The sequence below is a fragment of the Phocoena sinus genome, chromosome 13, assembly GCF_008692025.1.
Source record: "Phocoena sinus isolate mPhoSin1 chromosome 13, mPhoSin1.pri, whole genome shotgun sequence".
Taxonomy (NCBI): domain Eukaryota; kingdom Metazoa; phylum Chordata; class Mammalia; order Artiodactyla; family Phocoenidae; genus Phocoena; species Phocoena sinus.
The window spans coordinates 22,737,605-23,891,037 of NC_045775.1; the positions used below are offsets into that span (position 1 = coordinate 22,737,605).

A 1,153,433-nucleotide genomic window follows, 5' to 3' on the forward strand; every position below is an offset into this window, starting at 1 on the left:
ACACGTCCCCAGAACAAGTTAGTACTGAGCCCACTGGGCCACCGTCCACAGGTAGGCCGTCCAACGCTCGCTTGCGTCGCGAAGAGCCACTCCCTCTGCTCCTTGCACTCCCTCCGCCCCACTTCCCCCTCCAGGCCCCGCCCCGTGCCGGTGCGCCTGCGCACGGGCGAACACGTGGCTGCCGCGGAGCCAGAGCAGCAATGGCGGCGGGTGGCGGAGGTGTTGCGGACCCCTTCTCCCCGCGGGGATCCCCTGCGCCTTCTCCCCGCAAAGCCAGGCCTATTTCGCTTTAGCGTCTACAGACGGTCACCTGAGAGTGTGGGAGACAGCCAGCAACCGGCTGCACCAGGAGTACGTGCCTTCCGCCCACCTCAGCGGTACCTGCACCTGCCTGGCCTGGGCGCCAGCGCGGCTGCAGGCCAAGGTAAAGCGAGCTGGATGGCGCGGGGCGGGTGGCCGCTCAGGCTCAGCCTCAGCGCTTCGCGGCCCGGCGGCGCGCGATCCGGCATTGCGCGTGGCCCTCCGAGGCCCGAGGCGAGGAGGCACAGAGCGCGGTGGAGGCGCGCTGGGCCCACACCGTCAGCCCCGTGCGTGGCCTGTCCTGAGGGCAACGAGAGAGGGCGCGGCCAGATCCGACGGGTAGCGGACCGGAGCCCTCCTGGCGGGCTCCATGTGGTCTGGGCCCAGCCGTCGCGGGGGCCGCCATGTTCTCCGAGGCCCCGGGTCCCCCAGGAGCGGCTACCAGGCCTGGCTCTCCTGCTTGCGCTTTTCAGAGCTCTGGCTTTTGACAGAACCCCACGTTGGGGCTGTATTGTTGTTCTCCGACCCCTACCCAGCTCATCGGCCTTCCGCTGGGCAGTTAGAATGAACAAGTCTATTTCCTTGCTTCCGGACACCCCCCTCCACCCCCCACTCTTGGGGGCCGGCTCACCACGTGTTCTCTTCCACGTCTAGGATGTGACTATTTGAAAGTGTTGACTTTTCCCAGACTCGTTTTCACTGTAAGCCATCTGAAGTTTTTTTAGCCATTTTAAAGTTTTAACATCTGCTCGGCTCCCCCTTTGTACATTCCCTTTTCCCCAAGTCTGAAGTCTGCATTAGGATATGGAGGTAAAGTGAAGTTGTAGTTTAACTTAACGAACGTGAGTCCAGGTGGAGTTTCTCTTACACGGGGCACTGCTGAGTTAGGGAAGGCTTCTCACTCTTAGGGATTCAATGAAAGATGTCATTCACTGTGGAGTCACTTGGCTACATCAGCACTATTTCACACGCACGTGGGAACTGCGTGTATAAGGTAGCCAACCCGAATCAGTGCAGTGTGATTTGGAAGCATCAGGTATTGAGTTGTGTGGTATTTAGCTGACACTGTGTGTAAACCTTAAAAAGTTAGTATTTAAGCATATACACACAAAAAAAGAAAAAAAACAGTGTTTAGTATAGATCTTAACTCCACCTGACTATCCTAGGAAACTTTCTGCTAACTTTTTAGGTTGAAAGTAGGGATACATCTAACTTGTTATACTTTGGATGAGTATGTTTAGGTGTTTTTCGGATCTTAAGCTTGATTTTCATAGTTTTTGGATGAAGTGACTCCTGTTGATCATTAAAGAGACCTTATCAGGGCCCTTAAGTCAAACACAAAACTAGGACTTTAAAAAAAATCAGTTGTCATTAAGATGACAGCACTCTGCATATTTCTCCTTTTCAAATTCCTGTGTTTGTATTTTAACGGTCTTGTAAAGTGTTAATAATTCTAATGGTGAGAGGAAATGTGGAGCAGTGGTTAGATGCATGGACCCAAACTATACTTCCTCGCTTTGAACCCAGGCTTGGCTTCATCGTAGGAATTGTGCCTCTAAATGGGAATAATAGTACTCACCTCATAGAGTGGTTGTGAAGGTGAACATACTTAATGATGCATAAAGCATTGAGAGTAGTTCTTGGTATGTAAATGCTGCAAGTGTTAATTGTTGTTATTACCTCTCATTTGCATGGTTAGTCCTGCAAGGTAGATAAAGACTAACTTTTTGCTTTGTTCGCGAAGAAGAAACTGAGGCTTTGGAAAGTTAAGCAACTTGCGAAAAACCAAAAATGGAACCAGGACTAGAATGCAGGTATTTAGAGCCCAACTCTCTATTATCTGGAACAAATCATTCATATTAGGCTGGCAGATATTTGTCACCCACTTGATATTCTCTTGACTTTCAATCATATTGTATGTGTCAGGAGTAAAACTTTTGCCTGGTCTTAAATTTCCTGTTAAAAGTCAGTTTTGGATTATTTATAGCAGTCTGATACAATAGAAAAATACCTAGATTTGGTTTCATACCCAGGACTCAAACTTGTTTTGTCACCTTGAGCAAGTCACTTTACTTTTGGAGGCCTCCTTGAAAAAGAGTTGGACTACATTAAAAAAAGTTCTTACAGGTTTCAGTGTCCTTTTACTTGTATGCTCTCACTTTAGTCACCTGACTCTGTGAAATGCCCTGTAATTGTTACATTTTTAAAAACTGAGAATCAGAACTAAGAAAGTTTAAATGACTTCTCCAAAGCCTTATTAACCAATGAAGTAGCTGTAGCCACTAGAGTCAAAGTACTTTGACTCCTGGTCCAGTGCTCTTACTGTAACCTTAGATCTTGAGTCACAGAATTGAGAGGATGTGATTTTTAAAGATAGCGGTTGCTACAAATCACTCTTCATTTTCTACCTTTGCTCCCAGGTCCCTGGGTTATGATCCTTGCCACTGAAGTTTTAAGATGCTCTCTTAAGCCCTTATTTTACATGTAAATCAGTTTGTAGGAGTATTCTGCATCTGGTTCAGTAACTGGCAGTTTGCCACCCAAGGACAGAGTTTGGTGACATTACTCTTATCAGTGGAGAAAAATGAGTTGGTGCTGGGTTTCTTGGGTAACAGGAGCTAAAGCAGTGGTTCATAAATTTTTATAAAAATTAGATTGCTTCTTGGTCACAAAATGATTATAATTCTTTGCATTTATGTCACAGTAGTTTTTAGAAGATTTTTGTGTATATCATATAGCTGAGCATTTTATTTGGGTGATGGAGCCTGGGGGGAAGAGGACCTCAGATGATGATGAGAAAAGTGCAAGGAGATGGATTGATGGACTATGCATGGATGCTGTTTTTAGAGTTCCTCAGGTTTATGTGTGTAAACTGAGGCTGAGATGGTAAATGATATGCCAGAGGCACACAGTAAGTGGCTGAGCTACCCAGGAACTGACCCTGCTATTCATTGTTCCTTTAAGATCCAAACTTTTCAATTTTTCCTTCTCTAACTGCTGTAGAGCCCTGAAGAAACAGACTGGCTACCACAATAAATGCATTTATGTTACTTTGCTGTCACTGTAGTTAAAATGACCCCATATGGCTTAGTGCTTATTAAGGAGGCACATGGCATTTCAGGCATTAGACAGGCAAGCACAGCAGCATTAAGGATGGTTCTAGGAAAAATCTGAGCATCCCCAGTCCTAACCCTTAGGGATGCAGCACAATCCAGTTGTGTTCCTGTATAATGCTCTGTCTTAAGGTCTCTCCAGTGTTTAAACTTCAAAAGCCTATGGTTTGCCTAATAAATCTTATTGGCAGAAATAGAAGTTCCTGTGTATTAGAATTTGTTTTTGATGTACATACTGTATGTAATTACATGTAATATGCACACATTTTGTTCATTGTTACCTATGAAACTTAGACATTTGCCAGAGTAAGTGACATTTAAGATAGGCCAAGAAATGGCATAGGAGACTAATTGCAGAGTGAAACTTGAAACTTTGCCATAATTTTCAGTGACTAGAGGTCAGTATTTTTCAAAATAGGTTTTGAACCATTAGTGGATTGTGAAATAGATTTAGTGGGTTGTGACAGCATTACAATGATGAAGTAGACAATATTAGAGTGTATTTTGCATGGTAAAGGATAAGTTTTTTGGTGAAACTTGTTTCAGCTATATACATGTTTTTATGAGTGTGTGTATTGGCTTTCCATGTAAACTCTTCTTACTCTGGGTTCTTAGTCTAAAAAGTCAGGGCTTAATTGATCAAAATCAGACTTCTCATCACCTGGATGTGCTTTTTCCTCTGTCTTCACTTCATTGTACCATGCCTTGCTTTTATAAATCATGCACATTTAGACTCACTCAGCCTTCTGATTGCTTTCTAGATCAAATACTGCTTTCTTGAGACTGCTGTTGGTATTTATTGCTTAGCTCGGTCAGCCCTTCACACTGGAAAAGACTATTTAGTCTAAGTAATAGACCGAATCCTTTTGGTCTTCGTTCCTGGTACTTTCTGGAACTCAGATTTTCTTTTTTTTGTTTGTTTTTGTTCTTTTTTTCGGTCACGCCACGAGGCTTGTGGGGTCTTTGTTCCCTGACCAGGGATCGAACCTGGGGCCCTGCAGTGAAAGCGCCAGAGTCCTAACCACTTGACCTCCAGGGAATTCCCTGGAACTCAGATTTTCTGATTACAGATATATGAACTAAATTTTTAGCCTACCCTATCCATTCACTTTATATGTTTACACATGTAATTAATGTGCACATGACATGAAACAAAGCAGTATGACTAAGTCATTAAAGAAGAAATACAGACAATTCAGATATACTGTGTCTGAAAGAAGAGGTTTTTGTGGAGAGATCATATTTTGAGGTGGACCTTGAAGCAAGGATCGATTTTAACCAAATTGATAATTGAGGCGGATAGAAAAAGGCCCCTCCCAAAGAGGAAAAGCAAATGGGAAAAGTGTATTCGTGATTAGGGAGTACCAATGTAAGGATGGAATTGGAATAAGACTGGAAAAGGTGGTTTGGAGGCAAATTGTGGATGCTTTGAATGCCAAACAGTTTTGTTTTTGTTTTTGTTTTTTTGGGGTTACGCGGGTCTCCCACTGCTGTGGCCTCTCCCGTGGCGGAGCACAGGCTCCAGACACGCAGGCTCAGTGGCCATGGCTCATGGGCCCAGCCGCTCCGCAGAATGTGGGATCCTCCCGGACCGGGGCACGAACTCGCGTCCCCTGCATCGGCAGGTGGACTCTCAACCACTGCGCCACCAGGGAAGCCCTACCAAACAGTTGTTTTGATTTACTCTTCTCTGGGGAGTCATTGAAATTTTTGATCACAGAAATAACAGGTTCTGACAGAAAATGCCAACAAAAGTCTGTCATAATCTATAATCATCAGTACCACTAAACTCTTGGTTTCAGAAATATTTAGTAATGGGGTAATAGTTAAAATATTAGATTTCACTAAAATGCACATTGGTTATATAAACTTCTTATCTGGTTGATGCACATCCTGCTGAATGGGAAGTTATTTTTAAAAAGATCATCCAACTCGGAGAAAACATACATGAGTCATTAGTTCTTTGAGGTTAATTAATTGGATTATTATTTAGATTTAGACCAGTGATCCTCAAAATTGAGCATAGATTCTGTGATACTCCTACCACTAGCCTCTGCTTCTCCTAAAAATAGAGATTTTGCTGATAGGGAAATCAGGTTTTTGAATATGTTAACATTTAATTTCTAAAATTTCTTTGTGCTTTTTAATGCAAATTCACATCTGCAGAAAAACATATACATATTTGGACCAGCCTATGTTTCATACGTTAGAAACCTCATTGTAGATAATTTTAATTTGATTTGGGGAAAACCAAGAATAGAAGAAATGCTTTCTAGAATCTTTCAGAGGAGAGGTTTCTGATGAGGTAGTAGTATATATTCCTCTATATAATTTCCTCTATTGTCCTTGCCTGAAATAGGTGTTTATGTCCATAACCTTATGCAGAAACCACATTTGCCCTCTGGAATCATTCAGAGGTGGCTTTAGAAATTCACGTAACTGAAGGTGGGGCCTAGGACATTTCCTGACGAAGAATGTTACTGAGGGGACCATCAGACGTTTTTATACTTTGGCTATTAATTGTGACCTCCCTTTTGAGTTTATTAATGTGGATACATTTCTCAGGACTTGCAAAATGTTCATTATTTTTTCTGTATTTAAAGTTACCTTATTTTTTGTTAAATCTTTTAACTTTTTGTTGACTTAGAGCGTCCAATGAATCAAATTCTTCAAATGTAACATCTCTAGAGGATAACTAAGAGAAAAAAAATGGAAAATGCCTTACAAATTTGCTCCTTGATTTTCTTTATGCACTGGTAACATCGTAGTTTTCATTGGTGGTTTTCTGGGTTGGGCAGATTTTATGTATCCTGGGCTGCTTTTTTGTGCTGTGGAGCAAAGATCTTCCACTATGGAGAAAATGTTCTCTTTTCTGTAATATTGGTCTCTTTTACACTAAAAGAATGGATTTCTCAGAACTTCTTTATGCTAAAACATAGGCTAGCAAGCTTTAATTTTAAAAAATTAAAAACATGTGGAAGAAAAATTTCAAAATTATAAATTATTATTCAGCATTATAAACTCTAAAGTAGTACTCTAAAGTTGTGATCAATTGGTTGTCTTTCTGATGGATAGATGAGCTGTTCATTTTTTGAATTAAATCAAAGAAGTCTTGGGCTGTTTGACACTAGATTGAAACTTGTGCCTCTTAAGTCATTAGAATCACAAAGACAACATGGAACTTTCATACTGACCCTTAAAGAGTCACTGGAACAACTTCTTTAGTGTGTGCTTTGCACTGCTATACGAGTTACAACCATTTTTTGACTCTTAAGTGAGGTAATTGTATGTTTATAAATATAAAAGCATTTGAGTCCCTTTTCCTGAAAATGAATCCACAATGCAAGGAAAGATTTTGGGGGAGGTGGGGAGGGGGAAAGCATTGGTTGCTTGTGTATGGATCTGTAATCTCTTTGCTTCGGAGTGGAGGCTTCACTTGTGTTGGGAATGGTTGGTTTCCGAGAAGTGGAAGCAGCATTGAGGCTGTTCGGACTTGTTAAGAGTAGAATACTACCAAGAGCATACTCAGTTATCCTGTTTGCCTTCCTTTCAGAGAGGTAGGAGATGGGGACAGAGTATTATGAGTTCTTTCCATTGGAGTAATTATTTTCTAAGTAGTGAGAAAGAAATCATCTGAGAGCAAATCACATCTCCACTTTAAAAAAAAATTTCTTAGAAGCAGTCACATTCATTTGTGGGCTAGTGGGCATTTGCATTTTTGCATTAATGATGTTTCAGTGTTTGAAATAATAAAGTAAAAATTGTTTTTTCTTTTTTTTCCAGGAAGGTCCACAGAGGAAAAAAAGGAAATCAGAAGCTATAGGGACAAGTAACCAGGTTGACTTGTTGGCTCTTGGTACAGCAGTTGGTAGTATTTTATTATACAGTACAGTAAAAGGAGAATTACACAGTAAATTGATAGTAAGTATGTGTGTGTGTGTGTGTGTGTGTGTATTATATATAAGAGCGATGACAGGAAACTGATTATTAGAGACTTATTAAAAACAAAGCAGCTCAGGATATGCTATAGGATCTGCAGTATGGGGGCATTTTTCTGCCCTTTCCATATTTAAAATTTTGAACAGTAATATTTGTTAAAGCTGTGATAGGTAACTTAGTCATTATTATAGGTCAGGATATGAAGAGTGTGAAGAACTATTGACTAGGCTTAAAATAAGAAAGGGTAGAAAGAATTCTGAGTATCACAGACAGCAGCTGCAGAAGGAGCGCACCACCTCCAGGGCTAGGGAACGAGGGAGGTGGTGGAATTATTGCTGAAACTCAGACCTTTGAGAAGCAGGTATTGCTCTCTGTGCTGATGTCTCTTGAGGGAGAGTGGCCCCATAGACTTAGGGTCCAGACCTCTGAGGAGGGGGTTTTAGCTGACTGCTGGTGTCTCTGGTTCTCCAGGTGTTGAAAAAACTGCATATTGGGTTCAGCTGCTGCCAAAAGGATTGCCCCTGCTGGGGTGAAGAAATGTTGGGATGATGCAAACTGGGAGACAGGAAGGAACACCTCCGTTGTTCCTCCTCCAGCCTTGTCTCCCTTCTGCACTCTTATTGGGGGAGCCTACTAACGATCCAGCTGGCAAAGCAGAAATGGGGTTTGCAGAGTCCCAGCCCCAGCGTCCAGAGCAGAGAAGTGAGGGCTTGGTGCTGCTAGACAGTAACTTAACTGGCATAATGTATTTCAGACAGTGTCTACTACAGTATGTTTTTGGTGTTCACTTAACTCCTGTCTGTATATAGGAATGCTTTCTGTATATATGAATAAAAGAATGTTTTCTCTTTAAAGTAACATCTATCCATAGACAATTTGGAACTACCTGAAGTTGAAAAGGGAAAACAATTATACCTAAGTTTATCACCGAGAGAACCTCTTTTGATAGATTGCATATTTCTTTGCTTTATGCATATGTTTAAAAAATACAGTTGGGTTCTGTCTATCTATTTTGTATTCTGATATTTTCTTTTAAATTACAACATGAGTAATTTTCATACTTGTCGAGAACTAGTTATAAACATTTTCAGTGACTGCATAAAATCCTGTAAATGGGGTGGTCCATTGGTGGTTTAACTCTTACTGACCATTTAGGTAGTTTCCGATTTTTTTGTTACAAAACTCTTTTCTTATTATACGGGTTCTCAGAATTACTAACCTGTAATTAATGGGTCAAAGGTGTGAGTGTTAAGCCTTTTTATACATAGTATAACAATTTTCTGAAAGCTTTTCTAATTTGTACTGTATCAGCAGTGGAAGGACGGTACGTGTATTTCAGTAGTGTTTTTGCCATCGTTGATTATTCCATTAAAACAGCAGTAAGGCTAACAAAAAAAAACCCAGCTAATTTGATAGGTGAAAATTTTTATCTGATTTTATATCTGCATTTAAAAATATATCACTTGTTGGGACTTACCTGGTGGTGCAGTGGTTAAGAATCCGCCTGCCAATGCAGGGGACACGGCTTCGAGCCCTGGTCCGGGAAGATCCCACATGCCGTGGAGCAACTAAGCCTGTGCACCACAACTACTGAGCCTGCCCTCTGGAGCCCGTGAGCCACAACTACTGAGCCCACATGCCACAACTACTGAAGCCCACGTGCCTAGAGCCCATGCTCTGCAACAAGAGAAGCCACCGCAGTGAGAAGCCCGCGCACAGCAACGAAGAGTAGCCCCCGCTCGCCGGAACTAGAGAAAGCCCGCGCACAGCAATGAAGACCTAACGCAGCCAAAAAAAAATAAAGAAATTTATTTAAAAAATAAAAATATATCACTTGTTTTTATATTAAAGATTATAAAAATAATATACAACTGAAAAAAATTTAAAGCATTCAGAGGTATATGTAAAGGAAATCTCCCTTTATTCCTCCTTCCTCCAAGTTGAATGTAGTCCTCGTGGGCTTTTACCCCACTATAGTTTGGGTCTCATCCTTTGATTTGGTCAGTTTTCTGTGGTCAGTAGGTACCTAGTATCTGGTGCACTGTGATAGCTGCTTTACTCAGTTACTGTGGCTGCAGACATGATGCTGATGGAGCCTAGAACTCCTTTTTAGATCAATTTGATACCTCCCAGGATTATATATAAATCTTTAACAGGGAATGAGTTTATTAGAAAGGAACCAAGAGGGTCAGGGCAAGGAGTGTTGGGATGACGTGGTGAGGTAGAAAGGGCCCAGGCTTTGGAACTAGTCTATCCTGAGGTTGAATCCTGCTAGTTATATGATCAAGGATAAGTAATATAACTTCTCATCTCTTCAGTATTATATAACCTACGTTGCATGACTTTGAGATTTAGACATAATTATATATTGAAAGTGCCTAGTGTAGTGCCTGGCATGTAATTGGTATTGAGTAAATGTTTGTTGAATGAGTAACTAATGAATGAGTGGACACTTGCTAGATTGCTTTCCAAAAAGGTACGCTAGCACCTAGCAACGTATGATAGTGCCCTGTAATCTTACCAGGGTGGATATTATAATGCTAAACAAATTGGTAGATGAACAGACTAAAAATGTCACTTTGTTTTGCTTTGTATCTCTTGAATTACTATTAAAAATTTTCTTACTGAATTCTTTCTATGGAATTTATCTGTTCATATCCTTTGTTCAGTTCTTTGTGTGTGTGGCTATAATGTAGGACTTAGTTCTTTGAGTAGATAGCTCGTAGGAAGGAAGGGAAGTAACTGAACTTAGCATTTAAAAATATTTTTCTTTTGGATTTCCCTGGTGGTGCAGTGGTTAAGAATCCGCCTGCCAATGCAGGGGACACGGGTTCGAGCGCTAGTCCGGGAAGATCCCACGTGCCACGGAGCAGCTAAGCCCGTGTGCCACAACTACGGAACCTGTGTTCTAGAGCTTGCGAGCCACAACTACTGAGCCGTGCACCACAACTACTGAAAGCCTACACTCCTAGATCCCATGCTCCGCAACAAGAGAAGCTGCTGCAATGAGAAGCCCGCGTGCCGCAACGGAGAGTAGACCCTGCTCACCACAACTAGAGAAAGCCCACGCACAGCAACAAAGACCCAACGCAGCCAAAAAATAAATATTTTTGAAAAATATTTTTCTTTTGAGATGGGACTAATCTGTATGATGGAAGTAGTGATTTTGAGTTTTAACTTTTATGCTTAGATGTGTACACAGTGGTGACTGATTGTATGTATATTTAATGTGAATTCAGATGGAAAGAATGAAAACAATAATTGCTCACAGTGTAGGTGATTTAGTACCTTAATTCTGCTGGATGAGCTTGTCCTGGAATGTGTGGGAGACTTGAATTTGCTCTTTCCCAGTTGATTTCTCCATTCCTGTGTGCCTCTGAGTGAGCCAGCATGTTGCTGTGCCGAGTGTGTTTAAAGTTTCATATGGTATGAGCTGCAACACACGGAAACATTTAGTGTTTCCCTGAAGGAACATTGATTTCTAAAGTTGAGAGATAGTTTTGGTATAAAGGGATTTTCAAGGATAGTTTTAACTAGACATGCTTTTAAACCCTTTAAGATTTGACTTTATTAGTTCACTCAAGTGTCCCAAACTTTTTGCCACTGTACATGAAGCATTTTATCATGCTTAGTGCTGGCATTCCTGTCAAAAGCAGGTGGCATTTAGGACTAGTGTCCTTTGACTTATGATGTGGAAGTATGTTTTTCCAGCAGAGGAGAAGGGAAAGTTAACATTTGATAAAGTTATAGAAGATTTATCTCATTTTTGATATTGGAAATGGATAGATGCATTTTAGTTAGGTTAATGGGTAGGCTGTTTTAGTTAGGTTAAGGCCTAACATTTTAGTTAAGTGTTTAGTAATGATTCTAGGGTGCATATTGTCGTAACAGATGAGCTTTATTTTTTTTTTCTTTTAATTTTTTAAAAAATCTGCAGAGTGGTGGACATGACAACAAAGTCAACTGCATACAGTGGCATCAAGACAATGGCTGTTTGTATAGTTGTTCAGATGACAAACATATTGTGGAATGGAACACACAGACGTGCAAAGTAAAGTGGTGAGTAACATTGATGGTTCTGGGGTAACTTGGTTCCTGTTTGGGAATGCATTAGAGTTTGACAAATCAAGGCTATATTCCTGATGTAAGTAAAGTTTGATATTGGACACAGTGGGGAATGTAGACACTAGTAAGGTTACACAGACTGTTCTCAAGGAACATTTAATCAAATTGGACACGGAAGATTTTAACAGAAAAGTTAAATAATGGTACAAGAGTAAAATAACTGCACAAGGGGTGCCATAAGGTAGCAAGTAATTATTGGTCAAATGATTAGGATAGTGTTGGGAAGGCCTGGTGGAAGAGAAGGGTTTTCAACTGGGTCTTCTAGGAGAGGTAAGATTTGGAAAGAAGAGGGTGGGAGGATCCTTTTGAGGGTGGGGATGTGGCAGGAACAAAGGCTAGGCGAAAGGGAAGTTAAAGATTTACTTGGAACCCAGTAGAGGCATTTAGAGGAGGCCCATATTAGGGAATAATGGTTGGTGGAGGATATGAGCCAAAGTAGCTTATAAGAGAGTCTGGCCTTAAGTGTCATAGATAAAAATCTCAGACAGCTCTTCTAGTTCAAGCACCTAATCCTGTGATTGACTGCATAGTAGATGCTCAGTGAATGTGGACAGTTGAATGTGGTTGAACTTATGTGGATGAGGACCCTAAGGAGGATAATGTTGCCCATGGTCTTACAGCTAATAAGTGGCAGGGGAGTTCTAATCTTGCTGTCTTGAATTCTGGCACAGTGTTTTTCTACTGTAGTCAAACTTCTTTTGTGGAGTTTTAGATTCTGTTTGGCAAGCATGAGACACTGAAGGTCAATGTCTTGGGAACAGAGTAACCAAAATAATGCTCTAGGAAGAAAATTTGCTAGCACTGTGTAAAATATATGGGAAGGAGCTAGTGCACAGGCAGAGAAGCTAGATCCTGGGTGGTGGTTGTAATAGTCCGGGTGTAGGATGGTAAGAGTGGGAAGAAAGAATGGAAAAGGTACCAACCAAGAAGAATCTTGGGTAGGATTGGGGGAGGGGGTGCTATTGAGTGAAGAAAGGGGTTAAATAAAATGTAACTAAGTTTACAGCTTTCTGAACTTACTAGGTGTCTAGTGGTGCAGTTAATAGAAACTCAGAAGAGGGAAGTGGTTTTAGTTTTTAAGCAAATTGAATTTGAAGTAATACATGAAAGGCAAGACCCAGCAGAAGGGGTGGTGATAGAGGCTTAGAATTTTAAGGAGGGTTTGGGGCTGGAGGGGCAGAGAATAATCATTTGCCTAGAGGTTCAGTAAGTTCATTCCATTTACCTGCGGTGGTAGTTTCCATACTCATAGTTGTAAAGAGACGCCTCCGTGGCATGTGGGATCCTCCCGGACTGGGGCACAAACCCCTGTCCCCTGCATCGGCAGGTGGATTCTCAACCACTGTGCCACCAGGGAAGCCCGCAGCTGTACTTTTTAAATGCTGTCTGGATGAGAGTTCACCAAGTCACATTCTTCACATAGGGACTAATAATGTTCAAGGCACCGTTCAACATATTATACACAGTATTGTATTTGTAACACTGCGAGGTGGTCTCCATCCCTGTTTTACAGTTAAGAAATAGGTTGAATCACAGCCTGAGCTTTCATCCAAACTGTGCTGTCTCATACAATATTTTGTTTCCAGTTTCATTCTTGGCATTCTTAGGCTATAGGTAACTGAGTTTATTTTCCATTTTAGGTATTATCTGTTGATTTCCTACTATAGAAGATGAGGATTTAGTTCTTAGCCTCTACCTTTTTCTGTTCCCATTTTCTCGATATTGTAATGTCACACTTTGATTAAGCAGTATTCATTGTTCACATTATGCCTAATTAAATATTGTTACAGATGAGACTTGGACTGTACTGTTTATATTCTGGCACAAAATTTTGCTTTTCTTGGGGTTTATAATTGCTTTATTGTTCATTTGCTTAGTTTTGTATATACCTGTCGTTAGTTCAGTCTCATTCCTGCAACAGTGTAAATCTCATTTATTTTCAGACACATCAGTTAATCAATCAGTTATTTAATCTTTGGAGGCTTCCCTCCAGTTTCATTTATTTCTTGGAGGACTTCTCTGCCTTCTTCCAGTGATTATCCTGAGATTTCCTTTCATCATCTTGAAAATTCTCTTGCCAGATGGAGCCTCTGTTTCCTGGATCCCATTTTTCTCTTTGTTGGTTTATTCCTTCTTTTTGGTGACACACACAAATTGGTAGCTTCCTGGAAGACAAGCAAAATCTCAATAATTTGCCATCCATGTCTACCAGTGTCTTTATTCTATCCTCACAGCTGATTGATAATTTGAAGATACAGACTTTTGGGTTGGAACTAATTCCCCTCAGGATTTTTTTTTTAATTAATTAATTATTTATTTATTTTTGGCTGCGTTGGGTCTTTGTTGCTGCGCGCGGGCTTTCTCTAGTTGGCGGCGAGCAGGTGGTTACTCTTCGTTGCGGTGCGCGGGCTTCTCATTGCAGTGCCTTCTCTTGTTGCGGAGCATGGGCTCTAGGCGCTTGGGCTTCAGTAGTTGTGGCTCACGGGCTCTAGAGCGCAGGCTCAGTAGTTGTGGTGCATGGGCTTAGTTGTCCTCTGCATGTGTGATCTTCCCAGACCAGAGCTCGAACCCGTGTCCCCTGCATCGGCAGGTGGATTCTTAACCACTGCGCCACCAGGGAAGCCCTCCCCTCAGGATTTTGAAGCATTGGTTCGTTGGCTTTTTGGCTTTCATTGTTCATTATTTTTATATTTTAAAATATCCTGTGCTTTTTTTTCTTCAGTCAGTGAATTATGTTGGCACTTGAGGGACCTTTTAGCCTGGGAATTCATGTCCTGCGTTCTTCTCATACTGTGTATTTGATAATTTCATTCCTTCTCTTTTCTTTGATCTTTCTCTTATACTACATACTGTTATTTAGGTGTTATATCTCCTGGACTAATCCTTTTGGTCTCTTACCTTATTTTCATTTTCTCTTTTGTCTTTTTCTTCTGTTACCTGGGAAATTGCTTCAATTTTACCTTCTAAATCTTGTATTGAATTTTTAAGTTTCTCTAAATTTTTAACTTCTGGGAGCTGTTTTTCGTTCTTTGAGTATTTCTTTTTTGTTGTGTCATGTTTCTGTCATGTGTATAATATTTTCTAACTCTCTGAAGATATTATAGGATTTAAACTTTTTTACTTTTCGTCATCTCCCTCTTGAGAATGTGTTTTGATTTTTGTTTGATTTTGGTTTCTTTCATGTTAAAGGCATTCTTCAAGTGACTGGAGATCTCGGCTGCCTGTTGGTTTTCGAAAATGAAACATTGAAAAGCTGATTGGAAAGCCATTGTGGGTGTGTGGCTCAGTTGCTGGGCTTCATTTGTAGAGTGATTGGGAGGCCTTCAGTATCAGGATGTGTAGGTCATTCCTCTGGAACCTGTCACATTTCCCAGAGACGAATCTTCTGATCTAGTGCTTTTCAAGCTTTAATGTGCACATATGTTGTGTGTGCTTACAGATCTGATTTAGTAGGTCTAGGTTGGGGCTTGGGAATTCTAACAAGTTCCGTTTCTGCTGATGGAGGAAGGTTGCACAAGTAACAGGGGACAGGGATGTGGTGGTGTTGGCTCTGTGCTGGCCTTTTCAGTGCTCAGTGGCGAAATAGATTCAGGAAGCTTGTCAGGATGGTGATCATGTCTTTTTTTTAAAAGTGTGTCAATTCAGTGAGTAGATGTTGAATAAGGAGTACAGGTGAGTGTTGAAGCTCTGGGAATTGGTGAGAAATTGTCAAGAATGTTAGGGACCAATGAGGGTAAAGGAAAAGTTTTCATACATTATTGCATTTCCTTGATTATTGGTGAGGTTGGGTGTTTTCATGTTTATTGACAGTTGTGTTTCTTCTATGAATTGCTTGTTTATATATCCTTTGTCTATTTTTATTTTGAGTTTTTTTTTAAACTCAAGGAGTTTTTTCTAGAATACAAAGAGCTATTTATGTATTCTGAGTATTCTTTGCCTATATATATTTTCCTCTTTTTTAATAGGTCTTTATTGGAGTATAATTACTTCACAATACTGTGTTAGTTTCTGTTGCACAACAAAGCGAATCAGCCATATACATACACATGGCCCCATATCCCCTCCCTCTTGAGCCTCCCTCCCATCCTCCCTATCCCACCCCTCTAGGTCATCACAAAGCACCAAGCCGATCTCCCTGTGCTATACTGCTGCTTCCCACCAGCCAACTATTTTACATTCGGTAGTGTATGTATGTTGATGCTACTCTCACTTCGCCCCAGCTTCACCCTCCTACCCCATGTCCTGAAGTCCATTTTCTATGTCTCATCTCTTTATTCCTTCCCTGCAACTAGGTTCATCAGTACAACTTTTTTTTAGATTCCATATATATGTGTTAGCATACGGTATTTGTTTTTCTCTTTCTGACTTACTTCACTCTGTATGAGAGACTCTAGGTCCATCCACCTCACTACAAATAACTCAATTTCGTTTCTTTTTATGGCTGAGTCTTTACCCATTCATCTGTCGATGGACATTTAGGTTGGTTCTATGTCCTAGCTATGGTAAATAGTGCTGCAGTGAACATTGTGGTACATGTCTCTTTTTGAGTTATGGTTTTCTCAGGGTATATGCCCAGTAGTGGGATTGCTGGATCATATGGTAGTTCTATTTTTAGTTTTTTTTTTTTTTTTTTAATTTTTTATTTTTAACATCAAGTTTATTAATTATAAACGTAATACATGCACATGGTAAAAAACAAGTAAAACAGAAGGCTATAGATGAAAACTATTTTTAGTTTTTTAAGAAACCTCCATAGTGTTTTCCATAGTGGTTGTATCAGTTTACATCCCCACCAACAGTGCAGGAGGGTTCCCTTTTCACCACACCCTTTCCAGCATTTATTGTTTCTAGATTTTTTGATAATGGCCATTCTGGCCAGCACGAGGTGATACCTCACTGTAGTTTTGATTTGCATTTCTCTAATAATTAGTGATGTTGAGAATCTTTTCATGCACCTCTTGGCCATCTGTATGTCTTCCTTGGTGAAATGTCTATTTAGGTCTTCTGTCCATTTTTTAACTGGATTGTTTGTGTTTTTGATATTGAGCTCCATGAGCTGTTTGTATATATTGGATATTAATCCCTTGTCCGTTGTTTCATTTGCATATATTTTCTCCATTCTGAGGGTTGTCTTTTTGTCTTGTTCATGGTTTCTGTTACTGTGCAAAAGCTTTAATTAAGTCCCATTTGTTTATTTTTGTTTTTATTTCCATTACTCTAGGAGGTTGGTCAAAAAAGAACTTGCTGTGGTTCACGTCAGAGTGTTTTTCCTATGTTTTCCTCTAAGAGTTTTATAGTGTCTGGTCTTACATTTAAGTCTTTAATCCATTTGGAGTTTATTTTTGTGTATTGTGTTAGGTAGTGTTCTGATTTCATTCTTTTACATGTAGCTGTCTAGTTTTCCCAGCACCGCTTATTGAAGAGGCTGTCTTTTCTCCATTGTGTGTTCTTACCTCCTTCGTTGTAAATTAGGTGCCCATATGTGCATGGTTTTATCTCTAGGCATTTTGTCTTGTACCATTGACCTATATTTCTGTTTTTGTGCCAGTACCATACTGTTTTGATTACTGTAGCTTTGTGGTGTAGTTTGAAGTTGGGGAGGCTCATTCCTCCAACTCCATTTTTCTTTCTCAAGATTGCTTTGGCTATTCAGGGTCTTTTGTGTTTCCATACAAATTGTAAAATTTTTTGTTCTAATTCTGTGAAGAATGCCATTGGTAGTTTGATAGGGATTGCACTGAATATGTAGATTGCTTTGGGTAGTATAGTCATTTTCACAATATTGATTCTTCTAGTCCAAGGACACAGTATATTTCTCCATCTGTTTATGTCATCTTTGATTTCTTTCGTCAGTGTTTTATAGTTTTCGGAGTACAAGTTTTTCGCCTCCTTAGGCAGGTTTATTCCTAGGTATTTTATTCTTTTCGTTGCAGTGGTAAATGGGAGTGTTTCCTTACTTTCTCTTTCTGGTATTTTGTTGTTGGTTTTTAGGAATGCAAGAGATTTCTGCATTTATTTTGTATCCTGCAACCTTACCAAATTCATTGATTACTTCTAGTAGTTTTCTGGTGCCATCTTTAGGATTTTCTATGTATAGTATCATGTCATCGGCAAACAGTGACAGTTTTACTTCTTTTCCAATTTATATTCCTTTTATTTCTTTTTCTTCTCTGATTTCTGTGGCTAGGACTTCCAAAACTATGTTGAATAAGAGCAGCGAGAGTGGACATCCTTGTCTTGTTCCTGATCTTAGTGGTCACTTTCAGTTTTTCACCATTGACTGATGCTTTCTGTGGGTTTGTCTTATGTGGCCTTTATTATATTGAGGTAGGTTCCTCTATGCCCATTTTCTGGAGAGTTTATCATAAATCAGTGTTGAATTTTGTCAAAAGCTTTTTCTGCATCTATTGAGATGATCATATGGTTTTTATTCCTTAATTTGTTAATGTGGTGTATCACATTGATTGATTTGCGTGTATTGACGAATCCTTTCATCCCTGGGATAAATCCCACTTGATCATGGTGTATGATCCTTTTTTAATGTGCTGTTGGATTCTCTTTGCTAGTAGTTTGTTCAGGATTTTTGCATCTATGTTCATCAGTGATATTGGTCTATAGTTTTCTTTTTTTGTAGTATCTTTGTCTGGTTTTGGTATCAGGGTGATGGTGGCCTCATAGAATGAGTTTGGGAGTGTTCCTTCCTCTGCAATTTTTTGGAAGAGTTTGGGAAGGATGTGTGTTAGCTCTTCTGTAAATGTTTGGTAGAATTCACCTGTGAAGCCATCTGGTCCTGGACTTTTGTTTGTTGGACGATTTTTAATTACGCTTTCAATTTCATTACTTGTGATAAGTCTGTGTAGATTTTCTAATTCTTCCTGGTTCAGTCTTGGAAAATTGTACCTTTCCAAGAATTTGTCCATTTCTTCGTGGTTGTCCGTTTTATTGGCATATAGTTGTTTGTAGTAGTCTCTTATAATCCTTTGTATTTCTGCAGTGTCAGTTGTGATTTCTCCTTTTTCATTTCTAATTTTATTGATTTGCGTCCTCTCCCTTTTTTTCTTGATGAGTCTGGCTAAGGGTTTATCAATTTTGTTTATCTTCTCAAAGAACCAGGTTTTAGTTTTATTGATCTTTGCTATTGTTTTCTTTGATTCTATCTGCTCTGATCTTTATGATTTCTTTCCTTCTACTGACTTTGGGTTTTCTTTGTTCTTCTTTCTCTAGTTGTTTTAAGTGTGGGGTTAGATTGTTTATTTGAGATTTTTCTTGTTTCTTGAGGTGAGATTGTATTGCTATAACCTTCCCTCTTAGAACTGCTTTTGCTGCGCCCCATAGGTTTTGGGTCATCGTGTTTTCATTGTCATTTGTTTCCATGGTTTTTTTCTTGTTTTTTTTTTTTTTTGCAGTACGCGGGCCTCTCACTGTTGTGGCCTCTCCTGTTGCGGAGCACAGGCTCTGGACACACAGGCTCAGCGGCCATGGCTTACGGGCCCAGCTGCTCCGCGGCATGTGAGATCTTCCCAGACTGGGGCACAAACCCATGTCCCCTGCATTGGCAGGCAGACTCTCAACCACTGCGCCACCAGGGAAGCCCTGTTTCCATTTTTTTTTTTTTTATATCTTCTTTGATTTCTTCAGTGATCTCTTGGTTGTTTAGTAGCCCACTGTTTAGCCTCCATGTATTTGTGTTTTTTACAGTTATTTTCCTGTAATTGATTTCTAGTCTCATAGCATTGTGGTCAGAAAAGATACTGTATACGATTTCAGTTTTCTTAAATTTTCTGAGGCTTGATTTGTGACCCAAGATGTGATCTGTCCTGGAGAATGTTCCATGTGCACATGAGAAGAAAGTGTATTCTGCCACTTTTGGGTGGAATGTTATATAAATATCAATTAGATCTATCTGGTTTATTGTGTCATTTAAAGCATGTGTTTCCTTATATCTTTTCTGTTTGGATGATCTGTCCATTGGTGTAAGTGGGGTGTTAAAGTCCCCTCCTGTTGTTTGTTACTGTCAGTTTCTCCTTTCATGGTTGTTAGCATTTGCCTTATATATTGAGGTGCTCCTATATGTTGGGTGCATAAACATTTATAATTGTTATATCTTCTTCTTGGATTGATCCTTTGATCATTATGTAGTGTCCCTTCTTATCTTTTTAACAGTCTTTATTTTAGAGTCTATTTTATCTGATATGAGTATTGCTACTCCACCTTTCTTTTGATTTCCATTTTTGTGGAATATCTTTTTTCATCCCTTCACTTTCAGTCTGTATGTGTCCCTAGATCTGAAGTGGGTCTCTTGTAGACAGCATATATATGGGTCTTGTTTTGTATCCATTCAGCCAGTCTGTGTCTTTTGGTTGGGGCATTTAATCCATTTACATTCAAGGTGGTTATTGATATGTATGTTCCTATTACCATTTTCTTAATTGTTTTGGGTTTGCTTTTGTGGGTCTTCTTCTCCTGTGTTTCCCCCTTAGAGAAGTTTCTTTAGCATTTGTTGTAAAGCTGCTTTGGTGGTGCTGAATTCTTTTACCTTTTGCTTGTCTGAAAAGCTCTTGACGTCTCCATCGAATCTGAATGAGATCCTTGCTGGGTAGAGTAATCTTAGCTGTAGGATTTTCTCTTTCATCACTTTAAGTATATCCTGCCACTCCCTTGTGGCCTGCAGCGTTTCCACTGAAAAATCAGCTGATAACCTTATGGGGATTCCTTTGTATGTTATTTTTTGTTTTTCCCTTAGTGTTTTTAATATTTTTTCTTTGAATTTAATATTTGTTACTTTGATTACTGTGTGTCTTGGTGTGTTTTTCCTAGGGTTTATCCTGTATGGGACTCCCTGTGCTTCCTGGACTTGGGTGACTATTTCCTTTCCCATGCTAGGGAAGTTTTCCACTATAATCTCTTCAAATAATTTCTTACCCTTTCTTTTTGTCTTCTTCTTCTGGGACCCCTATAATTCGAATGTTGGTACGTTTAATGTTGTCCCAGCGGTCTCTGAAATTGTCTTCAGTTCTTTTATTCTCTTTATTCTGCTCCTCAACAGTTATTTCTACCATTTTGTCTTCCAGCTCACTTATTTGTTCTTCTGCCTCAGTTATTCTGTTATTGATTCCTTCTAGTGTATTTTTCATTTCAGCTATTATGTTGTTCATCTCTGTTTGTTTTTTAGTTTTCTAGATCTTTGTTATAAACAATTCTTGTATTTTCTCAATCTGTGCCTCCATTCTATTTCTGAGATTCAAGGTCATCTTTACTATCATTACTCTGAATGTTTTTTCAGTAGATTGCTTATTTCCTCTTCATTTATTTGGTCTTGTAGGCTTTTACTTGCTCCTTCATCTGTGACTTTTTTTTTTTTTTTTTTTTTTTATGAGTGGGATTGTGTTCCTGTCTTACTGGTTGTTTGGCCTGAGGTTTCCAACTCGGGGGTTTGTAGGCTATTGGGTAGAGCTGGGTCTTGGTGCTGAGATGAGGACCTCTGTGAGACTTCACTCCAATGAATGTTCCCTGGGGTCCCAGGTTCTCTGTTAGTCCAGTGGTTAAGATTAAGATTCGGAGCTCCCACCGCAGGAGCTTCGGCCTGACCCCAGGCTCGTGAACCAAGATTCTGCAAGCCGCCTGGGGCAGGAAAAAGAAAAAAAAGGGAACAATAACAAAGTTAAAAAGAAAATTAAACTAGGAAACTAACAGTTATGTTAGAAAGAATATAAAAGATGAATCAAAAACCGGAAGGGACATCAATACCACAGTAGTAAAAAGAAGGAGGACGGAAAAAGAAAGGGGTGGGGGGAAGGCCTTGGCTGTAGAGGGTGGGACCTAAGCAAGGGCAGGGTTTGGGTGCTGGGCGGGGCCAATGCTCAGGTCCCACAGGGCTGGAAAAGGCCCTGGGGGCTATGGGGGTTGGGGCTTGGTCTCAGAGGGCAGAGGACCTCATCTGGGAGCCCAGCAGGCCTCCTGGGCTCAAGTGGGCAGGACACACGCCCTCCTCTCCTGCTCTTCCGGTCTGGGAAGGCCCCTCCCGCCTGCCTCTCCTGTTCTCCCCTCAGCCTCCTTCCTATGCCCTCAAGGACCCAGGAGACCTAGAGGGGGCTTTGGAGGTGGGGGTACCAGCCTGGGAGCTCAGCAGACTCCTCTGCCCGAGTGGGCCAGGCGATCGCCCTCTGCTTCTCTCTGGCTCTTCCCCGAGAGTCCCTCCCGCCTGCCTGTTGATCCCCCCGGCCTCAGGGGTGCCGATCCTGTCTGGCCTCCACTTCTCCCCCACCCAGTTCCACTGCGTCCTACCGGTTCACCTTGGGGTTCCTCCCTTCCCCTTGGGTGTCAGAGTCCCCCACCAGCGGCCATTAGGCGCCCTAGTTGTGGGGAGAAGCTAACTCCATGTCTTCCCACACCGCCATCTTGACTCTGCCTCCACACTCTTCGCCTGTATATTTTTGATATTTTTCTCCTAGCCTTTTGCTTTTAATTTTATGACTTATTTTGTAGTACAGAGTTTTATTTAATTAAACTTGATTATTTTTTTCCTTTGTGATTCTTTGTTTGTAATTGCTTTGGAAGGCTTTTCCTAACCCCATGATTATAAAAACTTTCTCGTAAGTTTTTTTTTTTTTTTTTTCCCCCGGAACGCGGGCCTCTCACTGTTGTGGCCTCTCCCATTGTGGAGCACAGGCTCCGAACACGCAGGCCCAGCGACCATGGCTCACTGGCCCAGCCGCTCCGCGGCATGTGGGATCCTCCCGGACTGGGGCACGAACCCGTGTCCCCTGCGTCGGCAGGCGGGCTCTGAACCACTGCGCCACCAGGGAAGCCCCAGTATTTTTTTAATACTTTTAATCAGTTAGTTTTGGTTTAATTTTATTAAGTTTAGTGTGTATGTAATATAAGACAGGAATCTAATTTTGTTTTTCCAAATGAGTAATTTGACATATTCCAGTGTGACTGGCAGAGCAATATGTTTTCTTCCACTTTAGAACTAACCTTTATTCGTAAGAAGATTGCTCCTGTTACTTCTGTTTTTTGTTTTTAAATTAATTTATTTTTGGCTGCACTGGTTCTTTGTTGCTGCACATGGGCTTTCTCTAGTTGCAGCGAGCAGGGGCTAGTCTTCGTTGCGGTGTGTGGCTTCTCACTGCGGTGGCTTCTCGTTGTGTAGCATGGGCTCTAGGCACATGCGCTTCAGTAGTTGTGGCTCACAGACTCTAGAGCGCAGTCTCAGTAGTTGTGGTGCACAGGCTTAGTTGCTCCATGCCATGTGGGATCTTCCTGGACCAGGGCTTGAACCCGTGTCCCCTGCATTGGTAGGCGGATTCTTAACCTCTGTGCCACCAGGGAAGCCGTGCTACTGTTACTTCTTGATTTTATAAGTGAATAGCCAAGCCAGGCTCCTTGTTGCTTATAAATAGCATTAACGTATGCAACCGTCAACAAAGACTCTTGCTGTTAATCATATTTGTGGTATTAGAAAGGGATCATTTTACCTAATTTATTCTATTTTATCAACTAGGGACATATATTTGTGGATTTGGGGTAGAAATAATCTTTTTGTACTGTAGGTTGAGAGATCATTTGTGTTACTAAGTAAATTAAGTTCTCAACCTTCCAGAGAATGCAGGAACTATGGAGGGGATAGGCTGGGTTCTACGTAGAGGTCCAGCCAGCATGGTAGTTTCCTGGGCATTAACAGGATCACCATGGATCACAGGAGACACAGCTACCCATTTTACATTCTTATAGCTCTTATTAACCCATTTCCTGGTACCTCTTAAGATTGATTCTCTGTCCTATTGGGGAAGCATTACCTTGGTGATATGTCCAAGGTTGGTTACCTGAGTCAGGATTTTAGGGAATGCAGTTTGGCATAGAACCTTGAGTGGTTTTTTTTTTTTTTCTCTCTAGTTGCGGAAAGCTGGGGCTACTCTTTGTTGTGGTGCATGGGCTTCTCATTGCGGTGGTTTCTCTTGTTGCGGAGCATGGGCTCTAGGCGTGCGGGCTTCAGTAGTTGTGGCGCACGGGCTTAGTTGCCCCATGGCATGTGGGATCTTCCTGGACCAGGGCTCGAACCCGTGTCCCCCGCATTGGCAGGCGGATTCTTAACCACTGCGCCACCAGGGAAGCCCCTTGAGTGGTATTTTTAATGCCTAGTTTGCCTTTTGTTTTCTTTTTGCTTTAAGTTTCCTGCCCATTCATTGAGATGTTTTTATTTCTCTTCACAATACAGCAAATGGAAAGGTGATAATAGCAGCGTCAGTTCCCTGTGTATCAGCCCAGATGGAAAGATGTTGCTTTCAGCTGGTCGAACAATCAAACTATGGGTTTTGGAGACCAAAGAAGTCTACAGAGTGAGTGAATCGAATTACTTGTAAGCATAACAGTTGTGTAGAGTAAGTATGGAGAAAGGCAGAAGTCTGAGCCAAAGAATATTGATTTAAGAATACAGATGTGTTATTTTCAAGCATATGAAATAGTACAATTAATAGACAAAAGTAGTCCTCCAAATCTGTTAAATAGATGAGACATGTCCTTTTTGCATGCATTGGAAGAATGAATGTAAATGGGAAATGAAATGAGTAGAATTTGAATTAAGTATCTTACTCTCTTCAATAATAATATAATTATATAATAATGCTAGTAATTTTTTATTTCTAGCTTGCATCCAGCATTTGGTATATTACTGTATTTAGCTGTGGAGATTTAGAATTACATTTTGAGTGTGCTCAGGGGTTACTGAACTTTTGGTGCTGTGATGATGCCTCAAAATTGTGGTTTCAACTCGCTGAGAGTAACATGAAGACCTACAATTCCTTGGCTGTGTCTGAGCACCCAGGCACCCCTTTTAAAATGGATAGAATGAAGTGAATCTTTAACACAAATATGGAAGAAGTAAAGATTGTGGGGTAGGCTCACGGGAGTTGGAAGGGACGGCTTTAATGTTGAGATTTTTTTGGATGGAGTTTTTTAAAGTGAGAGGAATATAGCACAAATAACCTTAGTAGTCTGGAGCTCTGATTTCAGATGTGTATCATGTATATTGTTTATGATACATATGAACTCCTAATTTTTGTTACTGCTTTACACCCTCTCCTAAATGAGATTTAACTTTCTCTAGCACTTCACGGGACATGCAACGCCGGTTTCATCACTTATGTTCACAACTATCAGACCTCCTAATGAGAGCCAGCCCTTTGATGGAATTACAGGTCTTTATTTCTTATCTGGAGCAGTACATGACCGGTTACTTAATGTCTGGTATGTAGTCTTTTGGATTTTGGGAGGTAACATTGCCTTGAAAGAATCGGTCATAGCTTATATGGTTAATGTAAATGATGAATATGAGATTTGCTTTATTGTATTTAATGTTAGATTTATTTTATATTGACTTGTAATGAGGAATTGAGCCTGCCTAAAAATCAGATCTTTATGAGAAAAATTTAAGAGCATTACATAATAGAACTTCCTCCATGCTTGTTTAGAGATAGAGTGGGCTGAATATTTTTGTGACTGGGCAATTTAAAAACCTTTATAAAAAATTTTTTTAGGAAAATCTCTGATTTTGTTGAAAGAGATGACTGTCAGGGTTAGTGCAATAATGCCTATTTGATGGTTTACTGAGGACATTAAATTCCTTGGTTGTGTCTGAGAATTCCCAGTAGCCTTTCCTTGCAGTGGTTGCTGTCACTAATTCCCTTTGAAGCTACTTTTTTTTTTTTTTTTTTTTTGCGGTACGCGGGCCTCTCACCGTTGTGGCCTCTCCTGCCGCGGAGCACAGGCTCTGGACACGCAGGCTCAGCGGCCATGGCTCACGGGCCCAGCCACTCTGCGGCATGTGGGATCTTCCCGGACCGGGGCACGAACCTGCGTCCCCTGCATCAGCAGGCGGACTCTCAACCACTGTGCCACCAGGGAAGCCCTGAAGCTACTTTTGAAAGTAAAAATCAATTTGGTATTGAAGAGCCATCAAAAAGTTTTTAAATTTAAGAAATAATAAGAAATTTCTTGGATTTTATAACATCATCTATTGGTGAAATTAACTTTTTTTCTTTTACCTGATGTTCATGGACAGAATATGTAGAGATTTTAAAAATAGAAGTAGTTTCTTATCCTAATGATCAGTTAGTTGAGCATGCTCTTGACCATATAAAGTTACTGTAAATTTATACCAAATAATACTCAGAAATGATACTCATCAAATATGTATTTCTTAAAGTAGTAGTGTGGGGAAAGGTTCATGTCAGTCTGGAGGTGGACCTCTGTTCACCTCCAGACCATCAGCTTAGTTCCTAATTTTGCCTCTTATAATCAAATTGTGTTGGTTTTCTGTCCTGTGTTTCATTTTTGAGGAGTGCCTATTGGAATATCTTATTTTGGTTCTAGAGGGTTTATCCCTAACATAAGAAATTAGTAATGCCAAAAAAGTTAAAATCGGCCACCCCAATCTCCTGACATTACTGAGGTGCTTCAGTCTTTAATGCCTCACCTCTTTGGCTCCTGAGACTAGGGGTCTCCAGCTCTATAATTTTTTGTATAGCAGAAAAGTTGATTTCTGCTGTCTTAAGATCCTGAAGATAGTTTGTGTATACCTGGGGCTTCCTAGTAACAGAGGAGTAAACCATAAAAAACAAACAGATTAAAATGGATATTGAAAGGCTGCCCCCAAAGGCCATTCATGAAAACTTAATGTTTTATTAGGTAGAGCAAGCCGAGGGTTCCCTTATAATTACCTTTGAAAGACACATTTCTGAAAGAAAATAACATTTGAAGGCTTCTTGCCACTGAATGAAGATTAAAATTAAAAAAAAAAAACAACTGAAAAACCCTTTCATATTACTGCAAGGAAGAAGTACTGTCTCCTATTGATGTGCTAAAATAGCAGCTTCTGCTGTGTATAGTCGTGCGATAGCAGTGATTTTGAGTATGTATATAGTATGAGTAACTTCATTTTAGAATGAACCTTGTTTTATTACGAAGTTATTATGCATGAAATATTTAGAATTTATCAAATCAACTCTTAATTTTCTTCTAGACACAAAAATACTGAAAGACTGTTTACTGGTAAATGTATAAAGTCTCAGTAGTTAATAAAAAGAAACTGATCTTGAATCATGTTTGTAAGCCACGCTTGTTACTCTGTTACTCAGTCTTTATTTTTAAAATTTGTGACCAGATTTTTAAAATAGCTTCACTGAGGTATAATTGACATAATAAATTGTATGTACTTAAAGCAAAAGCATAATTAAGTTTTTACATATGTATACAAATGTGAGATTATTACCACAATCAAGACGGTGGCCACCTGCATTGCTCCCAAGAGTTTCCTTGTATCCCTTTGTAATCCCCCTCCCCACCTCAGTCTACAGGCTTGTTGACATGTTTGGCATATTACAGATAAAGTTGTTAAGGACACTTGTGTACAAGTCTTTTTACAGACATATGATTCATTTTTCTTGGGCAACTACCTAGGAGTATAATGGCTGCATCTTACGATAGGTGTATATTTAACTTTTTAAAAAACTGCCAGATTTTTTCCAGAGTGTTTGTACCATTTTACATTCCCACCAGCTGTGCGTAAGAGTGCTAATTCCTTCACATCTTCACCAACACTTTATATGGTCATTTACTTTCAGCCATTCTGATAAGTGTGTAGTGGTATCTCAGTGTGGTTTTAAGTTGCATTTTCCTAATTACTATTGATGTTGAGAATCTTTTAAGTACTTATTTGCTATCTGGATATGTTCCTTGACAAAGTGTGTGTTCAAATATTTTGGCCTATTTTCTGCTGGGTTGTTTGTATTCTCACTGAGTTTTGCGAGTTCTCTGTATATTCTGAATATAAATAAATTATTAGGTATATGCTTTACAAATATTTTCTCCTAGTCTGTGGCTTGTGTTTTTTTTTTGAAACGAAGCAGTTTTTAATTTTGATGAAGTACAGATCATGTTTTGAAGTCTTTGTTTAACCCAAGGTCACAAACGTGTTCTCCTGGAAGTTTTTTAGTTTTAGGTCTTGTGTTTATTTGGTTCTGTGATCTGTTTTGAGTTAATTTGTGTATATGGTTCAAGGAACGGATTGGGGTTCATGGGTTTGTTTTTTTGTTTCTTGGATATCCAGTGGTCCCAGTACTCCCAGTACTATCTCCAGTGAATTGGTGCTGCATATATACACGTTGAGTCAATTGCCTGCTACTTGGAGTAGTCATGTTGTATGAAGTCCTCAGGAGCACTGATTCAGTGATACTAAACTCTTACTCCTTGAGGAAACACCAGGGTTTGGTTTCTGCAAGCCTCTGGTTACAACATTTTTGTCATCTAATTAATACATAACCTTGTTTTATGTGTATTTCTGTTTAAAGATACCTTAGTTTATTTGTATACATACACACACACACATAGCTGATTAACTTACGTCAGAACAGAGTTTATCGAACTTAAACATTTTCTCCATAAGCATCTCACAGCCTTTTTACTCTTAGGGACACTAGACCGCACTTCAGCGTTATACTTGGGGGCCATTTTAAATAGTGAAATCACCAACCAAAAGCATAAAAGCAAAAAGTGTGGCGCTAAATAGGCTGGAAAAAGAATACTTAGTATGAAAGCTGAAGTAAAAAGGCAGAGCATAGCCTTGTTAAACCTCACGAGCATTGGGCTGCTCATATGCCTCGCTGCTCTATGTAGACCTGTTAAAGACCATGAAATCACCACAAATAGTGATTGCGGGGTCTACAGATCCATTTTAGCAAGTAGGCAGATTCCCAAAGAATCAGCCAATAGTGAGGATCATTTATCTATCTATCTATCTATTTCTGGACTCTGTTTTCTCAGTATTGCTGTGATAATCCTCCTCAAATTAATCTATAGATTCAAAGTGAATCCAGTCAAAATCCCAGCAATCTGATTTTAAAATTCAAGTGGAAACACAAAGCACATAGAATAGCCAAATGACTTTGAAAAAGAAGTTGGAAAACTCACTTCAAAACTTGCAAAGCTGCAGTGATCCAGACAGTTGGCATTGCCATCAAGATAGACAAATAGGTTAATGGAAAAGAACGTTGCTCATTGTTTAAGTCTGCCACAAATGCATTAATGCTTTCTCTTTTCCCATATAACCATGTCACATGGTAGTGACACAAATGCTTCCCTTATTTTGATCTTTAATTACCTTACTTAGCTTTCAAAAGATGAAAATGCTGTTGGGAGCCGATTGCTGTAACTCCCTTTAGGTGTTTGCCTTTTTTTTTTTTTAAATGTCTCATTATCTAATCATCGGTTTTGTTATCTAGGCAGGTCCGTTCAGAAAACAAAGAGAAGAATGCAGTGATGTCTTTTACAGTTACAGACGAACCTGTCTATATTGACTTGACTTTGTCAGAAAATAAAGAAGAGGTAAATGGCTTGTTTCTTAGAGACTTTGTTTTTGGACTTCACAAATACTATTTTTTAAAATCAGGGTTTTGATGATTTGATGATTCAGGAAAGAGAGAGAACAAAATAAAAATCTTAGACTATTCGAAGTAATCATTGGATTCTGTATTGAGTGCTCATGAGGGGAGAGGACAGGGCGCAGTGGCGTTTTCAGTAATCCTGACACGTGGGCCTGCGGTTGGTTCCCTGTTGTCAGCCAGTGCGCTTGGTTGTTGACTTAGCTCCTCTAACTTCCATGCTGCGTTCTCATGGACTGTGCTGTCTTCTTAGCCTAAACTTTTATTTATAGGCTTGACAACAACTACTTGAATTGTTATTTTGGTGGCAGTGATTATTTTTAAATTCAAGAGTTGAACATCCTTACTGTTTTGATTTATCTCTTGTTATTTGAAGGGTGGAGAGGGTAGTTGGATTTTCATAAGTAATTATTAGAGTAGACCGAAGTATATTACCTATTAATGTTACATTTTTCTTTTAGCCTGTCAAGTTAGCTGTTGTTTGCAGAGATGGTCAAGTTCATCTTTTTGAACACATATTAAATGGGTAAGTAAGAAGTTTCTCAAGTCAGAAATTTATTTTCCTTCCCTGACTTGCTACTTATTTATACTCCCACCTCAATATTCTTTGCTTTATGTTACTTTTCATTTAGATTGTTCTGAAAGCCTTCTTAATTCTTTGTCTGTATGACTACATACATTGCCAGTGAGAACTCAAGTTTTATTTTAAAAGAAATTGGTTCAGTAGGAAAGCTTTGCTTGTGAACTTTGGTGAAGCCTTAATTTCTAACTTTGATAGTGTCACACATTTGTCACACATTTGTGGATCAGTGAATGCTTGTGTTTTGATGGACACAGGGGAGTTGCTGATAGGATGTGTAGTAGTCATAGACCAGGGGTCAGTAAATTATGGCCTGCAGGCCACATCCAGTAGAGACCACATGTGCCCCACCCCGCCCCCCAAACAAAAATATTTACTACCTGGCCCTTTTTAGAAAGGTTTGCCAACTCTTGCATGTGCTATAAACATGGTCTGAGACTCAGTCATGTGCAGAATTATGTTAAACTTTAAAATGGTTTCAACTTTTTATTGTCAGTTGGTGCCCTTCCTTTTACAATTCTATATAGGGATTATGAAAGTAATATACACTTATTTTAAAACATTCAGGATGCATAGACAATTGATTATAAAACTCAAGTCTCCCTCCATTGAGTCCCACTCCCTAGAGGTAACTTAACATTTTGATGTGTAGCACTTGAGGCCTTTATTTATATAGTCATTTGTATGCATGGAATGTATAGTTGAGGGCCCAGAAGTGGTGGACCATGGTAAGGGCTTGGGCATTTCTCTTTGGGCAGTAGTAAGCTGTTGAAGGATTTTAAACTGAGGATTGATGAGGTTTGACCTAAGTTTTAAGACATTAAGTTTTAAGTCGTTCTATCTGATATGAAGAGAATAGACCACAGAAGGGTAAAGCCCAAAGCAGAGGCCAAAAATCCTGGATAGAGATGGATGTGGAGTTGGGAAACTAGGAAGAGTGAGTTGGAAAGATAGCGGGGTGCTTACAGTTGGGGTTATGGAGGGTGTGTACTTAGTGGTGATAAGATGTCTGTGGTGTGAGGAGCGTGTGGCTAAGGTACAGGGAAGGACAAGGTTGCTAGCGGTAGAAGGCTAAAGGAACTGAGAGGGCAGGGTGTCAGAAGGATCGTCAGACTGCATGCTGTATACGGAAATCACTAAGAAAGGGACTTCTCAGCGGAATTGTTGGACAGAGTGACAGCCACTCACATCTTTAAGAAATGCTGAGTGACCCAGAGGCCATTGGATGACGGCAGGAGGGGAATGTAGCTGGTAGCTGGTGACGGCAATTTCAAAGGTTTTGGAGGTGGTGGAGGGAGAGACTACTTGTCTTGAAGTGTTAGTGAAGAACAAGAAACGTACTTGAATCATTGCCAAGGGTCTTGGCACTAAGGGTGTGGGGGAGGCTGCCGAGGCAAGCAAGGTGAGGAGAGCTCTCAGAGAAGTTGAGGATCTAATTTTGTTTATATTTTGCTGATCATCTTGCTCCTGGAACTCTGATGCAGAGGTCATGGTGAGGATTCAGGGGTTGGAGGCAATTAGAGATGGGGCTGATTAGAGTAGGGCAAGAACAGAGCCATTTGGGGCTGAAGCTCAGGGTGGTGAGAGAGAGCACTTGGGAGCTTGGGGCCTTTTGTAAGTGTTGATAGAGTGGGATAGAAGAGCAGGTGTGCCTCAAGGCAGGTTTTGGTGGTGAGGTCTTGAATGTTGGCAGGGTGGGGATAGATGAAGTCTTGACAGGAACACTAGTGCTCTGGGACACTGGTCACTCCTGATGATGCGGAGGCCGGGGAAGGGTCACATTTCATGACACCAACTTCAGAGAATTAGTGTGAGATGCTATTTCACATTTTCTAATCTCATTTTTTTCCATTCCCAGATACTGCAAAAAGCCTTTGACTTCAAACTGCACAATTCAGATAGCAATGCCTGGGAAAGGCAAGAAATCAACACCAAAACCCGTCCCTATTCTAGCAGCTGGTTTTTGCTCCGACAAAATGTCATTGTTGCTTGTATATGGCAATTGGTTTCAGCCCACCATTGAGCGAGTGGTACGTAGCTGCTCCTCTGGAGTAAAGCAGTGCAACGTCAACATGTCTGTGGAAGAGAATGATTTTAAAATGATATGTTGGTCTGTTTATTGGAATACTTAAGAAGATGTCATATGTTTCCCCTTAACTGAAGGACTTTTCAGTGGATGGTTCATTTTAACTTGTGAGAACTCTGTATATAGTTGGTCCTTGAACAACACAGTTTTGAACTGTGTGGGTCCACTTACGCGTGGATTTTTTCCAGTAGTAGATACTACAGTACTTCACCATCCAAGGTTGTTGAATCCACAGATGCGGAACTATGGATACGTTATAACTATGAACAAGTTGTAAGTGGATTTTTGACTGCACAGAGGGTCGGCGCCCCTAACCCCTGCATCGTTCAAGGGTCAACTATGTAATTTTACTTAACCCAGTATATCCAAAATATCGTTTAGTATAAAACATTATTTGAGATACTCTGCCCCCCTTCTTCCTTTATTTGGTATTATGTCTTTAAAATCTGGTGTATATTTTTCACTTACAAGCCCATCTCAGTTTGGACTAGCCACATTTCAGGTGCTTAGTAGCCACAGGTAAATCTTAATAAGAGATCCCGTAGTAATAGCACACATTGAGTATTCTAAGTGGAAACGTAATGGGTGGGGCAGTGGTTTAGGTTTTTTGATTACAGAAGTTTCTTTGGAGACTTTTGGTGAGTTACTATGAGCATGTCCAATAGGTGAGAGACTGTGAGAGGAATATCTCTTGCTTAAGCAATCTCTTGTTGAGTCTATTTAAAAATACTTCTTACTTTAAAAAAATGTAATACACGGTTATGGTGTGACAAAAAAGGGAGAGAAGTGTTAAACTGTAAACATACGTCTCCTTGCCATACGTGGATCTCATAACCTCACTCTCCAGATGCAGCCTGTTTCCTGTGTGCTTTGTGTCTTTCCAGATATTGATTAGGTGGATATAGAGAATTACCTATAACTTTAAGCCTTATAGGTACATATGTACTTTGCTGCATCTCACTTCCCCTCCTGTTTAATACCATATCAGGACATAGAGATTCACCTTAGAGCATTTTATTAATCAGCATTGCTTGTCTTTGACTAGCTTGTGGAAGGATAGCAGTAGGAAATTTAGGGTAGGATCAGTCTTTTTTAAGATAGATTATAAGGTGATGAGCTAATAATGTTTTCTTTAAAATCTGTTACGTTTTAAATGTCAGTCTTTTAAAACTGCGTATGTGAAAGATTTGAGCAGTACATAACTGAAGAAAGTAAACATTATGCCTGGTATCTTCAGAGTTTACCCATTTTCCTCATGTGGCATCAATCTGAATGGTGATCAGTCTGAGTGACCAGGAGTTTTCTGTGGAAGCCTTCTATACTTTTTTGTATTTTTATAAAAATGCATTTCTTTTTCACTTTATTCTTACTCCCAATTACTTTGTTTGACGCTTTTTTTTTTTTACCTTCCACCCCCTTTCCCTCTTTAAAATTCTATTCCCAGGCTTTAAATTCCAAAGAACCTCATATGTGTTTAGTAAGAGATATTTCAATCTGCTGGGCCCCAAAAGTAGAAACAGCTATAACAAAGGTGAGTGCATTTCATATTAGAAGTTAAGAAAAAAGATATTTGAGTGAATTGAATTGTTATGTAATACTATGTTTAAACTCTTAATATCCTCTTTATGATCTTGTCTTAACAAATTTTGTGGGATTAGGTTTTAGATATTAAGACTGTAAAACTTTTTTCATTTCTGTGCTCTTGATTTGTTGAACGAATGAGTGAATAGGTGACTAGAAGTTGAAGACCTTGGATTTATTTAGTTCTTCCTCCTCCACCCCACCCCCAGTGCAGGATCACTGAGTAAATATCAGTATCAAATTTATCGAATTATTTCATCAATTTATATACTTAAAGGGACAAAACTTTGTTGAGAGGAATGCTGTATTTCAGGGTGGAATAAAACCTAAATCCATGATGGGGCTGGAATTAAATACCAGATATAAGAACATTATTGTCATGCTTTATTTTGAATATAATGTGGCATCTACATGGAGACATCATGTGTTTGGCAGTCTAATGAAAAAAAGGAAAGCCAAGACATGCTATGATGACATTCAAATGGTTTCGCTTCTGGCTGAGTTTCAGAGATGACACCTTTCTCTTGGCTGTCTGAGCATTTCTGGCAAAGATCAATTATTGGAGGTAGTCATAAAATGTACAGCTTCACTCTTTAACGTTTTTTTAAAATTATTTATTTATTTTTGGTTGCTTTGGGTTTTTGTTGCTGCGCGTGGGCTTTCTCTAGTTGCGTCGAGCGGGGGCTACTCTTCATTGCAGTGCGCGGGCTTCTCATTGTGGTGGCTTCCCTTGTTGCGGAGCACGGGCTTCAGTAGTTGTGGCACGTGGGCTCAGTAGTTGTGGCTTGTGGGCTCTAGAGCTCAGGCTCAGTAGTTGTGGCACATGGGCTTAGTTTCTCTGCAGCATGTGGGATCTTCCCGGACTAGGGATCGAACCCCTGTCCCCTGAATTTTTAAGTCAGTGTGTCATTGTGTGATCTGTAGATTTTGTTTTTCTTGGTTCTTACTCTTACATGTTGCAGGCTTTAAAACAGTGAATGTTCAGATTGTACTTAAATGCCAGTATTCAATTAAAATATATCTTTAATTCATATCCTATTGAGTTAGTTACATTAAGTTTTTCAGTAGGAAAACCTTTTAAAAGCTGTTAGTTTTCTCATTGGGGATAAATCTTGCAAAGAGTAAGACAGTTTCTTTTGTCACACCCCTGCTATTCCTGTTTAACAGGTGAGGACACCAGTGATGAATTCTGAAGCAAAAGTTCTGGTGCCTGGGATACCTGGTCATCATGCAGCTATCAAGCCTGCTCCTCCACAGACTGAGGAAATAGAGAGCAAGAGGAAATTAGGGGAAAAGGAGGTAATACACTCATTCTGACCATTTTTGAGTTTGAAATTTAAGATTACTTGGGAGATTCTAAGAATTATATTGGATGGAGCCAAAGCTGAAACTTCAGAAAATGGAGAGGACAAAACTCTTATTAACTAAAGAGGGTACTCTTCTGGCCATTTGGTCATTGTTAGCTGGATAAGGTAATTGTAGATTAAGCCAGGACTTGCTGTGATGATTTTCATTGGGTTTCGCATGTTGCTGAGTTCCAGTGATGCCTTGTCTCTTGGCTGTCTGAGCATTCCTGGCTGGTTTAATGCTAGTTAGCCTTTAAAAGTGATCGTCATTATAACCTCTTAAAGTGCTTATAAATTTCATTTTTCCTCAACTCTTAAAAAACCTCTTGTGATTACTTGTCTGTGAAAAATCCTTTTTTGTCTTCCATTCACTTGTCACTCTTGTCTAAGTAATCTAGAATTTTAACTGTTTAATCATTAGAGAAAGAGTGTTTCTTTACCTGATTTTAAATGTCTTGCTTTATTGGGGGTGGGGGGTTGGGGAATAACATTGCTGTTCTTAAAAATTGTTTCTCAATAACATGATATCTGATTTAAAAATACGGTGTCAACTTCCTCTAGTTTGGCCTAGATCCTACCCTTTAATTTTTTCCTACCTTTTTAGTGTTTTTCATAAAACATAACCCAAACAGGAGGCTTTACCAAAGCCTCTCTGTTTGCTTTGGTAGTAGTAGAACGTTCATATTTTGATTGAGCTTCCGAGGGGCTGGCAGAACACAGTTGTTAGATTTGCTTTCATAAGGGATTAGTTATGTACAAGTGAGTTTTTGTATAGCAAACAAAGAGAAAAATAGGAAGACATCTTATAAATTTTGGGGGAACATAACTGTCTTTATGCTCTTTTGATAATATTTGTTAGCAAAAGATCCGAGGTTGATGGCAAGGGATAATTACAGAAGGGGAAGCTTTTGTGATTATAGGTCTTTTCTTGTGCTTTAGTCATCAGTTGCCTGATCCTTGTCTTTTTGGAATCTTCATATAGGGGGGATTTTATGAATTACATTTTCAAATCATGGTTTTCAGTTTTTTTCACTGGAGTCTGGAAACTTGGACTGCAGGTATTACCCTTGTCTACGACATTGGCCTTTTGGTGATGAGATTCTGTTGGAATGAGGAAGAGCGTATTTGTGTTTTTCATTGTTGAGGTGTGAATCAGTCAGTGGTTTTTGTCTTCTGAGACATAAGCACAAAGTAATTTGACCAAACTGCTTTAGGTGTTGTCTCATATAACATTAACTGGTCATTTCTGTTCTGTAGGTTAGCATTGAAGAACGCCTGGGAGCACTGGATATAGATGCGAAAAAAGAAAAGGACACCCTTCCACAGACAAACAGTTTTCCAGTTCTCCTCACACAGGGTTTAGAAAGTAATGATTTTGAAATGCTAAATGTAAGTATTATAGCAGTTTTTAAATGAATTAAGATGGTTAATTTTTCTTAGAAAGTGATTGACAGCACATTTACAGAGTGAATAGTCATGTTATGTAGCTGTCTTGAATTTAATGTTTTGTGAGTTTAGTCAAATATATATCACTTGGTGGCACTATACGGACAGTCACCAACCTACAAAGGGATTGTATTAAATTATTTTGAACCTGGAATGCATTTTCTCATAGAAATATTGTTGTGAATTGTTACTAGGCTCTTAGGCTTTAGTTCACAAAAGCCTTTATAAACATTGTGTAGCTGAATTATAATACTCAGCATTCTAGATCACAATTTATATTTTTTTCTGTAGGAAAATGCGTTCCTGAGTTTTTACTCTGGATTCCAGAAACTTAATTCCCCCTGGCCGTGAGAGGGGGCGGTGAGGTGGAACCTTGGCAATGGATAGGAGGTTTGGGGGAAAAATTCGAGAGGGTTGGGGGTATATAAAAGGGAGGCACTTATGATTTCTGTGTTTGTAAGTTGGTGACTGCTTGTATGATGTTGCTTAATTTAGTCCTCTTAAATTCCAAAATTTGAAAGTGGTCTGTAGAGAAAATTTAAGTGTAAAAAATTGGACTTAAGCACTGCCTGATCAGATTAAAGCAGTTTATATTTGCTAAGTGCATTTATTCCTAGTGACTCGTAGTGATATTATGGTGCCACTTAGTATAGATGTGACTTTAATATGCAGCCTATGAATAAGGTCTCTCTGACTTGTATTTTGATCTAAATGGGAATATCTTATATTTGTGTTTAAGGGGATTTTGCAAAACAGGACGGGGGAAGCCAGGCATATCTAAAAACCTAAACTTACCTTTAAAATAGTTTGTGAGTGTATGTATTTTGGGAGGTCAATTTTAGTTTAACATGGCATGCAAACCTAGATGAGGATTTGGTGAGAAATAAGCTATAGAAAACAATTGACAGTGTTTTTAAAATATAACTTATCTGCCGTCATTGCTTACTTAACTGTGCTTTGAAAACTTCTTCAGTAGTACAAGTGAATCAGTTATTGTTTTGTTTTGTTTCTAAGAAACATTTCAAAACATTTAACACTACAGTGGGCCACCATGAACCCATCACTCAGTTTCAAAAATTATTAGCACTAGCCAGTCTGTCTATTATTGTTCTGTTTGCTCACCCCCTACCCAGGTTACAGTGAAGCAAATTTCAGATCTATTATTTATTTCATCCACAAATATATCCCTGTTCAACTGTAACAATAGAAATTCCTTTAAAAAACATAACCACAATTCATTATCACATATAAAAAGGTGAACAGTGATTCTTTAAAATCATCAAATATCCAGTTAGTATTTATCTTTTCGCTGATTGTCTTGTAAAGTTTTTTTCTTTGCTTTCTTCAAAACTGGATCCCAACGAAGTCCACACTATTTGGTGGATTTGCCTTTTCTGTCTTTTGCAATTTGGGGAAGCTAGGTTATTTGATCTAAAGAGATTTCACATTCTGGATTTTGCCTCCTGCAAATCCATTTTACTGGGTCATTTAACCCAACAAGTATCATTTAATATAATTCTTGTCCATCATATTCCTGTACAATGGTAGTTGGATCTAGAAGCTTGAAGAGATTCAGATTAGAATCATCTGGCACTTCGGATGTGACAGTGTGTACTTTTGTCAGGTGTCAGAGTTGTTGGGAGAGTAAAGGAAATGATGATTGTGAAAGCACTTCTTAAATTGTAAAGAATTGTACGTGTAAGATCTTTTCATTATTAAGGACTTTGAGGTGATACGTCGTATTGTTTAAGTAGAAGTCAATAACCTTTAAAAAAAAAAAAACAAGAAAGAAAAACCAGAATATAGGAGTATTCCCATACTGTATTACCTGGGATATCATGCATTCTAAAGAGAAAGAGGCAAGTAAAAAAAAAATCAAATATTTTTTCCCCTGGAAAGTGTGTTCCTCATTTCCAAAGATAACCTTCTGAGGATATGTGAAATATAATAGGAGGTCATTAAAAATAGGAATGAAAAGGGACTACCCTGGTGGTCCAGTGGGTAAGACTCCGCACTCCCAATACAGGGGACCCGGATTCGATCTTTGGTCAGGGAACTAGATCCCACGTGCATGCTACAACTAAGGAGTCCACATGCCGCAACTAAAAGATGCCACAACTAAAAGATCCCGCAACTAAGACCCAGCGCAGCCAAAATAAATATTAAAAAAAAAAAGAAAGAAAGAAGAAAGTGAGCAGTGTCAGGTATGCAACATAGGACCAAAGGTGAGGTTAAAAGTCCCTGCTGTAGAACACTTGACATTAAAGTTCATGGCTTTTTAGGAAAGTGGCAATTTGACCTAAAGAAATAGTCTATAGCTTATGCAAAAAAGATGTGCTTAGTCATTTATATAATTCATGGTACCCATAGGAGTTATATATTTTAAAATATTTGAAAAATTTTATTTAAATTAAGTATTTCTTAGAAGTTCCCATTTACAGTAGTACCAAAAAATGCCTAGGATAAATCTACAAAAGGTGTTTCTACCTCTACATTGAAAGTTACAAAAATTGGGAGAAATTAACCAAGGCCTATGTTCATGGTTGGAAGATTCAATGTTGTTAAGATGAGCAATTCCCCCCAAATTATTCTGTGTATCCAATACATTCCCAATTAAATTCCAGCACAGCTACCTTTTAGAAATTCAAAGGACATGAAGTAACCAAAGTAATTATAAAATGAAGAGCAAAACTGGGGAGCTTACCCTACCTGATTTCAAGAAAAAGCTGTCGTAATCAAGATAGTTTGGTATTAGTGAAAACATAAATATAGATTAAGGAACCAAAATGGTCCAGAAATAGACCACATGCAATTGGTTTTCAGTAAAGGTGCTTCTCAGTTGAGTCAGTTGGGAAAGCGAAGTCTTTTCAACAGTTGCAGTTGAATCAATTGAATATCCATATAGAAAAAATGCATCTCAGCTCTTTCCTCACATCTTACACAAAAGTCTACACAAAAATAGGTCACAGACATAAATGTATAAACCAACCCTCAAAACTTCTAGAAGAAAATTGGAGAAAATGTTACGCAGATTTGCATGGAAAAAGCCTTCTTAGGTTCATCACAAAAAGCATGAAACACTTAAGGAAAAATTGGTCATTTGGATTTAATAAAAATTAAAAACTTTTCTCTTGAAATGACACTGTTAGGAGAATGAAAAGGCAGGCCACAGGCTGGGGAAAAAAACCCAACTTATATATCAAAGGATTTATATCCAGAATTGATAAAGAACTCTTAACTCAGTAGTGAGACTCAACTCAAATAAAAAACAATTGGTAAATGCGTGAACACATATTTCATAAAAGAATTCCAGTGGCCAGTGAGTGCATGTAAAGGTATTATACATCATTAATCATCACAAATGCAAATTAAAACCACAGTGAGATAACACTACATACCCATTATAGACTGATTAAAATTTAAAAGACCAGTACCATCTATTGGGGAGGATGTGGAGTACCTGGAACTCTCATATCTTGCTGAGGGGAATGTAAAATGGTATGCCTCCTTTGGGGGACAGTTGGGCCATTTCTTAAAAGTGAAGGACACATCTACCATAAGATCCTGCCGTTCTACTCTTAGGTGTTTACCAAGAGAATTGAAAACAAATGTTCATACAAAGGCTTGTACACGAATGGTCATGGCAGCCTTATTTTTAATAGCCCCAAACTGGAAAGAATCCTGAACACATGAAGGGATAAATTGTTATCTAGCAATGTAAAGAATGTATATTGCTTCATCAACAGCATGAATGAATCTCAAACTTATGCTGTGAGAAAGAAGCCAGACAAAAAAGTACATACAGTACATACAGTTTGATTTCATTTATAGAACAATTCTAGAAAATGCAAACCAACATGTAGTTCAGCGGTTGCCTGAGGACGGTGGGGTGGAAGGGAAGGATAGAATGTAAAGGGTGCAAGGACACTTGAGGGTGATGGAATGTATTACAGTGTTTGTTTCATGGGTAAATATGTATGTCAAACTGATCAAATAGTACACTTTAAATGTGCACTGTTATGTTTCAGTTATAATACAGTAAAGTTTAAAAAAAAATCCCATCTTCAGTATCATCTCCTTGCTACTTGTAGCTGTGGTTTATAGTCTTGGCAGAAGTTAATAATGCTAACTCCTCTATTCATTATCATTTTGCTTGGTTTGGGATAACTTACTTTTTGTGTGTATTTTTAATTTGAAAATTGTTATCATAGAACCTCTGTCTTTAGTGAGCATAAGGATTATCTGAGAGCTTGTTACATTTTTCTGTCCTGCAGTTTGGAATAACTTCTAAATAGCTAGGCCATACATACCATTATTTGCCTGTGACAGTTTTGGTTTACACCTCTTAACTTGGTGTAATTACTAATAGTGACTCCTTTCATTCACAGAAGTGTCCCAGTTTGGACAACAAATTATCTGATCACTTATACATATAGCTGATTCACTTCCTTGTACAGCAGAAACTAACACAACACTGTAAAGCAACTGTACTTCATTTTAAAAAAAAAAGTATTTGTAGACTAGTTCAGACAATATTCCCTATAACTTGTACATGATTGGAACTTTGTGATAACTGATCTATAACAAAGACTTGATTTGAGGGATGTTTAGTATCATCAGACACCTTGTGAATTATTGTTTAACTTAGCATACTTTGAACCCTGTGTTCTCATTATTTCAAAATGACAATATTAGGACAGTCCATCCGTCAGTTCCCCAGTGATTATGTATAAAAATACATAATCTTTCTTTTGCATAATAAACTTTGTAATTATGTCAGTGATAGTTTTTAAATAGTACTTAATAGATTTAAGAAGGGTTTGGTGTAAAGACACTTTTACAAGCAAATAAAATCCATAGGGAATTTTGAAAGGGTATGTTAAGACCATTAAAGTAGGTTGAAAATGAACTTTCCGTGTTTTTGCCCTGTAATACCTCTACTGTTCATATCCTGAACGTGATCTTTATAGCAACAACAGCCAAAACATAGCATGCACCAACCATTAGGGAAGTTCCTCTAGTTGTAAACCCTTTTGAAAGGTAAATATTTGAAAGTATTAAAGAGGAAGGGGGTATCTGGACTTTGAAACCTGAAAGGACTCATTTCCCACCCTCTCCTCTAGATGAAGCATCTGGGTGGGGTTTGGAGAAATAGAAAGGCCTGCCAGAATTTGGACTAATCTGCTCTATCTCCTTTTCTATCCATACAACGTGGGTGGAGACTGCGTTTCACCCTTAAAGTTTTTGACTCAAGCACTCATTATATGATCTTTTGATTGGCTTAAAATTTTATCAGAAACATTTAAAAGGTATGTTTGTTTCCTTGTAATGTGATTTTAGTGTGTTTTGCTCACTCTTGTGTTGATACGGCAAGATATGTTTCATAAAACAAAGGTTTGAGAACTTCTCTAAAGTGGTGTATATACCTGTATTTAAATGTCGAGAGGTGTTCTTTTCTGTTTTATATCAAAAATTAGCTTATAAGAATTTAGAATTTGTGGAGCAGAAACTTGTTTAATGGAGTAAATGTCCTGATACTTGAAGCCTGTACTTGTCTGATAGCCATAAGACATAATATAACATTCTCCATTTATTCCTAATCTTTATTTGCTACAGTTGAGTATTGCTTGGTTTTTAAGATAATTTTTAGTGACAGTATTCCCTGTAGTGTCCTTAGTTTCTGAGTATGCTTATTTACATTTTTTTTTTTCTCACAGAAAGTACTTCAAACTAGGAACTTAAACCTAATAAAGAGAACTGTACTAAGGATGCCCCTGCATACTGTCATTCCGTTGTTGCAAGAGGTAACTGAGTACGCTTCTCATTTTAAGGTCCTAATGCTATGACTCAAAGACAAAATCCAGTATTCAGAGAAATGGATTTGCAGTATGTAAGCAAGCAGGGTATTTAGAGTTGATGGTAGATGATCACTAGATCTACTCAGACAAAATTTGCCTAACCTAGATTTTTTTCTATGTATTTTAAAAATTGAGATATAATTTACATACCTTTAAGGTGTGCAGTTCAGTGTTTTATAATATATTACAGATTGTGTAATTGCCACATCAAAAAGAAATCCTGTACCCACTAATCACTCCCCGTTTGTCCTTACCCCCAGTTTCTGGCAACCACTAATCTATTTTCTGTCTTTGTGTGTGTTCTGGACATTCATTCATATAAATCCTAGCCTAGATTTTTATCAGATAATTATTTTTATTTTGGGAATGTATTCCCAGATTATGTTAAATTGGTTGAACATTTAGGAGTTAGGAAATTTAAGAATAATGATTTCCTAATACAGTCATTCTTTTCCTTTGTTCTTATGGATGTGTTATCATGGGAATTCATAGAGATTGGCTGCCTCTGAAGTACTGTTGCTAATACTGTTTTTCTCCTCCTCAGCTTACAAAGAGATTACAAGGACATCCTAATAGGTAAGATGTTTAGGCGACTTAAATTGCTTTGATTTTATAAATATTTTAAATGTGATTGTTTAAAAACAGCAGTGTCTGGCTGCATGAGATTACATAGTAGGTAGCCTCAAATTCTAACTAATAAAACTCAAAGTGTCAGATATTGCTCTCTGCACTTACTTTAAATTGAATGATTCTTATTTCTCAGATTGTATTATAGTTTTTCCCTTCCTTTAGAAAATTTGAGGTTTTTCAGCTTTATTATATCAGGTCATTTAATGGATTAGTCTTACTTAATAATTCAGGACTAATCACGATGTGTAAAACTGGACATTTGTAGAACATGCTCAGCCTCTGGTAGTTGCTTAAGACACTACAAGGAAAGATTTTATATAACTAAATTTTGTGGGTCTTTTTTGCTAATTTGATGATTAAATATTTATATAAGGTGTTGATATCTCAAAGATCTCAGCTTGTACTATAGTATTATCAGAGTCTATAATACAGTTTTTCTTTTCTAAATTTTTTTTCATGATAGGCTCCATTAGCCTTTGGAGCTCACAGGGGAAATCTAAAGATTTCATTAATTAGGCCCGGCTCACATTTTTGGTCTATATTTGTCTTAATGTTGGTGTGGAAATCTTTTGCTGTTTGTACCTGATGATGCGTAGATGATGGGCTCAGATAGGAGCATAAAATGCAGAGTCAGCTGAGCTCAGTTTACTGCCTTGGTATCAGCTAATTACGAAGTGAAGCATAGGTTTTATATCTGGAATTGAATGATTTTAGAGGAAGGGATTTTTGTCCTGTTATCTAGTCCCTCCCTTCCTCAAAAGATGAGTATATTACACAGACCTCAAATAGACCCAGTGAAAGAATGAACGACTGTCATATTCACAGTGGTTTATTTATTAGAGTCATCTTCTAGATCTTTATAACTCCATTGTATTTAATTTTGAATTTGTGAATATTAGTTGATTTGTGTTTTTTTTTTCAGTGCTGTTATAATGGTTCAGTGGCTAAAATGCGTGTTAACGATCCATGCCTCCTACTTATCCACAGTAAGTCTTTTCACCTGTAGTTGCTGAACAGTTTGGCTTTGATAAGGATTATCAACTGATGGCTTAACAAAACCATTTTCTCTCCATCTACCCTTTAACCATCAGCTGCTGCTTTTAAAGAATTTGTTTTTTCCCCAGGTGCAATGTCATGTTGTCATCATTGTTACCTTTTATAAACTGGCCCTTTTTTGGCCCAGATTTTAAAAGTAATATATATTCTGTAGAGAAGCTTGAAAAATACAGAAAGGAGAAAAGTTACATACTAGTCTTCAGGTGTTTTTCTATATACATACCTGTTTAGCAAACTTATCTTTACATTGTATGTATCTCTCCCATCCTCTTCTAAAAGCTTAGTAGCTTTTTAAAGTTTATATCTATGCTAACATATCTATATTACCTTGTGATAAAAATGAAATGAATATCTTAATACCTGACGTTTTGCTGGGGCTACTGTCAGCTCTTGATTACCTATACAGATGGAAGGGAGGGAGCATAAAATCATAAAGCAGCACCAAAAAAAAAAAACCAGTTTTATATGTCACAGTATGAGCTGGGTTATTGCCACATCATCAATTTAATTATAGTTTAAGCTAGAAATAAAATTATGCAGTTGACTCATTCTTCTTTTATTTGGTTATCTAGAACCTTACAATAGGTTTTCTTGAAAGATTTTAGTGGATAGTTGAAAATTTTTAATTACTCCTTAAACTATAGCTCTTCCCTTCTTAACAGTTTCACCCAGTTCTTGCCTGATCACTGTCCCTTGTTCTCTGTCTCAGGATCCTTTTCCTTCAGTAGTCTGAGATAGGAAAAACCATTGGTTAACCTGTTTTGAGTTCGGCAGTTCGTTCTTTGTGTGTCTGTGGAGATCTCTGTCAGGATGTTAAAATGCGGGGAAGAGATAGGAAACAGTAAGAATGCATATTGGGTTTCCCTGCTTACAGAAATCTTGGGAGTTGGATTGCGGGCAGTGTCTGAGTGGCGTGGTGATGGGCACGGAAAGATTACCACAAGCATAGGACGACACTCATTTTGTGACTTCATTGAATTGCTTAGAAGCAAAAAGAGCCCTAGGTGGACTTGTAGTGAAATCCCTTCTGGAATCAACCCCTAAGTTATAACTACTGGAGTAGTAGTCGTATAACATTCTAGGTCAGGGCAAAATAGACCATGGAAGTATGGTACAGGATGGACTCCAGCCCAAAACAGTTTTCTCTCCTCAGAAAACAGTGCTCTTCCCCCACCTTTCCTTCATTTCTTCCTTCCTTATCAGATATCTTTAAGTACCTTCTCTAAGTCAAGGACTGTGCTAGGCATGGGGGCTTTAGTAATGTACAGACACTCTCATTTTTACTGTTTAAAGTTTAACATTTGAATGAAACACTCTTATTTACTCTCGTGTCAGAGATAGGAGGGCAAGTAAAGGCTAATTAAAGGGTAAAGAGTGGGGTCCCTTTTTCTGAAGCTCTGGAGGGACAAAGAAAATAATTTCCTGCTTTAATTTCTGAAGTATAACTCAGAGGGTTAATTAACAGGAAGTATGTTTGAAATACCATAAGGTCAGCTTTGTATTCTGTCACTTTGTCCTGCTGGTCTCTGGAAGCTGTGAAAGCTTCCTCTAGCTGCTGGGACCTAATGGAGGTAGATAGTGTGATATCATCAGAGAGGAAGTTTCAGAGTGAAGCCCTTTTTAGCCCAGAGGTATGTGCTTGGGGTTACTCTTTAGTTAGTGTCTCCTTAATATTGATCTTCTCTGAAATAATAAGATCAACACAAAGAAGTCCCACCCTGCAGTTTGTCTCTTCTTGCAGTTTCTCCTTCGGACCTTGCATCATTATTTTTTTAATGTATTATTTTTTTGCTGTTAGGACAGTAAAGACCTCTGAAAATTTGAGACGTTGCTAGGCTGTGTGACAAGCAGCCACTGCCACTGGAAGTGCAAGCATTTGCTGGGGGCTGAGTACTCAGGCATATCCGAACATGATTTATGTATTTGTTATCCATGTTTTATTATAATAGTATCGAAGTATCATTTTTTTGTTGCTGTTGTTCCTTAGTTGCCTGACCTGGTACCCCAGCTGGGGACACTGTACCAGTTAATGGAAAGCAGAGTAAAAACTTTTCAGAAACTCTCTCACCTTCACGGAAAGCTCATCCTTCTAATCACGCAAGTGAGTAAATCAGATTGTTTTGTGCTACACTTTTGAATGTGATGGGAATGGAGAGAGGAATAAGGATTGTTTACCTGAATGTTGAAAGCACCCTGTTTCAGCAAAAAATTGGTAAATCAGGACCTAGTTTTTGACTAGGAAATGTTATATATTTGACAGTAAGTTAACTTAGTTCTGCCTGTGTCAGCTTTAACTCGGAGGTTCTCACCGTCATATTTCAGTTGTTAATACAGTTAGAGTGGTTGTGGTGCTATGAACAACGAGTCAGGGTATTTCTACAGCTTTTTGTCGCAGAAAGAAATTGGATTACCTTAAAAGTATTTTCAGCCTTTACGGAGTAATTCTTTCTTGTATTTGATGAATATGCCTTTTGCCCTGTATTTGATCTACATCGTATTAAGGTCATCTGTTATAGTGGTTGAGGATGAGTTTACTGTTGGGGAACGTTGTGATGCTTGAGATAAACTTACACTCTACTTCACAATAGCACTTGATTATCTTTCAGGTTACAGCATCAGAAAAAACGAAGGGACCGACTTGTCCTGCACAGAAGGCAAAGTTGGTGTATGAAGAAGGTAAAGCTTGGGGCATAGGCTGAACATTTAGCTTTTCACATTGACTCAGTTCTGTGACTTTGTAAAAACATCAGTGTGAGATCATGCTTTGACACACACCTTCCCTAATAAAACGGGCAAGCTTGTGGCAAAACTGGCAAAAATGTGATCAAATAAAAAAAAGCGAAGGCACAAATATAATACAGAAACAAAAAAGGGCATTAGGTATGGAAGAGATTTGAAGAACACTATGAACAAACTATGTCAATACAAAAAACCTAGATGGTGTAGGTAATTTCTTGGGAAACTTTAATGACCAAAATTGACTTAAAAATAAAAAGAAATAGAAACCTAGAACAAGCTAATAGCTTTAAATTGATTTAGTCAAAACCTTTCCCTGTAGGGTACCAGACACAGGTTTTATAAGTGACTTTTACCAGTCTTTAAGGAACAAGTCATTTTTGTCACGTACAAACAATTTAGACATTTTATGAGTCAAAATCGGACAAGTATAGTCAAGAAAATAACATCTCAGGCCATCCTCAAATATCCGGAGTAGCAGGTTGATTACAGAAGTGCTTAAGTAAAATAATATGTCATTACCAAGTAGAGTTTATTTAAAGATTGTAAGATGATTTAGCATCAAGAAATCTGTTAATGTAGTTATTACCATGTTAACAGGTTATGAGCACTGTCTATTATTTTAATAGATATAGAAAAATAATTCAATGAAATTCCGTCTTTGTACATCTCATTATTTGATAATCTAGTCACACCATTGAAATATTCAGATAAGCAAGTTTACTGGATACCAAGATCTAGCAAAAAGGAATCAGTAGCATTATTATGTCCCAATAATGTATTGTATGTCCATAATGTCCTGGTTAGAAATGTCCTAGGAAAAAAGATCTTATTCACAGCAGCAACCAAAACTATGAAGTACCTAGAAATACCTCTAAAAAATGAAACAAAACCTTTATAGAGAAAACTATAAAATATAACTGAAGGACATAAAAGCATACCTGAATTAATTAATTATACTTTTTGTGATTTCCCCCCCCCCCCCCCGGTTTTATTGAGATATAATTGACATTTAACACTGTGCTCGTTTTAGGGGGGTACAACATAATGATCCTATATGTATATATTGTGAAATGATCATCACAATGTTTAGTTAACATCCATCACCACACGGTTATAAATCTTTTGTTCCTGTGATGAGAGCTTTTAAGGTTGACTCTCTTAGCAGCTCTCAAATAAACGTTACAGTATTGCTAACTGTGGTCCCCGTGGTGTACATTATCTACCCAGGACTGACTTATCTTATAATTGGAAGTTTGTGTCTTTTGACCTTCACCCATTTCCTCCACCCCTATCTGACACCTCTGGCAACCACCAATCTGTTCCCTGTATCATTGAATCTAGTTTTTGTAGATTCTATATGTGAGTGAGATCATACAGTATTTACCTTTTTCTATCTGACTTATTTCACTTAGCACAAAGCCCTCAAGGTCCATCCATGTTGTTGCAAAGGGCAGGAGTTCCTATTATTGCATGGCTGAATAATAATCTATTTTGTGTGTGTGTGTGTGTATGTATCACATTTTCTTTATCCATTCTTCCATCAATGGACATTTGGGTTGTTTCCCTTTCTTGACTATTGTAAATAATGCTGCAGCGAACATGGGAGTGCAGTTATATCTGAGATCCTGATTTCGTTTCCTTTGGTATATATTTAGAAGTGGACTTGGTGGATCATATGGTAATTCTATTTTTAATTTCTTGGGGAGTCTTCATACTGTTTTCCATGGTGGCTGAACCAGTGGAAAACATTCCCATCAGCAGTGCACAGGGATTCCTTTTCTCCACATCCTCGGCTTAGTTTTTTTGTTTTAATTATTTTCTTAATTGAAGTATAGTTAATGTACAATGACTTAGTGTTTTAGATGGGATTTTGTTAGGGTTTTGGTACTTTGTCCTGATCAATGAGATCTTGATGGAATAGTATAATACATGTACTTTTATGCAGATAAGAATATAAACAATGTTCCTTCTTGGATGATAGCTGAATATATTTCTAAAAATAAATTCAGGAATCTGATTCTTTTTAGCTTTCTGGGCTATGTCCTCTGCTTTGATCACAAAGTTAAAGCTTGTTTCCCCCTTCTTGCAGAATCTTCTGAAGACGAGTCTGATGATGAACTAGGAGATAAGGATTCTGATGTGAGTAATTTGTTTCCTGGTACATGAATCTGCCTCATATCTTTGTACCCTGTAAGAACGAGGCCTTCAATCATGCTTTCCTTGCTTAATATCTCTACCAGGATAATTGGGATGAAGATGAGGAAGAGAAAGGAGGTGAAAAAGATGAGGATGTTGATGAAGAGGAAGAAGAGGATGCTGAAGAAAAAGATGAAGAAAATGGTGAGGACAGAGACGTGGCAAGTGAAAAGGAATTAAATGGAGATTCTGATTTAGATCCTGAAAATGAAAGTGAAGAAGAATGAACAGAGGAACAAGTCAAATGAACTATGGAAACTGGCTCACCTTCCCCACTGCTGCCGAGTTCTCCTATGGAGGGTTGTCTCTGTGACAGATGCCAAGGACCGCTGCACATTTCCAAATTCCTAATGGTGACTCCCTTGCCACTTTGCTGTCTTGAGCACCCCAGACTTAACTGTGTAAATAAGAGAGTTTCATTCAAATGTTAATAAACTTTACACAGCAAATAGATACATTTTCTGCAGTGTACTGACATGAGTGTCCAATATATGGTATATTTTTATAATGTAATATCCCGGTATGATTGGTTATGCCAAGAATTGATGTAAGTGAAGATAAAGACATTTCCCATGTAAGGGTCAAGAACTGGACTTTGGTGAAGGAGTCAGCTCTTATCTCAGGTTGGTATCTTTCATCACATCCTGGTATGAAGCAGCACTAGTGAAAAAATTTTAATTTGGTACATTTTCATAAAATATGAAGGGATAAACTAAAGACGGGGGTAAAAATGATTGTGACTAAAAAAAATAGAATCACCAGTATCCCTAGCTTCTCTATTGACTGGTAATCTGATTTGAGTCAGATTGAATATTTGGAGTGCTTCCCCAAAACAGCCACTTATTTTTTAAGCTGTCATGTGAAGTATTTTTTTAAAACACAGAAAAATTATGATAATTTAAAAACTAAAGAATTAGCCATATTGAGGATTTTTCTTGACTGCAAGTTGCCTGTAAAGAATCATCAGTGTATAGATTTAGAAGTGCTCGTTACCTGCAACTTTTTAAAAGATTCAGTTACAGCTGCTTTTGAAGAGGTTTTCATTTTTATTTAAATTACTAATGGATCAAAGAACAGTTGTTTATTTTTTCTCTTTGGTTTTAGATATTAATGATAACCTTGTTGGAATTTTTTTCCAAAGAAAATATTTTTATAATTCCATAATTTAATGTGTTCCTTTTCATTACCCACTCTTGGCAGTGTTAGGGTATGTTTACCTTAAAATAAATCCGACTCAAGATTTTTTATGTATGTATAAAGAAATATTTTGGTGTGCTACAAAAGCCTTCTCAAATTATCAGTAATTTTTTTTTGTTTGTTTGTTTTGTTAAAAGAATGAGCCAGTATTTGCTTAGTGCTCTCTAGGGAACATGCAGATGGAAGCTCAACTCTAAGAAAGGGCTGGGGAGATGGGTTTATTTTTCCCACGTGTGAATATGTAAAACATAAAACCATTATCTGAGGGACTTCTGATATCGGTGGCAGACAGATTTCTGTGCTCAACTAATAGAGCTGGAGCCATATAGAGCATCTTGGGAAAGTTAAGAGTCAGCTACTGGTGTAATGTATAGTTATATTTGTCTATAAATGGAGCTGTTTATGGCAATTTAATACCATTCTCTTTGTAAAGTGAATAAATATTCATCTTTACCCAGTGCTTGTCTTGTGGTATATGTAGGGGAACATAGCCACAGGTTTGTGCTTGTGGTGTGAAGGTTTTAAAAAAATCATCTTACTCCACTAGCATTAATAGGTAAATGCTTTCAAGGCTTTTTGGATAATCTAGCATTTGTAACAAAGTGAAGGAACCAAGAACTTTGTTAGGAGCTAGTGGTTATTTCTTGCCCCACCTGGCAGGGCCGCGCTCCCACCACCCGAGGTTGCGGTGGCAGTCACAAGGGTGCACGTGCCCATGGCTCAGGCCGTGTCCTGTGGCCTGGGTCAGATTTCCCCCGCACCTGGCTCTACCTAGAGAACGGTAGTAATTGCTTACTGTTTCTTGTTTTAGACAAATCCAGAGTTAAAATTACAAACTTCTTGCAAAGACTTTTCTAGTTTCAGGGTATTCCACTCCTAATCCAGACAACAAAGTTTTCAGTATGTGGTGTTGTCTTTTTTGATGTTAATTTTTCTTCCTAACTTTTAAATTTTTAATAATTAACCCTCTCTTCATGATCAAATCAAGGATCACATATTATATTTGGCTGTCATTGCTTTGTTAATCCAGAATATTCCCCATTCCCCCTTGCGTGTGTTTCATGATTTTGATATTTAAGTAAGTCCACATAAATTAAGCTGTGTTACAGAATGTCCTACAGTCCAGGTTTGTCGGATTGCTTCCTTATGATTAGATTCTCATTTAAATGTTTTTTGGCAAGAATACTAAATAGGTGGCGATATTTGAGGTTAATTTGTAAAAGTAAATTCTTTTTGGGCATAGATGAGTATATTAGTATGTTTTGATGTAAGTAGATGTTGAGGCTTCAGGTTTGGGATTTTTGAAGCCTTAGTGCAGAGGGATGTTTGAGGGTCAGAAATGGGATCTAGGGACTTCCCTGGTGGTACAGTGGTAAAGAATCCACCTTCCAATGCAGAGGACGCAAGTTTGATCCCTGGTCGGGGAACTAGGTTCCCATATGCTGTGGGGCCGCTGAGCCCATATGCCACAACTACTGAGCTTGTGCACCTCAACTAGAGAGCCTGCATGCTGCAAACTACAGAGCCCACGCACCCTGGAGCCTGTGCGCCACAACTAGAAAAGAGAAAACCTGCACACAGCAATGAAGAGCTTGCATGCCTCAACGAAGATCCCGCATGCTGCAACCAAGACCCCATGTAGCCAAAATAAATAAATAAAAAGAAATAATAAAAAGAAATGAAAAGGGATCTAGGTAGTGAGATAATTTGGGTACATTGATGCTATATATATGTAAGGCTGTTAAAATTTTTGTGGAGGTAAATTCTCAACAATGTACATTCATTCATGTAACATATTTATTGATTGCCTACTCTCGGATTAGTCCGTTGCTTGGTACATATACATCACTGAGTAACAGTGAATGACAGTGAATAACTAATAAGGAGCTGACATTCTATCAGAAGTATGCAATAAACTAACTGTACAAGGTATAGGAGTAAATGAATTCTATGTAGTATGTTAGAAGATGGTGACTTCCGGGAGGAAAAGAGTAAGGGTGTTGGGATTAGGGAGTGCAGATGCAGAATTAAATATGTGATCAGGGTAGGGCTTATTGAGAAGAGATTTGAACATAGACTAGGCGGAGGCGAGGAAGTTAGCTAAGTGGGTATCTGTGGAAGAGTGTTCTAGGTGGAGGAAATGGCATGAGCAGAGGCCAGCACATGTGTGATGTGTTGAAACCACGAGAGGAGACCAGTGTGACTGCAATGGAGTGAGAGGTGATGGGGACTCAGGCCAGGGTAGTAGTAATGGACTTGGTGATAGTTGGTTAGTTTCAGGGATTGTTTCTAGTTTAGAGCAAGCTGGGTTTCCGAGAGGTGTGAGGAAAAGGGGGGGGAGTCGGGTATGATTTGCTGCAGCACCAGGATGAAGCTGTGGGTGGAGCAGCTTTGGGGAGGAGATCAGGAATTGGACTGCGGACATACTAAGTTACAGGTATCTGTTAGGAATGCAAGTCCATACCCAGTTGATTTGAGGGGCGAGTTTGGTTGGAGGGTCAGTAAAGCCACAAGACTGGGTTTGATTCTCCAGGGAGTGAATGTGCATAGGAAGAGCACCCAGCGTCGGAGGAGAGGAGAAACCGCAAGGGACACAAAGGGGGAAGGTGAGGTAGGGGAAATTGAGGTTTACTTACTCTACCATTTTCTTTTAATTCTCGACACCCTTCAGCTGTAGTTTCTTTGAGCTGTAATTGATATTACTGGTGGATCCTTCCCGACCGCAATGGCTTTTGTGATGCCCTTCATGTGACTGCTTGTTGATCCTTTCTTGGAAGGCTACTCGGGCATAAAATTTGTTCTCTTAATGCAGTAGTGTTGTGGTGCCTTTGTGGCACCTAGGCACTGTCCCTCGTCACGTGTCCAAGCCCCTCGTCACGTGTCCAAGCTGTACACTGGATCACAAAACCGGCGCAACGAGAGACTGCAGCGGTGAAAACGGACTAGCAGGCATCATTCGAACAGGAACACAGTAAGGAGAAAGCATAGGGTAGGTGGCGCTCTCTCTTCTGTACAGTGCTGGCTGACTTGGTGTGAGAAAATGGAATTGTACTTGTCAGCACTATAATGGATATTCATATATGTGTGGGTAATTTTTAAAATATGAAAATAGTTCTGAGAACAGGGTGATTATAAGTCGCACTTTAGCAGGTGACGGATGTCAAATGGAAAATCCAAAAGTTGAAAGTTACCACTTAAAAAATTACCTATCTGGCATATTCTTTCCGGGTAATAGTGGCTTAAAGACCAAGGGAATATTATTCTTTTTGGACGCTAAAGTTTAAAAAGGATTTCCTAATGGAAATAAGTATGTAGGAAAACATGTTGTTACAGCCTTGCCTTTGGCCTTGTACTTTCTTTTGTTCTAGTTTGAAAGAGGGGAAGGGATGTGGTTGTCTGGCAGTGCAGTCGCTGAAGTCCGAGACAACTTGGCTGCCTCAGCTGACCCTGTGCGGGCATGATGGTCCAGAACTGGGCCACTACTTCCACAGGTTCAGAAACGTAATTTTGTCCTTGTCCCTAGACTTGATGTATCAATAGTTTCATACAGTCAGAACATCAGCCAGGCTTCCAAGAGAAATTGGTATTTAAATGGTGTATTTATTAATAGAAATACACTACACCTCTCCAGTGGAGCAGTGTTCATGTTGGGTGGTGATATGTCTTCTTTTGCACAGGAAAGTCACACAGTAAAAACCAGTTTTATAACTGGAAGATTATCTTTGCACCAGAGTGGGGAATTGGAATAGAGATATGAATTGGATGGTTAGTGGACAGTGTGTAGTCGGTACTAAAGGGGGTGGAATTCTTGGCTTCCTTGCGTGTTGCTCTGACCCTTCTCCTTTTAATTTATTTTAATTTATTTATATTCATTTTTTGCGGCACGTGGAATCATTTAGTTGCGGCACACATGTGGGATCTAGTTCCCTGACCAGGGATAGAACCCGGGCCCCCTGCATTGGGAGTGCGGAGTCTTACCCACTGGACCACCAAGGAAGTCCCCTGACCCTTCTTTTAACAGGACCGTTACTGTGGGTGGAATGTTGGTGTTTGGGTCTCCTCAGGCACCCACTTAGGACTGCCTGTTAGGGTTCATTCTAATGATTCAGGGACCATGAGTAGCACCAAATATGGTTACACCTAAGAAACAAACTTGCTATTTTCTGCCAAACTTTGACTTCGTTAATTATCCCCAACCTGGCAAAGTCTGCACTCCCCCACCCCCCCAATTTTTTTTTATTATTATGGTAAAATATACATATCACTTTAACCATTTTTAAGTGTGTAGTTCTGTGGCATTAAGTACATTTCCATGGTGGTTCAACTGGCAAAATCTCTTAATTGGTGATTTTGGTGGAAGGATCAGGTTCAGGAAATGAAAGAGCAAACATGAATACAATGAGTCTGTTGTGGAGACCCCAGAGTTAGGGCCGACAGCTCCAATTCTGGGTCCGAACTACAACATGGCAGTGATAAATCTGCTTTATTTCTTTTTTCGGTCTGTGACAGGAGAGTAACGACAATGCTGTTTGTGACAAGGATGCTGTGAGAACCGAATGGAGCAGTGTCTGGGACACTGAACACGAAAGCTCAGTCCGTGTTAGGCATTTTCCAGTATGGGAGAGGGGGAGGGGCGCAAGTTTTAAGGGAAACTCCTTTCTGTCTGATATTTTTTAGAAATTCAGACAGAGCCTTATGGGTAAGCACAGTCCCCCTTTTCCACAGGTGAAAAAGTGAACTTAAGTCTTTTTTCTGTAACGCATTTAAAAGATCTGTTGTTTTACAAGCAATGACATTCATTGAGTATATTTTGGAACATATCAAAAAGCATAAAGAAGCAAAATAAAATGTTAAGAGAGGTTAACCATTTGTAACGTTATGGTGTATCTCCTTTTAATATTTTTTTCTTTGCATGTGTGCATACACATTTTTCTTATGAAATTGGAATCACATATTAATATTATTCTTTGTCACAAAATACTGTTAATTATCCCTTGAAATAAGGATGCTTGTGGTTCTTCGTATTCTACCTTGTTAAACTTGAACTTACTCTCCTATTATAATTTGTTATAAGTAGTGCTACGGTGAAGTTCTTACCTTTTGTATTTTTCTTTAAATGTATCCTTATGAGATATTCCCATGAGTAGTGTTACTTAATTAAATACATGAATATTCTCTTCAGACTAAAGAAATTTGCCAAAACCCTTTTCCAGAAAGGTTGTGTTGATTTTCAACCCCACAAAATAGTGTGTTTCCACCTCATCATGAACCTCAGGTCACCTGCAATTTTGTTGCCACTTGTATTTCCTAAGAGTATTGTGGGTTCAGGTTCTTGTCCATGCTTAAAGGGATTGTCTTATTTACCTGTAAGGGCTTTTTATATATTAAAGATACCTCTTGCCAAACAGATGGCACCAATATTTTTTCCCAATTTGCCTTTTATCATACTATTTTCCTTTATAGTTTTCTTATTTTTAAGCTTAAAAAATTTCCCCCTAGGAAGATAATTCTTGTATAATATTTTGTTCTAGTCATTTTATGTTGTTATTTTTCTTATATTTACCTCTATAGTAACTGGTTGTGATGTATCAGTGCATTGTGAAATAAAGTAGGTTGCAACCACCATTTTTCAAAGTAGAAAAGGTAATTATAGAAAAGATGGGTGCATTGCATGTAGTTAAGGTAACTGTTTTAGAGGTTGCAACGTAACGTGTTTCTGTGGGTAAGACATTTGAAAGCTGCTGCTCTCATCCATATGGAATTATTTTTGGTATAGCTGTGAGATGAGGCTCTAACCTAGGATTCCCCTGCACACACCAGTATTTTCCACACTGTTGAATACTGTTTACTGTGGACTGAATTTGTGTCTCCCTAAAATTCGTATGTTGAAACCCTAATCCCCGATGTGATGTTATTGGAGATGGCGCTTTCGGGAAGTAATTAAGTCATGAGAGGGGAGCCGTCATGATGGGATTGATGCCCTCATAAGAAGAGGAACAAGAGAGCTTGCTTCCTTTCTGCCGTATGAGGATATGGTGAGAAGACTGCCATCCGCAAACAGGAAGCAGGTTCTCACCAGGTACCAGATCTGCCGGCACCTTGGTCTTGGACTTCTCAGCCTTCAGAACTGAGAAATGAACGTTTGTTGTCTAAGCCACCCAGCCCATGGTAGTTTGTTACAGCAGCCTGAACAGACTAAGACCCTCCTTTCCTATCCCATAGACTTGTGCTTTCTTTGCCAGATGGTAGGTCCGTTTCAGTGCTGTCCATTCTATTCTATTGATCTCTCTTCTTGTGCTTTGTAAGTCATTTTTTTGTTGTTGGTACCTTTTTATACCTCTTTGAAATATTTTCCTAAATATTTTTGCCTTTTCATTCTTCCATATTATTAAAATAGTAAAGATTCTTTGGTTGTAGGAAACAAAAACTTACTAGATGCAGCTTAAGCAAAACAAACGTAGTATTGCAGTTTCAGAGAATCCGTGTACACAAGCGGAAAGAGCTGGGGAAGAACCCTAGGGCCTTTGTGGGGTCCCTTATTTGCTGCCCTCTGCTGCCCTCTATTGCCTCCAAGTTCTCTCTGTCTGCCTTACAGTCCAAGTCTACGATGTTATAATCCAGCCGCTTCCTGATTCTCAGGAGAGCTGGATATTCTCTGCCTCTCCAGATCCCCTCTCCACCTTTCTCCGTCTGCTCTTCGCCCTCGGTGGTTGAGTTTTACAAACTGCATCAGCCCAGCTCCCTTTCGTGTCTTCTGGGAGGGTCAGCCAAGTGGGTGGTACTGGCAAGTAATGGGAGGGTGGGAGGAGAGGAGGTCTGAGTATTCATTCCCCCGGGTGAACCCTTTGCCCACCACCTCTGAACCCCTTCTCTCCCCACTTGCAATGGTTTATGTGCAGAGGTAACCACTGTTATTTTAGATTCTGGATCTCTCCAAACCTTTCTCTATGCATTTGCATACCTACAGATGTGCTCTTAGGAAATAAGTAGTTTCTTTCTTCCCACATAAATGGTGTCATACTGTATGTAGCATTCCGCAACTTGAATTTTGCTTTTTATTACTCAATATATCTTGGAGGGCTTTCCAAGTTAGTAAGAGCTATTTCATTCTTTTAAACTGCATCAGGATCAGCTGGCGGGCTGGTGAAAGCAGATTACTGGGTCCCACCCTGGAGTTTTTAAGTCAGTGGGGTGGGGAGGGGCAGGGAATGTGCATTTCTAACAAATTCCCAGGTGGCATTGATGCTGCTGTTCTGTGAACCTGCTCCCTTTTGAGAACCGCTGCAGTGGTTTTAGGCTGTTGAGCCATCCCCTAATAGACACTGAGGTTGTTTCCAATTTCTCAGAAAAATAAAGAAGGTGGCAGTGACCTTGTCTGTACTGGTGCACGTGTACCGGGATCTTCCTAGGGTGGATATCGAGAAGGGGAATTCTAGGTCACAGGGTATGTATACTTTAAATTTTAGTAATTACTGTCAAATTGCCTATCAGTGGGCTATAGCAGGTTACAGATGAACTTTCAAATAATTTTCTCCCAAGTTAAAAATAAATCTGATGGGAATTTTGACTGGGCTTGAGATAAACCAACAGATTAAGAGAATTGGTTTCATCATGGAGTACTGTAACATTAAAATTTGCTTTTCTCATTAGAAAAGTAAAAAATTTACTTTTCTCATTGGATAGGCATATAATATGATTATTATTTTTTAAGAATTGGGAAATGGTGGCTCCTGCTTCGACCTCCTTAGGTTGGGATGATTACATTGGGAGTAATGATCTAGTTGCTCCTCTAAGAGTCTGTGAGCATCCCAGCCTTGGCAAAGTACTAAAGATTCTTATACATCATATTTACCAGGCTGTTACCTCATGAATGAATGGTTTTGTGTGTTAATTCAGCAGGATAGGGGAAGCACTGGGGTCTGTATAGGTGGGAATCTTTTCATGGGGAAGGAATTTTTTCGCCTCTCTTCTCCCACACCTAGATTCTCAGTGTTTCACATACAGTTGATTGCATTTGACACACAGCATTGGAATGTCCCTGGGATTAGGGCTGTGACAAGCATAATGCAGGAATGGGGATGAGTAGGAGGATACAGTTAAGCAACGAATTAGAATACAAGGTAGAGTGAAGTAAGTTCGAAGGTGAAGTGCCGTGGAAGCCAGGAAAAAGGAGATTGATCTACGCCTAGCCAGGGATCAGAATTGAACACTTGAGTACAGTGACCCAGGCCTTGAGGGAGGGCCTTCTAGGAAGCAAGAACGATTACAGTGAGAGGCAAAGAGATGCTTAACAGGCGCGTTCTAAAAACCCGTAACTCAAACACTTACAGGGGAGGTCCTTGATTCAGTTAAGTGGCAAGTTTTTCTCAGGTGTCCCCAGACGGCCCTTTCTCTCTCACTAGACATGCTGTGTCTGGAGTTCAGAGCACATGTGTGTTGCTTCTTGTTCTCGCTTGAATTTGCTGAGTTTCGCGAGTGCACTTAACACCTGGTCACTGTCATCACGTTTTTCTCCTATCCTCACCAGATTGCCTTGGTTACTTTCTCAGGTTAGAAGGACGACGTCAATGTAAAAAACGACCATTAGATGTCAGCCTTGCTTTGTGCAAATTTTTTCTTATCGCTGACGAGGCATTTTGAGGAAAAGCTGCTAGTTGTGACCTCTTCCTGTGTAAACTCCCATGATGGGTGGGGGAGCTTGTTTTCTGAACCCCACCCCTGGGCTTGGCCCAGAGAAACCTTGAGATGCTTCCAGCTCTCTTTCTTTTCTGGTGACCAGGTCCCAAAAGAGAACCTTGAATGTCTCTAGCCCAGCAACATGCATCATGAGAGGGACCGAAAATGAATCCCAGTTTAGAGGAGATCGGGTCTCTAGGCAGTAGGCTGGCACCTCCAGATACACTGATTTGGGCAGTACCCATGGAGCAGGCAACTGGTCTACCTCCATCCCTCCTGGACCCACCACACCCTGCAGCGGACTACAAACACCAGTCTGACCAAATGCCTGGCCGACAGGGAAGCAGCAGCAGCTCTTAGTCTCTTAAGAGTCCCTGAGCATAGGAAGCTAGAACCCACGTTTCCCTGCATTTCAAAAGTGAAGTAAATAACAGTAAGGCCAGAATCAGAGGAAAAGAACAATACTGTCCACCAACTACATTAATTTTCCCAGTAGACTTTGTCCCTGAAAACCATGGTTTTACATTATGTCAATGACTGTGTGGAGGCAGAATTTTTTTTTCACTTAACTTCTTTTCCCACCTTATGAAGATTTCCAATACACAGAAGTTAAAAGTAGTGTGATGCTCTCTATGCACACCACTTAGGTTAAGACGTTGTTAATATTTTGCTTCATCTACATTTGTGTGCATCTTTTTTTCCCTGATCTTTTAGACAGTAAATTGGAGATGCCATGACAACTTTACTCCTAAATACTTCACTGTGAATTTTCTAAAAATTATGACCTCTAACACAATCGCGATACCATATTACACCAAAAAATTCAAACAGTAATTCCCTAATATCATCTACTATCTAGTTCATATTCAATTTTTCCCAAATATCTTATTTTAAAAATTAATTAATTAATTAATTTTGGGCTGCATTGGGTCTTCGTTGCTGCTCGCGGGCTTTCTCTACTTGCGGTGAACAGGGGCTACTCTTCACTGCGGTGCACGGGCTTCTCATTGTGGTGGCTTCTCTTGTTGCGGAGCACGGGCTCTAGGCGCATGGGCTTCAGTAGTTGTGGCATGCGGGCTCAGTAGTTGTGGCTCGCAGGCTCTAGAGCGCAGGCTCAGTAGTTGTGGTGCACAGGCTTAGTTGCTCCACAGCATGTGGGATCTTCCCGGACCAGGTATTGAACCTGTGTCCCCTGCATTGGCAGGCGGATTGTTAACCACTGCGTCACCAGAGAAGTCTCTCCCCAAGTGTATTTTATAGTTGGCTTTTCTCAAACCAGTATACAGTCAAGGTGCACCCATTGGATTTTGTTGTTGAGTCTTCTTTAGTTATTCTTGCTCTAAGACCCCCTCTTCCCCTCCCCCACCCTTAGTTTTTTCTATGGCATTGTCATTGAAGAGACCAGGCTAGTTGTCTTGTAGAATGAGCCACGTGTTGGATTTGATTGTTTCCCTGTTGTGGGTTTAACTCATTTCTTTCTCCCTGTATTTTCTATAATCTGGATGTTAAATCTCAGTGTTATCCAATAGAACTTTCTGTGATGATGGACTGTAATGTCCAGTATGGTAGTCACTAGCCACATGTGGTCACTGAGCACTTGAAATGTAGCCAGTGTGTCTGAGTAACTGAATTTTACATTTTATTTAATTTTCATTCATTAACTTATATATATATATATATTTTACATCTTTATTGGGGTATAATTGCTTTACAATGGTGTGTTAGTTTCTGCTTTATAACAAAGTGAATCAGTTATACATATACATATGTTCCCATATCTCTTCCCTCTTGCGTCTCCCTCCCTCCCACCCTCCCTATCCCACCCCTCCAGGCGGTCACAAAGCACCGAGCTGATCTCCCTGTGCTATGCGGCTGCTTCCCACTAGCTATCTGCCTTATGTTTGTTAGTGTATATCACACTCTTCTTGTCTCTCTCCAGGATTCGTTTCACAACCTCCTGCCCTGTCCACCCAAACATGTTCTCCACCTGCAGCTGCTGTGAGCTTCATTCATTGCAGTAACACTAACGCCATGGGGTATTGATTGCTTGCTAGGGGCCAGACTCAGTACTGAGTGATTTTTGTATTTTATTGAATATATTATTGAAGTAGGGTAGGCAATATCTCCATTTTTGCAATTAAAGAAACTGGGGCTCAGAGAAGTTTGGTAACATGTCTGTGGTCACACAGCTCTCAGGTGTCAGAATTTAGTCTCATTTACCTTTGTATCTTAGTTCCTCACATATGACTGAATGAGTGAGTGGATCTCAGACTTTCAGTGATAGACTGAACCCAGGAGGTCAAATCCAATAGATTCACCTGAGAACACCCAGAGTTTTCCCTGGAGGTCTATGGGGTGGGCTACCTCCTGCGTGGGGAGGGGAACAGGTGTGTGTGAGGAATGGAGGTGTGGATGGGTGACTATTTTCAAGGAGACACCTGGGGTACAGGAAGGGGTGTTCTGCCCAGTCTAAACTCTGGCAATAACTAGTGGCAAATCTTGGTTAATTCACATATATTTTCTGTGCTTAGTCCAGAGGCTGGGCTTGCGTCTCTGTTTCGGTCCTAAAATTTTGTCAAAAACTTCCTTCTCTAGGAAAGTCTGTCCCGGGTTCCTCTTGAGGGGTCTGCACGAAAACGCAGGTCAGATGATGTCATTCCTCTGCTCAAAATCGTTAGAGATCCCCTCGCCTGCAGAACAAGCCCAGACCTGACAGAGCACTGCAGGTACCGGCCCTGGTCCGCCTGCCTAGACTTGGGCCCTCCTGCCAAATCCTAAACTCGCAGGCCCGTTCGATCCTCTGTGCCTTTGCTCAGAGCATGCCTTTCCCCCTTCCTTGCCCATCTTTTTTTTTTTTTGTGGTACGCGGGCCTCTCACTGTTGTGGTCTCTCCCGCCGCGGAGCACAGGCTCCGGACACACAGGCTCAGCGGCCATGGCTTATGGGCCCAGCCGCTCTGCGGCATGTGGGATCTTCCTGGACTGGGGCACGAACCCGTGTCCCCTGCATCGGCAGGCGGACTCTCAACCACTGCGCCACCAGGGAAGCCCTTCCTTGCCCATCTTGATCCTTTTTCTTTCCCGGCCCTGCGAGGATGCAGCTTTTCCACGGAGGGTCTCCAGGTACCTAGTGAGACAGCACTGCAGAACACAGACTGTGTTCTCTGGGCATTGCAGCGAGCATTCCCTGCATGGCATAGAATTGCCATGAGGACAGCTGGAGACCCATCTAGCCTGAGCCTCTTAACTCTATAGACACATCTGTCTCCTCCTCGTGAGGGGCGCCTGCGTCACCTGGGTCTGTATTGTAGGACTGGAGGACTGGCCCCTGTAACTTTAAAGGTAGTGTGGGTTTGCACGTTTGTACATGGGTGTGAATGTGTGCGAATGTGTGCGCGTGTGTGTTCATGTAGGGTGGGGGAGGAGGGGGAAGAACTCAGACCTGACATTCGTGATTGATTATCTACCAGCAATGGTACTGAATTATTTTTGTACATGACTTCATTTAATCCTAACAAAGCCCTTTGTTAGGACGCTTTTTCAGATTAAGAAACCAAAGCTCAGAGGAATTAAATAAACTTCCCAAGTTAATTCAAGAGGGGCAGGGCAGGGGACTTCCCTGGTGGTGCAGTCATTAAGACTCCGTGCTCCCAATGCAGGGAACTAGATCCCACCTGCATGCCGCAACTAAGAGTTCACATGCCACAACTAAGGAGCCCACCTGCCGCAACTAAGACCCAGTACCACCAGATAAATAAATAAATATTAAAAGAAAAAAAAAAAAGAGGGGCAGGGCAGGGTTCCAACCTAGCTGTGTCAACCTCAAAGCAGAGTTCCAGGTGTCCCGAGGTGGGCGTTCAGGGGCAGGCTGGGGCAAGGCTGTGGGGTGGGAGGGCTGCCTACACCCGGGGCCCCTCTTCAGAGAGTATTTAAGGGGGGCACATATTTTGGGTTCAAACACTAAGTGTGGTAACTCGGCCGTTTTGCCTTCCTCTCTCTCTCTCCTCGCCTGGACACGGCACTATTGTTCCCACCAAACACATCCGAGCAGATGAGCTCTCTGACTTAATGGAACCCACATTCCAGGATTGGGAGCTGACCCCCTCCCCAGTCCCCCTGCTCTGGTCTCTCCTCCCTACTCAGATGCTGGCCCTCCTGCCGAGGGCTGTTCATGTGAGGACCAGACTCTGCCCAGCTCCCTTGGGAGCAAGGTGGACCCGGAGTGGGGCACTGGCTCCCTGTGGGCTGTGCAAGGCACAGGGCGGTTGGGATTTTGTCTTTGGGGCCGACATTCTTTCCTGGGAGACTCCATGTTTGTTTCCTTTCCACCTGAAACCTGAGTCCCTTCTGTCGCCTTTCTTCATTCCTGTGGTGTTGGTCACCATGGCACCTCTTTAGCCATTGCTTTAGTGGAAGGAGTAGACAACGTCAGTTACCTCGGGCCACCCCTCTCCCTGAGTGCGGACACCGAGGCCGAGGGTGGAGGAGCCAGCCATCTTGGGCGATCCAGAACTTCAGGGGTGAGGACGGAACCCTGGTCCCCAGAACCCCCTGGCTATTAGCCCTTTAGGTCAGGGGTTGGCTCTTCCAACAGGGGACACACTCCTTGGTGCCCAGGACAGTGCCAGGTCAAATGGGGGTTCAGTGAATTGTGCCTCAGGGGTCAGCACTAAGTACTGTCCATGCCAAACCCGAAAGCTTTGTCCACATTTGGAATGGAATTTCTGATCCTGGTTTTTATAGTTTGGACATAGATCTTTAAGTTGCCACCAGGTCCTGGGGAGGTGGCACCCACTGCTCTCACATAAGACATGGTTGTCTGTCCACAGGTGTGGGCACCTCCACGTGGGCAGGCACTGAGGAGGCCCTGCATGTAGACCCTGAGGGCTCAAAGGTGTGGATGCAAGTGGTGGGCAGGCCTAAAACGGGCTCTGCCTACTGGGTTGCCTGGGCAAGCTATGGAGTGGGCCCAGGTGTCTGCCAGGGAGTTTGTGGCGAGTCGGGTGGAGGACAGCCTTGCTCAGAAGGTGCCGCTGGACCTCGCGTATCTGTGCTCTAAGGCAGCTTCAGATCTTCTCTTTAGCCTCCTAGATGTGACGCTCTGGGCAGACTGAGTAGCCATATCCACTTTGCCGCCTAAGGTCAGAAACAGGGCTGGTCCTCTTAATATAAGGGAATCTGAACTATAGCCCAGTGGTTCTCAATCCTGTCTGAACATCAGAGTCCCTCAGAAGTTAAGAAAAACACAAAACAAAAAACCCCAAACAGATCCCTGTGGCTGCTCCCTAGAAAACTCTACCTCACTTGGGGCCTGGGGTGAGGCCTTGGAATCTGTCATTTTAATCAGTTCCAGGAGACTCTGATCTGCGGCTGAGGTTGAGAACAAGGGCTGTAGCTCGATATCGCTTTTCCACATGGAATTCACACAGAAAGTCTGCGCTCTGGTTAGGAATGGGTAGCAGGTGTCTGTGTGGCCTGCAACCCTCAACTGCCCCCAAAGCCTGGACCTCCAGCTCGTTTGCTTTAATTCAGCCGTGGAAGGTCTGTCCCCCCAGGAATGTTCCTTCTGGGCTTTGCCAAAGCAGCCACCTTGCCAGTGTCTTGGGTCTCTCGCTCAGTGGGGGCGCGGAGTGGGGTGTTGGGAGCCGTGGAGCAGAATCTCCCTCCACGTTGCTCGAGAGAAGTGCCGTGTCCCTCTGCTATTCCTGACAGCTTGTCGCTACCATGTGGCCAAAGCCCTATCCCAGCTGTCAGCAGACAGGGGGTTGCCTTCTCCTCTGATCGTGAGGAAAATTCTCCTCAGACAGAGAACCCGAGTGGCTTGGAGGCTGTAATCATAGAGACCAGGCAAAGGCTGGGCTGGGCTGGAGCCACTGTTTGTCCAGGAGGGTTGCTAGGAGCCGCTCGGCCTTCTGGGGCCTGGGTGGGGACGCGGCGGGCTGGCTTCCAGATGGAAGGCAGGTTTTCTCAGTCCCTGGGTTGGGATTTGTTGCTCAGCAAAAGGAAGTTGCACTGCATCCTGCCCTGTCCCCAGATGATATCTCGAGGGACCCTACTCTCGAGTAAGAAATTGGGAGATTTGGAGATGTGGCCTTTGCCCTTGATTTTATCACTGATCAGCTCTGGCCGTTCACCTCCCTGCCTGTCAGGGTGAAAATGGGTCACTGTTATCTCAGCAGAGAACTTAGAAAATTGTGTGAAGTCACAGCATCTGCGGGGAGACCCTTATCACATGGAAAAAGAATGAACTCAGGTCAAGGGCGGGAGCAGATGACTGACCCCAGAGGGTTAAGGGAGGCTGGGAAGGGCTTGGCGTGCTCAAGCGGTCGGCACAGGACACTGAAATGGCTGAGAGGCTCTGAGGTTGGCTTGGTCAGCAAAGTGAGAACAAGGGCCAGGAGCTTGGTACATGATGGAGGACTGGTGCACCTGAAAGAAAACTGGAGAGCTGGCCTCCGGGGAGGCCCTGCCGCGTACCCTGCGTGATAAGAGGGGTCACAAAGCTTGACACTCCGCGTGAGCTTCCAGGGCAGCTGGCAGAGTGATGAGGAAAGTAGGCAACTGATGGGGAAACAAAGTGTCAGACTCCCCCTTGATAAACTCCACCTTCCCCAAGACCCTGAGTTGTCCAGAGCAAAGGCGGCTTCATGGGTTTCACGGACACTCTTCACAATGAGCTCGGCCTACAGTCATGCAGCCCGGGGACTTGGTAATTTTGAAGCATCCAAGAGAGTCCAAATGTTATAAAAGAAGCGTCCTTGGTTTAGTGGCAGATTTCTTCACTGTAAGAATGCTTTAGCTCCGGGCGGGCTTCCCGCGAAGTGGTATAAAAAGTGTTTGTGACTGACTTCTTTCTGCCTCTCCCCATCATAGGTCCCTGGATGTTACAGGTTGGGGCCCTCTGGATACCTGAGGATCGTACTCACGCCCAGAAAGTAGCTGCTCCCTGCAGACCACCTCCCAGGTGCCTTCTCCACCCAGGGCACGGGCACCCGTGACGCTGTCCCCCAGGTAAGGGGCACCTAGGGAAGTCATGAGGGGGTGGGGATCTTCCTTGGGTACTCCCAGGGGCTCCGCCTGGGGGGATGTAGCTGGGCTGCCGGGCTTTTCCATCCGGGCCAGGCTGTCTGTGGGCCCTCCCTGCTCAGCCGTCCGTCAGGGGGCTCCCTGGCCTGAGACTATGGCCTCCTCAGCCTGAGCTTTGCCTCCACTCTCGAGCTGGTGGGCTGGCCGAGGGGCTGAGCGTGGTCTTCTGTGGTGGGAAGATGGAGATGGGCAGAGGATACTGGAGTGGGGCCTCCAGGAGCACCGGCTGGCCCCGTTTCCTCAGCTGACAGGGCAGGAGAGTGGGAACAGTGTGGCCAGCTCCGTGGCGGGAGACTGGGTCCCAGGCCTGGCGCTGCCACTGGGAGCCAGCTGTGTGGGCCTCAGTCTCCTCTGCAGAGTGAGGGGATCAGAGGTCCTGCCCTGGAGATAATGGGTGCTTGTGAGGTGGAGGGCCACTTCTCCCTGGAGGGCTTGGAGCAGGGGCCTGGCGACCCCTTGGGAGGGGTGTGGAGAGTCGGGAATGCCTGAGCAGTTCAGGAAACAGGCCATGGTGCTCAGGGCAGAGCACCTGGGGAGCCCGTGAAGGAGGCTGAGAAGGTGTAAGTGGGGGAGGGGTTTGGAGCCAAGCTGGGGGTAGAAGTCAGGCCGAGAGGGCAGGGAAGACTGGGCTCTGGTGGGGATCATGGTGCCCTGGCTGGCTGGAATTGGGATGGCAAGCCCCCACCTGAGGGCCAGGCTCTGCTTTGGGGGACGGGCTGCAGAGAGCCCGGGGCAGTCTGTCCTCAGTCCTGGCCTCAGTGGACTCTAAGATGCCGCTCTCCCTGTGATTCTGTCCCCCGGCAAGGTTCTGGCTCCGGTGGCCGTGTACTGTGGGAGCATCCCTTGGACCAGTGCTGGGCCCCGTACACTCCTGGGGGGAAGCAGTGACTCCAGCCCAAAGACTTTTGGAAAAGGTGAGACTGGGGGACTGGGCCTAGTGACTTGGTCACATCAAATGGCCTTCGAGTGCCCAGGGCAGCCTCTCTGGGGCCTTTGGGCAGAGATGGGGGATTCCACCTGACAGCTGCCCAGTCAGGGCCGGTGACCATGGAGCAGGGCTTGGGCCTCGTCCTGGAGGGAGGAGATGGGTGTGTTTAGATGCCCAGCTGTGTCCTCAAGCTACCGGCAGGTATTATTTTTACTTTGGTCCCTACTGAAAATGCCCTTTGGTTTTAGGTGGGTCCTTTCAATCCTGTGCCTCAGGGGATGGAGTTGTACGGAGGGGACCCGCAGGAACAGGGAAGTGGGGCTCTTCTAGGAACCCCGGGAAGGCAGGGCTGTGGTCCCTGGCTTCAGGACCTGGGCTCCTCTAGCACCGCAGCTCTGGTCTCTGCTTCCCTCAGCCTCCCTCTGGCCAGTGCTAAGCGTCCTGTTAGAGAAGCCGTCGCAGCTCTTGAGTGGATGTGGGGACCCTGACAGCCTCAAGCTGGATACTTCCCTGAAGGGCTGGCAGGACAGGAATGGCCATCCCAGGAAGCTCGGGGCCCTGTCGCTGGGCCCCCAGCCCCTGGTGCCACTTCCTTCGCTGGAGTTGGAGGCCAACCGTGTGGCCTGGGACACCACTCAGATTAAGGACAAGCTCAAGACAAGGAGACTCTTGGAGGACTTGGCAGCATCTCCCCGAGGTGAGCCCTGGGCCTGTCCACCTGCCACCTGGGCTGTGAGGACCAGCAGGTGTCCAGCTGGCAGCTGGGCTAGTCAGGGGGCACCCGCCAAGCACCCTCTCTCTACACCCTCCACCTCTTCCCTGGAACGCCGTCTCCCACCGAGGCCTCTGCAGTAGCTCCCAACCTGCCTCCCCATTCTCACCCTCGCTGCAGAGGAATTCTAGTCTTCTAGTCTTCACTGCAGAGGAATTCTTTTTGAACACAAACCTGACTATATTCTTCTTCCCACTCCCACCGGCTGTGCTTAATGCCACCCAGTGATTTTCAGATGGACGCAAGGACTAGAACCTGCTGTCCTCACTCCTAACTCAGTACTGATTTTGTTTCCCTTTCTACCCAACCTGCCTCCGAATTGTAAATAGGTAACTTTGATTGACACTTTCCACCAAATTTTACAGGTGTGGGAAAGGACACTCAGCAGAGTCTAGTGGTGCGGGTAGAGCTGGGGGGGCGGATCTGCGCCCTCATCTCTCCGTCTCAGTTGCCCCAGGACATAAAGCCCTGTTGCCAGCATCTCAATTAACCCCATTCCCCGCACTCCTGGGACTAACCTACTCCCCGTGCCCACCCCATACAGCCTCTCTGGATCCTGGGGGAGCCCCCAAAGGAGTTCCCCTGAGGACCGCCATCCCCCGGGCTGCCTCTCAGAGGCTGCTGAGGGTGCCCAGGCCGATGCCTCCCATCCAGAGCCTCCCCACCACCCCGGAGGCCAGCGGAACCAAGGACAAAGGCCTGGACCCACCCAGGAGCCATCAGGGACCCCAGGAACTGAGACCCAGTGCCCAGGAGGTAAGGCGGTTGGACTGCTCTGAGTCTTGCTTCCCTGCCCTTCTGTTTTTCTTTCTATCCTTTACCAACCCCTGTTCCCAAGCCCTGAGCTTCTCTGGAGGTGTCTTCTCTGGCTTGGGAGTTGCCCCAGAGGTACCGAGCCCAGTCCTCCTGAGTAGAGGCTGTGTGACCACCTGTCTTACACTTGGTGGTTCCCAAGCCATCTCTGATCTAAATGTTCCAGAATTCCTCATGCTTCTGGCCCTCCCCATTTTTGGTAAGGAAATGTGGCAGAGGGGAAAGAATGCTGGGCTGGGACTCCGGGGATCTAGGTTCTGGTTTTCACTCTGCCCCTCATTGGTTGTGTGACCTTGGGCAAGTCACTCCCCTCCCTGGGCCCCAGTTTGCACTAAAAAGAGGGAATTGGACCAGATGTTTTTGAGGATCCCTTTCAGCCCTGACGTTCTAGGATTTTCTGAAATGAGAACAGAAAAACAAATAATAATAATAACAAAAGGGGTTGGAGTAGGAATGAGGGGGTTCCCTTCTTGCCTAAAATGGTAAGGAAACAATGAACCTGGGGGTCCCAGGGTTGTGTGGCTGGAAAGAGAAACAGAGGATAGTTGCCAGCACTTCTGCCCAGGTGGCTGCTGTTAGAAGGGACTGCTCTGTGTGAGGTGCCTGCGAGGTGAGCATCCAGAGTGGAATGTTTCATGGACCACACCCCTCCTCCACCTCCGCTCCCAGGCGCAGGTGTCCCAGCAGTACCTGCACCGCAGTGACAAGAAGATGCACGAGTCCCTGGGGGGCATTGTGATCCCGTCCATCCCAAAGGACAGGGTGCCCGCCGGGACCTCCTCCTGCCCGCCTGGCTCCCTTCCCAGCCTCTTGCCTCCAGGCCAGGACATCCTCATGGGCCTGAGGCCTGCCACCACACGGTAAGCAGCGCTAAGTCAAAAGTACCTTGCAGTCCTCTCTCCTCTACCCGCCAAGATCCGTTTGGGCTCCCTATGGCTAAGCCTCCATGCCAGGGCAGAACTCTAGGGGCTGGGCGTGTGAGGGGCAAGGTCCTCCACGGTGAACCTCAGACCTGGGGTGGTCACAGCTCTGACCCTTGACTCCAGCAGGAGGGGTGTATGGGCTTAATTAACAATGTCTCGGCCTCTGTCTTCTACAGTGTGCTGATGTGTGTGGTTGCTGCAGTGTTGAATAAAATACAAATTATTTTAAAGCTCTCTTGAATTCATGGTAGCTCTTTGTGACGACGTATCGATATTTTCTTAATTAATGGACACTAAAAATACAAATATTATCGTGTCTGTGTATATGGGGGGGAGTCCACAAAACTTTTGGACGTAGAAAGGGGTCTTCATACCCCCAAAAGGCCGGGAATCAGCGGGTAGAGGATCTCTGTGTTGTAATGAATCTGGACTTACGGCTGGTAAGTGGGACAGAGGGTGCTCTCCACATGGCCAAAAACGTCCCTGTGGTCAGGCCAGACTGCTGGAGTGACTGTGTGTGTATGTGAGAGAGAGAGAGGGGGGCGAGAGCGTGCGCTTTATCTGGGGTCTGCTGTACCTATTTCTCTCAAGCTTCTTCTCTCCCTCTGTCTCCCATGCTGTCTTCCCTTCTGACTGTAGGTGTGTCCACATCTTTCCCACCCCTGGTGCAGTGTGGGAACCCACTGCGGACCTGCTCCTGGGTTTGAGTTCTCTACCTGATTTTGCAGTTGACCTCCCTCCTCCTTTCCTGCTCAGACACCCTCCTCTCCCTCCCCTCTGAGAGTTCTTGGTGGCTCTCATGACTCTCTGGCCCCAGGTAAGTGACCCTCCCTCCCATCCCACTGCTCTTGACTTTTTTGCACCACCTGAGCTGTTGAGGCCCTTGGACTCTTCTTCCTCACCTTCCTGACTTTAAACCTGCTTCTCGACCTTCCAGGCAGCCTCCTGTGCACCTTCTTTCATCATTTCTTAAATTTGTTCCAGAGCCCTTTGCCCCCCACCTCCTTGTCCTCCCCTGGGATCTTATCTGTGCGGTGGCTTCCAAGATCATGGGGGATGGGTGACTTCCGTGTCCCCTGCTCTTACCCTGAGGTCTCCCCAGAGTCAGGCTCTGTGCTTCCATCTTCCTGTTGAGCACCCTCAGGGTCCTCATGGCTGATGCAGATCCAGCATCAGAGGCAGCGAGGGAGGATGTGTCACCGTCATGGCATCACGGACAGAGCACCTCATGTTTCCCCAAACTGCCTCCCTCCTCCAACCTCCCGATTTCCACCAAGGTGCAGGTGTTCCCTTTGATCTTCCAATTTCAGCATCATCTTTGACTTTTGCTCCTATTGCCTCCTGTTCCCAACAGATTGCCACATCCCGTTAGATCTTTCTTGAACAGTAAGAGAAAATACAAAAGCTACCACCCCCGTCTTGCCCCTGCCTTTCCTCTCAGTTTGCACTTACTGGCTCCCTTTTGACCTCCCCCCATAGCTCCCACCCGGTCTCCTTGCAGCCCTGGGCTCTCCATCCTAATCTCGTGTTTTCATCTACCCCCTGAATACACCTCTTCCATGCATCTCACCTTTATGGACTTCCTGGTGCCAGCAGCTTAAAGATGAGTCTCCCTGGCCAGACATTCAGCGTGTCCCAGCCCACCACTCCACACTTCCTCCTGTGCTGCTCTACAGGCTCTGACCCACCTTTCCCAATGCCTGTGCTGAGCCCTGGATGGCACCTCTGTGCAGCCCCAACATGAGCCTTTCCCCCTTGGCCCGCCGATCAGTCCCTACGTTTTTCAAGCCCCAGCTCCACATCTGCCCCCGCTCTCAGGTCTTCCCTGGCCTCCTCAGGGGAGTGGGGAAGGGAAGTGCCTTCTCAGCACTGTCCACAGGCATCCAGCCTGTGCACTGCCTGACTACCTCCCGCCCACTGATTTGCTCCACGTTTATTTAAACCTCATTTCTATTCTTAACTTGGAGCACTACAAGGCAGGGGCCATATCTGGAAATCTCTGTGGCTCCCATGGTGGCAAGCTTGGTCCTGGCCATGGATAAGTATCTGCCCATTTGCTGTCTGGTTGTGACATGGATTTCTCTCCGTTGCCTCTGTGAGGCTAACAAATGGCTGGGAGGGAGCCTCCATTTCCATTTCATCCATCCTCCCGTCCAGCCATGCATCCATGCATCCGTGTACTCACTTAAAAGCTATGGGGCACCACTCTGTGTCAGGCATTGTGCCAGGTGAAAGCAAAGCCCAGCAAGACAGCCAGGGGCAACCACAGGGATTTCCCAGCTCCACCTCTGCCCCTCAAACCTGTTAGTGCTCCTGGGCAGTGGTGGGTTCCGTGGTGAAGACGCAGCGGAGGGGCTCCCTAGGCTGGGTGCCCTGGGGTGTTTGCCTACTGGCTGCAAAACACACAACCCCTCCATGTAGGTCCTGACCCGAGAGGCTATGCGAATTCCAGGGAGCAACTCTGAGTCTTGACTGGTCCAGGCCCACCCTGAAGCTCTGCCCCTCCTGTAGACCTCGGGTCCCCTGACCTCCACAGACCCCTCGGATAGGGGCCCCTGGATCTGGGCAGGCACTGAAATGGGCTCTCCTACTGCCTGTCTTCTAGCCACCCCGGCCTGGGTCATTCCACTGAGTGAATCCTCTGAGGCCAGAGCACAGGATGTTGCGTTCCAGTCCTTGCGTTGTGGCTTGTGACCCTGTCAGCCCCCCAGGGGGTTCTGCTGTCTATGCATTTCCCCGTGAGAAGAGAAAAATCCATGTTGGATGATGTGTAGCTGGTCTTCACATCATGAAGGCAGGGATTGCCATCTGTCTTAGTGATGCTGTATTCCCGCTAAAACCAGTGCCGGGAATGCCCCATCTTCCTTTCCTGTGCTTAGTTTGGGACCGAACCTCTGTTACAAAACAGTGGTGATTTCCCATCAGCAGCAAAGGGGGTCAATCCCTCGAGACCCTGAGGGACAAGGGTGGGGGGATCACCGAGCTCCCATGGAGTGGAGGCTGTTTGGAGGACTTGAGCTCAGTCTGCTCTGAGCTGGAAGGAGATTTATCCTCAACTGCGGCAGCCGCTCTCCTGCAGACAGAGCAGGGCACGGGGCTCCCTTTTGGACTGAGCAGTTTTATGTCGAGGCTGGCTTCCTGGGGAGTGGATGGGCTGTGCCTCTGGAAAATGGGGCTCAGAGCTGTGTCTGGACACTGAGGCTGGCCTGGCCTGGGCTGCCGGTCAGCCTGCCCTCAAGTTTGCGGAAGGGACTGCATCTCCTGCGGCTTTGAAGCCCTGGCCAGGAGCCTCTTTACAGGGCCACCCATGGCTCCCTCGGCCCTTGCCCCCTCCTGGAGCTAGCCTGGGTTCCTCACAGCAGGAGCTCTTGCTTGCCATCTCTCATGGGTGTTTTTTTTCTCCCCCATTCTTTTAAGATTGGTTCGGGAGAGTGGGCCTTGGGAGAAGACCCCAGATCACTGGGTATGTACTCGCCGTGCACACCCCCATGTGTTTTTTGACTCTCTGGTTCCTGGGCTGGATCATGGGATCAGAATTAGGGCCAGAGGAGACCTGGGTGCTGTCAGACTCAAGCCTCTCATTTCACAGACGGGAAAGCAGAAGCCACCCTGGTGCCACGGACGGTGGCCCCTGCTCTGTGCCGCCCTCCACCAGCGCAAGTCGCTTCATGAACACCCAGCTGAGACGGCGCTGTCCCCATTTGACAGAGGAAGGGGTTGAACTGAAGCTGGACCTTCTCCCTGGCCTCAGGACACAGAAAGCAGCCTTGATGCATTTGCACGCAGGTCCTCAACGGCTCCAAAGCTGGCGCTTCTGACCCATCGTGTGTCCTGCTGCCTCTGCGCGGTTCTAAGTGAATAGAGGATTCCTCTCCAGACAGAGTGAGAAATTAAACCACATCCCACAATGCCTTAGTCAGGCCCATCCCGGAAGGTTTCAGCATCAGGGGAATAGAGCGAACCCGGGCTGGCAGCGAGGCAGGTGGCCGAGGCCCAGGGAGGCTCTCCAGCCTGATGACCTAGTTTGTGGAGAGGATGGAAGGCTGGGGGAGCGGACCTGGGCGGAGCACCCTGAGCCTGGGCCGCAGGCGATGGGGGGCTAGAGGCGGCTGCTGTGCTGACGGGCAGGAGGGAGTGGACTCTTGTGTAGCTTCCCAGCAGCTTACTCTGTAATCAGCTCAGCAGGTGGGTCAGTTGCCCAGGGGGAGGCTGCTGCCCAAGAGGCCTCAGGGTTAAGATGCTCAGCTGGGCCCGAGAGGCAGGCCTGGCACAGAAACCTCTGTGGTGGCTGCATCTCCCCCTCTCCCTGGCTGGGCTGCCGCGGGGTAGCTGGGGCAGTCTGGTGTGGCGCACACTGGCATCCAGTGTCCCTTAAGAGCTACCCTGAGAGCACTGGGATGGGGCTTTGGGCCGGGGGACACGAGCCTGTAGCTTCTCCCTTGTCTGCCTCACCAGCTTGTTGCTTGAGAACCAGGTCCCCTGGGGGCAGGGGCCAGGCTGCTTGGACAAGGCTTTCTAGGGTGCCTCTTGGAGGCATAGGTGAGAAGGGGCTACAAAGTGGCAAAGTCCTTAAGGGGCTCTCTGACCCTCCGGCTGTCGGCTGGGAACAACATTGCCCAATTTGGGGACCACGTCTGGCACGTAGTAGGGGCTCACGTGGTATTGTCTGAAGCTGAGGGCTTCCCCCAATCTTGTGGCTTTTCCGCAGTCCCTGCCCTTGTCAGCTGGCACCTGGACACCTGTACCCTCGGTCCTACCTTACTTCTGGGCAGATGGCGGCTTCGCCCCTCCTCCCCCTCGGCCCTGGATCCTTCTCCCAGGAGGGATCTTTGGCAGAAGGTGTGGGCCAGGCAGAGATCTGGGGTGACCCAGGAGCCCTGCCGACCCCCAGACTCAACACCACCCTTTCTGGGACTTCCCTGGGTGGTCCCGTGGTTAAGAATCCGCCTTCCAATGCAGGGGACACGGGCTTGATCCCTGGTCAGGGAACTAAGATCCCACATGTCACGGGGCAACTAAGCCCACGTGCCACAACTACTGAGCCCATGTGCTCTGGAGCCCACGTGCCACAACTAGAGAGCCCTTGTGTCGCAACTACTGAGCCCGCGCACCACAACTAGAGAGAAGCCCGCGTGCCACAAGGAAGATCCTGCATGCCGCAACTAAGACCAGATGGGGCCAAATAAATAAATAAATATTAAAAAAGAAAAGACAAAAACAAAAACAAAACATACCTTTTCAGCCTCAGGCAGCCCCAGATGGTGACCCCCATTCCAGAGGACCTCTGATTTGCAAGTTCACTCAAGGACAGTGAACTCCAAACTTTGTGAGGCAGGAGAACCTGGTTTAACATTTCTTTCATTAAAAGAAAACGAATGGGGGCTTCCCTGGTGGCACAGTGGTTGAGAGTCCACTGCCAGTGCAGGGGATACGGGTTCAAGTCCTGGGCCGGGAAGATACCACATGCCGTGGAGCAACTAAGCCCGTGTGCCATGACTACTGAGCCTGCGCTCTAGAGCCCGTGAGCCACAACTACTGACCCTGCGCGTCTGGAGCCTGTGCTCCACAGTGGGAGAGGCCGCGACAGTGAGAGGCCTGCGCACCGCGATGAAGCGTGGCCCCCGCTTGCCCGCCGCAACTGGAGAAAGCCCTCGCACAGAAACGAAGACCCAACACAGCCAAAAATAAATAAATAAATAAAGAGAAAACGAATGAACCTACCCGCAGACTGCCTCTATTACCAGAAATGTGCTCTTTGAAGCCATCAATTGGGAAAATATAGAATGACAAAGAGATACTATGGATTTGATGTCCTTTGGAAATGAATTTGTATTTTATCAATCGTAAGAGCACCTGAAGGTCACTGGGTCTCATCTTTCCTGTCTGTAAAATGAGAGCCCGGGGCTGGCATTAGTTCTCTGGGCCCTTCATGCTGTGTCATAGTCTCAGATAGGAGCATGGTGGTATATAACAGTCAGTGGGCTCATTTTATTTTTCCTTTTTCTGAAGTACACACCTCCCAGTTAAAACAGACTTACGTTCTCAGGAAATATCTTAAAACTCTTAGATAACGGATCTGCCCCTATTTCCTGCCCAGCATCCTCCCTCCTCCCTCCCCGCATCCCCCCACCCCCAGTCTTAGAATAAGGTGTGCAGTACCAGTTGAATGAATGGATAGAGGGATGAAAGGAGGAGGGTGTTGCTCCTTGGGCAGCCTGTTCTATACGTGCCAGTGCCGCCCTGTAGAGTAAATTTAACCTGTGTCTTTCTCCAGCAAGGAAGCATTGGGCAGAAGAACTGAGGGTGAGGGGCTCAGGCAGGAAAATGTCACACCAACCACAGGGTCATAGAGTCTCAGCCCCAAAGGGATGGCTGCTGCTCCTGGGTGCTGGGCGTCCTCAGCTCCATTCTTGTTCTCTACTCCTCAGAGCAAAAACCTTTGGTCCTGCCCGTTTCGAGACAGGTCTGCTGCCCCTGAGAAGCCTGCCCTGCCTTCCTCCTCAGTCTGCTCTATTCCGACAGCCTTCTCCTTCAGCCACGCCAAAGAACCCAGCCTTGCTAGAAGAAGAGGACCAGAAGGAGAGTGGCACCAAGGTACCTGGAAAGCGAGGGAAAGAGGAAGCTGGGGTCAGAGTGGACCACTGGCTGAACACACACATGTTTCTGAAATATGTAAGTGTGGGACCAGCTTGAGGAAAGCAAGGAAGAGCCCCGAGGCAGCTGCCCCTAGTACTTGAGGCCAGAAACCTAATAGATGGGTTTGGGGTGAAGGCTGGAGAAAAGAAGAGAAAGAAGAGAGGAGAAGGATGGAGGTAAGGGAGACTAGGTGAAGGGAAGAGTACAGTGGGGAAACTGAGGGGTGGGGATGAGGGAAGAAGGGAGGGCAGAAGGAGGTCACACATGGTTCAGAAGCAAGTAGGATGTGGGGGAGAGTGCAGAGGGGCTTAGGTGACCAAGCCTAGTAATTTGAACCAACACCCAAGATAGCAACCCAGAGGCAGCTGACTCAGAGGCAGATCAGCCAAAGGCCTGTGCCTGACGGGCTGACAAATACCTTGGACTTCTAAGGTGACCTTGATCCAGATGATTCATCCAGATTCTTGTCCGGATGAATTTAGTGAAACGTGGAGAGTCACTGTCATGGTCATTATTTGAAACAGAGATATAAGAGTGCAATAAACATATCTTCAAAGCCTGCTATATGCATATACTAGGGGACCCAGTGATGCTAATAAGGTCCAGGCACCACATCCTCCCACTCCAGCGAGGGTGACAGACCATGAGACAAGGAAGAGAAATTCAGGGCCATGAATTGATCTCATCCTCCACCACACCTTAGCCACTCACTCCCATGGTCATACTGTAGACGTTGGCACTGCAAACAACTTCACCACCGTCACTTCTCAACCTCAAACACCCCATTCACTCACCACCTTCTCCTACTGTTCTAGCTCAATCCATCTAATATTCCAGCTCTAGCACTTGTCCTTCTCCTGCATCAACAATGTTCTCCTTGAAACGGGATCATTCCCACCAGCATCGTAGCTCTCTGTTTCCTCTCTCATCTTAAAACCAAACCAAACCAAAGAAAATATTGCCTTGTGTCTCTACTCATCCTCTTCTGAGTACAGGCCAGTGGGGCTTAGTCCCCGCCAGCCCCGCTGAAACTGCCCCCATTGAGACATCAGTGAGGCCACCTTCCCACGTGCAACACATCTCAGTGCTCTTCCAGCTTGACCCATTGCCAGCTTTTGTGGCTCATCCTTCTTGAATTCCCCACTGAGGGACGGAGACGAGGGATAACTTCTTTCTTGCTTGTCTGACTACATCAAAATTAGCTCCTTCCTGGTCCTTCTTTGCTGGTGCCTTCTTGTCTTCCTGACCTCTACGTACTGGAGCCCCCAGGGCTCAGACCTCTAGCGTCTTATCTATTTATACAGACCCCTGTGATTTGATCCAGACCATGGCATTAGGTACCACCTCTATGCTGAGGGCTCCCAAATCTCCCTCTCCAGCCCAGGACTTTCCCCAATCTCCAGTAGCTGTTAATTTATATGACTATGTTTATATAGAACTGATACTCAACGTCTCCATTTAGGTCTCTAATTATATCTCAAACTTACCTCATCCAAGGCTTAACTGTTGAACTCTTACCCCCGCAAAACCTCCTTTTCCCCACGTCCCCTTCCCATGAATGGCAGTAAAAGGCAACTCCAGCCTTCCAGCTGCTCCGGCCCCAAATCTCAGGCCCATCCCTGCCTCCTGTCTTTCTCTCTCATCCCACACCTCATATATCAGCCAAAGCTGTGGGCTCTGCTTTTGAAACATGTCCAGAGTCTAGCCATTCTACCATCTTCATTCCTGCTATCCCAGTCCAAGTCCCCACCTCATGGGAACCCTTGTTCTATTTTTGCAACTTCTCGTGAGTCTTAAATTATTTCAAAATAAAAAGTTATTAAAAACAACACTTAGAAAATATCCCCCATCCAGTCAAAAAAAAAAAAAAAAAGAACAAAAAAGAATCAGATCACATCACTCTTCTGCTCAAAACCTCCAGTGGCTTGCTGTGTCCTCCGGAGGAAAAGCCCAAGCCCCCACCATGGACCACAGGGCCCAGTGCGCTGTGGCTCTGGCCCCATCCCTGCCACCTGCGACCTGTGTCCTGCCCCTCCTCTGACTCAGAGTGCTCCTGCCTGTGTCCTCCTCAGGACTCCCAGCCACGCCCAGCACACCTCAGCCTCAGGGCCTGCTCCCCCGCTTCATTTCATTTATGTCTCTGCTTCAATTTCACCGCCTCTGGGAGTCCCCCTGGGTCTCCCTACCCGAAACAGAAGCCCCGTCACCCTGTGTCCCTTACTTGCCTTCCGGTGCATGTCGCCTGATACTTAGAGGCTGTCTGTTTGCTGTCATCTCCCCACTCCATGTGGCTCATGGGGAGCAAGGCCTTTGACCTTTTGTTCATTCTCGGAACAGCAATCAGCACACAGGAGCCACTCACATTCCTGATTGATGGAATGAAGAAGGTACAGAAAGCACACTTGGGTCCCCAAGGTGATGGAGTTTGCCTTGATCTTGTACTGGATCCAGGTCACCGTAGCCAGGTCTGCCCAGGAGAAGATGTGGCTGTAGCAGATTAAGGAGATGGAGTTGGTCCGGAGAGTGAAGGAGCCGGAGAGGGAGAGGGGGAGGGAGCTCGCTTCCCAGAGCCTGGGCTCCCGGAGGACCTTGATGAAGGAAGGTACTGGGTGCTTGGGAAGGCCTCCTCAGGCTGGGGAGACTTCTTGGCCAACACCTGGGCCAAAAGAGAAGCTGTCCACGCCTCCCACTCTCTCCGTCCTGAGACAGGACAGGGAGCCGCGTCTGCTGTCTTGTAGCTCACTGATGGGCGCATTTCCAAAGGGGGACTCTGGGGCCGGGAGACAGGCAGGACCAGCTCTGTCCTCGGATTTTCTCTGCCTCCACAGGCCTCCTTACCCTCCGGGGCAGTGGGACCCTCTCTGTGCCCGCTGGGCTGAGCAGCCCCTGCAGAAACAACACTGACGTCATCCTGAAGAAGCGGGCCGACAGGGCCTCACTGCCCAGCATCCCTGTCAGAAGCAGGAACTCAGCTTTGCCCGCCGTGCTTCAGGCGGGACCTAGACCAACTGGCTGTGGGGGCACGTGTCCCCCTCGCTATGCTGTCTTGGGGTGCTTTGGGGTGTGGCAAGGGTGACTTCTGCTGCTCTGCTTCTGCCAGTTGCCCATGTCGGAGGAGGGGGCAACCTGGGGTGGTCACCTTGCCAGAGACAGGAACAGTGTCTGGAAGTCAGAAGTATCTGGGGGCCAGGCTGGGGACCCAGGGCATTGTAACGGGAATTGTGGATGGCTGGACAGGTGTGCCCAGCCTGCGTGACATGTCCTAGAGGACTCACCAGTGCACCAGGACCACAGATGCTGGAAGCAGCCTCCATGGGGGTAGCTAGAAACACCAGGAAGAGGAAAAAAGGGTTCTGGGAAGACCCTGGGTTCTTGCTTGTTGCCTTATAAAATGTCAGGGCTGGAATCTGAGGACCTGAAGGTCCTATGGGACACTCAGGAAGGTGCCAAGGGACAAGGGGAGGCCCTGTCCCCATTCTACCAGAGGAGTGTCTATTTTGTCTCCCCTTTTTGAATACTGGGGCTCCACGTGGGATTTCATTTGAAAAGATTTTGCTAGTAAAGAACATTTGAAAACAACCAACCTGGTTCAGAGTTTCTTTAAATGTGGACATTGTTGGTAGAATAGAGCATCAGTTTTGTGCTAGAAATAATATTGACTGACCTCCCTTTTCTATTCTCTTTCTATCCTTTTGATTCCATCAAGTAGAAAGTCTTAATCTGGTGCTAGTTTTTAGCACCTCTCTAAGACTTGTGAACTCCTTTATAAACAAAGAGATCCTTCTCCCAGCTTGAGACATCAGAAGCTGACTGTCCCTTTTGTAGCTTGAGTTTATAATGTTCTTTTACTGTACCTATTTATCGTATACCATGACAACTAATCATTTACCAATTATGGTAGTGACATAAATTTCCCTTTAAAATAACTTATTTAGGATTTGAAAGTGGGTTGATTTGAAGAAAAGTACCATATAAATAAAGTAAAAGTAATTTAGAGTTATAGCAAAAAAAATCATGAAATTGGTAACTGAATGGTTGACACTTGGGAAATATTGAGCTATCTAACCTAAGCCACTCATTTTATAGACAACAGAGACTCAAGGTCACCCAAGGTCTCTTAAGGTGATGGTGGCCCATATGGACTATGGCTAATGAATCTTTGGCTAATGAATCTTGATCCAATGGCAAAGCTGAGAGGAGAATCCAGGAATGAGTTCTTTTTTTTCTTGGTTTTAAATAAAGGACTGCCCCAATTCAGATTTACCCAGGACCTCCTAGATAGGCCATAGTGAAAGTCATGTAAAGATGAACCTCTGAAGGAAAACTAGGCAGGAAGTGAGAGCTCTGGATTCCAGTTCAGGCTCTGTTGATGGAGGAACTGAGGCACTGTGGGCGTCCTAGCCTCTGTGGGCTTCTGGTGCCTCAGCTCTGTGATTGGAGCATTGGACCAGATGGAAACCTCCAAATGTCCTTCCTGTTCTAGAATTTTATGATTCTGGCATCTGTCCCCAAGGAAGGACAGCCTAGAAAACGTGATCTGATTTTTAAACAACATCCCTGCTTATTGTCAGTCCCTGCAAGTGTGGCCACATCTTGACCACTCAAGTGTCAGCTAATCGTCTCGTCGGTGCCTTCACTGTCTCCTGCTTCCTCCCGCTGGCTGCCTTTGGGCCGCTTCCCTGTCTTGGGTGGCTTCACAAAAGGATGGAGAGTCGGAGAGAAGGAGGAGGAGAAGCCGTAACATGGGCTCCTGGGTGGGGATGAGGTGAGAGCAGGGGAGTCATTCCTTGACAGACTTGCTGGCCTCACCTCGAGCCACAGACAGGGCGGGATTCTGGGTGGCGTCACCAGCGCGGTGGGCTTGGTCACATGACATCAAGAGCCTATCACAGGCCAGCTTGTTTATAATAATCAGATGGGCGATGGTAGGTGGTAGAAACTGTCAACCAGGGGTAGGAGTTCGGTGGTCTCTGTGGCTCCCCAGGGAGTGCAGCCCAGGCCCTGGCTTCTCACCCTCGCGGCTCCCTTCACCCTGCGTGCCCCCCTAAGGTGGGCTCGGCGCTGTGCGGGTCACCCGCCTGCTCCTTTCCTTCTCTGTGAGTGCAGCTCACTCCTTACCTGCGGTGCTTACTTTGGGTCTCCTGAGTGGGAAGAAGAGGAGGAGACGGACCCTTCGGGCTTTTAAGGAGCTAAGGCCTTTCTCGAACACGGAGCTGGGGCTGGTGGATGCCCTGCAGTGCCTGGAACGCAGCGGACTGGTGAGGAAACACTCCCTGTGCTCCGGCCGCCGCACCCCCCGCCTCCCCCACTGCAGGCCCTCGTGGCTCTCCTCGTGGCCAGATTTCATCAGAAGGAAGCATTGTCCCCAGGAGGAGGCGTGAGGGGGAGTGCCTGTGGGTCTGGCCGCCTGCGCCTGCCCCGTGCACTGCTCTATGGCTCACCAGAGCCAGCCCTAGAAAGTACGATCTGACTCCGTGGCGCTTTCGTGGGGGCCTGAGGAAGGTCACAGCCCTTCATTTTTCTAAGTCAAGTTCATTCTGCTCCCGTGTTCCTCCCACACACAGTCTTAGTTGCGAGCAGAGCGATGACTTGGGGTCCAGAACCTTTGCAGGAAGGCCTCCTCGTCTTCAGTCCTCACGTGCAAGTGCCCTCTCTCGAAGGTGCTGGCTTTGTGTCTGGCGTAGGCCCGGGCTCTGGGGTGGGCTTCCATCCTGGGTGGGGATGGGCCACGGGCCCCGTAGAATGGCTTGCACGGGACGGTTAGGATTTCAGCCTGGGTGTTACACCAGGACACCCTGCCGCCGAGGCCATTGAATCCCTCCACGCTGCGGTGGAGGTGCTGGTGATGGGCACGCCCTGGTCTGCAGAGGGAGGGGGCTCCTCCCATGCCACTGCCTGTGGACAGGGCCTGGACTTGCTTCTCAGGCAGATGAAGGAGAAGGGCCTAGTGAGCATCCAGCGCCTGGCGGCCTGTCACTCGGAGGTCCTCGCCGGGAGGCTGCACGACGTGTCCTTGGCCGTGACTGGAGAGGCGAGGCCTCCTGTGTCCTGTCCTCCGCTTGACTCCCAGCCAGTCCCCCTCCCTGGTGGTGTTGCTCAGTGTGGGTCACACAGCAGCCACGGAGGGGCCCACGGCTCCCTGCAACATGGGCATCCCTGCCTATTTCTCAGCCCTCAGCCCACTGAAGCAGGAGCTAGCCACCCATTTCTCAGATTGGAAAGCCTGAGGCCCGGGGTTCCCTTACTTCTAATCTCTGGGTATTGAAACAATCAGAATCTCATGTGCCAATTTGTCACAGCCCTGCATTGTCCTCTGTACTTAGGATGCCTCAGGAGTGTTCTGGGCCAGATCTCTGGGCCAGATCTCTAACTTCTGGGCAGTTGTAACATTTCCCAAATTCTTTCTCCTGTGGGGCTAGAGCTTGGCCCTAGGCTGGGCTCAGAGGGGCAGTAAGATGTATCGTATCACAAGTGGAGGCCATGACCCATGCCCTTGGGAATAGGACTGTTCCAGTGGGGGGCCTGTGAAGGTCCAATAAATAATTGTGTTTTCAAGACTAAGTGTTGCACAAATTTCAGATGATAATGATAATAATAGAATTGATAATTATGATGATAGCAACAGTAACAGTGTTTCTTTAAAACGGGACTGTTTTGCCCAGAACAGCTGTAGGGTTTCCATTTCTAGCCTGGCGAGGCCTAGGCCGGGGTGAGGGTGAAGTCTGCGGGGAGGGTGGTGCAGGGTTCCTTCTTCTTAGGTGCTGGAGCCCTTGGCAGGGCCCAGCAACCTGGCAGGGTCCCCCTCCATCTCTCTCCAAGGTCACCAACCTCCGCTCCAAGGTGTCCCACCTGGCCATCAGCACCCTGGGAGAACTCTCCGGGCCTTGAAGAAGAATATGGACCGGGAGGCTGAAGAGATTGCCCGCTGCCTGCTCCAGAAGATGGGGAACACCAGCAAGTTCATCCAGAGGGCGGCCAGCCGGTCCCTGGGGGCCATGGTGCAGCGCGTGAACCCCACTCGCTCCTGGTGGCCCTCACCTTGGCGGGCATCTAGTATGCGGGGGCCTGTTGTCTGGGCGGGGCGGTGGCCTGGGAAGGTGACGCAAAGGGGAGAGGCGCTGGGGTGGGGGAGGAGCAGGGAGATGGCACAGGCACCTCACGTATTTTCCTGGGTGAGGAAGACCCCTGTTCATTGGTGGCTTCTCTCCCACTCTCCTGGACCAGCCTAGTGGGTAACGAGGGGAGCTCAGTGCAGCCCCGGGTCCCAGCTGGGAAGGGACAGGTGCTATCTTTCTGCTCAACACTGGGGAGCCGTAGTGGCTGTGGTAATGTCTCCAGAGACGGGGCGGCAAGAGACAGCCTTTGGCCCTGTGCCCGAGGAGCCCCTGCCACTGTCTCAGGGGAGGAGTGCTTCCTTCTGATTGAAATCTGGGCCACGAGGAGAACAAGGCACAAGACCCTCCTCCAGCTGGTGCCACTTGGCCTTCTGGGGTGGAGGAGGGGGCTGGCAGCCATTGGAGCCTTTCCGCAGCCAGATCTGCTTTCTCTTTATGTAAAAACCAAACACAGCAGCAAAACCAGAAGCATTTCCCAAGCCCCTTTCTCCCACAGGGTGAAACAGCTCTCAACCCCAGCAAGCCAGTTACGACACCAACCCTTAAGCAGGGTGGCCTATCGGGTTAGAACCCAGGGCATGTTGGAGCAGCCAAGAGGCCTTTGCCTACAGGCCCCCGAGCCGTGTTGCCTGGGTTCACATCCTGGATTGTTACTAAACTTCCCCATGCCTTGGTTTCCTCATCTGTAAAAGGGGGATAATATTGGGTTGGCCAAAAAGTTCGTTCGGGTGTTGCTGTAACATCGTAGACGAAACCTGAACGAACTTTTGGGCCAGCCCGCTGCTAATACTGTTGTGAGGAGTAAAGGAATTGATTCAGGAAAGAGCGCTTCGAGCAGCGGCTGCCTCCACCTCACATTTATCGAATGCCCTCTGTGGCTACTATTAACTCAGGAGAAATGAATTGTACTTATCTCTGGATTCCTCCCCATGCCGCCGCTTCCTCCCCTGCGAAGATGATGACAGGAGTACGCTTACAGAGTTGAGGTGACGCTGGTTTGAAGGTGCTCAGTATGGTGCCTGGCAGGGAGGCTGTGCTCGCAGCAAACTGAGACAGTTGACGGCTGTGCGCAAGGACCGGGGGAGCCCGGTACAGGGCTGTGCGTTTGAATTCCCGGGGGTCTGGCGAAAATGCTGATTCTGATTCAGGTGCTAATGGTGCTGGTCCCTGGACCAGACTGAGTAGGGAGAGCCCAGAAGCCTCCCTTTGTGTTCCACTGGGGCCAGTGTCACCTCATGGACTGTGGGCACATTGAATCCACATTGAATAGGGTGAGAAATAAAGAGGTGACATCCTGATGGGCTCCTCCTGTAAGATTTCAGGTTCTCCCTGAAATCATCCATCAATCTCCTATCCCCCCAGGCCCCGCCTCAATTCAGCTCAGTGAATGTGCAGGAAGCTCCCACGAAGTGCTGAAGGGTCGGCATGTGCCTGGCACCTGTGGGGCATGGGGGATTCGACTGAGAGGAAGACTTGGTGCCCCCTGGAAGCCATGCGGGTACCCCTGTACTTCCCAGGGAACAAGGACACTGCCACTCCCAGGGAGCACCACTTCTGCCTGGAGGCCTCAGAAGACAGAAGTAGGTTATTCTAAGTGGAGAAAATGTGGGGAAGTGTATCATTTAGGCAAAGGCAGGACAGGAGCTCAGGAAGGAACGGGGATGACAGGCACACAGTGCGTCTGGTGACGTCACGTGTCTTCACGTGCTCAGTCCACCCTGTCATCATCCTTAGTTCCAGTGTCGGGAAGGTCTGCTCTTTCTCTGAAGATTCCCTTTAGTCTGCTCGGGACCAAATTCGGAGCCCACTGAGGCATGAAACATGGATGCACACCTGTAGGTCATGTGTGCCAGGCTGGGGACCCACACACCGCATTCCTTGGCTGAGCCTTTGTCCGTGATTGTGTTTCCTTTCAGCCACCGAAACCCCTTAGTCTGGAAGTGCACTGCCGAGCACCTCTCGGTCGTCCTGGAGCAGATAGGCGCCGAGAGGCTTCTCTCAGGCACCAGAGAGAGCACAGACATGCTGGTGCACAACCTGGTGAGGCTGGCCCAGGACTCCAACCAGGACACCAGGTAATGCAGGGCCAGGGTCCTGGGGACGGCTGACCTGGCCAGCCCAGGGCAGACAAGGCAACCAGCCAGCCTCGAGGGCTCAGGCCCAAGTAGCTCAGCTTCCCCGGGGCCACTCGGAAGGACAGTCGGTGGACGAAGCTGTGTCCTTTCCCTGCAGCTTTCGTCCCACCTCTCCACACCGCCACAGCCGGGCCCCGCTCAGGGAATGGCCACTACCCCCCGCCCCTGGCTCTCCTTTCTCACCTTCCACTCCCTCTCTAGCCATTGCAATCTTGCTCTAGTTCCTGTCCCAGCCCAGCTCCATTCTCTATGAGGCCATCCATTCATTCAATTTTCCAAGAGATGTTTGATAAGCATTCTTTTCATTACTATGAATATGACTGTGAATAAGAAAAATTAGGCCCCTGCTGTCTTGGAGATTACCTCCTAGTTGGGTAATAAGCAAGTAAATAATTACGACAATTTTAGACACAGATAAGGGGTAAAACAAGATGTAGTAGAGAACTGGGTCAGGACTACTTTAGATTGAGAGTCAGGGGAAATCTTTCTAAGGAGTGACATTTGAGTGGAGAACTGATTGGGTAGTAGGACCCAGCTCTTTGAGGGTCTGGGGTACAAGAGTCACAGCCAAGGAAGATAGTACAGAGGCTCCCGGGTGGGATAAGCTTGCTGTTTAATGAAGAGAAAGGCGAGCCTTTGTGGAGCACCGTGAGTGAGGGGAGTGGCAGGCGATGAGACGGAGAGGGCAAGGCCAGGCCCGGGGTGGGGGCCTCGCAGGCCCTGGTCAGGAGCTGGGATTCCAGTTTGGGTGTGACCGGAAGCACTGGAGGATGTTTTCAGTAGGAGTGTGAGGCAGTGTTAGATGGTTTTAAGCAGGAGAGTGATAGGATCTGATTAACTGTCTTTAAAACCTGGTGTTGGGGTGCAGTTAATCACACTCCCCGGTTCATGGCGTGTTATCACCACGTCTAGGGCCCCCAGCACGCTCGGTTACAGCTCCAGAGGGCACGTCCACACTGCGTTCTGTGTTGTGTCTGAGGCAGTGCCTTCGTGTGGTGTGTCCGTGCAGTGCAGCCCTGGAGGGATGCAATGCACGGGATGCCTCCCACCCTGCCCAGTGCACTCCCACGGTGCTGTACCTCCGTCCTTGTAAGTGGCCCCTGACAGAGCCCAGGAGGATCTCTTTGGGAATTTGCCCAGATGCGCGAGTGAGGTCAGGGCCGTGTTCACTCAGGCCGCCCAGGCATCGCCGGAGCCCTCACGCACGCGGGGGCCCCTCCGCCTCCCTCCTGAGTGCCGAGGCGAATACATCCTTACAACATTGCAGTTTCTGGATTTCACATTTTTTATCCATCTGATGGGGAAAAGTTCTAGCTCATGGCTGTTTCCGAATACTCTTTTTCCCCTCCCTGATTACTAACAAGTTTGAGTGCTTCTTTATATGTTTGCTAGCCTTTTGATTCAAAAAAAACATCTCTTTATTCTGTTCCTCCTACAACATAATGTTAGGCTTTGGGAAATTCGATGGAGAGGAAGAAGGCCTAGACAAAACAGAACTTTTTTATACTTGGAACTTGCTGTCTCTGTAGGACCCTGTTTGGGGATTTTCTGCCTCTCCATTCTACCTCTCCAGGAATCAGCCATGAAGATAGCACAGAGATTCTCTTTATCGGACCCACTACTGTTGAACTATCCTCTATCTGTCCTCTTTCTTAGAGGGGGCAGCAAGACAATTTTGGTCTTACTACAGTATTCTCCAAAATAATTTGTATATGCCTCAAACCCTTCCTATATCATTAAGGATCCAGGCTTTTGAAAACCAGGTCAGGAAGAGACAACCCCTCAACCCTAGTATCTATTGTTAAATCCCTTCCTTGACTCACTGACCAGTGAAGGGGCTGGATGACTAAAGTTAAAAAAAAAAAGATTGGACATTTCAGGGGAGACTAATCATGAAAATATTGCCCTGTGCACCAGATTTAATGATCCCCAAGCTTTCCTCCTGGCTTTCAAGCTGATGGGTGATCTGATCTGGGAAAGAGCGATTAACAATTTTGGCAGCTTTCTCATTTTTTTAGAAAATACTCCCCTTTGGTTACCTCATAAACAAAAATTATTTATAAAAAAAAACAACAAACAAAAAACATCTCTGACTACTTACTGGAGGGTTGATGGTGGGGGAGGGGGCCAGGATGGAGAAGGGATGCCAGGCAGATGGCTACCCGGAGTCTCGGCAAGAGGTGCTGGAGGCTGCAGCAGGGGGAGGAGGGGTGGAGTGGGGTATAGTTTGAAGGCATAGCTGAGAGCAGTTGGGTGCTGAGGATTTCAAAGAGGAATCAAAGATGATGCTTAGGTTTTTTAAACTGAACAACTGGGTGAATGATAGTGCCATTTACTGGCAGGAAGACTATTGTCAGGGAAGTAGAAGGTTTTGGTTGGCTGGTTCTTCATTGTTGGTGGGGGGATGGGTGTTAAGATCCAACATCTCTCCAGATCTAAACCCTCTCCATTCCGACCCTCTCTCTCACACTGGATGGCGTTGACGGCACTTCATTTTCCTTCTTGAACCTTATGCTTCCGGCTTGCGTGGTACCACATTCCCTGGTTTTCCTCGTTCCTCTGTGCCTTTCTCCCCCGCCTGCCTGCACCCCGATGCCCGTGGCTGCAGGAGTGTCTTCATCCTCGTACCCCTCTTGCAGCCTTCTCTGAGTGGTGCCATCACTTCCAGTGGCTCCAACCACAGCAAACTCTGATGCTTCCCCGTGTCTCCCTCCAGGCCAGCCCTTCTCTGAGCATCTGTCCCATCTCTCTGATGCCCCCACAGGACCCATCACCGGGATGTCCCACTGTCATCGTCAGTGCAAACTGTCCCTAAATGCGCTCATTGCCTTCTCTTAAAGCCTGCTTTCTCTGGCTATGTTCCCTCTCTTATGAAGTCACTATTATTTTACCAAGTCATCTAGATGCAGAATGGGGAATTTCATACTTCATTTTCCCCCTCCCACATTTTAATATCTTAGAATCCGAGGCATCTCACAGCTGCTGGTGGCCAGGCAGCAGTTATGACTTGGGCTTTACTATCTATACAGTTGCAAAACTTGATCGTTGTTGCTCATTGTATAAATGTTTGAATTACAGTTTGCATTGTAGGAACTACATTATGAGCCTTTCTTTGCTGCTTAGCCTTTTATATTTATTTAAGGAGTCACTGTGGAGAATTGTTGGGTTTAATCGCGTTTAAAATGTCTTAGAAATATTACATTATTATTTGGCATTGAAATGAAGCGTTATCCTATATGAGAAAAGGCATGGAAATAGAGCGATGGGACATAAATTCGATATTAACGCAAATATTCATCACTGAAAGAATGACCCAAATTCCACAGTTTCTTACAAGGCAACCAACAAGTACTTTATCCAACCTAAGGAAGGAAGGACACTTCCCACAAAAGTGTCACTTCTGTTTCTGAGATAGCATGCAAAAGGATGGCTTTCACACACGGGGCTGTGTCACTGAAGGCAGTGGAAATCACCAGTGTCTTCTTTTTCTGTTTTTCCTTAGTGGAAAATAAATTAATGGTGCATTTTACAACCAGTGGAGGTTTAGGTTGAGTGAAGTATGGTAATTCTAGATGCTTTGGGCTTCCCCTCCAATCACCCACCAAGTCCTACAATTTCATCTTCTTTAGCAGCTCTTGAATCTGATCGTCCCTACTTACCCCCACCCTCCTGCCTATGTCAGGCCTTCGTCATCTTTTGCCTGGACTATTATAATGGCCTCCTAACGGGTCTCCCGGCCCCGACCCTTGTCCCCAAAGATCCATCCTCCACAGTGCTGCTTGAGACATTTTGACTTCAGTGCAAATCTGATCATTTCTCAGCTTCCCATTGCCTGCAGCCTAAAGCCCAACTCCTTCACATCTCCCTAAATTGAGTCCTATCTTCTTCTCTAGCCTATTCTCTCCTGACACCAGTCCCTGCCGACTGTTCTCCAACCACACACCTGTAGACCTATCAGACTGTCTTTTGGACGCTGGGATGTCTCCCCTCCTCCACTTACTCCTTAATCCCATCCCACTTGTGAACTCCTACTCATCTTTTGAGTCCCAACCCAAGGTCACCTCTTCAGTGAAGCCCTCCTTGATGCCCCCACCTTGCCCACCACTGTTTATCAGATAGAGTTGACCACTCCCCCGCTATACTGCCCCATTGCACACTTCCTCAGACTTCTAAATGTCTCATGCTAGAAAAATGTTAATACACTTTGGTATAGTCATCTAACAGAATATATTTAGCCATTGAAGAGGATGATGTGGGAAGATGATTAATGGTAAAGTGAAAAAAGCTGGGTAAATATTGTTTATATATTCTGATATCAATGAAAATGTATATATGCTTGGAAAAAAGACTATAAGAAATATGTACAAATTTAAGTGGTTTTCTCTTGGTAATGAGATTATGGTTGTTTATTCTTTCATGAATCTAGTTCTTAACTGGGTGGGGATTACTGTCATAATGAGAAAAGTATTAAAATTCTCTTACTGCAATTAGAAGAATTATGTAAAGCAAATTTATATTGCATTTCTGTGGTTGTTTTCCATCCTGCTCTTTCTCCAACGGCAGGTTTTATGGCCGGAAGATGGTGAATATCTTAATGTCAAACACAAGGTTTGATGCATTTCCAAAGCAGTCCCTCCCATCCCACGACTTGCAGAAGGTCATGACAGCTATTAAACAGTGGGTGAGTCAGCAGTCAGCGAGGTGTGAGCTGGTCTGGGGCGGGAATCAGAGCTGAGCCCGGCAGCTCGCAGCCCTCACGCTGGTCAGCGAGAGGGGGGCGTGCACTCCAGAGGCTTTGATTTCATCCACGACTCCTGACGGTGGGAATTTTCTTCCTGGTGCTCAGACCTGCTTCTGCCTCTCACTGCCTGTGTCTCTTGAGGCCTCCCTGGGCCTCTTTGCCTCCATCTTTTAAGTGGGGATCTTGATCTGTGACCCGATTATCAGTGCTCTGGAAGACTCCCCTGTGCCCTCGCAGGTGGAACAGGTTATTCCTCTTGTTTCGGTCTAGACTGGAGTGTCTGGCCGTTCCCCATAGGGCCACCCCTTTTGGTTCATGTTCTGTGTGTATTTTTCAAGGGAATAGAAGATGGTGATGAACTTCCATCTGCCAAGGCCGCAAGGTGTCGAGGAGTCTGTGGTGTGTGAGAATGGGCTGCCCGGCAAGGATGGGTACAGTAGCTCTTGTCTCCCTGGGGCTCCCCATCCAAGACTGCTGATGGAGATGTTCTGCTTGGCCCGGGCCCCGCCGTGGTGGCCCTGGGGGGAGGGGTGTGCATCTGGGCTGTGACTGAGACCTAGTTGGGTCAGCAGGACTCATGGGTAAATTTATGGGAAGGGTTCCCTCACCCAGATCTGGGGAGAGCAAATGCTGGGTTTCAGGAGCATCTGCTGGTAGAGATGGGCTCCTGCAGTCTTGGCCGTGTAGGTGCAGTTTAAGTGGGATGGATTGTTGGTCAGCCTTTTTGTGTGCGCTCAGAGTTTCTCCATTCACTTAGAGGCAGCAGGGGCCTTCCTCATCGGAGTGGCCGGCCTGGGACTAATTTAGAGGCAGAGGTGGAATCAAGGCGGATGAGAAGGAATGGGCCAAGGGGCTAGAGGGTGGGCATTAGTAGGGGTTAGAAATCCAACAGGAATCTGACAGTCACTCCTGTGCCCAAAACTTAAGACCCTTCTGCGATGTCCCAGGAGGAAACATGTGTAGACTCCTAAGCTGGGCCCCCAGGGAAGCCCCCTGCCCACCTCTTCTAGAGTATTTCCTGCTCTCTCTCCTAAGCATGCTCTCTCAGCTCACGTTCCCTGCGTTCTCTCTCACACCTGTGCCTTTCCCTATGCTGTGCCATCTGTACCGGAACATGCCTATTTACACTACAAGATGTGGCTCACCTGTCACCTTCTCCCAGAAGCTCTCTCTGACTCTCTGCCCTCATGTCCTCCGGTTGGGCCGGTTGCCCCCCTCCTTCAGTCCTCTGTCTCCCATTGGTCTGTGAGCTCCTGAGGGCAAAGTCCACATCTCTCATCTCATTATTCTCAGTGTCTGGCACTTCTCTTGGAACTCAGTAGGCAAAGAGCGTGGAATGTAGGGATGAATGTCAGAATGATGTGGGGCTCTATTGGGTGGGACCCGGGTGTAGGGCATGAGCTCAGAGACCCAGGTCTGAGTTGGCAGTGGGCGGTTGGAGTTCTGTGTGAAGCAGCTCCCATGCTGGCTGAAACAGGCCAGGGGAAATGATGGGCATGTGATCCCAGTGTAAGACAACAGAGCTTCTTAACATTTCCCTAGTTCTGGAGGAGTGTAAGCAGAGCCTAGGCAGCCAGGGCTCGGGATACAGGCTCCTGGTAAGACCTTCCCCCACTCTTAGGTTAAATTGTGCCAGTCATCCTTCCATGAATTTCCACCCCCTCAGTCCAAGCTCCCTCACCCCATTCTTTTTTTCTTTTTTAAAAAAATTTATTTATTTATTAATTTATTTAATTTTTGCTGCATTGGGTCTTCGCTGCTGCACGCGGGCTTTCTTTAGTTGCAGTGAGCGGGGCTACTCTTCATTGCGGGGCGCAGGCTTCTCATTGTGGTGGCTCCTCTTGTTTCAGAGCACAGGCTCTAGGCGTACAGGCTTCAGTAGTTTTGGCTCACGGGATCTAGAGCGCAGGCTCAGTAGTTGTGGTGCACGGGCTTGGTTGCTCCCCGGCATGTGGGATCTTCCCGGACCAGGGCTCGAACCCGTGTCCCCTGCATTGGCAGGTGGATTCTTAACCACTGTGCCACCAGGGAAGTCCCCCTCACCCGATTCTTAACATAGCTTCTGAAAAGAGGAAAAAAAGGTAGAAAGAGAGAGCCCTGCCGCCTGATAAGGGGATAGAGCTCTAGGCAACCGAACTGTTGCTCCCTGAGGAAAAAGCATTTCCAGAGTTCCCAAGGCCTGAGTCCCCAAGCGGCAGGTAGAGGGGAAGCTGGGGTGGACTACGTTGCAAGTGAAACTCTTGTTTCAGCCCCACCTGTCTTTGGGGCTTGTGCATGGGACAGGAGATGTGTCCATCCCCTGGGGCTGCCCAGATCAGACGCTCCTTCCACGTAGGCTCAGCTCCAGTGGCCCGCGCTGGCAGGGCTGTGCTCCTCCACGCGGGGTGGCTTGGAGATGGGGAGCAGCTGCGGGAGCTGACACGGCTGCTGGAGGCCGAGGAGTACCAGTCTCGGATGGAAGGCGTGGAGCGGCTCCTTGAGCACTGCAAGGCCAAGTCAGAGCTCATCACCGCCAACTCGGGACAGGGTTGGACATTGCGCCAGACATCGCTTCAGGGTAAAGGGAGCCTGACAAGCACTTGCTATCCAATTGCCACGGTAATGCCATAAGACTATCTGGAAGTGGCCAATTGGGCAAGGGCATCGCCTCCTGCTGGGTGCGCTGGGACCACTCAGAGATGTCCTGGGTGTCTTTCATCTTCCCAGCAGTTTTACAGGGAGGAGGGCAGAGGTGCAGGATGCTGCAGCTAAGGGCGACTCCTGATCCAGCTACGCACGTGAGGTTTTGGGGGCAGAACATGTGGCTCGGAGTAAGCACAGGCTTTCACAGGCTGGAAATGAGGGCAGATGCCTGCTCCTTCCGGAAGTGAGGCTGCTGACACTCTACATAGAAGAGTAGTTAAGACACAAGCTTCAAGTTTCTTACTAGCTGTGTGATCTGGGCAAGTCATTTAACCTTTGTCAGACTCAGTTTTTGTTTTGGTGTTTTTTTTTTTTTTTTTGCGGTACGCGGGCCTCTCACTGTTGCGGCCTCTCCCGTTGCAGAGCACAGGCTCCGGACGCGCAGGCTCAGCGGCCGTGGCTCACGGGCCGAGCCGCTCCGCGGCACGTGGGATCCTCCCAGACCAGGGCACGAACCTGTGTCCCCTGCATCGGCAGGTGGACTCTCAACCACTCCACCACCACGGAAGCCCTTTTATTTTTAAAAATGGTAAACTGAGGACGAGAACACGTGCCTCATGGGTCGTTAAGATCACTCCATGAGCGAGTGCAGAGTACCCAACAAGATGCTCTACACTGTACACCCTTTGCACTCGAGTACTCAGTGTACAGTCATTTCCCCTCTTGTTCCTCCTCCCCTTTCAGAGGTGAGCTCTTCTTCGTCACTGGGAATGTTCTGGCACAGGCTGGATGGCCCCTGCCAGGGATGCAGGAGGAGTACCCTCCAAGGGCAGTTAGTTGGGCTGTGGGACTCCTGCCCAGACTGGGTTCCCATGGGCTCTTGGTTTCTGTTCCCTCAACAGGTCTTTGATGCTTTCACCCCAAGGCTTCAGGATTCCAACAAGAAAGTGAACCAGTGGGCGCTGGAGTCCCTCTCCAGGATGATACCCCTCCTGAGAGAGAGCTTACAGCCCGTGCTGCTCTCCATCATCATTGCTGTAGCAGATAACCTCAACTCCAAGAACGCAGGAATTTACACTGCTGCGGCGACGGCGCTGGATGGAATGATTGAGAGTCTGGGTGACCTGCCCACAGCCCCTGCTTGGCTCTGGTAGGCAGCTGGCTTCCTCCTTTGTCCCTCCGTAGGGTTAGGGTTGGACATTCCCACCTTCCCTGCTTGGGAATCAGCAGAGCAGTGAAAGGCACTGATTGGCTCTCAGGCCAAATATTTCCCCAGAGGTTGTGTAGGGCAGGGGTGGGCAGCCCAGGGCCTCCCAGGTTCTTGGTTGGCAGGCTTTTCCACGGGACGTCCACCTGTTAGAAGTGGAGGAGATGTGGAGAATATCTAGTCTTGCCTCCTCGTGGTACAGGTGATGGAAATGACTCACCCCAGGTCACACAGCACCACAGTGAGTGGGCCAACAGGGCACTTATGGGAAAACAGATCACGATTGCCAAGAAGGACCTAGGAGGAGTTGTCAAATTTTTTCAGTTGTAGAGATGGTAGCAGGGGATGTGGCTTGTATGGGGACCAGGCAGGATGCTGGTGAGACAGTAGGGCAAGCCTGTTGGAGAGGACAAAGGTGGCTACCTTTGTTGTCTGACATGGGAGTCAAGCTGGGACCCATTGGCTTTTTGAGCATGGAATGAATGAGGGTTGCCTTTTAGGAAGACTGGGGCCAGGGCTTTGGGTGGGAGGGATTTGGGGTGAGGGGTGGAGAGTGAGGGTGGAGTGGAGGCTTGGGGGAGAAATGAAAAGAACAAAAAGGCGGGAGCTATGGGAGAGACATCAGGAAAGGCAGGAGCTCCTCTGTTCCTTATGTGCTTTGCAGTAGCACATCTTGGTTCTTGAACATTAGGTGGAAATCTTGGTGCATCTACTGATACTTCTGTTATCCATTCCTTTCGTAGATGATTAGATGGTGATCTAATTTGGTGTATCTAGTACACAGACTGAAGTGCAAGTTTGAAACCTCCGGTGTGTGAGAACGTAGTACATGATAGACGTAGTTCAGACCAGTAGAACCACGAGTTTTTCACAACCTAATCTTGCCTTGCTGTGAGGAAATGTATGATCTGAGAACCGCTGTTGGCCCTTGTTGCCATATGTCCCGATGAACACAGAGCAATGTCCTGCCTCTAGGACGCGCCGAGCATCCCCGTGGTGCGGCTGGAAACACTGCCTGGCACACCCACCCCTCCTCCCCATACTGCACCCTGGCCTTAGTGCAGCTCCCTGGGGCTGGGACAGCAGCTGTGTCCTTGGCTGGAGCCTCCAGGAGACGTTTCAGTTACAAATCAAAGGTCTGGTCAGGCCCTTCTCCGCCTCTCGAGATCATAAATATTGTCAATTTCCTCTCTTCATCTCAGAGGGAATTGTGATTTGCTGAGTGTGTTGCTGTAGAACAAACAAAATAAATCCAGCTCTAAATCACGGCTTGTTCTCGGCGCTGCTCTGGGTAAGTGAGATTGCTGTTGCCAACAACCAAGGCTCTTGGTAAATCACCGCGGGCCCTATATTTATTGGGAAAACCTCGCATCAAACAAAATAGGCTTTTAGCTATTTGAAGAAGCTAAGCACCCTTGTCTGGCGAGAGGAGCTTTTAACTCTTCCCCCTCCAGGTGTTTTAGTTTCCCCTTTTTGCCTTTGAGTCGGCCTCCTTCTGCACGCTAGAGCCTTGGAACTTTGGGCTGCAGAATCTGGTTTCTCACACTGTCGCAAGACTCAGATCCCCTCTACGTGGGGCCCTGCTGTTTCCGTTTGGGCTGGACACCCTGGAAAGGGGGCCTGGGGATGGCCTGTTTCTGTGATTTGGCCACACCTCAAGGCAGGTTGCAGCAACCAGGAAGATGCCTATACCTCTCCTTTCCTCCTGGGACAGGGTCTCCTTGGGATGGCTGACGATGCTCCTTCTGCCCATCAGCGGAGGATTTGGTGCGGGGAGAATGGAGGCAGGTGAGAGGGGCAACTGCCCTTCTCTCTAATCCTTAGGTCAGTGCTAGGCTGGAATGGAATGGGGTCAAAGGGATGGATGGAGCCCACTAACCCCTGGCACAAGGCTCCAGAGTGTCACGTCCAGGGTGTTGGCTCCAAGTAATTTGAGCAGGCGTGGTCAAGGGCTTTGCTGTGAGCCATACTCTCTCAACCCAATCAGCTACGTTGCTTTTGGAAGTGTTCTTAACTGTGACGTTAATGAGCCAGCTTCTAAATCCGTGAAGGTCAGAACTGAGGGATTAGGTTGCCAATGAGAATTCATCACTGTCAGGGAGTACCAGGGGTGGAATCAAGCTCTCCCAGGGAATGGTTCTCTTCTGCCTGGAATGGTCTAGGCCTGGCCTGCAGAGGGAAAAACAGATGCAAGTAATGAAATTTCCCACTGTCCCAGGGGACTAGGTGGTGGACACAGAGGCTGGGGCGGGTGTGACAGGAGAGAAGGGTGTACATCTTCCTTCCCATATCACCCAGGCTGAGCCCGGGCAGCTCTAGTCGACCTTTAGCACCCAGAGGCCCCTCCTGGAAGTGGCGTGGAGCCCTTCGAGCAGCGGGAGCTTTCTCCCAAGCCGGATTCTTCGTGCCCCAGGAGGGATTCTGGGCTCCAGGCTGGAGAGGAGCTGTGAAGTGCTGTGATATAAATGTGTGGAAAGTCACAGCTTGTTACTGTTTGTTTCCTGCTCAACGGGGGCCAAGGAGGTCAAGAACACAGGTGAGGCAGGCCGTTTTCTGGCACAAGGTCCAGATCGCACAGCCAAACTGGGAGGTTGGTCTTCTTAGGTGACCTCTTGATTCTGGAATTGGGTGACAAAATCCACGCATCAGCCACCACATCTCTCCCAGTCCCTTCTTTTTCCCTAGGGTGAGTGGGGCGGTGATGTGCTGGTTGACAGAACAGGTGGGATTTCTGCCCATGTCCCCTTTTGGGGGACAGTAAAAAAGGAGACGTTGGGAGCCTTGTTCCCTGACCTCTGCCCTCTGTCACTGCCTGCCTTAAGGCCTCTCTGGGGCTGAGTCTGGAGGGGCACCCTTTCTACTCCTCACCAAGACCCTCTGATTTCAGGGGAGTTGTTCCAGGGGTCAAGGCAGTTCCTCAGCAGACTGGCTGGTTCTGTCTTTGGGCTCTGTTACCTGGTTAGTTACAGAAGAAACTTCACTAATTAAAGCATCAGGCTGCTGACAGCTCACCGCACTCCTGGTTAGACTGAATGCCGGAAAGAGTTCTCTCAATGTGGTGCAGCCCCTGGCCGGGTGCTGGAGGGAGCAGATAAACTCAGAAATGGGCAGCTTCAGATCTACAATACTTCTGCTCTTTTGCTCTGACTTTATTTAGTTTTTTATTATTATTTTTTAAAAATAAATTTACTTATTTATTTATTTTTGGCTGCGTTGGGTCTTCGTTGCTGCACGTGGGCTTCCTCTAGTTGCTGTGAGGAGAGGGCTACCCTTCGTTGCGGTGAGCGGGGCTTCTCATTGCGGTGGCTTCTCTTGTTGCGGAGCATGGGCTCTAGGTGTGTGGGCTTCAGTAGTTGTGGCACGTGGGCTCAGTAGTTGCGGCACACGGGCTTAGTTGCTCCGCAGCATGTGGGATCTTCTGGACCAGGGCTCGAACCCATGTCCCCTGCATTGGCAGGTGGATTCTTAACCAACTGCGCCACCAGGGAAGCCCCTGTAAATACAATTTTGACTTTGCTCCTTTCATTTAATACCACCCAGTTTCCCATGCTGTTACATAGTCTTTCTAGTTAACTTAAAATATATTAATATAAACTTTATTTTCCTCCACTGTAAAAGTCGTACTTATTAATTATTGAGAAAGTGAAAAATAGGAAGCCTTCGGAAGGAAAAAAAAACTTACAGTCCCAACTCCACAAAGAAAACCATTATTAACATTTAGCATGTTTTATGTTAGGTATTTTTTTCTGTGCGTCTTTGTGTATAGTGTCATGATAATATTACACATTTAAATTTGCATCCTTCTTAGAAAAAGCAGGGTGTGAGCATTGTATATAATTACAAACTTGAGTCACTTTTAACAGTTCCGTCATGCGCTATGGCACAGCCTGTACTTTTCTGTTTCAGGGGATCTTTCCCAGTTTTCCTGCAATGAGCAGACCCAGTTTTCCCGGCCACGGAGAATGTGTCTGTGACATGTTATAACTCACTGTGTCTTGTGCTTATTGTTGGGGGCCCGGTTTGACTGCAGTGTCTTCGCTGCCACTGTCCGTGTAGCACGCTTCTTATGTTTTCTTAAAAGCTCTTCTCTGGCTTCCCGGTAGCCTGGGGATGACGTGGCTCAGTGACCTTGGGCTTTGGCTGAATAGAACAGGTGAGAGGCCCGCTAGACCTCAGCCCCACTGTGGGGAGGGGAGGCTAGGTCCAGGGAGGCCAAGGTGTCTGGCTTGCCAGCCCGTGGCTATTTTCTCTATATTGAAGGGCTTTGCTTGCCCCTTTGCGTGGGCAGCACCAAAGCCAGTGTGGCTTTCCTTGTGTGTGGAAGAGAAGCCTATGAAAACCCTGGGCTAGGTTAACAGAGCAGGATTTTAAGTTTTTGAAAGTTAGATTCCAGCCTCTGAATTGGACGCCCTACCGTGAAGGCTGCTGGGCTTTCAGAGTATTTTAGGTAATAATAGTAATAGTAGCCACAATAACTGATACTTGCATAGTAATTGTCTGCCCAAGGCGCTATCCTAAGCAGTTCTATGAGGAAGGTACTAGTATTATCCCTGTTTTACAGACGGGTAGACTGTGGTTTAGAGAGGGTAAGTGACTTGTCCAACGTCACACAGTAAAACACGGAAGATCCAGGCGATCTGGACCAGAGTCCACCCCCTTAGCTGCTGTCTCATTAAACGTGGGTGTGACCTGAAAGGTGAGCCATCACTATGGAAGTAGTCAGAGGCAGACAGGCAGCTCCTCGGGGTGGTGTCTGGGGTTTATAGACCAGTTTGGGCCAACTTAGTGTCTCTGCTTCAACATTGCCTTGTTCGCCATAAGCATTTATTGGGCACCTGTTGTGTGCCTGGGAGCATGGCCTGGCACAGATGTCTGCTGGATGTGCATTTTCAAGTATTCCCCCAGGTTCTTCACTTCTCTCAGGCTCTGGGAGGCCATGCCAGTGGCCAGGATGAGGGGAGGTCTAGCGGCGCCCAGAGAGTGTCCTGGACTGAGTGTTGATGGGGGAGAGCAAGGAGGGAGAAGTCCTTGTTCTCAGAGGTGAGCTCATGGCTGATGATGGGGGTGGGACAAACAGAAGCACCTGGAAACAATAATGCAGGTGATGCTGATATAGAAATCTCTTCTTACACATTTACAGGTTTACCAGGACACCCTGAGACCACTTCTTGCTAACTGAAATATTCTAGAGTCTGGCCTCTATTTTATCTCCCAGAACAAATTATTTTAAAGACTCTGGACTTATGGATGGAGCTTTTGCAAGCTGCAGAGATGTACATGTGTACATTTTCTGCTCTATACTCTGACGGGTCTCAGCAGGAGAGCAAGGGAAGTAGGAGTTAGCTCTTAACTAGAATGGTTTCCTGATGGAAAAACAAAGCTTTGCTTGTACATCTCTGGGGATGCTGGGGCTCTGTGCTGAGGTATGGAAGGTCTCAGAGAAGGTGGAACTGCCTGGAAAGACTTTCCTTAGGCAGGTTGCTAATCTCTGTCCGCTGCACAAGAGAAATCTGGCCTTGAGTATGGTCAGCGGCTGGAAGTCCAGGACACACTTGCTGGGGCTGCTGTGGTAACGCGCCTCGCCTCCCAGACAGGCGCAGGAAGGCCACAGCCGCATCCCCTGAGGAATGCATTTTTGCTGTTTGCCCACTCCCATGGAATTCTGCTTGCGCCTGCTGTGGTGCAGATGTGGGAGCTGGGGATGCTGGGTGCCTCCAGGGGTCATGGAGAGGAAATCCAGGGGTAAAAGGAGATGGGTCTGCCCTTGTTGATTTTCTAGGCTAGCATCCCTTTCTTAGGTGAAAGAGTCACTTTCCTCACCTTGCTCGTCCATCTTTTGTGAGGGATGCAGGACTTCAAGCTTAATAGTTTGGGAAACCAGGAGACGTCAGCTGGAACGGGGAAGAAGGAGCAGCTTCTAAATTCGGTAGCTACGGGATCCGGCTGGAGTTGACTTTAGAAATAACAAAGAACATCAGAGAGCCTCTTTATCCCCACACGTCCCCCAGCCCATTTGCTGGGGTTTCACCATTAGTGGTTCATCTCTAATAAACACTCCTTTAAGATCCCAGTGGAGAAGAGCTCGGGGCCACAGCCTTCACCCATGGGTGTGGCTGGGTAGCAGGAGAGCTGGGCTCCTGGGGCAGTGTGGCTGGAGTGCTCGCTGTAGGGGTGCTGGGAGGTTATAAATAAACTATTGAGAGATCATATGCGCTCCCCCACCCCTAACCTGCACATTCCCTCCTCTGACCCTACCAGAGCCAGCCAGGGGCTTCTGCTCCTGACAGGGTGACCAGCCATCCGGGTTTACCAGGGTTGTGGGGCTTTCGGTGCTAAAATGGGGAAGGTCCTGGGCAGACTGAGATGTGTTGGTCACCCTAGCTCCAGAACCCCAGGCCCTTGCTTACGTGAGCATGGAGCCTCCCACCGTGTTAGAGTTCACGTTCAAGCGTCTGTCTCCTCCGCCAAGGAGTCTCTTGAGGGGGACGAGGAGCAGAAAGACCAGGTCTTATTTAGTTCTCAGCTCCATGCTTATTATTTAGAGGGTATCAGTAAATGTTCAGCGTGGAGATAACCGGCCATCTGGTAGTGGGTACGTTCTATTGGTTAGTGCCCAAGTTCGGGCTTTGAGGAGAGCCGTGATTTCTGAATTCCAATCCTAGCCCTTTACTGACCTTTGGTATAATTGTGTCTCAGTGCCTCAGTTTCCCCTAAAACTGTATCTCTATATCCACATCTACATCAATTCATCCATCTATCTCTATATATCATTCACCTATCTGTTATCTATCATCTACAGCTTTCGTATATAATACTTCATCTATCATCTACCTATTATCTATATCTATCACCTACTTGTCTGTCTACCTACCTCTCGATTATTTAGCTATTTCTATCTCATCTATCAATCGTGCACCTGTCATCAATCATCTATATCTACCTATTGATCGGTCTATCGATCTACCTACCTCCTTTGCCCCAAAGCTCACAGCAGTTTTGAGGAAGCACAGACAATATCTATGGATCTATGGGAGTAAATGGGGCCTGTGATAGTGTAACTATCACTGTTCCCCAAACACCCCGTGTACATTCACTTTTTAAAGTGGCCCCATTATAACCTGGAAAAATTAATTCAGCTTCCCAAAGCGGCTCTTCCTTATGTAGGTGCTGCGTGTACCTAGCCCTGAACAGTTGGTGCCTTCGTTCCGGCCACAGCATCATGGCCACTGACATTCTCCGTCTCTTCCAGACAACCTTGGCCTCGTACAAGCGTTTGCTGGGCGGGTGCGTTTCCTGAGTGGCCGCACGGTGCTTGATGTCACAGAACGTCTGTCCGGTGAGCATCCAGCCTCCCAGCCCATCTCTGTTCTTCTCTCCTGGCATGTAGTTGAACCACGTACAAAACTCAGCAAATGATCCCCACAGACCATTTAAAAATTTTGATAATCTGCTTTAAAAAATAATTCCCACATTGCCAGAGACAATCTTTGTTTTTGGTCAAAATGAGGCAGGTCTGTACACAGCCAAAATAGTTTTAAAGAAACTATTATGGGAGGACTGCGGGAGGCAGAGGGGGGAGTTTCGGGACCGCGGAGTAGTGCACAGCGACGGGTGCGGAGGGCAAAGCGGGGAGATTCCTGCACAGACGATCGGTGCCGACCGGCACTCACCAACCCGAGAGGCTTGTCTGCTCACCCGCCGGGGTGGGCGGGGCTGCGAGCTGAGGCTCGGGTTTTGGTTTTGGACGGAGCTCAGGGAGAGGACTGGGGTTGGCGGCTTGAACATAGCCTGAAGGGGTTAGTGCACCACGACTAGCCGGGAGGGAGTTCGGGGAAAAGCCTGCACCGGCCGAAGAGGCAAGAGACTTTTTCTTCCCTCTTTGTTTCCTGGTGCGCGAGGAGAGGGGTTTAAGAGCGCTGCTTAAAGGAACTCCAGAGACGGGCGCGAGCCGCGGCTAAAAGCGCGAACCCCAGAGACGGGCGCGAGCCGCGGCTGAGGGCGCGAGCCCCCGAGACGGGCGCGAGCCGCGGCTGAAAGCACAAACCCCAGAGACGGGCGCGAGCCGTGGCTGAGGGCGCAAGCCCCCGAGACGGGCGCAAGCCGCGGCTGAAGGCGCAAACCCCAGAGACGGGCGCGAGCCGCGGCTGAAAGCGCGAACCCCAGAGACGGGCGCGAGCCGCGGCTGAGGGCGCAAGCCCCCGAGACGGGCGCAAGCCGCGGCTGAAAGCGCAAACCCCAGAGACGGGCGCGAGCCGCGGCTAAAACCGCGGACCCCAAGAGACGGGCGGGAGACGCTAAGGCTGCTGCTGCCGCCACCAAGGGGCCTGTGTGCGAGCACAGGTCACTCTCCACACCCCTCTTCCGCGGAGCCTGTGCAGCCCGCGACTGCCAGGTTCCCGGGATCCAGGGACAACTTCCCCGGGACAGCGCACGGCGGGCCTCAGGCTGGTGCAACGTCACGCCGGCCTCTGCCGCAACGTCACGCTGCCTCTGCCGCCGCAGGCCGGCCCCGCACGCAGTGCCCCTCCTTCCCCCATCCCCCAACCCCCGGCCTGAGTGAGCCGGAGGCCCCGAATCAGCGGCTCCTTTAACCCCGTCCTGTCTGAGCGAAAAAACAGACGCCCTCCAGCGACCTACACGCAGAGGCAGGGCCAAATCCAAAGCTGAGCTCCTGTGAGCTGTGAGAACAAAGAAGAGAAAGGGAAATCTCTCCCAGCAGCCACAGAAGCAGCGGATTAAAGCTCCACAATCAACTTGATATACCCTGCATCTGTGGAATACCTGAATAGACAAGGAATGATCCCAAATTGAAGAGGTGGAATTTAGGAGCGAAATCTATGATTTTTTTCCCTTTTCCTCTTTTTGTGAAGGTGTACGTGTATGCTCCTGTGTGACATCTAGTCTGTATACTCTAGCTTCCACCATTTGTCCTAGGGCTCTATCCGTCCATGACTTTTTTTAAAAAATTCTTTTTCTTAATAATTAAGTTTAATTGTAATAACTTTATTATACTTTACCTTCGTTCTTTCTTTCTTTCCTTCCTTCCCTCCCTCCTTTAGACAACGAATCACCCCAAATTGAGGAGGTGGTCTCAGGGAGCAGGATTTATGATTTTTCCCCCTTTACCTCTTTTTGTGAAGGTGTATGTGTATGCTTCTGTGTAAGATTTTCTCTGTATAGCTTTGCTTCCAACATTTGTCCTAAGGTTCTATCCGTCCCTTTTTTTTTTCTAAATATTTTTTAATTCAATAACTATATTATACTTTATTTTATTTTTACTGTATCATCTTTCTTTCTGTCTTTTTTTCCTTCTTTCCCTCCTTCCTTCCTTCCTCCCTCCCTCCCTCCCTCCCTCCTTTCTTTCCTTCTTTGCTTCTTTCTTCCTTCCTTCCTTTCCTCCTTTCCTTCTTTCTTTCCTCATACTTCTACTAATTCTCTCTACTTTTTCTCCCTTTTATTCTGAGCCGTGTGGATGAAAGGCTCTTGGTGCTCCAGCCAGGAGTCAGGGCTCTGCCTCTGAGGTAGGAGAGCCAACTTCAGGTCACTGGTCAACAAGAGACCTCCCAGCTCCACATAATATTAAACAGCGGAAATCTCCCAGAGACCTCCATCTTAACACCAGCACCCAGCTTCACTCAACGACCAGCAAGCCACAGTGCTGGACAACCTATGCCAAACAACTAGCAAAACAGGAACACAACCCCACCCATTAGCAGAGAGGCTGCCTAAAATCATAATAAGGCCACAGACACCCCAAAACACACCACCAGACGTGAACCTGCCCACTAGAGAGACAAGATCCAGCCTCATCCAGCACAACACAGGCACTAGTCCCCTCCACCAGGAAGCCTACACAACCCACTGAAACAACCTTAGCCACTGGAGACAGACATCAAAAACAACGGGAACTACGAACCTGCAGCCTGCAAAAAGGAGACCCCAAACACAGTAAGATAAGCAAAATGAGAAGACAGAAAAACACACAGCAGATGAAGGAGCAAGATAAAAACCCACCAGACCTAACAAATGAAGAGGAAATAGGCAATCTACCTGAAAAAGAATTCAGAATAATGATAGTAAGGATGATCCGAAATCTTGGAAGTAGAATGGACAAAATGCAAGAAACAGTTAACAAGGACCTACAAGAACTAAAGATGAAACAAGCAACGATGAACAATGCAATAAATGAAATTAAAATCACTCTAGATAGGATCAATAGCAGAATAACTGAGGCAGAAGAACGGATAAGTGACCTGGAAGATAAAGTAGTGGAAATAACTACTGCAGAGCAGAATAAAGAAAAAAGAATGAAAAGAACTGAGGACAGTCTCAGAGACCTCTGGGACAACATGAAACGCACCAACATTCGAATTATAGGGGTTCCAGAAGAAGAAGAAAGAAAGAAAGGGACTGAGAAAATATTTGAAGAGATTATAGTTGAAAACTTCCCTAATATGGGAAAGGAAATAGTTAATCAAGTCCAGGAAGCACAGAGGGTCCCATACAGGATAAATACAAGGAGAAACACGCCAAGACACATATTAATCAAACTGTCAAAAATTAAATACAAAGAAAGCATATTAAAAGCAGCAAGGGAAAAACAACAAATAACACACAAGGGAATCCCCATAAGGTTAACAGCGGATCTCTCAGCAGAAACCCTACAAGCTAGAAGGGAGTGGCAGGACATACTGAAAGTGATGAAGGAGAATAGCCTGAAACCAAGACTACTCTACCCAGCAAGGATCTCATTCACATTTGATGGAGAAATTAAAACCTTTACAGACAAGCAAAAGCTGAGAGAGTTCAGCACCACCAAACCAGCTTTACAACAAATGCTAAAGGAACTTCTCTAGACACGAAACACAAGAGAAGGAAATGACCTATAGTAGCGAACCCAAAACAATATATAAAATGGAAATAGGAACATACATATCAATAATTACCTTAAATGTAAATGGACTAAATGCTCCCACCAAAAGACACAGATTGGCTGAATGGATACAAAAACAAGACCCTTATATATGCTGTCTACAAGAGACCCACTTCAGAACTAGAGACACATACAGACTGAAAGTAAGGGGATGGAAAAAGATATTCCATGCAAATGGAAACCAAAAGAAAGCTGGAGTAGCAATTCTCATATCAGACAAAATAGACTTTAAAATAAGGACTATTAAAAGGGACAAAGAAGGACACTACATAATGATCAAGGGATCGATCCAAGAAGAAGATATAACAATTGTAAATATTTATGCACCCAACATAGGAGCACCTCAATACATAAGGCAAATACTAACAACCATAAAAGGGGAGATCAACAGTAACACATTCATAGTAGGGGACTTTAACACCCCACTTTCACCCATGGACAGATCATCCAAAATGAAAATAAATAAGGAAACACAAGCTTTAAATGATACATTAAACAAGATGGACTTAATTGATATTTATAGGACACTCCATCCAAAAACAACAGAATACACATTTTTCTCAAGTGCTCATGGAACATTCTCCAGGATAGATCATATCTTGGGTCACAAATCAAGCCTTGGTAAATTTAAGAAAACTGAAATTGTATCAAGTATCTTTTCCGACCACAACGCCATGAGACTAGATATCAATTACAGGAAAAGATCTGTAAGAAATACAAACACATGGAGGCTAAACAATACACTACTTAATAATGAAGTGATCACTGAAGAAATCAAAGAGGAAATAAAAAATACCTAGAAACAAATGACAATGGAGACACAACGACCCAAAACGTATGGGATGCAGCAAAAGCAGTTCTAAGGGGAAGTTTATAGCAATACAAGCCCACCTTAAGAAGCAGGAAACATCTCGAATAAACAACCTAACCTTGCACCTCAAGCAATTAGAGAAAGAAGAACAAAAAAACCCCAAAGCTAGCAGAAGGAAAGAAATCATAAAAATCAGATCAGAAATAAATGAAAAAGAAATGAAGGAAACAATAGCAAAGATCAATAAAACTAAAAGCTGGTTCTTTGAGAAGATAAACAAAATAGATAAACCACTAGCCAGACTCATCAAGAAAAAAAGGGAGAAGACTCAAATCAATAGAATTAGAAATGAAAAAGGAGAAGTAACAACTGACACTGCAGAAATAAAAAAAATCATGAGAGATTACTACAAGCAACTCTATGCCAATAAAATGGACAATCTGGAAGAAATGGACAAATTCTTAGAAATGCACAACCTGCCAAGACTGAATCAGGAAGAAATAGAAAATATGAACAGACCAATCACAAGCACTGAAATTGAAACTGTGATTAAAAACCTTCCAACAAACAAAAGCCCAGGACCAGATGGCTTCACAGGTGAATTCTATCAAACGTTTAGAGAAGAGCTAACACCTATCCTTCTCAAACTCTTCCAAAATATAGCAGAGGGAGGAACACTCCCAAATTCCTTCTACGAAGCCACCATCACCTTGATACCAAAACCAGACAAGGATGTCACAAAGAAAGAAAACTACAGGCCAATATCACTGATGAACATAGATGCAAAAATCCTCAACAAAGTACTAGCAAACAGAATCCAACAGCACATTAAAAGGATCATACACCATGATCAAGTGGGGTTTATTCCAGGAATGCAAGGATTCTTCAATATACGCAAATCTATCAATGTGATAAACTATATTAACAAATTGAAGGAGAAAAACCATATGATCATCTCAATAGATGCAGAGAAAGCTTTCGACAAAATTCAACACCCATTTATGATAAAAACCCTCCAGAAAGTAGGCATAGAGGGAACTTTCCTAAACATAATAAAAGCCATATATGACAAGCCCACAGCAAACATCATCCTCAATGGTGAAAAACTGAAAGCATTTCCACTAAAATCAGGAACAAGACAAGGTTGCCCACTCTCACCACTCTTATTCAACATAGTTTTGGAAGTTTTAGCCACAGCAATCAGAGAAGAAAAGGAAATAAAAGGAATCCAAATCGGAAAAGAAGAAGTAAAGCTGTCACTGTTTGCAGATGACATGATACTATACATAGAGAATCCTAAAGATGCTACCAGAAAACTACTAGAGCTAATCAATGAATTTGGTAAAGTAGCAGGATACAAAATTAATGCACAGAAATCTCTGGCATTCCTATATACTAATGATGAAAAATCTGAAAGTGAAATCAAGAAAACACTCCCATTTACCATTGCAACAAAAAGAATAAAATATCTAGGAATAAACCTACCTAAGGATACGAAAGACCTGTATGCAGAAAATTATAAGACACTGATGAAAGAAATTAAAGATGATACAAATAGATGGAGAGATATACCATGTTCTTGGATGGGAAGAATCAACATTGTGAAAATGACTCTACTACCCAAAGCAATCTACAGATTCAATGCAATCCCTATCAAACTACCACTGGCATTTTTCACAGAACTAGAACAAAAAATTTCGCAATTTGTATGGAAACACAAAAGACCCCGAATAGCCAAAGCAATCTTGAGAACGAAAAAAGGAGCTGGAGGAATAAGGCTCCCTGACTTCAGACTATATTACAAAGCAACAGTAATCAAGACAGTATGGTACTGGCACAAAAACAGAAAGATAGATCAGTGGAACAGGATAGAAAGCCCAGAGATAAACCCACGCACATATGGACACCTTATCTTTGATAAAGGAGGCAGGAATGTACAGTGGAGAAAGGACAGCCTCTTCAATAAATGGTGCTGGGAAAACTGGACAGGTACATGTAAAAGTATGAGATTAGATCACTCCCTAACACCATACACAAAAATAAGCTCAAAATGGATTAAAGACCTAAATGTAAGGCCAGAAACTATCAAACTCTTAGAAGAAAACATAGGAAGAACACTCTATGACATAAATCACAGCAAGATCCTTTCTGACCCACCTCCTAGAGTAATGGAAATAAAAACAAAAATAAACAAATGGGACCTAATGAAACTTCAAAGCTTTTGCACAGCAAAGGAAACCATAACCAAGACCAAAAGACAACCCTCAGAATGGGAGAAAACATTTGCAAATGAAGCAACTGACAAAGGATTAATCTCCAAAATTTACAAGCAGCTCATGCAGCTCAATAACAAAAATACAAACAACCCCATCCAAAAATGGGCAGAAGACCTAAATAGACATTTCTCCAAAGAAGATATACAGAATGCCAACAAACACATGAAAGAATGCTCAACATCATTAATCATTAGAGAAATGCAAATCAAAACTACAATGAGATATCATCTCACACCAGTCAGAATGGCCATCATCAAAAAATCAAGAAACAATAAATGCTGGAGAGGGTGTGGAGAAAAGGGGACACTCTTGCACTGCTGGTGGGAATGTGAATTGGTTCAGCCACTGTGGAGAACAGTATGGAGGTTCCTTAAAAAACTACAAATAGAATTACCATATGACCCAGCAATCCCACTACTTGGCATATACCCTGAGAAAACCAAAATTCAAAGAGAGTCATGTACCAAAATGTTCATTGCAGCTCTATTTGCAATAGCCAGGACATGGAAACAACCTAAGCGCCCATCATCGGATGAATGGATAAAGAAGATGTGGCACATATACACAATGGAATATTACTCAGCCTTAAAAAGAAATGAAATTGAGCTATTTGTAATGAGATGGATAGACCTAGAGTCTGTCATACAGAGTGAAGTAAGTCAGAAAGAAAAAGACAAATACCGTATGCTAACACATATATATGGAATTTAAGGGAAAAAAATGTCATGAAGAACCTAGGGGTAAGATAGGAATAAAGACGCAGACCTACTGGAGAACGGACTTAAGGATATGGGGAGGGGGAAGGGTGAGTTTTGACAGGGCGAGAGAGAGTCATGGACATATACACACTAACAAACGTAGTAAGGTAGATAGCTGGGGGGAAGCAGCCGCAAGGCACAGGGATATTAGCTCGGTGCTTTGTGACAGCCTGGAAGGGTGGGATGGGGAGAGTGGGAGGGAGGGAGACGCAAGAGGGAAGACATATGGGAACATATGTATATGTATAGCTGATTCACTTTGTTGTAAAGCAGAAACTAACACACCATTGTAAAGCAATTATACCCCAATAAAGATGTTTTAAAAAAAAAAAAAAAAAAAAAAAAAAAGAAACTATTATGCATTTCTTCCTCTTTGCAGATGGCGCTTCCACTAGCCCCACAGGGTACCTTTGTGTGAATCAGAAAAATCCACCTCTCTGGGTCAACACCACCTCATGGGTGCCTGGCTGGGTCAGCAGCAGCTCTGTCGCTCTGACCTTGGGCAGGTTACTTAACAGGTTACTGAACTTGCCAAAAGCCTCCTCCCCCATACTAGGAGGGTCCCACCTAGGAAGGAGGCAGGAGGACCCAATCTGTTCTCTACACTCCCAAGGGCCCCCCTAAGATCCACAGGGATCATGCCACCCCCAGCTTACATCCTTGCATGGCTCCCAAGCAGTCTCCAGGATGGTGTCCAGGATCCCCGGAGTGGCCCACAGGTCACTGCCTGGCCTTCTAGGCTCTGCCCCTTTTATTCACCCCCGATGATATGCACTGGGTCATTTACTCCTCATAACAACCCCACAGGAGGGTGTGGGTTCCGTGGTTGTCCCTTTTGTAGAAATAAGAAACACGGAGCTAAGGAAGGTTAAGTGCCTAAGGTCCCTGACTAGTAATCCAGGCTTTGTCTCCGGGAGCTGCGCTGCAGAGCCAAGCCTCAACGTCTGCACAGTGCTGCCCTTCCTTGGGTGGCCCCTGCCTTGGCCTCCTGGGCGCCAGCACGTTGCAGGGGCAGACCTCCCATCCTCTCCCCGTTGCCTGCCCACGGGCAAAGCCCTTCTCACGCTCCTTCCTCCACCGGGGCGGTGCCCACTTGGTCTGGCATCGCCTCCTCTGTCTCCCTTCTCCCTGGCCCTCTGGCCTGAGTTTCGCGTGCCAGCCACAGTCGCTGGCCCAGTCAGGGCCTCCCAGCATTGAGCTCTCTGGGGGTGCTCGGTGCGTGTCGCCTACCCAAGGGCATCATTCCCGCTCCTCCGCCGCCCCATCTCTTGCTCCTGGCCTTGCCTCTGCGCCCTGGTTCAGTCCTCCCCGTGTCCCTGGAGTGGCCCCTTACTTCCGGTCCAGGTGCCAGATCTGCTCCAAGCAGATGGCGCGAGTGAGGCCAGGATGGGGGCTACGATGCAGCTGCAGTGCCAGGCTGTGGGTGCCTTGGGGTGAGAATGGGGTCACGTAACTGAGACCACCTTGGGTATCAGACAAGGAACTCTTTCCTGTTACTCAAAATCAGCATTCGTTGACTACCTGTCCTCGTACAGGTAATTTATGGGCCCCAGGGGCGAGTGGGTATCCATTTATTCTAAATATTACCCTTCTATTTCCAAGAGACCTCAAAAACAAGAGTTTCTACATAGTTCTGTTGACTCTGTGTCAGCCAGGAACAGGGAAGAAAACTTCAATTGACGCAAGGCGTGGACTCATAATAGCACAGCTTAACGCAGGAGTAAATCTTTTGCTAATTACTTCAGCTGCCTTTTAAGCTCGATTTTAATGGGTTTTTCCTCGTGATGCCCCCCTACCAGCTCCTGGGCCACCCGCTCCCCGCAGGCAGGTGAATGTGGTCTAAGGGTGGACGTGAGCTTCCTGGGGCCGGGGTGTAGATGCCTCACTGCGGGAGGAGAGAGTCCAGGGGTGAGGCGCCAGGAAGGAGGAGTGGCAGGTTAGGGGCAGGTGGACCCCTCACCATTTGGTGGGGTCAGGGGAGCCCTGCCTGGGCCTGGCTCCTGCGATACTTTTCACCTCCGGTTGCCGCAGAGATTCAGTGGAGGTTTAGGAAACCTTTGATTTAGAGTTGTTCAGTACAGGTGGCTAATCGGATGATTAGTTTTCTTTCTGTTCCCTCTGGCTGCCCCCCTTCCACCTCCCCTTGCCCCTCCCACCCTCCCACCACCCTTGGGGCTGACCAGGTGGCTTTAGGGTTAACTGGGCCCTCCCTTCTTAGCCTTTTTCCAGCACAGGTAACATAACTCTCACCTCTTGGCCCCATTTTATGAAGTTGGCGCAGCTGGCGTGGCTCACTGGGTGCAGTCCCGTCTTCCCAGGAATGAGGACCACCTTGACTTTGGAGGGCTCTGTGTCACCGGGAGCCCCCGGGAAGGCCCCCAGTGTGGGGTACAGGAATCTTGAGGGTATGGCCAGAGAGTCAAGGTACACATTTCATGGGAGATGGCACAGTGAGAGAGTCAGGCTGAGCTGAGGGGGTCCCGGGCCATCCTCTCCGGTTCCCCACTGTCCCAGGCTGGTTCTGAAATCAGAGGGACCCTACAGAGCTCCCGCTGCAAAATATCCTGGCGGGTTGGATGAAGTTAAGATGATGAAGGAAGAACAAATTGGGGGTTTCTCTAAAAATAAAACAAAACTCCAGACCAGCCTCTAAAACGTGGAACTCCAAGAGGTTTGGGGTAGCAAGAGGTGGGAAGAGCGTGGGCTTTAGAGTCAAGGAAGGCTTGGCCTCTGTCCTCTGCTCTTGTTAGCTGTGGGATCTGGGGCCAGCTCCTCGACCCCTGAGTGTTGGTTTCCTCCGCTGTGAAACAGACGAGTGTCCTGCCTCTTGGGTGAGAGTGAAATGGGGTCACAGATGCATAGCTCTGAGCCCTGGACTCAGGCTCCGGCAGTGTTAGTTTCCCGGGTGTGTCTCAGCTCAGGGAACTTTCCAATTTCTTTGTTCCGTAAATAAATCAAGTGCTTCTCTAAGCGTTGTTTGCCTTCACCAGGACTTATCCTTTGGCAGGATGACAGGCTGACTGTCAAGCAAGTATTTGCACGAATGCACGTAGGGTGACGCGGCCAAGGCTGCGGGCCAGAGCAGCCCCTCCGAAGCGGCTTGGGGTTCCCCTCGATGAGGCCTTGACGTTGGAGGGAGCCCTGCAATTACTGTGTGATGAAGAGCCTGCTGGCAGGTTTTAGCCTGTCTCTGGGCTTTCTGGGGTCTAGAGAAGGCAGGGGGCCTGGGGTAACCAGATTTGGGGCGCTCTTCACTGGAATGAAGGGTCTGTGCAGAGCCTGATGGTTTCCAAAGCACGTTCATGCCTCCTGCATCACTGCTGGGCTTATCGTGAGGTGTGGCATCGAAACTGGGGAGGCCGTGCTGGTTTTATCTCCCACTGGCTGTTCTATCTTCCAGAATGCTTCATTTGAGAGTCTCGACCTTTCTTCCTAGTACAAGTTTTCGCTGTGTGAACTCTCCTAGGTGGTAATGCAGATTAAAGCACTACTAGGACCAAGCTACTCTTTGTCACATGCCTACTTGCATAGGCACTTCGCCTACATGTATTATCTAACCTCTAACAGTCTTAAGAGTTTGGTTCAGAATTATTATCCTTACTTTACAGATCGGGCAACAGGCTCAGAAAGGTTGGGTGGCTTTCTCTAGCTCACACAGCTAGTAAATAACAGAGGCAGGATAGCAATCCAGATGCGTCTGCCTCTTTCCTTCGCCCTGGGCCTCAGGGACCAGTTATACTGTCATATGCCCTGAGCCCTCTCACCTTCGCATACCCCTTCCTCTGTAAAAAAAAATGTTTAAAAGTGTACTTTATGACTGGTTGGTAGGAACACAAATAGAAATCAGGTTGGAGAGCTTCAGACTTTTTTCTTCTGATTTTAAAAGAATTTAAAACATTTCCATGGGCCGCTAAGTGTGTTATGAGCCCTAGGTAGTGCGTCTAATGGATTAGTGGGCCCTGCTGGGTTGCCTGCCTTTTGGGGGACAGAGTTGGTGTCCCCAGAGAAGGCAGTGGGAGAGAGAGAGAGTGCTTGACTCAAGTAACGCTCCCTCTTTTCTGCCTGACAGTGTTGGTGGCCTCAGTTTACCCCCGAAAGCCCCAGGCCGTGGAGCGCCACGTACTTCCGGTCCTCTGGTACTTCCTGAACAACATGATCGGGAACGGCATCCTGCCCGGGCGCGGCGGGAACGTCCGCACGGCCGTCTGCCGGCTGTGCAGGAGCCTCCAGGGGCAGATGGGCTCCCGGCTGCAGGACTTGGCCGCCAGCCAACCAAAGCAAGTCCTCAAAACGCTCCAGGAGCTCTTAGACCCGGAACCCCTGTGAGACAGCCCCAAGGTCACTGACGGGCGGAGGGCACCTGACAGCAAGACAACTGGCAGCTCACGCCCCTTTCATCTGGATTAAAGACAGATCTAGACTGAGCAATCGTTATTTTTATCTTGTTTTATTTTTATGATGGAATAATCTCCTGGTCTACTTTCCCATAGAGTTCCAGATGTACATAGTATATTTTGAGGTAGAAATAAAATAATTACTTATTTTTCTAAGGTTTTATTATCTTGTACTTTTTTAACCCCACAGAATTTTCTAGTAGCTAGGTTTGCGACAAAGAAAACAAAACATGATATGGAAACAACAACCCATGTGCCCATTTTTGGATGAATGGATAAAGATGATGCAGTACACGCATGCACGCGCGTGTGCGCGCGCACACACACACACACACACACACACACACACACAGGAATACGATAAGCCATAAAAAAGATGAAATCTTGTGACAACACGGATGAAACTTGAGGGTATTACGCTAAGTGAAATAAATCAAATGGAGAAAGACAAATACCATAAGATTTCACTCATATGTGGAATATAAAAGAACAAAAGCAAAAAAACAAAAAGAACAAACCAAACAGATGCAAACAAATACAGAGAACAGAGTAGCAGCTACCACAGAGGAAGGGGCACGGTGGGGGGAGAGCAAATAGGGTAAAGGGAATTAACTGTATGGTGATGAATAGAAACTAAACCTTTGGCGGTAAGCTCACTGCAATGTATACAGAAGTCAAAATATAATATTGTACACATAAAAAAAATTTAAAAAGAAAACAAAACACAACAACAGCAAAACCAGTTGCTGATGCTACTGAGACGAAGAATGAGGGAGAAAAGTATAGCACAGATCCCCATGTTGCAGACCATTTTGGGGCATAGCTCCTATCTGTGCGCGGCTGGAAAAGCCCTCCTGAACCCAGAGACCCTGAGTTGGCCGTTCAAATCCAGCCCATTTGTCATAAGCCTGATTTGGGGTGAACATAAACATCTCTGGGGGACATCCTGCTTCTGTTTTACAGAATCTTCAGTGCAGCATCCTATGTCCTATGTCCTATGGAAACATTCTAACAGGATCTAAAGGCAAGGAGAGTTTGACATTGGCATTACTGACAGCCTTCTCTGGAAGGTGGCTTCCTGGCTAGTTCTGAAGAGGACTGGATGATGATTCACATTTGAAATACCGTAAACAAAAGGACTGGGTGAAGCACAAAGCACCATGGTGGGCAGATGTCACGTGGGAGCTCTGAAACCACACAGGTTACTCCAGCTGGGCCGGATGCGATCGTGGACCTGGAGAGGTGTGTTGGACGCAGGCTAGACCAGAACACGAAGAAGGTGGAGCCACTGATGGAGCAACGAGAGGAATGGCAAATGGGGTCCTGGCAGTGAGAGGGGGATGGATGCCAAGGGCTGGGGCTCTAGACACAGTAGGAGTGTCTCTGCCTTGCCTGGGGGCAGTGGCCGGCTGACAAGTGTGACCAGAAAGAACTAGAGCTCAGATCGTGACCTCAAACACATGGGTAAGGTGAAGGCTGAAGGGGCAGCATCCCAGTCCCAACCCAGGAGCCAGACCCACAGCAGCAGTCTGGGGCAGATCCAGTTGGCCAGGCCCTGAGGCCCAGCTTCATGCCAGCAAGTTTTCTGCCAGGCCCACCAGTGGACTCCTCTCCTCTCTCACTCACCCCGAGGTACAACATCGGTCCACTTCTCTGTTCTGAGCCCCTCCTGAGAGTGTGGGGCAGAGCAGGCTGGGAATCTTCTGATCAGCTCACGCAATGTTGCCAGGTGTAACTAGGCTGCCCCCCCTCGCCCCCCTTGCCGCGAATGCCCTGGGGTGAGCCTGGGCGTGGCACAGTTATCCTGGGACTTGGGCTTTTAATAGGCAGCTTAAGTGTGCTGGGTAATTTCAGCCACAGCCTTAGCGGCTTCTCACCTCTTTGTGACCTTAGCAGGGACTTCCCCGGCACCACCATGCCCTTTGTTGATTCTGACTGACCGGGCAAACGTCAAAGATGCCCAAGAGGCTGAATTTAAACTTTTACACAATTTAATTAATTGAGTTTGCTTGGAGTCTGAGCAGACTTCTTCAGTTTGAGACCAACATTTTCTGCTGGTCAAGATCCTAGAGCCTATCAGAATATTTCAGGATTTTTTAGAACTGTAGGATCCCAAGGATTTTGAAGGCAGAAATTAAGCTCAAAGACGTTGCCCTGTCTTCCTGCATTCGGGTCCTGCCTTCTGTCTTCAAACCGGAAGCTTCCCATCTCCTGTGCTCTGTACCCATCCTCACAGGTGGGTGTTTAAAATAACTGAAAACAGCTGAAAAGCAAAGAATAAATCTTTGCATGGTTCTTTTCCCTTCACTATTTCAGGTTTTAATCTAGTCTCTGGGCAGCTGGGCTCTGAGGGTGACACCCCTGGCACAATCTCAGTGGGGAGGCTGGGTGGAAATTTTGTCTCAAAAGTTTCCCACATCATTACTTTTAAAACAAAGGGAAGACAGCTTATTAGTAACCTGGGCCTTTTGGGAGTGCCTGCAGGACTGAGATCTAATGGGAAATGAAGATTGTCCTGAGAGCCACGGCGGGTTTGAGCAGAGCCCACCTCATTCTTTGCTTGGCTGGCTGTGCGTGTAGCCAGGAGCTCTACTTACTCAAGGTGGTCTTGGGGTGAGAATATAGCATCGAGCTGTGGAAGAGCTTTTCTCTCTCTCTCTCTCTCTTTCTCTCTCTCCATTGTGAGAATCAAGAACCAAAGTCTTGTCTGAGAGCATGTAACTGCTTAGGAATTCCTTGCTTGGGATCCTTGAGATTTTAGGAAAATTGTTTTACAGGCCCCACTTCTTATCTTATTCTCTCTTCCCTGCTTCATTTCTTGCCTCCTGAGTGGAGAAATGTTTCTCCATTCTCATTGGACTTCGGAATCGTCCAATGAGATTTAAAAAAATGCTGACACCTGGGCCCATCCCCGGGGATTTTTGTTCCATGGGTATGGGGTAGGGCCCAGACGGCTGTCTTTTCTTCTTTTCTTTTCTTTCTTTTCTTCTTCTCTTTTCTTTCTTTCCTTTCCTTTTCTTTTTTTCCTTCAGGCTTTATTGAGGTATAAGTGACATATAAATAACACTGTGTAAGTTTAAGGTGTGCAGTTGTTACCAAACCAGATTCATTTGCTTGACGCACAGCAAGCTAAACGCTGAGATCCTGAGGTCTGCAGCAGAGAAAGGGTTTATAAGGCAGCCAAGCGAGGAGCTGGAAGAACGTTTCAGATCTGCTTCCCCAGAAGGTGAGGGGCTGGGATATTTGTAGGATAAAGAAGCAGGGGGGTTCTGAGGCGTGGGGAGGGTGGGGAAAGGTGATTGGAGATAGGAAAAAAGGTGAGGTAAGAAAAAGGTTGCATTCTGTACAGGTGCAACTAAGCTACATGCTTCTTCGTGGGACACATGTTCAGAAAATGGTGGCCTTAGCATGTTCTGAGGGTGAAGTTTTTGGCCCTCTGACTTCAAAAGGTCATGACGCTTAACACATACACAGTTGGAGGGTCAGTTGTCCCAACCAGTCTTAACTGGCTTGAGCTGGGCAACAGCTGACTCCAGGCTCCTGGAAAACAACTTGGGCAAACATGTTATTGTTTAGGCTACGTAATGCTAGGAGGACGTGCAAGTTTTTGTGAAAACAATTAAAGCGAGCTTGATCAGTGTAGGCAGCTTATAGTTATTATTTATTAAGCAAGTTATAGTTTAATGGATCTAACTGATGACTAGCCTCGGCTTCACAATCTATTGTTTTATACAATTACGTATTGCAAAACGATGGTCACCACAGCCTTAGCTCAAGCCTCCATCCGGTCACGTAATTGAGATTTCTTTTCTGTGTTGAGAATAGCTCAGATTTACTCTCTTGGCCACATTCACGTGTATAATACAAAACTGTTAGCTATAATCACCCTGCTGTACAGTAGATTCCCAGAATTTATCAGCCTTTTGACTGGAAGTTTGTACACTTTGATCCATGTGCCCCCATAGTCCCCACCCCTGGCCCCCACCTCCCCAGCCCCTGGTAACCACCACTCTGCTGTCTGTTTCTCCGAATTCAGCTTTTTTAGATTCCACGTATAAGTGAAATCATACAGTATTTGTCTCTCTCTGTCTGACTTATTTCACTTTGCAAAATGACCTCGTTTCATCCTAGTTGTTACAAATGGCAGGGTTTCCTTCTTTCTTATGACTAAATAGTATTCTGGGGTGTGTGTGTGTGTGTGTGTGTGTGTGTGTGTGTGTGTGTGTGTATCTCACATCTTCTTGATCCATTTCTTTTCTCTCTTCTCTTTTTTCTTTTCTCTACAAGTGATTCTAATGGGTGGCCAAATTCTGATACCACAGTAAATCAAAGGTATAGAAAGTGGCAGTGGCTTTGGCCCTGTGGGTGCCTGGGCTGCCAGCTCTTCCCAGCTGGCAGCCCTGGGGTGTCCTGGGTTGGGGACAGAGACTGACTGAGGCCAGGCACTGGAGTCAGAGAGGCTGGACTCGAGTCCAGGCACTGTTGCTCCTGGTGTGTGGCCTTGGAGACACTTGTCAACCTCTCTGATCTTCCCTTATCGATCCAGTGTGTGTGTGTGTGTGTGTGTGTGTGTGTGTGTGTGTGTGTGTGTTGTATATGTGGTAAGTGGGTGGGAGGAGGATGACAATATTGCCCACCTTAACTGGGCTATTGTTACGATTAATGAGATAATTCTTGTAAATACTTAACACGAGGCCATGAGCACAGGAAACGCTTGACGAATATTGGCCATTACGTTTCAGGAGACATTGCTTTAGGATCCGGGTCTAGGATCCGCTAGGACCAGGGTCTTGCGGGCTCTGCAGCCCTTGGAGTTGGAGGAGTGGATGTTACCTTGGAGATCTGCGGAGGCTGAGACCCACCGTTAACTTGTGCTGGGCTTGTTTCAGAGGATGGAGCATGGTCTGCCCTCTCTGCTGGGAAGCTAGGGCTGCTCTTGCCTGTCACCTCTCCAGTTGCCTTCCCCCTTCTCCTTACTTGACACGTCCCTCACAGCTACCCTCAGCATCCCCACCCCCTACCCCAGGAGAAATCTGGAAGCTCTTCTCCCTGCAGGCTTGTTCCCTCCCCTCCAAGCCTCTTCTGACTCTCAGCTGGGGGCAGAATGGCTGGGAGGATCTCCCAGCACTTTCTTGTTGAAAGCATTTTCCTTATATTATAATTTGATCCTGCCAATAGGAAAAGAAAGGAGAAATACTGATGGAAAGGGGGATCGTCTTCCTTCTCCTGGTAATGGAGGGAGGAAAAGGCGCCCCGAGGAGGGAAGACCGGAGGAGGGGTCAGCCTCTCAACAAAGTGTCTGCCGTGTTCCTGGTCCGTCATTCTTCTCAACATCTCGTAAGAAAGATATTATTTCTCCCATTTCCTGGTGAGGAAACTGAGCCTCAGAGATGCTTAATAAGCTACCTCAGCAACACCTGGGAATCTCTGGGACTCTTGTTCAAGTGCAGACTCTGATTCAGATGGTCTGGGTGGGGCCCGAGATCCTTTGTTTCCAATAAGCCCCCAGGGGATGTCCATGCCACTGGTCTGGCAGGGACCACAATTTGGGGGCCAGGCCTTGGGACACAGCTAAGGAGTGGCTGAGCATGGATCTGCACTCAGGGCTGTTTGACTCCAAAGCGCCTGGCATGGCTCCCGGATACTGACCTCCCCTTGGGTCAGTCTGAGCCCCTTGAGAAGACCAGTTAAAATCCCATGGTCTCTTGGAGTTAGTCTGGCCCCAGAGTTCTGCCCTAAAACCTTCGGGGCAGAGAGGGTCTGCTGCATCTGCTCTTATCACCAGGGCTTGCTGCAGACACCTGGCCATCCATCCGTGGCCTTTGGTGGGATAGGATTTGTGCAAATAAATGAAGACCAACCAAATGAGAAATGCAAAGACTCTCTATTCTTTATATAGCTTGCTATAGCCAGGGAGTCAGCCACAATCACTCGTGTTCTGGCAGAGACTCAAGGGCAGGTAGAGGAACAGAAAAAGGGGGAGGTTTCAGCTATGCCATGATTAGTGGAGCTGTTGGCCTGGAGAAAGGTGTAGACGCAGTGTGGAGCGTGGCCTGCTGGCAACAGCAGCACCTGTGGTGCTTGTTAAAGTGCAGACCCCTAGGTCGTACTCCAGACCTACTGAATGAGAACCCTCAGCCATCCTTACACACCCTCAAGGTCAAGAGCCTGGGGCATCGTCCCAGTGCTCTTAGCGGCTGTTAGGGTTCCAGGCTAGCCCACACTTGAGAGTCAGCATCCCTAAGCCAGTATTTCCCAAATGTGTTTGATGGAAACATTTGCTTGGGGAGGAGGGATGGAGACTGGAGGAGGGAGGGAGACAGGCAATGGGGTCCTTGGGGCCTGGGAATCTGATCTGCTGGAGATCAGGCCGGTTGCAGAAGCAGTGTCCTAACTGCCTGTTCCCAGCTGGGCTTCAGGAGTCGCCTGGGCAGGCAGGCAGGGCAGCGTCACTGTGCATACAGGTTGCTCACCAGGTGGGTGTTTGAGTCAGGGACCATTCAGGGGGTCCAGTTTTGTCCCTGTCTGGACAAAACTTACTGGGGCTTACTCAGGGAGGCATTATGGCGTCTCTGTATCCTACTACCTGGTGTTTCAGTGAAGAAGGCTCTAACATTTGAAGGTTTTGTTTTGTTTTAATCACAGCTTTATAATTACCTCTCTGTGGGTTGACAGCTGTTAATTAGCATCACTTTGGGCTCTCCTTGAGAATTTTTACATCCAGAAAGTGATCCAGCACCTCTGTGGCTGATGTCAGAAGCTGTTATCTAAACAAAAGCTTTAGAATGTCACGAGGTTTTGTAAACACAGCCAATCCTGTCCCCTTCCAAAGGAGAAAGAAAAGCTAGATAAGTAATTTTCACGAAGGCAATCTGTTTCCCAGGGTCTGTATTTCCTTTCTGTCTCATCCACTGGTTTTTACCACTTTGGGACACTGACAATAAAGCCTAAGAGGTGTCTCCAGAATGAGGCTTTGTCTGCTCCTGCCAGAAGGTTTCACCTGGAAGCCCACTTCCGGGGGGTCATGGCAATGAGGGACAAATAGTTTTTTGACAAGACTTTTTCTTAATGCCAGGGGCAGTTTTATCTGTGTGTGTGTGGGGGAGGCGGTGGATGAGGAGTGGTTAAGGTGTGTTGAGGGGATTATTATTTTTTTTAATTCTTTTGGAAATTTTGAGCTTCCATCCAAGCTAGTTTAAGAGGAATGGCTAAAACTATAGCTAGACTTCGGCCGGATATGAAAAATTTCCTTTTTGTAAAAACTGGAGAAGACTGAGAATGTCTTCCAGAGAAGTTTGTTGTATCTTTTTCTAGGCTTCCCCCTGGAATAATCTAAATATTGTTGCAGTAGGTGTTAGAACCAAGGCTGGCCAGGGGCTAGGCGACTTGTTCTGCCACTAGCTGGCAATGTGTCTTTGGAGGAAAACATCTGACATCTCTCAGCCTCCCTTTTTTTTTTTCATCTGTAAAAGGCACTGAAAAAATACTTGCTTTGCTCATCTCCTAGGATTTTTTCCCCCAAAGATCTAATGAAACAATGTAGATAATTCTATTTTGAAAAAGTAGAGTGTTAAACACAGAGAAAAAATATAATTATGATTAACTCCAGTCTTATCCCAGTAAAACCTGCTATTCTGAAGACATGCCAGTCATTCCTACCAGCTGACTGACAGATCACTTACGACTCAACGTGGGAATAACTAGGAGATTCAGAAACTTAATCTGCTTTTTTTCCGGTTTGGTATGTTTGACATATGTAGTTGTGATTGCCAGCTAAATGTTTTAGTCTTTTCACTTCGAAAGACATGGAATCCTTCAAAGAAGGAAGTCAATTCTAGCTGAGTTTGACAGCTGTTTTTAACTTTCTCCAAGGATCAAAGCTCAGATCTAGAAGAAGGGGGAAATGGTCCTGAGTTCTTTTCTTAGTCAGAAACTTAGCGTGCAGAGATGGCAGAGATGAACATTAAAAGCAAAGATGGCAGAGGGATTATGAATTCAGTCCCCCCAAATGGCTCTATAAGATGGTTTAGAAAAGGCAGGTTTGCTCACGTCTTACAGAGGGTAGGATAGGTAGATTGGCATTGCTGTCACTGCTGGGTAGATGAAGAAACAAGCCCATATAAGCCAGGTCACAGGGCGGGTTGATGGAAGTGTCAAGCCTCCGGCCCAGCCATCAGGAGTGGGAGAAAGTCTGGCTCGCAGGGTGATGATCACATGTACCACACCATTCCTTCTTCCTCCTTCTGCTTCTGTTTCGTTCTTCCTTCAGTTCAGGCCTATCAGGTTTGTCTAGGGGCATTAGCTCAGTCCTCAGTGCCACCATTCCAGCCAGGTTGTTGCCTTGGGTGCTTGACTTCAAGGGTGTCTGAAATTACAGCATTCGGAACCCAGGCTACCAGGTCGGTTGAATTCTATAGTCACCTGATGCAGGGCCTTCAGACTATCATAAAGTTACTTTCTGAAGTCCATGAGTGTAATCAAGCCAGCAGCATCCAGGGTCCTCCGTAAAACTGAATTAGAGTCCTGAGTGAATTAACTGTTTGCTCCCCTGCTTGTGCAATGCATCTTTAATTACATTTCATAAAACCACCTGGATGGATTGATGGAACTTTATTTAAACTTCAGGGAGGTACAGGGAGGAAACCATAGTGCAGTATAACATGCTCTGTTAATATAGGCTCAGAACACATTTACTTTATGGCAGTTCAACAGACTTTGATGTGGGGCTACTTAAAAATATATTACCTTTGAAAAGCTTTGCTTTGGCAGATAGAGTGGGTGTTGGCAGCCTGTACGCAGTCAACCAGACGATCAATTGACAAACATGTTGACACAATAATTCATGGCACCAGCTCCTCTGATACATGCAAAACACTGGTTTATTTCAGAAAAATAGAATATATTTCTCAAAATCCCTTTCATTCATGTTGCAGGGTTTATGAGGCAAGTCTTGCCAAACGTAAGCACTTCACAATGAAGGAAAAGTCTCTGGTTTGTCTGCCCTTCATTTTCCATCAACGTGGATTATTTTAGGTTCTGAACTGGGTATATGACGTGAGGAAGGAAAATAGAGGCTGCTTAGGGTAAACGACCGCACAAAACCAAGCTGCGGAAGGAAGATCTATTTCATCTTGAAGACTGTATTTATATTTGCAAAAAGCTATCACTGTTCCACTAGAATATTATATTTGCTTTTTTACTCCATGAATCCTTTTGATGGAACTAGAAAATTGTGTTTTTCCCCTGGGGCAGCACTCTTTGCTATGTTACTAATGTGTTGGATATAGAAGGGGCTGGACACCTCCCTCTCCACGGCTCTGGGGTCCCCGTGTGCATGGAGGATGGCTGTAAACCCCCAGAAAGGAGTCGGCCCCAATAAGAATATGGGTATAATATGGACTTCTTAAATGAATCTCCTGTGTGAACTCCCTTTTGTCTTTATACCCAACATTCCTTCTTGGTTTCTAACTGTGAAGAAAAAGAACAGACACATGAGTCTTTAATGGGTTGGGGCCATTGGCTTAATTAAACAAGACAAAACAAAACAAAAACACCCTGCTCTCCTTTCTCCCTTGAGCACCGGAAGTGGATTGGGCCCAGCAAGCACGAGGTTCTTGGGTGGAGGGGGAGGGTGGGTAAGAGTGACCCATCTGAGAAGCTGTGGAGTGGGGCTTGCCCCTCATGGCCACCGGGAGTGTGCTCTCCCAGGCAGAGACAAAGACACAGATTTGAGGAAAGGCCTGATCTCAGGAGGGGTGAGACCATGGATGCCACACAAATGGTCTATTGGGGTGGAGTTAATTTATTTTATACAAAGCCTAATTCACACGTAATATGGGCTGAGTGTGGTAGTTGGGATTGTAGCCCCAAAAACATATCTTTGACTCATCTGTTCCGGGGTCAGCTTGGCACTGCTTCGTCTTAGACCTTTGCTGCCTTCCAGCCCCTTGGCCTTAGCAACCCCTCCCCTTTCCCCTCTGGGAAGATGACTTGGGATTCTTGAAGCCTCTGGGTCCTTGGGCATCGCGATGGCTACAGCAGCTCATCGTCCCTGCTGCCTGGGCCTAGAGGTTCTGGGTCTCTCATTACATCACATATGAGGATATATGGCAGCACCCTGGCCCTGTCCTGGCACAAGTAGGTGCTCAGTGACAGGAATCCGGTGCACCCTGGATCCCTCCGCGGCTGCCTGCAGGACAGGAGGGGTGGGTGCTGGCTGCTCTTTACCAGCCTAGCTTGGGCTGGTGGTCGGGGGAGCCTCTCCTCTCAGAGAACCTCCTGCCAGGCACCCTCATGAAAGCAGCAGTGGTTCATTCCAGATCCTTCCAGGGCATTTGCTCTGATGCCGACCCCCTCCGCGACGTAATATGCTGTCTGGCTCCCAGCTGCCCACTTCTACCTCATGTCACCGCAGCTGGGTACCCTCAGCCACACCCACACACTCAAACCAGCCCCAAACCTCTAAGACCCTGTAAGGGGGGGACCTGGGCTGGAGACCCAGAACTTCCCGTTCTTGTGGATCTGGCCCCCACTTCTTATCCAGTCACGTAGACTTTTGATCATCCCTGGGGTTACATCCCCACGTTGCATCCCAGTTTCATCACCTGGGTCCCTGTCCAGTCTCCCGGCAGCTGGGGTTCTGCTTTGTTTCTTCAGACCTCCAGGAAGCCGGCCTCAAAACCCTAGCATGGGGCAGGTCCCCTTTCTGACCAATTCTCTTACCTCTGAGCTGGATTGCTCCACACTGCTTGCTTCCTGAAAGCCAGCCTACAGGGCTCAGCCCTCGTTACCCACGCTGCCAGCCTAACCATGCAGGGGGACAGTCCAGCTCTCTCTCAAGCAAGTTTCCTGAAGCTGGCTGTTCTCACACACTCACCTGGGCCTGGGTGGCTGAATTTCCTCCTGTGTCCTGCAGCCCAGGCAGTTCCCAGGGGCCAGCCTCCAGCCCCTGGGTGTGGCTCTGCACACCCCCGCCCCTGCCCCGCCCGCCGTGGCCTGAGCTCTGCTCTGAGGATTAGTACACATTAACTGGGTGTGTACAGACATTTCCCAATAGAGGGGTGGGTTGTGGTCCCTCTTGGTAGTTTAATCAACTGTTCCTTGAGTGCCTTGGAAGAGATTGTCCCTGTCACCCCTGTCTGAATAACTGGACAAGTCATGGAGCCACAGCCTATCCCTGGGGGAGGGAGCTTAGTCCTCAGGACCCAGTTTAACATGTTCTTGAGTCATGATCTACTTCAACAAGAAAGGACTCGAAGTCTATAATTTTTCCAAACTTAAAAATTCAGCTTTGAAGCAGATGTGGAGGATTGGCCCTTAGCTGTACCCTGTGGGTGAGAATTCTCGTCTTTTGACAACCCACTGAGCTGGCATTGAATCACCCAATTACTGCAAATTCTTTTCTAAGTAGAAAGCACTCCACAGCCTCCAGTGGAAAAATTCCAAATTCTGCAGCGAATATCTAGCTCATTGGCGGAAACAGGTTTTGGGCATGAACAATGGTTCTTCACTTCAGTTTCAACTCCAGCAGAAGTTCTGCAGATGACCTGGGAATAAAGTTGGCAGAGAAGCCCCTGGGGGAGACTAGGGGGTGTGTGTGTGTGTGTGTGTGTGTGTGTGTGCCTGCCTTACCCACACGTCCTTCTGAGCTTCAGCCCCCACGGGGTTCAGAGAATAGGTTGCTTTGTTTGCGAGGCTTGGTTGTACCCACTCAGTCTGAGAGGCATGTGGGTGCATGGGGTAGAGCATCTGAGATATGCCTCTGAGACAGGCTTAGCCGGAGAGGCAGCAGGGCTGCACTGATGGGCTGGAAGCTTTGCTTTTAGGGCTTTGGAGCTGAGCTTGGGAAGGAGGGTGGGCGGAGCTGAGTGTCTTAATGCCGCCCCAGGCTTCTTATCTCTGGAGCAGTCAGCTTCTAAACAGAGCTCATAATAGGCACATAAAAGCTGTGCCACTATTTAACCTTAAAAAAAAAGAAGAAGCTTTCCACCTGTACAAGTACATACGTATGCTTGCAAGTGGAGTGATGGAACAGTCAAGGGTAATGAAATGTTCAAAAAAATACAAGGAATGAAAGACAGATTTCATTCTAGAGCCAGGCACACCTGTTCACGTTTTACTCTGTTCTCTTCCTAGCTGTGTAACCTCAGGCAAGGCACTGGGCTGGGGTGGGGGTGGGGGGCAGTGAATGGACGAGAGGTGCTTTGGTTTTCTCATCTGCAAAAACCAGGAGAATTCTCTCTGCTTCATTCATTGTTGAATGAATTAAATGGTTTCACAGAGCTAACCCAAGTAAACCTGGCTCATGAAACACGTGGTAAATATCGTTTCCTGCTAAATTAAGACCAGCACTTGAAGGGTTAAAGAGTGTCGTTGTGGGGTCCAAAGTTATAGTTACTCGTTGAACCCCAAGGCAAACCAGGATCTAGGACTGCAAACAGCGATTGTTTAGAATTTAGGAGAGCCTCTGGGCAGTGCCCTCTCCAGGCCTTTCCTACCTCTCAGGAGGAGTTTGGTTGGCTCACCCTCTCTGGGGTTGTCTGACGCTTGGCTGTCCCCCTTGCCTTCTGGGGTGACTGGCATCAGTGTGACTCAGTCGGCCAGCCCGTCAGGCCACCTCCTTCTGCTGGCGCTTGTCCTGGGCATGGCTGGCGCTGGCCTCCCGCTGCAGCCCGTGGCCCAGCACACAGAGCTCTGGGGGCGGTTCTGGGGCACAGGGACTGTTCCATGGCTCTGTGTCCTTGGGGCTCTCCTCGCTGCTGCTGCAGAGAGAAAGCACAGGTGCCAATCAAACCCTCCTCATTCCTCTGGCCCCGCCCCATCTCCATTCTGTCTCTCTCAAGCTCTCCCGTCTGTGTCACCCACAGACCTGGTGGACTATTGGTGCCAGGCCTCTGCCTTTCCATATCAGCTTTGCCTGACGGTGCTGTCCTTGTGGGTGTCCGCTGTGGCTGGGCACCGTGAGAACAAAGCTCCTGGCGTTTCAGAGGACAGGCTGAGTCCTGTTCTCTCTTGGGATGCCCAGGTCCTGCTGCTGTGAACAAAGCATCTCCCTCAGGAACTCGGGAGCCAGGCCTTTATTTTGTTTTTGTTTTAAAAGCACTTCTTATTTAATAAAGAGCTAGGCTTAGCTAGCTGAATCAAAAATAACACCAACAATAACAGCAAAAAAAACCCTGCTTTGCTCAGCTGCCACCCTTTTCCTGAATGGAATAAAATGAAAACTGCTTGGCTCAGACCTGGCATTTGGCTAGAATAGAGCTTCCCAGCTGCTGAGTGCCACAGTGAGAGGGGCTCTGAACAGAGAGGGACACCCAATGTGCTCTGGGAGCACAGAATGGAGGGTGGTCACAAGCACGGATCAAGCCTAGGCCAGATGGGGGACCAGCTCGGAAAGCCACACTGGCTACGGGCAGCCAGGCTAGCCTCACAAAGACCGCGTGGAGGGTGGAGTCGGCTGTCTGGGTTCGAGTCCTGGCCCTTCCACTTACTAGCTGTGTGACCTATAGCATGTTGATTGATCTCTCTGATTCTCAGTTTCCTGCTTTGTGAAAGGGAGATAGTAATAATACCCATCTCATAGGACAATCAAAGTTATCAATATTGGATGACGCCTGGAAAACTCTCCACACACTAACCAGCGTATGACAGGTGCTCACTAAATTGTCGGCTGTCACTGGTGCTGTTTTGTAGTAGGACTAGGAAGTCGCACCTGCAAGGGACCTGAGGGACCACCCTGTCATATGACAGGTGGGCACCTGAGGCTCGGAGCCTCTCCATCAGTCACCTGAGGACCAGGACTGGCCCCAGCTCCACACATGCACAGACCAGAAGCCCTTCTCTCTGCCCGTGACGGCACCTTCTTGACTGTATTATGAGTGTGCTCGACTCTGCGTGGTTACGCTTACGTGGGACGTCCAACCAGTGGAGGACAAGTTTGAGTTTGGATCCTAACAAGATCAGGGTGGCAGGAATGGTGGGGGGAGGTGGGGTGGGCACTGACACTGGCCGTCATACGTGATTTTCAGGCAGTGAGGAACCCACCCTGTTCCTTAGAGCCAGTCTCATCTATGTCAGCCTCTGGCCCCATCAGAAGTCCCTGCAGGACCCAGTGATTTGTGGGCCACAGCTCCCACCTTATTTTTTCCTCTTCCTGTGCCCCTTTTGAGCACAAAAGGGGCACAGGAAGGGGGTTGGGGGCATGACACTTTGCTGCTCCCCGACTGGAGCAGAGGACAGGCCGTGGCACGCAGTGTCAGTGGAGGCCGACGCCGAAGTGTGACGCAGGATTTGGTTCTTGAACTGTGTCTTCCCCACCCCCAACCAGGTCCCACATATGTGTGAGGCTCAGGCCAGGAGGTCGACTGTTTTGGTTGCCATATGGCCGTGTTTCCACCTGTTCCCAGACCTGCTGGGGAGCCAGGCAGCCCAGGTCTCCAGGAAACGGGGTCAGGGGGCTGCAGAGAGACCCCGACTGGCTGGTCCAGTCCTGGCAAAATTAAAAGCACCGCATTTAGCGGAGCAAGTCTGGGCACACTGGGACCTGGATAGAGACGGGTGCCTTCACCTGGGCATTCAACACGTAAATAACAGTTGAAGCTCAGTAACAGAGCTTCCTGGGGAAGCCTCCAAGGACTGTGCCCAATCCCTGGGCCCCAAAATGGGGAAGATATCAACACCATCAGTTTTTCTAAAAAAGGGGCACGGGATGACCTGCAGGGCATCAACACCAGACACAGGCCAGTGCATCCTGCAAGCCTGCCTCGGCTGCGAGATACAATGGGTAGGGCCGTCCCTGCAAGTCCCTGCTTGGGGAAACAGCCTGTAGGAGTTTCTGGCTCTCGGGCACTGGCTTGTTGTCTTGTTGCATGATATTGGGGGAATCATGCTCAGTTCCCTGGCATTGTTTCCCATACGCAGGAGGGCAGAAAAACAGGCTTGTCATCTCCAGAGCCGCAAAAGCCCTCCTCTCACAGCGGGTGCACTTCTGCTCCCAGACGCCAATTTTACAGGGCTGAGTGGGGAGTGGGGTGTGTGTCTGGGGAATAGGCATTTTCCCATCACATTCAGCACGTGCTCACATTTTCACAGTCTGGAACAGCTTAGACTTGTGGTCTGACCGGGAGATACGGGAATGGCTGAGTCATTCTGTGACCTTCCACGTGACCTTGGGAAGGCCCCTCCTTATGAATCCTCCTCCCTCTTTAAAGCTACAGTTACTCCCCATCCCACCTCATCTCTCTGAATACTGAGATCCAGGACATAAAACAACCTTTAAGGCCGTCCTATTCTGAGGAGAAACCTGAAAGAATGGCAATATTTTCTCCTTGAACAATTTTATGTTGCTTTATTATTGCTCCTGCTGTTTTAAAATGTTAGTGTTTTTAATTAATGCCATTTTATTGTCCTTGTTCTCTCAAGCTCTTCTCCTGAAGGGCACAGTTTTAGAAATCTGATAACTGAATAACTGGCTAGTGTGAGGAATAATGCAATAACATTTATAGAGGTTCTCAGACGAAAGGCACTGTGCTGTAGGAAGTTCATTTTAGATTTAAGAAAAGAGCAACGTTACATTAAGATTCTTGCAAAAATAATCAATATTTCATTTCTTTCAAGTGGCTGGGGAAGTTTCTACAACCATAATCATGTACAACTTTCCCGAGATAATATCTTTATTTAAAATTGACTGCCTAGTACTTTGTGAAAAACTACCATTTATGCCAGGACAGACTGTGAAGTCTGTAACACATATCGCTCTGGCAGAAACTAACTTCTCATTTACACAACTGTGGGCAATGCAAAGATAGCAAGGACTGCTGTGGGTTGAGCTTTGTTTGATATGATATCAAGACACATTGATAAGAGTTCCTCTTTAATCGACCTCAGATTTACATTTTTCTCCCCGTGCTACAATTTGGGAAAAGATAAGTGTCCCCATAAACTCTGTAAAATAATCACACCACCATTCAAGTCCTTTCAACTCCCAAGGCAATGGCTATACTTTGAGTCATGCCCCCGTGTAGCTGCATGCCCAGACCTGTCTGCGGGGCTGGGCCAAGGACATGCAAGTCAGCTGCCCCTCATGAGAAAGGCACGCTTAGACCTCAGCCGGCCCAGGGCAGGCATGGCAGCCCTTCCGCCTGGGTTCTGGTGCTCGGTGCTCGTGGAGAGTCTTGTTCTTTTTTATTTTTTGTGGTACGCGAGCCTCTCACTGTTGTGGCCTCTCCCGCTGCGGAGCACAGGCTCCGGATGCGCAGGCTCAGCGGCCATGGCTCACAGGCCCAGCCGCTCCGCGGCATGTGGGATCTTCCCGTACCGGGGCACGAACCCGCGTCCCCTGCATCAGCAGACGGACTCTCAACCACTGCGCCACCAGGGGAGCCTGAGAGTCTTGTTCTTGCTCTACACTCTTCTGAAAGGGGAGATGGAGATGAGGCTGCATTGCAGAAGTGGGGGCAGGTCCTCAGGAGTATGGGGAAGCCAGACTTTTATATTCAATACCTCCAGGACCCGCTCTTTGTTAAGGTGTGTCCCCTGGGTGCCTCCCAGATCCTTTCAGGGGCGGGGGGCGGGGGTGTGTGTCCACGTGGTCAAAACTATTTTCATAATAATACTAAGATGTTATGTGCCCTTTTCACTTATTCTTTCAGGAATGTAGAGTGGAGTTTTCCAGATTACATGATGTGTGATATCACAACAGATTGACTGTGGACATAGGTCTGAGAATCCAACTGTCTGTCTGTGAAGTCCACACCCTAAAGAGGTTTGTAAAACTATAAGACAGTGCCACTCCTTTCGCTCAATTTTTTTGTTGTTGTGGAAAATATCGTTACTTTTCATTAGGATATAGTTTATGTTAACATAGAATGGGGTCGTTTTTGTTTTTTCAATTAATAAATATTTTAAACATCTCTCAATTTTAATTTGTAACGCAGTAAAAAGCGATAGATGCAATGCACATATGCAAAGGCTCCTTGGGGGTCTCGATTTTGAAGAGCTTCAAGAAGTCCTGGGACCAAAAACTTTGAGCACCTCCCACTGAGATGCTGGTCTATTGCCGTAAATCAGGAAAGACAGAAATCAGGCTGCTGGCTCCAGACGGGTGACAATGACTCAACTTTGGGGGTCAAGTCACTTCACCTCAGTTTTCCCAAGTGTAAAATAAGGGGCACATGTGGTTGCACCAACCTGATTGTTTTAAACTTTTTTTTTTTAATTTTTTTTTAAACTTTATCTTTAGTACAGCAGAGCCCCTTGCAAGTAAATCTTTCTCGGGAACCTGAAGTGTGTAACAGATGAAAGACGGTTGCTTAAGCATGGGGGACTGGGAGACAGGACATTCCTAGACCCCTCTCCCAGCTGCTCTTCTCTGGGAGCACAGTTTGAAAACTACTGACCCAGATGAGCCTAAGGGCACATCAGCTCTATCCCAATAACTGCAGGGCTGTGGCCCGAGGACTCTCCTTACCTGCTCTGGCCAAGCCGGGATTCACAAGCGTCGCTGGTGGTGCCCGGGACAGGCAGGCGAAGGCGGATGCCCGGCTGGCAGTCAGAAGCTGTCCTTCTGATGAAAGGCTGAGGGTTGAGGGCACACAGGGCTGTCCCTCGCTGTGAGTCCGCCCTCAGTCGTGGCCCTGCGCTGCTCCTCCAGCATCCTGTCGGGTTCCCACAAGGACCTCCAGCTTCAGGTGGCAGCGATGGTGGGGTGAGCTGGGGTACTGTTGAGAATGGTGACTTAGCTTCGAACAGAGAGGAGGTGGCTGGACAGAAAATGGAACATGTGTTCCCAGGTGCTTTGGCCGTGGCTGCCCGACTGTCTTCAGAATCTCTTGTTTCCTTGGGCCCCTGACTGGGAGACGCTGGGGGAGATGGGGAGGGGCCAGAGGCAGGGGAACTGGCTTCTGTGCACTGGGCAGGGGGGCTGGAGACCTTGTGCTGAGCGGGTGGGCTTGCCGAGGGAGGGGTGGACAGTTTGTGCTGGGGGGGAGGGGAGGCTCGTTTCTTCACTGTTGGGGGGCTTAGCGTCCTGGGGCTCACTGGAGGGCTGAGCGGTGGGCTGGGGGACCTGTGCACACAGGGCACACTTGGCTGGGCAGGTCTGTGAGTGGAGGGCACGCTTGAGTGCCTCTTGTCCACTCTGGGTGTCCAGTGTGCCCTTGTGGGAGAGGCCTTCCTGACCAGCACGGGGCTTCTGTCTTGGTTCTGCCTCGGGGCCTCGGGAGAATGTGGGCCTCGCATTGGCCTGGCCAGGCTGGGTTCCGAGGTCCTGTCCTGCCCGGACGTGTGGCTGGAGTGGTGCCAGTGGATGACCTTCCGGGGATGCTTGGAGAGGCCTGTGGCCCTGTCCGCTCGTGCCTGACTCTGAGCCCTGCTGCCCTGCACCTCTGGGTTCCCGCTGGCTGCTGGTGGGTGACTGAGGTCCAAGGCGAGCTTTCCGGGATTGCAGCCGCTCTTGCTTCTCCCTGGTTCTGTGCTGCGGGCCCTGGCGAGGGTGGCCGTGCTTTTGCTGGGCAGCAGGTCAGAGGGGCTCATGGTGGCTCTTAGCTTTGCGGAAGCCCACGTTCTCCGGGCGGGGCCAGCCCCTCCCAGCCCTGGCACGTGGGTCCCTTCAAGGGAGCTCTCTGCTAGATTGCTGTTTTCTGGGGGCTCCAGGGAAGTGAATGATTTGTCCATCAGGATTTCCAGAGGCGGTGGAGGGAGATGCTCTGGGTTCTCCTCTGTTTCACAGTTGAGGTCCTCACTCTTGGACGCTTCTGCTGTGAGCAGAGGGGGAAAGGTGGGAGCAAGGGGCCTCCAGCCTGGGCCCATCCTGAGAGATTCTCCACCTGCTGCTGGAGAAATTCGAGGCTTTGGATACAAAGGGGCAAGTCCCCTGTAAATGGGGAATCTGGGAGGCATGGTGGGGACCCCCCACTTCCTGGGGCAGGGGCTCGGCCCAGAGTCCTTGGAATCCCCCAGTGTCCTTAGACCCTCGGTGGGACTGAAAGTTTCAATGAGTTTCTTGACCGATGTTCTGGTAGGACAGCTCTTGATGTTCCAGTCCCGGGCCCTGGGAGCCTCACTGGCCCTCTCACCTGATGGCATGACATTTGGAAGCCCCTCAGCTTTTCCCTGCCAGGGCTGTTCTCCCTCAGGGTGGGGACAGCATTTCTGCAAGGTGCTCTGACTTGGCAAAATGCTGAAGTTCTTGGTGAGGGACGCCTTCAACTTGCTGATGGTGCTGCTTGGGGTGACCTTGCAGTAGTGGTCAGGCCTCAGCGCTGTTGCCCTGGGTTGCAGAACCTGCTTCTGGCTGTGCCCCTGCCGTCGGGTGTCCCGGGTGCAAAGCGCCTCCAGCCTCTGGCTGAGGTCTCTCTGGACCCTCCGCAGCTCCTGGAGGGTGGGGTCCTCCACGTGGCTCTTCAGACACCCCTCAGATTGGGACCTCCTTTGCCTTGAGGGGGCCTTCCTGCTGTCGCTGGCCGTGTTCGGTCTTGGGGGCACCATGGTTCTCTCCTCTTCCTCAATCCATTCCTGGTGCTCAGAGGGCACGGGGACAAACTTGATCCTTTCACTGATTGCTTCCTTCATCTTCAGAATCATTTCCTCGTCCTGGGGGCTCCTAAGCCTCCGGGGGTGTGGCTGAAATAGGCTTTCGGCACCGGCAGGCGAAGACCGAGGCCTTGCATGGGAAGCGCTTCCCTGCCCCGCACGCGGACTCAGGCAGCTCTCTTTGTCTTCCACCGCCTCTGGGCTGCTGTCCTCACCTCCACTGAGGGTCGGAGTGTCCATCAACCTGGAGCCTTTAGGAAAGTGTGCTTCCCTGGAGATCCCGATCCCAGGGGAATCACACGGAGCGCTTTGGCCCAGCCCCCAAGGCCTGGAGGCAGTATTTTCTGGGCCTGTGCTGGAGGGCCAGGGGCTCCCCCATCCACCCTGCACTGCTGGCTGAACCTTTGCTGTAAGAGGCCTTGAGAGCGGGCAGTCCTGGGGTCTGGCTGAACCCATCCAGAGTGGGCTTTGCTGCCAGGTATGTCTGGACAGCTTGGCCTCCACTGTGGGTGGAATTGCTGGCCTCCACTCTGCAGGCTCCAGCACGAAGTCCCAGCTGGCTCGCTTGCCCAGTTTGTCTGCCAGCTGCACATACTCATTGTCAGCACCGATGCCACTGTCCTCAGAGCACAAGGGTAGGCCCTGCACTTCAGGGTCACCGTGGCCACTCGCTAAGCTCTCCAGGTGCCCCAGAACCCTGAGGAGGTGCTCATCCGCACCCTTCTTCTTGCACAGCTTGTTTCCCAGGTGGCCCGCGGCGCCGTGGAAGTAGCGGCCGGAGCCCTCCAGGAGGCTGTCAGAGAGCGAGGCCACCGTGCCGCTGAGCGCCTGCAGCTTGCTAACTGTGTACTGCAGAAGCTGCTGCAAGAGATCTGGCTGCTCCCGGGGCTCTCTTTTCTTCAAAGGCCAAGCCAGATCCTCCTTAACTTCCTGGAGGAGCTCTTCTCCATCCTTGGAGATCTCCCCTAAGAGCTGATTGACCTCATCAAAACACAGCAACAGGAAGCCGACCATGGGCTGCAGCAGCTCCTGGGTCTGCGTGGCGCAATGGGTGATGCTCATAACTGCTTCGTATTTGGAGAGGCAGGTGTGCAGATAGGTGTAAGCACGCTGGTGGGCCTTCACCAGGGGCTCAGGGAAGTCTACTTTGTCTTCAGACTCGGGGGCAGGAAGGATGGTTTGGCAGTCATGGCCCTGTTTGCTCGACCTGTGACATTTTGGCCTCTTTTCCCATTTGGAAGTCTCCTGGGTATTACTTTCCTCACTCTCTTCCCCAGAAAAGGCCGCCCCTTGTGATCCATGGGAACTCTGTCCTTTGAATGGAATGTCTGTAGCCACGTAGCTTTGTGATTTGTTCGGCTGGGATGGGGAGGTTTTGGTTTCTGGGATCAGTCCTTCCATATCTTTCCTTTTGCCCGAAGTGGGATCTCTGGTGAGCTGACAAAGACTTTCAGCCACGGATTGGATCCACCTGGGACTTTGCTGCTCTTCTGGCCTCTGTCCCTGGGACGAGCCCCCTCCAGAGTCATAGCAGGTGGAGTTTTGAACCAGCAAAGGGATGGAGCATCTTTCACTGGGCCCCTGACATCCTGGCAGAGTTGCTTTGGGCTTTTTAAAAAACTGGATGCCACTCTTAGCAACGCTGTTAACAATATCACTGTGGGAAGGTGTACATCCCATGATGTCAGCCTGTAGTCATCTCCCATCTGCAACCCTCACAATTTTCAGAGAATTGTATTCAAAACAGGAACAAAAGGCAGTCTTACTAGTCCATCCAGGCAGTTTCCAAGCCAGAATCCTTTGAAGTCCAAGGTGCAATGTCCTAAACTTGGAACCGGCTTTCTTTACTTCCTTGGCCCCATCGTGTAGAGGTAGTGATGCTGCCGCCGTTCTGGTGTTGTTCTAAGTTTTGAACCCTCTGCTGCTGGTGAGCAACAGGGCAGTTCTCGAGGACTTCAGTCCCGTGGATTACCGGACTGCATTTTGCTCGTGTCCTGACAGATGTGCATGGCAAGTGGAACTTTAAGCCTATTAGGTTAATCATGCCCTAGCCAGTCAGCACTCACAGCGTGTTCTAATATAGAACTCAGCATTTACTATCTTGGGAAGCGGATTATTTTTGCACGTCCTTATGTTTTTAATTCTGTTCAGATGCCTGCCATATGAAACCTAGGGAAATGAGCCATAATTGCAAAAGGCTCTGGAAGAGACACATTTGTGGAGGGGAAGCGAGGGCTCACCGTTTATGAATCCTGGCAGAGAAGTGACCTTCACGGTTTAATAAGGGCAAACTAGCCGAGTGTGCTCCAACCTGCTGCCATCCAGAAGACCCCAAAACTGCACGGTAGCTGGGAATTGAGGTGATGCATTGTTGTTTGTGTGGCTTATAAAAATGCTACGACTTTCTAATGCTGGAGGACATCACTAAATAGACAGGGAATAAAGAAGGCTTTCCTCTACACTCGAAAAGGGAGGTAGATTGCAGGGAGACTTGGAGGGGAAAGCAGGAAAAACTCTCCATCATATAAAGCTTAAGGCTGGTCCCTGTGGACTATAGGGGCTCGGGGAGACAATGCTCTCACAAGAAAAGGCTTTTAACTAAACCTTCCTCATAGGAAAATAAGCTAAACCTGGGCAGTGGAGAGCCATTAGGAGGAGAACTTAAGGGAAAAATGTATTTTCCTTTTCAAGCCCAGCCTCTATACTCAGTCTGAGCCTGGTGCTCTTGCCCATGGCTAAGGTCGCAGCTGCCCATTTAAAACCTCCTTTAGGGCTTCCCTGGTGGCACAGTGGTTGAGAGTCCGCCTGCCAGTGCAGGGAACACGGGTTCGTGCCCCAGTCCAGGAAGATCCCACATGCCGCGGAGCGGCTGGGCCCGTGAGCCATGGCCGCTGAGCCTGCACGTCCGGAGTCTGTGTTCCATAACGGGAGAGGCCACAACAGTGAGAGGCACGCATACCGCAAAAAAAACCAAACAAAAAAACCTCCTTTAAAACTTTCTTTGCTGTCAGTAAAGTCTAGAGCAGGGGTTTGAAGTTGGAAGACTTGAGTTTAAATACTGAGCTCTTCTCCTTTTAGTTGGGGGAATTTCCACAAGTGATTTAACTTCCCTGGGGCAGAGCTCATCTTTGAAATTGGGATAGTGATATCTACTTTGCGGAGTTTTTGGGGGGATTAAGTCAATTGTCAGCTAATGCTAGGCAAGTGCTTGGTATGGTGCTTGGTAAGAGGTAGGTACTCAAGAAAAAAAAAAGGTATTCCTTATTCCTTTCCCCCTGGCATCTAAGTCACTTGTAATAAAAGTCATGAGAAAATTCATTAGTTTGTCCAGGACCAAGCCCCAGTCCTTTCCTGAACTGTCTGGGAATAACTGCGTACTGATGGCTTAGAGCCCCAGATCGGGTTTTTGCCATTCTGCGTCTGTGCAGATGGCTCTCTGCTTGGCACACGGATGCCTCAGGACTTTTCTAAGGCCTCATTGTGTCGTTTCTCTGTTCTTAAACACAGAATAATTCCCACCAACTGCAGGAGGAAGAGAGGCTTTGATTTAACCATTTCATATTTTTGGTTATTTAGCTCGTTGACAATGTTTAATTTTCCTAATAGAAAAAAGTTTGCATCGAGCCTCTCCTGAAGTTGCTGAGCACGGACTTATATTCTGGCTTTACAGTTTTCATTTTCTCTCACTGAGACCCATACAACCAACGAAAATAACACTGTGGGTTTTAGGACTTGGGGATCCCTCTTCTGCCGGGAGCAAGCTGCAGACCGGCTACCAGCCTGTGTGCAGAGCCTGGGGCCTATCACAGTCCTGTGCTCCAGAGTGCTTAATTAATCAAGTTCTCCTATCTGGTTATTTGAAGCAGGACTCCTGGGAAACACAAAGCTGACTTAGTGCCTGGGGGCGAACTGCATTAGGCATCAAAAAGTTGTTTCATTTGTCACAGCCTGGGCTGGCCCAGTAAACAAGCACACCATGTGGGAAGATTCTTCTCTCTTCCATTTAACACAGTGCAAAGCTCATCTGCAGGGTTCTTTATGTAAGTTCTTCTCCTCTTGGGATTTGGGCCCCTGCTTGAATCATCTTTGTGAAAACTTTTGATCTAAGTGACTAAAATTATTTCCAACCCAATAATCAAAATAAAAGTATTTGCTGGGAGGATCAGCTGTCAGATAGCTCTGTGCCTTATAGACTGGTTTTCTTGACTATTCCAAATAATTTAGGAAGCTCTTTATTCACTGCCTCTCATTTTTCATTAAGACTCGCTTTTGTTTTTCTTTCTTTACAAACTGGTGTGGCTTCAAATTAAAAAAAAAGAAGTATTACTTTCAGTGGGAATGTAAAAGTGACCAATTACTTCGGAAAACTGTTTAACAGTTAAACAGACACCCACCTTCTGACCCATCAATTCTACTCCTAAGGATTTACCCAAGACTATTGAATGCCTAGGTCCACAAAAGGGACTGGTACAAGAATATTCATATTAGCTTTATTTAAAAAATTTTTTTATTTTTAATTTTTTCTGTATGCGGGCCTCTCACTGTTGGGGCCTCTCGTGTTGCAGAGCACAGGCTCCGGACGCACAGGCTCAGCCGGCCACGGCTCACAGGCCCAGCCGCTCCGCGGCATGCGGGATCTTCCCGGACCGGGGCACGAACCCGTGTCCCCTGCATCGGCAGGCGGACTCTCAACCACTGCGCCACCAGGGAAGCTCTAGCTTTATTCATAATAGCCTCAAATTGGAAACAATCCAAACGTTTGTCAATAGGGAAATAAATAAATTTGGCAGTGGAATAATTCCTAGCAATAAAAGGAACAAACTATTGAAATACGTAACAACATAAACTTAAAATTTATTATACTGAATGAAAGAAACCAGACATAAAAGAGTATACACGGAATAATTCCATTTATAGGAAGTTCAAGAATATACAAAACTAATCTATAGTTACAGAACTCAGAGAAGTGGCTACCTCTGGTAAAAGTTATTAACTGGATATAGGCATGAGGGAATTTCTTAGACTAATGGAAATGTTCTATCTCTTGACCTGGGTAGTGGTTACACGGGTATATGCATAGGTAAAAAGTCCTTGGGTGTACACTTAAGTTTTACCTTTTATGTGTGTTAAAACACACACACACACACACACGCACGCCCCTAACTAAAATGCAATATTGTATACTTTACTTTGCGCCTAAGAGAGTCCCAGCTATAATATTCTTGGTCTTGGAAAAGGGTCCCTATATTAGTTGTCTATTGTTGCATAACAAATAACCCCCAAATTTAGCAGCTTAAAACAGCAAACATTATCTCATTATGAAACGTTATGTTTCTGTGGGTCAGGAATGTGGGAGCAGCTCCCTGGATTGTCCTGACTAAGGGTCTCTCATGAGGTTGCAGTCAAGGCATCAGCCCGGTTTGCAGTTATTTGAAGGGTAGAGACTGGCACTGGTTGATTTGCTTCCAAGGTAGCTTGTTCACATAACTGTTGACAGAAGGTCTCAGTTCCTTGCTGGATGTTTGCAGGAGGCCTCAGGGCCTCATCATGGGGACCTCTCCATAGGGCTGTCTGAGTGTCTTACAACATGGCAGCTGGCTTCCGCCAGAGTGAAAAGTCCAAGAGAGAGCAAGGAGGAGGCCACTCTGTCCTGATTTCAGAAGCCAAAAACACCTTTACTTGCTTCACATTCTGTTCTTTAGAAGTCAATCCAGGGACTTCCCTGGCGGTCCAGTGGTTAAGACTCCGGGTTTGCACTGCAGGGGGCGCGGGTTCAATCCCTGGTCGGGGAACTAAGATCGTACATGTCGTGTGGTGCGACCAAAAAAATAAGAAGTCAATCAATAAGTACAGTTCACACTCAAGGAGGGAAAAACTAGGCTCCACATTCAAAAGGTCACTAAATTTTTTTTTTAAGGTCTGGACATATTATAGGTCAAACCATGACATCCAAAACATAACTATGTACAGTAAACCTTTGTTTACTAAGGATTCGTCATTGCCCTTCAACATGTCAAATAAGTTCCACCCCATTTTTTTTCATGTGGCCCTGAACTAATTGGTCAGCAAAAGGTGGTTCTCATGTGGCACTGATTCTGAGCCAACACTGAAGTTCATTTAAGCAACCTAAAAAAATGCCTTATTTCTCAAATTCTGTCAGCATCACCAGTGAGCTCTCCTGAGCCTTCAAAACTAAGAAAAATTTTCCACTAGACAAGCCTAGGGATCTGAAGGAATGTTCTTTGCAACACAATTTCCTGCTCCAGATGTGAGATGAGGCAATAAACAAGCAACGACTGTGGTGAGCTAGCAGGAGAAGGGAGCTAGCGGTTGGTTGCAGACACTGTGTTAGGCACTTTACGTATATCATTTCACTAGCTTGCCTCCCCTGCTTTGCTGAGGAGAACCAGTAACCATCATTAAAAAATTAATCTGGCTACTGTTACACACCCTAGAGTAATCCACCCAGAGTTGCTCATGTGATAGGCAATTCTGTGGAAACCAGCACGTGACATCAGGTGTCTGCTCTAAGTGGCTTCTAAGTTGGTGATCATATCAGGAACCCCTGTGTCTTTTCACCAGTTCTTATTCTGTATGTCTTATTGTCTGCATCAGGAGTTACACAGGCCTCTCATTGTACTTCTGGGGGTTGACTGTTTAACTCTTTGAGTTGCCGCTGAGAAGCCACGAAAATAAGTGTCATCTGTACTATGTAGCCTATATTTGGCATCAAAGTACCTTAAATGTACTCTCCAAATTTGGCAAGAATTTATCCAGTTTTGTTTTGTGTGTGTTTGGTTTTTTTTTTTGGGTTTTTTTTTTTTTTGGTATGATAAGGTAACTTGTTTTATTGAAATAGATTAAATTCTTCCCTAAAAATTAGATATTTACCGTAGGGTATGCTAACTCCTGGAACGAGCAACCCCCAAATCTCAGTGACTTAACACATGAAGACTTATTATTGTTTACCCAACGCCAAGGTAGAAGTTCTTAGTTGGGTTGCTGTCTTAAACAGCTCTCCTCCAAGTGGCGATTTGAGGATCTAGGCCCTTCCATTTTGAAACACTGACAGCTTTAATACATGACTTCCAAGGCAGAAGGGGAAGAGAGTATGGGGAAGTCATACTGGATTCTCAGCTTCTTTGACACACCCATAATTTCTGCCCACATTTTCATGTCCAGGCCTCGTAACATAGCCCCACTTAGATGGAAATGTCCTGGGAAATGAAATCAGTCCCTGGCAGGATAGCTACTTTCCAACAACATCTCTATACCATGGAAGGGAGCCCCAATTTTAGAGGCCCAGTAGTCTCCTCTGCCACACCCGTGTTTCCAGATGAGGAAACTGAGGCTGGAAAGTTTAGATAATTTGCTCAAATCACATAACTAGCATGTAGCTGATCTGGGATTTGAACCCTTGTCTCTCTGACTCCAAAGCCTGTGTTGTACTTGCTACATTTCGGGGGATAAGACAGCTGTTATTTCAATCTTCTTTTGGGCTTAGCAGTTCAACACATGTTGGACTTTTCAGTCACCTGCTCAGATCCAGCCCCACCAGAGAGAGGACTGTAGGAATCTGTGAGAAGTAACTTTGGATTTGCTCTGCAGCCCAAAGAAGTCCTCTAGGTTGCCCTTCCAAACTGTCTCTGTCTCTGACAAGGACCTTTGGATTGATGACTTGGCCGGATGGTCATTGGTTTAAAGTATGTCTCTAGGTGGTGACTTTCAGACAGCCCTTAGCCCTGAATTCTGGATCCCACAGGAAGTCCCAAACTTTGACACCCCTGCGCTCAGCCCAGGCTCCTGGGTCTCTGGCCTTCAGCTGGCTTGCAGCCAGAGTGGTGATTGGGACCAGGGAACTGAATACATTAAATGGCTTTATGTTAACTACCAATTAATTCAAGTCTCTACTTGGTAAAGTAGACTTCTATTTCCAGCGATATTTTAAAGTAAGAGATGTGGATTTCAGCAAAAATGTTTGCATTTCATAAACATGTTTGCATTTTACATACATTGTAATTTTTATTATTACTTTCCACTCTTTTCTTCTATTTGTACATATATTTTGCATAGCTGCTAATCATCCTGCCACTGTATTATCCTCATTAACTTAAACATATTAGAGACGTTTTCCATGTTACAGCGTTCACCACACTTTTTTTAAAAATTTAATTGAATTTTTTTTTTATATAGAAGGTTCTTATTAGTTATCCATTTTATACATATTAGTGTATGTATGTCAATCCCAATCCGTTCACCACACTTAAGGAGAAAAAACAGCGATGTGTATAATCGAGGCAACAACCTCTTACTTTAACAAAAAGATAAATAGCAACGAGTCTATACATATAAAGCAAAGCACAGTTCGTGAATTTGCTAACTCTTCTTTCCTGAGACAGATGTTTCTCAGGATACAGTCCTTCACAGAAATGCATATAGGCATAACCCCACACAGCCACCCCATGGCGTAGATGGATGGAGAAATACAGGATTTATTTGAGAAGCCAGTGTCTGTGTCAGAGACAAACATCTTAATGAAGTGGCGAGGCTGGACTTAAACCTCAGGTCTGGCTGACTCTCAGGCTCCCGATCTTTCCACTGTCTCAGGCTGTCTGCTGTGATGGGTCAAAATGAGGGGGTTGAAGTGTGTCGATGATTTTAAAACTCTGCTCTCAAGAGCCTGTGAGGGGTCTGAGGGACACCTCAGCTTTAACTGAACACTTCCATTTTTCTCTGTTTAATACACTGGGCTTTCCTGTAAAATACCTTGTGAAGGGATTTAGTAGAGATCTGTTGGGACTTCGCCAGTGCCCAACTCCGGGCTGTCACAATCCCTGTGCCACATCATAGATGGTTTCCAGGGTCCCTTCTGACTCTTAACACCCTTGTCGTTAGGACTGTGGTTCTGTAAGAGTCCGGCCTTGACAGCAAACAAGGTATTTTCCTTCAGAGCAATAATGTAGAAGTCCGATCGCCGTCCCTTCCTTACGAGTGATCATTAGGGGAACCCAAATCTCAAACCCCGTACCATGGAATTCTCCCACTGCCACTGGTCCAGATATATTGATCTGATTTCAGTTCAAATAGTACAGACATCAATCAGATTATACAATACCTTCATGCCCTTCCAACTTTCTTAATGCAGTAGTTATAGTATTTTTAAAACCGAAAAAAAGATTTTACTGTTTCTTCTTAATGTGAAGGCAATTCATGCACATAAATAAAACTAAACTGAAATGTGAATAACCCTACTGACTTAGGGATGGTGATGATGATGGTGGTGGTGATGTTTATCGTCGTGAGGGTGCTAGGCGCTGCAAACACTTTACATACCTTCATTAATTACGTCACATGCAGCTCATGCCGCCGGAGGAGCAGGTTGTGAAGCTGAACATGTACAAATGGAATTTAATGTCATTATTAGACAAGACCCCACACCAGGAAGACGGGAAAGATTAAGTTAAGCCTAGTTTTTCTGGGAGCTTGTCACGAGGTGCTTGTAAAGAAGGCTGTGCCCTGAAAAGTTCTTGATTCACTGGCTGAATGGAGTCCCTCCTTTCTTCACTGCTGCCCTTTCTTCCACTCCCCAAGCCCAAGAAAAATCCTTAGCTCGTTGCCGTTGACCTCCAGGTCTCAGTCTCTGCACCCTTAACATGGGGAAGATAAGATGGTGCAGGGGAAGGGCTCCTGGCCTTGGAGTCAGAACACAGCACACAGGGGAGGAATTAATTAAGAATTCTTCCCCAGCTGTTAGATCACTGCTCACATGTTATCAGAAAGACCCATGGAAAAATTGTTTTAACATCCATATAAACTGAGGGACCACTTGCTAATTCCCAGTAGGGAAATAACAGCAGAATCTAATTTCTTGACTTCTGTATATTTACTTTTAAACAGATGTACCCTGGGCTTTGGAAATATCTTGGTTGTTAGTTGTGCGAACTTCTCAAAATAGACTCTTTACTCTTGTTGTTATTTTTGGTTTCGCGTATGTGTCACATTTGGGGAAAGACTTCGGGTGATGATGTGAATTCATGGTGGAATGCGGGTGAGAATTGAGCCTCAGGATTTCCCAGGGTTTGCAAAGCAAGAAGAGAGAGACTAGCTAAAGAGCCTTTGTAACGTCATAGCCAACACTGTGCATTTTTCCTTATATTTAAATACTATAACATTTTCTGAGCGTTCCGCAAAATTGCCCTTGGATTGAAGGGTAGATAGCAGATTCAGTTCTTCTGTTAACATTTACATCCATAAGAATGGCTTTTCTGGGCTGACTAGGGGATGGAACACCAACCCCCGCTTATAACCTTACCTGGGAAATTTCATTCCTGCTCACTCCCAACTTTTTTGAATGCATTCCTTGTATAAATGTGGGATTACTAAGACAAAAATAGCCTTCCCCTAAACTGCTAAGTATTTATAATAATGTTTAAGAGAGATTAATTATCCAAGGCTGACCCTGAAGAACAACTAAGGCAGGTGATGATTAAAATACTTGAACTCAATCAGCTGGAACTTTGATCTTCTAGTCTCCAGAACTGTGAGAAAATAAATTTCTGTCGTTAAAGCCACCCAAGTCTATGGTATATTGTTACGGCAGCCTGACAAGACTAAAAGAGATATTATTTTTTTAAGAATGGCATATTTTTATTTATTATAGAAGCAATATGTTTAAACAGAAGCTTGTGTATGAATGTTCATAGCAGCACTATTCACTGCTCACTATAGCACTATATCACTATAGATAAAGGTGGAAGCAACTCAAATGTCCATCAACTGATGAAGGGATAGACAAAATGTGATATATCCATACAGTGGAATATTAGCCATAAAAAGAGTGAAGTATTGATAATGCTATAACATGGTTGAACCTTAAAAACATGCTAAGTGAAAGAAGCTAGATACAAAAGGTCATATATGACTCCATTTATATGAAATATCCAAAATAGGCAGAAACAGAAAACAAATTAATGGTTGTCAGGGGCTGAGGAGTTGGGAGAATGGGAGTGACTGTCTTTCTTATGGTTAGATCGGGGCTGTGGGGTTTTGAGAGGAAGATCGCAGAGGTAATATACCATTTTTATTACATCATATCAAGAATATGTACTGTCAACATGATTTACGACTGTTGATGTAGACCTTGATGTCGATGATTATGATGTTGGTGTTGACCTGGCTGACGCAGTGTGTGTCAGGTTACTCAACTGTAAAGTTATTCCCCCCAACTTTCCCTACCCTTTGGAAGTACTCTGGGCAGCCACGCAGGGAGAAGAGAGTTATGCTCCCCCTCGATATAAATATTGTTAAGGCTTTTGGTACAAATTGTGAAATTATTCTCCAGAAATATTTTACCAGTTTACACTCTCAGCAGCAGTGTGAATACGTGTCTACTTTACTGCAAATTTGCCAACATTGGTGTTACCCTTTAAAAAAAAAATCTGCTGATCTTAAAGAGGAAAAATGGCATCTCATTTTAATTTGCATTTATGAGTTTATTAGAAAGTTGGTATATTTTAAAAATTATATACTTTGCTGGTCATTTGTATATTTTCTTTCAGGGATTACTTGTACATCCTTTGTTCATTTTTAAAAAATGAGGTGTTTACCTTTTATTAATTTTTAAGATATTAACATTTTGACTGGTCTTATAAGTTGTCATAATGTCATTGGTTTTTTTTTTTTTAAGTTTTCTTTTTGCCTTTTAATTTTGTTTATGGTATTTTGGGGGGTACAGAAGTTTTCATTTTACATGATCAACTCTATCAGCCTTTCTCTTTGTAATTTCTATCTGTGTCGTCATGTTTAGAAATGCTAAATTTATACTTTGTAAAATACCTGGACAAATTTATATTCAGGAAGTTATTATTATTGCTGTTATTATTATTAGGAAGTTATTATTTTTAAAGTTGAGACCCCGTGAAATGGGAGGACATGGCTTGACTAGATTGAACTTTGTCTCAGAAACAGCTAACAGTGGACACATTTCAAGATGGATGACTGTAACTTATAGCCTCTTGTAGGGATTTCTGGGACTGGTTTTAATGTTTTAAAGAACTCTCAAAATGGAAGTGAACTGGCTGACGTATTCTACTGAGTTCTTTGGGGTCACAAAATGACAAACCAGTGGGATGACTTGAAAATGTGTATGTAAGCACTTAGTGAGAGATGAGCTTTGAAGTTTATGAGGATAACAAGTGTGATTATTGAGTAAGGAGACTAATTTGATCACCATCCTTCAGTAATTTACATATCTAAGTAAGGTGTCAGAAGTGGGGGAATGGGGGACTTGGGGTCCTATAGTGCTGGGGTAGCCATAAACATATATTCTAACAAGTAGCTATTTCCCCAAAATATTTTTGAAACTATCTTGTTTAGAAATTTCTTCTGGTCAATTTCAGTTATGAAATAAAATTAATCTAATGACCGTTAGTATTACTTTACAAGGTAAAATAGTAAATGGAAATAAACCAGAGAATACTGCGGCAGACTGGGATGTGACAGGTCAATGGATGTGCTTTTCTCTTTACTTATATGCATCAGATTTCTTCAGTGCATCTCAAGGCCTTATCTGGAGGGTCCTGACAGAAGAGGTACTTGTGCCCCCTCCCTGGACCACAGCCTGAGGCTGGGGAGAGAGCAAGCCAGCAAGCCTTGGGGAGGAGTGCCTCAGGTCACGATGTGGCGAGTAGGAATGGTGGTGTGGCATGTCTAGGTACAAGAGGATAGAAGACTGGCCAGACCCAGTGTCCCACAGGTCAGAGTGGCATAAGAGGACACCCACAATGTCCTGAAGGTTTCTGTGTAGAGAAAATTTAGCTGAGAAAGAGAGAGAGCCAGGGGGTTGGCCCAGGATGAAGTATGAAAACCAGGTGAGGACGGAGCTGCCCTCTTAATGGAGAGAATTAATGGGAACCCCCTTGTGTCCTGCAGACACCCCAAGGGAGCATGTGTCATCTGCTACACCCAGAACCAGACAGCACAGATTAAGACCAAGAAGTGGGCTCCTAGGATAAGCCCTTGAGAGCTGAGATCACTTCCAGGGAAGAGGAGAGGGCAGGGAGGATAAAAGAGAGGACGTTTTCAACCTAATTGTGACTGAATTATAAACTTGAATTGACTAAGAAATGACTGAATTCAAATGAATTTCTCTGAGAGTGACTAGATTAAATTTTCTCAATTATAAATTGAAATTACACTCAATTATAGGAGAATAGAGAAAATTACGTTTTTGCACACATGAGTCAGTAACTGTGAAATCTGTACTGGCTCCAATACTTACAGGCAGCCAGGTATCAGTAAATTCTCAAGAACAGACCATGGGATCATTACGGGATGCTCTTCCGTGTTATTGCTTATCTGTGGCTGCAGTGCAAAAAGTCAACACAATGTCTTATCATCAGAAATCATGACAAAATATATTCAAATTTCTGTTCAAAATGTTCTCTTTATATTAGAAAGCAGAGCTAATGCTTGTTGGTGGAACAAGAACATGTGTTGAAGTTCTGAGGCGGTTCAGTCCAGATGATAAGCCTATGATTCTAAAAGGGGGAAGTATGAAATTGCAGGTTCTTCTGAATATCTTCTGTTTGCCCCTTCTAGGCCCACTGCCAAGCCTTGGTACCCTGGGGGATGGGCAGGGCCCTAGGGCTCCCACCTTTGAGAGGCATTGGCAGGAACTTGGAGGGAGGGAGAAGAATGAGTCGGGGTATTGGTTCCCCCATCTCTCTTTGGGAGAGTATCTTCAGCTTCCCAGGCTTCTTCCTTGCCATGAAGTGAAGGGCCAGGCCCCATTAACGATTCCTCCTCCTCTGCCATTGCTGCTGGAGCATAAGAGGTAGGTTAAGGGTCATAGCTAATGGCCTCTGGCCCTTTAAATCTGGTATCCATAGCACCACAGGCAATGTCATTATTGTGTATTTGCTGCCTGTAGAGAAGCAGGCTAGTACACTTAAAGGAGGACTCCACCCCAGGGAGGCAAGACAAAGCCTGCCACCACCACCCAGAATTTCTCTAGCTGGAATCTGCATATGGGTCCAAGGGAGCCCATTATGAATACACCTATTTCCATACACTCCCAGCCAACACTCTAAACAATTTGTGCTCTTGCTGAGGAAGACCCATGAGAAATTGAAAAAAATTTTTTCTGGATGACATTAAGAAGACCGTGACATGATTTGGGTAAGTTTCATCATAAAATGAATCTTGTGCCCGCCTAGGCCTCTGGTGAAGTCTCATTTCTGCTAAGGCACAGGTGAGCGTGCTGGACAAAGCATACTATTATTTTGGACAAGTTAACATGGGTTTCAGTAACTGGACATAGACTGTGAGGCAATTTAGGTATGTTTTACATAAATGCATCCTTTCCTACCCAATAGCATCAAAAAGTCAGAAAGTCAGTTCAGCGCTTAAAAACCTGAATAGAGCATTAAAAATGCTTCACAATCCACCTTTTATTTTTTTCCTTTTTACAATTGATAAGCCAGTATTGATACATTATTTTTAACTAAAGTCCATAGTTGATGTTAGAGTTCATTCTTCGTGTTGTACAGTCTATGAGTTTTGACAAGTGCATAATGTTGTGTATTCATCATTATAATATCATAAAAAATAATTCCACTGCCCTTAAAAATCCCCATGCTGCATATATTTGTCCTTTCCTCCCTCCCTCCCCAGCCCCTGGCAACCAATGATCTTTTTACTGTCTCCAGTTTTGCCTTTTCCAGAATGTCATATGGTTGGAATCATATAGTATTGTAGATTTTTCAGACTGGCTTCTTTCACTTAACAATATATATTTAAGATTCCCCCAAGTCTTTTCATGGCTTGATAGCTCATTACATTTTATTGCTGAATAATATTCCATTGTATAGACGTACCACAATTTGTTTATCCATTCGCTTATTGAAGGATGTCTTAGTTGTGTCCAGTTTTTTTGTAATTATGAATAAAGCTGCTATACACATTTATGTGCATGTTTTGTATGGACATAATGTTTTCAGATCACTTGGGTAAGCACCTAGGAATGAGATTGCTGGATCATGTGGTAAGACTATACTTAACTTTGTAAGAAACTGCTAAACTGTGTTTCAAAGTGGCTGTACCATTTTTCAATCCTACCGGCAATGAATGAATGAGAGTTCCGGTTGTTCCAAATTCTTGTTTAGGGTTTTAGCATTCTAATGGGTTTGTAGTGATATCTCATTTTAATTTACACTTCCCTAATAGATTACAATGTTGAGCATCTTTTCATGTGCTTGCTTGCCATCTGTATATATATTTTCTGTGGTCAAGGCTATTCAGATATTTTGCCCATTTTTCTAGTTGGGTTGATTTCTTATTGGTGTGTTTTAGGAGTTCTTGTATATTTTGGGTACAAGTCCTTCATCAGATATGTGTTTTGCAAAAATTTTCTCCCTGTTTATGGATGCCTTTTCATTCTCTTAACAGGGTCTTTTGCATAGCAGAAGGTTTTAATTCAAATAAGGTCCAATTTGTTAATTTCTTCTTCCATGAATTGTGTATTTGATGTTGTATGTAAAAAGTTATGACCAAATGCAAGTTACCTAGATTTTCTCCTATGTTATTATCTTCTAGAAGTTTTACAGTTTTGCATTTTACATTTATGTCTATGATCTATATGGAGTTAATTTTTGTTTAAGATTTGTGTCTAGATTTATTTTTTTGCATGTGGATGTCCAGTTGTTCCAGCACAATTTGTTGAAAACACTATCCTTTTTACATTGAATTGCCTTTGTTCCTTTTTCAATGATTGGTTGACTCTATTTGTGTGGGTACATTTTTGGGCTTTCTATTCTGTTTCATTTATCTATTTGTCTTTTCTTTTGCCAATACCACATTGTCTTGATTACTATAGTGTTATGGTTAAGTCTTTACATTGAGTCTTGTCAGTCCTGTGACTTTGTTCTTCTTCAATACTGGGTTGATTATTCTGGGCCTTTTGCCTTTCGATATAAGCTTTAGAATCAGTTTGTTCTTATCCACAAGATAATACTGGGATTTTGATTGGAAATGCATTGAATGTATAGATCAAGTTGGGAAGAACTGACATCTTAATAATATTGAGTCTTCCTATCCGTGAACATGGAATACCTCTATATGTATTTAGATCTTCTTTCTTTGATCAGAATTTTCTAGTTTTCCTCATATAGATTTTTTTTTTGGTACTAGTGTTTATGGTGTTGTGTTTCTAATTTTGATTCCATTTGTTCATTGTTAATATATAGGAAAGCAATTGACTTTTATATGTAGGTCTATCTTTTAAATGTCTTCTTTGCCCCTTTCTCTCTTTGCTTCTTTCTGTTTCTTGAAAGAGAGGATGGAACTCAGGATTTGGAAAAAGATATTCAATTAAACATTTCTAAATTAGTAGACTTCAATTTTGAAGAGCAGCTTTAAGTTCATAGAAAATTGAGCATACAGTATAGAGAATTCCTATAAGCCTTTCAAGCCCCTCACAGTTTCTGCTCACATCTTGCATTAGTGTGATACATTTGTTATGACTTTAATTTTTAAAATTTAATACAGAAAGTAGGTATTTGTGCTTTTAGGCAAAAAGAAATAATTCCTGCCCTCATGGAATCTACAGACCTCACTGGGAAGGCTGAACAAAGTGCCTCCATATAAGCAACTAATACAAAATAGTTTACAGTTTTTTTTTTTTTTTTTTTTGCGGTACACGGGCCTCCCACTGTTGTGGCCTCTCCCCTTGCGGAGCACAGGCTCCGGATGCGCAGGCTCAGCGGCCATGGCTCACGGGCCCAGCCGCTCCGCGGCATGTGGGATCCTCCCAGACCGGGGCACGAACCCGTGTCCCCTGCACCAGCAGGCGGACTCTCAACCACTGCACCACCAGGGAAGCCCACAGTTGGGTTTTAATATGTGTCCTTCCTTAAGTGAAAGGGAGAAATTAGGAGTAGTAGTTTGGAGTAGATAGGGAGCCAGCTCTCCACGGAAGAGGTGAGATGTAGGAAGGCTCTGGAAAGGTAGCAGGATTTGGAAAGATAGAGATTGACTGGATGCAAAGTGTAAGCTGAAGAAATGGCATGCACAAGGATGCAGAGGGCAGTCTGGAAGGGGTGGGCTTTATCACGCTTGGCAGAGGTGGGAAATGACCTTGAAGAATGTCAGTGTGTATGGACACCAAGGGGGGAAAGTGGTGGTGGTGGTGGTGGTGGTGGGATGAACTGGGAGATTGGGATTGACATATATACACTAATATGTATAAAATAGATAACTAATAAGAACGTGCTGTATAAAAAATAAATAAAATAAAATTCAAAAATTCAAAAAATGAAAAGAATGTCAGTGTGAGCAATCAGAAGCTGATAAAATGCTTAAAGCTGAGTTTCTAAGCAGATCTTTGAGGTCTGGTTCTTTTAGGATCATTGGGTTTTGGTTTCACACATACCTCAAGGCAGATATTCTGAACCCTTTGCTTCTTTGAATCAGAGTTACAGGCTCATGCCAGGGAGTGTTTCTAAGGAGAAGCACTGCCCTTCTGGGGAAAAGCTACCAAATGGGTCTGTACCTTTTTCATTTGCTACAAGAGTAGAATTTCATGTACACATATCAGGAAAAAGTAACTTGCTTGGGAGGTCCAAAATAGTAACACAGACCCCAAGGGAAGTTGCCCTGAGTTTCCCAGTCCCTTCACTGCCTGGCTGCATTGAACTCACTCTCTTTGAAGGGCTCTGTCATTTCTGGCGGGCAGGAGGACCCTGTGGAGTCTCCGAGGAGGGGGGAAAGCAAGGAGGGAAATGTATGAATCCCATAGCTTTAATCTCCTCTTACTACTAAGGGAAGAGCAAAGAGGGCATTAAATGCCCTATTTTTTTTTTTTTCTTGGTCTGAATTAACTTATCTCAAGATGCCTCTCTAGAGTTATACGTAATTGTTTATTTAGGTCACCAATAATGATCCTGCAGGGATTCAAAAAAGTTTTTATAGCGAAAGTACACATTCACATTAGAATTTTAATTACTGCCTTCTCCATATAGTCTTCCTTCATAATATCTCTCTGCATCCAACTCATTTCTTCCCCCCATTCCTGCTGCCACCAGGAGTGAGGTGGCTGAATTCAGGCCACTTACCTAACTATAATGATAGCCGCATACTTGATCTCCTTGGCTACAAAGTCCCTCTCAAGGTGGCTTGGTTTCAAAATATGGAATCCACTCTTTTCCTTCATAATGTCTCATTCATTCTTTCTGTGAAGCATCTCTTCCTTTTGATTCTCACCTTATCCCAGGACCCTGCACCTTACCTCTAACTCTCCCATATATTCTGCATTAAATCTAGGCTCTTTAGCCTGTATCTCAAAGTGTTTGCTCTAAAAACTTACAAGGCATCCCATGCATTGCTCCTGTCTTTGGTCCACTGCAGCTCATGTGTATCCCTCTGCCTGGCATTTCTTTCTTCCCTCTTCCTCTAAAGGACGAATTAAGTTCTACCTCCTCTATGTAGGGTTGCCATTTTAAGCAAATAAAATACCTAGACAGTTAAATTTGAATGTCAGATAAATCACAAATAACTTTTAAAAGTACAGTACATACTTATACTTAAAAAATTACTTGCTGTTTATCTCACATTCAAATTGAATTGGGCAATCTATATTTTTTCTGTTGATTCTATCACTATGGAACTTTTTCTTAATGATCCAATTATCTCATCTCATTGTTTTTAGTTCCACAAACATCTAATTCAGTCTTTCATTATTGCTATCTTGTATTATTGATTGTATATACAGAATTAACACTTATTGATCAACTATTCAGTAGTAGGCACTGTGCTTAGTTCTCTTTATACAATAGCTTATTGAATTCTTAGAAGAAATATGTGGTATGGTAGTACTACTCTGATACCCATTTTATAAATGAGGAATCCGAGTCTTTGAGAAGTTATTTTATTTGTTAAGGTCCCAAAGGTAATTAAACTTGAACTTTCATCTGTCTGTAGGGTGACAAACTTATTGTGGTATCCCTGGCACTCTTCTTGTTTTAAAACTGAAAGTGCCATAACCCGGGAACACTCTCGGTTCCAGGCAAACCCTATATGTCTGACTTCAAAGCCTGGGATTCTATCCTGCTTCCCATTTTTTGGAGAATTTTATTTTTTTTCCTCTCAGTTAGGCTATAAGCTCCCTGAGGACAGGGCAGTATCTAATGGCATTTATGATACTTAGAATTATGTAGTACATGCTTGACAAAGGAGGACCAGGAGCTCCCCTCACAGGTCACACCTCTTTTCTTGGGCCTCTTTGGATGGCAGGAGCTGAGGACCGTGTGGACCAGTGTGCTAGGAGGTGCCGGATCTCAGATGCATCAGAGATCTGAGCGTGGCCAGTAGTCTTTGCAACAGAGACACACAGTGTCCATGATGTCTCTGGCCATTGCTTGCAAAGATGCTAGGCTATTGTTACTAGCAACGATTCCTCTAAATTGGTGAAATGCAGCTCCTTAGCAGGCGTGTGCTGCCTCACTCGACAAGCTGAACCTTGAGAGACTCCCTGCTTTGAATTCTGAGTTAGGGCATGGGTGAAGCTGAAGAAACATCAGCACCTTGTTGGATGGACAGCACCCAAGAAAGCTGAGTGGCTGGGTTTTTTTTTTTTTTGCTGGCACTGTGCTTTTGTGCAATGGGCACATATCCAAAAAATTAATAAATTCTTACATTACTACGTAATAGCCAAGTGGTTGCCGTGTTACCGTTATGCGGCAAAGTGGTTGATGAAGTGTGATGTGAAACGCAGAAAGAGTAGGTTTCCATCCCCTAAGGGCATCTGTAAAACTTGCCTCAGCTCCATTCTGAATGCAGGTCATTATTGAGCACATATTAAACATAAAACCTAAGCTGTCTGTGGAGAAATCATTTATAAAAATCATTTGCTATTTTAAAAAATCTATAGAAATTTAATTGATAAAGGCTAAGACTCAAGGTAACTATTCTTAGGTGCTTAGTTTCACTTTAAAATGCTCGAATTTTAAAATATGCTTTTGTTTCAGGCTTTTCTTAAGAGAGTATATCAGATATGGGACATAAAGGTTAGGCGGGGTTTCCGTTTTGAAGAGTGCTGACAGATTCCTTCGTTTTTCCCTCGTTAGAATCTCAGGTGGCTTTTCCTCAGTAGTGCATTAGGGTTGTGATTACCTTGATGATGATAAAGATATTGCCTGATATATTTTGATGGGCCTTGAAAAGATAGACTATAACTTCTTCTTGGGTTGAACCCTGTGTAAATCTAAAAAAGCAATTCACACTTATTTTTACTTTCACTGTTCCCTGCTGTTGCAAATATGGTTAGGTATGGAATGTCAGAACCGATCTTATTATCAATGCTGTTTTTGTCACAAAGGAGACTTTCTCATGACTCAGTACCAGCTAATTGGTCTGTCAATGGCTTTCTTTGTTAGGTGAGTCATTTGATCCATTGTTGACAAGGTGCAAGCTGCTCTCTACCCACTCTCAGGAAGTTCCAGTGGGTCTGACATTCTCTCAACCCCTAATCAAGATGTTATTATAGCAGCTGATGATTTCCAGTGAACAGAGATGAAGCTGTATTGGTTTTGTAAACAGCTGCTGGAAAGATAACTTGATGTAGCTTTAGTGATGTATGAATGCCTCCCACTTTAGAGTGTGTGCATGCATGTGATACAAAGACAACTTCTGTGATTTCTAAATTCCTTGGACATAATAATCTACCTTTACTGAGACTGAAATCTTAAAGAACCAGGCCCATTCAATCAACAAATATTTATTAAATTTTTACTATGGGCCCGATACTAGATATGTTCTAGTTACCGAGGATATAGCAGTGACAGAAATAGACGAAAACTTCTGTCCTCCTGGAGCTTCTTTTAAAACTTTTAATTGGGAAAAAATTTTCAAATTGACACAGAAGGAGAAAATAGTTTTCCTATTATTCAGCTGTAATAATTATCAATATTTTGTCATTCTCTTTTCATTTATCCCTCCCACCACATACTTTTTAAAATAATGGAGCATATTAAAGCAAATTCCAGATATTAAACATTTTATCATAAATTCTTTAGTATGAATCTCTAACAGATAAGGATTTTTAAAAATAAAAACAAAATCATGTCATTATCATATATAACAAAATCAACAAAAAATTCTTGGTGTCATTTGGTATCCAATTTGGACTAAACTTCCCCCAGTTGTCTCAAGAGGATTTTTTACATTTCTTTGTTTGAATCCAGGTCCAAACAAGGTATGCATATTACAGGTTGTGGAGATACAGCTCTTATGTCTCTTGATTTATACCCGTTCCCCTTAGCTATTTTTTGGAATTGGCTCTTTGCCCTGTAGAAGTTCCCACATTTTGGATTTGGCAGATGGCATCCTCCTGGTGTTGTCTGTGATATTCCTTTATGACTCACAATTTCTATAGAATGATAGTTATATCTAGAGGCTTGATTAGAGTCAGTTTCAATGCGGGGGGCGGGCAGTACTGGAATGAACATCCTAGTGGAAACTGGCCTGATGCTGTCTTTATGTGCTAGAGATGTTTCTGGAGTTGTCTTGGTGGCCCAAAACTGGAGTGACCAGTATGAAAAACTGAGCTCTTGTACAACAGTGGCAGTTTTGATCCTGATGCCATGAAAAGTTCCCTTTGCTCCTTCTTCTTTTATGTCGGACTGTAAAGAAGACTCTTAAAAGTGGTTATGTCACGAGATGTTTGTGAGTGGCGCCAACTGGAGGGCCCCGCACAGGAACAGGTGGTTCTGAAAAATTCATTTGTTATTGTCTTCTTTGGAAGCAGGCTAATGAAAGAGAGGATAAACTTATAGAATAGGCTGGATCTAAATGAGATCAGTTGAATTAGAATACCTGAGGGAGTCTTTAGGGTTTACGTATTTGGTGAAAGATATCCAGATGATGTGAATGTGCAACAAGGAGTGAGAACCACAGATTCAGATGATAAGGCTTGTGAGGTCTTCAGTTTGCAGTCCGTTTCAGCAGGCAGTCCCTATTTGAAGCCCTGAGACAGAAAAGGAGATAGGTCAGGGGAAGGCAAGCCCGAGTAGCATCAGTAGGAAGTTCCTGGGATCTCTGGTGACTATTGATTTGTAAGGATTTCAGTGGTATTGATGAAATTTCTTCATTAATAAATTATGTCATGAACTTTTTTTTTTTTTTAAGAATGAGTAAGGGACTTCAGTTTGTGGAATTCAGAAATATGAAAGAAGGAAAGGATGATTCTATGAGCCAACGGAAGAGTAGAGTTGCCATTTATTGATATGGGAAGGTTATGGGTAAGGGTTCTATTTTGAACATGTTATATTTGAGATGCCTATTAACAGATGTCTATTAATCTAGAGCATACTCTAGATTAGATGTTGAGTAGACAAATGAATATATGTCTGAAGTTCAGGGCTGGAGACAGACATTTTGGAATCATGAAAATAGAGATGGTATTTAAAGCCAGGGACTGGAAGAGATCACCTAGTAAATGAGAAACTGGCTTCCTGGAAGCTCCTATAGGACCCTTGTAATGGTTCCTTTGAGGCATATCTATGAAGGCGATTGCTGAGTTATAAAGAATGCTGATAATTTTTTTTTGTTTGTTTTACTAAATGTTACCAAATTGCTCTACAGAATGTATTTAGCAGTTTAACTTCTCATCAGCAGTGCATGAGGATTCCCATTTCCCCAAATCTTTGCCAGTACTGGGGATTATCTTTTCTGACTTTTGCCAGGTTGATGGGTAAATAGTGGTGTGTTGGAGTTGACTCATGAGAGCTGACTGATCACATTTCTTCCCAATTTCTTGTTCAGTGACTTCACACTGGTAGCTTGAAATCAGCAGGGGTGAGAGTATCTGTACCATGGAAACTGACAAACACTACAAATTAGGACTCTCCCTCAACTCCCAGCTGTTTTTAAGATATATACCAGCAAACCAGTGGCTATCAGCAGTATCACACTGTCTGTCTTTCCTTTCTCTCATTACTAGTGAGTTTGAGCATCTCTTCTGTGTGCTTGCTATCCTGGCTTTCCCTTCTGTGAATCACCTATTCCTATCCTTTTCTCACTTTTATATTGGATTCTCTGACTTCTTTTTGTTGATTTGCAAAAGTTACTTACATATTTTAGATATGAATCCCTAGCTGCTTTTGAATATCTATCTTCTTCCAATTTGTCGGCTGCCTGTTGATTTTTTCCATGGTATTTTTCATTGAAGAGAAACCTTCACTGTGATATAGTCAAATCACCTAATCTTTTGTTTTAAGGTTTGCACTTTTGCCGTCTTGTTTTATGAAGTAAATCCCTACCCCTTATTCATACAGATTTTCTCCTACATTCTACCTACTTTTCAAATGTAGATCTTTAATCAATCTGGAGTTCACTTTGAATATGATAGACATGGGGCATCCAACTCTATTTTTTCTTCTTAAACTAATCTAGTTTCCCCCAAACCATCTTCTAAATAATTTATATTTTTCTCATTGATTTGCAGCCCCACATTTACATATATTGAGGTCCCAGGGGTCTGCTTCTGAGTGTTCTATTCTGTGTGGCTGTTCCATTTGTTTCTGTACTAGTAGCATACTATTTTTATCACTATGTAGTAATGACGTAATATCTGGCAGGGTAGGTTTCCTCTCTCTGCTCTTGTTTTTCAAAATTGATTTAACTATTTAAAATTTTATTTTTCCTTATCTATTTTGTAACTTTATTGAAGTTCCTTAAAATTTGAGTTCCTGATGGAATTTTGGTTGGTATAACATTAAATTTAGAGATTAAATGGATATTTTTACACTGTAAAGTCATCCTATCCATTGTATATCTTCTTTTTATTCAATCTTCTTTTATGTCCTTAAATAGAACTTTAAAATTTTCTCCATAAAGTTCTTGCAAGTTGCTAGGTTAATTCTTGACTATTGTGCTTTAGAGTTTTATTGATATTGTGAATGGTCTCTTACAATCTATTATATTTCCTGGGTGCTTACTGATGAAGTAGAGGAAATGATTGATTTTTAGAAATTGATCTTGTATTTGGCAACCTTGTTGTACTCACATATAATGTCTAATAGTTGATTCTGTTGCGTTTTTTATGGTGATGATTATATCATCTGCAAACATGATAGGAAGATTTTAGGGGTTCTACCCAGTGCTCTGATAGTCTATATTTAACTACCTCTGCTAGTTGGTCTCCAATCTGGCACCCCAATTCTAACAGCTGGATGTCTCCTGTACACTCACATTCTGGAAACAAGCCCTTGTCTTCCTCCCCCGTGAATCATATCCTGCCCAATACCTCAGTCCATGTACCAGCAGTGACACTGTCTTCTTTTGATTTTTTTCCCCTAACCATTTTCTCATGGACTGTGGTCCTGTTAGCCCCTGACAGACCTTCCTGATGCTGACATTCTGATTGGCTATCTGAATTTCTCAATGATCCCTGCTGCTCAACGCAGCATTTCTGTGTCCTGAATGCCCCAAAGTACACCCTGTGTAGATAATACAAAATTGTGGATCAACACAGGCCTTCATGATAGACAGACTAGGGTTTGAATCCTATTTCTGTCCCAGGGTACAGTGAGCAAGTTCCACAGCCTCCTGGAGTCTGATTCTTCATTGGTAAAGTGAAGGCAAGTAAGATCCCATAGGTAGGAATCAAACTGTGGTCAGTCAGTAATGTCCCCTTCTCCACATGGATGCTGACCACTGAGGCTGGTCACCTCCTGGGACTGTGGTTTATTGCTACATTGTCCAGGAACCTTGTTGTGCCTTCAGATATAACTGAATCTCAGCAGCTGCAGCTGGACCATTTCCCCCTGTGCCTTCCCATCCCAGTGGACGTTTCATGTTCCAAGTTCTGGCCCCATATCATTACCCAGTCCAACTCCTGGTCTGAGGATTGTATAACCCATGGAGTGTTCCAAGAAGCATGACTCCAATCAGTGCTTGCCTTCTTGATGATGGTCTAGGGAGTAACTTCAGTTTTTTCAGTAAATGTAAGCAGGTGAGTGGGAGATTCTCTCTCTAATGGCTTGGTATCCTGGGAATTTGCCAAGGCACTGTATAGTGTTTGGGTGTAGCAGAAAAAGCTAGTGGCCTGGCTGGTTCTCACGGAGACTTTCATTATAGTGAAAAGCAACTCAGCCAGCCACAGCCTGTCAACCACTAACAGTGGTTTCTCAGAGGGATAATTTAAATCAGCAATAAAGTGAACTGTATATGTGGAAAGTTTGCCAACAGCACCTTCTGTTACACATAGATCTTTATGAATTTCTGTGGCTTACTGACAATAGGGCTTATTTACAGTTGCTTCAAGCCAACCAAGGGCAGATTATTTTCCTTCTTTTAACCAGTTAAAGAGGTGGGTGGGGTCAGACGAGAACTGGGCGTGACGAGAGCAGAGAGAGGGAGGCGGAACCCCCGAAGGGAGGAGGAAGCATCTGTGTCACATCATCATCCCTGAGAACGCATAAGGTGCTGAACCTGCAGGGACAGAGAAACTGGCAGCTGACCAGGGACTGTGGGATGGTCGTGGTGTTTAAACGTTGCATAAGCGCTATGAATTTTAGTTGACAGTATGTTCCACCCGATTCCACAACGGGATGTGACTGTCGCAAATGAGTATTTCGATACTGTGAGCTATGCTAATAGAAGCATAGGGCCAAGAAACAGGTGGCAGTCTCTCTCCTCTCTGCACTCAACAGGACACCCCATTCGTTCCTGAGCGTCACATTTAAGAGAGCTCTAGACAAGCCGGGATGCACCATAAAGAGACCCTTAAAATGCTGGTGAGTGGAATCTTAAGCATGTCTTATAAGGAGCAGCCTAAAGGACTGAGAATGCTTTCCCTGGATTCCTTGGAGTTGGACATGATCTGGAGTCTTCAGGGTAGAAATAGAACCCAATAAGGAGGAGATGCAGGGAACTGTATTTTAGCTTCCAAGGTAGGAAGAACTTTTCAACAAGGCTGGTCAAAGATAAAATGGCTGCTTTCAAAGGAAGTGAATTCCTGGTTACTGGAGGTGCTCAACTATGGCAACTTGGTGGGAGGATATCGTAAGGAGGACTCAAGCAAATGGAGGGGGGTCTTTTCCAGGGTCTGGAATCAATTATTCTAACAGGAAAAGATGCTCTAGAGTGCCCGAGCACTTATCTCTGTGCTTGAAGAGTCGTGGTAGACATTAATTTGTTCAACATTTGCTCTTGCCAGGCACTGCATTTGGTGAACGTGGAAGTACTGTGTAGTAGTTGGTATATCAGAGCCAGAACAAAAAGGCCTCAGAGAAAGTTGTTAGAGGGGAACACTACTGGCTCCGTGTTACAAACTTCAGTCATGGGGAAACAATGGACTCAGTAAGTGTCAAGTAACACCTTTCCTTCCACAGACCAGGATGTCAGCATTCATCACCACTTTCTGATTCTTGGGGGATGGAGAAGGGGACCAGGAGAGAAGGGGGTGAGAAGGGAGCAAAGCATCAGGGGAAATAAACTTCTGGGACGACTACTCATGCATCCTTTTCTGCCTCTACACTGACACCCTTGGGTGTAATCATTCAACTTGGCTATAGCCTTGACTAGGCTTTTTACAGCAAGACCTGCAAACAGGTAATTGACTGATGGCCCTATTCTGCGCCATGCACGGGGCTAGATACTGGGGAGCCTAAAAAGGGTAAGACGTAGTGCCTGCCCCTAAGAAGGTGTTGGAGTGCTTCCAGCCCAGGGATGTGAGACTGGGAGGCCAGTCAGACTGGTCTAGCTAAGGGCTTTGACGGAGGAGCGTCTGTTCAGCGTGCCATGGGCTGTTTCCCCAAGCATGGCCTAAGGCCAGGCGGGGTTCCGCCGAGAGCCTGCCTCGGCTGCGGTGGAAATACCACAGTGGCGCCCCATCCTCGCAGGGTTGACGCCCGAAGCCCACCAGACCTTTCTAACCTCGAGCCTCAACCGTCGCTCTGCGGAGGGGGCTCCGGGGTCGAAGGCAGGAGGCGGCGAGCTCAAGCGCGCGCTCCCCGCCTGTCTCCTCTCCCCGGCGCGTGCGCGGGCCTGGGCCGAAGCCTGCGCGCCGCCGGGACGCCTGCACTGCGCGCGCGCGCGCGCCGCGACCCCGCGTGGGGCCCGGCTTCGGCGCGCGCGGCGCGGAGGCGGCAGGCGGGAGGGGCCGGACGAGGTCGCGGAGCTGCGCTGCGCAGCGTGGCGCGGCGGGAGGCCTCGCGGCCGGCTACCGGAGACCGGTGCGGGGAGGAGAAGCGCGCCTCTTAGCCTTCTCTCCGCGCCCCTGCGTTCCCCGTCGGCCGCCCGGAGAGGACCGGAGGAGGCAGGTGGGGCGGGACGGCGCGGAGGTGCGGGTGCTCGAGGGCCGGTTGACGGTTCGGGGAGGGCAGCGCGGAGGCGCTGGGAGCCCCGCGGTCGCCTGCAGTGGGCGCCGGAGTCGCCGGCTTCTGGAGGCCTCCCTGGGGCGAGGGCGGGGTTGGAACGGCCCACAGGCGGGGAGCCGGGTTTCTGGTTTCTGTTCCGCACCGCCTGTTTAACTTCAGGATGAGATGCTGCCAGGTGTGTGGGACGGGCTGGACCCCACGGCGGAACTGAGTTCCGGCCCCCGCTCCGCAGCTCCAGCTTTGACCGCCCCGACGCCCTTGGGAGAGCCTCTCGCGCGCAGCGATGGGCAGCGTGCTGTACCCAGCCCTTCGTGGTTTTCCTGAAAGGGGCCTCTTCACATCTCTCATTACTCCCCTTGCTTATTAAGCTGTTTGAGAAACCTTTTGCCGGTGAGAATTCAAAGCTAAGACAAATGACTCTGCTTCCGGTCGTTTGCTACCCCGAGATTCCTTAATTCTAAATCATGGGAAGGGAAGTTAGGGAAAACACTTGCGCTGAGACTGCTAAACAGAGACGCCTCATCCTTGTGGGTTAAATTGGTGGGTTTATAATGTCAGCTTTCTTTTGTATTAGATGTCAGCTTGTTCATTAATCTAGAGACTATGTAGGCAATTTGGATTTAAACTCTGAGACAATGTTTTGATATGTAGCAGAGGATATTCTCATGGGATGATAACTTGCTGTATGTTCCCAGCTAGACTGTGCTTCACATTGTAGCAACGTCATAGTATAAATTGGTGCCCTTTAAATATTTCGATGAAGAAACACCCTCCTTTGAAACATCCGCCAAATACTTTAATTGTACTTCACTTTCACATTGACATTTGTCATTTATGTTATCTACTGCACGAATTAAAGTCATTTAAATGGCAGAAGATCACGTGGTGCGGGACATGTAGCAACTGTGCAGAGAAAGCAGATAATTGAAATTGGCAGAAGTCTAGCTTTCTGCATTTTTATGAGGCAAAGCCATCCTGGTTTCCATCCTATTTTGCTAACATAAATATGCATTTTGAAATACTCTCGTTTGATATGGACTACTTGGGCTGTAAGATTGAATCTTGAAATAGAATGAATATGTTTATTTGTTTTATAGAAGATTTGGCACATGGTATAGTATTTTGCAGGATTTATTTCGGACGTTTCAGATTTACCAGAAACAGCCCCTATCAGCAAGGCTTTTAGAAAAATATTTATATGATGTCTTTTATGGCTTATAACAACTCCAATTTTGAAACATACTAGTGATCTTCACGTTACAGAATCAACTTTACACTTTATCCCAGTGTAAATCTGCGAACATCTGGTTACTTTTAGGCTTACTGTTCTCTTGTTAATTATGTATAATTAAGTATGCCACCATGGGCTTGCTTAGGTTGTTAGCCTTTGTTCCTTGTTGTTTCAGGCATTTGTATATTGTTTTCTTGTCTAGAGTTTGATTCAGTAGAACTTCCTGAGATGAGGGGAGTGTTCTTTCTTCAGTGTTCAATATGGTAGCCACTAGACACATGTGGGTTTTGAGCACTTATGTTAGCACTTATGTTTTTAGCACTTATGTTAATGTTAGGGCATTGACCAGGTATCTCTGAAAAAAAAACAAAATATTAGCGCCATGTTACAAGTTGCATTTACTCAGAGCTGATTCGGGGTAATGGGATTCATATGTAAATCAAACTTTGGGGAAGTTGATTCTTGTTATTGCATCTGTTATGTACACAGTTAATTGGGGCCAATTTTAAATCTTGGATATCTTTACATAATCCATTCTCACCAAGTACCCATAGTAGGATTTGAAATGAAAGTATATACTCAGTCCAGCTAAGCACATCTCTAGGTTTAACCAAGATTCCCAGATCCTTAGATCCAGAAATCGCTTTTAGGAAAGGATTCTAAACTAAAACTATACAGAAGTTTGTGGAGGTGTATAGCTTTCTTAAGTGGGACAAAAGGTAGAATGTTGGGCTTTTCGTGTGAAAGAAAGGGAATGGGACCAGGGGAAAATGCAATGCAGACACAAAATATGAAGAATATTCACTGCATTGTTCAGGTAATATAGTAGCTTCTGTGGGTTTGAAATATCTGATATGTAAAGTGAAGTTGATTACATCTTGTTGAATGAATCATCTTTCCACGTCAAATCTAGGATTTGAATATTTATTAAATGTGTATAAAACATTAATGTAGCTCCTGTGGCAAGTGATAGTTGTGTAAGATACAGTTCCTATCTTTAAGGATCTCAAGTCTACAAAAAAATGAAAGGTACACTCTGAAGATCACTTTAGAAAATAGTTTTGAATGGGAAACCCCACTCTTTGAAAGGGAGGTTTTGAAAGGTGGCTTCCTCTTAACCAGCTCAGAAAGAAAACCACTTAGTCATTTTGCTGGAGCATTAAAAACATGGCTGAGTCCCAAAGTGTGATTGTAGTCAGATTAACCTTCCTAAGACAGCTTGAATCGGATAGTCTCCTTTCAAAAAATCAGCTGTTTCCAGTGCTCATGGAATTAAGTGGTTTGGTGTTTGATCAGGTATATAAAGCATTACTGAGGAGAGTCCTAAAAAACCACAACAGCCTTACCTCTTACTAGATGTGCCTAAGTTCCAGCCTGCTATTCCTTTAATGGGCTCCCCTTTTAAATTTATGCCCTTATTTCTGCCTACTCATCTTTCAAGACTCATCTCGGTGATGCTTGTTTCACTGCACCATTTCTGATTCTCAGGAACTCGCATAACAAATGTTCCTTGTACTTAGGTTATGGAACATATTTCACTCAGTTTTATCGTCTATAGTTATTAGTACTATTTTATTCACCCTAGTAGATTGTAAGCTACCTAACAAGCATGGACCATCTGTTACTCATTTTTGTATTCTCTGAAACATCTAGAATAGTGTAGTGCCTTGTACATATTAATATTTATTAAATTTTATTTCTGGTCCTTGACTTTAAAGGATGCTTCATACCCGGCATAGACTATTTTGCTCAAATTTACTGCCAGGTAGGTAATTTGTAGAAGCCAACAAGTAGAAATCCTGACTGACTTTGAATACTGAGAAGCTATAGTATTGAAGGAGGACTGTCTTTGTGGTAGGCGCTACTTTTTGAAATTGTTAGTATTTGAGGAAGTTCACCATGCTGTATGGCAACAACTTTTCCTATTTATGTGGCCAGGGTAATGTCAAAATGATTCAAAGTATTGGGTGGCGAGTAATTTTAGCATCCAAGAAACCTTGAATACCTTTAACATAGTAACACTGTGTTAAGTTATTTGATATGTAATATCCATGTCCATGTAAACATGTACCTTATGAGAAAAAAGAAATTGCCTTACTCTTTACCAGTTTCTGCTGGTATTCAGAAAACATATGAATCTAATTGGAAACAAACCTCTTAGCTCAGAAAGGTGACTGTTTCTTTGGAGCGGGGTGGTGATGGTAGGTAAGCATGATAGGTAAAGGTGATAGACATAGAGTTGGTTTACAAGTATAATAGAGCACACATTGAGTAATATCTAGCATGGCATTATCTGCTAGAGTAAGCTATCTCTTAACCATCTTTACTTATTCTATTCTTTCTACTGAAATAATCTAAAATCACCTTTATTTAGTTTTGTAATATAGTTTTCTGCTTATATTTTGAACAGATACAGAGATTCGTAATATTTCAGACTGCAAAGATTTGGTGCACAAGAAACTGGAAGTTTTTAAGCTTCATAGTTCAGTTTTACTAACATTTTCTCAGCATTCTGTGTCATCTCTGATATGTGTGCTGGGGTGCAGCAGCTGTCTAATTTAGACATATTTATTCTGAGTGCTCATGTTTCCTGGAAAAGAGAGGTAGTATAAGTGATGTGGTTTAAAAGGCATGGCCTTCCATCTTCTGCTGGGATGAACTAAACAGATCCTCTGCATTGTTAAGTGAAATCGTGTCGATAAGCTCCTAGATTTAGATTTGTACAAGTGATACGGTCAATTTTCAGTGAAGTTTTCTGGGATGTTGGAAAATAATGAGCACATTTTAAACTAGATCTTTTTCTTGTGATGAGCACGTGGCATGAGCTACTGGATGACAGATGATAGAACCTGTGTCAGATCCTATGAGAAGTTAGAGATGCACCTACAAGGGATAGCATCTCGTTTGTTACTGCGAGTAAAGAGAACATCGCCCATTTAGAGTAGCTCAGTGTTTAAAAAATGTTTTCACCTATTATTAGGAAATATATAGTAGTAGTTTTCTATTACTCCCGAGCTTTGCCTAAAAAGATTACATATGCTGTTGACCCTGAGAGACAGTGTTAAGCAATGTATATTCTTTAACAACAGTTCGCTAAAAGGAAATATTTTCCCCTTTTTCTCTAAAATAGATTTTTGACGGTTGAAGTTAAAAATGTCAATAGATTAGATATTTTTAAAAAATAGGCTTTTTGTGACTGAAGGCAGTTATTCTAAGTTGCATACAAATATAATAGATATGCTTTTCCCCCCCTTTCATTAAAGGTGGCTTTCTAGAAGATGACCATAGAGGACCTTCCGGATTTTCCATTAGAAGGAAGTTCGTTGATTGGAAGATACCCATTTTTATTTCAAGGTTCTGATACACCAGTTATCTTTTCCATTTCTGCAGCACCAATGCCTTCAGACTGTGGTACGTTAAGTTGCTGTGTTTATTTTCTGTGAACTGGTGACTTGACTTCTGTCTTACACCCTTTTATTTTTTTATTTTATATTTTTTTTGCGGTACGTGGGCCTCTCACTGCTGTGGCCTCTCCCGTTGTGGGGCACAGGCTCCGGACGCGCAGGCTCAGTGGCCATGGCTCACGGGCCCAGCCGCTCCGCGGCCTGTGGGATCTTCCCGGACCGGGGCACGAACCCGTGTCCCCTGCATCGGCAGGCGGACTCTCAACCACTGAGCCACCAGGGAAGCCCTGTCTTACACCCTTTTTGTACTCCTAATTTTTCCTGAAACCATTTGTTGTGGTTTTCATAAAACTGCTAAATTTTCCTTTTTCAAAAATAACAATTGCTTATTGCTTTTTCTGCCTCTTAAGCTAAACGCTTTATTTCTGCTGTCAGCATTTTTATTATGTAAAAATGTTCATTTTAAGCACCACGGTGGATTCAGAGGATTTTATTTTTATAATACAGTGGTGCTTAGACATCTAGCATTCTTCTGCTATTGATGTATTTATTTTGGTTAAATATATTGACTTGCTTAAAAAGCCATGTACTGAAAAAGAAAAAAAAGACATAAAAGCACAGTGCGCTAGGCATCTTTAAGGGCCCTGTTGTCTCTGCAATACTGGGATTCTAATTAACAAACCAAATAATCACTGCTGAAATGATCCAAACTTGGGTGACAATGTAACAACAAGTGATGTGTTTTAATACACAAGCAAGCCTAATTTGGATCCTGTTTCAGTTGTCTCCCATTGTAATTATCAGTGTATACACAAATAAAGTATAGTAAAACAAAACAATAAAAGCCCTGTACTTGACAGAGAGGGTGAGACCTTTCCCTGGAATGTGGTGTGAGATTGATTCATATTTAAATTGGTTCATTTAAATGTTCTTTGTAAAATGTAAATTTAGGAGTATTCTAGTTTTTAATCTATTTAGACTTATTTCCCCAGGACCCTATTTTATCAGGTAGTTGATAAAGGAATAAAAGAAAACCAGGAGGTAAGCTTGATGGATGTGTTACCTTTCTAATTTAGTTAGAGTTTTTCAACTAAAATATTGGGCCACCATTTCAAATTGTCTTTGGAGGTAGAGATAATGCAATTTTTAAATATTAGTGAATATAAAATGATTGGATTGTGAATTTGTCTTTTTAGTCATATCCATTCTAATAACTACTCATCTCCAGGTATGCTATTTTATGTGTTCAGATTCTGTAGCAGCTTGCCTTGCAGTCAATCAAAGGTGTTACATAAAACCTGTGCCTACTAGATCTTGGGAGTTATTTGCAGTTTTTACAAAAATTGACTGGATATTGATTTTCAGATATAACAAAATCAATTATGCGGGAAAAACCTTGAAAAGCACTTTGTACCTTGCTAATGGCACTTACCTCATTCTGTCTTGAGTCATAACTGTCTTATTTCCTTTCCCAGAGTGTAGCTCTTTGGATGGAGTAGAATCATGTTTTGTTTTTGTTTATCTCATTGGGCTAATGTAGTCATTTGTTGCTATTAGTTGTGCAGTGTTTGTTGAATAAATACATTGAATGAAAGGTGATAATGGATATTGTTCCCTTTGTATAAGTGAAATTAAAAATTGCCTGTATTCTTAGAACGATAGATTCTTAGAATCTGAATGGACCTGTAGTTCAGCTTTCCCTACTCATTTCCCGGTATAGAAATTATGTTTTCAGGTTCTCTGATAGATAACCATTCAGCTGCTTGGATATTGTCAATAGTGGGAAACTAATGAAATAGTCCATTTCATTGTTAAAGTTTTAGTTGTGATAAAATTGTTTTTGTATATGGACTCAAAGTATGTCTCCTTGAAACTTTGGCTAACTGGTTTGATATGTAGAACAAACACTTCTTTATATGATGACCTTCAAATATTTAAAGATAATTTGGATAAATTAGTCTGTACTTCTTTAGACTACACATTTCTGGTTCCTTCACCAGTCTCTCATTGTCAGGATTTCTAGACCCTTTTCACTCTAGTTGTTTTCTTCTTAGTATGCTGTAGTCAGTCAGTGTCCCCTTAAAATGTGGCATCCAGGGTTGTATTTATTGAGTAAGTATTTGTTGAGGGCCTGTTATATGCTAGGTACTGTCGTAGATGCTGGGGATAGCACGGTGACCAAGACCGACATTCTAGGAGGGAAAACAGACAATAAACAAACAAATGAAGAAACAAATCATAAAGATTATAATGAATTCTGTGGAGAAAAGCAACAGGGTGCTGTGGTAGAGGATAATGGATCAGAAAGGCTGTTTTAGATGGGCTGGTCATCTGGAGGATCAGAAGCAGCTGGTTGAGAGAAGAGCCTGGAGAGAAGTGTTCCAGGCAGAAGGATAGGAAATCAACGGCACAGAGTTGGGGAAAAAACTTTGGTGTTTCCTAAGAAATAATGGAAGGCCTTTGAGGCTGAGAAGCAAAGTGGTTGAAGGGCAGAATGGCAGGAGATGAAGTTGCAGAGGAAAAGGCAGGGGCCAGACCAGGCAGGATCATTTAGGCCTTGGTAGGGAATTTGTATTTTATCCTAAATGTAATGGGAGCCATTGAATGTGAGACTGAGACTGAGATTAAAATCAAGAAACGAAGAAAAAGAAACCAACCCACACAAACCAGAGCTTAGACGTTCAGCTCAGTGTCGACCCTCAAGGTGGTTACCCTGCAAGACTACAAAGCTTTTTGGACTCTTTTGCTTTGAATGCCTTCAGAGTCAGTCACAGAACACACATTACATGTATAAAAAATCCCCAAGTGTATTGTTATTAGTTTTGCATAAACAGTGAAGTTATCTCTTAAAGAGATTTAAGCAATAATAATAACAAAAAATCTTACTTACCCACATAGTTACCATTTCTAGTGTTATTCATTCCTTTGTGCAGACCAGATTTTCATCTGATACCACATTCCTTCTGCCTGAAGGGCTTCCTTTAACGTTCATTTCTTGCAGTGCATATCTGCTGGTGAGGAATCCTTTCAGCTTTTATATGTCTGAAAACATCTTTATGTCATCGTCTCTTTTGAAAACTATATTTGTTAGGTATAGAATTCTGGGTTGATAGTTTTTTCTTTCAGTGCTTAAAGATGTTGCTTCACTGTGTTCCCCCTTGTCTTGATGGGAAATGTGCTGTCATTTTTGTTTCTCTGTATGTAATGATCTTTTTTTCCTGGCTGCTTTTAAGATTTTCTGTTTATCATAATTTTACTGTGATGTGCCCTGGTGTAATTTTCTTTATGTTCTTATGCTTGGGGACTGTTAAGCTTCTTGGGTCTGTAGGTTTCAATTTTCATCAAGTTTGGATAATCATTATTTCTTCAAATACTTTTTCTGCCCCTCCTCCTTTTCAGGCACTCCAGTTACACAAATATTAGACCACTTGAAGTTTTCCCACAGCTCACTGATGCCTTTTTTTCATATTTCAAGAACTCTTTTTCTCTTTGGTTTCATTTTGGGTAGTTTCTATTGCTCTGTCTTCAGGTCCATTAATCACTTCTTCTGCAATGTCTAATCAGCTGATGATCTCATCCAGTGTAGTTTTCATCTCAGATGTAGTTTTCATCACTAAAGTTTGATTTGGGTCTGTTTAACCTTTTGAACATTTGGAATACAGTTATAATATAATGGCTGTTTTAATGGCCTTTTCTGTTAATTATAATATTTGTGTCAACTCTAGATCTGTTTTGATCGACTAGTCCCCTGATTATGGGTCATGTTTTTCCCTTTGCAGGCCTGGTAATCTTTGATTGGATGCCAGACGTTGTGAATTTTACCTGTTGGGTGCTGGATATTTTTCTGTTTCTTGAGCTTTGAATATTCTTGAGCTTTGTTCTGGGATGCAGTTAAATTACTTGGAAAGTGTTTGACCTTTTCAGATCTTGCCTTTATGATTTGTTAGGTGGTTCTGGAGCAGTGCTAATCTGGGGCTAATTACTCCTCACTACTGAGTACTCTACCCAAAGCCTGATGAATTTTTTTCTCACTCTTTTTAGCGGGAACAAGCACAGTTCTAGGCTCCGTATGATCACTGGGCACTAATCCCTCTAATTCTTTTGGATGGTTCTTTCCCTTACCTCAGGTTTTTCCTCACAAGCATATATTAAGTACTCAAGGGGGACTCTCTTCAGACCTTTGGGGTTCTCTTGCTTTGCATCTCTCTCCTGTCTGATACACTGCCCTGTGAACTCTAGCTGCCTTATTTCTTTGAGCTCTCAGCTTTGTCTCCACAACTCAAGGAGCCTGATGGGCTTTTTCTTGGTTTCCCTCTCTCCCTGCTGAAATCTGGAAAGTCCCAGGGTGGAGACATGGGGGCAGTTGTAAGACTCACTTGTTTGTATCCTGTCTCTTAGGGATTGTGTCTTTCATTAACTGATGTCCAGTGTCTTGGAAACCTCATTTCATCTCTTTCCTTTGTTGTTTTTTGGTTGTTTCAGAAATAAGAACACATATGGTCCCTGTTATTCCATCTTGACTTGGTGGGGTATCTTCCCCATCTACCCTTCACCTCCTTTCTTTTGATTAAAACTTTTTTTTTTTTTTTTTTCTGTGTGGAAGCTTAAAATTTGGGTGTAGTTAGATTCGTTAATATGTAGTATAGCATAGAGTTTAAAATTATAGGTGAGTTTGGATTATAGGTCAATCCTGACTCAACAGGATCACACACTTAACAGTTGTGTGATCTTGGGCAAAAGGCTTACTTTCTCTATTCCTTTGTTTCTTCTTTGATAAAATGAGAACAATAATAGTACCTACATCAAAAAAAAAAAAAAGTACCTACCTCATATGGCTGTCATGAAGATTAAATTAGGTAATATATGTAAAGTGCATAGAACAGTTCCTGGCACCTATTAGACACTTTATAACATATTATCATTAGTATTTAAATGAGCTGTCTGCTGTTTGTCATTATCTCAGTATATAATTACAGAAGCATTATTATATGCTTTAGTATTTATTAGGCTAGTGTCCCCTACCCCCTACTCTGATCATTATTCTTCTTAGTTAAAATGTTCTTGCTTATTTCTCTTACATTTACTGTCTAGATATTTGCTTCTCATCACGTGGTACTTAGTCTAGTAGCATTGGCATCACTGGGAGCTTGTTAGAATGCAGTCCCTGCCCCCACCTGAGACTTACTGGATTGGAATCTACATCATAACAAGATCCCTAGGTGATTCCTATCTACGTTAATGTTTAAGAAGCTCTGGCACAGATGAGCAGTAGAATAATTTTGTCTGTCTCCTCCCACAAATAAATCTAGGTGAAATTTTGATTGATTAAAATTGAAATTATTTAAAATAATTGTTGTTGGGAAAATTGACAGCCTTAAATATTTTATCTTCCAGTTCAGGAACATGATGTGTCTCTCCATTTAAGTCACCCACCACTTCAGTTTTCTTTAAATAAGCCTTACACATTTATTGGCACTTTTATTGTTATTATGTTCTTTTTCCATTGTGTTTCATTTTTTAAAAATGGGAAGTCATTTAAAAATGCAGAAAATATAGTGATAGCAAACATGTGTCACATGTATCCACCATCAGAAAGAATAATTATTAGCATAGTATCTTATTTCCTTTAGCTCCTGTTTTTCAATTATAAGAATTAAAACCTTAAAGTTGAAATTCCCTCCATTTTCCTTTCTGGATCCATTTTCCTTGCTCCCCAGAGGCAACCACCATCTTATATTTAGTGTGAAGATTGCAGACCATTTAATTATACATTTACTACATATATGAGCATCCATAAACAGTATATAGGATTGTTTTGTGTATTTGTAATTTTATGGAAATGATAGATGTTGTATATTATTCTTCAACTTATTTTATTTATCAGTATGTTTTTTTGAGACCTATCCTTATCAATTCATAATGTAGATATCAAATTCATTTATTTAGTTGTAAGAAAGCATCGAATCCATCCTATGGATATACCACTTTCTATACATCCTCTATGGAGAGATGTTTCAGTTTCCCAGTTATTTTGCTATGATAACCAGTGCTAGAATAAGCATTCCTGTACATGTCTCCTGTAGACACACGCAGAAGAGTCTGTTTAGGTATATATTTAGGAATTTCTCTACTAGAAATGCCCAATGCCTAGAAAAGTCACTGATGCATAAATATTTATTGAATGGCTGAATTAATTAGACCAAAAAAAAATTCCAGTAAACTGCTATTTATAGGAAACACACCCAAATCTTTGAGAAATTGGTATCTGTGTTACATACTGATTCTCTTCTGACTCTTCTGTTTGTAGAGGACCATTTTGTTCTCTGAGATTTTGAATAGGATATGCTTTTAGTTTTAGTCTTTCTGATTCTCTTCTGCTGGACTGCTCTACTTTTTTTTTTTTTTTTTGCTGTACGTGGGCCTCTCACTGTTGTGGCCTCTCCCGTTGCGGAGCACGGGCTCCGGACGCGCAGGCTCAGTGGCCATGGCTCACGGGCCCAGCCGCTCCGCGGCATGTGGGATCTTCCCGGACCGGGGCATGAACCTGTGTCCCCTGCATCAGCAGGCGGACTCTCAACCACTGCGCCACCAGGGAAGTCCGGACTGCTCTACTTTTATATACGTCCTTGGTTTTGTGCTTCTCCTTTCATCGTTCAGTTACCCTGATTCTAAAAGTAAGAGCTTTGTGTACATAGTATAATTTTGGAAAATAAATAAAAACACAGAGAAGAAAATTAAAAAGCCACACAAATCCTGCTACTCACGTATGCTGTTAAAATCTGAGCTCAATAGTGAATTCTCTTGGGGAGACAGCATAATAGAGGAAAGAAGATAGACTTTGGAGGCAAACCTGATTTTCTGCCCCAAATCTGCCACTTACTAGCTGTGTGAGTTTGAGCAAGTATTATTTAGTCTGAGCTTTGGTTTCCTTATCTGCAAAATGAGAATAATAATACCTGTCAGGTAAGGTGTCTGGGAAGATTTGTAAGGTGTTTGGTAAATTGTAAGCACTCAGCAAATATTGCTTCTCTAATGCTTCTCTTCTTTAGATGCTTCTGGTTTTTTAGATTCCCTACCTTCTTACAGAGTGTTCAAGATAGTAGAATCTGATTTTCTTCTATTCTCTTTTATTCTCTAGCCATAGGATGATCTGTTCTCTCTGAACCTTAAGGAAGTTTTAAAAGATTTAAAAATCATGTTCAATTGTGTCTAGTATTCCATGTCTTTACTAATATATACTCCAAAATAACCCAATCACTCTGTCCCAAGGCTTCAAAGTAATGCCTGTTTATTATAGAAAATAAGGAAAACATAGAAGTAAAAAGAATACTTAAGATTACACATTGTTCTAGTACACTGTTGAGATTTTGGCGTATTTCTTTCTATTATGTATGTTTTAATCATGGATGTGGATCTACTGTTCATGACATGTTTATGTTTTGAGAGGTGAAAATACCTATAAAATTTGACAGATTTTCTGTGCTTTAGAAGAAGTTCTTGGAAACTTCAGCGTTTAAGATCAGTACGCTCAGATTTTTGTTTCATTTGTGATAAGATGTAGTGTGATGCATGGAAATCTCATTCTCTAGCAGTTCAGAAATGCCTCATAATTTTTGGTGATCCTGACTTTGGTTTTGAGAATTGCTTACGGTAAATCTACTTTTTCTGCACCTAAAAATATTTGTGTTATTTGAGTCCTGGTCTTGTTTATTATTTTCAATATACGTATTTTGAAATTTTAATAAATTTAACTTACACCTTTTAAATTTCAAACAGAGTTTTCTTTCTTTGATCCTAATGATACATCATGCCAGGAAATTCTCTTCGATCCCAAAACTTCTGTATCAGAATTATTTGCCATTTTAAGACAGTGGGTTCCTCAGGTCCAGCAAAATATTGACGTTATTGGAAATGAGGTAAGGCATTCTTACGTTGTTAAGTCTTGTATTGTTAGGGTTGTTAATTGTATAGATGTTTTTCCCCATCTGAATGGGAAGGGAGTGATAAAGGGGAAACCTTTTAAAGATGCTGATGCTCGTTCTTCATAGGTTTTCGTGGAGCAGTGAGTTAGTACGTTCTTTCCATTACTCCCTCATGCTCCTCACTCCCTTGCGTCTGGAGTTCTGACATCTGACTCTTGGTGGGAGCAGAGGGAGCCTTCTTTCTTTGTACAAGTTGATTTTGTAAATTTAAAAATATACTTTCATGAGGAGATTTGATTACTGTCACATTTATCTATACTTTGGGGTGGCTTGGTAAAGATCTAGGCTTAAATATAATTTTAAAAAATATTTGGTTTTTTGGAAGAGGGATAAAAGAATAATGCTGTGTTCCTTGACCAGCATACTGTCATGTTGTAAGAAGAGGGAGCTTATACTTTTTAAAATACCATTACTCCCATTAGAAAGGAAATTTGCTTGTCCTTTGAGAGGTTAAGGAATATATTTGGGGTGCCAAATTACTTTGGAATACTCTTTAAGAATTTCCTTCCGTCTGGTGACAAGTTCAGTTTTCATTATTGTTGTAGGGTACAGACTTAAAATTTATCCTTAAGAGAAGCCAGTTCTGTCTACGCGTTTTACTGAGAACTAATTTAATAAGATAGACTAACTTGGTTTCCCAGCATTGGTTTGAAATCAGTAGACTTTATGTTGTAATAATATCTTCCTTGGTTTCCTCAGATTCTTAAGAGAGGTTGCAACGTGAATGACAGAGATGGATTGACAGATATGACTCTTTTACATTATACTTGCAAATCTGGAGCTCATGGTATTGGTAAGTGTGTGGTGAATCTGTTAATGGCTTAAGACATCTGTATAACTTGTTTATGCCAACCAGAGTCCCTGGGAGGGCACCTGGCTGATGATAATAATATTCCCTGAATAGGCGAGGATTCAGTTAGGTCTTCCACACACCTTGTTGCCTTTCCTCCCTTTTCTCAAGGGAGTCTTTTTAATCTCCTGTTACCTCCCAACTTTTCTGGAACAGGCTTCATGCTAGCCTGTTTGCTAGGTGAGAGTAACTGGTAACACCTGGAACCTTCTTGAGAGTTTATGGCAAGGTTTGACAATCCATGCTCCGTTTTCCAGGCAGTCCCAATCCTACAGTCCTGGTCTTTAGGTCTGTTCCTACATACATAACATATGTGCATAGTTTCCAAATTGGCATTCGCCTGTTCTTTACTATTTTTTACACCTGCCTTTTACTTAATTATATGCTGTGAACACCTCTCCCTGTTTCAGTAGTCCGATACAATGCTTCTTAAACTTGATAGTGAAGGACTCTTTTTTTTTTTCTTTCCGCAATCCATCATGGACTGATACTTTTGTAAAATAAAATAAAAATGAGTTTGTAATAGAAAAATGAGATAAAGACATAAAATACAAGCCCAAGTATTTTTCAAAAGCATAAAATTATATTTCAGTTAATTTATTCAGAAGAAATGATTACATAGGGAAAAAGAAAAGAGTTATAAAAAGTATGAATTACAGTTTGGGACCGGCAGTGGTCCACAGAGTACACTCTGTGTAGCCCTGGTTTTAATGGCTCTGTAGTATTGCATTATATGGATGTCTCATAATTTATGTAACCAGTGTCTTATTATTGTACTTTTAGGTTGTTTCAAAATTTTATTCATAATAAAAAGTGCTGTGATGAACATCTTTACAGCCAAGTGTTTATCTACCCTTGGGTTTGATTATTTTCCTAGAATAAATCCCTTGTTACATCTTTTGAGTTGTAAGTGTATATTCAGTACGCTGTTTGCATTGGCTTTTTAGATGAGGTAGTAGATGGCCATCCACTGGAATTTGTACTGAAGAAAAATAATTTAGAAAACCTTCTCTAGGTGATGTTGATACAGCTGTAAAATTTGCAATTCAACTTATCGATCTGGGAGCAGATGTTAGTTTGCGGAGTCGCTGGACAAATATGAATGCTTTGCATTATGCTGCTTATTTTGATGTCCCTGAACTTATAAGAGTGATTTTGAAGACATCTAAACCAAAAGGCAAGTACTGTAAGATCACCATTAGATGTTATTACTTGAATACTTTATTAGTGGCATAAAAATTATAATTCAAAGATACTTCTACTTCTAATCCATCTTGTTCCATGTGACCTCCAATCCCATTTTATTTTTCAGAAACAGTTTAACTTTTCTTTATTGAAGATTAGTTACTATCCTTTCACAGAAGACTTAATACAAAGAGAAACAAAATAAAGTGTTTTCTGGCCTTTTATATCTCTTCAAGTCCCCCAGTATAACATGGATTTTATAAAGTGTAATTGAATCTATGTATACTTCTTTTGTCTTACCTGTGTAGCCAGAAATAGAGCAATAAAACCTTCAGAGCTAAACATTGAAATCATGAAGAATATTTATTTTAGGTGGCATTCAGTTCTGAAATTCTGTGATTCCATTAAGGGATAGATTTTCATTTTTTTTTTTCTTCCTGTCTTGATGATGCTATCCTAAAATTGAACATCATAATGTCTAAATCACAGTCCTGTATTTAGACATTCTCTCTGGGTCCTCTCAGGGGGGCAGTTTCCTTTTGAGAAAAAAATGAGGGCAAGTGCAGTAGTATTACTTTAAAAGTTGTATACAGTGTTTTCTCCATTTGTAGAAGACTTGTTTTAGAGATGGCATAGATAACTTTCCCAGAGTGTCTGTTTCTAACCTCTGCTTTGTATAATTGTCCATCTCCTCTTTACCTTTTTACTTTTTCACTTTTTGAATGATGTTAGGAGGAAAGCCTCTCTTGATAGTACAGTGTCTTTAATAGCTCAGGAGAGTGTCCTGAACATGTCTTAGTTTGTTTACAATTGTAGGTAGGGTGTGGGATGGTGGAACTGTAGTTAGATTAAGGTCGGATTGGCAGAACCAGAGGTATATTAAACCCATATTCTAAAAAACAGTCAAAATGGGATCCCCAAATCTGGAGTATTTGCTGTATAGCATCGTGATGATTTGTTGAAAGTTATTAAAATGTTTTTAGAATTGCAAGATTCCCATTCTTATTGTGAAGTCCAAATTCATTTGTTGAATATTGTGAATGCAGTATGTACGCATGATACATATGTTTAATTAATCGTTAATTTATTCCTGTCTTGAGAATTCTCCATTGTTTTACCTACTATTTTTTCCCTGAAGAGGCAGATAGTAAATATTTTAGGTTTTGTGGACCACATGGTCTCTGTTGCAGCTACTTGATTCTGCAGTTGTGGTGTGAAAGTAGCCACAGAGACTATGTGGCTGTGTTCTAATAAAACTTTATTTACAAAAACAGATGGTGAGTTGGTTTTGGCCATGGCCATAGTTTGCTAGTCCCTGACCTAAACCCTACTACATTATAGTTGTCATGGCAAATATGCAAGAGGTTTAATGAGAGAGTGTGTTAAGATAGTTACTTTTACAAGTATGAATTATTGCCATTAATTGCTTTAAAATATAGTTTAGTTTGTGATGGTTGGAAAACCCATCATAATATCAGTCCATTTGATAGTGAAATTTTATCGTACTAAGAAAAGAATTAGTTAAGTAGGTTGTAATATGAAGAGTTTGTTCCATTGTGAGAATCGTCCTTTTAGTGGGTTGGTTTAAGTCTCCTAAATAGCTAATACCCCTCCTCCCCCAAATAAACCCAACCTGTCTCCTTTTACATTATACTCGCTTAATTTGAAAATTTTGTCAATACGCTTGCGATGTTTAATTGCAGATGTGGATGCCACCTGCAGTGACTTTAATTTTGGAACAGCTCTGCATATTGCTGCATATAACCTGTGTGCAGGTACTGTGAAATGCTTATTGGAGCATGGAGCAAACCCTGCATTTAGGGTAAGAGGTTAAATTAAAAGTGAAAAATATTAAAAGAATAAAAACATCTAACATTATCTCCCAGGAAAGAGGTGAATCTGGATGTTGTTGTAGAACTCTTATATAGGTAAATAATTTATGTTTTTGCGCTGCATGTAAAGAGTAATGGTGATAAGCTTTTATCTCAAATAAATTTAAGGCATAGCAGTGAATTTCAGTCCTTTTATATTGATAAGCTCTATAAACCTTACTTTCCTTCAGATAAGTAAAATACTCTTTAAAGTATCATCTTTGAGTTTAAAAGGATCTTTCATTTAAGCTTTTGGTATATTTATAAAACCTTAGCTGTTAAATAGAAGCGCATATATTAAAGTTATATTTCTGTATTAAATCATATTTTAAATTCTTTTGGAAAGAAGTTTTATTTCAGACAATTTAAAAAATGCATATTTAACAGTGCAGTAAATCTTCAAATCATTTGGTATTTTGTTGTCTTCCCAAAAGTGGCTCTCAATGTTCTTTTTTGTTATATTGATAGCAGTGACTTGCTCTGGCAGGGATTCTTAATTGGGTCTGTGCCTTCTCTTGAAGGGGCAGGGGTGGGCAATGTTAGAAAAAGCCTCTTCCCTTCCTCATTTCCTCGCTCCCTCTCTGCTTTCCTGTTTTCCCTTCCCTCCCTACTTATTTGCCCCTTTTCTTTCTGTTTAACCCCATTAATTATTTAACCAACCCCTTTCTTCCTCCTTCCCTCCCTCCTTCGTTCAGGTCCTCTTGTTTATTGGGCACTGGGAGAATACAACAACAAATACGTCTCTGTCCTCAAAGAGAATATTGTCTAGAGGGGAGGACAGACAAGAGAGCAGTCAGTTTTACTGTAGTGTGTCCTGGCAAAAGTGATGTTGAGTGCTTAAACGTAGTTAAGAATTAACCAGGTACAGGAGGAAGCTGAGAAAGGCATGTTAGGCAGAGAGAGTAGCGTGCACAAAGGCTGGGAGATGGTAATTCAGTTTGGCTGGAGTGTGAAGGTGATACGTGTTTGCTTTTGCTAGTACAACGGTTGACAAGACCCTATTAGTGGAGAGAATATTTTGAACCCAGTAAGTTGCAGTGAAGTGTGTCATTGAGGTAAATTACCAATTCAGGCCCTAAAGAATTAATAGATTACCGAATTTTGGAGGTTAATACTTAAAAAAAAAAGCAGTCAATATGTGGGTCAGCAGTTGCCCTTGGATCAGACCCTGACAGCCACTACTTTAGAAGAAAATGGAATTCTATAGCCAATCATGAACAAGCCGCCTTATGTTAACATGATATCATTGTTACTTTATTATTATTTAGTATTTTTTAAACAGAAGTTTTATTTTATATAGGAATTGATGGAAGTGTGTGACTTACTCTAGAAAGGTGAGGACTTAAAAATCTGAAGTAAATATTCATTGTAAATATAGCTTATTTACAACTTATCATGACAGGTTTGTTGATTAAAAAAAGTTTTTTTCCCTCTGTCTTTTTCTCAAGAGTACGATTAGCGCTATAGGTATTTTCATTACATTTTGTACTTTTTCTTTGAAAAAAAAAAATCGGGGATCAAAATAGTTCATCACTGTCCCAGAAATTTGATAATATGTCTTCCTACCATGTTTTTACTTAGGACGAAACTGACTTGAATTTTAAAATAAAAAATGTGAGGCACTTGCAAACTAAATGTGTTCTAAAAGCCTCATACTTTTATCCATATGGATCATTTGAAGATAATTATTAGAGGAGAAGGAAAGGGAAAAAGTTTTCTGAGCAAAAGAATCTTGGTTCATCTTATTAAGAAAAGATTACAGTCTGGAATCTTTCTGATGAAGCCTGAGTTTTTGGTTAGGGAACGTAGAAGAAAGAGAACTTGTTTGAGGGTAGGACAGCACAGAGCAGCAGAAGGGCTGAGAGTCCAGTGGGTGCTGGACATGGACTGCAGTGTCATCCCTGCAGTAATTATGGAGATGATGCTGAGCGAGTCGTTCATCTCTCCTTGCCTAATTTTCCTAATTGGCAAACTGGAAATGGTAGTGATATCTTACTTGTTTAGTTGGTGTCTTCTGCTACAGTCCAGACTCTTAACAGGTAAAAATTTTTATCTGTTTTATTCACAAGCTTTTTCTTGCTGTGATAACCAAATGAGATAATTTATATGATAGGATTTTGCTTATATAAACACTGTGCAAATGTTAGTGGGCCTGTGACTGCCCATTTTTGCTTGCTGCAGGATAAATCCCAGCCCAGATTTTAGAAGTATCAAACCTATAGATTCTGTTCTTAAAATCTGAGTCACTCCATGAGTGGGCAGGATGGGTCGAGGTCACAGAGCCAAGGTGGCAGCTCTGGGGGAGGGGAGGGAGTCTCGGGTCTGGGGTTGGGAAGCCAGGCAGTCCTGTGACTTCTGTCTCCAGCCTGTGAAGCCAGGCTCGCTTCCCACTGACTGCCTTCCTGCTCTTCCCCGAGCCTGGACCTCGGTCCCCACCAGCTGAGCTGCCGTGTGTTCCCTCACCTCCCTGGACCTCTGCGCCAGTGCCTCTCAGCAGCGAGGCCCTCCCTGACCCCTGTGTGTGAATAGCCATCTCTGTGCCCGTGTTCCCTGTCCCCCTTAACCTGCTTTGTTCTCTCTGCCACTTTTTACCCTTTGATACACCATACGTTTTATGTGTGTGATTATATTCTGCCTCTCACCAGGCTGTGTGCTTTTTGAGGGCGGGGCTTTTGTTTTCTTCACTGTGTGCCTTTAGCACTTAGAATGGTGTCTGGCAGGTGGTAGAAGTTTAGTAAATATTTTTGAATAAATAAATGATAGATGAATTTAACTTACTTTTTCCAAAAATACTTTTATATGACCGTGTAGAGCTCTGAGCAGATATGAACTGAAAAATTTCTCTTCTCTTTATTTGTAGAATGACAAAGGACAGATCCCCGCTGACGTTGTCCCAGACCCGGTCGAAATGCCCTTAGAAATGGCCGATGCCGCGGCAACTGCTAAAGAAATCAAGCAGATGCTGCTCGATGCGGTGCCTCTGTCATGTGATCTCTCAAAGCCATCGCTTCCAAGTTACGATCCTGTTACTAGCAAGGTGATGCTGACGTCACTTGGCCTGAAGCTGGGGGATCGTGTCGTTATTGCAAGACAGAAGGTATAGTCAGTAGCTGCAGTCTCTAAAGCGATGTCCAAGGTCATTATGTGGCCTGTGTGCCAAGGGTGCAGTGTGGTTTTGTGTTGTTTTTTTTTTTTAAGTTCCATATGTAGGTAGAAGGATACTTAATGGAAAACCTGAAACTTAGATGCACGGTTACTATAAAGCATAATTTAAGAATATAAGCTATTCAGACTGAATAACGAAGACATCTTTATTTGAGTGGGAGAAAAGTGGAGCATAGTGGAGCTGCCGACTGAATTTAGAGGCCTCAGCCTGCAGGTCTTCCCTTGCAGCTCCCCGCTCACACCCCTCCTCAGTCCAGCCTGCAGGTCTTCCCTTGCAGCTCCCCGCTCACACCCCTCCTCAGTCCAGCCTGCAGGTCTTCCCTTGCAGCTCCCCGCTCACACCCCTCCTCAGTCCAGCCTGCAGGTCTTCCCTTGCAGCTCCCCGCTCACACCCCTCCTCAGTCCAGCCTGCAGGTCTTCCCTTGCAGCTCCCCGCTCACACCCCTCCTCAGTCCAGCCTGCAGGTCTTCCCTTGCAGCTCCCCGCTCACACCCCTCCTCAGTCCAGCCTGCAGGTCTTCCCTTGCAGCTCCCCGCTCACACCCCTCCTCAGTCCAGCCTGCAGGTCTTCCCTTGCAGCTCCCCGCTCACACCCCTCCTCAGTCCAGCCTGCAGGTCTTCCCTTGCAGCTCCCCGCTCACACCCCTCCTCAGTCCAGCCTGCAGGTCTTCCCTTGCAGCTCCCCGCTCACACCCCTCCTCAGTCCAGCCTGCAGGTCTTCCCTTGCAGCTCCCCGCTCACACCCCTCCTCAGTCCAGCCTGCAGGTTTTCCCTTGCAGCTCCCCGCTCACACCCCTCCTCAGTAGTGATTCTCCCACAGCTACTACTGCACAGAAACGGAGCAAAGGTGACCCTCACTGTTCCTGGGTGTTTGGCTTCTTGATCCCACAAACAGGGAAATCTTAGATATGATTTCAACCTGGTAATGAAAATGTATGTGGGAAAGAGGACTCCCAACTCCACCCGACTGAAGATTCTCTGGACACCTCTTTCTCCAGAGCCTCCGTTTCCAGGTGGCTTTCACTTGTTGCCCTTCTCTCTTTATAAAAACCTCACATGGATGGGAGAGCTGTTTTTCTCTTTTTAGGGCCAATTGGGAGCTTGGTATGGAGAATGGGACAGGGAATTTGCGCTTGCATGTGGAATTTCTAAAATAGCTACGGCTAAATATCTGGGTGGGTTTGTGGGGAGTGTTATGCACTTTTCTCAGAAAACACTGAAATTTGAACATTTGAGTTACTAAGAAAGTTGCTTCAAAAAGGAAGGTAAGCTACAAACTATTACACTGAGAATGACATTTACCAACTTCCACAAGAATACATTCATGGACATTTGTTAGTTTTCCGTTGTCCTATCTGTGGAGCTAAAATACCAAGAAATTATGAACGCATAGCATTTTCTCCCCTTTGGATTAATATTCAGCTTCTTTAGTATTCCTGTCCTACGTCTGAGAATGGACTTTTAGAAGAGTTATTCTGTGTTTTATTTTACTACTTTTTATTTTGAGTAATTTAAAGCTATACAAAAGTAGAAACATATAACGAACATGCGTATATCAGTCGGCAGTGTTTACCTTTGTCACCTCACAGCCAGTCTTGTTTCATTTATATTTACCCTCAGTCTATTGCTTGTCTTTTCATTCTCTTAGGACTGTCTTTCAAAGAGCAGGCGTTTTAAATTCTCATGAAGTTCATTTTATCAAAATTCTATTTTATGGATTGTGTGTTTAGAATATCTGAGAAATTTTCTACTATGTTTTCTTTTAGATGGTTACAGTTTTAGGTTTTATATTTAGTTTTACATTTAATTCTGAGTTAATTTTTGGATAGAGTGCTAGGTATAGATAGGGTTTGTGTGTTTAGTTCTCTGTGTTTCTCTTTTTTTTAAAAATAAATTTATTTATTTTATTTATTTATTTTTGGCTGCATTGGGTCTTCGTTGCTGTGCATGGGCTTTCTCTAGTTGCGGCGAGCGGGGGCTACTCTTTGTTGCGGTGCGTGGCCTTCACATCGCAGTGGCTTCTCTTGTTGCGGAGCACAGGCTCTGGGCGCGTGAGCTTCAGTAGTTGTGGCACACGGGCTCAGTAGTTGTGGTTCGTGGGCTCTAGAGCGCAGGCTCAGTAGTTGTGGTGCACGGGCTTAGTTGCTCTGCAAGATGTGGGATCTTCCCGGACCAGGGCTTGAACCCATGTCCCCTGCATTGGCAGGCGGATTCTCAACCACTGCGCCACCAGGGAAGTCCTGTATTGCTGTTTTGGATGGAATATTTTATAAATGTCAGGTCAAACTGGTTTATAGCTGGTTTCAGGTTTCAGTTTTTCTGTATCCTTACTGGTTTTCTGCCTTCTTGGCCTGTTGATTATGGAGAGAGGTGTGTTGAAGTCTCACTGTGATTGTAGATTTGTCTCTCTTTTTAGTTCTATCAGTTTTCACTTCATATGTCTTGGAGCTCAGTTGTTAGGTACATATAGATTTAGGATTCTTATGCCTTCTTGGTCCGTTGACTCTTTTATCATTATTTAATGTCTCTTTTTATCCCTGGTAATATTTTCCTTCTTCTGAAGTCTACTTTGAGAGAATGTTTTTTTTTTTTTTTTTTTTTTGCGGTACGCGGGCCTCTCACTGTTGTGGCCTCTCCCGTTGCGGAGCACAGGCTCCGGACGCGCAGGCTCAGTGGCCATGGCTCACGGGCCCAGCTGCTCCGCAGCATGTGAGATCCTCCCAGACCGGGGCACGAACCCGTGTCCCCTGCATCGGCAGGCGGACTCTCAACCACTGCGCCACCAGGGAAACCCTGAGAGAATGTTTTTGAAAGACTTCCATGATAAAGTTGCAAGAGTGGGAAACTTAGAATTACTGGTAGTACTCAAAAGTTACTCTGATTTATATTTTCTTTAGGTTGGAACATTAAGATTTTGTGGAACAACTGAATTTGCAAGTGGGCAGTGGGCTGGCATTGAGTTGGATGAACCAGAAGGAAAAAACAATGGAAGTGTTGGGAAAGTCCAGTACTTTAAATGTGCCCCCAAATATGGTAAGTTAGATACTATCTAATTTAATGAGAATTAATTTAAAATAATAAAATTTTACTCTTTTATTATTTTTAAAATAAAACCTTCTCCCCGGTTACTTATGTAATAAATGAAGTGACTGCCCTTTTCTTACTGTGAGCAATATTGTGCTTGGGAGAGGGTGTCTTACTAGGAGGGCACCTAGCTCGGGAGACCCTCCTAAATCCTGCTCATGGTGGTGTCATGACTGAAGGAGGGATTTTATTCTTTATTACCAAGGAAATACAGAGCTCTAGAGGTTGAAAAACTTGAAAAATTGAAAAGCAAGTGAGGCCAACTTAATTACTGTGCTCCTGAGCTGGGATGATTTTCTTTTTCAGACAAATGTTTGCTTTATTTTACATTCTCTGTTTCTCTCGTATACACACACACACACCTTGACACATTGATTTCAGTTTGCTTTTGTCACTTACTATGTTGTGAATATTTTTCCTTGTTGTGAAGTACTTTCCCAGAACATTAATTTCCCTGGTTGCGCAGTATTTGATCTTGTAGCTCGACAGGGAAGGCAGTATATGGTACAGTGTTGAAGAGTATGGGCTTTGGAGCCTGACTGCTTGGGTGTGAATCAGCTGCTCTACCTACCAGCTGTGGGACCTTCTTTCTCTTCTTGTGCCTCAGTTTTCTTCTGTAAAATGAGGATAGCAATACCGCAAGAGTTCATGTGGGAATTAAATGTGTTGATAAATATATAAAGCACCTAGAATAGTGCTTGGTTCCCAGTAAGCACCCCCCAAAATGTTAACTATTTGCTAGCTGTTATGAATTTATCAAAATCACCAGTTTCCTTTTGTCATACACTTAAGATGGAGCCTCATTTTGGGGTATATTATTAAAATTTTTGTTTATAAAAAGTGTCCGTTACGTTAGATTTAAAAAACATAAAAAAGGAGAAAAAAAAATCACCTGTATATATTTTCTGTTTACTTTTTCCACAAAATTTGGATTATATATAGTTAAATAGTCTGCATTTTTATCTGACATCCTATTATAATTTCCTCAAATCTTTAAATATTGTTTGAAAATGTGATTTTCTATGGCTCAATTTCCTTTAATTTTTCCAATTTGATGGGTGAAAATTTCTGTTTAAATTCATGTTATTCTGACTGTGGTGAAATAAAATACCTAAAATGTTCTATTGTAGCACATGTATTTTTTGTGTTATCTTGGCAATTGCCAAGAAATAATTATTCATATTATTTGCCAATTGAAAATTGGGATGTTAGCTTTTTAAAAAACTGATGAGTTTTTAAAAAATAAATGCATCTTTAGGATATGAAGCCTTTATATTTATTACAGATTTTTTGCCCAGTTTGTCATTTGCCTTTGAACTTCATTTGCAGTGTTTTTGGGCATGTAGTTTTATGCAGTTAAAAGACTTTTCCTTTATAATTTCTTATAACTGCTTTTATGCTAAAGTAGATAGTTCTTCCTAATCCAGAATTCATTATAGGTTATATATTTTATTCTTTTGAATGTTTTAATTTTTAAATACCACATTACTTAATTTGGAGTTTATTTGGTTAGTTGTATAAGGATAAGAATTTAAGTTTAGTTTTACTCTATTAGCTAATTTTGGCAACTGTCAAGCAGACTAAGGGCAAGATCAAGACCATTAGCAACACAGAGCAGATGTAAATCAGAGCCATGAGAAATGCTTAGATTGTAACAGAATGCACGTGGCCTCCTAAATCCCATCATTCCAAGGAGAGGCATGCTTGATTAGGACAAAGATGGGTACGCAAGGACCCTGTCTCCATCCCCTTTTACATACTTTACGGCAAGTTGGGGGGCAGGGGTCATGTGTTGGATTATATAAAAATGGGAATAGCCCTTCCTGCTGAGCCAGCTCAGTAGTCTGAGCCAGATCTTTGCTAAACTGTCAGTACTTGAGGTGTGGGGAGCAGGAGAGGCAGAGAACCCCCTGACTAAGCAGAAGCCAAAGCATTTGTCTCTTTTCAGCAACAGTTTTTTGGGTTTTTTTCCTCTCTCTAAATCTGTCACTTTCGCTTTGGCTTGTTGTACTTCCTTTAATATAAATTAAGTTCTTATAAATGCTGTAGTCTGTTTTGGGATTGTTTTGTCCCATTGATCTATTAATTGTAGCACATATTAGATTGTTTTGATTGTAAAAATTTTATAATAATTTTTTAAAGATCTTTTTAAAAGCAGCTTTTGGTTCATAGCAAAATTGAGAGGAAGGTACAGAGATTTCCTGTATACCTCCTGCCCACACATGCACAGTTTCCCCTTTTATCAACATCCCTTCACCAGAGTGTACATTTCTTACAGTGGATGCACCTACATGGACACATCATAATCACTCAGAGTCCATAGTTTGCCTTAGGGGTCACTCTTTGTGTTGTATATTCTGTGGGTTTGGACAAGTGTATAAGGGCATGTATCCATCATTGCCATATTATAGAGTGTTTTCACTGCCCTGAAAATCCTCTGTGCTCCACCTGTTCATCCCTTCCCACCTCAGCCCCTGGCAACCATTGACCATATTACTGTCTCCATAGTTTTGCCTTTTCTAGAATGTCAGATAGCTGGAATCATAGAGTATATAGCCTTTTAATAATGCCTTCTTTCACTTAGTAATTTGCATTTAAGTTTCTTCATGTCTTTTCATGGCTTGATAGCTCATGTCTCTTTAGCACTGAATAATACTCCATTGTCTGGAGGTATCACAGTCCTCCATTATTTCTCCATTCACCTACTAAAGGATATCTTGGTTGCTTCTAAGTTTTGGCAGTTATGAAATTTTTAAAATAATTTTTAATATTTGGTAATACTATTTTTATGTCTTTTAATAATCACCAAAGTGAACACATATACCTAGTTTAATAAGTTGTATTATAAGGTTTACTAAAACAACAGCTAAACCCTCTCCTGGCTTGCCCTTCCTTACTCTGAGACCTGTTCTTTAGAGGCAAGAACTTTTTTGACTTCTTTAGATGTATCTTCTGATGTTCATATTCATATTTTAAATAATATATGAATCTTTCCAATTTTAGACATCTATTGACTTCATACTATGAAGAGAAAGATTTGGTGTTCGTACTAAGTCATTTTTTTTTCTTGGTTTACTTACTTGTTTTGGTGGAGCACATCCTTCAGTAGCTTTTTGACAGAGGACTCATGGGGAGTGAATTTTTTGAGACTTTACATTCCAGAAATATGTTTATTTCTACCCTTACACTTCATATGACAGTTTAGTGGGATAAGGAGTGTTAGGTTGAAATTCACATTTTTTCAGTATTTTGAAGGTGATACTCTGTTGTCTAATGCAGTTTAGCAAACTTTTTCTGTAAAGGGCCAGGTAGTAAATATTCTGGTTTTATGGGCCATACAGTCCCTTGTTGCAGCTATTCAGCTCTCCTGTTGTAGTGAATAAGCAGTCGTAGACAATATGTAAACAAATGGGTGTGGCTGCGTTCCCACAGGATGGTACAAAAATAGGCGGTGGGAGGCTGTGGCTCTCAGGCCATAGTTTGCCAGCTATCATCTTGAGCTTCCACTGCTGCTATTTAGAAGTTCCAGAGTCATCCTTTCTTCTGTTTTTGTCCTTTTCCCTGTTTTTGGAAGCTTCTTTGGAAGCTTTAGCTTTTTTTCTCTTTTTTTTATCATTTTCTTTTTTCTTTAGAGTTTATACCATTTTTATTTCTTACTAAAATTTTAGTGGAGTTTTGGGAGGAATTGTGGTTGAACAAAATGGATCATGTTTATCCAGAAATTCATTACTCTTCTGTTTAAAAGTAATTCTTCCTTATGTGTTTATTTTTAGTTAAGCCTTATCATTGTATGTCAAGATCTGAGGAGAGTCCCATCAGTACTTTGAGTAGCATGAGATTCTGAACAGGAAGGTTAACCCATACACAGTGCACACTTTGGGCTTTGATTATATCCAGTCAGTCATTGCTTTAAATTTAGTTTTGCTTTTCCCAAATGATTTAGTTAATTAAAAAAAAAAAAACAAGGAGAAAGAGCTATGTAGTTCATTCATTGAATGATATTATTGTGACATTAATGACACAGGTTTGAAAAATAATTTATGGTCTGCACTCAAATATGTTTTGGTTTTCTATTTTTTACAGTCCTTCCTATACCCACACATACAACTTTTCACAGATATAATCATAATGTAATCAAACATACAACTCAATTTTTGTTCTCTTGATTTACTTTTCATATATTTCTATATTTCTACATAATCTTTATTGTTTTACTTATTAACAGTGATGTCATAGTTCGTAAACATAGTGGATTCATTTATTCTATTGCCAAATAATTGTTTTCTCCTACTTATAGTATTGCAGTGATGATATACTCAGGTATGCAGTCTTTTCCTCCTATTTGGATTATTTTCTCGTAAATTAATTTCCAAAAGTATGATTGGGTTATAATAGTAAACTAGAAATTGCTTTGGCTCTTGAAGTCTATCTTCTCCTTATAATATGCAAACGTAAGTTTGTAACCTTGTTCATACTTCTTAAGTATAAGTATTTCCTTATAATTAATGCCATAAAGTAAATTAGGTCAGAATTTTTGTCTTCAAGTAAGATTTTACAAATTTACATCCCACAGTATAAAATAATTTATTTCTTCAAACCCTTGGCAACACTGGATGTAATCATCATCAAGCTTGAGTGCGTGTGTGTGTGTGTGTGTGTGCATGTGTGTGTATTTGGCAAGGAAAATAATTTAGAGAAAAAAATAGGCGGGGGACAGAAGAGAGAAAACATTGTGGAGAAGTCAAAAGAGCTAGGAAAATCAGGAGGAAGGATTGTAGAATCTGATGGAGGAAAGAATTTCGAGATTAGCAGAAAAGTAGTATAGTTTGCACTTGTTAGCTATAAACAAAGAACTCACTTTTTGTAATCTTGAGCATTTCATCAAACCTATTTTAAAACAGGTTGTTTTAATGTATTACATTTTAGTCATAATGTGTCTTTGTTAGATTAGGCGTAAACACTGAATGGTAGTGTATAATGTACATATTATGTCTTTAGTTTTTCTTCTTAAATGTCTTAGCCAAATAATCTTGGTATTTATAGTCCATATTCACTATTTCTAATGTCTGTGCATATTTATATATACTGTAATTTTATGCCTGGATAAATTTCTTTTTTAGTGGAATTTTATACTCCTAGCTGCAGCAAACAGGCAGCCCCCTCCCCCTGTCCCCACATACCTTCCCACACAACACACACTGTATTGTTTCTGTTGTCAGTTGTCAGAAGCTGAGGACTAAGCCTCTTGGGAAATTATATTTTGTACTCAGAAAGATTTTTTATATCCCTACTATGTGTAAGGCACTATAGTTAGGTACATTGGGGGAATGCAGAGATGAGTATTGGATTTTGTCTTCTAAAGTCTGGAAGATAGATAAAACATGAACATAAAAAGCTATAATATGGGAAAAAATATGTTCTAAGGAGCTATAGATAAAGGGACATGAGGAATAGTTGTTGTACTATATAGTGCACTGTTATTTGCCAGTACTTAGAAATAATTATAATTCTTTTTTCCCTGAGTTTCACTTAGTGCCTCATTATGTTATGTGCTTCTTGAATTATTGTGTATGTTGTTAGTCTTGACAGCTAGATTTTAAACTCTCTGAGGGCAAGTACTGAGTGAGACGTACTTTTTCTCTGTCTCTCACTACAGGGCACCTAGTAGACACTAAAAAAGAACGTAAAGATTTATATTACTGAATGGCTGTACTTGTCCTTTTATTTGAAGTGCTTTTAATTGCTTAACACTAAAATTCTGCATTCTCTCTTAGGTATTTTTGCACCCCTTGCAAAGATAAGTAAAGCAAAAGATCGAAGGAAGAATACAGCACACACTCCTCCTACAAAAGCTGTACCTCTCGTCAGGTCCCAGAAGATTGATGTAGCGCATGTAACGTCAAAAGTACATACTGGTAGGTCAAACCAGAAAATTTGATATCTTGTTCGTGTTTTGCTTTTATCTGTGGAATGCCTTATATTTAAATTGCTTCACACTTTTTGGTTAGCTGCCTGTGAAACCTGCATTTAATAAAACCTGCAAAGTTCTTGGTTTATGATTTTAATCCCTGACAAGCGTTTTTCAGATTTGTTCCTTCCTTTTTTTCCCTTCTATTTCCATACTTTTATCACCTCCAATCTAACCTCAAAGCTAGACTTCTGTACCTCTGATAAGTATTTATGCAACACAACTAGCTTTATGTTTCTCACCTATTCAAGAATTTTAGTGACTTTTTTTTATCAGAAAAAGTCTTGACTCTTGAAACTGGCCGTCAGAGACCTTTCTCCACACTTACTGCTTCGCAGTTGAGCTGTGGTTTGTCACGTCTCACTGTCCTTTGTGTACATGGTTCTCACTCTTCCCGTCATACTTTCCCTATCTCTCTGGGCAATATTTGACTTCTGCCTGAGGTTTGAGTCATTCTTTACCTCCTTACTCACACTCACATCCTGTTTCTCCATGAAAACCTCCCTGATGACCCAGCTCACTTCGATCTCCTCATTCTCTAATTTCGTATACACTCTAATCCGTACCAGCCTGTTGCTATTTGTTATCTTGGGTTTTGTCCTCTGATTGCTTTATTTGGGTAGATCTTCTATTCTGTTAGAAAAATCTTCAACTTTAAATGGACTGTGAGAGCATTTTGTACTTTCGTATTCACCGCAGCACATAGCACAGAATAGGTGCTTAATAAATGCTTGCTAACTCATCAATAACTGAAGCAGAAAGGCACGCTCCCACGACTAAAGGATTTTGTCTACAAATTTGGTTGGCCTTTCTGCTCTGTTCCACTGGCCTATTTGAATATCCCTGTGTTAGTACTGCACTTCATAATTACTATAGTTATTATTTTTTTCTTTTCTTTTTATTTTTTTTGCGGTATGCGGGCCTCTCACTGTTGTGGCCTCTCCCATTGCGGAGCACAGGCTCCGGACCCACAGGCTCAGCGGCCATGGCTCACGGGCCCAGCCGCTCCACGGCATGTGGGATCTTCCCGGGCCGGGGCACGAACCTGTGTCCCCCGCATCGGCAGGCGGACTCTCAATGACTGCACCACCAGGGAAGCCCTATAGTTTTTTTTAAAAAATAAATCTTGATATCTAGTAGAGGAAAGCCTCCTATCTTTTTCTTGAACAGTGTCCTGCCTGTTTGGCCCTTATACATCAAACTTCCTTATAAATTTTAAGTTGTTAAGTTTCTTTAAAAAAAATCTGTTGAGAGAGGGATGGGGGGCTGGGCGAAGTAGGTGAAGGGGATTAAGAGGCACAAACTTGCAGTTAAGAAAATAAGTCACGGGGATGGAAACCTACAGCATAGGGAACATGGTCGGTAATGTAATAACTTTGTAGTGACAGAGGTAACTAGACTTATTGTGGTGATCAATTCATAATGTATATAAATGTCGAATCACTATGTTGTACATAGTACAGCTGAAGCTAATATTTATGTCAACTACACTTCAATTAGAAAAATAAAAAGGAAAATAAATAAGGTGATAAATATATCTCCAGGGCAAGAAACTATTATTTTGCAAGTACAAACTGGAATTATATCTCAAAAAAAGTGCTTGTCATAAAATTAAAAGTTTTTTTTTTGCTCCTTAATAGAAAGTTAACTTCTAGACAGGTAAATTAACAAATTATGTTAATGTTATTTTTAGTGTCAAAGAATAAAAAATATCCATTGAAGTTTTAGTTGGTGTTACATTTAAACCTTAAATCAGTTTGGGAACTGACATCTTCACAGTATTCAATCTTTTAATCGTAAGCTTGGGATATTGCTTTATTTAATTGGGTCCTTTAAAAATATCTCAATAAAATTTTATGATTTTCTCTACAGATATTTTGTACTTGTTTTGTTAGGTCTATTCCTAGGTACTTTAGACTTTTTGATGCTCTTGTAAATGGTATCCTTTTAACTTGAAACCCAGAAGTACACAGCAGATACGGAAAGAAGCTCAAAGAGAAGCCCTCTATTTCTGGTCTGAGGAGCAGGAAAGGGGTCTCCTGCTAGACAGAAAGTGGAGGAAGTCCCTGTTTTCTTTTTTGATTGCTCTTTTTACGTCTTTGGTTCTTTCCCACCGCAGTCCCTAGGCAGTCCTGCATGTTGTAATAGCAGCAGGGGATGGCCACACACCTAAAACCCCAAGGGAGGGGAACCCTTGTTTCTGGCCAGAGAAACTGTGGTCCCAGGAACAGGGATGGAATCCCCATTAGTTTTTCTTCTTTTTTCTTACTGCTTAGCCCCATAGGCAGAGTCAATCTCAAAAGGTTATATGACAGGGGCTCCCCTGGTGGCACAGTGGTTAAGAATCCGCCTGCCGATGCAGGAGACACGGGTTTGAGCCCTGGTTGGGGAAGATCCCACATGCCACGGAGCAACTAAGCAACAAAGCCACAACTACTGAGCCCGCATGCCACAACTACTGAAGCCTGTGTGCCTAGAGCCCGTGCTCCACAACAAGAGAAGCCACAACAGTGAGAAGCCTGCACACCGCAACAAAGAGTAGCCCCTGCTCGCCGCAACTAGAGAAAGCCCACGTGCAGCAACAAAGACCCAACGCAGCCAAAAATAAAATAATAAAAACAAATAAACAAACAAAAAGGGTATATGACAGAGCAGGGAAATTAAAGCCTAGGCATTCTACCCAGAGTATCAGGAAGGAGTGCCTCTGGGAGCAGGAAGGTGTCAAGGAGACCGTGGTGAGGAAGGAGCTCAAGAAAGTGATCTCAGAATGGCGGTCTTACTGCCAGGATGTGTGTGCATGCGTCTGACCACGGGCCTCGGTCTGCACAGACCACTGCCCAGGTCTCAGACTGACTACTGGGTGGCACAGCACACGAGACAGATCCCAAATAGGCTGTGGCAACTGAACTGACATTGGAGCCACAGTCACAGAAGATGGGTAGGAACTGCCATCCTGAAACTAACCGCCTGCTAGCTGTCGAACGCCTGCTAAAACAGAACAGAGCAAAACAGTCAGCACTCTCCATAGAAGTTAAGCAAGACCCAAGTCCTGTAAAATAGTGTTCATACTGTACAGGATACAGTCCAGAATTGCTCCAAATATGAAAAACCAGGAAAATCTCACCAACTCTCAAGGAAAAAGACGATCAAAAGATGCCAACCCTGAGATTATACAGACGTTTATCAGATAAAGATTTTAAAGAATATATTATAACCCTCTAAGTATTAAGGGTGAACCCTCTTGAGACAAATGGAATAATTCAGCAGAGACATGAAGGTATAAAAAAAGAACCAATAATTCATATACACACGTACACACACACGAGTACAAGTAAAACTGAGGTAATCTAAGATTGGTGGATTGTAGCAATGTCGGTATCCTGGTTGTGCTTTTATGCTATAGTTTTGTAAAATGTCACCTTTGGGGGAAACTGGGTAAAGTGTACACGAGATCTCCCGATACTGTTTTTTACAACTGCATATGAATTTCCAGTTATCTCAAAATTTTCAAATAAAAGGAAAGACTCAAATGGACACTTTAGGACTGAAAAATATAACTGAAAATAAGAAATTACTCTGTGGGTTGACTTCACAGAGTCTCTCTCCCCCACCCCCCAACCCAGTTTCTGCTGTCGTGGTTCTGGCCCTCACTCCTGGCCTCTGCTTCCAGTCTCTCCTCCTCTGGTTCCTTCTAAACTTTGGTGTCGGGGTAATGTTATTCACCTGTGACTGTTCATGCCAGTCCTCCTTTCCAAAGCCCATCAGAGGCTCATTCCTTACTGAAGAGCTCCGGTTCCTTTGCCGGCACCGTTACCCTCTAAGATTTTACTGTGGCCCAGCTATCCAGGTTACTTCTCCTGTGTCCCCCCAAAATCCATTTTATTCCAGCCAAGCTACTCATCCTTCTCTGACCCTGTCTTTCTTTAAGTTTTTTTTTTTTTCTTTTTGTCCATCCGTAATGCAGCCTTCAGTTCTTTCTGGTCATACCTCCAGTATTCGCTGGAAGAAATCTGACGTATCTCTCAAGACCCATATTGGAATGTGATCTTCTTGATGAGGCATTAATTTATCTTTATTACCATGATTATTGTCTCCTCCTTCTATGCTAGGGCTTATATCAAACATGTCCTCATATTATCGTTATTCATGTCTTTCTGCCACACCAAATTGAAAAGGTCTTCCTTTAGGGCTGGGACCATGGCTTGTTTTGTTTGCGACGCTCAGAGTGCCAAGCTCATTTCTTCACCCAGAACGCTTTGTAAGTGAGTAGAATTGGAATGGATGCTTGATGGAATTCGAAACCGAGTAGAATTGGAATGGATGCTTGATGGAATTCGAAACCGGGTGGAGTCCATTAGGTTTCTTATTTACATAGTTTGGTTCTGTAGAATTGAAACAGAAGTCTTAATATTAAGTAGAGTATTATTCATGAGCTCTCTTTTAAAGTCAGTTTTTTGGGGGAGTTGGGTGTAGTGAGAGTCGGGTAGTCATTCAGAGAGTACAGGGTTTCTTACTATCTGACTCTGACTTAAATGAATAATTGCTATAATGATTTGCAGAAATTTTTACCGCAAATTTACTATCTAAATAGACAGTCTGCTACAATGAACTTGCCTGCACACACCAGTGAAATCATGAGTTGTTTGCAGGCCTTAGTAAGCGTGCAGCCGTCATAGCTGTATCAGGTTTGCTTACACGCTAGCACTGTGCAGACACACTAAGGAGTGGCATTAAGTATCAGACACTTAGATAGCTGTGTTTAAATGCTCTATATTATTTAGAATTCCTTAGTGGATTTTTAAATAGGTGGAAAAGATACTTTAGTGATATTTGGGGAAATTGATTGGGGTTTTCAGATGGGCTTTCCCCTTTAAATAATGAAACATTGCCCTCTGCCGTCTGTGAATTTATCATCCAGCGTGTTCTCAGAAGAGGATAAGGTTTAGATAATGAGGGATGTCTGTACTTTAAAAAGCCAACACAGGGCTTCCGTGGTGGCGCAGTGGTTAAGAATCTGCCTGCCAATGCAGGGGACACGGGTTCGAGCCCTGGTCCAGGAAGATCCCACATGCTGCGGAGCAACTAAGACCGTGCACCACAACTACTGAGCTCATGTAAACCACAACTACTGAAGCCGGTGCGCCTAGAACCCATGCTCCGCAACATGAGAAGCCCGCGCGCTGCACCGAAGGGTAGCTCCCGCTCGCCACAACTAGAGAAAGCCTGCGCGCAGCAACAAAGACCCAGTGCAGCCCCAAATAAATAAATAAAATTTAGAAAAGAAAGCAAATACATATTTTTGTTTAACGTTAAAGAAAATTCTTTCTTGCTGAAAGTGTGTGTTTGTGTTCTAGGATTAATGACATCAAAAAAAGATAGTGCTTCAGAATCAACACTTTCATTGCCTCCTGGTGAAGAATTGAAAACTGGAGCAGAGAAAGATGGTAATATAATTTATAACTTCTATTTTCAAAATTTAATTTACTGATTGAACTTTAAAATGATATAGTGATATAGCTTATATGAGGCTAAAGTTTAAAGTTTGTAAGGGAAGAATCATTACAGTAAATACTTATCCTTAAAAATCCCCTAAGCAGCTGATAATAAAGTGTATGTATATATATATATATACACACACACACACATTTTTTTTGTATAAAATCCTGTGTTGTGATTCTTATGTACACTTAAATTAGAGAATTACTGGACTAGATTAAGAGAATAAAAGGAAATTCCATAGTGTAGATGTCTTGATAAAAGCATTTAAAGTTGCCTTTAGCTGTCAAATCATTGGGTGAATAGAGCACAAATAGAAAATTCAAAAGTATTCCTGCTTGCCTTCAGGTTAGCTCAGAACATTTTAATATTAAGCTTTTGTTACCTTAAAAACACATTAGTATGTTTTTTATATAAATAAGATGTGATTCTACTAACTCATCTTAAGTGAGAGGTGAGAGACAGTGGTGGTTAGGATAGGTAGTTGGTCTAAGTCAGTGACATGACAGCGCTCTCCTGTATGAGATCGCCATCATATAGTGTGGATCCTTTGAATCCTTAAAACTGCTTGGGCTATAAAATCTTGTATGTATGAACTACAGTATATTTTGATGAAATCAGGCATTTAATTCAACACTAGTTAATCCACACTGAGGAAGCTAAGTGGAGAGTTTCAGAAGGATTTACCTGGAAAAGCATCTCATTCGTTCACTTCTTATTTCCCACCCTCTGATGTGTTCTTTTCCTGTACTGTTTTAGTTACCCTGCTTGCATCTGTCAGCAGCTCCTCCTCTACATCTTCTTTGGAGCACAAACAGAGTCACTCCAAGACACTGAATGCAAGTGGCAATAACAAGAAGACAATGAGCAAAAGCCCTTCTGTCTCATCTAGAGCCAGTGCCGGTATCTATGGCTTTTTCAACCAGGCTTTCTTGGTGTTTTTTATCTTGGTTTGTTTGTAAGTAGATTTGCTCTTTTTAAATGTGTAGAAGGAACCCTTTACTTCAGTCAGGTTGAACTACTTGTTCCTTCCCTGTCTCCCCCCAGCCCGCCATCTCCCTCCCCTTCGTCAGCATACTCTGGATCTCTCTGCCTTTCCCTCATGTTCCTACCATTTTTCCTAGTCTGGATTGATTTCTTCTCTTCCTCTTGTATCTATGGACTCTAGCCCCTGTAAGGTTCATATTAGAACTTTATGATAGATCTTCAGATACTTGGAAACTATACGGTCTGTTCTCTTTCTTTACTTACCTCTTTTCTAATCTAAACCTAATAATAATAACTAACATGTCAATACATGTTATTTACTATTTCAGGTACTATTAAAGGAATTTTACATACCTTAGTTCATTTAATTCTCAAACCTATGGAGTAGGTACTATTATGATCATCTTCAATTTATGAATGAGGAAACCGAGGCTTAGGGAGGTTAGGCATTGGTGCACAGGGGCAGTTTCTAAGTGCACACCTGGGCTTCACCCGCAGGTCTATCTGATGCTTCGCTGCTGCCAGAGTCCGCCTCTGTCTCAAGTACCTTCAGCTCTTCTTCATGCTGTAGGGTCCCCAGACCCTTTCCAGCCTGCTGGTAGAGAGCTGAACCACTGCCTCTCGGTACAAGTCCAGTCTGAGGCTACTCATGCAGTTTTGATGACCACACTATGTCATTGGCTCAAACAGAGCCTTACGCTAAGTCTCTTCGTTTTATGGCTTGACATAGGACTTTACATTTATTTTCATTTAATTTAATGTTTGAATTTTTATCCCTCTGAATTTTGTTTTTTACATCTTGTGTATAGCTTTTTCACACACTTTTGTGTTATCTTCTTATTTAAAAAGCATGCTTTCTCTATTTTTAGCCAAGTCATTGTTTAAAACTGTGAGAGGTTGACAGTGATAACCTTTTTAACTTGCTGTGAAGCCTGCATGGTCCCATTCAGTCCACATTTCTTCAGTTATGTGTAAGGATATATAAAACACGTTTTCTTGTTGAAATCAACATATATATTGAATTTACTGCAGTTCAGTTATTTACCTGCATAGAAAGAAAATGAAGGCACTTTGGCATAACTTATATTTTATTTATTTATTTTTAAAAAATTGTTTTATTTATTTATTTTTGGCTGCGTTGGGTCTTCGTTGCTGCGCACGGGCTTTCTCTAGTTGCGGCGAGCGGGGGCTGCTCTTCATTGTGGTATGCGGGCTTCTCATTGCAGTGGCTTCTTGTTGCGGAGCATGGGCTCTAGGTGCGGGGGCTTCAGTAGTTGTGGCACGCGGGCTCAGTAGTTGTGGCTCGCAGGCTCAGTAGCTGTGGCACACGGGCTTAGCTTCTCTACCGCATGTGGGATCCTCCCCGACCGGGACTCGAACCCGTGTCCCCTGCATTGGCAGACGGACTCTTAACCACTGCACCACCAGGGAAGCCCATAACTTATTTTTAATGAGCCTTATAGTAATTACTAGATTCTTTTTCTAATACTTTTAATACTTGAACCAATATTTTATTGTAGAAAATGTTCATGACAGGATTTCTTTTTCTCTTTAAGATACTTTATTGTATGGGGGGAAAAAAACCCAAACAAACCCTCAGTAGTAACACTGATGTAATAAAGTTAAAAGTTGAGGCCCTGAAAGTGGAGAACCTGGAAACTTCGCTTGAATATTTATTTTCTGAGTAGATTCCTCTTCCCTTGAAACCAGTTTCTCTTTAATGCTGTGAGGAACAGAGGTGAAAAGATGCAGTGATGTAGCAATCCCGTTTGTCCTCATTTTATTTACATTTTAAGGCCCTCTTCATTTGGAATTTGGGCTTTTGACATTGACTTGATTTTAAAATTTATGTGTGGGTATGGAATTATCTTTTTTACCCTTTATATAAGGGTATAGTTCTAGTGTGCTTACATACTTAACCTTTTTTTCATTTGTGGACCTAAATGATAGTAGAGAAGAAGAGAGTTGTCAATTAGAGTGAGAAGGAGGTCCTTTTAAAAGGGGAGGGAGATGTGTGAGAGAAAGTTCCGAACCCCAGAGATGTTTTCTTAAGAAAGTATTGCTGGAGTGAGTAGATATTCCGCTTTCTCTGTTCGTTTGCATTTGGGGTAGATGTGGACTGCAGAGGGTGGACATTTAGGGGAAGCTAAGGACAGAGGATTAAGGAGAAAGAGGAGCAGAGAGAAGAGATTGGGGGATGGGAGAGGTTGGGGAGGACGTCTGTGAGCTCAGCCCCACTGTAGTCCACGTTGAACTCTCTGTCCTTGGTCCATCGTCTGCAGGCAGCGTGGGGACAGACGTGAGAGTTTCTGGTCACAGGGTCAGGGTTTTAAAGTCAGGTGTGCCACCGACTCCTATGAACACCATGTCTTCATTAATTCCTGAGTTTGTTTCTTACCTATGATTATAATTCTCATGAAAAGCGCTTTGTAAACCGTGAAGTGCTTGGGAAATGTTAGTTATTTTGAGGGCCAAGGACTTTTTAATGTACACTTGATCCAGACCTTCCTTCTCCCTGAGTTTGTGTTCCTCATTTGTTACCATGTTTTTAGTTTCTCCCTGTTAACAGTCTGACTTACCCTCTATCCCGCACCCTCATGCAGGGTTACCCAGGCCTTCTCAGATGGCAGCCACTCAAATCTGTTCATGGACTGATGGGAGAAGCCTCAGGGGCCCACCTCTTCTCTGTTATAGTTGAACAGCTTTCAAGGCGGTGTTTCTCCAGGTCTTCTGATGTTCAGTAGCGGGAGTTGCAGGCTTTAGGTTTGAATCAAGGTCTGGGCAGGGAGTGCTTTTGTTTCTAATAAGGAAATCAATTTGGGGTAATTGGAATCTTATAGCAATTTCACTTTTAAATTACATTTATGTATGTATCATTTACACTGAGTCCCACCGCACTACTGTGATTGTAGCATTTTACTAGAATAGGGATTGGTGGACTATCGCCCATGGGGCAAATCCAACCTACCACCTATTTTTGTAAATAAAGTTGTATTGGAACATGTTGTGCCCATTTAGTCTGTCTGCTTTTGTGCTGTGACAGCAGAGTTGCATAGTTGTGCAGAGTAGTATGGCTTGCAAAGCCTAAATTATTTACCATGTAGCCCTTTAGTTAGAACAGGTGTGCTGACCTCTGTTCTAGTAGAGAGTGTCACCAGGAAGTCAGGTAAAGTTGATACTTCACCAGGAATCAAGTGTAAGTTCCTGTGGCAATGATTGTCTCAGGAAACCCTTCAGATTTCTTTTGAGTAGCTTTACTTCACATGTGAGAAACACAACTTAGATGCTGTGTATAAGGAAAGGTAGCATGTATTGAAATCTCCAACTAACTAGACTGGTTAGAATAAATAGTCGTTTTTTGGCTTATGTGCTTTTTGAGTTTCCCTTTGTTTTTTCTCTTTTCCTGCCCCATCCCCTTCCCCAACCAACCCCAAAACAGGTTTGAATTCCTCAGCAACATCTGTAGCAAATAATGCACGCTGTGAAGGAGAACTCCGCCTTGGAGATAGGGTGTTGGTGGTAGGCCAGAGAATTGGTACCGTTAAGTTCTTTGGGACAACAAACTTCGCTCCAGGTAACTCATCTGTATAGTCTTTGCTCAACTTGAATTCTTTAGATAACAAAAGGTTTAAAAGTTTACATGTAAATAAAACTTACAGAGAATTCTTGATTAATAGTTCCTGTGGGTGGTGGCTGTGGCACAGAGAATGGAAAACATTGATTCAGATGCAGACTGTTTTTACTCAGGTTGATGGTTACTAATGAATTTTTCTTGCCATTTGTGTTTTAAATTGTCTGAAGTTAAAGTTAGTTGTTGCTCTCCAGTTTTACTCTCACTGATTGCCAAGTGTGCTAAATAACAGAAAACATTTTAGGGTTAGATCTGTGCTCTAAGCGTGATCTTGAAGATGAGTGGATAACGAGTTTGCTGCGCACAGCTCTTAACGAGTGGCTTGGAGAGAAAAGCAAATGAAGCGGTTCAAAGGAAAATGAAAGACGTTTGCGCACTGTGGGATCTTAAAAATGCATGTTTGTGTATTTATATACTCACTCCAATCTAGACTTAACATTGTGTTTCCAAAAGTAAAGATTATCTTTCTTTTATATTTTCAGTAATTTCTGATTGTAATTTCAGACAGAAGCCAGTTGAATAAAACCATGTTTGTATTTTTAAATAGTAATATGCTGTTTTGACACATGGTGGCATTGCAGCATTTTAGGAAATGGTTGCCTAGAACATTGATTTTTTTAAAAAAGTTTGTAGCCTTCTGTCAAGAACTCTGAAGGATCTGAGATTTTACCCTATTTGCAGGTTAACAAGTTGGATTGCCATGGTTTCATAGATGCTGGCGGAAGATGGTAGGCCCCTGGGTCAGCGATAGAGGACCTCAGTGCTCTCTGCAATAGTGGTAGCCAAAGTGGCAGCATTTTCTTCTGTTTCCTGAGCCCCAGTTCCCAGGGGGTGAGATAGGGAGGGCCAGGTGACACCTGTACACCCAGTGGTTTATGCTATAGGAGAGGAGCCCCGAGCTTAAGGAATCTGAACCTTTGTACTAGACAATAAGCATGCCTGTCTTTTGTGCTGGGAGAGACTCTGTCTCCATCCCCCAAGGCCATCTTCTCTACACACATCCATGAAAAGACAGTCAGTGCCTCTGTCCATAAGGCCTGTAGAAACATGGAGAATTGTCTCCCAACACATGCTTGTTTCATTAGTACCATTTATAATTGCAGTCCAGCTGCTAATGGATTGGAGATGGGCTATATGTTTTATAATTCATGTCTCTCTTAGGGCACCAGGTAGTAATTGAGATTAGTTAGAATGTTCTTAATATGGTTCTCAAATAAAAACCTAGGAATCCCAAAGGTAGGTTATTTTTCCACAATCACCATGTCTTCTGAGCTTCCTTTCTCTGGTTTTATTAAACGAGGCTCGAACGGTTTGTTTTGTTGGGAAGCAGTTGTTTTAGGTTGGCTTTTAATTTTTAAACTCCTAGTGTAGAACATTTAGAAATTTGAGTAGTAATAAGCAAATATAAAAGTTGGAAATTTTTCATTGAGGTCCTTCTGCTCTTTCAGAAAGAAGTAGCGTGTATTTCTTGTGGCATCAAAATTTAGATCAATCAGTTCTATAGGACAGTGGTAATATCTAGGCTTTTTATAGATGATAAGATCTAGACCTGACAGAGGGCATGTTTAGCCCCTTCAGCATGTTTAGCAGTGCCACCTCTGAAAGAAAGTATCCAGACAGTATGCAGTCACTATTGTTAACACTTGCCATAATGCCTTCCTGCTGTGTGCTACACACTTTCAGGAGTTACACGGTAAACATGTAGCAGTGATATGGTGTATTAAAATGGGAAAATGCAAAAATTATATAGGAAAGCATCAAAGGCAGAAGGAAGTAAAACTTGGAAAATTACAACCGTGGCACTCAGAAATAACAGTGGCAACCAGAGTAACCCAGTTAGCGACATTCAGAAATGTGATGACTGAGCATTAGTATGGCTGAGCAGTGGGTTTGTATACCTCACTCTGTGCCTGTGCAGGGTAGGACTGTTTAAGTATAAAAGACAGTTACACGCATTACGTTAGTCTTTTCAACTCAAACTCCAATATCGGGAATGGACTCAGGTATCATCTTTTTGAACGTAAGAGGAAGAAAATTAAGAACTTGTAGATTGTCATTTTAGAGGTTATACAATTGACTCTTTGAACTATTAATCTGAAGGGAACAATATTTTTGTATTTTGTCATTTGTCATAAGTTTCTCAATATCTGTATCCTTATTTTTTTAATTTGTTACTGATTCTAAGAGACCACATACAATTACTATTGTATTCTACTTTTAAATACAAAAATGAGTGGACTGTCAAGTACTTTTAACTGAACTGGAGGTACCCTCATCCAGAGCCATTACTCTAGGAGTATATGTCCATTTATCTAATATTTGCCACACTAAAAGCAACCTCACTATTTTTTTTTTTTTTTTGAGGCCTCTCACTGCTGTGGCCTCTCCCGTTGCGGAGCACAGGCTCCGGACGCACAGGTTCAGCGGCCATGGCTCACGGGCCCAGCTGCTCTGCGGCATGTGGGATCCTCCCGGACCGGGACATGAACCCGTGTCCCCTGCATCGGCAGGTGGACTCTCAACCACTGCGCCACCAGGGAAGCCCAACCTCACTATTTTAATTTTATGCTCTCTAGAAAAGGAAATCCTATTACTCTCCTCAGAGTGGGCCCTTTTAAATACTTAAAAGCCTTTTAGAAAATCATTCCTATTAACTAACCTAAATCTTTTCATTTAGGTTAAAAATGATTTTTTTTTTTCCTTCCTGGGTAGGGAAAAAATGAAAGAAAAAGAAGAGTCACCATGAAGTCTAGTCATATTTTCCATATTATTTTTGTCCCCCTTTAATTATTTCAGAACTGTTTGTGGTATTCTAATACTGGAAGAGTAAAATGAAAAGATTGCATATTCATTTTATGATTTATACATCTCAGTATCATGCTACACTGCTCTCAACTTAAACAGACCATACTACTGAGTTAAGGACAGTTTCTTATTGTAGCTTTTAGGTATATTTTGGTCATACACTACTTGTATAATAGCTAATCCTTGCCAAATTCGTGTTTGTACATTTTATCTTTCTCCCCTAATGTATAACTCTGCAATTATGCTTGTAAAATGTTTTTCTAGTTGAAAATTTTCCAAATTTTGTTGTATAATTGTATCATTTGAAGGCTTAATGGTCATGAGGATTTTGGTCATTTGTGACCACGTTAAACCGTGTAGACTTCGGGTCTGTATAACAGCATAACAATTCTGGATGAAGTGCGGATGCTTTTAAAATCCCATGTTCTTCTTCTAGGATATTGGTACGGGATAGAGCTTGATAAACCCCATGGCAAGAATGATGGTTCAGTTGGAGGTGTGCAGTATTTTAGTTGTTCCCCAAGATATGGAATATTTGCTCCCCCATCCAGGGTACAAAGGTGAGAAACAATGAAATTTACACCATTCACAAGAACTTCTTGTAACGTGCAGTGGGTTATAGTTAGAGTCCTTAATTTGATATTAAAGACATGCCCTGACTGTAGCCCATGTCTTCTTTCAAGGGGTTAACCAACCACCTTCTTCAGAGGGAAGGCTCATGGAAAGCTAAATTTGCTTTGCTGAGGGTTTGCAATTTTAAAAACCTCCTTTATTCCTCATTTGCAAACCCTGTGAGTATGTGTAGGCTAGTAGGAGTGGTGTTTGCCGCTCTGAACAGTGAGAGCAGCAAGCTTAATCTGTCATGCAAACAAAAGTAAAAATGCTCTCTGATTGCCTCAGTCACATCCTAACTGCATTAAATTTCCTGCCAGCAGGCACCCCATTCATTCTCCTAAAAACCTAATGGAACCAAAATGGCTTTTTCCTCTGATTTCCTTAGTTTTCAAAAATAGATAAGCAGTAGATCTTTGGGGGAAGTGAAGCTTCAAGGATTTATATATAATATACCTCCCCGGTGTTTCTTCTTAAGATAGTACACTTTTGTACCAGCTCACTCTGGTTTTTATTAAAAAAGTCGAGCAGAAGTGAGTCCTCATGAAATTCCAGGTACTATTGTGTGAAATGACTTACTGTGCTGAAAGGAGTTGGCTTGGTATGCTTTTCAGTGGATGGGAAATGGGATACTCATCTTTAAATAGGAAATACCATGTATGGTATAGTCACATTCATGAGAATAGATCTATGATCTCAACCTCGGAGTCCCATCTTGTTCCCTTCCAACTAGACTGTGTGACTGCCTCCTGGCAGATTTAACAGGTTTTATATCCATTTTCTTTCTCACTTTGTTTTTCTTATTGAATAATTACATGTAATTTCTGTATTCTTTTCCTTCTTCTATGATGTACTTAGTATAATTCTTTTCTTATTATTTATGATTTTATAACATTTAACGTATAACGCTTTTCAGTTTACAAAGTACCTTCGATTAAATGTTGTTTCATTTGATCCTAATAAGTATTTGGTCAGGTGAGCTGGAAAAGAATAACTACAGGTGGTCCCTGACTTACAATGGTTCAGCTTACGAGTTTTTGACTTTATGGTGGGGCAAAAGTGATAAGAGTTCAGTAGAAACTGTATTTCACATTTTGAATTTTGATCATTCCCTGAGCTAGCGATGTGCAGTACAACATTCCCTCGAGATGGCTGAGCAGGGCAGCAGCAACTCCCAGTCAGCCACGTGGTCACGAGGTGAACAGCCAGTACATTTACGACACTTCTGTACCAATACAAGCATTCTGTTTTTCACTTGAAGTACAGCATTCAATAAATTACATGAGACATTCAACACTTTATTGTAAAATAGGCTTTGTGTTAGATGACTTTGCCCAACTGCAGACTCATGAAAGTGTTCTGAGCACATTTAAGGTAGGCGAGGCTAAGTGATGCTGTTCAGTAGGTTAGGTGTATTAAATGCATTTTCAACTTAAGATGGGTTTATCGGGACGTAGCCCCGTTGTAAGTTGAGGAGGATCTGTACAAATAGTTATTGAGCATTTAGTAAGTGGTGGGCTCTGTACCATGTTACTTCATTAAATCTCCCCCAGGCCCAGTGAGGTATAAGGTAATATGATTATTCCTATTTCTGCAGGTGAAGAAAAGTTACAAGAGACACAGTAGCTTTGCTAAAGTCCTATAGCTACTGTAGGGGCTGAAAAACTTGTCCTGTCTATGAATTAAACTGGCAACAGATAGCTGAACAGGAGAAAAATCATGCATACTTATTAAATGTTAATTTTACATGCATGGGGGCATCGCAGAAAGCAGTGAATGCCCAAAGTAGTGGTGAGATTGGAGAGTTTATAGACCATCTCGAGAGGGGAAAGGGAGGGGGAGAACGGCCACTTGTGGGGGAGCAGATGATGTTAGGAAAGATTAGTGGGCCCTTAGGAAAACGGATGGGGATATGATAGTCTGTGACAGCGTCTGTCTGGGGTGTGGTGTTAACTCCTCATGTTCTCTCCTGTGATGAGTCAGTCTTCTCTGCTTGATGAGACTCCCGGGAAGGGGCTTTATGACAATCCCGTTCTTTTTTGGGAAGATCTGTTTTAGGCACATCAGGGGAGTTCAGAGAAAGCCTCTTCCTGCATTTGTTGATTCTCAGATGTCTTTAGCTCAAAATAATCTTTGCACCAGAGTGGCATGTTTTGGGTGGGATATTTTGATGTCGCACAGTAGTTAATGGTGGAGCTGGACTCAGCCCAGGTTTGTTATTTTGCTGTTGTTTTTTTCCTAAGCCCTTGCTTTTAGGCAGTTTGCTGGGGTTTTTCTTGGTAGTCATTTTATAATGAAGAAAAAGGGGTAGTAGCCAGTGGCACTTACACGTGCTGGCACTGTTTTAAGTACTCTGTATGTATTGTTTGCTGCTCTGCAGCAACCCTGTGTGTCAGGTACTGCAGTTATCCCTATTTCACAGGTGGGGAAAGTAAGGCACAGAGAGGTTAAGTGAGTTGTGCAGTTGTACACAGCTCCCAAGTGGAGATTTGAGCTCAGGTAGTGTAGTATCAGAATGTGTACTCTTAACCATTACCCTGTAATGGTTAAAAGAGGCCCAGTGACTTTCTTTAGGACCTGTACCTTATAAATGATTGATTTGGGAATAAAATGCGTACCGAGCCACCAGTCAGTCTTCTGGCTTCTCATATTACTTTGAACAAATCTTCATTAACACGTTGCTTCATTAACGCATTTTTTGACTTTATGGTGGTGCAACAGTGATAAGAGTTCGGTAGAAACTGTATTTCACATTTTGAATTTTGATCATTGCTACAGTCTCTCATACGTTTTATTTGTCTCCTAGTCATGAGGACTGGGGTTCTCCGTTTCATGTTTGATTACCCAAGGAACACATTCTGGCATGTTGTATGCACAGTAAATATTGATCAAATTTTGTTCAGTGTTTTTTATGCTGTAACGGCTTTCTTCTCTGTTATATCGTGAAGCCTCTTTCTCTCTCCTGGTTTTATCTTCTTTTTCTTGCTTTGTTTATGGAACACACATTTTTTACTTTTTTTTGCCATCTATTTGGTCTTCCTTAAGGTGATTCATTTAAAAGCAGCCCCCTCATCTTAGAAGAAGCAGGGCTCTCTCTCTAAATGAACTGCTCTCTCTATCCAGCTGTCTTCCTATCATCTTCTGATTGTCTCATTCATCATCATCAAATACTATTAAGTGTCTTTTAGCACTTTGTGCTGTGCTAGGCGTTCTATAAGTAAATAAAACAGACATGGTGCCTGATTTTGAGGAGTTTCTAATTTAAACCAGCTTTGGAGCTCTTTAAAGATAACACTGATCTTCAACAAGGAAGAATTTTAAACCAGGGACTCCTGAGAGAACAGTCAATCACATAGTGACCAATCACAACCTCACCTTGCATTGCGCTCCTCCCCAGATTGTAGCTGGCCTTTTAAAATTTTTTTATTTTAATAGTTCCATTAAAAAATGTGCCTCCTGTCCCAGAATGCACATGGTACTTTCCTCTGCTTGAATGGTTTTCTACTATCACCCAAGTATCATCTAGTTAATGCTTTTTCTTCTGTTAACTTATATATTAACCAATATTACTTTAGAGAAATTCTAAGACACTGACTGGATCTAATCTCTCTCTCTCTCTCTCTCTCTCTCTCTCTCTCTCTCTCTCTCTCTGTCTATTTTTTACTCAAGTAGTTTTTATCAGCATAGCATTAATTTTCTTATTCTCAGTTCATACCATTACATGCTTATTACTAATGAACTGATCACTTTTAGAATTAAGTTCTCAACTCTCCATCACAGCTTAATTCAAGTATCCGTCCTCTTCATCAAGTCATATTCTCTGCATTCATTAGTCTCTCATTGATTGCTGTATGTTATGTATCTTGTGAAAATGATGCATGTGAATTGCAAGATGAAATTGCAAATATTGTAAGAGTTGCAGGATTTCTTTATGGTAACAAAGTGTGCTGATGCAAGTGATTGATAGAATGAAGACTGCAGATTTAGGTCAGTAAACAATTGGAAGAAAATGAGACTGTTACAGGATTGGCTTTTTAAAAATAAAGAATGAGTTGAGTATCAAAGAAATAGACCTATCGTGAACGTGACCTTTATGATTGTGCTTAGGGTCAAGTATAAAATAAAACATGCTGAATCGTATTAGCCAGTTTTATCAGAAAAATCACATATATACACAGACTCAGCTGATGTTTTTTCAATGTAGAAATGTGGTGTTTTTACAGTTATAACCTAACATTTGTTAAATTTCACATAAAATAAAATTTGCACATTTTTTAGTTTCATCTTCGAAAATAAAGCTCCAAAGAAGCAAAGTCAGGCCCCTATTTGAAATGAATTCACCTGAAGTTGACTTTCTCTGTACTTACTATGCTTATATTGCCTGTCTGTGGTGCTCGATTGAAGTTCATCCCTGGCTCATGATAGATGCTTAGTAAATGCTTGTCGAACGAGTGAAATAAGAAAGAACCACTGGTGTGAAATCCTCAGTTAAGCACCAGTCTTAAATCTGAAGACCAGCTACTTCTAATGAGGTTTGCATTACTTGTTTTATTCACAGAGTAACAGATTCCCTGGATACTCTTTCAGAAATTTCTTCAAATAAACAGAATCATTCGTATCCTGGTAAGATTACGCAGTTTTATGTTCCTAATAATTATTTCTCTGCTTTTATTCATTGAACAATTTTTATTGTCAAGTATATATGTATACAAAAGAGTATATGAAAGATATTTGTATAGTTTGTGTAATCATAAACAACATCTGTTACCCACCCCATAGCCAAAGATGATGATTACCTGCATGTCCTATGGAAACCCCTGAGTATCCCCTGAGTCTCATCTGCCTCCCTTTTCGTATACTCTGTCTTCAGGTTGTGCATCTTGAATTTTATGTTAATTATTCCCTTGATTTTCTTTATGTCTATCCCCCATAGATATGTCAATAAATAATACATGTTTAGTTTTTTTTAACATCTTTATTGGAGTATAACTGCTTTACAATGATGTGGGTGTTTCTGCTGTATAACAAAGTGAATCAGCTATACATATACATATATCCCCATATCCCCTCCCTCTTGTGTCTCCCTCCCACCCTCCCTATCCCACCCCTCCAGATGGTCACAAAGCACCGAGCTGATCTCCCTGTGCTATGTGGCTGCTTCCCACTAGCTATCTATTTTACATTTGGTAGTGTATATATGTCAATGCCACTCTCTCACTTCGTCCTAGCTTACTCTTCCCCGCCCGTGTCCTCAAGTTTAGTTTTGATTGTTGTTTGCTATGTTATTTAGTGTTCCATTAAAATACATTATTCATTCTATATTTGATGGATTTTTGGGTTATATCCTGTTTTTAACTATTAGAAACTATGCCATTGTGCACATTTGCAAAAGTTTCTCCAGGATTGCCAGGCATGGGATATCCATATCTTCAATCTTCCTGGGTGTGCCAGACTGTTCACATGGGCAGTGGATGAGAGTCTCTGTCACTCCTCACCTCACCACCAGTAGTCTTGTTTGCCCATCTGATGGGTGTAAATGGTATCTCCTTGTGGTTTTAATTTGCAGTTTTCAGATTACAGATGAGGTTGGGCCTGTTTCCATGTTTATGGACCACATACATTTCCTCTTCTACGATGTGCCTGTTCACGTCTACTGCCCATTTTTCTTTTGGTTGGTTTGTTTTTTTCTTATTAATTTGTAGGTTTCTTTATGTATTTTGGACACTAATATTTTGTCAGTTTTGTTTGTTGCAAATATCTTTCCCAGTTTTTGACTTGTCTTTTGCCACCCCCTCCCCTTCCTTTTTTGGCATCTTTTGATGAGCAGGAGTTTTTAATTTTTAAGTCATCAAAATAGCAAACCATTATGCTTTTGCATGTTTTGTGACTTGTCTTTTCATTGTCTTAACAGTGTCTGTCACAGGGTGGAAGTGTTTAATTCTAATGAAGTCCAAGTTATCAATTTTTTCTTTCATGACTAGTGCTTTTGGTGTTGTATCAAAAATGTCACCACCAAACCCAAGGGTACCGTGATTTTCTCCTATGTTATCTCCTAGAAGTTCTGTAGTTTTGTGTTTTACATTTATATCTATGATTCATTGAGTTTTTTCTTGTGAAAGGTGTAAGTCGATGTCTAGATTCATTATTTTGCATGTGAATGTTTAGTTGTTCCACCATATTTGTTGAAAAGGCTATCCTTTCTCCATTGAATTGCCTTTGCTCTTTTGTCAAAGATCGGTTGACTGTGTTAGTGTGGGTCTATTTCTGGGTTATCTATTCTGTTCTGTTGATCTATTTGTCTTTTTCTTTTGCTAATACCACACTGTCTTGATTACTGCAGCCGTATAGAAATTCTTCAAGTTTAGTAGTGGACTTTGATCTTCTCCCTCAATATAGTGCTGGTTTATCTGGGCCTTTTGCCTTTCTATATAAACTTTACAATGTGTTTATTGATGTCTGCAAAATAATTTGCTGTATTTTGATTGGGATTACATTGAATGTATAGATGAAATTGGGAAGAACTGATGTCTTAACGGTATTGAATTTTCCTATCCATGAACATGGAGTGCTTGCCCATTTATTTAGATCTTTGATTTCTTTCATCAGAGGTTTATAATTTTCCTAATATAGATTCTACACATGTTTTATTAGATTTATACCTACCTGTTTCTTTTTTTTTTTTTTTTTTGGTGTTAATGTAAGTGGTATTGCTGTATAATAATTCTTTTTACCTTGTATCAGCCTTCTTGTGGTTAAGTACTTGCCTAAAAAGTCTTTTTCTAGCCATTGCCTTAATCTTTCTATGTTCTCATGTCTTTGGAATATCTTCTATTATTAATTTCTTTTTTTTGCGGTACGCGGGCCTCTCACTGTTGTGGCCTCTCCCGTTGCGGAGCACAGGCTCCAGACGCGCAGGCTCAGCGGCCATGGCTCATGGGCCTAGCCGCTCCGTGGCATGTGGGGTCTCCCCGGACCAGGGCACAAACCTGTGTCCCCTGCATCGGCAGGCGGACTCTCAACCACTGCGCCACCAGGGAAGCCCCTGGAATATCTTGTAAATAGAATATAACTGGATTTTACTTTTTTTAGAAAAAGACAACCTTTGTTTTTTAATCTGAGTTTCACCTATTTACATTCATTGTAGTTAGTAATATATTTGGATTTATTTGTTATTTATTTGTTTTCTAATTTTTCAACTTTTTTGTACTTAAATGTTTTTCTTTCTTGACTTAATTCTGGTTATATTGCTACCCCCTCTTTTTTCCATTTAATTTTCTACTTGTATAAAAATTACATTCTATGAATATGCTTCTTAGTAATTAGGTACTTTGACATACATACTTAGCAAAGGCTAAAGTTAATCATTATGTTTACTCTTTCTCAAATAATAGGAAATCCTTAGAAACTGAGTTTCTATTTTGTTTCCCTCACAAATTTCACATTATTATAATAGTTTTTATATAATTGATATTTATTTAATTTGCTCATACATGTCAATATTTACCGATATCTTTAGTCATTAATCCTTAGAACTTACACTTGAAATCGTTTTGTTTCTACCTCATCGATATTCTTAAATACTTTTTTAGAAAGGTCTATTGGTAGGAAACTCAGTTTTTGTCTGTCTTTTTTTTAATGATAGTTTTACTGAGTAAAAGTAAAAATTGGTGCAATTTTTATTATAGTTTGAGAGCTGTCTTCTCCCTGCACATTGACAATATAATTCTTCTGCTTTCTGTCTTCTGTCAGATTTTTGAGAAATCACCTATCAGTCTGCCTAATCCATACCATTGTAGGTGGTTTATCTTTGCTTTTTGACTGCTTTTAAAGATCTTCTCTATTTCCTTTGTGTTGTACAGTTTTGCTATGATTATGTCTAGGTGGAGATTTCCCTTTGTTTATTCTGTTTGGCATCTTGGGTCTTCCTGGATCTCGGAATTAGTACCTTTGACTAATTCTGTAAAATTCTTGCCCATATACTGAAAATATTTCTTCCTTCATGCTCTTTATTATCTCCTTCCAAAATTCTGACGAGTAGTATAGTCCACATTTTCACTTTCCCGTGCCTCGTTCATATTTTTCACAACTTTGTCTCTCTGGACTGCGTTCTGGATATCTTCAGAGTTATCTTTCTGTTTCTTGATTCTTTCTTCTGCTATGTTTATTCTACTGCCTAATTCAGCCGCAAAGTTTTTTAATTACAAATTTTTCATTTTTTTTCTTTTTGCAAGTCTGTTTGGTTGTTACTTATTGTCACTTATTCTTTCCCCACATTTTCAAGTTTTTCTTTTATGCTATTAAACATTTTACATATTGTTACTTTTTATGTTTAATAATTCAATACCTGAAGTCTTTGTGAGTCTGATTCTGCTGTCTGTTTCTGTTGAGCCTAACTTGTGGCACCTTCTTTCCTTGTGAATTTTGTAATTTATTGTTGTGAAATGCTTATTTTACTTAGAATTTAATGTATGGGAATTCTTTTAAGCCTGGGTTGATGCCTCTTGAGAAGATTATACAGGCATATCTTGTTTCATTGTGCTTTGCTTTTTTTTGCTTCTCAGATACTACATTTTTTACAAATTGAAGGTTTGTGGCAACCCTTCATTGAGCAAGTCTGTTGGCGCCATTTTCCCAACAGCATTTGCTCACTTTATGTCTCTGGGTCACAGTTCGGTAATTCTCACAATATTTCAAACTTCTCCGTTATTATTATATTTGTTATGATGTATCTGTGATCGGTAGTCTTTGATGTTAGTAGTATTGTAATTGTTTTGGGGCGCTATGAACCGCATCCATATAAAATGACAGACTTAATGGATAAATGTCTTATGTTCTTACTGCTCCACCAACTGGCTATTACCCCATCTCTTTCCCTCTCCTCGGGCCTCCCTATTCCCTGAAACTCAAAAATATTGAAAGTAGGCCAATTAGTAACCCTACAATGGCCTCTGAGTGAAAGGAAAAGTTGCATGTCTCTCATTTTAAATCAAAAGCTAGAAATGATTACGCTTAGTGAGGAAGCCATGTCAAAAGCAGAGACAAGTCAAAAGCTAGGCCTCTTGTACCAAACAGTTAGCCATGTGTGACTGCAAAGGAAAAGTTGTTGAAGGAAATCAAAAGTGCCACTCTGGCAAATGCACAAATGGTAAGAAACAGCCTTATTGCTGATCCAGAGAGAGTTTTAATGGTCTGGACAGAAGATCAAACCAGCCACAGAATTCCCTGAAGCCAAAGCCTAATCCAGAGCAAGGCCCTAACTTTCTTCAATGCTATGAAGGCTGAGAGAGGTGAGAAAGCTGCAGAAGAAAAGTCTGAAGCTAGCAGAGGTTTGTTTATGATATATAAGGAAAGAAGCCATCTCCATAACCTCAAAGTGCAGGGTGAAGTAGCAAGTGCCGATGTAGAAGCTGCAGCAAGTTATCCAGAAGATCTAGCCAAGGTCATTAATGAAGGTGGCACCACTACACAATGGGTTTTCAGTGTCGATGATACAGCCTTCCACTACAAGAAGATGCCTTCTAGGACTCTCATTGCTAGAGAACAGAAGTCAGTGTGAGGCTTCAAAGGAGAAGCTGACTATCTTGTTAGTGGCTAATGCAGCTGGTAACTTTAAGTTGAAGCCAGTGCTCATTTACCATTCTGAAAATCCTAGGGCCCTTAAGAATTATGTTACATTGGGACTTCTCTGGTGGCGCAGTGGTTGAGAATCCGCCTGCCAATGCAGGGGACATGGGTTCTAGCCCCGGTCCGGGAAGATCCCACGTGCCGCAGAGCTACTAAGCCCATGGGCCACAACTACTGAGCCTGCGCTCTAGAGCCCGGGAGCCACAAGTACTGAGTCCACGTGCCACAACTACTGAAGCCCATGTGCCTAGAGCCCGTGCTGCGCAAAAAGAGAAGCCACCGCAACGAGAAGCTCGCACGCCGCAACTAGAGAAAAACCGCATGCAGCAACAAAGACCCAACACAGCCAAAAGCAAATTTAAAAAATAATAAATTTATTAATAAAAAAGAACTATGTTATATCTACTATGCCAGTGCTCTGTAAATAGAACAGTAAAGCCTAGAGGACGGCACATATATTTACAACATGGCTTCCCGGATATTTTAAGCTCACTGTTGAGACCTACTGCTCAGGAAAAAAAAAAGATTCCTTTCCAAATATTACCATTGACAATGCACCTGGTCACCCAAGATCTCTGATGGAGATGTACAGTGAGATTAATGTTGTTTACGTGCCTGCTAACACAACATCCATTCTGCAGCCTGTGGGTCAAGGAGTAATTTTGAGACCTCCAGCTCTTAGTATTTAAGGAATACGTTTCGTCAGGCTATGGCTGCTATAGACAGTGACTCTTCTGATGGATCTGGGCAAAGTTCATGGAAAACCTGAAAAGGATTCACCATTCTAGGTGCCATTAAGAATATTCGTGATTCATGGGAAGAGGTCAAAATATCAACGTTAACGGGAGTTTGGAAGATGTTGATTCCAACCCTCATGGGCGACTCTGAGGGGTTCACAACTTCGGTGGAGGAAGTACCTGCAGATGTGGTAGAAATAGCAAGAGAGCTAGAATTAGAAGTGGAGCCTGAAGGTGTGACTGAATTGCTGCAATCTCATCGTAAAACTTGAACAGATGAGGCATTGCTTCTCACGGATGAACGAGGAAAGTGGTTTCTTGAGATGAAATCTACTCCTGGTGAAGATGCTGTGAAGATTGTTGAAATGACGATAAAGGATTTAGAGCATTACATAAACTTGGTTGATACAGCAGCGGCGGGCTTTGAGAGGACTGACTCCAATTTTGAAAGAAGTTCTGCCGTGGGTAAAATGCTATCAAACAGCATCGCCTGCTACATCGAGGAATCATTTGTGAAAGAAAGAGTCAGTCGATGTGGCACACTTCACTGCTGTCATGTTTTAAGAAATTGCCACAGACACCCCAGTTTTTAGCAAGCACCACCCTGATCAGTCAGGACCCTCCACCAGCAAAAAGATTGTGACACTGAAAGCTCAGATGATGGCTAGCAGTTTTTAGCAATAAGGTATTTTTAAATTAAGGTATGTGTATGTTTTTTCTTTTGTACGTAATGCCACCGCACACTTAATAGACTACAGTATAGTGTAAACAACTTCTAGATGCCCTGGGAAACCAAAAAATTTGTGACTCGTTTTGTTGAGATATTTGCTTCATTATTGTGGTCTGGAACCGACCCTGCAATCTCTCTGAGGTATGCCTGTGCTTACTTCTGCCAGTTGCCTAGGGGCACTGCCAACTTTAGTGTACGTTCTCTGCAATGTTGTTGTTGTCGTCTTTATATTACACAGATAAAATGAATTTGGCTAACGATCACAGATCTGGAGGGGAGAACATTTTGCTTTCTGCACAGTGGGGTTGACACAAGCTGCTTTCCTTTGTGTTCATCTGAGTGGTGCTTCATTTTGTTTCTCATTTAACTTGACACTGAGGATGAGCTGCCCGGGACCCTCACCTTTGTTAGGACCCCATCTTGGCAGGCCCCAGCTTCTCTGGAGGGCAGTGTAGTCCTGGGGTACGAGGTGGTTAGATTGCTTTGGGGGAAACCTTCCATGGTTTCTCTTTTTGGTTTATGGCCTCTTTGGAATTGTGCCACTTGTATGAGGTCAACAGTATTTTTTTTAAAAAAATTATAGTTGTTTTAACTTATACTTGCTTCATTCAAGAGGTTCACTCAGTACATCTGGTGTGCCATAACTGCCAGAACTGGAAGTCCCATTCTTTTTTAAAAGCATCTTTTAAAAACTTTACCTTTTGTGAAGTCTTTTTCTTTTTCTTTTTTTTTAATAACTCTGTCATCTGGGGATGCCAACAATCATAAGCTCTGAAATTCATTGTTCAGAATTTTATAAATGGGGTATATTTAGTGATAGTGTTTTTTTAAACCATTTTTATCCTTTTATTTTTTAAATACGATTTATCAAGACTATAATATTGGAGAGTAAAAAGATTAAGCTTTATCAATGTATAATTCAATTTCATTTGGTTTTCAGGAAAGTTTATAATAAAAACCTGCAAAAGTAGTGTCGTGATCTTATTCATGTAGTGCATAGTTTGATGAGAAAGGTGAGGTAACAATCGTCAAGAAGTCTAAACTGTTACAATCTACATGCACTTATTTTCTTTGCTTTCTGTTTCCAAAGAAACGCTTGGTAGAATAGAACGTCTGTAGAAGAAATGATAAAAGATAACTTTTAACAAGGACTGTGAATTTGTGATTTATTTTTCTTCATCTGACCTTAACTTTCATATTTAGGTTTTAGGAGAAGTTTCAGTACAACTTCTGCTTCTTCCCAGAAAGAGATTAACAGAAGAAATGCTTTTGCCAAGTGAGTATTAAGAAGATTTAGAAAAAAACGCCTTTCAAGATGAACATGACAGGATTCTGTGAAGAAATAAAAGTGGGATTTTGTATCTTTTACATTGCGTGGTAGAATTTTAACACTTAGGAGGAAAGGTGTGATGAGTGTGTCAGTGAGAAGAGTTCTTCCTCCCTCCTTTGCAAGCTCAATTAAAAATGTCACCAGTGACTAAAAGTAGTATACGGAATATATTTTCAAAGAGGTTTAGTGCTGTTAATAAAAGTTGGAGGAATTTACATTCTGTGTTATCATTGAATAGGGTGGACTGATTTTAAACTCTGTTTACTTGATTAGTCAGAGAATTGATTTAATATTTTGGGAAGTCCATAAAAGGAATGTCAGGCCTATTTGCATCAGGTAATCTTATTATTATTTTAAAAAATACTCCTACTTCCTCTTGTAGAATATACTGCTCCCTTTTTCGTTGTTGTTGTTTCTTTGTAGAGAGAATCTCCTTTTCTCTTTTTCATTTATATTGCTATTTATAGACCTCAGACTCAGTTTACTGCCCCTAATAGTTTTCTGAGACGTTTAGGAACTTCTTAACTTTTTGAGGAATTTGAGGCTCTTCTAGGCTGATTAGGTTAAGGAGGTGTTTTTTTTGTTTGTTTGTTTTTGAATTTTAAATCCTTCCAGTTAATCTATGAACAATGCCCTGGGGGAAAAACGTCTAGCTCAGTAGGTAAGTGCACTAGTTGTGGGGCCCTAGAAGCCACTAGGAATCATAGCCCACACGAGAGGACTTGCCGATCACATGAGCAACAGGCAGGTAGTTTATATAATAATCTGGCATGAAGTTATTGGAAGGCCTCGCAAAGATCTGAGGTTTCACTTGAGAACCCTGACGGGTCCTGAGGCACTGTTAGGTACTGTTTCGCGGAGTTGGGTGGATTTTGTTTTTTTCCCTTCCTCAAAACCTCTACCAATTCTGAGATTTTAAAATTGGTCTCCTCACTTGAGTAGCTGAAAGAGCTTAAGGGCAATAACTTTATGCTCCAGAGTATTGAAGATATTCAAGAGTTCTTAGGCAGAATGGAAGAAATTACTAAGAAGAGGCAAGCAGGATATAAAGGATTTTTGAAGGGGGAAAGGTATCAAAATCAGTGTCAAGATGTTGGTGAGGGGAAGAACATGATACAGAGAAGCAAGGGAAGGAGAGAGAAATCTGAACCGTGGGAATTATACAGCAGGTGTGGATATGTACAAGATGATCTGTTGACATGAGAAGAAAATATCAGTACTTCTGTTGGTTTTCTTTGAAAATAAAAATAAATGAAGCTTTACTGATACTTCTACAGATTGACTCTAGTACCTGTTTTAAAAAAATAAACATATTCTTATTGAGGATATATAATCAATTTAAAACTTATTTAGTTTTTACTTAAACAATATGTGACCAGATGTTTGGTGATCAGTGTTACACGAAACAAAAGAAAGACATTAGGTGTTTAGACTTTAGGTCCTAGGAAACCTGTCCCTGATCTCAGGGGTAAGAAACATTGTAGTGATTGGATGACCTTCTGCTGGAGCGACAGAGTTGATTGTATATTGTGCTGTTTTTAATCTGGAAGCATGATGTATTCTGAAGAATGTGGGTTGAAGAAATGAGTTTATTGACATTTATCAAACCCTGTGCCATTTTCTTGTCTATTCGTATGGAAATAAAAGATACTTCCAGAAGAAACATGGAAAATATAGTCAGAGATAATGAAAATCCCTGCGTAAGAAACTGGAAGGAATTGGGGCAAAGGGCATGTTTGCAAAAGAGGGCTGAGGAAAGGGAAGCAGCAGCCGGCCGCGCCGTTTTTGAGAAAGAGCAGATGTGCTTCTCCAGTTGGCTTATTGAGGTGGTGGTGATGAACACCTTCATTCAGAGGAAAAAATGATGGAAGCAATTCTTCTGTCTTCAGAATTCTTAGTATATCTAATACCAAGCATGGGGGTAATAAACACAGGGAGCTTGAGATGTTAGCATAGGTGTCACTGCCACCTGGTAGGCACAGGCATCCTCTCTCCCGCCGTCTGCATCCAGCCTGGGATCTGCAGCTCACCTGTCGCTACATCTCATCTCCATCATTACCAACTTAGCTTCTCCCCGTGTTTTCAGAGTGCATCTCCTGAGAGTCTCCACTGGGTCCTCTCTGTGGGACCCAGCCTGTCCACATGATGTATTTGGCCAGCTCAAATCTGAATGTCTTTGGGTAGAACTCATATAACCCAGTTGGCTGCAGGTTCCATCATTTCACGTCACACGTTCTCATTTTCTGCCTGTTCCGTGAAGCTTTTGAATTCTCAAATGCGGAATGAAGTCCAGATTCATTGGCATAGCGTGTACAGGCCTGCCTGTTTCTCTGGACTTAGTTCTCGAGGTAAAATCCTCACAAGTGACAATTTGCTAAACTCTCTGCGCTGCTCAAAAAAAATTTTTTTAAGTTACACGTAATATATTTTGCTCCCATGACTACGTCTGCTTCCCTTTTCTGTCTGCTCATCTGTCAGATTTGTTCAAGTGTCACTTCCTCACTGAAGTGTCTTCCCTGGGACCTTGAGTGAGGATAGATTTCTCCCTCTTTCGTGCGCCTTCTGCTTTGTACCCGTCTTTATTGCAGGATCTGTAACGTTTTACAGATTACTATGCACAAGTTCCTGGAACCTAGCTCTGGACCTGCCATTTCCTAGGTGATCCATTAATGTTTTTGAAGGAGTAAGCAACGCTCTCAAGTGTAGCGTAATTTATAAATTTCTCACTTCCCTGGGCTTTTAGAGCTTTGACATAACTTGAATCAAATCATTCTTATTGGAATGTTAAATCTTTACCCAAACTACTAAGTTTTGGCTTGGATATCGAGTTCATTTATTACTTATTTCTTTCTTTAAAATATTTCTGATTATGAAAGTAGATTGGACAAAATTTGAAAAAATTACAGTAAATTAAATGCAGATAAAGATCGTCTGTAATTTTATCACCTAGATGAGATTATCACTGTTAGCATTTTGTCATATACTTCTCCAACTTTTTTCTAAAGCATGTATCTGAATTTTTAAGCAAAGTTGGACAAATCATACTCTATATACTCTTTGAAAGCTTTTCCCCTTAACATATCCCATAATAATAATAATTTTATTATTCTTCTTTAATAATTTTACTCAGTGTGACTTTTGCAGTGTTTTTAAAGACTGTGCTGTGCTGTGATATGAAACATTTTTATGGCACGATAATATGTGAAAAAAAACATTAATAGTAGGTGCCGTACTTTTTAAACGCATGTCCGTCTCCCCCCTCCCCACCCATGTATGTATGTCTGTGTGTGTTCAGATGAATAGCTTTATGTTTTCCTAGTTCTTTCTTTTTTTTAAATTTATGCATTTAACTCTTTAATCTCTTGGGGATTTTTAAAATATGTAGTGTGTGGTGAGAATCATATTCTTTTTCAAATAAATGACCAGGTTTTACAGCATTCCTAATTAGAATGTTCACTCCTTTCCCACTGATTTGAAGTTTTACTTCTTATCACATATGAAATAATTGCATGTATTTTTCTAAAATATCTTCTCTGTGTCATTTAAAAGTACATTCTTATGCCAGGGCCACATTGTTTTTTTTCTTTTTAATTTATTTCTTGGCTGCGTTGGGTCTTTGCTGCTGCATGTAGGCTTTCTCTAGTTGTGGCGAGCGGGGGCTACTCTTTGTTGCGGTGCACGGGCTTCTCTTTGTGGTGGCTTCTCTTGTTGAGGAGCATGGGCTCTAGGCACGCGGGCTTCAGTAGTTGTGGCACGCGGGTTCAGTAGTTGTGGCTCATGGGCTCTAGAGCGCAGGCTCAGTAGTTGTGGTGCACGGGCTTAGTTGCTCCGTGGCATGTGGGATCTTCCCGGACCGGGGATCAAATCTGTGTCCCCTGCATTGACAGGCAGATTCTTAACCACTGTGCCACCAGGGAAGTCCCCACATTGTTTTAATTATTGTAATTTTATAATTTAACATAATGGCAATGTAAATTTTGCCATATTATTATTTTTCAACCTTTTCTTAATACCCATTGTGGTTGTGAGCAAGAGCCTGGCCTTTGTGCTTGATGACCTTGGATCTGAACCCCGGGTCTCCTCTTTACCATCTCTCTGACCTTAGGCAAATAGCTTGATTTTTCTTAGCCTCAAATTCCTCTCTGGTTTGGGCGAGGTTGGATGAGATAATGTATGTGAAGTGTTTGGCACATAGTAAGTGCTCAGGAAATGATAGATACTGTCATTATGTGAAATTCGAGTAATTTCATCAGGTTGCAAAAAAATATATCATTTTGGGGAGGATTCATATATATAGATATATGTTTCTATCCAGGAACAAAGCTTTTTCATTTTTCTTTTGTATATTCTTCGGTAAAGATTTATAATTTTCTTACAGCTCTTACGTATTTCTTTGTTAACTTTGTATTTGTGCATTTGACGTGGTAAATAATATTTTTTCATTACATTTTATAAATAGGATTTATCAGATGTGGCATAGGACAGGCTTTGGCCTCAGTTTTCCTACCCATAAAATTAGAGTGCTCTTCCCTTCTCGGGGTCGTTAATAGGAAGAAATGAGACGTGGTGTGTGAGAGTGTATTTAAAAATACAGAGAGTGGAATAAAGTAGAAACCAAGCAGGACCCAGACTCTGCTCGCAGTCAGGCTCCGTGCAGTTTTGGTAACAGGTTCCGAGTTGTCTCTACTGTGGGGCTGGGAGAAGGGTTTCTCCTGGAGGAGAGGTGGCATGGACGGCGGGTTGAAGGCTCCACTGGTGGTGGTTTCTGGATGACTGTTTTGGGAGGTCTCAGGTCATAGGACAAGCTCCTGGGCATGTTTCTGTTTTGGGCAGAGTTGGCTACTTCCCAGGGACAGTGGACTGCCCTGGGCAGTATTGGCATGAGGCCTTGGATGGGTTCCACGTGTGGGTGCCCGGTAGTTGTGTCATCAGGTCAGGCTGGTGGCGGGTGCTAGGAGGCAGTGCCTTGTAAGTAATGTTTTGTTGTAGAGAAAAGAGGAGGGATCCTGATCCAGACAACTAAGGTCCTTCCTAATGTTAGTGACAGGGAGAGCGGCAAACCCTTAAATGTAACTGGAGTTCATTCATAGAAGGTGTGTGTGCGTGTGTGCGTGTGTGTGTAGTTTCTAAAGTTGTGGATTAACAGTTTTTAAAAATGGTTTTCATGTAAAGGAATATTTGAAAGGTGAGCAAAATGTCATTTTATTTACCGCAGCCAAAATACTAGGTTCTTTTCTTTTTGCTTTGTTAAACAGGTATAGGTGTCTTTTTTCTAATTGCTATTTTACCGAGGGCATGCGCATGTATAAATTGCTAGTGAAATCTTAAATCCAGATTAGGGTAGTATTAAAATAGCCAGAAGAGGAAAACGTTTTAATGTTACAGAAAAGTATATCCTAATATTGCTATTTAGAATAAAAAAGATCGAGTTGTGAACATAAAGTATGCCCTTTTGTGAATGACTTGTGAACCTGGCTGTGGAAACGAATACGGTGAATTGCATCACGTGGCTTTCGTGCTTCAGAGTTTCTCTCGCGTTCCCTCCGCACAGGTCAAAGCCCGCTCTGCGCCGCAGCTGGAGCAGCAGCACCACGGCCGGCGGCCTGGAGGGGCGCGTGAGGCTGCACGAGGGCTCCCAGGTCCTCCTCACCAGCTCCAACGAGATGGGCACCGTTAGGTACCTGGGCCCCACTGACTTTGCCTCAGGGATCTGGCTTGGACTGGAGCTTCGAAGTGCCAAGGGAAAGAATGATGGGGCAGTGGGGGACAAGCGCTACTTCACCTGCAGGCCAAACCACGGGGTCCTAGTGAGGCCCAGCAGAGTGACCTACCGGGGAATAAACGGGTCAAAGCTTGTGGATGAGAATTGTTGAGCTAAACTTCTACAGTATTAAATGAGCTCACACACACACACACACACACACACACGTAAAATAAAGAGTCCATGGGAAATGGTTTACTTTATTTAGCTTTTAGCCGTTATTTAAAATCTGAAAATAGATCTATCTTCATTGAAAAGCATTATAACAATTCAGAGAGACTCCTTTAAAAAGCTAGAAATACGAACTGTGGGAATCATGGTTCTCTTAAAACAATCTCAAAATCAGCCTTTTTTCTTTTTCTTTTTTTTTTTTTAAGATTTAAAGCTTTAGACCCAAGAGAATTCTGAGACTTGGGAAAAAATGTGCCATTAAGTGACTGACTGATGTTGCTTACTCTGTCTCATTTTTGCACAGAATAGTGGATTTTCCATATGCCATAACGGTGAAGGTTTTCACTAGCTTTGGTTAACATAAGACCTTCACATGACCTTTTTCTGTCAAGTATTTTCGGAGTTTTTATTTATTTCTGTACTAATAAGGACAGTAAGAGAATAATAGCTGTGTGACTAGGTATTTTTCATGTCTTTGGGTCAAGTTATGTGCCCTTCCAGGAATGCCTCACCTACAGGTACATTAGGACTGCAGGTAAGGCATTCCTGGAAGGGACTCTGGAGCTCAGCCTCTTGCCCACTGCCAGGTTCTAAAGCCGCTCTTCCTCACGCGGGGTCACAAGCTAGCTGGTTACCAGAGCTACAACTAGAACGTGGGTCTCCTGACCTGTGGCTCGGGCTCTTTCCGCTGTACAAAGCGTGTCATCTCATATCTTTCTTCTGTGTTAGTGACTGCCTCATCTGGAGGAACCACAAAAACCCATGATTAGGTTTATAAATTCAAGTCACAATTAGAATTTTTTGCACGTGCTTAATTAACTTCCTTATGGGACATATCTATAAAACATACATATATGAAGCACTTTTAAAATAAAGCATGATGCACTTTCCTCTTTGTGGAGAATTGGCCATCATTTCCTCCAGGGGTATGAAAAACATTTAAAAAATTATATTTATGACAAGAGAGCAAATTAACAGACGTGTTAAGAAGAATGTAGTAGCTATTCACTTAAATGTTTATGGTTTCTTGATGTTTTGTGTTATTATTCATAAAGCCGGTGTTGCGTTTGCTGTTGTTGCTCTTTTTATATTTTCAGTTGTTGCAGAATTCAGCCTGTTATAAAGCTGCAGAACCGTATCATGGTTTTATTTTCCTTTTGAGCACGTTAACAAACCAAGCTTCATAATAATGCATAATAATGTAATAATGCAGAACATTTGTGTTGTGGATACGTATTGAAGTTTGTCCTGTATGTATAAAGATATATCTTTTATTGTAGCTATTTAGACTCTAAACTACCACGGAAATATTGGAATAGTTTGCTTTATAAGATAAAAAGCATCCTTCAAAATGGAGCTTGCTTTGTGCTTTAGAAATAATACATTGAACTATTTTGCAATATACTATTTAAAATCTAAATTCTCTTGCTTTGCTGCCTTTTTAAAAAGGTGTGAAATTTCAAATATTGCTAGAGCTATTTTCCTGAAATACATTTGCAAAATAAGGCTGCTTTGTAATCAAGGAATATTTTTGATTGAAGAAAGTGACTGTACTGTGTCAAAAGTAAACTTATTTTATTATATAGTTTATTTCTTAAAAACTCTATTTATACCTTACCGTGAAGTCCATGACTACACTGAACTTGGTTGTCCATAATTCTTCCTGTTAAATATAAAGCCCTGTAAGTTAGTAACAGTAATGCCAACACTGAATTTACTTTGAGGTCAGAGAACCAATTGTTCTCATATTTAGATTAGGATTATTAAATCCATGTAATGTGTATGTTTACGTATACTATACATAAAAATTAGGCATTTTCATTTGTGTTTTGCTTATGTCATTCAAAGTTCACGTCTTGAGCATTAATAAAAAGGGAAGCTGTTTTGGTTTGGAGTGGCATCTTGTCACTGACCCTGCCTGCAACTCTCCTCTTCTCAGGTACTCAGAGTATATATGCTTTGTAGTTCACTTTTTTTCTTCTTACAGTAATGACTTGGATTTGTCCCATCCTTACCCTATAGCAGTGGTCGCCAACCTTTTTGGCACCAGGGACCGGTTTCGTGGAAGACAGTTTTTCTACGGACCGGCGTTGGGGGATGGTTTCGGGGTGATTCAAGCACATTACATTTATCGTGCACTTTATTTCTATTATTACTACATTGTAATATGTAGTGAAATAATTATACAACTCACTGTAATGTACAATCAGTGGGAGCCCTGAGCTTGTTTTCACTTGCCACTCACTGATAGGGTTTCGATATGAGTCTGCAAGCAATTGATTTATTACGGTCTCTGTGCAGTCAAACCTCTCTGCTAATGATAATCTGTATTTGCAGCCGCTCCCGAGCACTTGCATCACAGCCTCAGCTCCACCTCAGATCATCAGGCATTAGATTCGCATAAGGAGCACGCAACCTAGATCCCTCGCATGTGCTGTTGTTCACAGTAGGGTTCGCGCTCCTGTGAGACTCTGATGCCACCGCTGATCTGACAGGAGGCTGAGCTCAGGCAGTAATGTGAGCGATGGGGAGCGGCTGTAAATACAGATGAAGCTTTGCTCGCTGGCCTGCCGCTCACCTCCTGCTGTGTGGCCCAGGGGTTGGGGACCCTTGTCCTATAGAGAGTCTTAAAAAGTACCATGCTTCTACTCAGCAAATGAAGTTATGTTTTTAGCTACTCTCCGATTATATTGTTTTGATGGACAGAGAGCCATTTAAGAAAAGAATGTATTTCTGTGGTTTTCTAAAATTGCTTAATTATCTTTTATACCAGTGGGATTTCATTTGTTTATTTAGGGTTGGATAGAAAACCTTGAGTTTATAGATTTCAAAATATATATAAATAAGTATCTACATTCTACTAAAAGGCTTTGTTTCTATATTTCCAGGTAATCTGATGGGAGTATTTTTTAAGTGCTTAAAAGTGTTGAGATACAGACATTTGTGGAATCTGAGCTGAGGCATTGTAATCTTGGTGAGGCCCTTGCACTGTCCTCTCCCGAACTCCTTACCCCTCTCGTGTGTTATTTTTCTCCTTAGCGTTTACCACCCTTGGTCATGCTACAACTTTTTGCTCATTACTTGTCCTGTTCCTCACTGGACTGAGGGATGGGTTTTGACTGTTTTGTTCATCATTTCATCCCTAACACCTGGAATAACACTTGGCACCTACTGCGTGCTCGGGAAGCATTTGTTAAATGAACAGGGGCAGTGGAGGCTGTTGATGGTTTAAAGTAGAGGTGTTGTCTCGCCAGCTTCAGCCAGTGGGCTTGAGAGACCGGGCCGTGGGACGGGTAAATTTTGCTGGGTAGGGGAGGACAAAGGACAAGAAAGGTTTGAGTCATGGTAGCCCAACTTTACCCCAAAATAGTGCCATGAAGGAGATAGAAGGATGTTGGGTGTCAGGGGTAGAAAAGGGGGCAGGAAAGACACAGTGGGGTCACCTAACTGCCTATCTATTGTCCCTGGGGCTGGTTTTGAATTTCTGTTGTGATATGATGGTAATTTAGGGAAAACAGTAACACGTGTGGTCTAACACAGAGAGGATGAACTGGATCTCACCCAGGTGTGCACAGCATTGGTTTCCGGTGCCAAGCATTTTTGTTTCAGAGTTTTATTTTGGACCTGCCTATTTAGGCTATATGATAATATTATTTAAGCCAAGTTGACTGAGGCTAGAGACCTAATGTGTTAGGAATCATGCTTAGTTAAGAAAGAGATCTAGTAATTTTAACCGTTCACTGGATATTTGTTATCTAAATGATTGACTCAGAGACATATAATATGTATCACCACATGGCAAGCAAGTAGGAGAATTTATTTTTTATTTTTCTTCATGCCCTTTGCTTCACTACACTTATTTGTAATACAAACACAGTAGGTAATGCAAAACTCACATCACATATATTTTTAGTAATTGTTTAGTAATATCCCTTGGTACATAGGCTCTTATTTACAAACAATGTCACATAAGCTGCTTGAATATACAACAGACATTCTCAGTGGAGCTTGTGTGTGGGCTGAACAAGTTAAGTAGATCATGTTAAGATTTTCTTACCAGCAGAATATGCCTTTGCGTAGGCAAAAAGAATTTTTTCTAGCAAAATTTTTGCCAACGCTCCTTTTTACAGAAGGGAAAACGAAGTTTATGGGGAGGAATTAGAGTAGATGGGCACTTGTTACTGACAGCAATATATTTTCATTATGCGTGGTAGAAATTAAACTTCTTTTCTGCTTGTAGCCTTTTCCCTTGACGAGAAAGGCACCAAGCGGCGTGGGACCCTTTTTTCCTCGCGTCCCTGTAGAATATCTTATAACGAATAGAATTTTTCACGGTGTGAAGCAGCCGCAGGTCTCACCACTTTTCGGTTCAAATAGGGAAGTGTGGTCGTGGTGCTGCAGCAGGGCAGTAAGTTCTGATCTACGTTAGGAAAGATACTCCAGGTGTTTAAAGTGAGCCTATTAGCTTAAAACATAACCTGTCCCTAGTGATCACTGCTGTCATTTGACAAATGATCATAAACATGGTTTTAATTTCAGCTCTAAAACCCTAAATGAACCCAGATGTCAAGTTGGTTGCTCCTGTAGATACGCAGGTCCTTACAGTCAGGCACACCTTGTATGCCTCTGTCCTCGAAGGAACTGCTCTTAGGATTGGATGTTTAGTCGGAGTTGTTTGAATTGGATAGATGAAATTAAATAGGGAGTATCAGGAAGCTACTTGCGCTGAACTGAATTTGAATTTTAAGCATTCCTAAAGTTTAGGAAGTTTAAATATCCAGATGCTGTGTTCTCCTTGACCTGTGTTGATCTCATAGAGGTTAAGTTCTTTCACCACCAGCCTGATAGAGGTGTTACTCAAAGTACCCTTACCCTCTTGAAGACTGGACTATTTTTCACATAACAAATCAAATCAGACTGACATGGAAATGAATCATGTTAAAATTACGTGCACAGCTTCAAGCCATTCTTTTTATTCTTTCTCTAATATGACTTCCGAGATTCAGCTTAAATCTCAGTCAACAGTGTTGTTAATGACATTGGCTGTCCCTGACAGTTCTTGTTATGAAGGATAGGTGTTACTACGCAATATCTTTGGGAAAAATCCTAAAATCGATTTTAAAATGAATTTTAATAGTCATAAAAGTCCCAATTGATGACAGGGGAAAGTAGATGTTGTATTATACACAATAGAGAAGAGGATTAAAGTGAAAATTTTCAGTCTCCTTTATTGAACCTGCCAGTAAAAATGGATTTCTAATAAGAATTCCAGTAGATTATATGTATCCGTTTAAAATGTTGTGATTTTTCTCAAGCGATCTTTTCTCTTTCTTGAAGGGACTAGGGCTTAGGGAAGTAAGAAATAGCATGAGATTTCTTGAGGTCTCACTTCACCCATCCTTGGGGTGTGACAGAGGAAAATTCAGTGTCATGTTCTGCTTTAGTTTCTTTTATAAAACATCACCGGCTGCTAACTGGTACATACATGAGGAAAAAGAATTTGCCTTTAATCTACTTTACTTCTTACTGAGAACTGTGAACTACACCATAAATATAATTTCGAAATAATGCAAAAATATTTAAAACTGGTTTTTCTCCCCTCAACTGTTTAGATGCACTAAAATGTAGACAGTGCCTGCAGTTGTTACAATCTTCTCTTTTGGTCTTTTTGGTGGGGCATTTGAGTTGGCTATCTTTTGGGGATTCCCCACTACTAGATCCACTATAATGCTATATAATTCGGAACAGGTTTCCAAAAATTGCCCTCCAGTGGCAGTGGGTGTCTCCACAAACCCGAAAAGAGGGGTTCTCTCCAATCCAATGGTGACTGGGAGAGAAGACTCCTGTCATTAGTGAATTCCTCATCATAATGGTTCCATGATGCTTGTTCAGAGATGCCTGACTCCACAGACACTGCCTGGTCTCGAACGTGTGGCTTGTCCTGGGCTTTGTTACTCTGGGAATGAGCACTGACAGCAAGTGCGTCAGATCTGTCATCGAGTATTAGGTGTGGTGAAAGATAACGGTTCAAGCGATAAGTTGCGTGATTTTACTTTGCTAATAAGGTTGCCACTGTAGCAGATGTAATAAAAGAGAAGTGGTGCCGTGGTGAGTGTGAAGGTCGTTAAACAGACATGATTCTCATAGTCCTGTGTCAGCTTTGCTTCTTTCAGGAAACCACCCCAGATAGCAACTTCATTTTGCTATGTTAATGATTTTGTGATTTGTTACAGAGATCTTTGAATAGAACAATAAACAGAGAACTGATGCTGAACTTCTTTCTGGTCTGCTTTGTATAAAGGTTAAATATAATCTGGCTCACGGGGATTGTGCACTGAATTAATTGGCTTTGCCTCGGAATGAATTAAGGGTCTCACACACACACACACGCACGTGTGAACGCACACACCGGTCATGTCCTACCAACTGTGGGCCAGGCGTTGGGATTTACCTTACACAGAGGTGAAGTCTTACAGAATCATAGACTTCAGGATCAAAGGAAGGGGGCCTCTGAGACCAAACTGCTCATGTTTTTAAATGAGAAAGTGAGAGTTTAACTTGCGCGGGTCATGTAGGTAGGTAATTGCTGTCTAACGCCTACGCCCTTAGCTCCTGCTCAGTCTGCCTGCTGTTTCTCAAATAATTGATGAGTGCTAAACCACGCAACATATTATAACCATCTGAGGTTTTAACAGCCTGATAGTCATCTATACTGGCAGATAACCTCTCAAGATGTAAACGCTCTAGGGAGCGTTAATATACTAGTTGCTAAGGCTTAGTGAGTTCCTTGAGTAAGACTGCCTTTCAGCTAACATCGGCTGAAAAGCACCTACCCGACGAGCCTTTTAGTGATGGCGGGATAACTAATCGTGCGCAATTGCTTTCAAGGAGGCAGTAGGTCTTAGCAGATGAATGGAGTGGGGCAACCGCTGGAGCACGCGTCAAGCAGAAGGATCTGAGGAATGGACAGCGGACGGCGCTGCAGGCAGACCCGGTACCTGCGGTTCTCCTACCCCGGTGGTGACGTCTTTACGTGGAAGGGTTACACGCGTGTTTACATTTACTGAGCAGCCGAAGAGGGGAGAGTCGTCGCTCTGGTGCTGTGGTTAGAGTCCGTGTTCCTCCCCGCCCCCCAACTCCAGGCCGTATTCTTTTGTTGCACTGAGCTTTTCAAATGTTTTAAAGCTGTTAAGCTAGGGCTAAAAATAGCTTTGTGCTTGAGTGGTGCATTAAAACTTAAACACACTCAGGATACCAAATCAAAACGGAATCTTAATAGAAGCCTTGCCAGTTGTTCTTGATAGTTATCTTTTATTTTAGGGCATCTTGTGGAGGATTATGGGAATGCTGGTTTTCGTTTTGTGTGTTCACACAACAGCATAGGGAACCATCTGCTGCAATGAAATTAGCAAAGTCAAGTCGTATGTTCTTGGGGGACCCATTTAAAAAGTCATTAGCTAAAGACAGATTGACAACACACTGCATACATTTTATGAATCTTGTCATAGGAAGTCTGTTATTCAGAGTGGTCTAAATTCATAAGCGTCATGTTTTAGGTCTACAAAGCTCACGTGAATTTTAATCCTATTACTGGAGAAAAATCTAGCAAAATAGCCTGATCCCTTAGAATTTCTTAGTGGTGTGCCATGTGAATTTGGATGTAAAAGCCTCACATTTTATGGACTAAAGTTAATCTGTGGTTACATAATATCTTACAGCTGTAGAGCTCACCAAGCCCTATATGGAGAGGCCAGAAATTTTTTAAAAAGAATTCATCAAATGAGTTCAATATCTTCCTTTGATGCTTATTTTTTAACACTTAAGTGTGGTAGAGAGTCTTCACATTCTTCTTTTGCCCTGAAAGGACTTGGTTCTGGTAGGGTTCTTGCTACCGTCATTAAACAAGTGACAGGCAAAGCCAACATGGCACAGAAGGGGAGCCGGGAGGGCCAGACGGGAGTGGTGCGGAGGGCAGGTGTGTAGAGACACACGCTGACTGTTGAAATTCTCCCCACACCCAACCCAAATCACTTGGGAATTCAAGAGGTATGAGAGGGAGTGCTTGTGCTTTCACACAATTTATAATCTTCCTGAGGGGCAGTGAGAAAGGGAAGTTATTATCCTTATTTTGTACAATATATGGAGACGTTGAGGTATTGACAGGTCTGATAACCCATGGAGAGCCAGGACTCACATCCTAACGGGCTAGAGAATCTGGTCTTTCAACTAGTAAGTATACCTTACTCTTTCTAAAACATAAAGTTCATTCCTGCTGTGTTGGTTTGCTGTAATTTTGAGCTGCCACATATTGATAAGCTGGTCATTCCTCACAAATCGCTGATTTCCCAATGGAACGATTGTGAACTTCTGATGAGCTTCTTTATAGACATGGAATAAGAATAATTACAATAGCTTACGGTTTAATTAACATAACATCTGCAGACTTTTAATTGTGCCTGTTCATGTTCTAGGTGGGACTTTGCATCATAATTAATAAATATGTGAGTCCACAGCATCTGTACAAATTGCTGGAGCCATGTGGCTGGAGCAATATTGAGTGTACAACAGTCCAGATTAATACCGTGCCAATACATGGGCTTACAGCGAGTTAAATAAAACATCTTGAGGACGTTATATCTCAGTGTGGAGTTGTTTATTTTCCACGTATACAAGCTTTTAAGATTGGACTATCATTTACACGAAAATTGATACCAATAAAGATGATTAGAGAGAATCAACAAATCAATCTCAGTGGTAGTAAGGCACAACCTGAAAATGTAATGGATCTGTAGTTTTTAAGAAGAGAAAGAGCTAAGATTTTTTTCCTTGTTAATGAAAGAGTTGGCTATTTAACCACGTAACATGCTCCCTGTTTCACTGGCTACTGGTGTTACAAATATAAAATGAAATTGTTCTTCTCAGTTTTGACAGCTCTCTGTCATCCTTTGAGGAGAGTGTTTTTCAAAGTGTGATTCTTGCACTCCTTCAGGTGGTTTACAAATTAGACTAATGTTTATATAATTAGACTTTACTTTGCACCAGGCATGAGCTAAAACTTTATTGATAACAAGTATTTAGAGATGAGTTCATTGATGTTTCATCTTCATGTGTGTCTGATGAAAATATTTTTGGCGGTTAAAGGAAAAGTGGTGTCCAGGGTATCAGTGCCTCTAGAGATGTGCAGAACTACTGACGAGGGCAAGGCTCTGCCATAGGAGGAATCAACACTCACTGGTCTAGTGTTGGCTTAGAACAGAATGGCTTTCCCACAACCAGAGTGAGACTTTTTGTTTTCTTTTTTTTTTTTTTGCAGTACGCGGGCCTCTCACTGTTGTGGCCTCTCCAGCCGTGGAGCACAGGCTCCGGACGCGCAGGCTCACGGGCCCAGCCGCTCCGCGGCACGCGGGATCCTCCCAGACCGGGGCACGAACCTGCATTCCCTGCATCGGCAGGCGGACTCTCAACCACTGCGCCACCAGGGAAGCCCCAGAGTGAGACTTTTGATGTATGTGAAATTAAGAAGGTAGGAGAAAAGGTAGATAAACACTGTCCTTTCGCTTGGGAATGCTTAGTGCCTAACAAGCGATAAAAGTTGCTTTCCTCCCAAAGTGATGTTTTGGCACAGCTACCACCAGAAAAGAAACTGGGCAAGAGAACGAAGGGGAGCAGAAAGAAAGAATGAGATAAAGCATCACTGCATATGTACATGTGTAAGGTTTAACAGATTCCCAACTCCTTTGCATGGAGATAAATTTCATCTGTGAAAACCAAGTTCAGAACTCCCATCCTAATATGTCACTGCCAACCTCAGCACTCCAAGTATTCCTTAGTTCCTTTACTCATTGCCACCCAGAGAAGAAATTCTGTTTTAGCCTGTATTTGACAGGTATACAGATTATGCTATGTGTATTTCAGCAAATTTGTGTTTCCATGTATGCTAGGATCACATGATTAAGGGAGCAAAAACTCGGGTGAAGCCCAAGGAAGGAAGGATAGATACTGCATTCGTACCTCTTCTTAGGACCGTCGGAGGGCCAATGATCCACCACTAGTAGTAGAAACTTCAACTTGGGAAGCTTCATGATTGAAACTGTTGAAAGGTTTGACACTAATGCCCATGAATGGATATGTTTCTATGCTTCCATGTATCACTGCTGCTTAAATTTTTTCTTTTTAAATCATCAGAGTTTATTTTAGTGGAAAGTCGTAAAATAAGTAATTAATAATTTAAATCTTGAGTTTTCAACCCAGTGGGAAACCTCACACACTCAGTTGTTCACTTTTAGTAGGAGGGTTCTCTTAAGGCATGAGGTATATTAATTGGATGTTGGAATCTCTCGATCTGTACCCGTGTTTTGTCATCTCAAAGCACTTTGAGTACTTGCATTTCATTTAGATGAGTGTATACACATTTTCTCTCTACTACCATAACTATTTACCACATTTTTACGATCGTCGATGAATCACCACAACTGAAAACATCCAAACGTCATCCACAGTGACGTTTCAGCGAGTTGTCTATGATTTTTCTTTTCCAAGTAAAGAATGTCTTTCCCCGCGCTGACTCACTGCAGAGAACTCCCTTATTTCTGTTCCCTCTGTCCTCAAGTGGTCCATGCCCACATCAACAAGGTAAGGGAACATCTATGACTCCAACTAGGAAACACATGAGCGCTAGTTCTGCGTGCGTGGAGGCGGAGCGCACAGGATTGGAAAGAAACGGGGAGGTGGACACCAGCCGTGCGTCAAAACCCTGCGCAGCCCCATTCGGGCCTCGTGTTTATCACTCGTCTTTATGAGATTTTCTCCTCTTGAAAGAATAGGATGAACCCGTGCTCAAAACCTCTTGAAGCAATTTGAAAATACAGCTTTTGATGTGGCACTTCAAAACAAGTTGGCACAGAATGAAAAGTGACGTTTGGTCTGGGGCTTGCGGAGGGCCCGTTACCTGGCGCGCGCCGCCCTCGGGCTGCGGCTCGGGCTCAGGGCGCAGGCTGGCTCTTGGCCGCGGGGTCCTCGTAGCGGCCCGGGCCCGGGGCGGCGGCCTCCGGGGGGAAGCCCTGCTGCTGGTAGCCGTAGTGGACGGTGCCGCACGGGAAGTGGCGCAGCCTGAACAGGGGCACGTCCCTCAGGCTGGCGGTCAGCGAGGACGGCTCGAGGAGCAGAGAGGTGCCTGGACGGTGGCCGGCAGCCGCGGGGGGCGGGATGGCACGGCCGCCGTCGCCGCCCGGGTTCCCCCTCTCGCGCTGCTCCTTCTTCGCCGGAGGATTGCTCTTTTTGGTGGGTTTCTCTGTAAACCAGGAGCCGTAAGTTGGGTTCCATAGGCTGGTGGGCTTGTTTCTGGACCCCTGGACTTGGTGCAGCTCCGAGGGCGGGTTGGACTGAGAGAATGCCATGTTAACGTGTCCCCCCTTCACGGCCAGCGCCCTGGCGCCTCGGGCAGAGGCCTCTGCGGCCACGGGCTTCTTGCCGGCTTTGCCCGAGGAGGCGGAAGGCAGAGCCGTGCGGGCGGCTGGCTCGCGGCCCTCCTCCCGCTTGGCCTGGGGAGCGGAGACCAGCAGAGGAGGGATTCCCTCAGGGTCCTTGGGCCTCATGGGCACCTTCTCTTCCTCTTCCACGAGGGGCCCGTATTCTATGGGCAAAGCAGTGTTGATCACATCTGGGTCCTACAGGTGGGAGAAATGGACGGACGGAAACTTTGAACCACAGGCCAAACATGTTGGATCTGGAAGCTCCCTTAGCACGGATGTCATCCGAACTTATTTTACAGATGAAGAGACTATTCAGTGTTTATTGGGAATCTGTTCATTTATAAGCACGGGGGAATAAGAAACGGGAAATCATCCTCATCTTTGGAGAGCTTGGTGGATAAGTACTATTACGGAAGTGCCTGCAGGGTGCTGGGAGAGGGTGCCGGGAAGTGGCCCACTGCCAGGGCAGGGGAGAGGGGTCAGGAAAGACTTTGCAGAGACCACCTTTGGGCAAATCTTACAGATTAATGGATTTAAAAGATTGTAAATTACTTTAAAAAATGATTCCTTTCAACTAAAAGGTCTATGTGTTTGACTTCAAGTTTGTGTGTGCTTGTGTGTGTGTTGGGGGCAAGGGGAGGGTAGGAGAGGAGAGACACACTATGTGGGCTTAACAGGTTAACCTCTAGTTCTCGTCTTTCCATTTCCATCATGTTTGGATGGGCTACACTTGATTATAACATTTCTGGGTGTTGTCATCGTATCATTACACGTGCCAATATCACAATGCAGTGGTTCTTTAACTAGTTTATATCTGATGAAACCCAGGAAATACTGAAGTGCTAAGAGGAAAACCGTTTACAAAATCAGCTCTGTGCTAGATCATTTTTACAGCAACAGACTAATACAGAAAAGCAGAAGGCAGTTGCCAGAGATTTGAGGAAAATTTGTGGTAGAAAGCTTAAAGTTGCAGAAACTTGATTCTGTAATATTTTATGCAAATTGGAAAAACCATTACTTCAGTTTAACAGAAAAACAGATAGGTCCAGTATCCATCAGTAAAAGTTTAAGAATAAAAAACAACTACCTTCTAATTCTCTCTGCTTTAGTCTTAATTCCTTCCCTATTAATCATTAATCTCTATAGTGAGTCATTCAAAATATGCTTGTACAGAGTTTCTTGCTCTTGAGAGGGATCTTATGTACTTTGGAGAAGAAAATTACTCCAAAGTATATATACTTAAGTGGATGTATTCCATTAATATTACAACATAATAACCTAAAAGCCACTGAACGTAAAGTTCTCTGAAAGAACCCCGAATAACTTGAAGTCTGTGCAGATAAATGCCTTCCGAGCCCAAAGGACCCGAAAAGATGGAATCAGGACAGGAAATGACTACAGTGTGAAAATGGGTACGTCTGTTGTCACAGCTAAGATGAGAGGGAGTTTAGAGAGGTAGTGGCTTATTGTCTGACTTCTAAAATGTTCTCCAGAATTAGATATCCTGACGGAATGAGAGGCAAGAGAGGGAAAGGAAGCACACACAGCGGAGAGGAGGTAAGTGTTGGCCTGAAAGTGGTGCGAATGGTGCAGAAGGAGGGGCCGCCCCGAAGGAGAGGAGGACACGGCACCACTGAGGACGGCGCAGATGCAGAGACGAAGGAAACGGAGGGGGCGGGGGTTCTCACTTGGCCTCCACTCTTGAAGAGGTAGGAGGCATAGTCGTCTGCGGAAATGGTATCCCGTTTCTATCAAAAGAGGAAAAACTTAGTCCTTACTGACGGAAATGGGAGCGGGATTTGCGTAGGGACCAGCGGGATGGCGGGGAAGCTGTGTGGCTTGGACAAAACCTCTCCAAGCCTCAACTCCTCTTAAGTGGCAGCGACTAGTATTTGTCTACAAAACAGGCAAACTGAGATACTACTCATTTTACTTTATAGATAATTAACATTCGTCCTCATGATCATAACTCATATTTCCTGGCTGGTGTAACTGTTATTTCCCATTTTGGTATTTGCCGTCTTCAAGACTTTTCCATATAAATGCTGGCCAAGGGGGGGCGGAAATGTTTATACCTGGGTGCAGTATTCAATCCTCTCCAAAATTATGGCAAAGTTGGGCCTGTCTTCAGGCTGATGCTGCCAGCACTGGGTCATTATCCGGTATCTAAAATAAGAACAAAGCACATTAATTAAATCAAGAGAAACAGGATGAAAAATACGTTTTCCCCCCAACACTGTTCTAGATGGGACTGGAATGGCACTGTCTTCGAGGGTGGGGACTCATCTTGTCCCGTGTTGGTACATGTTGCCCTCTGCTGATGGGCAGAGCGTGAGGGTGTATATAACATAGGGCTCGTGAACGTGGACATCCTGGTGTTTACGTTACATATGGCTCCTCTCGTTCCATTCCCGAATTAAAGTCACCTCTGGGACAGAATATTCTATTTCCCATCTGCCTTGTTTGTGGGAAGGAGGGATGCCAGACAGGACAGCAGAAAACGCAGGGAATAAATAGAAACACTTAAAGGAGACTCAAGACCCATGGTGCAGGGCAGCAGGGGCGGAGTCTGGGACACAGATTCCTAGGAGGTGCTTGAGGCGTGTGAGCCTGGTGAGTCCACAGCCTCCATCCAGACGATGGATACCTTTTCAGGTGTGACATTATTGCTTTCAAGGGGCTGGAAGACTAACCCATTGAAGCCACAGACATATTCCTCTCTTGGGGCATATTAAATGAGGTCAGCCATCCGGTTCCTTCATTTTAAAACAAAAAAGCATATGTGGCTGCAGATATTCTTTGAAAAGGAAAACTGTGCTTAGTAACTTGTAGAAATTCCTAAAAGAGTCGTACACAGGCCCGGGGCAGTTCTTAGGTGGGTCCATCCGTCCTCCACTGGTGACAAACTCCAGAACCTCCTGGTTGCTTTTGCTAGGGTACGGCATGTATCCAAGAGAGAAGATTTCCCACAGAAGCACTCCGAAGGACCTGCGCACAGGATGGAAGATGTGGATACGGGTACACACACAGACACAGGCACTGACACACACGTGTACACATACACACTCGGACACACACATAAATACACAGACGCACATACATATCATATACACAGGGTCATAAACACACAGACACACATACATAGACACACACAGACATACACAATGTAAAATTTTAATTTTTTAAATTTCACATTTTTTCCACCATAAAGAACTCTTCATATGGAGAAAAAGAAAAGAATGAGAAAGTAGTCACATGTGAAGCTCCATAAAAACATAACCAGCATGTTATTTTTTTTTGTTCACGTTTCTGTGCTTAGATTTTTTTAAATGTAATTGCTGTGATTTTTTTTGCAAATTCCATTATAGCATAAACATCTTGCATGCTAATACTAACATTTTTATAAATAGAATTTGACATGGCTGTAAAGTGTTCCACTGAGTAGTTGTGCCATAATTTGATGTATCATTTCCATACTGTTTTAAATTTTTTAAATATTTAAAAATACTGCACTGAACATCTTTATACATTTTTAAAAGGATAATTTCCTTAGGATAAATTTCCTGAATTTAGAATTAGGATAATCTAGTAAAATCTAGGATAATTTTAAAGGAATTACTAGGTGAAAATAATATGAACACTGAAACATTCTTTACCCATATTGTCCATTTGACTTCCCAGGGGGTCACTCTGATCATCAACCAGCATTGTGCATCAGGCACTCCCACCAACACTGAGAACTTTTGCTGATTTTTAAGGTAAAAAATGGTAGAATATTTTAAATTATGTTTATTGACTTGATAATTAACATGGTTGAGTGTGTGTGTTAATTCATTTTTTTCTCCTATGAATGGTTCATATTTAACCACATATTGTCCATTTTAAACCACATATTGTTTTGGTATCAGTTTTTTGATTTATAGACAAGCTTGATATATCAAAGATGTTAACCTTTTATCCACAATTCAAATAACTTCTATTAGTTGCTTTCTAATTCTCCTTTTTAGCATGCCAAAGATTTTTATTTTTAGGTAGTCAAATCTATTTAAAATTTTTTTGTGTGATTTCCTCCATCTGTTTTATAGATTCTACAGTCCTCTCTTTACCAGCAATTAGATGAATATATTTTATTTTCTTCCAGTTGTATTTGTTTTTTTCTCTCTTCCCAAACCCAGTCGGAATTGAGTTTGGTGTATAGTGTGAGGTAAGGATGTCACTTTATTAGCTCTTCTAAAACCACTTTTCGAACAATACATATTCCTAAAATAATTTTCTCTTCAACTATTGACTTGTGAGTAAAACAGGTCTGTTCCAGGCTATCTGTTCACTTCACTGATTTGTCTGCTTCTTGCACTGATACTACTCTCTTTTACTTTTTGTGTATTTATGTTTTAATATCTGGTAGGGCATTTTCCCCTTATTTCTCTCTTTCTAAAGAAATGTATTTGATTTCTCATTTATTGGCTTTAAATGAACATTATAATGATTTTTATCATGTTCCAAAATCATCTGCTTTGATATTTTGACTAAAACTTTTATTTTAAAACTTTAATTTCATAATTAGCTTTTTGACAAAAAAAAAGAGCCAATTTAAATTTTGTGTCTGGTTGTAGTTTTCTGATGTTAATAAATATTACCTCAAAAATTGTAAAGAGGCTTCCCTGGTGGCACAGTGGTTGAGAGTCCGCCTGCTGATGCAGGGGACACGGGTTCGTGCCCCGGTCAGTGAAGATCCCACATGCTGTGGAGCGGCTGGGCCCATAAGCCATGGCCGCTGAGCCTGTGCGTCCAGAGCCTGTGCTCCGCAACGGGAGAGGACACAACAGTGAGAGGCCCGCGTACCGCAAAAAAAAAAAAATTGTAAAGAACTATAGTTCCTCCGTCTCCTAAGGAACACAAAGTACTTTTTATTGACATAATTTAGGTGAAACTTCAAAGGTTCTTGTGAGGAGAATTGGGCAAAGATCTTTTCCATATATTTTAGGTGCAAAGGCTGAAGCAGAGGTTATTATACAGCTAATTCAAGACAGACTGGAATACATTATTAGATCTCTTAATTCTACTCCCTACAGATTGCCTGGTGCATATATTATTCCTCTCTGTTTGGTGGTCTGCCCCCAAGGCAAAACAAAATAAGCAAAATCATGGATGGAACTGGCAGCAGGGCTTAAAGAATTCCAGCGATATGTTTTCTGCTTGTCTAGATAGACAGCTAGGGAGATAGATTGCAGTATCCTTTGAGAGAACCACTATATAGACTGAAAATCGGTGTTTATTTTCTTACAAGGGAGCAAGAAATCATGCTGATTATAGAACGTGGATAATTTCAGGTAAGTAGTGTTGTCAGATTTAGCAGATAACCAGACAGGACACTCAGTAACATCTGAATTCCAGTTAAACAAGAAATACTTTATAGTATTAGTGTATCCCAAACACTGCATGGGACATACTTATACCAAAACATTATTCACTGTTCATCTGAAATTCCATTTTAACTGGCCATTTTGTATTTTATCTAGCAATCCTACAGATAAGGTAAATCTATATTTTGTATGCCAAATGGTTCTTTAATCACCTATAAGCGGAACCTGTGCTAAATAGGAACTACACTTAAAGAAAGCTTTGCACCAAAGCATTCAAAATCAAACAGAAACAAATATAAGAACAAAATCCCACTGTTTCTCCTGCTATTGAACTTGCTTTGCCTGAAATTATAGAAGTAGCTTAAGTGATTGCTGATGAAATTATTTTAAAAATTTGAATCAATGAATATAATCTGATGAAAAAGTTTTAAAGTCACAACTGTGCTATGTTTATCACCTTTTAAAGCTAAATTTTATTTTCCTTTATTCATAACTTGAAGTTGGAAGATTGTCTCCAATTATGTCTCCGTGTTCACACTTTGCCTGCCCCTTCCATCTGAACCACCACTGGCCCCAATTATGGTAGAGGGTGGGGCGCACTTTTAGGAAAAATGGGAACCCCAAAGTTACTGTATCGTATTTAAATCTCCAGCTGATCCCATCCACAGTTCGCTGCAGTTCTCTGAGCTTCAAATTCATGTACCGCCATCTCCACCAGCCTATTTTAATAGACAACTCAGACTTGACATGTTCCAACGAGCTCTTTCTGCACCCAAACCCTCTCCTCCTCCAGTCTTTCCAGCTCAGCAGTACCACTGTCCAGCTGTCTGCTCAAGCAGCAAACCTAGGAATCGTCCTTGATCTCACTCTTCCCCACACCTCCCACTCCACATCCAACTTAGCACAGTCTTGTTGACTACTCTCAAGACAGAGCTTGAAACTGACCACGGCCAATGGCTTCCACTGCTGCCACTAGGTCTAGCCCCTCTCATCTCTTATCTAGAAATGAGCAGTGTTCTCCTAACTGGCTTCTCATCTTCACTTGCCCCACTCCAGTCTATTTTCAATGGAAGCCAGAGTGATATACACACACACACACATATATATATATATATATATATATATATTTTGTGTGTGTGTGTGTGTGTGTGTGTGTGTGCGTGTTACGCGGGCCTCTCACTGTTGTGGCCTCTCCCGTTGCGGAGCACAGGCTACGGACGCGCAGGTTCAGCGGCCATGGCTTACGGGCCCAACCGCTCCGCGGCATGTGGGATCTTCCCGGACCGGGGCATGAGCCCGTGTCCCCTGCAGGTGGACTCTCGACCACTGTGCCATTCATCTCTGAGCTGTTTTTTTTTTTTTTTTGCTACACCGGGTCTCAGTTGTGGCACATGGACTCCGTTGCTGTATGTGGGATCTGTTTAGTTGTGGCATAGGGGCTTCTTAGTTGTGGCACGCATGTGGAATCTAGTTCCCTGACCAGGGATCAAACCCGGGCCCCCTGCATTGGGAGCATGGAGTCTTACCCACTGGACCACCAGGGAAGTCCCTTCTGATCATTTTTTACTATGATTTTGTCTCCTTGGAAGCTTGCAGCATCTTGATCACCACTGGTCTGAAATTTCATGATGATGTGCTCTTGCGTTACTCTTTTTATTCAGTGCTTGGCACTTGCTAGATGCTTTCATTCTGGAAACGTATGTCCTTCTGGGAAATCTCCTTGAATTATTTCTTTGATATTTTTATTCCTTTCATTTCCTCTATTCATTCTTTCTGGGACTCCTAGTTGTCAGCTAACTGGGTCTAATGGTCTAATCCCTTTAATTTTCTTTTCTTTCCTATCTATTCCATCTATTTATAGTTGTTTTATTTTCTAGAAGATTTATTCAACTCTGTCTTCCAACCTTTCCATTACTTTCACACATCTATCATCATCTTTTAAAAAACAAAACCTTTATTTTCTTAAGAACAGTTTTAGGTTGTAAAGAAATTATGAAGATAATACAGAAAGTTCCCACATACCTCACACTCAGTTCCCTCTATTTTTAGCATCTTACATCAATGTTATACATTCCTTACAATTAACGAGCCAATATTAAGGCATTATTATTAACTAAAGCCCATAGTTTATTGAGATTTCCTTAATTTTTGCTGAATTTCCTTTATCTATTCCAGAACCCCATTAGAACATCATGTTATATTTAGTTGTCATGTTTCCTTAGGCTACTCTTGACTTTGGCAACTTCTCAGATTTTCCTCGTTTTTGATGACCTTGACAGTTTCGAGGAGTACCAGTCAGGAATTTTCTAGAATGTCAAATTAGGATTTGTCTGTTTTTCTTAGGATTAGACTGGAGTTATTGGGTTTTGGGAGAAAGGCCACAGAGGTTAATTGCCATTTCATCATATCAGGTGAAGGTACTTGCTATCAACATGATCTATCACTGTTCATGTTGACCTTGATCGCCTGGCTGAGGCAGTGTTTGCCAAGTTTCTTTCTTCTCCCTGCTTTTCCCCCCCTGTGCTCTTTGAAAGGATGCTGCCGTGTGCTGCCCACATGGGCTCCGGGGAACTAATGCTCCATCTCGTTGGAGGGCTCTCTCATCATATTTTTATATCCAGGAATTTTTTTTCCCTAAAAACATTGTTTAAAATAATCTTTTATCTTTAGATTATGGTTGCAATAATATAATTTTCGAGGATATTGTTTTTAAAAGTTTTCCTAAGCTTTCTGCATTCTTCTTCCTCCAAGTTCCTTTTTATATGTTTGTTTCCTTCAGATTAGAATCTTTTCTCAAGCGCTTGTTGATTCTTGGCTGTCTGTTCATGTATTAAGACTGGGACATGACAAAGCTGATGGGCAGCTCTATGTAGATGAGGCTTGTCAACTGGTGGGCAAACTGGCTCGCTTGTTTCACGAGGTGCATTAGTTTCCTGGCTGCTGTAACAAAGTACCACAAACTTGGTGGCTTAAAGCAACACAAGTTTATTCTCTCACAGTTCCAAAGGGTGGATGTCTGAAACCAGTCGCGTGGGCTGAAAGCAAGGTGACTGCGGGGCCACGCTCCCTCCAGAGGCTCTAGAGTAGAACTGTTCCTTGCCTCTTCTGGCTTCTGGTGGATGCTGGAATTCCTTGGCTTGTGGCCACATCTCTTCAACCTCTGCCTCTGTCCTGTGTGTATGAAACTTCCCTCTGACTCTCATGCCACTTGTGATGGCATTTAGGGCCCACTGGATAATCCAGGATAACTGTCTCACTTCAAGGTCCTCAACTTAATCACATCTGCAGACTCCTTTTTTCTTATAAGGGAACAACGGCAGGTTTCTGGAATGAGGGCCTGATACCTTTGGATGGCCATTATTCAGCCCACTAGCACTTGTGGTGTCTGAAATTTTTCACTTCATTGGTCAGTCCCTCCTTCAAGAATCTCCTCATCTCCTTCTGCCTAGCTGCCGTGTTCTTGGCACTGAGGGGATGGAGGGGGCATTACACCTTTAAGTAGGTAGACTTAAAAATATATATATATGCATGCTTATAGGAGAGAATTGCTGATGTCTGATGTCCCTAAGGCCGGAAAGACTTTAGTTCAACCTCTTCAGAGAGGGAACCCCAGCCCTGTGTGTTGGTAGAGGAGGGATGGGGTGAGGGAATGATCTAGTTACTTTTTAAACAGATCTGTAACTCATTTTCCTCTCTGCTGCACCTCTACTTTCAGAGGTGCTGGCACCTTCCATTCCTGGGCCTTTCTGGGGCTCCTGATCAGGCAGAGTGAACCAGGCTGCTTCTGGATGGCCCTAGATATCAACTTCCTAGTTTTCTAAGTAAGAGACCACTTGTCTGTAAACTTTCCAGTTTCCCAAATTTTGTCATTGTCTTTGACCTTGTGGATTTTTATGCAACTAAAAAGACTCCCTTGTAGTGTGTGTGTATGTGTGTTTTGTGTGTGTGTGTATGTGTGTGTGTGTGTGTATGTGTGTGTGTGTGTGTGTGTGTATTTTGGGAGGGAGCACAGGTTCAATTTGCCATTTAAAAAATTATGTGTTGCTCTTACAGGAATTATGTAAAACAGTATGGAGAGTCCTCAAGAAATTAAAAATAGAACTAAAGATCTAGCAATCCCACTTCTGGGTGGGTATACATCCAAAAGAAATAAAATCAGTATCTTGAAGAGGTGTCTGCACTCCCACGTTCGCTGAAGCATTATTCACAATAGCCAAGATATGGAAACAACCTAAGTGTTCATCAAAGGATGAATGGATAAAGAAAATGTGGCATGTATATAAACCATAGAATATTATTCAGCCATAAACAAGAAGGAAATTGCCGTTTGCAACAACATGGATGAACCTGGAGGACAGTATGCTAAGTGAAATAAGTCAGACACAGAAAGACAAACACTCATAAGTGGAACCATGGAAGCAGAGAGTAGAATGGTGGTTGCCAGGGGCTGAGGGGAGGGGAAGGGGAAGATGTTGGTCAAGGAGCACAAGGTCTCAGTTATGCGGGATGAATAAGTTCTGGAGATCTAATGTGCAGTGTTTTCCAAACTGATTTTTAGCTGTAGAAGGGGTCTCACCACCACCATCACCTGCAGCACTTTTGTGCTGATAATTATTTCCTTTTCTCCATGATTCTGTCAATGTGGAGAATTTCATTGATCAATTTTTCTAGTCTTAACTCAATGTTGCATTCCTGGAATAAATCTAACTTCGTTATTATGTGTGGCTCTCAGTGTGTGGTCCCCCAGCCTGCAGCATCAGCATTGCCTGGGAACTTGTTAGAAATGCAACTTCTCAGCCACCTCAGACCTTCTGAATCCTAAGCTCTCAGGGTGGGGTCCAGTGTTTACCTGTGTTTTACCAAAGCCTTTCCGGTGGTTCCGATGCTCGATGTATGCCAACCTCTGAGAGCTCCCGTAGGAGAGGTATGTTGATTCTTCTTACCCTTCCCCACGAGAGTGTGGGATCATTTGGCTCACGAGCTCTACCTTAAGGCCCACGGTGGGACCTGGAGGAGGGCAGCAGAAAGACTCACCACGTGTCTGTTTTAGAAGTAAATATTCCTTCCATGAAGGCCTCCGGGGGCATCCATTTGACTGGCAGCATCGCACAGCCTCCCTTTCGGTAGTAGCTCGCTCTGCAGGGAGAAGAGAAAAGCGGACTTGGTTCTGGAAATGGCTCTGAGCCAGGTACCTTGAGAGAGTGGCAACAACATCTACCGGTTGACGGACTGAAATTAACAAGGGGCGCTTGTGGTTCAGGAGGGGAGCAGGGGACACAGATCACCTAGTTAACAACCTTAGTGTCACCTCACAGGAGACAGAACAGCCCACTGCAGGTGTGAAAGGAAAGAGCTACGCAATGACTAAAAATACCCACTGGCAGGTAGTTAGAGTTCCCTGATGGGTTTTGTTTATTACAATTCACAATGCATAACATTACTCCAACCTTATAAGTGCTGTTCTTGATGATCCATGGTAATGCGAGATCCCAGATGGGAGAATTGAGGGCAGGGCTGGTGTCCTACTCTGGATCCTCCTCGGCACTCACACAGCATCTAATTCAATACAGGTGCTCGACATGGAACCCTCTAGGCAGCGGGCGGGAAGCTGCGTGCCATAGCAGAGCCCCCAGGAGAGCACCTGCCTTCCATGGTTTTGTCACTGATGTCGTTAATGCAACTGACTGATAAAAACTAGTAACTGAATTCATACCACTGTGCTCCCGTGCCTGGTGTGCTATGGGAGGTGGCTCCCCACCAGCTGCCTAGATTAATTAATTACTCCAATAAACATGAACTGAGTACTTAGTGTGTGTCAGGTGTTCTGCCACGTGCTGAGGACACAAATAAGTCATAGACTCTCTCTTCCAAGGTATGGTTTAGTGGTAGAATCAACTGCAGTAAGAACAACACATGTGATGATGTAGGTATGTACGAAGCTCAGTGACCAATGAAGAATGCATTTGTTCTATCCAAAGCGGGGGTAGAGTATAGGAGAAGTTTCTTGGGGGCGCTGTTGGAGCTGGAACGGCAAAGCGGCTCTCGAGGAAGATTATTCCTGACATGTGGCGTCGTGCGGTGCCTGTGGGAAGCCGGAACTGTAGGGAAGTTGGGCGGTGAAGCCTAGAGCTGGGGAACTGTCGGTGCTGAGGATGGAGAGGAAGGGCCAGATCATGTGACTCACTAAGTCCCACTGCAACATTTGTGTCTTAGCGCACAGGCTCTCCCAGGGTGCTCTGAGACAGGAGGGGAAGGAACGCTGAGACTCTGGGTGATAGAAGAGGGTGACGTGGAGCATTAGCAGGGTATATGGTGGATACCAGTGGTAGATGACCGTAGCTGAAAACATTGCTAACTCCTAATTTCCTAGGTACTGCTGTCCTGTGGTAACAGGATGCCATCGGCATTCTTACCCCACGGAGATTGTTTACCAGTTCCGTGCGAGGCCTTCAACGTCTCCCTTATTCTCCAAAGACTGAAAGGTCTACATGACCATCCCTCCTCACTCTACCTCCGGATTAGGGAAGGTGTAATTAGTGACCATGCAAGGGAGTCACTTGCTCAGCTAATGGAGTGAGTCACTGTTGTAAATAATTAGACAAAGAAGAAATGGGAATTCCCTGGCAGTTCAGTGGTTAGGACTCTGCGCTTCCACTTCAGGGCAGGGGGCACGGGTTCAATCCCTGGCTGGGGAATTAAGACCCCCCATGCAGTGCGGCACAGACCAAAAAAAAAAAAAAAAAGAAGAAACTAGGGGTTGGGAAGAGAAGAGTGGGATAAAGTATAATAGAGTATTTTTTTAATTAAAATTTACTTTGTTTTTTAATGTAGCCTTAAGAATATGACAGGGGAAAAGAAATGAAGCTGAGCTAAGTACCTATGGGCTTTGAATACACTCCTGTGTCTCCTGGTGTGAGAAAAGAAGAGCAATGAGCTGGGCCCAGTTTCCTGTCAGTTCTAAGGTGCTCTTGCCTGGGGTGATGGAAGCTAAGCCTGTTTAGAATTCCTGAGTATTGAGGAAAGGGGTTAAGTAACTTAAAGTTTACCTAGAAACGTTTTCCATATCAAGTATCCAGGTTATTCTGTGTCTCAGAACATGTTAGGACTATAGAGTTGGAAGGAGAAAGACAATCTAATTAACAGCTTAGTATCAATTATCGCAGGCAGTGTGATCCTTGAATTAGCCCTTCAGGCATGAGCAATGATTAAGGCTTCCCATGTCCTGAAAAGGAACTTAATGACATTTTAGGTGGCAAGTTGACAAGGCACCAGAGATGCTTTAGGGCACAAGCAGCCTTGTCACACTCTCTTGAGGGGGTTAAGCTGAGGAGGTGAGCTCTGATGGGCGATGGCAGTCTGTACTCACCTGTAGATGTCTCGAGCCATTCCGAAGTCTCCAATCTTGGCCACCCTTCCAGGGCCCGGACAGGTCAAGAGGCAGTTCCTGGCAGCAATGTCCCTGGGAAGAAAAAAAATGAGAAAATGCATTTCCTGATTTTATTCTTGAAAAGATAAATGTATAATACTCAGCACAAGGATCTTCACCTCCAATCTGAAGGTTCTCTTTTCTTCCCTATAGTTCCTTTCAAGGATCTTCACCTTCAATCTGAAGGTTCTCTTTTCTTCCCTATAGTTCCTTTCTACATTATACTTCAGTATGAAAGAAATAGCTAAGCAATTCTAGGTCTCAGAACCAACAGGGAAATGGAAAAGGATTTGGGGAGATGATTGAAATGTTTAATGGGATAATAATAATGAAAATAACTATAATAGGAACTAGAAAAGTGATTGGCCTTTTACTGTGTACTTAAGCATTGTTCTATGTGCTTCATATCTAATTCTCACAACTCTGTAAGACACAAGGTGCTATTATTATCCTTATTTTATCAAAAACACTTAAGCTAAGAGAAGATAACAGAGGGACATAAGAAATGCGTTTGGCTGTAGGCTATTGTTCTGTACAGATTGCTGGTTGGTTTTTGCCGGTTGGATGAAGGAGTATTCTGGAACAGCATAATTTCCATGACCAGATGCAAGTAGGTCAAAGTATTCCCAAATATTTCTAGTTTTATTTTTTAATAAGCCATTATGGTTTTTACATCTGTGATTTTATCTAAAGCCTTTGCTAAGCTGTATGCATCATAGCTATGTGGCTGAAGAATCGCTTCTTTCAAGTTAGAAAGTTATCTTGTCTTCTTAGTTGTTATTCTCCAGATGGCCTATTCTCCCATAGCACACCTGTAAGCCTTGATCAGAAGCTTTCCAAGATTCATCAACTTCTACTCACTAACCCATTCTTTTTTTTTTTTTTTTTTTTAACGGTACGTGGGCCTCTCACTGTTGTGGCCTCTCCCGTTGCAGAGCACAGGCTCCAGACGCGCAGGCTCAGCGGCCATGACTCACGGGCCCAGCCGCTCCGCGGCATGTGGGATTTTCCCGGACCGGGGCACAAACCCGTGTCCCCTGCATCGGCAGGCGGACTCTCAACCACTGCACCACCAGGGAAGCCCCGCTAACCCATTCTTGACATGCATGTGGGGATTAAGGATGCAGCCAGAAGAAGTCTGGAATGGGTTTCTAATAACATTAAAGTCCTGGACGGGGAAAAAATAAAAAGTACTCCTTGGGGGGAACAGGTGGTGTTTTCACATTTTCAGTTGGTTTCATGAAGGTTCTGACCTTTGGCTGAGAGAGAAGGACATGGAGAATAAACAACTGGATAGTATTAAAAATAGGGTCTGGATAGGGCCTCATGGCTTAGGAGATCAGAACAATGGGTCAGGGTGGGAGATGGATGTCATTAATGCCACTGCCCTGATCCAGAAGGTTTAAGTTGAATTTCGAGGAGCAATGGTCCATAAAATGCCCTAAGGCAACCATAAAAGCATAACATATATGACATCAAAAAGAAGAAAAAAATAATAAGAGATATAGCCACTGCTTCTCAAGAGAAATATAGTGAAATAGACCAGGAACAATATTTATGGATCCAGAAAGGTCTTTCCATTGATGTGCAGGGAATGGTTGCTTAAAAAATTGATCTTGAATCTAATGGCAGGAAAGTAAATGTAACATCATAGAACACACCAAGAATTGGTAGAATGACACATTATTTATTGAAATGGCAATAAAGCATGTCCAAAGGAAAGAGATCTAATAGAAAAATGGAAGCATGTGGATCTGGTGAGGGAGTTCCACTCTGAATTCAGCAGGTATGGTTGCATGGGAGTCTGCGAATCTTAAGGCAGACACTGGGTGGAGGAAAGAGAATTAAAGTAAAGCTATTGGGGGAGTGTGCCACAGACCTCAAGCCAGTTAGAAGATGTAAAAGATGCTTTCTTCAAACCAATTACCTCAGAAGACAGCTTTGATCGAGATGGATAATTTCTGCTAATAGTCACCCTTTGCTTATAAAGCAGATCATCTGATACATTATTGATTCAATCTTTGACAATTTCATTTCTCAAAAAAGATAAAAGGAGCAACAAACTGTTACTCTGGGACCTAATTCTGACCTTCAGTAGTTATTTACAGATATGAAAGCCATAAGAATCTTAAGAGAATATGATCCTGTTATCTTATTATCTGTAATAACAGCACTGGATATAGTCAACATGTTATCATGCCTCTAGGAAAGCAGATTTCCAAACGTCAGAGGAAAGATGGATATGATCCCTCAGTCAGAGAATCTGGATGCTTGGTGACTAATGTGGGAGTGGAGATAAAAAGGCAGAAATGGGGACTTCCCTGGTGGTCCAGTGGTAAAGAATCCACCTTCCAATGCAGGGGATGCAGGTTTGATCCCTGGTCAGGGAACTAAGATCCCACATGCCGCGGGGCAACTGAACCTGTGCACCACAACTACTGAGCTCGCATGCCTCAACTAGAGAACCTGTATGCCACAAACTACAGAGCCCACGTGCTCTGGAACCCGTGCGACACAACTAGAGAGAGAAAAAACCTGCACGCCACAACTAGAGAGAAGCCTGTGTGCAGCAACGAAGAGCCCGCATGCCTCAATGAGGATCCCACGTGCCGCAACTAAGACCCGAAGCAGCCAAAAATAAATAAAATAACAAATAAATCTTTTTTGTTTGTTTGTTTGTTTTAAAGGCAGAAACGACCTCAGGGAGAAGTGAAGGGAGAGATCTGAAGTCACCAAGGTGACAGCACATGCTGCTCTCAGATGAGCCCAGATTTAGAGGACGTGGACAAAAGATGGCAAGATGGCTCTAGCCAAGGACTAATTCCAAAAGGAGTACAACCTTGTCATGTCTGAACAACAATAAAGGCCAGAGCTGAGATTTATGGAAAGTTGTGTACACATTAAAAAGGGCAAGAGTAACAATGGCAGGGTTGGAGGAGAACAGAAAGAACGGAGCCTGGCTTCCCTTTTACTTCTGTTATTTCTATCAAACACAATGATCTGCAAGTTGGAAAGGCTGAAAATCAACAGGAAGATCTGAAGATCAAAGTGATGACGTGACAGTCAAAGGATGAGCCGATGTGAGCGTCTCGCCTTGTTTCAGGAATGGGTCTGGGAAGCTAGGCCAGTGTATTTCTTGACCTTCAACTTCCCCATTTTTATTAGGGAAGGAAGCATAGCTCGTTATCTACCTACACGCTTTTCTATTTCTAAACTCATACATATTCTCTCATTTTCTACGTTGTATTACATATTCCAATTATTAGGAACATGTCTTATACTCTTGGATGGGTTAATGAATGTTTATTAGTTCACCAGGTTGTTATTTACTAAATTAGAAGCAAATGGTTAGGAAGAGCTTTGCAAAGAGCCTAACAATCTATTTGACTTTTCAGGTTTCAGAATCAAGCTGCCTGCTGAGAAAGCCATCAATGGCCACATGGAAAGAAATACGCGTCATCTCTCATGTCTATAGCATTACACATGGACTTGATGTGCCAATGCAAACACCATTTAAACACAAGGAGTAGAGTAGAAGAAATGAAGTACAGAGGTGGAGAAAATAATCATTATTTTTCATTTCAGAGTATTTTAGAAAAAAATAATTTATCCAATAAACATTTATTGTGCCCCACTATGTGCCAGTGATATGAAGATGAATCAAACAGGGTCCTTGCCTTCGAGTTACTCATAGTCAGATATGTGAAAATATAAACTCCTTAAACTTCCCTTAAGGAGCCCAGTTTTCTAGATATGGAAACGTTCACATGATCTAGGACTCGACACAGGCAGGAGGCCCTGCAGGGGGTCAGGTATAGCTCATCTGGGTCTCCAGTGCTGGTATGGATGTCTTATGATCCCACTTTACATATGGGCCAGATGAAGCCCTGGTAGAGTGATAACCATCTTAAAGACAAAGCTGAGCCATCCAAACAGCTTTGGAGAGAGACCTATTGTTCTGCTCTGAAGGCGCGATCTGGGCCCCTGAGACATGTAGGGAAGCATACAGAAGGTGGGGGTAGAGCAAGGCCACTTAGACTCACCGGTGGATGAAGTGATTTTCCTCTAGATACTGGCAGCCACAGGCGATGTCCCGAGCCACGTGCAGGAGGTCCAGCATGGCCAGGGAGGAGGGCTGATTCTGCGGCAGACAGAAGTGACCAGCTGATGAGAAGCTCTTGGGGGAGAGAAGATCTGAAACGCTCACTTCCATGCTTTGCTAGGAGGCCACACAGGTGCGCCACCCCCAGGGTCTCAGCCCTGGCTGCACATTCGAAATCACCTGGCGGCTTAAAAAAATGCAGATGCCTGGGCCTCAGCCTAGACCAAAGACTCCATCTCTACAGGTGGGCGCAACATTTACAGGGTCGCAGCTCCCAGGTGAGTGGGGTTGGAGCCCTAAACCACAGGAACCGGGACTGGCAGACGTCCTGCCCCTTTGCATTTTTTCTGCCCATTCTTCCACCTCAATCTTCATAAACATTTGAATCCCCCAAACGTACAAACAGGCCTGTGGGGAAATAAAGGGGGCTAATATTGTTTTAGAAATGCTCTAGTTAAATGCTTAAAAATATTAAAAAAAAATTAATTTTCTTCCTGAAGACCTAGACCTGAAGTGGATTGAAAAAGGAAAGCTTCCAGAAAATGATGGGCAGCTGAAGAGCCATCTCCGGCTTTTCTGCATGATTCTCTTTTGTGCAAAAGCTGCTGCTGTCCCCTCACCCCCGCTGCCCCCGAGATGCACCCCGCCTTTGCCTCCTTGCAGCCTGGTGGAGCCCCGGGAAGTCTTTTCTGAGGGCTGTGCCCTCCTTGGTGTCTTTTAAATTCCTAAACCTCCGAGTCTGCAGCCACACGTCGTCATGCAGTGTCACATTCACTGCGCTCTTCTGTGCCTATCTTACCATGTCCCCAAGGAAACTTCGAGGCACCCGAGGCAGGGCCTTCAGCGTCCCCTTCCATGGTCTCCAACATGACCCTTAGCTCGCTGCTGTGGTTCAGTGAACAAGGGGGTTCGTTGGTTGATTACAGCGGAACTAGGGTTTACCCAGATGCCGGCCGCAGACCAGGGCCTCCCCGGGACTCCTTGGAGAGACAGCAGGGGTCTGGAGGCAGAGAGGCGTTTGTCTAGGGCATATGCTTCAATTCTGGGGGGGACGACTCAGGGAGGGGCATAGTCTCTGCCCATGGACCATTGGGCAGTGCCTTACATGAAACAGAGCAAGTCCCAGGACATGATCTCCTTTGATGCAACATCCCGTGTGGTCGGTAGGGAAGAGAGGTTACCTCTGTATTAAAGATGCGAGGGCTGAGGGCTCAGAGAGGTTCAGGTCACACAGTCAACAGGGTGGAGCCGAAACTGCCCTGAACTGGGCTTTAAGGATCTGGGTTGGGGGAAGTAGGATCCTAGGAGTTAAAACTGAGTTTCTCGGGAGAGCGTGTCCAAGAAGGGCCGGAGTAGCCATGGGCGCAGCGCACGGTACCCAAGTGAATACGGATGCAGCACACAGATGCCGTGAGGGCACATTTCGGTGCTCGGTTGAGCTGAGCTGGGCTTCATCCTGCTCGTCCCTTATTGGCTGTGTGAGCTGGGGCTGACCGCTTTACCTCTGTCCAAGCCACCGTGTCCTGGTCTGTGAAATCAGCATGACACTCTAGGCCTCACTGGATTGTTAAGAGCACCTACAGTCAGAGGCACATAGTGAGTGCTTCATAGAGGGCTCTGCAGTTATGGAGGGGGCTGCTCCTGGGGGGTGCTGTGGGGTCTTGGGAAATGGCTCTTGTGTTGGGCTTCTCCCGGGACCTTGTCAGGCTGAGAAGTACTGGGCACTGTGAGAGACAGTTCCCTTTTCCTGGGGAAAAGGAAAGTAATATATTTCCAAGGGGAATATGCATCCATCTTGCTATAGTATTAGAACAATCTTTTCTCTCTCTTTCTTTCAAATTGCTTTCTGTTCCTGCCAAAGAGGACCCAGTCCTAGCTCCCCCCGGGTCTCTTTGTGTCTTAGCCCCCATCACTCAGGATGCAAGGACCACTGACGTCTCAAATGCTCCATGAGTCTGGTGTGCTACAGGGACTAAATCTTCCCATGCATTCACCCACGGGCTGGGATTATCTGGGCTCCCTGTCTTTGGCTGCTCAGAGCAAATTAACTGCGCCACTAATCAGTCTGAACAGAGCAGACAGTCGGTAACCCATGGGTGTGTGTGTGTGTGTGTGTGTGTGTGTGTGTGTGTGCGCACGTGGTGGGGGAGGTGTGGATGCTGTGGCAAAACCTATACTTAAAACTAGCAGTGCAGAGTGTAGCCAGTGTGCTCAGTGTCATTTCTATCCATCCTGGGCAAAGAAGGACTTGGAACCAGGGTTTCTTCCCCCTATTTGCCACTGAATGCGGCACTTCCTTTGGCAACTCGGGCAGTCATGGTTATGGGTGTAGCCTGCCCAGTACTCAGAGAGAATTTTGTCCAGTATTTCCCAAAGCAGGCTGTGGGATGGAATTCAATCAAACAGGCATGGGAATTCCTGGGTTAAATAGGCTTCTTTATCACAGAAATTATCAGAGTCTTTGCTATACGTTAATGTGTGTTGAGAATCAGTAAGAGAGGAGTCTGCGTGGCTCTGATATTTGCTTGACCAAGGAATTCTTTTGAGCATGTGTGTGAGTGTGTAGCACCTCAGGGTACCAGAGTTCCCTTCAGGGACACTGTTTTGACCAACATCCTACTTTTACATGGGAGAAAAGTCGCCCACTGAAGTGGAATAATTTCTTTGCTCGCAGTTTCTGAGGGGCTATTTCCAAAGGATAATGTATATACTAATAAAAGACAGAATAATATTGATATCTGTTCCTTCCCTAAGTAGCTGCTGCACTTAGAGATGAAGGGTCACAGGACATGGGGGAGGAACTGTTTCACCAAGTGAAAAACAGACTAGGGTTATATTTTAAAATTGACACATATGAGGGTAAGAGGGAAAGATGAAAGGAAGAAGCAAAGAATGCAGACAGGGGACACAAAATATTAAACGTGGCAAAAATCCATTTTGAAAAGTGATGAGATGTGAATGGTGCTGGGCCCTCATATTCCTGGCTCCTGACATGGCCGAGAAAATACCCCTCCACACATTTTGGAGGCGGCATTGGTATTTGGCAATGTTGAAGCCAAAGATGAAAACCTAAGCATTAGTTGCAATCAGAGGTTCTCACCTCTGTGCTGTTCACCTCTGACATCCAAGAAGCCAACTTGTACTGAGCCTCTTCTCTAGAGCCATTACCTACAGGATTACCATGTTCCAAACAGCTATAGACACTATAGCGGTCAATGACCGCCACCTTGAATAAAGAGATTACTGACTCCTTAATGGTCTTTGTCATTATTGATTGAATCAACTGATATTAAAAGACAGCTACTAGCCTACATCTGGCATATATTAAACCCTCAATAAAAATTTGTTCAATAAAGAGAGCATCTGCAAAGTTATTTTGACATTAAAAGGGTCCTTCCTTCTTGAGGAGGTGGGGTCCTGGGACCAAACGATGTTTTCCTCTGTACCCATGAATTTCATTTCCATGACAGACATGGTTGGCCCAGGTACCCATTCTGTCTTCTGAGTCTGTATATCCATCATTACTTCATGTCCTTCTATCCTGATGGTCCATGGAGCCACTGAGCCCCGGGGATGGCAGGAAGTGAGTACAGAGTGCTCGTGTGACTCTGAGTGCCCAGCCGGGTGCCTGCACACATCAGGTCATCATCAGGTAAGCCCGGAGACTCAAGGACTTCAAACAAATGAATCAGGTGGACTTCAGGCCTTTGAATCCAGTGAGCTCCACAGGCTGGAGGCACGACTCTGCCCACCCTCTCCTCAGGGCGTGTATCTCTCCCGGCCCTGATGTCCATCAGCCAGCCCCTCCCTTCTTCGTCATATGTAGGATTTGCTGATATTAGCCCCCTCGGTCCACTTCTAAATCGCGCTCCTTTCTCACAGTCAACCTGACCCCCACTCCACTAAGCTGGACTTGGTGGTTCTGAGAATCATGCAGGACACCTAGCAACCTCCTCCCCACCTCCCCACCCCTTCCACCCACGGCCGGAAGTTGCTGCTACAAACACATTTACACGGGGTCACTCTGGAGGCTGCGATCCGACGTTTTAAATCACCCATCGTGGGCAGTACCTCAGGAACGACCAGCTCACCTGAGACGAGTGGGTGTGTAAAGGGGTAAGGAGGAGGACTGGGGTGCTACCAAGACCTGGGGGCACGGTTGGCAGGGAGAGCCACACAGAAGAGCAGGGTCAAGGGTTAACGGGCAGATTTGGTGGGGGGGATCCCGACCCTTAGAAGCGGCTCTCCCGAGCGGAGTCGACCTTCTGCTGGCTGTGGGCATCCCTCGGGTGGTGCCTGCAGCTAGAGGTCGGAACTCGGCAACAGGCTCCCGCTCTGAGCCTCCTTGGGGTGGCACTGGGGCTGGAGGTGGTGGGAGATATCAGTGACCTGCTTTTCCTTGCTGGTGCTTCGTTCTTTGAGACAACATTCAAATCCTCTTTCATCGTCAAGGGAGAGAGATACCTTTGCCTGCAAGTCCTCGGACTTGCCAAGTGAAGGGTTCCCAGATTCCCTTTACAAGGAGGTCACAATACTTTCTTGTCCTCAAGCCCCAGGAATCTCCAGTGGGAAAGCCAGAGCTATGCCTCTGCCCAAAGTGTGATACCATGTGTTCCCTGTTTGACGTCTGCCAGAGGCACTGCTTCCCAGCACCGCTCGGCCTTGCTGGGTGCTGGTGGGAAAGCCAAGGCTGGTGCCCAGACCTGGCAGAGATGCCTGCATAGCTGGCGGCATTTGCTCTGAACGACCCACCCTCACCTTGGCACTCAGGGCTTCTCGAAGGGGACCATCTGGATAAACAGCACGGCAGGCTGGAGAGAGCATGGAATCAGGATCCACCAGACCTGAGCTCTGGCCCCAGCTCTTTCACTTCCTGTGCACCTCGGCAAGTCACATGACCACCCTGAGCCACTGTTTTCCCGTCTCCAGAATGGGGTGAGATCTGTACCATCTACTTCATAGGGTGATTGTGAGAAACGTGAGAAGTCCGGGGAGGAGGGTGATAATGCAGACGAGGATTACCGTGAGGTGGGCTAGTTCTCTCTGCCCCTCCCCCAGCCCCCTTCCTCCTGCCAGGTGTGCTTAGGTGCATATACACTCATCTTCTCAAGGCGTTAGAGCGGATTCCTCTTAGATGCCGAGAGAGGCCACCCAGAGGCCTGCGGGAACGGTGTGGAGGCTCCTGAGGATGCAGTTTCTAAACTGAGCCTGAGTGAAGGCGTGGACTGGAGTAGGCGTGACCTTCCGAGGTTTCCGCAACCACTTGGGGTCCCCGTGAGGAGAGTGTTCCGTTCTGGTCTTGCTGTGGCAGAGCGGCTGTCGGTCTTTCTCTGCTGTCCTGGGGGTGGGGAGGGTACAAGTCTTCCCCGTGGTTCTCATAGTCCAGTGGCAACCAGAGGAAGTCAGGTCCTAACTCAGGGGTCTGCTCTGCTCCAGTTTCCAGGGTCCGGGCCTCTTGAAGACCCCGGCAGTGACAGGAGTGGACAGCTGGACTCCGGGCTCGCCCAGTGTGCTGTATTTTATAAATGATCTCTGTCCGAGATGTTCTAGCCTAGCCCGAGGAGTTCACGTTGCAGATGCTGAGGTTAGAGGGGGCTGGCTGCCCTAAGCAGGTTGTCTAATGGCCAAGCAGGGCTGGGCGTGGGTGGGTCACTTAGGTTTCTTCACTCCCCCAAGCTCTAGCCCTTTAACCATAACATGTATGCAGCACCTTCCTAAATACCCCAGCACTCTACTTTGATAGTAAAACTACAAGGTCAGGATGTCCACATTTGAGAGATGAGGACAGTGGGGTTCAGAACGGGTGGATGCAGAGTGACCTGCCCCAAGTCAGTTGGTTGAGTGAGTGACACAGCCGGCATGAAAGTCCCCCCACTGTGCTTGTCCCTAGTTTTGGTTTTCCACGATCAGCAGGCCATAAAAATAGATACAGCCTGGAGAAGCTGTTGCACAAGCCTTGCACAAGCTCCCTGGGGCTGGGCTCAGCCATCAGCCACCTTCTGTCCCCTCTCTCCCGCCTTTCCCCCAGATCCGAGCCCACGGACCGACTCCCTCCGTCCCACTGAGTATGTTGCTTCCCAGGCTGCCCACCCTGGCTCCTTCCTCCCCCTGCTCCGTCTCCTGGCACAGCTACTGGGAAAGGCTGGTTCTCACTCACCGGGCGAGGGCGCGTCTCTCGGAGGAAGGACTTGAGGTCTCCTCCCGCCATGAGCTCCAGCAGGATAAATCGGGGCAGGGCTTGCAGACTCACCCCGATACAGCGCACGATGTTCTGGTGGTTGAACTTGCTGCAGAGCAGAGGGGAGTAACCGAATTTAACTGAGCTGAGTCTGGGAAAACCTTAAGTGGGCAAAGCCGGGTACAGCTTTATGCTTTCAGAAGCCACATTTTGTAAACGCTTTCTGTAAATGTGGGAAGCAGGGCTCCCAGGCTGGGCCTAAGCAGAGGATAACCCGGCTGCTGAGCAGCTGGGAGAACCAGAGGGCAGGTCTGGCGGGAGCTCAGCCTGCTTGAAAGAACTTGCTTGGGGGCGAGGGGGTGAGGAGGAACTTGGGTGAGCAGGTGGGGCGGGGGTGGGGAGAGGAGGGCTTCGAGGCTGGGGCGCGGACTGCTGGCCGGGATTCACGTTTGGGGTTTGGGTTTTCAGAGGAAGGCCTCAGGCGGAAGCTGCAGGAACTGCTTTCCCGAGGGACTGCGTGAGACCTGCCAGGTGACCGTGTGTGGAAGAGAACAAGGAAGTGGGCCACGGATCCCACTGTGGACTCCTCATGGGGGCTCTGAGATTCGGGTTTTCTTGCTAACGTGATCCTATTGGGACACGTGAGGCAGCGGGGCCAGGGAACTCCACGTGGGCGCACGCGTGCAGAGGTGACACACCGGGTGGCTGTACACCCAAATATAATGCTGCTTAGTTACTGCCAAGTACGGAGATGGAGCGAGTCGGGTCTCCTTCCATCTACTCTCCTACTTTCCAGGTTTTACTCAATAATCACACACTACATGCTCAGTCAGAAAGTACGTCATTTTTAAAGCGGGAGCTGAGCCTGCTGTTATCCTCCTATGGACCCAGGGCACCACACATGCTGCTCTGGACTCGTTCCACTTCTGTCAAGGGGAGACCTCGGGCTGCCCCAGCCTTCGGGATGTTTGAGGTTCCCCAGTGCACCAGGAGGCCATGAGCCTGGCCAGATCTCAAGGTCCAACATCTGCTGTCAGAGCCCCGGCCACTGAGACTCCCAGTGGGGGGCCCCAGATCCACCAATTGAAGGGTCAGGCCAGCTGGGTGGACCAGGGTGGGCGCCTTCTATCACTTGGAGGCCCATCTCCTTTACATGAGAGCTGAGAGCTGGGGTTGGCGAAGCACCTGGTGGAAGAGATACCTGGAGGAGGATTGTATCTTCTACTGTCAACAACCAGCATGCCCCTTTCTTAAGAAAAGGGGGAAAAGAACCAGTTGGTGACACAGGGATGCGGATTGAAGGTGGAGCGCTATCGATTGGATTCTTTTTCTAAGACAGCCATCTGGGGGCTGGTTCCACTCTGGTAAGCCGTGCTGAGAATTTACAGAGTCTCCTGTTGGAGAGGGAGGGGTATGCTGCAGGGCGATCCTGTCTCCCTCAGAGATGTGCCTGTTAGAAACATCTCGTGTCCCTCACAGGCTTGGGGCAGTGGTGTGGGGTGTCTCCCTGTATCGTTACCTGATGATCAGGGCTTCCATGAGGAAATCCAGTTCGTCCTGTTCGGAACACACCTCAGGCAGCGTCTGGGCACAGAAGGGAGGGTGGGAAGGAGAAGGAGGCTGTGAGCCGCAGAGGTCAGAGGCTTTCAGCAGAGAGCCACACTTACAGAGACCCCTGGCCAAGGTCAGGCCCACAAGGGAGCCGCCTCTTACCTTTACAGCCACTTGTAGGGGGCTCGGGTCGTTGGGCATTCCAGACACCTGACCTTCATACACCTCCCCAAACGCGCCGTGGCCCAGACCCCTGTTCAAAGAGAAGGCGAGATGAGACAGGGGCACATTTAGTGGACGCACATGGGAGCCAGGGGGGTCACGCACACCCTCGAGGGTAATGCCCTCAGTCTGGCTTTGCTCGTCGGTCCTGGGCCTCCATTGCTTTACCCGGCAAGAAAGCTTCCAGGATTCAGGACACTGGCTGGACATTCCTTCTGTGAACACTTACCGAGCCTCTAATATTTGCCAGGGACCTAGAGGGGACTAAGGCTAAGCCTGCCAGGGAGGCTTGTGCTCCCTGGGGCCGGGGGTGAGGGGCATAGACAGCTGGTGGACACCCCCTGGAGTGTGCTTGATGAGTGACAGACACGTGCACAGGGTGCTCTGGGAGCTGGGAGTGGGGAGGGGAGCAAGGCCTGGGGAGGGGCACTTGGGTGGATTTTGAGGAGAGCCCCATTCCTCCCATCTAATCCTCCTCTCATTGTACCAACTCCATGCGTATATGGGGTGTTGAACAAGCAAACACCCCCCCAATGGCCCTGAACACTGAACCTTCTCTCCCTGGGGGGGCTAGGGGGGCTCCGAGTGGTGGTTCTACTGGCTTATTGCTGCCGGAGGAATTCGTGGTGCAGGGATGACATCCGGCCCCCTGGAGCTCTCCCTTCCCTGCCTCCCCCACACCCCACCCTGCCCCCCAGGACAGTGATGGGCACTCACCGGATGAGGGTGATGTTTTTCCTGGGCACCTCCTTCAGGTCACTGATGGAGGAGGTTTTGCCGGCAAAACAGTAGTTGGGGTTGTAGTCGGTCATGATGGTGGAGGTGCGGAGCTTGCTCAGCTTGTACTCGGGGCTCTGCAGCTCCATCTGCATGGCCTGCAGCTCCTGGTGCTTCCGGCGGTACACTGCAGACACATGGAGGTCAGCGCAAGGTGGCCCGGGCCAGGCAGCCAGGCCACCTCCTCCAGGAAGCCTTCCTGGATCTCCAGCTCCTCCACAGGGATCTAAATCTTTCCATCACACTTAGTCATACGAACAAAATGATTACAGATGTGAAAGCGTACCTTTAATCGAAAGATGAAAGTAAATGTAAAGCTTAAAATCACATGAATGGAAAACATTTATTGTATCATGCGGGGCAGAGGCACATTAGTTTGGGTCCTCTGAGAAGCAGACCCAAGACAGGATTCAACAGGCAAGGATTTTATTAGGGGAAATGCCTGTGAGACATAATTGGGAGGGAACCCAGGAAGGCTGGGAAGCCACCATACTGTGTTGAAAGTCTGACCCCATGTGAAGGACAGGGTGAGGGAAGGTGGAGCAAAGACCCTAGATGGCCATTCAGTCTAAAGAAGTTCCAGCAAGGCTCTTGCTAGGTTCTGGATCCAAAGTCGGCCGTCAGAGGAGTCCCATGTCTCCAGGAGGCGGCCTGCCTTAGCAGCTCTGCTCTGCCCAGGCGCTGGGTGAGGGAAGCATGGCAATGGATTTGAGAGTACAGCTGGGGTTCTTGGTCACCTGTGTTTCCTACAGTTGAAGAACCGCCAAGCCACATAGCTGGAGACCGTCACAGAGTGAAAGGTCTCTAAACTGGGTCTAAGCTGGTGCCTGAGTTCTAATTCTGCCTTTGTTACTTACAAGCTGTGACACTGACAAGTGACAAGTGACCTCTTTGGATCTCAGTCTCCTTCTCTGTAAGCAGGGACAATAACTCCTGCCCTGTCTCTTAAAGCCCCACTCCCCGTCCCCTAGGTTTGTGATAATGAAATGAATTCACCAACATAAAATGGTTTTGGAGGGAATTCCCTGGCGGTCCAGTGGTTAGGACATGGTGCTCTCACTGCCGGGGTGTGGGTTCAATCCCTGATCAGGAAACTAAGATCCCACAAGCTGTGCAGTGCCACGAAAATAAACAAATAAAGGAAGGAAGGAAGGAAGAAAGAAAGGAGGAAAGAAAGGAAAGAAATGGTTTTGGAAAGTTCTAAACAGCTTTCCCAGTACAAGTGACCACTATCACTGTTACTACTATGTGTGAGAACATTCTATATATAAGGCAGACTCCATGGCAGGTGATTCACAGGGCGGGGCCGGGGCAAGTGAGTCAACTCCTGTGCGCTCAGTTCCTCCGCTGTGAAATATGCCAACCGTGATCATAGGGTTCTTTGAGGGTCTGGTGAACTAAAATGTGTCAGTCACCCACCGTGTGGTAAGCGTGCAACCAGTTAGCTCCCGTCATCCTGCCCTTTGCAGGATGGCATCGTGGGGATCACATTAGCTGCCACCTCCCTGTCCCCGCCAGATTCCCTGCCCTCGAGCGGCTGGCCTGAAAGTGCTGTCCGGAGCTGAGCCTTTCCTTCTGCTTCCCCTCAGGTCCCTGCCCACCTGTCCCGGGCATTTCCAGCAGGAAGAGCCTGGCTGGACCATGCAGGGCCCTCTGCGACCTGCAGGTCAGCACCCCTTGGCTCACTGGCCTAATTGGAAACACTCAGAAACCAGCTCTGCATTCTCTGCATGGAGTGGGGAAGGGCGGGCTGGAGGCGTGACACAGGAAGTTAGCCAGACTAGAAGAAGCCCAGGTCTGATGAGAGCTGAAAGGGAGGCCTGGGGTGGGGCTGACCTTTAGCGCTCTGAAGAGTGCCCCCTCCTTGAGCAACCAGGAGGCTATGCACAGGGCTGAGGTTCAGAATCATGGGCTCCTAGGAACCAGGGATGTGCAGGGGGGTGGAGTGAGGGGGCCTTCTGTTTTGGCTTGATGCGGGCTGCCCTCATCACTACCCACCCAGAGTGAAACCTCAGCATCCATGGCACAGCCTGAGATGCTATCCCGTTCTGCCAGATCTGCCTTCCCTGCCCCGCTTTGGAAGTGCTGGGGCTCTGGGACACTCACCGATCATGATGCCGGAGAAAGCCAGGACGAGGGCGGCCACGAGGGCAGAGGTCACGACGGACAGGATCAGCGAGAGTGGCAGGTGGGGCTCCGGGGTGGGCGACACTGTAAGACAGGTCCCCACGGGGCACCAATGACCACACGGATTCTCCTCTGAGCTGGCCCCAAGTCAGAAAGACCCTCCCCGGCCTTGGACACCTGGACCACCATCCTTTTCAGAGGACCAGGGCATGAAGCAGGTTTGTCCTGGTTTTACAACTTTCAACAGTAGCTTTCGTGGGGAGGGAATATGTGAAAGGGATAAATATCAAAATCTGGACATTGATCCAAAACATCAAATGTGCATGACAGGATGAGGATGAAAGGTGAGCCAGCAGCGGCTGTAGAAGAGATTCAGGCGCCTTAGATGACTACAAGCTCAGTACGACCCAGCGACAGAGTGTCCCGGTCAGTTAGACTGTAGAGGCTGAATTGATTCTCTGTCCACGAGCGCACCGGGCCCAGCGCATGGGAGGGAGGGCCCGGGTGCATGCTGGCATCGACCACACCGAGGCACCGTGCCTGGGCCTGGACACTGCATTTCAAAAGGGACGTTGACAACTGGAACACCAGGATGGGAAGGAGGCATAAACCTGTGTCCCACATGAATGGATGGAAATAAACGGGTTATTTAATGTGGAGAAGACTTGAGGGGGAGGACGGCAGCGCTGTATTCAGATGCCATGCCTGAAGGGCCACTGTGAGCAGGGAGCCCAGGAGTGGAAGCTGGAAGGAATGGGTCTGGCGCTGTGACTCCCCGATGGGACGCTGTGCCTTAAGAGTACTGAGGTCCCTGGCGCTGGGGTGTCCAGTGGAGATGGGCCGGTCCCCTGGTGGGGATGTGGGGGTCACATCCGGGATTAGGGGTGGGACTAGGTGACTTGCGACTCCTTCCTGGGCCGTGACCCACCTTTCACACACAGGTCCCTCTACCCATCAGCAGAGCACTGATGCTGGAGGCAGACAGGGGTGTCAGGAAGTTTACAAAACTGCATCTGAGGTGTCCCAGAACCAAAGAAACCAGCTGTGGCTCAAGCTCTGGGCTCCCTCCCCCACCCCCTTACCTATGCAGGAGACGCCGTCCTCGGCCAGCACTGTCCCGTGGTCACAGAAGCAGATGACCCTGTGGCTCTCGGGGTCCAGGTGGCACTCATCTACCTCACAGTGGCTGCAGTTCAGGTAATGCTTAATATTCACTTCCCCGTGGCCCTCCATCACTGGTGAGAAGGAGGGAGGGTCAGCCTCGGGCGGAAGCTGCCCTGCACCCCACCCCCAGGCTCTGCGCTCAGTCTCTAGCTGGTCAGGGTGGGTTTTCTGGTTCCTGCTCCTACGTCCCATTGCCGCTGGGAGTGCTGCCTGTGCAGGAAAGTCCACAGCACATCTGGTGAGGGGAACTCAGACAGAGGACAGGCAGGCAAGTGGGAGGGTCCACACGAGGGTCACTTAGGTTGGTACAGGTACCGGGCCTATTACTGTTGCATTTTCTAGGGCTGGCCAGTCTTCTCCTTCTGTGTCCAAATCAGACCACGCATCCTGATTTCCAGGAAACTTGGTGAGATGACCACTAAGTAGACTTGCCTGCAAGGGACCCACGATCACACCTTTGTGTCCTGGACTCACATCAGTAGCCCTGGAATTTTAGCTGGGAGGGAGAACTGGCTTAAGGAAGCTGGTTCCGCCACCTGGCAGAGGGGGTACCTTTTAAAGCCGGGGTGTACAGGATGCCCAGTGGATTGATGAAGGAAACCCCATCCTCCCCGTCCATCTCGGGGTCATTGTTTGAGGCTGCATTGCCACCTGTGGCAAACCAGAGGAGAGTTTAACGCAGAGAGGTGGGTGCCCAAGTCTGGACACACGTGCGCATCAGCAGGGCAAGCAGCGGGGTCAGGGAGGGGCCTCGAGGGAGGGGCCTCGAGGGCAGGGCGGTGGGGAGGGAAAGGAGGCTCAGGGCACAGGGGCTGCACTTGGGACTCGGCTCAGTAGAAGCCTGGTGTGTGGGCCACTTTCTCCTCCAGGTCCTGGCCAGCTCCCGCTGGGGGGTCTCCACCACTCTGCTGGGCCCCCCCCAGGAAGCAGTCCGTGTTAGCAAGAGTCGGAAGAGTTCTAGTCTCCCCGGGCTGGGTTGGCCCCTTGGCCCCTCTTCCAGGACTGGCCGGGCAGTAGCACCGAGGAGCGGCTGTCCTGTCCCATCCGGTCAGGGTTGGGGCAGCGGGGATGGGCCCCTGTGCCTCTAGGCTCCTGTCCCTCCTTTCAGTGGGGGTTGGGTTATCTTTGGGCTCCTCCCCTTGGGCTCCTCCCACCCACCCTCGGCTTGGAAAAGAAGAGCATCTGGTCAACACAAGCATCTCACACACAGCGTAAAGCAAAACACAGACAGCACATCACAGCGCGTGCATGCATTGTGTCCTAGTCTGTGGGGATGCTTCTCAGCTTCAGAAGGCTCTTCTGCTCTGCTCTGAAACCCAGAGGAGAGAAGGGGCCAGGGGCCTGCTGCTTGCTGAAAGGCTGGGCTGGAACTGCCCGCAGCTGCCCTCAGGACAAGCACCCATCAGCAGGGGGAATGGCGCCCTTCTGGAAGCTGGCGGGCTGGGGCAGGAAAGGGAGTGTGGGGAGTCCGTGAGGCCAGAAGCTGCACACCAGGCCCTCAGGGAGCGGGCTTGGCAAGGACTCGGGCCTGGCCATCCGAAGGGAGGCACGGGGTAGAGGAGTCTGGCCTCCAAGGCTCTCAGGCCAGTGCGTCCTTGGGGGAGGCCCAGAGAAGAGGCTGGGAAGCCAAAGCCCCTTTATCATTGGCTTTGGGGGAGATCAAGAATCATACGGGATCTTGATGCTGTCCTATCGAAACCTCGAGGCAGGATGCTGGCTCGGAAGCCAACACCCTGCCTCTGGCTCGTGTGGTGGGGCTGGGAGGAAGGCGTGCACGGTCACATTACTGTCCACACTGGGGGTGGGCCGGGGGCGTGCAGGCAGGGGCCAGGGGGCGGACAGGGAGGTGAGGTGCCTAGGACTAAGTGGGGAGGGCAGTGACACCTTGAACGCGAATCATCTTTACCTATATATCCTCCGCCTCCTCCACCTGAGGAGCACCCCCCTCCACCCCCTCCGAAACCCCCTCTGGTCTCCCACCCCCACTTCTTCACGGCCTGGGGGCAGGAATGTCCTCCGGTGGCACCTTCCAGCAAAGACTTTCCAGACCAGAGCAAGGAAGTGTTATCATTCCAGCCACCTCCGCCACCTGTGGGAAGAGACGGAGAAACGCCTAGGTGAGGGTGCTGGCTGGGTTCGGGCAGCTGCTGGGCCTGGCAAAGGAAGCGGGGCTCTGTGTCTTCGAGGGGTGCTTGCCCCTGTCCAGTGCCCAGGGGCCCTGTCCTCAGTGGGGCCTGGGGCCTTCAGAGTCCACGGCCGAGCGTGCCCTTTGCCCGAGGGAGAGCTGCTCTGGCCACAGTCGGGCATGTCCCGATGGGAGCCCCTCGTGCCCCAGCTTCTTGTCAGGCCTCTGGCTCAAGAGCCCTGCAGTGTGCTCGGTGAGGGACGGGGGAGGTGGAGGGGACAGGCTGCACGACTGCTAAACTCTGCCTCTGCCTTCCCTCTATGCCTGCCAACTCCTGAAGCGCCCGGCCTGCGTTTCATTAACTGCTTCCCATCTCAAAGAACCGGGACCAACTGTCAAAACCCTGCCGAGGTCACGGCAGTGAAATTCCTAGCAGGAGCCCTGGATTAAGGCACCAAATAACCCAAAGTGCTTTAATTGTCTGCTAGGCAAGAACTTCCCCGGTCTGAGACTTGGTTTCCTCACCTGTCACTTGGAGATAATGAGACACCTCATGGGGTGGATGTTAGGATCAAAGAAGACAGGGTGTGTATGAAATATTTTACAAACCGCCAAGTGGAGGGATCGTTGGTCGTTTGTGAGTCAGGACACACACGGGCAGAAGGCCTCACGCTCTGAAGCTCAGGCAGTGTCTTGCCTGCCTGCTTCTAAGGAGCTGCTCCGAGGTCAAGAGCAAAGAGAGCTGTGGGCGGAGGTGGTGATGCTCTGGCTACAGTGGCGGCAGCTGGAGCTGTGCTTCCCAACGCCTGGGCCTGCTCTGAACTCTTGCAAACGAAATGCTCTTTACAGAGCTAGGTTGAATGTAACTGTATCTTAAAGCCACAGGCAGACCACAGTACATCTCTCCTGAGGCCCTGGAAATTCCAGGACGCCCACCTTGTCTCCCCATATCGTTTTGTGTGGCATTTCAAGAGGCAGTTTACTCCAGAAGACCCCAAAGCCCTTTCTGCTCCAGCAGACGCTGGCAGGTGGGAACCAGGAGAAACAGCTGTGCGTGTGTCTGCTGGAACCGTAAGGGTTAACCTGCCCGGAAGGGTCCTCTGGGAGAACTTGTGGCCAAGGTTCTTCTGGACCCAGAAGGGGCAGCAGAGGGACGTCTAGGTGGGGAAAGCTGCAGACAGGGATGACTATGGTGCTAGAAAGAGGGAGACAGGTTTTAGGAAATGAGGCTGAGGTCAGGAAGAAGCTTGGGTCTGGAACAGAGACAAGCAGAGCTGAAATGAGGTCCTGGACAAGTCGTGAGGACCTTCTGTCAGCTTCGGAAGCTACAGGACTCCAAGTGTTTGGCCTCCCTTTGCCAGCCAGAGGGTGGGTATGGGGCCAGTCAAGGTGGTTGATGTCACGTGGTGGAGCGAAGGCCCCTCAGCACCGTTAGCCGGAAGTGGGCTCTGCTGGCTATTCGGGGCCGCGAGCTTAGTGAGTAAGTTAGGATGAGATGGGCCTGATACCAGGTCTGCCCTCCTGCCCGGAGCACCCTACCCTTGCGTCCTGCACAGTCCCCAGCTAAGTTGGTTTCCGACCCCCACTCTATCTTGCAGCCTTCAAGCAAATGTGTGGAAAAGAAAACGATGGGCGTAAAAATAAAAACAGCAACAACAGTGTTTTAAAAAACGGATTAAGTATGAAACAGTTTGGCCATCTTGAGAAAATAAATCCACCAACTTTCAATGAGCTCGTTGACTCTTCTGTAAAATGAAATGATATGTTTGGAAAACCCTACAGGACTGTTTTGAAAAGCACATGTATAATAGATGTGGAAGTGCTTTGTAATTTATTACATGCTGGACGGATGTAAGGGGCACTGTGTCACTGCGGTAATTCCTCGCTGTGACCGCTTCTCCTCTTTCTTCTAGCTCTCTCTCAATTGAAGAGAAAGTCTGAGTGTTTATTTTAATTAATCTCAAATCTTAAATGCCTTCAAAAATCCTCCCTCGATCTGACTGTGGAAAAAAGAAAATACAAAGAGGAATGGCTGACTTCGGAGGAATCAGAGAATTCACATCCCCTTTGGTGTCTGCCCTCGATTTCTGCGTTGCCGGCTCTCATTAAGGAGACAGAGAGCCCAACCATGGAGATTCCAGAAAGAGATTTTCCAGCAAGGAGATGTGTGCACTGGCAGCCCGGGGCCCGGAAGCACAGAAAAGCCACAGGGGCCCGGGGGCCTGACTCTGCCCAGATTCCTTTCACCTGCTCTCATCCAGTTGCATTTGGTAAAACCCGGGGACGGTTGGGTTGGCGGCCAGACTGCTGCCGCCTGCCTCATTTTCTCAGTGACCTTCTGCAAATCCAAACCCCTTGCTGGCAAGGGGGCCTCTGGGTCCCCAGCGTGTGGCCTGCCCTTCCTCTCTTGATCCCGGTACCAGTATCCAGAGCTCCCAGCATCTCAAGGGCCAGCGACTAAGGTGCCCACAGGTGTGTGATGGCGCCCGGCCGAGCTGAAGCTCACACAGTCCCGGGAGAATGTTCTGGGAGAGGGTGGGCTTGCAGCGGTTTACCTGCGGCTCCGGAATTGCCATTCAGCCCTAGAACTGAAGAGTTATTCTCCAGTCTCTCTGGGTGGAACGTGTCTGTCTTGGCTCCGTAGGCCCTGCCGCCACCGCCGGCCGCAATGATCAGGGGCACTGGCACTCCATCCTTCATCTGCCCAGGGGAGACATTCAGAGATTGAGAAGCCGAGTGGGGTTCCCACTCTGGAGACCCCTGAGCAATTTAAAGGTGGCCGAGTGTTTGCTGGGCAGTGGGTGACATCTCAGGGGTCTGAGGGCCCTGATCTCATGTTACAACAACCCATCAGCTCTTCCATCCCCTCCAGCCCCGGGCTCGTGTATTAGTCCAGGTTCAGTACGTGAAGCAAAAGCACTAGGAGATAGAAATGTTTCTGAATACGAGGAGGCTGTTTCTACAGCCCCTTTCCTGAAGTTCCTCTCTAGCCTCAGGGGTCTGGCAGCTGGTGTGCAGAAGCAGGTCTCTCTCCTCTCCTTCCTCTCTCCTTCCTCTGCACACTCAGGGGTCTCTGCTCTGATCCCCACAACTTCAAGATTAAGCCCTCAGCATCACCGTCCCTGCAGGAAGACCCAGCAGGAAACCTTTGCCTATTTTCGATGACATCAGAAAAGTCCACCTTAGGACAGAGGAGGGCACAGTGGGACCCTCTGGGACTCTGAAGCAGGATGGCAAAGGTCTGCGTGGTGAAATCCAGCTGGCATATCAACATGAGAAGGGCCTGTCCTTTCCTGGACGGACAGGGAACCTTATATTCCCTCTGGGCCTCGGTTTCCTCAACTTTAAATGGGGCTAAGAGCACCCGAGGTGCTTCATTCCCAGGTCTGTCCTGAGGATCCAACACCAGGACACAGAGAAGGCGCTGCCCTGGGGAAGCTGGCACCCAGACCTCACCTTAAATACGTAGGTGGCTCCGCCCCCTCCGCCGCCCCCTCCTGCCCACTCGTGCACACTTTTGTTCACGTGGATTTCTTCTTCTATCACGTTGTTCTCTCCAATGCAAACTTTCTGGATTAGTTGGTTTGTCTGGAGAAACAAAAAGCACTATGTTTAAAGATAGGGTCTGACGATCTCTCAAATAGTTTGCCGTTGAATTGAGGAGACAAAAACTACACACAGATAACCGTCACTCTGGGCAGTATTGGAGAAGGACCACAGGGACCACAGGGACAGCTTAGAAGAAAATGCATGGGAAGTTGAGGAGGGACGGTGAGGCTTTGTTGCTGGACTGGTGATCAGGGAGGACTGCCTGGGGGAGGTGGCATTCACTTGGGCCTTGAAGGATAGGGAGATTTTTAAACACTGAGAATGGGAGAAAATTAGGACATTACAGGGGAGGAGATCGGCATGAGCCCAGAGGGAAGGAGGTGAGCGTGGTATTCGGGGGGAAAAGTATAAGGAGTCTCTCTGGCTCAGAAAAGTCCATCTGAGGACAGAGAGGTGGTCCAGGAGGACCTGTTAGGATCCTTTGGATTCTGAAGAGGGGGTGATAAAGGCCCCATGGGGTAAGACAGTGCTGGCGGGAGTGTAAATGGGAGTGGGTAGAGGGAACCTAACTGGACAGTCAGATCCTGGACAGAGGCCTTGAATACAAACAGAGAAGGAGCTGGACTTCATTCTCTAAGCAGCGAGGAGCCACTGAGGTTTTTTGAGAAGTTGCAGTTTGAAGTATCTTGTAAAGAGAAGAAAACAGTGGGAGGCCAAACTCGGATTTTATTCCACCTGGTGTGGGCCCAGGCATCTGGGAGTCTCTGGGGACATGCTGGAAATTCCTGTGACCCAGAAGCCTGGAATCCCTGAATAAAGAGGGCAGCATTTCAAGAACAGCCACCTGCTTGTCGGTCACAGCAGCTGAGACGAACTCTCCACGCGTTGGCCTGACCTTGGAGGAAAATGACTGCTTTCGCTTAACAGAAAAAAGGCCAACAAAACATCAAACTTTCATCGAATGTTGCTGTGTAACCAGCCAGTGGACATGGCAATTCATCTTGAGCCACTCCTTATGCTAAAGCACTCAGGGGTGCCGGGAATGAGCACTAGAGAAATTTCCAGATAAATAGCTGAGATGCAATTTGTTTTATGGCATTTTGGATTTAATGATGGAGATAATTTGATATGTTTTAGAGAGGATTTAGTGTGGGTGGAAGGGTCTGAACTGCTACTGTGGACAGCTGACATTTCTCCTGTGTATGTGCAGTGCCATCCAGGGCTGGGGCGGGGGCCGAGTGGCATGGAGTCTGCTGGAAGGAAACCCTGCCATCCGCTGTCTGGGGAGGGCCTGAGATGCAAGGGGCATGCTCTGAGGGCAGAGCCTGGGACGGGGCATGGAAACGTGTGCTGCCAGCTAGGCAGAGCAGGGCACAGAAGACAGTGTCCAGTCTCACTTCCTGACTGGAGCTTTGCTGGGCCATCTGTCTGGATCTGTCCTCCTCTATTAACTGGAGAGCTGTGGGACAGCCCCAGTGGCCCAGTGGTTAAGAATCGGCCTTCCAATGCAGGGGACGCGGGTTCGAGCCCTGGTCGGGGAACTAAGATCCCACATGGCACAGGGCAACTAAGCCCGCGCGCCACAACTAGAGAGAAGCCCACGCGTCGCCACGAAAGATCCCACGTGCCGCAACTAAGACCCGATGCAGCCAAAAAGTCTAAATAAATAACTAAAAAAAATTGGGGAGCTGCCCAGTGCGAACCAGTGGTGCTAAGAAGGTCCATCCCCTCCGACCACGCTCCCTTTCCTCCTCTCCTCTGCCTGGCAGCAGTGGGGCCCCCACCCCTTGGGGATGCCCTCTTCCCTTGAACGGAACTTGCCGATGGCTGGAGATTGCTGGAGGGAGCAGTTGGGCTGCAGGATGGCCTTTGTCTAACTAGAGCCCAGCGTCAGCGCATTCCCCGCTGCCCCGGCGGCTCAGGTGTCTCCTTTGAATGGGGCGGGGGGAGGGGAACAGTTGATTCGCTTCTCAGTCTGCATCTTGCTGGGTCCACAGCTGCATTTGGAGGAGCTGATCACTTTTTCACGATTCGCTTTCTTGACCTGACTTCTGGAGTCTCCTCCTACATCCCTGGCTCCCCCCTCCCCGCCTCCTTTGTTGGTTCCTCTTTCCTCCATTTCTAAATGTTGGGGGTCTGCAGGGTTCAGCCCGTGGTCCTCTCCATCTACACCACTCCCTAGACAATCTCAACCTGTCTCAGTTTATGCTGACCTCTCCTGGATTTGCAACTCCTTTCCAGACCTCTCTCCTGAACTCTAGTGGCCTGTCTTCCTTGTCCACAAGCAGCCTCCACTTGGCCATCTACCAGATCAGTTGAGCTCAGTGAACCTGCTCCTTCCGCAGCGGGCCCCAGCTCTCGTGAAGGCAGCTCCCTCCTTCCAGTGGCTCGGGCACAATTCTTGGATTTTATATTCTAAATACACCCAGAATTCAGCCGCTTTTCACCACCTTCACTGTTACTGTCTTTATCCAAGCCACCATCATCTTGCCTGGATTAATGCAATAGCCATTAGATTCATTGCCCCCGACTCCTCCCTTGGGCCCAAGTGGTCTGCTCTCCACATTGTAGCCAGAGGAGCTAATATGCAAATCGCTTCAGGTCACTATTCTGCTCAAAACCGTCCTATGGCTTCAGTATGTTCTTCTGATGGCCTGACCCGGTCCCCATCACCCCTCCCTCATCTCTCACCTACTCTCCCTCCTGTTCCACCCACTCATCCTGGCTGTTCCTTGAGCACACCAGGCACTCTCCCGCCTGGGGACTCAGCCTCTGCTCTGCCGGAGTCCCCACTTATTTTCCTGGTTCAGTCCCTCAGCTCTTTCAGGACTCTGCTCAGCTGTCTTTTTCTCGGTAGGCTTCCCTTCACCACTCTACGATTGCAACCTGCCTTTGAACTCCAGCACACCTGACTCCCGTTCACCCTACTTCTATGCACCCTAACCCTGTCTCTTTTGGGTGTCCTGAGGAACTTACGTTTACTGGTTATTGTCTGTTTGTCCCTCTTCCCCTGGAGTCAATGTAAGCTCCATGAGAGCAAAGGATCTTCCTTTTGTTCACGAATATCTCCCCAGTTTCTAGAACAGTGACTGGCGTGTGGTAGGTACTCAATACATATTTGCTGAATACATTTGAAAGACTTGGGAACTGGGTGGGTGTGGGCTGGCCCTTCACAATACTTGCCTTGTGAGTGATGGTTGTGGTGGAAGCTAACATTTAGACCCATGGTTTTGCTCACCTGGGGATGTTTGGAAATGTCTGGAGGCATTTTTATTGTCATTTCTGAGGGATGCTACTGGCATCTTGTGGGTAGAGGCCAGGGATGCTGCTAAACAGCCTACAGTGTACAGGACGGAGAGCAATTCTTTTCCCCATGCCCATGCTATGCCCGACCCGACCAGCAGAGGGGGGGCTGCTCTCTGTCCCTGGCTTCTTTGGAACTTCCCTGGCACATCCAAGGTTTGAGAGCAAGTAGGTTGATTAATAAAATGATAAAATGCAGCAGTCCAGAGGAAGTAGATTACAATTGAATTAAAAAAGAAGGACTCAGTCCTGTGAAAAGACGTAATTGATGACAATCCAATCAAGTAAAAGTTCCTTCCGGAAGTCAATGCAATCTTTCTGCTTAGATGGAAGAATTACATTAGCACTCAATAAATTCCTGTGAAAATTACAGCGGCTTGTAATGTAATGACTTAACACTTAACAATCAGGTTGGAAAGTCCTGATTATAGTTGCTACATAAAAGAGTCCAGACATTTCTCACGCACAAAGTTGCACGTGCGCAGCTTACTCCTGTTGCTTGGTTTTCAGCCTCTAAGGTGGGGTTGGGGGTAGGGCACATACTTTACTCCTGGCTCCCAGCCTGGGGCCTGGCTCTTAGGAGCCTTGAGGTTATTCTGTGGAATTGAACTGCTTTCTCATAGCTCTTGTTCCCACACCTGTCTTCCAACTCTGCTCTTGAATAAGTTTCTGGGGAAGGAGCCCTGGGTCCTGAGACCTAGAACCCAAATCCCTGCCCCGGTCCCACCTAGTGCAGAACCTCACCCTCAAGTGAGGGCATGGCCTGGCCCAATGCGGAGAACCCCCTGCAGAGTGCTGAGTTCCCATCAAGACAGCCAGCACCACCAGGGTCCTGCGTCCCCCAGCACAGGCAAGAGGCATGGCTGCTGCTTTATTAGTCCCCACTGTCTCCCCTTCCTGGTCATTTTAGACCACTACTGGCTTTCTTAAGTACTGCTGTTGGAGCGCTCCCTGTTTGACAGCTGGACACCCCCAGTGGGGTCAGGAACCAGAATGAAGGGTTGTCTCTGGGGCTGCAGAGGGTGACAGTCTGGCTTGTCAAGTGATGTGTTATAAGTGGAAAAGGGAAAAAGGCTGTAGAAACTGAGCCCCAAGCAAGTTTGGGGCAGCAAAGATAGGAGCCAGAGTCTCTGTGCTGCATTATGAGTGACTCTGGACAAGTCCCTTCACTTCTGTGGTCTCCATGTTCTCATCTGTGAAATGGGGGTAGTGGATTACATGGTCTTTCAGCTCTGAGTCTGTGTTTAAAACACTTAAAAAATTTAATCACACAAATAATAAATAATATGTGACTGCATTATTTTTGTAACAATATCAGACATTAATGACAAAGCACCCTCAACTCCAGTCCCCTCTCCAGAATCAACCAGTGTTATCTGTATCTTTCAGAATTTTTTCTATGGTTTTATATGCATATATGTGGCTATGAGTCTGTGATTTTGAGCTGAACAAGACATGTTTAGTCTGGTATTTTCCTGTTTATGATAATATGGCTAAAGACAATGGTGCCCTTGCAAGAAAGCTTAGGCAGTGGGCTTCAACTCGCACTTGTGCTAAGAGGAACCACCATTTGCCCATTTTAGCAGAATTCAGCTCTTCAGTTTTAAAGATTGCTCATAAAACCCATGCCTCAGCCTCGGTGCCTGTAGGGATGTGCGACCCCCAAAGCCACACCACCCACCTTCTCATGCACCCAAATGGCCCTGGAAAGGGAGGAGCGTTTGCAGGCAGAACAAAGGGTGAGTCCCGCCATCTTTGAACGTGAGGTCTCCAAAGGCGTGTGTGCAGTGTTTGTGTCCTCTGAGGGACCTGCCTGGGTCCTGGTGAGTGTGGAGGAGAAACCCCCGCTCTGGGCACTTACACTGGGGCAGGCATCTTCCCCCTGCTGCCCGACCAGGATGTACAGCACGTCGTCCTTCTCCAGGTTGAAGATGCCCAGCACAGACACGCCGTGGGATCGCATCATCGTGTTTTTCCCGCCTTTCCCGCCAGCGGCTCCGTAGCCTGATATGCTGTAACAGGACAGAGCGCATGGGCTCCTGCCACGGTATGAAGACTGACTCCCCTCCTGCCAACCCAGCGGCTCCTAACAGGCCGAGTGCACCACCCTCGTGCTGGAGGTCTCTCCCCTGCATCAGCCCATGAGGTCAGCAAGGAGGGTCCTCTCTCCGCTGTCAGGAGAGGGAGGTCAAGTTCAGAGAGGGGCAGGGAGATGCCTCATTCACAGAGCTAGGAAGGTAAAGAACTAGTAAGGGGTAGAAGAGAGGAAGAGACGGAGAAGCGGGGCAGGGAGAGAGAGAGAGAGAAGAGATGAAGACAGGGGGAGTCTGTATTAATGTGGGCTGTTGGGGTGATGGTGTCCTGAATACCTGGGGTTTCCTGTTATGGACTTCTCTCCCTGTCCAAGAGCAAAGGACTCATGTGGTCAACCTTAGACAAGTAATTGAACTTTCCAGTTCCTCATCTGTAAAATGGGGATAAGAAAAACCTACCTTCTAGCCCATGTGTGTGGCGAAGATTAAAGAAATGAAGTGTTGCAAGTCTCAGAATTGTGGCTGGCACGTAAGAAGCACCCGCTAAGTATTTATTATTATTCTTACTGGTTGAAGGAGCAGTAACTGACTTGGTACAATGTTTTAAAGTCTCCCCACGGGGTCCAGACACAAGGAGTCCCACATGGAATGATTGAGGAGAGCGGTGTTTACGAGCACAGACTGTTTATTCGCATCCCGCCAGCAACTCCTTCTGGAGCAATGTGTGTGCGGACAAAAAACAACCAATCATGACGAAAATAAAACCAGCAAGTGGGGATGCGGGAGTATTTCTGCTGCCTCTTAGGTTGTTGAGATGAAGTCAAGCAGGGATGGGGGAGAAAGGACCCAACTGATGAACCGTATCAGAAGAGCGGTGTGCCCTGAAGACAGCTCGCGTGCCGGATATACACGCCTCCCCATAGACCGGCTGCCAGGGAGAGGAACTTGGGGGGCTTTCAAGTCCCTGCATATTCAATCCAAGGTCCTTGAAGAAAAGCTTCCGGGGAGAGCTGTAAGACGGTTTTGCACACGTGTGCACATGGCGGCTTCTCCACCTATACTTCTAGGAAATGTCCTGTGTTCCAAGCATGGGAGGGGCCTCCTGGAGGCCTTCCTAAGGCTGATCCCGGGCCTGTTCTGCAGAGACAAGCCTGGAGGGCCAGCTGATGGCTAACGTGGCAGGTGAGGACCTGAGGTCTCTGTAGAGAGCGAAGAATTGAGCCCACTGTCCTGTCTCCGGGGCCCGGCACCGATGGGAGATCATTGCAAACTGGTGTAAGGCCACGTGCCTAAGACGAGGTGGGAGACGGGCTCCAGGCCCTCGGGGGGCTTCCAAAGAAATTGGGGAGACAGAGTTACGACATCTCCCTGTGGGGGTGGTTATATCAGGGAGGCAAAGCGGAGGCACCAAAGGGCTCTGGGGTTCCATCTGAGGAGTGGACCTCTCAGAGTCCCAGATCCTTCCCTCGTCAAAGAGGGACCATTCTTTCCTTTCCGAACTCACAGGGCCATGGGAAGGTTCAACATCTGAAGGAGATAATGGGTGAAAGCCCCGAGAAAGTGGCAGGTCTCGGCACAAATCAGGGCCATCAGGTACTCGGGGCCCGGGAAAGAGGCGGAGGACTGCGACAGACATTGAGGCAGTGGTGCTGGAGGCCTTGGCTGGTTTGGGGAATGTGGGGTGTGGGTCTGAAGTCGGCTTCATGGTGGAGATGATGGTTGGGTAGGACCCAGACAAGCAGAAAGAGGTGGAAGGTACGAGTCAGGCTTGTGTGAACGTGAATGAAGAGGCAGGAAACCTAGGCGCTGGGGTGGGGGAGTGGGGCGTTGTAGCTCTGCAGAGGGAAGTAGGGCCAATTCCTGAGCATCTTACAATGTGCCAGGCGTGAGTGCATATGGCATCCCCCCAGTAGCCGTAAACAGTAGCTGTTAGCAACCTCATTTGGCAGATGAGGAAACCGAGGCCCAGAGGGGTTCATTTGGACCGGGCAAACCCTGGTCCAGAGCTCTACATTTCCACTCATGGAGCCCATTCCCCCTCCGACAGGATGCTGCCAGGTTATATGATGCACAAGAGTGGTCTGAGAAGCTACTGGCCCATGCTAATTCACTCAGACCCTCAGCCAAACCCTCGCTCCTGACCCATTGGAAAAGGAGGGGTGATAAGGACAATTAAAAGGCTGAAGAAGAAGGAAGGCTCATTGGTGAAAGGAAAGCAGCAGAATTATTTAGCTCAGAGAAGGCAAGCCTGGGGCCGGGGTGGTGCTGGGCATTCCAGAGACTCTGTGGAGTGTAGAGACAGCAATGTGGGCGTAGACGGGCCACATCTGTCCTGCTGGCCCCTCCAAGGTTCCGGGGCTTTGGCAGGTTACCTAAGAAAGTCATTCCAATCTGAAGGTGTTGTGGGCTTGGAAAACTGCGGCCCAAGAGGGAGTCCTCACCCTGCCCACTCCTGCTATGTCTGAGAGGTAAGCTGTACCCGGCTCATCCTTTCTGCATCATTCGCCTGCATTATGAATCATTCTGAACTCTTTCACATGTTTAAATTTAGCCAAAGCATTATATTTTAGAAGTTGCTTGTTCCTGACATGTTTTCCCCTCTCTAAGCCTTCTTTCCTATTTCTCCTGCCCCCAACCAAGTCTGAAATCCAGCCCCATTTGGGTCTTGACCTAGCCCTTGGCAGTGAAGTGGATGGAAAGAGCCCTGAGTTCTGAGTCATACCCTGGGCGCTCTGCTGGCTGTGTGACTTGGGGCAACTTGCTTAACCTCTCAGAGCCTCAGCTTCCCCTACCAAGGAAAAAAATAAGGACCCCCGCCCTCATGAGGGTAAGTAGTGGGTTTGAAAAGATTACAAACTGCTTCCAAGTGCAAGGGGGACTCTGGGCTGGGGTCAGCTCTACAGACCTCAAAGGAGACAGTAGAGATCGGCACCCAGGTGCTGGAGTTTGCTTTCCTGTGTGATGGCCTCAGCCCCACGTTTCCACCTAGACTATTACTGGCTTAAAGACACGGGACTGGCAGCTGCCCACCTGGGCTACTGGTAGGAGGCAGTGCCTCCCTCATCAGCCCTGTGAGGCCTGAAATCCCACCACAGAGCTTCACTCCTTTGGAAACTTCTAGCTGCTACTAGAAGGCCCATCTCCTCCTGGGTGGCCTGTGCCACAGTGAAAAAAGCACAGGCTGGATGCAGACAGACCTGGATCCAAATCCAACTCTGTCACTCAGGGCCAGGAACTGGGTTAGACATCTGCCCAGGTGTTGGCCTTGCACTTGGTCAACCTTGAGAGCCAGAGCCTCCTGAACTTTTGTGTCCAAGGCACCTTGCTTACCTCTCCTGGTTCTGGCCCTGTTACTCGCCAGCTGTGTGACCTTGGGTAGTTTATGTACCCTCTCTGAGCTCCAGTTTCCTCATCTATAAAAGGGGGATAAGAATATTTACCTTAAAAGGTTGTTATGAGAGTTATATGAGATAATACCCCTTATAAGGGGCCTAGTTTAGCTCCTGGAGGGTAGCTAGTGAGTAACTACTGTGCTAATGTACCCCTGGGGGAGCCTGTCCACTCCTCTCCTGGGGTGGCTTCTGAGAAGCAGAAGGGGGAGAGTGAATAAGGCCCCGGATTCTAGAGAGCAGGGCAATAGGGGGAGCAGGGTGTGGCCGAGGAGCCAGGGTCAAGGGTGTTCAGTTTCACCCAGGACCTACTTCCACAGGGAGCCTGTGGGAGCACAAGGCCAGCCCTGGCGCTTCTGAGGACCCCCGAACTGTACGAGTCATGTTACACCTCAGCCTGAGTCTTTGAAGCCTTTTCCCATCCCTCGTAAACAACCTATTTTGATGGTTGACAAATGACAACAAATTAAAATACTTGCCACTCAAGTGGGGAAAACGCCTCGCAGTGATTCCAGTTTACTGGAAGTTACAGGATACTGTTCTCAACGAGCCGAGGCTGTCATTTTTTTGTTTGTCTTCATCTAAATCCACGTCCCCTAGTCAGAATGGATGTTTATGGGGTTTGCGTTTTGTATTATTGACTGTGAGCTATTGTTACCTGATGTAATTGAGTTGTGAATCTTCTTAAAATAAAGAATTAGCCGCAAATCAAAGTGGCTGCCTGCTGGATCCTGAAAGGAGAGCACAGCTGGTGGGCGCCGTGATGGTGGTGTCGGCGGCACACTTGGTGGGGCTGCTGGGGGCGGTGGAGGGGGGGAAGGAGTGAAAGCACCCCACCTGGGGAAGCAGGAATTTCTCTTCCACACCTGCTCTGGGCTCTGCCTCTAACACCCAGTGGGACCTTGAGTGAGTCCCTCCCATCCTCTGTGTCTTGGTTTCCCCCTCTGTGAAATCAGAATAGTTAGGTCTGCCCTGCGTATCCATCCTGCCTCCAGGGCTGCTGTGAGAGCACAGGAGACGTTGGGTATGTGCAGGGCTTGGTCAGGGAGAGAGCTCTGTGCAGGTACATAGTCCTATGATCCAGATGGGTCACGCGAGCCATCAGGCGACACCCCCAGGGGTCAGCGGTGGAGGCATGTGCTCCTTGCTGCCCCAGTTCCATTCCAGTTTTGCACCAATGAGTAAGACTCATGGTCCACTGGTTCCCTACCACCTTCCTGACCCAGGAATATCAGAGCTGGAAGAGATGTCAGTGACCTCTCTCTCCAACCCCTCCATCGACAGATGAAGCCCTTGTAGAGGAGGGGCAGCACACTTTCAAGGTCACACAGTGTGTCAGAAGTTGAACCCAAACTTCATTCTGCCTGCGGCTCATGGATGTTTGCTCAATGCTGCCCCCCTCCATCCACTTTCCCTGCTCTGTGCTCTTCGTGGCTATGGCTATCTGCACAATTACTCTGGCAATGAATCATGACTTGTGACTCTCTTCTACAATTGTTTAGAACTTTATCGGCATTGTGGACTGTTATTGAACTCTTCTGCCCTGTGGCCTTTGCAAAGACTGCAAGGCTCCAGAGGCTCAGTCCTCTCTACAAGTTCTGCAGCATCTATTCAGTGCCTGGCAGACAACCGGAGGCCCCTTGCACCGCACCACCCCGGCTCAGAGCCGGGCAGGCAGTAGGTACTCCATGGCTCCTTGTGGATTTGAACGATGGTGTCATCCAGCTGCACGTGCTGGTCTGTGGAGCCAGGTGAGGCAACTAGTGTCAGTGATGGAGGCCGTCAGGAACAGCTGTGGCCCAGGTTGGCTGGTGGGCTTTGCTGGCTCCAGCTGGGATCTGAGACCTCTTGTACGTGATGTCTGAGGAGCACGTGAACCATGTGAGAACTGTCATCAGGAGCTGTGGGCTGTGCTTGACCAAAGTTTTTATAGACGATCTGTGTGCACGTGGGCACGTGCGCCTGCGTGTGCGTGTGTGTATTTGTGTGTGTACGTGGGAAGCTGGGGGAGGAGGGGGACAGGGAAGGATATGGAACCCTGGAGAGGCAGGAGAACAGGCAGGTGGGCTGGGCGGAGGGAGGGAAGGATGAAGAGGGGAAGAAGTCAGGACAGCGAGAGGCTGGCTGGCTGACATCTGCATGCGACTGGCCCTGCGCGGGGTGTCACACACTAAATCCCCCCGGGCCTTGGAGCCGAACTCAGTCAGTGTGTGTCTCCATTTTAGGCGGAGGCTGAGGCTCCTGCCCCAGCACACACCCCACAATCCACGCTCCTGCTCTGATCCACCTTAGCTGCCCTCCTCCATGGGCGCTCAGAACCAAGACTTGAAAATCTCCCAGATCAGGTGTCCCTCCCGCTCCCATCCCACCCACCCAGTCCTCCAGTCATGCCGATTCTACCTCCCAAACATTTCGGCCTCTCCCGCCATGTTTCCCCTGCCCTGGTTTAGCCCCATGTGACTCTTGCCTGCATGACCTCACCAGCCTTCCCTCTGTTTTCCCTGCCTCCCCACTTGCTTCTCTCACCACCACCATCACGCTGGCACCAGAAGGAGCTGAACGTGTTCGGCAGGTGAGGCTCCAGCCTCAGGGCCAGGTCCTGCTTCAGCTCCTGCAGGCCCTGGCTGGCCCCAGGGGCTCCTTCCATCGGGAAGGCCCTCCCCTCGTCTTCGTAGACAACTCTATCACCTTCAAGACTTAACTTAGGCTTCTGTCTCCCTGTGGAAGCCATCCATGAACTCAGGCCCTTCCCCTGGCCTCTGACACAGGGCTGTGTGTAAGCCACCACTGCAGTACTTTCTACATCACACTGAAATGCTTTGTTCCTACATCTACCGCTGACTGGGGCTCCTCTTGGGCAGAAACTGGATCTTGCACCTCTTTATGTAGGCATAGTGTCCTAATAGGTGCTTAATATGGTCCGCTGAGATGTGCAAAGCAGGAGGGGAGCAGGTATGGACACCTGTCCTGTTCTGACAGAGGAAGTGGCAAATCCAGGGGAAGGGGAAGCCCAGGGCAGGAAAGCAGTGTGCGCGTGTGTGGGGAGGAGATGGAGATTTAGGTTTTGCCCCTAAAGCCCCACCTTAGCCTGGCACATCCCACCTGTCTCCTTCCTGGCCTGTCCTTCCTCTCCCTCTTCGTGGTAGTAGACAAAGGTGTAGAAGATGGGAGAGGAACACCGGGTAAATGACCAGTTAATTAAGAGTGGAGGTGTTTTCATTACTATATATAAAATAGATAACTAATAAGAACTTACTGTATAGCACAGGGAACTCTACTCAGTAGTCCGTAATGACCTATATGGGAAAAGAATCTAACAAAGAGCGGATATATGTGTACGTATAACGGATTCACTTTGCTGTACAGCAGAAACTAACACAACATTGTAAATCAACTATACTCCAATAAAAATTAATTTAAAAAAAGATTTTTTTTCTTTCTTTTTTTTTTTTTTTTTTACCTGTATGCATCCCAGAGCAAGCCCCAGGCAATGACGTCTCACTGTGGCACACGGTGGGTGCTTGGTAAGTATAGCTCGCTTTCCCTCACCTCTCTGATCAGTAGGTAGAGACCTTGACTGTAGCAATAATCGTGCCAGGCCTCAAGCTGCAGCCAGGCAGAACTAGCTGAGCGCCACACTCTTCCAGGAATAGATGGACTCCCTAAGGAATGATTCCAACCTTTCTGTCCTCAAGAACCTTTTACATCCATCCTCCTGTGTGTCCTACGTTTGTCTCACTAGACGAACTGCACTTACTAAATAAGAATTAGTTAATATGGAGAAAATATCTTCCAGAAAAAGGGCACCTGACTTCTCAACCTGGATATTCTGACTTGGGGACATTTCGATGTGGTCTGTATAGCAAATCATTAAATGGTCTGCTTCTTTGATGCGATGTTATGTGACCAGTAGACATTATTGTCCAAGTCTCAAGCCTCATCCAGGGTCAAGGATGAGGTGAGGGTCAGGAATATCTGTAAGTCTTTGTTGGGTTAAAAAACAAGGAGTCAAAAGCAACAACAAAAACCCAAAGGCAACATGTTTTGGTTTTGATTCTTCCATTTTGATATGGTGCTTCTCAGGCCAGTTCAAAAAAGTCCTGATCAGAAGTCCCCTTTACAAATGTGGGCACTTCGAAGTGTCCTGCTTCAACAGAAAAACGGCTCTTGCGCGCGTTTCTGAGTGTTCAGCGGGCAGTGCTGGGGGCTGGGAGCTAGTCTCAATATTCCAAAGAGAGAAACGGAAACAGTTTTCTGATTTGGACCGGGCTTGTAGCAACACGGATGGTTATACCGTGGCAATTTACACAGATCAGAAACCTGGCTAGACTTAGATGTGGCTGTGATTAATAGAAAATAGGAAAATGAATTATTACTTAATACGTGTAGTTTGGCAGGCAAAACCTTTCAAAAGGCAGGACCTATCTGAAGAAGTCAGAAAAAAGTCCTTGGAAGCAGAGAAGTCAGGAACTACGGCTGTTCCTGGAAATGCTGTCTGGCCATTGCCTGACACCACTCCAGGGGATTTCGCTGCCGTCACCTGGGCTGGGGAGCACCTGCCACGTGCAGGGCATGTGCGAGGCACTTGTACGTGATCTTTGCAACCAACTGGGCAGGTGTTAGCAACCCCCAACCTTCGCCTTTTACAGGTGGGGAAACAGAGTCTCAAGAGATTAAATAACCCGCCCGAGTTTGGAAGTGGGTCTGATTCACACTATCTCAGGAGGAACGCAGCTCAAGAGGACCTCCATAAGTCGCAGAGGACTTCGAGCCAGTCTAGCCTGGGAGTCGCCCTGGGCAGGGACGGGACAATGGGTTTTGCTGGGGTAGGTGTTGAGGTCTCTGTCTGCCTTACAGCTCCTCTGCTTTCTTCTTCACGTTGCTTTTTGTATGTGGGGATCTGCACCAAGGGCTGGGCTGGCCACTATCCCTTCAGGCGGTGGGGCCTCCCCTCCCAGGCTCTCATTTCTGGAGGCTTCCTGGAGGTGGGTGCTGCATGATTCCTATGCCCCCTTCCATTTCCTGTTTCCTCAGTGGGAGTTTTAATGGAAAGAACCAACAGACTTTGAGACTGAGGGTCCTGGGTTCAAATTCCAGCTTTGTCACTGACTGAGTGGCCTTAGATCTATTGCTAAGCTTTCTGACTCGTTTCTTCATACGGAAACAAGGGAATATGGATAAAAACAATAGTAATAACATCTACCTCATTGTGAAAAGGAGGAGGAATACCTAGTGGGTCCTCAACAGACATGCATCCCCTTCTCTCTAGGACAGTGGATGACCCCTGGAAATTCAGCCAGGTCGGAAGGGGAGGCCCAGCCTGCTCAGTATGGCGTGGCCAAGGGTAGCCGGAGGTCTTTGGCCATTTACTAGGGATGCGTGGGACCTGGAGCAGCTAATCTGATTGCAGTCAAGCCTTGTTATTGCATTCCTGCCCAGAATGTCATTTAAAAAGCACTCAGGGCTTTCCCCGGAACGCATTTACACTGAAGTCCCAGGGGTGGGAATGTGCGGAAAACAGGGCAACCTGAGCAGCCCCTTTCCTTCCCAGGGGGCTGAGGATGTGCCGGGGGTTGGGGGCCGCGGGAGGGGAAGCAGCTCACTTCCCGCTGTGTTCAGCCTCTAGGGGGCATCTGCACAAACGACAGCAAAATTACGATGCTTCCTGTCTACACAGCCCAGCCCTGTGCGGTGGGAGGAACCTCCGCAGAGCCGCGCCTCCGAAGTCTGGGCTTGGAAGCCGCTTCTTGACCACGCGGCCGTGGGAAGCTCCTGACGCTTTGAGCCTCCGTTTTCTCAACTGTAGAATGAGGACTGCCGCACTGGCCTTGCCCACAGCATCGAGCTGAGCGAGGATGACAGCACGAGCTGCATTGGGGTCATCTGGGAACTTGCTAGAAATTCAGATTCTCGGCGAATGACTGAATGTGGATGGATACCATGGGTACAGTGAGTACCACTGGCGTCTCCCTCCTCAACCTGCATCCGATAAATGTCAGTGTTTTGTCATATTTGCTTCATTAATGTAAAAATGTTTAGCATGAAAAAAAAATTCACATTCTTGGACCCCACTCCAGACCTATAAAATCATATACTCTGCAAGTGGAACCAGCAACCTCTGTTTTAACTGGCCTTCCTGTCATTCCGATGCCCGCTCAAGGTTAGGAGCCACTGGTCTAGGCCTTGCCATTAGCTTCGCTTAGCTGAGTGCCCGTTGGAGTCGGGCCTCCCTCCAGCCTGGCCTGGCTCTGGTGGAACACTGTGGGGTTGGGCCTGGGATAAGAGTTCCAGAATAGTTGCTTCACTTGCAAACAATGAAGGCCCAGGAAAGGAGGCTCAAGCATAAGAAATCATCTTGCAAGTGTATCATACTTTTGTCTCCCAAACATTCTGACATTCATCGCTTCATTTAAACAGCATGAAGTTCAAAGAACAGCTCACTATAATTATAGTTATTAATAAAGCTAAAGAATGTTCTGAAGCTGGTGCATGCAGGCATATCATCTCCACAAATGAGTCTGGGCTCCTTGAGGACAGAGGACACAGCTTCTTTTCTTGCCATACTCCATTATCCCAAATCTCCCCATCTCCAGCCCTTACACCCCAATGTGGGCCAGAGTCTGTGGCCTCGGAGCCTTGGCCTGCCCGGGCACCCCAGGAGAGCAGGCATGCACCCAACGGCAGGACCCCAGTCCTCTTCAGGAGGGTGGATCTGCCCCTTGCCCTCCCCCTCCCCCATACCCACCTGTAGGTGTCGGTGGCTGGCACCTTCCAGGTCTGGATGCCCTTCAGGGGGCCCTCGCTCCCCACCACCACGCTCAGGTTGGAGTTCCGGTAGGCATTGTTGCACTGGGCCTGCGTCGGGCCGTGGGGCCCACTGGCCCCGCATGTGGTGAACAGCCAGTGAACTGCACGCAAGAGGAAAGGCGATCACTCACTTGGCCTGGCCCTCCCTCCTCCGTGGGCCTCCCTCTGCTGCCTCTGAGCTGTCTGCTCCATGAGGCCAAACCCACGTTCCAAGATGGCACCCACGTCGGGGCAAGGAACAGTAATCAGTCATTTGAACTGGAAACTTCTGTTGAAGATCTACTGTGTGCCAGGCCCTGGACCAGACAGATACTGAGGGAGAGACACAAATGGAGCAGACTTGGAGCCTGGCCTGAAGAAGCTTACAGCCTACTAATGGGAGACCCAAAGGGATGCAACAAGACAGGACAGTAACAGAAAAAGAGCCTCAAGAGGGTCTGGCTAACACTGCACTGTGAAGGTTCTGAGGAGGGAGAGACGACCCCTCTCAGGTGAGACGGGTGGGCAGTGGCCAGGTCCTCTCCTGGTTTCTCATTGAGTCCAGCACGGTGCTGGGCAAAGAACGGGTGCTCAGTCTGTGCTATTGTGACTGGATCTAACCCGCTTCCGAAAGCTTGATATCTGCATATAGGATCTTCTTAGCTTGGAGAAGATCAGAAGAGTAAAGTGGACACAGAGTCAGCTCCATGCCCTCCTCCCCCACATGGGTTGTGTTTGGAAATGCATTAGAAGCAGCTCTCAGGCTATGTAACAGAGAGTGTAAAAAATGGGAAACAGGTCACATCTGCCTTTGGTGCACGTCCTTTTCCAAGCCCCTCACCGCTTCCTGGTGCTCTGTCCTCACCCGGAGCACCCAATGCTCTTAGGTGGCCTTCTGGGGTTGCCTCAGGAACACCCAGCACATCCCCACCCCTCCACTGCCACTGGGCCATTCCTTCCAAACTTTCTATCTTTGAGCCTGGCTGGACCTTGGGGAATTGTCAGATTTCATCCTGGCAGGAATTTTAACATGTTTACAACCTATAAAAACTTCCAAAAAAATGTGCTCTTGATAAATCACTTTTACTTAAAATACAAAAATCTCATTATAAGATTGAAGAAATTATTTCCCTTTAAAGTGATTAAGTCGAACTCTACCTACATAAAATTATGAAAAAATTAATTTGGGTGTATATAGTTTTGTTTGCTGAAGCATAAAAATCTTTTGATGACTTTCAGCTAACTTGATGCAAAAATGAAAGGTTAATTTGGGTTGCTAATTATTAGCAATCAGATTGAGATTACACTGGGCAGTCTTGATAATCTGAAAACCAGGCTGGCTGTGGTGGGCTTTTGTGACACTGCCCCAGAGCTGAGGTCGGGAGACCGAAGCTCTAGTTGGGGTTCTCATGCATACAGCTACTCAATACTGAGCACTCAATACCTTTCTTGGCTTCATTTTTTCGAATGAAGATGTTGGTTTCTATTTGGTTTCTGAAGGTTGTTTCAAGGGCAAGAAGGTGACGAATCCATTCATCTCTGGTGTGAATGGCTGATGGTTAATTTTCTCATCTATTTGTATTATAAGGGGTAACCTGTTAATTCAAAGGACTAACTCTTTACTGGAGGCATTTCAGCAGAGCTGTCTTGGCCAGATGTCCTTTCACCCTCTCCAGTGTTCAAATCACATGTGTGAGCTGTGCCAGAGGGGAGAGGCGGAAAGGATTCAGGCTTCGAAATCACCACGAACATCTGAGTTTGGGAGCAGCTTCATCATTGTTGATTATGGGACCTTGATCGTGTTCCATTGTCTGCGAAAGGGGCTGGGTTGCCATGAGGATTAAAGAAAGCGAGGGGTATGAAAGGTCACTGTAAAGTCCAAAACTCTAAAAATGTGAGCTGTGCCGCTGACACCTGCCTGCACCCAAGGCTGGTGCTGTTCCTGACAATGGGAAATGCGGACAGGGTTTCTGTGTATATGGATCCCTCCGCCAACAGCACCTAGGAATTTAAACTCGGTGAGTTGGGGATGACGACAGGAGCAGGGAAAAAAGAACAGCTCAGAAAAGAAGTTAAAAAGTACACTCCTCCCCGTGCTCTCTAGCTCCTTGAAGCCTGTTCTGCAGGTTCAGTCTGTGCCTATAGCGAGCAGCCTGGGTTTGGGGGCAGCCTTATCAATCTGGGGCAGAAGCATGATGGTTCACTGAGTTAGTTCAGTCCTGGAAATTAAAGAATTTAGCCATAAATATAAATATGTATTTTTTTTCCCCTGAAGAGTGTGCTGAGGAAGACAGTTCTACCGGAGCATGTCCTTCAGCAGGACCCTCTTCTAACTTCAGCCTCGCCTAACATTGCTCTGAAGGCTCTGAGATGTTCCCAGAGAGGGTGGGCTTCTACTTCTTGGCCAAGCTGGGCATCTGACGGGGTAGGAAGAGGGGAATGGGCTTTGGATCCAGATGGGCCAAATTTTCTCATTGGATTTTACCTCTGATGAGGTATGAGAACTGGGGTAGACTCTACATCCTCTCTGAGCCTCAATTTCTTAATCTGAACAAGTGGAGGTAATAACACCTAGTACTTAGACATGCTGTGGAGTATTAAATGATGACCTAAGCAAGGCGCTTAGGACAACATTCTGCATTAGAGACGCGTAGTGAATATAGTTTAAAAAGTGTGTAACTTCCTGCTCAGTTTTTGACTGTAAGGAAGCAGAGACACCCAATCTCAAGATTTATGTTCCCCAGTCCATAAAGAAGGGACTCTAGGGGTTGTTTCTCAATAAAGGGACCAATATTTTCCCAACCCAATGGACATATATTAGTCTCAGGTGGTTTCTATGCACAAAATTCTGTTTTCATTTTCAGCAACTGCTGATGGAGAGGTCCAGAGCGGGAATTCTTTCTAAAGTAGATTCCATGGGAATAGAGGATTTGCCATCCCAGGTCAAACCCATGATTCACCCAGCTGGAATTCTGTTGCCCCCACAGTCTTCGAGGCATGGTGGTCCTCCCTGCTCCCTTGGATGGCTCTGTCTCTCATAAATCTGCCCAAAGTTGTTTGGAATTAATTTCTGTGTCCCACCAGCAGCACTTCTTGGGGGTATGGATTCTCTGAGTTTATTGCCCATTGTGAAGGGCTGTCCTGCTTCTGATGTGTGGGGGCTTGTCTTACTAAAGCTTCATCCTGTCGGTTCTCTTTGCTCATTCTGTTTGGAATCTCATAGACATCACAGAATGCCACAGTAAGATGGGACCTTGGAGATATCTGAATTCAGTGGTTCCCAAACCACCTAAGGACCTTTAAAAATACAGATTCCGGGGCCCTGAAGATTCAGATTAGTAGATACTAGGTTGGGGCCACGGTGGAGGGAGGACAATATTTGCATTATGTGACAACTTTTCCAGGAGAGCCAGCCTGCTGTAAACAGAGTGGATAATCAGTCAAGCTAGGAGTTAAACACAGATCTTCTGAGTTTAAGTTCAAGACTTGAAAAGGTGCTACAGTCACCATGAAATCCTCATGGAACCTTTCTGCAAGTCTGGTTTTTTTTTTTTCCCCCCTTTTTAAATCTATGAGCCCAGAGCTCAGTTAAACCCGACCAAGTTTTCTCAGGACCAGAGAGTAGGCAGGCCACCACGAGGGGAAAGGAGTCTGGTCAGGGTATGTGGTAGGTAGACCCTCAGCCTCAGAAAGTCCCACAGTAGCTTAGCCTAGCAGAGGGTGCACTTTAGGGGGTCATGGGTGCAAACCAGGGAAAACAGGTGCTCAGTGTCAGGACTCTGGCCCCCCGAGAGGCCACGGGGAGCCAGGGGGTGTCAAAAGGGAATCTGGTAACTGGAATGTTTACAAGATCAGCAAGCAGACATATGAGAGGGACTGGGTAATAAGCAACAAGGGAAAATCTTGGTTTTTAAAGAGAAGATCAAGGTCACAGTGAGACCAGCAGTGAGGTGAGCTTGACGCCAAGTTGCCAATCTGAGAGTTCAAGGGTCCTCACATTTCCCCAGCTGAGAGTCTACACTGATCCCTGAGGCTCTGTGGAGCTGTAGGAGGATTAAATGGCCCCCAAGGAGGAGCCTGGATTGGGAGCAGGTGAGGGAGGAAACCCAGCTCTTTCCTCTTCTCTTACTTAAAAAACAAACAAAAAAACAACTATTGTATTAAAACTCATTTATGAGAGAGAAAAGACAAGAACTGCTTTATCTTGTTCTTAATTATACCACCCACTGGAAACCTAGTTTAATACTCACAGCTATATTGTATAAAGAACCTACAAACATCAAAATACTGATTGGTTACAGACAGCTGAGGAAAGAAAAATCCATTAAGCACTGGGTTTCATTTTAAGTATATTGCAGCCCCCTCCAAGAAGAAACAAATCAATTAGTAATACACAGCACAATGTTAAAAAAATAGGCTAGGTAGTGACCGTGCTGGTTTACTTACTGTTGCTAAGCCATCTTATCTGCTCAACTGAATGCAAAGAAATAAAACATGATACAAAGGAAAATAAGTTCTCAACTACCATTATTAATCACAATAAGGGTCTGCCTCTCATCAAAGGCCTCCCTGGTTGTGCCACAGAAGAGTGCTCAATGGCTCTCGTGGATCTTACATACCATTTTTATTCTGATCCATGGAGCTCAATTTTATCCATATCTGTTGACTGAGCTGAACTTCGTGGGAGCTGTGGCATATTGAACCATTTTGATGGCCACTGTAGATCTTGTTAAGCAAAATAATGACCAAAAATCCAAGTAAATATAATCATTTGCCATCCATAAATGTATATGACACTATTCTTTATTATAAATTGGAGAAAGTAGCCCTTCTTGTGAGTACATGGTGAAAATTAATAAGTTGTTCTCCTTATTAGGGCAAAATGAAAGCAATATACATATCGTTGCCATTGTGAGGTTAAAATATTTCAACTCTTTAAACAATGGAGTAGCATCCCCTTCTAGATACAAGATCAAGGTCTGATTATTGCTGTCTTTTTTTGATGTTAACAGTTGTTGAAGCTTAATGCCTAGGTTCGTTTATTTATTGGGAGTTGCAAAATAATGATATTCAAATTATATACTTTTCCCCTTATTTATTAGTTGACATATATTTATAAAGAGATGCTTCCTCTCACCTACTATGTTGTTACCCAGTGGTATAGTTCATATAGGAAAGGCAGGATAAATGCTCAATTCCTTCTCCTTATTTGCAGTGTTCAAGGTAATGAATTGGTCCTGTGTCATCCTCTGAAGTTGACTAATTAGTTGTTTGCATATCATTATGAATACATGAATTTAAACATATTTTGAGTTTTAATTAATCATAATTATTATTCCTTAGAAGCTCAAATTGTCACATTTTTGGTCAGTGGTAGCTTCCTGAGTTCTTTTGCTTCCTTGCTATCTGGTATGATGAAATGTTCCTTCCGCAGACCTGGACTCAGCCATTTTTTCAAAAGCTTTGGTTTCTTGTAGTGAAAAAAGGTTTTTTAAGTATAAAATCTGGGTGCTATAGACACTTATTGCTACTGGGTTGGTGATAGTTTCTAGGCTTCTTTAGTGGACAGAGCTAGGAAATATACATGTTGTATGCATATGTATATCAGTATAAATACGCACACACACACACACACACACACATTTATATGACAAAACACCCATGAGTTCACACTGACAGTTCCAAATCAAATTCAGGACGACAGGGTTTTTAATTTATCCTCTTCTATATTACATCTGTATTTCTTTTTCCACACTGAGAGTCTTGGTCTTCAAGAACAAAGGTGATAATGGAATTAGAATATTCTATAATTACTCATTCACTTTATCCTCCATTATACACACAATAGTATCAGAGTAACAATACCACAATCAATAGAAAAACTGAGATCTGTAAAAACATTTTTTTGGGTATATGTGCTCTCTATTCTCCTAAAATTTCTTGAAGTTGAACATTATCTACATTGTTTGAGCACATTGCCATTACATATACTACTCTTTCCTCTTTAACCTTTAGTTAGTCTGTAAGTAGTGTATGCTTAATGCCCATATCAATCACGTGGATATATCTCTAGTCACTTTGGTTGTTTGAAGTTTGTTTTCAAGTAGATTCCTTAGGAGGGGCTCATAGGAGCAATATTCCTTGAGTTCCTGAATGTTGATAATATTTTTTCCTTTTGAGTATATTAAAGGTATTACTCCATTTTCTTCTGGTATAAAGTATTGCTGTCAAAAACTCTGATGATAACCCAGATTTCATTCTCTAATAAATCATTAGCTGTTTTTGCTTAGGCGCCCACAGTATTTTTTTTTTCCTTAAGGTACAGCAATTCTACTATAATATACTGATACTTTGGTATTGCTCAATATGAGTCAGTATTCTCAGATATACAGATACGCTCTTTTAATAAGTAGTTTCAATAAGAACATTTTTCTTGAATTATAGCTTTAAACATTTGCTTTGTCTCCCTTCTTTGGTTTTCTTTTTTCAGGCACTCTTGTTATCTGTGTGTTCGATCTTCTTTGCCTCTCTTTGATGTGTATCATCTTTTTGATTTTAAAAAAGTTTCTCTTTTCACCTTCTATTTCTCATAAGGCATTAACTGTTGTTTATTTGCTTTTGCATACCTTCTAATTTAGTCTTCATTTCTGAAATTATTTTTTCCTTTTATTTCAAATTCTTTAGAGAGCTCTACCATCTAGCTTCTGATTTTTATAATAATGATTTATGTTATTTTCATTGCTTTCTTGTCTGTTAACTCATTTTGAAATAGCTTACAATTGTCATCTCCTCTGCGGGCCTGTCTTTCTGGTATGCTCTCATTTTTCTGTAGGGAGGTTATTCTGTCCTCTCTGCTCTTTTAAAATTCTTATTGTAATTTGGATGGGGTTCGATCTTGATACTTATGCATTTTAACATAAAATTAATTTGCTACAACTTTTAGGATTCAGGAGCTTTTCTAACTTTACACAGCTCCCTTTACTCTTTTTTAATTTTCATATAGTGTTAAAAACTATGGCAGTTTGCTTTCCGACGTTTCTGGCTCTATTTCTTTCCCCCACTTGAATCTGGATATTTTCTCTTTTTGTGGTCTCTATTATCCCTATCCTAGTCAATATTGATACCAGTCCTAGAAAGTTCTTCTCAGTGTGGGTCATTTCCCGGAAAGGATGCTCAGTGGCCAGACTCTTCTAGCTCCTTCAGATCTTACCAAAGGCCCCTTGCTCTCACACACCACTGGGCTGGGGAAGAACTCTCCTAGTTTCAGTAGCTATTTTCAGATTGTCTGTCATTTCTAGCAAATACCTGTCAGCTATTTGGGGGTTCTCCTGTTCTCAGGTTTGTAAGATAGCCTTTCTTCTCTTTCCCTTGTTCAGATGTTGATACTATGCAGGTCTTATGGTTGTTGGTGCTCTGTCTTCACTCACTTGTATTTTGGGGTTGGAGGGGAATATATTTGCAAAAAATTTTTTGTTGTAAATATACATGGGTTTTCAGTTTTGATACACGTTTCCTTGATTTTTGCATAGGGATTCAGAGAGATAAAAAAACAAAAAAACTACACTGTTACTGGCGTCACTGCCATCTTTCCAGAATCCTTAACATTTTTTAAAATTTAGGAATCACTTGACATCATCTGCTATGATTAGCTCCTTTATACCACCTCTGTGGTCAGGCTCCTCACCTGTATTTCTACGCCTGAGACTGCAGGGTTTTTCAGACTTCACCTCAGGGATATCCCCACTGACCATGGCCTAGAACTTGCTGTTACACCATATTCTGCCCTTTTTTTGGATACAGCCCACTAAGTACAATTTAACTTCCTCTTGATAGTGCCACTTGGACTTAAGTTGTTTAGGGCTATCTGACCCTTTACTAAATGGCTGCAGATATAAATATTTTATATTAACTCACTGTCCTCTCTCTCTACTGTCGGATATGCTTTCTCAGTGGTTCAGCATGCTCTCTGATTAACCTTATTTGGTACCTAATGTTGGGTGAGGGCACGAGAAGGGCCCTATACCTCTCTGTGCATCAGACTGAGGGGCAGCTAGCTACAAAAAACCTTTATTTCTGAGTTTTGGAATGTATTTATATTTTGGTACTTATATTTGGTGGATGGTGGAAGGTACTAGAAGTATCTTCTATCCTCAGATAAAAGGATGCTGCTGTGATTCTGAACCAACAAGACTGGGAATCTTTAGTCCCTCAATTTCAATGTACTTAATTACAGTACATGGATGGTGCACCTCCATCCTCCAGTTAGTTTAGTTTCTTAAAACCATGTTAGGTCAGTAGATAGGGAAGGGGGGAGAACTGTCACGTTTATCTCATAAGATAGGCAACCATGTAGAAAAGTTAAAGAAATGGCCTGTGGTTACAGAGACTAAGTGAGAAGGGGAACATCACATTTACTCTTTCTACAACAGTTTTCAGTTGATGAATTTTCCTTGTTGTTCTACTTTGTTTCTCAGACTGAATTTGTTTGCATCTACACACACACACACACACACACACACACACACACACACCTCGTTTACTCGTGCGTAGCTTTCTGGTCATTTCTCTCTTGTTCTATTTTGATGATGAGAAGTTAGGAGGGGGTAACAATAATAATTATAATACCAGCTCTGTCTTTTGTACCAGACGTGCTCACACATATAATCTCTTCTTCACTTTTACATCTTTGTCTCCCTAGACCCTCACGCAGTTCCTCTAGATGGGCAGGATGCCTGTAAAAGCTGAGGTCTCCTGGGGAACAAAGACCAGAGGCCCACATCCCTCTCTGCTGGGAGGCAGACATCCCTTCGCGAAGAGGAACCTCTGAGCAAGCCGGCTCCCCATCAATAGGGCAGCAAATCTGGGCTGTTGAGATAAAAGCTGCTTTCAGGACTGAATTACCCTAAACAGCTCCGACGCCTGGCAATCTGAGGCAGTTTTTAATGGCTCCTGTGATGGCGTCTGTGTTGTGTTCTCAGCCACCCCCTGCTCCCTGAGGGAGAGTGAGTAACACGTGAGAGCGCAAAGGTCACAGGAAAGACACTATCCTGAAAGCAGAGCTGTAAAAATTAAGTTAAGGGAGGCCTCAGGGCTAATTTGTTTATTCCCAAGTTGGCTTCAGGCCAGAGTTGTGTTAATAAAGTATTTGACATTGAGACGGGTGCTGCAGACTCACCCATCTGGGGGTCACACGTAATGGATTTGGTTCTGAGGCTTAAGTGGCAAGTAGCAGTGGTTCAAATACCAGCCTTGCCACACTCAGGCCTGAAGGGTCATTGATTTCTGCCCTCATCTGCTCTTGTCCACAGACCTGGCAGAGAAAACCCTGGTCTGGTACCTCCTGTTGTAAGGTCCACTGGCTCCTGGGAGAGAGGCAACAGTGTGGGAGGCCAGCACCCCTCACTGCTTTATTCTTACTAGTTCTTGCTTATTGTTTGGTTCTAAATCATGAAGGGTGAAATCCTTACAAGGCCTTGGGACTGTAACACCTCTGACAGATGGGCAGATGGAGGTGCAGGCAGCCCAAGTGGCCAAGTGCTTAGGAGCTAGAAGAACAAATGTCCTGACTCCTGGGTCAGGGTCCTGGACCTTCTAAGATGAATTGGAGAACAGGGACACGTGAAAAGGGGGGAATCCAAATGTCCAGGGCAGAAAGGGAAGTAGTGGGGGAGCAAGTAGGACCAAATGGTGGACCAAAGACAGAAGACAAACTATGTTATACTAGAGAAGAGAAGGGAAGAGGCAAGTCTCTCTTATTCCTGCTTGAGGGCAGTCATGGTGCCTGGAGATGCAGTGGCCATGAGGCAACAAGCATGAGGAAAAGGCCAAAAAGATCACAGAGAGGGGCTTCCCTGGTGGCGCAGTGGTTGAGAGTCTGCCTGCCGATGCAGGGGACATGGGTTCGTGCCCCGGTCCAGGAAGATCCCACGTGCCGCAGAGCGGCTGGGCCCGTGAGCCATGGCCGCTGAGCCTGCGCGTACGGAGCCTGTGCTCTGCAACGGAAGAGGCCACAACAGTGAGAGGCCCGTGTACCGCCAAAAAAAAAAAGATCACAGAGATGTGAGTCTTGACATCAACAGGCATTGAACTAATGAGACTAGTCATGTATAGGGCCACCGAACCAACATCAGCAGTCATCTATATAGTAATTTTTGTTATTGGACTGGACACTTCCTTGGGCTGCTGGACATTGGCTGCATCAGACGTAATGTGGATGGAGCCTTCCTAGAATACAGATCTCCCCCCAACTGGCAAAGAAAATACCACTGACCAGAGAGTCCTGCTGTTCTCGCTCCAACAGCAATGCCAGACTGGATTGGGACCGGGTTTCCAATGCTTCTTTAGAAACTGTGTGTGGCCTTCAGCCTGCCTTCCTTGGAGGAGAGCAGGTGTCTGGGACACTCCCTCGGCCCAGCCTGCTCAGCCCAGGTGTGCTCCCTCTTCTCTACCACGCTCTGTTCTGTGTCCACACACTTCATGGTCAAGGCCTCTAGAGTTTATGAGAGCAGTAGTTACGTTGTAGAGGGGCCTCAGAGGTTCCCCAGGCCACGCCAGCCCAGGAGTAAAAAGTGGGGTCTTGACGATAGTAACAAATAGTATTATCCCGGTTCTGCTCTGAGGCACACCTGACGAAACCTTGAGTTTTCTCCCTTAACACCCATTGTTATAGCACACATGCTCTGCCACTGTCATCTCTGTCCCCTTAACTTGCTTTATTTTCTTCATAACACATCACTATCTGAAACTATATCATCTGTACACTTGTTTCCTGTTTTTCCCTCTAGTGTGCAAACTTTACAAGAGTGAAGCTTAGCCAATTTTGTTCACTGTTTGTCTCCAGGACCTAAAACAGTGCCAGTCACACAGAAAATAGTTAATAAACCTTTGTTAAATGAAAAACAAAACAAAAAAAAAACCAAGAAAAAAAAATAGAAAAAAGAGAGTAGGCCAAACGCCAGCCGCCAAACCCACCTGAGGGGTTAGAAGAGGGAGCTCACACATGCTGCGGGTACTGTGCATGCTTCAGAGGAAGCACCTTTGACCCTTTGGAGTTCTTGTATTAGGGTTAGAACATCACAGGATGGGGTGGACCAGAGGCGTTCTGGTGGTACAAATGGATGTGTCGAAAGGCAAATTTTGTCTTACTCGTGACTGCACAGCAGAGAGGGGGTAGGCTCCCAAGGAGCCGGCACACACCTTCACACACTCACACACACACCAGCACACACTCACGCTCGCACACCCACACCCACATAACTGAGAGGCAGGGAGCCCTGCAGTGTCTCTAAGGAAACACACTGCTCCTTAGCAGTGTGGACACGCCACTGGCCCCATGGTTGAGGGAGCCGATCAGCTGATAGACTGTATGGACTAGCTAGTAGGCTCCAAGTCATAAATCTGGGTGAAGGAAAAGAAATACTCCTCTTTTTCAGGGAGCTCTTCTGAGGCCCAGGAGTTTTTCTGACTTTCAGCTGGGTTGCTGAAGAAGCCCAAGCTGTACCTTGTTCTCCTTACTTGTGAACATTAATCCCAGAACTGGATCATTGAGTCTGTCAGTCACTCAATAAAAAATAACAATGAAAAGAATAAAATATACTCTCACATTATCATGAAGTAATGTCAATACTCACTATAAAAACCAAATCAGGCCTCTCAGATCCAACCACCTGGGACTTGTTTGAAAAGCTGTCCCCGGAGAAAGTCCTGAAGTCCCCATTATTTCTGAGATCTTGACAAGCTTTAAAAGACTAGAAACACTCTTTCAATTTATACTGATGGGTGGGCCTTTCGGGGGGCAATCTTCTATGTCCTTACTCAAGTCACATATGTCCCCCAAGTGGAGTTTGCGGGTTTAACCTACAAATTGATGATCAGCTGGGTTGGGGGAATTGATTGAACAAAAGGACCCAACATGCAAAATACTGCCCCCTTTTTTCTTAAGACAGTTAGCTTTAAGAGGGCAAAAACTAGAATGTGCTTGAAACTTTCGCAAAAAAATTAAGGAGTGCCCAGAACACATACTTATATACAAATAAAAGAGTGCACAGCTCATAGGTGGAGGAGGAGGACTATAAATACACTGAAAGTGTATAGAAGGCAACATATGAGGGACAAGTGAACTGGCTTAGTCTTTTCTGTTATGTAGTTTAATAATGTTAATAATAATATCACACATTTTATATTAGCATATTCTTTTGTACCTTTCAAAGCAAATGATCTCATTTGCTCACTACAATAGCCAGCTCTGAAAAAGAACTGTGGCAGGTAATTATTATCACTACTTTATGAATAAAGAAAAAACTGGGGCTCAGAATGTTTGGCTCTCCTGAAGTCCCGCAGCTGGAACCACGGTCTCTAGAATTCTTTGTTGATCCATTTTCCATTCTGCTATGGACTGGCACTCAGTAGGTACTTAGTGAATATTTAAGTGTCTGTGGAATATTGAACAGAGAGGCTTGAGATTGCTGCCAGGAATTCTGCCCATCAGAATCCACAATGAGCTCTCAAAGCTTCCCGGTGATTGGTTGACACACAAAAGCCACTGCAGGTAGGCTGTCAGGTGGCCCCAGTGATCTCTACCTCCTGGTAGCCACACCCTTGCATAATCCCTTCCCTTTGAGTGTGGGCGAGACCTGTGAGTTGCTTCTAACCGACAGAATGTGACAAAGGTGACAGGATGTTATATTCATGACTATGTTACATAAGATTGTAACTTCCATCTTGCTAGTAGACTCCCTATTTCTCTGTCTCTGTCTCTCTTTCTCTTTCTCATCATTAGCTTCTCCAGGAATTGCCAACAACCATGTGAGCTTGGGAGTAATTCATTCCCCAATTGAGCTTTCAGATGAGACCCAGCCCTGGCTAACGTCTTATGCAAGCTTATGAGAAACTATGAAGCAGAGGACCCAGCTAAGCTGTGCCTGGTTTCTTGACCCACAGAAACTGATATAACAAATGTGTGTTGTTTTAAGCCACTATATTTTTATGGTAGTTCATTACAAAGCAATAGATACCTATCTGTATACCCCAAAGCCCTCCTCAGAAGCCAATGCTTTCTTTGGCCTCATCTTCTTGGTAAGCACCCAGCGTGGAGGTCGCTGGTGGGCCCATTTATTCCCTGTGCCCTCTCTCTTCTCCCTGGCTCAGTGATGGCTAAGGTGATTCCACCTCTTGTTCCTTTTCCTCTTGGCAATGTAGGGGCAAGCAGGGAGGAACCGCCTTTTGGGATCTAGAGTTAGCATTTCAGCCTTTCTCCCCCTAGTTCCACTGTCCAGCTCTGGATCCAGATAAATTTTAAAACACCTCTCTGTCCAGGATCACTGAAGCTTTGCTGTAACAAGCAAAGAGCTGAGTAGGCTCCAAGGGGATGCAGGGTTATTTTGCAGGCAGAACAAGCAAGTCTGAGAGAAGGACGATAATTAAAAGCAGACTTCCCAAATAACAAGTGCTTAACGCACCTGCACTGATGGAGGGGCCTTTGCGTCCTGTTAGTCTTGGAGCTAAATGATCTTAATCAAGGCGTGCTGAGCTCAGAGATCCCAGGTCATTTATTGTCTCTCACTTATGTAATCTTTCACTAAAACAAATGGGAAAAACAACATGTTTTCTCAGGCCAGCCAGGAGAGAGAAAGGCAATGGGTCCTCTCTGCTACTGAGAGGAACCACGGCATGGTGTGAAGGCATTTTGTCTGCAGCTTCGCCATAATGCCAACCAGCACGTCGTATTAGACTGGAGGTTCGTGAAGCGTTTTTGAGTCTGCCAGAGCTGGATGCTGCTGCGCTATTTTTCCAGTGGGGCCCAGGCTCGGGCAGTTATGAAGTACACTGCTGATTCCTTGCTTTCTCAAAGGACACTGGATTTCTTTTCAAAAATGATGATCAGTTCAGCATAATTTGCAATGCGCCAGTCTTGGATGGAGACCCTTTCACCATCCAGGGCAGGATAAAGGCAGAGCCGGGGAGTGGGGGCCCCTGTCCTAATTCCAGCTGTGATCAGAATTGGACACCTGAAAAGGGATGCAGAGACTCCCTTGTACTGGGGTAACAGTGGCTTCATGTCAGGCTTATGTGGGCCCCGCTCTGGGTGGTACATTTTCCACGAGGGGCACTTTGGCTTGTTCCCAGCTGCAGGCCCCAGGGCACCCAGCACAGGACAGGGCACGGAGCAGGCTCCAGCACAGGCCTGTTAAATTAAACTCGGCTCGATGTGATTTTTTTTTTTTTTCTAGGAGAGAGATTCAGGGAATTGTGAACACATTAACTAGAAAGCAATGAGGTTTTCTGTGTTGAATGCTGAGCTGAATCTCCTCGTGGAAGGAGAAGATGGATGTAGCCAGTCTGGATGTAGCAAGAGCTTCTCCCTAACCGCGGTCAGCAGCTGGGTGGTATCTGGGATTGTTCCTAGCGGGCGTGGGGCTAGAGCGGGAAGACTTTGGGGTGAGCCGGCTTGAGTGGGAACCCTGGCTCTGCAGCTGATTGGTGAGGTAAGCCGCATAACCTTTCTGATTCTGTCTCCCCAATTCTAAAATGGGGAAAATAACGACAGCTCATGTAGCTCACGTTGGGTCAAGCACCTCTCTAAGCCCTTGACACCGATTCACTTATGTGATCCTTTCCTCAAACCTATGAGATGGAAGCCCTAACAATATAAGCGCCATTTTTCTGGATGTGAGGAAACAAAGGCACAGAAAGGAGAAGTGAGTGGCTTTAAGTAGGTGGCCGGGCTGGGAGCTGGACCGTGATGTCTCTCCTGGGGGACTGGTGGGGAGAGTCTGTAAGGATCACATAAGAGACGCCGAGTGTGCTTAATAGCTGGAGACGGGCGTGCAGAGGGAAGGGGGCCGTCTGCGAACCCATGAAGCTCTGCTGCCAGTGGGTGCTCTGCTCAGGGAGCGTGGCTTCTTATCCAGCCTTCAGTTCCTCCCTGTCACCATCACCGGGTCCCTGCAGAAGTGCTGTCTCTCCCTCGGCCACCAAGCAGCCCCTGGGCCTTGGTGTCGGCCACCTCCTGGGAATGCTGACTGGCTCCCCAGCTTGCAAAGCCTCTTGCTCTGGGAGGGACTTGTTAACATGAGTAACGGGGATTGTGAGTCACGAATTAGTTCCAAGCTACTTCTCTCCCTGGAGCACAGCCGCGCTAGCTCCTGGGGAAGGGAGCGGCACCCAAACGAAGAGTGACGTCCTAATTGGAGGGCGCCGAGCCTGCCGCAGTGACTGGGGGCCCACGAGCCTTGTTAGAGCTGGTGCTTCATGCGTTATCACTAGTACTCTGGCTATAAATAGGTGATAATCTAAAATCAGTGGATAAGAGAGAACGCGCAGCACATGGTTAAACAGCAGGCCAGCTGAGCAGGGAAACGGCCAGTGCCCGAACGGGTGCCAAGGATTATATCTACAGCTCCGTGCCGGCGCAGCTCTCAAAGAGGGGCTCCCCGCAGTTGAACGGGTGCCGACAGAAGTGCCTTTCACGTGCACCCACGAAGGCTGGGGTGCACGGAGAGACGCAAATTAGCTGCAATAATCAGCTTTCTTACATGTGCGGAGGTGCATTGTATGCCTGGCGTGCTGTTTTGAATGTTAGTGAAGATGCCTATGTGCTCTGTTTAAGCAAAAACTGACATTTTCAGTTCAGGGTTTTTCAAAGAGAGATTCCTCTAGAAGACCCATTCAACAGTGGGATTCCTTTAAGGTTTCTTGAAGGAAACTTTGCCCTTCCAAATGTTATTTGACTTAGAAAACCTTACTTTGCATGTGATTTTAACCTTTTACACAACTTGTATAACTTAGAGCAAGTTACTTCCTCTCTGTGGGCCTCAAGTTCCTCATCTGTAAATGGAGGGTAATATTATAGTACGAGCAAATGAGATAATGCATGTGAAAGAGCCCAGCACATGGCGGTGCTCAGTGATAGTGGTTATTATTGTTGTGTAAAGAGGAGACGCATGAGGCGAGGCCTTTACTGTCTGAGAGCTGAACCCTTGGAGGGTGCTGTGTGGCCTCGAGCCTGCCTCCTCTCCATCCCAAGGTCCACGCCCATCTGCATCGAGGAGGTCGGGCTGCAGCCTGGGGTTCCTAAACTCTGTTTCAAACCAGGTTTTCCTTGTGAGTTTGTTAAAAAGGCAGAGCTTGACCTCTCATTCTCAGACATTAAGATTACACAGGTCCGTGGGGCCCAGGAATCAGCATTTTAACCAGGAGCGCTTGTGGGTCCTCCCTCCCCCAGCCAGGTAACCAGAAGCAGATGACGTGATGACACAGAGAAACCCTGGGCCAGATCTAGGTCCCCAACAGCCGACCTGCTCGCTGCTGCATTCATGCAGTCCCAGTTCGTCACTGGTTATTTCTGGAAGAAGCTGTTAATGATACAATGAACTTAGGAGTCTATTCTGAGGTCCCCCTGGAGTGACTGGGGCTTCTACCTTTACTTGTTGCCTGTCCTCCCAATGCTTTGGGGGCCTCCTGCCTTCAAAACTGGCACACAGTAAAGAGCCACGGCTAAAGCAGGGATGCCAGCCGCCTCTGTACCTCCAACCTGGCATGAGGTTGTCTGCAATGCCAACAACTGAAAAGACGACAGGATTTTCTGGAACTGGATGAGACACATGTATTTCTTTAGGAACTGGGTACATCTTCACTAATGGGGTATGCCGCTGAAATGAGCTTGGCTGGGCCTGCAGGTGCGAAAGGCTCTGATGGAAACAAAGACCCCCAGTGAGTGAGAAGACAGTTCTGAGTGAGCGAGGCCAGGCCCTGTGAAGCCTGCCTTCCAATAATGCTGTCATCCCCAGAACGGTGTGCTTGGAGCATAATGGCTCTAGCTACAAATTCTATTAACTCTAATAGTTGTTCTGTGGTGAATGGATAATGCGTTTAGCAGAGATAGACCCAATCAATTTATGTGAAACACATAAAGCTTTCTCATTGGAATTGGCATCTGTTCTCGAACTGTAGGAGTGTGTGTGGAAATGGACAGTGTGTCACCCTCACTTCTGGGCACATTAGCAGTGGGCCAAGGAGAGCTCTGGCTCCCTTATGCCATATCCCCTCAGCTCTTAGAACCATGGAGCTGGGGATGGCGAGGGACCTGGAGACTGTCTACTTCAACCTTGATTTTCAAAAGTAGCAGTTTTCTCTCCTTTGTCTGTGTTTGCGTTATTCCCTCAAACACGAACTGTTACCTGAGGGTTTGCTGACATGCCCCAGCCATCAGACGAGGGGATGGAAGGCCGGACAGAGGTGAGACCTGTCTTAGGACCACAGCTTGCTAGTGTGGGTCAGCCGGGAGTTCTGACTCCTGGTCCAGTGCTCTTTTCCACACATTTTTAATTGTCTCCCCACCAACCTTTGGCAAAGACGTGTATTCAGAATACAGTAAACAAACTGTCACCAACCAACTCAAAGGCAAGACTGTGGCTCGATGCCAGGGTTCTGCAAGTTATGGAAACCTGTGGGTTGGGCTTGTTTGCATGTAAACTGAGGTGATTCCATCCTGCCCTCCTACACAATATGTAAGCTCGAAAGAGAAGGAGAGATGGGTTAGGAAGCCGAGGCAGAGTCATCTGGCCCAGGGTCGGGGGAGGGTCCTGCCTGTCCTTACCTGGGCTTTTAGAGAGAGAGAAGGTGACAGAGCCTGCATTCACCTCCTCACCCCTAGTGGTCATTACTGCTGGGGGGCGGGGCGGGGGAGGGAGAGAGAGAGAGAGAGAGAGAGAGAGAGAGAGAGAGAGAGAGAGAGCGCGCGCGTGAGCTCTGCAGCCTGTGATTGCTGTCCATATGGTTAGTGTGACTGTATGTGCAAAGCGGACAAACGTAATTTCTCAGCCTTAATACTTGCCCCATTTCTATCTCAGTTTCTTCATCTGATTAGGTGAAGTGACTCAGAGGCTTCCGAGCATGTTCCGTGAAGCACCTGGACAGGCTATTCCCTGCCTGGATGCTACAGCGGCTCAGCTCTGCCCCGGGGGCTGGGCGCAAGGAAATCCCCAGACCCAGAGGGTCAGGCCCTCGTCAGAGGGAAGGGCTGGCTTGGGGGACGTGAGGAGTGTTTAGAAATTTGGAAGCTTTGTGAGTGACGGTTTTCAGAAGACCCAACTGGCATTTGCATTTCTAGGAGTTGCTCGAAAGCCTGCCGGGAGGAGAGTGGAAATGCCACCAGCCACCCTTGTTCCAAGCCCAGCAGAAACTGACAGTGCTGAACTTTGGGGAGAAAATCTTATTATCCAGCCTCCTCTGTCCTTTGTCGGGATGGCTGGGAGCAGATCTGTTTACTGATCATGCAGGGGCTCTCGTCTGGGCCACTCTCCCAGCTCTTTTCCGTTTGTAGCGTTGATCTCTGATAGGAGAATTAGATACTCGAAGTAGCTCAGCTGGCTGAAGAGTGCAGACTTCAGGGCTATGTCCGGGCCCCGTTTCCTACCAGCTGTGGGATGTTTACATTCTTCCCCATCATCGCTCTCCTCCCTGCAGTTCTAATAACAGCAGCGGGCCCTGGGCCAGAGTGAGGACTAGAGGAGTAGATGTGTGAGATGCCCCAGCCCAGGGTCAGGTGTGCTCACTGACTATGCTTTCCTTCCCCTTCCCTCTGCCCCCAGCCCTCCCTTCCTCTCCAGGGACCTCTCCCGGGTAGAAGCTCTGAGTTAGGTTAAGCTTGTCAACTACAAATTGGCACTTGGCATCTACCTCTACAAGGATCAAATCATAAGCTGCTGTGACCACTGACCTTCAGCAGCCACCCTGAAAGGAGTTCAGGGGGTAGATCAGGAATGAGACACTCTGTGCTCTGAAACACTGGCAGAACAGGCCTTAAAATAGATACTTTCAGGAGAATGTTTTTTTTTTTTCTTTTTGCGGTACGCGGGCCTCTCACTGTTGTGGCCTCTCCCGTTGCGGAGCACAGGCTCCGTACGTGCAGGCTCAGCGGCCATGGCTCACGGGCCCAGCCGCTCCGCGGCATGTGGGACCCTCCCGGACCAGGGCACGAACCCGTGTCCCCTGCATCGGCAGGCGGACTCCCAACCACTGCGCCACCAGGGAAGCCACAGGAGAATATTTTATGAGCCCAATCCTTGCATCTCCTTATATGTAGAGAAAGCACTAAAATATTTTGTGCTGATGTCTGCTCCTTGTGGCTAGCTGTAACCTTCATGAGACTAGCAGCAACCTTCTGCAAAAATGTGTGCTGCACTGAACGTGCTCCCCCTTCACCAAAATCACATATACACTGACTGTCCCCCCTGCCTCTTCAGAGCAGTCTCTCAGAGCTACGTGAAATGCTGTCTCCTGGGCTATCGTCCTCATATTGCCCTAAATAAAACTTAACGAGAAGTCACACCCACAGTTTAGGGCCAGAGGCTGAAGAGGCCTGTGTTTGAAGCAGCAAGGGCCCCACGAGAAGTCCTTCAGCACAGGGGATGCTGAATTAAACAGCTTCAGAAGGGAGCCAAGCTTTGGGGAAGTGCGGTGAACCTGAAGCTTTGGGGGGTTGTACCACTAATGAGCTAGTCTGCCTTTGAGCAACAGATAACCTTGGCCTTGGGCCCAGCCCTCTTTATGAGGAGAAGAGATCGATGGAAGGTTTGCTTTGTTCAGTAAATGGGGAGTGGTTTCGAAGGACTGAGTTGAGAGAAGGGTACCAGCTTGGTTCCCCCGTTTGTGCCGGGGCCTGGGTACTTCCCAGCCGTGGAGGACAGTTACTCCTTTGCACAACTTTCAGAAGCTCCGTTTCCCCAGGGAATAGGACGACCGAACAGCTTCCTCTTGGAGCCCAGCAGCCAGGGTGTAGGTGATGTTCTTTCTAAAGGTCGACTATTTTATTCTATAAACACCTCTCCCCACCCCAATCACAGCACGTATCTTTCTTCTACCTTTTGCAACGTGAGATCACTTTGCTCAGATATGTGAGTTGAACCCTTACCTGTAGGGTCAAAGATGGGGCTCTCTTTTGGTGTGTTTTCCCAGGGTTTTGCCTCCTTGTCTGGGTTTCCCTCAAACAGATTTCTTGACTTGGGTGCCGTAGTCTGCGGCATCTTGTCCTCCCCACCAACTAGAACAGAGAAGACCCCACGGGCTGAGTTAAGTGAGGTTCGGTTTAAGGGAGGGAGATGAGCGCGCCCCGGGGAAGGTGGCAGAGACCATGGGCTTGGGTCTAGGAGGGATTGTGAGGCCCAGGATAGCCCGGGTTGGGGGCAAGTGCTGGGGACAGGGTGCACTCACTGGTGAGGTAGCAGTCCAGGCTGATGGAGATATTGTTGAAAGCCACGGTGGCTCTGGATCCTTGTTCCCACCAGGCAACGATCTGCAACCAGAACCTGTAAGCGTGTGAAGAGGAGTGGGTGTGAGAAACTACGCGGGTGGGTCATGTCCTGGATTCAACGTCCAGCACGATCCCAATGGGCACTGATGACCCGGCTCGCAACTGTAGCTGTTATCAGCCTCATCTAATCTCAGGGAGGCGGCGAGGGGGGAGCAGTCAACATCTCCCTGCTTCTCCAGCACAGGGCACTTCCCTTTCTGAGGGACTGCTCTGTAGGTTAATGGAATTTGGAGCTTGGGGCCTGAGACCAGGACTCCCAGTTACTCTGAGGAGACCTCTTGTGCGTTCTGGTTGTGCAGGGTGGGCAGAAGGGCTAGGCTTCGTATCAGCTGGTGCTCACAGGCGGGGCTGAAGACATTATTAAACTATTGAGATGCTTCTGTGCCAGCTGATAAAGCGTCTCTGTCCCCCGTGTGTCCTCTGCTTGTCGATTGCCTCAGGCAGCATGGCTCTGTCCCTGGAGCCCCCTGGATTCCTCATTATCCAGCAACTGAAAGGTTAGCTCCTCACACAGAGGGGGATCTCGAGGAACCCGTGTCTCGTTCAGTATCAGTTCTGACTGGGGTTGGTCTCTGCAGTGCCCGACTGATAGTTAAATATTAAATGATTTGAGTGTGATCCCTGGGAGTGTTTGTAAGCAACACAGAGGGGGCCGTAAGTGTTAACAGAAAACCCATGACGTACTGTTTCCTTCTATCTCTTTCACAGCCTTGGAGGATCAGGTCCTGGGACTGTGGCCAGGGAAGGCTTTAGAGTGGGATAAATAGAAAATACCTTTGGTTCATCTGTTTCCTGGGAAGTCATCCTCCTGGAAGACTTCAGATAGCCAGCCCTGTCCTGCTGTAAAGTGAGTTTCCTGAGAACTTAACAACCCTCTCCCACTTTTCAGAAAGTCAATCCAGCATGACCTTGGATTGCACAGAAGTCTCTGGTGTGGATGTTAAAATATCAAGAGAGCCAACCCATGCCCACCAGCTGGTGACTGGATAAGCCACGTATGCGGTGGCCATACAATGGAATGCTACTCCCCAATGTAAAAGAGTGGGCACGGTTATAGGCTATAAAATGGATAGACCTCAAAAACATTCGCTAAGTTAAAGAAGCCAGACAGTAATTAAAGGCCTCACGACACTATTCATCTACATTTTCCCATTTATATGAAACGTATAGAAGAGGCAAATCTATAGAGATTGAAAGCAGATTAGCGGTTGCCTGGGAAGGAGAACAGTATTGACTGTAAACCAACACAAGGGTTGTTTTGGGGGGGACGAAATTATAGTTCAAAAATGCTGGTGAAACAAAAGGGGAGAGGGAACTCAGACAGTGGAGTTGGCGGTGTGGGGTAGCAAGAGAACACAGAAGTGCTGGCAGGAGTGGGAGATTAACAGCACGCAGAAGGCGGGGCAAAGAGAGCAGAGCAAACACAGGAAACAGCCTTAGCAGAGGGAGGAAAGGCACAAAGGAAAGAAACCTGAGGAGAAAGGATGTCTGCTTATGATTTGCAGTGAGGGCAGCAAAGCTTTATAGTCAGTGCATGAACTGCCACAGAGGCCGGAAGCCCCCATCGTGCCCGTAGGCGGATGACCTCTGATCCACACGTAGAAGGGCTCAACGCTGGGACCAGAGAAGAATTACTGCCTCTTGCGGGGGAAAGACTTGAAAACAAAATCAAACTTTTATCTAAATAGTGTGTTTGTGATCAATTATTCTTAACCAAGCTACTCCGTAAATCCGTCTATGCCTTTACCTGTCTTATGAAATCTGATCGATCACAAATAATCCTTCTTATTTGAAAGTCACGATTAGGGGGCCCAAACCTGGTTTGATTCTGAAGAGGAAATGCCTGAACCTGCTGTACTCACGCCAACCGCACTGGCGCCTTCAGGCCATATTCCCCATGATGGGGCCCACGTGCCTCCATTAGGATAGACCGGTACAGAGGGCTGGTGGTTGGTTGGGCTTGGAAAGAAGAGTACCCAGTGGAGAATCCCCAAATCCTGTTCTGGGCTGGATGACTGTGCATGAGGGGTCGAACCCACCCAACTTGTCCAGCCAGCTGTTGGCACCTGGCACATGCCTCTGAGAGGCATCTTTCATGATGACCTTGATAAGCACCCCCTGAAAGGATTTTCGTTTCACGTACACCTCTCCTGTATGTGTATCGGGTCCTACTTCAGACCTATAAGGGATTCTAAAAGAAATCAGACAAGATGCTGCATTCAAGTTGCTTGCTGACCAGTGGAGAGACAAAGGGTGTCTATGTCGGTGTAGAATCAGTTAGAAGGAGGTGGATACCACGTGAGAGGTGCCAGTAAGATGCTCTGAGAGCTCAGAGGAAGGAAGAATTCCACCAGGCTGCAGAGATGGGGAGTACACCTGCACTGGGTTTCTCCATGAGTCTTGGCGAGGTCAGAGGTGTGGTTTTCCTGGATCTCCACAGGGGACATGGTCTACAGATGAACTCCTAGCTGGGGCCTGTGTAACCCCCAGGCACAGCCAGACCTGGGATTCTCAAGGGGCAAACAAGCGCCCTAATATTGCTGTCTCGTCCTCTCTACAGCAGTTGCCAGGGTTAGGGAGAGACTGCTCCCAGGCAGCAAGAAGACAGGTACTTAGAGCTACTTGGAGAGGGTGACTAGAAAGAATCACGTTCCCCGGTGGAACATCAGGGAGGCGAATCTGCCCGACGCCCCTGCACAGCAGCGGGTAAGGGGCCCTCCGTCCACCTTTCCAATTCTCCACTCGGGCTCGTCATCTCTAGACTGTCCTCCACAGGCCAAGGGGCAGGCCAGGCACCGAGTTTGGTGCTGAGCTGCATCATGGGAGTACTTTCCGGGAGGGCCTGGGGAACATGAGAAAGTAAGTTACACCTGTGTGCCTATCGAGCATGGGGGAGAGGGCCGAAACCCGTTTCCCCCTAACTGATCTCTTCCCCTAAATGGATGTCTCCCCTTCCCTCTCTGCTCCCCCTGCCCCTCTCTTGCCTTCCTTCTTATTACTGAGAGATTAGAGCTGCAAAGTTCTCAACCAGCCACTGGGCCTCTTAGCATGGATGGCATGATGCAAGCTGGTGCTAGAATGGTTTCTAAATAGAAGAGTTTCTAAAGTGCTCTGCAAGGCAATGGCAGTGGCAGCTGCTGTTTCAAAGAGTTTGATTGACACTGGGAATTGCACATATTTTGAGTCAGGAACACTCGTAACAATCAGGGAAGACTCAGTCAGATGCCGAATCAGATGTAAACATGTGTCCGCCCAGGAGGCCACGCTGCCAACCCTCCCCCAAATGCTCCAGACTCTGGAGGATGCAGGGAGGGGACAGGTGGGACAAAGGTGGGTCAGGCTGGGAAGTGGGGGGGGGGCAGGGGTGAAGCAGAGGCAGTTGGGGAGTGGGGTCTGGGGATGGTGGGGCAGGGAGGGAACAGAAGACCCAACCTAGCAGCTTCTTTTCTGTGGGACCACTAGCCAAGAGACCAGGTGGCAATCAGGGCCACCCAGATCCAGCCTTCTCTACTTTGGATGGTACCTCGCAGAGTATCTTTGCCTGAACCTCAGGTGAAGAAGAGTTTGTTCCTGGCTCTGCTTGCCCTCTCCTAGCTGGAGATGGGTGGACTTCCTCAAGGCTCTCAGAGTTTTTCCGATCTAAGTGCAGACACCAAGTCACGCTCCAGAGTCAGCCGCGGCTTCAGGCTTGGGTCTTAGCACATACCAGGAGGACTGCTCTGGGTCTGAGAGAAAACAAGGTCCATGCCACATTACTGCCAGGATGGCAGGGGCCAGGTGGTTCTAACAAGTGCACAGGTTACTCTGCTGCCCCAAAGCCTCAGCTCTGTGTGGGGAAAGGAAGCAGAGCCTCAGGGGTGGCACAGCCTCCCTCTCCCTCTCTGTGGGCAGCCTGGTCAGGGACAAGGAAAAGCCAGCTCTCTGGGGCTTGTCCAGCTCCCTTACTGAGCTGTGTCACTTCAGAGCGTGACAGCTGAGATCCCTCCGTCTGGCCCTCAGCCGTGGGGATTTCACTCCCTGCCCCTCCACAGTTCACACCTCCTCAGGGCTTTCTCTTTCTCCAAAGAAGACACTTTTGATTGCCTGGGTGGTCGTTGCTTTTTCCCTCTTTTCCAGCCAGTGGGGTTTGGAGCTTGTTGCTAACACAGACTTGGCTGGAGATCTTGGCTGGAGCCCGGCTTTGCATGAAGAACAGCCCCCCGACTCTGTCTCGTTTAGCTTTACAGAGAGGCCTGTTGACAGCTGACCCAGGGGGCTTCTGTGAGCTGGCCATTGGGGCAGAGGGCCAGGGTAGAGGGGCGGCCTTGGCATCAGGTGCCGCCCAGACCCACGGGGCAGATGTCTGCATGGGAGGTGCGGAGGCAGCTCACGCAGAGCTCAGAAACGCACAACCTCGTTCAGGCCACAGATTGTTAATGGATGGTGGATATAATGCCTTACTTGCCACCTTGCCAGCCTTAGGGATTGACAAACCTAATTAAGTTCACTTAATGACTTTAAATAGCTGACAAAAAGGTGTGCGTCTGAATGTGGACTGAGGGAATAGGAAGGCTTTGGAGAGAGAGAATAAAGAATGGCCGGGCTGGGTAACAGGCATTCGATGGCTAGGCACCACGTCTTGGATTACTCTGTGGACCATTCAGCGGGCTTGGGAGGTGGGAGTGTCCCGCATCCCTTTCTGCAGCTGGGGCTCTCCGGGCTCTGGCTGTTTAGGATCGGGCTGGCAATTATGCTGAGGAGACATGCTTTCTTCCAGTTCTCACCGTGCAGTTGATTTGCTCCGCAAAAGGCTTCTAAAATGGACTGTTGCAAAGCTCGGGTCGCTGTATGCATTTCTATTAGAACGATGTATGTGATGACAAAGCCCTGCTGCATCCATCCTATTATCTGTGTAACTGACTTCAGTTACCAGTGGAAGAAGAAGGGCTGATGGCCAGCCTTGGGTGCCTGGGACCAGCCTTGGCTGGGATCAACGTGGCCAGGGCCGGGCACGTGTGCCCTGATGCTAGGAGTCTTTGGCTCCAGCACGGTACAGTAGCGGTGGGCTGGACATTCTAGGCCACACTCAGCAGTTGGGAGCCCCCTGCTTCCCCGGCAGTCCCACTTGCAGAGTAATTTACCATCTCCTGACGTGGTCTCCCCTCTGGGCATAATGACATCAAGAACAGAGAGGGGAAAAGTCATTACAGAGCGATTCCAGGGCTGCCAAGGGCTACAGAGATCTTTCACAGTGCATCTGGCTTCTGTGAGGGAGTGCTTTGGGGTGAAATAGGGGAGAAAATGTATCTTATGTCCGGTTGAGCAAGCATGGAGAACTCTCCAACCTTCCCAGTCCCAGCCTTCCAGGCACTGGCTGTCTCTGCTCATTTTGGAGGCTGACTCTTAAGGATCTGGTGCCCACATTTGCTCTGGCTTGCCTCCTATCGGAAAGGCCCACCACAAGGATGTTCTGCCAGACTGCAGAGCGGGGAGAAACCCTTCTCCAGAAAGTTCCCATTTTGCTCTTTCATTCTCTCATTCTGTGTCCCATATATTGAGCTATCCCTGGGCCCCAGGCTTTCAGGGGAAAGGTGAAAGGGAAATCTTGCTTCCTGGAGCCCTGGCCCATCGGGAGGTATCTGTGCACTAAAAAAACCTGCCCCACAGGCTCGAGTGTGTCAAGTGCCCCAAGGGAGGAGAATTAATGTACTTTCCCCAGGGAGAGGTGGAGAGGGGGAGAGAGAGAGCATGAGAGCGAGCTTCTTGGGCTTGATGTCCCCTTCTGAGTTACTGAGGCTAGATTATCTCTGGGGGCACCAGCATAAGAAGAGAGCTGAAGAAGGAAGGGCAGGGACCTCCTGGGAGCATCATCTGACTTGCCAGGTCACACAGGGAGACAGTAGCAGAGGGAAGATGGGAACCCGGGCCTCTGGCTTCCCCAGCCACTTTTTTTGCCATCCCTTGCAGAACCACCCAAACTCTTTTTTTTTTTTTTGCGGTATGTGGGCCTCTCCCTGTTGTGGCCTCTCCCGTTGCGGAGCACAGGCTCCGGACACACAGGCCCAGCAGCCATGGCTCATGGGCTCAGCTGCTCAGCATGTGGGATCTTCCCGGACCGGGGCGCGAACCCGTGTCCCCTGCATCAGCAGGCGGACTCCCAACCACTGCGCCACCAGGGAAGCCCCCAAACTCTTTTAATCTCGCTTAGCCTCTCATGTCCTCCATACTACTGGTGTAGTACAATCAGCCCTCAGAGCCAGAAAGCGCCTATAGCCACTCGTCTCAGAAAGACTGGGACACCTGCTCCACCTTTCTCAGGACACACAGACATTTCCAACACTAGCCTCATCCTCTACCCACTGCTGCTGTGCTAGCCTGTGGCTTGGAGGGCTCAGATGGTGCCAGAGATGGCAGCCCTCCCCACGGAGAGGAGATCCAGGGAAAGGGTGGTTGCTGGTTCCCTTCTCCCTGACACAAATATCTTTATGAGGGTGAAGTAGCAGCCTTCTCTGCGTGGTGGAAGCAGAGTCTCAAAAGGTAAAGTGGGGTGAAGAATGGGCTGTATACTTGGTGGGACTCTGGGCAAGTCACTGAAACTTGTCAGGTGCACCTATGGTTTTTTAAAATCTATGTAATATGAGTATTTTCATATTGGAAGCCCTTCTTCAGTATGGGAGATTCTAGTTTGTTGTTCCTGTTTTATATTATTTTTTATTAGAAATCTGTACTTCCTCGGGCAGTATTATAAGTTACATATCTCCTCCTCTGCCTTCAAGCAAAGATTATTTGAGCACCTTCTATGAGTCAGGCACTGTGTCTGTAGCTGGGAGTATAGAGATGTATAAGACATGGAACTTCAACTTGAGGAATACGGACAGACTTGTAATTCATATTATTCTCTGACCATGAGATTTCTAAAGTCCCTATTGGTTCTGCCCCCATAGAGCTAGAGTCTACACAACTTGAGAAAACACTGAATCTGGGCAGTGAGAGAAGTCAAGGAAGACTTTGAAGAACTGAATGCCTAGAAAAGAATGGTAGTGCTGTGGACAGGAGAATCACTCAGGAGTGAGGTGTGGGGTTCGGAGCCAGGTTGAAGGTGTGGGTGGGAAGTCAATCAGGCGGCTGGAAATCCAGCTGCTTTGCTTCAAATAGCAACAGCCCTGGTGTCTCCTCAATTCCAGACCTTGTGCCTGGGAAGAGAAGGGGCTGAGAACACAGGGCTGCATTTTCAGAGGCACTAAGAGTTAAGAGAAATGTATGCCTTTTTCTTGTAAACTGAGCTGTGGATATGACCAAGCAAATCTCGAGCAGATCTGAACATCCTGTTATTCTAAAGGGCTTCACTTATTGCTGTTTCGAGCAACTACTTCTTAAACCAGCCTCACAGGCCAGATCTATCTCACTGTTTTGCACTCTTGATTGTGGAAATGTAGCAATCAAAAGCAACAACTTGTTCCAAACGTCACAGTAAATCAGTGTTAGAAATAGGATTTAAAGCTCAGAGTTGCTAATCTACTCCTTGCTCCAATGATCTGGGATGTTTTCTGAGAAAGAAACAAGGCCAGATCCTTCCAGAGTTATAAATGTATGATTTGTATATGTCAATGCCTGGTTGCACACTGCATTGCTAGGACCCCAGCCACTCTCTCTCTTCTCGGAGGCCTGACCCAAGCCTGTCCCAGGCTGATGGTGCCACTTGGTAGGCAGCGCCTCCTGCAGCTTCTCGCTTTCTGAGCTCCACTCTGAGGCTCAGATAATGTTTGGTCCCTCACAAGAGCCTCCAACAGTCTTCAATCTCAGTTTCCCATCCTCCATCCCATCGCTTTGCTCATGGCTCTCTATTCCCCACAGCCCAGAGTCCAAGAATCTTGACCTAATATCCACAGCCACCCTCTCCAAGGAGACGGCTCAGGATCCTCTGACACAGCCTACTTGGCTATTCTTGAACGCACATAAAACATCCCTGTCTCGGGGCTTCCCTGGTGGCACAGTGGTTGAGAGTCCACCTGCCGATGCAGGGGACGCGGGTTCGTGCCCCGGTCTGGGAAGATCCCACATGCCGCGGAGCAGCTGGGCCTGTGAGCCATGGCCGCTCCGTGAGCCTGCGCATCCGGAGCCTGTGCTCTGCAACGGGAGAGGCCACAACAGTGAGAGGCCCGCGTACCACAAAAAAAACCAAACCAAACCAAACAAAAAAACCCCATTCCTGTCTCGAAGCCTCTGCTTAACTGATGGTGTTCTCTGGAAGGCCCTTGTCCCTTTCCCATTTCCCTAAGACCTAAACATTCCTCGAGGCCCAGCTTATAATAAGCCCATTTTCTCCACACAGGCCGCCCTGACACATGGAGGTCACAGCACCGTCTGAACACTGGCCAAGCTCTATCGCACCCAGCACAACGCTCTGTGTGTTGCTGCTTGCCTTTCAGTGTGGGTGCTCTGTGTCTCCCACAGCGTGCAGGTCCTGTGACCCGGCAAGAAGCTGACTCACACACCCCTTTCCACCCTCTGTGCTCGATGGGGGCTTAATATAGGTTCGCTGACAATGTGACAGCAGATGACACTTCTCCAGGCACTTGATTCCCTGTCTTGTCCACAAGACATCTGGATCTGATACTTTGTGCCAGTGACTTCCAAATGTGGTCGACCCTCACAGTCACTTAGGAAACTTAAAAAAAAATTTATTCTTCGGCCCAGTATGTGATGTACTAAGTTGGAATCTCTGTGTATCTCTGTGTAATGCAGGGCCTAGGACTCTGCATTAAAGCAAGTTTTCTAGGTGATCATAACGTTCAGCCAGTTTTGTAAACCATCGTCCTATGCTGTCCTGCTAGTCTAAAGTCTTTTCAAAATACCTTTTCCTGTTTATTTGTTTATTTTTTTGTTTGTTTTTAGAAAGGAAAAATTTAGTGAGAGAAATTCTCACTAAAAGTGAGAAAGTGAGGTTTCGCTCTATCATAAAATTTGGGGACTGAAACATTCATACCTTAGAATAGATCCTGGAATTGATTTCAGCCTTGAATTATGAAGGTTCTTGGAGAAGACTGATCAATGCTCAGAGTAGCTACATAAGGAATCAGTATTCTCAAGTGACACCCTAATAGATGCCAGAGATGGGGGCCATATTCCTTGGCTTATCCCATCACACAACACGTGTATATATATATTTTCATCAAACCTATTTCCCTTTCTTCTGGGCACAGAGCTAGGCTACATTCCCGCAGTTAGTTATGGCTAGGTGACTGAGCTGTAGCCGATGGAAAGTGAGCTGAAGTGACGACTCATAAAAATCTTCCTATGCAAGAATCCTCCAGTGCTCTTTCCTCATTGGTTGTCTGAAGGCAAAGGATTTCAAAACTGGAGAAAAGGGTGAAGCCACAGAGAGAAGGAGCCAGGATCTCTGAATGACCACATGGAAGGCTACTTGCCAACTGGCAGATTCATTTTGGATTTCACGTGAGTAAGAAATACATTTCTTTTTGTACAGCCTGAGGATTGGAGGTTTAATGTTACTCTGGGTAGTGTTACCACAACTACCGTATCATGTAGCACAAGCCTAGTTACTCAGGTGTGTTCAATGCACCTGGCGTGGTTGGGTTGACAACTAACCCACTCCTGGAGGTGGAGTGATGGGTAAAGTCAGCCCTTGGCTGGCTGCAGGTCTCTGAGCACAGCTTCTCTCACAGCTGCAGGACCAGGGACAGGCCTGGGGGAGGCAGGATGGGTCTTAAGGAGGGAGGTCTAGAGCGCTGGGACAGTAGTTCCTGCCTCCCCCTGGGAAGGTAAGGACAACAAGGCCAAGTTGCTTGTGAAAATCCTTGAACTTGATGGGTTTTGTCAGTGCAATTCACCCTGCCTGGCATAACATTGCGCTGGAGCCAGTCATTCATCTTCTCTCAGTTCAGCCCGATGTTAATAAGCATGTTGAGGTCCTCAGCCCCTGTGGCTTCAGGAAGGGACACATGTGCTACCACAGCTGGCTAGGGGCGGGGAGCACCTTTTGTTTTCTCCACTGCCTGTGAGGAGGGCCCTCGAAGGGCTGGGTTTTCCCTGTGGATATGGACTCAGGGCAGCCAGACTCACGTCGTTGAGAAGGGCCACTGCCGTTCTGGGCAAGCAGAGTCTTGAGATCTTCCCCACCCTTCTGCCCCCACCTCTGGTTTTGGAGCCTGTGGGGCTGCTCCTGAGTCTCTATTGTTAGGAATGAACGAACAAATGCAGGCCCACACCTGGCAACAGTCATCGCTCTGCTTCATTTGGCAACGGCTTATGTGGCAGAGGGAGAACCCCAGCTGGCCACCAGAGAAGAGCCTGTTTGGAAGCGAGGAGCCCCAACAGTTGTGGCTCACACTGTTCTTGCTTTTGGTACCTCCCCATCCCCAGCCCTTACTGCCCTGTGATGCAACAGACTGGTTTTCCTGAAGGCCTCTCCTAATAGACAACACTCCTAGAGGGCTGGGCTGTATTGTTGTCTAGGTAAGCCCATCACCTGGCATTCTAACTGGGTAGGCAGTAAGTGTTGGCTTGATAAATAGATACATAATACCTGGATGACTTTGGCGGTTAGTACCATTTCACACCAGAGCTTCTTCACAGGGTGCTCTCTGGTGAAGTGGAAGGAGGTGGAAGCAGGAGCTCTAAGGAGGAGACTCTAGTTTAACTGCCTGTAGGCCCTTGATTTAACCCCTTAGTTACTGAGAGGTGTGGGACAGAGTGGGCACCTCACGTTGTGAAGGAGTAAAGCACTGGGGAAGGGAGGTACATGGCTGCTGTGGGTGCAGAGAGAATGTCAGGGTAGGTTCAGCAGCTGCTATGACAGTCTGAGCAGCCTGCCCAGCAGAAGGGCAGCAGGTACTGGTTGAATTGGGGGGGGGGTGTTCCAGGGTGTGACATTCTCCCATAGGCATCTTCCTCCCTGGAGAAGGAGGGGTGGAGGCAAAGCAGTTACAAATGGAAATTTTTGGAGAAGGGGAGGCAGGCAGTGGTGAAGAAAGCATGCAGGGCCTGACCCTCTGCTGGTTTCTCATGGGGACTGGGTGGCCTGAGTTTTCTGTGTCAGTCCTTACGGAAGTGAACTTTATTCTCTGTTAAAGGTGATTCGTTATATGTATAACCAAATGTATTTATTTTTTATGCTTTTGTTAGACATGGAACATTAATACATCTGCAAATAAAAGATGCCTATTGGAATGTATGCTCTAGTTTTGGAGTAGGGATAGTCAAAGGCATACTAGAGTGGTGACTTGAAAAGGCACATGGGGAGGGGGCACAATGGCCTGGAAGGAAGAGTGGAGAATCTCCCTGGGCTTGTGATGCTGCCCTGCTGGAGGTGTGAGAGAAGGAAGGCAGGCAGGGTGGGGCTGGGTCGGGGGAGGTCTCTAGCAGGAGCTGGTGGTGGGGAATTAAGACAATGGACCTCAGGGGGTGGATGAAGCAAAGGAAACTAACTCAAAATGAGTAAGAGGTGTGGCCTAAAAAAATCCCCAAACCAAAATATTTTGTTAATTGTAATGGCTACTATATACCAAGTTTTCAACTATATGCCAAGCACTGTGCTTTCATTTCTTCACACATGTACATAGGAAGCGGACTAGCCTCAGGATCAAGGGGAAATTATTTCACCTCTTTAGACCTCAGTTTCCTCTTATATAAAAGGGATTAATTATAGTATCTACTCTCAAGGGACTGTTTTAAGGATGAAATGAGATAATGCATTTTAAGTACTTGTTATAGTGACTGCCATGCAGTGAGGACTCAACAAATGCTAGCTCTAATCATAATCATTTATAACTTCCATGGCTCTATGAGGAAGCTGTGATTCAACTTACAAAAATAGGAATCAAACACAACTCTTTCAGGGGCGTAACTAGACCTGCAAACTAGGTTCATTGGAAATCTCTGGATCTCCACTTTGGATTTTCACTCACTGAGTAGAATACTTCTCTACTCAGGTAAGAATAAGTAATGAAAATGTCCCTCTAATGCCCTTCTCAACACAGAAGATGCTACACAAAGAGAAAGTATTGTGTATATAAAACAGGGATTCTGTGAATGAGAAACAAGAATGGACTAGGAGAAAAATCTTGACTCTGAGGAGTTTTTGGTCTAAGTACATGAAGCCATAACTCTCAGTCTAATTAATCCCATTTGAAAGATGCCTTTGTGAAACACACCACTTGTCATTAGGACCAAGGATGCAAAGGGAACAGAAATCTAAATATCTCCAGAGGGAACATTTCCTTCTTGTTAAACTGTGTGGCTAAAAGCCTCTACAGTGATAATCCTGGGGAATAGAGCCTACATACATGTGATAAGTTATGTACGTTCTATTTGGCTGTACGATTGCAGTGATTTGTAGGGCATGGCTTGATTCACAGTGTTTCCAAATCCATCTCGTAATGAGTTGAACCTAGCATCTGCTTCTGCACTGTCAGCATGTCAAAGCTTAGGATGGTGTGGGAGGATTGCGCTTAATTTATTAGGATATAGAATTATAAAGAAGAAAACTAGGGTATGTCCCTGCAAGAGACTGACGATTAGAATAAAGGGAGAGAACTTGCGTTTCTTCCATTTTGAGAAAAGGTAGAATTAATTCCAGCAGAAGGAGTGGCAGTTGAATGGCAGGGGGAAGGGGGAAGCTGATGAAGTGGGGAGAGAATGGCGAAAACCAGTTATACGAGGGAGATATAAAGTAATGAGATAACTTTTAAGTACCCATCAAGCCAGTATTTGAATTGGTGCTGTCCTTCAAAATCACCTTGAGAGACCATAATCCTGCAGCCTGTGGAACAAAAACCACGTTCACAGAAAGATAGACAACATGAAAAGGCAGTGGGCTATGTACCAGATGAAGGAACAAGATAAAACCCCAGAAAAACAACTAAATGAAGTGGAGATAGGCAACCTTCTAGAAAAAGAATTCAGAATAATGATAGTGAAGATGATCCAGGACCTCGGAAAAAGAATGGAGGCAAAGATCGAGAAGATGCAAGAAATGTTTAACAAAGACCTAGAAGAATTAAAGAACAAACAAACAGAGATGAACAATACAATAACTGAAATGAAAACTACACTAGAAGGAATCAGTAGCAGAATAACTGAGGCAGAAGAACAGATAAGTGACCTGGAAGACAGAATGGTGGAATTCACTGCTGTGGAACAGAATAAAGAAAAAAGAGTGAAAAGAAATGAAGACAGCCTAAGAGACCTCTGGGACAACATTAAACACAACAACATTCATATTATAGGGGTCCCAGAAGGAGAAGAGAGAGAGAAAGGACCCGAGAAAATATTTGAAGAGATTACAGTCAAAAACTTCCCTAACATGGGATAGGAAATAGCCACCCAAGTCCAGGAAGCACAGAGAGTCCCATACAGGATAAGCCCAAGGAGAAAACACAGAGACACATAGTAATGAAATTGGCAAAAATTAAAGACAAAGAAAAATTACTGAAAGCAGCAAGGGAAAAACGACAAATAACATACAAGGGAATTCCCATAAGGTTAACAGAGCTGATTTCTCAGCAGAAACTCTACAAGCCAGAAGGGAGTGGCATGATATACTTAAGGTGATGAAAGGGAAGGACCTACAACCAAGATTACTCTACCCAGCAAGGATCTCATTCATATTTGATGGAGAAATCAAATGCTTCACAGACAAGCAAAAGCTAAGATAATTCAGCACCACCAAACCAGCTCTACAACAAATGCTAAAGGAACTTTTCTAAGTGGGAAACACAAGAGAAGAAAAGGACCTACAAAAACAAAACCAGGGCTTCCCTGGTGGTGCAGTGGTTGAGAGTCCACCTGTCGATGCAGGGGAAACAGGTTCGTGCCCCAGTCCGGGAAGATCCCACATGCCACGGAGTGGCTGGGCCCATGAGCCATGGCCACTGAGCCTGCGCATCCGGAGCCTGTGCTCCGCAATGGGAGAGGTCGCGACAGTGAGAGGCCTGCATACTGCAAAAACAAAACAAGACAAAACAAAATCCCCAAACAATTAAGAAAATGGTAATAGGAACATACATATCGATAATTACCTAAAACATGAATGGATTAAATGCTCCAACCAAAAGACACAGGCTCACTGAATGGATACAAAAACAAGACCCATATATATGCTGTCTACAAGAGACCCACTTCAGACCTAGGGACACATACAGACTGAAAGTGAGGGGCTGGAAAAAGATATTCCACGCAAGTGGAAATCAAAAGAAAGCTGGAGTAGCAATACTCATAGCAGATAAAATAGACTTTAAAATAAAGAATATTACAAGAAATAAGGAAGGACACTACATAATGATCAAGGGATCAATCCAAGAAGAAGATATAACAAATATAAATACATATGCACCCAACATAGGAGCACCCCAATACATAAGGCAACTGCTAACAGCTATAAAAGAGGAAATTGACAGTAACACAATAATAGTGGGGGACTTTAACACCTCACTTAACACCAATGGACAGACCATCCAAACAGAAAATTAATAAGGAAACACAAGCTTTAAATGACACAATAGGCCAGATAGATTTAATTGATATTTATAGAACATTCCATCCGAAAACAGCAGATTACACTTTCTTCTCAAGTGCACACGGAACATTCTCCAGGATAGATCACATCTTGGGTCACAAAACAAGCCTCAGTAAATTTAAGAAAACATCTTTTCTGACCACAATGCTATAAGATTAGAAATCAATTACAGGGAAAAAAATGTAAAAAACACAAACACATGGAGGCTAAACAATATGTTACTAAATAACCAAGAGATCACTGAAGAAATCAAAGAGGAAATCAAAAAATACCTAGAGACAAATGACAATGAAAACACGACAATGCAAAATCTATGGGATGCAGCAAAAGCAGTTCTAAGAGGGAAGTTTATAGCTATACAAGCCTACCTTAAGAAACAAGAAAAATCTCAAATAAAGAATCTAACCTTACACCTAAAGGAACTAGAGAAAAAAGAACAAAGAAAATCCAAAGTTAGCAGAAGGAAAGAAATCATAAAGATCAGAGCAGAAATAAATGAAATAGAAATAAAGAAAACTATAGCAAAGATCAATAAAACTAAAGCTGGTTCTTTGAGAAGATAAACAAAATTGATAAACCATTAGCCAGACTCATCAAAAAAAGAGAGAGGACTCAAGTCAATAAAATTAGAAATGAAAATGAAGTTACAACAGACACCAACAGAAATACAAAGCATCCTAAGAGACTACTACAAGCAACTCTATGCCAATAAAATGGACAACCTGGAAGAAATGGGCAAACTCTTAGAAAGGTATAACCTTCCAAGACTGAACCAGGAAGAAATAGAAAATATGAACAGACCAATCACAAGGAATGAAATTGAAACTGTGATTAAAAATCTTCCAACAAACAAAAGTCCAGGACCAGATGGCTTCACAGGTGAATTCTATCAAACGTTTAGAGAAGAGCTAACACCTATCCTTCTGAAACACTTCCAAAACAGTTCAGAGGAAGGAACACTCCCAAACTCATTCTATGAGGCCATAATCACCCTGATACCAAAGCCAGACAAAGATACTACAAAAAAAGAAAATTACGAACCAATATCACTGATGAATATATATGCAAGAATCCTCAACAAAACACTAGAAAACAGAATCCAACAACATATTAAAAGGATCATACACCATGATCAAGTGGGATTTATCCCAGGGATGCAAGGATTCTTCAGTGTACGCAAATCAATCAATGTGATACACCATATTAACAAATTGAAGAATAAAAACCATATGATCATCTCAATAGATGCAGAAAAAGCTTTTGACAAAATTCAACATCCATTTATGATAAAAAATTTTCCAGAAAGTGGGCATAGAGGGAATCTACCTCAACATAATAAAGGCCATATATGACAAACCCACAGCAAACATCATTCTCAATGGTGAAAAACTAAAACCATTTCCACGAAGATCAGGAACAAGACAAGTATGTCCACTCTCACCACTTTTATTCAACATAGTTTTGGAAGTCCTAGCCACAGCAATCAGAGAAGAAAAAGAAATAAAAGGAATACAATTTGGAAAAGAAGAAGTAAAACTGTCACTGTTTGCAGATGACATGATATTATACATAGAGAATACTAAAGATGCCCCCAGAAAACTACTAGAGCTAATCACTGAATCTGGCAAAGTTGGAGGATACAAAATTAATGCACAGAAATCTCTTGCATTCCTATATACTAATGATGAAAAATCTGAAAGAGAAATTAAGGAAACACTCCCATTTATCATTGCAACAAAAAGAATAAAATACCTAGGAATAAACCTACCTAGGGAGACAAAAGACCTGTATGCAGAAAACTATAGGACACTGATGAAAGAAATTAAAGATGATACCAACAGATGGAGAGATATACCATGTTCTTGGATTGGAAGAATCAGTATTGTGAAAATGACTATACTACCCAAAGCAATCTACAGATTCAATGCAATCCCTCTCAAGTTACCAGTGGCATTTTTTACAGAACTAGAACAAAAAATCTTAAAATTTGTATGGAGACACAAAAGACCCCGAATAGCCAAAGTAGTCTTGAGGGAAAAAAACAGAGCTGGAGGAATCAGACTCCCTGACTTCAGACTATACTACAAAGCTACAGTCATCAAGATAACACGGTACTGGCACAAAAACAGAAATATAGATCAATGGAACAAGACAGAAAGTCCAGGGATAAACCCATGCACCTATGGTCAACTAGGCTATGGCAAAGGAGGCAAGGATATACAATGGAGAAAAGACAGTCTCTTCAATAAGTCATGCTGGACAGCTACATGTAAAAGAATGAAATTAGAACACTCCCTAACACCATACGCAAAAATAAACTCGAAATGGATTAGAGACCTAAATGTAAGATGGGACACTGTAAAACTCTTAGAGGAAAACATAGGAAGAAAACTCTTTGATATAAATCACAGCAAGATCGTTTTTGATCCACCTCCTAGAGTAATGGAAATAAAAACAAAAATAAACAAATGGGACCTAATGTTGCACAGCAAAGGAAACCATAAACAAGATGAAAAGAAGACCCTCAGAATGGGAGAAAATATTTGCAAACAAATCAACAGACAAAGGCTTAATCTCCAAAATACATAAACAGCTCATGCAGCTCAATATTAAAAAAAAAACAACCCAATCCAAAAATGGGCAGAAGACCTAAATAGACATTTCTCCAAAGAAGACATACAGATGGCCAAGAAGCACATGAAAAGCCGCTCACCATCACTAATTATTAGGGAAATGCAAATCAAAACTACAGTGAGATATCACCTCACACCAGTTAGAATGGGCATCATCAGAAAATCTGATGGTGTGTGGAGAAAAGGGAACCCTCTTGCACTGTTGGTGGGAATGTAAATTGATACAGCTACTATGGAGAACAGTATGGAGGTTCCTTAAAAAACTAAAAATAGAACTACCATATGACCCAGCAATCCCACTAGTGGGCATATACCCAGAGAGAACCATAATTCAGAAAGACACATGCAGGGCTTCCCTGGTGGCGCAGTGGTTGAGAGTCCGCCTGCCGATGCAGGGAACACGGGTTTGTGCTCCGGTCCGGGAAGATTCCACATGCCGCGGAGCGCCTGGGCCCATGAGCCATGGCTGCTGAGCCTGTGCGTCCGGAGCCTGTGCTCGGCAACGGGAGAGGCCACAACAGTGAGAGGAACGCGTACAGCAAAAAAAAAAAAAAAAAAAAAAAAAAAAAAAAAAAGACACATGCACCCCAATGTTCATTGCAGCACTATTTACGATAGCCAAGTCATGGAAGCAACCTAAATGCCCATTGACAGACGCCTGGATAAAGAAGATGTGGTACATATATACAATGGAATATTACTCAGCCATACAAGGAACGAAATTGGGTCATCTGTAGAGACGTGGATGGATCTAGAGACTGTCATACAGAGTGAAGTAAGTCAGAAAGAGAAAAACAAATATCGTATATTAACACATATATGTGGAACCTAGAAAAACGGTACAGATGAACCGGTTTCCAGGGCAGAAATAGAGACACAGATGTAGAGAACAAACATATGGACACCAAGGGGGGAAAGCAGCGGGGGGTGGGAGGGGTGGGATGAATTGGGAGATTGGGATTGACATGTATACACTGATGTGTATAAAATGGATGAGTAATAAGAACCTGTTGTATAAAAAAGTAAATAAAATTAAATTAAAAAAAAAAGAAAGGTTAAAAAAAATAGAAAAAAAATTACCTTGAGAGCACATGTCTCTACTCCAGGGACATTGCCACTGCTCAAAGCATCTTGGGCACGGCTTTTGGAGCTTTTTCTTGCTACTATTTATAGTAGGTTGTAAAGTTCCTATCACTTCATGATGAAGACAGACTATGGCATTGTTTCTATCACTTTGCTGGTTTGTAAGCGGACAGAAGAAATATCCTTCCATGGATCAATGCCTCCCTGTCAGCAGCCTGTATACACCTATGGCACATTCTCTGAGTCTTGACAGAAGGACTACTGTGAGGTGGGAGCAATTTGAACACAGCTCTTTACTCTCAAGTGCCCAGTTCTGGGTCTCCCTACTCACAAGGACCAGGGCACACAATTAAGACCAAAGTCTTTCTTACAAAGTGATTGTGGCAGGACAGTACCCAGTGATTGTGGCAGGTACCAGGCAAGTCTCTAAAGAGAACTCCCTGTCACAAGAGTAACAAATGCTGTTTGGGTTCATCTGATGGGACACAGGTATTGTTCTGATATACAGAACACCGTGTAGTAGTATTTCTTAAAATGTGATTCTATCTGTTTTGTTAGACGCAGTTTGAACAGAGGAAGAATATTAGATGGATTCCAGTAAGTGAAATTCTCAGTTAATTCAGCTGGAATTTGAAAATACATGCAATTTCCCTCAATACTTTATTGTGTCAGCACGCATTTATTGGGCATATGTGTTAGGCATGGTACTACACAATCAGGAAACCGCAATATAAGAGAGGTCTGATTCCTGCCTTGTTGGCGTGTATATTTAGATAATAAAAAACAGAGAGCAAAGAGTGATAAGTCATTATAAGGGTGTTTTAAGAGTCATGAGACTGTACTGTATGTATACTATACAGTCTAGGGGTCTGGGACGCTTCTTTAAAAAGTTAAGGCAGGGTAGTAATCAGGGAGATGGAAGGTAGAATAACATTGCGTGTGGAGAGAATGGCAGGTGCAAAAGCCTGGAAGTAAGAACTTATCATGATGCAACTGAGCTGAAAGAAGTTTAGTGAGGTTACCAGGTAGAGTAATAGAAGAGTGTATAAAAAGGGGCTGGTGAGGTTATGGTTGGATAGAGCACATGTGGGCCTACACGAAGGTCTCTTTAAAGGAAATTGAAAGGCACTCTAAAAACCACAGAAGCCATGGAAGGATGTAAAAAATGAGAAATAATTAGATTTACATTTCAGAAAGTTTATTCCAGCTTCCTTGTGTAGACTGGATTGGGTGGGGATAAAAAATGGAGGCAAGGAGACAAGACAGGAGGTCACTGCCGTATCTAGGTGGAGGCTAGTTTCATGTAATGTCTAGGGGCTATGACGAGTTTCTAGAGCCTGGGAGCTCTTTAGGGCTAATCCATAAGCCCTAATAAAGTTGCTTTTAAAACTTTGTAATGTCTGGAGGTTGGGGAACCTGGGAGCAGAGGTGATTTGGGACAGCATAGGGAATGAAGTCCTTGCCCTCTCAGGGTCCATGGCCGGAGAGCTGTCCAAGAGGCAGGTGCTGAATAGCTGAAGCCAGGACCTGCCTAATGACACTTCACGGCATGTGGGCAGATGGTAAGGTGCCAATGTCGATCTCAGGGTCGGGAGGAAGGGAGTTGGTCTTTGCCTTTTATCCATTTTCTTTGTCTCTTTCCCTTATGTATTTTCTTCCTCTACCTTCTCCATCCTCTCATTTTCATTTTCTGGCAATCTGGGCAGCTATAGCTCACTCTCCCTGAAAGTAAGAGGGAGTATGTGCTTCCCCTTTATAAGAAGTCTACAGAGCATTGACGACCACAAATTCACATGAACACGTACCCCCATCTTAGGGTTGCATGACTGGTTATTATTGCTAAACTGGCCATCTTAGCCTTTTCTGAGGCATTAGATGGGGAGATATTATTATATCATAGTTATTGTTAGTAGTTACTACTGACTAAGCATTTGCTGTGAGCCAGGCAGTTCACCAAGCACTTTACTTCTCCAAGCCTAAGAGGTAGACTTTATTATCTTTGTTTAATAGTATATGGCTTGGGACTTCCCTGGTGGTACAGTGGTTAAGAATCTGCCTGCTGATGCAGAGGACATGGGTTCAATCCCTGGTCCTGGAAGATCCCACAAGCCACGGAGCAACTAAGCCCGTGAGCCACAACTACTGAGCCTGCATGCCACAACTACTGAAGCCCGCACATCTAGAGCCTGTGCTCCGCAACAACAGAAGCCACTGCAGTAAGTCCCCGCACCGCAAAGAAGACCCAATGCAGCCAAAAATAAATAAATAAAATAAATACATTTAAAAAATAATAGAATATGACTTGACTTGGAAGATCAGTGGTTGTGATTTGTGCCACTTATTCAATAAATTATCTGAGGCCACAAAACTAAGGGATGATGATGCAGGGTGTGGGAAATAAACTTCACTAACATGTACTACACATAGATGCTTTTGACAGTTACTTTATTTAGTTTTGTAATAATCCTGTAAAATTGTACTGATGTTATACTCATTTTGCAGATGTAGGTGCCAAGGCCCAGAGAGGTTCAGTAATTGGCCGAGGTCACACAACTAGTTAGTGGCTGAGCCAGTGTTTAAACTTGGGACTCTCTGACTCTAAAGCCTATGCTCTGTCATCCACAGGTGTGCTTTAGTTTTATGGGGCAGTCACATCTACAGCCTAGTTGGATTTTAGCAAGTGAAAGCTGCTCTGCCTCATTCTCTTGCAGTTCCATTTGCCTCTGGGTCTTGATGCCTCCTATATCATCTCTAGTTCCAGGGAGTGGGGAGGGCAGCATCCCACATCAGAGCATGTCAGTGGTGGGCAGGCGCCCGGTGAATGGGGCCACTTGTGTAATTGCACGTTTATTAGGTCACGAGGCATCATTCAACCAAGATGGCCTTTGTCTGAATCCCCACAGGATGGTTTGGTCTCAATATCAGTATTGGAAATGTCAGTCTGGTAAACAGCCTTTAACAGGAAGGAGGGAGGCTGAGAACAAAGTCTCCTGCAAACAAAACTCTAGCCGACGGGAGTGAACAGAGTCAACATCTTACTTGCCTTAAATCCCCTGGAGTGGCTATGAAAGAGAGAGGACTTGTTGGATCGAAGAGAAAAAAACCTTTTGATTCATCTGAATTAATTTAGCATTTCCCAGGAGGGAGGACTCTGGCATTACCCGCCTGTTCCCCATGCCCTGCACACGAGCCCCTGCAATCCTGAAGGACAAAAGACTAGTCTATGGTGAGGGCGCCCACACTGCCCCTTTTAATTAAATCCATTTGTCCTGGGGGCAGCACTGAGCCCTGGGATGTCCAAGTGCTTTGATCTTTAACCCACACACGTCTGAAGGAGCGGGAAGCTGCTGCTCAGAGGTTGATGGCATCTTCTTATGACAGCACAGCTTGAGTTATGAGCTCTTGGAAATAGCAGACTCTGAAATCTGGGTGAAGAGTTTGGGACCCAGCTATATATTTACAAAGCTGTGTGTCAACGGGCATCACCCTCCACTTTGCCTTAAGCTCTTTGCCCTCATTTTTCGAAGGATCCACTAGAACAGCAATTTGAATGTACTGGGGAGTCAAAAGCAGAGGCTGCTCTGGATTGTAGGGTTTGACATTTAGCCTATTAAAGAAGGCTTCAAGATCCCTTCCAGATCCAGTGTTCTGTCCCATTTATATAAATGAGTCCCTCTCTCCCCGTCACTTTTTGGTCTGGAACAGACCAGCACCAACTGTCGAGAGTTCAGTGTGACACAGCGGAGCATCTCATTAGCAACTGCGCTGGCCAGGCACTGCTGGCTCCAGGCTGACTGCAGGTGGCAGACTGGTGCCATCCTGGGGAGACAAGTGGCAGCTGAGCAGAGAAGTTACTGCTCCATTTCTGAGCCACGCGGAGTTAATGACCCTCTAGTCCGACCCTCTCAGTTTAAAGATGAGGAAACTGAGGTCCAGAGAAGTTCAAGGTTACAAAGGGCATTAGTCCTAGAATCTAACTAGGAATCAGGGCCTTTGGTAGAAGCACTCCCCTGTTTACTGAAGAATTTCTCATCCACCTGCTTTGGGGACCAGGCTCCACAGAGCACGGACTGGGATTGGTCAGAGCACCAGTCCTCACTCCAATGCCGACTTGCTGTTGCTTCACCTCTTTGGTTCTCAGTGAAGGAGAACCCTGTAAAAGGGCAGGAATGAGGATCCATAAGGTCTGTCCTACCTATGTCACAGGTTTTCTTATTGTTAATAAGGAATAAATAGAACGTCAGATGGAAAAGTAAGGCAAAATCCATTAATTAAGAGAAAATGCCATATACATATAAAGCCTGATTATTCTTTGGGGGTCATATGAGTTGTTCGGTTTTACTTTTTCCTACAGATACTGGAGGCAGCCAATCAGGCCAGGCCAGAGGTGTGAGAGATACTCATCTCATTAGCATGGAAACCCCTCAGAGAAACTCAGTGCTTCCTGTAAGTCTGCAGGAAGAATGTGTGTGCACATTTGTGTGTGCACGTGTCTGTGCATATCTGGATGTGTGTCTTGGGTAGAAGGAATAGGGGGAGGGAAGACAAGGGCCCCTCTGCATTTTGGCTGATACAGGAAAAGGGATTGATGGGGCTGGGTAAAGGCCCACCTGTCAGCCACATCAAGGAGAGGCAGCGCCGTCCACTGCCACAGGCTCAAGCCTTCCGTGGTGGCAACATGCCAGATCATTCTGCTTTGTTCCTTCCCGGTTTTGTTCTCCACCAGCACCAAGGAGACATTTCCCTGCAGCACTCCACGGATGAGCCAGGACATTCGGAGCTGCAAGGGAGAGAAGAGCCAGAAGGACTAGGTGTTACTTACCTTCCTGGAATTCTCAAGGATTTTGCTGGAGACTCAGCCAAGGTCTTCCCTGTGAGGAGAGCTGGTTACCCACAGCCTGATCTCACTCGCTGTCTCCCAAAGTGGCTTTCACCAAGGTTCAAGGAGGTGAGAGGGGGAAACTGATGGGCAATTTTGGAACTTTGTTCAGGTTGATATCATCATCTTAAATTTCACAAGATTCTGCCTCTAAGGGTATATCGAGATCAATAGGGTATTAAATGAACTTCCTAAATAGGACCCAAAGATTATTGTCTGTGGCCCCAATTCACTTTGTGACCTTGGGCAAGTGATTTTGTGATTCAATTTCTTTTAGCGATTTAGGTATCACTGATTTTTATTCCTTCCCCAAAGAGTGTAATAATCTTATTTGAATGGTACCATGTCATGTCTTAGCTAACTGGAGACCCTATGACTTGATACCTGTGGTCACTGGTGGGCAAAAGTGAGATAAGAATCTACCTATAAAGATCTTTTAATGTGGTATCTTTCAGAATGAGGGGGCACACTTTGCCTAAAGCAAGATATAATTATATGTTTTCATTGTGTCTTTATTATAGGTTTCTATGGCATTGTACCCTAAGACACGTGAAAGGGAACTGTAACTAATCTATCTCAGAAAGTTTAAGTACAGTCATGCCCAGAGGCAGTATATACTATAAACAAGGTCTCTGGTCTTTGTGTTTAAAATAATAGAGGTTGTATGTTTGATAGACAATCTATAAACAACATTTAAAACTTAGGACAACTACAGCATATCATTGTCCTAAATATTCCTGTTCAGATCCTGTAATAAAAATGGCTATTATAGAAAGGAAGATAAATTATGTCCTATGGCAACCTGGAGTTTTCATCAGCTATGATCCCTCCTTTTCTCTGATTCTCATTGTTTGAAGACATGCTTCTCTGTAAACCACTACTGCTTTTCTCCTAGACTCTAAACTCATGGTTGACTCACAATTTGATCGAGGAGGTTACGTACCATGAGGCACTGAAGCAGAAGACTCCCGGCTCTGTTGCATATCAACCCTTCACTAAGAAGGCCACCCCTGAGCCTGGTAAGCCTGGTCTATATAACCATATAACCTCTTCGCTTATACCTTTCCCATTTTCCCAAATCCAGTGTAGCAAATACTTGTCTCCACTGCATGTCCCAGGATAATCTCACAAATCTGTTAAATTTTTTCACTGGTCCCAGTTGGCTTTCTTGAGCAGTCTGGATGCCATGACTGGAAATCTTAATCCTACTCTTGCTAACTAAACCCTCTCAGCCCTCAGCTCATTATCCTGCAGCGACCAGCTTGGGACAATGCTTGCTACGTGCTTTTTCTCCTTTTGCTCCTTGGCCACAGAATATTGCTGATTTGGACTGTTGAACCGTAATGTCCTGGATGGTTCATGTTCATGGTACTTATTCATCCACTGGTGATTTCCACAGTTGATTTCTTAACACACATAGCACAATGGGTGTTTCAAACTCTTCCTCAATCACTGATGCTGTCACCTCTTGGTCCCCAATTCCCGATCCATTATTTTGATTCCTACTTTACCGATAAAGATTTACTGTACCAGGTGCAATCTCCTTCAACCTCTTTTTTTTCCCCACAGCATAATTACCTATTTATCTACCTTCTCTCTTCCTTCCCTGTCTTATAGGAAGATGTGTCCTTCACTTTCTTCTAACCCCTTTTCTTTCCACCCTGCTACCCTCGTCCTTGCTCTCAATAACAGCTCTTCCTTTCTTCAGCACCTTCAGAGTCTCTCTACTTTCTGGCTCCTCTATTTACAAACAAGATCAGGTTTCACCTATCCTGGAAAAATATTTTTTATTTGATCCTGCTAGCTCCTGTGGCTTGCACCCTATTTCTGTACCTCCATTCAGATGTCAACATTTTGGGTAACTGGTACGTAACCACTGCTTCTATTTCCTTGTTGCCCATTCTCTCTCTAAATTCCTTCAATCTGGCTTCTATCCTCATGACTCTAAAGTAACATTCACCACGTCCTCTATAACTTTCTCCTTGTACTCTTTCCATAGCCTCCCAAAGTGCCTCTCCCTATCCGTTCTTTCTCCCTTCTAAATTCTTCAGTATATCTCTGTCACATTTTCCTGTTTATCACTGCCATCTGTGACTCTGCAATGGTTTCTCACTCCCTAGCAATTAATATCAAGCCATTCACATTCCTCTATAATCTAGGCAAATCAACTTTCTAATCATTCAATGGACATTTATCAAGTACTTTTGCTGAGCCACACGTATCCTCCTAGGATGGTCTAAGAGCTCTAGAGTCTGAGAGATCTCGATTCAAAACTTGTTCTTGCCACTTTGGTCAATTTGAAGCCCAGTTCTCTATTCTCTAAGAAGGGAATTGTTTTATCTACCTTACAAGGTTATAGGGCCAATTAGATGAGATAATACACAGTGCAACAAAATATTAAAAAGGAATTTGGCTCAAGCCCTGAGGCAATAGATATTACATTTCAATGGGAAGTCTGACAGCATAGCGAGATACAGGGCTTTCAAGAGACGTGGATGAAAATAGGGTACACATTTCTTAATCCCTCAACCAGACTTTGGATATAAAAAAGTTGGTGGTTGACTCCAAAGAGAGAGTCTTGGGAAGGTGCTTCTGGTGTACCATGAGTTTCACCTCACTTCACCTTCCTGTGAAGAAGGCTCCCTTTTCATCCCAGCTCAGCAGAGAGTGGTTTTAGTGCTACCCTAACAAGTACTCAATATTTACCCCCTGCAATTTGGGAGCACAGTGGATTAGTGTCAATCTCTCACCTGGAAAATCTAAAGTATGAACAAGAGGGTGGTTAGCTGCTTTGATGGCAGAACAAGGGAGAAGTGACAGTTTTGGGTGGCCTGCGCTCCCAGGGTTTGCTGGGGCAAAAAAAAAATGCATGAGGGCTGCACATAAACTACACTAGAGGGGGCCCGTGTACAAAGGAGCCCATGTCAGTCGTTTTAGATCTTGCCTGCAAGGGCTGCTTGGAGGGGTAAATAGAACTCAGCAGAAGGAAGCTGCAGGTATCCTGAGATGCCCAAAGGCAGAGTAAGCAGTAAGTGACCAACTGGATGGGAGACACCTATGCCCTAGTCAAGGCAAAAGATTCCCAGCCGTAGTGGAGGGACTGGGGAAAAAGGTAGACCTCCAAACAAACTGCAAAAGTGCCCCCTGTGAGAAATAGTAAGTCTTAAATACTTGTCACATCTGGAGAATACCAACGCAGGTCACTACAACAGTCTGGGCCAAGTAAGAGCTTCCCTATTCTCCTTACCTCTTCTCCTTCCCTGCACTTAAGATCTTGAAGGGTCAGAAGTTAGCAAGAAGAGGAGGAGAGCTGGATGAAGAAGAAAGAGGCCGATGATCACCGTCTCCCAGATTCCAGGCTTTTAATCTGCAACAGGGCCGAGAGTGGTAGGGGGAGGGGAAAGGAAGAAGCCCTGACTCTAAGCAAGACAGAAGTTTTGACGGGATGGGAATTTTGATTTCTCAATACGCCTGTGTTTTGGGTTTTGAAGAGACTTTAGGTGTGTATTACCTTAGAGTGACCAGATAAGTCGTGGGAACTGCCAGAGTTTTCACCCAGGAGTCCATAGGTTGGGGCTAAAGGAGTGTGGGTTCCTAGATTCCCCCCACAGGTCTACATGCCAGATTTGCACCTGCCGTGCGTTTTTCTGCTTCTGTGCTTTTGATCCTTCCATTTCTTCTACCTCCTCTTTCCTTCTTGCCACTTAAAAAATAAATCTTTTTTTTTTTTTTTTTTTTTTGTTCATGGAGCCATTTCTTCTAATCTTAGAAATGACATCCCCCTTGTCTGAACTTTTATAACGGAGGCTGGTGGGTCCGTCACGGGGTGTAGCTCTGCTGCCTTGTCTTCCCTCCTACCCTCATCCCCCTTGGGCCACAAGTTGCTTCAAGGCAGAGACTGTCTTATTCACCTTGAATTCACAGTGGTTGTCAAGTGTAGGCACATGGTAGGAGCTGATCAATGTAAGAAGGAATAAAAATGTATACATACACAAGAAGACCCTCCTCTTTACCAGGTTCCCCTCTCAGGGACAGAAACCAGCTCTGCATCCTGTGAAGCTCCTTAGCATTTGCCTGCATTCCAGGGGTCAGGTTCCCGGAAAGCGGGGAGGGTCTACCCACTTCGCAGCCAACTGGCTGTAGGCAAACTGTACAGTTCTCAGTTGCTCTTAGGAAGCTACATTTGAAGTAGATTCTGCTAGTGGCATGAACATGTCGGTGAGATAGAGTCCTGTCTTCTACGATAGACACGGGGCCATAGACCAGTGACTGCTGAGTTTCTCCATCTTCCTGCGCTGTATTTTATGACAATAAGCCTGGGCAAGAGAGAACCGGGCTGGCTGCCAAGGGATGGTGCTTAGGATGGCATCCTTAGCTCCTTAAGAGGTCTACCGGGCTCCCTCTGGGTATCAGTCCTTGAGAGAGATGACCATCCATTCATTCAACAAATATTGATTGCATACCTACTCTGTGCTGTACATTATGCATGTCTTCCCTGCCCTCAAGGAGCTTATCGTCTAGTCAGGAAGTCTGAATTTAAATGAGTCATTGCAACTGTGCTGAGTACAGCAAAAGGGAAAGTAATCAGAGCCACTTGACAGTGAGGACATAGGACAGTTACGTCAAGACACTTGACATAAGATAGTCAGGATTTGGGTCAAGATGGCCACTTAATCCAGTTTAGTGCTATGAATAAATAGAAGAATTAAAAATTAACTTTCACCTTACAATATTACCACCTATTTAGGAAACATATATCTATAGCCAAGCTCAAGCCAAGGTGTGCACTGTCTGAGTTTCAGCAAAGTCTAGCTCTGGAAATGGATGCAAAAGGTTTGGAATAAGATTGCCTGCTGGCAGCCAGTGAGCAGCTAGCAAAGCATGCTTTTTGGCCATTTATGTTTTTCATCCACTGAGTCTTTGGTAAGATGTGAGGTAACCAGGCAGATGCTGTTCTTTCTCAAGATATAGGCAGTGCAGAACCTAAAGCCTTTCACTTAACCATTTCTCACCTGTACTTAAACCCAGTGATTCCAGATTCTGCCTCTAAGAGTCAGTCAGTGCTTTGCTACTCAAGGAGGGCTCTTCAGGCTGGTGTCACCCATGTTGCCTGGGAACTCGTTAGAGATTCAGAATCTCTGGCCCGACCCCAGACCTACTGCATCAAAATCTGCAGAGAAGCATGGAACTAGAGAGCAGCCTCTAGGGCCTTGCCCCTCTGCTTCTATCACTCGTCCCACTGCCTTTCCAGAACATGCCGGAAGCAACTGTTCTTTGTATCAACATTCATTCTCAGGTGGCTTGTCAGACTATCCTTGTTTCCTTGCCTGTTGATAATGGGATAACTTGGTGTTTGTTCTCCAAGGCCAGAAAGAATTAACTGTATGAGTTTAAGCCAACCACTTACCCCTTCTGAACCTCTATTTTCTTATAGACAAACTTGTGATAATAACCATACCATCCCTGCTGGCCTTAAAAGTGCTTATAAAGATTGAGTTGGGCTTCCCTGGTGGTGCAGTGGTTGAGAGTCTGCCTGCCGATGCAGGGGACACGGGTTCGGGCCCCAGTCCGGGAAGGTCCCACATGCCGCGGAGCGGCTGGACCCGTGAGCCATGGCCGCTGAGCCTGCGCATACGAAGCCTGTGCTCCGCAATGGGAGAGGCCACAACAGTGAGAAGTCCGCGTACCGCCAAAAAAAAAAAAAAAAAAAAAAAAAAGATTGAGTGAACTAAAGAATGTGAAAGTAGAGCTCACATATAGTAAATGAAATGGTTAAACCTGTGGTTTTCAACATGCCTTGCAGATTAGGATCACCTGGGGAGCTTTCAGGACGACCCACATCTGGGCTTCACCCCCAGAGATTCTGATTTAATTGGCCTTGGGTAGGTCCTGGGCACTGACAGTTTTTCAAATCTCTCCAGGTGATTCTAAAGTGCAGCCTGGGCTGAGACCACTGGGAAGATGGGGCCACTTAGTGCAGGAAGCAGCCTGGCCTTCTCGATGAGGGGTCCATTTTCATCTTGGACTTTGAGTAAAAGGCAATCATTAAATAGCTAAAAAATGGCTTATGCTGTGCTCACCACCACCAAGGTATAGAAGGAGTGTTTTTCCTGCAGTGGGGGAGGACACAGTCCTCAGCAGAGGGTCTTCATGTGGCTGCCACACAATCCTTGGGCAAAGCCTGAGAATGACCTTGAGAGTGAGAGATCCGTGGGCTGAGGGTGAGCAGGGATGATCTGAGGATGCAAACAGGACCAGAACTATCATCTTGGACCTACAGGATAAGGTCCTCAACAATTTCTTCAATAGAAGAACTGGAGGACGGATATCAATTCTTACAGAATATCCCCTTATTAATTACTTGTATCTAAGTGTATAGAGCAACTATATGTGATTCCCAGAACAGATTGAAGGCTGAAGTCCTTTTTGAAGTCTTCCATTTTCTTTATATAGCCCTAGGTTAAATAACCCTTTTGATGTCATTATATATGGATACTCAGATCAGGTAGACCTGGTTTGATCTTGACAGTCAAGTTCAGGTACCCAGAGTAGGCAAAAAACTCTCTTGGAATTTGATCTTAATGAGACCAATTTCTATCTGGGTGGCCTACAGGATAAAGCACTTCATTAATTGACTTTCTTTTTTTTAACATCTTTATTGGAGTATAATTGCTTTACAATGGTGTGTTAGTTTCTGTTGTATAACAAAGTCAATCAGCTATATGTATACATATATCCCCATATCCACTCCCTCTTGTGTCTCCCTCCCACCCTCCTTATCCCACCCCTCTAGGTGGTCAGAAAGCACTGAGCTGATCTCCCCGTGTGATACAGCTGCTTCCCACTAGCTATCTATTTTACATTTGGTAGTGTATATACGTCCATGCTACTCTCTCACTTCGTCCCAGCTTACCCTTCCCCTCCCCGTGTCCTCAAATCCATTCTCTACGTCTGTGTCTTTATTCCTGCATTAACTGACTTTTTATTGAATGTTAGAGAGCTATACTAGGCACTCGTACATGCTGTCTCATTTTACATTCACAACATCCCTTCCTGTACATACTATCATACCCATTTTTCGGATGTGGAATCTAAGGCTTAGAGAGGTTAAGTATGTCATGCATGGTCACTAAGCCCATATGCTGCAGACCTGGATTCCATACTAGGTTCTATGTTCCTTCTACCGTATCTATAGAGCTATACACATGTAACATATTATGGTAATACATAAATCTTTTGGGTGTGTCTTGTGAAGGTTTTCTAGATACTCGTTGCTCAGAGTGTGGTCTGTGGACCAGCAGTGTTGGCATGACTGGGAGTTTGTTAGAAATGTAGGGTCTCAGGCCTTACCCTTGACCTGCTGAATCAGAATTTATATTTTAATAAGATCTTATCATAGAAGCATCTTCATATTGGGGGAATTACCGAGATAGTGCATTTTAAACCATTTACAACCTTTGTTTCTGCCTCTGCCAGACAATTAATAGTCACAAATGTGTGTGTGTGTGTGTGTGTGTGTGTGTGTGTGTGTGGTGTACCTCAAATGTATTCACACAAATATGGGAAATCTTATACAAATCCTACATAACTTTTATGGGAAGTAACACTTGTCGGAACCTGTAACGATAAAATTTTTGATCCTTTCTAGACCCATTCTAATAGATATAGATCATAAGTGACAGCTTTTGACTAATAAACCCTTTTACATGCAGACAACAAATGAGACAACTGAAAAGAGACAACGCCAGGAGCACGCCACCAGCAATTGTATTTTCTGGCCCCAGCCCGCCCTTTCTGGGCCATTTTCCCCTCCCTCTTGGTGGGGCCCAATAGACTTTCCAATTATGTGCTACCAGTGTTTGTCATTTTATTAATTAAAGTTCTGTATGCAAAGCAGGAGCAGCCTCGTGGCCAGGCCTAATGCTATTATTTCTCTCACGGCCCTTTCCTCCTCCAGAGGTAATGACTGCAATTTTATGTCTAGAATATGCCCCCTGTTTGCTATGCATATCTTGTGGCAACTTCACAAGTTTCTCTTGAACCAATTAAAAAAAAATCAGTATGGAATTTAGGCTGAAGTTGGACAAAAGAGACTCAATGGTATCAAATAATGTCTACTAGCAGGCAGCACCCTCAAATATAGGAAATGCTATGAAGGGGAGGTGCTATGTTTCTTTGAATTTCTGAAGGGCTACATGTATTCTAGCAGTAGAGACAAAACCAAGAATGGATGTTCTAGTGCGTATTTCACTTAAACAGAAGAAAACACATTTTAACAGACTTGAGATGCTCAGAAATGAGCTTGTTTGTGGCGGTGGGGTGGGTACTCCTTCGATATTCCCCACACTATGCGTCACCCAGCACTCACTGGATGGCCAGGATTGGGGATGTCGTCAAGGACATCCAAGCTTTGAATGGAGGTTAAAGCTTCTTCCCAATCTAAGATGCAACAGGGCTGTTAATTCTGGGTGTGAACTTGTAATTTTATTTAAATTAATTTTTATCGGAGTATAGCTGCTTTACAATGTTGTGTTAGTTTCTACTGTACAGCAAAATGAATCAGCTATACATATATGTATATCCCCTCTTTTTCCTTCCCATTTAGGTCACCACAGTGCATTAAGTAGAGTTCCCTGTGCTATACAGTATGTTCTCATTAGTTATCTATTTTATACATAGTATCAATAGTGTGTATATGTCAATCCCAATCTCCCAATTGCTCCCACCACCCCCCTTTCTCCCTTGGTTGAATTTGTAATTTTAAGAGGTCCTTGGTTTCAATGTGGTCTTATTAATTTTAACTGAGAGTACTGTTTCACTGCAAAACCCAGTGTTTTGTACACCATCGTCTAATTCACCCAGAAAAAATAAACACCAACTCTCTAGCTATAAATAGCCTAATGAAAAATCAACCCGACTCAGCAAGAAGCAGGCCAGATGTGGATTTCTGATAACAAGCAAATAAAATATGCTGGGAAATACTTGCAATTACGGAGGCTTAAGGATTCCTGGCCATGTAAGAGACTTAAAAGATTGAGATCCTTTCTGAAAACAGCACCCCATGTCTTTCCTGCTTTCTCAGGCATCACATTGAAGCCACAGAACACCCAGCCAGGGACATCCACATGCCCCCTTTGCAAAAACACAGCAAGAAAAGCAATGAAGATTATATATTTGTTGGACCCTGGCTGATGAAGTTACGAAGTTACGGGTATTTTTTCCCTTCTTTGGTATTTTCTTTCTTTTCTAAATTTTTTACAATGAACATCCATTACTTTTGGTAACTAGAACAAAATGAATAAATTTAGGGTAAAATCATATTTATGAAGAATGATATTGATCTAGGAAAATACAATAGTAAGTAATGAAGAAGACACAGAATGCTTATACGGTATGATACCAAATTTGTATAAACCCTTTATCTATCTATCCCTCTGCTCAAATCTACATTTATCTGCCTGGAAAGAAATTTACAAACACGGTAACAGGGGTTATCTTTGGAGGGTAAGACTGTGGGCAATTTCAATTTTCTTCTTTAGTTTTTCCTAATGTTCTACAATGAATGCAGAGCATTTCTGTAATCAGAAAAAACAATAAACGCTGCCTTAGAAAAGGCATCAAGGGAGGATTCTGATATCACTGGAAAGTGGGAGAAGAGAGTGCTGTCTTTTCACCGCTTTGGGGAGGATCAGGTTCTCTGGCCTGAACTGTGGGCTTTGCAAGGAAGACCAAGGGAAGGTGGGAGCTTCCGGGGGAACGAAGTGGGGTCATGCTGTGGCTCTGGAATCAGAAAGAACATTTCTGTCTTTATTTATGACATAATATCTCAGGGCCTCAGTCTTCATCTGTGAAATGGGGCCAACCGTACTCTCCTTATAGAGTCACTAGGAGACTTTAATAGGATTGTGTGATCCCAGTGCCCAGCTTACCAGATACATTTATCAATGTTAGTTCCTCTTCCTGTATTGGAAAAAGCAGGTAGGGAACAACGACAGAGATAAACAGCTCACAAAAAGCAGAATAGGACAGGATGAAGGATGCTGTATTAAAAATTTCAGTCCAGTGTTTTATATTCCAGGTTCCCTATAGAATTATCTTTCCAGTCTTGTGGGAGGAAAACAATATTTTCTTTTGAGTTACATTGTAATGAGGTGATCTTGGGCAAACAATCTCCTCTGTGCCTCAGTTTCTCTGTAGGTGATAGAGATGATGCTGAGAAACAGCTTCGAAATCCTTTAGCTGGGGAACAGGATTGACTCTGTGAAATGAAATTCCTACAACCTTCATGAACAGCCATCAGAAAGAGAATGGACTCCAGGCACGAGAGTATCTGCAAGTCGCAAAGCCGCCTGGGGAGTGTTTATGCCCTGACAGCTGGGGAGAGTGTGCTTTCGACAGGTTGGCCCGTGCATGTGGACCACACGAACGTGTTATAATGGTCACCACTAGTGGGAGCCACAAGGGGACGTATGATGAACAGGTGGACTTGGAATCGGACCCAAATCTCTGCCAAGTGCCCAGGAGGACTTTATTTGCACCCACGAGCCTCGACAGTAATTCTTCTATGCCTCAGTTTCATCATGTAATGGCTGAGGTATTAAGTTTGAATGACTCAAAGGTATTAAATTAATTATGTCTGACTGTAATTACAATGGCTGTTGATTACTTTAGCCCATTAGCATGTGTTCTGGCAGCATCAACCACATTACAGTAAGTGGTGACAGAATGCTAGGTTCCAGTGGCTTCCCAGCTCTAGGTACTGAGGTAAGAATTATTTTGACTCCAAATCTCAGTAGGGCTATATTTGTTGGACCCTCGAGAACCGATGAGGAGTCTCCTAGTTTGCGCTTATCCTGGATCAAGGTTATGCTCACGATTGAGAAGCTGTACAATTAATTAATTAATTATGACGCAGCAGCTTCATTGGGCACATCCCCCTGGTGCTAATACGAGGAACTGTGCAAAGTAATGCTCCCAAGCCGTCTGCATGTTGCTAATTGACCCAGAGGAGAAATCAGAACGTCTGAATTTATGCCAGCAGTGGCTTGTTCACGCCTATGCAGAGTAAGAAGAGGGATAATAATAATTTCTGCCGCTCATAAAATATTGTAGAGATTGCAAAGAGCTTTCCTATTTTCATCTGATCCTCGAGCAAGTAACACAGGCAGTTTTATTCCCAATTAGGGAGACTGACTGACTCGAGTGACCTAAGTCTAGTCCAGTGACCTTAGAGTGTTTGCAGGATTGGCTTTGCAGTTGGACAGACCTGTTTTGAATCCTGGCTCTGCCTTTCACTAGCAAGGGTGACTAGTAAGTTACTCAAGCTTTTGAAGCCCCAGATTCTGCATCAGTAAATGGGGGTAACAACTCCTCACAAGTCTGCTTTGTTAATAAGATAATGCAAGTGAGACGCTTAGCACAGTGCCAGACACACGGGCGGGGATCACTATTTAAAAAATATAGCAGTCCCCTTAATCAGCGGTTTCCCTTTCTGTAGTTTCAGTTACCTAAGGTCAACTGCAGTCCAAAAATACCAAACGGAAAATTCCAGAAATAAACAATTCATAAGTTTTAAATTCTGCACCGTTCTGAGTAGCAGAACAAAATGATGAAATCTCCTGCTGACCCGCTCTGTCGCGCCTGGGACATGAATCATCCTTTTGGCCAGTGTATCCATGCTGTATACACTACCCACCTGTCAGTACAGGATAAAACACAGTATACATGGGGTTTGGTACTATCTGTGGTTTCAGGCATCGACTGGGGGTCTTGGAACGTATCCTCCATTGATAAGGGGGGGCTATCGTACTCCTTTAGTTACTTTACAGTTATTAAGTGTCCCTCCCTTAGTCCCAGACTAAGGGAAGGTTTCTTTCTCCTACGAGTACAAAGATTTAGGGTGTTTGAGGGCTCTAGTTAAGAATTTTGGCTTGCTTTTTAATGTAACATAGCCAAGTGGTTCATAAGTAACTTGGAGACCAGGACCTGTCGTACTGAAAGTAAGTGTTCTTAACTTTTCTGCTGAATAAACACTAAAAAGATCCCAGATTCCTGCGGTCTGTCTCCTGCACGGCCGGTCACATGGTGTGTTTGAAATGAATACTCGCTGGCTCCCTGCCTGAGTGAGGACCCTCTGTGCCCCTCCCTTCCTCAGTCCTCCCACCAGGCATCTGTGCGCCCATCCAACCCAGCCAAGTTCCACGCTGCCTTTCTGGTCCCATCCTGGCAGCTGCCATGTATCTCGTCCTGAGGGTGCAGCCCCTGACCAAGTTCTCCAGATTCAGGATAGGGCAGGCTCTGGCCTTTGATCTTAGACTCATCACAAAAGTAATAATAGTAGGGTTTCACTGGTGGCGCAGTGGTTGAGAGTCCGCCTGCCGATGCAGGGGACACGGGTTCGTGCACGGGTCAGGGAGGATCCCACATGCCGCGGAGCGGCTGGGCCCGTGAGCCATGGACGCTGGGCCTGCGCGTCCGGAGCCTGTGCTCCTCAACGGGAGAGGCCACAAAAGTGAGAGGCCCGCGTACCACACACACACACAAAAAAAGTAATAATAGTAATAGCAGCAGTGGAGGAGTAGAAACCACACTTATTAAGCATCTACCATGTGTCCAGATCCGGGCCGGGCACTCTTCTATCTTGGCTACTTGTTTCTCCCAACAGCCCTGCAGAGGATACTGAAGCTGAGAAGAGTGAGGTATTTGCACAAGGTCACCCTGCTAGAAAGTGGCAGGATTCCACCAAGGTCTGAATGACCTCAAGGTGCTGCTTCTCCTATCATGTCACACTGCCTTGGTGATGCTCCTTTCGTCCTGACCCCGAATGACCAGCTGGGTTCCTCTGGACATGGGAGATGTCACAACTCTTGGGCCATGGGGCAGGGGGGAGGCAGCTGCCTGGGGCCACCGCGCTGCTCTGACTCGCTTGAGATGTCAGCATCACCACATGGGAGCCAGAGGGGCCCTGTGCTTCCTGCTGGGCCCACCATGACGTCCTGGACAGAGATGGACAGCCCAGCTGGATGCCGCACAGGAAGCATGGAGTTCTATCCCTGCTTCTTCAAGGCTCCTCGAAGCCGAAGAGGAGGGGTGCAGAGAGTAGAGGGTGCACAAACAAGCCCTGGCAAGTCTAGCTGGATTCGCTCTTGATTTAAGCAAACACTGAAGCCTGGAGCTGTCCGAAGACGAGCGGGACTTGCCCGTGAGTCGGTGAGCGTTCTGTCACTGCAGTGGATGTCACAGCATTAGATGAGACGGGAGTTGGATATCCAGACCTCAAACACGGTGCAAAGGTGCTCAGGCTCGTGGGAGGGGAGCTAGGGATGGTGTTGCCCCAGAATCCCCCCTAGCTTGGCACTGAGCCCTAACTGTTTACAAAGAGGGTTTCTGCAGCCACCACAAAGTGTTTGTGCAGCATTGCTTGGCCACACAAGGCAGAGGCTGTCCTAGATGGACTCTGGAAGAAACTGCTTGCTCTTCCACCAGTCAGCACTCAGCTGAGACACAGGGGAGGACAGTAAGTAGGGAGAAGGGAAGGCTGAAGTTTGCTTCTCCCCAGGTGGGCCCATGTTCTAGGCAGAATGGGGAATGAATCCAGGAAATGACAGCCTTACTCAGGATCCAGCTCGTGAAGCCTCTTGGGGTAGCTTCTCCTTCCTGATTTGCTAAAATAAGTGAGAGCACCTGGGGCTGAGAACAAGGCACATACAAGGTGAGTGGCAGTGTCACCTTGGTTGCTCAGGAATTAGACCCAGCAACTAGTCCCAGCTTGAGGAGAGGCAAAGCGGGTAACTAGTCCGCTACAAAATGGTATGAATTCCCTTCCTGCCTCTGGAGATGAGGAATCTATGGTGAGGTAGGGTGAGGCCTCTGGGTTAGGTGAGAGCCATGCTAGTCCTCAGGGATGCTTCTGAGGCCCACATCAACTCCCCAGAAACTGAGAAGGTACACCCACCATTGCCATTGGGGGCAGGGCAATGTGACAGAAAGAGCACGAGGCTTGAAGTCATAAGACCTGAGTTTGATCCTGATTTTGTATGGACTGGCTGTGCATCTCTGGGTACATTTCTCTCCTGTCCTGAACAGATGGAATGCTCCATTCAGCCCTGCATGAACCCTGACCCAGATCACGGGCGGGGCAGCCCCTGACACCTAGGATCTACTCCAGAAAGTGAGCTGCACAGAATATTCTTAGCGTCTTTAGCTCCTGCTTGTTGAGGGTTTGGTGGGGTTGACAAAGGAAGAGCCATTCAGGTTTTGCATTTTTTTCTACCTCAAGCCATCCTAGAGGAATTATTGTTACTCTTATTCTCCTTGTTTTGCCTTTCCAAGGGGGATTTTGCTATTGAATTTAATAAACTCTTAAAACACAGGAGTCATGAAGTTCCTGTCTTCTTCCATCTGGAAGTCCTGTTTGTCTGCCCGTGGGGAGGGAGTGAGGCCAGCTTGACCAAGCCCCATCAACACAGCCAGGACACTCACTGTGGGTTACACCGAGATGCTGGAGAATGCCCCGCCAGCCAAATCCCTGGGAAAGGATGGGCCCTGTGTCCAGGAATGGTCATCAGCAGCCCGGAAAGCCTTACAAAATCAACCAGAGTGCAATTCGCTGAACAACTCCCTCGCCTCCAGCCTTGGGGGCCCTGCCTGCATAGCGGGCTCCTCCTCAGCGGGCCTTTGAGCAGAACTTAACAGGTGGCAGAAGGCAATTCCAGATGCCAGCCTCCTCTCCCACGTTCCTCTGGCCACATTTGCTGGTTTTAATGACACGGAGCTGAGGTCTCCTTCCCTGCAAGCCAGATAGCCTATGCCGACATGGAGGAGGCCCTCTGGTCGCCTTCTGCTCCCATCTCAGCAGCTCCTAGCCGCTAATGAAAGCTTTTATCACCACAGGGCTGATGCCAGGAGTAGAAAGGACCGGCTGTGCGCCAGCCCTAGCGTGTGTGTGCCTGCGTGTTCGCACGCGTGTGCAGGGAGAGCTCAGAGGCGGCTGCAGCTTTGGCAAGATCAGAAGACCAGTAGCCAGGAACTGGCCTGCCCTAGGCTGTCATCACAAATTAAGTGGCTCACGTGCCGCTTCCTGTGTCCCTTTCATTCCTGCAGCTCATAGATGAAAAACTACTTCCATGTTTTGGAGCGGGGAGGAGATTGAGGGAAGCCCATTTCCCCGCCCGCCTCCCCAGCCTTGTTCTGTCCTGAGAACATGGCATAAACTATTCTAGTCACAGGCAGGCTATTCAAATAAAATAGAACTTCAAGCCACACCGGGCTTGTTGAGACATTCAGGCTTCTAAGATGTGTGAAAGGCAGGGGAGGGGTGGAGATGGCCCCTGCCACTCTCCCGTCCTTTTTAGTACTAGCAGCTGCAATGCTAAACACATCCCAGTGTGTCTCCCAGCCACAGCGGAGGCCAGCAGTTCTGACAGCAAGCGAGCGCAGGAAAGCCACCATGAGGCTCTCCTCCCCAGAGGCAACTTTAATTATTTGAACTGGAGCTCAGCAAAATAAAAATAAAATAAAATCCGAATATATCATAAGTGGTGCCTCACTTTCCCGCAGGGAATAGCTGGTGGTAGGTGGGCGGGGCAGGGCTGGGCGAAAATCTTTAAATATTCAAGCCCCTCGTGCAAGCGTGCAGGCCGGGGTGGATGCAGCGTGTGCACCGAGAGCAGACGGTGGAGAGAGGCGGCTGGCTGCAGGGGTCTGGAGGGAGGAGGCCGGAGCTGGAAGGCTTCTGAGTGCTCTGTAAGCTGGCTGGCACAAAGACACACCCTGGCTCTGTCTCCATCGTCGGTGGGCACCTGACCCGGCTCCACGCGGGCTCTGAGAGGTGCTCTCCCAGCCCCTTCTGTCTCTACCACGTCTGTCCCCCACCCTGTCATTTCTGCCCCCTTCTGTGACTCATCTTTCTAAAAGGCAAAGCACACCACATTCTTTGGAGTCCCAGGTAATGGAGGACAGCTCTCAGCATGGGCTCAGAATGAATTTCGGTCACAACTGGCAAGGACGCCTATGGCCAGTCACTCTTAAGTCTCAGTGTGCATCCAAATCACCAAGTGTGGGGTTTGAAAATGCAGATCCCCGGGCCCCTGTCAGTTACATTATTCAGGATGTCTGGGGTGGGTCCCAAGAATCTGCATTTGTCATGTTTTCCAAGTGACCGCAGCTGGAGAAACCTAGGCCTACTAGTTCGCTTACAGCGAGATTTTCAAGGAAAGGCATTGAAGGCGACACCAATTCCCCTATGGAACCCACTGACGACTGTGGGGTTTCTTGGGGTATTTTGAGCTATTCTGCAATTACTTCAGCTCCCTGGAGGCCATGGACCAGGACTGTTAGGGTTTAGAGAAGATGCTCAGTGGTGGGTGTCAGCCTGGAGTTCAGCTCAGCCAGCCGCCTGCTCCCGTGGGCCCGCCCCTCATCAGAGACCTTCACCCCTGGCTCTATCCGGTGTCCGCCTTCCTGCACTAGGGCCCCACAGCCATCGGAGGCCTCTTTAGGGCTGGGGGGTTAACCTCACACAGTCTCACATAGCAATGCAACATCCGTTTCCCCGTCGCTGACAGTCAGCCAGCCGGAGAGATGGAAATCAACTTCCTGCCTTCGGCATTTAGGATTCGAGTGAAATAGATGGCAGGGCTTACGAACCTGGAAATGCATATTTCTATCTTGGTCATTTATTTTTCTGATGAAAACGTTTCCCCCAACGCTGGAAATTCAAAGACCCATCAGCCTGAGATGAATAGTCTGAAACCTGAATGCGAAATAACTGAGCTGATTGCGGACTGGACTCATTGCTTTCCCTTCACTCCTTGTGCTGAGCCAAGTTCTGGAAAAGGGCAGGAAATAACGGAAACTGCCCAGAGCAAATGTGACTGGAGGAATCATAGAACAGGCCAGTAAAACAAAACACCTGTTTAAGCTATTGATCAACCAAAGGTTATCAGAGAAATGATGAAGTATTAGAAAAATACCAGTTTTACCTTGACATTTCTTCTTCTGAAATCAGCCTCATATTAAATCCAGTGAAGAATAAATTCAAAGATGAAATGCTTTTAAGGATCCCCCTCACCTCTCAGATGGGCCAACCAACTCTCCTCATTTAGATTTCCTCTTAAGAAGCCTCCCTTTCTAGGTGCTGCTCTGTGGCACCCGAGAAATATCAATGAGGACTGAGTAAGTCCATCATCTGCACCGGAAAGCGTGGTTTCTCAAATACGATTTAACATAATGACTCTATTTATTTGTGCCCTGACTTCTTCAAGAAAGGATTTAAGGTGGCTCAAAAATACACAAAACCTAGTCAGATAACATAAACTAGGAGAGGGTAAGGAAGATGGGGCAAACGTAGAGTTATAAAATTGAACCAGGAGTAAGGCTGCTACAAACTACACATAATGAACCCCTATTTGCCTACTGGGTAAAGCCTCAGATTTAATCTGACCATTCTTCTGATTAAAGAAAAAATCATTGATACATCTTTTCCATTCTTTTTTTTTTATGTTTGTGGGTTTTTATTTCACAAAAAGCCTGGAGGGCTTGAATTTGCCTGTACCCCTAAGCAGGGGGAGGCTCTTTCCTGCATCTCTGCTGGTCAAAGCCCCACCTGCCTGGGATTGCTGGGATTGCTGGCAGCCCCTCAGAAGGGAAGTGAATCTAGTCAGTTTCACAATGACCACTATTTCAAAGGGAACAAATTGCTCCAAGGGCACAGAGCTTTTCCTGAAATGAAGCCAGAAAGGTGTTTCACCTATGAGTTTCCAGACGAATCTAAACTCTGCTGGCTTTCTACTGTGTGCAAGGTGTTGACGCAGTGCTTGGTGGGAGTGCAAAGAAGCACAGGCACGGCACGGCTCTCCAAGAGCATGGAGGCAGGTTTTTGGCTAAGTCCTCTTCCTCTCCCCCTTTCTCCTTTGCATAATTATACAGGGTACCAGAGACTGTTGGTTAACTATTGTAGTACCTACGTTGTGCCAGACCTTGTGATAAGCCCTTTACATATATTAACCTATTTAAGCCTCACCTCCTTGGGGTAGGCACTCTTATTGTCTCTACTTTCCAGGTGGGGAAACTGTGGTCCTGAGAGGTTATTAGCTGATCAAACAAATTGTACAGCCAGTCAGTGATGGAAACTGGCTTGGACTTAGGTAGTTGATTCCAGAGTCCACGAGCTTAATCACTGGGCCCTGTTGGGGTCTAGCACATCTCCTGGTCCCTAGAGAATGTGACCTTGTGTTAAGAATCATGACACCTTCAGTCTTCACATTAAAGAGGTAACAGCTACACGAACCATTTGGTTAAGTGGCTCTGGAGGTACTTCACTGAATGCCATTGATGCCTTAGAGAAATTTATGTAAGTCAAAGTTTTGATGTTCTATAATATTTAAAATGTATTATAAGAGATTGACATTTTTAAAAAGGATTCTGTAGCAAGTCGCTGTTATCCTCCCCTGCTGTGCCTTGGAAATACTTTTTGGTTTTGTTTAAATCAAGGTCCTACTGCAAATAGTTCAGTGAAGCTGAGTATGGTGTTTAAGGTAAGATTCTCTGCAGATGGGACTTTACCACGTTGGCGGGTACTGTCTGCCTAGAAGTTGGCTCAAATGGCCCTCTCATCCTCCTGCAAGAGAACAAGCAGCCCAACCATCAGGCTACTTTGCTCATCTGTGTGGGTTCATCTGGAAGTGCCCAGAGGTGGGAGGAGAAGGCAGAGAACTAGAGGAACAGTGAGACTTGCCTCGCACGGAGAGTTCTTCATCGGTGCAGGAAACGTAGCGCTGGTCACCGTAGCACTTTCAGAGGTGGGGGCATCGGTGGTGCTGAGCAACAGGGCATGGCCTGGGCAGAGAGGAAAAGAGTCAAAGACGCACCATCCTCGCACACTGAAGGGCCTCGGGGTGCAGGGTTAATGGGCCCTGCACCATGCTTCTCTAGCCTCAGGACATCTCTAAGGATACAGGTTTTCTGCGGCCTCTAATGGAGAAGACCTGCTGACCACTGTCTACAAAACTTGGCTCATGCAAAGGTCTTCATTCCAAATGGCCTGCAATGTCCCAGCACCATACATCTGGGTTACTGCATCCTTGATCTCCCAAGGTCACCAGCTTTAGCTCCTAGCCTGGGAGCAGCCTGAAGTATGCTGGACTCCCCCAGGCCCACCCCTGCCCCCCGTATCCAGTCATGCCAGCGCTTTGCCCTCCAATGGTCTCTAAACCTTCACTGTCTTCTCCCCTCTCTGGAGCCCAGGTCATCCTGTGCCCCGTGCCCTGACCAGGAAGACTCATTTATTGTTTTCTAAGCACTGACCTGCCTGAAAACCTGGCAGAACATGAGCCCCAGCCCCACGTGGTGGTGGGAAGAAGCATTTGCCAACCTCCAGGAGTATTTTGTAGCTGGTAGGTGCTATGGAGATGGGGCCAGAGTGAGCTCACGCCTTTTTAGGGGCCTCAGAGAACCCCAAGTAGGAATTCAGTCCTTCATTTCTATCTTTCTCTCTTAGCAAAGTATTTATAGAGTTACTACCAAGTAACAAATTCAGGTGGGTCCAGAGCTGAGTAACTAGGCCAGGCCAGAAATCTTAGAAAGCACCCTGCCCATCCTTGAGGAGACATCAAGTGGCTGGGGTTATGTGACCCTGGAGAGAAAAGGCCTTTCGTGGTCGGTAGGTCATAATGGTTATCTTCAAATATCTGAAGGGCTGCCTCTGTGGGAGAGGGGTTCTGTGGGGTTCCAGGAGACAGAAATCAGGGCCAATGAGTAGAATTTACAGAGGGGTGGGGCTTGACGAAGAAAAGCGGTGTTTGATTCTGACCTGTTAAACAATGGAAAGGGCTACTTTTGGAGGCAGTGACAGCCCTGTCACTAGAGGTATTCAACAGAGCGGTGAGGAGGCCGGGAGGAGAAGCAGGCGCTCTTGGCCTCCACGTCTGGGGAGGGCCCTGCAGCGCTCCCCCGTGGTGCCATGACTCAGCCTCCGTTTTAAGGGGGCCCAAAGCCAGCTCACTAGATGCAGCCAGCTCCGGGGACCGAGGACAGGACTGCACGGGCTCTGAGATCCTCAGTGGTTGATCTGGACATTGTCTTCTCTCACATTTATCATTATTATGAATCCTTAAAGGAATCTGTAGGATGTATGATCGTTGCTTGGAAAGAGAGAAATTTTGGTACAAGGGACTCTAGCTTCACAAAGAGCAGGTAAATACAGGGGAGGGGAAGGGAGAGAGACCCCCCTGCCCGCCATCCTGCAGAGAAGTGGGCCCCAGGGCCTGCTCAGGCCTAGCCGTTGTGTACAGACCTAGGATAGGCCCATGGCTGGGTGGTCTGGCCTCTCCAGTAGCCCAGCTCTTGGAGATATGCTGGCCTCACGGACCTCCTCTGATCCCGAGGCCAGTTCCTCTGGGCGTGGAGTCAGCCCAGCCCAGCATGGGTGGCATCTCTTGGGTGTGTGGAGGCCCTCTGCCCCTCTGGCAGTCAAGCAGGGACTCTAATGGGGGGAGGGTGGGAGTTGCCAGCTGCAGCTGGATGCGGGGTTGGGGGGGTATGACTGAGGAAGGCGGGCCACAGGCAATGGTCTAGATATGGGGCAAGGTTCCCAGGGCACAGTTCTGGGGCAAATGACGCAACGGCCTACCTGAGCCTTAGCCTCCCCGAGCCTTAGCCTCCCCAGTCATAAAGAAGGCTACAGGTTTCCTTATCTCTCAAGGATTTCTGTTCCTGATGCATAATAGGTTTCAACAAACACTTGTTAAATGAATGGATTATTATTATTGTTGCTTTTATTCTTATCTTTCAGCTAATCCTTGATCAAAGTTCTCATTTTAAGGATCAAAAGGTGACATTAGCCTTGGCTTGACTCAATCATTCTAATGCTCAAGAGAGTGTGAAGAGGGAATTGTGTAGGTGTACCCCAGGGCAGGTCCTTGGGGGAGGTCCAGTGCCTCTGGGGTGGTGCCCCAAGTCTATCGTCTGGCCAGGTGGGCACCAGGGGAAGGGAAGAGAGGGTGGTACCTTGGTGGTCCTGGAACCGGGCATCCTTTAAGGTCCTGACTTGCCACTGGGGCGTGTGGGGTGACAGTGAGCTTTGGGTCCAGCCACAGAATCCATCCTCGAAGTTGCAGTAAAAACCAGCAGGGAGTTTACCTTCAGGGAGAGCACAGGGGTACAGTCATTTCCAGGACTGCTAAAGGCAAAATATGCCAACAGCAAGTAAAGTTAGCCAGGCATGACCATGCTCGTTAATGATAGCTCCCCAGCCAGACCCTCAATGTCTAATCATGCTCATAGTGAAGAGAAGCCCAATCCCTAACTTGTACGTGTGCTGGTTTATACTTTTCTGATCTTCAGAAAATAATAATATGGGGTATTGCTAACCCAGTTTTATATATGAGAAAGCAGAGGCTCAGAGATGTTAAGCAACCTGACCAAGGTCACACAGCCGACAGGTAACCCAGCTGGGATTTGAACCCAGCTCTTCTGCTTTTAAATTCTGTGCTCTTTATACAGATCCACCACGAACATGATCCTAGAAAAGCCAGTGTATAACTCACTGAAATGCATTTCTAATGGCACAATGATAAGAGTATGGTGGTGGCAGTGGTAGTGTTGGCTGGGGGTTGGTTGGTTTGGTTCCCTCAAATCACCCCTGCGTGCAGAGACACATATTGCTCAAAACTATCTATTTGGTCCCCTTTATTTCCCAACCCCTTGCAGTTAAGTGAAGCCACATGGCTAGTTCTGGCCAATGACATGTGAGTGGAAGTGTTGTGTGCATCTCCTGTGGATTGAGGCTGTGAAAAGGCCTGGTGTAATTTTCACACTCTTCTGCTAAAGCAGCCAAGGAGAGTTCTCGTTCCTGGGGGTGCTGTTGCATGATGGTGGCACTTCTGCCAGCAGGTGAGATCCCAAGGAGTAGAGGCCTCTCCTACCCCAACCCTTAGAGGACAGGTACCGTAAATGTTATGTTAAGCCACGGAAATCTGGGGATGGTTTATTACTGCCGCATAACCTAGCCTATCCTGACTAAGCAATCCCAGTCCCTGGGGCCTCCTTATATCATCTGTTGGCTCAGCATAAAGGGCCCTGTTAACGCTTTTCTCTACATCAGCCCGACCTCGGGTCCCATTAAAGAGGTCACAGTCAGTTCTATACACCATATATTTCCCCACTGCCCACAGAAGGAGGAGGACAGGAGGAGAGGGGTAGAGAGAGCTCCCTTGCTCCGGTTTACTTGGAGAATGGCTGCAGGGAAGGCTCTCAGCCCCGAGGAGCTAGTGGGCCATTCCAGGTGGCTACCCGGATAGTACCCAACAGCCCCGGCCAGGCCTGTCTCCACACAGCAGCTCTCGAGCCGGACCCACCCACCGCTCTCAGTGTCCTTCCTCTGTCTCAGCCTTCTTGGCAGCAGCAGGCTGACAAAGATGGCCCTACCGCTTCCTGGCTGCGACAGCACCTTAGTGAATTATTACTCATTTCTCCCTGATTCTCTGTGCATTTCACACAGAGGCAGAATTATAAATTAAAACAGGCTGTCACTGACTTTGAGCATCTCTTCCCATTTATACCCCCCTGAAGAAATCATCCCCCCTGCAAGCACCACATGTTCCCCTGATTAAAAATCCAAAAACTAAGGAGATCTTTCTATTTTATTTTTTATATCCCCCTCAAGGGATCTCACATTCACTTCTTTAGCAAAAACTAACTGGTAGCTGGAAGTGACCTTCCACAAAGCGTCCTTCACACATGTGCTTTAAACTGAACACTGTGATGGAAGATTCTAGCAGGCAACGGGCCCCTGGTAGAAGGAAGAGGCAGGGCTGAGCTGGGTTCTGCACAGTGTATCATTCCCTCCTTACTCTTTTAGGAGGTAGAGGCAGAGAACTTAGCCTGACTTATGGGTGTTGGTACCTCATCAGAACCGGACACCTGGGCTCTGGTCCTGGCCTCACTGCTTTCCGCTCTGTGACCTCAGGTAAGTCACTTCCTTCCTCAGAGCCTCAGCTCCCTCATCTATACAGTGGGGTAAGATTATTGTATGTTTTGCAGGGCTGTTTTGAGGACAAAGTAAGGGAGAGAGTGTGGAAACATTCTGCAAACAGAGTTGAGCAAACATAGAGCGGCGGTGGCATTATCAATGATCATTCATACCCGGGACAGGGAAACGTATCAGCAGGGGAGAGGCTGAAACTGCCAACACTGCCCTAGAGGGCAGAGACAGGTCCCTCAGCTGCCTCTCCGGAAATGCCTATGCCTCCCGCTGGGACAGGAATGAGGAAAGTCACCGGCACTCTCCACCTTCTGGAGGCCCGTCCTTGTCCCAGCTTGACAAAGCGTCCAGGGTGAGCTGGGAGTGGAAGCCCCTTTCTTTTTGGCTGACTGAATAAAAGGAGATGAGGCAGGCAAAAATAGTTAGGTCAACAGGCAATTTACGTGCCAATTAAAACCTTGAAGGGTGGGCAGGAGTGCCGAGAGGATTTCCAACACTGCAAGCACATCAGGGCATGTGCTGAGCAAGACCAGTCCTGAGGACGATGGTGGGGTGGGTACCAGCACCGAGCCCTTGGCAGATCAGGCCAGGTTGGGGAAATTGCTGTGAAGTCCACTGCTGAGCAGTGTTGGCGCCCAGTGTCGCGTCTAAGGTGTCACCCCCTTTGATCACCTGCTCAGTGCTTGGCACATTGTAGGACCTAAATACTTATTTGCTGAATGACATGGGAGTGGGTTCAGTCTCCTAACCCTTTGCCACTCAAAATGTGGTCCAGGGACCAGTCACATCTGCATCACCTGTGAGACCGTTAGACCTGCAGAATCTCAGGTCTCTCCTCCCTACCTCCCGACCTACTGAATCAGAATCTGCATTTTTAATGCTCTCCAGGTGACTCCTTTGCACCTTAATGTCTGAGAAGCGCTGCTCTAACCCACCCCCTTCTTGGGCTGCAGCCAGTTATTTTGTTGGCTGGATGGCCAAATCGGCTGTGTGTGGGTCAATCAATCCCAGAACATTTGGCACTTATGACGCCTGATTCCACTCTAAGAGACACAAATTGATAGAGTCATAGAGATGTGACCTTAGCAGCAGCTGCCAGGAGCTGCCAAGTATAAACTCCAGGCCAAATGACACTACTTCTTTTCCTTCCTGTGTGACAACGTTGTTAACAATTTTTTTTTTTTTTTTGCGGTATGCGGGCCTCTCACTGCTGTTGCCTCTCCCGTTGCGGAGCACAGGCTCCGGACGCGCAGGCTCAGCGGCCATGGCTCACGGGCCCAGCCGCTCCGCGGCATGTGGAGTCTTCCCGGACCGGGGCACGAACCCATGTCCCCTGCGTCGGCAGGCGGACTCTCAACCACTGCGCCACCAGGGAAGCCCTGCTGTTAACATTTTTGATAAATATGTGTTATACATTTCCTTGAAAATATAGAGTCATGGGAAAAGTGCTAGAAGAAATACATCAAAATATTATGGTTATCTCTGAATGTCTGAGAGGGAGGCTTATGGGCAATAATTATTTTCTCCTGTGTACTTTTTTGATTTTCCAAATGTTTTACAACCAACATGTTTTACTTTACAATAAAGAAATAAACTTAAAAAAAAACACCCATTTTTGCCTGATAGGAAGCGTATGCCCACCAAACCGAAGAGATTATTGAGTATGTGGAGGGGGACTGAGCTGCCTGCAATACTGAGAGAGTCAATGACCCATCCAAGGGATGAAGGGGGGCCACCTGACCCTTTTCTGGGGCACTGCATGCCGTCGAGGCCATTGCTCAGGACACACAGGGAAACTTGAAGACACCCTTCAGTGGGTTACAGCATCCTGGAATGTAAACATGGATCGGCAATGTTTAATTAGAAAGAGAAGGTGTGCCGTGTATGGTGTGTGGGCTTGGAGGACGGGGTGTGAACGGATCGGATGGAGCAGGGCAAGGGCAGTACCACCTCCATTTCAGGTCCCCTACTTATCCCAGCCAGAAATGTCCCACAAGGTTGCGTCTGATAATCTGAATGAAGCGCTAGTGTGTGCATGTAATTCCTTCTAGAGAAAATGTGGGGAGCTGAGGCTGGGAGTTGACAGGATACAACCTAAGTTTCCCCTCCGAATTCTAGCCGTGGCAGTTTTTGGTTGAAAACTCTCGCTCAAGATTACTGACCCTCATGGGGGTTCCTTAGAAGACCTGGACATCCCCAACAGGCTTAAAGTGACCACTGCTCAGAGAAGATGTTCTAACAGGTTCCAGACCACCTGGGAAGGACCACGTGAGGCCAAGAGCATTGTCCTTAATGCATCATGGGCATCAGCACGTCAGCGGGCATCATGTCCCTGGACCTCCCCTGCCTTTTCCTCGTCCCTTCATCCTGGGTAGATATGTAGTGAAGGCTGTGCTAGGAACTGCTGGAAACTCACGAAACAAGTGAAACTGGCTTGCAGTGATTAAGAGCATGGGCTTTGGAATCAGACTGGGTCTGAATCACTGCTCAGCCACTGGCCAACAGTCTGCTCATGGACTAATCTGGTTCCTCATCTGTAAGATGGGCATAATAGCATCACATAGGATTGCTGTGAGGGTGAAATAAGTTGACGCATGAAGAGTGTTTGGAGCAGCTCCTGGAATATAGAATAAACTCAATAATGTTAGCTGTTACTATTATTATTGTTGTTGCTATTTTCATGGGGATGGTTTCCAGAATCAACATCAGCCAGTGTGGTAGGGAAAACAACAAAAATGCCAGAGAGAGTGGGGTGCCCAAAAAGGAAAAGGATACTTACTGAGTACTGCCAAGATCAGAGTGGCCAAAAGATTGGAATAATCCTCCTTCTAATTGAACTCCCCTTCCCTTCTAGCAACCGATTTCTGTAGCAAAGAGCTCCATGGGGGTGTTCTTCAGGGCGGAGTGGTCATTCTGACAGCTGGTCAGAACAGCTTTGCAAGTGTGGCTGAAAAGCCTTCTGGGCTCCAGGCGCCTGCCTTCCTTACTGGGACCAGGCTGCCCTCAAGCTTGGAGTTGGCTCTGAAAACACATTAATGGCAAGCCCCCAAACGGTGGGAAAGTGCCCTAAGTCCACAATAATGGGCTGGATCCTGCAGGCTCCAAGCTCTAATCATGGCTCTGTTCCTGACATGCTGTGTGACCCTGAACAAATCAATTACCTTCTCTGTGCTTTCATTTCCCCAGTTGTAAATCAGGACATGGACTCCCTGACCTATGTCTCAGCTGGGAAGTGGGTATCAAAAACTTTAAAAAGGCCAAAGCAAAGTCACACAGCTCAGAGGCACTGCTGGAAATAATACAGAGACAAATAACTAGAGAGACACACAGACAGGTCCCTGTCCAGGGCAACATGGGCAGGCCTAGCTTCCTCTTGGTCCATGTGTGTAGTGAGAGCTCTGAGAGGAAGCCAGGAGCAGAACAGTGTGGAATAAGCAAAGGGCTTTACCTGCAACTCTTTACTGAGCTTTATCTGAACAACCACTATTCCATGATTATTGGAAAACTTCATTGGAAAGTTTTGTATAAAAAGGACGATTTTCAAATTGAAAAATGGATTTCTTTATAGTTTCATTTAAAAGGGAATAAATAAAACCTTTCTTTCCCTAAGGGAAGATCTGTCCTCCAAATGACCTGGGGGACACTGTTACCTTCTTAAAAGCTATTTGGCAGGTCACAGCATCTTGGGGCTGGTGTATCTGAGGGGAGGGGCATTTGTTGGGTGTCCGAGCTCCATAGCACCCCAGGCTGCTGCATCCTTTCCCAACCACAACACCTTTGTTTCACTCCCTGCCCCTGTGTTGGGTTTACAGCACTACAAGGACAGATGCCGTGTTACTTGTCCCTGCTCCAGGATCTAGTTTACTTTTTAGCTCATTATATGTGTGTGCTAGAAGTGTCCATGGTTTCCCTAGAAAAAACTTCTAGAGTGTTTACTCCTTGCCAGGGAGCAGCTGAGAACACTGTCTTCAAGTGGAGGGAGCACTGTGCTGGGAGTCTAACTCTGCCCCTAACTACCAGTGTGACCTCAGCAACCGGCTTCCTCTAGGGAACCCAGGTTTCCCAACCCATTTATTCATTTTGATCAACAAAGAGTCAATGAGCACCTATGCTGTGCCAGAAATCGTTTGAGATTTTGGTATGGGGAAGAGTACCAGGCCCACTCTGTCCACAGTGAGGGAGAGAGACATGGAAGCCGCCTCCATGAAATGTGATGGATGCACACCCACTAGGATAGCTAACATAAAAAGGCAGATAGGGCTTCCCTGGTGGCACAGTGGTTGGGAGTCCGCTTGCCGATGCAGGGGACACGGGTTCGCGCCCCGGTCCGGGAAGATCCCACATGATCCCCGGGAAAAGCCCTCTCACGGCTGGGCCCGTGAGCCATGGCCGCTGAGCCTGCACGTCCGGAGCCTGTGCTCCGCGACGGGAGAGGCCACAACAGTGAGAGGCCCACGTACCGCAAAAAAAAAAAAAAAAGGCAGATAAAGAGTAAGTTTTGCTGAGGATATGGAGAAATGGGAATCCTTACACAATACTGGTGGGACTGTCAGATGGTATAGCCATTCTAGAAAGCAGCTTGGAAGTTCCTCCAAATGTTAAATATAGAGTCACCATCCGACCCAGCAATTCTACTCCTAGGTAGGAAATTTCATTTCCAAGAGAAATGAAAACATCTGTCTACACAAAAACTCATACATGAATGCTCACAGCAGCATTTTCCATAATAGCCAAAAAGTGGAAACAACCCAAATGCCCATCCACTGATGAATGGATAAACAAAATGTGGTACAGCCATACAATGAAATATTTTTTGGCGATAAAAAGGAATGAAGTACTGATATATTCTACAGCACGGATGGGGCTCAAAACATTGTGCTAAGTGAAAGAAGTTAATCATGAAAGACCTCATATTATATGATTCCATTTACATGAAATGCCCATCTGTAGAAACAGTAAGTAGATGAGTGGTTACTTAGGGCTAGGCAGTGGGTGAGGGGGTCGGTGGGGGGGAGGGATTGGAGGTACATGAGGAGAGATTGCGAGGGGTTTCTTTTTGGAGTGATAAAAATATTCGAAAATTAGATTGTGGTGATGGTTGCTCAGTTGTGACTACACTAAATCGTACACTTTAAATGAGTGAATTGTATGGTATGTAAATTATATCTTTAAAAAGCTGTTAAAAAGTAATGAATGTTACGGTGCATGGATTCCAGGGGGCGGGTTCCAGAGGGAGAAGAAACAACTATACTTGTGGGAAATGGTCAGAAGAGGCTTCCCAGAAGGATTGACTCTTGAGGTGAATCTTGAAGGAGCAGATATGACTTAAGATGGGAAAGGGCATTCTGGGGAAGGGATAGGACACAAACAAAGCCAGGGAGGTGTGAGGGAGCTGAGAGGTGGTTTGATATGGCTGGAGCTGGGGTACATGGAAGGTTGCGGGGAGGAGGGAGGCAGGTGGGTGATGAAAGAAAGGCTTAAAATGTGACGGAGGTCCTGGTGTAGAGGGCTTCTCATGTCACGTTAGAGATGGGCTTTAGTCTGCACTTTTTCTCTATACATGAGGCTGTTGAGAGCAAAACTTATAAGATCTTGCTTGGTTCTTAATTATATGCTGTTTCTAAACCATGGGTCTTAGCCCTGTCTTTTGAAGACTGTGTAGCTTTTGAAAGTTGCCACCAGAAGGACACAAGTGGCCCTGGTCATAAGGGAGGTCATTCAAGCCTCTGATGGTGGGGGAAGGAGGGCATGTGGGCATGGGTGGGGCAGGGTGGGCGAAGAAGCCCCATCTACTCACTGCACAGCTGGCCCTCATCTTCTCCCTGGGCACAGTCGCGGTGGAAGTCGCAGGCCTGCCCGAGCTGGAGGACTGTTCCGTTCCAGCAAGTGAAGGAACTCTGCAAGGCCATCTTGGAGCCTGGGGATGTTCCTGGAGAGCACACAGAGACACATGACACTGGTCAGCTTGGGTGGCCCCGTGGGAAGGCTGCGGGGAGAGCATCCCTCCCACGCCGTTCACATCTCAAGGTCTGAGACTACCCCATTTTAATCTGGCCGAAACCAGGGTCAACACCAGGAGGCTAAGAGGAAGTCAAAGCCCTAACCCCCCGGCCCCCTGGCTGTGATGTGAGTAGTAGAGTGGCCCGAGGTTTGAGCCATGTTCCCCAACACTTTGGGGTCCTCCAACCCACGGCTTTAGTGTGCCAGGTGGACAGCTACAGGTGGAGTCTCATCTGCACACAGACAGCTTTCCCCTGAAGGTCAAATTTGGGGTACCAACAGGCATATCTGGTCCAGTATATCGTCCCCATGCTCTTGACCCCAGATTCCACCACTGGAGTGACTAAAACACACAGCACTTCCTGTTTTGAAATGAAAAGAATGCCGTCGTAAGAGCAGGGCTCTGGGCCCTGGATTGGCTCCTCCATGAATGGCTGTGTGATGCTGACCCTGTTCCTTCTCTTTCTGGCCCCCTGTCTCCCCATCTACAAAAGGAGGGGTTTGATGGTATTTCCAAGGTCTTGTCCAATTCTGAAATTCTTAGATAAGTCATATTATCCAGTGGAGGAAGGGAGAGGGGGCAGTTTATAGCAAACATATTAGCAGGTATTTGCTTTTGTATCAAGAATGATGAGTTATGATAATTTATTAACCTGGGACCTCAGAGAGCCAAGCTTCAGCTGGCCTGGCCCAGCCTGCCTACTGAATGGGTCCCTTGCCTGGGGACCGCCTAGCAAGGGCCTGGCTGGTGTTTCTGACTGTGCCTCCTGATACCCAGCCTCGGTTGGTATGGGATGGGGGAGCCTCTAGCCCCTGTGGAGATGAGAGGGCAAGGCCCACCTGGGTTGACCTCCTATCCCCACCCCCCAGGTCTGGCTGCCTTGCTCTCTGTCCTATTTCCTAGCTCTATCCCGATGGTAGCTAGTGCCTCAACAGTCCTTCCACCCCCATACTACCTACCTCAATGCTCAGCTGGGTGGTGGAGAGGATGAACCAGGACCCTCACCTGGCCAAGCCCCACAGCTTCTCTGGGCCTCACATGAGGGGCAGGCTTCTTTAACCCTGGCTGTGAAATTAGACTCTTCTTTACTAAATTTGATTTTAATAAAACCTTACAGCTGATTGTGATGTGGGACTCTCCAGGTTAGATCTTTAAAATTCCATGATTTTCTGGTTCCCAACAGCACTGAAACTAACATCAAGTCCAGCCTCTTTACTTCTAGAATCTCTCTGTATACCTCAGCCCATCTGGTTCTGTAAAGAAGCCAGGCAAGTCTTAATAGTGTCCATTTCCTAAGTGGGGAAATGGAGTCAGAGTGGTTAAGTGACTTGCCTAAGGTCACACAGCTGATAAGTGGGATTTAGACCCAGCTTGTCAGACTGCAAAGCTGGCCTCTCCATTTCATGGAAGAGGGTGTTGGAGGTGGCCCTGGGCCCTCATTCACAGGCTAGTCCAGATAAGGCTCAATTTGTCAGCTGATGGCGGATGGCTACCTGGCATTGTCAGACCAGCCTCCAGCCTGGCTGGATGTTCTCAGTAGTTCCTGGGCATGGGAAACACAGGCCCTTCTTCCTTCAGGGAATCACATGCAAACCCTTTAACCTGTTCTTAAAGGTCCTTTGTGATGTGGGCCCAAATTTCCTTTCCTGTCTCACCTCTCTCTGTCTCTCCCCATGAACGCTGTGCTCTAGATGCATCTGGCATTGGTTCGTTGCAACCTGGCACTAGAACACACGTGTATGCTCCCATCTTCTCCACTAAGCTGCTTGAGTCTCTGTGTGTTCCCAGCCCTAGCCAGTGCCTGGCCCCTGGGAGGCACAAAAACCCTGCACATTAGGTTATGCTTCTGTGGCTGGCTGAATAATGCTGTGTCCCCCCACCCTGCCCCAATACCCATATCCTAATCCCCCAAACCTGTGAATATGTTACTTTATGTGGTGAAAGAGACTACTGGTGAGATCAAGACAAGGATCACGAGGTGGGAGATTATCCTGCTTATCCAGGCGGGCCCAATATAATCACAGGGTTCTGACAGGAGGGTGACAAGAAGGTCAAAGTACGAAGTAGACCTGGTGATAGCAGCAAGAGTTTGGAGTAATGTGAGGAAGACGTCAGTGTATTTAGGATAATAAGAAAAATTCTCCTTCACTTTTGCTTGGTGATTTCTAGTTTCCAAAGTATTTTTTCTTATGCCTTGTACATGATCACGAAATACAGTTAGGACCTTATGGCCCTCATTCCCAGCCCAACCGAAGAAAACATGAGCCACAGAAAACGCCTGTAAAGCCTTCCTCAACTTGGAAACAAATGTAAGCTGTGTCCTGTTTTATTCACACCTTATGATTAGGCCTTGTTTCTCATCGTGTGTTTTCACGAACACATGCAGGTTTCATATACCAATTACTTGTCATTCCCCAAAGAGCTTTTACTTTTACAGTTTCTTTTACTTTCCTTCACTTGAAAAATATATGCCTATTGTTTAAAGTTCAAAACCAGGGTAAAAATCAACAAAACAATGCCCAGAATCCCACTATCCAGAAGCCGTCATTTTTTACATCTCGGTAGATTTCTCTTTCGTTTTTTTTTGGCCTGTGCTTTAAAGGTGTGTATAGTTGTTTCATATATGTATGTTGCTTAAATTAATTAAAATTATATCACAAGCTTTTCCAAGGGCTTACAAAGTCCTCATAAGAATACTTTTTAATGGCTATAATACTACGTGATATGTACCATAATTTATTTCAACATCAGTCAATGACTGGATTGTTAGATTGTTTATAATAACACTTTGAAGAGTATCTTTGAGCATAAACTTTCACCCGCTTTTCAGATTATTTTCATAGGACAGATTCCCAGAAGTGGAATTACTGAATCAAAGGGTATAAACATTTTAAAGACCCTTGACACATATTGCCAAATTGCTTTCTAGAAATTAATCCAATTTACACTCTCACCAGCTGTGTTCATACATGCATGTTCCTCTTACTACATCCTGGCCAACCCTGAATATTATCATTATTTTTAACTAAAAGTATCTCCCTGCTGTTTTCTTTGTATTTCTTTGATTGCGAGGGTGAATATTTTTTTGCACGTGTTATTAGCTTTATTTTACTCTGATTTTTAGGGAATTGCCCATTTCCTTTTGCCAGTTTATCTGTTAGGGTATTCATGTTTCCCTATTGAATTGTACGACATTATTAATAAGGATGTGAAACTATTTATTACATGCTTCACATTTTCCCCCAGTATTTTCATTGTTTATAATGATATCTAGGAGCTTAAAATTTGTATGTAATCTAAACCTATCCATATTTTCCTTGGTGATTTCTTCTTCTTCTTTTGCACCTTAGAGAATTTGTTCCATGTGGGGTTGGTAGGTAATGTGTGGGTCGCCTTTCATAGTCCTTGGTTTGCTCTCTTATTGCTAAGGTTGCCCTCTCATCAGAGAACGTCTTCCACCAACTCCTCCTCTTTCAGCAATGGGGATACAGATCTCACCCCCTCATCTGTGACATTTTCATGGATTCTCCCATTCTCTCCCCATCCATGGACTGTCCTTTCCCCTGGGATACCATAGCACATTACTTCTTCTGGCATTTAACTTGGCAGACATTCTGCTGTTACATTATAACCAGCCGTTTGCATGCCTGTCTTCCTCACCAAGCTCTAAGTGACTTGAAGGAAGGGATCAAGTCTTATCTCCATGAATCTATAACAGTACCTTGTATAGAGGTCTCCCCACCCCAATATTTGGGACTTGAACTTATCCATTGAAGCTATCATCATGCCCATTTTATAGTTGAGAATACAAAGGCTCTGAGTGGTTACATGGATTGCTGGAGAGATTGGTGGAAACCCACATTTTCACATCTTGTTCTCTATCCTCTGTACCGTGTCCGTCTATGGGGTCCCCCCTCCCCAGGTGATGAGTGTCCTCAGGAGTGGTGATAATGGGTATGAAAGGGCAGGGAGTCAGTATCCCTGCCCTTTACTCCCAAACCTGGACAAAGAAGGGGTCCAGTCGTGGAGGGGTGCGCCGCTTCCACTCTCTGGATGCCCCAGTGTTTATCCCCAGGACCTCTCTGTTGCACAGCCACAGCCCAGAGAAGCCAGCCCCTTAGGCCCTGCTTCTACCTGCCCCTCCCTACCTCCTCTCCCTGGCTGGAGACGTACAGCCTCCTCCATGCCACAGGGAACTTTATGCTTGTGAGAGATTCAATTAGATGGATGCCTAGTACTCTGATCTCTTCTACCAGCCCAAACTCAAAACTAATGAAGCACAACAAAAAAAAACTGCTCTGTCTTCCCCAGTTCTTTTTTTTATGGCCCCATAAATTCCAAGGAGGAAAGTACCCTTGGTGAATGGTTTTAATCAAGGGCCTGAGTTTCTGAAACAGCATCCTTTCTGTGGTTGTGAAATGATCGTTCTGGCTTGTGGAACAGGGTAACCTGAGGCCCTGGATGGTCACAACCTGCTCCAATGCAGCAAGGAAGGGGAGGGGCTTAGACAAGAAGATCCAGCACCCACTTTCTGCTGGCACATCTTGACGCCTTCCAGCCACGAGTGCCCGTGATTCCTGGAAACCACTGAAACACCAAACGCCCTAATCACAGCAAGATTAGCGAGAGCTAAGATCAAGCCACTCTGGGGAGAACTCTTGCCTGGGGATCTTTTGTTAGCAAGGGTCTTCTGTATGGAAATTTATTTATTACCTTTGAAAAGGTAGTTCTTCCCAGAATAACAATATAAGTCACTGGGGGTAGTAAACTGTCACCATTCCTTACCTCTGTATAGCATTGTAAGAGCTTACAATGTGCTTTCCTAATCCTTCTCTCTTTGAACCTCATAAAAAACTGGTAGAATAGTTATTATTATTCCCATTTGATTAATCAGAAGACTGAGGACTCAAGAGATTAAATAATGGATAGAGAAATGCTTTCGAAACAGTAAGGCACTACAAAATGCAACCAATTACTTGCTAGGTGCTTTGCCTGAGGTCTCACAGCTAGTAAACCACAGGGAAGGCCCAGAACCTGGTCAGATGATCCCGGGTGGGGTTCTTCTCCCATCACTTGGATTAGATCGCCTTCTGGAGCAGCACCCTGACGGCCCAGCGAGTCACTTGGGAAGTCAGAAATACTGTTGATGTTCAGGGCCCACCTGGACCAACGAAACCAGTATCTTTGGAGGACGGGCCCTTGGCACCGGTGGTTTTAAAAGCTCTGGGCATGATTTTCATGAGCATAGCGTTGAGAACCACTTCCTTGGAGGGCTGGCGGATTTGCCCCTGAGCACCTATGTGTCTTAGGTGGGTCTTTTACCTCTTGGGTTCTCCACTGCCCCCGGTACAATGAGGGGGGTGGCCTCGAACCCAACCTCCAAGACCCCTTCCATCTTCGACATCCTGATTCTGGGGTTCTGAGCAATGGTTGTTGGTGGCTCTCTGATATAATGTGTGTCGTCTCTATTAATGCTGACCATCTAATGACTTCCTTGGAGCCTGCTGCCAAGTCACTCACCCACCGAGCTTCCCCTGGTTTCCTCATGTTGGCTTTTCCTGTCTCAGTCATCTGTCATTTGCATCCTGGAACATCTCTCCTGAAACAGCATGCCACTTGCTTGCCCATTTATCTCCTCTGGGTGCGGCAGAAATCAGTTCAGATTTGCACCTGAGACACGTGTGGCCTGGGTGAGGTTACACGAACCTCTGCTTGACACCATGGGTGACTCATTGGGTTCACTCGCTGGGAGTGATTCCTTCTCCTTAATTGTGCATTCAAAACAGAAACCCACACATACTCCCGTCCTTCAATCATGTCTTGGAGATTTGATGCTACAAAATCTACACAACTCTCCTAACTCAAATTTTTTCTTAAACAAATGTCAAATTTTAGGGCACTTAATTTATTTTTAATTATGGTGATTTATGTAGCATTAAAAAAGGCACATTTGTATCAGCTTTCAGGCCATCTCCCACCTGCTTGCTCTTGCCTAACTAATGACACTCATTAAAGGGGGAAAGATTGAGTGCTGCACCAGTGAGAAGGGGGTCTTGCTCTTAATTAAAGAGAAAGGGAGATGACGTGTGGGAGGAGGCTGACTTCTACAGCATGGGGAGGTCAGGAGTGGGGCTGGAGCCCAGAGGCTGGGCCAGGCTCCCAGTGGAAACTTACTGCTTCACGGGACGAGGAGAATCAGGTGCTCAAGGGTAAAGAAGCCCAGAGACGTGAAAACGGATGGTGACATGATGAGGACGTAGCCACAGTGCTCACAGGCTAACAGCCGCCGCCTCTGCGCTGACGTTAATGGGGATGTTGGAAGGTCTGAGAACTGTGTAAATTAAGCCTGGCAGAGAGCAGTCCTGCTGAGGGCTTTGGCCTCATAAACTGTAGTGTGGACAACCTCATTAAAGAACTGGCATCTTGGGTTCCTACTCAAAATATAAATCGGTGAGGAGAGGGCCTGGCTACAGAGGGCCCAGCAGGCTGGGTGAGGAAGTGCTGTGCTGCAAGTCTGGAGGGCTGGTTCGAGGCCTCGCCTTTTGCCACGAGGCCTCTGGGGCCATGAGCAGTCACTCCTCTGGGCCTCAGTTGCCTTGTTTGTAGACTCTCCGCAGCCAGCCACTCACATTGACCACGGGCTTAGGCTACTGCCTTGATGGTGCATCTGTAGACCCTCTGCATCCGTCACGTGGAGCTTGGAAATCAGGCTGCTTCCGGGGCCCCACTGCAGACCTACAGGGTCAGAACATCTCGGGGGGACTCTGGATCCAGCATGTTCCACAAGCTCCCTGGGTGAAAACTGGGTGTACCACAATCTGAGGACCTCTAGTGTTAGGGAAATTAACGGATCTTCAGTTCCTTCTCCCCTTGGAAGAATCCCAAGCCCTCCAGCACCACCCTCTCTCTCACCGTGACAATTCCTTCCTTGGTCCAGAGTTGTCAGAGCTCCTTTCATGCCTAGATTCCATTTCTGTTATGACTCCAGCAGGCCCAAGGCACCACTTCCTTAGTTTGTGTTGAAGAGACCCCTAAGGTACAGAGACTAACACTAGCTTCCAGTCTTCTCTTCTGCTAGCTAGTGGTGTGAACCCTGACACAGCTCACAGGCTTCTCTCTTCTGCAAGTTGGAAAGGCTATCTAATTTACAGGATTTCTGTGAGGATCAAATGACATTGGGTACATAAAACAGTATGTGGGGTTCTTATGAGCTGATTTTAGAGAGTGTCCCAAGGAGTTTGGGAGAATTGGCCATGGAGGTTGGGTGGGAAGTGGTCAATGGAGGGGTTGGACAGGCCAAATTTGGGGGACAGAGAGCACCTTTGGGGATCCCTCACATCGCACAGTAGAGGCAACGATCTACAGGGCCAGACCTTTTCAGCAAAGCAGTGGCAGAAACAAACGCAATGGTAATTTGCGACATAAGTAATAGCTATGAACAGTAATTGCAATGATGAATTTTCAAGATTATTTGTCTCTGGAGTCACCCCTACCACCAGTTAGCTTTCTGAGCCCAGCTCCTTTCGGGTCCGAATCCAAACCTTTGCTGGTTTCCACGGGATTCAGTCCAAATTGAGGCTTAGCATACCCGGAACAGCCCACTTTCCCAGATCACTGTGTTCCTTTGCACCTTCAGCTCAAGACCATGACTTGCAGTGTTTTGAACATGCAGCCACGGCTTCAGCCTTTGTGTAAGCCGATTGGGTGGGCTAGAATCATCTTCTCCATCTGAGCAACTCCTCCTAACTCAGGTGTAACCTTCCCCAGCTGCTTGTTCTCCTCTCTTGAAGGAAGACATGTGCCTCCCTCTGGGGCGCTCTGGCAATCGCTGTACACCTGTAACTGTGAACTTGTCTCTCGCATTGGGCAATTATGTCTGCATTGCTAGCTTCTCCCACTAAATTCTAAATTCTTTGAGGCAGGGGGTCTGTCGTACTTATTTTATCTCCTGGAGAGTGCCTGGCACATGGCAAGCGCTAATGAATGTATGTTGAAGTACAAGATAGATGACCAGGTTTAAGCAGAAGAACAGGGTGAGGTAGGATTTCCTTGCATTCTGGAAACCGCTAATTCCTTTAGGTTATACTGTAGCAATTCCACACACACATCCCCCCACAGCCAAATCCCATTCAAGCTTACAATTATTGAACGACTATGTTCAGAGCTTCTATTAAGAGCCTGGGGTTAGAATAGTGAACAGAGGGTGACATGGGTGACCTAGTTTGATAGGTGGGCCAAGGGAGCCCTCTCTGGGGAGGAGATATTTGAGCTGATACTGAAGAATAAGAGAAGTCAGCCGTGTGAAAAGGCTGTGGAGGAGTAGGGAGTGCATTGTCGGCGGTGGGAAATGACGCTAATGATCTAGTAACAGAGCAAAGGCCAGGGTGGCTCAAAAAGTCACAAAGGGTTGGGTCATGAAGGGTCACTGGGGAGGAAGGCCGAGGCCAGGTTGGGCAGGATCTTGCAGGCTGTGAGGAGGCATGTGAATTTTGCTTAAGGGGTTTAGGCAAGAGACTGAAAATAATGTCATTGATTTTTTTTTTTTTTTTTTGCGGTACGCGGGCCTCTCACTGTTGTGGCCTCTCCCGTTGTGGAGCACAGGCTCCGGACGCGCAGGCTCAGCGGCCATGGCTCACGGGCCCAGCCGCTCCGCGGCATGTGGGATCTTCCCGGACTGGGGCACAAACCCGTCTCTCCTGCATCGGCAGGCGGAATCTCAACCACTGCGCCACCACGGAAGCCCTGTCATTGATTTTTAAAGAGGTCATTCTGAGCGATTTAGGGAGAGTGGATTAGAGAGGGCAATAGAAGTGGGAAAACCAGCTCATACACCATTGTAAGCGACCAAGCAGGTGATGGAAGCAACTTGCCTGAGCCTGCTGGTGGTGGAGCTGGTAAGAAGTGAGTGATGTGAGCTTTGTGCTGGAGGTGACCCTGACAGGACAGGCTGATGGCCTGGAGGTGAGGCTGAGGGAGAGGGGACATCAAGGATGGTACTAGGGTGAAAGCATGGCTGCCAGCTGACATGACAGAGCTGGTTTCAAAATCCCAGTTCCTCAGGGTTGGTCTCCATATAAACTTATGAAGAACCACAAGGATTCCTGCAGGCCATCAGTAGGAAAGCAGTATGTGTTTCATTTCTGCAGTTGAGCTCTCCTAAAAAATTAAAAATTTTCTCTCTATAGTCTCAACACCCCTTGATTTTGTTGCATGGTCCTTTTCATAAGGTTTCTCTATGTGACATTATCTTCATTGCTTTGCTGAAAAGACAAAGCAATAATTTTATTTTTAATGTTATAAATGACCTCGGTGCACATTTACCATTGATCTCCCTAAAAAGCGATGACATTTCACCATTCTGCACCACAGCTCCCCATACACTATGTCATTTTCTCCTCTTGTTTGTTCAGTAAACAATGAACAATTCCAGTTGCACCTTGGAGAATTAATACTAATCACAAACAAATTACATCTACAACTGAGACCACTGGAGGGACTCTGCAGATTACACAGTGGAGAAGGCTGCTTGGGATGGAGAGCGAGGGGGAGTAGAGATCATTCAGACTGGAGGAGTAGAGACAGGAACGCTGATTAGGGGGAGTGGTCCCATGAGGCACCTCCACAGAAGGGAGTCGGGGAGATTCGACTTCTTGAAGACAGATGGGAGGTCATCTTGCCTCCATTCCATCCATGGAAGCCATGGTGGAAGGAACGGCTGCTTGATGAAGAGACAAGATGCCGTTGGGTGCTGATACAGATATCAATCACCATGAGAATAACTACCACCCTCACCATTCGCGAGTGCTCATCATCTTCTAGGGACTGTATTAAAGGCTTTCTACGCATTATTTTATTTAGACCTCCAGCAACTCTATGAAGTAGTTATTATCTCCAATTTACTGAGACGGAAACTGGGACCCAAGGTCATAGAGACAGATTTTATGTCTACCTGACTCTGAAGCCCATGATCTTAATCAATATGCTAGACCTACCAGGTGGGAAAGGCCATGTTAGTAGCCCCAGAAATAAACAAGAGGGAGGCTGGCGGACTGCAAGCAAGTGGAGTGACAGAGAGAAGACGAGCTGGAGACAGAGGCCCCATAGTCTTGGGAATGTGGAGGGGTGGAGGGTGAGGCTGGCTCAGGTTCTGGACTGGCTTCTGGCCCCTCAAGTGCTGGTCAAATGTTTTTAGGGGAGCGGTGTACCAGGTAGGTGCTAAGACACAGTCCAGGCATAGGGGAATAAGATAGGACTTGAATATCAGAATTCATAGTTTATCCCCTGGACTGGACAAAAATCTCATCTCTATCAGAGGCTTTTGGGGTCAAAGGAGACAGCTATGGAAAAGTACCCTGTAAACCAGTGAGTGTAGCAAATGATTAAGATTTTATTTTTATTATTAACTACCTGACATTCCCATAGGATCTCACCGAAGCCACAACGGCTCACTCCTCACCTCCTTTGTCTTTACTGAAATGTTTCCTTCTCAGTGAGGCTTTCCCTGGTGACCTGATCTAAAGTCTCTCCCCTGACCCCACCCTAGACACTTCCTGACTCCCTTCCCTGCTGTATTATTTCTCCTTGCGACTTACAGTTGGGCAAATATACAATGTCCTTATTCGTTTCGTTGGTAGTCTTTCTCCTCCACTAGCATTAAGAGGATGGATGGAGAGCTTAGTCTGTGTTTTCACTGCTGAATTCCCAGTTCCTAGAACAGTGCCTGGCATATAGTGGGCTCTCAATAAAAGTTTGTTAAAAGAATAGGTTATAGGGCTTCCCTGGTGGCACAGTGGTTGAGAGTCCGCCTGCCGATGCCGGGGACGTGGATTCGAGCCCCAGTCCGGGAAGATCCCACATGCCGCGGAGCGGCTGGGCCCGTGAGCCATGGCCGCTGAGCCTGTGCGTCCGGAGCCCGTGCTCCGCAACGGGAGAGGCCACAACAGTGAGAGGCCCGCGTACCGCAAACAAACAAACAAACAAAAAGAATAGGTTATATACACTCTTCAGTAAATAACTTTGGGCAGTGGTTGCAGAAGCAGGACTTATGTTTTACTCACAATTTAGAATTTGTATTTTTGAGAAAAGGCATTTCACTGAGGAGGACTTCATGTAGTCCCAACCCCTATGGCTCCATGTGTACATAGCTGGGATTTGTCTATATAAAGACCAAGGCATGTAAGAGGCTCACTGCAGTGATTGTGGCCTGCTCTAAAGACCTCACTCAGTGCTGCCAACCCCGTTCAGGACGATGGCTGCGCATTCACACGGACAGTGAAGCACTAAGTGGGGAAGGTGGGCTGTTGAGGAAGCTGCAGCAGGCATGGGCTGCTGGGACCTTGCCACACGGGGTGGGAGGAAAGATGTGATGGCCGATTCACAGGAGGTAGCGAGAGGCTGAGACACTGTCAGAAAGTACTTTCCATTCCAGGCTCAAAACTAAGAGGGAGGCTGGGACCAGGCCCCAAGCTATGAATGTTCAGTGTTGCAGTCAGAGTCAAGATGAAGCAAAGTTTTCCTTGGAGGAAATGTGAAGAGCTTCTGTGTTATTCATTTAGATAGGCAAAGAAATCTGGAAAGGGGGTAGAGTCTCCTATGAAAAGATCAAGGTCACTTGCTTTGTCTAGGAGTCAAGAATCTCTCTACATTTTTTGGTTTTTAGTTCTCTTCTAAGACTCTCATGTTGGGGTCTGACCTTCTCAGAACCACAAAATTGGGAGAAATCTAATGAAGAAGGAAAGCTGGATGACAGGCAGGGAAGAAGGTTAAAATAATAATAAGAAGAAGAAATAATATTCAATGGGTACCTACTATGTACCAGCCATTTTTTGTGTGTATTATCTTTCACTTGATTCTTTGAATGGACATAACTGAGATACATAAGAAGATGCGTGATTTAGAATGGTTACCATAAAAATGTGGAAAATAGCAAGTGTTGGCAGCACGTGGAGAAGAAGTTGGAGCCCTGTACACCGTTGGTAGGAATGTAAAATGCACAGTCAATGTGAAAAACCGTATGGTGGTTCCCCAAAAAGTTAAAAATATAATTACCATGTGATTCAGGTATTCACTTCTGGGTATATATCCAAAATAACTGAAAGCAAGGTTTAGAAGAGATATTTGTACATCCATGTTCGTAGCAGCATTATTCACAATAGCCAAAAGATGAAAGCAACCCAAATGTCCATCAACAGATGAATGGATAAATAAAATGTGGTATACACATGCAATAGAATATCATTCAACCTGAAAAAGGAAGGCAATTCTGACACATGCTACAACATGGATGAACCCTAAGGACACTATGCTCGGTGAAACAAGCCAGCCACAAAAAGATGAATACTGTGTGGTTCCACTTAGTGACGTACCTAGAGCAGCCAAACTCATAGAAATTCAACTTCCACAAATAGTGGAATGCTGGTTTCCAGGGAGTGGGGAGAGGGGAGAATGGGGAATTGTCGTTTCATGGGTACAGAGTTTCAGTTTTGCAAGATGAAAAAGTTCTGGTAATTGGTTGCATAACATGAATATTTTTAACACTACTGAACTGTACACTTAAGAAGGGTTTCATGTTATATGTATTTTACCACAATTTTAAAAAACCCAAGAAGATGATTATGCTGGCTTTCTTAAATATGATTGTCAGCCTATTGATTTATGCTGGCCTTGAAAATAAGCCCTAATTAAGACGGCAGGGCGAGAAGACATCAATACGGCCTAATGAGAAAAGCCCGTTGCAGTGGCTCTCCGAGAAGTTCAGGTTCTTCTTCTTCTTTCCTCTTCTTTTAAATCCCCCTTCTGTTTGGCTTCCAGTGGAATATGCTGGTGTGTGAGGCACTGGATGCGGCAAGAACACACTGGCCTGGCGGTGAGGAGGCCTCAGATCTGCCCTGACACTGCCACGCACCAGCCGAGTGATGTTGGACCAGGCCTGCGCCCTCTTGGCCTCGGTCTGCTTATCTGTGAAGTGATGGGGTTGGACCAGATGAGCTGTAAGGGGCTCCCTCCCCACCGCCGTGGGTCAAAGACTCAGCCAACCACAGGGAATAGTGGAGAAGAGTTCCATTTGTAGGAGGAGGGTGCCAGGTGGGCTGAGGGGAGTAATGGTGATAAATGTGAATGACAATTTGGAAAGCCTATGGGGAGGCTCCCAGCTCAGCTAGAGTCCTCTCAGCCTCTACTCTTGCTATTAAATGTAGGGCACATCACGCTGAGGGCTGCTTCAGGCCCAGCAGATCCCCAGGCACACAGGGCTCCACTTCCACTTCTATGAGTATTTCCTGAACACCCAGGGGGTTTCCTGCCTGGTACTCTATGCTTGAGAGTAAAGAGCTACTGAACAGAGTTTACAATTTCTTTTAGAGAAAATAGGTGAGAAAAGAGACAAGATTTGATGGAACAGATATTTGAGGACACCTACAGGACTGTTCATGCCCACAGGTCTTAGGCAGACCTACAAAGTCACAGGGGCACGGACACGTGTCCTCTCTCAGTTCAGGGAGGGTCCAGAGAGGAGAGCGGTTCTGCTAGGGAACTTCTGGAGTACGAGGACGACCCATTTTAGATGGACCTGATGGGAAGTTTTTTAATTGTGTTGCTGTCCCAGATCTCCACTGGTCTTTGTAATCTGCCAAACTGTGCAGAGGCTAAGCAAAGAGGACTGGTTTTGGAGGAAGATGGACCAAATCTGAATTCTGACTTTACCACTTGGTCTTGTACAAAGCACTCAATTGCCTTGAGCTTCAACATCCATCTTGCAGGGTTGTTTTAAGGTTTAGATATATTACAGATCAACCTCAGTGCCCGGTACATAATAGGTGTTCAATACATGGCAGATGATGAAGAAGACACAGTCTACCCTCTTGAGGCCATCCTGTATGTTGGGGCAAATATGTGGACAAATAGTTTTCATCATGGTACTCATCATCTGATAAGTGTTAAAATAGGTAACAGAGCTGTACTGTGACAGTTTTAAAACTGATCTATACATTCTTTAATAATCCTCTTGAGAGCATTATTGGGAGGTAGAGATCTTTGTCTCTGTCTCTTGAATCCAGGACTGCTTGGACTAATTGCATATGGTAGAAGCCACCACGTGACTTTTGAGGCTAGAGCACTTGTCCATGGATATATTTGGCCCTGGAGCCTGGAGCTTCTATGTAAGAAGACTGACTCCTCCAAGGCTACCATGCTGGAGAGGTCATGTGTAGGCATCCAGGGGACAGTCCCAGCAGAGCCCAGCCGCCCTGCCATCTTTGCTAATGCAGCAGACATGCAGAAAAGCCATCCTGGACCCTGCCCATCAGTCGGTCTGCCAGCTGAACACCATTGTGTGACCTCTATCAGTGCCACGTGGTACCAAAAAAATTACCTAGCTGAGGCCTGCCTGAATTCTTGTCCCACAAAACTGTGAGGTAGCATAGTTGTTTTAAGCAGCTGCACTCTGGAGTATTTGCTACTCAGAAATAAGAAACTGGAACGTATGAATGACAGGCACACAGAGGAGAGGTGTCTGATTATGGGGTAAAGGAAGACTCTAGAAAAAGAGGCAACACTTGAGTTGTGCTCAGAGAATGGGCAGGAGTTCACCAAATAAGGAGAAAGGACAAGGGAGCCCCAGGAAGAGGACAGCATGCTCAAGGAACAGCAGGTTGTCTGGGTGACCCCAAGTATGAGCTGGGGGGTCGGGGCAAGCTGGAAAAAGAAGCCGGAAGCAGTTCGTGAAAAGCCAACATGCGTTATCTTATTCAGACCATATAGCATCTACACGAAGTTGTTGTCATTGTCTACATTTTACTGAGAAGGAAACTGGGATCCAACGATTTGTAGAGCCCTTTGCAAGGTCACAGAGGACTGGCAGAGCCAGAATTCTAACAGGCCCGCCTGACTCTGAAGTCCATGCTCTTAACCAATATGGTAGACCCACCAGGATGGAAAAGGCCATTTTAGAAATCTCAGGAATAGACAAGAGGGAATGCAAGCCCACAGATGACAAAGAATATCTAAAATACTTTCAGAAGGGACAGGACCAGAGCAGGACACAGGACTAGGACCATGTCCTAGAGGGTGTGGAGAAAGGTGTGGGGTAGGGTGGAGCTGCGGGACAGAGATGCCGGTGGCCAGAGGGCCATCGCAGGAATCTAGGCAGATCTAGGCCAGGATAGGACTGTGGGGTGGAGAGAAGGGGGCTGGTGAGAGCTCTTTCAAAAATAGAGTCATCAGGATAGGACTATGGCATGATGGAGGAAGACGTACAAGACGGCATTGAGGCTTAAGCATTGGGCACTCGTGGACCTTTAGCTGCAAAGGCAGACGAGAGAAGCAGGCTACTGCTGGCTGGGATGGCGCCGAGGGGCAGTGAGCTGGACCACCCACACCCCTTCTTCTTGCGGGGCCTCCCAGGGCGGCTGCCGTGGTGTTAGGGCCCAGGGATAGGGTTACATCAGGGAGCTCGGGGAGTGCCAGGAGGACTCCGACTGTGGCTCAGGGTAGCACGTGCAGGATGGTCCGGAGGTGAGGGAGCATTCTGGGAAGGCATGGCTCTAGAAGGTGCCGGCACAGGGGTCTTGTGTGTGGACACACCCACTGGCTGCAGAAGGGTGAGGTGTGGGCAGAGAGCCTTGGGATCCAGCTGGCCCCAGTCCCTGTTAACTCGGCTTCCCCATCACAAGCTCCTGTCTGCTGTCCTCCCCCAGCTTGTCACGAGGGGTGGTCCTTGAAGCTCCGAGAGCGGAGGGCTCCACAGCCCCTCCCTACCCTGCAGTCACCGCAATGGTTTACGGGTCATGGAGTCTTAGTGAAGCCAAGACTGGCCTGAAGATGTAGGGGTGCCTTCTCCCCTCTCCTCCTCTGCTCCAGGGGTCTATTTCTTCCTCCTCACCACCCGTACCGCGTGCCAGCAGCGTGTGGAGCCCGGCCCTGGCATGGCCGTGTCATGGTGTCTGGGGAGGGGCGGGCAGATGCGTCACAGCTTTGGCCTTGCTCCCTGTGATGGAGATCGCACAGGGCTTCTCCCCGTGGGTCCCAGCCTTCCCAGCCACAGCCCCTGCCGCCTGCCTCTGAGCACAGTGAGTGGAGGGACCGAAGGCTCTGCAGGTAGCAGACCACATTCAAGCCCAGCTCAGCCGCTTAATATTTGTGGGACCCTGGATGTGTCCAACCTCTCTGAGCCTCAGCTTCCTCTTCTTGAAGATGAGAAAAATGTCTTTTTCTTTTGCAAGGTAATTGTAAGGGTTAAGCAGCATTTAGGAGAGCAGTCAGAGAGAGGCTGGCCCATAACACTTCCCTCTCCAGTCTTCACACCTGGGATTCCACCTTACCGATGAGGAGACTGGACAGGTGGCTCTGCTCTGAGCTTGGACTGGCAGTCACTGGCCCACCTTGTCAGCTGAGCAGTTCTGGGTGGACGAGCCCCCCCTTGCTGCTTGGCGCACACCTGCCTCTTGGTGGACGATGGCAGGCCCTGGCTTCAGAGGGGGCTGCTCTGTGCTGGATTCCCCTCGCGGCTCTTGGTTGAAGTGCTCAGCACCGCCGAGGGGAGAGGGCAGGTGCCAGGTGGGAGGAGGATGCTGGCTCAGACCCCAGGTTTGGGCAGCTCTGCAGTCTGATCCTGGCATTCGGAGGAGCAGCAGAGCCACTTCCGGACCTCCTTGCAGCATCACCAGCGTGCTGGCAGGGCAGCCTCTTTGCCTATTGCAGACTCCGGGCCAAGGACCAGCACCAGCAATGTTGACGACTGGGACTCATCCAAGTTATCGACGGGGCCAGATCTGCTGGTTTGGGATGTCTTATGTCTAAAGTAGGCTCAAGCAAAGAAAAGACTCTCAGGAAGATGCCTGAGCACAGACATCTCTGAGCTAAGCAGCCTACTTCCTGCAACGGTCATGTCAAACTTCGGAGGCCTCCCGCCAATGGAAGGTAGAAGGCGGGGAGGGGATGGGAAGGGGTAGGTGTGGTGGGGTGGAACTTGCAGCACATTTAAATTGTACCAAGACTCTGGTGCTGGAGGCCTCTGTGTGCATCACTCTGAGTTTAAGTTTCAGAAAGGGAATGAAGGTGAGGACCACTAGTCAGAACTTCTTATAAAGTACACCTTACTGAAAGCAAAGTTACACTCTTCAGTGAGAATAAACAAGCTCAAGTCCTTGAAGATAACGGATGAAAAACTCAACTGTTTCTATGTTGTTCAAAAAAGGATTTGAGGGGCTTCCCTGGTGGCGCAGTGGTTGAGAGTCTGCCTGCCAATGCAGGGGACACGGGTTCGAGCCCTGGTCTGGGAAGATCCCACGTGCCACGGAGCAGCTGGGCCCGTGAGCTACAAATACTGAGCTCTGCGCGTCTGGAGCCTGTGCTCCGCAGCAAGAGAGGCCGCGACAGTGAGAGCCCTGCGCGTCTGGAGCCTGTGCTCCGCAGCAAGAGAGGCCGCGACGGTGAGAGGCCCGCGCACCGCGATGAAGAGTGGCCCCCGCTTGCCACAACTGGAGAAGGCCCTCGCACAGAAACGAAGACCCAACACAGCCAAAAATAAATAAATGAATAAATAAATTAAAAAAAAAAAAAAAAAAAAAACCTAAACATATTTTAAAAAAAAAAAAAAAAAAAAAAAAAAAAGGATTTGAGGTTACCTGCAATTACATGTAATGAAAGATATAAATAAATAAATCAAGGTGATCTAAGGGTAATATTTTAGTACAAACGTGCCGTAGAATTTCTACATGATAACTAAAATTTGGCTAAAGTACATTTCTGTGCTTCCTAGTAGCCAAAGCGAAAAAGGAAACAGGATCCATTATAAGGTTCAAAGTGTTCTTAGGAGAATGCTTTTTCTGACATTGAGCTCTAAGAGAAATGGTTTCCCAGGTCCCCATCAGTGCTACAGTTAACACCTTCACCTGCATCTGTAAAGCCAATACAACAGCAAGTTCACTTAGCCATTTTTTATAGTGCTATCTCTGAAGCACATAAGTCAACTGAGGGTTAGATTTTAGAAAGCTGGGCTGCATTAAATTAGCAAAGATTTTAAAATAATATTCATTACTAGCAAGGATGTAGTGGGTTAGGGACATTTACATACTGCTGGTGAGGATATGAACTGATAGAACTTTTCTAGAAATGTTTGGAAATTGGTTACAAGAAGCTTTACAATTTTGCTCAGACTCTAAAACCCCAAAGTTCCCCTTCTAGGAAACATCCTTGAGGAGATAGAGAGTTATACAGATAATTTAGACCCAAAGACATTCATAGCAGATTATAATATCATAAAAGTAAAAACAAAGAAGGAAGAAATACAGTTGGCACAGCTGTGTCACACAAAGAGATGTTTCTAAACACTTTTACTAACATGAGAACATTTTCACGGTAAATTAACTTAAAAAAAAAAAAAGACAAACCCTCCTGTTTCTAAGAATGCTGGAACAGCATGGCAAAACCCATGAGAAAAAAGAAAGAGAAAAACTAGAAGGAATATATCAAATTGTTAGCCAAAGTTACCTCTGAGCTGGAGGATTTTGAATGCTTTGAGTTTTCTTTATTCTACCTTTTCTGAATTTATGTGATCTATAATGGGCATATATAACTTTTATAATCAGAAAAAAGGAAGTAAAGTTACCCTAAAAGAAGCAAGAGTCAATCCTCCCCCTCTTCCTAGACCTAGGCTTACATTCTAAGGAGACCAATTCGTCCTGTGTTTCTATTCGTGAAACCCTTCGAACACTTTCACTTCCATTATCTCATTAGTTTTTCACAGTCACTCCAGGAGGCAGGCAGAGCAGGGATTCCACACATTTTTAGAGAGGAAAACATCATGCTTAGCAAGGTACCATTTGAATGGAGTCTCTGCTTTATTTTCAGGAATCCATATCTCAACCACACCCCTGACCCACACCCGAGAACCTCCTGCTGGTACAGCGAGCCCTGTGGTAGGTAGGGATGGGGAGACGGACCTTACCCACGCTGGACCACCAAGCTGCTGGCACTTCTCAGGGCTACTGCATCCCCGAGATGTCCACAGTGCTCTGGAAAGGCTTCTAAGTCACGGTTTAGACCCACACTTCTGACAGAGGCACAAATTGCTACTTTGCACTGCTGATCTCGACATCTGATTTCCTTTGACAGCTAAGTTAACAAATCAACTAAACTCTGATACATTTTCTGTTCTGTCTTATGTCAGATTGAATGTGTTCCAGGCCCAACACAGTGCAGAGGAGTTTGGATTTACTGGCTCAGGGGTAAACTGTAAACTATTCACTGCATCCATTTCACTCACTGAACTAGGAAGCAATTCCTGCGTCCATCTGTCAGTCTCTCAACTGGGAGGAGATGAATGAATCAGAGGCAGCTGACCTGGCCAGGCAGTCCCTAAGAGCTGGTCGTTCACTCTGCCACACGCTTCCATTACAATCAGTGTGATAATTCCACTCCTAATTTCTGCCCTGATGGTCAGACTCGGTCTACACCTGCTCCACTGACCTCACTTGTCTCTCTTGTAGAGCAGTGACTCAGAATAATAAAGGCCTTCATTTGCACAGCACTCTTCATTTTTTGAAGTTCAATAACATAAATTATTTCATTTGATCTTGCCTATAATTCTACGACATATTATTGTCCACCTCCGTTTTACAGATGAGAAAGCTGGTTCAAGGTCAGATGGGTAGTAAGGGGTAGAGCAAGACTAGAGTCATGGTCTCCTTGTTGCCAGTCCAGTACACCTTCTAGAACATCCTAGAGCCTTCTAAGAGTGAGATCTCTTACCCTGCCTGAACAAAAGGGCCCTGACCATTCCTCTGAAGCTCTGGTACTCTGCCTCTGCTGGAATCTGATTTTCCAGGTGGGCTGCCGCGCTGGTAGAGGGCACACTGACCAGGCAGCATGACTACTAGCCAGCCAGCTGGTGTCCCCTCCCTTTTTCATATTTAAAATTTTAAAAAATAGTGGTAAAATACACATAAAATTTACCGTCTTAACCAATTTTAAGTGTACGGTTCGGTGGCATTATGTACATTCACATAGTTGTGTCACCATCACCACCATCCACCTCCAGAACGCTTTTTGTCTTGCGAAACTGAAATTCTGTATCCATTAAACACTGACTCCCCATTGCCCCCTCCCTAAGCCTCTGGAAACTGCTCTTCTACTTTCTGTCTTGACGAGTTTGACTACTCTGTGTGCTCCATATAAGTGGAATCACAATTGTCCTTTTGTGACTGGCTTATTTCACACAGCATAATGTCCTCAGGGTTCATCCATGTTGCAGCACGGGTCAGAATTTCATTCCTTTTTAAGGTACAAATAATTCATTGTATGCATATACAATTTGTTTATCTACTGATGGACACAGATTGCTTCTATATTTTCGGCTGTTATGAATAACGCTGCTATGAACACTGGTGTATGAATACCTGTTCAAGTCCTGACTGTTCTTTTATACAACGGCAGAATAAGCATGTAACCTCCATTTGCTGAATCATCCACACAATAATTTTCAGGAACTGAGACATCTTCCCTTCCTTTTTTTTTTTCTGTCAACTTTATTGACGAATATTTTATGTATAATAAGCCACATTCATTTGAAGTGTACAAATTGATGAAGTATGACAGTGATATACACCCGTGATGCCACTACCATAATTAAAATAGAGTATCTCTCCATCACCCCCCGAGAAATTCCTCGTGCTCCTTTTCCGTTCATCCTTTCCCTCTAGCCCTGGGTCCTGGTACTGGTCTGCATTTCGTCACTCTAGATTCGGTTGCATTTCAAATAAACGGAATCATGTGATATGGAGTCTTTCTCCTCCATTCTTGATAATGCCACCCACTGAGCTCAGAGCCTAGACCCTGGAGGGTGGCGGGGGGGCACTGCAATGGGGAGGCTTCTGTTTGGGGTTAGTGTCTACGTGTGGAGGGGCCCATGACAAGCTTCTGAGAAACCACTCCAATCAGCCAGGGGCCAACACCGACTCCAAGTATTGGTGTGGCCAGACCATTCCATTATTTCACATTGCAAGCCATTATGCAACTAATTTGGAATCTGTTATACTCAAATTTTAGGAAATTTGAGTAAAATCCTATATCCTTACCTCAAAGTATTGAGTTCCCAGAGGGGCTGGGGAGAAGAGAAAGTGACCCTATGTGATAAGGTGCTTTTGTATATGATAGCTCACTTGATTCTCACAGCAACCCTGAAACATATGTTTTGCTCTCTCCCTAATCCAGATGGTAAAGAATTTTCAGGGGTCTAGTAACTTGCCAAAGACCACTCAATTGTTTAGTTTTCATTTTTCAGGCTCCGAAACCTAAGCCTTCCCCTTGCCCCCTGCCTCTTCATGGGTGGAGAGGTCCCTGATGATGCAGACAGGGGATAGCAATGGGTTCTCTGCCACGGTCAGTGCCAACATCTTTGGTAGCAATTCCTGCCTGCCTCAGGCCAGTCTCAAGCTTCCCCTGACCTGCATCGTGAGTCAGATCCATATCCTTGCAGGCACTGACCTCGGCAAACCCCAAGCCTCCCGGGACTGCTGCCCGCCGGCTACAGGGCTGCAGCTCGGCACTGAACTCTGTGTTCCTTCAATCCAGGCTCTGCTGATAACACTCTGGTGAACCCAGGGCAGATTCCCCCCAATCAAAACAGCTGCAGAGCAGCCTCTACATGCCATGTGGGACTGCAGAGATAAATGACACAGCATGGCCTTTGGCCCTGAGGTTCCCAAGTCAGATAAGACAATGTTGCTGGGGGATGCCAGGCTAAACAGAGTGTGCCTACTTGCTTCTGATCACATCCTGGTTATTAATTAACCTGGGGCTACCTGTCAGAGCAGATGTCCCTGCTTAGCGATGAGAGGTGGGAGCAGTTCCATTAACGCTTGGAAGAAATACCAAACAAGACCACTAAAGCTAATCATTTGGTTTGGTTGGGGTGGGGTGGCTGGGGAAGGAGTGACACGGCTGATCCTCTGAGCTGCTGGGGTCTGCCTGCAGCTAAGACCTTGGCGCCTTTCTTAGAAGGCACAGAGGAGATTTAGGTCCACATTCTGGGCTCCTAAGCAAAAGAATTTGGGAAGCCTGTCTCCTCTTACATCTAATAAGTTTATAAAAGAATTAATTATAAAAGAACTGGATTACTGTCCCATCCACTCCTAAGATGCAGGGGCTACTTGGGCAACAAGGGGGAAGGAAGGGGCAGTAACGGGGTTGTGAGGGGGAGACTTTAACTTCCATCGCCTTTCCGGCTCCAGCCCAGAGAATAACGACTGCTCAGGAACTGGGCTGCCTTCGAGCTAACCCTTCACATCTGCGTCACGCCTCCCATGAGTCACAGAGGAGCTCTGCACCTGAAACTGCGAATTACTCCAAGAAAGTGGTTCTCAAACTTTGGCACACATCACAGTCTGTCTTCTCAAAACCCCCAGAACCTTTCATTCAGTAGGTCTAGGACAGAGCCTGACATCTGCATTTCTAACTATGACAGTGCTGTGGTCCTGTAAACACATCTTGAGAACCTCTGCCGTAAGGGTTTGGCTATAAGGAACAGCTATGGGGCTTTGCTGTGTCACCTTGATGGCCTGCCTATTAACATGACAAACTGGTCCCTAAGGACTGGGGAAATTTGGGAGCGAGGGAGTCTACTCCCTTCTCTCAGAGACAACACAGTCCGTGCCAGGTTGGCCGTGAGTTATGGGATTCTGCCCCCACCCCAGTGAGGCAGTCTCCTCATCTCTCCCAGGCTGACTTGGCATATCTACCCAGCCAGATGGTCCCCCAGGATGGTCCATATGGGTCTGCTTAGGAGAATGAATGAACTGTGTCTGTAAAGAGCTGGCAGCTCTCTGGAGAGGGCACCTCAGCCCAATCACCATCATAATAAATGCTTTTCATTCATATGGTGCACTGTGGGTCCTCAGGGCACCCATGGGCCTCAGTTCGCTGGGGCTTTACGACAACTTGGACAATCAGGTTGGTAGGAAACAAGGTGAGAAGATGGCCATGTACCAATAGTATCATTCTATGGTTGAAAAGCTGAAGTTCAGAGGCCCCAATTCACAAGGCCAGTTAGTAACAGGACCAGAGTTCTTCACACACTGGTTCTTCATACAACAGCAAGTGTAAGTCACTCATCTGGTCAACGTCATGGTTTCTGAAGCACTTTGACACATATTATGCGATTTCACCTTTGTTATAATTCTATGAAGTCGTTATAAAGCCACTGAGAGGTTTGGTTCTTGTCCAGACCACATGGAAGGAATGAGGCAGAACGGGTCCTGACCTGGGCTCTGAATTCGGCTGCTGAGTTTGACTCTTGTCTAACATTGCACGTTAGCTAGCAAATCAAAGGCTCTGAGAAGCCCAATACTAGAGAAATCTGGGCAACATTTTAAAACTCAACATTCATTACATGTATTTGAACAGGGGGCACTTTTTCACCCCAACAGTGGTAGGAGATACTGTGTTATATCATGGCTTTTTTCTTGGAATTAATATATAGAATTATTAAAGATAGATGAAACATACTTTTATTCTTTGGGGACCTCATATTCTTCTGGGGGTTAAGACATATGGGAAAACTGAGGAGAGATGTATTAGAGTTTAGAGGTAGGACTGACTCATACTCACTGAAGGCTTCTCAAAGGAGACAACACTTGGGTTGGGCCATGGCAGATCAGTAGGGACCACCTGACAAGGACAGACGGGAGGGTGTCCCAGGCAAAGGCCGGGGCACAAATAACATGCCCGCACGGGATGTGTCAGTCTTGCTGCCTGCACTGCCCCGAGTTCCTGTATCCTCATCTCCACCTCATCTGACTGAGCCAGGGACAACCAATCCCTAGGCTGGCCATAATCTGTGACATATGTGGTCCAGCTCAAAGAAGTAAGCTAGAGCAATCAGATTCTCAACTTGGGAAATCTGAGCAAATACATGGAAAGACTCAATGATCTGTGGCAACTACTGCCGCTGAAAATTCTTAAGGTGGAGTCAGGCTGGAGAGAACCGGATGGGCCAGGTGCTGTTCAGTTACCCCAGCGGGGGACCGGGGGCGCCGCGGGGAAGGCGCGTGCTTATTCCTTAAGCAGAGGGCTCTGGCTGGAAGAAGATGAGAGGAACCGACACTCGGTTGGGGCTGATCCACGTGAAGAGCAGATGTTGGCTGTAAAAGCCAAGAACTCTCCCGCTGGGGACCCCGCAGCCCTGGGAATTCAGAACCTCCTGAGGCCTGGCCCCAGCGAAGCCAGCCCTGCCATCACCCCAAAGTTCGCAGCCCCCATCTCTTCTTCTAGCCTCTACAGGTGGAAGGAGTTGGATGACGACCTTCTAAGAGCAAGGCGGTGCAGTATTATGGAGAGGGCAGGGGGCTAGAAGTCAGCCGTCTGTGTTCCAGTGTGCCGACCGGTACCCATTCCATTTCACGTCTATCTGCGCCCTCACCTCCTCTACTGGTATCCCAGACACAATAAGGAGTGTGGGGAAGAGCAAAGGCGGTGCCGTGTGTGAAAGCCCTTGGTCAGCCTCGCGAGGAGCATAGGTTTATTACCGTTATCAGTTGTGGAATGTAGGTAAGGAGGAAAGGCGGAGATGCTTTAAAAGCCACGTGGGGGCCGGCGATGCCTGGGGGAACGCCGCGAACCAGTCTCCAGCTGTAGTGGACCACGAGGTCCTGAGGGGGGTACAGCGTGAGGGCCGCACCCCAGCCCTCCTCTCCCATATCACCCCCCAAAGTCACATGTGTGCCCAGTGGCGATCATGAACGTGCTCAAGCGAAGGCACAGGAAACAGCAGGTCAACTGGGGAAACTGAGGCCCAGAAGGGTTATGTGAGATCGTGATGCTGACGAATTAATCAGCGATGAGCAAGTCGGGCACTTCAGATCCATCTGTAGAGCAGTGACCCCAAGGCACCGGGACGGTGATGGGTAAGAGGAGGGAGAGGAGAGGTCAGAAGGTGTTGTCTGGGGGACAGTGAGGAATAGGGGGTGTGGGGAGGGGGCAGAGCTCAACGGTGCCTGAGGGAGGGGGTCTCTGGGAAGGGAGAAAGGTGAGAGGGGTCAAGGGAGTGGGAGTGAATGGGCAGGGACCACTCATTCAGCATCACAGTTGGCACAGGGCTCACCTGGCTGCCCCTCTCATTCCAGGGTATCTGACCATGGGCACCCCTGTCTCAGACATCACTGATGCTGAACTGGAGTGAGAGTACACCTGACTGACTGATCATCTTGCAGATGAGGAATCTGAGGGGAGGGGCTAGTCCTGAGTCCCCTGACGTTAGGGGTTGACTTGGCCCCCAGGCCGGCATCTTCCAGGTTCTGCCTCAGCAACCTCCCATTCCTCCGTGGCCCACCTCCTTCACCAGGCCCGGCTGGGCCACAGGAGCTGAGAAGGGCTACTGGGCTGGCAGAGGGCTGCTCCAAGGGAGGGTAACGAGTTGGGGGCATTGTTCTTCCCTATCAGTCAACCGTCAATTTTTCACCTTTTTCTGTATTTACATTTGCAATTACTCCAATTTCCAGGAAAGAGAGGAGAAAGAAAACAAAACGTGATTGAAGACTCATCTCTGGAACTTTCCAACCTGAGAGAGCACAGAGCTCTTGTTGTGCTGCCGAGTCTGGGTCTGGCACCACGCACAGCCAGGCCCCATCTCTAGAGGGCAGAGCGCAGGGGATTTACAAGACGCTGTCTGAGCTGAAGCCGCCCGTCTGCACACCAGGGAGACGTGTTGTGCTCACACTTGTGTTGAGCTGTAAGGGACCCGAGGGCAGAGTGCTGAGGTTTCCGTATTTTCGGGTGGAGGAGGTCATGGTGAAGTGAGGGGCTCAAGGGAAAACATTTATTGAAAGCTTCCTATTAGGTTGAAATTGCCTACAATGGACCATTTTGGACCCACGAACACCACAATTTCATATGATTCAACCTAATGCATACAGACGCTGTGGAATCCTTCATAAACACTCGTCAAGGAAAACATCTTCACTGCATTTTGCCTGATTAGGATAGTAGACTCAAAGCGAGGGAGAGAAATGGACAAATGCTGAAACTTGGAACAAAGGACAACCGTTTGGTCCCTATTTGCAGGAGAGCCTTAACTCTGAGACAGAGCCACTTCCTTCACTTTCAGCTCAAACGTCCCACATTATCCTCCCACTGACACCTGCGCCTTTTGTGTGAACTTCCGGTGGTCTCATGTGCCAGCCACAAGGTCTTTCAGAATTTTATCTGAGTAGGTAGGGGCCACAAAAAACTGGTAACGTGTCCAAGGAAGGCAGGAGGTTGCAGAGAGGCTGCTACCGGCACTGGCTCTAAAGGAGTCTGTCGTGCCTTAAGTGGCTGCGTTCTCTCCATGCTGTGTGACCCCTTCATGGCCAAAACTGAAGGGCAGCCCCACCACGGGCTAGCTGAGCACCCATTGTTTAGTTGCCCTTGCTTGAAAGGCCTATCTGGGCCAGTCAGATGCCTTTCTTCAGAATTTGAGACTGAGGCAGTGCTGGTTGCCTGTGAGGGCTCAGCTGAAGGGTCCTGGGGTGGATTTGGGGCCGAGGCAGCCATTCTGGGCCACGTTCCAGCTGAGGTTAAGCGGCAGCTCTTTAGCAGAGCAAGGATTTGAATTCAGGTGGTTAAGAATCCACCTGCCAGTGCAGGGGACACAGGTTCGTGCCCTGGTCTGGGAAGATCCCACATGTCGCGGAGTAACTAAGCCCGTGCGCCACAACTACGGAGCCTGCGCTCTAGAGCCCGCGAGCCACAACTACTGAGCCTGCGTGCCACAACTACTGAAGCCCATGAGCTTAAAGCCCGTGCTCTGCAACGAGAAGCCACCCAATGAGAAGCCTGCAAACCGCAACGAAGAGTAGCCCCCGCTCGCCGCAACTAGAGAAAGCCCGTGTGCAGCAACAAAGACCTAAGGCAGTCAAAAATAAAAATAAATAAATTAAAAAAATATATATTGGGATAATGAGCTACCATGTGGGTTAGGGTGAGGATAATAAGATGACCCATCTAAAGGCCTAGCACAAGGTTTGGTACCTGGCCAGGACTAAATATGGGTCGGCTCTGATTAATGGTGACGAGGTGGATGATAGTTCTTTGCCCTCATTCCCTCCTCAACACTGTTCTCACTGTCCCCTCACCTGGATCAACCTCCACATCTCCCTGTCCAAGTTCTACCCCCTGGCAAGGCCCAGCTCAGATGGTTCTTCTCTGAAGACTTGGGTGGCTCTTCCAGGGGGAAGAGGTCACTGCTTTTAGCTTCCAGAAAGATCAGTTATATTATTTCTGAAGTCTCAGCAATCTTGGCAAACTTTCATGGCAGGTGCCTTTGCTATTTAGGGTCATACCATAGCCAGATTCAAAACTCATCCTGTCCTCCTGGTCATAGGTGAGTGCTGTGCCAACCCCCAGTTCTCCCTGTCCTCTGGAATATTCAAGGTACCCCATGTGTTCTAGCAAACATTTAGAGAAGAGCTAACACCCATCCTTCTCAAACTCTTCCAAAAAAATTGCAGAGGAAGGAACACTCCCAAACACATTCTACAAGGCCACCATCACCCTGATACCAAAACCAGACAAAGATACTACAAAAAAAGAAAACTACAGACCAATATCACTGATGTATATAGATGCAAAATCATCAACAAAATACTAGCAAACCAAATCCAACAGCACGTTAAAAGGATCATACACCATGATCAAGTGGGATTTATTGCAGGCATTCACGGATTTTTCAATATATGCAAATCCATCAATGTGACACACCATAATAACAAATTGAAGAATAAAAACCATATGATCGGGCTTCCCTGGTGGTGTAGTGGTTGAGAGTCCGCCTACCGATGCAGGGGACACGGGTTCATGCCACGGTCTGGGAAGATCCCATGTGCCGCGGAGCGGCTGGGCCCGTGAGCCATGGCTGCTGAGCCTGCGTGTCTGCAGCCTGCGCTCCGCAACAGTAGAGGCCACAACGGTGAGAGGCCTGCGTAATGCAAAGAAAAAAAAAAACAAAAACAAACAAAAAAACCCCATATGATCATCTCAATACATGCAGAAAAAGCTTTTGACAAAATTCAACACCCATTTATGATAAAAACTCTCCAGAAAGTGGGCATAGAGGGAACCTACCTCAACATAATAAAGGCCATATACAACAAACCCACAGCAAACATCATTCTCAATGGTGAAAAACTGAAACCATTTCTTCTAAGATCAGGAACAAGACAAAGATGTCCACTCTCACCACTATTATTCAACATAGTTTTGGAACTCCTAGCCACAGCAATCACAGAAGAAAAAGAAATAAAAGGAATCCAAATTGGAAAAGAAGAAGTAAAACTGTCACTGTTTGCAGATGACATGATAATCTACATGGAGAATCCTAAAGGTGCTACCAGAAAACTACTAGAGCTAATCAATGAATCTGGTAAAGTTGCAGGATGCAATATCGAGGCATAGACATCTCCTGCATTCCTATACACTAACAACAAAAGACCAGAAAGAGAAATTAAGGAAACACTCCCATTCACCAGTGCAACAAAAAGAATAAAATACCTAGGAATAAACCTGCCTAAGGAGGTAAAAGACCTGTACTCAGAAAACTATAAGACACTGATGAAAGAAATCAAAGATGAAACAAACAGATGGAGAGATATACCATGTTCTTGGATTGGAAGAATCAATATTGTGAAAATGACTATGCTACCCAAAGCAATCTATAGATTCAATGCAATCCTTATCAAATTACCAATGGTATTTTTTACAGAACTAGAACAAAAGATCTTAAAATTTGTGTGGAGACACAAAAGACCCCGAATAGCCAAAGCAATCCTGAGGGAACAAATGGAGCTGGAGGAATCAGACTCCCTGACTTCGGACTATATTACAAAGCTACAGTAATCAAGAAAATATGGTACTGGCACAAAAACAGAAATATAGATCAATGGAACATGACAGGAAGTCCAGAGATAAACCCATGCACCCATGGTCAACTAATCTATGATAAAGGAGGCAAGGATATACAATGGAGAAACGATAATCTCTTCAATAAGTGGTGCTGGGAAAACTGGACAGCTACATGTAAAACAATGAAATTAGAACACTCCCTAACACCATACACAGAAATAAACTCAAAATGGTTTAAAGACCCAAATGTAAGACCAGATACTATAAAACTCTTAGAGGAAAACATAGGAAGAACACTCTTTGACATAAATCACAGCAAGATCCTTTTTGACCCACCTCCTAGAGTAATCAAAATAAAAACAAAAATAAACAAATGGGACCTAATGAAACTTAAAAGCTTTTGCACAGCAAAGGAAACTATAAATAAGATGAAAAGACAACCCTCAGAACAGGAGAAAATATTTGCAAATGAATCAATGGACAAAAGCTTAATCTCCAAAATATATAAACAGCTCATGCAGCTCAATATTAAAAAAACAAACAACCCAATCCAAAAATGGGCAGAAGACCTAAATAGACATATCTCCAGAGAAGACATACAGATGGCCAAGAGGCACATGAAAAGCTGCTTAACATCACTAATTATTAGAGAAATGCAAATCAAAACTACAATGAGGTATCACCTCACGCCAGTTAGAATGGGCATCCCTCAGAAGATCTACAAACAACAAATGCTGGAGAGGGTGTGGAGAAAAGGGAACCCTCTTGCACTGTTGGCGGGAATGTAAATTGATACAGCCACTATGGAGAACAGTATGGAGGTTCCTTAAAAAACTAAAAATAGAATTACCATATGACCCAGCAATCCCACTACTGGGCATATACCCAGAGAAAACCACAATTCAAAAAGACACATGCACCCCAATGTTCATTGCAGCACTATTTACGATAGCCAGGACATGGAAGCAACTTAAATGCCCATCAACAGACGAATGGATAAAGAAGATGTGGTATGTGTATACAGTGGAATATTACTCAGTCACAGAAAGGAATGAAATTGGGTGCCCACGAGTAGCGTAAATCTACATTCAAATAGAACTGGTGAACAGTCCACTTTCCCGATGCTTGAGAAATGGAGCATTGACGTGGATGGACCTAGAGACTGTCATACAGAGTGAAGTAAGTCAGAAAGAGAAAAACAAGTATCATATATTAATACATATATGTGGAATCTAGAAAAATGGTACAGATGAACCGGTTTGCAAGGTAGAAATAGAGACACAGATGTAGAGAACAAACGTATGGACACCAAGGGGGGAAAGTGGGGGGGAGGGGGGGTGGTAGTGGAATGAATGGAGAGATTGGGACTGACATATGTACACCAATACGTATGAAATGGATAACTCATAAGAGCCTGCTGTATAAAAAATAAATTAATTAAATTAAATTAAAAAAATTAAAAAGTACGCCGTGTGAAGTGCCAAGCTCTGGCTGGGATTCTACCTGGCATGTTCTTTTTTGTTAACAATTCCCCTTTGCAGAATCTGCAGGCTGACTTAGCAGGGTCTCCTGGAAGGGTGGGCAGAAAGAGTGCTCTTCTTACATGTGGCGGTCGATGGTATATCTCAGGAACTATCCCCTTGATTTCTGAGATGCTTAATGATATCTCATTGGCTTGGTCATTTCCTGGGTCTTTATAATCCAATAATTACTAGTTATCGAACCTCCTCATGTACTAATCACTGTGCTAAAGCCAGAATATACAATTCCTTATTTACTCCACTCAGCATCTCTATGAGATAAGTACTATTATTATCAGTATTTTACAGATGGATAAGTTGAGACTAAGAGAAGAAAAGGAACTGACCAAGTTCACACTGCCAGTAAATAGCAGGATGGAGACTTGAGCCCAGAATGTCAGACTGCAGAGCCAGAGTTCTTAACCGATATGATACTGAGTTTGTCAAGGTATCTCTGAAGTTGTGTGTGTGTGTGTGTGTGTGTGTGTGTGTGTGTGTGTGTGTGTCATGAACAACTTACAGAAATGTAGGAAAAAATCCAACGATAGGCTTTGTTCTTTGAATTAAGCAATGTTGTATTCAGAAGATATTTTATCTTATTTATTTGGAACTTTAATTCTCTGAATGATGACTGATAGGACTAACCAAATTCTATAATTTTTAATAAATGTTTTAGTCTAAGGTGAAAAGTAAAGATGAAGATCCCTTACTCAGATAAATATTTGAGCCTCAGGAGGAACGTCAGGGAATCAGCCTGCCGTGTAGGGCTCTCCATCTTGTTTGTCTCCAGATAAGAACAAAAGTCTCCCTGCATTTGGCCCCCAGGAAGCAGTCCGGCTGAAAGCAAATTCTTCTAAGGGCTCCGGAGGAACCATTTCAATCTTAATTTTGCTCAAGCATCGGGAAAGTCGATTGTTCACCAGTTCTACCTGAATGCGGATCTACTCTACTCGTGGGTGCCCACCTCTCTGCACAGCTTCTCATCTGCATCTCCATAAAATAAATGGTGTGTGGTCTCAGAGAGAGGCAGGCACTGATGCCACCTCTCCCGTTTGGAGTCACCTGCTCTTCTCTGTTTCCACAGCTTCCCCCACGGTGGCATTTCATTCTGTTATAACTGGTTGTCATATATCCTTCTTCTTGACGATGGCACAAGCTCTGTGAGGATCAGAGATTCCCTACTATGCACATTCCTAGGTGATTAATATGTATTTGGGGAATTAATAAACAAATGGTTCCAGCAGAGGATTTTTTCAACTAAGGGATGAACAATTAGAAATATTCTAAGTATATCTAGAAGGATGGCCCAAAGCAGAATTTAAAAGGAGCCTTTCAACTTGCACTGTAGTATCGGCAGTCATGCAAACTGGGACCGGTGTCTTCCCTGGATCATCAAATCAGGGTTTGCACTGCAGACAGTCCCCCATGCCTTGACAGAGGGGTTATTTAGGCTGACCCATTGCTCCTCTGCACCGAGATCCTAACCTCCATCCCCTTCAAGCTCCACTGAAGCTGTGCTATGTGGCTTTCAGACTGTCCCCACCCCCCTACTCCCCCCACCCCCACCCCACAGCAGAGTTCCTGGCAGGGCTGGTGTCCTAGCCTTCTCAGCGGGGAGCTTAGTCAATTAGTCTAGAAATCCTGTTCCCTCTTCATTGGGTGTTTTCTTGGGGTTGGGCCAAGTCATGGTATTTCATTAGGATAATCAAAGGGAGAAAGGCAAACTCTCAGGATGTGAAAGTCCCTCACATAATAAAAGCTGACGGGTAGTTTATGGCTGTTCCACCTGAGGGTGACTTTGGGATCAATACACTCTCTAGTTGGACTTCCAGAGACTCAGTTGATACAGGCTCTCGGTATCATTAGTGGGCTGCACCGGCCAGCTCACGTCCCAGAAGGGGGCCAGCGCCACCCAGCTCATCCCCAGACTGCACATCTCCCGAGCAGGCGGCCTGGTTGGGTGGTCTCACCACCGTCTCCCCTCCTCTCTCCATCTTGTATTCTACCTGATACAGAGTTAATGCAGCTTGGCCCTTTGGTGGTGCCTACGTCTTTGCAGACTTTGTCCAAATGTTTCCACATTGCTGTGGGGAAGAAGATGTGCATTTCAATTCCCTTCTCATGTCCAGGGCAATGGGTGTCCACAGTCCGAAAGCCTGATCAGATTTACAAGCCATGAGTTGTGGCTTTTCCGCCTTATCTCAAGTGTCCCTGGCCTTCTGCCGTCCACTGACTCTGCTCGGGAAGGCAGAGGCACACAGCCATGAGGGAGCCTTCTGAGTCTCAGTCTCCATTTGAGCCTGAGTGGGTTCCGTTTCCTTTCTTTCTGCATAGCGAGCTGCTGCAGAGTCTGTACGCTGTCCTGAGCTGGCCAGACAACCCTCCCCCATCTCAGGTCTAGCCTCTGGGAGGCCTTCTGGCCTCTGCAGAGTAGGAAGTACAAAGGACACACATTATCCAGAGCTTCCTACACAAGGCTCACCCCTGCACACAGTGGGTTCTTTGCTCTAAAGCCATGTATTGAACCTGTTTTTGTTAGTGACTTCATGTTAAGGTTTTGTTCATTGGGCATCTTCCATGTGTACGGCTCTGTGGTAGGTGTCTGGTGCTGCGGAAATACAGAGATGATTCATGGACTCTTATCCTCTAAGAGTAGCAATGATAGGGCAGATATGATAGGAGCACAAATAACAAGGAATTGTGGTAAAACATAAGTACCATAATGGTGGTAAAAATAAAGCCTGCAGACATTTAGAGGAGGAGAAGTTATTTCTAGGTTGACGAGATGAATTAGTTATGCTTAATTTTTGTGCTTTATAGTTGAGATGCTTGTGTATGAGGTTTGTTGAAAGAGGGGTGGTAGGAAGCCCACTTGTTCTCGGTTCTTCCAAGGATAGAGTGTTTCTCTGAATCCCCACTCTACTCATCCTGTCACTGGGGCCTGGAACCAAAGAGGCTGCCAGGGGCTCAGTGAGAGGCCAGGAGAAGTGGAGAAGAACGGCCACATCTGAGGGAGGTTCCCGGAGGCTGCGCCGTCAGAAGCTGAGCAGCAAAGTTGCCCGGATCCTCCTGTTGGAAAGACTCTCTCAGGAGCCCTCAGGAAACTGATGCACCTCAAACCCACACCCCGGATTGGCAAAACAGGTCCCCGTGCTGTTAGCAGTGGTGACAGCTTTCAGACGGGGCATACCCTGAGAAAACCATAATTCAAAAAGAGTCATGTACCAAAATGTTCATTGCAGCTCTATTTACAATAGCCTGGAGATGGAAACAACCTAAGTGCCCATCATCGGATGAATGGATAAAGAAGATGTGGCACATATATACAATGGAATATTACTCAGCCATAAAAAGAAACAAAATTGAGCTATTTGTAATGAGGTGGATAGACCTAGAGTCTGTCATACAGAGTGAAGTAAGTCAGAAAGAGAAAGACAAATACCGTATGCTAACACATATATATGGAATCTAAGAAAAAAAAATGTCATGAAGAACCTAGGGGTAAGACAGGAATAAAGACACAGACTTACTAGAGAATGGACTTGAGGATATGGGGAGGGGGAAGGGTGAGCTGTGACAAAGCGACAGAGAGGCATGGATATATGTACACTACCAAACGTAAGGTAGATAGCTCGTGGGAAGCAGCCGCATAGCACAGGGAGATCAGCTCGGTGCTTTGTGACCGCCTGTGGGGGTGGGATAGGGAGGGTGGGAGGGAGGGAGACGCAAGAGGGAAGAGATATGGGAACATATGTATATGTATAACTGATTCACTTTGTTATAAAGCAGAAACTAACACATCATTGTAAAGCAATTATACCCCAATAAAGATGTTAAAAAAAAAAAAGACCCGTCAGCGTTATTCACCAGGGCAGGAGAATTGGTTTTGGTATCTGGGAAAAAGAGCCGTTTGGGTTATTACATTCTGTTTCCCCGAGTCTCCTCTAACGTATTAGTGGGAGATAAGATTCCACGTTCTAAGTCCAGAACCATCCCGCAGAGCTGCTATCAAACAGCTGTCACTTTCCTCCCCATAACTGGATGCATTTCTCTGCAGGAAGAATGACCCCTGGGGTGTGTGTGCGTGTGTGTGTGTGTGTGTGCGTGTGTGCGTGTGCGTGTGTGCGTGTGCGCGTGTGTGTGTGTGTGTGAGATGCATCAATCCTGGCATGCAGGAAATGTATGCCACAGGCAGAGGCAATGCACTGTAGTGGGAAAAACACTGCACTAGTTGTCTGGAGACCAGATTCTGGTTTTGGCTCAGTCGTGACTTGCTGTGAGACCCTGAGTCAGTCACTTGATTTCTCTGGTGCCTGGGTTTCCTAAGCTGTGGAGTGAGGAGGCCGGGATGGGTGATTCCCGTGAGATCTACAGTTTGGGCTCACTGGGTGGGCTCTTTTTCAGCAGAGCAGGGGCTCTGCATGACTCTTGCTTTGGGCTGGAAACTTTCAAAATGGATTTGCCACGTGATCCTTGGATACTGTGGTCTACCCACTGCCAGCAACCCAGAGAGTGAAGGCTGTGGAGGCACTGGGCCAGGGTCCTTCTTTGCTCCTCACTGACCTAAGGAGTAAGAAGACTGGAAACAAATTACACTGGGCTCATCCTTTCCCTCACTTCATTGCTTTTCATGATCCGTATCAGACCTCTGACCCCATTAAAGTAATGGGAAATTAGGGAGAGAAGGATGGGGAAAGGACACAAAGGCTTTGGGGGTAAGACGGGAAGTGGGAAGGGGCTGGAAAAGGAGGAGAAACAGAGAAAGGGAGAGTGTGGATGGATGCGGGGAGTGCAGGCGTGGATGGGGGGCGAGAATTAGCAGTGTGTGTGGGAAAGAGGGACAATCGTGGAGACAATCATAGAGAAGGCGGTACTGGAAGTAGACCAAATACAGGAGATGGCAGCGGTTCTGGAGGTAAGTGCTGGAAGTTTAAGAAGTTCAGTTCCTCTTTCCCTCCCTCCCTCCTTCCCTCCTTCCTTCCTTCTTTCCTTCCAACAAACACTTATTAGCAATCCATGACCTGACACACAATATTCTACATCAATGGCCTAGGTGCTAAAGGTGCAAACGTGAGCACAACATGGTCCTTGCATGCAAAGGAGCTCACAGTATATTAGGAGGAGGCAGAGTGTTTACTGTGTGACAAGGTGCGGAAAGACTCTCACAGGAGAGGTGTATATGCAGCAAGGGGAGTGGATCAATCATACGGGATGGGGGAGGGAAGGGGGGTCAGGGAGCCTTCATGGAGCTGGATGGATCTCTCTAGAGGAAGAGAAGAATTTCTGTGCTTTTCTATATGCAGCTTCCCCTCTAAAGCTTTGTTGAATCATCTTCACACAAGCCCCGAGTTAGTCACTCCATTCTCCCTATTTCCACAGCGCTGTGAAACCATTTTATCTGCTTTCACCTCACCGTATGGTAATCACTTCCTTCAGTGCCTGCCTTACTCACTAGGCTGAGCTCTTTAAGGCCAGGAAACTTGGTTTAATTGCTTTTATATTTATATTGTCCAGGATCTAGCACGGAGCCAGCAAACAGCAGATGCCAAAAGAAACCACAACCCCCCAAACTCCAGCACCCCCAGAACAATAACAAAAACCACATTGAATGAAAGTGTTAGGCATATGTAATTTCCTTTCTACTGGTTCCCATCTACATGGGCTACAACCACAACTAACTTTCTAGCCAGCATTTCCATCACATTGCTGATATTTTGGGTGGAAAAGGGAAAGATGTTCCTCTGAATGCTTTTATCAACATCCATGCCTTGCCTTCCCTCTTTTCCCCGCCTCTCCTTCCCTTCCCTTCCCTTTCTTTTGCACCTGCCTCTTCCCCTCTGCAGGGATCCTGAGTGAAAGGGGGTGAGCCCCAGTTTCCCTTTCATCCTGGCTGTCTAGAGCCTTTTCCTACCAGGGATCTCTTCTCAGGCACAGCCTGGGGTGTGGACTAACATAATGAATCAATGGCTTTGGCAATGTCTGTTTCCTGGGCACAGACCCCACTTTGGTTTCCTTATCCCTGGGGCCTTCATCCATTGCTGTTGGGCTATTTTCTGGAAAACAGCAAAGCCAGGGAATTGGAGGCAGGACCTTTTCCATGGAGTGGTGCCTCTCTGAGCTCACAGCACTCAGCCCCAAAGAGGTTGGTCTCTTGACTGGGAAGTCAAGTGTAGGTGGAAGTCAGCTGTCCTCCTCCCTCATACCCTCATGAAAGCTTCACTTCTACTGGGACATGTCCACTAGGTCTATGAGCTCCCTCGACCACTGTCACCTCTGGATCTAAGGGGTAGGTTTGATGATTGTCTAGACTGTAGTTGGCTTGGCCTACATATAGGTTACTCAGTATATTTTTCTGAGGGAATTGTGTCTTTTAATCTTTGTACACAAGCCCAGGGACCTCAGTGATGGACACATTTTAAAAACAGAAATAAATAACTCTTCAATTCATCATTCCCACTGTGAAAGCAGGATACTTGGAAAGCTGTAGAATTTGTCAACAATTCAGACTCAGTTATCTCTTCAGAAAAGTTATTAAAAAGTGTATAGAAGAAACCAGATTGCAATCTGTTTGTGAAAAGCATTGGGAGAATACAATACCGTAGCTGGAAACTGGGGTACCACTGCTGCGGACTGACACAGCTTTCCCTCCGAGACCTCCTTCTTCCTCCCATCTTGGGACTGAGATTAAGAAACTCTAATGGTCTCTCTGAAATACATCTAAGCCCTTAAAAATGTCACCCAACCTCACAGTCCCTCATTATTATGGGCCATAAACACATATTCAAAATGGGAAAAAACTAAATATGACTGAGTTAATGTTCTACGTTGAATTGCAGTCTTTCATGATGAGAGATTAATTAAAAGGAGGCTTTTCATCCAGATTCCTATGTCTAAGACAGCTACCCCACCTCCACGGCAAGACATCTGGTGTTCTCAGACCAGGAACAGAAGTGCCCAGCTTAGGTAATGATCACATTGCCTCATGGCTCCTGGAAAGGGGAACGGAACAGCGTGAGGAGATGTGGTGATTTCTCTGAGACACAGGGCAGGTGTTGACCTGGGGAAGGTTCCAGCTAATGAGGCTGGCTTGCCGTGGGCCTCGTGTTACTGCTTAGGAAAGCTGGAAGTCCCTAGTACGCTTGTGCTAAGATGGAATCAGTTCTGATAGAAATCCTGCCAGTTGTTTCTGAAGGACACATTGCCCTTGAGGAAAGAGCCAACTATCATTCCTCGCAAGTGCCCTGGTTCTCACTGTCCAGGAAACCGAAGCCTGCTCAGGGATCCTTGTCAAGCTCTTCCTTAGCAAAACGAATGAAGGAGAGCTGGAGCTCAGGGCAGTGGTCAGGAGGCCTCCCAGAGGCTGGGTGAAGCTGTCCTGGTGGAGACTGAATGTGGAATATAGAGAGCCAGTGTGGGAATGGAGTGATCCTAACATGCTGTTTGTTCTCATTAATTCATCCATCTATTTATCTTTCATCCATCAAGCACATCTTTATTGAGGACTTATTATGTTTCAGGCATTGGACCATTGTGTGAGCTGGTAGGACCCATTTTGGTGAGTGGGGGCAGGAAGGAGGAAGAAATATAGAACTCTAAAGAGAAAGAAGGAAGAGAAGTTTTTGAAAATTTCCTGTGCCAATTTGTTACACAGGTTGTCTCACTGAGTCTAAGCCCATTGCTCCAAAGTTGGCATTATAATGACTCTCATTTTACAGTGAGAACTAGCCAATGCTTAGAGAGGCTGAGTTAGGTGATTTTGGGGTGTGGCTCCACAATCTGTTTCACTGTGGTGCATGGTCCTCAGAGAGTGTACCATCTAGACGGGCAGGGACACATTCTCATGGGTGTTGGATGAATCAAGAGTTGGTAGACTACACAACACATAGGCCAGTACTAAAAGTGAAATCACTTTCTATGAGAAGCAGTGAGCAGTGGATGCCTTAAGGCTAGTTGGTGCCAAATGAGTGGTTTAAACGACAATACTGTGGGATGTGCTCACGGATGTCACTGGGGGATGAGTTGAGAGTTGTGATGGTCCCTGATGAACAGAGGGGGCTGGGACCAGTGGAATGACCATCTCTGGCCTGTTCAGAGGACAGGTTGTTGATTTGGTGGGTTGGAGTGTGGGATTTAGTCAGAGGCCAAGATGGAGAAGTCTGGGCTGGCAGGTTGGGGCAGAGAAGGGAGGATTCAAGGTCTTTGAACGTGACTCCACAGGTTATAGGGATCTTGAGGAGGAAACAGATGAAGAGGCGCTTTCAAAACATGAATCTGGCCATCACAGAGCCCAGGCTGGGTTTGCCTTAGGTCATGATCTTTTGCCAGGGAAGACCATGGGGTGAACCACAGAGATGCACACACAGATCTGTGGGGCTCTGAGCTTGACTCAGGATAACAATCCGCACCCAGAAGGAGTGGGTGTTGGCTGAAACATCTTAGAATTCTAAAATATTTAGAGTCCTTTGTCTCCCATCAAAATTGTTGTGGGAATGCGTTCCATGAAGGTCATTAAAAAGGGGCACTGAAAACCCTCTCTGGGGATTGTTTAGCTGGAGGCACAGCTGACAACTGGAGTCAGGGGGTGTGATAATGTGATGATATTTATGATTCAAAATATGATAATATTTTGGAGCATCATCTGAGGTTTCTTTTTCCTAAGTTTTGTAGACCCACTCCCTCATTCGCCTCCATTTAGAGAGTTGCTGTTGCTTTCTCCAGACACTGCCTTGGATGGGGGAGGGCAGATACATTTGAAAAACAGATTTTCAACGGTAAGATCTGGACTTTTGGAGAGTGAACCAGATCCTGGAGTTAAAAAAATTGAGTCTGGTGTATCTGGCACGAAGAGTTGATAAAGCCCCAAAACATAGGCCTGAAACTGCCTAGATAGAAAACATAGAGTGGGGCAGAACCTACAATGGTGTGGGATAGACCCCACAGACAATTAGAAAAGGGGAGCAAATGAGTGGCCCTGCTAGGGCAACGAGATCTGTGCATTTCCTACCTGGGACATGGCCTGGCGAGGGTGTGGGAAAGAGACAAAGACCAGAGGTTGAGGGTAGTTGCAAGTAAGAAGACCTGTGTGCCCTGGGTTAGCACTGGGCTGTTTCAGTAGGGTCAGGAGAGTGGAATGGGGCAGCCGGGAGGCTGAGGGTAGAAAGTGCCCCTGAACCCAGAGCAGCATGGGAGGGTGTCAAGGGCCTCAGAGTCTCCCCAAGAGGAGCCCAGAGGTGGCTAAGTGGGTGTGGGCAGAGTTGTAGAGGCTTGTGGACGGAGCTGGAGCGATCCATGTGGACCCGCAAGCAAGACTCCCTCCTTCAGTCACACTCACGGGCCTGGTCCGATGACCAAAGACCAACAGAGATTGAATGAATGTCTTAAGGGAGCCCAGAGTGCATGGCTCTTTCATTACCACATGGCACAGAAACCTTCCCATTTTTACTTGCTCCCCAGAGGAATGGGAAGGGCAAAGGGGAGAATTCTGAACTACTCAAAAGGGACAAAGAAAATTCCCGTTCAGAGTTGACTTTGGATTAACTGTTTGCCATCCATGGAAATGGGGGGTTCTCCGAAGAGCCAACTTAAGTTTAATTTCTTTAAAAAATAAATTTATTTTATTTTTGGCTGCGTTGGGTCTGTTGCTGCACGTGGGCTTTCTCTAGTTGCTGCGAGCGGGGGCTACTCTTCGCGGCAGTGTGTGGGCTTCTCATTGCAGTGGCTTCTCTTGTTGCGGAGCACGGGCTCTAGGTGCGTGGGCTTCAGTAGCTGTGGCACGCGGGCTCAGTAGTTGTGGCTCATGGTCTCTAGAGCGCAGGCTCAGTAGTTGTGGCACACAGGCTTACTTGCTCTGCGGCATGTGGGATCTTCCCGAACCAGGGCTCGAACCCGTGTCCCCTGCATTGGCAGGCGGATTCTTAACCACTGTGCCACGAGGGAAATCCTAATAATAATAATTATTATTCTTATTTTGGCAGGGGAGAATCTGGGATTTAAGCTTATGCTATAGGGTGCGTTTGTCTTTGCCTATACTTACAAAGTAGAATGTCCACCTAAATGATTAAGTGAATATCTGAAATCATCTGAAACATTGATACATTTGCCTTGTTTACAATTTCCAGCTGCTGATCTCAATTTTCCACTCCGCTTGGCATTCACAGACACTTTCCACACCGTTCCCTCTTTTTTTTTTTTTTTTTTCGGTACGCGGGCCTCTCACTGCTGTGGCCTCTCCCGCCGTGGAGCACAGGCTCTGGACGCGCAGACCCAGCGGCCGTGGCTCACGGGCCCAGCCGTTCCGCGGCATGTGGGATCCTCCTGGACCGGGGCATGAACCCGTGTCCCCTGCATCGGCAGGCGGACTCCCAACCACTGCGCCACCAGGGAAGCCCCACACCGTTCCCTCTTAACTCATTTTTTCGTTCACTCATTCAACACTCTATAGAAACTCATAGAGCCCCTATCATGTGCCAGGCTTTGAGCCAAGAGCTAGGGATACAGAGATGAGGTGGAAGGCTTGCAACTTAGCAGGAGGGGAAAATAACAGAAGCAGAAGTCAAGCAGGCTTTGGTACTTGGATGACCCACCCGAGTCCTGTAAAGCCTTGCTGGAGCTCTGCGCACAGAGCCCTGGGCTACCTCTCCTACCACACTTACTGGAGTTGTCTGCGTGGGAACCAAGGGCTGGGGTGGAGGTGCTGTCGAGGAGTTCTGCACCTGACAAAAAAGCCCATTCGTAGTGACTGTGTGACTCCTTTTCTAGTTTTTGTCTCTGAAAAGCAACAACCAACAATTAGAGACGGGGGAACCTCATATGTCAGTGGGGCCTCTGATGAAGTTGCACCAGATTATATAATAACATGGAAGTGCAAATAAAGATTTTTAAATCTAGAAAAGTCTCAAGAGATTGGATTCTTTAGTAAGGTCTCCAGCCTTGGTTCTGGAAGCCTGGATTTCTGTTGTGGAGTCTAGTTAGTAGATGGTGGGAAAATGGGAAGCCCAATTTATACATCTGGACATATACCAGGTAGGGAGATTCCACCTTCCTTAATCAATGCAAGATCAGAATCTCCAAGTGGTCCAGAAGGAGAACTTCATGGTGGAGTTCTAGACTTGGAGGGGCTAGACTTCAAGCTTTTGCTCCCTCTCTTCTGCTTTTCTTCCCTCCCTTCCTCCTTCTTTTTCTAAGGTTTGTCATTTCCTTGGAGAATCCTATGGATTACTACTGCCATCTTCAATCTGGTCTCAGGAGTGACATTTAAATCCTTTAAGACCCTGGACAGTATCCAGACAAAACTCTTGGAGTACAAGCAAGGTAAGCTGGAACGTTCAACACGACTCTACTAAAGACTGGGAAAGCCAAGGGAGAAAATTTCAGGTGTGCACCACGAGCTTAGACTCTGTGCTTTGCTCACCCCAGAAGAGAAGAAAGTTTTCCAAAGCCCAGCTAGTTTTCCTACCTAGCTTCTAGTGTCTTCCCATGCAGTGAGCGCAACCTCAGCTCCAGTACCCAAGAGCTCACTCCAATTCCATTTCTTGACCCCCAAGAGGAAAACAACAGACCCTCTTATCTACCCAGATCCTTGCCTTTGCCATGTGATTGACACCAGGAAAGATTTCCATCTTAGGTGAGACCTCACTCTCAACTAAAGACGGTGGTCTTGCCCCTAAGGCCCTCCTCAGGGTCACCGTATCCAAATGTCCCTCAAATTCCTCACTGTTCATGAGTATGTATGTGCTTCTCTCTCTCTCTCTCTCTCGCTCTGTGTGTGTGTGTGTGTGTGTGTGTGTATGTGTGAGAGAGAGAGAGAGAGAGAGAGAGAGAGAGAGAGAGAGCGGGAGCGTGTGTGTTTTGGGGCAGTGGCGAGGTTGCTGAATGAGAGAGTGACAGGTACATGAAGGGAAAGGAGGAAACATGGGGGAAGGGAAAAAGGAGGAGAGGAGAAAATCTCTGCTTAGAATCAGGAAGAAAAGAGGAAGACTCCATGTGCACACCCCCCAGATCCACTCCAGTGTAGCCAACCTGCCTGTCTCAGCTGTTGTCTGCGGGTGTAGAGCCTCAGGCCTGTGCCTGGCGTGAAAGCAGAGCAGGGCTCACTGATGATGGAGGCAGCCACAGCCAGCCCAAGGCTATTCCACGGCCCACTTTTCTTTTCCTCACAAGGAGAAGAAGAAAGATGAGAAGAGAATGAGTTAACAGACAAACAAAAAGACAAAGATATCCAGAGTCTGGGAGAGATAGAGGGAAGAGAGGCTGAGGGCAGGGAGATGTAGCGAGAGGCTGTCGACGGGATGCCCAAAGAAACAACTGAGAAGGAAAATGATCTGTCTGCCTTTACTTATTTATTATCACAGAGTAAACACATGACAGGACTGTGAATGGAGTAGAAGCTTCGGCATTACACATAGCCACAGGTAAGAGATGAGAGAAAGGAATGGGGAAAAGGGCCACACCAGGGGAAGAATGGCAGAGAATGGCCGAGATGACAGGCCTGTAACATTAGTGTACACACATGCTCTGTAGATAAAATAAGAGAGAGAGAGAGAGAGAGAGAGAGAGAGAGAGAGAGCACGTGATAGCCAGTGAGCAAGCGTCCGTGTCTGTGCACTAACGAGAGAAAGATATCATTCCTGAGACGGTAAGATAGGAAGGAAAACAGACACCATCTTTCCTTCTAATTTTCTGCTTTCTGTTCTAACCCACATAATGTAATTCTGGGCATTTCTCACTCCAGCTATATACACTCATGGGCCCAAGTCCATAGGACTGAGGCTTTGGGCTACTCACAGGCTCTCCTCAGCCTCTGGGGACTGGGGTGCAGGGAGCTTGCTCCATTCCTGACCCTCCTAGAGACCCAGGTGACCTCCTCCAGGGTCCCTTCTGCTGCTGTTCCCAGCTGTGACAGCCCGTTCACCTGCACTGCTGTGTTCCTGAGCCATAAACCTACAGATAGGCTGCCTCCTGACCCTGGACTTGGGCTGCCTGTCCCCGTAGCACTGGGGAGCTCATCAGAGCCAATGTTCTCATTATATTTACGTTTCACAAATGAGTGAAAGGATCAGCTTATAAAAGCAAAAGAAAGTTGAGGCATTTAATCTCCTTGGGCCTTTTAAGACAACAGACTTATTATGTTCATGTGAATTTCCAGGAAGAAGCCTCTAATTAAAGCTTATTGCCTCTCAGCTGCCATTGGCTGGCGCTGCGGCTTGTCCTTCCTGTTCATTAGAGCGGAAGGGCATCCTAGTGTGGCTGTAGCCTCACAGAGCCTGTGCCCACCTTCTGGCCCCCCCTCCACCGAGCTCTGGAGGATCCCGGTGCTGCCATGATGACCCCACCGCCCCCCTGAGTGTGACCTGGGATCCAGACAGGATATTACACCCGTGTTCTTGAAGGAAATGATAAGACCCTGGTCTACCAGTTGCAAGAATGATTAATAAGGAGTAATTACTCAATATTTGTTAAGTGTTTTATAGACACAAAATGCTGGCTAAGAGCTAAATGAAGAAGCAAAAGCGGCCAAAGCCGAAAGACTTTACATCCACCCATAAGCTTCTCAGAGAATCCCAGAATGTCGGAGCTGAGGGAAGCAGGGATCCCAGAGACCATTTGCCCTGCGGTTTGCAAGCTGTGCGTTGTGGGGCTTTCCAGGCAGCTGCGGAGCAATTCCCAGTGTTTCTTTCCCAAAACAAATCCCAACTTTAGGCAAACTAAAGTTCCGCAAAAGCTATGCTCACAGCATAACTTGAAGACAGAGAGGGCCCCAAATGGCAAAATAACCATGAGTGAAGAGAGAAGCAGTGCAGGCTCCTGAGCTCCCAAGTCTACGCCCATGAGCGAGCAGAGCAGGCGGCACCCTCACTGTCCTCCACCCTGGACATTCCCAGACCCCTGATGTGAGGCGCTCTGTCCAGGGGTCCAGCAAGAGAGGAAATAAAGTGTCTCCCGGATCTTCAAAGGTTTGGTACCCCTCCCTGTGTCCCCCTTCAAACAAAAACCAAACCAAACCAACTCTGAGATCAATTCTGTCCTTGGAGAAATTTAAGAAGCTTCAGGCCAATGCACAGGGGACTTTGCAATCTCATATTTGTTAGTCCGTCCCTGATCTGGTACCTAAACTTTAGGAACTGAGCCCTTCTCTGCTTCATTTGGTAGATGAGGGCCCCACTGCTGATTTCTGGTGTCACCTGGGTTCTGCCCGCCATTCTGCCCATCCATGGCTTGCATTGAGAGGATACCTTCCCTTTGGCACCAGCTTTCCAGTGGGTGACCCCAGGCCTGGCTGCACCTCCTCTTACCCGTGTCCCTCTGTCCCCCTGGAGTGGTGCTTCACCAACATACCCTCTGATGTTCCCCCAATGGCAGAGAAGGGTGAAGTCACCTCCCAGAATCTGGGGAATTACTACGAGCAGAAAAGGCCTTTTACCTTAAATTCGAGCCCAATACATATCCCTGAAAATTTTAATAGAAAATGTCCTTCCACTCCAGTCTGGAAAGATGTACCATGTTGATTCTGTGGGTTTGGAAACTCCCAGAACATCACTATATATTCTTGAGGTACACGCATCCCAGTGTGAGAAGCACTGGCCACACTTCACCTCAAGCCACTTGGTGGATCCTGCCCCCTCCCCATTTGCCCACAACCAAATGCCTTTAGCCATCCCCTGTGTGGATGAGCCTCTGGAGGCAGTGCAGTGAGCCTGATCTCAGACCTATGGGGCAGAGCACTGAGAGCGGCGTTATCCCACCCCTCCTCCAGGGGACGTCCTGTCCTTAGACTTCACCGAGTCCCTGAGTTGTACAACTCACTGTTGGCCCGGTTTTCCCTGATGACTCATACCAACTGTTTGTACCAGGTTAATTAAGAGTTGTCAAGGCCATTGGATCAATACCACCATGACACACTCTTTGGACTTAGAAAAGAGTAGAACTAACGCTGTTTGATTTCCCACTAGGTTCCAGGCATGTAGGCACACAGACTAACATATTTAATCCCCACACGGACCCTGGGGCAGGTACCATTGTCTTCATTTCACACACGAATTATCCAGTACTGCAGGATGTAATGGATGTACAGCACCCAAACAACTCGGGACCCAAATCCATGTTTTCCTCATCCAAATCCTATCCTCCTTCCACTATTCATTATGTGGTGTCCCTTGTTGTTCTTTCTGTTGCATCTTTTTGCCCGTTTCACCTGTTATGGCCTCTATCAAAGAATGAAAGAAACAGAAGGGGTGAGGTTGGAATATACGAATTTTTCTCTCAGCTGTTCCAGGAAGATGAAACGAGGCTGGGAGAGGTGGTGGATTGAAAGAGAAGTGTCAGTTTAGACACGGGTTATCATCTCCGGAATTAAATTATCTGGGTCCGCCCTGTTTGCCTCACAGCCCCAGGTTTTAAGGAATGGCTACAGAAGGGCCTTAGAGACCCGAAGAGGGAACACAGCTTCACTAAGCCCCTCATTCATCACCAGCTGGAGCGATAGTCTCATTAATAACCAGGGCTTAATCCTCTGCATTCAGAGACTCCCATTACCCAAAATAATAATTTTTTTAATTACCCAGGCAGAGTGGTAATCGCATATTGAACACTAAGAATGATTTAAAGCTAATAAATACTTTTGGAAATTTCTTGAACATTTTAATGAATTAAAAGTTATGAAATATTTATAAGCAGTAACAACACCATTTAGTACCATTAATAAAATAAATACATTAGTCAGAGAATGAAATTCATTACTATTTTACTACTAGACATTGATGTCAATGACTGAATATTGCTCCAAATTACTTGTCAGATAGCCCAATTATTTTAGTGTGATTAATCTTTTCAATTATTTCTTTTATGTAGTTGTAATTTGGAAGTAATTTTCTTTTGGGAGTACAATGACCTCAGCACACTCGTTCCTTATCTATTTATATTTTAAGACCTTTTGTGTCTGCCCCCATTTCCAGGTGATTTTCAATGGTCGAATATTTAAAATAGTCGCCCAAGCGGTCATTATTGTTCCTAAGCACTTCGTGGGGCATTTCTAGTTGGTTTTATTAGTGATTATGAATAAGCCATTCATAAGCCAACAGCAGCTATGCATCAGTAGGGAAAGGAGGGGCGGACAAAGTTCTTTTCTGGTTCCACAAGCTGAGGGCCTGGTTGTTTTAGACCCCATGTTTAGTCTGCTTGAGGAGACAGTGTGATAAGCAGGTCAAAGGACTTTTAGGCTCTTCCTTTGTCTCTAAGCATCTCCACAGGATTAAACGGTCTTTCTCCTTTGGGGACAGAGTGGATTCTGTGCACTGAGTCACAAAGGAACAAATGACTGTATTAGAGATAAAAGCATACAGAAGCAGCTTCCTTCAAAATCAGAATGTAGATCTGGGCTGTCAGGGTCTTTGTTGGACATGGGATAACCTCTCCCTCGGCCCAATGGTTCAGACAATGCCCAGAGTGAGAGTGAAAGGTAGATTCAATTCACATGCCAATTAGAGAACTATTAGGGAATATTAAGGAATTATTATTAAAATTGTTATGTGTGATAATGATATTATGGTTCTTTCTTTTTTCTCTTAAAGAGTCTTTATCTTTTAGAGGTGTATGCTGAAATGTTTATGAATAAGATGATATAATGTCTGGGGTTTAGAAAAAGCAGTCTTGGAAGGAAAGAGTGCAGTGGTGGGTTACAGCCAGCGCATACTCATTGGCAAGAGCTGATTATTAAATTTTCAGAAATTTTGTGAGCTAGCTGATAAACAATTACTATTGAAAATTAAATTCTATAAATTAACAATTAAATAAAATATATTATTAAAAAGGTAATATATTAAAGAAAAAACAATAAAAATTAAAGTGAAAGGTGGGTGTGACCCTGCAAATATATAACATACCCTGGGCTAGTCGTGCAGGATTATTCAGCCCTGGTTCCAGAATGAGGACATTTAGCTCAGTCAGGGGACATGGGAGAGAGAGGAAGATGGTATTTACTGTGCCAAGCACTGTCCTAGGGGCTCTTCACACAATATCAGTTTTAATTTCCCAGCAAACCCATAATTATATATTATTAGCTCCATTTACTTATGAGAAAACCCAAACTCATAGATAAAAACAAACTAACAAACAAACAAAAAACCTCTTCTGAGCTCAAAAGGGTGGTAAGTGATGGAGCTGGAATTCTACACTCATTCTGTCTGATCCCAAAGCCTGTAATCTCTCTCCTACATTGTAACAGCAAAACCTTTATTCACTGCTTACCATGGGAAAAACACTGTTAGTTGCTAACTGGGATATAGGAGATTTAAAAAAAAAAGACACGGTCTTTTTAAAACTAGAATCTAGCATCCATCTATTGAGCAAGACATAAATAACTCTGGAAGGAAGTAGACTGTTCTAAAACAGAAATATATGGAAACACAATTCTGGGCTGAGACTTCTTGGAGGAGACAGTATTTGAGCTGAGATTTTAAAAGACATGTAGGACTGGGACAGGCAGATATTGGTAATGGGGGAGGGGGGCAGAGCTGGAGCGAAAGCTTGAGGTGGGGAGGCATTTGGGGAAATGTGAGTAGATCTCAGTGGCTAGATGAAATCATCATTTTAAACAGTATAGTCCACAGATAAATTATGGGCAAGAAGTTTTAGAAATTGGAAATTAAGAAGGGGAGTGTTTGGTAAACGGGGTTCACCCTCCACCTGGAAGACACAGTGAGAACTGAGTGAGGACACCAGGCTGTGGCTCCGATTTTTCCTTGGCTTTCACTTCCAAGCAATAGCTCCCACCACCGCACAGTTGATTCAGTCCCTTAAAGAGACCAACCCAGGTGGTGGCAACCTGGGTGCCAGCGTCAGGTTGGCAATGCTGCAGCTCCCATTGCCCACTTGGCATTTGGTTATCATTAACATGAAACGTTTACAGGAGGCGTCAGAAGAGCCAATTTATTTCTGTGAATAGTAGTTTCTCCATGAGAAACCGAGCAGCAGAAAGGGAGCAGCTTCATTTTTAAAGGCCTCAGGCCAGGTGAGGGCAGAGAAGTCAGGTAGCTTAGGGCAATACCTACAAACACACCTCCACAGCCATCTTCTCTTTTGACCCTCATGATTAAGGTCAATTTCAGGACACCAATTGACATATTGTTATTTTAAACTAAAAAACGATCAGTGTGCCAATTCTGGGGGACACCTTTAATGTCCCTTCTGATCCACAGAGTTGGCTAGTCTATGGCAAATAAGAGGTGGAAAGGGGACTTAAATCCCCTGTTTGCTGATTCAGCGCACGTTCTGTGGTCTGAGAAAGGCGCATTGCAACTAGTTTGGAGGAAGACATCTCTACAAATGGAGCACACATTCAATACCTCTGGTGCACACTAAAAATAAGCCAGGGAGGTCTTTTGGAAACAGTGTTTGTGCCGAGTAGAATGGAGATCTTAAAGCCACCACACCAAAACTCAGTCCTAAGACAGAAACAAGTTTATATCAGTGTCACCATATACATATTGTGTTTAGTTTAGTACTGCTCAGTGAATATCTGTCGAATGAGTGAGTGAATGCATGGATGGATAGAGGGATAGATGAGTCTGTTACATAGAGAGTTTTCCGCTAGCAGCCCCAAGACAGTGTGTCATAGTAATCTTCATTTTACAAGCACAGACTGAGGATCCTGCAGGGCATTGCTTGCTTTTGGAACAGAAAATGCCCAGTTTGGGCCAAGCTGCCAGGAGCCCATGAGGTACTCCTTCATTTTACCCAGCTGGATTTTGGAGCTTACTCTAGAGGCTAATTGGTTCCACACGGCTGGCCAAAGATTAGAATCTGTTTGTTTGGCTTCTCTCATTTCCTCTTGTCAACTCTTGGTCTAAGGAGGACATCCTCCACTGCCCATCACTGTCTTTGGTGAAGTAAGAAGAGAGAGGAGACAAGGCCAGGAGATGCCACGCATGTTTTACTGGAAACGTTCATACCAGCTCCATACCTAGCATCTCAAAGCCAGGACCCACAGTGACAAAAATTTGTCTTGTGGAAATGGCCCATATTCAAAGTACAATAGCCTTGGGCTTAGTCTTAATCATTTAAAGAAGGTATGGTTGATGTAACTACTTTTGTCTATCACATTTTAAATAAGTACAATATGATAGGATCAAAAAGCTGGAGTTAATATGAGAGTTGAAAATCAGACTGTCCAGGGGTTCTCAAACCGTACTTCATGAAAACCCATTTGGAGGGTGTGTCAAGGGCTGTGGAATGGGTGGGTTTCCCACCCTCACTTCCTCAAGGGCAGCTCTGCTTGTGTAATTTTATATACTGGACTTCTATATAAGATTTTATTTGAATTAAGAGTTCAGCCTCTAAAAAATGTTTAAGGACTGTGGATCTAGTTCAAATGCGCTCATTTTAGGCCCAGAGAGGTTAAGATATCTGTGCATCTCCAACTCTTCTGGGACACGTGTTTTAAGGTATCCACGGTGGTTGGACTGCATTTGACCCCTTGGATTTCTTCCCTTTCCTGAACTACAGAAGTTAGCGAAATACCCACCCTGTCCCCCACCACGGGTAATGTGAAGATTCTGACACCCTCTCTGAATGGATCAGAAGAGGTAATGTGTATGGAGATGTCTTGATAGGGTAAGGGGTCAAGAGCACTCCTTGGTGAGAAATCTGTGAGTGAGCTGAATGTGGGAGACCTCAGCTGTGAGATTCTTGCAGGTTCATTAGAGAGAAGTGGAACTATGGTGACCTGCAGTAAAATATGCTTAAGCTTACACTGGAGCCATTTTTAGTTCCTTGATTTGCCCACTGTTGATCGGGGTGGGGGGGTGGTCCTCCTAAACTGCCTTTGACCCATCTGAGCAGGGAGAGGGAAATTCTGAATTGGTTTCTTAGAAAAAGTGAGAACTTGACAACCATGAGATGGAGGCAGAAAGCACATTGGGCTAATCAGTAATTTAGTGTGTCAAAGTTCAAGGTAAATCTTTGGGTGTTTGTGCATTCAATTTCCACATGGTGGAGGGAGGCAGATTAGATGCTTTCTGAGGTCCTGTCCAGCAGGGACCTTCTGTGGTAGATAAGAGTATGGATGCTGGAGCCAGTTGGAGCCAAAGCTGTGAGACTTTGGGTAAATTACTTAGGTCTCTGTGCCTCGATCTCCCCATCCATATAATGGGAGTGATGATAATAATAATGTATACCTCACAGCAATAAGGATTTAATGAGTTAATATAAGCAATGTGCTTAGAACAGGACCTGGCACATAGAAGGTGCTAGATGGGTGTTTGCAATATGTATTTTTATGAGCTGGTCAGAGGCACACTGATAGTTTTCAAATCCTTTTCAGTATGCTAATCCTGCCATTCTGACTTATGTCTTTCTGTAGCTTTCTCTGAACATGAGGGGTCCCGATGAGTGTCCTTCACAATCCTATTGCTCTGGGTTGTCTGCTGAAGAAAGGTCGTTTGAAAGGGTTAAGGGTTCCCTGGGAGCCAGGGCATGAGTGTCTCTAGGAGCTGACATCCCTCCCCTCAGTGCTGAATATACACACTGCTCTTTCAAGATGAGGGGAAAACCTCTTCCAAGTAATTTCCACTCACTGCTACTTTCTTTTGGGAGTAGCAGCCCAAAGCTATAAAAGCAGGAGTAGCATTTATCAATTGATTGATTAGCCAATCAGTCAACAAGTATTCACATTGTGTTTCTTATGTATTTAGCATGGTGTTAACTGCCCCCTGGAGAAATAAAAGAAATAGAAGACAAGGTTCTGAACCTCAAGTTAGGGTCCTAAAATGACTAGTTGAGAAATAATTATAAAACAGCTACTAAATTTAGATGCAGAAAGCAAAGTCTTCCGAGAAGAATTTCTTTAGCTGAGAATGATGTTCTGGAGGGTTTGGGCTCCAAGCTAGATCATAAACGGTCAATCAGTGTTCAAAATGAAATGCCTGGGACCAAGTAGGGCACTCCTGGCATAGTGTACAGAACACCAGTCTGACTAGAGGACAGAAGGTGTAGAGAACAGCGGGCATAATGTTGAACAGATACAGGGGGGCCAGATTGTAAGAACCTTGGAAATCAGGCAGAGACACTGGGGCTTTCCAGGCAAGACTGAGCAGTGGTGAAAATACCAAGGTCAGACCCCCAGCCCATCATTTTCCTGGCCCCAGGAAATGAGTGAGGTGGTCCATTCTAGCCCTCATATTTCTGACATGGTAGACAATAAGAAGTTACTGAAATTCTTATGAAAGTGCCACAAGAAAAAGGAATTTGGGGGAGATTTTCCTGGTAATGTGCGAAGGATGAATAATGATATCAGAGAGACCAGCTGGTTATTGCCAAAGTCCCAGTATGCATATGTGAAGGCCTGGATAAGGCACATGGCTGAGGAAATGAAGTCAGAAGGATAAACTTGAGAAGCAGTAACAGTAGCATCTAGATAGCAACAGATAGAATGTGAGGCAGCCACAAGCTTAGAGCTCAAGACTTGACCATCTGGATGTAGGGATAAGAGGAAGAGTCAAGGATAATTTTAAGGTTTCCAGTAACCTATAAAACTCCAGCGTTTACACATTCCATTAAGGCCGCAGAATGTCATGGACAGAAATACTGGCTTGGTGATCCAGTTGACCTGGGATTGAGTTCGGCTCTACTTTTCCCTAACTGAATGACGATGGCAACTTTAGAAACTTCTGTGAACTTCAGTTTCCCTATACGTAAAATGAGGATAATAGTACCTATTTTTTAGTATTATTGTAAAGCTCGCAGGAGATAACTAACACACGTAAAGGGATCAGCACTTTGCCTGTGCACATGGTAAGTGCTCCACAGATGTGAGCTTTTATTGCTTATTAACTGAGCGGCTATTAACTGTTACATACTGTGATAGGTGTTAGGATTCAGAGAGGAAAGAGGCATGACCTCTGCCCTGATGACACCCACAGATAGATATCATCTCCTATGCGAGAAAAATTGTCCAACTTCCCCTTTCTCCAGTTTAATTAAAATGGCACCTCTTGGGGGCTTCCCTGGTGGCACAGTGGTTGAGAATCTGCCTGCTAATGCAGGGGACACGGGTTCGAGCCCTGGTCTGGGAGGATCCCACATGCCGCGGAGCAACTGGGCCCGTGAGCCACAACTACTGAGCCTGCGCGTCTGGAGCCTGTGCTCTGCAACGAGAGGCCGCGATAGTGAGAGGCCCGCGCACCGCGATGAAGAGTGGCCCCCGCTTGCCGCAACCAGAGAAAGCCCTCACGCAGAAACGAAGACCCAACACAGCAAAAATAAATTAATTAGTTAATAAACTCCTACCCCCAACATCTTCTTAAAAAAAAAAAATGGCACCTCTTTTCACGTGGGACAAGGAAGGGTTGTAGAGTTCTATAGAAAGTAGACCAGACAACCTGCAAACCTATTAACAACCTGGCTAGCATGTCATCAGCATCATCCCCTCAAAGATATTACTTCTCTCCTCTTAGCTCCTCCTCTTCATGACCTAACTAAAGCAATGACCTAAGAAAACGCAGACATTTGTCTATACCAAACAGGCCTTGAGTATGCCTCCAAAACAACTCTTTCCCTTTAAATATATGAGGGTAGCTTTAGGGTGCTTCTTATGTTTGCAACTTGTCCACATCAACTGATATGCACCTGAATTTGTTCTGTAACAGGAGGAAGAGTTAGAAGTTCTCAGGACACAATGGGATCACTTTGTTCTTCTCTGCCTTACACAGATCCACAGTGATCCCTTCACACCCCTTGGTGGTCACAGGATTCTAAGCCTGAGAAGGAGCGTAAAGGACACCTGGTCCCTATGGAAGCCATCTGTTCTTGGACTTGGAGCCTCTGAAGGAAGGTAGCTGGGCCATGAGAACCTCCCTAGGTCTCTTGGCCAATCTACTTCCCCTAGGGAATCAGATGAAGACTTCTTTTCTCCCTCCTTAAGAGAGTGTCCTGCCAGAAGAAACACTTTCTGTATCATTAGAGAAAGTTAGAGAGGTCATCTCTCTTGGCTTCATAAGGGTAGAGAAGCAGAAAAGAAACACGTCTTTTAAACTGTGCAACAGGTCGCTGCAAATGCAACATAAGCTACAGAGGAAAACTTTTGTAGCTGAAAGGAAGTTCTAAGGGACGAAAATTGTGCACAACTAGCTGATATCCTTCAAAGGTAGAAGGAATTTTTGCAGGACTATTTGTGCCGGGCCTGATACCTGGAGTTTTGTAGTCACTTATTCCCATCTCCTGATGTTGTTCAAATGCAATTAGGCCAGTTCTGGGAACTAATGCCTTCTCTCGACACATTCTTGTTAACCGGCTCCATTTCAACACATGGCCTCTTTTGGACAGTGCGTAGGTAGACCCTTGACATTTGTGAACACAGAGAGGTTCACAAATCCCTAGGCTCGTGAGTGTGGAACATTTGTGCAAGTTCCTGGCTTTCTCCCAAACCACATGTTTCTTGTACAGTGCCTCACATCACAGGCTAAGCAACTTTTCAACTTGAACTGAAGTTCAATCTATCATGTTATGGTGACTTCTCTTTTTCCCACACATAAATCAGTTTTGATTAAAGAAGAAAAGAAACAAATACGCCTTTTCAAAGTTCTTGAAAGGCCAGCAATGAATGAAGAGCTACAGCAACGTAAGGAACTGGGTGGTCAGTGGGCTCCCTACCAAAGGGAGTCCGCTTTGTATACCAGCTCCAGATTCAAAACGGGGCCTCTACCTGCAACAGATGGCTGTGTGTTATGGGCCTTCATGGTTGTTCATGAACAGTCTAAATGGAGAGGTTAGGTCTGGGAGTGCCACAGGCTTCCTTCCTGTCAACACTTCATTCTTGGGCCTCCAGCCCACAGGTTCCATGGCACAGGTGAGAGCTCCCTTCCCAGTGAGCCACTGGGAAGAGGCAGGCACAGCAGGAGAACAGTGGCAACGAAAGCAACTCTTTTCCTGAAGATTTGTATAATTCAAGCCCATCTTGTATACCCTCTACATGTGGGAAATAATAAAGGATGTTTATAATTATGACCCTAGGTCTTCTGAAGAACCAAGGAAAGATGGACCTCATATATGTATTGATGGTCAATCTTATCCTGCATACCAGTCAGACTTGAGGCAACGTCTAATGAAAGATACATATAAAACATGATCTTGAAAATAAGAATAGAAGATCAAAAACTCTGTAGAGGGAGGGGGAAATAAGCTCAACAAAAAACTACACAGATATAATTATTGTGATTAAGTACTGCATTTAGTTCAGAGTTGCCTGGCAACAAAGGCAAAAAGAAAAAAAATCAACAAATTATTCTTCAGGAGAGAGATGTCCTCTCTTGGTAATAAATCTTGAAATAAATTCACAATATAGGGCTTATGCAAAAGAAATTCAATGACACAGTGGACCATGCCCTAATGATTTTTACAAAATAAGCAAAAATATTCACATATAACCATTTCCCACATTGTCCCTTAATGACAGCTTAAATCAAATCATTAAAAATACGTAGTTGTAAATTTTACCTCAGGAAGAAAAGTAAAATACTAATTATCAAGTCAGCGGGGTGGAGATATAGGCGAAACAAAAATGGCAGAATGTTGATAATTGTTGAAACTGGGTTGAGGGTACATGGTGGTTCACTGCACTATTCTATTCAATTGCGAACATTTGAAAATTTCCACGAAACAAAACAAAACCATAGCTGAAAGTATTTGACAGCCAGGGGAGTTAAGCTAATGTGTTATCTAACAAGGACTATATTCTATTTGATAAAGTTTTAAGTTAAGCAGATATAATACTATACTCGATCTTTGAAAATTGATCAGCTGAGCTATGGAGCACTTGACAATACTCACAACCAGACCCAAAGCACTGTAGACATTTCTATGTAAGTGTGCACATTCCCAGCTAATCACGGCGGCAGGAAATTGACCCACTTAAGACAACAAGCTACCAAGGAGTGGAGGGGAAAGCCAGATTCAGATACCTTCGCTGCAGTTTTTCAGGGCGAAGAAGTCCACTGCAGACAAGCTTCGGTTTCCACTCGAGATGTATTCCAGGGCCACTCGGAACGGGTTCTCTGGGCGCCCAATTCTTCCCTGCAGCACAGTCCAACTGGTTGCATTGGAAAGCAGAGGGGGAAAGCATAGAAAAACGGTGATGAGAAGCAGACCTAACCCGCAGAGAGGTCCTACCCTTGCACTGGCCCACGTTCTTCATGCCGCACCAAGAGGTGGAACCCTTTTTCCTCTTTCTGACTGTGCTGAGGCTAACCCTGTGTGCTTATGTAAATACTGCCTTAGGACAAATTCTTAGAACCTGGGTCAAAGCGTATGTACATTTAAAACTCTGAGGATGGTGACTCTGACGGCAACACACACACATTTGTTTCTTTCTTGTCTAGCTAACTCAGAGACCCAATTCTTAAACCCACTGTAGCCATTGGTGTTCCTTTTGTCATACTTTTTAGGCAACTGCAGACCTTTGGACTACTTCAGTAGCTAGTCTTACAGGAAAAGAATATATATGTCTGAGAAAATCTGCCAGCAGAGTGAAGGAATTGTCTTCAAAGCATTTATCAGTGTATTCATTATTATCTCTGGAAAGAATGCTTGGTTTTTGTAATTTTATCGGATCCCAAAGTCTCAGAACCCTCAGGTTTGCTATATAGCTACTTAAGGGAAGCTAGCAAGTGCTATTTATTTACTGAAGGAAAATTAAAGTGCACTGAAGCATGTGCTTTGGGGTAAAAGTTACCTAAGATTGACGTGGACTCCGCAAAAAGGTTCAAACAGAAGAAGACGGAAGCTGGTCAAACACTGAGCACTGCATCTATCTATAATCAAGGACACTGACACCGCTGGAGAACGGAGAATAAGCTAAATGAACATTTTTACACCTCACTCAGGCTATTAACCTCTTGGAGTAGCCTCCTGTCACTGATTGGAACATCAAATTTACTTTCCAAAATTGATTCAGGGTTTTTTTTTATGTATATAGTTATTTTGACAATTTTGTGTAGAGAATGGAAATTACCTGGACTATTTTGTATTTTCTTTCCTCTTAAAGAGAAACAATTTTATTGAGGTGTAATTGACGTACAATAAATAAATCACATGTACAAAAGTGTACAATTTGATGATTTTTCACATTTGGATACACCCATGAACTCATCACAATGTTTCATAGTGTTTTGCCACTAGGTTGGGCTTAGGTATGGCAGTACAAGTACGAAGGAACTTAGGGAAAGACTAGCTTTCTGTTTAAAAAAATTTTAAAGCACCCTCCCAAACCCCAAATATAAAAAATATTAAAAATCCAGAAAAGTTGGTCAAGGAAAGTAAAAGTCACCCAGAAGGTCATCCAGAGACTACCATGGTGAACTCCTCTGTGAACAGCCTTTTAGCTACAGTTTTACACAGATAAGCTCATACACACATAAGCTTGCTGTGACTGCACTTTGCCACTCAGCAGTATGTCACAAGACAATAAATATAAATTACATGATCAGTTCAATGATTGCATTTTTAACGATTTGTGCATTGTTCCTGAGTTTTCCTCTCATGCTGAGGCTAACCTTGTGTGCTTATGTAAATACTAACTTAGAACAAATTCTCAGAACCTGGGTCAAAGTGTACATACATTTAAAACTCTGAGGATATTGTCAGTCCTCCAACAGTGAATCAGAAGGCCCATTTCTCCATTTGCTTATTTGCTTGTTAACACTGGATCCCATCAAATCTTTTTTTTTTTTGGTCGCACTGCACAGCTTGCGGGATCTTAGTTCCCCCACCAGGGATTGAACTGGGCCCTCGGCAGTGAAAGCGCAGAGTCCTAGCCACTGGACAGCAAGAGAATTCCCAAGATCCCATTAAATCTTTTCCATCTGTTAACTTTTGGTAATGAAGGCGTCGCCTAAGGCAATCTATGGTCTTTCAGGTGGGTGTTCCTGGATGGGAGTTTTTGTCTCTGGTCCCTGCCATGTTGTTGGGCATGCAGTGCGCTCTGCTGAAGGCAGAAGGCATTTCTGTTCCCTTTCTGTGCTTTTCTGTGGTTAATTCGGATCACTGGAGCCAGTGCCTCAGCCATTTAATAAAAGTGTATTAAATGTATAGCTGATTCACTTTGTTGTACAGCAGAAACTAACATGCCATTGTAAAGCAATTATACTCCAATAAAGATGTTAAAAAAAAAAAAGTGTATTAAGTTTCCCAACAATAGATGTTGTAGAAGGGATTATTGCTGTTGTAGTTTGTTCTCTGTTACTGTACCCAACAGGATTTCTATCCAAAATGAAACCAGTGCAATTGAATAAGGAAAAGGAGGCCTTCTGTTTAAATGTGTGACTGTCAAAGAAAAAAAATTTGAAAAGAAAATGTAAATGAGGGGTCCTTAAGGAAAAACACAGAGAGAGCAGAATTTTTCTTGTTCTTTTGAAAAATAAAGGACTCTTATTTTCGAGGAAATATGGTGATAAAAGGCATGACTATTCATATTCTTCTAAAATCGTAGCTCTCTGCTCTGAGGAATGATGGATTTTAATTCCAGGTACACAGTGGCCCTTGACAATGATTTCCATTTCTGTATTGGCACTAGCCCTCTGGAAAAATGTGTCAATTGTTTTAGGGATTAGTTTCTGAGTTACTGATGCAATAACTTTTGTCTGAAATTCTCTGGCCTCCCATCGTTTCCTGCTGCAACTTTAATAACTTTCAGAGTAGTTGCCAAACATGATTTTATAACCAGGGAAGTTGGGACTGAAAAAGGGCACGCTTAGACCTAGGCTCAGATTTGTGTAAGAGACAGCAAAAACCCTGTGAAAAAAAACCCAAGCTCTCTTTTCTCTCTGCCTCCATTTTCTTTGTTGACATCCCAGTGGTCATGAAACTTGCTCATTAGGGTCCTGTTTTCCTCTTTGGCTGGTGGCAACTCTACTTCTGCTTGCAAAGGGGAAGGTTATGTTCTAACCTAAAGCCTCCTAGAGACAAAAGTGCAGCTGTACCCATGTGCTGGGGATTTGTGGCCATCTCAGCATTGGTGCTTTAGTCAATCAGTATGACAGTGAGGGGAGGCCATCTGGACTTTGGGAAGCCAAAGGCACAGTGTGGATGGCCTGTCACCATCCTTTATCTTCCAGTTGTCTCTCTAGAGCTCTCCACTTCCAGTTCTGGCTCTGCTCACCATTTGCCTGATGACTTTGAACAAGGTAGTTTACTCTGAATGCCTGAAACTTGGGCTGTTTTCTGATCGGATTGTATTCTCAACCAGAGAAAGTGTTTCCCCAATGTTTCATTATTTAAAGGGGAAAGAAAAGAATGTATTCCTAAGCCCATCTGAAAACCCCAATCAATTTCCCCAAATATCACTAAAGTATCTTTTCCACCTATTTAAAAATCCACTAAGGAATTCTAAATAATATAGAGCATTTAAACACAGCTATCTAAGTGTCTGATACTTAATGCACTCCTTAGTGTGTCTGCACAGTGCTAGCGTGTAAAGCAAACCTGATACAGCTATGACGGCTGCACGCTTACTAAGGCCTGCAAACAACTCATGATTTCACTGGTGTGTGCAGGCAAGTTCATTGTAGCAGACTGTCTATTTAGATAGTAAATTTGCGGTAAAAATTTCTGCAAATCATTATAGCAATTATTCATTTAAGTCAGATAGTAAGAAACCCTGTACTCCCTGAATGACTACCCGACTCTCACTACACCCAACTCCCCCAAAAAACTGACTTTAAAAGAGAGCTCATGAATAATACTCTACTTAATATTAAGACTTCTGTTTCAATTCTACAGAACCAAACTATTTAAATAAGAAACCTAATGGACTCCACCCAGTTTCAAATTCCATCAAGCATCCATTCCAATTCTACTCACTTACAAAGCGTTCTGGGTGAAGAAATGAGCTTGGCACTCTGAGCGTCGCAAACAAAACAAGCCATGGTCCCAGCCCTAAAGGAAGACCTTTTCAATTTGGTGTGGCAGAAAGACATGAATAACGATAATATGAGGACATGTTTGATATAAGCCCTAGCATAGAAGGAGGAGACAATAATCATGGTAATAAAGATAAATTAATGCCTCATCAAGAAGATCACATTCCAAATGCTGGAGAGGGTGTGGAGAAAAGGGAACCCTCTTGCACTGTTGGTGGGAATGTGAATTGGTACAGCCCCTGTGGAGAACAGTATGGAGGTTCCTTAAAAAACTACAAATAGAACTACCATAGGACCCAGCAATCCCACTACTGGGCATATACCCTGAGAAAACCATAATTCAAAAAGAGTCATGTACCAAAATGTTCATTGCAGCTCTATTTACAATAGCCTGGAGATGGAAACAACCTAAGTGCCCATCATCAGATGAATGGATAAAGAAGATGTGGCACACATATACAATGGAATATTACTCAGCCATAAAAAGAAACGAAATTGAGCTATTTGTAATGAGGTGGATAGACCTAGAGTCTGTCATACAGAGTGAAGTAAGTCAGAAACAGAGAGACAAATACCGTATGCTAACACATATATATGGAATTTAAGAAAAAAAATGTCATGAAGAACCTAGGGGTAAAACAGGAATAAAGACACAGACTTACTAGAGAATGGACTTGAGGATATGGGGACAGGGAAGGGTAAGCTGTGACAAAGCGAAAGAGAGGCGTGGACATATATACATTACCAAATGTAAGGTAAATAGCTAGTGGGAAGCAGCCGCATGGCACAGGGAGATCAGCTCGGTGCTTTGTGACCGCCTGGAGTGGTGGGATAGGGAGGGTGGGAGGGAGGGAGATGCAAGCAGGAAGAGATATGGGAACATATGTATATATGTAACTGATTCATTTTGTTGTGAACCAGAAACTAACACACCATTGTAAAGCAATTATACTCCAATAAAAAAAAAAAAAAGAAGATCACATTCCAATATGGGTCTTGAGAGATACGTCAGGTTTCTTCCAGCGAATACTGGAGGTATGATCAGAAAGAACTGAAGGCTGCATTACGGATGGACAAAAAGAAAAAAAAAAAAACTTAAAGAAAGACAGGGTCAGAGAAGGATGAGTAGCTTGGCTGGAATAAAATGGATTTTGGGGGGACACAGGAGAAGTAACCTGGATAGCTGGGCCACAGTAAAATCTTAGAGGGTAACGGTGCCGGCAAAGGAACCGGAGCTCTTCAGTAAGGAATGAGCCTCTGATGGGCTTTGGAAAGGAGGACTGGCATGAACAGTCACAGGTGAATAACATTACCCCGACACCAAAGTTTAGAAGGAACCAGAGGAGGAGAGACTGGAAGCAGAGGCCAGGAGTGAGGGCCAGAACCACGACAGCAGAAACTGGGTTGGGGGGTGGGGGAGAGAGACTCTGTGAAGTCAACCCACAGAGTAATTTCTTATTTTCAGTTATATTTTTCAGTCCTAAAGTATCCGTTTGAGTCTTTCCTTTTATTTGAAAATTTTGAGATAACTGGAAATTCATATGCAGTTGTAAAAAACAGTATCGGGAGATCTCTTGTACACTTCACCCAGTTTTCCCCAAAGGTGACATTTTACAAAACTATAGAATAAAGGCACAACCAGGATACCGACATTGCTACAATCCACCAATCTTAGATTACCTCAGTTTTACTTGTACTCGTGTGTGTGTACGTGTGTATATGAATTATTGGTTCTTTTTTTATACCTTCATGTCTCTGCTGAAATTTTCCATTTGTCTCAAGAGGGTTCACCCTTAATACTTAGAGGGTTATAATATATTCTTTAAAATCTTTATCTGATAAACGTCTGTATAATCTCAGGGTTGGCATCTTTTGATCGTCTTTTTCCTTGAGAGTTGGTGAGATTTTCCTGGTTTTTCATATTTGGAGCAATTCTGGACTGTATCCTGTACAGTATGAACACTATTTTACAGGACTTGGGTCTTGCTTAACTTCTATGGAGAGTGCTGACCGTTTTGCTCTGTTCTGTTTTAGCAGGCGTTCGACAGCTAGCAGGCGGTTAGTTTCAGGATGGCAGTTCCTACCCATCTTCTGTGACTGTGGCTCCAATGTCAGTTCAGTTGCCACAGCCTATTTGGGATCTGTCTCGTGTGCTGTGCCACCCAGTAGTCAGTCTGAGACCTGGGCAGTGGTCTGTGCAGACCGAGGCCCGTGGTCAGACGCATGCACACACATCCTGGCAGTAAGACCGCCATTCTGAGATCACTTTCTTGAGCTCCTTCCTCACCACGGTCTCCTTGACACCTTCCTGCTCCCAGAGGCACTCCTTCCTGATACTCTGGGTAGAATGCCTAGGCTTTAATTTCCCTGCTCTGTCATATACCCTTTTTGTTTGTTTATTTGTTTTATTTATTTTTATTTTTGGCTGCGTTGGGTCTTTGTTGCTGCACGTGGGCTTTCTCTAGTTGCGGCGAGTGGGGGCTACTCTTCGTTGCAGTGTGCAGGCTTCTCACTGTTGTGGCTTCTCTTGTTGTGCAGCACGGGCTCTAGGCACATGGGCTTCAGTAGTTGTGGCATGCGGGCTCAGTAGCTGTGGCTTAGTTGCTTAGTTGCTCCGTGGCATGTGGGATCTCCCCCAACCAGGGCTCAAACCCGTGTCTCCTGCATCGGCAGGCGGATTCTTAACCACTGTGCCACCAGGGGAGCCCCTGTCATATAACCTTTTGAGATTGACTCTGCCTATGGGGCCAAACAGTAAGAAAAAAGAAGAAAAACTAATGGGGATTCCATCCCTGTTCCTGGGACCACAGTTTCTCTGGCCAGAAACAAGGGTTCCCTTCCCTTGGGGTTTTAGGTGTGTGGCCATCCCCTGCTGCTATTACAACAGGCAGGACTGCCTAGGGACTGCGGTGGGAAAGAACCAAAGACGTAAAAAAGAGCAATCAAAAAAGAAAACAGGGACTTCCTCCACTTTCTGTCTAGCAGGAGACCCCTTTCCTGCTCCTCAGACCACAAACAGAGGGCTTCTCTTTGAGCTGTCTTTCCGTATCTGCTGTGTACTTCTGGGTTTCAAGTTAAAAGGATACCATTTACAAGAGCATCAAAAAGTCTAAAGTACCTAGGAATAGACCTAACAAAACAAGTACAAAATATCTGTAGAGAAAATCATAAAATTTTATTGAGATATTTTTAAAGGACCCAATTAAATAAAGCAATATCCCAAGCTTACGATTAAAAGATTGAATATTGTAAAGATGTAAGTTCCCAAACTGATTTAAGGTTTAAATGTAACACCAACTAAAACTTCAATGGATATTTTTTATTCTTTGACACTAAAAATAACATTAACATAATTTGTTAATTTACCTGTCTAGAAGTTAACTTTCTATTAAGGAGCAAAAAAAACTTTAATTTTGTGACAAGCACTTTTTTTGAGATATAATTCCAGTTTGTACTTGCAAAATAATAGTTTCTTGCCCTGGAGATATATTTATCACCTTATTTATTTATTTTCCTTTTTATTTTTCTAATTGAAGTGTAGTTGACATAAATATTATATTAGCTTCAGCTGTACAACATAGTGATTCGACATTTATATACATTATGAATTGATCACCACAATAAGTCTAGTTACCTCTGTCACTACAAAGTTATTACAACATTACCGACCATGTTCCCTATGCTGTAGGTTCCATCCCCGTGACTTATTTCTTAACTGCAAGTTTGTGCCTCTTAATCCCCTTCACCTACTTCGCCCAGCCCCCCATCCCTCTCTCAACAGATTTTTTTTTAAAGAAACTTAACAACTTATTCTAAAATTTATAAGGAAGTTTGATGTATAAGGGCCAAACAGGACACTGTTCAAGAAAAAGATAGGAGGCTTTCCTCTAGATATCAGGATTTATTTTTTATAAAAACTATAGGGCTTCCCTGGTGGCGCAGTGGTTGAGAGTCCGCCTGCCGATGCAGGGGACACAGGTTTTTGCCCCAGTCTGGGAAGATCCCACATGCCGCGGAGCGGCTGGGCCTGTGAGCCATGGCCGTTGAGCCTGCGCGTCCGGAGCCTGTGCTCCGCAACGGGAGAGGCCACAGCAGTGAGAGGCCCACGTACCACAAAAAAAAAAGAAAAGGAAAAAATAAATTAAAAAACTATAGTAATTATGAAGTTCAGTACTAACACAGGGATATTCAAATAGGCCAGTGGAACAGAGCAGAAAGGCCAACCAAATTTGTAGACAAAATCCTTTAGTCGTGGGAGCGTGCCTTTCTGCTTCAGTTATTGATGAGTCAGCAAGTATTTATTAAGCACCTATTCTGTGCTATGTGCTACAGTGAATACGAAAGTACAGAATGCTCTCACAATCCATTTAAAGTTGAAGGTTTTTCTAACAGAATAGACGATCTGCCCAAATAAAGCAATCAGAGGACAAAACCCAAGATAACAAATAGCAACAGGCTGGTACGGATTAGAGTGTATACGAAATTAGAGAATGAGGAGATGGAAGTGAGCTGGGTCATCACGGAGGTTTTCATGGAGAAACAGGATGTGAGTAAGGAGGTAAAGAACGCCTCAAACCTCAGGCAGAAGTCAAATACTGCCCAGAGAGATAGGGAAATTATGATGGGAAGAGTGAGAACCATGTACACAAAAGACAGTGAGACGTGACAAACCACAGCTCAACTGCGAAGCAGTAAGACTCCATCAGAGAAAGGTCTCTGACGGCCCCCTCCTGCCTGCCTCTCCTGTTCTCCCCTCAGCCTCCTTCCTATGCCCGCAAAGACCCACGTGGCCTGGAGGGGGTTTGTAGGACAGGGTACTGGCCGGGGAGTTCAGCAGGCTCCCAGGGCCCCAGTGGGCCAGGCGATCGCCCTCCGCTCCTCTCCCGCTCTTCCCGGGGAGTCCCTCCCGCCTGCCTCTCCTGATCTCTCCAGCCTCAGGGGCGCTGATCCTGTCTGGCCTCCACTTCTCCACCCCCCTCAGTCCCCCTACATCCTACTGGTTCACTCTGGGGTTCCTCCCATCTCCTTGGGTGTCAGGGTTCCTGACCAGCGGCCGCAGGCGCCCTAGTTTTGGGGAGACGCTAACTCCACATATTCCCACGCTGCCATCTTTAGCAATATGAATATTAACAAGAGCAACAATTCCAGTGATAATAATAACAGCACTAATAATGGGATCAACAGCAACAGTTAACATTGACGGCCTACTGTATGCTCTGCTCTTCTTGCTGAATTTTAAACCCAGCATCATGTGACTCCATAGTCCCTATGAACAACCCCTTAAACTGTCTCTTTTAAGCTTCTTAAGGTTAGAAACCATGTCCTCCTGAGCCTTTGTTTCAACTTCTGGCCCTGGTGAACACGGTTGGGGACCTGAAGCTAAGAGATGTGGTCACTCTCACGTTCTGTAGTGGCTACAACAGCCAAGTCATTCGGGTGGCGACTAACCCCGTGCTGGGAGAGCCAAGCTCATGGGTTAAGTTGAGGATGATGGAAACCACACGAATTAGACAGCCAGCAACGTCTTTTTCACATGGAGCTCAGTCGTGATTATTATTACTACCGAGCATAACACCGTCAAGACTCAGGCCTCACAGCTGACATTACTCCACATGTCCCTTTGCTAAGACTCTCTCTTGACAAGTGGCCGGACGTCCGTGTGAAGATTCATTAGAAATAAGGAATTGGGCCTGTGGGAGCTTGTCTAGATCAATTAAAAAAAAAACAAAAGTCAATTGCACTTCTCTCCCTGATCTTATCCTCAAGGGAAAAAACACACATAACTTTCAAGGTTTTTTAAAAATAGACCTTGTAGTAATTCTGCAGCAAATATAAACCTTTCAGCACTACTTTTTATTGTCTCCATTAAATCAGCCTGCTTTTAAAGCATTTTTATGGGAGAGAGCAGGAGTAAAAACTGCCAGATCAATGTAAATTTTACTGTAGAGTCCTTTGTTGCTAGTGAAGTTTCTGTAATAATAATAACACTTGGCATGTGGTGTGGGGTCTTTTACCCAAGTAGCCCTGGCTTTGTTATTCCTTGTCCTTCAAAATTTCCCAGAAGTTAGATGCATGTGTCCTGGAGAGGATTGGATGTGGATGGAAGCTAGGTTTCAGGTTGATTCAGGATGTGGTTCCCACGAGCCTGTGGTGGAAAAGAGCTGCCCTGAGGCTGAGGGTGGCCTCTGGCTCTGCTGGAGGGGAGCTGTGGGAGCAGAGGGGTGCTGAGACAGGGTTGGGCTCCCTGGGGCCACAGGGGACTCTACTGCGACCTTAGCACTGGCAGCTGGAAAGCAGTTTTGATTTCTAGCAGAGATACCGTATGGGTGACAGGCATCCAGAAGGTGGCCCAGCTTTCCTGAGGCGGGGGCCAAGACAATGTTCCCAGACTGCGTTTCCCCTAATTCTTCTGTCATGCTTTTGAGCAAAGAACAAAATTGAATGGTTTTGGGCTCTTTTTCCTGGCCTCTCTTTAGCTTCTTCTAATTTTACCTCCTCCCTCCCTCCCTCCTTCCCTCCATCTTTCCTTCCTTCTTTCCCTCCTTCTTTCCTTCCCTCCTTCCCTCCCTCCTTTCTTCCTTCCTTCCTTCCTTCCTCCCTTCCTCCTTCACTCCCTGCCTTCCCTTTTTCTTTCCTTCCTTCAGGAGAAATATATTAATTAAGAGCGGAAACTTTGGAGGCAGACTTCCAGTTTTATAATCTCAATTCTGCCTCTTACTGGCTGTGACCTCTGGCCAGCTACCTACCTAACCTCTCTGTGCCCAGTTCCATCATTAAGAAGTGGGGATAATAATAGAGCCTTGTAGGGGTGTGGTGAAGACCGTGTGGGTTAAGACATGTACAGTGCTTAGCTGACACTCAGTAAGCATCAGCTAATACTGTCATTATTATGCTAGTGTTTCTTTTCTCTCCTACACCCACTACGGCGGATGACCTTACAAGGAATGACTTTACAAGAAGGTGAAACAGGAGACTGACCACGTGTGACAGGATTTCAGGGATTTGGGGAGAGCCTCCCACCCCAGGACACCAAAACTTTTGGGATTCCTTCCAGTCTCCCATGTGGAGCTGAAGAGACAAATGCACAAATGCAGATACCCCAGGGAACATTGTGCCCGGCACTCGATATACATTTCATTTATTTGTGTGTGTGTGTTTATTCATTCCAGAAAGGATTTAAGGCAGCTATCTTACTTTATCTCATTTAATTTTCACAATAAATGCATGAAACAGATATTGTCATCCCTATTTTACAAGAGAGAAAATTGAGGCTCAGAGAACTTATAAACTTGCCCGTGTAGTAAATGGCAAGAGGCTATATGAACCGAAGACGATTTATCTTCAAAACTGCTGCACTTTCTACTGTATTGCACATGGGTGTAAATTTATGTTAAATGTAAATAGCTAGTTTTACAGAAGAGCTTTCTAGTGCGTTGGGGGCGGCTAGTATTTGAAGAGTAGCAGTGCTCAGAAAAGGCCTTCTCCAAGAAATATTTTGGCTTCTCCCAGTGAGGCCCCAGGCTGCCTTATTCCTTCTCTCCTCTAGTTCCACATCGTCATAACCAGGTTGGAATACATGGGTTTGTGGGAGGGAGGCAGATATCCACCCTGGTCCCTGGCTGAGAGTTTTTTCCTACATTCTCTATACCAGGCCACGAAGAGGAGACTGAGAGTCGACCTCTGCAGACCTCGCCCCTAAACCACTGGGGGTGGGGTGGAGGGGAGTAGACTGATGATAGCCACGGTTACAAGAAAAAATGTTAGTAGAAGAAATGTTCTTAAATGACCTCCTGGTGACCAATTTGCTTGCTGGATTAGCATAATCTCTACATTGTATTTTCAGTGGAACACACTTGCTCTGAATGTTTAAGGTTACTGAATGTTCAAGGTTACTCTCTAGTGCTCCTATACTTTCCACCCCTATCACTTGAGCTAATTTAGCTATTCCCAATTCTGTTTATACCAATTGTACTCATTAAGTTGATACAACGTGAGCAAGAAAAATTGGAATTACTTTGTGAAGACTAGTAGAGGTAAGTCACTAAAAATAATTGCTGTTTAACTAGATGTGAATGGGGCAACAGAAAAGATCAAGGGAAAAAAAACCTTAAAAATCCCAAAACCTTCAGATTGGTTCACGAGTGTTCTAAAATTATTTCCATCTTAGAGAAATTGAAACTGAAAATCGTGGCTGTGGTGTCATGGTGTCATGAATGTGACTTACATGGAAAGACAATGCAAAACTCCCAATCAACAGGGCCACACTGCAAGCAAAGGCCTTGGCCCTAAGGCAAGAGACTGGTGAATTAGCATACGCTTAGAAATTGCAAATTAAAATAAAATGTTTAAGGGTGTAAGTTGATTCTCAAGCAACTATTGGTTTTAAGCTTATTGTCCAAGAACATTTCTTTGCTCTAGTTTGTATTTAAAAATACCTAGAGGGCTTCCCTGGTGGCTCAGTGGTTAACAATCCGCCTGCCAATGCAGGGGACACGGGTTCGAGCCCTGGTCTGGAAAGATCCCACATGCCGTGGAGCAACTAAGCCCGTGCGCCCCAACTACTGAACCTGCGCTCTAGAGCCCGCGAGCCACAACTACTGAGCCCGAGTGCCACAACTACTGAAGCCTGCGCGCCTAGAGCCTGTGCACTGCAATAAGAGAAGCCACCGCAGTGAGAAGCCCGCACACTGCAACGAGGAGTAGCCCCCGCTCACCGCAACTAGAGAAAACCCACGTGCAGCAACAAAGACCCAATGCAGCTAAAATAAATAAATAAATAAGATTAAAAAAAAATACACAGAGGACTCACCAGCGGTTTTCTTTTTTTTAAAGGAGGGAACACTGATTACTTAGGCAAAAAATCAAGTGAGAGAAAACTTCTTTAAGTCAGAAGTAGTGAGCCTGAGAGCCCTGAGGCCCCCTTCGATTTCTCTGAATTTTGGATTAGGTCCCATGCCAGTCACTACCTCCTCCAGCAGCCCATGAGCCTCCCCCGTCGGGGGCTGTGTGGAGGCACCAGCGGGATTCTGGGCCAGGGAAGTGAGAAGGGAGAGAATTTGGTTGGTACCAGCATTCCAGGAATCATTTAAAATTACAGAAGAGAGCACAGGAGGGGATCCCAGAGGGGTTCCCCATTTCACAGACTTTTCAGACAGTCTCTCTGGCAGGGTGGGTGGTGGATTTTCTCTGAGTAGAGGCTCAGGGGATCATTTTGCCCATGGACCTTTTTCTGTATGGAGATTTGGGCACATCACCCACCAGCAGCCAGTGGGAGTCTGGAATCTGTTTTCCTAACTTTCTCTTCCTTCCAATAAAATTTTAGCACCACCTGTTCTTTTCAAATACAATCATTTTTTTCAAGCCAACTCGATGCAGTTAGTTCTTTTGTTTTTGTTTTTTTAAAATACATCCTCCGCAGAGCCAGATAAAGAAAACATTGAAACCTGAAATGTGGCCATTTTCTGGAGGATCCCTCCTTTGGCCCAGTCTGCCTCCAGCTTGAGCCCTGAGTCCTGAGTGGGGCAGGGGTTGGAGCTTTAAACCTGTGTCCCCGCCTCAAGGCCCAGGAATTGAGCCCAGGCAAGCTGTCCTCCTTGCCTGGGCTCAAATGAGAGCCAGTGTCCCATCTCGCTCCCTAGAGAACCAGCCTAAATGCCATTTAATGCGTTAATGTATTGATTCATTCAGTGTGAACTCAAGCCTCTGTGCCAAGCAAAATGCTGATGCCCAAGCCCAGAGGAGGCTCCATTTCAGTCATAAATCTCTGGCCAAGTCAGGCCACGCTGCTGAAACCGTATACGGTAGGGTAGACCTGGCCATAAACTGTGACCCTGTAAGCAAATTCTGGGGCTGGGATAGTGGTCAGCTGGAAGAGGATGGAGGGTCCTGGCCGGGTGGGGTTGGGATAGCCCACAGGTTTGTCACCACTAAAGACGATCCCCCATTTCACACTCTGCTCCTGTATTGCCCCTTTGCTGGGTGGCCATCCAGGGGCATGGGGACAACTGCCAGAGGCACTGATGGACCATATCCCGAGCCCCTGGAACAGAGGGGCTCAGTGGCCCTGCTAGAGCCTAAACTGTACTGTGGCAGGTATAGTAGATGACGTTATTGTGGGGTTGAAAGATGTAAATCTGGCATGAATCTTGGAAATCACCATGTTCAATCCTGTCACGTGGCAGAGAAGGACTGAGGCCTGAACTATTCTCCTCTACTCTGTAGACACAGAAGGCTTCTATTCTATGCATTGTGTCTGGAATAATTTCTTTAAAACTCAAGCATGACCATGCTCTCCATTGCCCCCAAGACCCGCCTCTGGTTCCCCGTATATGGCAGGGCTCTTTCCTGCCCTGTGCATGTGCTCAGCGGGTTCCCTGTACCCAGCATCCCTTTTCTATGTTTTCTCCACTGGGCTGTTTTTCATTGATCAGGGAATCCATCTTCCAGGTTGGACCGAATGACTGGTACAGGGGAGCAAGGGCAAGACGTGCCTGACTCTCCCTGAGACATTTGTAGAAAAGCTTCTTGAAGGAAGTGACATTTGTTATTTTGGGCTGGTCTACTCTGGTCCTAGAAGGGATGTTTAGAAATGGTGGTGTTTTGTGTTGAATTGTGTCGCTCTAAAAAGCTATGTTGAAGTCCTAACTCCCGGTGCCTCCGAATGTGACCTTATTTGGAAATAGAGTCTTTAGAAAGGTAATCAATTTCAAATGAGGTCATCAGGGTGGGCCCTAATCCAATACGACCATGTTCTTATAATAAGGGGATTATAATAAGGGGAAATTTGGACACAGAGACAGGCACACACACGGAGAATGCCACATGAAGATGAAGGCAGAGGTTTGGGGTAATGCATCTACAAGTCAAGGAATTCCAAAGATTGCCAACCAACCACCAGAAACTAGGAGAGAGGTGTGGAGCAGATTCTCCCTCACAGCCCTCAGAAGGAAGCAACCCTGGTGCCACCCTGAGCTTGGACTTCCGGAACTGTGAGACAATTAAGGTTTGTTGTTTAAGCCACCCAGTTTGTTATAGTTTGTTCTTTCTTATGGTAGCCCTGGCAAGCCAATATAGGTGGATAGTTCAAAATCATCCCCACCAGAATGTAAGTTGATACAGCCACTATGGAAAACGGTATGGAGGTTCCTCAAAAAACTAAGAATAGGGGTTTCCCTGGTGGCACAGTGGTTGAGAGTCTGCCTGCCGATGCAGGGGACACGGGTTTGTGCCCCAGTCCGGGAAGATCCCACATGCCGCGGAGCGGCTAGGCCGGTGAGCCACTGCCACTGAGCCTGCACGTCCGGAGCCTGTGCTCCGCAACGGGAGAGGTCACAACAGTGAGAGGCCGGCATGCCGCAAAAAAAAAAACAACCCCAAAAAACTAAGAATAGAATTATCATATGATCCAGCAATCCCACTCCTGGGCATATATCCAGACAAAATTCTAATCCAAAATGATATATGCAACCCTGTGTTCATAGCAGCACTACTGACAATAGTCAAGACATGGAAGCAACTTAAATGTCCATCAACAGATGAATGGATAAAGAAGATGTGGTACGTATAGACAATGGAATATTACTCAGTCATAAAAAAGAAATAATGCCATTTGCAGCAATACAGATGGACCTAGAGATTATCCTACTAAGTGAGGTAAGTCAGAAAGAGAAAGACAAATACCATAGGATATCACTTATATGTGGAATCTAGAGTATGACACAAATGAACCTATCTACGAAACAGAAACAGACTCAGGGACATAGAGGACAGACTTGTGGTTGCCAAGGGGGAGGGGGTTGGGGGAGGGATGGACTGGGAGGCTGGGGTTAGCGGATGTAAGCTTTTATATACAGTATGGATAAACAACAAGGACCTACTGTATAGCACAGGGAACTATACTCAGTATTTTATGATAAACGATAACGGAAAAGAAAAAAATATCCCCCCCTGCAAGTGGAGAAACAAACTTTACAATATTTTTACTGACGGTAGATGATGCGTGGCATCACCCCTCTATGTGACAACCCCTGCCACGGGCAGGCAGCCCACAGGCTGCTGGGAAAAGAGTTCATTTCTCGCAGAGGAGCCCCATTTTCCTTGGGGCCAGAAAGAGCGCTGGGCACTTTCCTACACATTTACCTCAGGCTCCCAGATGAGCAATATCACCTTCGCCTCGGGGAGGCCCCACTTTAGAATGATACTAGAAAGTGCTGGCTACTAACCCAGGAGCCACGGGCCCATTAGGTTCGCCTGGGTGATGCTCATACCTTTAAGCCATGCTTGAAGAAACTAATGCAATTTGAACTTCAGGATTCTACTGTGTCAGCCATGTGGGAGCTCTCTAGAACGTAGCAGATGGAACCACTTGAGGGGCCCTGAGGTTGTGCCCATGGTATGTTTAGCCTGGAGCCAATTTCTGGGCTGAAATTTCCACCACCAGTCCTCACACGACAGGAAAGGGTCAGCTCAAAAGAGTGACCTGGAACTTCGCAAGGATGTGCTAGAAGCAGAGCACTTGCGAAGCAGAGCCAGAAAGATGTGGCTGGGGTTAGGGGTGGGCAGGAATCCCTAGGCGTGGGTTAAGCTTTCCTCCCCCCTCTCAATTCATCTTGGACTGTGAATATTTATAATAAGAAAGCCTTGAACACTCAGAATCTTTTGACATTGGCCCTGGCTCTATATACTGGGAACTGCAATTTTCTGGAAAGGGCAGGCTCCCTGTTCCCCCTTCAGGGTTCTATTTAATCAACAAGGGCTTGGGGAACATTCACCTATAAGACAGGAATAGCCCATCTTCCTTTACCTGCCTCCCAAGGGATGTATGCCTCTCAGAGTGCCTTAGAAAGGGCTGCCTGAGTGTCTACTGTATTACAAAGGTCACCATAGCCACCAGTAAGGCTGAAATGCAGTTTTGTTAAAACCAAGGCAAGCAGAGACCTCTAAAGAGTCAAAACAACTGACTCCTGGGGATGAGGTTTTAAGACCCACCCTTTTTGCTCAGGCCTTGTACTGATAGATCATGGAAGCTGGAGCCTATCCAATGGTTTGCATGTTTCTCGTGGAGCCCAGAGGGCAAGCAGAGTCCTCTTCCCCTCCTCAGTCTAAGGCATCCTCAAAGGACAGAGGACTGCACGAGTAGACGGTGACAAAGGCTGGGCAAAGTCCAGCAAAGGAGCTCCTGGCTAGTGTGAGCACTGTGGGTGTTTCCAAAGCTCTGCTGACAGCTTGCAGCAGGTTCAGAGACATCATTCAAAACAGCCCTGAGCCTTTGATTCAAGGGGCTGGTTGCCTCTGCACCGAGCAGGTGGCAGACACGCATCTCTGGCTCTTTATGCTCACAGAGCAGGGGCTGCGTAGCAGGCGCTGCTGTCGGTGGACCCTGAAGGATGTGGAAGAGAATCTGTGTTCTGCTAGCATCTCTGCCTTTGGAAACCTGCCAGTGGTGACATCCAGCAATGATGATAATACTTGCTATATTGTTATTAGATTATTATAACTGTTATAATACTGACTACTCTTGGATAAAAAGGAACTCTACACAGCCATCTCATTTAATCCTCTTAGGGGCTGTGAGAGGTAGGAGTTGGTGCCCCATTGTACAGATGAGGAAACTGAGATTCCAGCAGGCGAATTATCTTGCTCTCGATTTAGTAAGCAACATTTCATAAGCTGAGATTCAAACTCTGGCCTGTCAAACTTGAAGTCCGTGGATGTCTCTCTATGCCTTGGCTTCCCACAGAAACAGGATATAGCCTGGGCTGCTGTAGGAGATGGGGAGGCTGGCCTCAGACACTCAGAGATCCCACATCTTCAGAGCTGAGAGGTATCCCAGAGACGGCTGAGATAGTTTCTTGAGGGCCCACTGCGTGCAGAGCACAGAACTTACTGCATGTATCAGGAGATCTAGACCAGAGATGGGCTCAGGGTGAAGATGGACCCCCAGGCCAGAATTCTCAGGTTCACAGGGTGAGTGCTTCTTGGGACAGCCATGGGACCACTGCCTCAGCACACTGGCTCCCATCTGAGTGGCTCCATGTTTCTACACACACCCTCTCACCTGATTCTTACAGCCCCCCTGGGGGACAAGAACACAGGTGCTCTTATCCTCTGTCCCACAGCCAGGTAGAGTGGAATAGAGGGTTACAGGGCTTGCTCAGAGGACTAGATAGGAAGTGCCAGGGCTTGGTCTCGTGATTCCCAGGCTGGTGCTCTCTTCTCCATCCCCTGAAGACTCCAGAAACAGGAAGGGCCTCGGCATGTGGGGATTGGCTGCCATGATGTCTGCCTGACATTGGTACATGTGGAGCCTCGCTAATGATGTCTGTTTCTAGAGCCATCCCTTGGCGGGGGCATGAAAAACGTGTGTAGGGAGGGGCCTGGGAAAAATCTGAGTTGGGAGCCTCCTCTTTCCCTGGCATTTTTACATGGATGAAAATAAATATCAGTTCTTATGGGACAGGGATAATACATAACTCTTCCCATTTTACAGATGAGAAAATTGAGGCATGAAAAGCAGAAGGAAATGGAACTCAGTTTTTTAAATAGAAAAAGATCACAGACGCTAGAAACTTAGGGTCAGTATCTGACACCTAATCCTCATTGCCTCTTACTGAACTGAGTAAAGGTAACTGGGGCCCTTTAGTCCTCACCTATGACTTGGCTCTGTTTGTGTTTTGTGGGCAGGTGCCTTGGGTGGACCAGGGGCTAAAGTCCCGTATTGAATTAAATTATATGTCACTGTATCCTTTAGTATCAAGTACATCATCTAATTTAAAAGATCTTATTACTTATTTTCCTTTATTATAAAAGTCTTTAGAGCATGCACACATACTCCTGTCAATCTGATATCAAATATTAGTAGAATTTAATATCTTATTTTTAGATGAGTAATACATATAAGTTGCTATGTTAATAGCACCCCCAATGAATCATTTTGCCCATGGGGTGACTACACTCTGTTTGGAGATGCCCCTTAGTCCACTGCCTTGTTAGATCAACACTCTTGAGTGATGAAGGCTCTTCGTGCTTTGGTCCAGTCCACTAATTGTCTTCTCACAGGTTGTGTTAGCCAGTGCAGAAAATCCCTCTGTAGCCTGTAAAGGGCTGCTGACAGAGGGCCTGGGGTACCTCCTCGCCAAGGTCGGGGAATCTCATTCCCTCATGGCTGCCTTCACTCAAGGTCAGGACTTGGAGCATCAGTGTATGAGGCCCTGAGTCCTGGGTTTTCTCTTTTCCTCCCAAGCCTCTTTGGTGAATTCCCCTTCTCCCAGTCTGAGCTCTGTCCCCCACCCAGCCCACTGTCAAACAGAAGCAAATGTTTTTGGCCCCACAATTAAATCTTCTTGCAGCAACTGTTGACTCTGGATACAGAGCGGTGCATTTCTCCCATACAAATTGCTGTCACCAGATATAAAGCACTAGTGACACCTCAGAGGTAGCTCCTTTAGCTACTCCTGCCCCCAGCATTCTGTCTTAGCCCCTTCAGTACACCCCGGTCCAGCTGGATGTTTGGGAAGAGGGTAAGAGCTTGCTGTCACTCCAGCTCTTCTCTCTTCTCTGTGACATGGCTGACCTTCACAGGCTGTTGCTGCTCCTGTATCCTCTTTCTGTCCTTGGTGATGGGGGTCCCTTTCTGATACTGTACAACCCCTCAGATAACACCTGCTTTCACTCTCCCCCAAATATCACAGGGCTCCCTAGGGCTCAGTTAAAGGATCTCTCCCCTCCCTGACCCTCCCACCTGAATCCTCAAATCATATTCCTTTAAGCTATTTCCCATGGAAAAATTCCCAATATCATTTGCATGTTTCCAGAATTGTACAGCTTTCACAACAAGCATGGTGGAACATGCACATCCTAACGCATTAATTTCTTGCTTCCTACTGGGGAGTGGAGGGGGAGGGGTAGATGGAGGTATGATCCCTGAACTTCCAACTCCCTGTGAGGGGAGATTCCTAAGAACCCTCCCAGGTTCCTTGGTGGGACTGTTCGTTAGACCTGGTATCTTCAAACTGGGCCCATGGCTAAAGCCTCATATGCAAGATTCCAAAAGAGGGTGACACAAATTGAGTATCCAGATTGGCCCAATCCCGGGGGCCACTGTGTGGAAATAACTGAAGTCTTTTAACAGAGGTGTCTAGGAGAGCGATTAAAAGGGAATTGCAATTATTGAGCCCAGAGGTAACATTTCAGAACTGGCCCATAAATTCTGATTTGACATGAAATTTAAAACTCCCCAGTGGTCTCCAATGCCATATTAAAAGAGCTTTAATACTAAGAAGTAGAAATAATGAATGATAATCAGGGTATTGTTTCTAGGAGTAGGGGCAGCTCTGAGGGCCAGGCTGGCAGGGAACCACAGGTTTGCATTTGGTTGTGTTTTACATCCCTCACTTCACAAAAGAGCAGTGCAGGCAGGGAGGGTGGGCTTGGCAGAAGGGTGTTGAGTGAAAAGCTGGCAGAGCCATTGCCCAGGGCACTCCAGCTCCAGCTCTGCTGAAAGCCACGGGTGCAGTTGTCTGTTGTCTGTTATGCAGCTGCTCTGCGCCAGGCCCTGCAGGGAGCAGCTGCTGGGTGAGGGCTGGCCCCGGAGCCGACTTGGACAGGCAGCATGGCTCCTAGGAAGAGCGCTGGGCGGAGAGTCCAGAGATCCTGGCTTGAGATCTGGCTTTTTCACTGGCTGGGGGTTTGGCCAAGTCACCTCACCTCTCTGCTCACGGCTCCTCTATTTCACTGACTTCCTCACAGGACTGTTGGAAGGACTACATGGTAGAATGAATAGGAGAGTGCTTTGAAAATATACGTTATAATAGATTTCTATTGTTTTGATATCTGGTACCTGCCTTGATGTGGTCGTTCTCCTCTGGACGTCTTTTAAGTATGTTCCTTTACAATTCGTCGACAAAAATACAGCTAGATGACTCCTGAAGCTGCTTTCAGCTCCTGGATACTAGGGCGCTGGCAGTGCCCTGCACTGGATTGGCTGATGCAGGGAATGCTGGTCAACCCTCCCTAGGATTTGGTTCTGCACCTGCTGCCCCTTAGGGCGTTGTCTTCTCAAGCAGCTGCAGGACACCAGGGCTTTACATTAACTTGTAATCAATCGGAATCTCTCCACCTTCCCACCCCTCTCTAATCCTCTTCCCACAAACTGTTTCCAAGCCAGGTTTTCCAGATCTTATAGGTTGTGGCTCAAAGCAGCAGATTGTTTAGAACCTGAGTGCAGGACCATCACATTTCCTGCAGCAAATTTTAACTGGTTTGGTTTCCAGAATTTAGAATCTGTAGTATTAGCCTTCCTACCAAGCTTGGTGTCATCAGTAGATCAGCCCCCCTATGAGATGAGATCATGAACACGTGGCTTCTAGAATGTCACAGGTCTGAACAAATGTTGATCCCCTCTCCGCCACCATTTCGGTCATGCATTAAAAACATGGAAGAGTCGTCAAAGGTCAAGGCAAAGCCCTTTCTCATTTCTCTTAGAGACACCTTTCAGATGGACCGAGCTCACTCAGTATGCCTCTTCAGATACGAGCGTTCAGTTTGCCGCAGACTCATCTACCAGAATATCAAGGGAAACACTGTCAAGTGGGTGCTTAAATCAAGATGCTCTGACTCTCACTTTCCCTTATCCTCCTAATCTCACACCCCTTCCGAAGAAAGTGTTTTCCAGGACGGGCTTTAGGTGAGCCTGTGTTGACTCTTGGAATCGCCGCATTCTTTTCTAAAAGTTCCAAAACTACTTCTTCAGCAACTTGTTTAGAATTTAACTGGGGTTAATATTTTTAAATTCAAAACATTTTCTGACTGACTCCTGATGTGAATAGAATCCTAAAAATACAGAATTGAGATCCTTGCATTTAAACCTAAAAATAAAATTGTCTATAAAAGGAAATCTAGTCAGATTAGCCTGGTTTCCTCTTATATAGAGAGCACATAACTATGCACTCCAACAGGACACTTCATAGTTTACGCTGGGTTGGTATAAAAATCTGACTTTGAACAACAATTAATGTGGCCACACAACATGTGGAGGTCCTGTTACATTAATCTGTAGCAAGTGTTTTAGCGGCAGGGCAAAGGGAGAATAACACAGGAATCCTACCCTCAAGGAATGTTTTAATTGTGAAGGCTAAAGAGGTGGCATGGAATAAGAAATAGAGAAGCCCAAGGTGCATACAAGCAATTTCACTGAATTCAATAAACACTTACTGAGCATATTGTGTACCAGGCACGTGGTAGATCCTGGATATAGATGAGACATAGATCCTGCCCTAAAGGGACTTATATTCACATGCTGAGACTGCTTAAGAAAACTCAAAGTCAGGGAGAGCCTAGCTCGGCATGGGACAAGATTAATTAGGAGGAAATCTGAAGGAAACAGAGGCAGGGAAAAGACAGTCCAAGTAGGCATCATGACACAAGGAAAAGCACGTCAGTCCTTCAGTTTCTGTCACCTGACTGCTCCAGAGTTTTAAAGTTCAAATCCCCAAGACGGAGACAATGGTAAAAGTGTCGAGAGAGAAGCGCAATTCAAGTTTAACAAGAAATAGATAACGTTACAGGTCAGGGAATCCGTTTCCAAATAAGACTTTCTTTTTGACAGTGTCCCTTTAAATGGTGTGACTCTGGGGACTCTTCCTCTCTCAGCATCTGCCACCCTACATAATAATTAGCCAGCGACACATTTTTCTTTGTTGTTCATTAAAGATTAATGAGGGGCAGAGCTTCAGGCCTGGTTAGATGGAGAAACCCTGAAGAGTTCATTTGAACCTTTCATATCTGTTCCTTTTGGAAATTCTGATGAACAGGTTTTCAGTACAACAATGCCGTCTGCCTTCTAACATCTAATAGGTCTTTGGTGGAAACTCAGACATTTCTGGCAGGTTGTCTCCCACCATCAGCTTAAAAGCACATGCATGAAAGGAGGCAGAACAGATGTTTGGAGCTCTGTAGTGGGTTGAGCACATTTCATGCCAAGGTGATGGGCATTTTCAGCAAAGTGTGTCTCCTCACTGTGCTAAGTTCCTAAAGAAACCTCAGGTAGAAATGCCAGGTAGCAAGGCACCACTGTGCAAACACAGCACGCCCTGGCTCATTTGGAGGCAAGTCCTCCTTTACCTATTTATCCTGTTCTAACTGTTGGATTTCTGCTTAGTTCTCCTGCAGACAGCCTCACCGGGAGAGACTGTGAGGTGATAAAGGAAAGTTTATTTAACAAAAGGGATAAAAGAAAACTAATAGAAGTTTAAACACTTCTAGTTAAAAGTAAGCAGTTGAAAATAATGGAGAGAGGAATGATACAGAAGACTCTGGAATAATTAATGCCTTTCTGAAATTTAGAAGGCCCTGGCCCTTTAAGATTAGCACACACGAAAGGATTCAGGCCGATTTAAATCTTGCTACACAGAATGATGCCTGATTTGGTCCACTTTCTGCTCTTTTCTGTCTTTCACTTTCTGAATTTGGCACTGTTTAGCATCTTGTACAACGCCCTGTACCCAGAGCAGCTCAAAATCCATTAATAGATGATGTTGATGATGCCAATAATCAGAGCTGAGGGCTGTGATTGTATTATAAGCAAAGCATTTGACTAATTGCAGAGCCAGCAAGGCCCAGAGTGACATTTCTCCATCCCTATCACTGATGAGCATGACCTTGGGACAAGTCACCCTCTACTGTTCCCTGGGGATGCAATTCAGGGAAGGCCATGGCACCTTCTACAGAAAAGGTCAAAGGAACGAACACCTCATTCCACCAAATATGCCTGTGCCTTCCCTAGGCTTCTCTGGGACTCTGACCTCCTGAAGCCCCTCTCCCACACCTCTTCACTCTCCATTCCTTCTGCCCAGAACCCCTTTGTACTGAGACTCCTTAGAATTTGAGGTGGAATGAAAATCTATGAGGCTATGAGCTGAACTGTTCCCAGCCCATTCTCAAGATTGCCTTCAGTAAATATGAGGTCCCTCTTAGGCTCAGGGGCCTCAGTCTGACAGATGACTTAACACTTCTGAAGTCAGGTCCAACCATCACTGATGGTTTCTCTACTCGTCTGCAGAGTCTGCGCAGAGCTGAGATGGCTGCCCAATTCATGGACCTTCTGTATTATGAAATTAAAACAGAATTTTCAGGAGAGAACAGGCCTGAATATTGATGGGGAGGCAGAACTTCCTGCTCCCCCATCCGTGGCAGACTCTGATCTTGTCCATGCGTCAGCCGTCCCAATTAGCAGCACATCTGATTCTGTGCCTGGAGTCCACATGCATCACCTGTGCTCCTTGCTCAAGCCTGGGCAGGCAGAACTGTCCCTCAGCTCTCTAGGCAACACTTCCAGCTGCCTAGAATTCATAACTTTCTGATCTGAGGCAGTTCTTTATCTTCTTAGCAGACCATATTTTCCACCCAGGCTCAACCGTAAGTAAACCTATGAATTTGTCTCCTACGGGTGAGATGTGCAACATCCCAGATAAGGGCTTCAGGAAACCTGGCTTCTAATTCCACCTTTGCTGCTGTTCATAGTCATCATTTACTTGGTTCTAATTAGGATGTTGTGTTAAGCACTTCTACCAATTTTTTTCATTCAACCTTCACCATATGAGGTAGGTCTATCATGATGAGGAAACAGAAATTGAAGAAAGTTAGGTGATTTGCTCAAGGTCACCCAGCTAGTAACAGATGTAGAGTGTGAACCGAGGACTCAGGTCTGCTCAACTTCAAAACTACTGCTCTTAACCACTACCTGTACTGCCTCCTGATCCATGTGGGACCAGGCAAGCTCCTTTGGGTCTCTGGGACTTGGTTTCTTCTTTATCTGCAAAATAGGAGCGTAGGTCTAGGCCTTCCCGAGGGACCTCCAGTTCCCACATGCTATAGATCAAGTCCTCACAACACCCTCTTTGACCAGCAGCCTTTTCTACCCACATTCCATTCAGAGCTTCCTGGGCTTGTGCCCTCTTCCTATGGGGCCGCTGACTTTTCTCTCCCCCACGTGCCATGTCATGGCGGCCCAGCCATCACATCGCCTGGCATCTCCTCCATCTTCCTCTGCCTCACCTTGGATGAGTGTAGATTTTAGAGAGCAGGTGAGCCAAACAAAGGCCAATACCTCATGGTGTGCCTTGGAAACCAAACAGTGACAGAGACCCTTAGGACTGGAGGCACAGAAACATGTATCACCATAGTCAAAGGAGGAAGAGCGAGCGGGCTCCGGGGTGGGGTCCGGGAAGATTCCTAGAAGAAAAGTATTCAGGAAAAGACCTTGTTTATAGAACGTGCCAGGAGCTCCGGATGGGCGTGAGCCATACAGGGCAATGAGCCAACTGGAGCTCAGGGTGCTGCTGGGAGGAGCACACAAAACGTCTTAGCCTGGCCCTTTGGGAGACAAGTCCCTACCACCAGTCACCCTGAACTAATCTCTGCACTCTTAACCTGGAGTGTGGGGTTCCCTGGAGGAATAAGCGTGTGTTACAGGGACCCATAAAGTATCCTTTTTTTTTACTTTAGAAAGGGCTCATACAATACTCTGATTTGAGAAATATTATCTAACCATTATATGTACTAATGACCTTGAGTGAGCCATTTCATCTCTCCTGGACTGGTTCTTCATGTTAAAAAAAAAAAAAAAAGGAGGATGAGTGGATGAGATAATTTTTAGTTCTAGGGATTTCAGGCTGAGAAGACAAGCATTTAGGAGGCAGGCAGACCTTTCTGAGATCGCTATCCCAGACAACTGGCTCAAGGTCACCAGTTTTGAGCAGGAAGATGCTCAGTTAGAAGACTGCTATTTTCTCTGGAATAGAATTGCCCAGGGAGAAGGAAACACACAAACAACCACATGGAGAGGCTGGTTTATTTCTGTGTCTTCCCCATCTCAACCCATCTTCTCTAAAGGAAAAGAAAATCAGGGACTCATTTAGTCGTTGTTTGCATTCTGGAGACAATGGAGATGCCATCTCATCGGTGAACAGTAATGCAAGTGGAGGAGAGGCACATACAGGTGGACCTGATAACATGCAACTCAAGGAAGAAAGCCCATATTTATTCTTGTGTCCTCTAAAATGTCACTTGTCTTTTCTCCACTTGTCCTCAATACATACTTCACCAGCAGCTTCAAGTAAGGTAAGAGGATAGGTCGCCTTTCAATTTGTTTATCCGCCAGAATGAAGTGCTCTCTGAGGCCGTCGTTGACCTTTTTCTTTCTCTCTCTGCAGAGAGCTTGCCAATTCTCACAGGTTCAGTGCTGCTTTCTGTGCAGATGACTTTCAGATCTTCAGCTCCAGCTCTGATCCGATGGGTCACCTGGGCCACCAGCGCTGCACTTCCTGCTGCTTTGAACCATTTCTTCCCGGCTGTCCCCCACTACATGGTGCTCCCTTCAATCAGCCAGTCCTCCCATCCATTATTCTACATGTCTCCAGAGGGTAGGAAACAATTCACAAACCCAGGGCTTCCTTGAATTGCTTTAATCAGAGAAGAGACCTTTGGACCTCCAGCCTTGTAATTATCACGATTGGCAGGGCCAATGGCTCTCCATCAGGCCTCATCCTCTTCTTTGGTACTTTGGGGCTGTGGCCTTATATTTTTGCTGACTTTTGCTTTTCATTGCTAAGGCTCTTCTCTGGGTTCTTGATTCCTAAGGGGTTTCCCACCTGCCTGCCTGTTCTGTCGGTGACCTATTTTGCTTGTTGAACCCTAGATCCTCCTGCCCACTTCTCTACCCCATTGCCCCTTTCTGGCTTCTCTGGCTGCCCATTCTCCAGGTGCCCTGTTGGCTGCTCATCTGTTCTCTGCTTGGAACTTGATTCAAGTCAAGTTCTTCGAGCCCCACCCTCTTGCCTGAGCCTTTATCTCAGTCACATGTATCATTAAACATATATTCAACCTTCAAAATCTGCAGCTCAGGAACCTTCAGAGTATGAGAAGAACACAAGGAAATCAAGGGGTTGAATCAGATGATCTCTAGGACCTCTTCCAGCCCTGAAATGCTATGATTTAACAGCACTGAGAAACCATTGGGTAAACTCACTCACTTGAGAGATGAGAAACTGAGACCCAGAGTGATAAAGTAACTTGACCGCTTGGGGACTGAGCTGGGATTAGCATTTAGGTTTTTTGAGTCTTAACTCTTGCCAAAACTCTCCAGCTTTGCTGTTGTTGTCTCCCTCTCTCCCTGTAAATAGCCCTAGTTCAATCCCCTTGGCCGTCTGTTAGGTTGTTGTTTACTTGGAAATAAGAAGGAAAATAAAAGACCCTTGCTCCCAGGTCACCCCTTACACTAGCAGCTTCAAGATGGCAGTGGGAATGTGCAACCCACTTACGAGAACAAAGCGTTTTTAAGGACTAAGCACATTGATTGTTTGTGTGTGAGTGGCACCACTAATTACAAACAAGTCCTGTCTATTTATTAAAGCAAGCCCCTTTCAGACATTTCCCGCATGAAAACAATCCTTCCCCACAATTAGGGTAAATTAGTAAGGTTTCACTGAACTAATGAGACAATGTTTGTGAGGCTTGTCTTTATTTTTTCTAGGCTGTTTTGAGACAAGAGTCTATAATTGGGATTCTCAAACTGCCACATTCAAGGCAGGTTGCATGAAAAGGGAGGTTATCAAAACCCCCAGTCACTTCAAAGAATGCCACTTGGAGGTGTGGCTCCAGGCCCAGGGACACGCATACACCTGCATGTCTGCACAGGATATGGGCACACTCACACGTGCACATATATGCACCTCACACATATATACATACTTGTACAACAAAATCACATGTTTCTGTTCACAGTTAAGCTTCCCCTTCCCTCACTAACAAGTGACTATCCAGAATGCTATGGTGCTGACATGCTGGGTCTGAAATCCTACCTGATTCATGAAGGATAATACAATACAAATACAGCAAAATAATAGCAGGAAACTTTTATTGCAAACTCGACTTTTGTTAGCAACTATCTTCACAGCCTTCCACAGGATGTGTTATCTCCATTCAACTGGCACAGACATTGATGCCTAGTAACCCAAAGTGCATGGTTAGTACGCTGAGCTGGCATTCAAACCCATAACCTTTCCACTCTGCCCCCAAAGCACATCCTTTATCCCTAGTCTAGTTCCTTCTGCTAAAGCTCTTTTTGGTCACCTAACCTGGCATGCTTTTCTCAAAAACTCTTTTTATCCTTTTGGCATAAGATGGAGTCTAAACTCAGGTCATTACCCTTTCCCCAGCCCCATCCTGATCCCTTAGAGCCTTCAGATCTCTACCCTGCATCTCTACAAGAGACTGTGAGCAAGGAGTGACCTTAGGGTGGTGAATTACTTCTTCAATCCATTGGTTTGTAATGAGCAGGCTCCCCAGTCAGATTCACTGTTTTGAGACCCGAAGGCTGCAGGTCAGAAGTGGGAGGGTGGGATGGGTACAGAACCCGCTCTTCACAATCTCTGCCAGGTGCCTGAATGCCTATATGCCAATCCAACAAGAAGCCAGGGGCTTTGGGGAATGGGATTAGGGAATGGAACTCCAATTTGCAGGAGAGCCATCTTTTTAGCTCTTTCTTCCTGTACCTGATTTGTGATGTGAAATAGGACTAAGTCCCCTTTTAGCTTCTAGAAATATCAAATATGGCACCCAAGGGCCAGGCTTCAGAAGTTTAGTTTTGAGTTTTCCAGAAGCAGTTTTCCAAGGGATTAGCATGAGTTAACAGAAGATGGTTCAACAATAATCATTACGGGAGACAAGGGATTTTCAGAGGCTATCAGACTTTGGGGATAGTGTCAGGAAGCATGAATAACTCACTTCCGTGGAGCCACGAGGAAGAATATCAAGACTTCAGATCCAGTCTCAGGCTCCTTTTGGTCCTTTTGTCTCGATTCCCAGGATGCAATGTGATATACTACAGCAGTCAGAGGGATGAGGGTTCAAATTCAGATTTCATCCACCAATAGCTACCTGACCTTGTGCCAATTACTTAACCCCTCTAAAAGTCAGCTTTTCCACGTGTAAAATGGCATTAGACTATAAGCTCCACGTTGCACCTCCAATACCTGACTCAACACCTGCCTTGTAGTATGCAGTCAATAAATATTTGTTCATAAGACAAGAATTACTCCTGTTATAGATTCTCTCAGGTCAGGCAATGTTAGCATCCTTCCTTTGCTTTGTGAATCAACCTCTGAAACCCATTCTCCTTCCTTTCCTCAAAATTCCTGAATCTGTTCAAGAGGCAAACTTATACTTCAAAGTGATAGTCCTATAGATGCTACAAAGAACAAATATTCACAGACACATAGAATTTCATCCACAAAAGAGAGCCCTAGGGTTGAAAGGAGAGACCCTCTGTTCTAATCCCTTAGTTCACCAGACGAAGAGACTGATGGGGAAGGACCTGATTTGCCCAAGACCACACAGCTAGTGACAGAGTATATTAATTCCAAGGCAAGGCTCTTTCTTCTGATTAAGCAGCCTCTAGCCTACATCCCGTGATCACCAACTAGACAATTTCCAAGCCAGATAAAAAGCCCAGATATGACACCAGGAAGAGACTCTTCCCCAATGCTGTCCCATCCCTTGTGCTTTACATGCATAAGGAATGGAACTGCTGTGTTCTAGTCTTGCAGCTGCTAAGAATCATGGTCCCATGTACTGGAATTCAGCCAAATACCATGCTTAACATTGAGAGTTCACTAACCCTAGTGGCTGGGCTTTTAATTAGTATGCTTCAGGACATGTTTATTTTATGTATTTATTTGCCACAAGTTCAGTTGTAATTCTATTTGCGAAAATTAACAGAAGAGACCTCTAAGCTTCACAATCCTGGGGCACAGAACCCCTATAAGTTCTTGCTTCCTGGTTTTCTTCTCTTACCCTATACTCACAACCCACAAGAAGTGCTTTGCTTTTACTGGCTGGATTCGATTAGTCCTTAATTTGAGTAAAACCACAGAGAGCTAGATTTCCCAGTTCATGACCTTTGAGGCCTGAATCAACTCTGCAATTAAAAAATATTCACCTAGACCAGAAAGCAGTCAGCCTCTATGTGCTCTGGTTGGTCTAATTCCTGATGTTTTCCAACCTCTCTACACCTCAGTGCTCCTTGGGGATTCCTGGGACCAGAAAACCCAGCCTTTAGTTCCAAGCTTTTATACTCTACTCCCTTATAGTATTTTTTCAACCAAGGAGTTCAGAGAAAAAAAAAAAAGCATAATTACTAACAGATATTTTATTACCTTGCTTTTCAAATCATATTACTAAGAAGTGAGTTTCTCTGCTTTGGGTGGCATAGGAAAATAGAGATTAGCGGTTAAGGGGAAGTTTGTCTAGTATTAACTGATTTGTTGATCACTCATTCGTTTGTTTGTTTGTTTGCTTTTTTGCGGTTCGCGGGCCTCTCATTGCTGTGGCCTCTCCCGTTGCGGAGCACAGGCTCCGGACGCGCAGGCTCAGCGGCCATGGCCCACGGGCCCAGCCGCTCCGCGGCATGTGGGATCTTCCCGGACCTGGGAAGCCCCATGTTGCATACTCTTAATAAATAATTTTTAAAATGATGAATGAATATAAAATGAATGAGTGATCGGGCTTCCCTGGTGGCGCAGTGGTTGAGAGTCCGCCTGCCGATGCAGGGGACGCGGGTTCGTGCCCCGGTCCGGGAGGATCCCACGTGCCGCGGAGCGGCTGGGCCCGTGGGCCATGGCCGCTGAGCCTGCGCGTCCGGAGCCTGTGCTCCGCAACGGGAGAGGCCACAGCAATGAGAGGCCCGTGAACCGCAAAAAAACAAAAACAACCCCCCAAAACAAGAGTGAGGTCCGCGACTCCTCTGTTCGGATGGATAACCAGGTGGAGTGAGTCGCCAGCAGAGGAGACTGCGGGTGACTCCCTTTCTGCTTTGTCACCCTTTATGACCCGCTTATGGTCTCAGCACCCTTCACGGGAATGTCTTGCTTTGCAAAAAGAAACAGATAATAACTACAGAAGGGAGAAATGCTAGCCCTGCAGCCTGTTATTAAAAAAGTATGCGGAAATGGAATGCTGGCGAGAACCTACTTTTACACCGACAAACTTGCCCCCTCTGCTTTGCAATTACACGCCCAGAACGGCAGCAGAAGCAATCCGGAGGCTGCATGCCCTCCTCCATCACGGAACTTGTCAGGGAAAACAATGGCCAAGGGGGCTGCTGATGGCTCAGGACCCCTTTTGTCTCCACACTGTTTGTCCGTGTTCAGCCCAGGATGGCTCTGGTGGAACAGTGCTGTTGGTTCCATTCAGCCTGGTATCCGAAGGGGAAACTGGCTCCAATCCATTCCCTGAGTCAATGAATATCCTCTGCTGGTACTGCAAGCTGCAGCCCCTCAATCCAGAAGTCAACTGAGCAATGAGAGGAAACGCTGTCCAGATTGAGTGCAAGCAGGAGACCAACTTCTGTGAGTCTGCCTTTGGCTCCAAATGACTGTGCTTGAACGTGCTGATTAAGTAGTGTTAAGTGTTGACTTAATGAGTGATGGGGTAGGAAAGAGAGTTTTGTGTGCTAATATCAGCTCTGCCACTGAGTCACCACCACAGTGTACATTCGTTCATTCAACATTCGTTGAGCAGATGTCATATGTCTGCAGGCGGCTGAGAATATTAAGATAAATGAGATTTTTGAGGGGCATTCTGGGAGAGGAGGCATTTGGAAGGCTATTTGATGTCTCCGGGCCTGTTTCCTTTAAACGCAAAGGTGTTGGACATTATTTCTAAGGCCTCTTCCTACTCCAGCAGTATGTGAGCGGGAGACTGGGCTCTCTGACCCCACCAGGGATGAGCAATGGGTTACAGATGTGGTTCCTGACTCCGAGTTCACTGTTTCACGCTCAGCTTGGCTGCCGCGTATGTCTCAGAAAGCCAGAGCATCTGAGTCAGGCAGGAGAACCCGAAGTGCCAGGCTTTGGTCAGGCATCTTGAGCCACCTCTGCCCAGATCACAGCCACAGTGGGGGTAAAGAAGAGCCCTTACCTTTGAACTTCCCTGCAAAGCCCCATTCTGCAAATCGTAAACTCTATGGGACACCTCACTGTCAAGAAGAGCCTCTGTTTGCTAGAAATCCTAGAAAAGCAACTCATTTTATAGTCAACTTCTTTTCTTCTTAACTTCTAAGAATGATTAGGATCAGCTGTTAGAGGAACCCCATTCTGGAATTTCCCTGGACAACTTCATTCCACACTGAGGCTCCTTGGGCTTTGTCTATGAGGAGAGGCCAAGGGCTATGAGTCTGAGACTGAAACCAGGTGGTCTCTTAAGAGCCTGGAGGTAAGGTAGGTGTGGCTCAGTCCCTTTAGGCCGGGATCACAGAAGTAAAGGGCTGACTTTAATGATAGTCCAGTCCTTTCAGAAGAACCTAAAGGTACCCAGCAAAATTGGGTGAGATCCAGGAGGGTTACTTTCTCACTAACAGAAAACACAGTCCCCCTTTGCACCGGGACAGCCTTAGGAATGACTAACTGCAGGCCGCACATTGGTGGGATCTACTCACTCAGAAAAACCTCATCCCTGCTCCTATGGGAGGCCTCTCTGGTCCCAGGCTTCTTACCACCTAGAGCAGCACCTCGGCCTTAGTAGGTCTGAGTGTTTCCTGAGGTGCCAGTTGAACGTGACACTCCCCTTTCTCTCTTCCAGCTGCCCTAACGCTTACTTTCTGAGGAAATGTTTGATGAAAGCAACAGGCTGCTCAAGAAGCTTTTATTTAGTTTGTTTTCTTTTTGAGACTTGTTGGATATCCTTTACACCAAGCTTATCAAATGGAAATAAGAAATGCCAGTGACATCTCCTGCCAGCTGCTGTTTCTTCATGAGAGTCCCCATATAAAGGATGGAAGCACTCAGCATGGCCTGGGGTTATTGTTCCTCAAGGATCCCAAGTCTTACTCTTTCTATGGATAGTGGAAGTCTTTCATCTTAAAAGTTGTTTCAAGAACTGCTTCGGAAGTGGTGCCTGGGTCTATGACAACTCCAAACCTCAATCAGAACAGCATTTGGTACTTTATTTTTTTTCTGCATCAAATCTCTGTTTAGTCTAAGGGATCTTGCCTGTAAGTATGTCACCAACAATGCCAGGGGAGATGGGCACGGGTGAGGCCACTCCTTGTATTTTTAGGAGGAGAAATGGAGGGCACGTTAGTGTGAGAAGGAGAAAGAGAAGAGGTTTCTTTGTTTGTTTTTTTGTCTTAGCCCAGGGAAACAAATCTGGCGGTCGATCACAGACTATCTCTATGTGCCCCAGCGTTCATGAAACTACATTCTTTCGCATGTCATTTCACTTAATTCTAAAAGGAGGAGGAGAATGAAGAGGAGGAAGGGGAGGAAAGAAACTAAAACTGACTTAAAAAAGACTGTTACTTGCCTATGAGCCCTTCAGCTAGTGGTGAAACTAGGATTTGTATCAGGATCAAAACCCTAAAGTCCTGGCTCCCCCACAACGTTGCATCGACCTAACCAACAATCTGCATCCTTTTGTGACTAACTACATGGCATCAATTAGCATCAATTGGGAAGATGGTCAGAGTCAATGCCTAGGTTATGCTACATCTCAATCTGTCTTCTCCAGGCTGCCTCAGCCTGAAGATGCAAGTAAGTCAGCGGCTTGCTACCGGTAACAGAATATGCCTTTAGAAGTACGTCTTCAATTCTCCCTGCTTCTTCATGATCAAGCTGGTGTTTACAGGCAAATGATCTAATCAATAAAACTGCCATCAACTGCAGCAGAACAAGCTAACAGAAAATGTACATTGTAGATGAAAAAGGCACAGGCAAGAATAATGATGCCCCAATTCTCCGACTCAATAGAGAACAATTAAGAGGGGGTGAATGATTCCTCTGGCCACTGGGGAGGCTCACTCGGCGGTTCTGGCTGAACCTACCTCGTGTACAGGTAGGGACTTACACATTCTCACATGTTTGCACTAAGAATGACAGAGAACAAAGGGAACAAAGAAGAAGAGGAAACATTCTCCTTGTAAAATATTAAAACATTACAGATCAGCCTAGTGTCCTCTTTCACCAGCAGGCTCGCTTCTTCCCCTTCCCACTCCCTTCCCTAGAGGTAATCACTATATTAAGTTTGGATATGTATCTTCTTGTGTCTTACAAATGCACACACAAATATGTATCCATAGAAATTTCCACAAGAAGAATAAATTCATGTGTTACTTGGGTAATGAAAATTTAATTCAAAAAAAGAAAGGAGAAGAGAAAGAAAAAGTGAAACTTAGAAAAAATAAAGCTCACTTTAGGAATGAAGCTACTGATTCAACTTTTGGAGTGTCCAACAGATCACTGTATTTGTCAGAAATAGACTCAGGTACAATCATACTGTTAATGACATACCTGATCTGAGTTTCTGAACAATACAGCATTAAAGATCACTAACCTAAAAGGTGCCAAACTGACGAATTATGCAAAAATCAGATAGCACAAAACACTACTACTATGATCTGTTGCTGAAATAAACTCAAAGGAAGACCTTCTGCAAATTCCGGAGAGCTTAGTACTATACTTCCTGAACATTGTGACTATATAGTACCCACTGATTTAATTTAACAAATTTAGGATTAAAGTTGTTCTTACATATTATGATTGCCATTAAGGCAAAGGAACTAATTAGCAAAGTCAGAGAAGTTGCTGTGAAGATGCACTAATCAGCCTGAAAGCAAAACGTGAAAGGAGAGAGAAGAGCTGTGTGCTGATAGATATTCTTGGGCTTGTTATGCCTGAGAGTTCAATTATTTATCCATTCATTTGTAATTGTTTTTCATTCATTCAGCCAGTACCTGTATTCCAAGCACTATGCCAGACACTAGAGCACAATGGCAGTATGGTGAAGTGGGAAGACCACAGACTTTAGAGAGAGTGACTTGGTTTGGGCTCTTGGCTCCAATACTTACTAATAGCGAGATTTCAGGCAAGTCACTTGCTGTCTTTAGCTTCAGTTTCCTCACCTATGGAGGGATGATAATAACCAACTTGCTATTGAGGGGATTAGAAATAATATTCACAGAGCACCAGGCATAGTTCAGAGTAAATGTAGGCAGAAATTATTATTTGGATACAGCCCCTATTCCAAAGGAGCTCCCCATCTGGTCTGAGAGAGAGAGAAAGATAAAGAATTGCAGAGGGGCTCCACTTTTGGAATGGTGACATGAGGAGCTCTGAAGACCTGTTCCCCAGTGAAAGACGCATAACTGGTGAAAATTGTTTTAAAAAACCTAATGCCTCTGGAAATTGTCTGAGGACATACAGCAAATGAAAAAACATTTATTCAATAAAATCTACTAAAACTCGGTAAGAACCTGAGCATCTGTGACATCTGAACCCTCCTTCCCTCTCCCTGCTCAACATGATGGAGACTCCACTCCAGGCAGTTTCAGCGAAGAACACAGGGCTCCCTCTGGCCCCAGCTCCTGATCTAGGGTTCTGGAACCTCTCCAGGAGGGGCAGGCCAATAACAGTTCTCATCTTCCCCAGCCATGTGCAGTAGAGGCTAAACTCCAGGCAAGTGTGGCCAAGAGGTCAAGGCTCTCTTACCACACCCAACCCCACTCATAGAGCAGAGGCTCTACTTGAAACATGGGACATTGAGAATGTTGGGGGTCTTGATTACCCTGACCACAGCTCATGTGTAGGATGGAGGTGCCAAGCTGGAATAGGCAAGTTGAGAAGAAGAGAAGCTACTAACCCTGCCCAGCACCCTGCCCATAAAGCAGGGTGTCACTCCAAGAGAAGCAGGCCACTATATCCTGTCCCCAGCCCCAGGGAGAGGCAGGCTATAGGAACAGATATCTCCAAAGTTCTCTTGAAAGGAACTGACTTTATTTCAAACAGTGTGGAAGAGTTCAGGCCTAAAGATGCTCTTGAAAACAATGGTGATTTTGGTGGTAAATAATTGAGAGACTGGTAGGTTCATGAGAGCAGAAGGTAAACAGTAGGACAGCTATTTTACCAGAGAGAACCAGGGAAAGAGACAGCTAGGAAGAGCCCAGCTGAGTTCAAAAGAAACTTCAAAGAATGCAAAGGGACCCACATTTAATTGGATCAGACTGGAGAAATATATGTCCCCAGAACTTTGCCAAAAACAATAGAGCTATCAGATAATAATTTGTGGCAGCCAACAGCTGGATGTGATGCTAGAAGCAGACAATGTAACAGAGTCAGGGAAAGAGACAGTTCAAGAGAGCCCTGTTAATACCACTGACATTGCAGGATGTCATCCTAGCATAACCAAGACTGAAGAGTGACTTCAGATGCTTCACCCTGCAAGGGAAATAGACCTCACTGAAGCCAGATAAAGTTACATCACAGGCACTGGGGGTTAGGACTTCAACATATCTTTTTTGGGGACACAATTCAACCCATAATATCCATACACAGACTTATTGCAGTAAAAATGCTCAATGTCAAAGACAAAGAGAAAAATTTTAAAGCAGCAAGAGAAAAGTGACTTGTTACTTACAAAGGAACCCCAATAAGATCAACAGCTGTCTTCTCATCAGAAACAATAGAGGCCAGAAGACAGTGGGATGATATATACAAAGTACTGAAAGGTTAGGGGGTAACCTAAATCCATCTACATGCTGTCTTTAGGAGATACACGTTATTTTAAAAATACGAACAGGCTGCAAGTGAAAAGCTGGAAAAATATATGTCATGTAAACAGCAATCATAAGAAAGCTGGAGTGGGTATGCTAATATCAGACAAAAGTGATATTAAAACAAAAATGTTATTATATATAGAAAGGATATTTCATAATTATGAGGATCAATATATTAGGAAGATATAAAAATTATAAACATAAACATATGTAACAATAGAGTCCTAAAATACATGAAACAAAAACTGATAGAACTGGAGGGAGAAATAGACAATTCACAATAATAGAAACTTCAGTATCCTCTTTCAACAATGGATAGTAATTAGGCAGAAGATTAACAAGGAAATAGAAGAATAGAATAGCATTATAAACCAGCTAGACCTAATAGAAGGATATAGAACATCTAATCCAACAATAGCATAATATAAATGCTTCTCAAGTGTACATGGAACATTCTCTGGGATAGACCACATACTAGGCCATAAAACAAGCCTCATTAAATTTAAAAGGATTGAAATCACACAAATTATTTTCTCTGAACATGATAGAATAAAATTAGAAAACAACAGCAGAAACATATTTGGTAAATTCATGGAAATTAAACAACACACTTCTAAATAGCAGAGGGTCAAAGAAGAATTAGGTGAACTAAAATGAAGAAATAATATGCCAAAACTTGTGGCATGCAGCTAATGCAGTGCTTAGATGGACATTTATAGCTGTAAATGCCTGCATTAAAAAAGAAGAAAGGTCTCAAATCAATAACCTAACCACCCACCTTAAGACCCTAGAAAAGAAGGGCAGACTAAGCCTAAATCAATCAGAGGAAGGAAATAATAAAGATTAGAGCAGAAATTAATGAAATAGAGAACCGGAAAAATAGGGAAAATCAAAGCTGGTTGTTCGCAAACATCACTAAAATTGGTAAATCTTTAGCTAGGTTGACCAAGAATAAAAGAGAGGAGACGAAAATCACTAAAATCAGGAATGAAAGAAGGCACATTACTATAATACCAACCTTAGAAAATAAAAAGGATTGTAATGGAATACTATTTTTTAAGTGTGCCAGTAAATTAGATGACTTAGATGAAGTAGACAAAGTCCTAGGTAGACACCAACTAGGTTATATGTGAGAGTTTACTAAATCAGTAATAAAGAAAAAAACCTGTCCACAAAGAAAATCTCAGGTCCAGATGACTTCACTGCTTAATTCTACCAAACATTTAAAGAAATAATACAAATTCTTCACAAACTCTTCCAAAAAATAGAAGAGGAGGGAACCCTTCAATTTATTCTATGAGGCCAGTATTACCTTGATACCAAAAACAAGGACGTGATGAGAAAAGAAAACTACAGAGCAGTATCTCTCATGGATATAGACAAATATCCTCAACAAAATGCTAGCAAGGTGAATCCAGCAACATATGAAAGGGATTTTACACCATGACAAAGTGGGATGTATGTAAGATTGGTTTAATATTTCAAAATCAATTAATGTTATATACCATATCAGTAGAATACAAAACAAAACCACAGGATCATCTCAATAGATACAGAAAAAACATTTGACAAAATCCAACACCCTTTCATGATAAAATAATCAACAACTAGGAATATAAGGCAACTAATAAAGAGCATCTATCAAAAAATCCACAGCTAACATCATACTTAATTACAGAAGACTGAATGGTTTCCTCTAAGATCAGGAAGAAGAGAAAGATATCAGGTCATGCCACTTCCATTCAACACTGGGGGTACTAGCCAAGGCATTAGGCACAAAAAATAAGGAAAGGAAGGATTGGAAAGGAAGAAGTAAAACTATCTCTATTTGCAAATGACATGATCTTGTATACAGAAAATCCTAAGGAATTCACTAACAAATATTAGAATTAGTAAACAAGTTCAGCAAGTTTGCAGGATACAAAAATCAATTGTATTTCAATACACTTGCAATGTACCATCCAAAAAAGGAAATTAGAAAACAATCCCATTATAATAGTATCAAAAATATATTTAGAAATAAATTTAATAAAAGAAGTACAATACTTATACTCTTAAAAACTACAAAATATTGTTGAAAGAAATAAAAAATATCTAAATAAATTTTAAAAATCCGTGTTCATCATCACTGTTGATATGATGCCAATAGTTCCCAAATTGATCTACAGATTAAGTGTAATTCTATCAGAATCTCAGGTGACTTTTTGGTAGAAATTGAGAAGCTGATCCTGAAATTCATATAAAAGTTTAAGTGACCCAGATAGCCAAAACAGTTTTTAATAAGAACAAAATAGGATGATTTATACTTCCTGATTTCAAACTTACTATAATGTGACAGTATTCAAGACAATGTGATACTGGCATAAGTATAAATACATAAATCAATGGAATAGAATTGAAATAAACTCTCACATTTATGGCTAATTGATTTTTGAGAGGATACCCAGACAATTTAATGGGGGAAAAATAGTCTTTTCAAAAAATGTTGCTGAGACAACTGGATATTGAATGCAAAAGAATAAAGTTAGAGCCCTACCTCATACCATAGAAAAGTTAACTCAAGAGAGTCAAAAGCTTAAATTAAGTGCTAAAACTATAAAATTCTTAGAAGGAAACATAGGAGTAAATCTTCATGACCTTATATTTGGCAATGGAATCTTAGATATAACACAAAAAATATAAGCAACAAAAGAAAAAAATGGAGAAATTGGAATTCACCCGAATTAAAAACTTTTGCATTTTAAAGGGTATCATCAGGAAAGTGTAAAGATAACTCACAGAATGAGAGAAAATATTTGCAAATTATATATCTGATAAGGGACGTGTTATCTAGAATATACAAAAAACTCTTAGAATTCATTAACAAAAAAACATATAAACCAATTTTAAAATGTGCAAAGTATGCTGTAAACCAACTGTAGGGGAACTTTTTCTGTGAAAGGCCATATGGTAAATATATTAGGTTTTGAGGGTCACACAGTCTTTATTACAACTACTCAACTTTGCTATTGTAGCACAAAAGCAGCAACAGAACATGTATAACAGATAAACATGGCTGTATTCTAATAAAGTTTTATTTATAAAAACAGGTAGCTGCCCTGAGGGTCACAGTTTGCCAATCCCTGCACAACAGAAACTCCTAGAAAATAAAAAAAGCAAAGAGGTAAAGCTAATAAGTCAACTGTGGAGATACAATGGACCCTATGGGCATACCCAGACTGTGACAGATGCTCATTGCCTGACGTAAAGAGAACAACTAACGAATAGTGTTTAATGAATGAACAAAGAAATGAATGTGCAAGGCATAGGCCACATATTGTATATGATCTCCCATGTATTCTGATGCTAGATTCCACACAAATCTCCTATGTTCAGGGGCATCTTGATTGAGAGCCCAGTCAGGGCAGTGATGGTACACTCTGTCAGCATTCCAGATGAAGTGCAGCTGGGCTGCAATGCAAGGTGAGGTCAAGGAGCTACACCGCAAAGGGATGGCTTTTTTCTACAACTAGGGGGTAAAAGTAAGAGTTCTTGGAAACATAATCACTTCCACAAAAAATAAATTTGGAGATGCCAGAGACAAGAGAACTATTATAAGGAACAAACCAGAAAGGACAACACTAAAATAGCTGAAGACACAGAGGGACCTAGGAGTTTGGAAAATCAAACCAAATGAGACATATGAGAAGATAACATGCTCTCAGGTTGTGTCCCCCAAGAGTCATTACTTTGTATTCAAGTCTATGTCTACAAGACAGAAAACAACAGGGTGAAAAGCGGAACATTCAGGCTAATGGATTAACTAGGAGGTGAGAGTCAATCCTCTTGACTCCTGTAAGCAACTAACTCTGAATTTTAGCCAAAACTAAATCACAAATAAAAACCACTGAAGTGATTTGTCTTCTCCATTCATAATGGTCTATTCTAGGCACGTGAGGACTGACTAATGAATCTGGTTAAACCTTTCTTCTTGCTCAGGATTACGTGCAAATTGTCTACTTGCCCCTTGACTCAGCTGACTGACAGGTGTGTGTACTGCACCAACTGCAAGCAAGAACAGCAACAGGGACTTTGGGGTTGTTCAGGTAGGTCTGTGCCTCTGGTGATGGCTGCCAGCAGATTTGAGGCTCCCCGAAGTCGCTGCAGTGATTCTTGCTATAGAAGCTGAATCGACCTGTGATTTACAAGAGAGCACCCCTCTAAAAGTTCCACCAACCAAATAGGGATTGAGAGCCTACTAAGTACTAGATGTTTTGGGAAGCAGATATGAATCAGATGTGCATTCTGTCTTTAGGAGCTCCCAGGTCAGTATAGGAGCAAGTGTTCTGCCCCATTTCATCTCATTCCATTCTCATTCCCATTCCCATTCGCTGAGTGCAGAGGCAGCATTTTACGGGCCCTTGAAGGATGGAACTTGAGGGCGGACATTTAGCATAAAAGGAACTTTGGGGAGACCCCCTCAATCCCTGAAGCCTAGGTTACAGGTACGTAGGCCTCTCTCTGACACAGTTATTTCCTGGGTTTGTACTGGGACAAATAACTTTAGATTTTATGATAACTAGGTCATTTATTTGATGAAACTTGGTCAGTATCAATTTTGGCCTTACTCATGCCATGGCATTAATTACAGTACAAATGACTGTGTTATTATGATTCCATTTTTTCCCCTTGAGAATTCGACTCTAGGCAGTGGATTACCTAATGGTAAATTAGATGTCATTTTTTGCTGATCTGATCCATCGACCAGCAGTTGATTTGTAAGTGATTCATCCAGACATGCCCTTGGGCCTCTGTCCTCATTTCTCAGTGAAGTGGAGGTGGATAAGCGCTAGACAGTGAGTTCAGAAACCTCAGTTCTGGCCCCAGCTCCCCCACTTACTAGCCATGAGCCGTTGATCGTTTCCCTGCTCTGGGCTTCCTTATCTCTACCAGGAGGGAATCTGTAGTCAGTAAGATCCTACCCAGCTGGACCATCTATGATTTCACATAATCAACAAAAATGTCCTCTTTATCAGACTTGTAGAGAAAATCTCTGTCTCCCAAGTGACCAGGCAATGTTTAACAACTACTGATATAAAAGTCTGTTATGACAATATTGGATGCATGGTGGGGACGTCAGGACGCCCCCCTGTAAGTACCCTTTGCTTAGCTAAGTGACAGTTTCTCAGACTCCTCTGGTCTCAGCAGTGCTCCTTAAACTTTAACGTGCATGTAAATCACAGGAGGACTTTGTTAAAATGTAGATTCTGATTCAGTAGGTCTAGAGTGGGGCTAAAGATTCTGTATTTGTAACAAGCTCCCAGGTAATGCTGATGTGCACTACACTTTGAGTAGCAAGGTTCTGGAGGGTTTTGATGAGAGGACAAGAGACCAGTATTAGGAGGCCTGATACTGTATCTGAGAGAATACCACATTTCTGCTAACTTGTACTCTCCCCACGTGCTTACCCCAAGGCCTAGTAAGTGCTTGCTCACTGACTGATGGATTTTACTCTTTTGTTAAAAGTTACAAGAAGATGTGTCTCTTTCCTTCTTCACTACCTTGGCCAATTTAGCCTAAATGGCTTCTCCTACCTGGTGTACACACCCTGTCCTGCTGGTAATTCCTATCAAGGCTTTCTGGATCTCTTGGGCCAAATTTAATGGAATATCTACAAGATGTTTCAAAACTCAGAGCCTCTTTGACCCCAAACTCCCAATATCTGGATCAGTCACTGGGTGTTTGTAAAGTAAAGGAAAGTGTGAAGAAGTAGTGGGCATAGGGGTGCATACTTTTGCCTGCAGTTTTATAAAGGATGCTTTCCATATCACGTCACCACTTGTTCCTGTACAAGAATCCCTAATGTGTTATCCTTGGTTACATTTCCAAAGGGAATGCATGCAGTTTTTAACTGAATATTTTCAAAAACTCCTGTATCAATCTTATATAGCTATCTATATGATACACTGTAAGTAGGCACATTGTCCTTTAAAAAAGAGGATGGAGGGGCATAATGGACTAATGAAAATAGGGTTGGGGCTACAATGGGATATTGGGGATAGCTTATTCCTTTTCTGAAAGGTGACAAGCAGAATCAGTCCCAAGGCTCACTCTCACCCCGGCTTTGCCTCCTAGGAATATCAAATTCACATGGATTGCTCTCTGATGAACAATTTGCAGGCTAAAATGGAAACATGTTCATCAATTTAAGGCCTGGATTGCCACAATTTTTTTTTTTCCTGAATATGGTGTGCATTACTTGGAAGCAACGCTAGTTGCATCATAAATATTTCAGCTGTTAATGTTTGGGACTTGTTTTTTTGACCTGGTTCTAAATCAGTCAATGAGTAATAACAATAGTTTGGTATTTAGAGTTTGAGGAGTGCTGACAATCCACATGATTAAAATTCATAAGATAGGCGTTTATCAAAATAACACCTCGCTCACAAAGGAAAGGCATTGATCACTCCCCAACACATATAATATCCACTTACAATGGAGAGTCGCCTTCTAATTCTAATGGACATTGCTGGGCTCATGGTTGGGAGATAAGGCAATTGTATGTTTCCCATATAATACAATGTTTCCCATTAAGTCAGTAGGAAATCCATTTGCAGTGAAACAAGTTCGGATCACAGATCATTAGAACTGGAAGGAATAGTGGAAATCTTCCAGCCCGAAGCTATCATTTAGTAGATAAGGAAACTAAGACTACAGAACTGAACTGATTTGCCCAAGGTCGTACAACTATTTAAAGAACCCAGTACAGTTCAAGAAAGTACTTGCTTTGTATTAAGCTCCCAATTTAGTGGGCCATTACCATTTCTACCAATAGATTTTTGTGGCTTTGACCCAAAACACAGGGGAAATGAACTAATCAATTAAAGGAAATAGAGTTTCTACCACTTGACATTCATTCATTACACACAATATATATTGAGCCTACTATATGCCTGGCACTCAAATGATTAAATGCCAAATAGTCATCAAACTCTTTCACCTGGAATGTCAAAGCTCATTTCTCAACATGAAGACTCATAGCAGTGTTCAGCCCACCAGAACCACTCTGCTGGATCTACTTCAAGAGTAATCCCTTTATACATCTGTCAGAGGTGGCCCTGCCGGGTGCTGTAAACAAGAAGATAACTGAGAACAACATAACATCTCAAAGTTTTTGAACCTCCAAGTGCGATGCCAGGTGCTTTTATATCCATGATCTCACCTGGTTCTGGCAATTACACAGTGAAGTATTGCCCTCTCCCCCACATGTATACATATATATATATAAACATAAGAATAGCGAAGTTTGTACAAGTTTTATGAAGTCTATCCAAGGTCACAGAGGTAATAAAATCTGAAGCTAAGATTTGAATACAGGTAAAGTGGACTCCAAAGGCAATACAAGTTTCACCCTTTTGCCAATTTTACTGAGGAACTGTGTCAAGAGCAGTCAGCTAGACAGATTTTGGCAACTTTAACCCTTCAAGTAGTGCTATAGACTGTTTGTGTCCACTCTTCCCCCCAAATTAATAATTTGAAGACTAAATCCCCAATGTGATGGGAGGCAGGGCCTTTGGGAGGTGATTAGGCCATAAGAGTGGAGCTGTCGTGATGGAATTAGTGGTCTTATAAGGGGATGAAGAGACCAGAGCTTCCTCTCTTCACCGTGTCAAGATATAGCAAGAAAGTGGCTGTCTGCAAACCAGGAAGTGGGTTCTCTCTAGATGCCGAGTCTCCTGGTGCCTTGATCTTGGCTTTCCCAATCTCCAGAACTTTGAGAAAACGTTTGTTATTTAGGCTACCTAGTCTGTAGTATTCTTATTATAGCAGCCTGAGCATACTACCACAAGTAGCAAAGGTAGGATCCATTTGGTCATTAAGATTCTTTCCTCCCACTTGTTGACCATTTAATTTTCCACCTTTGCCTTTGGTATTTTTATTTTTCTGTATAAGACACGGCCTTAATAATGCTAAGATTTGACTTTGAGTATAACTTTGGTCCACAAAAAAAAAAAAAAAAAAAAAAAAAGAGATAGCTAGAGGCCAAGAAGGCATAGCAGGTACAGCCAGAGAACATTTTTAGTAATGCAAGAAAAGTGTAAGATCCATTTATTACAAAACCATCAGTAAGACTTGAACTCCTTATAAATCTGATAGTCATTTAAAAAATTTACTGGTAGATGTCAACCAATTTTGCCACATCTTCCTGAGAAGACATGGTGAACTGACAGAAATGAGGCCGGGACCCTTTGCTCCCTTCTAACTTCTATCACTTGTACCTATTCCCAAGGGGACTGGTTTCATAATGGTTTCATAGTCTTTCAGCTGATATTGCCACATCAAATTATAACCTCCAAACTCTTCTCTTACATCATTTTCATTAGTCCCTTTAAATTAATCTGATTCAACTGATGCTATTAACTGAGACATAGCAGGTATCAAGAGTTCATCTTCTCCTGGGTATCGTGAGGTCTTTGAGAAGAGCCCCTTTCAACAGAGGCCAGTTTTGTTGCTATCATACTGATTTTGCTCATCAGCTGATAACTCTCTATTAGCCCATCAAGTTGAGCTTTTAACGGACAAACTGTATCTGTGATGGCAATTCAATTTCCACTCAGCACTTGTGATTCCTTGATACCTTGAAATTTTTTAACCTGCTTGATCAGCCACCTGAGGTAAATGGCTTAGTCATTTTAAGTTTTATGAAACATCTGTGCAATTTGATCATAGACCAGAGGAGAAAATGGCTCTGAAATCCCCCTCAAACCATTAGCAAGCACAGACCCCAAGGGCTATGTGACATAGAATTCAGGGGGAGTGGGAGAGGTAACAGTTAGGGCCAAATCCATAGGATTTGGTTAAACTGGAGCCACTTAAGGGAATTGAATAGCATTGGTGTTTTCTACGCTGACCTTTTGATGCTGCCTCCAATGGTGACCAATTATGAAGTGGAATCAACTCAATTTATTTGAGCTTTTCCTCTCTTCCTAGGGCCTCTTGGGGTGGATATGCAGACACACGACAGCCTCATAACTTCTTTTCCCTCTAAGTGTCTCATTCCCTCCTCCTTATTCTTTTCCCTCCCTTCTTCCTTCTCTCTCTTCCCTACTCTAGGTGCATCTATTTTTGAAACTACATTTAGGCCCATGGTTCTACAGGGAAACTGTTGGTTTGAATACGTGTGATGTAAGAAAGAAGAGCGGCCCCTGACATGCAGAAGCTGGCCTGGCTCTCACAGCTCAGCCACGTTATTCTCCTATCAGAAACGAACACAGAATACTAAGCTTGGACAGGGTTACTCTGAGATCATGATAAAATGAGACAAAGCATGGGCACTTCTAAGCACAGATGAAAATAGGATCACTGTGCTGCATACAAAATACCAGACACCTCCCTCTTGCAACAAAGATGAGTTACTACTTCTTCTTTACCAATTACAATTGCAGCGTGATCCTCATTCTAGTCTTTCCTCTCTGAGAAGATCTACTGAGATACCCAATCATAGAATTGTCCCTACTTTTGTACAGAATCCAATTTAGAGCAGCCCCCTTCTTCCCTAAACCTCCCTCAAATCATCCAACCAAAGCCCAAATCCTATGGTAGGTTCCTTCTAACACCCTCTTACTGAGACACCCCATGTTTCCCATGGTGTCTTTTCTGTACTGCAACTAGTAATAAACCCAGCTTGTGTAGCTACAGGTGTGTCACTGGTGGCCTTTGCCTGAAGGACATTGACAAGTGATAAAAATAGCTCACATTTAAGTAGAAATTTACCTTTTAAAAAACTTTCACAAGCATTATTTTATTCAATCTTCGTGACTATGAGGAAGATGAGAGGTATTATTGTACCCATTTTCCAGATTAGGGAATTGAGGCCCAATGTAGTTAAATGGGTTATGTAAATTCAAATATCTACTAAGTATTGGAATCAGCGATTGAGCCAAGTCTGCTTGTTCCATACTCAGTGTTTTCTCCCCTTGGCTGGTCCTAGAAGAAAGAAGTCCCTCAACTATTTGTTAATTAATGCTTCACCAACTGGAGATTGCAGGTGAGAAGGGAATGAAGTTGGTGGTAGGCACAGTGTTATGGAATAAATCTGAAATATCTTTTAGAAGCATTGATTTTAATATAAGATTTTTGAGGAAATAAGTTAGTTTATTATTTTTTAAAAGAATGAGGTTTAAATGTTTTGGAAAACTCAAGAAAAAGTTAAAGATAAAAAGAGAGCAAAGAAATTTGTTATTTGCTGCAAGTGACTTAAGGCTACTCTCCCAGATACCGTCCCCACCCTCCAGGGGTCTGCATTTAGGGGTACTTAAGTGGAGCTGAGAATTCCATCTAATGTCCATCAATCCATCTCTGGATCAAAAAGCATGAAGCAAACACCTTGGACTGGCTCTCTTGTTTCACTGCTGAGGGCAAATTTGTCCTCGGGGCCATTAGGGTCAATGGAGTGGGGTTTCGTGTACCCTGGGGCTCCTATTGATTCTGGGGGAGGGGAGCTGTGGACTTGTCCTGGACGCCAGGTCTTCTTTAGAATTCTAGGGTTCAGCCAGCTTTCTGGAGCTTGGCAATCTCCAGGCCAGACCTCCCTGTGGGGCTCAAGCCAGAATCTGGCCCCTCTTTGGACCAGATAGTACTGCTGAGAAGCATGGGTGCTGTGGGAGAGGACTCTAAGGGAACTGGCCTTGGCTCCAGGCCATGTCAAAGCCCAACATTTACCCTAGGGCATACGCTGGTCCTAAGAGGTACACAAGCCTGCAGGGAGTTTGAAATCTGACCACGTGCCCAGGCAAGCTGCTTTTAACAGATTTACTCACACATGCAAGGTTTAGAAAGCCACCACCTCCTCTCACATCTGGCATTCATCTAGACCCCAGGGGCTACAGTACTGAAACAACGTGCAGGTACTTTAAATAGAACAAATGAATATTGTCAAGGACTACCTGAACTGACAAATTGTTCGTATTATAATGTTATTCTAAAATATATAACGTAAAAGTGGGTATAAACTCCTTATGCTTATAACCTTTGCATGACTATTAAAACCAAACAAAATAATTCAATAATTATTTGTGAAGTAAATACAAACAAATGTACAAAACCATGGAATTCAAATTAACAGACAATTCAGTGTGATGCAGGTGCTGTTTACTGAAACACGTTCCTGCTCACAGGACACACAGGGCACAGACTGCTTCTACTCAGGTTCTATTTTGCGTTGAATTGTACCCTCCAAAAAGATACGTTGAAGTCCTAGCCCTGGGTAGCCGTGAATGTGACCTTATACGAAGTCTCTGTAGATGTAATCAAGTTAAGATGAGGTCATTAGGGTTAGTCCTAATCCAATATGACTGATGTCCTAACAAGGAGAAAAAGGGAAAGCCACACAGAGGGAAGGGCCTGTGATGATAGAGGCAGAGATTGGAGTGATGCCGCTGCAAGCCAAGGAATGCCAAGCATCAATGGCCACCACCATTGGCTAGGAAGAGGCAAAGAAGTATTCTACTCAGGCTCTCAGAGGGAGCAAGGCCCAGCTGACACCTTGATCGCAGGCTTCTGGCCATCAGTATGGTGAGAGAATAAGCCATCCAGTCTGTAGTCCTTCATTACAGCAGCCCCAGAAAACTAATCCAAGTCTTTTCAGGTTGGCATGCCCTTACTCCCAACTCTGTGTGAGTTGTGTGATGAATCAATTCTACCAAGAGTTTTGCTGTGCCAGCTGCTGCAAACCCTTCTTTTATCTGGATCCTCTGTGGTCTTTCGGCCATCAGGGACCTGAACCCACACCATGTTTGCCTCACTTCCTTTTTCATGTGTCATGACAATGAAATCACCACTCTTTGGTACCAAAGTGACTGAAACACAAGATTAGTAGGTGCCAGGGCAGCTCCTTATTGGTGCTCACCTGGGCTCCTGACTCTGGAGCAGCTGGAGAAGTGATGGGAAACTTGTAGGGCTCAGAGAACTGGCTATTTTCCAGCTGATCTGGAAATATGTCAATGTTTTTATAACCAGCGTAATCATATTGGTGTGTACCACCTGAACATCAGTACTGGCTTAAGAACCACAGAAGAGCCAACTACATGCTTCCATGAGGTGCTTTGGAAGGGGCTGGATGCTCTCTCAAGACCTTGATTTGGGTATTATGATTATACTGAGATTAAGGTGTAACAATGTCTTTTCAAACATTGGCAGGAACAGGAATATACACCGTTCCTCTGAAGCCCAGCAAGTCCCCTCTGCTGCGTCCATCTGGCCCATTGTGAGAAAAGTAAAAATTATGGTCATAGGAAAGAAAACAACTTTCGGTTATGCTGTCTTGTAGAGGCACAAATCATTTCCAGACAAGCTAAATTAGCCCTAATTTAGAAGCAGATGTCCAACTCCTTCTCTGGTCTTGCTGGTTTCATCATTCAAATCTTTGCAGGAAGCAGGCTCATAGGTACACCAAAGTATACCTAAGATCACTAATGACAAACCCAGATCACGCCTACCCTCCACTCTCCTCCGGCAGGCATCTTTCCCCTCCTTTATAATCCTCATGATAATGCCACTTGACCAGTAAAAAGAGCATCTGTGGAGAAAATGCACTGAATCAAAAAACCTTATAGTACAGGGAGCTTTGGGGCATTAATTGCACAAATTACCCATCAACTCCATTGTTACTCTTTCCTCTGATAAATTAAAAAAATGTTGAGGCTTCTAAGCATGAATGCAGTTGAGCCAAAAGTTTTCCTATAAATATGGATGGGAATCCTGGCTCCTTCATAACAGCCATAGCCAAGAGCTCTGGACAGCTGGCTCGGAGGCAGTGTGGGGCGGTGGGAAGTGTGCTATCTTGGGGTCAGGAGACTGGGTTTTATACCAGCTTTCCTACAACCTGGGTGATCTTGAATACTCTCCTTTAGCCTGTTTGAGATTCAGATTCTTCACTGGTAAAAATGGGGCTATATTACTTATTTTCCAGGCCTGGTTGCTGTAATTATGAATAAAATAATGAAAGCACACCTAGACTCCCAAGCATGTGGAAATGTGTGTGTGGGTGTATGTATGTGTGCGTATGTGTGTATCCACACACATACACCCACATACCTAAAAACCCTATGCACTACAGTGAAATGGACACTGGACTGGACATCAGAACACTGGGTTTTGGTCCTGGCTTCTTTGCTATGTGAACTTGGACAAGTACCTTAGGCTTCTGGGCTTCAATTTCCTCATCTGTAAAAGGACAATTTTGGACAAATGATTCCCAGTGTCCTTCCCGGGTCAAAGGCCTCTGATCCTAACTCAGAATTTGACAGGGCAAAGTCACAACTCGACAAGGATGCAGGGGTCAGGGAGCACTTCCTGAGTGTTCTGCTCAAAGGATGACTGTGGGATGGAGAACGAGGGCCCAGGCCTGGAGTGACATGCTGGCAGCTGAGGGTGGCCTTTCCCTTCCCTATGACCTCCCCCTCTTCATTTTCTCTTCTCGCTCTCCCCTTCTTGCTGTTGTTTCCTCACACTTCGACCTCAGCTCTGCCAGGAGATGGTCCAAGGATTTCAGAAGTGGTTGAGAAGGGGCACTGCTAAGTCTCTAAGCTGAACAAACTGCTGGTTCACTCAGCCCCTTTCACAGGTCATGGGGGTGGACTGAAAGTAATATAAAAATCAGGGCCCTTTCACTAGTGATGAAATTAATGGATGGCAATTCAGGAAAGAAGTGGAGGAGACTGTTTAGTCCTATAAACACAGTAAGTCCTTATGCCTGGGCAACTCTGAGAGGCTTGAGCTCACTGATAATCAGGCTAATAATAACTCCCAGTTCAGGCAGAATGTTTCTTCTGAAGGTTCTGCACCTTTCTAGCTATAATTTCCTTCCCTTTTCCAGTGCTCCTACAAAGCTGCTCTTATTATCCCCAATTTGCATATGGAGAAACTGAGGCACAGAAAGGAGAAAGTCACATCATGATTGGCATTGGTTCTCCTATGTCCACAGAAGTTTATATCAAACTACAATAAAGAACAATGTAATTGCTAATGGACTATTTATTTATCCTGTTTGAGCAATCCCTGAATGAAGAGGACAGAGGACAGAAGGTGTGCCATGGGACAGGAGGCCAGGAGCTGCCAGTTCTGCACTCTCTCCTTTCTCTGTCCTCTGTCCCTTCTCTTGCTTGGCTTGAGGCAGCTGGAGGGCTGTGGGCAGGAACATGAGGAAAACTGAGGAGTGTGGAAAAACACTGGCTGGGGCTTCCCTGGTGGCGCAGTGGTTGAGAGTCCACCTGCCGATGCAGGGGACACGGGTTCGTGCCCCGGTCCGGGAGGATCCCACAAGCCGCGGAGCGGCTGGGCCCGTGAGCCATGGCCGCTGAGCCTGCGCGTCCGGAGCCTGTGCTCCGCAACGGGAGAGGCCACAGCAGTGAGAGGCCCGCGTACCGCAAAAAAACACTGGCTGATGCAAGCCACAGGGCAAGCAAGTAGCCAAGTCTGGACAAACCAACGGTGATTTTGATATAAATGACCTTCTCAGAAAGGTCAGTTCTCACTGGGCATCTTGAAATGTTGGGGGCTAGGTAACCAAAGGTCCACAGTTTGGATGCTCTTTTGTAAATGAAAAGGTGGAGATTGAATAGATGAAGACTGGGTGCCCAGGGGACAACAGAGGGCCAGGCTGTAGCATCCAGGGCTGCATTATGACTTCCAAGGGCCTGGGCACTTTTGCCATCATGGGACCCTTCCTCCACAAAACAGATTAAAAATTCGATTTTACAATTGCGTTGGTGTACAAATATTGGCTTGGCCAAAAAGTTCGTTCGGGTTTTTCATGCTACGGCAAAACCTGAACGAACTTTTCAGCCAAACCAATATATTAATATTATATGTTAAAACATTTTATTCCACCTAAAAGCTCATTTTCCTCCCTCTGATTTTCAAAGAAATTAAAATGTTTTCATGGGGCCTTAAAAGTATTTGTGAGCCATAGGCACTGTGTGGGCTGTGCCTCAGGGATTAGTCAGCCAGCGTGGGAACATTCCTTGACTCCTAGGATGGCCCTTCAGGTCTGCTCAAGCCCGTCCAGTCCAGGCTCACCCAAATGCATAGGATCAGCCTCAAAGCATCAGTCTGAGCTTCTAGGAGGTGCAGATGCCCCATTGCCTTTACAGATGAAGATACTGAAGCTCAAAGAGGCCAAGGTCAAGTTATCCAAGATGGAGGGGCCAGGTTTTGAACTTCGTTCTGTCTGGCCCCAAAGCCCGTGATTTGACTCCCACTTCCCATTATGTGTATCTGTGTGTATCTGGTGCTCCTGAACACTACACACTACTCCCTAGACCAGAGGTCTTCCTGTCTGGGACCTACATCAGAAACATCTATCTATCTATCTATCTGATAGATGTTTCTATATAACTATATCTATATCTTAGCAAATATGGAAATGAGTAATTAAGCAAGGGTGGATAAGTGATAGTATGTCATAAGAAGAAAAGTCTAAAAATAAATTCTACCTAATGCAGTGGAAAAGGTCCCACAGAGATGCTCAGAGGGAAAAAGAAATCAGAGGGAAAAAAGAAAGGATTAATGTTCTGGTAACCTGTAAGCTGCTTATAGTTTCACCCCATTACCATAACTTTCAGATAACTGCCTCAAACAATAAAAAGGCAATTACTTAGGGCCACATGCATCACAGGCTAGGCGACACTGTCTTTGAGCCATCAGGGGTTCCCTTGTACAGTTTCCCAATGGCAGTGTGGAGGGTGAAGAGGAGACACTGGATTAGCAGTAAATGGGGACATTCTGCCTCTTCTCAACGGAACTCTGGATCAATTCTCAGAGCATAAAGTCTCCAAGGACCAAGAGGCCTAGATTTAGAATAAAGTCTAGGCATGACCATTTACTATCGTGACACGAGCAAGTCACTTCACCTCTGTAACCTCCTTGCTAATGAAAAGTTCATAGCAACCCTAGCCTCACCAAGCACACAGGTTTTGGTGAGGCTTAAATGAATTGAGGGATGCACATTGGGTTTGTGAACCACAGAGCGCTGTCCAGATGCTTGAAACTTGACCCTGCCCGAGAGTCCCCTGTTCTCAGACTTCACCGTGTCTGTTTCCCCTGGATACACTGAGCCAGGGGTGGTCACAGCTTCCTAAAATCTGGCCCCATCACCACCAGGATCCCCAAGCTGGGCCGACATACAATGGCAGTAGATTACACTAATTTGTTTTATTTTATTTGACATACTTGGAATTAAGACTTTTTGAAAGCACTATGCAAATATATGTAAATGACTACATTTCATGCAAAATTATGTGCAAATAGTGTCCCTGTGTTGGCTTAGAAAGATCTGGTGGCCAAAGGCTGTTTATATCCTCGGAAGAATCAGGAAGAATATTTTAAACGTCAGTCACCCTTCCAGGTGTTTAAGAAAATATGGATGTTAGGGAACCTAGAGTTTACTGCGTGGCTTACCAGCTGGTCATGATCCCTTTTCAGTACTCATCAGGATATCGGACATCAGTTAAGCAGTCTTTCGTTCATTAATCATTGAACAATGATGGTGCCAGGCACTTAGTGATGGAAGAAGAGTAAGGTCCGAGTCCTCCCTTAAGGACTCCCTGGCAATGTGGATGCCAGAGTTGGCTGTTACAACACAGCTGGGCATCAGTTTCCTGACATACATGCATGGTTGGTGCCCGATTCTGTTCTGAATAAAGTCCAAATACTTGATCAAGGCACTCAAGACTGTTCACAACCTAGACCCAACTGACCTTTCCACCAGAATCTCTCCCCCTACCCCTCTGCTTTCCCCATGTGTTTAGTATGTAATATTAAGTATTCTTCCAAACATGTTAACCCCTCCCTGGATCTGTGCCTCTGATATTGCTTATTTTCCAAATACCAAAGAGCATTATTAAATCACTGCTCCTAGCCTGAGTCTCCTGTTAGTAGACAAACAGGAGTGCTTTGCTAACTTATGCTTCTAAAGCCAAAGACAGAGCAGGTGAGTCTTTAGTGATCAAATAATCCAACACCCTTGTTCCACAAATGGGTAAATTGAGGCTAAGAGAAGGGAAGGGACTTGATCAAGGTGGTAGAGCTTGAACAAGAACCCATGTGTCCTGACCCAACTCCAGGATGCTTCAAAACAATTGCATCATGGTCATAGCTCACAGCTATAAGCACAAAAAAAATCAAGTTGAACTGCTTCCTAGGGGTCACCTTAACAAATCAGGCTATGTTTACTGAACATCTCCCCGGGTGGAAACTAGTGAGCAGACACTAATTCTGGGACAAGGTCAGCCCCTCCAGGGGATTACAATCCAGATGCTCCTAGGATGTGCAACCAGCCTTTGGCTTAACAATAACAGCGTTAACGAGAATAGCTCACATGTGCTGTCCATTAACCCTGCGTCGGGTGCTCTGCAACCTCTGCTCCTCCGAAGTCTGGACAAGAGGTTTTCAACCCTGGCTGCACACTAACATCACCTGGGGAGATGTGAAACCTGTCAGTGCTCAGCCTCCTTCCTGAACAATTAAACGGAATCTCAGCAGTGAGGCCCAGGTGTCAATACCTTTAATATACCTAGAGGAGCCAGGCTGCAGAGAGAGGAAATGATGCGGCTCCCTCCCTGTGCCTAGAGACCCTCTCTATGTCCTCATTCTGTCACCCACTTGGTTCATTACCCACGGCGATGGTACAGCTGCATTAACCCTGATATGTCATCCGGCCTCCTCCTGCTTCCATCCATCCTGAGATGACGGAGGAAGCAGGGAACAGACCTCCCTTAACCCTGACCCTCTAGGGGCCAAGCCCTGTTACTTGTCCAGAGGTCATTTTCTGTTGTTTTTTTAAGAGCAGTCCGCTATGATTTCTTGCAGAAACCACTCTAGTAGGTACACTCGCCTCTGGGCTGGAGGCATTCAGATTAAGCCACCACAACATCTGGGTAGCATGGGGACCGAGAGTACACACAGAACAGGTCTGCTGACATGCGGTGCTTTTGTCAGATTGGGAAATCATTTTGAGCAGCACAGCAAGCAGTGGTTTCAGGAGGGGGAAAAATCCTATGTGTTCATCATAATGCAGTCCAAGATGATTGCCCTGAATGAATGAAATAGAATAGAATTGGTCCTGGTTTGCTGAGCACACATTAAAGAAGGGAAAATGGAGTCAGGCCCCGTCCTTCTCTTCAGTCTGTTTCTATTAGGAGATGACACGATTCAATGGCAACTTTGGTAAAAAAAAGAGGGTGGCTGGGGGAGAAATGCAGGGATTTCACCTTGAACACAGATGTCACTTTACATCTCAGGGTCAATGGCACTGGTCTTCCGGGTAAGTTCCTGCCTTTGCTTCCTAATCAAAAACGCACCCACACCTCTCGTCTTTGGGGCGGAGGGCCTTACCACTCTCAACTTTTCCCCGTCTCTCTGCTGCGTGAATTGTTGTGGATTTTTCCTCACAAGTGTATTGTCTAAGGGAGGTGGGGAGAAAGCGATGTTGCTTTTGATGCAGTTCAACAATTGGTGAAGGAAAAGGGTGAACAAAAAGTGATGAAGAGTCGGAATCTATTTTTTTTAAATGACAAAGGAGAGTAACATTTTTAGTTTCCGGTATTATTGTTTTCTTTGTAAATTTAGGGCCAGATGCAGCAATTTATAGTTCATTATTCTTTCCCGTGGCGCTTGCTAAAAATTTCAAAGTTATACCGTACTGACTTTCTTTCCCTTTGTATTTCACTGCTAGCAGACACAGTTTGAATCAAATCTCTAACAAAGAGAGAAGGCTCAGAGTCTGCTTGTTTGCTGAAACTGCTGGAAACCTTTTTGATTTTCCAAGAAGCCACAGAGGACGCAGGGGTTTCTGCAGTCCACAGACTTAATATACAAAGTAATTTAGGGGAGAGGCTGGCTTGGTTTTGCTGGTAATGTGAGTTCATTTGCAATTCTCTTCCCTTCTCACCCGGCTTGAAAATGAGTACTGAAATTCAGAAGAGGGTGTGTGTGCCTCTTGGGCGCGTTAAGCCCGAGGGTGTGTGCTCTCTGTCTACGCTCTAGGGAAGGGATGGCTGGCCATGCATCATTTTTTTACAGCTGTATTTGCACAGGTGGGAAATAACAGTGTCATCTTGGAACAGCAGACACAATGATATACGTGTTTGGGGGCATCTACAGAGCACAGTGAATCATGCAACATGCAAGTCAGCCCCACTACAAGTCAATCCATGCTGCCCACCAAAAGCTTCTTAGGTGAGTGGAGAGGCTGCCTTCGGATTACTCTGGAAGATGAAAAATATCCCCATATATATTCAGGCCAATAAAGTAGCCATGCAGGTAAATAAAAACAAATCCTGAAATCAGAGTCTCAAGGTTGGAAGACACTTTAAAGATGACTAGACCAGCCGCCCATCCAGACACCCATGCTTGTGTCCCCTTAACATCTTTGCATATCCTCCCCCAGTTACTGGTTTGAACCCCTATGATGGGGCTCTCACTGCCTGCTCCACAGCAGTTAACCCATCTCCACTTCCCATTGTCCAGGCGGTTAGAAAGCAAAATGAAACAAACCCCTCTACTTTACGTTGTTAAAATCGTCGCGTCTACTGCCTGATCCTAGTTCTATCCACTAGTGCACAAAGGGCAGAAATAATCCCTCTTGGCATGACAGTCTTCCAAGAGTGGCAGACAGCTGTCACGCCCTGTAATTTATTTATTTGTTCATTCGTTAGCTGAACCTGTATTGAGCATCTACTACATGCCAGAAAGCAGGGTCCAGGGCTAGGAGTCGGAGAACATGGAACCTTCTCTCACAGTACCGTAGGGAACTATATACCTTATCAACTAAGTTGAATTTTTTGTGGTAAGTGAAGGTCTGAACAATGTCCACGGGGGCCTACAGGAAAGCGTATTTATTTGCCTGGTGGGAGGGAGGTGAGTGGAAGCAGAGAAGGCCTCCCAAGGCGGTGGCTGTGGTCTTGCACTCTGAGGGCTACATGTTTCCCACCTTCTCTTCAAGCTGCCGGGCAAATTTCTCAAGAGGATATTTGCACATCGGGGTCTGGCCAGTCACTGTGTTGGGGTCTCCGTTAATGCAGCTTCTGACAGTCTGGACTCTTAGGTATGTTTCTGCTCACAGTCCAGACCCAGCTTGCTTCACCTGCGTTTGTACCTGGAGGCACGGCACCTGGAGCAGGGAAGTCCTCCGAGGGGACAATGGCCCTGAGGATCTGGCTGAAGAACCCGAGGGCTCCTGGATGCTAGTTCCCTCCCCAGTCACTTCCCTACAGGAACGGTCTGTGCATATGAGGCTCTTGTGTCAAAACCCCCACCTGTTTCACAGAGGCATGGATTGCCAAGGGAAATCTTGAAGCTCCTTTCGCAAGCAGTTTGTCTGCAATGTGACGTATTTGGAAGAAAGGGGCCATGTTAAATATGAAAGCTCCTGGGGCTTCCCTGGTGGCGCAGTGGTTGGGAGTCTGCCTGCCGATGCAGGGGACACGGGTTCGTGCCCCGGTCCGGGAAGATCCCACATGCTGCGTGCGGAGCGGCTGGGCCCGTGAGCCATGGCCGCTGAGCCTGCGCGTCCGGAGCCTGTGCTCCGCAACGGGAGAGGCCACAACAGTGAGAGGCCCGTGTACTGCCAAAAAAAAACAGACAAAAAAAAAAAACAAACAAAAAAACCAAAAACCTATATGGGACGCTGGGTTCAGAGACCTATGTTCAAAATCACTCAGATAATTACTGTGTGCCCCTAAGGATGCCAGTTAAGCCGGCTGAGATTGGGTAATCTCATCTGTGAAATGGCTTTGGTAGCAAATCTAGCTCTGCAGGATTATTAGAACACTCATGGTACCAGTTGGACCAGAGCTCTGAGGGTCCTACAAGTGCTAGATGTGGTAATCCCAGGGCACTGGCAGAGCCCTGAAAGGTCCGTGGAAGTGACTGCAACAAGGTCGTTGTGCTCGCAGGAGCTTTAGCTGTGCAGGGTGGACGGGGCAATGCAAAACTAATGTCTCTATAAGGGAAGCATGGGAGAAGGGTGGACAGATCAAGCTCTGGAAATCAGCACTTGGGGGAAAAAGAGGAAAATGAAGGGATACTTCTTTAAGCCTATTTAAAGTGGATAAAAGAAATTGTAAGTGGAAGAATATGTTACAGGCCTCTTAAGCCTACTACTTCGTGGAGGTGGGAGAAAAAGGCATAATGAAAGGGGAACATTTCTTTTTTTATATCTGCAGGGCTACAGCCTATGACTAATGAAGAGGGGAATCTGTTAACTTGAAGACAGAGAGCTCATAAGGCACTAGGACCGGGCAGTGTCTCTTGGGTGACTTTCCTCAGATTACTGCTTCTTTTGCTAAAATCCATGTCGCCAGGCCCCATCCCATACCTGAAAAATCAGAACCCCTGGGGTGGGACCCAGCGCTCTGCGCTGCTGCATGTTGCCCGGGTCATTTTTATGAAGCCTAATGTCTAAAAACCCCTGATTTTGGTGAATAAACATTCACAAAGAACACCTGTTTATACCCAAATCAGATCCTGTGGGCTTTATATGTTAATATCAACTTCATGGTTTCAGTATTTATACTATAGTTATGTAACATATCTGTTTGTTATACGGAGTAAACAGTATATTTTCAAGTTTCAAAGTTTATTTCAAAATGTTACATTTCAAGCAGCCTAACTTTATGTGCTTGAGAATGCTTTTAGGTTTTAGAAAAATATATGGTGGAATAGGAATGACCTCACGCTTGCTCTACTGCACATGGATTTCCAACCTTCTCCCTGCAGTCTGTCTCTCTCCCCAACCATAGTCCACCTCATATACCATGGTTCTGTAAGGTTACTCCTTTCGCCAAAAACCCCACCAGTGGCTCCCCACCGCCTATGGGATAAAGATAAAACTCCTTGGCCTGGCTTCCAGGCCTTTCACACGATATGGCCCACCTGGCAGCTAATCTTCCCCTTACATTCTCACACACACACCCCCAAACGCCAGCCAATCTAGACTACTCATCAACCTCATCTGGAACTTTACATCTCCAGAACTTCAGCTCACACCAAACTTCTTCATCTCAACCCATCAGAATCTTACCATCCTTCTAGATCTTTCCAGACATCTAAGCACTGCTTCTTCAGAAGCCTCTTCTGGCCAACCAGTTACAAGTGCTTCGTCCAGACCCTACAGTATTTTTTCTGCGCTGTGCCATGGTCTTAATACATGCTACCTAGTATTATGCTTATTTGCATATTTGTCTACTAGCCTTAAAGTTACTGGAGAGCCGGGCCCGTAACTCACTCAACTCTGTATCACCCATAGAAACACACCTAATAAATGACCTCCAGAAGGCAGACGTAAGTGGGCTATCCAATAGAGCTTTCTGCCATGATGGAAATTTACATATCTGCGTCATCCAATGGGGTAGTCATTAGCCACAGTGGAACTCTTGAGCACTTAAAATGTGGCTAGTGTGACTGAGGAAGTAACTTTTCAATTTTATTTTAGTTTAGCAAATCGAAATGTAAATTTAAGCTGCGGATGTGGCTAACGAATATACAATGGGGCAGCACAGAGAGAACATACTTAATGGAGGAAGATGCGCTGCACTTAGAAAACTTGTGGGGCAGCACAGAGAGAACATACTTAATGGAGGAAGATGCGCTGCACTTAGAAAACTTGTAAGCTTGCTGCCCTACCTTCAAGGTTCGCCGGATCTGGTTCTCCCTACTCCTGCATCCTTAGCTCCCGCCACTTTACCCCGTACTCACCCCACGCCAGCCAGGCCGGGCTTGTTTCCTTTTCTGAAGCAGGCCTTGCTCATGCTGGTCTCCAGGCTCTTGCTCTTGCCCTGGGCTTTGCCTCGAGTGCTTTTCTCTCAGATCCATTCAGCTGGGATTTTGTTACTCAGGTCTCAGCTCAAATGTCACCTACATAGAGAGGATGTCCCTGATGTGCCATCTAAAATAGACCTCTCTTTCTGTCACCCCACCTTCTTATATTTTCTTTACAACCCTTTCACTGTCTAAAATCATCTAATTTATTTCACTTCTTCTTTATTGTCTAACTCTTCCTAATAAAAGATGGGCTTCTTAAGGAAGCACTCAAATACCAATGTGTAATAAAATCCGCGGGTGAAAGCATGATGAGAACGAAGATATTTGCATAGTTTCAAACTATCTCCCAAGATACTAATTAATTATAAAGGAGAAAAGGGTAACTTTATTACAGAGAAAACTATCAGAAACCACCCTTACCAAGTGTTAACTTTCCAAATGTAACCCAGGGTTAACAGCACCAGTGACAAAACATTTTGACATCAAGTACATCACTTCTGTGGTATCCTCCCAATAATGCAGAACCACAATCTAAGCATGAGACATTAGACAATCTCAAATTGAGTGACATTCCACAGAATATCTGACCAGTTCTACTCAAAAGTGTCAAGGTCATGACTGAAGGATTGTCAGACTGGAGAAGAATAAGGAGACGTGATGACTAAACATGATACGGGAACCTATACTGGTTCCTGAACCAGAAAAAGGAGTAGGAAAACTGGAAAAAAATCCTAATAATATCTGTAGGACTGTTAATTTCCTGGTTTCAGTATTTATACTATGGTTATATAAGATGTTGGTGGAAGGGGAAGTTAGGTGAAGGGTATATAGGAACTCTGTACTATTTTTATAACTTTTACATAAGTCTAAAATTATCTTAAAATAAAAGATTTTTCTAAAAAAATATAAGCTTTTGAGAGCAAGGGCTTATCTGTCTTGTTCTAGAACAGTACCTTTCACATAGTAGGAATTAGCTAATGATTTGTGAATGGGAGGAAGGTGAGAAGGAAGAAAGAAGGATGGAATACAGTAAGGGAGAAAATGGTTGAGGGAAAGAGGGAGGGAAGGGAGGAAGAAGAATTGGAGGAAGTGTGGGAAGAAGGGAGTGCACGCCTTTGGGAAGACTCAGAAGATGTGAAACATAACAGCCCTGTTAAGGTCCTCAAGGAAAAGGCTCACCCACAGCATCTGTCACATGGCCTAGATACACAAGGGCTTGGGGATATGCCCCAAGCAGGGGCTATGGCTATTTATCTTTGTGTTCCCAGAACCCAGCGCCCATGCCACATTCTAGGTGTTCGATACACATTTATTGAATTCGATTTAAAGTAGTTAATGACTTGGCTTAAATGCAGTGGTTGGATTAACACATGCAATGCCTTCCTAAGAGAATTCTCCAGCTTTCGGTGGGTAGGTTAATAACTTTGGCTGCTGAACTGAACCGGCACAGTCTAAGGCCTGGGTCCTGAGGGCTTGGGTAAGTGAGTCTCTATAGACTGTTGGACATTGGAGCAAAATTAATTCAGTGAAACAGCCCATCCTGGGATGGCCTACAGAGCTGAATTTATTTTCAAGTGCAGGATGTAAAAACTCGTGTGCTGCGCTGTCCTCCAAATTTAAGGACATAAGAAGGGCTCAAAATTTGAGATGTCTTTCCAGTACAAGGAATGAAATTTCACTGATGGACATTATTTCAATTCTATCTATAAATGACTAAGTGTGTGCCTAGCATCTAGTTATACACTTCCTTAGCTGTTCACAGTAAAAACCCTTTGAAATTACGTTAATATTTCTGCTTCACAGATGAGGAAAATAAAGCTCAGAGAGTGAGATGACCGATCCTAATTTACACAGCACTAAAGTCATGAAGCCAGAACTCAAGCCCAGCTCCCGCTCATCCAAAGCTCTTGAAAGGGTCTTAGACATCATCTGTTCTGACTCCACAGTGCTCTGCCCCATCTTTCACCTGCTAATAGTAGGCATTAGCAGGCGGGATAGACTAGACTTTAACAGAAAGGGGCCCTTGGTCAACCTCTTTCACAAAGTGTTGAAGCAGGAGGCCAGTGGAACAGTGCAGAAGCCCAGGGGAACTGTCAGCAGACTGGGGGCCTTTCTTGCCTCTCATATTATTAGCTGTGGGCTCTCAGTCAAGGCATTTGCCCTGTTCAAGCGTTGGCTGGTGCCATCTGTCAGATGACAAAGATATGGAAGCCTCTCCTATCCCAGGAAAGCTGCAAGGTGGGGCCTTATGTCTGGTCTCCAGTTGGAGACTCCTGTTGTCCTGTATGCCAACGACAGACACGGAAGTTGTTTAACTTGCTGAAATGCTGTGCCATGCTAATTACACCAACCTCAGAATCTACTATCTTTTTCTCTCCCTCACTGCTTCTATTTCATTGTCTTTCTGTCTCTCTCTCTCTCACTCTGAGTTTTCAAGCAAGAACTGTTTGTTAGCTCCACAATCAGAACAATCTAATTGGCTGCAGAAAGGAACATGCATGATATCCTCAGCGGGAACCTTAGTTGGAACAAGGTCAAAAACCACTTGACTGCCCAAGAGAAGTGAGAGAAACGGGAATTCAAAAGCCTCTATTTATAACTGTGGAAACTGAAATTTTGAGCTGTGCTCTTGACCAGGTAATTACATCATGGAAACAGTCTGTCCATCCTTGGGTGGCTTTTCAAGATAAAAACAGACTCAATGGAGCTCTTCTCTTAAGCAGACTCTCTCCTCTATGGTTTTCCCAAGGGCCCTGAGTTCTGAGCATTGTGCTGGTACAAGGAATACAGCAAAAAGTTTGAAGCCCAGGGGCTCTAGATTAGAACTGAGCCTCTTTTGCTTACTAATAGCCTGCTGTTGAATAAGTTACCCTAGATTTTTGACCCTCAGCTTCCTCACCTATAATATGGGAATGCCACTTCACATCCATTAGGATGGCTATAATCAAACAACAAGAACAACCAGAAAATAACAAGTGTTGGTGAGGATATAGAGAAATTGGAACCCTCTTGCATCGTTGGTAGGAATAGAAAATGACGTAGACACTGTGGAAACATTTTAGCAGTTCCCCAAAAAGTTAATCATGGAATTACCACATGATCCAGCAATTCTACTCCTAGGTATATACCCAAGAAAACTGAAAGCAGGGACTCAGATACTTGTACACCGATGTTCATAGCAACATTTTCACAATAATCCAAAAGTGGAAACAACCCAAGTGCCCTTTGACAGGTGAATGGATAAACAAAATATGGTATGTACATATAGTGGAATATTTTTAACCTTAAGAAGGAAGGAAATTGTGACATACACTACAACATAGATGAACACTGAAGACATTATACTAAGTGAAATGAGCCAGACACAAGAGAACAAATGCTCTATGATTGCATTTACATGAGGCACCTAGAGTAGTGAAATTCATAGAGACGGAAAATAGAATGTGCTTGCCAGGGGCTGGGAGGAGAGGGAAATGGGGAGTTTGTGTTTAATGGGTACAGAATTTCAATTTGCGAAGATGCAAAAGGTTCTGGAGATGAATGGTGGTGATAGTTGCAGAAAAATGTGAGTGCCATCTGAACTTTACATTTAAAATGGTCAATTTCATTTTATGTATACTTTACCATAGTAAAAAAATGGAATATCACCATCTAACTTACTGTGTTATTTTAAAGATTAAAGTAGATATCATACGTGAAATATCTAGAATGATGCCTGTCACACTGTAGTTGTTCAACACATACTGGTTTCCTTCCCCACAGAGCATATTTAATTTTCACGAAGCCTCTCCTTGCCTTACAAGATTATAACTGAAAAGTGGCCACACAGATGGAGATGGCACAGAATAACATTTCTGCACAAAGATGATCATACTCAAAGAAGGGACACAATTATAAGTGAGTCTGGAGAACTTGCTTCCTTCTATTTTATGCCTTAAGAATAATTTATTCCTTAAAGCAAAGTGAAGGCAGAAAGGTGCACCTGAGGAACCATTGCAAATCTCTCTTGAGTATAAAACAAGAAGAGAGAAATACCTTTCTAGGTCTCAAAAGTGAAGGAAAGCATCCTAACCTACCTAGTTCATTGGGCCGACAAACATTTTAGCACCAGCTTAATTCAGGCTTGGGAACCAGAATCTCATCCACCTTGCTGAATGGTGCTTCTGGATGGGGATCACCACACCTGCCCACCTATGCTCAGGTGACCTTCAGAAACAGGATGAGGAGGTAAACTGGAGGGCAGTCCCTGCTTGAGGCAGGAGTGGGGAGGGGTTCCGCAGCTGGCTGGACCTGGACTTCTAAAGGATGATGCTAAAGAGTGTTTCTCTAAGCCTTCTTCCAAATCCAACTTTTGGTACATCTGTGGCTCCCTGTTGGAGAGCAGGTTGCAGCCTGCAGGTTTCAGGGAGAACTCTTCCAACAGGAGCCCAGGCCAGGCCCTGAGCCCCCAGCATACCTGGCCAGGTCAGGCTGGGACTGTCCCTCTTTTTCTCAGGTGGTACCTTTGAACACTATGAATCAGGGAGCTTAGGCTCAAATCACTTCTTCAAACCTATCACATCTAAGTATAGAGGGTATAAAAGTAAAAATAACAGTGGTTTATCAAGGGCTTACTATGTACTGGCGACTGTACTAGGTGCTTTACACATTATTCCATTTGATCCCTAGAACAGCTGTGTTGTCAGTATTATTATTCCCATCTCATGAGTGCAAAAATGGAAGTTGAGAGAGCCTAGGTGTCTTGTCCAAGGTAAAAAAAAAAAAAAATCCTCCTTATTTCCATATACTTCTCCCCCTGCTCTTCCTAACTTTTCAGCACCTTGAAGGTACCGTTAACATGTTAGAAAGTTTAGGAAGTTCTCAGGTGCTATGCTCACAAATAGCCTTTGTGCAAGCTCTAGAGGTGTGCTTAGCTTGTAGGAAAAAGGCTCAAAGAATGACAAATGAACATTTGCAATCTGCTTTTTTTAAACCAATAACCATATTGACCATGTGACTCTCACAGTATTTTTACAACGTGTGTATCTATATAAATGTAAACATATATGTATATATGTGTATATGTGCCTCCACACACACACACGCACATCTATCTATATCTATATCTATATCTATATATACACAAATATTTTTCAGCTCCAGTTATACGACTTGGGACACACAGCCTAGAATGATCACCTATAACTTGATTAATCTGTTTCAAAATCAACCAGGAAAGGATCTGCTTAATCATACCCAGATACTTAGCTTCAGACATGCTATGTCGTTATATTATGTAGACCTTTTCAGTATTTCTGTCAAGGATTTTGTAGTAATTTATCACCTGCCCTTCCCAACACCCTGGGCTAAGGAGATGCCACTAATCATTACAGCTTGAATTTGTTTTACACTCTCTTTTGAGGGAGTCTATACCCTTTAAAGATACTACATAAGTCTTGCAAATAACTTCGAAACAGTCTTGAGTCTTGAGATTTCTTATTGACCTATGGAATGCATTGGAAAAATTCCTATTGTTCCCTGTGGATTGAATTAGGAGACTTCCATGGTGTCTACTGCTAGCAAGCTTGGGCGATAGCGAGTTCATTTCACAGACGGTGACTGAACAACTGACCCATAGCTGAAGTTTCCATTAAGATCTAGGTCTCCTGGTGCTGGAGAAAATTGTCAATAATAATAAAAGTTGCCAACATTACTGAGTGCTTACAGTGTGTTTCAGGCTTAAGAGAAGGTATGGTTGCTATTCAGCAGTCTGCTCCTTTGTTTGGTGTTCCCCTCCGTCGTTCCTCAAAAAACCCACTGCATGTGCACATCTATGCAAGAACACCTGGCTCTACCTCACTGGGTTGTCCCCAGTCATGCAGGGCCATGGTTCTCCATTTTAAGGGGCATAAGGATTACTTGGGAAATGTATTAAAATATAGGTTTCTGGGACTCACCTAACATTTTAGTAGGTCTGAACTTATATTTTTAATTATCAATCTTCCTGATGCCTTCTAATATAGGCATCGGGGGGTATACTTTGATAATCACTGATTCCGGACTTGCAATGTCATTCTTATTCTCTACTGAAATTTTCACCTTCATTCACTTCTCAAACATTCACCAAGAAGTTAATATAATAAAGAATCCCATGTGGATGGTGCTTTTACAGTTTGAAAATCACTTTCATGTATGCCCTCATTTGAAGCTCACAGCAGCCATCTAAACTCCATCAGGTAGGTGTGGGGGCAGACATGGCAGATACCAGAGAGCTCTCTCCTTCTCTGCCAGCAGCATCCTGATGCATTTATCTCTTGGGCTGGAGATCCCATGAAACCTGGAAACATGGGTCCCATATCCTAACCAGGGAAATTTTTTTGACGTCCAAACAAACTACTTTAGGCAACTGATTGGCAAAAAATGGGCATGTTCTAGCTAATGAGATATAAAAAGAAGTATACTGGGGAGAATTCCCCTTCTTGAACTAAAAAACAACTTCCTGAGGTGAATGCCTGCCCCTTCTTTCTTTCAGAAACTCATAAATGAATAGTCATCTCGTGACTGTAAAGCAACAAGCATAAGGCTGAAAGCCCAGATGCTAAATATGGTGGAGCAGAAAGATAAAATGATCTGGGGGTCTTCAACAATATCACTTAAATTGTGAAAAAAAACCCTCAGCAACTGAATACATCTGAACTTGTTCTTAATTACAAAAAAGGAACCTCTGGGTTTTTTTTGTTTTTTTTTTTGAGGGTGCACTCTAAATTAGATTTTCTCTGTCACCTTTAGGTAAAAGCATCCCTAACTGATCCAGAGGTGTTATAATTATTAAAATCCTTCTTTTATAGAAAACAGCCACAGAGAAGGTTAAGTTACTTGCTTAAAATCTCTTAGCAAGTAAATAGTGGGTCCTGGACTTGAACTCAGATGGACTGACTCTAAATCCTGAACCACCTACCCTGGAGCCTCACTGTACAATAAAGGTGTTCCAGTGACTACCTTGCAATAGAAGTGAGTGGGGGTCTGGGCTCCTTATCCCACTTCAACTAGAATAATTCTTACTAATCTATTTTATAAATTGGACTGTCAAATATAAAACATAATTTGAAGAAAGGGTTCTGCTGATTTAAAATATAGCTTAAAATAAAGTAGCATTATGCCTTGCTGTTTTCCCCTTATATGTAAGGAATTGTAGATACAAAAGACTACAATACTTGATCTTTGTTTTTAGCACATTGTTACCTAGTTCAGGAGATAAGACATACACACATACTGTGTTGAGGAGCAATGTAGGAGTTAAACTAAAGCTGTTTAAAGCAAAGGCTACTTTTGCCACGCTGTGTCCCTGGAAACAGTGTTATAAAGCAAATAATTATAAAATGATTCTTATTTCCCCCATAGGAATTATGCCATAAAAAGGGTTGTGCTCCTAACCAAAGATGTAGGATCCAATTAATAATAAATATAGCCAATAACAAGGTTCGAGAGCAAAATGTAACATCATTTGAAATAATAGAATTATGTTCCGGCTCCTATAAAACGGGAATGAATATACCGAACATATTATATAGCACATTTGGGATTACTGTATAATCAAAGTAGTCATATAATATAAACATAAAAATCTATACCATAAATCTGACCTAAAACTAACATGCTATCAATAATAAACCAAAAACATGTGAGTGATAATTTTATTTGCTTCTTTGAGACTTCAGATGGAATTTTACAGGACAATTTAGATGCTCACTTCTCTTATAAATGTGAAATAGCCAAGGAAATTAGTACTTGCACTCCCTTGTTTTGGACTGACTCCTGCAGCAAGCAGATATATTCCAAATATTCATTTGAAATACCACGGAAAATGATGACCGTTGTTCAGAGTTCCACAATGGCAGGTTAAACACTGAAAAAATGTTTTAAATGTAAAAGTCTGCTGTTGCTTTGGTTTATTCAAAGCTCCTTACGGGACTTCCGCTTCTGCCCATGTACATTAACTGCTATAGGGATTGGTCTCCTGTCATAAACATTGGTCTCCTGTCAAGTTCATATAAAGTGGTGGGTTTCAGGTATTGAACAACAGGCAGCACGAGACTGAGGTACATGAGAGAAGGGAAAGAAATGAGATGAGCCTTATAATTTCCCCAGGTTATTGCCTGGAAGAAGCTGCCAGGTTGCAATTAAGGGCCAGCAAACCCAAACAGAGCGTGTTGACTTTGCTGGGTTGAGGCCGAGATGGAAGTTTGGAAAGGAAACCAAAGTAGCTATCTATGGTTTCCAGGCAAGATACCAGAGAGGAAGCTGGAGAGAGAGAGGGAGAGAGAGAGAGAGAGAGAGAACATGAACACCCTGGAAATCTGCAGAGGAATCCCCTTTGGCTGAGTATGAATTCATGGATGTATGTGAGAAAATCACCACAGGACAAGAAAAGAAGCACCAGAAAGCAATAGGCTAAACAATTCCTGGAGCCAAGGCTATGAATAGTCTGTGTCCCAACCAGCCAGACTGGACAGATCTAGTAATACCATTCAGTAAAGTACTCAGAAGAATCACACTTTAGTAGTAATAGGGTTAAGTTATATTCAATGTTCAATGAACCCCAACCTGAAAAAAACAAAAAGTCATATCAAGACCTATCATAATCAAATTGCTTAAAAACAGTGATTAAAAAAATGTTTAAAGCATCCAGAGAAGAAGCATACATTATGTACAGGGGAGCAAACATAAGAATGGCAGCCAACTCATTGTTAGAAGTCATGCCAGAAGACAACAGAGCAACATCTGTAAAGTGCTGAAAGAAAAAACTGTCAACTTTGACATTTTTTTAAGCAAAAACATTTTTTAAAAATGAAAGCAAAGTAAAAGTTTTGCAAAAAAAAGCTGATAGAAACTTTCACTATAAGACATGTTAAAGGAAGTTCTTCAGGCAGAAGGAAAATACCAGATGGAAATTTGGATCTACACAAAGGAATGAAGAATGCCAGAAATAGTAAATATGTAGGTAAACATAAGAGACACTTTGTCTCATTTTTCAATTCCTTTAAAGGACTTGACAGCGTAAAACAAAAATAATAAGGTATTGTGGGATTTATAACATATGTAGAATTAAAATGTATAACAACAACAATACAAAGGCTGGGGGGTGGGGACTGGACATACACCAATATACCTTATACTACACATGAAGTAATATTATTTAAAGGTAGGTTTTGATAACTTTAAGATGAGTACTAAAAACTCTAAAAAACCCACTAAGATATAAAAACAAAGAAATACAGCTAATAAATGGAGCTAAAATTGATTTTTAAAAATTCAACTAATTATTCAACTTTTCATGGTCCCAGGGCACCACATGGGTTGTTTCTTCCATGAAAATATTAGTAAAGACCTTAGAAAAGAATCTCAAAATCTCTCTAACGTGTTGATATCTTAGTTCTCAGTATCTGTTGTCATTCTATGTCCACAGAGTCATGGAAACCTCACACACACACATGCACACACACACACACACACACACACACACACACACAGACACATACACACATCAAACTTTATTTGGAGACTGACTGTCAAATATGCCACACAAAATATGCATAACAATATTCAATTACATGTTGATGCTCTAATGGTGCAAATTTTAAAGAGTTATTAAATTGATAAGACTATCATTTTTTTAATCAATTAATGTTTATGACTAAACAACTTCTACTACATGGGAGTCATTAAAAGGGCTCCTCGGGTTTCCCTGGTGGCGCAGTGGTTGAGAGTCCGCCTGCCAATGCAGGGGACATGGGTTCGTGCCCCGATCCAGGAAGATCCCACATGCCGCGGAGCGGCTGGGCCCGTGAGCCATGGCCTCTGAGCCTGCACGTCCGGAGCCTGTGCTCCGCAACGGGAGAGGCCGCAGCAGTGAGAGCCCCGCGTACCGCAAAAAAAAGAAAATTAAAAAAAAAAAAAAAAAAAGGGCTCCTCCATTTTGAAAAGGCCAGGAACCATGGAACCACTGTGTTGGGTGAAAGGACTTGGCCTTGAGAGTTTGAGATTCTTTCTTATATGTAACAAGCAATCACTGATGGTTTCTAAATGGTGTGACACAGGACAGCAATGCCCTCACGTATTTTAGATTTGATGAAGTGAGGTAGAAAAAAGTCAAATAGTTTGTTCTGAAGCTCAGTGACTAAAACTAAATTGAATAACCACAAATCAATCACCCAGTTGTTAACTTGGGTGGCATCCAGTTTTCTGGATCACTGAGTGACCAGACCACATATTATACATCTGATCATTTGAGTTATGTGATTAGATATTTGTTGACAGGTTATTACCTATGATATCTTTGGTGAACATCTGTAATTTTGTGTGATGTATGCTTAGTGTTCCTTCATTTGGGGAACTGCCGCATTTTCACTTGATTTGATTCTGGTGGGGTTGTTAATAATCCCCTCCCTTCCTCCTTCTAAGCTGGGGATACCCATTCCCCTCACATACAATAATTGATCCAGCTTGGGCACATGGCCCAAGAAAGGGCAATGATTTTCCTTTCTTGGGAATTATATGGATGCTGTGTGAAGGAAACAATGATGTCTTCTCTAGGATTCTGAGCACTGAGAACCAAGTTTGACTAGAGCTTCTAGGGAAACTTGATAATAGAAATAAGAGGCAAGCAGAGTTGAGGAATGGAAACAGAGTCCTGCTAACAGTACTTAATCTATTGTTTAATTAATTAGCAAGCCTATATAGAGTACTTATTATGTGTTTAGCACTGTTCTTGGCCTTGAGGGTGTGGCAGTGAACAAGTCCTCTAAATGCCTACATTCTAGGGAATTCTTGAGCCCCTTGACAGGGTGGAATCTGAAGCCCAGTCCTAGTATTTTAGACTTTCCAGTTACATGAGCCAATTAATCTTGCTTTTTCACTTAGTTTACCTTTAATCTACGTCACTTGAAAGAGTTCAAACACACTCTTAAATCTGATTTTAAAAGCTGAGAGGATCATTTGAAAAGAAGAGCTTGACTGAAGACCAGAACTTGGAATCCTCTCACTCTTTCTAGTATAAAAGCTAATCAGCTAGACCGGTGCTTCTCCAAGTGTGGCTCAGAGAACCCTGGGGGTTCCTGAGTGTTTTTCAGGGGATCCATAAGGGCAAAACTATTTTCATAATCATATTTAGATGTTATTTGCCTTTTCTGCTCTCATTCTCTCATGAGAATATGGTAGAGTTTTCCAGAAACTACATGATTTCTACTAAGGCAGACATGAAAGAGATTTGCAAAAAAAATGTGTAACAATGCCACTCTTCTCACTAAATTTGTTTTAGTTTTGGTAAAAATGTTTTATTTTTCTTAAAATATGTTATGTTTCTGTGTAATGGATTTACTATTATTTGCAAATGTATTAATAGATAAATATTTTTTAAATTTCTGAGGTTAATAATAATATAAAATCAATATATTTAACCCACACAAACAAAAATTTGGGGGGCCCTCAATAATCTGTAAGACTGTCAAGTGATTCTGGGACAAAAAAGTTTGAGTCCTGCTAATCTAGACCAGTGCTGAACAGTCGGTGAGCCAATAGATATATTTTGTGGTGAAACTGAGGAGCCATGGACATAACAGACTAGAAGAATGTCAGCTTACTGGAGGTGTGGGTGCAATATAAGTTCACGAGCGTACATTTCTCCCTTCTATCCTCATAGATGAAAAGGTCAGGTTCAAACTGAACTGGCACAAAACAAACTACAGTAACTGCCTCACCATTAATGGTACAGACTGGTGTGTCTTGGGAGTAGCCAGCCCTAGTGAGGCCTGAGAAGGTAAAGATGGTGCTAAGAAGCTTTCCTAAGGAAGCTATTCTCACCACCAATCTGAATGAAGGAGCAGGCATCCTGTCAACAAGATAATGAAAAGATAAATGTTCAATCTATTCACATCTGTGGATATGTTGGACCAACATAAGGAATTACCCAAATCACTGAACATTAGCCATTATCTTGTGGCAAATTGACTTCTCCATACCAGAACCTTTGATTTGACAGGGACTGAGAAGAGCCAGTGATGTCAGCAAGAATATCAAATAAGAAAGCAGCAGGTGGCCTTTGGATGTTGCAGCTTTTATTAGCCTAAGTATTTTGATAAGGTCCCTCTGACTCTAAGTTTTAACTTGTATTTCAAGGGCGTCTCTCCAAAAAGCTGAAATCACTGTGTCTATTCAGCCCCAACATCCTTTCACAGGCATGCTCCAACTCCATGGCAATCAAATCCCTCCCTATTCTTTCCCAATTTTGATCCTCCTTGCAGCTCTCCTAATGGCATCATTCTCCTTGTCACTGAGGTTCTCAGCTTAGAGTGTTTGACTTCTCTTTCTCTCTTGCCAATACTAATCTACCTCCTTTCCTCAGGCCGGCCCCTTCACTGTCTTTCACTAAGTTGCTGATTTCTGCCAATTCTACCCAGTCTTTCACTGAGACTCCACAGCCCTGAATCATCTACTCCTTGATTGAATCAACGTGACCTGCCTGCCAAAGAAAATGAAACTTTTCTGAAGAAGAAGAACATCACCTAAAGCTTCTGGAATTCAATAAAATGTTATCAGGAATGACAGGAAACAGAGCCAAATGACCCAAAGCCAAGATAAAAAACAAAGAGAAAAACAGACCTTGAAGTCTGGTACTGGAGTTATCAAATATATACTTTAAAATAATTATCTGAAAAATATGCTCAAGGAAATCAGTGAAATATAAAGAATTTCATCAGAGAACATGAATCTATGAAATAAGGATCAACTGGAAATTCTAGAAGTGAAAAATACAATAATTGAAATCAGTAATTCAACAGATGGGCTTAATAGCAGATTGGACACAGCAGAAGAGAGAATTAGTAAACTAAAAGAGAGGTCAGTAGAAAATAGCCAGATTGAATCACAGGGAGAAAAAAAAAAAGAATGGAAAACACAGAAAAGAGTCAGAGAGACATATGAGACACAACGAAAAGGTGTAAAATAGATGTAATCTGAAGTCCTAGAAAGAGAGGAGAAAGAGGAAAGGACAGAGGCAATATCTGAAGAAAAAAAAAAAATTTTTTTTTTTGAAATTAACAAAACATTGTTTCTTTATAAGCCCCAAACAGAATAAACATAAATAGTCATATCATAATAGAGCTGCTTAAAATCAGAGACAAAAAGAAAATCTTTAAAATAGCTAGAGGGGAAAAACATATTACCTCTAAGGAAGCATCAATAAACCTGAACACTGACTTTTCAACAGAAGAGAACAGAGTGATATACGTAAAGCACAGAAAGAAAATGACTGTCAGCCAAGAATTATTTACTCAGTGAAAACTGTCTTCAAAGATGAAGGTAAAATAAAGACATTTTCAGTCAAAATAGCTGAGCAGTTTTTCCCCAGCAGACCTTCATTAAAAGGAATATTAAGAAGAGTTCTTGAGGCAATAGGAAAATGGTTCCAGATAGAAGCACAGTAATGTAAGGAATTCAAGAGCACTGGAAAGGAAAAATATGGGAGAATACTTAAATAAATTTTGACTATTTATTTTGACACAGTAATACTGCCTTGAGAGGTTTAAAATACATGTATCAATAAAATATATAACAACAAAAGGACAAAAGATAGGGTGGGGGTAAATGGAATTTAAGTAATCTAAGGTCCTTGCCTTGTGCAGGAATGGAAAGCATACTAATTTAATATATACTTTAGTGATCTCTAGGGTAACAATTAACGGCATAGTAATATGGTACATAATTAAGTACTTTTCCATAAAGGTTATTCTAGGCTTTACCAGTGAATTCTTCCAAATATTTAAAGATGCAGTACAACCAATTTCATACAAACTCAGCAGCAAATAAAAAAAATAAGGGAGACTTCCCATTTTGTTTCACAAGGTTACCATACCTTTGATAACAAAAGCCAAGAAGGCTTACTAGGAGGAAAAATTACAGGCCAATCTCTCTCACAAACGCAGATGCAAAAGTTCTAAACAAAATATGAGCAAATCAATATGAGTTACGTGTAAAGTAGATAATCCATCACCACAAGTTGGGCTTTACTCTGAGATATAAGGTTGGTTTCATTCTCAAGATTCAGTCAGTGTAATTCACTGCTTTAACAGAGAAAAGAATAAATATTATATAAATGAGTTGATAGATATGGAAAAAGAATTGGACACAATTCGTCACCCATTAATGATTAAAACCCTCAGCCCATTAGCTATAGAAGTTGTGGCAGACTATATTTTCCAAAAATGGCCACAGCAACATGCTGTCCCCCCCACGCTCTGCCAGAGCTTGCAGGACTCAACAGAATGCAATAAGTATTGCCGTGTGACTTTTGAGGCTAGACCATAAAAGGTAATGCAGCTTCCACCCGGACCTCTTGCAGGATACTTGCTATTGGAACCTATTCCCCATGCTATGAGAAAGCTCAAATTAGCCTGTATGGAGAGACTGTATGTAGAAGCCCAAGTAGAGAGGCCCCCAGCCAACAGCCAGCATCAACCACCAGATGTGAATGAACAAGATTTCAAATGATTCCATCCCCTCAACTTCAAGTCTTCCAACTGAGACCCCAGATATTGTGAGGCAGAGGTAAGCCTTCCTTACTAGCCTCTGTATAAATTCTTGACTCTCAGAATCTTCAAGCATAATAATAAATGGTCATTTTTTGCCGCTAAGTTTTGTGATGCAACCATAGGAACTGGAACAGAAGGAAACTTCCTCAACCTGATAAAGACATCTTTGAAAACTCTACAGCTAACATCATATATAATGATGAGATATTGAAAGCTTTCCTCTGAGTTAAGGAATGAAACAATGATATCCATTATCACCACTTTTAATATACATTTTACTGGCTCTCTTAGCCAATACAACAAGGCAAGAAAAAGAAATAAAAGGAATAATATTTAGGAAAAAATAAAACTGTCAACTTTGGCAGATAACAGGATAGAAAATCCAAAATAATCTATAAACTTTTAGAATCAATATGTAAATTTAGCAGTCTTTGGATACAGCATCAATATACAACAAAAATTATATTTAAAAAAACCTAGTCATAAAAGAAAAATAAAATTTTTAAAACAACTTTTACAAAAGCACTTAAAGATCACAAAGGAATGAATCTAAAGAAATACTGGCAAGAACACAAGGAAACCTACAAAATATTACTAAGAGAAATTAAGGAAGACCTAAGTAAATGGAAGGCTCTATTACGCTAATGGATTGGAAGACTCAGTACTGTGAGAATACCAACTCTCCTCAAGTTAATCTAGAGATTCAATGCAATCCCAATCAGATTTGTGTGTGTGTGTGTGTGTGTGTGTGTGTGTGTGTGTGTGTGTGTGGTGATTCTAAAATGTATATGGAAATGTAAAGGGCTAAGCATGGCAAAGACAATCTTGAAGAAGAACAAAGGTGGAGCATTTAGAGTACCAGATATCAAGATAAATCATAAAGCTACATTAATGAAAACAGAGTGGTAGTGACACAAAGACAGACACATAGAGACCAACTGAATAGAGTTCAGAAACAAACTTATAATCACCTGATTTATAACAAAGATGCCATTGAAATGCAATGGGAAAAAGATAATCTTTTCAACAAATAGTGCTGGATTAATGGGCTACCTATTTGAAAAAGTGAGTCTGCATCTCCACTTCATGCCATATATAAAAATCCACATTAAAAAAATTATAATCCTAAATATGAAAGGCAAAATAATACAGCTTCTAGAAGATAGCATAGGAGCATATATTTATGACATTGGTGTAGGTAAATATTTCCTAAACAGGACATAAACAGGACTAACCATAACCCCAAATTAGTAAATAGGAGTTCATAAAAATTTTAAAGTTCTTCTCATTAGAAGATACTGTTAAGTAATTGGAAAGACAGACCACGAACTGGTGAAAAAGATGTGCAATATTCATAATGCATATATCTGATAAAGGACTTTTGTTCAAAATACATAAGGGACTCCTAAAATAAATAGTAAAAAAAATATAGTACAATAACATCAAAAAAGAGCAAAAGATTTGCACAGATCCAATAAGCATATGAAAAGATGTTCAACATCATTATTCATCAAAGAAATAAAAAGTTAAACAACAATGAAATACCACTTCACACCCTGTAGAATGGCTAAACACAAACAGAATAGAACAAAATAAACAAAAACCCGACCCTACCAAGTTGAGAATATGGAGCAGCTAGAAGTCTCATATATTGCTGGAGGGAGTGTAAATTGGTACAACCACTTTGGCAAAATGCTTAGCAATATCTTCTAAGGCTGAACAAACACACAATTTTTTTTTTTTTTCGGTACGCGGGCCTCTCACTGTTGTGGCCTCTCCCGTTGGGGAGCACAGGCTCTGGACGCGCAGTCTCAGAGGCCATGGCTCACGGGCCCAGCCGCTCCGCGGCATGTGGGATCCTCCCAGACCAGGGCCCGAACCCGCGTCCCCTGCATCGGCAGGTGGACTCTCAACCACTGCGCCACCAGGGAAGCCCAACACACACTTTTGACCCTCCTAAGTAAATATCTGAAAGGAATGCACACATATGTGCACTGAAAGACATGTACACGAACAACCTAATTCACTGGATAAACTGAGGTACATCTATAAAATGGCATATTGCACAATGAAAATGGAATTGCCAGTACATACAACTAAATGGAAATAGCTCACAGACAAAAAACAGTTAATATTATTCATATGCTCATTCACATAAAATTATATACATTTTAAAAGCAGGAAAGCCTAGTCTATAGGGAAAGAAGTCCAAATAATGAATATTTTTAAGGAATCTGTAATGACCGGAAGGGGCATAGGGAGGCTTCTCGTGCGCTGGGAAATGTTTCATGTCTCAGTCTCTGCGGTAGTTTTATGAATAATTTCATTTTGTAAGAATTTATGCACTGATGTGTGGTTTTTAGTGTATGTATTATATTTCATTTAAAATATTCAAAGAAGAAAAGACATGAGTGGTGGCTGGGGATGCTGACGGCAGCAGTGATGATTTTCTGTTCCTCAGCAGAACTGTGTTTCTTTTCCCAAACGCCAAGGAGTGGGCTCCGTGTAACTGTCACGAACAGAGTTCCAGTTACCACTGTGTAACTAACTCTGGAGCAATACTACCTGACTATTTTGCCTCTGGGAAAAAATTTTGAATTCAGGAATTAGCTCTTTCACAAGATGGCACTGCAGTATAGAAACTTACTCCTGAATTCATTTCTTATTCTGATGGACTGGGGGAAGTTTAGTTCAGGTAGGTCTTCTAGTCTTCTAGAGGAATAAAAGTCAGTCGGGGCCAGAAGAGAAAGATGGCTGTGGGGAAGGTTGATTCGTCAGATCAAGTTGAAAGGCAAACACAGAGGAGCACAAAAACCTGAACTATCTATCTACTCAAAGTGCTTTGCCTGTCGGGCCTGTCTGCCACTCCTGCCACTTGTCAAGGCCCAGGCTTTGGCGTCACTTTGAAGGCAGACCTTAGAGGACCCTTGAAGTTTCTGCAGAAGAAGCTGCCTCGGGGCTCCTCTGTCTAATCTGAGGTCCTTTCCTATCTCCCCCACTCAGCGTCACCTCCTGGTGCAGCAGTGAGGGAGGGGAGTGGAGAGGAGACAGTGAGTAAGGCAGCAGGCAGGTCAGCAGGCAGCCCTGGAGATCCGCCCCCCAGCGCCCGGCGCACCGCTGAACCAGAGGCGCATCTCAGTGCCACGGGGCACAGGGAGCCCAAAGGCAACATTCAAACAGGAGGGCTTTCCTTATTTTTTTCCTTATTTTTTCCTGTCTCTTATTAGTGTTCCACATTATCTCAGCTCACACCATTGCCATTTGGCTAATGAGGAAATAGGCTCAGGGAGGGGAAATGCCCTGCCCAAGGCCGCATACTTTGTAGGTGGCAGAATCTCCTTCAGTCTTATCCCCTAGGCCCTCCCTACCCTGCGGGGCTTCCTCCCTTCTCCAAGCCCTCACACTGGTGAACACTCTGGGCCACTTGGGTTAGCTGCATGAGATGACATCTCCAGGCCTTTCCAGAGGGCACCAGAGGGAGGCACGTGTCACCGTCCTCACTCCCTCCCCTTGAGTGTGTGGCCGAATCCCTGCTCCTCCGTGGAGATATCGGCAAACCCCTGGGGCCAGTCTCCATTTGGCCCTGGCCTCTCAGTCAAAGGTTTGAAAATTCTGGCTGAAAAGTTAAGACGGCTGAGAGCACAGCTGGCTCCCACTGAGTAAAGAGCACTGAGGTCCCGATAAAGGCTCATTCATCTCCAGGAGCCTCATGCTTGAAAGGCTCTGAGCTCCTGAAGAGAAACTGTGCAAACTGACATCACGATAAACAGAGAAAGCATGTCTATAAAATCCCAGACAGGCAGCAATGCGACTGGTGACATCGAGTTCCACAACTGCAATGAAAGGAGAGTCTCAGTTGTGCCATGTAGGGCTAACTTCAGACAGATAGCGTGGACAGTGGGCCAGAGATCCCAGGGAGCTGCAAGCCCCACCAGCACTTGCTATGGGAGGGAATGGTCACGAGACTCCCTGGGAATGATCTATTAATTTGTGATGCTGAGACCAATAGGATTTGTTATTCACTTTCCTGATGATAAACTGAGGCTCAGGTTCATGTCTTTAGTTGTCAACTCAACTGCTGCCCTCTTCTCCCCATTCGTCCATCCATCCATCCATCCATCCATCCGTCCATCTGACATACAATGAGCACACAGTAGATTCTAAGTTTGAAGATGAAACAAAAAAGACCGTGTTTCTGGCCTTGATGTTCCCAGAGTATTGCGGAAGTGACAGACATACAATACCCACAATCTTTTTTAAACACCAGCAGTTTTTCCCTCCATTTATAAAGATAATTGTAGGAAAGATACATTGTAGAAAAAAAAGGAAATTTTCTGAAAGTATCCAGAAGGAAATAAAAACCACACATAATCCCACTATACAGAAACAACTACTGTATGTATTTAGGGATATGGATATAGCTCATGACCAGGGTCATGGTGGAAGAGGCAGAGAGTGGGCAGGAGCACAGAAGAGAGAGGGAGTTGGCAGCCCAGGCAGTCAGGAGGGCTTTCCGGGTGGAGGAGGGTGGTGCTTCCAGGTGGGAGGGAACACAGGAAAGGGCAGGAAAGCATGGCGTGTGGGCTGGGACTCAGGGTATGTGAGGGCACCCAGGGAAAAGAGATGAGAGGAGGGAAAAGACAGGTCAGGCAGGTTGCAAAGCAACCCCTTGGGCAGAAGGAACTAGGATTCCATCCTGTAGCCTCTCTCGCTGTAATGTCACATGCAGAAATTTGTTGTGAGATGCATTGCTAGTAATTTGTTAACAATGATTCTTCAGGTACTGATTGACTTGCCTTTTTATAGTTGTTTTTCTTTAGAGCAGTCACTGTGCACCTCACTCTCACTCACTTGCATTCTAGTCAGTTTCAAGAGTGGATGGGAAAGGGGCAGAGCAGAGCAAGGATGGTGCCCCCCACCCCCTTCCCCTGGAAATCTGCATCAGCATCATTACCCCTGCCCCATTGATAACTGTCTGCTTTGCCTCCCCTTTCTGTCCTGATTAAGTTCTGTGAGGGTGGACTCCATATCGTCTTATTGTTAGCTATATCTCCAGTCCCTAGCACATTTTGTTCATTCATTTAAGAAGTATTTATTGAATATCTACTATGCGTTGGACAACCAACTCATTCACTATGTCGAACAAACCTCCCAGCCTCGTGGAGTTTACGGCTTAGTTCGGGTGTGAGGGGCAGACTTTAAGCGAATAAAGACACCAATAAATGTTTCATTACAAAGGGTGACAAATACTATGGAAGAATAGCACAGGGGTTCTGCATGGGAGGACTAAGCAGACTGGGAGCAATGAAGAAATCACTGAGGAAATTACATTTCACTTGGTTCCTAAAGGGGCTGAAACATATTAGGCACTAAATAATTATGTACTGAATGGAAGGAAAGTCAGAATCTGCATATGCTAATGGGTGTGTGTCCTGCATGAGGTTTGTCTCCATCTAAGCCTGGCTGCTGTGGCCAACAGTTGAATAGCTTGTAGTGTGGGACTGGCACAGTCAGATGCGTGTTTTAAAAAAGATTGACGGCTACCTCTGTTGAACCTTAGCTTCTTTTTTTGTAATTTCTGCGAACAGGCCTAGATGATCCCTAAGAATTCTTCTACTTCTCCCTTCCAGAATCCTTGACCGATCAGTCAACACCTATCTGGCCCTTAGGCAAAGTCAGCATGCAGGTGAGGTCAACCTTGTCCTCTGTCACCCCTCTCCCACTCAATCTTCTTCTCAACTGCTATTCTTCTTTGAATTGTCCTTGAGCAACTCCAATAGACTTCCTACTAGTCTTGTTCTTATCAAAACTGCTTTCATAAAGTGAAATCAAAGAATGATGTAAATGCCCACTAAGGCTTAGTGCATTATTACCTTCCCTATTAGCAAAGGCAAATCCTTGAACCAAATAATGGAATGCTAACAATGGCATTCCAGCCACATGGAGGGCCACAGATGGCTGTCCTGAGCCCTGCACTATGCCTTCAGGGATGTGACTGGGTGATGCGGAGGCGGGATTCCCATTTACCACTTGGTGGGCGGAGGATCAGTAGAGTGGGGACGCCAGACTAGAAAGGCTGTGGATCTACAGGAAGAGGTGATCCATCAGAGAGAGCCGAGCTGAGCAGTGCAGGTTGGGTTAGGTTTGGGTAAGCGAAGAGGAATAGGGAGATGATGCCTGGCACAGAAGGTCTGAGTGGGTCATAGAGACTGGAATGAGCCAGGGGCCTGCTAATTATAAACCCATATCAACATGCTTAGTACCACCTTATCCCACAGGCCAGAGGCGTAGCACGCAACACAGAAAGCTGCTCTATCACTTACCAGCTGTGTGGTCTGAGATACAATGCTTACCTTTCTGAGATTCCATATCATAAAATACACTACAACACTTGTCTCTCTAGTTGTGGTGAGGCTTTAGGAAGATGGAAACTATGAAATTGCCTAGGAGAGGTCCTGGCGCACAATGTGTGTTCAATTGATGTTTGATTTTCTTTCCTTCCCAGCTAAGCAAGTCAGTTACGTCCCCACCCTCAGGTTCAGGCTGCTTCATCAGAGACATTACGTGGTTCTGAACAACCTGCAGTGGTTCCCAGATTTTGAAGGTCATAGACTAAAGGGGTAACATTTCAAAATTTCCAGCTCTTCTGCTCTGGGAGACAGCAGTTCTGAGGGTGATAGAGCCTAACCAGCTGCCAGTTTTAGAGGTGCAGGGATGGCAAGCATCGGGCATGTGGAAAGGTGCAAAGGAAAGTGGGGTCTCAGTGTGGTAAGGGGCAATGAGAAAGGTGGGGACTTCAGATGGGCCTGGACAGCTTAGGGCAAATTACTTACCCGGACAGCGCGAGGCCGGCAGTCAGGAAGTGGGAGCTGCCGCTGAAGGTGATTTAGAATCACGACAGCTCAGGTTCTACATGGAGGTGCTGTGCGGGAGCATACAGGCAAGGCAAGTCAAGATCTTTTACCAGCAGATAACACACTGATTTTAAACAACAAAGAAAAAAGACTATTATCCCAAGTCTGAGTTCAATATTGATAAGCTGTGCAAAGCACTGCCCCACTTGGTGTATGCTTCTCCATCCATAAGAATTGAAGAGACTGCCTCACTTTCAGCCTCTCAGAGCTCTCTAGGTTGCCTGCTTTTGGCTCCAGACCGAATAGATAGAAATATGAATATCAATATAATCACAAATATGAATATGAATACAAACAAACACACAGGTGAACATAAACATGTTCATACATATAAAACATAAACCTATAAATGAATGTGGTATACGTCTCCCTCCTGTAATCTCTTTTTAGAGTCAATCAACAAACCATTTTGTACTGTGCACGTGACTATAATGATCCTTATCTTGTATAAAGTGCATTGCAGCCTCAAGACAGCCCTCACATCCATTGTCTGCCATGAGTCACTCAAGCTCCTTCCAAGAAAGGTAGGACAGGTGCTGTCATCCGTGTGTGCATGCGGAAACAGCCATGGGCAGGTGGAGGACTTGTCTCCCTGGTGGCCACTGCTTTCTCTTCACTACTCCCTTACTCTGTGCTTTTTCAGGAGAGCTTTGAAGTAGAGGACTTATTTTGTGCTCTCCAGGCTCCTGCGGACCAACTAGGAACGAGTCATTTGCATATGCAAATCAAGTCACATCACCAGGTTACTTAGGGGAAAGGTTCCACCCTGAGCTTTCTAGGCTCCAGGCCTGCATGAGAGAGCTGTAGGATTTGAGCTCTTAAGCACAGGTTTCTCAGAGCACAGCTCTGTCAACAAGACCTAGGAGGGAGCTAATAAGCAGGCCAGGGGATGCTTGAACACATGGGTCTGAAACTCACTTTTCATCCACATGGTGATTTTGGAATTAATTAAATATCCCATTTTACCAAAGCTTTAGGGTGTTTTTGCTCTAGATAGCTTCTTTCCTCTTAACTAAATTGAGGCCCATAAATGAGAAATACAGTGCATGAAATCTCTGGATGTCACACCATAAATCTCAGGCATGCGGCTTTGCAAATCTCCTTTAGGATAAATTGTAGCGTTAAAGTATTTGCATTTTCTCCCTGTATTGTTGGATGCAGGGAGTTGAGCCTTTTCCAATCATGGACACTTTGATTGCAGACTATGGGGTAAGACAGGGGACCATGAGGCAGCTTTACTGAAGGCCCTAAGGGTTGCTGGTCCTCTGCCTTTCTGCCACCACCGAGAGACATGAGTGCTTCCATTCTGGCAGTGACCTTGGGAGAAGTTAGTAAAATGCGGAGGAGAGCATTCATCTCAGGGGTGGAAGCCACAGGTTTAGACCAGGAAAAGGGGCATGGGATTCTTGGAATCTGGTACAGAAATCTTTGAGCTAAAATATACTAGACAAAGAACTAAAATTTGTTAGTCTTTTTTTCATTCCCTTCAACCTGTGACTCACTGTTGTATTCATTCAGTTAAATGACAAAAAGCCATTTAAAAAGAATGGATAAACTATATATCAACACAGAAAAATCCCCCAATGTGGAGTGAAGAAATACAAGTTCTAAAAGACATATATAGTCTGATCAAAACAAGAATATGCATTGACTGTGGACACATTCATATGTAGGAAAAGTACCAAGTCTCACATGGAATAATACCCAGCAACTTCAGGAGAGTGATGGGGGAGATGAAGGGGGAATGGAGCCAAGCCTTAGCCTCATCAACTGAAAAAGGGGTAAAAGAAAAAAAGCAAATAGGGCAAAATGTTAACATCTATTCTAAGCAGTGGGTACATGGGTGTTTGTTATATTATTTTCTGTATGTCTGCAATATTTCACAATTAAAAGTAAAATATTATTTTAAAAAAGAATAAAAGATACATTTTTTGCCATTTGGAGGGATGTTGAAATGGTTATCTCGTTGCTTTAATTTTAATTCCCTGAGGTTGAACATCTTTTCATGGATTTATTGACCATTCTACTTCTCTTTTGTGAACTGCCTGTTTATATTCTTATTTTTCTTTTATTTATTTGTCTTTTTGTTTTTTACTCTCGACCTAGAAAAACTTGTCTAATGACTCCTTAAATAGACATAACATATTGTAAGTATTTTCAGAGCTGATTGAGTTGTATGGGACTTTATCTCTGAACTGATTCCAGGTTGTCTGTTTATATGTCTCGTCTCTGCTTTTTTGTTGTCCCCCTGACCCAGGGACATGTTTACCTTTCTTGATCTTGTCTGCCAACCTACGCAATTACTTTACACACCAGCCGAGAGGAGAGGTCAGTCAGACACAGGAAGGGAAGCAGAACTGGGGCTGGCTGGGTCAGCTAGAGCCTGACAGGCACTATCAACACACAGGTGGATGCGAAAACGGGCAGCGAGGAAGCTCCAAGAAAAGCTATCTATCATCTGGGAAGCTGGACAAGGTGTCCTAAGCCAATGCTTCTCAATGCGCATATGAATCCCCTAGAGACCTTGCTAAAATGCAGATTTGGCAATTTGGCAGGTCTGGGTGAGGCCTGAGATTCCGCTTCTAATGAGCTCCCAGGTGACAATGCTGCTGATGAGCAAGGACCACACTCTGAGCGAGGTCCTAAACAAGGAAAAAGAGATTGAGTGCGGCCCTTGGAGCCACTGCATATAGCACCTGAGTGTATTCCTCTACTGGGGGCCTATGTTCCTGTGTCTGAGGATCAGTAACAGATTTAGGGAAGGGGAGGCCTTAGAGATTATTCTAAAACAGCTGGTGAGGAAATAGCTGCCTATGGAGGTTCAGGGACTCATCCAAGCCCACGGAACTGGTTAGTGGCATTGTAGATCTGAACTAGAACTTGGATTCCTGACCTGGAGTTTATTGCTTTAACTATTTTACCATTTCATCATTTTCATCTTAGTAAGAAAACAAACTCAGCAGTAAGAAAGAACTCATTAACTTGCCGACATATTTGGCTCCAAGCAACTCCCCGTGGACAAATCCAGATTAGGCAATGGGGAAGGGAAATTTGTTTTTCAGTCTTTATCATAGGATTCCTGTAAACTGCAAGCTCCTATAATAGACTTCACTTATAATTTGATTTTACCAAAAATCAATTTATGTGTACTATTTTATCGGCACACATTGCATAAATAAAGGCCCACCTTAACTGATTATTCTGTGCCTGCCAGACCCTAGGTCCCTGTCTTTCTTTAGCTTTCTAGAGTCTCTGACTTTGGCAAAGCTACTTCTTTAGGCCTCAATTTCTTCAATGGTGTTAGACTTGTCTCTAAGTTCTTTTCATTTCTGATGATTTTTGAGTCTTAAGTTTTCTTCTTTGTATACCTTAAATATGATTTTCTGGGACTCCTCTGCAGCTGTCATTTTTCTCTTTACATGGTTCACAGCTTTCCTGCCCTGAAAAATGATAAGTAAAAAGGAAGGACTATTGATACAGTAGTTACTTTGTATTCAGGAAAGAGGGTCAAGGTACTATTTAAAACCCAGCAACAGAATGACCTGTGGATTGATTTTCTTAAACCTCAGTTCTTCTTACAAAAAAAGGGAAGTAATTAATTGCCCCACATCCTACCTGCCTTAGAAGAAAGAATACGGCCCGAAGAATACAGCCCGTTCAGTGGGCTTGTTAGAAATCCTAATTAAGCCAATTGTGCCTTTCCCTTTTTGCCTGTGACCACAGATCCCAAATGGACAAAGTATAAACCTTTAGTGTAACCCCTGGGTGAATCCTAACCAGTCATTGCCTATTTCCCCTGAGACAGTCCTGGTATGAGACCAGTATTAGAAATGAAAACCCCACTAGTGTTTGAACCATAAAGACTCTCTCTGGGCTTGGAAAGGTATTGCTAGGGGTAGGATTCAGCTGGTCAGTATGAGATATACCACTGGAAAACATGCCATGAGTAGAAGTAGGTTATGCCACCGCTGTGGTTTTACAAAAGGGAAGGTTGATTTGCGAGATTTTCTAGTCTCTAAACTCTTAAAGTCTGTAGTTCCAGAATTCTGTATCTGAAGGTGGACTTGAAGTTCAGACATAAATCCTACTTGTTCAAGGTCAAGGAGAACTAAGGGTGAAAGACGTCTATGCCTACATCTGAGGGAGGATTATCAAATCAGTGTGGATTAGTAAGGAAAAACAGAGATCAAGGCTAGAAGAATGAAAGCTGGGAACACCTGGGAAAAGTTTACCTAATGTTTTAAACCTGTGTCAAGTTAATGGCGTGACAAGAGGTCACGTACTAAGGCTTTCTTCGGCATGAGATACATGTGTGGTTCTCACGGGTCCTTTGCACATAAATGAGTGTTGTTAGTGCAATGGAATGACTGCAGTGTTGTATATTTCAGCTGATGAGAGAGCAGGAGAGTGCTGTGCAAGAGAAAACAAAGCAAAACAAAACAGAACAAAACCCTGAAGAACTTTGGAGAAGAAAGTTCTTTATTCCTCCGTGATGTCATTTATTCAAATCCATGGCAAGAACTTCCACAAGAGGGTTTCCGTTTGTGCCTGGAGGGGCAATGGATGGGAAGGGAGGTGGCTGAAGAGTGCCAGTGGCAGCCTGACTCGATTTACAATCATGCTTTGGATCTGCCCGATCCTATTTCACTCGGCTATGACTACACAGTTATCGGGCTAAGCGTGAATGAGCAACAGACACCCTAAAACTGGAAACCTGAAGGGCAGGAACTTGGAAGGGATTGCAGTAAAAATATTGTGCCTAGAAAGACAACTGGAAAAGGAATTGCAAGAGTAGGTTCTAGTGACCAGCAAGCTGCACAGCCCGAACACGGATCTGCCTCTCCTGAGCCTTAGTTTCCTTAGCTATAAAATGAGTTGCACTCAATGGTTTTAAATCACATCTGTATGCTAGCATCACTTGAGGAGCTTTCCAAAAGGACCAGTGTGTAGGCACCACCCCAGACCAACTGAATCAGAATCTCTGGGGCAGGGGCACAGGCATCAGGTTCTCTTTAAAGCTCCCCAACCAACTCTAATGTATGTCCAGGTTTGAGAACTACTCTTGCGTGGTGGTCCATGCGCCAGTAGCATCAGTATCACCTGGGAACTTTTCAGAAGTACAGAATCTCAGGCCCCAGCCCAGAGACCTACCCAACGGGCATCTGCATTTTAGTAAGATTCTCATATGATTTACATGTACATCCAAGGATGAGAAGTCCCAAGACAGATGATCCCTAAGTAACATTTTACTTTAAATTGTGAAATGCTTTTAACACGTAGAAACACTTAGAGAATAATTTAAATAACACCTGTGTGCCCAACCCAGCTTTATCAAATCATTATATTTTTACCATTTTGATTTAGGTTTTGTTTAATGTAATAATATATATTTTAAGTTGAAGCCACTCTATCTAATCTCCTGAATCCTATTTTTTTCCGTCTCTTCATAGATGTAGTCACTATCTTGACTTCAGTCTTTTTCTATTTCATGAATGTTTTTATATTATTATTATACAGGTAGGTAATTAGATAGATAGATAGACAGATAGATAGTTAGATAGATAGACAGATAAAATGGCTTTGTCTATTTAATAGGTTTTCCGTTACTGATCCATCCCTGCATTCCTGGGACAAATCATAATGGGTTATGCTATATATACTTTTAAAATACACTGATGTATTTGGTTGCTTGTATTTTATTTAGGACTTATGGTATTAAATGAGATTGGTCTAAAGTGTTACTTTATTGTCAGTTTTGTTATCAAGAGTATGCTGGCCATATTAAATGAGTTAGGTAGTTTTACCTTTTTTTCTATTCTTTGAAATAGTTTGTAAAATATAAGGTTTATTTATCTGTTTCTGGGGGGTTAGAAAGGATCTTGCACCTTTTACGGGGTGTTGAAGAGGTTGATTATTGATTCACTTTCATTAATCATTATCAGTTTATTTGGCATTTCTGTTTCTTTTTGGGTCAATGTTTGCAATTTATCTGTTTCCGGAAAATTGTGTTCATCTAAGCTTTCAAATTTATTGACACTGAATTTATTTTTAAAAAGTTCTACTGTAGCTGTAGTTATTGCCTGATTTTCCTTTGTCTCTTTTGTTTGACTTATTAGTTTTTTCCAAAGAACCAGCTTTGCTAACCACTCTTTATTACCCTTTTAAAAAAATATTTTCTGGCCTTCCCTGGTGGCGCAGTGGTTGAGAATCTGCCTGCTAATGCAGGGGACATGGGTTCGAGCCCTGGTCTGGGAGGATCCCACATGCCGCGCAGCAACTAGGCCCATGAGCCACAACTACAGAGCCTGCGCGTCTGGAGCCTGTGCTCCGTAACAAGAGAGGCCCGCGCACCGCGATGAAGAGTGGCCCCCACTTGGCACAACTAGAGAAAGCCCTCGCACAGAAACGAAGACCCAACACAGCAAAAATAAATTAAATTTAAAAAAAAAAAGAAAAAAAAACTTAAAAAATTTTTTTTTCTTTGAGTTTTATTAGGTTTTAAATTTGTACCTTGTTGAGTTAAATCATAATTTTTTTTTTTTTTTTGGCGGTATGCGGGCCTCTCACTGCTGTGGCCTCTCCCATTGAGGAGCACAGGCTCTGGACGCGCAGGCTCAGCGGCCATGGCTCACGGACCCAGCCGCTCCGCGGCATGTGGGATCTCCCGGACCGGGGCACGAACCCGTTTCCCCTGCATCGGCAGGCAGACTCTCAACCACTGTGCCACCAGGGAAGCCCCTAAATCATAAATTTTTTTGGAAACTGTATATAAGGCTATAAATTTGATCTCAAAATTCACTGTAGTTGCATTTCACAAATTTTTATTAGCACTTCTATTGTATATCAGTTCTAAATACTTAGTAATTTCCACTGTGGTTGTCTTTTAATACATGAGTCATTTAGGACATCTTTATGTTTTCAAACATATGTTGGTATTATTTTTATTTTAAATTTAATTGCACTGTGATCAGAGAATATGATTTCTATGGCATCAGTCCTGGGAAATGTAAGACTTCTGAATATAGAATGTGGTACATTTTTATAACTGTTTTATGTGTCTGTGGAAAGAATGCCAACTCTATACTTACTGGGTTCATAATAAGATGCTACATGTTAATTTCTTTAAAATTTTCTGTATCCTTACTAATTATTTTTCTGTTTTTCAAATTTCTGATAGAGTGGCTTTTTCAGTTCCTCTTTGTTTTTGCTCAGTTTTCTTTTACTTTATATATAACTAGGCCACATCATTAAGTACATGAACATTTACTGCTGCTACGTCTTCTTGCTAGAGTCTTCTTTTATTATTTTTGTTGTGTCCCTTATCCATATTACAAGCTTTTGCTCAGAGTTCCATTTTGTCTGATATTAATCATTTCTTCTGGTCACATGGTATGTCTTTTTTCATATCCTTATTTTCGATCTTTCTGTGTGGTTTTGTTTAGGTGTGCTTCTTGTAAGGAGTAGGTAGCTAGATTATGTTTATCTTTTTAATTCATTGTGAAAATCTGTCTTCTAAATAGGTGACTTCAGTTAATTTACCTTTTTGTGTGATTACTGATATATTTAACCTATTTCAACCAAAAACCATCATTATCTCTTTGATATTTTACAATTTTCTTGCTTTTATTTTTCCCCTTACCTTCTATTAGATAGATACTATATTGTATCATATATAGTATAGATACCATATATACTATAGCATATATAGTATATGCTATGCATATTATATTAACTTTATCCTCACCTCAATTAGAAGCTATAGATTATCTTTCTATTCTTTGAAACAGTCTTAACATTTTACATACATACTTAACTATAATTTATTTTTAAGAAAAACTAAATTGAATTTTTTTCTGTTTCTATCCTTCTTCCCAAAACAACATGGAACTTATAATCCTTAAAGTACATATTGAACACTACTTCCAATCTTGTTTTACTTTTTTTTAGAGTTTTAGTTTTACCTTTTAAAATATCCTAAATTATTTCTTATAATCAATGATTAGTTATAATATCTTAAAATTTACCAACATATTTTAATCATTTCTGTGCTACTCTTTCTTCTATCCCATACCTTGCCTCCAGATTTATTTTCCTTTTTGATGAAATACATTCTTTAATATTCTTTTCATGAGATTTTACGGATTGTAAAGTCTCTTAGTCCTAATAATTCTGAAAATGTCTTAGTTTTGACCCTATTCCTTAATGATACTTTAGATGACTTTAAAGTTCTAGGTTGACTGAATATCCAACACAATCCTGAGAAAGAAGAACAGAGAGTTGGAGGAATCACTCTCCCTGATTTCAGACTACAAAGCTAAAGTCATCAAAACAGTACGGTACTGCCACAAAAACAGACACATAGATCAATGGAACAGGATAGAGAGCCCAGAAATAAACCCATGCACTTGTGATCAATTGATCTATGACAAAGAAGGCAAGAATATACAATGGAGAAACGATTAGTGCTGGGAAAACTGGACAGTTGCATGTAAAAGAAAGAAATTTGAACATTCTTCTAAACCCATATACGAAAATGAATTAAAGACCTAAATGTAAGGCCAGACACTATAAAACTCTTAGAGGAAAACAGAGGCAGAACACTCTATGACATAAATCACAGCAAGATCCTTTTTGACCCACCTCCTAGAGAAATGGAAGTAAAAACAAAAATAAATAAATGGGACCTAATGAAACTTAAAAGCTTTTGCACAGCAAGGGAAACCATAAACAATACGAAAAGACAACCCTCAGAGTGGAAGAAAATATTTGCAAATGAAGCAACTGACAAAGGATTAATCTCTAAAATTTACAAGCAGCTCATGCATCTCAATATCAAAAAACCAAACAACCCTATCCAAAAATGCGCAGAAGACCTAAATAGACATTTCTGCAAAGAAGATTTACAGATTGCCAACAAACACATGACAGGATGCTCAGCATCATTAATCATTAGAGAAATGCAAATCAAAACTACAATGAGGTATCACCTCACACTGGTCAGAATGGCCATTATCAAAAAATCTACAAACAATAAATGTTGGAGAGGGTGTGGAGAAAAGGGAACCCTCTTGCACTGTTGGTGCGAATGTAAATTGATACAGCCACTATGGAGAACAGTATGGAGATTCCTTAAAAAACTACAAATAGAACTACCATATGACCCCGCAATCCCACTACTGGGCATATACCCTGAGAAAACCATAATTCAAAACAGTCATGTACAACAATGTTCATTGCAGCTCTATTTACAATAGCCAGGACATGGAAGCAACCTAAGTGTCCATCGACAGATGAATGGATAAAGAAGATGTGGCACATATATACAATGGAATATTACTCAGCCATAAAAAGGAACGAAACTGAGTTATTTGTAGTGAGGTGGATGGACCTAGAGTCTGTCATACAGAGTGAAGTAAGTCAGAAAGAGAAAAACAAATACCATATGCTAACACATATATATGGAATCTAAAAAAGAAACCCAAAATGTTTCTGAAGAACCTAGGGGCAGGACAGGAATAAAGACTCAGATGTAGAGAATGGACTTGAGGACACGGGAAGGGGGAAGGGTGAGCTGGGACAAAGTGAGAGAGTGGCATGGACTTACATACACTACCAAATGTAAAATAGCTAATGGGAAGCAGCCACATAGCACAGGGAGATCAGCTTGGTGCTTTGTGACCACCTAGAGGGGTGGGATAGGGAGGGTGGGAGGGAGATGCATGAGGGAGGAGATATGGGGATATATGTATATGTATATCTGATTCACTTTGTTATAAAGCAGAAACTAACACACCATTGTAAAGCAATTATACTCCAATAAAGATGTTAAAAAAAAAAACCCAAATTGGATTCAAGACCTAAATGTAAGACCAGATACTATAAAACTCCTAGAGGAAAACGTAGGCAGAACACTCTTTGACATAAATCGCAGGAATATTTTTTTGGATCCATCTCCTAAAGTAAAAGAAACAAAAGCAAAAATAAACAAATGGAACCTAATTAAACTTAAAAGCTTTTGTACAGCAAAGGAAACCATCAACAAAACAAAAAGACAACCTACTCAATGGGAGAAAATATTTAGAAATGATATGACTATAAGTAGAAACTACAATTGCTTTCAAGCTTATTGCAATTCGTTAAAAAAAAAAAAAAAGAAATGGGGTTTCCCTGGTGGCGCAGTGGTTGAGAGTCCGCCTGCCGATGCAGGGGACACGGGTCCGTGCCCCGGTCTGGGAAGATCCCACATGCCTCGGAGCAGCTGGGCCCGTGAGCTATGGCCGCTGGGCCTGCGCGTCTGGAGCCTGTGCTCAGCAACGAGAGAGGCCATGACAGTGAGAGGCCCATGTACCGCAAAAAAAAAAAAAAAAAAAAAAAAAGAAATGATATGACTGATAAGAGATTAATATCCAACATATCTAAACATCTTATACAACTCAACATCAAAGAAACAAACAGCCCAATTAAAAAATGGACAGAAGAACTAAATAGACATTTTTCAAAAGAGGAAATGCACATGGCCAACAGGCACATGAAAAGATGCTCGACATTGCTATTCATCAGGGAAATTCAATTCACAATCACAGTGAGATATCACCTCACACCTGTCAAAATGGTTATCATCAAAAAACACAAATAACAAATGTTAGAGAGGATGTGGAGAAAAGGAAACCCTCACACACCATTGGTACGAATGTAAGTTGGTGCAGCCACTATGGAAAATAGTATGGAGGTTTCTCAAAAAAGAAAAAAAACAATAGAACTACCATATGATCCAGCAATTCCACTCCCAGGCATATATCTGAAGAAAACAAAAACACTATTTCAAAAAGATACATGCACCCCAATGTTCCTAGCAGCATTATTTACAATTGCCAATATATAGAAGCAACCTAAGTGTCCATCAACAGATGAATAGATAAAGAAGATGTAGTATGTACACACAATGGAATACTACTCAGCCATAAAAAAGAACAAAATTTTGCCATTTGCAGCAATGTGGATGGACCTGGAGGGCATTATGCTAAGTGAAATAAGTCAGACAGACAAAGACAAATACTGTATGATATCACTTATATGTAGAATCTAAAAAATACAACAAACTAGCAAATATAACAAAAAAGAAGCATATTCACAGATAAGAGAGAACAAACTAGTGGTTACCAGTTTCGGGGGAGGGGCAATATCAGGGTGGGGAAGTAGAAGGCACAACCTATTGGGTATAAGATAGGCTCAAGGATGTACTGTACAACACAGGGAATATAGCCAACATTTTGTAATAACTGTAAATGGAAAGTAACCTTTTAAACTTGTATAAAAAATTTTTTTAAATGTTTTAAAGAAAAAAATTCTAGGTTGACAGCTTTCCTTCAGCAATTTCAAGATATTATCAGACTACTGTTTTCTGGTATCTTTTGTTGCTAATGAGAAGTTTGACATTCTGATTATAGCTAATCCCTTTAAAAAATATTCTACTTGGGCAATGTACACAAATACCAAATCATTATGTTATATACCCAAAACTAATATATCAATTATACCTCAAATAAAAATATTCTACTAGTTTTTTAAGGATTTTCTCTTTATTATCCTTGATATATACGTATAATTAAGGAATATATGTATATATATTCCTTAATTCTGCTGCATACTTGGAGTGAACTTTTTATCTAAATAATTCTGCCTTTCTTCACATCTGGAAAATTCTCACATTATTTCCCCAAGTATTGATTCTCCTCTATCCCTTCTACTCTCTCCTGACACCTGACTATGTAAGACCCTCTCTATCTTCCACGTCTTCAACGGCTTTTTTAAAAACTGAGAAAGTCTCTTTGTCTCTCTCTGCTGCATTCTGGGTGAATCCTTGAGTATAATCATAAACTCCACTAATTTTCCATTTGAACAAGACCATTCCAGAGTTCATCTCATCTAGTAAGCTGCTAAATTTTACTTAAAATTTTATTTTTAATGACTATCTTTTTATTTCTAATATTTATAATTGGTTCCTTTTCATATCTCCCTGTTCTGATTTCATGTCAGCCTGCTTTTGTTTCATAACTTTTGTTTCCTAACTTTTTAAACAGAAGTTTCCTTTATGTATCTATTTGAGTATATACTAAATGTACTTGTTTTAAAACCAATTCAGACTGGTACATAAGTTTCTTTTAATCTGAAGAGCATTCATATCCTGATCATTGATTTTAGCCTTTCTTCTTGACATGTTTTTACATTTTTGGATTTTGTACTTGAAGGCTAGGCTCATTTTGAGTGATTTGTTTGTTTACATGTCCTCCTCTTCCCAGCCAGGCTTACCCCTCCTTGTGTAGTTGTCTGCGTGGCACTTGCAACTCTCTCAAGGCCAAAATCAGATCCAATCACTGGCAATTTGCTTCAGTTCCAGGTCACACGACATTCCCCATAGGACTACGCCTTGCTAAAAACACTGGTCTAGGCTCCCTGGATGACTGGGGGAGCTTATCCCATTGTCAACCCTGGCTAAAGCACTGACCACTGAGCTCTCATCTTGGTGGTGACCCTTAGAACTACTTACAAGTAGGGGCCAAATTCCTAGCTGAATGGACTGCTTCTCTACCCAGAGCCCTGGAGGCCTGCAGCTTGATCTACTCATTATTTTCCACTTCTGTTCTGGATTGGAGAGATGGTGTCTGTACTTTTGAGCTCAGTTATGTTGTTCCACACCTATCATTCTGATATATTTAGAGGAAGGGAGTGCAAAATACATGATCTTCCTCAAAGTCTAGACTTGTAGAGGAAGGCCCAGGCATTGCCAGCAGGTTAATGGGAGTCTTGTTTTCTTGGAGGGTTGGAGTCAGTATATATTAGGTTATCTCCCAGCATTTAGAATACAAGTACCAGAAGGACAAGGTCCATGGTCCACTATCATTCCATGCATTTCCAGAACCCAGGAGACTGGCATGAAACGAGTGCTTCACAAATGCTATAGGAAAAAACTAAATAAGCCTCTCTGGACATTTTTCTGAAGCTTTCTGATAATGTTGTTAGACCGAAATTCAAACATCTACCCCCTGGACCACACCTTCAGTGTTGCACATAAAGTCAGCACATTTTTAAGATCAATGACGTCTTGAAGTCATCCATTAACTACAAAAGTCAGAGCTGCTTAAGAGAGCTATGAGCATGCCCTGTTTTATCACAAAGGAACAACATGGAAAAATATTCCCTGATAAATATTCTACTAGTAAATTAAAAACAATAAGCAAATACCTTCAAATTGCTTTCACAGTGTGTTCTGTATGTTTTTCTCTTTGAATATTATTTATGTGAGATAATTTACTGATATTGTTGTTACCCCAAATTATATACCAAACAAAATTAAAAGTACTACATGGGAGGAAATAATGAATAGTAGCATTTAACTAAAAACAAAGAGAGTACAATCAATGCCTGCTGAATACAATAATGAGCTTAATTTAATTTTCATTTAATGGAAAAAAATGAAGCTTAAATCAACTGCCTATGGAATTAAAGGACAGCAATTTCAAAAATGCATGTTTTTCTAAAGTAGAGTCTTAAGAGAAAAATAATGACCCAAAACAATGCCAACTAACAGGTCCATACACATTTTCCAGAAGAGTTAGAGGGGACCACTGTTAGCAGGACTACGCATTTCCAGCTTCTGGAAGGTAGAAATAATTAAAAAGCAACTCTAACTTTCTGAACTCTGGACTCATCAAAAAAGTAGACAAAAATTGGATTTCTAAGGATTGCCAGTTTGGGATCATGGCCCAAAAGGGACTGAAATAAACAGAGTAGCATGTGGGGGAGCTTGAATGGGGGTTTCCCATCGGCTCTCTGCTGCATTTGGAACAGCAGCCGGGCATGAGGTGGGAGAGCTGTGTGGGAGGGAACTGCTGAGCCCCCAGACAGTTGTCTGTGGCTCTGACTGAATCTGAAGCTGAGGGAATAGGATTCAGGTTAGATGATAAGGTGGCACTGTTCTTCCAAGTCCCAGCGTGGATTTTGAGGAAAGGTGGTTGCATCTGATTAGAACTGTGCTACTTATGAACTCCAACATCAGCTGAAGAAAGGACTCTACTTGAGATGGTTAATCCATGAAAATGTGAAATGGGAGGCAACATGGTACATTGTTCAGAGCACCAGATGCAAGGTTGGAAGTCCTGTCTCTGTAGTTAACAGTCCTGTTACCTTGGGCAGCTCACTTAACCTCTCTGAAGCTGTTTCCTAATCTGTAAAATGGGGTTAATGGTAGATGATTCAGGAGATGGGGAGATATTTACTCCATGCATACTATGTACCAGTCACCTTACTAGGTATTAAACATTATTTCATTGAATTTCCTGCTCATTTACTGATCTGTCATTTTATGAGACAGAATCAGAGTCATAGACAGAGCCAGACCCAGCACTGACAGCTTGTGTGTCTGACCCCCTCCCCGCAGGCCTCACGTTATCCTGTGCTTATTCTTGGATCTCAGTCCTCCACATTCAAAGGCAAGAGGGACCCAGTGTGGCTGGAGTTGTTTTGGTCTTCTCTGCTCAGCAAATTTTCTTAGATTGTTTTTTTTGTTTCTGTTGGACTCTTCCATAATAGTTATGCACACATGCATGCATACAGAGACATACCAACAGCCTTCGACATTCTGCCTGCCCTACTTATACCCTGGCTTCATAGCAGCAGGGATCAACTCATACGCAGGTCTAGGTAATCCTAGGACCGTTCTCTGCACAAAACAGGTGCTGTTAATATACGCCTATGTAAATGATTAAATTTTTTGCATTCTTTTAGTTTCGTAAGCTGCTTTTTTGGGCAACTGACAAGTTCCTGTTATTTACTCCTTGATAATCTGTCACCATGCTCTACCAGGTGCCTACTTGCTATTATATAAGTTGTGTTTCATCGCGCTGTTATATTCAGCAGAATGCTGGGGTCACTTCCTAAACTGATGCTCAAACACGGGTGACTCCCCATCTCTCCTAAACATCTAATTAATCTCAGCAGCTCTGGAGCAGAGCAGCACTAGTTCAGGGGATGTCAAGCAGCTCCCCCAGCATGACTGATTGCATTGGAGCTGTAGGGTTGGTTTAGGTTGAATAACATTGCTAAGAATCCAGATAGCCTTCACGGTCATGTTTCATAAATTACACTGTGGTTGGTTGAAAAAGCAAAGAATGGAAAAAAAAATGGCATCTAACATTCTTTTCCTTATAATTTACTCATGATCTCTACCTCTCACTTAGTAATGACGGTCTGTGGGGAGAACATCGGATCCAGTGGAGACCTAGTGGAGCCCCGGAACCATGGTATATCTTTAAAGGGAGATGAGAGCATTAGAGGTGTGAATATCAGGTAGACTTAGCAGGAAAGTGAAGTTAGTTGAGCACTTGTGATCAAGCCTGGTCCTCCTCCGCCTGGGAAAGCTGTGGTCTTTGTCCAAGCCCATGACTTTGGTTTCATGGAGCAAAGGAGAGGGATATCACTTTATTAGCACCAGCTCAACACCCATGATCACTGGGATCACTGGAGTAGTGAGTGGGGCTACAAGCTCTGAGAAGAAAGCAAAGGACTAAAAGCTTGCCAAAGGAGAATTCACAACCAGTCATCTTCAGGATAAAAAGAAAAACAAAAACTCCACTTAAAGAAGAATTAGAGATGAACTATGAACTAGAGCAGAACTACGCAAATGAATATGCAAAGGAGAGGAAAAGAGACCACAATTATTTATTTATATGTTTACATCTCATATTAGTCTGTACATTTCTCAAAACAAGGTCTGAATCTTAGTTTTTTCCCTTTTATATCCCTGAGGCTTGGCATAATACATAGCACTTAACAGATGCTCAATAAATGATTAATTGAGCTAAATATTCCACAAGCATAAGTACTTCCAAAGATGTTATATTAATCTTTGGGGCTTGATCCTGCCCCAAATCACAAAGCATGACAAATGTGTTATCTGGGGCATAATAGGGTGTGTGAACTCCAGAAGGATGGGTTAACTGAAGCAGGCAGAACCTGGGCCCTAGAAGCTTATTCCAAAATGAGGAATTGTCTCAGGTGCTGAGCCTGGCAAAGGCCCAGGATCTGGAATCTGAAGGACATGGCAATAGGTATTGCTGGTTATGCAGGTGTTCTGAAGAGGACGTGGCCCCATAGAAGGGAGAAACATGTTAAAAAGAAGACCAATAGCAGGCAATGCTCATAAAATGTGGTTTTCTTTGCTTCTCCCCTATGCCCAGAATGGGGTGGGTCCACAGTATGTGCTCAGTAAGTATTCACCGAATGAATGAATGAACGAACGAATGAACTGAATTGGACTGACTGAAAGCCAAGCCTGCCTACCTCAAAAGTCCATGCTCTTTCTACTCCCCATCCACCCTATGCTATGCATCCACTATTAAAAGGGGACATTTCTTCATATTTACCCAGGAGGCAGGAAAAGGTAACTTCAGTTCTCTAATCTGCTAGACCCAACAGCTGAGCTTTGATTCTAAAATTCATGTTAAATACACAGTTCGTGCACGAGCAACATTACACCATCAAAACTGGAATACAGTCAACAAGTTGAGTCGGAAGCAGCTGAGCTTTTTATGAAACAGGTTGTTACTTTTACTCAACATGTGTCCTTTTTTTTTTTTTTTTGTGGTGCGCGGGCCTCTCACTGTTGCGGCCTCTCCCGTTGCGGAGCACAGGCTCCGGACGCGCAGGCTCAGCGGCCATGGCTCCCGGGCCCAGCCGCTCCGCGGCATGTGGGATCTTCCCGGACCGGGGTACGAACCCGCGTCCCCTGCATCGGCAGGCGGACTCTCAACCACTGCGCCACCAGGGAAGCCCCATGTGTCCTTTTTTAACTGACAAATTAGTTGGAGCCAGCAGGAGAGGAGGCTGGGTGGGGATGTGGAGGACCCAGGACCTGGGAGAAACAGGAACGAAGGAAAAGAAGCAGAGAAGGCCACCGTCTCATCTGAGCAAACGAAATTTTTCTCAGGCACTTTTCATAGATGCCTAATGTCCTTAACTAACCACACTTAATTTAATTACCTTAAAGGTGAACTGGATGCTGAAAATTCATTTACATAACAGCAACTAAACCCTTAAGAACAAATGTATAGGCTGTAGGATTAATCTAGCAGGATTAATCGAAAGCTAATAATGAAAAAGATCACCCTTGGCTTGACTGGAAGACTATGTCATGGTTTCCATTCCAAATTACAGCATTGCAGGACCTGTTTTAATACTCAATCATATTAGTCGGCAACACTACAGTTAATGTGTTTTGGAATCCCTTCCTTCTAAATCAGAAACTAATTTATCTTTAGGCTGCGTCTTCTTTCCCCAACCCATCAGCAACACTGTTACCCTTGCTACATGTGTGTACTGAGTGTTTTTTCCATGGAAGACATGGGGCTCTCTACTGGGCAGGCATGGAGAAATAAAACAGTCCCTGCCCTTGAGAAGAGAAGAGACAACGGTGTGAGTCCTTGGTGGCTCAGGTCAGAGTGGCTTAAAAAGAGTGGGAGAAGGCATTAGGGATGGGAAGAAAGAATCAGGACCTTAGGGTGAGACTCTGAATTGGCCTGGACTGGGCCCTATTCAGTTCTGGCTTCTCCAGGGCCTGGCTCAGTGTCTGGTACAAAGTGGGGCTTAGCAAAAACTTGTTGACTTCATTTTGGTCCAGTGGTTCTACTAACAAGAATGAAACTGAGAGAAATGTCTTGTGTTCATAAAAGTTCTTAAAGGTGAGTTCTGAGGCTGGATGTGATATCAAGGGTGTGGTTGTCTAAGTCATGCAGGTAACTCAAGGCTGTCTTGGTTACACAGATGCCTGTTGCAGATTAGATGTAGGTAAGTGTTCTGAATTTAAAAAATCAATTTCATAGTGGGAATACTGGCCTAGATCCTTGGCCCAATTTTAATCTAACCAGATGGTTTGGGAGCATTTAGAAAAGAATGCAGGGAAAAGCTACTACAGGTAAATTCAGAATCAGGCATGCAAACCAATGTCGTTTTCTCTCTGTTAGGCCTGGCACAGGTCGGGGAGTAATGCAGCAGAGAACATGCATCTCATTTCAGCTTTCGATGAAATCTCCCCTGCTATTTTTTCAAGTAATAAGATAGATGTGGATTAGGTGATAACAGTATTAAGTGGATTTACAGTTACTTGAGCTTCAACAGCAAAGGAGTGTGGATTAATGTCTCTCTGCCCTCTGCCCTGTCCTATTAGAGGTTTTTATCCAACACTGGGATGAAGACTGGAAGACTGGCTGATCATATTTTCATATGGTTCCACCTGGGTAGCTCACTCCTGTGATTCTGGCATTTCCAGTTGCCTCAGAGAGTCCTCTGGTCCAGGCCCTGGTCTCCCCTCATTCTTAAATTCTGTCCCCCAACCCAGCCAAGGCCAAAGTCATATTATATCAGAGAATGTTTTCTCCAGTCGTCCCATAACGGAATGAGTTGTCCTTCTAGGAGGTCCCTGCATCAGTGACAGGTTGACCAAGATGATCTCTGAAGCTTTCCTGTCTTCCCTTTTTTCTTTCATTATCTGAGAGAGCAGTGTATAGTGAAAAGAATATTTGCTTTCAAAACAGAACTGACTTCACTTTTTACTCTTTTGGCAAATCTCAGTTTCCTTATCTGTACAACGGGAATTATAATTCCGACTTTACAAGGTTGTGGGAGGATTAAGTCACATGGACTCTCTGAAGCACAAAGCACAGAGTAGGCCCTCGATAATGTTAGCTACCCCCTGTCTTCCAGCACCCAGGTCTAGGACTTGCATGCGGTGAAGAGGCTGAACAAGGCTCCCTGAGAAGTGCCCTGCAGAGCCCTTGGGGCTTGGTTAGTGATACAGTCCACAGAATCCCTCTTTGCAAGGTCATCCCTACCAGGATAACAAGTCCCCAAACACGGTGAAGTAGCAGGTTCTTCCTACCTGTGAAGGTCTTTGCAGAGCACAGGGGAGACATCGGGGTGAGTGCAGAGAAATACGCCGAGTCTCCCGCTAACTTGGCAGGCAGGCAGGCTGCTCAGTGTCTGGGGCAATTGCCCCAGAGTCCTCAAATGAGCAACAAGAAGCAGAATCCCCAACTCGATGGGTCTGGGGAGGGTTAGTTGAGATAAGGAATGTGAGATTGTCCGGATCAGAGCCTTACATCCAGAAAGTGCTGAATAAATGGCAGGTTTTATAATTATTTGTAGTATTAGTATCAAGGACAGCCCAAGCCTTTAGGTCTTCAGACCTGGTATTAGTCCACTTCAGGGGCTCTGTTAATGGTGAAGGACAGTGCAGTTAAGACAACTTGGGCAGAAGCTGTGGGAAAATCGTGATGAGAGGTGAATGCTAGGATTGCAGAAAGCTTGCTGAAACAAAGGATATTTAGAAGGCCCACGAAGTTTGGGGCTCTGAGATCTTTTAAGATCTGAAAGTTTTTAAACCAGCAACCTTTCCCACACTCACGAGAACTGCCACACTGGAGTGAGGCATTGAGTCCTAAAGGGGGCTGGTGGGGAAGCAGGAGTTGGGTATGGCTCCCACACAGGCTCTGCCCCGTTCAGGTGGGTATCTGACAGGCCCTTCTGCAGCTCATGGAACCCACCCTGCAACAGAAAGGGGCAGGGTGAACTAGCTGCTTCCTCAAGTCCTTCCCAGACTTAAAATCATGGGATTCCAGGTCTGCCCAGCCTTGTGACACAGCATAACAATGGACCTTTTGGGTGCCTCAGTGATTCTGCCTCAAGGCTGGAATCTCAGAATTGCCTCACTGCCTAGTAAATTCCATGTTACTGTGAGAAGCTTAAAGTTTACTTTAGAGATGGTCTGTGCGTGTGCATGTGTGTGTGTATGTGTAGCGAGTCATAGTTCTTTGCTGTTAGACCTCAGTTGGGGCTATTTCCTTTCTTTCATGTATTTGTTCATTCTGTAAATGTATTCTGCTCACCTACCATGGCAGACTCCATGCTTTATGCTATGTTCCCCGAAGTTGCCAGCATATTCTCTACTCAAAAAAAGAAAAAAATTCTAACATGTTTCCATTTGGCATGCTTTAAGAGGATAGGGTGTTTGATGTACACTGAGTATGTTCATATTGGATGAACTCAGGGAGTGTGCTGAGCATCTCCTGCCCACCCCCCGATTCCCTCTCTGCCCTTCTCCTCCCTGCTTTTTGCTGCAGGAGGCTGAGCTGCATGGAGTACATCCCCAGCTCCTTTGCTTTCTGTCTTCTAGTTGGGTTTGGCCAATGGGGAGCATCACTGTAGACTAGAGGGAGGAAGGAGAGTAGCATTGGGGAATCTACTTCTCTATTTCCTTTGCTGTGGCATGCCAGTCTGTCCCTCAGTAAAGGTCACTGCCCTTCTCAAGGCAGCCTTCTCTCCACAGCTCTCTCCCTCTGGATTCTGGTAATTGCTCTCCACTTTCCCTTCAGGACTGGGGCAGTAACGGCCTGTGGTTACTGGCCCTGGGCTACTGCTCTATCCCTGGTGGTTCCCTTACCCTGTCCACACTTTTATAAAGAATCTTCTCTCTTAAATGCACCTCAAATTATCTAATTGAATATATCATCTCTTTCCCTTCGGCCACCTTGAATGATAATCTATTCCCACCTTCTCATTTTTATTAGGGGAGGAAACTCAGGAGGTGACTTGCTCAAGGTCACTCAATCACAGAAAGCCAGAACTCAAATGGCAGAAGCCCAGGATGAATATATAGAAAGTTGACCCAGATTTTCCTGTTTTCTTATGTTTAGTCTTTTTTCTTTTCCCCCCCTCAGTCCCTGGGAAATGCTATCAGGAGGATTCACAGTGTAATTAATTATTCTGGCACATCCCGTGATTGGAGCTATGATTTAGCGAGTCTACTCGAGATGCTGATGAATCAAATAATGAAATGCACATTTCAGTTTCAGTTAAGAGAATTCAAACCTAGTTGAGGAAAGGAGTACAACCTCGCATGCCTTTTTTAAAAGAGAGAAGCTTTATATAACTTCTGCTCTGAGATTCATGCCCCAGTTCCCCCACAACTGATGATGATTCCTTGTTCAGGAATCTACTGTAGTTTCACATGTAGGGATCAAACGAAATAACCTATCTGAAGTGTTTTAAAAAGTGTAATGGGCTTCCCTGGTGGCACAGTGGTTGAGAGTCGGCCTGCTGATGCAGGGGACACGGGTTCGTGCTGTGGTCCGGGAAGATCCCACATGCCCCGGAGCGGCTGCGCCCGTGAGCCATGGCCACCGAGCCTGCGCGTCCGGAGCCTGTGCTCCGCAACGGGAGAGGCCACAACAGTGAGAGGCCCGCGTACCGCAGAAAACAAACAAAACAAAACAAAAAAAAGTAACATGCTTCGCAAAATGCGAAACTTTATAGGTACTCAACCTATAAACATCTGATTTAAGGAGAGCATATGCATATAAACAGCCCTTTTCACCTTACCTATTACATCAGATCCAAGCTCTTTAGGCAAAATTTTAAGGCCCTCTAAAACCTTACTGCCTTTCCTCTACAACTGCCTCACTTTTTCATTAAGGCAGTGTGGGGTAGTGGAACCACTGTAGATCATCTCGTTTCAAATCCTGGTTCAGGGTCATCAATGTATAGCTGTGCAGGCTGTGTCCTGCACAAGGATGCCACATCTAAGGCATTCACATCACAGATACTATAGATCTTTATTTCTTTTTAAGGACAACTTTCCAGGAGGTGGTAGTAGAGTGGCTTGCTCTGTTAAAGTTGTTATATTATGACAATTTTACAACAGATGAAAGGAAAATGTCTTGAAAAAGGGATTCATTTTCCTAATATTACCCTTCCCTAGCTTCACAAAAAGCAACTATATGAGTTTATGAACGTTCTTTAACTTAACCCTGGTTTCCTAATCTACTCAGTGGGCATCTCTTAGAATAGAGATGGCAAATACGTTTGTGGGTACCACATCACTCTCTGCCCATGGCAGATCCCACAGCCCATCAGGACTCCCTTTCTCACCAAGCCTGGATGCCACCCACATGATGCCCCAAGCAACTACTAACAGCCAATTGGGGTTGGTGTGTTGGCTGATGCCCATTTGCTGTCATGCGTGAGAGGGTAGTTGTAAGGATCTCAGGATGATGAACCTACAGGGCCTGGAATATAATGATGACTGTTGTTAGAGGAGAACACAGAACTTCTACCAGAGCTCTGGGGATGTTGTCTACAGCTTGGCATACCATTCCCTCTATTGGCAATACCTGGTGCCCGCCTCTCCACCAACATACGCTCTGCCTCAAACGTTGACTGAATATGAACAAAGCCTTGGTCTGTGTCAAACACTGTGCTTGTAATTGTAACCCAGAGTGACCTGGTCTCCCAGCTCTATGCATGTCCTCACCAACCTCAGATCATTCAGGGCCCTCTTCTCCTCTGTCAGCTCCACACAGACCCACGCTCTGTTGCTCACTACCAGTCAGCACTTGGCGGTGACTTGCAAGCCTTTGTAAAACTGATTATAACTCTCTTATGTGTCTAGGCCCTATATTCCCACTGAGAAGGCAAATCCCTTGAAGACAGAATCTTTGTCTTCCATTTAGGTTCAATACTCTGCTCTCATGGGAACTCCATAAACCATATTGTTTTGGTCATGTAGGGTGCCCTGACGAATAAAGCATGAACACTTGTTATAACTAGTCCCTGGTCACCTTTTTCATCTGCGGCTAAGAAAATGAATATACATAGTCATGAAATGATTACCACTCTCCTGGTCCAGAAAGTAAGTTTAATTTTTTCCTCTCTTCTTAAGTCCAAGAAACACAGAACTAACTGAAAGCGCCTGAGATCTTTATAATAGTATCACTTATAATAAGTAATAATAGTATAAGTCAAAATACAATTTCTTTATGCCATTGCTATTAATTTCGTTAGCATTCATTTCTCTTTCCCCCCCTTCTCATTTGGCCAAATGCATTTCAGTAAGTGCATACAGGAGCTAAGAGGATGACAAAATGTTATGGGTTTCAGAATTTATTCTCTGCTCTCCTAATATTGCAACTGTATTCCTTCCAGATAAGATGGTATTTTGACTGTGGGTGATGGGATTAATGTCCAAATATGGTTTGGAAAGTGGAATGGGAGGCATGGTGACTGGGTGGAGGGGGTTGTGGAGGAGGAGGCGTCCATGAAGTGTTAAGCTATTTAGGCAAGGAAATACTCATTGATATAAAATACACAAGAATACAGAGGAGCTTTGAAACACTTTTCGGGAATCCAAAGCAGGATCCAAAGAATTGGAGTGTGTGTGTGGAGGGCGTACAAGATGCGGGGGAAGTTACTGCAGCTTTCTGGTTTCTGGTTTCCTCGTCTGTAAAATGGGAGTGCTCACGTGCCCTCAATGACACTCTGTTGTCACAAGAATCAAAATCAGTCGGAGTTGTGCAGCTTGGGGCCTGTGCTGAAGCGTCCTGCTGCGGGGAGGAGGGGTCCCCGATCCAGCCTGGCTCCACGCGCCAAGCCTCAGCCTTTTGCTCATTTGTCTCCCGAGAGCTGGAGGGCTGTATCTAATTTGGAAGAAGGAGACGTTTGTGCTCGCAGCTGCCCGGATTAAGTATGTAATGACATTCTTCCTCAGCCAAGGGCTTCTACTTTTTTCTAATGCGCGTCTATCCTTCCCACCAATGGAGACAGGGTGGACTTGGATCATCATAATTGAACACGGGCAGAAGTGGTGGCATGAAGACACCAAGGAACAGATTCACAGCATCACAGCATTTTGAAGCTGAAAGATCACCTATTCTAAACACTCCCATTTTGCAGAAAAGGAGTCCAAGACTCAGAGTAGCTCCCCTCACCCTCAAAAAAAAGAAAAAGAAAAGGCTTATTACTTAGGTTCATAAAGCTGGTGGCAGCTGGAATGAGAACCCTGGTGTCCTGGCTGGCACGCTTGCACATAGGACTCCTCCAGTCCCAAGATGCATGCTTGTCAGCCCAGCTTTGTGGCACTTGAGAATCCACCCACTGAGTACCGCCCTTGACCTCCTTCCCAGGGGTCCTCTCCATCAGGCTGAGGGCTCATTGGTTTCACGGACGCTTGGAGTGTGAACGCTTTCTCACCACATCTCCCTGAGGCCTCCGTCTGGAACCCCCTCCCGTCCCTCTAGTCTCTCTAGCCTGACTCCTCATCCAGCTTGTTCACAGTTATTGTTCAAGCTATAAATTCCAAACTCCAGCACCTTCTCCTTCCAGCCCTCCTTTCTTCATGGGTGGCCTCCGCTTCTCCCACAGTGAACCTTCTTCAGTGGAAGTTGATTCCTGCCCCCAGCCCGTTTCTTCCTGACTGACTGGGTCTTGTGGTGCCCTCAGCTCCCACCCCCCCACAGTGGTGCCTCTGTCTTTCGACAAGCTCTTCCCCTTCTTGTCCTAGCCAGCCAAGTAAACTTTCTTCTTCACACCATCTTCCCTCCCTGGTGGTTGGTTTTCTCATTCATCTAACATTTGTTCCCACCTCATCACCCTGTCACCATCTCTGGGGACATTTCAACATCCCACAAATATGTGGACCTCACAGTTCCTGTACCTGGATGGTGTCCACTCCCTGTCAGCACCACTCACCTGGACGCTGCCATCCCACACAGCTGCTCGACCAGGACTTCAGGCTCCAAAGTTCCTTCTCTTTCTTCCGGAACCATCTCCTCACCCTCATCATGAACCCTAGTCCCTGACTTCACACCCTCCTAGCTCCTTTGGATCCTGATTTCCTTGCCATCCAGCCCAGGCCTCGTGGAGGTGGGATTTACCCGTGCCTCTCTTCCTTCAGGCCACCAGCAGCTGAGCATCGTTGGGCTCCCCACACGCACAGGGGCTCTGATCTCAGCTGAATCCATGCCGCTCCACATTCCCTACAACACCGTCTCCAAACTCTCAACTCTTCTCTGGCACATTCGCGTCTTCTCACTGTCAGCACTCGGTCTTGCTTCCCACTTCCCTGAGGAGACAGGAGCCCTTCAGCTCCCTGTTCTCTGCCTTATTTCTTCCTGATACCTCCTCCACCTCCTTATCCTGCCTTCTTGTTTCAAAGGGAGAAGGAATCCCCCAAAGCATCCTTCCCAACCATTCCAGATCCTTCTAGAACATCTCTCCTTTTCTTTCAATCCCTGTGTCCCTTGCTAAATCTTTCTTCTCCCCTGTCCACTGATTCCTTCAAGTTTCTGCCATCATTCTCCTTCCTTTACTATCAAACTTCAATGTCTTAATTCTCCATTCACTTGGTATTTAACCTTTTGCAGCCTCACTGCCAACACAATTCTCTGAAGAAGCTCTCCTAGGGGTTGCCTGTTACCTCTTACTTGTCAAATGCAAAGGCTTTGGTCAACGTCTGTCATGCTCTAAAACGATCTCCTTGGAACTCTCTGATCCTTCATTTCCATGTCCCTAACTGGCCCACTGCTCCTGCAAGTTCTGACCACACTTCCCTTCCTTGACCCGCTGGAGTGTGGCCTTGGCACAATTCTACGCCCTCTTCTTCCTACCTCCCTGGGAAAGCCCATATCCTCCCAGTGATCCCTTCTCTGTGGAACACTCCATTGCATCTCTGGCCTCAAGCTCTCTCTAGACATCCTGATAGACCTTTAAAATTTGTTGTGGTGGTGGTTAAACTATACACAACATAAAATTTAGCATCTTAACCATTTTTTAGTGTACAGTTCACTGGCATTAAGTACATTCACTCTGGTCTACAACCATCACCACCATCTGTCTCCAGAACATTTTTCATCTTGCAAAACCAAAACTCTGCACCCGTTAAACAATAACTCGCCATTCCCTCCTACCTCCAGCCTCTGACAACCATCATTCTGCTTTCTCTCTCCATGAACCTTACCTCCCTAGGGTTCTCATATAAGTGGACTCATATAGTATTTGTGCTTTTGTGACTGGCTTATTTCACTGAGCATAATGTCCTCAAGGTTTGTCTAGGTTGTAGCATGTGTCAGAATTTCCTTCCTTTTTAAGGCTGAATAATATTCCGTTGCATGTATGTACCACATTTTATCCATTCATCTGTTGATGGGCACTTGTCATTAACAGATTTTTAATGAGCTTTTCCGTGCCAGGCTCCGTGCCAGGCACTGGTGTACACCGGAGCTTGCAGTCCATGTGGCGCCCTCATTATTGTGTATGAGTTGCATATCCCCAAATGCGGGTCCCTCCAGGGTACAGACCATATCTGGTTTCTTTGGCAGCTTCAAACCCCTAACAGAGCCTCTTGCAAGAGTCAGTGCCCAGTAGAAATTTGTTCATTGAGTGAATGAATGAACCCAATAGGCACTTGTGAATAGATCAGTTTTATAAATACCGACCTTGAAATCCTTCTCTTGAAGTTTCACCCCAGAGAGTGTTTGCAGTAGGTTACCTCCAAACACAGCACGGATCACTCAAGTTTTTATCACTGAGAGGTTCTTGTTACTCCATAAACCTTGTGCTCCCCCAATGTAAATTGCCATTGAGCAAGCAGAACAACGGCATGGGCATTCTTTTTATCAAGGGCCTAGTATTAAGACAGATTAACTTGAAGGGAATAGCACCAGCCTGGGTATCTGCCCCATCCCTCATTCTTATTGTGATTAATGAGATGAGGCACATATTTTTTCTATTCTGCCTGAAAACATATTGAGTTTATGCCTCATCTCCCAATGTAAAATATTGTCTTAGAATTGCATTATCTCTTACACAGATGGATGGGCCCGGTGCTGTGTGTACTGCTGACAGTTTTCCTGAAGTGGAACCAGGATTGGTAAGGGAATTTTTCAGCCATGATTATAGCTGAAAAGCACGCAGAGACCTTCAGTAAAACTAGACTATACAGGTATGTAGTGAATCCAGAACCAAAGGGTTCACGCAAAGATGCAGCAGACCAAGAGCCAAGTCAGTAGGAGGTAGACGTGTCTTAATGGTGGGTGGCTAATGCCATCTTGAAGAAGTAAAACCCTTTAAAAGATCATGTCTCCATATTTGTGACTTGAGTGCCTTAGCACTAAGGAAGGACTCAAGTATTTTTGAAATGAATGAGTTTATATTTTTCAAACGGTTTTTGTACTTACTATTTTATTTTATTCTTAAACTAACCTTAGATAGGTAATGATTTATTATTCCCAATTTACAGGTGAAGAAACTGAGGCACAAAGTGGCATTATGAGTTACCCAATTACCAGAGGGCTGAGATTAGTAACCTGGCCTGTTGAATTTACATGCAGGGACTGCTCTTCCACATCATTCAGTCATCTTTTCAACAAATGTTTGTTGAGCAACTAATATGTTCCAGGTTCTGGACTTGATTGTGCATGAAGGTTGGGGAGATGGAGACCTGCTCTATTTCCTCAGGGATATCAGAGTTTACAGAGGACAGAGAGGAAAATGAATCATTATAACCAAGTTGCCAAGAGCAAGAATAGAGCCACGGGCACCCTACTGTGGCCATGGAGGTCTGGGGACTAACTTTGCTTTGTGAGGCTGGAAAGGCTGTGGAGAAGAGATATTTCAATCAGAGGAGTTTTCTAGTTAGACATAGTAGATCAAGAATCCCAGCCCAGGGGCACGTGCAAAGGCACAGAGATGGAAAGCAGTGTGCATCTTCAGGGAATTCCAATCAGCATGGCTGGAATGTGGGTGTCATGGTGAGGAGTGGCAGAGAAGAAAGATTGAAGAAGCAGCAGGGGCTGGATTCATTTAGCATCCAGTGGACAAAATTTATAGAGGACCTACCACATGGTATGAACTGCGTTTGATGTGGTTAATCCAGTGGATATAATGAAAGAGAGAGGTCCTTGCCTCCATGGACCTTTCTTTCTATTGAGCGAGTTAGACAATAAACAAGGAGTCAAGTACACTAATTAGTTACAGATTGTGAGTAGTGCTAAAATGAACTAAACAAGGTGGTGTAATAGAGAAAAACAGGTCACAGCAAGCATTCCACAGGTGGTGATGTTTCAGCTGAGACCTAAAGGATGAGCAGCAGATTATAGAGCCACGGAAAGGGTGTTCCATGCTGGCGGAGCAGGAAGCGCAAAGGGCCTGTGGTTGGTAGAGACAGATGCACAATGACTGTAGAGAATAGTATGAGAGGTGGTCAGATATGTGGGCAAAGCAAGGTCATACAGGGCTTTGGTCCAGATTTTATTCTAAGACCAATAAGAAGCCATTCAAATGTCTACAGTGAAATGACATAATTTGAATTATACTTTTAAAGTTTATTTTCACTGCTATGTAGAGAATGAATTAGAAGGGAGCAAAAGTGGAAGTAGGAAGGCCAGTTAGGAGACTACTGTTGTCACCCAGGTGAGAGATGATGGTGGCTTGGACCAGGGAGGTGGGAGAGTGGGGGTAAGTGGCTAAATATATATTTTGTAGGTAGAATGGGTGGGACTTGCTCTCAGAGTGGATATGGGTGAGGGGTGAAGGAGGAGATGAGGAAGAATCACAGCCTTGGGTAATGCTGGGACGGTGGGGTCCTTCCTGAGATGGAGTCGGGGAAGCAGCCAGGGGTGGACTAACCTGGAGAACCAGAGAGACCCCGAGGCTCGGCAGTAAGACTGGGCTTGATTTCACAGAAGATGGACGTCCTGATGCTGAGCATAATACCATTGTCAGATTGGCATTTTAGAAGGTTGTTTTGACAACTGCATGGAGAGAGGAGGCAAGGAGTCTAGAGACAGAGAGGTGAGTCCAGGGTGACTGTAATGGTCAAGACAAGGGGTGATGAGGGCTTGAAGTAGGGCAGAGACCCTGGGCTGCTTATGGTCTGCTGACACCCCAGGTGTCCAGCTGTTAGGATTATGAGGGAAACGTGGTTCCCACTGGGGAGGGGAGTGGGTAGTAATTGGACCACGGTAAGGGTAGCCAGCTGGGTACAGAGTAACTCCAAAACCTTTGGGGCCTCTTGATGAGGCATAACTTGGGAACAGATGGGATGCTCTGTTGTTCTCAGGGCAGGAAGGCGAATTCTTACCCCAGAGCCAGTGAGGGGGCTTCTCCCTACGTATATGCCAGTTCCTTCTCAGTAGACTGGGGCATCAACAGCTCCAGAACAAAAGTGCTGTCTAGAGATGACTGAAGTGCCTTGAAGGCAGTGAGTTCCCTGTCACAGAAGTTCAAATAGGCCGACAACCACTTGGCAGGCCTTCAAATACCAGCTGGAAGTTGTTTTAAATATCCTAAAAGTCTCCTTCCTGCCAGAGCTTCTAGTTCCCCTTGGGTTCTGATGAGCCTGGGAGATCTGTGTTGGGTCAGACACTCCTGACATGATTGAAATTCCGTTCTGGGTGGAAGAGCTCGAAGGGACATTGGAACTGAGCCCTCTGCTGCCTATGCCATTAGTGGTGGCTGGGGCTTCAGGGAGTTGCTTCATGCTGATAAATGGGTGCAGGGCAAGCCACGGAGAGCAGAGGCCATGTCACACATCAGAGCATTCATGTGATGGCAGAGAAATCATCATTCCAAGAGGCCAACGCCAGCACTGATAGGCTCTTTCTATAACACAAGACAGCCAAGGGTTTCTATAGCATCCCTAAAGAGAACACAATGAAGGGTCGGGAAGAGTTCAAACTCAAAAGGGGACAGATTAATTGGGAAAAAATCACGTTTGTTTGGTTTGGTAGCCAGCAGCAGCCCCACTGGGATTATTTGCTGGCATCCACCATGGGGTGAATGGATATGGAAGAAAACCTGGCCCTCGTGTAATGTAAATGGCTGCAGACGTTGTAATAAAACTCATACAGACTTCTGCAGCAGTCCCCTGAACTAATGAATTCTGGGTTGCTACAATTTGTGGTTAGCACTCCCAGAGCCAGTTCTCCTCTGAGAAGCATCTCTCCTCAGCTGATGATGTTTACGGTCAGTGCTCTCCAGGGTGACTGTGGCTGGGGGAAGGACGTCCGACCAGACGGTGCAGAGGCTCTTAGTAAGCCCCCACCAGAGACAGTGTTCTGGGGCAATAGGACTCGGTCTCTTTTCTCCATGTACAGAGTTCTTAGATCAGGAATCAAGCTTTGGGCATTTGATCCCTTTTTGTCTGCACACTTCTTGCTTTTCTTATTCTATCAAGAACGTTACAATAAATACCAATTGCTTTCGCTGCTGGGTAAAAACCAATGAGCATAGAACATGACTTGGAGTAACAGGAGGTGATTAGAGAATGAGATACTCATCATCAAGGGAAAACAGGAGTGGTCTCAGATAAAGATGAGGTGAGTTCATCATTGGCTAATGACCTTGGACTTTTAGAAAACATGGGACTTAGCTTTAGAGATTGAGCAGAATTTGGAGGGGGCAGGGAAGATTGAGAGAGTATATTTTGGGTGGGACATTGGGGCAACGGCCCAGATTATAACTAAGGAAGTTGCTTGAAGTAAGAGGCAGAAGTATTGGCAAGGATATTGGAATCCTTGCGCACTGTTGATGGGAATGTAAAATGATGCGACCACCATGGCAATAGAATGGTGGTTCCTCAAAAAATTAAAAATAGAATTACCACATGTTCCAACAGTTCCACTTCTGGGTATATATCTAAAAGAATTGAAAGCAGGCCTCAAAGATATATGTACATACGTGTTCATAGCAGCATTATTCACAAGCCAAAATGTAGAAGCAACTTAAATGTCCATTGAAAGTTGAATGGATTAATAAAACGTGGTATAAAGATGGAATGGAATATTATTCAGCCTTTAAAATGAAGGAAATTCTGAAGCATACTACATCATGGATGAATCTCAAGGACATTACGCTAAGTGAAATAAGTCAGTCACCAAAGTACAAATACTGTATGATTCCACTTATACAGGAGTACCTAGGGTAGTAAAATTTATAGAGACAGAAAGTAGAATAGTGGTTGCCAGGGACTGGGGGTAAGGGGAATAGGGAGTTGTTGTTAAATGGATACAGAGTTTCAGTTTGGGGATGAAAAATTCTGGAAATGCATAGTTAGTAATGGTTGTACAACACCTTAAATGTACTTAACACAATTGAACTGTACACTTAAAAATGCTTAAGATGGCAGATACTTCCTTGGTCATCCAGTGGGTAAGACTCCGTGCTCCCAATGCAGGGGGCCCAGGTTCAATCCCTGGTTGGGGAACTAGATCCCACATGCATGCTTCAACTAAGAGTCTGCATGCCGCAACTAAAAGATCAACTAAGACTCGGCACAGCCAAATAATTAAATAAATAAATATTTTAAAAAATGCTTAAGATGGTAAATTTTATGTGTATTTTACCATTATTAAAATTTTAAATTAAAAATTATTTTTTAACAAGTAAGAGATAGAGTAGCTTCCAGATGCAAATCAGGAAGAGTAGGGCTCAATTTTCACTAACATTTCTGTGACCCAGTGCCCAGCCCAGTGCCTGGGGCTTAGAAGTGTTTGAGCGACAAAAGGAATGAGTGGAACTTAAACGCTTCAGGAGAAGCAAGAATAGGAGCAGGGAAGGCAGGCCAGGCTGACTGAGACATGACTTAAGGTGTGTCCCCACGGCAGCGTGAGAGGCCACTGAAATCACTCAGCTGACGCTTCTGAAGGTCTGCTCACCAAGCCACCTGCTGACTGTGATCTGAGTTTTAGCTGCCCATATGGATCTGCTTGTAGGCAGAGAACACATATGTTGGCCAAAGAGAGGATTCTAACTTATCGGGCATTTAAAAATTAGCATATATGACTTACATATGTTCTTTGGGAGTGTGGTTTGCCTGAGTCTTGAGTATGACTGGCCCTGCAAAACTGAAGGTCTGGTCTAGAACTCGGTGAGTCTACTGAGGAATTACCACCCTGGAGGGCCTTGCTGGCTTTCTCAAGAATCGAGAATCGTTTCTACCATCACTCATCAGATGAGCAAGGAGAACAGAAAGTCTGCTCGGTCCCTCTCTAATTATTCTCGCCTCTAGCCCCAATCAACACCTGCTTGTGGACATTCACTACCTTTCCTTTAGACCCTTGCTAAGCAAAGTGGTTGGAGTAGCATCAGCATCACCTGGGGAGTTTGTTACAAATGCAGATTTCAGCTCCATCCCGGACCCACTTAAACGGAATCTGGATTTAACTAGATCTCTGGGTGGTTCATAAGCACAATAAACCACCTAATTCCTGTTCCCCATGCTCACCCAGTCATGGGAGTCATCTGGCATGCATTATTAAAGAGAGTCCCAGGCTCCTCCTCCCTTGGAGATTCTGATTCAGTACTGGAAATGGCATGTGAGTAGTGTGTGCAGGTACCACAACGTGCGAAGAGTCAGGACAGAGGGATATTTAAGCCATGCTATAAAAGGATGCTTGTTTCTGGGACACACACACACACACACAGCCTAAGGTGCTAATGTCACGTGCAGGAGGCTTCCTTATAACGAAAGCTTCTAGAGGAAATGGACACTGACTTCTGTGAATGTTCATAAGCAACTTGTAGCAAATTTGGGGTATTCAGTATTTAAATAACAATTCTGGCTCTGACCTTTTCCAGCATTACTGATTTCAGCCTCCTCTCTCACTGAAGCACCTCCATCACATCCCTGGTTTCCCCCGATACATTAAAAGAAGCTTTTTTTTAAAAAAAAAAAATGTAGCCAAGATACAAAGGCTCTAAAGAGAACAGGGAATCCTTCAAACATGGAGAAGGCTGTTTTAAGAGTAAATTAGGGGGCGGAGTCAAGATGGCGGTGTGGTAAGACTCCGAGTTACCGTCTCCCCACAACTAGGGTGCCTGACCACTGGTCGTGGGGGACCCTGCCGCCCAAGGAGACGGGAGGAACCCCCAAGTGAACTGGTACGATGTGGGGGGACTGAGGCGGGAGGGGAAGTGGAGCCCAGACAGGATCCTCGCCCCTGAGGCCGAGGAGATCAGGAAAGGCAGGTGGGAGGGGCCCTCCGGGAGGAGCGGGAGAGGAGCGGAGGGCGATTACGCCACCCACTCAGGCCCAGGGAGCCTGCTGAGCTCCCAGGCCTGTCCCCTGCCCTCCCAGGGTGCCCCTCCCCCCAGCCACATTGGTCCTGAGGGCATAGGAGGGACGCCGGGGAGATGAGGAGTGGCAGCTGGGATTGGCTCTCCGGTCCTGGAGGAGCAGGAGAGGAGAGGAGGGCGTTTGTCCCGCCCACTCGAGCCCAGGAAGCCTGCTGAGCTCCCAGGTGAGGTCCCCTGCCCGCTGAGACCAGGGGTGGGGGGCACGCCTGGGCCCCTTCTGTTCCTTGAGCCTAAGTCCCACCCCCCACAGCTCCCAGGGCCTTTTCCAGCCCTGTGGGTCCTGAGCATTGGCCCTGCCCACCGCCCAAACCTCTCCCTTGCTTAGGCCCCACCCTCCACAGCTAAGGCCTCCCCCCGTTTTTTTTTTTTCTTTCATTTCCCTCCTCTTCTTTTTAACTATTGTGGTACTGATGTACCTTCCAATTGTTGATTTATCTATATATTTATTTTTATATTCTTTCTAACATATTTGTTAGTTTCCTAGTCTAAATTTTATTTTTTACTTTGTTATTCTTTTTTTTTTTTTTGCCACCCCATATCGCGGGATCTTGGTTCACAAGCCGGGGGTGGAGCCAAAGCTCCTGTGGTGGGAGCTCCGAGTCTGAACCATTGGACTAACAGAGAACCTCAGACCCCAGGGAATATTCATCCGAGTGAGGTCTCACAGAGCTCCTCATCTCAGCACCAAGACCCAGCTCCACCCAATAGCCTACAAACTCCAGTGTTGGAAGCCTCAGGCCAAACAACCAGTAAGATAGGAACACAACCCCACTCATAAAAAAAAAAAAAAAAAATGAGACAGCAAAAAAATATATCACAGATGAAGGAGCAAGGTAAAAACCTACAAGACCAAATAAATGAAGAGGAAATAGGAAATCTACCTGAAAAAGAATTCAGAGTAATGATAGTAAAGATGATCCAGAATCTCGGAAATAGAATGGAGGTATGGATTGAGAAAATACAAGAAATGTTTAACAAACATCTGGAAGAACTAAAGAACAAACAAACAGAGATGAACAACACAATAATTGAAATGAAAAATACACTAGAAGGGATCAATAACAATAACTGAGGCAGAAGGATGAATAAGTGAGCTGGAAGACAAAATGGTGGAAATAACTGCCTAGGAGCAGAATAAAGAAAAAAGCAAAGAATTGAAGACAATCTCAGAGACCTCTGGGACAACACTAAATGCACCAACATTCGAATTATAGGGATCCCAGAAGAAGAAGAGAAAAAGAAAGGGTCTGAGAAATTATTTGAAGAGATTGTAGTGGAAAACTTCCCTAACACGGGAAAGGAAATAGTCACCCAAGTCCAGGAAGAACAGAGAGTCCCATACAGAATCAACCCTGGGAAAAACACACCAAGGCACATATTAATCAAACTAACAAAAATTAAATTCAAAGAAAAAATATTAAAAGCTGTGAGGGAAATACAAAAAATAACATACAAAGGAATCCCCATAAGGTTATCAGCTGATATTTCAGCAGAAACTCTGCAGGCCAGAAGGGAGTGGCAGGATATACTTAAAGTGATGAAAGAGAAAAACCTACAATGAAGATTACTCTACCCAGCAAGGATCTCATTCAGATTCGATGTAGAAATCAAAAGCTTTTCAGACAAGCAAAAGCTAAGAGAATTCAGCACCACCAAATCAGCTTTACAACAAATGCTATAGAAACTTCTCTAGGCGGGAAACACAAGAGAAGAAAAAGACTCACAAAAACAAACCCAAAACAATTAAGAAAATGGTATTAGGAACATACATATCGATAACAACCTTGAATGTAAATGGATTAAATGCCGCAACCAAAAGAGAGACTGGCTGAATGGATACAAAAACAAGACCCATATATATGCTGTCTACAAGAGACCCACTTCAGACCTAGGGACACATACAGACTGAAAGGGAAGGGATGGAGAGAGATATTCCATGCAAATGGAAATAAAAAAAAAAGCTGGAGTAGCAGTACTCATATCAGATAAAAAAGACTTTAAAATAAAGACTGTTACAAGAGATAAGGAGGGACACTACATAATGATCAAAGGATCAATCCAAGAAGAATATGTAACAATTATAAATGTTTATGCACCCAACATGGAAGCACCTCAACACATAAGGCAAATGTTAACAACCATGAAAGGAGAAATCAACAGTAACACAATCATAGTAGGGGACTTTAACACCCCACCTACACCAATGGACAGATAATCCAAACAGAAAATGAATAAGGAAACACAAGCTTTAAATGACACAATAGACCAGATAGATTTAATTGATATTTATAGAACATTCCACCCAAAAGTGGCAGAATACACTTTCTTCTCAAGTGCACGTGGAACATTCTCCAGGATAGATCACATCTTGGGTCACAAATTGAGCCTCGGAAAATTGAAGAAAATTGAAATCATATAAAGTATCTTTTCTAACCACAGCACTATGAGATTGGAAATCAATTACAGGAAAAAAACTGTAAAAAACACAAATACATGGAGGCTAAACAGTGCGCTACTAAATAACCAAGAAATCAAAGAAGAAATAAAATAATACATAGAAACAAATGACAATGAAAACACGATGACCCTAAACCTATGGGACTCAGCAAAAGCAGTTCTAAGAGGGAAGTTTATAGCAATTCAGTCTCACCTCAAGAAACAAGAAAAATCTCAAATAAACAATCTAACCCTACACCTAAAACAACTAGAGAAAGAAGAACAAAGAAAACCCAAAGTCAGTAGAAGGAAAGAAATGATAAAGATCAGAGCAGAAATAAACAGAAATGAAGAAAAAAATAGCAAAAGTCAGTAAAACTAAAAGCTGGTTCTTTGAGAAGATAAACAAAATTGATAAACCATTAGCCAGACTCATCAAGAAAAAAGGGAGAGGACACAAATCAATAAAATTAGAAATGAAAAAGGAGAACTCACAGCTGACACTGCAAAAATACAAAGGATTGTAAGAGACAACTACAAACAAATGTATGCCAGTAAAATGGACAACCACGAAGAAATGGACAAATTCTTGGAAAGGTACAATTTTCCAAGACAGAACCAGGAAGAATTAGAAAATATAAACAGACCTATCACAAGTAATGAAATTGAAACCGTAATTAAAATTATTCCAATAAACAAAAGTCCAGGACCAGATGGTGAATTCTATGAATTTAGAGAAGAGCTAACACCGATCCTTCTCAAATGCATCCAAAAAATTGCAGAGGGAGAAACACTCCCAAATTCACTGTACAAAGCCACCATCACCCTGCTACCAAAACTGAAAAAGATACCATAAAAAAAGAAAATTATACACCAATATAACTGATGAACATAGATACAAAAATCCTGAACAAAATACTAGCAAACAGAATCCAACAGCACATTAAAAGGATCGTATACCATGATCAAGTGGGATTTATCCCAGGGATGCAAGGATTCTTCAATATATGCAAGTCAATCAGTGTGATACACCACATTAACAAATTAAGGAATAAAAATCATATGGTCATCTCAATAGATGCAGAAAATGCTTTTGACAAAATTCAACACCCATTTATGATAAAAACTCTCCAGAAAGTGGGTATAGAGGGAACCTACCTCAACATAATAAAGGCCATATATGACAGACCCACAGCAAGCATCATTCTCAATGGTGAAAAACTGAAAGCATTTCCTCTAAGATCAGGAACAAGACAAGGATGTCAACTCTCACCACTATTATTCACCATAGTTTTGGAGGTCCTAGCTACAGCAATTAGAGAAGAAAAAGAAATAAAAGGAATCCTAATTGGTAAAGAAGAAGTAAAAGTGTCACTCTTTGCAGATGACATGATACTGTACATAGAGAATCCTAAAGATGCCACCAGAAAACTAGAGCTCAACAATGAATTTGGTAAAGTTGCAGGGTACAAAATTAATACACAGAAATCTTTTGCATTCCTATACACTAACAACAAAAGATCAGAAAGAGAAATTAAGGAAACACTCCCATTTACCACTGTAACAAAAAGAATAAAATACCTAGGAATAAACCTGCCTAAGGAGGAGAAAGACTTGTACTCAGAAAACTATGAAACACTGATGAAAGAAATCAAAGATGACATAAACAGATGGAGAAATATACCATGTCCATGGATTGGAAGAATCAAAATTGTGAAAATGACTATACTACCCAAAGCAATCTACAGATTCAGTGCAATTCCTATCAAACTACCAATGGCATTCTTCAGAGAATTAGAACACAAAATCTTACAATTTGTATGGAAACACAAAAGACCCTGAATAGCCAAAGCAATCTTGAGAAAGAAAAATGGAGTTGGAGGAATCAGGCTCCCTGACTTCAAACTATACCATAAAGCTACAGTAATGAAGACAGTATGGTACTGGCACAAAAACAGAAATATAGATCAATGGTACAGGATACAATACCTAGAGATAAACCCACGCACATATGGGGACCTAATTTACGACAAAGGAGGCAAGAACATACAATGGAGGAAAGACAGCCTCTTCAATAAGTGGTGTGGGGAAAACTGGACAGCTACATGTAAAAGAATGAAATTAGAACATTACCTAACACCATATACAAAAATAAACTCCAAATTGATTAAATATTAAATGTAAGACCGGACACTATAAAACTTTTAGGGTAAAATATAGGAAAAACACTCTTTGACATAAACCACAGCAAGACCTTTTTTGACCCACCTCCTAGAATAAGGGAAATAAAAACAAAAATAAACAAATGGGACTTAATTAAGCTTAAAAGCCTTTGCACAGAAAAGGAAACCATAAAGAAGACAAAAAGACAACCCTCAGAATGGGAGAATATATTTACAAATGAAACAACAAAGGATTAATCTCCAAAATATACAAACAGCTCATGGAGCTCAATATCAAAAAAACAAACAATCCAGTTAAAAAAATGGGTGGAAGACCTAAATAGACATTTCAACAAGGAAGACATACAGATGGCCAAGTGGCACATAAAAAGATGCTCAACATCACTAATTATTAGAGAAATGCAAATCAAAACTACAGTGAGGTATCACCTCATGCCGGTCAGAATGGCCATTATCAAAAAAGCTAGAAACAATAAATGCTGGAAAGGGTGTGGTGAAAAGGGAACCCTCCTACACTGTTGGTGGGAATGTAAATTGATACAGCCACTATGGAAAACAGTATGGAGGTTCCTTAAAAAACTAAATATAGAACTACCATATGACCCAGCAATCCCACTACTGGACATATACCCTGAGAAAACCATAATTCAACAAGAGATATGCACCACAGTGTTCACCGCAGCACTATTTACAGTAGCCAGGACATGGAACCAACCTAAATGTGCATCGACAGATGAATAGATAAAGAAGATGTGGCACATAGATACAATGGAATATTACTCAGCCATAAAAAGAAATGAAATTGAGTTATTTGTAGTGAGGTGGACAGACGTAGAGTCTGTCATACAGAGTGTAGTAAGTCAGAGAGAGAAAAACAAATAGCATATGCTAACGCATATATATGGAATCTAAAAAAAAAAAAGAAAAAATGGTACTGATGAACCTAGTTGCAGGGCAGGAGTAAAGAGGTAGACATAGAGAATGGGCTTGATGACATGGGGTGGGAGGGTGAAACTGGGGTGAAGTGAGAGTAGCATCGACATATATACACTACCGAATGTAAAATAAATAGCTAGTGGGAAGCAGCAGCATAGCACAGGGAGATCAGCTCAGTGCTTTGCGATGACCTAGAGGGGTGGGATAGGGAGGTGGGAAGCAGGCTGAAGAGGGAGGGGATATGGGGACATGAGTATGCATATGGCTGATTCACTTTGTTGTACAACAGAAACTAACACAGTATTGTGAAGCAATTATACTCCAATAAAGATCTATTAAAAACAATAAATAAAATAAAATATAAAAACAAATTAAGGAACAGGAAACATTCAGTGGCTCTAAAACTTAAATGCCCCTAAGTGTCTGAATTTTACAATATCTTAAATATATTCAAAAATACACTATTTGTATCTAATACATAAAATGTTTTCACACGCACACACACAAAAAAGAGTAAATTAGATCAGCAAAAGCTTTCTGTACTCACTTGTACAATCCCTTTGGTCCCGCCTACTCTTGTGCTTTTCGCTGAATATAAAGTCTGAAATATGGAAGAAAAGAGCCTTTCTACCTTCTAGGCAAGTGTCTCACTCTGGGTCCTCATGAATCCTTGGAAACCTTAATTCATGAATGAATTCTTATCCCTGAACTGACTCATCAAAGAACAGTGACTCACCCTAAATTATGCAAAAATCAAGGCTACATAACTGGAATCTATTCCAGTATATTTCCGATAGAATGCCTTTTACAACAGCTAAGAAAACCTTTTAGGTAAGCAATTGTAATGGAGACTTGCTTGGCCTTTAGAGTGCCAGGAAGAAAGAAAGAAGGTAGCATTAGAGAGAGAGAGACAGAGAGATAGAGAGAGAGAGACAGAGAGAGAGAGAGGGAGGGAGAGAGAGAGATTAGGTGATTACGTGTGAGGGAGGTTTATTTGCAAGATACTTGTTATCTGTTTGTGTTCACATTTGGGATTTGTCACTTTGCAATCAGAAGAAGAAAGACCAAGCAGTGGCTTTAGTCACCATTCCCTGCTCTAGAATTCCATATGGGGATCATGGGTGTAACACAAATTACTACACTGGATCTGGGTCAAGGTGACCAGTCGATCTCCTGACATTCCTGTGGCTTCTCTGGAAGAAGGAAAGAGAAGTCTCAGAAGAGGTGGAAAGGCAGCTGGGATGAGCAGAGAGTAGGAAGCTGCTCTGCCTTTCTCTTCTCAAACCAAGGCGGTGAGAAAATGTCTGGAGCTCCTTTAGTTAATTTCTTCATCTGCTCTGGCAATGATGACGTGTGCCCAATAATTGACATTCTTAAAGCCCCTTAAGAGTCCCTCATGGCAGGTGGTTGCTATTTCAAAGCATAAAAGTATTAGTTGAGGGAATCAGTGAACAAATCAATATTTGTTTAGCGTGTGCCATGTGCTTAGCACCATGCCAATCACAAAGTTGTGCAAAATAAGTATAAAACATGGCCCCAAGTGGAAGGAGACCATGTCTCCAGTGCTTACGAGCAGGCTTTAGAACTCAGAAAGAACTAAGAACTCAGAACCCACAAAAACCAAAGTTCAAATCCTGTTCTAATGCTTTGGGAAGTTATTTGATTTCCCTTAGCCTTAGTGTCTTCCCTGTAAACTGAAGTTAGTAATATTTACTTCATAGGCTTTTACAAGTATTCAATACCTACAATATTTGTAAAGTGCCTAACTTATACAAAAAAATTCAATAACTAATAGCAAAAGAACAGTAAGAACAGTCCCGTTGGGGAAACCAGAAACATCTATACAAAACAATTTGTGAACAAAGAGAGCACTGGATGTTGACAGACTAAGTAAACAAAGAATTTAGTATAGCAACCTACAGGCATTCTCTGATGGGATGGGAAACCGGAGTGTCATTTAGTTTAGATAGTTATATGGAATTGAGAAATAAAGAGAACAGAGTGTGCTGAAGTCTCCCAGGAAGCCTTCATGAGGGAGGTGATTGATGAATCAGGGGCTTCATTCTGACTAGCTGTATTCTAGCCATGTAAGTCCAACCAAGGGACAAGTGGGGCACAAATAAGTGACCTTGATTCCTCTGCCCCTCCAGCTGCCATCTCTCACCAGTTCCAAGCTAACCACCTGCACACCCACTTCCACACCTCTTAATGGCATTTCTATATCTTCTTTTGTGTAGTGTCCATTAAAGTCTTTTGACCATTTCTTAATTGGGTGGGTGCAAGCCGTTTGTCAGATATATAGGTATAGATATAGGCATAGATAAAATCTCAATTATTTTCTCCTATTCTGTTTTCAAATGGAATCCTTTGAAGAGCAAAAGTATTTAATTTTGATATATTCCAATTGATCAATATTTTGTTGTATAGTTTATACATTTCGTGTGCTAAGAAACCTTTGCTTACACAACTTTGCTGAAATTTTCTCTATCTTTTCTTCCAGAAATGTCATAGTTTTAGATTTTACATTTAGGTCGATGATCTATTACCAGTTAATTTCCTAAGCATTTTAATACGTTCCCATTGGCTTCAAAGTCATGCCAACATGCTAACAACTCCCAAATTTATTTTTATTCAGCCCACATCTTTTCTCTGAGCTCCAGAGCCCCATGTCCACCTGCATATCCACTTGGATGTTTATAAGATTCTAAAAACTCCATCTCCAAACTAAAATTTCTACTTTCCTCTCCACACGTGTGCCTCCTTCACTTTTGCCTGTTTTAATGAATCGCTCCATCTACCCAATTGGTCAAGGCAAAAATACCTTCCTTTCTCTCTCACCTGTATCCAATCCAGCACTAATCTTGTCCATTGTACCTTGTACATAGATATGTACAAGCCTGTTCACAACTCTCTATACCTCACTTTCTGACTACAGGACTACCCTCCCCATCCTCTGGACCACTGAAAAGGTCTGGAGTCTCCAGCCACTTTTACTCTACCTCCAATTCACTCACGGTTCTATCCTTAAAACTCTACATCAGCTTTCCTTGGCTCTTAAGATAAAGGTTGTGATCCTAAATGTGTCTGATCCCTCCTCTGCCTTTCTCCCCATCCTCTTCCCCAGTAAGCCCTCTCTTTACTTTCAGACCCAGATGCATCAGTTTTCCTTTATTTCCTCAAAAATATCTCACCTTCAGGGCCTTCGTATGCTGTTCTACTCCCAGAAAGAATCTTCCCACTAGTCATAATACTACTCTTTCTTCAGACTTCAGTTCAAAGGCCACTTCCTCTGGAAGGCTCATCTGATCCCCTGGCCGGGGTCAGGTTCCCTCTTTTAAGAGCTCATAGAAGCCTATACTCCTTCGTCATGTATCATTATGGCAACTGCATGATTATACATGTAATTAGTAACGTAATATTCATTTCATCCTCTAGAATGCAAGCTTCCTGAGGACAGCAATTTTTTCTGCTTGTTCTCAGCTTTTTCCCCACCATCCCGTACACTTCCCTGCATGTAGCAGAGGAATACTCATTGAGATAAGTATTTAGTGAATGAACGAATGAAGAGTGAATGAATGAAGGCAAAGAGAAAGGCAACCCTGGACAGAAAGAGAGGGGGAGGTGGGCCACGGTGGAAGATCTCACCAAGATGGGGGTCAGAATGGAATTACGTGGTTGTGGGAAACACGCTTGTGGATTTTCTTTTTGAAGTGAGAATCAATAAATAATTTTCTCTCCGCAGTCATGTAAGCAGGCAACTAATTACAGCAAGATCGGTGCGACCTACATTGCTCTCATCAAAGTCAACCTGTAACCAGCTTTAAAAGCGTATGGTAAAATAGTTTCAGCACAAAAGATGCAGATGTAACTCTGAATTCTCTGATCACAGCAGCTTCCTGTTTAAAAGCAATTAAATGCAGGCATCAAAAGGCATTAGCAAGAGGGGAAGGTTCAAGTAGAGGAAGATATTTTCAGAGCCAATTGGAAAAGAGAAAGATTTTTTGCACTTTTCCTCTAGAGCTTTTGGAAATCCTATTCACACAGATGTGAACGGTCAGTTCAAGCCTGACTGAGCAGGGCTGAGGAGGGCAGGGTCCAGCGATTTGAGGGGAGCTCGGGCAGCGGGAGAGCAGGAGTCTGGGTCCCAGCTCAGCGGGGGTTCCCACACAGCAGCAGAATGCATGCAGACTTCCTTATCTCCATCCTGCCTCAGCTTATCCAGCAAAATGTTATGTTTGTGTCCCTCCCCTTAGTGGCTTGTTATTCAATTTTGCCTATAAATAAAAGGAAATAAGTGCACTACTGGGGACTTGGTTGGAGTGCAGATCTGATCCTCCCCCCGCCTCCCCTTCCCTGGGCTCTGGAGTGAGACCATGTGGGTTCAAATCCCAGCTCTGATCAGTACTAATGGGACTGTGGGCAAGCTCAGTGCCTTCATCCATAAAATGGGGATAATAACAGTGATACCTCACAGAACTATGGTGAAGAGTAAATAGGTAAATATAGGTAAAGGCTCTTAGAACGATGCCCACCATATAGTAAGTGCTATGCAAGTGGCAGCAGTGGTCTTTATGCATTGTGTTCTATCTCTGGTCAGAAATTCTGCAGCTTTCTGCCTGTCTAGCACAGAGGCAGATACCCTTACCTATCATCTACTTCAACTCAGAAATTAGCATGACAGTATTTTTGAGTTCTATTTGGAAATATTTCTCAGTCAACAAATATTTATTGAATATGTATTGTGTGCCAGGCACTGTTTTGGACTCTGTAGACACCAAAATGAAAGCCTGCATGAAGTTGGGGCTCCACTGAGAGAAATGGGCAGAAATGCACATAGTTGGTGACCTTCCATGAGATTGGAGCTATTACTCACAAAGAGCCTTAGGGGCTGAGAAGGGACACACAGGGACGGAGATGTCTGGCAGATCTCCCTGAGAAGGTGCCATCCTTACAATCCTCATGGCTGTACATCTCAGGCTTTGAGATCTTAATTATGGCATCATACAACTGATGTTTTATTTCTCTTGTGTAATCTAATGCACCATCGTATCTCTGAACATAAAATTAAAATAGACTGAATGGATTCAAACCCCTTTTACTGAGGAACTGCGCTAAGGGCTTTCACACACATTATATCATTTAGCCAGTTCTCTACGAGGACGTCCAGATTTCTTCAGAAACTAGGATGCCAGATGGGATAATTTTTTGATGGATGGAGTCCATTACCAGTTTAGGCCATGAGCTCAGGTGATTGAGAAAGCATAAATCAGACAATTGTCCTGGTGTTGCCACTCTCTCCAATTTTTAAACCTTCTGCTACTAATGGAGATATTACCTGACTTTCCTGATGGTAAAAGAATTAGCTCATTGAATCACCACCTGATCATCCGGATGGCAGCTTTTCTTTTTCACTGGTTTCCAGAGCATTGTTTAATTTTTACACTAGAGAGGGTGGCTGGCGTGTTTTGTTTCTTTGTGTGTGCTATGTTTTACTGCCAAGGACTCTGGCTGTCTGGTTTGCGCTTAAACCTAGATGTCATGTGTGTGTCTGATGGATGACGGGAGAGGAAGAGATGCTCCCCCCCACTCCCACCCCGTCGGCTCCTACTTCCAGCTGTGTTTCACTTAGAGATCACCAAGTCAAGCTCAGTTTGTCAATCAAGTTCCCAAATCTGAGCTCTTAAAAGATCTCACCTAGTTCAGTGTTCCCTAGAGGGATGGAGAATTAAACAGGGCTGGTGATGGGTTACAGGGTTCCCCAGTTCCCTTCTGTGAAGTTCAGCCACAGAGAGTGAGTCAGAACAGTCATGAGGCTGTCTCCCTGGCACTAACCCCAGACCTGTTTTGAATAACACATCTAAATGTTAATGCACACTTACGACAACAGTGCAGCTCATACGCTTTCCAAATTGGTTCATTTCGCAGTGAGCCTGATGCAATTTACTCAGTATAAAAATGTCTCCGGCAATTAGGGGAACAAAGGGGCAAAGCTGGCAGACCACAAGGATGACAGACAAAGAAGATGACGTGAAAGCTGGGGCCAGAATTAATTTTCTTTTTGAATCAGACATTTTGGGGAATGCCAGTAGTAAACAAAAGCATTCTCCACAAGAGAAACGTGAGGATTCTCCATCGGTAAAAACCGATGGGAACAGTCTGACATGTGACTTTGATGGAATGCTCTGGCAGCCTCCCTGGTTCCTAATGGTGTCAATTTTCAAACAGTAGATACAGCTAGTGGAAGAAAGAGTCAAGTTTACCCTACATTGGTGGGTGGGGAAGAAAGGGTCAAGTTTACCCTACATTGGTGGGTGGGGTTTTCCAGATCACTGAAGAATAAGTCCTTTACCCCTTCACTAGTAAGATCACATTGGAAGAACGTGGCTCTGGAAAATATGCTAGAGAAGAAATAAAATTGTTTAGCCTGGGGAAGAAAGTTAAGAAGAGACATGAAAACTATCCTCAAATGAAAAACTGCTTTGTTAGGAGAAAGCAGGCTTGTTCTATGTGACTTCAGAGGAGAAACAGAGGATCAAGATAATGGTGAAATGGGAACGGGACTAACATATATTGTCTACTCCAATGATCCTAGGTGCCTTGTATACATTATCATAGTACTGCTTCATAGGGAAATGGCGGTATTAAATGCCATCATATGCTTTGGTGCTATGACCATGGTAAGCACTCAATATATATTAGCTATCATTGTTCAAAGCAATAATCCTCACAAAGATCCTACAAGGTAGGTATTACAGTTCCCATTTTATGGATGAGACACCAGAGGCTTGAAGAAATTAAATAACTTTTTAGAGACATTCAATAACTTTCCAAGGGAACAAAGCCAATGAGGGAGCCATTAGCAAGTTTTTCCTAGCAGCTTTAGCTGCCCCGTGATGGGGTGGTCTGCTGTGCAAGATGGTGAGTGTTCTACTGGTTGGAGCCAGGTGAACTAAAGTCAGAGGAGCTTAGGAAGAGGGTCTTGCATTGGTTAGGGGTGGCAAAGGGGTTGAATTCAATAACTTTTTTTATTTTTAACATCTTTATTGGAGTATAATTGCTTTACGATGGTGTGTTAGTTTCTGCTGTATAACAAAGTGAATCAGCTATACATATACATATATCCCCATATCTCCTCCCTCTTGCGTCTCCCTCCCTCCCACCCTCCCTATCCCATCACTCTAGGTGATCACAAAGCACCAAGCTGATCTCCCTGTGCTATGCGGCTGGTTCCCGCTATCTATTTTACATTTGGTAGTGTATATATGTCCATACCACTCTCTCACTTCGTCCCAGCTTATCCTTCCCCCTCCTTGTGTCCTCAAGTCCATTCTCTACGTCTTCATCTTTATTCCTGTCCTGCCCCTAGGTTCTTCAGAACCTTTTTTTTTTTTTTTTTAGATTCCATATGTATGTGTTAGCCTACGGTATTTGTTTTTCTCTTTCTGACTTACTTTAGTTTGTATGACAGACTCTAGGTCCATGCACCTCACTACAGATAACTCAATTTCATTTCTTTTTATGGCTGAGTAATATTCCATTGTATACATGTGCCACATCTTCTTTATCCATTCATCTGTCGGTGGACACTTAGGTTGCTTCCATGTCCTGGCTATTGTAAATGGAGCTGCAGTGAACATTGTGGTACATGACTCTTTTTGAATTATGGTTTTCTCAGGGTATATGCCCAGTAGTGGGATTGCTGGGTCGTATGGTAGTTCTACTTTTAGTTATTTAAGGAACCTCCATTGTTCTCCGTACTGGCTGTATCATGAATTCAATAACTTTTAAGCTTCTTTAATGCTTGATAATTCTATGACTGAAATATTTTCCAAGTTCTGCTAGCTAGACCATGCCTTTAACCCATCTTAGCATAAATGGTTAAGTGGGAATGTGAACTTGGAGAGGCAGCCACAGAATAAGGCCAAGGACCCAAGGACCATGGACATACAGTGAAATGCAGGAGTTTTTATTTTTATCTGAATTCTGGCTTTGTCAACCACCAAATTCATCTGGCTCACATTCCGTACACAATGAATCTGCTGTCGCTGGCTCCCCACACCCCAGAGGCCAGTTAGACAACTTAGACAAGGTGACAGAAGGTTAATCAAGAAAGATGACAGACAAATGGGGATTTTTAGAAATGGAAATCATCTAGGTCTATTGAGAGGATGACCCAATGGCCACCAAGAGGCTCCCTATGGAGAGTGACCAGGCTCCGAAACTCCAGACAGAGGAGTCTCTCTCAGGCCTGCAGGTAAACATCCGATAGAGATAGAATAATGAATAAAATTCCATGCAGTCCGGGAGGAATGGTAGTCCTGGGAGAGAAAAACAAGATAATGGAGGGGATATTCAAGGAACAGTGGAGAGAATGCAACTGGAATTCATCCTAGCTTGTGTGAAATGATAAAAAACTCAATGGGAGCCAGTGTGCTTAAAGTGGGGATGTAAAGACTAGCAGTAACCTAAGGAAAGGGAGAAACTGGGGGAAAAGTACCAAGTAGAAGTCTCTTGTGGAAGATTAGGAAACATAGAAAAAATATATAAGAAATTACTTAGAAAATTGGAAGGGATAAAAGGATCACAGTGGGGTAATCAGAAAACACTGGAACCACTTATTTCTGAGGCTAACGTATGTCGGCATTTGCTTAGCAGTGTGGGACGGTTAGGCTACAAATGATGACACAGGCTGAGGACAGTCAATATATTTGGGGTTGGGTAGAAGAAAGTAAGTTGTTGTGGGAGATGGAGGTAAAATTTTGGTCAAGAGCTTTCTAGGTGCATTTTTTCCCCCTTAAAACTATATCTTAAGTTCTTGAAGAGTTCTTGGCCCCTTTCTTTTCTTCTTTTTTTCTGGCTGTGCCATGCGGCATCCTAGTTCCCCAACCAGGGATTGAACCTGCGTCCCCCTGCAGTGGAAGCGTGGAGTATTCACCCCTGGACTGCCAGGGAAGTCCCTAGATAGCATTTCTTGAACATACACTGTGAGTCAGGCACTGTGCTAAGCCCTGGAGATAAATGATAAATAATGCCCATCCCTATTCTTAGGGAGCCTACTTGGTGAGAAAGACATGTAAAGAAACAGATGTGGTACAGTGCTGAGAGCTCTAATAGAGATGTGGAACAGGCAACAAAAGTTGGTGCAAAGGACAGTGTACTTAACACGGCTTGGGGTGGGTGTAGAGTCTCAGGAAAGGCTTGATGGAAGAGGAACTAAGAGATTCATTCTTGAAAGAGGAGAAAGACTGTATGTGGTGGTCAGGGAGGTGTGTGTGTGTGTGTGTGTGTGTGTGTGTGTGTGTGTGTGTGTGTGTGTGGAGGGGGACAAGAGGGCTTGAAACAACTTGCTTTACTTGGGGGCAACTGTAAGTAGTTGATGTAAATGAAGTATGGGTCTAAGGGAATGGGGTGAGGCAGGCTCAAGAGAGGCGGGGCCAGGTCAGGGTTGGTGCCATGCCAGTGACCTCAGACTTGAGCCTGGGTTGGACAGGGTTTTACTGAAGGGTTTGAAGCAAAGGATTAACAACAGCCTGCAATATTCACCTGCCAGTTCTCTCCTTCAGGTCTTGATTTGCTCCATTTTGGGACTTCCTAATACCCAGGAAGAGTCACTGAGGTTATCATCCTCAAAGGCTTCAAGGAACGTTCCACAGAATTAACAGTACAACACAGAATAACAATTCGGCTTTGGCTTCTCCCTCACACTCCTTCAAATGGACTGAAAATCTGAGTCAAGCAGCAGGGCCATGGAGGAAACAGACTCTCTCCTCAGAGGCCCATTGCTCACCAGTCATTTCAGCAAAGTTACCCCGTGGGTGGAGGAAGGCCCCAGACACTCAGGTAACCTAGTGTCTTTGGATGAATGGCCTCAAGAAATACCCAAGCCACTGGCAATGGTAGTTCGCACGCCTGGGCTCAGCCTGCTTTATTCGAAAGCTGTGGCCTTCCTTTCAAGCCCTCCCCTTTCTTGCCACCACAAGGCTTACCCACTGGCAGAGGGAAAGCTACCAGTAATCTGAAAGCAGTGGGAACTCTCCTCTTGGAGTTTAGTGATGTAAGATTCTCTCAGGAAGAGACATTGCACCAAATCCGTGTGTAGATTTTTGTAAAGCCTTTTAAATGTGAAATCCCTTGGTTGATCAGCTCTTAACATAGGCTTTGAACCATAAAAGAATGCATCTCTCTTCTAACAGCAAGGAGTTTAGCTAGACATGTGAGTGTGGCACTACAAACAAAACAAAAAGGAAAAAAGAAAACTTAGAAGCGGGCCAGGTAATGAAAAACAGGGAGCTTTACTTTGAGGCCTAGAGTGAGTACAAGGCTGACCTGGGTGATTATGCAGGTTGTGGTGTTTCTTTACTCCTGTGCCGTCAGCACCGGTTACCTAAACTTTCTCCACTACAGCTAAAAGAGCTGATGATTCCATCACCTGTTTTTGCCTCCTTACCACAGACAGAGACCTGATACCTGCAGGCAGGGGGCAGGATTGGAACAGAGCTTCAGGAAATAGGAATCCGAGGCCACATTCTCTGGATGGACTTTCTATGACCTTCTGCAGGGCCAGGCATAATGCTCTCTAGTTCCTGTTCTCAGGGCTGCCTGCTCTCCAAAATGTGTTTCTTCTGTGGGCTGAGGCCTTAGAATTTTGCCCTTAATTTTGGATGGGAAGGATTATATATATATATATATATATATATATATATATATATATATATATATATATATATCATAGAAAATATGCAGCTGGGCATTTATTAAGAATAATCAAAGGTTAATCGTCACACATAAATGATAATGTATTCCTAATTATTGGTGATAGGGAAGCCCGTAGCATAGTGATTGAGAGCATGGACTCTGGAGCTGGACTACTTGGGTTCAAATCCGGTCTGCTGTACTAGCTGTGTGACTCTGGGGGAGTTACTTAACCACACTGAGCTTCAGCTTCCTCCCCACTATAAAATGCAGGTAATAAAAGTGCCTCCCTGGTTGAGTGGTGGTAAGCATAATGTTAAGTGAGATGACACATGGAAGACACTTAGAACAACGCCCAGCACCACACAGGAAGCACAGTTATCTCCTGGCTATGGTCTGAGCCCGAAATTCACATGTGGAAATCTAAGCCCCAATGTGGTAGCATTAGGAGGTGGGGCCTTTGGGACGTGATTAGGTCATGAGGGTGAAGCCCTCATGAATGGGATTAGTGCTCTTATAAAAGAGGCTCCAGAGAGCTTCCTTGCCCCTTCCACCATGTGAGGACACAGAGAGATGGCACTAACTATGAACCAGGAAGAGGGCCCTCTTCCTGCTGGCACCCTGATCTTGGACCTCCAGACCCCAGAACCGTAAGAAATAAACTTCTGTTGTTTATTAGCCACCCAATCAGTGGCATTTTGCTATAGCAGCCCAAACAAGGACTAAAACTTTCCATCTCATCCTCATTATTATTGTTATTATTATTTTACAAATTAAGAGGAATGAAGGAAGGGAGGCAAGCCCCTACTCAGGCTGCCAGGGTGCCGGCTCATCCCCTGCCAGCAGTCTCACTCCTTCTCTGTTCTCTATGTGTTGGCACTTAGGAAGAAGCCAGCCATGAGAGAGCACTGGATCCCTGTCGACTAGTGGGAGAGCCAGGACTGCAGCTGGATCATCACAGGCCGCAGGGCCAATGCCATTCCAGGAACCCTAAAAGAGCTTCTCAGAGGAGGAGATATTGAACTGGGGGCTGAAGAATGAATAAGGATCTCTGGCAGAGAACGAGGTGGAGGGCAATCCATGAGGAATAACGTGCCTTAGCTACTCTTCCTGCAAAGGAGAAGGAGGGGAGGAAGGAAAGATGACAGGAGAGTCCTGGGGTCTGAGCCAACAGTAGCCAAAAAGCATAAAGAGCTTGTACTCTGAAATCCACTTGTGCTGGAGCAGAAAATAGTTGCATACATGGACTGTCTCCAGGGAGGTAGATCCTACCAGAGGGAAAGAGAAAGTATGAAAAGTGCCTGGACCCAGGGTGAAATCTTTCAAGCACTTGTAGCAGGATGTTTGCTACAAGAAGAGGTGGGCTAGGGGTGGGGGCCTAGAGACGTTTCTGTCTGGAGACTGCCTCGGTGGGAAGTGGATGGGTTCTGTTGCCACACAAGCCAGTGGGACATACACCTGAGAGTCTGGGCACGCTGAGAGACTGGATGGGGCAGGGTGGCGGAGCGATCACGCGGCCCCAGCACACCACCTCCTTTCTCAGGCTGCCAGGCCTTGGCGTATGTGCCCCCTTTGTATGGGGTGCCTTCCTCTCACTGTCCGCCTGACCACTCCCCTTCTCCCATCAGAGCCAGCTCAGTTGTCTTCTCTGTGCCAGCTTGTCACTAGCACCTCCACGGCACCTGCGCACACACCCATCACAGCACTGCAACTGTCCCTGATGTCGTCCAACACCAAACCTCATTCCGAGCCCCTTGAAGGCAGGATGAACCATCAGAGTCCAACCACTGCCTGGGACAGAGTAAGACTCATAAACGTTTGTTGACAGAACGCATGATAGAATGATGGGTGAATTCCTTGACACCAGTGGTGTATCGCCTAATTCCTCCACCTGTTCTTAATATCTCCCTCCCCACTGGGAAACGGTGAAGCTCAGTAAGCACTCCTGAGATGAGAAGTGATTGCTTTTATGCATTTTGACTTCTCTTTGCATATAACATATATTTATCATTATGGGATTTGCCAGAATGCCATTTTGACAAGCCAAGGGGTTTACAGGTATTCACAGTTCTCTCATCTTCCTAGTGTTCAATCCATCAAATATCCAGGGTACAGTGGGAAAATGAAAGCAATCAGCTCAAAAGAGCCCCACTACAAGCCTTGGGCTGTCAAATCTCGAAGGTCAAAACTGTCAGAAGCCGATGGTCTTTTCATTTATTTTTCTTGACGCCCATCAATGAAAGCAATCGTGAGTAAAAGTTGTACCTGCCAGGAAAGGAATTGTCCTTTGTACTTAGTGGCAACCTTCACAGTTGAGGTATACTCTGACAGCTGCTTCCTGAGCCCCAGGGAGAATCACACATCTATCCCTGGGGGTGGGCAGAAGGTGGGGAGAAGTACTTTTTATCTTTTGACTGATTGGAGACTCTTCTCTGATCTCAGACTGAACTTTTAATTTTCAGAGCTTAGGTTTAAGAAGACTTGCATCACAGAACTATTGTAAACTGATCTGGTGTCCGTTCACCTAACACAGAACACCTTCTATGTGCTAGATGCCGTGCCAGGCACTGTGAAGAATGAGAAGATGTACAAACCAAGGACTCTAGCTTCAAGGCGTGTGGCCCAGAACTAGATGACCAAATATCAGATGAGCTTTTCCTGATTGGTTGAGAACAGGTCTTAATTTCCTCAGAGCCAGGTGTGCTACAAGGGTTCGACTACAAGGCTTCCTCGGGGAAATAACATGAGATTTTAAAAAGACACAGAAGATCTGTGTTCCCCTGTGTGTTACCCATGACTATGGACAAATCACTGAACCTCTTTTCAGTGATTCGGTTTACTCATCACTCAGATTCAGTTTACTCATCTGTAAAATGAGGATAATAATATATACGACACAGATTGCAGTGAAGATGAAATGAGTCGATGGATGTTGATGTATCTGGTACCCTGAACATGCACTGTGCAGATATTTACCGTGAATATTGACAACATAGTGTCTACCTCCTAAGAACAAAAAAGAGTGCCATGGCCCTGCTGTTAACCTGGGAACTAGATGAGCGACAATATATGGCATTCTGAAGAACAAGATGCATGGTAGATGGTGGGTGAATAGTGGATGGATGGATGGATAAGTGCATGGATGGATAGATGGGATGGAGACTCCCTCTGACTCTAAAAGGTCAGGCTCCCTCTAGTCCACTATGTATTCTTCTCAGTCTCCATGGCCCTGAAAGCCACAGTCCTTTTGAAGAAAGAATAACAGATGTGTTCTGAGAAGACCAACCAGTGGAGACCAGTCCCATCCATGACCTGGGAAACACCCAGCTACCCCAGCTTGGGAGCTGCACAGCAGGCAGGATCAGGCCAGGCTTGGATAGCCTTGTCACTAGGATGTCTACCCATAAGGGAGAGAGAAATGACTCTCCACCCTGCACACAAGTCCATCTCTCCTCTCCAAGCTTTCTTTTTAACTTTCCTCCTTCGTGTTTAGTAAATAGTTACAGAAAGCTACCCGCTTATGTGATCAAGCAAGTCAAACGGAGATATTAGCCGTCATTCTTAATTTTTGATGCACATCAGAATCCCAGTGGCACTTTCTAAAAATTCTTATGCTCATGCCCCTTCCCAAGACTAACAAAATCAGAATCAACTGGGGGGGGGAATTCAGCTGTATGAATTTTGTAAACTGTGTGGTTCTTATTTGTACCCCCAAATCTTGAGACCTACCATTTTGATGGCTTAAAGTCCACGTGCTAGAGAAGACTAGCATTTAATCACTGTTTCAATATTACTACTTAAAGGGGTGAGAAATAGGATACATCCAGGCACAGTCAGTGGGACTGGTACTTTGGGGTGCAACCTAGATCTTTCCAAGGGGCATGAAATTGCTAACCTTGGCCCTTCTTACACCCACTCCCCTACAACCCTGAGCAGCCTGGAGGAAGACTGGCCCAGGAGCCCTGAGAGGGGCAGCTGGGAGGGGTGAGGGGAACACCCACCCTGCATTATCTAATTTAACTTCACAACCGCCCTATGAGGTGGTTCGGTTATTACCATTATACAGATAGGAAAGCTGAGGCTCCCAGAGACTCAGAGACTTGCCCAAGCCCACACTGTGTGTGGGGCCTACCTCTTCACACACTTAGGACTGGAATCTCACGACCGCCTCTGCTCAGAGAGCTCCCGGCTGCACGACTGTTCCCGTGACGGGGTGTCCGGGAAATATGTCCCTGACAAGCCTAGGTGTGAGTTCTAAGGCTTTTAAAAATCATCTTTAAAGCCTTTGAATGGCTCTCTCTTTTTAGGGTAAATCACCTGGACATTAAAGCCCTTATTGTACATTTATTAGTGTGTTATTCAGACCAAGGGGAAAAGGGAGAAGCTGACACTGCGAATGACTTTGAAAGTGAGAAGAAGCTGGGCCTGAAATTAAAGCATTGTGACACTGCCCCTCAAGGGTAGCAATTTCGATAAATGATCACCTTTTTTTTATTCCTGATCGCGTTTATCCTGTTATCAGTATGTGAGGAGAACTTTGGCTGGGGATGCAGAATGCCACAGGCCTCTGATTTCCCCACGCTGGCCGGACCTGCCACAGTGCCCTGGGCTGACTGAAGTTAAACCTAGCACAGCCTGGCAAAGGCAGTCAGTCATCTTTTCAGAAGCAAATGCCCTGCATCATCTTTCCACATTACCCTACCCTGAGTCTGTCCCTCACTCAGCCTGCTGAGACCAACCGGTCTGTTTATAGGAAAATCCAGGGTTCTGTACATTAGCGGTGGAAGGCCTCTGTGGGTCAGTAGTGGGTAACTGTCCTGTGTGCCAGACTGGGGGGCCCATACATGGAGCAGAGTCTAGCACTTCCTGCTCTTCCATCCTGAATGGCAACCTGAGGCGGCGTGTTGGCCTTGCAGGATGGAGGAAGGGGCGGGGGCACTGGAATCTCCACTTCAGGAGGTGAGAAGCTGAGGTGGGGAAGAGCTGTGGTTGTCCTGTTACCACACTGCAAATCAGCGGTGGAGCCCCGACTGACAGCACACTTCCTGACGCCCACGAATCAATATCGCTTTGGGTTAAATTCCTTCGGCAGGTCTCCGATTAGGATTGTTCCTGGTTTTAAAGCTGGACTCTTTGGTCAGAACTGACTGGTTTAAATAAACATGGCAGCTGTGTGGGTACACAGCACGGACATGGGTTTTTCTTCACCTGGGCAGGGGGCTGCAGTTTTTAATCTAAGGGCATTGAATCTGAGAATTTCTTGATGCAACTATTCAGCTGGGAGACAGACAAACGAGAGCACAGGAGGACTGGGCTCTGGGGTCCGACACGGGCGTGAGTCCTGGCTTTGTCAGGAGCCTGCACTTTGACCTTCATCACACCTCATCAGGCCTCTAGGCCTGGCTTCCCACATCAGGAAATCAACGGGACAGATGGAACTCAAGTCTCCTTTGAGTGTAGGGGTTAAGCTCCCACAGAAAGGTGAAGCTTCATGCCATGAAGAATCTTGTTTCTCTGCTACCCACTGGAATGAGCCTTGTTTGTGCTGTGAAAAGGCCCGGACCGCTTATCTTGGCTCAAGCCCGGGTATCACCAAATCCTTTAGGTTTAAAACATCTTTTCAAGAATTAGTAATTCAGGGCTTCCCTGGTGGAGCAGTGGTTGAGAGTCTGCCTGCCGATGCAGGGGACACAGGTTTGTGCCCCAGTCCGGGAAGATCCCACATGCCGCGGTGCGGCTGGGCCCGTGAGCCATGGCCGCTGAGCCTGCGCATCCGGAGCCTGTGCTCCGCAACGGGAGAGGCCACAACAGGGAGAGGCCCGCGTGCCGCCAAAAAAAAAAGAATTAGTAATTCAAAAGACTGGCAACTTCTATCTCCTCAGTGTCCAATTCTTCCCTCCACACACTGTGTAGTTCTGGTCACACATAATAAAGTCCCCAGACACCCGAGGCTGCAGGAGAAACTGTGCACGTGAAGAGGAAGGAAGACTTGGGACGATGTCCTGGAAGGAGGCCTGGAGAGTCGCTCTTACAGCCTGAGACACCGCCAGCCCTTGTGCTTGTGCTCCCGGGTCCAGGAAGGCGCCGACTGCCAATTGCTGCCAACTGCTCTTTCCGCAACAGCTTTCAGCTGAAAGGCAGGGACGTGCTGGAGGCAGAAGCAGGAGCTGGGCTGCCTGTGCTGGCTTTGCTGGCCAGTGATCTTGGCTCAGCCTCTTAAAATTTCTGGGCCCTAATTTTAAAACATCTGCATAAGCAGATGTTTTTACTTGCTTCTCCCTTACTGGACTGGATGCTCCTTGAAAGCCGTGCCTGTGTCATCTCCAGCTGTGTATTCCTAGCACCTATTACACGGTGGCGCTCCATCCATGGGAGTTAAATGAATTATGAGTGAGAAGGATCTAGCATGTATTAAGTATCTACTACAGCTGGGCACAATGTGAGCCATCTTCCTCATGCCGTTTCACGACTCAGCATATTAAATAGGTATTATTATATTCATTCAATTCATGGAACTTCGTGGCCTCTAATTCAGAGTTAAGATGTCCTCTGCCTGCTGGATTCTGTGGCCAGCGGGGCTGGCTGTCTGACAGCCCATTTCTCTGCTTCCTTGCTTCTGTGGCCGCTCTGGCTGGGCGGATGAGCAGGCCAGGCACGCGTCGTCGGCTGTCCCCTGGGAGGCCCCGGGCCGAGCCAGGCCGCCTTGGCAGACTCAGGCGCTCGCGCTCTGAATCATTCAGATGTCACGCACGCAGCTGCGGCCTTCCAGGCAACGAGGAGGGGGATCCCCAGCAGCCTCCCCCAGCCTCCCGTGCCTCCACACGGGCTGCTGCACCGAGTGCTCACGACTTAGTGGTTTCCTGGGGACTTGGTGGCCTCTGACTTGTCTTTCCTCTGAGTCAGGCTCTCCCCAGCCGACTTTGCTGGGACAACTTCCTCCCTCGTCACTACGAATGCCGAGTGTTGTTCTCCCAGTAGCGGTCCCCGAACCACCATGTTCTGCTCTGAGAGGAAGCCATCTGTAGTCATCACTCTTATCACCGCCAAGATTTCACCACGTCCCCCTCACTACAGTGACCACTGGGCTGCTGGGGTCATCTCTGATATTAAAGAGAATGAGCTTCCAGCGGGGCAAACTGCCAAGGACCTCACAACCAACAGATTCTTGAGTCTGACACTGACTCATAATCAGAGAGCAGACGAGTCTCAATCCTTTGTGATCCCCAATTGTAAGCAGAGCAGAGCAGAGCAGATGAGGGTATTAAGTAATGGCCTCTTACGTTTGCATCCTGCTCAGAGTGTGCAAAGCCCTTCACGTCCTTAATTGCACTGACCCCACATGACCCCACGTGACCATGTGAGCTGGGCCAGCGTCATCATCCCCACTTTACAGATGGGGAAACCAAGGCTTAGGTGGGGATGGAATTTGCCTCAGGTCATAGAGCTCATTCATGGAATATCCTTTCATGAACCATCAAAGGCTGGCCTTCTGTATCCCTATCACCTCTATGGTCCTAACAAATACAAAATACCCAATAAATGATTGTTCATTGAACTGACGATTGAATAGTGAATTAGGACTTAAATTTAGGGCTTTGATTCAAGGGCATAATAATTTTTCTGCTGCACTACTGTGGTCCAGTTGAGCTCTTCCAGCAATGGGTAAAAACAGTCTGAAGTCAGGCTGGTTGGGTTCAAACCCCCTCCTCCCTGTCTAGCCAGTGACCTTGGGCAAGTTATTTGGCTTCACTGAATTTCTTCATCTGTGAAATGGAAGATAATAACAGTACCTGCTTCATTGTGTTGTTGAGTATTAAATAAGAAAAGGCGTGTGAAGTGCACAGCAGTGATTGGCTGGCACATCTAGGAAGTGTGTAATTAGTGTTAACAATAGTTATTACTATTGTAGGAGTAATAACAATTACTATTGTTATAGGGTATTATTGTTATAGGGTAGGGATGGGCCTTATGTGTCTGTGAAACCTAGTACCTGGTACGGTGGCTGGCACATACACATGAGTGTAGGGCTCAAGACACTTGCCTCCCAACACTGACACTCATCACCTGACAGGGAGCAAGTCCCTGACCTCTCCTGGCCTTAGTTCCCACACCTGTGAACTGACACGGTTGAACCGGGTAAATCCCAGGGCTCCTCCCCGCTCTAAAATGCCCTATTTATTTCAGTGGTCTCAGTGGGGCAATTTTGCTCCCCAGGAAACATCTGGCAATGTCTGGAAACATTTCTGTTGTCACAACCAGGGGAGGTGCTACTGGCGTCTAGTGGGTAGAGGCCTGGGAAGCCTGAGGACCATGCTCAGTGCAGTGCCCACAGAAAGAATTGTCCGGCCCTAGACGTCAATAGTACCGAGGCTGAGCAACTCGGATCCAGGCCGACATGAATAGCCAGAGCTCTCTGAGTTGCTGGACAAGTGCCTGTGACCTGCAGCTTGCCAGGCCCAGCAGCAGGGCTCCTCCACACAGCAAAGCAGTCTACGGGTCACCCCTTCAGCTGCGCCCCTGCGCCCTCAGCACGCTGATCTTGTTAGTGGGGAGGCTACAGCTCAGGCATCTTTAACTTAAACTGGAATCACTCTTGCTCATCACCAAACTCCACGATGGCCCTGCCAGGGAGAGGGGAGAACATCTCGGCACAAGACGCACGGACCCTGGCCTGAGGCAAAGCCCCTGAAGATGTAGGGACAGCCCTAGCAAAGCCATCAGGTCAATGGGCTTGCCCAGCACCCCTGCTCCCTTCCTCCTGGCTCAGCTCCCACCCTCCAGGGCGCAGACTGATCACCTGGTGACGGAAGAGTCAGGCTGGGAAGAAAATGCATTGGCCAGCAGGGTGGACACGGAGACTGGCGGCCAGGGCAGCCTCAGGGGACGCTCACGGCCTCCTGCACCGTGCAGTCTTGGTCTCCTTGTTCTCAACACATGAGGAGGAAAGGCTGCCATCACATGCTCCCCGGCTCTTCAAAGAATCTAGATCAGCTCTTTTTGCAAGGTTCCTTCATCTTCCATTTCCTCTTTCCCAACCCCATTCTTTACCCCCTGAATTCCTGCTGAGAGGCTATGGGCTTCCCAAAAACAGCCCGAATGAGGAAAGGGGAGACCTGGGGTCCAGTTAAGGCAACTATAAATAGGCTGCCCACCTCCGCTCTCTGCCTCAGTTTTCCTGTTTGTTAATGGGAGCTCAGCTGGTAGTTATGAGCACGGGAAGATAAAGAGGGGAGAGCTCTTAGCAAGCCCCCGGGGCCCATCACACCGAGGCGCTATCGTCTTCCTGAGGACGCCGCTTAGGAAGTGCTGAGATCCTACAGCACTTGTCCTCTCACACACGTGCTCCTTCTCAGCCTGCACTTCAGGGCGACCCCAAACTCCACGTCCCCCTGCAACATCAATGTCTCCCTACCCGCTACCTAGCACCTCAACAGATTGATTGCCTGAAGTCCCAGCAGCCCCAGGAAGAACTCTCCGGTCTCTGCCAGGCTTGGTGGGGCAGGAATGTTGAGCAGAAGTCAAAACAAACAGCTCATGGGGCTGGGCAAACACACACAGGATGGCACTGCAGCCGAGGCCACCACCATCCCCACCCATGGGTGGGAGACCTTGCCATCTGGGGCTTCTCACAAGAAAAGGAGGCTATGCTGGAGGAAGCCCTGGCCATCAGAAGACGGCTCATCCCTAATAGTGGGCAGCTCACACACCTGACATTCCTGATTTCCGGTGAACAGACACAACCGGTGGCTGGGCCCCTCCCAGCCAGTCCAACGAGACATTTCAGAGGCAAGAAGATAGATATGAGTTTAGGTATGAGGAGAACACCTTTTCTGAAGCCAAGATTTCATTCCTGCTGGGATTGTAGCAGCTTGTAGTTCTTTGAAACACAAATAAATACAGATGGGCCAGTAGCAGGGGAGTGGGGTGGAGACTTTCAAGAAATGAGCAAGGAGGCCATATAGCTTTATGGGAATTGCAGTAGGCAGGATCTCCCCACTGACCCAGCACACCATGGAGATGGGGAACGTCATTGCTCAGATGGAACCTTTCTGAAACGTATTTTCTCAGAAGGAAAAATTTGAGGTCTTTCTCTAGCAAACGCGCCACAAAGAAGGATCTCGCACTCTTGTTGATTATCGGAGCAGGGACCCCTCAAAACTGAAGTCTTATGGAATGAGAAAAAAGGCAGGCACAGAGGTTCCCTTGTTCAGGTTTGCTTTCCAGAGTCACTACTTCTAGAGGCCTGATGGGTCACTGAGGAAGCATGTGAGTGTGTCCAGGAGGCTTAAGTTCACTGACATGGGTATTGGGTATGACTTCAATGTTGTGCAAGCCTTAGAGGTTCTAGAACAGATCATGTTCCTCTCCTGAACTGATATCGTGTGGCATCCCTGGCCTATTCTGCTGTGGTGTCCACACTGCTGTAGGACCTGCTTGGGCAGCCACAATTGTTTGCTCTTTCCCTTCCTGCCAAATTTCTTCTGGTAAAACCCAGTTTCCAGCATATTCAATTACTTTCATATTGGCCTTTCAACACTCCCCTTGGCTGTTTTCTTCTTGGCTCCATCTGGACTTTGGGAAACGAATATCTTTAATACCCACTCATTAAACGTCCACTCTGCCAGCTGGTCCTCTGGCCTCTGGAAGGACCGTCAGCCTGGGCAGCCAGAGGACCCCACAGATCAGTGCCCAAGACACCATGCAGGGAATATTAGCAGTAATGGCTCCATCTGGACCGTACTACCCATTAAAGGACGACTGTGAGTTTTAAATAGATGTCAATTAAGTAGATGTCAAATTTCCAGGGTGTTCTGGAAATTTGTAGCCCAAAGCCAAATCTCCATTTACATAATGGGTTTTGGACACGGGGAAGGACTTACCCATGCTTTCCTGGAGTGGGTACCAGGGGGATCTCTCTTCCAGCCTCACTGTGGGGCAGCAGCCGGGCGACGTACCTCCCGGAGGGCTGCAGGTGCCTGTGTACCGAGACGGCCAGCCTGCAGTGCTCGCTGCTGCTTCTCACCCATGGACTCAAGATGCTGTGCCTGGAGTTCATCGAGGTGTTGAGGAGGAGGAAGGCACCTGCCAAGAGACAGGGAAGGTGACTATGCAGCATGTCCAGAAGGGAGGACCAGCATAAGCTCTGTGGCGGGATTTAGAGACCGACGGCGTCAGAGCCAGCGATGCTGGAGGCCTTTCTCGCCTTCCTTACACACACCTGGTCCTCTTCCCCCTCTCTTAGGTTGTCTCTGTAAAAAGCAAAGCCTGAGGCAAGAGGATGGTGACCTGGGACTTGGGCTTTATCATCAGGCAGATCAAGGTTCTCACCTTAGCTCCCCTACTTACTAGCTCTATGTTCTTGAGACTCAGGTCCCTCCTCTGTAAAATGGGAATGAAAACATCTACTTCAGTGGTTGTGAGGATTATGTGAGGTAAGCATGGAGAGCACATTACACAGTTTTAGGTAGAGAGGAAGCACCCTTATAAAATAATCAATTATTTGATTTCCACTGTCTTCTAAGTTAGAGATGACACTCACAGATTCTTTCCCAGCCAGTAGGCACAATTAACAAAGTCCCATAAGAAGCAGAAGACTAGGACAGATTATTTAATCCCCAAAGAGTGATGAGAGTCAGAAGCTCAACCCAAGTGCTAACATGTTCTTGGTGGAGGAGGGCAGCCTAAAGAGAGTCCCTCCCTCTGTACACGTTCCCAGAGTGGAGGCAGGACATCAGTTCCATCTTATAAACATCCACGTAGCGTATCTCCACACCTCACAAACCAGGACACTCTGGGGTATCTCAGGCCATGCTATGGGTCACAGTTTAAATCAGAGCTGACCTGAGTTCTCCATATCACACTCAAGCCAACTTTGGACTCAACTGACATCTGTTGGACAATTCAGAGTTTCCCAGGAATGTATGGGTTGGCTCTAGGCTTCCCAAATAGTTATGACCAGTTCAAGGTTTTCTCTGAGAGGTGGGTGGCTTATTTGGGTCACTTATTATGTAGCTAAGATCATGGCTCCCACTCCTTTGCTTTCTAGCTAAGTGATCTTGGGCAAAGCATTAACGTTCTCTGGTTTCAGTTTCCTCATTTATAAAATGGGGTGAGAAGGGTTGGCTGAAGTCAATCATCTCTTAAGATTCATTTCAGCTCCTGAGTCTATGAATCATATGCATTTGCAACTGGTCTCCACAAAGAGAGCCCTACAGATCCCTCCTGGTGCCATGCCTGTAGAGTTTCCCTCTGGGGCAAGCCAACCCTAACTCCAGTAGCGCAGTCCAAGAGACCTACAAGAACCTTGTATTCATGGGGATTACTGTCAGCATAAAAGCATGGTGCCATTTTATTGTTCCCGGTATTCCTTCTGGTGCATTAATTTTACTTGCTACACTCTGCATTGAAGTTTTGGACCTTTAGATGCTGCTCCTTTTGCAGTGAAAGCCTAGTCCCACAAGATCCCCAACTCCTGTAGAAACCAGCTAACAAGTGCTCAGCCTTCTTTAATCACCTCCCAGTGCTCTGAATTAGTCTCCTTCTGCAGATAACCCAATTTACGGAGTAGGCAAAGGGAACTAGCAGCCTACAATAAAGAATGATGCAGATGAAGGAAGGGGATTCTTACCAGAAGCAAAGCATTTCCAAGCACGCATATTGTGTCAGGAATTTGGAGAGGTGCAATGTTCTAGAAGTAGATAAATGTGACTTCTAGTTACAATCAGGATGAGGTCAGCAAAAGACTGTTTCTGAGTTGAATCAGGGACTTGGGTCAGTACTGGAAACTGAACCCTCTGTAATTACTGGGAAGTTTCAGAATGGCCTATGGGCCTTTGAAAAGTGCTCTACAACCCTCAGTAAATAGTCTATATTATTATCCTGTTTTACCGTGGGGGAGACATTCTTGTCACAGGCACAGAGGTAAAAGAAAAGAATTAGAGTTAAAGACTCAGAATTAGAAAGGACTTTAAATAGTGAAAGCTATGTGGGATTATTAATAGATGAAAATAGGAAATGGGACCAGAAGGAATTGGAGGTACTTTTAAATGTTTTCCTCCTCCTCTATCCCAGTTTTGCCTTGAAAACATAGAAGTTATATAAACATATTCAAACAAAGTAAATTAAACAAATGCATATTAACAAATTCAGTGTTTTAGGTAGGAATATGACTCATTTAAACTTATGGGCCTTTCCAAAATTTGTCTCTAATAAGGTAAACTATTGCTTCTGATACTGTTTAGATTGGGGTTGCCTTTAGTTCCTTTTTAAAAAGTGCTCCCTTGGGCTTCCCTGGTGGCGCGGTGGTTGGGAGTCCGCCTGCCGATGCAGGGGACACGGGTTCGTGCCCCGGTCTGGGAGGATCCCGCGTGCTGCGGGGCGGCTGGGCCTGTGAGCCATGGCCGCTGGGCCTGCGCGTCCGGAGCCTGTGCTCCGCAATGGGAGAGGCCACAACGGTGAGAGGCCCGCGTACCGCAAAAAAAAAAAAAAAAAAAAAAAAAAAAAAAGTGCTCCCAAATAATTCTATCCTCACAGGGATCATCCTTTGATATGAAACTGTTTTTATAAATAATAAGAGGCTACACCAATGATGTTGATGTTCTTGGCTATCTACTCCTCATCCAATTCACTACTCTTTCTTGCCAACTGGGGTACTGTAAGTCTGATTAAATGTTCATGTCTCAAGCCTTCATTTCAGTTAGGAGTGAACTTGGCTTTGAACAAGGAGTTCTGTAAGCAGAGATCCACTGGCCGTGTCTTGGGAAGAGTTTCCTTTCTTTACAGAAGGGATGGTGTCACTCCCACCACTATTTCCTTCTTGCTGCCTTGAATGAGGTTGTGACAGCTAGTATGTAGCAACCACCTTGTGACTATATGGAAAAAGTTAATACATTTACAAACCCTGACAATGTACAACTGCTGAGCCCGTGCTAGAAACTGTCTTTTTCTATGATTTATTACAAACTAAAATAGCAACTTTCTACTTGTTTCAACTATCACGTCAAGTCTTATTGCTATCAGCCAATTCTAACTACTTTATATGAGTTTATATAAAGTTCTCATTTGTGGATATTAAAGTTATAATTTTGAAAAAAAAAAAGGACTTTAAGATGATCTAATGTAATGTCTTCTTTTTTCTAGAGAAGCAGACTGGAGATCAGAATGAGGAAATGACTTGCGAGTCTTAATTTGAAAGTCCAGAGACCGACCAGACTCCAGGTCTCTGGACTCCTAACCAGTGTTCTTTCCCTTGTATCTTTCTCATTGTCCCACTGTATTCTTTATCGTAAAATATGACCAGGGTACCTTGCGGGCAAGTTGTGTATCTCAGGAGCCCAGATGGATGGGAAGGGAGAAAGGCGGGCAGGTGGGTACTGGACCAATCCATTTGTTCACTGGCTTCCTTACTCCTTTCTGCCCTCAAATTTCATTTATTGGATGCCTGCTTTGAGCAAACATCCAACCACTGGCTCTGCCCTGGGGACACAGACTTGAGCCAGACAGTTCTGGCTTTCAAGGAGCTCGAGGTCCCATAGGGGTGATGACATGTCTGCACTAATTTTAATCAAAAGTAGAGGTTATAGAGTCATAAGACACATAAGAGATAAAGCACTTGGGGAGGCTCCATGAAAGAGACATCAGGTTCAGTTGGGAAGACTCATAAAGAAGATGACCTTTGCCCTAGGCCTTAAAGGGAGAGAAGAACAAGGATATTGGCAGAAACAGCTGTGCAGGAGTTGAGAGGAAGAGGCGTGAAGGCAGAAATGTAGAAAATGTGTAGTGGTGTTTGGCTGCAGAGTGGCACATGTGACGAGAAGGCTGAGAAATAAGGAGGGGCAGTGAGTGTGGACCAGACCACAGAGAACATTTCACTCCCAGCTAAAGATGCCCAACTTTACTTTGTGGATAACAGGGAGGAGGACAGGGACATCATCAGGGTGGTGCTTCTGGAAGATTAATTTGGTATGCTGGGGGGCAGGAGGGATCAAAACTGGCCCAACCTCGTCCTCTACCACCAGTTCACACTAGGCAAGGACGAGACTAAATGCAAATGTGATGTGTTTAGTATGTTACCTTTGTAAGCAAAGGTGCTATGTTAAGGACAGACTTTGGGACTCTACCGGGGCTTCTAACACTAGGCTAGTGTATATCTTTTCAGAGCAAGTGAGAGCCCTGGAAGCATCTCTGGGGCCACAGTCTTGCTGCAGACACACTGGGGGTGCATTCTGGGGTTAGGATGAAGCCACACATGCCACATGTTAGGGAGCAACAGTTGTGTCTTGGTCTGAGACCCTACTCTGGTATTTTTAGTTGGTGGAAAGTTGGATTGAAACCAGTTTTCCGAGCTACTAAAAGAAAGAATGTGGGCAAAATAAAGGAGGTGCTTCCCTTTTTCTCAGAAAGATAACATGCAAGTGTGCGCGTGTGTGCGTGTGTGCACACACGCGCACACACACACGCACCCCTGCGAAACTCAAGTTCCCAGCAGGAGCAAATCAGGCTGAAGTTGCTGGGGCTTTGGGGCTCATCCTGTACCACCGTTCCTCCCTCCTGGGTGTGGAAACACATTTAAATTCTTTCCTGTGATTCAGTACCTCAATAATGAGACTCTTTCAAAGTTGACTGGAAGATGGATTACTTTTCCAGTTCTAATATGTGAGATAATGTTTATATGAATTTTATTTTGTGCAACTGGACTATCAATAAGGGACTGAGCTTAAAGTATTTTCACTCTCAATGAAACTCCATAGTTGAGAGCTCTCTCTTCATCAGCAGCTTTCCTCTACCTCCAAAAAATAAAACAAAAGGAAAAAATACATTTTGTAAGCTCCTTGGGATATTGTCAGTATAAATCTTTTAAAGTCAGTGAGAATTTCTCTCTCCTCTTTCCCTGTTTCCTGTTTAGTTCGCTCAGAATAGCTTGGGGCTATGGGAAGGCTCCTGGGGTCCCTTCTAACTAAGAAGGATGGCCCGGCATCTCACAGATCTTCCCCCAGTGTGGGCCATGGAGGGGTGGAGAGGCAGATCAAAGAGCCCTGCTTACACTGTGCCACGATCATAGTTTCCTTATTATTGGATTGTGTTGATGTGTTCAATAATTAAATATGAAGTGGTTATTATTTTTATCTCTGGTCACCGGCATAGGGATGTGTTGCTCTTATCCCAGCCAGCAGGGCTCAAATTATGAGCCAGAAACCAAGGGGCATGAATGTTGAGATCAGACAGACTTTTTCATATTCAGGCTCTATCTCTATCCAGTTCTAGGCTTCAGACAAATTATTTAAACTCTTTAAGCCTTAGTTTGCTCAGATTTAGCATGGGTATAGCCTCCCTCATATGGCTGTTGTGGAGATTAAATTAAACTACATGCATGGAGTGGCCAGTTCAGTGCCTGGCCCTTAGTAGGTATGTGAGGAATGTTGATTTTCAGCTTTGAGGGGTGTCTCAGTCTGGAGCTCCTTTTATCTATCACTAAACTTGGAATCAGAAGGACTGAATTTGAGCCCTGGCTCTGCCACTACCAAGGTTCCTTTGTTTGTAAAATGAAAAGGTTGGATAGAGTCTCTCTGAGGACGCTTAGAGCTCCAAATTGTCAGTAACTCTATCTGCCTGCCTAGAATATTATTAATCTAAAGGAAACATGTCAAATCTCCAAGCTCCTAAGTCCTAAAGACCTCTTCTCCTAATTCACCTCTCTGAGGCTTCTATGCCAACAGTTTCAATCAGTTGGCCAAATATTCTGTAAACTGTGATTCCCTGCCCTGCCTCCTCTCTTCCAATTCACATGAATGCATCCCTGGGAAGGGCTCCTGTCCTAGCATCATTTGTTTCTGTAGATGCTGATGCTATAAGGCTGGTACCACCTCTAAATGTCTCGTATTTAACACAATGCTTGCCATATGGCAGGCACTCAATGACTTTAAAAATGAAAGTAATTTATACATATGGTGAGGAGTTAAACAGTTCAGAGTAGCTCACAATAATAATTAAAAAAAAAAAAACTATCCCCAAATTCTGCTCCTCTCACCAAGTCCCAAAAATATTTTTAAGGATTTCTAATTTCTTTTGGCAGCTGCCTTCATGATTCTAGATATTATGATCACAGAGTTATTTGTTGGTGCAACAATTTTGGCTCCTTAACATTGATGGTACAGTAAAAAAAAATGATACTATCCCCCTTCTAATTCTTTATTTTTTTAATCCCGTTTTACTTTTTTTATTACTTTCCTTTTTAACTCTTCATGGCAAATGTATCACTTGTTCCATCAGCTTTAGACAGCATCACCTGACTCTCCTCCCTGGAAGATGATGCTATTAGTCTTCCTGCTCTTCTGCATTTTTCCACGTCCACCTCCCAAGGCAGCTATGTTTTCCTCTATATTGTCAAGGTTGTGTAAGAACGATTAATTCTTGTGTTTTGTTTATAGGTTGATGCTAAATGTTGAAAATCAATAAACAGAGCTTTTATACTGAAAACTATATATATATTTTTTTCACTACAGTGACCAATGGTTATATTTATAAACGTCTTTATAGGTCCAGTAATGCATCTCACTCCACAGAGAATGTTTCTAACATCAAGAGTAAATGAATATTCATTCTCTCTCTCTCTGTCTTACATTGTCACTTGTCAAAATTGTGGCACATTATAATTTGCCTTATATTTATTTGAATCAGGAGTCTCTTGTGCACTTTGTTTTCTCAGAAATTTCTAATTGTTTTTCTCTTTTATTTATTTTCTCTTTGCCTTTTGCACCATATCGCTAGCACTTCTACACATTCCTTGAAAAATCTCTCCCTTCTTCTTGAAGACGTTGACACCCTGTTTTTAATTTGTACCAGCTGCTTTCTGGGCCTCCAGTACAGCTATTATTCTGGAATTCATTTTCACTAGAGCTCTTCCATTAGTCCCACCATCCTCAGGAAATTTCCTCAAGGGAAAGCTTCTTGGCGAATCTTTGAATATCAGCAATATTTTTACTTTGTTTTCATACTTGGTTAATAGATTTTCTGGCTATAGTTTATAGATCAGAAATTTTGCTTCAGAAATTTGAAGGCCTGGCTTTAGTGTTGTCTAGCATCTATGTGACTGAGGTGAAGTCTGAGGCTGGTTTCACTGTTAATTTCTTTGTAGTCAACCTGCTTTCTCCCCACCCCCTTTGGAAGCCTTCAGGATCTTTCTTTAGGAGGTGCTGAAATTTCAATACAATGGATCTAGGAATGGATCTCTATAAAAATTCTGCGGTAGCATTTGGTGGGCTCTTTCAATCTGAAAACACATTTCTTTCATCTCTCATAAATTTGTTTTATTATTTCTCTGATATTTTCATTTCCCTCTTCTCAGTCTTAAATCTTTCTGAAGAGATTTATCTCTCAAGTTAACTTCTATTACCTAATTTATCTTTGTTTTCTCTGGAGTCAATTTTTTTTTGTTGCTATTTCTTTTTCATGTTTCTGGGCTATCATATGTAGGGGGGTCCTGGATCAGCCCCTCACATAGAAACAGGAGAAACTAGGAGCACGGATAGAAACTTCTCTGCACATAGTCAGTGCTTGCTCTCCATGTCACAATTGGCCTGATGGCTGGTGGGGAGCCGGCCACCCCGCAGTGCCCGGTCCCCAACTCCAGCATCATGGACTAGTCACGCTCTGCATGAACCATGAACACACCCACTAGCAGCCCTAGTTCTCCCAAGTCCACTTGAATGTTTAGAGAAGAGCCCCCTGTTTCTCTCCCTCATGGTTAAGCACCCTGCTATGTTTTCATCTGGGAAAATGGGGTTAAAAGGCGGCAGAGACAATATGGGTTAACCACACCACAGAGGAATCTCATTTTTCCTCCTGACTCTCATCTTTACTTCAGAGGATCCCTTATCAGTACTCGTGGTGCCTCCCAGCAGATGGGCTCCCTCCTCTGCTCTAAAGGGAGCATTTTCTCAGCTTTGGTCACTTTATTTCCTCCATCAACAGCTTCCATCTCCTCTTTGTGCTCTAGAATTCACTCATGGTTTCCTTCCTGCTCTGTTTGCTATTCAGGATTTATTCCTCTGTTGAATCCCTTATTCAACTGCAGGGGGACTGCAGGGGAGAAGAAGACAAGTGTGTGCTCAGTCCACCATCCTGAACCATAAGGCTCTTAATCATATTCTTTGCATGAGAACACAAATAAACAAATGCATGAATGGACAGATTTCCATCTCAATAAATCACACACAGTTCTGGCACCTCTGGCTACTTGTCTATATTGCAATTAAACTATTAAATCATTATTACAAGCTATTGATTGATAATGATGCCATTCATATCATGTGGGGCTTAAAGAACAACAGAAGTTTATTGGGCTGGAATATGGACAGAAGTGCAATGTGCAGACACATGCCACTAGGTGCAGCGTCAGGGAATAATGCCATGCCATCCCCCAGAGTATGTTCCACAGAACACCAGCCCCACAAGGTGTTAATAGGTAGTATGAGAAAGCTCTGGGATCAAGTAAGTTTGAGGATTACAGAGTTAAACAAAAGTAAACAGGTTCTTTCCTTGCAGGACATCTTAGAACCTTAATATGCCATTAAGATTTGTGACTCTTCAAGAGTAAACCATAAAATGAAATTTCCCAAACTCCTTTGGGCACAGAACTCTTTTGCTATTGCGTATCATGTACCATGGAATATGCTTTGAAAACTCTATTCTATTTCTGCTCTAGAGACCATTTGCAGAAAGTGAGGAAGGAAAAAACCATCATGATAAGAATGAAGGTAGTGTAGAAGTGAATAATATATCTATATCTACATCTACGTCATCTCTTAAATCTTAAATCTTCTCTCTTTGTATGACTTTCAAACTGTCCTCTCATCAAAAACTAAGATTCTTATAGCAGAATCATGCTTTTGGAAAGCCTCCTCTGGGTTACTACGTCCGTCTCTCTACCTGAGGATATTTAAAGATGCTACATTCCACATCTGACTTTCAGGATGTCAGAGCTAGAAACAAACATGGTGGTCACATAGCTTAATCCCTTGCTGTACTGGGGAGAAAACCAAGAAGCAAATAAGTTAAACACTTGCCCAAGGTCACGCTGCAGATAAGTGGTAGATCTGGAACCAGGAGCAAGGTTTTCAGACACCCCGTCCAGTGGAACACCCAGTATCTGCCTGCCCATAATACAGTTTTATGATGATATTTTTGGTCAAATGTTCTATGGCTTGGTCTCCAGTTGCCCCAGACATCACCTTCTTTTTTTGCACTTTCACAGCTCTAAGGATCGGGCTCCAGTAGATTGCATCAAGCCCATCTATCTGACTGCCCCATATCTAAAGTCACAGACTAAACCCTGAGCAGGTGGGAACCAGATGGATGAGTTATCCTCTGGAAATCACTCATAGGGGCTTAGGGTAGTCTCCCCAGTCTGGGAAGTATTTGAGGGTCTCCTCTGTTCACGTGGTCTTATGAAGTGCCAAACCAGACTGGGACCACTGAAAGAGTTCCTTTATTGTTTATTTTTCAAATTCGAATTCTGCTACCCCATGTAATCTCAACTCAGGTTTTAGGTTTTAGTTCAAAGTTTTGAAATTTACAGGAAGGAATAGGTGGGATTGTCCTCATTGCCATGCCTTGCCTAAAAGTGGGATAACTTAGGAATCCAGACTTAGAGCCCTTGGGAGTTATTTAGTCCAAGCCTTTTCACCTGGCAGGTGAGACGTTCAGTCCAGGGGGTTGAAGGGATATGCCTGGGTTCCACAGCAGGCAGCTGAGCTGTGTTAGGACCCAGCTCCTCCAGTCCCAGCCCTGGGCACTTTCACTGTCTCACTCTGCTATGATGTCACATACTTGGAATTAGCTCTGCTACCCTCCACCACCAGAACTTAAAGGTATTGCTTTACTGCACCTTCATCATGAAGTACTTTGAAGAGAAATGGTATTGGTCTTTGAGATCTAATGATTAGAAAAACCAAGTGTATTCATTAAGGGAGGACAGGGAGGTAGGAGTTGATTTTTATTAACAGTATTTTTTTTTTTTTTTTTTTTTTTTTTTTGCAGTACGTGGGCCTCTCACTGTTGTGGCCTCTCCCGTTGCGGAGCACAGGCTCCGGACGCGCAGGCTCAGCGGCCATGGCTCACGGGCCCAGCCGTTCCGCGGCATGTGGGATCTTCCCGGACCGGGGCACGAACCCATGTCCCCTGCATCAGCAGGCGGACTCTCAACCACTGCGCCACCAGGGAAGCCCTTAACAGTATTATTAATCTGAACACTATGAGCGCAGTTGTAGCGTAAAGTGGTAGTACATTTGCCTATTTGGTGGATTTCTGTAAACTATCTCTCAGGTCCAAGTTAACTGAGGCAAAAAGCTCCCTGGAAATGGTAACATATATTTACGCTTGTGTGTGTATACAGTGAATATATGTATATTTGTGTGTGTAGACATACTCTATATGTGTGTGTGTATATAGATAGATAGATACATACATACATACATATGTTTACGTGCATATATCCGTGCGTATGTGTGTATGTTTATGTAGATCTCATTTTAGATCTCTGACCCTGTTAAAAAGGACAAACCTTTTTGGGGGAGACATATTTTTTTGTTTATGTTTTTTTTAACCAACAGGTTTCATTTAGGAAAAAAGGAAAAGGCCAAAAATCTCTACATACTCTGTGTGTCTCTGTGTCCTGGGGACTCAGCAAAAAAAAGATAATAAAAGGCAAAGCAAATAACTAGAAGGAAACAAGCTGAAGTGCTGAGAAACCTCTTTTCCCTAAGAGCTTATTGCGATAATCCTCAAGCAAAATGGAACAGCACTTGATTTGATGAGACAGAGAAAGCAGAAGCCAAAGGAAAACTAAACATTTGATTTAATTCAAAGAGAAGGAGGAAGGAGAGATAAAAGTATTTGCTGTAGGCGGGGTAGGGAAGGGAGGAGTTAGGGGACTAAAGTGCCTTTGGTGTAACAAAATCCACTTTGGAAGGAGAGAAGCATGAAATGAAGTTTTCCTTATTTTTTTTTTAACATCTTTATTGGAGTATAATTGCTTTACAATGTTGTGTTAGTTTCTGCTGTATAACAGAGTGAATCGGCTATATGTATACATATATCCCCTTATCTCCTCCCTCTTGCATCTCCCTCCCACCTTCCCTATACCACCCCTCTAGGTGGTCACAAAGCACCGAGCTGATCTCCCTGTTCTATGGGGCTGCTTCCCACTAGCTATCTATTTTACATTTGGTAGTGTATATATGTCCATGCCACTCTCTCACATCGTCCCAGCTTACCCTTCCCCCTCCCTCCCCGTGTCCTCAAGTCCATTTTCTACATCTGCATCTTTATTCCGGTCCTGCCCCTAGGTTCTTCAGAACCATTTTTTTTCGGTTTTTTTTAGATTCCATATATATGTTTTAGCATACGGTATTTGTTTTTCTCTTTCTGACTTACTTCACTCTGTATGACAGACTCTAGGTCCATCCACCTCACTACAAATAACTCAGTTTCATTTCTTTTTATGGCCTAGTAATATTCCATTGTATATATGTGCCACATCTTCCTCATCCATTCATCTGTCGATGGACACTTAGGTTGCTTCCATGTCCTGGCTATTGTAAAGGGAGTTGCAATGAACATTGTGGTACATGACTCCTTTTGAAATATGGTTTTCTCATGGTATATGCCCAGTAGTGGGATTGCTGGGTCGTATGGTAGTTCTATTTTCAGTTTTTTAAGGAACCTCCATACTATTCTCCATAATGGCTGTATCAATTTACATTCCCACCAACAGTGCAGGAGGGTTCCCTTTTCTCCACACCCTCTCCAGCATCGATTGTTTGTAGATTTTGTGATGATGGCCATTCTGACTGGTGTGACGTGATACTTCACTGTAGTTTTGATTTGCATTTCTCTAATGATTAATGATGTTGAGCATTCTTTCATGTGTTTGTTGGCAATCTGTGTATCTCCTTTGGAGAAATATATATTTAGGTCTTCTGCCCATTTTTGGATTGGGTTGTTTGTTATTTTGATATTGAGCTGCATGAGCTGCTTGTAAATTTTGGAGATTAATCCTTTGTCAGTTGCTTCGTTTGCAAATATTTTCTCCCATTCTGAGGGTTGTCTTTTCAACTTGTTTATGGTTTCCTTTGCTGTGCAAAAGCTTTTAAGTTACATTAGGTCTCATTTGTTTACTTTTTTTTAAATTTCCATTCCTCTAGGAGGTGGATCAAAAAAGATCTTGCTGTGATCTGTGTCAAAGAGTGTTCTGCCTCTGTTTCTTCTAAGAGTTTTATAGTGTCTGGCCTTATATTTAGGTCTCATTTTTTTGTGTGTGGTATGCGGGCCTCTCACTGTTGTGGCCTCTCCCGTTGCAGAGCACAGGCTCCAGACGCACAGGCTCAGCGGCCATGGTTCACGGGCCTAGCTGCTCTGCGGCATGTGGGATCTTCCCGGACCAGGGCACGAACCCGTGTCCCCTGCATCGGCAGGTGGAGTCTCAACCACTGCGCCACCAAGGAAGCCCACATTTAGGTCTTTAATCCATTTTCAGTTTATTTTTTTTGTATGATGTTAGAGAGTGTTCTAATTTCATTCTTTTACATGTAGCTGTCCAGTTTTCCCAGCACCACTTATTAAACAGGCTGTCCTTTCTCCATTGTATATTCTTGCCTCCTTTATCAAAAATAAGGTGAACATATGTCCATGGGTTTATCTCTGGACTTTCTATCCTGTTCCATTGATCTATATTTCTGTTTCTGTGCTAGTACCATACTGTCTTGATTACTGTAGCTTTGCATTATAGTCTGAAGTCTGGGAGCCTGATTCCTCCAAGTCTGTTTTTCTTTCTCAAGATTGCTTTGGCTATTCGGGGTCTTTTGTGTTTCCATACAAATTGTGAATTTTTTTTTCTAGGTCTGTGAAAAATGCCATTGGTAGTTTGATAGTGATTGCACTGAATTTGTAGATTGCTTTGGGTAGTACAGTCATTTTCACAATGTTGATTCTTCCAATCCAAGAATATGCTATGTTTCTCCATCTGTTTGTATCATCTTTAATTTCTTTCATCAGTGTCATAGTTTTCTGCATACAAGTCTTTGGTCTCCTTAGGTAAGTTTATTCTTAGGTATTTTATTCTTTTTGTTGCAATGGTAAGTGGGAGTGTTTCCTTAATTTCTCTTTCAGATTTTGCATCAATAGTGTATAGGAATGCAAGAGATTTCTGTGCATTAATTTTGTACACTGCTACTTTACCAAATTCATTGATTAGCTCTAGTAGTTTTCTGGTAGCATCTTTAGGATTCTCTATGTATAGTATCATGTCATCTGCAAACAGTGACTGCTTTACTTCTTCTTTTCTGATTTGGATTCCTTTTATTTCTTTTTCTTCTCTGATTGCTGTGGCTAAAACTTCCAAAACTATGTTGAATAATAGTGGTGAGAGTGGGTATCCTTGTCTTTTTCCTGATCCTAGAGGAAATGGTTTCAGTTTTTCACCGTTGAGGATGATGTTGGCTGTGGGTTTGTCATATATGGCCTTTATTATGTTGAGGTAAGTTCCCTCTATGCCTACTTTCTGGAGGGTTTTTCTCATAAATCGGTGCTGAATTTTGTCAAAAGCTTTTTCTTCATCTATTGAGATGGTCATATGGTTTTTACCTTTCAATTTTTTAATATGGTGTATCACATTGATTGATATGCGTATACTGAAGAATCCTTGCATTCCTGGAATAAACCCCACTTGATCATGGTGTATCATCCTTCTAATGTGCTGTTGGATTCTGTTTGCTAGTATTTTGTTCAGGATGTTTGCATCTATGTTCATCAGTGATATTGGCCTGTAGTTTTCTTTCTGTGTGACGTATTTGTCTGGTTTTGGTATCAGTGTGATGGTGGCCTCATAGAATGAGTTTGGGAGTGTTCCTCCCTCTGCTATATTTTGGAAGACTTTGAGAAGGATAGGTGTTAGCTCTTCTCTAAATGTTTGATAGAATTCGCCTGTGAAAACATCTGGTCCTGGGCTTTTGTTTGTTGGAAGATTTTTAATCACAGTCTCAATTTCAGTGCTTGTGATAGGTCTGTTTATATTTTCTATTTCTTCCTGGTTCAGTCTCGGAAGGTTGTACTTTTCTAAGAATGTGTCCATTTCTTCCAGGTTGTCCATTGTATTGGCATATAGTTGCTTGTAGTAATCTCTCATGATCCTTTGTATTTCTGCAGTGTCAGTTGTTACTTCTCCTTTTTCATTTCTAATTCTACTGATTTGAATCTTCTCCCTTTTTTTCTTGATGAGTCTGGCTAATGGTTTATCAATTTTGTTTATCTTCTGAAAGAACCAGCTTTTGGTTTTATTGATGTTTGCTATTGTTTCCTTTATTTCTTTTTCATGTATTTATGATGTGATCTTTATGATTTCTTTCCTTCTGCTAACTTTGGTGTTTTTTTGTCCTTCTTTGCCCAATTGCTTTAGGTGTAAGGTTAGGTTGTTTATTTGAGATGTTTCTTATTTATGGAGATAGGATTCTATTGCTGTAAATTTCCCTCTTAGAACTGCTTTTGCTGCATCCCATAGGTTTTGGGTCGTCGTGTTTGCATTGTCATTTGTTTCTAGGTATTTTTCTGATTTCTTTTTTGATTTCTTCAGTGATCTCTTGGTTATTTAGTAGTGTATTGTTTAGCCTCCATGTGTTTGTATATTTTGCATATTTTTTTCCTGTAACTGATACCTAGTCTCATAGCCTTGTGGTCAGAAAATATACGTGACATGATTTCAATTTTCTGAAATTTACCAAGGCTTGATTGGTGACCCAAGGTATGATCTATCTTAGAGAATGTTCCATGAGCACTTGAGAAGAAAGTGTGTTCTATTGTTTTTGGATGGAATGTCCTATAAATAACAAGAACATCTTGTTTAATGTATCATTTAAGGCTTGTGTTTCCTTATTTATTTTCATTTTGGATGATATGTCCATTGGTGAAAGTGGGGTGTTAAAGTCCCCTACTATGATTGTGTTACTGTCGATTTCCCCTTTTATGGCTGCTAGCATTTGCCTTATGTACTGAGGTGTAACTATGTTGGGTGCATAAATATTTACAATTGTTATATCGTTGTCTTAGATTGATCCCTTGATCATTATGTAGTGTCCTTCTTTGTCTCTTGTAATAGTGTTTATCTTAAAGTCAATTTTGTCTGATATGAGAATTGCTACTCCAGCTTTCTTTTGATTTCCATTTGCATGGAATATCTTTTTCCATTCCCTCACTTTCAGTCTGTATGTGTCCCTAGGTCTGAAGTGGGTCTCTTGGAGACAGCATATATATGGGTCTTGTTTTTGTATCCATTCAGCCATTTCATCCATTTACATTTAAGGTAATTATTGCTATGTATGTTCCTATTACCATTTTCTTAATTGTTTGGGGTTTGTTTTTGTAGGTCTTTTCCTTCTCTTGTGTTTCCTGCCTAGAGAAGTTCCTTTAGCATTTGTTCTAAAGCTGCTTTGGTGGTGCTGAATTCTCTTAGCTTTTGCTTGTCAAATTTAGATTAATTTCTCCATCGAATCTGAATGACATCCTTGCTGGGTAGCATAATCTTGGTTGTAGGTTTTTCCCTTTCATCACTTTAAGTATGTCCTGACACTCCCTTTTGGCTTGCAGAGTTTCTGCTGAAAGATCAGCGGTTAACTTTATGGGGATTCCCTTGTACGTTATTTGTTGTTTTTTCCTTGCTGCTTTTAATATTTTTTCTTTGTATTTAATTTTTGATAGCTTGATTAATATGTGTCTTGGGGTGTTTCTCCTTGGATTTATCCTGTATGGGACTCTCTGTGCTTCCTGCACTTCATTGACTATTTCCCATATTAGGGAAGTTTTCCACTATAATTTATTCAAATATTTTCTCAGTCCGTTTCTTTTTCTCTTCTTCTTCTGGGACCCCTATAATTTGAATATTGGTGCGTTTAAGATTGTCCCAGAGGTCTCTGAAACTGTCCTCAATTCTTTTCATCCTTTTTTCTTTATTCTTCTCTGTGGTAGCTATTTCCGCTATTTTATCTTCCAGGTCACTTATCTGTTCTTTTGCCTCAGTTATTCTGCTGTTGTTTCCTTCTACAGACTTTTTAATTTCAGTTATTGTGTTGTTCATCACTGTTTGTTTGCTCTTTAGTTCTTCTAGGTCCTTGTTAAACATTTCTTGTATTTTCTCCATTCTATTTCCAAGATTTTGGATCATCTTTAATATCATTACTCTGAATTCTTTTTCAGGTAGACTGCCTACTTCCTCTTCATTTGTTTGGTCTGGTGGGTTTTTACCTTGCTCCTTCATCTGTTGTGTGTTTCTCTGTCTTCTCATTTTGCTTAACTTACAATGTTTGGGGTCTCCTTTTCACAGGCTGCAAGTTCGTAGTTCCTGTTTTTTTGGTGGCTGCCCACAGTGGCTAAGGTTTGTTCAGTGTGTTGTGTTGGCTTCCTGGTGGTTGGGAGTAGTGCCTGTATTCTGGTGGATGAGGCTGGATCTTGTCTTTCTGGTGGGCAGGACCATGTCCTGTGGTGTGCTTTGGGGTGTCTGTGACCTTTTTACGATTTTAGGCAGTCTCTCTGCTAATGGGTGGGGTTGTGTTCCTGTCTTCCCAGTTGTTTTGCATAGGGTGTCCTGCACTGTAGCTTGCTAGTCGTTGAGTGGAGCTGGGTCTTAGCGTTGAGATGGTGATCTGCGGGAGAGCTTTCGCTGTTTGATATTACATGGAGCCGGGAGGTCCCTGGTGGACCAATGTCCTGAACTCGGCTCTGCCACCTCAGAGGCACAGGCCTGACACTCGTCTGGAGCACCAAGACCCTGGCAGCCACATGGCTCAGAAGAAAAGGGAGAAAAAATATAAAGAAATAAAGAAAAAAGGAAAAGAAAAGAAAGTGATTAAAATAAAAAAAATTTTAATTTATCAAAAATTAAAAAAAAATTTTAAGTAATAAAAAGAAAGAAAGAAAGAAGAGTGCAACCTAACCAAAAAACAACTCCACCAATGATAACAAGCACTAAAATCTATACTTAAAAAAAGAAGAAAATAAAGGACAGACAGAACCCTAGGACAAATGGTAGAAGCAAAGCTATAGAGACAAAATTACACAAGGAAGCATACACATACACACTCAGAAAAAAAGGAAATATATATATATATATATATATATATATATATATATCTTTTGGGAAGTCTGAGGTCTTCTGTCAGCGTTCAGTAGGTGTTCTGTAGGAGTTGCTCCACATATAGTGTATTTCTGATGTATTTGTGGGGAGAAAGGTGATTTCTACGTCTTACTCCTCCAGCATCTTGAAGGTCTCCCTCAAGTTTTCCCTTTTCTATGTAGGTTCTTAGCTCTGGAATCATACTGTTCAATTTTTTTTTTTTTTTTGTGGTACGCAGGACTCTCACTGTTGTGGCCTTTCCCATTGCAGAGCACAGGCTCCGGACACGCAGGCTCAGTGGCCATGGCTCACAGGCCTAGCCTCTCTGTGGCATGTGGGATCTTCCCGGACCGGGGCATGAACCGTGTCCCCTGCATCAGCAGGCGGACTCTCAATCACTGCGCCACCAGGGAAGCCCAAATTGTTCAATTTTTGCTTTAAGTCCCAGATGTCAGGGTATAAGAATCTTCCATTTTACTTTTGAAATTGTGCTGAGAGGTAGCCGATTGTATTACTTTATTTGTGCTGTTCTTTGCATTTTTTTAAATTAAAAATTTGAAAAAGCAATTTTTGACCCATATCCTTGTGGAAGTCTCACAGTATCTCAGCCTCATAGTAATAAGCTCTGACATTCCATCTGCTGTGGCTTTCAGTCACCCCACTGTTGAAGAAGGAGCACAAAGCCTGGACAAACATTGACAACCATACCACAAAGCCACAAAGCAGGGGAAGGCTACCATGTCACCACATGCTACTATGGAAATGATCCATGGAGCACCAAGAGACCTACCCCCCCAACTCTTTGTTCTTCAGAAGAGGAAACTCATGTGCAGGAAGATAATGGACCTGCCTGAGGAGGGTTGGGCAGAGAAAAAGGTCTAGGCTGAGCTCTCAAATGTTCTAGAATGATCCAGCTTCTTCTAACTGGTCTTCCCACGTCCCACTCACCCTCCCCCCATACCTTCTGCAGACAGCAGCCATAGCCATCTTCTTAAATATAATTTAGTCAGTCACACTCCCTTGTTTTAAAGTCTTCAACGGTTTCTTACTGACAATAGATTAAAATCCAAATTCCTTACTATGATCTACAAGGAAGGCCAGAAGGGAACAGACTGGTAGCAGATACCTCAGGTTGGCTCACTCAACACCCAGACCAACTTCCTTCTCTCTTGCCTTTCTCTTTTATTGAGACTGGAAGTTTCAAAATGACTTGATTTAACAGGTCTTCCTTACAGATGGTGACACGGTTCTGGCCAACGCAATGTAAGCAGAAGTGTGTTCACAGAGTGCCCAGAGTTAGCAAATATAAACACAGGACACTCAGTTAAATGTGAATTTCAGATAAATAATGAATAATTATTTCAGGGTAAATATGTCCCAAATATTGCATGGGGCATACTTATATTAAAAACATTATTTATTGTTTATCTGAAAATCACAATTAACTGGACAGCCTATGTTTTATCTGGCAAGCCCATGTTCTGGAGAATTTTGGGAACCCCTCTCTGCTTCTTTCTTTTTCTTCTTGCTTGGAACGTGGACATAATGTCTGGAGGTGTGGTAGCTGTCTTGCAACCATGAAGTGACAAGCATGAGCACACAGAATGGAAAGGTAATAAGGGTTGTCACTAATGGTGTTTTTGGACATCTGCACCATTGCCTGTCCAAGATCCTTATTTGGCTAAGCCACTGTAGTGAGGGCTTCTGTTGTTTATAGCTGATGCTCTGTGATCAGGGGTCTTGCCTGTCTTGGGCCAGCTGTCTAGTGCCTAACACAATGACAGGGACAGTGCTCCCTCAACAAACATTTTCTAAATGGATAAAGACATTATACTCAACACAAAAGCGGGTAATTCACTTATTTGCTCGTATCTTATCTAAAATAGTGTCATTCTTCTTGTCTATATTGAGGAGAACATTTTTCTCTTTTCAACTGCCTAGTGGCTATAGAAGGAGTATTATTTGCAACACAAAACAAATAATTTTTTAAATGCCTGGAAGTTTGGACTCTTTAAGATCAGTGTTTTTCAAATAGTCGTTTGTAACCCATTAGTGGGCCATGAAATCAACTTAGTGGGTCATGACCAGCATTAAATAAAAAGGATGAGAAGGAAGAAGAGAAGGAGATCAGGAAGAGGAAAAAAATGAAATTTAAAAATATCCATATTGCAATTTTCCCTTGGGAAATAATGGCTGCTGATCTATATGTATACACACACACACACACACACACACACACACACTCACACGTTTCTGTGTACCATGTTGTTAGGTAAAATATATTTCTTACTGTGGGTCATGGTTTAAAAAAATGGAAAAGCTCAAGACGAGTATTGTTCACATTTCAAATGTTCATACATGGAAATTATACTGGCTGGGCTCTGTTCCCTGGGCCACCTCTCATTAGGTGGGTGATTTGGGGAGGAGAAGAAATCTATTTGGACAGAATTTTATGATTTATAAAACTCTCCCATACAAACAATCCTATAACAACTCAGTGAAATAGATGCTTTCCCCAGTTGTACCTGTGTCTACCACGGCAGCCGCTAGCCACACGTGGATACTGAGTACTTGAAATGAAGCTGATGAAACTAAGAAACTGAATTCTTCATTTTATTTAATTTAAAAAGTGATACTTGATTTAGTTAATAGAAAAATATGTTTGGAACAACTTGGGTATGCAAATCTAATTTTTCAACCTTAAATTTTACGAAATACAGATCAACTATTTCAGATGAAAATTTAGCCTCAAATTGACATGTACTGTAGGTATAAAAGGTATAATGGATTTCAAAGATTTAGTACAGAAAAAAGAAATTACAATATTTCATGAATAATTTTTATATTGATAACATGTTGAAATGATAATATTGGATATATTGAGTTAAATATATTATTAAAATTAAGTTCACCTGTTTCTTTTTACCTTTTGTAATGTGGTTTCTAGAAAATCTAAAATTACATTTTTGGCTCGTATTATATTTCTATTGGGCAGCCTTGCTCTGAGGATCAAGTGTCTTGCCCTAGGCCACTGGATGAGTACGCGCTTCAAGCACTGTCACAGTCCAGATCATGTGACTCCAAATTCATGGCTCTTTCTGCTAAACTACAAGTCACATCTCCCTAGGCCTCACTGTTATCTGTAAAAACAGCAAGTGAACTATAGGATGATAATAATATAATGATAATGATGTCTAACATTTAATGAGTGCCTAACATGTCCTGGGCACTAGGTGAACATTTTACAAGGTTTACTGCATTTGATTTTAAACAGCTTAGTAAGGTAGGTATGTGATTATTATACCCACTTTTTAGATGAGGTAACTAAGGTTCAGAGATATCAGTTAACCTGCCTATCAGCTCAAGGTGGTGCAGATGGAGGGGCCCAGAGCCTAGGAGGTCCATACAAATGACTGAACACTTACAGCCTTTCCCTGGATGATGGCCCTTGCAAAAGCAGCTGGGCTGTGTCTGGGTAATATAGCTGTATCTCCCAAAATCCTGTTAGCTTAGTTTCCTTTGGGAATGATGTCTGCTGATCTTGCTGCTGATTCCAATACCATACAGTAGAAATCTCCAAGAGCCACAGTCTTTGAAAATATAGATAAGGCTCAAGAAGGTGACTTTGTATCTGAAATATTTTCAACCAGAAAATTGAAATATGGGCTTCATTACCATGGGTGCTTATTTAAAGATCTACTTGCAATTTGAAACTAAATATAACAGCCTTCAAATATAGGGACAAACCATACTTTCCCAGTGAAATTATTTTTCTTTTCTGTATGCTCATTAAAAACAATTTAGGAAAAAAAAAAAAGGAAGAGAAAAAATTTATCTCTAGTTCTACTACTTGAACTTTCTATTTTGTTTTTTTGTTCCTCCATATGCATAGAATTTTTAAAATTTATAATCTCACTAAGTATACTTTTCCCCTTGTTCTTTCACTTAACATTATGTCATAAGCATTTTCTATGCTCTTATGTGGGCTTTACAAACATATTTATAAATACTTGTATAATATTCCAAGTAAGTGGACATAACATTCAAGCTACTTCCTTAGTTTAGACAATTAGGTTGTTTCCAATTTTTTGTGATTATAGAAAAAGTTGTTCTCTTGCTCCCCGGAATAGTACAGTCTTTCTGGAGGGGTAGTCCACAAACATGTATCACAAACCTTAAACTGTGCACATTCTTTGACCCAACAGTTTCCTTTCTAGGAATTTGCTTTGAAAAAAAAATAGAGTTATACAAAAATACTTTTTTGGAAAGTTGCTCTGCACTATTTATATGAGCAAAATATTTAGAAACGGTCAATGATGGACATAGGAGATTAGTTAAGTAATGTATGGTGTATCCATGTGATGAAGTACTTCATGAAGCCACTAAAAATACCATCTTAAAAATAAGTGAGGGGCTTCCCTGGTGGCACAGTGGTTGGGAATCTGCCTGCCAATGCAGGGGACACAGGTTCGAGCCCTGGTCTGGGAAGATCCCACATGCCGCGGAGCAACTAGGCCCGTGAGCCACAACTACTGAGCCTGTGCGTCTGGAGCCTGTGCTCCGCAACAAGAGAGGCCGCGATAGTGAGAGGCCCGCGCACCGCGATGAAGAGTGGTCCCCGCTTGCCACAACTGGAGAAAGCCCTCGCACAGAAACGAAGACCCAACACAGCCATAAATAAATAAATAATTTTTAAAAAAGTGAGGATTATTAAATACTGCTACTACTACTACTAACAGCTTTCCTTTATTGACTACCAAGCACTGTGCTTATACATATTTAGGATCTAATTTAATCTCAACAACCATGTGTTTGGTACTATTATTATCATCTTCTTTGTAAAGATGCAGAAACAAGCTTAGAGGGTTTGGTGACCTCTCAGAGCCACACAGCTGGTAGCCAAGTAACCAACGGAATCAAGACACAGAACTGTTGGTCTGTCTCCAGGGCCTACTACCCCCTTAACCGCCACACTGTATAAACACCTAGGATGTTCACCCTTGATCATTAGATGGAAAAGGCAGTTACAAAATAGCATGGATAGCAATGACCTGATATGGTAAGATACTTATAATAAATACATGAATATATATATGGAAAAAGAAAACACCTGAGATTATTCACCAAAAAGTTAAATGGGTAACTCTGGATGGTAGAATATTTTTCTTTATACTTTTTTGAATTTTCCAAAACACCTGTTACTTTTCCAGTACTTTTTATTATAGTAAAATGTACACAACATGAAATTTACCATTTTAACCATTTTAAGTGTACAGATCAGTGGCATGAAGTACACTCACAACGCTGTTCAATGATCACAACTACCCACTTCCAGAACTCTTTTATCATCCCACACAGAAGCTCCCAGTCACCCACTTCCTGCAGCCCCTGGTAGCCTCTATTCTGCTTTCTGTCTCTGTGAATTTCACTACTCTGGGTACCTCACATAAGTGCAATCATACAGTATTTGCTTTTTTTATGAATGCCCTTTTTAATTTAGCATAATTTCTTCAAGGTTTAGCCATGTTGTACCATTTGTCAGAATTTCATTTCTTTTTACAGCTAAATAATATACATAGTGTATATATACCCTATTTTGTTTATCTATTCTTCTGTTGCTGGACATTTGGGCTGCTGTAAATAATGTTGCCTATTGTAAATAATGTTGCTATAAACACTGGTGTACACGTGTCTTTCTGAGTCCCTGCTTTCAATTCTTTTGGGTATATACCTAGGAATGGAATTGCTGGGTCATATGGTAATTCTATGTTTAAGGAATACCACTTTTTGAGGAACTGCCAAACTGTTTATATGCCCATCAGCATCGTGCAACAATTTCAATTTCTCTACATTCTCACCATTTTTATTTTTTTTACTTAAAAAAAAAATAGCCATCCTAATGGGTATGAAATGGTATCCACTGTGGTTTTGATTTGCATTTCCTTAATGGCTACGGATGTTGAACATCTTTTCACGTGCTTATTAGTCATTTGTATACCTTCTTTGGAGAAATGTCTATTTAAGTCTTTTGCCCAATTTCTAATCGGGTTGTTTGTTTTCATCTGTTACTTTTTAAATTAGAAAAGTAAACCACAGTCACTTTTATGAGGGACTGTAAAAATGCATATCTAATTGTGTCCTTTCCCTGCTTGTGCTGCCTTTGGTTTGAAGTTCATGCTACCAAAGCATGGGCCACCTGGGCTCCCTCTGCAGCCTCCTGCTTCACACTGGATGCTGCAGCAGTTCCAAACTTCCTGCAGACACCAGGTCTCTTTGCCCATGCTCTATCTTTTGCAGAGGTTGCCTCCCATTCTTTTTTTTCCTTCTCATTGCCCTTCTTCATCCAGCTACATTCTAATCACCCTTTAAGACTCAGCTCAGGGTCATTTCTTCAATCATCCTTCCGAACTCTCCAGGTTGAGTGATGGTCTTACTCCTGCATTTCTCACATGCTGTGGATGCCTCTGCCATTTACCTCTTAATGATGGAGTTACCTGTGTCTATCTCTCATACAGAACACACTCACTCATTGAGAATAAGGGTAGGCCTTTGTCATCTGCATACATCAATGCCTAGCACACAGAAGGAGCTCAATACTTACTTAACAGAACTGAACTCTTGGTTTATAGTAACTAATTGCTTGTCGACAAGGCTTTCTATTTTGTCCATCAGCAATGCATAGAGGTACCTGTTTCATTGCACTCTTGCCTGCAATTATGATGTACGTTGTTTCAATTTGCATTTTTTAAATTACTAGTGAGGTTGAATCATTTCCCCATATGTTCTTTAATTAGTTATTTCTCCTCTTTTGTGAATTGTCTGTTCATTTCTTTTGTTCAGTTATCTATAGGAAATTTAGTGTTTTCCTCATTGATTTTGTAAGAATTCTTTAAAGCATGGCTATTAACCCTTTGTCTATTATATTTGCTAAAAGAAATCATTCCCATTTTTTCTTTGTCATTTAATTTTGTTTTTAATGTAAACAATGTGAACAATTTTACACTATCAAATCTTACGTATAAAGTTTACCAATTTGCCATTTTGTATTGATGAACTTGAGTGTTCTATAATGGCTTTCCTTAGTATTAACTTCAATAATATTTGATAAGAATAATTACTATATTTAAAGGTATACCAATTGCTTTATGGGTATCGGATGGAACTTCTAAGCGTAATTATATTCATAGAAATCATTAAGTGAAAAAAAAAGAAAATCTAAGTGAAGTCACTGAATTTATATTGTAAACTAAGCTTTCTTTAGGACTTCCTTAGCTATTACAGCTAGGGAGAGGGAAAAGCCCTAAATTTCAAGTGACATCTAAATTGTGAAACAATAGTCAGGCCTGGAGAAGAAGGTTTAGGAAAGAGTTGGCAAATCATCAGTCCTCAGAAGCCATTGTCCATGGGTGGACTTTCCTTTGTCCCAAGTCTTGGTCAGCACTGGCTTTTAAATTTGGATTGGTAGTCAATGTTTAAAAGTCAGGAAACATCAATCACATTAATACCTGCATATCCAGCTGCTCTGGGGGGAAAAAAAGAAGGTCTGGCAAGAATGGGCCTGGTTTTTTGGTGGCAGTAATTGGCCAGAGTTGAATATCTGCTACCCACTCAGTGGTCTCAATGTGCTCTTACTTCTCCATAGTCCCCACCACTCCCTAGTGTCCCATCACTGAGGATGAGGGTTAGTGGCCATTTATCATCATACTCTTGGCCCACTTCATTAATTACTTGGTCTGACAGGCTGCTGTAGGCATTTGAGTTTTAGTTTATGACATCAAATCAGACTCTTGGAATCTGTGTGGTAATCTCAACCTTGGAGCTACGAGGATTCATTTTAAATCCAGCGCTCCTGAACTGGGAAGAGTCAATCTGAGTATTTGATCTGCCCATTTCTATAAGTGGAATTTGCTGCCTACCTCCTACCCCTACCCAACACTTCGCTCTCCTCTTTGTTCCCTTGGTTTGGACCTAATGAATATAATTTATGTTGCCTTCAATTCAGAAATTCTATAACTAAAGCCCAGCTAAAGAAGCAGATGGTTAAATGACACTCATTGTGAGAGTCTGAAGATGCAGTTGGTATATTGTATCTTACATCCTAATACAGGTAATCATGGTAAATAAATAAGGGCAGACTCTCAATTTCTTTGGAAAATAATAATGCTTTGAGTTTCAAAAATCAGAAAAAAAAAGATCAGTCAGTTGTTTAGGACTAAATAAAAAGAAAAGGATAATTGTCAAATATTTACACAAACAGTTTAGAAAAAACACTTGGTTATGGAAGAAATAATAGCTTTTCAGGCTATTTTAAGTGTAAGTTTGTGCAGAAGGAAACTGCCTTAAGAGCCAAGCTAAAGGATCATAACGTAGGAGAAAAGGATTGAAATCCTGAGCAGCTGCAACCCTACCGAGTGAGGAGATGGGCAAAATTGGCCCCAAGGGGAACTTGGAATCAGAGCTCTGTACCTGTAACGGCCCAACTGGTATCTGGGAGCCTACCTGAGAGATGCTGCAGCCTGGAGTGGTCATGGCCCCAGCACTTGGAGCTTTGGTCCCAGCACTTGAGGCTTTGACCACCTGGGCCAAATCCTGGCTCTATTATATGAGGTGTGATCTTACTGTACAATGAGGTAATAGCCTCTCTAAGGCATTTGTAAGATAGGTACAGTGATAAGACCCTCTTACAGTGTTGTGGTGAGGATTCATCGAGGCAAGCCACGTAAAAGCACTTAGTATCCTCTCTGGTGTTCATCAAAGGCCCAGTAACTATTCATTCTCATTATTACTGTCATCACAATCATTACTATCATAAATAAGATTGTCCTGAGCACTTAAGTTGTTGTTGACAACTTTCAGTGATGAAGGATACAAGAAATGAAGCAGGGACACATTCTCAGGGTCACAGTCACTGTATAGTGACCTGAAGGGCAGTGGGCCAGGGAGGGACATAAGAAAGGCAGCCATTGTGATTTCATGGGTTCATACTCCTTTAAATAAAAGTTATTATAAAGACATCTTAGGTTTTCCTAGTAATTTTAGTGGGGCCTATGAGAACTATCCAGGTTTCATTTAAACCTGGAAGTGACATCCAGCTTAGGGTTTTCTGATCAATATTCTACCTGCACAGGTTTATACTCATGATATTTCCTAGGTTTCTGGAAGTTTGTTACTAGGCCTCAACGGACCAGAGCTAGCCTGCATTCGTAGTGTATATACTTACAAGGTTTAGCCTGTTACACATTATAAATATCTCTCTTCCAGCGAACTTGTATTAAATTACGTTTCTATATTTTGATTTCTTCCTTCTTTTAATACTATCTGGTTAAATCAGAAATATCTTTACAAATGTTTCAGTTTTATTATCTGACTCCAGTCTACAATATTTCGTACAGCATGTGGTCTATTCCATGGATTAGAACATTTATCCTACAAAGGTATAAAAAAAATCACATATACTTTGTTCTCTAAGTACTGTGCAAGTCTTAGACAGCTAGATATTCACTGACTGATTGATGAATGAAAAAAAGAAAACACAACCTTTTTTAATGGAAAAAAAGAAAAGAATAAGGGCACTAAGCATAACCTTGAAATTGAGACATATCCTCTAAATTCTGCTTATAAGTAGCCTAGAGCAGGTCATCAAATAGCCTATTTGGAAACACTAAGACATATTGAAAGTGCTTGGTTTTCAGGAACCAAATGGTCTTGAGAAATGTAGGTATTTCCTATCCAGCCAAGGATACTGACACTCTCTTAGGGACCTACTTTTGAAATAATTCCAATCAGACCCTCAGGGCTCAGGCCTCAGAGCTCCCTGGTCTCAGAATCTGGGGCATTTGGCAAGAGGGATGTTTCAGCAGGTTGGCAGACTGGGAACAGGTAGTAGAGACAGGTCAGCATCCTTTACTTTAACCCTTTAACTAACAGATGGGTGCTAGACAAAACTGACCAAGGGCCCCTGAATGAAAGCATTCTCCTTCATCTGAAACACCCACTGATAGGTTACAAAACAGATTTTAGATCTACTACATAGAGCATTATATTGAGTGGGGTGGGGGAAGACTCTAAAGGGGTATATGTACCCTCCTTGTCCTCAAGCAACATATAATGGAAAGAAAAGTAAGAGCAAAACAAAAGGCACAGGTAGGCCATGGGTGCCAAAGAGCTGTAAAATAATGGATGCTGGGATTTTAGGTTGTGAGTTAAGATGGACATTTGCATATGTGCCGTCTCCTGTGCCCTCTCCTCCAAGCTGACTCAGGGAGTCTGGGCTTGCATGCATGTGCTCTTCTGAAGCCCTGGCAAAGGGGTCCTCTGGGCTAAGAGTCCATTGTGCCTTTAAAGACATGAAAGGCTGTCTCTTTCCTCCTTCCATGTCTGGCTAATGATGTCTGCACTGCATTCCTCGTTTGAGTCCTTGTGTTTCAAAAATTCTCTGGTTGGTAGAAAACACTGATGTCAACAAAATCCGATCTGAAAAGTTCTTCCTTCTTTCTGGCTTCTATAAGTACTATATGATCATTCTTAATCAAAGGCCTATCTCTTCTTCATTTTCAACCATGTTTATCTGTTTACGGCATGTGTTATAATGCTTTAGGTCATTCACAGAATCAGAGAACTCTAGACTTGGAAGGACTCCTAGATTTGAAAATTTTTGATTCCACACTGACACACTTTTGCTCATCTCAGAGTTAATCCTTGGCTAAATGGATTCTGCCTCTCCCAGGAGTCCTTTTGTACTGTTAGTTTTGCCTATAGAATGAAGCCCAAACTCCTTAGCTTGACTCAACATCACCTTTACATCTCCCTGCCCCCAGGTCCTTCTGTTCACTCTGTGACCCAGCCCCCAATCCACAGAGCTTGTCACTGCTATCCTGGGCTGTCCTCCTCCATGCCACCAAGCCTTTGCACAGACCATCCCCTCTGCCCTTCCTCCCCTTCTCCACCTAGAAATCTCCTACTCACCCTTTAAGGCATAGTCAAAGGTTGCCCTTCTGATATGCCTTTTCCAACTTCCTCAAGCAAAGTTAGTCTTATTTTCCTTTCCTACATCCATAACATTGTGTATAACATTTTCCAAAACTTAGTGCCTTATTATGACTCGTGCCCATGTTTCCAGCTAGTCTATGTTCTCCCCAAGGGTGCACATCGTGATTCATTCATTCAGAATTCATCTATTCATTTATTCATTCTCCCCAGCATTTCTCCCAGTCCCTGCAGATAGGAGATACCCATAAGTGACTCCTGAATTAAACTGACAGGGATTTTAGGTTTAGAAATGTGAAATAATCCATTAATTGCTATAACAGATCAAACTTGAAAAGTTTAAGAGGGTAGCCTACAATTTTCTGTTCATAAACACTACCATAAACATGCACAGGTGGGAAAGCTACCTTTCTAGTCAATATACATCCAGTATCTGATACACTCTGAAAGATTCTGATAGGTCTACCCAGATCTGAAAGCAAAGAGAGTTCCTGAAAAGCTGGATGGATGTTAGCTTAGCTGCCTTAAGTGGTATAGATAACCCTAAACGGAACTTCAACAGCCTTTCCAGGAATTTGTGTATTGAAGGGGGGCCCATCGGATGGTCTGGAGACCCTTACTCTGTAGGTGGTTTTGAAGACTCAGAATTACATCCGAGGCTATTTGGTAGGGATCCAGAGAGCCAAGAGACCAAACATCTCGGGATCTTTGATAACTGGGTCAGAGTGATGGAGTAAGAGGTGTAGCCCCAGACTCCTGCCAGAAGAAGCACTGGCTAATCACTTGTCGCCACTGACAAGAAATAGAGATTTCCAGAACTATGACATAATTTTTATCATGTTCAGCTTTCTAATCTTCGTTGTCTGGCCATATTCTGAATATTTGCCATCAACCCTTAATGAGGTTCTATATCTTCATTTAGGGGGATATACTTCTGTTAATTTATCACCTTTGGTTCCGTGAGAAATGTATGTCAGCAAGCCACGGATAAATTATTGTAAAGCATATTTATTTAGTACAATCTAATTATTGCGACATTCAGTAAAGGCAAACAAATAAGTCATAAAAGAAGAGTAATAAGAGTGGAACTGCTGTGTATGAGTTTATGGTGAGCATACATGTGTGTGTTTAGAGATGCATGGACGTGTGTGTGTTTTTGTGTGTGTTCTTCTGACCTGGCTTGGGATTCGAATAGGATGTCTGTCAGGGCAGAGACACTTTTGATCTGTACTGTCCAATACAGTAGCCCCAAGCCCCATGTGGCTATTGAGCTTTTGAAATGTGTCTAGTCCAAACTGAATGTGTTATAAAGTATAAAACACACAGCAGATTTTGAATACATTTTTTAGAATGTAAAATATCTCATTATTTGGAAAGCAGTTTTGAAGATTCTTAAAATGTTAAACATAAAGTTAACGTATACCTAGCAATTCCGTTCTTAGGTACCTACCCGAGAGAAATGAAAACATTTCTGTATTTGTCTACACAAAATTTGTATGTGAATGTTCACAGCATTTTATTCATATGTAACAGCCAAAGACTTGAAACAACTCAAGTGTCCATTAACTGGTGAGTGGATAAACAAATTGTGGCATATCCTTAAAATGGAATATTATTCAGCAATAAAAAGGAACAAAGTACTGATACACGCTACAACACGAATGGATGTCAAAAACATTATGTTAAATGAAAGAAGCTAAACACAGAAGACACATATTTTACAATTACCTTTAAAGCTACAGAGACAGGAACTAGATTAGTGGTTGCCTGGGGCTCGGGATGGGAACTGAGAATGATTACAAATAGGCTGAACGCTTTCTGGGGGCATGATGGACCTGTTTTAAAATTAGATTGTAGTGGTAGCTGCACACCACAGTCTAACTCTATAAAATTACTAAAAATCATTGACTCTTATACCTAAAATGAGAAAATTTTGTACTATGTAAATTATACTCAATATCTTATTAATATATAATAACTTCAAATGTGATTTTTAATGTAATAATTTTTATATCATTTACATATTGAAATTATAATGATTTGGCTATACTGGGTTAAATAAAATGTATTCAGATTAGTTTCACCTGTTTATTTTTACTTTTTTAATGTGGCTACTAGAAAATTTCAAGTTGCCTATGTTGCTTGTATTACATTTCTATTGGACAGCACAACTTTAGAAGGTCCCATGATACCAGCTAAGCATAGCTCCACAGCTCCTTACAATTTCAGAGAATGGCTTCCCTTCTTTCTGGTTCACAACAAGCCCCATAAGAGAAAAGAATGCTTGCACCCTTCAAAAGACTTTAAAATAAGGCGGCACTGCCCGGATTACAGTTATTAGGTGACTGACTGTACAACAGCAGCCTGGTGACTGGAAGAGGAGTGTTGGGCTGGGCATGGAGGAAGGTATGGCCCTTTGCTGGGTGAGGCACAGAAGCTTAAGAGGAAACAAAGTTCAGTGTCAGTAGAGCATCCACCGTGTCTGAAAATGGATCATGTTCATTTATATCCACATGTCCACACACCCTTTATCTCTCTCAATGCCAGTGTTACCTGCTAAGGTAATATAAGAATATAAGCTACTAAAACCACTTATGAGGATCTAAACTTAAATGCTACTAATATATTGAGACAAAACTAAACTTTATTTAAAAAAAATAATATCATACAGCATGTTAAACAGGTAAATGTCAGTGGCCTGAGGTAGGCAGGGGGTGGAGCAGGGTTATTATCACATTCTCTCCTTGTCTGGGCCAGTGGTTCCCAGCTCAGGTTTCCCATTAAAATTACCTGCGGGACTATAAACATATGTGGATGCCTGGGTTTCATCCCCAGATATTTTTATTTAACTAGTCTGGGGCGGCGTCTTGGTGATGCTATTTGAAAGGTTTGCAAAGGGACTCTGGTGTAGGCCAGCATGAGCATCACCGATCCCCGGCCTTGCTCAGCATAATGGATTTAGGATTAAGAGAAAGAGGAAGAGATGGACAAGGAGGAAGCACAGACTCCCACCGGCCACACAAACCTTGCAATCCTCTGACCAGCCAGGGCAGGAATCCCCCTCTGCTCTCCCTGGCAGCCATCCAACTTCTGCTGGAGCACCTTGAGGAGGGTGCTGCCTGCAGCTTATGGGATAGCGCCTTCTGTATTGGACGAGCTTTCATCGTGAGCTGTGTCTGACCTAGTCCAAGCTCAAACCTGCTGCTCTCTAATGTCCATTCACGGGTCCTATCCTGCCATCTGGACAGGACTGAGGAAGTCTATCCTCTCCCCACACAATGCTCTTTCCACTATTTGAAAACAGTTATCAGGACCTCTAGGTTCTCTCTTTTCTACACTGTATACCCCCAGTTCTTTGATCAGGCGTGCCCCCTCTCTAGGCCTATAACCTTCTCTCAGCATGTATTTGTCAATTTCCTCTTTAAAATGTGGAGACTCCAAATGTTCATTCTCCTGATGGTGTCTGCTCAGGGCCAAGTACAGCAGGACAATTTCATTCCTTGATAAGGCCATTACACTCCTTGTAATTGGCTCAATAGCAGAACAACTGGCAAGGGGAGAGGGAAGAAGAAAATAAAGGGAAAGCTAGATTCCCGAAATTTTTCATCTGCAAAATTTTAACATTTGCATATGGCACTTCACAAAATACTCACTGGAGTGAATGTGGACCCAATTTACAAGAATGGAGGGCTTGGGGGCAGAGAAAAGATTTCTCTTTGTTCTAACATTTCTTAACTGTTAGCCTTCTATCAAGTGCTCCAGTGACCAGAGGTTGGGATCCTTGGCAAAATGACATTACTCAGCAAAGGGCTTAGAAGATCTGAAAGGGCTAGTCCATCCTGGGTAGGGTACCTTCTATTTGGAGACGTGACTTGGTTCCCAAGAGTAAGATCAAATGAAGATTACATCCCCTGCCTAGACAGGCCATTTAAACTGCTGTGAATTGAAGCTGGTCCTTATATTGCTTTGCTCACAAAAACATGGCCTCCCAAAGCAGCGGCCAGTTTGACTCCTCTGTGCTGGCGTAGGGCCTAGAACATGGTAGAAGGTATTAGCTGTTTAACAATTAATTACCCATATCTCTCTCCAAGGACAATTCATTTCAAATTCAGTTTACTTACATGGAACACTCACTCTGTGCTAGATACCCTGGCAGGATGCTTTTATATATTTTTATTATATAAATATTTTCAATTTTTGCAAGGGGGTAACTTGGATTGAAGAATGAAAGGGAGACACTGATTACCATTCAGAAAAGATTACTCGACTCCAGGGGGAGGGAGGGTTGATGTTAGAGTTGGGAGAAGATCCAGGGAAGCAACAGAAAAACTCAGGAATATCTAGTCTTCCTGCCTGATCTTGAGACTATCCGTAGACTAGGATGATTTTCAAAGCCTAACGCATCCTCATCCACAGTGATGCTGCTCACATGGATCATGGATCCTTCCCCCCTGAAATTAGCAAAATTCTACAGACAGACATGGCAGAGGCTGAATGACATACCAGGGGGAGGTAGGGCAATTGATGATTTTGTAACATACAAACCAATAGTCTGAGGATCCCTGAGGATAATATACCCTCCTCTCAGGGGATAATCCTTCTGAAACTTGGGAACAGACCATTCTAACTTGGACTCTCAAAGGCCAGTTTTAAGCGGGTGACAGACATTTTCTCTTACCTGTGTTATCTTTTTAACTATCAAAATTGAAACAAAATCAAATCAACAGAGGAGCAGACACTGTCAAATGGGTGTTCACAGAACACCTAGTCCTGTGCCTGGCATGGAGGATCTCCTCTACCACTTCCCATCCTTATAGAAGGAAAGATCACTGTTTCCTACCTCTTTTGAGACCATGTGGCAAAATGCCCATCTCCTCCAAGATTTCTTGTCACTACCATGGTCATCTGTAGGGATGCCTCACCCTGGGTTGCTCAGTCTATCCTTCCATTTATTTCTTTTTTTTCCTCCATTTCCCTCCTAAGAAATAAATGATAATAATAAAAAGCACTCATATTTACAGAGTCCTGGAATGGAAGAGCTCAGTTTACCCACTGAGATCATCATGAGTGAGGAATCAGAGGCCTTAAGAAGGGTGGTGACATCTAACGCTCTGCTCTGAGTCAGAGACAAGTTGTTATCTTTGGGTTGTTGCTTTACGTTTTGGTGTGTTTGTGCTGCAATAACTTGGTTTTCCCATGGTTCTTCCAGGGTTTGATCTGAGAGGACCCCTGGGCCTCTTGCTTTATTACAGAGAGACTAGGGAATGGGGTCCTGCCTGCTGAGGGCAAAGTGATTGAAAACTTCTACTCTGGTTTACTTTCCCTTAAGGCTCTCACTATGGTATTTGCAAAGCCTCCTCTGAGTTCTTCCCAGGAAAATAGAGATTAGATGCTATGCCTCGGACGCATGTGGCAAGGAGGCCTTAGAAAGAGACATAACAGCATCACAATCAATGGAACAGAACACGGCCCATAGCAAATCTCCCAGCAACCTTCCTGGGGGCAGGCAGTGCTACGGTGGACCAGATAATGGCAGGCACGGACCATGCTGGGCTCTGAGTCACTGCACCGTCTTCACCTTCTTTCCACCTTAGGCTAAATCAAGTGCTTCTCAAACTGGTCTGCCATGGGAATCACCTGGTGCCTTGAAAAAAACACTGGTATCTGTGTCTCACCCCCAAGATTGTGACTAACTGGTCTGAGTGGGACCTGGGCTTTGACAATTTTTAAAAATTTCCGGGAAATTCTAATGTGCACATAAATTTGAGAACCACCAGGATGAACTGATGGAAAGCATTGTTTCTAGAAGAGATCCAGGAATTGCATAGTTTGATAGATCAGTTGCAAACTCTCACCAGGTGCATGTCAGCAGTCTGCTGGGGATTTTAGGGCAGCTCAGGTAAGGCAACCAGTTTCATTCTCATAGGTATGGATGACATACCTATGAGACTGCTCTGCCTAGACAATGGATATGTGATGTGCCCTCCTAGGCACTCTGCTTCCTTCCTTGGGAAGGAGAAGACTTTGTCTGCTTTCAGACCCACCATTCATAGACCTTTCCAGAGAGTCAGGACAGCTGACCTCTCACTGGGACCCCAGACTTGCAGCCCATGTACCACTGGGGATAACAGTACAGCCTGCTGACCTGAGGCTGTTTCCAGAAGGAAGTAGAAAGGCAGCAGCAGCTGCTTCCATTTACCGATCACCTCGCTGTGCCAAGCATGGCGCTGGGGAAAATGACCGCACTGCACAACTCCAGCTGACAATGTGAACTGTGGGGCTGTTGTGGCTCTGCATGGCAGGATGATTTAATGTAGTCTCATTCCATCCTTACATAAATCCCTGGGAGGGAGGATTAGTATACCTATTTTTGCAGATGACAAAACTGAGGCAAAGAAGCTTCAAATCTAAGAATAAAAAAGACCCCAAACAGTGAAACGGAGATTTAAACTTAGGTTTTGCTAGCATGTAGCTTCCTAATGGTGAGCATGAAGGGCACTGAAGTGCAGGAAGATTAGATAGATAGATAGATGATAGATAGATATAGACAGATATCCCAGGACCCTGTTTGGCAAGCCTAAGAGAAGCTTACAATTAGTGAGGGAAGGGTAGCAAGAGCAAAGGGAGGAGAAAACCAATCAAGTGTTAGAAACCAGGCATCAAGCAAGTGGATTATGGAAAAATAATATTTGTTAGCTCTTGAATAAACAACAACAGAGCCCAAACAAATGAGAGGAACCCTAGGGATCTCCTTCTCAGTCAGATTATTCAGTGGAGGATCCCCAAGGCAGTGGCCCAGCTCTCTTAATTGCCAGCAGCCACCTCTCCCCGGGATTGGTTTATCACATGGCAAAGCAGAGCGGCAAGACAAAGGCAGCCAGCCTCCCCTCACCCAGTCCCTACTGCACAGCAGCAACTTCACAGCATCTTGCAAAATACAGAGATTGTTATTCTGAACATAAACTCTATTTTTCTCATAGAAGGATTTTATTACCTTTTGCATATGAGTTCAATACTTGGTGGGATTAAATTAGAGCAGTTAAAAGAGAAAAAGAAGAAGAAGAGGAACAGGAAGAGGAAGGAAGAGAAAGGGAAAGGGAAGAGGAAAGGAAGAAGAAAAAAGGAAGGAAAAAGAAGAGAAAAGAAAGAGAAAAATCTATGGGCATGTGTGGGGACCACTACTAACACTCAGAATTTTGCGTATCAGCACCGAATTAGCTTTTACTGCCTTGAGAGACTTTTCCAGTGTGGCTAGTTATACAGGGTCTACTGGAGCTGCCCTTTATGGCAAGTTGAACCTAGTGTCCCATGCTTGAGCTACAAGCTTGCAGGGAGGAAAGCAAGGTCAGGAAAACAGGCTAAGGCCCAGCCAGAGCCACCCTGCCTGGATCACTTTATGAGCTGTTCAATTTATCCTGGCCTATTGATGATGGCACTCACCAAGGCTGAATCTTCATCAGTTATTAGGCTCCCGGGGATTCAAGTGGCCACATCATGCTTGGTCGGGACATCTTGGGTTTACACAGAACTCACTAGAGCATAGAGGAAGCACCACTAGCTTGTCTCATTATATTTAAGAAACCAGTAATAGCAGCCGAATTGACTTGCTGTCTCCCAATACAAGAAATAAGATGTTCTGGGTGTATCTGCAAAGCACTCATGTGTTGTTAAGAAGTTAACCCTTGTAAGAAACCAAGGCAAGAATGCTGAGAAAGAAGTTGTCACACATGTTGCTGGCAGGAACGTAAATTGGTTGAAGATTTCTGGTGGAAAATTTGGCAATAGGGCTTCCCTGGTGGCGCAGTGGTTGAGAGTCCGCCTGTCGATGCAGGGGACGCGGGTTCGTGCCCCGGTCTGGGAAGATCCCACATGCTGTGGAGCGGCTGGGCCCGTGAGCCATGGCAGCTGAGCCTGCGCATCCGGAGCCTGTGCTCCGCAACGGGAGAGGCCACAACAGTGAGAGGCCCGCGTACCGCAAAAAATAAAAAAATTAAAAAAAAAAAAAATTGGCAATAACCTTAAAATGTGGCAAAAACCTTAGCCTCGGCAATTCAAAACTGAAAATTTGTTTAATAGGAATGATATGGAGGTGAGTAAAAGTTAGTTTCCACAACATTATGACATATTGATAATAGTAAGAAAAGAAAGAAACAGCCTAAAAAGGAGAATGGTTAAGTGAAGTAATTCATGCATACAATGTGAAGAGGAGATAAAGCTGGAGGAGAACTGACCTGGAAGATGATTATGATATATTTCTATGTAATAAAAAAGTCACAAAACAGAACTGTAGTATGATCTATGAACTATGTAACATAGATACATGCATAGAAAGAAACTGGGGGGATATGCAACAAAATGTTAAATGTGGTCATCTTGAAGTCATACAGTTATGAGTAATTTTTCTGCCTTTTTGGCTTTGGTTTCTCAAATTTTCACAATGAATATGATATTTTAATAAAAATAAATTATAAAAGTTTTTTTTTTTTAAGATGTAAGGAACTCTGGGTGGTGATTTCTGTAAATGAAGAAATCCTAGTGAGGAGGGGCCTTTAAGGAAAGCCAGCTGCTCTGTGACCAAAGGCTACAGAAGCTAGATCACACTATTTGGTTGTCTCACTGCCTTCGGTATTCTCAGACATTAAAAACTCACTACATACTCAAGGCATCCCAGCTGACAAACTGATTACCTATGGCTTAGGTAACTGATTCCCTACAGATACTGTGGGATCATGTGACCAGGGCCCAGAAATACTGGCCTTGCTAAGAGCCAACAGGCAGGCCCTGCTGACATTTTTCACTGTTCATTCGCTCATAAGCTCATGGGGACCAAGCGCACATTCTTCTCCACACGCCCAGAACCTGTCCTGAGCTTGGTACATAGTAGCCACTCAGGTGTCTTGGAATCGACAAAGCTTTTATCTGCTCTCTGTTTTGGCAGAATGACATTTCAAAGACTCTGATCCCAAAAGATGTCTTCAGACAGAAATGTCACAATCACACAATATCATCCATTCATTGCTACGCTTGAAAACGTTCTGAAAACTTTGCACGCCTCTACCTCATGGAGAGCCGCCGCACGGACTCCCTGAAAGAAGTCACTCGCTGTTCCCTAGGCAAGTCTCGCCAGGTTTCCACTTTCTGAGCGAAGTGGAAAAGAGGAAGCAATTATCTGGAGAGTTCAGGTAAAACGTCAGCTTTCTTCCGAATCCCCTTTCTAGTCTCAATCTCATTCCATCTCCAAGAAAGCATTTTCCTGATTCATTCCGCTACATTTTCTCAATTCCTAGTTTAGCTTCAGAGAGAAAGCTCAGCCTATTAGTGTTAAATACCAGACTCGGGGATGTGTGCACCTTGTGTCATCTCTTGGAGGGACATTTTACCGTGATAAATGGGCTTTAATAACGGAACGTTGAGAAAGATGACACAGAGGTGATTTACCCACGTATATATTATGACATACTAACAGTTTGGGTGAGACTCTGAGTCTTAAATGAAGCAACTAATATCTGCACCAGCACACAGCCAAAGAAACTGCAGAAAACAAAAACATCCATATGTCACTGGGAGCATTAGGGCCAAAGCCAAGTTCCTCCCAGCCCCCTTCCAAAATGGCTCTGCCATGGGTTTTTGCCTAGCTGCGGAGCACTGAACTGAAAAAGTGGTTAATTAATGAAAAACTTGAAATTCAGCAATGAAATTACCTTTTCCAGTGACTGATAAAGGCAGCATAAATAATTCTGTCTCTCCTACAGTTGACTGAACAGAGTGCCTTTTCTCTTTTGTCAACCGCACAGAGACATATTCCCCCCCCCCCCAACAGCTACATTTTATAGCAGCGACAAGTGTCAATGCTTAAGTTTAGGCAGGAAAATGAGAAGGGGCAGAGAAAATCGAGTTGGGAATCGGTTTCAGTCAGTAACTCTGAATGAGTGTGTGCTTTCCAGGTGGGTGACTCAAACACTTCAAGTCCAGGTTCCTAGTGGTCTCTGGGCGCAGCAAAGCCTCGGGAACCTGGGTGCCAAGGGGTCCCCCTTCCCTCCCCAGCTCCACCTGCACACTGATACCACAGCCTCTGAAGTGAAGAAAGAAAGAGGAAATGTGAGCTGGGCCCCTGGTCGGCGGAGATGGTAAAAACAGGGGAAAGGACGAACTTGAATTGGGGAGAAAACGCTTCTTTCCTCTGGATCCTGCTTTCTTGTTTGTAAAATTGGTGTGTGTTGCCAGTGTATTCTCAGTGGGGCTGGGTGGGAAAAGCAGTTGCTTGGCACTGGAGTGGTCATGGGCGATGCCATTTCATCAGCCTGACTCCTGGGTGCAGTCTGCAGGAGGGACTCACAGAACACGCTCCAAAATTATGCTGGGTCTCTCCACTTCTTGCCCTGGGAAAAATTAGTCTTTTTTTTTTAAGACTGTAGCCTGGGCCCTCTGTAGTAGCCTTCTTTCCACCCAAGGAAGGAGGCTGGACTGGAAGAAGGAGGCCAGAGACCCAAGGAGGGAGGCTTCCACCTGTACAGCCCCACTGGCAAACCCTTTCCACATTGGCTGTTAACTTGTAATTTACATGTGATGTAAACTACTTGAATTTCACCCCATGTACAAGGCTCTTCATCCTACCTCAGTGAATTCTGCATGTTTCCTCTCATTCACCCTTACAGCATGGGCTTGGAAATCCAATAGCTTGGTTTTGTGACTACGGCAGTGATAGTAACAGTGATCAACACCTACTGACCCCTTACCACCGCTATTCTAGGTCCTTACCCAGAAGTCACTTAGTCCCATTTCTAACACTTAACTGCATTACTTGGTAAATCACTTAGCCTTACTGAGCCTGAGTTCCTACTAAAATGTGCCTCATAGAAGTCAGGGGTAAGAGCAGATGGGAGAGCACAGGATGTCACTCATGCTCAATGAATGGGACTTTCTTTCCCTTTTCTTCCCCTAAATGAGGTCCAGAGAGAGTGTCACCTTTTACACATGAGGACATGAAGGCAAGAAGAAAACTGACAGAGTTCCTTAACCATTGCTTAAACAATCCGAGGGCACAGAAGCACTCCTGGGGACAGTCTGGAATCCTTCCTCTGCCTGGGCCCTGTGTTAAGGACTTAAGGGAACAGCCTCAGAGGATAAGAAATGATTCCAGCCCTGAGGGAATCTCCTACCTAATTGGGGAGTAGCCTATCACTGTAGAAACAATTAGCAAATCTCCTTAACAAGAGCCTCTGGGTGAAGAGTATATTCCTCATCCCTAAGGGAGGCTGCTCGGGATTATTTATTCCTCATTAGACTCTCTAGGGCATGCTAAGAGCTGCACAATTCAACTCCTTATATCAAGGATGCAACTATTAAAACCTAGGATTCTAATGAATTTCTAAAAAGAAAGAGAAGATAAACACAACTAAGATCGATTCTCAAGATATTACAGGGACACTAGACCTGGAAGATGATTTAAGGAAAAGAGTTGCTATATGCATATGTAGTTGTCTCAGTATGTGAAACTGGCTTATTTTCAGGACCTCTTCCCTAAGGGAGCTTGGCAAGTTTGCCCAGGTAGGTGGTCAAGAATGTGAAAATTCTGGGAGTGCTGTGTGTGAAGAGGGAAGCGTTTGAACAGAAGAAAGTGTGTCTGTGAGAGTGCTCTGGGTCGGAAGGGCCCATAGGGTCCTACCATCCAGTCCAGACCACAGGGTCTCACACAGAGATGCAAACAGTCTCAGGCGGAGCGGGATCTAAGGCTGAGCCCGTGGAGAAAGTTCTTCCTCAGAACTTGGGTGACTTCAGCTCCAGAGGAGGGCTCCCTGGAGCTTATCTCTCTTAGAGTTTTCACTCTCCCCACAGTAAAGCTGGCTGCTCTAGCAAGAGTGATTTTGATGAGAACGGAGTTCCCCGGCATAGGGCACCCTTGTGTAGAAAGCAGATGGAGAACGCTGTAGCCAGGGAGGGCTCATCCACAAAGAAAACCTTTTATTTACCGGTTTCTGAGAGAGGAATATAATACTGTTCTCTCATCAGCCTTTTAAATGAAAAGCAGGAAACATAAAATCTTTTCAAATAATTATAACAAAATAATACAATCTTCTGTCTATATTATGGATAATTATGGAGCAGAGAGGCAGGAAGAGGGGAAGGGGGACAAAAGAGGGGAAAGAGAAAGTTGGAGGAGAGAAAAATGGAAACAGAGGACCACAGAAGGAGCCTACAGGCCCAGAGGGCATGGGGGAGGCATGCCACCACAGGTTTCCTTTCCCCCGTCAGGGTGAAAGATGAAAACGAATAGTCCGCAGAGGGACCAAGGAGATCTATGCTGAGCCACACAGAGTCACATACTCAGAGGCATCCAGAGACCCACAGGAGCTCAGCCATGCAAAGGGGTGGTTTACAAACAAGAGCACCTGCAAACACAAAGAAAACCCAGCTGAAGAATGTGTCAGAATGAGTGACAAAAGGTTAAGAACCGATGTGAGGGAAATCATCTTATCCTCGCTTTCACTGGAGACAACTCTGAACTTTTCATCCTGCAAAATGGGTAGAATCATACCCCATTTTAAAGAAAAACAGGTCTGTGTTCAGAGTGTCATTTCCAAATTGTGATACTTTGTTTAGAATATCTCGGCTGACATCACAGAGCTGTCTGGGGTTTGTTCAACCCTAAGTATAGATGGCAATTTCTTTTCTTGGAAATTCTCCTGTGAGGCAGATTTGATGACAGGTCTTAAGCCCTTGATGGAGAACTCAAGATTTTAGACCATCCAGAGACATGGTTGGCCACCATTCAAATGAAAAATTTCAGACTTTACGATTGAACCCAAACTCCTCAGCACCATACACAAGACCTTGGGGTAGCTGGGCACCCCCTCAGGGAGAGTCCTTACTCCCTCTCCCCAGCACACATCTCACACTGCAGCCATACTGATGGTTCCTTCGTGCCACTGAGCCTTTGCACAGGCCTGGCACGCCCCTTCCCACTTTGTCTGCCAGACAAACCCATACCCTCCTTGGCACCTAGCCTGGGTGCCTATTATATTCTCATGACACCTTCTATTTCTTCTCCATAGCACCTACCACCAATTTAATGAAATAATAGTTAACTATGAACCTCTATCAATTGTTGAGTTCTTCAAAGCAAAGCCCATGCCTGTCTTTATCTTCAGCTCCTACCCCAGTGCCTCTCAACACTTGGTAGTTGAATGTATGAATGAAGGTTTCTCTCAGCTATTTCCTCTGAGAAATGCCTCTGATCCACCTTGCTTCTCCAGCCTGTGGGAGGGGACTCTTCCCCTGCTGTCCCACAGTGTCCAGTACATTCCTTCCCCAGTCCCAGACTCACAGCACTGTAGTTGTCTGTGTGTCTCTAGGGACAAGCGTTCTGCAGTGTTTCTTTAGAGAATCAGGCCTCCAAGACAACACTGCCCCCCTCAGGCTGGGGCTACTGAGCTCTTTTTTTTTAAAAATATTTTATTATTTATTTATTTATTGAAGTATAGTTGATTTACAATATTACGTTAGTTTCAGGTGTACAGCATAATGATTTAGTATTTTTACAGATTATATTCCACTAAAAGTTATTACAAGATAATGGCTGTAATTCCCTATGCTATACAATATATCTTTGTTGCGTATCTATTTTATACATAGTAGTTTGTACCTCTTGATCTCATACCCCTAATTTGCCTCTCCCCCTTCCCTCTCCCCTTTGGTAATCACTAGTTTGATCTCTATATCTGTGAGTCTGTTCCATCATCCTGTCCATCCATAGGTCCAAAGAGGTTTTTATTAAGGGAACCAGTCTGTGGGTAAGTTTCAGGGAAGATGGGATAATTCCCTGGCTTCCCCTTGTTTTGATGAAAAGCTCCTACAGCTCCTGCCTTGCCTTCCTCCCCTCCTTGCCCTCCCTCCCCTTACATGCACAACAAGACTGAGGGCTCCCTGCACACAGGGCCAAGTCTGACTTCCAGAGCCCCCTTCATGGCACCTGCCTCTTAAACAACACTGGATGGCTGATTACCTGTTGCTTGATGCAACTGCATATGGTTAAGGCAAGTATTTGTTTAGTCATTCATTCGATGATTATTTACAGTATGCCTATTCTGTGCCAGCCACTGATCTAGACGAGGAGGTCAGCAATCTATGGCCTGACGGCAAATTGAGCCCAACATGTCTTGTATGGCCCATACAAAAGGTAAGAATGTTTTTTATCTTTTGAAATGGCTGGGTGGGGGGGGGGGGGCGGAGAATATTTTATGACATAAAAATTATATAAAATTCAAATTTCAGTGTCCATAAATAAAGTTTTACTGGGACACAGTCATGCCCATTCATATATGCATTGTCTATGGCTGCTTTCACGCTACAGTGACAGAGCTGAATGGTGGCAACAGAGAATGTACAGCTCCCAAAGCCTAAACTATTTACTATGTGACCCTTTACAGAAACAGCCAACTCCTAATCTAGACACAGGGATAGAGCAACAAGGATGACAAAGTCTCAGCTCTCACGGCTGGACTCAGAGGAAGGAGACAGGTCACTGACAAAAAGTGAGAATGCTATGGAGAAAACTTTAAGAAGCTAAGGAGGATAACTTTGATGGGCATGGGTAGGTAGCAAGAAGAGACCCCCCTGGCGAGCTGGCATTTGAGCAGAGACCTGAGGGGCGTACAGGAGGGGACCTGGATGAGAGGGGGAGAGGATTTCAGGCAGTGAGAACCCCAGGTATTAAGGCTTCAAGTGAGGAGAGTCCTTGGCCAGAACCTTCCATCTGAAGACTTCCCTTGCAGTCATCATTGACACTGGAGCAGAGGCAGCAAGCTCCTCTGCTTCTAACCTGTGTGGAGAGGGAGTGTGGTGCAGTGGTCAGAGTGTGGCCGCACATCGGGAGAGCTGTGTCTGGGTCCCAGCTGTGCTCCGAGATTTGTTCTTGACGTTCCATCTCCCTGAGCCTCGCCCTGCCTCCTTACCTGTAAAGCAGGGCCATGACACCTCTGACCCCAGGATGTTGAATAAGATGAATTTGAAGGCTCTTTCTAAACTGAAACACACATGAGGGGGTTAAGTATCATTACGATGGGCTTCTACCTGCCTGCCTTTTTGGTGGCCCCTGCTTTTGACTGTCAGCCCCCATCGGTTGGCTACCATTTATCTTGAATTTTCTGGGACAGCTTTGACTTCATGTGTTTGGTCCCACTGGCTCTATAAACCATTGAACTGTCCCAGAAAGTCACATATCTTATCCTCCGAACTACCTCTCCTGACTACTTCTCACATGAAGTGCCTGCCCCTTTGCAGACCCTCGTTCATGAAGATTTGGTGCGAAAAGCCTGACCTCTGGGCGGGAACAGGGAAAAGTTCCCTAGAATTGCTTTGAGGTCAGTGCTTCCACCATTTTGCAGGCGAGGAGTGGGGCGGCACTGCATTCCTCTCTCGGGTACTGCTCAGGTACTCAGGAGGATTTTAGGGGCCTGTGTTTTCTGCTCTGGAAAATGGGATGACTCACACTCCCTTTCCTAAAAGGATGCCTTACGGACAAAAGTGAGCTGCTGCAGTGCCCTTTGACGCCTGGGAGATACCAGTGAGAAAAGGATCATGCGTAAGCAATGTATTAAATTATTAATACCTGTTCTTTGGCAACTTCAGAGAATTCAGGCGGGCACAACCAGTGGCATTCCAGCTGCAAACTCAATTCCATTTCCTACTGCTATTCTCCTCTCAGAGCCTCTTGAAATCAAACTCTAATTCTCATCGTGTGAACTTTGTTTGCTCATGAACTTTGATTCACCAAGTGGCCACTCTAGGTGAAAATTTTTATAGGACTGAATTAAGCCAAATTGATTGTGGTTGGTTATAAGAGTGAATGCGGGGGTGGGGGGGAATCCACAACAGAATACCAGTAACGTAAAAATAACTTAAGAAAACTGACAAAACAAGAGATTCTTGCTTCTCGCAAGGTTCCATCGACACTGCCTTCTACAGACTCTCATCTTATGGCAAGTGGTGAGTGTTTAACCAGGTTTTGATCAGTGTTCATTCTTCGTTATCTAAGTGAGGGCTGAGGTGGGAAAGCAGATGATAGTCTCCCGCCTCCACTGCACCACTCCCATCTGACCGGGTCTCCTAAATAATCCTGGAACTTTGTGACATTTTAATTTGCTGGAATGAGACATAAGCAGGAAGGCTCAGGTCTGTGCATTTATCTTGCTCTTGGGGGAAATTAGTGCTGGCGCTAGAGCACACCCACTGTATACACGAATGAAAAAATACAATTCAATTTGTGTTGGAAGCTTAGGAGAGCAGGGCAACCATTTGTTAAGTGTGGGGTAATTCAGCGCCTGTTTTGCAGAGAAGCAGCGCTGAATCCCCCAGTTGGCAATTTCGCCAGCAGATAAGCGAGTTCCCAGCCTTCTGCAAAGTTTCTGGGCAGAAGATTGCTCTTCTGCAGTGCTGTGGCCCTGGAGCGGTGTTTCTGTTGGCCAAGTCTGCATAGCGCCAGGCTCACCCAGCACACGGCCAGAATGGAGGGCAGGGGGGCTTCGCGTCAGGGACACGTTGATAGGCTCCTGAAAGGCGTATCCTGAGAGGTATAGAGTGTCGCAGGGGAAACGTTTTTATTTGAGAACACACTGTTCCCTTATCAACCTCCCCACTCAAGACTGCCTGCAGGTTCCTGCCGGTCTCACTGCTGAAGAAACAACGAGGAGGCGCTCCAGGGCAGAGCCTGCGGTGACCCCTTTTCAGTGAAATGGCAGATGCACAGGGGTGTGGCTGACGGATTCGCCAAAGTACATTTTGGAGAAAGTAATGAATTTCATTTCATTTGAAATGAATGAAACAGAGAAATATGTTGTATTGAAAAAAGCAGGGGTTGCCTATATATTCCAAATGGCCCGGTTTACACATGTGCTTTGCCCCAAACTCACCTGATCTTTAAGCTCTCAGAGACCAGGAGCAAAACTCCGAGTCCCCCTTTCCTGCCTGTCTAGGGCCATGGCTGCAGGTCCCAGCCTGGGTGGTGCTCTTCATTTTCCTGCATCGGTTTCCTTCTTAGCACCCTGCATGCTCCCCTGGGACCGCAGGCTAGCTTGGCAGCCCCCCGCCCTCAACGGCCACTGCCAACGTGGTGAGGGAGCGGCTCGCATCCTCAGCAGGTGCTCTGTCAGGTTTGCTCAGGAAATGAGCACGGCCCTTGCTCCCTCCTGGTTCGATCTCTTTTCTGTCTACCCAGTACCCTCAGGAAATCTACCTGCTGATTGCAGATGCCCCTGGCAGTCCCTTCTCGGGTCCTTAGCATAATTTCCTAGCTACCTGTCAGCCCCCTCATGCTCCTCGGGAGCCCAAGACTTCATGTCCTTGCGTGAAGTGGCACTGGAGTTCATAAAATACCCTCTGGTGTGTTTGGGTTCAAATAGTGGGCCTGCTCTTTATTCTTTTTGAGTCATTTTCTCTCTCTGAGCCTCAGTTTCCTCACTTGAAAATAAAGATATACACTTCAGATGAGCTTAAAACAGATAACTTTTTGTGACAGTCTGCATACGACCTGTGCTGGCACCCAGCAGTCACTGAATAAATCGCACTTCCTTGCCTGAGGTGTGAAAAATGCAAGAAGGGATTTGGTGAGCAGTCCAGTGCTCACAGTGCGTCTAATTGCCGTATATAACACAGATAATAATATATGGGTGCAGGGGGTGGGCTGGTTAAGTCCACACGGAGGGGATTTGGGGCTGAGACAGTGAAGGATTAGTAAAGGCAGAGAGAGGAGATGAGGGTCCTATCTGAGGGGATGCTGCAGCTCTGTGCATCACTGCCCATCACGGGACCATCATTTTAGCACATGTAATCCACCCCCAGCTTTGCAAAATACAGGAACATGTCTCACAACTTCCTTGTTTCCCAGATGGCTTAAGACACTGACCCAGGACTTCCCTGGTGGTCCAGTAGCTAGACTCCACGCTCCAGGACAGCGGACCCAGGTTCCATCCCTGGTCAGGGAACTAGATCCCACATACCTCAACTAAGAGTTCACATGACGCAACTAAACATCCCTCATGCCACAACTAAGGATCCCATGTGCTGCCACAAAGATCCCACGTGTCACAACTAAGACCGGGCACAGCCAAATAAATAAATCAACAACAACAAAAAACCCCACTGATCTGAGAGCGATGCATGTGCTTGGTGAATCTCTGCCCCAGTTCTCATGTGAGTTGGCAGGTGATGAGTCTTTTCCAGCAACCTAAACGGACAGCCTAATCCAATTCTCAAGACACCTAAGGTCTTTCTTCTTGCAGGATAGGGTATTCAATCCTTGAGGCTATGCTGCTTCCTAGATCAGGGGAAAGCAGAGAGAGGCACTGGGTACCAGGGAGGTGGGCAGGCCCAGGGCAGCACCCCCTGGTTGCACTGGGCTCTCTCCCCTGGTCAAAGAAGAGCAGGAGAGGATCTTGATCTGCAATAGCTCCGGGAGGGGTCACAGGGTACAGTGCCCTGAATTAATATGGTCTCTGTTCAGACACCTGAGTCCGGGCTATTAACAGAATCATAAAATGCTGAAGCTGAAAGGGCCTTTGAGACAGCTTATTCCAGTGCTTTTCTAACCATGCTCTGCAGTCCTGAGCTTGAGAGGCGATCTCAGGGTCTGCTAGGAGTGTGCAGCGGAGAGAAAGAAGGCACATGTTCCTCTCCACCTTCGACCAGAACCACTCCACTCCATCTCTTTCTTAATGCTGGAGGGTGCGGCCAATGAAGGGTTCACCTGGTATAAAAGGGTTCCACTGCAGCAAAATAAAAACTGCCACGAAAGCCCCAGAGTTGTTTATCCCATGTCCACATTTGAGAGTCAAAGGAGCCTGACTTCTCCAAGGTCTCCCAGCTGGTTAGTACAAATCCCGGCTGGTTAGTCAAGCTCTTCCCCCACAGCCTGCCCTTCAAGCAATCTGATTGCTATCTCCATGCTGTCCCGGCTGGTGATGCCAGGAGCTGTAGTCACGGGCAGTGGAATGTGGGAAGTGGAAGGGGATCTAAGCAACGTCGACAGGGGAGTGCAGAGTCTGGATGAAGCAGCAGCTATCTGCTGTGAGATATTTCGAGGAGTTCCTGGTTTGCCAGGCCCTTTCTACAGCATCTGTAGGTAGCCCTGCTGAATGGGTCTGGGACTCCATAGGACATGGAGCGGCACCAAAGACCCCCAGAGCCTGGGGTTCTAGCCCTGCCTCTGCAGCCAATTTGTTGTGTGACCTTGGGCAAGTAATTATGTCTTTAAGCCTCCTCATCTACAGATGGATTATTTCTAAGATCATTCCAGCTTTAGAATTCTAGGCTTTCTCTGATCTTTAATGATGACGTCATCCTCGTACAAATGTCTATATTTAAAATCAACTTGCCATGAAAAATAAGTCTCTGCTCCCCCTTTGTATCCTTACAAGCTTCAGGTGCCTTAAAGATGCCCATGGCTTATTTAATCTGACCTTCAAAGAGGTGACATTCTGGTCCACTTGGGGGGGGTGACATGACAGAAAATGTTCAGCCCAGCTTTGATGATTAACCTGTATTGTTATATGCAAAGAAACTCCAGTGGCCTCCTGCACACCCTCATCGATGTCCTCAGTGCTCTTTGCTGAAATTTTGCCCTTTTCCTCTATGCCCTGCAAACTGACTCAGCATACATGAGCCATCCCAAGGCTTGTCCAAGAGCACCTGTTACGTGCCAGACTTGAAAAACTGTGCATACAGCCAACTAGTTGGACTATGAAACAGCTGCTCCGAGGCATGGAGGGGGGTGCCCTGTGGAGCTCTTAGGACAGCGGAGATGGTGCGCGTGGCAGACTGAAGGCTCTGGGTGAGTAGCCACAGCATCCATGTGCTCTGGACACTGGGCATATAGAGGAAAGGTGAACAGACCCCTTAGCGAAGACTCCAGTCTTGACCGAGCAAGGCACGTGGGTATACGGCCTCCAAAGAGGGCATAATTCTAGGAGTCAACAGCCTCAAGTTCTTCACCCACCAGAGCCCAGCCTCATTGTAGGAAAAGCACTGATTCACTCCGAGGCTTCAGGATGCTATTAAATTACTTTTCCATTATTATGTGATTTATGCTGGGATCAGGCTGAGAGGTCCCTGCATTGCTTTCCCCTCCTCACCTCACCCACCCCCGTCTCAACCACTGCCCAAACATGCACAGAATTTATAACACTGAAATTGGCTCTGAGACCCGGCGCTGTGGCATTTTTCTTTCTGTGAGGGGTTTTTGCTACTGTGTGGGTTTTATGCATATGTCCAGATGATTCTTATATTAAGTTGCAGAAAAAAAATTCAATTTGTTTTTTATTAAAGTCCAACCGCTGCCCTACCAGTCAATCCCATTTATTTCACTGAGCGTGGATTGCTCATGTCAACCCATGATTACCATGCGCTACCTCGATAACAGCCTGCTGATTAGCCCAACATCTGAAAAGCTGCCTTTCGTAAATTACATTCCAACTAACGAAGCCCAGATGCACTTGCTTCCGTGTACTCTCTCACTCTCCCTCTCTCTGTCACGCACAGGAGCCAACCGCAAGGCCAGCGCTGGCATCTGAACGTCATTATAACCTAAGCCTGGGATTTCAGGCCCAGCCACAGTGGAGGTCTCCTTTGCTGTGGCCCTCGGAAATCAGGTTTACATAACTCCCCTCCGCTTCAATGTGCCGTCTCCCAAAGTTTGACTGGGAGTCAGATTAGAGCTCCATTATTACGGTCAATGCAGAGAATCCAGACACCAGGCAGTGCTTTAATTTAGGATAATAAGGAAGATGAACCACATGTGGTGCTGGTAGTGTAGGTGCAAGGGCTGTGATTTTTAAATTATGCTAAACAGATGTGGAGGGGAAAGTTGCCATCCATAGGACAGTTTAATTCAGCTTGAACAGAGACAGGCCCTGATGTGGTTTGGGGCTGTTTATGCCATCCTGCTGCCCAGAGGCGGCAATTCAAAGAGGCTGAACGGCAGCTCGCCCACGGGTTTCCGCAGTGGTCAGCCCTGTCGGGTTCTGCTGAGTGACAGCTTAAAGGCCTTTTCTATCTGAGTTCCCTCATGTCTCAGGCAGAGAGAAAGAGAAGGCCAGGACTCAGGGGTGAATTAGTAATGGTGAATATATGGTGCCTCTTTTCCCAAGGTTGAGGTTTTCTACGCAGCTCTAAGTCCTTACCAAGAACTGCTTGGGATAGAGCCTGTGTGCAGCAACAGCTCAGAAGAAGGGCCTTCCCTGGCGGAATTCACCCAGAGCCCCAGAGCCCAGGGAACACCCACAAGGACCACTCTGCTGTGCCCACTTCCCACCAGGCTCTGCTCACCACTCCCTGCAGTCAGAGCACTAGAGGAGGAGACGCTGGGAAGGTGGGGCATCTTGAGGTCTAGAGATTGCAGGTCAAGGCTAGAGGTGGGAGGCACTTGGACCAATAGCCAGAGCTGCAGGAAATGCTGACCATCAGAGATGACCAGGGAAGTGCAGGTAAAGCAGGGATCCCAGCTCCTGGACTCACGAATCAGGAAGGAGTCTCTTTATTCTCTCTTCCTACTTCTTTTCAAGTGAGAGAATAATTTTTGAGACGATTGGCATCTGGTTCTAAGTTTTTGCCCAGTGATCGCTTATATGCTCAACCTGCCACATTACCTCATCTCTTAAGCAGAGAGAAACGTGAGAAAAGCCAGGATAAGGGTAGCGTGGGCCTGGGTGAATACGTGGCACCTCTGCAGAGTGGGCTGCAAGGTGATGGTCATGGTGCAATTCTCTCTCCCCTGTCCTTGAGTGTAGACTCAAGCCGAACATTGACTCAACAAGCATTTATTAGGCCCTGTCTGTTTGAAAGGCCTGACTTCGTGTTGTTTGCACTGTTTATATAGGAGAAGATCTGCATGGACAAAAATGTATCTGGAGAAGAGAACGAGACTAGAGCCTAAAAGTGTTAGAAACAAAACACCATGCAGGTGCAGCAGAGGGGAATGGCCTTCTAGCTGAGGCAATCCTGAAGGGCTCAAGGAGGAGGGAGATTTGAGTGGAGCTTATAAACTCCATCCCAAATCCTGGAAGAATGGGAATCTCACTCACTTTCCTTCTATGTGTTTTTATTTTGTTTTTTTTTAAATGCAGAATGGACTTTTTCCTGTATTCTAGCAATAAGGCCCAGAGAGGGAATTTGAGGCAGGAGCTCATGGGACCAGTCTGATAATTAGGACCTAAAATTGAGGCCTTGGGTTTGGGGAGGAACCATGAACATGTCAGATTGTTCAGAAACCCCATCCTAGACATTCTCACCTGTCCTGTAACTGCCAGCTTTTCCAGGGCTAGAGAGGCTCATGAATTAAAGGGACACTGCAATGCCATCTCATTTTGTTAGTTCCTATGTCCATGCTCGAAAGAATGTTCACCTGCACGGTAATTCTAGGGAACAGGATTCTCCGAAGTCTGGCATCAAGATTCCCTTCCAAGAAGTGATCATGTTTGTTTCATAGACAGAACTAGAGAAATAAAGAGTACAAGAATGGATACACAGAAAGACAGACAGGCTGAATCAGAGACAGGCAGAAGTTTTTCCAGTGTCGTCTTCACACAGGGAAAAGAATGAAAAGTCAGAATTCAAGGCCAGCACTCTTCTTAATCCAGAGAAATTGTTTTTTCTACTACACTTTGCTTCCTACTGTTATTTACATAATGTTACAATAAAACAAAACATTTGCATCATGCCTTACAATTTGTAAAGAGTTCCAAATCTCACAAACATTTGGTGATCCTTCCACCATTATTAGTCTCTATTTAGAGATGAAGAAATTAAGTCACACAGACATGGAGTGATCTGCTTAAGGCCACCTCACTGGCCAGCAGGAAATCCCACAGCCTGCCTCTCTAATTCAAGGAAGCTTCTCCCATGCAACCAAATGTCCTGGCTCTCTGCTAGACCTCTAGTCACAGCAGAGCCCTGAGCAGAGAACATGTCTTGATTCTAATTCTCTTGACCTCAGTTTCCTGATTTTTAACACTGAGATAAAAATGCTCCATCTGTTCTGTTCCTTGACCATGACAAACCTGCTTCCTTCTTCCCTAAAAAGAAAACCCTTTCTTGGGTGCTATTCTCTGATTTCTTCTGTGGCCATAAATGGAAGGACAGACTCCTGTATGTACCAGCATGTATCTTGCCTGCTGTCACTTGTCCCTTCTCCTACAGACACAACCACTTGATGAGCCAGATAAGCCCTTTACAGAAAACGTGGAATGTTAACAGGGTGATAGCTGGCATATGCCTCTGGGGCATTGTACTGGCCTCTAGTAGAAATCTCATTATCTGCCTAAATTTGTTTACCAAATAAATGAGACAACCTATTTATTTATCATGTAAATTTAATTAGAGGCCTGATTTATTTACTCTGTGTCTATCAAGGTCTCACCACCTTCTCCAGCTCTGCATTCTGGCCACTCTAGCCATGGCACGTAACAAGGAAAATGAGCTCTGTCTTTCCTGGATCTTGGCTCTGGAGCAGCAGGAAGCAGAGTGCTAAAGGCAAGGCCGAGATGTGGTGAGGGGGGGTGGAAACTCAAAAGACAGAGGCCACTCCCCCCAAAACCTCCAAAGTCACCAAATCTGAATGGGGTTTCTGTGAGAATGAGTCCCTAGGAAGCATCCTGGAGTCAAATCTAGTAGGATTTAATGTAAGGTCAAGGAGGTAGTAAATCCATAAAATACCACACTTACAGTCACTCCATCATACAGGGAGCTTCCGCTTTTATTATTTGTTAAATGTTGTTCCTCTACTTTTAAAAGCAATAAATGTTCCTTGGGAATTTTTCCAAAGCAAAATCTGAGGACTAATGGCTGGTTCATCAGGATCTCAACAGGAATTTTGCAAAGATATTAGTCAAATAAATTTGGGCAAACTTGAATTTAACAAAGTTTGATATAGTAATCATGCATTGGGACTCTCGGAAAGGCACACAGAGTACACATGTGACTTTATACTCCTGTGATCGTGGAAATGATTCCTTTTCTCACAGAGAAACTTGGTAATTAAGGATCTGCAGAAATCCATAAACAGTATATCTTTTCATCTGTTTGTGTCTTCTTCAATTTCTTTCATAGTGTCTTATCCTTTTCTAAGTACAAATCTTTTACCTCCTTAGGTCGGTTTATTCCTAGGTATTTTATTCATTTTGATATGTTTATAAATGGGTTGTTTCCTTAATTTCTCTTTCTGAAAGTTTGCAGTTAGTGTATAGAAATGTAACAGATTTCTATACATTAATTTTGTATCCTGCAACTTTATCTAATTCATTGATGACTTTAGTGGTTTTCTGGTGACATCTATAGGATTTTCTATGTTTAGTATCATGTTATCTGCAAACAGTGATAATTTTACTTCTTCCCTCCCAAATCAGATTCCTCTTATTTCTTTTTCTTGTCCAATTGCTATGTCTAAGACTTCCAATACTATGTTGAATAGAAGTGGTGGGAGTAGGCATCCTTGTCTTATTCCTGATCTCAGAGGAAATGTTTTCAGCTTTTCACCATTGAGTATGTTAGCTGTGGACTTATCATATATGGTCTTCATTATGTTGAGGTATGTTCCCTCCAAGGGCACTTTGTTGAGAGTTTTTATCATAAATGGATGTTGAATTTTGTCAAAAGGTTTTTCTGCAACTATTGAGATGATCATAAAAACCATACAGTTTTTATTCTTCAATTTGTTACTGTGGTGTGTCACATTGATAGATTTGTGGATTTTGAACCATCCTTACATCCCTAGGGTAAATCCCATTTGATCATGCCATATGATCATCTTAATGTATTGTTGGATTCGGTTTGCTAATATTTTGTTGAGGATTTTTGCAACTATGTTCATCAGTGATATTGGCCTGTAATTTTCTTTTCTTGGATATCTTTGTCTGGTTTTGGTATCAAGGTGATGCTGGTCACAGAGAATGAGTTTGGAAGAGTTCCTTCATCTGTAATTTCTTGGAATAGTTTGAGAAAGATAGGTGTTAAGTCTTCTCTAAGTGTTTGGAAGAATTCACCTGTGAAACTATCTGGTTCTGGATTTTTGTTTGTTGGGAGTTTTTTTGTTTTATTTTTTAAATTACTGATTCAATTTCATTGCTGGTAATTGGTCTGTTCACATTTTCCATTTCTTCCTGGTTTAGTCTTGGAAGATTGAACATTTCTATGGATTTATCCATTTCTTCTAGATTTTCCACTATATTGGCATATAGTTGTTCTTAGTAATCTCTTATGATCCTTTGGATTTCTGTGGTGTTGGTTTTAACTTCTTCATTTTCATTTCTGATTTTATTAATTTGGGCCCTCTCTCTTTTTTTCTTGATGAGTCTGGCTAAAGGTTTATCAATTCTGTTTAGCTTTTTAAAGAAGCAGCTTTCAGTTTCATTGATCTTTTCAATTTTTTTTTTGAGTCCCTATTTCACTTATTTCTGCTCTGATCTTTATGATTTCTTTCCTTTTACTAACTGTGGGTTTTGTTGGTTCTTATTTTTCTAGTTCCTTTAGGTATAAGGTTAGGAAGAATTAATATTGTTAAAACGACCTTACTACCCAAAGCAATATACAGATTCAATGCAATCCCTATCAAAATACCAATGGCATTTTTCACAGAACTAGAACAAATAATTTCAAAATTTGTATGGAAACACTAAAGACCCCAAATACCCAAAACAACCTTGAGAAAGAAGAACAGAGCTGGAGGTATCATGCTCCCTGACTTCAGACTATACTACAAAGCTACAGTCATCAAAACAGTATGGTACCGGCACAAAAATCGACACACAGATCAATGGAACAGAATAGAGAGCCCAGAAACAAACCCACACTTAATGGGCAATTAATCTACAACAAAGGAGGCAAGAATATACAATGGAGAAAGATAGTTTCTTCAAGTGGTGCTGGGAAAGTTGGACAGTTACATGTAAAAGAATGAAATTACAACATTTTCTCATACCATATACAAAAATAAACTCAAAATGGATTAAAGACCTAAATGTAAAACTGAAAACCATAAAACTCTAAGAGAACATAGGCAGACACTCTTTGACATAAATTGTAACAATATTTTATTTTTGGATCTGTCTTCTAAGGCAAAGGAAATGAAAGCAAAAATAAACAAATGGGACCTAATTATACAAACACTTTTGTACAGCAAAGGAAACCATCAACAAGACAACCTACTGAGTGGGAGAAAATATTTACAAATAATATGAATGATAAGGAGTTAATAGCCAAAACATAGCTCATCAACTCAATGTCAAAACAGGTCATACAACTCAATATCAAAAGAAACCAAACAACCCAATTAAAAAATGGGCAGAAAACCTGAATAGACATTTTCCCAAAGACATACAGATGGCCAATAGGCATATGAAAATATACTCAACATTGCTAATCATCAGAGAAATGCAAATCACAACCACAGTAAGATATCACCTCACAACTATCATAATGGCTATCATCAAAAAGATGACAAATAACAAATGTTAGAAAGGTTGTGGAAAAAAGGGAAACATTGTACACTGTTGGTGGGAATGTAAATTTGTGCAGTCACTGTGGGTACATTATGGAAGCTCCTCATAAAACTAAAAATAGAACTACCATATGATCCATCCAGCAATTCCACTCCTGAGTATAATCTGAAGAAAATAAAAACACCAATTTGAAAAGATACATGCACCCACATGTTCATAGTACCATTATTTATAATACCTGAGATATGAAAGCAACCTAAGTGTCCATAAATAGATGAATGGATAAAGAAGATGTGGTAGATATAGGTAGGTAGGCAAGTAGATAGATAGATAGAGAGAGAGCTAGATAGATAGTGGAATACTACTCAGCCATAAAAAAGAATGAAATTTTGCCATTTGCAACAACATGGATGGACCTGGAGGGTATTATGCTTAGTGAAATAAGTCAGGCAGAGAAAGACAAATACTGTATGTTATCACTTATATGTGGAATCTAAAACATAAAACAAACTAGTGAATATAACAAAAAAGAAACATTCACAGGTATAGAGAACAAACTAGTAGATACCAGTGCGGGTAGGGAGTGGGCAAGGGGTAAGATAGGGGTAAGAGATTAAGAGGTACAAACTACTATGTATAAAATAAATAAGCTACAAAGATATATCGTATAGCACAGGCTCAGTAGTTGTGGTGCATGGGCTTAGTTGCTCCATGGCATGTGGGATCTCCTGGAACCAGGGCTCGAATCCGTGTCCCCTGCATTGGCAGGCAGATTTTTAACCACTGTGCCACCAGGGAAGCCCTCTGTTACTTTAAATATTCTCTATGTATTTAATGCTTTCCTATTTGTGGGCATTTAGCATGTTTTCAGGGTTTTATTTTGTTTTTTGATGTTATAAATGTAACTGTGTAAAGATCTTCCTAGAATATACTTTTGTTCAAGTTTTAAATTATTATTTTAGGATAAATTCCTAAGAGAATTAGGAGTTTAAAAAATACAAACTTTTTATATTGATGTAAAGTTGATTTATAATATTATGTTAGTTTGAGGTGTACAACATAGTGATTCAAAATTTTTATAGATTATACTCCATTTAAAGTTATTATAAAATATTGGCTATATTCCCTGTGCTGTACAATAAATCCTTGTAGCTTATTTATTTTATACGTAGTGGTTTGAGTCGCTTAATCTCCTGCCTGTATCTTGCCGCTTCCCGCCTTCCCTCTCCCAGCTGGTAACCACTAGTTTGTCCTCTATAAGGACGTAAACATTTTTAATGTTTTTGGTAAATATTGTATAACTACTTTCCAAAAATATTGCATCAGTCTACATTCCTGCTAGCAGCATAGGAAGCATGCCTATTTCATACTGACTTCACTGGCAGTATTATGTTTTTATCATTTAAATAAGTTGCTAATTTTGTAGTTGAAAACAATTTATTTTTTAATTTATATTTTTTCATTGTTTAACATCCATCATCATACATTGTTACAAAATTTAAGTTGCATTTTTGATTACCAGAATCTCAATCATTTTTCATCTCTTTATTAATCTTTTCCACATATTTTTCTTTGAATTGTTGCTTCATATGTTGCCCATGTTTCTTTTTAGGGTATTAATGCTTTTCATTTATATGAGGCTTTTTACACATATTTAATACATCAACTATCTTCCTATTTTTTTTTTTTTTTTTTTTTTGTGGTATGTGGGCCTCTCACTGCCACGGCCTCTCCTGTTGTGGAGCACAGGCTCCGGACGCACAGGCTCAGCGGCCATGGCTCACGGGCCCAGCCGCTCCGCAGTACGCGGGATCCTCCAGGACCGGGGCACAAACCCACGTCCCCTTCATTGGCAGGCGGACTCTCAACCATTGCGCCACCAGGGAAGCCCCTTCCTATGTATTTTTGAAAAATATGTTTGTGTTTCCATTTTGTTTATATTTTTTTTAATTAGTTAATTTTATTTATTTATTTTTGGCTGTATTGGGTCTTCGTTGCTGTGCGCAGGCTTTTTCCAGTTGCGGCGAGCGGGGGCTACTCTGTTGCATATGCAGGCTTCTCATTGCGGTGGCTTCTCTTGTTGCGGAATATGGGCTCTAAGCACGCGGGCTTCAGTAGTTGTGGCTCGTGGGCTCAGTATTTGTGGCTCACAGGCTCTAGAGCACAGGCTCGGTAGTTGTGGCACACAGACTTAGTTGCTCTGCGGCATGTGGGATCTTCCCGGACCAGGGCTCGAACCCATGTCCCCAGCATTGGGAGGTGGATTCTTAACCACTGTGCCACCAGGGAAGCCCTGTTTATAATTTTTTTGATTGCTGTTTTTTATTTCTTATATAATTATCTCAACATATTTGTTCAATTTATTTTAATTCTTATCTACATTTGAGGACAAAGTAACTGTCCACACATCTTTTCTTTTAAGTTTCAAAAAATGCTTTGCTCTTTTAAATTTAACTAAATTTAGCTGAAATCCAGAATTTATTTTGGTATATTTTGGGCTTCTGTTGAAGACTCAAGCCCTGAGCCCATGGCAATGCATCAGTCATCGCTAAGATCCTTTTAGCTAGTGGTTTTGCTATCTAACTGGGACATAGGAACACTTTTAGTGTTCATTTAACCTGGCCTCTTTGAAGAAAGTAACGCAGGTAACAACTTAGGCACTGTGATTAGAAGTGAATCAGGAGGATTCCCCCACCCCAACCCACTGCCACATACCAAAAAATATATAGTACATTTAGCATCCAGGGGCAAGACCCCAAATTTTCCATTATACACATATTCCTTTTCTTTCTACTAGGTTACAACAAACAAACAAAAACACAAGCCAGGGAAGTAAAATCCTTGAGATGGATCCCAGAGTTAGGGGTGATTATTTTCCGGGACTTTTTAGCTAAGAGTCCCAGATTCAACAGGACAAAACCCAAGATGAAGGAACATTGGGATGGGGGATCCATAAGGCTGAGGTGGGCATGGCCTTACCTGCCTGTGAGGGCGGGGCCTAAAGCACAGCTTTGCACCTGCATCCTCCTGCTCCCCCCTCCCCTTAGCCTGAGAGTTAGCTCTGCTCCCACAGTGGGCCTTCCTCCACTGATGAGTTAGGAGACACCCCAGGGCAATTGGAGGGAGAGTAATCTAATTCCCCTGCATGTGGAAGAGGGACAGTATATTCCCAAGTTTCAGACCCAGGCACAGACACAAAGTCCCTGGTCTCCTGTACAGCAGACACATGATCCCTGGCTGTTACTTGATGTGTTATATCTGTCTTTCATAACTGGCTTAGGCTGCGAGCTTATTTTTAAGCACAACTCAAAGCATCGATTTCACAATGAAATATAAAGCCCAAGGTGATACGGCCCTGACTCTTTTGAGAGATCACTTCTCCTTCTGCCTCTACCAGAGTCAGTCAGGTTTCTTTTTTTCCCTGAGATGAACCAGTTGGAGGAACCAAAGGTCTCAGCACCTGAAAACCGCTTCCCTTTTCAGTTCAGCCACATGCTACTGTCTGTTCTCTGGCCTGGGGCAAATACTTAGCATTTTGCTTTTGGTTTTCCTGAAAATGCCTGTCAGCAGCTTCACATTTCTTTCTTTAGCCTCTTTCATTCCAGATCTCCCAAACAAATAACTAGAGGTTGGGTGACATCTTTTAGTAAATTTCAAAAAAAAAAAACGAATAAAGGTGAGAGACTGTGTTTATGTTGTGTTCAATATTCTCTTATGTACTAAAAAAAAATGTAAGTAGCTCTTATCCCTCCAAAAGCAAGAATGTATAGGAATATTGAAATATTACCTAAACAATGAGGGTGTGGGACAGGACAGAGGTGGGCAGGCAGAGTGAGGGGAGGTCAACCCTCCCAGATCCAGTCCTCCTCTCCAATCTTGTGCAGAGATGCTTCTTCTAGTTGAAGAAGCCAGAGAACGAATCCCTTAGAGTTTGGGTCAACAGGGCCTTCTGTCCCCCTACCTCTCCGCCCCACACCCCCACCAGGACAAACTTACTCTAGTTTGTTCACACCAAAGATTTTAAGTAGGGTGACCATGTGTCCCAGCTTTCCCAGTTCTGTCTCAGTTTACACCATTGTCCATTTCACTCTCTGCTGTGGTCTGAATGTGTGTTGAAATTCTAATGCCCCCTGTAATGGTATTAGGAGGTGGCCCTTTGGGAGGTGCTTAAATCATGAGGGTGGAGCCCTCACCTGACCATACTGGTATCCTGATCTCAGACTTCCAGCCTCTAGAACTGTGAGAAATAAATTTCTGTTGTTTATAAGCTACCCAGTCTGTGGTATTTTGTTACAGCAGCCTGAATAGACTAAGGCACTCTCACAAAGGTCTCAGTTTGGATGATAAATTATACAGTTACCCTAATTATTTGTAGAGAAAGAGATGAAGTAGAAATTAAACTCTCATTTTCTCTCTAGATTTGGGGATTGAGGTAAGATGAGTCACACGCTATTCCAGGAGTTGGCGAACATTTTCTGTAAAGGATCAGATAGTAAATATTTTTGGCCTTGTGGGCCAGACAGTTTCTATTATAATTAACTCAACTTGGCTGGTGCAGAGAAAGTGGTAATAGATAATATGTAAACAAATGTGCTTGGTTTTGTTCCAAAAAACTTTATCTATGGACACAGAGATTTTAATTTCACATAATTTTCATGTGTTACAAAATAGTTTTCTTCTTTTGATATATTTTTTAACCATCTGAAATATAAAAGCCATTCTTAACTCAAGGGCCAGATTTGGCCTGCAGGTCATAGCTGACCCCCATGCTATTCTCTCACCTGTGTGAACACACTTGGGTACTTGTGGACGAGCCCCTTGTTCTCTTCTGGGAGGTGCTCCGTTGGTTCTGTTCTCTGTATACATTTGGTATCATCGTAGTCAACAATTATATTTATACAGCCTGAACACATGGCTGAGGTTTGAGATTTCGAGAGGTGGAAGAAATCTTATTATCTCTGCAGTTTTCAACCATGGAGCGGTGACAGGTGAGATGTATCATAAATAATTTGCTACCAATAATAAACTACCAAAGCTTGCGAGGGATTAATGCCTATTCAAAAATTAGAGTAGATTTGACGTTTTCATTATAAGAGTGCTGTTCTCTCTCACTTCATTCTGATCTGCTCTCTTAGGGTAGTAAGAGGGGGTCTCCCAAGACATGAATGACAGTTGAAGTTCACAGGCAAGACCAACTGTCAGGGATGCCCCAGAGCTGTGTGACAGGTGAAGGTGGAGAAGCTCTGACCTGGTCCAAGCTCATTCTTTTTCAGATGGGTAAAGGTCTTCATAACAGCCCTGCATAAGGAAGGGCCCAGGAAGAATGTGGTGGGCCCAAGTCCGCACACAGCGCAAACTGAGGGGCAGAGGCCAAGCAACGTGCTCAAGGTCACACAGCTTATAAGCAGTAGAGTTGGAGCTCTAATGCAGGTCTCTAGGGTCCTGAACTTGGTGGGCTTTGCTATACCACACAGCGTTCAGTATCACAAGGGCCAGAGAAACCTCAGAAACTCACAGTCTGCTGTTTTCAGGCCGTGACTACGACAATAACCTAAAGCATTGGGTCACTCCGCCATTATTGTACAGTCGGGGCCTTCTCATCCATGGTGCTAGCATGGGAAGTTGCACTATCCCTATTTTATGGATGAGTAAACATTCAGCTAACGACCTAGAGGATCCAATCAATATTCACAGAACGGGCATAAAGTGCTTCTATAAAGACAGAATCGGTGACCAAAGAGTGGTTATCTCTGTATGAGGTGGAAGCTCTTTGGCAGAATGGGAAGTAAACAGTAAAGTACCCTGTAGCAGGCTTGTCTAATTGCCAGTGTGGAAGGCCTTTGGGGTCATCAAGTCAAATTCTCTACGTGCCAGGGAATAGGACATTGTTGAGCACATTGGGAAACAGTCTCCCCCAAATGCCATCCAGCCAAAGCTGGCTTGTCTGGCTTGTCATCAGAAGGACTTCTTGTTAGCCAACCTGTGCCCAGGTCTACAGGGCAGTGATGACCGTGTGCATAACTATGACTCGGGGCACGCTAAGGACAATGCACCCTCAACCATGAAACAATTTAATTCTTCTAAACATAATGCTATTGGTAATTTTATTATGTTTTAGTTCCTTGAAAACTGGTCACTAATTTGTATTGCATTAATCAGTCTACAGTGAAATACCCAAATCATGTGCATGCATGGTTCCAGAGTTTGTTTTCAGTTGGTTACTTTTAAAGGTTGATTTTTTTTTTTTTTTTTTTTTTTTGCGGTACGCAGGCCTCTCCCCGCTGTGGCCTCTCCCGTTGTGGAGCACAGGCTCCGGACGCGCAGGCTCGGCGGCCATGGTTCACGGGGCCCAGCCGCTCCGCAGCATGTGGGATCTTCCCGGACCGGGGCACGAACCCCTGTCCCCTACATCGGCAGGCGGACTCTCAACCACTGTGCCACCAGGGAAGCCCCTAAAGGTTGAATTTTTTACATCCAAACTCCTGTTCATGTTCAGTAGCCCCCATATTAAAACAAAACACTCATGATGCCACCTAAACCAGTTTCACTTCTCAGGTCCTTTAGAGTGCCTCATTCTGACACGAAATGCTCCTCTCATTCCTTTTAGTCACTAGAAAGAAGTTCAAAGAGTTAAAGCTCCTCTTAAACTTGGGACCTCCAGCAATATCAGGCTTACCAAAGCATCCAGCCAGCCACAGCTAGGACAGTAAACAAAGGGAAGCATAGAAAACAAGACAGAGAAGCACGCAGGAGGGCTGGACTCAGGTGAGTGGGAATGGCTGCCTCTTTCATTACACCACAAAGCCCTGAGACATTAATGTTGATGGCTAGAAAGACAGGGGAGTATAAAACACTGGAGGAGCACAGGCAGAGGCTAGACTCTGCCAGAATTTAAAGAGACAGAAATAAACGCAGAGCGCTAAAGCAACCCCTTGGAGACTGTGCTTTGGATTTTTCTTACCGAAGGTCAGATAGAAAAGGGAGGCAAGGAAGGAAAGCAGCAAAGACAGAGAGAGAAATGGGAGGAGAGGAAGGAGGGGGGCTGGTAGGAGAAGGGAGAAAAAAAGGCAGCGTTTTTCAAAACTAATCAATGCCCAGAACCTTAGTTACGTATATTACTTTGTCTCCCCACCCCCCCCCCCCCGGCTGTGGCCTGTGCCCTCTCTTTATCACTGTTATCAGAGCTAAAACAAACCTTTGGGGCTGTCACTAGCATTTTCAGGGCCTGAATTCTTTCTGGGTTTTAGTCTTTCTGCTGCCTTTCTCACGGGTCCATCTTTAGCCTTTTTGGCTTAAGATCTCTTTTTGCCAGTGTTTCATCTTTCCGACACCTGGAGAGAGGGATCGCCGGCGTTGGCGACTTCCTTCTCCTCACTTCCTGGCTAGGTTCAGTGTTCGGTGAAGCAGGAGAAACGACCCTCATTCCCAGTTCCCCTGCAGTGGGTTGAATAGTGTCCCTCAAAAAGATGTGTCCTAGTCCTCGAGTCCAGCACCTGTGAAGGTGACCTTATTTGGAAATAGGGTCTTTGCAGATGATTTTAGTTCAGAAGGAGCCTGAATCCAATGTCTGGCATCTTTATAAGAGACAGGAGAGGGAAATTTGAGACACAGAGGCACAGGGAAGAAAGACGTGTGAAGACGGAGGCAGAGATTAGAGTACTAACGTAGGCCAAGGAATACCAGGAGCCGCCAGAAGCCGGAAGAGACAAGGAAGTATCCTCCCCTAGAGACTTCGGAAGGAACTTGGCCCTATCGACACCTTGACTTCAGACTTTAAAACCAACAGACTTATAAGAGAATAAATTCCTGTTGTCTTAAGCCACCTGGTGTGTGGTAATTTGCTGTGGCAGCCCTTGGAAACTAATATATCCCACTAAGCAAACTCTACCAATATTGGAACATTTCTTTGACACAGAAAGGACAGTGGGTTAAAATTTGGTTCTCACAAGTTGGGACAAATTAACCCACAGGTTATGCTCCCCCTGTGCCTGGTTGGCATGTGCAGTAGAAGCTTTGGGTGAAGCCAAAGGTAACTTTGGTCTGTGAAGGGCCATTGGGCATTTGGTTAGAGCAAAAGGTGAGGGCATCAGGAGGTCAGGAAAGGCCCAGAAAGGGAGATGGTTGGAAATGACCTCAAATAGCTACAAAGACTAACCTTATTGCCTATGGATGAGACAGGTAGGGCCTCCCAACCCCATGGCTTGGCAGAACTCTCAGTTCACATTTTCACATTCCAGCTCCCCTTCCCCTGGAGTGGAAAGATGGGGACAGACTAGAATTTCTTATTCCAGGACATAGTCTCTCCCAAGACTGGGATAGTTGGCCCTTCTTCACCTAGATCACTGCCTATCACTGACTTAGCAGCCCCTTCTCCCTTCATTTTCGGCCTGCTTCTCACCTCCCACTCCAAAGCTGGCTTCCTTGTAAAGCACATAAGGATCTGGGAGAGATTCTTAAGTCTGGCTGAGCAGAAAATCACATTCACTTAGAAGGAACTTTAGGGCTGTGCACAAAGTAAAGTCCACTTTGGAAGAAAGTTAGGCAGTCGGCCAAGACACTCTTTAATTCATAGAAATGAAAAATGTTGCAATGCTTATTGGGAGGGGACAAACCCAGTGGTTAACTGCAGAAACCGAAAAGGTCAGACGGTGAACACTCCTCTTTTTGTTTTCTCTGATACACTATGTGACCATGGCAAAGCAGTATATTCTCTGGACAAGCTTCTCTATGGGAGATACAGTGGTGAGCGAGCAAGAGCTGACTGGTAAATTTTCAGGAATTTTGAGAGAAGGTTGTTAAGTACAGCTATTATTAAAGTTAAAGTATACAAACTTACAATTAAAATCAGTGCTTGGGGCTTCCCTGGTGGCGCAGTGGTTGAGAGTCCGCCTGCCGATGCAGGGGACATGGGTTCGTGCCCCGGTCCGGGAAGATCCCACATGCCGCGGAGCGGCTGGGCCCGTGAGCCATGGCCGCTGAGCCTGCACGTCCGGAGCCTGTGCTCCGCAACAGGAGAGGCCACAACAGTGAGAGGCCCGCGTACCGCAGAAAAAAAATCAGTGCTTGTCACCAGGGAGTGATTTTGCACCCCAGGAGACATTGGCAATGTCTGGAGAGGTTTTTGGTTGTCACAACTTAGGAGTGCTACTGGTCTCTTGTGGGTGGAGGCTAAGGGATGCTGCTAAACGTCCTATAATCACAGGCCAGACCCCTAACAAAAAATTACCCAGCCCCAAATGTCAACAGTACCAAGGGTGAGAAATCCTGAATTACAAAAATTAAATTAGAAACAAAGGTAATCAATACATCAAATTCATCACTTCCTAATTATTTACTAGTGTCTATGTTTTTGAGGTTATAGATTTCTGCACATATTGTATCTGCATGGTGGAAATACTATATAATGGTGTGACCTGTGCATCTCTTCCCAACACCACATTCAGTAAAATCATGTCAGTAACTTCAAACTAGCCATGATGGGCAGATTTATACCATGGAAATAGGCAAACACTACATATAAGGTCTCCCCTCTTTTTTGGAGATCTAATTGTTAAATATTCAATAGCACACCACTTCAGGTACACATAGGTATAGGGTATCTGAAGGGCAGTGGGATTTTCTCTTTCATTTTTTACTTCTCTCAGAAGAACACAGTGAAATGGAGATCTCCATTTTTTCTAAACAAAAACTGGGAGGGGGGGACAAAGGAGGCTAGAGAAATAAAGTCCCATATAAAAATGCAAAAGGAAGAAATGGAAAAATTGGGTGTTTACAAGAAATAATTCTAAATGGAAAGGAAGTCATGCATCCAAATCTATCTTTTTACACTATTAAAACATCTGGATGAAAACTGAACAATCAGTCTTTCACTCAGATGTCTGAGTGATGCCAAGTAGATGAATACTCAAACATTTAGATTACATGAAGCGTAATATCTCAATATTAGGAAATATTAAGATGATTTTCCACTTTTTTCTTGCTGTTCAGATATGTGAAAGCAATTTCAATTTTGCTAAAGTAGAACTTGGTTTCAGAATGATCCACATTGGAAACCAGGGTGGGCACTAGAGAGTGGCTGCCTCGCCCAGATTTGCCTACTTGCTGTGTGTATAACTGAGATTACTCTGTGTGGTAATGGATTTAAAACAGCCTCCCTCAATAAGAAAATGTGGTGGGGGGTGGCGAGGGGAAAACAAAGAGAAAAAACAGAACATTTTCAAGTAAAGGAAAATTTTATGAATTTTAGAACCAAGTACGCGAATGAAAGAAGTCTGATGAGATAAAGTGGTGGCTTTGAGAGCAAAGCCCGGGGAGAGGTTCTCTGAAGCTGAGAGAATTCTGAACTGAGGGGAGAGCACAGGAGAGCCCCGGACAATGACAGGAGTGAACTGTGGCCGGAGACGAGGCATCTTGCGCTTCAGGAGATGCAAGCTGGCTGGACAATGAGGAAACGGGGCTAGAACTGTGTTTGAGGAGTTGTGGGTAAAGGACAGTGTCCACTCAGACCCTGGGAACCCAGACAACTGAGCCCCGTCCTCACTCTCCAGAAGGTGGAGGTGGGCGTGGAGAGCGCATCAGTTAACTGCTGGGCCTCCCAAATGTCCGTCTACCAATGGCTAGGTTAACCTCAGCTTGAGGGGCTACATGAAAAATTAGTATCCTAGAAAAAAGACAGGAGGGAGCATTCCAAATATAAAACAGGGCATCACTACTAGCTAGGGTTATGGGTCATTTCTATTTTCTTCTTTCTACAGTTCCGCATTTCCAAAATGTTCTGTCATAAACAGGGGCTAATTTATAACCAGAAAAAAAAAAGTTGGTTCTCAAAAGAGAAGATGAACACAGTAAGTATATTTAAAAGGTCCGTGTCCTCCCAGGTTATAGTATAATCCACATGGTCAGCCCAAAACGCAGCACTGAATTGTCCTTGTTGCAGTGTGGGTTTGTTTTCCGCAATTTCATGAACACCGTCTGAATAATATTTCGGCTATATAGTAAAGACTCGGATTGACTTACATCTTTCTGATTTTAATAGCTCAAAGGCAGAGCAATTTAGACCAGTGATTCTCGAACTTCTTGGCCCATCTCTCAATTTCAACTCTAATTCCCACTATTTTCTAACTAGAAAGAAAATATATGTGAATATTCACTTTATTTCAGAACGATCAGTAATTTCTACCTGTTATTCTTGAAGTTTGAATTTTAATATACTGTCCTAACTATCCAAGTTCTGCATGTGACAATGCCTATTTTTTCTTTAGAGTAATAAAAGATATATATAACTGAGAAATATTTACTGTCTATTATGTTCCAGGTACTGTTTTAGGTTCTGTGGACACAATAGTGAAAAAAGTAGGCAATGTTTCTGCCTCACAGAGCAGTACGTTGGATATGTACATTTCCTGAAAAATTCACTTGGTTAGGATTATGGATTCCAGAAAGAGCTGGAGGACCAAATCCTTTAGTAATATATCCCATTTCACAGTTGTGGAAAACAAAGTCAAATGCATTGGTGACTTAGTTAATTGAAGAGTTAGGAATAGATCCTCTGCATTTCTAGTCCAGTGCTTCTTTTATTATACCCCAAAGATGATAAATACTAATAAAAACTACACCTCATTTCAACAGTGTCTCATCTGTTGTTAATTATCAATGATTTCCTTAGCTTGATTTAATGATTGTTCTCAACCTTCATCCTACTGATCTCTGTAATATTTGTCACTGGAATCATCTTTGGGGTGAACCTAAACTTTACGTTTGAGTTTCAGCTACATGTGTATAAATTACCCAATACAGAGTTGGCACTGACTAGACACTCAACAAGCGTTAGCTCTCCTCTCTTACTTCCAATAACACACTATTATTTTCTTCTTACCTCTGATCTCCCCAGTTGAACCTGTTTCTACCTCACCCTTTTGCTAGATTTTTCTTTCCCCAAACCCCACTAGAAGCTCTGTTCTGGGACCTATGCACTTCTCACTTCTCCTTTTATTCCCACTGATGGGAATCACCCTCTCTCTGAAAATGACTCTTAGATCTACGGCTTGAGTCTCAGTCTCTTGCATTCTCCATGTCCTATATTTTTAGTAGCCTACAGGTATTCAGAATATTTTGCTGTCAGCTTCACTCGACATGTCCTGAACAACTCATCTTCTCTTTCCCAAGCCATCTTCCCCTACCTGAAAGTGTTCTAGGCAAAGGGAGAAGTATGTCTGAAGACTGAAGTCAAGAGAAGAGTATGGACCCCTAAAGAAATGACAGAAATTCAGGATGACTGGGAGATGGGGAGGGGAAAGCAGAGCCTGGAGGAGTGATCAGGGCCAGATTTTGAGAGCCTTGAGCCATGTTAAGGATTTATGAGTTGCTCATGAAACCCAGTGGGGAGCTCTAACAGTAAGGGGCTGGCTGTAGACAAAACAGTCCATAGGGAAAATAGACTCCAGAAGAGTGTTGACATGGTGGCAAGGACTCCAGCCACCTGAGAATTTCCCGGGCACACTGGGGCAGGTCTGACTCCTAATAAGGAGCATTGAGAGCAGGTGTGGATTTTCCCAGGAGTATTTCTGGAGTGCATACTGACTTCTACACCTTGAATGAGGTCAGACCTCATCAAGTGGTCCATGAGGTCTTTCATCATGACTCTTTGTGGTGAGGGTCAAAGGGGCCTTTCTGGTACTGAATTCCTCCCCAGAGGGAGCATTCCAGTCTGGGCCATTGGGTTTTTAGTTTGTGTAACTATGGGCCAGTCAGTACCTATATCTCTTAGCACCTCCAGACTTCAAAATGGACATGAAGATACCGCTCACTCCAACACTGGGAGTAAGATAAAATCAATGAAATTCTTTAAGGTCACAGAAAAGTACCTGGGAAATATGAGACTATTAATAAAAGTTAGCTGAAGGAACTTGGAAGAAAATAGACAGTCTTTTGGAAATCCAATCCCCTGACTGGCGGTGACAGAGGAAGTGGACAGTGAGCCTGGCCAGCCTCACAAATCAGACTCTACTCAAGTAGCTACTGTCAAGACGGTGTTGAGGGAGAGGAGATTTAGTGCTCATTCCCAGAGCCATCATATCTGCTGTGCTTCAGAGCATGTGAAAGCTGATAAATCTTATAGGAATATGAATTGATGCTGCTAATTTGGTGCCGAGTCCTTCCATTTGCCATGGAGTCGTCAGAAATTCCTCAACAAAGCCAGGTGCCCTTTTCTTAAAATTACATAACCAATGAAATAATAAATTTATTAATACCTAACATGAGAGTGACTCATACAGATTTTTGCATTAGGGAAAACAAGTCTGACAGCTGAGAGGTCTCACTGGTTCTAATGATCTAATCAGTAATTCTGTCCATTAAGGGAAGATGTGGCTTCCTGATTAACGTGGAACCTTAGCAGTGTTTTTAATAAAAGTTTTAATACGTACTGCTACCCAGCTGATGTCATGTTTAATTAAAACCTTGAAAGCTCCTAGAGAGCTCTCTTTTCGTTTCACCAGATGAGGAGACGCAGAATGCCTCTGGCGTAGGAAGAGGACAGCAGGGCAGGTCGGGCATGCAGGGCCGAGGAGGACTGAGAGGAGAGGGGCTAAGCACTGCTCACACGGGGATTATGCTGATGCCAATGCCAGTTTCCGCCAAAGGACGCTGGGCCAAAATTTGACCACCTACTCTATCTCCTCACTTTAAGGGAGGAAAACACTGAGGATCAGAGAGTACTTTTAAAAAACACACACTGTGTTTTTTTGTTTTCTTTGCACATGGACTAGTGTAATAGGACTCAGTATAGAAAAACAGGGGTGACACTAAGGCAGTGCATGACCCTAAAGCAAACTGCTCTCATCCTAATACCTTTTATTAGGGACACCATGAAAGTGCATGGCTTCATAACTTTATAAAGAAGGAAGGGAGCTGCAACAGATATAGAAAGCAAAGGGCAGCTGGCTCTCGATTTAAAATTACATGATACTAAGTGAAAATAGTGGGCTATAAAAATTATATATATATATGCATAGTATATATATATATATATATACATGTACTGATTTCAATTATGGAATATATAATATATATGTACACTCACATACTTTGAAAAAAGACTGGAAGGAAATGCTCCCAAATATTAATAGTGATTAAAAGGCTCTTGTTGATAGGAGTATGAATAATTTTTATTTTCTTATTTTATACATTTGTATACTTAATGAATATTCTACAACGGGCATGAATTGCTTTTATAATAGAAAAACTTATAAACATATCATTCATATTATTCAAATAAGTATTATGTTTTAAATTATAAGGCACCTTAAACCATACTTCTGTTCCCTATTATAAAATATATGAACAGCTAAAACTACAAGTAAAAGGACACATAGAAAATCACAAACCAAAAAAAAGAAAAAAAAAATCTCTACTTTAAAATAACAATGTCCAGGCACTTAAGTTGTATGGTGTGGAACACTGTAAAAAGATATAGATGTGTCATCAACAGATAAGTTACCTGCAAAGGTAACTTAAGAAACCGTGTCTGCATCAAAAAATCTAGAAACAATAAATGCTGGAGAGGGTGTGGAGAAAAGGGGACACTCTTGCACTGCTGGTGGGAATGTGAATTGGTTCAGCCACTATGGAGAACAGTATGGAGGTTCCTTAAAAAACTACAAATAGAATTACCATATGACCCAGCAATCCCACTACTGGGCATATACCCCGAGAAAACCATAATTCAAAAAGAGTCATGGGGCTTCCCTGGTGGCACAGTGGTTGAGAGTCCGCCTGCCGATGCAGGGGACACGGGTTCGTGCCCCGGTCTGGGAGGATCCCACATGCCGCGGAGCGGCTGGGCCCGTGAGCCATGGCCGCTGAGCCTGCGCGTCCGGAGCCTGTCCTCCGCAACGGGAGAGGCCACAACAGTGAGAGGCCCGCGTAACGCATTAAAAAAAAAAAAAAAAAAAAAAAAAAAAAAAAAAAAAAAAGAGTCATGTACCAAAATGTTCATTGCAGCTCTATTTACAATAGCCTGGAGATGGAAACAACCTAAGCGCCCATCATCGGATGAATGGATAAAGAAGATGTGGCACATATACACAATGGAATATTACTCAGCCTTAAAAAGAAATGAAATTGAGCTATTTGTAATGAGATGGATAGACCTAGAGTCTGTCATACAGAGTGAAGTAAGTCAGAAAGAAAAAGACAAATACCGTATGCTAACACATATATATGGAATTTAAGGGAAAAAAATGTCATGAAGAACGTAGGGGTAAGACAGGAATAAAGACGCAGACCTACTGGAGAACGGACTTGAGGATATGGGGAGGGGGAAGGGTGAGTTTTGACAAGGCGAGAGAGAGTCATGGACATATACACACTAACAAACGTAGTAAGGTAGATAGCTAGGGGGAAGCAGCCGCAAGGCACAGGGATATTAGCTCGGGGCTTTGGGACAGCCTGGAGGGGTGGGATAGGGAGAGTGGGAGGGAGGGAGACGCAAGAAGGAAGATATATGGGAACATATGTATATGTATAGCTGATTCACTTTGTTATAAAGCAGAAACTAACACACCATTGTAAAGCAATTATACCCCAATAAAGATGTTTAAAAAAAAAAAAAAAAAGAAACCGTGTCTGGCTTTAAAATGACTACAAAGAAAATCTGACAATAAAATTCACTTAAATATCTGACTCTGCAAAAAAATATTATACTCTGTCCTAGAGGAGTGCTATGTAATTGAAAAGCCTATGGTGTAACAAGAACATCCTTAGAATAAGGGAGAATCCCAAATGCGATAAAATACAAGTGTGAGCTCTTAAGTATTTTTTAATGTTTGAAAGTCAATGAGGGACTGACCGCCAGGAATAGGATGGTGGCTCTTTTACTTGATAACACGTTTTTAAGCTGAAAAATCCCTTAGCAGGGGATGAGAAGTTGCCATTAAGAAAGCTGGGGGCTCGAATCATGGGGGCTTTTAGGTTAAGCTGTTGAATCAGCCTGCTCTTGGGGTATAAGAATGTGACCAGGGCTTTGGTGGCAGGGCCTGCAAGAAAATGCAGGCTCTCAGGGATCTGCCTGGATCAGGAGGGTAGTATTTGAACTTGTATTTTCTGTTCAAGGTGGGAAAATGAGCATAAGCTATACCTCACTTTTGCACACCAAACACAGGAAAGGATAGAACAATATTTGAATAATAAGAGTTAATATGTATCTCATACTGAAAAGCAAGAAAGAGACTTCTCACTAGACAAATAGTGATTCCTTAAACCTCAAAAGAGATAAAGAAAAAAGGGAACCTTTAATGGGCAACAGGGCCGATGCTTTTTGCCTACAGTGAAGCCAAGACCACCCTCAGGAGGGCGGGAGCTGGGTCATGACGCTCACTGGTGTTGCAGAACTAAGCTATGTCATCTCCCACTCCTGCCATCATACCAAGGCTGGGGTGCAAGCAGTGTTGAGCTGCTCACCTGTGTCTAGGTTAGGAAAGCTCCAGTCATATGAGACCAGGACCCAGAGCTGCCTTGCACCAGTGAGGATGGGCTGGGAACCACACCACCCATCCAGGAAGGGGTCAAACCAGTGACCAGCACAGGCCTGATCGGCAGCCACTTCCCTTCAAGCCTGGAGCTGAGGCCCTGCAAGATTGTTTCTCTGAGGTAGCACCTAGAATATTCAGAGGTAAAACCTCTAGTAGAAGATGAGCTCACAAACCAGAAATCCTCCAGCCTGTGTGGGAGAATAACACCTTGAAAGGCAGGTGACAAACAGAAGAACCTACCTGAGGTGAACAAAGATACTAGAATAACCTTAAGTGAGCTTCTGAGTGAGTATCTTTAAGAAACTCAAAGAGATAAAGGAGGCAATAGCATTCATGGAAAAGAATATAAGATATGGAATAACAAGAGGGGGTTCCAAGAAAGAAAATCCATAGAAATTTTGGAAATGAAGGCCGTAAAAGAAGAAATTAAATCATTGTTTATGTGGAAAACGAAATGTTGAGGCTGAAGACATAGCTCCTGGCATCAGAGGAGAAGCAAACCAGAAGACAGGGATGAGGGAAGCAGACTCTGAAAGGTGCTGGGAGACAAGGCAAGGTGTCCCACCGAGACCATGTTGCTGCCTGGGTGCAAGGCACTGCTTGTACGCCATGTTGGTTGCACAGTGTGGTGGGCCTGGGAGCTTAGAGGATTCAGGTAGGGCTGAACTTTTTGGGAGCTAGATGGTAGGATGAGATGACTCAAAGGGAGGGGCTGGGCACTTCAACAGCTGGGCTAGTGAATAAGCTATAAAATAGAAATTAGAGCACAGAGGCATGGTGGTGGGTTGGTGGGGGGTTAGGAAGGAACTCAGGTCATATATTTGGAAATAGGCAGCTTAGCTTGGAGAATTAAGAGAGGGCTAAGTGTCTCTACTGAAGCTTAATGGCAAATTCCTTAACAGGCAAGCCCAGGGGATATCCATCTACGTGGAAATGGAGAGGGCTGTTTGGGTCACCGACTATACTTGGTTAATGGTTTCAGAATAGGGTTTGTAACCTATCTACAACTCCTCAGAAATCACTCAGTTCTGGAGCTCAAATTCACTGTGAAATAGTTAAAAATAACCAAAATTGCATTTGCACACAGCTCTGCCTATATGCAGAGAAATTTCTTCTGTCTGATGCCCCTTCTAAAAGTAGTTTCAAACTAGCCAATTCAGAGCTTGGCAAGTGGTCTCTGTGAACAGTACAGAAATATCAGAGGGGACCAGGGAGTGGGAGCTTGGTGTTGAAACAAGCCCCGCAGACTGGTTCTGAGTACTTTACAAATATTAATTTCATACTTAATCAAGATCTTGGGTACCAGTTATAGCTCCATCCTGATTTAATGACTTGATCCTGGGGCCTCAGCTTCCCCATGTGTCCCAGTGGATAATCGTAACTCCTCCACCTTCCTGTGAGGATATCTGGAGTATCCATTGCAAGGATATGAATGAAAAGACTTTATTAACTGTGATGTGAAATCAGGGTAGTGACTTAGGGGGATATTCCCAGGGGAAGTAGGTACAACCCAAGGCCTGGATTCTAAAGACTCCATTCTTCCCAGTGGGAGTGTCAAGAGTAACTGTGGGTTTGTGTGATGACTGCACAAAGAGAACAGGACAGAATTACGGTGCTCACTCAGCTTCTCTGAGTGTTCTGTAGAGTCAAGAGAGCCGTGGGAAGACATTCCCAGGAGAGGAAAAAAAAAAAGGCAGGCAGGAACCTCATACAAATAGGTCTGAAGAACACGTCCAGGGGAGCAGTGCTGGGTTCAGGTGACTCAGAACACAGTTTGGGCAGATTTCAATAAAACGGGTCCAGAACCTTGTCATGCCATTTGTGGTCTGGATGCCTCTTAGCAGACTCAGATGCAAAGCTTACTGGATCATCAGACCTGAGGGGGAGATAGAAGCTCTGAGGCAAGCAGCTTCAAGGTGGACAGAAGGAAGCTAGATAGAGCTGGCCAGAAGCCCTGAGGCTGCCTCCTATGACACCTCAAGGTGTGAGGGGACAGGAACTTGGCCTGGCTCAGAATTCTCTGGGGTGTGAGTCTCTCATGGTAGGATGCTGATTTAATGGGAAGTTAAATGCCTGCTACCTAGTTTATGTCACTAATTACCTGTGCTGCCACTGAAGTAATAGAAATCTGAACAACCTTGATATGAATCATATATTTTTGTTTTTTCCTCATAGTTTGCCAACAGGATAGAAGTTATCATTTTCCTGAAGAAAGTGGCTTGATTTTTCCCTGATTCTTGTTGCACAGGGCTTGGACAGGTACTACCACATTCCATTGACCCAGGGAGTAGCCAGACCTGGGTTCCCTCCTAGCTCGGGATCCAACATGGACAGGCTTGTAGAAAAGACTCTTTTCACAGAATCACAGAGAGCCAGGCCTGGGGAGGACCCAGCAGTCACCAAGTCCAATGGCCTTTCATGGAACTCTATTTTTGAATGAACTCCTGCTCTGAAGGTTCCTGGAGTCCCTCCACTCGGTCATTCTTAGGTCACCTGCCTGGAGACTCTTGATGTATAAAAGTCCTTTATTTTTCAGTTTAGGGAAGGGTAAGCAATGTGCCCAGGACCACATGACAAGGGATGGCAGTACTGAATCCAGAACACAGCACACCTGACTCTCAGTTGCAGGGTTCCTGTCACTACCTCTCACCTGCCTCCCAGGCGAGGAAAAAAGAGCAGGATGAAGAGGCCAGAACCTCTGGGAAAACACAGGAAGACAGTAAGGAAGGCACAGGGAACTCCCTCTCCTGTGTCACATTTGGAGACAAGGTCATTCCCTCACACTGCCCCCAGCACACTGGGGTACCACATTCTCTCTGAAAACTTCCTGGAGCATTTACTTACCTGATAAGACTGTGAAGGATTAAAACTCACCAGTCAGTTTATCAGTTTGACCTTATAATTCCTCTCTGCCTAGAAGACTTCCTTTTTTTTTTTTTTTTTGCAGTACGCGGGCCTCCCACTGCAAGGGAGCACAGGCTCCGGACGCGCAGGCTCAACAGCCATGGCTCAAGGGCCTAGCCGCTCCGCGGCATGTGGGATCCTCGCGGACCGGGGCACGAACCCACGTCCCCTGTATTGGCAGGCGGACTCTCAACCACTGTGCCACCAGGGAAGCCCAAGAATTCCTTTTTTAGCCACTCTTTCCTGGCTAGGTATCACTCACCTTTAGGTCTCTGTTCTCATTTCATTTTCTGATTCCCCAATTTAAATGATATTTCAGTGTTATAATTCCTAATTAACTCTTTATTTTCCTTCCTATGACATTAGTAATTACATAAAAACTATTCAAATTATTTGTTCAATATCCATCTCTCCCATCAACAATAAGTGCCATGAGGCTAGGATCACATCTGTCATTGTATACCCAAGGTCAAACACAGAGGTTGGCAAAATACTGCTTGTGGGCCAAATCTGGCCTGCTGCCTGCTTTTGTATGAACCAAGAACTGAGAATAATTTTTCCACTTTTAAATAGTTGGGGAAAAATCAAAAGTTTAATATTCTGTGACATGTGAAAATTATTTGAAATTCAAATTTCAATGTTCATAAATAAAGTTTTATTGGAACACAGCCATGCTCCTTCATTTAAATATCGACTCTGGCTGCTTTTGTATTACAATGGCAGAGCTGAGTAGCTACAACAGAGAAGAAAAGCAGAGAAGGGCCATGCTGAAGTTCAGACATGTGTCGGGGATTAAACTCAGACCTTTCAAACTCCTGCAGCATTTCCACTTATTGAATTTCTCCAAACTGACAACCAGGACTGCAAAAACCACGGGCCCAGAATCTAACCTGGCCCTCACAGCCGGTTTTCTAGATATCCGTGATAGGTAAATATCCCCAAGGACCTGGGATAAAAGGTGCTTTGTTAAAAGCCACTTTGAACACCTCCCTGAGAAAAGACACTTACAGGGATAAAGCATTTCTGGTGCAAAGGGGCCTGATGTGTTCTGTTTGTGCTGAAGTTGAGGTTTCTTTCCATTCTACTACAATATGCAACAACCGCAGGAGTTCCATGTTCTGAAGCAGTCACATCGCTCTGCTTTATCTTGCTTTTGTTCCTGCTCACATTTCTGACATGGGAACAAAGCCACAGGCCTGTGCGAACAAATGTCCCTGGATTAGAGTGCTCTGCTCAAACCAGCTGTATTAAGGTGGCAATACTGGTGTTAATTCAAGTCTCTCGAAGAGTCAGTGAATCCTCCCTTCAATCATTGCCATTGGAATATTCAAGCATATTTCATGCCAACTAATAAAAATAGGTGATGTTTAATGACACTGGGGGCTAGGGAAGCTGCTGGAGGAAGCTATGGGGAAGGCAATAATCTAAAGCTCAGAGGAAACCATGTTTGAGTTGATAGCTTCAATCTCATAAACTCTCAGGATTGGAAGAGGTCTTAAAAGGTCATCTAGCTGTTGAAGACTGAATATGTCCTTCTAAAATTCATGTGTTGCAGCCCTAAACTCCAATGTGATGATAAAGGTGGGGCCTTTGGGAGGTAATTAGGTTTAGATGAGGTCGTGAGGGTGGGACCCCCATGATGGGATTAGTGTCCTTATAAGAAGAGGAATAGAGACCAGAGTGCTCTCTCTGTCTCCAACATGTGATGACATAGCTAGACAGCAGCTATGCAGGATTAGGCATCTGCAGGTCAGGAGAGCTCTCACCGGGAGCTGAATCTGCCAGGACCTTGATCTTGGACTTCTCAGCCTCCAGACTGAGAGCAATAAATATTTACTGTTAAAGCCTCCCAGGCTCGATATTTTGTTATAGGAACCCAAGGTGACTAAAAAGCCAGCCCATCCACACACCTGAATTTCGAGTGTCCTCTCCATAGTTTCTGCTTGAATTCTTATGTGATGCTGCCTCCCCACCCCTCTAACAGAATCAAAATGACTAATGATCATCAATGGAAATTTGCTCCCTATAAGTCTGACCTTATATTCTTGGTTCCATCCTTTGGATTCCATTTCCCTTCCATGAAAGAGGCCCATGACTATGCCATGTGTCCCCACCTCTCACCCCCGTTGCCACACCCCCATAACCTTACTAGCCATCTTTTTCTAGGCCCAACAAGCTAACATTTCCTAACCATTCTTTATACGATATGCTTCCAAGTCTCATATTTCCAATAAAGTTTTCAATAGAGAAAATAAGCAGCCAATGTGTTAGATGCTCACTTCATTTCCCTTCCCTGACTCCCTCCCAGGAATGAGGAAATGAGTGGCAAGTAAGTGAAGGCCTTACTGGATAAGCCACAATGTGGATCGTTAAGAGTTGCTTTCAGTTTGGACCCAAACAGGTGTCTTGTGAAAATGGCATAAAGAGTATATATTCCTGGTATCAATCATAGAGAAAAGGGGCAGGACCCCAGGAAGGAAATGGGAATCTAAATGGGCCATTACAGGTCTTGGGCCTCTGTGTTGAACTTCAAAGAATTTAAGTGTATTTGAGAGTTCTCCTAAGTGTAAGGGAAAGAAACAACAGCCCCTGCCACATAGAAGTAGCTAGAAACTGGGCATCCCTGTGGGCAGTTGCACTGAAGAAGAATGAGTTCACCTCTTGATGCAGATTATCTGGTTCAATGGTTGGCCAAATCTAGCTTGTTGCCTGTTTTTGTAAATAAAGTTTTATCAAAACTGAGCCACACCTACGATTTACCTATTAACTATGGTTGCCTTTGTGCTATAATAGCAGAGTTGAGTAGTTTGTGACAGAGACTGAGCCTCAGTAGGCCTAAAACATTTACTAGGCCTTTACAGAAAAAGTCTGCCACCCCCAACCTAGTTCACCATTTCTGGTATTATATCCTTACAATAAGGGCTGTGGTATTCCCCCTTAGGCCAGAGTGGTACAGGGAGCAGTGCCTCTCTCCTCGAGGAGGTGGCAGCATTAGAAACTGGGGAGAACCCTCAGTGGGCCGGAGGATTCCCTCTCCAATATCATCATATTTTCCCTCTTTATTGGATTATTCCTGAGCAAAGAACATATCTTTCATCTCAAAAAGCAAACCAACACTCTCTTGAACCCCATCCCCATTCCTCTGCTGACATTTATAACAGACCTTCCCTAAAACATTGTCTATACTCATCTCCCCCAATTCCCTCTTCCTACTCTCTCTCGAACCCACTCTACTGAGGCTTTTTCCCCTACCACTCCCCTGAAATGGCTCTTGTCAAGGTCACCACAACCTCCGTGTGGCTAAACCCAAGGTCAAGTTTCAGTCATTGTACTCAGAATATCTACAGTATTCTACAGATAATGAGCCTTCTCCCCAAACACTTCCCTCTCTTGGCTTCTGGGATCCTACTCTCCTTTGGCTCTCCTCCTACCTCACCAGCCCCTCCTTCTTAGTATTTCATGGGTCGCCATAATCCCCCTGACCTCCAAATGCTGGAATTCCCTAAGGCACCTCACTAGAATGCCTCTCTCCACCTACATGTTCTCTAGGTGATCTCATCCTGTCTCATGGCTTTAAATGCCAGTGACTCCCACATTTCTATCTCTATCCTCAGTCTGGAATGTTCTTTTCCCAGAAATTTGCTTGGCTCACTTCTTTCCATGTTTTTGCTAAAATACCACATTATCAGTAAGGTCCTCCCTGATCACTCTCTGTAAATATATGTATAAATATCACCCTCACCCCTCACTCCTGCCTACCAGTGCTCCCTTAGCATGCTTTTTTTTTTTCTTCTTAGCACTTATTACCATCTGAAATCCTTTCTAAATATATTTAGTTATTTCTCGGTTGTTTTCCCTCATTAGAACATAAGCTTTATGAATGCAGGTACTTTTTTGTTCTCTGATATAATCCAAGGGCCTAAAACCCTGGAAGACGCATAGTAGGCCCTCAGTAAATGTTTCAGGGTGGATGAATAAAGGTGTAAGTTGCCTGCCTTGGGATTCTAGGAGTCAACATGATTTCATAGCTGAGGAAGCTAAGTTTAGGTCTTTTTGCCTCAAATCACATGGCTCGTAAGTGGCAAAACTGATATATGAATCCTGGTCATGTGATTGATGGGGGGGGTGTGGACACAGGTTCCATTTCTGCTCTCATGTAGCTTTTTTTTTTTTTTTTTTGCGGTACGCGGGCTTCTCACTGTTGTGGCCTCTCCCGCCGCAGAGCACAGGCTCCGGACGCTCACGCTCAACAGCCATGGCTCACGGGCCCAGCCGCTCCGCGGCATGTGGGATCTTCCCGGACGGAGGCACGAACCCGTGTCCCCTGCATCGGCAGGCGGACTCTCAACCACTGTGCCACCAGGGAAGCCCTCTCATGTAATTTTTCAGTGAAGGCCGACTTTGAACAGATAATGGCAACTTAACCCTTGACCTCTAGGCCAGGTTCTTCCCGAGGCTCCTTGTTACCACCAAAATGACCCTTTGAGACCAAGGTTTTTGTCCTTAAACAGCCATTTCTCCTTCTTGCGGCATAAATCTTAGAGGATTCTGGAGCGTGAAATGAATTTTTACCTCACATTTAAGATAACCTTTTCAGCTTTCTAAACTATGACTATTATTAAGTAGTGAGTATCTTGTGTGGTTTGTCACGTGTCCCTGTATCTCCTGGTTGGTCTCCCATATTTGCACTTCTAGTTTTTAATGCCCATACCTTAGCAAGGTGAATGGTTTTAATTTTGTTACCCTCACCAGAGTCTAGTCCAAAGCACTGAGTCTGCCCTTTCATTTTGAGAAGATTCTGCTATACAGTGGCAAGTGGGGAGTGCCAGGGGTTCTGTGAGATCTTTAGCCCGTCCTGGTGGCCCACGTAAGGAAAATGTTAAGAACCATTGTTACAGAGGTCTTCCCTCACTCATCTCTCCATTCAAAGTGAATAACATCTTAGAACCCAGAATCTTATATTTGGATGGAATCACCAATGTCATATTGTCCCACCACTTTGCATCAGTCCAGTGACCCCTGAAACATCTGTGACATGAGGGTCACCTCCACTTGAGCCTCTTTATCAACAAAATATTTTTACTCTCATGTAACTCTCCTTAGGTTGAGTCAAAAACAGCCTCACCTAAAGCCTCTGCACATTGGTCTTGGTTTTGTTCTTGAGACCTAGTCTCATGTAAATCTCACCTTTCACTTTATTGCCAGGTCTTCAAATAGTCCTGTGAGCATAGAAAAAAGCACTAGATCCATTCGTGCTGGACCTAGATACCAATATAACTCTTTTGGCTATTAAAACGAATATTGGCTAATAAATCTTTCTATTTACCCCCAGGCAGCAATGGAGTTAAAAGTACTGCCACTACCATGGTGTGGATGGAGAAACCAAGGCATATGGATGGCAGATGACTGACTGTTGGCGCAGTGGACAAAAGATTCGGGACGACTTGCCCTTTGCTCTGACTTGGATTCCCTAATGTAGTACATACTCCAGAGAAAGCTATTATAATAACGACTCTAAGAACTTTAGAATTGCTATTATTGAGAAAGATGCAGCTTCATTTAAAGGGTTTCATTCTTCTTAGATGAGTTCTACTTTCTGCTTTCCCTTCATTCGAATTCCATGTTTATTATTTCCACTCCACTCCTGGCCTGATAAAGCTAAAATTCCACTCACACCATCCAGCAAACTAGACTCCAGGCAGCAGCTGACAGGGGCATTTGGTCTTCTGGAGACAATGGTTTCTCTCCAGTTTGGTCAGCAAGCCAGATTTAAACTGACAAGATCATAGCTCTACAAAAATAAGATCTATTAATTGTCCTGAGGAAGGAAAAGGTCATTGGGCAAATGTTACCCTGTATCTCACTGGGCATCAGCATCAAATCATTTCTCCGTAACTAGATCCTGCCTCTCAGCAGTTATTAAAAAATGACTCAATAAAATCATGCTCTATGTCTGCTTGTGAATTTTGTTACTTGAATACATTTCACTTATACCAAAATCAGTCTGGAGTTGCTGACGCTGTACTTTCCTCAGGACCCCACTGCAAAATGTATTGAAGGTATCTGGGACCACTAATTGATTCTCCCAGATTCCTGTTGTAGCCCATTTCTCAGGCTTCAGCTCCTAAGGAAGAACAGATGTTTCCTTCACATGACCTGGGTCACTAAGGCAGGGTATGGGAGGGGGCAGTCGGGGAAATGTTACCCATCAGACCAAATGCGATTTATCTGATAGACTCCAGGGATGGTGGGCTGCAGAATGGCAGCAAGAGCACCATCAAAAGTATAGGCCTTATGGACATATATACACTACCAAATGTAAAATAGATAGCTAGTGGGAAGCAGCTGCATAGCACAGGGAGATCAGCTCAGTGCTCTGTGACTACCTAGAGGGGTGGGATAGGGAGAGTGCGAGGGAGATGCAAGAGGGAGGAGATACGGGGATATATGTATATGTATAGCTGATTCACTTTGTTATAAAGCGAAAACTAACACACCATTGTAAAGCAATTATACTCCAACAAAGATGTTTTAAAAAAAAGTATAGGCCTTGAGGGGATGGAAGATGTGAGACGTTGTACAGGGAAAGGAGGCTGCAGAGGACATTTTCTCTAGCTCTCCTTGGCGCTTTGTGGGCAAAACCCATAATGCTTTGCCTCCTTGGGCTATGGAAGCATATTTTCAGATTCAACAAACGTTTACTAAGTATCTACTATGTGCCCATCAAAAAAGTAAACATTCTCATAAATAGTACTTCATTTAAACCTCATTATAACCCTGTGAATTAGGTGGAGTTGTAATGTGGGTTTGGGGGATTTTTTGCTTGCTTGTGTGCTGTTAGCAGTTTGATTAAATGGTTATGTCAACCATCTTAAACCTTACTGGGAGACTGGATAAATAAATGAACAAACAGCAGACAGACACATAAGTTCTTCCTCTCCAATATTAATGCCACTACCTCTTTACCAGAGCAAATCCAGGCAGGATGACTTGCCCAAGATCACATGGCCCGAAAGTGGCTGAACTGAGACTTGATGCCAGGGTGGGCACCAGAACCCATGTTTCCTCCTCCCCAAGCCCCACCCCACTGCCTGCCATGTTAATGGTCTGTTTAATGCATTTGTACTCAGGAGATATCTTTGTCATCCCATCTCGGTAGTATTCTAGCAGTGTCTCTGATTTTAAATGTGAAGAAATTAAAAAATTAAGCCTTTTCTAATATAACCTGCATCTGTTCCCTTCACTTTTAGCTTCAAGTTTGCTGGGTTTTTTTGTTTTTTGTTTTGGCTGTGCTGCAAAGCTTGTGGTATCTCAGTTCCCTGACCAGGGACTGAACCCCGGCTATGGCAGTGAAAGCCCAGAATCCTAACCACTAAGCCACCAGGGACCTCCCTCAAGTTTGCTTTTTTAATTTTTATCTGATCATTAAAGTCCCTGATAAGTTTCATTTCACTCTGCTTTCCTGGTCTCACTCATTCCTGGCAGTCATGTCCACATGTCAGGCTTTCAAGCTGAAGACAAATGTAGGAATTCTACTTCCAACATGGATAACTTCTCTTCTGTTCCCAAAGTTATCATGAGATCAACAAGTGCTGAGCCAGCTGAGGAGGAATCACCCTTGTCCAGAGGAGAGTTCTCTCTTGTGGTCATTCTCTTTCCAGCCACTGCTCTTCTGACCTCTTCCTTCTTCTCCCTTGGCCTCAAGCCCTGAAGCCTGGTCTGCTGTGGAGGAATCCACAGTGGCAACTTCTCCAGATACTTCAGCTCACAAAGTGGATGGCGGTGGGGCTGTTAACGTTGAGGAGGAGGGGAATCTGGGAACAGGAAGTTTTGCTGTCTCCCCTCCTGTCTTCGGACAAAGTCTCTCTCCTTGACCTAACTCTCACCAGGCTCCTCAAAGCCCTCTGCACCTTGACCTTCAGTGTCCCTCCTTGTCCGGCCTGTATAGCCCAAATGTAGTACGAATCCTGTCAAGTCAGTTTATCCAGATCCCCACCCCCGATATCGGACCAAATTACTCATGCGGCACCCGCCCCAGGTGATGTCTGATCACCCAGGCCTGCCTTCAGCAAGAATCCTGTTAGGTCAGCGTAACAAGAATTAACCTACTTTCGAGCGGTTTTCCATCACCAACTGCTCTTTGGCTATAAATGCCCACTTTTCCTTGTTGTATTCAGAATTGAGCCCTGTTCTGTACTGGGGTCTCTTTTCTCCTACTGCAATTCTTCCTGAGTCAAATCTGTTTTTACTGCTGTAACCACTGTCCAGCTCTGGTTCTCTTTGACGTGTCAACAATCAAAGAACAACGCCAGACCAGTTTGGGAAGAAAGGAATCAAAGCAAATATAAAACTTAGGGAGCATGACCTCCTCTCACTCTGGATGTGCTCACACAAGGGGGGGGTCGGAGTAAGCATACATGTTCAAGTACAACAGCAAACATGAACGGAGAGTAAGCTCATGAATTCTAGTCCTGTTTACATTTCAATCCCCCAATTAATTGTTTAGTCATAAGTGTTCTGCCACAATTGTGGTCATATCAGTAGCTTTCTGTCAATGAACCCAAAAAACTTTATTAACCCAAATTAGTTTTTGAACGCTTATACCAAAAGGAAGCCTGGAGTTAACTTTAGTGCTCAACTGCAATCATAAATTTATCCCAGACGCCTGGCATTTCTCATTCTCCTCTCCTTTTGATTAGTTTTGGCTCCCTTTCCATTTTTAATTGTCAAGGTTTATTTGAGATTTAACATAATAAATCACCTCAATCCTTTTTGCATTTCTACTCAGGAAGTCAAATTAGCTAATATTTTCAGATGTTGACATTCCTTTCAGGAATAAGCCCTTACTGTAAAAAAATCAGCTTTGGAAACACAAGTGTAAATGGAAACACAATCCACTGGCTCGCACACTGCTCTTCCTTGCTGTGGACGCCAGCAGACATTTGGTCCCCAGCTGGGCATGTAACACTTAGATACACAAGCACCTTACACATCTATGTCTCCTACACCAAGGAAATAAAGCCCTCTTCTCTATGGAACAGAGATTTTGAACACCAGGTAGTGGGCCTGACTTCAGTGTTTTTCCATAACAAATAAACAGCATTTTGTACCATTAAGTGAATTTGCACTGTCCAAGCAAAATGGCTTCGAATACTGCCAAATGCGATTATCAAGACTGATTTGCTCCTGCCCTGCGGTAGCCTGGCTACTTAGCTTTGTGCAAATTCAGCTGGACTTGCTTTTCCTCTGGCTAAGCAGAGACAGGGCCACTTCTAGCGAGTCAGGGAAAAGGTGAGCTCCACAGCACAGGGAGTAATGGACAATAAAGCAGAGCCATGGTTTGCTGCCTAGCTCCATCATCTTGCTTCCAACCAGTGTTGATCTGGCCCAGGGAGCTCAGGCTGTAGGAGACTCAACAGGGATGTCAAGGATCCGAAAAAGTGAGGAGGAGCCAGAGGCAGGCTTACTTTCACTCCATTCTTCCTGTCATTCCTTCCCTAAACCAGTGCCCTGCTTTTCTTGGACCCCTGGGTCCTTGGACACCCGCTGACCAGCACCCCCTGCCTCTTCACCCCCTCCCTTGACAGCAAGCCCTGCAGCAGGTTCCAGGGGGCTCTGGCACCAGTAGGACCTGGTTGGTTACCCCAGCTCTGCCACTTATAGCTCTGTATCACCTGACTTCTTGGAAATTCTATTTGCTCAACAGGAAGAATAATCCCTACCTCATGATTAAATTTTAACGTATTTTAAAATGAAAACAGAATATAAAAAAAAAAAGATATCTGCACTCCCATGTTTGTTGCAGCATTATTCACAATAGCCAAGATGTGGAAACTCAAGTGTTTGTCAATGGATAAATGGATAAAGAAGACGTGGTATGTATGTATGCGTGTATGTACATACATACATACATACATACACACAATGGAATATTATTCAGCCATGAGAAAGAAGGAAGTCCTGCCATTTTGTGACAATATGGATGGGCCTTGAGGGCCTTACGCTAAGTGAAATAGATCCATCTGAGAAAGACAAATACTGTATGATAACACTTATATGTAGAATCTAAAATAGGCAAACTCAGACAAACAGGGAGTAGACTGGTGCTTGCCAGAGGTTAGGGGGTGGGGGAAATGGGGAGATGTTGCTCAAAGGGTACAAACTTCCACTTACTAGATTAAGAAATTTGGGAATCTAATGTACAATGATGATTGATTTTAGCTAATAATACTGTATTATATACTTGAGTGTTTCTAAGAGAGTAGATCTCAAATGTTTTCACCACAAAAAAGGAATGGTAACTCTGTGACAGGATGGAGGTTGTAGCTAATCATTCTGCAGTATATAAGTGTATCAAATCACCACTGTTGTACACCTTAAACTTATACAATATTATGTGTCAGTTATATCTCAATAAAGCTGGAAAATATATATATTTTTAATTTTAACCTATTTCAAGTGACTGGCATGATGTTGGGGTACCAGTAAAGGCTCAGTTATGGTTAGTTCCCTTCCCTCTCTATCCTCTAGCCCTCGCCCCCCCTGCAGACTCACCTAGCTTGTCTCTTTTCTTCAAGGTTCTCCCCTCTAGACTGATAGCACATTCCATCCCCTCCAAATGATTCAGAGATTGACATGTATTCTCTCCTTGACCAAATGTTAGTCAGGCTCGCTGAGCCCAATGAGGCCCCATCCTCCAAGAGCCCAATTTAGCAAGAATCCTGGCAAGATGGTTTAGCCAGAATCTTTCATCCTCAGTATCTGATCACCCTGGCCTGCTTTCAGCAAGACTCTTGTTATGCCCATTTATCCAGAATTCCCCATTATTCCTGGTATTTCCTCTTTCTAATTTTCTGCCCTCACCCCTTCAATCCTTGGCTATAAATTCCCACTTTTCGTTGTATTCGGGGCTGAGCTCAATCTGTCTCCCGTACTATAAAATCTCTATTGCAATAGTCTTGAATAAAGTCTGCACTACCATTCTTTAACAAGTGTCACGAATAATTTTTTTCTTTAACAAGACCTCAAGCATCTGTGCTCTTGCTTGTGACTTTCTGAAATTTCTGTTCCCTGTTCTCGTCCTTCCAACTTGGTTAAATGATATTCACTTCTATAATGTCAATTCCTTTGCACAATTTTCACGGGCAACCCTCACCACCACTTCCAAGGCCTGTCTAGTACAGGACTCGGCACCAGACAGACTGGAGTCAAACCCCAATTCCACTTTTCTTTAACTTTTGACCTTGGGAAAGTTATTTAACCTGTCTGTATCTCCCTTCCCTCATCAATAAATGAGGAGAATAATTCTACCCACCACACTGGACTGTTGTTGCATGAATTCTATTGAGTGCTTGGATATAGTGTCTGGCTCGCAGTAAGTGCTCAGTACCATTGCTGTTATCTCTTCTCACATTTTATAATTATCTTTGTTATTAATAATATCTGCCCTGTCCCCACCCCCAATCCTAGACCAGGAAGCTCCTCCACAGCAGGAGTGGGTCTCACTCATCTTTGCATTTTCCCTCCAGCTTCACGTCACCATGGCCCACCGTATGCACTCAGTCCCTGTGCTGATAACAACTGGTTTGATAAAGAATTCATGGCAGGTGTTGATGGGTCCCACATATGAACTCTCTGGCAGCTTACTTCTACATTTTTCAATAGCTTCCTTGAGATATCTTCAGTATACAAAATCTATATATATTTAAGCTGTATAACTTGATGTTTTGATATATGCACACATTGTGAAAAGATCACCACAATCAAGCTAATTAACATACCTATCACCTCTACAAAATTACCATTGTGTGTGTGTGTGTGTGTGTGTGTGTATGTGTGTGTGTGTGTGGTGAGGAGTTTAAGATTTATCCTCTTCATAAATCTCAATTATACAATACAGTATTGTTAACTATTATCACCACACTGTATGTTAGATCTCTAGAACTTAGTCATCTTACGTAACTGAAATAGCCTTTGGCCATTTCCCTCTCCTCCTAGCCCCTGGCAACCACCATTCTACTCTCTGTTTCTATGAGTTTGACTGTTTTAGATTCCACTTATAAGTGAGATGATGCAGTATTTGTCTTTCTGTGTCTGGCTTATTTCACTCAGCATAATGTCTCCCAGTTCCATCCATGTTGCTGCAAATGGCAGGATTTCCCTCTTTTTTAAAGTTGAAAATATTCCACTCTGTGTGCATGTATGTGTGTGTGTATATATACATTTTTTCTCTATTTCTGTATCACATTTTCTTTATCAATTCACCTGCCAAAGTATGTTTAGGTTGTTTTCATATCTTGGCTACTGTAAATAATGCTGCAATGAACCTGGGAGTGCAAATATGTCTTCATGATCCTGATCTCAGCTCTTTTAGATATATACCCAGAAGTGGGATTGTTGGCTCATATCGGTTTTGGCAATAATCTTTTGGATGTGACACCAAAATCACAGGAAACAAAAGCAAACACAGACAAATGGGATTACATTACTGCCGGGGAGGGGATGGGCCAGTTCTTTAGAAATGCTCCTAGTCTTTGACCCACATTCAGCCTAGTTCATAGCAGTCAAACCAGCCTTTTTTCAGGGAAAGTCCTCATCTTAGGAAACCAATGTCTCTGATCAAAGGTCAACTTCAAAATCCAATCCAGAAGCAATTACAGCAGTGTTTTAAGAACCACAGTTGAGGGTCAGAGTTCAACTTTTTTTTTTTTCTTCCTGAAACAAGTTGCCTCTGCCCATTGACAAACAAGGTTGAGTCTCAGGGGACTATAATACAATTCTAATTTAAAATCTAAAGCTCCATGCTCCTTTCAAGTTGTCATCAGTTTGCCATACTGCTTTGTTGAAAAAAAACAAGGTCAGTGGGCATGAGCTCTGTCATTTTCTTTCACCTCCATTTCAATGATGCTCTGCCCCTGAATCCACTTGCCCTCATTTTGGGAAAAGAAGTTCCCTCCTCTCCAGAGATAAACCCTCCCTCTGTGCTACCGACCTGTCCACTCTCTCTCCCTCAAGGAATTGAAGACACGGACCCTGCCCCCAGTTCTCCTCTCTCCATCACCTGCTACCACCTGGTGCAGAGTTGCCCAAACTTTGGAACAGGTGGTTACTACTGGTGACGTGCAAGATGATTAAAAATAAAATACTTTAAAATAGCTATGCATTTAATTTGAATATGTATTAAGAAACAAATTATATAACTAGAACATCAAACCCATAATTTTGCAGATATTACTGCTTTAGGTGAAGTAAAATATATTTAAGTTTTTTAAAAAGCTAATTGACTTATAATAATATCAAGTAAATGACAGCAGGAGGGATATGTGGCTTTGGAAACAATGGACTGAAGTTTGGATGGTCTGCACAGTAGAGAGCCCTGGGCTGGCAGCCAGGAGTCCCTGCTCTGCCACTCACTCTCCATGTGGCCTCAAACACATGCCTTAACCTCTCTAGGCCTCCACTGGGATTGTTTGTGATTTCACGGGGCTGGCTCTTTTCCTGATTTTCAAATTCACTCAGCTTTTCCCAGTGTGTTTAAAAACAAACTCTCCAAAGTATTCCTTGGGTGTGCTGAACCCTCAAGTTTTAGCTCTCTGGGTTCTCTCCATCCCTTTTTACTGTGCGAATTCTGAGGTGTTGCATTCTTTTTTTTTTTTTTTTTTTTTAACATCTTTATTGGGGTATAATTGCTTTACAATGGTGTGTTAGTTTCTGATTTATAACAAAGTGAATCAGCCATACATATACATGTGCTCCCATGTGTCTTCCCTCTTGCATCTCCCTCCCTCCCACTCTCCCCCCCCCACCCCTCCAGGCTGTCCCAAAGCCCCGAGCTAATATCCCTGTGCCTTGCGGCTGCTTCCCCCTAGCTATCTACCTTACTACGTTTGTTAGTGTGTATATGTCCATGACTCTCTCTCGCCCTGTCAAAACTCACCCTTCCCCCTCCCCATATCCTCAAGTCCGTTCTCCAGTAGGTCTGCGCCTCTATTCCTGTCTTATCCCTAGGTTCTTCATGACATTTTTTTCCCTTAAATTCCATATATATGTGTTAGCATACGGTATTTGTCTTTGAGGTGTTGCATTCTTAATCCCTTCCCTCTCTTAAAAGCCCCACAATCTGCCTGCAAGCCTGATGGCTCCTCTGAAAGAGCCCTTCAATGTTACTGTGACTTCACAAACAGCTGCTAGTATGCGGCTTCTGGAATAATACAACTTAAATGGGCTTTGTGGACAGGCCTAGGAACCCACCCTGATGCACAGTGTGCTCTCTCCTGGGAGAATGGATTCTGAGCTGCCAGCATCTCATTCACAAGACTTTTAGAACCTATCTCCATTCATTTATAGTTGAAGACCCCTCCTGGATTGTCGAACAACATGCAGCGAGGGTCCCTGGGCTGCTGCCCTCACTTGCCCTGCTGCTGCCTTCTGATGATGTGAAGGATGTTGGAGGAATGCCAGGAAGCAGCTCCTGGGGCACTGGCTTAGTATTATGGGCTGAATCAGGTGCCTATACCCACGGTGAGGGCTTCCAAGGGACATCAAGCAAGGGCAGCCGCCCACTTTAGCCCCAGGAGAAGCCTGGGGTGAATGAGGACAAGCAGCTGGGCTTCTGGGTTCAACGGGGCCAAATGATTCCCTTTCTTCCTGTCTTAATCTCTTAATGTGCTAAATGGCAATAATTAGTATTCAGAACAGGAAAGACTTGGTGTTAGTTTGCTAGCACTGCTGTAAAGAAGTACCGCAACAGAAAAGTATCATCTCACAATTCTGGAGGCCAGAAGTCCAAAATCAAGGTGCTGACAAGGTTACTTTCTTCTGAAGGCTGTGAGGTAAAGGATCCCTTCCAGGTCTCTCTCCCTGGTTTAGAGATGGCTGTCTTCACACTCACATGGAGTTCTCCCTCTATGTGGCTTGTGTCCAAATTTCTCCCTTTTATAAGGACATCAGTCAATTGGATTAGGGGCCCACCCTCCTCCAGAGTGACCTCATCTTAACTGATAACAATTGCAACAACCTTACTTCTAAATCAAATCATATTCTGAGGTACTGGGGAGTGAGGGCTTCAATATATGAATTTTTGGAGGGGCACAATTCATTCCACAGCAGACATGAAGAACCGAACAAGGAGCCAGGGCAGCTGGATTCTAGAACCAACTCTACTCTGAGCAGCGGTGTGGTACAGAGTACACTGAGTAGGTTCTCTAGGCCTCAGGCTCTTCCTGGGCCCCTCAGTCTGAAGATTTAAGACTAGACCGTCTCAAAAGCCCCTCTAGCTCTAACAGCCAATAGCTTCATCATCTAATTGAAACACATCCAAATGTTAACAAAGCATTTAAAACTTCTTACATGGAAGATACAGTATAAAGACTAAGAAATAATAACCCCCGAGCCTCCATAGAAAAAATGCATACAAATTCAAAGTGGTTTTCAAATATTATTTCATTAATCCTCACAAATCCCCTGTGAAGTAGTATTTTTAAAGAGCAAACTGACAACTGTGCTATAATCTGGTCAAGTAAAAGAACAGTATCTCAGACAAGATGACAGCAGACTCATCCGCCACAGGGAGGGCTTAATATTCAAAGGCCATGCAAGTCGGAAGCAAATAGGAAATTTCATCTCAGGTGGCTTCCAAATAGGGGCTGGAAATGAGGTCTTGGCTGCCATCCTGGGGGACTTTCCAAAGGAGGGAGGGGAGATTTACGAGCAGAATTTCTAGAACACATGCATCATTCATGGCCTCTAATTTTTCATGCATAAATATTTGAGCTGATATTTAAGATCTAGGAAATCTTCTGGGAGGGAATTACAATGTTTTCCTGAAGAGTGAAGAAAAACACTGCCCTAGATGATTTTCTTTTTCTTTTCTTTTCTTTTTTTTTTTTTTAATACCAGGGCTAAAAAGGTAGGTGAGGTTGAGATTATGGAGACGTGGCCATTTCACAAAAGCCCTCCCCTTCCCAGCCACTGGCCATCATCCTGATTCTGACCAGCTCTCAGAGACAGCTGACCACACACTCTATCCCAGGACACTGATCCCACATTCCATCTAGAAGATGAAGTGGGCAATTGAATGAAGGAAGCCGACCCCTGGGCACGGGACAAAAGGTTACATCCAGGTTTGGACTTGCACAAAGGCCCTCTGCTATGCTGGATGATGGAGAGGCCAGGAAGACACTGCTTGATCAGCCCAAGCTTAAATAGTTCCTTCACTGGCCAGGCTTCTGGCCTGAAATTCCAACATTGGATATTTTTGTGGGGCTGCAAGAATTTCTATCTCCAAGTGACTCCTTTTAAAATCCAGATTCTTCTAGACGTGTGAGGGGCTAGACCTCTTAACTAATCACCAGCATCTTAGTGTAAAAGTTTGTCCTGACAATCCTACGCTGTGGTGTTGAGAGATTACTTAGCGAGGAACTGGCTATGGTAGGTTCCGAAGCCTGTGGTGGGAACTAGGAAGGAGGAGAGGAACAAAAAACAGGTGTCATAGGGGTGGCTGGACGACTCTGAAGATCATTTCTGCCTGTTTCATTAGTCTGTCAGATGGGCTACAGTACAGGTTAACCTCATTTTAGTGAAGCAGCAATACTAGTAGTTTACATGTTAACTTTATTTAGTGAAGCATCAACACAGCTAAACTACTGTAACATTTAATACTGTGACCCAATTGGCAAATCTAATCTTACGCAGTCAGAAGCTCTATTGCAGGGTCCTACTGAGATTGTTTTTATTATCAAAAACAAAGAACAACAACCTTTAAAGACTGTAACTTTAAAAGAATCCAGCTTCTCTGCATGACCTAGACCCAGCCTCACATCTCAACACTCCTTCAAACATACCTATATCCAATCTCTTATAGCTCCTCAAGTAAGCCAGCTCCCTCACACCTCCTCAGTACATGCTGTTCCCTTGGTATGGAATGCCCTTCACGGCCCCTTCCACCTGGCTAACCACTATTCTTCATTCAAGACTAAACTCAAGGCCACACCTTCCAGAAAGCCTTCCCCAACGTCCTAGGCTGGGTGTGGGTCCCTCCCCTGCATCTGGCAGCAACTGCGACTCTGGTCATAATTGTTAGTTTAGTTTCCAGTTTCTTCCTCTAGAGCATAGGCAGAACCAGTGGTCTCCATCTCAGCATCCCCAGTGTGAGACCCAGTTCCCAGCACCTAGGAAATGCTGAAAAATATTTTTTGTGAATGAGCCATTATCTTACCTGTTAAATTTGCTGATTTAAAAAAAGACAGAACTCGACTCTGCTGAGGGTGCGTTGAAGCACTCAACTTCTATTTTGCGGTGGAAATATAAATTGTCTCAAGGCCCTTGGAAAGCCATTTGGCAAGACACATCACACACAATAGTAACATCATAGCCTTTGACCTTGACACTCCTGAGAATCTCTCTTCAGAAAATAATATAAGCTGTGACAAAGTGATCACCATGATGATATTCAGGGCAGCATTACTTAAAATAGAAAATATCTGGAATGAACTTAAATGTCCAATAACAGAGGAGTAGTTAAATTGCAATCCAATGCAATGTTTCATGACCATTAAAAATCATGGTTATGACCCAAACAAAAAATGGGCAGAAGACCTAAACAGACATTTCTCCAAGAAGACATACAGATGGCCAACAGGCAAATGAAAAGATGCTCAGCATCACTAATTATTAGAGAAATGAAAATCAAAACTACAATAAGGTAATACCTACACTGGTCAGAATGGTCATCATTAAAAAGTCTAAAAAATCTACAAACAATAAATGCTGGAGAGGGTGTGGAGAAAAGGGAACCCTCCTGCACTGGTGGTGGGAATGTAAATAAATACAGCCACTATGGAGAACAGTACGGAGGTTCCTTAAAAAACTAAAGCTAGAACTACCATACGACCCAGCAATCCCACTACTGGGCATATACCCTGAGAAAACCGTAATTCAAAAGGAGTCATGTACCACAATGTTCACTGCAGCTCTATTTACAATAGCCAGGACATGGAAGCAACCTAAGTGTCAATTGACAGGTGAATGGATAAAGAAGATGTGGCACATATACACAATGGAATATTACTCAGCCATGAAAAGAAACGAAATTGAGGTATTTGTAGTGAGGTGGATGGACTTACAGTCTGTCATACAGAGTGAAGTAAGTCAGAAAGAGAAAAACAAATACCATATGCTAACACATATATAAGGAATCTAAGAAAACAAAAAAAAAGGTTCTGAAGAACCTAGGGGCAGGACAGGAATAAAGACGCAGACATAGAGAATGGACTTGAGGACGTGGGGAGGGGGAAGGGTAAGCTGGGACAAAGTGAGAGAGTGGCATGGATATATATACACTACCAAACGTAAAACAGATAGCTAGTGGGAAGCAGCTGCATAGCACAGAGAGATCAGCTCAGTGCCTTGTGTCCACCTAGAGGGGTAGGATAGGGAGGGTGGGAGGGAGACACAAGAGGGAGGAGATATAGGGATATATGTATATATATATAGCTGATTCACTTTGTTATAAAACAGAAACTAACACACCATTGTAAAGCAATTATACTCCAATAAAGATGTTAAAAAGATAAAAATAAATAAAAATTTAAAAAAATTTAGAAGTCTACAAATAACTACTGGAGAGGGTGTGGAAAAAAGAGAACCCTCTTACACTGTTGGTGGGAATGTAAGTTGGTGAAGCCACTATGGAAAACAGTGTGGAGGTTCCTCAGAAAACTAAAAACAGAATTACCATATGATCCAGCAATCCCACTCCTGGGTATATATCCAGACAAAACTCTAATCCAAAACGATATATGTACCCCTATGTTCATAGCAGCACTATTTACAATAGTCAAGACATGGAAGCAACTTAAATGTCCATTGACAGATGAATGGATAAAAAAGATGTGGTACATATATACAATGGAATACTACTCAGCATTAAAAAAGAAAGAAAGAATGCCATTTACAGCAACATGGAGAGCCATTTGATGCAACTAGAGATTATCATACTAACTGAAGTCAGTCAGAAGGAGAAAGACAAATACTGTATGATATCACTTATATGTGGAATCTAAAATATGGCACAAATGAACCTATCTACAAAACAGAAACAGACTCACAGACATAGAGAACAGACTTGTGGTTACCAAAGGGGAGGGAGGGTGGGAGAGGCATGGACTGGGAGTTTGGGGTCAGTGGATGCAAACCATTACACACAGAATGGAAAAACAACAAGGTCCTACTGTATAGCACAGAGAACTATATTCAACATCCTGGGATAAACCATAATGGAAAAGAATATAAAAAAGAATGTATATATGTATATAACTGAGTCACTTTGCTATACAGCAGAAATTAACTCAACATTGTAAATCAACTATACTTCAATAAAAAAAATAAATTTAAAAGACTCATGGTTATAAAAAACTATCAAATGTGGAAAAGAATGGTGATAAAACATTAAATGAAAAAGACATAAAATGCTTGTATGACTATGTAAATAAAAATAATAGCTAACATTACATATGGTGCCTCACTTTAATATTTTACACGTATTAATTCTTTTAATTCTTTCAATAACACTATGTGGTAGGTACTGACAAAGATCCTCTCCTCGACCAAATTCTAGGCGGGATCTTCTGAGCTCTCTTTCTAACTAGGCCCATGTCCTTTTTTGTAGAATCCAGTTTCTAGAAAGAATCTCACTAAGTCAGTTTAGCCTGAACCCCTCATCATCTGATCCCTGTCAATATTTGGTTGGGTTCCTCATCCTCCACCATCTCCCAGGTGATGTCTGATCACCCTGACCTGCCTTCAGCAAGAATCCTGTTAGGTCAGTTTAGCCAGAACCCTCCCTTACTCCTGTTATTTCATCTCAGTAATTTTCCATCCACTGCCCCTCACCCTGCCACTTGGCTACAGATTCTCACTTTTCATTGTATTCAGAGTTGAGCCCAATCTCTCTGCTCTACTACAAACTCACTATAGTAGGACCCCCTTGAATAAAGTCTGTCTTACTGTTCTTTAACAAGTGTCATGAATAATTTAACAGTGTTATTAATATCCCCATTTTATAGATGATGGGGGCAGAAGCACAGAGATGTTAAGCAACCTGCCCTAAATCGTTTAGCTGGTAAGTGACAAAGCCTGAATTTGAACCCAGTCTGTGTCCAAAGACTGTGCTTTTCACCACTACGATATGAACTTCACCCAGAGTTTGGAAGAAAATAAGCAAAATGCTACTGTTTTTTTTTTGAAATTTTAAAATTATTTATACAGCAGGTTCTTATTAGTTATCTATTTTATACATCTTAGTGTACCTATGTCAATCCCAATCTCCCAATTCATGCCACCACCACCACCCCTGCCCCCCGCTTTCTCCCCTTGGTGTCCATATGTTTGTTCTCTACATCTGTGTCTCTATTTCTGCCTTGCAAACCGGTTCATCTGTACCATTTTTCTAGATTCCACATCTATGCTTTAATATACGATATTTGTCTTTCTCTTTTTGACTTACTTCACTCTGAATAACAGTCTCTAGGTCCATCCACGTTTCTACAAATGACCCAATTTTGTTCCTTTTTATGGCTCAGTATATTCCATTGTATACATGAACCACGTCTTCTTTATCCTTTCATCTGTCGATGGGCATTTTCGTTGCTTCCATGACCTAGCTATTGTAAATAGTGCTGCAATGAACACTGGGGTGCATGTGTCTTTCCGAATTACGATTTTCTCTGGGTATATGCCCAGTAGTGGGATTGCTGGGTCATATGGTAATTCTATTTTTAGTTTTTTCAGGAACCTCCACCCTGCTCTCCATAGTGGCTGTATCAATTTACATTCCCACCAGCAGTGCAAGAGGGTCCCCTTTTCTCCACACCCTCTCCAGCATTTGTTGTTTGTAGATTTTCTGAGGGATGCCCATTCTAACCGGTGTGAGGTGATACCTCACTATAGTTTTGATTTGCATTTCTCTAATAATTAGTGATGCTGAACAGCTTTTCATGTGCTTCTTGGCCATCTGTATGTCTTTTGGGAAATGTTTATTTAAGTCTTCTGCCAATTTTTGGATTGGGTTTTTTGCTTTTATTAATATTGAGCTGCATGAGCTGTTTATATATTTTGGAGATTAATCCTTTGTCCATTGATTTGTTTGCAAATATTTTCTCCCATTCTGAGGGTTGTCTTTTCATCTTGTTTATGGTTTCCTCTGCTGTGAAAAAGCTTTTAAGTTTCATTAGGTACCATTTGTTTATTTTTGCTTTTATTTCCATTACTCTAGGAGGTGGCTAAAGAAGATTGCGCTATGATATATGTCAACAAGTATTCTTCCTATGTTTTCCTCTAAGAGTTTTATAGTGTCTGCTCTTACAATTGGGTCTTTAATCCTTTTTGAGTTTATTTTTGTGTATGGTGTTAGGGAGTGTTCTAATTTCATTCTTTTACAAGTAGCTGTCCAGTTTTCCCAGCACCACTTATTGAAGAGACTGTCTTTTCTTCATTGTATATCCTTGCCTCCTTTGTCATAGATTAGTTGACCATAGGTGCGTGGGTTTATCTCTGGGCTTTTTAACCTGTTCCATTGATCTATATTTCTGTTTTTGTGCCAGTACCGTGTTATCTTGATGACTGTAGCTTTGTAGTATAGTCTGAAGTCAGGGAGTCTGATTCCTCCAGCTCCGTTTTTTTCTCTCAGGATTGCTTTGGCTATTCGGACTCTTTTGTGTCTCCATATAAATTTTAAGATTTTTTTGTTCTAATTCTGTAAAAAATGACATTGGTAATTTGATAGGGATTGCATTGAATCTGTAGACTGCTTGGGGTAGTATAGTCATTTTCACAATATTGATTCTTCCAATCCAAGAATATGATATATCTCTCCATCTGTTTGTCATCCTGGATTTCTTTCATCAGTGTCTTATAGTTTTCTGAGTACAGGTCTTTTACCTCCTTAGGTAGGTTTATTCCTAGGTATTTTATTCTTTTTGTTGCAATGGTAAATGGCAGTGTTCCCTTAATTTCTCTTTCTGATCTTTCATTGTTACTGTATAGGAATGCAAGAGCTTTCTCTGCATTAATTTTGTATCCTGCAATTTTACCAAATTAATAGATGAACTCTAGTAGTTTTCTGGTGGCATCTTTAGGATTATCTATGTATAGTATCATGTCATTGGCAAACAGTGACAGCTTTACTTCTTCTTTTCCGATTTGGATTCCTTTATTTCTTTTTCTTCTCTGATTGCTGTGGCTAGGACCTCCAAAACTATGTTGAGTAACAGTGGCAAAAGTGGACATCCTTGTATTGTTCCTAATCTTAGAGGAATTGATTTCAGTTTTTCACCATTGAGAATGATGTTTGCTGTGGGATTGTTGTATATGGCCTTTATTATGTTGAGGTAGGTTCCCTCTATGCCCACTTTCTGGAGAGTTTTTATCATAAATGGGTGTTGAATTTTGTCAAAAGCTTTTTCTGCATCTATTCAGATGATCATATGTTTTTTCTTCTTCAATTTGTTAATAAGGTGAATCACATTGACTGATTTGCATATATTGAAGAATCCTTGCATCTCTGGGTTAAATCCCACTTGATCATGATGTATGATCCTTTTAATGAGCTGTTGGACTCTGTTTGTTAGTATTTTGTTGAGGATTTTTGCATCTATATTCATCAGTGATATTGGTCTATAATTTTATTTTTTTGTAGTATATTTGCCTGGTTTTGGTATCAGGGTGATGGTGACCTTGTAGAATGAGTTTGGGAGTGTTCCTTCCTCTGCAATTGTTTGGAAGACCTTGAGAAGGATGGGTGTTAGCTCTTCCCTAAATGTTTGATAGAATTCACCTGTGAAGCCATTCAGTCCTGGACTTTTGTTGGTTGGAAGGTTTTTAATCACAGTTTCAATTTTATTACTTGTGATCGGTCTGTTCATATTTTGTTTCTTTCTGGTTCAGTCTTGGAAGGTTATACCTTTCTAAGAATTTGTCCGTCTCTTCCAGGTTGTCCATTTTATTGGCATAGACTTGCTTGTTTTATTCTCTTACAATGCTTTGTATTTCTGCAGTGTCTCTTGTAACTTCTTTTTCATTTCTAATCCTATTGATTTGAGTGTTCTCCCTCTTTTTCTTGATGAGTCTGGCTAAATGTTTATCAATTTTGCTTATCTTCTCAAAGAACCAGCTCTTAGTTTTATTGATCTTTGCTATTTTTGTTTGTTTCTAGTTCATTTGTTTCTGCTCTGATCTTTATGATTTCCTTCCTTCTACTAACTTTGGGTTTTGTTTGTTCTTTTTTTTCTAGTTCCTTTAGGTGTAAGGTTAGATTTTTTATTTGAGATGTTTCTTATTTCTTGAGGTAGGATTGTATTGCTATAAACTTCCCTCTTAGAACTGCTTTTGCTGCATCCCATAGGATTTGGATTGTCATATTTTCATTGTCAGTTGTATTTAGGTATTTTTTGGTTTCCTCTTTGATTTCTTCAGTGATCCCTTGGTTATTTAGTAATGTATTGTTTAGCCTCCATATGTTTGTGTTTTTTATGTTTTTTTCCCTGTAATTGACTTCATAGCATTGTGGTCAGAAAACATGCTTGATATGATTTCAATTTTCTTAAATTTACCTAGGCTTGATTTGTGACCCAAGATGTGATTTATCCTGGAGAATGGTCCATGTGCACTTGAGAAAAAGTGTAATCTGCTGTTTTCGGATGGAATGCCTTATAAATATCAGTTAAATCTATCTGGTCTATTGTGTCATTTAAAGCTTGTGTTTCCTTATTAATTTTCTGTCTGGATGATCTGTCCATTGGTGTAAGTGAGATGTTAAAGTTCCCCACTATTACTGTGTTACTGTCGATTTCCTCTTTCATAGCTGTTAGCATTTGCCTTATGCATTGAGGTGCTCCTCTGTTGGGTGCATATATATTTATAATTGTTATATCTTCTTCTCAGATTGATCCCTTGATCATTATGTAGTATCCTTCCTTGTCTCTTGTAATAGTCTTTATTTTAAAGTCTATTTTATCTGATATGAGTATTGCTACTCCAGCTTTCTTTATTTCCATTTGCATGGAATGTCTTTTTCCATCCTCTCACTTTCAGTTTGTATGTGTCCTTAGGTCTGAAGTGGGTCTCTTGTAGACAGCTAATATATGGGTCTTATCTTTGTATCCATTCAGCAAGCCTGTGCCTTTTGGTTTGAGCATTTAATCCATTCATGTTTAAGGTAATTATCAATATGTAAGTTCCCATGACCATTTTCTTAATTATTTTGGGTTTGCTTTTGTAGGTTCTTTCCTTCTCTTGTGTTTTCCATTTAGAGAAGTTCCTTTAGCATTTGTTGTACAGCTGGTTTGGTGGTGATGAATTCTCTTAGCTTTTGCTTGTCTGTAAAGCTTTTGATGTCTCCATCGAATCTGAACGAGATCTTTGCTGGGTAGAGTAATCTTGGTTGTAGGTTCTTCTCTTGCATCACTTTAAGTATATCATGCCACTCCCTTCTAGCTTGTAGAGTTTCTGCTGAGAAATCAGCTGTTAACCTTATGGGAGTTCCCTTCTATGTTGTTTGTCGTTTTTCCCTTGATGCTTTCAATAATTTTTCTTTGTCTTTAATTTTTGCCAATTTGATTACTATGTTTCTTGGTGTGTTTCTCCTTGGATTTATCCTATATGGGATTCTCTGTTCTTCCTGGACGTGGGTGGCTATTTCCTTTCCCATGTTGGGGAAGTTTTTGACTATAATCTCTTCAAATATTTTCCTGGGTCCTTTCTTTTTCTCTTCTCCTTTTGGGACCCCTATACTGTGAATGTTGGTGCATTTAATGTTGTCCCAGAGGTCTCTTAGGCTTTCGTCATTTCTTTTCTTTCTTTTTTCTTTATTCTGTCCATGGCAGTGAATTCCACCATTCTGTCTTCTAGGTCACTTATCCGTTCTTCTGCCTCAGTTATTCTGTTATTGATTCCTTCTAGTTTATTTTTCATTTCAATTATTGTATTGTTCATCTCTGTGTGTTCTTTAATTCTTCTAGGTGTTTGTTCTTTAATTCTTCTAGATCTTTGTTACAAAGTTCTTGCATCTTCTCGATCTTTTCCTCCATTCTTTTTCAGAGGTCCTGGATCATCTTCACTATCATTATTCTGATTTCTTTTTCTGGAAGGTTGTCTATCTCCACTTCATTTAGTTGTTTTTCTGTACTTTTATCTTGTCCCTTCATCCGGTACATAGTCCTCTGCCTTTTCATTTTGTCTGTCTTTCTGTGAATGTGGTTTTCGTTCCATAGGCTGCAGGATTGTAGTTCTTCTTGCTTCTGCTGTCTGCCCTCTGGTGGACGAGGCTATCTAAGAGGCTTGTGCAAGCTTCCTGATGGGAGGGACTCGTGGTGGGTAGAGCTGGGTGTTGCTTTGGTGGGCAGAGCTCAGTAAAACTTTAATCCACTTGTATGCTGATGGGTGGGGCTGAGTTACCTCCTTGTTGGTTGTTTGGCCTGAGGCGACCCAGGACTGGAGCCTATGGACTCTTTGTGGGGCTAATGGCGGACTCCTGGAGGGTTCACACCAGGGAGTACTTCCCAGAACTTCTGCTTCCAGTGTCCTTGTCCCTGTGGTAAGGCACAGCTTCCCCCTGCCTCTGCAGGAGACCCTCCAACACTAGCAGGTAGGTCTGGTTCAGTCTCCTATGGGGTCACTGTTCCTTCCCCCGGGTCCTCATGCGCACACTACTTTGTGTGTGCCCTCTAAGAGTGGAGTCTCTGTTTCCCCCAGTCCTGTCAAAGTTCTGCAATAAAATCCTGCTAGACTTCAAAGTCTGATTCTCTGGGAATTCTTCCTCCTGTTGCCAGACCCCAGGTTAGGAAGCCTGATGTGGGGCTCAGAACCTTCAGTCCAGTGGGTGGACTTATGTGGTATAATTGTTCTCCAGTTTGTGAGTCAGCCACCCAGCAGTTATGGGATTTGATTTTATTTTGATTGCTCCCCTCCTACCATCTCATTGTGGCTTCTCCTTTGTCTTTGAATGTGGGGTATGTTTTTGGTGAGTTCCAGTGTCTTCCTGTCGATGATTCACTACTGCTTTTTAAGGTTGTGAAAATATAAATGAATTTCCTTTTTTCCCTCTAATTAAAATTTTCTATAACATGCTTTTACTGGGTTGGCCAAAAATTTCCCTTGGGTTTTTCCATAAGATGATACGGAAAAACCCAAATGAATTTTCTGAACAACCCACTATTATCTTTACAACGTAACAGTATTTTTAATAAAAAACTTAAAAAGTCAATCATGATGAAGAATCTTCAAATGTCTACTTTCAAAGCATGTTTACAATAGTTATTTAGCTTTTGGATTAGACATTCTGGAGCTATAGTTAATTAAAATGCTTAAATACTAAGTTACCTGATGTGCACACAGATAACATAAAGATAAAATTTTATTTCTGCTCATGTATTTTTTTCCCCTTTTCAATAAAGTGTATTTGCTGTAATGTATAACATATGGGATTAATTTATGTTTACACCCCAGTAAGACTCTTCATAGAAAGAACTCAATTCACTAGTCAGGAAAAATGTCCTTTGTCAAACCATGGGTCCTGCTTTCAATTTGCAAAAGATGTTCACTGTGGGGGCAGGGACAGCATGTGAAGGGGAAAGGGTTCCCTCTCTGCTCCAACACCAGCCCTGCTGTAGCTGGCAGTAGGAAACCCAGACCAAGTTCTGGGGGGACTGCTCAGGTGGAGCTTTGTGAGGGGAGACCAGTGTTATGCCTGCTTCTGGGGCACAAGGAAGGGTACCCTTAACTTCCTTCCAGGTTCATCTGACTTGAGGTATTTTATAAAAGCAGAACCAACCCTGCAGAATTCCTTGAGGTCTTGCACAAAAATATTTCTGTGTTACAAAGAGAGGTTTAATGACTGTAGGTGAGTGAGAGCAATTCTAAGGAGCGTGAGGGCTGTGAAGAGAGGGGAAACGCTGAGGATGAGGTGTAGGGAAGGAAGGCTTGTCTTACACTCTGGTGTTCACACCTGCAAGAAAGGGGTGGACCCTGGTTTGGTGCAACTCTTCCTATGGAGTAGCCTGAGGAGGAATATCAAAGACACCATCACCATCACTCAACACCTAAGATTCACTGCTCCCATGTTCTACCCCAGCCCCCACACCCAGGCACTATAAATAAGGACATTCATTTAGCTGATATTTAGGGGGAGGTGCTCACTGTGGGCAGAGCCTCGTGCTAGGTGAGTTGGGTGCCTCATCTCCAGAAGCCTACACCCTCATTGAGGAGGTAAGATTAAGACCCAGGGAAAAGGTAACTGGTAGTCCCATACTGTGTGGGATTCACAGTTGTCAGCACAAGTAGTGCAGCATAAGGAGTGCTAGGTCAGTGTGACTTGGAGCATGAGTGTGACACAGGATGGGCATCGAGAGACAGTTCGCAGGTACAATACTATGCTGGGCAAGTTCATTTTTTTATATTGTGTCATCCTCACCAACATCCTATTTTTATTTTCTTGATTTTACAAATGAGAAAATTATTAAAGATTACATAGCTAGAAAGGGACTAGAGGTTGACTTCAGAATTAACTGTTTGACTTCAAAATCCATAGGTGGAAGGAAGGGAGAATACCCACACATATATGTGTGTATGTATATATGTATGTATGTATTCCCAAAAAGCCTTCCAAAGGTTTTGAATCAAAAAATATTTTACCATTTACAGAGATCTTCTCCTCTAGGTGTTTAATTCGATCCTCTCAATACCCCAGAAAAGTAGCAATTCTAATTACCTCAGTGTAACAGATAAGAAAACTGATAACCAGAGAGTATGAGAGATAATTTAGTAAGTGGCAAAGTAAATGTGTGAACCCAGTTTTTCTGACTGTCAATCCCATGCTTTCTACATTCACTCATTCATCCAGCAAGCCTTCTCTGACTGCTGCAGGTAGGCCAGGGCAGGGCCCGGACCTGGAGACACAGAGAGGAATGTGATTCTGTCCCCCCACTGACCCCACCCCTGGTGCGAAGGAGGCCCTTGCACTTTGTGTTCTGTGGGGGAAGCTGGGCCACGTGTTGGGTTGGGGCATGTACTGGGGCTTTTATGGTCCACCTGGGGAGCTAGGATAAGGCTGGGGAGGGCTTCGAGGAACCCTCAATCTGCATCTTAAACAGGGGTTTGCCAAGAGAGGCAAGATAGACGAAGGTATTCCCATCAGAGGAAACAACCTGTAAAAATGCAAAGAAGTGAGAAGAAGCACAGGGCTCTGGAAAACTGTTCACGATATGTATAAGAGACTGAATGTTTGTGTCCCCTCAATTCATATTTTGAAGCCCTAACCCCCAGTGTGATGGTATTAGGAAGTGAGGCCTTTAGGAGGGAATTAGGCTTAGATGAGGTCATGAGGGTGGTGGAATTAGGTTTAGATGAGGTCATGACGAGATTAGTGTCCTTACAAGAAATGGGAGCTCTCTTTCCACCATGTGAAGACACAGCAAAAAGGGAACCATCTGTAAGCCAGGAAGATAGTTCTCACCAAAAACCTGACCATGCTGGCACCCTGATCATGAACTTCCCAGGCTCCAAAACTGTGAGAAGTAAATGTCTGTTGTTTAGCCACCCTGTCTATGGTATTTTGTTATAGCAGCCCGAGAAGACCATGACAGTGTGATTTTTTCACTCTACTTTTCTGCTTCGAACATGATTGCCTTCTAGCAAGACAGGTCTCCATCTCTGCAGAGATGATGGTGGAGGTTCAAGGAGTAGGAGAGACTTGCAGTGAAAAGAATGCTCCTCTTATTCCTTCCCCAGCTGTCGAACATCACTGCACCCAGAGGCTCCTCCAAAACCATCTGCAATCTACCCACTGCAGTTATTAGACCTGCTTCTAGGAGTCTGGGTGCAGTTTCCAAAAGAGAAAGATACCAGTGTCAGGTAATCATGCTCACCATTCCCTAATGATGCTTAATGCCAGGCACCGCAGTGGCTCTGAGGCCTGGCTGACACAAAGAGGCTTGGCTGGGCAAGACACACTCCAGAAGGCAAACAGCAGCCTTTTCCAGACCACCATGGCTCTGTTTCATAAAAGATTTCTCTCTAGCCCAATTATAAGAGAAAATTCTCCTCTGTTATCTGGCTCCAGCCACCCTCTACACAGAACCAAGAGAGGATAACATTTTTTCATGCATTCTAAAGCAGGGCTGTTTGCAAGGAAGAACACTGGCCTGCTCTCCACTCCCTCCCTCCCAAAACACCGCTCACTGTTGATGCTGCAAATTTCTACATCAGATGGCTGGTAGTCCATTTCTGTTCCCTAATTTAGCAAATGAAGATGAGTATTATATTTACATTGTGTGAAGTGCAGTGGGCCAGGGAATTGTGAAGCACTTGATCCATCCAACTTAAGTCTTGTTTCTTGCAAACGTGTCTCTGGCTGGTTTACTGCTAAGACCCCAGCAGGAGACAGGAATGAGAAGGCATGAGTCACGTCTTGTTTGTTACAACATGAAGATGTCCCAGGACTTTTCAAATCGGAAAGAGGGTGGAATGATGAATACTTCAAGTTATATGAATCAAATATGAATTGAACTGTAATCAGGGCTTAAAGTAGATGGCTGCATAATAAGTGCTAAACAATTCATCTTTCTGTCAGGTGGCAGAAAGTAACTTATTCATTACCATTTAAGCAAGAAGACAGTGTGTTTAAAGACAGAAAAGTTTAGCGTGTTCCATTTTTGATGGCACTGCAAAGGGCCCAAGTTGAATGAAACTGCTGAAAAAGGGAAAAGGAGTGAAGTAATCTTTAGAGCATCAAACCTTGATTTGGTTTGGGAAATATCATTAATTCTCTTTCAGAATTCAGTGGAGAAATCAACAGGGCTTAGTTGAAGAATTCTTCAGATGAAGAATTAGTAAATTCAGTGAAGCTTCATCTTACTTTATGCATCTCAGGCAGTCCCCAAACAGCTATGTGTAAAGTTAAAAAGTATGTATTAAGCTATATTCTTTTCCCTTTGACTCCCATTATGATTTCAGATATATGTTTCCTTGAGACCCCCAAATACAATAAAAGCACCATTTAGTCCTTTTATGATTCACTGAAAGCATTCTACCTTTGTCAACATGCAATCTATGAGCATTAAATCGTCCCACAAAACCATAAGAAAAATTCATGCTTTTCTGTATAATCTTGGCACATTCAGGATGAATCACATGTATTCTCCATTAAAACATGTTATATAGCAAATTTTCACTTTACTGCAATTTTTCGTGACTCCATGGGACTTAAATGTATAAGCAGCCATAGTTACCAGGAGAATGCTTTAGGATTTCAGCCAAACTTATGAGCAGGAGGAACCATATGGCAGAATTTTCTTGGACAGAATTCAGTTTTACCACTTCACAACTATTATACTGTATTCATTTGTTATTGCATAGCAAACTTACTATGTTGTTACAAAGAGGATCGTGTACAGTTCTGTTTTAAAACTTAGTAGAATTCTGTTTAAAATGCTTGAGTCAGAAAAATATGTCTAGCTACCTTAATAACTAAAACCATATCCTTGGCAGAAACCAGACTGCAGAACCTGTTTGCTAAAATAGTTCCTATGTAATTCCAAGCAATTCAATGCAAATAACTTTTAAATTAATGTAGCTTTAAAGGAGAAGCTATCTAAATACCAAAAAGTCTGTAAAAAAAATTTAAAAAGACCATAATAAAAGAGCTACATAATACAGATTAAGTATGTTCAAAACTCTGTGATTTGTCTCTCCAGAGAAGCTGGAGCACACCGCCAAACATACACAGGGCTGTCATTCTTTCTTTTGTAGAGAAGATGCAAGGAACTAAAATAAAAATGGAGCCTAAGCCTGCTGTGCGAGGGTTTAGAAGGCAAAATTACATGCTTTCTATGATAATCTGCAAGTTGTTATTTAAAGAAGTCACACAGAGCGCTGTCTAGTTATATGTGTGCTATAGCAATGAAGTCAGATCTAGACCTGGGCACCCTGGGAGAATTTCCCCCTCACACACGTTTCTGGGTGCTTAAGAAGCCCCACACTCAAAGTCAATCCACAGGACTACTGCCTATTAACTATGGTTAAAATAATTTTTCATATCAAATATTTTAAACCTAATTATATGTAACAAAGTAACTATATACAAGTGCTAGAAAGTTCGAGATTCTAAGGAAGTAATGGAGCAAGTGGAAAATTGCTTTCTAAGCACAGGTGGTTTATCCAGCAGACATCTATGGTAGTGAACAGGTTCATAATGGCCTACAACAGGAGTTTGTTTGAACCTTTCTTGCAATGGAATATTGAATTTCCCCACGTAGTAGTCAGGCTCTTCTTTTAGGAATTTTTTTTTTTTTTTTCGGTACGCGGGCCTCTCACTGTTGTGGCCTCTTCCGTTGTGGAGCACAGGCTCCGGATGCGCAGGCTCAGTGGCCATGGCTCTTGCGCCCAGCCACTCCGCGGCACGTGGGATCTTCCCGGACCGGGGCACGAACCCGTGTCCCCTGCACTGGCAGGCGGACTCTCAACCACTGCGCCACCAGGGAATCCCTTCTTTTAGGATTTTTAAAGCTAAGGTATATAGGAGAATCTTAAATTGAATAATCTTAAATTGTTCTTGTAGTTATTTCTGTTACATCAAGCACAGATTCCAAAAAACCGCAATCCAAGGCATTGCTGTCCACTTAGTAATCACTATCTATCTTTCAACAACAGCATTCAATATTATTGAGTTGCCAGGCTCTGTGCAGTCCTTTACATACATGATCTCCGTTAATCCTGATAGCAACACTCTGAGGTGAGTACTGTTATTATTCCCATTTTATAGATGGAGCCTTAGAGCAGTAAGTCACACTGCAGCAGGTAAGGGACAGGAACTGAATGCAGGTCAGCCTGACTCCACACCCACAGTCTTAACCATTAAGCTAACTGAAAACAAGCTGACCCTGAGGGGTTGCCTCACATTTCTAGACCTATAAAATGATGGGCATACCCTAGAGGCAGTAGTGTACCCAACAAATTCAGCTCCCATTCTATGTTCCATCGTTGCCTATAAAAGTTCTTTAATAATAAATAGTAAAACATTATTTTTTAGGTAGTTTATGTCAGTTGTCTTCCTGAGGCACCACAGCTACAATTCAGAGTCTAGACAGAACCCTGACTAAGCATTAATAGCCACATGTACCTTAAAGTGATGGCAATGGCATGAAAGAGGGTGAGCTGGAAGGCACCTGGTAGGAGTACAGTAGCTGTGGATGCACAGGAAGATACCCTAAGTGGATTGTAGATATTCCTTTTCTTCTGGCTTTTTCCAAAGCCAGTGGGGAGAAAGTGAAAGTCTCTCCTTGCAAAGAAGGAGGAAAGTGAAACAGTAGCTAAAAGGCAACCTTAGGGACTTTCTGGAATTAATGGAGCCATCAGAGATAAGGAATTTTATTTCACTTTTTTGAAAGTGATATTAAGCCTAGGTATAGGGTCTCTAATTCCAAGCACTGGGGAGTTATATGGTAGCTCAGGGACTTTGACACTCAAATACCATAAATGAGAAGAAAATGTTTTTATTGAAAGCAGAGAAGAAAAAGAGAGATGGAATCAAGATTGGCAATCATTGACTACCTGAGTGTACTAGGTATTTACAATTTTAATATAATTTTTAAAATGTTATTCTTAAGGGTATCACAATAAATGTTATAGCAATCCTCCTAGATTAATGCTTTGCTAACTTAGTAAACACATATAGGAGGAAATATATACTACAGTCATCATAGGTGATCTTTTGAAATTTGGTTATCTATGTCTTTGAGAAACTTTGGTATTCACCCTGCATGACTCATAGCCTAGTTACCTACTGATGTCTACTTTTTCTTGTGGGCTAACTTTTCAAGCCCCAGCATCACATTGGCCAAGGATCCGTTATTACTAATCCCTCTTTAGACAGATGTATTTAGGTGTGATTTGTGTAGTACATGGTACTTTAGGTTCTTTGTGAAAGTTCAGGATATAAAAATGTATATTTTCAAGATATTCAAATAAGAAAACCAATTCACTGGGTCTATAGATAAAATGACCAAAGTAAAACTGTACTAAATATATACAAAATACATAAAAATAAGTGAATATCAAGCTCTTACAGTTATATAGAGAGCTTTAAGATTTATAAAGCATTGATGCATTCTCTATATCATACATGTTGTTCATGAAGATTCATTTGAGAAAATTTTTCATTAATAGATATCATTGAATAAGTGATGCTTTTGGCCCCTGGGGCATATCTCATGATGAGGATGATGAAGACTACGTCTAAAACTAACTCTAAAACAAATCAAAGGAAACCTAGCCTTTATAATCATTCCAGGTAGGAGTCTAAGCTGTTCATAAATTCAAGAGAATTGAGATCAATCAGGGAAATCTTGGTAACATGGATGAGCCTCTACTTCTGGCTCTGCTAATATGTGTGAATCTGTGAGAATGAAAATGTGCTTTAATTCTAGATTCCATCGAGGGATTGGTTGTGCCTTTCTACAGCAGCTGGCGGGACAGTAGACAAAGGACTAGAATAGGAGTTAGAAATTCCAGCTCTACCAGTTATTAGCTCTGTGACCTTGGCAAATTAGTTAACCTCTCTGAGTTTCTTCTTTTTTTTTTAATGGCTAAAACTGAGAAAGTAATATCTGCCCTGAGCAATTCAAAGCACTATTTGTTCATCAAATGAAAATGGATGTCAAGGTCTTCTGAAAGCTGAAAAATAAGCATTGAACTCCACAGTTAACCTGCTTAACTGGTTAGGAACCAGGCCACACAGCAGGAGGTGAACAGTGGGCAAGTGAGAAAAGCTTCATCTGCCACTCCCCATCTCTCCCATCACTCAAATTACTGCCTGAACCATTCCCCCCGACCCACCATCCGTGGAAAAATTGTCTTCCATGAAACCAGTCCCTGGTGCCAAAAATGTTGGGGACCGCTGCTCTACACCCTCTTGTCCCATCCCATGTACCCTGCTTCAGTTTCCTCTCCATTGATCTATGTATCCTCTGCTCCCACAATGTGAATCAAATCCCCATTTTCTCCCATGTGGCAACTTTGCAAAGCACTTCATTGTGTTTCCCGTGCATACCCCGTTTGATCATCCTAATCCTTTGAGGCAGACAGAATAGGGATTGTCTCTAATTAGCATATAAGGGTGAAAATAAGTGAACTGCACAGGTCTCACATGACTAGTAAGTGGTGGAGTCATGAGGTGAGTCTAGATCTGTCTCTTAGAGCTGCCTCCTGCAGAGAGTTTCTGCAAGTCTCTACCTAGAGTAGGTGGTAAACTCCTAAAGGCTGAGACTTCTCCCTCTCCACTTCCATGCTGTCTGGTGCATAACTTTGCATGAAGTACGAAGTCAATAAAAGTGAGTGATGCTGAACTGAGCCCGTGAGAGCTGAGAGAGCCAGGTTCTACTCTCAGGGTGTGGGGCTGGTGGGAACGTAGCTGCTATGGACTGAATTGTGTCACTCCCCCACAAATTCATATGTTGAAGTCCTAGCCCCCATGGTGACTGTATTTAGAGATACAGCTTTAAGGAGGTAATTAAGGTTAAATTTAGGTAATTTAGAAGGTAAATAAGGTTAAATTTAGAAAGCGATTAAGGTTAAATTTACATGATTGAGGAGGTAATTAATGTTAAATAATTAAGGTTCAATTAAGGTTGAACAGGGTTAAGATAAAGTTAAATAAAGTTTAAATAAATAAGGTTTAAAAGGGTAATGAAGGGTAGAGCCCTAATCCAATAGGATTGGTGGCCTTTTTAAGAGGAAGAGATCTCTCTCACTCTCATATATGTGAGGACACAGTGAAAAGGTGACCATTGGCAAACCTGGAAGAAGGCTCTCACCAGAAACCAACCATGCTGGTACTCTTATCTTGTACTTCTAGCCTAAAGAACTATGGGAAAATGAATTTCCACTGTTCAGGCCCCCCATTCTATAGTATTTTGTTATGACATCCCCAGCAGACTAGACAGCAGGGGTACATACTGCACCTTGGGTTGGGGGTGAACTGAGTCCATGATGACCTACTTCATGAGTTTAATGGGCTTCATTTCTCATTTCTTTCTCTGGTAGAAACTGTTTCATCATAGTCATAACAATGATCATGTCAAAAATTTTCTTTAGAACATGAAGAGGCTCCACTTTGGGTATGTGCTCAGGTGTGGGATAGCTTTATCATGTTAAAAACTACCTGTGGGTCAAAAAGTTATTCTCAAAGGAAATCTTAAAATACATTGAACTGAATGAAAATGAAACACAACATATCAAAATTTGTGGGACACAGATAAAGCCAATATCCCTGAAAGGGAATTATATATCGCCAAATGCTTACATTAGAAAAGAATAAAATTCTCAAATCAATAACATATACTCTCAACTCAAGAAACCAAAAAAAGAAGAAAAAAACCCCAAATGAACCCAAAACAAGCAGAAGGAAGGGCATAATAAATCTAAGAGCAGAAATCAATAAAACTGGAAACAGAATAAACAATAGAAAAATCAATAATGCAAAGAGCTTGTTCTTTAAAAAGATCAATAAAATTGACAGACTTCCAGCAAGAATAACAAAGGTAAAAAAAAGGCAAGATGCAAATTATCAATATGAAGACCAAATCAAGGGATCCTATAGATCCCACAGACATCAAAAGTATAATATGATTATATTACAAACAATTCCACATATATCAGTTTAACAGTGTAGATAAAATAGACCGATACTCAAAACCACAAACTACCACAATTTTTCCAATATGAAATAGATAATTAATTTGAACAGCCCTACAACTATTAAGGAAATTGAATTCATCATTTAAAAACTCCCCCCAAAGAAATCTCCAGGCCCAGATGGTTTCATTGGAGAATCCCACCAAACATTTAAAGAAGAGTTAACACCAATTCTACATAATCTCTTCCAGAAAATAGAAGAGGTACACTTCCCAATTCATCTTATAAAGCCAAAACTACCCTGATACCAAAACTAGACAGAGTACAAAAAAAGAAACTATGGGCCAATATCCTCTCTGCATATATATGCAAAATCCTTAACAAATATTGACCAAAAAATCAGCATATATAAAATAACTATGCACCATGACCAAGTGGGAATTATTCTAGGGATGCAAAGCTGATTCCACACTCAAAAATCAATCAGTATAACACACCATATTGGCAAGCTAAAGAAGAAAAATCACATAATCATATCAACGGATGTAGAAAAAGCAATAGACTAATTCAACATCCATTCATGATAAAAACTCTAAAAAAACTAAGAACAGAGGGGGGTACTTTTTTAAGTTGATAAAAGAAGTCTACAAAAAACCTATAGTTAACATCACACTTAATGGTAAAAGACAGAATGCTTTACAAGTTGAGAACAGACAAGATGTCCACTCCAACGACTGCTATCCAATATAGTACTGAAAGTTATAGCAAGGACAATAAGGCAAAAACAAAGGGGGGGGGGGTTTGAATAAGAGGCATATGTATCAAAAAGGAAGAAATAAAATAGTCCTTATTTTTACTTTTTATGAAAATGGAATTTTTTATTGAAGTATAGTTGAATTACAATATTATATTAGTTTCGGGTATATATCATAGTGATTCAGTATTTTTGTAGATTATACTTCATTTTAAGTTATTACAAGATAATGACTTTAATTCCCTATGCTATGCAGCATATCCTTGTTGCTTATCTATTTTATACATAGTAGTTTGTAACTGTTAATCCCATACCCCTAATTTCTCTCTCTCCCCTTACCTCTCCCCTTTGGTAGCCACTAGTTTGTTTTCTGTACCTGTGAGTCTGTTGCTATTTTGCATATACATTCACTTGTATTACTTTTTTAGATTCCACATATAAGTGATATCATGCAGTATTTATCTTTCTCTGTCTGAATTATTTCACTGAGTATAATATTCTCTAGGTCCATCCACATTGCTGCAAATGGCAGAATTTCATTATTTTTTATGGCTGAGTAATATTCCATTGTGTATATATATATATATATATATATATATATATATATATATATACACAACACATCTTCTTAATCCAATTGCCTTTGATAGGCACTTGAGTTGCTTCCATGTCTCGGCTATTGTAAATAGTGCTGTTATGAACATTGGGGTGCATGTATCTTTTTGAATTAATGTTTTCATTTTTTCCAGCTATATACCCAGGAGTGGAATTGCTGGATCATACGGTAGTTCTATTTTTAGTTTTTTTGAGGAACCACAAAAGACCCTGAATTGCCAAAGCAATCTTGAGGAAAAAAAAAAAGCCTGAACAAAGTCCTGATTTTTAGATGATATGAGTGTCTACACAGAAAATCCCATACTATTTTCCAAACTGGCTGCACCAATTGACATTCCCACCAACAGTGTAGGACAGTTCCCTTTTCTCCACATACTTTTGTCATTTGTTATCTGTAGACTTTTTGATGACAGCCATTCTGACAGGTGTGAGGTGATATCTCATTGTGGTTTTGATTTGCATCTCTCTAATAATTAGTGATGTTGAGCATCTTTTCATGTGCCTATTAGCCATTGGTATGTCTTCTTTGGAGAAATGTCTATTCAAGTCTTCTGCCCATTTTTTGATTGGGTTTTTTTTTTTTTTATCTTGAGTTGTACGAGCTGTTTATATATTTTGGATATTAACCCCTTGTTGGTCACATCATTTGCAAATATTTTCTCCCATTCAGTAAGTTGTCTTTTCATTTTGTCAATGATTTCCTTTGCTGTGTAAAAGCTTTTAAGTTTAGGTAAGTTCCACTTGTTTATTTTTGCTTTTATTTCTTTTGCCTTAGGAGAATGATTCAAAAAAATATTGCTACAATTCATGTCAAAGAGTATTCTATCTAGGTTCTCTTCTAGGAGTTTTATGGTTTGGGTCTTTAAACCATTTTGAGTTTATTTTTGTAAATGGTGTGAAGGAATGTTCTAATCTCATTGTTTTACATGTAGCTGTCCAGTTGTCCCATCACCATTTGGATGGGAAGAAGAGACTGTCTTTTCTTTATTGTATAATCATCTCCTTTGTCGTAGATTATTTGACCATAGGTGTGTGGGTTTATTTCTGGCCTCTCTATTCTGTTCCATTGATCTGTGTGTCTGTTTTTGTGCCAGTACCACACTTTGATTACTGTAGTTTTGTAGTATAGCCTGAAGTCTGAGAGGGTTATATTTCCAGCTTTGTTCTTTTTCCTCAAGATGCTTTGGCAATTCAGGGTCTTTTGTGGTTCCACATGAATTTTAGGATTATTTGTTCTAGTTCTGTGAAAAATGTCATGGGTATTTTGATAGGGGTTGCATTAATTCTGTAAATTGCTTTGAGTAGTATGGCCTTTTAAACAATATTAGTTCTTCTAATCCAAGAGCATGGGATATCTTTCCATTTCTTTGTATCATCTTTAACTTCCTTCATCAATGTTTTATAGTTTTCAGAATATAGGTCTTTCACCTCCGTTAAGTTTATTCGTAGGTATTTTATTCTTTTTGATGTGATTTTAAATCTGTTGCAATTTTAAATGACATTTTTTTTACTTTCTCTTTCTGATATTTCATTATTATTACTGTATAGCAACAAATTTCTGTATACTAATCTTGTATCCTGTAACTCTGAAGAATTCATTTATTAGTTCTGATAGGTTTGTGGTGAAGACTTTAGGGTTTTCTATATAAAGTATCATGTCATCTGCAAATAGTGACAGTTTTACCTCTTCCCTTCCAATTTGAAAACCTTTTATTTTTTTTTCCTTGCTTGATTGCTGTGGCTAGGAGTTCTAATACTATGTTAAATACAAGTGGGGCATCCTTGTCTTGTTCCTGAATTTAGCGGTAAGGCTTTCAGCTTTTCACCATTGAGTATGATGCTGGCTGTGGGTTTGTCATAAATGGCCTTTATTATGTTGAGCTATGTTCTTTCTGTACCTATTTTGATGACAGTTTTTATTATGAATGGTTGCTGAATTTGCCCTGATTTTTAGATGACATGAGTGTCTACATAGAAAATCCCAAGGAATCAATTAAAAAAATCACATAACTAATAAGTGAATTTAGCAAGGTTGCAGGATACAAGATCAACATACAAAAATCAATTGTATTTCTGTTTATCTGCAATGGACATATGGGCATCAAAATTTTAAATGCGATATCATTTACAATTGCTCAAAAAATTGAATACTTATATATAAATCTAACAAAACCTGTATATAACTTGTGTGCTGAAAACTACAAAAAGCTGATGAAAAAAGGTCCAAATGAATGGAGACACATACCAAATTCATGGATTAGAAGACTCAACATAGTAAAGATCTCAATTTTCCCCAATTGACATGTATATAGGTTTACAGTAGGAACACAAAGATACCAGGTCCTAATCCTTGGAATCCGTAAATTAACTATTACCTTATAAGGAAAAAGGGTTTTTGCAGATGTGATTAAGTTAAGGATCTTGGCATGGGGAGATCATTATGGATTATCCAAGTGTTGGATAAATCCAATCAGAAGTGTCCTTATGGTAGAGGGCAATTATACAAACACAGGAGAAGGTGATGTAATGACAGAGGCAGAGAGCAGAGTGATGTGGCCAAGGAATTCTGGAAATCACCAGAGCTGGAGGCAAGAAAAGGATTCCCCTCTTAGAGCCTCCTGGGGGAGACTGGCCCTACTGACAGCTCAGTTGTAGATTTTTGGCTCTAGAACTCTGAGAGAACATATTTCTGCCATTTTAAGCCACCAAGTTTGTGGTAATTTCTTATAGCAGCCACAGGAAACTAATGATAAGGTCTAATACAATTCCTATAAAAATCCCAGGAAGATTTTGGTAGACATAGACAAGATTATTCTTAAATTTATATAGAAAGAAAAGGGATCTAGGATAGCTAAACACTTCTGAAAAATAAGAATAAAGTGGGAAGAATCACTCTATTGATTCCAAGATACTATATAGTTATAGTAATCAAGACTGTGTGCTGTTGGTGGAGGGACAGACACATAGATCCATGGAATAGAGTGAGAACACAGAAATAGACTCAACACAAAGCATGCCCATATTCTTGACAAAGGTGCTAAAGCAATTCAATGGAAGAAGGATACGCTTTGCAAATGGTCTTGGAGCAATTGTACATTAACTAAAAATGGATCATGGACTTATGGAAGATGAAATAATATAACATTTTGAGAAAAAATATAGGAGAAAATTTTGGATATATAGGGCAAAGAACCTTAGACCTGACGTCAAAAACACTATCCATTAAAGGAAAAATTGATAATTTGGATTTCATCAAATTTAAAAACTTTTGCTCTGCAAAAGACCCTGTTAAGAAGATGGAAGGACAGGGCTTCCCTGGTGGTGCAGTGGTTAAGAATCTGCCTGCCAATGCAGAGAACACAGGTTCGAGCCCTGGTCCGGGAAGATCCCACATGCCGCGGAGCAACTAAGCCTGTGCACCACAACTACTGAGCCTGCGCTCTAGAGCCTTTGAGCCACAGCTACTGAAGCCCGTGCGCCTAGAGCCTGTGCTCCACAATAAGAGAAGCCACTGCAACGAAAAGCCCGCGCACCACAACAAAGAGTAGCCACCGCTCGCCGCAACTAGAGAAAGCCCGCGCACAGCAACAAAGACCTAACGCAGCCATAAATAAACAAATTAATTAATTAATTTAAAAAAAAAGATGAAAAGACAAGCTATAGATTGGGAGAAAATATTTGCAGACCACGTATCTGAGAAAAGACTGGTAACTAGAGTATATAAAGAAACTCCAAACTCAATAGTAACAAACAAACAGTCCAAGTAGAAAATAGGCAGAAGACGTGAACAGACATTTCACCAAAGATGATATATAGATAGCAAATAAGCACAGGAAAGAGGTTAAACATCACTATTAGGGAGATGCAAATTAAAACTACAATAATAGATAGCGAGTAGGAAGCAGCCGCATAGCACAGGGAGTTCGGCTTGGTGCTTTGTGACCACCTGTGGGGGTGGGATGGGGAGACGCAAGAGGGAGGGGATATGGGGATATATGTATATGTATGGCTGATTCACTTTGTTATAAAGCAGAAACTAACACACCATTGTGGAGCAATTATACTCCAATAAAGATGTAAAAAATAAAAACACTACAATAATATATTACATGCCTATCAGAATGGCTAAAATCTTAAAAAGTGACAATACTAAATACTAGAAAGGATGCAGAGAAACTACAGCACTCCTACCTTGCTGGTGGGAATATAAAATGGTACAGCCACTCTGGAAGACAATTTGGCAATCTCATATGAAACTAAACATGTGATTATCATAGCACCTAGCAACTGAACTCCTAGGAATTTATCCCAGAGAAATGAAGACATTTTCACACAAAAACCTGTACTTGAATGTTTAGAGCAGCTTTATTTCTAGCCCCAAACTAGAAACCCCAATGCTGTTCAGTGGGTAACTGGTTAAACAAATTATGGTACCTGTATACTATGGAATACTACTAAGCAACAAAAAGGAATGAACTACTGATATATGCAACAATTTGGGTGAGTCTCCAAAGAATTCATCGTGAGTGAAAAAAGCCAATCCCAAAAGGTTACGTACTGTATGGTTCCATTTATCCAGTATTCTTGAAATTATAAAATTATAGAAATAGAGAACAGAACAGTGGGTGCCAGGGTAAAGGAAGAGATGGGGATGGAAGGGAAGTGCTGTGGCTACAGAGGGCAATATGAGGCATCCTTGTGGTGTTGAAACTATTCTGTATCTTAACTCTATCAATCTCAACATCCTGGCTGTGATATTACACTTCAGTTTTACAAGATATTACCATTTGTAGAAACTGGGTAAAGGGCAAATGGAATCTTCTACATTATTTCTTACAATTGCATGTGAATCTATAATTACCTCAAAATTAAAAATTTAATTAAAATATATAGTTGCTATTAAAACTCAATATGCATGTCAGTGAAGTGAGTGGAGAGATCTAATGTTCAAATCAGAGCTTTATGAATGTCTGTGAAATTCATTCCTCTTTATTGACTCCATTCTCCCTAAAGCGGCACCTCAAACTTAATACTTAGAGAATTCTCCTGACCATCGCTAGCATCTCAGCAATGATAGAAAATGGAGGCAGGAAACTGGGGCATCAGTATTTGCTTACAGCATGACCACGGACAACCTCTGCAATCCTCAGCTTTCTCACTTGCAATGCAGAGATAATAATGTCTACCATGTTAGGCTTTTGTGAAGCTTAAATAAGACCTCTAAAGGATCCAGAACATGACAATACCTCAATATATAGCAACTTCTGCCAATATCAATAGTCAGTGATTAGTATTCACCTTCAAGAAGCATCTCCCACCCAGAAGAATGCTGTGGATATATCTATGTCTATGTCTGTGTCTGTGTCTGTGTCTATATTTATAGCTATATCTATATCTATCTGTATCTAATTTCCAAGTGGCAAGAATGCTGACAGCCAGGATAGCCTAGAGTGTCAGGAAAATTGTTTGTGGCAACAACAGTATACCAAAGATGACAGGATGGAGGAAGGAGGTGGAAGTGGACTGGAGCATCTTCATGAGGCCAGGGACTCAGTGAGGTCTCTTCTTTTCTCTTCTGCCTGCCTCTGAGTCCTTTCCCAGCTCCACGTGTGACTGCTCTTTATCTTACCCATTGAGCAGCCTGGTTTTTGCCCTAAGCTTATCCTGCTTTCACGTGATCTTCCCAGTAGACTGTAGAAGATCAGCCTTGTTGGGCTCAGAAGGTCTGATATAATCCTGGCACCACCTCCCATTATCCAGGTGATGCTGGGCAAGTCTCTGAGCCTTGTTTTATCCATGTATAAAATGCAGATAATGAGTCTGGTGCACAGGGTGGATACAGGAGTTAACTCAGCTCTGAGGTACATACATAGTATCCAGCATACAGTACATGTGGAACATATGCTCATTCTTGTTTCCTTTAGAGACAGAAATGAATTCTTAAAGTAAATAGGGTTTCCACTGCAATGTTGGACACTTAAGTAGAATTGGAAAGTAAGTAAAATTACACTCTTGCCTACAAAAGCACTCTAATTCTGACCTTATAATAGAAGATTTATGCCAATGGAAATGTAGCTTTCACATGGAATTCCAGGACAGATTACAAAGCTTACTCTATTTAGCCACTCCCCAGAAAACAATTCAAGGGGAGGACAGAGACACTAACACTTCTGGGTCACTTGAGGATAGCTTTGGCAAGAATCAGAAACAAAATCACCTCAATAAGCTGTTCCAAAAGGGTTCCCTCTCCCAGAAGCTCTGCCATGTCTCTGCATGGCAAGGAACACCCTTGCCAGCCAGACTCCCTCTATTCATGGCTCCTGCCGGTACCACCTGCGAAAGGAACCTTCTGGACTTTAAAGGGAATGTATCTCAGAGCCTCATGAATTTCTTTCTTTCGTATATCTCCCTGCCTCATGCCACTAAGGATTTGAGGAAGCTTATAAGACTTCGTACTCTAAAATAGAAAGCTATAAATAATCTAATAAATCAAGAGCAGAGAAAGTACATTTAGAATAGAAAATCAAGACCAGGGCAAATTTATATTGCAAGTACACAAGCCATAGGCTTCCACAGTTACAAAAGTTGAGCTGAGAATATGGCTTTGAGCTTCCTGGCAACAGAAGCTAAGAGAGAATAATGTGGTACAGAAATTCAGTAGGCATAAGGAAAACACTCACCAGTTCCCCAAGGAAGCAAAGCTCTTCCTGACATTAAATCTGAAAGAGCCATTTCTTGGGTGGGCCTTTCCATAGGGGACATGGAGTGCTGTAGCAAATGGCTTCCACAACAGTATCTCCACAAAAGTATAGCTCTGGGCTCTGCGTAGCTTCACCCATGTATCCTCCAAGAGTAACACTGCAACAGCAGCTCTAGGAAACGTAGATCTAAGATGCTGGGACTAGATGTTCAGTTTAGGGGTGAAATATTTTAATCACTTAGAGTTTTCAAAAATGTATCTGCGGGGAGATGTGGATACTGGGGAAAGGAGGGAAGCCCTTAACTCAGAGAATTAGACAGGAGGAGGCTCAGTGTCTTTGTTTCCCCTTAGATCTCTGGGATTCTGTATAGTCAGTTCAAGTGCCTGGTGATTCTTACACTCATTCCTCCAACAACTATTAAGCCAGGTATGTGTTGGACAATGAGAAATTAGCTTTGAAAGGACAGCTGTGTCCATTTGAGGCTTATCATGAGTGAAGGAAGAAAGATATTGAGCAAGTAATTACTGGTGTAGTCACTGTCACCAATGGAGAAGCACCAGGTCTTACGGAAGAGATTGACTGGGGGTGTTAATTTAGTCTGGTGGTCAGGGAAGGCTCCCTGAGCAACAGAAATTTAAGCTAAGAGCTGAAGGATGAGGATGATGTAGCTGGGTAAAATCTTATAAATGGAGAGAAGAGCATATATAAAGTCCCTAGGTGAGAGATGTTAAAACATTCCAGAAACTGGAGATGTTAGAATATCCCAGAAGCCCAAAACAGTTTGGCAAGAGGGAAAGGAAGAATGTCTGGTAATGAGGCTGCTGAAAGGAAGTGGAACAGTTTATTAAGGGTCTGGGAAGACTTGCCAAGGATTTTTATTTTATCCTAAAAGAAACAGGCAGCCACTGGCAAGTTTTAAGTAGGAGGATTATAATGTCGGTTCATAATTCTGATGATCACTAGTTGCTGTGTGAAAGAAAGGATGGGAAAACAACAAGGGTGGATACAGGGAGACCATAGGCTTCCTAAGATTAGGTTATTTGGGCGAGGGGGAAGCAAGAATCTTAAATGAACAATAGGTCAGCACCAGCAAAGAAAAGATGACCACATTGGATTCTGAAAACTAATCCAACAGCTTACAAGTTGAGCACTACAAGTACGGTACATGGTGAATCATCTCTGCTGAACGCAGTAGCCCCTGGGAAAGGCAGGGGCACTGAGACAGACACTAATAACAATGCAAAGTCATTCACACTTTTATTGTTTGATTATAATGAGTCCACTCATCATGGTAATAATAATAATAATGTGTTTGAATAACATAATTGCTTAATAGCCATTCCTTACCACCACTTACCACCAGCTACCACCACCCCCTACATTAGGATGAAACTAAAGTAACCTAGAGAATTTATCACTCTAAAAGAGACTGAAAACATTGGTTTTCTCTGTTAGTAGCTTTTAAGAATAAATTTTATACAGGACCCAGTTATTTCTGTGGCTTTAAAGGGGAACTTTCACTTACAGTAACGAAATGCATAGGGGTAATTTTTTCAGGAAAACCCCTTTCAAATGAACAAAATCTTTCTTCGTGGAATTCAGGTAGTCTCTGGGCCTCGGTTTTGCCATCCCTAGTTGGGGGTGGCGGCCAGACAATATTTGTGGTTCTCAAACCTGGCCATGCATCAGAATGAGCTGGGGAGCTTATTAAAACCTCACTTGTCTGGGCCCCATCCAAGCCTCTGAGTGTGAAGCCTGGGTATCTGTATTCTTAGATGCTCCCCAGTTGACCCTAAGGATTAGTTGGGGCTGTGAACCACTGGCTTGGCTGATCTCTAAGGTTCCTCCTGTATTCAAAAGGACCCTGCTATTCAATGTGGGTCCAGCTGGGAGTTTGTTAGACGTGCCAAATCTAAGGCTCCAGCCTAGACTTACTGAAACATAATCAACTTTTTTTTTTTAATTTTTATTTATTTACTTATTTATTTATTTTTGGCTGCGTTGGGTCTTCGTTGCTGCATGTGGGCTTTCTCTAGGTACAGCGAGTGGGGACTACTCTTCATTGGGGTGCGCGGCTTCTCATCATAGTGGCTTCTCTTGTTGCAGAGCACTGGCTCTAGGTGCAAGGGCTTCTGTAGTTATGGCACACGGGCTCAGTAGTTGTGGCTCGCGGGCTCTAGAGCACAGGCTCAGTAGTTGTGGTACATGGGCTTAGTTGCTCCGTGGCATGTGGGATCTTCCCGGACCAGGGCTCAAACCTGTATCCCCTGCCTTGGCAGGCGGATTCTTAACCGCTGCGCCACCAGGGAAGCCCCATAATCAACTTTTTTTAACAAGTGTCCCAGGAGACTGAATGCACTTTAAATTTTGAGATGCTCTAGTCTAGGACTCTACCTTTCACACGTGGTCCTCATTTCCTATAGTTCAGGAAAACTTGGCAGCTGGGTAAGAAAGCAACTTTCTAGGAGTCGTACAGCAACTCGGCGAATGAGCCTAGAATACAGTTCAGTTGTCCTTTATCAGCAAGGACACGATGCCTCTCTCACGGCCATAAATAAGCTCAGAGAAAAGAAGCCGGATCAGCAAAGGTAAATCAAGTCCTGGATTGTTCTGGCACATGCATATATTGGGAGACAAACAAAAAAGGAAGCACTAAAATCTGGTGCATATTTCTTTAAAGTATATAAATAGTAGATAATCAGAGGTTGGCTTCAAATCTGGGTCTGTATACATTTCTTTTCAGGGGTATTGTATATCCTTTTCCCTTTCAGCTTCCTTTTTCACTGGGCCCTTCTCATCCTGGGTTATGTTCGGCAGTTTCCCTGACTCAGAACTGTATCTCGCCTTTTCACCTAATCTTAAAAAAAAAAAAAAGCAACAACCATAAAAACCTGTGTAATTTCCACCATCAGTAGAATATGAATAAATTCCAAATCTCTTTCCATTCCTACCTCTCTACTTCATTCAAAACCAACTTGCCTACTGTCTTCAGAAATGTATTCATTAACATTCACTCAGTCATTCACTTAATTAACATTTATTGAGCACCTACTTAGCATGATACCCAAGTACCATACTAGGTGGGATTAAATCAAACCCATCTCTACCCTCTGGGGGCTCATAAGTTATTGGGGATTTAAACTTCAGAAATAATAATACCTAACAGAAAGTGAAAAGTGAAGATTTCTAAAGAGAAAGAGATAAAACGGTTTGGGAGAAAGTTAAAGGAGAGAATCCTTTTGTCTGGGGAAGAATAATAAAAGTTTTTTAAGGGTTACAGTGGGTTTGAAACATGCATCGAAGAGTGAAAATAATAATAATAATATGGGTAGATGTTTAATCTTCCAGGGCTGGCAATGGAAAGAAAGACATCACCAGCAAAGAGAACAGCATATGGCAAAGGCCTGGTGCTTACCACATATATAGGGTTAGTAAACAGCTGAATCTAGCAAAGTTGACTTCAGTGGCCCCTGTATGAAGGTAAAGTAATGGAAAAATATGTTGGAACAATTATGGAGGTTTTAAATTTTAGGCTAAGAAAAGTGAACTTAATTATATTAGCAATAGAAGACACTGAAGGCTTTCTCAATAGAGGAGTGACACAGCCAAGTCTGAGATTTTGGAGGAAAATCCTGATAAAAGAGTATTGGACATTGAAAGCCCAAAGGAAGGGTATCATAAAAGGCTTCATACAGGGCAATGAAGGCATGAGCTAAGAGCAGGCAGAGAAGAGGGGGCAGGGACAAGAGATGCACTGATGATGGCATCTAACTAGATTGCAATTCATCAGGGATTTGCAAGGAAAAGAAAGAAGTAAAAATAATGCTAAAAGCTTGGATCTGGATGTCTAGGAGGATGGTGGTACTAATCAGGGAACTAAGACAGTTATTTTGAAGGAAAGGCAATAAATTCAGATTGGGCATCTTCAGCCTAAGACTCCAGTGGGAATCCAGGAGGAAATGTCTAGCAGGCAACTGGAAATACAGAACTGGAGACTGGAAGAGATTGAAGGAAGTGATTTGGGGATCATTTACCTTGGAGATGAGAGTTGAGGCCATGGGATTGAATGAGACAGGAGAAAGAGGAAGAAGAGGAAGGCACCGAGGGTGTTTAGTTGGATGTTCTAAAATCAATATAATAGCAGAGCTGAAGATCCCTTCTTATCTACCTACCCCACCCCCCACCCATCTGTCCTTCACAGCAGCTTTCCCTGCCCATCTCCACCAAAGTTCCTCATTTAGACATGTCCCTTAAGGTTTAAGCTTCACAGAGGACTTAAAGATGTCGTTGAAGCATTGGGAAAGCACTAGCCTGAGAAACAAAGATTCTAGTCTTGATTCTGCACTAATTCCCTTGATACTTGGGTAGGTAATCCTACCTCTCTGGCCTTGAGTTTGCATCTAAAGTGTAGAGGAGTAGACCAGAAGATCCACAGTCTAACTCTCTGAGTCTTTCCACTGTGACAGGAAGGAGCTTATGAAGACCAGCTGTTTCACTCTCTATGACATCACTCAAATATGCCACATTTTCTCCTTTCCAATGCCAAATCACTGATCATTTGACACTTCTACTACTAAATTTACTTGGCCTGCCTGCTGCTCCAGCTAAGATCATTTCAGGCTTTCAATGACTTCTTATTTCTTCCTATATCAAATTAAAAATTTGGATCATAGTATGTAGTAGGTCTCTATCATTAGTTGGGTCCTCCCTGTTTCCCCTTATTTTCTGCCATGATTGGCAAAACTGCCACTCAATATCAAGTAGTACAATTTTAAAATGTTATACACTTACGCAGAACTATTTCACTAACACCCAGGTCAAGTTATCCTTTAAAGTGACCTTAAATTCATGTGATATTTAATCGCTTCCTTTATTAAGAGAAACTCCAATATTTTTATCTCACTCATTCGATCTGGTGTTGAATCCTAGGGTTGTTCGGGAACAGTATAGACTTTGGGGAAAATCTCCCTTCTCCTCAGTGTCACAACTCTGGCTCGCTCTGTCTTGTAACTCAGACCCTCTTCTCTGAGCTGGCTCAGAAAAATCAGGGGAGGAAAGGGAATGGGGCTCTATAGTGATAGAAATCTAGCAGTTTCCTGTCATCTTTTATTATTCCTTGCTTAGAGTTGCTTCCAGCTTTCCCTGAAGTTTCATAAACACAGAGATTATAGTCAGGTTGGTGTGTCTTTGCATTAGCATATTAAATGCCAGTGACTATTTTTTTTCAAATTAAAGGGTTTTTTTTTGTTTTGCTTTGTTTTTTACTCTCCAGAGATAGCAGAATCTTCTCCATTCATGTAGGAATCCAGTTGTTAGCTATCATGTTTGCTGATAATTTAAAGAAGTTTATAACCCTTAGCAACCAGGTACGCTCACAGTTTGTCTATGACATGAATGGAAGACCTTAAAAATACAAAACTCAACCTCTACTAAAAACAGTTTTCTAAGAATACTTCTTCAAAAAGGTAATTTTTAAAACAATGCTTGCATAGGTAATTTCTTAAGTAGAGAGTTAAAGTGGTTTCAGAAAACCAGGATTAATTTTAATGACCCTCACTTACTTAGTTCATTCCCCCAGGAATACTCAGTGAATATTCTGCATGTCTGGATTTCATTGGCTTTGAATGTAAGGAAGCCATGCCAAGCCCCAGGTGTCAGATCTCCATGGGGTCATGCAGATTCCCACAGCCTCGAAGGCCTTGGAGACATCACAAAGTCAGTGTTACCTGGAAAGACCTAGGACCAATCCTTGGGAGCAGTGAACTAAGAAAATGTCTTTGCTTTTCTCTTTTCCTCTATTTTGTAATATTTTTGCTTCCACCAGGTAGTAGTAGGTAGGTGCATCCATGGCAAAGGTGGAGCTATCAAAGTGTATAGGCTCACTTTCAGGAAATTACCAAAACAAACTCTGTTTAATGAGAGACTGGAAATCTTAATTAAATGGGATCAATATTACACGCAGAATAAAAACAAAAATACAAATGTAAATGAGGTGTCTTTCCTTGTGGGAAAAGTCAGAAAATGTGTCTGTGCATGTGTGTTCCATTATCTTGAAACAAACTATGAACTAACTTGGCTTCTTTCACATTAAACCCAGTGGTCAGTTTGCTGAATGTCTTGCATTTCCACCCACATTTTCTTCACTCTGAGAAAAGAGAAGCCCCACATGCAAGTTTCTGATTCCAAATACTTTTGGGGTATCAGTTTCATGAAAAGAAAATCACGCTTTATTAGAATCATCACAAAATCTTTTAATTTTAGCGCTAGAAGGGGCTTTAAAGATCTTCTACTTCGAACCCCCTCATTTGACAAATGAGGAACCGGACCCCAGAGAAGTTGCATGATTTATTCAAAGTCACCCAGCGTGTTAGTGGTATGGACCAGAGCCCAGCAACTATGATTCCAATCAGGCTTTTGTCTCATCTTCCATCAAGATGCTCCTGCCAAGGTCACCAGTCACCTCCATGTTATTAAATCCAGTGGTCAGTCCTCAGCCTCAGGTGTTCTTCCTGGACCATCAGCAGCATTTATCCATAACTGATCACTCCCACTCCCATAGTGTCTTCACGTGACTTCCAGGACACAGGACCTTCTTGGGTTTCCTCCTACCTCACCGCCCTCTCTTCCATCCCTTTTGCTGGTTCCTCCTCATCTCCCCAACTTGTTGGGGGGTCGCCAGGGCTCAGCCTTTGGACCTCTGCTCTTCTCTAGCTACACTCATTCCTTGGCTAACCTCATCTCCTTAGTAAAGACCCTGAGCTGTAGATTCAGCCCAAACCATTTCCCTGACTTCCAGGCCCATTTATCTCTCTGCTTTCTTAAGATCTCCACTTGGACATCTAATAGATGTCTCAAATTTTTCATGTCAAAACTGAATTCATGATCGACCCATACAAACTTGATCTATCCGAGGTCAATCCTAACCCCAGTTATTGTGACTCCATCCTTCCAGGCCCAAACTTTCCAAATCATCGGTAGGCAATACCTCCAAAATACACCTCAAATCTGACCACTCCTTACTACTTGTCCTGCTAGCATCTGGCTCAAGTTACCTTTTTTTCTTGCCTAGATTCTTGCAAATGCCTTCTACATATCTACCTGCCTCAGCTCTTGTAGTCTAGTCTCAACATACCAGCTAAAGTGATCCTTTTAAAACTTAAGGTAGAGCATGTCACCCCTTGCCTCCAAACCTTCCAAAGGCCTTCCTTTTCTCAAAGAGTAAAAGCCAAAGTCCTTACAATGGTCTACAAGACCATACATCTTACCCCCCAACTCCCTCAAACTTCCCTGACCTCATCTCCTGCTACTCATCCCCTGACTTACTCTGCTCCAGTCACCTTGGCCTCCTGGCTATTCCTGAACCTTCTAGTCGTTCTCCTGCCTCAGAGCCTTTGTGCTTGCTACTCCCTCATCCTGAATGCTCTTCCCCAAGATGTCTGCATGGCTCATTATCTTACCTCCTTCAAGTCTTTGCTCAAATATCAACCCTCACACAAGGCTTTAACTGACCACCCTTTAAAAAATTTTGCCCTGTCATTCCCACCTTCCCAGCTTTATTATTCTTTATAGAATTTATTCTCTTCTAACACATTGTATATTTTACTAACTTATTTTTTTGTTTTTTTTCTACAAGAATATAAGCATCAGGAAAGCAGGAACTGATGTCAATTCTGTTCACTGATGGGTCTCCAGTACACAGAACAGTTCCTTACACATATGTGTTGAATAAATAGTTGTTGTATGAATGGATGGATAGAGTGAACAAATGAGTGAAGGAGGGAATGAATGATGGCTCCAAGTCCAGTCTCCTACTATAACATATGGTTCCTCTGTTACTTTCACACTTTTCTGGGCTTGGAAAAATCATTTTCTAATATAACTGCTCCTAATAGTGTAACTAATGTTGGAAAATTTGCTATGGCAATAAACTTTTGCCATCACTTCTTTATTTGGGTAGATAACGCTTGTTCTCTAAGAGCTGTGTATTTCTTTATAAGCGTATACTTGCAGTTCAGATGGGCTGCCACCAGGTAGAACACTATGCCTGCAGTCAGGAGCTCTACCTCTCTAATCTATCTCCCCCTCTTCCTACATACTGTCCCAGGCCAGGCTATAGTCTCCTCCTAGGTCACTTGCAGAAGCTGTTCTGTTGGTCTTCCTGTTCCTCAGCCTTTCTCCCTTAATTCTCCACCCCGTCCCCTACAACCAGAATGATCTATTTTTGTGGTCTTCAATCTTTTATTTTTTAATGGCCACTTCTTTTTACTTGTAGGGAGACTTACAGAACAGAGAGTCGCTATTTGAAGCTCTAGCCCCACCTCAAGACTGCCTCTGAAGATGCCTCCAGGTCTCAGAGTTGTAGAAGGCAGTTCATATTCCCTGGATTGATATGGGACTCAAACTCGGCCTGGACACTCTGCCTCATATAAACCAGCAAACGCTCCCTATCGCCTAGAAAAGTGTTTCCTCTACTTTAATCATCCATGCACCACCTTCACGATTTTTTGCCACAGCTGTGTGCATCTCGTATTATTATCAACTTAATGTTTTTCTTAAAACCAACTCACATTTATAAACTTAGTTTAAGGAATTTGTATCACCACCATAAACTAAAAATCAATGTCATTTGTTATGAATAGAAGGTACTTTAAAATTAAATATATAACTATTCAAATGACAAAGATCATCAGGTACATCTGTAAGTGCACACCACACTGTGGGAAACACTGGCCTAGAGAGTAAAGCCCCAGCTCCTTCCCATGGCCTGTTCAACACCCTCCAGGAGTGTGGACTTCCCTATGGTTCTCCTCATGCTGTTTCATGCCTTCCTGAGTTTGTTCATGCAGTTGTTCCCTTTGCCTAGAATGCCTATTGCATTAACATTTAGTTTTAGTTGAAAAAAATATTTTTATTAAAGTATTACACATACATAATTTAAGAAGTCAACTAGTACTCTAGGCTTATAACAGAAAGCAGTTTTCCCTTCTCCCTAATTCCCACTCTCCAGAACAAACACTTTAGATTATTTTTTTTAATTGTGATAAAATACACACAACATAAAATTTACCACTTCAACCACTTTTAAGTGTAGAGTTCAGTGGCACATTGTTGTGCAATCATCACTACTGTCCATCTCCTGAACTGTTTTCTTCTTTACAAACTGGAACTCCATACCCACTAAACAATAATTCCCCATTTCCCATCCCCCTAGCTCCTGGAGGGTGCCAGTCTACTTTCTGTCTCTATGAATTTGACTAATCTAGGTACCTCATATGAGTGCAATCATACAGTATTTGTCTTTTTGTGACTAGGTTATTTCACTTAGCATAATGATTTCGAGGTTCATTCATGGTGTAGCATGCAACAGTTTTAATTCACTTCAGGAATTCCTTTCGCCATTATATTGGGAATTCTCTTTGTTTCTCTTCTGGGATGGATCTTTTGTTTCAGTTTCATGGTTCCCATGTTTTCCTATTCCATGTTTTATTCTCTTATTTCCATGTGGCACATCTTCCCATATCTTTTTAAGAAAGGGTGCATAAAAGGTAAATTTTTTGACCTTAAATTTATGAAAGTATCTTTATTTTAACTTCATTTTTTTTTTTTTTTTTTTTGTGGTACGTGGGCCTCTCACCGCTGTGGCCTTTCCTGCTGCGGAGCACAGGCTCTGGACACGCAGGCTCAGTGGCATGGCTCACGGGCCCAGCCGCTCTGTGGCACGTGGGATCCTCCCAGACCGGGGCACGAACCTGCGCCCCCTGCATCGGCAGGCGGACTCCCAACCACTGCGCCACCAGGGAAGCCCTTAACTTCATGTTTAATGGAAGTTTGACTGGATATGAAAATTTGGGTTGGAAATTATTTACCTTTGGGATTTTGATTACATTTATCAATTGACTTCTAGATCCCCAAGTTGCTGATGTTAAGGCAGATATTACTCTGATTCCTTATTATTTGTATGTGATCTATATTTTTTCTTCTGAAAGATGTATGATCTTTCCTCATTCTCTATTTTTAAAAATTTCACAATTATGTGCTATTATGTATACCTTTTATATTTTGGAGCTAATTGTGCTGAGCACTTTCTGTGGTTATCATTAGTGTGTGTGTGTGTGTGTTTAAGGTTTATTCCTGCTCCCAACACTAACTCTGAGAATCCCATCCCTTTCTTTACTTTGCTTCTTGGTTTTGATCTCTGTTTTTCTTTTTCTTTTCTTTCTTTCTTTTTTTTTTATACAGCAGGTTCTCATTAGTCATACATTTTATCCACATCAGTGAATACATGTCAACCCCAATCACCCAACTCATCACACACACCCCCACCCCCCGCGGCTTTCCCCCCTTGGTGCCCATACGTTTGTTCACTACATCTGTGTCTCAACTTCTGCCCTGCAAACTGGTTCATCTGTACCATTTTATAGGTTCCACATATATGCATTAATATATGATATTTCTTTTTCTCTTTCTGACGTACTTCACTCTGTAAGACAGTCTCCAGATGCATCCACGTCTCTACAAAAGACCCAATTTTGCTCCTTTTTATGGCTGAGTATATTCCAATGTATACATGAACCATGTCTTCTTTATGCATTCATCTGTCGATGGGTATTTAGCTTGCTTCCATGACCTGGCTATTGTAAATAGTGCTGCAATGAACACTGGGGTGCATGTGTATTTTTCAATTATGGTTTTCTCTGGGTATATGCCCAGTAGTGGGATTGCTGGGTCATATGGTAATTCCATTTTTAGTTTTTTAAGGAACCTCCATACTGTTCTCCATAGTGGCTATATCATTCTACATTCCCACCAACAGTGCAAGACGGTCCCCTTTTCTCCACACCCTCTCCAGCACTTGTTGTTTGTAGATTTTCTGATGATGCCCATTCTAACTGGTGTGAGGTGATACCCCATTGTAGTTTTGATTTGCATTTCTCTAATAATTAGTGATGTTGAGCAGCTTTTCATTTGCTTCTTGGCCATCTGTATGTTTTCTTTAGAGAATGTCTATTTAGGTCTTCTGCCGATTTTTGGATTGGGTTGTTTGTTTTTTTAATACTGAGCTGCATGAGCTGTTTATATATTATGGAGATTAATGCTTTGTCTGATGATTCGTTTGCAAATATTTTCTCCCATTCTGAGGGTTGTGTTTTCATCTTGTTTGTTTCCTTTGCTGTGCAAAAGCTTTTAAGTTTCATTAGCTCCCATTTGTTTATTTTTGTTTATATTTCCATTACTCTAGGAGGTGGATCAAAAAAGATCTTGCTATGATTTATGTCAAAGAGTGTTTTCCTCTAAGAGTTTTTTAGAGTGTCCAAACTTACATTTAGATCTCTAATCCATTTTGAGTTTATTTTTCTGTATGGTGTTAGGAAGTGTTCTCACTTCATTCTTTTACATGTAGCTGTCCAGTTTTCCCAGCACCACTTATTGAAGAGGCTATCTTTTCTCCACTGTATATCTTTGCCTCCTTTGTCATAGATTAGTTGACCATAGGTGCATGGGTTTATCTCTGGGCTTTCTATCTTGTTCTACTGATCTATGTTTCTGTTTTTGTGCCAGTGCCAGTACCATATTGTCTTGATTACTTTAACTTTGTAGTATAGTCTGAAGTCAGGGAGTAGGATTCCTCCAGCTCCATTTTTTCCCCTCAAGACTGCTTTGGCTATTCGGGGTCTTTTGTGTCTCCATACAAATTTTAAGATTTTTTTGTTCTAGTTCTATAAAAAATGCCATTGGTAATTTGATAGGGATTGCACTGAATCTGTAGATTGCTTTGGGTAGTATAGTCATTTTCACAATGTTGATATTTCCAATCCAAGAACATGGTATATCTCTCCATCTGTTGGTATCATCTTTAATTTCTTTCATCAGTATCTTGCAGTTTTCTGCATACAGGTCTTTTCTCTCCCTAGGCACGTATATTCCTAGGTATTTTATTCTTTTTGTTGCAATGGTAAATGGGAGTATTTCCTTAATTTCTCTTTCAGATTTTTCATCATTAGTGTATAGGAATGCAAGGGATTTCTGTGTATTAATTTTGTATCCTGCAACTTTACCAAATTCATTGATTAGCTCTAATAGTTTCCTGGTGGCATCTTTAGGATTCTCTATGTATATTATCATGTCATCTGCAAACAGTGACAGTTTTACTTCTTCTTTTCCAATTTGTATTCCTTTTATTTCTTTTTCTTCTCTGATTGCCGTGGCTAGGACTTCCAAAACTATGTTGAATAATAGTGGTGAGAGTGGGCATCCTTGTTTTGTTCCTGATCTTCGAGGAAATGCTTTCAGTTTTTCACCATTCAGAATGATGTTTGCTGTGGGTTTGTCGTATATGGCCTTTATCATTTTGAAGTAGGTTCCCTCTATGCCCACTTTCCGGAGAGTTTTTATCATACATGGGTGTTGAATTTTGTCAAAAGGTTTTTCTGCATCTATTGAGGTGATCATATGGTTTTTCTCCTTCAATTCGTTAATATGGTGTATTACATTGACTGATTTGCATACATTGAAAAATCCTTGCATCTCTGGGATAAATCCCACTTGATCATGGTGTATGATCCTTTTAATGTGTTGTTGGATTCTGTTTGCTAGTATTCCGTTGATGATTTTTGCATCTATATTCATCAGTGATATTGGTCTGTAATTTTATTTTTTTATAGTATCTTTGTCTGGTTTTGGTATCAGGGTGATGGTGGCCTCATAGAATGGATTTGGGAGTTTTCCTTCCTCTGCAATTTTTTGGAAGAGTTTGAGAAGGATGGGTGTTAGCGCTTCTCTAAATGTTTGATAGAATTCACCTGTGAAGCCATCTGGTTCTGGACTTTTGTTTGTTGGAAGATTTTTAATCACAGTTTCCATTTCATGACTTGTGATTGGTCTGTTCATATTTTCTATTTCTTCCTGGTTCAGTCTTGGAAGATTATACGTTTCTAAGAATTTGTCCATTTTTTCCAGGTTGTTTATTTTACTGGCATAGAGTTGCTTGTAGTAGTCTCTTAAGATGCTTTGTATTTCTGCAGTGTCTCTTGTAACTTCTCCTTTTTCATTTCTAATCCTATTGATTTGAGTGCTCTCCCTCTTTTTCTTGATGACTCTGGCTAAAGGTTTATCAATTTTGTTTATCTTCTCAAAGAACCAGCTTTTAGTTTTATTGATCTTTGCTATTGTTTGTTTTGATTCTACTTCATTTATTTCTGCTCTGATCTTTACAATTTCTTTCCTTCTGCTAACTTTGGGTTTTCTTTGTTCTTTTATCTCTAGTTCTTTTCATTATAACGTTACATTGTTTATTTGAGATGTTTCTTGTTTCTTGAGGTAGGATTATATAGCTATAAACTTCCCTCTTAGAACTGCTTTTGCTCCATCCCATAGGTTTTGGATCGTCGTGTTTTTCAATCCAATCCATAAGGTTTGGATTGTCATTTGTCTCTACGTATTTTTTGATTTCCTCTTTGATTTCTTCAGTGATCTCTTGGTTATTTAGTAATGTATTGTGTAGCCTCCATGTGTTTGGGTTTTTTTTAATGTCTTTTTCAAGGTAAGTGATTTCTAATTTCATAGCATTGTGGTCAGCAAAGATGCTTGATATGATTTCAATTTTCTTGAAAGGATCACCTACCTCCCCACAAATACATCAGAAATACATCTACATGTGGAACAACTCCTACAGAACACCTACTGAATGCTGGCAGAAGACCTCAGACTTCCCAAAAGGCAAGAAACTCCCCACGTACCTGGGTAGGGCAAAAGAATAAACAGACACAAAAGAATAGGGACGGGACTTGCACCTTTGCGAGGGAGCTGTGAAGGAGGAAAAGTTTCCACACAGTAGGAAGCCCCTTCACTGGCAGAGACAGGGGTGGGCCGGGGGGAAGCTTTGGAGCCACAGAGGAGAGCGCAGTAACAGGGGTGCAGAGGGCAAAGCGGAGAGATTCCCACACAGAGGATCACTGCCAACGAGCACTCACCAGCCTGAGAGGTTGTCTGCTCACCCGCTGGGAAGGTGGCGGCTGGGAGCTGAGGCTCGGGCTTCAGAGGTCAGATCCCAGGGAGAGGACTGGGGTTGGCTGTGTGAAAACAGCCTGAAGGGGGCTAGTGTGTCACAGCTAACAGTGAGGGAGTCTCGGAAACAGTCTGGAACTGCCTAAGAGGCAAGAGACCATTGTTTCAGGATGTGCAAGGAGAGGGGATTCAGAGCACCACCTAAATGAGCTCCAAAGATGGGTGCGAGCCGCGGCTATCAGTGTGGACACCAGAGACAGGCATGGAACGCTAAGGCTGCTGCTGCAGCCACCAAGAAGCCTGTGTGCACGCACAGGTCACTACCACACCTCCCTTACCAGAAGCCTGTGCAGCCCGCCACTGCCAGGGTCCCGTGATCCAGGGACAACTTCCTCAGGAGAACGCACGGCTTGGCTCAGGCTGTTGCAACCTCACACTGGCCTCTGCCGCTGCAGGCTTGTCCTGCATTCTGTATCCCTCCCCCCGCCTAGCTTGACTGAGCCAAAGCCCCTGAATCAGCTGCTACTTTAACCCCTGCACTGTCAGGGCAGGAACAGACACCCTCATGTGACCTACATGCAGAGGCAGGGCCACATCCAAAGCTGAACCCCAGGAGCTGTGCAAGCAAAGAAGAAAAAGGGAAATATCTCCCAGCAGCCTCAGGGGCAGTGGATTAAATCTCCACAATCAACTTAATGTACCCTGCATCTGTGGAACACCTGAACAGACAATGAATCATCCCAAAACTGAGGTGGGGGACTTTGGGAGCAACTGTAGACTTGGGGTTTGCTTTCTGCATCTAATTTGTTTCTAGTTTTATGTTTCTCTTAGTTTAGTATTTAGAGTTTATTTTCATTGTTAGATTTGTTTATTGATTTGGTTGCTCTCTTCTTTTTTATATATATATAGATATATATGTATTTTTTCCTCTTTCTCTTTTTGTGAGTGTGGATGTGTATGCTTCTTTGGGTGATTTTGTCTATATAGCATTGCTTTTACCATTTGTCTTAGGGTCCTCTCTGTCCGTTTTTTGGCTTTTTTTCTTTATTAGTATAGTTTTTAGTGCTTGCTGTCATTGGTGGGTTTGTTTTTTGGTTTGGGTGCTCTCTTCTTTCTTTCTTTTTTTAATTACTTTTCAATTTTTAATAATTTTTTTATATTTTATTTTAATAACTTTATTTTATTTTTTCTTTCTTTCTTTTTTTCTCCCTTTTCTTCTGAGCCATGTGGTTGACAGGATCTTGGTGCTCCAACCAGGTGTCAGGTCTGTGCCTCAGAGGTGGGAGAGCCAAGTTCAGACATTGGTCCACCAGAGACCTCCCAACACCACATAATATCAAACGGCGAAAACTCTCCCAGAGATCTCCATCTCAATGCTAAGACCCAGCTCCACTAAACGACCAGTAAGCTACAGTGCTGGACACCCTATGCCAAACAACTAGGAGGACAGGAACACAACCCCACGCATTAGCAGAGAGGCTGCCTAAAATCACAATAAGGTCACAGACTCCCCAAAACACACCACCGGATGCACTCCTGCCCACCAGAAAGACAAGATCCATCCTCATGCACCAGAAAACAGGCACCAGGCCCCTCTACCAGGAAGCCTACACAACCCACTGAACCAACCTTAGCCACTGGGGGCAGACACCAAAAAAAAATGGGAACTATGAACCTGCAGCCTGCAAAAATGAGACCCCAAACACAGTAAGTCAAGCAAAATGAAAAGACAGAGAAACACACAGCAGATGAAGGAGCAAGGCGAAAACCCACCAGACCAAATAAATGAAGAGGAAATAAGCAGTCTACCTGAAAAAGAATTCAGAGTAATGATAGTAAAGATGACCCAAAATCTTGCAAATAGAATGGAGAAAATACAAGAAACTTTAACAAGGACCCACAAGAGCTAAAGAGCAAACAAACAATGATGAACAACACAATAAATGCAATTTAAAATTCTCTAGAAGGAATCAATCGCAGAATAACTGAGGCAGAAGAACAGATAAGTGACTTGGAAAATAAAATAGTGGAAATAACTACCCCAGAGCAGAATAAAGAAAAAAGAATGAAAAGAATTGAGGACAGTCTTAGAGACCTCTGGGACAACATTAAGCACACCAACATTCGAATTATAGGGGTCCCAGAAGAAGAAGAGAAAAAGAAAGGCACTGAGAAAATATTTGAAGAGATTACAGTTGAAAACTTCCCTAATATGGGAAAGGAAACAGTCAATCAAGTCCAGGAATTGCAGAGAGTCCCATACAGGATAAATCCAAGGAGAAACACGCCAAGACACATACTAATCAAACTATCAAAAATTAAATACAAAGAAAAAAAGTTAAAACCACAAGGGAAAAACAATAAATAACATACAAGGGAATCCCTATAAGGTTAACAGATGATCTTTCTGCAGAAACTCTGCAAGCCAGAAGGGAATGGCAGGACATATTTAAAGTGATGAATGGGAAAAGCTTACAACCAAGATTACTCTACCCAGCAAGGACCTCATTCAGATTCAACAGAGAAATTAAAACCTTTACAGACAAGCAAAGGCTAAGAGAATTCAGCACCACCAAACCAGCTTTAGAACAAATGCTAAAGGAACTTCTCTAGGCAGGAAACACAAGAGAAGGAAAAGATGTACAATAACAAACCCAAAACAATTAAGAAAATGTTAATAAGGAAATACATATCGGTAAGCACCTTAAATGTAAATGGATTAAATGCTCCAACCAAAAGACACAGACTGGCTGAATGGATACAAAAAGAAGACCCATAAATATGCTATCTACAAGACACCCACTTCAGACCTAGGGACACATAGACTGAAAGTGAGGGGATGGAAAAAGATATTCCATGCAAAAGGAAATCAAAAGAAAGCTGGAGTAGCAATACTCATATCAGAAAAAATACACTTTAAAATAAAGACTGTTAAAAGACAAAGAAGGACATTACATAATGATCAAGGAATCAATGCAAGAAGAAGATATAACAATTGTAAATATTTAGGCACCCAACACAGGAACACCTCAATACTTAAAGCAAATGCTAACAGACATAAAAGGGAAAATCGACAGTAACACAATCATACTAGGGGACTTTAACACCTCACTTGCACTAATGGACAGATCATCCAAAATGAAAATAAATAAGGAAACACAAACCTTAAATGATACCTTAAACAAGATGGATTTAGTTGATATTTATAGGACATTCCAACCAGAAACAATAGAATACACTTTCTTCTCAAGTACTCATGGAACATTCTCGAAGATAGAGCATTTCTTGGGACACAAATCAAGGCTTGGTAAATTTCAGAAAATTGAAATCATGTCAAGTATCTTTTCTGACAACAACGCTATAAGACTAGATAGCAATTAAAGGAAAAAATCTGTAAAAAATCCAAACACATGGAGGATAGACAATACACTACTAAATAACCAAGAGATCACTGAAGAAATCAAAGAGGAAATCAAAAAATACCTAGAAACAAATGTCAATGAAAACACGATGACCCAAAACCTATGGGATGCAGCAAAAGCAGTTCTAAGAGGGACGTTTATAGCAATGCAATCCTACCTCAAGAAGCAGGAAACATCTCAAACAATCTAACCTTACACCTAAAGCAATTAGAGAAAGGAGAACAAAAAACCCCAAAGTTAGTGGAAAGAAAGAAATCATAAAGATCAGATGAGAAACAAATGAAAAAGAAATGAAGAAAAGAATAGCAAAGATTAATACAAGTGAAAGCTGCTCCTTTGAGAAGATAAACAAAACTGATAAACCATTAGCCAGACTCATCAAGAAAAAAAGGGAGATGATTCAAATCAGTAGAATTAGAAATGAAAAAGGAGAGGTAAAAACTGACACTGCAGAAATACAAAGGATCATGAGAGATTACTACAAGCAACTATATGCCAATAAAACGGACAACCTGGAAGAAATGGACACATTCTTAGAAAAGTACAATCTGCTGAGATTTAACCAGGAAGAAATAGAAAATATAAACAGACCAATCACAAGCACTGAAATTGAGACTGTGATTAAAAATCTTACAACAAACAAAAGCCCAGGCCTAGATGGCTTCACAGGCGAATTCTATCAAACATTTAGAGAAGAGCTAACACCTATCCTTCTCAAACTCTTCCAAAATATAGCAGAGGGAGGAACACTCCCAAACTCATTCTATGAGGCCACTGACACCCTGAAACCACAACAAGACAAAGATGTTACAAAGAAAGAAAACTACAGGCCAATATCACTGATGAACATAGATGTAAGAATCCTCAACAAAATACTAGCAAACAGAATCCAACAGCACATTAAAAGAATCATACACCATGATCAAGTGGGGTTTATCCCAGGAATGCAAGGATTCTTCAATATACACAAATCAATCAATGTGATACACCATATTAACAAACTGAAGGATAAAAACCATATGATCTTCTCAATAGATGCAGAAAAAAGCTTTTGACAAAATTCAACACCCATTTATGATAAAAACCCTCCAGAAAGTAGGAATAGAGGGAACTTACCTCAACAGATTAAAGGCCATATATGACAAACCCACAGCCAACATCATTCTCAATGGTGAGAAACTGAAACCATTTCGTCGAGGATCAGGAACAAGACAAGGATGCCCACTATTCACCACTATTATTCAACATAGTTTTGGAAGTTTTAGCCACAGCAATCAGAGGAGAAAAAGAAATAAAAGGAATCCACATCAGAAAAGAAGTTAAGTTGTCACCGTTTGCATATGACATGACACTATACATAGAGACTCCTAAAGAGGCTACCAGAAAACTACTAGAGCTAATCAATGAATCTGGTAAAGTAGCAGGATATAAATTTAACGCATAGAAATCTCTTGCATTCCTATACACTAATGATGAAACATCTGAAAGAGAAATTAAGGAAACACTCTCATTTACTAGTGCAACAAAAAGAATAAAATACCTAAGAATAACCCTACCTAAGGAGAGAAAAGACCTGTATGCAGAAAACTGTAAGACACTGATGAAAGAAATTAAAGATGATACAAACAGATGGAGAGATATACCATGTCCTTGGATTGGAAGAATCAACATTGTGAAAATCACTATACTACCCAAAGCAATATACAGATTCAATGCAACCCCTATCAAACTACCAACAGCATTTTTCACCAAACTAGAACAGAAAATTGCACAATTTGTATGGAAACACAAAAGACCCCAAATAGCCAAAGCAATCTTGAGACAGAAAAACAGAATTGGAGGAATCAGGCTCCTGGACTTCAGACTATAATGCAAAGCTACAGTAATCAAGACAGTATGGTACTGGCACAAAAACAGAAATATAGCTCATTGGAATAGGATAGAAAGCCCAGAGATAAACCCACACACCTATGGTCACCTTATCTTTGATAAAGGAGGCAAGAATATACAATGGAGAAAAGACAGCCTCTTCAATAAGTGGTGCTGGGAAAAATGGACAGCTACATGTAAAAGAGTGAAATTAGAACACTCCCTAACACCATATACAAAAGTAATCTCAAACTGGATTAAAGACCTAAGAGTAAGGCCAGACACTATCAAACTCTTAGTGGAAAACATAGGCAGAACACTCTATGACATAAATCACAGCAAGGTCCTTTTTGACCCACCTCCTAGAGAAATGGAAATAAACACAAAAATAAACAAATGGGAGCTAATGAAACTTAAAAGCTTTTGCACAGCAAAGGACAACATAAACAAGATGAAAAGACAACCCTCAGAATGGGAGAAAATATTTGCTAATGAAGCAACTGACAAAGGATTAATATCCAAAATTTACAAGCAGCTCATGCAGCTCAATATCAAAAAAACAAACAACCCAAACCAAAAATGGGCAGAAGACCTAAACAGACATTTCTCCAAAGAAGATTTACAGATTGCCAACAAACACATGAAAGGATGCTCAACATCACTAATCATTAGAGAAATGAAAGTGAAAACTACAATGAGGTATCACCTCACACCAGTCAGAATGGCCATCATCAAGAAATCTACAAATAATAAATGCTGGAGAGGTTATGGAGAAAAGGGAACCCTCTTGCACTGGTGGTGGGAATGTAAATTAATACAGCCACTATGGAGAACAGCATGGAGGTTCCTTTAAAAACTAAAAATAGAACTACCATACGACCCAGCAATCCCACTACTGGGCATATACCCTGAGAAAACCATAATTCAAAGAGTCATGTACCACAATGTTCATTGCAGCTCTATTTACAATAGCCAGGACATGGAAGCAACCTAAGTGTCCACTGACAGACGAATGGATAAAGAAGATATGGCACATATATACAATGGAATATTACTCAGCCATAAAAAGAAACGAAATTGAGTTATTTGTAGTGAGGTGGATGGACCCAGAGTCTGTCATACAGAGTGAAGTAAGTCAGAAAGAGAAAAACAAATACCATATGCTAACACATATATACGGAAACAAACAAACAAAAAAATGGTTCTGAAGAACCTAGGGGCAGGACATGAATAAAGACGCAGATGTAGAGAATGGACTTGAGGACATGGGGAGGGGGAAGGGTAAGTTGGGATGAAGTGAGAAAGTGGCATGGACATACATACACTACGAAATGTAAAATAGCTAATGGGAAGCAGCCACATAGGACAAGGAGATCAGCTCGGTGCTTTGCAACCACATAGAAGGGTGGCAGGGAGACACGAGTGGGAGGGGATATGGGGATATATGTATATGTATAGCTGATCCACTTTGTTATAAAGCAGAAACTAACACATCATTGTAAAGCAATTATACTCCAATAAAGTTGTTAAGAAAAAGCCAGTTGGAATCTCTGTGTGCGTGGATGGGGTCAATTGCTTTGTAAAGTTCACAGGAGGATGATTGGGCCAGGACTTAACCACTGTGTAAAGGGTCCTCCCTCCCTGTCAATATGAATAGATTTTTCTCTTGGGCTTGTCAATCTCTTAATGGAGGCTCCTTCTGCTTTCCTGCCTGGATAGGTAGGCATATGCCTGACTGCCACTCTCCTGAAGTCTTTGGTTGGGGAGGAATAGGCCTTAGAATCTCACCATTTAGGATACAGACTCTCCCTTAATCCCCTAGTAGTTAGTATGGTGTAAACCCATGACCTCACTTCTGCCTGTCTCCTGGACTCTCCTTAGATTCCATTTTGGATCCCTCTATTCTTCCCCCCAGTTGACACATTTCCACCTTCAGCCTTTACATATGGCTCCCCCAAGGCCTGCTTTCCTCCCGTGCCAGCCTTCAGTTCAGACAGAACACCCCTGATATCTTTTAATGAGCCCATAATTTTTACCTTTCAAGTAAAAATAGAACCTATGAGTAGAGTCCTAAATCTAGGCAGAGGATGAAGATTCTTTGGAAGTCAAACTCTAAGTACTTGGAACCACAGGGAAGGGAAGGAGGAAAGGGAAATACCCAATTCATGCTTTTCAGAGTTTCAGATCCCTTACTTTAAGATACCAAATAAAAAGAGATTGAAGATGAATATCAGGAAATATTTAGACTGAAGCAAGCCTTCAAATGACTATGCACATAGTTGATGCTCTATGGAAACATATTAAGGTGAATTTAACATAAGGGTAGTGTGGCAGATATATGGTAACTTCTTACTGGAACTAAGATTTGGGGGTCTTCAGATGTCTCGGTGCCTCATCAACAATTGGCTTCCTTTTTCGATGATGCACTGCCTCCCCTTTAACAGAGCCTTTAATTTCTAACCTAATCTTATTTGTCATGATTCTCTGAGACATGCCAAATAAAGCTTTCAGGTCTCTATATGCATTTTGGTATCTGGATATGTCTGACTCACTTAAGCGCTTTCATCCAGTGACAGTAACCATACCCGATGAGGTCTCCATGTTAACAGGGCTTAAATATTTTCTACCCCTCAGGCTCTTTGGGTGATGATTCAACCAAAGAGAAAATGGGAAATGAAAGTTTGCACCCCCTCCCTTTCTGACTGCAGTGCACTGCAATAGGGCTACTTTTAATGTGCTTAGCAACAATTAGCTCTTGAAGCTGCAACAGCTGCACAATGCTGATGCTCTCCAGATGCAGCCAATGAATTAAATCATGCGATAATTCAATTGGAAAATTGGGTGTAATTATGGAGAATGCAGAGTCTGCTAGTGACTTCAAGCTCTTGGAACAACAGTGGTGTGGGCTATTCAGAGAGCATATGGCCTGCACAGAAACTGATATGGGTGTTTGTAGGAATCTAGGTCCCCTCTCTGACAATGACAGCATTGCCTAGCCCTGTGCTCAGTTAACAGCTAGCTGAGTGCCACCAAAACAAATCTTTTTAACTTCAAAACTTTTCACAGACCACCCTTCATGACATGATCATGGCTATACTATGAGTATCTGCTGGTTGAAAACACATAAACAAATAAAGGCTAGAGCTCCCAGGACTAAGCAGTTCATGTATTAATCCAAAAAGCCAGTTAAGACAGAGAATTATAAAACAGGACACTTAAACATTCAAAATAGAAATAAACTAGAAGACAGGTACATATATTCACATACCCATCTTGATGTAGGGCCAAGGCCAAGGTCTTGGGTCCTCCGTGAGTCATCTTTCTTACAGTCCCCATATCCATAACACATTGCCTATAATTTCCCATTTGGGTTTATATAAAGAACAGAAACCTAAAAGGATTTGCAGAGAATTTTGAATAGACTTCTTAAAGATATTCATGCCTTTCTTTCCAAACTTTTATAGTCATCTTACTCCCAGTGCGAATGCTCTGTGCACTGCCTTGCAGTTGTGCCCTATACAATTCGAGGGGGTGTCATCCAGAGTGTTCCTCAGAACTGTTCTGTGACAACCCGCAGAGCCTTTCTCAGTGGCCCTGTATCATTCAGCAGCAACTTCTTTTTTTAGTGGCTTGCCTTTATTGAATCTTTCCAAAGCATTCAACTGAATTTTCATAGAAACAATGGCTCTGTTCCTGCATTGTAATTGAATTTTGTAATTACCATAAATATCTTTGCGAACAAATAAAACAAGGGACTCTTGGGAAGCTAACATCTTAACTGATGGCAGCAGAAGGGTGCAGGTATGCTAGAGAATAGCCTGTTGACCTCGAGTGTTCATGCTGTTGTTAGCATCAATCAGGATGCTTTACAGAGGGAGCAGTTAATACAGTGGGTTGGTAAAAGTGGAGGTTAATGAAGACAGCTTCTACTGTCCTGTGAATTTAGTGATGCTCTTAAGTGAATTTGTATTTTGTTCTTCACTATTGCTTCTATATTTTTTTTTTAACATCTTTATTGGGGTATAATTGCTTTACAATGGTGTCTTAGTTTCTGCTTTATAACAAAGTGAATCAGCTATACATATACACATATCCCCATATCTTCTCCCTCTTGCGTCTCCCTCCCACCCTCCCTATCCCACCCCTCTAGGTGGTCACAAAGCACTGAGCTGATCTCCCTGTGCTATGTGGCTGCTTCCCACTAGCTATCTATTTTACATTTGGTAGTATATATAAGTCCATGCCACTCTCTCACTTCGTCCCAGCTTACCCTTCCCCCTCCCCGTGTCCTCAAGTCCATTCTCTACATCTGCGTCTTTATTCCTGTCCTGCCCCTAGGTTCTTCAGAACCTTTTTTTTTTTTTTGATTCCATATATATGTGTTAGCATATGGTATTTGTTTTTCTCTTTCTGACTTACTGCACTCTGTATGACAGACTTGAGGTCCATCCACCTCACTACAAATAACTCAATTTTGTTTCTTTTTATGGCTGAGTAATATTCCATTGTATATATGTGCCCCATCTTCCTCATCCATTGATGGACACTTAGGTCGCTTCCATGTCCTGGCTATTGTAAATAGAGCTGCAATGAACATTGTGGTACATGACTCTTTTTGAATTATGGTTTTCTCAGGGTATATGCCCAGTAGTGGGACTGCTGGGTCGTATGGTAGTTCCATTTTTAGTTTTTTAAGGAATCTCCACACTGTTCTCCACAGTGGCTGTATCAATTCACATTCCCACTAACAGTGCAAAAGGGTCCCCCCTTCTCCACACCCTCTCCAGCATTTATTGTTTGTAGATTTTTTGATGATGGCTATTCTGACTGGTGTTAGGTGATACCTCATTGCAGCTTTGATATGCATCTCTCCAATGATTAGTGATGTTGAGCATTGAAAAATAGCATCTAGATAGCATTTTACCTTTTCATCTATGAACAGATTTTGGGATTCCTTATCATAGATCCCCAGGCATAAGAGTCCTCACGTTGGGACCTCCTTCCCTGGCTTAGAGTTTCCTGCCCACAGTAGAGTAAAAAATGAATGAGGCTGGTTAATGAAGTGGTAAGAAATTCTCTTTGTATAACAGTGATTTGAAATCATGAGGAGATTGACGAAGGTATTCTACTGAGAGCTACTCTTTCCCGTAATGAAAGTTTCCTGAACAGACTGAAGGCCACAAGCAATATCGATTTCTAAAGAGGAAGAAAGTCATCAATTTATCCACTTGGGACTTTCTCCAATTCCTGTTCTTTTGGCTGTGCCTTTGAGTACAACACACCTTTTAATTAGGTCAGGCCAGGGAATAGCAACCTCTTCAGATGTGAGAAACACTCTATTGAGGAACAGTTCCCTAGAATCAGATAGTCTTCAGTTCAAATCACGACTCTACCACTTGTTTACCTAAGTTAACTTAAGCTGAACATCAGTCTCTTGTCTGTAAAAGATCATGGCAATAAGTATTTCACAGAGGTAATGTGAGTATTAGATGCTTCAACGTATCCCAAAGGACCAGAAATGTGTAGATGCTCAATAACTATTAGGCAGGAGCAAAGGGTAACCAAAGTTACTGGAAAGTAAAGGAACTGGGAAAGTTATAAGGCATAGAAACAGAAGATGAAAAATAGAGAGGTAAAGAATACGAGAAGTAATAAAAATAATATACAGAATTTTATAGTTACAAAGCAAAAATTTATACACGTCGTATCAGTGGCATATCCCAACAACGCTGTGCGACAGGACAGGCATTAAATTCATTTTACAGAGGAGGAAGCTGAAGCCCCAAAGAGTAAGAGCTGGCTAAGATGATGGAACAGAGTTGGAACTAGACCTAATGTCTCCTTATTCCCAGCCTAGTACTTTGCTCATGAGGCCTTATGGTCTCCAAATTTCTGTCTTTACCATACCACCTTGGAGACTCCGTGATGAATCCCATACTCCAGATGGCCAACTTTTGGTCTAGGGAGAACACATACAAGCAGAGTCAGGACTCTAGGAAGCTGCTTTGGGTCTTCCAAATCTAGCACAGCTTCAAAGAATTATTTCAAGAGACACAGGATGGAGAGAATCTATTAAAAAGAAAGCTTTGGCCATGAGCTTGTATGCACGGGAACACTGAATATGAAAATTGCAACTGGAGATCACTTGAAATTAAGGTCTGGAGAAAAGTGATGTTATAAGTCCTGAGTTGTTTTATTAGTGGATAGAAAATTACAGGAAGTGATATGTTTTGAGGAAGAAAAATTTAAAGGTCTAATGTAGCTCTCCAGGCATATTAAAAGATGTTATTTCCATATCCTTCTTGGATAATCAATCATGCCACACCAAATTAAGAGTTCTTATTTTTAGCGCTATTAGCCACACAATGATAATGAAAATTGATTACAGTCACATTCTACTCCTTAAGACGTTGTCAGTAAATGAACTGAAATGCCCCAGAATCAATCCATTTAAAAAATACACCAGAGGTTGAAAAAAAAGTCCTCATCAATTACTCTGATGTCCGTTAATAAAGAAAAGATGATAAACTGGCTGCTTCTGTCATTGGTAGCTTACTGTATGTAGGCCAATAAAACAAGTTCTTTTGTTCTACCAACTAGAGACATCATCAAGAAGCTTAATGGATCAGAACGGCTGAAGACCAGATATTGGTTCCCAGAAATAGAATTCAGAGAAACGTTAAAAAGTACTATTAGGGGCTTCCCTGGTGGTGCAGTGGTTGAGAATCTGCCTGCTAATGCAGGGGACACGGGTTCGAGCCCTGGTCTGGGAGGATCCCACATGCCGCGGAGCAATTAGGCCCATGAGCCACAATTACTGAGCCTGCGCATCTGGAGCCCGTGCTCCACAATAAGAGAGGCCACGATAGTGAGAGGCCCGCACACCGTGATGAAGAGTGGCCCCCACTTGCCACAACTAGAGAAAGCCCTCACACAGAAACGAAGACGCAACACAGCAAAAAAAAAAAAAAAACTATTAGGAATATGCAAAAATCAAAGAGGACAAGTCATGTTTATCTCTGATTTATCAACCCTCAAAGTCTAAGAAGGTTCTGTTTGTCTGGATTAGAGAAAAGTGATCTTGAGATGCTCTTGTAGGTGGAAAAATGGCAACTTCGGAATACTGTAGAAATGTTGGTAGGTACCAAATATAATAGGACTAAACTAGAGATTTGGAGAAACTGGGAACTGTAACATTTTGTGGACCTAATTAAATGGTTTGAGGTTCATGATTTTGGAAAGATATCAAGATGTCCAATGGAATAGTAAATTATAATATACCAGTTCCCTATGGTGTTTCTCCAAGCCAGTCTTCTGGTTGCTTGGAAAGACACTGAAAATAGTATCTTAGGAGATGTACAATAACATTGAAATCTTACTAACAACAGATTCTGCGAGGAACTCATCAAGTTCTCCCTTTGATTATTCTAAGCTATGTTCAGTGGGGCCTAGAACGTCTCAGTAATGACCACATTGGGCAAGAAGATAGTCCCTTAGTTTCTAGGCTCATGATCTCTGGACTCTCATCCTCAGTTTGTTTGTAAGGTCTCAATTAGTTCCATTCAGAGATCAAGTTTCTTAAAACAAACTCACAAACATGTATCATATAATTGCTTTGAAAAATTATAAACTAATCTAGACACTCTTCGTAGAAAAAAACTGAAAAAATTGAGATGCGTTTCTCTTTTCTGAGTGACTGAATTTAAACAGCTTGGGAAAATGCTGGATTAAATCTCAAGTTTCTCAATACTTCTTGCGTTTCTCTATTGATTGACATGTGATCATACAATAGCCGAAGACTGGGTCAAGGGAGTTGAGTCTCCATTCTGCTAAATGCCTATATCTCAGTCTATATCTCTATCTCTATCTCTACATCCATAGACTTCTTCCTCTAAGAATATATAATTCTGTCTGTGGGTCAAAAGCTTACGTGTACATACAAATTCAAATGCACAGAGGAGACATGACAGAAATTTTTGAGGTGATGGAATTTTTTTCTTGATTGTGGTAGTGGTTTCACAGCTGTGTAGGCTTTTTTCAAAACTCACGGGACTGTATGCTACAAAGGGTAAATTTTACAAATGTCCCTTCCAACTCAAGTATTATATGAATATATTTAAACCACCCCAAATCAAACACTTTAAATTTCTATCCTGCAGAACACTTATAGGAGAACTAATGACCATAAGCATGTTTTGAAACCTGGCTAACATATATACACACATTTCTTTCCATATCCAGAGGAACATATTGAAAGAAAAAAATGTTAAATTTCAATTCTTAGCTAATGTAATAGTACTACCTAATATATCCTTCTTTTCCTTTTTTTTTTTTTTTTTTGGCGGTACGCGGGCCTCTCACTGTTGTGGCCTCTTCCATTGCGGAGCACAGGCTCCGGACGCGCAGGCTCAGCGGCCATGGCTCACGGGCCCAGCCGCTCCGTGGCATGTGGGATCTTCCCGGACCGGGGCACAAACCCGTGTCCCCTGCATCGGCAGGCGGACTCTCAACCACTGCACCACCAGGGAAGCCCCCTAATATTTATTAAATATTAACTGTGTGTCAAGCATTTCTATGTGACATGGACATATTAATTTATTTAATACAACAGCCCTATGAAGTTGAGATTATTACTGTCTCAACCTTACACATGGGGAATCTGAAACACAGAGAGGTTAAGTGACCTATTCAAAGTCAAACAGCAAGTCAGTAGTAAAGCCAGGATTTAAGCTGGGCAGTCTGACCCTGAGACTGGAGTCTCTGTGGGGAGACTCAGTATCCAATGAGGGAGGAGGAAAACAACTATACCCTGTGCCAAGGTAGATCTGGAGTTTTGGAGCCTGTGAGTCCCCATCACAGACTTCATTGTCCTAGGTTCTCATTCTCCATTTCTCTGCATGGAATAAAATTGGTCAAGGAAGAAACCTTAGAAACTTTTTCCTATTTAGTTAAGGAGCACAGTGTCTCCCTGGTCTGCCTTCTCATTTTCTCCTCCTCACTAAGCACTCATTCAAAGTATCCATCAAGCACTAGGGCATTGGTTTGGGTAAGCTGCCAGCTAGAAGCAAGATTTCTGAAGTTACAAGGAGGATGAGCCACACGGGGCGATCTTTTGCAATCCAGTGCCCCTGCCCTGCTACCTACTTATGGTGGTTTTAAGACAATTAGTTGAGCCCAAAAGTCTTAAAGAAAAGAGCAACAGGGCTAAGGTGAAAGACAGTGTGCGCTGGGGGGGAATGCAAAATCTGGACTGCAAAGATAACATGGGAAAACAAGGAACCAAGAGACAGCTTTGATGTTTTAGAAAGAACACTTAACTTGGGGTCAAAAGTCTTGGTCTCTATACCAGTTGCATCTTTCAGTAGAAGCATAACTCTGGATATTTTACCTCTGTGAACCTCAATGACCTCATCCATAAAATGGGGATAGCACATAGGGTTGTTGTGAAGACGAAAGATGTCTTTGAAACTGATGTGCACCTTGTAAAGCACACAGCAAATCTGAATGAAAATGGCAGAGTACCAACCCAAGGTGGCTAGACAAAGGGGCCAGGGGAGTTGGGAGTATGAACATAGATTAACCAGAATCACTGTCTTTCCAACAAATGCCTGAGTCAACAAACACAAAATAGCTCTGCTGTCAAGAAAAAACAACAACAACAAAAAAAACTAATTGTAAGTAGGTATATTTGAAAGTCACTTTGGAAGGAGACCTTGAAGAAAGGATGGAGGATGTTGGGGGTGGAGAGACACTCCTCCCAGCAAGACAATAAAAGATGACAAGTTAGGTCACGGTGGCTGAGGAGGAGACAGTGATTTGTTGTCTAACTCTCCAGCCATGATGGAACTGTAACTAATGAGGTTATTCTGGTTACAAAGGAAGCATTCAGCCCCTAATGAAAAACTCTTTGGTGACTGGTGTTAGGGAAAGAGAAAACAAACCAGCAGCTTATTATTAGTTCCACAGCAAGTTAATTAATTTTTGCCAGTCACTTCAGGTCACTTGCCGGCCAAAGCATCTGTCTCACTCATCTGAACAGCTGGAGGGATGGCAAGAGTGTCTCCAGGACATGCATTTGTCCCCAGTTCTGGGAGTAGGAGGTGTGGCCAACCACAAGGCTGACAAAAACAGGAGCTTCTGGGGTTCTTCCTGTTCCCCCCCAACCCCCGCCCACTGCTCCATGATCCACTCAAGGCGAGTCGAAAGACTGTAGTAATTCCACGAGATACAAAGGAAACAAAAATACTTAGAATAAAGTTATTCCTGCCTCTGTACATCATTTAAATAACCTCATTTACTTAGAATGAGGCTATTCCTGCCTCTATACGTCATAAAACTACTTAGAATGAGGTTATTCCTGCCTCTATACATCAGTTAAAAGTCCACTATAGAGCGGACTATAGGCCCACCTCTCCCACTGAAGAGCTTTAGAGCCATGATAAGGTTGCTTAACTTCTCCAGGCTTCCCTTAGCTCACCTGAACTGCCCACCTGCATGGAAAGATGTACATTTGGCATCTCGTCTAGCATCAGGAAATGTGAGTTAATAAATATATCCTTTCTCAAAGAAATGTCAAGCATTTGGCAGATACTACTGAATATCCTTTCAGAAACACGTCACTGGTCTGGTAGAGCCCCTCTTCGGAGATGGGAGAGCCAGGGCTAAGAAAGTGCTCGATCAAAACACCCACGTATTTGTACAGAGGTTGACCTGGCCTCCAAAAATGCTAGCAATTTTTCTTTAGACAGGTAATATGCACGGATATTGAATGCCATTTTGTTGAGCATGCATATTCGTGCTAGTATATTTACTTTCTAGGGTGGATTAAGTGATACAAATTTTCTTAATTATATGTTTTGCATAATATATAATACACATATATAATATTTATTACATACTCACCCCTAGAATAGACCAAGATGAAGAGACTTATAAACTACACTGAAGCAGGGACCATAAGTTTAATCCCCTCTTTGAGCCAGTTTAAGCTACTGTTCAGCTGCTGTGGGTTTTAAATCTCTTATATTTTATTTAAGATTATAAAGTTTTCAGCAAAAAGAAAAAATCAGCTGGGGAGGGGCTCATTATCTCAAGTCACCACATACCTCTTACCAGTCTTTCACAGTAGCCTTCCCTCCACCTCCTTTTGAATAAAAGACTGTGAAGTTAGAGACCAAGTTTTTTTGTTTTTTGTTTTTGTGGTACGCAGGCCTCTCACTGTTGTGGCCTCTTCCGTTGCGGAGCACAGGCTTCGGACGCGCAGGCTCAGCGGCCATGGCTCACAGGCCCAGCTGCTCCATGGCATGTGGGATCTTCCCGGACCGGGGCACAAACCCGTGTCCCCTGCATCGGCAGGTGGACTCTCAACCACTGCGCCACCAGGGAAGCCCAAAGCCCAAGTTTTAATGTCTATCCAGGTGCTCAAGAACTGTGGTCCCTCTCCTGCCACCTCCTAGCGTGCACCTTCACTGTCAGCCCACTGCAGGTAGTTAACAGAAATGATTGGGATCCTCTAAACCCATTCAAACAAAACAATTAGTGGCTGCTAGGGAGGTTTGCAGTCCTACCAGGAACAATGCTACTTAATGAAATAAGCATTGCATTCTCCGACAGCAGTTCATGTCCCATGGCAAATCAGTTGGTGAGGGTCTCAGGTAGGCAAGTGTGTATGATTAACGTCACTGCAATTAGGAGTGGGCTCCTCTGCCTTGGGAAAGTGAGCTGAGGAGATGGGATGGAGTCTCCACTATGGGTTGCCGCTGTCGTCTACTGTGACTCAGCACTGCGTAGGACCTGGACTGCTCACAAAAGCTTGCCAGGCACTTTAAATGAGCAGGAAAGTGAGACATTCAAATTGCTGTGTTCTACATTGGGAGACTGGAAGTTCAGGGAAATGAAGCAAATTACGTAGTCTCTCAGGGCTGAGACTAGACCTCATATATTAAAAGAGCAAGCAAACAAACTGCACCAACCTATCAGGTAAACAGACTCCAAAATAAAAGCCAACTCATTTTCACACTTATAATATATGTCATCAGGGACCAGGCATTTCTGACAATTCACTCTAACTCAGTATTCACTTGGAAAGTGAGTATGGATGTTAGTTTTTTAAATTTAATTTATGTATTATGTATGTATGTGTGTATCTATTTTTATTTTCGGGTCTTGATCTTCATAAAAAATTTAATATAAGCAGTTTAACCAGTCTCTTAGAGATACCCTTTCTCCTTCCATTCTCTTCCTATCTGCACTCTTTATATTCTTTTCCATCTTCTCACTTTGTCTCATCTCTCCTCACTTCTTCTTCCCTTTTCTTTGCCCTAATATGGCCCTTTCTTACATATCCTTATTTTCTGTATTATTAGCTGGAATATATCTTTTGAAAAGATCAACACTCCCATCCCAAGACATCATAAAATAAACAGCTGTTTAATATGTACAATTTTGGAAGGAAGCCTTGACCTTAGCAAGCAAGTCCCTGATGTAAAGTGGAAAATGGAGGTGAGATGGGTCTCTCTGGGGCCCAGGCCCAACCAGGGCTCTGCACTCACAGACTCCCAGACACGCTGGCTGACTGGTTGTGTGATTAAACTCTGGTCCAGGAGATGCTGTACCAGCTGAAAAAGGAAAGCACATGGACTAACTGTGAACACAGACCAAAGAACACTTTAAAGCCTGAGTCATCTGCATCCAATTTGTTCAGAGGAGCAAGGAACAGAAGAGTGGCAGGTCTCAGCTGCTCTCCTGAAGGCCATTCTCATCCAGAGGTCACCTGTGGGGCTGGGGCCACTCCCCGGATGCCAGCTCTGTCAACCCTCAGACCAATGCTTAATTCTGTCCCCTCTTTCTTTCCAATAGATGGGGTGTGATGAGGAAGGAAAGATATATAGGAGGAAGTAAGGGCAAAAGGGGGACAAAGAAAACCGGGTGAAAACTGGGAAGAAGAAAAAGAGGCGAAATAGAGATATGGCCAAGGGAGAGGGGAGAAGGAGGGCAAAGAGAGGTGGGAAAAAGCGTGGATAGAGGCATCAGGCAGGAAGCCAGTAAGGCTGGAACTTTCCTTCTAGTCAAAAGTGTGCACAGCTGCACCAAGTGCACTGATCTTCTCTTTGGGATCTTCTTCATTTCCACTATTTTCTGTATTTCTTGTCTCCTCCTAAATGTGATTACACAGCCCTCCCCCGCCCCCACCTGGAAGCACTGCTTTGGCCGTAACGGCATAGAAGAATTAGGTTGCCCTGACTGAAACCGTGGTGCTCGCCCTACTTCTCACTTGGTTGACTTCTCCCATGAAGCCCTCATGGTGGGCCTCTTCCTATGTGGTCAAAAGCACTCACTGCCCCTCTGTTCATCTCTAGCTCCTGGTAACATAGTTATGGAAAGAAAGGGAAGATATCAATATTTATTGAGTATTAATCACTGGTCTAGGGATTTTATATATGTTGCCTCATAGAAATCTCATCAGAGTCCTACAAGTAGGTATTATTATTAGTCCTATTTTACAGATGATAAATTAATTTTGCACTGCTTCTGTGATTTGGGATGTATCCCTAAGACCAACCACGCTGTCTGGCTCATTATAGTTTCATTTAATGAATAAACAAATGTTTCCATTTCTATGACTGAGATAAGAATAGTTCATGGCAATGTTGTGAGGACACATGAATGTGAAATTCCTTTGAACCCTAACAACAGAAAGAACAATGATTGTTTAGGACTTATAGGTGTTGTTTTAAGGCCTTGCCATGTACTAGTCATTTAATTCCTCACTATAACCCTGCAAAGGTAGGATTCTTTATTTGGATTGTGCATATGAGAAATAAAGTAACTTTCCCAAGGTCATACAGCTAATAAATATGGAGCCAAGACACGAACTCAAGCAGTTTGACTCCATGGTCCTTGTAACCACTCTATACTCTACTTACACACTTACTGAAATGGCTGTTCTACATCATTTAGAATCTGCATAGCAGGAAACTTCGGTCTAACAGAGGCCAATGTAAGAAAAGCTCTTATCTGCTAAAGTCTCACTTATGTAGCAGGTTTCATACTATGTCTTTTATAGCTGTCTTTTCAATGCATATGCTGTCTAGAAGTCAACTAGGGCCTGCTTCCCTGCCCTCTGAGGTTTAGAGAAGATGAGCTTAAACCTCTAATTCCATACTTTGTGGAAGTTTAAAAATTTCAAATTCAAATTAATATTTCCAAAATTCCCAGGTGCTCATGGCCAACACTGACTTTCCATAACTCCATTTTCGACTACCACTATATTTCCTTAAAGGGCAATTCATAAATCAGAGCAGACTAAACTGTGGGCCTAATTTCCCCCCACTGAAACTCATAATATTCACCTTTCCAACCAACCATAAAACATGATTCCAAAATGACCTAGTGATTATGTCTTGGGGAAACTGAAATAAGTTTAAGTAAAACTGTCTTGATTGCACTGACACAAAATTCTTTCACAAAGCCATGCTCTTATTAATCACTTCAGGTGAGTCAAAGTAAACATAATCAATCAAACTTTAAGAGAAGAAATTGAAAGAAAATTCTTGGTCCAAAAATGATTGCTTTCCCTCTCTTTTCCTTCCCATCATCTTCCTTCACTCCCTTCCCCATTCTCTCAGCAACTTTTACCCAAGAAGAACCACAGGCAGTGATGACAGCTGTGCTGGAGCAATTTCCCTCTATTGAGTTTAACCTCACGAGGACCATTTCAAGAGGACTGGATTGTATTTTGGATGACTCACAGATGTGTCGTGTATATAAGACATACTGAATATGTTCTCACAACAGGGTTCAATGAGTCAGGCAATCTCTTCAGCTATTTTTCATTCTCTTTTGTTTAATGTTTAAAGGAAAGCATAGGACAAAATCTAACATTGGGCATCGGGGGTTGAGAGAGTTTAGACTTGGTTCCACATGTAGCAATGCAGGGAAATCACAACAAATAGGTCTAGTCTATAACCTGATATGTTTCAGGTCAGGATATTTATAATGCTTCTCTCTTGTGCTTGCCTATGTGTCAAATAGAGAAATAATGAAATGTTTGGCTCTGTGCTGAAAACACCCTGAGAGGGACTTTTGAATGTTTCTTTGTTTGCTGAAACAAAAAAATAAGGGAAAAAATAGAGAAGTGTAGTATCTCTGGGAACACCCTTGTTTTCTTGGTTCCTCATTTACTTCCTCCTGATTAGTATAATTTTTCCAATTCTTCCCCAGGTAAAACCTCCAGAGATGATTCTCCTACAACACTGCTCCTATTGTCAATGTCTCTGAGAGCTGGGAGAGACAGCTCAGTGTCAGCCTATTAAAATCTCACTTCTACAAGCAAAGGTAGTAATGATGGAAGGGCATTCTCACTACAATTCAGAGCCACGATTTGCATAAGTCCACAGAAACTTTCCATGGAATGATAGAAGATCAAACTTGTGATCTGCTCTTTCTGTTTCTGAGCTCCATTTTTCAGATAATGGCATTACAAAATATCTAGTTGCTGAAACCATGCAATCAAGTTAATATTGATTCTCTTTCCCTCAGTTATCAAGACAGACCACAGATTCACAGCCTTTTTCCTACTCCCAGTGGGACTGTCCCAGTTTGGGTCTTCATTTGTACTTGAGTAGCCTCTTACCTGACTCTTTCTTTATATTCTTCCCCCATCACTATCAGACTGATCTTGGTAAAACAAGATCTGGCCAAGTTACCTCCTCTGTTTATAAGCCCATTAACATCCTCCTGTTGTCTGCCTTATAAAGTCTGGATTCCTTAATGTGACTTTTAAGGTCCTTCTTTACAAGTTGGTTCTAAACATGTCTTTCCGTCCCTGTGTCCCACCACAACCCCATCCCATGTTGCCCCTTGCCCCAACCATCAGCAGCAGCATAATGGCTTCCAACTGTTGAACCTCTCTCTGTGCTCTGCACAGTGCTATGTTCTATACAGATAACACTTCACTTTATCCCCCCAACAATACTCACAGCTGATATGATTACTGTTAGAATTTTACAGATCAATTACAGAGGCTGAGTAACTTGTCTCCATCCCCTGGGTGAATTGCCCTTTCCTTGCCCATCTTACATAATATTTTTTTAAGCCCCTGGTCAAATAGCACCTCCTCTTTGAAGCTGGCCTCAGCAACCTTTGGCTCTCCCAAATTCCTCTTCTCTCCCCTCTACTGTTACTCTCAGCCTCCTCTATTTTTCCATAAAATGTTCCTTAAACTTGATTACAGCAGTGATCACTATCAGTTTAATGTGTCTGTCACTTAACTATCCTTCATGTCTTATGCATTTATGACATTCTTCATCCTTTATGTCCACCATGGGCCTGGCACATAGTAGGTACTAAGAGTTGATTTTAGGGTTGAGTGCTGGGCTCCAAGATGTTGGAGAGCTCCCAGGTATTAGGGGTTGAGAGGGAGCCTAGGCAGGATAAGGGCATGGTGACAAGGATAGGTAGAGCTCTTGGCTAAGGCTATTATATTTAACTCGTCATTCAGAATTAGAGCTGAAGTTCATTATAGGATCACATGATATTGTTTGAATCCATACGGCTCCTTCTGGGACCCAGACCAAGGCTACAACTGGGACTGGAAACCAGGTAGACTTGCTAGCTTTTAAAGGATTTTTTCATTAAAGCACACAGATAAGATATAATATATATTTCACTCATGTAAGAGCTGCCTCCTCTTCTTCCTGAGAAGTAATGAAATAATTAAATAGAACTGACCCCTAACCTGAACCTTCCCACCCCACATCTCCCCACTATGATACATTGCTGTTTCTCATTCCCTTCTGCTGTCCTGCCACCACACTGAAGTTCACACAACAGTGCTCATCTCTAGGCCATTTTCAATTAATTTCCTGAGTAAAATTTCACGAGACACTATCAAACCTTTTGCTAAAATCAAGATATATTACGACTACTCTATCCCCTTAGTCTACTAATCAAAAAAGCAATCAACTTTGTCTGGCATGATTTGTTCTTTTAAAACCCGTAATGCTTATTGCTCATAATTCCATTATCTTAGATAGTATTTTTTTCCTCTTAATATTTGTTTCACTGTTTTAACAGGGATTGAATTACTAGATGGTAGTTTCTAGGATCCCTTTTTCCCTTGCTGCTTTGAAAGTTTGCTACATAATTTGATACTATCAACATAATGGTATTTCCTCATTCTGTTGCATCACAAAAGAATAAGAAAGGGGCTTCTAGGAGTCACTTGGTCAATGCCTTTGTTTCTTCACAAGACTCTCATCACCTTCCTGAACCATTCTTGACCACTATCCATTTTTCAGGATTTCCCAAACAGGAGAATCTGAGACCTCTTTTGATAACTGAATTAGTGATTCACAACCTATGCTTAGGAAGCACTTCCTAATTTCTCATCCAGGTTCCTTCTAAAGGAGGATGCTATGCTGAAGAAGGCATATATCTGATCCCGAGTTCAAATCCTGAGTGTGCCATTTACTAGCTGTGTGACTTTAAGTAACTTTATTTCTTTTTTTAATGAGAGAAAAATAAAAAGTTTTAAATAAAAACATTTTAAAATGTTATAGTTCTTTCATTTTTAATTACAAAAGAAATATATGAAAAATTCTAACGACACAAAAGTGTATTATCCCCTTGGCTCTCCAACCAAGATCCTACCCTCCAAAAGTAACTGGTGATAACAATTTGATATACATGCTTCCTGGATATTTTCTATACATAAATAAACACATATAAGTCAAAATGAGGTCATAATACTCACAGTACTTTACAACCTACGTTTTTCATTTAACTATGTATCAATACATTTCCATGTCAGTACATATACCTATCCAAATTTTTTTCACAATAAGTATGTAATAATTTTGTAATTAATTATGTAATTAAATTAAATTTTGTAATTAGAGTTGTTATTAAATCCTAGTTAATTTGGCCCGTTCTTATTAACAGACATTTAGAGTAGCTTCCAAGTTTTCTCTATTCCAAATACTAATGACAACGAACTGTAATAACGTTTACACAATTAATGAAAATCAAGCGAGGGAAAGAGTGAGAGCTGTGAGACCATGAGAGTTGCCCACCACAGGCAGGCTGCTCCTTCCACTCCCTCTCCCCACAACCTCCCCTAATAGCAGAACTTGATGGGACAGGGATACTGGAGGTGGCCCCATCCTTGGTCACCTTGAATGATGGAATGGCACAAAGGAGCACCTTTCACTCACCCAATCTGAAGTTCACTGTGAAATTTTCTAAATCCTCCTTGGGCACTGCAAGCTGGAGTCTGGTTCATGCTGCTGCTTATACCCTGAGTGTCCTAGGGCAAGTCCTTTACCTTTTCTGGAGCTCAAATTGTTTATTTATAAAATAGTGATAACTTTTCTGATCATAACTCTCACTGCCATTTATTATTTACCATATGCCAAACACTGCCAAAAGAGAGCTTTAGTGTATTATCTTGTTTAATTTTCACTAAATCCCTTTGAAGTGGATGATATGACTCTCATTTTTAATTGGATTTTTAGGCTTATTAGTGAATTGCAAGAGTTATACACATCGTTTACATAATATATAATTTCTAAATATTTTCCACCAGGCTGTGGCTTATTTCATTTTCTTATGGTGTCTTTTAAGTACAAAAGTTTTAAATTTTGATGAGGTACAATTTATCAATTTTTCTTTTATTGATTGTGATTGTAGTGTCATACTGAAGAACTATTTTCCCAATTCCAGGTAAAAGATTTTATACTTTTTTTTTTTCCTAGAAACTGTACAGTTTCAGCTCTCACATTTAGGTCTATATTCGTCTTGAGTTAATTTTTGTATATGGTGTGAAATAGGGGTTTAAATTTGTTTTTTTGTATATGGATATCCAATTATCCCAGCACTGTTTGTTGAAAAGACTAGCTTTCCCGCATTGAATTGCCTAGGCACCTTTGTCAAAAATCAATTGATCATAAATGTTAGGATTTATTTCTGCACTCTCAAATCTGTCCCATTGATATATATGCCTCTCCTTGCCCCAATATCACACTGTCTTTACTACTTTGGCTTTATAGTAAGTTTTGAAAGAAGATAATGTAAATCTTCCAAATTTTTCTTCTTCTTTTAAAAAATGGTCTTATAGGACTTCTCTGGTGGCACAGTGGTTAAGAATCCACCTGCCAATGCAGGGGACATGGGTTCGAGCCCTGGTCCGGGAAGATTCCCACATGCCGCAGAGCAGCTAAGCCCGTGCACCACAACTACTGAGCCTATGTGCCGCAACTACTGAAGCCCACGCTCCACAACAAGAGAAGCCACAGCAATGAGGCCCAGGCGCTGCAACAAAGAGCAGCCCCTGCTCGCTGCAACGAGAGCAAGCCCACGTGCAGCAACAAAAACTCAATGCAGCCAAAAATAAATAAATTTACAAAAAAAAATTGTCATATATATTCCAGGTCCTTTGCATCTTCATACAGATTTTAGGGTAAAGGAAGGAAGTAGAGGGGAGGGGGAGGGGAGGGGAGGGGAGGGGAGGGGAGGGGAGAGGGGAGGAGAAAAAAAAAAAAACCTGCTGGGATTTTGGTAGGGATTGCATTGAATTTACAGACCAATTTGGTGAGTAATGCCATCTTACACTATTGAGTTTTCCAATCAATGAAAATATAATGGCTCTCTTTTTATTTATATTATCCCTTAATTTCTCTCAGCAATGCTCTGTAATTTTCAGTGTGCAAGGCTTACACTTTTGTTAAATCTATTCCTAAGTATTTTGTTCTTTTTGATGCTTTTATCATTTGAATTGATTTCTTAATTCCCTTTGGGAATTGTCTGTTGTTAGAATATAGAAATATAATTAGTTTTTGTATATCAATTTGTATCTTGTGATGTTCCTAAATTCATTTTTTGTTCTATTAGTTTTTCTTTCTTATGTAAAATCTTTTGGATTTTCTAAATAAAGGATCATGTTACCTGGTAATACAGAAAATTTTCTTTTTCCCTTTTCAATCTGTTTACCTTTAATTTCTCCCTTCTTCCCTCCCTCCCATCCTTCCTTCCCTCCTTCTCTCATCTTTCTTTCTTTCCTGTCCTTATTGCACTGGTAAGTTTCAATGTTGAACAGAAGTGATGAAAGCCTTGTCCACAATCTTGGGAGAAAGCTTTCAGTCTTTCATCAAGTATGTTGTTAGGTATGGGTTTTTCATAGATGCTGTTCATCAGGTTTAGGAAATTCCCTTCTATTACCAGTCTGTAGAGAGATTTTATCATAAATGGATGTTGGATTTTCTCAAATGCCTTTTCTGTTTCTACTGAGATGGTCATATTGTTTATGTCCTTTATCCTATTAATATAGTGTATTACATTAATTTTTTTGTGAATGTTAAACCAATCTTGTATTCTTGGATAATTTCCAGTTGATCACAGTATCATTCTTTTCATATGTTGCTAAATTTTATTTGTTTATTTTCATAAGGCTTTTTGTATCTATGTTCAAGACGGATATTGGTGGTTTTTTTCCTTGTGATGTCCTTTTCTACCTTTAGTATCTGGGAAAAGTGAGTGGTCTTATAGTGTGAGTTGGGGTGTTCATTCCTCTATTTTCTGAAAGAGTATATGAAAAGTTACCAATATTTGTTCTTTAAATATTTGCTAGAATTCATCAGTGAAGACATCTAGGTTTGGGCTTTTCTCTGTGGGAAGGTTTTTAATTACTAATTCAGGTTATTTACCTGTTACAGATCTCTTCAAATTTTTCTATTTTTTTTCTTGAATTAGTTCTGATAATTTGTGCCCTTCTAGGAATTTGTCCATTTCATACAAGTTGTTTGATTTATTTACAACTTACTGTAATATTGTAAACAATATTTACCATGTCCTTATATTCATTTAATTTCTTTAGGGTCTGTAGTGATGTTCGCTTTTGCTTTGCTGATTTTGGTAATTTGCTTTATCTTCTCTTTTTCCCCATGGTTAAACCAGTTAAAGTTCTGTCAATTTTATTGCTCATTCCAAGAACCAACTTTTGGTTTCATTGATTCTCACTACTGTTTTCTGTTTTCTATTTTATTAATTTCTGTTCTAATCTATATTTCTTTTCTTCTGCATGCCTGGGTTTACTTTCCTTTCTTTTTGAGACTTTTCTTCTTTTCTAACATAGGCATGTAAATCTATTCACTTTTCTCTAAGCAATTTTTTTAGTTTTATCCCCTAATTTTTAGGTTTTATTTTAATTTCCATTTAGTTAAACTTTTCTAATTTCCCTTGTTATTTCTTATCTTATGCATGAATTATGTGTTTAATTTCCTAATATTTGTGGATTTCCCAGATTTATTTCTGTTGTCAACTTCTAATTCATTCCATTGTGGTTGGAGTATATACTTTGTATGGATTCCATTACTGAGACTGTTTTATGGCCTCACACATGGTCTATCCTGGAGAAAGTTTTCTGTGCACTTGAAAGGAATGTGCATTCTATAGTTCTCGAGTAGAGTGTTCTATATTTGTCAGTTAGGTTGAGTTGGTTGTTAGTATTGTTAAAGTCCTCTATATCCTTTTCTGTTTATTGTTCTGTTCATTATTGGGAGGGGGTTATTGAGCTCTCCAACTAGAATTGTTAAATTATCTGTTTCTCCTCTCAATTGTGAGAGTTTTGTTTCATGTATTTTGAGTTCTGCTGTTAGGTGCATATACATTTATAACTGTTATATCTTCCTGGTAAATTGACTCTTTTATCATTGTAAAATTTCCAACTTTTCCTTAGTAATGTTTCTTGTCTTAAAATCTTAAATTTTTCTGATATGAATATAGCTACTTCAGTTCTCTTATGGCTACTGTTTGCAAATATTTATTTTTCTATCCTTTTACTTTCAACCTATTTTTGTCTTTGAATCTATGATGTACCTCTTGTAGAAAGCACATAGTTGGATCTTGCTTTTTTATCTAGTCTGTCAATCTCTGTCTTTCGATTCAATGTTGGGCTATTTACATTTAATATAACTAGTGATTTGGTTGTATTTACACTTGTCTTTTTGCTATCTGTTTTTTATATGTCTCCTGTCTTTTTAGTTCCTCTGTTCCTTCTTGACTGCCAAGTATTTTCCAATGTACCATTTAAAAACTTCTGTTGAATTTTAAAAATGTTTTGGAGCTATTTTCTTAGTGCTTGCTCGGCGTTATGCATCTGAACTTATCACAGTCTACTTCAGATTAATACTAACCTAATTCCAGTAAAATATAGAAACTTTGTTCAAATATAGCTCCTTTCCATTTCCTACCCTTTGTTCTATTATTGTCTTATATACTATATCTATATATGTGTAAAGTCAACAATATAGCTTTGCAATTGTGCATTTATATAACCTTATATCTTTCAAAAAATGTTAAGAAAAAAATATTTATTGAGTCTTTTATATTAACTCACATATTTACTATTTCTGGTGTTCTTCATTTCTTCCCATGGATACAAGTTATCTCCTACTATAATTTCATTTCACTCTGAAGGTCTTACTTTAGTATTTATTGTAAGGCAGGTCTGCTAGCAACTGTGTATTCTAATTTTCTTCCCTGAAAATTGTTGATGGTCCTTTTGTTGTTGCTGTTTTGTTTTGTTTTCTTTCTTAAGTTAGTTAGTTTCTTTGTTTAATCACTTGGCTGAGCTACATCTGTGAAATCCATCTTCCCTATAATGTGTGGCTGCTGATGTCTCTGTTCAGTTTTTCTTTTTTTTAACGTTTTCATTTTACTTTTTATCCTGAATTCCTATGGGTCATTTGTGTGTAGCTTAGTGGTCTGCAGATTTTTGGGCAGAGGATGTGCTCAAACACCTTGAACCAGTAAAACTTCTGTCTTTTGCCAGTAGGTCTGTTTGTGGGTAAAAAAGTGCATTCAGTGCTTGGGCTGCTGATCTCTTTCATGTCTCCTCTGCATATATTCCCAGTCTTAGGGTTGACTAGAAAGTTGTGGTTGGCTTGGACTCTTTCCCATCTCCACTGGAAATATACATAGTCTCAATCATGAATGTGCCTGACCCAACCATGACAGAGTCGCAGGCCAGTTGAGTCATAGGTTTTCACTTTCACCTACAACACTGCCAGGCAAGTACTTTACCTCCTCCTCCAAATCAAGTGAGCCCCCTTCGAGTGTGGCACAGAAGCTGCTGGTCTTCATGGTGTACCCTACTTTGGCAGGACCTCTGTGTAGACTAAGTTAGGTAGACAGGAGAAGCACCAGGTCAGAATGCCACAGACTCCCACGGTTCTTACCTCGGGCTTATCTGCAACCACACACTGAAGGAAAGATAGAAGTTCAACAGTTTCTTCAGCACAAATGCTTCTCAGATTGTTAGATTCATTTGGCCAATATTCAGAGCACTCATATGGTTGTTTTTGTCAGTTTAGTCCAGCTTTGGAGTTTCTTTTCAGGGAGATAATTTGCCAGTCCCTTCACTTGGCCATAGCTGGAAATCCTGCCTCACCTTGCTTCTCTGAACCTCATTTTGTTAGTCTGAAACATGGATATTCATTTTTCTGAAACTATTTTATGGGCTTATTGAGAGAATCATATAAGGCACAGTACGATAAGTGGTTGGCATAAAGTAAGCCCTTGGTAATCACTGACAGGGTCATTGTATACAGTTGGGTGGATTGTGCCCTGCACAAATGTGTTAAGTGAGGGGGCAAGTGGGGCTGAGATTCAGCTCATGTTCTGCTTGTCAAGTTATGAGTTTTAGCACTGGCTGCACACAACCAGAAGAGGCATTTTCTCCTAATTCCTTCACCCAGTGGAGGCAACTTCTTCAAATTCACACAGAGGTGCCATATAGCCTAGCTTGTCCCAGGGTTGCCTTACCTCCCCTTGACCTTAGCCCTTCTTGAGCAGGCTAAATCCTTTTTCTTGATCTGGTTCAACATGTTTACAGGAAAGCTCCTTGTCAATATCATGCCTTTTGGTCGTTTCTCCTCTATTTTCACTTTATTTTTTCTTTTCCTTTTCCAGGGTAAATGGACTCTATGACTCTATTCATGCATTTGTGAAAACATGGGTTTTTAAAAAGTTGTGGGCTGCCACTGCTGCTGATAGAGGTGTTGGGAAAAGTATGGCTAATTACATTTCCTGCAGAAGCTCAATATCTAAATCCCTCTGAAAGATATGACTCACTAGGGATCCTTCTTCCACACCATCCTAGCACCTGGTTCCCTTCTGAAGAACACTGACTCTCCATCTTGACTGTGACCTCAGGGACAAAGAAGCCAATTGACTCAGCTTATTTTTCTCTTACATGAGGTTTTAATTTTAAGTATTTCCTCTTGAAACACAAGACTTCCAGAATTTGCCCAACTTTCTTGTTTCTCTAGCAAGCAATGTTTCTCAAATTTATCCCTGTACACATATCACACAAAAGGCATCAGGTCTGAATTTGTCTTTATCGGTAGGAGAAGCCTACTTCCAGTCTGTGTGTCAGCTAATCCTGCTGATCCTGCCTATTCTGCCTCCAGAGTTGTATATGTGAAGGATGCATTCGCTTTTGAGGAGAAATAGAAGTTGAGGAGGGAAGAGGGCCACAGGACACAAGGATAGAAGACAGACAGAAAAGGAAAAACAGAAAAAATAAGAGAAAGGGATGAAGCACTCATGTGAAGGCTAGACAACTGTCGTTGATCTCTGGAGGGTTGCCAAGCCCAAAGAATTGAGACTATTACCTTCTCCAAATTCTTCATTTCGAAACACTGATTATTTTGATTGCTCTATATTTTAATATGTTCAATGTTTTTGATGTAATTTATATTTAAAGACTAAATAGGGAAGAATCTGTGTTAAGAGCTTGGACATGGGAGGGATAGCAGCAATGTACTGATTCCCCCCACACTTGGCAGCTCCCTGAGTACATACCACTGTTGGAATGGATACCTTTGGGGTATAAATGCAGTCTATTAATAAATGAAGAAAAATAATTCTTAGGAGAGGCGGAGTATATAGTCTCAGGAATGATACCTGAATAATATTTTGTACTTGTGTTAGTGCAAGCAATATTGGAGGGGAAGGTATTGAACAGGAGCATCTTATACCTTTGCTGCAGAAGCGAAGTTAATTCTACTTCAGAATGAGAAGACCATCCTCATTTGAAGCATTCGCATTTTAGACCATTCTAATTTTATTTACAAGGAGTAACTAATTCTTTATTGCCAGCATAATACTTCAAATACCTCTTCCATTGCTTCCCAGTGCAGAGAATGCCAATCACATCAGACAGAAGACAGGTGCCAAAGAGAAAACAAGTGCAGGTCGGGGTACTCCACAACAGAGACACAGGGAGCTGCCACACCATGCATGCAGCCAGTTTCATTAACAAGTAAGTCTAGTAAATCCAGCATACTTTCAAATAATAACAGCTTCCACAAAAATTAGCTAAGAAAGAACTGATACCAAATAAATATGTTTCGATTAATAAGCATGACTAGCAATTAGTACTAAAAATTCTAAAGCAAGAAGTGAAGAGAATCAAGACAGATCATAATGCTTTAGATAAGAAAAACCTAGACTCTTACGATAGCAACCAGGTAAAAGGTCCTTACCAATCCTTCAGTGGGAAAACTGGACACTAGATTTGAAACTGTGCACAGTCCTTCTCAGCAAATTCTTTTGTCACGTCAAAAAAGTCTTAAATATGTTATACAGGACACCTGGGCCAAATAAGGCTTTTAGGGTCAAGATTCTTAAATCAAGACAGAGCAGTACTTGCTTCAGACTGCTGTGGCTGGGATGGGCTATGTGGTACTCTGCTGTGCCATTTTCCTGTTTACAGAGTGGTCTCTTGTGCATCATCTCCATTCATTTTTATAACAAGTCAGGAAAGAGAGCCACAGAGATAAAATGACCCCCAGGTCTCTCTTCAACTTACATTAGACCAGTCTTTCTCCATCTTGAATGAGTAAAGATTATCTTTCTACTCTAAGTAGAATTACACTGTAGTTATCCCCATTCAAGAGAATTTTATTTTATTCCTCTTTGCAAGGTCTTGGCTTTCCCCCAATTCTCTTCAAGCATAAATTCCAAGCGGTTCATAGCTTTTCTTAAACAGAGCCCATATTTCTTTAAGATGCATCTTATCTGAATCATTGGATATACAGAAATCAGTGAAGCTAAAAATCCAGATAACACTAATAAAAAGCCTTAATAAAAGGAAGTAGAAAATCAGAAAGACAACTCCACATGCTCTTAGAGCCTATCTAAGAGCCTACACACTCAATTTACCAACTGAAAAACTGAGGCCTGAGTTTGCATGTTAGCCGAGGGCAGCCCACCACTCCCAACTCTCAGCACAATGCTCCCTACGTTTCTGAAAGGGCAGTTCTGGTTGCAGTAACCGGATTCCATCTTCTCATACTGATTGAATCGCTATGTAGCCCAGATGGCAAGCTTCATGCTGTGGCTGCCTGAGGCAGCACTCCTTGCCCTGGCCATCTGCAGAGAAGACATGGGTGAGAGTAGCCTTCCCCAGATCCTTCTGAAGACACTGCCCTTACCAGATACCACAGTGGATAGGTTGTGCCATGGAACAGAGGGAGTCTCCCCAGCATCACTGGTGTGTGCACGATGCCCTGAACTTCTGAATACTGTTAGACATCTAATGAGAGTAAGTCTTATATAGGAGTAGCCTGGAAAGCACGGTGTTTTATGAAGAGTTTGATATAATGGAAAAAATATGAAATTCAGTATTCAAAGACTGGAATTCAAGACCTGGCTCTGCCACATTCCAGCTTTGTAGACTTTGTAGATGAGCAACTTACTTCATCTCTCTAAGCTTCCATCTGTGGGTCAAGAAATACGCAGTGATTAATCTGCCTGCCAATGCAGACGACACATGTTTGAGCTCTGGTCCAGGAAGATCCCACATGCTGCGGAGCAACTAAGCCCGTGCGCCACAACTACTGAGCCTGCGCTCTAGAGCCCATGAACCACAACTACTGAGCTCATGTGCTGCAACTACCAAAGCCCATGCACCTAGAGCCCATGCTCTGCAACAAGAGAAGCCACCACAATGAGAAGCCCGCACACCGCAACGAAGAGTAGTCCCTGCTCGCTACAACTAGAGAAAGCCTGCATGCAGCAACGAAGACCAAACACAGCCAAAAATAAAGAAAATAAAAATAAATTTTAAAAAGAAAGAAATATTTAGTGAATGTCTATTTTATTCTGGGCACTGGGCCAGGCTCCTGGGACATCATAATGAATGAAAAAGACCGAGTTTCCTCTCTTTGAAGCCTACTATTTAGCCTTAGTTTACCAACCTATACATTAGGGACACTAACACTACCTGTCTCATTGTTTTATGAGAATCAAAGGTAATCATGGATGGAAAACCACTTTGCAGACTATAGCTCTTTCCCGTTTCTCTTGAGACAGAGCCCAGGGCCTGACTGGCAGCCACTCACCACTGGCCCTGCATGTGTACTTTCACTGCATCGTCCACCTACCTCTCACTGGCGTTTCATAGCAACTGTCCTGGGCAGCATCACAGCTTCCTTCCACAGGGAGGTAGCCTCACCCCAGCTCCTCCATTTTGAGCAGTGAGCCTCTCCAGGTACTAGCCTGGGGTGTCTTTAGTCCTTCTTACCCACAGGAGCCAGACTCCCAGATGCAGCTGCATACTTCTAGCCTCAGCTCCTGCTGCTGCTCTTTCTGTTCCATTTCTGGTCCACAGAGATGTTTGCCCTGTTCCCTGTACAGGGGGAAGTCTACAGACTGCCTTCCCAGCAATAACTCAAAGGACGTCTTCTACAGTAACTACAAGGAAATGTGTGTGTTTCTAAGGCCCAGTCAGTCCTCTGAGCCCCGCTCTTTCCAGAATGGTGCCTCAAAAGCATATGACTTTTCCTCCAAAGTTCCTCAAGACCAGCAGTATTAGTTTCCTATGGCTGCTATTACGAATTATCAGAAACTTAGTGACTTAAAAAAATACAAATTTATTATCTTACAGTTCAGGAGGTCAGAAGTCTAAAATGAGTTGGTGGGCTATGTTCCTTCTGGATGAGATTCAAGGGCAAATCTATTTTCTTACTTTTTCTGGCTTCTAGAAGTTGCCTGCATTCCTTCTCTCATGGCCTCTTCCTCCATCTTCAACACCAGCAGCTGCTGTGCTGCCACTTTAAGTGGAACTGTTTCCCCCCCTTGATTTTAGGTGTCCCTTGACTTAGATTTTAATTTACAGTGCCATGCATTCAGTAGGGGATTACCAATTGTTGATTTAGGGAAGAAATATACGATTCAAAGAATAAGTGGAATTTAAAAATTGATACAAATAGCACATAATTAAATGATTTCAAATCTCTGTCTCTCTCTGACCTCTGAGTCCATCATCACATCTTCTCTGACTCTGGCTCTCCTGCCTCCCTCTTTCACTTATCAGGACACTTGTGATTCCATTGGGCTCATCTGGAAAATCCAGGATAATCTCACCTGCAAAGTCCCTTGTGCCATGTAAGGCAACATATTCATAGGTTCTGGGGATCAGGGCTTCTTTGGGTGGCCCTAATTTTATCTGCCACACCAGCCCACAGCACTATGCTGTGAACATTCCTCAGGCTTGCTAGCCTCTCAAGGAGCTCCTCTTCCTCCCCTCAAGAGTGCTATATAGGTTTCCAGAGGCAATGCCCCATCTTGATGCTGTGGTCTGAAGAGTGACTTGAGCCATGAGGGTGTCCAGCTTCCAGAACCCATGGCTAAATCTTTGGGAATGGGTATATCTCTTGAGGCTGGTGGGGATTTCTCTGGCTCACAAATTTTGTGCCAGGTATATGGCTATCCTTTGTATTGGATATGCCTACACCTAGTCTTATATCAGAGCAGGAAGTATCCTTAGTGACAATCTAGTCTAAGACTTTTACCTTACAGATGAGGAACCTACAGCCCAGAGAGGTAAAGTGACATCACTTATGGCAAAGTTGGGACAAGAGTCCAGGTCCCTTTTCCCACCAACTCTTGTCTTCCTCTCTCACTCCACATGCCTTGTGGGCAGGGTTGTTAAATTCAGCTAAGGAAGGGCACAATCTTCACCAGACAACCATAATCCATCCCTTCCCACTGAAGGCTTCCTATAGAAGGCAAAGGCAACACCCTGGAAGAGGCCCATTCTGATGGGGAGGCAAGAAATACTTCACCAGACACCCTGAAAACATGCCAACTCATTAAGACAAATCCCTCTCTGGAGCTCAAGGTCCAGCTGCCAGGTTGGCACCAGAATCTCATTAGTATGAAACAATCACAAGTCACCGCTTGTTGAGGGGTCAAGATCTAAGTCCCAGTGACCTGATTGCTCAGGAGATGACAGACACATTTCTGTAAGCAGAACCAGGGAACTAATATGGCCTCTCATGGTGAGTTCCAGAAGAGGGGCAGGGATAAGAGGCTACAAATAGCCCCAGTGACCTTAGTATGATGAGAAGTTGTGTTCATATGAAATGCATGACTACCCAGAACCCTCCTGATACATCTGAAGGGGCAAAGATTGAATAGAAATAGGTCACGCTGATGTCACTCCTGCTTACATGCTGCACTTGGCCCCTGGGTACATTCCTGAGCCTTATGCACAAGTGGTCACCCTTCGTAACCCTTCAAGGATAAGCGGAGCAGAGAGAGGGTGGGGTGGGGGTACTGTGGATTTGTGCGCAGATGTGAACTGCTGGTGCCCTGTAACCTACTCAGGCAGGCAGGAACGCAACCTGCTTGTCCATCTGCTTGTCTATCTCACCCAAGCCAGTACAGCTGGATTCTTTGGTCGTCGTTGTGGCAGAAAATAGTTGACATGTTTTAACTTTCTTTTTTTTTTTCCCAAAGAAGTCTAAAATAATTCAATGATACATAGCCTCAAATGAGAATTTTTTATCTCCTTATATTAAAAAAATAATGACATGTTTTTATAAAAGTAGTACATGCTTATGGACTCAAATTTGGAAAATAACAAGAGCACATAGGAGAGAATAAAAATCACTGATAACTGAGTCATCTAGAAATAACTTCTGCTACTATGTTAGTATATTTCCTTATAAGACTCTTTTTCTTATATACATATAGTTTTCTCTTTTACAAAACAAGTTATATAACACACATTGTTTAACCTTTTTAAAAAAAATCTAATAATAGGCCTTGAATACTTTCCCATATTACTAAATATTTTTATATAGCATAAATATAATGGCTGCATAATATTTAGGTATACTAGATTTTATTTAACTAAATCCTTATTGTTTGAGCATTTAAATGATTTCTAGTTTTTCACCATGATAAACACCACCCCCAAGATACGTTTTTAGATAAGCCAATAGAAAATATTTGGTTGCAACCCTGTTCCTCAGGCCTGCCAGGTAGTCTATAGAGAAAAATATCTTTTGATTCTTGATGGTCAGTTAGTACATTAATAGCACTTAGACAAGAAGTGATTCCTTTCCTTTTCAAACCATATAGATTCTGAAAAAAGAGACTAAATGGTCTTTGAAACTCAGAGAGACCACAAGAGCTAAACCTGTCTGCAAGGCCTTCTTGATGGAGAGTGCCCAGCCAGCGCAGCTCAGGACATGATAGACGAATAGACAGGGGGAAGTCTGCCCAGAAGGCTTCTTAAAGGACTGGAAAGGTACAGAGATATCAATAACTCTGGGGCTGGGTGACATGCCTTAGCAAACCCTGAAGTCCAATCCCATTTATAGAGGACAGATGTCCTGAGGTGGTCTCCAAAGTGTGTGCATGATTATATTTATTTTAATTTAAAGAAGAAACAAAATAAGCTTTACCAATAGTATTATACAGATAGAAACAAATATATGCATATAATTGATGAATACATACATAGCAGGGGTGCTCAGAAATATTTTACTAATGGGGCATACGATAAAATAAAGTTTAGAGACCACTGCCTTAAACCAGAAACTTCATAGCAGACAGGGTGAGCAGAATAGGAAGGGAGCTTCAGGGGAACACTCGACATAGATAGACAGTCCCAGTTTGGATCACCCCATTTGATATAAGTGAAAAGAAAGGAACATTGTACTGTCCTGGAGTGTGTGTGTGTGTGTGTGTGTTTCCAATTACATGTTTCTTCTATTCCAGTTTGCCTATCTCTCCTGACTGCTCTCCCAGCTTCAACATCCTTCTAAAACCAGAGGTCTTTGCTAAAGACTGATTATACAGACAAAGTGAGGGGAGCAATTACTGACCACCAGAAGCTAGGGAAGAGGTATGGAATGGATCTTCCTGCAGAACCTCCAGAAGGTACCAAACATACCAACATTTTGATTTCAGACTGCTGGCTTCCAGAACTGGAAAACATTCATTTCTGTTGTTTTTTTTAATAACTTTATTTATTTTATTTTATTTATTTTATTTTTGGCTGTGTTGGGTCTTTGTTGCTGCACATGGGCTTTTCTCTGGTTGTGGCAAGTGGGGGCTACTCTTCATTGTGGTGTGCAGGCTACTCATTGCCGTGGTTTATCTTGTTGTGGAGTATGGGCTCTAGGCATGTGGGCTTCAGTAGTTGTGGCACACAGGCTCAGTAGTTGTGCCTCACGGGCTCTAGAGTGCAGGCTCAGTAGTTGTGGCACATGGGCTTAGTTGCTCCACGGCATGTGGGATCTTCCTGGACCAGGTATCAAACCCGTGTCCCCTGCATTGGCAGATGGATTCTTAACCACTGTGCCACCAGGGAAGCACAATTTCTGTTGTTTTAAGCCACCCAGTTTGTGTTCATTTGTTGCAGCAACTACTAGAATCTAACACAGAAGGGTACAACAGGAGTGGACCAAAAGGCTAAATGACCCCACTCTGGCACTGCAGTACCTCGTCATCTGTGGCAGCTTCGCTAGTCATTTCTGAGCTCCAGAACAGTATTTCTCAACTTTTTGAAAACTAAGCTACTTAGATAAACAGGAAAATCTCAGTAGCAGAGTTCCATCCAGGCCCTCCACTAAAAACAAAACAAAAGAAAGCAGAAACTTGAGAATCACTTCCCTGGAAGAGAATTGAGTTGATACAGGAAGACTGTAGACTCCCAGCTGAGTCTACTCCCATTCTTCCTGTGTATGCATATGAGCGAGGGGTCGGGGAGGAGTTTTGGGGAGGAACTGCTAATCTGTTGTCCATTTTAAAGCTAGAGCTTAAGACTGGCTGCCTAAAATCATAATGAGGTCACAGACACCCTAAAACACACCACTGGATGAGGTCCTGCCCACTAGAAAGACAACATCCAGCCTCATCTGTCAGAACACAGTCCCCTCCACCAGGAAGCCTGCACAACCCACTGAACCAACCTTAGCCACTGGGGGCAGACACTGAAAACAAAGGAACTATGAACCTGCAGCCTGTGAAAAGGAGAAACCAAACACAGTAAGTTAAGCAAAATGACCTGGAAGATAAAATAGTGGAAATAACTACTGCAGAGCAGAATAAAGAAAAAGAAATGAAAAGAATTGAGGACAGTCTTAGAGACTTTAAAATAAAGACCATTACAAGAGATAAGGAGGGACACTACATAATGATCAAAGGATCAATCCAAGAAGAAGATATAACAATTGTAAATATTTATGTACCCAACATAGGAGCATCTCAATACATAAGGCAAATGCTAACAGACATAAAAGGCAAAATCAACAGTAACACAATCATAGTAGGGGACTTTACCATCCCACTTTCACCAATGGACAGATCATCCAAAATGAAAATAAATAAGGAAACACAGCTTTAAGTGATACATTAAACAAGATGGACTTAATTGATCTTTATAGGACATTCCATCCAAAAACAACAGAATACACTTTCTTCTCAAGTGCTCATGGAACATTCTCCAGGATAGAGCATATCTTGGGTCACAAATCAACCCTTGGTAAATTTAAGAAAATTGAAATCATATCAAGTATCTTTTCCGACCACAACACTATGAGACTAGATATCAATTACAGGAAAAAGATTGGTAAAAAATACAAAAACATGGAGGCTACACAGTACACTGCTAAATAACCAAGAGATCACTGAAGAAATCAAAGAGGAAATCAAAAAATACCTAGAAGCAAACAAACCAAAAAAAATACCTAGAAACAAATGACAATGAAAACACAACGACCCAAAACCAAGGGGATGCAGCAAAAGCAGTTCTAAGAGGGACGTTTATAGCAATACAATCCTACCTCAAGAAACTAGAAACATCTCAAATAAACAACCTAACCTTACACCTAAAGCAATTAGAGAAAGAAGAACAAAAAAAAACCCCCAAAGTTAGCGGAAGGAAAGAAATCATAGAGATCAGATCAGAAATAAATGAAAAAGAAATGAAGGGAAGAATAGCAAAGATCAATAAAACTAAAAGCTGGTTCTTTCAGAAGATAAACAAAATTGATAAACCATTAGCCAGACTCATCAAGAAAAAATGGGAGAAGATTCAAATCAGTAGAATTAGAAATGAAAAAGGAGATGTAACAACTGACACCACAGAAATACAAAGGATCATGAGAGATTACTACAAGCAACTATATGCCAATAAAATGGACAACCTGGAAGAAATGGACAAATTCTTAGAAAAGCACAACCTTCTGAGACTGAACCAGGAAGAAATAGAAAATATAAACAGACCAATCACAAGCACTGAAATTGAGACTGTGATTAAAAATCTTACAACAAACAAAAGCCCAGGAACAGATAGCTTCATAGGCCAATTCTATCAAACATTTAGAGAAGAGCTAACTAACACCTACCCTTCTCAAACTCTTCCAAAATATAGCAGAGGGAGGAACACTCCGAAACTCATTCTACGAGGCCACCATCACCCTGATACCAAAACCAGACAAAGATGTCACAAAGAAAGAAAACTACAGACCAATATCACTGATGAACATAGATGCAAAAATCCTCAGCAAAATACTAGCAAACAGAATCCAAAAGCACATTAAAAGGATCATACACCATGAGCAAGTGAGGTTTATCCCAGGAATGCAAGGATTCTTCAATATGTGCAAATCAATCAATGTGATACACCATATTAACAAACTGAAGAATAAAAACCATATGATCATCGCAATAGATGCAGAAAAAGCTTTTGACAAAATTCAACACCCATGTATGATAAAAACCCTTGATAACGTAGGCATAGAGGGAACGTTCCTCAACATAAAAAAGGCCATACATGACAAGGCCATATATGACAAATCCACAGTCAACATCATTCTCAATGGTGAACAACTGAAAACATTTCCACTAAGATCAGGAATAAGACAAGGTTGCGCACTCTCACTGCTATTATTCAACGTAGTTTTGGAAGTTTCAGCCACAGCAATCAGAGAAGAAAAAGAAATAAAAGGAATCCAAACCAGAAAGGAAGAAGTCAAGCTGTCACTATTTGCAGATGACATGATACTATATATAGAGAATCCTAAAGACGCCATCAGAAAACTACTAGAGCTAATCAATGAATCGGGTAAAGTAGCAGGATACAAAATTAATGCACAGAAATCTCTGGCATTCCTATACACTAATGATGAAAAATCTGAAAGAGAAATTAAGGAAACACTCCCAGTTACCATTGCAACAAAAAGAATAAAAATACTTAGGAATAAACCTACCTAAGGAGACAAAAGACCTGTAGGCAGAAAACTATAAGACACTGATGAAAGAAATTAAAGATGATACAAGCAGATGGAGAGATATACCATGTCCTTGGATTGGAAGAATCAACATTGTGAAAATCACTATACTACCTAAAGCAATCTACAGATTCAATGCAATCCCTATCAAATTACCACTGGCATTTTTCACAGAACTAGAACAAAAAAACTCACAATTTGTACAGAAACACAAAAGACCCCAAAGAGCCAAAGCAATCTTGAGAAAGAAAAATGGAGCTGGAGGAATCAGGCTCCCTGACTTCAGACTATACTAAAAAGCTGCAGTAATCAAGACAGTATGGTACTGGCACAAAAACAGAAATATAGATCAATGGAACAGGATAGAAAGCCCAGAGATAAACCCACGCACATATGGTCACCTTATCTTTGATAAAGGAGGCAAGAATATACAATAGATAAAAGACAGCCTCTTCAATAAGTGATGCTAGGGAAACTGGACAGCTACATGTAAAAGAATGAAATTAGAACACTTCCTAACACCATACACAAAAATAAACTCAAAATGGATTAAAAACCTAAATGTAAGGCCAGACACTATAAAACTCTTAGAGGAAAACATAGGCAGAACACTCTATGACCTAATTCACAGCAAGACCCTTTCTGACCCACGTCCTAGATAAATGAAAATAAAAACAAAAATAATCAAATGGGAACCAATGAAACTTAAAAGCTTTTCACAGCAAGGGAAACCATAAAGAAGACAAAAACAGAACACTTAGAATGGGAGAAAATATTTGCAAATGAAGCAACTGAGAAAGCATTAATCTCCAAAATTTACAAGCAGCTCATGCAGCTCAATATCAAAAAAACAAACAACCCAATCCAAGAATGGGCAGAAGACCTAAATAGACATTTCTCCAAAGAAGATATACAGACTGCCAACAAACACATGAAAGGATGCTCAACATCACTAATCATTAGAGAAATGAAGATCAAGAGCACAATGAGGTATCACCTAACACAGGTAAGAATGGCCATCTTAAAAAAAATCTACAAACAATAAATGCTGGAGCGGGTGTGGAGAAAAGGGAACCCTCTTGCTCTGTTGGTGGGAATATAAATTGATACAGCCACTATGGAGAACAGTATGGAGGTTCCTTAAAGAACTAAAACTAGATCTACCATACGACCCAGCAATCCCACTACTGGGCATATACCCTGAGCAAGCCAGAATTCAGAAAGAGTCATGTACCACAATGTCCACCTGCAGCTCTATTTACAATAGCAGGACAAGTGGAAGCAACCTAAGTGTCCATCGACAGATGAATGGATAAAGAAGATGTGGCACATATATACAATGGAATATTACTCAGCCATAAAAAGAAACGAAATGTATTTGTCGTGAGGTGGATGGACCTAGGGTCTGTCATACAGAGTGAAGTAATTCAGAAAGAGAAAAACAAATACTGTATGCTTACACATATATATGGAATCTAAAAAAAAAAAAAAAAAATGGTTCTGAAGAACCTAGGGGCAGGACAGGAATAAAGACGCAGACGTAGAGAATGGACTTGAGGTCATGGGGTGGGGGAAGGGTAAGCTGTGATTAAGTGAGAGCGTGTCATGGAGTTATATATACTACCAAATGTAAAATAGATAGCTAGTGAGAAGCAGCCGCATAGCTCAGGGAGATCAGCTCGGTGCTTTGTGAACACCTAGAGGGGTGGCAGGGAGGGTGGGAGGGAGATGCAAGAAGGAAGAGATATGGGGATATATATATATATAGCTGATTCACTCTGTTATAAAGCAGGAACTAACACACCATTGTAAAGCAATTATACTCCAATAAAGATGTTTAAAAAAAGCTAGAGCTTAGCTAGAGATCAAAATCTTATCTCGCTAATTCCAGAAGTAGTAGACATTAAACATGCCCCTGACACTTCTTAAAAAGTCACAGAATGCCTCCACCTGATGATTCCTCAAGATTTTATTAATCTATAATATTGTGTTCTATCAAGATCATCACTTTTCATTGTCTTGCTGCTCTGAATTGGTTTCTCCCTTATTATTCTCAGCTACAGGGGCCATAAATTAAATTCATTCAGAATTTATACTCCTACAGTTCATTATATGTGATTGGTATTATCTCGCTGCCTTTCTCTGGCTCTTCTATACCCCCTGACAAGAAATATTGTAATAGAGTCTAAATACCATCCAACCAATAAATGTTGAGTTTAAAAAACAAGCAAGAAAAAAAAAAAACTCTATTGACTACAGTGCCCTAAAGGGCACTCCATCACTTCCTTTTTATCTCCACCAATGGTATTATTTCTGCCGAAATGACAGAGAAAGTGAGATTCTAAAGAGTTGAGAGTTAGGTCCTTGCTTTGCCGCCGTCTGGATTGGGCATGTCATTTTCTCTCCCCTCACCTTCACCTCTTTCCCTGAAGGTCAAGGGACATTACAATACATCAGCCTGCTTCATGAGGAGCAACCCTACTTCAGGGAACAAACAGATAGCGATGTAATCAGTTGACTCAAAAATCAATGAGTGGTCCATTACTGGAAATTCTGAACACCTCTCAGTGACCTTCCAGAAGCATCGCTACAAAAGTTGGGAGGATAGTCTCTTGCTTCTAAGACTGACCAAGGCTGTGGAATATAGATCCCTCCATTAGACCCCAATAAAATAAACACAAGTATCTGATAATGGTGAGATTCCCCCAAGTTATGTTTGGATGTGTTTGTTCACTAAAGAACTTGATAAAATGAACTGGTATATCCACAGCGGCTTTGTCATGGTTGTTTCCCATCATCATCTTCAGTGATGTGAGATTCTACCACGCTAGGAAGAGCGGTGATTTTTTCAGAGAGATGGAAGTTGGCAATACTTACTAAAAAGTGGAGATTCGAATCCTGGCTGATTCATCTAATGGGAAATGGTTCACATTCAATGCATGCTCTGGCCCTTGGGACTCAGCTTTATAGAAACATAAAGGCCTCAATATATTTCCACAGTCAGGACCACCGAGAAGTATTTCTTTCTTCCCTCCTCTCCTTCCTTTTTTTTTCTCACAGTGCAGGGAGTATCAGGCAGATGCTAAAGATCATAAGATCGAGGATGGAGGAGGAGAAACCGGTCAGAGAGTGGCAATACATAATCTATTGGCACTGTTTTAAAAATTGTTTAAAAAGTTAAAAAGCACTGATCTTCAAAGTTATAAAGTCTGACACCACAACATCTGTGGACAGTTGCCACTGTCCCCTCTCTCCTGATCTCACTGAACTGCAATCACAATTCAATAGTTATCAGATAAAAAACCGTACAATGACCAAAAATGCATGTACTGCCAGGACTGTTTCTAGAGGTTAGGAATTGGGATCCAGAGACATCCCTAAGGGTGGCTGAATGGGAGTATGCCTGAAAAAGGGTCCACACCAATAGTACAGTAACCTCAGAATCACCTGAGAAACTTACACAACCATAAAATAAAACAGAGTCCATAGAAATCAAAGCTGCAATGACATACTGTATTCCATCCACCAGATGAACAAAAATGACAAAGTCTGGCAATACCGGGTACTGGTGAGGATATAGAATCCCGGATGTACTAATACATCACTAGAGGGAGTATAACTTGGTGCCACCACTTTGGAAAATACATTGGATTATCTATTGAAATGGAAGCTGTACCTTGTGACCAGAAATTCCACTCCAAGTTCTACGCTCTAGAGAAACTCTTGGACGTGCATACGCACCAACAGGCATGCACAAAAATGCTGACAGTAGAGTTGTTGGTAATAGCAAAAGCCTGGAAACAACCAAATATCTAATGACAGTGGAAGAGAGAAATTGTGGTATTTTTCTGCAATGGATTCAAACCAAATGAACCACAGCTACATGCGTCAAAATGAGTAAATCACAGAACAAAACATTATTCCATTTATATAACACGTTGCAAATCTAATCTATATGTTGTTTGAGGCTATATACATAAGTGGTAAGGCCACAAAGAAAGCAAATGAATGATTAACACAAAGTGCAGGATAATATTTACCTCTGGGGAAAGGGAGAGATTTTTGATCCGGGTGGGGGACAGAAGAGATTGTAAAGGGACTGACAACATTCAAATTCTTACACTTGGTGATGAGAACACAAGTACTGATTTTATTGTAATCTTAATCCTTGCATATATGTTATATCTACTTTTTTGCACATGCTAGCTTTTATAGTAAAATTTTTAAATCTACAGATTTCTAGGCTCTATCTCAGATCTACTGAATCAGAATTAGGCTATAGCGCTTAGGAAGTATTTTTTTTATAAGTTCTCCAGAATATTCGGATGCATTATTGGTTAAGAGCACACACCTACACCATACACACCCTACGTTACACAACAGTATCCAGATGAAAGCAGCTTAAAATATGTATCAAAGTCAAGAAATTTCGAGAGAGTCATAAAAATAGAAAAGGTCAGCCTGGGAGAGTGTGTAGAAAAGAAAGGTGCCTCATAGTTCAGGGCTCAAGGCTGATGTAGAAGCCTGGGAGCATTAGTTACTAGTTATTAGTCTCCCATGAGCGTACCTGAGCCCTGTCCCTGTTAGTTTCCCAAGAGCATCTGCCTGAGATAATCACCCCTAAGAACTGGGCCCACAGCAAGCTGTCACCACAGCTTTCGCTACAAAGACAGAAACATGATATGGTGAAAAGTATTCTGGTCTATGACTCAACACGGCAGACATCTAGACCTGGACCCACATGTATAAGCTGATCTTTAGCAAGTTGCTTCCCCTCTCTGAGCCCTAGCTTCCCCATCTGTCCTAACTCCCTCACAAAATTGGAATCCAATGAGACAGTGCAGTTGGAAGGGCTTTGCAAACTGAAAATACTACTCTGAATGTCCAGTAAGTCCAGTACTATGTCAGTTATCATTTCTTCCTGAAAGTTAGAAATATAGGTGGTCTATTCTGGGTCAGTAAAGTTTTCTGAGTCCAAGGAATTGGGAGCTCTAAGATTTGCCTTAAAGAGACCTGAGGCAGTGCTAGGGCTTAGTGCCTCCACATCTCTCTCGAAAAACTCAGCAAATATTTAACAAGCACCCACTACTTACCCTCAGCCTACCTTTTCCAGTCCTGATAATTTAGAAGAGGATGTTCATAAACAGCAAAGAACTACTGGAAGCACCTTGCAGAACTAATATGCAGTCTAAATATTCATTAATGGCTTTGAAACTAACATTTAACTCAGTTATACAACACCTTCAAATTAGGATTGCCAGATTTAGCAAATAAAAATGTACAACACTCAATTACATTTGAATTTTTTAGTATAATTTGAATAATTTTAAGTATAAGTATGTCCCAACTATTGCATGAGACATACTTATACTAAAAAAATCATTTGTTATTCACTGGAAGCCCAAAGTTAACTGAGTGTCCTGTGTTTTAACTGGCAACCCCGTTCCAAATGAACAAACAGATTAACATTTTCTTCTATATCTTACATTGGGAAATCTGCATGAAAGAGAGCTATGAAATCCTATTTTCTTTCATTAATAAGAGCGTAAAGGGTTGGATTGATCCTGAAATTGGACTTGCAACCTCCTCTTCCTTGTATAGCCCAAGAAGACATGAAGAGGCACAGATGTTACAAACAGGTTTCAAAGTAAACAGGATGGAACAGGGGTGGAGAAGCCTCAAAATTTCAAACAGAAAGAGACATCCCAGCCGCATCCTGGCCCATCTGGGACGCTTTGCAGTGGCCTCTACCCTTACCTCTGGGCATCTCCTTGGCATGCTCCTCTTCGGGCCCATCCAACAGGTCCATCTGGGAAGCCTCCTCGGGAGGGACACGGCGCCAGGACCAGCTCTGGTTCCCAAGGTTGTGCAGTGGAGGGGAATACTCCAGCTCACAGGGGAAGTCAAAGCTGCACTCCAGACCTGCAAGGACAGCCAATGGTCAGTGGAGCAAACTGTCTCCCAAATGTGACCTTCCAGCCCCACTCCTCCACTCCATCAAGTTGGCCTCCATCTCACCCACAACCTTCACCCTAACGAGGTATGGCAGGCTGTCAATTCCACAGGTGGCTGAGCTCCATGTGTATGAAAAGGAGACTACAAGAGAAAAAAAGTGTTCTTTATATAACTCAGATTATGGGAGGTATCTTCACAGAAGGCAGGTAAAAAAAGATCTAAACAAGTCGGACCATGAAAAGTTTTGCATCTTGTAAGGTTACCTGGTGACATGGAGAGGGCCTGAGGTCAAGTGGGCAGAGCCTGGCTTTGCAACCAGATGGGTCTGAATCTAAGTCAGGCAAGAAAATTAACCTCTCTGGCCTGAAATTTCCTCACTTGTACACTGGGGATGATAATTTCTACCTCTGGAGATTGCTGTAAGAACTAGTAGTATAATTCATTATCTGTACACATGAGTCTGGTCCACAGTTGACGCTCAGGAAAAATCCTCATCAGGATCCTAACTGAGAAGAGAAGGCCAAAGGGAACTTAAGCTACTCACAACCCTGTTTGACAGCCCTATCCTCTATTCTTCAATCACCCTCCAGAGAGGAGAGCCAAGGATGTGATAGCTAATGAGTTTATTCTCTCTTGGGGAGGGAATGGGAAGGTCACTGGGTAAGGAGAGAGAGAAGAGGCAGAAAGAGGCTGTGTCCTGGGACTCTGTGTGATCGCTTTCTGGGCTTCTCTGCATGAATCATCCTTGTGTCCAATCATTCCACGTCTGCCCTACTTCTGGATACACTTACCTTCTCTTTCCCTTGCCTTGCTTGTTGTTTATTACCCAAAGTGGCTGAAATACTTTGTACCTAGAAGGCCTCAATTCTCACTGATGGATCAATAGAATATGTGCCAAAAACCAAATCAGTCATCCACCCTTTACTTCATCATCTCCCTTTAGCCCTGGGGATGTGAAGAAAGGGAAAATTTCATATAAAGACCACTGGATGGGAATATGGGGAATTTGATTGATATCCAGGCTTGGCCAGTCTCTTCTCACATATGGAACTTGGTGCCCTCATCCGTAAATAAGAGGTTTAGACTTGATGATTCTAGAAACAAGTACCCAGTGAAACCTGGGTTCCAGCTCCAACTCTGCCATTGATTTGCTGGTTACCTTGAATAAGCCACTTAACCTCTCTGGGCCTTAAATTCATCAAATACAGAATGAGACCCACACTAGATGTCTTCTAAAGCTCCTTCCTGATTCGACTTTTTTTTTTTTAACATCTTTATTGGAGTATAATTACTTTACAATGTTGTGTTAGTTTCTGCTGTATAACAAAGTGAATCAGCTATATGTATATCCCCATATCCCCTCCCTATCCCACCCCTCTAGGTGGTCACAGAGCACCGAGCTGACCTCCCTGTGCTATGCGGCTGCTTCCCACTAGCTATCTATTTTACATTTGGTAGTGTATATATGTCAATGCTACTCTCTCACTTCATCCCAGCTTACCCTTCCCCCTCCCCGTGTCCTCAAGTCCATTTTCTACCTCTGCGTCTTTATTCCTGCTGATTTGACTTTTTTAAGATTCCAAAGTCCTTGCTCTCAGAAGGGTTATAACTAATTTGATAAATCAATCTGTGCGGTGGTGCTAATGACTACTAACTCCCAATTATCATTGTGCATTTTAACAGCTGCTTCTGGAGCTACTGCTACCTTGATCTCCAAGATGAGTCTCCTGTTGGGAATTTCAGGAGGCAGAGGAGAAGTAGGGCCAAGACTAGTGCAGGTAGCCAGTCACTGGAATGCCCTTTAGTTACACCATAGAAGATGGCCCTGCCCTGGAGTGGGAGCAAAATAATGCCCACTGACATTGGCCAAATGATCTAAGTTTAGGGGGGGGAAGAAAAAAATCCTTCAATTACCCTTCTATTAAAGTATCTAACTTCTCAACCAGCAGAGATTTATGTACCAGCTGCTCTCCAGGAGCTGCCATCCTTCTGGTCCTAAGGTTAATACCACTCGCCCTTTCACGATTCAGACAATTCACCTTTATAATGTCAAGCTGAAACAGGCAGAGCTAGCCTTGTTTGAGTTGACAGGCCACTTGCTGCCTACATATTTTATCAGCCTTGAAGAACTTCTACCTGCCTCTGGGGGCTGAGCTGCTGCTACGAGTTGGTGTCCATGAATTGTAGGCTATCTTAATCTCCAAGACTTGCTTGCCAGGAACCTGGTTTGATAGCAGAATGCAAGGAGAAGAAAACCGATCCAACATTTTGTACTTTGTAGCACAAAAATTATTCTTATAATGAAAGGTGTAGCCATTAAACCTGGCTCCTCTGGGTATGATTAACAAGACCCAACCACATTAGTGAATGATCAAGTCAGAAGGTGGGAGAGAAAGCTACTGGCCACCTCCATCCCACATCAACAATTACTGGTACCTTTCCCAAAGCTTCAACTTCTGAGGCCCATCCTCCATCTTGACTTTTCTTCTCCAATTAAAGTCATCCTATTTCTATTTGGGACAGAAGTGTGGCATGCCAGCTCAGACACTGCTTGGCAAATGCGCTCTGTGTGCATATTAGACAGAAGGACAACAGAATATACGACCCCAGTCTCAAGTGCCATCAATCCTTGGATCTTTGAACTCTGGAGAGTCTGATAATCAGCTGTGTTTGGGTCAGACCCTGCCTAGTAAAACAAGCTAGGCAGATACTCCTGTTATCAAATGGGTTCATTTTGAAATTCTTGCCCTGGGGCAGCTTCTCTTTAGCTGTCAAAGATGTACTCTGGCTTTAAATAGGAATGGAGTTAACGTTATTGCTCATTTTGGGTGAAATCAGATTGGGCTTTTCTATATTCTGATTTAATTTCTTATAAAATTTCTACACAGGTTTCTCTCTCCTTTGCTAGCCTCTGTGCCTTTCGAGCAATAATACCTGGGATTTGTCTTCTCTAAAAACACCAGGTTAAGCCTCATTTTCCTTAGGCCTTTTCTGAGTTTCTAGACCTAGGGTGCTTCTTGGATCTCTCTCTTTAGCCTTCCTCTGACTCCGCCCCTTTGTGGTGGGTGCTGTAGAGTCTCTCCTACAGGCAGGACTCAGAGGGGCTAAGGGTTTCCGTGAGGTGTTCAGCCTTAAGCAACCCAATGGTTGAACAGGTCCATGCCCAAGGAGAGGGGCGGGAAATCACATTCACTGACCCCGGCTGTCTGCCAGGGACCGTGCTAAGGAGTTTCTTATATCACTGTATTTAATCTGCTGAACAAAACTGAGAAGGGAATTGTGTCTTCTATTTAAAGCTGAGGAAACTGAGGCTCAGAAAGTTTACTCTACTTGTACAAAGACCAAAGGACTACCCTACGGCAGAGCCAGAATGTGACCCAGGGCTGGTTAATGCTGAAGATCTAGATGTTATTCATCACACCTCCACAGCTTCAGAATTTTAATCCAGGGCCAACAGATTAAATTATATATGAGAAACCTATGAAGTGCTATATTTCGGTTATTATTAGATACTAAGTCTGCAACCTTTTCATACCTGTAAAGGCTTCTGTACTACCCTAAGGAGACAGATCTATATTTCCTCTGTGTCAGGTCCATTTTACAAAGTGACTGACCTTCAGAAGAATCCAGAGATTTCGACCTTCCTTTTTACATACCTGTTTGAAACCAGGAGAATCTAACTTTCCAGAACCTGCTAAACACATAGTTGAAATCACTGCTCCCCACTTTCTAGTCACTTCCATCATGGAAGAAAGATAAAGTAATGGAATCTTCTGGAAATAGTTGGCCTGCTGAGAGGAGTGTCAAGTGCTGTGAAGGGAAAGGTCTTGGTAGAGCAGTGAGGATAGTTCCAGGCTCAGTCCTGCACACAGTAGCTGAGGGGCCTCAGCACGTCCATTCCTATTTCTGTGTCTGGCTTTCTGCATTTGAAAATGAAAGAGATGAAGCATACCCCCTCTACGGTGCCCTCCATCTCTGAAGGTCAGTGATTCTATAGAGCTCATCTTTGGCCAACACAACCAAACCTACAGACCGTTGGTCCCCTCACCCTGCCTGCCTCTAAATGAGGGCCTGCTGTCATCCCTAAAGCAGGTTCCCCAGGGAAGGAGGTGGAATGTGCATCACGCTCCATGGGGTCTCAGTTTGCCTCAAGATCGTCAAAGAATTAAGAAGGAAGGTTCAGGCAAGTTTTACAGATGACTGTGCGAGGGTGAGTGTGTGTGTGTGTGTGTGTGTGTGTGTGTGGGTATTCATGCATTTTTATCAGTCTGTACCCATATTCTGAAATCTTCCAGGATATGAATCATATTTCAAAAACTGAATTAACAGTTGGCTTCAAGGAATTGTTCTAGTATAAAACACAGCCCTTCAGAAGAATGGCACAGTAACCCATCAGAAGAACCCTGTGGTGGCCCTGCCCAGAGTGATACAGTTCCCTTGGCCATGGTGAGTTGGCAGTGACCAAACACTTTGACACTGAATCTGAAGGTGGAAATCTAGCCTCTGGGAATGTGTGAAACTACCAAAGCAATCTTGCCCAACACCTGTGCCTAGGAAGCGAGCCTTGGCCACTTGGGCAGAGATGGGGATCTTCCCAGTCTGCGCTACAAGAAGGAGATTGCATGGAAGTTTCAGGCACTGTCCATAACACCACAGAAGGGTAACAGGGAGACGTGGTGTACTTTGGACCCTTGGGTCTTCCCTTGGGTGGACTTAGAAAATCCAGCAGCCCTCCTATGTATCCAGATTGACCTCAGGCTCCCAAAAAAATCCCTTAGATCAAGGTCCTTTGTACCTCCTTCATCCTAACCCTGTAAACCTAGAGACCTCTCACTAGTTTCCTAAGTCTCCTTAAGACAATTCAAATTAGGGGCCTCCTTTAGATTTTAAGACATGCCTCCCAAGGCTGGCTGGTTTCCAGATGACCACAGGTGGCAGATGCCAGCCTGGGCAGGTCCATAGGAGCCCACTGGTTGATGTCGCCCAGCCTCAGCCCAGCTCGAGGACTGGAAGCAAATAACACAGAGTGAAAAGCAGAGTCATAAAAAAAGAGAAGAATGCCATGTTTATCAATCCCATGATACTTCACCCTTCATTTTGGCTCTTATTACACGTGTTACAGAAGTCAAGCTTGGGGTTGGACTTATGCTCTCAACTCTGGTAGCACGGGGTATATGTTTACAGAGGAGCCCAGACAGGGGGAACTCCATGAAGGCCTGTGGGAAGTACTTTCTTAATTGATAACATTTACTGAGGGCTTACCATGGTCAGACAGTATGCCAGGCACCCTACATCATTATCTTATTGAATCCCTATGAAGTAGGCAGGACTCTTATCCCCATTTGACAGAGGACAACACTGGGGCTTAGAGAAATGAAGTCACATCTGAAGTTACTCAGACAGGAAGTGACTGTTTGGGCTTCCACTGACCTGCTTCCTCCATGGGACCACAAGGCCTTGATGTCAGTATCTCATAAATGGAATTATGAACTGAAAAGGTAGCAGAAAGACCTCCCCTCATTTAGAGCCACAGACACCAACAGGAGTCAGACCTGCAGTGAGGGAGGACAGGAACTGGGCCCATGCAGGGACAGGCAGGGCCACGCTGGAGGCAGGACAGAAGCCAAAGCATCTGAGCTGTCCTTAAAGGCCCTGATCCCACCTTCACAAAGTCGGACTTGGGATACCCTAGATGAGGACTGAGTCAGTGTATACTTCCATAAGATCCAAGTCTTAATTCCCGTAGGCATGACTCAGGAAGCCAAGCCTACAGATGCATTAAAATCTGGGGCTCAATGTTCGTGTCTATGTTTCCTGACATCTTCTGGGGTATACTTTGTGTTTCTTGGGTAGGGCTGAGGGTTACAGTTAAGGGAACTGATAGTGGGATGGGCAAGTTTTCTTTGGCCATCAGGGGCCCACGAGAGAGTTTATTCAACTGTATACTCGGCCCTGGGATCTGCATCTGGAAACAGAGAATTATCAGGTTTGCTACTAGTTTACATATGGCAACATGATTGTGATTTTGTCTTGGGGTTACTTTTCTATCTCTAGTTATCTTGACCCAGTGTTTAACTACTGGGATGCTGATAGCCTGACATGGGGCCTGATGCCCCTCACTTGCTGAATGGTGGTCTCTCTGGTCCTACCCAGCTCTGCAGTCTTTTCCTATGTGTCTCTGCCCATATGTCTTATTCATTAAGCAACCTTAACACCATCATGGTTGTTTCTCAGGGATAGGGCACAAGCCCTGAGATGTGACTCCAATCCTGCCACTTGTCAGCTGTGCAGTGCAGGGCACTCTCTCCCTCCCTCTGAGTCTCAGTCATCTTAGTGATAAGACTAACTTCCCAGAACTGCTAGGAGGACTCAGTGAGATGATGCATGTGCTTGGAATGGACAGTTTCCAGTGCACATTAGCTGATTCAGAATTTACATAGCCATGCCCTTTTGAACACAGCTTTCTGTTTACCAGGAAAAACGGTATTTATGTGGGGCAGTCAACTGATGGCACATGGCCATTTCCTTAGTATTCTGCTGTACCGTGGGAAAGTCGGTATTTTGGCTTGAAGGTGATATTCGCAGAGTCAGCTGTTAGAACTTGAAGTGACATTTGAGGTTGTTTCTTCCATTGGACAGGTGAAAACACCAAGACCCAGGCAAGGGAAAAGACTTATCCAGGGTCATGTGGCTGGTCAAGGAGTCCTTCACACACAGTACGGAGGGCATTTCTCCTGGCTGTGGAGGCCTTTCCGAATGCCATCCTCTCCAGTAAGCACCAGGCCTGGGCCGGGCTGAAAATCAGAGTTACTGAATCACCAGCTCTCCCCTCCTCAGGCTTGGCTTATTGGCACATTTAAGCTGAGGCTGGATTGATTCATGGGTGGCATATACAAATGCCAATGTATTCCTGACAAACCTGATTTGTATATTCAGTAAAGAACCATGTGAAGCTTCATACACATGTGGCAATTTTCTTATAGGTGGCCTTTAGAGGTCATAAAATAGAGCTTTATATTTGAAACTACAGTTCATTAAATAAAGCTCCAGGAACCAGCATTCTCGAAATACTGTCAGTCCTTAAGAATTGTATCCAGCTCAAGGGAACTCCCTCCGGCTGCCACCAATCCTGAGGCACAAAGTGGGGTCTCCTTTTCTCAAGGGATTCCCCAGAACTTTCCAATTGTTGCCCTCAAGGTCATGAAGGACCTTGAGGACCACCTTAGAGGAAGAAACTGAGGCCCAGAGACATGATGGGGCTTGCCAAAGGGTGCATGGTGGGTGAGTTGCAGGATTGATACTAAAATCCAGTTCCTGACCTTGCAATTTTTACTATTTTCATTCAAAGCTGTGGGTAAAAAGCAAACAAAACAATACCTTAAATAATTCTTAAAATTCTAAAAAATCTATACTGTGTTTTTCTGGAATAAGCTGGCAAAAACATACATGGCTAGGTTTCAACCATTTCCCAATGATTTGATGGCTCAGATAATCTCCAATAAGGCTTTCTGGCTTCTTTCATCCTAAATGTCCTCTTCTGCCAACAAGCTACTTTTTGATGGTTGCTGGAATCTCCTGCTGGAGAGCAAGTCTGTGCACAGGCCAGAAGCTACGGTGAGAACAAAGGGAGGAAAAAGGGTGGCCTAGGAGTGAAAGGGGAAGATCACTAGAGTATTCTTCGAAACTCTTCTGGCTCTGGGCCAATCAGCCTTGTGCTTTTGGGCAATTTATTTAACCACTTGAGTCTGGATTTCCTCATGGATAAACCAGAGAGAATTATCACAGTAACGATGCTGATAAAAATAACAGTATCTGCTGTGACAATCAAATAAGGTAACGAATGTGGAAGTGCTCTCTTACAAATGAGATACTATATGTGGATATTCTTACCACCTAGAGCCTGTGCTGTAGAACACATCAACATCACTTGATCTCCCTGTGCCTCAGGTTTACCACCAGGAACCTGGAGATGAGCTGAACTGACTTGACCTTGGAGGACTCAGGGAGATGCTACCTAGAACAGATACCCTCCTCCCTTGCCCTGTCTCGTATCAAAACCTCAGAGGGGCACCAGGGTGTCTGGGGGGTAAACAGAAGCATAGATCCTGCGTGCGGTCTGGCTGCCCAAGGTGAAAGCTTGGCTCTGTCACTTACTAGCTGTGTTATCCCAGGGCAAATTATTTAATCTCCCTGTGGCTCAATTTTTTCACTTTAAAATGGGGATTAAAACAGGGGCCACCTCAGGAAACTGTGAGGAGGATTAAATGCAATACACACATCAAGCACCTGGCGTGGGGACTCGCACGTCGTTTGATTATTACTAAATGATGGCAGTCATTGCTCTTGCTCTCCAGGTGGCTCCAGGCTCAGCCACGACAGAGAGGAGATAAAAGGCATGTCCAGCACTGAAGGCAGAACTTTGCCTACGTCGAACTTTGTTGAAGCTCCTCACTCAATCTTTGTTTTTTGATGTGCTGATCAAGCTTCCCTTTGGAAGTGAAGTCATGCTAGACCTTGAGTAAGAAGATCTAGGTTCTAGCCCTGGCTCTGAGGTGTTACTTCAAGCTAGTCCCTTAACCTCTCTAGGCCTCAGTTTCCTCATCTGAAAAATAAGGTAGTGGAATGAAATGAGTCTCATCCATCTCCACCATTCTAAGACCAATTTTCCCTTTGGACAGATGGCTGAATCAAGCTCTCTAACTTGGCTCTAGCCAGCTGGTCAGCAGAATCCCAAGATTCCTGACTTCCAGCTCAGGCTCAGATGATTAGAGACTTCCACTCCCCCTTTCTGGGTTATCTCCTAAAGGAGCACTTAGCCCACCAGTCACCTTTGATGTTAATCCACCAGCTGCCATCAACATCTTGTCACACACTTTATAAGACCTGCCCCCCGTCTGCCCCCCTCCCACCAACCACTGTTCATTTGTCGTGGTGTCCCAGAACTGAAATCATTCAATTCTTTCCCACCGCTTGCCCCCTACAATGCATCTGGGAACCAATCGCCCAATTCAAGACATCTGTTTAGCTCACTTATAATCAAGCTGCAGCGAAGAAGGGCCAAGTCTCCTTCAATCAATTAATTATATAAATGCAGCCTCGGAAGACAATCTCAGCAGAGGATGTGTGTGCATGCATGTCCAGAATGGTGGGAGATTGGCACAGAAAGCTCAATTCTCATTTCTCTTATCTGTGGCCATAACAATATTACAGATTGAAGAAATGGGACTTGGCTCTTCATCCCAGAACAGAAAATTGAAAATAATTAAACTTCTGAAGTTAACAGCCTCCTCATTTTATAGATGGGAAAACTGAGGCTCAGGAAGGTGAAGTGACTTGGCCAAAGTGGAATGGCCTAGGGTCTGGAGAAGCAGAAAGCTAAGACCAAAATCCAGATTGGACTTCCAGTCCAGTTTTCTGCCTACAATTTCCATGAAGCATTTATGCAGAACATGGTACCTCTAACAGAACGAGGCCAGCTCCAGAGAGCATGGTGAAAACCTTGGTAATTTGTACACTGCTCAGCATGACATCCACCCAGATGAGATCATTCCTGAAACCAGATGGTTGGAGGAGAGCTCTGAGTAGTGTGGTAGCCCCTGGGAAGCCTTGGTAGGTCCTGGGAAGCCTTGACCTCAGAACATGTAAGATGGTCCTCCCCACTTACTCTTCTGTCTCTTCTGGTGAGGATCTCCTGTGTGTTGGAGGTGAACACGAGGTTCCTCCCTGATGCCAATCTCAAAACACAGGCTTCCCTAGCACAAACCCTGTGACCTTCAGAAACTCCCAATCTAGTGGGAGAGATGGACTTACTCACACTTGGCTCTCATGATAAGCAGACCTGGTGAAGCCGGGAGGACACAGAACAAGAGAGACCTTCTGCCTGAAGGATCACAGGCTCAGGGAGGAGACAACTTTTGGGCTGCATCTTGAAGGGTGGAAGGATTTTGACAGATGATAGAGGTTTAGCTAAGAAGTTTGTTAAGAATAGAGGAAGGAATGAGGTTATTCCAGGGAGGTGGGGAACTAGTATTGCTTATTTTTATGTAGTTGTATGAATTTTGAAGCTGGACTGCATAGCATTAAATTCTAGCTCAGATAGTATCATGGTTAAAGGTAAAGTGCTTTCAGGTTCCAGAGGACAAAGTTAGGGACTTAAAGAATGTTAAGGAAATATTTTCTAGCAAATAGAGCCATGCCACCAAAATGCAGGCTATTGGCTTCTCACTGGAGTGGGTCTGATCCTCTTCAGAGAGCATTAGTGAAGCATCTGTGCTCCAGCACATGGAACTCTGTCCTCATAGTCAGTCCTGACAGTAATGCCGTCAATTAGGAATCATGACCATTCCCATTTTTCAGCTGACAAACAGAATCAAAGATAGTGGCTTGAGTCACTGAAGGTAATAACACTCATAAGAATCAGAGCTGGGAATGAATTCCACAACTCAATCCCAACTTGAGTTTCTTCCCCACTGTTCAAACAGAGGCTGGGATATGTCTTGCTTGGATGTAACAGAGGAGATTCAAATAGGCAACCAGGAGGTGAATGAAAGACCTGTGGTTCTCATACCTAATCCTACAGTCCCCAGGCCCCAGAATCTTGTTTTTAAGAAGCTCTCCAGGTGATGGTGAGGCAACTAGACTGAGCCTGGATGTGACTTTACCCACACTGGGATGGTACGGACCCTACACTGATGCAACCCTTAGGGCAGCATGAACCCGCTGGGCTGACAGAGATCTAAGGAATTAAAGTGATGATATGAGTAAAGCAATGCTCAGAAGTAACATGTGAGGAAATTCTCTGCAGCCCAAGTACTGAGGAACTATGAGCCATTACCCACGCGTCTGCTGTGGAGGGTTAGATGGGGCTCTGCCAAGCAGGCAGCCTGGGTGTGAATCTCAGCTCTGCCACTAGCCCTGGGCAGATCACTGACCTCTCTGTGCCTAGTTTCCTCAGCTGTAAGATGAGGCTGTTTGACCAGACTGCTGTGGGCCCTGACAGCTCACAATCTCCATGAATTTCTCACAGACCAAATCATTCTAGGCATTTACTCAAATGGGCGAGTTAAAGTCTTGTTAATCTGAGGGCTCTTCTGACATGAAGTTTTGCACCTGAGATTGTTCTTGACAAAACATTTCATTTTAAGAGGATTTCCTCTCATTTTTCTCACTCTTGATCAGTCATTTTCCTGCATATGTTTTGGACACATGTCTTTCTAGACTGGTTGGAAATGCTCTGTATACAATATCTCAGATGTCCCAAAGCTGTCAAAACAAAAATTTCCCAGCTCACTCATGTCTGCTAAACATGCTTTTTTAGATTGAGGGGGAAACAGACAAACAACCAAACAAAAACAAACAACCAAACAACCTACCCAAAGTAGTTAAAGACACAGCTTTGACTTCTAAATGAAAATATGCCCAGGCCAGGAACTGTTCTCCCCTTACACACGTCTTTCCTGAAACCAATTAATATAACTTTAGGAATAAGAGGGTTTATGGGAACATCCATACCTTTTACTAAAATAGAGATCCTCAGGGGCAGAAAAGCTCCAGATTGGGAATTGAGAGACTCAAGTATACTCCTAGTTTGCCCCTGGATTGTTCAGCACATGTTGCAATTTCATCTAGTGTATGTTTATTAAGAACCCAACCAAGTACAAAATACTGGTGTAAGTACTGAGGATGCAAAGAAAACAAGATGCAGATTACTTGACCTCTAAGAGCTTATAGTCTAGGAATCATGATGATTCAGGGCCACACATACTAAGATATGAAGAAAAGTGTGACATCAGACATGCAAAGTGCTGTGGAAAGACACTATATAACCTTCCCTAGTGAGAAAAATGGGAACAGTGAGGGCTACGACCTTGCAGGTTGTTCTAATTTGGGGTTAATTTGGTCACCAGCTGTGGGGTGTGAATGCTCACTATATGGTTTCCAAAAAGAAGCTCTACTAAATATAACAGGCAGACTATTTCTTTTTTTTTAAAGAATGAATAAGGATTTTATTTTTTTAATGTTTGATTGTTTATTTATTTTGAAATTTACATACGGTAAAATGTCCTCATTTTGGCATACATTTCTAGAAGTCTTGACAAATGCCACAGGCTTAAAAGCCTTATTTCCCAGGTAAACCTTCCTATTAGGTTTGATGGTCCATCAGACCCAGGGGTATTGCACATATATACAAAACAATCATACAAGTATTTAAGCAGCACCATTCAGATGGACATTTAGGACCATCTTAGGCCTATGATAAAAGTGAACTAGGCTAGAATCTCTATGAGGGGCAGGTGCAAAGAGCTTGGCAAACTGTAGACACCCACTGGATGAGTGGATGTACAATAGATAGATGGTAGATTAGATAGATAGATAGATAAAAGTGACACTTATCATCTTCTCTACCTTAGGTTGGATAAATTAGACTCATCCATGATTGCTTTATTATGTGACCTAGTTTACACTTGGGCCATAAAAAGGATGAAATACAAACTAGGAAAGTAATTTGAGTCATAAGAAACATCTGGGGAGTCCAGGGTTTTGTGGAGTTGGTGTCACACTGTGGGATTCTTGGAGAATTTGGGATGTTCGGGAAACAGTCAGAATGTTCTCAGATTTCAAGAGGGGGATGATACCACCCTAGTGTTACAAAAAATTCCATCAACTTTTTCCGTAAGAAAAATTCCAAGGTGAAAGAGACTCAGGGTAGCCTGGGTACTCAGGAAAAGCTCTGAGATAGAAGCAGGGACTGAGCTGGGCCTTGCAAGCTAGAGCAGGTAGAATCTAGGGAGACAGGTTCAAGGGAAGGAAAAACAAATTAACTGTGGACAAAACGGAATGAGAAAGAAGGAAACATGGGGGAAGGAGGAGGTATGTAAAATAGAAAGGGTATTTACCAGAGTGAGGAAAGGCCTTCTCACAGTCCTTGTTCATTGGGTGGCTTCGACACTGTTGGTGACTCCCACATGTAAAACTCTTTACCCATTTGGTTTCTGTGGCTATTCCACCTTCTGGTTCTCCTCCCATCTTTCCTATTTCTTCATCTCTGTTTGTCATGCTCCTCTTCTTCTGTTTACTTCTTAAATGCAAATTTCTGGATCCCTTCTGGGTCTTCAACCTCCAATCACAGTCTCAACCATAGCCTATGCTAATCATTCTCTATCACACCTCTCTCCTCAAAGCCAAGACATGGATTTACAACTCTCTACTGGCCTTCTTCACTTGCATGTCCTGAACACACTTCAAATGTAACTTGTTCAACAAAGATCTCACCATCTTCTCCTCTCCCTCTAGACGTCGCGGTCACCATCTCTCCTTGCCAAATGTTTCTCTTCCTCCCTACTCTGATAATGGGATCTCCATCTATTCAATTACTCAAGCTGGACTCTCCCACATGGGCAACCAAGTCATTCTCACCTTATAGCCAGAATCTCTCCCAGGTTCCCCTCCTGCCCTTCCTTTTCCAACCTATGCTTCACATGTAAGATCATATCTAAACCCTTAGTACACCCAGAAGTAACTGTTTCTCCAGGCTCATCTTTACCCTGTGTCACTGGGCTTGACCTGTTCCTGGACACCCTTTTGCACATGCATTCCCTCTGCCTGGAAAGCCCTTCTCACTGATCTCAGTGGTGCCTGGGGTCCAAGGCCCAGCTCAGCAGTGTCTGTCTCCAGAACATCTGCCTTCCTAAGTCCTCCGCAGAACTGTCTTTCCCTCCCTGTGTTTCAGGGAGCTTTGGCCACGCCTCTGTTACTGCACCTGCCGTACAGCAGGCATGTCTGCCTCTTCCTCAAGAGCTCCTTGTACTATTTGTATTTATCACGGCCATGTCTACAGCAGAGCCAGGCATACAGTTGGTGCTCAGAGAATGTTTATATACATTACCCCATTCTCTGGACACTAAGGGGGAAATGATGCAGGCAGATAGGTAGGGATGCAGAAACAACCCTCAGGAAGAGGTTGCTCAAGATTGGAGCAAGCTTTAGGGAGCCACCTGCCCAGGTGTGAGAGCTGAGACCATGTTACTAGGAGGAAGAATACAAGGCCAGGAGACCACACAACCCTGAGTGATCCTTTAGACATTGTCTATCTGTTGGTCTGTCTCTGTCTCTGTTCCCCCATTCATCTCTCTTTCCCTTTTGTCAATTCCTTTCCCTGTTTGTCTGTGACAGTCATTTTAAATGGATCTCTTTTGACTTGTTTTTCTTGCTTTTGTGTCAGTTAATCATTCTTTTATTTTTATTTATTCGTTTATTTATTTTTTGCAGTACGCGGGCCTCTCACTGCTGTGGCCTCTCCCACTGCGGAGCACAGGCTCCAGATGCGCAGGTTCAGCGGCCAAGGCTCATGGGCCCAGCCGCTCTGCGGCATGTGGGATCTTCCCGGACCGGGGCACGAACCCGTGTCCCCTGCATCGGCAGGCGGACTCTCAACCACTGCGCCACCAGGGTAGCCCAATCATTCTTTTATTATCTTTTAATCTGACTTGTTTCCTTTCTGTTTCTCCTCACTCAGTCTGCCATTAACATAGAGATAACTTGTTATTTATTGAGTGGGTCTATATGTCTCTATTTTTAAGGCAAGGGATGTGATCCAGTGGAGCATTTTAAACAAGTACTTCCTTGAAACACCTGAGCCAACTGCTTTTCACTTGATTTCCACAGACTGAGTTCATTGGTTCCCAGCAGGTCACTGGTCCTCAGGGTAACAGATGTTCCCTGCTCTCGGTCTTGTATGACTGCTGTCCCCTCTGGGACTCAGCCTTTTTGGTGAATACGTGCAGAGCCTTGTGCTTACCATGTTGTAGATAAAAATACAGAGGCAAGGGCTAGGAATGAACTTGACTTCCCAGCTCAGTGGAGCAGAGCTGGGAAGAGAACACAAAAAGGTCTGGCCTATCAGGGCAGAGGAATTGGTAAGAAAGCTTTCAGCCCTGACAGTGGTCCACAAGGGATGCTTCCTTGTGGAGCTGCTTTTCACTGACACCAGGCTTCTGAGGGCAGAATGGCAGATCACGGCCAGCCACATTAAATATGTAATTTCAGAAATGTGATCAAACTGACTTCCTGCCAGAGCTATGAAGCAAATCCCATGGGGGGCTGGAGGACTTATTTGTTTTCCATTTTTGATTCTGTGGTAGGTTGATTTGTTTTTTTTTTTTTTTTTTTTTTTGAGAGAGAGATTTAATTTACCCAGTCTTTTCAATCAGAGAAATTGATACATTAACAAGACTGGTGTTGGTGGTAGCATCAGCAGGGGAAGTAATTAAAAAGTCTAATCTTTCTTTGTTTCCAAAAGCACCAGTCCCTGAATTGGATGGGTCCCAATGGGCTTGAAAGCAGACAAAGTTTTAATAGAACTTTTATTTAAAGTCCAACAATGGCTTTGTTGTGCCCTGATGCTGAGATTTTAGGAGGAATCTTTCTTTTCCAGGATTCAATGTTCTGGACACTGGAGGACTGGAGGGATGAAGGATTACCTTAGTTTACTAGGGCTGTCATAATAAAACACTACAAAATGGGTGGCTTCAAATAGCAGTAATTTATTCTCTCACAGTTTTGGAGGCCAGAAGTCTGAGATCAAGACGTTAACAGGACCATGCTCTGATGGCTCTAGGAGAATCTGTCCCATGCCTTTCCCTAGCTTTTGGTGGTTGCTGGCAATCCTTGGCATTCCTTGGCTTGAAGATGCATCATTCTAATCTCTGCCTCCATTTTTACATGGTGTTCATCCTATGTGTCATGTCTGTATCTCTGTTTTCTCTTCTTATAAGGACATCAGTTATATTGGATTAGGGCCTACCCTAATCCAGTATGGACTCAACTTAATTGCATCTACAAAGACCCTATTTTAAAATAAGGACACATTCATGGACACTAGGGGTATATTGAACACATAGCAGGGACCAGAGTCTATGGTAGGGAAGGCAAGACTGCCCATAGTGCCTGGGGGGGCCTACATCCATGTCTAGGAAGAGGTGAATTACCTGGCCTACGTGGGATAGTCTCAATCCAGGGACATCAAGCCTTGGTCCTACAGCTGCCCACATCTTGGATATCAGATTGGTCATTCAGTCCAAACACCAGGTTGTCCAGGGAATGAGTGCCCTCTCCATAGAGTGGGGACTTCATCTTTGAATTAACTTTTTGATGTGGTAGAAAGAGCACTAGACTTGAAGTCAGAAAATCTGGGTTCAGTCTTCCCTAATGCTCACCAGCTCCATAACTTGGGAGCACGGTTAATAAATGTCTTCAGCCCTCAATTTACATTTCTATAAAAGTGGGATATAAAATAATTTTCACTCACCACAATTTTATGACAAGCTTAAGTGAGAAAGGGGGGCATGGAAGAGTTTTGCAAAGTATCAAACTTTTTTTTTTTCAATAAATAAAAAAATCCTCTTTCTCTGCCTCATCTGGGTAGAAACTTTGGTTATTCTACTTTAAAAGGTGATCTGATTCTTCATACACCCAGAATAGGCAAACATGAATTAAAGATGGGCAGGATATCATCTGCTTCTGTGGCTCTAGAACTCAAAGTGATTAAAACCCCCAGTGGCCTCAATCTCTTAGCTACCTGCAGTTACCAAATAAAACAGGTTTTTATCTGGGTAGGGAGTTGGAGTCCAATCCTTTAGCCAAGCCTATAAATAAGTCTTAAGGCATCAGAGCTGGATGATAAAAGGAAACAAATTCTTTCTTTAGATGTCCGCCCCCCGCCCAGCTTCTTCAAAGCCTTGGGGGAAGAATGTGCAGCTCTGCTTGTTGATGATGAAATTAGCAGGCTCCCGTCATTCAAGACAAGAGACAAGAAACAGCTGGAATCTGATACCAAATGCCATTGAAGAAAATACATTTTACACAACATAAAAGGCCCCAACGTAAATTAGAAGAAATATGGGGAGACTTTAAAAAGGTAGGTCAAATTTTTTCCTCAAGCAGATAATTACAGACTGGGTTGAGTAAATCTTATTAGTCTCTCTCCACCTCATCTCTTCTCATAAAACACCCATGAAAAGAAAGTCATACTCAATTCAGGACTGGACAAGCTTGCCTGAGAGGGATGGCCCACCACTGTCTATCATGATGCCTGTGGTCGGGTTGTTGATTCCTACCTTTGCCGCCCTCTCCTACCTCCCCCTCCAGATGTCCCCGCCCACCTCCACCCCAGAACGCAGGTGAAGACAGCCAGCCAGGCACCAAGCTCCACCACTCAGGGCCCGCATTGACTTGCTGAGTCTTGGTTACTTCTCACTGTCTGAAGAACCATCCCTTCAGGTGGCAATTTTCCAGTCAAATTTCTCTGCCCAAGTTTGAGGTCTTAAAATTAATGAAGTTGTTAACATTTCTTAAAATGTCTTTTGCGGCAGTTGAAAGGTGTGGATTTACCACCAGTGAGCCTGCTGGCCTCTTTGGTTCATAGAGAGATATGGGCTGAGCCCCGCAAACATCTTTAAGAGAACAGGAGTCTCAGTTTGCTCTGCTGTGTGTCTCAGGACTAGTCTTCAACCTCAGTGCCCCAGAGGTGCTCTTTGTGGCAACGGGCTGAGCTCCCTACAGGATTGTTTCTCTGGACAATAAGCTCTGAGAGAGCAGGAGCAAGTCTCACTTACGTTTGTTTCTGTATCACCTCTAACATTTGGCACTGAACTAGGCACACACTGGTGGTGGTGGGGACAGGTGGGTCCTTATGAGTCTCAGCTGAATTAAATACAGGAAGAGATGAAAAGGCTCTGAGATTACCACTGCACTCAGTCAAGGAGCCACCAACCAAGAATCATCTATTCTCACCCTGTGAATCGGTAGCAATGATGGTGCTGACTTTGGCACCCTCACTGAGCATTTCGGCAAGGCCTGACCAGTGGTTTGGGTTCCCTCCTCTGCCAAGAAGGGAAATCATGAGGCTTCTAGGCTAAAAGGAGCATTTGAAAGGAATCCCAGGAGTCTTGCATATCTGTTCCTTTGCCCAAGGAGCATGCCACCCCACCCTCATTTTATATATGAGATAGGTGAGGCCCAGGGAGAGGAAACAGGTGTATCAGAGCCAAGCAGTGGGCATGTAGCAGTTTAAATAAGCTCTGGTGGTTTTCTCCTTTCAACCTGAAATCTCTTTCTAGATGTTTCAGAGAGAACAAATGCAATGTCCTCTGTGTCATGCAGGAGGCAGACCAGCCTGTTTTGGACATTCTGCATTTTATAGAAGTTGTGTAGATACTGAATGACTTTGAGAGCAAATTCAAAAAACGTTATCCAAAGATGGGTTCTATCACAAATCTGGTTTTACAAAGCAATAACAGTATAAAGGACAAGATTTCAATTATTTATAAACACCTGCCCTTATCCTAAGATGATACTCAGTGTCTGGCTTAAATAAAATCAAGAAGTAATTCTTATCTGGAATCTCCTGACAACTACTGATCTTCCCGTGCAACCGGGGAGGCTTAGCAGTATAGCAGGAAACATCCCAGCAGAGTACAATTCTAAACTGCCCTAGGGTTTTTCATGCATTTATTTTTTTAAGTTTGAAATGAATGTACAATTAATATGAACCAAGACTCACTGCTCTACGAAAGAGGGACACTAGCAGGTGGAAGGTCTGTTAGGTGCACTTTAAAAAGCTCAGGCCCAAGGGCAGAGACTGAGCGGCGGGAATAGGTAAATATGCCCAGAAGGGAATCTAGAGCTCAGTGTATACCAGGTTCATAAATACTTAGTTGAATCAGGCCTGATGAGTGAGTTCCATCCCTGAAGACCTCTGCATTCAGTTATCATGCACAAGCCTCTGAGTTTCTTCTATGTGATGGGATAAAGTGGGGAGCAAACAGATTTGTGCCTGCCCTCATGGGGTTCACCCTAAAGGAGTTCAAGAGAAGAAAAAAATGTCCAAGTTGAAATACATCAGCTCTCCTCCAAACCTGCCCCTTTCCTCTGCAGAGGCCAGCTCCTGTGAGCTATTAGGATGAACATGGAAGATGAGGAATGCTACACCATGTAAATATGGCCTCAGCCTAGCAGTCTGCATAGGTAGCTCCCTTGGAGAAAAAGTGAAGGGAAGAATTCTGCTTTTGTAGTTAGAAAATCCACTTTGTATGATCTTATTATGCTCAATTTCTGCATCTTTAAAAATGGAATGGGACTTGGCCTCCTTACCTCTGAGGTTGTTGCAGAATCAAATGAACTGAAAATAATACCTAGGAACACGTCTGGGTACTTTTAAGGAGGTACCTAAACATAAGGAAATCACTTGAGGGGCCCCAGAAGACCCTCATAATAACAATCCTCTCTTCAAGAGATCACTATTAGAAACACTCATGGGTTAGAACCCTGTATCTAGAAAGCTACAGTCAAAATGCAAATAAGCATTACATCTAATGACTGGTAAGGGGATGTCAGGAATGCCACCCACATAAAGGCTGGGGGGATGAGATATGGCAGCAACAAAGCCCTTGGCTTCCTCCAGGATACATAAGGCAGCTGTCAGTCTGGAGAAGCCAGTCCTGGGGGAAATGGTCTTAAACTGGGTGTCAATGGAGACTAAGGGTACAAAAGACTTCCTCCCCGACAAGCCATACATCACAAGCTGAAACTCACAACTTCTTTAATTATGAGATGGTGACTGTACATCACAAATAACTATCAAAATATACTTACCATATCGGCTGCGATGAGACAGGAAAGGGAAGGAATCTTTCATTATCCAGGTCAGATTCCAGGCAAAAGAATCAGGAGGAAGAGAAGGCAGGTTTGCTGGTGACTCCAAGGAGCTCTGACGGGAACCTGAAAAGACAAAGAGAACACCGATCTTTGCCCTTGGGATGTGTCTTTTAGCTGTCACTCATATTGCTTATAAAAGAAAATTCATAAAAGGCTTTCATGACATCAGCTGGAAAATGAGGGGAAAAAAGACTGAGTCACAAGTAGGTTGAATTGACCTCAGGACCTCACTGCACATTTTCTACCAAGGGCAGCCAGATTGAAGAAGTCCGAATCTTGTGACCTAAGCCATGCGAAAGATCTCTGGGAGATGAACTAGAAGCCAGGCTACTTAATGGCTTGGCCTAATAGCTCTATCCAAAGTCTATTCTGCTTATCAGAATTTGTGCAACTTTACAGAGAACTTTAACTCATCTCATTTAAATAATGCCTCCACTCTACTTTATGTTCCGACTTGTAATTTCATCTAATGTTGTTTGCTTGGGTTATTGCCTTATCAATGAGAGTGTTGAAACTGCACTCAGAAGTTATGAGTTTTGACAATTGTGTTATTTTCAGGAAAAAAAAAAAAAGCTAGGTGATGAGTTTTCCCATAACTAAGAGTCCAGGGAGCCACAAAGGATTAATGTTTCTGATTTGCAAGAGAGAAAGAAGGGTTGAGAGAAAAGGAGCAAAAGCAGCATTATTCCTTTGCTTAACAGTACCCCAAGTGGGTTTTGTGGGATGAAAAGTAATTATAATATATCTACAAATCAAATGAACACAGGCTGCATGCTCTTATGCAGCTCTTCCCAGAAATCCCCAACTCAATCACTATTTGCTAACGTTTTAAGGCAGGCAAAGCTTTTTCTGTTAAAAAAATGTAATCAGTTTGAGAATCAGTTCTGTTTAGGAGATAGACACGTAGCAAGACTGAGTGTGGGGAGGAGGCAAGGAAGGGAATTTCCTCTGCAGCTTCCAAGGGTGAGGCACCATGCTGGGCTCTTAACCCACATAAGTTCACAGTGACTCTCTGAGATAAGCATTACCATCGCTGTTTCACATATGCAACAACTGAGGCTCAGAGGGGCAAATGATGGAATCTGAAACTGAAGCCAGTTTTGCCTGGCCTCAGGAGGCCATGCTATACCATGGGTGGGCTGGTTTGCTACTCAGACAGTAATTGTTAAACCACCTGGACTGATTTCACAAAGAGGAAGAGGAGGAAGAAGAGAAAGAATAAAAGGAAGCAACAGTAGCAGAAGCATTTTTTTAGCCTATTTGCTTTGTAGATTCTTCCACATCACCTCCAGCATGCGACCCTCCTTCAACCCTCTTTTAGTATCAATCCCTCTTCACACACTTTAAGGAAATAACTGTCCTGAGTGGCCACAGCAGACTTTTGTTTCCAGACCGCTCTACTGTTTTATCCACAGGTGCTGCCTTTGGGTGAAGCCCATTTGTTCCTGCCACTAGAACAGAATGGGCATTCTACGTTCTCCTTCCTAAAAGAAACACTCTTCTTTCTGCCTTCCAAAGATTTGAGTTGGAAGTGCTGGCTTCTGAGTACCTAGAAAAGAGTTTTGGACTTTTCTCCCACATCTGATCTAAAGAGATAAGAACTGAATTGGTTAGTACCCAGATACATCTTTTGCAGCATTTCTCCAAAATGGCTTAGAGGAATGCACTGAAAGGGGTCAGAAATTATGTTAGTAAGTTTCAGAGAGCAGCCATCTCATTTCACCCTCACATCAACTCTGTTTTATAGATGGGCAATGGGGCTGAGAGAAGTGAGGTCCAAGACCACACACGTCTACTTAGGAGCAGGCTTGAGTTTATTAGACTTTTAAAGAATTAATAATATTAATTGAGCACACATGGACCAGGCATTGTGCTAAGTGCTTTAAGTGTATGATTACATTCACTTCTTAAAACAACCTCGTGAATAAGTATCAATACTATTATTGGGCCTTATTTTGATGAGCCCTTTTCCAGGCACCACAGGGTGTCTAGGCAGAATGAAACCCCCAACCTCTTGACGCAGCTTTTTCCACTGTGCACCACCCCCCTTGCATCCTCAGCTTAGACTCCAGTGTTCATCACTATCATAATCCCACTGTAATAATTCCCTTGAAAACAACTGCAACTCACTTCCTTCTTCTGTCCTTCACAATTGTCCTGAGCAGCTGCATGTGGTGGTAGGAGAGGAGGGGAGCAAAAGGGGAGGAGGAGTACACCAGATGCTGACAAGTCTCACTTTAAAATCATGACAACAAACCTCAAGAGGACCCTCAGGCAGGAGTGCCCAGGATTCCTTCTGAATTCGCTAATGGGCTCCCTCTCTAGACCCACTCCCTCTCTCTAGACCCACTCCTTCCAATTAGTATGACCACCATGTAACCTTCTTCCTAAGGCTTTAAAAACTCTGACTTGGGCTTCCCTGGTGGCGCAGTGGTTGGGAGTCCGCCTGCCGATGCAGGGGACGCGGGTTCATGCCCCGGTCCAGGAAGATCCCACATGCCGCGGAGCAGCTGGACCTGTGAGCCATGGCCGCTGAGCCTGCGCGTCCGGAGCCTGTGCTCCGCAACGGGAGAGGCCACGACAGTGAGAGGCCTGCGTACCAAAAAAAGAAAAAAAACAAAACTCTGACTTTTATTCCTTAGAGAACTACTCAGTGAATTTCTTTCCTGACATGTAAATAAGCTCAGCTTTTTTTTTTTCTTTTTAAAAAACTTGATGGGGGAGGGAATCTCTGTTTTATTATTTGATAGTTGTTAAAAGTTGGGTAACTTAGGACATTTCTCTTCTCCATCTAAACTCACTCCCAAAAATGATCTCATCCAATTTCAAAGCTTTAAATACCATCTATATATTAATACTACTAAATTTATATCTCCAGGCCCAACCTCTCCCCTGAACAGCAGAATGTATGTCCAACTGCCAGTTTGAAATCTCCATTTTATTCCTGGGTAAGTATCGCAAACTTAACACATGCAAAAATTAAAACTTGATGTCCCTCCACCGAAACCCAAGGTGTTCCCTATTTTAGATAGCGATGACAAAACTCTCCTGGTTACTTGGGTCAAAACCAAGGAGGAATCCTTAACTTCTTTTTCCCACACCCCACACCAGTCTATCAAACAATTTTGATGACTCTACCTGCATTTTGTCCCTCTCTTCTCTCCCCACATCACCTCTTACCCTGACAACTGCTATAAGCTCCCAGCTGGTTCCCTGCTTCTCCTATTGCTCACCTTCAGTGTGCTCTCCACACAGCAGTCAGATTGACACTCCAGCCCTGAAATAGCATTCACATTTCTTGCCATAGCCTAGCCCTTTAAGGCCTCACATGATCTGGCCCCGGTTCTCTCTCTGACTTCATTTCCAAACATATTTCCCTTGATCATGGAGCTCCAGCCCCACAGGCCTCCTTTCTGTTCCTAAACTCGCCAAGCACACTTCCATCTCATGGCCTTTACAATGGTGGGTCTCTCAGCCTAAAAAGCTCCTCTCCCCTAGAGTCACAAGGTCATTTCCTCTCTCCATCCAGATCTCTGCCCAAATGTCACCTCCTCAGAGAGAGCTTCCCGATCATCCTATAGGAAAATAGCACACCCCATTAACCACTCTCTATCACCTTGACCTGCATTTATTATTGCTTATATTTATATTCATCTGTTTATTGTGTCTCTCCTTAGTCACTGCTATGTCCCCATGCCTGGCACATAGTAGGCACTCAATAAATATTTGTCAAATAATGAAACCAGAGCCTTTGAGAAAATTATTAGCTCTGGTACTTATTAGCTGTTTAACTCAGGCTAATCACATACTTTACATGGGTTCACTAGCAAGCATGTTTTACAAACCTCCATCAATAAAATGTAAAAATGCTTCTCTTCTAAATGCTCCTTGGAACTGCTCCTGCCTTGCCTTATACACATTTTACTTATTTATTTTCCTCTCAACAATAAAACAATCAGTGACAGCCTGCTAGTTTTTCCCCTTATTTGAAAACACACTTAATAATGCATTCTTTTACAATGATTTTGTGTCACACGAAGCAAAGCTTAATGTGACCAAATAAATAGCTGTCCAGATGTCAAACTGCAGTGAGCGGGCACAACAAGGCCCGGTGCACAGGAGAGGCCTCCTACCTGGAACTGGCAGCCCAGGGAAACAGTTTCAGTATTCACGGGGTGGATCCCACACCTGTGCAGCCAAAGAAACCTTCTCAGTGAATTTACATGACTACTAGTCAGCGGTGATGTTGGAGTTGTGACAGGCAGTTCATTTAGTCTGAAAAACTAAGATGTGATTTTCAGACAAAAGAGGGAGAATTAGCAGATGTGTCCTTTGTCCTAAACACAAAGACCTCTCCACACCTTCTCCAGGCCTGGAAATTGAGGGGGCTGAACTAGCGGTTCACTAAGCTCTTCTCCAGTTCACATAGTCAATTCTCGCGGAGTTTGCTTTCACATTTCCTTCCAGCTGGCTCATTCAGAGAGGAGCTATTAGTGTCAGGGCGGAATTTGAATGGGAACTAAAAGGCCCCCACTCCACCTCACCTTTCACTAAACCCCACTCCCCCCTGACAGGAAAGTTTGTGCTCTTTCTTGGTAGCTCAAGTCCTGAAGCAAAAATTATTATTTCTCATAATGTTCTCTTGTACCATTGAAAGGCATAGTTTCAACACATGTTCCTTGCCTCTACCCGATCCCAAAAGGACCTGTGTATAACTACCGAGTTCATTCAGCGGTGAACCCCATATGTCAGTCAATAAAAGCAGGCATTCCTTCCCAAGGCATGGCATTAAGGAATACTGATGCAACACAAAGGAAATTGTCAGCATGGTTCTAGCTCTTGGGGATTGGTTACCTGCAGGGTATATTAGACCCAAATGAGAAAGGGAACCACAAAGAGGCTGCTGCAGAAATGGCTAAAATGTGTAAATTTGAAGCCATCACACTTTGGCCACTACTTGCTTTTTCGTCCTTATTTCCCACTCAGAATCCTTTCACATTCTATGGTCTCCGTTACACGTAAGTCTCCAATCTTTTGCCCAAGCTGATCTCTGCCTAGAACGTCCTTCTTGACCTGCTCCTTTCCTAAATTCTACCCTTTCTTAAAGGCCGAAACTGAATCCCTCCTTCTCCAAGGTTGCCCATCTTTCCTGAGCTGGAGCCCCATCAAAGCAGTTGAGCTGGGATCTGGAGTGGCCCAGAGCAAAACTTGACTGGGCCTTCCTCCTCCTTAACCATTACAGCTTATTGCCACCTAGGAAGGTGCCATTAGACCACTTATCAAACAGGCTGTTCAAACTACCTTGGTTGTTTATGACAATGAAGTATAATACTTTATTAATTTCATTCACAAGTCTCAAGCTCATAGATTTAGAAGAAATTAGCAAAAACTTTTCATGGAGGCTGCTGTTCTGTGTCATGTAGTATATGCTTCCCAAGGTCAAGGTCAGTGCCAGATCAGGGGCATAGACCCCAGGTAAGCCCTGATACCATGTCTGTGTAGGCCATCAGTGACTCATAATTCATGGTCAAAGCCAGACAATGAAGGTAATATGACGTTCAATGTTGCCCCTTTAGAGTTTGTGTCCCAAGTCACTACATTTTGACCTATCTAGAGATGACCTCAGTGTCCCAAGAAAGAGCTCCTGACTGGCCTATGAGCCTGCAATGTCTCCTCTTGCCGTGGAATCCCTGCTCCAGGTGTGCTTGGTCCCTGGTCCTACCTACCTAGGCCAGGTAGACTCACTGGCTTTTGGTAGTAGAGGAAGACTAATTGGCATTTGTACTAAGCCAAGAACACAACAAAGAAGGTATCACTCTCCAGATAGCCTGATGCTTCACACACACACACACACACACACACACACACACACACATACACAAGCACTCCCAGGCCGGAGTGCTTCCATTAGCAGGGCAATGTGACCCTGTGTTCTGGGTCCGTTTCTGTGGCTTGTTCATACTCTCTTTATGAAATTTCCTCCACTGTGATCTCGAACCTATCTTCTCCCCTCAAAATACACTGACTAGAATAATAATCAAAAGGAAGACTTTGAACTGCCACCAGGCCTTTCATTTTGTGATCTCAGAGAGCTTTACCAGGCACTACATAACTAATGTACCACAAGCGACATAGAGCCCAGGCAGCCTAGGGAACTAGTCCCTGAATGAAGGACCCTTCTCTTTCCAGGTGAGGGAGTGACTGTGGGGACAACTGCCACCAGCAGGCCCAGCAGTCTCTGGCTGAGTTGGACAAGAAGCTACAAACTATCCATAAACAACTAGTCTTCTCTTGACCTGATATTTCTAGTTAGGAAGCGACAGTTACAAGGGTGAGCCCTGGGGAGGGCATGGCCCATTTATACTAGAAGACGTGGCCTCCAGCGTAGAGGAGTGGATCCTAACTACTTACACAATCACTGTGGTTTATGACTTACTGATGCCTTTCAGGGCCTTTCACTCTCATAACCCTTACCATAGTCTCATTAGTTAACCCCTTTACAGATGAGAAGATTGAAACTCAGAAAACACAACTGCCCCACCCAAGGTCACATAGTGAGAATCATGATAGGACATTGGACTGAAGACCCTGATATATGGACCAACCAGAAATGCCACTCTTCAACACAGACCTCTTGGAGATGATGTTGATTGCCCTGGAGAACAGTGACAGTGTGTGAAATACAGAAGAAACACCGATCAGATTGCAGGTGCCTGAAGCATTCTCCTAACTGAGGACTAGAGAATCCCTTCAGGTCAACCAAGAAGGGGACCTAGAAACACACACCTTCAGTCAGGGCAGCTGGCTCTCCAGGGCCTCAAGCTCAGCCAGCACTGTTTCCATGACAACCACCAGGTCTGATGCTTGGCCTTGAAATGGGGCCTTGGCTGGTCCAGGGAAATGACATTTGGGATGGGGAGATGGAGAGGGGCAGAATACTTTCTAGTAACTTCCAGCCCTTTCAATCCTTCTTTACCTACTTGTCACTCCTCTCATTCCAGAAAAAAAAGAGTCTATCCTCCAGGAAACCACACTTTAAATACTCATTTGCTCAGAACAAAGACCTTTCACCCATGGCTGGACACATTTGTAGAAACCGGAAGCAAAATAGTCTACAGGCTGCTGTGTTAGATAGAGACCTGGGTTCCTGGGAACAGTGATGTTACCGTGAGACCTTGGGTTAGCTACTTAACATTTTTGAAGCGTTGTTTCTCTACCTTTAAAACTGAACTCATCGTGCTTTCCCATCCAACTTTAGGGATGCTCTGAGAATTAATGAGACAGTATATACAAAGCCCTCAGGCTCTTTTGAAGAAAGATACATCAGAAATCCTTGTGCTGTTACCAAAGGGCATTGTCATGATGATACATTTTAAAACATTCTTCACCTGTATTACTAAAATAAACTCAGCTTAAATTAAAACAGATAAGCCAATAACCTAATTTGCTTCTCCCTGTTCTGGTGCTGCATTTCCCTCTTGCTTCCATTCATCTTGCACTGTGAACAGCAGTGGTCAATGTTACCCTGGACTCCTATGCGGAGACCCAGGGTGAGAGAGTTGGGAAGGATTGTAAATACTGTTTATGTATGTCTTCCCATCATATATACGAGGAAGCTGAAACACAGGAAGGACCAGTGCTTTACCCAAAGTCATCTCATTAGTGAAAACTCGAGAAACTGATCTTCTGACCCTTCATTCTGTGTCTCGCCTAACCATGGAAGAAGGTAATAAAGAAAGAAGGAGGGGAAAGAAATAGAGTGACATATATTTTGTTCCTTAAACCTTTAAACTACTGCTCTATGCAATACTCTGGGATGAAAAAGAAAGTAAGGGAAAAGCTAATACTTCATGTGTGCCAATTATGCATACAGGCCCCATATTGGGTATTTTATAACCATTGTCCCATGTCAATCTCACAATTTTCTCAAAGGGGGATTATTATCCCCATTTCTAATGAGACCTAAGGCTCAGAGAGATTAAGTAACTTGCCGAAGGCCCTGGAGCCAAAAGGGAAGGAGCTAAGATTAATTCATTTGATGAGTATTTATTGAGCATCTCCTATGTGCCAAGCTCTGCCCTTGACAGTTAGGATGTATTAGTGAATAGAATTAAACATCTCTCTTAAAGCCTACAGGCTGAGGAGCTTAGAGTGTGGTGGGGCAGCAACAGACAGCAGTCCAACAACTTCACAAATCCTTGCAACATCTCAGGGTTGGTGCACGTTATAAAGGAGAGATAGATGGGGCTTCCCTGGTGGTGCAGTGGTTAAGAACCCGCCTGCCAATGCAGGGGACACAGGTTCAAGCCGTGGTCCAAGAAGACCCCACATGCCGCGGAGCAACTAAGTCCGTGTGCCACAACTACTGAGCCTGCGCTCTAGAGCTCACGAGCCACAACTACTGAGCCCACGTGCCACAACTAGGTGGCAGACTTTGAAAGTTATTCAAAGTACCTCTGTAAAAAAGCCATAAAACACCTTGGGGAAAACATGAAAGTCATGCTGCCACCATACAGATGAGCACCCTGGAATTAGCTGCCTGAGCAATGTCTGAAAAGAGAAAATTCAATGGCCCACATTGCTGCCTCCTGGCTTGCACCGCCTCCAAATCACCTGACTCTGAAAGCAGAGGCAGTAGTTTGGAGCCAGCAAGTGTGAAGGAATGTCGGAGCTGTTAGTTGCCTTCATGCAGCACATCTTGAGTGCATCTTTTAGAAAGATAATTTAAAATACTCTTTGTTTCACTACAGAAAATCCGAAAAAAAATCAGGAAGGTCTAAAGAAGAAAATAAATATGACCCATACCTCCACATCCAGAAAGCCAGTGTTACCCTTTTATAGTATATTGTTTTGTGACTTGGTTTTCACTTACTTATAAAGATAGCATTTGGCTTAAGGTCTGTTGAGGAGATGGAGTTCCTCTCCACCCATGAGATCTGTGTCTGCAGGACTGAGAGACGTCATCTCCAGAAGACCTGTGGGCCAGCACCAGCCAGCTCACACCTTGGGGCACAGATGCTAAAACCATGGAAACTTGAGACGCTCTCCGCCCACAGCATGGGCCTGCAGTCAAAGGCAACACAGGACAGTCTTTAGTGGGAAGGCGGGACCCTGGACTGGGTAGAGTTGAGAGCAGCTGGGATGTGAATACAGATAAGTCAGGGGATGCTGTGTACCCTCAGCATCACTGCACTTCACTGGGCAGAGTGGCAAAGAACTTCTGCTCCAGTAGATGCCTTAAAGAAGTCACAAGATTGTAGGAAATGTATTTCAGTGCTTGAACCTCAAGGATAGATGCAGTACTCTGATTTCATAACTTAGGAAAGATTGTTTTAAAAAGAGAAATTCCATCTTATTCTCAAAGGGACAGTCAAGGAGGGTAAACTAAAGACAGAGTTCTATCTCTCTGTGGCCAACGATATACCCAATAAATGCATGACAGCTCTTAAAGCCCCTTCATATGCATTCAAGCCTTTGATCCTTACAATGACTGTGTAAGATATTTTTAAAAATCCCAACTTAGAGAGGAAGAAAATGAAAATCAAAGAGGTTAAGTCAGTGCTTCCTAACCTTTTTCTATATCATGACACACAGAGAAAATGATAATATTTGTATGGCTCACTGGGGTAAACAGAAGGCAACTGGCTTGGGGTGAGGGTGGGACTTCAGCCACACCTGGTCCACCTCAGCCTCCCAGAGTTGCTGAGGGCCTCAATAGTTTGGTATCTCTGCCTGCCAGCTGGCCATCTACAACACACCCATGACACGGCACACTGTTGGGGAAGAAAGCTCTGGGCCAAGAGGTATGGCCACAGTCACAATTATGAGAAGTGACAGAGAGCGCCATCACCCTGCATCTTGCCCTGGGGACACTTTGAAACAAAAACAGAGACGTTAGCCACAGAGGAATCCGGGACTTACTCCATGGGCAGAGTCAGGAAAAGAGCAGGTGTGTCCAACACTGTGTCATCACCCACACAAAGCAGGTGATTTTGGTAAATAAAGGTCTTAAAGTTGGATCTGATAATGCCTTAGAAAGTTCCCTGCAAGCGTTTATAACTGCCGAGATGCTTCACCAAGAAAAGGGTTGAAACTCAGCTCCTTTCTCTACTCTGGGAAATTCAGAAAATAATTTCACAGGATGGTTATTGAATGGCCCCAAAGTAATGATTACAAATGACTGAGTTAACTGCTATACGTGGCCTCATCTGTCATCATACCGGAGGCTTATCGGAAGTCTCATCAGAATTAGTGACTCATCGTGACTGATGACATCTGCTGACCAAGCCGGCTTGGCTCCCTCCCTTGCCCCTTCAATCACAGTGGCAGGAGGAGCCTTCTAAGGTTTGAGCACAAACTCTGAGGAATTGCCTTTGCCAATGATTCCAGGAGTAGCTTCCAAGATAATGGACACTCTTTCTCCCCAAGACTTCCTAGGTTTTGCTGTCATTGGAGATTCTGGGCAGCACTGGGACATGATGGCTACCAGCACGTGTGTATAAGAATCTAAACCCTCTGAATAAAACCCTGCTGAATAAAACGTTATATTCAATACGAGTAGTTTACACTCAAGCAGCATCTACACAACATTAAACTTCTGTATGGGAAATGAAAATATTTCCTCAGTTCCCTATCTCCAAATGCAAACCGAAGGTTTCCATTCTCATCAGGAAGCATGCCCTGTATTGATCCAGCCCAAGAGAAGCAGCCAGGATTGAGAATTAAAAATATTTGGAGCAGATGAATGAAACATAAGCTAATTGGATACTACTGCTTATATTACTTATAATTGTGTATAAGAAGGCACCTGACCTCTAGGTAGGTTCTGTCCATGACCTGGAAAGGCATTGTAGGAAGGTGAAGTCAATTCCCTACTAATTGTTCACACTCAGCAACAGATTAGCAGTGCGAGGGGAGGCATCACTTTGCCCCGAACCTTTCACACAGGGTAAATAAACTCTAGGTTTTTTTTGCGCAGGGACACATCCAGAGACTTCTGGAATCCCGACAAAGGTGAATAAGTAGCATATCATTTCCTCCATAAAATGCATTGCCACAATAGGTAGAAAAATCAAATTACCCACTAAGCAACTTGTGACCACACCCAGCCTAAGGGTATGAGGCTTTCAAATTCTTACCTAAACAAAATGAAGATTTGTTACATATAGTGCAATTTGGAGGCACTTGCAAATAGTAGAAACTATGACTGTTAAATCTGCCACTACTAAGAAGTTGCTGTGGTCAGAATGTGAAAGTTACGGGAAGAAAGCCAGATCCCAAAGCTACTTTTCCAGGTACACTGGGGTTCGCTGGGGGTATGCTGGGGTTCCAGACTTTGAAACAAGCAGAGGGGAGGCAAGAATTGTTAGCACACACCCTAGAAGTTCTATCTGTGGCTTCCTCACTCTCCAGATTTGTAGATCTGTGCAGTTTTCTTGTCCAAGATAAGTAGCAATTATATCCACAATAGGGTTAACTCACCCATGAGGCGAAAAAACTGAAGGAAGGCATGTTTGTGGGTTGCTAATTGTTAGGGAGACCCCAAAAGTAAAGACACTGGGCTCCTGACCTTCCAGAGTGGATATAAGTGGAACGGATGTTAGACCAACAGAGAGAAGCTCCAGAATGAGAAGCAGCCTGCTGGTGAGAGCAAGAAAAAAGCTAGGAAGTGAGTAGATGAAAATCCACTCACAGAGCCAATAGGAGAGCATGACAGCAAAGAGAGAGACATACAGGTGGCTAGTGGGGCCCTCACCCTGCTAGTGCAGGGTGGGAACTGAAGAAGAGTAACCCAGCCGGGCTCCCCAGAAGTCATGTAGAAATTAACAAGCATGGTCAGGGAGGACAAAACCTGATGTCACCCCAGCAGAATGAAACGGCAGCCAGGGCCCCTTCCAGTTTTGAATTGTCATTTTTTACAGAGATATGTGATAGGAGGTGTAGGTTTATAAAAGGAGCCGTAAACTAGATTAGGAAGAGGATGCCAGATGGGGAGTCCCAGATGGTACCATATCACTTTAGAGTTTAGATCATGGGCTTAGACATGAGACTGACCTGAAATCAACTCACAGTTCCAATACTTACTACCACCAGGGTGACCTCAGGCAAGCTATTCAACTTCCCTAAGCTTCGCTTTCCTCATCTGTGACGTGGGAACAATAATAGGCTCAACCTTATACTTGCCTTGAAGATTCCATGAGAAAGTGCCTATGAACCACTTAGCACAATGCTTTACGTAGAGTAAGCATGCAGTAAATGCTATTTATATCACCATAAACAATAATGTATCATTATTACAGTAAATAAAGGAAATGCTGGACAAAATTTGAGCACATCCGTTAAGAAGTCTGAGTTCTAAAATTTCAGGGAGAGTCCACATGGTGCCTAAGAGGGAGAACATGAGTTTTGTGGGCAGCAGGCAAAGACCTGAAATCCATACACAGCCACATAGACAGGGCAGGTTTTCAGAGCTGTGTAGACAGTGCCAGGGGGGGTTGAAGGGATGGTCTCTAGAAAAGGTGGCAATAAGAGCTTGGGCCTGCAGATGCTGGCAGACACTGGCCCGTGTCAGAGAGGCCAACAGTCGATGGCCTGAATGTAGAGTTCAGATGCTCACAAAGGGTGGAGAGGGCCAGATACATTGTCAGCCTGAGAGGTTGCCAAGGTGAGAACTCAGGCATGGAAAAACAAATTAGGTACCCAGTTAGGAGGGAGACTTGGAGAACAAGCAGAGGGACAGGGCATAGAACCAACACTCGACTCAGGTGCCAGCCTCTTTCTGATCCTGTTTCCTGGATTCGTTGACTGCCTCCGAGTCATCTGTGCTCTTTATACTCATCCCCCTCACCCACATTCAAGCCCAGACACACAGTGGCTGCTGCAGACAGTCTCCATCACCGTCTGGAAGCTCTGAGCAATCATGGAGATTTCCAGTTGTGCCAGAGAATAGGAGACTGGCTAATGTTTTCAGATTTTTTTTTTTTTTAATGAGAAAAAAGAATGGAGTTAAGAGACCATAGACTTAAAAGCTTAACAATGCTCTCTGGCAAAATTCTAAAATGGATAATTAACCAGAGGGCTTGGAAAACTTTTGGAACATATACTGATCATAGGGAAACAAAGCTAGTTCAGTAGGAATAAAACATGGTCAGATTAAGGATAACATTCTTACTAACCAAAGAGCAACAGATCTCCTCCCCGCAAAAAGAAAAAGTACAAAATCAAGACCCCTATAAAATAAATAGATCCTGATCTCCTTTCCTCCCTTACTCCCTCCCTGTGTCTGTCCGTCTGTCTATCTCTCTCTCCCTCCCTCCCCTTCCTACACTCATATACAGTAATACAAATGGCTAATAACTATTTGACGAAAGTCCCACTCCAACAGTAATGAAAGGAAAGCAAATTAAAACACTGAAATGCTACCTTTTACTTACTGAATCAGAAAATATTTTAAAATAATTAATACTTTAAATAGCTTGAATTAATTTAAACTAAATTTTAAATAAATTTTAAAATAATTATGCTGAACACTGATGAGGGGCAATGAGACAGACAATTTTATACTTCCCTGGTAGGAGTATAAATTATAAATTTAATGTCATTTATAATAATAAAGTAATGATGGCTAACACTGAGTGCTTACTATGTATAAAGCCCTATACACATGCATCATTTTATTTATTTATTACAACAACCCTATGAAATAGATATCAGATATCCTCATTTTGCATCTGAAGAAATTAAAAGGATAAGAGCGTCCAAATGCCCCAGAGATTCTGATTATCACATGTCATCTGGGAGAGGGAGGATGAGGGTGAGTGGGGAGAGGATGAGAGGAGAAGATTAAAAAGTCCCACAGGTGGGCTTCCCTGGTGGCGCAGTGGTTGAGAATCTGCCTGATAATGCAGGGGACACAGGTTCGAGCCCTGGTCTGGGAGAATCCCATATACCGCGGAGCAACTAGGCCCGTGAGCCACAACTACCGAGCCTGCGCGTCTGGAGCCTGTGCTCCACAACAAGAGAGGCCGCGATAGTCAGAGGCCCGCGCACCGCGATGAAGAGTGGTCCCCGCTTGCCACAACTAGAGAAAGCCCTCGCACAGAAACGAAGACCCAACACAGCAAAAATAAATAAATTACTAAACTCCTACCCCCAACATCTTCTTAAAAAAAAAAAGTCCCACAAGTGATCCCAATTTGGACATAACTATCAATATCTCTCATGATGAGAATAACAATACTGCATTATACTGTACATAAGCAATTTTGGCAATATTTAGAATCTTAACAGTGTTCATAACACTGAATTTGGCTCTATCTTATGAAAAACATTCTAAGGTTATAAAAATGTGAAGAATTATACTCTACAATAATTTTATAATGGTAAATGTTATCTCAGTAACATTGAGATAACTTAAATATCCAGCAATAGGTAGAATGATTAAGTAGTAATAGGAAAAATAATAATAACATTTATTGTATGCTCATTATGTGCCAGGTACCAGTTTAAGCTTTATTTTATTTGTCTTATGTATTCCTTACAGAAACTTTAAAAGATAGAGGTTATAATTATCCCTATTTTGTATATAAGGAAACTGAGCCGCAGAAAAGTAACTTCTCAAGATCAGAAGATAACCATGGCAGCATCAGGACTAGAACCCATGCAATTTTACTCTAGCATTTTTACTATTAACCATCAAATTCTATATATTTAATTTATTTCCATGATGAAATATTATGAAGCCATTAGAGATAATGTTTTCAGAGAGTTTTTCATAACAAGAGGAAATATTTACATTATACTCTTGAAAAATTGCCTATATAGTATGATCTCAGCTATGTAAAAAATATACAAAGAAAATGCCTGGAAGGAAATACACCAATTAACAGTAATTGTCTTTGAATGGTTTGGTTATGAGTCATTTATTTTCTTCTTTATATTTTTCTGAATTTTTCTAATTTACTAAAGTAAGCATGTGCTCTTTATATTTTTAATTATTTTTAAATCCAGGGTGAAAAACAAGGAAGTCATCCTCATGCCAAATTACTCTTATTTCCATTTCGACAATGTATTTTAAAATTTGAGGGACTTCCCTTGTGGCGCAGTGGTTAAGAATTGGCCTGCCAATGCAGGGGACATGGGTTCGAGTCCTGGTCCAGGAAGATCCCACATGCCACGGAGCAACTAAGCCCATGTGCCACAACTACTGAAGCCCGTGGGCCTAGAGCCCGTGCTCCGCAACAAAGAGAAGCCACCACAATGAGAAGCCCGCACCGCAACGAAGAGTAGTCACTACTCGCCACAACTAGAGAAAAACCCGCTGGCAGCAACGAAGAACCAATGAAGCCAAAAATCAATCAATTAATTAATAAAATAAATAAATAAAATAAAATTTGACAAAGTAACACATTTAGTGCATTAAGAAAGGGGGGGCTTCCTTGGTGGCGCAGTGGTTGAGAATCTGCCTGTTAATGAAGGGGACACGGGTTCGAGCCCTGGTCTGGGAAGATCCCACATGCCGCGGAGCAACTAGGCCCATGAGCCACAACTACTGAGCCTGCACGTCTGGAGCCTGTGCTCTGCAACAAGAGAGGCCGCGATAGTGAGAGGCCCGTGCACCGCGATGAAGAGTGGCCCCGCTCGCCGCAACTAGAGAAAGCCCTCGCACAGAAACGAAGACCCAACACAGCAAAAATAAATAAATAACTTTAAAAAAACGAAAGGGAACAAATTTAACAGAAAATATCTTGAATTATTTATTAATGGAACAATGCTTCCTATATTATGTAAATTAAAGAGGATCAAGCTTAAGGCTTATTTACTCTTGAATTTCTACTCCCTTTACCACAGTATCTAACAGAGTGCCTTATACAGTGTTAGCTTTTGGCAAATATCTGCCAAATGAGTGACCTTGTCTTGTTTAATATTTTTTTAAAAATCAGTGACAAGGCATCGAAGAGATGTTTATGGAATTTGTAGTGACAACTGATACAACAGAAAACAGACTCAAGATTTGAAATTATCTAAGCCAAATACAGGATGAAATATAATACTCATTGAAGTTTTCAAAGTATCAATTGTTTACATATCAAAAGCCTTAAAATGATTTATCCATTGCTTTGCTTCTAATTCTAGAAACATCCCAAGGAAATAATGAAGAATATGCACAAAGACTTAACCTGAATGATATCCCCTGTAATACTTGGTAACACTTAAAGATTAGAAACAGGTAGATATATAACAGTGATGACAGGTTACATATACTATGGGTATCCTTAAAATACAACATTACTCAGTAAAAGGATATTGTAGAAATTTATTTATTGATTTAGAAATATTATATGTTAAGTAAAAAAGGCAAGTTATAAAACAATACAAACAGTGTGATCCTAGTTTAGTTAAAATACATATGTGATAGATAGCTAGAGATAAATGCATGGAATATACATTGGAAGGCTAGACATTAAAATGTTAGCAGAAGATATTGTTGAATGGTATAATTATGGGTAGTTTTGTATATTTGTATTTTTTTCATTATACCCTGCTGAATGTGAATTACTTTTTAAAAAATGTAAAAATATCCTCTATACAACTATAGAATGTGTTTTAGGGTGTTGTAGTTGGTGCTGATTTTACAATATTTCATGTAAAAAAAAGTCTGGATGTATGATTGCCCTAAGCTCTTATATAGCTAGCAATGCAGCATGGCAGCTAAAAAGACATTAATTCCAATCTTGAGTGACACCACTAGCAGCAAAACCTCCAAACTATAGGCAGCATTGACTCCCCTGGGCTCTGCAGTGGGCAAAGAACATTGATAATAACTGCATTCAGTTCTTACGTTGTTTTAGGAAAAGAACCAACAAACCAGGGAGTCCAGAGCAAAACAAGCAGGTAGCAGGGACATTTGCTATGAGCAAGGTTTGCCCAGGAAAGAAGAGTCTACTGAGAGGCATTACCTCTACCATCCTTCCCAGCTTGGTATCTGCTGTATTTTACATAATCCTCTCTGTTTCTACCACTAGGAAACATCCTGGGCTGGTTCCCCAGAATAACAGTACATTTGTCTGCACAGAGGATGGGAAATGGTTGGAGTTGAACTTTAGACCCTGCACTTTAGAGCCAGGAGGAACACAATGATCCTGTTGAGAGTATCTGAGCTAAGCTGAGAAGGAGAAAGACAGGCACAAGAGGGGACGAGGAAAACTGAAAGGCTGGTGGGCCTAATGAGAGCCTAGAAACCCAAAGCCCGGCATGGGAGGAGCTGAGAAGCAGAGAGATCACCAGCAACAGCAAGACAGAAAGACAGCTTGGGCAGTCTCAGATCTGGGAGGAGCTCCTGTTATATTACACTCATTCATTTATTTACCAAATACTACCTGAGGACTTGGGCGCTGTAGACATAAAACTGAGTTTCATACCCAAGTGGCCCTGGCCCTCATGGAGTTTGGAGCCTGTGTCAATAGAAAGAGAACAACCAAATGGACTTTGTTGAAAAGTAAATAACACATTACAAATTTACATGTTCTTTTTGCAGAAGAATCATGCTCAAATTCTACGTATCATTACTTTTTATCAGAAAATAGGCTTCCATGTTTATGTCCTGACAGCATAATTTAGCACAGGAGCCCACTGGGCAAATTCTTTAACTTGCACAGCCATCTACTACTTTGTTGTCATCCCAGATTTACAGGGTGGGGATAACGCAGCTCATGAAGAAGTCCCTGCTCATATTTAGAGGAGGTTGCCCAGGTTTTTTAAACCAGGAAAACTTTGAGGCATGTTTTAGGTATATATATGTTAGGACTTTCAACATGGGGAAAGGGTGTCAAATGAAAATCTGAAATGATCACAAGGACTATTGCAGATAGACTCATTTATTCCCTATTGGAACTGAATTCATTAAAGACTGGCCTGAACTTAAGTACATAATTGGCCCTAGCTGACATTTTGAAGCTTTATGCTTAAAGTTTCATGAGACTCAAAATGAAATGTTTGTAAGTTAGAACATGGAAGAATAGTTGTTATTGATAACTCAAATCTCAAAATAGCAAAAAATAATTTCTGTGACATGTGATTTGAAGGGTGTATAGAAAAGGGTACAAAAAACATGGTTAAATATTTTGCAGTTTGATAAACCTGGATTTACATTTCCATCCTACCACTTAATTAGGTGTGTGACAGAGGCAGATTAATGAATGTATTTGAGTCTCAGTTTTGTCATCTGTTAAAAAATGGAATGGGGATATAAATTCCACTTTATGTAATTACTAAAAGATTTCATGAGATGTGTATTGTGAATACCAAGCATATAACAATGACTGCTTTAACGTGAGTCTCCTCCCCGCCCCACATTAGAATCAAATTGTTGGAGGCCAGACATGAGGTTTTGACTCTGCAGCCACTGATTCACAACATGGCACTGCAAGGAACTCTATCATCATACGTGCCAGGCATTCGGGATGTAACTAGGAATGTAGATAAAATATCAAAAACATCTTTCAGTGCATGTAATGAAGTTTTAAAAAATGCATTTATAATGTCTCTTTTATCATTTTTATTGCATTCAATTCAGCAAACATTTATTGAATGCCTACACCATCCATATTCATTCTCTAGTTTAGTGGAACTTCAAAGAGCTATTGCATTTCTCTGTGAGATGAGAGACTGGTGTTTCACATCTCTCATTCTGACACTGAGAAGTTTTCTGGCCCCAACTCTGCAGGGCCAATATACTTGACCTTTAAGCTTCACTCTGGTACTAAGGAGTTATATCAGCTTCATGAATTAACAAAAAATAATGCTTCCCACATAGTAGGAAATCAAACAATTATTCAATAAAAAACGGAAGAAAGAAAGGAAAGGATGGAAGAAGGGAAGACATTCTGAAAGAGGGAAGGAGAGGCACCCCTAGTCAGTCACACACAGATAGATAGACAGAGGGCAGTCAGAAGTACAAAGGACAGTCAGACAGACAGAGGGACAGTTGGTTAGACACACAGAGGGATAATCAACAGACTGATAGACTCCTGCTTATCCTCTTGTTCTCTTATCTTTTGACCATGACAGTTCTTACCTATTTCATGGGCTACTGAAACAAACATTTTAAAAATGAAAGCATTAGGTTCTAAATGGTAATGAAGAGTGTCAAATAAAACAGACAAATCACACTAACATAAGAATACTTGATTTTTTTAAATTCCTATAATCTGCCTACTGAAGCCAATCAATTTCAAAAAACAATCTGAAAAAGAGGTCAGATTCATTCTGAACTTTTCGGTCGAGCTACTTGGTTAATAAATCTAGCCAGCCCACGTTTCCCCCAGTGACATTCGTCTAGTCCCTATGGAAGCCCATAGGGACCAAGCTCTACCCCTTTCTTAAAATTAGAGTCGTCCTGATGATTCTTCCAAAACAAAAGTCTCTTTGGCCCTCATCCACTTATAAAGTTCCCGGGGCAAGCTGAAGGTGCCATATATATAGACTGAATGGGACTTAAGCTGCATAGCTCCTACATAGCTATGAGGGACCCTAGTTGGTAATAAGGCCTGGCAGTTACATGACTGAGGTCCAAAGGGGATTTGGAGGAGGAGCTGAGGTGGGGAGGAGAATCACTCAGCCAAAGTGCTGGGACTCAAGGTTTAGTCACTCATGAAAAACAAGCTAAATATTTTTGCAGTAAAACCTGAAATCTGCTTCCCCTATCAGTGAGAACACTGGCCTCCTGTATGCCAACAACTTCACAGCCACAGGGCTCCCCTGGGACTTGGAGACAATCTCTATCACTTGACAAGACCTGAGTTTCCATTCAGCCTCACCTCAGGCAGGGCCTGTATGACTATGGATGAACTGGGGAGGGAGGTTATTTTGCCCAGGGCCCTATTACTAGAGGAGACTGCAAGGCCAGGTTCATTATGTAAGGTACCATCTTTAACCCTAAGGTGGCACTGCTGACCAATACCTGTAGGGCAAGCACTCAAAATTGCTTTTCCCATAGTAGGCATGGGCTACTAGTGCTAACACTCTTCTCTGGTCGCCCTTGTGATCAACGGCCTCCATTTACAGGCTGCCGGACTTGGACAGAGACCTGGGCTGGAGCTGAGAGAAGAGATAGGCCGCCCTGCCTCTGTTACAGGTTGTGGGCAAATTACTCCCTGGCTGTGGCTCTCATTTTACCTACAGCCTTTATATCCACATCTTAGATCCTCCACCCAGCTGGGGATCCAACACTGGATGTCCACCCCTTAGTTTAGTGCTCTAACCAACTGAAGCCAACGACCACAGCTCAGGGCCAGAGAACCTCAGGCAGGAGACCACTGGCATGTCAAACTTGACCTACTCTCCCATTCTAGCCAGGTGATCAAAGATGCCTTGGGTTGCAATCTCAATTGAGGTTCCAATACCAAACCTCTTATTCCCTCCTTTTCCTTTGCTCTAACACTGATAGAGCATCCCAGAGCGAGAGTCAACCTTACACACAGCTGCAGTCAGGGCAACAGCTGCAAAGCCCAGCTGAGGAACAGGGTCCTTCATGTGCCAGCCATCCTTCAGTTAAGGACTCATAACACCAAGCACCTTTTGTACTTTGGCAACATCTCTGCCAATATCACAATAATGGCCAAGCTCTAGGCTGTAGAAGGATAGAAAACGCAATATCCCAGGGATATAATCCAATCTCAGCAGCCTTAAACAGACTAAGAAAAACAAGTTGTGTTCCGGCTGGGCTCTCAGTACTAATGTTTTCTGACATTGAGTTTCGTGATCTGCCTGTCCATGGTTGGAGGTGAGGGGGTAGATAAACAAACAAATCCATTTTTCCACATTGATATTCTATAAGCTAGCTGAGATCTCTAAAGCCTCTACAATCTTTTTTTTTTTTTCTCCAAAGCTTGCCCAGAAGTACTCTTTAATTAGAGGAGTTTCTCCTGTTTCTATTAGAGGTATGACATTTGATTTGGAGACCTGGCTTTCAAAGCAACCCTTTCAGGCAGGCTAGCTTTTGTCCATCAGAGAAGCCTAGCCCATGACAGTTTTGTACACAAGACAGAGCAAGACTCACCTCAGTGGTATGAAATAAAAGAATAATTGAAGGAGGCAATAGACTTGGAAAGAAAAGCCAACCACTTGGCACAGGAAGGGGATGAGAACAAGGATACAGGGAACAGCCCAGATTACTTTCACTTTGTCATCAGAGAGCCCCTGAGGACCGATTCCTGTTTGAGCTGGAGCCTGTAGTTTTGACAAAGTCCCCGAACATGATCCCCAAATTGATTTTAAATCCTTCTTCAGAAGAAATTGAAATGATAAAACAAATAGCAACCTTTAGAGACCATCTGCCAGAAATCATTCAACAGATGGGGGCATAATACTATACATAGAGAATCCTAAAGATGCTACCAGAAAACTACTAGAGCTGATCAATGAATCTGGTAAAGTAGCAGGATACAAAATTAATGCACAGAAATCTCTGGCATTCCTATACACTAATGATGAAAAATCTGAAAGTGAAATCAAGAAAACACACCCATTTACCATTGCAACAAAAAGAATAAAATATCTAGGAATAAACCTACCTAAGGAGACAAAAGACCTGTATGCAGAAAATTGTAAGACACTGATGAAAGAAATTAAAGATGATACAAGCAGATGGAGAGATATACCATGTTGTTGGATTGGAAGAATCAACATTGTGAAAATGACTCTACTACCCAAAGCAATCTACAGATTCAATGCAATCCCTATCAAACTACCACCGGCATTTTTCACAGAACTAGAACAAAAAATTTCACAATTTGTATGGAAACACAAAAGACCCCGAATAGCCAAAGCAATCTTGAGAATGAAAAATGGAGCTGGAGGAATCAGGCTCCCTGAGTTCATACTATACTACAAAGCTACAGTAATCAAGACAGAATGGTACTGGTACAAAAACAGAAAGATCAATGGAACAGGATAGAAAGCCCAGAGATAAACCCACACACATATGGTCACCTTATCTTTGATAAAGGAGGCAGGAATGTACAGTGGAGAAAGGACAGCCTCTTCAATAAGTGGTGCTGGGAAAACTGGACAGGTACATGTAAAAGTATGAGATTAGATCACTCCCTAACACCATACACAAAAATAAGCTCAAAATGGATTAAAGACCTAAATGTAAGGCCAGGAATTATCAAACTCTTAGAGGAAAACATAGGCAGAACACTCTATGACATAAATCACAGAAAGAGCCTTTTTGACCCACGTCCTAGAGAAATGGAAATAAAAACAAAAATAAACAAATGGGACCTAATGAAACTTAAAAGCTTTTGCACAGCAAAGGAAACTATAAACAAGACCAAAAGACAACCCTCAGAATGGGAGAAAATATTTGCAAATGAAGCAACTGACAAAGGATTAATCTCCAAAATTTATAAGCAGCTCATGCAGCTCAATAACAAAAAAATAAACAACCCAATCCAAAAATGGGCAGAAGATCTAAACAGACATTTCTCCAAAGAAGATATACAGACTGCCAACAAACACATGAAAGAATGCTCAACATCATTAATCATTAGAGAAATGCAAATCAAAACTACAGTGAGATATCATCTCACACCAGTCAGAATGGCCATCATCAAAAAATCTAGAAACAATAAATGCTGGAGAGGGTGTGGAGAAAAGGGAACAACATTCTTGCACTGCTGGTGGGAATGTGAATTGGTACAGCCACTATGGAGAACAGTATGGAGGTTCCTTAAAAAACTACAAATAGAACTACCATATGACCCAGCAATCCCACTACTGGGCATATACTCTGAGAAAACCATAATTCAAAAAGAGACATACACCACAATGTTCACTGCAGCACTATTTACAATAGTCAGGACATGGAACCAACCTAAATGTCCTTCAACAGATAAATGGATAAAGAAGATGTGGCACATATATACAATGGAATATTACTCAGCCATAAAAAGAAACGAAATTGAGCTACTTGTAGTGAGGTGGATAGACCTAGAGTCTGTCATACAGAGTGAAGTCAGAAAGAGAAAGACAAATACCATATGCTAACACATATATATGGAATTTAAGAAAAAAAAAATGTCATGAAGAACCTAGGGGTAAGACAGGAATAAAGACACAGACCTACTAGAGAATGGACTTGAGAATATGGGGAGGGGGAAAGGTAAGCTGTGACAAAGCGAGAGAGAGGCATGGACATATATACACTACTAAACGTAAGGTAGATAGCTAGTGGGAAGCAGCCGCATAGCACAGGGAGATCAGTTTCGTGCTTTGTGACCACCTGGAGGGGTGGGATAGGGAGGGTGGGAGGGAGGGAGACACAAGAGGGAAAAGATATGGTAACATATGTATAACTGATTCACTTTGTTATAAAGCAGAAACTAACACACCATTGTAAAGCAATTATACTCCAATAAAGATGTAAAAAAAAAATGAGAGAGAATTTACAGGTGTTAAATGGGCCCCCAGGAATTGTAGGTCTCTTCAGGGCACAGGTTCTAATGAGGACTCTGTGAGAATTACTAGAAAATTGGATCAAGACGGGCCTGCGAGGCTCCAACCAAGCCCATTCGTAGTTCACCTGGAGGTCTTGAGATGTAAAATCTCCCTCTCAAATCAAAAGTGCTTAGGCTATGTTTTCTTTAATTGAAAATTCACAAAGAAGGCTCTCAGAGAACACTGGATTTCTATACTACAGCATGCAAAACTTAGACATACAATCCAAACTGCCTAAAGCTCGCAACTTTTCCTATTTCCATATTGGTTTCCTACATGACCTTGGGACTAGCAAATGCATGAGAGAGTATCTAGTCCAAAGCCAGCACACAGAGGAGGAAACTAAAGCCCACAGAGAAGAAGCTACTTGCCCAAAACTCTGCAGGGTGTTGGAAGAAACAAGATCTCACTACAATACAATGTCCTTCCTAATATCTCTGCTACTCTGGACCCAGAGTGGATGGAAGGAAAGACACTATGGTAGGGGATGGAATGGACAAAGGCAGGGAAGGGTGCTATTCCAGTTACCTATTGCTGTGTATCAAACCACTCCAATACTTAGGGCTTAAAACAATGATAACATTTATTTTGCTCACAAATATGCAGTTTGAGCAGGGCTTGGCAGGTGCAGCTCATCCCTGCTCCACTGAGGGTCAGCAGGGGTATCTGAAGCCTGGGGGCTGGAATTATCCAAAGGCTTGCTCACTCACATGTCTGGGGCTTGATGCTGGCTCTTGGCGGGGACCTCACCCAGGGCAGTGGCTGGAATATCTATAAGTGGCCTTTCCATGTGGCTGCCTATCTTCATCACAGCCTGGTGGCTGAGTGCCAAGGGTGGTGGTGGGGGAACACCCCAAGAAGGAGAGAGCAAGATGGAAGCTGTTACCTTTTCCAGTGTAGCCTCAGAAGTCACTCAGTGTCCCTTCTGCTACTCTCAGTTAGGTATGAGTCACTAGGCAAGTCCACTTTTAAGAAGGGAATTGCACCCCACCTTTTGACAGAAGGAGAGTCAATGAGTTGGCAGACATGTTTCAAAGCCACCACATATGCCAAAGACCTTTTTTAACCACAGGGGGTAGAAAATAGGGGTGGTTTACACTATTTTAAACAATCCCACAGGAAAACTTGTTTTACTCTGTGAATGCTATATATAAGGCACTATATTGAACACTTTATTTATTTTTTGCTGTGTTGGGTCTTCGTTGCTGTGTGTGGGCTTTCTCTAGTTGCGGCGAGTGGGGGCTACTCTTCATTGCGGTGCGCGGGCTTCTCGTTGCAGTGGCTTCTCTTGTTGTGGAGCATGGGCTCTAGGCGCACGGGCTCAGTAGCTGTGGCTCATGGGCTCTAGAGCGCAGGCTCAGTAGTTGTGGAGCACGGGATTATTTGCTCCGTGGCGTGTGGGATCTTCCCAGACCAGGGCTCGAACCCGTGTCCCCTGCATTGGCAGGCAGATTCTTAACCACTGCATCACCAGGGAAGTCCTTGAACACTTTATATGCATTATCTCATTTCAATGTCAATTCTAACAACAATAGAAGCTACACTCACATTTTACCAATGAGAAAACTTAAGACTCAGAGATTAATTTGCTGAAGCTCACTCAACTAGGAAGTGGCAGAGAAAGGTTGTATTCTGGTTCTAAATGTCTTTTCACCAGTTACACTTCTTCAGCAATAGACAGGAACTGTATATTGGTGATGTGTTATGGTTAATTTTACGTGTCAACTTAACTGGGCCAAGGGATGCCCAGATATCTAGTTAAACATTATTTCTGGGTAGTCTGTAAAGGTATTTCCAGAAGAGATAAGCATTTGAATTGGTGGGCTGAGTAAATCAGATGGCCCTCCCCAATAAGAGTGGGCACCATCCAATCCACTGAGGGCTTGAATGGAACAAAAAGGCAGAGAAGGTTGAATTTTCCCTCTATGCCTGACTGTTTAAGCTGAAAATCAGTCTTCTCCTGACCTTGGACTGGAACTTATACCATCAGCATCACTCCTGGTTCTCAGGCCTTCAGACTTAGACTAGAATTTACACCATCAGCTTTCCTGGATCTCCAGCTTATGGACGGCAGACCATGGGACTTCTCAGCCTCCATATTCTCATGACCCAATTCCTTATCATAAATCTCATTTTATATGTATAAACATACACATATATTCTATCTCATTTTGGTTCTGTTTCTCTGGAGAACGTTTATACATGGTGCAATATCCTAAAGTATGCTGAGCCCTAGAGAACTGTGATACGATTGAACCTTCCAACATATGCAATAAAATTAGGAAAACTCTCTTTCCCACTTGCTGGCAAAGTCTTTTTCCTGTACAGATGGGAAGAAAGCTGGGGCTATCAACTTGGATGGAGTACTCCTGGTGAAACTCTGTCTACCTCGTGTACTAATGGAGGGGTCAGTGGTTCTTGGCCTGGCTGGATCTTTTTCATCCTTCAGGTCCAGCTTAGATGTCACCTCCTTAAAAAGTCCTTCCCTGATCACCCTGTTAGAGGAGGTTCCCCTATGCTGGTATGATCCTTTACTACCCACCATTTGCTTTCTTCACGTTGCTCATCCCAACCTGTAACCACATCTCTGTTTAGCCACCTGCTCACTGTCTGGCTCCCCTCCTAGAGTGCAAACCCCATGAGGGCAGCGATAATCTCTATCTTATGCATCTATACCAAGTGCTAAAATACTGCCTAGCAGAGAGTAGGTACTAAATAAATATTTGTTAGAAATGAAAGAAGGAAGGAATCCTAGACTTAAAATCTTGAGATCAATTACTGACCTCTAGGATGCTAGGATATTGGTCCACATCCTCAAGCCCCACTATGAAAAAATCGGGTATAATAAAAGTGATCTTAATGAAGTACTTTCTATGAGTCAGATACTCTGCCAGCACTTTATGAATATTTTCTCATTTAGTCCTACAACAACCCTCTGGGATAGATATTAGAAATATTCCCATTTTCTAGCTGATGAAACTGAGGTCCAGAGAAGATATATAACTTGCCCTCATTTAACACTGCTAAAAAGAATCAAAGCTAAGATTCCCACTGAGGTCTGTCTGACTCCATACCTGATCTCTTAGCTACTGGGCTATACTGCTAAGTATGGGTGTGTGTAAAGACCTTATAAGAAAAAGCAGCTGGAAATCAATTTTGAAAAATTAATTTTTGTGAAAAATAAGAACTGCATACAAAAATCTCTGGAAATGCATTCCTGGCATAAAGCTAATATTTGGACTGGGTTTCTGCATGCTGGTGACAGGTACCCAAATTATAGGAGAACTGTTTATGAGCCTCTTCGTCTGGATCTTTAGAAGACAAACAGAGTCAAATATGACAAGATTTGGCTTTGTTTGAACCCTTTAAATAGGAGGATGACTTGATCTAAACTCTCAGTTTTCTACCTAGTGATAGAATTTTATGCAGAAATCAGCTCCCATGCCACCTCCAGTACCTCCCCTAGTTGGGTCTTGTGACGCTAACTCAGAGACCCGTTAGTGAATGAAGCTTGATATCTTCTGGGCTCCTCCACAATTCTAGAACTTTAGGCGAATTTAGGAGGAAAAAGTTCCTATAATTTTTCTCAGTTACTAGCTTTACGATGTCTATTGCCCTTTTAATTCTAAGCCTTTGATGTTTTCTACTCAGTCCATTATATCTGAACCATATTCCCAGTGTCTTCTCACTTGGGACAGAAAAATAAAATCTAGCTTGCATTTGCCAGCCCTTCTATTCATCCTGCAGAAACATAATGGAATAAGCCATGTAGATATTGTTATTCTAAAAGAACTACAATTCTTGAGATGAATCTCATGCAATCCTGTATTTCTCACAAAATCTCAGGGCTGAAAGATACTTCAGGAGGCCACCAAGTGCATGTCTCATCTCAAAGTCCTTGGCAATGACAGCTGACCCTTCTGCCTCTCCTCTACCAGTTCCATGTGTGTATGTGCGTGTGTGTGTTTGTATTTCTGGGGGGGATGGGTCACTCTAATCCATGGGTGACCAGTGCTGACTGATGGAAAGGTCCTCCTTATTTACAATTTCAACTTGACTTCCCTCAAACTGCCCTTTGGGAAACTGGTGGGAAAATAGTTCTCTTCTTCTAATCAGTGCTCTATTCATTATATGTTACAACTAGTCTGAAATTTTAAAAACTTATCTTTGGAAGCAGGTGCTTTTAAGAAAGATTGTTTCCATAATCAAATAAATCTCATGAAGAACTATCTACAAGTAGTAGACATTAAAAAAAAAACTGTTGAACAAATGAATGAATGAATGGATGAACTAGTTTCTTCACATCAATAAAAGTAGAGGTTTCCATTATATTCTTTATAGATACTACCGAGTCACTACCCAAGTACATCCATTTTGAAGGGAGAGGAAGAGAATAACTCTGTCCTCCTCCAGTCTCCAGCCCGGGAGACCAGAGGAAGCATCACCTTAAATTTCCCATCCCCTCAATATCCAGCAAAGGGCTTAGCACAGAATGAATGTTCAACAAATACTCCAAAGAATTTCCAAAAAAGGAAAGAGTCCCAGAGACCATTCAGCCCAAGCATTTTCTTCTCAGAAATACAAAAATAGAAACAAACCAGCAATACTCAGAGGTTAGGTCCAGGTACTAGACATGACTGAGGAGTTCTTGGAAGGCTCATTATTTGAATGTCCCCTCCCCCAAACACCTTTTCATCTGCTATTGATGCCTAAAGTTCCTTGAATGGAAGAGTAGAGCCTGTTCCAGCACATATTGTCAAGCCTTCCCTTCAAAAGTGTCAAGACCCAAAGAAAAGATGAATTAACCTCAACTCACACTAAGGTGTAAAGAACTATTGGCAAGTATCTTCCGGAAAGCTACATGAAACCAACTACAAACAAAAGAATGAGTCCAGTGAGTCCTAAACCTTGCCTCTCTGGGCTAGGTGGTGATGAGTGAACTGGGTTTTCCTCTCTCCTCTGGAAAAAACAAAAGGTAGTTTGGAAATATGTTTGAGTGAACTTCTGTTCTTAAAAGATGCAAGACCCACAACCCTACACTCGTTAGGTGTTGACCAGCTCTCCAGTGGTTTGCAAGGGCATCTATTACCCCATTAATTACACATCAGGACGTGCTCCAGGATGTCTGAGTCAGGACCCACGGGACACTGGTACTGTCAGGACCCACAGAGTAGACACTGGTCTACTCTGGAATGGCACTTCCCACTCACGGCTTTAAGAAGCAGCTGTCTACATGTAGTAGGTGGTCCAAGCATACGGTCTAAGGCGATGCTTCTCAAATGTTAGCATGTATATGAATTACCTGGGGATCATGTTAGAAATTCAGGTCTTGACTCTATAGTTCTGGCTTGGCCTGAGATTCTGAATTTCTAACAAGCTCCCAGGTGATGTCTATGCTGCTGGTTCATAGACTATACTTTGAGTAATGATGGTCTATACAATGAGGTAATTACTAAAAGTAACTAGGCTTAAGAAGCTTCTTGGGGACATGTTAAGCAAGCACTCTCCCTAGATCCCCAAATGCAAAGAATTTGATTCAGCAAATCTGAAGTGGGGTCCAGGAACCCTGAGTGATTCATAGAAGGCAGTTAGTGGACAGAACTTTAAACATTACTAACAGAAGATTTTATGGAAGGCACGTCCCCTGGCCTGTACCGAGCAGAAATAACTCACCTGCATCCAGTCCTCCTGACCACTTAGGACAGTGGCTCTCAAACTTTAGGATGCATCAAAACCACCTGGAGGACTTGTTAAAGCATGGATTTCTCAGCCCACGGCCAGAGTTTCTGATTTAAGTAGGTCTGGTGTGGCGTCTGAGAATTTGCATTGCTAACAAGTTTCCAAATGATGCTGACCTTGCTGCTCTGGCTACCACATTTTGGAAACCAGGAGTCTAGGTGAAAGGTAATCTTATTAAAATCACCAGAGCAGCTTTTCAACTCACCCCTACCTACCCACCCTCATTATGACATTCTTTGGGGGTGTGGGGCTGGTGGTATGTCTTTTTAAACAGCTCCTCAAGTCCTAAGCACACTAATCCTGAATAGACAACAGAATTAAATAAATGTCCTCAGGGCACCAGAAGGACCTGTGGGACTTCTTGCTGACTAGGGGCAGGGGTCCCAGATGTTCTGTGCCTTCTATCCCCAAAGGAAGTCCTTAGGACCAAGCGCAAGGAAAGACCTAATCCTTGCTGAGTAGGAGGGAAGCTCCTACACAGGGTGGTGGGACCCCATTCTCCCTCTCAGTCCCCAAAGAAAAAGAGGTCATAACTTCCTCCAACTCAGACACCTTCAACCAGATGAGCTCAATCATTTATTGGCCCACATGAGCGTAGCTCTGCTTTAGTCCAACAGCTTGTCTATATGGAAAGTAGGGTGACACTTTCTAGTTCATCGAGTTCTTCCCCAGATTCCCACAAGACAGGGAGAGGAGAAATGAGTTCTCATTTCACAGAATGGTAACACATTCTCCCTGGGACCTGTGATAATTAGAGGTGTGGCCCCTTCCCTCAAACAGCCCCAGACCCTTGAAATCAGGTTCATGCCAACATCTCAAGGGCAGCCTTGAGAAGTATCTCAGGGAAGAGGCAGCAGCCAAAGAAGTCATCCCAGACAGACAGCACCTCAGCTGCGCAGGTGACTGCTTGGAGCTGGGACCGGAGAAGTAGTGTTATTGGGTTTGGCCTGTCCTGGTGAAGGCATTGGGTCGCATGCTTCTTGGGTATCAGCATGTCAGTTTCTTTTTCTCTTCCTAGGCAATGACTGCATTTTCTGCTCCTCTTGCCTTCTGCCGCTCTGAGTTAATGGATGACACCAGGCAGCTGGTTTCCAAGGCAGCACAGGACCCCAATGGTCAGAACCCTACCTGTATAAAGCTCCAACCTGCCAAAGCTTAGGGACAATTCTGAGGCAGAAGCTGCCTTCCGTGGGATGACATGTAGCTGGGTGAGGTAGCGGCAGAGGGAGTGCTGATCGTGTTCTCATGCTCTGGATTCTGGGGACACTTTTCAGTTCAGATATTCTGTCTTGTTTGACCACAAGCCCCAATCTTTGGTGATGAAAATATATATAAACCCTAGAAATGCTATTAATAATAACCTCAAAAGAACAATGATGGTAATTTTAATTAACATTTTTGAGTCTCATGGTATAGGTAATGTCGGTCCCATTTTAGAGATAAGGAAACAGAGACTCAAAAAGCTAAGGTAATTACACAAAGCTACCACTGTCTAACCCGGGTCTGTCTGTCACCAAAGACCTTCCCTGTCCTCCATACCCTGCTGCTTCTCCCCTCACAAAGGACACCAACTTGGCAGAATGGCCCTGGAAGGTAGGAAGAAGGAAAAATAGTCTTGTCATCTGACCATCAGAGTGACCTCAAATAGTCATTTAGCCTGACCTGGAGCCCCAGGTTATTTAATTTCTCTTGTGGGGACCATGCTGAGGATTACACACAATGGAATGTATAAAGGCATCTGTACCCTACAAATGTCTACACTTAAGGAAGGGGGGTTTATTTTATTTTCAAAGGTGGGGAAATGGTTCAAATCTTTGTCCATGGACAATGCAGAGTTTCTGTTTATCATAATTCATATCACAGATTACATATATGGGCACAGAGTTCCTAAATTGAGGTTACTGTGTTTCTCAAGAAAACCCAATTACATGCAGTTAATAAACACATTTCATAAACAAAAACAAACAAAACTATACCAACACTGTAGAATGGCCCTTAAAGGTAGGAAGAAGGAAAAACCTTGCTCCCCAAGAATTCGAAGGACACACCCAAGAGTGAGCGAGAGGATTCGGAGCTGGAGCAGGGACTGGCACTCGGGTGGCTGGATGCCCACCCCCAGCAGCAGCTAGCTGGGTGTCTGCCACGGTCTGCAAGTGAAGCCACAGTAGATGTCCTGTGCATTGCCCATGTCCAGCTGCCACCAGCTGTTGAGGCTAGTGGGGCTGTGTGCGTTCCAGCCCTTGTGCTCATACCAAGCCCAGGATAAGTGCCCGTCTCCTCTGCTAGGCCCATCAGTCTCATTTCTACTTTTGTCAACATCCTGCCAACAGTCTTCCAACTCAGAAAAGGTCTTTGAAGCTAACATGGCTCTGCCCATGGCAGAAACACACAAAGGGTAGAGAAACAGGTTGAGCACTTCAGAATGTGAAATAAAATGGAAACCCTTCCAATGTTCCCAGCACTGAGGCATTAAAACAAAATCATTTGACAATTATTTGCCTGGATCAAGAAAGTGAAGTCATTTTTGGAGCAGCCACTAATCTTAAAAAAAATGAGTGTGATTTGATCTGAGCAAGGAACCAGAGCACTTGAAGATTTTGCTGCTGGAGGCTCCGCACGTTCATGAGGTATGGACAAAGACTGGAGGGTGAGTTATGGGGGGGGGCGGGCAGCGCAGCCACTGTGAGCATTTGCAGAAGTGGTAGTAGTTGACTAAGTTAAGATCAATGATTTCCCTGATTACCTTGCTTCCTCCTCTGTTAATCCTGGTCTCCGTCTCAATTTCTATTCCTATCGGCCAGAAAAATAAAGATTGTTTACGGAGCTGAAATAACACCTGCTTGGTTTATCTTATTTTAGAAACAATAAAAGCTAGGGAGTTGGAGAGATTAAGGAGGAAAAAAATCAATTGTATTCTTTCATGTTGGAAACATTAAAAATAAGTCACCCTGCTCTCTGCTGTAAGGCCCAGTTTGGCTCTCCATTACACAGGGCGATTTCCAGTTTCAGCCTGCAACTTCCCAAGGTTTAAACTCGACTGCACTGTAACAGGGTGCCCTTGAAAGACTCTAAGAAACTTTTTCTGGTCAGTTTTTGATAATTCCAGGCCATGAATTTGATGCTAAACATGCCAAAAGAAAACATTCACTTTTGGCACTAACACCTAAACACAATGAGCAGTCTGAATCTGACTAAATTCTTTTAAATGTTTTCAAAATGTTTTAAATCTTGTTACTTTGTAGCATCTTTGTAAGGAAGGCAAAGGAGATTTTTTTCCCCCCTTATACAGATGTAAGTGTTGAAACCAAAAAGAAAAAAAAAAGGATGAACTGACTGACCGCAAACCACAAGGGTAATAAATGGTTAAGCTGGATTAGAATCCAGGTTTTCTGACTTCTAATGCAGTTCTCTTTCTACTCTGTCATATGCCTTTGCAGGATGCTGCCAGCCCAAGCATGGGAGTGGGCTTATCAGATAAGACAGCCAGGCCATCTAGGGTAATCATGAACAAGCATGGCAGAAGGAAGGATACAGCATTCTTTCTCCCCCAGATGCATCTCTCTGCAGAAGGATATCTGGAGCAGGACAGGGCAGTTTGAAGGGTGACCCATCACACACACACACACACACACACACACACACACACACACACACACACACACATACACACCCCTCCCCTGCCCACCCTTACTGACTGTAGGCAGGATACCAGCCGCTCCCTGACTCAGTTTCTTCATCTCTGATGAGGGAATACCACATATTCTACAGCAGTGTTCCGAAACTATATGGCAACGAAGATCTATTTTCAGGCTAAACATTTTTGCCAACCTATGCATGTTGTTAGCTGTACCTGAGTAGCCACTGATATTGTTATTAATCAACAAGAAAAATGATTCTGAGTGAGTTTATATTTTTCTAAGCACAATAGCTTCTAAATTCATTTGAAGAAAAGTAGTATAGAATGTGCAGGAGAAAATAGCTCCTCAGTCTAAGGAGCTGCTGGGAGCCAGTATGGATATGAGATGGGCTCTTCTATCAGACCCAGCCCCAGAGCTGGTATGAAGCATGTATGAGTGGGTGACTTTGAGCTTGGCTGCCTACAAAGGAATGTTTACGAAGTTTCTCCTCCAGTAGCTTCTCTAACAGCACTAACTTTGGGAGGCAGAGGTGAAGGGATTGGTGGGGAGTGGCAGTGAGGGACCCTCTAGCAATTTCCCACAATGAAGTGATTTCATTCTGAAACTGGCAGCCAACATCACTGTCTGTGGGCTGTTGGCTTCTTAGCTCCAGCTCCCCTCAAGGGACCAGCCTGCTTCAACCTCAACCCCACACGCAGGGGCCCTGACTCTCCACAGGGGAGAGGCACTATATGAGGGTCCAGGCTGCATCACAAAACGCTTTGGCCAGGAAGCCCCAATGTCTCAAACACCCAAACATCCTCAGCTCTGTTCTGAGACAAAGCCATTGGTTGGTGCTTTGAGGAATAACACTGAGGTCTGGGGGAGGTGTTCTCCAGGGACCTATTTTACCACGACACCTGTCTGCAGACTATCTCAGGGGACCGAGATTCAAAGGGCACATGGTGGAAAATGCTAACCTGACATCTTCCTTCTCCTCAGACTGGATCCTGCCTATAGAAGACAGCTGGGTTTCAGAAGGGGGAAGTGGGAGACAGGAGCTGTCCATTCCTGGGTGCCTTGACTCTGCCGGGCAACAAACTGAGCACATGACATTCCTTCTCATGTAATTCTCTTATTAACTTCGTGAGGCACATATTAATACCCACCTCCCCATTTTGTACAGGGGGAAATTGAGGCTCTGAAAGGGTAGCTAACTTGCACAAGGTCGCAGCTGGTCGGCAGAAAAACACCGAGGCATGGCTGGAAGCCTGTGCTCTTCCTAATGGATGTCCCCACAGAGAAGAAAATGGCAATGAAGAAGGTTTGGGACCCTCATGGTATCTATGACATATTGTCGACCTATGGATTACTCTTCAGACCTGCCAGTTCCTCCCTTTCCACCAGTGCTAAAATGACTCAAAAAGAATAATATGTATACATTTTGAAAAGTACATGCAAGGAGGCTGCTGTTAGCCCAGATCCATCTCAGTAGTACTGACATAGCATGAAGCCAGAATGCTAATGACAAAACCTAAATGACACACACAGGACAGACAGGCTGCAGAATCTGAGACACCTGGCCCACATCTTCAGCCTCCAGTGCTCTTCCCCCTCTTTACTTGGCTACCTGCTGGTCTCGCTTCAGGACTCAGCTCAGAGGCCCCCTCCTGGAAGAGGCCTTCCCTGACTTCCCAAATGCTCTCAAGGGCCCCAAGACTTTTCCTTGACAGCCCTTTTCAGATTTTCTACTTCATCATTCCTAAGTGCTTGTGCAGTATCTGCCTTCCCAGCCAGGCTGTGAACTCAAAAAGGGAGCCAGGACCCATCTGTTTCTTCTCCACCACATAGCAGACCCTTGTAAATATATGTTGACTGCTTTAGAACTGCCTTGGGACTTTAAGAGAACAGAACTAAGCCCTGTATGGAAGTACAGTCCATCATTTATTCATTCATTCATTTATTCTTCAAATAAGTGCCAGATACCGAACTGGGATAACAGTGAATAAGAACAGCAAGATGAACCGGTTTGCAGGGCAGAAATAGAGACACAGATGTAGAGAACAAACATATGGACACCAAGGGGGGAAAGCCGCGGGGGGGTTGGTGGTGGGATGAATTGGGAGATTGGGATTGACATGTATACACTGATGTGTATAAAAATGATGACTAATAACAACCTGCTGTATAAAAAAATAAATTAAATAAAATTCAAAAATTAAAGAAAAGAAGAGCAAGATCCTGCCCCCCAGGAAACTGACATTCTAAGTGGGAGAGCAGACCAGGAACAAGTAGGATAGATATATAACGTCAGGGAGAGGTAAAAGCTATGATGACAAAGAAAAGCAGAATGGGGGCTAGAGAGTGTCAGAGTGGTCAGGGAAGGCCCCTAAGAAGATGGCAGCTGATCAGAATCTTGTATGCATGGAGGTCAAGAACAGCAGGTGACACCGAAAGAAAGAGGAGAGTTCTGGGTCGAGGATAGTATGGGTGCAAAGACTTTAAGGCAGGAGTCTGTGTGGCAGGGTCCAGAAAGGGCCAGGAGGCCACTGTGGCTGGAGTGAAGACTGGGAGGGGAGAGAAGCAGGAGGTGAAGTCAGAGGGGTGGCCTGGAGCACGATGATATAGTAACAGTGGCTGGTGCCAGGCACTGTTTCAGGTGCCCTAGGAGAGCCCATCATCCCCATTTTACAGATGACAAGGCAGAGGCATAGAAAGGCCAACTGCCTGCCCAGTGATATAAGTGGTAGAGTTGGGATTTGAACCCAGGTGGTCTGATTCCAGAAGCCAGGGTCTTGTTATACCACCCCTTTATGCCCTGTACATAGGTTGCGAGATAAAATAAGGAAATAAGGATGCCTAGTTACATCTGAATTTCAGATAAACAACAAGTAGTTTTTTAGTTTAAGAGTATCTCACATATTGTGTTGGCATCCTGTGTTTGTTGCTGTTGCCATTGTTTTTTTAATTTTTTTGGTCAGGTCTGTCAACATCACCTGGATTTCTTCCTAAATGTCCTGAAATCCTTTAGAGCAGAGGTCAGCAAATTTTTTCTACAAAGGATCATTTAATAAATATTTTGGGCTTTGAAAGCCACATACAGCCTCTGTCACATTTTTCACTAGTTTTTTTTTTTTTTTCTTTTTGTTTGCTGTTGTTTGTTTTTAACAATGCTTTGAAAACCATTCTTAGCACACAGGGCATGCCATCTGCAGTTTCTGATCCTTGATCTAGAAGGTTCTGAGTACCAGACAGACATGGTCTTACTTAGGTCTTGGTTCTTTGCACTCGAGAAAACTCTCGCAGGGTCCTAAGAGACAGTGTTCACACCTTACCCACAGTACTCTTATTTGGGGAGCATGAAAGGGTTGGCTGATTTTTGGTTCAACATTGGCTGGAGGAATGGTTGCCTGCTGGACTCAGGGTTGGCACTAACTTTGGCATACCGTGCAGTCATGGTTCCTGATTAACGAAGCACTGGACAAGCCTTTTCTGAGGATCAGTTTGTCCTAGTTGTGTCTGGGATGGTGATTTGACCGCAGGGCTTCCCTGCCCATGGGATGTTTCAGAGATGAGCGAGAGCTGCACCTTGTGGACCAAGCCTCCTTGGGCTCCTTTCTGCTCTCCAACCCTGTGTGTGTGCACGTGGAACCCTGCGCTCTCCTCAGCTTCTTCTTCTCTCCCCAGGCTTTGCTCCTGCCTTATTCATCACCTGTCCCCATGGGTGATCCCCTCCAGGCCTCTATTGCTTCTTTCTTTCTCCTCCTTCCAATTAAAAGGCTTCAGTCAAAATACATTTCCTACTCCATCAGACTTTCAAGTCTCCCATTTCCTGGATATTTCAGATTTGCCTGGAAAAGTCTCAAAGGTAACATCTTGTTTTCCTTTTGTTCTCACCATGTCTTACCAAGTCCCTTTGTATGCGTGGAGATCACTTCCTCTTTATATGCTTGGTGTACACTGTCGTAGAATTTAACTTCTCTGAGAATTAAAAGCCGTCTCTCTCTCTCTCTCTCTCTCTCTCTCTCTCTCTTTCTCTCTCTCTCTCTCTGCAATCCACACTTCACTTTGCACATAATGAAGGCACTAGATTATTTTCCAAGTGCAGTTCTTTCATGTCCCATCCCCTTTCTCTGTGCTTCCAAGCTGTCTCCTCACTGCTTGCCAGCCTCATCTCTTTTCTGAAGTTAACCAATTTAAATGCAAGTCTGCAGGATCCTCACACAAGACCTTTTTCTTCATTATTGTACCTTCCTGTTCCTTGAAAACATTCATCATCCTTCACCTAACTTAGGTTTTCTGTCGGCCTTTCCATTTTTCCAATTTAGTGGCTGATTTAGCTGGTATATAATAAATAGTAAGTAATAATAAAACAACCAAGCAATACTATTGACTGAGCCCTCCACCAGGGACTTAGGAAGTTCTAGAGAAATAAAAGATCCATGGATATGCATGTGTGTGCATGCACGTGTGTGGGGTGGAAGGAGAGGCATGTCATTTTGATTTAGTCTTCTAGGGACAGGATATAGCACAGGAGGTCTTCCTCTTGATATCCTCTCTGGGGAGTTTCCAATGTCTGACTATGACCAATCTGACTGTTTTAAATCAGAAACACTCTATGGCTTTTGGACAGGATTTTAAAATCATAATAAGAAAGATGTCCCTAGTTTCTATAATTTGGTCCTCTGGGTTACATGATCCTGTGGAATTTGTAGCTGGAGAAACTCATTAGTGATAGGTACCATGTTGAATGATCCGAATATTTATTTAACAACAGTGTGGATGAAAGTATTAATAAGTCACTGCTTCCAAAGTCAAAAGCCATTGTCACATTAATTCATTTGTGCACATAAGATGTCCACTGCTCCTAAGAGTGCAAATAAGAGCTTTGCCAATATGAATATAAGACATAATTACTCAACAATAAACACACTGTACACTAGTAACAGCTGTTATCAACAGCATGTTTGAAACCAAAACAAAGGCAGTACTACAGGATTTTTTAAAACCTCTGCCTATCATTCTCATGGAGGTAAAGTCAGAGGAAGTGTGACTAAGCTAGAAGTATTTTACTCAGCCACCATTCTACTCCTGCTTTCAGACCAGGCAAGACGTTTGGCCTCATTCTGTCTAGCCAGAAAGTAGGAAGATGAATTCTAAAAGAGAGTTACTTAGAAGATCTTCAGGACAGGACTATTCATTGGTTATGTATCAATTTTATGTTTTTTTCTTGTTAATATTAGAGAACTAGATTTGATAATTGCTTTACTCTGGCTGTGAATTTTATATCGGCCTTCCAGATAAATAGAAGTCCATATAACAATGGCTGATCACCATTTATACTGAGAATCTTGTCTGATAGCCCTAACTGTGGGGGAGAAAGTGATGGTAAATGTAGTTCATTTTGTGAATTTCTGTAGTGTATATATATATATTTGGTATTTTCCATATATTCACAAGGGAGCCAGCACAATTCAAGACAAATGTGAAGTAGGCAAAATCTTCCCCACCCCGGTTAATCACTGCCCCCGCACCCGCCCTGCACACACACACACACACACACACACACACACACACACATATATGTTCAGCCTGTCTCAGCAGTCTAAGTGACTAACTTGTGTGAGACTCTTGGTTCCCGTACTTATTATCTGAGTGACCTCAGGCAAGCTATTTCCCCCTCTAAGTCTCAGTTTCTTCATTTGACTATGGGAGGGGGGGCGATAATAATAGTATTTGCATCCTTACTGGGTAAGGATGAAGTTGGAAAATGCACGTCATTCTCTTGGCTGCCACACCTGGCACATAGTAAGGGCTTACTAAATGTCAGCAAGTATTATTATTGTTGGCCAAGCTACCCCAGTGCAGAATGCACCGAGGCCCACCCTTCCTGGAGATGTTCCAAACACTAGACTTCAAAAGCTAAATGGACCCATCAGATTCCATAAAGCCCTCCCTTGTGATCTTTGCTAACTAGTCTGACCTCTGACCTGGTCCAGGTGAGTGCCATGGATTCATGAGTTGCCCTGTTTGACTGGCATTTCTCTCTCCTGCAGCAGGCATTATAGACACAAATGCTGGGATCCCTGCTCAGTTTTGTTTAGAGTGGAAGGAGTGCTTGGTACCCTGGAATGCAGACAACTCACTAACCTTTAGTAAGATCAGGTGAGCTGTCTTCAACATACCTCATCATGCCTTCGTCTCCATCCTGGAACTCTGAACGCACCTCTGACTGTTTTCATGCCTACACCCCTCCAAAGCCTCACAGTGCCCCCGCCTTCCCTTCTGCTCTAAGGAAAGAAACAACTGCTTGTGGCTGCAGGTTTCCCAGAAAGTTCTGGTGAATTATCTCTGCAGCTCTAATCTGCCTTCCAGGGACACAGGGCCCACCTTCCGAGAAAGAATACATCCCCTCTCTTAGGAACTGTTGCTACATTGTAGAATCCAGCAGCTGCAGGGTGACTGGGCCTTAGGGACTCCTTCCCACTAAAAAAGAATGAGCTTAGGGGACAGACACAGGGCTTCATTGCTGGAGAACTAAGAGAACAGGCCCCATTTATAAATGTGGGAGGTAGTTTGGCAGAGAGGAAGAGTAGGCAGACATTTAAGGCACACAGATGAGAGTAGAGCTCCTAGTTTTCCCGGCCACGTCAGCCTTCCTGTGCCAAACGGTGGCAATAATAAGGATGAAGACTCTCCACCGGAAAAGCAGGCACTCCTGAGGAGTATCTCCCTCCTTCTCAGCTGAACCTGGAGGGCAGCCTTACTCGGGGGAATGCAGAGTTACACTCTTCCTGGAGAAGTAAATCCTTTAAAGGAACAAGGAAGAGCCAGCACTGTCAAGCAAAACAGAAATAGATTGGAAATGATTTCCAGTGGAATTGAAGCAAAAACTACAGAGCTGCCTTCCCCTGCAGCTGTCTGCTGGGGACTCACTGGGGAGTCCCTTGGTGCCCCCATTAAAGAGACCGCTGGGCTTGTCCTCAGGTTCCACACAACCCCCGGGAGAGCGGCACGTTTGTGAAACAGCTCGCCCTCTGTGGATGAGAGGAACCCCCACCAGACAAAAACAGACTTCTGGATGGGGTGAGCAGTCTCTTCCCTTGGGTTCCAGTAATGAGTCCAGAAGTTTAGAAGGCCTTTAAACAGGAGGCAAGGAGAATACAATGCATATTTAGTACCTAATTTAGACAGTTCACTTAAAAATCAAAAAGCATTCACCTCTACTTAAAAATGGCCCGCTCTAGGTTAAATTCTTAATTATTCTGGAAAATACCAATGAGAAGCTGTAAATATAGAGTCGGGGAATAATCACGGTCTACACAGTGTAAATTCAAGTCAATCGGTATGGGGGAAAGAAAATCATCTGCCTTTGACATTAAATCCATCTGTTCTTTAAAGTCGTTTTTCCCTAGCCGAGGATTTTACATTTGCTATGACCAAACCAGCTCCAAAACCTTCTGAGTTTAGACAATACTTAATCTGAACGTCTAATAGTTCATTCTTCTCTAACATCAGTGAACACTTCCATTAAACCAAAATTATTATTATCAACATTATGAGACCCGACAGAAGCAAGCCCATTGTTCAAATGAATTGACCTCTACTACAATTGACCTTAACATTGCTCAACTGCTCGACAGTCATCGACAGTCAATTATCTCATGATCTCCCTTCAAATGGGCCTCATTGCTGAAATAACTAACCCATTACAGAGGGAAGGTTATTTTAATAGCTGAGTGGAGAGTTGCATTTTGCAGTTGCCTCATGAGTATATATTGTGGAGCAACTTATAGACCTTGATCTACCTGACAAGAGAAAGCATCATGCCAAATCCATGTTGCAGGAGAGAGAGAGAGTAAAGGATTAGTTAGGACTCCATTGTGACTGAGATGATGTCAGTGCTTAAAATATAGCAGTTCTTGGAGATGCACCCCACTGTGTCTCTGAACTGTGAAGCAGAAGAAGAAATGGGAATACAGGGAGGCTTAAGCAACTAGCAGAAGGCACCCAGCCACACAAGCAGCCTGGGGTGGGGGGAGCTCTAAGGCCCTTCCTAGATCCAGAAATCTATGGCCGTGCCTCAACAATGGTTCTGGAGTCAGGTAACCTAGGTATAGGTTGTGTACCACCACTATCTGGCTGTATGACATTGAGCAAGTTGTATACTTTTGCCAAACCTCGATTTCTTCATCTGTATAATGGGGGTAATGATATCCATTATATAGGGATGCGTTGAGGATTAGATGACATATAAGGCACCAGTCTCGGATCAGACGCATAGTAGGCCCAACTGGTATTATTACAATGATATAAATAGCATTATCTCTTTCTAGGCACTTTGAGAGTCAGCTTTTCCCCCAGAGATGTGACCCTTGAGCTTCTCTCTGCTTGGATGGAGATCTTGGCATTGGGAGCTTCAAGGATAGGTATTTTTCCAGGCCATGAATGAGGTCTAATAAAATAGGACAGTTAATAAAAATGAGCGCTTCATAAACCAGGAAATTAAGTGTTTCCCCATCAAACCAAGCTCAGCCCCCATGTTTTTCGGATATTGGAGACCCAGCTGCCTCTGGAGGAGCTCATAGCACCTCTGCTGCAGGAAACCAGTTGGCCCTGCCTGACAGGTCACAGGGGGTAGCAGAAGGGTGGAGGGTGCTACCCTGTTGTCCCTTCGTATCATTTTGAAGGCTGCACTCCATATTTATTGATGATTTGTCTCAGTCCTCTGAGACCCCTGAAATCTTAACCCACGTCCCCTAGCCCCAGGACACCAAAAGGGAGTCTTGGCTCCTATTCCTATGTAACAGGACCAGGGCCAATTTTCTGGGCTGGGGCCAGAGGGGAGGAGGGGTGGGAGCTGTAAATGGGCGAAAAAGAAGGAAAGGGGAGACCACTTACAAGAATCCTTCGAACTCCCTCCAGTACCAACTTATTTATTTTGCCCTCACAGCCACTCTGGGAGATGGAGATCACTAATCTCTAAGGGACAAGTGAGAGAACAGGGACCCGAGACATCCTGTAACCTCTGTGTGGTCAATCATGAATAGAACACAGCTTTCCCTCAACCCTAATCCAATGTGTCCAGTCGATTCCCTATTCGAGGTTAATCCCTTGACTTCTCCATGCCAGTGAATATACATCACCAATATAATTTTTTAATATTTATTTATTTATTTGGCTGTGCCAGGTCTTAGTTGCAGCACGCAGGCTCTTAGTTGTGGCACGCGGGCTCTTAGTTGCGGCACGCGGGCTCTAGTTCCCTGACCAGGGATCGAACTCACACCCCCCACATTGGGAGCGTGGAGTCTTAACCAAAGTCCCCACCAATATAATTTTAAATAGCCATATGATATTCTATTGTATCAATGCATAGTTGACTCAGTGGAATCCATAACAACTCTAACATTTGCTACTATAAATAGTGCTATGGGGAACAGAACCGAAGATAAATCTGTGTAGACAAAGCAAGCTCAAATTCAGAAATCTGACCTTCTCTATCTCTTCGTTGAACACCTAGGATGGACCCCCATGGATCTCCCACAAAGCCCAGCTCCTTCCTAGTGTGTTCAGTGCCCTTCAGGCTACTCTGGACCTCTCAGACCTGCAAGCTGGGCATTTAAACTTACACAGTGTAGGTTCCATTCTCTCCCTCAGCCACCAAGAATCACTCCATATACTCCATACAGGCTGTGCCTGTATAGTTGTGCATAGTCTCTCCACTTTCTGAAACTTTCTTCTCATCCTCTGCTCATTCTTCAAGACATATCCCAGGAAGTCGGTGCTTTCCCTGGGCTTCCCAGCACTGCACACACATCTCTGTTATGGCACCTAAACAAATGTCTGTGATCTAAAGTTACATATACCTGTCTCCAAACCAGGACTGTGAGCGCTTGAGGATCTGATTGGAACTGAGTCTTCCTCATATTTATACGCAGAACAACAAGCATCAGGCTTAGAGCAGAGCTGGAGCTTAATAAATGACTGTTAGGGCTTCCCTGGTGGCGCAGTGGTTGAGAGTCCGCCTGCCGATGCAGGGGACACGGGTTCGTGCCCCGGTCCGGGAAGATCCCACATGCCGCGGAGCGGCTGGGCCCGTGAGCCATGGCTGCTGAGCCTGCACGTCCGGAGCCTGTGCTCCGCAATGGGAGAGGCCACAACAGTGAGAGGCCCGCGTACCGCAAAAAAAAAAAAAAAAAAAAAAAAAAAAAATGACTGTTAAATAAAATCCTTTATATAACTCACTTGCAACACCTCACCTCAACCTTACTTTTGAATAAGAAGCATATGACTGTCCTTGACAGAATTGGAATACATGTCCAGGGGAAGAGGAAGAGATCTTTACTGCCAGGTTCTGGGTGTGGTTCCTAACTAGCCCAGAGCCCAGCCTCCAAAAGGCTCTTCTGGAAGCCACTGTACACCCTGGACTTCTGAGACTCCTGGCTCTTGGATGAGGGCAATCCAACCCAAAGAGGGCAGAGGTGACTTCCCTAAATTCAAGGGTTCTTCCAGTAATAATGACATCAGTATAGTTTACTTTTGACAGTGGTCTACATACATTAATAATGAGAACCATGGCTAACATATAATAGGGTCTACTATGTGCCAGGGACTGTGATCAGGAATTTTCATATAATTTTCATTTTTCATTTGATTCTCACAGTAATCTGATGAGGTATTCACTAGTATTACCCTCACTGTAGAGACAATGAAGTAAGATCTAGTTTAAACATTTTAAGTAACCTGATTAAGGTCACCCAAGTTATAAATTGCTCTGCTTCCCAATACCTTGATGATTCTTACTTCAACTTTTTAAAGGCAGAGCAGGGATAGATGTCAGGAGACAGTCGCTCAGCAGGGTAAACAACACGGTCAAGGCCACATAGCTAGATTAGGAGACCAAACATTCCAGTTTGCCCAGGACTATTGCAGTTTTAAAATGAAGCATCCTATGTCCTGGGCAAACCATCAGTCCCAGGCAAACCAGCACGGTTTGTCTCCCTATGAGGAAGTAGAATCCAGCACCTCTGACTCCTGGCACAGCACTCTTTCTATCACAAACTATACTTCCTCTCTTCATAATGGAAGATGAAGCCATTACAATGCACGTATTCATTTTTCCTGGGCCCTTAGTGAAACAGGCATTTCAGAATCTGTTTATAACATCAATCACTTGGGCTCTCAAGAAGCGACAGACCCCAGCTGGAACTGTTCTTTCTAGTACACTCCAGTGATGAAATACCCAGTCTCTCCCCTGCCTCCTTCCCCTGCTCAGCACACCTGGACTCCTGCCACTCATCTGTATAATGTTCCTAGCACCATCTGGCCCAGAATCTCGTGTCCTGTCAACAGGGATGTCAAGCAGGCAAGATGAAAGGACATAACTCCAAGAAACACTGCTCATCTTCTAGCCCCAGTCTGGGGGAAGTTCTGACAATTACTCATTAGGTAGCTACAAGAAGAGAAAAATGCCTTGTTACCATCCGGCTGTCAGTTGGTGCCTGAAGCAGCCTTTGCTAATTCTTGTTTAAGCAAGTCTTCTGGAGAGGGTCCTAGGACTTTCAAATTAAGGTGGATTATAGGCTGGAGTATCTCAAGGATACTCAGGGAATTTTCATGATTTAGAGACCTGATGACAGCTGTGGCAATGTCTGTGGTTCTGCCAGCAGCCAGCACATCCTCTCTGTGTAAGTGGCAGAGGGGACAATGGACACATTTAGCAAAGGGAGCCAGAGCTCTAAAGAGCCTAATCTTCACATCCAGAATCTGAGCCAGCCTTCAGATTCTGAGTAAATGTGGGCCTAATAAATGGTAATTGAGACACTCCAGGAAAGTCTGATGGCTTTTTGAGAAATAAACGTCTTCATGTCCTTGTTAGGACATCTACTCAGTATACTTTCCTAGTATAAAGCAAGAAGAAACTGCATAGAGAGAAAAACAGCTTTGATAACATAAAAATCTACTAATTTGTATGTCAGAAGATGTCAAAAGTAAAAAAAGAAAGAAGAAACCAAAGGAAAAGACACAACAAAAGTTTGATTACATTGATATATAAAGTTTTTGATAATCAATTAAAAATTATAAACCTGAGAATATTAAAATGGGCAAAACTGAACAAGACAGTGATTTTAAAAATAGTTACCCAATAGCTAAAAAAAATAATAAGGGGATAGTTTAATCAAATATGGAGATGCAAACAATGACATTTGCTTGTGAAATGCACACAAACACATGCACACACACACACAAGAGTACAAGGGACTAGAGAAATAGTCTCTTTTATCATCAGCTGGTGGTACTAAGTATGAGTGCAACTTTTGTGTTCAGCAGCTTGACAATAGGCATTATGATCTTTTAAAAAGTCCTTTTTCCATAACCCAGTAAAGCATTTGCATAAATTCTAAAGAAATAATTAGAAATGGGTTAAAATGATATTGTAGATTATTAATTAAGCACTATTTATAATAATGAAAAAATTTTAAGAGTCTAAATAGTTTAAAATACAAAATACATCTACACAGTAGAATTTTACAATTATTAAGGATCATGCTTTCAAAGGAAATTTAGTGGTGTAAGAAAAGCTCACAATGTAACATTGAGCATAAAGGCAGTATATATATAAATTGTATTCAGTATGATTCTAAATTATGTTTGTGTGTGTATTTGTATATATACACACAACAGAATATGTTAAGGTGGTGGGATTATCAGCAGCTTCAAGTTTTTTATTTAACTTCTCTCTAGTTCTCAAATACAGAATGACCTTGTATTACTGCATAATCAGAAAACAATCTTTCATATAAAAGAAGGCAAAGAAGAGTATGGAAAGGGGCTTGGGCCTCTTCACTTTCGTCCTCACCCCAGCCCTTCCTTTTCTTTACCATCTACAGACATTGTATCTCTTTGTTTCTAGGCTGTCTTCACCTCCCTCCATGTCTCTTTTCTGATAAAGAGAGAACAAGGAAAGTTTGTGATTAGAACCATCACTTCTTTCTTTAGCCACTGAAAGGCCAATAGTCAGAACCAGACCCCCTATGGTTGGAAGGAGGAAAACAGCACCAAACCATAAGCTCCTTGAGGGCAGAGGCTGGGCCCCCAGTCTCTGAGCCTCAGCACCTAGCCCCGTGCCAGCCAGGCCACTGAACTGACCTCAGCATAGGTGCATTTCAGCACACGCTGTCTCTCACTGCTAAGTACAAAGGGCTATTGAATATGTGGGATGCATCTCTTCCTTCAGAGGAGCTCCCTCTTCAGAGGAGACATTAGACAGATTTACAGTGAACTGTAACACACAAAAAGAGGTACCATGAAACAAATGTGCTCTGAAATGCTGTGGGAGGAGAGGGGAGTGTAAACTCACAAGGACAAAGAGAATGAGAAAGCAGACAAGAGCAACAACAGTTTGGAAACTGGACAGCAAATGGATGAGTAGACTAATATTCAATAACAGATCTGAGAAAGCTGTAACCTCAGCTGACACTGTGGAGGCCTAGAAGCAGCCCCATTTTCCCAGCAGAGCTTGCCCCATTTTCCCAGCAGAACCCCTCAAAAGGAGGAGGAATTGACTCTACTACCTCCTCAAATGTGGGACAGGAGGGGAGCTAAGTAAAGAAGCTTGATCAAATTCCACTTGAGAAGCAGTGGAATCCCCAGCAGGAATGAAATGTGCATTTGCTATCTGGACTGGGAGAGATGGAGACCCACTGGTCCAGGGGACACCAGGCACAACTAGAGGAAGAGGGAAGAGTACTGGACACAGGGGAAAGAGTGGGCATTTACATCTTAAATGCCGAGACCTCCAACCTTCTTCCCCACTGGGTTTCCACAACTGTAGCCACCAGACCTGTACCTGTAAGCAGGAGACTGAGAGGGCTTTCCTAGGGGGATATGAATATGGTAAGCAGAAAGACCTAAAGACACTGATATCGAAGTTCTCCAGCAAAATAGTCCAGCCACAGCATACACTGAAGCCCACAGGTAACAAGCCTCAATGGCAAGCTCAGAGCTTCCAGACAGCATTGAGTGCTCTGTTCTTAATAAGAGCAGAGACTAGAGTTCACAGACGCATGAGAAAAGTCTCTAATGTGAAATATGGAAATCAAATCACACAGGACAAAAGCAACCTAACAGGAATCATTCAAACAAAACATTTTATATTCAAAATATATTTAATAACCTGAAGATACAAAACAAGATATACTGCATTTATGCAAACAAGGACTGGATAATATAGAAAAAGAACACTAAGAGAATAAAAAAAAGGGACTGATGAAATTTATAATATTATGGTAAAAATGGAAAAGTCAACAGAGGGTTATAAGGAGATAAAAAATAGGACAGAAAAGAGGAGAAAAGTAAATGACAAGTCCAGGATGCCCAACATGCAAATGATAAGAGTTCCAGAAAGAGAGAACAACACACACACAGACACAGACACACAGACACACACACACACACAGACACACAGACACACACACACACACACACACACACACGCAAGGGAAAGAAATTAACCACAAAATAACTCGTCAAGGAAATGCGTCTCAACTGAAAGACTCGAATTTCCAGATTAAAGGGGGTTCATACAGCAATATAAAAATAAACTCAGAAGGTACAGTGTCATGAAATTTTAAAACACAAAGGGCAAAGATATAATCAAATAAACTTCCAGAAAGAGAAAAGCAAAACAGATCCCATTCCAAAGACTGTGAATTTGAAAGGCTTTGAACTTTTTGATAGTGCAAAGCTAGAAAACAATGGAGTGATGCCTTCAAAAATCTGAAGATAAATGACTCTCAACCTAGAATTCTATACTAAGAGAAACTACCAACAAATATGAAGGTAAATTAATGGCTTTGTCAAATATACAAGGTCTCAAATATTTTATCTCCCTGTATTCTTTCTCAGGACACTACATGGGGATATGTTACACCTGAATCAGCAGGGCCCCAGATGCCAGGGTGTAACCCATCCAGTTCAGAGCAGGGCAGAGGGTTCCAGGAGAGATTTCTTAAAGAAGATGAGAGTGGCAGGTGAATGAACACATGTGATATGTAGAGAAGACATTTAGAAAACTGGCAGAGAGTTTGGGGTTGAAACAGTGATAAATTCAGAGGAAACTAAGCAAATATAAAAGGATATAATGTAATCTAAATGTAAATGTAAAACAAAACAAAAATAAAACAAAACCCCTAGGGAAAATAAAAGATTGTGCATGAAAGGAAAAGTAAAGGCTTAGCCATGAATCTAATTTGCATTGCCATAGAGTATAAACACTGAATATTGACTTGAACAAAATTAAAAGGTAACACTATAGGGAGAGTGGAGGGAAAAGAAAGGCATGGCTTGGCATGTCTAGTAAACAAACGATCAGGAGCAGAGGACTGCTGTGTTCACTGACAAGACTTGTTCACCATTTCCCTTTTTAAACTACAGGTAGGCACAAATTTTGATAAAACAATAGAATGTAAAAAAGGAGTGAATCTCATTTCTTCGAGTGCCCTTTCTTCTCCCAGATCATAATAGTGTTTTCCTATCTGTTCTTGTGTTCAAAGCAGAGGACTGGCTTAACATGCAACATAAGGGATTTGGGTTAGACATGGACGAAAAACTTCTTTCTCTTCAGAGCTCCAGGAAAATGGGACTCACCTAACAGTGTGCTGGAGTTTCAACCTATATCTTTGTTGTTTCATGTTTGTCTTACCTGGTAACATAAATAAAAATATCAACCACCATTGATGTTGGAACTCTACTCCTTTGTTAATTACAACCATATGTTGCCTACAAATTTTTTTAAATTGGCAAAAATCAACAGAAGCATTCTGTGAGAATCAAGTTAAATTTACAAAGAAAAAATATTTATTATTATCTGTAAATTGTGCACTACATATCTTTTATATCAGTAAAATATACATTAAATGTGTGTGTGTGTGTCTATACACACACACATTTTTCTTTTCAGAGTACCAACGGTTAAACACTTATAGGCACACCACTGGACCTACAGCTATTGCTCAGGAATGAGTAAGGAATAAGGAAGTCTGACTAGAGAAATTTAGCCAAAATGATCCCTCAGGAGCCTGCATTCTTAGAGTGACTTCTACCCTCCCCTCTGTTCTTTATGACTTCGGAGAGGAAGCCTCTGCCCTTTGGGAGGGTTTAGCTCTGACTTCATCAGTTAGTACCTTGGTAGATTTCCCCAAAATGCATTGTCATTGATGCCCATAGAAGGCAAAACTCACTACATAAGGATGGGTAAAGATGGGTTTCTTTGGTATAAAATTAAGAATTATTGATAACTGAAAGACTCATTATTTTTCAAAGAAATACAAGTAACACATTTATCCATTGGGATGGATGATGGAAATGACAGCCGAACTATTTATTGCATTAAGCACTATGTGCGTTTTGGGCTGAATTTTGTTTCATGGATTTCCTCATAAAATTATATTATTTTCAGAAAGCATCATAAAAAATAAGAATTTAAAGAAGAAAGAAATTTAGAATCTCGAAAGGAACAGGAGAAGGAAGAGGATCTGTGAAGACCTCTTTTATGTGAAGACTTCTTTAAAGAGAAGGTCTTAGAACTAGGATGGCACTGGAGTTATAAAAATCTTGGGAAAAATACAATTTGGTAGGATAATATCCAACTGAGAGCTAATCCTGTTGATGAAAATGTCAGAAAAATATAAATCGGGTGCCTGACAATGCTCAGAGCAATTGAAAGCAATGCACAGTGGTGGCCGGAACAACACACCTCTGGTTAATGCCACCTCCTGAAATGGCCAGGTAAGGTTTATGTTATACTATCTTCAGTGCTATTTACAAACAGGATACTTAACTGGTGTTCATTAAATTGGTACAAGTGACTGTGAACTCATTCTCTCTGTGTTGCTCTGAAATGCCCTGACGGACACATTTCTTACTGAAAGGAAAGCTCAGCTCTGAGGCAACTTAATCTCAACCCCTCCCTGACATCTGCAGACATACGTGCTCCAGATAGATAAGAATCAACTGTCAAGTTGAGAGTTTGGGGTTCTCATGCTCTCTGGCTCCCCATCTCCATATTTATCCACTTCATAACCATTCTGTGAACCCAGGGCTTTGGCCTCATATCTTCCATCCTGTATTACAGTTTACAGAGTGCTCTTACATACAGTCCCTATTTCAAGCCGCTCAACAATCCTATGACAAGGGCAGAGCTGGCAGAATGCCCATTTTCCTGAGGATGCAACCAGGATCCCCAAAGGTTAATGCCTTGACCAAGGTCCCAGGGCAGAATCCAACCTAGGATTCACTCGGTTGTTTTGGCTTCTAGCCCAGTGCTTTTTCCAAAAATGCTGACATTTGGACTCTGAGGTGAGCCTAAGAGATAAAAATAGAATGTCACGTGGCTGATAAATTTCTTCCAATAAAATACAAAAGGTACAGCTCTTCAGGCCAAAAGAGAAAGAGAAGAACTGGAGACAACAATTAAATGACTTCGGTTGTGTATATACGGACTCTCTTCGAAAATGGACAGTATTAATTGTACTCCCAAGAAAAATCAGTAGATGAAACAAGCTTCACCAAAGAGTTGCCAAAAAGATGATTTCAAAATTCTGACTTGGTGATGGGTTCATTTAAATTTACACAGTTAATCATTCCATAATTGAAAGAAGGGATTTATTTCTGGATGTAATTAACTTGGATGTTCATGTCAAGCAGACAACTAGGTTCTAAGAAGAGAAAAGATGGAGACAAGAAAAGAAAGCCAGATTGAAGATCTGAACAAGGCAAGGGAAAAGATCTTTTATTTTAATCATTGAAAGTGTCAATAAGCACATGGCCACCTTTGACTGATTAAAAGACAAACCAAAATACAACATGATGCTTGGCAGAAAGTTATAAAGGGGAGTCATAAATTAGATAGGAATTTGGACAAAAGGGCTTTTAAAATCCTTTCTTACCCTCAGGTCTTGCTGAAATCTGTGAGCAAAACCATTCTCTAACTTGGAAGTCAGGGTAATGTTTCACTGAAGCTGACTATTTCTGTTACCAAAACACTTGACCTAAAGCAAAGTGACATAGTCTTGTTATTTTGCTAACCAAAGAAACTGGAGATAGTCATGCCACTAGGAGAGAAGGAAACCTCTCCCAAGTAGCCGAATACCACATGGAAGAATGAGATGGAGGACTGAGATGTTATATCCCAAACCTCTTACTCATAGTTGGAAACCAGTTCCACCATGCAAGATATGAGTAGTCTCCCTCCCCTGCAAAAAAGCCAAAGCAGAGAGAGAGAGAGAGAGAGAGAGAAGGGCTCCATATACCTTTAATGGACGATAACACAGTGGTTAATAGCTTAGGCTCATCTGGATAGATTTCTTTGTGTTCAAATCGTTGCTTCCCAACTTACTGAGTGACCTTGAGACAGTTACTTAATCTGTAAAATGGGGATAATAATAGTACTGACCCATAGGCTATTGTAGGATTAAATTAATTAAGTAGAGCTGCTTAGCCTCCTGGCTGGAATATGGTAACAATCCAATGAGTATGAGAATGAGCAATTGCTGTAATTCAAAGTTTTAGTGAGAAAGTGTTGCCTTGAAGGAGAACCATAAAGGTTACGACAAGAAAAGTGTTGGCCTCATAGGGTGTTTCAAAAATTCTTGATCATTTTGAAAAAGTCACATGATTTTCAAAGACTAGAGAACTCCCAGACACCAAGACGTGGATAAACTCAAAACAGGTCCTAGGTCCTAGTTTGTGTCAAGCCCTGGAAGCCAACATTATTTTCATGATTCCTTCAGGGCGCCGGCTGTGCCAAGGTGGACCTAGGATTACTGGTGACCTGAGTAGAAATGCCTCAACAAGTGGAACCCAGAAACCAGGTTCTGGTCCCCAATCTACTGGTAAGTGGCTCTGTCACTGGGAGGGAGACACAGAGCTGGGACCTTAGTCTCCTCATCTAGTCTCAGGAATGAGTCTCCTCAAACCACCGCAAGGGCAGGACGAGGGTGCACTGGGCAGGGTCTGACTCCCCAGTGATGTGCCCAGGGTACCAGCAAAGCTGGGGCTCACACGTGAAACTCGCATTTGCTATTTTAAAGCAAAGATTGAAGTATTCATTGATGGGAGAACCAGAATTCCATGAGACTGTTCATACCTGTCTTACAGCTTACTGTTATTTTACCTTTAGTTCTCTGGCAGGACTGGACAAACGAGCACACCATAAAACTCTTAGAGACCAAGGTCTCTTAAAATCATCACCCAGCCTAGAAGTGGGCACCCACGAGGTTAGTGGCAGCGGCTTTACGGAGAAGGAGAAGAGGAGAAAGGGATGTCAGGGAAGTCTGTGTCCACTCAGACCTTCCCTCTGCGCCCTCTCATGCCACTATCTCTTTGCCTATCTCTGGGTTCCTTGGTCCTTCTGCCGCCCAGAGACCCCAGAGTCAGAGTTCCACACTGCAAATTTCTGCGGTATTGCTTCCTTTCCATTCCCCAATGTAGACATTTTCTCAGTTCAATATATCTCAGAGGGACAGTTATTAGAATAGGCCAAAAGATGAGGGAGCTGACTGGCCGTTCTCTTTTACATGCCTGCAGATCACTGGGGGCTCTTGTGAAAATGCAGATTCTGCTTCGGCACGCCTAGGCTGGGGGCTGCGATACTGCAGGCTACCGAGCTCCTGGATGATGTTCGTTTCTCTGGTCCTCAGGCCACACTTTGAGTAGGGAGGGACTAGAGACCTTTCCAGCTCTGACTACCCTAAGCTTGTGAGCTCACCCAGAACCATCTCAGACAGAAGTTCCCAGAACATTCCTACAGGCCCCTTGCTTTCCATGCCATCCCTGCACAACAGCCCAGTCTTCCACCTTGCAAAAACAGTGAACTCAGATGCAGAAGGGCTCCAGTAGCAGGAGGACACCTCAACTCCAGGCACAGAGGTGTCACAGAGGAAGCTTACAAACGTGCCAGAATGACTACACTGGGTCTTCAATAGTTCCAGTTATCCTCCCCAGGGGAGTCCTCAGCAAAGGATAAAAAGTCTAAAAAAACCTTAAATCATTTGCATTCACAGTACAGGGAATACAAATATATTAAGATGTGCCCCACAGTCCTTGGTGTCAGGTGGCAGAGCTAATCACCTCATGGTGAATCAGATCAGCTTGGTGGCAGTAATTTAGCCTCCCTTAAGCATCACTGTGGACTCATATGTGAGGATAAAAGACTGAAAACACTCTCAAACAAATAAAGAACGCCTTTTGTGGCTGGACGAGGTTCCCAGGAAGGGCCACTGTCACTGAATAAACTTCGGCACAAATGCTAGACTTGGAGAAGACGTCCTCCCACCAGAGTGAGAACAGGCCAGAATGACAGCACGTGTGCATTTCCGGACAGCTCAGATTCACTGGCTTTGAACAAGCAAGGTTGTATGTATGTGCATGTGTGCCTGCATGTATGTGTGTGCAGGTGTTTCCACTGGGGTATGAGCACACGTGTGTGTGTGTGTCTGTTGTGGGGGCAGCAGGAGCAAGGCCGGGAGGAAGAGGTAAACGTACTGATCCTTTCTCTATAAAACGGCTACCATCTCCTTAACAGCCTCCTCTCTGTTTCCCTGGAAAAGATGACACTAAAACTCTGTCCTTCAAAAACCTAACAAATATAACTAGGAAACAGAGTCTACTCTTATGAGGTGAGGGGAGAGGTTTTGATTATGACATTGGCACCCCTCCACTCCCTGCATGTCCTATCACAGGTCTTCCTGTCTGAGAGGACTTGGAATAAAGGAAAGCCTTGTGGTGGTCTGACTGGGCTCTCAGGAAGGACCAAGTGGAGATGATCTGCCAGCATCCTCCCATCAAGCACTCTGCACACCAAGGAGGCTTAGCTCAGGGCCGGGCTGGCAGGGCTAAGTTCCCTCTATGATGGTGGGGGCAGGCCAGCTTCCCTACCAACACTCACCCTGCTTCTCTGGCTATGACTCATAGACATGGATAAAGCACACCTTCAAAGACCTTGAGGGAGCTCTAGAAAAGTGGCCTCACTGGGGATTAAATCAGGTCTCCCCATTCTAATTCAAGTCAAGGATCTCCCCACACCTGCTCCATGGACTCCTGAGCTGAATCCACACAATTCTGTCTACAGATTCCTCAGTGGGTGTTCCTAGTGGTCACCCAAGCATTAAATTCTGGAAGAGAAGCTCTCCAAGGAAGCCAGTTCTTGGTTTAGCAGATAATACATCATGTGCTAAATCACTCAGGAAAGTGCCACCCAGTTGTTAGAATAAAGAAGGTTTAATTGCTAAATATTGGGCTTTAAAAACCAATCAAGTGTAGAAGGTAACTTTAATTAGACAGAAGAATCAGATAAACAGAGTGTAAAAAGCTTAGTGTTTGAACAGCATGTATCTCACCGTGCCTTTATTCTCCAAGGGCGTGGAGTCAAAACAGAGATCAGGCCTCTGCTACCCACTCTGGCACAACTATAAGTAAAGGGGACAAGTATATCACTTCACTCACACCCAGAAACAGTCTTTCATTTATGGGGCTTTTGGATAAGACTCCTTGATCTTGGGAATGCTGAGAAACAAAATACCCAGCATCAATTGTGGATCAAGAATCCCAGCCCTGAAGACAATGGGTATCGACTCGTGATTTCCACATGCACACTCAAAAACACAGACTGAAGATTATCGGTTGACTTGCAGTCAATACTGTCTAAACACTGCATCTATCTTGGAAAAAAAAATTCAAGACATGTCACAGCCCTTTTCGACTCAGGCATTTCAACAACGTTCAGGATCTTGTTCTGTGCCCTCCTGTCTTCCGTTGAGTTGAGAATGCCAGGTGATGGAATGCTCACCTTCTTACTTTGTCTTTCACAAAGCTCATTTCCCGAAGCTGTGAAGGTGATGGATCCACCTCAGTGAGTTCACTGTGAAGCCCTTGTGACCCTCACCTACTGGAACAGCTTTGAACTGCATGGCTTGGGCCTCCCACTCACTTGGGCATTTTTGGAACTAAGAATAGAACAAAAATGAACTTTTCAAACAGGAAAGGAATGCAAAGTGCTTAGGGCTGGTTTTCAAAGGGCAAAGTTCATTTTAAAAGACTATTGGTTAGGACTAACTGCAACATGACAGGTTCATGTGGGGTCAGGCGCATGCAGGAGGGAGCCAGGTGTGGAAAGTTAATCCTTGGACACCCAGGGTAGATCTGAGCACCAACCTCGGCTGAAGTGAATGGTTCACATTAGCACAACTGGAGGACTGTAGCAGGAACAGATGCCACAAGGAAGAGCCCACGTTGCTTGAGGAAGGTGAGGATGGCAAGAGATTCTTCAAATGCATCCAACATCCTTTCCATTGACTAAGCGTTAACCTTATCATCACATGGAAACCTAAGTTCTAATTTTTAAGATGTTTCTTGCGTATTCAGCAAAATGTTTTTTGATGACTTTCTAGATGCTTAAGTGTAGTTTGAAGAGCAGGCCAGGTAGGAACCGACTAAAAATATGCCAAGGCAGCCAAGCATCATCTTCAGAAAAGATAGGACTACCCCACGCTCTGTTCTCCCCCTTTACTCACTCTTAACAGAAGTAATTTCTGTGTATCTACTATGTGTCTGGCTGCCACCAGGGATGAAGGAAACAGAGATGATTCTGATACTACCCTCAGGGAGTTCAACGTGTAATGAAGCACAAACATACATACAAATACTTAAAACACATCCACCTCCTTCTGGGACTGAGCACAAATGTAGCACTTTGTTCTGCAGAACACTACCCTTGTTTTCCGTCCCACCTTCTGCCTTGGCAGGGCCAGTCCCTCAAAGAAATATACCCCATCATGTAAGCTTTTGCACAAATCCTGTACTCCAGAGACAGGTGGAAACCACTCTCTAGGCTTCTTCCAAGTTTACCGATAGCTGTAGCACACCAGCCTCCCCACTCTCCCATGGGCCTTCCAGGTCAGAAACCAGGCTCCCACCTCCAGGAAGGAGAGAGAATGTGCCCAAGGTCATGTAGTTGACACGCTAGGCACACTTTTTAGAAACAGATCGTCTGCAAAGTGCAAAGCAAACAAATAAACTTTCTCATCTATACAAAAATGACACTGCCTACTCATTACGACGGGTGATGAGCTGTATTGAGTTTTTTCCCTCATCTCCTATCCTGTGACCAAAAGGTTGTAAGCCACAGAATATTAGACACAGCCAGGTTTCTCATGGGCTCTTTCCTCTGTCCCCTATTTCACTCTACAAAATAGACCTTTGCAGGGCTTCTTGGATTTGTGAATTGCCCACAGGGAGAATTTCTCCTTGACAAGAAGCCGATGGACCCATAGGCGGGTCCACCAACTGGCCTGGGTGCAGGCTTCTAGAGCTCAGGAATAGGGTTATTCTTGAAAGAAACACATGTAATGAAGTGGAGCAGGATGACCGCTTGAGATAATAACTGATGTGCTTTTTATTCCATATATTTCCACTTACGTATTGACACCCGCCTTTCCCCATTCACTGCATCAGGAAAGGGGTGACAGTAGTAGAAAAACCAAGAAAAGCAGTTGAAATCTAAGAGCCAAAACTTTTGCTTTGCAAGAGCCTAGGCTTTACAATAGCCTAATACCTGAAAGGTTGGAGGTTTAAACAAGGGATCCGGAAGCTAGCTCACAAGTTACACTCTCGTGCCCTGAAATTAGATTAGGACTCTCTGGAATTGTGCTAGAGGTGAACTAGAGAGAGACAAAGAGGCTTGTGGGTCAGACATGAGTTTCTTCATGGGACTCAGTCCAACTCTCTGTCCAATGTCCCCAAGCTGGTCTGCCTACAGCCTGGACTCAGGATCCCAGCAACGCTTGCATTTTCAGGGACCAGAGGAGTAAAGCATTTTCCTCCCTCCACTGCTCTGCCTTTCCTCTCTGTGCCCGCCCAGCATGTATTCCCCTCCCCATCCCAGCAGAACCCCCTCCTGGCCTCAGAACAGCTCTGTGCCTGTCACCCTTCCGAGCCTTCGGCAGTCTTCTAGGAAAGGAGACCAATTACAGGGACTACTCTTAGGAAGCCGAATGAGAGCTACGACCTGATTTCCCATCATCCATCAAGTCATAACAATTCCAGCAGTTTGGGTTTGAACTGAACCGGTGACCTGCACCGGAGTGAAAGGCTCCAAACACAATTATCGCTCCCCAGAGCAGCCTTCCACGTGCCTGTGCCTCTCACCTCGCCTGTTTGAGAACACAGACAAATGAGCCTTCTTGACGTGTTTATGCCAGTTCTGATCCCCCAGTCCTTACAGACCCTTGTGCAGAGTGCCCTCCAACCACATTCTGGATGGATGTCCTGTGTAAGCCATCCTCCTCAACATTAACAGTACTCAAAACAGCTTTAACATCAACACTCCTGCTGCCTTTGATGGTAGAGGCCCTGGGCTCCATTTCCAGGCTGATTCAAAGAAATCTGAGCCCACACAAGACATCTGTCATTACTCAAGGGCACTGACTTACAGATAGCTGCTGCATTCTAGGCTCCCCATTTTTTCCTGCTTTTTTCTCAGGGATGTGATTTTCTCTTTTCAGCATCATAATCAATAGTTCGTATCAGGCACCACTATGCTAAACTGTCACCTGACATTTCGTTTTGATGTTATTCTCCTGGATGGAACACAATTTTCTCTCTCTTCAATGCCTGGAATATTGAAAGGGCCTAAGCAACAATGTCCAATTAGGTGTCAAGTCACAGTCTTGCTATAGGACTAAGAAAAGAGAACACAGCCTCAGCTGCTCCCAACTCACCACAGACCAATGAAAAGCAAACTCAGTAAGTGTCAACTTGTCTTATAACAAAAGCCCATTTATAATTGAGAAAGCAGACACACACAAAATTAGATCAAAGGCCCACTACTTTTCATTCATGATGTACTATCCCTGCTGAGCAACTGTAGATATTTTTAATGACTAAACAATTTTTAAAATACCCCCAGTTCAACAACAAGAAAGTTTCAGGAGAAATCTCATCTGAGTTTTGTTGCGCCAGGAGATGAGCTGGTTTATAGCTGTTTTATCAAAGAACTTTGAAATATAAAATGCTCCTGAGAGGTTAGAAAGGAAAGAAGAAAAACACTGTCCTTTAGGGAGACTAGGCTCCTTGGGGACAGTCATCCCTCACGTATTCACCCCCAGAGACAGAGTCATAAAGGAGCAGGTAGGCTGAGCAACCCACCTGAGTTCTCCAGGGTTCCACTACCTGGTGACCTTGTATAAATGTCAATTTCCTTGGGCTTCAGTTGTCTCATCTGACACACAGGAGCTGGATCCAAGTATATCCAAGAGCTGTTTTAGATTTGAAATTTTATGACCCTTTGATGGAAGAGAATGGGAATACCATAATGTTAGATGTGAAAGGGAGCAAGAGAGAGAGGAAGAAATTAGGGAGTGAGGAGACAGAAAACAGAAAACCAGAAGAGCAGTGTAACCGGAAACAGAAGGGTAGACAAAGTGGGGAGGTAAGGACAAAACAAAGATGAGGTCAAAACAACTTTAGTTCTAGTAAACACGAAGGATAATGATGATTTCTATTTATTCAGCACCTACCATGCTGTATACACATTTTCTCTAATATTCACAACTTTCTGAGGTTGAATTAATATATCCATCTTATAGATGAGGAAACTGAGGTTCAGAGAGGTTTAGAAACTGGTCTAAGTTCACACTGATAATAATTAATTAGACCATGATTGAACCCAAGAACCCAAGCCAGCCATCCCACTATGTTATACTGCCTCCTAAACCATTCTCCCAATTGTTTAGCAAGAGATCCAGTGCCCCCTTCTGCTTTAGTTTATAAAGTGTAGTTCAAGTAGAGGATCTGTGAAGAATCCAAGAAGGCAGCATCTTCAACCAACAGCAGTTTTGAATGTGCCTCTGATGGAGAAAGGAGGCATCAAGGTGAACATGCTCTAAATCATCGACAAGAAGTATCACATTGTAGGGTGAATCCTACTATAGGGAGACAGTGTAGCGAAGTGAGGGACAAGCACTTGCTTATAAATCAGGAAAACAGGGTCTAGATTCTTGCCACAAATTTCTTGAATGGCTGTGCATGAGCCCGACCTGCCCTACCTCCCTCCAAGAACTGCAGAATACCTGGGTGCACATGTGCTGTTAGGTAAAAAGTGTTGGATACAAGCAAGGGTAGTAAGTGAGGGGAGTGGGGAGATCAGAGCTCTTTCAGCAGAGTATACCAAGGTCCTACAAACTGCAGACACCTGTTCATTGCTTCAGGAAAGTCAGGCAGAGCTTTAAGAAAATTCATGATTTAAAAAAAAAAAAAAAACCTTTCAGTGAAGACAAACTGGTGAGTGAGATTGCTAAAGTCTTTTTCACTTTGTGCAAGACTCAAGCCTGACTCCTGTTAAATAGAAAGCTCCTGAATACATCTGAAAGATGACTAGATTTACAAAAGTTTCATTTCTCCACAACCTTTCACACAGCCTTGCATTAACAAAGAAGAGTTACACGGGTGTGAGCCCATGTGATATGGGAAAACGTGTAAAAGAAGAAGCAAAGCAAACGAATTTGTGCAGGCCACGAGGCTAAGACCCAGAGAGAAAGCAGATGAGACTAAAAATGAATCCTGCAGCAGAAAAAGGAATTTAGTATGAATGGCAGCCATGAGCCACCACTGGCCCCTACTCTGGTCTCCCCATCACCACGTCCCTATGGGTTCTGACTACTCCTTATCTTCCATTCCCTTGAGAATAGGATGCACAGGAAAAGTTCAGAGGAATTTCATCCACCCAGGGGACATTTTAGAGATGATAGATTTCTTTTTTACCATATGCTGAAAAGGTGTCTGGGACTACATAACCAAATCTGCCCTACACCGAAGAATGGGATCAAAGTCACCAAGGATCCTCTTTGGTACTCTTCTGTAAACATTAATCTCACTAAAGTGAGACTAAAGTCCACGTCTTTATTGAAAGTGTTGGTATATGAAAATATTGGTTAGGCATGGCATGTAAGCATAGTTTGTAGAAATGGAAATACATCATCATTTGCTGCAGATATTAAGGAGTTCTATGAAGGTAAGAGAGTTTCTTGAAAGCAAGCAGTGATTACAGTCAATACGAGACGTGCTCCAGAGCCTCTGCCTGGTCTTTAGGCTGTGACCTGTCTTTAAGGACCGCAAATTCAGTTGTCTCAGTTCACCCAACCATCTGACGGTGAAACAGCTGTTTAGATTAAGGAGACTAGTGATAACCTACCGAGTGCCTCAGGTACATGGCTCACGACCTGACCACGTGCCGCAGCACCTGTCATGACGGGTTTCGAGACAAGAAGGGCTAGAGTGTGTGAGAGGCAGGCAGTGAGGGGATGTTCCTGTGGACGAGTGAATGTAACAGACTTCATCAGGGAAGGAAGGAAGAGGTCTAGCTGCTGAAACCAGAGAGGTCTAGACAGATCCCCAGCAGCCTGCCTTGGAAACTGGGAGCATTTTTGTTGCTTGTGTGATGCAGAGGCTGGGGAGAACCGAGGTTGTACAGCGACTTGGGGACTCAGGTGAGACTGAGTGAGACTCAGGTCACAGGCAGGACTGGACAGGACTTCAATCAGACTGGCTTATTGTCAGAAATAATAAAACTGAAAAGGACATGCATAACTATAGAGGTGATGGACAACAGTGATCCCAGGTTCCAGGGTCAAGGGGCTTTGGCTTCAGGAGCCAGCAGACCAAGGAGCTGGAGCCAAGGGACCCACAAGAGCTGTACCTCACAGAAGGCTAAAAAGTAAGAGGAACTGCACTGTCTGATTCAGACACAGCTTTATGTTGTTTGTGTTTCCAGTTCCCCCATCAGTGCCACTTTCTGTAGAGCTGCCTTTTTCCTGGAGGTGAAAGTATGAATAGATTGTTGTTTCTCTCTCCCACCTTCAACTTTAACCAAGTGTGCAAAGAGCTAAATCTAAAAACATGCTCCATACTGGTATACTGTGTGTGTGTGTGTGTGTGTGTGTGTGCACGCACATGTGCGCGACACTCACATGCACGTGTGCCTGTCTGGAACTGGGTCTAGGTCGCTACAATATCCCAGGGCAATGTGAGCATAAAAATTGCTACCATTTATCGAGCACTTACTATGGGCACAGTGAGGAACTCTTGAATCTCTAATACCTATAATGCCAGAGGATAGGATTTCATTTATTCCTTTACAAAGCTAATGCTGAGCCTCTCCAGTGCTCCCCAGAACAGAGCATACAACAGAAAATAATATAACACATGAATATAATATCAACACACCTTCCTGTAAAAGGCAAGGTCTAGAAAGGTAATGTCTACACTTAGACAACTAGCCGGACCCTTCTACTTGAAATGGCTGAGTCAGCCAACCAGCTGATCTGACTGATTTTGTCCAGAGAACTGACTGATTGATTGACTGGCTTGGTGGAATAACACAGTTACTTCAGCATCATGTTGCCACAGCTTTGCAATGTGTCTCTGCTGATGAAATGAAGAGCGATGAAATTATTACAGATATTTCCCGTTTCAAAGATGCCAGCCTGGATTGTTAAAACCTCAAGAACTTTTGCCATAAGCCAAACTGTATGATGTAGAATGAAAAAGGGATGCCATGGACAGATCCCTAACTGGGTTTGCTTTTGTCCCTGGTTTTGCTTTTTTTTTGTCCCTGAGTTTGCTCTTGTCCACCTAACTCTCAACTCTGGCTACTCGTTAGAATCATCTACAAAGCTTTTAAAACCATTCATGAAGGGAGGTCCCAAAGACACTGATTAAACTGGTCTGGATGGGAACCTGGACAAGGGTACATATTTTTAAAGCTTCCCAGGTGATGATAACAAATAGCCATGACTGAGAATCCTGGATTTTAGTGATATGGTCCCTCTGGGCCTCAGTTTCCTGTTTATTTAACAAGAATTTTGGACCAGGTGATATCTAGGGCCCTGTACCTTCTAAGATTCCTTGTTAATTTTGATCCCATCCTCAGCTGACAGGCAGCTCTGAAAAGACCACTTTCTCTTTGCATAATTCAATTCCCGAATGCCGCCAAGACAGTTGACCTACCACAGGGGGCTGACATGTAGGTTAATGAGATCGTATTTGCAAAGTGTTTGGGGCTCTGGGGAAGGAATCTCTAATACACGCAGCTAAAGAATGATTACAGCAACATTAATGTCATTTTTTTTTTTAGGAAGAGTAAACCACAGTTCATAATCCTGCATATGCCATAATTAGACTCTCTTGCCTGGATGGAGAGCAGCAGAGTGGAAAGCAGATAAGAGAAGGTCTGCTCTTGTTAAGACTAGACACCAGGTCAAGCCTTCCTGTCTATGCAATCACAATCGATACGGACTGGACTTTAATCTATGCAAAGTCCTCTGGTCCCCAAGCACACCCCTGGTAGACTTGTGACCTACGTCTTTGTGGATCTACTTCCATGTAATAGGGACAAAAGATTAATCTTTGGGTCTTTTCCAAGAATAAATAATCATTACTGGGACTCTATTTCTAAGATGTTACTTCCCTTGCTGTTTCTGACACATTAAAATTAGAAGAGATGAAATAACCTTCTTTAAGAACTGATTCATTTGACCTGCCCATGCATAGGCTATAGGAACAGAAACAGACTGCGAAGACTCTATAGACCAAGAAATGTGAATTTGTGTCTGGCTCTACCTCTTACAAGCTCCATGACTTCTGGCAAGTCTCTTACTTTCTTCTACCTTTTTTTCTTCTGTTAGATAACACATGAAAAGCACCTAGCAAAATGCCTAGTATAGTTCAATAAATATTGAGTTTCTGATCTCTGTATCATACATGGGGAACCACTGGTAGATACTATCAGACTTGAAATCAGGGATTTCCAAGTAACAGTCACTTGGCCCAAATGGCACTGAAGGCCTCTGGTAAGCCAGATCTTTTGCTTTTCATGGCCCATCTGCAATCTCATTCATTCATCCATTGACTTACATTCAACCAGTTTCTACGTTTTGTCTAATATAGACCCAAAGACAGACTTTGTCATTAATGATCAATTAACAACTGAAATTCTAGGGAACTTGAAACACTCCTTTTTAGAGTTCCTTCCAAACAATTGGGATGCACCAAGTGATCTGAAAATTTGTATTACTGTCTAATTTATGAATCAGTAGTTCTGACCATAACATGAACTGATGAAAGAAAAACTTGGAATCTTGAAGAAGGCTGGATTCATGTATAGGTTTAACCATTTCAACAAAAACACCAATAGGTTTTCTTTGGAACTCGAAAAAATTATTCTAAAATTCCTCCGTTACAACAAATAGTTTAAAAAGGTTTTCAGCTTTTTTGAAAAAGAAAATTAAAAAGTGTGATGCTGACAACAAAAAGAGACCAGCGGAACTGAACGGAGACTCAGGAACAGACCCAGGTCTATGTAAGAATTTAATACATGATAAAAACAGTATCTCAGTTTAGTTGGGAGGGCAGGATTAGTCAATAAATATTGCTGGAGCCATTGGTTAACTATGTGGGAAAAAGTTCATTTGGCATCTCAATCCAAATCATTCACCACATAAAAAGGTAGATAGAATGAAATATGTTTTAAAAAATCCATAACAAAACTCAGTGGAAATACAAAGTAGTATCTCATGCATCTCTAGAAAAGAAAGGACTTTCTAAGATTAAAAGCAATTTAAAAATTAAAAGAAAAAGGAAGAAAATTTGACAACATGAAATTTTAAAACTGCATAAAAATTATGTAAAAGGCTTTCGAACTGGGAAAATTTACAACAAACAGTGGTTACTCCTGATATCATCCAAATAATTTAGAAAAACACTGAGACTAGTAGGTTAAAAGTTTGTGGACATTAACAAAAAATACACACAAACCTAGGGGCAGGACAGGAATAAAGACGCAGACGTGGAGAATGGACTTGAGGACATGGGGAGGGGAAAGAGTAAGCTGGGACAAAGTGAGAGAGTAGCGTTGATATATGTACACTACCAAATGTAAAATAGATAGCTAGTGGGAAGCAGCCATATAGCACAGGGAGGTCAGCTCAGTGCTTTGTGCCCACCTAGAGGGGTGGGATAGGGAGGGTGGGAGGGAGAGGCAAGATGGAGGGGATATGGGGATATATGTATACGTATAGCTGATTGTGATACAGTAGAAACCAACACACCATTTTAAAGCAATTATACTCCAATAAAGATGTTAAAAAAAATACACACACAAATTGTTAACAAATGCGGAAAATTGTTCAAACTCACTAATAAGCAAAGAATTGCAATTTAAAATAAGATTGCATTATTTCTTTACCTATTAAATTTAAAACTATTTTTAAAGTAATATTCAGTTCTGGCAAGTGTTCAGTGAGATAAGCATTCTTATATACTGCTAGTGGGAGTATAAATTGTTCTAGTAGAGCATTTCTTAAAACTCTCTGAAGGCAAACATAGATAGCCTTTACAATGTTCCTACCTTTTGACCCAGTAATTTAACTTATTGAAATCCATCCCAAGAAAATGATCTGATAAAAGCTTTTTGCATAAGAATACTCATTGCTGCAATCTTTATAGGAAACACAAAACAAACCAGAACAAGGAGGAAGCAAACTAGCTGCCTGAAATAAGAAATGACAAAGTAAATTACAGACATCCATAAGATAGTATGTAACCTCTAAAAAAGATGTTTATTAAGAGTTTATGTAATGTTAAGTGAAAATATCTTTAAAATGTTCTTGTAATATGTTTTCACTTCTATGTTTAAAATTCACAAAGTAGAGACTGACATGAAATATTAAGTTGTTAAAAATAATTATTTTTCAGAAAGAGAAAAACAAATACCATATGCTAACACATATATATATGGAATCTAAGAAAAAAAAAAAAAAAGGTCCTGAAGAACCTAGGGGTAAGATGGGAATAAAGACACAGACCTACTAGAGAATGGATATTCTCTAGTAGGATATGGGGAGGGGGAAGGGTAAGCTGTGACAAAGTGAGAGAGTGGCATGGACATATATACACTACCAAACATAAAATAGATAGCGAGTGGGAAGCAGCCGCATAGCATAGGGAGATCAGCTCAGTGGTTTGTGACCACCTAGAGGGGTGGGACAGGGAGGGTGGGAGGGAGGAAGATGCAAGAGGGAAGAGATATGGGAACATATCTATATGTATAACTGATTCACTTTGTTATAAAGCAGAAACTAACACACCATTGTAAAGCAATTATACTCCAATAAAGATGTTAAAAAAATAATAATTTTTAGTTGGTAGAATTATGGACTACTATTTTATTCTGTATTTTCCATCATTTAAAAAATAATGTATATTATTTTACAATAAAGTTTTATAAACAGAATATAGATGCATATTCCAATTATTACTTTGCAACACTTAAAAAATGGGATTTGGTCTTCAAACTCAGTCACTTTTTCTTTCTACCATTCTCTTGCTTCTTAATCTCTATGAAACCCATACACATGGCCTTGAAGGAGGAATAAAAGGATCGCTTATTGCAGGCCTGATTTTTCTCTCTTATCCCAGAAACCAAATGGGAAGACTGCCTCTAAACAGGAGATCTAAGGCATTGTGCAGGAAGAAAAATCGATAAATGCTTGACAAACGCTCTCTCTGCTGGGGAAGAGCTCCTGGAATGACCAGAAGTTTTGTGATAAAGCATCCAGTCTCCACAGCTGTCTTCCTAATAAACCAGAAGCACATTTACTGTAGCCTGGTGGGTGACGATCAGCAAAACTTACCAAAAAATACAGCACGGATTTCCTCCAAGTGTTAGCAGCAATTTCACTCTGGGAGGTAGAATTACTGGAACTGATAAGCCAATATTAAGGGACCAAAAAAGCTCCTTAAATATTCCAAAGACCAATTTGAGCCATCAGACTCACATCTGAACAAACGGGAAGATGGCAATCTGGAAATTATAATAAGAATGCATTGATTTTGTACCTCTTCTTCAGTTTCATTATGATCTCTGAGAGTGGAATGGATTAATTTTATGTCATTTTCTCCTAAGCCTCAGAATGCTTTCTTTCGGGTCCTGAGATACGAGCAGGAAGCACAGATGGCCCTGTCTGCTCCAAGCCAGCGGAGACTGCAAACGACTTTGGAGTTGTTTAAATTTGTTCCTTTTCTCCAAGCAACCTGGCTACTTGGCAGCTGTTCATTTCAAGGCTCAGAAAGATGCAGGTGGAGATGAAACTACCTTAAAGGAAACTTGAGGCTGGAGGGAGTGGGGTGTGAAAATGTGCATGATGAATGCCATGCGGTAGGGGGCAGTTGAGCTATCTTTTAATAAGTTGTTTTTGTTAATGTAAAAGAGTAAGTACAAATAAAATCCTATTTGTTTGGTTTTAGGAGATAGACACAGGGTCATGGTATCTACAACTTACTGTCAAATGGTTCAGTGACAACAACAATAACAAAAAATTATATATAGATGTACATAAATATGTATTGGTCTCTGCCCCCAGTTCCTGGCACAGAGCTCCTAAAACCCTTGTAATTTCCTAAATGATAAGAACACCAGGAGCATCTTTTGTTTGAAGGAGGTGACCCTGGCTGGGCTCCTGGATGGGGGCTGGTCAACAGAAATACCAAGCCATAATTAGAAGTTTGGGATTTACAGCTTCACCCCACGCCCCTGGCCAACCTCCAGAGAGAAGAGAGGGGCTGGAGATGAGAGTTAACAATTGATTGTGCCTATGTGAGGAAGCCGCTACAAAATTCTAATGGTAGTGGGTTTGGAGAACCTGTGGGTTGGTGAACACATGGAGGTGCTAGGAGAGCAGCACACTCAGAGAGAGTGTGGAAGCTCCACATCCCTTCATACATACGTCGCCCTATGCATCTCTTCCACGTGGATGTTCATCTACATCCTTTACCATATCCTTTTATAATAAACTGGCAAATGTAAGCAAGTGTTTCCCTGAGTTCTGTGAGTCGCTCTAGCAAATTAATTGAACCCAAGGAAGGGGTCACTGGAACCTCTGACCTACACCGGTGGATCAGAAGCTCAGGTGATAAACCGGGCCTGCGACTGGTGTCTCAAGTGTGTGTGGGGGCTAAGGGGACTCAGTCTTGTGGGACTGAGCCCTTAACCTGTGGGATCTGACGCTGTCTTTGGGTAGATGGTATCAGAATCGAGTTAAATTATGTTGCAGAGAATTGCTTGGTATGAGGGAAATCCTCCACATATTTGGTGAGAAGTGAAGTGTTCTCTGTGAAGGTAAAAGAGATACACAGGATAAAGAAAGACACAGTAGATAAGAACTGTGTTTTTCCTTACATAGAAAGGGAAAAGCTGAGCTTTTCCTTTACAAATATATAAGCATATACATACATGTATGTGTGTATACACAGAAAGAGAGAATGTAGCAAAATATTGAGAATTGGAAAATCTAACAGAAGTGTATATGGAGATTTATAATAGTATTCTAGCCACCTTTCTTTAGATTTGACTCATTTTTAAAGATTTTTGACATAAATTTTAAAATGATTTGTTCTGTAACTCTGTTAACAGTGCTGGCTCCACAACTGGGTGTACGTGCTGTATTCTAACCAGTCCAGATAACTCTGTATTTGTTGAACACATTCTCTGCTTTCCCACCTCCATGTGTTGCTCATGCTATCCCCTCCACCAAAAATGCTCTCCTCCTGCTATGATTCATCAATCTTTCATAGATTTTTTTTTCAAATACTCCTTGAAGCATCCTCTGATCTCTGCCCCTTCATCCCCAATCATATCTGGTTTCTTTCCTTTGAATCTCACTTAAGACAGAGTTGATTAAAGTAGCCTCCTTGGCTTGGAGGTCCCAGAGCACCCCATCCTCCCTACCCTCATCAAATCACTTATTACTCCTTACTGTCACTGTTTGTTTAATTATCTCTCTCCCTTTCTGGATTATGGGCTCCCTGAATGCAGGGACCTTGTCTGTCTCGTCCATCAATATATCTCAAATGCCTGGCATATAAATACTCACCAAATATTTGTTGAATGAATGAACTACTTATGCACTGGTTTGTTATTTGTCCACTCTTATATTTTAAATCTCCTTAAGATCAGGGACTCTTTCTTACTCATGTCCATAACTATACACAAAGTAGGTGTTCAATAAATACTTGTTGAAGATTTTAAAAGAGAGGGAAATGTGAGGAGTTTTTCACTTTTACCAAAGGACTAGACTTGTATATTCATGTAGTCATTGACCCAAGAGCTTGAGTCAAGTAAGGCTTTAGCCCTGGCTATCCAAGGGGCACAAGTGGAAGGCATAAATGAGTGGGTAGGACCATGTGCAGAAGTGAGTGGGTGGTGAGCTTTGGATCTCCCTGGTCAGTAAGCAAGCCTTACAGCTGGGGTAGGGAGGACTGCCTGAGGGTTAAAGACCAAGGAGAGTACTGCACTGGAACTGTCATCAAGCACTGATTCAGGAAGGAGAGGGTGAGCACACCTGCCAGTATCATTTACTACATTAGATAATCAGGAAATAAGCTCAGAAATCTAAATTCAAAAGGGGAATAACTGCCATGACTTTGGTAATTTTAACACAGCCAAATCCTCTTTTTCTGTGTGCATGTATAGAAGTATTTTGAGTGCTTTATTACGAAATCAGTACCTTCACCAGCTACCCTCCATTTTGAAATAGCCAAGTACTCTCAGCCATAGGTTCATTCACAGGTGCAAATTATCCACATGCATCCCATTGAAAGAAAATCTAAGAAATTAAGAATTATTTTTTATTGCAGCTGGAAAATTATGATTTCAAATATTTCTGGAATGAGAATCATTGGTTGGAAATTAGAAATAATACATAACATAGATTTTGTGTGGGACAGAAGATATGTAGAATTTGGTTTTCCCATCACAAACTACAAATTCCCTGCTCCTAGTGTCCAGGTCTTTCTAGCAAAGGTACTTTCATGTGCATTTAGGGAATGGCGAAGCTCTCGAGAAGTAGGGGATGAGCTTGACCATGTTCTGTAAATTGCCACCACATCTAGAACCTGCCGTGCCTCCACAGACATCCAAAGGTAGGATGATGGTAACCCAAACAACTCCACTCATCCTTCAAATGCCATTTAGGTAGAGAAGCTTTTATCCAGCCCCTAAGGGCAACATGCACAGAAAGCTTATTCCTAGAGGGGGAGGGATTCTGACTTTTCTGCAGAATTTTCCTGAAAAACAAAAGAGAAAGAATGAGAGCATGGCGAGCGTAGTGGCTGGAACACTGTGCTCCATCAGGGGCCCTGACTCTAGTCCTGCCTCTGAGCTTATTATCTGTGAGAACTTGAGTAAGACATTAAGCATTTCTGAGTTTCTGTTTTACCACCTTGAAAATGGGAATATCAATATTTGCTCTCCTCTGTCACAGAGCTACGGTAAGGAATCAGTGAGATGTGGGGATGTAAAAATATCTGAAATCTAAACCTAGCTAGCTGCACCAGCTAGCTCTTTTTGGTGTGGCATTTCTCACCAGAAAGATTACAACAGAACCAATAAAGCTTCCAGAGATCTTCATTCCATGTTTTTTTCACTTCATTTCTCTTTTGACTAAAGAAGAAACATTTTCAGAAACTTCCAATTTTAAAAACAAACAAACAAACAAAAAAACCTCCTGAGTGATCCACTGAGATCCAGCCAGGGCAGCAAAGAGGATGCTGAAGTGGTTCTGAAAAGGGCTATAGGGAAGAAATGGGTTGGAAAGAATGACCAAACATCACTTTAAGAACCTTAGAATTTCAGGGTTTTTTAAAAGTTAGAGAACAGTTGGCCAAAAAGAGAAATGCATAAAAAAATCATGATAAAAAAAGATCTCAAAATGAGAGACATACTACTGTACTATCATTAACAAATTGCATTTGACTGAACAAGAAGTGCAAAAGTAGATTCCCAAAAGGCATGATGCCAGTGGTCATATATTCATCTATTCATTTATTCACTCAGTGTACCTGCATTCAGAATTTTCTCTGTGCCAGGCACTGTGTAGCCTTTGGGTGCAGAAGAGGGCAAAGGCCCTACCACCAAATAGGGGAGTCAAATATGCAAAGTAACAACAATCACTGTGGTACATTCAATCCTCTAAGAATGATGGTGGCCCAAAAGAGGGACACCCACACTGCTTAGAAGTGAGTGATGGGGAGGAACATGGGAGAGGGAGGAAATCCCTCAGAGGATGTGATGCCCTGACTGAGGCTAAAAAGGGTGAAAGCTGGGGCAGGGAGTTCATGGCCAAGAGACAGCAGGATCAGTCTCTCAGAGAATAAAGACCTAAGGTAGGTCCAGCCACCACCATGCTGGCCAAAGGAAAGGCCTCAGGTTGAGTCAGCCCTTAACATTCCTCTGGGCAGACCAATAAATCCTTGCATGTATCTTCATCAATCCAGCAATCCCTGAACCATTCATTCATTTAATTTATTTGTTATTTATACCCTGCCTTGTTTTAAAAGTAATCTTAAGATGGTTATATAAAAGCAAGTTGGAAGGAGGAGTTTAGGTCTACACAGAGAATAAGTTGCTGTGGAACAGGATCCCTGTTAGAAGCAGCTGTTCACTAGGGACAGACTGCTCACAGCCCCTTATAAACCCCCCCCCACAAAAAAATCAACACTGGGGTTAAGGGCCCCGGAGCTTCCAGCTGACAACCGGAGAGCTTTCAGAGGGGCCAGGGCCCTGAGGCATTCAGATTTCTCCCACATTGGACTTAATAGCCGATTTTTCTCTTTGAGTTCCAAGAAGAATCCTTTGGCTCAAATCTATCCCATCCACACCCACCACCAAGGAATGCAGGCAGAAGGGAAGAACTACAGCTTCCCCAAGGCTTGGGGCCTCCAGGTCCTGAGCAAGACAATTTGGGGAGCTAACTCACAGCTTAGTCATTTTACAACTCTGATACACGGTAACAGAACAGAGCCTTGCAGCTGAGAGTAGGCATGCTGTTAGTTCCCATAAGCTCACTCTCCCTCTCTCTGTCTCTGTCTCTGTCTCTCTCATCTAGATTCAGATGGGTCCTACTCACAGAGCAGAACAACCCTAAGGGCATGCACAGCCTTCTCCTTCCCCAGGGAGGGACAGGTGTTGAAGCAGCCACCCCAGGCTCCCAGGAATCCACAGATAGCAAGATAGGTACATCCTTTAACCCAGAAAAGATCATGGAGCAGAAGGAGACCCCTCTCCCACCTACTTAATGGAGGAAAAGAAAAACTATATGTAATAACCAGTGGGTGGTGTGAGAGATGTCTCCTACAAAGAGTAAGAGAAGAAAACAAGAAACATGGGAAACAATAACCCATTTGCTTTCCCAATTTGCAGTTCCCCTTCATTGCATCTAATTTGAAAAATGCATAGAATTGTTTAAACTCAATGACTAGTCATCTCTCGCTTCATCCCAGAGACTGTTTTGTTAAAAAAAAGAGAGTGAGAGCATTCTAGTTGCCACGTGTACTGAGCAAAGCTTCAGTTTTCTCATGTTTTTAATGATTGTGAATTCAGCACCAAGACATATAGGTTTCGCCTATATTGTGCATTGTGTATGCTGTTGCTGTGCTACCTTCAGCCTCCTTCAAGGATCAGAAGACAACACAGCCACTTCAATAGAAACTGGTCTCTATTCCTTGTTTTTGCTTCATTTTCTTCCTTTAACGTTTTCATTTTTGCTTTCTTTCTTTCTGCTGAATCCCTGTCTGACTTCTTTCTTTTTCCAGGAGGAAAGAAATGTACCTCTCTATTTGCCAGGAGAACATAGACCATTAAAGTTAAAAGAGGCTCTAGAAATCTTCCAGGAACCCATCATTTCATATTGAGGAAACTGAGGCTGAGAAATCACAGCCTGAAGTCACAGTTGTTGATTGAAGAGTCAGCTCTAGGATCCCAGGCCACTTAACTCCTATGTTAGGATTCTTTCTACCACTGCACTGCAATGCAGTCTCAGGGTAAAACTGTTTGGGACATCGCAGAATTAACAACTTCTTAACCCCTGGGTCTAGAAGGGCATAAATAATAATGATGACAATAATATATTCCAAATCAAAACCTACCTCTAGTTCTATAAGGTAAACTGTACTATCAAAGAAAATAGTTCTGTTTCAAATGTTGATTTGGTTTAAACATCAAAACAAAACAAAATAAAATCTCCCAGAACAAATTAAGTACAAATATGTTTTGCTCAGTCACATAAGAAACTCATTCATGCCTCCCAAAATAGTCACGCACTAAAGCTCAGTCAAAGTATGGAGAGTGGGGCTTCCCTGGTGGCGCAGTGGTTGAGAGTCCGCCTGCCGATGCAGGGGACACGGGTTCGTGCCCCGGTCTGGGAAGATCCCACATGCCGCGGAGCGGCTGGGCCCGTGAGCCATGGCCGCTGGGCCTGCGCGTCTGGAGCCTGTGGTCCGCAAGGGGAGAGGCCACAACAGTGAGGTGCCGCGTACCGGAAAAAAAAAAAAGTATAGAGAGTGAATGAGAGGAGAAGAAAGCTGAATAGTTGATTGTAGTGGGCAACTCCATGGACTTGCCTGTCACTAAAGGGAAATGGGGAGGATCTCTCATAGCCAATTCTGTATTCAGGGGCTCATTATTAAGTTGGCAGATTATGCAGGATCTTTGTTTTTCCCATCTCCCTCTGCCAACATGAGTTTTAAACCACTGTTCTCTTCCCTTGTACCTACACTGGAAAGGGGAAAAGAAACAAAACCCTGAAACTAATCTGGTTATCAGTTGGGTTTATAACAACAATGACAAAAGAGGAGGAGGTTAAAAATCAAAAAGAAAGTCCAAGACATATTTTAGACAATTATAGCCATCCTCTCTATACCAAACTCCAAACCATGCATTCTGGTTTAGTCCAGTTTCTCTGTTTCCTTTTGAATGTGCAAATAACCTAAATGGGGTTTTTAAAAAATAAGAGAACTTTTAAAAATAGTTAAGATGTATTCAAAGGAATTCTTTAATTATCTAAATGGCTTGAACTATAATGCAAGTAAGGAATTGCTTTTATTAAATGCCAAGTCTTTTCTTTTTAAAACAAACTCAGGGAGATACTCGCTCTCAACAAGCTGTGTCGTTGCAAGCAAAACAAAGTGGTGATTTGGGCAACTGTCCATGTAATTCAGACCAAATTCAGACCATTGCCACAACTCCATTAATGTGAGGTTCTGAACAACTTAGCTCATCAGGCAGCAGACTTGGGCAGGGAGTGGGCCAGAAGAGATCCAGCTCCCGCAAGCTAGTATTGAAAAGCTGAATATGGACAAGCAAACCCTTGTCTGTTGACTTCAACTGGTTGTTGAAGCACAGGCTCCGGACGCGCAGGCTCAGCGGCCACGGCTCATGGGCCCAGCCGCTCCGCAGCATGTGAGATCTTCCTGGACCGGGGCACTAACCCGTGTCCCCTGCATCGGCAGGCGGACTCCCAACCACTGCGCCACCAGGGAAGCCCAACTGGTTGTTTAATCGTAATTAAATGACCAGCAACTTGTCATTAACTTCTTAAAATAGTAATTGGTCGTTTGCACGAGTCTGCCATCCCACTATCATGTTTGGGGTATTCGTCATAGTCAAGGTGTAGAAAATTGAATAGAGAGTTTCAATGGTCTCTGGCTCTGTTTAGAGATAAAAATAACATTGGGCTGCCAGGGTGCTGGTCTTCACCTTCTTAACCATTAATTCAGGTTGCTGTATGTTTGTTCAGATCCATCATGTGGAAATTGTCTTTTTATCCTACTACGAGAAATAAACTGGCTGCACCAGGGTTGATTCATTCATGTAGAATAAACGTTGTTTCGGGTTGTCTACAGTGAAATGTAGATTTGAGACAGTTATGCAGCTAGGTAACGGGATCCCAAGCTTGGAGGTGGAGGGCTGGGGGAGGGGACCCAAACCATTCTGCGGATCTCTGTCTCAGTAAACCACATCGCTCTCCATTTCCCTGCTCATCTCCATGGGATCGGCCTCAGTGTCCCTTAAAGGCAGCATTTTCAGGGAACAAACAACTTAGACTGAGGAAATTAACCTTCCCCAAGCAACAATGGTAAATAGATAAGTAAGCTGGGAGACATAATATATGTATGCTGAGTATTAGAAGCTGGGTAAGAAACACCAAGTCAATTGTTTTTGAAGACAATTAGACAATACTCAGAGGCAAACCAGGAAAACGAAATCTCCTTTTCTGTTTCTCATTACTGTATTGCAGATGTAAAAGACTGCCTATCTGTAAAGCCAGCAGTTACAATATTTTCAAAACAATTTTCTCATCCTCCAAAAGCTAGCCACTGTATTCACAGATGAATTTCTAAGTGCACATTAAGGGTGCCTGCCTGCTGCCTCTGGCCCCGCAGACAGGTGAGCGGGGCTCACAAGCAGCCAGTGCTCTGCCCCCCTTGATGCCATGTCATTCCACCTGGAACTAAGGAGATCGTAGGAACTGAAGAGGGGCTGGGTGTAGGGTATGAATTGGTCCCTGAAGCCTTATATTTGGCCCAGAATTCTTTAGGTCACAAAGGACTTTCATACCATCACCTCACATGCAGCTTGTGACCATGACCATGACCATGAGGTGAGGTAAGTAAAGCCTGGAGGACTGTCCGTATTTGTCAGATAAGGCAACAGAAGGTCAGAGAGGTTCTCAAGCTAATAAAAACTTCCTTGCCTGGAGGTAGGGCCCATGGCTCCCACCATACCTCTGGTGCTTTCCATTTGCTGGAGGAAGGCCAGCATTTGGTTTAGGGTGCTCACCAGGTGTGAGGGTGCCGCCCATTAGTCCTACTTCTGACCTTTCAGAATATGCCTACCCTCTCTGTTCCTGAGATCCATCACCTATAAAATGAGGCAAGAATAGGGACAAAATGACTGATTCATGACAACTTTCCTGCCACACAAGGAACATCCAGGCCTGGGTAGCGAGCTATTTCTGGATGTCTAAGAGAAAGGAAGCAAAAAGAGGGAGCCGCAGAGGAAGGTCTCAAGTTAGATGGTGGTAAAAAGGACAAGCAGGGGTCTTGAAGGAAAAGATCTTAGGTATATGTTAGACAATTGTCAGGGAAAACATAGACGTACAAACACACACACACACACCGACACATCTCTTCATTAAAGAGATCTCAGACAATTCAACCACCTAAAGCACTTTCAAACCTCACTTGGGAGTGATCCTCAGCAAGAATTACAATCTGTGCGGACCGAAGATGACAATTAAAACATTATTTAATTTATTTGATTTATTTAATTTAAACACAAATAGGACTTTGGGTCTTTATGGTGAGTTGTCAGGTGCTACAAAGAGCTCATCTTTCTCATCTCTCCCTTGACAACCTAGAAATATCTGTCACTCTCATCCCTGTGGCTGTAACAGGAATACAATAAGAAACAAGGGAGGAGATGAATCTCTCCCCATACTCTCACCTAGGGGAAGCCAAGGGAGGTTGAATGAAAAAGAATGGAAGATAACTGGAGCAGTGTGAGCCTAGTGCTATCGATTTTGCATGTGTCTCAAAGCATTACTCATCGGAATGGCAGCAGCCCTTAGGGAGGGCTCTGCACTCAAGGGCCCAAGGCATGCCATGGGCAGGAGCCATGGGCAGAGGGATTCTCAGGGGCTCCTTCCTTGGTCTGCTTCCAGGTTCCAGTAATTTGCTATTTAAGTGTCAGTAGTTTTTAATTAGCATGTGGGAGCTTTTTGAAGGTGCAAAGTACTGGGTGGGTGGTTCAAGCAAATATCAGCTTCATACAGCCAGTAACCAAGTAGAAGTGAAAGTGGAAATAGAAACAGTTAATTATGGGATCATTAGGGATAATAGATGGAAGTAATAAAAATCTGGAGTTGAAAGGGAACTAAAGGTTCCTAGTACAGTTTCCCCCAAAGTATAGGATTCGTACCACTGTTAGTATATTAGGATTTTAGGAGGGCCAGGGAACGCTGCAGGTGACACAAGGACAAGATATTAAATATCATTAAACTACATCGTGAGAAAGCTACTCCTGTTTCAATTCTCTTTTATCCCTTCTGAGTACCTCAGAAACAAAGTCTCAATTGGATGCTACTATGTCTTTAACACTTCTCTAACACTTGTCAAGCTCCCTTTTTAACAGAAAGAGAGCAAGCTTCAGGTGTAGAAACTTTGATTTAGCCAAAGCATCTAGTAAGAATTTAATCTCATTGCTCGGTATTCATTTAAAATATTCTTTCAAGTATTTTCCATATCCATTTGCTATAATGACATGAGGTTTCTTCTTTAAACATAAATTTATTGAAGTAAAAAATTAGTCCATTTAAAAAAATATTAAGTACATGTTACACAAATAGGACATGGATGATGTGGCACTAATGTGACTGGAGCTCAGAGAACGAGGATGTTGGGCCCAGAGCAGGAAATGGCTTGCCCAAAGTGGCACATTTGTTTGGTGTCTTCCACTCCTGTTGCTGGGCCCCTATGAAGGAGGAGAGAAGGTGAAAGTCAACCTTGTCCAAAAACCATGTGGAGCTCAGAGAAGCCACATGACTTCTCTAAAACTCTGGGACCCAGGAGCCTCGGCAGGAGTCAGTCCCTCCTTATCAGGCCAAGAAACGTACAAAGAACAGTCAACTGACCCCCGCTGGATACATCACATGGTGGTGACAGAATTAGTCTCTTTGCCTCATTTTCTTTTCCTTTTCCATCAATTTCCTAGGTCCCTGGAGATAACAAGTGAGCTCAAGCCAGGATGCCTCTCAGATGGAAAAACAGACACGCCCTTATCCTACACTCCCTGGTCCATTCTCCAACACCTCTGTTGGCCTGAATGCACCACCACAGGAGGTAGTGGCTGCAAAGAATGGTGTTAAGTACAGGATTCTGGGCCTCCACAGGCTAATCGTTGCCTTTCCACATGGCAGTCCAGTGTGGCCAGAATACTAAGTGGAAAGCAAAATCCAGCCTCATGCTGCCTGCCATGCATCACATCCACACACAACTGCATCTTGATGGATGCAGAAGACACAACTTTATATGACTGTCACGGCCCCAGTGACCTTTCAGATCCCTGAGTTAAAGGATCCATTATTCATCTTTATGTACAGCTTCCTATGACAGGTCTGCATGATAGAGCCCAGAGACACGTTGATGAAGTAAATAATTTAGCCCCACCCATAATCACCTGCTGTTCTCAAATCCTAAAGCCTTACCAGAGGTTGCTTCATCAGACCAATGAGCCCCTTCTGATGATGCCAGGGCAGCATAAACTTTATGCAGAAGCTAAACTGCATCCACTAGCATATGAGTTTTAAAGAAGAATATGGATGAGGGACATTTTCTTATACAAGGCTTTGCAAACACAAGCACACACATCCATTTTTTAAATAACAGATACTGTTTTCTGGGCACCTACTATGTGCCACGTGTTATACTTGGAACTTTCACACATTATTTTGTTTAATTCTCCAAATAGCCTTGCAAAGTGGCTCTTAGAATCTCCATTATACCGAAAGTCAGAAATCAGTTAAGTATCTTACAAATGTCACCCCAATGGCAAGTAACAAGGCAGCAAGGCTTTTTAAAATTTTGCTGGAACAAGGGAGGATATTAAAGAATGAACGGCTGCATGGCAGAGTTGGAATGTGAACTATACTTGGTCTGATTCCATCCATACTCATTCTACTAGACTTCACTACTTCCCTCTCATTGAGGAAGCTTGGTTTAAAGGCAGGAGAGGGCTGCTTCTTGATATATATGCCTAGCACCTTGCTTCCTCAAGGCTTTTATCCTGATGGTAGGGGTGGGTATGCAGGACATTCGGAATAGTATATGAAATCCCAATGACACCCACTTACCATGTTGAGATACAGTCAAAGCATAGGCCTCATGGGGCTCTCGATGTATCTCCTGCTGCCCTGTCCTGAATTCAAATGATTACTTCCCAGAGATATACATAAAGCCAGAAAATTCCTGAGAGCAACTAGTATTGGCCAGTTGGTTTATGAAGAGAGCAACAAAGTAACTGCTGGATAGTCCAGCCTCACGGAAAAGGACAAGTCTATCTGCAACCAGTTCGTACTGCTTGGGCTTGTATCTGCCCACAGCTTTGGAACCCTCCCAAGTCACTGACTGGAAGAGCTTGACAAGCCCATGGATTTCCTGCTCCAATTTACTCATTACAACTGAGTCTAATGAATACAAATGGACAAAACTTGAAATGTAACACAGACAAAAGAGAAGAGCTATGGTGTCAAGATGGTGGTGTTCTGGTTGCAGTTTCTCCTTTATGATTTAAATTAATTAAGATGTCATCATTAAAAAAATAATGGGTATGTAGTCATATTGTTAAATGTCAAGAAGATGAAGACTGAGAAAAAAACTGTTGTATTTTGTAGTTGGGGGTGACTTGTGTAGAGGGACCTCAGAGAACAATGGGAAGAGGTCAGGAGCAGAGTCAGAAAACAGGTTCTCTCCTCAGTTTCAACACTGACCAGCCTGGCAAACTATGCAAGTCACTTGACAACACTGTCAGCTTTCTGAGCCTCAGACCCTAGGCTGATAAAAAGGCAATCACAACACCTGTCCTACTATCTCCTGGGCTTTATATTAAGGGTCTGCTATGGACTGAATTGTGTTCCCCCAGAATGTATAGGTTGAAGCCCTAAGAGGAGATAATGGAGATAGGGCCTTTAGGGAGGTAATCAGGTTAAATGAGGGGCCTTACTTTGGTAGGATGGGTTTCCTTATAAGAAAATGAAGAGACACCAGAGATAGCTTTCTCCACATACCCACAGAGGAAAGGCCATGTGAGGACACAGTGAGAAGGTGGTCATCCATAAGCCAGAAAGAGAAACCTTACCAGAAACCAATCCTGAAGGCACCTTGATTGATTTTGGACTTCCAATTTCCAGAACTGTGAGAAAATACACTCCTATTGTTTAAATCACCCAGTCTGTGATATTTGTTACAGCAGCTGAACAGACTCATACAGGGTCCAAAGAGATGAAGTCTTAAAAGAGTTGTAAAATGACACAAAAATGAGGAGAATTCACATAGTCTAATGCCAGGCTGTGAGGAAGAAAGGGAAAGGTGAAAAGGTAGAAAGGGCACATCTTAACTCCTCCTTTGGAATTTAAGAGCATGATACAGGGGAGTAGCTTGAGGAGGTAGCACAATGGAGAGAGGTTTGGTAGGATGGGGTCAAAATCTTTCCCATAAGTACCTAGAAGAGATGTGGAGATTGCCAACCCATGAGATATTAAAAAATAGTAGTAGTTACACTGCATCATCATGAGGTCAAACCATTTCTTAAGAGAAGAGGATTAGACCAAATTTAATAGTCCTTCCAAACTGGATGTTCTCTGGTTCCAAAGGCTATGCATAGGCAGAGCTTTCAAATTATCAAGCATATAACTCACTGACAGGGGGTGAGATGGGACTAATTGTTTGCCTCAAACAAGAAATATCCTGTTCTTCTCTTAACACAAGCTAATTTCACACAAGGAGGTAACTCTGAAGCACAAAAGCAACAAAACCAAGGAGAGGATGGTAGATTGCGTTGTAAGATTTGTAATCTCTCTGCTTCTCCATTCCTAGTTCTGATCTGGATTTAAAATTCATGTTATTGGTGATTTTCTTCTCCTCCATCAAGGCTGAATATCTCATTGCAGAAATGAAATCCAAGGTGAGGCATTGAAAAAGAAATTGGGTTTGAATCCCAGGTTACCCACTTACAAGCTGTGTGACCCTGGCAACCCATTTAATCTTCTGATCCTCAGTTTTCTTATCTATTTCATGAGATGGATTGAACTTAGGATCTTCAACTACATGACATGCGCAAAGCCAGACCTGCTTCCCACATCCCACACCCTTAACAGACATAAATAATCAATTCTGGCTCTCATTCCCACTGAGCTCACATACAGACTCAGAATACAGGGCAGCCTCAATCAGTGGATTCAATTTGGTACAAGAAATAACATATATTTATGTTATACCTTCCTAGGTAACAGATGATGTCTAAGTCCTTTCCTTTTCAAATGTTCCCAGATTCTGTGATGCTAATGTGGCAAAGTGATGGCACAAATAGAGTAAAGTCTTGAAAAAACTTAAGTAGAGGATGCAAGGGGAAAGAAACTAAAGGGGGGTGGGGAGTGGGACACAGACAAATATGAAAGATGACAAGGTAAATCCCTATTTTTAAATGACAGTAATTAGGTCCTCCATGCCTCTTTGTGCCTACCAAGTGTTAGCCGGGGGAATGCAGGTGCCTGAAGAAAGGAGAAGGTATGAGACCCAGGTTACAGCACAGTCCACCTTCACCCAATTCTCCTTCACATATCTCACTATGCTTGGACCCACTGAAGCTACACGCAACAAAAAATCAAGTATGCACAAGCAAAACCTGCAGGAGAGGGAAGGGGGGTGTCGTGGGTACACTGATAAATGTTTAACAGCCAACTTTGAGGATAAGAGAGGAGATAAGCTCTGATTTGTAGCATTTGCCGATTTCTGTGGTGTAAATACTCCCACAATTGTCAATTTCTAGCTATCAACAAAAAGCTGCTGAACAGGATTTGGAAGAAACGCACATAATTGGCTGTCAGGGGCCTGTGTGAGCTGAACTCCAACACACCCCTGAGGGGAGGAAAATGTAGGGCTAATACCAACCACTGAGAATCTTTTTGCAGCACTGCCCCCTAAGAACTTTACATTATTATTCCATATATATCCCATTCCTATTTCATGGGGTTTCAGATTAAATTTCATTTGCCTTCTATGGAGGAATTGTAACAATACTGGTGTCACCAAATGGAGCCTGGCTCTAGGAACCAGAAGCCCAATGAAGTACAAAGAACCACTGATTTGGCTCAGCTGATTTAGGCTGATGCCACATGAAGGGGAGGGGAGATCTCAACCATCACTACAGATGCCCTATCTATAGAGAGACCTCAACTCCCAAGGTTCTTCACAGAGGCCACCATGCTCCAATCATTCCTGGCTGTTTTTCCTCCCATAACATCTCTCACCTGGGTTTCTGGCATTCAGCACATATTTATGGGTCACTTATTATGTATCAGGCACTGAGCTGGGAACTCGGGCTACACACACACGTGCACACACACACACACACACACATGCACGTGCTCACACACACATACACAGTCTAGGAGAGGAGACAGACATAAAATATGAAATAAGTGCAGGAGATTGGTTCAAGATGGCGGAGTAGAAGAACGTGCTCTCACTGCCTCTTGCAAGAGCACTGGAAGCACAACTAACTACTGAGCAATCATCGACAGGGGGACACTGGAATTCACCAAAAAAGATAACCCAAATCCAAAGACAAAGGAGAGGCTGCAATGCGATGGTAGGAGGGGTGCAATCACAATAAAATGAAATCCCATAACCACTGGATAGGTGACTCACAAACTGGACAACAATTATACAACAGAAGCTCACCCACTGGAGTAAAGGTTCTGAGCCCCACATCAGGCTTCCCAACCTGGGGGTACGGCAACGGGAGGAACTCCAGATAATCAGACTTTGAAGGCTAGTGGGATTTGACTGCAGGACTTTGACAGGACTGGGGGAAACAGAGACTCCACTCTTGAAGGGCAAACACAAAGTAGTGTGTGCATCAGGACCCAGGGGTAAGAAGCAGTGGCCCCATAGGAGACTGAACCAGACCTACCTGCTAGTGTTGGAGGGTCTCCTGCAGAGGCGTGGGCGGCTGTGGTTCACCACAGGGAAAAAGACACTGGCAGCAGAAGTTCTGGGAAGTACTCCTTGGCGTGAGCCCTCCAGAAGTCCACCATTAGCCCCACCAAAGAGCCCGTAGGCTCCGGTGTTGGGTCACCTCAGGCAAAACAACCAACAGGGAGAGAACTCAGCCCCACCCATCAGCAGACAAGTGATTAAAGTTTAACTGAGCTCTCCTCACCAGAGCAACACACAGCTCTACCAACCACCAGTCCCTCCCATCAGGAAACTTGCACAAGCCTCTTAGATAGCCTCATCCACCAGAGCGCAGATAGCAGAAGCAAGAAGAACTACAATCCTGCAGCCTATGGAACAAAACCCACATTCGCAGAAAGAGAGACAAAATAAAAAGGCAGAGGACTATGTAGTGGATGAAGGAACAAGATAAAGGCCCAGAAAAACAACTAAATGAAGTGGAGATAGGCAACCTTCCAGAAAAAGAATTCAGAATAATTATAGTGAAGATGATCCAGGACCTCAGAAAAAGAATGGAGGCAAAGATCAAGAGGAAGAAAGAAATTTTTAACAAAGACCTAGAAGACTTAAAGAACAAACAGAGATGAACAATACAATAACTGAAATGAAAAGTAAACTAGAAGGAATCCATAGAAGAATAACTGAGGCAGAAAAATGGATAAGTGATCTGGACAACAGAATGGTGGAATGCACTGCCATGGACAGAATAAAGAAAAAAGAATGAAAAGAAATGATGACAGCCTAAGAGACCTCTGGGACAACTTTAAATGCACCAACATTCACATTATAGGGGTCCCAAAAGGAGAAGGGAAAAAGACAGGACCCGAGAAAATATTTGAAGAGATTATAGTCAAAAACTTCCCCAACATGGGAAAGGAAACAGCCACTCAAGTCCAGGAAGCACAGAGAGTCCCAGGCAGGATGAATCCAAGGAGAAACATGCCGAGACACATAGTAATCAAATTGACAAAAATAAAAGACAAAAAAAATTATTGAAAGCAACAAGGGAAAAATGACAAATAACATACAAGGGAACTCCCATAAGGTTAACAGCTGATTTCTCAGCAGAAACTCTACAAGCCAGAAGGGAGTGGCACGATATATTTACAGTGATGAAAGGGAAGAACCTACAACCAAGATTACTCTACCTGGAAAGGATCATATTCAGATTTGACAGAGAAATCAAAAGCTTTACAGACAAGCAAAAGCTAAGAGAATTCAGCACCACCAAACCAGCTCTACAACAAATGCTAAAGGAACTTCTCTAAGTGGGAAACACAAGAGAAGGAAAGGACCTACAAAAACAAACCCAAAACAATTAAGAAAATGGTAATAGGAACATACATATCAATAATTACCCTAAATGTGAATGGATTAAATGTTCCAACCAAAAGACACAGGCTCCCTGAATGGATACAAAAACAAGACCCATATTTATGCTGTCTAAAAGAGACCCACTTCAGACCTAGGGACACATACAGACTGAAAGTGAGGGGATGGAAAAAGATATTCCATGCAAGTGGAAATCAAAAGAAAGCTGGAGTAGCAATTCTCATATCACACAAAATAGACTTTAAAATAAACAATGTTACAAGAGACAAGGAAGGACACTACATAGTAATCAAGGGATCAATCCAAGAAAAAGGTATAACAATTATAAATATATATGCACCCAACAGAGGAGCACCTCAATACATAAGGAAAATCCTAACAGCTATGAAAGAGGAAACCGACAGTAACACAATAATAGCGGGGGAAGTTAACACCTCACTTACACTAATGGACAGATCATCCAGACAGAAAATTAATAAGCAAACACAAGCTTTAAATGACAAAATAGACCTGATAGATTTAATTCATATTTATACGGCATTCCATCCAAAAACAGCATATTACACTTTCTTCTCAAGTGCACACGGACCATTCTCCAGGAGAGATCACATCCTGGGTCACAAATCAAGCCTCAGTAAATTTAAGAAAACTGAACTCATATCATGCATCTTTTCTGACCACAACACTATGAGATTAGAAATCAATTATAGGGAAAACAATGTAAAAAACACAAACATATGGAGGCTAAAAAATACATTACTAAAAAACCAAGAGATCACTGAAGAATCAAAGAGGAAATCAAAAATACCTAGAGACAAATGGCAACGAAAACAATCCAAAACCTGTGGGATGCACCAAAAGCAGTTCTAAGAGGGAAGTTTATAGCTATACAATCTTACCTCAAGAAACAACAAACATCTCAAATAAACAATCGAACTTTACACCTAAAGGAACTACAGCAAGAAGAACGAAAAAAACCCAAAGTTAGTAGAGGGAAAGAAATCATAAAAACCAGAACAGAAATAAATTAAATACAAACAAAGAAAACAATACCAAAGATCAATAAAACTAAAAGCTGGTTCTTTGAGAAGATAAACAAAATTGATAAATGTTTAGCCAGACTCATCAAGAAAAAGAGGGAGAGGACTCAAATCAATACAATTAGAAATGAAAAAGGAGAAGTTACAATGGACACCACAGAAAAATAAAGCATCATAAGAGACTATCTATGTAAATAAAATGGACAACCTGGAAGAAATGGACAAATTCTTAGAAAGGTATAACCTTCCAAGACTGAACCAGGAAGAAATAGAAAATATGAACAGACTAATCACAAGTCATGAAATAGAAACTGTGATTAAAAATCTTCCAACAAACAAAAGTCCAGGACCAGATGGCTTCACAGGTGAAACAATCAAATATTTAGAGAAGAGCTAACACCCATCCTTCTCAAACTCTTCCAAAAAATTGCAGAGGAACTCATTCTACAAGGCCACCATCACCCTGATACCAAAACCAGACAAAGATACTACAAAAAAAAAACAAATTTACAGACCAATATCACTGATGAATATAAATGTAAAAATCCTCAACAAAATACTAGCAAACAGAATCCAACAACACATTAAAAGGATCATACACCATGATCAAGTGGGATTTATCAAGAATGCAAGGATTCTTCAATATACGGAATTCAATCAATGTGATACACCATATTAACAAATTGAAGAATAAAAGCCATATGATCATCTCAATAGATGCAGAAAAAGCTTTTGACAAAATTTAACACCCATTTATGTTAAAAACTCTCCAGAAAGTGGGCATGGGGAAAACTACCTCAACATAATAAAGGCCATAGACAACAAACCCACAGCAAAAATCATTCTCGACGGTGAAAAAATGAAAGCATTTCCTCTAACATCAGGAACAAGACAAGGATGTCCATTCTTGCCACTATTATTCAACATAGTTGTGGAAGTTCTAGCCACAGCAATCAGAGAAGAAAAAGAAATAAAAGGAATCCAAATCGGAAAAGAAGAAGTAAAGCTGTCACTGTTTGCAGATGACATGATACTCTACATAGATAATCCTAAAGATGCCACCAGAAGACTACTAGAGCTCATCAATGAATTTGGTAAATTGCAGGATGAAAAATCAATGCACAGAAATCTCCCAGATTCCTATACACTAACAACAAAAGATGAGAAAGACAAATTAAGGAAACAATCCCATTCACCACTGCATCAAAAAGAATAAATACCTAGGAATAAACCTATCTAAGGAGGTAAAATACCTGTACCCAGAAAACTATAAGACACTGAGGAAAAAAATCAAAGATGATACCAACACATGGACAGATATACCATGTTCTTGGATTGGAAGAATCAATATTGTGAAAATGACTACACTACCCAAAGCAGTCTACAGATTCAATGCAATGCCTATCAAATTACCAATGGCATTTTTTACAGAACTAGAGCAAAAAATCTTAGAATTTCTATGGAGACACAAAAGACCCCGAATAGACAAAGCAATCTTGAGGGAAAAAAACAGAGCTGGAGAAATCAGACTCCCTCACTTCAGACTATACTACAAAGCTACAGTAATCAAGACAATGTGGTACTGGCACAAGAACAGAAATATAGATCAATGGAACAGGATAGAAAGCCCAGAGATAAACCCATGCACCTATGGTCAACCAATCTCTGACAAAGGAGGCAAGGATATACAATGGAGAAAAGACAGTCTCTTCAATAAGTGGTGCTGGGAAAACTGGATAGCTACATGCAAAAGAATGAAATTAGAACACTCCCTAACACCATACACAAAAATAAACTCAAAATGGATTAAACACCTAAATGTAAGATGGGACACTATAAAACTCTTAGAGGAAAACATAGGAAGAACACTCTGACATAAATCACAGCAAGATCTTCTCTGACCCACCTCCTAGAGTAAAGGAAATAAAAATAAACAAATAGGACCTAATGAAACTTAAAAGCTTTTGCACAGGGACTTCCCTGGTGGCACTGTGGTTAAGAATCTGCCTGCCAATGTAGGGGACACGGGTTCAAGCCCTGGTCCGGGAACATCCCACATGCCACGGAGCAACTAAGCCTCTGTGCCACAATTACTGAGCCTGCGCTCTAGAGCCCGTGAGCCACAACTACTGAGCCCTTGTGCCACAACACTTGGAGCCCATGTGCCTAGAGCCCGTGCTCTGCAACAAGAGAAGCCACTGCAATGAGAAGCCCACGCACCGCAATGAAGAGTAGCCCCTGCTCAAGGCAACTAGAGAAAGCCTGCGTGCAGCAATGAAGACTCAATGCAGCCAAAAAAAAAAAAAAAAAGCTTTTGCACAGCAAAGGAAACTATAAACAAGACAAAAAACAACCCTCAGAATGGGAGAAAATATCTGCAAACGAATCAACGGACAAAGGAGTAATCTCCAAAATATATAAACTGCTTATGCAGCTCAATACTAATAAAACAAACAAGCCAATCCAAAAATAGGCAGAAGACCTAAATAGACATTTCTTCAAAGAAGACATACAGATGGCCAAGAGGCACCTGAAAAGCTGCTCAACATCACTAATTATTAGAGAAATGCAAATCAAAACTACAATGAGGTAACATCACACACCGGTTAGAATAAGCATCCCTCAGAAAATCTACAAACACCAAATGCTGGAGAGGGTGTGAAGAAAAGGGAACCCTCTCGCACTGTTGGTAGGAATGTAAATTGATACAGCCACTATGGAGAACAGCATGGAGGTTCCTTAAGAAACTAAAATAGAATTAGCATATGACCCAGCAATCCCACCAGTGGGCATATACCCAGAGAAAACCATAATTCAGAAAGACACACGCACCCCAACGTTCACGGCAGCACTATTTACAATAGCCAGGTCATGGAATCAACCTAAATGCCCATCAACAAATGAATGGATAAAGAAGATGTGTCACATATATACAGTGGAATATTAGCCATAAAAAGGAACGAAATTGGGTCATTTGTAGAGACGTGGATGGACGTAGAGACTGTCATAGAGCGTGAAGTAAGTCAGAAAGAGAAAAACAAATATTGTATATTAATGCATATATGTGGAACCTAGAAAAATGGCACAGATGAACCGGTTTGCAAGGCAGAAATAGAGACACAGATGTAGAGGACAAACGTATGGACACCAAGGGGGAAAGTGGTGGGGGGGTGGTGGTGGTGGGACGAATTGGGAGATTGGGATTGACATACATACACTAATATGTATAAAATGAATAACCAATAAGAACCTGCTGTATAAAACATTAAATTAAATTTTAAAAAAGAAATAAAAGACATATATATCAAAATAAATAAATATATAAATTAATTAATTAAATTTAATTAAAAAAAAAAGAAATAGGTGCACAGTGGAGTCTGGTCTCCTTTCCCAGAGTCCATCTTCTATTCAGAAAGTATAAAGTATTAATTGTATGTTATTTATTCAACAATCTCTTTGCCCGGCTACTATAAGCCAGGCTCTCTATTAGGTATAGTGATGGCACAGATAAAGGAGAAATCATCTCTTCTCAGTGCGTCTTCTTCTGGTGGGCGTGAAGTAATTGAGTAGGGTCTTGAAAGAAAGTAGAAATGTGCATCCCTGGCAAAGAGATGACAAGCACAGTCACATAGGGGAATATACACATGGCTGTGTGAGGAGCATGAGGTTCTGCCATGGGCTAGTGAGGCAAAGATGTGTAGGACACAATCTCTGTCCTGGAGAAGCTCACAATTTGGTGGGAGAGACAGACTTAGAGTTGCAGTGTGGACTACCCTCACAGAAAAAGTGCTGTTCAAGTTCACACATACATATACACATGCACACACTTCTCACTAATGGGCTCATGCTAGTACCATACAGATAATAAAGATGGGGTCAAACTGGTCCTGACCTGAAGATGTGTGCAGTCCTGCCAGGGAACCAAGACTTACATACAACGAAAGTGAAGTGTGGTACTCTCTTAAGAGGAAATAAACTTCATGGGATTTTAGATTGGAAGACATTATTTCTGGATGAAGATGCAACCAGGAAAGACTTCACAGAGGATGTGATGGAGGACTGAGAAGCATCCCCGTAAATCTGGCTGATTCTGAGCACAGCATGTTCATGCCTTCCTCCAGCCAGCATTTGCTGAGCACCTACTAAGTTTTCACACTGTGCCAGATGTCAAAGGAGACACGAAGATGTCTTTTTTGGGGTTCCCCTCCCTCTGGTCAGCGTTCTCTTTCTTGTATTTAGGTGAAGGTGCCAATCATCCCTTTCAGTCTGGCCAGCAAGCTTCAAAGAAGGGCACAGCAGAAGTGTCACAAGCTAGAATCTCTGGCGCTAAGGACGGAGGTGTAAGAAGAATTAGGGAGTGGATTGAGGAGGAGGGAAGCAGGCTAAGGAAATAAACCTATCGAGGGCTGCAAGGCTGAATACACATTCTTGTTACATCACAAACAGGGAGGCAATGTCTCCCTCAAGACAGTCTATTGAATTCATTACTTACATGAAAATAGAAGCATAAAAATCAACCTCCTAGAACTTGGTTGTGTTTCCTCAAAAAACAGAAGGCCCCCTCCCCCTGCACAAATAATGCTCCATTGTAGTTTGACAACTTGTTACCTGGACCAGTGCTGAACTCTACAACACACCCCTGCAGCATCCACACCTGCCCTGCCTGCCCTGAGTCCCTCATCTAAACTATATAAGTGTGTTCTCTTTGTGGAATCCTTTAATCCATAATTATGTGGCAAATAGCTATTATACTGCCAGTCCCATAAGCAGCTGCCTGGGAAACCTCCTTCTATAACTCATATCCAGAACTAATAGAACTTTAGTGAACTGAATTCTATTAAGTCCGTGGCTGTCATGGCTGAAAGACACTTAAGGAGAGGAAGAAAGGATAAGTTAATGTTTCCGTAACATCTTTTAAGCTTCTCTCCAGAAGTCTGGGCCAAATCTCCCCCACAGTGGTTCAGGGAAGGAACAGATGTGCAGCTGACCTCCTAGGGAGTGAGAGCACAGGTTCTGGGCAATGGAAAAAGAAAGTGAAACAACATGGAACACTTCAGTATGTGTCAGGCATGGCTCCAAGCACTCTACAGAGGTGAACTCAACAACAACCCCAGGAGGGAGGTGTGCTACTATTACCTCATTTTACAGGAGAGGAACTAGTGAGGCTAAGTGATTTGCTCATGTCACACTGTACTTAATGTACGTGGTGGAGCTGTGATTCAGTAGTGCTCTTCCACGGCCCTTGGGAAGATAGACCACGCCTGTTCTCCAAACCTGCACCTCACCTTTGCTCAGGGGTTAAGAGTCAGACCTACCTGAGCCCCAATCCTGGGACTGCCTTATTAACTGCATGAACTTGAGCAAGTTATTTAACTTCTCTGAGCCTCAGTTTCCTCCTCTGTGAAATGGGACTAATACCTATGTCATAAGGTTGGTGTGAGAATTACATGCAGTTAAATGAACTTGGCAACTAGTAAGCTGTCGACACAGGGAAATGTTAGTAGCAGTAGTAGTTGTGTTTGTGTCCCAGAACCACAGAATGTCAAGTCTTAGAGACCCTCTAATCCAATCTGGAATGAATAAAAGGATAATACATGAGCAGATCCAGCCTTAGTGTTATATGCTTTCTGGTATGTTGCAGGCTACAAGCAGAGAACCATAAAAATCTAGAGTGCTTTGTGACTGTGTCTGGAACCTAAGATATTCCTAGCACAGCAGTCCAAATTAGGGTTAAACCCTACTTCTGTCACTTCACAACTGTGTGACTTTGGGTAAGTTACTTAGGCTTCCTTAGCCTTTGTTTTCTTCTCTGCCAAATGGGGATGATAATAGCCAAACTGCAAAGTTGTGAGGATGAGTCAAAGTGTATACAGTATTTAACACAGTACCTGCATTTCTTTATAGAATTACCATTAAACACCGCTTAGGGGCATACTTTAAAAAAGGAAGTGTGTAGCAAAAACTTTCTGACCTCAAGAACATGTTCAAAAGCTTCTCTCCGGGCTTCCCTGGTGGCGCAGTGGTTGAGAGTCTGCCTGCCGATGCAGGGGACACGGGTTCGTGCCCCGGTCCAGGAAGATCCCACATGCCGAGGAGCGGCTGGGCCTGTGAGCCATGGCCGCTGAGCCTGCGCGTCCGGAGCCTGTGCTCCGCAACAGGAGAGGCCACAACAGTGAGAGGCCTGCGTACTGCAAAAAAAAAAAAAAAAAAACTTCTCTCCCACCCAAGGCTAGGGCCTTTGGTGTCAGCCACATGAATGCGGTCACCCCATCCCATATCTCAAATTGGTATCCAAGGTTGCATCCTGCCCTACAGTCTTGTTTATCCCACAGTTTTTGTGTGTGTCATTTTAATTTGTTTTTATTTAAATCAGTTGCCAACACTTAAAAACAGCAAGCCTTCATTTATGGTCCCACATTCCCATAAGGCAAGAGTCCACTTAAGCCTAACCTCTTTCATTGAAGCCAGCTTGTACCATTTTATCAGACTGGGCTTTTTTCATTCTTTCATTTCATTACATAAATTGCCTACACCTATAGGCATTTAAATTTGTAACCCCTTTGGGTTCAATTTAAATTTTCTATGTTTCTACGGCTTTTCCTAATTTATTTAAAAATAAAACGGAGGGGGTAGGGACTGTTCATTCAAGTCTTTGAGTGACTCCAGTATTCCTGGTCCACCATCTGTTTAAACAGATCTCTTTGCTGGGACCTAGAAGGCAAGGGAGGCACCTGGATGCTGCACAAGCCCCCTTCTTGTACTGGTCCCTCTCTGAGAGAGGAGGTTTGCTCTTGGAAGCCTCTGCTGTTAGATTGTGGAGAGGTCTCTCTGTGGGATTCAGAGAGGAGGCCATGCAGAGGTGCATGGAATCAACTGCTTTAATGAATAATATTAAGGCAGCCGTGTCATCATTAATTCATGAAATAAGGATGAAATTAAAGATTGAGGGAACAGGGTGTGGGAGTGGGTTAGTCATGTGCCTCCCTCCCACCTCCTGAACATGCCCCACCACCACCAACTTTTGCTTCCTGATACAATCCTGAAAGACTCTGTCCCAAGACTGAGCCTCTAAAGCTCCCATACACACTCTTTCTCCCGGGGTTATGCTCAAACAGCTTGAGGAGACCACAAAAGTTTAGTTGCCAGCCTGCTCTCAAAGCATCATCAACAATTTGAAAGGAGGCAAATGGCTTTAACCACATCGTACAGAAGAGAGAAACACAGACTGGGAAGTAAGTGGATTAAGGCCACACAACCAACGATATGTGTGTATCTGGACAGACCCTACCTCTTTAAGGTTGAAGGCAGCAGTGAAAACTGTTACTTATTTCTTCAACAAACACATATTGTGAGCCTGCTGTGATTGCTGTAGACCCTTTGAGAATATAAATAATTCTTAACACACGGCCCAGGCCTTCTAGTGAAGGAAACAAGACAAATCCACATGAAACATTAAGTAATAGATTCATTCATTCGGGCAAGCAAGGAAGAGCAGGGCCATTTGCAGACAGACAAGTTTCCCTCTGTGTTGGCTGGGCGGCTCTGAGCAATTCTCTTCCTTTCCCTAACCCTGTTTCCTCTTCTCTAGAGAAGATAAAAATAATCCCTGCCTCTTGGCATTTTTGCATCAATGAGATAGCAACATATCAGAAAGTACTTTGTAAATAATGATGTCCTAATCCAATATAGCTCATTATTAGTAGTAGTGAATACCTACTATGGACAAAAACAACCTGCTTAACAAATGGGGATGTAAGATTAATCAAGAAAGTCTATTCTAAAAGTGATCACTAACCACATCCTACTGAAAAGACTTCATAAGCGAGCAAGCACCAGAAGGAAAGACACCAACAAGAAGAGCTCTGAGCTCCAAAGAGGGAGGCTACCCAGTGTCAGAAGGAAAACCCTAGCTGTAGGGTCCGTCCCCCAGGTTTGGGGCTAGTGCTACACCAGCTGACTCTGCTACCTTGAGCAACTGGCTGAGACTCCCTGTGCCTCCGACTTCTCATCTGTAAAATGAGGTTATTTGGATTTAATTATCTGCACGGCTCCTCCCAGCTTGACAGGCTGTGATCTATGGTCTATGAGGGGCTGGGCCTTGAAAGCTGAATCAGATTTCAGTAGAGGAGTGGGAGCTCATGAATAAAGACAAAGGGGCAGAGACAGGAATATACAAGAGAATGGGAATAATAAAAAAAACCTGGGCTTCCCTGGTGGTGCAGTGGTTGAGAATCTGCCTGCTAATGCAGGGGACACGGGTTCGAGCCCTGGTCTGGGAGGATCCCACATGCCGCGGAGCAACTAGGCCCGTGAGCCACAACTACTGAGCCTGCACATCTGGAGCTTGTGCTCCGCAACAAGAGAGGCCCGCGCACCGCGATGAAGAGTGGCCCCTGCTTGCCACAACTAGAGAAAGTCCTCGCACAGAAACGAAGGCACAACACAGCCAAAAATAATTAATTAATAAACTCCTACCAAAAAAAAAAAAAAACTTGACGTTTATTGTGTGCCTACTTTGGGCCCTGTTTTAAGTGATTTATGTGTATTAACTCATTAAATCCTCATAACAACCTTAAAAAGTAGAAAAATTATCCTTCCTGTTTTACAAGGGGCAAGATTGAGGCACTGGGAGGGAAAGTAGTAATTTGCCCTAGGTCACACAGCTTAGTAAAGCCTGGGATTTGAGCCAGGGTAAGACCCCAGAGCCTACACACACAACACCAAACCACTAGAATAAATTATAGGTCACACAGCACGAATGTGTTGAGGGGATGAGGTGTGAGATGAATACACAATGTGACTGCAAGATGGTATCTTTTCTAGTGATCTTTTCTGCTCCTAAGTCTTAGCAACAAGGCTGGGGCCATGCATTCTGCCACTGGTGTGCCCAGCCAACCACTCTGTCCCTCAAGAATGGACTGCTAGGCCAGAAAAAGTAAAGCCTTCTTAATGGAGACTCAGAAGAGAAAGGGTGTTTTGAGGTCACCTGCCCAAACTCCTCTCTATCAATATTTTACTGACTTGAACAAGGAGGCCCAGGGAACTTAAATGTCTTTCCCAAGACTTCATACATTCATTCATACTAAGTATCTAATAAGTGTCTCGTATTGTAAAAGACCATGGAGGTGTACGGCTGAGCTAAACACAGATTAAACAAAAGTAATAAAGAGAAGCAAGTCCCCTAATGGGGAAACGGAGGTGGTGCTGGGAACTTGGAGCTGGAGAACTTAACTTAGGCCAGGGGACTAGAGGGTGCCTTCTACAGGGAGTTAAATTTAAGCTGAGCTCTTAAGGGTGGGTTATCTAATTACAGAGAAAGCAAGGAATGAAACTAGAAACCAAGTGTCCATAGCCAGTCCTCCTCAGGCTTTGTGTTAGAAAGTTAAGGACATGTTTCTTCCCACCATCCAGTATTTCTCTGCAGAGAACAAAAGTGCATTACAGACACCCTCTTGGCACACCAAGCACCACTGTGCGAGAAGCAGGGAGTGAGACTTGTTATTCCTCTTATTATCTCCTATTACTGTCTGCTTCCATTTTTCCAGGGCTTTGAATTTGTAAAGCAGAGAGGAGTTTGATGTGACCTGGATTATACAAACACCTGTGTGGATGTCACTGCTGTCTTCTCTCTCCAAGAGAAATTACTGCAAGTGTGTGTTTGAACCAACTTGGTCATTATACCATTTGGGTTCTTCCCTTTTCCGTGGCCTATTTTTAGATTCCTTCCCCCATTTTCTGAGCCCGGTTAGAATAAGGTTTTCATTTTAATCACGCTCTCTGGGCAGGCCAAATTTAGGCATAATGAAAACAAAAAGTGTCATGCAAACTTCAATGCCAGAGGAAGCCCAGCCAGGCGCGTGTACTGCATCCCCAGCACACGCTGGCCAGAACAGCAAGCAGGCTTTCCAGCCTGGGACCTGCTGTTCTCCCCCAAAGCAAGGCAGCCATTAGCGCTCTGCTCCGAGAATATTCTGTTGCATAAGTAACACAGCTCTGAGCTGCTCTGTCCCCAATCCCTTCAGCAGCTCCATAGCGGATAAAGAGTTTGATAATGCCTGGCCCAGCATGGGGTGGCCCTCACCTTGGGGACCCTATGCCACAGCTTCTGCCAAAAGAAATAAGACTAGTCTGGTCCTGGACTGCAGATTTATCCCTAGGGTATTGGTTCTACACCCTAGCTGCACATGACAATCACCTGGAGTGCTTCTAAAAATACTGCTTCCCCAGGAAGACACCCCAGACCAAGTGAATCAGAACTTTTCAGGGTGGAACTTGGGCAGAAGGGTTGTTCTCATTTTTGTTTTCTTTAACATCTCCCTCCTCCACTCTACCCCTGTGATTCTAAAGTCCAGACTGGGCGGAGAACATTTTTCCCAAAAGAATTGGGAAAGGGGAGGCACATCTTGTCACTCAGAATGTTCCCACCCTCTCCCTGCCCCCTGGGAACCTGTTAAACATGTAGACTCAGCCCCCAACTGACCTACTGAATCAGAACCTGCATCTTAACAGATTTCCCTGGACTCTGGGAGATGTATACTCACATTACAAATCGAGAAACACTGCCTTATTCCCCTGTTTTGGGGGGGAGGTTTTTTGTTTGTGTGTTTGTTTTTGTTTTTCATTCAAGGCTATGTGTAAAGCCACCAGGACTTATGTCTAAGAGCCCAGATTCAGCAGCCAGACGCTGCTGGGCTCAAAACCATTCTGCTGCTTATTTGACTTTGGATATGTTATATACCCTCTTTGTGTTTCAGTTTTCTTATCTGTAAATGAATTACAGCATTTATTTCACAGAATTGTTGAGTGAAGAAAATTAGTTAACACTGCTTAAAACAGTGCTTGGCTCCTTTTAAGTGTTCTCTGAGTGTTATCAATTATTACCATGAGAGGGATAACTGGGTGAAGCCCTAGACTCCCACCCACCCTGATGTTTTCACATCTCCCTATTGTGTACAGAAAAATTCACTGCCATACCAAACTGATGTTACCAATTGTATGGTAGCGCTTATGTCAGGGCATTAGGTAAGGGTTAAAACAAATACGTGCAGCATGAGGATGTACGTACCTTTGTTCTCTCTTTTTAAAATCATTTTTATTATCATTTTTTATTAAAGTATAGTTGATTTACAATGTTGTACACCTTTGTTCTCTTTTGCTAAAAGGACTTCACTTGGAGAGCTAGCCTCCCCACAGTCAGCAGGGCACTGAAAGATGTTACCAGAAGTGACTGCTTGCTTACGCCATCCACACTCCCTGATGCATGATGCTACCTCAGTGGGCCAGAATGCAATGTGTCTTTCTTGGGGTTGGGTCCCACTGCAGGTGAGGAATGGAAAATTCCAGTGCCCACATTCACTTGGCATGAAGATGGAAAACATATGTCCCTAAGATTGGGATGCCCTGGGTAACAGGCTGTCCACAAGTTCTCTAATACTCCTTTTTTTTTTAATTTTTTTTCTTTAGCAGCTCACTTGTAATAAATAGAATGTGGTGGAAGTGATAGCATATAACTCACAAATTTAGGTTACAGATCAATTCCTCTGGGGAAGGCAGCTACCATGTCATGAGCTCAGTCAAGTAGCCCTACAGAGAGGTACACATAGTGAGTGACTGAGGCCAAGAATGAGTCATCACAGAAGCAGATCCTCCAGCCCGTCAAGCTTTCAGACGACTGCAGCCTTGACCAACAACTTGACTGCAACCTGAGGAGAGACCCTGAGCCTAAACCATACAGCTAAGCCATGTCTGGACACCTGACCCACCAAAACTGTGAGATACAATAAAATTTGTGGCACCAAGTAGAACCCACCTTGTGCTCTTCCACCCACTGGTGCCCGATCAAGAAGAGGAAGGTTGTGCGAGTCATGGAGAGAGCTCTCCCTAGCCCCACCTTCTGCCATCTCCCACCCTGCTTGGTTTTCATTTTCTCTGTTATTGCACCCTGTCCCCAAAAATCTACCTCTTGGGAAGACTGCGGGAGGACTTGCAGGAATCTGGGTAAATTTATGTTGCATAGGAGATGAAAGTGAAGAAGCCCTGAACTTCAGGACCCTGGGGCCTTCTCAGTAAGAAATTCTGATCCCTGAATTTCCTCAATCCTCCTTCCCTGAAAGGGCCAAGACCAGCCCCCACAAATGAGAATGAAAAGGAAGCCATCACCACCCGCAGCCTTGGCCACCCACCCATGATAAAGTACATCTGGAGTGGTCCTGGGGAGCTCAGTTACTCCAGACCACTCAGGTCCCGACATCTTCCCGGCACTAATGGGAAGACCTCTGGAATGCATTTCACAAACTGAATTGTCCTGACCTCTCTCTGTTGTACCCATTCCTCAGACCTCGGGGAATAGAGAGAAACTCAATCTCCTGCTGCCGTTCAGGATTAAGTTTTAGCAAAGGAAAATCAATCTTGTCTAAACCACTCCTCCCCACAGTCACCCTCCTAAAGATTAGCACAGAACAGGGGATTTGAGGGCTGATGGGCCACTCCAAGGTGACTATCCTCCATGTTCTCCTGACATTCCTCATGGCCTGTTAGTAAGCAAAATGATCTCACAAAGTTTCTCAGTCCCTATTTGCTTAGCTCCTAAGCCTCAAATCAGGTCTTCTTCTACAGAAAGAAATAACAAAGATGTCTGGAATTTACACCGTCCTTTTCCCTAAGGAGCCCAAAGGGTTTTATGTACATTTTCACAGTAATACAGTAAAGTCATCTCCCAGGCCCTGGATGCCTCCTGATTCAGCCAAGGGAGGAACCAAAGCACAGAAAGGTGAGTGGTTCCATGGCTCCCCACTGCCCAAGGGGTAGATCTGGAACTCCACCTGGCTGGTCTAGAATCTGTTGGCAGTTTACAAGACCTGCCTAGGGTTCTAAAGTGCCAGAGCAATAATACAAGGGCAGAACCAGCTCTCAGCTGGGCGAAGGCAGAGGAAATGTGAAACTGGCATAGCTGAATCTGAATTCTGACCATTTGCTAGGGGCACCATCCTGGCCTCATGCATAGTCAGAAGTCATGTGCTATTGGCTCAAGAGTTGCCTCACTTCAGCTTGGCAGTGGCTCCAGCTGAATGGCTGGTGCCCATCCTGTTCTCTAGGACTTGGTCAATTTGCAAAAACTGACCTGGAGGCAGTCCCTCTACCTCTCTGACCCTCAGCAATGTTCCTCACTCATAAAATGACAAAGAAATTCCTCCCAGCTCTAAAGTTCTAAGAGCTGACAAATATGAAATCTTTAGAGGTATGGCAAGGGATATAGGATTAATAGAATAGGCATTAGAAGACCTTGATTCTAGTCTTGGCCCACTAGCAGCTGTATGATGTTGAGTGAATCACTTGACTTGGTTTCCTCACCTATCAAATGAGGTGGCTGGTCATATTCTCCCTAAGGTCCCTCCCTGTTTGGCCTTTATCTCTAAATTCAATGATTGTACAGTATGTGGAAGGAGCTATAGTACAAAAAGTCTGTTCCAGACATTGACTCTTCTTTGCTTCATCTCTTCATCTGTCCATCCATTCATTCATCACATATATACTGAATGCCTATCGCAAGGCCAGGTTCTCTGTTAAGTCACTGGGGCACAACAATGAGAAAGATGAGCATGGTTCAGTCCATGTCCTAATTACAGTCAAGGGGGAGAAGGAGAGAACTAAATAAATATCACAAAGTGCATGTGAAAAGCCAGAGGAACAAGGGAACTTGGTACTTCAAGGAATTGTAAAGCAACAGGATTGAACAATGACGTGCAAGGCAGGGAATGGTGGCAGTTGAAGCTGGAGAGTAGGCAGGAGGCAGATCTAAAGGACCAGATACTCCAGCTTAAAGATCATTTCTATCTAAAGGCATTCTAGAAGAGATCACTGAGTGATTTTAAGCATGGTTGTAAAAGCTTATTTTATGTTTTATTTTTGAAAAATCACTATTGTGTACCAGGGATTGACTAGATGAAAATAAAGGAATCTATCTAGGATACCAGTGCAGTGATTCAGACAGGAGATGATTTGAACTTGGACTAGGAAGGAGATGAAGAAACATGGAAGCATCTAAGGAATAGTTACAAGCTAGAAACCAAAACAACAAAATAAGGCAGTTAGATGTGGAGGTGGTGGAGCTTGAAGGAGAGGGATTACAAGAAAGACGTTCAGGAGGCTGGGGAACCATTACTAAGGATGCCTCGTGATCCACTGCTTGCTCTTCTGACTCAACGGATGTTAAACCAAACAAAATAAGTTTTCCTTACACAGCTGCCCTTCCTCAGGCCCTTTCAGGTGACAGATACCCACCTGGGACTGGCCTGCCCTGTGCTGCCCTACCACGCCCTCCCCAGAAGCTCTGTCATGGTTGTCTGTTTTGTAGGGAGAAAATCACAATAGTTTTACAATCTATATGAACCCTGCCTCTCCAACTGGGATAGTAGAAATCCAAGTGCAAAACCCAAACTCTTGGGGGGAAAGGAAGAGAGAATGGCTGTGATTTAATAAGACTTTTTTGTGTGTGAAAAATCAAGCAAAAACAGAAAATATCCCTGTAGTTTGTGGCATTTGGGGCTTGATTTATCATCGGCTTCGATATATCACCATAACAAGATTCTACAATGAGAATCATCAAAACATTCTGAATTACTACAGACAGTCTCCCCAGTTGATAAAAAATCTCTCTCTTTTTTTCTACTCTCTCTGTCTCTTTATGTGTCAGGGTTTAGCATTCACAAACGCAGTCGATCTTATACAAGCCTCATGCAATATTAAAATGTTTATACAACCCTTTCTGTGCTTGAAGCAGCAGCAAATGTTCCTGGTGTGCAAGGAATGAGGAGAATAATGTTCTCACACTCTCAGGAGAAAAACCCAACACCAGACCAATGCCTGTCTTGCCCTTCATGATGAATCGGCACAATAAAACAGATCTCGTTCTCCCCAGCTACCTGCCACGTCTTCGGGACCCCAAGCACTGACTGAGCACAGAGGAGAGGGCATCTCCTGGTTTCTTTGCCGTTAGGAACAGAGAACTGGACTGACACTCAGAATGCTTTTAGCTAAGCTCATGGCTGCAAGTCTACAGGCACATGCTATGCTGATATCAGTCCGGGGTCAAACTTTAAAGCATTTAAGGGGGCATGTTAATGGTGTGACATTTCAGAAAGGTTTGCCTTCAGCTGCCGTACTCGTACAGGAGATTGATTTCCAAATATATGAACTCAAATCCAAGTGTTAGAGATTAACAGAGAAACTGGTCTTAATCCAGTATCTTTCAAGCATGATCATGAGATTTGTGATGGAGCAAATATTGCTAGAAGGAAAAGAGAGGCTTCGAGATATCAAGTAATGGTCTCAGAACAGCACACAGTTCAGAAGCATCTGTCGTTGTATAGCTTTTGTCCAGCACAGGAAAATTAAAATATCAGAGCTGAAAGGGTAGGCCTCTAAGATTATTTTATACGGAAGGAGTCAAGGTCAGAGAGGCTAAGGAATGTGTTCAAAATCCCTAATTTGTGGTTCACTGTCTAACGCAAAACCCCACTGACCACCTAAGAAGGGGCAAGCCAGACATTTCCAACAGGAAACATACTTGCTCCATGTAGTTCGCTGTAATGATGTGATGTTCTCTAATGTACAGGTCTTCTCTGCTTATGAATTGCTATCAAGTAATGAGTGCTTTGCAGAGTTTACCTATTAAAGATGATTTCTGGTTACTATTTCCAGTCCAATTTGTTTAGTGAGCTCTCTTGGCTGAGGGCAGGGTCAGGGACTTAATCGGCAGTCTCAAATTCCATCTGAGGTAATTCATGTCCCTTCTGAGAAGCTGGTTCCACAGCCTGAGAAAGCTCCCACCACTGGCTTTGCAAAGGGCCCTGGGATGAAGGGTGGATGGGGCTAAACTAACCCAGCTTTACCCTTAGGGCTTACTGGAGTTGAGCTTGTAAATTCTGGTGTCCCTCCCAACACCAGAGAGCTGGGTGAGAAGCAGTCCAAATGTCCATTTGTAAGATCAGAGAGCAAGAACATCCCTTACCCGCAGTCCTACTGCATGGAGCCTAAGATCATTACCAAGCAAGGCTGTACGTGCTTTAGGCTCTTCACAGCTGTTCTGACTACAGTTTATTTAGAGTCAGATTATAGGTCTGCATTTACATGAAGGAGGTGGGTCCACTACTAAGATAATTTCCATTTACAGAAGGAAATACATTATTCATTAGATTAATTCTCAGTGAATTGTGAACCCATCCTAACACTACTGAGTTCTCATGTTAGAAAAATCCCAAGGTACCAGTGCAAAGCTGACCCAGATTCTCTGAAGCCTGTTGCTGCAAGCTATAAGTGTATATACCTACTCCTCAGCCTGGTATGGCCCTGGTCTGTGAGACTCTTTCCCCCTCCTGGACTTTGATCTCTCTTCCAGTAGCTACAAGTCTCAGCAAATACTCTGGGCTGATAGAAGCACAGGAGCTGTCAGCCTCTGGGTGAAGATTTGATATTTCCATTAAGTTGATGCCATAATGTGCTGTCTCTCCCAAGGTTTTGCTTTCCAATCTGGGCATCCTTCATCACTCCCTTGGCAAACTGAAGTGGCACGGAGCCACTGGCTGCTGAGACGTTTAACACTGACTTGGCTTGGATTTGCTGAGACAGAGTGTTTGTGTAGCCTATCACCCCCTCTATTCAACGTGTAGTGGATGTTTTAGTGAGGCTCTTGGCTGTAAATACCTTCAGGAAAACGTTTTTCAGTCATTTCTTTTAACTCTGTGAACGAATACATACTTTGTCCTTCACAAAGACACTGACAGCAAAGCCTTCTCTCTCCTTTCAACTGAATTAATCATGCAGGGGGAAAAATCCCCAACCTTCAAAGAGTAGGGTTGCTCCTAATGCAGTCTAAGAGAAAAATCACTGGTCCATTTCCAGGATGTGGGCATAACCCAATATGACCCATTGACAGTCATTACCTCCCCAATCCTAGAAACAGATCTGGGGCTTTCAAAAGATACTTCGGCTAAGAGAAGTCCTACTGGTGCAAGGTCTTCTCCAGTCCCCAGCCCAGGACTCCCGAGACCTGGCTATTCAACGTGATCCAGTAACAGACAGCATCAATATCACCTGGGAGCTTGTTATAAATGCAAAGTCCCAGGACTCACCACTAACTCCCTGAATCGGAATCTGCATTTTAACAAGATCCTCAGGAGACTGGTACGTATATTAAGCTTTGAGAAGCACAGTTTAGATCTTCTTTCCCCTGTGCCCTTAGGTATGACAACTCCACTACAGGCCAAACTCCTAGTTCCTAATCAGCTCCTCTTCTGTTTTTACTGTTTGCACTGTGACCCATGCTGACCCGTCCCAACACTGTTGACCCAAGTCAGTTTATATTTTTGGCTTCTCATCCCACCCTCGTTCTAATTTACAGCTTTTATGGCACGAGTCTACCAAATACAATGCCTTCCCAAGGTTCAACACCTAATAGTTAGCCTTGGTTATTGACAAAAATCACCTAACTTGTCTAGGCTACATTTCCCAAGATGCTAAATGGCCACATACATATGTGTCACTCTCTATGGGACACACATGCCAGGAGGACAAATGAGGCCATTCATATTTAATAGCACTCATTATTATACAGCAAGTGCAAGGTATTATTTGTGAGCAAATATACAGCAAGTGCAAGGTATTACCTGTCTAAGTTAATGGCTGCTATCTCCTGAACTGGCTAACCATTTGCATTGCATGCTTAATTCTGAGACTGCTAGCAAAGTTGCAGTTTCACAGTGCTCTTCAGCTGGGTAAGGTCTTATCATACAAATATCTCAGTGTACTTAACAGGCTATTTGGAGTAACTCTAGCAACAGGAAAGGAATCTTGAGTTAAGGGTGAATTTTCACTATTATACTGGGAGGTGAGGTCCCCTGCCTGCTTTGTCACCTCTATGGAGATGGACAAGCAAGGGACTGTAATGTGAGACATCTCACTCAACATCATGAAAAGACTGGATTGGAATTTTGGATTCTCAGAAGTTAATTCCACAGGACTCTGGACAAATGACAGGACTGGAAAAGGTAAAGCAAGATTATGGGACAAGCAGGCGGTAATTTCAGAAAGCTAAGTGTGGAAAGTCCCATCACATCAGTTTCTGGCAGGGGGTCTCACAAGCAGGAGTATGTCCAAGAAGCAGAGACAGAGCTCAATGTGTCAGAATCAGGAAACTGAGGTGAAGAGAAAGGGGTGGATCTCTCAAGGGGGAAAACAACAGAGCAACAACCAAGAAACCCAAAATTGGTTGTCTATGGAGGGGTGGAATATATAGAATGAACATGAGAGACAGGCGTGTGCACATAGGGCCCACACAAATGCCCTAGCCCAATTGAAAGGACTTTGTAAACTGCAAAGGGCCATGCAAATGTTTAATATATTATTAAAATTGTCCTATGATACACATCAGAAATGTGAAACTCCAAAATGCTAGTGAAATTAGATAATGTGTCCAGTAAGGTCACAGATCTGGTAAGGTCAAAACCACTGACTTAGCTAATGCTGTCTGGGGACAAGGTGAGAAGAATGCTTCTTACTGACTGAGAGTTCTAATTACATGGTATGTCTACTGTCTACATGGTACCCACCCAGTTAGTAATAAAAAGTGAAAAATTCGGCTGAGTTAGCCAGGTTTTGTGGGCTTGACACAATGCCAAATAGCCAGTCTCATCAATTCTCTCAACTGATTTGACAGGTTATCTTGGGAAATGGGTTGACAGAGCTGGAGGCGGAAAATTCTAGGGGAAGGATCAACTCTAAACAATTAGGGCAAAGCTAATATATAGAAACTAGATAGAGTGGGAGGCGACGGTAAAGATTTGCCAAAGTTAATAGTGAAGTTGGTTTACACATCAGCTATAATGCCAATATAATGGAAATCAAGATGAAGAACTGAGATCGCAACAGGAAATACTCTGTCCAGAAATGTCAACAAATACAAGGTGTGTGAGTGTGGGAAGGGGAGATCACAAAAAAAGGAGGGAAAGAAAAAGAGGGGTATGATTCTATACTCCTGAATTGGCAATTGGTCCCAAACCACTTTACTGCACCAAATTTAGAAGTCTTTCCACATCACTCACACCAAAGCCACAAAGACCAGAGTTCCCCGATCCGCCTTCAGCACTAACTATACCATCAACTACAGCAAGAAAAGCACACACCTTCACTGCAAATCATGGCAGGCAAAATTCCATTTGTTTTACCTTTCAAAAGAGCAGAAAGACAATGCAACTTATTCAGCTCTCTTAGTTAAGAAAAATTTCCCCTTAAGACAAGCTTCCCCAAACCTTGTGATCTAAACCAAATAAAGAGGCAGCCATCACTCAGGCTGGGTAGTGAGGGGGTAAATCAAGTGGTGACAAGGAAACAAGTAATTGTGACCATGTCTTTTTGTATAGCATGGTAGCCAGCAAATAATAAATAACAACATGAGCTGAAGGCAAATCTTGAAGCTCTATTTTGCTCTAAGTTGATTCAGAAGCTGAGAAAGTAGGAGAAATTAGAAATATTCGGGAGGCATATTCAGTGGCTCTACTATGGAGTATATATCAACAGTTAAAACATACTGACATAAGGAAGAAATGGCCTCTCCATCTGAGACTTCAGCAACCACTAGCATTTCTAGCCTCAAACAATATTACAGTGCATTTATTCCACGCCATTTTCATAAAAAATAAATTTATGAGTCTTCTTGTTATATGTAACTGAAAATGAAGGTACAGAGCCTTTTCTTCCTCCCTTGTGATCACACTAGTGCACCACACCAGTGCTTCACCCAGATCCCCTTGTACAGCCTTCTACTGACTCTGCATGGACCAATCTCCCCTCCCCAACCCTGGCTATGTGTAGGCATAAGAAAGCCTAACTCCTTTGCTTTGAGTTGGGAAAGCACCAAGGCATAATTTAAGCTGCAGAATTCCCCTGTAAAATCAGGTTGCAGCACACCAGCTGAGGGAATTTTGCCTGAGATCACACCTTAACTTAGTTTCTTCCCTTCCCTATCGTGCTTCCCCCACTCCCTTAGAATTCTCCCCTGGGAGCACTTCTGTAGTAAGTCACTTGCATGCTAATTTTTATCTCAGGTTCTGTTTCTGGAGAACCAACCCAAGACAATCAAGTTTTATCAAAGTTCTCTCTGACATTCAGGATAGGCTAAGTTATACCATGAAAACATGTAACACCCCAAATTTCAGTAGCTTAAAACAAGGATTACTTCTTGTCCATGCTACCTGTCCATTGAGAGTTAAGAAGCTGTCTCTGCTCAACTTAATCACTCAAAGACACAGGTTTACAGAGCCATCATCTTGAACATTGCCAGTTACCATGACATAATGAAAAGAGAAACCGAAAGACTCAGCCAGCAATATGTGTTCCCTCAGAATTAACGCACATCACTGCTGCTAACAACTCATTGTCCAGAACTAGTTCCATGACCCCACCTGATCGAAAGCATCCAGGGGTGAACTTTACTAATGACTTCTATAGTAAATCAGAGCTTAGAACCCTGATATCTGTTGCCCTTATGAAATATGGTTTGCTTTCCATGAGTAGCAATTTATCCCCATAATCTGCTTACAGATACTTTCTCCAAAAGACTCTGTGGTGGATTTAGAGAAACCAAGAGCTGAAAAATATTGCTACTATTCCAGCTTTCCCATGGGTTGGTAATATAGTAATATTAGACAATCCATGGTGAGTGCATTAGTTTCTCCATATTCAAAATGAACTAACAAAAATTACTTTGTGTGGTCTTTTACTTGGTCAGGATATATATGGCCTAATGAAAACATATGAAATTACTATTTCAGAAATTGGATAGCAAGCAGCAGAAGACTGTGACCTCTGAGAAAAGGGCAGCAGATGAGATAAGCCATATAACTGACTCAGTTTTCTATCTGGAGGCACTTGTTGTACTGTGGTACAACATGGGGGGGCCCAAACATGATCTAGCCCAGGAGACAGGCATTGAGGTTCAGGGGTACTGAGGTGGTTGGAAATTATGTGATATGGTACCAGAAACAAGGGAGCTATACAAAGAAGGTGATCCACAAATCTGCAGAGAAGTCTCCTTTAGTCCTTGACTGAACACTACACTGTACATATGCAGGGCAGACTTCACAGGGCCAGGAAAATAACATCTACCAAAGAAACAAAAATTACCAGAGGATAACTCTTCCCTTGCATCCTAGAAATTGTATTTCAATCTAATGAAAATTGCACAGGACTGGGAGACATTAGAGTCCTCACCAACACAGTGGAAAATCCTCAATTAATTCAGTATAGACCTCAGAAAGTCCAGTCCTTAATGGTGGGCCTAAGCTAGCCTTAGGTTCAATGTCTTACCTAGGAAAATTTAAAAACAAGCCTCAAAAGGATTGAACTGATTCAAAAGTAAGTTGATTGCCTACCAGAACAAAATTAAACTATCTATCAAGGAAGACAACAAAATCCAGGCAGTCAATGATGTAGCATCAATAATGTCCAGCATACAATAAAAGAATTAGCAGATGGGCAAAAAAAAAAGCAAGAAAATGTGATCTATCACCAGGAGAAAAGTCTAGTAGAAACACATTAGAAATGATAGAGAAGAATAAATTAGCAGTCAATAACTTTAAAATAGGTATTTTAAATTTGTTCAAAGATTAAAAGGAAAATATAAATTTAATGAGAAAACAAAGAAGAAATAACAATAGAGAAATGGTAAATGAAAAAAAAACCAAATGGCAATTCTAGGAGAGAAAAATACAATGTCCAAAATGAAAATTTCACTGGATGGGCTTAACAACAGATGACACTGCAAAAGAAAAGATCAGTGAATTTGAAACCAGGCAATAGGAACTATCCAAACTAAAAGTAGAGAGAAATAGAGAAAAAAGGATGACAAGAACAAAATGAACATAGTCTCAGTGATCTCTGGGAAAATATTAAGTAGTGTAACATACAGGTAATAGGCCTAACAGAAAGAAAGCCTGGATCAAAAAAAAATGTTTGAAGAAATAAAATTTCTTCAATATTATAAAGAAATAATAATAAAGAAGAAATAAAATTTTTTGCAAAAACAAAAAATTTTCCAAGTTTGATGGAAAATACAAACTTATAGATCTAAGAAGTTCAATGAATTCTGAGCAAGATAAATACAAAGAAGGCTACACAGGGTACATCATCATCAAATTGCTAAAAATTAATGATAGAGAGATAAAAGATTTGCATACAGGTGTGCACAGGAACTTTATCTATAATAGCTCCAAACTGTAAATAACCCAAATGTCCGTCAACAGGAGAATGTAAAGAGTTTTTAATATTATACAATGGAATACTATTAATCAATAAAAAGGAATAAACTGATACACACAACATTTATGGATTTCACAGCTATTATGCTAAATGAAAGAAGCCAGACACAAAAGAACACATATTGTATCATTCCATTTATATGAAGTTCTGGAACAGGCAAAAATAATCTATGTGAAAGAAATATGACTGGTTGCCTATGTAGGAGGGGTTAACAGGTAAGGGGAATGAGGGGTCTTTCTGTGGTGATGGTAATGTACATCTTGATAAGGATAAGGGTTATACAGGTACATGCAACTGTCAAAACTAATCTGTAGGGCTTCCCTGGTGGCGCAGTGGTTGAGTGTCTGCCTGCCAATGCAGGGGACACGGGTTTGTGCCCCGGTCCGGGAAGATCCCACATGCCGTGGAGCGGCTGGGCCCGTGAGCCATGGTCACTGAGCCTACAAGTCCAGAGCCTGTGCTCTGCAGCAGGAGAGGCCACAGCAGCGAAAGGCCCGCGTATCACAAAAAAAAACAAAAACTAATCTGTACACTAAAGAAATGTGCATTTCTTGGAATATATATTATTTTTCAATAAAATAATTTTAAAAGTAAAAATAAAATCAACATCTGTATATAAGTGGTCAATAATGTACTTTTATTTTTTTTTTTTTTAAATTTTATTTATTTATTTTAAAGAAGATGTTGGGGGTAGGAGTTTATTAATTAATTTATTTTTGCTGTGTTGGGTCTTCGCTTGTGTGCGAGGGCTTTCTCTAGTTGTGGCAAGTGGGGGCCAGTCTTCATCGCGGTGCGCGGGCCTCTCACTATCGCGGCCTCTCTTGTCGCGGAGCACAGGCTCCAGACGCGCAGGCTCAGTAGTTGTGGCTCACGGGCCCAGCCGCTCCGCGGCACGTGGGATCCTCCCAGACCAGGGCTTAGAACCCGCGTCCCCTGCATTAGCAGGCAGACTCTCAACCACTGCGCCACCAGGGAAGCCCTTGTACTTTTATTTTTAAAGTACAAAATACTTCAAAAATATCATTTTACTGGTATCATTTTACCACCCAAAATGACGTCCATATGTGCCTATGGATGCCTGAAATTCCAAGTAATTTACCTTGAAGCTCTATGCCTCTTCAAAAATCAAATGGCCTTTAAATGGGGCCATATTGAAAACCATTCGCACCTTATTATATATTAGTTTCTCAGCTTTTCTAAGAATGTGTTTTGGGCTTCCCTGGTGGCGCAGTGGTTGAGAGTCCGCCTGCCGATGCAGGGGACACAGGTTCGTGCCCCAGTCCAGGAGGATCCCACGTGCCGCAGATTGGCTGGGCCCGTGAACCATGGCTGCTGAGCCTGCGCGTCCGGAGCCTGTGCTCCGCAACGGGAGAGGCCACAACAGGGAGAGGCCCGCGTACCGCAAAAAAGAATGTGTTTTGTGTGGATGGCTGAGTCAAAAACCATGGGGGGCACAAGAGGTAGATTTTCTTATGTGTTCTAATTTCCCCTCAATAAACATATATTACATATGTATTAAGAAAAATGAAGAGGGGACCTTGAAGATGGCGGAAGAGTAAGACGCGGAGATCGCCTTCCTCCCCACGGATACACCAGAAATACATCCACACGTGGAACAACTCCTACAGAACTCCTACTGAAGGCTGGCAGAAGACCTCAGACCTCCCAAAAGGCAAGAAACTCCCCACGTAACTGGGTAGGGCAAAAGAAAAAACAGAGACAAAAGAATAAGGACGGCACCTGCACCAGTGGGAGGGAGCTGTGAAGGAGGAAAAGTTTCCACACACTAGGAAGCCCCTCCGCGGGCGGAGACTGCGGGAGGCGGAGGGGGGAGTTTCGGGACCGCGGAGTAGTGCACAGCGACGGGTGCGGAGGGCAAAGCGGGGAGATTCCTGCACAGACGATCGGTGCCGACCAGCACTCACCAACCCGAGAGGCTTGCTGCTCACCCACCGGGGCGGGCGGGGCTGCGAGCTGAGGCTCGGGTTTTGGTTTTGGACGGAGCTCAGGGAGAGGACTGGGGTTGGCGGCTTGAACATAGCCTGAAGGGGTTAGTGCACCACGACTAGCCGGGAGGGAGTTCGGGGAAAAGCCTGCACCGGCCGAAGAGGCAAGAGACTTTTTCTTCCCTCTTTGTCTCCTGGTGCGCGAGGAGAGGGGTTTAAGAGCGCTGCTTAAAGGAACTCCAGAGACGGGCGCGAGCCGCGGCTAAAAGCGCGAACCCCAGAGACGGGCGCGAGCCGCGGCTGAGGGCGCGAGCCCCCGAGACGGGCGCGAGCCGCGGCTGAAAGCGCAAACCCCAGAGACGGGCGCGAGCCGCGGCTGAGGGCGCGAGCCCCCGAGACGGGCGCGAGCCGCGGCTGAAAGCGCAAACCCCAGAGACGGGCGCGAGCCGCGGCTAAAACCGCGGACCCCAGAGACGGGCGGGAGACGCTAAGGCTGCTGCTGCCGCCACCAAGGGGCCTGTGTGCGAGCACAGGTCACTCTCCACACCCCTCTTCCGCGGAGCCTGTGCAGCCCGCCACTGCCAGGTTCCCGGGATCCAGGGACAACTTCCCCGGGAGTACGCACGGCGGGTCTCAGGCTGGTGCAACATCACGCCGGCCTCTGCCGCAACGTCACGCTGCCTCTGCAGCTGCAGGCCGGCCCCGCACGCAGTGCCCCTCCTTCCCCCATCCCCCAACCCCCGGCCTGAGTGAGCCGGAGGCCCCGAATCAGCGGCTCCTTTAACCCCGTCCTGTCTGAGCGAAAAAACAGATGCCCTCCAGCGACCTACACGCAGAGGCAGGGCCAAATCCAAAGCTGAGCTCCTGTGAGCTGTGAAAACAAAGAAGAGAAAGGGAAATCTCTCCCAGCAGCCACAGAAGCAGCGGATTAAAGCTCCACAATCAACTTGATATACCCTGCATCTGTGGAATACCTGAATAGACAAGGAATGATCCCAAATTGAAGAGGTGGAATTTAGGAGCGAAATCTATGATTTTTTTCCCTTTTCCTCTTTTTGTGAAGGTGTACGTGTATGCTCCTGTGTGACATCTAGTCTGTATACTCCAGCTTCCACCATTTGTCCTAGGGCTCTATCCGTCCATGACTTTTTTTTAAAAATTCTTTTTCTTAATAATTAAGTTTAATTGTAATAACTTTATTATACTTTACCTCCGTTCTTTCTTTCTTTCCTTCCTTCCCTCCCTCCTATAGACAACGAATCACCCCAAATTGAGGAGGTGGTCTCAGGGAGCAGGATTTATGATTTTTCCCCCTTTACCTCTTTTTGTGAAGGTGTATGTGTATGCTTCTGTGTAAGATTTTCTCTGTATAGCTTTGCTTCCAACATTTGTCCTAAGGTTCTATCCGTCCCTTTTTTTTTTCTAAATATTTTTTAATTCAATAACTATATTATACTTTATTTTATTTTTACTGTATCATCTTTCTTTCTGTCTTTTTTTCCTTCTTTCACTCCTTCCTTCCTTCCTCCCTCCCTCCCTCCCTCCCTTTCTTTCCTTCTTTGCTTCTTTCTTCCTTCCTTCCTTTCCTCCTTTCCTTCTTTCTTTCCTCATACTTCTACTAATTCTCTCTACTTTTTCTCCCTTTTATTCTGAGCCGTGTGGATGAAAGGCTCTTGGTGCTCCAGCCAGGAGTCAGGGCTCTGCCTCTGAGGTAGGAGAGCCAACTTCAGGTCACTGGTCAACAAGAGACCTCCCAGCTCCACATAATATTAAACAGCGGAAATCTCCCAGAGACCTCCATCTTAACACCAGCACCCAGCTTCACTCAACGACCAGCAAGCCACAGTGCTGGACAACCTATGCCAAACAACTAGCAAAACAGGAACACAACCCCACCCATTAGCAGAGAGGCTGCCTAAAATCATAATAAGGCCACAGACACCCCAAAACACTCCACCAGACGTGAACCTGCCCACTAGAGAGACAAGATCCAGCCTCATCCAGCACAACACAGGCACTAGTCCCCTCCACCAGGAAGCCTACACAACCCACTGAAACAACCTTAGCCACTGGAGACAGACATCAAAAACAACAGGAACTACGAACCTGCAGCCTGCAAAAAGGAGACCCCAAACACAGTAAGATAAGCAAAATGAGAAGACAGAAAAACACACAGCAGATGAAGGAGCAAGATAAAAACCCACCAGACCTAACAAATGAAGAGGAAATAGGCAATCTACCTGAAAAAGAATTCAGAATAATGATAGTAAGGATGATCCGAAATCTTGGAAGTAGAATGGACAAAATGCAAGAAACAGTTAACAAGGACCTACAAGAACTAAAGATGAAACAAGCAACGATGAACAATGCAATAAATGAAATTAAAATCACTCTAGATAGGATCAATAGCAGAATAACTGAGGCAGAAGAACGGATAAGTGACCTGGAAGATAAAGTAGTGGAAATAACTACTGCAGAGCAGAATAAAGAAAAAAGAATGAAAAGAACTGAGGACAGTCTCAGAGACCTCTGGGACAACATGAAACGCACCAACATTCGAATTATAGGGGTTCCAGAAGAAGAAGAAAGAAAGAAAGGGACTGAGAAAATATTTGAAGAGATTATAGTTGAAAACTTCCCTAATATGGGAAAGGAAATAGTTAATCAAGTCCAGGAAGCACAGAGGGTCCCATACAGGATAAATACAAGGAGAAACACGCCAAGACACATATTAATCAAACTGTCAAAAATTAAATACAAAGAAAGCATATTAAAAGCAGCAAGGGAAAAACAACAAATAACACACAAGGGAATCCCCATAAGGTTAACAGCTGATCTCTCAGCAGAAACCCTACAAGCCAGAAGGGAGTGGCAGGACATACTGAAAGTGATGAAGGAGAATAGCCTGAAACCAAGACTACTCTACCCAGCAAGGATCTCATTCACATTTGATGGAGAAATTAAAACCTTTACAGACAAGCAAAAGCTGAGAGAGTTCAGCACCACCAAACCAGCCTTACAACAAATGCTAAAGGAACTTCTCTAGACACGAAACACAAGAGAAGGAAATGACCTATAGTAGCGAACCCAAAGCAATATATAAAATGGAAATAGGAACATACATATCAATAATTACCTTAAATGTAAATGGATTAAATGCTCCCACCAAAAGACACAGATTGGCTGAATGGATACAAAAACAAGACCCTTATATATGCTGTCTACAAGAGACCCACTTCAGAACTAGAGACACATACAGACTGAAAGTAAGGGGATGGAAAAAGATATTCCATGCAAATGGAAACCAAAAGAAAGCTGGAGTAGCAATTCTCATATCAGACAAAATAGACTTTAAAATAAGGATTATTAAAAGGGACAAAGAAGGACACTACATAATGATCAAGGGATCGATCCAAGAAGAAGATATAACAATTGTAAATATTTATGCACCCAACATAGGAGCACCTCAATACATAAGGCAAATACTAACAACCATAAAAGGGGAGATCAACAGTAACACATTCATAGTAGGGGACTTTAACACCCCACTTTCACCCATGGACAGATCATCCAAAATGAAAATAAATAAGGAAACACAAGCTTTAAATGATACATTAAACAAGATGGACTTAATTGATATTTATAGGACACTCCATCCAAAAACAACAGAATACACATTTTTCTCAAGTGCTCATGGAACATTCTCCAGGATAGATCATATCTTGGGTCACAAATCAAGCCTTGTTAAATTTAAGAAAACTGAAATTGTATCAAGTATCTTTTCCGACCACAACGCCATGAGACTAGATATCAATTACAGGAAAAGATCTGTAAAAAATACAAACACATGGAGGCTAAACAATACACTACTTAATAATGAAGTGATCACTGAAGAAATCAAAGAGGAAATAAAAAAATACCTAGAAACAAATGACAATGGAGACACAACGACCCAAAACCTATGGGATGCAGCAAAAGCAGTTCTAAGGGGGAAGTTTATAGCAATACAAGCCCACCTTAAGAAGCAGGAAACATCTCGAATAAACAACCTAACCTTGCACCTCAAGCAATTAGAGAAAGAAGAACAAAAAAACCCCAAAGCTAGCAGAAGGAAAGAAATCATAAAAATCAGATCAGAAATAAATGAAAAAGAAATGAAGGAAACAATAGCAAAGATCAATAAAACTAAGAGCTGGTTCTTTGAGAAGATAAACAAAATAGATAAACCACTAGCCAGACTCATCAAGAAAAAAAGGGAGAAGACTCAAATCAATAGAATTAGAAATGAAAAAGGAGAAGTAACAACTGACACTGCAGAAATAAAAAAAATCATGAGAGATTACTACAAGCAACTCTATGCCAATAAAATGGACAATCTGGAAGAAATGGACAAATTCTTAGAAATGCACAACCTGCCAAGACTGAATCAGGAAGAAATAGAAAATATGAACAGACCAATCACAAGCACTGAAATTGAAACTGTGATTAAAAACCTTCCAACAAACAAAAGCCCAGGACCAGATGGCTTCACAGGTGAATTCTATCAAACGTTTAGAGAAGAGCTAACACCTATCCTTCTCAACTCTTCCAAAATATAGCAGAGGGAGGAACACTCCCAAATTCCTTCTACGAAGCCACCATCACCTTGATACCAAAACCAGACAAGGATGTCACAAAGAAAGAAAACTACAGGCCAATATCACTGATGAACATAGATGCAAAAATCCTCAACAAAATACTAGCAAACAGAATCCAGCAGCACATTAAAAGGATCATACACCATGATCAAGTGGGGTTTATTCCAGGAATGCAAGGATTCTTCAATATACGCAAATCTATCAATGTGATAAACTATATTAACAAATTGAAGGAGAAAAACCATATGATCATCTCAATAGATGCAGAGAAAGCTTTCGACAAAATTCAACACCCATTTATGATAAAAACCCTCCAGAAAGTAGGCATAGAGGGAACTTTCCTAAACATAATAAAAGCCATATATGACAAGCCCACAGCAAACATCATCCTCAATGGTGAAAAACTGAAAGCATTTCCACTAAGATCAGGAACAAGACAAGGTTGCCCACTCTCACCACTCTTATTCAACATAGTTTTGGAAGTTTTAGCCACAGCAATCAGAGAAGAAAAGGAAATAAAAGGAATCCAAATTGGAAAAGAAGAAGTAAAGCTGTCACTGTTTGCAGATGACATGATACTATACATAGAGAATCCTAAAGATGCTACCAGAAAACTACTAGAGCTAATCAATGAATTTGGTAAAGTAGCAGGATACAAAATTAATGCACAGAAATCTCTGGCATTCCTATATACTAATGATGAAAAATCTGAAAGTGAAATCAAGAAAACACTCCCATTTACCATTGCAACAAAAAGAATAAAATATCTAGGAATAAACCTACCTAAGGAGACAAAAGACCTGTATGCAGAAAATTATAAGACACTGATGAAAGAAATTAAAGATGATACAAATAGATGGAGAGATATACCATGTTCTTGGATGGGAAGAATCAACATTGTGAAAATGACTCTACTACCCAAAGCAATCTACAGATTCAATGCAATCCCTATCAAACTACCACTGGCATTTTTCACAGAACTAGAACAAAAAATTTCGCAATTTGTATGGAAACACAAAAGACCCCGAATAGCCAAAGCAATCTTTAGAACGAAAAAAGGAGCTGGAGGAATAAGGCTCCCTGACTTCAGACTATATTACAAAGCAACAGTAATCAAGACAGTATGGTACTGGCACAAAACAGAAAGATAGATCAGTGGAACAGGATAGAAAGCCCAGAGATAAACCCACGCACATATGGACACCTTATCTTTGATAAAGGAGGCAGGAATGTACAGTGGAGAAAGGACAGCCTCTTCAATAAATGGTGCTGGGAAAACTGGACAGGTACATGTAAAAGTATGAGATTAGATCACTCCCTAACACCATACACAAAAATAAGCTCAAAATGGATTAAAGACCTAAATGTAAGGCCAGAAACTATCAAACTCTTAGAAGAAAACATAGGAAGAACACTCTATGACATAAATCACAGCAAGATCCTTTCTGACCCACCTCCTAGAGTAATGGAAATAAAAACAAAAATAAACAAATGGGACCTAATGAAACTTAAAAGCTTTTGCACAGCAAAGGAAACCATAACCAAGACCAAAAGACAACCCTCAGAATGGGAGAAAACATTTGCAAATGAAGCAACTGACAAAGGATTAATCTCCAAAATTTACAAGCAGCTCATGCAGCTCAATAACAAAAAAACAAACAACCCCATCCAAAAATGGGCAGAAGACCTAAATAGACATTTCTCCAAAGAAGATATACAGAATGCCAACAAACACATGAAAGAATGCTCAACATCATTAATCATTAGAGAAATGCAAATCAAAACTACAATGAGATATCATCTCACACCAGTCAGAATGGCCATCATCAAAAAATCAAGAAACAATAAATGCTGGAGAGGGTGTGGAGAAAAGGGGACACTCTTGCACTGCTGGTGGGAATGTGAATTGGTTCAGCCACTGTGGAGAACAGTATGGAGGTTCCTTAAAAAACTACAAATAGAATTACCATATGACCCAGCAATCCCACTACTTGGCATATACCCTGAGAAAACCAAAATTCAAAGAGAGTCATGTACCAAAATGTTCATTGCAGCTCTATTTACAATAGCCAGGACATGGAAACAACCTAAGCGCCCATCAGCGGATGAATGGATAAAGAAGATGTGGCACATATACACAATGGAATATTACTCAGCCTTAAAAAGAAATGAAATTGAGCTATTTGTAATGAGATGGATAGACCTAGAATCTGTCATACAGAGTGAAGTAAATCAGAAAGAAAAAGACAAATACCGTATGCTAACACATATATATGGAATTTAAGGGAGAAAAATGTCATGAAAAACCTTGGGGTAAGATAGGAATAAAGACGCAGACCTACTGGAGAACGGTCTTAAGGATATGGGGAGGGGGAAGGGTGAGTTTTGACAGGGCGAGAGAGAGTCATGGACATATACACACTAACAAACGTAGTAAGGTAGATAGCTGGGGGGGAAGCAGCCGCAAGGCACAGGGATATTAGCTCGGTGCTTTGTGACAGCCTGGAAGGGTGGGATGGGGAGAGTGGGAGGGAGGGAGACGCAAGAGGGAAGACATATGGGAACATATGTATATGTATAGCTGATTCACTTTGTTGTAAAGCAGAAACTAACACACCATTGTAAAGCAATTATACCCCAATAAAGATGTTTAAAAAAAAAAAAAAAAAAGAAAAATGAATAAAGTTTTTTTAAGTAAATGAAGATCCTGGTTGACTGGGCAGGGTGGGTGGCCCCAGCAAGATGGAAAACTGGCAGAGGAAAAAGTAGCTCAGAATTCCAGAAGACAAATTTCATCATCTTCAAGATTTCAAGTAACTGCCTTCCAATTCAGACCAGCAAAACATTAGGATAATCGAGGCAATTTCCTACACAGAGAGACATGACAAGATATCTTTAAGGAAATTTCAAACTCAGAATGAATACATTAAAAGTAGATCACAACAGGAGCTTTTTGTTCATGGCAAAATGAATGTCTCGCCATTCCCAGCACTCGTCACATTCTCTCCTGCTTTGCCCATATCCCTCCCAGAGGGATGGGCCTTTCACTCCGCTGGAATGACTTTTTCTTTATAACTGCCAACGGAAAATCCTCTTATCCTTTAAGTGTCCCAAGGGTCATTCCCAAAGGGCCTTCGCTGAGTGCTCCCTTCTCTGGACTTGCATGGCTCCCAGTGTCTGTCTTATGAGATCTAGCATAGCTGGGTATTGTGGCTCTCTACAACAATAATGATTCCAATAATAACTACCATGTATTGTGGGTTTACTATATGCTACTAAAATAGCAGCATACTAATTAATAATCAGGTCATGTAATTCCTTCAGCCACTCTTCAAGGTAGATAACATTAACCTGATTTACACAGAGGAAACCAAGGCTTAGAAAAGCCAAATAACTTGCTCAAGGACAAAGGCAGTCTACTTAGCAGATCTAGGATTAGAACCAGGGCTGTCTGACTCCATAGCTTTTGTTCTTAAACACTATACTACCTCCTTGACATCCATGTCTCATTTATCCTAAAACAACAAAAACAAAATTTATCTCTATTTCTATATCACTTACAAATGACAGGCAGAGTGCTACACTTTCCTTGAAAGGAGGGATCAAGGTTTGCATATCTTTGTATTGCTTCCTGCATCTAACATGGTGTATGGCAAATAGGTACATCCCAACATACGCTTGAAGGATGGATAGGTAGACAAGCCCATTGCAAGACTCTAGTTCTTTCCCTAATTCCAAAAATTGTATTCTTAGAGCATCAAGCAACTGAAATGAATGTTTAAATGAATAAATAAATGGAAACAAAAGAATCTTAGTTCCTACTTCAAATATAGTCTCAGTATTGGGTATAAATCATGTGGTTTTGCTTAGTCATTTTTTTCAAACATCTTTATTGGAATATAATTGCTTTACAATGGTGTGTTAGTTTCTGCTTTATAACAAAGTGAATCAGCTATACATATACATATATCCCCATATCTCCTTCCTCTTGCGTCTCCCTCCCACCCTCCCTATCCCAACCACTCTAGGTGGTCACAAAGCACCGAGCTGATATCCCTGTGCTATGCGGCTACTTCCCACTAGCTATCTATTTTACATTTGGTAGTATATATAAGTCCATGCCACTCTCTCACTTTGTCCCAGCTTAACCTTCTCCCTCCCCGAGTCCTCAAGTCCATTCTCTGTGTCTGCATCTTTATTCCTGTCCTGCCCCTAGTTCTTCAGAACTATTTTGGGTCTTCTATTTTAGATTCCATATATATGTGTTAGCATACCGGTATTTGTTTTTTCTCTTTCTGACTTACTTCACTCTGTATGACAGACTCTAGGTCCATCCACCTCACTACAAATAACTCAATTTCGTTTCTTTTTATGGCTGAGTAATATTCCATAGTATATATGTGCCACATCTTCTTTATCCATTCATCTGCTGATGGACACTTAGGTTGCTTCTATGTCCTGGCTATTGTAAATAGAGCTGCAATGAACATTGTGATACGTGATTCTTTTTGAATTATGGTTTTCTCAGGGTATATGCCCAGTAGTGGGATTGCTGGGTCATATGGTAGTTTTATTTTTACTTTTTTAAGGAACCTCCATACTGTTCTCCACAGTGGCTGTATCAATTTACATTCCCACCACCATGCAAGAGGGTTCCTTTTCTCCACACCCTCTCCAGCATTTATTGTTTGTAGATTTTTTGATGATGGCCATTCTGACTGGTGTGAGGTGATACCTCATTGTAGTTTTGATTTACATTTCTCTAATGATTAGTGATGTTGAGCATCCTGTCATGTGTTTGTTGGCAACCTGTATGTCTTCTCTGGAGAAATATCTGTTTAGGTCTTCTGCCCATTTTTGGATTGGGTTGTTTGTTTTTTTGATATTGAGCTGCATGAGTTGCTTGTAAATTTTGGAGATTAATCCTTTGTCAGTTGTTTCATTTTGCTTAGTCTCTTGAATCCTCTTTCCAGTTTTAAGATCTGCAAATCTAGCCCCTGTTCCTCTGCATTTCAGAAATATTACTTTTCTAATTTATTTTCTGTTGAAAGAAGATTACAATGAAAAACTATGGCTATCATGTTGTTTGCATGAGATCTTAAGTTCAGGAACGAAAGGACTCAAGGCATTCACACATACTATGTCAGTAAATTAGGACCATGTAAGTTAGTGCGTCTATTAATAGATGAACATTTCTGTGACACACTGCAATAGGGCAAAGTACTTCTGTTACACTATCTTATCTGACCTTCACACTTTGGAGTAGGCAAGGAAATTGTATTACCCCAACTTTACAGATGAAGGAACTGAGACTCAGAGAGGTAAAGTGATTAGCTAGTAAATAAAGTCAAGATCTCAATCTAAGTCTTTTGGCTATAGTTAATGTTATCTTTCACTCTCACCACCACTGTGTCTAGCTCATTAATCATCAAAGACAGCATCCCTATTCAAACTATTACTCTATGTGGATAATAGGACCATTTTGTTAGGCCTGTGTTGGGGGACAGAATTAAACCTCTTCCTTTTGAGTAAGCCATGTTTTGTCAGATTGGTCCTCAATGTAGTTTTAAATTATAGTAATATAGGTTATGCCTTAAAAAGTCTCATAAATACAGACTATCTCAGTATCACCCATTATTTTTCTTTAAGTAGGCAAACTGAGGTCTAGAGAAATTAAGTGATTTTTTTTTCCAAGACAATCGTTCACAGAATCAAGTCTTAATATATCCAGCATACTATATACATACTGTATACAATCTAATCTGAGCTCCCTCCTATGTAGCAACTTATTCTATTGCATTCATGGCAGGTACCCCTCCACTTGTACCTTTACCATCTGAATCCAGTTCTATCCATTTGTGTGTTAGGTAAGCATAATAATCACTGCCATTAAGAGTTGAACCTCTCTGGGTGGTGACTTCCACCCAATTTTGGCTCAATATTCTGAGAGCCCTCTATTGGCCTTCTGGGAATAGCAGGCAGCCTATGTTGGCTGTGCTCAGTGATCAGTGAGTCTCAGGGAGCTTTAGTGAACAACCAGCCCAGTCAGTACAGCCTAGCCAGCACTGCTCATTTCAGCACCATCTGAAACACAAAACAGGGTGAAGAAATCTGTGTTGCCAAATTGAAACAGGCAGACTGGCAGTGAACAGACTTCCATTTTCTCAACTTCCAAAAAATATCCATCAAAACTAATTTCTCCAAAAACTAAACTCTGCTCTGAATCAAGGGCTTGTCTGGCCTTTCTTCTGCCACTAACGTTCATTCACCCTCATTCCTCCCCACTCTTACCCAGCCACGGTGTACAGTATGATCACATGCAGGTTGTACAGGTCACATACCTCCTAAAATTACTTTCCCTGCCCCTCAATCCCTCCATCCTTCTCTTTTTTTTCTCCTTTCTCCTTACTCTTCTTCCTTCCTTCTTCCTTTTTTCCCTCCCTGCCTCCTCTCCTTCCCTTCTTCCCTCCATTCCTCCATCCCTTTCTCTCTTTATTCTAACAAATTTGTATCGGAAGCTAGAAAGATGACTATGAATTGAAACCTGCCTCAAGGAGTCTATAATTTGAAAGGGAAACGTGACAGGTATATTTATGACAACTTTAAAAATATATGAAGAACCCTAGGAGAGGTTCCATCTAGGCAGACTTTTGTGGTTGCAACGAGTTACCTCAAGTAACAAGGAATTTATTGGAAGTATACCTGAGCATGGGGACTCAAAAAGAGCCCTGCAATCACACCTCAGAAAAAGCAGAACTGGAGGGTGAATTTGAACTGGTTGGGGGGTGTTTTAGGAGCTCATTGATCATCACTCTAGTGCTCCACCGGGGTGCACAGCTACATCCTATGTGTCAGTTTTTGTTTTTTGGTTTCTTTCTCACTTAACAATGGACTTTCCTCACCCACTATACAGTCACCACCTCAACTGTCCAAGGATAAACAATCACGCTTCTGGGTTAGGGGGCAGCTGTAGTTAAGGGGCAGTATGGGCTCTGGAACACTTCCAATGGCAATAGGGCAGGAGCTGATTACCACCATCCTCCAGGCCTCCACAGCATGGATCAAGCACTGGGGAGAGAAGGTGAGGCAGTATTGAACAGGCAGGGCTCATTTCCATGACAGCAGCTTTGCCAAGTGCTATATTTGTCTGTGTAGTCTCAACAACAAAAGCAGTGTGCCCTGAGCACCTGAGGCTGTGGAAACATCCCTTTCCACACCTAGTTCCATCCAAACTCCTCTCTTACAAGTGGGGAAGTAAGTTGTATCTGGGGAACTATGGGCTCAAAGTTCATAGATATCTGGACTTTGGTGGTAGGATGCTGAGGGGAAGGGAAATTTTTAGCAAATGTTCTAGCATAAAGGGCAGAGGAAATGATAAAGGGGAAGTCCTCTGGCTTCTCACCTCTTGTGAGGCTAGGTTCACAATCTCTCCTCCCCACTGTGAGAAGTCCCCAGGACATGGCTTGACCAAATGTCCAGGGAAGGGTGAACAGGTAAGGATGATTGGTGAGACTTGAGTAATACTGATATTATGAGGTCCTGCTGGTAGAGAGAAGGGGAATGGGACTGAGGGTGGAAGGCAAGGGCCTTGCTCACTAGAAGGGATCTTAGTGCCCCACGACCACACAGAGTTTAGTTTCAACTATGAAATGGAATTACTGGTAGTGAAATTGTGTCATACTTTGTACCCACTCCCACTCAACAGGTACAGCGCCTACACATACAATTTCCTCCAAGAGTTGTGTGGGTGTGTATACAACGTCTTAACTCCTGAAGGTGGCTATGCAAGTGCTAGAAGAAAGGAGAGAAGGAGATAGAAAAGAAAGAAGGAAAGAAAAAAGGAAGGAAGGAAGGAACAAACTGCAAAGGTGATTGTGTGGATGGCTACTGATGGATATGGTTATCACACACTCCTACAGCGTAAGGATGGGTAGAGTGAAGTCCAAGTTCTAGGTGTAGATTTAATCATTGAGGGAAATTTACATTGTAGAGACCTGGCCAACAGCTTTGTAAAGACTAAAGTATTCACTGATTTACTTAGAGAAGGACAAACTTCTCACAATTTGTCAGTACAATGGACACGCAATAAATAGTTACTTATCAAAACCAGAAGCCAACAGAAGCCCTGGGACCATGGAATGTGTTGCCTCGAGATATAGTGCACACTGGTGACCAAAGAGCATCCTCTCATCCCACACACACCCGTTACCACCAAGCACCTACTGTGTGTCAAGCACATCATTAGGCACCAAAGACCCAGTCCCCTGCCCTCATGAAGCTTACTGTCTAGTGGGCAGCCAGATATCAACCAGTTAATCTCACAAAGAGAGGTAAAACTCAGCCTATGACAGGTACTTTTGAAAGAAACATCTACAAGTGTTATGAGAACATAGAATGGATAATCTGATATATAGGACCTGGTAAAGGTCAAGGAAACCTTCTTGAGGAAGTAAACCCCTGAACTGCTATCTGAAGGATAAAAAGGATTAATCTGAGCAAACAAGGGAAGAAAGAACATGTTAGATAGTGGGAAGAGCATATGCAAAGGCCCTGTGGAAAGGAGAAGCATGGTGAGCACAAGAACCCTCAGCAGGGCAACAGTATGGCTAGATGGGCAGCAAACGGAAGCATAGGGAATGAGTAGTGCCAGATGAGGGCGGTGGGGAACAGGGACAGATCATGCAGGGCCACGTGTGCCACTTTAAAAAATGTTTTCACTTTATCCCAAGAGCAAAGGGACTCAATTATGGATATTTAAATGGGTACTCAAGAAAAGGTTACTGAATATATTATAGATAAGCAATGTAAAAATGCTTGTAAAAAAATGCTGATGTTGTAGGTGAAATGTTATTTGAATACATCCCTGTGCTTTTTCTCCAGGATTAAGGTCCATAGCTGTCATTAGATTCCCAAAGGGGTTCCACAACCCTCCAAAGGTTAGAACCATTGTCCTGGTTCTTACTGGGAGAGTGGATTGGATGATTTCTTACTAGGGTCCCCTATGTCTCTAAGATTCATGAGCATAAAACCAACCCTGAGTCATCTAAGAGACTGACTAACTAAGGTTCACTGTCACCAGCAGAGAAATTAGAGCTTGAAGTTAGAAAATATGGTTTTGTTGTCACTAGAATCAGTGTATAGCAAAGAATACACTCATCTTCGCCCCGATTCCTGCCTCCATGTCTGTGTCTCTCTCTCTGTCTCTGTCTCTCTCTCCCACAAACACACACACACACACACACACACACACGCTGCCCATCCCAAGGAAAGGCCCCTCATAGCCTGTGGATATCGACCCCTTCAGAATATTGACACTGGAGGTTCCCAGGGCTGTCGTCTAAGGCCCAAGAGCATTTACATAACCAGCTCAGTCACAGCTAGGCTGGGGGGGAGGGGGGATTATGAATACATGTCTACTCACTTCCTCTCTCTAGGCCCTCCCTTGTTCTGCTAGCAAAGTGAAAATATGGCAAGTGGATCAGAGCCAACAAAGGCACAGTTGAAACTCAATGATTTGAGTCACTGGAGAGGATCACCAGCGTGAGCAATCGTGGGCACAAGTGGTGAATCATCCACCCTGGGATCCCAGGGCTGAGGCTACTGATCCCTCAGGCCCATGTAAACCCCAGTTTTTATTTCAGCCGTGATTCCCAAAGGGTGCTCTTTTATACCTTAATTCTAGGGGATGTTAATAAGAGTTCTGAAAATAAATAAAATTCTATGGTCAAGTAAATTTGGGATACTTTGGATTATAAAAGATGCAAGAGGTGTCCCTGCATCTTTTATAATCCAAGGTCCCCAATCCCTTATGGCTTCTTTTCAACCCTAGAGAAGGAAATCTAGTTTATAATTTCCCAAAACTGTTAAAAGACTTTCCCAGAAGACTTTGGTTGAGGAGCGTCTCACAACATCTGTGCTCCAAGGCAGATTTGGGGAAATCTGGCTCTCCAAATTCTCTTAAAAGGCCTTGTGTCCTGGTTCATGACAGGGTTCTGTTTAACACAATGTAGAGCCCCTATTTCCCATTCAAGGCTCATATTAAATCCTACCTCATGAAGGAAGACTTTGCCAATGGTCTCGTCTATATTTAGTGCTTGCATACTGGGTCATACATTTTGAGGCCATGATTGTAAGTAATTTAATTTAGGACTTCGGAATGTGATGTCTTATATTCCACAGTCTGGCCCTGCTGGTCTCATGTTTTATTTTCTCCACAATATTTATCATTATGTAAAATTGCCTTGTTTTTATATATATATATATTTATTTATTTATTTATTGTCTGTCTTACCCTCTAGAATATAAGCTCCATGAAAACAAGAACTTGTCTCTTGTATTCATCCATCACCTAGAACCTGGCACACAGTAGGGATATAAATATTTGTTGAATGAATGATTGCTCTCAATGATCTGTTGCTTATAACTTTTGTTCCACAAGAAGTACTGCAATCTGCTTGAAAGCAGAGACTATATGTCAGTGCACTACAGTAGAAAGGGATCCAAGATAAGCGAGAGGAAGCCTGCCATTGTGTCCCCTTAGGGAAGGCGCCTGACTTCTCTGTGCCTCAGTTCCTCCTTCTGTACAGCAACTCCCATAGTACACCATTGTACACCTACACCCAACTCAGAGTAAGCATACAAAAGGTCACTGAGTGATTGAATAAATATTTATCACGTCTACTAGACACGCAGTGAGTGCCCAATAAATACTTTTTGAAATAAAATAGTAATACTTTTTTGTTTGTTTATATGGTAAGGGGGATATAATCCTTTGCAAAAGAAATAGGCATTTACTTTAAGTATTAGTGAATTTTACTGGCACGTATGTTGATGTCCCAATGTTGATGTTGCTCCACATTTAGACTTTCTCAGTCTCCACAGCCTATTCAGTCTATCCTGGCGAATGGCTTCCTTTCTCCACCCATAGTCTTCTGAGTGGTCCAATGCCCACCTCCTCTCCCTGGCATTAAAGAACATTCAACATTGCAATAAAGGGATGCCATGTTCCTCTGGAGACTGCCAAAAATTGGGCAACCTCCTTACTGGGTAGAAGTACTACTTCTACTGGTGGTGGTGGTGGTAGTAGTAGTAGTCATTATCATGATAGTCGTAGACACCACTTACTGAGAGTATATTACATGCCAGCAACTATGTGAAGCTCTTTATATATATCATTTAATCATCACAAGAATTCCAAGAGATAGGTTCTATTATTATGTCCATTTTACAGATGAGGAAATGAAGTTCAGAAAAAAATCATTTGCTCCAGGATTTACAAGCAGGTCACCCTGCCTCTAGAACCAGACTCTTGCTGAGCTATAGAATTTGTAAATACACGTGAAGGGAATAGGAGTAGAAACAGATCTGACACCCTTGCCATCTCCTCTGCATGGAAACATGGGAAGAGAAGCCAGGTGGGCCCACCAGCTAAGGCACAGGGAAGAATCTCAGGTTAAATGTGGTTTACGAATCTCCAAGAGAAGCTCTGGTTGCAGGGGTTCCCGTCCCTCTCTGCGGGGCCTCAGCACTCCCTTATGAATAGTTATCCCCCTTCTGGAGCTGCTTACCACACAGCTGGCAAAACAGTACTGGGAAAGTTGGGGAGGATGTTGACCAGGACCTCTGGAAGTCTGCTCCTATCCCCCTGGAGCTGAAACTTTGCCAGCAGTCCAAGGAGCTGAATGAATGCTCCAGGAGCCCTAAGGTGCTAGGAAATCAATAGGGAATTTTAATTGAAAGCAACTTGCTAATCAGGTACATACTTAATGTTATAATTACCCGGTGATGACAGCACCATGAAGTACAAGCAAGCAGGAAGTACTGACCAAGCAACTTTAAAAGGTTGGTCTAATGCTCTTCATTTTTCACTATAGCCTAAATTGCGTTTGTGCTTTCAGGGAATAATGAAAAGGACAGAAAGGTGAATGACAATCCAGTTCCAAGCATCCCAGACTGAAAAACAAAAAGAGTGAATTTTCCCCTGAAGCCAAATAATGACATTCATTCATCCATCAGACTTTACAGAAGAGCTGTTTTGTGCCAGGCACTGTGTTCAACGGTGGAAATATGGATTGGGGGGTAGGAGGGAGAAAGGGGGGATGAGGAAGAGAAAAGGAGGGACGAAGAAGAGGAAAGAGAGCAAGACAGGAGGAGGGGCTAGGAGGAAGAAAGAAAGAAGAGGAAGAGGGGGAGGGAGAAAAGGAGCGGATATAAGAAGAAACAGTCTTGCCTTTAGATGAGCTCATTGTCTAGTGGGGGAGGCAGGCTCCTGCCTCCAACACTATAGGCTCAGCTTAGGAGACAACTGGATTTAAATCCCTCCATAAAATGGCAGAGATTTCCAAGTCTCCAAGAAGTGTCCTCTTGGCTGCTGGCAAGACTGGGTATGCAGCTGCCAGGGTCCCTGGGGGCTCAGAGACAGAGGGCGTGAGTGTGCCTTAGTCCCAAGGATGAGGCAGGAGGAAGAGTTTCTTCCCAGCCAGCTCAGCAATACAGTGGGGCTTCAATTCCAAAGTCAGCGCAAAAGGTGAAAATTGCACAGAGTCAAAACTATACTTGAAAATCCCTTAAAGTGTCTATAAAGTGCAGCATATGTGCCCTGCTTCATGTTTACCACCTGGTTCAGAAAGGCTTTTTCACAAGCTGGTTTAAAAACCACTGAGCTAGACTTACAGGGAGGAAGGAAAGGAACATCTCTATGCAGATGATGGGCTTTCAAACCATATGGTCTTCAAGATAATTATCAAATTGCTAGTGGTGAAAGGGGGACAAGTAGAGAATTCTAAACTGTCTCTGCTAGCCTGCAGGGCTTTCTGCATAGTGTTTTAATACCCAGCCTTTAAAACCTTAATAAGTGTTAATGGATTTGTCTGTTGTCCAGAGGGTTCCCTGGGATGGGGAGTGAAGGTTAAGCTCTCAGCTCTGTGGGGAGGGGAGGGAAAGGTTCAGGCAGGTCTGGGCTCTGAACTCCCTGTAGCTGTGATCCCACAACAGGTGCAGGAGGACAAGATGGGGGAGCCTTTCCAAAGGGAGGCCGGTCCTGGGGGCGGTGGGCAGCAGCTGACTCAGGAAGGGAAGCTGAGCTCACAGGAAGTGCAGAAGTAAGGGCCACAGAGATTTGACCGCCAGAGAGCCAAGCAGTGGCCAAGTGGTAGAGATCCTGGAGTGGGCAATATCAACTCAGGCAGCACCTGGTGGATTGACCTGCCACTATATCCTCCTAGAGTTTGTGCTCTAAGTACAACCAGGATATGCCAACTCTCCCCATGGTCTCACCTCCTCTGGCAGCCTCCCTGGGCCCCCAGCATTCCCCTTGCCCACCCTAGGAGGGTGCTCAGATTGGTCCCCCATCTCCCAGGACCTGCCTGTTCTTTTCCGCCTGCATAAGTATCACCCCTTCTTTGAGGTCCCACCCAAACTCCACCTCCCCTGAGAAGCAGGGGCTCCCACGGCCCTGTCTGGGCGTGGTGCCCTGTCTGCCCTTCCTCCCATGGCCCTGCCTGCTGGCTGCACTCATTTGACACCAGCCGTGTGGCAGTGAAGAGCACAGATTAGAGCCCGACCTCCTGGCTTTCAACGTTACCCATGACATACTCATGAGTATGGGCCTGGCATGTGACTTGAGCCAGGCACGCCTCAGCTTCCCATCCACACGTGGGGGCAAGAAGAGAAACTACCCCACAGGGCTGTGTAAGAATTACAGGAGGCAAGGGATATAAAACACCTAGTAGGTGCGTGGCACAAGACGAAGTGCTCGACAGACGTTTTCCTTTTTTTCTTTTTTCTAAATTGAAGTATTGTTGATACCTCTGGTGTGAGGTATTATTTTGTCGCATTTTAACCTCACACTGGAAACTACCTACATGCCCATCAACAGTAGAATGAATGAATAAATGGCCATGCATTCACAAGACAGACTAGCATACAACAATGAAAAGGAATAATCTATGACTACGGGCAATGGTATGGATGGACCTCACACGTGTAACGTTGGGAAGCCAGAAACAAAGAGCACGTAAGGTACAAAAAAAAGGACAGTGATTCCCTAGGGGAGGGACGCAGCTGGAAGGGGAACGGCGGGGACAGGGAATTTCAGGGTGCTGCCATGTCCTGCTTCTTGATCATGGTGAGGGTAACAAAGGTGTGTTCATTTGGTAAGATTCTTTATACTGTTAGTTTAAGATCTGTGACTTTTTCCTATGATTAATATAGTTCAATAAAAGGATTTAAAAACAAGTGTGAAGCAGTCAACTATCAGGGATGCCCAAGAGCCTGGGAAAGAGACAGAAAAAATATTCCCAGCGGTGATTGCAGAAAATTCCCTGCTTGAGGCCTCCCAGCAGTGTCCTTGCCCACAAGCCCAAGGATGGCTTCATCTGGGGTCAGGACAGTCCAGGGCCTTCCCCTCCCTGGGCCTGGTAGCGCAATCTGGTCTCAGCCTGCTCCTCCCAGCATATTTTCCAGTACTTCCCAATGTGAACTGTAAAACCCTGTCAAGGCTGCTCCCTCAGGATACAGGAAGAGTCCTAGCTAATCCTGTCCCTACACCTTCCCTCAGGCCCTCCTTCTCTGCCATGCCAGGCTTGTGCCCACCTCCTCCAGGAAGCCTTGTCTTACTGCCCCTGCCCTTCATTCACTAGTCTCTGGAATCCTACCACGGCCAACCCAGGCCATTAGAGATTTAACGTGAAGATGTCTGGGATGCTTCACTGGGAGCTGCGTGTGTACTTTCATCTGTCTTCTCACCCAGGTTCTCAATCCTTTGAAAGGAGACATCTTTTTCTGCATCCTTTTTATCATGCCTAGCACAGTGCCAAACACAATTAGAGGCAAATATATTTCCATGGGTTGGTCCAATAGTTATATTGTCTTTTCCTGAATTAGTGGAAGTTCTAATTAAGACAATTAACTGCCTTATTGGATTGTAAGAAAATGTTCTAAAAGTACAATAGCACGTTATTGACCAGAAAAAGCCCTTCCCTGCTCAAAACCCTTTAATGGCTCCCCATGGACCTGAGCACAAACTGAAAAAATCTTTCCCAAGGTTTACAAGGCCCCTTCCACTGGCTGCTCCGTTCACACCCTTCTCCACTTGCTCTTCCTTCGCTTCTACCACACTGGACTGACTTCTGTTTTTCAAAAGGACCAAGTTCTCTCTTGTGCCAGGACCTTCCTCTGGAACAGTGTTCTTAACCCCACACTTCCCTCCCCTTTGTCTTGACCAAATTCTAATTATTTCTCAGGTTTCACTGAGCTCATTTTCTCAGGAAGGCCTTCCCTGAATGCCTGGACCAGTGGTTCTCCATCTTGGGCAGGGGTCAGAAACTCCTGGGGGGCTTGTTAAAACACAAGCCCTTAGTCTTTCTGATTCCTTGGGTTTGGGGTGGGACCTGGAAATTTGCATTTTTAACCAGTTCCCAGGTGATTCTGGTCTGGGGACCACACTTTGAGAACCACTGGTCAAGACCAAGTGCCCCACCCCCCTTGTTACAGTCTCCAAGGACACCTCTTCTTGTCCCCCTTACGTCCGTGCTTGCCATTGTCTGTTCAGTGTCTAGCCTCCTCACCAACTATAACTTCCACGAGGGCAGGGGAGTGCCTGAATAAATGAAAACAGAAATCTCATATTTCTATGGCACTTTAATGTTACCAAAGCACCGCCACCTATTGCCCTGTTTCATCTTTAAGGTGGTTCTGGGAGAAGGGCAGAGCAGGTAGAGATTGCTCCTGTTCCTCAGATAGACTGGCTGAGATTCAGGGTGCTCAGGGGACATGCAGAAAAAGGGCAGAGAGGCAGTAAGCAAGAGAATAAGGGCTAAAACCAGCAATGCCTTACGTTTCAGCCCAAGAGAACTTTTTCATTTTATTACTCTGTTCTGGCCATATCTGCCTGTGGCGGAAGATAGAGAACAGAGCATAAATTGTTACTGATTTTTCTCTTCTGTTCCCCTAGGTGCTTCTACAGGTATAAGAACTCCAGCCCATTATGTAGTGTTTACCCCATGACCTGTGGCACAAAGTTTGATTCCTTGGAGGAGCATATGCTAAGGTGGCTAAAGTAGCAATGCATTAATAATTCATACACCTTCTTACCTTTCTATGGGCATCACAGCCTTCCACCCAGGTGACAATAAGACAGGCAGATGGGGTGTGTCAGTGCCAAGGCTGTGCAGTGAAATCTATGTGGCTCTTCTGCAGTAAAATCTGTGTGGCTCCCTAACCTCTCCATACTCAAAAATCAGGTTGGCAGCCTCACCCACCATCACCCAGGCTCACCAAGACGGGCCACCCCAGGTGGTCCAAGGAGTATGACAGTGGCTGTTGATGCATTCTGCAATGTGGAGAAGGTCTCTCACACCATGGGACAGATCTCTCAAGTCCTAGCTGTAGGAGTCAGAACTGGAGAAGCGGATTTCCCAGCAGAGATTTCCAACAGTTCTGGAATCTTCCTCCACAAATACTCCCCCTGTCCTAAGTCGCTCAGTTACAACTCCTGATGGTACACAACCTAATGGGTGTGTTTGACAGCTAAACTGAGAACAACATAGAGAAAACTCATAAACTAGTGGTTGCTATTATTAAATGGGAATATAAAACCACCTTTACTGATGTAGGCTTTCAAAACCACCAGTATGGTTGAGGACTTCAAAACTTATACCTCCAATTCTAACTCCTCCACAGCCTGTCTGATCTCCCCACTTGGATATTTCACACACATCTCAAATCCAGCATGTTCAGAGCTGAACTTTGTTTTCTCCTCACAAACCAGTCTTCCCCATCTTAGTAAATGACAGCTTTACCTTCCTGTTATTTAAACCAAAAACCCAGGCTTCATCCTTAATTCTTTACCTTCTCTCACTGGATGCCCAGTCTGTCACAGGTCCCACTTGTCTGACTCCAAACAGTATCTCAGAGCCATCTTGTGCTCCCCACTTGGACCATGCCAGGCCAGCTGCCATCACCTCTTACCTAGTCTGGTCCGGCAGCTTCTCGACCGGCTTCCCAGCTTCCACCTCTGCCCTTCTGATTCCTTCTCCACACCTCTCCATTCCTTCTCCATTCCTTCTCCATCCATCCTCCATGCTGCCATCTGAGCAGTCTTCTTAACATGTAAATCAGATTGTGCCATCCTCCCACTTTAAAGCTTTTCAAAGGCTTCCCATCCATTGTACTTGGAATAAAATTTAAACTCATTCCTACAGCCTGGAGATCAGGCAGCATCAGACCCTGCCTGGCTCCCCAGCCTCTCGGATTCTCCTTTTTCCTTCCGTTTTCTCCTTGTTTGGGGCTCATCTTTCAGACTTGCCAGGCTTCTCCCCACCTCCCAGCCTTTCTATTTACTGTTCCCTCCACCAGGAATGTTCTCCTCTTACCCCCACCCTCCACCCACACTGAACAGGATGGGTCTTTCTCATCCTTCACATATCAGTTTTCACACCCTCAGACCCTTCACTATCTGTGCGATCTATATTAACACTCTCTGGGTTCTCTTTAATTTTTATGGATTAATATGATTTACTTAGTCAGTCATCCATTGTTTGACATTTAGGTTGTTTCCAACTTTAGATTAACAACCCTGGGTTAAACATCCTTGCAATTAAACCTTTGCACGTCCCATGATTATTCTCTTAGAATAAAGCCCTAATCTGTACGTATTTATTTTATTCAACACACACTGATATACCACATCCTCTGTACCAGGCAATATCCTAAATGTTTTACTAATATGAGTGCCTTGATGTGTGTGCACACATTTTTATTGTTAAATACACTCATCTTATTTGTACATATTTTTATTTTACGGTGCTAAGAACACTTAACATGAGCTCTACTCTCTTAAAAATTTAAGCGCACAATACAGGATTGCCAGCTACAGGCACACTGTCATCCAGCAGACCTCTAGGACTTATTTATCTTGCATAATTGAAAAATTTATACCCATTAAACAGCAATTTCCCATTTCCTTTTCTCCCCAGGCCTTGGCATATTCTCTTTTATAGCCCTGTTTCTTTCCCATGTCCTTTATCATATTTTATAATTACATATTTTATCTGTGACGTTTTTTTCTTGGTCTGTCTTCTTTTTTTAAATAAATTTATTTATTTTTGGCTGCATTGGGTTTTCGTTGCTGCATGCAGGCTTCCTCTAGTTGCGGCAAGCGGAGGCTACTCTTTGTTGCGGTGCACAGGCTTCTCATTGCGGGGGCTTCTCTTGTTGCAGAGCATGGGCTCTAGGTGTGCAGGCTTCACTAGCTGTGGCACGCGGGCTCAGTAGTTGTGGCTCACGGGCTCTAGAGCGCAGGCTCAGTAGTTGTGGCGCATGGGCTAAGTTGCTCCATGGCATGTGGAATCTTCCTGGACCAGGGCTCGAACCCAGGTCCCCTGCATTGGCAGGCAGATTCTTAACCACTGTGCCACTAGGGAAGTCCTGGTCTGTCTTCTTGATTGGACTGTGAGGTCTTTGAGGACAGGAACAACCTACCTTATTTTCCACTGTAAACAATGTAATCCACTGTAATCCTGGTGCATGGCATGGGCCTGGCACACAGGGGGACTCAATAAATATTTATTAAATGAACCAATGAAGGAGGAGGCACTGTGGTTTCCAGTGTATTGGAAACCCTTAACATACATTATGCCACTTAATCTTCACAGCCACCCTGTAGTAAGGTTATCATTATTTCCTTTCTACACTTGAACATACCAAGGCTCACAGGTTAAGAGACTTACAGCTACACCTTGAGTCTTGAGCTCATGCTGCATGGTGCTGAGCCTACATGGCCAAGTGACCCATCTTTTTATGCAGTGCCATCCTCATTTCTTGAGAACGACACTGGAAGAGCTACTCCTTTCCTCCTGCTATCAAGAGATTGCTGCCTCATACAGCTGGGAAAATGGAAATGTAAAGATAAGAATCTTGATTAATAGGCTCATATATACCCTTTAATTAATTGGTCAATATTTAAGGATTACATCCTTGAACTTTAGGAAAAATTAACAGAACAGCTCCTAAAAACTAATTAGTAGGAATCAACACACTGACAGAAGTCTCCCTGCTTCCCTTAAATAAGTGGTTACAGGAATTTACAAGTCCTGGTTCTCACTTTAGAGCCACCAGGTCAGAGAAGATTGGAGAGACAGAGGCCCTGCCAATTTTGCACATCCATGGCTTTATAGCTCCTAGGCCAATCCTGATGAAAACTAGCCTCTGTTTAGTCTTCCCAACTCTTCAACTATTTCATTGTTTATTTCCCTGTAATTTTCTATGTGTATAGAATCATCACATTTTAACACCAAAAAGTACCCTAAAGATCATGTTTTGTTTCTTTAATGTGTGACCCCATTAATTCAGATGACATTAATTTGAAATTCATGATAATTACATTAACATCGAGTGAGAGGTACTGTGGCTTCTTCCAGTTAAAATATGCATATGCTCTTTACTGATTCGCCGTCTCGTCCCAAGAAAAGATGTGACGAGACTGCCTGATTAATGTATTGAGCTTCTCTGATGGAGGAAGAGGAAAAACAGATGACATGGAGCTGTAGGTTAGGAGTCTTTCCTCTGGTGTCAGGAAAACCTGAGGTTGAATTTTGTTTCCACCATCTTCCAGCTATGTGCCCTTGGACAAGTGACTTAACCCAGCCCCAGCTCTCTCATCTGTAAAGCAGGAAATATCACTATTAATAATGTCATTATCATAGGGTTGTTATGAGGAATAAAATAAATGTTGCATGTGAAGTGCTTGGTACATACAGTATCTAGCTCACAGTAAGTGTTTAGTAAATTACTACAGCTACTACTAGCAACGTACGTTGTCATGGTGAAAGCACCTACTATGTGCCTGGCATTTTACATACGGGACTTCACTTACTTCTCCCCTCACCTCTTGAGATAGGTTTTACATGTGAAGAAGCAGTCTGAGGATGAGTTAGTAATTCGCTCAAGGTCACCAGTTAGTAGGTACAGGAAAAGATATCTGAAACCAGATGGTTGTAAATCCACCATCAGGCTGCTTTCACCAAATCACACCTCCCATCTAAGTGGGTAAAGGAAGACTGGTCGTGTCGTCTGTCTATCTTTGATGTGCACAAAAGGCTGAAGGTGTGTGCGGGTGTTACACGGAGGGGACAGGGGTTTCAATTTATGGAGAAGCATCGTAGGTAGAAGGACCTGTGTCTCTCCTGAGGGCACATAGCTGAGAACTCAACATAAGAAAGAATGTCTAACAAGTGAAGTTCTTGAGTTAGGAGGAGTGCTGAATTAGAAATAAGGTGACCTCCCAGTCTTTTCTGCCTCTAGGATTCTGTAGTAAGTTAGACCATGGTTCTTAGTTTTACTTTTTAGCTAGGTCATCTTAGCTGTCCTTGTGTAGCTGCATGTGCTGGGCAGAGAACTGTGGGGATGGGATCTGGCAAATACAGGACCCTGACCTAGAGGTAGGAAACATCTAGAAGGGGTGAATGTGCATCTCTGTGAAATTTAGAACTGGACTCAAAATTATTTACCTTATTTATAAATTACCCAGAGTATGGATGTGCAATGCACTTTCAGAATTTGCAAAATGACAGTAAGTTTTTTTGGGGTATTAAATCGGCAAATTGATTTGAAGAAGCCACAAGATCCTCTGAGATTATGTGATTAGGTGGGGAAAGGCAGCAGGGGAGTTTTCTCCAACTTAAAGAATTCAGAGTTCTCAGTTCCCAGTTAAGACCTAGGGAATTCACCTGGGAGTATCTCCACGATTGGACCCCAAAGGTCTATTTAATGTGTTTCTATAGCCAAAAACATAGGAAAGAAAAAGAAAGGAAGAGGAAAAATAAAAACCAAACAGAAGATCCCATTCTGACTATACTGAATCATGGTGCAGTCACCACTGCACTGTAGCTGAGTGTGGTCTGATCCCTGTTGCTTTAGAAAACAAAAAATTCACAGGTGGGGAACCAGAGAAGAGCAGTTTCAACTATCAAAGGAACACTGAAGTTACTCTAAAATTTTTGGGATTCTTCAGTCCATATGCAAGAGCACCAAGGGAGGTATGAGTGATGTCTACAAAATCATGAATTGTAAGAATAAGAACACTGGAGAAGCTGAAGCCAGAGGTACATTTTGGAAAGGAAGTAGAAACATTCTCTAATTAAGTGAAGGAAAGCCCCATGAAATCTATTGCTCCCAAGAGGCAGAACTGACAAAGAATAAATGGTTCAGTTCAACAAATACCACTGAGGATTAGAACTAGGAGTGCTAACATTTTTTTTAATTAAACTTTTTTTCTTGAGGTAAATGTAGATTCACATGTAGTTGTAAGAAATAATAAGGAAAGATCCTGCTGTGTACCTTTTACCCTGTTTCCCTCAAGGTAATATCCTGCATAACAGTAGCACAACCAGGATACAGACAATGATATAATCCAGCAGTCTTAGTCAGATTTCCCCAGTTTTAATTGTACTCGTGTGTGTGTGTGTGTGTGTGTGTGTGTGTGTACGTGTGTGTGTATGTGTATGTGTGTGTGTGTGTTTAGTTCTGTGCAATTTTATCACATGTGTTAGGTCTTGGATCCACCACCACCAGTCAAGGTACAGAACATTTCCATCACCACAAGGATCTCTCGTGTTGCCCTTTTATAACCACACCCACCTCTCTTTCGCCCCCATCCTCAACACCCAGTTACCACTAATTTGTTCTCCAGCTCTATAAATGTGTCATTTCAATAATGTTACATACGTGGAATCATAGGAGCTCTAACATTTTATGGATAACAGCATATAATTAAGGATGAGGAACATCCCTTGAGGTAATAATTCATACCCAAAGTTGAACTACCCCTTTCACAAAGTATCTCTTATGACTAACAGTGGGCTACACAGACGATGGGTCTTATGGAGTTGAACTTTCTGACATTCACAGGAAAGAGCCACTTTGTTTTATTTAACAACTTGAGTGGATGGGGCAGAATACAGAGGGGCCATGTCCCACTAGAGGGGCCATGCACTGGGACAGGACCCTCCATAGATGATAAGAGGAGTGACAAGAAGATGCAGGGTCTGGAGGGTCCAATGTAGACAGCGGTTGTTCAGCAAGTGGTCAGTTCTGGGATAGCAGCCAAGACCCTGGAGACGAAGTTGGCCTCTGCTCACTCAAGAGACAGACCTATGCATTAGTGACATGTGTAAAGAAGGCAGCAAGCAGCTTAAGTTGTTGAAAACAAGGCATTTTCAAGAACTTTAAAACCACTGACTTCACCCATATGTATTAAATAATCAACAGATGGTTCCAAATAAATGGAGGCATCAGGGGCAGGCAGCAAAAAGACAGGGGAGGAGGCCACGGCAGGAAGGACAGAGACTTTGAAATCTTGCCCTTGGGAGCTGTGGTCTGAGGCTTATCCAAAGGAGGAAATTCTTAATGATGGAACTTCTGGTAATGTGACAGGTTTTTTTTTTTTTTAAGAAAAGGTAATTTTATTGGTATCTCTCAAATCCCACCATATGGCAACTGCTTGCTCACTCTTGTTAGGAACTCCCTTCCTCAACCATGAGGATGGGTAATGTCCGGAGGTTCTACCAGCTGGCTAGGGGACAGCCAAGGCAGAGGAGAAAAAGAGAAAAAGAATCAAGAAAACAAGGGTAAGATAACAACAGTGATTATTAAGATTTCTTGGAAATAATAATTTATTAACAAAAGCTACACTTAAATTGAACACCTCTTATGTACCAGAAGAGTCTGCTAAGGCGTATACTGTTGGCAGCCATGAAAATGCACGGCTCAGATGTCCTGCTACAGGAATGCGGTTGACCAGCAGCCTCAGCAGCCACCCCTCTGACTCCAAGAGTCCACAGCAAGGCCACGCTTCTGCCTTGGCAGTTCCCAGACAATGACTGAGCAAAGCAGTGATACCACTATCAGATTCTGCCAACAAACAGCTTTGGCTCAAGGGCTCCCCTCTGGCCTGGTCAAATCTTTCTCGGAATGCTTTCCTTCCCCTCTCCTTTGTAGGTGTCAGACCTGCATCAACATCTGAAGACCCACCACCTTTTCTGGCTTCCTTAACCTTTTCTTTCAAGGTTTTTCTCCCAATAAATCTGTTGCACACCTAATCTTGTCTTGGCATCTGGTTCTCAGAAGACTTGGACAGAAACAATGCTTTATGCCAGTTCATAATTATGATAACCCAAGATATAAATACTATTGTCCCCATTTTCCAGATAAGAAAACTGAGACACAGAGTGGTTAAGTGCTTGCCCAAGATCATTCAGCTAGTTCATGGGCAGAGCTGAGATCCAAACCCATGTGTGTCTGACTCCAGAGTCTGTGTTCTTCCCCCTAGCTACCCACACATGCCAGTTCTCCCTTCATCTGCCACACTGCAGTTATACTGGCCGTATTCCATGTCTTGAACACAACTTCTGCCTTGGGCCTTGACCCACATTGTTTCTTCTATTTGAAATGCTCTTCTCTGGAAGGGCAGGTTCCTTCTCCTCTTTTGGGTCTTGGCAAAGGAGTACTACCTGGCTTCCTGAACTAAGTGGATCCTTTCTGTCTTTCTCTACCTCTGCCCCTGGTTTATTTCCTCTACAACATTCACTTCAATATAAGATTATTTCCATTGCTTTTCTGCATAGTGTTTCTCTCTGTTTCTGCCCCTAGAATTCAAGTCCCATGATATCATGTCTTTCTCTTTCCAGTGCACTGACAAATCCTACTATAGTGCTTGGCACATAGTCAATCAATACATACATATGTGCTGAATAAATGAATGTATTTGCATGGCACTTTCCCATATATATTCTCTCATTTAATGACCAGGGGAAGAGAACACAAAAAAAAGAGGTTAAATCCATTGGATGAGAGAAAAAGGTCATGCCACATCTCTATAACAGTCTCAGGTGCCAGGGTGTCTCTAACGATGGAAGAGTCTGCAGCTTGAGAGGACACATCCATCTTGGAGAAAGGACAGTGTTTTTCCTAGAAGAGATGTGTATAGAGCCAGCAGTTCATGTAAGTCACACTGTGGTGACAAACACCTACCATCCTCAACCCTGAAGGACACTGGAATCAAGCAGGGCTGATATCCATCAAAGGTGTCAGAGATGTCAGCCAGGTTCTCTCAGCCACACTCTGGCCTGATGCTACTAAGTTGAATGGGTTTGCCCCTGTCAATCCAAGGCAGAACTTACCTACAGGCAATTAAATTAGCAGAGCTGGTGGCTGGCTCAATGACATCTTCCCAACATGGCCATGACCTCTCTGCCACCCTAAAATGACCTTCACAGGGCACGTTCACTCAATGGGACTGCTACTTAGCCCCCACTTTTACTGAGAAGCTGGCCAGAACTATTTCAAAATAGAGGGATTAGAGTTAGGATTTCCAGGAGCAGAAGGAGGAAACAAGCCCTCCCTTTCTTGGGTGAGGGGGAGACCCTTTCTGGCAAATCTAGGACAATACTTCCTGAGACTCTTTCAAGAGGGACTGCAGCTGCTCCCCTGATGCAAGCTTCATCCTCACTGAACTCAAACTTCTAGATCACCTCCTAAATCATCCTGGAAGCCACTGGGTTCAGCATCAAATCCTGGTCTATTCCACCCAACACCTAGTTATATCATCATCATTTGATCTCTCTTGGAAAATTCTCCTCATCTTACATGTTATAGAAAACTTATCTTGTCTATCATTGTTTGATGCTAATCATCATCACCCTCATCTTGTCATCATCACGGTCATCCTCATCATCCAATAATCCCATGTATTTTAAATATATCCTTACAGATTATAAAGTATCTTCAGACACATGATCTCATTTAATTTTGACAACAATTCTCCTTGCATAAAAGAAATGCATTATTTAGGACCTTTTGTTACAATGGCTAGAGAGACAATTCATACTAGCTCCAGCCAACAAGGGAAGATTTTGCTAGGACTCAGGCTGTCTCAGAGAACCCAAGAACAAGCAAATAGTTGGGCATCCAGAGCACACTGGTACCTGGGCCTGGGAAACTCCCACAACCCCTCTCAGCTTCTTTTGTCTCCACCTTTCTGCCGATTTGCTTTATTTGTTTTTCATGTGTGAATTGACTTCCTCTGCTCCTCAGTTTGATGTATAACAATCCACATACCCAGACACTCATAGATTCACATTCTACTCTCTCTCCTGACACAACTCACTCCTATCCCCAAATTCCAGGATAAGAAACTGTTGGCCCATCTTTGCTCGGATATCCATCCCTAGATCACATGACCGTGGTCATGGGGGCATGAGGGTAGGGACTGTGGTGAAGGAAAACCTAGGCTGGCAAAAAGTCTGTCTGGTACAAAGAAACTGAAAGTTGAAAAGGCAAATTTATTTAAATAGATAATGTGTGTGAAATCACCTAACATTCTGTCTGGCACATAGTTAGCGTTCCAAAATAGAAGTTATTATTGTTATTGATATTGTTATTATTGCCCAAAGTCATATTACCAGTAAGAGAGGACTCAGAACTTGAAACCAGGTCTCTAGATGCCGAAGGTCTCTCTCCCCAGGGCTCAAAGTTCTCTGGGGGCAGGGACCAATCTATTCAGCATCATATCCTTGGCATCTAGCCCAGTGCTTGGCAGGAAATTAGTTCTTTACGTTTTGAAAAATAAACAGTTGTTTCCACTGTTTCTAAAGCCACAGCAACATCAATGTCTTTCTCAGGGCAGAGAAAGACAAGGTTATGGGGAAAGTGTAGGCTGACCCTGACCAGCCTAGAGGCTGCAGAAGGGTCTCCTCCCACTCCTCAGGAAGTAGAATGAGTCCACCTCGATCCTCAGGAGATCATCTCCTCCACATCACTTCCTATCTCCAGCTCAGTTCCAGGAACTGAACTCACTCCCCCTGACTCTCTGGTTAACTGGAGTGAAAAGAAGGGCAATGAAACCCCTTCATGTCTACAGAGCCGCAGTTGACAGTGTGATGAGCAATACACTGGGGGCCTCGAGCAGGGGGAGCTGGCAGCGTCTGCTGCCTTTCAGGAGAGGTGCCAGCTCAGTGTGCGGCATGCTCAAGGCTTTCACAGGCCACTAGGGGTTGGCGGGTTTAGCGGACCTTGTCTAAGGACCAAACCTACATGGGAGTGGAAGAATTTTTAATTTCTATGGTAATAAGGAGCTTAAACTGCAGTTCTATTTACAGGTTAAACTTATGAGCTACATCCCTACGCTGAAGGCTGATCACTATGATATGCAGATTTGCCAGGGACTAGCAGGGACTAAAGAGAACCAACATGAGGAGGAATTAGAGTTTGCAGATGAAAAGAACTCCATGATTAAAGGCGTCGAGAGAGACTGAAACAGAGAAGGGACTGAAGGAAAAAGTCCTTAAAGACCTATTGAAAATGTGCCACATGGAGAACAAGTCACCTGTTTGAAAATCCAAAACTCTTGCAACAGTCGTGTGGGCAAGACAAGCGCATCACGCAACCCGGTGAGGCTCCTAGGGGCTCTCTGTTCCTGCTCTCTCTGATCTGTGGTTCATAGGCGGCAGTGAGCAACGGAAACCCAGGGTGCCTGTCACAACTGTGCATCCCTAGGCATTTTTGCCACTTGCAAATAAGTCAGTTTCTACCTTTTGGCAAAAATATATACACTGGCTCAATATATGAAGGGTGAAATTCATTATCTGGCTGGCACTGGATGACAGTTTCCAGGGTGACAGAAGGATTAATGTATTTACATAAAGAAAGCCTGCAGCCCACTCCACATTCCACAGGATAGATACTTCACTGAACAACAGCAGAATGATAGGTTGAAGGGGAAACTTCTAGAAAATAGTCTTCCTTTTATCGAGGCCCAGAACTCAAATGAGCATGTCAAAGAAGGCAAAATAAAGTTATTTTCTTGTGTACTTACATCCCTTCAAAGAAGTCTGGTCCTTAAAAAAAATCAGGAGATTGTCATAATGTCCTCCAGAGTGAAGGCAGCTGGAGTAGAAGTACCATAAACCAAAACCGTCATTTGCTCAGTATGTAACTTCTGTATTAAGAACAGTCAAAATGGTATTTCTGGAAGGTGATGTGATCTAATTACAAGGTTCACTTGTCCTAAAGAGATATTCAACCATTCTGTTGCTCTGCTCACGCTACTCAATTGATTCATGAATTGCTGTTTTGTCCCTGACAACTTGAGGGCTTACAATTGCCTTATGACTTAGGATGTTTTGTAATTCCCTTTCGGGAAAACTGAAACATAAAGAGACTGAGAAGCGGCCCAGAGTCACAAAATAAGACTGTCACCACATCAAAAGGAAATTGAGGCCTGTAAGTGGAGATGCAAGGACTCCAAGTCATGGCATCTTAGCTTGAGCTATTGTTCTTTGTAACCTCGGCAAACTCTTTTACTACACTGGCTCTTCAATTTCCTCATTTCCTCCACATTTGGCCTTCCTGCCTCCCAGAGTTGTCCTGAGGACAAAGTGTCCTTGCACTGCTTGAGTGAGGAGTGTGGTGGAAGGAGATGACACAGCCACAGTTGGTGAGGATGGAGAAATGGGCAGCTGCCCAGGCAGCAGTGCCATCAGTTCCCATGGTGGGTGACGAAAGAGAAGACACGGGCCCTGCAGAAGCAGGTGGACAGCAAGGGTGGCAGGAGCAGATATGATGGACCTGGGAGGCCCAGAGCCTGGAGAGTACTCCTAATGCTTCAGCTGAAACAGACTGAGGACTACCCATTAAGGAGGGAGTGGTGAGTAGAAAGGCTATAGAGTTAAAGCAGGAAGGTGGGAGTATGTATTCCAGAAGCCAAGAAAAGGAAAAAGAAGGAAAACAGATGGGCTGATTGTCTCATCTGGCTTTAAAAGAAGCCCCAAAGAGGAAAGTGGCCAGGAGAAAGAAAGGGATGTGGGGCCCCTGCCCTTGATTCATCTATTTACTCATTCAATAATTTTGAGCACCTACTACGTACCAGTCACTGTTCTGGGCACTTATAAGACATCCATGAACGTCAATAGACAAAGATTCTGCCTTTGTAAAGTTTATATTCTACAGAGGAGAAATAAACAATAAATAATAAGATAAAATTAACTAGATTGCATGTTAAATGATGTGTTATTGAAGAAAAAATAAAGAAAGGAAGGGTAATAGAGAGTTCCAGGGTGTGGGTGAAGTCACATTTATTTTTTTTGTTTTTTTTTTGTTGTTTTTTTGCAGTACGCGGGCCTCTCACTGTTGTGGCCTCTCCCATTGCGGAGCACAGGCTCCGGACGCGCAGGCTCAGAGTCCATGGCTCACGGGCCCAGCTGCCCCGCGGCATGTGGGATCTTCCCGGACTGGGGCACGAACCTGCGTCCCCTGCATCGGCAGGCGGACTCTCAACCACTGCGCCACCAGGGAAGCCCTGAAGTCACATTTAAATAGGGTGGTAAGGAGAGACTTCACTAAGAAGGTGACTTTGAGCAAATATATGAAGTTATTGAGGCAGCAAACCATGTGTGTATCTGGGGGAAGAGAACATCAAGCAGGAGAAATATTCTAAGCCTCGTGTTCTAGGCCAGCTTGTCAAAGTTTCCTGCCCTGATAATGTACCTCATCAAAAGATGGCAACAACAATATCTTGCATCCCACATGCTCAACTTTTTTTATTTTTACATTCAATAAATATTTATTAGTTATTTTTACACATGCCCCCTCATGCCTTGAAACTTGCTTTCTAACCCAACTCCCTGTTCCCAGCTCAATGGATTTGTGGTATAATCAAATAACAAAACTCAGTGTTTGTCCTGGGAGGCACTGTGGTATGATATTTATTTATTTTTTTATACAGCAGGTTCTTATTAGTTATCTATTTTATACATATTAGGGTATACACGTCAATCCCAATCTCCCAATTCATCACACCACCACCACTCCCCACTTTCCCCCCTTGGTGTCCATACTTTTGTCCTCTACATTTTTCTCTCTATTTATGGCTTGCAAACCGGTTCATCTGTACCATTTTTCTAGATTCCACATAAAAGCGTTTATACACAATATTTGTTTTTCTCCTTCTGACTTAACTTCACTCTGTATGACAGTCTCTAGGTCCATCCACATCTCTACACATGACCCAACTGCATTCATTTTTATGGCTCATATTCCATTGTATACAGGTACCACATCTTCTTTATCCATTCGTCTGATGATGGGCATTTAGGTTGCTTCCATGACCTGGCTATTGTAAACAGTGCTGCAATGAACACTGGGGTTTATGTGCCTTTTTGAATTATGCTTATCTCTGGATGTATGCCCAGTAGTGGGATTGCTGGGTCATATGTTAATTCTATTTTTAGTTTTTTAAGGAACCTCCATACTGTTCTCCATAGTGGCTGTATCAATTTACATTCCCACCAACAGTGCAAGGGGGTTCCCTTTTTGCCACACCCTCTCCAGCATTTGTTGTTGGTAGATTTTCTGAGGGATGCCCATTCTAACCGGTGTGAGGTGATACCTCATTGCAGTTTTGATTTGCAATTCTCTAATAATTAGTGATGCTGAGCAGCTTTTCATGTACCTCTTGGCCATCTGTATGTCTTCTTTGAAGAAACGTCTATTTGGGTCTTCTGCCCATTTTTTGATTGGGTTGTTTGTTTTTCTAATATTGAGCTCCATGAGCTGTTTATATATTTTGAAGATTAATCCTTTGTCCATTGATTCGCTTGGAAATATTTTCTCCCATTCTGAGGGCTGCCTTTTCGTCTTAGTTACAGTTTCATTTGCTGTGCAAAAGATTTTAAATTTCATTAGGTCCCATTTGTTTTTTATTTTCATTACTCTAGGAGGTGGGTCAAAAAAATCTTGCTGTGATTTATGTCAGAGTGTTCTTCCTATATTTTCCGCTAAGAGTTTTATAGTGTCTGGTCTTACATTTAGGTCTTTAATCCATTTTGAGTTTATTTTTGTGTATGGTGTTAGGGAGTGTTCTCACTTCATTCTTTTACATGTAGCTGTACAGTTTTCCCAGCACCCCTTATTGAAGAAACTGTCTTTTCTCTATTGTATATGCTTGCCTCCTTTGTCATAGATTAGTTGACCAGAGGTGCGTGGGTTTATCTCTGGACTTTCCATCCTGTTCCATTGATCTATATTTCTGTTTTTGTGCCAGTACCATATTGTCTTGATTACTGTAGCTTTGTAGTATAGACTGAAGTCAGGGAGTCTGATTCCTCCAGCTCTGTTTTTTACCCTCAAGGTTGCTTTGGCTATTTGGGGTCTTTTGTGTCTCCATACAAATTTTAAGATTTTTTGCTCTAGTTCTGTAAAAAATCCCATTGGTAATTTGATAGGGATTGCATTGAATCTGTAGATACCTTTGGGTAGTACAGTCATTTTCACAATGTTGATTTTTCCAATCCAAGAACATGGTATGTCTCACCATCTGTTTGTGTTATCTTTGATTTCTTTCCTCAGTGTCTTACAGTTACCTGAATACAGGTCTTTTACCTCCTTAGGTAGGTTTATTCCTAGGTATTTTATTCTTTTTGTTATAGTGGTGAATGGGATTGTTTCCTTATATTGCTTTTTGATATTTTGCTCTTAGTGTATAGGAATGCAGGAGATTTCTGTGCATTGATTTTGCATCCTGAAACTTTACCAAATTCATTGATGAGCTCTAGTAGTTTTCTGGTGGCATCTTAAGGATTCTCTTTGTATAGTATCATGTCATCTGCAAACAGTGACAGTTTTAATTCTTCTTTTCCAATTTGGATTCCTTTTATTTCTTTTTCTTCTCTGATTGCTGTGGCTAGAACTTCCAAAACTATGTTGAATAATATTGGCAAGAGTGGACATCCTTGTCTTGTTCTTGACCTTAGAGGAAATGCTTTCAGTTTTTCACCATTGAGAATGATGTTTGCTGTGTGTTTATCATATATGGCCTTTATTATGTTGAGGTAGGTTCCCACTATGCCCACTTTCTGAAGAGTTTTTAACGTAAATGGGTGTTGAATTTTGTCAAAAGCTTTTTCTGCATCTATTGAGATGATCATATGGTTTTCATTCTTCAATTTGTTAATATGGTGTATCAAACTGATTGATATGCATATATTGAATAATCCTTGCATCCCTGGGATACATCCCACTTGATCATGGTGTATGATCCTTTTAATGTGTTGTTGGATTCTGTTTGTTAGTATTTTGTTGAGGATTTTTACATCTATATTCATCAGTGATATTGGTCTGTAAATTTCTTTTTTTGCAGTATCTTTGTCTGGTTTTGGTATCAGGGTGATGGTGGCCTTGTAGAATGAGTTTGGGAATGTTCCTTCCTCGGCAATTTTTTGGAAGAGTTTGAAAAGGATGGGTGTTAACTCTTCTCTAAATGTTTGATAGAAATCACCTGTGAATCCATCTGTTCCTGGGCTTTTGTTTGTTGGAAGATTTTTATTCACAGTTTCAATTTCATCACTTGTGACTGGTCTGTTCATATTTTCTATTTCTTCCTGGTTCAGTCTTGGAAGGTTATAACTTTCTAAGAATTTGTTCATTTCTTCCATGTTGCCCATTTTATTGGCAAAGAGTTGCTTATAGTAGTCTCTTAGGATGCTTTGTATTTCTGCGGTGTCAGTTGTTACTTCTCCTTTTTCATTTCTAATTCTATTGATTTGAGTCTTCTCCCTTTTTTTCTTGATGAGTCTGGCTAATGGTTTATCAATTTTGTTTATCTTCTCAAAGAACCAGCTTTTAGTTTTATTGATCTTTGGTATTGTTTTCTTTGTTTCTATTTCATTTATTTCTGCTCTGATCTTTATGATTTCTTTCTTTCTACTAACTTTGGGTTTTGTTTGTTCTCGTTTCTCTAGCTCCTTTAGGTGTAAGGTTAGATTGTTTAATTGAGATTTTTCTTGTTTCTTGAGGTAGGATTGTGTTGCTATAAACTTCCCTCTTAGAACTGCTTTTGCTGCAGCCCATAGGTTTTGGATCATCGTGTTGTCATTGCCATTTATCTCTAGGTATTTTTTGATTTCCTCTTTGATTCCTTCAGTAATCTCTTGGTTATTTAGTAACATATTGTTTACCCTCCATGTGTTTGTGTTTTTTACATTGTTTTCCCTGTAACTGATTTCTATTCTCATAGCTTGTGGTCAGAAAAGATGCTTGATATGATTTCATATTTCTTAAATTTACCAAGGCTTGATTTGTGACCCAATATGTGATCTATCCTGGAGAATGGTCCATGTGCACTTGAGAAGAAAGTGTATTCTGCAACTTTTGGGTGGAATGCCCTATAAATATCAATTAAATCTATCTGGTCTACTGTGTCATTTAAAGCTTGTGTTTCCTTATTAATTTTCTGTCTGGATGATCTGTCCATTGGTGTAAGTGACACGTTAAAGTCCCCCACTATTATTGTGTTACTGTCGATTTCCTCTTTCATAGCTGTTAGCAGTTGCCTTATGTATTGAGGTGTTCCTCTGTCAGATGCATATATATTTATAATTGTTGTATCTTTTTCTTGGATTGATCATTATGTAGTGTCCTTTCTTGTCTCTTGTAACATTCTTTATTTTAAAGTCTATTTTTTCTGATATGAGTATTGCTACTCCAGCTTTCTTTTGATTTCCCTTTGCATGGAATATCTTATTCTGTCCCCTCACTTTCAGTCTGTATGTGTCGCTAGGTCTGAAGTGGGTCTCTTGTAGACAGCATATATACAGGTCTTGTTTTGTATCCATTCAGCGAGCCTGTGTCTTTTGGTTGGAGCATTTAATCCGTTCACATTTAAGGTAATTATCGATATGTATGTTCCTATTACCATTTTTTTCATTGTTTGGGGTTTGTTTTTGTAGGTCCTTTTATTTTCTTGTGTTTCCCACTTAGAGAAGGTCCTGTAGCATTTGTCATAGAGCTGGTTTGGTGGTGCAGAATTCTCTTAGCTTTTGCTTGTCTGTAAAGCTTTTGATTTCTCCATCAAATCTGAATGAGATCCTTGCTGTTCAGATTAGAGTAATCTAATCTGAGTAATCTTGGTTGTAGTTTCTTCCCTTTCATCACTTTAAATATGTCATACCACTCCCTTCTGGCTTGTAGAGTTTCTGCTGAGAAATCAGCTGTTAACCTTATAGGTGTTCCCTTGTATGCTATTTGTTGTTTTTCCCTTGCTGCTTTCAATTAGTTTTCTTTGTCTTTTTTTTTTTTTTTTTTTTTTGTCAATTTGATTACTCTGTGTCTCAGCATGTTTCTCCTTGGGTTTATCCAGCCTGGACTCTCTGAACTTCCTGGACTTGGATGGCTATTTCCTTTCCCATGTTGGGGAAGTTTTTGACTATAATCTCTTCAAATATTTTCTCGGGTCCTTTCTTTCTCTCTTCTCCTTCTGGGACCCCTATAATGCAAATGTTGGTGCATTTAATGTTTTCCCAGGGGTCTCTTAGGCTGTCGTCTTTTCACTCTTTTTTTCTTTATGCTGTTCCATGGCAGTGAATTCCACCATTCCATGTTCCAGGTCACTTATCTGTTTTTCTACCTCAGTTATTCTGCTATTGATTCCTTCTAGTGTATTTTTCATTTCAGTTATTGTATTGTTCATCTCTGTTTGTTTGTTCTTTAATTCTTCTAGGTCTTTGTTAAAAATTTCTTGCATCTTCTCGATCTTTGCCTCTATTCTTTTTCTGAGGTCCTGGATCATCTTCACTATCATTACTCTGAATTCTTTTTCTGAAAGGTTGCCTATCTCCACTTCATTTAGTTGTTTTTCTGGGCTTTTATCTTGTTCCTACATCCGGTATATAGTCCTCTGCCTTTTCATTTTGCCTATCTTTCTGTGAATGTGGCTTTTGTTCCACAGGCTACAGGATTGTAGTTCTTCTTGCTTCTGCTGTCTGCCCTCTGGTGGATGAGGCTCTCTAAGAGGCTTATGCAAGCTTCTGATTGGAGAGAATGGTGGTGGGTAGAGCCGGGTGTTGCTCTGGTGGGCAGAGCTCAGTTAAACTTTAATCGCTTGTCTGCTGATGGGTGGGGCTGAGTTCCCTCCCTGTTGGTTGTTTTGCCTGAGGTGACCCTGCACTGGAGCCTGTGGGCTCTTTGCTGAGGCTAATGGCAGACTCCGGGAGGGCTCATGCCAAGGAGTACTTCCCAGTACTTCTTCGGACTATGTCCTTGTCCCTGTGGTGAGCCACAGCCGACCCCTGCCTCTGCAGGAGACACTCCAACACTAGCAGGTAGGTCTGGTTCAGTCTCCTATGGGGTCACTGCTCCTTTCTCTGGGTCCTGATGCACACACTACTTTGTGTGTGCCCTCCAAGAATGGAGTCTCTGTTTCCCCCAGTCCTGTCGAAGTCCTGCAATCAAATCATGCTAGACTTCAAAGTCTGATTCTCTGGAATTCCTCCTCCCATTGCTGGACCCCCAGGTTAGGCAGCCTGACATTGGGCTCAGAACCTTTACTCCAGTGGGTGGACTTCTGTGGTATAATTGTTCTCCAGTTTGTGAGTCACCCACCCAGCAGTAATGGGATTTGATTTTGTTGTGATTGCACCCCACCTACCATCTCAGTGTGGCTTCTCCTTTGTCTTTGGATGTGGGGTATCTTTTTTGGTGAGTTCTATGTCTTCCTGTCAATGATTGTTCAGCAGTTAGTTGTGATTCTAGTGCTCTAGCAAGAGGGAGTGAGGACACATCCTTCTACTCTGCCATCTTGAGAAGCTGTCTCCCACAGGCTGTCCTTATAATGTGACTTTCACACTCCTTCTATCACCTTAAGTCTTGAGACTGGCAGAAAAATGATCCTACGTAACTTCTGAGCCATAAAAGGTAGTAAAGCTTGTGTCTGGTTCTGTTGGGACACTCACTCTTGGAACCCAGCCACCACACAGTGAGGAATCCCATATAGGCACCTGGGGTGACAAATAGGTATTCTGGCTGGCAGTCTCATCTGAGATCTCAGCTGACAGCCACCCTCAATCAGTAGGCAGGTGACTGAACAAATCTTCAGATGATTCCAGCCCCTAGCCATCAGTCTCTTCCAGACTCTGAGTCTTCTGAGCTGAAGCCTCAGATATTGTGGAGCAGAAGCAAGACGTCCTTGTGATGCTCTTTCCAATTCCTGACTCATATAATCCATGGGCCTAATAAAGTAGCTGTTTTATACCTCTAAGTTTGAGTGGTTTGTTATGCAGCGAGAGAAAACTGGAGCATATATATTAGAGTGTAGAGCCTTACTCCAGCTAAAAATAAAATATTAATTTGCTTGTCCTTTGTGCCTATACCTTCCTTAGGTACCTCTCAGGGAGGAAAGTTGTTTGGCTAAGGTAAGATTAATGTGTTTCTTTGTCCCTTGAACTAGGAACTGCCTAATATTCCCAACATTACCCCTAGCAGAGATCAACAAAAAGGAACAAATAGGCCATAAACAAACCTTATTAAAAAGTTAAAAGAAGTATCACAAATCAGTAAAGAAGAGAAGATTATTTAAAAATTGATACTGGAAGAACTGTTTAACTACGCAGTAGAAAATCAATTTACATCCTACACTTAAATAAATTCAGTATGATCAAAGAGCATAATATAAAAAAATCAAATAATAAAACAGAAGAAAATATGGATAAAGGAATACTTTATTTCTTGTGGGGAAAGACTTTCTAAATTTAAAAGCAAAGGATTACAAAGGAAAATACTGTCAGACTGAGCTGCCTGCCAAAAAATTATAAGCAATTTTAAAAGACAATGACTAAGGAATAATATCTGCAACAAAGATTATAAGCAAATGAGCAAATACCAAAAACAAACAAACGAAACAAAAACACTAAGATCCCAATTGATTAATGGGCAAAGAATGCAAACAGAAAAATTCGAAGTGAGAAAATCCAAATGGTAAGCACTCAACCTGATGGGTTATCAAAGAATTTTGAATTAAAATAATAATGAGGTAATAATGATCTTCATCCATAATAATAGCAAAATGATAATAATGCTGTATTGTGAGCTGAGTATTCTCATACATTACTGGTGGAAATATACATTTAAATAATCTTTGGTGAAGTAAGTTGGCAAAATGCATAATAGCAAATAAAACAAAATAAAAAATTACTTAAAAACAAGTTAGGGTAAATTTCCACCATTAGAGAAAGAGTTAAGCAAATTATGATATATCTATTACAGAAAATAGTATGCAGTTATTAAAATTATGTTTACAAAGATATTTTAAATCAGCAAGCTACAGTGCTGGACACCCTATGCCTAACAACTAGCAAGACAGAAATACAACCCCATCCACTAGCACAGAGGCCACCTAAAATAATAATAAGGCCACAGACACCCCAAAACACACCACCAGATGTGGACATGCCCACCAGAAAGACAAGATCCAGCCTCATCCACCAGAACACAGGCAATAGTCCCCTCCACCAGGAAGCCTTCACAACCCACTGAACCAACCTTTTTGGTTTCTGCGGACTGAAACCAAAAACAACGGAAGCTACGAACCAGCAGCCTGTGAAGAGGAGACCCCAAAACAGTAAGTTAAGCAAAATGAGTAGACAGAGAAACACACAGCAGATGAAGGAGCAAGGAAAAAACCCACCAGACCTAAAAAATGAAGAGGAAAACAGGCAGTCTACCTGAAAAAGAATTCAGAATAATGATAGTAAAGATGATCCAAAATCTTGGAAATAGAATGGAGAAAATAAAAGAAACGTTTAACAAGGACCTAGAAGAACTAAAGAGCAAATAAACAGAGATAAACAACACAATAAATGAAATTTAAAATTCTCTAAAAGGGATCAATAGCAGAATAACTGAGGCAGAAGAATGGATAAGTGACCTGGAAGATAAAAAAGTGGAAATAACTACTGCAGAGCAGAATGAAGAAAAAAGAATGAAAAGAATAGAAGACAGTCTCAGAGACCTCTGGGACAACATTAAACACACCAACATTCGAATTATAGGGGTCACAGAAGACGAAGAGAAAAAGAAAGGGACTGAGAAAATATTGGAAGAGACTATAGTTGAAAACTTCCCTAATATGGGAAAGGAAATAGTTGGTGAACTCCAGGAAGCACAGAAAGTCCCATACAGGATAAATCCAAGAAGAAACACCCCAAGACACATATTAATCAAACTATCAAAAATTAAATACAAAGAATAAATATTAAAAGCAGCAAGGGAAAAACAACAAGTAACACATAAGGGAATCCCCATAAGGTTAACAGCTGATTTCTCAGCAGAAACTCTGCAAGCCAGAAGGAAGTGGCAGGATATATTTAAAGTGATGAAAGAGAAAAACCTACAACCAAGATTACTCTACCAGCAAGGATCTCATTCAGATTTGACAAAGAAATTAAAACCTTTACAGACAAGCAAAAGCTAAGAGAATTCAGCACCACGAAACCAGTTTTACAACAAATGCTAAAGGAACTTCTCTAGGCAGGAAACACAAGACCAGGAAAAGACCTACAATAACAAACCCAAAACAATTAAGAAAATGGTCATAGGAACATACATATCGATAATTACTTTAAATGTAAATGGATTAAATGCTCCAACCAAGAGACATACACTGGATGAATAGATACAAAAACAAGACCCGTGTATATGCTGTCTACAAGAGACCCACTTGAAACCTAGGGACACTTACAGACTGAAAGTCAGGGGATGGAAAAAGATATGCCATGCAAATGGAAATCAAAAGAAATCTGGAGTAGCAATTCTCATATCAGAGAAAATAGACTTTAAAATAAAGACTATTACAAGACACAAAGAAGGACACTACATAATGATCAAGGTATTGATCCATGAAGAAGATATAACAATTGTAATATTTATGCACCCAACATAGGAGCACCCGAATACATAAGGCAAATACTAACAGCCATAAAAGGGGAAATCAACAGCAACACAATCATAGCAGGGGACTTCAACCAAAATGAAAATAAATAAGGAAACACAAGCTTTAAATGATACATTAAACAAGATGGACTTAATTGATATTTATAGGACATTCCATCCAAAAACAACGTTCCATCCAAACAACATTTTTCTCAAGTGCTCATGGAACATTTTCCAGGATAGATCATATCTTGGGTCACAAATCAAGCTTTGGTAAATTTAAGAAAATTGAAATCATGTCACGTATCTTTTACGACGACAACGCTATGAGACTAGGTATCAATTACAGGAAAAGATCTGTAAAAAATACAAACACGTGGGGCTTCCCTGGTGGCACAGTGGTTGAGAGTCGCCTGCCGATGCAGGGGACACAGGTTCGTGCCCAGTCAGGGAAGATCCCACATGCCGCTAAGCGGCTGGGCCCGTGAGCCATGGCCGCTGTCCCTGCACGTCTGGAGCCTGTGCTCCACAACGGGAGAGGCCACAACAGTGAGAGGCCCACGTACTGCAAAAAAAAAAAAGAATACAAACACTTGGAGGCTAAACTATACAGTATTTCAGAACCAAGTGATCACTGAAGAAATCGAAGAGGAAATCAAAAAATACCTAGAAACAAATGACAATGGAGACACGACGACCCAAAACCTGTGGGATGCAGCAAAAGCAGTTCCAAGAGGGAAGTTTAGAGCAATAAAATCCTACCTTAAGAAACAGGAAACATCTCAAATAAACAACATAACCTTGCACCTAGAGCAATTAGAGAAAGAAGAACAAAAAGACCCCAAAAGTTAGCAAAAGGAAAGAAATCATAAAGATCAGATCAGAAATAAATGAAAATGAAATGAAGGAAACAATAGCAAAGATCTGAAACCATTTCACCAAACTGAAACCATTTCCACTAATATCAGGAACAAGACAAGGCTGCCCACTCTCACCACTCTTACTCAACATAGTTTTGGAAGTTTTAGCCACAGCAATCAGAGAAGAAAAAGAAATAAAAGGAATCCAAAATGGAAAAGAAGAAGTAAAGTTGTCACTGTTTGCAGATGACATGATACTATACATAGAGAATCCTAAAGATACTACCAGAAATCTACTAGAGCTAATCAATGAATTTGGTAAGGTATCAGGATACAAAATTAATGCACAGAAATCTCTGGTATTCTTATACACTAATGATGAAAAATCTGAAAGTGAAATTAAGAAAACACTCCCATTTACCATTGCAACAAAAACAATAAAATATCTAGGAATAAACCTACTGAAGGAGACAAAAGACCTGTAGAATTAATGCACAGAAATTAATGCATAGAAATCTCTGGCATTCTTATACACTAATGATGAAAAATATGAAAGTGAAATTAGGAAAACACTCCCGTTTACCATTGCAACAAAAACAATAAAATATCTAGGCATAAACCTACCTCAGGAGACAAAAGACCTGCAGAAAATTATAAGACAGTGATGAAAGAAATTAAAGATGATACAAATAGATGGATAGATATACCATGTTCTTGGATTGGAAGAATCAACATAGTGAAAATGACTATACTACCCAAAGCAATCTACAGATTCAATGCAATCCCTAGCAAACTACCACTGGCATTTTTCACAGAACTAGAACAAAAAGTTTCACAATTTTTATGGAAACACAAAAGGCCCCGAATAGCCAAAGCAATCTTGAGAACAAAAAATGGAGGTGGAGGAATCAGGCTCCCTGACTTCAGACTTTACTACAAAGCTACAGTAATCAAGACAGTATGGTACTAGCACAAAAACAGAAATATAGCTAAATGGAACAGGACAGAAAGCCCAGAGATAACCCCACGCACACATGGTCACCTTATCTTTGATAAAGAAGGCAAGAATATACAGTGGAGAAAAGACAGCCTCTTCAATAAGTGGTTCTGGGAAAACTGGACAGCTACATGTAAAAGAATGAAATTAGAACACTCCCTAACACCATACACAAAAATAAACTCAAAGTGGATTAAAGACCTAAATGTAAGGCCAGACACTATCAAACTCTTAGAGCAAAGCATAGGCAGAACACTCTATGACATCAATCACAGCAAGATCCTTATTGATCCACCTCCTAGAGAAATGGAAATATAAACAAAAATAAACAAAAGGAACCTAATGAAACTTAAAAGCTTCTGCACAGCAAAGTAAACCATAAACAAGACCAAAAGACAACCCTCAGAATGGGAGAAAATATTTGCAAATGAAGCAACTGACAAAGGATTAATCTCTAAAATTTACAAGAAGCTCATGAAGCTCAATAACAAAAAAACAAACAACCCAATCCAAAAATGGGCAGAAGACCTAAATAGACACTTCTCCAAAGAAGATATATAGATTGCCAACAAACACATGAAAGAATGCTCAACATCATTAATCATTAGAAAAATGCAAATCAAAACTACAATGAGATATCATCTCACACCAGTCAGAATGGCCATCATCAAAAAATCTAGAAACAATAAATGCTGGAGAGGGTGTGGAGAAAAGGGAACCCTCTTGCACTGGTGGTGGGAATGTAAATTGATACAGCCACTATGGAGCACAGTATGGAGGTTCCTTTAAAAACTACAAAGAGAACTACCATATGACCCAGCAATCCCACTACTGGACATATACCCTGAGAAAACCATAATTCAAAAAGAGTCATGTACCACTATGTTCACTGCAGCTCTATTTACGATAGCCAGGACATGGAAGCAACCTGAGTGTCCATCAACAGATGAATGGATAAAGAAGCTGTGGCACATATATACAATGGAATATTACTCAGCCATAAAAAGAAACGAAATTGAGTTATTTGTAGTGAGATGGATGGACCTAGAGTCTGTCATACAGAGTGAAGTAAGTCAGAAAGAGAAAATCAAATACCATATGCTAACACATATATATGGAATCTAAGACAAAAAAAAAAAAAGGTCATGAAGTACCAAGGGTAAGATGGGAATAAAAGACACAGACCTACTAGAGCATGGACTTGAGGATATGGGGAAGGGGAAGGGTAAGCTGTGACAGTGAGAGAGTGGCATGGACAGATATATACTACCAAACGTAAAATAGATAGCTAGTAGGAAGCAGCCGCATAGCACAGGGAGATCAGCTAGGTGGTCTGTGACCACCTAGAGGCGTGGGATAGGAGGGTGGGAGGGAGGGAGACATGAGGGGCGAGATATGGGAACATACATATATGTATAACTGATTCACTTTGTTATAAAGCAGAAACTAATACACCATTGTAAAGCAATTATACCCCAATAAAGATGTTAAAAATATATAAATAAAAAAGATGTGGAAAATGTAATCAAATTTTAAATAAAAAATATGCAAATATATGTATTTTTCCTCAAAGAAAAAATTCTAAGATGTGTCTCAAACTAATAGTGCTGGTTATGTCTAGAGATACTAGTGAATTTCCTTATTTACTTTATAAATTTCTGTTTTGGTAGACTTTTTTTAGGGAAATAAAATCAGGGCAAGACTGATTAAGATTTGTTTCCCAATTCCCCTGTAAGAGAAATTAAGTGCTATAGGTCTGTGATGAAGAGCAATCCTCATTGCCCACAAGAACCACAAGGCCATGCCGTATCACAGGGCAGTTCATATAACCACTGTTGGAGGAAAGGGGGCCAAGTGTAATGACTCCAGGACTGTCTTGCACCTCAGCCTTCAGTTTGTGGATAGGTATATTTCATGTTCCTTTTCCAGTCCATTGTGGGAACACAGAGGTACAGCTGTTCAACACACATGAACCTTGGCGTAGACCTCACTGGCTTCAGGAAAGTTGGTAGAAGCCAAGAGTTGAGGAGGAGGATGCCTGACTGCAGAAGAGAGATCCCAGCGAAACCAAGCCCACGGCCAACCGCCACTGCAGGCCTCCTCTGGCCTAGCAGAAGTTTGTATCTAGACTAATCCAGGCTCCCCTAGGGTTATCTCCAATTAGAATGAAGGCCATAATATAGCCACACAACTCTCCTGCACTGACCCCTTAAATCCTCCTGGATGGAATGTCCCGGACAGGATTCATGGGATCAGCCACTACATTCCCTCATGGGGATCCTCCCACCCCCACCCAGCTAGTGCTCCATAGATAGAAGCCCAAGGCTGGTTTTTGTCTAACCACACAGCAGTGAGAAGCTTAGGCCCATTAGACACAAGCAACAAGAAAAGGGAAAAATCAAATCAGAGTAGGCCCAGCATCTAACAGCAACAAAACCTTTGATTCTGGAATCAACTCTCAACCAATGGTCCCAATTATATTCCTGACCATAAAAAGCCTGTGAGAAATGTAGAAATTGAAGATGTGCTTAAAAAGAGGCTTGGGATCACTCTATAGTAAATGCTGTTGATAGCACATGGGTCATGGAATCATAGACCCCTAAAAATCAGGTATTAGCAATTCCCCTTTTTTTACAGAGGAGAAAAACTGAAGCCTAAAGAGGGAAAGTGACTTGTCCAAGGCCACACAGCTGGTTCACAGCATATGGCAGACCATCTCTGACAGAAGCTTGGCATTAGTTTTAAAGAAGCAATCACAATTTGAGAACAACGATAGTACCTGCCTCATCGGAATGGAGAAAAAACACGCATATCTGATAAAGAGGCCTGCCTTGTGACACCCCCTCTTTGCCAAAGAAACCATGCAACCTGTTGCCCTCCGAGCCACAGATTGTGTATCATTACATACAGAGCTGATAATCTCATGGGCCTGCTGGACACACTGACACTTAGACCCAAGCTTCAGGAAACCTCACACTCTCCACCTACATCACTTTTTTATAAAGTTCTAGATACTTTCATAGAAGAGACCCTAGAATATTTAAATAACGATAGGAGGTTGACTGAACTGGTCTCCAGAACATTCTTAATGCAGAAGAACTGAGGGACTTATAAATCTAAAAAATTTAAGAAAAGAGCTAGTCAGGGGATACAGCTGACTGGTGAAAAGCTATATGACATTAAGGACATCCTATGATCTTTCTAGGCCTCAGTTTTCTCATCTGGTCAGGAGACAAAACAGGTGGACAAAACAATAAAATATGTAGTGGATAATCATTAAGGCCTCTCATAACTATATATTTCTTTAAATTTCTTCTTCCTCATCTCTGCTATAGATTTGTTCAAAACCAGCACTCCTCCCCACTTTCAAGTTGGCTAGAGCATTTACCAATCAAAAAGTAAACAGTTTAAAAGATGTATAGGGCTTCCCTGGTGGCGCAGTGGTTGAGAGTCCGCCTGCCGATGCAGGGGACGCAGGTTCGTGCCCCGGTCTGGGAAGATCCCACATGCCGCGGAGCGGCTGGGTCCGTGTGCCATGGCTGCTGAGCCTGCGCGTCTGGAGCCTGTGCTCCGCAACGGGAGAGGCCACGGCAGTGAGAGGCCCGCGTACCACAAAAAAAAAAAAAAAAAGATGTATAACATCTCTCCTTGGAAGAGCCACAGGGGATTCCCAAAGTCTACTTTGGAAGTGACTTCGACTGGGTGGGTTCCTCAGCTTGCTGTGTCCGCATCCACACTCCCTTCAGGAATCTGGGGCACTGCTGGTGTCCACTCCACGCTGTAGCTCTTGCCACTGACTCTGATGTTTTATCAAAGCATCCCTACCACCCAGAACCAAGCAACACTCAACATCTGTCAACTGAAGCCCAGTACAACAAAAAGTGCTCTGTTGGTGTGACAAAGGCTGGCATACTTGAAAGAAACCTTGGCAATGACAAGCTGTATCAGATACATCATTACAGACATTTCCCTCCCTCTTGAAAGAAACTCAAAAATTGATGAGAAAATTAAGACGTGCACAGTAAAGGGACACTGCTGGAGCCCTTACCTAAAGCAGTTACCATATCATGGACAGGACCTCTCGGCCCACACGCATCCAGAGAAAGCATTGTTTATACTGCTCAAGCACGCTTCAGAGATTTTATCTCCACATTACCAATGTCATTTCTCAACATGCCAGGAATAGAGAAGGAAAGCAGGCATGATATGGGTTTTCACATGGGGAAACTGAGATACATGTGGGGAAATCATTTCTGAAAGTCTTACAGGAAGCCATTGGGGGAGGTCAAGAGTGGATTCTGGACTTGCATACAGTTATTCTCGTATCAGAGGGGACTTCATGAATGATATTGGAGGTGAGTTTACACAGAAACAAACAGCGTGGACTTAACTACCAAGATCTGCCTTGACTCCTAGTTCTGTCCTTCCCCTCCCATCAGATGAACCTCCTTAGAAGTCCTCACCTATTATCAGTCTTTATCACTCTGGCTGCACATCAGAATTTCCTGAGGAGCTTTTATAAACATATAGCTGTTTCTCAAAAAGTTAAACATGGAATTATATGATCCAGCAATTCCACTTCTGGGTTTATATCCCAAAAAAAATTGAAAGCAGGGGCTCAAACAGATACTTGCACACCAATATGCATAGCAGCATTATTCACAATGGCTAAAAGGTGGAAACAAGCCAAATGTCTATCAACAGATTAATGGATAAATAAAATGTGGTACATACATACGATGTAATATTATTCAGCCTTAAAACGACTGAAATTCTAACACATGCTATAATGAACTTTGAAAACACTTGCTAAGTGAAATAAGCTAGACACAAAATGACAATTATTACATGATTCCACTGATATGAAGCACCCAGATAAAGTGAATTCATAGAGAAATAAAGTAGACTAGATGTTACCAGGGGCTGAAGGCAGGGAAAAATGAGGAGTTATTGTTAAATGGGTACAGAGTTTCTGTTTGGGGTAATGAACAAGTTCTAGAAATGGACACTGGTGTTGGTTACACAACACTGTAAATACATTTAATGTCAATGTACACTTAAAACTGGTTAAATTTTATGTTATATATAATTTACCTCAATAAGAAATAAATACATAAAAAGTTTAATAAGCACAAAACATTTTTTTAAAAATCGTGTCTGGGACTCCCCCAGTGGCATAGTGGTTAAGAATCCTCCTGCCAATGCAGGGGACACGGGTTCAAGCCCTGGTCCGAGAAGATCTCACATGTCATGGAGCAACTAAGCCCGTATGCCACAACTACTGAGCCTGTGCTCTAGAGCCCGTGAGCCACAACTACTGAAGCCCATGTGCCTAGAGTCCGTGCTCCGCAACAAGAGAAGCCACCGCAATGAGAAGCCCGCGCACCGCAATGAAGAGTAGCCCCCGCTCACCACAACTAGAGAAAGCCCATGCGCAGCAACAAAGACCCGACACAGCCAAAATAAATAAATTTATTTTTAAAAAGTCGTATCTGACCTCAAATCTCACCTAAAACCAATTGAATTATAATCTCTTGGGTGTGGCCCATGTGTTTTTAAATATCTGACCACCCACTCAGCCTTTTGTCCACCCATTCTTGCCTTTTCCCCTAGACAAACAAATGAACATTAATCGAATGCCTTGCATAATTTAAGCACTATGCTAAGAGCTAGAAATGAGCACCTGAGGATGGAAAGTAATTGATGAGGCTCCCATGGCTAAAAAGTGATTTTTGCAAGTCAACAAATTCTTACATACTCCTTCCTTAGAGTATCAGCTGGACCTAAATACCGGCCTCCAACTAATAGAATAAAATCCTGCTGCTTCCGGCTTGCTCCCTCCTTCTTGAGTCACTCACAGTGGGGGAAGCTAGCTGCCATTATGAAGTGCAGAGCCAGAACTTGCCTCACCCTAGTCCCTGGTCCTGGTTCTGGTCCTGGTGTGGGTGAGGACACTCCAGCAGCTCTGTGCAGGGGTTCTGATCCTGATGTGGAGGACCCTCAGGATGAGCAGCTGAAGCCTCCACCAATAGCCCCATGAGTGATCCATCTGCGAAGCAGGTCTTCCAGCCCTGCTCCAAGTATGAGGTGACTTCAGCCCTGACCAACAGTTGACTGCAACCTCAGGAGAGAATCTGAGCCCCAGCTACGTCATTCCTGAATTCCTGACCCTTAGAAACTCTGTGAGATAATACATGTTTGCCGTTTTAAGCTGCTACTAAATGTTGAGATAATTTGATATGTAGCAAAACCTGTATTCAAAAAAAAAAACACCTGTTTTCAAACAAACCCTGGAGTTTAACTAGATTCTCAGGACTGAAAGTGACCTGAAAGGTCATCAAATCTAACCACCCAGCCCCTTCATTCCCAAGTGTCTGCTGCGTTTCTGAATAGCTTCTCCTGGCCCTCATCTGTCTGCCTGACTTCTAGGTCATTCATTCAGCAAATATTTATTGAGTGTCCCTTTACCACATATGAACGTTAAAGGGTTGAAGCAAACACAGATACCACACCTATGTATAATGCCTTGATCCCAGATCGTCTCTGCTTTCATAGCCTCCCAGTACCCATAACAAAAATCAGTCTCCAAACCCTATCCTACAGAAGGGAGCTGAGAGCAAACCTAATCCAGCACATTTACATCATAAGTGAGTAAACTGAGGTCCAATGAAGTAATTTGCTCAAAGATCAGTGTCTCCTTTGACCCCCATGGGGTCATACTTAGATATTAGAAATAAATATGTACCTTTTTCTCCCCTTGTTTTTAAGCTAAAGTTGGAGGCTGTTGTAGACCGAAATAGACATCCACCTCAGGGCTCCGCTTGCTCTTTCCTCGGCCTGGAGATCTTTCCTCCAGGCATGCTCATAGCTCCGTCTCTCACATCATTCCCACTCCTACTCTAACATCACTTGGCACAGAGCCTGCCCTGCCTGTCCTCCATAAAAAAGCATCACCACCACTGTCCACGCCCTTAGCAGGCTTCACTTTCTCCCTAACCTTTATCGCCCCTTGATATGCTATGTATTTCTTGGTTTATTGCCTGCTCTCCCCTCCAGAATATAAACACCATGAGAGCAGGAACTTTTTCCCATTTTGTTAACTACTGTATTCCTAGTGCCTAGAATGGCGTCTCGCACACAGGAGATTTTAAAGAAATAATAGCTCATTTGTTCATTCATTCATTTAGTGAGTAAGTTAGTTGTTTCCGGAGGCCCTAGTCCACCATCAATTTAATTGGCTCAGAATTTCACAGAATGCAGAGGCAAATTATGGGCAAGACCCCCACTTCACCAGTCCTTCCACACAGAGGCTCTGCCCAGACCTTCAGGGCAGGTGGGCTTCAGGGGCTGCTCCTCGTGACTGCCCCTGGCTCAGTGGTAGGAGGATGCAGCAGACTGCCCAGGAGGCTGCCGTTCCCCCAGGCATGACCAGCTGCCACGTGGCTCCCAGTGAAGCAGAGGCAAGGAAGCCCCTCTTTCCTCTACCCAGCACCAGGACACTGGACTCCTTCCAAGGCCCAGAGGAGAGACATGTCCACCAGATCAGAGGGCAGGGGTTGGGGGGCACCTGCTTACTGCAGTCTGTAGGGGTGATTATTCCATCCACCCCAACTTGGGAGACAAATTGAAGAGAGTATTGTTTGGTAAGAATGGCTTTTCTGTTATTGTACAGAATAAAAGGCTGTCTCCTTCATTTTGTTGGATTGCAGGGTAAATCAAGTACATAGCTTTTTGTTTACCAAGAAACCACCTGTTTACCATTCGCAAAGGGACTTGATTGCCTCTGAGAAATATTAGTGTGGCGCTGCAGTATTCTACCCACAGAGAAGTAGAAACTCGAGAGAAGAAAACAGAGAAGAAAGTCATGGGTCTTTAGGGAAATTAGGTCTCTGGGTGGTTAAGTGATAGTACTGGAAACTGTCATAAGCCAAGCCTTGTGTTAAGTGTGTGTCCACTGCATCTACTGTCCTCACACATCCCTGTGATTGTCCATAGTTTACAGACTGAGAAACTGAGGCTTGGTAGTCACGTGACTTGCCTGAGCTCCAAAACCTGGTAAACCATCAACCTCCGATTTAATACCAAGCCTCAGTTTTGTTCTCTGACAGATATGCTGCACTGTCCTGCTGGGGCATCTTCTAACACAACTTCACCCAGCTCAGGTCTGGATGTTACCAGCAGGCCCAGGTCACTACTGGGATCTTGGAATTTCCAATCTACTCTGGAGAATGAAGCAGTTTCTAATAACCATGATGAAGGAACTCCCTTGCCATAAGATTTGGGAGCAAAGAGAATTTCAAAGGAGGGGAGCTAGGCCAGCGCAGGGTACCAAGCCCAGCAGAGAGCTGGGCTGAGGGACTGGGAAGGATTACAGTTGGCAAATGTGTGGGGTACAGGGTCACTGGGTCTATGAGGAAAGTGGCATCAGGAGACAACATCAGCCAGGAATCCAGAGTCAAAAAGGCAAGGCGAGTAGATGGAGCTGGAAGAGAGGCCAGGATAAGGAGCTGCACGAGAACACAGCAGGCTGGCTGGGCAGAGTCTAGGCAGAGGCGCTCAGCAGAGAACAGGCAAGAAACAGGACTGATGCTAGGTAGTGCCACCCTGGTGGGCCCCAGGGCCCCCAGGGAAGGTAATTCTACTCAGCATCCTTTGCCAACAATGACTCTAGGACCATGACTTTGCACTCAGTGACTAGGGCACTCAGCTTTCCAGTGTATGGTCCTGAGGGGCTACTATTCACAGGTAGCCCAGGCCTGCATGGCAGCACCAGGACACACAGACCTGACCCAGTTGACAAGAAGCCCTCCTCCAATCAACTCTCCTGGATTCTGAGAGCATCTGGCCTGGAAAACTTCCAACCTTTAGACAAAGCTGTTTGAGGAAATACTTTCATTTTCAACCAGTGCTTCTCAAAGTGCCAGGCCACGATGAAATAAGGAGTGTACACCAAGCAAGCAGCAACACACTGCATCCTCCTGCAAGAAGGTCTTGCAATGAAAAAAATGTCGGCTGAACTAACCTGCAAACTCAGTGATGAAAATGATTTACACTCTGGTGCAAGATCCTTACACTGGATCCTTGATCCAGTCATCAATGACTGGTAATGGTGTGTGACCAGACAGCCTGTTTTAAACTCTTCTGCTCCAGCTCCTTGGTCTAATGCCTTCCCCTCCCAAACCATGTCCCAGGAGACTGACATAGAAAGTTGGGGTGTCGAGGACGTCTATTCATCTTGACTCAAAAGATGGGGTGGCTGTAATACACCAGCTTATTCTGTCCTTTTGCTCTCAAAAGCAACAGAGTTATTGTTCCTTGGAAACAAACACATGCCCACTTATGAATCAGAAGAGGAAGGAAGATTGCCACAACAAGTCTTTTAGGGAGAAATTTCTCTTTCCTTCAGTAAGAAGCAGCCAGTAAGTTTCCTGTAAATCTGGTAACTAACAAGGCCAAAACTTCATGGGTTGAATTTCTCAGAGAAGAAAGGCCACCTGAATTATTTCAAAAGGACAAATTATTACTTCATAGTCATCTGATACTAATCCAACTCTTTTATCATCTGTGATAATTTCCTCTGACTGCCAATGTGCTGTGGCAGATTTAAAGCAGATCCAAGAAACCCCATCCTACAGATTTCTTCTGCATCTGTTAAAGTCTGGGTCTTGTCAGAAGAGATTGCATTGAGGAAGTGCTGTCTCTTCTGCAGACCAATCCTTGGAGAGATATCTCCCTCATTAATGACAAGGCCACTTTGTCATCTCTCAGAGCCAATCTCCCCCTGGCTGCCTTGGGGAAGACCCTGCTCCTCTCCATTCTGCTCCACGCCTTTGCTGCCTGTCAGATTCTATCTCCATTAGGTTGTGGTCACTTGGAATTAGTTGTGAAGTAGAAAGAACCAGCTGGGAAGGCTGATGTGCCCCAGGGCAGGAGGGTGTGCTGATATGATCTGGAAAGGAAGCAGTAGCTTGGGTTTTGTTCTTAAATATTTGGGATCATGAATCTCACTGAAATCTAATGAAAACTATAGACCCTCTTCTCTACAAAGAAAAAAGGGTGCTCATAAGTGTCGCACACAAACACACAAAAGAATTCTCCAATCCACTTGTGGCATACAGCTTAAAAGCCACTGACTTAGGGGTTCTCTACACCTCAAGACCTACCTAGGCTTCTCCTTTCCTCTATTATAGGTCCTTGGGGATCTATGGATACATGGACTTCGGTTTTCAGCACTGAAAGGGTAGCTTAGGTGGGTTCATTATAAGGGCACATGCCTGAGACAGAGAGGAGATCCAGGTTTTAATTCTTCCCGTATCTAATTGCTTAGATGTAGGAAAGCTGTATTTCCTCTAGTCCCCCAATTTTAAAAATGAGGGTGATGAACAACTTCTTCAAGGAGTCTTAAGGGTTCCATGGAGCAACCAGGCAGCTATAACAAGAGGCAAGATAGAGGTGGGGTGAGCAGGGTTTTGTGGCATTCTCACCCCTCTCCTTCAAGTAGAGCAGCTCTTCTGGCCTTAAGAAGTTTGAAAGTCTCTGGATTAGAGGTTCTCTAAGGTCCCTTCCAGGGCTACCTTTCTAGGATTAGCAGTCTGGCCAGGACAGAGAACTGAGTCAAGAATGGATGGTTCAAAAGGGGGCTCACTGGGGTCTGCACACACAGCTCTTGCCTCCACCCCAACAGAATGTGGGTCTGTCTTCAATCTTGCAGCCCCAGAGGCCACTGACTCAAGCTAGATGCACCTGGCATGAGATGCAAATTGTCTGGAAGACAGCAAGGAAGAAAGACTTCTCTGGGTTAAAGGGAGCTGCAGACTGCTTAGTCCTCACTTGCAATCCCTCCAGTTACAGGGAGCTGAGCCTTGCAAAGTTCCAGGGGCACCATATGAATGCTGAGAGAAAGAGCAGACTGCTCCCGACCCATTCAGGGTCAAGCTGTGTTACTGGTATTGTTCTGCTAACTTGCTAAATAGCTGTAATTAAAACAGGGCTATTATCATTAATTATGATCCTCCCTCTTCTGATTGAAAGGTTGGTGCCTTTACCAAGTTTCAAAGAGCAGCATTTCTGTATGTTACAGGAAGCAAGGGAGATACATGGGGCTGAACTGTTCTGACTCTGGAGCAAAGGACATGGTGGCATTGTTGGGCACAGCAAACTTTCGTGCCCATGGGCCAGGCTCCCCTGCCAGCACATCCAGACACAGCAGGCTGCTGGCTGTCTCCCTGACTCCTCCGCCTGCTGTTACAAGGTGGGCCATTGTAGTCTTTACAAAGTAACGTAATGGGACTGGGAGAGTGGATGAGATTCCACAGGCAAGAATGGGCTAAAAATTCTGCCTGACTTTTTAATGCTCAGCTGAAATGCCACCTCCTCCATGAAACTTTTCCTAATTCCTCACCTTCCCACTTCCTCTTCAACTACTCTAGGTCAAAATGAATCACTCTCATCATTATTTTCATTGCATGTCCTCCTCCCCCTTCCCTCGTCTCAGAACTCAAATTCTCTATAATTTCTACTGCCATCAAATTGGAAGAAGAAACTAGAGGCTCCTCAGTCCAGTGAGTCCCAAGGGTGGGGCATGTCCTTTTGTGTTTCCTGATCCTGAGCCTGGTGAAGACCCCCCAACCACACCACAGCCTCCACCCAATTTGTCCATCTGCAAGCAGGGACACTTTCTTGAGGCTGTCTAAATACACAAACATTTCCAAGTTTGCTGTGAAACACAAAAGGTAATGAAGGATTATCAATATGAGAGCCTTGGTGTCACCTCATAGCAAACCTTAGCTTGAGGCAGAACACCTTCCAGAACTGGCTGTCAGATTTGGAAGTGTTAAAATCAAGAGAATAAAGGCAGACAGGAAGAAACCAGTGACAGACTGCAAACAGGTCATTTTTAAAAAAGAAACAAAAAATAATGTATAAACAAAACACGATAAACTATAAACACATAAACTATTACACTCGGTTAATTAGAAACTTCATTTATTTATAAAAATTAGACAATACCAAGTAGGTTTCACTTCATCTGTGGAATAGACATGAGACGTCCAAGGGGCTGTTTATGTTTTCCTAATACTAAAGTTGCCTCATACAGGATACTCAGTTACATTTGAATTTCAGATAAATTTTTAGCACATGTGTATCCCAAATACTGTATGGAACATGTTTATCCGAAATTCAAATGTAACTGGGCATCCTATGTTTTTATTTGCTGAATCTGGCAGTTCCAGCTAATATCCAAACATTTTTCCTTGGTAATAAACAGAAAAACAAGTAAACTTACTGTTGATACTGACAGGGAATTTTACCAAAAACTAAGAATCCCTTATTTTCCTGTTAGGAAGGTCAACAAGATGGGGGTTCCCCATCCTAGCCCCTCCCTATCCACACACACAATGCAAAGCCTGAAACTAACTCTAGCCACTGAGGTCTCTTTGCCATTCCCCAATCCCTCTGGCCTTTTCCTTATTTGAAGCCTTTGCTCTAAGTATGCCCCTCCTTGGATGCTCTTAACCCCATCTCTCTCTGGTAAATCTGCACCGGCCTATCTTGGGCCAACTATCCTCTGGCCTCTGCCCAGTGATACTCATTAGTACATGATGAGGAAGTCCTGATGGAGATGCTGAGTCTCTTTCACCACCATAATGGCACCCCCAACAGTGCCAGCATTGCACCAAGCACACAGTGGCACTCAGTAGAAGATACTGAATTGAAATACATTTCTCTCCCAAAAGATATATACAGAGAAGCTCCAACTCAATGGGGTTAAAAACTAGGCTCTGATCTACTTACTTGTTGAAGATTGAGACAGGATTTTCTCTTAGGTCAGTTAATTACATTTGAACCTGTTGCCTAAGAACAATTCAACACATAGGTGCAGCACCCCGGTCCTGTATCTCTCTAGTTACCTACATCTTGGTCTTTGTAAGCCCTTCCATCAGAGACTGGATATAAAAAAAGATGAAACTCAAAACTCAGGTTATGGTACCAGCCATGTTCATTTCCTCCCAGGAGGAAAGAGAAGGAAGTAAGAGTGCTCTTAACTGACAGTACCTTGTCTGGCCTGAGGGCAAATGCATCTCAACCATGTGCCATGAACAGAAAACCGAGTGCAGTCAAGGGAAATTCAGATCATAGAGACCTACATTTAACTTTCTGGTGGTTTACCTTGAGCAAGTTATATAACCTCTTTTGCTTCAGTTCCATCATTGATAACATAGGAATAATTAGACCTCACTCATAGGGTCACATGAAGAGTAGCTGATATAACACAGTAAAGCACTTACTTAGCTCAATGCTTGGCAGACTTAATAGATGTCAGTTTTCAGTCTTATTTTAAGACTTGCTGTGGTTTACACAGTAAAGACAAGTAGAGAAAGGCTGAAAGAACAGCATTCCCACTTGAAATCAGGAACATCTTAAACCACCCTAGCATTTGACATTTCTCTCAATGCCTCCCCGAGTGAGTTATTGTCGTCATTGTGTCTAGTGCTTCTCAAATTTTTATTGGGTGTACAGTTCATCTGGTACTGATACATTTTAGGTAACAAATGACCACAAAAATGTAGTGGCTTAAAACAACAACTATTTTATTATATCTCATGAATTCTGTGGTTCAGAAATTCAGGCAGGGCTTGGCTTAGCTGACTCTTCCACTCCCTATGGCACCAACTAGAGTCACTTGGTGGTATTCAGCTGGTGGATGGGCTGGTCTGGAGTTCCATGGTGGCCTCACTCATATGTCCAGCATTTTGGCAAGGGTGGCTGCAAGACTAGGCTTAGGGGAGACAGATTAGCAACATGCCTTCATGACAACCTGAGGGTGCTCAGATTTCTTACATGACAGCTAGTTTCTCCCACTGTGAGCATCTCAGGAGAAAACTACAGGGCCATTTCTGACCTACTCTCAGAAGGTCATACAGGGTCACTTCTGCAATAACTAACTATTGGTGAAAACAGTCACAAGCCTGCCCAGATTCAAGGACAGGAAACATAGACTCCCCACCTCTCAATGAAAGTATCAAAGATTTGGGGCCCACTTTTTAAACTGCCACCCTAGAAATCTTATAAAAATGCAGATTCTGGTTCAGCAGGGGTGGGGTGGGGCCTAGAATTCTGCATTTTTAACAAATTTCCAAGTTATGCAGATACTACCCTTTCATATAACACTATACACAGAAATAAACTCAAAATGGATTAAAGACCTAAATGTAAGGCCAGACACTATCAAACTCTTAGAGGAAAACATAGGCAGAACACTCTATGACATAAGTCACAGCAAGATCCTTTTTGACCCACCTCCTAGAGAAATGGAAATAAAAACAAAATAAACAAATGGGACCTAATGAAACTTAAAAGCTTTTGCAGAGCAAAGGAAACCATAAACAAGACAAAAAGACAACCCTCAGAATGGGAGAAATTATTGCAAATGAAGCAACTGACAAAGGATTAATCTCTAAAATTTACAAGCAGCTCAATATCAAAAAAACAAACAACCCAATCCAAAAATGGGCAGAAGAGAGGAACTTCAAGATGGCAAAAGAGTAAGAGGTGGAGATCACCTTCCTCCCCACAAATACATCAGAGATACATCTATATGTGGAACAACTCCTACAGAACACCTACTGAATGCTGGCAGAAGACCTCAGACCTCCCAAAAGACAAGAAACTCCCCCACGTACCTGGGAAGGGCAAAAGAAAAAATAATAAACAGAAACTAAGAATAGGGACGGGGCCTGCACCACTGGGAGGGAGCTGTGAAGGAGGAAAGGTTTCCACACACTAGGAAGCCCCTTCGCGGGCGGAGACTGCAGGTGGCGGAGGGCGGAAGCTTCGGAGCCACGGAGGAGAGCGCAGCAACAGGGGTGCGGTGGGCAAAGCGAAGAGATTCCCGCACAGAGGATCGGTGCCAATCAGCACTCACCAGCCCGAGAGGCTTGTCTGCTCACCCTCTGCGGCGGGCGGGGCTGCGAGCTGAGGCTCGGGTTTTGGTCGGATAGCAGGGAGAGGACTGGGGATGGCGTCGTGAACACAGCCTGCAGGGGGTTAGTGCGCCACGGCTAGCCGGGAGGGAGTCCGGGAAAAGGTCTGGTGCTGCCGAAGAGGCAAGAGACTTTTTTCTTCCCTCTTTGTTTCCTGGTGCGTGAGGAGAGGGGTTTAAGAGTGCTGCTTAAAGGAGCTCCAGAGACGGATGCGAGCCGCGGCTATCAGTGTGGACCCCAGAGACGGACATGAGACGCTAAGGCTGCTGCTGCCGCCACCAAGAAGCCTGTGTGTGAACACAGGTCACTCTCCACATCTCGCCTCCCGGGAGCCTGTGCAGCCCGCCACTGCCAGGGTCCCAGGATCCAGGGACAACTTCCCTGGGAGAACGCACAGCGCGCCTCAGGCTGGTGCAATGTCCCGCCGGCCTCTGCCGCCGCAGGCTCGTTCCGCATCCGTACCCCTCCCTCACCCCCGGCCTGAGTGAGCCAGAGCCTCCGAATTAGCGGCTCCTTTAACCCCGTCCTGTCTGAGCGAAGAACAGACGCCCTCAGGCGACCTACACACAGAGGCAGGCCCAAATCCAAAGCTAAACCCCAGGAGCCGTGCGAACAAAGAAGAGACGGGAAATCTCTCCCAGCACCCTCAGGAGCAGTGGATTAAATCTCCACAATCAACTTGATGTACCCTGCGTCTGTGCAATACCTGAATAGACAACGAGTCATCCCAAATTGAGGAGGTGGACTTTGGGAGCAACGATATATATATTTTTTTTTCCCTTTTTCTCTTTTTGTGAGTGTGTATGTGTATGCTTCTATGTGTGATTTTGTCTGTATACCTTTGCTTTTACCATTTGTCCTAGGGTTTTGTCTGTGTGGTTTTTTTTTCTTTATTACTTAAAAAAATTATTTTTCTTAATAATTATTTTCTATTTTTTCTTTTAATTATTTTATTTTATCTTCCTCTTTCTTTTCTCCCTTTTATTCTGAGCCGTGTGGAGGACAGGCCCTTGATGCTCCAGCCAGAGTCAGGGCTGTGCCACTGAGGTAGGAGAGCCAAGTTCAGGACACGGGTCCACAAGAGACCTCCCAGCCCAACGTAATATCAAACAGTGAAAATTTCCCAGAGATCTCCATCCCAGCTCCACTCAACGATCAGCAAGCTACAGTGCTGGACACCCTATGCCAAACAACTAGCAAGAAAGGAACACAACCCCACCCATTAGCAGACAGGCTGTCTAAAATCATAATAAGGCCACAGACACCCCAAAACACACCACCAGACGTGGACCTGTCCACCAGAAAGACAAGATCCAGCCTCATCCACCAGAACACAGGCAATAGTCCCCTCCACCAGGAAGCCTACACAACCCACTGAGCCAACCTTAGCCACTGGGGACAGACACCAAAAACAAAGGAAACTACGAACCTGCAGCCTGTGAAGAGGAGACCCCAAACACGTCAGTTAAGCAAAATAAGAAGACAGAGAAACACACAGCAGATGAAGGAGCAAGCAAATGAAGAGGAAATAGGCAGTCTACCTGAAAAAGAATTCAGAAAAATGATAGTAAAGATGATCCCAAATCTTGGAAACAGAATAGAGAAAATACAAGAAACGTTTAACAAGGACCTAGAAGAACTAAAGAGCAAATAAACAGAGATAAACAACACAGTAAAAGAAATTAAAAATTCTCTAGAAGGGATCAATAGCAGAATAACTGAGGCAGAAGAATGCATAAGTGACCTGGAAGATAAAATAGTGGAAATAATTACTGCAGAGCAGAATGAAGAAAAAAGAATGAAAAGAATAGAAGACAGTCTCAGAGACCTCTGGGACAACATTAAATGCACCAACATTCAAATTATAGGGGTCCCAGAAGAAGAAGAGAAAAAGAAAGGCACTGAGAAAATATTTGAGGAGATTATAGTTGAAAACTTCCCTAATATGGGAAAGGAAATACTTGGTCAAGTCCAGGAAGCACAGAGTCCCATACAGGATAAACCCAAGAAGAAACACCCCAAGACACATATTAATCAAACTATCAAAAATTAAATACAAAGAATAAATATTAAAAGCAGCAAGGGAAAAACAACAAGCTAACACATAAGGGAATCCCAATGAGGTTAACAGCTGATTTCTCAGCAGAAACTCTGCAAACCAGAAGGGAGTGGCTGGATATACTTAACGTGATGAAAGAAAAACCTACAACCAAGATTACTCTACCCAGCAAGGAAATCATTCAGATTTGACAGAGAAGTCAAAAGCTTTACAGACAAGCAAAAGCTAAGAGAATCCTGCACCACCAAACCAGCTCTATGACAAATGCTAAAGGAACTTCTCTAAGTGGGAAACAAGAGAAGAAAAGGACCTACAAAAACAAACCCCAAACAATTAAAAAAATGGTAATAGGAACATGCATATTGATAATTCCCTTAAATGTGAACGGATTAAATGCTCCAACCAAAAGACACAGGCTCGCTAAATGGATACAAAAACAAGACCCATATATATGCTGTCTACAAGAGACCCACTTCAAACCTAGGGACACATACAGACTGAAAGTGAGGGGATGGAAAAAGATATTCCATGCAAATGGAAATCAAAAGAAAGCTGGAGTAGCAATACTCATATCAGACAAAATAGACTTTAAAAGAAAGACTATTACAAGAGACAAAGAAGGACACTACATAATGATCAAGGGATCAATCCAAGAAGAAGACAAAACAATTGTAAATATTATGCACCCAACATAGGAACACCTCAATACATAAGGCAAATACTAACAGGCATAAAAGGGGAAATCAACAGTAACACATTCATAGTAGGGGACTTTAACCCCCCACTTTCACCATTGGACAGATCATCCAAAATGAAAATAAATAGGAAAACACATCTTTAAATGATAAATTAAACAAGATGGATTTACTTGATATTTATAGGACATTCCATCCAAAAACAACAGAATACACATTCTTCTCAAGTGCTCATGGAACAGTCTCCAGGATAGATCATATCGTGGGTCACAAATCAAGCCTTGGTAAAATTAAGAAAATTGAAATCGGATCAAGTATCTTTTCCAACCACAATGCTATGAGACTAGATATCAATTACAGGAAAATATCTGTAAGAAATACAAACACATGGAGGCTAAAAAACACACTACTTAATAACCAAGAGATCACTGAAGAAATCAAAGAGGAAATCAAAAAATACCTAGAAACAGGGCTTCCCTGGTGGCACAGTGGTTGAGAGTCCACCTACCAATGCAGGGGACATGGGTTCATGCCCCGGTCTGGGAAGATCACACATGCCTCGGAGCAGCTGGGCCCGTGAACCATGGCCACTGAGTCTGCGTGTCTGGAGCCTGTGCTCTGCAACAGAAGAGGCCACAACAGTGAGAGGCCTGCATACCGCAAAAAACAAAACAAAACAAAACCCTAGAAACAAATGACAATGGAGACACGTCGACCCAAAACCTATGGGATGCAGCAAAAGCAGTTCTAAAAGGGAAGTTTATAGCTATACAAGCCTACCTTAAGAAACAAGAAACATCTCAAATAACCTAACCTTACACCTAAAGCAATTAGAGAAAGAAGAAAAAAAAAACCCCAAAGTTAGCAGAAGGAAAGAAATCATAAAGATCAGATCCGAAATAAATGAAAAAGAAATGAAGGAAACAATAGCAAAGATCAATAAAACAAAAGCTGGTTCTTTGAGAAAATAAACAAAATTGATAAACCATTAGCCACACTCATCAAGAAAAAAAGGGAGAAGACTCAAATCAATAGAATTAGAAATGAAAAAGGGGAAGTAACACCTGACATTGCAGAAATACAAAGGATCATGAGAGATTACTACAAGCAACTATATGCCAATAAAATGGACAACCTGGAAGAAACTGACAAATTCTTAGAAATGCACAACCTTCTGAGACTGAACCAGGAGGAAATAGAAAATATGAACAGACCAGTCACAAGCACTGAAATTGAAACTGTGATTAAAAATCTTCCAACAAACAAAAGCCCAGGACCAGATAGCTTCACAGGTCAATTCTATCAAACATTTAGAGAAGCGCTAACACCTGTCCTTCTCAAACTCTTCCAAACTATACCAGGGGGAGGAACTCTCCCAAACTCATTCTACGAGGCCACCATCACTCTGATACCAAAACCAGACAAAGATGTCACAAAGAAAGAAAACTACAGGCTAATATCACTGATGAACATAGATGCAAAAATCCTCAACAAAATACTAGCAAACAGAATCCAACAGCACATTAAAAGGATCATACGTTATGATCAAGTGCGGTTTATCCGAGGAATGCAACGATTCTCCAATATATGCAAATCAATCGTGATATACCATATTAACAAACTGAAGGAGAAAAACAATAAGATCATCTCAACAGATGCAGAGAAAGCTTTTGACAAAATTCAACACCAACCCTCCAGAAAGTAGGCACAGAGGGAACTTTCCTCAACATAATAAAGGCCATATATGACAAACCCACAGCCAACATCGTCCTCGATGGTGAAAAACTGAAACAATTTCCACTAAGATCAGGAACAAGACAAGGTTGTCCACTCTCACCACTACTATTCAACATAGTTGTGGAAGTTTTAGCCACATCAGTCAGAGAAGAAAAAGAAATAAAAGGAATCCAAATTGGAAAAGAAGTAAAGCTGTCAGTGTTTGCGGATGACATGATACTATACATAGATAATCCTAAAGATGCTACCAGAAAACTACTAGAGCTAATCAATGAATTTGGTTAAGTAGCAGGATACAAGATTAATGCACAGAAATCTCTGGCATTCCTATACACTACTGATGAAAAGTCTGAAAGTGAAATTAGGAAAACACTCCCCTTTACCACTGCAACAAAAAGAATAAAATATCTAGGAATAAACCTACCTACAGAGACAAAAGACCTGTATGCAGAAAATTATAAGACACTGATGAAAGAAATTAGAGATGACACAAATAGATGGAGAGATATACCATGTTCTTGGATTGGAAGAATCAACATTGTGAAAATGACTCTACTACCGAAAGCAATCAACAGATTCAATGCAATCCCTATCAAACAACCACTGGCATTTTTCACAGAACTAGAACAAAATATTTCACAATTTGTAAGGAAACACAAAAGACCCCAAACAGCCAAAGTAATCTTGAGAAAGAAAAACGGAGCCAGAGGAATCAGGCTCCCTGACTTCAGAGTATACTACAAAGCTACAGTAATCAAGACAGTATGGTACTGGCACAAACACAGAAATACAGATCAACGAAACAGGATAGAAAGCCCAGAGATAAACTCACCCACATATGGTCACGTTATCTTTGATAAAGGAGGCAAGAATACACAGTGGAGAGAAGACATCCTCTTCAATTAGTGGTGCTGGGCAAACTGGACAGCTACTTGTAAAAGAATGAAATTAGAACACACCATACACAGAAATAAACTCAAAATGGAATAAAGACCTAAATATAAGGCCACACACTATCAAACTCTTAGAGGAAAACATAGGCAGAACACTCTATGACATAAATCACAGCAAGATCCTTATTGACTCACCTCCTAGAGAAATGGAAATAACAACAAAAATAAACAAATGGGACCTAATGAAACTTAAAAGCTTTTGCACAGCAAAGGAAACCATAAACAAGACCAAAAGACAACCCTCAGAATGGGAGAAAATTTTTGCAAATGAAGCAACTGGCAAAGGATTAATCTCCAAAACATACAAGCAACTCATTCAGGTCAATATCAAAAAAACAAACAACCCAATCCAAAAATGGGCAGAAGACCTAAATAGACGTTTCTCCAAAGAAGATATACAGATTGCCAACAACACATGAAAGAATGCTCAACATCATTAATCATTAGAGAAATGCAAATCAAAACTACAATGAGATATCATCTCACACCAGTCAGAATGGCCATCATCAAAAAATCTAGAAACAATAAATGCTGGAGAGGGTGTGGAGAAAAGGGAACCCTCTTGCACTGGTGGTGGGAATGTAAATTGATACAGCCACTATGGAGAACAGTATGGACGTTCCTTAAAAAACTAAAAATACAACTACCACATGACCCAGCAATCCCACTACTGGGCATATACCTTGAGAAAACCATAATTCTATAAGAGTCACATACCACGATGTTCATTGCAGCTCTATTTACAATAGCCAGGGAATGGAAGCAACCTAAGTGTCCATCAACAGATGAATGGATAAAGAAGATGTGGCACACATATACAATGGAATATTACTCAGCCATAAAAGGAAACGAAATTGAGTTATTTGTCGTGAGGTGGATGGACCTAGACTCTGTCATACAGAGTGAAGTAAGTCAGAAAGAGAAAAACAAATACCATATGCTAACACATATATATGGAATCTTAAAAAAAAAAAAGGTTCTGGGCTTCCCTGGTGGCGCAGTGGTTGAGAGTCCGCCTGCCGATGCAGGGGACACGGGTTCGTGCCCCGGTCTGGGAGGATCCCACATGCCGCGGAGCGGCTGGGCCCGTGAGCCATGGACGCTGAGCCTGCGCGTCCGGAGCCTGTCCTCCGCAACGGGAGAGGCCACAACAGTGAGAGGCCCGCGTAACGCATTAAAAAAAAAAAAAAAAAAAAAAAAAAGGTTCTGAAAAGCCTATGAGCAGGACAGGAGTAAAGACGCAGACATAGGGAACAGACTTGAGGACACGGGGAGGGGGAAGTGTAAGCTAGGATGAAATGAAAGAGTGGCATGGACTTATATATACTACCAAATGTAAAAAAGATAGCTAGTGGGAAGCAGCCGTATAGCACAGGGATATCAGCTCCGTGCTTTGTGATCACCTAGAGTGATGGGATAGGGAGGGTGGGAGGGAGACACAAGAGGGAGGAGATATGGGGATATATGTATATGTATAGCTGATTCACTTTGTTATAAAGCAGAAACTAACACACCATTGTAAAGCAATTATACTCCAATAAAGATGTTAAAAAAAAGAAAAAGAAAAGGTTTTGACAACCCGTTATGTTGCATCTTCCACTGCACCGAAATCTTTCCTCTTTGTTACTGTTTCTGTTGTCTCATTCTCTGGTAGCTTCATTTAATTTAGAACTCAGCCAGCTAATCTCTTCTCAGGCTTACTGGAAGAGCTGCTATGTTCAAAGACCTTTATTTCAAAAGAAAGAAATATCCTTATGCTTAGATTTCACAGGGAGCTTAAAATGGCTAAAGGGAAAACCTCTGGCACATGAGGATGTCAGGTCAGGTAGTCATAAAGCCTTCTGGGTACCTTTTCCTCCACCACCCATTTGAATAGAGACACATCCATAAAGATGACTGTGAGAAGAGGACTCACTGGTAGTTTATCACCTCTTGGAGATTCAGACAATATCTGTGACTCAGCTAGCTGCTGACCAATAAATGTTGATGCCTAGGGTTCTGGTCATACACATCAATGTCCCAATTATCATGGCTATTCCTGGGTATGGAGCCTTGGGCCCGGAGGCATTGAGCACACAGTTCAATCAATTTTTTTTCTATAAAAAAGGAACTTATGTATTAGCTAATGACCAATGTTAACACAACTATATTAACTTACATTTTCTTATTTAAGAAATGATACAATTCAAAGCAGGATTCAAAGAAATATAAACCTCTAGATACAATATGGCAACTTCTGGACTAATTCTCAACTGTTACAAATTACCATCTCTGTAGCACCTATTTTTTAATGGACTTTGCCCTTTGTTCAATCAAAATAAGCACAGGTTTGGACTTCCCTGGTGGCACAGTGGTTGGGAGTCCACCTGCCGATGCAGGGGACACGGGTTCGTGCCCCGGTCCGGGAAGATCCCACATGCCGTGGAACGGCTGGGCCCGTGAGCCATGGCCGCTGAGCATGCACGTCCGGAGCCTGTGCTCCGCAACGGGAGAGGCCACAACAGTGAGAGGCCCGCGTACTGCAAAAAATAAATAAATAAAAAAAAATAAGCACAGGTTTTATCACATGTAGAACTTTCATGGGTTGTGCTGCTCCAGTCACTGAACCTAGTTCAGAACTCAGAGGCACATGGGCACCAGTGGTCTTGAAACACGCTGTGATTTACCCAAAAGAAATCATGTATGCTTCTTTCAGTATGTTGTAGTAGCTCTGGAGCACTTTAATTTCACAGAAGTCAAGTTCAAGACATGTACAGTGACTTCCTATTAATTTCCCAAAAAGGATTTCTTCTTACTATACCCACAATCTTTGCATCTTCTATACTTTCATTTGAAAACCACTTGGAAAAAATACCAAGTTACATGTCAATTTCTAAGATGGTTTCATATTAGAAAAATTTTACCCTAACATCCTAACCTAGCATTTCCCACTGACTCGTGGGAAACTCACTGTCGGTACAAAAAAGGGATTTGCATGCTGTTTGTTGATACACATTTTGTCAAGTGAAGTCTTAAGAGAAACAGGGTGCTTTACAAACATACTATAGAGCACTGTTTCCAAAAACATATACATCCTGAGGTTTTCAGTCCTCTAAACAAGTATCTCTAGGCCATTACACCTTTAGGTGGAACACAGGGCCTTCTCTCCTGCCTACAGTAGGAGAGAAGCAAGCTTCACCCTCTGTCTTAACCAGATATTCACCTTGGTGATAGACCCAATACCCCATACCACACTGCACTGTGATTTAGCTGTTCTGTGAAAGTGTGCCTTTTCCCTGCTCCAGTCAGACTGTATGTCACTAGAGTGAAGGGACCATGTCATTTTTGGTAACCTCTGTTAGTTCCTAGCCTAATTAGTGTTTTAGGATGAAAAAGTGGGAGTTTCCAAGTCAAACAAGCCTGAGCCTGAATCCCCGAATGCCTTTGATAGAAATCTGGATTTCTGTGTACTGGGTTTTCTACAAGTGAGTTTGAAATTCTGTCTTTTGTTCTCTCTGTAGCTACAAAGTAGCTACAGACTTGATACTCCTTCTCTTGCATCCTGGAACCCTCAAAACAAACATTTTGTGGGGTAGGATTTCCTTTCCAGGCAGAACCTCTCTTTAAGAAGGGAAGTGGCAGTCGGCTTTGTTCCCATTTCCTTCTAAGGAGAACCACCACCAGTGTCTATATTTGAATAATATTAAACAGTTTACAAAGTATTTTCACATTTATTATGTCCTCAGACTGCCCCAGAATCTCAGTGGGGTGGGCAGGGCTGGTATCATAAGTTCTGTCATATAAATGTAACTAATCTAAAGTCATAGAATTAATAAACTGTGTACTGGATGTGAAAACAAAGGTCTCCTAGTAGCTAAATGTTCCCTTGCCTCAATTCCACATTGTCAGAGCCTTGCCTCAGGCCACTGAGGCCAGAAGCAGGCTCAAGTCTTGGACAGAGGCCCCCAACTCTTAGCTCAGTGCACATCTCATCAAAATGTAATAAAAGGGGAAGAGAAACTGCAGGCAAATAGACCTAAGTTTGTAGCCTAGATCTGCCCTTCCTGGCTGTATGACTGTAGGTAAGTTCATTTCTTTGGAACTAGGTTTTCTCATCTGTAAGTTGGGGATATTGACTTCCTTCAGGGAGGTTTTGTGAGGATTAAGTAAGTCAATATAAATGAAAGCATGGGGATTGGTTCTCTATAAATATTTATCAAATTGGGAAAAAGGAAGAAGAGGGGCCTTCCTGCCCAAAGTGTCGTCCTCTTCACACTTGCCACATCATGGTATTTGAAAGTCATTCCTTTGGAGGTAAAGACTCATCTCCTCCAAAAATGGAAATAATGATCAGTCATACACACCTTAGTGACACCCTTCAGCCTTTAAGCAGATTTTTTTAAAGAGGATGTAGGAGAAACAAGCACCCCAGGGTTACAGGAGACCTGGAGAGGATGCCGCGTGACAATTACCCTTTTATAGTAATGTGGGTAATGCAATGCAGCTTTAATGAGCATAATGTTGCCATTAACACATCTACATTAGGAAGTTTCATATCAAGTATTTCATACATGCCTCCTAAACACTTGTCAAATCATCATGGTCAAAGACCATAGAAACCGGAAATGGCCTTAGAGATCACTCCACCACATCTCATCTAAAAATGACAAGTCTGAGGCCCATAAAGAAGGACACTTTATGATTCTGGAGAGAACTATAAGAAACCACTGAATTCTGATGCTGTCTGGGAACAAGTGTTAACAGTGACATCCAACTGCTTAGGGAGACACTGACTCACCATCAGTTCACACAGACCTGGAACTGCTACCCAAAAGCTGAGAGCTGAAGGGGTTGGTTAGGGAAGTCATTGCCATGTCACAGGCGGAGCCACAGATGCAGCAAGACCTGAGGGCAACAGTGGTGGGGAGAACCCAGCCACTGCCCTCCTGACATCCAGCCTTTCTCCACACAATGCCAGAGCCAAGAGCAAGATTCGACAGAAGCCCATTCTCCAACCTCATGTCCACTGTTTACCTAACAGCGGCTCGACCGAGTTCAGTCAATCTCCTCCTGACCCAGCCAGATGACTGTGCACACACAGCCATGACCCCAAGCATACCCCCTGAGATGGACTCTATTATTGTCCTGCAAATATTTAGTCTCCCCTCTCCATCTTCCATGGGAGAATATACTCCCCTGCCCCACTGATGTTGGCCTAGCTTAGTATTTCCTTTGGCAACTGGAACGTATGTAGAAGTGGCAAGGTGCCAGCTCCAAGCAGAGGCTCTCAGAGCTCTCTTGTACTTGTTTCCTCTGCCATGAGAATATGGAGGCTCAGATAAGAGGTGTCCCTTCATCCTGCATCCCAGAATGAGAAGATGCGTGGTGCAGATCTGAACCTACTGACAGTCTGGAACTGACAGTACCAGCCATCCATGGAACCAACAGGCAGCATGAATGAGAAACACATAAATGTTGTAAAGCAACAAGAGTTTGAGGTTATTTATGCAGCATAACTCAGAGAAAGATTTCTACTACACCCTTCATTTGCTGATTGTGATTCCTGAATGAAGAGATATGCCTATTTCCCTCTCCAATAATAGCTTCTGATAATGTACTCTGCACTAGACCCTATGTCAAGTGCTTTACAATCATTAGTTCATCTGATCCTCACAATGATCTATAATTGGGATATTGTCCCCATTCTATAGATGATAATTTGAGGCTGAGAAAACCTGAGGGCTGAGAGCTGAAGGGATTGCTCACATAAATGATAGATAAGTGGCCTGTCTGGGACTTGGAACCAAGACCACCCCTTCCACCACCAACACTCCAGACTGCTTCTAGGGGCACTGATGGAATTCAAACACATAGAAGCCTATATATATCCAGAACCTCTCCCCTCCTCCCACGCACACATTATTTCCCAACAGAATATAATCTTTTTTTTATTTTAAATACGCTCTTGAGAGAGAGAAAAAATGACTTGCAGATCTTCAAGATAATCTAAGCAACCCCTCAGGCCCATTTTTAAAAGCAAGTTGAATTTTGAGCCTTCCCAAGGTTGACACGGTCAACTCCATCATGCCCAGAGCCAGGTAGACCCAGCTCTCATAAAATCTTCCAGTCCATTCCCCAGTAAGGCACAGCGGTGCCTTGTGATGGCCATAATGCTCCTCCCCTTGATTTACAGCCCCATCTATTCTGGGCCACTCCTGATGGGCTGTTCTCATCCCCTGCTGCCTGACAGCTTTAGAGATTCTTCTCAGGCCATAATTTCTGAATATTTCCACCCCTCCCCTTCCCTGGCTCTGGAATTTCAGCTATTTTCCATTCAGAAAAAGGTTGCTCCACTTATTCACAGCTTCATGGTTCTTTTACATTTATTTACTGCTCAGCCACCATCCTGATCAGGTATTTAAAGATAAGCCTGTCTGCTTCTGACGAGTGACCCCACTCCTTTTTCTCATTGCTCTGAGTTTCTCTTTGACAGACTCAATAATATCATTTTATATATTTGCAGGCTTCCAACTCATTCCATTTTTCTTTTCCTCTATCAAATGAGATAATGGATTCAGAAAGGCCTGGGAACTTATAAAGGGGTATATAAATATTAGTCCTTTGCTATTGTTGTGGTTGTTTTTATAACTAACAACTTCCCAAGTTCAATTCACTGTGGTGAAATGTTAACTCTCACTGCTGTGAAGGTTTCCAGATTCATTCTCAGCTTCAAACAAACAAAACACCAGGTTTGAGGCTGTCCAGGTCTGAATCCTCTGGTGTACAATGTTGCCTATAATAAGCAGGCTGCTGCCCAGGCTTCAAGCTTGCTCAGTTACCTAGAATTCTGTTTTCATGATATCTGTAGTAATAGGAATTAGCTCATTTAAATGAATGGAGCTTATTAAATTTCAAGAGCAGTAGCTCAAGAAGTTGTTTACATGGGGGAGATCATGGATCTAAAAGAGCTGGGTTCAAATTCTGCTCTGCCATTTATAAACGAAATGACCTTGGCCAAGGTAACTTCTCTGAGCTTCCATTTCCTCATCTGCAGTCTTTCCCTAGACTGGTATGAGGACTAAATTCAATAATCCTATAAAAACCCTTAGTGGAGCACCTGGCACATGACAGCCATCCAATAAAAGCATGTGAGTAATAATATTAATAAAGAAATGGAAGCATAGAAGTCATTACAAATAGTTTAAATGCTCATAAGCTTTCAGGCTGGAAGGGATATCAATGACCTGAACTCTTTTCTTATAGTAGAAGATCAAGGAGCCCAGAGAGAAGTTAATTGTCCTGATCTGCAAGCTCTGAGAACAGGGGCCACTTCTGTCTCTGTCCCCTTCCCCGTGCCTGGCTCACAGTAGGCACTCACTGAGTATCTGCATTGTGGAAGGTGTTGTTGGACTCAAGACAGCAGCACAGCATGGTGGTTGACGGTGGGTGTTGGGGTCCAAGAGCCCTGGGCAAGAGCCCTGCCCTACCACTTGGGTAAGTGACTTAACCTCTCTAAGACTCTGTGAAGTGGGAAAAGTGTACGTACTTCCCTCATAGGGCTGTTTAGGAGGGTTATATGAGAAATGGAGGCAAAAACTAACTCAAAACAAAACAAAACACAACACAACAAAAAAATAACCAACAAACCGTTAGGTCTTAAACTCTCAATAACTTATCTAAGATCATCTAGTTAATTAGTAAGAGACTTGAGAACCCAAGTAGCATGCCTTCTAGTCAGGATATTTTCTTCTAAAATTAAAAAAATCAGGGTGCTCTAATGTTATCTAATGCTTCATTCTTATTCCTAAGCACTTTTTTTTTAACGTTTTTATTGGAGTCATATTGCTTTACAATGCTGTGTTAGTTTCTGCTTTATAACAAAGTGAATCAGTTATACATATATCCAAATATCTGTTCCCTTTTGCATCATCCTCCCTCCCATCATCCCTATCCTACCCTTCTAGATGGCCACAAAGCACGGAGCTGATCTCCCTGTGCTATGCAACTGCTTCCCACTAGCTATCTATTTTACATTTGGTAGTGTATATACGTCCATATATACACTACCACTCTCTCACTTTGTCCCAGCTTACCGTTGCCCCTCCCCATGACCTCAAGTCCATTTTCTAGTAGGTCTGTCTTTAATCTTGATTTGCCCCTAGGTTCTTCATGACTTTTTTTTTTAGATTCCATATATATGAGTTAGCATATGGTATTTGTTTTTCTCTTTCTGACTTACTTCACTCTGTATGACAGACTCTAGGTCCATCCACCTCATGACAAATAACTCAATTTTATTCCTTTTTATGGCTGAGTAATATTCCATTGTATATATGTGCCACATCTTCTTTATCCATTCATCTGTGGATGGACACTTAGCTTGCTTTCATGTCCAGGCTATTGTAAATAGAGCTGCAATGAACATTGTGGTACATGACTCTTTTTGAATTATGGTTTTCTCAGGGTATGTGCCCAATAGTGGGATTGCTGGGTCGTATGGTAGTTCTATTTGTAGTTTTTTAAGGAACCTCCATACTGTTCTTCATAGTGGCTGTATCAATTTACATTCCCACCAACAGTGTATGAGGGTTCCCTTTTCTCCACACCCTCTCCAGCATTTATTGTTTCTAGATTTTTTGATGATGGCCATTCTGACTGGTGTGAGATGATATCTCATTGTAGTTTTGATTTGCATTTCTCTAATGATTAATGATGTTGAGCATTCTTTCATGTGTTGTTGGCAATCTGTATATCTTCTTTGGAGAAACGTCTATTTAGGTCTTCTGCTCATTTTTGGATTGGGTTGTTTGTTTTTTGATATTGAGCTACATGAGCTGCTTGTAAATTTTGGAGATTAATCCTTTGTCACTTGCTACATTTGCAAATATTTTCTCCCACTCTGAGGGTTGTCTTTTCATCTTGTTTATGGTTTACTTTGCTGTGCAAAAGATTTTAAGTTTCATTAGCTCCCTTTTGTTTATTTTTGTTGTTATTTCCATTTTTCTAGGAGGTGGGTCAAAAAGGATCTTGTGATTTATGTCATAGAGTGTTCTGCCTATGTTTTCCTCTAAGAGTTTGATAGTTTCTGGCCTTACATTTAGGTCTTTAATCCATTTTGAGTTTATTTTTGTGTATGGTGTTAGGGAGTGTTCTACTTTCATTATTTTACATGTAGCTGTCCAGTTTTCCCAGCACCACATATTGAAGAGGCTGTCTTTTCTCCAGTGTATATTCTTGCCTCCTTTATCAAAGATAAGGTGACCATATGGGCATGGGTTTATCTCTGGGCTTTTTATCCTGTTCCATTGATCTGTATTTCTGTGTTTGTGCCAGTACCATACTGTCTTGATTACTGTAGCTTTGTAGTATACTCTGAAGTCAGGGAGCCTGATTCCTCCCACTCGGTTTTTCTTTCTCAAGATTGCTTTGGCGATTCAGGGTCTTTTGTGTTTCCATACAAATTGTGAAATATTTTGTTCTAGTTCTGTGAAAAATGCAATTGGTAGTTTGATAGGGATTGCACTGAATCTGTAGATTGCTTTGGGTAGTATAGTCATTTTCACAATATTGATTCTTCTAGTCCAAGAACATGGTATATCTCTCCATCTGTTTGTATCATCTGTAATTTATTTCATCAGTGTTTTATAGTTTTCTGTACACAGGTCTTTTGTCTCCTTAAATAGGTTTATTCCTAGGTAATTTATTCTTTTTGTTGCAGTGGTAAATGGGAGTGTTTCCTTAATTTCTCTTTCAGATTTTTCATCATTAGTGTATAGGAATGCAAGAGCTTGCTGTGCATTAATTTTGTATCCTACTACTTAACCAAATTCATTGATTAGCTCTAAGTTTTCTAGTAGCCTCTTTAGGATTCCTATGTATAGTATCATGTCATCTGCAAACAGTAACAGCTTTACTTCTGCTTTTTTGATTTGGATTCCTTTATTTATTTTTCTTCTATGATTGCTGTGGCTAAAACTTCCAAAACTATGTTGAATAACAGTGGTGAGAGTGCGCAACCTTGTATTGTTCCTGATCTTAGTGGAAATGTTTTCAGTTTTTCATCATTGAGGACGATGTTGGCTGTGGGTTTGTAATATATGGTCTTTATTATGTTGAAGTAAGTTCCCTCTATGCCTACTTTCTGCAGGGTTTTTTATCATAAATGTGTGTTGAATTTTGTCGAAAGCTTTCTCTGCATCTATTGAGATGATCATATGCTTTTTCTCCTTCAATTTGTTAATATGGTGTATCACGATTGACGTGTGTATATTGAAGAATCGTTGCATTCCTCGTATAAATCGCACTTGATCACAATGTATGATCCTTTAATGTGCTGTTGGATTCTGTTTGCTAGTATTTTGTTGAGGATTTTTGCATCTATGTTCATCAGTGATATTAGCCTGTAGTTTTCGTTTTTAGTCACATATTTGTCTTGTTTTGGTATCAGGGTGATGGCGGCCTTGTAGAATGAGTTTGGGAGAGCTCCTCCCTCTGCTATAGTTTGGAAGAGTTTGAGAAGGACAGGTGTTAGCTCCTCTCTAAATGTTAGATAGAATTCGCCTGTGAAGACATCTGGTCCTGGGCTTTTGTTTGTTGGAAGATTTTTAATCAGACAGTTTCAATTTCAGTGCTTGTGACTGGTCTGTTCATATTTTATATTTCTTCCTGGTTCAGTCTCAGAAGGTTGTGCATTTCTAAGAATTTGTCCACTTTTTCCAGGTTGTCCATTTTATTGGCTTATAGTTGCTTGTAGTAATCTCTCATGATCCTTTGTATTTCTGCAATGTCAGGTGTTACTTCCCCTTTTTCATTTCTAATTCTATTGATTTGAGTCTTCTCCCTTTTTTTCTTGATGAGTGTGGCTAATGGTTTATCAATTTTGTTTATCTTCTCAAAGAACCTGCTCTTAGTTTTATTGATCTTTGTTATCGTTTCCTTCATTTCTTTTTCATTTATTTCTGATCTGATCTTCATGACTTACTTCCTTCTGCTAACTTTGGGGTTTTTTTGTTCTTCTTTCTCTAATTGCTTTAGGTGTAAACTTTGGGGTTTTTTTGTTCTTCTTTCTGCTAACTTTGGGGTTTTTTTGTTCTGCTAACTTTGGGGGTTTTTTGTTCTTCTTTCTCTAATTGCTTTAGGTGTAACGTTAGGTGGTTTATCTGAGATGTTTCTTGGTTCTTAAGGTAGGATTGTGTTGCTATAAACTACCCTCTTAGAACTGCTCTTGCTGCATACCATAGGTGTTGGGTCGTCATGTTTTCATTTTCATTTGTTTCTATGTATTTTTTGATATCCTCTTTGATTCCTTCACTGATCTCTTGGTTATTAAGTAGTGTGTTGTTTAGCCTCCATGTGTTTGTATTGCTTACAGATTTTTTCCTGTAATTGATATCTAGTCTCACAGTGTTGTGGCCAAAAAAGATACTTGATACGATATCAATTTTCTTAAATTTACCACGGCTTGATTTGTGACCCAAGATATGATCTATCCTGCAGAATGTTCCATCAGCACTTGAGAAGAAAGTGTATTCTGTTGTTTTGGGATGGAATGTCCTACAAATATCAATTAAGTCCATCTTGTTTAATGTATCCTTTAAAGCTTGTGTTTCCTTATTTATTTTTATTTTGGATGATATGTCCATTGGTGAAAGTGGGGTGTTAAAGTCCCCTAGTATGACTGTGTTACTGTCGATTTCCCCTTTTATGGCTGTTAGCATTTGCCTTATGTACTGAGGTGCTCCTACGTTGGGTGCATAAATATTTACAATTGTTATATCTTCCTCTTGGATTGATCCCTTGATCATTATGTAGTGTCCTTCTTTGTGTCTTGTAATAGTCTTTATTTTAAAGTCTATTTTCTCTGATATGAGAATTGCTACTCCAGATTTCTTTTGATTTCCATTTGCATGGAATATCTTTTTCCAACCCCTCACTTTCCGTCTGTATGTGGCCCTAGGTCTGAAGTGGGTCTCTTGTAGACAGCATATATATGGGTCTTGTTTTTGTATCTATTCAGCCAAGGTATGTCTTTTGGTAGGAGCATTTAATCCATTTACATTTAAAGTAATTATTGATATGTATGTTCCTATTACCATTTGCTTAATTGTTTTGGGTTTGTTATTGTAGGTCTTTTCCTTCTCTTGTGTTTCCTCCCTAGAGAAGTTCCTTTAGCATTTGTTGTAAAGCTGGTTTTGTGGTGCTGAATTCTCTTAGCTTTTGCTTGTCTGTAAAGCTTTTAATTTCTCTGTCAAATCTGAATGAGATCCTTGCTGGATAATTTTGGTTGTAGGTTTTTCCCTTTCATCACTTTAAATATGTCCTGCCACTCCCTTCTGGCTTACAGAGTTTCTGCTGAAAGATCAGCTCTTAACCATATGGGGATTCCCTTGTATATTATTTGTTGTTTTTCCCTTGCTGCTTTTAATATATTTTCTTTGCATTTAATTTTTGATAGTTTGACTAATATGTGTCTTGGGGTGTTTCTCCTTGGATTTATCCTGTATGGGACTCTCTGTGCTTCCTGGACTTGACCAACTATTTCCTTACACATATTAGGGAAGTTTTCAACTATAATCTCTTCAAATATTTTCTCAGTCCCTTTTTTTTTCTCATCTTCTTCTGGGACCCCTATAATTCGATTGTTGGTGCATTTAATATTGTCCCAGAGGTCTCTTAGACTGTCGTCAATTCTTTTCATTCTTTTTTCTTTATTCTGCTCTGCAGTAGTTATTTCTACTATTTTATCTTCCAGGTCATTTATCCATTCTTCTGCCTCATTTATTCTACTATTGATTCCTTGAGGAGAATTTGTAATTTCATTTATTGTATTGTTCATAATTGTTTGATCTTTAGTTCTTCTAGGTCCTTGTTAAACATTTCTTGTACTTTCTCTATTCTGTTTCCAAGATTTTGGATCATCTTTACTATCATTATTCTGAATTCTTTTTCAGGTAGACTGACTATTTCCTCTTCATTTGTTAGGTCTGGTGGGTTTTTACCTTGGTCCTTCATCTGCTGTGTGTTTCTTTGTCTTGTCATTTTGCTTAACTTACTGTGTTTGGGGTCTCCTTTCCACAGGCTGCAGGGTCATAGTTCCCGTTGTTTTTGGTGTCTGCCCCCAGTGGCTAAGGTTGGTTCACTCGGTTGTGTAGGATTCCTGGTGGAGGGGACTAATGCCTGTGTTCTGGTAGATGGGGCTGGATCTTGTCTTTCTGGTGGGCAGGTCCACATTTATTGGTGTGTTTTGAGGTGTCTGTGGCCTTATTATGATTTTAGGCAGCCTCTCTGCTAGTGGGTGTGGTTGTGTTCCTGTCTTGCTAGTTGTTTGGCATAGGGTGTCCAGCACTGTAGCTTGCTGGTCGTTGAGTGGAGCTGGGTCTTGGCGTTGAGATGGAGATCTCTGGGAGATTTTCTTCGTTTGATATTACATGGAACTGGGAGGTCTCTGGTGGACCAATTGTCCTGAACTTGGCTCTCCCACCTAAGAGGTACAGCCCTGATGCCTGGCTGGAGCACCAAGAGCCTGTCATCCACACGGCCTCGTCCACATTGCTGCAGGTCTCCCTGCATCGGCCGAGGGCCTGGCAGCTGTGGCGCAGCCAGACTGCACTAAGCACTTTTTTGTTGTTGTTTTGCCATACGCAGGCCTCTCACTGTTGTGGCCTGTCCCGTTGCGGAGCACAGGCCCCGGACGCGCAGGCTCAGTGGCCACGGCTCATGGGCCCAGCCGCTCCACGGCACGTGGGATCTTCCCGGACTGGGACACGAACCCGTGTCCCCTGCATCGGCAGGCGGACTCTCAACCACTGCGCCACCAGGGAAGTCCTACTAAGCACTTTTTTAAATGCAGGATATTCTTTGACTTTCAACTCCCTTTAAATTCTCAAGTATTTTGCTTTTCCATTTAGAGAAAGACAGGGAACTATCTAAGTATGGCAGTGTGTTAAACACACACACATACACACAAACACACACTCTGCTTACACATACTCCTCTTAAAATGCGCTTTTTGGGTTAGTATTTTCCATAGAAAGATATAGTATTTGCTTAACAATCAGTGGAAGCCATAAAACTCTAACATTTCTATCAGTGGTAAAACCTCAATATGTCAAGTCATATGCCCAGGCTCTTTTCTGAAGACTTAATATCAAGGTGTCATCATTATCCATAATACATTATTGAGTCAGATCTTAAAACTTAATGTGGCTTTTATGCCTGGAGATAAGGCAGGATTTGGGGTTGGCAAGTTACAGTGGCACACACAAGGACTGCTGGTTGAGCCTAATTCTCTAGGATGATTTAAAACCTTAATAGCCCTGAAATTTATTATTCAGGATAGCCTCCTCCTCGCCATTTTGCACTGTGAATGAGTGACAACCTAGGAAGGCAGACAACACTGGAGTGAATCGGGGTTCCATGAGGAGATCTTTTTTTTCATTTTGAAAGACACAATGTGAACAAGGGTTAAAAGACAAAGCTTTGCTCTAAAAGAGAATGGGCTGTGAGTTGAAAGTTATATGACTGGAAGTCTTGGCAGAGAGACAAAAACTGAGAATGGAAGGTGCAGCTCCAAGAATCCCTATGCTGTGGCTGTCAGCCTGGCTAAACCGTGGTCCAGCTCCTGTACCATTCCTTCAGAAACCTACTGGGTGACTGGTTAAATAATGTGGAAAAGAAATCATGGTCTTTGTAAATGAGTATTGCATGACTGGTTATGGTTTCTTACTTTACTCCTTCTGGATAATATTTGCATCTTAATAGTACTTCCAGAGGCTTAATTCAGGAGGTCCCTCACCATGTTAATTGTGAGCCTCAATCCGGTTAATTACTGGTTTATCAGCAGGTTATTGGCTATTGGCTCTTCTAGGAGTTTCCTTATGGCCAATGGGCATTTGAAAGGAGGACCGACCACAGGAGTGAGCCAGTGGCTTTCCAGTATTGCCAATGGCAGGAGTGAAAAGCGGGGGCTGGCTACAGGTTATGGGTCTATGGCTTTCCCTGGCCTTCTATGCATTTCACAGGCATTGTGTTTGGTGCCAGAAGATTCTGGCGTATGTCTCTCCATTGTAAGGGGCATAAACTAAATGTCCCATGGGGGTCCACAAACTGTTCCCTGCAGTGGTATTATGGGAGTGGCAGAGGGGATGCAAGAAGACAGACACTGCCATAGAAACAACCGGGCAAGGCATGCAGTCACAGCTCTGAAGTAGTAAATCCCTCTTGAAGGAGGCAGGGTGGGGGCTATGTATCTTGGAGGAGTTGACATTTAAGCAGAGACTTGAGATATGAAGAGCACTGCCACAGGTGGAGAGGAATGGAAAGGGCACCCAAAAGAAGAAATAGCTTGACAAAAGCACAGAGCTGTGATGGTGAATTGGGTGTCAACATGAATCAAAATGTGTTGCCCCCAAACTCTTATGTTGAATGCTTAAACCCCATGTAAAAAGACGTGAAAAAAGAGGGAAGAAAAGTGAAGGGAAAGAATACAGAAGACCTAGTTTCTATGTTGTTGATTCCCAACAGTAGATCCACAGAGAATCTCTCTCCCACACCTTCCCCTGGCTCCAGGCACACCCAGAGTTGTCCATCTCCTGCCGCCACCAGTAGCAGAACCGGTCCATTTTACCCAGTGAGCCCATTTTGATTCCTTCTTCCAGGTTTTAGGTTTAAAAGCACAGGGAAAGACCACATTTCTAACCAAAGATGGAAGAGAAAAGGGTTTCTTTGAAACTGATCAAATGCAATTAAGGCAGAATGTACAATTCACATACCTTTGATTAACCTTTACCTAGAGAGAAATGATTGGTGATTAAGAATTAGATGAGGTGAATAATTATATCAGGAATCTGCCTTTGAAGAAATCTCTTTCAGCACTAGAGAAAAAGTTGATAAAAAACTATCATGGCTGTAATAGTGCCTTTTAAGGAGAATAATTAACTTGTAATAAGAATTTTGGCCTTGACTTAAGCCCTGTAAAATAACCCTTTTTCATTAACTTCAAGTTCAATTAGCATCAATAATGACTGTTCATTTAGAAGTAACCACAGCATCAAGCTTCCTGATGACTGAGCCTGTGACTGCTCAGATTCCAGCTATAAGGCCCTCAGCCTTTGCTACCAAAGGAGCTGCACAGCCCCAAAGTGGGAAGCTTGGAGTGGACACATTGCAGGACAAGGGAGAATTTGGTTCTCTGAAATATGGAAGTTTCATATGATGCTGAAGTTTGTAGGGACAAAAGAAGAAGGAAGAAGAGGAAGATGAGGAAGAAGAGAGAGGGGGAAGGAGCAGCCACTGCCATCTGCAATGGTCTACTAAACCTAATATTTGATGTCCAAGAGCCCATGTAATAGCATGACAGTGAAATTTCTCCTATCTTCAGCTGAGTTGAATTGGTAATCCAGACGTTCTCTGGGATTGTCCTAAGTGAAAGGAAAGCACCCCTGCAAGATATGACCCAGAGGGAATCAAGAGCCTAATATGAAACCTTCTGCCCTTTCTGTAACTCCAAAAATTAAAAATGATATGTGACTAACCAGCAGGCATTTTCCCCCTTCCTTCTTGCTAACAGAGCCTCAACTCTGATCAGGTTTGGGATATCTATGTACTTCAAGAGCACTGCTCTAGACCTGGGAGATGACTACTGAACAGTTTAAGCCAATGGTTATTAAAGTGTGGTCCCTATACTAACAGAGTACTTGTTAGTAATGCAAATTCTCAGGCCCTACCCTAGACCTACTGACTCAGAATCTCTGGGGATGCAGCCCAGCAATCTCTGTTTTAACAAGCCCTCCCAGTGATTCTGATGCAAGTTCAAGTTTGAGACTATGTGAATTGTATTATTTCCTCTTGATTTAGGCACAGTCATGTGAGGTAGCCCTAACAAATGGGACACAAGGGGAAAACGACTAGCAGCCTTTGTAAAAGTTTTCCATTCTCTTATGAAGGAACAAAGGACAAACTCTGCCCTTTTTCAGCTTCATGTGAAGGTGCCTGGAGCTTCTGCAGCCACCCACCCTAAGGAAGGCAGAGTGGAAAGACAGAAAGGACCTGGGTGCTCCTGTGCTCCTGCCTTTCCACGTGCTCCTGAATTAACCAACCCTAGAGACACACCAACTCTTGACTTCTCATTATACAAGATCGTTCAGCTACTTTTAGTTGGGTCTTTTTTACTTGCAGACAAAAGCATTTTAACTGATTTCAATGAGAATAAGCATAATCATGGTACAAATAACATCTAGAGAGGCACTTACCACGTGCCAAGTGCTGTGGTGACTGCCTCATGTGCAGCATCTCAGTTCATCTTCACAGCTGGCCTTGCCTCCTCATTGACCTAAAATCCTCACTATTAGCAACACTTTGCTGGAAGGCTGTAGTCAACATGCACTGACTGACCTGGGAGTGCTTTGAGGGGCCTGGCCCACTCCAATTTCCCTGTCTTGCCCAGATAATAGGTCTTTCCCAGATACATCTACCCTAAGGGTAGGCCAACTCATCCATTCATTCATGTATTAGATTTCAGAGGAGGAGAAAAAGGTAAGGGGAGGAGAGCATCTGCATGGAGTGCCACCCAAGGGATGTCACGAAAATGGGCTGCCTAATAGAGAGCTCTGGACAGCTGATGGCTGTGGACCAAAGAGTGACTGTGTAGTGGACCAGGGCAGGTGGCCAGGGCCACACCTCAAGCCGTCCTTGCCTTTTATCCCCAGGAACTTGTTAGCTTCTAAGGACTGCGGCCTGCTCCTCTCTCTTCCACACTCCTTTATCCTTGGCCCATAGTTCTTAAATATCCAATATTTAAACACATTTTTTTAATTTTAAGGAAATTTCCATTTATTTACTTCAAAGTAATTTCCTAGCACCCACTTTGGTACCTTGTATGTAGCTGGTACTTCTATCAATGTCTGTCCACAGTCAACATGAAAATCAGAAGCTGTAATGCAGCCAAACTGTAGTATCCACATGCCCTTGACCAGGCTCCACAGAAGGTCAACGAAAAATATACACAGGATGCCCTGAAAAACGAAGGATCTGGTGCTGTATTTCCTTACCACTCTGCCTCATCTTTCAACCTGTCCACCTCAAGAGAGAATTGTAAGGAGAGAAGAGAGCATCCCACTATGATAGGTAAAGGAAAAACAAAAGAGAAAGCAGGAAGGAGAGAGGGATGGGGAATGAGTGACCTAGCTGAGGAATGTATGGATCTGAGAACTACTGGATTCTCATCCTACCCCACAGGCTTCTGTAAAATTACAATCAAGTGTCTTTTTTAAAAAATAATTTTTGCTTATAATAGGGATGGAAAGGAAGCACAAGCTTGAAACAAGAAACATTCAGGCTTAGAAAACTAACCCCAGTTAGGGGATCCTAATCCCAGTTCAGTCACTTACTAATTGCATGATCTGGGCAAGTTACATAACCCCTCAGAGCCTCAGTTGTGAAACAGAGATTAAAATATCCATCTTTTGCAGCTGTGAAGATTAAATGAGAGAATGATTATAAAGTGCCTGGCATATAATAGATGTTCAATAAATGTTAGCACCGTGTGTCTTTATTTCTCCAACTTCCTCCTCCTCATTATTACCTTATGTAAAGTCAAGTAGATACTCTCTGTACCAGGTAATGCTTGCGAACATCTAAGCAAATTGCTGGGAAATTTTTCTCTTTGAAGGGGAGGAAGAAGAAGATAAACTAAAGAAAATTCAACTTTGAGTGCTGTATCTGCTATTTGTGCAAACTCAGTTCAAACCACAAATGAAAACTGAGTGCCAGGAGAGGAGTCCCAACTTCAAGTCCACCCACCAGGTCTGAAAACCCTACTTCATCTGATTACATTATTTGCCAAGCAGCTCTGTCTCTTGCTGAGAATCACTGCTTTTCTTAATAAAAGCTGCAAAACAAACAATGGGGCTGTCCAGGGAACTGAGAATTTAGCTCTTTAATATTTCCTCCCATAAATATAAATGGTTGTTTTCCTCTAGAGAAAGTCTGTATCCCTCTGATCTCTGAAGGATTGGAGAAGGTGCCAAGAGGATCGTCATATTTTCTGGTAAACATTCCCGATCACCTTAATCTCTTCACTGACAATCTTCTGATCTGACAGAAATAGAGGTTATTGTGTCCCTCAGTTTATAAAGTATTAGGGGAAGGATAAGTGGATCAGAGAGAAGAACAGAACACAAAAATCATCAGGGAGACAGAAGGGAGGGGGAAAGGGAGAATTACTTTTAATACAGTTGCATAATCCATAATTCAGCAAGCTTTTCATTTTTCTTATCTTCTAAAAAACATGAAATTAAGCCTAAGCAAAGTGCATAATTTATGAGTCTCTGTGCTGATGATTCCCAAATCCCCATGCCTAACCCTGACTTCTTATATGAGTTCTAGTCCCGCATTTCCAATTGCCTACAGAATGCTGCTGCCCGGAACTGGCTACCATCTCAACTCCCCATGCGCCAACGGAACTCAACTCTTCCTCCCAAATTTCTTTTCTCCCCCAATTCTTCTTTCCTATCGAATGATAGGAAAATTGTTATTCTAATCTTACTGGTAAAAAGTTCTAGAAAAACTTGGATTCCTCCCTCTTTTGCCTCTGACACCAAAGTCTGTTAAGTTTTTCTGGAGTCATCCTTTTCTCCACCATCCCACTTTCCAAATCTTCCCCCACCCTCCACCCCAGATTACAGACTCCAGTCTCTACATACTAATCCAAACTACACACCATTACCAATTTCATTTTCCTAAAATGCTATTCACATCAGACCTATTGATGGCTGCCTATTTCTTGCCATGCGGAGGTTAAACATTCTTACTTGCTCTCCAAGGCCCTCCTGTCATGTCCTGATCCCATCTTGTCCATCCAACTGTACTTTCCCACACAACATTTCTTCTCCAAACAGAGAAGTCCCAGTAGAGCATGAGGTTCGTATTAGGTAATCTAGGAGGACTGGTTGAGTTAATCAAACGTAATTGAGCAACCTTCACTCCATGCTCCATGTTCTATGCTCCCCACTTGGAGTGGTCTCCTTCTTTCATCCTGACTATCCAAACCCTACTCATCTCCAGGACCCATCAAGCCTCAGCTCCATCAGGAAGTCTCTACTCACTAACCCCCTACTCACTGTTCTCTGCTCTAAGACATTTAGCCTTTACATCTACACCCTCTTGTATCATTTCTAATAGTTGGTGTAATGCTTAATAGGGCTTTCAATTTTACAGAACACTATTCTACATATATAATCTTATTTGAGCCTGTCAACAACCCTGTGAGATTGGAATCATCCCCTGCACTTCACTAGGACTCAAAAGAGCTTAAATGAAGATCATGAAGCTAATTGATGCTGGTGTCAAGTCTTGAATCTCCAACTTTTGACTCCAAATCCCATATTTTTGGTCTTCCTTATTGAACTATAAGTTCTTTAAAGTCAGGGACCACATTTTACAATTATTGTCTTTTACCCTATAGGACTTTACAAAGTTCTAAACACACAAGAGGTCTCTATGATTATCTGCTGAATGGAGAACAATGTTAAAGAAATAGCCAACAGGCTATTAAGAAGTATAGGCTTCCCTGTGGTCCAGTGGTTGAGAGTGTGCCTGCTGATGCAGGGGACGCGGGTTCGTGCCCTGGTCTGGGAAGATCACACATGCCACGGAGCGGCTGGGCCCGTAAGCCATGGCCGCTAAGCCTGCGCGTCCGGGGCCTGTGCTCCGCAATGGGAGAGGCCACAACAGTGAGAGGCCTGCATACCACACAGACAAAAAAAAGGGATATAAGCATGTATTCTTCATGCATTGGAAGAATTAATATTGATAAAATGACCATGCTACCCAAGGCAAAATATAGGAAATCCTTATCAAAATACCAATGGCATTTTTCACAGAACTAGAACAAATAATTTTAAAATATGTATGGAAACACAAAAGAACTCCAATCACCAAAATGATCTTGAGAAAGATCAGAGCTGTAGGCATCACACTCTCTGACTTCAGATTATGCTACAAAGCTACAGTAATCAAAACACTATGGTACTGACACAAAAACAGACACATAGATCAACAGAACAGAATAGAGAGCCCAGAAATAAACCCATGCACTTACGGTCAACTAATCTATGACAAAGGAGGCAAAAATATACAATAAAGAAAAGACAGTCTCTTTAATGAGTAGAGCTGTGAAAACTGGATACCCACATGTAAAACAATGAGATTAGAACATTTTCTCACACCATATACAAAAATAAACTCAAAATGAATTAAAGACCTAAATGTAAACCAGAAACCACAAAGCTCCTAGAAAAAAACATAGGCAGAACACTCTGACATAAATCATAGCAATATTGTTTGGACCTGTCTCGTAAGGCAAAGAAAACAAAAGCAAATATAAACAAATAGAGCTAATTAAACTTAAAAGCTTTTGTATAGCAAAGGAAACCACTGACAAAATGAAAAGACAACCTACTGAATGGGAGAAAATATTTGCAAATGATATGACTAATAAGGGGTTAATACCCAAAATGTATAAGCAGCTCATACAACTCAATATCAAAAAAACAAATGAGTCAATTAATAAATGGGCAGAAGACCTGAACAGACATTTTTCCAAAGAAGACATACAGATGGCCAACAGGGACATGAAAATATGCTCAACATCGCTAGTCATCAGGGACATGCAAATCAAAACCACAATGAGGTATCACTTCACACCTGTCAGAATGGCTATCATGAAAAAGACCAAAAATAACAAATGCTGGTGTAGATGTGGAGAAAAGGTATATTAGTTAGAGGTAAACAATTCTTATCAAAATCTGCTAGTTACCAACATATAAGAATCAGAGAAGGTTATCATTTCCTATCACTGCTCTGTGAAATTCTAATTAACCCTGTAACTGTTTATAGAAATAGGATCTTCCCAGTAATGCTTCAAAAAACCAGCCCTGGAAATAGGTTTGAATCATAGAATTTTAATAGGAAAGGGATAGTAGAGATTAGAACTCACTTATTTCACATGACAGAAACTACAACTGAGAACGTTTAGGTGATTTGCCTAGGTTCAAATAGGACAAGTCAGCATATCCTAAAATGAAAACATAATCCCATGACTCCTGGTCCAAAACTCTCTTGCCTCCTTCCACTGCCTCAACTTACATAGGTTTTCAAACTTCATAGTTAATTATAGAAATAAGGACTTTTTCTGCTATGAAAGTAAAAGATCTTAGAGTGAATATCTTAAGAGTTTAGAAATAATCTTCATGACTTAATTAAAATTATTTGACGTTAAAAAAGAAACAAAGAAAAGATTTGCTGGATCCATATGGAACTCTTAGGAAATGCACTATGGGATGGCACTGATTTTCTGATGACTTTAGCTCTTTGAGCAAATAGGCTGCTTTAGTCTACAACATTTACAGCTTTCTTTTGGGTTCTTTGCTTAAATGTATTTTATAAAGGATAAACTCTAATTTTGAATACAGCTAAATTTCAGCAAAGATGATATAAAAAAGAAGGAACAAAAAAAGTTTTTTTATTAATAAAACAACAATATTGTTTTATTAATAAAACAACAATACTAAAATAGAAGATAATAAATAATATTTTCAGTCCTTTAACCATGTGGCAGGTGCTGTACTAAACTCTTCTTTTAATTATCTCATTTACTCCTCATAAGGACCCTATAAAGCAAGTGCTATAATGATCTCTATTATTACATAATCTCTATTTTACAGATGAGACTTCCAGGAGCAGAAAAATGTTATTGTCTCACTACTTTATGAACTTCTAAGTTCTGGAGTTGAGTACCAGAACCAGAACTAACTTCAGATTCTATTTGCAATGCAAATGATGTGTCATTTCAGAAGTAAACGGGTTAACTAATGTTCATAGTTATTTTTTTTAACATCTTTATTGGGGTATAATTGCTTTACAATGGTGTGTTTCTGCTTTATAACAAAGTGAATCAGTTATACATATACATGTTACCATATCTCTTCCCTCTTGCATCTCCCTCCCTATCCCACCCCTCCAGGCGGTCACAAAGCACCAAGCTGATATCCCTGTGCCATGTGGCTGTTATTTAAAACAAAAAACACCTTTCAGAGCCTCTACTCTAAAAGGGACGCTGCTGCTTCTGATGATAATTGAGTATGAGGTAGAGTAAAGAATGACACCCTCCACAGGCTGAAGGATTATATACTTCTATCAGGATTTACACAGCTGGAGCAAGATAATTCTCCCTCCTTCTGTTTTAACAGTAAAACATCTTTCGTAAAATGGGGATAAGTGATTCAAGTAAAAATGCATATATATAATATTTTGTATTTAATCAAAGGACAGGACATGTGGATTGTAGGTCTTTCTCTGGAATGCTACCAAACCACACCACGCAGATATAAAAAACCCAAACACAATTTTGTGTCACAAAATACTTTCTTGATATTATCAAGTGTTCTCATTACTTATCAGGAATCACCACTTCATTCTATTCTGATTTTTCAGAATGCTTTTTCAAAACATTTTCTGTTTTCTTAAATGTAAACATCACTGCTTATGCTGGTCCCTTAAAAGTGTTTATGATTCTCATTGGTCAGAATCTTCATGTAAATTATACTTAAGTCTAAACTATGTTTCTAAATATTTAAGGACATAAATAATCTCTAGCCATCCTGGCTGTCATTTTAAGCTATTTGACATTTATTGTTCTGAAGAGAAGAAAGGTCAGATGTATTAAATCTGCATTTGTACTTCTTGACATTTTTCTCCAACCAGAGTCTTCCAAACTATGGTATTAAGACTAATACTATGAAAGGAAGGAAGGAGGGTAGGAAAGAAGGAAGGAAGGAAGAAGGAAGGAAGGAAGCAAGGGAGGGAGGGAAAGAGGGAGGGGAGGGCTGAGGGGAGGGGACTAGAAGGGAAGGAAGGAAAGAGGAAAGGGAGAAAGGGGAGAAACCTTTCCCTGTAGCACATTTCTGACCTTAGCTGCCCATTGTGACACATGAGTATTCAGTGCTTTCCTCCTCAGCTGCATTTGTAAAGCAGATGTGTGGGTTCAGAGGGGCTGGAGCATGAAGGGAAAGGCAGGATCTGTGGAATGGGAGGGGATGCATGGCTTCGTGATCTATTTAGCATGACCTTTGCTCATACTTCATGGAATGGATTGAAACCATCTGTCCCCACTCCTGGGCTCTCCAACCTACATCTCTGCGTGGCCCTCTGCACATCTGTCCTCTCTCCAGTCACCCCTGCCTGTGGTTCTGCCCATTCCTACCTCTAAGCTGCAGTATCACAAGGATTCCCAGTTAAGAGTCTCAACGTGCTCCACAATGATCAGATCACAGCAGCAGAAACTGTCCTCATCTGAAGGACACCCCTTAAGAGGAGAAGGCATCAGGAGGAAAGAAGCATAGTGAGCACTCTGAAACCCAGAGTTTATGAGGAAAACTGACAAGGGAGGCTAGAATGTCTGTTTTCTTCACAGCATTCATCATCTTTTCTTATTATATATGTATTTGTTAATTTGCACACTCAATACGCTTCCCTCCACAGTCTATAAACCCCATGAGGGCAAAGCCTTGGTCTGTTTTATTCATTGCTATCTGTGCATCACCTACCACAGTGTCTGATAGTCTGAAGCTGCTCAATAATTATTTGTTGAATTAACAATTTAAAAAAAAAAGAAAAGAAAAAGGTGAGAAAAAGGAAGAGAAAGAAAAGAAGGAGGAGACAAAGGAAATTATCCAGCATATGTAGGATAACTGACTTTAAACATTTAAAGGGCCCTCATATTGGAGAAAGGACACTACTTGGGGAACGAATAACAGTCACAAGTAGGAGCAATAAGACATAGTGATTATAGGGGCAGAGTTAAACTGGTTGCGATTCAAATACTGGGTCCTTCTCTCCTTAGCTATGTGACCTTGGCCAGTGACTTAACCTCTCTGAGACTTAGTTATCTGGGAATAACTAATAAAATGGGAATAATAATAAAATCAACCTTACTGTGTTAAAGTGAAGACTAAATACAGTAATCTGTAAAACTGTTCAATGGTAGCTGTTACCATTAGTATTAAGTTATGGAGGAGTAGAATTCAGCCAGTATTAAATATTTTTCCAACAGATCTGTCCAGCAAGCACAGGGCAGCCTCATAAAATAGTGATTCCCCATCCCCCAGACATATTTTAAAAGATGAAATGGCAGTAACACTAGTAAAGAAGAGACTGCGGAAGCAGACAGAGCCTGGATGGAATGGCATCTGAGGCCTGTATAAGAGTCTGCAATGCCTAGATTGAGTGGTCTTGCTACACAATTATCCCCTTTCTTTCTGGTACCTGAAGCTTCCTTTCTCTTTAGCTTTTCCCCTTCTGATTTTCAACATTAAGAAGTTTATCTATCCTTCACACACCCTTTCTTCATTCTGCTAAACCCTCTAACATCACGGACATCTCAGTCTCTTTCTCTTCTCTTCTTCCTTTCACAGATAGACTCCCTGAACTACTACGTAAGCACATTTTGCTCCAATTTCTCAGCACTGCCTCTAAACTTCCTTGTGCCTATGACTGCTCTCCAGAAGGCTCTTGGTCAAACACAATGACCTTTCTACTCATCTATGGAACATCTGTCTCCCTCAGTTTCCATGACACCACACAATCCAGCGGCCTCTCTTCCTTCTTGTAACAAAGTTCTTTCTGATAACATCATTGACTCCATTCTACTGCCTAATTCTGAGCCTTCTTAAATCTTAGGTGTGACCTTCCTTCCATGTAAATAGCTCCCACATCCATATCTTCTGTCTGGACCTCTCACTTGTTCCTGTTTCCACTCCACATCTCCATGTGCATACCAGATAACCTGATCCTCAGATAGATGCTCACTACAACTGCTATCATGCTAGCCACTCTCCCCCAGACCAGATCCTCATTCTAACTGTCTGCTTTATCAGTAACACTACCAGTCTACAGCGTCCCTGGCCCAAAACCTTAGACCTTTGACTTCTTCCTATTTGTTTCCCTCACATCTCGGTGTCTCTGAGTCCCTCATTCCTGAGCCAGTGGGACAGCCTCTCAGGGCTCAGATCCAACTACCAGCCCTCCCTGTGGTCCAGGCCTGAAACCCATAACTAAACTACATTTCCCAAAGAATCTTCAGTCAACGTGCAATCAACATGCATCACCCCTTCTCAAGAACTGAACACTTTCTGATTTCTTCAGCATCAAATGTAAATTCTTGACTCAATAAGGCAGTCCCACATCCAATTCAGAGTATCTGACTCAGTACCCATCCCCTCAACCCCCAATACTCCTTAGACCTTTCTGTTCCGGCTAGTTCTACTTTCTTAACACACACACACACACACACACACACACACACACACACACACCACAGAGTCAGTCTGTCTCTCTCTCTTTCTCTCTCTAACCAGTTGTTCTTCCTCTGGGCATTATTTTCTGTTATTGCCCCAACTTGAAAGGTCCTTTGCCCTTCTCTTTTTCAAGTCTAATTACGTACTCACTCCAAGACCTCTCAAATCACCTCCTTCTGGATGTTTCTTCTAACTCACTTCTATCGTAATCCCAAAAGAAAACCATCATTCTCAGTAGATATCCTTTGACTTGACTCCCTGCCAAAAGGTAATAAGTTTATTCTTTCTAAAATTTCAGAGGTATAATTTCCTGTCTCAGAGGAACTTCACCTCTCCTATCATGCACTGAACAAGTGGAGCTCATCAGACTGTAAAGGAACGGTTTTGGGGATCTGGAGGTACAGATTGAACCTGTCCCTAATCACCCCAGCAGGAACTGACCTCTCCAAGCCTCCACTGAACCACTATAACCACTTGTATCATTTGTCCACCATTCAAGTGATACCTTTCACTGGAGTTATTTATTAGCATGGCTTGTCTGCCTTTTCTCCCCAGCTAGTTGTGAACTCCTCCTGGGAGAAAGAGATTGTATTTCATTCAACTTGGTAAGTGCTCAGTACAAAAACAAACCAATAAATAGCATTTCCTCAGGCAAAAGTCCAAACTTACAGGTATCCATAAAAAGAATTCCTTTGTCTGATTTCTCTTTGGTGCGCCCTCTCATCTATATCTATATGTGTTTTATCAACATTTTCTCTAGTGCTGAAAGAGATTTCTTCGAAGGTAGATTCCTGATATAATTATTCACCTCATCTAATTCTTAATCACCAATCATTTCTCTCTAGGTAAAGGTTAATCAAAGGTATGTGAATTGTACATTCTGCCTTAACTGCATTTGATCAGTTTCAAAGAAACCCTTTTCTCTTCCATCTTTGGTTAGAAATGTGGTCTTTCCCTGTGCTTTTAAACCTAAAACCTGGAAGAAGGAATCAAAATGGGCTTACTGAGTAAAATGGACCGGTTGTGCTACTGGTGGCAGCAGGAGATGGACAACTCTGGGTGTGCCTGGAGCCAGGGGAAAATGTGGGAGAGAGATTCTCTGTGGATCTACTGTTGGGAATCAACAACATAGAAACTAGGTCTTCTGTATTTTTTCCCTTCACTTTTCTTCCCTCTTTTTTCACATCTTTTTACATGGGGTTTGTTTCTCTGGAAACAAACCAATATGACTCTGATCTCCAAATTCATCATACAGATGCCCAGCCATGATGGAGTACTCAACAAGCACTGGATTAGCCCTTCTGTCATAAAAAGCTGTTAAATTATAAAAAGCTGACAAAATATACAAAAAAACTGTTTCTATTGGATAATCAGTAGCACAGGATTATAATCCTTGAGAGAGGGAAAATAAAATGTGGTAGGCCTTAGCACTGCCCTGATTTTCTGCCTGGAGGCATTTACCACACCCTGATACAGGAAGGATAGATCCAAATAGAGCAAGGTGGTCTCACAGGCCTGAGGTAATAGACAGCAGAGTTTGGGAAGGCTGATGCAGCTTGAATTATCAGGGAGCAAACCAGAGAAGGAACATCTAGATGGAGAGAGATAAAAACACTCCAAAAAACTGCACAGGGGTCCCCTTGAGTCTTTGGCTGAGTATTAAGTTGCATTCATAGGATGAGATTACACAAGGCTGGGTAGAGAATAGTTACCAGGAAAAGAACATCTCTGAGGGAAGTGCAAGCTGAAAAACTTCTGCAGCTCACACAGAACTGGGAAATGTTTAAGTGCTTAATAACCAGAGTAGAAAACCTCATTGAACACTTAAGGCTTTCAGTGCAGACCGTAGAAAGGCCAAATCTTAAGACAAAATCTAAATTGACCATAGAATAAAGGCTCCTCTAAACTCCTTTAGTAAAACTTGACAATAATCCTCAAAAGTATCACATTGATGGGCAAGTAAATTAACTGCCTGGCAAACAAAAGTTAACAGTCTTTAAGTGAAGACAACAAAATCCACATACTCAACAATGTAATATTTGTAATATGCAACATCCAATAAAAAATTACTAGGTATACAAAGAAGCAGGAAAATGTGACATTTAAGCAAGAGAAAAACTGGTCAATAGAAACAGAAATGACAGAAATAATTTAATAAGCAGAAAGTAACTTAAAAATTATAACAGTCAATGTTTATTGAGTGCTTATTATGTGCAAGGCACTATTGTTTTAAGAGCTTTAGGTATTATCTCATTTATTCTCACAACAGCCCTCCAAGAGAGATAATCTCTTTGTACCATTTTGAGGAAACTGAAGCCCAGAAAGGTTAATAAGTAACTTGCCTACGATCAGCCCAGCTTCTAGGCATTAAGGCTAAGATCTGAACCCAGGAAGTCTGATTCTAATGGCTGTGCTCTTTCCCATGGTACCAGACTACCTCAGAAAGAACTTTAAAGCAGCTATTATAAATATGTTCAGGACTTTTAAAAAAACATAAACATAATGAGGAGAGAAACATAAATGGAAGTAGATATTTTAGAGCTAAAAATATATATAATATCAAAACTGAAAATATATTAGATGGGCTGGTTTATCAGCAGATTAGACGCTGTAGAAGAAAAGGGAATGAACTTTGGACTTCCCTGGTAGTGCAGTGGTTAAGAATCCACCTGCCAATGCAGGGGACACAGGTTTGAGCCCTGGTCTGGGAATATTCCACATGCCATGGAGCAATTAAGCCCGTGCACCACAACTACTGAGCCTGTGCTCTGGAGCCCGTGAGCCACAGCTACTGAGCCCATGTGCCACAACTACTGAAGCCCGTGTGCCTAGAGCCTGTGCTCCGCAACAAGAGAAGCCACCTCAATGAGAAGTCCTCGCACTGCAATGAAGAGTAGCATCCACTCGCTGCAACTAGAGAAAGCCTGTGCGCAGCAATGAAGACCCAACGCAGCAAAAATAAACAAATAAATAAATACATAAATTTATTGTTTAAAAAAAGGGAATGAACTTTAAAACAAGCAAAAAAATCTATCCAGACAAAAGTGGAGAGAGAAAGAGGGCTGAAAAAAAATTAACAGACCTTTAATGAAGTGTGGGAATACATTAATTGTATAACATAATTGTAATTAGATTCTTAGGAATAGGGAGCAGAAAAAATGTTTGAAAAATTTCCAAATATGATGAAAACTATAAACCTACAGAACCAAGAGTTGCTCAGCAAATCCCAAGCAAGAAAAACATAAAGAAAACCACAAAACACATAATAATCAAATTGCTGAAATCCCATGATAAATGCAAAATCCTAAAGCAACCATGGGATGGTAGGGAGGGAAACAGAAGGGGAAATACAGATAAAAATTTCTCTGATTTCTGATCAGAAACAATGCAAACCATGTAACAATAGGACAATACTAAAGTGCTATCAACCTAAAAGTATATCCAGTGAAAATCTTCCGAAATAAAAGCAAAATAAAGACACTTTTAGCAAACAGAATCTGAGCAAATTTAAATACAGAAGAATAGTACAACACTAAATATTAATGGATGAAAGAAAAATATTGTAGATTGAACGCAAAAAGGAACAAGGAACTTCTACTACAGCCAAGATGGAGTAAGCCCACTAAATCCTATTATCCTGCAGCTGACAACCAAAAACTCTGGACAAAATACAAAAACAACTATCAAGGGACTCTGAAAAGTAAATGAAACCAGAAATATTGAGGAAGAAAGTCAAAACTTGGAAAAGCAACTCATAAGGATACCTGGAGAAATCCTTTCTTTCTGGCCAAAAGGCCAGGAAAAGGGCCCTGTGATCCAGAGGGTATGGAGGGAGATCTCCACTTCTTTGCTTGTTCTTCTCTTTTTTTCTCATTTCACGATAAGCCCTCAAGAGAGCTAGCTTAGCTGGTGGTGTCAGCAGCCAAAATTCTAACAGAAACCCTGTAAAAAACACATCTTTCAGGCCAGAAGACTGGGTAGAAGGGACCCCTTCAGGCCAAAGAGTATGGAGAGAATCCCTGTTTTGTTTCTCTTTATCTGTTTTGCCTGAAGGCAACCCTAGTTGCAGGAGTTGTGCCACAGTTGTACAAGTGGGTAAAACTGAGTTTAAGGAAAATCTAGAAGAGGAGAGAGATGGAGAAGGAAATATGTTAATTCTGTAAAGAAAATGACCCAAGGTTCCAGCTCACCTGTGAGCGGCACTTGTGTGGACAGACTCAAAGCAACAAAACAAAGGCTTTAAGAACAAAACTAATGTTTAAACCACACTCAAGTGTCAGACCAAACAACATAATGTTCAAATTTTCCAGGATGAAACCTAAAACTACACAATATGTAAAGAAGAACAAAAAAAGTGACCAATTCTTAAGGAGAAAGATAATCAACAGATGCCAAAAACAAGATGATCAGTTGCTGAAATTATCAAAGACTTTAAAGAAGCTGTTATAACTATGTTCCATGAGGTAAACATAAACACTCTGGAAAAGAGATGGAAAGGTGGTTCTCAGTAGGTAAACAGAAATTTTTTAATGGAAAATTTAAACTGAAAAATATATCTAAAATAAAAAATTATCACAAAATGGAGATGACAGAGTAAAGATTCAGTAAACTTGAAGACAAATCATAGAAACTGTCCAATCTGCAGAACTGAAAGAAAAAAATTTTGAAAAAATAAATGAGCAGAGCCTCAAGAGCATGTGAGACTATATCAAAAGGTCTAACAGTTGTGCAATTAGAGTACCATAGGGGAGTAGAAAGATATTGGTACAGGGGAAAAAAAAGGAAATAATGGCTAAAAAACTCCCCAAATATCATGGAAGACCTAAATTTACAGATCAAGAATCTCAACAAATTGCAAAGAGGAGAGAATCAAATAAAATTTCATGCACAGATTCATCATAATAAAACTTCTGAAAACCAATGACAAAGGAAAAATCTTGAAAATAGCTACATATAGGGAAGAACAATTTAATGACAGAACGCTCACCAGAAACTATGAAAGAGAGGAACAACATTCTTAAAGAGCAAAAAGAAAAGAACTGTCCACCCAGAACTCTGTGCCCAGTAAAAATATTCTTCATAAACGAAGGGGGAATAAGGACATTCAGATAAGGGAAAACCTAAGAGAATTTGTTACCAGAAGGCCTGTTCTAAAAGAAATTCAAAAGGGTATTCTTTAGATTGATGGAAAATGATAAAATAGGGAAATCTGGAGCTTTAAGAAAGAAGGAAAAACAAAAGAAATGGTATGTATCTGAGTAAATATAAAGGACAAGTTTTCTCCTCTTAAGTTATTTAAAATACAAATAACTGCTGAAAGAAAAAATTGTAAATATTGTCTAGCAGGATTTTAAGTTATGTAGATATAACACATATGACAACTATAATATTAAGGGGGTGGATAAAGGGACATATATAGTTGTAAGCCTTCCATATTTTACTTGAAGTAGTAAACTGTCAACTCAAAATAAACTGTGAAAGTCTATACATATATAAAATTCCAAGAGCAAATACTAAAATAACAATAGAAAAAGATGTAGCAAAAAAATAGATAAATTAAAACTGAAAAATATTCAACTAACTCAAAAGGTGCCAGGAAAGAGACAAGAGAAAAACAAAAACCAGAAAGAGAGAATAATAATGATAATAATAATAATAAAAATTGTAGATCTAAATCCAACCATATCAAATATAACGTTAAATACAAGTGGTCTAACACACCAAATAAAAGATGGACATTGTGAGACTGAATTTTAAAAAAACACATAAAATCCAACCATACGTTTTCAATAAGAAATATACTTTAAATAAATATATAGATTAAAAGTAAAAGGATAGAACAGATATACCATGTTAGCACTAATCAAAAGAAAGCTGAATGGCTATATTAATATCAAAGAAACTTCAAAATATGAATATCATTAGAGATAAAAAGAGATATTGCATAAAATCAAAGAGGCAAATTATGAAGAATACATACCAATCCTAAATGTGTAGGCACATAATAACAGAGCTTCAAAATAACAGAGCTTCAAAATAGAGAAACAAAACATGATAGAATTGAAAGGAGAAAGAGGCAAACAAAAACCTAGAGACTTTAGCACTCCTCTATTGGTGACACATATAACAGACAGAAAACCAAGGATATAAAAGACCTGAACAACACTATTAACCAAATTGACCTAATTGACATTGATTGAACATTCCACCCAACATAACAGAAAACATGTTCTTTTCAAGTATACATGGAAATTCAGCAAGATAAGGGCCATAAAATAAACCTTAACAAATTTTAAATTATTGAAAGCAAACCAAATATATTCTCAGACCGTATCAGAATTGAACTAGCAATCAGTGAAAGAAAGATATCTGGAAAATCCTCCAAATATTAAGAAATAAAACATACTTATATATAACCATGGGTCAAAGAGAAAGCCAAATGGAAAATTAGAAAATACTTTAATTGAACGTAAATGAAATTTCATTACAACATAAAGAAATTTGTACGATGCAGCTAAAGCAGTTATTAGGGAGAAATTTTAGCATTACATGATTATATTTGAAATAGAGGGAAAAAAATCTCACATCAATGATCTTAAGAAACTAGAAACAATTAGAGCAAATTAAACCCAAGGCAAACAAAATGAAGGAAAGATAATAAAACCAGAGCAGAAATCAATGAAATTTGAATAAGAAAAATAATATAGAAGAAATCAGTATCACAAAAGTTTTTTTTTAATTCAATAAAATTGGTAAATTGGTCATTCTCTAGCCAGAATGATGACAAAGAAAAGAGGGAGATGATGCAAATTACCAGCATCAAGAGTAAAAGAAGGAACATCACTACTGACCCTACAGACATAAAAAAAAAAGGGAATATTATGAACAACCTAACTTGCATTAATTCAACAAATAAGATGAAATGAACCAATTACTTTAAGGATACAAACAAACTACTAAAATTCACTCAAAAATAAACAGATAATCTGAATAATCCTATAATTATTAAATAAATCTACTTAGTAATTAAAAACACTCCAGCTGGGGCTTCCCTGGTGGCGCAGTGGTTGAGAGTCTGCCTGCCAATGCAGGGGACACAGGTTCGTGCCCCAGTCTGGGAAGATCCCAATGCCGCGGAGCGGCTGGGCCTGTGAGCCACGGCCTCTGAGCCTGCGCATCTGGAGCCTGTGCTCCGCAACGGGAGAGGCCACAACAGTGAGAGGCCCGCGTACCACAAAAACAAACAAACAAACAAAAAAACACTCCAGCAAAGACTACACCAAGCCAAGATGGCTTCAGTAACAAATTCTACTAAAAATAATTGAAGAATTGAATTCTCTTCCAGGAAAAAGAAGAGGGAGCACTTCCCAACTCATTTTATGATCCCAGCATTACCTAGACCCTAAAGCTTGTCAAAGACATGAAAAGAAATCTATAGACCAGTAATCTTCATGAACATGCAGAAATCCTCAACAAGGTGTTAGTGAGCTGATTCAACAATATGTAAAAAGGAGAATAAGGGGCTTCCCTGGTGGCTCAGTGGTTGAGAGTCCGCCCGCTGATGCAGGGGACACAGGTTCGTGCCCCGGTTCGGGAAGATCCCACATGCTGCAGAGCGGCTGGGCCCGTGAGCCATGGCCGCTGAGCCTGCGCGTCCGGAGCCTGTGCTCCACGACGGGAGAGGCCACAACAGTGAGAGGCCCGAGTACAGCAAAAAAAAGGAAAATAAGTCATGCCCATGTGGGGTTTATCCAGGGAATTTAAAGCTAATTTAACATTTGAACATTAAATACTGTAGTTCATCATATTTATCAAAAAAATAAAGTAGAAGTAGAAAAACCATATGATCACCTCAATAAAAGCTCAGTCTGAGGGAAGCCAGACACCAGGTCACAAGGATGTTCCAACAGTCCTGTGGACTGGACCACCTGGTGAAGAACTGAGGCCTCATCAGTAGCCAGCATCAGATGGCCAGCCATGTGAGCAAAGCACCTTGTAAGTAAATTCTGCAGCCACAGTCAAGCTTTAAGATGACTGCAGTTTCGGCTGATATCTGCCCACAATGAGAGACTCCACGCAAAATGCACCAAGTCAGGCTTTTCCCAAATTCCTAACTCACAGGAACTGTAAAAGATAATAAATTATTTACTACTATTTTGAGCCACTAACTTTGGGGGTGATTTCCTATGCAGTGTTGGATAACCAATACATAGAAATACAAATTAAAACCACAATGAAATGCCACCACACGTTGACAATACCAAGTATTTTCAAGGGTGTGGATGGAGCAAGTAAAACTCTCATACACCACTGACGAGAGTATAATATGGTACAGCTACCTTGGAAAAATAGTTTTTCAATTTCTAATAATGTTAAACATGCATTTACCATACAATCCAACAATTCCATAATTGATTTAAGAGAAGTGACAACATATGTCCACAAAATGAATTATACACAAAATGTTCATAACAGCTTTAGTCACGAGAGCCCCAAACTTGAAACAATTTAATGGTCCATCAACAGATGCATGGATAAATAAATTGTAATACAGTTGACCCTTAAACAATGCAGAAATTAGGGGCACCTACCCTCCTTACAGTTGAAAATCTGCATATAATTTATATTTGGCCCTCCCAATACAGGGTTCAGTTCCTCCATATCTGTCGTTCCACATCAGTGGATTCAAACCACTGCGGACTGTGTAGTATTTACTGTTGAAAAAAATCCACATATAAGTGAACCCTCGCACTTCAAACCCATGTTGTTCAAGGATCAACTTGTATGTTCATACGATGAGATACTACTGAGCAATAAAAAGAAACAAACTACTAATACACACAACTACACAACAAAATCTTAAAAGCATTGGAATTCTAAGCGAAAGAAGCCAGACACAAAAGAGAATATACTGTATGACTCCATTTATATGAACCTCCAGAACAGACAAAACTAATCTACTGTGATAGAAATAAAATCAGACATTGCCTAGGGCAGGACGTACAGGGGGTTCACTGCAAAAGGTCAAGAAAGACCTTTTAGGGGTTGACGGAAATGTTCTATATACTGTAATAATTAAGACGGTGGTTACACAGATGTATACATTTATCAAACAAATCAAACAGGTGCATTTTATTATATGTGAAGTATACTTCAATAAAATTGAAAATAACCATTATATAATGTTGGTCGTAAGTTCAGACACCAGTGCAAAAATAATCCTTCCAGACCAAAAATAATCAAGTGTTCCTCCCTTCCTCCTTCCCTCTCCCTCTCCCCTTTCTCTTTCTGTCACTCTTTTGGTCTCGTTTTCTACATCTATGCATCTCAGTGTCCAGAAGATAATTCCTGCCCTCTATTTTCCTGGGTTACCTCTTCTTATACATTCCTCTCTCAGTTTCCCCACTTATATCTCTGTCATTCTCATTTTTCTCTCTTTATATATATAAATATTGTTGTGTTTCTGCCCACCTTTTTCTGTCTGCTCTATATTTTTTTCTCTTCTTTGACCTGAATATAAGACCAAAGAGGTCGGCGGGAAGATGGCGGAAGAGTAAGACGTGGAGATCGCCTTCCTCCTCACGGATATACCAGAAATACATCTACACGTGGAACAACTCCTACAGAACACCTACTGAAGGCTGGCAGAAGACCTCAGAGCTCCCAAAAGGCAAGAAACTCCCCACGTACCTGGGTAGGGCAAAAGAAAAAAGAAAAAACAGAGACAAAAGAATAAGGACGGCACTTGCACCAGTGGGAGGGAGCTGTGAAGGAGGAAAAGTTTCCACACACTAGGAAGCCCCTCCGCGGGCGGAGACTGCGGGAGGCGGAGGGGGGAGCTTCGGCACCGCGGAGTGGTGCACAGCGACGGGTGTGGAGGGCAAAGCGGGGAGATTCCTGCACAGACGATCGGTGCCGACCGGCACTCACCAACCCGAGAGGCTTGTCTGCTCACCCGCCGGGGCGGGCGGGGCTGCGAGCTGAGGCTCGGGTTTCGGTTTTGGACGGAGCGCAGGGAGAGGACTGGGGTTGGCGGCTTGAGCATAGCCTGAAGGGGTTGGTGCGCCACGACTAGCCGGGAGGGAGTTCGGGGAAAAGCTGGCACCGGCCGAAGAGGCAAGAGACTTTTTCTTCCCTCTTTGTTTCCTGGTGCGCGAGGAGAGGGGTTTAAGAGCGCTGCTTAAAGGAACTCCAGAGACGGGCGCGAGCCGCGGCTAAAAGCGCGAACCCCAGAGACGGGCGCGAGCCGCGGCTAAGGGCGCGAGCCCCCGAGACGGGCGCGAGCCGCGGCGGGAAGCGCGAGCCCCAGAGACGGGCGCGAGCCGCGGCTGAAACCGCAGACCCCAGAGACGGGCGGGAGACGCTGGGGCTGCTGCTGCCGCCACCAGGGGGGCTGTGTGCGAGCACAGGTCACTCTCCGCGCCCCTCTTCCGCGGAGCCTGTGCAGGCCGCCACTGCCAGGTTCCCGGGATCCAGGGACAACTTCCCCAGGAGTACGCATGGCGGGTCTCAGGCTGGTGCAGCGTCACGCCGGCCTCTGCCGCAGCGTCACGCCGCCTCTGCCGCCACAGGCCCGCCCCGCACGCAGTGCCCCTCCTTCCCCCATCCCCCAACCCCCGGCCTGAGTGAGCCGGAGCTCCCGAATCAGCGGCTCCTTTAACCCCGTCCTGTCTGAGCAAAAAAACAGACGCCCTCCAGCGATCTGCGCGCAGGGGCAGGGCCGGGTACAAAGCTGAGCTCCTGTGAGCTGTGAGAGCAGGGAGGAGAGGGGGAGGTCTCTCCCGGCAGCCGCGGAGGCGGCGGATTGAAGCTCCACGATCAACTTGATGTGCCCTGCATTGTGGAATACCTGAATAGACAGGGAGTGATCCCAAATTGAAGAGGGGGAATTTAGGAGCGAGATCTGTGATTTTTTTCCCTTTTCCTCTTTTTGTGAATGTGTGCGTGTATGCTTCTGTGTGAGATCTTGTCTGTATACTCTTGCTTCCACCATTTGTCCTAGGGCTCTATCCGTCCATGTTTTTTTTTTTTTTTTTTAATAATTAATTTTAATTGTAATAACTTTATTGAACTTTACCTTCGTTCTTTTTTTCTTTCTTTCCTTCCCTCCTTCCCTCCTTTAGACAGCGAATCACCCCAGGTTGAGGGGGTGGTCTCTGGGAGCAGGATTTATGATTTTTCCCCCTTTGCCCCTCTTTGTGAACGTGTATGTGTATGCTTCTGTGTAAGATTTTCTCTGTATAGCTTTGCTCCCAACAGTTGTCCTAGGGCTCTATCCGTCCATGGTTTTTTTTTAAAAAAAATTTTTTTTTTCTTAATAATTAATTTTAATTGTAATAACGTTATTGTACTTTACCTTCGTTCTTTCTTTCCTTCCTTCCTTCCCTCCTTTAGACAACAAATCACCCCAAATTGAGGAGGTGGTCTCTGGGAGCAGGATTTATGATTTTTCCCCCTTTGCCTCTCTTTGTGAACGTGTATGTGTATGCTTCTGTGTAAGATTTTCTCTGTATAGCTTTGCTTCCAACATTTGTCCTAGGGCTCTATCCGTCCATGGTTTTTTTTAAAAAAAAATTTTTTTTTCTTAATAATTAATTTTAATTGTAATAACTTTATTGTACTTTACCTTCGTTCTTTCTTTCCTTCCTTCCTTCCTTCCCTCCTTTAGACAGCGAATCACCCCAGGTTGAGGAGGTGGTCTCTGGGAGCAGGATTTATGATTTTTCCCCCTTTGCCTCTCTTTGTGAACACGTATGTGTATGCTTCTGTGTAAGATTTTCTCTGTATAGCTTTGTTTCCAACATTTGTCCTAGGGTTCTATCTGTTCTTTTTTTTTTTTTTTTTCTTTCTTTCTAAATATTTTTTAGTACAATAACTATATTATACTTTATTTTATTTTTACTGTATCGTCTTTCTTTCTGTCTTTTTTCCTTCTTTCCCTCCTTCCTTCCTCCCTTCCTCCCTCCCTCCCTCCCTCCTTTCTTTCCTTCTTTGCTTCTTTCTTCCTTCCTTCCTTTCCTCCTTTCCTCCTTTCCTTCTTTCTTTCCTCAAACTTCTACTAATTCTCTCTACATTTTCTCCTTCTTTCCCTCCTTCCTTCCTTCCTTCTCCCCTCCCTCCCTTTCTTTCCTTCTTTGCTTCTTTCTTCCTTCCTTCCTTTCCTCCTTTCCTTCTTTCTTTCCTCATACTTCTACTAATTCTCTCTACATTTTCTCCTTCTTTCCCTCCTACCTTCCTTCCTTCCTCCCTCCCTCCCTCCTTTCTTTCCTTCTTTGCTTCTTTCTTCCTTCCTTCCTTTCCTCCTTTCCTTCTCTCTTTCTTCAAACTTCTACTAATTCTCTCTACATTTTCTCCTTCTTTCCCTCCTTCTTTCCTTCCTTCCTCCCTCCCTGCCTCCCTCCCTCCTTTCTTTCCTTCTTTGCTTCTTTCTTCCTTCCTTCCTTTCCTCCTTTCCTTCTTTCTTTCCTCATACTTCTACTAATTCTCTCTACATTTTCTCCTTCTTTCCCTCCTTCCTTCCTTCCTTCCTCCCTCCCTCCCTCCTTTCTTTCCTTCTTTGCTTCTTTCTTCCTTCCTTCCTTTCCTCCTTTCCTTCTTTCTTTCCTCATACTTCTAATAATTCTCTCTACTTTTCCTCCCTTTTATTCTGAGCCGTGTGGATGAAAGGCTCTTGGTGCTCCAGCCCAGGAGGCAGGGCTCTGCCTCTGAGGTAGGAGAGCCAACTTCAGGACACTGATCAACAAAAGACCTCCCAGCTCCACATAATATTAAACGGTGGAAATCTCCCAGAGACCTCCATCTTAACACCAGCACCCAGCTTCACTCAACGACCAGCAAGCCACAGTGCTGGACAACCTATGCCAAACAACTAGCAAAACAGGAACACAACCCCACCCATTAGCAGAGAGGCTGCCTAAAATCATAACAAGGCCACAGACACCCCAAAACACACCACCAGACGTGAATCTGCCCACTAGAGAGACAAGATCCAGCCTCATCCAGCACAACACAAGCACTAGTCCCCTCCACCAGGAAGCCTACACAACCCACTGAAACAACCTTAGCCACTGGAGACAGACATCAAAAACAACGGGAACTACGAACGTGCAGCCTGAAAAAGGAGACCCCAAACACAGTAAGATAAGCAAAATGAGAAGACAGAAAAACACACAGCAGATGAAGGAGCAAGATAAAAACCCACCAGACCTAACAAATGAAGAGGAAATAGGCAATCTACCTGAACCTTGCACCTCAAGCAATTAGAGAAAGAAGAACAAAAAAGCCCCAAAGCTAGCAGAAGGAAAGAAATCATAAAAATCAGATCAGAAATAAATGAAAAAGAAATGAAGGAAACGATAGCAAAGATCAATAAAACTAAAAGCTGGTTCTTTGAGAAGATAAACAAAATAGATAAACCACTAGCCAGACTCATCAAGAAAAAAAGGGAGAAGACTCAAATCAATAGAATTAGAAATGAGAAAGGAGAAATAACAACTGACACTGCAGAAATAAAAAAAATCATGAGAGATTACTACAAGCAACTCTATGCCAATAAAATGGACAATCTGGAAGAAATGGACAAATTCTTAGAAATGCACAACCTGCCAAGACTGAATCAGGAAGAAATAGAAAATATGAACAGACCAATCACAAGCACTGAAATTGAAACTGTGATTAAAAATCTTCCAACAAACAAAAGCCCAGGACCAGATGGCTTCACAGGTGAATTCTATCAAACGTTTAGAGAAGAGCTAACACCTATCCTTCTCAAACTCTTCCAAAATATAGCAGAGGGAGGAACACTCCCAAATTCCTTCTACGAGGCCACCATCACCTTGATACCAAAACCAGACAAGGATGTCACAAAGAAAGAAAACTACAGGCCAATATCACTGATGAACATAGATGCAAAAATCCTCAACAAAATACTAGCAAACAGAATCCAGCAGCACATTAAAAGGATCATACACCATGATCAAGTGGGGTTTATTCCAGGAATGCAAGGATTCTTCAATATACGCAAATCTATCAATGTGATAAACCATATTAACAAATTGAAGGAGAAAAACCATATGATCATCTCAATAGATGCAGAGAAAGCTTTTGACAAATTTCAACACCCATTTATGATAAAAACCCTCCAGAAAGTAGGCATAGAGGGAACTTTCCTCAACATAATAAAGGCCATATATGACAAGCCCACAGCAAACATCATCCTCAATGGTGAAAAGCTGAAGGCATTTCCACTAAGATCAGGAACAAGACAAGGTTGCCCACTCTCACCACTCTTATTCAACATAGTTTTGGAAGTTTTAGCCACAGCAATCAGAGAAGAAAAGGAAATAAAAGGAATCCACATCGGAAAAGAAGAAGTAAAGCTGTCACTGTTTGCAGATGACATGATACTATACATAGAGAATCCTAAAGATGCTACCAGAAAACTACTAGAGCTAATCAATGAATTTGGTAAAGTAGCAGGATACAAAATTAATGCACAGAAATCTCTGGCATTCCTATATACTAATGATGAAAAATCTGAAAGTGAAATCAAGAAAACACTCCCATTTACCATTGCAACAAAAAGAATAAAATATCTAGGAATAAACCTACCTAAGGATACGAAAGACCTGTATGCAGAAAATTATAAGACACTGATGAAAGAAATTAAAGATGATACAAATAGATGGAGAGATATACCATGTTCTTGGATGGGAAGAATCAACATTGTGAAAATGACTCTACTACCCAAAGCAATCTACAGATTCAATGCAATCCCTATCAAACTACCACTGGCATTTTTCACAGAACTAGAACAAAAAATTTCGCAATTTATATGGAAACACAAAAGACCCCGAATAGCCAAAGCAATCTTGAGAACGAAAAAAGGAGCTGGAGGAATCAGGCTCCCTGACTTCAGACTATACTACAAAGCAACAGTAATCAAGACAGTATGGTACTGGCACAAAAACAGAAAGATAGATCAGTGGAACAGGATAGAAAGCCCAGAGATAAACCCACGCACATATGGACACCTTATCTTTGATAAAGGAGGCAGGAATGTACAGTGGAGAAAGGACAGCCTCTTCAATAAATGGTGCTGGGAAAACTGGACAGGTACATGTAAAAGTATGAGATTAGATCACTCCCTAACACCATACACAAAAATAAGCTCAAAATGGATTAAAGACCTAAATGTAAGGCCAGAAACTATCAAACTCTTAGAGGAAAACATAGGAAGAACACTCTATGACATAAATCACAGCAAGATCCTTTCTGACCCACCTCCTAGAGTAATGGAAATAAAAACAAAAATAAACAAATGGGACCTAATGAAACTTCAAAGCTTTTGCACAGCAAAGGAAACCATAATCAAGACCAAAAGACAGCCCTCAGAATGGGAGAAAATATTTGCAAATGAAGCAACTGACAAAGGATTAATCTCCAAAATTTACAAGCAGCTCATGCAGCTCAATAACAAAAAAACAAACAACCCCATCCAAAAATGGGCAGAAGACCTAAACAGACATTTCTCCAAAGAAGATATACAGAATGCCAACAAACACATGAAAGAATGCTCAACATCATTAATCATTAGAGAAATGCAAATCAAAACTACAATGAGATATCATCTCACACCAGTCAGAATGGCCATCATCAAAAAATCTATAAACAATAAATGTTGGAGAGGGTGTGGAGAAAAGGGGACACTCTTGCACTGCTGGTGGGAATGTGAATTGGTTCAGCCACTATGGAGAACAGTATGGAGGTTCCTTAAAAAACTACAAATAGAATTACCATATGACCCAGCAATCCCACTACTGGGCATATACCCTGAGAAAACCAAAATTCAAAAAGAGTCATGTACCAAAATGTTCATTGCAGCTCTATTTACAATAGCCCGGAGATGGAAAGAACCTAAGCGCCCATCATCGGACGAACGGATAAAGAAGATGTGGCACATATACACAATGGAATATTACTCAGCCTTAAAAAGAAATGAAATTGAGATATTTGTAATGAGATGGATAGACCTAGAGTCTGTCATACAGAGTGAAGTAAGTCAGAAAGACAAAGACAAATACCGTATGCTAACACATATATATGGAATTTAAGGAGAAAAAATGTCATGAAGAACCTAGGGATAAGACAGGAATAGAGGCGCAGACCTACTGGAGAACGGACTTGAGGATATGGGGAGGGGGAAGGGTGAGTTTTGACAGGGCGAGAGAGAGTCATGGACATATACACACTAACAAATGTAGTAAGGTAGATAGCTAGGGGGAAGCAGCCGCAAGGCACAGGGATATAAGCTCGGGGCTTTGGGACAGCCTGGAGGGGTGGGAGGGGGAGAGTGGGAGGGAGGGAGACGCAAGAGGGAAGACACATGGGAGCACATGTATATGTATAGCTGATTCACTTTGTTATAAATCAGAAACTAACACACCATTGTAAAGCAATTATACCCCAATAAAGATGTTAAAAAAAAAAAAAGACCAAAGAGTTTTGAAATTTTTGATTTATTTATTGAATATTTTATTTGTTAATTTTGACTGAGTGCAAGAAATGTTTATTTTATTTAAAATATTTTACTTATTTAAAATAAAATTAAGAGTTATTACATGTAACTTACATGGTCCTTGGTTGTTACTTTTCCCTCTGTGAGTTAATGACCTCATTTGTAACAAGGCCCCCCCTTCCCTGCTTTAGGAAGTTTTTGAAGAATCCATTCTGGCCACCAATGGAAGAAATATAATCAAGAACTGGGGAAAAAACTAACACTTGTTGAATACCAACTGTGTGTCAGGGCTTACTACATGCCTTATCCTATTTAATTATCACAGTAACCCTGGGAGGTGGGTATTATTTTTCTCAGTTTACAAATAAGAAAAACTGAAGTTCAAAGAAGAAAATAAGTAGCCTTGGGCTTCAACCCCAAATCTTTGACTTATTATTTTACCCATTATTTAGAATAGGATATTTTACTTTTGATTTTGCACAAGTCCAATTCCTTGATAGGAAAATGTATAAATAAATGGTGTTATATTCATATAAAGGAATACAACGCAGCAATTTAAGAAAAAGAAAGAAAGAATGCTGGTACACACAACGACATTGATGAACCCCAAAGAAATCATGTTGAGTAAAAAAAGCCAGACACAAAATAGTACATGTGATATGGTTCCATCTACATGAAATTCAAAAATAGACAAAACTAATGGCTGAGAAGGATGGTTACCTTAGTTAGAGGGCGGATACAGACTGCAAAAGGACAGGAGCAAGCTTTCTGGAGATGCTACAAATGTTCTGCATCTTCATCTGGACAGTGATTATATGGGTGTTGTATATGTGAATTATCATCAAGCTGTACAGAAGATCAATGCACTCAACCCACTTTATTGTATTTACTGTCCCTTAATTAAAAAACAAATCATTTTCTGACGCTAAAATACAGGTTCCTATGTCCCACTACCAGAGATCCATTTCCAGAGAATTCTGGAATTGAGCAAACTGATTTCAATGAAAGAATCTAACTTTAGGAACCTTGGGGAAGGGCTACACAACCCCTTCTCAGTTCTTCTGAGCTGTTAACTGAAACTTAAGGCCTGCCTCAAAGTCTGGGACCTTGTACAGCTGCTCCTAACGCCAAGGGTTGGCTGAAACCATGGATGGATAAAGCAGAAACTTAGTACCTTTCATGATCTTGTATATTCATTTTTTCTACTGCCTTATATATTTATTCCTGAATAATCCAGACTGAAGCCTTCCACATAGGTTATCTCATACAATGCTCGTAGCGAATCCATGAGGTAGTCAAGACAAGATCTGTATTATCTCCTTTAGGAACAAACACCCAGAGGCTCAAGGAGTTGCACACTATTTCAAATCCAATAAAGGAAAATATCATAAAAGAATCTAGGCCTCCTAGCTCCTAATCTAGTGTTCAGTTCACCGAAGAATATTTATTTTAATTATCTGGGCTGAGAATGTAAAAAGGATCTATAGAGGAGTTCTGCCCATGCCCACCCTCATGAACCTATTCCAGTGAAAACTGAATAAAACATAAATAAGAGAAAAAGAAAAATATAGCCAATGGCTTAGATTTTCCTTCTGATTTCTTTTGGCTAGTTGCCTGATTTCCTTTAAGCATGCTTAGATTTCTTTTTTTTACTTTCATACTTTTTTTTCATACCTACCCTTTAGCATTTTCCTTACTCCAGGGAATTCTGGCTGCCTACCTCTTCATGCACCTGTTGTTACTTAGCCAGAAAGGGATGATTCAAGGAAAAAAGACTCTTAATTAACCATTTGGTTAGGTGAATCTGCCCCAAGGGAGCTCTCCTCCTGCCCTGTTCTGGGGCCTCCCACTTTCTGGAATGCCTAGGTTATATCACCAAATGAATCTGACAAAATTTCCCTGGGAAAGGACCCAAGCTCAGAACAGTCCAGCTGGAAATTTCATCACAAGATTTACTGAAGAAAATAAAAGTTGTTCTGAGAAATGTGGCTCACCCAAAAAGGCACTGGGGTACCTCCCCGCTTCCACTACCTCACCCCCAGGCCAACGCTCACTTTTAACTGCTCCTATCTCACACCTTTACTGTGTGAAAGAGCCCAGGTCATCACTAGGTTAAGAAACACTGGCCACAACCTAGATCGGAGGACAAGGCAATGGTTCTAAGGAAGAAGGCATCCACAGGGCTCCTTGCAGCTCTCCCCACGTGACCCCTGGACCTATAACCATCCTCACCAACACCCATCTTCTTCTACTCCCAAGCACAGATGATGTCCATGTGCATCTTTTGGAGGCAATGGCTCATCTCTGGCTCACAAAAAAAAACCACCACCTATAAAATCCAGTGTAGATGCTTAACAGCTTATTTTAGGTTGAGATATTTTCCTAAGTCAGCCTCCCATTCAAGTCCATGGGCTATGTGTCTCCATGGAATTTCAAAGATTTAATTGCTTTTCATGGGCTCATGTCCATTACCATTTAGGACTTTCCATCTCTCCACATGACAATGAAGAGTGAAGCTAGAAGTGTACAGGAAGGGCACAGCTCCAGCTAATTACAATAAAGGAGTTATCAGAGGCCAGTGGTCCAGCAGGTCTGTGGACATGGTGGGGCCTGGACTGCACAGATCACTCTCAGGGAAGATCCACCATCTAAAAACCACTGTTCTGTAATGCCTCTATCTTTTTCTTCCTTGGCATTAGTTTTCATACTTTCACAAAGTTAAGGCTTGGTTTATTTCTACAGAAGAACAAAGAATTGGATTGTAAATATGCTACTTAAATCTCTGGACTGAATCCAAGGTCAAAAGACCTATAAGAGGATAATAGTTGATAGGAATAAAGTAAATACCACACCTCAACGCCCCTTCTCATCTATATTTCTGGGAAAACCAGGCCTTCCATGATTGGACAATAGAAACTACCACCCTGGCCACTCCCTACTTCCACTGGATCTCACCTCTCATCTCTTAGGTATTAGGAGTTAGTTGCATGGGGAACGCACAGTACCACAATTTCTGCCAGGGTTGCCACATATTGCCACACATGAGGACTGCACAACTCCAGATGGCACCATTCAAATAGGCTAAAATGTATATAGAACCCTTGGAATTGTGGAGTGCACAACCTATACAACCAGATGCTGGGGTGTTGCTGCTTCTAGGAAAAATTATAACTGTTCATATTGATGGAGCAGTTTATGATGTGTCAGGCATTGGGTTAAGGATTTACATGCATCATCTAATTTAATATTCATGACGACATCTTGAGATAGGAACTATTACTATACCCATTTTTCAAAAGATGAAACTGGGCCTTAAAGATTTTAAGAAATGTAGTCCAGTGGTTAAGATTCTGCATTCCCAATGCAGGGGGCCCAGGTTTGATCCCTGGTCAGGGAACTAGATCCCGTGTGCCACAGTGAAGACCCGGCACAGCCAAATAAATAAATATTTTTTAAAATTCTCCTCCTCAATTAAAAAATAAACAAAACAACTTTCAAAAAAAAAAAGATTTTAAGAAAAATTTCCAAGTCATGGCTATTGCCCAACAAATATTTATTGTATGGCCTTCTGACAAAGATAATGTAAAGCTTCTCCTCTATTTATATGTCTTGGTTGCTTCTAACATGAACCTTGAGATGATTCCTGTAGTGGAAAGAGCTCTGATTTGAAGGCAGGATCTGTGGTCCTAGTCAGTTACTATCACATGCTCTAGCAACTCATAACCTCTCAACACATAAATGAAAATTTCTAGTTCTAAAACTTTCTATCTGAATGTCCTTGAAAAAATGTTATCAAACTTCTGGATTCCAGTTACTCCATTTATAAAATAAAGCAAATACTTGCTCTTCCTACTGTAGGATTGCTAACAATAATAAATATTAAAGTGATTTATAAAGTTCCATACAACTGTAATAGGACATCAAGAATGGCTATTTAAAAAAGCAAAATGTCTTTTATAAATCAGGCTGGGCAAATTTCTATGAAGTGAAGTTGTCAGGCAGTAATGTTAAGAGTAGCAGTAGGCTGCAGCTTTTGCTCACACAACTTTCCTCTTCTCCTACCCGCAGGCCCATCCCTCTTCACTTTCAGCAGACAAACTGCCTTATAAAAGCACTCATTTATATTAACGATAACACTCTCCTCCAACATCTCACACACAAACCCCTTATGAATCTTATTTCTCTTTTGTAAATTTGTGAAAGGGTCAACTGGATTTAGAAGAATCCCATCTTTCAAACAGCTGTATATATTCTCAGCATTTCAAAGGATTTTCAGTACCGGTAGGAGTTCACCAAACCTAGAACTGATCTCATCTTCTCAAGACCCAGGTACCTTTTGTCTTGCCCAAGGACTTGATGCCACACACACCTATAAATGCATCTTAGATGCATAGTCCTAGGTGAGTGTGCCTCCCCCTACTGAATATACCAAAACCCCAGAGAAACACTCTGTTTAATCTGGGGACAGAGAAGAATAAACTCAGTAATTTCAAAATATTTTTTCCAAGATACTAACAATCTTCTTGTAAGCACTTCTGACAAACTTCAGAGTTACATATGCAGTTATTTTCTTTTCCCCTTGGAAACATCAATACCCAGAGAATCTCAAGAGTTGTAACCCAAAATATCCTGATTCCTGCCGCTGGTCCCCATCCTGGCTCTCCTGCCTGTTGCGGTTTCCCAACATTTGAAAATACAGAACTGATTAATTATGAATGCTGTGGCTTGTCTGACCCACATCTCACCTTACACTTTTGCTCCCTTGGAATTCCATTCCATAGCCAGAGGAATATCAATTTCAGAAAATAAGGTTTCCCTGATATCCAACCTGAAGTTTCCTTCCGAAAGTCTCATCCTATTACTTCTGTGGGCCACACTAAATAACTCTTCTTCTTCACTGCCACTTTCCCTCCTCAGAGATTTGTAGATTGTTACCATGGCTTTCCCTTCATCACCACTTAGCCCAGCCATATATATTTAATTCTTTTCATCTTTCATCATAAATCAGTCCCTTCCACTCTTAAATCAGCTCCCTGCTCTTCTCTGGACTAGTTCCAACCCTCCCAATTCACCTCCAATAACCGATATCCCTTCTGGGAGCTCCAGTTTCTCCTCTTTATCTTCCTTCTCTCTCTTTGCCCTTTCCAGAAATGAAATGGGAAGGGACTGACAGTTATGTGAGGTCAAGGGTCAAGGGGTGTTGCATTGCATACACCTACTCTGAATTGCTTAGGCCTCTCCATGGTACATATAAAGTCCCAAATCATATATCCCCTTTCTTGGAAACAGGGAAACAGGCCCTCTTACCCCACAGGTCATTATCCTCTAGGCCTCTGCATGGAGGATGGCAGAAGCAAGATGTCAAAACATCTACAAAACAGGTTACAAAGTGGAGCTATGGGCAATGTGGTAGCCTCCAGGCAGACAACTTTTTTGTGGTTTGGGCTGTCCCAAGATAGTGCGCACCATTTGTACAGTCCCAGAAGCTGTCTCTCTACCTCTTTTCCATGAATGGGTGAATGGGTGCTCTGGGGAACTACTTCAGACTTCGAAATGTTGATCCCATTTATGAATTCAAAACAACCCACAAAGAAAAGACATTAGCATGTCATGCATTATAAGGCCTCTTAGACATTCTTTTGTTCTGTCAGATAGCCCAAACTGCAAATGATATGAAGGCATTGCTTTGTCCTGACTAGGTGCCTTCCATTTTTTACCACATTCTTAGCCATGGTCCTGCTCTGGTTTGGTACCCTGTCTTTAGTCTGAGATAAATGGACTGCCCCAGGCCCCTCAACACAAGGGGTGGAAGAAGACCCATCCTCTCCGCTTCCCTCCCCACAGATAGTCCCATCAGCAAGATTACGCCCCTCTAGACCAGACCACTAGTTACTTGGGCAGAAGCAGGGAGAAATTTACCGAGTTGTGCCTATTTTCCTTTGCTTAATTGAAGATCCTATGTCACAGAACAGGTAAATGCCTTTTCTATAAATCAGAGCCTATATAAAAAGAAGAAACCCATTTCCTCAAACATGATAAACAGTAAAATCAATCCAAGTGTGAGAACCTAAGCTTCAATTTTCATACAAGAAAATGAATGAAACCACAATAGTATATGCTGCCCCAAACATGAAACATGATATGGAAGGGTGTGTCCACTCCCTCCACAGGGAATCTTAAGTGGAGACTGTATCTAAATGAGGTTGGGGAGGCAGTGGTAAAGCGAGAAGCTAGGCCTCTAGTCCTGCATGGCCGGCTGCCTAACTGCAGACAGCATATGTCTCAGAGCAGGAGAGTCCAGCCTGTTCCAAGTGTGGTCACCACAAGGCCTGAAGCGCTTTTCAGTTAAGCTGTCTGTCTCTCTGGAGGTCATGGGGACCTCATCCAGTTACACTTAGTGTCTTATTTGATCCCATCAATAAACATTTGATCCCAATCCTGATGAAAAATGCTTGGCCAAAATTTCTAGCCTTTTAATAGCAGAATCCTGGCTCTTTCTAAAACCACCATTGCTAGATGTATCGAATGATGCGTAAGGGTTTGGTCCAGCTGCCAAACGGACTGTGTTGCTGACGGAGGACTTGGGATGCTCATTGTGCTTCCCTACTGCCAGTAGCAGAGCAGCTCCTGGAGCACACTAATCTCTACATGAAACTCCCTCACTCGGCAGCTTCAACTCCCTATCTAACGCTTGACTGGAGTATATTCTTCAAAAGCATTAAGCGTGTGACTCTTCACAGGCAACACTGATAATTTCAAGCAACCTGCCTGTTTATAGTAGGTAAGTTCAGGGCTGTAGAAAGGGCCCTTTTTGCCTATCATCAACATCTACACTGCTAGAGCCTATGGTCATTTAACAAGAAATGATGGGAAGGTTCCAGACATGCTCAGAGACATGAAAGTGGAAGAAAATCTGCATTTCCAGAGAAATAATTTTTATATCCATTACAAAAACATTAAGCACTAAAAGAGAACGTAGCATGTATAAACCACAGAAGCCAAGACAACATTAAAGCACAGCTGTTCTTTACAAAAGTATCTGTAGTGTATGGAGGTTCCTTAAAAAACTAAAAATAGAACTACCATATGACCCAGCAATCCCACTACTGGGCATATACCCTGAGAAAACCATAATTCAAAAAGAGTCATATACCACAATGTTCATTGCAGCAATATTTACAGTAGCCAGGACATGCAAGCAACCTTAGTGTCCACTGACAGATGAATGGTAAAGAAGATATGACACATATATACAATGGAATATTACTCAGCCATAAAAAGAAATGAAATTGAGTTACTTGTAGTGAGGTGGATGGACCTAGAGACTGTCATACAGAGTGTAGTAAGTCAAAAAGAGAAAAATATCGTATGCTAACACATATATATGGAATCCTATATATATATATATATACATATATATATATATGTATATATATATATATATATATATGGTTCTGAAGAACCTAGGGGCAGGACAGGAATAAAGATGCAGATGTAGAGAATGGACTTGAGGACATGGGGAGGGGGAAGGGTAAGCTGGGACGAAGTGAGAGTGTGGCATGGACATATATACACTACCACATGTAAAATAGATAGCTAGTGGGAAGCAGCTGCATAGCACAGGGAGATCAGCTCGGTGCTTTGTGAACACCTAGAGGGGTGGGATAGGGAGAGTGGGTGGGAGACGCAAGAGGGAGGAGATATGGGGATATATGTATATGTATAGCTGATTCACTTTGTTATAAAGCAGAAACTAACACACCATTGTAAAGCTGTTATACTCCAATAAAGATGTTTAAAAATATATAAATAAATTAGTTCCAAAAAAATAAAATTATCTGTAGTGAGACAACAGTATTGGCCTCCTATCTCAGTTCACAGAAGGCACTGTCAAATTCATCAGACCCTGTCTCTTACCATGAGCTAGTGTAAATTCCAAAACTGAACACAAAGGGGTCATTTTAGGTGCCAATGCCGCTAATGCTAATGCTGAAATATGCATCCAGACTCTGTTTTCCATGCGGACCACATACCAGTATGCCTTCTCTGCAATGACTGAGAAACCTCAGCTTCTGAATATCCCTGCTGCATTAGACTATTCGGTATATGTGGGAGCATGTGTGTGTGTTGGGACAAGCATGGGAGATACTTGTAGCTCTACAATGGGCTTTTTTTCAATGCTTTCCATCCAATGAATACAAGACATTAGTAACCAGTGGAGCATAAGAATTTCATTTATTTCTGACAACAAAAATGACAGAAAAGATGCTGGGTTTTGCCCAATGAAATTAGTGTAGGCTTTTAAAAGTCATGCTTTCTTTTCTGTGCTTTCTCATTCACTTACATTGTGTATTTTATTGACAAGCCTTTCCCCAATGGTCTTACAAGAGAAACATCCATTCAAAGCCACCTGGTTTTCCCAGTCAATGGATATTATGGGAAGAGGTAGAAGTAAGTGTCTGCATAAACACCCCCAACTCAGTGAATATGGGAAGAAAATGAGAGTAAATGAAACAGAAACCCCATTTCAGGAGTCTCCAGAAGAGAGATCTGCAGTGAAACAGGCCTGCCAGAGACTGTCATCCAGATCTGTTGCTGTAGATATTCAAGCTAAGAATTGGAGAGAAGGAACTGGGGACAGGGAAAGAAAGGGAAATCAACTATTGTCTCTTCCTGGCTTCAGAGTGACTCCCCAAAGGAACAATCTTGGGCAACTTTGCTCCCTCTCCCCACAGCTCCCTCCTGTCCCCTGTCCCTTAGTTCCTCTAGGGCTCTCCCAACACATCTGAGAGGAAGAACAAGAGTCTGTGAGTGGATAGCAGCCTGGGGTTAGGTGGAGAGCAGAATGAATTAATGAAGAAGAGGCAATTTCTAGGTAAGCCAACATTTGGATGGGATAGCTGGGTGGGATTCAGTAATATGAAAAGGAGTTCTATATTCCATGAGAAAGTGTATCACATTTCCAAAATCTGTGGAGGCCAGGAAGAGGAACAAAGCGAAAAGAAGAAGGGCAACAGTTTTGAGATCTAGAACCAAGCTCTCAGAACACAGACTAGAGGGATTTCAACTGTCCCAGGAGCCCCAGAAGAAGGGCATCCAATCTTGGCTAAGACCCTGTGTAAAGTCAGTAGAAAGAGTTATTCTTCCAAGAACAGGAAACTCTTTTCCCAACTTGGTTGCTGGGGAGGAAAGGAGAGTCCCTTGGGGAGTGACTGCGTTCAGGGAGAAAATAAGAAAATACAGTCTAACTGGGGAAGGAGGTTTGTGGAAGGAGGAAAGAAAGCTAAGAACCGCAGGCTGAGGTTTTGGAAACGAGGGTTAGTTGATAGTGGTTGCAAATTGATGCCTGTAAGAAACCAAATCCCGAAACGCTCGGACGAGAGCTTCTCACCGGTCCCGGTCGCGAAGATCTGGAAGAGAAGGCGGGGCTGGGAGGTGCGGATCGCAGCGGACAGCCTTCCCTCTCTGCCCACTTCCGACGCCTTCTTCTCGGGCATCAGGCGGATCCTCAGCCGTCCTTCGCCGTGGCGAATCCACCAGCTGAACAGCTCAGTGAGGTTGAACTGGAGCAGCCCCGCAGTCGCCTCCCCTGGGGGCCCTACACAGCCCTCAAGGATCGCCTCCTCTCCCAGCTCCAGCACCAGCTGCTTGGCGCGCCGGAGCTTGCGAACCGAGCCTCCCTTCAGCACCCTGGACAGCGTCCATGCCCGGGCCGGGGCGGGAGAACTGGCGCCGGGTGGTGGCCCCACCAGCCTAAGCAGTGGGGCGCAGTCAAGAGCCAGCGAGCCGCGCGCCTCCAGCCGGCCGGCCCTCGGCTCCGAAGGGGACGGCGGCGGCAGCAGCAGGTCCCGAGCATAGACGCGAAAGAGAGAGGGTACCACAAAGTCCACCGCCAGGCTCTTCCTCTGCAGGCGCGAGTAGCTGAGCGGCTCCCGGGGCTGCAGCGCCGACCCCATGGCTGGTGAACCCACGCGCTGGCCGGTCTCGGTCCCGGTCCCGGAGCCTGAGGCTGCCGGTGAAAGCAGCAGCAGTAGCAGCCACAGAAGCCCTGTGGCTCCCATCCCGCCCAAGGGGGATTGTTTATACTAGTCTCCCGAGTCTCCGGGATCCAGCCTCGCCCTCCGCTCCCCCCAGCCCCCCCAAATGGGAAAGGGCTCCGAACAGTCGTTGGTCCTGAAGGGCTCCTTCCACCTTTTCTCAGGGGGGTTGTGCGTGCACTCGATTCCCTCTCCTCCAACTGCAAGGAGGCGAGCAGGAATCTCAACAAAACGCTGCTGGAGGCTCAGGGGCGTGTCAAGAGACCCTGAAGCGCGAAGGTTTCGGCAGCTGGGACCCTGTGCCTCTCGCGCGCGCGCGGAATGTCGCGCCCGCGTCCGTAGCTCCCCGCGCTCTGGAACGAGAGAGACTACTATGGTTGAAGGGAGATGGCAATTGGATACCGTCCTCTCCTGCTCGTCGCGGCCTGAGCTGTGGTGTGTCCGCTCTCGAGCGGCCTCCAATGCTCTGCAACTTTCCTGTTGGGAACGGTGGCTTAGAGCTGTTGTCTGCTGTCCTGGCCGCCTCCTGAGCTGCTTTCGGCCCTTCTGAGCTCCTTTTCCTCGTCTGGGGGGGGGGGGAAGGGGGGGTGACCGAGGGCACCGGCTTCCTTCTCTCGCACCCTCCTTCGACCCTCCGCAGCGGGAGGTCTTCGGACTGCACTTCTCGCTGAACTTCTGGACCTGAGTCGAGCCCCCGCCGCTCAAGTTTTCAGCGTCCTTGCTCTCCTCCGGCGTCTCAAGAGTTCCCAGGCACCAGAGCGGCCCTGGCGGCAGCAGCGGAGTGAAAGCATTCAGGGCCCGAGAGCCCGAAATCTTGCTGCCCCCTCCTCACTCACCAGCAGCTCCCGCGTCTTTTGTGGCTGGCCAGAGCGCGGCCGGAAGTCGCCTCTGTGCTCCGCGACCCTCCGGACCGCTGCAGCGGGGGTGCCAGCTGCTACCACCGCTGCCGCCCCCGGAGCCGCTCTATCGCAGCTGCCTGGGCGTCCGCCACTTACAGCTGGAGGAGCAGAGAGCGCGAGCCCGGAGCTGGCCGGGCCGAGGCGGGGGCGGGGCTCGAATGCCACCTCCTCTCCGCAGCTGGGCCCACTCAGCCCCGCCCCGCCCCGCTCGCACCCGCCAGCCAATGGCGCGGCGAGGTCGGCTTCCTATGCAAATCTGCAGAGGCCTCGGCTTTCATTGAGAAAAGCACAGAGCCCGCCCCGCCCTCCATCCATCCCTCCTCCCTCTCTCCCTCCTTCCCCTCCTCCAGATTCCCTGCCCTATTTCGCGGCTGTGTGAACACGGGCGTGTTTTGGATGAATGGTAGGGCTGGAAGAGGCCTTTGTAATCAAGCATTCTAATTTTGCATTTAAGAGAGTAAACGGGTCCGACTTCGGAAAAGCAGTTCTGGAATAAAACTGGAGGCCAGGGGAAGGGAGGGGGGAGGAGCAGCGCGACACTGCCAACTCGGAGCTTGGATTAGAGCCCTGAGACATAATCTTCTCTGACCCTTCCATTATTTGAACGCATTCCTGGGAACCTAACGATCCCACCATCCACACAGGAAAAAATGGTGGGGGGGGAGGGGAGGTATTGGGGGGAGGGTGGGAAGCGGCTGGCAATCTCACAGAGTTGCGATTCAGCTACAACAAATATTTCAGACCTCAGTCACCCCGCGTTTTCTCAGAATGGTGCTTAAATATGTGTCACCTCCTTTACTCTCTGCAAGGTAAAATTTTTTTTTTTTTTTCTCGGTACGCGGGCCTCTCACTGCTGTGGCCTCTCCCGTTGCGGAGCACAGGCTCCGGACGCACAGGCTCAGCAGCCATGGGTCACGGGCCCAGCCGCTCCGCGGCATGTGGGATCTTCCCGGACCGGGGCACGAACCCATGTCCCCTGCATCGGCAGGCGGACTCCCAACCACTGCGCCACCAGAGAAGCCCAAGGTAAATATTTTAAACTCTAGTTTTAGAGGTAAGGAAACTGAGTCGCAGAGATCTTAACTGATTTTCCTAGGGTCACATAGTCCTACTTGCCTCCCAAGCTCTTACTCAGGTGCTCTTAACCACTGCTCTCCCATACTCTTCCATGGGTAACAGGCTAAGAACATCTAGGAATGACTTAGCTAGAAGGAATAATGATCTGGCATTCCTGTTCACAGCCTTGGGAGTGAGAGTTCAGAACTGCAGGCCATTTTTATTCACCTGTGAAGTCAGGGCTCTATCTCCAGTCTCTCCCTTCATCTCTTCTGATCTTCTATCACAGAACCTGGATAATGGCTGTGTTTATAACAAGTGGTTCACTAGAATCGTAGACAAAACTACAATCCTTGGTGCACAGAGTGGAGTTGAATCTCCCTCACTGAGCAACAAAGCAAGACCTGATCCAGAGAAGAAATGATGCTCCTACCTTGGTGGCAGAAGGGAAGGAGGGAGAAAAAGAAAGAGGAAGGAAAAGGTATGGAGGTTAATAATTTCCTAGTATGTGAGCAAATATGTTTGGATTTTCATCATATTTCACTGGCATGCACACTAGTGAAAGAATAATTTTCTATTTGAAATATTAAAAAGACTAAAACGCAGGTCCTTTCACTCCCCACTCCAGTCCTTTTTTCTCTATATAATTCTTGTCAAACTGACTCCAGAAATTTGTCAATAACTATGAATCAGTTACAATCAATGGCCAGTAGGGGGCTGCAGAGACTTTCAACTTAAGACACCCGCCAGGGTTTAACATTTTCCCAGATAATCACCAGGACCACTGCCTTCGCACCTAGTGAACACAAGGGTCTCAATTCTCATGCTTTTATAAATTTTCTCAAATTTCCCTATAGAGAGAAGTGCCTCTCTATATAGATTAAATCACACTGAATCTCAAAAATGTTCTCTTTTTGTTAGATAATTTAGAAAAAGTAAGAAATGAATATTGATAGAGGCTATTGGTTACTATACATATGCATCTGTAAGAGTGTGTGTGTGTTTGTGTGTGTGTGTGTGTGTGTGTGTGTGTGTGTGTGTGTGTATCACATCACATAGTGGCCTTTTGGGGAAAGATATATATTACTGTTTCCATTATAGAGACAAAACACCTAAGGCTCAGAGATGCAAAATAATTTGCCCAAGGTCAAACAGCAAGTAAATAAGAGCTGGAATTCAAACCAGTGATTCTTTTCCTCCAAAATTTACACATCTCACTGAGACAAATTTGGCCTCTTCCTCATGCCTACAGCTATAATTTTGACACTTCTATCCTATATCATTGCTATCTAAGAATGGGAGATGGAAAAGAGCAGTTAAGAGCAAATGGAGAAGATAGAGACAAAGATTAAAAGTGTGAGCAGAAGTGATAACTAACATGTCTTGTGCACATATTATGGACCAGCATATTTCAAAATAATTTTCATGTATTATCTGATTTAAGAGTCACACTAACACTATGAGGGGAAGTAACAGTATCTCTGTTTTACAGATCACAAATGGAAGCTCAGAGAGGGTAACTTCCCAACAACAGACTACACAGGTAACAGGATTTATTACAGAATTGGAACCTGGATACCTGACTAAGAAGTCCATGTTCTCAAATCCTGGTGACCTCACAAGACAGAAAGTGGAGTGTGGGAGAACAGACTGAAATGGGTAGAGGTGAACAAGGAAGAAACTGAAAGCCCAACTCAAAAAAGAGAGATATAGGGAGTGGGAGTAGCAGGGAGAGCAGACAGGAGATACTGGAAGCCATGAAGACACAATTAATGAGGTGGGCTGCTCTGGGTCACCTTGTTGATAACTTGGGAAAGGAAAGGGCCAAGAAGGACACTGAAAGCACCAAGACCCTCCTCAGGAAATTCCCAGTTTCTGGTAATAGTCAAGTGGACAACTCAGATAAGGAGGTGTTTGAATTCTCTATACGAAGAGCAGTAATAAAAACAGCATTTCAAATCCAGGCAGTGTGATTTAAGGCAAAACACACATCAGAACTGTAAAATCTGACTGAGACCTACAGGGTTAAGTCAGGCATTCAGTTGGTCAAAAAGAAGGAGGAGGAGGACAAAGGAGAAAGGGAGAGAGAGGAAAAGAGGAGGAGAAGCAAGAGAAGGAAAAGAAAGTAGGAGAAAAATCAATAAGATGAGCTGAAGCTAGACATTAGAAGATACTTATTGCTAAGACATTTGGAAACTCACAAACAGCGTAGCTTACCCTGGAACAAGAGCAGGAAATGTGACCTAGAAGAAACATTCAAATGAACTGTGCATTTGTGTTCAGGAAACAAGATTTTAATCACAACCTTCCTTCTCAGAGGCTCTATGGATCTTGGGAAAATCCTTGATTTCTCTTGGTTCATACATCAAATTAGAAGAAGAACCAGGTATAGTTTTAAGACACTGTCCATTCTGATTTCTGTGTGAGATTCTACAAGTGGCCAAAAGGTCTCATCCAAGACAAAGGACCACAGCTGACAGCTACTAGAAGGAGACTATGAACTTCCAAGGAAACCAGAAAAAGAGTTTGAACCTAATGCTAAAAACAGGAAAAATAAAACAAAGATTTCTTTTTAAAAATGTGTCTGTACTAGTAGACAGACTTGAGCTCTGAATCTATAGCCTGCAATTGCTGGCCAGTCATACATAAGATACCTTCTAATAATCATCATGCTAAGAGGAAAGTAGCTAGAGTTGTTAATTCAACCATTATTTATTAAGCACCTACTATTTGCTTGGCTTTACATGAGGTGCCAAGGAGAGATACTGTGATGAATCTGAAAACAGACAAGGTTCCTACTAGCATGAGGTCTTGATAAAATTAAATGAGAAAATCCGGAATACAAAATTGAATTCATGTCTATGCTATAACTAAGCAAAAATTATAAATACAAAAACAAAAAACTGGAGGAAAACACTGATAAATAGGCTTACTGGGGGTGGCAAATTATGGGTGATTTTTTTTCCTCTTACAAATAACTTTTAATAGTTTTGTATAATAAATAATAATAGAATTTTATTCCCATGAAGAAAGTATATCAGTCAGGATAGCTAGGTTATGCTGTAATAACAACAAAAAAACAAATCTCGTTAACGATGAAATATATTCTCATAACCCATATCCATTCCAGGTCAGCAGAGAGCTCTGATCATCATAATCATTTAGGGATCCAGGCTATGGAGCAGCTAACCTCTATTGTGAACTTAGAGGGTCTTGCACCAAAAAACTAAAAGTTCCAACCTGGAAATGACACATCCTTTCTACTCACAACTCTGGCTGGAAATATCCATATGATGACCTATCCTATTATCAGAGAGCCAACAAGGTGGAAAAATATCCAACAAACAGCCCCATTGATTCCCAAGGAAAAGGAAAACCTGGAAGTGTTGACTTAGATGACTTAGACCAGGCAGGATCTAGAAGACTGGTATTACCCAGAGAAAAAACGATCTTAACTCTCCTGGGATCCACAGCCAACAGGAGAGCCCAGCCATCAGAGAGCACAGCCTCTCAGTGTTTGCATATGTCATCGTGGAAAAACAGAAAAGCTTGGTCTGCTCTCATCCCTCACAAGGCATGATATAAGAGGCCGCACAGACACAGAAAAAACCCTTCTCAAACACCAAAGAGTGACAGCTTTCTCCCGGAAACTATAAAAAAACTCACATTTACTGAAGAGAGAAGAAACAACAAGAGAGATCAAAGCAAACAGTTCACCACTATGTACTTCACAGCAATCCCCGTGTTTGCTGAAGCACAGTACATTAGGGAAGAAGGCCATGAGCTATTACTACAACTAGCACGTGTTGGTTTTATCACCTGCTGCTATCCTAATATTTTCTTGTCTTTTTAAATATCCTTTTTGGTCAGGGAAGATAAAAGTAAAACTTTTTGGGTAATTTGATTATCAATGTAGTCCTTTTGAAAAATCTTTTAAGGGCTCCAAACCAACACAGTAGCCATTCCATTTAGTTCTTTCTGACTTTCAGCCAACACAGGTTAGTGCCCTGGCCTGTGACTTTTAGTGGCATCAAGGAGAAGGCTTTGGTACCTTAGAGCCTAATCATGTCTGTGTGATAGATCAGATACATCGTAGACAGGTCAATCTCTGAGCAATAGATTACATCTAGTTTACCTGCACCAGTTGTCCTAATGATCAAAATAACAGGCAATTCCCACTGGCCAGTCCTATCTGATCCATCATTTCACATCTGCATTGTCCTGCCTGGTCTTCTGTCCCGGACTTTCTTTCTTATTCAGACCCAGGGGTGACTGAACCCCTTTGACTGAGCCCTACCCAGATGCAGAGACGAATCTCGGTTCTACTTAGGAGGAATTAAGATCAGATGGCTTACCATCAATTGCCTTTCAAGCTAATCACTGAATCCTATTTCGAATAACTGCTATTTTTGTCTTGTTCCTGTGATCAAGCCACACCTTATCCTTAATTTCTTTTTTTCTTTCTTTCTTTTTTTTTTTTTTTTTGCAGTACGCGGGCCTCTCACTGGTGTGGCCTCTCCCATTGCGGAGCACAGGCTCCGGACGCGCAGGCTCAGCGGCCACGGCTCACGGACCCAGCCGCTCCGCGGCATGTGGGATCTTCCCCAACCGGGTCTCGAACCCGTGTCCCCTGCATCGGCAGGCAGACTCTCAACCACTGCGCCACCAGGGAAACCCTCCCTAATTTCTTAATGGGCTGAGCTTAGCCTTGTTCTTACAGGACCCTCCCCCTAGTCAATACCCTTCCTCTGAAATCTGCTCTCCACTGACTGGTTTCTGTGAGCCAATCTCTTGTTGGCCCAGGTGTATGCATACTAGTTCCCAGTCTTCTCTCCCATGGATGCCCATCTTCCTCCCCTTCCCCCTTCTTCTGATTGGGCCCACAACCAAGAGTAAGCATTGCTTATTATCATGGGACACAGGCCATGGCCATGGTTGATTAGACCAGAAGTGAACACCTGACTCTAGAGAGGCCCATCCCCAGGCTAGGTTGAGCCAATCAGCTTCCCTCTCCAACTAGGAAGCAGAGACTGTGTGGAATTGACATGTGAGTCATGAATAGTGGGGCACCATAATGCCCCCTTTCCTAAAAACTGATGGTTTCCATCAGGCCTTGCAATAAACACCTCACTTTTTTCTTTTTTTTTTTTTTGCGGTACGCCGGCCTCTCACTGTTGTGGCCTCTCCCATCGCAGAGCACAGGCTCCGGACGCACAGGCTCAGCGGCCATGGCTCACGGGCCTAGCCGCTCCGCGGCATGTGGGATCTTCCCGGACCGGGGCATGAAGCCATGTCCCCTGCATCTGCAGGCGGACTCTCAACCACTGCGCCACCAGGGAAGCCCTAAACACCTCACTTTTTGAGAAAATTTGGGATGGACTTTGCTCCTGGCAAATCAAACTAAGACAAGGTGGGACACTTGCCCTTTCCCTCTCACTAGAACTCCTTACAAAGATCCTACCTAGACACCACTCTCCAAGCATAGGGGTATCTGACCCCAACACTACTCACCCTGCTATCCAGAACTGACCTGGGTTATCCCATTAAGACTGAGCCCCAAAGTCCTCTGATTTCTCTTCTTTGCTGTGAACTGAGTATCCAGGTGGATTTGGCCAGTACTGGGAAACCTAGATGCAAAAAGACCATATTTTCAAATCCACAAATCTGGACATGTGGTCTGATGTGACCTCTGTGTATAGCAGGTTTTCCACATATGAGGCAATCTGGATGCTGCATTTTTCACACGTAGCAGGTATTTCAAGGATTTATATAAAATAAAGTTACATCATGCTGATCCAAAGTATCCAGGATGCAAGGCTGTAATACCAGTGACTAATACTTGGGCCCCGAGCACATGACAGCAGTCCTGTAAACAGGGAGAGCTATGTAGTTTCAGGAGGAAAGGGCCTCCTTCGTACTTCCTTCCCCTTTCCAAGTTCCAAATTCTGCCAGATGGTTCCTGGTGGCTTAGCAGCCTCAGTATGGCCATGCTAGTCAGTCCCCACTCTGCAGTAACAACCCTCAAACCTCCCACCAGTCTAGGATGCTTGGCCATGGAACACTAGCCACGCTAGCCAAGCTAGCCAAGCTCTGAAGCCTTGCCTATTACTTTGAACAGCAGGTGTCCACTAGTGGTAACCAGCCTCAAAGATGGCCCCATCTCCTTATGTTTGCACCCTTGTGCATTGCCCTCAGACACTGAATAGGGCTCACCAGTGTCACCAACAGAATATGTGGAAATGATAGTGTGCAACTTCTGGGTCTGGCCATAAAAGACACTGTGGCTTTCTTGGACCACTTGCTCCAGGGGAAGCCAGCTGCTATGTCATATGGATACTCAAGAAGCCCTATGGAGAGGTCCGTGTGGCAAGGAACAAAGGGCTCCTGCCAACAGTCAACCCTAATTTGCCAGACATGTGAATAAGTTGCCTTAGAAGCAGATCTTCCAGCCTGGGTCAAGCCTTCAGATGCCTACAGCCTCAGCTGGCATCTTGACCGTAACTTCATAAGAGACCTTGAGCCAGAGCACTTATTTAGGTCAAATTCTTGACTCACATAACCTGTGAGTTGATAATGTTTACTCTTATTTTAGGTTGGATTAATTTGTTATGAAGTAATGTATAACAAGTATACCACTCCTTCCATTTCACTAGGTTCCTCTCTCCCCCCTTCTACCTGCTTCCCCAGCCAAGCCACGCCATTGCTGACCAATCCATCACAGCTGGTGCTGCCTGTCTCCAAACATCCACCAAGATGGATCATCAACCAAGGTAAGGCTCGTCTAGCAACCAGAGGCAGGATACCCCTCAAAAACACTTCACTGCTCCATCAGCACCTATAACAGAAGCTATGCATCCCCTCACAGCCCTGGGAATTAATACTTTCCATTTTTTCCCTTTCTCTTATAGCATTATATTTCTGATTATAAAAGTGATACATATTAATCATAGGAAATTTGAAAAATTCAAAAATATATTAAAAGGAAGTTTAAATAACCCATAGTCTCACCACCCAAAAATAATGACTCAAAATTTGTTATATTTCCTTCCAGTATTATTTTAAATTACAATTTGGTTCACGCAAAGTCATATCCTACACAATTTTTTTAACTTACCATTGTATTGTGAGCATTTTCCCACATCACAGAACATTCTAGGGATTTATGATTTTTAATGACTGCAGAGAATTACAATGTATAGATGTACCATAATTTGTTTAACCAGTCTTTATTTTTGGACATGGTGCTATAAATAATCCTGTGACAAATATTCCTGTACATCGATCTTAGTCCATGACTCTGATTAATTCTATAGTTCATAAATCTCTGTTTTCATTTCAGTTCATTTCTTTAGATCCTTAAGTTTCTTTATAAAAAATGTAACCACTAACACATGCATAGAATTGAAAAGTTATGCAGTGAAAGTACATCTTTCTCCCACCAGGGTTCCCTGGTCTTCCCAGTGTCCTTTTCCAGAGGCAACAATTTTACCTTTTCTGGGGTATTCATGCAGAACTCCTCTGTGCATATACAATCACATATGTGTAGATCAGTGGTTCTCAAAGTGTGGTCCAACACCCTGGGGTTCAAGACTCTTTCAGGGAGTCCATAAGGTCAAAAGTATTCTCATAATTCCAAGGCATTATTTACCTGCTTCACTTTTTTTTTTAATTTATTTTATTGAAGTATAGCTGATTTACAATGTTGTATTAATTTCTATTGTACAGCCAAGTGATTTGGTTATACATATATACATTCTTTTTCATATTCTTTTCCATTATGGTTTATCACAGGATATTGAATATAGTTCCCTGGGCTATACAGTAAGACCTTGTTGTTTATCCATTCTGTATATAATAGTTTGCATCTGCTAATCCTAAACTCCCAAGTAATTCCTCCCCCACCCAGCCTCCCCCTCAGCAACCACAAGTCTGCAGATGTAGAAAACAAACTTATGGTTACCAGGGGGTAAGCGGTGGGGAGGGATAAATTGGGAGATTGGAATTGACATATACACACTACTATATGTAAAATAGATAACTAACAAGGACCTACTGTATAGCACAGGGAACTCTACTCAATACTCTGTAATGGCCTATATGGGAAAAGAATCTAAAAAGGAGTGGATATATGTACATGTATACGTAACTGATTCACTTTGCTGTACACCTGAAACTAACACAACATTGTAAAGCAACTATACTACAATAAAATTTTTTTAAATAAAGATGTATATATACACAATGGCATACTAGTTAGCCATAAAAAAGCATGTAGTAATGCCATTTGCAGCAACATGGATGGACCTAGAGATTATCATACTAAGTGAAGTCAGTCAGAAAGAAAAAGATAAACAGCACATAATACCACTTAAATGTGGGATCTAAAATATGACACAAATGAACTTATCTACAAAACAGAGACTCAATTGCTTCACTTTTATTTTCTCACAAGTGTACAGTGGAGTTTTCCAGAAGCTTCATGATATGTGATCATGTCATCACTTTGGCAGCTAATGGAGTGTGTGCTTGTGTATTCTTGGGTTTTCTAGAATTTTCTAAGACAACTGAGGACCCTTGAGTGGGGTCCTCAATAATTTTTAAGATTGTAAAGGCCTCTGGAGACCAAAATGTTTGAGATCTGTTAATATAGATCCTAACACAGACACAGACACACACACACACACACACACGCACACACACGCACACACACACAAATTGGTAGCATGCTATACATATACTCCGTAGCTCTTTTCTTATTATGAAAATATGTATTTGGGATTATTTCATCACAGCACCTATAAAACAGCCTTGGTGTTTTTGAGTGGCTATATTTCCTTCTATTTTATGGTTGTTCCACATGTATTCAACCAGCTCCTACTGATGGAATTTAGTTTATTTTAAATCTTTGCTTCCATTATTACTATTATATAACAATACATATTGCACAGAATAACTTTGTATGCTCTTCATTTTCTACAAATGCAAGTATATCTCTATAATAAATTCATAGGGGTAAAATAGCTCAAAGGGTATGCACATTTAAAATAAGTACTGCCAATTTGTCTTTCACAGAGAATATATCACTTTTTATACCCAAAATAGTTGAGAGTGATTGTTTCCTCGCAGCTTCATCATCACACTGCTATCAGACTTTTGATCATTAAAATCTGATGGTTAAAAATATGGTATCCCAGTGTACTTTTAAATTCCATTTCTTCCATTATGAGTAGATCAAAGTATATTTTTCTTTTTGAAAAGTCTTTTGTATCCTCTTGTTTGTAAAGTCCCTCCTTATATACTTTGCCCATTTGTCTTTTGATTTGTTGATTCCTTCTTATTGATTAACAGGGTTTCTTTAAGTATTAAGGAAACTAACACATCTCTTGTCTTTTGCCTTTTGATTGTTTTATCTTACCACACAAAACAAATTTTGCAACTATCAAATTAATAATCTCTTTTATGGCTTCTGGATTACAAGCCCCCCCCCGCCGACCCAACACACATATGATATTTTAAAGTTTACACTATATTTTCTTCTAGTATTTTTATGAGTTTTTACGTTTTAATTTTGTATTGAAGTACAGTTGATTTTAAATGTGTTAGTTTCAGGTGTACAGCAAAGTGATTCAGTCATACATATTTTTTTCAGATTATTTCCCATTATAGATTATTACAAGATATTGAATATAGTTCCCTATGATATACAGTAAATCCCTGTTGCTCATCTATTTTATGTATAGTAGTTTGTTTCTATCAATCCCATACTCCTAATTTATCCTTCCTCACTCCCTTTCCATTTTAATAACCGTAAGTTTTCTATGTCTGTAAGTCTGTTTCTATTTTGTATATAGATTCGTTTGTATTATTTTTTAGATTCCACATATAAGTGATATCACATAATATTTGTCTTTCTCTGACTTAGTATGATATACTTTAGGTTCATCCATATTGTTGCAAATGGCAATATTTCACTTTTTTATGGCTGAGTAATATTCATATGTGTGCGTGCGTGCGTGTGTGTGTATATATATCACATCTTTTTAAACCAATTGTCTGTTGATGGGGACTTGGGTTGTTTCCATGTCTTGGCTATTATAAACAGTGATGATATGAACATTGGGGTGCATGTATCTTTTTGAATTATAGTTTTCATCTTTTCCAGAGAGAGGCCCAGGAGTGGGATTGCCGGATCATATAGTAGCTCTATTTTCAGTTTTTAAACTGTTTTCAGTTTAAAACTTTTTAAATTTTTTAAATAGAGCTATTTTTAGTAGCTTTATTTTCAGTTTTTAAACTATTTTCAGTTTTTAAACTGTTTTCCATAGTGGCTGCACCAATTTACATTCCCACCAACAGTGCAGGAGGGTTCCCTTTTCTCCACACCCTCTCTAGCATTTATTCCTTGTAAACTTTTTGGTGATTGTCATTCTGAATGGTGTAACGTGATGCCTCATTGTGGTTTTGATTTGCATTTTTCTAATAATTAGCAATGTTGAGCATCTTCTAATGGGCTGTTGGCCATCTATATGTCTTCTTTGGAGAAAAGTCTATTTAGGTCTTCTGCCCATTTTTTGATTGGGTGATTTGTTTTTTTGATATTGAGTTATATGAGCTGTTTGTTTATTTTGGATGTTAACTCCTTATCAGTCACATCATTTGCAAGTATTTTCTCCCATTCTGCAGGTTGTCTTTCCATTTTGTTGATGGTTTCCTTTGCTGTGCAAAAGCTTTTAAGTTTGATTAGGTCCCATTTATTTTTGCTTTTATTTCTTTTGCCTTAGGAGACTGATTTAAGAAAATGTTGCTACGATTTATGTCCAACAATGTTTTACTTATGTTCTCGTCTAGGAGTTTTATGGTGTCATGTCTTATATTTAAGCCTTAAACCATTTTGAATTTATTTTTGTATATGGTGTGAGGGAGTGTTTTAATTTCACTGATTTACATGTAGCTGTCTAGCTTTCCCAGCACCACTTGTTGAAGAGCCTATCTTTTCTCCATTGCATATTCTTGCTTCCTTCTTTATAGATTAGTTGACCATAGGTGTGTGGGGTTATTTCTGGGCTCTCTATTCTGCTCCATTAATCTGTATGTCTGTTTTTGTGCCAATACCATGCTGTTTGATTACTGTAGCTTTGTAGTATTGTCTGAAGTCTGGAAGGGTTATGTCTGCAGCTTTGTTCTTTTTCCTCAGGATTGCTTTGGCAATTCGGGGTATTTGTAGTTCCATATAAATTTTAGGGTTATTTGTTCTAGTTCTGTGGAAAATGTCATGGGTTTTTTTTTTTTTTTTTTTTTGCAGTACTCGGGCTTCTCACTGTTGTGGCCTCTCCCGTTGCGGAGCACAGGCTCCGGACACACAGGTTCAGCAGCCATGGCTCACGGGCCCAGCCGCTCCACAGCATGTGGGATCTTCCCAGACTGGGGCACAAACCCGTGTCCCCTGCATTGGCAGGCAGACTCTCAACCACTGCGCCACCAAGGAAGCCCTATCATGGGTATTTTGATAGGGGGTCACATTAAATCTGTAGACTGCTTTGGACAGTATGGCCATTTTAACAATACTAATTCTTCCAATCCAAGAGCATGGGATATCTTTCCATTTCTTTGAATCATCTTCAACTTCCTTTATCAATGTTTTACAGTTTTCAGTGTGTAGATCTTTCAACACCTTGGTTAAATTTATTCGTTTGTATTTTTTTTGACATGATTTTAAATGGGATTGTTTTTTATGCTTCAATTTTTTAATCCATTTGGACTTTTTTGGTAAAGAATTAGAGTCAAACTTTAGTTTTTAATTTGATTCCTACATGGGACTCATTGAATTAACTCAGTATTTATTTCATAAAAAACCTTTTCCCCACTGATAAGAAGTGCCACTTTATTATAATTTTTTGCCTACATTTGGATCTCCTCCTGGTTCCCCCATTCTGTTCATGGATCCATCTGTCTACCCCTCCCCAGGAATATAATAGGTAGAAAGCTGTCCCCTCCTCCCAATTATTCTTCCTTTACAGAATTTACCTATCCTTGCTCCTTTATTTTGCCATACGAATTGTAGAACTCAACTAGTTTTTTAAAAACCCTGTTATTTTATCTACTGAGATGACTTAAAATTTACAGGTTAACATAGGGAGATCTGCATCCTCATAATGTTGAGTCTTTCTATCAAGAACACAGGAGGTCTTTTTTTTTAAAAAACAGGTTCTTAGTAACATTTAACAATCTCTTCATATAGTTTTTGCATATTCCTTGTAATGTTCACTCCTACTGTTTCTTTTGCTATTGTAAACAGATTTTTTTTTCTTTCAGATATAGTTTCTAACTGGTTATTGGTATTATATATGGGGATGCTACTGATTTTTCTATTCTCATTTTGTATATCTAACTTTCTTACCAAATACACTTGTTGCTTGTAATGGTTTTTCAGTTGATCCTCTTGGACTTTCCAAGTACATACTATATCACCTGCCAACAATGATAATTTTGCTTCTTTCTGATTTTTATACCATCTTTCCTTCTCTTACCAAGTTTTATTGGCTATCTCCTCCAAACATAAAATTAAATCATAATGACAGTAGTGTACAGCTTTGCGTTGCTCCTAACTTTATGAGAATGATTCCAATATCTCACCATTAAACCTGATCTGGGATGTGCCTTGAGAAATACAACTTTTTTATTGAATTACAACTCTTACATTTCCGAACTCCATGCTCCCATCAAAATTTCAGATCCCCCCAATTAATCATTGTGGCCCCCATCCTGCATCTGCCAGATAATGTGTGTGTGCATCTCAAACTGGAGGAATGAGTTTGTTGTCCAGAATCAGGTGGTAAACCTTGACCTGAGGACCAGAATAAGATATTTTTAAACATTCTCCTCTAAAGGGGATTACCATAAAGGAGGTAATACACGAGTTTCAGCTTAGGGTGCTGAGTGAGAAGTTAATATTGAGGCCTAACTCATGTTCAAGGAATATTTAAGAAAAGGAGATCATGCCTACAAAATCTTTGAAACCAAACCTATTCATATACCACTGATCTCTTTCCTGAACCCCCTAAGTCCTTGTCTGTCTCTGACTCACAAAGCATATTTCAGCCCTAGCCTCTGAGTCATTTCAGACACACTTTTTTATCCTGACCCAAACCAACTAATTGTCATCCCTGTGCAGGCTGTAAAACCAAACCTAAAAGCAGTAATTCCTGAAGAACATAAGAATAGCCTGGGATGCCTGCTTAAAACTTCAGAATCTTGGGCTCCACTCAAGACCTGCTGATTCTTATGCACACCAACATTTGAAGAGAAGCACTGCCTTACAGTTCCATCACTGTTACAAGAGCTGATGAAATTCCCTCCAGGGCCTAGGAAGTCCAGCCCTTCTTCCTCAACTCTTCCAGGTCCAAGTTAAATCATCAGGCTGTTCTTAGAATTCTCTCTGTTTGCTCTGACCACCCTAGGGGAAACAAACATTATTTCTAAACTATCTTGACCCAGAGTCTCCAAGGGTTCCCATGCATTTATTGGAAGATGGAGACATGCAAATCACTACTGGGTAGATTCTAATGGACATTCTGAAGGAAGTGGGTAAGACATGTCCATTAAATCTGGGACTAGATGAGGTAACTTGGAACCTTCTTTAGAGAAGTCAGCCTTTGCTGTGATGGCCATGAGAAACTATGACAATGAGATCTTTCCAGTCATAAAGGGCATGTACCCAAAGCTCTGTACGCCATATTTATGAAGCAAGCTTGCCTCTAACTCTGCAGTGTCTCAGAACCCAGGCCTGCTCTTGAACTGCCTCAGATATTAAGGCTAACAGGGGCAAAATGGCATCTGCTGCATCCCCCTGTTGCCCCATCACTGATCTGCTGGCTCCCATTTTTGTAGGAGAGAATTGGTTGCCCTGTAACCACCTCTGCCCCCTTCCTGCTTCCTCTTTTCCCCCAAAGCCTGCTGAAGCTGAGCAGGTCTCATCTGCAGCCTGCCCGAGTTTATGGTCACAGGTAAGGACAACAAGCCCTTCAGATGAACAGCCATATCTACAAACTGTCTACACTCACTTTGAAAAATGTCCTTTGAACACTGAGGAGCAGGCAGCTCCTGTGGTTGGAGCCAAATGTGGTGAGAAGTGGCAGAACTACTGAACTGCTTTTAAATTGGTCTTTAGGCAACAGAGTAAAGTTAGCTCAGCCCATTAAGGAACCCTCACTCAGAAGCTGCCCCACTGACATGCCTCCTAGGCCCTTCGGGGACTCCACTAATGAACCTCCAGTTGCTTCCCTGCAAGTCACACCACATCAAGGCGAGTTTGCAGGGACATGAATGCATGCCTGGCCTACTGAGGGAGCCCATCTGGTGAGTTTAGCTTCTATCTCCAGCAGCATGACATAATGAAGGAAGCCCCTACGAGGGAAGCAAAGCATTTTTCCAACCTCTCTCTCCACTTCTTTACAGCAGTGATTTTCAAAGTCTGGTGAATACAAGAGGTCTCCCTTCCTTCAGGGAATGATGAGTGTTCTGTAGACTTTCATCATGACATGGAATTATGGGCTACTTAGTAACGACTTAAATTGAGTTATCAAGGTTATTAAATGTTGGCGTTCATAAACTAAAAATGTACTCACTATTTGAGTTTGCAGAGGAGTTTAATTCAGTACCCACTGAAAAGTGAGGACACCTTGAAAAGCCTGGCCGCCTTTCCCAGCTCCTGCTAACTGTGAGTGCAATGCCTTAGAGGTAGTTGTACACCAACAATCTTCAGGAAGTCAGCTTTCTTATCTCCAGGTATTCAGTGCCATTGTGAGTTGTACTCAATGCAAATAGTACTCCAAGTGATTCTACTACCAACAAGATTACCACACTATTGTGAGCTGGTGAGGTTTTCAAGAGCTGCTACTTTTAATTTTTCAAAATATAAACTGCTGTTCATTTTGCTTCATTAATATTAATTTAGAGTATTATCAGTTATTTGTTTAACTCTATGGTGTGTAGTGATATATGGCTGCATTAACAGTACTTTGGGCCTACAATTTTTCCAATTATTAAAGTTTAATATTAGTCATCTATATCCCTGTGCTAATTTGCTTTTATAAGGACACTTAATGTGTTATGTGTTGCCTGTGAATTTGTGCCATTGGAATAACTTGAACCTCTGTCAAAGAAAGGGTGATAAAATCACTGAGTTGTTTTAAAATCACAAGGCACTTTTAAGCATATAGAGACTTGTATATGCTCACCTTCTTCTTTTATAATGTGAATATTATGCAATATGTATTGGGCTGGCCAAAAAGCTCATTCGACTTTTTCCATAAGATGGCTCTGGCAGTGCTTAGTTGTCGTTAATTTCATTCAGAACAGTTTTGCTAGATTGTATTGTGACAATTGTCATATCAGTGTGCATCTAAAAAAAAAAACTTATCAAAATTGGCGAATTTTTGTGTAGCCATTTTGATATTGAAGATGGAAGAAAAAAAGCAACTTTTTTTTTTTTGTTTTTTGCGGTACATGGGCCTCCCACCGCTGTGGCTTCTTCCGTCACGGAGCACAGGCTCTGGACGTGTAGGCTCAGCGGCCATGGCTCACGGGCCCAGCCACTCTGCGGCATGTGGGATCCGCCCGGACTGGAGCATGAACCCGCGTCCCCGGCATTGGCAGGCGGACACCCAACCACTGCGCCACCAGGGAAGGCCCAAAAGCAACATATTTGGCATAATACATTTTATTATCTCAAGAAAGGTAAAAACGCAACTGAAATGCAAAAAAAAAGGTTTGTGCAAATTCAACACCCATTTATAATAAACACCCTGCAGAAAATAGGCACTTAGAGGGAACTTTCATCAACATAATAAAGGCCATATATGACAAACCCACAGCCAACATCATCCTCAATGGTGAGAAACTGAAACCATTTCCACTAAGATCAGGAACAAGACAAGGTTGCCCACTCTCACCACTATTATTCAACATAGTTTTGGAAGTTTTAGCCACAGCAATCAGAGAAGAAAAAGAAATAAAATGAATCCAAATTGGAAAAGAAGTAAAGCTGTCACTGTTTGCAGATGACATGATACTAAACATAGAGAACTCTAAAGATGTTATGAGAAAACTACTAGAGCTAATCAATGAATCTGGTAAAGTAGCAGGATACAAAATTAATGAAGAGAAATCTCTGGCATTCCTATACACTAATGATGAAAAATCTGAAAGTGAAATTAAGAAAACACTCTCATTCACCATTGCAACATAAAGAATAAAATATCTAGGAATAAACCTACCTAAGGAGACAAAAGACCTGTATGCAGAAAATTATAAGACACTGATGAAAGAAATTAAAGATGATACAAATAGATGGAGAAATATACCATGTTCTTGAATTGGAAGAATCAATATTGTGAAAATGACTCTACCACCCAAAGCAATCTACAAATTCAATGCAATGCCTATCAAACTACCACTGGAATTTTTCAAAGAACTAGAACAAAAAATTTCACAATTTGTATGGAAACACAAAAGACCCTGAACAGCTAAAGCAATCTTGAGAACGAAAAACAGAGCTGGAGGAATCAGTATCCCTACCTTCAGCCTATACTACAAAGCTACAGTAATCAAGACAGTATGGTACTGGCACAAAAACAGAAATATAGATCAATGGAACAGGATAGAAAGTCCAGAGATAAACCCATGCACATATGGTCACCTTATCTTTGATAAAGGAAGCAAGAATATACAGTGGAGAAAAGACAGCCTCTTCAATAAGTGGTGCTGGGAAAACTGGACAGCTACATGTAAAAGTATGAAATTAAAACACTCCCTAACACCATATACAAAAATAAACTCAAAATGGATTAAAGACCTAAATGTAAGGGCAGACACTATCAAACTCTTAGAGGAAAACACAGGCAGAACACTCTATGACATAAATCACAGCAAGATCCTTTTTGACCCACTTCCTAGAGAAATGGAAATAACAACAAAAATAAACAAATGGGACCTAATGAAACTTCAAAGCTTTTGCACAGCAAAAGAAACCATAAACAAGACCAAAAGACAACCCTCAGAATGGGAGAAAATATTTGCAAATGAAGCAACTGACAAAGGATTAATCTCCAAAATTTACAAGCAACTCATGCAGCTCAATATCAAAACAAAAAACAACCCAATCCAAAACTGGGCAAAAGACCTAAACAAACATTTCTCCTAAGAAGATATACAGATTGCCAACAAACACATGAAAGGATGCTCAACATCATTAATCATTAGAGAAATGCAAATCAAAACTACAATGAGATATCATCTCACACCAGTCAGAATGGCCATCATCAAAAAATCTAGAAACAATAAATGCTGGAGAGGGTGTGGAGAAAAGGGAACCCTCTTGCACTGTTGGTGGGAATGTAAACTGATACAGCCACTATGGAGAACAGTATGGAGATTCCTTAAAAAACTACAAATAGAACTACCATACAACCCAGCAATCCCACTACTGGGCATTTACCCTGAGAAAACCATAATTCAAAAAGCGTCATGTACCACAATGTTCATTGCAGGTCTGTTTACAATAGCCAGGACATGGAAGAAACCTAAGTGTCCATCGACAGATGAATGGATAAAGAAGATGTGGCACATATATACAATGGAATATTACTCAGCCACAAAAAGAAACGAAATTGAGTTATTTGTAGTGAGGTGGTTGCACCTAGAGTCTGTTATACAGAGTGAAGTAAGTCAGAAAGAGAAAAACAAATACCGTATGCTAACACATATATATGGAATCTAAGAAAAAAAATAATAAAAAATTTTAAAAAGGTCATGAAGAACCTAGTGGTAAGATGGGAATAAAGACACAGACCTACTAGAGAATGGACTTGAGGATATGGGGAGGGGGAAGGGTAAGCTGTGAGGAAGTGAGAGAGTGGCACGGACATATACACTACCAAATGTAAAATCAATAGGTAGTGGGAAGCAGCCGCATAGCACAGGGAGATCAGCTCAGTGGTTTGTGACCACCTAGAGGGGTAGGATAGGGAGGGTGGGAGGGAGGGAGATGCAAGAGGGAAGAGAAATGGGAACATATGTATATGTATAACTGATTCACTTTATTATAAAGCAGAAACTAACACACCATTGTAAAGCAATTATACTCCAATGAAGATGTTAAATAAATAAATAAATACATACATACATAAATGTACCACAGTTATAGAAGACGTTAACGTTAGGGGAGGCTAGGTGGAGGTGGATGGGAGCTCTCTGTATTATCTTAATTACTCTACTGTAAATCCAAAATTATTTTAAAATAAAAAATTTGATTAAAAAAAAATATTTGTGCAGTGTGGGAAAAGGTGCTGTGACTGATCTAACGTGTCAAAAGTGGTTTGTGAAGTTTCATGCTGGAGATTGCTCGCCAGACGATGCTCCACGGGCAGGCAGACCAGTTGAAGTTGATAGCAATCAAATCCAGATATTAATTGAGAACAATCAACATTATGCCACACAGGAGACAGCCAACATACTCAAAATAACCAAATCAAGCACTGAAAATCATTTTCACAAACTTGGTTATGTTAATCGCTTTGATGTTTGGATTCCACGTAAGTTAAGTGAAAAAAACCTTCTTGACCGTATTTCCACACGCAATTCTCTATGTAAACATAAAGAAAACATTCAGTTTTTAAAACAAATTGTGACAGGCGATGAAAAGTGGATACTGTACAATAATGTGGAACGGAAGAGATTCTGGGGCAAGCGAAATGAACCACCACCAACCACACCAAAGGCCGGTTTTCATCCAGAGAAGGTGATGTTGTGTACATGGTGGGATTGGAAGGAAGTCCTCTACTATGAGCTCCTTCCGGAAAACCAAACAATTAATTGTAACAAGTACTGCCCCAATTAGACCAACTGAAAGCAGCACTCGACGAAAAGCGTCCAGAATTAGTCAACAGAAAACGTATAATCTTCCATCAGGATAAGGCAAGACCGCATGTTCTTTGATGACCAGGCAAAAACTGTTACAGCTTGGCTGGAAAGTTCTGATTTATCCACCGTATTCACCAGACACTGCACCTTCGGATTTCCATTTATTTCAGTCTTTACAAAATTCTCTTAAAGGAAAAAATTTCCAGTCCCTGGAAGACTGTAAAAGGCACCTGGAACAGTCCTTTGCTCAAAAAGATAAAAAGTTTTGGGAAGATGGAGTTATAAGTTGTCTGAAAAATGGCAGAAAGTAGTGGAACACACAAAAGGGTGAATATGTTGTTCAATAAAGTTCTTGTTGAAAATGAGTCTCTTATTTTTACTTGAAAACTGAAGGAACTTTTTGGCCAACCAATATTTCTCACTAGCAACAAATTTATCATGATTTGTTTTTCTCCAATTCTTTTTTATCCTCTCCAATTCCTATCCATCACCAAAAGAGGGGATGGGTGGGCCATGGAGTCTTTTGTCTCACCCAACTGTACTCTGGTCAAAAACACTTAAGGACGATGGGGGTTCAAAGGGGAACTGCAGGGGAGGCCCATGGCTGGGGGTCCTGGCCTCCACCACTTCACTAAAGCACAGCAGCTTGCCTCAAATCTGAGCATACACCAAGTTTCTATGTTTGCAGAAAGAATCCTGCTGCCAAAAACTGTTTGAAGTCTCTGCACTCCATTTTTCTATTTATGCAATACCATAGTCATTTAAAACAATGCTAGAAAAATCCAGAAAGAAAACATTACCTTGTTAGTTGTGGGAGTTGCTGTATTTTAAGAAAAGGAACACGGAAATGAATAGTCAAAGCAATGAAAAAATAAGGTGGAACTAGGTATAGAAGAAGGTTTCATTCAGCTCAATTTAACCTAGCAAAGCACTCAGCTGGGTGTTGAGAGAGAATGGGGTGGAAATGATGCTAAGATGAATGAGAAAAAGATCCTAGATTTTTTGGTCCAAGAGAACAATGAGAGAAGTTCAAAACTGACTATGATACAGAAAAGAGAGATGCAAAGGGCACGGGGGAGGGGAGCAGTCTAAAGGAGAGGGGATCACTTTAATTGTGAGGGATGAGGGAGGAAGCTCCTCCTCCATCCCTGGGTTGGCATGACTTAGTCATTCCACAGAAATTTACCACTGAGAAGGCACTTCGCAAGGCCAAGGAAAGGATACCGAGAGCCAGGGATGCCCTTGTTCATCTCAAAACCAAGGAAAGTGATTTAAGACAAGGTTTCTCAAACTTGATTGTGCATACAAATTACCTGGTTGGTGGGAGAGTCTTGGTAAAAAGCAGATTCTGGGGAATTCCCTGGCAGTCCAGTGGTTAAGACTCCAGGCTTCCACTGCAGGGGGCATGAGTTCCATCCCTGGTCGCAGAACTAAGATCCTGCATGCCGCATCGCATGACACAGAGTGGGGCTGGGCGGGGGGAGCAGATCCTGATTCAGCAGGTGAAGGGTTGGTCTGATATCCTGCATTTCTAACAATCTCCCATGTGACTCCAATGCTGCTAGTCAGATACTTCAAGCAGCGGGGTCTAAAAAACCATGCCACAATCAGATGTTAGTAATACGTCATAAGGCATTAACTTCTGTGACAAATACTGCTACTTGCCTGCCCAACAACCATTTTTTTTTTTTTACAATGAGAGTCCCAGTTTTGTTCGTCAGGGTAATATGCTCAGCTAAAACTGTTTGCTTCCCCAGTATCCACTACAGTGGTGTTGCAGGAAGGGGGTTACTCCTTCCAAGGGCCAAGAGTGGGGCTCTTGTCTAACACTCAGAAATGAACTGTCTAAGGAGACACATGTGCTGACAAAGCAAGAGACTATATTGGGAAGGGGGAGAGCAGCAGGGTAAGGGAACCCAGGAGAACTGCTCTGCCACATGGCTTGCGGTCTCGGGTTTATGGTAATGGAATTAGTTCCTGGGTTGTCTCTGGCCAATCATTCTGACTCAGGGTCTTTCCTGGTGGCACTCGCATCACTCAGCCAAGATGGATTCCAACAAGAAGGATTCTGGGAGGTTGGTAGGACATATGGACTGGCATCTCCTCTCTCCTTTTGACCTTTCCCGAGTTGTTCCAGTTGGTGGTAGCTTGTTAGTTCTGCGTTCCTTACCAGGACCTCCTATTCTAAGATAACTCATGCAAGTGGCTACTATCTTGCCCGGCCAGGGCTGGAGGTTTCAGTCAGTGTTTCCCTTAACAGTGGGAGTGGGGGTGACACAATTCAGACAAAAAAGGTGCAGGCAGAACTTTCTGGAGAAGGTAACCTTTCCTGTTTAAAATGGCAAAACCTCTGACGGAGGAGGTCTTGGTCTCTGTCTTGGCTTTCAGTGTCTTCTCCTTTTTCCTGACTGAAATATGGACCTAATGCCTAGAGAGGCAGCAGCTCTCTTGCCATCATGACATTGAAAACCACAGACTCAAGGTGGTATACCTGGAAGAAGCAGCCTGGATCCTTCATGCTTTGTGGACTCTGCCTTCCTACTGTTTCTTGGTGTCTAGGTTTGGGTTTCCACAGAAGCAGCCCTCAGATAGGAATTCAACTGTTGTTCATTTGGGAAGTAATCCCAGGAAATGGTGACACAGGGAAGGGAAGGAAGCCAAAAATGGTGTGTCATCTATTCAGTTACCACAGTGGGAAACTGGAACTTAGTCCCACTGGTGAAGTCCAAGAGACCACGTAGCACACATACCAGAATTATCCCACCAAGGGGAGAGGGGGTTGGAGCATGCACCCATGAAATCCCATCCATCCTTGGGGGAGGGCTGCTTTTGCAGAGCATTAATTCTCCAGCACACTGGCTTGCTGTACACACAGGCCAGACATACTTCCACAGCCTGAAAAAAAACCTCGGACCAAGATTGAGGATATTTTCAGTAGCAGTGAGAAGCATATAGACAGGCATCTGCTGCACCTGGTAAAACTCAATCCAGACTCTGTTACCGAGTCAAACACAATTCTAGCTGAAAATCACCTTAGGAGTATTCTGATTTTGAAAGAAGTTCTCACCCCCATCACAAGAACATAGAAGGCAAAACTATTTAACACTAAGTTATATATCTGTAATGGCAGAATGCAAGGCAACATATTTAGAGGCAGGAAGCCTTTTCTAGCAAACTTTAAAACACACTATATAGGCAACTACATACTCTGCCAATGGGAGCAGGCAGCAAGCTTCTCCACAATGTGGGGATTTTGATATAACACCCAGAGCTTATAAATATGTTATTCATACAGAATATTTTCCCACTTAGTCTAGATTTCATTTTCTTGCTTTTTGGGCAAATCAAAGAGACTTTCCATGAGTTCAGGAAAAAGCATTCTCCAGGTAGGGAAAGCTCCCATCCTTCTAAATGATTAGCATCCTTATGAATGACTCAGAAGATGAGATAAGAAGAAAGTTACTCAGAAAAGCACAAGGTAGCAAGCTGAGACAAGGCAGAAATGTGAAGAAAGATGAAAAGAACGAGTTCATAAAGTTCTTGAATGTAGAAACTGGAAGTGAGGACACTGAGATCATCTTTTATTCTTGTCTGAGCCCTCTGGCTGACCTTGAGGAGAATGAAAGCAGCGTGGGAAGGAGAAGGGCCCTAGCCTCAACTCCACTCCACTGCCCATCACCCCACTCTCTGCACAGCACCTGGGTTAAGGGTTGGTCGCAGTCAAGGCAACACAGACTGGAAATTAAGCAGGTATAAAAATTCAAAGTTCAATGATTTCAAAGAAAAACTCAGCAGAAAAAGCAGCCATCACTGAGGGGCAGAGAGCAGCAGTAGCTGCAATGATACTGTAACCCACCCTCCACTGACCCAAGGAATGAGCTTTGGGCAGGCAGGGCCAGAGTGCCACCAGGACAAAAATCAATAATAAAAACAAAAACAAAGAAAAAGCAATAAGCCCAAGCTCACGGAGTAGAAGGGGAACCACTTTCTTTTTAAAGAATTGTAAGAACTTTCCATGGTCTCAGATATTTCCAAATCAGGTTTCAATACAGCCAAAGGGCATGCAATTAAGCAAATGCTTTTGCTACGTAAGAGTAAATGCTTTACTTTCTTTGTTGTTGTATAAATCACAACGATGGAATTGTCCTTCTTGAATCACCAGTGCAGGCCCCGAAGTGATCTTCATCACTTCTTTCTTAGGAGTTTGTTGGCCTGGTCTCTTAGGAGTTAAGACCTTTGTGAATCTCAGCTTACAAGCTTATCCATAACATGAGATACATCCATCTTTTCCATGTCTTAGAGTTGTTGTCAAAGTCAAAACAGAAAATGTATCATCTATGAGAAATGGCTTATAAACTGAGAGTACATGTAAAAGACTATTATTACTAACATTACGGCTGTCCCCTAAGCAGATCTGGGTTTGCTGTTTATACAATATTAGTGTGACCTTGGATAATACAATAATACAATGTGACTCTGAGGATTAAATGAGATAGTATGTATCCAGACCTAGCACATTATATGCTCTGTATGTGCTGGCTATTGTTATCATTATCATCATCATCATCACCACCACCACCACCAACAGCACCACCCTCATCATCATCAACATGTCACATTTATTTTAAATTATAAATGCCCCCAATTAGTGAACATTCTCTTGCTTTGATTCATGAGCATTTGCCGCTTGTGTTTCCTTTTTGAGCCAATCTCTAAGCCACCAAACAGCATCAGAAAAGTGAGAAATAAGACTTTTACTGATACCCTGAGAGGTTTTTCTCTTCCAGAAGATAAGTAATGATTGAATGTGAGGTTACTTTGAAAACCAAATAATATACCCTCCATATTGTTATTACTTTTGCCCAGTTATTTTTGTCAACAGCACTCACACAGGTGTTGTCACCATCAAGCCTGGGAAATGCAGAAAAGGAGGCTGGACCTTTTCAACCAAACAGTCATGGAGCAGATTTTTCATTAGCCCTGGAGCTAGTCAAAGGTAGTTTAGCCACCTGTGGACAACTCAGGTCCATCCCATCCATCACCCTTCCAAAAACTCATAGCATCACACAGTGTGAATGCTGGAAAAGCCCTCAGCAATCTAGTCAATCCTTTCATTTTACAGATGGGGCAACTGGGATAAAGAAAAATAAAGGACTTGAACAATACCCAGATAACAAGAGGTGGGAACAGAGCCAGAACCCATGTCTACTTAACTCTCAACCCAGTGTTCTTTCACTACCTGGTGCCACCTCTTCTTGCAGTCAGGTGGCACAGTCAGAGCCTTGGCAGGAAGGGTGGCAGGAAGGCAGCTCATGCAGGTGGGAGAAGCCAGGAGCAGCTGGAAATTAGCTGGCTGCAGTGAAGATGAAACATACATGGAAACAAGCCCCAGGAACAGATAGAGGCAGGTGTGAAACAAGGCAAGAATGGAGCAGACCCGTCCAAAGGGTAGGAAGAACAGATGGGAGCCCAAACCCAGCTGGCAGGGACATCTAGCCAAGCTGTCAGAGACATTTACCTGGGATCCAGACTCATGGGACTCGCTGTGTTACTGGTTCCACATCTCTAGGAAGTCCAGCTCTGACCTGGAGTGACCAGGACTGAGGGATGGACTATTATTCTGAGATATAAAGGGTTGACTTTGGTTTCTGATGTTATTTTGATTATGGGTGTTCCAACCTTACCATTCCAAAGGGTCTCATGTAATGAAAGCTTAGGTCAAGGGTGGAAACCACAGGCTAACAGTAAGAGTTTCACAGATCTTGAGTACAAAAGCCTGGAAAAATGAAGCAGAAATTTCCTCCCAACCCTGGATACTGAGAGCATTCACCAGGACTGAGTTTCTGCAAGAGCTGACAATTAGGAGAATCAGAAGAAACTGGTCCTTAATGAAAGGAAATTTTCACGTTTGTCCCATGACTTACATGCGACTTAAAAAATAAATCTTAAAAATCAAATCCTTTTATTCTGAGGCAACTATAAAGAATGTGTGAAAGACCACATTTTCTACCTATTAGCATTCCCTGAGTAGAATAATAGCTTTGTGGCGATAAAGAGGGCACTTGAGGCAGAAAATAGTGTGTACAATGGCACAGAAGTAAGAAACAGCACTCCTTGACCAAAGAACAGCAAGGATGACTGGAGAATGGTTGTGGATGTGGTTGGAGAACTTTTCCAACCACAGAAAGGGTTGGAAAAGCAGGCAGAAGTTAGAACTTGGAGGGCTTTGCATACTAGATGGGGTCCTTTGGACTTTATCACAATAGATCCTCATGATGAGTCTCAAGCACAGTCGGTCATCATTATTCATACATTTGATATTTGCAAATTCTCCTACTCACTAAAACTTATTTGTAACACCCAAATCAATACTTGCAGTGCTTTCTCTGTCACTCACAGACATGTGCAGCAGCAAATATTTTTGTACACATTCCCAATGAGGTGAAACAAGGTGGTATTCCTTTGGTCTCAGTTTTTATACTATAAACCAGGGCCCTTTCTGCCGTCTATTTAGTGCCACGTTTTTCACATTTTGTGCTGTGTATTAGTGATTCCACTGTTTATGGTAGTCCCCAACTGCGCTGGTGGAGTGCTGCACAGCAAGAAGGCGGAGAAAATGCATGTGTTAGACAGGCTGCACTCCGACGTGAGTCACAGTGCTGTTGGCCGTGCGTTTAATGTTAATGAATCAGTGATAGATATTAAATGTTTCTAAATAGAAACACACATAAAACAGCGCTATGTATTGATAGATTAATTAAACTTTTGCGACAGAGGCTCACAGGAACCTAACTCTGCATTTCCCCCTAGGAGCACTGATTCAGTATTCACTAATTCAGAGTTCTCATCGCCTTTACAGAACATAACTACCACGAATAAAGAGAATCCACTGGACTTAGCACAGCTTTGTTTTATTTTACTTTTAAATTTCCATTTCAAAAATGGTGAACCTAAATCTCACAAGGCTGAGACTTGCCCAAGGCCCCATATCTACTAAATGATGGAGCCAGAACTTGAACCCAAATGGTGTGACCCCCCCAACTCCCATCATATTTCTACTCTGAAACACTGAAGATGCTAAAATAACAGAAATGCCAGTGTCCAGCAGGCCAGGTCTTAGAAATATGCAGTCAGCTACACCACAAAACTGAAAGATAATTCACTGCAAGTCTGTAAGGATACCTAGCCAGCTCCTGGTTGAAGGGAATGGCCAGGTAAAGCACTAGAATCCTGCGTGGCTCCACCTGAGCTGGGCTTTACAAAGATTAGACTTATCAGTGGCTTGTTACAGGATCCACAGTGAGCTGTTGGCAGTCCCTGGAGAAGCCCAGTGTCTTAACATTCCACATGCAGCAGAGCCTGGTGGCCTGGAGTCAGATAATAGCAGCCTGGTGTATGTACACTTAATGGTCCCTGCAGCAACTCCAAAGCCCTCCTTCTGCTTCCAAGTCCTGATATATTTTTAAGGAAGACTGAACAGATTATGAAGGAAATCAACGAAGGGCATGGTATTGTGAGGGAGCAAAGTATGAAAAGGAGGCCATGGGGTGAAGTAGAACGACAGCTTTCTTCTCAGGCTGTGCTCCTTTGGGGTTCTTAGATGCCTATTCTATATCCAGCTGGTCTGCATGAAAATGTAAACACAACTCGTGAGTAGTGAAGCGTGTGTGTGTGTACATGTGTGTGCGTGTGTGTGTGTGTGTGTGTGTGTGTGTGTATGTTGGGCAAATGGGGTGAAGGGAACCAAAATATCAGAAGAAAAAAAAAAAGAAAAAATTTCCCATCTGCTATATTAGTAATTGACCATCTCTACAAGATCCCCTTCAAATCTGCCCAAATTTGTTCCTTCAAAGAGAAAAAAATCAAAATTGAAAAGCATCAAACTAGACAGCAGCAGCTCCAGGTTAATCGTGGAGTTTGTCTTATCGGCCCCAGCTTCTGCTTCCAAGATTTTCTGCCCCCCTCTCAGACGCTCAGGACCCCATGGTCTCACCCTATGCCCACCCTCTAAGAAGCATGGGATTTATTGTTTAAAGGCACCCTGCAGGCCAGCTAATCAGAACACGTACCCAAGGCAGGGATATACACTTTGGCACTATTAAGAGGGTCTTTCGACCTCCACTGGAACACTGTCCACCCTGTGAAGTTGTGGGGGAGGGTTCCTCCAATGACAGGGTCAGCAAACTACGGCCCACAGGCCAAATCTGGCCGGCCACCCGCTTTTGTAAATAGTATTTTATTGTCACACAGCCATGCTTATTATGTATTGCCTATGGCTACTTTCATACTACAGTGGCAGAGTTGAGTAAATACGACAAAGACTGTATGGCCTATAAAGTCTAGAATATCTACTATCTGTCCCTTTAGTGAAAAAGTTTTCCAGATCCTGCTTTAAATGAAATAGAAGGGTTTTCTTACATTACACTGAAATCTGCAATCTGCCCTGTTGGCCATCATTCTCCCCTGGAGTGCCATGGGAGGCTATGTCCTCTTCCATCAGACAGCTCACCCCTGTTCACCATCAGACAACCCTTTGGTTATGTATAACCAATCATTGTGGTTTGCTCTTGGTTCTCTCTTCCCTGAGATGGAAACCCCTGCCATATTCACTCACTGCTTGTATTTTAGAAGGGGACCAATGCACACCCATACCTGATCGTGCTCTGCATTCTAAGGAAGCTCTGTATTTCTCATGCCCACTCCCTCCCCTCCCCTCTGCCCCAGAAATCTTTGGGTTCTTAAACTTAAGTACTTAAACATATAGTGCTAGATATAATTTGTACTTATTCAGCATCAATTCCCTTTACAAAGAGCCTGTCTGATGAGATTTGCTTTGCCTATTAATCAATTTGCAGCCCCTAGCCAAATGGGTAGGGTAACAAGCAAATGTAGACAAGAAGGAAAAAATGTTTGAATTCCATCTGGCTGGATATTAGAATCAATGATTGCTGTAGAAAAAAAAAAAAAAAGACCTTATAGACCAATTCTTTTATTTGCAGAGGAGTGAGCAGAGACCCAGAGAGCTTATAGAACTTGCCCAAGGTCACGAAACTGAGCAGTGGTGAGATTTAGACCAGAACTCAGGTATTCTGACTCCAGGATCATTCTTTCCACTGTTGTTTTTATTTTCATCTCTCCATATGACTAATTCCCTTAGAGCCATAGTAAAAAATGTTTTGGGCATCTCAATGAACATAACTGGGATAAGAGAAGATCTGTTCTAGGCCATATTACCCTATATACAAAGATTCCTCTTCATCCCACTTTCCCCCAACTCTCTGAGGCTTTGGAGTCAGGCCTGCGACAGTCAGAAAAAATCAACATTTATATAATTTACTGAGCACTTACTATGTACCAAGCAGTCTGACAACTGCTTTTACACTGATCATCTCATTTAATCCTTACAACAACAAGAAGATATTATTATTATCCACATTGTATGACTCAGAAAACCAGGTTTTAAAAGAGCTAGCTGAGTGGCTATTTGGTGGAACTGGGATCCCATAACCAGACAATCTGACTCCAGAGCTGGAGCCCTGTGGCCCCCATACTCTCCTCCTCCTGTTGTTGAAATCTCACTGGAGCTTATTTACTGCATGACACAGAGCCAAATCTTTTCACAGAGGCATTGTTTGGTTGTCCTTTCCCTAATACTCTTCATCTTTTTCTCTTCTTCCATTTTCATGTGCAATCAAGCAATGATTTTTTTGTTCAATCAGAAAAGATCTATAATGGACCCATTACAAATCTATATTTCCTTTTCCCGTTTCTCCTCTTATTTTTCTCTCCTTTCATTTTTTTCTTCTCCCTTTAATGGCTTACATCTTCCTAAAGTGCCCACAGGTATTCCCAGCTCAGACAAGGTATGCAGGAATAAGAGTTTGCTCTGCTTTGGATCCTGTTCTGTTAAAGGCACGGTCCACGCTATTGACCCTACCTCCTCCACAGCAGGCACCTGACTCTGGCCTGACAAACTTGGACCCTGAATTCAGTTCTGCTCATACTGGATCTTTCTACACCACACACTATAAGTGATGCTGGAATACAAAAAGAAAATACACTCCCTGCCTTCCTGGAGTTTACTGCCTGGTGGGGGTCAGGGAAACTTCCAGGCAAAGAACAACACTTAATCTGAGTACTTTAGGATCAGTAAGACCCAGCCAAACCCAGAAAGAGAAAGAAGGTGTGGGTTCATGTAGAGGATCTAACATGCATGGATCCTCAGTCTAGGGTCCACTGAACATGGAGGAATCCCTTGAGCCTATTCACGGGGTAAGACTAAGAGTCCTTTACTCATAATAACAGCCATAATTCAGCAAGCGTTTGCACTGTATCTTATGCCTTTTAAATGTTATCTCATTAATTCTTTACACCGAACTACTGGGTAGGTAGCATCTGCCCCATTGTATAGATCTTATGGGCTTAGAGAAACTAAGTTCCTTGCCCAGTTTAGGAAGATAAAAAGTGACTCAGGTGAAACTGGAAAAGTGCTTATTCTGATTTTCAAGTCCATGCTCCTTACCTCTACATACATTTCTGCCCTCCCTGGAGCAGTGTGAGCTTCTCTTTTCCAACCTGAGATATACTGACCCATTATTCACTGGGAGCTTTTATAAGAGGTAAAGTTGGGGGTTGAATATGCTCAAAAGGATTACATGAACCCTGAGGGCAAATTGTCAGGAAGAGCATGGGCAGTTGTGCCCTCCCAGCAGCATTCCCCCTCAAGAGGTGCTCGATGGCACAGCAAGAAAAGCACATGGTGTTCAAGGGCAATGTACTGTGTTTGTGTCCTCTCCCTCTGCCACACTTTGCAAAGCTGGCATTTTTGCAGGGCCCCTTAGACTGGCTCTTGGGGCCTGTGTCTCCCTCCCCACCATTACTAGGCCCCTGCCTTATGCCTGGATGTCTGGATGCTTGCCGATGTACAACAGGTGGCTCTGCAGTCCCTCAGGGCTCCCAGCACCCCTGGACTCCGAGCTGAGCTCCTGACTGCTGGCTCCAGCACAATCTTGGCCTGGAAACTACCAATTGCTTTTGGTAATGGCATGGCCAATGATGGATGAATGTTGTACTCCTTCCTCCAGATCCCTTACTAAACTTAAGTATCCAGTACTTAAAAAAAAAAAAAAACAAAAACCCCGCAAAACACAAAGTCAGCAGGTTTACAATAATTAAACAAAGCCCTGCAGGCAGAGCTGATGCAAAGCCCATGTCCAGAGCAGTGAGGGAAGCTGCAGGTTGGAGCTTGTGTTTGCACCTCCCTTTGGGCCCAGCAGCTGGGGCCTGGCCATGTGGGTTTGAGGACCAGCTGCAAGATGGGGAAACCAGGACTCCTTAGAACAGAAGCTAGGTGCTGAGACTAAAAGAGTTGTGTGAGGCCAATAAACACTGGGCTTGTTTTCCCCTAAAGGCCCCCAGGGTATCAGTTATAGTCAGAACAATCTTCTTAAATCCAACTCTGTGTTTTCTGTCTGCCAGTCTTATGTCTGAGCAGGGTTAAGTTCTGGGAGACAGTTACCTGTGGCTGGCACCCGACACTTGAGAGAGCAGAAGGGTTTAAAGTCAGAAGAATTGGATGAAGCAATGTCTCAGTCACTTGCTGGTTGTGGAACCCAGGCACAGCCCATATCTCCCTGAGCCAGTTTCTCACCTATAAAATGAACAAAAGATGTATTACACAGACATGAAAACCCTACTGTGAGAATCAACTGAGTTAATCTATGCAGAGGGCAGACACGTAGTAGGAGCTTAATCCCCTTTGGTGAAGACTTACTTGTTTATATGTCAGTTTTACATTCAGAAAACTATCAGAACACAACATTTATTGTAGTGTAATTATTACTTTATAACTCCCTTTTCCTATTTGATTTAGAACCCCTTAAGAAGAGTTATTCACCAAATGTTTGCTGAATCAGTGAATGAAAAGATGGAAGGACAAGAAAAGGAGAGAGCAGTGGAAAGAGAGATTTTAATAAATACATATGGGAATTTCCTTCTAGCTATTATGTATTCCCCTCAGCACATGGATGCATGAATCCATTTAACAAACATTTGAGCGGGGGCACATTTGCTGTGTATTAAGTGTTAGATATACAAAGAAAGATAAAAAAGATACTCCAAGAAAAATGAAAAGCTCTCAGGAAAATTATGGTCCAAATATGAAGCAGCTGGCTTGACAAAGAATAGGAGATCACTGTACTTAAAGAAGAAATGAACTGGATTTTGAACAACAGACTGAGTGGTAAAAGGAATAGGGAGAAAAGTCTTCTCTTAACAAGAAAAATGTACAATTCATAACTTTAGGATAGGGGTTGAGGAGGGGCAAGCACAAGAAAGGCAAAATCCAAATATGAAATCAGCTTAAATACGACATGATTTGGAGCAAGTGGTGGAATGTAATAAAGAAATCCATTTGAGGATTTTCCCCTTAAGATGTACAAGAGGAAAGATATTGCAACTACAGAGAAAGATTGGTAACTGGAGCATAGTATTGTACTTGGCTCTGCAATGAACAGTCAGCACCTCCTCATAAATAATCTCAAAGCTTTGTGTTGGCTTCCACTTTTGGAATCAACTTAGAGTTAAGGCAAAGAAAACTTAATTATAATTCCAAAACATCATGTAGATACTCTCAACTTTAGCAATGTATGATTCAGCTCACAGAAATTGAGAGGTGAAGGAACAGGAAGTAAAGGGAGGCGTAATGAATACCCCAGAAGATATGTATTCTTTATTGTCAGAGGTATATTTCAAGGGATATCTGGATCAAAGGTAAATATATATGTAATTTTGTTAGATATTACCAAATTCCCTCAATAGGAGTTGTACCATTTCACATTCCTACCAGCAATGAATGAGAGTTCCTGTTTTCCAGCCCTAATTCCGAAGGATAAAAAATGGTATCTCAGTATAATCTTAATTTTAATTTCTCTTATTATGAATCAAGTTGCATGAATTTTTTTATCATTGAAAAGTTTCTTCTAATTTCGATGTAGTCAAATTTATCTTTTCTGTTATTAAATCTGGATTTTCTAGTCACAGTTCAAAGCAGAATTAATAAGAATATACACAAGTCATAGCAGATTTTGCCCATGTTTTATTCTAGCACTTGTGTGGTTTTGTTTTTCATATTCAAGTCTCTGATCCATTTGGATTCCTGAAATAAATCCCATGTGGTCACTGAGCATAATCCTTTCTATGTTGCTGGATTTAGTTTAAGAATTTTTGCATTTATTTTCATGAAGACTAATGCTCTGTAGTTTTCTTTTCTTGTGATATCATTGTCTGGCTTTGGTGTCAAGATAATACTGGCCCCAAAGAATGAGCTGAGAAGAGCTCTTTTGTCTATTTTCTGAAAATGTTTGTGTAAGATTGGCATATAGTTGATTCATATATGTGAATTCATTCAACTAGGCCTGGGCTTTTCTTTGTGGGATGATTTTTAATTACTAATCAGAATTTTTTACTCATTGTATGCCTATTTAAATTTTCTATTTATTCTTGAGTCAGTTTTGATATTTTTGTGTCTATCTAGGAATTTGCTCATTTTATAGAAATTGTTGAATTTGTTAGCATAAAGTGATTTATAATATTCTCTTATAATTACATTAATTACATCTAGCGATGTCCCTTTTTCATTCCTAATATTGGGAAATTTGTGTTTTCTCTCTTTTTCTATGTCAGTATAGCTAAAGGTTTGTCTTTTAAAAAATCTTTTTTGTTGTTTTTTTTTGTTTTTTTGTTTTTGCAGTATGCGGGCCTCTCACTGTTGTGGCCTCTCCCGTTGTGGAGCACAGGCTCCGGAAGTGCAGGCTCAGCGGCCATGGATCTCGGGCCCAGCCGCTCCGCGGGATGTGGGATCTTCCCAGACCGGGGCACGAACCGGTGTCCCCTGCATTGGCAGGCAGACTCCCAAGCACTGCGCCACCAGGGAAGCCCAAGCCCTGGTAAATTTAAGAAAATTGAAATCATATCAAGTAACTTTTCCGACCACAACGCTATAAGAGTAGAAATCAATTGCAGGGAAAAAACTGTAGGGGGGCTTCCCTGGTGGCGCAGTGGTTAAGAATCCGCCTGCCAGTGCAGGGGACGTGGGTTCGAGCCCTGGTCCGGGAAGATCCCACATGCCGTGGAGCAACTAAGCCCGTGCACCATAATTACTGAGCCTGTGAGCCACAACTACTGAAGTCTGTGCACATAGAGCCCGTTCTCCGCAGCAGGAGAAGCCACCACAATGAGAAGCCCACTCACCACAAGTAGAGAATGCCCGCGTGCAGCAATGAAGACCCAACACAGCCAAAAATAAAATAAATAAATTTATAAAAAAAAAAAAAAAAAACTGTAAAAAATACAAACACATGGAGGCTAAATAATACACTACTAAATAACCAAGAGATCACTGAATAAATCAAAGGGGAAATCAAAAAATAACTAGAAACAAATGACAATGAAAACACAATGACCCAAAAGCTATGGGATGCAGCAGAAGCAGTTCTTTGAGGGAAGTTTATAGCAATACAATGCTACCTCAAGAAACAAGAAAACTCTCAAATAAAGAACCTAACCTTACACCTAAAGCAATTAGAGAAAGAAGAACAAAAAAACCCCAAAGTTGGCAGAGGAAAGAAATCATAAAGATCAGATCAGAAATAAATGAAAAAGAAATGAAGGAAACGATAGCAAAGATCAATAAAACTAAGAGCAGGTTCTTTGAGAAGATAAACTGACAAAGCATTAGCCAGAATCATCAAGAAAAAAGGGAAAAGACTCAAATCAATAGAATTAGAAATGTAAAGGAGAAGTAACAACTGACACTGCAGAAATACAAAGGATCATGAGAGATTACTACAAGCAACTATATGCCAATAAAATGGACAACCTGGAAGAAATGGAGAAATTCTTAGAAAAGCACAACGTTCTGAGACTGAACCAGGAAGAAATAGAAAACATAAACAGACCAATCAGAAGCACCAAAATTGCGACTGTGATTAAAAATCTTCCAACAGGGGCTTCCCTGGAGGCGCAGTGGTTGAGAGTCCGCCTGCTGATGCAGGGGATACGGGTTCATGCCCCAGTCCGGGAGGATCCCACATGCCACGGAGCCACTAGGCCCGTGAGCCATGGCCGCTGACCCTGCGCGTCTGGAAGCTGTGCTCCGCAATGGGAGAGGCCACAACAGTGAGAGGCCCGTGTACCGAAAAAAAAAATCTTCCAACAAACAAAAAGCAAGGACCAGATGGCTTCACAGGCAAATTCTATCAAACATTTAAAGAACAGCTAACACCAATCCTTCTCAAATTCTTCCAAATATAGCAGAAGGAAGAACACTCCCAAACTCATTCTACCAGGCCACCATCACCCTGATACCAAACCCAGACAAAGATGTCACAAAGAAAGAAAACTGCAGGCCAGTATCACTGATGAATATAAATGCAAAAATCCTCAACAAAATACTAGCAAACAGAATCCAAAAGCACATTAAAAGGATCATACACCATGATCAAGTGGGGTTTATCCCACAAATGCAAGGATTCTTCAATATATGCAGATCAGTCAATGTGATACACCATATTAACAAACTGAAGGAGAAAAACCATATGATCATCTTAATAGATGCAGAAAAAGCTTTCGACAAAATTCAACACCCATTTATGATAAAAACCCTCCAGAAAGTAGGCATAGAGGGAACTTATCTCAACATAATAAAAGCCATATATGACAAACCCACAGCCAACATCATTCTCAATGGTGAAAAACTGAAACCATTTCCACTAAGATCAGAAAGAAGACAAGATTGCCCACCATCACCACTATTATTCAGCATAGTATTGGAAGTTTTAGCCACAGTAATCAGAGAAAAAAAAAAAAGGTATCCAAATTGGAAAAGAAGAAGTAAAACTGTCACTGTTTGCAGATGACATGATACTATACATAGAGAATTCTAAAGATGCTACCAGAAAACTACTAGTGCTAATCAATGAATTTGGTAAAGTAGCAAGATACAAAATTAATGCACAGAAATCTCTTGCATTCCTACACACTAATGATGAAAAATCTGAAAGAGAAATTAAGGAAACACTCCCATTTACCACTGCCACAAAAAGAATAAAATGCCTAGGAATAAACCTACCTAAGGAGACAAAAGACCTGTATGCAGAAAAGTATAAGACACTGATGAAAGATATTAAAGATGATACAAACAGACGGAGAGATATACCATGTTCTTGGATTGGAAGAATCAACATTGCGAAAATGACTCTACTACCCAAAGCCATCTACAGATTCAATGAAATCCCTGTCAAACTACCAATTGCATTTTTCACAGAACTAGAACCAAAAATTGCGCAATTTATATGGAAACACAAAAGACCCCGAATAACCAAAGCAATCTTGTGAAGAAAAATGGATCTAGAGGAATCAGGTTCCCTGACTTCAGACTATACTACAAAACTACAGTAATCAAGACAGTATGGTACTGGCACAAACAGAGAAATATAGATCAATGGAACAGGATAGAAAGCCCAGAGATAAACCCATGCACCTATGATCACCTTATCTTTGATAAAGGAGGCAAGAATATACAACGGAGAGAAGACAGCCTCTTCAATAAGTGGTGCTGGGAAAACTGGACAGCTACGTGTAAAACAATGAAATTAGAACACTCCTTAACACCATACACAAAAATAAACTCAAAATGAATTAAAGACCTAAATGTAAGGCCAAACTAAAACTCTTAGAGGAAAACATAGGCAGAACACTCTATGACATAAATCACAGGAAGATCCTTTTTGACACACCTCCTAGAGGAAGGGAAATAAAAACAAAAATAAACAAATGGGACCTAATGACACTTAAAAGCTTTTGCACAGCAAAGGAAACCATAAACAAGATAAAAAGCCAACCCTCAGAATGGGAGAAAATATTTGCCAACGAAGCAACTGACAAAGGATTAATCTCCAAAATATACAAGCAGCTCATGCAGTTTAATATTAAAAAAACAAACAACCCAATACAACAATGGGCAGAAGACCTAAACAGACATTTCTCCAAAGAAGACATACAGATTGCCAACAAAGACCTGAAAGGATGCTCAACATCACTAATCATTAGAGAAATGCGAATCAAAACTACAATGAGGTATCACCTGACATCAGTAAGAAAACCATAATTCAAAAAGAGTCATGTACCGCAATGTTCATTGCAGCACTATTTACAATAGCCAGGACACGGAAGCAACCTAAGTGCCCACTGACAGATGAATGGATAAAGAAGATGTGGCAATATATACAATGGAATACTACTCGGCCATAAAAAGAAACAAAACTGAGTTATTTGTAGTGAGGTGGATGGACCTAGAGTCTGTCATACAGAGTGAAGTAAGTCAGAAAGAGAAAAGCAAATACCATATCCTAACACATATGTGTGGAATCTAAAAAGAAAAAAAGAAAGTTCTGAAGAACCGAGGGGCAGGACAGGCATAAAGACGCAGACGTAGAGAATGGACTTTAGGACATGGCGGGCGGGGAGGGTAAACTGGGATGAAGTGAGAGAGTAGCACTGACAAATATACACTGCCAAATAAAACAGATAGCTAGTGGGAAGCAGCTACATAGCACAGGGAGATCAGCTCGGTGCTTTGTGACCACCTAGAGGGGTGGGATAGGGAGAGTGGGAGGGAGACACAAGAGGGAAGGGATATGGGGATATTTGTATATGTATAGCTGATTCACTTTGTTATACAGCAGAAACTAACACACCATTGTAAAGCAATTATACTCCAATAAAGATGTCAAAAAATAAAATAAAATAAGTATTCACCCACATAATTACTTTCCTTTATTGGAGTCTAAACTTGCACTTGCAGTTGATTAAGGATTCTATATTTTACAACTCTTGATATGATGCATTTATTCCCTCTGCTTTGTAATGTATCCCCACTAAAACTTGTTCAAGGTAAGTGTGACATTTTTAAGACATGATTTTTAAGTGGTATCTGTGTGCAAATTATATTAGCACTTCCACATTGAATTGTTTTCATTTTAATGCATAGTGTCAAACAGATAAATACGTAATTTGTATTCTTGGGAGCAGAGAGAGTGGTATTAAAATTATCAATATAATAACACGCTTAAAATCTGAAGTTCAAGGAAAGTTATGAATATATGTTGGCGTTTTATCTCATAAAGTTATTTTCATCTTAAAGCTAGCCTTGGAATTCCTGTATCAAATAAAATATGTCAGTACCTCCCTTAAAGAGTAGACAGCCTAAAGGTAGAAGATGGAAGGAGATAAGAAAAGAAAACCAGCCCTATTTTAACATTCTCCTTTCTTCTTACCTTGTTTTTCCCCTGTAAGTTCTGCCAACCTGGTTCCTTGACTCTGCATTAACTATGATATACATTTTTATGACTGTTTACAATTTACAAAACACTTTCACATTCATCTCAATCTATTTTAGTCTCACAAGACTCCCAGGATATCTGGAAAACAGTTCTTTTTGTACCAATTCTTCAGAGGATGAAACAGGCTCTGTGGAGTAACTGATTAACCAAGCTGCCTGGCTGAGTGGGGATCAGAGCTCTTTTCGCTCCCCTACTAGCCTTCCCAGCACTCATATTATATCAGGCGCTGACATCCTGGCCTAGCCACCTTTTAGGGTCTCTCTGAGTACCTTCCCTAGGAGCAGATGAGACCTCTGGTGAAGTTGCCTGGAGCAGCTGACTCCCTTAGGAAGAGTATGGACTACAGTCAGAAGACCTAAATTCTGATTCTAGTCTTGGCCCTGCCTGATTCACTTAGCAACATCAGGCCCTTCACTCATCTTGTCTAGGCCTCAGTTCCCCCATCTATAACCTGGGGATATAAATGTGCCCTGACCACCTCACAGGCATACTATGGAACTCGACATGATACATATATATAACATATATGAAAATAGTTTCCAAAGCAGTGGTTTCATTTCACTGTGTCTCATAGACCCCTGGAGACGCCCTCTTTCAAGGTCTATGTCTTGGGACCTCATCATCCTTCGGAGTCAGTGCAAGTCCCCAGGGGTCCAGCCAGGCACAGGACCTTGAGGGGAGAGAAAGTGCATTGTTGGTGCCCTGATCTTCCCCCAGGGATGACTAAGGAGGCTGCTCCTGGAGGGGCCCTTCCTGCCCTGTCAGTCCAGCTTGCCAGTGGCTGCCCAGTTACATCATTGATCTGGTCTCCCCGAGTGTCCCTGCCTCAGCCATGGGTGGGGGGGGGGCGGGGTTACATGACCTGATCTGATGAGAGCCACAGCTCTGAGGTGCTGGAAGCCAGCCCAGCGCATGCCCCCACGGAGCCTGCCGGGGCAGCTAAGACTAAGAGGAGGGGAGGTAGGGCACAGCAAGTACGGATGCAAGCAGCAGCTGTTCCTCCAGCTCCTGTACCTGGCCCCAGGGGTCTGCTTCCCCATCCTTCTGACCTCCTCAGGATGGAGTCCACTGTGTTCTGTGCTCATTACATGTTTACCTGGGTAAAGCTTCAAACTCTGGATTGGGCAGGTCCTGGCTGGGAAAATCTGCACTGCTAATGAGGGACAGCCAAGCAGCGGGGAGAGGGGCAGTGGATTAAGAAGAAGTCCTGGATCCAGAGCTACAACAGCAGCCCTGGGAGAGTAGAGGAGGCTGGGGATCAGGGAAGCCCTGAGTTGGGAGAGGGGGGCAGGAGAGGGCCCCTGCACTTGGTATAGTTTTCAGATGTGCTTCTAAGGCTTTACACAAGTGAGGCTCACCACGTATAGGGAGGGAGAGGCACCTGCCATGAGGCCCCCTGCATTTTCATAATGGCTAGAGGATCAAGCCCAGAGACAGGAGGTGTCTGCAGGGTTCAGCAGGCCTGTTGGTAGAGCTGGAGGAGTTGCTGTCTGCTGCAGGGAGCCCCAGCCTTTGGAAGATTTTCACTGTCATCTGTCTAAAGTGTTTTAATAAGGTAATAATACTGCCGGTAATGGCTGGAATTGATGGATACTAAGCATTGCACAGCTAAACCATGTGCACGCAGTATTTCATTTAATCTTCACAATGATTCTATAAAGCAGGGGCAATGAGAAAACTGAGGCTCACCTATGCAACGTGGCATAGCCTGTAATTACGTGACGCAAAGCTCTGAACCAGGGCTGGAGTCTGACTTCAGAGCCTGTACTCCTAAACAGCCTGCTGTTCTGAACTGACTCCCAGACATGAAGAGACTCTATTAAATTACATCTGAGGACTCTTTTCAGGAGAATGACAAAAATATGTCTACTGAGCACCTACTTTGTGCTAAGCATTTCACATTTATTACCTCGTATTCCTCATGACAATCCTATGAGATACTCTTCTCTCCAGTTTACAGATTAGAAAACTGAGACTCAGGGATGGTAAGTGATTCACTCAAGTTATGATTCTGGGATCCAAACCCAGGTCTGTCTGACTCTAGGGTCCATCCTCTTTCCACCAGGCTGATCTGGATGCGTTTATTTGTGATTCTCACTCAACTTCAGGGACTCCTCATTAAAAAGAGAAGAAGCCCCTGGAGAAGCTATAGGATTATGGGGGAAAGGGATCATAAGTTCAGGGTAGGAAGTATCATTCCAGAAAGGTTTCTACAAATCCCCAAATCCTGGGAGTTACTGATCCACATTTTGAGAATCTTGGTTTCAGAGCCATTAACCCAGAGCTCCCTGAGATATAAAGTCACATGTTTTTGAAAAGTCTTGAAGGGGAAAACATCAGACCAAGAGTCAAAAGAAGTTTGCTCAGGTTCTCCCCTGAATTCTCTGAGGGACTTCCAGTAAGTCAATTATCTTCCCTGGGCCGGTTTCCTAATAAGACCTCCTAATGACCCTTCCAACTCTAGTTCCTCATCCTGCAGTAAAATCTATCTTAGCCCATGAAAGTGGTTCCCAGTAAAGATGAGACAGGAGGGAGGCAGGGCACAACCTTTAAAAGAATGGGGACTTCCCTGGTGGTCCAGTGGTTAAGAATCTGCCTTCCAATGCAGGGAACACTGCTTCGATCCCTAGTCGGGGAACTAAGATCTCACATGCCATGGGACAGCTAAGCCCGCGTGTCACAACTACTGAGCCCCCACACTCTAGAGCCCACGTGCCACACTAGAGAGAAGCCCATGCGCTGCAACTAGAGAAGTCCACTCATCCAACAAAAAGATCCCACATGCTGTAACTAAGACCCAATGCAGCCAAATAGATAAATAAACATTTAATAATAAATAAATAAATAAAAGAATGACATAGCCATTAAGGACATGACATAAACTGGTTAGAACCAACTAGGTCCAAGATGGCAGATGAGTCGATTTCTGCTAGATCTTGAGCCTCAGTACAGCTCATGTAATACATCAGCAAGCTAAATGACACACCCACAGGCGCCATGACAGTTCCAAGGCCAATCATAAAAGGCCAAAAAGTGGGTGGTGGCCCAATTCCTGGAAATCCCTGCCCCTTCCCCCAAATAGCTGGAATAATCCTCCCACTCATTAGCCTATGAAATTAACCACCCCTATAAAAACTGACAACCCGGTCTGCTGGGACCTCTTGCCTTCTGAGATGGCCCACACTCTGTCTACAGAGTGTGTATCTCCCTGAATAAACCTTTCACTTTACTATGGCTCACTCTTGAATTCCTTCCTGCATGAAGCCAAGAACCCACACTTGGTGGCTGTCCCAGGGACTTGCCTGAGACCTGAGACATGACCATCCTCTCGTGCCCCACTTTCTTTCCTGCAATAGAGATGTCCCAACATATTAATTATGAAGCATACTACAAATCATTTGTTACTAATATTAGGTGTGCCAAATTAGAGATCATTCATGTAACATCACTTTCACTCATGATGATGAACAAGCAGGAAGGAAAGGATGAATTTCAACCAGCGCTAGAATGACACAGATACAAATTATTGGTGCTTCAAGGTTGATGCAGGTAAGGGTCAGCAAATTATAGAGCTGAGGCATCAGGAATGTGGCACAGACAAAGTGCCATTTGTATTGGGTCTTGAAGGACAAGGAGCTTTCCAGGGAAGAAGGGCCTTCCAGGAAGAGGACATATTAGATCCAAATGGTCTTCACCAACCATGATGATACTATTCATTCAGAGCATGATAATCCAGGCAGTATCCTCAGGGGAGACCTCAGGGTTCACAAGCCATAGTGTAAACAGGGCAAGCAGCCTCCCTGCTGCAGGGAGGATGAGTTCTGCAGTTGCAGTTTCTAGGGACTACTGGGAACAGAGGACATTTTCCTTCTTTCAGCAACTCCTTCCAGAGTCTGAGATCCTGCCCTCCTGTATTTTGTCTTCTGCCCAGACCTGCTCAGTCTTGTCCAGTCCTGCCCAGCCTTGCCTTACTCTGCCCTGGTCCACTCAGCCCTACAAGTCCTACCCAGTTCTACCCAGTCCTCCTGACTTCTGCCCAGCCTGCGTGTCCTTGCCCACACCTGTTCAGCACAGCACAGCACAGCCACGCTTCGCTCTGCTCAGTACTGTGTGGTTCTGCCCAATCTGCCTTGCCCAGCTAAGCCCTGCTCAAACCAGTTCATGTTCTGCTCAATCCTGCCCAGCGAGCCCTGCTTGGCCTAGCCCTGCCCAGCCCTGCCTTGGTCTAGTTCAGGACTATCCTCTCTCCCCACAGACTCAAAGGAAGCCTCTTTTCTCCAAGATATCCTACTCCCTTTCTAAGGCTATGTTTGGGGACATTATAAGAAATAGCCCTAAGAAACCCACTACTATTGTAAGAACTTTGTCAAGGACATTGTTTACTATAGGGATTCTCTTTATGGAAATCCTTGGGAGATGTTTCTCTCTGGATTCAATAATAGCAATTGTGCTTCTCAATTGACTGTATTGTTTTAACCTCAGGACACTGTGACCCTATGATAGTTCCAACTGTAGGGTCTTGCAAGAAAGCAAGGCGCAAATAAATGACCTGCCCTTACAAGTGTATAGAATCACAGTGTACATTTCTGCACTAACATTTTTTCAGCTTACATTTTTTTCTTTGCCTCTTTTATTTATTATGATTAACTTACTTTTCTTTGTAATCTACCTTGAATTCTTCTTAGAAAGAAGTTGGGCACAAATAATAAGGAACATTTATTAAACTTCCACTCTATGCAGTGTTGCATGGATGGGGGTCCCCTGCTCTTTCACACACCTGGACGAGGCACATGGAAGAGCCCCCCTGTTGTATGTGGTGTTCCATTAGACACACAGCCCCTCCAGGCAAAAGGAAGAACTCACTCAGCAGGGTGATTGCTCTTATGCAGAACAACCTTGTAAATGCTTAAGAACTGGTTGTATTTGCTTTAGGGACTTTAAGAGAATCAGGTTTGAAGAAAAGATCTGCAAAAGATAAGTGATAGCTTCAGGTTTCCTAGAAGCAGAGCTCACAAATGAGTAAACATTGTCAGCTCATTGATTACCTTAAGGCAGAGGGAGGGAGGAGCTCAGTGGATCTAGGAGGAAAAAAACCCCAAGTGGCATCAACTTGCATGCAATGAGCACAATGTATACTTCAATGTAACCTTTACCATCATCAAAAAGGACCAGAATTCATGAAGGTCCCACTAAGCAGAGAGTCTGAGGATACAGAGAGTAAAAGAGATGATCTTTACCCTCAAAGACCTCACATTCTCAATGAATAAAGAAGTCAGAGAGGGCTTCCCTGGTGGCGCAGTGGTTGAGAGTCCGCCTGCCGATGCAGGGGACACGGGTTCGTGCCCCGGTCCGGGAAGATCCCACATGCCGCAGAGCGGCTGGGCCTGTGAGCCATGGCCGCTGGGCCTGAGCGTCCGGAACCTGTGCTCCACAATGGGAGAGGCCACAACAGTGAGAGGCCCGCGTACCACAAAAAAAAAAGAAAAAAAGAAAAAAAGAAAAAGAAGTCAGAGAGATTAAAAATTACATGGTACAAACTTGTCTGTGCTGAGTGTTCAGCTGGCAATAGGGTATCATATAGGCTTTGACTCTAATGCAGAGAATGGATGGAAGCATGCAGGAGGCCAGCTATCCAGGACCATAAGAGCAAACCAGCAGCTCTGAGCAGAGTGGTGACAGAGGTGGCAGAAAATAAATGGTAAGTGCCAACATAACCAGAGACAAAATAGAAGGCAGTCTCATTGTACATGCATTTATCTATATAAATTCAACTATGGGAGTGTGTATGTTCATGCATGAGAAAGAGGGAGGAACAATGAAAATTGTCATGTTCATCTGCCTGCTACTCCTCTCAGTGGTCATGTTTCAGGGAATGAGCATGAACCAGAATCTATGAATCTGATTCCTTCACTAGGACTCAGCTACCATGTGCCTCTCATAGTGTAAGCATCTCACAGAAGGGCTCTGTAAGTCTAATATGTAAAGGTCCTTTTTTACATGAACCCCCTCTTGGTGTCTTCATAAAATTATATATATTGTTCTTGATGGGTGATCTAAGGAATTTTCAGGGGTTAACTATGGACTCCAAGTAATGTCCTACTTTCTCCACTTCAGACTTTTGAGCTCCAACCTGGATAAGATGCAACTCTGTAAAAATATCTAACAGGTGCTTATATGCTTTTGATGAATGAGTAAATGAACAAACGAATGAATGAACCAATGAACAAACAGATAAAGAGGAGAAGGCAGAGATGAGAATAAGCCTCAAGTTGTAATCTGCAGTGATTAATAAAGGGGTCACTGAGAGAGTCATAGAAGCCCAGAGTTGGAGCTGGTTTTGAAGAAATGTCAGCAGATTTCACTCTTTGTCACCTTCTTGTCATTACACATGTCATTTCCTCAGTCGAAAGCTCCTATCCTTCTTTCCCTACCTGAACTACTTCTACTATCCTTTAAGACTTGGCCTAAACATCACATCCTTAGTTAAATCTTTTCTGAACCCAATGTGAAGATTTAGTTACTGTGCTACCTTAGCACAAAGTATGTACTTCTATCAAAGGACCTATTTATAAGTGCTTTGTGATCATTTATTGCAGTGTGTCCAACCTCTACTCATCTGGGAACATCTTATTCATTGTTTATTACTGATTCCTCTAAACAGAGTCTGGAACAAAATGCAAATTAAGAGAGTGAGTTCAGTAAAACACAAGCTGAGATTGATAAGACACCCATCCTGGTAGGTTGAATTATTGGTCCCATTCTTCATCCCCCTTGTAGTAGCAGCCTCATACTATGACCTCAGGGAGGGAAAAGTATACTTCCTTGCCACTTGATTTTGATCTTGTCCAGCAGTTTTCAAGCTGTGACATGCAAACATCTGTAAGGGGGCAGGGTGGTACCTGGGATACTTTGGGGAGCTGTGAGTTCAAAACTACTTTCATAATAATACTAAGACATTACTTGCCCTTTTCACTGAGTTGACATTTTCACTGATGGTACAGAGGCAACATTAGGTAAGACTGCTGGCATCTTGGCATGAACCAAGGCCACGCCACCAACTGTACCAGTAGTCATGATGTTCTTCACAGCCATGCACTCATGTCAAGAGAAAATTGCAGTTTCTCTACCAGTTTCCTTAATGAAGCAGTAAACAGTCTTAATTTCATTAAATCTTGATACCTAAGTAAATGTCTCTTCAATAGCCTGTGTAAGAAAATGGGAAGTAAACATAAAGCACTTCTGTTGTATACCCAAGTTCTGTGGCTGTCTTGAGTAAAAGCACTTGTGTGATTGAGTTGCAGGCTGCATTAACTACTCTTTCCATGGAACACTTTTATTTGAAAGAATGACTAACAAACTATGATTATTCAGACTTGTGTATTTAGCAGATACTTTGTCAAAAGCAAAGTGAGACTGTCACTTCTTAGAAAACACCTGACAAAACTTGTTGCTAATGATACAATTTGAGTTTTTAAGCCAAAATCAGAATTTTGTAAAACATTTTGTATCAGTGTATTAAAGAGTCTGATTCCATTTTTTATATTTGACAGGCTCCACCCCATCTCTTTCCCTCTTGCCCCACATTTGACAAGCTGGTAAGAAAGCCCTGGTGCTCTCTCCTTGGGCATCAGCAGAGAACTCCAAACCACACAAACCCTGGATATGCATGGGAATACTCACTCTGCCCCTGCCCTACTAACCACAGTAAAAACCAAAGCCGCTATCCCCTTGTTTCACTCAAGCCATTTCAAAATGGCTTGGATGCATGACCTGCTCTCTCCAGAAAGCCCCAATATATGAGAAATGAATTTTTTTTTCATGCTTTCTTGGTGCATGTGTGCCATCATCAGTCTCGACATCCAAGCAAATTTGGGGTGAGGGATGGATCCCAACCTCCAAGGCAACCACAAGACAACAGGCATCGTAAGCATGATGGTCTAGGCAATGACCACGACCACCTAGGGGTGTTTGTGCTCTTATTTTTGGATTGCTAACCAGCTCTGCAGCCTGTTGGGAAGTATGCATTTGGAGCTGCTGCCTGCTGGCCCGTATGCCCTTTGAGCTGTGCTGCGGCCTGCTGACGAGCTTACACTCTGAGCTGAGCTAGTTTGTGCTGCACGCGCTGAGTCCTACTGAGACTCTGTTATAGATCTAACTGACCTAAATCAAAAACTTTGATAATTGGCAGTTAGGTACAGGAGTCCCTAAATGGGATTGGTGCCTTCCTTAAAGTCACCCTGGGTGGTGTGTCATGGCCCAGATCTATCTTTGTGTCTCAGAGTGAACCATGTGTCTTGATTTTACCATAAGCTGAGCCTGACCAACTCCAGGCTCAGAGAATGACTCTCTAGAGAACACTCAGGGACAAACATACAACTGTGCCACTGGTGGTTGCTCAGATGAGAAAGAACAACTAAGTATGTGGCACGCTAAGGTACAAGCTCCACAGGGCACTCGGCTCACCGGGTCTCTGTGCAGCTGAAACTGCTTCTCTGTTATTGCTGCTTTGCTTCCGTCACAAAAAAGATCGTGATCCTCTGCACTGGAGAGGGGAAATCTGTGAGGCACAGATACTAATGAAAATGTACCAGTATGTGTCATCCCAATTCCCCAAAGGGGCCAGAGGAAACTATAAATTTACTGGAAAATTGAAAAAGTGATCACCGAAGACTCTGTGTGCCACCACCTATCAGCTCGCTCAGCGGCCATTCCAACTCCACCATGGAGCACAGGTGCCACAGTCAACAAAACAGATGGTATTTGTGGGTGAGGTTATGTGGGGCGTGAAATTCCTGACCCTTATAACACTGACTGGAATTCCCCAAATGGAGAAACTTAAAGGTAGGACAGGGCAAGACCTCCCCCGAAGTGTTCCTTATAACTACTCAAAACTCTTTTATTCAGGTGGAGGAAAAAGAAACTATAACAGAGGTCTGTGATTTGCCCTACTGGAAATTCAAAACTGACTCTAAGAATTTATTCAATGGGAAGATGAAAAGGGAACCAGGTGGCTATTTCACCTCTATAACACAGTTCAGAATTAATGTTAACATTTGTTGAGATTTGTTAGTTGGCAGGCATACCTCATGATCCCAAAATTAATAATTTATTGAGCAACCCATTTGATCTATTGAAATGGGACCATAATATGCACCGTCCCACAGCATTCTAGAGCTCATCTCCCTGTCTTTCCTCTCATCTACTGGGTGTTCACAACATGAAAATGAACCCATCCCACTGCCACCACTGTAAATGTTCATGCCTTCAATAGTTGGAAAAACTTGAAGGAAGAATAATAGTTATTGGGGAAAACTGGCATGATGCAATGTATTTATTATTATTTTGTGAAACATCCCAATCAATCAGAAGTGCTTACTACCCCAAAACAGGGCCTTTTGATGCTGTACCAGACAATTTTTTTTTTTTTTTTGGCGGTACGAGGGCCTCTCACTGTTGTGGCCTCTCCCGTTGCGGAGCATAGGCTCCGGACGCTCAGGCTCAGCGGCCATGGCTCACGGGCCTAGCCGCTCTGCGGCATGTGGGATCTTCCCGGACCGGGGCACGAACCCGTGTCCCCTGCATCAGCAGGAGGACTCTCAACCACTGCGCCACCAGGGAAGCCCCAGACAATTTTTTTTAAAGAAGGTCATCCCCAAAGAATCGAAAAGACTTGCTTCTGTCTTTTAGCCAGGCTGCCTCATTAAGAAAGCATTAGATGGCCTAGAGTTATTTGCTGCCTCACAAAGGACCTCCAGGCAATCAGCCTCCCCAAAACCAACAACCTCATCAAAAGGCCTAATATTGGAGACTCTGAAATCTGGGTCTCCCAATCATTTAATCTTGGGCACAACCCCTGAAGAGTTACAAGCTTTATTACAGCAAACTATGCAGAAGCTACAAGGCACCCAATGCCAGGCCACACCAGATATATAGCAAGTTGCCTCCAGACCTTCATGACTCTCATGCCCCTGACACCCCAAGGGCCCACAACCCAATATCCTGATTTTAGGCAGTGGCAACTGCCACAAACCTGCTACTAGGTACTCAGTATCTCCCAGAGGTACAAGCCACCACCCAGGGACAAGTTTCCCTTATATCTCTCTAGTGGTTCATTGGTTTCCCCACAACTGGCAAATCTTCACGGCCTTAGTCAATATTGGGGTCAAGTTACAATTATACCTGGGGTCCCACAAAATTTAAACAAGGTCCTACCTATGTTATTAGGGGAGTTATGGGACATTAAAATATAGGGCAAACAGCAATGCCTCATCTTAACCATTAGCATTATTTGTCTTACCTGAATTCCCCAAGGTCATAGCACTAATTTCCCTGAAATATCCCATAGTGGGCATGGATACCCCGACTCAATAAGCAATAAGTTTGAATTAAACAATGTCTTTGGCACTTATAGCTGGTTTCACAAAATGGGATCCCATAGGCCTTCTCCACACCTCCCTTTAACCTGGTTAAAACAGTTAATATAGCTCAATATATTTTAAAACACAACCCACAGGAATTAAAAGCCATTATGCAAGACTTACTGAAGGAAGGGGTCATTGTTTCTACTGTCTCCCTCTTTAATAACCCAATTTGTCCAGTGCCCAAACTTGATGGAAATAAATGATACCTAACAGTGGTTTACCCTAACCTTAATACCATAATTCCCTCAATTAAGGTTCCCATATCTAATATCATTGATACTACTGACTCCACTCAATCAGCAACTGCAAAGTATTATGCTGTTATAGATTTGGCTAACATGTTCTCTTCACTGCTCATTTTGACAGCCTTTCAACTGAAATATGCCTTCCCCTTTGAAGGAACACAATATACTTTCACTTGCCTCCCCATGGGGTGTTTCAACAGCCCTGCCATCACACTCATTCTTCGCAGGCAAGATCTTAACTGCACTGCATTTTCTCCAGGAACACAAGTATGACATCACACTGACTACATCCTCCTTTGAGGAGATTCAAAGGATACATTCACACAGGAGATACAAACATTTGTCATAGACTTTTTCAGTTAGGGCTGAGTCATTGTTCCCCATAAGATTCAAGGCTCTACAATTTCAATAACATTTCTGAGCATTATTTGGTAAAGGAATCAACTCCTCACCTTATTTTCACCCACTGATTTAAGTAAGGCAGGCCCAACACTTGCTGGATCTGTTCAAATTTAGAGGCAATATATTCCTCACTTACAAATTTTACTAAATCCCATTTATGTTGTTACTCACAAATCAGCCCACTTTGAATGGGGCTCCCTACAACAAAAGTCTCTAAAATCTGTCCAAATTGCAATGCAACAGGCAATCCCATTAGTGCCCTCTGAAGACTCCTTCACTGTACAGGCATTAGCAACCCCCTCCTAAAGTTTCTGGACCACCCATGCTGGCCATAAATTGCTCATGAACTTTCAGTGCAATAAACTCTTCAGCTTCATACTATACAATATTAAAGCAGCAACTGCTGGACACATATTGGGTTCCTCTAGAGATGCGTAGAAGCTCTCACAGACCCTGAGCCCAGACTTTACTCAGCTTTACGAGACCAATCTGTACCCAGCTGCGCATTATGTCTTGGGTCACAAAAGCAGCATCCTACAGGCTCAGCATGGTCACAGAGGCCTCCTTATTGAAATGGAAATAGTACTTACAGGTTAGGGCCAAATCTGGGCCCACTGGAATACCTGGACCTACAAGAGGAGATAGCTTCCCCTGTCCTCAATACCTAGCTAGATGCAATGGCACCAGAGGTGATCATCCCTCTCCCAGACCCGCTGGCTATCTGGAGAGCCCCTCGGAACCAACTGAGTGACCAGAAAGGGAAGTCTATATACTTATGGGTGGTAGTGGCAGCACCATACATGATAAACCCCACTGGAGAGCTGCTGTACCCCTAACCAGTACATCCCTAGTCAAGGGTGGGACCCAAGGTCAGCACCACTGGCCAAAGCTCATGTGGTCACCTTAGCACTAGAGGATGCCCTGGCCAACAATCTATGCCCTCTGCACATTTTTACAGCATCTTGGGCCAATGCCAATGGCATGATCATCTGGTACAACATCTGGCAACAACAATTCCTCATCCAAGGTTATCTCCTTTGCAGTAAAAAAACTCAAGAAATTCCATGCCTCACAGACATCCAAAATATAAATCAATGTCATACATGTCTCTGTACAAAGTAAAGCCACAATACAAGGCCTCACCAAAACACTCCTCATCACCTTCAAAGTTCCAGACATCATTGATAGCTACCAAGGCACTCACTTCACTTTTCAAAATACACAATGCTGAGTTTAAAACCATGTTTTACATATATTACTAATTCATTTATTCTTCTGTTATTCACTGAACACCTTCTAGGAGCCAGACACTAGGTTCTGGGAATACAATAAATAAGGTAGGCATGGCTTTTGCCTGCCATGAGCTCATAATTCCAAAGGGTCAGTTCAACAGTAAATGAACACACTGATAAAAGTGAGCATACAGTGCTAAGGGAACCTCTGGGGAGGTACCTATACTGAGAACTGAAAAATAAATAGAAGTTAGTCATGTTTGGGAGGGAAAAGAGAAAACTGTTTCAGACATGCAAGAAAGAACATGGCTTATCCCAAGAACTGAAAAATATTCACTGTGGCTGAGAGCAGAATGCTGGAAAACAGAAACCTCTCTAGGTATTTCAAATACAGTAAATTTAATAGAGGGAATATTTTTTACAACTGTGATAGAAGAGTTGAGAAGATAAAGAGAGGATGAGGAAGCAGCTCAGTGATCAGTGACAACAGGAAGCCAGAGGAGGGTTACCAGAGCCCAGAGCTGGAGCTAGCTGGCAGAGGCCACAGCACAATGATGACTGCCTGTCAGGAGTAGGGCTACAGAGGTCACAACAGCCTGGTGGGAACTGGAGCCAGAAGGAGAAAGAGAAAATGCAGCCATTTCTGGAGACACCACCCGACCTGGAACAGTGGTTGGGGAGTAGAAATACCCTCCCCACCCTCATCCCCCACCAATGCCTTTGGTAGGCCAAACCTAGGTGGAATCCAGCCGACATGAGAGCCCTGGAATGCATTCTTTCAGCCCCATTGTAATGTAGAGGAGGAAAAGGAACAGATCTGAGGGCAAACAGGCAAAAAACCAACACAGTAAAGCTAAAACTGATAAAGGAGGCTGAGGTCAGATCACCTACAGTCTTGCAAGTGCTTTACCCTAAACACAATGCTGGCCTTTGAAGGGTTTTAAGCAGAAAGTATATGATTGATTTTGCCTTAAAAGATTACTAAATCTTGGGCTTCCCTGATGGGGCAGTGGTTGAGAGTCCGCCTGCCGATTCAGGGGACACGGGTTCGTGCCCCGGTCTGGGAAGATCCCACATGCCGCGGAGCGGCTGGGCCCACGAGCCATGGCCGCCGAGCCCGCATGTCCAGAGTCTGTGCTCCGCAATGGGAGAGGCCACAACAGTGAGAGGCCCACGTACCACAAAAAAAAAAAAAAAAAAAATTACTAAATATTTTAATAATTTTTTTAGCCTCAGTACCTGAACATAAAAAATAGGTTTCATTGTAGTAGATGTGATCATAAAACACCTGAAAGTATGATCTCCCCATTTAAAAGCTACAATGATAAGTTACAGTGTATCTAGAGACTGGAAACAAGAATAATGAGGCATCTGGGAACCACGTCATTGAAGAACCAGTTTGAGGGTATCAGTCACATTTCTCCTGGAGAACAAAGCTCTGAGGGAAGCCATGACAACTGTCATACTATATGAAGAGCAGCCATGTAGAAGGAGGTGTAGGTTTCTCCACTGATATTCCAGAGGGAAGAGTGAGGAGCCAGGGGGGATGATGGGAAAGCAGATTTCATTTCAATTTTGATGGAAGAACTTCCCAACACTTAGAACTTCTAGCAGTGGAATGGACTCTCTCTGAAATGCTAAGTTGCTCCATAAGAGAGTAAGCTCCCAGTGAGGAAAGGTGATCAGATGAAACCTTTTATTAGTTGTGGCCAGGTCAGGGGGCAGTTATAACACCACAAAATTCAGCAGCTTAATATGACAAAAGTTTAATTTCTTGCTCACACTACAGATCCAGTGTGGGGCAGGAGGGATCTTTGTTCACTATGGTTTCTCAGTGTTGGGCACACAAGCATCCTGATCACCACAAAAGTGGGAAGGGAAAGGCCCCCTAAGAACCTCTGTCCATTGGTGACATGATATCCTCATATTTCACTGGCCAGAGCATGTCACACCGACACAACTACTTAAAAGGGTTGTGCTCAGAAAACAGAAAGCCAGAAATATTTAGAGAATAGCACTGAGGACAATCATAAATTTCCATATCTTGATTATACTTGTTCTGCCTACTTAGCAGGATGGTTGAGAGGTTAAAATCATGCATGACAGTTCTTCATAAGGATAAAGTGGTATGAAAATGAATGGCATGCTGATGTCCTGCTCCTTGTTCACTGCTTCCTCCTTAGTGCCTAGTGCATAACAGAGGCTCTATAACTGTCGGCTGAAAGACTATATGGATTAACAAATATTTTCAGTTGATTTTTCTTCCTGTGAAAATATGAGTTGAGTTTAGATATATTTAGGAAAAGGTGACTAGTCCACTATCATTTATTAGGTTGTTGAAAAAGGGACTCCTTTATTTAGACAGAAGATGAATTAAACGATCTCAAAAATCCTTTTTAACAACATCAACAATAACAACAAAATGCTAACTGCACAGTTTCCCTCTGGAGACAAAATACAGTGGTTATCCTGAAATAAGGGCCTTGGTTTCATGACTTGTGAAAGAGATCTTATTCTAATAAACCCCTCCCCCACCTACTCTTTACTTTGTGGCTTGGCTTTATTACCTTGATAGCATGAAACACTTTCTGAACTTTATTTACTGTGTCCCCATCATGCGTAGTAGCAAGATGAAACAGGAACATAGTTTTGCTCTCACTGGGAACCCCCAAGGTCAAAAGAGTGCTGGTCACATAGTAGATATCCAGTATTTGTTGAATGGGTGCTGTGAAATAGAGGCCCCAACCTCCAAATGCCAAGGCAAGTTGTCCTAGGCAAGGAAGCTTCCCTCTCAAGCTTAGCCATTTCAGTTACTAAGGGGAAGAGGAACCCCACTGGTAAACACAACCCTTTTGGGGAAAGAACCTTGGTCCACACAATAGCAGTTTTCTGCTGAGGTGGCATTTTCCCCAACACATTATGCTAACGCCAGTTGGAGAAGATGCTGAGGATTGTTATTTCCTAATTTGATTCTGCCATTTCCAGTAATGGAAAGCTGCCTTCCAGCCATCCATCTTAATAAGTGACAGATGCATTTCATTAAAACTTCCTTAAATAATTTATTGTGGTTTTAGTAGGGAAAAACAAGAAAGAGTGCTGTTTTGTGCCCCCATGTATGTCAACATTTTAAGAGCCATTAAACGAAGCAAGAGCTCATCTTCAGTTGAGAATTAAGTGGTCAACTGATGCCAACCCAAGTGTGTTTCTCAAATGCATCTGTCCACTGGACAAAGGCAAGAAAGGCTGCTAGGGTGTGTCGGCAAAAGAGTAATAATAGTAATTACACATGATTTGACACTTCAGATAGCACTGTCTGTCCCTAAACAGACTGTAGAATAGAGATAGCTAATTCTGTAAATGGACTCTTCTCAACTTTGCAGCTCTCTGTGGGTAAACAGGTATATAAAAATCCAGTATAGTGAAAATAGCATTACATTGGTTTCAGGAGATTTCAATTCTAGTCTTGTTTCTACTGCTTAGGAGCTCTGTGACCTTGGCCAAGTCAACAAAATAATCTCTCTGTGTCTCTATCTCCTCCTTTGTACAGTGAAGATACAATACTTGTCAAAACCACCTCACAAGTTTATTATGAGGATTAAATGAGACAATAAAGAGAAAGAACTTACTAAAGTATGAAGAAACTTTCATAAAAAACACCTTCATGAGAATAGGGATTTCCTTCCTTTCTTTCTCCATTTCTTCTTTTCTCCCTCCCTTCTCTCCTTCCTTCCTTCCCTCCTTCCTCTCTTCTCTTCGCTTCTCTTCTCTCTCCTTCTTCCCTTCCTCCCTCCCTTCCTTCCTTCCTTCCTTCTTTCCTCTCTCCCTCCCTCCTTCTCTCTCTTTCTTTCTCACCCTTATACTCCCATATCCCCAGTGCCTAGAACAACACCTAGCATACAGGAGGTATTCAATAAACATTTTTGGATTACTGACTATCATGGTTAGTTTTATGTATAACTTGACTGTACCACAAGGTACCCACATATTTGGTCATACACTGTTCTGGGTGTGTCTGTGATGGAGTTTCTGGATGAGACTAATATTTGAAATAATATGCTGAGTAAAACAGGTTGCCCTCCCTAATGTGGGTGGACCTCATCCAGTCAGCTGAAGGTCTGAATAGAACAAAGAGGCTGAGTAAGAGGGAACCTCAGCCTCCTGCTGGCTTGAGTTGGACATCAGTTTTCTCCCGCCCTTGGACTGGAACGTATACCATCAGCAATCCAGGTTCTCTGGCCTTCGACCTGGACTGGAACTTACACCACCAGCTTTCCTGGGACTCCAGCTTGCTGACTACAAATCTTGGGGCTTTTCAGCCTCCATAATTGTGTTATCCAATTCCTTATAATAGATAAACAGATAAATAAATAAATAGATAGACAGATAGATAGATAAATAGAGCAACACCGAGCAAGAGAGAGAGAGAGAAATCCGTATATCTCCATCTCTCATCCCATCCACTAGTTCTGTTTCTCTGGAGAACCCTAACTAAAATACAATGAATAAAGCACAATAAAATGGACAGTGTTATTAATAATTAACCATTTGAGTTGACTTGACCTTCTAGGAAGTAGACACAAAGAACTTTAGGTGTGTGAGCTTAAGTAAGAGAAATGTGACAAGGAAGTTCAATTATAACTCAGGACATGTCTTTTTATACTCAAAATCCCAGGTAGGACTGTTCAAAGTTGTGTAGTTTATGTCAGTACTGTTGTGCTACTTTCCTCTGAAGTCTCATATGCTTAGCAGTGTATATGCATTACCTCATTTAATCCTCACAAGCCTATTATCCTTACTCTATTCTACATATGAGAAATACTGAGTCTCAGAAAGTGCAAATAACATGTCCAGTGTCAGAGGTGGTGATGGAGTGGTGGAGCCAGACCTGAATTCCTAACCACCATGCCACTGCCTCTCAGATTCCAATTTTGATGGCAGAATTACAGGTGCATCACCTAGTATGCATTATGTTATGAATATTACTAAAAATCCAAGTCAAATTGACTTAAACATGAAGGAAATGTATTGATTCATACAGAGAACCACAATGTAGAGCTGTCTTCAGGGCCATTTGATTCAGAATTGTGTTCATTTCTCAGGTTTCACCCTTATTCATGTACTTGCTTCATCTCTGACTGAAGCAAAGTGATTACAGTTATTCCAACACAATATTCATGTTCTACATCATCCAGAGGGAAGAGAGAGACATGAAACTTGTCTTCTCCAAAACTTGGAGCAGACTAACCATCTTCACTTTGATTTGGACCAACCTGGAAGAATCAGAGTGGCCAAGGTATGCCCATGCACTGATTATTAGCTTAGGCCTGGGTTATCATCTGGCCTTAGACCAATACCCAGTCAAGGAAGATGAGATTACACTAACTGGCTGAAGGTGAGGTAATCCCCACCTCAGCACAGAAGGAAACTCTGTGCTGTTAGAAAGATGGGGGAGGCAGCAGCACATGCTAGGTGAGCAACTAACAGATGTCCACTGCAGCATTTAAACAAATATCCTTACCACTAATGTGTCAGGACATTTTTTTGAGTAGTGACAAAAAAACCGTTCTTTCTCATTCCTCTAAGCAAGATGTGGCCTCACCACTCTACATCCATCCTCCCTTCTAATAACTCAATAGTCCAATAAATATGAGGTAGGCACCTTACTCTGTACAAGCACTAGTGGATGACATTCAAAGACAAACATGATTCTTGTCCTCAGAGGACTTGCAGTGTGGTAAAACTGGAAATTGATCACAACAAGGGCAGAGGGGAAGAGAGGGAAATCATTTGAGAGTTGGATGGATGTGCATGTGTACAATGGATAGCTGGAGTCTTATAAACCTGAAACTTTTCTTCTGTAGGGGAATCAACCCAAAGCATTTAATCAACCTTCAAAGCTTGTTTTATCATTTTCACTGTTTTCTTTTGGACCAGTTCCCCCATCTCTTTTCTCAGACTTTGAGTTCCATGGCATATGCAGTGCTCAGGGGGTATCCTGATTCACCCTAGTCTAATCCCACACCCCCTCTCCCTTTAGTACATTTCTCATTTATGCATGCTTGGCTTGTTTTTCGATATCTTTTCATTGTAGATCTGGGCTGTGTTTAAATATTCTCATTTGTAGCCTGCCTAGAGCATAGTTGTTTTTTAATACATGTCTATTAACTATAGTAACTACATTGATAAAGGATTTCAATCCCTAGGGCTATTAATCAAATGCTTTTTGACCAATTATAAATTTGTTTTGGATCGAAATATTTACAGTTCTCAATCACTGGCAAGTTGCTCTGGTTGCTTATTTTCTACACACTGGCATAGTGATATTAGAAGCCGAGCCTCCTTTTTTTTTTTTAAATCATTCTACAGATTTTTCAGGCCTAGGAGCTCAGCACATTTACCAAACCTCATGAGGTTATTAGGAGGAGTAGGCTTGACTACCCACATTTTTATGGATGTTAAAAATGTACAGAATTAGGCTGCATCTTAATCCAGGGCAAAAGCAGAACCAAGACTACAATTTCAGTTACCAGGTATGCCTGACCTACCCTCAGTGTCTCCTTCCTCAGGGACAGAGCTGAGAAGTAGCTGAATGCACTGCAGACAGTTAGGAGGGAGGAAGCAGGTATTTACTGAGCACTTGCTATGTGTCACATACTTTCATAGGTTTTCATGTGAACCATATCATTTATTCCTCACAAATGTCTTAGAAAGATAGTTATCTTATTCTCATTAGACAAAGAAGAGAGTAATATTCAGAATTATTTAACTTACTTGCACACAACTAATATCTGGTAGAGCTGGGATTCAAACCCCAATCTTACCCCAAGCTTTGTCTTTTGCTCTGTACGTTGATATCTCCCAATGTCAACAAATCCCTGAATTTGAAAATATTTAGAAAATGGCATCTGAGGACTGATGGAGATGAGCAGTCCTCACAACCTGACCACACCATCTTGCCATGACATTATGTTAATGGTGATGGTGATGAGTGTAGCTGGGGAAGTTGACTGCGTTCTAATTCCATCTCTTTCTTTTTTCTCCTAATTCCACCTCTGCTGCTAACTGGCTGAGTAATCTTGAACAATTCCACTTCTCCAAATATGTCCAATAAATACTTTTAAATAGCTAGATGGATGGTTATGTTAGTGAATGCTCAAATGAGGGGGCTGTTGGTGACTTTGGCTCTCTCTGCCCCTTGACAATCCTAAAAGACACTTGGAAGTTTGATCATCACTTAAGAATAAGTTCAGACTTCATCAGCTGTTGCCAGTCCAAACACAATGGTATAAAAGCATAAAATTTAGAGCGTCTACAAGTAATAGAGGAGAGAAAGATAAAATGCTCACACAGCTGCTCTGTGCTGGCTTTTCTTGGCTGGTCCCTGACAATGCCCCAAAATATCAAGTTCCATATGAAGAACAGGCTGGAAATGAAATCATAGAACAGAGTAGGGAAAATAGAAATCCCTTAGGCCAGGAAAGGATGAAAAGGGGAAAACAAAAGCAAATGTAAGATTTTGACACATGCAGGAAATCCACCTTTACAGGAAGAGACCAAGGGGATTCTTGGGCATCAGAGTGTACAAGAGAAAAGCATTAGATTTGGAAACATGAGACAGAGTTCAAGGATGGCTCTATAGTGATCCCTGGGTGACTGTAGAGAGGTCATGCACCTTCCCTGCAACTTCCTTTCCCATCTGTAAAATATGGATAACAGATCCATCCCACCTACTTCACAAAGCTACTCTAAGAGTTCACTGAGATAAACAAGAACAAGAAGGGCAGGTTTCAGCATCCCATATGGGCTTCAGATTGCTCTGCATGTCATTTTAATTATTCTTTCTCCACAGAACAATATAATTTGTATGTGAACATGCTTACTTTCCCTACTTGTACTTTTTGGGGGCGGGGAGGGGGGTCAATCAATCACCATTTATTGAGAACCTACCACATGCAAAGTTTGTAGATGGATAAAAAAGTGTGTGAAAACATACTCTCAATCACCTTAAGGAACGGAAATATTGGGTTGGCAGAAAACTTCCTTTGGTTTTTAAGTAAAAATAAAAGGCACAATTTTCACTTTCACCAAGAACTTTATTGAACAACATATTCACCCTTTTATTCCACTACCTTCTGCCATTTTTCAGGCAAATTCATAATTCCATCTTCCCAAAACTTTTTACCTTTTTGAGCAAAGAACTATTCCAGGTGACTTTTACAGTCTTCCAGGGAACAGAAATTTTTTCCTTTAAGGGAATTTTGTAAAAACCAAAATAAATAGAAATCCGAAGGTAAATGTCTGGCGAATACAGCAGATGAATCAGAACTTCCCAGCCAAGCTGTAACAGTTTTTGCCTGGTCATCAAAGAAACATGCAGTCTTGCATTATCCTGATGGAAGATTATGCATTTTCTGTTGACTAATTCTGGACACTTTTCATCGAGTGCTGCTTTCAGTTGGTCTAACTGGGAGCAGTACTTGTTGCAATTAATCATTTGGTTTTCTGTAAGGAGCTCATAATAGAGGAGTCCCTTCCAATCCCACCATATACACAACATGAACACCAGTCTTTGGTGTGGTTGGTGGTGGTACCTCACAAACTCTTCTGTTCCACATTATTGTACGGTATCCACTTTTCATCGCCCAACACAATTTGTTTTTAAAATGGAATGTTTTTGTTACATTTAAATAGAGAATCTATACCTACCCATCCACTGATTGTAAAGCTAGTTTGAAACTTTGGTAGGCAGAATTGGTCCCCAAAGATATCTACGTCTTAATCCCCAGAATCTGTGATACGTAAAGACATAGAGCAAAGGAGAATTAAGTTTGCAGATGGAATTAAGTTTGCTAATTAGCTGACCTTGAAATGGGAAGATTATCCTGGATTTTGTGGTTGGTTCCAATTAAATCACAAGAGCCCTTATAAGTGGAAGAGTGAAGTATAAAAGGGAGACTCAGAGACAGCAGCATGAGGACTTGGCCCAATGTTGCTGGTTTTGAAGAAGGAAGAATGCATCCATGCCAAGGAATGTGGGCTGCCTTGGGAAGCTAGAAAAAAATAATAAAATAGTTTCTCCTCTAGAGCCTTCAGAAGGAATGTAGACTTGCTGAGACTTTGATGTTAGCCTACTGAGACCCATTTTGGACTTCTGACCCCAGAACTCAAGATAATAAATTGACATTGTTTTAAGCCACTAAGTTTCTGATAATTTAGGAAACTAACACAGAAATTCAGTTTGTTAGTTTTTTTATAATTTGGAGAGACAGTCCTCACTATCTTGAACTTCTTTGCAGGTAAACCTCTATTCTAAATATTTTTATTTCTGAGTCTTCCTTGACAAGCACCATGTAAGAATTAATTTTCTACCATTGAAATGGTAGCCAGAATATGAGTTATAATGTTCCAGTCATTCATTACAGATTATCCCACCATTTAGTGGCACAAAACAGGCATTTATTATGCTCATGGATTCTGTGTGTCAGGATTTCAGACAAAGGCAATGAATGTGGGGATGGTTTGCCTCTGCTCATATCTGCGTCCTCAGCTATAAGATTAGAAGGCTGAGGGTACCTTGACATCAGGGGGTTAAAATTACCTTAAGAATTACTCATATGTCTAGTAGTTGATACTGTCATCTGGGACATTAGCTGGGAGTACTGTCTTGGAACACCATCATATAACGTCTCCATGTAGCTGGGACTGCCTTACAACATGGTGACTTTTCCAGAACGTCATATTGTAGGAATCATACAGCATGTAGCTATTTCATGCGTATTGATTCCATCACTAAGCAAAATGCATTTAAGTTTCCTCCATGTCTTTTCGTGGTCTGCCTGATAGCTCATTTCTTTTTATCACCAAATAATATTTTGTTGTACGAATGTACAATTTGTTTATCCATTCACCTTTTGAAGGACATCTTGGTTGCTTCCAGTTTGGAGTAATTATGAATAAAGCTGCTATAAATATTCACTTGTAGGTTTTCATGTGAACATAAGATTTCAACTCATTTGGGTCAATATCTAGGAGTGCAATTGCTGAGCCACACGGTAAGACTATGTTTAGCTTTGTAAGAAACTGCCGAACTGTCTTCCAAAGTGGCTGTACCATTTTATCTTTTCATCAGCAATAAATGAGAGTTCCTACTGTTCCACATCCTCATTAGCATTCAGTGCTGTCAGTTTTTTGGATTTCATCCATTCTAACAGGTGTGTAGTGATACCACATTATTGTTTTAATTTTTAATCCCCTGGTGACATCTGACATTGAGCATCTTTTCACATATTTGCCATATGTATATCTTCTTTAGTGAGGTGTCTGTTCAGACCTTTTACCCAGTTATCTGTTTTCTTACTGTTGAGTTTAAAGACTTCTTCGTTTACTTTGCATTCAAGTTGCTATTAGATATGTGTGCTATTAAATATGTGTGCAGATATTTTTTCAATCTTTATTTTACTTTTTATTCTGCTAACAGTGTCTTCCACAGAGAAGGCGTTTTAAATTTTAGTAAACTTCAGTTTATCAATTTTTTATTTCATGGATTATACTTTTGGTATTGTATTAAAAACTTATCACCAAACCCAAGGCCACCTAGATGTGTCCTATGTTATCTTCTAGAAGTTTTATGTTTTTGCATTTTATATTTAGGCCTATGATCGATTAAAAAAAATTTTTATTGAAATATAGTTGATTTACAATGTTGTGTTAATTTCTGGTATACAGCAAAGTGACTCAGTTATAAATACATATACATTCTTTTTTAATTATTATATTCTTTTCCATTATGGGTTATCTCAGGATATTGAATATAGTCCCCTGTGCTACACAGTAGGACCTTGTTGTTTATCCATTCTATATGTAATAGTTTGCATATACTAACCCCAAACTCCCAGTCCATTCCTTTCCCAACCCCTCTCCCCCTTCCACAAGTCTGTTCTCTATGTCTGTCTCTGTTTCATAAAAGTTCATTTGTGTCATATTTTAGATTCCACATATAAGTGATATCATATGATATTTGTCTTTCTCTTTCTGACTTACTTCATTTAGTATGATAATCTCTAGTTCCATCTATGTTGCTGCAAATGGCATTATTTCGTTCTTTTTATAGCTGAGTAGTATTCCATTGTATGTATGTACCACATCTTATTTATCCATTCATCTGTTGATGGACATTTAGGTTATTTCCATGTCTTGGTTGTTGTGAACAGTGCTGCTATGAACATAGGGGTGCATGTATCTTTTCGAATTATAGTTTTGTCCAGATATATACCCAGGAGTGGGATTGCTAGATCATATGGTAACTCTATTTTTAGTTTTTTGAGGAGCTTCCATACTGTTTTCCATAGTGGTTGCACCAACTTACATTCCCACCAACAGCGTAGGAGGGTTCCCTTTTGTTCACACCCTCTCCAGCATTTGTTATTTGTAGACTTTTTGATGATGGCCATTCTGACCAGTGTGAGGTGGTACCTCATTTGGTTTTGATTTGCATCTCTCTAATAATTAATGATGTTGAGCATCTTTTCATGTGCCTGTTGGCCATCTGTATGTCTTCTTTGGAGAAATGTCTATTTAATTCTTCTGTCCATTTTTTGATTGTGTTGTTTGTTTTGTTGTTATTGAGTTGCATGTCTATGATCCTTTCTAATAAACTTATGTGTAAGGTATAAAGTCAGTGTCTACATTCAACTTTTTGTATGTGAACGTTTAGTTGTTCCAGCACCATTTGTTGAAAAGACAACTCTTTCTCCATTGAATTGCCTTTGCTCTTTTGTCAAAGATCAGTTAACTGTACTTTTGTGGGTCTACATCTGGGCTCTCGATTTTTTTCGATTGAGCTCTTTGTCTATTTTTTCATGAATACCACGCTGTCTTGATTACTAACAGCTAAAGTCGTAGAACCAGTTCTCCGACTTTGTTCTTCTTCTTCTTCAGTATTGTGTTGTCTATTCTGAGTCTTCTGCCTTTCCATATAAACTTGAGAATCAGTTTGTCAATATCCATAAAATAACTTGTTGGGATTTTGATTGGGATTGCATTGAATCTACAGATCAAGTTGGGGAGAACTGCTATCTTGACAATATTGAGTCATTTTTGGAAAATACGATTTGCCACACTTCATGAGGGCAGGAACATTTTTGCCTCTTTTGCACTGTTATAGCCCCAAAATCTAGATGAGCATTTAACAGGATATAGGTGCTCAATAAATGTTTTTATTACATGAATAAGTAAGTCTTTCCAATAGAATGTCCAACCATGCATTCTACATCTTTTAAATCATCATCCTGTCCTAGGCTCTGGGCCAAACCTGGGGGTGGTGATCCCATACTCATTTGGACTTCTCTGGACCCAGATGATGGAACTTGGAGCCTGAGGCTATAACCTCTTCCATTAAAGAGCATAGCATGGGGTAGCTGTCATATGCATACTCAGCCCACCTCTTGTTAGCGGCCTCAAATAAGGTGCAGGCCTCTTCCTCTCTCTGGCAGTCTATCTTCTAAGACCACGAGTGCCCTGGCTGGAAAGACTGCCAGTAAAATCATCCCTGGACATCTGTTCTCTACCTGTCATAATCCTTGGGAGATAGTTTTTTTACTGGGGACTCTGGTGATATCAGTCTCTGATGCCTTTCTATCCTAGAAAGAGATTAAATTTTGTTTGTTTTTAAAAAATAAAAGCAGAGATAGGGCCTTAAATTTCTCCTTCTATGAGTCTCAAATGTCTCTGTATCCTCTTGGGAATTTCAGAGAAATTAATACTGTCAGTGTAATCTAACAAAGCTACACTTGTATTATCTTCCTTCCAAACATTGTATAAGCCACCCAGTATCAACCCAAAGTTTAAAGCATTCTATAGTACTCTTTCAAACTCAGTTTCATCACTAGTGCATGGTGTTCTCCAAATCAGCAGTGACTTCTAAGAGTTCACACTCATCTCTGCCCACCACTTTTCCAATAGAGAAACAGCCACTTCCTCAAAACTCATCAGTCCCAGTGCTATGGCAGTCATCAATCCATCTGTGGTACAGATATGTGCTATACTGGGATTCTCAGTAGTCCTAGATGAGGTACCCATGTGTAGCAGGTATGAATTTATTCCATAAAATGGGACATAAGAAATTTTACATTACTTTTATCTCCTGAAATAAAATTGACTCTTTTCTGAGACCCCATCTCATTGGGTTGGTAGGAAATTCAACTATAGTCACTATTGTGGCATAGTTTCCTCACCCAGAGTTGGCAAAGTTCCCAGGGACCTGGCCTAGTGTGTGTGCATCATTCAGAAATGGCTCTATGGTCCATGGTCTATCGCTAATATGATCATTGTCCAAGCCCATGAAATCTCACAAAGGTGAGCATCTCCTCTTTCCTGGGCTCATGGCCAAGGCTGAGTGTCCAGAGTACCAGGTCCAGCCTATTTTGGTGCCCCAAGGAGTCATTCTTCTGAGGTCCTCCCTCCTCCCTGCAGTACCTTCCAGGGCCACACACTGGTGCCTACTACCATGAACCTAAGAACTTTTCTTTCTCTCCTGCTCTTCAGGGATGTTCTAAAATCCTCTTTCGCCTCTGACAGTTTCAAAATCTTGAGGCTCTTGGATGCCACGCACTTGCCTCCACCTTCTTCCCTTCTCTTGAAGCTCAGCACATTCCCTTCTGAAGCACAGACTTTGGCAAAACAAAAGCCAGGAGAATCACTGTCTCCTGGGGGGAGGAGGAAGCTCCTGGGATGAGGGAGGCCTTGGTGGGGTACAGAAAATGCACACTGTATAGCTTTAAAAACAAAGCCCCAGCCTTGCTTCAAGATGGGGGAGGAGTAAGACATGGAGATTACCTTCCTCCCACGAACACATCAGAAATACATCTACATGTGGAAAAACTCCTAAAGAACACCTACCGGCAGAAGACCTCAGACTTCCCAAAAGGCAAGAAACTCCCCATGTACCTGGGTATGGCAAAAGAAAAAAGAAAAAACACAGACAAAACAATAGGGATGGGACCTGCACCTCTGAGAGGGAGCTGTGAAGGAGGAAAAGTTTCCACACACTAGGAAGCCCCTTCACTGGTGGAGATGGGGGAGTGGGTGGTGAGGGGGGAAGCTTCAGAGCCACAGAGGAGAGCGCAGCAACAGGGGTGCAGAGGGCAAAGTGGAGAGACTCCCGCACAGAGGATCGGTGCCGACCAGCACTAACCAGCCTGAAAGGTTTGTCTGCTCATCCACCGGGGTGGGTGGGGGCTGGGAGCTGAGGCTCGAGCCTCAGAGGTAAGATCCCAGGGAGACGACTGGGGTTGGCTGCATGAACACAGCCTGAAGGTGGCTAGTGCACCACAGCTAGCCAGGAGGGAGTCCAGGAAAAAGTCTGGAACTGCCTAAGAGGGAAGAGACCATTTTTTCGGGGTGCGCGAGGAGAAGAGATTCAGAGCACCACCTAAACGAGCTTCAGAGATGGGCGTGAGCCTTGACTATCACCGCAGACACCAGAGACAGGCATGAAAAGCTAAGGCTGCTGCTGCAGCCACCAAGAAGCCTGTGTGCAAGCACAGGTCACTATCCACACTTCCCCTCCCAGGAGCCTGTGCAGCACGCCACTGCCAGGGACCCATGATCCAGGGACACCATCACCAGGAGAACACATGTCACACCTCAAGCTGTTGCAAAGTCACACCGTCCTCTGCCACCACAGGCTTGCCCTGCATTCCGTACCCCTCCATCCCTCCGGCCTGAGTGAGCCAGAGCTCACTTAATCAGCTGCTCCTTCAACCCTGTCCTGTCTGCACAAAGAACAGATGCCCTCAGGCGACCTACACACAGAGGCAGGGCCAAATCCAAAGCTGAACACCAGGAGTTGTGCGAACAAAGAAGAGAAAGGGAAATCTCTCCCAGCAGCCTCAGGAACAGCGGATTAAATCTCCACAATCAACTTGATGTACCCTGCATCTGTGGAATACCTGAATAGACAATGAAACATCCCAAAATTGAGGCAGTGGACTTTGGTTGCAACTGTAGGCTTCGGGTTTCCTTTCTACATCCAACCTGTTTCTGGTTTTACGTTTATCTTAGTTCACTATTTAGAGTTTACTATCATTGGTATATTTGTTTATTGATTTGGTTGCTATCTTCCTTTTTATATTTTTATATCTACATAAATTATTTTTTTCCTTTTTCTCTTTTTGTGAGTGGGCATGTATATGCTTCTTTGTGTGAGTCTGTCTGTATAGCTCTGCTTTTACCATTTGTCCTAGGGTTCTTTCTGTCTGTTTTTATGGGTTTTTTATTTTGTTTTGCTTTGTTTTATTTAGTATAGTTTTTAGCACTTCTTATCATTCGTGGATTTGTATTTTGGTTTGGTTGCTCTGTTCTTTCTTTCTTTTCTTTCTTTTCTAATTTTTTATTTTTAATAATTTTTTATCTTAATAACTTTATTTTATTTTTTCTTTCTTTCTTTCTTTTTTTCTTACTTTTCTTCTGAGCTGTGTGGCTAACAGGGTCTTCATGCTCCAGCCGGGTGTCAGGCCTGTGCATCTGAGGAGGGAGAACCAAATTCAGGACTTTGGCCCACCAGAGACCTCCTGACTACAAGTAATTTCAAAAAGGCAAAAGCTCTCCCAGAGATCTCCATCTCAATGCTAAGACCCAGCTCCACTCAAGGACCAGGAAGCTACAGTGCTGGACACCCTATGCCAAACAACTAGCAAGACAAGAACAAAATACCACCCATTAGCAGAGAGGCTGCCTAAAATCATAAGAAAGTCACAGACAACGCAAAACACACCACCAGACACAGTCCTGCCCAACAAAAAGACAAGATCCAGTATCATCCACCAGAACACAGGCACCAGTCCCCTCCACCAGGAAGCCTACACAACCCACTGAACCAACCTTAGCCACTAGGGGAAGACACCAAAAACAACGGGAACTACAAACCTGCAGCCTTCAAAAAGGAGACCCCAAACACAGTAAGTAAAGCAAAATGAGAAGACAGAGAAACACACAGCAGAAGAAGCAGCGAGATAAAAACCCACCAAACCAAACAAATGAAGAGGAAATAGGCAGTCTACCTGAAAAAAGAATTCAGAGTAATGATAGTAAAGATGATCCAAAATCTTGGAAATAGAATGGAGAAAATACAAGAAACTTTTAACAAGGACCTAGAAGAACTAAAGAGCAAACAAATAATGATGAAAAACACAATAAATGAAATTACAAATTCTCTACAAGGAATCAACAGTAGAATAACGGAGGGAGACAAATGAATAAGTGACCTGGAAGATAAAATAGTGGAAATAACTACTGCAGAGCAGAATAAAGAAAAAAGAATGAAGAATTGAGGACAGTCTCAGAGACCTATGGGACAACATTAATCACACCAACATTCGAATTATAGGGAAACCAGTAGAAGAAGAGAAAAAGAAAGGGACTGAGAAAATATTTGAAGCCATTATAGTTGAAAACTTCCCTAATATGGGAAAGGAAACAGTCAATAAAGTCCAGAAAGCACAGAGAACCCCATACAGGATAAATCTAAGGAGAAACACACCAAGACACATATTAATTAAACTATCAAATATTAAAAATAAAGAAAAAATATTAAAAGCCACAAGGAAAATAAAACAGAAAACATCCCAGGGAATCCCCATAAGGTTAACAGCTGATCTTTCACCAGAAACTCTGCAAGCCAGAAGGGAGTGGCACAATATATTTAAAGTGATGAAAGAGAAAAACCTAAAACCAAGATTACTCTACCCAGCAAGGATCTCATTCAGACCTGATGGAGAAATTAAAACCTTTACAAACAAGCAAAAGCTAAGAGAATTCAGCACCACCAAACCAGCTTTACAACAAATGGTAAAGAACTTCTCTAGGCAGGAAACACAAAAGAAGGAAAACACCTATAATAACAAACCCAAAAGATTAAGAAAATGGTAATAGGATCATACATATCGATAACTACCTTAAATGTGAATGGCTTAAATGCTCCAACCAAAAGACATAGACTGGCTGAATGGATACAAAAACAGGACACATATATATGCTGTCTACAAGAGACCCACTTCAGAGCTAGGGACACATAAAGACTGAAAGTGAAGGGATGGAAAAAGATATTCCATGCAAATGGAAATCAAAAGAAAGCTGGAGTAGCAATTCTCATATCAGACAAAACAGACCTTAAAATAAAGACTATTATAAGAGACAAAGAGGATGCTACATAATGATCAAGCAATCAATCCAAGAAGACAAAACACTTGTAAATATTTCTGCACCCAACATAGGAGCACCTCAATACATAAGGCAAATGCTAACAGCCATAAAAGGGGAAATTGACAGTAACACAATCATAGTAGGGGATTTTAACACCCCACTTTCATCAATGGAGAGATCATCCAACATGAAAATAAATAAGGAAACACAACTTCAGATGATACATTAAACAAGATGAACTTAATTGATATTTATAAGACATTCCATTCAAAAACAACAGGATGCCTTAATTCAAGTGCTCATGGAACATTCTCCAGGATAGATCATATATTGGGTCACAAATCAAGCCTTGATAAATTTATGAAAGTTGAAATCTTATCAAGTACCTTTTCCGGCCACAGTGCTATGAGACTAGATATGAATTAGAGGGAAAAGATCTGTAAAAAATACAAACACATGGAGGCTAAACAATACACTACTAATTAACCAAGAGATCACTGAAGAATTCAAAGAAGAAATCAAAAAATACCTAGAAACATATGACAATGAAAACACGATGACCCAAAACCTATGGGATGCAGCAAAAGCAGTTCTAAGGGGGAAGTTTTTAGAAACACAATCCTACCTCAAGAAACAAGAAACATCTCAAATAAACAACCTAACCTTAACCTAAAGCAGTTAGAGAAAGAAGAACCAAAAAAATCCCAAAGTTAGCAGAAGGAAAGAAATCATGAAGATCAGATGAGAAATAAATGAAAATGAAATGAAGGAAACAATAGCAAAGATCAATAAAACTAAAAGGTGGTTCTTTGAGAAGATAAACAAAATTGATAAACCATTAGCCACACTCATCAAGAAAAAAAGGTAGAAGACTCAAATCAATAGAATTAGAAATGAAAAAGGAGAAGTAACAACTGACACTGCAGAAATACAAAGGATCATGAGAGATTACTACAAGCAACTATATGCCAATAAAATGGACAACCTGGAAGAAGTGGAAAAATTCTCAGAAAAGCACAACATTCTGAGACTGAACCAGGAAGAAACAGAAAATATGAAGCGACCAATCACAAGCACTGAAATTGAAACTAACTGTGATTCAAATTCTTCAAACAAACAAAGGCCCTGGACCAGATGGCTTCACAGGAGAATTCTATCAAACATTTAGAGAAAAGTTAACACCTATGCTTCTCAAACTCTTCCAAAATACAGCAGAGGGAGGAACACTCCAAAACTCATTCTACGAGGCCACCATCACCCTGATACCAAAACCAGACAAAGATATCACAGAGAAAGAAAACTACAGGCCAATATCACTGATGAACATAGATGCAAAAATCCCCAACAAAGTACTAGCAAACAGAATCCAAAAGCTCATTAAAAGGATCATACACCATGATCAAGTGGGGTTTATCCCAGGAATGCAAGGATTATTCAATATGCAGAGATCAATCAATGTGATACACCATATTAACAAATTGAAGAATAAAAACCATTTGATCATCTCAATAGGTGCAGAAAAAGCTTTTGACAAAATTCAACACCCATTTATGATAAAAACCCTCCAGAAAGTAGGCATAGAGGGAAACTACCTCACCATAATAAATGCCATATATGACAAAATCCCAGCCAACATCGTTCTCAATAGTGAAAAACAGAAACCATTTTCTCTAAGATCATGAACAAGACAAGGATGTCCACTCTCGCCACCATTATTCAACACAGTTTTGGAAGTTTTAGCAACAGCAATCAGAGAAGAAAAAGAAATAAAACGAATCCAAATCGGAAAAGAAGAAGTAAAGCTGTCACTGTTTGCAGATGACATGATACTATACATAGAGAATCCTAAAGATGCTACCAGAAAACTGCTAGAGCTAATCAATGAATTTGGTAAAGTAGCAGGATACAAAATTAATGCACAGAAATCTCTGGCATTCCTATACACTAATGATGTTAAATCTGAAAGTGAAGTTAAGAAAACACTCCCATTTACCACTGCAACAAAAAGAATAAAATATCTAGGAATAGAGATACCTAAGGAGACAAAAGACCTGTATGCAGAAAATTATAAGACACTTATGAAAGAAATTAAAGATGATACAAATAGATGGAGAGATATACCATGTAATTGGATTGGAAGAATCAACACTGTGAAAATGACTCTACTACCCAAAGCAATCTAAAGATTCAATGCAATCCCTATCAAACTACCACTGGCATTTTTCACAGATCTAGAACAAAAAATTTCACAATTTGTACGGAAACACAAAAGACTCCGAATAGCCAAAGCAATCTTGAGAAAGAAAAACGGAGCTGGAGGAATCAGTATCCCAGACTTCAGACTATACTACAAAGCAACAGTAATCAAGACAGTATGGCACTGGCACAAAAACAGAAATATAGATCAATGGAACAGGATAAAAGCCCAGAGATAAACCCATGCAAATTTGGTCACCATATCTTTGATAAAGGAGACAAGAACATACAATGGAGAAAAGACAGCCTCTGCAATAAGTGGTGCTGGGAAAATTGGACAGCTACATGTAAAATAATGAAAGTAGAATACTCCCTAACATACACAAAAAAAAACTCAAAATGGTTTAAAGACCTAAATATAAGGCCAGAAACTATCCAACTCTTAGAGGAAACATAGAAGAACACTCTACGACATAAATCACAGCAAGATCCTTTTTGACCCACCTCCTAGAGAAATGGAAATTAAAACAAAAATAAACATATGGGACCTAATGAAACGTCAAAGTTTCTGCACAGCAAAGGAAACCATAAACAAGACCAAAAGACAACCCTCAAAATGGGAGAAAATATTTGCAAATGAAGCAACTGACAAAGGATTAATCTGCAAAATTTACAAGCAGCTCATGCAGCTCAATTACAAAAAAGCAAACAACCCAATCCAAAAATGGGCAGAAGACCTAAATAGACATTTCTCCAAAGAAGATATACAGATTGCCAACAACACATGAAAGAATGCTCAACACCATTTATCATTAGAGAAATGCAAATCAAAACTACAACGAGATATCATCTCACACCAGTCAGAATGGCCATCATGAAAAAATCTACAAACAATAAATGCTGGAGAGGGTGTGGAGAAAAGGGAACCCTCATACACTATTGGTGGGAATGTAAATTGATACTGCCACTATGAAGTACAGTATGGAGGTTCCTTAAAAAACTACAAATAGAACTACCATATGACCCAGCAATCCCACTACTGGGCATATACTCTGAGAAAACCATAATTCTGTAAGAGTCACGTACCACACTGTTCACTGCAGCTCTATTTACAATAGCCAGGGAATGGAAGCAACCTAAGTGTCCATCGACAGATGAATGGATAAAGAAGATGTGGCACATATATACAATGGAATATTACTCAGCCAGAAAAAGAAATGAAAATGAGTTATTTGGAGTGAGGTCGATGGACCTAGAGTCTGTCATACAGAGTGAAGTAAATCAGAAAGAGAAAGACAAATACCATATGCTAACACATATACATGGAATCTAAGAAAAAGAAATATCATGAAGAACATAGGGTTAAGACAGGAATAAAGACAGAGAACTACTAGAGAGTGGACTTGAGGATACGGGGAGGGGGAAGGGTAAGCTGTGACAAAGTGAGAGAGTGGCATGGACATATATACACTACCAAACGTAAAATAGATAGCTAGTGGGAAGTAGTCGCATAGCACAGGGAGATCAGCTCGGTGCTTTGTGACCACCTAGAGGGGTGGGATAGAGAGGGTGGGAGAGAGGGAGATGCAAGAGGGAAGAGATATGGGAACATATGTATATGTATAACTGATTCACCTTGTTATAAAGCAGAAACTAGCACACCATTGTAAAACATTTACACTCCAATAAAGATGTAAAAAAAAATTAATGCACAGAAATCTCTTGCATTTCTCTACACTAATGATGAAAAATCTGATAGAGAAATTGAGGAAACACTCCCATTTACCACCGTAACAAAAAGAATAAAATACCTAGGAATAAACCTGCCTAAGGAGACGAAACACCTGTACTAAGAAAACTATAAAACACTGATGAAAGAAATCAAAGATGACATAAACAGATGGAGAAATATACCATGTTCTTGGATTGGAAGAATGAATATTGTGAAAATGACTATACTACCCAAAGCAATCTACAGATTCAGTGCAATCCCTATCAAACTACTAATGACATTCTTCACAGTATCAGAACACAAAATCTTACAATTCGTATAGAAACACAAAACACCCCAAATAGCCAAAGCAATCTTGAGAAAGAAAAACGAAGCTGGAAGAATCAGGCTCCCAGACTTCAGATTATACTAAAAAGTTAGAGTAATAAAGACAGTATGGTACTGGCACAAACACAGAAATACAGATCAATGGAACAGGATAGAAAGCCCAGAGATAAACCCATACACATATGGTCACCTCATTTTTGATAAAGGAGGCAAGAATACACAATGGAGAAATGACAGCCTCTTCAATAAGTGGTGCTGGGAAAACTGGACAGCTACATGTAAAATAATGAAATTAGAACACTCCCTTACACCATACACAAAAATAATCTCAAAATGGATTAAACACCTAAATATAAGGCCAGAAACTATAAAACTCTTAGAGGAAAACATAGGCAGAACACTCTATGACATAAATCACAGCAAGATCCTTTTTGACCCACCTCCTAGAGAAATGGAAATATAAACAAAAGTAAATAAATGGGACCCAATGAAACTTAAAACCTTTTACACAGCAAAGGAAACCAAAAACAACACGAAAAGACAACCAGAATGGGAGAAAATATTAGCAAATGAAACAGCTGACAAAGGATTAATCTCCAAAATTTACAAGCAGCTCATGCAGCCCAATATAAACAAACAAACAACCCAATCCAAAAATGGGCAAAAGACCTAAACAGACATTTCTCCAAAGAAAATATACAGATTTCCAACAAACACATGAAAGGATGCTCAACATCACTAATCATTAGAGAAATGCAAATCAAAACTACAATGAGGTATCACCTCACACCAGTCAGAATGGCCATCATCAAAAAATCTACAAACAATAAATGCTGGAGAGGGTGTGGGAAAAAGGGAACCCTCTTGCACTGGTGGTGGGAAAGTAAATTGATACAGCCACTATGGCGAACAGTATGGAGCTTCCTTAAAAAACTAAAAATAGAACTACCATACAACCCAGCAATCCCACTACGGGGCATATACACTGAGAAAAACATAATTCAAAGAGAGCCATGTACCACAATATTCATTGCAGCTCTATTTACAGTAGCCAGGGCATGGAAGAAACCTAAGTGTCCATCAACAGATGAATGGTGAAGAAGATGTGGCACATGTATACAATGCAATATTAGCCATAAAAAGAAACGAAATTGAGTTATTCATAGTGAGGTGGATGGACCTAGAGTTTGTCATACAGAGTGAAGTAAGTCAGAAAAAGAAAAACAAATACTGTATGCTAACACATATATATGGAATCTAAAGAAAAGAAAATGGTTCTGACGAACCTAGGGGCAGGATAGGAATAAAGACGCAGACATAGAGAATGGACTTGAGGACACTGGGAGGGGGAAAGGCAAGCTGGGATGAAGTGAGAGAGTGGCATGGACATATATACACTCCCAAACGTAAAACAGATAGCTAGTGGGAAGCAGCCGCATAGCACAGGGAGATCAGCTGGGTGCTTTGTGACCACCTAGAGGGGTGGGATAGGGAGGGTGGGAGGGAGACGCAAGAGGGAGGAGATATGGGGATGGATGTATATGTATGTCTAATTCACTTTGTTATAAAGCAGAAACTAACACACCATTATAAAGTAATTATACTCTAATAATGATGTTAAAAACAACAACAAAAACAAAGCCCCAATTACTATTTCAGTAAATCATGCTGCCACAATTAAATTAGTGTAATTATAGTTAATAATCTCTTCTGTAACAGTTTTCATCACCTGTATATTCCAAAGTAAGTTTGAAAAGGCCCTCTAGCTACCTATAATCTGAATCATCACACCTTTGTCAGCTCATCAGCATGCTGTCTTCAGTTTTTCTTTGATTAAGAATGGTCCTGGACTTCCCTGGTGGTGCAGTGATTAAGAATCCTCCTGCCAATGCAGGGGACACGGGTCCGAACCCTGCTCTAGGAAGATCCCACATGCCACAGAGCAACTAAGCCCATGTGCCACAACTACTGAGCCTGTGCCCTAGAGCACGCAAGCCACAAGTACTTTGCACGCGTGCTGCAACTACTGAAGCCCGCGTGCCTAGCCTGTTCTCCTCAACAAGAGAAGCCACCACAATGAGAAGCCTGTACACCGCAACGGAAGAGTAGCCCCTGCTCGCCACAACTAGAGAAAGCCTGCACACAGCAACGAAGACCCAACATAGCCAAAAATAAACAAATAAATAAATAAATTTTAAAATAAATAAATAACAACGACAACAAAAAAGAATGGTCTTGTCTGGAACTCTCTCTCCTACTAGACTGTTAGTTTCTTACGGACAGGGTCTGAGTTTTTGTAACAGGTCCCAATAGAAAAGAGATGGCATGTTGAAATTGGATAACTCGAAGAGGGTTTATTTACCAAGATGTAGGAAAGACACAGGGAACCTAAAGGTTAGTGTGGGAATCCAGAGCTAGCAGAAACCCAAGGGAATGAGAGAGGCTCAGGTAAATGGACCCCTGAAGGAAAGAATAGGAAAGAGTCAGTAGCTGGGCCAAGGTGACCACAGGGAGGGAGCCATGGAACGCCAATATCCTGGCCTCACTCTCCTCACACCAGCTGGGTTCTCCATTGGTCAAAACCAACCAGAAACCAGAGGGCATCAGCACCGTTAATGTAATTCATACTGCTCAGCCTTGGGGCAAAGAATGAAGTAGCTCCTGTGGGCTCTAAATATTGTGAGTAGTTCTCTCAGGATCAACTCTAGTCTGTGCCCTCAAAAGTCTTAGAGCGAAAAAAAAAAAAAAGGGCTTCCCTGGTGGCGCAGCGGTTGAGAGTCCGACTGCTGATGCAGGGGACACAGGTTCGTGCCCCGGTCCGGGAAGATCCCACATGCCGCAGAGCGGCTGGGCCCGTGAGCCATGGTCGCTGAGCCTGCGCGTCTGGAGCCTGTGCTCCGCAATGGGAGAGGCCACAACAGTGAGAGGCCTGCGTACCACAAAAAAAAAAAAAAAAAAAAAGTCTTAGAGTCTAGTGATATAGAAGGAACCCAAACCGAAGTCTCTTCATCACAAGTCCAGAGCTTGCTCCATTCCCCTTTGCTATACTGAATCCCCCTGATGATTCTGAACCCTACAAATACTTAATACTTAGTCTGAGATGTGCAATCCAACTCTTGATTGTAAGGTGTTTTGTAATTTACATGGGTTATGTTATTACCCCTAACTCACTGTAAGGTCTGTGAGAACAAGACTTGTATCTTGTACCTTGCTTGTATATCTTATACCTGTAAACAGTGTATTACCCAAAGTGGGTGCTTGATATTTGTCAAATGAGTAAGCTATTGAAGGGATCTTAGAGTTTCCCTACAGATTTAAGCTACAAGAGTCAGGAGTGCACACTTTTTAATGAGAGCCATGCCCCACTCCTATAGAAGTTCTCAGGAAGAAAACTACCTATATTCAGGTATAGCTTCCAACCTCCCTCCTCCCCTACCCTTTGTAACTAAAGCCCTAGAGGTAGTCCCAGACACGCCTCAAGAACAGAAAGCTGATGCAAAGGCATGGAGTCATTCATTCATTTAATTATTCAATTAACATATAACTACTGAGGATCTCCCAGGTTCCATGCACTGAGCTAAGTACTGGGTATACAGTAGCAAATAAGACAGATATTAGACGTATGAACTTACAAATTAATATAAAATTGAAAAGTGCGACAAGTATAGTAAATATTTTTAAATGAAAGAAACAGTGGATTAAGAGATTAGCAAAGACAGGGGATATGGGGCCATGTGTATGCATATGGCTGATTCGCTTTGTTGCGCAACAGAAACTAACAAAGTATTGTGAAGCAATTATACTCCAATGAAGATCTATTTTTAAAAAAGAGAGAGAGAGATTAGCAAAGACATGGCTTAGGTGGTCAGTGCCTTGCCCACACCCCCAGCTTACCCCAGAGGTCACCACACAGTTTTTTCCACGTGGATGGCTTTCTGCATTGTCTCTCTGCTTCAAAGCATTTTCTGGCCTCCAGGCTGCTCTGGGAGTTGGTGCCACAGGAGCAACCTTTACCTAGAGAGGCCTGAGAGCTGATGGATAAATATGCTGACTTCCTCAGCCTTCAGGAACAACTCTGAGGCACGCTGCACACAGGGCCTTGGAACAGAGTCCCAGGTTCCACAGCAGTGACTTACTCATTACCCCACACTTGGCTGGCTTGGTTCCCTTCTCTCTACTGCTTTCTCACTCCCTTACTGGTACTTCCTGATGCTGCCCCCCCAAATAAATAACTTGAATCCACATTTTTCTCTCAGGGTTTCCTTTTCGGGGGAGCCAAAAGTAAGACCACAGAAAACTCACTTATATTAAGGTCAACACCCACTTATACTGAGACCCCTCCAAAAGGAGGGGTCTGTGACATCAGTTAAACATAGTCCAAGAAAGAGACAAGTCACTAAAATTTTGGAAGAGAGGTGAGTCAAAGGCTGGTGGTCCTTCTTTATGGGGTGCGGGGTGGGGGAGAAAGAAAAGAGATGCTTTATACTGGAAGGGGAGGGGTAGCGGGAAGGGACAGAGGGAGTGATGGCGTGGCAGCATAATGGGACCAGCTGGCAGCCACAGGGAAGAGGGAAACAATTGTTCCATACTTACCACAGAAGGACAGAACTCAGTTCCCACCTCACAGTGACTTGGATTGTGCAAAGCTGAGATAAGGGCCTTATAATAGCAAGTGGTGCCCCATGTGGATTTCTTCACGAAACTCAAAGGACGGAAAAAAGGCACTGTGTGAACTACTGACTGAGTTGCTTAGAATTTATGTTTAATAACCCCTCTTCTCCTAATGTTAAACTTCAAGGAAAATACTATTTATTACTAAATAATGACTTCTCCAGTAGCCAAGATAACATCATTAAATCCTTGCCACCTAGCACAGAGAAAGAGAAGGTGCTCAAAAATAGTTTGACAGACAAATGAATGAGTATGGAACGTGAGTTTTGGGAGAGTATTTCTTCCCTTCTTCTGGTGTTTCTTCCTTCTTCCCTTAACATAGCACTCCTGGTTCCTCCTGTCCTGTCACTCACTGTGCCCTGGGAGTACTGAGTGGCCCATCTAAATGCTGCATTTGGAAGACAATCTGGGGAAGGTAGCCTAGCCCTTTTCGAGATCTCCTCTTTCTCTTCAAAGTAAGCCATCCACAGGTACATGCACTGTCTCAGCTCCAGTACCTCTAGGACAGGGTGCACAGCTCAGCCTAGTCCTGGAGTTCAACCTCCACCTAAGGACAGTCATATTCTCTAATATCGGTTATGTGATTAATAGCAATACTGTGGTCCCTATCAATTCTTTCATCTGATGTCTTAAAATTCAGTTGGTTTAACACCTAACATTATAGAAAAAGAATCACATGACTTTAATGGAACAGAATAATAGAAGAAAAGAGGCCTGAGTTAAGCTGGTCTTCCACTTACCAGCTGTTGTAAACTTGGGGTTTTATTTTACTTCTCTGGGTGGGGGGGTACTCAATTTCTTCACTGTTGCAAGAATTGGACAAGATGAATTCTGAAGTCCCTTTCATGAATCCATGAATATAGGATTCACAGGGTCTTCTGCCTCTGGGAAGGTTTCCCTGTGCTACATGCTCTGGGTGTGATGTCCCTTCTCTGTGCAGGCCTGGCACCCTGTTCTGTCCCTCATGATAGCACTTACCACACTGCAACTGCTTGCATCCTCAGCTAGTGGTTGAGCACCAGGGCAGGCTTCATGCTTACCTTGTTCCCTGCAGTACCTCCAGTACCTGGTACACCTCATTTCAGATGCTTAATAAATATTCACTGAAGTCATAAATGTGATATAATCTAAGGGAGCAGAGGGCCCCTGTGGTATAGTCAGCCACTCTCCCCTGGGTGAGAGGAGAAGAAAAGCATCACAGTGGTGCATCTAGCCACATCTCTCATGCCACACCACCTCCCCAAGGAATCTGGGAAGTAGATCAAATACTGGAGAGCAAGCCTGGATTTTGTATCTATTCTGAAGGAAAAAAAAAAAAAAAAAAAACTTCCTATATTGTTTTGCAGATAAATCTGCTAATGCTGAGTAAATAGCAAGCCATCTTTAGGGGAGAGGCGACCATCTCTCCCATCGATTCATCCATATTTACAGGCATCTGGGTTGGGGCTATTGCTCTATGTGTGCTCAGATTCTCAGTGAGGCTTTCAGCAGTTGGAAAGCACAATAAACTCCTCACCATTCCCATCTGCACAAGCCCATGCTGCAATCCTTCCCCCCTGCAAGTCCTACCTGCTGTCATGAGACTTCTCTCTGAATTGGAGTAAATGAGCAAATCAATCCTGAGCACGCTTCAGGTGGCTCTGTGACCTTGCATTCCTCCTGTGACCTTTTACATGTTGCTCTTTGCATGGGCAACTTCAGCCATTACATTAGCAACACACAATTACACCTTCAAGGTAGATTCAAGTTCAGGCTCTGCCAGGACATAAATACCTTAATGAGGTGACAGCCATGCAAACTTCTGAGTGGTATAAATCAGGGCTCTGATAGATTGCAAAGATATGTTGGCAGGTTCATGCCCCCACACAAAAAGAGGAAAAGAGAGGAAGGGAGGGAGGGAAGGAAACAGGAGGGAAAGGAGGAAGAGAGCAAAAAGAAGGAAGGAGAAAAGGACCTTTCTATGATAATGCTGGTGGTAGTACGCAGCACAGTGTTTTTAAAAGTGATTTCTAATGCTTTTAATCCAACACTTGCACCCTCATCCCTACTGCTTTGATTCTTCTGCTGGTTAAAATTCCTGCTGGCACACTCAGGGTTCAGCACTCCTGTAGAGCACGCACTCCCAGATGACAAAACACACTTCAGCTCTAGGTTTTCCTTGCCTCTCTTAGTATCCTCCCAATACCCCTTGGCCCGTGGGGTACGGAGCAGGGTGGAGTCTACCACACAGGCTCCTAACTTCTGTCAGGGGTCTAAGGGAATAAATCTCTCATCCAGAGTCAGAGTGCTTGGGGGCCACTATCCAGCCTTCAACACCAGCCAGGAAAAGGGACTCCAGTGGTGGTACTCTGGCTATGAGGTGATAGAAGGACCCTCTCATCCCTGAACCTACTCATCCACACTCAGCGTTTGGCTCAGTTCTATGTTGATTGCAGAAAAAAAGGCTATTATTCAAAATGGCCCTGGCAACTCCCTCAAGTCCAAACATGTGCCAGATCCTGAGAGAGTAATGAGAAGTAGAACCCAGGGTCAGAGGTCAAAATAAAAGGAAGTAACAATGGATCTGTGAGAGGCAGTCAGCCTGCAGGCATCCCCTGAGACTGCATTTCCTTTCATGGTTCAGTGGCCACTCTACAGGCATATATTTGCCTGTCTTAAAGGCATAACTGTCAGAAGTGATGTGACATTTCTAGTCCCGGCTATTTCCCCCACAACAGTCCCATCATCTCCCATGCGCTTCAGAGTAGATGAGCCCATGATAATGAGAATAGAATGAGCAATCATCTTTTCCCAATTTACCCTGGGAATGGGAGGGACCCAGTGCAGTGCTGTTCAGCAGAAATATGTCACCTAAATATGCAATTTTAAATTTTCTAGTAGCTACACTTTTAAAATGTAAAAACAGGTAAATTATTTTAATAATACATCTTATTTAAGCCAATATATCCAAAATATCATTTCAACATGTAAGCAATATAAAAATTGAGGTATTTAACACTATTTTTCACAGCAAGGGCTTTGAAATCTTACATGTATTACAGCACCTTTCCATTTGGACTAGCCACATTTCAACTGCTGAACAGTCATATACACCTACGTAGTGGCTACCATATTGAACAGCATAGTCCTGGTGGGATTCCCAGAAAGTTGCATTCTTTGGCGTTCCCCAATCATTCTAGAGATAACTGCTTCAGGTGTCTGAGCAAGTAAGGAAGGACCTCTGGGGAAACCAGAAGCACGAAGCATGGCTCACCAAAGGAGCCAGGAACAGCAAGTAAGGACATGTCAGTCTGACCCTAGATAGGAGGAATGATTCCCACTCCAGCACAGGTGCTATTATGCTCCCCAAGGGATAAAGTTATCCCGGGTTCCTATATGCTTTAAAAGCTGGTCCCCAAAGCCAAAAAATGCTGGGTCCCGGCTGCAAACTGATTTGGTGAAGGCTGTAAACTAGTGGCTTGCAGATGTATCATGTTTGGCCTAGTCTAATAGCCCACCTAGTCTTTAAAAAAATTGCCTACACTTAAAAATTGAGTGATTTTATTAAAAATCTAACTTTCCAAATTCTCTTGAATAATCAGTAGACCTGGGAAAACTAGGCCCACATTTCCACATGTCAACACGCTGCCTGAGCCAATATTCCTGCTGACTTCAGTTGGGTCGCCTGCTCTCCCATCACCACAGACTCCACCTCAACCTACTGTCTTTCCTATACAATAGCCAGGAGTCAATTGCTATTTATCATTGCAATTCCTCTCTTATTTATTTATAAAGAAGAGAGTAAAGTATCTCTTGCCCAAAGTGGGAAAACCAAGATTGACCAAATGGCCCACATGCTTTCTGAATCTTGCCTGCCTTTTTCATTGTGACCTTTTTCATTGTGACCTGCCCACAATACCACACAGAAGACAGATCCAACAGGTCCTTTTGCCACCTTAGTCCCTTCATATTTCTGAAAGTCTTTCTTTTTTTTGTCTAAATGCACCAGCCCTTCCTTCCAGCAATGAAACTCCGTGGTGCTCTGTGTCAAGCCCCTGAAACAGACAGGAAATTGAGCCCAAGATGCTCTTCCCTCTTCCCAAACCAAAATGAAGGAAGAAGCTATGACCCTCACAGACAGGAGAAGGGAGTATTTACATCAAAAACACACAGACACAATGGTCACTCGGCCCCTCTGGCATCCTATTTACCTGGTAAAACTCAGATCCTATTGATAGCACTTAAAATAGAGTAAGTTTTCCCGTTTCATAGGCAGCACCCCTCACCCTCACCTCTGCACCACAACTATCCCAGTAGAGGCATCTAGATCTGCACCTGTACTACTCTATCTCATTTATTTGCATATTTCTTTCCCTCAACTAATGTGTTAGCTCCTTGAGACCAAAGTCCAGGGCTTATTTATCTTAGCATCCTTTACATCCCTGGCACCTGACATAAAGTCACTCTTTGAAGACTAAGCATAAAAAAAAAAAAAAAAAAAAAAAGCAATAGAGAACAAATAAAACATACTTTGAGTCATTCAGTCTCCAAATTACAACCTTGCTATATTGTTTATTAGCTATGTGACCTTGAGCAAATAAAGACTTTCTAAGCTCAGTTTCCCAGTTTCTTGAAAAACCCAGATATTGTGCTTATTAGACCAAAACTTCAAATATAAAATTTATAGCTTTAAAATCTTTATTAAAAAAGAAGGAATCTCAAGTCAGTAACCTAATTTCCACCTGCGTTCATGGATTGGAAGACTACTTTTAAGATGGCAGTACTTCCCAAATTGATCTACAAATTTAACACAATCCCTATCAAAATCCTAGCTGGCTTTTTTGCAGAAACTGAAAATCTGATCCTAAAATTAATATAGATACGTAGGGAACCCAAAATAACCCAAAAAAATCTTGAAAAAATAGTGACTCACTTCTCAATTTCAAAACTTAATACAAAGCTACAGCAGTCAAGATACTGTAGTACTGGGGACTCCCTTGGTGGTGCAGTGGTTAAGAATCCACCTACCAATGCAGGGGACACAGGTTCAATCCCTGGTCCGGGAAGATCCCACATGCCATGGAGCAACTAAGCCCATGCGCCACAACTACTGAGCCTGTGCTCTATAGCCCGCGAGCTACAACTACTGAGCCCGCATGCCACAACTACTGAAGCCCGCGCGCCTAGAGCCTGTGCTCCACAACAAGAGAAAGCCACTGCAATGAGAAGCATGCGCACCACACGAAGAGTAGCCCCAACTCGCCGCAACTAGAGAAAGCCCATGCACAGCAACGAAGACCCAACGCAGCCAAAAATAAATAAATTAATTTAAAAAAAAGATACTGTAGTACTGTCAAAAGAACAGAAACAGATAATATAGATTAATGGAATAGAATTGAGAATCCAGAAATAAACCATTTATGGTTAATTCATTTTTGACAAGGGGGCCAAGACAATTTAAAAGGGGGAAAGAATAGTCTTTTTCAACAGATGTGCTGGGACAATTAGATATCAACATGCAAACAAATGAATTTGCACCTCTATCTCATACCATATACAAAAATTAACTTAAGATGAATTAAAAATCTAAATGTAATAGTCAAAATTATAAAGCTCTTAGAAGAAAACATATGTGTAAATCTTCATGACCTTGGATTAGGCAATGGTTTCTTAGATATGACACCAAAAGCAAAAGCAATCAAATAAAAAAATAGAGAAATTGGACTACATCAAAGTTTAAAACATCTGTGCTTCTAATGATACTCTACTATCAATAAAGTGAAAAGACAACAATCCGCAGAATCGTAGAAAATACTTACAAATCGTATCTACTAAAGATCTAGTATTCAGAATACATAAAGAACTTCTACAGTTCAACAGTATAAAGACAAATTACCTAATTTTAAAAGGTGAAAAGAATTTGCATAGATATTTCTACAAAGAAGATATATATATGCCAATAAGCACATGAAAAGATGCTCAACATCATTAGCCATCAGGGAAATTCAAATAAAAACCACGAGATACCACTTCACATCCACTAAGATAATTATTTGAAAAAGTAGTAATAGCAAGTGTTGGTGAAGATATGGAAAAATTGGAACTCTATACTGCTGGTAGGAAAATAAAATGGTACGGCTACTTTGGAAAACAGTTTGACATTTCCTCAAAAAGTTAAACATAAACATCAGGTGACAAAGCAATTCCATTCCTAGATACATGTCCACACAAAAACTTGTATAGGAATATTCCTAAGAGTATTATTCATAATACCCCCAAAATGAAACGAATCAGATATTCATCACTGATGAACAGATAAACAAGATGTGGAGTATCTGTCAACGGATGATTATTCAGCAATAAAAAGGAATAAAGTACGGACGCATGCTACAACATGGATGAGACTTGAATACATTATGCTAAGTGAAAGAAGTAGGTAACAAAGAGGACCACATATTGTATGATTCCATTTATATGAAATATCCACAACAGGCAAATCTATAGAAACAGAGACTAGATTAACAGTTGCCCAGAGATTGGGGGATGGGGGGAATAGGTAGTGACTTCTAGCTGGGTTTATTTGGGGGGGTCATTAAAGTGTTCTGGAATTAGACAGTGGTGATAGGTGTACAACTGTGAATGTACTGATACTAAAAACCACTTTTAAAAGGTACATTTTATGGCAAGTAAATTATATCTTAAGAAAAGAAAAAGACAAGGCCTTTGGGCCATGTGCCATTCAGCTACTTATCTTTTTTGTCATGGTCTATTCCTGGCCAACTAGAAACAACTGGCCACATGAGGAAAAACAGTTATCTGGTATTATGTCCTCAACTTTCCAACCTTCCCCCCGCCATTTCCTACTTCTATGAAACTGAGCCATAACGTGTATTCTTCCCAAAGATTTCCCCAATCCAATTATTAAAACCCATACCCATCCTAAAAAATTTCTTCCCATTATCATAACATGTCCTCCTTTCCAAGGCCAAACTATCCACGGTGCCCTTGACCACACCCACTCCCGGCTCTAAAGTCTTGCTATATCCCCAAACCTTCTCATTTTATATGTCCCACTTCCCCCTTTCTGGTATCTCTCTCTTTCCTGTTATCCTGGAAATATGCTCATATTGCTCCAGTCCTTAAGAGGAAACCTTCCCTGATACTGGGTCCATTTCCATTTACTATACCATCTTTTCCCTCTCTTTTTAGGTAAACTTCTCAAAGAGTGGTCATAGTTATTGTCACCTTCAACTTACTCCACTCTGGTTCCCACTCCCATCCTTCCTCTGCTGAACCAACTCTATAATCACTAGATGATTTCCTGAATCAAATACCATAGGTAGTTTGGAATAACCTTTTTTTTCCTATACTCTACTGCATGTGGTACAGATTATTACGCTCTCCATCATGAAGCTCTATTCCTTGATTTCTACGAGACCACACACTCCTGGTTCTTCTCCTGTCTTTCTAACGATTCTTTCAGGGCCTCCTTTCAGGGCTCTTTTTACTCCAGCACAATGCTTCAGTATTGGTGTACTCAGGGTTCTTCCCAAATGCTCTACTCTTTATACCCCACTTTTCTCCTTAGATAATATCATTTTAACTACATGTTGATGACTGCTAAATGTCTCTCTCCAACCCAGACCTCTCTATCAAGCCACAAATTTATATATCCAACTGCCTGATGGATGGGTCTATCTTTCCAGTCATCCCTCATGTACCTTAAATTTACCATGCCCAAAAAAACCCTCATCATTTTAGTTGGTCATCTACCTTCACTAGTCACACAAGCCAAAAAAATTTAGACTCTTTTATCTTTTTCCCCCACAACCAGGCACTAACACTACAAGTTTTACCTGCAAAATATTTCTCTAATCTATATTTGTCTCTTCAAACTTAGGCTTCTCATCAAGAGCTTCTTAACTGGTTTCCTTCCCTCCAAGTGTGTCTTTCTCAAACCCATTCTCTATATAGCTGCTTGTATATCTTTCAAAACATTCTCCTGCTTTATACATTTCATGGATGACCTACAGGATGAAGTCAAAAACCCAGGAGAAGTCCATAGCTAAAAGGACTCATCCCATCATCCAGACTCCTACCAGTATGCTATCACTTTCCAATGAGGTTTTTCATTTTCATTCTAGAATCCTGAACCTGCTTGTAATTCATCTCTAGTCCCCAACCCTCAACAAACACACACACACACATACATACATACCTACACACACACACACACACACACACACACACACCATTCTCTATATCTCAGAGGTAAAACAAGCATATATTTCCTTTCCTCCCCATCACTTCCTGGATAATTCCTACTCATCCAGTAAGTAGCCTCTCAGGGTTTATTTCCTCAAGGTAGAAGACCCTTCCAGATCCTCCACACCTGACATACTCTTAGATGAGTTAAGGACTTCCACTTTATGCTCTTTAATGCCTCATACATATATCACTCATTATAATTACTATATTCTATTTTAATATTCTGTGTCTCTCCTACTAGTTTGCAAACTCCATGAAGGGAGAGCCCATGTCTTTGTCATCAAAATTCCCTGCACAGGGCCTGACACAAGGAAGCACCCAATAAGTAGTGTGTAGACTGAAGGAATGAACACTGCTATAACTATGCACAAAGCTATGCACAGCTTTGACTAGACCAAACAAATGAACAAGCAAGCAAAAGGAATTCATTGGTTGGGGTAATAAGCTTCAAAGTCCAATGTAAGCTTCAAAGTCCAATATAAGCTTCAGGTCCAGCTAGATCCAGGTGCTCAGAAATAATACCAGGAAGCTGTCTATAGTACTCTTGAGGCTCAGAAAGACTTTTTTCTCAATATTTGAGCAAGACCTCTGGACCTGACATTTAATGGGTCAAACTGACTTGCCCTTCCCAGAACCAATCATCAAGGCTCTCTCTGTTTAGAAGGCCTGGCTTGTATCCCCACTTCTAGAGCAGGGGGTTAAGGTCAGTCTCTCCCAAAAATAACACTGGCAAGAGTGGGGGAAGGATGGTTAACAAAAGGAAAATTGATGTTTTCTTACCAGAAGAGGGTAAATGGAGGCTGGACAGTCAGAAACAGTAGTCATTCATGACAGGAGCTCTTAGCTTGTCAGCTCGTAAGGACAATGTTTGTCCTTCCTCTGTAGTTGCCTGCAGATCCTGCAAGCTGCTGCATGCACAGTGGCAACCTATGCCAGGCTGCTGACTGACTGAGGGGTGTGTCAGTATAGACAGCACCAGCAGCAAATGAGTCTGTCTGCACATGTGCAAGGCAAGTGTCACAGAGCAGGCGGAGGCTCTGGCTGGGAAACATTTTGCTTTGCAGAGCGCTGAGTATTTATTTGGATTAATGGCTTTCTGGGTTGCCAAATTTCAAATGTAAATCAAGTATTTATTGGTGATAGATGGCAAAGAGAAAAAGTATACTTTGAGGGTAATCATTCATGTATTCCCACTCATCTGTCATTGGAGTAGCTGACTTTCAATCCCATAAACTGGGGACCCAAGTAATAATAATACTTATAATTCCTCACACTTATACAGTGCTTTAGCAGTTGCAAAGTCTTCCCATATGTTATTCATTTTGGCTTTAAGTCACACACCTGTGCAAGTGAGATTTGTTATCCCCATTTTACAGATGGGGAATATGAGACTCCAGGTGTTAAGTGATTTATCTGTAGGTGACAGGTCAGGGATTAGAATCCATGCTGCCTGATATCAAAGCCATAGCTCTCACCAAAATACCACACTGCCTTCTCACCCTCTTTATTGCTGTCCCCGTAAAGCATAGCAATAATGCTAGTTGAGGATTTTTCAAGTAGCCATGCCCTTTCATACACATACATATTTCATACACATTTTTACAACAACCTGTGAGATGAATATTATCCATATTTTTTTGATAAGGGCTTCCAGATCAAGAATTGTGACTATAAGTAGACTAGAGAGGTGAGTCAGAGATAGAAGGAACTACTTGACCAGATACTGTTTTCCTCAAAAATCCTTTACTGTGTCCAGCTTCCCTTGAGAGATCCAGACGAATGACAAGTCCTGACTATTTCTGATCATTAATCAAATGCACAGCACGATCATTACAGAAACCTTCCTCCTTCAGCATTCTCTCAAAATGAATCTGTTCTTTGTTCTCAGTTTAAGTCCTCAACCATCATTCTTACAGATAATTGTCTATTTGTACAAACCAAATTTCTGGCCTTTTAAAATTTGCATCAGTCTTGCAGATGATGGGCCCCCACTTCACACGTGTATCTGACCTTCCTGAATCCTTCAGTGTCAGCCAACAGCTCTTTTTCTTGACCCACTTAAGCTTCCTTTTACATGTCAAGTGTCTTATCTGAAGATCTGTTTAACCTCACAGAGAATTCGATATGAGTTCTTTGCTCGTAATAATGGCCAATCATCTTCCACAATCATGAAATGAAGCACTTCTTTTCACTGTGGCTGCAGGGCCAGGCTAACTCAATGACCTTAGATACACTACAGCTATAAGATTAGCCTTGTTGCTACATGGCTTTACCATTCCTGAGTCAACATGTGACAAGGAAGTCATTCTCCATACTTCATATCATATGTTATGTTAGCTTTTTATATCACAGAATGCTGGGGTTGGAAAGGCACAATCATAATCCAAACTTTCCTGTCTTTAGATGAATAAACTAAGATCCTTGAAGTAGCCAATATAAAACTTGGCTGAAGAGTAAGAACAAGTCCTCCTATACCAAGCTAACAGACAGGATCCTTCTTCCTTAGGTTTTCTTGGAAAATATAGTGATATCTTGATCTATTCTGAACTCTAGATCCCCCTGTCTTGTACATCCTCACACTAATTTCTTCTTTACTGGCATCGTAATCTGTTTTAACAAGATATATACTCAGCAATGTTCTCTTCCATTTTAATGTGGTAGAAAGAGCTCTAGGCCTGGACTCACCAGATCTGGGTTCTAGTCCTGGCTCCACCACATCTGACCTTGGAGGTACCAGAAAGCCTCTATGAGTCTTCTCCTTCTGATATATAAAACAGGGTAATACACCAGTCATCATGGGAGTGGTGGTGCCCGCCACCACTTCCAGATGAGTGCTACAGACTGAGGGAGGGAGACACCATATCTAAGAATTTGTTCAGGCCAAATGATTATTTTAAAAGATTATTACATCATTATTAAATTATTAATATTATAAGTTAATATTATTATTAAAAAAAGAAAATGTCCAGGGTCTTTGACCATCTTTCTCTTTAGAGCAATGGGCCTGGGACATACGGGAGGATGAATAAAGAACAACTGATGAAGCACTCTCTCTGTTCCTGGCAGCACAATCTATGCCGATGATATTGCAGAAATGATGATGTTTCTTCTTCCTTTATACCACTGTCTCAGAGAAATACTGTGTGTCTTTGTGAGATGTCTGTGTGTGTGCATGCACGCGTACAGGTTTGAAGACAAGGAACAAAGAAGGGGCCTACCATCACAGTGATGGAGGGATTTCCAGTGGGCATCAGACCTTGGAGTGCCAAAGCCAACCCTGGCCTACCCCATCCAAGTATCTCCTCCCCATCCCATTTATGCTGTTACAGATCAAGTCCCTGGTTTGAGGTATAGTGAAAAGAGTAGATTCTGGGATGAGATCAACCTCTGTGATACAAGTTAGGAGTTTTAAGTTTTCAAAAGGTGGAGGTTTTATATGTTGGATAACAGAAAAAGTCTCTCACAAATGGAGTGAAAAAGAAACCTCAAGCACAGGAGGCGAGACTAGGTATCAGGGTGTACCCAAGGGGGGGGGGTCCCAGTGAAGAGTTTAATTATTTGGTTAGGTTTTTTTTCCCCTTGGACTATGGAAAAAGTCAAAGCAAGCATTGGTTCATCACCTTTTTTCCTCTAATACTGTAATTACCTTAATTTATCACCACCAGCCATTCAGCTCTGTATGGAGGTGAGATGGAGGATGGAAGATGCAGGGCAGTATAGAGATGTGTGGCCTTCCCCAAGTCTCCCCTCTGCTGAGGTCCACAGGGCTGTCCCATCATCACTCTGTGTGGGCTGGCAGTCCCTGAGTTCCAGGTGGTAACAGCAGTGAGGTGAGGAGGACTCCTGATGGAGCTCTGAGGCATGAAGGCACTTGTATCACAGAGAAGTGGATGCCAGTGTGCACTTCAGTAGCGGCTATGACTCTTGAATGGGTAGAGCCTGACAGGTGACAGGCATGTGACAATGGTCTCTGAACTACTAAGACCACGCTGGTAAGAAAGATGATCAGCATTGCAAGATTGTCCTCTCTGTGGCTCCTACTCTTCCCCAGGCCTCCTGTGGTACAATCTAATTGTCAGAGAGCAGCCACCTGCTCCCAGCACCTATCCACAGTCCCTGCGCCCAAAGGTTCCAAAGGATGCTCTCCTGGTCCCCAGCAGGAAGGAAGAAACTTGATAACGTAGGTCACTTCCAAATTTTGCCATACCAGTCACTGGGCATGGCCAGAGAACTTCTGGGCACTCAGCTATTCCTATTTCAGGTGACCTTGCTATTTCCCACTGCTTGGAACAACAACAAACATGAATTATAGTAAAGTAGCCCCTGTTCCTTGGCTCCCCAATGCCACAAGGCCCTCTTGGGAGCAAAAAACTGTGTGCTGAGACAATCACTGTACTCCCTCTTAATTAACCTTTTTAAAAACTAAGCCACTATTCCCCAGAGTAGGAAGCCCCTCCTCAAAGTACAGTCATAAGCGGTCTCCAGTGCCTCCCTGTGGTAACATTTTCAGCCTCACAAACCTGAATAAGGCCTCCACATTGCCTAAGCAGCCAAACTTGGGGAATTTCCCATCCTGCAGAGGTACCACCCCTGGGATTTAGCCGAGATCATAGAGCTGGGGCAAAGGTTCTCACCCCTAGGCCATAACAGGGGAGGTACATCCTTATCTTTCAAAGCAGGGCCCAATAGATTATTTCTGGAGCTCAGAAATCAAGTAATCGTGAAACACACATTATTAAGAGGTATGGAAATAACCTCCAGGAGAACTAAAACCAGAGACAGTCATGCGTGGTTATCTTCAGGGAGTAATATTTGGGAGGAGAAGAGGTGGAAAGCCAGACACTGTTTTTCTCATTTTAAGCACTTGTATATTATTCAAAAATTTAATGTATTAATTTAATTTTTAGACCGATTCATACAAAAAATAAAGGGGGATTAAAACATGTCAAAACACAATGAAATGATTAAAAAATGAGTATGTATGAATTATAGATTCAAAGAATCCTTAGAACTAGAGAAGAAAAAAAATCTAAAAATTCCCTCTTCCATTTCACTCTCAATCTTCTACTTGTTTACAGTTGGAAAAAACAGGCTCAAAGGAAGAAAAATTACTTTTCTAAGGTCTCACCGGGAATTGACGCCTACAATAACCTTATTTCGACAACATAATCCTAGAACAGTGTTTGAAGCAGAGAGGCAGAGCAGGAAAGAACAAGGTCCAAAATCCAACCTGTCATTGTGCCCTGAGGGTCCTGTGGGTTACATGAGCAGAACTAATTGCTGCTGGAGCAATTCCAGCCTCTGTGGTTACAAGGGTTTACGTGAGTGGTAGGATGTTACCTTGGGGCATCCCCGCTACAGAAGCTGCTGGGCCCACTGGCTGATAAGGAGAGAAGTGCAAGAGGAAGATTTGTATCTGATTTAAAAGACCTGAGTTTGGCAATACTCTGGTTCTGTGATCTTGGGAAAGCCACTTAATATCTCTGTGCCTCATTCTCCTGATCTATAAAATGTAGATAAATAATACCCACTTCACAGAAGTGTTGCCAGGAATAAATAAGTTAACATATGTTAAGCACTTAAAACAGTGCATAGCATACATTAAGTGTCATGTACCCAAAACCCCTAAAATTTTATTTTAATAAATACATGTAAGTGGAGAAAATTTGGTATATCTGAAGTTGAGCAGCATACTGGGGAAAAAAAAGTAGATAGGAAGGCACGTTATAAGCTAAGATTCCACAGGGTATTCCTGACACTCCCTGAGAAGAGAATGCAAGACTTACATGGGAAACTGATCAGTCACCACCACTGGAAGCACAGGAGGCTGTCTGACCTGCCATGCCAAGAAACACCTGATGACACCAGCTGAGAGGGCATCTAGCTAACTGGAAAGAAACCAGCATGTCCCAGGGTCACAGGGGAGAAGGCTGTCACTAAAAATGAATGTAGAACCAAGAATTATTAAGTATCAGATGAAGGTGAACATAAGAGGTAACTCTCCAACAATGTAAAGAAGTTCCACGTGGGGAAATAGTAATAGAAAAAAATTTAAAGGGCTTTTCAAAGATGCAGTTAAAATCCTCCTAAAAATTAATTACACATTTTATCAATAAAATAGGAATAAGAGGTTTTCAAATAGGTAATTCCTTCAAAGAACCAATTAGAGATTCTGAAATTAAAAATACAATAAATATTTAGTAGTAAAGTAGATATAACTGAAGAGAAAATTAGAGAACTGGAAGATAAATCTGTAATAATTTATCCATAATTCAAAACAGATAAAGAGAAGAAAATATAAGAGTATGGTAGACGAAAAAGTATGAGAAGCAGGACAGTATCTCCCCACAAGATTGTTACTAATTACAAATTAAATAAGTTAATTCTTATTAATTATGAGGGGAAAAGAGTGACTTTTATGTTAGATAAACCTGACAGGCAGCATCCTAATCATGTGGGTGAAGTTAACATGACCAGTAACAGGACAAATCAACACTATGTCCCCCAGATATGATATGCACTAAGAAGGGCACATCACCTCTGTGGTATTCTTGACAAAGATGCTTAGCTTCAATCTACTCAAGAGAAAACATCAGACAAGCCTCAACTGAGAAACACTTTATAGAATAACTGGCATGGATGTTTCAAAAGTGCCAAGTTCATGAAAGGCAAAGAAAATCCAAGGAACTGTCAGACTAAAGGAATCAGGGAGATGTGCCAATTCAATGTGAAATCCTGGATTAGATCCTGGACCAGAAAGAGAACATTAGTGGGAAAACTGATGAAATTCAAATAAGGTCTGTAGATTAGTTAATAGTCTTGCATCAGTGTCAATTTCCTGGTTTTGAGAATTGTACTATGGTTATGGTTAAGATGTTAACATTTACAGAAAGCTGGATAAAGAGTATATTAATATTCTATGTACCATTTTTTGCAACTTTTCTATACATCCAAAATTATATCAAAATTAAAACTTTTTTTAAAAATCACTTGAAACAGTGCTTAATACAGAATAAGCACTCACTGTATGTCTGTTGCTATTTTGGTTATTTTTGGAAGTCACATTTGAGAACATTTCCTACATCCATTTCCTACATTTCCTAACCTGTGAGCTAATTTTCTGAAAATCCATTTCAAATACTGTCTTTAAATAGAATATGTCTTCTACATTTATGTACTAATATTTTTCAAAAGTATATAAAGTGCATTTGCAGACTAATAAAAAGCACACTGATTTAAAAAACAGCAGTTAATACAAGTCAACAGCTGTTTATTATTCTGAAAACTTGTAGCAAATGAGAAACAGATGCTTAATTAGGTGAAGACACCTATCAGTATCATGCAAGAAAAGAATGTTTATTATCATTGATGTTATTCAACATAGTGCCAAAAAAAGAAAAACTGCAAGAGAAAGAAATTAAAGTTATTTAAAACTTGGAAAGAAAATAAAACTTTTATTACCCACAGATGAGATTATATACCTAGAAAGTTGAAGAAAATAAGCTGAAAAATAATAGGAATTCATCAGAGACTTTAGCAAAGTATCCAGATCACTACACAAAAATCAGTGACTTTTTAATAAACTAGGATTTATCAATTTAAAATATTTTCGAAAAGAGATCATATTCATGACAGAAACAAAAGCTACCTAAAAATAAATCTAGTAAAAATATGCAAAGCGGGGGCTTCCCTGGTGGCACAGTAGTTGAGAGTTCGCCTGCCAATGCAGGGGACACGGGTTCGTGCCCCAGTCCGGGAAGATCCCACATGCCGTGGAGCTGCTGGGCCCATGAGCCATGGCCGCTGAGCCTGCGTGTCTGGAGCCTGTGCTCTGCAATGGGAGAGGCCACGGCAGTGAGAGGCCCGCGTACCGCAAAAATATATATATATGTGCAAAGCGTTTTTTATCTAAAAAAACATAAAACCTTACTGAAAGTTTTTAAAGGCATGAATAGAGATCAATTATGTTCATGGATACAGAGCTTTAATACTGTATTTCATCTCTCCCCAGAACAATCTATATATTAAATTCAATCCCAGTCAGAATCTCAATGTGACTGTATCATTCAGGGTCCCAGCAAGAGACTAAGAGCACACTCAGATTAGGATGATTCCAGGGAGTTTTGATAAAGGGGCTATTTACACACCTGCTATTTACACGATATAGATCTAGGGTCTAGGGAAATCAGAAGGAAGAGTGCCATGCCTACCCCAGAATATGCAAAATGGGGCTATTACCCCACAGGAAGATAATCTGGAATCCAAAATCTAGAAGGAAGGAGTTGAGAAGATATGTGACCTTCCATAGCAGGACACAGGCAGCCCAAAGCAACCCTGCAGGAAGAGAGCCAGGAGAATAAATACCCCAACCCCATCCTGGTCACTCCCTCCATCTGTTACTGGAGATCCCCCATTAGTCAAACCCACCTGGAAGCCCAAGTGTAGGAGTGCCTCTTGATGTAGTCTATATATTCCATACAGCCTCCCAGGGCAGTGGGCATGGTAAAACAGGATAGAGAATGGATCTGGAGAAGTAAATACAGCCCATCTGTCATTGTAAGGAATAGATCAATGGAATACACAGAGAATCAGAAACAGACCTTTGTATATATGGGAATTTGATAAGTGATAGACAGAGCATTTCTAATAAGAAGAGGAAAGATAGATTACTCAAAAGCTGATATTAGAGCAGGAGGCTGTCTCTTTGAAGAGGGAGAACAGTTAGGTGATGAAATAAATACCTAAATGTAAAATAGAAAGCTATAAAAGAAATAGAAGAAAATATAAAATAATATTTTGATGTCCTTGGATATAAAGATGCCAAAAGTAAAAATCATAGAGATAAATAAATCTGACTTTTCCTAATGCTATATATTAAAATACAGCATTAAATAATTATTAAAAAACTAAGTTAAAATATTTGTAAATATAAAGAAAGGACGAGTATCCAGAATATTCAAAGACTCTGAGGAATCAACAAGAAAAGGACAGCCTAGTTAAAAAATATTGTCTGGGGATATGAACAAACAGTTCATAGAAGATTTACAACTGAGAAATAAATAAACAAATGTACAATCTTTCTAATAGACATGAAAATATCAACTTAAATACTATTTTTCACTCATCAGATGATCCAAATGTTAAGTAGTATAACACCATGTGGGAGAAGAATATGGGAAAACAGCTATTCTCTTGCATCACCGGTAGGAGTAAAAATCAATACAACCACACTGAAGGTCAATTGACAGTATCTGTTAAAACTGAAAACATGCCTACCTGCTGACCCTTCTTTATTGCATTATTTGCCCCAGACATTATTTGTTAGATTTGTTTTTGTAAGAAACATTTACAAAACTCTTACAAAAAAAGAAGCAAGTACAAAGATGCCCCTCATGGCATGGTTGTATAAGCAAAACCTGGAAACAAACAAATGTAACCATATATACATCTATCAATGGCAGAGTGATCAGATAACCGGTAATACATTCATTCATATTGGAATACTATGCACCAGTTAAAAGGAATGATGTAGGTCTGTATGTGACAACTTGAATAGATTCTAAGATATATTGTTGAGTTAAAAAACAGCAAGTTACGGAATAACAAAAATTATATATCATAAAATATGCACACAAGGAAAATGTTTGTGGAGAATACAAACCAAACCTAAAATGATAAACAGTACTGTTCTAGCCAATGAGTGACAAGCTGAAGTCTGCTGGAGAATTCAGGAAAAGTTTGCATTATCATATCATTGGCACCATCACTTCCTCTTGACTCTTCCCCTTTCCTTAGCTGCAAGGGAAGCTGACAATGTAGTTTTTAGCTGGGTATACTGCTGTTGTTAGGAGGAATGTCAGTGTTTCTCATGCACCTGCAACCCAAAATGGCCAAAAAATACTCCTCATTTGCCTCCCTTAAAACGCTCCTCTCCTATGCTCTCCATCAACATCATCCACCTAATCCCTAACTCTGGGCCTCATCATTGACTCCTTCTCCTCAAATTTCACATAAGAAGTTGCCATGACTTTCTAAACATACTTCACACTTATCCACTTCCCTCTGTTCTCTCAGGCCCATCATCCTTTTCCTGGAATTCTACCAGACTTCTCTATGTCTCCTTGCACCTCTAACCTAGTGTTTGCAATGATTTTCTAAAATGTAAAAGCAGATCATGAAATGGTCTTCCATTATCTTTACAAGAAAGTGCTAATTTCTTATGGCTTACAAAGCCCTTCATGATGTGGCCCCAACTCTCTCTCCAGCTGCACTTATTTCCATTCTCCCTTTCTCATTATTCAGCCATTCTCAACTTTTTTTCATTCCTCTAATGAGCAACACTTTCTTCTGAATTCAGGAATCTTTATAGGATTTTTCCCCTTCACCTGGAATACTCCCCACCACATCCACTGTCAAAATAGTATTTAGAACATCTTCAGGGCTCAACCTAGAAATACTTTTCTCCAAAGAATCTTCCTTAATTCTCCTCTCCTATGAGAAGATGATAATATTATTAGTTATCTTTGCTGCAATAACAAACAACTGCAAAATCTCAGTGGCTTACAACTAGCTCTTAACTTTCTTCCCATGTTACATGACAGTGGCTTCACGTCAGCTCTCTTCCCTGCGTCTTCTCATTTTAGGGCCCAGGCTGATGGAGCAGTCCCAATCTATAACATGACATTCTTTTGGAAACATGGGACGCCTCTAAACACTTCTCCTCAGGCATGGTACACATGACATCCTTACATCTGTTGACCAAAGTATGTCACATGGCCAAGTTCACCATCATTGGACTGAGGCATATACTCCTCCCACAGGGAGACACTGTAAGTCACATGGAAAAGGGAAAGGATGTTGAATCCTCTTACTGGTAAGGGAGGAAAAAATATTGAAGTTAATTATATAATTTACTGCAATGATAATGATGATAGTTATAACATTTATCATTTATTGGGTGTTTACTATGTGTTGGCTTCATGTTAAATGTATTAATATAAATTTTTCATTGTAGTCTCACAACAATAGTAGATGTTTATCACTGCCCCCACTGTACAGATGAGAAACCCAAGGTGAAGGGACTTTAGGCAACTTGCTCATGTCACATAGTGAGTGGTGAAAGCCTACATTTAAAACGAATTCCAGTTCTGTCTGATCAGAATCCATGCTTTAAATCAATATACTATGCTTCTCCCATAGCTCCCTGCTCCCCACCAAGCTTAGTACTTCACTCAATTGTTTCCTGGGTAGCCTCCAAAAGAAGATAAATAACTATCACAGTGCCTGGTACAGAGTAGGGTTCAATCAACAATTACAGAGTGAATAAATAAATTTCTGCACCTCCTTCCCCTATCCTCTATTTAGCTAACTTCTGTTCAAAGTTTCAGTTTCAGTTTAGGTGTTAATTCCTTCCAGAAGCTTCCTCTGACTATACAGGCTGAGTTAGGACTCCTCTTCTGTGCTCCCATAGGGACTTATGCATAGAGCTATGTTTGTTCTTATCATAATGACCGTAATGAACTTTGTGACTTTTAAGAGCAGGGATTGTATTCCATTCATCTTTATCTCCATAGTGCCTAGAAAAGCACCAATCACAAGTGCTCAATAAATGTTTGCTGAATGAATGAATGAATATAGGAATGAATAAATGATAAGCAGACACCAAGACCACCTTGTGGTGCTCATACCCAGGACCAAGCCTAGCTAAGAGGCTGGCAAGTCATTTTCAGAGCAGAACTCTGTATCCTCTACCTTCTCTTACTCGCTCACACTCAGAACCTACTGCTTCCTATTCGTCCTCAAATACACAATACTACCTTCCATATCTCTTGCCCTCTCTGGCTGTTGAGGTATGGGGCTTTTTCTTGGCTGAGTATTCCAAGCATAAGAGAGAGGGAGGAGAGATGGGAACTTCTCGATGGCTGCCCTATTCTGCATAAGCACTTCTCCACCACAAGCAAGGTCTTCCTTCCCTCAAACTCATTCCAAAAGGCACAGATCTGAGGATGCACTAAAATACTGCCACCCTCATGCCCCAAGAGAGGCTATTGAGATGCTCAGGGGAGAAGAATAAGATCTACAGGAAGAAGGTCTGTGAAACAGACTCATGACTTGTACTCCAGGCAAGTTGGGAAACCTGCAGTCAGGCCAGTCTAAAGCAAAATTCAGAGGCCACGTTATTTGTTGGCAATGCTCATGGCTCCTCATGTCTGAACCTTCTATCTCTTCCTCCGTTCTTCTTTCCTTCTTTCCCATGGTTGGTACCCCTGAACAGGGTTATATGCTCCAGATGGAATCTGATACATTCACTCACTCTCTTAAGGGCCTGCTCTGTGCACCAGGCAGTGAAGTCAGCTTCTTTCCCACCATCAACTCCCTGCCCTTATAGAGCCCACAGCCCAATGGGGGAGCAAGACAAGACACAAGGAATCAGACTAGAAGCATAAAATAGGTACAGATTGTAAGGTCAAAGACAGATGTAAACAAGAGGCTGAAACAGAAAATGACAGGTCATGGAGCACCTGCTTACGATGGGATGGTCAGAGAAGGATGTTGGAAGATCATGATGTTTAAGCTGAAACCTGCAGGATGAGGAGCCAGCCACACCAATACAGTGAAAGAACATACATTCAAGTACAGAGAACAACACATCCAAGGGTGTGACAAAGTTTGTTGTGCGCCAGAAACCAAAAGAAAGCATATAGCTGGAGCATGTGGGCTGCAGAGAAACATGGTATGAGATGAGGCTTAGAGAGGTGGCACAGCCAGCTCCTACAGGCCCTTGTGGGCCGTGGTGAGGAATGTGGATGGGGAGTCTCTAAAAGGTTTTCAGTATGGGAAAGATTGCCTGCTTTCCATTTTAAGAGCATCATCTGGTTGCCGTGGAATAAAGCAGAAGGAGACCATTGTATTTCTCAGAAGACAGATGATGGTAGTAGCCTAGATTAGAGAAGGGGCTATGGAGATAGAGAAATAGATTTTATATATAATATGGCTTTAGACAAGTTTCATATGTGGTGTCTAAAGATATCCAAGTAAAGTTGTCAGGTAGACAGCTGGAGCTTAGAAGAGAGGTCCACATTGAAGGTATAATTTGGAGTCACCAGCATATTGATGGGGTTTTAAGCTGAGGGGACAGATGATATTCCCCAGGGGGAGAGAGCCTAGGACCAAGCCTTGAGCACACCAATATTAAGAAGTCAGGAAGAGGAGGAGCTAGTGAAGGGGGTTGAGAAGGACGGTCAGGGAGGTAAAAGGAAGGAAATTAGGAGACCCTTGCACCACAGACACCAAGATTAAGAGGTTTTAAGTACAAATGACTGATAAGGCTTAATATTTCTGTTCTTGTGATAGCTGAAACAAAAGGCTCTGAATAAATGTTAGTATTCTTTCTTCCCCTAGTCTTAGATATTTATATGTTAATGGTATTTCTATGCTAAACCTTTACATCAAAAGAATTGTTCTCTATTTGTGAGATTTTAAATATAAGCCTATACACAGGGATGCTTAGGGAAAGCGGGAACACTGATAATGAAAGTACATCACACGTAAAGACACACATTCTTTATTTATAAGTAAAAATTTCTGTTGCTGGGAGACTCCTTAGAAATCATCTAGTGCCCTGCCTTATACATTTAGGCCAACCTGGTGACATCAATAATGAGTATCACATGATAAAGTCACTCAGACGCTAATAATGTACCAATCACCAGTCGCACAAGCATCTGCGCTTTAACAAGCCCTCCAGGTGAGTCTGCCACATGCTCCAGTCTGAAAACCACTGTATCACAAGAGTCTTCTGGCCTGTTACTCCATTCCTACCTAATTGGTAATGCAGTGGGCACTCTTGAATAAATAAATCAAAACTGTTGTTGATCATCAGGCACAGCCTAGCAAGTCTTGTCAGCCAATGGTGAGAGAACAAAGGGAGCAATGCTAGGATTTATCCCAGGTCCTCTGGCGGGACCCTGGAGGCAGCAGAGCAGCCAAGGACCCTGACTCAACTGGATCATACCCCTGGGTATGAATCCCTTCTCAAGGATTCTCCATCTCAGTAATGCTGTTATCCCAGGGATTATGGTCAAATGGAAATGCATTAAATTGTAAATCACCTTACCCACCTGTGCCAAGAGAAGCCCTGGAAGAATTCATTAAAGTCTGATGGCACCTGTACCTGTCATTGTTGCACACCTCACTCAGGTTAGGCCATAGAATACAGATAATAATACATATTATTCACCCCGAATATGGCCACTGTGTAATGAGCTCCTCCAGGGTTAGCTCCTAGCAGAAAGTAGGAAAGCGTGAGGCAGCAACTTACAGCAAAGTGTTTCCAAGAAGGGCCAGGATGCTGGCGTGGAGGCCTTGTCCTATCTCTTCCACTAACTCACTGCATGTCCATGAGCAAACTGCTTCCATTCTGGCCCCCATCACCTCAACTGGGAAATAGATTGTTTCCAGTGCCACTCAAACTTTACCGTGCACAAAAGTCACCTCATAAAGGAACCAACCATCCCTGTGTTCCCATGACTGAGGGAGGCCCTGAGACATTGGAGTTCTAGTGCTAAAACCAGGAAAGTCCTAGGCAAGCCAGGATGAGTTGGTCACCCCTATACCTGGAGAGCTTGTTAAAATAGTGCTGGGCTTCACACTTCGATTTGTTTCTAATAAGCTCCCTGAATGCACTGTTGGTATGGGTGGCTCTTAAATGCCTTTCTACCGACCAACCACATTAGACATACCTGAGGAGCTTGTTAAAAATACAGATTCCGGGCTTCCCTGGTGGCGCAGTGGTTGAGAGTCCGCCTGCCGACGCAGGGGACACGGGTTCGTGCCCCGATCCGGGAAGATCCCATGTGCCGCGGAGCGGCTGGGCTCGTGAGCCATGGCCGCTGAGCCTGCGATCCGGAGCCTGTGCTCCGCAACGGGAGAGGCCACAACAGTGAGAGGCCCGCATACCGCAAAAAAAAAAAAAAAAAAAAAAAAAAAAAAAAAATACAGATTCCATGGTTCCAGCACCAGAGATTCTTATTCAGTGGGGCTGGAGCTGGCTATCTAAAAAGCTTCCTGGGTGATGCCCTACAGAGACTAAGAACCGCTGAACTAGATAATCTCGCAGGTTCCTTGCAATTCAAACATCCCATTGCATTTTCAGTGTCTATATCCATCCCCATGTATTAGTAAAAGCTCCGCACAAGTTGAGGGACAGCCCCGAAGTCACTTTCTCTGTACTTCAATCAGTCATGCCACGCATCACGCATTTCCATTTTTGCCGTGAGCAAATGCATCTGTTAGAAACAGCACAGGGGTCCCTGGGAGACAGGAGTGCACATTCAGAGTGGGCGAACACAGGCACTTACTCATGGATGCATCTCTCACCTGCCCTGGGGGAGACCCAAGTTTGCATCAAGGAGCTCCAGAGAGCTGCCCGGATATGAGCCAGTCACCAAGGCCTCACTGGGGATGAGTGTGCCCTGGTCTGTGTGTGTCATGCCAGGTGAAGTCAGACGCAGGCAGAGAGGGAGCAATCAGGGTTTCCTGTACTCAGGGCTTGGCAGTCATGACCCAGGACACTACAAACAACCTGCAGTGGGACATAACTGAAGAGTCTAACCACGGGTGCAGCATGATGTCCACCTCAGCTCTATAGCAGTGACAGCCCAGAACCTGCGGCTGCAGCTGAGGCTATGGGCTCTGAACGGGGCAGGTGCTGCCACCTCCTGGCCCTGGCTCAGGCTGAGCCATGGCAGTCTTTTCTTGGATCTGGAATCTCAAATCACAAATTCTGAAGAGTCTGATCTAGAAAAGACCACAGAGATGATCCAATCCCTTCTCTCACTGTACAGAAGAAGAAACTGAGCCCCTTAGATGTTGGCAGGTTCCCCCCTACACCCCACTGTGTGGCAAAGCCAGACTCAAGTCCAACCTGGTGTTTCCCTAGCACCTTGCTGGTTTCCTGCTTCTTTAAGCCAAACCACTATATCCAGTAACCTTGACTGCAGAGGGAGGTTGGGTTTGTAGAATGATCTTGGTAAGAAAAGCGGCTTGGCTGCCATTCAGTGCTGTACCCACCTGCCTCCTCCATGCTTAACCCTCTACTGGAGGTAAGCAGAGACACTGGCCAGGAAAGAGTACTTGTTGTTTCCCAGAGGACAGAAGAGAATGCTCCACAAATGAATATTTTCAAATGTACTCTCCAAAGCAAACAAGCATCATATAGAGAAAGGTCCCTATCTTCCTCATACCAGACCATTCTGACTTTACAGTTTCTTTGCTGTTGTTCTTCTTCTTTAAAATTTGTTTCAAGTGTGGACAAGATGGCAGAGTAGGAAGACCCTGAGCTCACCTCCTCCCATGGGCACACCAAAATTACAACTATTTACAGAACTATTAATGAGAATGGACCTAGAGACTAGTAGAAAAGATTTCCACAACTAAAGATATAAAGAAAGAACCACAATGAGATGGGTAGGAGGCGCAGAGACATGGTATAGTCAAGACCCACACTCCCAGGTAAGCAACCCACAAACAGGAAAAGAATCACAATTGCAGAGGTTCTCCCTAGTCTGGGGTCCTGCACTGGGAAGACAACCCCCCAGAACATGTGGCTCTGAAGGCCAGCAGGGCTTGAATACAGGAGAGCCAGAGGGCTGTAGGAAACAGAGACTCCACCCTTAAAGGGTGCACACAAAATCTCATATACTCCAAGATCCAGCACAGAGGCAGTGATTTGAAAGAAGCCTAGATAAAACCCACTTGCTGATCTTGAAGAGCCTCCCAGAGAGGCAGAAAGCAACTGGGACTCCCCCAGGAGACATAAATCAGGTGCCAGCCACTTGGAGGACACCATTCTAACACAAGGAAACTGATGCTCACAAGCATCATTTTGGAGTCCTACCTGTAGCCTATTAGCACCAAGGGCTTACCTGCCTACCTGCCAGTAAGCATCAGTCCCAAGATGCCCCAGGCTGATTAGCCAGCCACTTGGGGACCCAACCCCACCTACCGGCAGGGCTGCACCAGCCCCAGGGCCCCATAAAGTGTCCTGTAGCCAGCTAACCCAGAACAGGGCCTCACCCACCAGCATGCCCAGGACCTGATCTGCCCACCAATGGGCCTTCACCAGCCCCAGGCCCCCCTAATCTCCATATCCAACCACACAAGAACCTGCCCTGCCCATCAGTGGCCCCGCAACATCCACATGAGGCAAGGTCTGGCAGCCAACTGGGCCAGGGGCCAGCCCCACCTGTCATGCACCCACAATAGTCCCTGCCACAACAGAAGGGCCCATGCAGCCTACATACAGGGCACCCCTAGAGCATATAGGTCTGGTGACCAGAGGGGAGTATACTGCTGGGCCCCAAAGGACATCTGCTACATAAGGCCATTTCTCCAAGATGGAGAAACATAACTGATCTACCTAGTACATAGAAATAAAAACAGCAAATTAGGCAAAATGAGGCAACAGGGGAATATATTTCAAACAAAGGAACAAGTCAAAACCCCAGAAGAATTAAGTGGAGATAAGCAACCTACCCAATAAAGAGTCCTAGGTGATGATCATAAAGATGCTCAACAAACTCAGGAAAAGAATAGATGAACACAGGAAGAACTTTAACAAAGAGTTAAAAAATATAAAAAAGGAACCACATGAAGCTGAAGAATACAATAACTGAAATAAATAAATACACTTGAAGGAATCAAGAGTAGATTTGAGGATACAGAGGAATGGATCAGCCAACTGGAAGAAAGAATAGTGAAAATCACCCAAGCTGAACAGAAAAAGAAAAAGGAATCTTTTTAAATAAGGAGAGTTTAAGAGACCTGGGACAATATCAAGCATACTAACATTCACACTATAGGTGTTCCAGAAAGAGAAGAGAAAGAGAAAGGGGCAGAGAACTTATTTGAAGAAATAATAGATGAAAACTTCCCTAAACTGGGAAAGGAAACAAACTTCCAGATCCAGGAATCACAGAGAGTCCCAAACAAGACAAACCAAAAGAAATCCACGCAAAGAAACACTGCAATTACGATGGCAAAAATTAAAGATAGAGAGAAAATCTTAAAAGCAGCAAAGCAAAAGCAATTAGTTATGTACAAGGCAACTCTCATAAGACCATCAGCTCACATTTTAGCAGAAACTTTGAAGGCCAGAAGGGAGTGGCACAATATATTTAAAGGGATGAAAGGAAAAAAACTATAACCAAGAATACTCTGTTGAACAAGACTGTCATTCAGATTTGAAGGAGAGATAAAGAGTTTTAAGACAAGCAAAAGCTAAAAGAGTTCAGTAGCACTAAACTGTCTTTAAAAGAAACATTAAACGGATTTCTCTGTATGGAAAAGAAAAGACCAAACCTACAAATATAAAAATTATGAAGGGAAAAATCTCATTGGTTAATGCAAACATACAGTAAAGGTGGCAGATCAACCACTTATAAAGCCAGTAGAGAGGTTAAAAGACAAAAGTAGTAAAATCATCTATATCCATAATAAGTAGTTAAGGGATACACAAAACAAAAAGATGTAAAATATGATGTCAAAAATATTAAACATCACTTGAGGGGGAGTAAAAATGCAGTTGTTAGAATGTGTTCGTACTTAAGAGATCATCAACTTAAAATAATCATACAGGGGCTTCCCTGGTGGTGCAGTGGTTGAGCGTCCACCTGCCGATGCAGGGGACACGGGTTTGTGCCCTGGTCCAGGAAGATCCCACATGCTGCAGAGCGGCTGGGCCCGTGAGCCATGGCTGCTGAGCCTGCGCGTCCGGAGCCTGTGATCCGCAACGGGAGAGGCCACAGCAGTGAGAGGCCCGCATACCGCAAAAAAATAAATAAAAAATAATCATACAGACAGACAAAATAGACTTTACAATGAAGACTATAACAAGAGACAAAGAGTACATTACATAATATGTGGGTCAATCCAACAAGAAGATATAACAATAGTAAATATATATGCACATTCAACAAAGGAGTACCTAAATACATAAAGCAAACACTAACAAACATAAAGGGAGAAACGTACATATCACAATAATAGGAAGGGACTTTAACACCCCTTTACATCAATGGACAGATCATCCACACATATCAATAAGGAAACATGGCCTTTAAAAAAAAACACATTAGATTAGATGGAGTTTAGCTAGATAGATAGAACATTCCATCCAAAAGCAGCAGAAAACACATTCTTTTCAAGTGCACATGGAACAGTCTGCAGGACAGATCACATGCTAGGTCACAAAACAAGTCTCCATAAATTTAAGAAGACTGAAATCATATCAAGCATATCATATCGTATCAAGCATATCATATCGTATCAAGCATCCTTTCTGACCACGACAGAATGAGACTAGAAATCAACTACAAGAAAAAAATTGTAAAAACACAAACACATGGAGACTAAAAAATGTTACTAAAAAAAACCAATGGGTCACTGAAAAAAAATCAGATGAAAATTTTTAAAACCTAGAGACAAATGAAAATGGAAACAACAATCCAAAAATCTCTGTGACACAGGAAAAGCAGTGTTAAAATGGAAGTTTATAGCAATATAAGACTACCTCAAGAAACAAGAAGAATCTTAAATAAACCATCTAATCTTACACCTAAAGAAACTAGCAAAAGAAGAACAAACAAAACCAAAAGTTACTAAAAGGAAAGAAATAATAAAGATCAGAGCAGAAATAAAGACTCTGAAAAAATAGAAAGGTGAATGAAATTAAGAGCTGGTTCTTTGAAAAGATAAATAAAATTGATAAAAATGTGGCCAGAAAAATTTAAAAGGAAAGACAGGGACCAAATAAAATCAGAAATGAAAGAGGAGAAATTACAACTGACACAGAACTGCAAAGCATTAAAGAGATTACTACAAAAAAACTGTATGCCAATAGAATAGACAACCAAGAGGAAACAGATAAATTCCTAGAAACATACAATCTCCCAAGACTGAATCAGGAAGAAAAAAAAAAGAAAATATGAACAGACTACCAGTAACAAAACTGAATCCATAGAAAAAAGAAAAAAAAATCCTCCCATCAAACCAAAGTCCAGAACCAGATGATAGCTTCACAGGTGAATTCCACAAACATTTAAAGAAGAGTTAACACCTATCCTTCTCAAACTATGCCAAAAACTTTCAGAGGAAAAAAATGCTTCTGAACTCATTCTATGAGGCCAGCATCACCCTGATACCAAAACCAGACAAAGACAACACAAAAAAAGAAAATTACACACCAGTATCACTTATGAACACAGATGCAAAACTTCTCAAAAAATAGTAGCAAATTGAACTTCCCTGGTGGTGCAGTGGTTAAGAATCTGCCTGCCAATGCAGGGGACACAGGTTCGAGCCCTGGCCTGGGAAGATCCCACATGCCGCAGAGCAACTAAGCCTGTGCACCACAACTACTGAGCCTGCGCTCTAGAGCCCATGCTCTGCAACAAGAGAAGCCACCACAATGAGAAGCCCGCGCACCGCAACGAAGAGTAGCCCCCGCTTGCTGCAACTAGAGAAAGCCTGTGCACAGCAACAAATACCCAACGCAGCCAAAAAATAAATTTATTTTTAAAAAAATATTATCAAACTGAGTTTAACAACTCATTAAAAGGATCATACACCATGATCAAGTAGGACTTATCCCAGGGATGCAAGAATAGTTCAAGATCCACAAATTAATCAATATGATACACCATGTTAACAAATTGAAAAATAAAAATCACATGATCATCTCAATAGATGTAGAAAAAGCTTCTGACAAAATTCAACATCCATTTATGCTAAAAGCTCTCCAAAAAGTGGGTATAAAAGGAACATACCTCAACATAATAAAGGACATATATGATAAACCTGCAGTCAACATCATACAAGGATGCCCACCCTCACCACTTTTATTTAACATAGTACTGAAGTCCTAGACACAGCAATCAGACAAGAAAAAGAAATAAAAGGAATCCAAATTGGAAAGGAAGAAATAAAACTGCCACTGTTTGCAGATGACATGATACTATACATAGAAAATCCTAAGAACACCACTAAAAACTACTAGAACTCATCAATGAATTCTGTAAAGTTGTAAGATACAAAATTAATATATACAAATCTGATGAATTTCTACAATGAACTATCAGAAAGAGAAATTAAGGAAACACTCCTATTAACAATTTCATCAAAAAATTACCTAGGAATAAATCTACATGAGGATGCAAAAGATTTGTACTCAGAAAACTGTAAGACACTGATGAAAGAAATTGAAGATGTCACAAAAAGACGGAAATATATACTGTGCTCATGGACTGAAAGAATAAACATTGTTAAAATGACCATACTACTCAAGGCAATCTACAGATTCAATGCAATCCCTATCAAAACACCATGGCGTTTTTCACAGAACTGGAACAAATAATTCTAAAATTTGTATGGAAACACATAAGAACCAAAATAACCTTGAGAAAGAACAAACCTGGAGATATCATGCTCCCTGATTTCAAACTATACTGCAAAGCTACAATAATCAAAACAGTATGGCACTGGCACAAAAACAGACACATATATTAACAGAATCAAATAGGCCAGAAATAAACCTACACTTATGTGGTCAATCAACCTATGACAAAGGAGGCAAGAATATAAAACGGGGAAAAGACAGTCTCTTCAATAAATGGGGTTGGGAAAACTGGACAGCTACATGCAAAAGAATCATACTGAACTACTTTCTCACGCCATATACACAAATAAACTCAAAATGAATTAAAGACTTAAATGTAAGATCTGAAACTATAAAAATTGTAGCAGAAAATATAGGCAGTATGCTGGGTTTTTTGTTTGTTTTTTTTTTTTTTTTTGCAGTACATGGGCCTCTCACTGTTGTGGCCTCTCCCGTTACGGAGCACAGGCTCCAGACGCGCAGGCTCAGCGGCCATGGCTCACGGGCCCAGCTGCTCTGTGGCATGTGGGATCTTCCCAGATCAGGGCACGAACCTGTGTCCCCTGCATCGGCAGGTGGACTCTCAACCACTGCGCCACCACGGAAGCCCGGCAGTATGCTCTTTCACATCAGTCTTGGCAAAATTTTTTTGGCTCTATCTCCTCAGTCAAGGGAAATAAAAACAAAAACAAATGAGAGGACATTAAACAAAAAAGCTTCTGCACAGCAAAGGATACTGTCAATAAAACAAAATGGCATCCTACAGAATGGGAGAAGATATTTGCAAATGATATATCTGATAATGATATACAGAGACCACATACAACTCAACATCAAAAAAAAAAAAACCACAAACAACATGATTAAAAAATGGGCAAGAACAGGGAGATCAGCTCGGTGCTTTGTGACCACCTAGAGGGGTGGAATAGGGAGGGTGGGAGGGAGACACAAGAGGGAGGAGATATGGGGGAGGAGATATGGGGATCTCCTATATGTATAGCTGATTCACTTTGTTATAAAGCAGAAACTAACACACCATTGTAAAGCAATTATACTCCAACAAAGATGTTAAAAAAAAAAAAGAAATATAAACAGGAGGCCAGTTGTAAAAAAAAAAAAAAAAATGGGCAAGAACCTCAATAGGCATTTTTCCAAAGAAGACATACAGAAAGACAACAGAAGCATCAAAAGATGCTCAATATCATTAATCGTCCAGGAAATGCAACTCAAAACCACAATATCACCTCACATCTGTCAGAATGGCTGTTATCGAAAAGAGCACATATGAGATATGTATTTGATTATCCCTGTGTAAAGAGAGGTAATCACTTGTGGAATAGAAAAATATAGTAAAACATCCAAAAATAATAATGAGAATAGCAAACAAGTAATAATAAATAATACAGGGCTTCCCTGGTGGCACAGTGGTTGAGAGTCCGCCTGCCAATGCAGGGGACACGGATTCGTGCCCTGGTCTGGGAAGATCCCACATGCCACGGGGCGGCTGGGCCCGTGAGCCATGGCCGCTGAGCCTGCAAGTCCGGAGCCTGTGCTCCGCAGCGGGAGAGGCCACAACAGTGAGAAGCCCGCGTACCGCAAAAATAAATAAATAAATAATATATTTTATTGAATTAAACACACTACCAGTTGTCAGAAACTCTTATTTTTTTATTGGAGTATAGTTGATTTACAGTGTTGTGTTAATTTCTGTTGTACAGCAAAGTAATTGAGATACATATATATACACACACATTCTTTTTTATATTCTTTTCCATTATGGTTTATCTCAGGATACTGAATACAGTTTCCTGTGCTATACAGTTGGACCTTGTTGTTTATCCATTCTATATGTAATAGTTTGCATATACTAACCCCAAACTCACAGTCTATCCGTCCTCCACCTCTTCCTCCCCCTTGGCAACCACAAGTCTGTTCTTTATGTCTGTGAGTCTGTCTCTGTTTCATAAAAGTTCATTTGTGTCATATTTTAGATTCCACATATAAGTGATATCATATGGTATTTGTCTTTTTCCTTCTGACTTACTTCACTTAGTATGATAATCTATAGTTCCATCCATATTGCTACAAATGGCATTATTTCATTCTTTTTATGGCTGAGGAGTATTCCATTGTATATATGTACCACATCTTCCTTATCATTCATCTGTTGATGGACATTTAGGTTGTTTCCATGTCTTGGCTATTGTGAATAGTGCTGCTATGGACATAGGTGTGCATCTGCCTTTCTGAATTATAGTTTTACCTGGATATATGCACAGGAGTGGGATTGCTGGATCATATGGTAAATCTATTTTTAGTTTTCTGAGGAACCTCCATACTGTTCTGCACAGTGGCTGCACCAACTTACAATCCCACTAACAGTGTAGGAGGGTTCCCTTTCTCCACACCCTCTCCAGCATTTGTTATTTGTAGACTTTTTGATGATGGCCATTCTGACTGGTGTGAGGTGGTACCTCATTGCAGAGAAACACTCATTTTATGTACCACTAAGAACGAAAAAAATGCTACTAATCAGTTTATGGAACACTATCCCAACTTCAGAGATGCTGCAACAAATGCAAAGGAAAAAAAAGTATGTTTTAAAGTGGTGAAGTTTAGTAATAAAAATGATGACTAAATAAATGTATGATAAGTCCTATTCTAAATGTTTCAAGTATATTAATTCATTTAATACTACCAATCTGATGAGGTAGTATGACGTATCAACACAACTGTTAACATCCATAGTTGGCCAAACAGATGGCTTAGGCTTAATGTAAATTCAAAGTGGAGTTACTAAAGGTTTTATCTGAACTGACAATTTCATGTTTTAATCAAAGCAACAATTAAAATTGTGTGAGAAAGTACTGCTCTGATGTTTTCTTTTATGAGATGAATTTCTAAAATATAACCTTGTCTCATGCTCAAAAACTCATCCTTAGTTTTGTTTCAATCCTTACCATTAAAAAGAAAAGCCATTGTTTCTCATCTTTGTTCTATAAACCTTAAAAGGCCCTTGGGCCAAAAGCAATAAATATTTTGATTCCATTAAAAAAAGGACCACAAATAATACGTGTTGGCGAGGATTTGAAGAAAAGGAAACACTTGTGCATTGTTGGTGGGAATGTAAGTTGGTACACCCACTAGGTAAAACAGTATGGAGGTTCCTCAAAAAATTAAAGATAGAACTACCATATAATCCAGCAATTCCACTTGTGGGCATTTTTCTGAAAAAATAAAAACACTAATTCTGAAAGATATATGCACTCCTATGTTCACTGCAACATTATGTACAATAGCCAAGATATGGAAGCAACCTAAGTGTTCATCAATAGATGAATGGATAAAGAAAATGTGTATATACATACATATATATACATATTTTTACATATATATATATATAATGGAGTATTACTAAGACATAAAAAAGAATGAAATCTTGCCATTCGTGACAACATAAATGGACCTAGGGGGTACTAAGCTAAGTGAAACAACTCAGAAGGAGAAAGAAAAATACCATATGATTTCACTTACATGCGGAATCTAAAAAACAAAACAAATGAACACACATAAACAGAAACAGACTCACAGATACAGGAAAAAAACAAGTGGCTGCCAGAGAGGAGGATGGTGGGGGAAATGAGTAAAATAAGTGAGGGAGATTAAGAGGTACAAACTTCCAGGTACAACATAAATGTCACAGGGATGAAATGTACGTGGGGAATATATCCAATAATATTTTAATAACTTTGTATGGTGGCAGATGGTAACTATGATGGTGATCATTTTGTAATGTAGAGAAATACTGAATCACTATGTTATGCCCCAGGAACTAACACAGTGTTTTAGGTCAATTATACTTCAATTTTTAAAAATCCAAAAATAAATTGTTGGGACTATGGAAAACTCCCTGTATCACAGGAATCAGCACTTGGAGAGATCAGGTATGCCCAGCAGAGCTATTCAGAGACCAAGGCTTGGGGGCAGGTGAAACAAACAAACAAAAAAAAACAGAAGAAGAAGAAGAAAAAGAGAAGGTAAAGAGAGAAGAGGGAAAGGTAAAAGGGGAAAACAGAGAAGGAAGGAAAGGATGGACAGAAGCAAGCATTGGGTGTCAACTTGGGTCAAAGACTGCTAACCTTTGCCTCAGTAAACCTCTCATTCATTCATTCAGTCGTTCATCAAATATTTCAGGATGCCCACTCTGCCCAAGACATCCTGCCTGACCCCAGAAATAGATAGACACAATAAGGGATCTGCCTTCAAAGAACATATGAGGTAAAGACATGCAGAAAAGAAACCCTACCAAGCAACTATTATACAAAGTGGAAGGTGATGGGTACTATGGTAAGAAAGACACAGTACTGTGGGAGCCCAGAGGAGGAAGAAAGGGTGTCTAGTTGGAGGAGAAGAATTAAAGAAGGAAGTATCATTTCACCAGTGCTCTAAAATCATGGGGAAAATGGCTGCATGCAAAGATGAGCTTTAGGGCATTTGGTAAAGAAAAGAAAGGAAAGGCATGAACTGAAAAAGAAGGGAAAGCAGGTATGGGGAACACAGTGGCTGAAACGCAGAGTGAAAAAAGGGAAGCGTGGATGACATGTGGAAAAGGTGGGAGCAGACAAATCAAGGAGAGCATGGTAAAGCAAACTTGAGTGCCAAATTCACTCTATTCTGTAGACAAGAGGGAGCCCCTTCAGGTTCTTAAACAAGAGAGGGACATGATCAGAACTGCACCTGAAGAAAATTAATCAGTAGTGGAGTAATAGAGAAACCTGTTGTGAACACAGCAGCTTGAGGGAGGAGAGGGCATGATTTCATGGGAAGAGGGGTCTTCTGTCCACCGGGATTTTATTTTGCAATTCAACTACAAGCGCTGAACAATATGTCCCAGTGTTCATACTGCCGGAATTATATCCACCAGTTACTTCTTCCTGTGCGCTCACTGCCAGGTTTTCTCGTCTATGAGCTGCCCTAGAGAACAATAATAATATCCACAGCTTCCTATGGCCTCCATTCTGTTCTGCTGTCTCAACGAAGCATTCATCTTTGCTCCCAGCTGAATAAGGGCTGTGTTTCTGATGGATACTCACCATCAAAGTCAAAAGCAAATGTGCTGGCGCATTTGGGTGCTACATGGAAGGTGGTCTAATGGTCATTCCTGGTGACAGATACCTAGGGCTCCCTTGCTCAGATGACAAGCCTTGTTCAAACCTATAGGTTAGACATGTTGGGCCTCTCTGACTCCATCCCTACACTGGCCCTTGAGAAAAAGTGACATCAAACAATTAGAGCAATTTAGCACCTCAGAATGTACAGAGAGAAGATGAAAGAAGCCTGACCATCCTGGGGCTCCTCCCAGAACAAATGATTCATCAAACAAACTCGCCAAATATCTAATCTTTAGTTTTAAATGACTAGGTCCCCTTGTTCACAGCCAGATAATCAAATCTGTATATTGGAAACATGTTTCAGTCTTTTCTGAGTTGGGTTTTTTTTTTTTCAATTTTAAATAAATAAGAGTTCTTTCCATGGCAGTTTTTTTTTATTTCCTTTGCTTCACAGCCTGATTAATCACAGGCTCAGCTCCACAAAAAGCCAAGGGAAGGGAAGAAAATAAATGTGAAGGCCCAGCCATTTCAGGTCTCCTCTGGCCTTCCCAGGGTTTAATACCCACCAGCTACTCCTGGAGATGACACAGCTTCAGACATGAGCTGAGCCCTGGGGACAGGTGTAGGATAAACCCACATGTGTGGCTGAGCCAATTATTCTTTCTGTTCTAGGCTAAACATTATCTTGAAACACCAAGTGGAAATCAGTAGGATTCTACAAACTTCTGACCTTTCGAGTTTGTGTCAAGTGACAGTATAAGAAGCAATGGGAGAGGCCATGGGTTTTAGACTCGGGTATGCTCTTTACCAGTGGTGGGACTTCAGCCAAGTCACTTCCCTCCCCAACTTCAGCTTCCTCTTCTTTAAAAAGGGCTTACTTACACGTGAGGGGTTACTCACAGGGGTTACTCGCAGGCTTTCATAAAATAAAGTGAGTGAAAGCACTGTGCAACAATATGGTATGAAGGCTGACAAAGTGCACCCACTTCCTACCTGACCACAAGAGAGGTCATGTAGGTAAAAGGCTTTGCAATGCTTATAAGGAGCCCTTAAAAGCAGCATGGAGTAGTGGAAATAGCATAGGATTTGGGGTCAAGCAACCTCATTTAGGATACTGGCCCTGTTGTGTTAACTTAAGCAATTCACGAACTCATTCCAGGCCTCAGTCTCCTCAAGTGTAAAAAGAGGATAATGATGCCCACTTCAAAGTGTTTAAAAGGGGCTGGTACCAAATCTCTTAGGAAGACACTCCTTTGTAGGAAAACTTCCCTGAGAAGCTCACCCAAGATATATACAACCTGTAAAGCATGGATATCACTGGTACCAAGAGCTCAGAGAAGGTAGCGAAACTTCTCTGCATGTGACAAGAAAAAGGATTTCTAAAAGAAAAGGCAGAGAAAAACATGAGGGAGTAGCAAGGGGAAAGCTAGAGAGATAGCTAGTGGCTTTGACAGGCAGAATATAACCTCCTGCACCCTCTTCCCACCCCACCCCACTACGCCTCAAATCTGTAGCAAAATTACTAACTAATAAAAAACCTTGGTAGAAGTGCGGGGCCGGGGGTGAGTGTGTGATGAGGCTGCATTTTACATCTGGCCAGTCCAGTGCAACTTAGGACCATGAATCTGCATAAACCGTGAGGACCGGCTTAGGCCTTTCTCTGGCTATGGAGGCCCCAGGTGACATCACTATTGTATTATTGTTGTTGCAGTAAGAAATGGGTATGGCACATCAGCAACATTTCATTCAAATAGTTAAACTTCTGAAGAACGGGCTTAAACCAGGCAGAATTTTGATCATCGCCATTCCATTCTGCACATTTCCTAGGGAACACAGAATGGCTGGGACACCTGAATCAGACATGAAAGAATCAGCAGCCTCCTTTCCATCTTCAACCTACTATTAAAATTTGGGGGGCTTCCCTGGTGGTGCAGTGGTTAAGAATCCAACTGCCAATGCAGGGGACACGGGTTCAAGCCCTGGTCCAGGAAGATCCCACATGCCACGGAGGCAACTAAGCCCATGCACCACAACTACTGAGCCTGTGCTCTAGAGCCCGCGAGCCACAACTACTGAAGCCCGTGCGCCTAGAGCCCATGCTCTGCAACAAGAGAAGCCACTGCAATGAGAAGCCCACGCACTGCAACGAAGACCCAATGCAGACAAAAATAAAAATAAATAAATTTATTTAAAACTAAATAAATTAAAATTCAGGTGGGGAGTGTATGAGGAGTATCTGTTCTTGGGTCTTAAATGGTAAAGAGGACAGAGCTTCCACAGTAGGAGAAAAAAAAGATTAAACCCATTTCAGGAGATTTTACAGGCCTCTTTACTTTTGCCTCCATGGGATTTTGCCTATTTTATCCACGGTGCCTTCCAATAGTTTAGCTTTCAACAGGTTGCTTTTTGGCATTTCTCCTAACCTAATTAAGTGTCTGCCTAAACCAAGGGAGTGACACTTTTTCTGGCTGAAGTTCTTCCCAACACACCCAGCACATCCAAGTCCAACACTTACAGTGGACATCACTTATGCAGCTTGGGGCAAGGAAGGCCCCAACCTTTGATCTTTGCCTGATGTCTATAGTCTAGTTGACTTCATTTGAAGAACATTATCCATGGTATATTGCCTGGCAAATTATTTATCCTTTGGGTTATTGTAGTAAACTTGTAAGCAGGTGGGGTTTTAGATTTTCCATCCTGTCTCAAAGAAAAATGAACACGCAATGCAGGACACCTAAAATCCCTCATCCATCGTCGCCCACTGGCAGGTGATCTGCTTCAGCTCTTCAGGCTGCACACAACTCCTGCATTTCTCTCTTCTATTCTGCTACCAGGGAGAGATGTGAATCAACAGCAACTCTTGATGACAGCGATACCCAGATTTGGGGCCCGCTCCTCATCCTGTGTAGGCCACGTGTTCTGGCCTCTCCTGGTTCCTTACTGACATTTATTCATAAACCCTAGCTCTGGCTTCCGTTCACCTTTTGCCTCACGTCCCCAATCCTGGCCTCATCTTTAAAACTGCTTAGTGGTCTGCTCTGACAGACCAAAATTCCCTTATTTCCATCAGGGTCTGTCTATACTAGGGCGCTAATTAACTTCTGGCTCTGCAAGTTACAGAGCTCATTTGCTGACTCACAGGAGACTACCAAAGGAAGCCCTTCATTAGCATTCCTGAGCTGCTCCTTAGCCACTGTGAGAATCACACCATCCAAACTGTCAAACTCACCAGACTGCAGGAAGGAAAAATGACTGACTCTACTTGGATTAATGGCCCTTTACTGCCACAAGAACTCACTGGGCATCTCCTAAGGGCTCAGCACTATTGGGGGAGGGCTATCAAATCTGTGCAAGGCAAACCCCTTTCTCAAAGCAATGGGGGGCAAGACCCACATTTATGCAACAACTAAAATACAATATACAAGAAGAATATAAGGCATCAAGACCAAGGCAGTTTTATTCCAAAAAGTAAAACTGATTTAACATTTTAAAAATCTATCAATGTAATTTTCTAATTTAATTGAAAAATAATTTTCAAAAATTAGTTTAATAAATAAGGGAAAATCATCTGATGAAAATCAACACATGATTTGAAAGAAAAAACTAACTTAGCCAACACGGAGTAGAAGGGAACTTTCTTCATCCAACAAACGATGGCTACCAAAAATCCTACAGCAAACACTGCGTTTCACTGAATCACTGAATGCTTTTCCTCTGAGACTGGGAGCAAAACCATGATGATTACTTTCATCACTTTACAATTACTGAGTAAACTGGATATTCACATAGGAAAAAAATTGACCCCTCTCTCACACTATACATAAAAATCAATTCCAGGTGGATTACAGATCTAAATATAAAATGCAAAACAATAAAGCTTCTAGACAGTAACATAAGAGAATTAACCTTAGTAGCAGGCAAAGATTTCTTAAACAAGATACAATAGCACTAACCATAATTTAAAAATTGATAAACTGATCTACTGATATATTAAAATTAAAAACTACTGTGCTTCAAAACACAACATTGATAGAGGAAAAGACATTATATATAACTGAAAAAACGAGCTTATCCAGACTATATAAATAACTTTTGCATATAAATTATACAGACAATTCAATCAGAACTGGAGCAAAAGACTTGAACAGGCAGTTCACAAAGGAAGTATCCAAATGGCCAATAAACATAAAAGTTTCTTAAACTCATTAGAGATCAAAGAAGTGCACATTAAGACCACATACAGGGGCTTCCCTGGTGGCGCAGTGGTTGAGAGTCCGCCTGCCGATGCAGGGGACACGGGTTCGTGCCCCGGTCTGGGAGGATCCCACATGCCGCGGAGCGGCTGGGCCCGTGAGCCATGGCCGCTGAGCCTGCGCGTCCGGAGCCTGTCCTCCGCAACGGGAGAGGCCACAACAGTGAGAGGCCCGCGTAACGAATAAAAAAAAAAAAAAAAAAAAAAGACCACATACAATACCACTACACTTCTTCCAGAATGGTTAAAATTTGGGGAGTTGACTACACAAAGTGTTGGTGAGCATGCAGAACACCTGAACCTCTTATGCATTGCTGGCAGGGGTATAAATAAGCATAACCATTTTTAAAAAGTGATAATATCTACTAAAGTTGAACAACTGTACACTCTGTAACTAAGCAATTCCACTTCTCAGTATATGCCCAATAGAAATGCCTACATATGTGCATCAAAAGACACACACAGGGCTTCCCTGGTGGCGCAGTGGTTAAGAATCCACCTGCCAATGCAGGGGACATGGGTTCGAGCCCTGGGCCGGGAAGATCCCACATGCCACAGAGCAACTAAGCCCGTGCACCACAACTACTGAGCCTGCGCTCTAGAGCCTGTGTGCCACAACTATTGAGCCTGCATGCCACAACTACTGAAACCTGTGCACCTAGAGCCCGTGCTCTGCAACAAAAGAAGCCACCTCAATGAGAAGCCCATGCACCGCAACAAAGAGTAGTCCCCGCTCACCTCAACTAGAGAAAGACCTCACGCAGCAACAAAGACCCAACACAGCCAAAAATAAAATAAACTAAAAAAAAAAAAAAAAAAAAAACACACAATAACATTCAGAGCAGCAGCATCCAGAATAGCTCAAAAACAGAATCAACCCAAATGTTAATCAACTGAATAATGGATAAATACATTTTGGTATACTCATACAATCAAATATTACACAACAGAAATGAATAAACTACTGGAACACACAATATGTGTAATCTCACAAACATGATACTGGGCAAAAGAAGCCAAACTTTAAAGAGTAGATACTTTATTATTCCATTTATATAAGATTAAAATATAGGCAAAACAAATCTGTGATAGTATAGGTGAGTCTTCCAGGGTGCTGGCAGATTCCATTACTAGATGTGGGTAGTAGTTCATGGATGTGTTCACCCTGTGATATTTATCAACCTGAAGAGGTGTCCCAAGGTAGGGGGACCATAAGAGTGGTCTACCACAGCAATGGCCAATGTACAATGATACTAAAAAGCAGACTGGTTGCTTTTCTCTTGCTTTTAAACTCTCTGCAGTGAACGCCCCCCCTCCCCGCCACAGTTCATTGCCTAAAGCTGCAGTTCATTGCCTAAAGCTGCAATGAACTGCTCCCACCACCCCTCCTTACTACTACTGATCAAGCTGTACACTTAGAATTTGTACAACTTCTGAATGTATGCTACATTTCAATAAAAACTTTTATTTAAAAATTTTAAAAGCAACAATTAAAAGAACATAAATATGATCCATCACTTCTAAATCAGAAAACGTTAATATAAAATATAAACCCAAATTCATTTCATGACAGTGGTTGACTTTAAGAAGGGAGGAAAATGGAACTTCAGCTTTATCTGTACATGTGTGTGTATAACAAAAAAAGGGCCACTTTAGGAAAGTCATTTCTTTGGGAAGGTAAGTGAAGGCAAACACTAAACATCTTGCCGTATAGGCACAAAGGAAAGGATTCATCCTAAAAACATACAAGAAAAGAGGGTCAATAAAAACGCCCGTGATGCCCCATTCTGTAATCCTCCCTCAATCCCGAGGGCCAGGGCACATGCAGAGGATGAGCTCAGGCACAGAAACGTGATGAAGAGGAGGGACTGGTGCCTGCTGCCCCTCTCTAGCAGGGTCTGAGCTCATGTAGCAGGCAAAAAGACCTTGGGGCCTAGAGCTGTGCAAGGTGCTTCTGGAAATCTCTTAGGACACTGGTGGAATAACTGATGCTGAAATCAGGACAGCCCAAGGGAAAGGGCAACCTGAGGGGTAGCTTGTACCACAGGAGAAGTGAAACAGAGCATCAGGGTCTCTGCCAACCTCCAGTATAGGCATACCTCATTTTATTGCGCTTCGTTTTTTTTGCACTATAAAAATACTGTAGTTTTTACAAATTGAAGGTTTGTGGTGGGACTTTCCTGGCGGTCCAATGGTTAAGACTCCACGCTTCCAAGGCAGGGGGTATGGGTTCAATCCCTGGTCAGGGAACTAAGATCCCATATGCCACATGGTGCAGCCATAAAAAGAAAAAAAGAGAAAAGAAAGTCTTGCCAAATTGAAGGTTTGTGGCAACCGTGCATCAAGCAAGTCTATCAATGCTCTATTTCCAACAGCATTTGTTCACTTTGTGTCTCTGTGTCACATTTTGGTAATTCTCACAACATTTCAAACTTTTTCATTATTATTGTATTTGTTATGGTGATCTGTGATCAGCGATCTTTGATGTTACTACAATAACTGTTTTGGGGTACCACAAACCATGCCCATATAAGGCGACAAACTTAATCAGTAAATGTATAAATGTTGTGTGTGTTCTGACTGCTCCACTGACTGGCTGCTCACTCCCCTCTTCAGGCCTCTCTATTCCCTGAGACACAACAGCATGAAATTCAGCCAGTCAATACCCCCTACAATGGCCTCTAAGTGTTCAAGTGAAAGGAAGAGTCACATGTCTCTCACTTTAAATCAAAAGTTAGAAATGGTTAAGTTTAGTGAGGAAGGCACATCAAAAGCTGAGATAGGTCAAAAACTATGCAAAAAGCTAGGCCTCTTACACCGAACAGTTAGCCATGTTGTGAATGCAAAGGGAAAGTTCTTGAAGGAAATTAAAAGTGCTACTCCAGTGAACACACAAATGATAAGAAACAGCTTTATTGCTGATATGGAGCAAGTTTTAGGGGTCTGAATAGATCAAACCAGCCATAACATTCCCTAATCCCAAGCAAGGCCCTAACTCTCCAATTATATGAAGGCTGAGAGAGGTAAGGAAGCTGCAGGAGAAAAGTCTGAAGCTAGCAGAAGTTGGTTCATGAAGTTTAAGAAGCCATTTCCATAATATAAATGTTCAAGGTAAAGCAGCAAGTGCTGATGTAGAAGCTGCAGCAAGTTATCCAGAAGATCTAGCTAAGGTCATTAATGAAGGTGGCTACACTAAACAACAGATTTTCAGTGTAGATGAAACAGTCTTATATTGTAGAAGTTGTCATATAGGACTTTCATAGCGAGAGAGAAGTCAATGCCAGGCTTCAAAGGAGAGGCTGATTTTCCTGTTAGTGGCTAATGCAGCTGGTGACATTAAGTTGAAGCCAATACTCATTTACCATTCTGAAAATCCTAGGGCCCTTAAGAATTATGCTAAATCTACTTTACCTGTGCTCTATAAATGGCACAACAAAAACCGGATGACAGTACATCTGTTGACAATATGGTTTACCAAATATTTTAAGCCCACTGTTGAGAACTACTGCTCAGAAAAAAAGATTCTTTTCAAAATATTACTGCTATTGACAATGCACCTGGTCACCCAAGAGCTCTGATGGAGATATACAATAAGATTAATGTTGTTTTCATGCCTGCTAACACAACATCCATCCTGCAGCCCATGGATCAAGGACTAATTTTGACTTACAGGTCTTATTATGTAAGAAATATATTCTGTAAAGCTATAGATGCCATACATAGTGATTCCTCTGATGGATCTGGTCAAAGTCAACTTTAAACCTTCTAGAATGTATTTACCATTCTAGATGCCATTAAGAACATTTGTGATTCAAGGGAAGAGGTCAAAATACCAACATTTAATGGAAGTTTGGAAGAAGTTGACTCTAATCCTCATGGATGACTTTGAAGGGTTCAAGACTTCCGTGGAGGAAGTACCTGCAAATGTGGCAGAAAACAGCAAAAGAACTATCATTAGAAGTGGAGCCTGAAGATATGACTGAAGTGCTGCAATGTCATGACAAAACTTTCACAGATGAGGAGCTGCTTATTATGGATGAACAAAGAAAGTGGTTTCTTGAGATGGAATCTACTCCTGGTGAATAAGTTGTGAAGACTGTGGAAATGTCAACAAAGGATTTAGGATAGTATATAAACTTAGTTGAAAAAGCAGGGCAGGATTTGAGAGGATTGACTCCAATTTTGAAAGAAGTTCTTGAATAAAATGCTATCAAACGGCATTGCATGTTACAGAAAAGTCATTTGTGAAAGAGTCTATTTGATGTGGCAAACTTTATTATTGTCTTATTTTGAGAAATAAGCCACACAACCTTCAACAACCACCACCCTGATCAGTCAGCCAGCCATCAACATCCAGGCAAGACCCTCCACCAGCAAAAAAAGACTACTTGCTGAAGTCTCAGATGATGGTTAGTATTTTTTAGCAATAAAGTACTTTTTAATTAAGCTATGGTTTCTTAGACATAATGCTACTTCACACTTAACAGACTACAGTACAGTGTAAACATAACTTTTATACATGCTGAGAATCCAAAAACTTCATGTGACTTGCTTTACGGCAATATTCGCTTTATTGCAATATTCACTTTATTACAGTGATCTGAAACCAAACCCACAATATCTCCGAGGTATGCCTGTAATATCTCCTTGAGCTTTGAGGACCCAAGAGTAAAGGGCCTGGCAAAAGGAGTCCCCTCTAGACAAGCAAAGGGTCACCTACTGAATCACAGTGTTTCAAACCCACAGGGTAAATTAATCATGGTAATTCTAATTCTCATGGCCCTTTACAGTTTTCAAAGTGCATTTGAATATAACATATACAACATTTCGTTTCATTTACTGAGCCACTTTGTAGAGTTGACAGAGACTATGCTTTTTTCTTTCTTTCTAAACAAAAATAGTAAACACTTATGAAATTTGGAAAATACAGGAAGGGAAAAAAACTACCTGTAGATTTTCATGCTTAAAATTTTTTCAATAGTATATCACATTCTAAGAATTCATTTTGTTGAGTTTTTTCTTTTCATTAAGTTGTAATCATACTAAATATACAAATTTGCATAGCAGGAATTATTATGCCCATTTTAAGGATAACCAGTCTGAGGCTCAAAGAAGTTAAATAACTTGTCTAAAGAGACAGGGCTACTGAGTGAAAAGTCTGGGTCTAGAACTGAAAAATTCAGACACTCTGTTCTAGTTTTTGATGAATTTGAGAAATAAGTAGAATCTCTCATTTCTTTGTCAACCTACCACCTCAGGCAAGTCATTTTCTCTTTTATCTGCCCTTGTTGGCAGGAAAAGAAGAGAAAACACAAAGTCTTACAAAAAAAAAAAAAATCTCTGAAACTGCTACAGGAGAGTTGGGAGCACCTGCAGTTAAGGATGAGGAATGAGGGAGGCTGTAGTTGGCTCCCACTATGTGTTTCTTCCTTTGGACAGTACATGAGTCAGGGACCTGGCAGAAAACAGATGGCCCCTTCTAAAGCTGGTAAGAAAAGCAAGTTTAATGAAGGCACTGTTTACAAAGGTGTGAAAAGAGCTAAGAGAACGCACCAAAAAAAAAAAAAAAAAAAAAAGACTAAGTCCTGGATCAAGAAACAGTAGAATTGGAAGCTGCAAAGAGCTGGGGCTATAGGAAAGGAACTCAGTCTCCCCATTCCACTGCAGCAGGGAGGAAGCTGAAGAATAAGCACCCCAATCCCCCTCCCCTCCCATGCTCTGAATACCTGCCAGTGCCTCTAAGGCACTGAAATCAACCAGAAGCAAGAGGGCAAAGGATAAAGCCATCTAGGGTCAGCCCCCTAGGACAGAGGCAGCAGGGAGAAGCAAGGAGAGTGCATCTGGAGGGCAAAGAGAAAATACCAAAGATGAGCTTTCCCTCTTTCCTACCAAAGGAAGCCAAATGGGGCTGTTTCTAAATTAATGATTTACAGGAATGACGTCAGGCGACTTCCCTGGTGGTGCAGTGGTTAAGACTCCACGCTCCCAATGCAGGGCGCCCAATCAGGGAACTAGATGCCACATGCATGCTGCAACTAAGAGTTCGCATGCCACAACTAAGGAGCCCGCCTGCCGCAACTAAGATGCAATGCAAATAAATAAATAAATAAATGGAATGACATCAGAATTCAGAACCACCCAATGTGTCTATAGCTGGGACAGGCAAACTATAGCCTACAGACCAAATCCAGCTCAAGTCCTGTTTTTTTGCAAATGAAATTTTATAGGAACACAGCCACAATCATTTGTTTATGTACTGTCTATGGGGCTGCTTTCAGGCTATACACCAAGTTGACTCTTTAGGAGAGAGACTGAACTGCCTGCAAAGCTTAATATATTTACTATCTGGCCCTTTGCAGAAAAAGCCTGATAAATTTTCTTTTTCTTTTCTACAAGAATCACATTCATTTAACATTCGTTCTACAAGTATTTATGGAATGCTTATGTTTTGGGCATTGGGGATACAGCAGGTGAGCAGAACAAACAAAAAAATTCTATCCCTGTGGAGTTAGTGGGAGGAGACAGATACGAAACAAAATAAGTAAATGATATAGAATCTAAAAATTGATGAATGCTATGAAAAAATAGAGGTGAATACGGGGACAGGATGTGCTGGGGAGTTGGGGAGAGGCTGCAATATAATGCATATCATGCTTTATCTAAATCACTTCACTGAACTCCAACATAATGTAATGAGATACTCTTTCCCCACTTCTCAGATGAAAAGGAAAATGAGACTTAGAAACTGATCCAAGACCACATGGCTAATCAATGCTTCTATTGGGATTTGAACCCACATCTGGCTGCTCCAAAGCTCATTTGTATAACAACTCCTCAAAATGACAGCACTGGCTCAGAAAAGTAAAATGACTTCCAATAAGTTTTCTCTTTTGATGCTAACAGAGCCAGGACTATTTATCTTCATCCTCCTCAGGGTGACTTGTCCAAGCTCATTCTGAGTTACCAACCAAGCAAGGCTTAGAATCCTTATCTTCTGAAGCCAAACTCAGACATTTAATCTACAGTAATCCAACAGAATTCTTAGCAGAAAATGTTTCGAGGAGTTGATCAGAATTGAGAAAAGTTAAAAACGAATGTGGAACAGACTCAAAGAAAGCAAAAAAGCACTTTTGACACCATAAACTGGGCTGCATAGAGATGCAATTAAGCAAGCAAACATAGAATAACAATGCAACTAAACACATACTTCCCCAAAGACAGAGTGATGAGTCTAATAACATCATAGCTACTAGCTTGCCAAGGTCAGACATTCCCAAACATCTCTAATCAATTGTTTCCCCATCTTCCAAAGGCCAGATTACAATCACCTTGATATATAGGATGTAGGTCTGAGTTGCAGAGACGAGGAATAAATATCTGGGATATAAAACAACAAAAAGAAATTTTTCTCTCTCAAATGTCCATTAGAAGATAGCACAGTTCCTGTTCTTGGATGGAATGGCCTAGGGAGTGCTAAGTGGAAGCCCTGGGTCATAAAGAGCCTGTCATGGATTCTCCCTCCAGTCAATGAAGTCCCTAGGCTAGTAGAGCTACTAAATTTCAGTGCCAAGTATTAGTACCTTTTCCTGATTGTAGTGATTCAACAACCCCCAGTGAGGGTGACTCACAGGAAGAGTTAGAGGGCTGAATGTGGCCCTGGAGCCCACACAGTTGTCATGTTCATGGACATCACCTGGCATTTACATCAGCCAAGCAGCTGGGCCTCTGAAACAAATATCATCAGCATTATCCCATCTGGTCACCATTATTCCAGCCATGGCTGTTTGGTCCTTGCCCTCAAAGCCAGGACACACTGAGGTTGGGGCTGCTCTTAGAACAAATAGGGAAAGGGAAGGTTCCAAGGACCATGTGGAGTCATAAAATGTATGTCCCTAAAGGCCCTCCAGATAGTCTAACCCAAGAAAAGACAAAAGCATCAATGAGAAAAAGCTGAAGGGTGAAAGAGCTGAATTAAAGATTAAGTGACAAAGGAAATGACATAAAAGGTCTCTGGATAACAGGGTTCATAGAGAACAGGAGGGAAGAGAATGGGATCTTTGTAATATGGTGTGTCTTGCCAGGGCAGAAGCAGTTTCTTAAAAGAGCTGCACAAAACCAGGTGACAGCCACCCTTGCTTGGCACTTGTAATAGCAGTCTCCATAATGGACTTCTTAAAGACTGCCCCATCCACAGGGCGAGAGCGAACACCTGATCCCAAATGCCTCAATTCCACCCCCCACCCCCCACCGAAGGCCAACAATATCAAATAAGGACAATCAGAGACTGAGTCAATCAACCATGAGGAGTCAAGCTAGGAGGTATTTAGGTTCAGAGGCTCTACCAGGTAGAGGCCAGGATGGGCTCTGGGCAAACAGAGGTAGAAATAAATGTTCAGAAGGTCAGAGAAAGCAGCCGATGCAGCCTTGGGGGCAGAGAACAGAGTAGGCTGACAACATTAGGTTCCTCTGACTCCACAGAGAAGCCAAGTTTTAAAATCAGGAGCTCCCCTACCACTTTAGTTTGTTTAATCAGTCTCTCTTCTATGAAATGGAACAATTCTAGACTAAAGGGTTTTGTCCTGTTACAGTAGCCAGACTAGGCCCAAGATGAAGTCCCTCATGCTAAACCCAAGTCAGCAAACCAAAACTTAACCAAGTTTCTATGCTTGGTTCTCCGAGAAAAGGTAGGCCTAGCCAACCAATCAGTGCTTGCCTGGTCATACAAGTTACCTGCCCCGTAGAGAACAGATGTCCAGGGATGACTTTACTGGCAGTCTTTCCAGCCGGGGCTCTTGGGGTCTTAAAACAGAAGGCAGACTGCCAGAGAGAGGAAGAGGCCTGCACTTTATTTGATGAGGCCGCTAACAAGAGGTGGGCTGAGGAGCTTCAAGATGGCGGAAGAGTAAAACACAGAGATCACCTTCCTCCCCACAGATACGTCAGAAATACATCTACAGGTGGAACGGCTCCTACAGAACACCTACTGAACGCTGGCAGAAGATCTCAGACCTCTCAAAAGGCAAGAAACTCCCCACATACCTGGGTAGGGCAAAAGAAAAAACAGAGACAAAAGAATAGGGACGGGACCTGCACCAGTGGGAGGGAGCTGTGAAGAAGGAAAGGTTTCCACACACTAGAAGCCCCTTCGTGGGCGGAGACTGCGGGTGGCGGAGGGGGGAAGCTTCGGAGCCACGGAGGGAGCACAGCAACAAGGGTGCGGAGGGCAAAGCGGAGAGGTTCCCGCACAGAGGATGGGTGCCGACCAGTACTCACCAGCCCGAGAGGCTTGTCTGCTCACCCGCTGGGACGGGCGGGGGCTGGGAGCTGAGGCTCGGGCTTCGGTTGGACTTCGGTTGGATCGCAGGGAGAGGACTGGCGGCATGAACACAGCCTGCAGGGGGTTAATGCACCACGGCTAGCCGGGAGGGAGTCCGGGAAAAAGTCTGGACCTGCCAAAGAGGCAAGAGACATTTTCTTCCCTCTTTGTTTCCTGGTGCGCAAGGAGAGGGGATTAAGAGCGCTGCTTAAAGGAGCTCCAAAGACGGGTGCGAGCTGCGGCTATCAGCGCGGACCCCATAGACGGGCTTGAGACGCTAAGGCTGCTGCTGCCGCCAAGAAGCAGCCTGTGTGCGAGCACAGGTCACTATCCCCACCGCCCCCCCCCACCCCGGGAGCCTGTGCAGCCCGCCACTGCCAGGGTCCCGGGATCTAGGGACAACTTCCCCGGGAGAACGCACAGCGCACCTCAGGCTGGTGCAACGTCATGCCGGCCTCCGCCGCCGCAGGCTCGCCCCGCATCCGTACCCCTCCCTCCCCACAGCCTGAGGGAGCCAGAGCCCCTGAATCAGCGGCTCCTTTAACCCCGTCCTGTCTGAGTGAAGAGCAGACGCCCTCAGGCGACCTACACGCAGAGGCAGGGCCAAATACAAAGCTGAGCCCCGGGAGCTGTGTGAACAAAGAAGAGAAAGGGAAATCTCTCCCAGCAGCCTCAGAAGCAGCGGATTAAATCTCCACAATCAACTTGATGTACCCTGCATCTGTGGAATACCTGAATAGACAACGAATCATACCAAATTGAGGAGGTGGACTTTGGGAGCAAAGATATATTATTTTTTCCACTTTTTCTCTTTTTCTGTGTATGTGTATGCTTCTGTGTGTGATTTTATCTGTATAGCTTTGCTTTCACCATTTGTCCTACGGGTCTGTCCATCCGTTTTTTTGCTTTTTGGTTTTTTTCTACTTATTAAAGTTTTGTTTCTTAATAATTAATTTTAATTATTTTATTTTACTCTACTTTATTTTATTTTATCCTCTTTCTTTCTTCCTTTCTATTTTTTCTCCCTTTTATTCTGAGCCATGTGGATGAAAGGCTCTTGGTGCTCCAGCCAGGAGTCAGTGCGGGAGAGCCAACTTCAGGACACTGTTCCACAAGAGACCTCACAGCTTCACGTAATATCAAACGACAAAAATCTCCCAGAGATCTCCATGTCAACGCCAAGACCCAGCTCCAGTCAACGACCAGCAAGCTACAGTGCTGGACACCCTATGCCAAACAACTAGCAAGACAGGAACACAGCCCCATCCATGAGCAGAGAGGCTGCCTAAGATCATAATAACGCCACAGACACCCCAAAACACACCACCAGACGTGGACCTGCCCACCAGAAAGACAAGATCCACCCTCATCCATCAGAAGACAGGCACTAGTCACCTCCACCAGGAAGCCTACACAACCCACTGAACCAACCTTAGCCACTGGGAACAGACACCAAAAACAACGGGAACTATGAACCTGCAGCCTGCAAAGAGGAGACCACAAACACATTAAGTTAAGCAAAATGAGAGACAGAAAAACACACAGCAGATGAAAGAGCAAGGTAAAAACCCACCAGACCTAATAAATGAAGAGGAAATAGGCAGTCTACCTGAACACGAATTCAGAATAATCATAGTAAAGATGATCCAAAATCTTGGAAATAGGATACAGAAAATACAAGAAACGTTTAACAAGGACCTAGAAGAACTAAAGAGCAAACAAATAATGACGAGCAACACAATAAATGAAATTTGAAATTCTCTAGAAGGGATCAATAGCAGAATAACTGAGGCAGAAGAATGGACAAGTGACCTGGAAGATAAAATAGTGGGAATAACTACTACAGAGCAGAATAAAGAAAAAGGAATGAAAAGAACTGAGGACAGTCTCAGAGACCTCTGGGACAACATTAAACACACCAATATTCGACTTACAGGGATCCCAGAAGAAGAAGAGAAAAAGAACGGAAATGAGAAAATATTTGAAGAGATTATAGTTGAGAACTTCCCTAATATGGGAAAGGAGATAGTTAATCAAGTCCAGGAAGCACAGAGAGTCCCATACAGGATAAATCCAAGGAGAAACACGCCCAAGACACATATTAATCAAACTATCAAAAATTAAATACAAAGAAAACACATTAAAAGCAGCAAGGGAAAAACAACAAATAACACACAAGGGAATCCCCATAAGGTTAACAGCTGATCTTTCAGCAGAAACTCTGCAAGCCAGAAGGGACTGGCAGGACATATTTAAAGTGATAAAGGAGAAAAACCTACAACCAAGATTACTCTACCCAGCAAGATCTCTTCAGATTTGATGGAGAAATTAAAACCTTTACAGACAAGCAAAAGCTGAGAGTTCAGCACCACCAAACCGCTTTACAACAAAGGCTAAAGGAACTTCTCTAGGCAGGAAACACAAGAGAAGGAAAAAACCTACAATAACAAACCCAAAACAATTAAGAAAATGGGAATAGGAACATACATATCAATAATTACCTTAAATGTAAATGGAATAAATGCTACCACCAAAAGACACAGACTCGCTGAATGGATACAAAAACAAGACCTGCATATATGGTGTCTAAAAGAGACCCACTTCAGACTTAGGGACACTTACAAACTGAAAGTTAGGGGATGGAAAAAGATATGCCATGCAAATGGAAATCAGAAGAAAGCTGGAGTAGCAATTCTCATATCAGACAAAATAGACTTTAAAATAAAGACTATCACAAGAGACAAGGGATCAATCCAATCAAGGGATCAATCCAAGAAGAAGATATAACAATTGTAAATATTTATGCACCCAACATAGGGGGCACCTCAATACACAAGGCAAATGCTAACAGCCATAAAAGGGGAAATCGACAGTAGCACAGTCATAGTAGGGAACTTTAACACCCCACTTTCACCAATGGACAGATCATCCAAAATGAAAATAAATAAGGAAACACAAGCTTTAAATGATACGTTAAACAAGATGGACTTAATTGATATTTATACACCATTCCATCGAAAACACCAGAATACACTTTCTTCTCAAGTGCTCATAGAACATTCTCCAGGATAGATCATATCTTGGGTCACAAATCAAGCCTTGGTAAATTTATGAAAGTTGAAATCGTATCAAGTATCTTTTCTGACCACAACACCATTAGACTAGATATCAATTATACAAAGAAACTGGTAAAAACACAAACACATGGAGGCTAAACAATACACTACTTAATAACCAAGTGATCACTGAAGAAAACAAAAAATACCTAGAAACAAATGACAATGCAGACATGACGACTCAAACCCTACGGGATGCAGCAAAAGCAGTTCTAAGGGAGAAGTTTATAGCAATACAATCCTAACTTAAGAAACAGGAAACATCTCAAATAAACAACCTAACCTTGCACCTAAAGCAATTAGAGAAAGAACAAAAAAAAACCCAAAGTTAGCTGAAGGAAAGAAATCATAAAGATCAGATCAGAAATGAATGAAAAACAAATGAAGGAAACGATAGCAAAGATCAATAAAACTAAAAGCTGGTTCTTTGAGAAGATAAACAAAATTGATAAACCATTAGCCAGACTCATCAAGAAAAAAAGGGAGAAGACCCAAATCAATAGAATTAGAAATGATAAAGGAGAAATAACAACTGACACTGCAGAAATACAAAAGATCATGAGAGATTACAACAAGCAACTCTATGCCAATAAAATGGACAACCTGGAAGAAATGGACAAATTCTTAGAAATGCACAACCTGCTGAGACTGAACCGGGAAGAAGTAGAAAATATGAACAGACCAATCACAAGCACTGAAATTGAAACTGTGATTAAAAATATTCCAACAAACAAAAGCCCAGGACCAGATGGATTCACAGGCAAATTCTATCAAACATTTAGAGAAGAGCTAACACCTATCCTTCTCAAACTCTTCCAAACTATAGCAGAGGGAGGAACACTACCAAACTCATTCTACAAGGCCACCATCACCCTGATACCAAAACCAGACAAAGATGTCACAGAGAAAGAAAACAACAGGCCAATATCACTGATGAACATAGATGCAAAACTCCTCAACAAGATACTAGCAAACAGAATCCAACAGCACATTAAAAGGATCATAAACCATGATCATGTGGGATTTATTCCAGGAATGCAAGGATTCTTCAGTATACGCAAATCAATCAATGTGATACACCATATTAACAAATTGAAGGAGAGAAACCACATGATCATCTCAATCGATGCAGAGAAAGCTTTCGACAAAATTCAACACCCATTCATGATAAAAAAAAACCCTGCAGAAAGTAGGCATAGAGGGAACTTTCCTCAACATAATAAAGGCCATATATGACAAACCCACAGGCAACATCGTCCTCAATGGTGAAACACTGAAAGCATTTCCACTAAGATCGGGAATAAGACAAGGTTGCCCACTCTCACCACTCTTATTCAACATAGTTTTGGAAGTTTTAGCCACAGCAATCAGAGAAGAAAAAGAAATAAAACGAATCCAAATTGGAAAAGAAGTAAGGTGTCACTGTTTGCAGATGACATGATACTATACATAGAGAATCCTAAAGATGCTACCAGAAAACTACTAGAGCTAATCAATGAATTTGGTAAAGTAGCAGGATACACAATTAATGCACAGAAATCTCTGGCATTCCTATACGCTAATGATGAAAAATCTGAAGTGAAATCAAGAAAACACTCCCATTTACCATTCCAACAAAAAGAATAAAATATCTAGGAATAAACCTACCTAAGACAACAAAAGACCTGTATGCAGAAAATTATAAGACACTGACGAAAGAAATTAAAATGATACAAATAGATGGAGAGATATACCATGTTCTTGGATTGGAAGAATCAACATTGTGAAAATGACTCTACTACCCAAAGCAATCTACAGATTCAATGCAATCCCTATCAATCTACCACTGGCATTTTTCACAGAACTAGAACAGAATATTTCACAATTTGTATGGAAACGCAAAAGACCCCAAATAGCCAAAGCAATCTTGAGAATAAAAAATGGAGGTGGAGGAATCAGGCTCCCTGACTTCAGACTATACTACAAAGCTACAGTAATCAAGACAGTACAGTACTGGCACAAAAACAGAAATATAGATCAATGGAACGGGATAGAAAGCCCAGAGATAAACCCATGCACATATGGTCACCTTATCTTTGATAAAGGAGGCAAGAATATACAGTGGAGAAAAGACAGCCTCTTCAATAAGTGGTGCTGGGAAAACTGGACAGCTACATGTAAAAGTATGAAATTAGAACACTCCTTAACACCATACACAAAAATAAACACAAAATGGATTAAAGACCTAAATGTAAGGCCAGATACTATCAAACTCTTAGAGGAAAACATAGGCAGAACACTCCATGACATAAATTACAGCAAGATCCTTTTTGACCCACCTCCTAGAGAAATGGAAATAAAAACAAAAATAAACAAATGGGACCTAATGAAACTTCAAAGCTTTTGCACAGCAAAGGAAACCATAAACAAGACCAAAAGACAACCCTCAGAATGGGAGAAAATATTTGCAAATAAAGCAACTGACAAAGGATTAATCTCCAAAATTTACAAGCAGCTCATGTAGCTCAATAACAAAAAAACAAACAACCCAATCCAAAAATGGGCAGAAGACCTAAATAGACATTTCTCCAAAGAAGACATACAGATGGCCAACAAACACATGAAAGAATGCTCACCATCATTAATCATTAAGAGAAATGCAAATCCAAACTACAATGAGATATCATCTCACACCGGTCAGAATGGCCATCAAATCTAGAAACAATAAATGCTGGAGTGGGTGTGGAGAGAAGCGATCCCTCTTGCACTGTTGGTGGGAATGTAAATTGATACAGCCACTATGGTGAAAAGTATGGAGGTTCCTTTGAAAACTAAAAATAGAACTACCATAGGACCCAGCCATCCCACTACTGGGTATATACCCATAGAAAACCAGAATTTAAAAGAGTCATGTATCAAAATGTTCATTGCAGATCTATTTACAGTAGCCAGGACATGGAAGCAACCTATGTGTCCATCAACAGATGAATGGATAAAGAAGATGTGGCACATATATACAATGGAATATTACTCAGCCATGAAAAGAAACAAACTTGAGTTATTTGTAGTGAGGTGGATGGACCTAGAGTCTGTCATACAGAGTGAAGTAAGTCAGAATGAGAAAAAGAAATACCGTATGCTAACACATATATATGGAAGGTAAGAAAAAAAAAAAGGTCATGAAGAACCTAGAGGCAACATGGGAATAAAGACACAGACCTATTATAGAGTGGACTTGAGGATATGGGGAGGGGGAAGGGTAAGCTGGGACAAAGTGAGAGAGTGGCATGGACATATATACACTACCAAATGTAAAATCGATAGCTAGTGGGAAGCAGCCACGTAGCACAGGGAGATCAGCTCAGTACTTTGTGACCACCTAGAAGCGTGGGATAGGAAGGGTGGGAGGGAGGGAGACGCAAGAGGGAAGAGATATGGGAACATATGTATATGTATAACTGATTCACTTTGTTGTAAAGCAGAAACTAACACACCATTGTAAAACAATTATACTCCAATAAAGATGTTAAAAAAAAAAAAAGAGGTGGGCTGAGTATGCATATGACAGCTACCCCATGCTATGTTCTTTAATGGAAGAGGTTATAGCCTCAGGCTCCAAGTTCCATCAGCTGAGTCCAGAGAAGTCCAAATGAGTATGGGATCACCACCACCCAGGTTTGGCACAGAGCGTAGGACAGAGTGATGATTTAAAAGATGTAGAATGCATGGCTGGACATTCTATTGGAAAGACTTACTTATTCATGTAATAAAAATATTTGTTGAGCATCTATTTCCTGTTAAATGCTCATCTAGATTTGGGGGCTATAACAGTGCAAAAGAGGCAAAAATGTTCCTGCCCTCATGAAGTGTGGCAAATCGTATTTTCCAAAAATGACTCAATATTGTTAAGACAGCAATTCTTCCAACTTGACCTGTAGATTCAATGCAATCCCAATCAAAATCCCAACAACTTATTTTATTGATATTGACAAACTGATTCTCAAGTTTATATGGAAAGGCAAAAGACTCAGAAGAGACAACACAATACTGAAGGAGAACAAAGTCGGAGAACTGGTTCTACAACTTTAGCTGTTACTAATCAAGACAGGGTGGTATTCATGAAAAAATAGACAAAGAGCTCAATCGAAAATATAGAGCCCAGATACAGACCCACAAAAGTACAGTTAATTGATCTTTGACAAATGAGCAAAGGCAATTCAATGGAGAAGGAATAGTCTTTTCAACAAATGGTGCTGGAACAACTAAACATTCACATAAAAAAAACTGAATGTAGACACTGACCTTACACCTTACACATTAGTTTATTAAAAATGGATCATAGGGGGCTTCCCTGGTGGCGCAGTGGTTGAGGGTCTGCCTGCCAATGTAGGGGACACGGGTTCGAACCCTGGTCTGGGAAGATCCCACATGCCGCGGAGCAACTGGGCCCGTGAGCCACAACTACTGAGCCTGCGCGTCTGGAGCCTGTGCTCCGCAACAAGAGAGGCTGTGATAGTGAGAGGCCCGCGCACCGCGATGAAGAGTGGCCCCCGTTTGCCACAACTAGAGAAAGCCCTCGCACAGAAACGAAGACCCAACACAGCCAAAAATAAAAAATAATTAAAAAAAAAAAAAAAAAAATGGATCATAGGCATGCAACTCAACAACTAAAAAACAAACAACCCTATCAAAAAATGGGTGGAAGAAGTAAATAGACATTTCTCCAAAGAAGACATACAGATGGCCAACAGGCACGTGAAAAGATGCTCAACACCATTAATTATTAGAGAAATGCAAATCGAAACTATATGAGGTTCCACCTCACACTGGTCAGAATGGCCATCATCAAAAAGTCTACACGGGCTTCCCTGGTGGCGCAGTGGTTGAGAGTCCGCCTGCCGATGCAGGGGACACGGGTTTGTGCCCTGGTCCGGGAAGATCCCACATGCCGCGGAGCGGCTGGGCCCGTGAGCCATGGCCGCTAAGCCTACGCGTCCGGAGCCTGTGCTCCGCAACGGAAGAGGCCACAGCAGTGAGAGGCCCACGTACCGCAAGAAAAAAAAAAAAGTCTACAAATAACAAATGCTGGAGAGGGTGTGAAGAAAAGGGAACCCTCCTACACTGTTGGTGGGAATGTAAGTTGGTGCAACCACTATGGAAAACAGTATGGAAGCTCCTCAAAAAACTAAAAATAGAATTACCATATGACCTGGCAGTCCCACTTCTGGGCATATATCTGGACAAAACTATAATTCGAAAAGATACATGCACCCATACGTTCATAGCAGCACTGTTCACAATAGCCAAGACATGAAGACAACCTAAATGTCCATCAACAGATGAATGGATAAAGAAGATGTGGTAATCAGAATGGGGCTTCCCTGGTGGTGCAGTGGTTAAGAGTCCACCTGCCAATGCAGGGGACATGGGGTTTGAGCCCTGGTCCGGGAAGATCCCACATGTTGTAGAGCAACTAAGCCCATGCACCACAACTACTGAGCCTGTGTTCTAGAGCCCACGAGCCACAACTACTGAGCCCGAGTGCCACAACTACTGAAGCCCACATACCTAGAGTCCGCGGTCTACAACAAGAGATGCCACCATAATGAGACGACCGCGCACTGCAACAAAGAGTGGCCCCCACTCGCCACAACTAGAGAAAGCCTGCTTGCAGCATTGAAGACCCAACACAGCCATAAATAAATAAATAAAATGATGACACCCCCCCAGTCATGATGTATAGAAGGAAAATAAAATTTCCATTTTAAGTTAAAAAAAAAAAAAGATGTGGCACATTTATAAATGGAATACTACTCAGCCATAAAAAGAATGAAATAATGCCATTTGCAGCAACATAAATGGAAATATAGATTAACATACTAAGTGAAGTAACTCAAAAAGAGAAAGACAAATACCATATGATATCACTTATATGTGGAATCTAAAATATGACACAAACAAACTTCTATGAAACAGAGACAGACTCACATAAAGAACAGACTTGTAGTTGCCAAGGGGGAGGGTGAGTGGGAGAGGGACAGATTGGGAGTTTGGGATTAGCAGATGCAAGCTATTATAATATTGTAGCATGGATAAACTATGAAGTCCTACTGTATAGCACAGGGAACTATATTCAATATCTTGTGATAAACCACAGGGAGATCAGCTCGGTGCTTTGTGACCACCTAGAGGGGTGGGATAGGGAAGGTGGGAGGGAGGGAGACGCAAGAGGGAAGAGATATGGGTATATATGTATATGTATAGCTGATTCACTTTGTTACAAAGCAGAAACTAACACACCATTGTAAAGCAATTATATTCCAATAAAGATGTTTTAAAAATAAAATAAATAAATAATAAATTTTTAAAAAGAGTATGAAAAAGAATGTATATATATAACTGAACCACTTTGCTATACAACTGAAATTAACACAACATTGTAAATCAACTATACTTCAATAAAATAAATTAAAAACAAAACTATTGCATTTTAAAGATGCAAGTGACCTCCGGAAGCGACCTCAAAGACCCTCTAAGACCCTCCTATCAGGCAAACCACTTCATTTCCATAGGCTTCAGTTTCTTCATTTGTTAAATAAGAGGCACAATCACTCTCTAGGTCTCTGTTTTGCTTTTCTACTGACATGAAACAGATTGCCACAAACTTAACAGCTTAAAACAAGACCCACAGTTCTGGAGGTCAAAAGTCCAGGCCAGCATGACTGGGTTCTCTGCTCTGAGTATCACAGGCTGAAATCAACGCATCAGCCAGAGAAAACTCTCCTTTTAAAAGGGTTCATGTGATTAGGTGAGGCCCACCAGATAATCTCTTTATCTTAAGGTAAACTGACTAATTTTGTTAATTACATATGCAATATCCCTTTTACCATGTAAGATATATCATCACAGGAGTAACGTGATGGGTGAAGGTTATGGGGACCATCTTAGAATTCTGGCTGTCACACTCTATTATAGTTATTATTATTCCAATACTTTTTTCTCCTTTCACAATTTCTCATCTATTAAATGTGGGTGAGAATACCAGCCTCTCATTTGCCCTTCATTTGCCCTTAACATCATTATGGAGTAATGTCAGCGTGTTTTAAGCATCAATGGAGTTAGTTGTTAAATAAGTATAAAGTATCATTATTTGAAGGTGAAGGAGAGAAGAAATAAATACCTCTGAATTTTGTGAAAAATAGATTCCTACCCTACTGAGCTGAATAACAATAACAACAGTAAGAAATCCTCTCACTTTTAAGATTTTGGAATTACATTTGTCAAAGTGTTTTCTGCAAAACATGAATCTTTCCAGGATCCCCTTAATAAAGAGGCTCCAGTCAAATCAGTTTTTCAAATGCTGCACAGAATATCCTCAACCTCTGCCCACCTTACCCCCTCTACCCCATAGTAACTTATAAATGCACAATAATATATTAAAGCATGTGAGAAACTTCAGTTAATAAATATATATGGCCACAAATCCCACATAGCTCTTACTTTTTTAATCTGTTCATACCAATTCCAAATATAACATAAGCCCCATGAGAGCACAGATTTTGTTTGGTTCCCTGCTGTAACCCCAGTGCCTATAACAGAGCTGGGTTTAATAAGTGGTACTATTGAGAAAATGAATGAACCAGTGTCCCAGTGAACACATTTTAGGAACTAGAATCATTTTAGAATCTAGAATCATATATACGAGCTAGTCCAGATGACAAAGGCTGATCTGGTTCAAAGATGGAAGAGAATAGTGGCTTGAACTCCATTGATGTTGTTTTCATTGAGACTGACTTCCAAACCAGCAAATCATGCAGTGCAAAGTTATTTACAAGACCAAGGGCACAAATAAGTTAGTGCAGCTCTCCAAGGGCACCCACAGTTTGATGGCCTGTGCGGCCCTCACAGAGTCAGGCTAATGCAAGGCTTCTCAAACTTTAATGTGCATAGGAACCACGTGGGGCTTCTGTTAAAATGCAGATTCTGATTCATTAGGTCTGGGGTGGGGACTGAGATTCTGCATGCCGAACAAGTCTCAGGTGCAAGGATGACATTAGTCCATGGATTGCACTTTAAGAAGCAAGTGGTAAAGGATCCCTGACATTGGGGGGTTGCCAGCATTCACGGGTCCATTCTAAAACTATGTAAGGAAATTCTTGCAGCACCACAGTGATATATTTCGTCTACTGTTTCTTAAAGAGGTATTGGTCCCACAGTAGACCTGACCAGGACTCACCAGTCATGGAACCAAACCTGACCTTGTGCTTAGCAAAATAACATTTACCCATGTAGTAGAATAAATATTCTATAACATGGTTTTTTCATGGCTGCATGCTATTCCACTGTATAAAATTACAGTAGTTTATTTAATAAAATCCCTATATGACATTTAGATTGGTTAACATTAGATTGGTTTTTCACTACTACAAAAATGTTTTACTATTCACAAAAATGAGATGAAAACCTTATAACTTAAACTTTGTTCATGTACTTAATTTTTCCTTAGGATAAAATCATGGAAATGGAAATGGTTCATTTAAAGTTATGCCTTTGAATTTTTTGACTTCTATTTTACCTTCTTCATTTCTAGCTCCAAATGTCACAATTGTTATGAAGGGGTGTGCGTGTGTGTGTGTGTGTATGTGTGTGTTTAAAAGATAGAAAGTAAGATAGTGAGAGAAAGAAAAGGAGAAAGACAAAGAAATTAAGACAAAAATGTATTATTTCTCATAAGCATTAATCCAACTCCTATTTTGTTCCAACTTTTCTTTGCTCAGGATACAAAAAGCTTACTATTTCTTCTCACTGTTGAGACCTAGACCTCTAGAAGATTCCCTAAAACTAATCATCAACCACAGAGTAGGCAAAATATGGTCATTCAATAAGGAACATTTACGTTCTCATCATTTATTCTCCAGAAGCATAAGATGTTGCCACTTGTGGAAACAGATGGAGAAATCATTCTCCTCACCAACACATTAAACAAGGGGACGGGAGGAAGAGGGCATTACAGAATCTTAAAAAATGCAAATAAACAAGCATGCAAATTTTTGATGGAAAGAATTCTAGCCAAAAATTTCAGGTCATTTTTTTGTGGTCTAAACTATTTTTTAAATATTTCTCAAAATAATCAAATGTGACCTGGATTTAGGTTTTTACCCCCACTTTACCCCAATACTTCCAGGAAAGGTTTGCTCAACTACATCTAAGAGTTCACATGCAGAACTACTGAAAGTCCAAAATTCATGCCACCACACACTGCCACCATGAAGGAAGGAAAACAATTAGAGCTAAAACATTTTTTTAAGAGTCCTAGAAAAAAAGCCAGCTACTTGTGTAAATGACTTTCTGCAGTATTTTTATATTTTTTATTAAAGTATAAATTACTTATAATTCATCCATTTAGTTCATCCAATTCATCCATAGGTATAAAGGTTCCTTTATACCTATTTGCAGCCAACCCCTGACATTGGGGTACTAGGCAACCACTTATCTACTTTCTACAATGATAGTTTTGCCTTTTCCAGAATCCCATCTAAATAGAATTATTCAATATGTGGTATGGAGTCTTTTGTGTCTGACATCTTCAATTTACCATGATGGTTTTAAGATTCATCCATGTTGTGATTATCAGTAGTTCTTTCCTTTTTACTGCTGAGTGATATTCCATTGTTTGGATATTCCATATTTTATTTACCCATTCACCAGTTGGTTGATATTGGGTTGTTTCTAACGTGAGACTCCTATGAATGATGTCTCCGTATGTGATCATGTGTGTTTTTTTTCTTGTATAGATAGCAAGCAGAATTGCTGGGTCATATGGCATGTGTATGTTTAGCTTTATTTAAAAAAAAAAAAAAAACACCTGCCAAACTTGTTTTTAAGAAGGCTGTATTATTTTTCATTTCCTCTAGCAATATGAGAATTTCAGCTGTTCCATGTTATTTTCAACACTTTACTATTGTCAATCTCTTTAGCCACTCTTGGGAATATGAACAATAGCTCACAGAGGTTTTATTTGCATTTCCCTAATAACTAATAATGTTGAGCATCTTTTCATGTGCTTGCTGGGCATTTCAATATTTTCTTTTGAAAATGTCCGTTTGAATCTTTTACCCATTATTTAAATTATTTGTCTTATGTTACTGCTGAGTTGTAGAAAAGTTCCTTGCACTTTTGTATGTACTTTATCAGATATATATTTTGCAAATAATTTTCCCTATTCATGGCTTTTCATTCCTTTTCTTAATCGTTTTTATATGAGCAAAAGTTTTTCATTTTGATGAAATCCAATTTATAATTTCTTTCTTTTATGGTTTAAGCTTTTTTTGTCCTATCAAAGAAATCTTTGCCTAACCCAAGTTTTAAAAGATCTTTTTGTTTGTTTTTTTTAAGTTTATCTTTATTGAAGTATAGTTGAATTACAAGGTTGTGTTAATTACTGCTGTACAGCAAAGGGACTCAGTTATACATATATACATTCTTTTTCAAATTCTTTTCCATTATGGTTTATCACAGGATACTGAATATAATTCCCTGTGCTACACAGCAGGACCTTGTTATTTATCCATTCTATATATACCAGTTTGCATCTGCTAATCCCAAACTCCCACTCCTACCCTCTCCCACCTCCCTCCCCCTTGGCAACCACCAGGCTATTCTCCATGTCCCTGATTTTGTTTCTGTTTCACAGAAAGTTTCATTTGTGGCGTTTGTTTTTTATTTTTAACATTTTTATATTGGAGTATAATTGCTTTACAATGGTGTGTTAGTTTCTGCTTTATAACAAAATGAATTCGTTATACATATATCCCCATATCTCCTCCCTCTTGTGTGTCCCTCCCTCCCACCCCCCTTATCCCTCTAGCGATAAGGAGGGATAAGGACCCCTCTAGGTGGTCACAAAGCACCGAGCTGATCTCCCTGTGCTATGCGGCTGCTTCCCACTAGCTATCGATTTTACATTTGGTAGTATATATATGTCCATGCCACTCTCTCACTTTGTCCCAGCTTACCCTTCCCCCTCCCCGTGTCCTCAAGTCCATTTTCTAGTAGGTCTGCATCTTTATTCCCATCCTGCCCCTAGGTTCTTCATAACTTTTTTTTTTAGATTCCATATATATAGGTGTTAGCATATGGTACTTGTTTTTCTCTTTCTGACTTTTAGATTCCACATGTAAGTGACATCATATGGTATTCGTCTTTGTCTTTCTGACTTACTTCACTTAGTATGATAATCTCTAGTTGGATGCATGTTGCTTAAAAGATTCTTTTATGTTTGCTTACAAATTTGCTATGATTTTAACACTTTTTAATTCACTTTTAATTAATTTCATGTATGGCAATGAATTAAGGGCCAAAGTCCATTTTTCCACATAAACAACCATTTGTTCCAGCACTACCCACTGAAAAAATTATTCTTTCACCACTGAATTATCTTGACACCTTTACTGAATATCATTGACCACATAAGAGTGATCTGCTCCAGGACTCTCAATCCTGTGCCAATGATCTACAAGTCTATCCTTATGCCAATACCATATTGGCTTGATCACTATAACTAGAGTATTCTCTGTAATCAGAAATGTAAACCCTTCAACTTATTTTTAACTGTTTTGATTTTTCTGGGTCCTCTGTATTTCCACATAAATTTTAGAATCAACTTGTCAATTTCATTTTTTTAAAAAAAAAAGCTGACTGGAATATTAAATTAGAATACATTGAAATTATAGATCTATTTTGGGAGAGTAGTCATCTTTACAATATTGGGTATTCCAATTAATGAACCTGGCATAGCTCTCTACTTATTTAGGTATTCTCTAACTTCTCTCAACAATGTTGTATATTTTTCTGTGTAGAAGTCTTACAAAGCTTTTGTTAAATTTATTTCTGAGTATTTTGTGCTATTGTGTATGAAATTTCTAAAATTTTATTTCTGGCTTGTTATTTGCTAGTATACAGAAATACAGCTAATTTTGGTTTTCTGATCTTGTATCATGCAATCTTACTAAATTCACTTAGTTCTAGTTCCTTTTTTCTTGGAAATTCCTTAGAACATTCTACGTACATGCTAACATTATTTTCAAATAAAGTTTTATTTCTTCTTTTCAAATCTCTTTGTCTTTTGTTTCTTTTTCTTGCCTTATTGCACTGGCTAAGACCTCCATAACAATGTTGAATAGAAGTGATGAGAGCAGATTCTTCCTTTATTCCTGACCTTTGATGGAACACATTCACCATTAGGTGTGAGGTTAGCTGTAGGTTTTTCATAGATGCCCTTTCTCAAATTAAGGATGTTCCCTTCTAGCCCCAGTTTGCTGAGAGTTTTTATTTTGTTGAATTTTCTCAAAGGCATTTTCTGCATTTATTTAGATGATTAAATAACTAATTTTTACCTTTTATCTTATTAACATGGTATATATACATTGATTGATTTGATAAAGTTAAACCAACCTTAAATACTAGGATAAACTCCACTTGGTCATGGTATACTGCCATTTTTACATATTGCTGGATTCAGTTTGTTTAAACTTTGCGAAGATTTTTAAATCTGTGTCCATGATGGATATTAGTCTGTGGTCTTCTATTCTTGTGATATCTCATCTGGGTTTGGTAATAGCGGCCTCATAAAATGAATTGTGTAGTGGTCCTTCCTCCTCAATTTTCTGCAAGAGTTTGCATAGGACTGCTATTATTTACTCATTAAATGCTTGATGAAATTCTCTAATAAAGCTATCTGGGCTTGGAAGGTTTGTGTTTTTTAATTAAGAATTCAATGTATTCAATAGATTTGATAAAATTCAATTTATTTCTTTATGAGTGAGCTTTGGTAATTTATGTCTTCCAAGGAATTTATCCATTTTATCTAAGTTGTCAAGTTCATTAGCATAAAATTTTTCATACCATTACTTCATTACCCTTCAATGTTTGTAAAATCTACTGTGATGTCCCTGTTTCATTTCTGAGACTAAGAATTTGACTCTCTTGTTCTCTCTCTTTCAATCTTTCAATCTCTCTCCCTCTCCCTCTCTCTCTCCCTGTCTCTCTCTCTCTCTCTCTGCTATCAGTCTAACAAAAGTTTTATCAACTTTACTGATCTTCTCACAGATGAGCTTCTGATTTCATTGATTTTCACTAATATTTGCCTGTTAAAATTTCACTGATTCCTTCTCTGATCTTTATTCTTTTCTTCCTTCTATTTCCTTTGGGTTTAATTTGCCCTTTATTTGTTAATGTAGAAGATTAGATAATTGATTTTAATATTTTCTGCTTCTCTAATGGAAGCATTTAAAGCTATCAATTTTCCTCTAATTTCTTTAGATGCATTTTGCAAATTTTTATGCATTGTATTTTCATTTTTCATTTAGTTCATAATACTCCCTAATTTCCATGTAATTTCTTTTTGATCCACATATTATTTAGAAGTATGTTGTTTAAATTTTCATATATTTGGGAGTTTTTCAAATATCCTAGGTGTTGATTTCTAATTTAATTCCATTGTGGTCCAGTAATTTTAAGTTTCTGAGAGTCACTTCTCTTATGGAAATCAAGAATAGCTTTATCATATGCAATGAGAAAAAGGAAGAGTGCCAGCAAGAATAACCAATTGTTCCCACACCACAGATTGAAAAGGCTCTCCTTTCACACTGAATTACCTTGACACCTTTACTGCAAATCAATTGACCATATAAGGATGATCTGTTCCAGGATTGTCAATTCTATGCCAATGATCGATAAGTCTATCTTAATTCCAATACCATACTGACTTGATCTTTGTAGCTTTACAATCCAGTGAGTCTAAGTTTCCAAGTATAGAGTCATTCCTTACATGGAAATCAAGAATATCTTTATGTATAATGAGGAACATGAAGAGTACCAGCAAGTCCTTTACCTCCTACAATCATATATTCCTTCTAAAACTCACAGAGGCTTGAGAGTAGACACTGCCCATGTGAGCAGTGACGTATTATCCAGCTTAGACGTCCTTTTCTTGATAAAGCTTTTCCCAAACATCCCAGGCAGAATGCCACCCTCTCAGTTTTGTTCAAAAGCACTTGGTTCCTGTGTTTAGCATGATGGCTGAAACCAAAATGGAACTACAGAGGTCCAAATTCTGGCCTTGACTCTCCTCTACTCTGGGTTTTTTGGTGTGTTACTACAGCTGATATTACTGCCTTTAGGCCTTTCACTCTTGGACTCAAGACAACTGCAGCAGATAAAGGCAAACTACTTTTCACACCTTACTGAAACCTTTAACTTTACTCTGTTTAGTAATTTTCGAATACCTATTCAGTCATTCTGTAGTTAGTACATGGTTAGAGTCCAATAGACATCATCATAGAAAATACTGTTTTTCATTGCAAGGCCTTATCAATTTTTGTTCAAAGTAAGTAAAAATCTTTTTTAACATTCCCAAAGCCATTTTAGGCTGGCATAAAATAACCTAAAAGACTTTTTCCTCAGAACTTTGAGCAATTCAAAATGGGAGTGAAAGAATGGAAACTTCAATCCTAACCACAATCTCATCCCCTGGTATAGTGTAATTTTTGAACAATAACGACTGCAGATGACTAACTTGTCTGAAGTGTCCTTGTATTAATCATGAGTAGTTTAATTTTAAAAAATATATATATGTACATATATATATGTGTGTATGTATATTATGTATATATTTTAAAGTGTGTGCCATAAGAAGTAAAATCCTCTCTCTCCCCTCTACATGAATTGTCATTTCCCACAGGAAATGACTGATTAAAATTTGATTGTTACTGGTAATGTTTAAAAATTGTTATTTAGGGCTTCCCTGGTGGCGCAGTGGTTGAGAGTCCGCCTGCCGATGCAGGAGACACGGGTTCGTGCCCCGGTCCGGGAAGATCCCACGTGCGGCGGAGCGGCTGGGCCTGTGAGCCATGGCCGCTGAGCCTGCGCGTCCGGAGCCTGTGCTCCGCAACGGGAGAGGCCACAACAGTGAGAGGCCCACGTACCGCAAAAAAAAAAAAAAAAAAAAAAATTGTTATTTAGTAGCCTCTCAAAGGCTATTGACAAGTTATAGATGTGATTTTTCCACGTAGATGGACTCCTAGCATTTATTTCTGGTTCCATCTCAAACCTCACTAAAATGACAGTAAAGGAATAAATAGGACAGTGGCCCAAAAAGACAAAGAAAACAGTATCAACAAAGTTCTTTGAAGATTAAAAGCAAGTCAACAAGTGTCTTACAATCCCAACCTGGGTTTCAGATTTGTCTACTTTCCCTGCTTGGGAGGTAAATCCAATCTGCTTTCTAGGACCTCACTCAATATAAATGATTGTCCAAAAATCACCAGTCATTTGAGGAAATGGAAGTCAACAGATAATATATAAAATTGAAAACTCACTGAGACATAGATTGTATGTTAATAGAAACAGGAGATAAATAGAAAACAACCAAATTAAAGAGTTGGAAGTCTTTACCAATGGTGAGTGGAACTCTAAGGTGAATGGGGTAAACAGGGACCTACAGTTTTTTAACATAAACTTTGTAGTATTAGTTGATTGTTTTAATTATACATATGTATTAATTTGACAAAAATTAAAATTATGTTTCTAAGAAGCCACTAAGTTATTTTTTTGTTTAACAGAACTTTTAATTTCTATTTCACCCAGTGTTTTTGCTCTTACTTTAGGAAGACAGCTTCAAGTGTAGTTTTACATGTTTGTAACATTCTTTGTGCACCTATGCATCACTTGGAGAGTTCCCAACTTCATGATGTCATAAAGAAACATATTTAAATCAGGAGATGAATACCCTGCTGCAGTCACACATGAATATTTATCTATTATAACCTCCCATCCAGCTACAGACATAATAGTACTTATTTTATCGGTCAGTAAAGCAAATGCTCTAGGCTATCTTCATAGCTTCAGTAGGACCTGTGTTTAAGTGTTTACAGTGCACCACGTCCTGAGCTAAAGCCCTTTCTATGCGTTATTACAACAACTCTATGAGGTAAGTGCAGTTATTATCCTCCATTTTAAAGCTAAGGAAACTCAGGCCTTGAAAGGTTAAATACGGCATCCAAAATCATCCAACTAGTAAATGACAGAGCCAGTTTTGTCAGGCTTCAAAATTTATGCTGCTATCCACTACACTATTCTGCTTCTTTTGTGTTTCATAGCAAAATAGTTCTGCTGTGTATCTGGTTCCTGTTTCACTGCTGCTGCACAACACTGGATGAGGTGTCGTTACCAAAGCAATGATTCCTTTCCCCACATACTGTCCATCTATGTGTGTAAGTGCTGTAAGATAAAAGCATCATTGCTTCTCCTTTGCTCCAACGCCATTTCCCACTCAGTAAGACTATGAAGAGATTCACTCAAAAAGAGCCTGCAGGAAAAATGAGATGGTCTTCATAATTTAAACATTCCCTCTAAGGATGCTTTTAAGGCTATTCAGGGTGGTATCCAAGAATACAGAACTCTTGGAAGAGCATGGCCAAGGTATTCACTAGTATACAGGTGTCATCCTGTCTACAATAATGACAGACAGAGGTGTAAGAATTTCGCTGCCTAGAATATTTAATGTCTTGAAGATTTCAAGGTGAAAATGCCGGGATCATAAAAGCACTGTAGTAAAACATCTGGGTGGAGAACACGGGTGAAGTTCCTGGCATACATATCCCCATGGTCCTCTCATTCACAGCCATGCAGAGCCACAAGACACACCCACTAGTACGTGCTCTGTTCTGCTTACAGCCTTTGGAAAGAAACATTTCCTTGACAGCATTTGCAAATCATGTTTTGTTTTTCTCCTCCAGAATAATTTGCACTGCAGAAATTCTTCCATATGTCAAAGTTGGTCTCATCATTTTGCTTGGAAGAAGGAGGCAGGGAAGAAGACCATAGTTAAGGAGCTACTTAAAACCAGAGCATGTATAAATATTGTAATGGCATCCTCTTGACATAATGCTTAAGAACTTCCTGTTCCTGCAGGCTTCACCTCATTTCTAAAGGGTAGGTGATTTTGCACTAAACATCAGTTTCTGACACAAAAAATATGGCAATACAGCTGAAATATAGCTTAAGATCCTGAATTTTGATAACACTAATACCTTAACTGCTATTGCACGTTATACTTATATTAGCTGATTCTCATAACACAGTGAGGATGCAGGTGGAAGTATTACACCACTGTTTAAACCTGCACTCTCCTAGAGATGGTTGTGTGCATTATCTGTCCACTTTACCTGATTGTGGGCTCCTTGAAGGGAGGGACTGGAGTCCATTAAGGGAGATCCATTGAGCTATGGTGATACGGTGATGGGAGATAGGACCACATCATGAAATGACAATGGGCCCTGCCTTAGCCTCTTTGGGCCCCAGATCTGGAAGTTTCCAAGCCCAGCAGGTGACTGAATGACCAGTCTCCATTCATATGCAGAACGCAGAATGGGCTGAGCCACATCTCTGCGTTCAGTTCCAGCTCCTTTGCAACTACTTGAATAAGCAGGATTCCATTAAGACACAGGTCTAGGTTCAGAGATGGAGGCTTTTTTCCCTCCTGTTTTCCCTCTAGGAGTCTCCAAACTTTTGCCTTCTTGTAGGCTTAAATTCTGGACTAGTTACAATGCATTGTTATTCTTGCTGGGGGTGGGGGATGGGGTGAGAGGGTCAGACAGGGAGTTGCACATAAATTAATTATGAAGACCATGCAAACAAACGCTTTGAATATAACATCCTCTACAATGTCCTCGCTTCACTATCACTATATAAACTTGCAGATGCACAGTTCTAAATGTTCCTAAGAGATGCTTTTCTAAGATAGGTCATGTCACAAACTTCAAAAGGGAAGCATCCAACAGGGATTCTGGTAGGACAGAAATCTTTACAGCTGTCTGACTGGCCTGGAAACCTGTGAGGCCTGGACTTCCTGATCCCTCCTAGCTCCGCGTCCACTGTTTTTGGCCTGGGGCTGCTGCCATTGCCCTATATGTCTCCAAGGCCTATAATCTTGCTTAATAAGGCTGCCATAATTCCAACAGCTTTTACACCCTTATGTACCTGCACCCCTACACCCCAAACCTTCACACAACAATACAGCAATGCCACCACCTGGCTGGAACTATAGCCAGCTGACCCCATCTCCTGCATAGTCGTAGCCAGTTATTCCACCAGAGTCCAAAGCTGCTGTAGCAATGTCTGCCAGACAATCAGCTTATCCCTCACTCTCTACCATTCCCCTACCTAGCTTCCACAAAGCTATCACTGTGGGCAACTCCACTACCACCACCGAGACCTCTTCCGGGCTAGTCAACTGACTGCACACTAATGCTCAAATTCCCATCTGTATCATAGTTTACTGAGGACACGGTTTATTAACACAGTTTCACAGCTGACTGAGCTTTCCTCCAGTGGTTCTCAGCCCCACATACATTAGAATCACCTGGAGAGCTTTGACAACATACTGATGCTTGGACTTCACACCCAGAAAGGCTGCTTTAATTGGTCTCAGGTAGGGCCCAGGTATTGCTAGGCTTTATAAGTGACTCTAATGTGCATCCAGGATTGAAAACTACTGCTTTATTACCTTTATGTCTCTATGTGAGAGGCATGGGTGGCGCTTATCAATTTAACAGGTCACATCAAACACATACAAGTTAATAGGATACTGATTCATTTTAATGGAGTACATCTGTAACATCTTAACGTTTATAGCATTGAAGAATTCCTCTCATGGTGCTCATAGTCTGAGCATCCAGAAGATGCCAGGGTCCATCTTTTAACACTAGTTCCAGGGTCTCTTCAGAGACCTCCAGAACTCTTGAGGTCTAAGCAGCTATAATTAAAAATCTATTCACACAGTTTGGGTCAACATGAAGCAATAGGTAACGCACAAGTTCAATAAGGTAGTGAACTGTCTTCCTTCTGTCATGATGATGAAGTGCTGCTTGCAGGCCAATGCGCATCTTTCTCTTACATTTAAGAATTGTCTTCTACCACCTGTTGTCAGTGAATGGGGCATGTCATACGGGGTAGTATAGTCAGAAATGAACTTGCTGCACCTCTGTGGGGTTGCCTGGCTCTGATCACTGTGGTAGCCCCACAATAAGACCTTGGCTAGGATGAGGAGGTGCCACTATACCTTGAAGCCAGGCCCTCAGAGCAAGCTCCCTGATTAGGTATGTCTTCACTCTCAGTGAGCTGGGAAATGGTGCTGCTTTATGGTGAAGTGCATAGGCCCTGACGTTTCAGGTGATACGCCTCTGTTTGAATTCAAGCTTCAACACTTTCTGGCTATGTAAATTGGAGGCAGATATAATAACCTAATTCATACAGTTCCTTAGAGGATTAAATAAAGTAATGCATGTAAAGCTACTTAGCACAGTGCCATGTAAGTAAGTCTGCTAATAGTGCACATAAAAATTTCCACTTTGCATAACTTTAGAAATCAGTTAGGGAACAAAAAACAGACAGGGCCATGTGAAGACATCCTAAACATGATATTTCACTGTTAATTGTTTAAACAATTTGGAAGTGGAAATGGGGAGTCCTTGAGAAAGAAAAAATTGAGAGAAAAAAATGTTTTCCTGTTCCTCACCCAACACCTCCTTCTTGTAACTAGCAAGAAAAGCTCCTTCTCCCGGATTCAACAGAGATAAACTCTTCTCATTCTCCCTCCTGATAAAAGACTGGAGGCCAAGGAGAAAAGGAAGATTCTGAATCAGACTATTCCCAAAGAATCTCAGCCAAGAGAATGGGCTTTGCTGTCCCATGCTATGATCTCGAGGGCTTGGTGAGGCTCTAAGTCTGCTGAGCACTGCTTACACAGGCCATTGAGCTCTTCCAATGGCCACTTAAGCCAGGGCCATAAAGAAAAGTTGACTTTGCCCTTTAGACAGTAGAGTGAAGTTGCTCTTTCGCTCCACAATGCACTTTCCTGAGTGTTTATGTGCCAGGGCAGCAAAGTCAGGCTGTAACTGTTCCAAAACAACTCTACCCAAACCTCCTAATGTCCTTCGCTATACTCACAGCTGAGCAACACTCAGGGAAAAGAAATCACTCTCACTTTTGGTAAATAAAAAAGAAAAAAAAATCAATAAAATAATTTCCAATCTGTTCCTTACAACTCGATGCCCCAGAATGAGTCAGGAACAAACGTATTAGCTTTGAAAAGAAAGACAGCTTTTAGAAATATGACTTGATCTATTTGGATGAGCAATCATTATGCTTGAAATTCTCTGTGTCATATTTGCCAGTCAATAGCACACAGGGATAAAGACCACAGGGACAGCTCCTTTCATTTGGCACCAGCTTCCAGACTGCATCTATAATTGCTACGAAGATCATCAAACCATCCAGTGACTTCAGGGAAAAGCTTAATTCTCACCAAAATGAAGCAACAACTAGTTTGTAACAAAATAGTACAGTTCCCCTTGGGACCCAGCTCCTCATTTCAGCTTCTTAAATTGGAAATATTTTATTTTACTAAAGATTTGAATCAAAGTATAATTCCTGTTAGCCCTGGCCTTACCCAGCCCTGTTCAACAAAGTTTTTGAGGACAAGCCCCACACAGTCCCCAAGCCAACCTTGACTAAGACAAGGGTATATCAGAAGTCCCATCACCCTCAGTGGATAGGATCTAGATAAGTTACATTGAGACAAGCTTGGGGGGATGCTTGGGCCCTTTGTGTCCTATTCCAGAATTACTCTGTTACCCACCTGACTGTAAGAATGCCATTTTATAGAGACCCCAATGTTGTGTCCAACTCACTGGATTAGAGTCTTTTGAATACTACAGGCTACCCTCCTCACTAGACCGTGCTGTAACTAGTCAGTTCCAGTAGGGCCAGACCAGTCCCAGCGTGCCTCACCACCAAGCCCACCTGAATTATCAGAAATGTTTAGGGGTTTTTGTTGTTGCTCCACCCCAAGAAACTTAATCTCAAATGAAGCATTTTAACTATAGCTACATGGTCTTGGGAAAATCACCAAATAGCATATAAGCTAGGCTAAACTTTAAGGGATGCAGGCTGTATCTGCAAAGCACTAGATGTGTGCTCCTAGACAAGTCAATTTACCAGCTGTCAGCATCAAATTTGCATTTTATGTTTACCTAGTGTCATGTGTACAGCTGCTGCCCAGCCCAGATCACCTTTTCCAGGACAGCACCCATCCCCCACTGTTGTGAGTATTGGCTGCCAATGCTCACAGCTGCCACTCTTCTTTGAAGAACTGCCCTTGGCCCACTCTCCACTAGCCAAAGAGTGGTTAACATGAGTTACAAAGGGTTGGCCCCTATGCCTCAAGGTGGGGCCACTTGTGTGGTGCCATTTCTACTCCAGAGCATCCCATGGGATCAGGCTGAAGCTGAGCTCTAGCTGGGAGCACATCCTTTCATTTTTTTCCTCCTTCTATGTCCTGCTTCCCTCATTCTCCTTCTCAAGAGAGCATTCTCAATAAAGCTCTTACACTAGCATCCCCAAACCCCAGCTCAGGCTTTGTTTCTAGAGAACCTGACACAAGGCAACTATGATCTGTGTGGAAAACGGACTGCAGCAAATGAAGACTGATCACAGGGAAACAAGTTAGGAGGCTGCTGCGACAATCCAGTTACTCAATGTTGGTTCTTTTCTGTTCTGTTCAGAAATTCCATGACTCTCTGGGTAGGATCCTGCTGTACTCATAACAAACTCATTAACTCTGTTCCATATGTTAGAACAAACATAGGTCAAACTGGCACAATGAGTTGTCTAATCCATTGGGTCTGGTGGTCAGAGAAAGAACAAACAGAGCAAAAACCGAAGCATCTGATTTAACAAGTAACCATACTGGAAAAACAGATTATCTCCCAGTTCTTCAATGGGAATTTAAAATAAAAGCTGCTGGGGATCCAATGACAGGTCTCTTGACCTAGTTTGCTACTGATTTCTCATAGATTATCCAGGAATAATTTGCAACTCAGTCATCCACCCTCTGCAGTCAACAGTTTCCCCTGGAGTGAACAAGTGTTACTGCATAGCAAAGGGAACTCTACTCAATATTCTGTAATAACCTATATGGGTAACGAATATGAAAAAGAACGAGTATACGTATATGTATAACTGAATCACTTTGCTGTACATCTGAAACTAACACAACATTGTAAATCTACTATACTCCAATAAAATTTAAAAAAAAACAAACACAGGTTATAAGAATGGAACCTAAACATACCTAGAAAGTAGATCTACTTTGAAGATATCAAGATGCATACAAAAGCAAACTGGTCATGGGTTTATCTATAATTCCAATCAACATGGAAGTTCATGCGTTTCCTTTGACAAAGTATATCAGTGTTTCTCAAACTGGGGGCTGTAGAGATAGCCTCAGGAATTCAAAGCTCTCTGTAAAAATTGTTTTCTATTTCCGTTTTTTATGATAACCTTTACAAATTAATCTAAGTTTATTCTGTACCTCATGGATGGTCACTGATAACTGAATACTGTCATGAGATTTCAATGTTAGCGTTATAACTGGGTGTTGACATACTGACACCAAGTGATTACCCAGAACTACAAGCGCTTAACTTTTAGTGAAGGATCTCTCAAGCTGGAGATATGTACATGTATCCTCAGGAGGCTATGGATTTTCAAATTTGAGAAACACTGGACAATACATTTATTTCTGAAGGTGAACAATACCACAAATTCCAGTTGCCAACATGATAGCAAGTGGTCAAAATGAGGAGCTGGTATTCTGATTGCCCTGCCAGCCATCATAGAACAGAGGACAACCTAGCCAGGAGGGTAGAGGCATACCTGTGAAAAGTCAAATGACATCAAGTGTTCACATCCCAGAGCTGTTGTGGGTCACTGTTGCTGTTGTTACTGTCGTTGTTTCTAATTAAAAATCTTTAATATACCAATTATTAAAGCAAGGACAGTAAAGTTGTTCCAGCCTGAAGACAGGGCATATTTTTATTTCTAGCTCCTCAGAACCCAGCTGCTGGGCTCTTAGGAGATACTCATGAAACATTTAACAAAAGAATAATTATGCATTAAGCCACAGAAGTGGTCTCTCAATTATAGGCTAATGAAAAATGCCCAGATTATAAATGATTATTTGATTGATAAAAAAACAAGTCTGCATTCATAGGTGCTATAATTAGAAAGAAAAGCAATGAAGTTAGTACCGTACCAATCAGGAAAGTGATTACCTCTGGAGGGAGAAGGGGGTTGAGACCAGAGTGGAGGACATAAAGACCTTCTGGGATGGCTGGTAATGTTTCTATTGCTAGGTGACAGTTACATGGGTGTTTTATTTTAAAACTATTTAGCATACTATGAATTTATGTTTCTGCAACAACAGTGAAGCACTATGCTCTCCAGAGAAATGCAAATCAGTGTGACCACTGTTATGCGAGAGAAAGAGTACTGGGCCTAAAGTCCAAAGTCCTAGTTTGAATCTCAGGTTTGCAAGTTGAGTAACCTTCGTAAACCCCATAACCCCTCTAAGCCTCAGTTTTCTTATATGTAAAATGTGGATATTACCAACCTCACAAGGTACAGTGATTCTTAAATGAAATAATACATGTGAAAATGCTTTGTTGCTTTGCAGAATGGAAAGCATTATAAAAATGTAAACTTGGTTGATATTATTTGGAATTGCTATTGCAACTGTGACACTGTGGCTAAGAAAATGAGGGTCTGGGGCCCACGTGCCACTAAAATGAGTTCGTTGGTTTTGTGTCCCGTGAAGCACATCTTCCACATTCTCACTAGTCCCAGTCCTGCCTCCTCTCTGGCTTCCTCTCTCTGACACAGACCTTGAGCTCATGCCCTACTATGCCCTTACACTCCCCCCAATTGTGTGTCATGCGTTCTCTGAACCCAGTGCTTTCCTATAAACTGCTTCTTCTATCTGGAATTCTTTACTCCCTGGCCCACTCTTCCAGCTTATCACTCATCCGTTCATTCAACAAATATTTATTGAGCACTACTATGGGACAGGTACCGTTCTAGGTACCAAAGATAAGTTCCTGCCCTCACGATGCTTACATTCTGATGATGGCTAACTCATACTCTCCCCACTGTGGCTCAACTCAAAGATCATTACCTGCTCCAGGATAATTTCCTAAATGTCCTCTACACACTAACAACCACCAGTCACCAATCCCCACTGAGTTCTGACTGTCCCTCTTGGCCCTCATAGCATCCTCTGCACTCAAATACTAGTCTGTCTTGCCTATTTATGCAAATGGTGAGCTCCTGAGTATGATGATTACATCTTTCAAATTCATTTGCAGAGAAAAGCACATAATAATAACAGCTGTGCACTGAGTGCTAAATATGTGGCTAGCACAGTTCTAAGTACTTTTACATACTGATATATTTAATTCTCACAAAAACGATATGAGGTGGGCATTATTACTGATCCAGTTTGAAGATGAAGAAACAGGCACAAGGAGGTAAAGTGACTTGCCCAAAGTCACAGAGCTGGTAAGGAGTGGAAGCATAATTAGAATTGCTGGCATTCCCACACCTGATCACTGTACTCCCCAGCCTCACAGTTAGGAAACACTATAGATATTTGGGGGTAGAGGAAAGGCAAGGAGGGGGTAGGAAGGAGAGCCATTTGCTCAGCAAGTAACAGGATAAGAAGACCTTTTTTTATCAGGTACTGGGAGTTGGGACAAGCCTGAGAGAAAAAGAAAGAGAATTTTCTCTCTAAATTTCTGCATCTATTCCTATTTCCTTTACCCTTTCACTTCCTTAAACTTAAGCTATCTTGGGATTACAAGCTCTCTTGGGATTATCCAATCAGTTCGAATATGCTTTAATTAATGACAATGTTCAAGCTGGTCTCTGTTCTTTCAAGCCCCAAAAGACAACCTCATGAACAGGGGAACTGAGGACTCCAGGACTGTGGTCTCCTTCCTGTCAGTCAACACCAGATCCTCATGGTGTGAAACACAGCTGGGATGCAATGTGAAGACATGCTTTAAAGGCTGAACTGGACCCCCAAATATCACCTGGTAAAGCAACAACAGACTCAAAGGCCTGTGAGGGAAAGCAACTAAGAGAACTGTGGAAGCAGGCGGGGTATGGGACAGCAGGTGTGAGATGGCTTGTACAGGAATCAAGTACAACAGACACGCAAAGTGGGCTTCCCTGGTGGTACAGTGGTTAAGAATACGCCTGCCAATGCAGGGGACACAGGTTCAAGCCCTGGTCCACGAAGTTCCCACATGCTGCAGAGCAACTAAGCCCATGTGCCACAACTACTAAGCCTGTGCACTAGACCCCGCGAGCCACAACTACTGAGCCCATGTGCCACAACTACTGAAGCCCGAGCACCTAGAGCCTGTGCTCCGCAACAAGAGAAGCCACTGCAGTGAGAAGGCTGCGCACCGCAACAAAGAATAGCCCCCGCTCACCACAACCAGAGAAGAGCCCATGTGCAGCAATGAAGACCCAACACAGCCAAAAATAAAAAATAAATAAATTAAAAAATAATAATAAAGTGAATGTTGAAAAACAAAAAACACGCAAACTGACTTTGCTTTTTATAACTTCATTCGGAACTTCTGGTTAAGCATGACAGATTGAACCCATGCATTTATCTCTGCTTCTTCCTCCAATCCTAGTAAAATGACAATAAAAGAATTTTTTTTAAGTGTGAATCTGTAAGGACAAAGAGGAAAAAGAAGACAACAGCAGACAAAAGATATCAACAAGGCTTTGGAAAATGGAAGTGATAGCCAACTATGTAATACAGAGAAAGGTGAAATGAAGCAAAGCTGAAAACTAAGCATGAAGAGAAAGAAGTCATCAAGAAGCAAACGAATTTGTACACCAGAACCATAAAAAACCTCTGAATTTTCAGGAACCAGAAAACTCAAATGGCTGAGGCAAGGGATGGGGCTGAAAACAAGAAGATTAAAAGCAGTGAAGAGGCCCACTCTCAAGTACCCAAGTGACTACATCTCTCTATTTTGGTAGAAGACTAGAGGTTTTGCCATTAGTTTAACAGAATTAAAAAGGCTCTCTCAAATGCAAATTAAAACTATAATGAGATATCGTCTCACACCAGTCAGAATAGCCATCATCAAAAAATCTACAAACAATAAATGCTGGAGAGGGTGTGGAGAAAAGGGAACCCCCTTGCTCTGTTGGTGGGAATGTAAGTTGATACAGCCACTATGGAGAATAGTATGGAGGTTCCTTAAAAAACTAAAAATAGAACTACCATATGACCCAGCAATCCCACTGCTGGGCATATACCCTGAGAAAACCAAAATTCAAAAAGAGTCATGTACCACAATGTTCACTGCAGCTCTATTTACAATAGCCAGGACATGGAAGCAACCTAAGTGTCCACTGACAGATGAATGGATACAGAAGATGTGGCACATATATACAATAGAATATTACTCAGCCATAAAAAGAAACAAAATTGAGTTATTTGCAGTGAGGTGGATGGACCTAGAGTCTGTCATACAGAATGAAGTAAGTCAGAAAGAGAAAAACAAATACCGTATGCTAACACATATATATGGAATCTAAAAAAAAAAAAAAGGTCATGAAGAACTTAGGGGCAGGATGAGAATAAAGACGCAGACCTACTAGAGAATGGACTTGAGGACACGGGGAGGGGAAAGGGCAAGCTGGAACAAAGTGAGAGAGTGGCATGGACATATATACACTGCCAAATGTAAAACAGATAGCTAGTGGGAAGCAGCTGCACAGCACAGGGAGATCAGCTCGGTGCTTTGTGACCACCTACAGAGGTGGGATAGGGAGGGTGGCAGGAGGGAGATGCAAGAGGGAAGAGATATGGGGATATATGTATATGTGTAAGTGATTCACTTTGTGATAAAGCAGAAACTAACACACCATTGTAAAGCAATTATACTCCAATAAAGATGTTTAAAAAAAAAAGGCTCTCTCTTGAGCACATCAGATTTATCAGAAAATAAGGATCAGGTACCTCAGTGAAAAGAGTAGAATTAACTGAAATTCTATATATTGAAGGAGACCCAACATAGAAGTTTTGCATATCTTTCTTTAAACTTATTCCTAATACATGATGCTTTTGACATTTTTGAAAACAGTATACTTTTTGTTTCCATTTTCTAATTGTTTGCTGCTATTGACCACTGACCTTGCATCCAGTGACCTTACCAATTTCACCTAATAATTCAAATCCCACATCTGTGGAATCTTCTGAATTTTGTGTACACAATCATGTCATCTGCAAATAATGAGAGTTTTATTTCTTTCCTTCCCATTCATTTTGCCTTTTTTTTTTTTTTCTTGACTTATTTCCCTGGCTAGGACTTTCAGTACAATGTAGGAGAGAAGTGGTGTTGGGGGCATCATTGTCTCCTTCCTGATGTTTCAGGAAAACTTTTAAAATTTCACCATTAATTATGCTTACTGTAGATTTTTATTATTTTTTGGCAAATTCTTATCTTAATATGGAAGCTTCCTTTTACTCCTAGTTAGCTAAGAGTTTTGGAGGTTTTTTATCATGAATGGGTATTGAGCTTTATCAAATGTTGTACTTCAGGGACTTCCCTGGTGGCACAGTGGTTAAGAATCCGTCTGCCAATGCAAGGGACACGGGTTCGATCCCTGGTTCAGGAAGATCCCACATGCTGCAGAGCAACTAAGCCCTCACTAAGGGCTGCACCATAGTAGTGATGGTGCACCACACTAAGTAAGTAGTGTAGCACAGTTACTGAGCCTGTGCTGTAGAGCCTGCGCTCCACAACTACTGAAGCCTAAGGGCCTAGAGCCCATGCTCCGCAACAAGAGGAGCCCGCGCACCACAATGAAGAGCAGCCCCTGCTCACCGCAACTAGAAAAAGCCCGCGTGCAGCAATGAAGACCCAAAACAGCCAAAAATAAATAAATTTAATAAATTTTAAAAAATAAGAAGAATTAAAACAAAGAAAGAAAGAGTTCCAGCCAGTCCTGTGGCATGAGTAAGTCAGCCAGACTCTCTAAGCCTCCCATTCTGCATTAGTCAATGGGATTCATCATATCAACTCTACCTACTTCCCGGGTTGGTGTGCAGATAAGATGAGACAATGCTTACAAGAGTACTGTGAAACTGCAGGACACTGTTCACAATAAGAATGACATCTGTGACCCATCCAGTTGAATGATGTTGTCAAAAAAGCACTGTCTGGGACTTAGTAGCCTTGCTTTCTCACCCAGAAATCTAAGAATGTATATTTCTCTCATTTTTATTGCTTTTGTCATAGTTTAGGCTCTCTTTCCCTCTTGACTTTCCCTCACTTAAAATATTTTTTAACGTTTTGCTAAAACGCAATGAAGCTATTCCCTTTCTTCCTTCACACACTTTCACTGCTAGAATGAGAGACCAGACATTTGAACATGCCTTCCCATACTTCATTCCTCTATGTGGATTCTCCCCAATGATTCCCACCCTTACTCTTCTCCTTTCACAACAGGTAAACTTACCTATGATCAAGGCCAGTTAAAATGAGAATTTGTTTTCCACGTCAGGTCTTCCTGACGCTCCCCTTTGCCTCTTCTCCCCCTTGCCTCTTCTCCCCCTTGCCTCTTCATTGTGTTCTAGATCTCTCCCTCCATTCTACCTTAATTATTCAGAAGACATTCACTGGAGCCACCTATTGTGCCTGGCCCTATGCTAAAAACAGAGGATACAAAGTCAAACAGAACACAAACTCCTCAAGGAACTTAGAGCCTAGTGGGAGACACAGATAACTAACCCAACAAATAGACTGATATAATCTGATATGACTAATGATAAATGTGATGATGGAGAAACACCTAACCCAGTATGGGGCTGTGGCTAGAGAAGGCATTGCAGAGGAGGAATTATATAAGTTGGCTCTTAAAGAATGAATTGGAGATGGCTAGATGAAGGAGAAGGAAAAGGGCATCCCACGTCAAGGGAACAGCATGTGCAAAGGCATGAGTGAGCGCAGCCTTTGCAAGAAAATCACAAGAAATGGCTGAGCACTGGCTGTACTTGAGGAAGTTCTGAAAAATAAGATACTGAGATTTAGGCAGAATAAAACCAAATCATGGTGGAGGGTGGCATGTGCTAAGCGAAGAAGCCATGGGGAGGGCTTCCCTGGTGGCACAGTGGTTGAGAATCCGCCTGCCAATGCAGGGGACACAGGTTTGATCCACGGCCCGGGAAGATCCCATATGCCGTGGAGCAGCTAAGCCCGCGTGCCACAACTACTGAGCCGGAGCACCTAGAGCTCGTGCTCTGCAACAAGAGAAGCCACAACAATGAGAAGCCCTGTACCACAAGGAAGAGTAGCCCCTGTTCGCCTGAACTAGAGAAAGCCCACACACAGCAACGAAGACCCAACGCAGCCAAAAATAAAAACAAACAAATTATTAATTAAAAAAAAAAAAGAAGCCATGGGGAGCCGCTGAAGAGGGAAGTGGTAGAATAAGATTTGTGTTTTAGAACTACACGCTGGTGGTTCTGAGAAAGGGCAGATTGAAGAGGTCCTAGATGGGGGCATGAAGACCAATTAGGAGAGGTAAGAAGTAAACAGAAATTCAATTAAGTCAGTGACCTTGGGAATGAAGAGAAGGGTAGACTCAGAGATAAAGAGGAGAAAGAAGCTCTAGGACTTCCTGACTAACTGGACATGGCAGGGTGTTGGGCACAGTGAATGAGAGGAAGGGGCCTTGGTAGAATGACACCCAGGTTTCTGACTTCAATATCAGGGTGAACAGAGGCACCACCCCAAAAGAAGCTTCACATAAGAGATAAGCCTGTTTCTCACACATTTCAAAAGTGATGGTTAGGTTAAGTGAAAGACATCAAACACAAAAGCCTATGTACCTTATGTTCTTTCCTGGCTGAGACCAAGCATAATGTACCTCTGCCATAAATAGCCAAAAGGAAAGGAACCCAGACAGCAGCTTCTCTTCCTCAGGTCCACACTGCAGCTGGAGTGGGAGAGGAGCAAGAAAGGGCTGTGTACCGTGACACACAGCCAGTCTGCAGCTGTAAGCTACAGAAGCAAAGACAACTTTGCTTAACTTTCTAGCTTACATATAGATTTTGAAGAACTTCTAAATATCAGTTGTGTAAATTCACATATGTATATTTTGAAATTAGTTCTTGTGACCAGCTATATCCTGTTTTAGCTAAATGTGTAGTCTCTGGGTAGTATGTTACATTTGAATTTTAGTATTTGAAGAAAATTTCTGGCTTTGTATATGTCCAAATACTGCATTTTTTTAACTGTAAAGAAATAAATTTTTCTTTTTTAAAAGCTGTAAAAAAAAAAAGCCTATGTACCATTTGACTCTATTTTCATTAACTTCTAGAGAAGCTAAAATAACATAGTGACAGAAAGCAGATCAGCAGTTGCCAGGGGCTAAGGGTCAGGCAGGGGACCAACTGCAAAGGACAACAAAGAAACATTTTAGGGTGAGGGAATACTGAGAACCAAGGCTAAGATGTGAAAAAAAAACTTACAGAGTGAGAGACAGTACATTTTTCTAAAGCCTATATTTTCACTGAGGTGGTAGTTACCTACATTCATAAAACTATACACCTAAAATGAATGAACCTCAATAAAACTACTTTTTAAAGCAATGTCCTTCAGGACACCCAGGTAGAGACGGAAATAGGCAGAGCTCTGGATATAAAATACAGATTTGGAGAGGAGATTGTATAGAGTAGAACGGAGGCCAAGGACAGCACCCCTAGGAAACAGGGAGAGACCATGGGTGCAGAGGAGCCCAAGATGCCAGCTAAGAAGAAACAACTAGAGAACTAGAAAGTACACCAGGAGAAAGTTGAACTGAAGTTGAGGGAGTGTTTTTAAAATGGGTGAGTAAACTAATAAGGACCTACTGTATAGCACAGGGAACTCTACTCAGTACTCTGTAATGACCTATATGGGAAAAGAATCTAAAAAAGAGTGGATATATGTATATGTATAACTGATTCACTTTGCTGTACACCTGAAACTAACACAACATTGTAAATCAACTATACTCCAATAAAATTTTTTCAAAAATATAAAAATAAAAATTTTTAAAAAGGGGTGAGTAATCAACAGAGTAAATGCCCCCAGACAGCTCAAGGAAGATAGAAACTAAACTAAACTTCGTCCATCTGGAAGACTTTGGTGGAGGTAAAGTCAGAGATTTCCCTTCCTTGTCCTGCTATTCTCAATACAAATACAAGGTAGCCTGAGGCAGTGGTTTGAAAAACATATTTAACAACAAAAATCTTGAGAAGGAAGGTGGTAGAGAACTTGCCATGACCAATCCCAAATGTAATGACTTCCAAAACTTTACTCACTTTTGGCTCTGAAATCCAGTTTATGAACATTTTGGCCACAGGTATACCATTCTGGTCATGCATTGGTTAAGTGAAAATTAAAATCAATTACAATAGAATTGCACAAGTACCCTCTACCTGAAAGCAAAGGCCTAAATGGGTGCTGGGTGATGGCTGCAAGTGTTGCTGCCAGGAATTTAAAAACTATAAGAACACATACTGGAAATATACAGGATATATAAGACCCACCATACTTAATGCCCTGAACCAAGGCTGACAGAAAAGGAAAATTTACAGGGTGGGGGATAATACATTATTTTAAGGCCAAGAGTGACACCCAGTGGTCATGGCAATTACTCCAGGCTCTCAACACTTCCCTTTTTGTTCAGGGCACAAGAGACAGGCCTACTCCCAGACATCACCCAGCCAGGGCTGCCCTCCAGCTTCCCAGGCATGTCAGGCTGAGGGGTGGTGAGAATTAGGTGACAGTGGGTAAATGAGCTAAACTCGGTGAAACACACAGATCCTTTTCCATGATGAGAGCTGAAAAGAGAGCTTCACAGCCTCTAAAGTACTTTAACATTTATAGCCTCATTTGATCCTCACTACAACCTCACAAGGCAGGCAGAGCAAGCTGTCACAGCCCCATTTTAAGGAAAGATTAAACCACAGAGAAGTTAACTTATTTATCTACAAACCCAGGTCTCCTGGTCCTAAGGCAAGTGGTCATTCCTTAACATCACATCATCAGGACTTAGCCGGGGAGATGCCTTAGATGTGGGGGTGGGTATCTGCAGTCCCACATCTGGCACCCCAAGGGCTAAGACACAGTGAACCCAAAGTCATTTAGTGAACAAATACTTCTGGTGCACACACTATGTGCCAGGCACTATATGTACAAGAACAAAAGACAATCCTGTCCTGAAAATATTTTTAATCTAGCCAAAAAAGCAGGCAAGCACAATGGGATGGGATGAAATGGGATGGGGCTGTGACACGTAGGTTCAGAGTACAGCAGGAGCACAGCTTTCCTGAGGAGGACTAAGGACCAGAAGGCGGAACATCTGTTCCACAGACGCATGAGGCCTCAGCCACCAGCGGCTCAACAAATGCTCTCTCCACTGTATCAAACCACCTCTTTCCAAAAAGGATGGAAAATAGAGAAGATAATTCACCTTCAGCAAAACTAGGAAACAGCCAAAACCCCAAAGCCCAGGGGATGGAGAGTAACTGCCATTTGTGCCAAGTCAAGGGAGGCAGCAGAGAATGGCCTTGGGTGGTGCAGAGTTCTGGTGAAGTCTGCAAACACCACAAAAGGCCAAACCAGCAACCGTTAACTTGAGTAAAGAAGGAGGGGCATCTCAGAACTCTGCTCAGCACCACCAAGGGAAAGGGGAAGCAGGAAACTGGCCGAATTCAAAATCTTTACAAAAACTATCCCTCTTGTGGCCAGGTAGCAAACAGCTCTGCTACTTCTGATTGAAGACAGCTGAAAAGAAATAAGTGCTAAAATGCTATCCAAAAAATCCTGTGACAATGCAGGATTTTATGATGAGTAAGCAGGCTTGCTGCTCAAGCTAAAAACTGGAAATGGAAAACATGAAGCAGAGATAACACTCTGGGGCAGGGAACAGGCAATAGGGGAGAGGAGCTCCTGCTATAAATATCTAAAAGTATGGGATAGGTATAACAAACATCTTTTTTTTTTTTGCGGGGGGTACGCGGGCCTCTCACTGCTGCGGCCTCCCCCACCGCGGAGCACAGGCTCCGGACGCGCAGGCTCAGCGACCATGGCTCACGGACCCAGCCGCTCCGCGGCACGAACCCGCGCCCCCCGCATCAGCAGACGGACCCCCAACCATTGCGCCACCAGGGAAGCCCATCAAACATCTTTTAAATGCATAGCTAAGCTCATAGTAAAGTAAGGGAAAGTCACAAGGTCTAAAAATAGAAGTTAACTGAAAGGAGATTGATGAGAGAAACCTAGGCTGCCCTGGCTTCTCTGCACAGAACCCAGAAGCCCTGTTTTAACAGTCCCATGGAAGATCCAAGATCAGGCGCTGAGAGACCCAAGGTGGAAGCTGGAAGTGAGACTTCTGTATGCATACAGGGTCTCTGAAGAGCACACCCTTGCAGAGGGGTGAGCTGGGGAAAAATGTTAATGTAGGAGCTGTCTCAGGCCAAAACACAGAGTTGGGAAAAAAGGCTCCCTGGGAATTTATTAGCACAAGCCTTCCCTCCCACAGGAGGGATTTGAAAATACACTATCTATATGCAGAGAACCCCAAAGGGAAAATTAATTTCAAGTGCTTCTTGGTAAAAATCACCCTGGGTCCCTGGCAGATGCAAATACAAAATTGCTCAAACCCCTCAGGATTCCCACAGTCAGCAAAATATGATCAAACCAAAAATAACCAAAAACACAAAAACAAACCACCAGGAAAGGATGAACAAAAAAAGCAAAGATTTAGATCCCAAATGACTCAGATGACAAAATTATCAGATAGAAAATATAAAATAAGTGAAAGCAGAAGAGGACATATGTCAACAAAAACACTTGTCCAGTGATGTTCATGGCAGCTTTATTCATGATAGACAAACCTGGAAACAACCCAAATGTTCATCCATAGGAGAATGGATAAACAAATTGTGGGATACTCATCCAGTGAAGTACTACTCAACAATAACAAGGAAATGAATTAAAGAAATTAACTACAACATGGATAAATCTCAAAAAATTATGCTGAGAAAAAGAAGACAAATACAAAAGCCACACATAGGGCTTCCCTGGTGGTACAGTGGTTGAGAATCAGCCTGCCAAGGCTGGGGACATGGGTTTGAGCCCTGGTCCAGGAAGATCCCACATGCCGCGGAGCAACTAAACCCACGTGCCACAACTACTGAGCCTGTGCTCTAGAGCCCATAAACCACAACTACTGAGCCTGCGTGCCACAACTACTGGGCCCGTGTGCCACAACTACTGAAGCCCACCCACGTAGAGCCCGCGCTCCGCAACAGGAGAAACTACCTCAATGAGAAGCCCATGCACCTCAAGGAAGAGTAGCCCCTGCTCTCCACAACTAGAGAAAGCACACGCACAGAAACAAAGACCCAAAACAACCAAAAATAAAATAAATTTAATTAATTAAAAATAAAAAAGCAGCCACACATAGACACTGTATGATTCTATTTATATAAAGTTCAAAAACAGGCAAAACTAATCTATGGGTGATAAAAGTCAGAAGATCTGGGAAAGAAGAGGAAAATAAACTGGAAAGATACACAAAGGAACTTTCTGAAATTATGGCAATATTCTATACGTTGACAATATCCTATATGTTGATTAGGACAGAGTAGGAGAGAGGTTAGGATATACAGTTGTTAAAACTCACTAAACAAAAAAAAAAACTCACTAAACTAAGATCTGTACATTTTATCGTATATTAATGATATTGTGATAAAATATACATGTACATTTAATGAAAAGGGGAATGGAAATCATGTTCCAGCCTATATAAAATGATCTAGAATATTTGTAAAAGATCCAGAAACAAATTAGAAATAAAAATATAATCACTGAACTCAAAACCTGAATAGATTCTGCTTAAACCTATGGCTTATATCAGACCAAGTCTTCTATGGCTTATATCAGACCAAGTCTTCTATCAGGAATATTTAAAAACCAGGAGAACACATCTGTTATTTAAAAGATGTTTCCAAACATCAGAGACTTACCGAAACAGTGAGAACTTGAACCTAGACCTCAGAGAGAAGAGAAGCATAGAGATGGGAGTCAGAAACACAGCTACACTTTTTCCTCTCACAATATTTGCTGAAAGTGACAACAAAGAAGTTGAGAAACTAAGCAAAGCTTCTGGTAGTCTCAAGGGCTAGCGAGATCAACAGTGGAGTCCAGGACTCTGTAAAGTATCCCCAGGATTTCAGGTGGGCGCCTGGAAGAGGTACACCCTCAGAGTAAGACTGATAGCCCTCACAAAGACCAATACCAGGTGAATTTCAAAATGAATTAGATCTTCACCTAGCACAATCGCCGGACTGAAGCAAAAGTATTGGGTGGGCCAAAAAGTGCCTTCGGTTTTTTAAGTAAAAATAAAAGACACATTTTTCATTTTCACCAAGAACTTTATTGAACAACTACCACTACCTTCTGCCATTTTTCAGGCAACTTCATAATTCCATCTTCCTAAAACTTTTTATCTTTTTGAGCAAAGAGCTGTTCCAGATGCCTTTTACAGTCTTTCAGGGAATTGAAATTTTTCCATTAAGAGAATTTTGTAAAGATCGAAATAAATGGAAATTCGAAGGTGCAATGTCTGGTGAATACGGTGGATGAATCAGAACTTCCCAGACAAGCTGCAACAGTTTTTGCCTGGTCATCAAAGAAACATGTAGTCTTGCATTATCCTGATGGAAGATTATGCATTTTCTATTGACTAATTCTGGACACTTTTTGTCAAATGCCACTTTCAGTTGGTCCAATTGGGAGCAGTACTTGCTGGAATTAATCATTTGGTCTTCCGGAAGGAGCTCATAATAGAGGACTGCCTTCCAATCCCACCATATACACAACATCACCTTCTTCGGAAGAAGACTGGCCTTTGGTGTGGTTGGTGATGGTTCATTTCACTTGCTCCACAATCTCTTCCATTCCACGTTGTTGTACAGTATCCACTTTTCATTGCCCAACACAAGTTGTTTTAAAAACGGAACATTTTCATTACGTTTCAGTAGACACCTGCATGTGGAAATACGCTCAAGAAGGTTTTTTTCACTTAACCTATGTGGAACCCAAACATCAAAGCAATGAACATAACCAAGCTGGTGCAAATCATATGCAACGCTTGATTTGGATATTTTGAGTATGTCGGCTATCTCCCACATGGTATAAGGTTGATTGTTCTCAATTATTGTTTCGATATGATTGCTATCAACTTCACTTGGTCTACCCAACCGCTGGACCATTGTCCAGCGAGAAATCTCACACAAGAAACTTCAAATCCCCAGCATGAAACTTCACAAACCATTTTTGACATGTTCAATCAGTCACAGCACCTTCTCCATACACCGCACAAAACTTTTTGTGCATTTCACTTCTGTTTTTACCTTTCTTAAAATAATGAAGCATAATATGCCGAAAATGCTGCTTTTTTTCTTCCATCTTCGACATTAAAATGGCAACACTAAAACTCACCAATTTTGTTTTTTTTTCTTTTTTCTTTTTTTAAAGGAAAAGTCACTATTTTTTTCAAACACTTTTATGGTTTTGTTTTCCACTTTTTTTTTCTTTCTTTGTGTGTTTTTGTTTTGCGGAGGTTTTTTGTTTGTTTATTTTTTAACATTGTTATGGGAGTATACCTGCTTTACAATAGTGTGTTAGCTTCTGCTTTATAATAGTGTGTTAGCTTCTGCTTTATCACAAAGTGAATCAGTTATACATATACATATATCCCCATATCTCTTCCCCCTTCCGTCTCCCTCCCTCCCATCCTCCCTATCCCACCCCTCTAGGTGGTCACCAAGCACCAAGCTGATCTCCCTGTGCTATGCAGCTGCTTCCCACTAGCTATCTATTTTACATTTGGTAGTGTATATATGTCCATGCCACTCTCTCACTTTGTCCCAGCTTACCCTTCCCCCTCCCCATAACCTCAAGTCCATTCTCTAGTAGGTCTGCATCTTTATTCCCATCTTGTCTCTAGGTTCTTCATGACCATTCTTTTGTTTTGTTTTTTAGATTCCATATATATGTGTTAGCATATCGTATCTGCTTTTCTCTTTCTGACTTACTTCACTCTGTATTACAGACTGTAGGTCCATCCACCTCACTACAAATAACTCAATTTCGTTTCTTTTTATGGCTGAGTAATATTCCATTCTATAACTGTGCCACAGGGACTTCCCTGATGGTCCAGTGGTAAAGAATCTGCCTTCCAATTCAGGGGATGAGAGTTCAATCCCTGGTGGGGGAACTAAGATCCCACATGCTGTGGGGCAACTAAGCCCCTCGCACCACAACTAAGACCCAATGCAGCCAAAAATAAATCAATCAATATAACTGTGCCACAGCTTCTTTAACTATTTATCTGTCGATGGACACTTAGGTTGCTTCCATGTTCTGGCTATTGTAAACAGAGCTGCAATGAACATTGTGGTACATGACTCTTTTTGAATTATGCTTTTCTCAGGGTGAATGGCCAGTAGTGGTATTGCTAGGTTGTATGATAGTTCTATTTTTAGTTTTTTAAGGAACCTCCATACTGTTCTCCATAGTCACTGTATCAATTTACATTCCCACCAACAGTGCAGCAAGAGGGTTCCCTTTTCTCCACACCCTCTCCAGCATTTACTGTTTTTAGATTTTTGGATGGTGGCCATTCTGACTGGTGTGAGATGATATCTCACTGTAGTTCTGATTTGCATTTCTCTAATGATTAATGATATTGAGCATTCTTTCATGTGTTTTTTGGCAATCTGTATATCTTCTTTGGAGGAATGTCTATTTAGGTCTTCTACCCATTTTTGGATTGGGTTGTTTGTTGCTTTAATATTGAGCTGCATGAGCTGCTTGTAAATGTTGGAGGTTAATCCTTTGTCACTTGCTACATTTGCAAATATTTTGTCCCATTCTGAGGGTTATCCTTTCATCTTGTTTATCGTTTCCTTTGCTCTGTAAAAGCTTTGAAGATCATCTCAATAGATGCAGAGAAAGCTTTCGACAAAATTCAACACCCATTTATGATAAAAACCCTCCAGAAAGTAGGCATAGAGGGAACTTTCCTCAACATAATAAAGGCCATATATGACAAACCCACAGCCAATGGTGAAAAACTGAAATCATTTCCACTACGATCAGGAATAAGACAAGGTTGCGCACACTCACCACTATTATTCAACATAGTTTTGGCAGTTTTAGCCACAGCAATCAGAGAAGAAAAAGAAATAAAAGGAATCCAAATCTGAAAAGAAGTAAAGCTATCACTGTTTGCAGATGACATGATACTATACATAGAGAATCTTAAAGATGCTACCAGAAAACTACTAGAGCTAATCAATGAATTTGTAAAGTAGCAGGATACAAAATTAATGCACAGAAATCTCTTGCATTCCTATACACTAATGATGAAAAATCTGAAAGTGAAATTAAGAACATACTCCCATTTACCATTGCAACAAAAAGAATAAAATATCTAGGAATAAACCTACCTAAGGAGAAAAAAGACCTGTATGCAGAAAATTATAAGACACTGATGAAAGAAATTAAAGATGATACAAATAGATGGAGAGATATACCATGTTCTTGGATTAGAAGAATCAACATTGAGAAAATGACTCTACTACACAAAGCAATCTACAGAGTCAATGCAATCTGTATCAAACTACCATTGGCATTTTTCACAGAACTAGAACAAAAAATTTCACAATTTGTATAGAAACACAGAAAACCCCGAATAGCCAAAGCAATCTTGAGAAAGAAAAACAGAGCTGGAGGAAATCAGGCTCCCTGATTTCAGACTCTACTACACAGCTACAGTATGGTACTGGCACCATAATCAAGACAGTATGGTACTGGCACAAACACAGAAATATAGATCAATGGAACAGAATAGAAAGCCCAGAGATAAACCCATGCACATATGGTCACCTTACCTCTGATAAATGAGGCAAGAATATACAGTGGAGAAAGGACAGCCTCTTCAATAACTGGTGCTGGGAAAACTGGACAGCTACATGTAAAAGAATGAAATTAGAAAACTCCCTAACACCATACAAAAAAATAAACTCAAAATGGATAAAACACCTAAAAGTAAGGCCAGACACCATCAAACTCCTAGAGGAGAACATAGGCAGAACAGTCTATGACATAAATCACAGCAAGATCCTTTTTGACCCAACTCCTAGAGAAACAGAAATAAAAAGAAAAATAAATAAATGGGACCTAATGAAACTTAAAAGCTTTTGCACAACAAAGGAAACCATAAACAAGACGAAAAGACAACCCTCAGAATGGGAGAAAATATTTGCAAATGAAGCAACGGACAAAGGATTAATCTCCAAAATAAACAGCTCGTGCAGCTCAGTATTAAAAAACAAACAACCCAATCCAAAAATGGGCAGAAAACCTACATAGACATTTCTCCAAAGAAGACAAACAGATGGCCAAGAAGCATGTGAAAAGCTGCTCAACATCACTAATTATTAGAGAAATGTAAATCAAAACTACAATGAGGTATCACCTCACACCAGTTAGAATGGGAAGCATCAGAAAGTCTACAAACAACAAACACTGGAGAGGGTGTGGAGAAAAGGGAACCCTCTTGCACTGTTAGTGGGAATGGAAACTGATACAGCCACTATGGAGAACAGTATGGAGGTGCCTTAAAAAAAATAAAAATAGAATTACCATATGACCCAGCAATCCCACTACTGGACATATACCCAGAAGAAACCATAATTCAAAAAGACACATGCACACCAATGTTCATTGCAGCACTATTTACCATAGCCAGGTCATGGAGGCAACCTAAATGCCCATCGACAGACAAATAGATAAAGAAGATATGGTACATATATACAGTGGAATATTACTCAGCCATAAAAAGGAATGAAATTGGGTCATTTGTAGAGATGTGGATGGATCTAGAGACTGTCATACAGAGTGAAGTCAGTCAGAAAGAGAAAAACGAATATTGTATATTAACGCATATATATGGAATATATGTGGAACCTAGAAAAATGGTACAGATGAACCAGTTTGCAGGGCAGAAATTGAGACACAGATGTAGAGAACAAACGTATGGACACCAAGGGGGGAAAGTGGGGGTGGTGGTGTGATGAAGTGGGAGATTGGGATTGATATCTATACACTAATATGTATAAAATGGATGACTAATCAGAACCTGCTGTATAAAAAAATAAAATTTCAAAAAAAATGATCCAGTGAAGAGGAAAATGATGATGGAAGAACTTGTATGGAAATGAAGGTGGCTGCAGAAGCAGTGCCCCTGAGTAGACGCGAGGAGGTAGGATAGAATGCCAAAGGTGGACAAATTTAGGAGCCTGAGGATTAAACTGAGAATAAGAGGAAGGAGGAAGGAGCAGAAGGGGAGAGACAGAGTGGGAGGGTGGAAGTACGGATGGGTAGCGGTGCAGGTTCTCTTCTGGTGGCTTCCGCTGTCTCACAGAAATAGGACGTAAGATCTCAACTGTCACGGGTTATAACGGAGAGCCATGCAGCCCCTGCTCCAGCCACCTCCCGGGCCCTGAGGAGCGCGAGCTGGAGCTCTGGGAAGCTGCTTGCACGGCTGATACCATTTACCCCAGGTGCAGACCCGTCCCTACACGCAGAGGCGAGGATTCCAGAGCCCTCGCAAACCACGGCCGCCCCCAAACTGCAGAGGCCGACCTGCCCCGCCGACCACGCCCCCCCCCTCAGACGTGGCTGCTGAACCATGCAAGCAGCTCTGGCCAAACACAGAGAGTAAGATACCGGGCCCTCACAACGACCGTGTGTTCTAGAACGTTGCTCTCAGGCAACCTGCAAGCCACAGACACGTTGTCGGCCTCAGAAGATGAGGGCTCTCTCTGAGGAGAGCAGGGCGACTCACCTCCACTCAGCCCCAGGCCTATTCCAGCGTCGCCGGCGATCCGCCTCACTCACGGCTGCTGCACCTCCTCCCAGGCGTCCGGCCCTCAGCTGACCCGGAAGCAGACGCGCACCCGCCGCGCCGCAAGACCCGCGAGACCCGCAAGACCCGCGAGACCCGCAAGACCCGCAAGACCCGTGCCCACTGGGACCTGTACCCGCCCCTCCCTCCTACCCTGGGTGTCACCTAGGCCTGAGCAAGGTTTCCTGAAGGGCCGTCCTGGGGGCATGGGAACATCCTGAAAACCGCGGGTGGTGAGTACATTTCTGTCTCCTGTGGAAACAGGAACAGGTCCTCCCTTAGGCAATGAACCTCGCTCCAGTGTCCGCGCTTCAGCAAACCTGAGCCAGGCATCACCGTAACCCTTCGGTGCGTACAAGCGAGGGCAGGTGGGCAGTGGACGTTATTACACGAAGCCTCGTGTGAAGAAATGATCAGAAATAGCTGTGGAATTGGTCAGATGGGGACCGACGAGAGGAGGTGAGAGGAAACCTCCAAATTTAACTAGGATGCACAAGGACTTTGGATTTACAGGCTAGCAGAAAATGAGAAGCCGTGGGAAGTTTCTTTATGTGGACTCAGTAGAGCTGGGTCTTAGTGTGAGTACACCCGCACCCGACCCCTCCCCAGTCCCACCCGACGCAGCAGCCCCCCTGCACTCTCCATCCTCAGTAGCGAAATTGGTACATCAGCAGCTATGGTTTTTGATGTGCAGGCCCCGAGATACCGTGATTTTTCATAATGTCCTCCTTATACCGTTTCCTTTAGAAACAGTTTCCGGTGTCTTTTATCAAAATCATGTGAAGTTTTCTTTCCAGTGCACCCAGTTTAAATTGCAGAAAAATCCAAAGGATCAGAGATCTAAGACTTAAGTGGGTTTTTTTAATAAATTTATTTATTTTATTTTTGGCTGCATTGGGTCTTCGTTGCTGCACGCAGGCTCTCTCTAGTTGCAGAGAGCAGGGGCTACTCTTGGTTGTGGTGCGTGGGCTTCTGATCGCGGTGGCTTCTCTTGTTGCGGAGCACGAGCTCTGGGCGCGGGCTTCAGGAGTTGTGGTGCACGGGCTCAGTAGTTGTGGCTCACGGACTCTAAAGTGCAGGTTCAGTAGTTGTGGTGCACGGGCTTAGTTGCTCTGAGGCATGTGGGATCTTCCTGGACCAGGGCTCGAACCCGTGTCCCCTGCATTGGCAGGTGAATTCTTAACCACTGCGCCACCAGGGAAGCCCTTAAGTGTGTTGTTTTTTTTTTTTTTCTGTGCGCGGGCCTCTCACTGCTGTGGCCTCTCCCATTGTGGAGCACAGGCTCCGGACGCGCAGGCTCAGCAGCCATGGCTCACGGGCCCAGCCGCTCCGCGGCATGTGGGATCTTCCCGGACCGGGGCACGAACCCGTGTCCCCTGCATCGGCAGGCAGACTCTCAACCACTGCGCCACCAGGGAAGCCCCTTAAGTGTGTTTTGATACTCTTAAACAGTAGGTCAAATTTTTTAGCTCCTTGTCCAGATGCAAAAGGAAAATACTAAGTCAACATGAAGCAGGCTTTACATTGGTTAGATAGATTTTTTAATTTGATTTATATTTTTTTAAATTTAAGAGTTTAGTTGAGGTATAATTGATACATAATCAGCTGCACATATTTAAAGTGTACGATTTTATAAGTTTTAAGATATATGTACACCCGTGAAACCATTCCTACAATCGAGATAGTGAACTTACCCAGCGCTTCAAAAAGTTTCCTTGTGCCCCTTTGTAACACCCCCATTCTGCCCTTTTTGGCTTCCCTTACTGCTCAGGTGACCATGATTTACTTTCTGACACTACAGATTAGTTTGGATTTTCTAGAATTTTCTATAAATAGAATCATGTAGTATTTACTCTTTATTGTTTAGCTTCTGCCATTCTGCATAATGACTTTTAGATTCATTCATGTCCTTGCATGTATCAGCAGTTCATTCCTTATATTGGTGAGTAGTATTCTCACATGGATGCACCACCGTTTATCTTTTTACTTATTGATGGCTGTTTTGGTTGTTTCCATTTTTTGGCTATTACAAATAAAGCTGCTGTGAATATTGTTTAATAATTATAATAGAAAATATGAGCAAAATATCACCTATGAAAGTAGGAGACAGCAGATGGACTATGAGAATACGATAGGACTGCTGAGCAGGTGCAAAGGCTCCACTGAAGTTTGTATATGAATTTAGAGTAAGACCAATCAGCATGGTTTTGTATATTTTTCCAGCCATCTTCAGCTGCATGAGTATAGGCATAGAGAAGACAGAGAATTACATTTAACCAAGGTTAGAGTTTTGCGCTAAGAATGCTACAAAGCAAGAGAGAAGCAAGATATTTGAGAGTGCATCCAAGAGAGGAAAGATGCTGGTTGGCCATCAAGTTTGCAGAAGGACGTGATTGTGTTTGTGTTTGAGTGTATATATAAACAGGTGGGTAATTTTATAATTATAATCTCAGTAAATATAGTTGATGAATTCTGGTTTCAATCCTTTTCAAAACTGCCAGCTTAAGAAGCTCTCAGCTCATAATAAGATAAATGCAAAAGAGAGAATGGGTGGTTTATTTGTAGGACTCTGGGGCATTCCAGAAAGGCTATTCAAACATAGTTGAAGGGAATTCAGCAAATAAATAGGATGATGGACTCACCCATATCCACCTTTTTCTCTGCCACTCTCCACAGCTCATCCCCAAGCTGTAAGAGGATGGATTTGTGTGTTGATACACACTGCAGTTGGTCTGTAGTGGTCTGAACCACTTTGTAGTGGTCTGAACGAAGTATATTTCCACAATGAAAAGTCACAGCATACACAAATGCATATAGAGTCTGCATAGAATACTAGAAGGAACACTGGTCCGCTAAACAAGTAAACCTAGGCTCAGGTCCCAGTGTACCATGCCCTAACAGGCCAGTCTCCTAACCTTGCTGAGCCATTGTTTCCCCATCTGGGAAATGGGATCATTCTTAATCTGCCAACTTCACAGAGTTATTATTCAGAGAGCAAAGGGGATGACCCTTTGCTCTGGGAGAGCAGAGAGTACTGTCTATCTCAGTTATTCGAACCCTTGTATCTTGCACAGTGCTGGGCTCATAGTAAACTCAACCAACATTGATGGTTAAATAATAAATCAAATGATGGACATGAAAGAGCATTTTTAAGCTAGTAAGTATGACACAAATGTTAAAGAACTGCATTCCTTTTCTGACTCATGCACTCTCCTTTCCCCACACTGGTGTTGTTCCAGCAATCCCCCTGTAACCTAAAAGTTTACAACCTTTTAGGTCCACCCTTCAACCTAAAAGTTTTCCCCAGCCCTCCCTGGCCAGTGTGATAACCCCAAATGTCCAGTCAACCAACCCATAGTCAAGGACAACAGTGGACAAGGACAACATGCCCCAGCACAGCTGAGATCTCCTAGGCCACCTAAGTCACAGTACTCCCAACATCTTGAATATACATACAGTCTTCCAGGACCACCCCTCACACAGAAGCCTCCCCTCTGCAGACCTCCAGGGATATCAAATAGGCCTGATCCCCCAAAAGCCCTCCCCAGTCAGACAAGTCTCACTCAGGATCTCAGCTTCTGCAGCTCAGCCCAGCTCCTCAGCCCCCTTTTGTTCCCACTTCAGCCCAGGACTCAAATCTGTTTAGAGAACCCCTACTTCGCCCTCCTGGCAGATGGTGGAGGAAGAAGTGGAACCTGGTAGCAGCAGCCAAATTATTAGCCCCTTCACCTTTACCTCTTAGCAACTCTAAAAGTGATGTCACAGGTAACCTAAGAGTAAACCAGGACAAATTCAACAGAAAGCTATCCTTGCCAACACTCATCAGGTCAAGGTAACAAAGGAAAAAAACCCAAAAAACAGGCAGATAGGTTCAAAAGCTGACGCCACCACTTACAGTGTCCACTTATTAGGCATGTGGTATGTTGCTTAATGTCTCCAAGCTTCTGTTTACCACCTAAAAAGTAGAGATTATAGTACCTTTTGCACAGGATTGTTGGATGGATAACAGAAATCGTTTTAAGTACCCTAGCACATTACCTGGCACTTTATACCTCAGTCAATGTCAGTTCCCCTCCTCCTCTGACTCAAGGCATCCACTTGCAGCCACAGCCCAGACCCAGAAGGAAGCCTTTCCCTTAAGGCTTTACTTGTGGACCCTCCTTCCTTCATCACTGCAAGAAGGAAATTAACATTAGCCCTGCACTCTCCCCTTACCTTGCCCTTCTCAGAATCACCCTGAGATCACTTCCTCTTTCATAGAGGCTCAGAAATGTCAGGGGCCTTTCTCAAGGTCACAGTTCCTACAAGGCTTAGCTGAGATTCAACCCTAGTTCTCAGGAAAGCCAGCGTCTACTTTTATGCTTCCCACAGCACTTCCCCTGCAAAAGGATGCCTATGAATCAGAATCACAAAGTGGTTTAAATAGTTATACAGCAACAAGAAAAGAAACGTCATCCAGGAAGGGCAGTTTACTCAGGGGACATCTTTATCGTATTTTCAAATATCCGCTGTCCTTGAGTCTCCTCTAGTCTGAATTCCCACTCACTCCACAAAGGGGCAATATTCAACAAAGTTAGGTGTAAAGCAACATATTTAGCAGGGATCCCTGAGGGTATCAACCCTTCAACCTTATTAAGCCCTTGCAAGTAAAGACCCTCACTGATAAGTACCCTGAAATACGCTAAGGAGAACAAACATGAATATCACAACAGAAAAGTGTCCTTCAACTCCCCTACCCCCATGAAGACAAAAAAGTGTACTCTCAGGGGCTGGCCTGCTACTTTGTTCCTACAAGTCAAGTCAGAAAAACAAGAAAAAAAGGAAGGAAGGAAGGAAGGAAGGAAATGGGATAAGAAGAAAATGAGAGAAGGGAAATAAAGACAAAAGACTGGCAAACAATAAAGGAACAGGGCCAGGGTTAATGGTCAATGAAAGCAAGAAAGAAAGAGAAAAGAATGTTCTGAAAGTGAGGTCCTTACATTTCCAGGAACCCGGGTCAGGACATGTAGGAAATCAGAGAGAGACAGTCACTTGGTCAGAGTCACACAGCAGTCAGGGCAGAATCACCATTTGTGCTGGACTAACGTTCAGCCACTAGGCACCACTGGGGTGCTGAGTCCAAACTAACTCTATAGGGCTCCAGGATCAAAGACCCATAGATTGCTAGAGTTAAAACTGACCTAGGGCTACTCCTTCCAGAAAGATGGAGTAGATATATTTTTCCCTATTTTTTCTGCTAAGTACAAATAAACACCCTAGACATTAAAATAAACATAAGAAGACTCAAAAAGTTAGGAGAAGACAGGCAGACTAGTGACCTCAGGGAACAAGAAACTATGCAATGGTGAGTTCTCTAAGTTTTCTTTTTTACCTCAAGATTGGATACTAGAGAAGTTGGCAACTTGGAAATGCCAATAAGTGCCAAAAAAAAAAAAAAGCTCCAAGCAAAGTCTGTTCTCTCTTGCCAAAGGACTAGGAAAGGAGCAATCTAGCAAGACAGAAAACTTTAGACAAAAACCACTCAACTCCAGCCAAGACCACAGAAAAGTTGTGGCCACCCCAGCCTCCATCCTCACCAGTAAAGGCCAGATGGAGAGCCTAGATTTCCACTTTTGTCAAGCTGTAAAAATGCATCCCCGGGGCTTCCCTGGTGGCGCAGTGGTTGAGAGTCCGCCTGCCGATGCAGGGGACACGGGTTTGTGCCCCGGTCCAGGAAGATCCCATATGCTGTGGAGTGGCGGGGCCCGTGAGCCATGGCCGCTGAGCCTGCGTGTCTGGAGCCTGTGCTCCGCAACGGGAGAGGCCACAACAGTGAGAGGCCCATGTACTGAAAAAAAAAAAAAAAAAAAAAACACCAAAAAAAAAAAAAAAAAAAAAAGGCATCCCCAACCCCCTTCCAACACCCTACCTGCAACTCTGCAACTGGTGTGTAGTCAGAGAAGGCCAAGTGGGAAGCTGGGCTTTTAATTCTTCCAGAGCAGTAACAGCCATCCCCGACCACATAGAGTGGAGTGGTCAGTGCAGACTATGTGGGGATCCTGGATTTCTAGTGGCACCCCTCCCTTTCTTTCCCTGCTGGGGTGGTGTTAGGGGATCAGAGGAGACCTAGTGGAGAGTTGAGATTACACCACCACACAGTGATAATGAGGCTAGCTCCTCCATCCCTACTTCCCTGTGGTGTCAGCAGAGGACATGTGGGGAACCTCAACTGCTGTCACTGTCTAGTAGTAACAAGAAGTCTTTCTCCCCCAGAGGTATGCACTGAGGCCAGGAGGAGAACCTGAACTTCCATCCCCACCTAACAATGACAGAATAATATATGTCCCCCTTTCCTTTACCAAAGCTGTGTCAGAGAAGACCTGCTAAAACACAAGATTTAAATAAGATCCAGAATCTCACAACATAATACTCAAAATATCCTAGTTTCAATAAAAAATTTATACCAAGAACCAGGAAGATCTCCACTTGATTGAAAAAAGGTAATCAACCAACACCAAGATGACACAGATGTCTAACATGGATTTTAAAGCAGCTATGATAAAAACCCAGATAGTATTGGAGCTGAATTAGAATCTACCTCTGCTGCCTTTGCCTGAATAGGGAATCAAAACTAAGGAAGAGCTTTCACACTGGGGAAAGAGCTGACTTACCAAAAGGCTATGGCTCTAATCCTTTATTTTGTTTTATGATCATAGAGGGAGGTTGAGAAGGAAGTAGAGATTTTTGTCCACAAGCTAATTTTACAAATATCCATGCAAGCTAAACTGGCACCCAGAACAATAAATTTTACCTTAATCAAAGGCGTTGACTTGGAGTTAAAAAATAAAATAGGAAAATTTCATAGAAATGTTTCCCTTCTAGAAAAAAATATCAAGTATCTTTGGCCTAATTCAACCTAAACTTTCTCCTGAATCATTAGCTTATGAAACAGCTATGATTAAAATAGTAACTTTCTTTTTTTTTTAATTTATTTATTTATGGCTGCGTTGGATCTTCGTTGCTGTGCGCGGGTTCTCATTGCGGTGGCTTCTGTTGTTGCGGAGCACGGGCTCTAGGTACACAGGCTTCAGTAGCTGTGGTTCGAAGGCTCTAGGGCACAGGCTCAGTAGTTGTGGCACACGGGCTTACTTGCTCCGCGGCATGTGGGATCTTCCCGGACCAGGGATCGAACCCATGTCTCCTGCATTGGCAGGCGAATTCTTAACCACTGCGCCACCAGGGAAGCCCAAAATAGTAACTTTCTTTAATCTGCTTCACTGCCTGAAGAATAGTCCCTTTCCCTCAGAGTAAAACAGTATCCAAAAGACCAAATTTTAATACTTGCTTTAATGCAGTTTCGCCTACTTTAGATATATATTTGTAGCTTAAGACAATTAAAAATGCAGGTACATACATTTTTAGAAACACAATAATTGCCTGATTTTTATCTAACACAATTAAAAATATGACATTTTAAGGAACATGAAAGCATAAAATTATATTATAAATTGGAAGACTCTGATTTACCAATTCCCATTTCTAATCAGGTTGACCCCTGAGGAAATCTCTTCTGTGTTTCTGTCTCCCCATCTATAACATGGAGAAAATAATTATTCTCTACTTTTCTCAAAAGGTTTTTGTTTCAAAAGAATGATGTGCATGAAGTTCAAGGTTAACAGAATGCTATGTTAACTTTATTTCATTTCCTTATTTATGCTCCTCTTATCCCACAAAGGAAGAATTAACTAATATTAGGTATTTGCTGCTTCTAATTTTATTGAATAAATCTTCCTTCTTGAAGAAAGTCTATCAGAGAAAGTGTGGCAGTCATTAAGCTGTTTTCTCTTGGCTTTAAACTTATCTTTCTTCCCTGCTTTGTGATGCTGGCACTGCAACCCTACTTTGCCATTAGGCTCTGGCAGTCAGGGACTCTAGAAGGAATCTGCAGGCTGGCAGAGGAAAAGAGGACTGCTCCTTCCTGGCTGCTTCCTGTTTCTGTGAGCATTGCCCAGCTGCGCTACTTCACCCTGGCAGCAGCAGTTACTTGCAGCAGCAGCAGCTAAATCCAGCTTGCAGTTCTTCTAGCACTTGGAGAACCAGTCCTATCATGCTGCCTCAGAGACACCAGCACCAGTCCAGTACCAGCCAGTGGCTCTCCCCCCTCAGAGGTGTGAGTCCCATATCCCCTGGAACCCTCCTCCAAGCTCAGAGACTCCAGCACCAGTTGAGCAGTGCCCCTTCCTTTAGCTTCTAAATTTCAATCATCCCAATCTTCTAGAAAAGAGTAGGAGTTAAACAGGAGGGGTGGGATGGGCTCAGGGGGCGAGGTATGACGTTTCAGTTATGAAAGATGAATAAGTTCTAGAGATCTGCTGTACAGCATTGTACCTATAGTTAACGATGCTGTATTATACACTTAAAAATCAGTTTAAAGAGTAGCTCTCTCAATATCCTGTGATAAACCATAATGGAAAAGAATATGAAAAGACTGTATATATATATATGTATAACTGAATCACTTTGCTGTACAGCAGAAATTAACACAACATTGTAAATTCACCGTACTTCAATAAAATAAAATTTTAAAAGAAGAGTAGATCTCACATTAAGTGATTTTATCACAATGAAATTTTAAAAAAAAAAAGTAGAAACGTATATATAAAAAGGAACAGTGACCTGAGCAGGGATACCAGTTTGTGTGAACTTTCAGAAACTAAACACAACAGGTCCAAAATGGCCAGAAGGGAATTCAGCCTGACCACCACCTATGCTGTGAGGGGAGAGTGGTGAGAGAAAAGCTGGAGATACAAGAAAGGTCCAGATCTCATGCACCTTGGAAGTTTGGACATTGGAATAATACAGTCAGATTTGCTTTTTAAAACAGTTACTCTGACTGCTGGGAGGAGAAATGACTAGAAGTGACTGGGGTAGGAGACATAGATGCCAATTAGGAGTGAGAGATCTTGGATAGTAACAGCTGGGTGGAAAGAAGTGTTAAATAGGCAGTGGAGGTGGCAGGGACTTGATCAGGTGACTGATTAGCTATATGGGTAAGGAAGAAGAAAGACCTAAGCATGATTCCCAGGTAGCTAGTATTGCCAGTTGCTGAGTTGGAGAACCCAGAAGGAGGAGGAGGTTGGAGGTATAGACAATGCATTCTATTTTAGGTGGAAGTTCTAGCAAGATATCCAAGTGTTTCTATGGGTCCAGAGCTCGAGAGAGGGGTCTGGGCCCATTTAAACACTGCCCAGGACTTCCCTGGTTGTCCAGTGGTTAAGGCTCTGCACTTCCACTGCAGGGGACAGGTTCAGTCCCTGGTCGGGGAGCTAAGATCCTGCATGCCACACAGCACAGCCAAAAAAAATAGAAATAAAAAGTAAAAAAAAAAAACAAACAAACACTGCCCAGGTGAGAAAGTGCCTAATTTAGGTAGAAACAAAATCCAGTTTGCTGTTGTTGCAACTGTGGTTGTCTTAGGGCACCATAATGAAGGTGACTTAAACAACAGACATTTATTGCTCACAGTTCTGAAGGCTGGAAGTCCAAGATCGAGGGTGCCAGCATGGTCTGGTTCTGGTGAGACTCTCTTCTTGGGCTGCAGATGGCCACTTTCTTGCTGTGTCCTCACATGGCAGAGAGAGAAAGAGATCTTCCTCTTTTTATAAGGCCACAGTCCTATTGGATTAGTGCCCACCCTTATGACCTTGGTTAACCTTAATTGCTTCCTAAAGACTCTGTCTCCAGGTATAGTCACATTAGGGATTAAGGCTTCAACACATGAATGGTTGGGGGGCACAATTCAGCTCCTAGCAGTGGAGGAATAGGTGGGTTGGGTTATCTCAGCCTAATATCATTAAATATTCAAATGAGACAACTATTTCTCTGTGTCTGGAGTCCATGCTCTCCAGGCCACCTTCTAGTAATTCTTGCTTCCCATGGTC

At 43.1% G+C, this 1,153,433-nt stretch overlaps 5 protein-coding genes and 3 non-coding genes across 10 annotated transcripts; 6 read left to right on the forward strand and 2 right to left on the reverse strand.

The window, feature by feature from the left end:
- The first annotated feature begins 200 nt into the window (after positions 1–200).
- Positions 201–50,087, forward strand: WDR43 (WD repeat domain 43). Its single transcript, XM_032652672.1, is given in 19 exon segments — positions 201–219; positions 222–424; positions 7,197–7,334; positions 11,290–11,411; positions 23,695–23,815; positions 24,583–24,722; positions 28,754–28,856; positions 29,374–29,438; positions 31,351–31,522; positions 33,023–33,109; positions 34,327–34,458; positions 35,763–35,894; positions 41,669–41,755; positions 42,354–42,385; positions 43,362–43,425; positions 45,483–45,596; positions 46,102–46,171; positions 48,324–48,373; positions 48,475–50,087. Coding segments are annotated over 19 exon segments (2,034 nt in total). The 3' UTR covers positions 48,658–50,087.
- On the forward strand, positions 24,212–24,296 carry LOC116764810. The gene has a single exon (XR_004353022.1). It is a non-coding gene; the product is annotated as a small nucleolar RNA SNORD53/SNORD92 (small nucleolar RNA).
- Positions 33,622–33,699, forward strand: LOC116764808. The gene has a single exon (XR_004353020.1). It is a non-coding gene; the product is annotated as a small nucleolar RNA SNORD53/SNORD92 (small nucleolar RNA).
- LOC116764809 lies at positions 34,655–34,730 on the forward strand. Its single transcript, XR_004353021.1, has one exon. It is a non-coding gene; the product is annotated as a small nucleolar RNA SNORD53/SNORD92 (small nucleolar RNA).
- An 11,310-nt stretch (positions 50,088–61,397) lies between the features above and the next one.
- Positions 61,398–112,465, forward strand: TOGARAM2 (TOG array regulator of axonemal microtubules 2). Its single transcript, XM_032652234.1, is given in 28 exon segments — positions 61,398–61,425; positions 63,132–63,329; positions 65,176–65,266; positions 65,521–65,746; positions 66,194–66,302; positions 66,732–67,013; positions 67,633–67,844; positions 68,571–68,761; positions 72,242–72,287; positions 75,253–75,374; positions 75,376–75,418; positions 77,885–78,062; positions 78,289–78,414; positions 78,417–78,452; positions 80,567–80,703; positions 80,705–80,718; positions 81,386–81,491; positions 82,280–82,334; positions 82,337–82,480; positions 82,483–82,513; positions 84,492–84,650; positions 89,274–89,391; positions 89,790–89,833; positions 89,835–89,887; positions 91,799–91,969; positions 92,968–93,192; positions 100,530–100,616; positions 112,128–112,465. Coding segments are annotated over 28 exon segments (3,570 nt in total).
- A 12,594-nt stretch (positions 112,466–125,059) lies between these two features.
- On the reverse strand, positions 125,060–133,662 carry PCARE (photoreceptor cilium actin regulator). The gene is made up of 2 exons (XM_032652235.1): positions 129,920–133,662; positions 125,060–125,213 (listed from the first exon to the last, which is right to left on the reverse strand). Exons 1-2 carry the CDS (start codon positions 133,660–133,662, stop codon positions 125,060–125,062), a joined length of 3,897 nt encoding a protein of 1,298 aa, XP_032508126.1.
- Positions 133,663–159,127: 25,465 nt separating this feature from the next.
- CLIP4 (CAP-Gly domain containing linker protein family member 4) lies at positions 159,128–221,869 on the forward strand. Of its 3 annotated transcripts, XM_032653287.1 has the most exons (17): positions 159,181–159,299; positions 163,851–163,998; positions 171,768–171,907; positions 172,673–172,766; positions 173,839–174,000; positions 175,712–175,830; positions 178,740–178,976; positions 181,941–182,076; positions 187,902–188,042; positions 192,283–192,357; positions 193,450–193,539; positions 194,351–194,494; positions 198,018–198,152; positions 201,451–201,574; positions 206,185–206,249; positions 213,921–213,993; positions 219,599–221,869. In XM_032653287.1, the coding sequence occupies exons 2-17, from the start codon at positions 163,866–163,868 to the stop codon at positions 219,918–219,920; spliced, it is 2,190 nt and encodes a 729-aa protein (XP_032509178.1). In that variant the 5' UTR covers positions 159,181–159,299; positions 163,851–163,865; the 3' UTR covers positions 219,921–221,869. The 3 variants fall into 3 exon arrangements, with proteins under 3 accessions (XP_032509179.1, XP_032509178.1, XP_032509180.1); XM_032653288.1 differs by lacking the exon at positions 192,283–192,357 and having other exon boundaries at positions 159,128–159,299; XM_032653289.1 differs by lacking the exons at positions 192,283–192,357; positions 193,450–193,539; positions 194,351–194,494.
- A 9,057-nt stretch (positions 221,870–230,926) lies between these two features.
- Positions 230,927–973,422, reverse strand: ALK (ALK receptor tyrosine kinase). Its single transcript, XM_032653286.1, has 30 exons — positions 972,753–973,422; positions 938,453–938,457; positions 747,617–747,731; positions 727,769–727,933; positions 550,201–550,402; positions 409,285–409,412; positions 353,745–353,876; positions 345,973–346,104; positions 343,703–343,803; positions 324,698–324,867; positions 301,757–301,851; positions 301,458–301,586; positions 281,505–281,667; positions 271,199–271,349; positions 265,942–266,073; positions 265,041–265,185; positions 262,267–262,449; positions 260,913–261,011; positions 260,279–260,431; positions 259,176–259,280; positions 257,010–257,196; positions 256,233–256,323; positions 256,039–256,103; positions 254,499–254,628; positions 248,283–248,380; positions 244,180–244,272; positions 241,848–241,949; positions 234,304–234,438; positions 233,526–233,616; positions 230,927–231,645 (listed from the first exon to the last, which is right to left on the reverse strand). Exons 1-30 carry the CDS (start codon positions 973,420–973,422, stop codon positions 230,962–230,964), a joined length of 4,851 nt encoding a protein of 1,616 aa, XP_032509177.1. The 3' UTR covers positions 230,927–230,961.
- Positions 973,423–1,153,433: the final 180,011 nt, after the last annotated feature.

Coding starts and splice junctions, on each gene's coding strand:
- PCARE (XM_032652235.1), bottom strand. CDS start 133,662: ATGGGATGTACACCTTCCCACAGTGATATTGTTAACAGCGTTGCTAAG. Junction 125,214..129,919: donor TCCCGGCTTGGCCAGAGCAG/GTAAGGAGAGTC, acceptor TTCTCTCTGCAG/CAGCAGCGAGGAGAGCCCCA.
- CLIP4 (XM_032653287.1), top strand. CDS start 163,866: ATGACCATAGAGGACCTTCCGGATTTTCCATTAGAAGGAAGTTCGTTG. Junction 193,540..194,350: donor AACTGGAGCAGAGAAAGATG/GTAATATAATTT, acceptor GTACTGTTTTAG/TTACCCTGCTTGCATCTGTC. Junction 206,250..213,920: donor ACAGAATCATTCGTATCCTG/GTAAGATTACGC, acceptor TTTCATATTTAG/GTTTTAGGAGAAGTTTCAGT.
- ALK (XM_032653286.1), bottom strand. CDS start 973,422: ATGGGAGCCACAGGGCTTCTGTGGCTGCTACTGCTGCTGCTTTCACCG. Junction 301,587..301,756: donor CCTGGACTGCTACCTCACCA/GTGAGTGCACCC, acceptor TCTCTGTTCTAG/TTGGTGGGGAGGACAAGATG. Junction 256,324..257,009: donor AAAAACATCACCCTCATCCG/GTGAGTGCCCAT, acceptor CTCTTTGAACAG/GGGTCTGGGCCACGGCGCGT.